The sequence below is a fragment of the Cervus canadensis genome, chromosome 4, assembly GCF_019320065.1.
Source record: "Cervus canadensis isolate Bull #8, Minnesota chromosome 4, ASM1932006v1, whole genome shotgun sequence".
In the NCBI taxonomy this organism is placed as follows: domain Eukaryota; kingdom Metazoa; phylum Chordata; class Mammalia; order Artiodactyla; family Cervidae; genus Cervus; species Cervus canadensis.
The window spans coordinates 14,184,377-15,337,809 of NC_057389.1; the positions used below are offsets into that span (position 1 = coordinate 14,184,377).

At 41.4% G+C, this 1,153,433-nt stretch overlaps 8 protein-coding genes, 4 long non-coding RNA genes, 1 other non-coding gene and 2 pseudogenes across 60 annotated transcripts in view; 6 read left to right on the forward strand and 9 right to left on the reverse strand.

The window, feature by feature from the left end:
* The window catches only part of ERAP1 (endoplasmic reticulum aminopeptidase 1), a 99,936-nt gene extending 27,318 nt beyond the window's left edge, over positions 1-72,618 (forward strand). For 2 of the 5 annotated variants that reach the window (XM_043464591.1, XM_043464589.1), the window contains exons 2-19: positions 41,172-41,712; positions 43,509-43,647; positions 46,544-46,678; positions 49,298-49,418; positions 50,113-50,267; positions 50,628-50,741; positions 52,069-52,200; positions 55,612-55,743; positions 55,898-55,969; positions 57,269-57,423; positions 59,510-59,589; positions 60,160-60,343; positions 62,137-62,293; positions 62,953-63,137; positions 64,754-64,915; positions 65,369-65,509; positions 66,056-66,137; positions 70,342-72,618. In XM_043464591.1, coding sequence (XP_043320526.1) covers positions 41,172-41,712; positions 43,509-43,647; positions 46,544-46,678; positions 49,298-49,418; positions 50,113-50,267; positions 50,628-50,741; positions 52,069-52,200; positions 55,612-55,743; positions 55,898-55,969; positions 57,269-57,423; positions 59,510-59,589; positions 60,160-60,343; positions 62,137-62,293; positions 62,953-63,137; positions 64,754-64,915; positions 65,369-65,509; positions 66,056-66,137; positions 70,342-70,497 — 2,843 coding nt within the window. In that variant the 3' untranslated portion in view covers positions 70,498-72,618. Of the gene's footprint in view, positions 1-26,166; positions 26,186-28,985; positions 29,194-29,496; positions 29,830-41,171; positions 41,713-43,508; positions 43,648-46,543; positions 46,679-49,297; positions 49,419-50,112; positions 50,268-50,627; positions 50,742-52,068; positions 52,201-55,611; positions 55,744-55,897; positions 55,970-57,268; positions 57,424-59,509; positions 59,590-60,159; positions 60,344-62,136; positions 62,294-62,952; positions 63,138-64,753; positions 64,916-65,368; positions 65,510-66,055; positions 66,138-70,341 lie in introns of those variants that run through there. The other 3 variants (XM_043464593.1, XM_043464592.1, XM_043464590.1) reach the window with 3 other exon arrangements.
* A 1,336-nt stretch (positions 72,619-73,954) lies between these two features.
* CAST (calpastatin) lies at positions 73,955-197,803 on the reverse strand. 11 transcript variants are annotated; one of them, XM_043464599.1, is made up of 32 exons: positions 197,470-197,803; positions 180,752-180,814; positions 157,511-157,582; positions 127,119-127,178; positions 121,164-121,229; positions 120,375-120,416; positions 118,908-118,964; positions 118,394-118,507; positions 116,849-116,935; positions 113,123-113,191; positions 111,730-111,828; positions 110,089-110,169; positions 109,383-109,421; positions 108,787-108,879; positions 108,222-108,311; positions 107,094-107,195; positions 102,338-102,421; positions 101,348-101,395; positions 99,747-99,842; positions 97,206-97,301; positions 91,877-91,978; positions 91,314-91,397; positions 88,648-88,698; positions 88,395-88,466; positions 87,186-87,284; positions 85,489-85,596; positions 83,678-83,770; positions 82,068-82,115; positions 81,548-81,637; positions 80,194-80,265; positions 75,073-75,138; positions 73,955-74,175 (listed from the first exon to the last, which is right to left on the reverse strand). In XM_043464599.1, exons 1-31 carry the CDS (start codon positions 197,536-197,538, stop codon positions 75,088-75,090), a joined length of 2,397 nt encoding a protein of 798 aa, XP_043320534.1. In that variant the 5' UTR covers positions 197,539-197,803; the 3' UTR covers positions 73,955-74,175; positions 75,073-75,087. The 11 variants fall into 11 exon arrangements, with proteins under 11 accessions (XP_043320534.1, XP_043320535.1, XP_043320533.1 ...); XM_043464600.1 differs by having other exon boundaries at positions 81,548-81,640; positions 85,489-85,593; positions 87,186-87,281; positions 197,470-197,802; XM_043464598.1 differs by having other exon boundaries at positions 81,548-81,640; positions 87,186-87,281; positions 197,470-197,801.
* Positions 197,804-203,064: 5,261 nt separating this feature from the next.
* Positions 203,065-234,923, reverse strand: LOC122439515. Its single transcript, XR_006268904.1, has 4 exons — positions 234,737-234,923; positions 207,350-207,458; positions 205,787-205,848; positions 203,065-203,122 (listed from the first exon to the last, which is right to left on the reverse strand). It is a non-coding gene; the product is annotated as an uncharacterized LOC122439515 (long non-coding RNA).
* A 35,367-nt stretch (positions 234,924-270,290) lies between these two features.
* Positions 270,291-787,352, reverse strand: LOC122439514. Of its 20 annotated transcripts, none has more exons than XR_006268898.1 (10): positions 787,285-787,350; positions 712,747-712,788; positions 641,912-641,998; positions 598,556-598,630; positions 548,796-548,877; positions 528,383-528,541; positions 524,888-525,001; positions 512,079-512,258; positions 420,324-420,411; positions 316,879-320,325 (listed from the first exon to the last, which is right to left on the reverse strand). It is a non-coding gene; the product is annotated as an uncharacterized LOC122439514 (long non-coding RNA). The 20 variants fall into 20 exon arrangements; XR_006268896.1 differs by lacking the exon at positions 787,285-787,350 and adding an exon at positions 735,919-736,054; XR_006268903.1 differs by lacking the exon at positions 641,912-641,998 and having other exon boundaries at positions 787,285-787,352.
* On the forward strand, positions 424,258-464,013 carry PCSK1 (proprotein convertase subtilisin/kexin type 1). Of its 3 annotated transcripts, none has more exons than XM_043464606.1 (14): positions 424,258-424,640; positions 427,863-427,967; positions 431,383-431,493; positions 433,610-433,756; positions 435,750-435,826; positions 441,920-442,008; positions 444,960-445,132; positions 446,148-446,360; positions 448,846-448,946; positions 456,059-456,292; positions 458,604-458,761; positions 460,074-460,207; positions 460,996-461,157; positions 463,364-464,013. In XM_043464606.1, exons 1-14 carry the CDS (start codon positions 424,461-424,463, stop codon positions 463,739-463,741), a joined length of 2,262 nt encoding a protein of 753 aa, XP_043320541.1. In that variant the 5' UTR covers positions 424,258-424,460; the 3' UTR covers positions 463,742-464,013. The 3 variants fall into 3 exon arrangements, with proteins under 3 accessions (XP_043320541.1, XP_043320542.1, XP_043320543.1); XM_043464608.1 differs by lacking the exon at positions 424,258-424,640 and adding an exon at positions 424,861-424,994; XM_043464607.1 differs by lacking the exon at positions 431,383-431,493.
* Positions 432,920-443,677, reverse strand: LOC122439517. The gene is made up of 3 exons (XR_006268905.1): positions 443,059-443,677; positions 440,931-441,024; positions 432,920-433,018 (listed from the first exon to the last, which is right to left on the reverse strand). It is a non-coding gene; the product is annotated as an uncharacterized LOC122439517 (long non-coding RNA).
* Positions 787,353-849,243: 61,891 nt separating the features above from the next.
* Positions 849,244-850,930, forward strand: LOC122440805 (annotated as a pseudogene).
* Positions 850,931-879,596: 28,666 nt separating this feature from the next.
* Positions 879,597-949,605, forward strand: ELL2 (elongation factor for RNA polymerase II 2). The gene is made up of 12 exons (XM_043464609.1): positions 879,597-880,104; positions 898,665-898,712; positions 921,453-921,574; positions 926,541-926,704; positions 933,452-933,711; positions 936,641-936,765; positions 936,937-937,024; positions 939,025-939,592; positions 942,185-942,251; positions 946,542-946,713; positions 948,837-948,881; positions 948,973-949,605. Exons 1-12 carry the CDS (start codon positions 879,946-879,948, stop codon positions 949,087-949,089), a joined length of 1,935 nt encoding a protein of 644 aa, XP_043320544.1. The 5' UTR covers positions 879,597-879,945; the 3' UTR covers positions 949,090-949,605.
* Positions 949,606-976,006: 26,401 nt separating this feature from the next.
* On the reverse strand, positions 976,007-979,427 carry LOC122439175. Its single transcript, XR_006268817.1, has 4 exons — positions 978,982-979,427; positions 978,675-978,737; positions 978,027-978,595; positions 976,007-976,134 (listed from the first exon to the last, which is right to left on the reverse strand). It is a non-coding gene; the product is annotated as an uncharacterized LOC122439175 (long non-coding RNA).
* A 21,538-nt stretch (positions 979,428-1,000,965) lies between these two features.
* Positions 1,000,966-1,001,076, reverse strand: LOC122441093. The gene has a single exon (XR_006269236.1). It is a non-coding gene; the product is annotated as a U6 spliceosomal RNA (small nuclear RNA).
* Positions 1,001,077-1,017,505: 16,429 nt separating this feature from the next.
* On the forward strand, positions 1,017,506-1,027,861 carry GLRX (glutaredoxin). 2 transcript variants are annotated; one of them, XM_043464612.1, is made up of 3 exons: positions 1,017,506-1,017,795; positions 1,024,921-1,025,040; positions 1,026,618-1,027,861. In XM_043464612.1, the coding sequence occupies exons 1-2, from the start codon at positions 1,017,589-1,017,591 to the stop codon at positions 1,025,032-1,025,034; spliced, it is 321 nt and encodes a 106-aa protein (XP_043320547.1). In that variant the 5' UTR covers positions 1,017,506-1,017,588; the 3' UTR covers positions 1,025,035-1,025,040; positions 1,026,618-1,027,861. The 2 variants fall into 2 exon arrangements, with proteins under 2 accessions (XP_043320547.1, XP_043320546.1); XM_043464611.1 differs by having other exon boundaries at positions 1,017,508-1,017,795; positions 1,026,621-1,027,861.
* Positions 1,027,862-1,057,294: 29,433 nt separating this feature from the next.
* RHOBTB3 (Rho related BTB domain containing 3) lies at positions 1,057,295-1,114,206 on the reverse strand. Its single transcript, XM_043464619.1, has 12 exons — positions 1,113,951-1,114,206; positions 1,113,547-1,113,772; positions 1,108,455-1,108,641; positions 1,098,544-1,098,698; positions 1,093,102-1,093,213; positions 1,090,369-1,090,734; positions 1,080,190-1,080,302; positions 1,077,030-1,077,150; positions 1,071,683-1,071,856; positions 1,068,858-1,069,024; positions 1,064,870-1,064,966; positions 1,057,295-1,060,234 (listed from the first exon to the last, which is right to left on the reverse strand). Coding segments are annotated over exons 1-12 (1,836 nt in total). The 5' UTR covers positions 1,113,953-1,114,206; the 3' UTR covers positions 1,057,295-1,060,118.
* On the reverse strand, positions 1,066,216-1,066,663 carry LOC122439526 (uncharacterized protein C4orf3-like). Its single transcript, XM_043464637.1, has one exon. The coding sequence runs from the start codon at positions 1,066,636-1,066,638 to the stop codon at positions 1,066,432-1,066,434; it is 207 nt and encodes a 68-aa protein (XP_043320572.1). The 5' UTR covers positions 1,066,639-1,066,663; the 3' UTR covers positions 1,066,216-1,066,431.
* Positions 1,113,676-1,153,433, forward strand: part of SPATA9 (spermatogenesis associated 9) — a 53,975-nt gene continuing 14,217 nt past the window's right edge. The window contains exons 1-7 of one of the 12 annotated variants that reach the window (XM_043464626.1): positions 1,114,566-1,114,705; positions 1,117,392-1,117,621; positions 1,120,197-1,120,543; positions 1,126,564-1,126,691; positions 1,138,798-1,138,862; positions 1,140,586-1,140,674; positions 1,151,601-1,151,828. In XM_043464626.1, the coding sequence (XP_043320561.1) occupies positions 1,140,609-1,140,674; positions 1,151,601-1,151,828 (294 nt within the window). In that variant the 5' untranslated portion in view covers positions 1,114,566-1,114,705; positions 1,117,392-1,117,621; positions 1,120,197-1,120,543; ... (1 more) ...; positions 1,138,798-1,138,862; positions 1,140,586-1,140,608. Of the gene's footprint in view, positions 1,113,811-1,114,565; positions 1,114,706-1,114,774; positions 1,116,585-1,117,391; positions 1,117,622-1,120,196; positions 1,120,544-1,126,563; positions 1,126,692-1,134,585; positions 1,135,215-1,137,016; positions 1,137,036-1,138,797; positions 1,138,863-1,139,771; positions 1,139,846-1,139,868; positions 1,140,437-1,140,585; positions 1,140,675-1,151,600; positions 1,151,829-1,153,433 lie in introns of those variants that run through there. The other 11 variants (XM_043464628.1, XM_043464627.1, XM_043464630.1 and 8 more) reach the window with 11 other exon arrangements.
* Positions 1,136,812-1,139,459, reverse strand: LOC122440806 (annotated as a pseudogene).

The following is a 1,153,433-nucleotide window of genomic DNA, read 5'->3' on the forward strand; positions in this document are numbered from 1 at the left end:
CTTTTTCAATTTGAATTCCATTTATTTATTTTTCTTCTCTGATTTCCATGGCTAGGGCTTCCAAAATTTTGTTAAGTGAAGGTGGCAAGAGTGAACATTCTTGTCTTATGCTTTATCTTAGAGGAAATGCTTTCAGCTTTCCACTGTTGAGTATGATGTTAGCTGTAAGCTTATAATATATGCCCTTTACTATATTGAGGTAGGTTTCTTCTATGCCCACTTTCTGGAGAGGTTTTTTTAAAATTATTATTATCATAAATGAGTGCTAAATTTTATCAGAAGCTTTTTCTGCATCTATTGAGATGATCATGGCCTTTCCATTCTTTCTTAATGTGCTGTATCACACAGATCAATTTTTGGATATTGAAAAATCCTTGCATCCCTGGAATAAGTTCCAGCTGACCATGGTGTGTGATCCTTTAAATGTATTGTTGTATTCAGTTTCCTATTATTTAGTTGAGGATTTTTGCATCAGTGTTCATCAGTGATATTAGCCTACAATTTGTGTGTATGTGTGTGTCTGGTTTTGATATCAGGGTGATATAGGACTCATACAATGAATTTGAAAGTGTTCATTCCTCTGCAGATTTTTAGAACAGTTTCAGAAGGATAAGTGTTAACTCTTCTCTAAGTATTTGGTAGAATTTACCTGCAAAGCCATTAGGTCCTGGATTTTTGTTTTTGGGAGGTTTTTAATCACAGTTTCAATTCTAGTACTGGTGAGTTGTCTCTCTATATTTTCTCTTTCTTCCTGGTTCAGTCTTGGGAGAGTGCACCTTTCTAAGAATCTTTCTGTTTCTTCTAGCTTGTCCATTTTATTGACTTGACAAATAGTTACTTGTAGCAGTCCTTTGCCAACAAAGGTCTGTCTAGTCAAAGCTATGGTTTTTCCAGTAGTCATATATGGATGTGAAAGTTGGACTATAAAGAAAGCTAAGCACAAAAGGACTGATGCTTTTGAACTGTGGTGTTGGAGAAGACTCTTGAAAGTCTCTTGGACTGCAAAGAGATCCAACCAGTCCATCCTAAAGGAAATCAGTCCTGAATATTCATTGGAAGGACTGATGTTGAAACTGAAACTCCAGTACTTTGGCCACCTGATGCAAAGAACTGACTCATTGGAAAAGATCCTGATGCTGAGAAAGATTGAGGGCAGGAGAAGGGGACGACAGAGGATGAGATGGTTGGGTGACATCACCAACATGATGGACATGAGTTTGAGTAAACTCTGGGAGTTGGTGATGGACAGGGAGGCCTGGCGTGCTGCAGTCCATGGGGTCACAGAGTTGGACACAACTGAGCAACTGAACTGAAATTTACCAAGGCCTGTTTTGTGGCCCAGCATGTGATCTATTTTGGAGAATGTTTCATATGCATGTGAAAACAGTATGTATTCTGCTTTTGGTTGGAAAGTTCTATAGATAGCAACTAAGTTTACCTATTCTAACATGTCATTTAAAGACCAATTGTGCTAATTGATTTTCTGTGTGGATAAACTGTCCATTGATATAAACGGTGTGTTAAAGTCCCCCACTATTAATGTGTTACTGTTAATATTTGCCTTATATTGAGGTGCTCTTGTGTTGAGTGCATATATATTTACAATTGTTATATCTTCTTGGATTGATCCCTTGATCACTATGTAGTGTCCATCTTTGTCTTCAATGTTCATCCCCTCACTTTCAATCTGTCTGTCTCTCTAGATTTGAATTGAGCCTCTAATAAATAGCATAAATCTGAATCTTCCTTTCCATTCAGCCAGCCTATGTATTTTGGTCAGAGCACGTAATACGTTTACATTGAAGGTAATTATCAGTATGTATGTTCTCATTGCCATTAATAGTTTTGGATTTGTTTTTGTAGACCTTTTTTCTTACTTTGTTCTTTTGTCCTCTTCTTTTATGATTTGATGACTTTCTTTAGGGTTATGTTTGCTCCTTTGTGTCCGCATACAAATTCGGAGATTTTTTGTTGTTGTTGTTCTAATCCTGTGAAAAATGTCATGGTTCATTTGATAGGAATTTTGTAGACTCTGTAGATTGCCTTAGGCAGTTTAGTGATTTTGATCATTTTGATTCTTCCAATCCAAGGATATTCTATATCTTTCCATCTGTTTGTGCCTTCTTTGATTTCTTTCATTAGCATCTTATCATTTTCAGAGTACAGGTTTGGTAGGTTTATTCCTATATATTTTATCTTTTTGATGTGATGGTAAGTTGAATACTTTCTTGAATTTCTTTCTGATTTTACATTGACTAACACTAAGTATAGAGATGCAACAGATTTCTGTGTGTTAATTTTGTAACCTGCAACTTTACCAAATTCATTGAGTTCTAGTAGTTTTCAGGTAGCATATTTAGGACCTCCTACATATAGTACCATGTAATCAGCAAGTAGCGACTATGTAACTTCTTATTTTTCAAGTCTGGAATCCCTTTACTTCTTTTTCTTCTCTGATTGCTGTAGCTAGGACTTCCAAAACTATGTTGAATAAAAGTGGCAAGAATGGACATCCTTGTCTTGTTTCTGAACTTAGATGAAATGCTTTCAGCTTTTCACTGTTGAGTATGATGTCAGTTGTAGGTTTGTCATAGATGGCCTGTGTTATGTTGAGATATGTTCACTTTCTGGATGGTTTTTATCATAAGTTAGGTGCTGAATTTTTTTTTTTTTAATTTTTTTATTAGTTGGAGGCTAATTACTTCACAACATTTCAGTGGGTTTTGTCATACATTTAGGTGCTGAATTTTATAAAACTTTTGAGATATATATTTTTTTAATTTTTAATTTTGTTGATGTGGAGTCTCATTGATTAATTTGGAGATATTGAAAAATTCTTGCATCCCTAGGTGAATCCCATTTAATCATGCTGTATGATGTTTTTAATTATGTTTGGATCCTGATGACTAATGTTTTGCTGAGAATTTTTGTGTCTATATTCATAAATGATATTGGCCTGTATTTTTCTTTTTTGTGATATCTTTGTCTCATTTTGTTATCAGGGTAATGGTGGCCTCAAAGAATGAATTTGGAAGTTTTCCTTCCTCTGCAATTTTTTGGAGCAGAATCAGAAGAATAGATGTTAATTCTTCTCTAAGTGTTTGATGGAATTCACTTCTGAAGCCATCAAGTGCTGGACTTTTGTTTGTTGGGTGTTTTTAAGTCATAGTTTCAATTTCAGTTCTTATGATTGATCTGTTCTTATTTTCTATTTCTTTCTGACTCAGTCTTAGGACACTGCATCTTTCTAAAAATTTGCCCATTTCTTCCAGGTTATCCATTTTATTGGCATATGGTTGCTCCTGGTAGTCTCTTACTAGCCTTTGTGTCTCTGTGAAGTCAGTTGTAACTTCTCCTTTTTCATTTCTAATTTTATTAATTTGAGTCCTTTTCCTTTTTTTTTTTTTCTAAGTGATGAGTCTGGCTGTAGTTTTATCAATTTTGTTTATCTTTTCACAGAACCAGCTTTTAGTTTCACTGATCCTTGCAATTATTTTCTTTGTCTATATTTTATTTATTTCTACTCTGATCTTCATGATTTCTCTTCTTCTACTAACATTAGGTTTTGATTATTCTTTCTGTAACTGATTTAGGTGGAAGATTAGGTTGTTTATTTGAGATTTTTATTATTTCTTAAGGTATCATTTTATTGCTATAAACTTCAGTCTTAGAACTGCTTTTGCTGCATCTCATAGGTTTTGGACCATTGTGTTTTTGTTTTCATTTTCTTCAGGTATTTTTTCATTTCTTTTGATTTCTTTAGTGATCCATTGGTGGTTTGGTAGAACATTGCTTAGCTGCTACATGTTTGTGATGTGATTTTTATAGTTTTTTTCTTGTATTTTATTTCTAATCTCATACTGTTGTGATGAGAAAAGATGTTTGATATGGTTTCACTCTTCTTAAAATCACCAAGGATTGCTTTGTGGCGCAGCATGTGGTCAATTTTGTAGAATGTTCAATGTACATTTGAGACGAGGTATAGTCTGCTGTTTTTGCATGGAATGCTCCATAAATAGCAATTCAGTCTAGATGGTCTAAAGTATCATTTAAGGGCTGTGTTTTGTTTTAAATTTTCTGTCTGATGATCTGTCTGTTGATGAAAGTGGGGTGTTACAGTCACCCATTATTATCGTTACTGTTGATTTCTCCTTTATGGTTGCTAGTTTTGCCTTACATATTGAGGTGCTCCTATGTTGAGTGCATATATATTTGTAATTGTTATATATTCTTCTTGGATTGAATCCGTAAATCTTATATATTGCCCTTCTTTGTTTTTTATAACAGTTTTTGTTTTTGCATGTCCCCTGGTGCATATTGCTACAGTTTTCTGAAGTTACATAGCTGGATGGTGCACATTTTCTTCTCTAGAGAAAATTTGGGGCCTAGGATTATGTTATTTTCCTCCAGAGAATATTTTCATTTCCCTCTATCAAGTGCCAGAATTGTCATCCAACTTCAGGCCTCCTTGAGGACCTGGAACTGGTCTGCAGTCAGTGTGATGGCTAACTTCCTTCCAAGTTTATCGTTATTCCTGGGGTGCAGGCTTCCAATGTCTCATCCCACAGTGAGATAGGGCTTCCCAGGGTCCCCGTCTTTGGATGACCCTAGACTCCAGCTTTTTCAAAATTTCTTTCAAAGTGACCCCAAACGTCTCTCTTCAACATCTCATTAGCTGTTTGGTAAATTTTTTTAAGATTCTTTTTTTTAAGAATTGTCAAGCTTTTTTAGTCATCACTGGGAGAATTGGTCTGCTTTCCCCATCATTAGCAGAGGTAGAAATTCCACACTTTCAACCTTCCTAGTTAATGCCAACTTGCTATCCAAACATGTTTTATGTACTCGCTAATGGAGAACAGCATTTCCACCGATGAGACTTACTTTCCCCTGTGTACCATTTTGTACTCTTTGCCTTTTGCACTTGGGCATATATTAGTTATTCAAAAAATACATATAAAAATCATGAAGAATAAAAGAGTGAATCATCATTAATTTATGAGGCAATTTGCCCTCAAGGAAACTAAACCACATGTTGCAATTTCTTAATCCTGCTTCCTAGTGTTTTCTTTAATTCAATATTGAGCTGATTATTATGTCAGCCAGGAAACGTGTTTTTTTTTATAGATAATAATGTCTGTGTTCATAGAATCTAAAATGGTTAGTGTTGTTGGATTAGAATGTATCAAAAGATCACAGTAATGGGAAAAATTCAATCAGGAAGTCTTAATGTATATAGAAAAATGGCTAGTTCATTTGTTGCTATGGGGAAAATGATGGTTTCAATTCCTTCTCCATTAAAGGCATTCTTGGATTTAGTAAAATTTGAAACAGTTCAGCATGCCAGTAATGCTAATGCTGTAGGATACAATGGTTTAAAGAACTCATACTGAATTCTGAAAATCCTTTGTATTTTATTTAGTATGTGAAAAAAACAAGTAATCTTCTATTAGGGCAATAATATCTGTACACATGTGTAAGTTATTTGGGATGAGATCCTAGGGAACTGCAGAGTTTGTTTAAAGCAATGAAAAAGCAGAACTAAAATGCCAGGAAGAAGAATACAAAGTTAATTTTGATTGCAGTGAGTGAGTAATTTCTTAAAATCTAGATTATTTTGAGGCTTATTGGCCTTTCCCTATCAGGTATCTAGAGTTGCTGAAATGTAGCAAGTAAGTAATGTTTATAACTGAGAATTTAAAAGACTAACACCTAATATGTCCAATAAATGCTAATTATTATTACTAAAATACATTTAATACTGAATCTAGAACCTTTTATATTATTAGTAATCTATTTACTTTTATCCATTTAAATTAGTTAATTATAAACTTTAAAAATTTATCAATATTTATTTTGTAGTTATGTCCCAGGTGGTTCAATGGTAAAAAATCTGCCTGCAGTGCAGAAGCTGCAGGTTTGATCCATGGGTCAGGAAAATTCCCTGGAGAAGGAAATGGCAACCCACTCCAATATTCTTGCCTGGAAAATCCCACAGACAGAGTAGCCTGGTTGGCTACAGTTCCTGGGGTCACAAAAGAGGTGGACATAACTTAGCAACTAAATAACAAATGATCCATAAAAGACCTATAAATTAGATTATCTCAATAATGAGAAAAAAGCATTTGAGAAAATGCAACACCCTTTTTAGGACAAAAACCCTCAACAAGTTGGTTACAGAAGGAACATACCCCAAAATAGTAAAGGCCACATATGTCATACTCACTGTGAAAGGTTGAGTGCTTTTCCTCTAAGATCAGGAATAAAGCAAGGATGCCCACTCTCACTAATCTTATTCAGCTGGTAATCTGAGCTACAGAAATCAGGCATGATAAAGAAATAAAAGACACACAAATGGTAATTATGTGATGGGATGGAAGTGTTAGCTGATGCTATGTTGTTAATTATTTTTAATACATAAGTATATCAAATCAACATTTTACACACCTTACACAAATTCATATGTCAACTATATTTCAATAACAAAAAAGTCTATAAAGGCTTGATCCTGTAAGAGGTAGAAAATAAAAAGGTACTTGGAGTTAGATATCACAAAAGGCAGGAGAGATGGTGCTGTTGTAGGAAGGGGGACCCCTTCCAGGGCCTGAAACTGGGCTCTTGTCTAACACTCAGAGATGAATTGTCCGAGGAGACACATGCTGACAAAGCAAGAGACTTTATTGGGAAAGGGCACCCGGGTGGAGAGCAGGAGGGTAAAGGAACCCAGGAGAACTGCTCTGCGCGTGGCTCACAGTCTTGGGTTTTATGGTAATGGGATTAGTTTCCGGGTGGTCTTTGGCCAATCATTCTAATTCAGAGTCTTTCCTGGTGGCGCACGCATCGCTCAGCCAAGATGGATGCTCGGAGAGGGATTCTGGGAGGTGGACGGACAGGCAGTGTCTTCTCTCAACCTTTCCCGAACTCTTCCGGCTGGTGGTGGCCTATTAGCTCCGTATTCCTTATCAGGATCTCCTGTCACAAAATAACTCATGCAAATGGTTACTATGGTGCCTGGCCAGGGTGCGCGGTTTCAATCAGTGTGCTTCCCCTAACAGTGCCTTTATTTTCAAGGGTTCTATTCTGTGTGTGCTTAATAGGAAATTTCTATTTTTATTTAAAAGCCTGGAGAATTTCAGGTTGAAATTTAAAATAATTTGCAAGTTGAGTGTGGGTCATTTCTAATAGACCTAATTTATCACAGTAGCTTTAAATAGGTTAGTCTGTGAATTAAAAAGTCTTACTTGGAAAATAATTCTAAAACCTAATAAAGTTGACTTTAAACTGGCCCAGTAGAAAAAATAATGGTTACTGTTTCAGAACTCACTACTCTTCCATTACCTTCACTGAGTTAACCAACACAGACTTTAAACTGGCCCAGTAGAAAAAATAATGGTTACTGTTTCAGAACCCACTACTCTTCCGTTACCTTCATTGAGTTAACCAACACAGAGGTCTAGTGTTTTTTAGATAAGCATTTGAGAGCTTCAGTTTTTTGTTTTTTTTGTTTTGTTTTGTTTTGTTTTTTGCAGGGGTGAGTAGCATGCAGGGGAGAGGAGGCAGGGGGAAATGTGAGGTGGAGGGGAAAAGGAAATGGAAACTGCTATTAAAAGATGAAAAGCAGCCAATTCCAGAAAATGTCTTTATATTTTCATTCCTTAACAGAGGGAAGCATTTCAGTTTTATTTTTAACTTCGTAATCACTTGTCTTCTATAGCCAATTGACTTTTAAAAGGATACAAAAGAGCACTTATCCCTTGTGGCCATGAATTAAAGGACTCCCTAGAACTACTCCAAGTCTTTGCAGTTTCATCCAAAACTGTCTTCCTCTGCCTGGGCTTTATTAAAATGTAAGCAAAAACACAGGAAAGCTCTATTTTGGAAGGTGTGAACTAGAGCTAGGGTTTAGAGGGAGGTCTCAGATCCCAAAACGCTTGATACAATTTTAAACGTTAACATTGTGACACTATTTTTTATTCTGTTCCCTCCCCTCTTCAATACTACCTCATAAATACCGTGGGTGTTTGAACCTTGTGGGAATAGAGGCAAGGGTTATTTTTACAGCTACACCCTGCACCAATAAGTATATCTAATAAACATTTCTATAACCCAGTTTATTTCAGCTTCAGGGTACCATTTTTTTCCTGCAGTTAGAGAAACGGAACCATCTCTAATGACCAATTAATCTCAAAATCACGGTGAAAAAAATTAAGGGGCCATGGTGAGCTGGAGGTCTTCTTGGAGAAGAAAACCACACATTCAAGCCAGGGGTCAAAAATTCAGATACTTTCAAGGGTCCTGTGGGTAATCGGAATATGTGAAACTACTGCAGTAAGGGTCCTGTGGGTAATAGGAATATGTGAAACTACTGCAGTAAAATTGTTCAGAAATGATGTGCTGGCCAAAGGGAGAATGCCCTGCCAATTCACATGTTTAAAAAACACCCCGCTGGCTGAACTGAGTGGCCGTATTTACTCCATCACAGTACCCATTTGGGATCCTTCTTTTTTAAAAAGTCCTGTATAAAAGAGATGAAAAGGAATAGGGCTTATTTGAATGGGGTAAAACCCTTGAGTTTTACTTCTTTTTTTTGCTTTTCCTAAATAGACATTAAAAAACAAATAAAACTTAGGCAAAAACCATCCCAGTGAATCAGTTCAGTTCAGTTCACTCAGTAGTGTCTGACTCTTTGCGACCCCATGAACTGCAGCACACCAGGCCTCCCTGTCCATCACCAACTCCCAGAGTCCACCCAAACACATGTCCATTGAGTTGGTGATGCCATCCAACCATCTCATCCTCTGTCGTCCCCTTCTCCTCCTGCCCTCAATCTTTCCCAGCATCAGGGTCTTTTCAAATGAGTCAGCTCTTCACGTCAGGTGGCCAAAATATTGGAGTTTCAGCTTCAACATCAGTCCTTCCAATGAACACTCAGGACTGATTTCCATTAGGATGGGCTGGTTGGATCTCCTTGCAGTCCAAGAGATTCTCAAGAGTCTTCTCCAACACCACCGTTCAAAAGCATCAATTCTTTGGTGTTCAGCTTTCTTTATAATCCAACTCTCACATCCATACATGACCACTGGAAAAACCATAGCCTTGACTAGATGGACCTTTGCTGACAAAGTGATGTCTCTGCTTTTTAATATGCTGTCTAGGTTGGTCATAATTTTCCTTCCAAGAAGTAAGCGTCTTTTAATTTCATGGCTGCAATCACCATCTGCAGTGATTTTGGAGCCCAGAAAAATAAAGTCTGACACTGTTTCCACTGTTTCCCCATCTATTTGCCATGAAGTGATGGGACTAGATGCCATGATCTTAGTTTTCTGAATGTTGAGCTTTAAGCCAACTTTTTCACTCTCCTCTTTCACTTTCATCAAGAGGCTCTTTAGTTCTTCTTCACTTTCTGCCATAAGGGTGGTGTCATCTGCATATCTGAGGTTATTGATATTTCTCCCAGCAATCTTGATTCCAGCTTGTGCTTCTTCCAGCCCAGCGTTTCTCATGATGTACTCTGCATATAAGTTAAATAAGCAGGGTGACAATATACAGACTTGACGTACTCCTTTTCCTATTTGGAACCAGTTCATTGTTCCATGTCCAGTTCTAACTGTTGCTTCCTGACCTGCGTACAGGTTTCTGTATGCCTTAGATGACACCACAGTCCTGGATGACACCTCATGCTTTTACCAGTCTCAGATTTCCTACTCTTTGCTTTTTTTTTTTAATAACATTTATTTACTTATCTATGGCTGTGCTGGGTCTTTGTTGCTGCTGGGGATTTTCTCTAGTTGCAGCCAGCAGGGGCCACTCGCTATCTGTGGCCCATGGGTTTGGTTTCCCCACAGCACGTGGGATCTCACCAGACCAGGGATCGAGCACATGTCTCCTGCATTGACAGGCAGATTCTTTACCACTGAGCCACCAGGGAAGCCACCAGAGGGCAGACAGAATGAAAAACCACAATCTCAGAACACTAACCAATCTGATCACATGGACCACAGCCTTGTCTAACTCAATGAAACTATGAGCCATGCCATGTAGGGCCACCCAAGACGGACCAGTCATGGTGGAGAGTTCTGACAAAACACAGTCCACAGGAGAAGGGAATGGCAAACCACTTCAGTATTCTTTCCTTGAGAATCCCATGAACAGTATGAAAAAGCAAAAAGAGAGTACATGAACTCCCCAGGTTGGTAGGTGCCCAATATGCTACTGGAGATCAGTGGGGAAATAACTCTAGAAAGAATGAAGAGACAGAGCCAAAGCGAAAACAATGCCTGGTTGTGGATGTGACTGGTGATGGAAGTGAAGTCTGATGCTGTAAAGAGCAATATTGCATAGGAACCTGGAATGTTAGGTCCATGAATCAAGGTAAATTGGAAGAGGTCAAATAGGAGATGGCAAGAGTGAACGTTGACATTTTAGGAATCAGTGAACTAAAATGGATTGGAATGGGTGAATTTAATTCAGATGACCATATATTGTGGGCAAGAATCCCTTAGAAGAAATGGAGTAGCCCTTATAGTCAACAAGAGTCCAAAATGCAGTACTTGGATGCAATCTCAAAAATGACAGAATGATCTTTGTTCATTTCCAAGGCAAACCATTCAATATCACAGTAATCCAAGTCTATGCCCCAACCAGTAATGCCAAAGAAGCTGAAGTTGAACAGTTCTATGATGACCTACAAGACCTTCTAGAACTAACACCCACAAAAGATGTCCTTTTCATCAGAGGGGACTGGAATGCAAAATTAGGAAGCCAAGAGACACCTGGAGTAACAGGCAAGCTTGGCCTTGGAGTACAAAATGAAGCAGGGCAAAGGCTAAAAGCTTTGCCAAAAGAATGCACTGGTCATAGCAAACACCCTTTTCCAACAACACAAGAGATGACTCTAGACATGGACATCACCAGACGGTCAGTACCAAAATCAGATTGATTATATTCTTTGCAGCTGAAGATGGAGAAGCTCTATATAATCAGCAAAAACAAGATCAGGAGCTGACTGTGGCTCAGATCATGAACTCCTTATTGCCAAATTCAGACTTAAATTGAAGAAAGTCAGGAAAACCACTAGACCATTCAGGTATGACCTAAATCAAATCCCTTAGGATTATACAGTAGAAGTGGCAAACAGATTCCACGCATTAGATCTGATAGAGTGTCTGAAGAACTACAGAGAGAGGTTTGTAACATTGTACAGGAGGTAGTGATCAAGACCATTCTCAAGGGAAAACAATGCAAAAGGCAAAATAGTTGTCTGAGGAGGCCTTTCAAATGGCTGAGAAAAGAAGAGAAGCTAAAGGCAGAGGAGAAAAGGAAAGATATACCCATTTGAATGCAGAGTTCCAAAGAAGAACAAGGAGAGTTTAAGAAAGCCTTCCTCAGTGATCAATGAAAAGAAATAGAGGAAAACAACAGAATGGGAAAGACTAGAGACCTCAAGAAAATTAGAGATATCAAGGGAACATTTCATGTGAAGATGGACACAATAAAGTGCAGAAACAGTATGGACCTAACAGAAGCAGGTGATATTAAGAAGAGGTGACAAGAATACACAGAAGAACTATACAAAAAAGATCTTAATGACCCAGATAACCATGATAGTGTGATCATTCACCTAGAGCCAGACATCCTGGAATGTGAAGTCAAGTTGGCCTTAGGAAGCATCACTATGAACAAAGCTAGGGAAGGGGATGGAATTCCAACTGAGCTATTTCAAATCCTAAAAGATGATGTTGTTGAAGTGTTGCACTCAATATGTCAACAAATTTGGAAAACTCAGCAGTGGCCACAGGACTGGAAAAGATCAGTTTTCATTTCCAATCCCAAAGAAGGGCAATGCCAAAGAATGTTCAAGCTACCACACAGTTTCACTCATCTCACACGCTAGCAAAGTAATGCTCAAAATTCTCCAAGCGAGGTTTCAACAGTACGTGAACCAAGAACTTCCAGATGTTCAACCTGGATTTAGAAAAGGCAAAGGAACCAGAGATCAAACTGCTAACATCCATTGGGTCATAGAAAAAGCAAGAGAGTTCCAGAAAAACATCTACTTCTGCTTTATTGACTATGCCAAAGCCTTTGTGTGGATCACAACAAATTGTGGAAAATTCTTAAAAAGATGGGAATACCAGACCACCTTACCTGCTTCCTGAGAAATCTGTATGCAGGTCAAAAAGTGACAATTAGAACCGGCCATGGAACAATGGACTGATTCAAAATTGGGTAAGGAGTACGTCAAGGCTGCATATTGTCACCCTGCTTATTTATTTTAAATGCAGAGTACATCATCCAAAATGCTGGGCTGGATGAATCGCAAGCTGGAATCAAGATTGCTGAGAGAAATATCAATAACTCCAGATATGCAGGTGATAACACCCTTATGGTAGAAAGCGAGGAGGAAATGAAGAGCCTCCTGTTGAAAGTGAAAGAGGAGAGTGAAAAAGTTGGCTTAAAACTCAACATTCAAAAAACTAAGATCATGGCATCTGGTCCCATCACTTCATGGCAAATAGATGGGGAAACAATGGAAACAGTGACAGCCTTTATTTTCTTTGGCTCCAAAATCATTGTAGATAGTGACTTAAGCCATAGAATTAAAAGACACTTGGTCCTTGGAAGAAAAGCTATGACAAACCTAGACAACATATCAGAAAGCAGAGACTTCGCTTTACTGACAAGGGTCTGTACTATCAAAGGTATGGTTTTTCAATTGTTACTTATGGATGTGAGAGTTGGACCATAAAGAAAGCTGAGCACTGAAGAATTGATGCTTTTGAAATGTGGTGTTGGAGAAGACTCTTGAGAGTCCCTTGGACTACAAGGAGATCCAACCAGTCCATCCTAAAGGAAATCAGTCCTGAATATTCATTGGAAGGACTGATGCTGAAGCTGAAACTCCAGTACTTTGGCCACCTGATGCGAAGAGCTGACTCATTGGAAAAGACCCTGATGCTGGGAAAGACTGAAGGCAGGAGGAGAAGGGGACGACAGAGGATGAGATGGCTGGATGGCATCACCGACTTGATGGAAATGAGTTTGAGCTAGCTCTGGGAGTTGGTGATGGACAGGGAAACCTGGCGTGCCACAGTCCATGGGTTCACAAAGAGTCGGACACAGCTGAGTGACTGAACTGAACAAGGGAAATTCATCAGATTTCCTACTGCTTTGAGAGTTCCTTTAAAAAAAAATTAATTGAAGGATTATCGCTTTACAGTATTGTGTTGGTTTCTGCCATACATCAACATGAATCAGTCATAGGCATAAATATGTCCCCTCCCTTTTGAACTTCCCTCCCACCTCCCACCCCATCCCACCTCTCTAGGTTATCACAGGCCTGGTTTGAGTTCCCTGAGTCCTACAGCAAATTCTCACTGGCTATCTATTTTGCATATGGTAATGTAAGTTTCCGTATTACTCTCTCCATACATCCCGCCCTCTCCTCCCTAACCCGCCCCCCCGCACCTCGTGTCCATAAGTCTATTCTTTGTTTGCAGCTCATTGCTGCCCTGCACATGTGTTCATCAGTACCATCTTTCTTGATTTCGTATATATACCTTAATATACAATATTTGTTTTTCTCTTTCTGACTTACTTCACTCTGTGTAATAGGCTCTATGTTCATCTGCCTCATTAGTATTGGCTCAAATGCATTCCATTATATGGCTGAGTAATATTCCATTGTATTTATGTATTACAACTTCCTTATCCATTCATCTGTCAGTGGACATCTAAGTTACTTCCATGTCCTAGCTATTGTAAATAGTGCTGCAATGAACATTGGGGTACATGTGTCTTTTTCAATTATGGTTTTCTCAGGTTTTATTCCCAGTAGTGGGATTGTTGGGTCATATTGTAGTTGTATTCCTAGTTTTTTAAGGACTTTCCATACTCTCCTCCATGGTGGATGTATCAATTTACATTCCCACCAACCATGCAAGAGCATTCTCTTTTCCCCACTTCCTCTCCAGCATTTATTGTTTGTAGTGTTTTGATGATGGCAGTTCTGACCAGTGTGAGATGATATCTCATTGTAGTTTTGATTTTCATTTCTCTAATAATAAGTGATGTTGAGCATCTTTTCATGTGTTTGTTATTCATCTGTATGTCTTCTTTGGAGAAATGTCTGTTTAGGTCCTTGAGATCTTTTTAAACTGTATGTTTTATCTCCTAATTTCCACTGAGCTCCTAAGTTAGACTTGTTTTACTGAGCCTTGACTTTGGTGTTCATCCAGATATAAGACATGATCACCAGTAGTTGATCGAAGACAAGGAATCCCTCTGTGCCTTGCCCTTTACTTTGTCTTTTGTTCTCCTCAAGTCTGTGAGACTGAATGATGAGTCCTGTCTTTCTTCTAGATTCACCAACAGGGTCAATAATCAAAAAGGGAAGATGGAAGGGGAGGTTATGGGCTTGTGAGGGAAGAGGGCAGCTTCTTCTGGAGTCTGTTGAAAACTTTCCAAAATAAGTAGTGTTAATAGAGATACACAGTTCAGGAGAGAAATCAAAGTAAGTAAATAAATTTGAAATTATTAATGTAAGAGTGGTATCTCTAAAACCAAGGGAGGTAAGAGATTGCAAGTGAAACTGTTTATCTCAGATTGGGACTCAGCCTCACATGGCTGGGACTTGAACCCAGCCAAAACCTTGCTTGGGACTTGAACCCATGTGGCTGGGACTCAAACCCCACCAAAACCCATGGTACCTGGTTTCAGGACCTAATGAAGCTCACGTTCTTGAAGTCTCATCGCAGAAAGAATTCAGTGAGAGGCAGAGTGATAGGTAAGAAGTGGATTTATTCAGAGAGAGGCACAGTCCACAGACAGAGTGTGGGTCATCGCAGAGAGTGAGTGCGGCCGTGAAATTTGGTGTGGTTAGTTCTTATAGGCTGGGTAATTTCATATGCAAATGAGTGGGAGGGTTATTCCAGCTATTTTTGGGAAGGAGTGGAGATTTCCGGAATTTGGGCCACTGCCCGCTCCTTGGTCATTTGACAATGCTGTCCTGGCACCTCTGGGCGTGTCTTTTCACTTGTTGATTGAGGATTAATGTCTGGTCTTGTCTGCCATCTTGGTCCCATTTGATTCTAACCAGTTTATGTTGTGTCCCTGGACTATGTCATTCTTTCAAAAGTTGTGCCCTGCCTCTTCCCCTCCTGTTACACAAGGGAGAGGTTATAAATGACATCAAATACTGCACAAAAACTAACAGGGTAAAAAGAGAAAAAGGAGCATTTGATCTGGCAACTAACCAGAATTTTCTGTTTGCAGTTTCACAAAGGACATGACTCTTTTCTTCTTCCTCTTGAAAAATGAAAGAAAATTTCTTTTTCAGGAATAGTCACAGTTTTATAGGACTCACTTTAAAAAAAACTTATGTGGTCTTATTCATGGATTATGCTATCATCAACCGCTTAAGGAAAACTAGTCATTTTTAGACAATAGCATATTTTTTTGTTAGACTTCAATCTCATTTGAATATGCACTTTTCCCGTGAAATATAGAAAAATGAATTTTAGAATGTTAAGTAACCCCTTTAAGATACTTAATGAAATTGTAAAATGCAGCTTCAAACTTTTTAGCTTTCATCACTTCAGAAATTGTCTGTGCATGGGATGCTGACTTGAGAATAGCAGAAGGGGACTGGGATGTGGATTCTGAATGGTTGGGCAGGACACTCAAGGCCTCTCCTGGAGCTCCAGCCAGAATAACCCTGAGCAAGGGCTCTGATTGCTCTGGCTTAGGTCATGTGCTGGTCCTTGGACCAATCACCGTAGCTAGAGAACACAGATGCTCTGATCATCCCAGACTTAAACTGAGCCACATGACTGTATTTCCCAGAAGGAGGGGAAGAACCAGTACTGAACGGGCAAAAGGGGAAAAAAAAAAAAAAAGACGAGCCCCTAGAGACATTTCAGAGATACCACATCATACCCTGTGCTTGACAATATGCTTACATCACAGCAGTACTCATCCCACTCCAAAGTACCCCATGCCTCTCATAATCTAAATGTACCATTGATTTCCCAGTTATGTTTTTGTCCGTAAAAACACTCAAAATTCCCTGAGGTTTCCTCATAGTTGTTTTCTTTTCTTTTTCATTTGTTCAGTCTCAACACCGTTTAACGTCGGGGGTGTAGATTGTATCTGGTTCACTCAGTACCTCATCCAGCCCCTTTTCAGGATTCCTTACTCCACTGCAGAGTCTGGAAAGCAAAAACTTCATCTCCCAGAGGCCCTTGCTCCCAGGTTCTGAATGTTCCTCAGGTTCAGCCAAACAGAGGAGCTGGTGGGAGACTTGAATCTGGAACTGAGTTAAGTGGGGACAGAGGCAAAGCTTGAGTTATTCATTTGGCTGGGACAGTTTGTGGCATCCCCGACATGGTTCAGGAGGCAGCGGCTATGGTAACCGCTGCCCAAAATAGCAGATAGCTTCTGGGCCATGACAAGGGAAGCAGCTTTGTTGGTGGCCAAGTTCTACATGTGGCTTTGGGATTTGTTCTGGAAGCTCCTTCCATTGCGTGTGTGTTTTAAGCCTTCCCAATGATTATGTAATAGCCTGTAATAAATCCTTTTCTGGTTAAATGGCTTGAATGGATTCTGTTCTCTGTGACTGAACCCTGACTGATACAGCATAGAAGTTAGATTTTAAAATATCACTGGTCCTTTTGGCAATTTTATTTTTCTTTCTCATCTCTTTGTAATTACATGGATACAAAGTCTGAAGTGATGTTGGCATTATTTGTTGCTTTCAATGCACAGGTCAGTTGGAAGATGATCACCGTCCCTAACTGACCTGTGGTTAGTTAGATTCCCCAGAACACACACTATTATTCAATATACCTGTGCTGAGATCTCCCATTTGCCTCTCCAGATCCACTGGCCACCCTTCTCATTCCATTTCACACTCCAGGCCTGACCAGCAGCAGTGGGCTCCCTTGTCCTCTGACTTTGCCAGTGAGGAGGCCTGGTCCTCTGTCCCTCCAGGCCCCCACTACACCTCCCCATCAGGTAGCCATTCACGTTGCTTTTTTTGTTTTTTTTTAATTAATTAATTAATTTATTTTTAATTTTTTTCCTTTATTTTTATTAGTTGGAGGCTAATTGCTTTACAATATTGTAGTGGTTTTTGCCATACATTGACATGAATCAGCCATGGATTTACATGTGTTTCGCATCCTGAACCGCCCTCCCACCTCCCTCCCCATCCCATCCCTCTGGGTCATCCCAGTGCATCAGCCCTGAGCACTTGTCTCATGCATCCAACCTGGACTGGTGATCTGTTTCACACTTGATAATCTACATGTTTCAGTGCTGTTCTCTCAGATCATCCCACCCTCGCCTTCTCCCATAGAGTCCAAGATTCTGTTCTATACACCTGTGTCTCTTTTTCTGTCTTGCATATAGGGTTATCGTTATCCCATATTTTGATCTCCAAACTTGGAACTTTCCTGTTCTTCGTTGGTAAAGAAGTTTGATGGAATGCTCTAGATGGTTGTCAACAACCATAGCAGACCCCAGACATTGTTAACCTCTCTTCCTCTATCTGCATTATTTTCAGTAGTTCCTTCTAGGTTCCAGAACTCAAATAGCTGGTGCTGCCTACTTTTGAGGTCTGGCCCTCAGGAGTTCACTAATCCTCCTACTTTTCCGGCTAAGGTATGGAGAATTCCCTTTGTCCTCAGTGCAGCAGTGTAAATGAAAAAAAAAAATTTTTTTATCCCTCAAAGAACGTTTATATTTGCCCTTGAATTTAATGTATATATCAACCAAGATCTGTTGAATCAGAATTTCTCATGGTGGAGGTAAGGAATCTTTTTTTGCTAATATAACTTCCCTAAATTATTCTGGTGCATTCCTTTGCTTCTCTTTACTCACTGCATCAATATCTGTTGAAAGGAAGGAAGGTAAAGAAACAAAAAAGAAATTTCAATAGTTTGGGTATTTTATTTACTAGTGCACTACAAAGGTTAAATGAGTAATATAAAATTGTACTGTATTACAATTTTTCAGATTTCACTCTATAGCAAGGGAACTATTGGACCGCTAGGCTAATATAGATCCTATAAAAGTTTAGCAAACCACCACTAGGACTGGGAAGCTAAGAGAGGGAAAATAAATCCAACACAATGCTACAGAAATAGAAGAGCCCAGTACTTTCATTAATTTAACTCGAGGTTCATTTTGACATCTTTGGCTGAGCCATCCACTCATTCCTGGACTCTTCCCCTCCTTGTGGCCCTGCTGCGGAAGCTGGTTAGCAACTGAACAACCAGAATCTCTGGTGTTGGGCCCAAGTGACTCAGATCTGCAGTGCTTCTCTGCAGCTGCCCTGGCCTTCTCAGATCTTGCCCTGACTCTCTGACTTTGGGTTATTACTGGACCTATAATACTTTCCCTATCCTGTAAAAGCTCTTTCTACCTTTGGTCACCTTCTTTATCAAAGCCATTTACTGTTCAGATCATTTTATTGAGCTCTGATCTCTTTATTGGTTAGAATCTCAGATGTCTTCTGAGGTTGGAATCAGTTCTTCTGATAGAAGCTGACTCATTTTCCATCAGTGAATATTTTCAGCCTGCTATTAATTTCTCACTTCTTATTTGGGAGATATTCATGTTTTCAGCATAATGAAGAATCAGACCTTTCCAGTTTCTGGAGTCAAGTATTCCCTCATCAATCACTTCCCGGATCTACATAGCCTTCTTGCCTCAATGAGATAGGCTGTCATATCCTATAATTACAATAACAGAAATACCTAGGTGTACAGTAACATTAATGTAGCAAGTAGACATTTTCGTCTCCCCTCTCTCATGTCAGAGAGCATGAGAACTGTTTGGTAGCATGATACTATAGCTCTTTAGAAAATATAGTTGACATCTACTTCTGCTTCATTGACTATATTAAAGCCTTTGACTATGAGGATCACAACAAACTGTGGAAAATTCTTAAAGAGATGGGGATACCTGCCTCCTGAGAAACCTGTATGCAGGTCAAGAAGTGACAGTTAGAACCGATCATGGAACAACAGACTGGTTGAAAACTGGGAAGGGAGTATGTCAAGACTGCATATTGTTACCCTGCTTATTTAATTTAAATGCAGAGTACATCATGCAAAATGCCGGGTTCTATGAAGCTTGAGTTGGAATCAAGATTAACGAGAGAAATCTCAATAACCTCAGATATGCAAATGACACCACCCTTATGACAGAAAGCTAAGAGGAACTAAAGAGCCTCTTGATGGAAGTGAAAGAGGAGAGTGAAGAAGTAAGCTTAAAACTCAACATTCAGAAAACTAATATGGCATTCACTCCCATCACTTCAATGAAATTAGCTGAAGCTCCAGTACTTTGGCCACCTGATGTGAAGAACTGACTCATTGGAAAAGACCCTGATGCTGGGAAAGATTGAAGGCAGGAAGAGAAGGGGATGACAGAGGATGAGATGGTTGGATGGCATCACCAACTCAATGGACATGAGTTTGAGGACATGGACAGGAAAGTCTGGTTTGCTGCAGTCTATGTGGTCGCAAAGAGTCAGACATGACGGAACAACAACAACCTATGTTTTCAAACTGATATTTTTATTATTTCTTTTGGAATATGCAAAAAGCATGCTCACTCCTAGGTAACTGATTTTTTTTTAGCTTTTTGTTGTTGTTCAGTCACTAAGTGTTGTTCAGCTCTTTGGGACCCGTGGTAACCATAAATTCATTCTCTAAGTCTGTTCCTGCTTTGTAAATAAGTTCATTTTTAAAAGATTCCACATATAAAAGATATCATATGATAATTGTCTTTCTGTCTGACTCACTTCACTTAGTATGATATTATCTCCAGATCCATCCATGTTGCTGCAAATGGCATTATTTCATTCTTTTTAACAGCTGAGTAATATTCCACTGTATATATGTACATCTTCTTTATCCATTTATCTGTCAATGGACATTTAGGCTCCTTCCATGTCTTGGCTATTGTAAACAGTGGTGCTATGAACATTGGGTACATACATCCTTTCAAACCACAGCTTATTCCAGATATAGACCCAGGATTGGGATTGCTGGGTTACATGGTAGCTCTAGTTTTAGTTTCTTAAGGATCCTCCTTACTGTTCTCTATAGTGGCTGTATCAATTTACATTCCCACCAAGGGGGTAGGAGAATTCTGTTTTCTCCACATCTTCCCCAGCATTTATTGTTTATAGACTTCCATGATGCCCATTCTGACTGGTGTGAGGTGGTACCTCATTGTAGTTTTGACTTGCGTTTCTCTAATAGTGATTTTGAGCATCTTTTCATGTGCCTATTGGCCATCTGTATGTCTTCCTTGGAGAAATGTCTCTTTAGGTGTTCTGCCCATTTTCTTTTTTGAATGGGTTGTTTATTATTTATTTTTTGATATTGAGCTGCATGAGGTGTTTGTAAATTTTGGAGATTAAGCCCTTGTCAGTTGCTTAGTTGCTTTGTTTGCAAATATTTTCTCCCATTCTATAAGTTGTCTTTTTGTTTGGTTTATGGTTTCCTTTGCTGTGCAAAAGCTTTTGAGTTTAATTAGGTCCCATTTTGTATATTTTTGTTTTCATTTCCATTACTCTAGGAGGTGTACCCAAAAAGATGTTGCTGCAATTTATATCAAAGAGTGTTCTGCCTATGTTTTTCTCTAAGAGTTTTATAGTATCCAGTCTTACATTTAGATCTTCAATCCATTTTGAGTTTATTTTTGTGTATGGCATTAAAGAATGTTCTAGCTTCATTTTTTTTTACATGTATCTGCCCAGTTTTCCCAGCACCACTTATTGAAGTCATTGTCTTTTCTCTGTTGTATATTCTTGCCTCCTTTGTTATAGATTAATTGACTGTAGGTGCAGGAGTTGATCATAGGTGCATTAATTGACTGTAGATTATTTCTGGGCTTTTAATCCTGTTCCATTTGGTATATATTTCTATTTTTTTGTGTGCCAGTATCACACTGTTTTTGATGACTATAGCTTTGTAGTATAGTTGGAAGTTAGGGAGCCTGATTCTTCCAGCTCTGTTTTTTCTTAAAATTACTTCGGATATTCAGGGTCTTTTTTTATCTCCCTAGAAATTTTATGATTTTTTAAATTCTAGTTCTGTGAAAAATGTCATTGATAATTTGATAGAGATTGCATTGAATCTGTAGGTTGCCTTGGGTAGTATATTCATTTTTTACAATATTGATTCTCCCAATCTAAGAACATGGTATATCCTATCTGTGCCATTTTTTATTTCTTTCACCAGCAAGTTATACTTTTCAGATTACAGGACTTTTGCTTCCTTAGGTAGCTTTATTCCTAGGTATTTTATTCTTTTTGGTGCAATAGTAAATGGGATTTCCCCCTTAATTTCTCTTTCTGATCTTCTGTTGTTAGTTTATAGAAACACAACAGGTTTCTGTATATTAATTTTGTATCCTGTAACTTTACCAAATTCATTGCTGAGCTCTAGTAGTTTTCTGGTATCTTCAGGATCTTCTATGTATAGTATTGATGGCTTATGGTGTTGAAATTGTGATCTCCAAAGAAGATTTAACTTCAGGACCAGGGACCAGGCTTGATCATTCAAGAGCTTTTGTATAGCAGAGTTTTATTAAAGTTAAAAGAGAGAAAGCTTCAGACATAGACATCAGAAGGGGGATGGAGAGAGCCCCCCTCGCTAGTTCTAAGCAAGGGAGTTACATGTTTTTTAATTAGTTATTACAATAAATCAAAAGAATGTCTCAAGGTTGTAAAGATCTTACTAGACCCACTTCCATAGTTTACATTTTAAGATAACAGGATTAGCCAGAAGGTTTTCAGGAAGGAGAAACTGTCCTCAAGCAGGATACATGTTGTTATATAATCCTTAGTACAGAGTTTAAACTGAGTTGCTTGTTGTGTAATCATCAGTTCCAGGCCTAAAGAAAAAAAAAACATGTGACTAAGACTAAGGAACATAGAGAAAAAAAAAAAAAAAGATGTTTGTCCTTTCCTCCTCCTTGAGAATTCCAGACCCCTGTCTCCACTTCGAGAGCCCCAGACCCCTTCCTCCTCCTTGGGGACCCCAACTTCTTATCAATCTGCCTAGGAATTGACTCTCTCAGTATCATGTCATCTACAGTCAGTGACAGTTTTACTTCTTTTCCAATGTAAATTCCTGTTATTTCTTTTTCTTCGCTGATTGCCATGGCTAGGACTTTGAAAGATACATTGAATAAAAGTGGTGAGGTTGAACATCTGTGTTTTATTCTTGATCTTAGAGAAAATACTTTCAGCTTTTCACTGTTGAGTATGATGTTAGCTATAGGTTTGTCATACATGGCCTTTATTATGTTGAGGTAGATTCTTCTGTGTCCACTTCATGGAGATCTTTTATCATAAGTGGGTGTATAATTTTGTCAAAAGCTTTTCCTGCATCTGTTGAGATGATCATATGGTTTCTATTCTTCAGTTTGTTGATGTGGTGTATCACATTGATTGGTTTGTGGATACTGAAAACTCCTTGCATTCCTGGGATAAATCCCACTTGATCATGGTGTATGATCCTTTTAATGTATTGCTGGTTTCAGATTGCTTGTATTTTGTGGAGGATTTTTACGTATATTTTCAACGGTAATATTGGCCTGTAACTTTCTTTTTCTGTGATATCTTTGTTTGGTTTGGACATATCAGGGTGATGGTGGCCTCATAAAATGAGTTGGGGAGTTTTCCTTCCTCTGCAATTTTTGGGGAATAGTTTCAGAAGGATAGGTGTTAGCTCTTCTCCAAATGTTTGATAGAATATTTGCCTGTGAAGCTACTAGGTCCCAGGCTTTTGTTTTGGGGAGTTTTTAAATCACAGTTTCAATTTCAGTACCTGTGATTGGTCTGTTTATATTTTCTAGGTCTTCTGTTTCAGACTTGGGAGAGTGTACCTTTTTAAGAATTTGTCCATTTCTTCTAGGTTGTCTATTTTATTGACATATAGTTGCTTGTAGTAGTCTCTTACGATCCTGTACATTTTTGTTGTGTCCATTGTAAATTCTCCTTTTTCATTTAGAAATTTTATTGATTTAAGTCCTTTCCCTTCTTTTTCCCCTGATGGTTAAAGCTTTATCAATTTTGTTTATCTTTTTAAAGAATCAGCTTTTAATTTTACTGATCTATTCTGTGGTTTTCTTTATCACTGTGTCATTTATTTCTGCTCTGATCTTTATTTCTTTACTTCCACTGGCTTTGGCTTTTGTTTGCTCTTCTTTCTCCAATTGCTTTAGGTGTAAGGATAGGTTGTTTATTTGAGATATTTCTTGGTTTCTGAGGTAAGATTGTAGTGCTATAAACTTCCTTCTTAGAACTGCTTTTGCTTCATTCCATAATTGTGGATCATCATGCTTTTGCTTTCATTTTCATTTGTTTCTAGGCACTTTTTGCTTTCTTCAGTGATCCATTGGTTTTTTTAGTGAAATATTGTTTAACCTCCATGTTTGTGCTTTTTAGTTTTTTTCTTGTAGTGATTTTTAATCTCATCGTGTCGTGGTTGGAAATGGTTTTTCATATGATTTCAATTTTCTTAAAATTACTGAGGCTTAGTATGTCTTCCAGAATGTGATCAATCCTGGAGACTGCTCCACATGCACTTGAGAAGAACATATTGTTATTCAGTCATTCAGTCATGTCCAACTCTTTGTGACCCCATGGACTGTAGCACACCAGGCTTCCCTGTCCTTCACCGTCTCCCAAAGCTTGCTCAAACTCAAGTCCATTGAGACGGTGATGCCATCCAACCATCTCATCCTCTGTCGTCCCCTTCTCCTCCTGCCTTCAATCTTTCCCAGCATCAGGGTCTTTTCTGATGAGTCAGCTCTTCGAGTTAAGGTGGGCAAAGTATTGGAACTTTAGCATCAGTACTTCTAACAAATTTTCAGGGTTGATTTCTGTTAGGATTGACTGGTTTTATCTCCTTGCAGTCCAAGAGACTCTCAAGAGTCTTCTCCAACACCACAGTTAAAAAGCATCAATTCTTCGACGCTCAGCCTTCTTTATGGTTCAACTCTCATATCCATACATGACTACTGGAAAAATGATAGCTTTGACACTACAGACCTTTGTTGGCAAAGTAATGTCTCTGCTTTTTAATATGCTGAGTTTGTCATAGCTTTTCTTCCAAGGAGAAAGTGTCTTTTAATTTCGTGGGTGAGAAGAACGTGTATTCTTTTTCTTTTGGATGAAATGTTCAGTTGCTGTGGCAGAAAGAGCCATAAACAAGATCAAACCCGAATATCAGGTTTCTGGAACCACTATTTGTTTAATGTTCAAGCTAACAATACCTGGTAAACAAACTCCAACATCTCAAATAACAAAGCAGGTACAGGTCTGGGATTTTAATAAATTGACGTGATTCATTTAGACATACTTGCAGGATTGGTTTGAAACAACAAAGCCTTACTGATTGTGATATTTTACATTTTTAATAGAATTCATGGATTTCTCTTGGGTGTCATAGAAAATTTTTATGTAACTAAGTGATAACTTTCTAGTAGATAAATGGGCAACAAACATAAACATATAATTCTCAAAACAGGAAATAAAAAGTAAAACATCTGATCAACATATATTCAGTGTAGTATTGAATCTCATAGTAATGAAAAAAGTAAAGAGCTTAAAAGCACATGTTAATGATGATTTACTTCCTAGTTGAAATGAACAGAGGGGAAACCCATAGGAATACAGGTTGTCAGCTGGAGAGGGGCGAGGTCAGCCTGGGACAGAAGAGGGTGAGGTCTTTGGGTTCCATCAGGCTGCAGGAACTAGGGGCATGCTCAGGTCACTCTAGGTGGCAGAAGTTTGTCAAAAGATGTCTGGGGTGGGGGGAATGGGAAACAAGTCATCAGTCCTCATGTCACCCAGAAAGTTCCTCAGGAGTCTTAGTAGTCTGACTGCAGTTTTGATCACTTAGTGAGAACTCTTGTTGTTCACTCTTAATAGAAGCCACCTATACAGGTACACCCTGAGGAATCAATGAGATAGAGTACATGTAAATACTTTCAAACCACAATGTTTTAGAGGGATTTATTAGTTGTTGTGGGGTCACTGGCCTTCTTTGAAGTAGTGTTTCTTTTAACTTGACATCTATATTTTCTTCCTCTTTTTTTTTTTTTTTAAATTTTCAATAAAATGGTATAGATTTTGCTGAGTAGGCCTGGCTTATGATTTGGCTTGTAGGGGAGAAAACTCTCATTCTCTTTGTTAATATCAAGATATCAGGAATATCAAGAATGAGGGACATTGCTGTTTTGTTTGTTTGTTTTATTCTTTTTTGAGGTGGTGTTTAAAAACTGAAGTTCTGGGGTCATAGGTGCCTATGGAGGTACCTAAGGACTCGCAGTGTGTGTGAGGGGGCAGGTGTGGGAGTGGAGTTGAGAGCCAGCTGGCAAGGACTGAACGGCTGGGTTTGTTCCTCTTCATTACAGCTCTGTTTTGTCTGCTTTCTACATCATGATTCTGGGTAAGACTTTACATCCAAAAAGAAGGTGGTGACGGGTTCAAATGTTAGCAACTTTGGCAGCAAAAGAGAAGTGAACCCAATGCTGACATTAATTGACAAAAGCTAATGAAGACAGAGAGGCCTGGCATGCTGCCGTCCATGGGGTCGCAAAGAGTCGGACACGACTCAGCGACTGAACTGAACTGAACTGAATGAAGACAGAACTGATGCAATTAATCAGAGCGAAACTGAACACTACTTGATCAACATCTGGAATCCAAGCTGGCAAAAGAGAATTGATCAATAATAAGCCACTGCAAGGGGATCCAACCAGTCCATCCTAAAGGAAATCAGTCCTGAATGTTCATTGGAAGGACTCATGCTGAAGCTGAAACTCCCAACACTTTGGCCACCTGATGCGAAGAACTGACTCATTGCAAAAGACCCTGATGCTGGGAAAGATTGAAGGTGGGAGGAGAAGGGGACGACAGAGGATGAGACAGTTGGATGGCATCACCGACTCAATGGACATGAGTTTGAGAAAACTCCAGGAGTTGGTGATGGATAGGGAGGCCTAGCATGCTGCAGTCCATGGGGTCGCAAAGAGTCAGACATGACTGAGCAACTGAACTGAAGCCACAATTGCATGTGTTGCAATGATTAAAGCCTGAGATGGACTTCCTCTTCCTCCCAGGTCCCGTCTGAGACTGAGGACACAGAACTTTTGAAAGGTAAGACTCAGCTGACCCGGTTACACTGTGCGGAGGACAACATTAGTGTTTTGTCAACCTCTCCCTGTATTTGCCGAAGACCATGTAGCTAGTTCTGGTCAATGACATGTGAGTGGAAGGGATATATATATTATTCAGCATTGAGGTGGGAAAAAGCTGATGCCTAATTCTTTGGACTTACTCTTTCTTGCCGCGGTGATCAAGAAGGCCAAAAGCTTCAGATGGATATACCAACAAGGTGATGGTCCTCCAGCACGCTGAGCACAGGTGGCTGTGCGGGGCAGAGGACCCTGCCCACGGACAGTGCGCCATGAGTGAGGAATAAAGCTTTGGGGTCTTCAGCTACTGATGTAATGGTTAGAGCAGCCTAACTGAATATCCACCAGGAGGAAATGGGGAGGCTCTAGGAAGGTTTTTCAAGGTGGGAATTCCCAGGGGCTGCCTGAAAGACAGCAAAGCTAGAATTGCCAAGTGAAGCGGTGGCCAGGTGAAGCAGGTGGGGAGTAAATAACAGCTAGCTGAGGAAGCGGTGTGAGTCACTGGAAAAAACATGTACTTTGGACTCAAATTGACCCACCTAGGGTTCAAATTTAGGTTTTACTTTTTATTTTCTTTTTGAGCAAGTTGCCAATCTCTCTTACTTTTCTAAATTTGTAAAGCATAATACCTACATGATTGCTGAAAAAGATTAAATTATACATACATACACACAAATCCATTTAGCACAATATCTAACCGTTGGTAAGTAACCAATAAACCTAGATGCCCCTCCTTTCTGGCCACTTCCCTCTAAGACCATTTCAGAGCTTGGCAGCTGTTAACTTTTGATCTCACGGACTCTACAAGTGGGACTCCTTCAAGTTTAAAGTCCTCACTCCAAGGTCTGCATCCCACAGATCCTTGCTGGAGCTTTGAAACGGGAATGGAATGCTGCCAAATCCTTGTCTTAATTGCTTTATTTGTAGTGTCCTTGGATTCTGAAGAGGGAATCTTAACACTGAACTGAGTCTAAAGTCTGGGCGAGGGAGGGGCTGTGAGAAAGAAGTCTGGTGGCCAGCTTTCAGCTCCCTTCTGCCCAGTATGGATAAAAGCATTCCCCTCTCCCTGTCTTAACTGGTCATTTATAGTAGCCTCTGGGCTTCCCCGGTGGCTCAGCTGGTAATGTACCCGGATTGCGGAATCCCACCAAACACCACAGGAGCCGCGGATTGATGCAAAAACAGTGAGGAACTTTATTACAAGCTGAGCAGGGACTCTCTTCACACAATGGCGAAGGAGCCCCCCGTGAAAGCGGCGAATCTTTTTTATACTGTATAGCAGGGGAAGCGGAAAGGGAAGCTTAAGGGGATTGGTTAATTCTTCAACTAAGGGTATCTTGTTAGCTACTGATTGGTGGGTTAGAGTAAGTGGGGGTGAGGGACTTCCTGTCTTCCCCTGATTGGCTCGTTGAGTTTCTTTGTCTTAAAGTTTCCTTTTCTCTCCTCGGGAGGGGGTTTTACTCAAAATGGCGGTGCTATGTTTTCTCTCCTCGGGAGGGTTTTCACATTTCCCAGTAAAGAATTCGCCTGCTATGCAGGAGACTTGGGTTCCATCCCTGGGCTGGGAAGATCCCCTGGAAAAGGGAAAGGCTACCCACTCCAGTATTCTGGCCTGGAGAATTCCATGGTTCATGGGGTTACAAAGAATCGGACATGACTGAGTGACTTTCACTTTCTTTCCAGCCTGTTTGGTGCCTTTACTTCCTTCCATCCTGACCATCAGGAAATATTTTCAAAGAAACTAAGCTTATTAGAAACTGAAGGGAAACAGCAAATCCCAAAATACAAATGTGAAAACAGAGAAATGCAAGAGTTTACTGGACCAGTAGCTCTCATCTGAGCAAACTGGGATCACTCCCTGACACTCAGAGGCCTGGGACCTATAGCTATACACTGACATTCTGGCAAACAGGCAGAAATTACCTGATCCCAGAGTTGGTTTTACTGTTGAATTTTAGTGAAAATACTTCCCTTGGTCCCGCTCTGGTTGGGCTCGGGGACAGGGTGTTAATTTTATATTACAAAATAACCTTGATTGGAGAGACTATGCAAAAGAAAAAAAATTGTATTTTTTAAAAGGAGGCATAAGATTGAGGGGAAAAGAAGTTGAGAAATACTCTTCGAGTAACTTGGAATCCCAGGGTCTCAAAGGCGAGGTAGCAGAGAAGGAAGTGAGAGGAGGAAGCCCGTGTGTACTGAGAAAAAGATCTCAGAGAGGCCAGGGCAGCATTCGGTGAGTAGGAACATTTGTGTCTTCCTGGCCTCTTACCCCATTTACCCTCACCTGTTTAAAGGTGGGCTTCTTGGGACATTTCATCCAGTCTTACAGTTCCAAGGGGAGCACAGAAATGGTCATTCGATTTGAAAAAGTAGAGAGAACTTTTATTAAGTTCTTTGCTTTTAAAGAACCTTAGTAAGTTCTTTATTAAGATTTATTTTACTGGCTGGGTTGACTCTTCGTTCCTGCATGAGCTTTCCTCCAGTTGCAGCAAGTGGGAGCTACTCTCTAGTTGCAATGCACAGACTTCCTTGGCTGCAGAGCAAGGCCGGGGCTCTAGGGCGCAATGGCTTCAGCAGCCGTGGTGCCTGGGCCTGGGAGTTGCACCTGGGCTCTAGAGCACAGGCTCAGTAGCTGGGGCCCACAGTCTCAGCTGCTGTGAGGCATGTGGGATCTTCTGAGATAAAGGCTTGCACACGTGTCTCCTGCACCGGCAGGCAGATGCTTCACCACGGAGCCACGTGGAAGCCCAGGGAGAAAGTTGTAATGTGGGAGGAGCGTCTCCAGCGCCCAAGGGCCCCGTGGTATCGCTGGGGCAATTTTGCGCCTCTGTTTCCCCCTTCTTCCTCTTCCGCGTCTTCAGCTCAACCTGTCTACAACGGAAACCTCAGACCAGCCAGCATTTTGCAGAGCAGTTCTGGGTTCCTGCCTCGTTCTGAGGCGGGCCCAGAGCTCTCGACGCATTTGTGGAGGTGAGATGATGGACATGCCTTGAGTCCAACGGGGCTTTGAGCTGGTTCAGGCCGGGGAAGAGGGTATAGAGGGGAGCTCTGCTCCACCCAAGTGCCCTCAAAGAGTGCCAGCTCTCTCCTTTTGCCCCCAAACCCCCGCTGCCCCAAAGACTAATCCGTGGGGGAACCCCCCCCCCCCACCCATCCCCCCAATCTCCAGACAAGTGCAGGGAAAAGAATTTGCATCCCTAAAGGAGTGCTTCTCCCCGCTGGTTCCCCCTGCACCAAACGCCTTATTGTTTGTGAGTTCCTGTCTTGGGATGGCATCACCAACTCGATGGACATGAGTTTGGGTAAACTCCGGGAGTTGGTGATGGACAGGGAGGCCTGGCGTGCTGCGGTCCCTGGGGTCGCAAAGAGTCTGACATGGCTGAGCGACTGAACTGAACTGTCCTGGGAACATGGGGTCTGCTCGTCCTGCCGGGTTTCCCCGGCCCCAGCTCCCCACCCCCTCGGCGGGGGCTCCCCTGCGCCTGCAGGGCTCGGCCCAGCGCCCCGCGCCTGTGCTTGCCGCTCCGGCTTCACTTTCGCTTTCACTTTTGGTCCCGGTCCGGGGTGGCCGAGGCAGGCGACAGCGACGCGGTCCCCGAGTCCCAGGTACTGAGTGAGACAGTCCCCAGTACACCCCGCTGGGGGGGGAGTCTGGGTGATTGGGGGAAGAGCGAGGCCAGGGCAGCCTTTCTGTGCCGAGAGGTGTGGCGGTCCAGGGACCCGGGGAGGAAGGCAGTCAGCGGGCGGCGGTGAAGTGGGGTCCGGGAGCCGGGGGGAGTCGCGAGGCTGGGGATCGTGTCCGCGGGGAGGGTGGTGGGGTTGGCGCAGGCTTAACAGTGTCTTGCCTCTCTTTCTGCGTCGGGAGCTGGCCAGGGGCGCAGACCTCCCCTAAGCCCAGTCACTTCCCGGCAGGCAGGCGGGAGCCGTCCTCTGCGCTTCTCTTTGAGGCTGGGTTCCTGCCAGCCTCGTCCGCTGGGCTCCAGAGGAGGGCCACGTGAGGTGGTGAGTGGGTGGTGGGGGAGAGAGGTTGGTGTTTGGCCAAAGAGGGCACCTGGCCAATAGCAGTTGGAGAAACAAACGTGAGTTCCGTGAGTTGCAGGCGCAGGGATGTTGTGGCAATAAGTTAAGCGTCCTCAAGATCAATTCAAGTCTGTCCCTTCTTGTGCACTTCTTGCCAATAGTTGTCTGTCCTCCCTTCGCTGTGGCTCAGCCGGGAGTTTATTGAGTTTAAAGGCTGTGCTGTTGGAGCAAGTTAAAATTCCCTCTCGGTGTCTTATTAGCCTGGTGGGCCTGCAAGTTAATTTCAGGAGGAAGGAGAAAGCACAGACACTTCCTTACCGTCTTCATGGAGGTTCTTTGTGAGGCCAGGTTCAGGAAGAAGTGCTCTGGTTTCTACTAAATCCCCAAAGTATTTGCTCTCAACTCAGGATGGGGGGTCAACGACTTAAAAAAAAAAAAAAAAAAGGCTGGAAAATTAGCCAGATTTTCTCTTTTTGCACGGAGTTGCAGTTGTAGTGATAGGCAGCACATTTTCAGGTGGGCCTAAGTAGAAAAGTTCTACTACATTAAAAAATTGAATCAACATTTTTTTTGTATTATTTACCAGCAGTAACTAGCTGTCATCAATGCTGGTTCACTTCATTGCTCAGAGCCTTTGGAAGAAGGCCTGTTACCTCTTGATGATGGATTTGACATTCCATGATGTCCTGAAAAGGGAAGGAGGAGACAGCCCAGGACCAGTTGCCCTGACTTTCAGTGTGCGTGGGAGAAGTCAGAATCACCAAAGGCAGTTAGGCTCCTAGAGTATCTTGAACTGTTTCTGGCCGTGAAAGTAAGTTAGGAACTCTGTTACTGTGGCCCTTTAATCTGCAACACTGATTGCAAAAGAAGATTTAGTAAGATCAGATGTCAAAGGAAGGTAGTTTTTAAAACTAAAGAAGTACAGTCAAGAACAGGAAATTCCTTTTAAGCCCTCATCTCTGTGCTCTCGGTCTGTGTGTATTTAACTGCCTTCTTGATATTTACGCTTGGATATCTCACCAGTTCAGTTCAGTTCAGTCGCTCAGTCGTATCCGACTCTTTGCAACCCCATGAATCGCAGCACGCCAGGCCTCCCTGTCCATCACAAACTCCCGGAGTTTACTCAAACTCATGTCCATCGAGTCGGTGATGCCATCCAGCCATCTCATCCTCCATCGTCCCTTTCTCCTCCTGCCCAATCCCTCCCAGCATCAGGGTCTTTTCCAGTTGGTCAACTCTTCACATGAGGTGGCCAAAGTACTGGAGTTTCAGCTTCAGCATCAGTCCCTCCAATGAACACTCAGGACTGATCTCCTCTAGGATGGACTGGTTGGATCTCCTTGCAGTCCAAGGGACTCTCAAGAGTCTTCTCCAACACCACAGTTCAAAAGCATCAATTTTTTGGCTCTCAGCTTCACAGTCCAACTCTCACATCTATACATGACCACTGGAAAAACCATACCCTTGACTAGACGAACCTTTGTTGGCAAAGTAATGTCTCTGCTTTTTAATATGCTATCTAGGTTGGTCATAACTTTCCTTCCAAGGAGTAAGTGTCTTTTAATTTCATGGCTGCAATCACCATCTCCAGTGATTCTGGAGCCCCCAAAATAAAGTCTGCCACTGTTTCCCCATCTATTTCCCATGAGGTGAAGGGACCACATGCCATGATCTTAGTTTTCTGAATGTTGAGCTATAAGCCAACTTTTTCACTCTCCTCTTTCACGTTCATCAAGAGGCTTTTTAGTTCCTCTTCACTTTCTGCCATAAGGGTGGTGTCATCTGCATATCTGAGGTTATTGATATTTCTCCCGGCAGTCTTGATTCCAGCTTGTGCTTCTTCCAGCCCAGCGTTTCTCATGATGTATTCTGCATATAAGTTAAACAAGCTGGGTGACAATATACAGACTTGATGTACTCCTTTTCTTATTTGGAACCAGTCTGTTGTTCCATGTCCAGTTCTAACTGTTGTTTCCTGACCTGCATACAGGTTTCTCAAGAGGCAGGTCAGGTGGTCTGGTATTCCCATCTCTTTCAGAATTTTCCACAGTTTATTGTGACCCACACAGTCAAAGGCTTTGGCATAGTCAATAAAGCAGAAATAGATGTTTTTCTGGAACTCTCTTGCTTTTTCTATGATCCAGCAGATGTTGGCAATTTGATCTCTGGTTCCTCTGCCTTTTCTAAAACCAGCTTGAACATCTGGAATTTCACAGTTCACGTACTGTTGAAGCCTGGCATGGAGAATTTTGAACATTACTTTACTAGCGTGTGAGATGAGTGCAATTGTGCCGTAGTTTGAGCATTCTTTAGCATTGCCTTTCTTTGGGATTGGAATGAAAACTGACCTTTTCCAGTCCTGTGGCCATTGCTGAGTTTTCCAAATTTGCTGGCATATTGAGTACAGCACTTTCACAGCATCATCTTTCAGGATTTGAAATAGCTCAACTGGAATTCCATCACCTCCACTAGCTTTGTTCATAATGATGCTTTCTAAGGCCCACTTGACTTCACATTCTAGGATGTCTGGCTCTAGGTGAGTGATCACACCATTGTGATTATCTGGGTCGTGAAGATCTTTTTTGTACAGTCCTTCTGTATATTCTTGCCACCTCTTCTTAATATCTTCTGCTTCTGTTACGTCCATACCATTTCTGTCCTTTATCGAACCCATCTTTGCCTGAAATGTTCCCTTGATATCTCTAATTTTCTTGAGGAGATCTGTAGTCTTTCCCATTCTGTTGTTTTCCTCTATTTCTTTGCATTGATCGCTGAGGAAGGCTTTCCTATCTCTCCTTGCTATTCTTTGGAACTCTGCATTTGAATATCTTTCCTTTTCTCCTTTGCTTTTCACTTCTCTTCGTTTCACAGCTATTTGTAAGGACTCCTCAGACAGCCATTTTGCCTTTTTGCATTTCTTTTCCATGGGGATGGTCTTGATCCCTGTCTCCTGTACAGTGTCACGAACCTCCATCCATAGTTCATCAGGCATAGACATCACAAATTAAACATATTTAAAAACTGAAGCCTTGTTTCGCTCTCCTCCCTTTTAAATCTCTTCCACCTCTGGCCTTCTCCATTTCGATAAAGGACATCTACAACTACCCAGGTGTTCATTCTAGCAACCTGACAGCCATCCTGATACATCCTGCCCTTTCCCTCACTCCCTACTTCTGGTGGTGGAGTCACTCAGTCGTGTCTGACTCTTTGCGACCCCGTGGACTGTAGCCTACCAGGCTCCTCCACCCATAGGATTTTCCAGGCAAGAGTCCTGGAGTGGGCTGCCATTTCCTTCTCCAGGGGTTCTTCCCAACCCAGGATCGAACCTGGGTCTCCCGCATTGTAGACAGATACTTTACCATCTGAGCCACCAGGGGAGTCCAAAATATAGATGTTGAGTCGGCCCCTCTCTCTGACTCCCTCCCACCCCTTTCTGTTGACATCATCCCAGTAAGAACCACTGTCTCACGCTCTCGGCTACTTTCTAACTGGTCTCCTGGCCTTCACTCTTACTTCTTCCGAGTCCTCCACTCTCTACCCAGCAACCGGGTGACCTTCTTAGGGTGTGACCTGGATCCTAAGATCTCTTAGGTGGTTTCTCATTGCCCTTAGGACAGGGTCCGAAAATCTTTAAATGCCTAGAAAGCTGGGTGGTGGTCCTTCTCCTGCCCACCTCCCCAGGCACATCTTTCTACCATATTCTGGGCTTCAGGTTGACTGATCTGACAAATAACTAATACTCTCTACTGCCCCTGAGCTCACAAATATGTGTCTAGGTGTGTATCTATTTGTGTAAGTTTTTAAAAAGTCCACCCCACCCCCACTATATGCTCTTTGAGGCCAGGGACCTGTGCTCTCTTGCCTTGCCTGGCAAAGTCATTGCACAGAATCAGTTCAGTCGCTCAGTCATGTCCGACCCTTTGTGACCCCATGAACCACAGCACACCAGGCCTCCCTGTCCATCACCAACTCCCGGAGTCCACCCAAACCCATGTCCACTGAGTCGGTGGTGCCATCCAACCATCTCATCCTCTCATCCCTTTCTCCTCCCACCCTCTATCTTTCCCAGCATCAGGGTCTTTTCCAATGAGTCTGCTGTTCGCATCAGGTGGCCAAAATATTGGAGCTTTAGCTTCAGCATCAATCCTTCCAATGGACAACCAGGACTGATCTCCTTTAGGATGGACTGGTTGGATCTCCTTGCAGTCCAAGGGACTCTCAAGAGTCTTCTCCAACACCACAGTTCAAAAGCATCAATTCTTTGGCACTCAGCTTTCTTTATAGTCCAGCTCTCACATTCATACATGGCCACTGGAAAAACCATAGCCTTGACCAGATGGACCTTTGTTGGCAAAGTAATGTCTCTGCTTTTTTTTTTTTTTTGGTCTCTGCTTTTTAATATGCTGTCTAGGTTGGTCATAAGTTTCCTTCCAAGGAGTAAGCGTCTTTTCATTTCATGCTTGCAGTCACCATCTGCAGTGATTTTGGAGCCCCCCAAAATAAAATCTGCCACTATTTCCACTGTTTCCCCATCTATTTGCTGTGAAGTGATGGGACTGGATGCCATGATCTTAGTTTTCTGAATGTTGAGCTTTAAGCCAACTTTTTCACTCTCCTCTTTCACGTTCATCAAGAGGCTCTTTAGTTCTTCTTCACTTTCTGCCATAAGGGTGGCATCATCTGCATATTTGCATGTAATAGGCCCCCAATAAATAGCTGTGGAATGAGTGATCAAAAATATTTTACCTTTCTTATTTTCACTACAATTCTGTGAGGGGGGTGTTATCTCATTTTATCCATGAAGAAAATGAAGCTGAAATTAAAGAGCATATCCAAGGTCAGAGTAAGTGGCAGAGCAAGAACTCAAAGCCAGATTTTCTCTTCTGACTGTTAACCTTATATATACATACATATATATATGTGTGTGTGTGTGTGTGTATATATATATATAAATAGCTACATATATGCATATGTATAATTATATGTGTGTATGTACATAGTTAATATGGCAATACTTATATACATACATATGAATTGCAACATTTATGCTGTCTTTACCTCACGTCCCATTTTAGTTTCCTGAAACTGCATCCTTCCTGAGACCCAGCCATGATCTCTCTGGCCCCCTCCCCTCTGGGACCCAAAGCTACAAGGCCTTTGCTGCCAACCCCGTCAGCAGCCTGGGGGCCTTGCTGTCAGCTCAGATGGTGGTTTAGTCACAAAGTTGAGTCTACACCTTTAGTGACCCCACAGGCTGTAGCCCATCAGGCTCCTCTGTCCATGGGATTCTCCAGGCAAGAATCTTGGAGTGGGTTGCCCCTTCCTTCTCTAGGGGATCTCCCTGACCCAGGGATCAATCCTGGGTCTGCTTTTGAAGTTCTACCAAAGTCAGAAACCTATTAGAAGCTGCTGTCAGCTCAGGACCGGTTGGAATTTTTAGATCTCTTGCTGGGCTGTTGGAGATCCCGCAGGGGCTCCCAGAGTCCCCTCATGCCTGAACCTGCCACCTTTGTTGTGCTCTCTACCATCTTGGGGAAGGGGCCACATCCACTGAGCTGCTGCCATCAGAGCTTCCAAATGGAAGCATCACATGAGTTCCCTTTACCTCTGGCCCCTGCAACTTCAAGGGAGACCCATCATTCTTCCCCTGCCCTGGGATTCTGCCTGAGAATGTGGGGCAGGAATGCTCTGCTGTCTTAGTGTTCAAGTTTTATTCTCCTCTTCCAAATTGAGCCAATCCTCCATGGCTGGAAGCATCCTTTGCTTGGTCCCCAGACAACAGCGAACAAATGAAAAAGCCAAGAAACACAAAAACAAAAAGAACCTGTTCTTCCTGTTCACGTTTCTTTCCTGGCTCATCTGGGTGGTGCCTTTTGAATTGCGATTTTGGTACCTCCATGGTTGACTCTGTACGGTATTGGCATTCTTTCTGTTTAGCCTGCAGGTCTGCTCCGTGGGGGAAGCAGGCGGTCACTATGAGTAGCTGTGTGTTTGGGAAGGAATCAGGATGGGGAGTGAGGGGCGGAAATATCACATCGTTATGCCCTTGAAGTAGTGTCTCACACGTAAGGATCCAGGGATAAGATGATTGTTTGGCCAGGATTATCTGGGAGTTTCCTCAATCTGACCCTTCAGTAGAATTTCTGGGAAGTTTGAAACAATTATGATGCTGTGACCTAGGTACTTTTGAACTGTGGTGTTGGAGAAGACCCTTGAGAGTCTCTTGGACTGCAAAGAGATCCAACCAGTCCATCCTAAAGGAAATCAGTCCTGAATATTCATTGGAAAGACTGATGCTGAAACTGAAGCTCCAAGACTTTGGTCACCTGATGCGAAGAACTGACTCATTGGAAAAGACCCTGATGCTGGGAAAGATTGAAAGCAGGAGGAGAAGGGGATGACAGAGGATGAGATGGTTGGATGGCATCACCAACACAGTGGACATGAGTTCGAGTGAGCTCTGGGAGTTGGTGATGGACAGGGAGACCTGGTGTGCTGCAGTCCATGGGGTCACAAAGAGTCGGACACGACTGAGCGACTGAACTGAACTGACCTAGGGATCTAGGCTTGTCATTATTTTAAGAGCTTCTAGAACATTTAAGAGCTGCCTATGACATTAACAGGCAGCTAAAGATGGGAACCACTGACATAGAGGAAGCACCCAGTGTACCACCATCACTTCAGTAACCTGAGGTCGCCTGACTGGGGCTCCTCCTGGCAAACTGCTGTCAGGCAACCTTGTCTAAGAGAGACTGGTCTACTTGGTTCTCTGGACATGATTTGCCAACTCCCTTAAAAGTCTCATTCCTTTTATGTCCCTTGGACTTGACAGTGCAAAATATGCTCTGTAGCATGACTCCAGGCGTGCTTTGAGTGTAATCTTGGAGTCCCTCACTTCCTTGTCTAGTGGGTAATCATTCTCCAGCAAGTTCTGGGGTTTCCTTCTGTCTACACCGACTGCCCGGACAACCCTTTCCTTTCTCCTGTGGTGCTCTGGCTTTTGCTCCTTCTACAGTGCTTCTGACCCCTTTCCTTCACTTCCAAATCCCACCTGTCCTTCCAAATCACCCTCAGTGCTGCTGTTGCTAGAAGGCATCTCAGCATCACTCTGCAGCCAGAGTCACTCTCTCCCTTTTGAAATGTCCCATTCTCCCTTGGCACTCCCTTTTATTGTGATTCTTAAAGCACTCCACACATTCTCTGTTGTGTCTTATTCTTTGGTAGAAAACTTTTCTGCCTTTCAGACTTTGAAGTTCCTGATTATGGAATTTGTGTCTTGTGTATTCTTATATAGCACACAGTACTTGGCACATGGCATTATAGGTGCAAGGGTGCCTCACTTATTTGTTGGATAGGTGGTAAGGGAGAATCCAGGAGATTGATTGTAACAAACTCTCATGAAAGTCACTCTAAACTTCTTTAAGTCATTCCTGGCTAAGTAGATATAAAATCAGCTTGTGGCAGGATGATTGGACAAAGACGCCAGTATTATTAAGGTTTCAGTTCAGTTCAGTCACTCAGTTGTGTTCGACTCTTGGTGACCCCATGGACTGCAGCACGCCAGGCCTCCCTGTCCATCACCAACTCTCAGCGTTTACTCAAACTCATGACCATCAAGTCAGTGATGCCATCCAACCATGTTATCCTATGTCGTCCCCTTCTCCTCCCACCCTCAATCTTTCCCAGCATCAGGGTCTTTTCTAGTGAGTCAGTTCTTCGCATCAGGTGGCCAAAGTATTGGAGTTTCAGCTTCAACATCAGTCCTTCAATGAATATCCAGGATTGATCTCCTTTAGGATGTACTGGTTGGACCTTCTTGCATCCCAAGAGGCTCTCAAGGGTCTTCTCCAACACCACAGTTCAAAAGCATCAGTTCTTTGGTGCTCAGCATTCTTTATAGTCCAACTCTCACATCCATACCTGACTACTGGAAAAACCATAGCTTTGACTAGACAGAACTTTGTTGGCAAAGTAATGTCTCTGCTTTTTAATATGCTGTCTAAGTTGGTCGTAACTTTTCTTCCAACGAGCAAGCGTCTTTTAATTTCATGGCTGCAATCACCATCTGCAGTGATTTTGGAGCCCAGAAAAATAAAGTCAGCCATGGTTTCCACTGTTTCCCCATCTATTTGCCATGAAGTGATGAGACTGGATGCCATGATCTTAGTTTTCTGAATGTTGAGCTTTAAGCCAACTTTTTCACTCTCCTCTTTCACTTTCATCAAGAGGCTCTTTAGTTCTTCTTCACTTTCTGCCATAAGGGTGGCATCATCTGCATATCTGAGGTTATTGATATTTCTCCCAGCAATCTTGATTCCCGCTTGTGCTTCTTCCAGCCCAGCGTTTCTCATGATGTATTCTGCATTTAAGTTAAATAAGCAGGGTGACAGTATACAGACTTGATGTACTCCTTTCCCAATCTGGAACCAGTTCATTGTTCCATGTCCAGTTATAACTGTTTCTTCTTGACCTGCATACAGATTTCTCAGGAGGCAGGTATGGTGGTCTGGTATTCCCATCTCTTGAAGAATTTTTCACAGTCTGTTGTGATTCACACAGTCAAAGGCTTTGGTGTAGTCAATAAAGCAGAAGTAATTAGATGTTTTTCTGGAACTCTCTTGCTTTTTCTATGATCCACCGGATGTTGGCAATTTGATCTCTGGTTCCTCTGCCTTTTCTAAATCCAGCTTGAACATCTGGAAGTTCATGGTTCATGTACTGTTGAAGCCTAGCTGGAGAATTTGAGCATTACTTTGCTAGTATGTGGGATGAGTGAAGTTGTGTGGTAGTTTGAACATTCTTTGGCATTACCTTTCTTTAGGATTGGAATGAATACTGACCTTTTCCAGTCCTGTGGCCACTGCTGAGTTTTCTAAATTTGCTGGCATATTGAGTGTGGAACTTTCATGGCATCATCTTTTAGGATTTGAAATAGCTAAGCTGGAATTCCATTCCCTCCACCAGCTTTGTTCATAGTGATGCTTCCTAAGGCCCACTTGACTTCACATTCCCAGTCTTGTTTTTGCTGACTATATAGAGCTTCCCCATCCATTAACAGAAAATTGGATTAAAGATTTAGTGAGCATGGCCCCACCCATAAGAACAAGACCCAGTTTCCCCTCAGTCAGTCTCTCCCATCAGGAATGTTCCATAAGCCTCTTATCCTTCTCCATCAGAGGGCAGACAGACTGAAAACCACAATCACAGAAAACTAACCAATCTGACCACATGGACCACAGCCTTGTCTAACTCAATGAAACTATGAGCCATGACGTGTAGGGCCACCCAAGATGGATGGATCATGGTGGAGAATTCTGACAAAATGTGGTCCACTGGAGAAGGGAATGGCAAACCACTTGAGTATTCTTACCTTGAGAACCCCATGAACAGTATGAAAAGGCAAAAAGATAGGACACTGAAAGATGAACTCCCCAGGTTGGTAGGTGCCCAATATGCTACTGGAGATTGGTAGAGAAATAACTCCAGAAAGATTGAAGAGATGGAGTCAAAGCAAAAACAACATCCAGTTGTGAATGTGACTGGTGATGAAAGTAAGGTCCGATGCTGTAAAGAGCAATATTGCATAGGAACTTGGAACATTAGGTCCATGAATCAAGATAAATTGGAAGTGGTCAAACAGGAGGTGGCATGAGTGAACACTGACATTTTAGGAATCAGCGAACTAAAACGGACTGGAATGGGTGAATTTAGCTCAGATGACCATTATATCTACTACTGTGGGCAGGAATCCCTTAGAAGAAATGGAGTAGCCCTCATAGTCAACAGAAGAGTCTGAAATGCAGCACTTGGATGCAATCTTAAAAATGACAGAATGATCTCTGTTCATTTCCAAGGCAAACCATTCCATATCACAGTAATCCAAGTCTATGCCCCAACCAGTAACACTGAAGAAGCTGAAGTTGAACACTTCTACGAAGACCTACAAGACCTTCTAGAACTAACACCCAAAAAAGATGTCCTTTTCATTATAGGGGGCTGGAATGCAAAAGTAGGAAGTAAAGAGATACCTGAAGCAACAGGCAGATTTGGCCTTGGAGTACCAAACAAAGCAGGTCAAAGGCTAACAGAGTTTTGCCAAGAAAATGCACTGGTCATAGCGAACACCCTCTTCCAGCAACACAGGAGACGACTCTACACATGGACATCACCAGATAATCAATACCGAAATCAGATTGATTATATTATGAAGGCTTACTGTTGCAAATACTTGCCTTCCCCCTCCCCCTTGCTACTGAGCATATATGTCTGTCCTTTACTTCTTGTGTTTTAAGAACTCTCTGTCAGCTTAGTGGGGTGCAAGGCCTTTCTCCCACCATGCAGCAGTAAGGCCAGATTCCTGCTTTGTGTACCTCCCTGCCTGGTGCGGACACCTCACTTTTGCTGAAACAACAAAAAGTTGCAGGGTGGTAGAGACCTCCTCCTTTGATGATTGCATAGGTGTCAGCATCTGATCTCTGCACATTGGGGTGGCTTCCTCTAAGGTCTAGTGTGGGCAGGGAGTGGTCATCTAATCACATATTTGTCTGATATAGTTCTAGTTGCCCATCTTTGCTTGTTCTTTGAGCCTGGTTTCCCAAATGACCCGTCAACTCTGTGATCCATTTGAGGATCTTCAGCCAGAGCTTGTTCTTGCTTTCAATGGAGGATCCTGACTGACAGAGTTAATTTGAACTTTGAAAGTTAAATGATGCTTTTTAGTAGATGTTAATAATTGTTGCTAACCATAAACTTCTTTCTTCTTGTGACTCATTAACATAGGAAAGATAATTTTACTTTCAGGGAAAGACCTAGTATTTTTTTAAGTTTGTATCTATATCTGTTAATTCTGGGTGGATGCATTCTGAAATTATGCTCTCTCAATAATATTTTAGTGATTTTTTTTTTCTTTTGTACATTTGTGCCTCTAGCCATTTCAAGCAAGATGATATCTCCATCCATCAAATGGCCATTTGCAACCAGGCCCTTACTGCTTTTGTCATTGTTGATTCTCTTAACGGTGGCAACTCCATCCTCATGTCAGAGCAGGGAACCGACATCTTCAAAAGCTAGCAACAGGGCACCGTTTCCTTGGAATAAAATGCGACTTCCAGAGCACATCATCCCAGCTCACTACGATCTCATGATTCACGCAAACCTCACCACTCTGACTTTCGGGGGAACCACACAGATAGAAATCACAGCCAGCAAGCCCACCAGTACCATCATCCTGCACAGTCACCACCTGCAAATATCCAAGGCCACCCTGAGGAAGGGAGGTGGCCAGAGGCAGGCTGAAGAGCTGCTGAGAGTCCTGGAAAACCCACCTCAGGAGCAAATTGCACTTCTGGCTTCTGAGCCGCTGGTTGTCGGCCTCCCATACACCATTGTCATCGAGTACGCTGGCAATCTTTCTGAGAGTTTCCATGGATTTTATAAAAGTACCTACAGAACCAAGGAAGGGGAAGTGAGGTAATTTTTGTCTTTTTTTTTAAGATTCAAGTGCTACCCACACTAAATTTATTATTTCAGGTGGCTTGTCCTTTAAAACTCCCTTGATGGTTGAATTCTTTCTTTGGTTTTGTTTTGTATGTCTTTGCATATTTAAAAATGGCTTATAGTCTTTTCCTTTTTTAATCTCATTTTTCATTCTGTTGGAACCAATTTTCTTTCCTCCAGCTCTATCAGAGTAAATACCTATTTGTTTATTTAATTAGACTTCTGGGATAGAATAAATATTTTAAATTCTGTTGGCCTAGGGACCAGTTTCCAAAGGCTGCTTTATCAAAGTACATAAACTGCATGACTTAAAACAGTAGAAATTTAATATCTCACAGTTCTGGAGGCTAGAAGTCCGAGATCAAGGTGTCAGGAGGCCTGCGGTCTCTAGGTCTCTGAATAGCCTTGTTCTTTGCCTCTTCCTAGCTTGTGGTGCCATCAATCTTTGACATTCTTTGACCTGCAGCTACATCAGTCTGGTCTCTGCCTGCCTGTCACATGGCCATTCTCCAAATTTCCCTCTTGTTTTAAGGACACCAGTTATATTGGACTAGGGCTTGACCTGATGGCCTTGTTTGAACTTGGCTACATCTGTAAAGACCCTATTTCTAAATAAAGTCTCACTGATATTAGGTAATAAGACCTCAAAATATCTTTTGGAAAGACTCAATTCAACCTGTAACAGCCTATTAGAGGAAATATTTTTGTCTCAGTTAAAACCTTTTTAGGTATCCTCTCCTGCCTTGTTTTAGTTCTGTTTTTAAAAACACAATATATTTTTGGCAGATTTTATGCTAAATTTTAAAATCAAATTTTGTTAGTAGCTTATACTTACTTCTCTGATTCCATATTATTTTTTGAGGTTAAAAAAGTCCAATACTACAGAAAAGAATTTTTGAAAAGATAAAATGTATCCCCATTATAACCTCTAGAGATAACTACTGCTTCTGTTTTAGAGGAACATTCTTTAGACTTTTTTCTGGATATACATACATGTCATTTTATGTAAATGGAATTATGCTGTGTTTTATGTTTCATGAGGGAGCTTTTTTATTAAAAATATGTTGACATGTATTTTACATGATGACTGTCACTTTACATCATTTACATTTACACAATTTTATTAAAATGCGTGTTTCTGTGTTCATTTATTTAACTAATCCCCCTATGGATGGAAATTAGGTTGTTTCCAACTTTTTAGCATTAGCAATACTTGGACAAGCAATACTTCTAAATCATTTCTTTAGAATAAATGCCTAGAAGTAAAATTGCTAAGTCAGAGGGTCAACAAACTTTTGATATGCCTTGCCGTATTTCTCACTAATACTGTGTAGTGGCAATCCTTTTAGAGTCAAAATTCCAACAGATTTCTCCCTTTAATTTGTTACATTGTTTATTAATGAAGCTGTGCAGCTTTTGATGTGTTTATTGACTATTTGTAGGTTCTTCTTTTGTGAGTTGCCTGTTTTTATGACCTCTGCCTGCTATTCAGCTTGGTTGCTGGGTGAATTCTTACTTATTTTTAAGAGCTCATTATTTGTTCAGCAAATAATAATTTGCTCATTATTTGTTAAATACCTTTTGATCAATTTTCCCTGTTCTTTTTATTTGTCTTTTAGTTTATGATAGCTTTTGTCATATAAGAGATTTTTTGGTAGTGAAATTCATCAGGATTGTGATAACTTTAGGAATTAAGACATGATCATACACCTAACTTACAGTCCCTGGTGCTTCATGCTGCATTTTTATTTCCCTTGCCGGAACTTTAGGGTGCTTGCATCAACACAGTTCGAACCGACTGCAGCCAGAATGGCGTTTCCCTGCTTTGATGAACCTGCTTTCAAGGCGAGTTTTTTAATCAAGATCAGAAGGGAACCGAGACACCTCGCCATCTCCAATATGCCATTGGTGAGTCTAAATTGCATATCTGCTGATGAGAAGTCCATTCATTCCCTGTGGTTTGTATCACCCCATTGACAGTTAACATTCAGGCTACCTGTATTGTTTGTTTTATTGCCTGACAGATAGCTAACTTTTCTTTTTCACTTCCAACCTATGCTTTTGGTTCAAGCAGCAAGTTATTTAAGGTTAAAGAAAAAAAAAATTGTCCCTAAAAGCATGCAAAATTTAGGTAAGAGTGACGCTGCAGGTCATCTATGTTGACAAGAGAGAAACCGTATAGGAAATTCAGGTCAGGTTCAAGTGAGTACCTTTCATAAAGCACTTACACTTTTCTCATATCCTCTTTTAAAAGGATTTTTAAAGGAAATGCTCTGTCAAATAAGGTCATATTCCTATGATTTAGTTATTTCCTATAATTTCTGTATGCTGTATTACTAATATTAACTGTACAATTTGTATTAAAAGTAACTGGCATGAAGTTGAGCAGATGGAAAATAAAAAAGTAATCTTTTAAGAATATAATGGTAGTTGCTTTTAAAGTTGCTTTTAAAGAAGTCATTATTTTCCAGTTTCAGAGCAGATGTGGACAGTGTTCCCTCTGAGTTTTATTTTTTTATTCTACTTTTTTGTTTTCCATTATGGTTTATTACAGGATATTGAATATAGTTCCCTGTGCTATAAAATAGGACCTTGTTGTTTATCTATTCCAAATATAATAGTTTGCATCTGTTAGGCTGAAGCCCCTCTGATTTTTAAAAGCGGAAAGGAGAAGATGACCTTGCCAAATGAATAAAGTTACTCAGTGAGGTCCATTACCCTATGATTCTGGTAGCACTGGAAAAACAGAAGCTGAGCTGTCAGTCTGCCATTGATACCTACCAACTGCTGAAGCTCATACATCCTTTGTTCAGAAAAGCTCACTGTGGATGAGACTCAGGCTGGAATAGGCTTTGCCCAGAGTCTGGAAGGGTGTCATACTGCATCCCTATGCTGGCCAGGGGAGGTAGTATCTTCACATGAAGGGACTCAAAGAGCCATGAACCAACCTCTAGTATTTCCCAACCTTTAGAACTCTATATTGCTCACCAAATCCCTTAAGGACCCCCTAAAAGAGATTCTGACATTCTGCACCAGAAGCCTATATAAAAGGCAGACTTTTGTGAATCCTTACCAGCCAAGAACTTTTGTCTCTTTCCCCAACACACTTGTATATAGAAGGATAAGAAACAGTTATGCCGTTTTCTTAATATAAATTTGAGATAGAGAAAATGCTTTTTTAAATTATAGTTCCCTCCCCAAATATTATGGTACTTCTGCCTGGGGTGGGAGTGACTTCTCTAATTACAGAATCTCAGCTTAAGAAATTCAAATAAAGGAACAGGGATGGTTTGGAGGTGAGGGACAGACTGACCCACTAAACAAGACTGGTAGAGATTTCATAGGTTTGCAGGGGGAAGGCCAAAGCCCAGAGGCTCCACTAAGATGCTGGAGTCCAAATCCGTGAATGTCTGAGACCCTCTTGCTGAGGATCAGAAAATCTCTAATGTAATCTTGCTCTTGGATGGGCCATCCCTCCTCTTGGCAGAAATCTAACAGATGCGCCTAAACTTAAGCTGCAGACATGGGGTTGAGGGGAAGGACAGCGGGATCTCAAAAGGATCTTTTCGGAGGCTAGAGAAGAAAAATGTATCTTTGGAGTTAATCACATCTAAAATTGAATTCATTTAATTAGCTTACTTTCCTAGTAATGAGCACAACTTCAAGAACAGAAATTTTTGTCAGGGGTAAGCTGAAGACATTTTAAAAAGAAAGGTAATTTTGGGTCCTTCAAGAATAAACCTAGGTTGACTGTCGGAGTCAGGGTGTGAATGCCCAAAGGCTGACCAGCAGGCAACCATAACTTGTGGCTGGTGGGTGTCACAAAGGACAAGGGTACAGAAACAGAGGTGGAAATGGGATTACAGGAAAAATGCATCGTTAATGTGGATGTTCTCAGACTAGTTTCAACTGGTCTTTCCTCCAAGATCCTGCACACTGCTTTCTGTTGGCTGAGGTAGTAGGCTTTCTTCTTGGGAAGCTGACCTCTTAGACTGTATCTGTGCCACCCCAACCCCACTCTGCAAGGCTGTTCCCTGACTACGCTGCAAAACCTGACTTCAGTGAAGCAGATCAGAGTCTAGAGGGGACTTTGCAGGGTCAGGCCCAGGCATGGGTTTCTTTGAATTGTTTAAGAAAGTAGAGGCTCTTTTGGGTTATCCATGGTGACACATGCACCCAGTTAGACACTGCATTTCCAGATTATTCTCGCACCTTGTATTACGTGGGCTACATCTTGGCAAAATCAGCAGTCTCAGTTTTGCTTTTTCCCAGCCACATTACCAATCCTCATGTGCCAATATGAGTCAGTTTGTAATCGTCTAACTTATTTAGAAGAGATTTAAATGGTGACAGTTATGTAACTGTGAATATAATAAAAAAAAACCCACTGAATTGTATCCTTTAAAACAGTGAATTTTATGGTATATGAATTATATCTCAATAAAAAAATGGAGAAGAATGGTTTGGCTTTCCTATCTAAATTACTTAAGAAAGAGATATCTTTTTTGAAAAGTCTACTGATTTTGCTACAATATTGCTCCCGTTTTATGTTTTGGTTGTTGGTTGTGAGACTTGTGGGATCTTACCTTCCCAACCAGGGATTAAACTCACATTCCCTGTACTGGAAGGCAGAGTCCCAACCACTGGTCCACCAGGGAAGTCTCTGAAAGAGATATTCTTAAATAACTATACACATGTCATGTCATATACTTTCAGTATGTCTGAGACTCAGGGCTATTTATAAAATGTTTTCAGTGTCTTGGGTAGTTGGATTATTTGATGATCTCAGTTATTCTGATTTTAGGTTAAATCTGTGACTGTGGCTGAAGGTCTCCTAGAAGACCACTTTGATGTCACCATGAAGATGAGCACGTACCTGGTGGCCTTCATTGTTTCGGATTTTAAGTCTGTCAGCAAGATGACCAAGAGCGGAGTCAAGGTGAACCTGTGATTGTCACATAGGGTGACCTGCTTGCCTGGTCTGCCTGGGACGGTCCTGGTTTTATAACTGGAAGTCCCACATCCTGGAAACGCCCCTCGTTCTCAGACAAAACCTGTTGGTGGGCCGTCCTGTTGTCACAGATGCTCGTGTTTACAGCGGGGTTCTACTAGCAGAACCACGTGGGGAGACATGGCCCAGCCTGGGTCATGGTGCTGGCTCCACCATTAACTGGCTTTCTGCTACCTTTGGAGATGAGCTTACATTCTGTACAATGTGTAAGTGGGGTTAGATCCTGCAGCAGTTGCTTCTTTTGTCTATAACTTCCGCAGTTTGGAAGTGAATGTCACTGACTGTCCAAGCCGGGGATTTCTAGCCATGGAAAGGAAGTAAGAGAAGACAGCTTGGAGTATTAAATGGCTCTGGGGAGAGTGTTTGGGCCAGGGAATACTGGACTGTCAGGGGAAGAGGTCTTGTTTCAAGGAGTTCTTGCCACTGGGTGGGTATCACTGTATAGTGAACAGCCTACATAAATGTATACTGCAGTTCTAAATGCAAATAAGATTTTCAAAGAGGAGGCAGGGGACATTTTATTTAAAATGGCCTCATTTATTTGTGCTAGTTTTAACTGAGGCCTGGGATAGTTAGGGTTTCTCTCCTGAATTGCCTTGTCTTCTGTAGGGCCTGAATAAGGCCCTGACTAAATTAGGATGGTCTTATCCTTGTAGAGATATCTCTGCTTACCTGGGGATTTGAAGTTCATGCTTGAGGTTTGGCTGTAGGAAGCAATCTAAGTTCAGCAGTGAAATTAACAGCAAAAACACCCACTCACTGACTTGCCCACTTCAATGAGTCCTTTTTGAATGGTTATTTCTATGTGTCTTTCATACTGTGATATTGTAATTCAATAAGAAATATGTATTTGGTCTTCAGCCTTGTTTAAGCTCAGAGCCACTAAAACTCTGAGAATGTCCTATGTGTTGAGAACCATAAGTATTATCTCTTGTTTTGTTAATAAAAATTTCCTAGGTAACCTAACTAAGGCTGGTTGACTGGGAACCAACCATGTGATGGGAGAGTTGGGACTGGAGACTGAGTTTTGTCACCAAGGGTCAATTATTTATGCCTGTGTTGTGAAAACTCCATAAAAACTCAAAGAGTGGCTCCTGGGAGCTTCTGGGTTGGTGAACCAGTGGTGGTATAGGGAATGTTGTTTGGTAGGAGAGGCCATGGTCGTTACACTCCCTTTTTCCGTACTTCGTTCTAAGGCACCTCTCCCATGGTGGCTGTTCATTCCTGAGTTATGTTTGTTTATAATGGACTGTGAATCTAGTAGAGTAAAATGTTACTCCTGAGTTCTGTGAGCGGCTCTAGTAAATTAAACTCAAGAAGGGGGTTGGGAACCTCCACCCAATAGCTGCTAAGTCAGAAGCATGGGTGATAACTTGCACTTCTGATTGGCATCTGAAATCAGGTTAGGGAGCAGGCTTGTAAGACCGAATCCTGTAGAATGATGCTCTCACGCCAGGAGTGTCAGCATGGAACTGAATTGTGGGATACCCAGCTGGTGTTGGAATGTTCCTTGGAGGTATGAGGGAACCGCCCCCTCTCACATATATCTACATTGGAATTGGGTCCCCAGACCCCTCTTGTGTGCCAATAGTTTGAGTCATTTTCTTTCTTTAACACATTAAACTCACCCTTTATATCGTGTCTAGATGTTGTCATATATGAAGTCTTGTTCTGGTCCATATATGAAGGCTGGTTCTGTGATTTGTTGTTTCTGCTGGCAGTCATTCATGGCGTCTTGTTTCTTTATGCTGTGTACTCTGAATTGTGTCTGTGAGCTTTTCTTACCTGAGTTGAAGGCGAATTTTTCCAGAGAGAAGTTGTATTTTGCTCCTGTCAAGTGACCTGGAGACTTTGCAGCCTTGGGAGTCACGTTACATTATTGGCTTCAGGTTTTTGGACCACCTGGTTTTATTGTGAGTTCAGCTGTTCGACGGCATGAAGTTTAGCTTTTAGCCATAAATTCTCTGAGGAGATTCTCTCACTATTTCTCATACATCACCAGGGTTTGAATAAGGCATTTTTTCCCCCTTACAGTTTCCTGGAGGAATTTGGTGATTCTAGTTTAGACTTCCAGTAAGGGCTTGGTCCTTTGGGATCTAGCTTTATGCAGGGGACATCTCCTACCCAGCTTGAGCAGGTTCTGGATTTTGTCTCCTTTCCCTATTGAGCTCTCCAGTGCCATGAAGACCTCAGCTCAAGTCCATCTGTAGAGGGCTAGTGTCCTCAGGTCAAAAGCTGGCTGCAGTGACCCTCTGTTGACTTCCCAGGGTCCTGCTGTCACTTCAGTTTGGGAAGCTAAGTTGTCTTTACCTTTTCACTGTCTTGTGTAAACTTTTAGGAAGACAGTTTTATATTTGTTACCCATCATCTGTTGTTTTCAGTAGGGGGGATTGATCGAGAACAATCAGCATTAATATAAGAAATAGCAGCCTGCAATTGTCATCTTTAATACTGGCAACCGTATCCCACACTAGGAAGCTGTTAATGTAAGGCTTCTAGAAAAGCCACGATGGAATTTGGATAACTTCCTTGTGTCTTCCTCTTCAGATTTCCGTATATGCTGTTCCAGACAAGATAAATCAGGCAGATTATGCACTGGATGCTGCGGTGACTCTTCTAGAATTTTATGAGGATTATTTCAGCATCCCATATCCATTACCCAAACAAGGTATAGAGTTTGCACAGATGTTACAAACTGGCATTTAATGACCCCAGGAGTAGATTTATATCTTCCTAACTGGCATCTTCCCCATCAGCTCAGCAGCCTCTCAAGTCATTAAAACCCCAGCAGGTTTTTGAGGCATGTGGCATGGGGATACTTTTGCCTTCTGATTTTAAAGACAAACACGACTCTATTAGTGGGCAGATAGCAAAGGACAAAGGCTGCATTTTTTTCCGTGATTGGCACGCATTTGGTAGGAATGTAGAGTACTCACATTTTTTCAATGAATTCTTTGATAAAGCATAAGAAAATCTGCATTTTTTCTTTCTTACATGAGCTCTTAAAACTATTATGTGTTTGAGTTTTTAGGAGTGTGGAAGTCTAGGGCATCCGAGCTAGAGTGCATTATTGAGACAATTTTTAAGATTGTCCAGTCCCCAAACCCCTTGTCAGAGAATTAGAAATGAAGTCAGGAGGTCTGAAACCCAAGCGTGACTTTATCTTGCAGCAGCAGATTAACTCTGAGTGAGCCACTGAGCCCTTTAACTTCACTGTGAAAGGTTCTTCAGTCCAGAATCCAAGATTCTGTGTGGGTCACTTGGTTTTTCTTTGATCCCTGCATCCATCCATTCTGAGAGTTAGTGTGTTTGGGCCGTGTGTAGGTTAAGATTGATAAGATGTTTTTTGTTTCCTTCCCGAGATCTTGCCGCAATTCCTGACTTTGAGTCTGGTGCAATGGAAAACTGGGGGCTAACAACATACAGGGAATCTTCTCTACTGTTTGATGCTGAGAAGTCTTCCGCCTCAAGTAAGCTCGGCATCACGATGATTGTGTCTCACGAACTCGCCCACCAGGTATATGAGCTCAATCACACTTTTCTAAAAAGTATAAACTATGTTTTTATTGCTCTTCTGGGACGTAGGCTATTCATATCGACATACGAATTCTATGGATTCATTTTTACTTTTGTCTTTTTCTCCCAGAGGAAAATTTATGTCTTTAAAACATTAGGTACCATGTTTTTAAAATACGTATTGAAAAGTTTTTCTTTTTACATTGAAAAAAATATTAGCTTAATAAATATGTTAACATTCATATACTAACATTACACATGTAGAATATATTTCCTTCTGAATGTTTGATGTTTATGGCCATGTAGATAATCCAGTTGCCATAGAAATCTATGAATAACCTGAGTAATATTTTCCTTTCAGTGGTTTGGGAACCTCGTCACTATGGAATGGTGGAATGATCTTTGGCTAAACGAGGGATTTGCCAAGTTTATGGAGTTCGTGTCAGTCCGTGTGACTCATCCAGAACTGAAAGTTGTAAGTTGTATTTACTTACTTTTTTTTTTTTTTACATTTTAGGTTAATCTGTTGCTGGAAAATATTATATTTACCAATGCTTGATTATGGAATTTGTAGAAAGATTGATAACCTCCCTGGGAGTTTAAATATGAATCAGGTTTCCAAAATGCTAGTGTACTTTAAAGATATCTCACAAAGACTTATTTCCAAACTCAGTTGCTTATTTCCAAATCTATGAGTTATGAAGTTAGTACTAAATTGTCCTCCCTGAATGTCAAAGAAATGGAAATAATGACAACTTGTCTGTTCTGTATCACTTTCCCACCTTAAGGCTGCTCACTGAAGAAGTATTAAGTACAGATTGATGTTATTTCAGTAGGGTCCTACTTGCCAAATCAAATGAGTTTTAAGATAATTGTCCATTTGATTGTGTAAGAACCTAGACTCATGGGTCACAAACTTAATGCTTTGGAATCTCTACATGATGATTTCAGAAGTCATGTGTTTAACTTGTGAAAATCAAATGCAGTATAATTAAAAAGAAACATTATGTAAAAATAATCCTTTACCATATTTTAATTTTCATTTGTGCATATTCATATTCCCATTTTCATCTTCCTATATACATAACTTATATGTGAAAAGAAAGTGAAAGTGAAGTTGCTCAGTCGCGTCTGCCTCTTTGTGACCCCGTGGACTGTAGCTTACCAGGCTCCTCCATCCATGGGATTTTCCAGGCAAGAGTACTGGAGTGGGTTGATTACAGTATAGTGGATCATAATAAGTGTTTTCCTGTTTCCATATAGTCTTTAAGAATAAAGATGATTATGTATGCTTATTGTTTGATTGTGTAATATGCCCTAATTAGATTATAGTTGGAATTTGTTCTCCATTGCTTTTTCTTTCACTACATGGTTAAAGCTAAATTTCTTTACTTTAAAACCACTACAGTATTGTAAAGTAATTAGCCTCCAATTAAAATTAATTAATTAATTTACAAAAAATAGTATACATGAAGACTGGAGATACTGAAATCATTATACATTTTAGTTTCATATTTGGGTACTATTGGACTGTAGGCATAATGTTTTTATTTTTAATAAGAATGTTCTTTATTCTAAGGTGATAAGTATTTAAACAAATTTTCAATATTGATCTAAAATCATTGTTTCCTGTCTGTTCCTTAGAAGATAATCCTATTTAATTTTGTAAATTCTTTAGATATATAATAGGTCACTTCAGAAATTTGGAGTATAAACCTATTATCCCATATCAAGCCAGCCTCATTTCATATTTTTTTATCTAAATGTGAATCATTGGTGATGTTGTCTTTCTATCTTAATAGAAAGATTATTTCTTTGGTAAGTGTTTCAATGCAATGGAAGTGGATGCATTAAACTCCTCACACCCTGTGTCCACACCCGTGGAGAATCCTGCTCAGATTCGGGAGATGTTTGATGAAGTTTCTTATGACAAGGTAAATGTATGATAAGGATACAGTATGCACACTGAACTTACTGCAGTGGAGAGGTGATAGCCGGGGCTATGGGGTGACTTTCCCGTCACACGGACCGACCTGGATCGAAGGCTTTCTCTTCTCACTCAGGCTGCCCAGCGTCAACTGCTTTAAGGCCTAACTTTAAGTATGGCTTAAAATCCTGAAGATTATACTGTTGTCTCTTCTTCATTTACTGCCGTAAGTGAATATTCACAGTCTACAGAAACTTTTTAATTTATCCTTCAACAAATAGGTCTTGATTGGGCTTTAGCCTTGTACCAGGCAAAAGCACCTGCCCCTTTGTAGCTTTGGGTGCCTTCAGAAACAGTTGTCATGCAAAATGTGTTTAATAAAAGAACTGGAAATTGTTGCCAACGTGTAATAGTTGGGAGATTTTATATGAAAATCCATATTTCTGGCTTCTCCTTGAAGGAGAAAGAATTTTGGTCATACCAGGCTTCTATTTATTTCCCTTAGCAATATGGACTAGAGATAAGTTATGGCTCCTTAATGAGATTAGAATTCTGCTTTTCCACTTTCCCTTCCATTATCAACCATTTCCATTATCCTCACCGAGGCAGAGAACGTGTCATTTATCGTAAAGCTTGGCTGCTTTATGTGTAACAAAGAGAAAAGTATTTCATATTTGCATGTTCCCATCAATAGTGCAGAGTAGATAAAAGCAGACATAAAACAGACATATAAACACACACATAGATCAATGGAATAGAACGGAGCCCAGAAATCAACTCATGAATATAAGGTTCACTTATGAAAAAGGACCCAAGAATACACAATGGTAAATGGAGTCTCTTAAATAAATGATCATTTAGTTCTTCTGACACCATATCAAAGGGAATAAAACTGCACCACTGTCTTAAATGACTCACAAAAACTAACCTGAAATAAATTAAAGACTTAAATGTTAGGATCAGAAACCATAAAACTCCTAAATGGAAAATAGAAAAAGTTTCTTGACATGTGTCTTTGCAGTGATTTTTGTTTTTTTATATGTGACACCCAAAGCATAAGTGCATAAGCAACAAAGGCAAAAATCCACAAGTGGAATTACATGAGATTAAAAACCATGTGCATAACAAAAACAAAGTGAAAACTTTGCACTCTGTACTTTATTTTCTCCCTACTGAACGGGAGAAAATATCTGGAAACCATACATCTGACAACGGATTAATATCCACAATATATAAAGAACTCATACAACTTGATTACTAAAGAAAACAATCTGATTTTATTTTTTTTTTTACATTTTACTTTTTAATTTAAATTCTTTTCATGGAAAGGCATTTTAAATATAGCATTGTGTACCTGTCAATCCCAAACTCCCAATCTGTCCCTCCCCACCACCCTTCCCTCCTGATAACCATAAGTTTGTTCTCTGTGAGTCTATTAATATGTTCATTTGTATCGTTTGTTTTAATTCCACATATAAGCAATATCATATGACATTTGTCTTTCTCTGTCTTGATTTACTTCAGTTAGTATGATATAATTTCCAGGTCCATCCATGTTGCTACAAATGGCATTATTTCATTCTTTGTAATGGCTGAGTAAAAACAATCTGATTTTAAAAGCAGAAGAACCGAATAGAAACTTTTCCAAAGACAAACATATGACCAATAGGTGCATTATAAAGTGCTCAACATCGCTAATCATTGGGGAAATGCAAGTCAAAACACAATGAGACATCCCCCCACACCTGTTAGAATGGTTAGTCTCAAAAAGATGAATAACAAGTGTTGAGAAGATGTGGAGAAAGGTAACCCATGTGCACTGTGGTGGGAATGTAAATGGGTCTGGTCACCATGGAAAACAGGATAGAAAACAAGATATTACAAAATAGAGATATCATATCCAGCAATTCTACTTTGGGGTATTCAAAGAAAACAAAAGCAGTAGCTAAAAGAGAGACATGCACCCCGTGTTTCTGGCAACCTTATTTACAGTAGGCCAGATAGATGTTTCCATGAGTGTCCATTACATGGTGGAATATTCAGCCATAGAAAAAGGAAAGCTTGGTGCTTGTAACTACATGGATGAATCTTGAGGGCATTATCCTAAATGAATTAAGTCAGACAAATCCTGTATGATCTCACTTAGATGTTAAATCTAAAAGCAAAAACACATGAAGAGTGAGTTCATAGATTGGTGGTTGCCAGGGGCTTAGGGACAGGTGAAGATGTCAAAAGGTAAAAACTTCCAGTTATAAAATACATCATAGGGATATAACATACAGCATGGAGCTGTAGTTAATAGCATTGAATTGTGTGTTTGAAAGTTGCTAAGAGGAAATCTTAGAAGTCCTGCTCACAAGAAAAAAATTGTAACTGTGTCGTGATGGGTGTTAACAAGGTGTACTATGGTGATCCTTGTGCAGTATATGCAGGTAATGTATACCTGAAACTAATGTTGTATATTAATTATACTTCCATAAATTACATCTCACAAATCCTCATCCTGTTGGCAGGGATATGCACTCAATGCAGACCTTCAGGGACCCAGGCTCTGCCCATCTAGTGACTCTACCATCTCCTAGAACCAGAGAGAGAGACTGTCTCTACCTTGAGGGGACCTAAGACATTCTCTTGGAAAAGGAGATTTTGAGTTATGTCTTACAGATGAATTGAGGCTTTACAGGAAGTGAAGTAGGAAGGGTTTCCTAGGAAGGGGGAATCATGATTTCCTAGAAAACTCTGGGTGGTGTTTTGAGCAAGAGGGAAGGAGGAAACATTCTTGGTGGTTAGTCGTATGAAAAGTTCAGGAGGAGACAAAGAATGTGCGAGCATTTTTCTTATCCTTGGACTTCTGTCCCTCGTTTGTCACCTGTCTGACCACTGGAGGTATTTGAGTTTGTGACCCGTGGTCTAGGAGAATGGGCGAGGAGGGGAAAAGCTCTTATCACAGGAGTGCAGCGTCTAGGAGTTCTTATGCCCCCTTTCTCCTGTTGCTCTTGCTGGGCCAGTTCTCTGTGCTCAAGGCTGCCAAATGGGCTCTGCCATTTCTCACCTGTTCTCACCTTTGATTTCATCTCTCCCGACTCCTGCCTCAGAGGGGCGGCGGGAAAGCCACGTGGTGGTCCAAAGTCCCGTGTTTATTCTGCATCATCGCCTGTGAATCATGGGAGCCGGCAGATGATAGGGAAGCTTGAATACTGACAAAAAAATAGCAGTCCCGGTGACTAAAGCATGAAGAGTCGTATTGATCCCCTGCCTGAATCGATCCAGGTGTAACCCACTTTTTCCAATTGTTCCACAAGTGATCAGACACTAAAAATGTTACGGCACCTGCATCTTAACGAATGGCTCCAACATAGTGACGGTAGATGAGACGGAGGTGGACTCCAGCTAACAATTATTTATATGGTCTTTTCAGGGAGCTTGTATTCTGAATATGCTAAGGGACTATCTTGGTGCCGACGCATTTAAAAGTGGCATCATCAAGTATCTGCAGAAGTATAGCTATAAAAACACAAAAAACGAGGACCTGTGGAATAGTATGGCAAGCGTGAGTATGTTTTCATGTATCTCTGTGTTTGGGGTTGACAGGCTCATTGCCTTATTTTGTTTCTGTTCTGTACCACATTAATTCTTCTGAGAAGAATCACGAGTGGTGTCTTTCTTTAAAAGGACTGAGTGATGTGTTTATTTCTGGTTTTTAGATTTGCCCTACAGATGACACACAACACATGGATGGATTTTGTTCTAGAGATGAACATTCGTCTTCATCTGCAGTAAGTTTTAACATCTGTGTGTGTTACCCCAAAGCCCATCCTTTCATTCCATTTTCTTTGCAGGATAGCTCTGTGCCAAGCTTTCTGAGACCCTGGATCGTATCAGTCTCTCTGTAGATAAGGCTGCATTTAAACTATACCAGAGTGACAGCCTTTTACAGTTTTTCTTAAGTCTCTCTATACAAGGAAGTTGTCCAGCCTTCTTTGGTAACATCTCACTGATATTAATTTCTTCAGCTTCACTCTGTAAAGCAGTAGATTTATGACGTGCTTCTGTGGTAGATTATGACTATATCCATCAGGCTGTGTCGATTGTTTCCATAGCCCTTCATTTTGTGTGGGGAAAAAAAAAACATAGATGGTGTGAGCATTCTCAGGCACTTACGACGTGTCAGGCACGTGTGAAGCACTTACGTGTGTAATCTGCTTTATTCTTAACAATAAGCCTATGAGCAAATGCTATTACCCCTATTTTTACAGCTGGGGAAATGAAATCCAAAGGCATATGATTAGTAAATTGCAGAGCGGGGATTTGAATTGAGATCTAACTCATGTCTTTAACTGCTAAGCTATAAAGAATTCATAACACCTGAATCACAAAGCAGCCTGAGTCTCTGTTTATCTGGCCTTGTGGAATATTTTCACAGGTAACTCAATGTGAGCCTAGAGATTCAACAGAATTGTATCCACTAGATTTTTATTTTCTTGGCTGTTTTGCTTTCAGAGACAGATTTATTCTGTAGTTTCTAGATGTGTTCCGTGGAATGTTTTATCCTTTCATTAGCTCTTAAATATTATTTGAAAGCTTTTTTAGTATCGAAGAATAAATCCTCATTTGAGTTAATGGCTGGGTGTTGGGTTGCAGGCCACATTGGTTTCATCACTTGGGAAGTATGGGCTCTCGATGGAGCACTTTCCCCCCCACCTTGCTTGTTGGATAGACAGCATCCTTGCATAGGTGGTGCACACCTGGCCACTTTCTGTCCTTTCTCTCCCTGCCTTCATACACATGCCTGCTCTTGTGCCCAATGCCAAAGCCAAAGTCTGCCCAGGAGAACCCGGTGTGGTAACTGTTTTTAAGACAGAAGAAAGGGAGAGAATGAAAAGCGAATAGTGGGTGCTCTGGTGGATATGCTATGGCTGGAGCCAGCAGGGGAAGGGAGCGGGCTGGGGGCTGGGAGCAGAGGAAGGGGCAGAGAAGAGCTTCACTGGCTGCAGCCCGTGCAAGCTCAAGCTTGGACTCTCTTCTTAGAGGTGGGTCCAAGTAGTTCATGTATCTGCCTTTTTCTCATAAACCAGCACTGGCGATGGGAAGGCCTTGATGTGAAAACCATGATGAACACCTGGACGCTGCAGAAGGGTTTTCCGCTGATAACCATCACCATGAGAGGCAGGAACGTGCACATGAAGCAAGAGTACTATGTGAAGGGCGTGGCCGGTGCCCCCGAAACCGGGTAATGTTCACAGGGGGAACTCATCTGTTGCCTCCGTAATGACGTCTGCCTGGTAGGATGAACCCTTATTTTTGAACTAGTGCCCTTACCTTTGTTGCAAAACACGTTAATCAAATCTAAATGCCCTGTGAAGTTGACTTACACCCCACCATCTTTTCAAAAGGATAAAGATGATACATAATTACTTTAACATTCTCATGATTTGTAGTTAGACATGATGGTAATTTTCAGTTACTGGATTGAAGTCAGCTCTAAGCATTTGTCACTAGATTACAGCAGTGCCTGTCAGTAGGGTTGGATCTCAGGACGTAAACATTAAGGTGATTTCCGGGAAATGCAAGAGACTTGATTCTCTTCTTTGCCAGTCTGATTTGGATCCCCAAACCTGTTTGTCAGCTTAACACTGCAGAGGGCATTGCTGGAAATGAGACACTGCAGCTTGACTGATGCTGGATGGACACTATTTAAATTTTTTTTTTTTTTTTGAAATGATTTCAGACCTCTGGAGAAGTTATAAGGAGAGCAAAGAATTCCTGTATATTCTTGGTCCAGATATGTGTTAACTCTTTACCACATTTATATGTCTACATATAACCTAAAATATCAAACAGTTTCAAAAAATATGATCTTTATTTCTCTCTGTATATATGGCAAACATATATTTTTAACTGTTTAAGAGTAAATTGGAGACATGATTCCTCTTCATTATGAAATGCTTCAGTGTGTTGTTCAATTGTTAAGTCATGTCCAACCCTGTGACCCCATAAACTGCAGCACGCCAGGCTTCCCTGGCCCTCACTGTCAACTGGAGTTTGCTAAACTCATGTCCATTGAGTCAGTGATGCCATCCAACCATCTCATCCTCTGCTCTCCCCTTCTCCTTTTGCCTTCAATCTTTCCCAGCATCAGGGTATTTTCCAGTGAATCGGCTCTTCGCATCAGGTGGCCAAATTATTGGAGCTCCAGCTTCAACATCAGTCTTTCCAACGAATATTCAGGGTTGATTTCCTTTAGGATTGACTGGTTGGATCTCCTTGCTGTCCAAGGGACTCTCAGAAGTCTCCTCCAACACCACAGTTCAAAAGCATCAATTCTTCGGCACTCAGCCTTCTTTGTGGTTCAACTCTCACATCCGTATATGACTACTGGAAAGATCATAGCTTTCACTATATGGATCTTTGTTGGCAAAGTAATGTCTCTGCTTTTTAATATGCTGTCTAGGTTTGTCATAGCTTTTCTTCCAAGGATCAAGCGTCTTTTAATTTCCTGGCTGCAGTTACTATCTGCAGCCCAAGAAAATAAAATCAGTCACTGTTTCCACTATTTCCCCATCTATTTGTCATAAGTAGTATTTTCTAAAAAGAAGAAAATTGATTTATATAATCACAGAACCTTTATCAAAATTATGAAATGAACTTGATACAATACTATTATCAAATGTATCAACCTTATTCAACTTTACTCAGTGGTCCTAATCTTGTCTTTATAGCAAAAAGAAAAAAAAAACCTGCTTCAGAATTTAATATAGGATCAGATTGTATTTCTTGTCACATCTCTTTAGTCCTTTGATTTCTGAACCAGTTCCTCAGTCTGTCTTTCTTGACCTTGATATTTTTGAAGAGTCGAGGATAGCTATTTTAAAGAATGTCCTTTAATTTGGGTTTTCTGCTGTTTTTTTTTTTCACAATCAGATTCAGCTTGTGCATCCTTGGCAGGAATTCCACAGAAGTGATGCTGTGGTCTCCTGAGTATAGGATTTAGTAGAAGGCACATGCTGTCAACTCCTCCACTTCTGGTGGTCTCACTTTTAAAGTCACGCCCCCTGCGATCCCTATGAGACTATCAGGGCTCCCTTGCACCCAGATTCCTAGCTCTATTTATTCAAGGAGTCCAAGAAGAATGAATCGAACCCGAACTGGCAGCTCCCACAAAGCTGGAAATGGGCTGGGGATGTTTTGAGCTCTTAACTCAAGCTGTTTGGGGTACCATCTTTCTTTGAACAAGCCAGCGCCTGGCACATGGTAGGTGATTTAGGAATTGCTTGCATTGAATCAGCAAGTGACCTGCCTGTCTTCCTTTTTCTTAGGTTCCTGTGGCATGTCCCACTGACATACATTACCAGCAAATCAGATGCAGTCCAGCGCTTTTTGCTAAAGACAAGAACAGGTAATTTATTGTGGACCTAACTAGCTTACTTCAAGAAGGAACTGTTTAAATGTATAGGATTTAGATAATCAGTTTTCCTGGGTATTTATCTTGGTTAAAACAAAAACGATTGAGTCAGACTTCATCTTCAGCAGATCCCTGACTTTCAATTTCTAGTAAAGAATATAGGTTTGAAAATACTGTCTGGTTGCAAAAAAGAAGGCCAATATCTTGCCAGGTAAGGAATAAAACTGTTGAGTTATATAACGCTGAGGAGGAGAGACACTTCGAATAATCACCCCTGACTTTAACACTGATGGGCTGTATCATACATGTGGCCTGAAACATGGCAATGTTCTTACAAATCTATAAATCTAACAAAATTCGTGTCTTAAACTAGTATTGGCTTTTGTCTATCGGGATGCTGTTTTCTGGCTTCTAAAAGCAGTGTGTTCAATATGAAACTCATTTCAGTGTTAAAAGTTGTTGGGTATTAAACCTGCCTTTAGTTTCCTTGTCCAGTCTGTGATCAGAAAAGCTTTTACCAGTCAAGAGAGAAAACCGAGCCGTGATTTACTTTATTTGCTCTAGATGTGCTCATCCTCCCAGAAGAGGTGGAATGGATCAAATTTAATGTTGGGATGAATGGCTATTACATTGTGCATTATGAGGATGATGGATGGGACACTCTGACTGGCCTTTTAAAAGGAACACACACGGCAATCAGCAGTAACGATCGGGCCAGTCTCATTAACAATGCATTTCAGCTTGTCAGGTAATGCAAGCCCCCCTCACAGTCGTGGTTTATGCCTGAAAGCTGCTATTTTCATTCAAATCTTTGATTTCTAAAGATGAAAATGATTGATTGCTAATAAGTTGAAGGATGTTTTCTCCCAAGTTCTCCTAACGATTCAGGGTTGCTTTTGGCCTCAGGATTACCTCCTATCTGTGTCTGCTGAGGACCGAGGTAAAGAAAGGAATCTGTATTTTAATCTTTTTCATTAACAGCTTGGATCAGATGAAGGCAGAAGTGTAGAAAACCGGGAGACCGACATCCCAGAGAAGCCCCTTGTCTGGCCTTTAAAGCCTAGCCCTGCAGCTTTTCCTGGCCTTGCTGTATGTAACAGATCGGGTTTCTCCCTGCTGGGTGAAGGCTTCTTAGAAGCCTCAGGTCGCCCAGACCCAAGCTGTCGTCATTACATCTCTTGGACTAAAGGAGAGCAGTCCCCCTGTCCCATCCCCACGATACCCCAAGCTGGATGCCTGGACGTCACAGCATCTTTATGGCGTGTAGCTCATAGAACATGGTCCCGCCAAGTGATCTTTGAGTGGGTGAGGATAATACTCACTTTTTTTTGCCCCTAGCATTGGCTTTTCAGGAAATCTTCCCCCTTGCCTAAAACTCAAACTTCTTCACTCTTTAGGTAGAAGTGAGGTCTAAGAGGAAACCCCCACGTGGGAGAGAATACTGTGATTCTCGGCCTCCATGTCTCTCGGCTCTAAAATGTTGAGTTCTTCCTTTTTGGGGGGCTCTTGAGGTGACAGAAAGCAGTGAGGGATAAATTAGGGGTTGCTTATGAAGCCGTTTCTGCCTGCCTGAATATATATATTCCCCTCCACAGCGCACCGCTGCTTAAATCACTGTGTTTACTTACGTGCACATGTACCCTACCACTGAGGCTTTTAAGACCAACTCTCATTATAATGACGAATTTTTTAGATCTATATTCAGTTTCTTTTTGTTTTGTTATTGCTTTTTTTTTATTTGTAAAAATTAAAAAAAATTTTTTTAAATTTTAATTGGAGGCTAATTACTTTACAATATTGTGGTGGTTTTTGCCATACATTGACATGAATCCACCACGGGTGTACATGTGTCCCCCATCCCAAACCCCCCTCCCACCTCCCTCCCCATCCCATCCCCCAGGGTCATCCCAGTGCACCAGCCCTGAGTACCCTGTCTCATGCATTGAACCTGGACTGGTGATCTGTTTCACATATGATCATATACATGTTTCAGTGCTATTCTCTCACATCATCCCACCCTCGCCTTCTCCCACAGAGTCCAAAGTCTGTTCTTTTACTCAGTTTCTTTTTGAAACGGAGATGAGGATGTGTTAACTCCAGGGACTCATTCTGGTGACTGAGTGGCAGCCTCTCTGGTGAAGCTTCCTGAGGGATCTTTGATCCCAGTTCCCATTTCACTCTGGCAGTTCAGCGAGGTTCGATGTTTCCTAGAGGGACAGATGCTGACCTGCTGCCATTGCATCTTAACCACAACCAGTAGAGCTCCACTATTATATGTGGTTATATAATATATTACATTATATTATATATATTACATGTGGTTAGCGCTACTATTCGAGAAAGTTCCTTCACAGTGCAAACATATCACATGTTGTGTTATATGTGACAGGAAAGCTGTTAGTGTGGAGGTCATTATCTGTAAGGAGTTGTCTATATCTGACTGAATATTTTGCTGGAAGCTTGTTAAAATAACTTTTGAAGCAAACAGTTGATTTCCTGGATTTTTCTTTCCAACTGCTAACCCCGGTGTCTCCTGAACAGCATTGGAAAGCTGTCGATTGAAAAAGCCTTGGATTTAACCTTGTACCTGAAGCATGAAACTGAAATCATGCCCGTGTTTCAAGGTTTGAATGAGCTGATACCAATGTATAAGTTAATGGAGAAGAGAGATATGAAGGAAGTGGAAACTCAATTCAAGGTAAAAGGCTGGAATAAACCAAATAGTTTTTAGATAACCAGTTTGCTTTGGTGTGGGTGTGGAAAAGATTTCTTACCGTGGTGTGTATTTTATATACATGTCTGGATATATTTTAAAGAAAATCGCAATTATCTTCATACCTGAGTTGACCCGTGAAGATTTTGGTTTTATTTTGGCACTAAAAACAGGCCTGGCACTGTTAGATCCTGTTCTTAAGTTTCAGGGGCTTGTCATTCCCTCATGTGGCTGATTCTTTATGTCATTTTACTTCTGTGTTGTGATGGTTGCTCTTAAGATTTTCTGGGACTCAGGTACTCAAGCAGGAGGCACGCAGTTGTTACTTTTGCAAAATGTCATGAAGTCTCGTATAATTTGCTCTCAAAATGTCGCATCGACTGTCTCTTTTAGTGTGTTTTGAAAGTGGCAGCTCATCCTGATTTTAAGTAGGCTAAGTATATGTCTATAAGATAGTTAGGGAAATACTCGAATCATTCACCATTTCTTGCTTTTGACCCCTTTTATAATTAAATAGAAACTGAACCGCATGGTTTTGAAAATCTGAGTTGGACTGAGCTTTAAGAAACAATCCCCATCACCCGAGGGTGTACTGAACTCTATAAACCACGAGATGACTGGTGACAGGTGTGGCTTTCCCGCAGGCCTTCCTCATCAGGCTGCTGAGGGACCTCATTGACAAGCAGACGTGGACGGACGAGGGCTCCGTCTCCGAGCGAATGCTGCGGAGTCAGCTGCTCCTCCTCGCCTGCGTGCGCAAGTACCAGCCCTGCGTGCAGAAGGCAGAAGGCTATTTCAGACAGTGGCAGGAAGCCAATGGAAACCTGAGGTCTGTTTTTATTGAGCAACTAGTTTGTTCATCGGAGAAGGCAATGGCACCCCACTCCAGTGCTCTTGCCTGGAAAATCCCATGGACGGAGGAGCCTGGTGGGCTGCAGGCCATGGGGTTGCGAAGAGTCGGACACGACTGAGCGACTTCACTTTCCCTTTTCACTTTCATGCATTGGAGAAGGAAATGGCAGCCCACTCCAGTGTTCTTGCCTGGAGAATCCCAGGGACGGCGGAGCCTGGTGGGCTGCCGTCTATGGGGTCGCGCAGAGTCGGACACGACTGAAGCGACTTAGCAGCAGCAGCAGTTTGTTCATGTAAGGGGTATCTTTTCTGTGTTCCATCATCATGACTCAATGTTGGGGAAAAAAAAGAAACAAGTATAGATAAGACTGTTCTGGTGTTCTTTGGGGAAAGTAAATTTTTTTTTCTTTTAGATTTATCTATGCCCCTCTCAAATTTCTGCTTGAAGAAATGCTAAGAGGAAACCTCTATGCACAAAAGTCAAATATCTGAACAGTTAGAATGGGATTAGAATATTTACTGGATTTTTTTGGTATAGCCAAGGATACAAAAGGGCTTCCCTTGTGGCTCAGCTGGTAAAGAATCCGCCTGCAATGTGGGAGACTGGGGTTCGATCCTTGGGTTGGGACGATCCCCTGAGAAGGGAAAGGCTACCCACTCCAGGATTCTGGCCTGGAAAATTCCATGGACTGTATAGTCCATGGGGTGGCAAAGAGTCGGACACGGCTGAGCAACTTGCAGTTCACTTCACTTCAAGGATACAAAGGTGGCTTACTCAGGTGTCTCTAGTGGTAAAGAACCTGCTTGCCAATGCAGGAGACGCAAAGAGACACAGGTTCGATCCCAGGGTTGGGAAGATCCCCTGGAGTAGAAAATGGCAACCTATTACAGTATTCTTGCCAGGATAATCCCACAGACAGAGGAGCCTAGCAAAGTCAGACATGACTGAGTGCACACATGCACACAAGGATACAAAACCTTATTAGAAATGAGACAGCTATGCTAGACAGGAACAGAGGCAGTGCCTCTCTCGTAGTAGCTTTTCCAGGCCTCTCAAGCTCCTGACAGGTGGGGAGGGGACACAGGGGTATGGGGCAGGGGTCAAGTCCTTTTATATTTGCGGCTTAAATCCCATGCAGGAAATACTAAGCTAACAATATACGTACTTGCATTTAAAGAAGTGCCTACAAACAGTGGTCCTATTGGGTTCCTGACTTTTGTTCATGGACTTCATCTTAAGTCTAGTTTGAATTTTTTTTCTTTTGTCTTGGAAAGTGACTACCTATTGAGTCACTTGGCATCATTCAAGTATGTTAGAAACAGATGTATTTAAAGAAGTGGCATAAAAAAATAAATAAAGAAGTGGCATTTCACAGTATATTTTTGAGAAAGCTACTTAAAACCTAATTTCAGTTACTCTTTCTTGCCTCTTTATAAAATGTTGCTGAAGGAAAGAGGTTATTTTTGTTTACGTTTCTGAGCACACGTCTCTTGATTGTGGAGCTGGTTTATCATTTTGTAATAAGTAAGCCTCCTGCCTGAAAACACACTTTCTTCATCCCCGACTCACCCTTGGTATGCTCTTTTCCACAGCTTGCCCAAAGATGTGACCTTGGCAGTGTTTGCTGTGGGGGCCCAGACCCTCGAAGGATGGGATTTTCTTTATAGTAAATACCAGTCGTCATTGTCCAGTACCGAGAAAAACCAAATTGAATTTGCTCTCTGTATCAGCCAAAATAAAGAAAAGCTTCAATGGTGAGTATTTCATTCATGTTCATGTAGCCAAAAGGAATTAAATGAGAGCAGATCCTTCTGGCATCTATTTTTGTTCTCTTGGCCAGGAACCGTGTTTTCTGCTGGGAACATTTATGCAGGAGGGCGCACATCTAATGTGTATGGTAAATAATTAGGGAGCAGCGGGTGTCAGGAAAAATATTTTGAGGAGTATGTATTTGTGTATCTTTAACACATTTAGAAATATATACTTGGTATACTTATTTAGCCACTTGTGAGCAAAAAGAGAGAATATATGAGAAGGGGTGTTGTAAATATAAATGTTAGTTTTTATTATTATATAGCTATAGTGAGTTTCTCAGGGCTCTTTTATAACTTAGATCAGATTTTTTTTCTTTCACAAATCATTGTATTAAAAAGTTCAGAACTTTTTCGGGGCCTCTTCATTGCTAACACGTCTCTTAATCATTCTAGGCTACTAGATCAAAGTTTTAAGGGAGATGTAATAAAAACTCAAGAGTTTCCAGATATTCTTAGAGCTATTGGCAGAAACCCAGTGGGATATCCGTTGGCCTGGCAGTTTCTGAGGGAAAACTGGAACAAACTTGTGCAAAAGTAAGTCGTGCCAAAAACTGTGCTGTGACTGGGAAGAATTCCTGAAACTCGCTGTGTTTTAGCCGAGTCTGTCAAATAATAGGGGTTATCTAGAGGGATTCTTTTGACTGAAGATAGGAGGTAGAGGTACCCAAAATATCCTTAGAAAATACGAAACTCTAATTCAGTGCTAACTAGTGGATCTGGGTGGTTACGTTTTTCATGCCACGTGGAATAATCTCTTCCTGTACCCTGGGCCCTATATGAAGCCTTCTTCTGCACAGTTCAATCCAAGTCTATTTAGTACTTCTGCTCACTGCATCTGCCCTTGTAAGTAGCACTTGTTTCTTGTGTCATTTTCTTTTGGGTGCTTTATTTTTTATTCAGTGGCTGGTGTGTGTATTTTTTACAACTAGATCTTAGCCCCTTGGAGCTAAGGATCATGTCTTATCTTTTTCATGCCTAACTAGTTTCTGGTTGATTGCTATAACATATGTTGAGGCACTTAAAAATACATATGGAATGAGCAAATACTTCATAATACATTTTGACAATTTCTATTTCTAGGTTTGATCTTGGCTCAAATTCCATAGCCTACATGGTAACGGGAACAACAAATCAGTTCTCAACAAGAGCACGGCTTGAAGAGGTAAAAAATAAAATAAAATAAAAAGCTTTCTTTTTAAACCTAAGTGACGGTTAGCTAATACGTTATCTAATAAATAGGGGGTCAGCAAAATACTTGAACGGCCTGCTGAGTTAGAAATGAATTTTGTCACTGAGTGCATGTTATTTCTGGATGTGTGCTGTGTTCAGTATGGTGGTTTTGATTTTAGCAAAAAATAAGTTACAAATAATTGAAAGCTGTGCCTCTCCCCAAACATGTTTAGAAGTCTTAGCTCTGCCATTGGAAACTTTAGGGCTTAAAAAATTACTTTAGACATCTAATCCCTGTTTAGGATGTTAAAAGTGATTATTTGAGGAATAAGTGACTGAAGTGATCATTAGTTATTTTGAAAGAGGCTGGTCTGGAAACTAGGTTCTCCACTATTCAAGCTCGTGGTTTCCCATTACTTACTTTATGTACTGTCTACTTTCAGAAAGAATTTTAGGCCACTTGTAAGGTCTATATATAAAATAATGTTAACCAAAAAAGCTGCATAATGTTCAGAAAGAGGTAACTGTATGAGGGATTTATGCTGAGGACAATTTATTGCAATTGTACCCTAAATTTATCACAGCTTCCTAGCAGCCAAGGAAAGATGAGAAAACAGTATGAGTTATTGTCAGGCAAGAGAGACCCATGGAACATGCAAGTTTTCCACAAAAGCAAACTTTTCAGTCTTAATGGGTCATTTTGTTGAGGTGCACTTGTGTGCTCAGTCACTTCAATTGTGTCCGACTCTTTGCGACCCTATGGACTATCGGCTCCTCTGTCCGTGGGATTCTCCAGGCAAGAATACTGGAGTGGGTTGCCATGCTGTCCTCCAGGTTATCTTCCCAACCTAGGGATCGAACCCTCAGCTCCTGCAACTTCTGCATTGCAGGCAGATTCTTTACCCATTGAGCCACCTGGGAAGTCTGGCTCATCTTTAACAGTGTTCTCTATAGTAAAGTTGTAGAACACATTTTACATGGCTTTAAAAATGTTGCATTTAGATAAAAGCCGGGAGCCTAATATAAACTTTCTTAGGAATGGTTCAATTATGTAGTTCCATGATCTAGTTTGATAGAGACTGCTTTGAAAATGGAAAAGAAATGTGACAACCCTCATTTCTCCAGTTTTTCGGCAGTCTCACCCAGGCTTGTAAAATTAACTTGCACACAATAATTCAAGCTTGACCTTCTAGTGAGGTCTACGGCAGAGATACTTTGTGTGATGACTGCAGGACCAGCCAGGGGCTGTGACCAGATGTGCAGTAACAAAAGATTTCATTTATTGATTGATCATTTATTTTCTCAATAATTCACTCAAGACGTACTTCATTCTTACTCTCCAGCAGTTACGGTTTTAGGTCAGGGCTACAGTGATGAAACAGGATATACAAAGTCCCTGCCCTCACAGAGCTTATATTCTACCGGGAGAATCAGACAGTCAGGGACACATCAGCCTATGCCGGGTAGTTATATGCCCTGAAGATGAATAAGGCAGGGCAAGGAGAGTGAGTGACTGGGTAAGGGATGATGCTGTGTTCTGTGGAATGATGAGTGGACGTGTGAGCAGGTGCAGACGGAAATGGAGGCGTCTAGGAGGAGAGTGTTGTGTGCAGAGGAAGCATCAGGTACAAAACCCCTGCACCAGGACATGTAAATGAAAGCGCCTGACATGTTTTCAGGTGGAACATGTCCTGCTGACATTTAAAATGCAGGCACCATCCTGAGCCCGTCCTTCCCTTCGCCTCCAGCCCCTCCTAGAGTCCTCTTGGCCCTGCTTCCAGCTTGTCCATCCTCTGCGCACCTCTCTGCTCTTAGCGTGGCGAAGCCTTTCTCCTCTCTTGCCTGGGTCTACGGTGGTAACCTCCTGACTGGCCTTCCTTCTGCCATTTGACCAGCGCCAAACTGTTTTGCATCCTGAAAACTGAAAACCCACCCACGGCAGACTGACCCTTTCTTGGAACTCTTGCCCGTTGCTCTTGACATCTCAAACCTCTCCTTCCCGTGTGGATGAGTCCACGATGACCCGGCCCCTGCCCACCCCTCCGCTCATTCCCGCACACTTCTGCGCTCACCGTCTCAGCCACTCAGTCTCCTCCTGCCTCTGGGCCCCACCGGGTGTTCCTCCCGGCTCGAAGCCTCCACGCTTATTCCTTCTTCTTCCTGGCTTGCTCGGTCCCCAGCTTTAGACTGGAAAGGTTCATTTTATTCTGCATAAATTCCCCAAGCTCAAGTGTCATCACCTTTGCAGACCACTTTGTCAAAGGCAGGCCACCCCGTCCCCAGTTGCCATCATGGCCTGGGCTTATTTTCTCCACCGCGGTGCAGAGTCATCCTAGTTCACTTCTTGTCTCCTCTGGCAGACTGTAAGCTCCATGAGGACAGGGTGCTTGCCTGACTTATGGCCTCATCCTCAGTGTCTTGCAGGTAACTAAGCCAGAGGGATGAGTAAGTACCAGAGTCAATATTCATGAAGAAATGGATGTGGGTGAGTCCCTGGGCTTTAGGTCCCTAGACCCTCTGGGCTTTAGGTTCTGCACTTCACCCACATTACACAACAGCGTCCTCACCAATGCTCTGCAGTGTTACAGACGAGGAATCCGAGTCCCAGAGAAGTTAAATCATTTACTCTACCCATATATCAGGCTGCTCATTGCACAGAAAATGTTCTCAAGGAGGCAAGTGTGATTCATCTATGTCTTCAGCTGAGATGCTGGATTTCCCAAGGCAGATGAAGATAGGAGTGAAAAATCTGGGTCCAGAAAAGCTGAAGGGCAGGGGTTAACTACGGGCTTTGTTAGAGCTCTTGTAGGTCTTTTTTAGTACTATCGTGTTAAGCTTCTTTAGGACTAATTAATTTGACCAATTAGTAAAACCGTTGATGTGGTTCAACTGAAGAGTGCCCAGAGTGATTTTTTTTATTTTTTATATTTTATTAAGTATAGTTGATTTGCAATGTTAATTTTTGTTGCATAGCAAAGTAACTCAGCCACACACTTTTTTTTTTTCATATTCTTTTCCTTGATGGTTTATCGCAGGATTTTGCCCAGAGTGATTTTTTAAATAGCATATTAATTAATCTTTAATTCCGATAGAAAAAAAAATAGGTTGAGCTACAGTTTAAGGCAGGACAGTGAAGTAGGGTGTTCTCTAGGTTGTTATAGTGGGAGGACATGCCTTCAGCTCACTGAAAAGTTCTACTGAGGTTTAATTTTAAAACAACCCTGAATCATTTAAAATTGGAATTCGATCTTTCAAAAGCCTATTCTTCCCCACCTCCTGTCCCCAAACTTATGATATTATGACATGGATTTTTAAGGAATTAACTGTCTGGAATCCATGCTGAATAAATAATACATCTTGGCCGAGACTTGCTTCCTGTCTACAAAATAAAAAATTGATGGATTAATGCTGTGAAAATTTATGGGAAAAGGTTAAGAACCCCTGATGGTGAGAGAGTGTAGCACAATGGTCAATGCTGTTGCCAAGCCAACCTATTCCTCCTGTGAGCTTAAAGGGGATAAAACACCCAGCAGAGAAACAACAGCAGATATTTTCAAGGAGATAGCCAAACGACTCTTATCTCTCTAAAACCGTGGGGAGTGTTGTGTGGATTTTATCTTGAGGGAACAATACATCAACTGTGGATTAGGAGAAAAAAAAATTGGCAAGGTTTGGGGTATTACCACCATAACTTGCTAAGAACCCCGCTCCTTGCAGTGTTTCTATAATAACATACGTGGCCAGGGCCATAGAGAAAGACCGCACTTTATGTGGCTGAAGCTGTTTGGCTTGGCAAAGAAAAGATTCTGCACATTCTGCTTTTTTCAGACACGTTTAAAAATGTTGAGTTTGCATCAGTGCCTATGTCACAGACGACACATAAAATAGATACACAAGATTAAAACTTAATTATAAAATGGTAAACGCCGAAGTCTTTTAGAATCTGGCAACTGTGAATAAATTTTTAAAAGCTGCAGAGAAAGAAAAAAAAAAAAAACACAACACTTGACATCATGAGGCATGAGCTCATTTCAGAGCTCAAGTTTATGTACATAATCGTATCCAGACACCTGGCCCTGCCTTCTCTGTAGAATTTTGACAAATGCTGGAATCCTGGCTTCAGTTTGAACTAGCCTGAACTTACATTTGTGTAACTTGAAAACAAAATTTTAAAAGCCCGATTTTTCCCCCACAAGGTAAAAGAATTCTTCAGCTCTTTGAAGGAAAATGGGTCTCAGCTCCGTTGTGTTCAGCAAACCATCGAAACCATCGAGGAAAACATACGCTGGATGGACAAGAATTTTGATAAGATCAAAGCGTGGCTGCAAAGTGAGAAGCTTAACCTGCTGTAATGTTCGGCTCTTGGCCGGTTCCTGTGATGTGTAATCTCCAAACTTTCGTTGAATGTGAATATTTTCAAAGTGGAGATGGGCCAGCTTGGCACCCACTGAAGATGCCTCTTGTCCCTTCATTTCACCCCTTCCTTCTCGTGAAGACCGGTTGCTTCACGTTTTCCTCAGGGAGTTGCTGCCACTACGTGTTCCATTATAGGTGTGACCCCGAAATGTACACCCAGGTGGGGGATTCCCTACTGTGGAGAAGTAAAGTTCCTGATTCTTCTTACATTGTATACTGAAGCCCCGTGGTCTACACACCCCTGCTCCCCACGCGTCTGTCATTCATATGCTGCTGCGTCAGTCTCCTGGGAAGGCTCTCAACAGTGATGATGACTGAACCATGAACCCCTGGGGTGCTGACTGAACCATGAATCCCCCCTCTCCATCCCACCTTTCTCCCGCTTGCTGCTTGCCCAGGGGCTGACCTGTCCGGCCACATCATGAGGCTTCCCTGTCCTCCAGCTTCGGCTGAACTCCCAGGAGGGCAGATCAGAGCTGGGGTTGGGGAGAGAGCAGGTGAGGGTCTTTATTCCCCTGGTTTCCTTGCAGGTAGCCTCAGGCTGGCCTCCAGCAGAAGGGCTCAGCTCCAGGGCGGTGGCCCTCTTTCCCGCCAGCCTTCTGCATCTCTGGGCTAGTGAGATGCTTCCTCCTCTCAACTCTGCAGGGGAAAGCGGAAGCCTGGCTTTCGTTAGTCCTGTCTGGACTCGTGGTTTTCATACAGCCTGCTCATATTCTTGTTTAAAAACAAAACAAAACAAAACCCCCACAAACCCCTTCCGTAGAGCCCTCCTGAGATAATCCTAATTAGAGGGTGCCATCTATTTCCTCAAGGCTACTGACCAGCAGTGGCCCTCCTGAAAGAGCAGACAGCTTTCAGGTCTAGAAGAGAAACCTGTCATTGCAAGTTGAACCTGAGCGCTATTGATCCTTCGGTAGGTGATGCTTCCCTTCCCTGTTTCTTATTTGGTCTGGTTTCAGTTCAGTTCAGTCGCTCAGTCGTGTCTGACTCTTTGCGACCCCATGGACTGCAGCACGCCAGGCCTCTCTGCCCATCACCAGGTCCCGGAGTTTACTCAAACGCATGTCCATTGAGTCGGTGATGCCATCCAACTGTTGAAGAACTGACTCATTTGAAAAGATCCTGATGCTGGGAAAGACTGAAGGTGGGAGGAGAAGGGGCCGATAGAGATGAGATGGTCTGGCTTATAATCCCTAAATAACTTGTTGTTGGCGCTTACTGCCCTCGGGCACTGCTCTAATAAATGTAAGCTACTGTGAAATGGAAACTACTTGCTTATATCAGCCTAAGCGAAGACCAGGTATGGTGTTGGAACTGAAATCTTTTATGAGTTTAATATATTGCAAAACTTAAAGGAATAGGATATAAAAATGTCAATGTGTTCTAATACACTACGGAATAGAAGGTCTTTTCTGGACATAAATGTGTTTATAATTCCATTTTCATACATACTGCCTGACTTAATGGTTTAAGAACTAAAAAAACAGAAATCACTGGTAATTTCTACCCCCCAGGTGTGTTCCTTCTAAAAAACATACAAAGCCAAGATTTTAATGTAAAATACTTTCCTTTAATTGCATCTTGTATCTTGAGTAATGAAACATGGAAATAGTGGTTTTCGGTTTTGGTCACCTGAGGAACCTGTGTTCATTTGCTTTTGGAGAAGTCCATTTTCTAAAGAGACACACATCACCACAGCAATGTGCAAAACCCTTTTTGGTAATAAAAAATGTTATTTACCTCTAAGCAAATATTTGCAATTATTTACTGCAAATTAGATGGGTAAAAAGGACTGATTTAGATCCTGTAGCTTACTCAGTTCATCATTAATTACCAGCAGACAAGACACCCAAGTCTTGAAGACATTTTGAATAAACAAGAAGGCATATTCAGAGAACCTTAAATAAATGTTTACTTTCACAGGTATTTCTTAAATCTCTAGATTTGGTATGTAATTTAAAAAACATTATATATGCGTGTAAATTAGTAATACTGGAGTCAGATCTTTGCAAACACATCTGTCAATGTCAAAGGTTTCACCTTTTTTTTTTTTTTTTAAACAAAACAGCTTTGTACTACCTATAGACACATAGTTAAAATCCCTCAGGAAAAGTGTTTATTTTCTTGTTAGTGCCTTGAAAAGGTCTGTTTAAATTACCATAATCCTGGCTTATATTTCCCATTTTAGACTAATAATGCCTTTATCTCTCATGAAATGAAGACAGAGCATTTGAAGTGGATGAAGTTTGCAATCTCAGGCATATGCATGATTTTTAAAGAGAATTTTTAGACTGTATTAATAGACTTGGATACCCATTATAAGCAGTATTGTTATTTAGCTTGCCTCCTACCCCATTAGATAGTATCAGTGATACTTATTTTTAGTGAAATTGCTAAGTCCTAAGAAATAGTTTAAACAGATGCGAAGGAAGGCTGTGCTCTCTGAAACCAGGAATTCCAAATCAGTTTTATGATATGTACCTGATATCTTTTCCTGCGTTCACTATCAGAAAATGAAGATGGGATTTTGATAATTTAATTTCATCAGCGATATCAGTGTTATGTCCATCAACCATTCAGAAAGATATGAGAAACCATTCCAAGTTGTGGGATATCAGACCCTCCCTAGTTCTTAATTTGCTATGGGGGAAGAAAAAAACAGATTTTTTTTTTAATGTTAAAAAGATCTTATTTCTTTATTTTTAAGCAGAAGTTTGTTTTTGTATCTGGTAATAAACCCAACTCCCATTAAGCCACATGCTGTACAGTGCAAGACTCATGTGGCAACGGCTCTTTGCTAATAGCTGCTGCTCAGGTTTCACAGAGGGACGATGGCAAGCGCAGCTTAAGGCAGTATTGCGGCAGAGATCAAGCCATGTGAGTGTTCTAAGAATTAGACTTTGTTATTCTTGAAACTAGCTATGCAGTGACATAGTCTGCATTTTGCTCTTCTGACTTGAGTCAAGTCCCGGTGGGTCTGTGCGGACAAGATGCAGAAGTCCTAACCTCTGGCAGAGAGGTTAGGGGGGTCGGTGCTTCCTGGTCTGTCCAAGGTCTCTACAATTAGCAGCTCAAGAGGAGACATGTGCCCAATGCACAGTATTTTATGTCTGACGTATCAACCCAAAGAAACATCAAATACAGTTCAAAAGTCCAAGAGGAAAGGGGTCATGAGAAATCAGAACACTGAAGAATACGTGAGGCATCGTTTTCCAAATGCTAACAACAAAAATAATTAAGCGCAAATTGAAAATACTAATGAGATTTACAGGCACTGTGGGGAGAATGTGCAAAAGTTTGCAAAGGTTTTTCCTTTTATGTGTGCTGCTTTAAGAAACTATCAAATATATCTCTTAGAAATATAAAGTTCCTTTCTCTCCCAACTGAAGACAATTTTTAAAAATTCAAAGTTTATCAATACTCAGTAGAATAACACAGGTGAACCAGACAAATTCAGTTTCTTTTCAGGAAAAGAATAACAGACAATGTTTAGGATGTCAAAAGAATCAACAAATACCACTGTCTAGAAGCCACCCAGAAATTGTTTCTGTTGTCAAAGCCTTTTGTTCTTCAGAAGTCACCATCTACCCGCTGAAGATTTTATATGCAGATACCTTGAAAAATTCAAAGAAGAAAATGCAGTGAACCATTTGATATGTTATTTTCTTATTACAGGCATAATAAATCTAAGGAGGCATTTACTGTAAGCAGATATTAGAGTAGAAAATTAGAAGAAAAAAATTTTTTTTAATTTTGGGGACAATATTTGGAGCAGTTCTAATCAGTATACTTTCCTCTACAGGACATAAAAGTGAATCATGGTGAGAGAGCCCAATCCAATTTAATCTACGTTGTTATTTCTTTTAGATTTTTTGCAGGAAGTGGTTATATACTTTTGTCATTTAGAATAAGACCTCTTCTCTTTGACATTAATAAGGGCCTAGCTCTCAAGACAGATGTCAGAGTCTCCCTCATCCATACCAGCTCTTCAGTCGCCATAAAGTAGAATCAAACACAGGGTTTTACTTTCTAAAACTAAGATGAACCAAAGTTGTCAGTCTTTTCCTTTGTACTGTTCTCAAAACCCTGTAATTACCATGAGACCGTAGGCGTGCACTCCTCACCCCACATGTGTTTTGGGTGATATCTAGACCATAAGGCCATTTCACTATAAGATGTAACTTGTCAATTTTGCTTTGCCACAGTAATCTGCAGTCATGAGCATCTGGGTTTCAAAGAGTCAACTAGACTTAGTTGGTCATTTTGTTTAAGAGCCTGGCCTAGTATTTTGGAGAGCTTTTAATTATAAGGTTAATGTGTTTAAACATCCTGGAAGCACCATTTATTGCTTCTCAGTGAATTACTCTACAGATTTTGCAGTGTGCATTTTATGCCAATAGCATAAAGAGAACATGAAACACTCAAGAAATGGACTTAGCTTTTCTCACCTATATCACACAGGCTAGTTAGAACGTACAGTGGTCTTCATTTGTGACAAACACCCAACTTACCAAATAGTGTGAACTTTAACTTGTACTTTTTCCATCAGCTTTTGGCTTGGAAGTTTCCTCCTTTGCCTAAAAGGACAAGCAAAAACCATCAATGAGTTCTTTTATTTTCTGGATTGAGTACCCAAAACTGATCAACCAGATGAGCTTTATGAGGAAAAATGCTTTTCAGGTTTAAAAAGGTAAAAGATGGCAGTTGGCAGGGCAAAATAGGATAGTCCTTTTAAAGTGCTTTATTTAGCCCAAACACTGAATTCTTCCCCTTGAAGTTTATAAACTAAAAATAACCTTAAGTGATTCTAAATGTTTTACTCTAGGCTGTTTTTTTTTTTTGAAGGCCAACATAATTGGTTTCCACTTGCAAGGCCTATTTTTTCTATCTCTTCACTTTCAGTCTGTCCTTAAATTTGAAGTGAGTTTCTAATAGGCAGTATGTATAGATGCGTCATGTTTTTTGTTTTTTTTTTTTAATCCATTCTGCCTCTCTGTAGTCTGGGGAGTTGAGCTCATTATTTTCAAAGTATTTATTAATAAGTATGTACCTATTGCCATTCTATGAACTGTTTTCTGACTCTTCTGTAGTTTTTTTGTTCCCTCTCTGGCTCTCTTCCTTTTTCTGATTTGATGATTTCCTACAGTAGTAAGCTAGGTTCCTTTCTCCTTTGTGTATCTACCATAGGTTTTCGTGTATCTACTCTGGTTACCATAAGGCATACATACAACAGCTTACATTTATGTCTTAAGTTGACAACTACTTAGGTTTGAACGCATCCCAAAGCTATACAGTTTTACTGTATAAGTAAAGTAAACTCATAAGTATGAGTTTTTCACCCTCATGTTTTATGTTTTTGATGTCCATTTTATATCTTTTTAATCTTGTGTATCCCTTAATTATTATAATTAGCTATTTTTAACTACTTTTGTCCTACACTTCATACTAGCTTTATCAGTGATTAATATACCACCTTTACAACATTAAATTATTCTGAATTTTGCTGTATATTAACCTTTACCAGTGAGATTTGTACTTTGATTGTTTTCCCATTACTAATTAGCACCCTTTTCAGCTTAAAGAAGTCTTTTTAATGTTACTTGTAAGACTGGTTTAATAGTGATGAACTCCTTTAGCTTTTGCTTATCGGGAAAACTTTTTTCCTGAATGACCGTTTTTCTAAGAAGAGAATATTCTTGGTGTGTTTTTCTTTCAGCACTTTGAAAATATATCATGATACTCCTTTTCTGGCCTGCAAAATTTGAAAGCCTGCTGAGAGTCTTAACGGAGGCCCCTTGTATGTAAAAAGTTGTTTTTCTTTTGGGATGCTCAAATTTCTCTCCTTGTCTTTAACTTTTGACATTTTAATGTGTCTTTGGTGTGGGTGTCTTTGGGTTCTTCTTATCTGAAAGCATCTGGGCTTCCTGGATATGAATGTCTTGTTTCCTTCCCCAGGTTAGGGAAGGTTTTAGCCATTATTTATATCAATAAGTTCGTTGCCCCTTTGTCCCTTGCTTCTCCTTTTGGGACCCCCTTTAATGCAAATGTTCATCCGTGTTGGTCTGTGTGATACTGTCTGATAAGTCTTTTCAGCTATCTTTACTATTTTTTTTTCTTTTGCTGCATTGACTGGGTGAGTCCCGTTGCTCTGTCCTTGAGTTCCTGGGTCCTTACTTCTGCGTATAGTCTGCTGTTGAACCCCTCTAGTGTGTTTTTCAGTTCAGTTATTGTATTCTTCAGTTCTGTGACTACTTGTTACGTTCTTGTATTTTTCCTGTATCTTTGCCGAAGTTCTCACTGTGTTTATCCATTCTTCTCCCAAGTTTGGTGAGCATCTGTATGACTGTTACTTTGAACTCATCGGGTAAACCTCTTCATTAAGGTTTCTATCCTGAGGTTTTAATTGTCTGGAACGTATTCTTCCATTTCCTCATTTTCCTTGACTCTCTGTTGGTTTCTGTGCATTAGACAGAACAGCCACCTCTTCCAGTCTTGAAGGAGTGGCCTTGTGTAGGAGATAACTTAACTGTGAAACCCTGCCCTGACTCGATCATCTCTCAAAACACTGTAAGTGTTCAAGCAGCCTATTTTATTTTCATTGGTTCAATATATAAACATAATAGTCTTGAAGGGCCACAGCAGGTGATCAGGAAGTGCCCCCCCTGGGGGGCAGTTACAAAAATTTGGCCTCTAGGTAAAGTGCCAGAGCCCCCTTTCTGGGAGATGCTGGTGACCCGGAGCGAGATGGGGAGATAGCTCGATGGTGGTGAGCACCCAGCTTATGTCTCCTTAGAGAACATCTGGGCATCTTCTGCCAAATCGGAAGCCTGCTCCTCACACCGAAGCTGCAGGATAAGCATGGAGGCCTCTTACACAGAAGGCTGGGGTGTTTTGGTCTGAGGTTTGTGCAGCATTCTGGGGATGGTGGCCTGCTAAGAACTGTAGCTCTGATTGCTTTGTGGGGGGAGTGGGTGAGTCTGAGCTCATGAGCCCTTGAGGAACCTTTCCTCAGTTTGCTATGGCCGTCTGGACACACGCTCCATTGGCTTCCCAAAGCTAGAGGTTTAGTGTGCTCATTTCTCAGGTGGTCTTTAAAGGTTGGGGTGCTGCCATGGGGGTTCAACCTAGTTTGCTCCTCAGGAGAAGCTCTGAGTTTTGAATTTCCTTCTGATGGTGAGTTAACTGTGTTGGGACTGGATTTGTGCCGAGAGTGTGTCTTCTTCTACCTTCTTTGATGCCGGCCTTCTTTTATTGGCCCAATGGATAGGAGTCATTCAGATCACTGTAGGAGTTTTTTCCTAGAGGAAATTGTTGCATACGCAGCTGTAGATCTGGTGTTTCCATGGTACGAGGCGAGCTGATCTTGTCTACATCACCACCCTGAACCAGAACTCACTATCTTGCTTTTTAAGAGTTTGGATGCAGCTGGATTACTGTTTCTGGACCTGTATCTTTTATTTCTCATTATAATTGGAATTAACAGTCATAACCATTTGAATACTATGGTTTTAGAACTGGAGGAGACCCAGAAGTTGTCTATCCAATCCAACTTCATTCCTTTCCTAACCACAGTTTGCATCATTTTAATAATAGGAAGCTTCAAAGTGCCATGCTGCATTAATGCCCAGCTCTAAGAAACCAGATCCACTCATTAGTCTCAGTTCTGCTTTCTATAAGAACGTGAAAAATGAGATACCACCTGGGAGGAAGGACTACTAGTATTTACTGTGAGTATATTGGGTCTCAGAAACTGTAAGAGCTTCTCCAGTTCTCTGTACTACTTTCCTGTTCCAAGATTTATAGACACTACATTCTCTGGTGGTGTCATCTCCCTTGCCAGGCATGCATATTTTAACATGTCTTAATTTGCTGTTATGATGACTAACATCGTAATCAAACTGTTGACTTTTTTCTTAATAATTGGTGGCAATTTAGACTTGATGAAATATAGTATATGGATCTGTACTGTCAATGTTTATCCAAATGGAAACCTGAGGTAGGAGGTGTTAGCCTGGGTCTTTCGGGAGGCGAAGCTATAAAATATTCACCCATCCCGAAGTCTCAGTCTTTGCAGCATCAAATCTAATGCCCCAAAGCACATCCCGAGAGAACATGTAAACTAAGGACTGATGAGGAAACAATATAGCAGCCAGCAGATCACTGCCGCTCTCAGGGAGAGCTCAAGAAAGGGGAGCAGGGTCACAGAGACAAATCTTCCAAGGAGGTGAAGCGATGGAAGGAAAAGGGCTTTTGAGTTGTTAAAGAGCTTGAATATGTTTGTACTACAAAGGAAACGAATTGAGACAAAGATACTGGACAGAGTTCAGTTCAGTCGCTCAGTTGTGTCCGACTCTGCGACCCCATGAATCACAGCACGCCAGGCCTCCCTGTCCATCACCAACTCCTGGAGCCTACTCAAACTCATGTCCATTGAGTCGGTGATGCCATCCAACCGTCTCATCCTCTGTTGTCCCTTCTCCTCCTGCCCTCAATCTTTCCCAGCATCAGGGTCTTTTCCAATGAGTCAGTTCTTCGTATCAGGTGACCAAAGTATTGGAATTTCAGCTTTAGCATCAGTCCTTCCAATGAATATTTAGGACCAACTCTTTGGGACCCCATGGACTATTCAGCTCATGGAATTCTCTAGGCCAGAATACTGGAGTGGGTAGCCTTTCCCTTCTCCAGGGGATCTTCCCAACACGGGGCTCGAACCCTGGTCTCCCACATTGCAGGTGGATTCTTCACCAGCTGAGCCACATGGGGAGCATGGAGAGACTCAGTGACCCCTTGAGAGAGAGAGAAGGGGCTGCAGGCAAGGAGGGGAGAGTGTGTTTGTTAGGAGGTGGGCAGGAAGGGGGTCTTGGTTATTTCCTGCAAGGCACCCTCAGTGTTCTCTTTAAGGAGAAGGCAAGGCTTTCCGCACACGGTGGGGGAGAGTAGCAACAAGGGAGTGCAAGGTGTTTGGGGCTGATGAAGGGAGAGGGCCTCCACTCACCCCAGACTAGCTCAGCTGACGCTGGGACTCTGTCTGACAAGGGCTGGCAACGCAGGGCACTTCAATTGTGTTCCGAACCTTCGTTCCTTCAGTAAGTTGATACTTACTGAATATTGATTATTGATAAGTAATATTGATACCTAAGTATCGATTACTTTAAAAAATAATATATATCATGGCTGATTCATGTCAATGTATGGCAAAAACCACTACAATATTGTAATGGAATTAGCCTCCGATTAAAATAAATAATTAAAAAAAATAAACACCTTTAAAACTTCCGTTTCTTTGGCAAGATGTGCTAGGGTATAGACAGGGCTTAAAAATGCTTCTTTTCTAAATAGACCCCAAGCAGAAACTAAATGACTAAGAAGGCACTGCTCCCTGTAATCGCCAAGCTCACTTATCATCTGTTTACTGCGCTGGTGGGGGCTTCCCTGGGGGCTCAGATGGTAAAGAGTCTTCCTGCAGTGCGGGAGACCCGGGTTCCATCCCTGTGTCAGGAAGATGCCCTGGAGAAGGAAATGGCAACCCACTCCAGTACTCTTGCCTGGAAAACCCCATGGACAGAGGAGCCTGGCGGGCTACAGTCCATGGGGGTCACAAAGAGTCGGACACGACTGGGCTTTGAACTTACTTGTGTGGAGTCCTTGGCTTTCCCGCCGTTCCTGGGCGCTTTGGCACTGGCAGCAGGCTTCTTGTCTTTGTCCTAGAGCAGAGGAAATGTAATGAGGCTGCTGCGGTCAACACTCCATCTAGCAATTAACTGCTGCTGCAAGCAAATCGATCCAGGCTCTTCCTTTTAGGAGCCTGGACTCTCCAGTTTAACTAAATAATGAAAAATTGGGTATTTCACAGTCATAACTTTTTGAACCACAGTGAACATACACAGCGGTGTTCACGGTGGGAGGGTGAGAAGGAAAAAAAAATGAGGAAAAGGTGACTCATGTTGACATCCTGCCAATTTTCATGATGCACTCAGACTGTATTTTGCTCATCAAAATAGAGCCTGGTTCTATCAGGACTGGTGTCTATGTGCCAAGAGGACACTGCTTTCAGAGTGATGGAAGAATAATCTAAGAGTGGAAGCAACCAGAGCCAGGTAGGGCCAGTCACATACAAAAGTGAAGTCCATTCACCAAAAAGGCATTTTTTATGAGGCTCCAGGAGTTGAGAAATAGGATGGTGATGTGATCTAGAAATTAAATCACCCAAGAGAGGGAAGACTGACAATTCAGTGACTGGGAACTACCGTTAACACCCGCGAAACCATGTGCATTTTAATTCTTCTGAAAATAACAACGGAGGACACTCATTTCACTCTTCCTTCTATTTGATGGCTTACACTTTTCTTTTTTTTCCACTCGCATTTGATCTCCTACTATGCACGGGGCATTTAGCTAATGCTGACCACAGAGCTACCAGACACGACTGTTGTCTGAAGCCCAGAGCCCAGTGGGGTGAGACCCAGGACAGGTAACTCACAGCGCAGGGACAGCAGAGGACAAGCCCCTGACCTGGGACGGGAGAAGCAGACAGGGAGAGCTTCCTGGATGCTTGAATGGTCCCTGAAGGGCAAGGAGGAGCGCTGCTCAGGGCAGAAAAGGGGAGGAAGCCCAGAGGGCAAGCGGCATGGTGTATAGAGTGAAGGACTGCTCTCCTTTTAAATGACCACAGATAGAGCATTACTGCTACACACCAATATAGCGTGGCAATCAAAAATGGAGCTTATAAAGCAACATGGAAAACATTTATGATACACTCTTAAGAAATGTATTATATATAGAATCTACGTATAATTATGTAAAACCTACATATGGGAAAAGACAAGAAATAACACCAAATAATGGTGTTGGAGGGGAGGGGAGTAGAATTTTTTTCAAATTTTCTAGGGCATTAATCAGTTTATTCTATGGTATAAAATTGTGTGTGTGTGTTATTTGTACAGAGATACATTAAAAAAAAAAAGCCAAGAGGAAAAAGCCCCGCACCTTTGCTGTTTTTGTGGAGGTTTCTGTAGCTGAGGGACAGCTGTCAAAGTCCCCGGAGAGGGCGTCAATGGGGTCCTGGGCACCTGCAGGCTGCTGAGATCAAGAGAGATAACCATCAAGATTTGCTTTTTGGAAAAGCAAGGGAAAGATGTTTGTGGGCCATTTCCCCGCATCTCTGAAAATGTGTGTGTTCAAAGCAAAGCCTTGCTGACATTCTTTTCCTAATAAACTATTATAAAAGAGAGATTAAAACAGGAAAATCTTGACAGCTCTACTTTCCTCCACTCTGTTATACAAGGTGCTTAGTATTCTCTGAGCTATGATGCTCTAATCTGGAAAATGGAACTGCCTATGTTGAGCGGCTCTTGGGAAGACAGAAATAATATACTCTTATATGCATGCCTTGGCATCAGACCAAGCACAAGGAAGGCATTCACTGCATTTTAGATTTCTAAAATGTGAAAGCTGCAGCTAGAGGTTAAAAAAATCTTTTCTGGAAACACACAGCTATGGTATTTACCTCTGATGCTTTGGGTTTCTTTGATGCCTTTGGCTTCCCCGGTGTGCCCTTAGAAACAAAGCAGACTATTGGTTAAACAAACTTTTGTAAAGGTTTCACTTAGGCGTAAGTCAGTATTTACATGATCTTTTATCCAGTGGAGTTCAGTCAGCCCCCTGCATCTGTGGCTTCCGCATTGGCAGATTCAACCAACCAGCAGATTGAAACTATTTGGGGAAACAGAATTCTAGGAAGTTCCAAAAAGCAAATCTTGAATTTGCCACATGCCAGCAACTACTTACGTAGCACTTACACTGTATTAGGCATTCTGAGTAATGCAGAGATGATCTAAAGTATCCTCAGATTTTGGTCTCTGGGGGTCTTGGAACTAACCACCCCTAGATACCAAGGGACAACTGTATACTTTGCATAACTGATAAACCTGGGTCCATATTATCTCTTCACCAGCTTTGATTAATGACTACCTCATAACTATTTCAATAGCCTTGGGGAAAACGCAAGGATGAGTCTGTTCCTGGAAGTGAAAGAAATACTGTTTTAGCAACTCTGTCACTGCTTAACTCTAGTTAAAACATCACAAAAAGTAACTTGTGTTTTTATGTCTTGTTTGCTATTTTACTATATACGTATCTACCATAGCTTATTACACTTCAAAAGGATTTGAGGCACTGAAATGGTCTATAGGCGATTTTTTTTCAGTGAGGATTACAAGGACAACTCATCAGGGATTTTTCCCATCTGCAGAGGCCAGGACACTAAATAATACATTTCCCAAAGAACACAACGGGGTCAGATGGGACCGTCAAAGCAGGGGGCATTCTAGCAGGGTGCACAAGAGCTGTCATGAATACTGAATGCAAGCGAGGGGAACTGATTTCTGTAACAGAAGACAGTGAAGCTGATAGTACTCTATACAGTCAAACCCCTCACATGCATCAGTGCAGAGAGAGGCTGTCATCTGGACTTCCTTGTTTTTATCTGATGAACAGATCGGGAAAGGGTTATTTAACCTCTAGAAGCCAAACAGGAAGGGGCAGGAAACAGAGCAGGTTGACCAGGAGAGAGACAAAGACAGATAAACTTCTTGACGATACTGTTAGCAACAGAGCTTTCGATTGGGAATATGGTTTTGCCTGTCTTCACTCTCAACAGCACTGGGGTGGTGGTGTAGGAGAAGAAAGAGAGACAGCAGGCCTTGGGTCGTATTTGCCCCATGAATTATTTCCATCCTAGCTCTTTTTCTGTTCTTCAACAGAGAGACTCTGCTTCAGGTAAGATTACAAGTATCATTCATTGTTATTACAGACTTTTCTCGCAGAGAATTCATCTGTGTACCTGCCTGGGAATCACTGGTAAGCATCAGTGAGTGACGGAACATTCTTCAATTCTCTTTACGCCACAGTGCCCGGCACAGTAAACATCCAATGATACTGGCTCAAATAAATATTAAACAGAATTCTAGACAGTCTGCTCAGTGGGGACAGAGTAAAAGTGCCAGTCATGTCACATTTTTATGCTATTGTTACAGTGTACTTTCTGTTCATTTCAAGTGAGGTTTGAATCTCAAAGCTTTGGAGTATAGATCCAACCTGGACACCACCCTCATTTACCTCCTTGTCATCATCCAAAAGATGCTGGTATGCAGGTGGGATGGTGTCATCTCTTTCTCCCAGCTTGTCTCTGTGTTCAGCTTTGGCTTTTTCCTGTAAACAATGAACATACATAATTACTATTCAGTTCTACCTTCAAAAAAAGCACATTTGAAAATGCAGCATTCAGCATTTATTGGCTATTTCTGAGGCAAAACATAGTCCCTTTAAGTTTTATAAGCAACAGTGCAACAATGTCAACATATTTCCAGTTGATGGAAAAAAGTAAACCCAGTGCTTCTGTTTGTCATTCCACACCCATGAATTTTCTACTTGTATTTTAAATTGAAATAAGCTTTTAAGTAATTATTCTCAGAACTATCTGAGTTCAGTCACTCAGTCGTGTCCAACTCTTTGCGACCCCATGGACTGCAGCACGCCAGGGCTCCCTGTCCATCACCAACTACCGGAGTTTACCCAAACTCATGTCCATCGAGTTGGTGATGGACATTCTCCAGGTAAGAATACTAGAGTGGGTTAACATTCCCTTCTCCAGGGGATCTTTCCAACCCAGGGATCGAACCCAGGTCTCCTGCATTGCAGGCAGATTCTTTACCATATGAGCCACCAGGGAAGCCCTCAGAAACTATGGAAGGAGATAAAACCCAAGAGGATAAAGTTTCTTTTAATGTGAGTGTCACTTTCTAAAGTAAACCGTCAAGGTGCTGTACCTTGGCACTTAGAGGCACTATTCACAACTCTGACTCTTTACCAGGAGCCACTGTGAAGGGACGTGCCGCCTGCTATGTTGCAGGTGAGCAAACACCCGCGGCTGAGTAAGCAGCCCCCGCCTCCAGCATCCCTGCCTCAGTGCGGTGAGGCTGGCCTCTTGGTCCCTGGATTCAGGGAAAGCCCTGCCCCCCCCCCAAGGGGTGGGGATTAGATTTTATTTTTCTGCATCATTATAATTTCATTTTTCAAATACAGGTTAAGTTCATCTCGACATTCCTGTAACAGAGTAGAATCAAGACCTAAGGATTCTTTGAAACACCCCATCTTGGAGACAAAGATTTGGGTGGTCTGTTACCTTTCTGGTAGTTCCAAGCTCGACGGACTGTTAGTATATTATTCAGTATAAATACGTACTTCTACATGTTGTACAAGACATGCAGTGTTAAGAGTCTGTGTCTTGTAGACACTTCTGCAGTGAACTCCTGGTCCAACGCTTCCTTCGTGTAGGAGTTTGCACGTAGTTACGATGGCAGGGAAGACTGCTAGGGAAGCCTCTGTCACTACATACACACAAGTTGTCTACCTAAAATACACATATCTGTACCAGATATATGACAAGATATATCTGGTTTTACTGCCAGATAAAACCAAAAAAAGTCAGTGTGAGAAGAGAATAAAATTAACAGAGCAAGACCGTGCTTTTCCATCATCACAAACTCTCATCTCACAAACATAACGTTTGCCCAAATCTGTGCTATAACACAGTCCTCAGAGAGGAAACGGAGACACCACGTAGACCACAGTGTAGAAAAAACTTAGGCTGTAGTTATCCAACTGTTCGCTGACTCCAGGCAGTGAAAGTGAAAGCGGCTGAGTCGTGTCCGACTCTGCAGCCCCATGGACTGTACAGTCCATGGAATTCTCCAGGCCAGAATACTGGAGTGGGCAGCCTTTCCCTTCTCCAGGAGATCTTCCCAGCCCAGGGACCAAACCCAGGTCTCCCGCACTGCAGGCAGATTCTTTACCAGCAGAGCCACCAGGGAAGGCTGACTCCAGGCAAGTCAGGGCTATAAAAACTTTAAATGACTTTTTTCTTGTACCTTGACTTTATCCTCTACGGGTTTATTCTCATCTGGATCAGGCTGTCTTTGCCCGAGACTGTCAGAAAGTTGATCCAGGGCATCGTCAAGTTCTTTGTTGTCACGCTGCTAAACAAGACATCCAAATTAGTCACTGGTTAGCCACATCAGGTCACCTGCAGCGCCCACAGTGCCTCTAAGACGTCCGTAAGCCGGTGGGTTTTCCCCAGGGAGGGGCAGGTGGGCAGAGGCGCTGGGTCTTCCTTCCCTGTGGGGGGCTCTTCGTCCCTCACTTTTCACTCAGCACCTCTCTGTACCTGTCTACCCTGCCCCACCCCGAGATGCCTTTCTCTTCCTGGAAAATAGGTCCCTTCCTAAAAAGATGGGGTTCTTGGCCTGATTTTCTAGAAGTCTTATGATGCCTTCAATACATGTAATATTATGTTCCCCGCAAAGTCACTAAGTTTACTCTTTGATTCCCAAGTGGATTGCTATAAATAAAGCTTTATACCTAGTTTTAATGATGGCTTCAAATAAAATATTAACTAAAACTAAAAACTCTGATGGGGGAAGTGATGGGAAAGGTATTCTAAAACATACTGTGAAAGGCAAAAAGGCTTCTGATTGTGGATGTTTCTTAATAGCCTCAACCACTATTCCAGGGGCTCCTAAAGTCTGAGTACTAGGAACCGAAGTGTAAACGGCAGCTTGGTTATTAATGAGTCTTCCTTCTGTTGCACAGGGACTTTTGACACTGTGGGTGTGTGTACAGACATACACACAGACACGAGGGGAAAGGGCATTTTACTGGTTTTAAGTGCTTCAGGAGAGCCCAGGATTATAGCAGCGAATGGTGGCACTGCCCACAGCTAGATCTGGGCTTTGTCATTTGTGCCTCTGGATATTTTCAGATGATCCCATGACTGACCCAACAGGAGGAAAACTCACTCAGAATCTCAGAGTGCAGCAGGAAGCAAGCTTTGATGCTACATCAAAAGGAAAGGGAGCCTAGCTGACTTCACTCAAGCTACTTCATCTCCAGCTAGCTCACGAAGCACTTCTATCTCAACCCAAGGGGCTGGGGGTCTGGTTTAGGGCAATCTCTCTATCTTTTGATGTGCCGTGGTCTCCTGGATCATATATAATTTGGTACCGTAAAGAAAATTAATCAAGGAAGTCTGGAAAAGCTTTGGTCCCACAGTCTTGCCTCAGAACGTGTAAATAATTAAAATGATATTGACACTGAAGTTTTCCATTACTAGCATGAAAATGACAAGTTTTTACTGGTATGACTGGGAGGAAAACAATGCTTTTCTACCAGGAGTCTGTGATTTGGTGGGCAGAGAGAAGCTCAAACACTGAGCAATTCCTTAAAGTAAACCTGAGGTTAAATAATGAGTAGTACTCACAGCATGTATCAGGAAAAATACAAAGGAAGGAAACATTATCAAGAACACTAAACAATTTAAAAAATCTGAATATATACACAATGGGCATTATTGCACTTCAATTCTAATAAAGCAACAATATGTTAAGCTCTTTCACTGTGTGTGAAATACTTTCACAGGTATTGTTTTATTTAATCATTTTAGATAGTCTGTCATCTCCCTATTTCTCCAGTCTTACCTCTTCTGAAACAGAAGGTGACTGTGGTAACAATTTTGTTGACTTTCTAATTGCTGTTCAAAAAACAGGTACTTATAAGCCATGCTGCTTACCGCGGTGTCGGGGGGTGGACCGGCCGCCTGGGTAGTTGGAGCTGGGGTTTGGGAAACCACCTCAGAGACGACAGCTGAAAGTTTAGCATCTTCAAACTGCTTTTGTAAGAAAACAATAACAAAAAAAAGATTTGACCCATAATGTGTTGTAGCATATTATGCCCACAATGCCACTACTTAAATAAAACCCTTGGGACAGCTTTATCATGATTGTTCTCTTGATTTAAATGGCAACACAGCAGCTTAAGAGCCATTTTATTCTATTTCCTACTCCAAGCATTATTTTATACAGTTTCCTATTTTCTCTTCCTGCTTATTATCCTAAATAGTCAATAAGCTAATTATTTCAGAGTTTTATGGCTTATACATTTCTTGTTGCACATTTAGGTTGATGGCAGGGTTTTAGCTTTGTTCTTTATAATGAGTTGCTCTGAGTAAGTTCTAGAACTGACTCTCTTTATGGTGCTAGCTATATTGTACCAAATACCCTCTCAAAAGCTGCTAGAAGATCATGCAGCTAAAGGCAATGAATGGGTATGCCTGTCTCCCATAGCCTTGCTTGCCTAAATTAGACACTTCTCCTATTTTTAATTCTGTTCATATATCAGGTATAAAATATAAGTGCTACTATTGCTTTAATATTTGGCATGCAGGATGAGGTTTCAGTTGTATCATTTTTTCTTAATGTTAAGTAGTGTATTATTCTATAATCTTTCTGAAATAATGATGTTTCTCACTTTAAAGATATACTAAATCTGTCATTGACGGGTTTTTTTTCCCATTGGCGTTTGGCTTTGCTTTCTGAATCAGAACTTTACTTTTTAACATTACTGTATAATAAATCCTGGCACTTAGTTGGATTAATCGTCCCTAAAAATAATTTAAAAAATGCTTTTCAGTATTTTTTCATATTTTTATGCATTTATTTTTCAAATATATTGGACAGCTCAATTTTAAATTCTCTTTTCATATGTATACTTGATAGAATGCATGTTCATTGGTTCTATTAGTCACACTGTTGAAAACACCCACTGAGTTGGACCAATATTTCCTGATGGAATACATCTTTAGTGGTCACAGTGGGTTGAGGGCCACTAATTTCATGACTGTGTCCTCATCTCTCGTGTCAGATTCTAAATCACAAGTTTCCACTTATTTCTGCTACCCTAAAAAGTGAGGCACGAAAACCAGGACTCTCAGGAGACTTACAGGTGATGACGTGTCTGAGGGGACAGTGAAGTCCTCGGACAGAGCATCCAGGAGGAAGTCGTCACTCACGGGCTGCAAAGAACCAGGAGACGTGTCAGCAAACTACGTCATCATCAAACTACTTTGTCCTCTCCAAAGTACTGTCACTGCGTATATGCTGATCAGCTCATTACACAGAACGCTCTGCCCTTCCTGAATTAACCATCAGGACCAAAGGAGAAAAATATACTCAGAGAAAAACTGGCTTGCTTACTGGGAGCGGTTCCTTGACCTCTTTTGGCAGCAGTGGTTTTCCGTCTTTATCCTATGCAGGCGGAGAAAAACAAGGCATTGAGTCATTTCACATGTATCCTAAGTGTGCACTCTGCAAACAGCATAAGAGGTTGACAGGTTATATCTGATGATGTACATTAGGAAGTTGATTCCTCATTCCAGGAAACAGATCCTCTCACCAGGAAATATGCTCTGCTCAGCTTGTGTCAAGAAACAGCTGGCTGACATCCCCTAGGCATGGGGGCTGCTAATGGGGCTTGCCAACTCCAGAAGCCCACGGACAACAGCTACTGTGGTGTGTGGTACAGCGTGCACGGGACACTGAGGGGACATGGGGATGAGACCCTCGCTGGCCTGGGGAGTGGGCTTTGCACAAGTTGCCTGGGAAAAGCTGGTTAACTTTAGAGGCAATGCCTCCAACCAGTATGCACGGACTCTGTGCCAAGCACCTATACCAAGCCCTGGGAAAATTCACCCTAGGGGTATAATGCTCAAAACTTACAGTTCAGATGGTGCCAACCTTCAAATGACCCTAAGTGCCACTTCTGAGTAACGGGACAAAATCAATAAAGCATTTGGGGCTCTTTAGTAAAAGCCGATTTATAAATAAACGGTAAAATCCCATTTATATAAACATGCAAAAATGTGTAAGCACAAGGTTCTCTGTACACACAGTTAATCCTTGGAAAACTGCAGGGGTTGGGGCACGGACGTCCCAAGCAGTTGAAAAAGTCCATGTGTAATTTACACCTGGCCCTCGGTATCCTCAATTCCGCATCCGTGGATTCATGGAAGGTGCAATGCTGTAGTGTTTACTAGTGAAAAAAGCCCGAACAGAAGGGGACCCAGGCAATTCAAACCCGTGTCACTCCAGGGTCAACTGCACAGTTCCCCTGATACACTGGTCAAGGTGGTTTTCGTTTGCTCTGTGAACATTCGAGGAGATGCAGAGGTCAAGGGTATCACCAGCTTCCCTTTAGACAAAGCGCTCTCCCCCCATTTCCACGTCCTCTGCGTCCTCACGGACCTTCTGATCACTGTCCAGTTAGGGGGGGAACAGAGTCCGGGTCTCGCTCTCTGCCACCCCTTAGCTGCCAAGGCAGCAAATCTGCCAAGGGAAACATAGGAGCGGGGATGGGGGCACATCTGCTCCACATTCATACTGAGATCGCCCTGAGACCGGAAGGGGAAACCTGCAGTCTACCTCAGGGAGCTCACTCTCCTGAGCAGGCCTGACGGGAGCAGTTGAAGAACAACACAAGATCTAACCCCGAGATCAAGCCAGCACCTGGACATGTTATGAAGCAATAGGTAATTCACAATGGGTGAGATCCACAGTTGAGGATGAAACAACCACAGAATAAAAGTGGCCAGGAAAGCTAATCAGCTACATTCTTAGAAACTGCGATGAAAATCCAGCAAAGGGAGAGAGAAAGTAACCAACCTCCAACCTCCTACTCTAAAGAGAGTTATGGCCACTTGACCAGCTTTACTGAATGCGACAGCTGCTTACGGGCCACATGGTCTAAGGATCTTATAAACAAACAAGCCCAAACAGATAGAAATGCCATGGTTTTGACTGACTGTGAAATGCAGAAAAGCAGCAGACTAAAGGGACCCAGCATCATAAACTTTCAATCAGGGAGAGCTCAGTATAGTTCCTATCTTTGCCACAAAAATGGACTAGTGCAAATCGATGAACACAAAGAGTATCAATTTGATTTTCCTGCATTATTCATGAAGTCTGGTAGAATATTCTGTTAAGCAGTGGTCTCTCCCATATCACTTATTCTGTACAATCTGTATATTCAAAATAAAGGAAATGCGTCAATTTTATCACTGGCTATATTGAGTTGCTCAGTCATGTCTGACTCTTTGTGACCCTATAGACTGTAGCCCGCCAGGCTCCCCTGTCCATGGGAATTCTCCAGGCAGGAATCCTGGAGTGGGAGGCCATTTCCTCCTCCAGGGGGTCTTCCCGACCCAGGAATTGAACCTGGGTCTCCTGCATTGCAGGCAGATTCTTTGCCAACTGAGCCACCAAGGAAGGCCATCTCACTCATTATATTCAATGTCAAATAGGCTATTTTTCAACTTATATCTAAGTTTTGTAAATTCTTCCTCAGGAAGTGATTGGTTCTCAGATGGTAAAGCATCTGCCTGCAGTGAGGGAGACCTGGGTTTGATCCCTGGGTCGGGAAGATCCCCTGGAGAAGGAAATGGCAACCCACTCCAGTATCCTTGTCTGGAAAATCCCATGGACGAAGGAGCCTGGTGGGCTACAGTCCATGGGGTCACAAAGAGTTGGACACGACTGAGCAACTTCTCTTTTGTTTGGTTTTCCTATCTATCTGTATAAAGACTTCCTGAGTTTTCTTTATTTCTGGTGTTGTAACAAACCATGTTATCAGACATGAAAATCTTAGACTTCTTTCACCTAAGGAAGGAGTGACAGGCCACTGAGGAATATTTTGGCTTTACAGCGGGTGTGCTAACAGGATGTTGGTTAACGAATACCACTTGATGTTTGAAATACTAAGAAACACGACTTTTATATCCCAGGTCTGTTCCCATGTCCCTTCTTCATGTACATGAAATTCAATATGAATGAAAATAAGTTAGAAGAAAAGATCCCAGCCTGTTTACCTTGGCCTCTTCTAATCTGTAATCAGGAGGAATTGTTTCTTCTTTTTCACCAAGTTTTTCACGATCCTCTTCTTTGGCTTTCTCCTGAATGAAAATTAAACCGTTTTCATTGTTAATACATCGTTCTCTGATAAGGTGGATGCCTGAGTGACTGAATCCGAGGTCAGTGAATCCATTGTGAGGTTCCCGCAGCAACTGTATCTTTGACGCTGTATCCTCCTGGGTGAGCAGGCTCAGACACCACTGTTTTCAGCCTGCCGGGCTAAGGGGCAGCTGTGAGCAGCATCAGGCAGTACCACTTCCCGCCTTAATCCTTGGCGGTGGAAACCAGGTGGACAAGGTGAGACTCAGAACTCCGAGCTCTGCACGCCAGCCATCCCCTGCTGCAGCCAAACACTGCTGCTCACTCTGGTTTCGCTTATTAAACAGGACATGCATCGTAACAGAGGAAGCCAGCGGGCCAAGTGTTGCACAAATTTTTTTTTTTTAAACTGACTGCCTTATCTGGGGAGTTGGGATGACCAATGATAGCTCCTTTCTAGGAGTTTCTGAGCCGCCATTACCTTGACTTTATCCTCCACAGGCTTTCCGTCTTCTGGATCTGCTTCCTTTTTGCCCAGGCTTCCAGCCAAGGCTTCGACAGCATCATCTGGCACCATGCCCTTCTGAAAGCACAGCAGTGGGTATACTAAATACGTGGTTAACTACGCCTTTTAAAAGAGACTCAACGAACAACTCAGATGAGCATATCCTTCTTTCATGCCTAGATAAGAAGCACGTGTCATCTTTTCATAATTTGGAAAATCTACGGAATTAGAACCTAGGTTTAAAAAGCCTGACGTGTTAAAAATGAGGGCAAGTTTCTTACATTAAACATTAAGAGTGTGCAATTTATAAGCTGGCACCGAGAAACTTTTAAGATCTCACCAGCATTCTGGTTCAGAAAAAAGGAAGCTCACTGGGTGGGGAGGACCACAGAGAAGCCGAAAGCCAGGAAAGAAGAGGAGGACGTGATCTTCAGGCGACTGTCCTCGAGATGGCACAGAACAGAGGTTCAGGAAAGCCCTCGAGAGGACCTTCTTCCCAATGAAACAGCCAGGCCTGCCCTGGAGGCGAGGGCTCCGGCTGAGCCTGTAGGCACAGAAGCCTGTGTTCCCTGTGTGACTTCTACTGGTCAGAGTGGACTCAGGCCAGTTCAGATGACGGTCTGTGTGACCTACTAACCCGAGTGATACAGTGAGGGCAGTCTGCCTGTGGTCTAGCTGATGAAAACGAAACGTGCTCCCTATGATACAGTAGTAACACTGGACACGGTGTTATTAAAAAAACAACAACTGGATGAACATAGAATGTAAATGGCATAAAGGGAAAATAAAGAATAAATTATGTTTGGGCTAAAAGATAGGACTAGAGCTGGCTTTTTTCAAACCACAGGTCACGACCCATACGTGAGCAGCGCTTAAATCAGTTTAGCAGGTGGTGGTCAGGCCTATTTTTAATGAAGAATATAAAACTGAACGCATCATGCATATCAAGGGTAAGTACCATTGACTAAACTATTGTTGCTGCTGTGTGGGTTGCAGAATTGATGAATTCCTCACAGTTGGTCTTGATCCAAAGTGTGAAAGCTCCAGAATTAAACAGTCTCAAAGATTATTCTTATCATAAAAGATACATGACCTCACATGGAGTACATATTAGAGTAAAAGTGTCTTTCTGTTTTCTATAGCTTAGCTACCCTCCTAAGTAAGAAAACTTGTTCTGCTGCTCAGCTGCACCACAAAAGATCACCAGGGAATAAAGGGCGGTCAAGTGGGAAGGGATTTATCACCATCTAGTGGTTAGAATACTCATTGGAAAAGGACTGATGGTAAAGCTGAAACTCCAATACTTCGGCCACCTGATGCAAACAGCTGACTCATTTGAAAAGACCCTGATGCTGGGAAAGACTGAAGGTGGGAGGAGAAGGGGATGACAGAGGATGAGATGGTTGGATGGCGTCACCGACACGATGGACATGAGTTTGAGTAAACTCCGGGAGTTGGCGATGGACAGGCAGGCCTGGCGTGCTGCAGTCCCTGGGGTCGCAAAGAGTTGGACACAACTGAGCAACTGAACTGTACTGAACTGAACTGAGTGGTTGGAAACTCCATAGATTTTTTTTCCCCAGGGACAACAAACATCCCTGAGGTATTCAACCTGCTTGCGATTGTAACCAAGAGTTGCTGGGGTCCCCAAGTCTTAGCCAGGCAATCTCATTTTTGCTACCTGATCCCAGTCACTCGCTCACACTTTTGTTTTCTAGTCTTTGCTGCAGAATCTTTGGAAACCAACGCTGCCTTCGTCTGTGTCCTCTGACTCCAGAAATAAGTGAAATGGAATTAGAAAAGCTAGGAGAAGCAGCAGTCTTAATAACTAACAGATCTAGAAACAGGACTACGGACGAAAGCTTCTATCTCCATGGTCAAGTTCAGAACTAGAACTCAAGTCTCCGGATGTGCTCAATAAACTTTCTTTTTCTACCACAAGAATGCAGACGGCAGACACTCATCCCTGCCCTCCCGGCTTACTGTCTGCTCTTGCTCACTCATTCCCCAGCCTCTCTGGAGTTCTCTGACCTTTATCACATTCTGCGCCTATTCTTTTTGGCTCCCATGGGCATCACAACCCCAGAAATGCCAAGTGACCTCAGCGGTGATAAACTCCACAACCGTGGGAACCAGAGTTGGTGGAGTAGAGGCCCAGGAGCGGGGTAAGAGAATGGAAAATCCAGGGCTCTAATTCTCCCCCCTTTCCAATGCTTGACTCTCTCTCTACAGTCAAGGTAAAGCTGGAAAGGAGGTAACTGGCTCTTAAGCCCTGGCAGTCACAGTCGACAGGACAGGGAGCGGCCGTATGTGTAGGTACCAGAGTTCTGCACCGGAATGTTGGCCACTGTCTTTATGACTCCAACCACAGCCTCTGTGCCTACCTCCTTCACAGTCTCTGCCAAGATTCTCTCTGCCACTTCTGTTCTTTACCACTCTGGCCTGTGACCTGACTCCCACGATGTCACAGTTTTTGGAGGGTACCCTGAGAATATCCCATGCAAAAAAGGAGGTCACGCCCTGTCCAAGGCAGGAGGGAGACTGTGACGGGATTTGCCGATGGCACCCAGGATTCCCTGCCAGGAAGCAGCCACGTGGGATACCCAGGACACACGTCCCATACCTTCCTCAAGGCGCTCTTCTCTCAAACAACTAAATGCACAGACCCCAGTATCCCAAGGGCTCCACATCTCTGTGCTGGCCTGTCCTGGGTTCACTGGTCTCCCCAGGAAACAGTGCTGCCCCCACTTCTCAGCAGGATCCTGTCCTCCACATGTAAGCCTTTCCAAGTTCCTCCAGAAAAGGAGTTGCTTTACCAACTTTCCTTTTCTCATAGGAGAAAGATCAAACTGAACTGTGAGCGTCAGACCTGGCCCATATCCACACTAGACTTGAAGGGGACTGAGTGCAGGCACCCCATCTTAAACCTGGCTGAGGTTCTGAAGGGTGAAGTGAATTGCTCAAGGTCCATTCAAAGTTCATTTTCCTCATTAATGAGAGACGTGATCAGAACAGACTTCACAGTGTCCTCATGAAAATGTAATGAGAAGATACTGCAAAGCACCTAGAAGAAGTTAGTTATTTAGCCTGTAGATTCTCTAAGTCCGTAGTAAGGAAGCATAGTTCCATCAGCTGGTATCCTCTGAGTCAGAATCTATCTGCTAATGAAAACAAAACTTGCTGAATTCAGAAGAACACAGATTCAACCAGTTAAATAGCACCCTTCATGCAAAAGTCAGAACATCAGAGACACAAAAAGAAGAAAAGGAAAGGAAGTGAGTCCATCTGTCGCCATTCAGTTGGGAGAGAAAAGGAGTCATGATGATAAAGGTTCTTCTGTGTTTTTCTGTGTATACACAGAACAATTATACAAAAAAGATCTTTAGGACCCAGATAACCACGATGGTGTGATCACTCACCTAAGCCAGCCATCCTGGAGTGCGAAGTCAAGTGGGACATAGGAAGTATCACTACGAACAAAGCTAGTGGAGGTGATGCATTTCCAGCTGAGCTATTTCACATCTTAAAAGATGATGCTGTGAAAGTGCTGCACTCAATTTGTCAGCAAATCTGGAAAACTCAGCAGTGGCCACAGGTCTGGAAAAGGTCAGTTTTCATTCCAATCCCAAAGAAAGGCAATGCCAAAGAATGCTCAAACTACTGAACAATTGCACTCATCTCACACGCTAGTAAAGTAATGCTCAAAATTCTCCATGCCAGGCTTCAACAGTACGTGAATTGTGAACTTCCAGATGTTCAAGCTGGTTTTAGAAAAGGCAGAGGAACCAGAGATCAAATTGCCAACATCCGCTGGATCATAGAAAAAGCAAGAGAGTTCCAGAAAAACATCTACTTACTTCTGCTTTATTGACTACACCAAAGCCTATGACTGTGGATCACAACAAACTGTGGAAAATTCTTAAAGAGATGGGAATACCAGACCACCTGACCTGCCTCCTGAGAAATCTGTATGCAGGTCAAGAAGCAACAGTTAGAACTGGACATGGAACAATGAACTGGTTCCAGATTGGGAAAGGAGTACATCAAGGCTGTATACTGTCACCCTGCTTATTTAACTTAAATTCAGAGTACATCATGCCAAATGTCAGGCTGGATAAAGCACAAAATGGAATCAACATTGCTGGTAGAAATATCAATAGCAGAAGATACCACCCTTATGGCAGAAAGTGAAGAACTTCAGAGCCTCTTGATGAAAGTGAAAGAGGAGAGTGAAAAAGTTGGCTTAAAACTCAACATTCAAAAAATGAAGATCATGGCATCTGGTCCCATCACTTCGTGGCAAATAGATTGGGAAACAGTGAAACAGTGAGAGACTATTTTTTTGGACTCCAAAATCACTGCAGATGGTGACTGTAGCCATGAAATTAAAAGATACTTGCTCCTTGGAAGAAAAGCTATGACAAACCTAGACAGCATATGAAAAAGCAGAGACATTACTTTGTCGACAAAGGTCCATCTAGTCAAAGCTATGGTTTTTCCAGCAGTCAGGTAGGGATGTGAGAGTTGGACTATAAAGAAAGCTGAGTGCCAAAGGATTGATGCTTTTGAACTGTGGTATTGGAGACGACTCTTGAGAGTCCCTTGGACTGCAAGGAGATCCAATCAGTCCATCCTAAAGGAGATCAGTCCTGAGTGTTCATTGGAACACTGGATGTTCATTGGATGTTGAAGCTGAAACTCCAATACTTTGGCCACCTGATACAAAGAACTGACTTATTGGAAAAGACCGTGATGCTGGGAAAGATTGAAGGCAGGAGGAGAAGGGGATGACAGAGGATGAGATGGTTGGATGGCATCACTGACTCGATGGACAGGAGTTTGAATCAACTCTGGGAGCTGGTGATGGACAGGGAGACCTGGCATGCTGTAGTCTGTGGGGTTGCCAAGAGTCAGACACAACGGAGAGACTGAACTGCACTAATAAAGGTGCAGACTTTTCCATCAGGACAGTTAATAAAAAGTACTTCTGGCTGTTGGTGGGACTCCAAATCAGCTTGAAAGACACAGGAAAGTGAAGAAGCATGATTATCCACAGTAGCTGAGGAGCTAGAAAGCATGTCAAGAGGTTAAAAATAAAACCACCTGAAATAGTGTAAACATTTAAATCTAGCCTGAGTTTCCAGCTCCTCCCTGGAGCCCAAGGTGAAGGATAATACAGCTATCTAAGATTTAATTTTTATCTTGTTAGAGCAAGGTAATACAATGGTAATACACAGCAGCAAGGGCAGGGGAGGAAGAACAGTGCTTTCTCAAGACATTTCTCAGCGCCCAGAGGGTCACTCACCGCTGGGGCTGCCGCGGGCGGAGCCGACTGCACGGAACACATGGAAGTCCGAGGCACGTCCTCTGCCACAGGCACGGGGGCGGCGGCCGGAGACGCCTGCAGAAAGAAGCAGGCACAACGGAGGATTTCTGAAATACCCAGTTATTAAAATGGAGCAACAATGAACCAACAATAGTCTGCTACCCTACCTGCGGTGAGGATGATTTCCTTGAATGCCTAAGGATTCTGAGCAGTGAATAAGTCAAGGCACGCTAAACCTCTCCAGCTACACTACTTCATACTTCAACTTGGTTTTACCTCTCACCTTAGGTAGGTTACTTAACCTCTCTGAGATGCAGTTTCCACATCTGCAAAGTGAGAACGATGACAGTACCTACATCTCAAGGCCTTTAACGAGATAAAACATGCTAAGTGCTCTTACTGCATAGCACAGTAAGCTCAAAGACTGTTTTCAGTTCAGTTCAGTTCCTCAGTCATATCCGACTCTTTGCAACCCCATGAATCGCAGCACGCCAGGCCTCCCTGTCCATCACCAACTCCTGGAGTCCACCCAAACCCATGTCCATTGAGTCGGTGATGCCATCCAACCATCTCATCCTCTGTCGTCCCCTTCTCCTCCCGCCTTCAATCTTTTCCAGCATCAGGGTCTTTTCTAATGAGTCAGCTCTTCGCATGAGGTGGCCAAAGTATTGGAGTCTCAGCTTCAATATCAGTCCCTCCAATGAACACCCAGGACTGATCTCCTTTAGGATGGACTGATTGGATCTCCTTGCAGTCCAAGGGACTCTCAAGAGTCTTCTCCAACACCATAGTTCAAAAGCATCAATCCTTTGGCACTCAGCTTTCTTTGTAGTCCAACTCTCACATCCATACATGACCACTGGAAAAACCATAGCCTTGACTAGATGGACCTTTGTTGGCAAAGTAATGTCTCCGCTTTATAATATGCTGTCTAGGTTGGTTATAACTTTCCTTCCAAGGAGCAAGTGTCTTTTAATTTCATGGCTGCAATCACTATCTGCAGTGATTTTGAAGCCCAGAAAAATAAAGTCAGCCACTGTGCCTATTATTTAGATGATTTGCCATCATATAATACATAATGTTATATAACATATAATATTATATAGCTGTAATATATATATACATATATATATATATATATATTGCAGTTATGCAATATTTAAATACATCATGTTTATAGCACCCTGTGAGTTGTAAATAGCTAGGTACAAATGCAAGGTAGTAAGACTATCCCAAGAGTTCTCAAAAATGAGGTCCTGCGACCACCAACCTCAGCACTGCTAGGGAACTTGTTAGAAATTCAAATTCTTATGCCCCATCTTAACATAGTAAATCAAGAATTCTGGGGATGGGGCTCAGTAATCTGTGCTTTGATAAACCCTCCCAGTCATCTTGATACACAATGAAGTTTGAGAGTCACTATCATTTTGTCACAAGAGTAAAATTTCAAACAGGTTGCTTTTATTCCAGACATTTATGGCAGCAAATCCTATATGCAAGGTGCTTACCAGATGATCATTAATAGTGTATGATCTCTTCTTTCAAGAAATTTACTATGTAAAAATATGTACACATGTGAGAAGTAAAGACCAAAAAAGCTAAAACCTTGTTTGCAACAAACGTCCCAACAAGGATATAAAAAGAAAGCATGACAGACTTCCCTGGTGTGTTGTATTCTGCTTCTTAAGAGTTGGAAGGGTGGTAAGGTTTGGGGAGGGACATGCAGGAGACAAAGGCCATATTTTAGCAGAGCCCTTTAGGGCTGACTACAATTTTAGCTGATACAGAATTTGGAGAGGTTATTTCAAGCAGAAGGAACCACACGAGGAAAGCCTGAAGACACGTTAAGTGCCTACCATCAGAGTTTAGTGACAGGGGACACATCTTGGTAGGAAAGGACGCTGGTGGTGGTGGTTATGGTTTCGTCACTCAATCGTGTCTGACTCTTGTGGCCCCGTGGACTGTAGCCCGCCAGGCTGCTCTGTCCGTGGGATTCTCCAGGCAAGAATACTGGAGTGGGTTGCCATTTCCTTCTCCAGACTCAAATAAATAAGCAGGAACTTTTTTGGGAAGCCCCTGGAGTTGGAACAGGTGGGTGTTGTTCCACCTGTTCCTGAGAAAAGACATGCCTGAGAAAGGAATAATGCCAGTGGACACGTGGGGCGGGCTGGAAGGGGACCAAAGACAGGGGCCATGGCCGTCTTGAGGTGATAAGTGATGACAACTTCAAGGAGGTCAGTTACAGAAGCAGGAATGGAAGGAAAAGCATGGGCGAGAAGGCTCTCCTGAAGGGAATAATTGGTTACAGGACCTAAACTGCAAGGAGATCAGGGTCAGCTTGAGAAAACAAAGCACATCCATCAACAGGCAAGATGAACACGGCATGTGAAAAAATATGGCAAAACGGGCCTTTTCATCAGCTGCTTCCTGCTAAAATAGTTTTGGTCTCAGCATTTTCAAGATCATAGAAAGACACTGAAAAACAATCAAAACTGGAGATTTTAAATTTTAGAAACATACCTCTGTTTTTTCAGTTGGCTTAGATTGTTTTTCTTTACACTTAGACCGGTCAAAATCTTCTGAAAGTTCATCAATGAGTTCTGATTCACTCACGGGCTATAATATAAGGAATATTATATAGTATGAAAAGAATTATTATTTTTTTTTTTTACTTTGATAGAAGAAAAAAGCTTCCATAGAGAAAAAGTTTTTCTAGTTAACATATTAGGTTGCATTTTAGGATCTAAAACCCAAAGCTAATTGATACAGGGCATACATTTCATTTATCAATATGAGATGAATGTCATGCAACAAATAATGAATACTGAGCACCCAAGTACCACAAAAAATATTAAAGGTTTATTCAGCTAAAAGTTTTCCTGATACTTCAATTTCTAAGTAATTTTGTTCAAATAAAATTGCCCATTTCCAGTGAAGAGCTGCATTGTTTTTCTTTATGTGATTGTTTTTTATACTTCCTCTTGACTTCCGTCATAAATAAGTCAGAGGAAACATAGATCATATAGTCTCTTTCTGTGAGAACGTGGGTTTTTGGCAGGAAAGTTCTGTTATCCCTAGTTCCTTCCGGTGAAGTGGTATTACTTATTTACTGTAATTGGTCAAAATCTCCACATGCCCTAATCTAAGACAGACAGTTTAGTTCAGTCACTCAGTCATGTCCAACTCTTTGCAACCCCATGAACCGCAGATGCCAGGCCTCCCTGTCCGTCACCAACTCCCAGAGTCCACCCAATCCCATGTCCATTGAGTCGGTGATGCCATCCAACCATCTCATCCTCTGTTGTCCCCTTCTCCTCCTGCCCTCAATCTTTCCCAGCATCAGCGTCTTTTCCAATGAGTCAGCTCTTTGCATCAGGTGGCCAAAGTATTGGAGTTTCAGCTTCAACATCAGTCCTTCCAATGAATACCCAGGACCGATCTCCTTTAGGATAGACTGGTTGGATCTCCTTGCAGTCCAAGGGACTCTCAAGAGTCTTCTCCAGCACCACATGGCACGTAATTCAGAAGCTCAGCCCAGAGATGGAAAGACTGAGTTTCGAGCCCAGACCTTGCTACTTCCTAGCCATTTGACTTTGGGCTATTTACAGGATCCTTCTATGTCTCAATATCCTGTAAAATGGGGATAATAATAGTGCCTTCCTCATTCAGTGAGGACTCAAAATGATAACACACAAACACCATTTGGTGTAGTGTCAGGCACACAGTAAGTGACTAATAGATGTAGCTGCTTAGTGTCTTCCTGACAGGTAACTATGCTGGTTAACACCAAATTAAGTAAAGGTAGTATAGAATCAGAGCATTTGATGATGAGATTAGGATCAAAGGAAATGCTAATGACCTAATTTGAGGGCCCTCTTGATATTGGCTCCTATATTCAATGAACGTCACCTATAAACTTGTAATAGGTAATAATTCATGAGGTAAATAATCATTAAAATGTGTGAAATGGCCGAGTGTTGCTGTCAAAAGTTCCTTTCTCCTTAATACTAGGCTGGCATACGAGTGTCCACAGTGAGATCTGGTCTATGAAAATTATCTGTTTATATCTTACAGTTCTATTGTATTTTTTTTAAGTATCAGAAAAAAACTTATTTCCTCACCTTGGGTTTTTCTTCAGCTTCTGGCAAGAGTGGTTTTCCATCTTTATCCTGTGAATGAAATTGAAAATTCATTTAAAATGAAACAATAAATTTTGCTTTCTTATCCCATTAAGTTTGTTTTTGAAATTCCAGGGTATGAGAGAAGAGACTATCTTTTGCCGATATGTTGGAGTGAGTTTGTATTTCAAATTAATTTTTTAAATAAAGTATCAGAATAAGGAACTGAGTTATAAAAATCAAGACCAAATGCTATAAAGTAACAATGCAAGTACTTTTTTTTTAAAGTTACTGAAAAATAATTTCCATCTTTGGATAAAGAAGTAGAATTTTTTAAAAGGTTCTTTGGCAAGAAAGATGCAGCTTCATCAAAGAAAGGCTGAAAAAAAGGTTTTGATTCTCCAATCAGGGTGAAGAGGTAGATCTCATTCCTATAAAACTGTTTTGTTTGGACATTCACATTCTAGAATATTTCTTAAAATACTTTATACTTTCCATATATAAGCATTGCAACTATTTTCCATTAGACGTTTATGTGTATTATTTCAAAGATAAATGACAAATATAATTACAGGGATAAGTCCAGTCTCCTCACGCCAAACCAAAACTACTTTCACTAAAGACATTGGTAAATCATTATATGTTTCTCTACCACTTACAAGGTCTATGTGCTTTTATCCATCGGCAGTTAGAGAAAATATAAACTCACAGTTATTCCTTCCACTTTAAGGTTAAGGATCTGTGTCAATAATGGTTAATAGCAAACACTTGAATTTGTGGAAATTTTAGTGACCACACACGGTCACTACTTAGGAAACCCTCTTTTAAAGGGTCCAACTGTTCAGGACAGAAAATAAAAGTTTCAGGGTTTCCAGAGTTGTTATCTGAACCGGGACAGACATGCCCTGAAGCCTCCTGGGGACAGACAGGGCAAAGCGGGACACATGGGCAGGAGCAGCGAGCCGCCGGCATGCAATGAGGTGAGCAACCTACCGTGGCCGGTTTTAATCTATAGTCCGACGGGACTGTTTCCTCATCTTCACCACATTTCTTTATTTTCTCTTCTTTGGCTTTTGCCTGAAGAAAGTGGAGGGGGAAAAACAACATTTGGATCATACAGGTAAAATAAGACATCACTCTATGGACCCCATGGGTGTCGAGGAGAAGACCAGATCAGATTAAAGGGCCTAGTAAGCAGCCAGGAGAAAGGCAGAATAGGGATACTAGAGGCAGAGGAAAAACAAGCCAGCCAGGAATCCCGGGGAGGTGTCCTTGCCCTGTCTCCGTGACACTGGGAAGCCACCTAGACTTTCTTTGCCTCAGTTTCTTCAGCTGTAAAATGGGGCTACGTCTTTAAGAACCCTTACCTAGCTCTCTTGATTTGTAAAGACCAGCAGAGAAAATGAAACAAATATTCTTTGAAGGAAGTTAGGAAGAGGGTACAAGTTAGTTGCAATTATTTTACAGCCTTCATCTGTCATACTCAATGAGGTACTTACCTAAGGGGGAGAAAAAAAAAAAACAACGCTCAGGAGTGTTAAACTTGTTCAGTGTGAAACAGATGAGAAATGGGACAGACATCCCATCACAAATCTGGCTGATCCATGGATAACTGGTTTTACTTTTTTCAAAGAACTCCCTTCAGTAACACCAAGATTGACTGGATTACTGAACCATGAGCAACCGAATGCATGTCCATAAAAGTGCACTTCCATAGCACATCAGTGGCTTTCAGGATGGAACATCTGCATTGTAAGTTACTGGTGGGTAATGTGAAGTTTCATGATACATAATAATTTGTATCAGTATGAAGATACAGATTTAAATCACAAGCCAAGGAGCTACTGGGCACAAAAGCATGTGTATATATGTGTGTGTGGGGGGGGGTGGTGGTATTTAGCTGATTCTAGCTCACCTTATTGCTCCCATGTACACCTCAGCCTAAGACGGTGGTTCTCCATCGAATGCTTAGTTAGTTGATTAATTTTAAAATATTTAATGAGCACTTTTAATAAGCCAGGTACTTTTTCTAGGCTTTGGGATTATAGTTTTATTGTTCTATAGAATAATAACTGTCATTAAGGGATGAAAGGATTTTTAAAAAATATTTCTGGTTATATTCTACTTCAGGATATAGAGGAAGTCCTACTACACAGAAGTTCTCCCCAGTTCAGGGATCTGTGAGGTCTCTAGCTATAAAACAGTCCTCATGAAAGGGTCACCCATATAGGACTGTGCCCCCACTTGGGCTTGTGAACAGTGAGTCATATGCACAGCTAGATACCTTTCTATTCCTCTTTGATTTTTATATTTCTTAAATGCCTGCACTGTGGTTTGTATTCAACAGGTGATGAAAATAAACATCCCCTGAATTGACATAGTTGCAGACTAGATAACTGCACTAGAAACGGTAGTGGTTTCATCGCTAAGTCATGTCTGACTCTTTTGCGACTCCCATGGACTACAGCCCTCCAGGCTCCTCTGTCCTGGGATTGTCCAGCCAAGAGTACTGGAGTGAGTTGCCATTCTCTTCTCCAGGGGATCTTCCAGACCCAAGGATAGAGACCTGGTTTCCTGCACTGCAAGCAGATTCTTTACCAACTGAGCTACCAGGGAAGCCCTAATCAGGGGAGATTAATAATGAGGTATCACTACAGAATAAATATGCCATGGTACATTATTTATAAGAATGGCAAGCAGGCATGGACCTCCTCTCTGAAGCATCACCTGGCATAGAATGTGCTGGAGTGGCCGTGGACTCCTATGCCATATCAACCTTTATGGGGTTATCATAGCAGACTAACCAAACTCAACATAAGGATCCAGAGGGTTAGAAAATCTTCATACTTTACATATAATTAAAAAGGAAAACTAGTGGAAAGAGTGAAAATGAACTGTTCTTTTTGTTCAAATTTTAGGAGTTTGCTAGTTTTCTAGAAGAAATTTAATACATTCCCTGGTATTAAAAAGCAGAGACATTACTTTGCCAACAAAGGTCCATCTAGTCAAAGCTATGGTTTTTCCAGTAGTCATGTATGGATGTAAGAACTGGACCATAAAGAAAGCTGAGCAGCGAAGAATTAATGCTTTAGAACTGTGGTATTGGAGAAGACTCTTGAGAGTCCATTCGACTGCAAAAAGATCCAACCAGTCCTTCAGTCCTGAATATTCACTGGAAGGACTGATGCTGAAGCTGAAACTCCTATACTTTGGCCACCTGATGTGAAGAACTGACTCATTTGAAAAGACCCTGAGGCTGGGAAAGATTGAAGGCAGGAGGAGAAGGGGACGACAGAGGATGAGATGGTTGGATGGCATCACTGACTCAATGGACATGAGTTTGAGTAAACTCTGGGAGTTGGTGATGGACAGGGAGGCCTGACATGCTGCAGTCCATGGGGTTGCAGAGTCGGACACGACTGAGCAACTGAACTGAACTGAACTGGTGCCTCATAGGCTAAAGAATTTGTCTGCAATGTGGAAGACCTGAATTCGATCCCTGGGTTGGGAAGATCCCCTGGAGAAGGGAATGACGACCCACTCCAGTATCCTTGCCTGGAGAAGTCCAGGGACAGAGGAACCGGGCAGGCTACAGTCCATGGGGTCGCAAAGAGTCAGACACAACGGAGTGACTAACACTTTAATTCTTCTACATCCCTAAACCCAAACTGTTTAAAACTTATTTTGACATAACTTGTTTTACATCTACTCATCTGATTTTAGTCACTTTAAGAGTCTTTTCATCCTGGGATTTATGTTTATACTTTCCCTCTCCAAATTACCATCTTCTTAAACCACCCTAATCAAACAGCCCCGAGGCAGAAGTGCCCTTGGCGAGCTGCCACGCAGCCCTTGGTGGTGGACCCCCAGGGTCCTGTCGGGACCACCCTTTCCTCGAGATGCTGTGCCTCCTCGCACCCTGTTGCAATCCAAGTTCCGCTTCCCCCCAGTACATTACTTGGTCCTGGAGGACAAGGGTGGCTTCTCCCGCTCCCTTGCCTTTGCCTTCGTAAAGCCTTTCATGCCATTCGGCGCCCGGCGAGTCCTCAAAGAGGGTCGATGATAGAAACTGGCCCATTGGGGACCGGGCGGTCCCAGACTGGGACTGGGAGTGGCCGAGACCCACCTTCCCCCGGAGACCCGGAACAGGAAGTGACAGGGGAGGCTGCAGCATTGTGACAGCGACGGCCGCCAGTTGCCACCTGCGCTGGGAGGCGGGCGCTCCGGAGGGTCCCCCACCACTGCCTGGCCCAGGGTGCCCCCAGGAGGGTCCCCCCACCACTGCCTGGCCCAGGGTGCCCCCAGGAGGGCCCCCCCCCCACTGCCTGGCCCGGGGTGCCCCCGGGAGGGCCCCCCCCCACTGCCTGGCCCGGGGTGCCCCCGGGAGGGCCCCCCCCACTGCCTGGCCAAGGGTGCCCCCGGGAGGGCCCCCCACCACTGCCTGGCCCCGGGTGCCCCCGGGAGGGTACCCCCCACTGCCTGGCCAAGGGTGCCCCCGGGAGGGCCCCCACCACTGCCTGGCCCAGGGGCCCCCAGGAGGGCCCCCCCTGCCTGCGGGGTCCCCCAGGGCCCCCACCCCCAGACTGCCTGGCCCGGGGTGCCCCCAGGAGGGCCCCCCCCCCACTGCCTGGCACAGGGTGCCCCCAGGAGGGCCCCCCCCCTGCCTGGCCAAGGGTGCCCCCAGGAGAGCCCCCCCCACCATTGCTGGCACCCCAGGAGGGCCCCCCCACTGCCTGGCCCGGGGTGCCCCCAGGAGGGCCCCCCACCACTGCCTGGCACAGGGTGCCCCCAGGAGGGCCCCCCACCACTGCCTGGCCAAGGGTGCCCCCAGGAGAGCCCCCCCACCATTGCCTGGCACAGGGTGCTCCCAGGAGGGCCCCCCACCACTGCCTGGCACAGGGTGCTCCCAGGAGGGCCCCCCCTACTGCCTGGCACGGGGTGCCCCCAGGAGGGCCCCCCTCACTGCCTGGCCCGGGGTGCCCCCAGGAGGGCCCCCCCCACTGCCTGGCCAGGGGTGCCCTCAGGAGGGCCCCCCACCACTGCCTGGCCAAGGGTGCCCTCAGGAGGGCCCCCCACCACTGCCTGGCCCCGGGTGTTCCCAGAAGGGCCCTCTGCTTCTCCTTCTGTTTTCCCCCAGAGGACTCAACAATCCTTTAAAAACTGAAATTTAACATGAAAACTCTCTTCTACCAAACATGAGCAACTCCCCAGCTCCACACTCTAAACATGCATTTGTTCTAGCTATAAAGCAATTATTGCTTGATTTTATTCTAATTGGCGACAAGGTTTCAACACTTTTCCCCAGAGTTATATAAAGGATCTCCCACCCCCCATCTGCAGCCATCTCCCCTCTTTTTTATAAAGAGAAGCACCTAGAACCCTTCTGAAAAGACAGATTTCCAATTTCCATACGAGCAGACAAACCTGTTTCTCACCAGGCCACCGCCTGTACGTTATCTTGTTTAGCCAGGTGTCACTTAAGAATTGGCAAAGGAGATTAGTCGTTCATTTGAAGTATTAAAATTCTGGATGGTTTATAAGACAAACACTCAAATATCCTTCCTGGTTGCTAATAAAATATCTGAATTAGCCAGACCCTGGAAGTAAGGCAGAACAAAGCTCAGCTCATTTGAGATCCCTACGAAAAACAAAAGTGGTGCAAAAGTTCCACACATGTGTTGGGCATTAGTTTCGTAACCTTGTAAGCTGCAGACTAACAGGCTTTGCATGTGAGCCCCCAGGTCAGTACCTCATCGACCTCCTTAATAGAGCTGGGGTTGAGCTCCGGCTCCGGCTTCCGGGTGCCCAGGGAGGCTGACAGGGCCTCCAGGGCCTGCTCAGTCATGGCGTCCTGCGGAGAAGCAAAGAATTCTGTACGTTAAAAAGGAGATGCCCTCCTCAGCCGAGACAAGCCACCTACTTCTTTGAGACATTCACATTTTGTTAGTAAATCTCTTAAGAATGAACTATGGCTTGAGGAAGGACTCTAGGTAGGCAGTTTTACTTGAAATCCAGCAGAAAAAAAAAGAGAAAGAAATAAGAACTTACCGGTGAGAGGAAACATGGGATGGGACCCGTTTGTACATTAACGGTGCTCCTGGGGGTACACTTCACCTCTTACCAAGCGAGAGGTGCAAGTACCGTAATAATTATAAAATACTCGTGTCAATATCAAAGTACTGTTTTTATTTTTCTGAACACAGGTCCCTTAAAATGACTCTGACAACCCATGTCCTTCAGCCCAGCAGAGCCCAGGAAGCAGGGGGTCCTGAAGTGGCTCATAAATGTAGGAATTCCCACTCTCAGGGGTGTGGTGCCCTCTGCTCCTCCAGATAAAAAATAAACCGGCCACTCCACGAGCCAGAGGCAGAGCAGCGCCCACAGAAAACTCCTCCCTGCAGTATCTGGGCGATCCGCAGACAGGGCAGGTCTTCTCATCCAGCCCAGAGCTGCAGGGCCGCCTTTCAGGATTCCTAAGAATCAGGTTATAGCTGACTGTGGTCAAGGTGGACAGAGTAACTGCAGCAACGCTCCCCGTGAGGGTCACAGGAAGTCAAGGCCTTTAGAAAATCAAGTCAGAGATCTGATGTCCCCAGAGAGTGCTGTCTCTGGGGTCCTGCCCTTCTGTGTAGAGTAATGGTGAGACAATCCTCTCCCACAACCAAGGCACGTGTGCCAAAATCACCCATAAGCATTTGTAGAAACAGAGAAGGCCTGCCTGACCAATATAAGCCTGACTGGTTTCACTATGCCACGCAGGCCCGAGGGGAACAAAGGTGGTCTACGGGTACAATGCACTATTGAGATTCCCGCTGTGCCCCTACCCCCAACCCCCCAGGGGGACCGTGCTGAGGTTCAAAGAAGTAATTATTGATACCTCTTCCACTTTCCTTTTTTTCTCTTGGGGTGGAGCAGCACTTCTGATTACCCCAGCTGACTGAGCTTTTAAAGCCTCTTCTGTAGATTTCTGAAAAATAAAAGACAGAAGAAGGTTTGACTGGTAGATGAAGGAAATGGATTAACCAAACAGTAAGAACCAGAAGTAAAAAGTTGGCATCTTGGGGCTTCCCCAGTGGCCAGTGGTTAAGAGGCCGCCTTGCAATGCAGGGGACACGGGTCTGATCCCTGGCCAGAGAGGATCCCACATGCCGTGGAGTAACTAAGCCCGTGAGCCACGACCACCGAGCCTGTGCTCTAGAGCCCTCGAGCCACGACGACTGAAGCCCGTGCACCTAGAGTCCCTGCTCTGCAACAGAGAAGCCCCCTGCAGAAGCCTGCACATCACAACTAGAGAGCAGCCTTCACTTGCCCCAACTAGAGGAAGCCCCAACGCAGCAATGAAGACAGTGTGGTAGAAAATAAAGTTTAAAAAAAAAAAGTTGTTGTCTTAAAAGTGGGAGGTAGTTTCTAACAAGTTTCCCTAATTGCATTAAAAACAATACCTCTTTCTTAGTTTTCTTTCCATCAGCTGCAGGGGAACTGCAGGTGAAGTCTGATGACAAGGCATCGATGGCATCATTGGGCCCCAGGGGTTTCTAAAGAAACAGGCAGCATGACGGGTCACACATGGGAATCATTCAAGTGACAGAACAGATTACAAACCCAGCAAATGATGAATGCACTCGTGTAATTCTTTGACTACCAAAGGAGATACTTAACAAAATAACTCAGATGAAAGCCTATGCTTGGGAGGAAATTGGATGCTCAATGAATATTATTTTTCAGTTACTCTCAACATACTTGTTACTACGTTAGTAGGATATTCTCATCCTATTTTTAATAATATTTATTTTGTCCTAAAACTTTCTTGCCCCATTCTTCTTTCCTTCCAAAAGAAAAGAAAAAACTAATTAGGAAATAAACAAGCACTGAAATGAGCCCCATCTCCTCCCTCTTCCTCTGAATAGATGGAAACTTCATCTGATTTAGAGATCACTATAGTCATAATCCAAAAATACAGAATTGATAACTCTATTCCCCCAACCAAAGATATGAAAAATGTTAAATCTGATCTTGGAAGACATTTATGTAAACTCACCGAGGAGTCTGGAGGAGGGGCTGCGATCCCGTCTTTTTTCTGAAACAAATATTAGTTTGATGATGCTGAGAAGGCAAGATTAATCCTTACAGTCAGCAAAATGCATCCCTCAGTGAGTGCAATGGACTGAACTGCGTCCTCCCAAAACTCACATGCTGAAGTCCCATCCCCCAAAACCTCAGAATGTGACTCTATTTGAAGATGGGGCCTTTACAGAGGTAATTACAGAGGTATTTAATTTAATTACAGAGGTAATTAAGGTGAAATGACAACATTAAGATGGGTCTTATTTCAATATGACCAGTGTTCCTATAAAAGGGGGAAGTGACCCAGAGATCCACAGAGAGAAAAGACGACATGCAGATATGTACACACGGAAAGAAGACATGGAATTATTCCACACAGAGGTATCTACATGTGGAGACCAAGCAGAGGGGCCTGAAACAGAACAAACTCTGCCCACATCTTGATTCCAGTCTTCGAGCCCCCAGAATTGCGAGACAGTAAGTTTCTGTTGTTTAAGCCATCCAATCTGTAATACTCTGACATGGCAGCCCCATCAAACTAATATGGTAAGCTTCAGAGTAATGACAATTTCACAAGCCCGTTATTTTATCTAAGTTAAAATAACTGGATATATTAATGTGATAAAAATGATAATTCCAAAGAGAAAACAATAAGTTGTAAATACGTAACTTTAACTTACATTCAAAAGTTCCCTATATTTTGGAGGCTGTGTGACTTCTCTTTTACCCAGTTCTTCTATGTAGGTAGAACTCATTGGATCCTAGGGAAAAAAAGTACGTATAGGGATATTAGCTGTATAATTCTAAAACCATACATATTTCTTAATATAATACATACATAATGTATAATACATACATACATAATGTATACATAATTCTTAAACCAAAGTACTATTCCATTATTAAGTTACAGAACTATTGAGATTAAATACAAATCATTAAGAAGCCAGCATTTTATGCAACTCTGAAATTTTATGTTTCTACAGATATTTGCCCATATTTAATTGGCTTAACCCATAAATAATGCTATATTCTAACCAATATATTAAATTTGATTCCTATACAAAATACATTTTATTTTAAAATATTTTGCATTATCTAATATTTCTATACCTACAAAAGAGCAGTTAATAACAGTGAATTTCTATATAACTCAACAGATCTAGTTATTTATGTAATAAAAAAAAGTCAGAGTGATGTCTCTTTTTCAGCACTCTCCAATCCAATTTTTCTTCCTTGTTTTCCAGAGATAGCCACCATCCCAAACTTTATCACATCCATCAGTATAAAGCTGAGTATATTTTAAAACAATTATTCCACATGTAGGTATCCATAAAAAATATACACCATTACTTTGCTTATTTTCAAGTGTTACATACATGGTATCAGATCAAATTCTACATATCATTCTGCAATGTACTATTTTTTATTCAAAATTATGCTTCTGTAATGAAACCATATTGATATATGAACAAACCATTTTAACCACTATAAAGCATTCCACTTGTCATCAGCTTGTTTCATGTTGAATGAAATCATTTCCAAATGTTTCACCTGTTCTTATAACTCCTTACACACTGGGCAAGGCCCTCTCCAGGGAATCTGTCTAGACGTGGAACTGCTGGTTAGAGGGTATGCATATATTCATGTGACATCCACAGACTCCGGGCCACGTGTCAGACTTTTACACTTCTGCCAATCAGGTAAGTGTGAAGTGCTGTCCCTCTGTGTTTTAGAATCATTTTTCTAATTACTAGGGAGACTTTCATGTCTAATGGCCAAATTTTCTCCTAATTTTATAATGGGTTGTTTTTTTCTTACTTTCAAAAATTCTTCATAAACTCTAGAAACAAGTCCTTTGTTGTGTCCGTTGCAATATTTTCTTCCAATCTATGGAATGTCTTTCTTAATACCAAAGAATATATAATTGCTTTTTATGAATCAGGAATAGAGACGAACTGAGGGTAGAAAATATCTAGAAATCAGAATAAGTTCAAGTCACAGGATGGAAATATCTGGAAACCATAAGGACGGAAACCTCAAAGACAGAACATAAGTCTTTGTGACTCAACAGAGTACATCCCAGCTGTAGTCTCAGAAGAAACAAGCAATCAGTGGTTGCTGATCAACACAACTTGCATAGCTCCCTGGGACAGTTTCCAACCACAACACTCATGGTCAGTTGCTATCACGGACACTGACAGCATTCTGTTTCTCTTCAAGTGACAGAACACTGTGCATCCCTGCGTGCACCAGGACCATGACCTATTAGCCCTCCAACTCACTAGGTATGAATCTTTAGAAACATCAAGATCACATACCGAAACTTCCGGTCCAGTATATGCTGGCTTATCTTCTTTCGTCTCTTCAGGTTCTCCTAAAGTGTCTATTAAGTCGTCCAGAGCAGTATCCATGTCTGACTGGAAAACAGAGCAGATATGTAAATGCTACTAGCTACACATCCTTCACTTTGACTTTTTAACTACCAAAAGAAATTCTATGTAGAAAAATACCAAACACCAAAAGTTCTTCAACTATCAAAATGGTTAAAGTCTGGTCTGTAATAGAACGTATTAAAGTCCCAGAGTTCAGACTCTAGGTTGGCAAGATAGAAAGCCACATTCAAGTAAGAATCACAATGTCAGTAAGTCTAAAGGCATTAACTAGGTGAACAAGCGTATGGTTAATTACGGCTGCCAGACCACTATACCCATAGTCAAAAGAAAAAAGAACAAAATACAAAGAATGATGATCATGTTGCTATATGAAAGAGGGAAAATGCCTGGCATTGTTTATCAATTGTTTCCACCTCTCCCAAATAAAATGTGTCTCAAAAATGGACTGCCCTGTGGTCTTTTACTCACTTGTGGATTTTTGTTAACTTGCTCGTCTGAAGATGTTTACAAATAGAAACTTCCTGAAAGGGATGTTAAATTTATAAGAAGTGACAGCTTATTTTGTCGATATGGGCTTAAAATGGTAAAATGAAAGAAACAGTGCCTCTATCCTACTTTTGAGGTTAATAATGACACATTGTGGGACTTCCCCTGTAGTCCAGTGGTTAAGATTCTGGGCTTCCACTGCAGGAGGCATTATAAGGCAAGGGTTCCATTCCTGGTGGGGGAAGTTCCACATATCTCACAGTGTGGCCAAATAAATAAAACAACTTGTTACTTAAAAAAAAAAAAAAAGATTCATTGTGAAGACTAAGCTGCTTTTAAAGGGAAAAATAACAAGTTGAGGAAAGACCCTTTACTATTTAATTCAGCTTAAAAAGGATCGCTTTTTTTTCTGCAACAACCATGTATCTACTACAACTTCAGGAACTCACCAGACTGTGTAATAGAATCTGGGGCCTGTTAGCTTTGGGCTGATTCAATTGGAAATTTCAGAATAAAGAAGTGCCTGGCATTCTTTAGATTTCTTTAATCCTCGGTTTAAAGAAAGTACATTTGCAGGAGAGAAACTGAAATGTAAACTCCTTGATATATAACTGGAGTTTTCAGAACAGAGGGTTACAATATAAAATGTTACAAACATACATGAAAAAAATCACACTTCCAACCCAGTTCCATTAGCTTCAAACAACAATTCATTAAAAAGGTCTTTTAAGTTACCCTCACCTCATATTGTCTGCCCTCGAGAAATCAGATCACGACAAGCACAGAAACTCTGAATAAATACCTATGCAAAAATGCACTGTTGTCTTCATACCTTTCCAGACGGTTTACTCGGTTTGGATTCAGCTGGTACGGCTGATATTAACGATTTATTTTCTTTATTCTGGTGGGGATTGAGAAAGAGATAAAAACTCCTCAGACAGGGTCATCAAGTTCAATAATATTACATACTTTAAAATGAATACATTGTAACACAAATAATATTGATCATACACTGGACATCTGCTCTGTGCCAGACGCTACATGTGCTATATACTTTTCAGAACATCATAAGTAATAATAATAATAATATTAATCTCATTTAGTGACGTAACAAGGCTCAGAGAGGTTGAGTAACTTCTAAGGTCACTCAGTTAAGGACAGCACTAGGATCTGAATCCAGGTCTACCAATCTCTTCCTTCATGGCTCTCGGCTGCCTCTCCCAGGACCTGTAGCTAGTCTTTGCAACGCTCATGAATTTTTTCTTATCACAAGGCAGCCACTGTTTCTAGGTGCTGTTTTCTTGGTCTTTGTACCCACACATCAAGACCTCCACACCCCTTGCTTTGTCAAATCATCACACACTCTTTCCTTCATTTCCGTGAAATGAATGCCCTTCCCACCACTGCTTCAGTTGCTCCGTCCGTAATTGCCAACAACGTTCTAACCTGCGATTTCCATGCCTTTACCCGGACAGAATCTTCCCTCCGTTCCTCTGCCAGGCACCCGTCTCCTGACTCTCACCTCGCGCAGCACCATCCTGGTTCTACACTGGCATCTGTGCCCTCTGCCCCCTCTGGCAGACCTTCTGCTTTGCCCCTCGCCACACACACTCTGCGTGTTTCAGCTGGGCTGCTGGGCCCAGGCAATCATTCTCTAGGGTCAGGGGCCAGATGCTTTTGGGGCCAGGCAGGAACTAAATGGCAAGGTCGCTGGGTTGAAGACAATGGGAAACTGTCTTATTTGAAGGTCTCTGAAATCTGCGCAGCAGAGCTTAGAAGCAGAGAATACAGGCTCAGACGGTCTGGGTTTGCACACCATCCCACACACACACACTGGCTACAAGCGGCTGCAGGCAGGTCACGTCTGAACCTCTGTATCCTCGTGTGTGTGAGAACCAGGGTAATCACCGCACCCACTGCAGAGGGCTGTGAGGGTTAAACTAACTGATCGATCACAGTGTGAAAGCCCGTGGTTGGGCACATGCTAAGCTCTACCGAAGTACTACATAAGCAACTGCTGTGATCATTGTATTTAGGATACCGTGGAGGAACCAGGGTGAACCCAAGTCCTGGAAACTGAATTCAGTTCCTCGGTTCATGCACAGCCTCGCGCAGGTGTTCACTCAGAGTCACTCTCTACCCCCAGCCCGCTTCTCCTTCTCCATCGTCACCTGGCCTCCAAAGCAATGTTCAAATTGCCTCCCTCTCTCGGGACACCTCAGAAACTTCAATTCAGCCTGTCCAAAGGCAGGCATCCGGTTTACACCTTCACCAATTCCCCTCCTTCTGACCTCTGTGCACCCGTCAGTGGTAACCAGGGCCGGGCTCACCGCTTAAGATGCTAAAACCTGAAGCTTGCACCTCTGCCACGCCTCCTGCATTGCTCCCCACTCACTGATTATATCCTAGCTCTAATTCAGGCTGACTTCGGACTCCCCGGAACAGCCCCTGACCAGCCTCCCTCCTTCCAATCTCTATTCTGTCTCATCATAGCCATTGCGATCACTTAATCCTCCTGCAGCCTGGTTTTAATCCCATCGCATCGCTCCATCTGTTCTCTGATCCCCTGTGTTTGTCTGCTGCCCGCTGTACCACTGCCAGGGGGATTAACGCATCTCAGCGTGCTCCGCGGCAGCGCCTCAACCTGTCTTTCTGGTCTTACAATCCCACTCACGTCTCCTGTGCTTCACCCACACTGGAATGCACTTTGCACACAGATCACACTTTTTTCTCTCTTGTTATGTTTGTAAGCCTGCAATCCCAGCTTTCCTTTCATGATTTACTCAGACTGTATCCACTCAAAGTCCTCCCGGGTTCTCCAAATCAGACAGAATCCCCGTCTCCACAAACAGCTCCCTGTGGGGGCCTGTTTCAATCTGCCTGAATGCAGCCCCAGGCATGCTAGAGGGGCCAGGGATACCCAGGGGGCTCAGAGGTAAAGAACCCGCCCGCCAATGCAGGAGCTACCAGAGACTCGGGCTTGATTCCTGGGTCGGGAAGAAGCCGTGGAGGAGGAAATGGCAACCCACTCCAGTATTCTTGCCTGGAGAATCCCCAAGGACAGAGGAGCCTGGTGGGCTACAGTCCACGGGGTCACAAAGAGACGGACACGACCGAGCACAGCGCATCCAGAAAAAGAGAGGCCAGCCTGCAGCTGTGTCCTGCAGAGTCAGACCACAGTCCACAGCGCTTTACACACGGTGTGGACTGAAAAGGAAAATGCAGGTCTCGTCAATCTCATTTTCTAGGAGATAAATTAGAGGCAAAGAAAAGTGAAATAATTTGCCCCAAGCCAATGCACAGCAGAGTCCCATATAAACCTTGCCTGACTTTACTGTTTGATTTTATAGATAACCCTGGCTAAATCATGTGTGGCATACATTTTCAAATTCTGAGTGCATTTTAAATCTATTCCAAGATATCCAATCCTCCGCCTTCAATCTATTCACTTTTCAATCTGTGGCATCTAAGTATCTCTTATCAACACAAGAGAGTGAAGTGTACCCGTGGATGGGGCGGGGGGGGGGGGGTCTCAAGGTACATACAGGGAAAAACAAAACAGTTTAAAATTTGACTATTTTCATTTAAAGTTCATGTAAATTTTGCCATCATGCCTCCTGATACCTGCATTAGTTTGGAGGAAAATAAGCATGCCTTTTCTTTTCCAAAATCTAAGAAAAATGGATGTTTCATGGAGGATGGGCCATACTTTTGGGCCATCCTATGACTTTCCTTACCATCTAGCCTGCAGGGGGATAACAGTTCCCATTTTGAGAAGCAGGAAAATAAACATTTTTTTTTTTTTTTGCTTTCATTTCCATCTTATTGTTGCTGCAATTAGTTACCTGTGGCTTTAAGAGAAATAAGTACTAAAAATTCTGCGATAATATGGCTTCCAAACTGATTACTAACTCACTGCTAACTCTGTATTACTCTGAGTAGAAACAGCAGACCATTTCTTGTCTTACACGCTCAGGCTAGTCCCTTCAAAGGATCTAGGGGAGCTGCCCATAATTTTCCAGCAGGGCACATATACTCCTGAGAGGGCTTGTGAGACCCCCTCAAAGACCTCCCCTATCAATTCATGTAGGTGCCGTGACCACACATGATTTACTTGCTTCAAGAGGGTAGTGTTCATATGAAAAGTTGAGAGTAATGCTAATTCAAGGACTCATGGGAGTTTTATGTGCTTCATTCCAAACCTATAAATCCTGCTGGCAGGGTCTGAGTCCACCTACATTTTAATTTTCTTGATATTGACAGGAGGCCTTACACATGACAGGTGCTCGGTAACTGTATTGAACACAGGAGTTTTAAATTCATTTTTGGTGTCTTGCTCTCTTCTTTAGATGCACGCTCCTCTTCATAAAACGTCACACACGACGTGTTCAGTTTTACCGAATGACGGGTTATTTGGGGATGACAGCACTGGAGCTCCGAATGGTTGCACAGAGGCTGACCCGGGGAGGACGGGTCTTCGCTGAGCACATGTCTCTCATAAACAGACCTGACAAGCGTCAGGGCCCATGCACACGCCGTGCCTTTCACGTGTGCTCACCTTGTCAGCTGGTTCGGCAGACGCTGCGGCCACACCAGCAGGAACGGTGCTCTTGCCACCAGCGGAAATCTTGTCCTGGGACTTGGTCTAAAAGATCGACAGAACTCAGTTAACGCTGAATGACCATTTTCAAGATCATACATTTCAACCGTTATGTCTGAGTAACACAGAGCCTGCTTCCCCTCGTGGACATCTTGTAGAGAAGTGGTCACTAGCTTCTCCTGGTCATGATGCAAGGCGAGGCACATAGAGCTGGTCTCCAGAGCTTACGGAGGCCGTGCGGGTAACACACACAGGTGAAGTGGGCCAGGAAGGCTCACACCAGACTGTAGGGACTCAGTCAAGTGTTGCCATGGGAGCCCACTGCGGCCAGCGATTCCAATTTTTCAAGAGAAGCTAGAAACTATCATTTTATGTGAACTATTCTGATTATAATTGTTACCAGCTAATTAAAATTCGTTTTGATTACAGTAAGCCAAGTAAAATACACAAGAGGCTGCAGTCGGTGGGCCACGTGGCAATCCCGATACAAGATAGACTGTTGTAATCAGGATATATTGTTGTATACAAGATATGTGGTCTTCCAAGAGCTCACAATGAAAAAGTTCTTCTCATAGATGCTTATTCTTCTTATATATAACTCCTATTAGTTCTGGAAATACAAAATATATTTCTGATTTTTTGGCTCTGTAAGTTGATGTCTCCCGTAAATGCCTCAAAACTCTAAGACCTCCAGGTAAGGAGCAGATCATGCAGGGCATCTGAATTCCCACAGCCCATAAGGAGAGGGCTTCCCTTATAGCTCAGTTGGTAAATCATCTGCCTGCAATGTGGGAGACCCGGGTTCGATTCCTGGGTCGGGAAGATCCTCTGAAGAAGGAAATGGCAACCCACTCCAGTATTCTGGCCTGGAGAACCCCCATGGACAGAGGAGCCTGGCGGGCTACAGTCCACGGGGTCGCAAAGGTCAGACACGACTTGGCAACTAAACCGTCATGAGGAGGGGGGCCAGGAGGCAGCCTCAACTCCCGGCTTCCTCTCTGTAAGACACCAGAGCCTGCTCCCTCAAGGTCACAACTGGTCTCTGCTGGGCAGTGAGAGGGCATGATGGAACATCCCCCAGACCCGTCTGATGCTCTCCTCAGGCCTCACGGAGTCCCAAGTCTCCCCAAGGTTATTTGTAACACCAGTAAAGTGATAGCACAAAATCTGGACTATACTAGATATATTTGGCATAGCCCTCTAGAGTCGCCTACACACATCAGTGTAGGCAGAGGATCTGTATCTTATTCCCTAGCTGACATTAGTGTTTTCCCATCTATCCGCCTGGTAAAGAATCTGCCTGCCATGCCGGAGACCTGGGTTCAAGCCCTGGGTCAGGAAGATCCCCTGGAGAAGGAAATGGCAACCTACTCCAGGACTCTTGTCTGGAAAATCCCATGGACGGAGGAACCTGGTAGGTTACAGTCCATGGGGTCTCAGAGAGTTGGGCACGATTGAGAGACTTCACTTTCTTTCTTTCATCTGTCTGTCTGCTTTATTTACCTTTGGTTTTGTTGATTTCTCTGATGGTGGCTGCTCGCTTGGTTTGGAAACGGCTTTTTCCTTAGGAGCATGCTTGCTGCCGGTATCTGAGGAGTGCTTGGGTGGGCTTTTTGGCTGAAAACACACACACACCCCCCACTGGGTTAACAATATGACACATATTACTACTTTTCTCTGAGGAGTAGAAAGCAATTCATAACAGTTGTGTTTTATGTAGTCAATTATGAGAATTTAAATTAGTATGATATACCCGTGACAAATTTCACTTTGGGTACAAAATTTGAAACAATGCAATTCCTTGCTCCCAAATTCAGCTAGAATCACAGGAGCAAACTGCAATGCCTTCGGATGCCACACAGTGGTGCTATTTTAACAGGAAAACAAATAACTGCCATCTTAGGTAGGACTTAAGTGTTGAAAGATGAGAGTTCAGAATTTTATTCTTCACACAAATAAGGGAAGGAAAAAAAAAGGCTTCATCTTATGATATCAAGTCCTAATAATGATCACTTACCTCTGTGTGTTCCTTTGGCTTTACTTCTTGGGCTTTTTTCTCGTGAACCGCAGATGGCTGTCAATTTCAAAAGATAAAATTGCAATTACATTCTAGCCCATTGTTTTTGTATTTTGCAAATAAGCTCAGAAACAAAGATCCCAATTAGACCATTCTGCCTCTCTTGGGAAAGGCCCAGTGAGAGAAGTGGATATTGACGTCTGGTTGATAATAATCCTACCAACAGTCTGATAACGATAATTATAAAAAAACATCATGGAAAATGTAGTATTTCATCTGGAATGATTTTTCACATAGGTATGTATCTAAATTATACGCTGTTTTTCACAATTCATGTAGATCATTTGGTAACTGCCAAGTCCATCAACAGAAACATCAAAAAGATCACTCTGAACACTGAGTCTGTTTATAGGAGGATCCTACTCTAGAAATTAAAATTAATTAAGAAAAAAAAAAACTCCTTTCATAGGAGATGAACACTAAATTTTTTTCAGTTAAATGATTTACATAATCTCTTCTGTGTTACAAGTAGAGAAGACAGGTAACACCAGAAACCCAATTCTCTTGAGGCTGGGTAACCAAAAACATTTAAATTTGGGCTAGAAGACAACTTCCACCAGCTGCTGAATTATACTTCTATAGGCGACTATGAAATTAGCATCCTCAGGGGCCACCAAGAGGTCTTACCCAGAATCACACAAGCTTCATCTTTTACCCAGATGACCCTGACGCCCCCACCCCTGCCTGCACTTAAAGTACTCCAGCCCAAACCAACCACCTTTGTGCTTTCCCACAGGAAACCTTGCCATTGTATCTGAGCAACTGCTCAAGTGAGCTTGAGAGAAGTAACGAAGCACCTTACTGAAGAGAGACACTTGGCCCACCTGCCGACATTCTGGGTCCGTCTCCACGCGACGGGCATCGGCTTTCGGTCTAGACAGCCACGCGTCGGGAAAGGGAAGCTGTTCCCAAGGGCAAGTCAGAGCTGTATCCTGAGCAACTGACAACTATCCACCAACCGAGGTGAGATCACCACAGTAAACCCGGGCCTCTGAGGAGAGGCTGTCATCTTTAAGTCACCTGGGTGCTGGGTTCAAGGTGCTAGACACCTTGATTCTCCACGTCTCATCATCAATCAGATACTCATTACCCTTTATCCCTTGTCCTTTGTTCCTGTTTTTTTTTTTTTTTCCTTTTTCATTACTTCAGCTATAAATACTTAGATTTGAACAAAATGCTTTCTGAAGTAAACTGTTTTCATTTATATTATTCATCTTAACTATATATATATATATAGTTAACATTATTATTTTATATCCACTCTGTATAATCATGTTCAAAAGGGTAATCCAAAATTAGCTAGCTGACAATTTTTTTTTAACCATTCAGTAACCAATGTAGAAAATTAGTTATTCATTATTATTTCAGAGATTCCCAATAATTCTTTAGTTGACTTAAATCATTTACCTTAGATGATTGTGGCTTCTTCTCAGGCTCTGTTTTTACAGGCTAAATGCAGAAGAAAGAAAAAGAAGGGAAGGAAAAATAAACAGAGTTTATAAAGTTTATCATATATTTTCTTCAACTAAGGGAGCTAAAAGATAAGTTTTCTGTATTTATAAATAAAAGTGGTGTGAGTTAAGATTATTATGCTTTTCTTGGAATTGTAACTCTGCTACTTATGTGGCCATTCCACATGGCTTGTGAGATCCTGGTTCCCCAACCAGGGGTCAAATCTGTGTCCCCTCCAGGGGAAGCAGAGAGTCCTAACCACTGGACTGCCAGGGAATTCCCGGAATTGTAACTCTTTAGATAAATACTGAAGTACACCAATTAACAGTCTGCAGTCTGCTCTTACGACTGAGATGGCAATCTGCATCTTACTTCTGCGTGTATTACAGATATGTAGAGATTTATTACCATGAACATTGTAACTGACACATAACAAACAAACAAACAAACACCCTCATCCCTCAAAGCCACTGACATGACTGACCTCTTTAGGAGTGGAATATTCAGCACAGGTTTCAGCTGATGAGGTAAAAGAATGGGATGCTGACAGTGTTGAGAACATAGGCAGCAGTGAAGTTTATTTTTAGTGCCAGAATGTAAGTGATGGGTAACTAAGCCTACTAGAAGTCCCTGATGGGCCAAAGCGTTACAGAAGATGGTGAACTGAAATTATTAGCTCGTGCTAAGCAGCTGAAGTGACCATTAGTAAACACAGGTGTCCCCTGGTGCAATGAACCACATCACCTGCTTTTTGTGTCTTTTCTTGTGAGGAGAATGCGATCCTTCCAGCTGTTTGCTGCCTGGAATAGCCTAATGTAAGAGCACAACCCCAAGTGTGACTTTATTTTATCTGACAGTCAAGTAAGCAACACGAATTAATAGAGCTAAAGGTTTTTATCAAAAGTTTCCTGAATTTCGTCTGTACAATATTACAAGGGTTTGATCAAAAAGTGCATAGATTCTTTGTTGCACAATAAAAATCTAGTGATCAAATCTAAAGCTTGAGGAATGCTTCTGAAGAACTGGTTGTGATTCAGGGTCTTTAGTGGAGTATTTGACAATTTCACCCAACCAAAAGTTACCTGTGTCAAAAAAGACAATTCCTTAAGTGCACACATCCCTTCTCCATATAGGGAGGAAATGAAAACAAGAATAAAACTTGATGAAACAGTTTATGAACTTCTCCAAAGAAGAGATTAAAAATTAAGCCTGATGTTTCCTGCTATTTCTTTCCTTTTTATGTGCTTGGTGGTATCAGCACAAACTCCTATATCTTACTATATTATCTGAAGACACTGATGCCAAAACTCTTCTTAATTGATCAGGTCTTATGCTTCAGTAATGAAGGTACCTGTGCTCTTCACATAACAAACCCTTTCACGCCGGCACACTTATTGATTTGGAAAGAAAACAAAGTTCATGAACAAAGAAATGTTTTTAAAATTTAAAATTTTGTATCCTTTCAAACTGGATCCTTGTTAATGAGTTTCGATACTGGCAGCACTGCTTTTTTTAGTTTATACAAATGCAATCTATTAAATGGTTAACAAGGAAAACAAGCCAGCTGGTATTGTAGTGGCTTGAGTCTATCAATAGCTTCTAATTTGTAATTTGGCACTATGGCAATATTTTGCATGGAAGAACTCTACAATTAAGAATGTATAATCACAGAATCAAGTGGCTTCTAATGAAATATACGTTTTAATCAGTAATCACCAACACATCTCTTAAGTTTATTTTTGGTGGTGGTGAGGCTGATGGACATCACAACGATGACAATAATAACTGACGCTTATAGACAGCCCCTCAGTACAAGGGACTGTTCTGAACTCTCTGAGTCCTCACAATATTCCTATAAGAAAGGTATGGTGAGTATCATTATCATCGTCACCACCAGCATCCCCATTTCATGACACAAAGAATCACTTTGCTGTACATCTGAAACTAACACAACACCGTCAATCAACTATATGCTAACATAAAATAAAAACTAAGTTTAATTAAGTTTATAATTAAGTGAGGAGGAGTTTCCCAGTATCATAGCCAGCATGGAACCAGGAATAAAAGCCAAGCTGTCGGGCTCCAGTGTCCACTCCACAGACTCTCTAAGGGATCTCCCCTGATTAACCATGATCTGATCTTTCACCCTACACACCGCAGTGTGACTAACAAGTGTGAGCGACAAGAGAGAGAACTTAGACCTAGACGTACTGCCTCAGAGCTGGACTGACTTTCATTTGAAAGGTGCCGAACATGACCAAGATTTGATACAGGCTTTACCTTGCATTAACACCTTTTCTCTAAAAGCTATTTAGAGAAATATGCTCATAAAGTGCGCAAAAATCTCCATGAGGAGGCTAGTATAAATGTTATAGGCCATATATCAGAAGCACATGAAGGGAGGTGGAGGCAAGGTGGTGGAGTGGGAGGACATGAGCTCTCACGAACACACTAAAATCAAGTAACTGCTGAACAGCCATCAATAAAAACAAACAACAGCAACCATAAAAAACTAAATATATATAGCAATCAAACTGGCAAAAATTAAAAATAAGGAGAAAATATTAAAAGCATCAAGGGAAAAACAACATAAGTGGGCATAGAGGGAACATACCCCAAAATAATAAAGGCCATATATGACAAACCTACAGCTAACAACACACTCAACAGTGAAAAGCTGAAAGCAATTCCTCTAATATGAGGAACACCACAAAGATGTCCACTCTCACCACTTTTATTAAACATACTTTTGGAAGTCTAAGACATGGCAATCGGAGAAGAAAAAGAAATAAAAAGAACACAAATTGGAAAAGAAGAACTAAAAATGCCCTTGTTTGCAGGTGACATGATACTATATGCAGAAAATCCAAAAGATGCTTCCAGAAAACTACTAGAGCTCAGCAAGGAATCTGGTAAAGTTGCAGGATACAAAATTAGCACAGAGAAAACTGTTGCATTTCTATACACCAAGAATAAAAGATAAGGAGAAATTAAGCAAATGATCCCATTTATCATCACAACAAACAGAATAAAATACCTAGGAATAAACCTACTTCATGAGGCAAAAGACCTGTACTCTGAAAACCGTAAGACACTGATGAAAGAAACTGAAGATGACATAAACAAATGGGAAGATATACCACGTTCTTGGACAAGAAGAATCAATATTGTCAAAATGACTATACTACCCAAGACAATCAACAGACTCAATGCAATCTACAAAATAATGGCATTTTCCACAGACCTAGAACAAAAAATTTTAAAACCTGTATGGAGAAACAGAAGACCCCAAACAGCCAAAGCAAGCTTGAAAAAGAAAACTGGAGCTGGAGGAATCAGGCTCCCAGACTTCAGTCTCTACATCAAAGCTACAGTCAACAAACAACTATAAAAACAGAAATACATGAAAAGAGAAGTGCAGATCAATGGAGTAGGACAGAAATTCTGGAAATAAACTCACACACCTATGGTCAATTAATCTACAACAAAGGAGGCAGGACTATACCATGGAGAAAAGATAATCTCAAAAAGTGGTGCCAGGAAAACTGGACAACTACATGCAAAAGAATGAAGTTAGGAAATTCCATAATACCATGCACAAAATTAACTCAAAATGGGCTGAAGACACAAATACAAGACCAGATACTTATATAAAACTCTCAGAGGAAAACATAGGTAAAACACATTTTGACATAAATCACAGCGATATCTTTTTGGATCCATCCCCCAGAATAATAGGACTAAAAATGAAAATAAACAAATGGGGCCTAATTAAAAGCTTTCTTACATTAAAGAAAAGCACAAACAAAATAAAAAGACAATCTACAGAATGGGAGAAAATGTTTGCTAATGATGTGACTGACAGGGATTAATATCCAAAGTTTACAAACAGCTCATGCAACTCAATATTAAAATAAAAAAAAAGTTAAAAAAATGGGAAGAAGACCTAAATAACCATTTCTCTAAAGAAGACACACAAATGGGCCAAGAGGAACATCAAAAGGTGTGCAGCATCACTAGTTATTAGAGAAACGCAAATGAAAATTAAAATGAGATATCACCTTACACCAGTCAACATGGCCGTCATCAAAAAGTCTACAAACAAGAAATGCTAGAGAAGGTGTGAGAAAGGGAACCCTCCCATACTGTTGGTGGGAATGGAAATCAGTACAGCCACCATGGAGAACAGTATGGAGGGTCCTTAGAAAACTAAACAAAGAGCTACCATAAAATCCAGTAATCCCACTCCTAGGGATATGTCCAGAGAAAACCATCATTTAAAAGGATACGTGTATTCCAATGTTCACTGAAGCACTGTTTACAATAGCCAACACATGGAAGCAATCTATATGTCTACCAACAGATGAAAGGATAAAAAGATATACATAGAGAGGACTATTACTCAGCCATTAAAAAGAATGAGATAATGCCATTTGTGGCAGCATGGATAGACCTGGAGATTATTGGGCTAAGTGAACTAATTCAGACACAGAAAGACAAATATCATGATATCTCTCACATGGGGAATCTTTAAAAAATGATACAAAAGAACTTGTTTACAAAACAGGAACAGAAAAGAAGTTTATGGTTATTAAAGGGGGAAGGGGGGGCGATAAACTGGGAGTTTGGGTTTGACATATACACACTAGTATTTAAAATGTACAACCAACAAGGATCTTCTGGATCGTACAGGGAACTCTACTCAATATTCTGCAATAAATGGAAAAAGCATGTACACCGGAAACTAACACTATAAATCAACTGTGGGTGTGGGTGCTCAGTCGCTCAGTCGTGTCTGACTCTTTGCGACCCCATGGGCTGCAGCCCACCAGGCTCCTCTGTGGGATTATCCCTCCTTATGGGATTCTCCAGGCAAGAATACTGGAGTGGGTTGCCATTTCCTCCTCCAGAGCATCTTCCTGACCCAGGGATCAAGCTCCTGCATTGGCAGGCAGATTCTCTATCACTGAGTCACCTGGGAAGCCTACTACAATGTAAAATAAAAACAAAAACTAATTAAAATTTTAAAAAATTAAAGAAAGAAGCAATGAAGATAAGACGATTAATGAGAACAGTGTGACTGAAATTCACCAAGGACAGAAAATTAAGGCCAAAAGTGGTTCTGAGTCATCCACTGGTGCATCTTATTTTTGTTCCTCCCTCTCTTCCCTCTCCTACTGTTCTCTCTCTTCCCTCAGTCCACCTCTGTAGGAGTGCCAAGAATTCTCATGATTCACGCTCAGCAATGGCTGAAGCATTTGCTGACATTTACTCTGGAAAACAGGACACACTTGAAATAAGTATCGGCCCTTAAACTGAGAGTCAGCAGGGATGAATTATAATGAGGCATTGTGTCAAATGTGAACCAAAATAATAATAAAAAAAAAAGCAAAAAAAAAAAAAAGGAAATCCCATATTTCTGGCTCTCCTTTTTATCTCCTTACTTTAATTTTCACAGACTCTAAGTTCAATGAGAATTTTTTGGGGGCAGGGGGTAAATGTTTTTCCTACAGTCTTAAGATCATTTTAAAGATCAGATTTTCTGGTACTTTTTAAGATTAAGCTTGGTATAAAGAAGCAGTGACACCTAACAGGTGGTTAATCATGAATCAGATAACACATATTTTGAAAAAAATTAAGAAATTAACTACTAAATAAAAACATAACTTTACATTTAAAAATAAAAATGAGTGCTAAATGACATTGACTAAGGGCTTAGAGTTTGACAGTGTGTTTCAGGATATTTGCAATCTCCTTTAAATACAGTTCAAGATGATGCCACAGGATTACTAAACAGTACTAAATTATTATTAACAGGATTAAATTACGGCATAGAATCCTACTTGGGACAGTAAAGTAACAAGGAAAACACAAGGGAAATGTTGGTAATTTTGAACAAGGGAAATTTGATAATAATGGAGCTGGGGTAGCTCTTAAAAAGACATTGAAGAATATTAGCTCATGAGAAATAGTTGAGAGCATCTTGAAAAATGCTTCCTCTTTAATCTTCCATCCTAGAACATTCCCGAGAAACTCAGTTCGAGTCATGGTAAGTAGGTGACAGGGTTGAGGCCGCTCAGCCAACTCTTTAGAAATAGGCTTATTATTTTATGGAGCAATCCAACTGTAGGTCATTCTTTTATTTTTAATTCTGAAATTCCAAGAAATTATCAGAATACCCCAAGAACTCAACAACAGTTTATCAATAAGATGGTGACCCACAAGACTCAAATGTCAGAAAAAAACTTCAGAAAGTGCCTGAAATAACCAGAATCTATGTCACTTCTTTCTATGTTCATCTAGTGTAGACTTTCTCATTCTTGGATTTAGTTTTAAATGGTTAGGATAATAAAACCGTTTCAGTAAGAAATTAAGAATTTTTATTTCTGTCTAGATTCTGAGAAATGTACTTAGAGAAATTATCTTACAATTTAAAAAAACTCAAGTCTAGGACCAAAAGAACTCTCACTGACTACACTTTTGTAGATATTCTAAAATGATGTGTAAGTATATGGATGGTGTTTGATGCAAATATTGAAAGGAAAGCTGAGTTTTCAAAGACCTTCATTAGGAAGAAAATGTTTACTTCCATAACATAAGTTTCCTAGGACACACAACCTATCTGTCAAAGTCCCTATTCATTTTGCTTTACAAACGGAAGGGCGTTCACCCAAGTTGACCCTTGAAGACGCTCCACACCTTGGCTTCTGTGGGATTCATACTGGAAGACTTGCTGGCGGAGGCAGAGGAAGCAGCCACCTAGAAAGAAAACAAACAGGAGTTTGATTCTAGTTAACCTACAACCTGCTTTGTCCTCCAGCTCCTTTTAACCGTAGTAGTGTAGTAGTGTTAGTCACTCAACCGTGTCCGACTCTATGCAGCCTCATGAACTGTAGCCTGCCAGGCTCCTCTGTCCATGTAATTCTCCAGGCAAGAATACTGGAATAAGTTGCCATTCCCTCTCCGGAGGATCTTCCTGACCCAGGGATGGAACGCGGGTCTCTTGCATTGCAGGCAGATTCTTTACCAAATGAGTCATGGTGGAAGTCCCTTTAACCATATTTACTTTTAACTCTTCACCTTGGTTTTACCTCACCTAGAGTCCCACTCCCATAAAAGTTCAGTATGTGGTGTTGTCCAGTGGGTAAAAGCCTTTGTAATCACTCCAAATGGGTTCAAATTCGGGGTGTGCTACTTACTAAATAACTTCGGGCAAGCTACTTAAACTGTCTGATTTTTAGTTTCCCCTTAATTTTTCTTCCATAGGAAATAAAGACCTTCTAAGTTTATTGCTGCCTGGTAATTAAGTGCTCAATAACCTCAGACATGCAGATGATACCATCCTTATGGCAGAAAATGAAGTGGAACCAAAGAGCCTCTTGATGAAGGCAAAAGAGGAGAGTGAAAAAGTTGGCTTAAAACTCAACATTCAGAAAACTAAGATCAAGGCATCCAGTTCCATCACTTCATGGCAAATAGTTGGGGAAACAATGGGAACAGTGACAGACTATTTTCTTGGGCTCCAAAATCACTGCAGATAGTGACTGCAGCCATGAAATTGAAAGACACTTGCTCCTTGGAAGAAGAGCTATGACAAACCTAGACAGCATATTAAAGAGCAGAGATTACGTTGCTGACAAAGGTCCGTCTAGTCAAAGCTATGGTTTTTCCAGTGGTCATGTATGGATGTGAGAGTTGGACCAGAAAGAAGGTTGAGTGCCAAAGAATTGCTGCTTTTGAACTGTGGTGTTGGAGAAGACTCTTGAGAGTCCCTTGGACTGCAAGGAGATCCAACCAGTCCACCCTAAAGGAAAGCAGTCCTGAATATTCATTGGAAGGACTGATACTAAAACTGAAGCTCCAATCCTTTGGCCACCTGATGTGAAAAGCCGACTCACTGGAAAAGACCCTGATGCTGGGAAAGATTGAAGGTGGGAGGAGAAGGGGACAACAGAGGATGAGATGGTTGGATGGCATTATTGACTCAATGGACATGAGTTTGAGTAAGCTCCTGGAGTTGGTGATGGACAGGGAAGCCTGGCGTGCTGCAGTCCATGGGGTCGCAAAGAGTTGGACATGACTGAGTGACTGAACAACAACAAAATATCATTCTAATTTGTTTGTATTATTTTCAGAAAGAACACAGACTTGGAAACACAGAATTTTGTTCAAATGCCAGCTTTCCCCATTACTAGCTCTGTGATTTTGGGTCTTAACTTTTCCAAATATATAAAAGGGGGCCTATAGTACCTATTTTTCAGGGTTGCATGTATTTGAGATAATGTGGGTAAAATGCCTGGCACTGTAGGTGCTCAGAAAATTGCTGGTGCCTTATCCCTAAGGTATTATACAAGACAGAAGAAGAGGCACAGCTCTGGGAAACAGACTCAGGTAGATCAGAACTGGAGGGCAAAACAGACTCCTCCCTGAGGGGCAAAAGTGATAAATGGTAACTGAAGTATTCAAGAAACCCCATTCCTAGTGGTGTGGTGTCAGTCCCTGCAAACTAATCACGGAAGCAGGGCAACCTGCATGGTACTGAGAACTATGTACTCTAGACTTAACTTGTATTACCTTGGCTAATATTAAACACACAATTACTATCTTTGAGAATTCCAACTCAGGCTCATGTAAACCTCCTTAACATGTGAGTCTACTGGGTTTTAGACTCCAGGGGTTCCATCTGGCACAGCTGCCTTCTTAAGTAACTGGTTGTCTTTCTACCAACCAGTTCTCTACCAACAGCACCCGGAGCCCCGGGCCTGAGGGCTGGCCTGGAGCCACGTTCAAGGCTGAGTCCCCAGGCAGGATGCGCCCATGCCTACTGGTCCCCAGCTCCCCTAGCTCAGATACACCACTCTCAAGGTGACTGCGTGAACCCCCAGTAACCCACGGTGTGTGAACACAATCACTTCTCATACTGACCTCACTTCATGTCGGACAGCATGGTACTTACAGTTAAATTGCCACAATTGACAGATCAAAGCCCAAAGCTTTATTGTACTGATTTTTCAAACACAGTTATATAAACTTAATTATTCCTGAGCACCCTTAGGCACCAATTGGGCACCCCCACTCCAAAGCGCACACATACACACACACACACACACACAGATATACCTGGTCCCTGTGGCAGGCACGCACTGCATCCCTTCCCTTCCCTTCAGGATAAGGAACTGAAGGATGTATCAAAGCAGATTTTCCCCCATAAAACTAGCAAATAAATATGTGAATATTTAGTTTTCCATGAGAACTTTTTTTAATATGTGGGAATTAACACATCCTTTTGGCTTCCCCAGAGGCTCAGTGGTAAAGAATCCGCCTGCCAATGCAGAAGACAAGGGTTTGATCCCTGGGTCACAAAGATCCCCTGGAAAAGGAAATGGCTACTCACTCCAGTATTCTTTCCAGGAGAATCCCATGGACAGAGGGGCCTGGTGGGCTACAGTCCATGGGGTTGCAAAGAGTCAGACACGACTGAGCAACTAAGAGTTTCACTTTCACTATCTATATATTAATGACTGTCCTTCCACAGGTAGAATTGGTTGTACAAATTTCTATTCAAACTCAAGCTCCACTTAACTATGTCCCACTCCTTCAATGATTTCTCTCAGCCATCTAAAACCACCCAAGACCAAACACTCCACACGGAAGCACTTTTTAAGCTGCAGATCTTTGGGTGGACAGTCGCTTATTATAAACATCCAAATTTATTAAAACTTTCTTGCAATTCCATAGCCTTGGGTTTTCTAGTCTGCCTTACTGCTTTATTAAGCAATAGCTGGAAGGGATCCTTAAATCCTAGAAAGGAGAAGACCTTCAAAGGCTCACCAAGAACAGTAAAATCTCCGTGGAATGCCTATAAATAAGCATGGAGCAGACTGTAATGGGAACTGAACTGCAGCCTTGGCTGCACCTGTTTTCAGCATAGATTCCTCCCTTAGAGTTTTATCCCACCCCTAGGGCATTAAATATTTTGAAACTAAAAGAGGAAAACCAATTCATGGGGGCTGGAAATGAAAATAATCCCACCCTGTTAAGGGCTGGTTCAACTCTGGCTAACTGTGGTGTGTTTAATTTTTATTCTATTTGTAAGACAAGAAACGTTTACTATCTGTTACCTCCACTGAGGGATTATATACACTTTCAATTTAAATCCTCTATATGGTTTGAATTTCCGATCATAGGTGTGAATAACTTAAAATTCAAAAATTTTGAAGAGTTAATCCATAATTCTTTCAAGAACCTTAGAGAAAAACTTTGAATATGGAGGTTTTAAACAGATGAGGAAAATGGGATCTCATAAAGATTAAGTAAGAGTTTACTGGCTCGATAAACATTTATTCAGAACATAGTTTGTGTTAAGTATGTGTGAAATGATGGGAAACTGTCAGACATGTCCCTGACCTTGTGAAAGTTACAGCCTGGTCAGAGATGATACTAATAGAATAACAACTTCAATCCCACTTCTGGGTATGCATCTGGATTAAATTATATTTAAAAAGAAACATGAACCCCTGTGTTCACAGCAGCACCATTTATAATAGGCAGACATGGAAACAACATATACACCCCACATCTTCTTTATCCATTCTTTTCAATGGACATTAGGTTGTCTCTGTGTATATGTATATATACATATAGAGAGAATGGAATATTACTTGGCCATAAAAAAGAATGAAATAATGATATTTGCAGCAACATGGATGGACCCAGAGATTACCATACTAAGTGAAGTAAGTCAGAAAGAGAAAGACGAACACTGTATGATACCACTTATGTGTGGAATCTAAAATATGGCACAAATGAACGCATCAATGAAACAGAAACAGACTCACATAGAGAACACTCCTGTGGTCACCTACAGGGTGAGGGGTGGGGACCATCTGATGCACATACTATATACAGAATGCATAAACAAGGTCCTTCCCTGGTGGCTCAGACCGTAAAGAATCTGCCTGCGATGCAGGAGACCTAGGTTAGATCCCTGGGTTGGGAAGATCCTCTGGAGAAGGAAATGGCAACCCACTCCACTATTCTTGCCTGGAGAATTCTACATATAGAGTAGCCTTATTAGGCTACATGGGTTTGCAAAGAGTCAGACACCACAGAGCAACTAACACTCTTCTGTATAGCACAGGTAACTATATTCAACATCCTGTTATAAACCATAATGGAAAAGAATATGTATTGCTGTTGTTGTTCAGTCGTTCAGTCATGTCCGACTCTTTGCGACCCCAAGAACTACAGCACGCCAGGCTTCCCTGTCCTTCACTAACTCCCAGAGCTTGCTCAAACTCATGTCGATTGAGTCAATAATGCCATCCAACCCATCTCATCCTCTGTCGTCCCGTTTTCCTTTTGCCCTCCATTTTCCCCAGAATCAAGGTCTTTCCCAATGAGTCAGTTCTTCCCATCAGGTGGCCAAAGGATTGGAGCTTCAGTTTTAGCATCAGTCCTTCCAACGAATATTCAGGATCGATTTCCTTTAGGATGGACTAATTGGATCTCCTTGCAGTCCAAGGGACTCTCAAGAGTCTTTTCCAACATCACAGGTCAGAAGCATCGATTCTTCAGCACTCAGCCTTCTTTCTGGTCCAACTCTCACATCTATACAGGACTACTGGAGAAACCATAGCTTCGACTAGATGGACCTTTGTAGGCAAAGTGATGTCCCTGCTTTTCAATATGCTGTCTAGGTTTGTCACATGTACACACATGTATAACTGAACAAACTTGCTATACAGCAGAAATTAACACATTGTAAATCAACTATACTTCGATAAAACAAATTTAAAAAAAGAATCATCACTTTAGTAACTACTTGTGGTAAGTGCTATAAAGGAAAATCACAGGGTCCAATGAGAACACAGACTAAGGCAACCAGATCTAGTTGAGGAGACAGTCAGGACAGGTGAGGCTGAGGACGTAACACCTGACATGGAGACCGAAGGATAAGCGGGCATCACCAGACAAGAGGTGGGGAGGCCCATCTGAGCGGTCTGCTTTCTAAACCACTGCCCCTGCTGCAGGGTCTACCACCCAGTGGCTCCTAACACCAGGGGACAGCCAGATTTAAAGCCATACCAGTGCGCAAATACCAAAATCTCTCTGCGGGAGCAGGACTGTGTATCAGACTCGACTGCAGCCTTAACCGTGCTCTCCCTCCTAAATGACCCATGTAAATCTCTTGACATACATACAGAGTATTACTATATATAATCTTAAATTAATGTATAAATCAAAGTAACAGCAGAGAAAACGTAATTATTTTCCAACTACCCACTCAGCAACTGTTTAAAGAGCAACGAGCCTGGGGCCGAGGCTACACAACGAATAAATCACCATCACAGCTTTGAAAAAGTTCATAATAAACAGACAATAAGCAGTCTGTGCAACAGGCATCTAGCAGATTTAGTTACAGCTTAAATGCTCTAACAGGCATGGAGAAAATCCTATGGCACCGGACAAATGTTTTGGTTCTATGTCAGTTGTAGGCCCACCTGAAATAATCTTACTGGGTTATCAAACACCATTAAAATGAGCAATTATTGATAAACGAAAGTAACTGCAGCCATAAAAAATTAACGTTTACTCCTGCACTTATCCAGTTCAGCATCTCATGTTCTGGCATTATTCAACAAAACCTCTTTAGATTTATTTGTTCACCTGCTACAGTAAGAATTTTGGAAGTTTACTGCTGGAAATGATGAGAGAGATGAAGGGGAGATGGTATGTTTTTCAGATCCTTCAGAAATAGAAACCGATTTTCTTGTTCACATATATTTGGCAAAGGTCTCCCTGACTCCAGCCGTTTGGCTCTCTTACCCATTGTGGCCACGTGACTCCTCCTACGTGTCACTCTCATGCCTCCCTCTAAAGTAGATGCAGTGACCATGACTCCTGTAAACCACTGTATCACAAAGAAAGCCCTTCTCTTGCCTTTAAAGACCCCCAGTCTCCAATCCCAACCATCTCCCAGCACAGAACATCTCCAGGCAGCAAGCCCATCCCTTTCTCAGAGCACACCTCACTCATCTCTCCCTTTTACATTTTTTCCTTCACAAAAGTGCAACTGGTTGGGATGTTTCTCTTCCCCAAATACCCAAATCCTATATGCCTTTCTTTCAGGTACACCTCACTAGCATCAGCCCTGACATTGTAACATCCAAACCACCGCAATCCAAAGTGGGCTTCCATCCATCTTTGTTAATCCCCACTTGCTTACTCAAAGTACCTTACTGCTGCTGTTTGTTGTCGAGTAGCTAAGTTGTGTCTGAATCTTTGTGACCCCACGGACTGTAGCATGTCAGGCTTCCCTGTCTTTCATTATCTCCTGGAGTTTGCTCAAACTCATGTCCACTGAGTCAGTGATGCCATCCAACCATCTCATCCTCTGTCGTCCCCTTCTCCTCCTGCCCTCAATCTTTCCCAGCATCAGGGTCTTTCCCAATGAATCGACTCTTTGCATCAACTGGCCAAAGTATTGGAGCTTCAGCTTCAGCACCGGTCCTTCCAGTGACTATTTAGGGTTGATTTCCTTTAGAATTGACTGGTTTGATCTCCCTGCAGTCCAAGGGACTCTCAAGAGTCCTCTCTAGCACCACAATTCGAGAGCTCAGCACCAATTCTTTGGTGCTCAGCCTTCTCTATGGTCCAGCTTGCACATTCGTACATGACTTCTTGAAAAACCATAGCTTTGACTATGTGGACTTTTGTTGGCAAAGTGATGTCTCTGCTTTTTAATATGTTGTGTGGGTTTGTCATAGCTTTTCTCCCAAGGAGCATCTTCTAATTCCATGGCTGCAGTCACCATCCACATTGATTTTGGAGCCCAAGAAAATAGAATCTGTCACTGTTTCCACTTTTCCCCTTCTATTTGCCATGAAGTGATGGGACCGGATGCCATGATCTTAGTTTTTTGAATGTTCAGGTTCAAGCCAACGTTTTCACTGTCCTCTTTCATCCTTATCAAGAGGCTCTTTAGTTTTCTTTACTTTCTGCCATAAGGGTGGTATCATCTGCATATCTGAGGCTGATACTTCTTCTGGCAATCTTGATTCCAGCTTGCGATTCATTCAGCCTGGCATTTCACATAATATACTCTGCATATGTTAAATGAGAAGGGTGACAATCTACATACAGCCTTGACATATTCTTTTTCCAATTTTGAACCAGTCAGTTGTTCCATGTCCAGTTCTAACTGTTGCTTCTTGACCCACTTACAGGTTTCTCAGGAGACAGGAAAGGTGGTCTGGTACTCCCATCTCTTCAACAGTTTCCCACAGTTTGTTGTGATCTACACAGTCAAAACCTTTAGCATAGTCAATGAACTAGAGTGGATAATTTTCTGGAACTCCCTTGCCTTCTCCATGATCCAATAAATGTTGGCAATTTGATCTCTGGTTCCTCTGCCTTTTCTAAACCCAGCTTGTACATTTGGAGGTTCTCTGTTCACATTCTGCTGAAGCCTAACTTGAAGGATTTTGAGCATTACCTTAGTAGCGTGTGAAATGAGCCCAATTACAGTAGTTTGAACATTGTTTGGCATTGCCTTTCCTTGGGATTGGAATGAAAACTGACCTTTCCCAATCCTGTGGCCACTGCTGGGTTTTCCAAATTTGCTAACATATTGACTGCAACACTTTCACAGCATCATCTTTTCAGATTTTAAATAGCTCAGCTGGAATTCCATCAGCTCCACTAGCTTTGTTTGTACATAGTCCCTTATACGAACAGATAATGACATAATTGCGTCTGGAGGTGTCTCCTCCACCACCTTGGGGTCCGTTTAAAAGATCAGCACTGGGTATACTCATCTACTGACCCTACTCTTACTCAAGGCAGGTCTCTGTCCAAGGCTTTCCCTAGATTCTGCAGGGTGCCTCATGAGGCTGCAGGAAAAGAAGCAAGACGTGGGATCAAGCCAACCATCACGTGATGCTAGGTGTGAGTGGCCTCGTCACGGGTCCCAGCTGAGACAGCAAGGGCTTCTTCAGGAGGGGTGGTGTCCTAGACAGCTGACTCATTCACTCTTCTGCCAGGAAGGGCGGTTGATGAAAACATCAATCCCTTGACTCTCTACTTCTCCGTCTCCCACGGCACAGTCTTTTCACTTGCTTGGGCCCCTATCAGCTTCTTTCTGGACACTGTCAGCGGGTTCACGGGGACCCTCAGTCTCTCCCCCCGGCTCTCTCCGCCTCCCCATGATCGCCCTCCCTGCCCTCAGCTCAGTGCAGAGAGTGCACCCAGAGGATGCCAGCAGATGAGTCAAAGGCCACGCCTCACCCCAGACCTGGCTTCCTCTCCCCACCCCTCACTGCCAGCGTGCCCAGTCACCCTTCCCACCCGAGCTGCCTTTGTTTGGGGAGGTGATGAAGATCGCCGGCCCAAGTCTGTGCCAGCCTTCCCCACTGGACAGTCCATCTGCAGTTTCACTCTGAATCACTGACCGTCCTCTCCCCCAGGGCTACTGTGACCTGGAGAGCTGCAGGGCCAATGCCCAGCCCTCTGACCTGTTTCCTTCTGGAAGCCTCTTCCACTTGGCTCCATTCTGCTCTGAGTTCTTTAGTATGTAGTCACCAACCCTCTGCCTTCTCGCTCATATTCCTGCGTCCTTGGAGATGCAGGAATCCCCATGACTTTTTTGTCTCCTCTGTGAACAGTTCTCGACATTTTAACAGCAGCCTTGCTTTATTACCAAACATTATTTTTACCTTAAACGGAGGAAATCAAGAAAGAGGCAGGCTCAAATGCCTGCTCCGGCACTTAATTATTCTCCCAGAAGCCGTCGCCCTAATCTGCAAAAGGAAAGTAATACTACCTGCCTCTGGAGTTGGCCAATGACGTAATGGGGGAAACTCACTTCTCAATCACCTGGGGTCCGGCACAGGGCTGCCTCCAGTGCTCAGCACCATTCCATCCTTCTGTTTTGGTTTCCTGCCCACACTCCTGGTCTCATCAGGTATCTCCCACACCTGCATAACATCAAGTCCTTGCTAATAGCTTTCATGCCTTGATCTCTCCCAGCCCCAACCCCACCCCACCTCTAGCTCCCAGTCCTTTCTATCACTGCCTAATTTATCTGAAATAAATACCGGGTTCCCACTCTGATGAAACACTATGCTCTTGGGGGTTTCCCACCATCCTAGATGAGGTCCAATGTCTTCCACCTGAACTTCAGACTTCGTATTCGACCTCATCTGCTGATTCCATTGCGTCTCTTGCTATGTTCCGTATCATGTCTCCCTATCACTCCCCCCCCACCCCCCCGCCCCAGATGCTGTCCTTCCTGTTTTAGGAGAACTTCATCAGACAGCATCACTCACTGGCTAAGAGAGCGAGAGTGGACTTTGGACTCAAGACTGGAGGAATTTCGGCCAACATTGAATTCATGTGCAAGTTCAAGCAGGTTCCTTAACCTCTCTATGCCTCAGTGTCCTCATCTGTAAAATGAGAAGAGTAAGTTCTTCTCTTACAGGGTTGTTTTAAGACTTAGCTGATGTACACGAACCCATTATAACAATGCATGGGAAGTGACAAATGCTGGACAAAGGCTAGTCAGTGTTAGCATCACCACCATGCTCCCATCCACCTCTCAGCCTCACATCTTGCCATCCCCACGGCCGAAGAAGCCTTTCTCTGCTCAGATTCCCCCTACCCTTCCCTCGAAAGACTTAGCTCAAGATACAACACCTATATCTGCTTCAGCTCATCCTATCTTCTCAACTCTCTTATAGGCTTGTACTTCTTCCTTGAATACTTAATCATATATGCTGCTGAGGGTTACTGCATCTCTTCTAGGTATCAGTCATGTCTTATCAACAAAGCAGTAAACTGACCAAGAGACAGATCATCTCCACTCCCCAAGGTGCCCACCATAGTGTTCAGCAGAAGAGAGGAGCTCAAAACCCACTGTTGAGTCCAATCTTTGCTTCCATTTGCTAATTGTCAAAGTTTCATTTAAACAAAGAATGAAGTATGATTTTAATACCTTGCTTTTTTAAAAAAGAAAACTAAAATCACGAAAATAATTAATAAACCAGAAGAAAGGTTCAATCTGATTGCTTCTTATGGCCATGAGTCCATGAGCAAGTCAGTTAAACCCAAAGAGCATCTAGTTTCCCACATGGGAATACCATATACCCCACAGGGTTACTGTGAGAGAGTCAGATACCAAATACTAGGGAAATTTGAGCAAAGCACAAAACAAATATTAAAAAATTTTAAAACTAAGAAGTTCTGACAAATCAGTAACTAACTTTGAGTTAGGTCTGCTAGATGCACAAGAGAGAAATGTATAATTTGTTTCTGAACCATAATGAGATTCTTATTTTAATGATGCATCTAAAAAATATGAAAGAAAAAATAATAGATTTTCTTTAAAAACTTCTTTTTTATAGTTTCTGCCAGAGACCCAAACTTGAACTCCACGAGGCCAGGGACCATGCCTGTCTCAGCAGCAGCACATACCCAAATGTTGCACACAACAGGTGCTTAATAAGTATTTGTTAAATAAATTAATGTATGAATTTGTACATGAATAAACATGAGTATTGTGGGACGGTTCAAAAGCAACATTTTATTAGTTTTATTCAATCACCAGAAATTTTGTTTAAAGCACAGGTCAGAAAACAAGCTGGGAAAACAAACATCTAGTCTTCTATATCCTTACTGGCATTACCCAGGAGTTGTATAACTTCAAAAAAAAAAACTCAGAGGCACATAAAAAAACCCTAGCTGCTTCCTGTGAGACACCTGGAACAAACAATAGATGGCCCATGAGGGGCTTTCTAAAGAAAGCACTGCTGTTCTGCACAGACACCATTCATGGACATGTTTATGGGGATGGACTGTTCACTTTAGGAAATGAATATTCAGATGCTTAACTGTCTACTGTTTGCCCTGCCGTCACACCATGACAGGCCATCTTGTCTCAAGATGCTTTTAATTATTTACCATAATAATGATGCTTCTCAAGAGAACCACAGTTCAGTTACCTAACAAAGCATAATATTTAATCCTAACAAAAAACCTGATTCCCATGAAATGGGTCATTTATGAATGAAGCTGAGCCACCTCTTTCAGGGAGAACATGGCTTTGTGCCAGCAGACCTAGTTAGGGTACCAACTTCCACCTCCACACGTGTGCAATATGAGACCAGGTCAACTGTGAGAGGACCCTAAGTACAACACCAAGTTATAAGAGATCAGAAGAGGGAGACTGTATTTCTGAGATGCAGGTTTGAAGACAGCTAGGGAAAACTTCACAGAGGAGATGGGAACAATTTACTTAGTATTAATGGCAGTTGTGATCGGGAGGTAAGGACTATAGAACCTTCAATGTGCAGGTGCTTTAGGCATCCGATTTTAGTGTATCTCTATAAAATCCTAGGACCCACTCATTATTATCTGCATTTTACAAAGGAGAAAACTGAGGCTCAGAGAAGTTAGGTAACTTATCTAAGATCTCACAGTTCAGAAGCTATAGAGCTTAGATTTGAACACAGACACTGACAATAAGGTCCATAAGCTTTTTGCTATAACAAATTTACTCTCCTACTTTCGAAAAGTAAGATGAAAAATTTTAGTTTTACAAAACAAAGAGATGGAGCCAGGGACAGGGTAGTCATTCCAGATGAGCAAAGCAGCTTGAGCAAGACTCAGAGGCGGGGAAGTGCCAGAGATCATCAGTCTGGAGTCTGACCGGCTGGATAAAGTAGAGCATGGCAAAACGAGGCGACCTGAACACTGCCTGGGGAAAACAGAAAGTCATTCTATCCAGGCTGAGGATGCTATACACTCATGAAATATATTAAAAGGGACTGCACAGCCTTAAGATAAAAATAGAAAGCCTGAGCTCTGCTTGCTCTGGGAAGTGGAGAGCACATGCATCCTTGGCCTCTGATGCAACCCTGTGGGCAGACCTCAAAATAAACATCCACATGTTGCCTGGCAACCGGGACAGTAGCCACAGCTGATCTGTGATCAAAATCCAAGCCCGAGAGACCTTAGAACATTTGGCCACACCCTGTGAGTGCCTGATTATGAGCTGCGACACAGGAGCACCTCAAACGCTTAGGAAAAAGGCCACAAAAGGTGTGAAGTTCGGTACCCCAAGACAACTGTTTCATTTTCATTGCTTTGTGAGCCCCACTTTTCCAATGTTCCCCTTCCCTACACCCCGGGGCTGATTATGTTGTAGGCAAGGAAGAGAGCAAGCCACACAGCCTGGATTCGTCATCAAAGAGGAGCAATGCAGCTTTTTTTTTCTTTTAAAGTTGTGTTCATGCCTTAGAGAGCCTGGTTATTTTACTTGATGCATGAATAATTCCAACTATGTCTTACTTTGGCTGCCCCAAACAAGCTAGAGAAGTTAGACCCGGAAAAGACATCCTACTTTCTTCTTGTGGTCCCTCCCGTAGAAAAGGTTTGCTTGGCTAGGACATTCTTAAGCTTGTGAGTCACGCAATTTAAGCAGATTAGAAGCGACACAATGAACAATGAGGAAGACAGCCCATGACAAGTTCTTTGAACTTAAGTCTTCACCTCTCTAGAACACAGTTTCCTCATTTGTAAACTGTCAGGCTTGAGAACTCCACAGTTCTGCAACTCTAATATGATACGCTATAAACACATAAAGCTTATGTACCCAATCATAGATGTTCAAATGGGAAACACAGGAGTTTAGCTTCTGGAGTTCCACGGACCTGGGGAATCACACTATCTGTAACTTCAGACAAGTTGCTTAAATTTTTGTGTCCGACTCTGTGACCCCACGGACTGTAGTCTGCCAGGGTCTTCTGTCCATGGGATTCTCCAGGCAAGAATACTGGAGTGGGTTGCCAGTCCCTTCTCCAGAGGATCTTCCCAATCAAGGGATCAAACTCAGGTCTCCTATGTTGCATGCAGATTCTTCACCGTCTGAGCTACAGGGAAGTTCTAAGCTTTCCAAGATTGCGTTTTTTTATTTGTTAAATGGTATAAAGGTGACATCTACCTCATAAGATGGTAGTGAGGAATTAATGAGGGTGTGTTCATAAGGCCTGGCACATCATAAATTAGTAAACAAAAGTAATTTGTATCATTTTACAAATATCAATTGCCTGGGCTTCCCTGATAGCTCAGTTGCTAAAGAATCTGCCTGCAATGTAGGAGACCTGGGTTCGATCCCTGGATTGGGAAGATCCCCTGGAGAAGGGAAAGGCTACCCACTCCAGTATTCTGGCCTGGAGAATTCCATGGACTATAGTCCAGGGGGGTCGCAAAGAATCAGACACGACTAAGCGATTTCCACTTTCAAAAGATCTCCTCAGTCTCAGAATGGTGAAGCACTTCAGTGGTGACCACTGCTTTATAGAAGTTACACACTCATATATAAACAGAGAAAGGGCAATATTATTTTACATGACGAAAGTTTCTTTGGGCTGAAATGCATTGCTTATTTATCCTAAAAGATTATGAGGTCATCTGAAGCATATATGGTTACTGGTGATATGATTATTGTACAAGAATGAAAAATTCTGAGCTCTGGGGAACAGCTGCCTCAGAGCCTTTCAGCTTGGTTTTCCGAGGGCTTTCAAATTCATTCCTTAGGCACAAGCCTAACAGAGTGTGAAAGAAATGAGAACTTTTTATGGACTGCTGTGTAATAAAACCAACGGCCCATCCCAATCTCTACAGGGATGACGGGCTCAAAGTGTCTCTTAAGGAAACTGAGAAGGTACCTGTAAGGAAACAGGGAGATGGAGCCAGTTGCGTGGTGCCTGAGAGATGAGCCTGTCCCGTGGCCATTCTTGTAGCTGGCTTCTCAGGGAAGCATGTTCTTAATAAGAAGACTTAAATGACAGGAATTAGTACAAAGTTCCCTTCTCCAAGCTGATTTCCAAATAATGAAAATGAAAATGCAGGGCGAAATAAAGCATTGTTCTAGAAACCAGGTAAGAAAAACAAATTCACAAATGTACACTAACAGCAAGCTTAATCTTCGCAAATATTAAAGAGGTAATGTTAGTCAGGAGAACAGCTGTGGAGCCTGACCACTGGAGTCTGAATTCCAGCTCTGCTACCAGCTGTATGACCTTGCTCAAATTCCCTAACTGCTTTGTGCCTCAGTTTCCTCATCTGTACAGTGGGAATAATCAATACCTTCCACATTTCATCCCACTTTCCCCTAAAACAAAAAAAAATTCAATAGAATAGGAGAATTGATTTTTAAATAGGTTTCATTTTAAATATGTAAAAAATTTGTAAAAATATGAACAGTGCTGCTTATTCTTAAGTCTGAGCAAAAGTTCTGCATTCCGACACTAGAAGGGTGTTTTTCACCATGTATTTTACCTGTTTTTTTTTAATTTCACTATATTCAGATGTGTAATTTATTCCTTCTTTACTGCCCATTAAGACATCTGAAGAAACTCTCAACAAAACTCTTATTTGCTAATTCCAATCAGTGTATAATATACTCTTTCACAGAAGCAGGAAATTTAATCAATCAGAATTTCCACAGCATTAAGATATTGAGCATAATATTGAGGGCATAATATCAATTTCTAGTGCTTTTCTGAATTTAGATACAAATTCCTCTCTCAGTTATTTAAACTGCCTGAATATGAACGACTGAGCCTAGGATTTTATAAGACTGGTCTACTGAAAAAGGCACTGGAATCAAATAGAACCTTGCTATCTATGTGACCCAGGGTAAGTTATTTAATCTAAGCCTTAGTCTTCTCATTTTAAAAACTGTCCTAATACCCATTTATCTAGTTGCAAAATATGCAACTCTTAAGAGGATTAAATGAAATCTATAAATCACTTAGCACAGTAGTTGTTTAACAAATTAATAAACAGTTGGCTTTTCTTCTTTTCATTTATTTTCTATTTATCTAGATCATGGAGAACTTCTCCAAACTATATACATACTGCTGGACCTAACCCCTCTCCCATAGCATTCCAGAATTATCTACAGATTATCAGAATGTCCTTTGTTAATCGTTTGTTTCCTATTGGTTGTCTCTCCATTCTAAATAGTAACCAAATCTTCAGTTCATTGGTTAGTAGAAGAATGTGGAAAAGTTATACACACAGAGAAAAGTTACGGTTTATCACTAGTTCAACTGGAAATCAACTGGGGTATTTTGTCAAGATTTTAACTGCAGATATGTAGATCAGTGTTCATCACATTCAATCTTTGGAAATTCATGAAGAGGTGTAAGAATATGATTGTCAGAGGACTAGAGAATGAGACAGTTCTAATTTGCCAGGCTAGGAATCCTACCACAAGAACACTATTTGAGAATAATTCAGCACCCATTACTGTAATAATTGAAAAAAGTTCTTGAAACCAAAGAAGAACTCAAACTCGAAAGCCAAAAGAGGGGAGCCTTTCCTTTACGATCTCTAAAATGTGTGGACACTTTATGGCTAAAATTTCTAACAATAATTAGCTAATGAACCGACAGACTTAAAACTCAAGTTACAGTAGGACATCACAAAAAAGATGATATAATTTTATAATATTGCTAGGGAAAAATGATCACTAATTTTAATCAGTGAAACTATGCGAAATATGCAGGAATCCATACATATTTAAATTTTTTATACTAAAATTATACATAAAGATTGCTGGCAATGAATGTTCTATCAAGCTATTGGACTGTGCCAGGTCAAGCATTAACACCTTTGTTGTTCGTTTAGTCGCTGAGTCGTGTCTGACTCTTGCGACCCCACGGGCTGTAGCTCCCCAGGCTCCTCTGTCCACGGGATTCTCCAAGAAGAATACTGGAGTCGGTTGCCATTTCCTTCTCCAGGGGATCTTTCTGACCTAGGGACTGAGCCCATGTCTCCTGCACTGGCAGGCGGATTCTTTACTATGGGCTAATAATTAATAAAGACCTGTGGAGGGCAGGCAAAGAGCAGCTGAGAAGCACAATCACAGGCTAAGAAAACAGGCAGCACTTACTTAGTTTTTCAATTTCCCTCTGGACAGGACCTTTGCATAGGAGCTGTGAAAGAAATCACAGAGCTGCCTGGCACTTGAAGTGTTCCCCAGCATGCTCGCCAGCTTGTTGAGGGACAGGCTTGCTAATTCGGCCATGTTCTTCACATGGTTCATCAAGGAGCGACAGTTTTGGGCTTTTATCTCTGGCATTTTTAACGAGAAGTTCTGGGGACCAGGGTTCTATCTGTCTGCTTCAGGGAGGGTCTCAGAATTGGCGGTCACAGCTGATTAACACCTAGCTCAGTGGTTTGGGGGCTTCCCTGGTGGCTCAGGCGGTAAAGAATCTGCCTGCAACGCAGGAGATCCGAGTTCGATCCCTGGGCCGGAAGATCCCCTGGAGAACAGGATGGCTACCCACTCCAGTACTCTTGTCTGGAGAAGGCCATGGACAGAGGAGCCTGGTGGGCTACAGGGAGTCCATGGGGTTGCGAAGAGTCAGACAGACTGAGCGACTTTCACTTTTCTGTGTTTTTTGGCCTGGGAGCAGAAGCACTCATGGGCACTGTGTGGGGAGGGGCAGGGCAACAATGAACACTTAGAAACTTGCAAAGGAGTTTGTCCAAAAGCATAATGCAGGAGGAAGAGAGAGGAAGGGTTACAGACTAAAAAGCTGTGAGCCCCCCAGGGGATTCTGAAACTCTGAGACATTGAGAATGACTGCTTTAGATGGCTTTATAGGGGGTTGGTGGAATGACCACCATTTTCTATTAAAAGCATCTGTTGTTATCCATGGGCACTTTTCTTCCCATAACAAACTTAAGTCTCTTCATGCTTTCATTTGGTCAAGAGAAAGGTACCAGAATTCCTTAGATAATAAGTTAGATTCACAGAATTACTTTTCAAAAGTACTTTCCAGCTGGTTTTGAAAGGAAGATTTATGGTGCTGACATGGCCAGTCCAGATTACTAAACAGCATAGATGCTCCCTCAAAAAACAGTCCTGCAATACCCCAAGAGTATCTGTCTTCTCCAGTCTCATGACTGTAAACTCTGAGGACAATTGATAACTGGGATTATGCCTGTAGTGTAAATCTTTCTTACACTAGAAAAATATAGAATATAGACTTTGCCAAGCTCAACAGTGTTGTCATCTTATAGGCAGATATTCTGGTCCACTAGTGGAACCCTTAATGCTACACATATCCACACATCTAGCATATAGCTCAGTTCCAAGTATTTAAGAAAAAAAGTGAAATTTTTTTCTGAAAAATTTTCAGAAAAATAATATTTGCCTCTCTCTACAGACCAGGAGTCTAATACTCAAATGAAAATATACGTTGGGGGATGTGAATGAGTGTATCAGGCCAGAATGAAGAGGGGGTAGGAGGCTTCAGTGACAAAATGGAACGTGCAGTTTTATCTAAAGGCTTTCAAATGGTTTAAAAACATTGTGCAGGCTTAATAAAATTAATCTGAATTCTGATTCAAGAGCCCCTTTCTGTTCTAGACACATAGATATACTGTATAAAATTTAACATTAAAACATTAATTAAATAAAGAGATAAATCAAGAGATGGTCAGTATAAAAGAGAAGTTGAGAATTCTGGAAGATAAAAATTCTGGCCACAAGTTTCAGTTCCCTGCTGTAGACCAAGCCCTCTGAACCTCATGCATCTCTGCAAACAAAATATTATGAAAAGAAGCATGTCTAAAAGCATATATCCCAGGACTCTGATGATGACAAGACATGGTACTGGCATTATATTAGACGATTTTATTTGCCTTGTTAGATATAAACAGAATTTCCTATTCCACGATAAGAAGGAAACAGAAAAGACTCAGACGACTGAAAACCATACAAATAATTCTACTTTCTGCTACTGTGGCCACCCTTAGTACAGCTAATGAAGAAATAATATGCAGAAGACTTGAGTCTCTGGTTTCTCTGTAGGAGCAACTTTCTGCCCTAGCAACTCTATTCTAGACAACTCTGGAGGGATCAAGATCTCATCGAGGTATTTATACCGAGGAGCTCAATCCATGACAGAGTGCAAAGAGTACGCCTGCACACTCACCCGGGTGCCTTCTCTTATAATAGCTTTGAAAGAGGAGTGGTTGGGGCCCTTTCTTAGGCACCAACAGAGGGCCACGAACATCAGTGAGGTCAGTTTACGGAGGCCCCTCAGGATGGCTCAGAAGTCTCAGCTTCTGTGAGTAGAAGAGCCACAACTCTCAGCAAGACGGCACCGCACCGCTGCTCACAGACAGACTCTGGTGAGCCAACTCCCTTCTTAAAGCAGCGCGCATTCCACTTTTACAGGTTTAAGGATTTACTTTGAAAGCTTACTGGGCCATAGATTCCAGCGATGCTGACTGGGTAGGTCTGAGGTGCGACCTGGGCAATTTCCATTTTTAATTAAGGATCCCAGGTGAAATTCACACAGATGCTTCCCAGACTTCGTATCATGAAACACTGTATTCGAGCATTCCAAGGGGGAGGAGGAAGTACAAGCTCAGAACATGGGTCAGCAGAGTCCCAGGCCCATGGATTATCCTGGGATTATCCCACTGGACTGCCTTTTCTATTTGAGAACCAAGAAACTTCTCTCCTCTGAGGAGACCCCGCTGCTAAAACACAGCTCTGTGCAATTAAGGAAGCCCTGCTTCAGTTACACTCAGCTTCCCCATTGCTTGGTATTACTAGTCCATCAGCAGGGCTCCTGGGAAACGCCTTACGTTCCAGAACTCGGATGATGATGAGCCATGGAGTCATCACCACTCACCCACGTCTTGGCCATTATGATCAGTATGTACCATGGGACCTAGAGAACTGAGGATAATTATAAGTGCATTGGCAATATGTAAAAGAAACCTGCTTTACCAAAGTTCACTTGATTAATCAGTAAAAGCAAACCCAAAGCTTCTTTCCAACATATAAGAAATCCTCCCAAATAAAACGGTTACGATTTTGTAGGAGTTGCAAAGGCATCTAAGGGAAAATAAACAAACACTATCAACAAAAGAGACCAAGAGGCACCTGTGTAACTAAGGTGTGCCAATTATTGCTAGCAAAGGAATCAATAAAAATGATAAAGGGTGAGCAGATGAGCATCTGAGCTTCTTCCTCATTTTTCTAAGGATATGTATCCACCACGTGGCAGCTGACAAACACAAAATATTCAACAAGAAACGAAATGGAGACAATGTGCCCTGAGAGGTAAGTGTCTGGAATGCAGAGGCAGGTTACCCTGTTGATGAGCTTGTCTGCCCTCCCTGCATCTCAGCTTGGGTTGTGAAGCAACGGGAAGATGAACACGACCTGTCACCCTCAAAGCTGGTCTGGAAGACAGACAGCACAGACTCAGGCAGCTATGGAGTCTCCAGTTAATCTGTGCACTGTGCAGGACAAAGGGAAATCTCAGGTTATCATTGACACCTGATGGGAATCCTGTCTGCAGGGGACAGTTGTCAAGAAAGTCTCACGAGAGAGCCCTAAAATGAATCAAAACTCTCAGTCCCACATAACAGCATACGGAAAAGTGTGCAGGGGGGAGATCAGAGTAACTCCACTGGTAGTTAGGGGCAAGTCTGGAAAGATGGGATCAAGAAAATAATGAATGAGGCGAGCCAATGCTTGGGAAGTTGGATGTACTCAGATCTCTGAAGAGGCCAGTCTTGAACTGACTGGTTACAGATCTCCTTTAAGGGACTCGTTTTACTAATGTTTATTCCCAGAAAAACAGGCCCAAGCTTAACCTCATCCCCCTTCCCCCAAACTTGCACTGCTTCACAGGACCTTGATAGCAATGCTTTTTAGCACTTTTTACACTGTGTTTTTATATTTGTTATATGGGCCATACTTCACGTCTGTATCCTCAGCACCACGTGGGGACCATTGTAGAAGTTAAACAAAAAGAGTTCATTATGGATCTTTTTCGATTACCTAATCTTTAGCTAATGGACAAACAGATGTTAAGCTGTAAATGCTCATAAAGCTTAGAGAACAAAATCAAATATTGTTTTCCCTTTTCTGCCCACCTAGGATAAATCTCTATACTCATGCAACAGTATCTTAGGGCTCTGTTCATATTGAGAAAAAAAATAATCTCTTTTTCAATTCAACAAACATTTATTGAGCAATTACTATGCAGAAGGCACCATGGAAGATGCAATGGTGGTCCAAAGATGTGGCTCTTGTCTTCAAAGTGCTCACAGTAGAGTAAGAAGCTGGTATTCTAAGAACAAAAGTAACCACAGCCAAATGAGACGATATAGTCAAATGAGACTTTAGTGTGTGTTAACTTCACCCACTAAAACTCACTTTTTTAGGAAGTATTTCATGGAGAGCTGTTAAACATGTCCTGAGAAATAACACAGGGCAGTGGTTAAAAGATCAGGCTCTTACTCTCTTGATCTGTAAAGTGGGCATGATAAGGGTATCTACCTCCTCCCTTTCTCATCATCAGATCATGTAAAGTGCTCGACACATGCCTAGAACACAGTAATTATCAGTAAGTGTAGTTATAACTATTAATGCTGATTTTTTTTTTGCTGTTCAGTCACTAAGTCGTGTCTGGCTCTTTTGTGACCCCATGGACTGTAGCCCACCAGGCTCCTCCATCCATGGGATTCTCCAGGCAAGAAAACTGGAGTGGATTGCCATTTCCTTCTCCAGGGGATCTTTCCAACCCCGAGATAGAACCCACGTCCTCTGCTTGGCAGGCGGAATCTTAACCCCTGAGCCAATACGCTGATTTAATACAGATTGTGTTGATCTGTTCTTTTTCTGAAACCTATTAAAGTCACTTGCTAATAATTTATTATTATTGCCTAATGTGGACAGGAGGGCACACGGCTAACAATGTCACTTTAACAATAGGATTACACATAGCCACCACCCAAATCTCCAAGGTTCAGATGTATGTATGGACTTGCTCAGAAGTCAACCTGTCTTAAGAGATGCTGTAACGGACCCTTAAATGGGACTGAGTAATTATATTTAGGGCTCTCCATAAAAATAGTGTATCAACTGGTCTTAACCAGGGGAAGCAGCACCCAATGAAGGGGTATTTTAAAATGTGTGCACGAGAGCGTTTTTGTCATGCTCTGGCATTTAGTGGGAACAACACAGCCCCGCCCAGTTAAGAACTGTCAACCCAAATGCCATTAGTACTCTGCTGAGAAACACTGGGTGACTGACATTTTTCAGTTAAAAGCTATTCACAGAGCAAAAAATAAAACACAACTGTTTGTGAAGACCCATTGTACTTTCTCAGTATGCAGATTATTAATTCAATATATAAAAAAACTACAGGATAAAATAGCTCTTTCTTATGAGGCCAGGCACACTGATGCTAAAACACACATCCCAGATTCAAACAGTCTCCAAAATGAGGGCACTATGAGGTAAAGAGAAGAGACAAAGATATCTATGTACACAAGAGAACATAGATTGTGGGCTTTTTATTTAAATAGGACTGAACCATTAAGTGGCTCATATTGTGGGAAAAGTAAATACTTCCTGCTAAGAAGTAGTGATGCATTACAGATAGTTGTTATTATACACAATAAATAGGAACACAAATATTTGGCTGACTTTACGAGCTCAGTTCAAATTAACTTCCCATGTTTTCCTAAATCTTTTTCAAATGATCAGTTTACTTGTTCTCTTTTAAATCTTCATTGCTGAGAGAAGAATTATACTCAGCCAATTCATGGACAATCAAGAAACCTAACCGACCATTAATAAACTCCTCTCCCCACTGAGAATCTTCTCTCAAAGCATGAGAACTGTAACAGACAATGTTCACAATCGAAATCGAAGGCACTGCTTCGTAAACACATCAGGCAGTCTGCAAAGTTCACTTTTTTTTTTTAAACAGTCATCAAGGGTTCTTGCTGCCTGTACCAGGATTCGCGCTCCTTCCTCACTGCTATTGGCCAGCTACCCCTGCTCCATCAGCAGGCAGATGTAGCCTTGGCTAATCTAGCATGATTTTGCCAAATGTCACTATTCTGTTTTAATCTTACACAGGCAGCAATCTCCTCCCCACCGCATTCCCAGCAATAAATACCCTTTAGATACTGAAAAATCAGCGTGCAAAAGTTAAATTCAGTTCCCACAAACATGTCAGGAAGAGGCACTCTTCATTAGAAAATAAACTTGCCGGCTGTAAACAGCAGGTGCCACTCCTTATCGGCCCTCCCTGCAATGCAGAGGTTTTCCCTCTCGAAAACATCTCATATAGCAGGAACTTTCCAGAACTGCCAATTAAGCAGTCCCATTCCTCTGATGTAGGTACAGGTGGATTCCCTAGGGGACTAGTCAGAGGCCCCAAGGTCCCACCCTTGGAGGACGCTTCTTAAACTCTCAGCCTTCTTCTCTCAAGCTGTAAAATGGGAATAAAGAACCAGCCCCGTACGCGTTTGTAACTGAGGCACGGGACCACCCTGACAGCGCCGAAGAGACTGTCAAATCTCCACGAAAACATTTTGCATTCTTGAAAGACAGGTACAGAGCACCGTTCCGTGATGTCATCCGACCACAGCCTCAGGTTGAGGTCAAGGAAACAGAACCAAAACAAGTCACAACATCGGCCACGCCACACCCAGCACGTTATCAGGTACACGGAGAGGTTACACACAGTGAGGTCATTCTCTAAAACGGAGGTCACCACGGCGGAGGGGGCAGGGCGCGGGGAGCGGACGGGGTCTAACCCTCAAGATCACAGGGCCAAACCGAATCCACGGAGCGGCTGCTCTTTCTTTTTTTGTCTTTCAGCATTTTCTCCAGGTCACACAAATCCCTGGTTTTGGAACCCTACCCTGTAGCAGATTCGTTCCCAGTCCAGCAGCCGGCCACAGCGGCACCGACGGAGGAGGGGTCGGCAGGTAACCCAAGGGAGCTTAGAACCCACTGAAAGGCGATGGGTCTTAAAGGTCGAGAGACCGTCAGGGCGCACGTCCAGGCGCTGGGAGCCCGCCGGCCCGGGAAGCCGCCGCAGCCTCGGGGCAAGCGGCCGAAATCAGTACTCACTCTGCGTCCGGCTTCGGAGCCCCGGAGACTTCAGCCGGGCTTGGGGGACTTTTGCATTCCCGGTGGCGCTCGGCCCCCGCGGTTTCAGTTTGCAGCCGCAGCAGAGCGCGCGGAGAGGGACGCGGCGGGGCGGTCCCGGGACGCGCGACGCAGGCAGCTCCCGCCCTCCTCCGCCCGCCCCGGGCAGCACCGCCCCCGCAGCCCCGCGCGGTTCGTGCAGTGGGCGATGCCCGCTCTCACGGCGGGGCTGGCATCCCCGGGGCTGCCTAACAGAACAAGGCGATGCAGGTCACCCGCTGATGGCAGCGGTCCACCGCTCCAAGGCTGTCTCTGTGCAAACACACGCCCGCAAATGTGGCTTTTTAAACTACCCAGTAAATTAACATTTTACATCCCGTAACAGATTTTGCTTTCTAAAGAGTGGTTTAACAGAACCAAAATTTATACATTATGATTAAACATTTCAAAATAAGAATGGATTTTAAGCCACTGAATAAAATAAGAATGCATGAATTCATACTGCCATAAATAAACTTGTTTATATATATATACATATGCTCAGCCAATTCATGGACAATCAAGAAACTTAACTGACCACTAATAAATTCCTCTTGCCCTGAGAATCTTCTCTCAAAGCATGCGAACTGAAACACAGACAACATTGGCCACCTACCCCTTCTTCTGTTGGCCTGCTACCCCTCCTCCATCAGTCGGCAGATGTAGCCTTGGCTAGTCTGGAATGATTTTGCTAAATGTCACTATTCTGTTTTAATCTTACACAGGTAGCAATCCCTCCCCACCGCAATCCCAGCAATAAATACCCTTTAGATACTGAGGAGAGATGAAATGCTTTTCCTTATAGAAGAATACTCTTACACTTGAAGTCGCTAAGTCAGGTCCGACTCTGTGACCCCATGGACTGTAGCCTACCATGCTCCTCCGTCCATGGGATTTTCCAGGCAACCCCATGGACTGTAGCCTACCATGCTCTTCCGTCCATGGGATTTTCCAGGCAAGAGTACTGGAGCCATTGCCTTCTCCAGAGGATCTTTCCGACCCAGGGAGCGAACCTGGGTCTCCCACACTGGGGGCAGACGCTTTACCGTCTGAGCCACCAGGGAAGTCAATAGAAGAACGCTAACTAATAAAATAAGTGATTGGGGTTAGGGAAAACACTTATAAGATTTTAAAGAAATGTGGGAAGCCAGTTTTCCCCAAAGCCATAAATCGGTTACAACAAAGGCTCTAGACAGGGAGCTGGGGGTGTGAGTGGAGGAGGGGGTGGCAGTGGGCAGTTGGAGACCAGAAATTCAGGCCTCGCTAGTGACAGCTGAGCGGTGACTCACTCCGCGTCCAGCCAAGGCAGAGGTGATGGCCAGCTGGCATTCAGAAGAGTGCTCATCTGGGCAGGCTGGTACCCACATCCACCCAGCAACCAAAGCAGGCGGGGTCCCACTGACTTCTCCAGCAAGGTGTTCCCCACAGCCGCCTTATTTATTATCATTTTTCATTTACTTCTGTTAAAGGTGGTGAAAGAAAAGCCCTTCCAACTCTAATATTCTGTAATTCCCTGAGAAGAAGACCCCGTCCTCAGAATTCTTCTAGATGAAAATGTAGCTTAAATTACTTTTTGGTTCATGGTCAGTATTTTCTCTGCTTTTTTGTTTCTTAACCTCAGCTTATCAGTGACATTTCAGACAACCAACATGACTTATTTGGGCCACTTCTCAAGAGGGATGAGCCCTGAGTCCCATAGCTCCACGGTTAGGCAGCATATCTCTCTCAATGATGGTGAGTATGTCTGAGCTCTTCAAGGGTACAGATTAGTAATTACGTGGTTGTGAAATAAAACTTCCAAAGATGCTTATCCTGCAGGATAGGTATAAAGGGACTCCTCTCCTTGGAGATGAAGAGGGACGGTATTGCTCCCAGATATGCTGTGTCTATTCTAGTCCCTGAGGTTCATCCTTTCTCCCAGAATGGCCCCCACATCACCCGCATCTGAAAAACTGGAGGGTATTTATCAAATAAAGAAAACCCTGGGCCTTAGCCCCTTATGAGGAATCGGATTTTTGTGGCTTGGAACCTGAGAATCTGCATTTTAACCAGATTGTCTAATCTGTTAGATAATCTGATTCCCTGATCAGTTTAGGTAATCTAAGATACAAGTAATCTAAATTACCCACATTCAGCACAATTCAGCATCTCTGCAGCTCAAAATGCAGTAGCCAAACCCCCAGCAGCAACTGGGAGCTTGTTATAAAAGCAGAAAGAATCTCAGTCTCACCACAGACTTCCTGAGTCAGAATCTGCATTTTAATAAAAACCTCGCTGACTGAATATGCACATTAAAATGATACTTACTGCTCTGAATCTTGTTTCCCAAACCTTGGTTATTTGTGTATGTGTGTTACCATGGTTCAGTCATGTCCAACTCATTGCAACCCTACCAACTGTAGCCCACCAGGTTCCTCTGTCCATGGAGTTTTCCAAGCAGGAATACTGGAGTGGGCTGCCATTCCCTTCTCCAAGGGATCTTCCCAACTCAGGGATTGAACCTGGGTCTCCTGCATTGCAGGCAGATTCTCTACCATCTAAGCCACTGTTTTTTTAATCTGGCATAACTATATTTACTTAATATTTTAAAAACAGATTTATGTTTTAACCACGTCTAGCCTTGGCTTCCCTGGTGGCTCAGATGGTAAAGAGTCTACCTGCAATGCAGGAGACCCTGGTTCGATCCCTGGGTAGGGAAGATCCCTGGGAGAAGGAATGGCAACCCACTCCACTATTCTTGCCTGGAAAATCCCATGGATGGAGGAGCCTGGTAGGTTACAGTCTGTGGGGGTCGCAGAGTCAGACACGACCAAGCGACTTCACTTAGCCTTGTTTTAAGCAAGACTATCCAAGAGATCATGAGTTTGGAAGTTCTACTTTACTTTTTCTAGCACACAAAAACATATGCAGAACTATTGAAATAAAAATGCTTGCTTACTTAGCAACATACAGAATCATCTCACCCACCACATGTGGTCCAAAGGTTCTGTGGGTGAGGCTGACACTGAACGCCGGGATGCCTCCCACAGTATGCTGACTTTATTCCCCCCGGCTCCCCCTTACTCACATTATGCATGAGAAGAGTAGGGCCATGCTGCCAAGGTTAACAAGTATTTATGGCAGAACCAGGACCAAAAGCACAGAAGGAATTCTCTGGTGGGTGCTTATTCCTGCACAGATCTTCTCCCCTCCAACTGGGAGCAAAGCTGTATGGGCCGTCTTCTGTTTAAAAGATCTAATGTTGCTAAATAACCTGTTGTGTGTTGTTGTTTAGTCACTCAGTCGTGTCTGACTCTTCTGTGACCCCATGGACAGTGGCCCACCCAACCAGCTTCTCTGTCCATGGGATTTTTCCTGGCAAGAATACTGGAGTGGTAACCAGTGATTTTTCCTCCAGTTCAATTAGACAGTTCTCCTATTTTCCTTTCCAGAGTAAATAGCTGGCAGCTGGCAATACATTTGAAAATCCTCATTATTGAAAACTGCTCAGTCGTGTCAGACTCTTTGTGACCCTATGGACTATACAGTCCACGGAATTCTCCAGGCCAGAATACCGGAATGGGTAGCCTTTCCCTTCTCCAGGGGATCTTCCCAACCCAGTGATTGAAGCCAGGTCTCCTGCATTGCAGGCAGATTCTTTACCAGCTGGAGCCAAAAGGGAAACCCAGGAATACTGGAGTGGGTAGCCTTTCCCTTCTCCAAGGGAATCTTCCCAACCTAGGGATCAAACCCAGGTCTCCTGCATTGCAGGCAGATTCTTTACCAGCTGAGCCACCAGGGAAGCCCAGTCTATACAGTGCAAGCCGTCCCCGCCCCAGATTCCCCCGCAGCCTGGTTAAGGCACGTGACCCGTACTGGCCAATCAGCTGTGCCTCACACGAGTGAGCCCGGAAATGAGCCGAGTGGAGGCGCCGCCCACTGGTAGGTCTGAGTTAGGAGAAGCGCTTCCAGCCTTCAGCTTGGCAGCTTCCCAGTTCCCCGCATCCAGGCCTAAGTGTGATAGGTGCTGAGCTGCAGTGGCGGCGAGGAGGGGCTGCCACAGGGAGGCAGGGCGTTGTTCCCGGCTGTGAAATAGATTCTTTCTGCTGGAGCCTTCTGGATTTCTCTAGGAGCTACCGGCTAGCCCTTAAGAATTCCTTTTTATCGTGAAGTCGTCAGAGTGGATTCCAGTGGGTAAAGTGGGATAACTTTACCCCGCACATCTTCTTATAGCCACAGTCTTTTGCAGAGACGTTCTTAATGCAAGTTCAACCTCGCTTTCCTCACCAGAGTTAGTTGGTGGTTACAATAGAAGTTGCCTGAGACTCTGAGTAAAATACAACAGCACGACTGATTATGGATCCCAGCTATTTATTTAGTAAGAGTCTAATTTCTATAGCCTCATTAGTCTTCATTATTAATTTATAAAAATTCAATTTTAAGTACTAAACACCTTTAAAGTAATGATTTTGAATTAGAAATGTCTATGCCACTTAAGTGTGTTGGATCCTCCAAACCCAGGACTACATGGCAGAAGTGATATTATTTATATACATAATTACTGATTTTGTAAGAATTCTCATAAAACATTTCTGCAATACCTGGTAACCAGTCTATAATATACAGCTATATACAGCTTGCTGCTGCTGCTGCTGCTAAGTCACTTCAGTCGTGCTTACATAAGCTTAAATACTGAATTTTTAATACAGACTAAGTTTTTCTTAATAATTGTGAAATTGTCACTTACATTAACTTTTGAGTTGAATGTGTCCAGTATCAAGAAAACCGGAACTAATTCTCACTGCAAATTATATATACTATTGTCATGTCATGTGTTGAGAAAATACCATTTGCCTGTGTGTTGTGATAATTTATTGTGTAATAAAAGGCTTCAAGGGTCACAAATGCTATTAAATGATGCATGGGAATGATCCTTTTTAAGTAATGATGATACTGAGGCCTTTCAATCTTGTATCAAAAGACAAAGTTAAAAAACCAAGAAAGTATATGTATGCACATATATAGGTATAAGGTTTTATATATATATATATATATATATATATATATACACACACACACACATATATATATTTCTAATGCTCTGTAAGAGTTAAAGATATAAAAAGGAAGGAATGAAGAATTAAATCCTGGAAAAACCAATATTCAGGAAATTTGTGAAGGAACTCCAGTCAGGAAACCACAGTGATGAAGAACAATAGAAGAATGGGATGGGAGAAGCCAAGGAGGGAATTACAAGTTTGCCAGTAAATCTAAAACAGTCACTGTGTGGCTAAATGTCCCCACCTCCCAGCTACGGCGCCCTCCCACAGCTTCCTGAGGCAGGGCAGGGTTTGAGGAGAATGGCCAAATTCTTTACAAGAATCCCACCTAGAAATGAGTGGATGATACTCCTGTGTAGAAAAAAGATGTAAAAGGGACTGCTTCTTACCACTAAATTCAAGGTGCGGGGGGCGGGGGGGGGGGCGGGGGGGGGAGTAAAGGAAACAAAACAAAAATACCTAAGTGTGATTTTCCACAACGTACTGACCCTCCAAGAGTTTGAATGAATGAAATGAATAAAGCCCTTCCCAGGCAGGAGATCTGGACAATGTACTGAAACTCCAAGAGTTTAGGTAATGACAATTCTAGAAACCATTTACAAATGATTCACTAAAAATCTCCCAAGATTGAGGTCTAGCTAATGAAGCTTTGGGCACCTGATGCGAAGATCCGGTCTTTTCACTGGAAAAGACCCTGATGCTGGGAAAGATTGAAGGCTGGAGGAGAAGGGGACGACAGAGGATTAGATGGTTGGGTGGCATCACCGACTTGATGGACATGAGTTTGAGTAAACTCCGGGAGTTGGTGAAGGACAGGGAGGCCTGGTGTGCTGCAGTTCATGGGGTCTCAAAGAGTCGGACATGACTGAGCGACTGAACTAATGAAGCTTCTAATTTTTAGAGGCATAATTTAAGTGCAAGTTAAATAAAAGTCATAATATTATAAAAGACAGGACATGTCTAGAAAATATATTTTAGCTGGAGACCTCCAAACAAGAGAGTATGAGGACTAACAAGGGCAATGGCAGTGGAGATAACCTTGCCCAGCCTCTCCTCATGTCTCAGCTGGGTTTTAGTTTGGGTACTTATAAGGGGCTTGGACAAAGGCTAAGGCTCCAGGAGGCTCTAAAATATGAACTCTTCACCAAGCAAGTAACATACATGAATGAGGAAGTCCACAGCCCTCCATAGGAGAGCTACCAGTTTCAATGGAAAATGCTTATTTTCAATAGTCGTATAGGCAATCCTGAAACAGGTTAAGGTTTGGATAATCTTGGACATACTGGAAGATCACCAGCTGAAGTGGAAGGAGGATAGCTATTTTATATATTGAAAACTACTAGCTAAAATTGTAGTTACAGCTTATCTTGAAAGATGAAATTCCAATGTTTTTATACTTTGCAAAACTTTGTAGTGTTATATTACCAAAGAAGGCTCAGTCAGAGTTTAAAAGGTCCAGGATTTTTTGTGAACCGGAAGCCTGGGTTTGAACCCTACCTCCATCTTACTGGCTTTGTGATCTTGTTGAGGTTACTTAACCTCTCTGAGCCCACGTTTCCTCAGGTACAAAGGAATAATAATTATAAGGTTGTTAGCGGATTACATAAGATAATTATATAGCACATTTAGCAAGAGCCTGCTATGGTTAATACTCATAAAGATAATTTGAATTATTTTCTGAAGAAGTGGAAAGACTATATTTCTACTCATGGTATGTGCAAAAATCAAATATTATTTGTAAATATTTAAAATAATAATTAATATTTTTGTACACTTACTATTAGATGCCAGTAAGAATAATAACACAAATGTCTTTATTAGGTCTTAAATCGTCAAGAAATGTCATTAGAAGACATTAAGAAATGTCATGTGTGTTCTTTGCACCTTCTCCACCAGCACAGAAATGATACTTAGTTCAATTTTCAGTGACATACTTGACATGTTTGCTTTCCTTACAAGTCGCACCCACTAATGATACATCTGTAAAGTAGGTGTCTTTTCATGTCCAGGAAATGACTGACCTTGGTAACTGGGACTCTTTCACCAGACTGAGTTCTTGAGGGCTGACTGCTCCCGGGGCTTGTTGCTTTTTTCTGAAAAAAAGAAAATATTAGTTTCGATGGGAGAAGACACCTTAACAATGTGGTCAAGCGCAAATTTTCCTATCAATACAAATCTCTTTTCAAGCAAAATTCAGACTAATATACTCAATGCTGAGCACACAAAAAAAATGAAACAAGCTTTTAATTTTTTATATCTTAGCCTGAAGACTATGTAGATATTAAAAGGAAAGAGTGCATTGAAGAAATTGCAATTGTTCGATATTCAATGGTTTCGGAAAACTGCAAAAATCCTCACACGTGCAGGTGCCATTTTCCGCCGCCATGCATTCCCAGAACAGCATCGCTCTCCGGGACAAGGTACGTGCTTTCTCTCTTACCCTGAGAGCTGCAGAGCAGGCGTCCGTACAGCCTGCCCAGAGGGTGACTCAGCAGCAAGTATCAAAGATGCAATTCCATGTCCAAGAAACTTACCTTAGGGAAATAATATTACAAGAGCAAAAGCCTTTTCTTCTTCACAGATACTCATCACAGTATTCTAACTTCAAAAAGCAAAAAACCAATATAGCTTATAATAATGAATGTTTATTGAGTTCTTTATTATCTGTATTGTTTTTTGCTTTTTGAAGTTAGAATACTGTGATGAATAATAATGAATGTTTACTGAGTTCTTGGTCTTCCCTGATAGCTCAGTTGGTAACGAATCCGCCTGCAATGCAGGAGACCACAGTTCGATTCCTGGGTCGGAAAGATCCATTGGAGAAGGGATAGGCTACCCACTCCAGTATTCTTGGGCTTCCCTTGTGGCTCAGCTGGTAAAGAATCTACATGCAATGCGGGAGACCTGGGTTCGATTCCTGGGTTGGGAAGATCCCCTGCAGCAGGGAAAGGCTACCCCCTCCAGTATTCTGGCCTGGAGAATTCCATGGACTGTATAGTCCATGGGGTCACAAAGAGTCCGACACAACGGAGCAACTTTCACTTCACTTTCACTGCAAATTGAGTTCTTACCATGTATCTGCTAATTGTTCTATCAGAATAAAATTATAGAAATGCTCTAATAATACAACATATTACAGTACTATTGCAAGTGCTCTAAGCATCATCATGTGTAACATGTATATCATATAACATGTATAACATTGTGTGCAACATGTAACATGTATCATGTGTAACAAGTTATTTAATCTTAAAATCACACAGTATAAAGCTGTTACTATCGTTATCCTCATTTTAGGGGTAAGGAGGTGGAGGAAAGGGGTGAGTGTATAACTTGGCCGTGGTCACAGTTCATAAAAAGCAAGATCCATTTCAGACCTTATTCTCTCACCTACCTACACTGCCTCCCACATAAGGGGTCTTGCTACGAACAGCTACAGGATGAAATGTCATGTGGTTGTTTAAAGATCATGTTTAGAAGAACACTGCATTAAATGAAAATATTTTACTTATATTTTACATAAAGAAAAGCCACATTATAAAGTAACATGTGTAGTATGATCTCTGAAGTTCATATGGGGTTATTTTCTGATAGTGGGGTTAAGAGTGCTTCCTTGTGCTTTTTTTTTTTTTTTTTGTATTTTCTTATATAACTAGTTAGAACTGGATATGGAACAACAGACTGGTTCCAAATAGCAAAAGGAGTATGTCAAGGCTGTATATTGTCACCCTGCTTATTTAACTTATACGCAGAGTACATCATGAGAAACGCTAGGCTGGAAGAAGCACAAGCTGGAATCAAGATTGCTGGGAGAAATATCAATAACCTTAGATATGCAGATGACACCACCCTTATGGCAGAAAGTGAAGAGGAACTAAAAAGCCTCTTGATGAACATGAAAGAGGAGAGTGAAAAAGTTGGCTTAAAGCTCAACATTCAGAAAACTAAGATCAAGGCATCTGGTCCCATCACTTCGTGGGAAATAGATGGGGAAACAGTGGAAACAGTGGCAGACTTTATTTTTTTGGGCTCCAAAATCACTGCAGATGGTGATTGCAGCCATGAAATTAAAAGACACTTACTCCTTGGAAGGAAAGTTATGACCAACCTGGACAGCATATTAAAAATCAGAGACATTACTTTGCCAGCAATGGTCCGTCTAGTCAAGGCTATGGTTTTTCCAGTGGTCATGTATGGATGTGAGAGTTGGACTGTGAGGAAAGCTGAGTGCCAAAAAATTGATGCTTCTGAACTGTGGTGTTGGAGAAGACTCTTGAGAGTCCCTTGGACTGCAAGGAGATCCAACCAGTCCATCCTAAAGGAGATAAGTCCTGGGTGTTCATTGGAAGGACTGAAGCTGAAACTTCAGTACTTTGGCCACCTCATGCGAAAAGTTGACTCATTGGAAAAGACCCTGATGCTGGGAGGGATTGGGGGCAGGAGGAGAAGGGGACGACAGAGGATGAGATGGTTGGATGGCATCACCGACTCAATGGACATGGGTTTGGGTGGACTCCAGGAGTTGGTGATGGACAGGGAGGCCTGGCGTGCTGTGATTTATCGGGTCGCAAAGAGTTGGATACGACTGAGCGACTGAACTGGACTGATATAACTACTTAAGTGACAAAAGGATAATAAACAAGGGGGGAAGATAAAATGTACAGTTGCTTTCTCCACAAGGACTTGATATCTTGTATCTTTCATTTATAAATATCTGTGTTTCAGAGAAGCAAGCATATAAAGCTTATAATACAACATGGCGAGATTATGATCCAACATCTACAAAACATGAAGAATGTACTATAAGCATTGAGTACATAGGAGGGGTGATCGTGCTGATTAGGTGATATATAACACCATAAAGAGTTACGTTACCACTTACACACAACTTTGGACACTTTTTGAAAAATATATAATTGAGAACAGTTTGGTTGAATTTTTTAACATTTAGAAGATATTCAGCAAAATTTATATTGCTTAATTTTGTGAAACTGTCTGCCACAATTTGAGCTGAAGTTTGAGCTGAAGCCTTGTTTCCCTTCAGGGCAAATACTGTCTTAGCAAGAAGAAAAGATGAAACTCAGCTTGCTGTCCTCAAAGTCCAATGGTTATGTGTCCACTGGCTGACCATTCTCAGAGCCTGCAGGGTGCCCACTGAGTCAACAGTGGGCATGTTTTAGTGGGTGTCTGCGGGCCTTCAGAGGCCTCTGCAGGGGCCCCAGGCTCCAAAGTATCACCTGTAGACTAAATAGGCTCTCCCAAGCATTCATGCACTACCATCAACCAGAGGAAGAAAAAAATCCTAGATAAATGTGATAGAAATTAAAGAGGGCTTCCCTGGTGGCTCAGATGGTAAAGAATCTGCCTGCAATGCAGGAGACCTGGGTTTGATCCCTGGGTGGAGAAGATCCCCTGGAGAAGGGAATGGCCACCCAACTCCAGTATTTTTGCCTGGAGAATACCATGGACAGAGGAGCCTAGAGGGCTACAGTCCATGGAGTTGCAAATGTTCGGAAACGATTGAGCGACTAACATTTTCACTGAAACATTAGTACTTTGGGTGTGACATGGGAGATGGTAAAAGGAGGGGACGGCCTAAATTTTATCCATATCACAAGTCTCTTTTCAAAATATAAGGTATCTTAACAAACAGTTTCTGATAACCATAGTGCATAACATGGATTCCATGTAAGGGGTTGGGTATAAGAAATGAAGACAAGCATATAGCATTGGGGTTATTCATTAAAATTTCATTTTCCATTTCAACCTCCTCATTTCCAGTGAGGAGACTGAAACCCAGAAAAGTCCTCTGCTCCAATTATTAACTTGTGGTCTCAGCTGTAATCAGGGAAGGTCACGTTGTAATCCTGCACTAACTGCAGTTTCAATTCTCACATCAGAATGCACATACCAGACCCAGTTTCATTTGTAAATGAATTCTACTTCACCCTGTTAGCTAAGATTTGCCCACAAAAATTAAAAACTTTTGGCTGAGTTATGAAACTGTTAAGTTAAAAATAACTTAATACACAGGCTGTTTTTTAAAATAAATTTAACATATAATGATTTTCATTTTACCTGTGTATAAACTTAAGGTTTACTTTAGAAGGTAATTTAAAAATTATTATTAATTTCAGTATCTTTTAACTCAACTGAGGATAGATATCTCAGCTTTCCTGTGGGTATGACCTTGCTTTGCTCTTTGAGTCATCTGAATTACCTAGTTTACAAAGGACCAATTTAGTTTAGCTGAAACAGGAGTAGAATTTGTAAAAAATGATCATCCATTATCTAATATTTATAGAGCTCTTAATAATGTTAGGCACTTGAAACACAGCACAAGAACTCAGATATGCACACATATACACACAGACCCCTTATTCTCAGATTAGTAACCCTACATATTGTTTTGGCTGATATATGACATGGTTCTCTTTTCAGTTGTATTTGACTTCACGCATCCGTTTACTCGGGGCTTCCCTCCTAGCTCATTTGGTAAAGAATCTGTCTGCAATGCGGGAGACCCGGGTTCAATTTCTGGATCAGGAAGACCCCCCCTGGAGAAGGAAATGGCAACCCACTCCAGTATTCTTGCCTGGAGAATCCCATGGATGGAGGAGCCTGGCGGGCTATATGGTTCATGGGGTCGCAAGAGTTGGGTACAACTTAGCGACTAAACCACCACCACCACCATCCCTTTAATCACTGGACATTTACTGAACCCTGGCTAGAAGCCTGGTCCTATTCTAGGCAGTGGCGATATAATGACCAATTGAACAAAAACAGGTCTTACTCCTATACTGCTTACATCCCAGTGGGAGGACTCAGACTCAAAATAAGTCAACAAAAACCAAGATGATTTCCGAGAGTGAAGAGTGCTATAAAGATAATAAAACAGGATCATGTAACAGAGGGTGGCTGGCTGAGGGTTCCTTCAGACAGGATAAAGAAGTGACATTTGACTGAGATCTGACTATAAATAAATCAAGCATATAAGTGTGGCAGGGGGGAAGGGAGGCATTCGAGGTGGAGAGGGTGGCATGGGTAAGGGTCCTGGGGTGGGATGGGCTTAGCAAGCTGGAGGAACAGAAAGAAGTTGCTGCCGCGGAAGCAAGGGGGGCACAGGCATACATGGAACAAGGTGATGCCGGATGCTGAATCAAGATGCTTAGTCCGAAGTGATGTGGGTTCATTATGGGCCCACAGTCAGGTGGGCTGGGATCACCAGTTTCTTCCAGCCTTGGCTTGCTTCCTGCCTTCTCTGGGTACCTACCATCTAGTCCTTGGGAGTCTTTCTTGTCTCCGTGGGAAAAGTTCTCAAAGTCCTTTGGCTTCACATCCCCATGAACTTAAGTTGTGAAGTCTTCCTCACCCTCACCCCCTCTCCGCCCCTCACCATCAGCATCAGTCCTTAGAAATCCCACTCTGGCCTGGACACGTATCTCACCCAGCTAGGTCTGCACACTCACAGCTCTGACAGGGCTGGTCTACCTTTGGAAGAATGGAATTCATTTACTCACAGGAAGCGAAAACTCAAAACAAGCTCCCTCCCATAGGATTCTGCCTTTGTCTTAACACACAGACACGCTCTGGTCTCTAAAAGGTTAAGCTATTACATGAGAACGCCAGTACTAGGATAATTCAAAGTTTGAGTTCAACTAATTTTTCTTCGAGGCCACTGAACAGATTTTCCCTTGCAAGGGAACAATTCCTTCCCTTGTTAGAAGGAATTCAACCACATTCCTTCTAACATATACGAGCACGTCTCCGTTTAACTTAAGTTTTATAGAAAGGAAATGGTCAGGAACAGTCTGTGTCTGGCTGAGTCACTCTTCCTGGCAGGCCCAGCCTGTCATAGGGCCTCAGTCTTAAAAACAGTTGACAGGGTCAGAAGTGTAACCATCCACACCAAATCTGCCTCTATTGGACTCTGACTCCAGGACATCAGGTTCAGTCCATTTATAGGGAATTTGTGTGACTTTTTTCCTGCTCAGGTGCAGACTCCTAAGAAGACACAGGCCCTGTTTCCACGGACCATGAATCCACACCTTCTGCTAGAAGCTGCCTCTCCCATCTCGAAAGAAGTACAGAGTCTGCCGGCCAGGAGACCCATAAAACAGGCACCTCATCTTGAGCAGACAAGATGGATAAAGTATGCACAGATTACATCCATCCTATCTGCTGTTGCAGGAGGACATGAAAAGAATTAATGGCATGCCTTTCTTGGATGTTGGTTGTGGTTCATAATAAAAGTTTTTATTGAATGAATCGGAACTCAAGTCTCAAAGTAAGAATTCAAGTTTTTAAAGTAACAATGATATTCCGAGAGCCAGGCAAAGCTGCTGCATCACTGTCTTCTAAAATCTCAGGAAAGGCCCCTCAAGTGAGGCCTCATGCTAGCCTGAGACCTGACGACTCTACATAGAAAAGTGTCAAATCCTCTAGAATAATGGTCCTGTTGTTTGATACACGCGGCAGGAAAATCCTGGCTGTGACCAAATGCCAGCTGTGAGGCCTTGGTCAGGTTTAGGAGCACTTCTAAACACTCACTTTCTCACCTGAGCAATGAAAATAACCCTACCTGTATCTCAGAGAGAGGCTGAGAGGACTGTATGAGATGAAGTGTGGCCTGAAGTCTGTGGCTCACAGGTTAGAAATCCCTGCTCTGGGGAAGGGAGAGGCCCAAGGCCTTGAACCCGTGGCGGTGGGACAGACTCATCAACCCAGGGCAACCCCTGTGCATCTAATTTTAACTCATGATGGGTCTTAGTGGCTGCTGAAATTTTTTTTGAGCTTTGTTATTTATATAATGCATGTGCCTAGTCACTCAGTTGTGTCCGACTCTGCAACCCCATGGGCTGTAGCCTGCCAGGCTCCTCTGCCCATGGGAATTCTCCAGGCAAGAATACTGGAGTGGGTTGCCATGCTCTCCTTCAAGGAATCTTCCCACCCCAGGGATCGAACCCAGGTCTCCCGCATTGCAGGTGGATTTTCTACCATCTGACCCACCAGGGAAGTCCATTTATATAAGAGAAAAACAATTGTTTTTTATTGGAAAGAAAGTGTTTTTTTTTTTTTTAGGACTGGTCATGATTCTATTACCGGGAAACAATTTGATCCTTTTGAGGTTTGCTTTTAAGCTTTGTTAGGTTGGACAAGAACAGCCTTCAGAGCAGAACTAATTTTTTTTCAATACAGTGAGTACTGGACCCAGCGATTCTGACTGGTGAGAACATGTCCTGTGACTGGTCTTACAGGAACTCTGGAGATGATATGAAATTATATATGCAATGCATCTAAGCCCACACTCAAATATACTATGATTGCTCAATATCTTCTGTGTGTGATAAGTCGCTTCAGTCATGTCCAACTCTTGGAAACCCTGTGGACTGTGGCCCAGCAGGTTCCTCTGTCCATGGGATTCTCCAGGCCAAGAATACTGGAGTGGGTTGCCATGCCCTTCTCCAGGGGATCTTCCCGACCCAGGGACTGAACTCATGTCTCTGAAGTCTCCTGCATTGTAGGCGGGTTCTTTACCACTAGCGCCACCTGGGAAGCCCAATAACTGCTAGCTGAGGGGAACCTGGGACCACTTCTGGAGTTAATGCTGAAAGGCCTCCTAATGAGTGTGGCCTTCCAGAGCCGGAGCAGCAGGTCGTGGTGTTCACGCATCAGCTGTCAAAGATGACAGCCCCTCTGGACCTCACTGTCTTAGGTCTCCCAGGTGATGACAGTGTCACACGGTGTGTGAGTGTGAGTGTGGGAGGGTGATCCAGGGTCATCAAGATCTGCAGGAATAAACGTGACCTCAGTGTTTCTGGGAGTGGCAAGGCTCCTTCCGAGGTACTACAGGGTGTCAGGACAGCATACGGGATAGGCAATTTCAACAGCCTTTGTGGCACATTTCAGTATTAGTAAAATACCCACAGAACACGCAAGCTCATTGCTAAATGAACAAAGAAGCAAGTCGGTGACCAGGCGTACAAATGGGGAAAATGTCAGTGCTCAAATCCCTTCACAGTAAAAGAAGGAACTTTGGTTTGCAAGCTGGGCCACAGCCTCCTGGCAAACACAGGTTTATTTCCCTTTTACACTAAAGACAATCTTATGTAAGCAAATTGAGATTAAAAAGGAAGGAGTGTTTCTGCCTTAAATAACTAAAGAAAACCCCAGACCACTATATGCTACAGTGGTTTCCAGATTCTGGATACTGGTCAGCAAGGCCGGTGTCCCCCAGTGAGGGCAACAGACCAGGGATGCCCTGTGATCGCCACCGTCTACTGCCTGCAGAGTTTCCAGCTGTCGGACCGCGCGATGGCTGTCTGTCTGTCTGGGCTGAGGAGATGAAGTTGGGAGTTCGAAGGTCAAGGGGAGGGCACTAGGGAGGAGAGCTGCAAAAGTTAGCTCCAGAGATGTGCATGTGAGGAGAGCCCGAATGTGGGGAAAGAATACCCAGAAGGAAGGAGCAGAGACATAATCAAAGGCGTTCCCAGGGGCCAGGACCAGGACGTGTTCCAGCAGTCAGAACCATTGGGTAGGGAATGAAGAAGAAAAAGGCTCCTCCTCTAAAAGGTGCCCTGGTCCAGCCAAACAAAGGTTAAAAGCAAATGCCAAAGGATCAAAGTGTCTCCAGTAACTTAACTATGTTTCAGAACCAAGCTCCGGAAAACTTAAAGCAACACTAACAAAAAGCACTGGCAGAATATAAAAATCACATCTGTTTGTCATCTAATAAAAAATTACACGGCATGCATAGAAGCTGAAAAATGCAACTTTGGGTTTTTCCATTCACGAGAAAACTATAATGTGCAAGAAGCATAGTATCTTGATTGCAGGGCTGGCTATGTGAATCTACAGGTAATAAAATGGCATAGACTATATCTAAGTTTCCTACTCTTGATATCATATTATAGTTGTAGGCAGTGTAAGCAGTGGGGAAATGGGGTAAACGGTATATCGCACCAGCCGTATTATCTTTGCAACTTTCTGGCAATCTATAATTATTTCAAAATAAAAAGCTTTCTAAAAGTATGTTTAAGGAGAAAAATAGCAAATATCTTAATAAAACCACCCAGGGACTTCCCTAGCAATTCAGTAGTTAAGACCCTGCACTTTCATTGCAGGGGACATGGGTTTGATTCCTGGTCAGAGAACTAAGATTTCACATGGCCAAAAAAAAAAAAAAAGTCTGAGATGAAAAATACACTGCGATTAAGAACTGATAGGACATTGCAGAAGAAATGATTAGTGAACTTGGAGACATGGCAACCGAAACCACCCAAAATGAAACAGAGAGTGAAGGGCCAGAGGACAGTCAACAGACCATCACTGAGTTATGGGGCAATCCCACGCTGCTAATACATGCACAACCACAGCCTCCAAGAAGGAAGAGATGAGGAGACAAACCAAAATACTAGAATAAATGATGGTCAAACATTTCCAAACTGCATGAAAATATAAACTCACAAGAAGCTCAACAAATACCTATTAAGAGTGACGAGTTGGGTATGAAGGAGCAACCTGAGGTTCAGACTCCCAGCCCCCAAAGACTCAAGAGATAATGGAGCCAAGCCACGGGTGAGCGCTTTTCTTCTGCCCCAGCTAAGTCATGGTGCCTTCCACTGCCGTGAGGGTGTCACAGAGTTCCACCCTCTCCACCCCAAAGGGTGGGAAGGGCCTTGTCTACCTTTCCACGAAGTTACAGCCCTCAAGAGGAAGCTGACTAGGGATTCTCCAGCTTGCAACAGCCTCTTAAGTAACAGATCAGATGCTACATTTGATGGAATTTGTGGGCACACAATTACCCAAAACCTTTTGCATTAAATAAACACTGAAAGCCCTCAAAGGTTTAACTTGGTAGCTGATGTGTCTGTGTGCTCAGTTGCTAAGTTGTGTCTGAGTCTCTGCAACCCCAATAGAATGTAGCCCGCCAGGCTCCTCTGTCCGTGGGATTTCCCAGGCAAGATTACTGGGGTAGGTTGCCATTTCCTTCTCCAGGGGATCTTCCTGATGCAGGGATCAAACTTGCATCTCCTGCATTGGCAGGCAGATTTTTTTTTTATCACTGAGCCACCAGGGAAGCCACTTGGTAGCTGGAATACTCAAATAATTGCTTAAGCTGTTTTAAAAATCCTGTATGTTGAATGCTCTGCAACACTTTATCTGATTATCCTTAAAAGCAAAACAAATATTTATCCTCTGAATGTCAATTTAAGTGTTTGAAACTACCGGAAGTTAATCAGATTCATATCTGATAAATATGGGAAGGCTATCAAAATGAAAAATAGTGATTTTAATGAAAAAAATATTGAAGGGGGATATGAAACAGTTTTGTGTCCTGAATGCAAAAGTGAAATTGGTTTCAGAATTATTTGAACAATGGACATCTTAATTACAAAAGTTTTCAAGTTACTACTGAATTTTGTTTTATTGATTTTAAGTCACCATTTTCTTTCCTATTGCGTACTGATGCCTCTTAAAATCAATATAAAGCTTTGGTCAGAGATTAGTTGATAGTTATCTTTCTTTCTTAGCACTTTCTGATCAGTGCATTTTTAGATCGGTGGTGTCTTAGGCATGATGAAATGTATTTTTCAGGATAAGGACTCTCATTAAAATATATGTTTTGACATATTTGTTGACAAGTCAGTTCCATTAGTTAAGTCACCCCGTGAAATGAAAAGCAAATATTGTGTTTCCACATGAAAGCACATGCTTTATTGGAAAATAGTATCTGGAAAAAGATTCTTTCCAAGGAGAGACAGATTCCCCAATACTAGCAATTATAAAGCTGTGACTTTTATACGCAAATGTTCTTTTACACCATGGTTGTAAGTAGTCTATGAACAAATACAAGTTGTTTTCACTACAGAAACACGTATAAATAGTGTTACCCCACACGCAGTTCAGTAAATAGGCTATGTTAGTCCTGTGTGAAACACTGCTAAATAGGTCACAATGATAAGTCCTAAGATTAACTCATAACCTATTACACAGAAACTCACTCAGTGAATGAATCATCCCATCCACAGCAGTCTTAGTAACTCACGTTATGGTGGCCATGGAGTTTTTTTCCTGATTACTCAGTGCCGTTCATGGTCTCCAGGCAGAAGGCCCCGGGGTGGTCTAGCTCAGGTCTTTCTAGTCTGAGGTGGCCGCACTGACGGGGTTGGGAGGACACTTTCTTCTCCCACTCTAGTTGGGCTGGGACTGTTTCCCTGGGGCCCTGCTTCCCATCCACCAGGAGGGAGGAGCTGTCCTTACACTCCCTTACATTTTAGAGCCAAGGGAATGGAATGATTCAACCTTGCTTAAAGATCTTTCGAGTAAAAAGAGGGCATGAGGAAGAAAGAAGGCAACGAAGAGTCAGGGAAGTGAGTTACAAAAACTGAAAATAGCCTTACGGAAGCCTATGGAGTTGGCATTGGGTAGAATTTTTAAAATAGATAACTTTATTGACAGTTTTGGATACTAGTTAAGAGTATAGACTCTGGAAAATGAGTTCCATCCTGGGCTCCACTATTATATAACTGTGTGACCTTGGACAGGTTATTTAATTAAGTTGTGCCTCAATTTTCTCATCAGGAGAATGGGGGTTGTTGTAAGGCATGTGTGTGTGTGTGTAACCCCTACATATGTTCAATATCAAATGATCACTAGTTCTCTACTACCTTTATCAAATCTATAAAGATAGTGCTTACATAATTTGCTTTCTCTCTTATTAAACTACTTCTCACCGAGGTGCTAATAATTAATATATTATCCCTCCTATGAATATCTACAATTTAAAAGAGAATGCACAGGAAGGCAATCCTTAATTCAGAGGTTAAGGAAGTTGCTAGTGGTGGAATTTCAGACATCAACAATAATCCAACTGGGAAAATATTAGATGATACCTCCTAAACATAACTACTCAGTAAGATTCCTCCCCTTGTCCCAGGTGGGGATGGTGTGTATCTCTGAACCTATGTAAGGTGTGTGTCACTTTTTTTTTGATTCTTGTATTCATATACATGTGTTATTTTCAGAGAAAACAATTAGTCTTCATCGGATTTTGAAAGGACTATAAACTAAAAATAATTAACAATCCTTGCTGTCTATGCTGCCTTAGTGCTTAAATCATGATTCTCTGTCCATATATAAGAGATGCCCTTCTAGCCAAACACATGTGTGTACACACACACACACACACACACACACACACACACACACACATAAAGGGTGGCGGCAGCAGCTTTACTCTGGAAACCTCTCTTGAAGATTCCAAAAGAAAAAGGCACATAAAACATTTCTCCCTTTAAGGTCTAAGCAGATAGATGTACAGATTTAGCTTTGATCATTGTTAAAACACTTTCTTCCATTATCCTTTTATTATCTATGCTGTTTATTATTCTTCTCCCTCTAATGAAAAAAAATAAGTTTAGAATAAAGAGAAAAGTATAAAGAAGAGAAAATAGATTACTCAAAATCTTGCCAATCAAGACAACTACATTCAGTTATTTTTCTATTTTTATGCAAATGCAAAATATGCACAATTTGTTAAATACATGGAATTATTGGTCTCTCATCATCATTTTTTACCTATCATAAACATTTTCCTCCATCGTTAAATGTTCTTAAAGCATGGTGTTAAAGATGACTTGCTCACTATTTTTGTGCTGTTAACTTCATCAATTTATTAAAGCTGTATATTTGTTTCTCTAGTTTGTTATTATTATAAATAAAGCTATGGTGAATATCTTGGTACACAGGCATCAAGTACACCTCTGATTACGTATTTGAAACAAATTTCTAGAAGTGGAATTTCTGGGTCAAAAAATTTTAATTGTTTTTCTTATTTATGACTCTGGGTCACTTATTTCTCATTTCTTAATATTAGTATGTCTTCATTAAAAGAAAAGTTTAATCATATTTCTAATATTTCTAGCATTATAATTTGTAAGTTTTCAAATACTTGAAGAAAATTCATATAAATGTCAAAAACAAGGCCCTTTCTTCTTAAAGCACACACATACAGCTAACATAGGCTCATTCAGAAAGTCAAAATCAGCAATGTGTCAATATTTTGACTGCCGAGACAAGAAATACTTATTCCAACTGGACACTGCACCTCAGGAGGAATTTCCTCCTTTTAACCACTGGGTGTCCCCTGAATCCTATTTTTAAAGTTATCACCAGCTCCTATCTAACAAATAGTTCAGCAACCTCTCACCATATAACTGGTAGAAGGAACCCTCATTATTTTTTAAATGCATTATTTTAAAAATTAGTCATTCAACTTTATATTCAGCTTTCATTTTTCAGGGAAACAGATGCACGGTTTCAGACTTTACTAAGTAAACTCAGTGTTTTAAGAAGGTAAGCAGGAAAAAAAAGTAACAAAATTGCATCAGAGAAGTAATTTTTACCCCAAACACTAAGTGAAACCAAAATTGGAATGTGAACATGAGATCACTTTAGCTCTCCGCTTCCTGTAAGAAAAGTGTTTTCTTTGAAACTGTATTTTGCAGACTTCAGAGTGATATATTTCTGGAAGGTACTGAAGTCCAAACATTACGTACCTTGAGCTCAAATGAGACTGCTTAGGAATCAGAGACTTGATTTGAAGAAGAAAGAGAACAGGGGTGCCCACCTTAATGTGAAAAACCAACCACAAAGTCCACAGTCTTAATGATTAAGATAAACATATGTGTAGAAGTCACTCCTGAGCTCTTCCCAAATAAAGTCTTTCTTATTTGATACTGGTCAATTGATAAAAGAATCCATTCAGCTATAAACACCTGGCAAGCAATCCAAGAAATCTGTACCATGTGATATATCTTGACAATACTTACCTCTTTCTGTGTAAATAAACACTGATTTAATCTTTTGTTTCATTTTGTTTTATCTGATGCTCACTATATAAATGCACGTACACTGGAAGAAGAGTCATCAGTGAAGAATCTCCACTGACTCAGCAGCCTCTGGCTCATAACAGAAACAGCTCTCAAGTGAACTGACAATATCCCAATCTCCAAACAAGAAAGCTCCCTCAGGCCCCAGTCGCGGGTCTATCACCAGCCGAGATGCTCCTTCCGGCCTTCCCACCCGCGAGCCGGCCACATCCAGGCTCCCCACCCCTTCTGTCGCTGCTTCTTTGACTCGATCACTGGTTTCTCCTTCCCACCTCCTTCAGGCAGCCATTGATTAACATTTGCTTTTAGTTTCTCTCTTCTTTCTCCCCACTCTCTTCTTCAATTATTTCAACCAAGAATTTTAGCAGTGAGGGTTAAAAGGGAAGATGAATGGGAGCTTGAGCAGCTTCAAAAGAAATATTTTTAAATAGTTCATGAGGAATACTAAACTGAAACGTCATCTAAAGAGGAGTCATTAAATAAGGAGTAAAAAGAAAAAAAAGAATGGGACGCGACTTAGTGACTCAACAACAAAAGGAATGAGGGGAGAGTTAAGGAACGAGGTCCTAGGAGAAGTAGGAAGAAATAGGGTTTGCATTTCTGCATTTCTCCCTGCAACCAAAGCCTCCCGTGTGGTCCAATGACTCCTTGGAACCACAGTACCCTCAATGTGCTTCAGAGCCACGCTGTCCCCAGGACATGGAGACAGGAGATGGCTGAGGGATGGGGTGGGGTGGGCAGGCGTTTTAAAACGAAAAGGAAATGAGAAAGGAAAAAAAGGAAGAAAAGCTCATATTTTTCAGGAACTGCATTATGTGCTCTGTAAGAATTATCTGTGTTACTCGAAATGTGCTCAGAAGACCACCGTCAGAAGAGTCACCTGAGATGACCGGTAAAAATACTGAAAGCCTGATTACACCCTGATCTGGGCCCAGGAGTCTGAAATTTTCATACTATCTCCAGGTGATTCATAGGCATGCTTAAACTTGAGAAATACTGCATAATCTCACATAATGTCCTAGGAGAAGAGGAACAAAGTTTAGAATAAATTTTTATGATACCAACAAAATGATGCTCTGACCTGTGGTATTGGAGAAGGCTCTTGAGAGTCCCTTGGACTGCAAGGAGATCCAACCACTCCATCCTAAAGGAGATCAGTCCTGAATATTCATTGGAAGGACTGATGCTGAAGCTGAAACTCCAATACTTTGGCCACCTGATGTGAAGAGCTGACTCATTTGAAAAGACCCTGATGCTAGGAAAGATTGAAGGCAGGAGGAGAAGGGGACGACAGAGGATGAGATGGTTGGATGGCATCACCAACTCAATGGACATGAGTTTGAGTAAACTCCGGGAGTTGGTGATGGACAGGGAGGCCTGGCATGCTGCAGTCCATGGGGTTGCAAAGAGCCAGACACGACTGAACAACTGAACTGAACTGAACTGAACAGTGCTCTACACATTTACTAAGCGTTCTGTAATAATGCTGATTGAAATATAAAAGACTAATTTATGATGTCACCTTGCTAAGAGGTTTTGACTTCACAATGAACTATTTTTGGAAGGTCTTAATAAGGTACTATGTACATTGGTATATGGTAAAATATTACTGACTTTATGACAAGAATCATACATATTCAGTCCTTAAATGATAAATTGTGCTATGGGCACAATTTTAGGTCATCCTCCCTTTTGAATCAGTCATTCCATTATCTTTTAGAAGCTAATAAAGTCTAGAGAGAAGACTGAAAAAAATATAAATGTTAAAACAGGATATTTCAGGATTAATATTTAATTGATTTGTCCCTCAGGTTTTCAGGACTTAAGATCTAAAGTCAAGAAATTTAACTTCCATTCAATTTCTTTGATTTTTTTAACTTTAATTCTAATTTCCTATGCTATAAGGTACAGTCTTCAGAGACAATTTTGGTAGGACCTAAGATCTTAGGCAGTTAGGCTCATTACTCTGAAGTGCACTAATAATAATAGCTATTTTTATTAGTCACTCCCTACTACTTATATAACATTTTGTATATCACAGATTCTTAATTTAATGCAAAATTAGTTTCATGCTCTTGGTTACAGAGGGACTGTATTTTCTAGCAACTGGCATTTATTTCTGGGTGTTACAGAGTTGTTTTGGAACAAAAAAGACTACTAAGCTTAATGAACTACCAAACTTCCTTCCTTTTTTAATGGGAAAGGCTTGGCAATATATAGCCAACAAAAGAATTTGAGTCCTGGCTCTAAAGCAATAAGGGGCTTATCTTTATTGCCAAGCAAGTTCTCCTCATTGCCTAGTAAAAATAATAACAATAGTAATAATAATAATAATAGCAGCCAACACCTTCGCATGTCCCAGGCACTGTTTTAGACACTTCATTTGCTTGGTCTCATTGATCTTCACATTAACTCATGTAGAACCTGTCACTGTCTGCATGTGACACATGAGAAAGGTGCCCTTAGAAAGGCAAAGTAATCCGCCTAAGAACACCCAGCTAGTCCGGGGCCTGCTCTCAGCAGTTACAGCATGCTGCCTCCGTGGGCCCCGTGGACTGGGGGCGGGCTCACTGGGTTGGCAGTGTGGCTTTTCAACGCTCCCACAGCGCGTGAGAAAGAAGATGCTTTCACCGTGGTCTCAAGATGGCAAAGAGCTTTTGTCCTGAATTTGAGAAACTCCCTGCGTTTTTCTCAGAATTCAACCTGAAAACATGTCTTCAGATAAACAGGCTGTTTGAATGGCTACATAATGGCTGGTATTCTAACCGTAGGTTTCGAACTTAAATCCATAGATGGCTCGTGAAGACCCATATGGCAGGCTCCACATAAGAAAATACAGATTCTGTTACCTAAGTAAACAAGTATCAGTCGCTGAAAGGCAAGCAATACCTGAAGTACGTCATGATGACATACACACAGAGGCAACTGCGCCAGAAACCACTCTGAGAAATTCCAGAAAAGAGGAGACATTCCTAAACCGACGTTCCGAATTCCTAAACCTTAAGCCCTTCTGTTGAAACTCATGAGGAACTACACACAGTTAACAAACAGAACAGAATCTGCAATGAAAAAAAGCCTACTTCACAGGTTATACTCGAAGGAGGCTAGAAAAGAGGAGACTGGATTCAAGACGCAAAGGGGAGACTAGATTCAAGACGCAAAAGAGACTCATTAGGAGACCACCCCGGGAATTCCTGCTACAAAATAATCTCGACAGCAGGTTCTACTCATCTTCTCACAGAAGAGGCTGCAATTTGACTCAACAACAAAGGAAGTCAGGGAACTGCCAAAACTGAGGTAAAATCTCCACCCTGACGGTAATTGAGCAGGACCCTGTGGAGGCTTCCCGGGAAGGACCACCTCCCACCCCCTCACCACCTCCTCCACCGGCCTCTGGTTTGCAGAAAAACTTTGGCCTCCTAGGCCTTGCCTGAGTTCCAAAAAAAGACATTTAATCAGATAAGTGAAGAAGATGAAAAACCAAGGGAAAACAGGCAAGAAAGACGCCGTTTTCCTGAAGGCTGACACAGTAAATCTCATAAAATGATACACTACAAGGAGAAAATTTCAGAAACGAAGACTGTCTGCATCCTTAGTAGGAAACAAGATGGCATTGCCTCTGTGAAACCCGGGTAGAGAGCCACAGACGCAGAGAAAACAGAGATGGGAAAATAACAGAGTGAAACATAGACAGAGATGTGGGAAGATTGGATTAGAGAGGGCTACGATGCAACAGGGGAAAAAGGCAAAATTTAAACCTGTATTGGAAGTTTCATGGAGCAGAATTTAGATGACAGAAATAAATATATGGGGGATAAACTTCAGAAACTGTCGCAGAATACAAAGGTAAAGGTCAAAGAGAACACTGAGGCAGGCGACTAATGAATGTCTGGTCTCAGAATTACATGCATGTTTAAAGAGAAACTGAAATAAGAGCAATAATTAAATAATAGACATTCTAGGAAAAATTAATAGAAAAACACGCATGTAGGCACATCCTGGCAATTTTTTAAAATTGTCAGAATAAAAGAAAAAGAAATCACCAATAGACCAAAGCAGGAAAAACAAGTTCTCTAAGAATAAATAACAATTAGGCTCCCTCAGTTATCTTTTTTATAGCACAAAATGTCAGAAAACTATGGAGCAACAGGTACAAAATTTTAAGGGAACAAAACTGTTACCCCAAAATGTACAATTTTGTAGTAGCATCTTGAGTGAGGCCAGCAGAAAAACATGGTTAGGATCCACACAGACGCAGAAAATCGCCACCCATGTGCCTTCACTGAAAAATAAATTATCCTAAAAATATTCTAGTTAATGGAAAAAACAATCAAAATTTAGAATTAAAAAAAAAATTGGAACTGCCATTGAAAAGGATTTTGGAACTTCCTTTAGTGAGTTTAGCCTTCCCAGTCGGACACCCAACAGAGTCTGGATCTCCAGGTAAGACAGACGGGGACTGCCCTTGGGGCACCTTTTCAGTGCGGCCTCCTTCTTGGCACTGGGACATGAACTTGTCCAGCACAGTCAAGTCCCCACAATTAAAATGGACAAGAGATTGTAATGACTTAACACCCCTTAAAATAACATTTGCTGTGGCACTCTTCCAGAATTTGCTAAGGACGGCTTTATCACTTGCTGGCGGGAACACTGTCCCAGAAAACTTGTTAACAAGAAACATGTTTTCCTCTCTCAAACACACAGCACAAAATAATAACCAGATTAAATACTATATGAAATGCCAAGGCACTTAAATACAATTTTCTATGTATTTAAAAGTGGAAGCGTTAGTCGCTCAGTCGTGTCCGACTCTGTGACCTCATGGGTTGTAGCCCACCAGGCCCTTCTTTGGGCTCTGTATCCATGGAATTCTCCAGGCAAGAACACTGAAGTGGGTTGCGGTTCCCTTCTCCAGGGGATTTCCCGACCCAGGGGTGGGACCAGAATCTCTTACATCTCCTGCTTTGGCCGGCAGGTTCTTTACCACTAGCGCCACCCGGAAAACCCCATGTATTTAAAAGCCACACACAATGATGACTCCCTTCAACTGGAAAATATTTATCTATCACAAAGCACCTTGTTTATCATCTTTAGTCTAGGCCCTTTTAGTCTAGGAATGTTCCTTTGTTATCTCAGCTTAAACATAAAATATGGCTTCCCTGGTGCCCCAGATGGTAAAGAATCTGCCTGCAATACAAGAGACCCAGGTTAGATCCCTGGGTTGGGAAGATCCCCTGGGAAAGGGAATGGTTACCCATCCCGGTATTCTTGCCTGGAGAATTCCATGGACAGAGGAACCTGGTGGACTGTGGTCCATGGGATCGCAAAGAGTAGGACAAGACTAAGCGACTAACACTAATACACATAGAAAAAAGATGAAGGAAGATACTCAAAGATGGAAATAGTGGCCATCTCTCTAGGGGCTGGAATTCTAGATGACAGTGTTTTTTTCTATAAAATTTTTGATACCTTCTAAATTTTCTTTAGAAGAAACATATTGAAATATGTTTCAATATGTTTCAATAATGATACATAAGAGCTACATCATTATTATAAAGCTACAAAAATCAGTATATATAATAACTATGAACATATAATATTATCACGATTTGAGAGTACACACAAAATTTTGTGGTAGCAGTTATAACTTAAGTGGTAAGACTGGGTAATACTTTTGCTTTTCACAAGTACGTATTACTTTCGTGATTAAAAAAGACTAATCTCATCAAGACAAAGAGTATGTTAGAAAGAAATTTTAAAATGTTGGGGTAATTCATGGACTTTAGAAGGAGGAGAGGTAAACACACTTAGGGGAAGAATACCACCAAAGCTGTTATGGTAAAGCTGCTGCTGCTGCTAAGTCACTCAGTCGTGTCCGACTCTGTGCGACCCCAAAGACGGCAGGCAGCCCACCAGGCTCCCCCGTCCCTGGGATTTTCCAGGCAAGAATACTGGAGTGCGTCACCATTTCCTTCTCCAATTCATGGAAGTGAAAAGTGAAAGTGAAGTCGCTCAGTTGAGTCCGACTCTTAGCGACCCCATGGACTGCAGCCCACCAGGCTCCTCTGTCTGTGGGATTTTCCAGGCAAGAGTACTGGAGTGGGTTACCATTGCCTTCTCCGTTATGGTAAAGAGAATTTATCAAATATCTTTAGGGCACAATTTCAACTCTATACATCTCCCTTTCTTTGCCCATAAAAATATATCCATTATTAAATCTGAAGTCCTTAAAATAGGCTCTGTGAGATCGTGTGCATCACATGTCTTAAATTCTATTCCTCAGGACGTCATGGAAATATGCTGCTAAGATGCTCACTCCTCCAGGGTGGTCACATGTGGCAGTCAAACACTTTAAATAGATTTGATTGCAGGTTTGGAAAGGCTACTTTGTTCCACTGTATTTAAAGGTGCTGCTAAATGTTTTCATTTTTCTTTTTCCTACTCTGTAGTCATTTTATCTTTGGCTTTTTTAGTCCATTCAACTTTTGGTCTTACAGTGCCGCTACACCTGAGAAGGACTTAAGTTCTTAACGATTGTCACAAACAACAAAACATACATTTTCAAAGAAACTTACTCAACTCCATCCTCAAGCATTTATATTGCAGATGCAACATGACAAATGATGTTTTAGTTGCAAGAGTCTATTAAAATAACTGCAGACATCCTAGGATCACTTAGTGGGTGTATAGGGGTCATATTCAAGATAAGTACAAACCATTTATGGTAGCAGGAGAGAAAGAACTCTGAAATTCACACAGCTGCATTCATCCCCAGGTATTTTTACCTATAACAATATTATAATGGTTCTTGTCTAATCCTAATCATTTTTACTCCTGGTTAAATCTTCCTGAAGCCTTTTCTGTACGCTTTTTCTTGCACCTCCAAATGAAAGGCACTGAAGGACCCCTGAGCAGAGAAAGCACATTTTCAAACTGACTTTGTTTCAAAAGCCTGGGTTAGTCCTTGGAAGCTTAACCAGTATGTTTGCATATGCTTGGGGACAACAAGCTGTTTACCCTTTGGAGGTAAATGCTAGTTGGAAAATGGATAACCAACCCCCGCCCATTCCCCGCCCCCCCCCCCCAACCCGCAACTAAGGTTCTTAATCTTACTTCTTGTTCAACAGAACAGTAGATAAGAAAGCATTTGTGAGAAAGAAGCAGTTTTAGGAAATCTTTCTCTAGTAATTGAAGAGGATAGTAACTGGCTGTGGTGGTAGGAGGGCAGATGACAAGTCCAGAGTGCACGTGGTTTTATAATCACGAACATAGAGTAAAGATAATGCCTAATGGACGATTTCCTTGAATTGCCTCCAGGGCCATAATATGTCATCCATGACATAAAGAATGAGAGACTCCTTGGAGACAGACCATATTGGAACTATAACTAGACCACTAGATGACTCCACCCTCACATCCGTCCACCCTATCAAACAGATATGGGCAGAATTTGGCGAGATAGTAAGCAGTCTTCAGTCTCAGGCTATCTGAATCTCTGCAGTGATTTATGTCACGGGAGCAGGGCAAAGCCCGGCTCTCCTCTCTGTCAGCCAGCTGGGGTGGAGCAGAACAGACCCAGATGACCAGGTTCTGGCACAAACGCAAGAGCTGTGAATCTAAATTTCCCAGACGTGTTATGAAACAAAGTCAGACTTGCTTGAACTGCTGATAAAAAGAAAAAAAATTTTTCTTCTCCTAAGATGGAAGCTCAGCCTTTCAGTTTCAAAGAACTGCAAGCACAGTCATCACACAGACACAGAAGTTTCGAATTCTCCTCTAGTTGTACTGATAACAGGACTCCTTATCAATTTTCCCAAGCCCTTAATAAAAATGAAAATGAGGCATTTTATAGTCCAGATATTAGAAGAGATCTAATACTGGGTGAGCAGCTGTTGCCTTAATGATAGCTGTACATTTAAGACATAATATTTAAGCTTCCACATAAAAATGTAATTGTTGAGAATAATCCTCTAAGAACTAGGATTCTTAGAACTAGGTCACTATCCACTTGATTGAACTGGAAGATTTCCTTTCTTGTGCAAATATTTTAAACTTGATTAATATTAACATAAAGAATAACATCTAAAAACATTATTTCCTGATCTGGACAATAAAGAGACAAAGTTGTCTCTTTATTCAACAGGAAACCTATTTGATAGATAACTTATCTGGGAATATATTTAAAGAGTAGTATTGATAGGGGAACTGAGTGATACTATGTACATAGATCTCTGTGCTAGTAAAAGTTGGTTTGTTCCCGTGGAAAAAAAGTTTAAATAATTTAACCTAGAACCAGGGTAAAACCTTAATAAAAGTTTATTTTTACTTTGTAAAGAAATCTTCCTTCCATGGATACAAAAATGTTCACTGCAGATTTGCATGGTAAGAAATAATCTAAATTATACTGACTTGGGTGTTGGTAATGGAAACAATAGTAGACAGCTGAGGACTAAACCTTAGTGTAGAATTCATAGTAAGTTCTAGTCATAATGGCTTCCATCATACTGAATATACTGAAATATAAGGAATATTTCAAAACAGCAGAAAATAAGCAGAAAGAGAAGCTAATTTCTGGAAGCATGTTAATAAGAGAGAAAAATAAAATGGTTACTTTATGCTTTTTAAATTTCCAGGTATCTTTCAGGACCTGGCTCTTTTACAAACTGGGGTGAATGATGATAATTATTTCTACTGAATGAAGATGAATATTCCATTGAGATTTCAAATGTAAAAAGCAGCAAAAGGAAGCAAGCCTAGGACCCTCTCAGAGGCTAGCACTTTCACACGACCCTTCCATGGAGACCAGACGATGCTGATACTAAACATAATGGGATATCGTTCAGTGAAAGGAGAAATTCACGGACTCAAAGACAACCCATCTCAAAGTAAGGCTTGCTTTCACTAGTATTTCCACAGGATGGAACCAAATAAAAATAGTCCTTTTCTCTCCCTTTTGTTTATGAACCTGAATGACTGGTTTCATCTAGGTTATCACTGTTCTCCTTTCACGATGACTCTCACAAAAAAAGATTTCCTTTTCAACAATAGCATTTGGTTTCCCTTCTGTATGTTTTCGCTTACCAAAAAAAAAAAAAACAATTAAGATTCACCAATTCCTATAAAGACAACACCCTAAATAACTGAGTTCTATGTCTAAATGAAAACTATTTCTAGAGGAAATAGTTCCTCTCTGAGGAACACTTTATTTATTTTTAATGATTTCCACTTGCAGCATTGAAGCAGCTCTTAGTTAAAACTAAATTTGCCAACATTCTAGTAGGAGATATTGGTGACCTCATTATTTATTTCATGATAGAATTCACAATTTAAAAACAAGAGAAAATGAAAATTCAGTATTGTAGAAATTACCTCATCTGATCCTTTCTTTTCTCCTGACTTGGAAGACGATCCACTGGTTTTTCCACTGACATGCTGTAAAAATATTAAAAGAGATAACGTTTAATAGAGGGAGGTGATACAAGATAATATAATAGTGACTTTAATCCCAAAGGGCTAAATATACAGACTATAAAAACAAGGACACCTTTAATCTTCCTCCTGAGACCTGTTAATAATTCTCCATTGACATAGGTGACCTTCAAAAATAAAGGGAAGCTACAGACACTTATTTGGGATGCAGAAAGTAAGTCTCTAATTAACCAGACATAGATCTGATGGTGGTGCCAAGGCGGCATCTTGTCTCCTACAAAATGCCTCCTGGAATTTCAAAGCCCAAATTGCCAGCATAGGCGACATCTGGTTCCTCATGGAGATGAGATGTCTGAGGACCATGTTGAGCCAAAGCCATTACTTAAGCCTCAGTTCAGCATGAACTCAAGGGAGGAAATTCTCTGGAGTTCTGTCTGTCTATTTACCAACACAGAAAGATAAAGCGTGCATTGGGAAGACCATACCTGCACCGCTCATTACCTGTGGCTTTAGAATTTCATTATGTCCTGAATCAGAATTGTTTTTCTCACGAGGACACTGGTGATGAATGGAAGTATTTTTGCATGCATGTCACGTTGCTTCAGTCCTGTCTGACTCTTTGCAACCCCATGGACTGCAGCCCACCAGGCTCCTCTGTTCATGGAATTCTTCAGGCAAGTACACTAGAGTGGGTTGCCATGCCCTCCTCCAGGGGATCTTCCCAACCCAGGGAGCAAATTCACATCTTTCTCTGATATCTCCTGCATTGGCAAGGAAGTATTTTTATGTGGTATATAAAAGCTTCAAGTAGTTTACAAGTAGTTTATTTGGTTTGATAAGATAAAAGAAGCCATGCAGATTATTGAATTTTTCAAAAAAATATTTATTTTATTTATTTTTGGTGGCATTGGGTCTCAGGTGAGGTGTGTGGCCTTTCTAGTTGCTGGGGTGGGGCTTAGTTGCACATGGGATCTTAGTTCCCCCATCAGGGATCAAACTCACACCCCCCGCACTGGAAGGCAGACTCCCAACCACTGGACCAACAGGGGAGTTTGCATTCTTGAATTTTTTTTGAGAAATGAAAATATTTTATGTTTCTGAAAATTAGGGACAAAGAATTGCTTTATTTCTTGTACAAGTGGGATATGCAAGAAAGTGGGAAAAGGAACCTAAATAAATATAAGAAAATGAAAAGCTCACTATTGGGTCTTAGCCCAATAACCTTTAGTTAAATTGAAACATAAAACCCCATCATGTTCCATACAGTGGAATCAAACCTGGATATGCAGGTCACTTAAGTTATTCAAATGAAAAAGAATGACAATAATAACATAATAATAATGTTTACCATTTTTTATTACTTACAAGGCACTTTCATATACATTTTTATCTGATACAATAAAAGACACTCACATGATTTCATGGATTAAAATAATTAAGAATAAAAGTCATGTGATGTGCTTTTCACAAAGACATACACCTAGTAAATGAGAAAAGCTTGCAAAGCTGGTTTTCTGACTGTAAATCTATTGTCTCTATGCTATGATAAGAGCTTCCCCCATGGCTCAGTCTGTAAAGAATCTGCCTGCAATGCCGGAGACCTGGGTTTGATCCCTGGGTTGGAAAGATCCCCTGGAGAAAGAAATGGCAACCCACTCCAGTATCCTTGCTTGGAAAATCCCATGGACAGAGGATCCTGGTGGGCTACACTCCATGGGATCACAAGAGTCAGACATGACTTAGTAACTACACTGCACATACTATGATAAATGAAACAAGATAATATTTCTTTAAATCATATCAACAGATATTTTTGTAAAATAAAAAGGCTAAGCAATATTAGACATGTGGGTGAAATCTTTCGGTAGTTCTTTGTATAAAAACTAGAAAGAAATCACTTTCACAAATGGAAAACTTTTCCCCAAACAGAAACCTCTCATGAATTTCTGCCCACAGAAAAGTAGGTAGACAGCAGTATCTTGGTGAATGAAGCTCTCTACAGGGTTTGTTTCACCCAGATGACCTAGTCAAGAGCTTGTCCACCCCTGGAGAAGGAAATGGTAACCCACTCCAGTATTCCTGCCTGGGAAACTTCATGGACAGAGGAGGTGGTGGTGGTTTAGTCACTAAGCTGTGTCCTGCTCATGCGACCCCATGGACTATAGCCCACCAGGCTCCTCTGTCCATGGGATTCTCCAGGCAATACTGGAGCAGGTTGCCATTTCCTTCTCCAGGGGATCTTCCTGACCCAGGACTTGAACCCGGGTCTCCTGCATTGCAGGCAGATTCTTTACCGACTGAGCTATGAGGGAAGCACAGACAGAGGAGCATGGCGGGCTATAGTCCAAGGGGTCACAAAAGAGTTGAACACAGCCTAGCAACAACAACAATGCTCATGTTTACATTTACAGCATTATTTACAATTGCCAAGACACGGAAGCAACCTGTATCCATCAACAGATGACGAATAAAGAAGATGTGATGTATGTAAAAGAAAAAAAAAAAGAGTTTGTCCATACTAGAGAGCAGTAGGTATTGAGTAATTAATGAATCTTGAAAAAACAAGAGCCATTTAAAAGCCTACATATATATGTCAGAGCTAGATGGCAATTGATAAGTTTTAAGAATAACTGGTGAGCAAAAGGGAAGCATTATTCAATGTTTGGAGACAGAATTTGAGAGGGATGGGTCTACATGACACAAATGTATTCAAATTGTCTCCTTTCAGAACCGGTAAATTTAGAACCATGACATCACATTCATTTCTTATCACCAGTAGGTAATATATAGTACCAACAATATCCACTGTTTAAACACACTGAACATACTGCCTCATTTACTTTTAAGAAGTACGATTACTCCACGTAAGAAATGTGCTTACTAGCTCAGTAGTGTCCGACTCTTTGTGACCCCATGGACTGTAGCCCACCAGGCTCCTCTCACCATGAGATTCTTCAGGCAAGAATACTGGAGTGGGTTGCCATTTCCTCCTCCAGGGGATCTTCCCGACCCAGGGACTGAACCCACGTCTCTTGAGTCTTCTGCATTGGCAGGCGGGTTCTTAGCCACTCGCACCACCTGTGAAGTCCCATTTTAGAAATGAGAATACAGACAGGCAACTCGCTCTTGTCTTGGGCAAGGCTCCATGCTCTCCGCAAGGTCCCACTTTGCTTCACGCTCGGGTGGCAAACATATATTATGATTTACCCTATGGTAAACATGCAGACAGCCTTTTCTCTTTAAAACAAAGGTAGATAGATATCTCACTATAAAATGTTTATGAAGTTGATTCCCTGCTGTTTCAAAATTGCAGTCCCCCAGATTAACCAACATCATCAGTTATTTGCTTCCACTGAAATGCTCAAAATCCCTAACAATTACGTAGTTTCCAAATAATAGTTTGAGAGGGAGATGTAGATGTATATGTGTGTGTGTATGTGTGTGTATATATATATATATATGTATATATATATATATAGCAAATGCTTTTTTTTTGCTTAAAGTGTCTATTATAAATAAGTTTTACAAAATGAGGTTTTAAAAAAGCAAATACTTTTTTTTAAATGTTGACTTGCAATGACATATTATAAAAATTATGTACTATAAGAATTGGTGTTTTTTAACTTCAAAAGAAACATTTGCTCTCAATAAAGTAAGTATAATAATATAAATGAAAATCACATTTTTTAGGAACTATAAGGATTATTTTTCCAGTTTTTTTAACCTGGCTTTTTATTATAAAAATTTTCTAACATATAGAAAAGTTGAAAGAAAAATACAATGAATATCCATAGTCCCACCACTTAGAGTCAACAACTATTAACTATTGTTACCATATAATGGACAGATACATAATCTACATATATTTGTATATGTACCAGCATTTGAACATAAATTGTAGATATCCTGAGACTACTCCTAAACATTTTATCAAGCATGTCCTTAAATTGAGGACTTTTCCTTCTGTAACTACAATACATCCTCACTCTAACAAAACTCTAAGAGAATTAATAAGAATGACCTAATGCCATTCAATTTCCAGTAAATAACAACTTCATAAATGAAGTGCTGCCTTGCATTTCTTGGAGCTTATTCAACATTCAGTAGCTTGTGCTGGGCTGTGCTTAATCACTCAGTCGTATCCGACTCCGTGCGAGCCCAGGGACTGTAGCCCGTCAGGCCCCTCTGTCCATGGGGTTCTCCAGGCGAGAATACGGGAGTGGGTTGCCATGCCTTCCTCCAGGGGATCTGGATCTTTCTAACCCAGGGATCGCACCCAGGTCTCCCACACTGCAGGCGGATTCTTTACTGTCTGAGCCACCAGGGAAGTCCATTCAGTAGCTTACTAATGATATAAAATCAGTTAAGTCTTTTCATGGAGAGAGACTCAAAGGGCATGATTTCTAAATTCATGGAATACCTGTGTACTTTCCATATACTTTCCATTCCACTGGTGAAATAAATGTTTGGACATTATACAATTCAGATGTGATCCAGCTTAGGAACCCGCAGCAAGTGTCTCAAAGAGTGAAGAAAGAAATCTTTGTCTATTATCACTACATGTAGTTGATGGGTTGGGATGAGCTGAGATAAACATGGAAAAGGGAAGGAGTCAGGAACTGAACCACAAACCTGAAATATCCAGGAAGGACTTTTCTGTAAGAGTGGAAAGAAACTCACACATTCTAAGCATCTCCTTTGTGAGCCCAGCGCTGGGCATTTCCTCTCTGTGGTCTCCTTGACTGCCATCTCAGTAAAAAACTCTAGGGACACAACTGACAGCTCATTTTATTGATAAAGAAATAGGAAGTGAAACGTGAGGTCCTCCTCAGTCACACTACATGTCAGCTACATGTGTGGGTTACAGTCTGGAGGCCAGAGATTGGGCTAGTTAACAGCTAGCTGAAAATTTTGATGCCCATCAAGAAAGTATTAATCCAATGCTCTAAACGGAAAACAAAGCAAAAAATCAACAAAACCCAGATAAAACCTTCCTATTCTAAAACTGTTCTTTTTTTTTTTTTTTATGAAATTAATCAGACACACAACAGCAAAGTGTCATCCTGTTTTAGGATGTTTTAGGAGCTGGACAGGAGCAAAGACAGGAAGTGCAGGATGCCAGCCCTAAAGCAGGAGACATTTCATTAGGAGGATAAGGCCCCGGAAGCCAGCAGCTAAGATGAAAACACATGAAAGAACAAGAGTGACAGGCGTTCAGAGGCAGATAAAATATCAGATAAAGGGCTTTTTGGTCTTGCTTCAAAAAGAATTTTCCAAACTGTTTCCTGTCTCCTGGCATCGCTATATATTTGGTAAGCATAGCTGTCCTTTGTCCTCATTCTAGAAGACAGCATTAATATGCATACAGTTTTCTGCCCTAGCAATCTCACAAATGTGTCAGGAAATCAACAGGAGCAAGGAGCCATGAAGCTTGGCACTGTGCTCCCACCCAGCTAAGGACGCACGGGAGCGCCAGGCTTTGACTCTGCAGCATTTGGGGCCGCCTCCCAGTGCTACCCAGATACACCCTGACACACCCAGAGACAAGGGCATATGTCACAGGATGAGATGAAGCTCAAACTTCTACACATATTAAAAGAGAAGGAAGACAGACAAAAATTGAGCTTCTGCAAGTCTAAGCTCAGCTGTGAAAGAGCATCAAAAGCTAGTGTGCTTCTGAAATGCCTCTGTTAGATTTAAAACCAAAAAAAAAGGAACTGAGTTTCCTTTAGGGGATGACAAAACATTGTAAAATGACCTTAAAGTGATGCTTGGACAACTCTGTACTCAGTACTAATAAAATAATAATACTGAGTTAATAATAAAATGGGGCTTCCCTTGTGACTCAGCTGGTAAAGAATCCTCCAGCAACACAGGAGACCTGGGTTCGATCCTTGGGTGGGGAAGATCCCCTGGAGAAGGGAAGGGCTACGCACTCCAGTGTTCTGGCCTGGAGAATCCCATGGGCTGTATAGCACATGGGGTCGCAAAGAGTGGGACATGACTGAGCGGCTTTCACTTTCACTTTCAATAATAAAATAATAAAATATTAAAAATACTGAATAGTATGTTTTAAAGAGCAAATTATGAATTATATCCAAATAAAACTGTTTAAGAAAATAATAAAGATTATGTGAAAACAGCTGGAAGATTTTCCTTCTGCAGTTTGGGGAATGCTGATGGAGATGAATGTTTGTATGTCCATTGAGAGCTGCGGCAAAATCAAGAAGTGATGAAACGTAACCCCAGGGCCCTCTGGAGCCTGGTGCACCCCGCTCAGCTCCCTCCCTGCACCACTGCTGCAGACGGAGACAAAGGCTTGCTGGGGAGGGTGGGGTGGGCGTGCTCCCGAAGGATCTGAAAGCCTTCATTTAGCTATGGGTTGCTCAACGGAAGAAAAGCTATGACAAACCTAGACAGCATATCGAAGCGATGGGAATACCAGACCATCTCATCTGCCCTCCGAGAAACATGCATGCAGGAAAAGAAGCTGGACATGGAGCAATTGACTGGTTCACATTTGGGAAAGGAGTAGATCAAGGCTGTATATGGTCACCCTGCTTATTTAACTTATTTGCAGAGTATATCATGTGAAATACCACGCTGGATGAATCAGAAGCTGAAATCAAGATTGCAGGGAGAAATACCAATAACCTCAGATATGCAGATGACAGCACTAATGGCAGAAAGTGAAGAACTAAAGAGCCTCTTGATGAAGGTGAAAGAGGAGAGTGAAAAAGTTGGCTTAAAATTCAACATTCAAAAAACTAAAATTCTGGCATCTGGTCCCATCACTTCACGGCAAATAGATGGGGAAACAATGGTAACAGTGACAGATTTTATTTTTTTGGGCTCCAAAATCACTGCAGATGGTGAATGCAGTCATGAAATTAAAAGACACTTGCTCCTTGAAAGAAAAGCTATGACCAACCTAGACAGCATATTAAAAAGCAGAGACATTACTTTTCTGACAAAGGTCTGTATAGTCAAAGCAACAGTTTTTCCAGTAGTCATGTACGGTGTGAGAGTTGGACCATTAAGAAGGCTGAGCACTGAAGAATAGATGCCTTCAAACTGTGGTGCTGGAGAAGACTCTTGAGAGTCCCTTGGACTGCAAGGAGATCAAACCAGTCAGTCCTAGAGGAAACCAACCCTGGATATTCATTGGAAGGGTTGATGCTAAAGCTGAAGCTCCAGTTCTTTGGCCAACTCATTGGAAAAGACCCTGATGCTGGGAAAGACAGCACAGGAGAAGAAGTGGGCGACTGAGGATGAGACAGTTGGATGGCATCAATGACTCAATGGACATGGGCTTGAACAAACTCAGGGAGATGGTGAAGGACTGGGAAGCCTGGTGGGTGGCAGTCCATAGTGTCGAAAAGAGTCAGACAAGACTTAGCGACTGAACAACAACTCATCTTTCAGTGCAGGTCTCAAGCACCCAAGCACTTTTGGAAACGCTTAAGCTAGAATCCGGGGATTCAGATTTAGTTTATCCAGTGGTGATGCTGGGCACAGATGTACATCCCTGAACTTCCCCAGGTGAAACTAACACCCAGCTAGGACCGAAACCACTGCCTGGAGAGGAGCTCTGTGGGCACCATGACAGGAAGTAGAGGTTTCTACTCCTCCAATCACCCCCATGAGTCAGCACCCGTGGGAGCTTCCCCAAGTCAGACAGGCCAGGGCAGCTCAGGGCCTCCTGGGTAAACCGACTTTCAAGGCAGGAACCCAGTGCCCTATGTTCAACCCAGCATTTCCTGACTAGTTCTGAGCCTTGTCCTGCTAATGGCACATCAGATCTTCATGTTGCATGTAAGTCTCTATTTTCTTAGTAAAGCAAACGAATCAGCACTTTATTATATATGCTCCTGCTTACTGATTACTTCTTAAATGTATATTTTGCCTGCTCAACCAGATGGTAGATTAAATTCTTTTTTCCTAGTCCTATGGTAGCGGTTCGACAAACAATTCTTGACTGATGACTGCATTTCCAACAAACCTCTAAACATTCCTTGAGAAGTACTTTTGCTCTTTTCAGGTTAGCAGACTAGGTAAAAGACTTTTTTTAAAGCTGAAAAAAAAAGCTTGAAAAATTAAGAGACGACATGCAAATTGGACTTCCTGCAAAGTCCCTTAAAAATCTATTTTTGCATATATTCTGCTTTCTAAAACAAGACTGTTCAGCAAACAAACATAAGGCTCAAGATGGAAAGCTGGTTTTGCTTTACAACAGGCTCCCTGGCGCAGACTGATGTGGACCTGCTTGCCCTAGGGTGGACTCCCTGCCCTGCCCCCGGTCAGTTGGTGTAGCAGGAATGTGTGATGGCTGCCTCCGTGCGGGCCTGCTGCAGGACGGGCCCCCAGTGGTTTCAGCTTCTGCAGGGTGATCCTGCTTCCCCTCCAGTCTAGGACTGGTAGCAGCTTCCTAGATTTCTAACCCCTGTGTTGCCTCATCCACCCCAGTCGGCTTCCCAGACTCTTCTGTTACCTAGCAACCAGCTCCCTGCATTCCATTCCATTCCCCAAACTCGGGTAAGACAGGAGGAATGTGGGTCTGAAATGCTATGAGACTTTGAGCCAATAATTTAAACTTTCTGTTTTCTCCTTGTAAAATGCAGGTCATGATGCCTACCCCAGGGGCTGGCTTACAAATGAAACAACTGATGTTAATGAGGAGCCTGGTCCACTGGCTCGTTCATTTTAAGAACACAATAAAGGTCATTTCACTCCCTTCTTTTTCATTGGCATGGTGAATTATGAGACAATAAAATGAATATGAGAAGAAACAAAGGTTTAAGCTCTCATTTTCTAAGGCTATAAATAATACAGCAGGGAATTTAGGTTTTAACTTGCCATAAGTACAAAGGAACAAGATTCATCTGATAAGTTTATTAGTCTCACATTTCCATATTACAAATGAGGAAACAAAGTACATAGGGAATAGAGAACTCATTTTTTTCAAACAACAAACACCAGCCTGGTCACAGGGATAGCACTTATTGTGCAATCCTCATGCTATAAAATACTTCAAGGGTGTGGGGGGTGTGTGTGTTGGTGGGGCTTCTAGTAAGATAGATAAGGCAGGATAGGCCAATGTCACAATGTTGATAATTATAGAAGGTGATGGGGACAAGAGGAGGGTGTTACATTATTCTTTCTGCCTCTGTGCTAAAAAAAAAGTTTTAAAATTATTTGAATTTTCTTAAGAGCTAGTATCTCCCTAAAGTTACACAAAGGGTTTCCACTGGAGGCTCAGTAGTAAAGAATCCACCTGCCAATGCAGGAGACATGGGTTCAATCCCTGGAAAGGGATGATCTCCTGGAGAAGGAAATGGCAACCCACTCCAGGATTCCTGCCTGGGAAATCCCACGGAGAGAGAAGCCTGGCAGGCTGCAATCCATGGGGCTGCAAAAGAGTCGGACACAACTTAGCAACTGAACAACAACGGAGTCACACAAAGGGAATATCCTAGCCATTTTTACTTGCTTTTAATACCAAAAACCCCAAAATAATGGAGAAGGCTAGTATGAGGGGAAGAATTCATTTACTAAAGAAATAATCAGTGAGCAGCCGCTGTGTGCTAGGTTTCATAGGGGGAATAATTATTTAAAGAAAGTAAATGAAAGGTGTGATGCATGCTATCTTTCTGCTTCTTTAAAACCATTTGTTATCAAACTATAGAAATACAGGATAACCTTCTTTGGGGTTCTCATAGAAAAGAAGACACAAATTAAGGTTTAACTGCATATGTATAATTCTGAAATCCTCATGTTTCCCTGAATTCCGTTTGCTTTTCTCCAACATTTTCACATTCCGGTAGACGTGCCCAGGTGGCAGTTTAAGGGCACACCTTCTTTTTGCCCAGTTTTCAGAAGTAACATTGACTGCCTTTTTGCCATGTTTAGCTTAGGGGTTCCACTGTAGTAAGGCTTTTTGAATTTCCTCTGAGTCAAAGATGACGCCATGAGAATTTCAATAGCTACTCTGCCTCTTTTGTACTAGTCTTTATTTAGGCTGTGCTTGTGATTTTTGAGAAATGCAAGCGAAGACCAGGCATGGACCATCAGCACAATTTTTGTGTCCAGAGCACCCTGCTCAAAACATGACACATGGCAGATGGGCAATAAGCAACTGTGAACATCTTTGGCCTTTACCAAAGCATTTTTATGTTCTATAAGTTCTCCAGTGTCAGAAGGAATTCCATACATTTTAGGAAAACTAACCATAGACCCTTTTTCTTCTGGAGTTAAATGACTCTCCCATCTGAGGAAGCAACTTACATAGATGGTACTCATTGGATCAAGTAATTTCATACTTCTCTTAAGTGAAAGACACTGGATATTTTTTCTTTATGGTCGCTGCAAAGCTTTCTGGGTCATTCTTTATGAAAAGAAAATGAAACAACTTGAAGAACAGAGGTTTAAAATCACATTAATAGGATTTCAATCCTTAAAACAGTTTAAAGGGAGGATTCTGGGAAGATGAAGTAAGAGGTGCCAGGAATCCATCCCCCGACCTGGAAGAAAATCTCCCTGGCAGAATCTGTCTGATGTAACTACTGTGAAGTTCTGGAGTCTATCAAAGACTTGCAACTTCCAGGGGAACATTTAAATGGTAAGTTTTGGTTAATTTGCATCCATTTCAGCTCAGCTCAGCAGCTGCTGCCCCTTCCTCATCCCCAATTCACAGCTCAGGTGGCTCAGGCGTAAAGAAGACTCAGGAGATGTGGGTTTGATCCCTGGGTTGGGAAGATCCCTGGAGGAGGAAATGGCAACCCACTCCAGTATTCTGGCCCGGAAATATCCAACTGTGAGAGGAGCTGGGCAGGCCACAGTCCTGGGGTCGCAAAGAGTCAGACAGGACTGAGTGCCTGAGCACACAAAACTCACAGCAGGCAAGTAAGTACGCACTGGAGCATGCGGAAAGGACTCTGCCCTCCAAACACTGTGGGGCTGTATTCTGATCACGGACTGCTCACGCCCAGGGAAAGGTACAGAATCAGAAAAGACCTGAGAAGCTCTTAAGTGTACACTTTTGGCTGAACCTTGGCACAAAAAGAGCCCATCATTATCAAAAACAAGACAGCAAACCCTAGGGAAAGAGGAGAATTTGATTTCCAAAGCTTTCAATGATTCAAACGTCCAGTTTTCAACAACAAGAAAAAAAATCACAAAGCATGCAAAGAAACAGAGATGTATTGCCCAATCAAGGGGGAAAACAAATAAACAACAGAAACTGTCCCTGAGAAAGAGCTGATGATAGACACACTAGACAAAAATTTTAAAACAACTGCCTTAAAGATGCTCAAAGAACTAAAGCAAGTGTGGAGACAGTCAAGAAAACAATGCATAAACAGAACAGAAATACCAAGAAAAAAGAGATAATCTAAAAAGAAACCAAAAAGAAATTCTAGAGTAGAGACATATAATAACTGAAATGAAAAAATCACTAGAGGGATTCAAAGGCAGACTTGAGGAGGTTGAAGAAAGAATCATGGCAATCAAAAATAGGGTAACTGAAATTATAGGATCTGAGGAACAGAAAGAAAAATGATTAAAGCAAATACAGCCTACATAGTGTCCCTGATGGCTCAGATAGTAAAGAATCTGCCTGCAATGCAGGAGATCGAGGTTTGATCCCTGGGCGAGAAGATCCCCTGGAGGAGGATGTGGCAACCCACTCCAGGATTCTTGCCTGGAGAATCCCATGGACCGAGGAGCCCGACAGGCTACAGTCCACGGGGTCGCAGAGAGTCGGACATGGCTGAGTGACTAACACATAACAAATAGAGCCTACAGGACCTGAGCGACATCGTCAAGTATGCTTGGGTTGCTTCCATGTACGGCCTTTTTTTGAGGAACCACCTTACTGTTTTCCACAGTAGTTGTATGGATAAGCAAAATGCTGTGTGTGTGTGTGTGTGAATGTATTTCAGCCTTAAAAGGAAGAAAATTTTGATGTATGCTTTAACATGGATGAACCTTGAGGGGATTAGTGAAGTCTCTCAGTTCTGTCTGACTCTTTGTGGCCCCATGGACTGTAGCCTACCAGGCTCCTCCGTCCACGGGATTTTTCAGGCAATAGTACTGGAGTGGGTTGCCACTGCCTTCTCCAGGAGATCTTCCTGGCCCAGGAATCAAACCCTGGTCTCCCGCATTGCAGGCAGACGCTTTACTGTCTGAGCCGCCAGGGAAGTCCAATGAAATAAGCCAGTCACAAAAAGGCAAATACTATAAAACTCCACTGATCTGAGGTGCCTAGGAGAGTCAAAATCATAGAGACAGAAAGTAGCATGATGGCTGGCAGGGACTGAGGTGGATGCAGAGGAGAATGCAGAGTTACTGATCAACAGGCATAAAGTTTCGGTCAAGGAAGATGAATAAGCTCTAGAGATCTGCTGTACGGTATTGTACCTACCGTGAACACTAATGCACTGTATACTTAAAATTTGTTAAGAGGGTCCATTTCAGGTTAAACGTTTTCATAATACAATAAAAATGATAAGGAACACAGATACTGGAATATAGTACCGTGCGTTCAAATGTAAATATGAAAATTGAATGAGAATGTATTGTTTAATGGGTATAGAGCCCCAGTTCTGCAAGATAAAAATTGTTCTGAAGCTAGATGGTAGTGATGGTCGCACAAGAATTATGAATATTTAATTCCACTGAATTTTACAGCTATAAATGGTAAAGATGGTAAATTTTCTGTATGTTACCACAATAAAATTTTTTTTTAAAACCTCGGGAAAAAAACAAAAAAGACAGATTGCTTAGCGGTTTTATACTCCATTGAGACAGTCTACTCAGAACTAATTACCCACTAGATCACCTTGGAACCTCAAGGGGCCACCCACTGTTTCCACCACCAGCAAGCTACATCATTCTTTAAAAAGTATTTATAGAATACAATTAAATTTCTGGGAAGTATCAAAATGGATTAAAGAATAGTATCATCAGGTGTACTCTTATCTGCAATGGGAAGCAAACCAATTCAGAGACTGCGGCGGGGGCGGGTTGGGGGTGGGGCAGAAGGCGGCGGTGCTGTGCCCTTTTTGCAGAATCTATAATTTACATTCCTTACTCTTAAAAGTCACTGCAGCCAAGTGGTCTGTCCTGCCAGGGAAGGTTTGTGACACTCTTTCCAGGCTGGTCACAATGACAGGGCCTCCCAAATGACTGAGCTCCTAGATGACTCTGCCATTGGCCCAGTAGGTCTAATTAGGCTAAGAAGCATCTTTAATTAACATGGTCTAATAGAGTCAACTTAGGAATATGATTACTGGTGTCAGCCAACCAAATGTACTCTTCTTCATGCTTCATCATTATGAAGGTCATCAGATGTTCTTCAGATCTAGCTTTGTAAATTTTTTGTTTGCTTGTTATTTTTTACTAAAACCACAGAGTTCTTCAAAAGATCAGATCCATAATACTCATCATATTCACTGGGAAAGTATACATTGAAGTGTTTCATTGATTGGCTTTATAGGTGGCAATCCCTTAAACAAAACACATCATAGATACACCCTTCAATTATTTTATCTTATTCTGCCTACATTTTTAAAGTTAGCTCATTCACAATCTTTTTCAGTAATTGAAGGATCTCAGTAAAGACATTTTAATTATAGGACTTACTGAAGCATGATATACATATGTGCAGATATGCATTATATAGTGTTTTTGTATAAAATTTTTGTATTAATAAACTGCATAAATGCTATATTTAATAGCATGTAATATAAATCATATATATGTATGTATACATATATATAAATTGGCTCCATAGATCTTTAAGGGATTATAGATGGTCTTCTGCGTGTGCGCATATTTTGTTGTGGGAAAGTGGTCCACAACTTTCGTTTAATTCTCAACATGGCTGTGGTCATCCCCTCACAGCCACCAGAGTGGTTAGAAACCAATGTCTAGAGCTATACTGTCCAATACAGTAGCCGTTAGCCACTCATGCCTATTAAGCACTTGAAATATGTCATGTTAACTGAGATGTGCTCTAAGTATAAATACACACCGGAATTTGAAGAAAATGAAAAAGAAAATTTACAATATCCCAATGATTTACACATTGATTCCATGTTGAAATAATACCACTTAGGATATAGTGGGCTAATTAAAATATGTTGTTAGTATTAATTTCCTCTGTCAGCTAAGGTGACTACTAGAAAATTTAAAATCACATATGTGGCTCATACTATATTTGAACAGCTCTGGTTAGGGAAAAGTTAGAGCTTCATCACAGGCAGGTTGCTGATTCTAGGAGGTTCCTACTAGCAGAAAAAGAAAATTTAGAATAGTTCCAACACTGGATTATAAGAGAGGTTTTGGCAAAGATGTCAGACTGTGCTTATACATAATAGGGTTAAAAACATACCTTTAAACTATTTTCATCCCAATATTCCAGCATAATTTCCTTTAAAAGAATCATGAATTTGGAAGAAGAGTGGTGTTAGCTCTGAACCACTGTTATTGATATTTGCAGGTAATTCATGTAGTGCATTTTGATAAGAACCTTAGGACAATAATGACTCAAAGTAAACTTTTGCTCTTAGCACATCAATAAGATGCTACATTTAAAAAACCCAGAAAATGTACAAGGAAGCATTCATGAAGAAACATCTCAAGGGAAATGGAAATTTCCAATCATTAACAATGTATGGGCATGGTACTTTTATTCAGGAATTAAGTCTTCAGCAACCCTTATGTGGTACCTATTATCACCCACGTTTTATAGATGTGGAAACCGGTTGAAAAAAAGAGAACAAGAATTCTGTCTCATTTTCCACTTCGAGGCTAATATTGAGTCTGACACATAGTAGATGCTCAGTGAATGGCCACTGGCTGGAAAGGGACATTTTACTGATTCCAGTACAAGGTTTCTCTCTAAAGAGTGCCTGATTACAACACTCTTGCTGTTCCCAATACCACATGATGAGAGAGAAGGGTGTACTTAACTATTTTTTTCCAATTCTCATCATAAATCAATGGGATATAAATATTTCTATCCTTTCTGTCAGCAAGACTTGTGTGTATTGTTATTATTTTGGAAAGCATCCTAATATTATATTAAAGCATGCTTCCTGGTTCAAAACATTACAAGTACCAGCTTGACTGGATATCACACTTACATGGCGGGACAAGCATCAGTGCATTAAATAAATGGAACATCTTTGCCCCTGATCCAAGCAATAAAGTATAGAGTCTCCCTCTCCCTCCCTCTCTCTCTCATTCTCAACAAGGGTCTTGATCTCAGTTGTTTATGTTCCTTGGAGTTTGGGATTTTTCTCCTTGCCCCACCCCACTATCTTGGTTGCCTCTCTACTTTGCGTTGGAAAATGCAGGCCCAACAACACGCCTCTGAAAGTTTTGCGCTTTACTTATGAGTTAAAAAAAAACAAACAAAAAACTCTAGAGCTGAGCTCTTTCTGAGTCCGCGTTTATCCAGGAATCCGCGTCCGAGGGCAGAATTCCTCCGGCAACAATCCCTGTGCCATTCAACTTGTGAGCCTGAACTCACGCCGACTAGCACGTGCACGTCCGAGCTGGCTCCCACATACCACAGCAGGGTGGGTCTCAGCCTCTCCCGGAGCCTCCCCTGAAGGTCTGAGAGGAGGTCACAACCTGCTCCCCAACCCTCGCCGGCAAAATCCTGAACAGTGACCTCGCCTGCAGCCCAGGAAGGCAGGGCACGTTCCCTTCCCAGTCCTGCCCAGGGACGATCGCTCCCATTTACCGTCTTGTACCACCAGCTTGCAAATGCCATGGCGACGATGGATGTGCTCCGAGTGGCGCAGCGAGGGACCCGGCGAGGACACGGGTGCAGCGCAGCAAGGGGCCGCCGGCTCGCACTCCACCTGCCGCAGACCTGGCTGGGGCTGGCTCTGCAAACCCCAAGGCTGTCAGCGGGTGGGCAAGGCAGCTGGGCGGGGCCTACCCCGACCCCGCCCCTCCGTATGGCCCCGCCCCTCCGCGCCCCGCCCCGCCGGTTTGGCTCAAAGCTGCTAAGGGAAGAAGTGTTATTACTCCAGGCAGCCACGCCCTGCAGCCTGGACTGGACGCGGAAGACCCGACTTTTCTGCTGAACTGTCCTACAGACTCCGGAATGCCGGGGGGTCCCAAATCAACTTCATTCTCCTTTTACCCTCATCCGCTTCTCACCCACCCCTGTCTTATCCACCAACTTTTCCCAACGCATGAGTGAGAAGTGAGCAAAAGTCGCTCAGTCGTGTCCTGACTCTACCACCCCATGGACTATCCAGTGCAGGGGATTCTCCAGGCCAGGATACCGGAGTGGGCTGCCAGTTCCCTTCTCCAGGGGATCTTCCCAACCCAGGGATCGAACCCAGGGCTCCCGCATTGCAGGCAGAGCCGCCAGGGAAGCCCACTCCAATGTGGCTTGGGCCGCGCCCAGTGCAATTGGCTGGGACCCGGGGCCATCCGCTGGCCCCTCCAGTCACCTGCTCAGAGGCAGGTTCTGAGTCCACACCCTCCCCTCCCCAGATGCTTCTCCGGGCCCGGGAGGAGTGGTCCCCGGGGGCAGCAGGCCAGCCAGGCTAACCCTTCTCTGGAGGTGGACCCAAGGCTTCGGGGGGCCCGAGATCCTCCCCGCGCTCAAGCCCGGCGGTAGGAGCGCCACTCACCTCCTGGGTGTGGCGGGGAGAGCGCCGAGGCCGCGGGGAGGCGGCGGGCTTCGGGCCCGGCTGGGACATGGCGAGACCGGTGCGAGCGCTGCCTCCGGCAGGGCGCGGCGGAGCCTGGAAGGGAGGCCCGAGCCGGGGAGCGCTGGGAGGGAGCTAGGGCGCGGAGGGGCTGGCGGGCGCGCCTGTGAGGCAGCTTTTCCGACCCAGCCCCGACCCGCGGGGGCTCCCCCTCGCCGGGCAGGGCCCTCCTCTTCCTGCCTGTAGCTGGCTGCGCCCGGGCAGCAGCGGCCCCGGGCTCCCTGTCTGCGGCTCACACTCTGGGTCCCGATTCTTCTCCCAGGGACACCCCACCCCACCCCATCCCAACCCACCCGAGGTCTCCTTGGTTGCCCCAGTGGGTCGCAGAGAGGAGGGGCTGGAGATGGCGGGGTTCCTCCTCTGACTTGCCTAGACTTGGCTTGCAATTGTGCAAGGAGAGCGGAACTGGGGCGTGGCCCCGTCTACACCTCAAGCCCCCCTCCCTAAGAATCTCAAGAATTAGTTTTTCTGCAATCTGCTCTGGGTTAACTAGGAGAACTTACCAACTCAGATGGCCCGGGGCCTGGACCCTCTGGATAAGGAAGCTGATTGCAGAAACAAATTGGTCTATGTGTGACTCCGTGTGTTGTGAGTGTGTGTGTGAGTGTGTGTGTGTGTGTGTGTGTGTGTACACACGCGGGCCTCTGTATGTTTTCTGCCACTTTACTTTGGGTTGGGATGGGGGTAGTTTTGAAAGAGCAATGGTGTTTTATGTGGAAGAAGTCTTAGGTTCCAATCAAAATCTAAGAACAATCCCAAGTTTAAACCCCATAGCCTTTCAGGAGGCTGTTGAATTTTGTTTGTGAGGAGGAGGCAGGATTGCTTTTGTATTTGGTTCATCTTAAACAGCACTTCCTGGTTTGGGGCTGTGAATTATAACAAGCCTGAAGTGAAATGTTACAGGCCAGACTAGAAAAGGCTCCTCTGCAGTGATTGCCTGCCTGTGGTTGCTGCCGGTTTGTGAAGATCTGACAGAAGAAAACCTGTTAACCCTGCCATGGCATTGACAATGTGGCCTTGGGGTCACTGCTGTCTGCAGCGCTGTGTTTCAGACAGTTGGGGAGAGGGGGTGCAGGTTATAAAGAAAGACTAGTCATGCTGAATGGACCTTGGCAGAATGGAATCCTTGTTTCCTTCTCTGTTCTCATTTTGGGCATTCTGACTTCCTTTTATTCGAGGGACCTGTTCCTTCATTCTTCATGGGGTGGGGGGGACAGTGGGCAGGGAGGGATGATTTCAATGCATTTCCTCAAAGGAAATATCTATGTATCTGATATTTCAAAAAAACAGCATTAACAGGTTTACTTCTGTCGGATCGTCGCAAACCGGCAGCAACCACAGGCAGGCAATCACTGCAGAGGAGCCTTTTCTAATCTGGCTTGTAACATTTCACTTCAGGCTTGTTATAATTCACAGCCCCAAACCAGGAAGTGCTGTTTAGGGTGAACCTAAGACAATTTATACATACTTGAATCAACTTGGATAAGGGGTCTATGATTGCCCATTCAATAAAAACTGATTGATGGCATCAGTTACATTCATAATTATGGAAAATATGTCATAAACCTGAAAAATGCTTTTATGATTGTGATCAAACACCTACAGTAATTTAAGCAAACCTAAAACAAAAAGGGTGATATAATGGCCCCACCTCCAGGCCCAGGAATTGGAACCACCTGTCCCAGGATCCTAAAGGGCCTAGATTCAGTATCCCCAAGTACATTATTCTGACTCTGGAAGAACAGTTCCCATTAAAGTTTGAGTTGTTTTTTAATGGAGTATTGAAATTGAGCTTAGGACTTCCCTGGTGGTACAGTGGATAACAATCTGCCTGTCAATGCAGGGGACACAGGTTTGATCCCTGGTCCAGGAAGACTTCACACGCTACACGGGGCAACTAAGCCCATGTGCCATGACTTCTGAGCCCACGGGCTGCAACTACTGAAGCCCATGCCCCTAGAGTCTGCTTCACAGCAAGAGAAGCCTCAGCGATGAGAAGCCTATGCACCCCAATGAAGAGTAGAGCCCCTCGTTGCAACTAGAGAGAGCCCGTGTGCAGCAACGAAGACCCAGCAAAACCAAAAATAAAACTGAACTTAAACTGGGTAGTTCCATATGTGAAAGCCTTCCATGTAAAGCACGATGAAAAGGACTGTAGAGGGAGGTTAAAATACATATTTCCTGCCCTCCAGGGACTTAAGAGTTTAGCTGAAGTCATATAGCATTTGTAACATGTGATCATTTGGGTGGCATTGAAAGACACACAGTGGGTGAATAAATACAAACGTACTTTGGGAATTTGGGATTCTGTGGGAATGGGGGTCTATAGGAAGGGAAAGTAGGCTTGAGCCGGCAGACTGGCTGGTGGGAGGTGGTCAGAAGAAAGCAGGGATCAGTTCAGTTCAGTCACTCAGTCATGTCCAACTATTTGCAAACCCATGGACTGCGGCACACCAGGCTTCTCTGTCCATCGCCAACTCCCAGAGTTTACTCAAATGCATGTCCATTGAGTCGGTGATGCCATCCAACAATTTCATCCTCTGTTGTCCTCTTCTCCTCCTGCCTTCAATATTTCCTAGCATCACGGTCTTTTCCAATGAGTCAGTTCTTCCCATCAGATGACCAAAGTATTGGAGTTTCAGCTTCAGCATCAGTCCTTCCAATGAATATTCAGGGCTGATTTCCTTTAGGATTGATTGGCTTGATCTCCTTACAGTCCAAGGGATTCTCAAGAGTCTTCTCCAACACCACAGTTCAAAATCATCAATTCTTCAAAAGCATCAATCAGTTGTGGATGTGACTGGTGATGGAGGTTAACTCTGATACTGTAAACAGCAATATTGCATAGGAGCCTAGAATGTTAGGTCCATGAATCAAGGTAAATTAGAAGTGGTCAAACAGGAGATGGCAAGAGTGAACATTGACATTTTAGGAGTAAGTGAACTAAAATGGACTGGAATGGGTGATTTTAACTCAGATGACTATTATATCTACTAGTGTGGGCAAGAATCCCTCAGAAGAAATGGAGTAGCCCTCACAGTCAACAAGAGTTCGAAAGGCAGTACTTGGGTGCAATCTCAAAAACGACTCTGTTCGTTTCCAAGAATGATCTCTGTTCGTTTCCAAGGCAAGCCATTCAGTATCATGGTAATCCAAGTCTATGCTCCAACCAGTAATTCTGAAGAAGCTGAAGTTGAACAGTTCTATGAAGACCAACAAGACCTTGAGGAACTAACACCCAAAAAAGATGTCCATTTCATCATAGTGGACTAGAATGCAAAAGTAAGAAGTCAAGAGATACCTGGAGTAACAGGCAAATTTGGCCTTGAAATACAGAATGAAGCAGAGCAAAGGCTAACAGAGTTTTGCCAAGAGAACACACTGGTCATAGCAAACACCCTCTTCCAACAACACAAGAGAAGACTCTACACAAGGACATCGCCAAATGGCCAATACTGAAATCAGATTGATTATAGTTTTTGCAGCCAAAGATGGAGAAGCTCTATACAGTCTGCAAAACAAGACTGGGAGCTGACTGTGGCTCAGATCATGAACTCCTTATTGTCAAATTCAGACTTAAATTGAAGAAACTGGGAAGACCACTAGACCATTCAGGTATGACCTAAATCAAATCCCTAATGATTACAGTGGAAGTAAGAAATGGAGTCAAGGGGTTAGATCTGATAGACAGAGTGCCAAAAGAAGAATGGATGAAGGTTCATGACATTGTACAGGAGGCAGTGATCAAGACTATCCCCAAGAAAAAGAAATGCAACAAGGCAAAATGGTTGTTGGAGGAGGCCTCACAAATAGCTGAGAAAAGAAGAGAAGCTAAAGGCAAAGGAGAAAAGGAAAGATGTACCCATGTGAATGCAGAAGTCCAAAGAATAGCAAGGAGAGATAAGAAAGCCTTCCTCAGTTATCAGTGCAAAGAAATAGAGGAAAACAATAGAATGGGAAAGACTAGAGATCTCGTCAAGAAAAGTAGAGATACGAAGGGAACATTTCATGCAAAGATGGGCACAATAAAGGACAGAAATGGTATGGACCTAACAGAAGCAGAAGATATTAAGAAGGGGTGGCAAGAATACACAGAAAAACTGTACACAAAAGATCTTCATAACCCAGACAACCACTATGGTGTGACCACTCACCTAGAGCCAGACATCCTGGAATGTGAAGTCAAGTGGGCCTTAGGAAGCATCTCTACGAACAAAGCTAGTGGAGGTGATGGAATTCCAGTTGAGCTATTTCAAACCCTAAAAGATGATGCTCTGAAACTGCTACACTCAATATGCCAGCAAATTTGGAAAACTCAGCAGTGGACACAGGACTGGAAAAGGTCAGTTTCCATAGCAATCCCAAAGAAAGGCAGTGCCAAAGAATGTTCAAACTACCGCACAATTGCACTCATCTCACACTCTAGCAAAGTAATGCTCAAAATCCTCCAAGCCAGGCTTCAACAGTGCATAAACAGTGAACTTTCAGATGTTCAAGCTGGATTTAGAAAAGACAGAGGAACCAGAGATCAAATTGCCAACATTCATTGGATCATTGAAAAAGCAAGAAACTTCCAGAAAAATATCTACTTCTGCTTTATTGATTATGCCAAGGCCTTTGACTGTGTGGATCACAACAAACTGTGGAAAATTCTTCAAAGAGATGGGAATACCAGACCACCTGACCTGCCTCTCGAGAAACCTGAATGCAGGTCAGGAAGCAACAGTTAGAACTGGACATGGAACAACAGGCTGGTTCCAAATTGGGAAAGGAGTACATCAAGGCTGTATATTGTCACCCTGCTTATTTAACTTATATGCAGAGTACATCATGTGAAATGCCAGGCTGGCTGAAGCACAAGCTGGAATCAAGATCGCTGGGAGAAATATCAATAACGTTAGATATGCAAATGACGCCACCCTTATGGCAGAAAGTGAAGAACTAAAGAGCCTCTTGGTGAAAGTGAAAGAGGAGAATGAAAAAGTTGGCTTAAAACTCAACATTCAGAAAACTAAGATCATGGCATCCAGTCCCATCACTTCATGGCCAATGGATGGGGAAACAATGGAAACAGTGACAGGCTTTATTTTGGGGGGCTCCAAAATCACTGCACATGGTGACTGCAGCCATGAAATTAAAAGACAGTTGCTCCTTGGAAGAAAAGCTGTGACCAAGCTAGACAGCATATTAAAAAGCAAAGACATTACTTTGCCAACAAAGGTCCATCTAGTCAAAGCTATGGTTTTTCCAATAGTCATGTATGGATGTGAGAGTTGGACTACAAAGAAAGCTGGACCTAACATTCATGGACCTAACATTCCAGGTTCCTATGCAATATTGCTCTTTACAGCATAGGACTTTACTTCCATCACAAGTCACATCCAGAACTGATTGATGCTTTTGAAGAACTGATGTTTTTATCCATCTCATTAGAACTGATTCAAATGTATTCTTTTTAATGTCTGAGTAATATTCCATTGTGTATATGTACCACAGCTTTCTTATCCATTCGTCTGCTGATGGGCACCTAGGTTGCTTCCATGTCCTGGCTATTATCAACAGTGCTGTGATGACCCTATATGCAAGACAGAAAAAGAGACACAGATATACAGAACAGAATTTTTGACTCTATGGGAGAAGGCAAGGGTGGGAGGATCTGAGAGAACAGCATCGAAACATGTATATTATCAAGTGTGAAACAGATCGCCAGTCCAGGTTGGATGCATGAGACAAGTGCTCGGGGCTGGTGCACTGGGATGACCCAGAGGGATGGGATGGGGAGGGAGGTGGGAGGGGGGGTTGAGATGCGGAACACATGTAAATCCATGGCTGATTCATGTCAATGTATGGCAAAAACCACTACAATATTGTAAAGTAATTAGCCTCCAACTAATAAAAATAAATGGGAAAAAAAAAAAGAACTGATGTTTTTGAACTGGTATTTGATGTATTTGAACTGGACTCTTGAGAGTCCCTTGGACTGCAAGGAGATCCAACCAGTCCATCCTAAAGGAAATCAGTCCTGAATATTCATTGGAAAGACTGATGCTGAAGCTGAAACTTCAATACTTTGGCCTCCTGATGGGAAGAACTGACTCATTGGAAAAGACCCTGATGCTGGGAAAGATTGAAGGCAGGAGAAGGGGATGACAGAGGACGAAGTGGTTGGATGGTATCACTGACTCAATGGACATGAATTTGGGTAAACTCTGGGAGTTGGTGATGGACAGGGAGGCCTGATGTGCTACAGTCCATGGGGTCACAAAGAGTCGGACATGAACTGAACTGACTGAATAGAAGATAAAAGTTATGTTTACACTGTATCCATTAAGTGTGCAATAAACAGCATGTCTAAAAAAGTAATGCAGATATATTAATTTTAAAATGTAAACCAAAATCAATTACCATGTCATTTTGTAAACCATTTTGTAAACCAAAATCAATTAACATCCAAGATCAATGATCATAGATCACTGTAAATATAATAATAATGAAAAAGTTAGAAATATTGGCCAATTTGCAAAAATATGAGATATGAAATGTGCAAATGCTGCTAGAAAAATAGCACTGATAGACTTGATCCATGGAGGGTTGCCACAAACCTTCAATTTGTAAAAAACAAGGATTTTGTAATGCATAGTAAAGTGTGTTCGTTGCTCAGTCATGTCCAACTGCTTGTGATCCCATGGTCTGCAGCCTCTTTTCACAAAGTTCTCCAGGCAAGAGTACTGGAGTGGGTTGCCATTCCCTTCTCCATGGGATCTTCCCAACCCAGGGATCGAACCTGGGTCTCCTGCACTGCAGGCAGATTCTTTACTGTCTAAGCTAACCAGTTCAGTTCAGTTCAGTCGCTCAGTTGTGTCCGACTCTTTGCAACCCCATGGACTGCAGCACGCCAGGCCTCCCTGTCCATCACCAACTCCTGGAGTTTACTCAAACTCATGTCCATTGAGTCCGTGATGCCATCCAACCATCTCATCCTCTGTCGTTTCCTTCTCCTTCCGCCCTCAATTTTTCCCAAATTGAAAGACTGGGAAAGCTAACCAGGGAAGCCCTTAATGCACAGTAAAGCCAGGCTGCAATAACGCCTGGAAGCATGGCTCTGTTTTATTCCTTTATTTAGTCTGCAACAGGATGCCTGCTCTATGTCAGGCTCTGCGGAGGCAACAGGAGCTCAAGGACCTCACAGTCTAGTAGGGAAGACAGACGAATGAACCCACGATGACCATGCAATGAGGGCAGCCGCCAGCAGAGACAGCCTAAGAGCCCTGTTGGATCCCTGGAGGGGCTTCTCATTCTGACTGAGGGACTGGTGGGCTGGGGACTGGGGGGAGCTCAGGGCTGCATCCTCCCCTCATCTCTGATTTGAGTTGAAACCTCCTCTGAACAGTCTCCACATTGTATCTCCTCCCCAGCCTCACCACCTCCTCCTCCATCGCCCGTTACCACTGCCGCTGTGCAGGAACTCATGACTTTTCATCAGGAAATGTGTGAAGGAGAAAAAGAAAGGCAGGATGATGTCCAGAGAAGAAGCCAGGGCAGTCTGAGAAGGTGCTGGCAAGGAGCAGAAGGAAGATGGTGGAGAAGTGAGCCCTAAGGGTCAGGGAGGAGGGCCTTCTGAAAGGGAAGGCTGACCCCCGGTGTAAGTGAAGCGAAGGGAATTGAAAGTCGCTTGGCTGTGCCCGACTCTTTGCGACCCTATGGATTGTACAGTCCAGGGAATTCTCCAGGCCAGAATACTGGGGTGGGTTGCCATGCCCTCCTCCAGGGGATCTTCCCAACCCAGGGATTGAACCCAGGTCTCCCACATTGCAGGCAGATTCTTTACCAGCTGAGCTACCAGGGAAGCCCAAGAATACTGGAGTGGGTAGCCTTTCCCTTCTCCAGGGCATCTTCCTGACCTAGGAATCAAACTGGGGTCTCCTGCATTGCAGACGGATTCTTTACCAACTGAGCTGTCAGGGAAGCCCTGACCCACGGTATAAAACCTCACTCAAATGCTGAGTCAGACAAGGCAGGGAGTGTCCATCGGTTCTGACAGGTGAGAGGTTTTTGGTAAGGCAGCTAGTGGGTAAAAACTGAAAAGGAGGGAGAGCATTTTTCTAAGGGATCCACAGTCTGGACAGTGCCCTTCACTTCGGATGGTATTTCTTTCTACACCCCCAGAGGGGAATTTACCCCCGAAAACCTGGATCTTTTGGCTGACATCGAAGTGCCCTCTGATGCCACTGAAACGTACCTGTCGTGTTGGCCATTTCAACATTCTCAGCCAAGTTTGCTCCATCCCATAGCAATATTTGCCTAAGTAAACCAGAAAATAAACAATTTAGCAAACCAGCAAAGACTGAGTAGTGAAATATTCAAAGGCTCTCAGAGTCTCCTTTCCCTTTTAACAAACATGTATCTGAGTAGGAGTGTCATGCTTCTGACTTGAGTTATCTAGAAGAATGCCATCAGGGGTGAAAAAGTGAAAAGTGAAAGTTGCTCAGTCGTGTCTGACTCTTTGCGACCTCATGGACTATACAGTCCATGGAATTCTCCAGGCCAGAATACTAGAGTGGGTAACCTTTCCCTTCTCCAGGGGATCTTCCCAACCCAGGGATCAAACCCAGGTCTTCCGCATTGCAGGCAAATTCTTTACCAGCTGAGCCACCAGGGAAGCCCTGAAGATCTGTGCATAAAGGAAATGGATTGCCAGCCTGTAGGAGACGATGTTTAGACCACAGGAGCCTTGCCATTGACTGAATATCTGTGTCCCCTCAAATTCCTAAGTTGAGATGCCAATACCCAAGCTGGTGGCATTAGTAGGTGAGACCTTCCGAAGTGTTAGGTCCTGAGGGCAGAGCCCCAGTGAATGAAATTAATGCCCGTAAGCAATATCCCTGTGAGAGCTCCCTTGCCCTTTCCACGTTATGAGAATACAAGAAGTCTGCCACTTGGAAGAGGCCCTCACCCAACCATGATGGCACCCTGATTTCAGACTTCTGGCCTCCAGAACTTTGAGGAAAACATTTCTGTTGTTCCTAAACCCTGCAGTCTGTGGTGTTTTGTTATAGTTGCCTGAATGGACTAAGACACCTTGCTTCTCAACTCACCCTGGGCTTGTGCGTGGATGGCAGATGAGGAGGGGAAGGGAGAAATAATGGAAGACTGTTTCCATAAGATGGAAGATTGGAGGGTCAGAGGAGGAAGACAGGAAAGAGAATCAAGAGCAGATGAAATAGCTTTTAGTTTTCACCACTACCAAACAAGAATTTGAGTCATACACACACCTATACAGGGGACCTCAGGTTTTACTTCTTAGCCTTTACGTCCCTCCAGGGAGTAAGACATTACTTTGCCAACAAAGGTCTGTCTCGTCAAGGCTATGGTTTTTTCCAGTAGTCATGTATGGATGTGAGAGTTGGACTATAAAGAAAGCTGAACACCAAAGAATTGATGCTTTTGAACTGTGGTGTTGAGAGTCCCTTGGACTGCAAGGAACTCCAACCAGGAGATCAGTCCTGGGTGTTCATTAGGAAGTGATGCTGAATCCGATACTCCAATACTTTGGCCATCTGATTTGAAGAGCTGACTCATTTGAAAAGATCCTGATGCTGGGAATGATTGGAGGCAGGAGAAGGGGTTGACAGAGGATGAGATGGTTGGATGGTATCACCAACTCAGTGGACATGAGCTTGAGCAAGCTCCGGGAGTTGGTGATGGACAGTTAGGCCTGGCGTGCTGCAGTCCATGGGGTTGCAGAGTCAGACACGACTTAGCGACTGAACTGAACTGAAGGGAGTAAGACACCCGCATATACCTTCAGGCCTTGCTCTTCAGCTGGACACAATTTTCTGCTTCTTGTCTGGATGGAACACAGAGGGCTGAGTTTCCAGGGTGATATTAGGGAGTCCTCTTGGGCTCAATACCTGGTTAAGGAAAGGAAAGATAGGCAAAGAAAGAAGTTGAGCTGGAGTGCAGACCCGGCAGAAGTCTCACATAATCCCACAGGGAATGACGAAGATGCGATGCCCTTTAGAGATGTCCAGGGTTGGCAAGAGAGAGCTGAGCCTTAATAAGCCTGCATCAAGCAGTCTTTAGATGTAGTTGAAGGGGGAGGGAATGTGACTTTAAGGAAGGAGGGGTGTCTCTCTTAAGTGGTGGGAACCCCTAAGGGGGCTGATGAGGGTTACCAGCTGGTGGCACTCCACGGAGTTGGGGTAGGAACCTGGGTAGGGCTCTTTCATCCCTGGGCAGGTTTCAGGGGTTTCATCGCATCTGCTACACCCCTCAAGGCTATGTAACACCATAGAACTTTGCAAAAAGAATGGAGGAGAGAATAAATGTTGCAAATACGTGCTGTCAAACTGCTATATAACAAAACATTAGGCTTGAAAACATAACCAGTTTAATTAAAAATTTCCTCCTTTTTCAGTTGAGTTTGTCTTCAAGAAGGCAAAAGTGAAGAACACCTTATTTCACAGAGCAGCCATGCTGTTAATCCTACTATCTGGATACATGGAAACAATTTTACAACTGTTATTGCTAAGAATGGGGAGAAATAAAGAGAAAATAAGCTTTTTTCCCCCAGCTTTGTCTCATAGTATTCAAACAAGCAAACAAACAAAAAGAATGCTCTGTAGGTCCAGCAGCAGGTGAGGAGGTGGGTAGAAGACACCTTCTGCTTGCCCGGAAGCCCTAAGCCTTCAGCTTCTTCTGCCTTCCTTGCTAATTCCCCAAAGTTTCCTTGCTAGTTTCCCCAAAATGTAAGTTTGCAACTTTCCTTCCTGAGAGTATGGGTTCCTAAAAAGAGCTCAGTTTGCACAGTTAGTGCGCTATGCTCGCCGGCCAACAACTAACTTTCAATGTGTGAGTCATCCCTCTTGTTTACGGTCCCTGGTGGTTCCACGGTGCCAACAGGGGGATGTTTGATCCCTTCGCATGGCCTCCCAGGACCTGCAGGATGGTCCTGACCCGGGAAGCCCTATCTGCAACCTTGTGCCTTCAGGCCACGATGCTCCAGCCGTGCCTTCCTGCCTTCAGGTCCTGGAGGACACCTGCTCTTCCCAGTCCCGGCCTTCACTCACTTTCCTTCTGAAATACTCCTGCCTTCCCATCCCCAAGGCTCTAACCTTCCCCAGCACCGCATTACACTGTAATAGTCTGAGCCCATAGAAAGCCCAGGACACGGCTCAATCTTAAATTTGGCTTATATTTAAAGAAATAGTGGCTCAGTGCTCCAAAAGGAACTAAAAGCATTTTAATCTTCACTGCAGTTGAAGGTGCCTGAGTGGGCACAGAATCTGAACACTCAGCAAAACATCTCTAAAATCCTTTCTCTCTGTATCTTACTTTAACTACCTTCCCCCAACCCCCGGCTCAGAAACTTCTTCCATAAACACTTCAGAAATCAGCCAGAGGTTCTCTTGTTCTAATCCCCCTTGTTTCCTTCTGCCATGACACAAAGGGTCCTCCTAAAGGGTCCAATGGAGGTAAAATCATTGTGAATATTAATGATCTCTGATTCACCTCTTGCCTGTTTATCCATATCCTCCACTAGACTCTGTGATGAAAAGGACCATTTCAATCTTATTCACAACACTTGAGACTCTCCCTGGCACAGACTATGTCTTCAAAAAATATTTATGGAATGAGTAGGAACACATTGTTGAGTCTTTCCAGGCTAAACTTCCGTCTTCAAAAGATGAAAGGAGTAGACTGGGTGATTTAAAAAGACACTTATAAATGAAACAGTCTCTGATCACATAAGATCAGGAGGTCAGCAGAACTGTCTAAACACTTGGTGGTACTATTTGTATCGAATGGCTCTCCACACTCGGTAATATTTGCTTGTTTCACCCTTATGACGTAGGGACCGTTACTTCCCCCATGTTACAGAGGAGGAGACCAAGGCCCAGAGAAGCTGAATAATTTGCCCTGGGTTGCAGAGCTGCTAAGCCTGAGCACTTAAATCTGGAGGTCTCACGCTCTGGTGTGTGTGCCTAACCACTAGGCTAAGGTTATTCTTTGCTACATACGAACACTGATAATGGCCTGGGGAGTGCAATGTGGATGGGCTACGTACTTCTTGTGGGCTGGGGATTGAGATTATATTTCAAGGTGGGTGATTCAATATCTGTAATGATAACAGTGAATTTTCCAAGGTACCTTAACTATCTGTTCTTCAGAGTACATCTGGAGATTATAAAAATAATACGTCTAGCCAGTCATCAAAGGTCGTATATTATATGATTCCTTTTATATGAAATGCTCAGAAATGCAAATCTATATGAAATCTATATGAAATGCAAATCTATAGAGACAGAAGGTTGATTAGCAGCTGTTCTGGGTTGGCTGGTGGGGTGAGAAAGTTGTCAGGACTTGAGAAAGTGAAAGACTCTTTGTGACCCCATGGACTATACAGTCCATGGAATTCTCCAGGCCAGCATACTGGAGTGGGTAGTCTATCCCTTCTCCAGAGGATCTTCTCAACCCAGGAATTGAATTAGGGTCTCCTGCATTGCAGGTGGATTCTTTAGCAGCTGAGCTACCAGGGAAGTCCTATGACAGGACGGTGATAGCTAAAGGGTTTGGGGTTTCTTTTCGAGGTGATAAAAAAAATATCCTAGAATTGACTGGTGCTTTACATGTTCATGAATATACTAAAAACCACTGAATTGCATAGTTATATAGAGTTAATTGTGTAGTATGTGAATGATATTTCGATTAAGCTGTTTTTTTTTTTTTTAAATACTTCCTTACAAATCTGTCTTCATCACGATGGGTATCTATGAATTTCAAAAGAACACTTTAGGATCCTTCCACTTAAACTTCTGTTTACCCACCTACATTTGCTGCTCCTCTAAGGATTTTGGAAAAGATACTCACTATAGGAGTGCTTTTGTTACCTGGAAGATTCAGGTAGTATGTTGGTTAGCTCCTTCAAGCAATTAGTGTGCTACTGGAAGATTATCTTTAAACCTTTAAACATGGTGATTACAAATAAAAGTTTATTTCAAATTTTTAGGGGTGTTTATTCTCAGAAAATTCTTGTTAAAATAGGAATTCGTTTTTCTAGTAAAATTTTATTTTGTAATAATTTTAGACTTAGAGAAAAGCTGCAAGGGTAGTATAAAGTCCCCAGTTTCAGTTGCCCTAAGATCACCATCTTACGTGACACATTCATCAAAACTAAGAAACCAACATTAGTTAGTATGATAACTGTTCACCAAAGCCCAGACTTTACTTCACCAGTTATCTCATTAATGTCCTCTTTCTGTTTGAGGTTCTAATCCAGGATATCACACTGTTGTCAGATCTTCTCAGACTCCTCTGTGGACTGTGACAGTTCTTCAGTCCTTCCATGACTTTTGACAGTTTTGAGGAGTGTTGGTCAGGTGTTTTGTAGAATGTCCCTCAATTTGAGGTTATCTGATGTTTTCCTGGTGAGTAGGCTGGGGCTGCGGGTCTGGGGGAAGAACACTACAGTGGTAAGTGGCTTCTCATCATGTCCTCTTGAAGGTACAATGATATCCATGTGTCACTAGTGACAGTAATCTCCATCACTTGAGTAAGGTGGTGTTTGCTGTGTTTCTCCACTGAAGAGTTATAATCTCTCCCTTCTTATACTCTATTCTTTGGAAGCAAGTCATTAAGTCCAGCTCACACTCAAATTATTTTTAAATATAAAAGCGTTATTCTTAATTTTTGAACTATTTTATAAAACTCACAAAGGTGATTACAATTGGGAGGGTGAAGTTTAACTGAGACCCAGCTATGAACTAAGCAGTTGGAAAGTTTATTGAATATTGAAAAGGAATTCCAGAAAAACGACGGCAGGACAGGGGATATATGTTTGCCCTGTGTCCTGCCATCTCTTTCTGGAATAATTTGGAGACTCGGGTTATTTTCGTCTCTGTAAAGTGACCTGACTTTCCCGCTGGTACAGCTGTCCTGTCTATAATGGGGTTAGGTGGAGGGTGGCTGGGTGGTTTGTTGCTGCCTAGTGACACCCAGAGAACGATAAAGAAAACAGTACTCTGCTAACAGCCCAGTTCTCTGTATCCGCAGGGTCAAAAGTACCCTTTTGGTTTCATAATACTGCTTGTTAATTAGATCCAGTTCAGACTCTAAAAGCATGGATAACAGAAGCTCTTGCTTTAAGCATGGCTTGTGAGTCAAACCAACACAGCATAGTTCTGTGGTAAAAACAGCCTGCTTGCAAAGAAGTTTCATTGCTTTGTAAAACTCTTTCGCTTCTACAGGATTTTTACTTGATACGAATTTTGATATCACTTTGTACTATTGGGGCTTCCCTGGTGGCTCAGATGGTAAAACGTTTGTCTGCAATGCAGGAGACCCGGGTTCGATCAGGGGGTTGGGAAGATCCTCTGGAGAAGGAAATGGCAGTCCACTCCAGAACTCTTGCCTGGAAAATCCCATGGATGGAGGAGCTTGATAGGCTACAGTCTGTGGAGTCGCAGAGAGTCAGACACGACTGAGCGACTTCACTTCACTTTGTACAATTCAAGCCAATAGTACTTTAATGATGAGGTCTGTTTCCTTTTTCTGTGTTATGAGTTTAACTGTGTCCCTCCAAAAAAGGTATGTTGGAATCTTAACCCCATACAACAGAATTTGACCTTATTTGGAGATAGGGTTTTACAGAAATAGTAAAGGGAGAATAAGGTCATTAGCTGGGCCCTAACCCAGGATGATGGATGTCATATAAAGATGAAATTGGGGTGCCGATGTGCACCCAGGGAGGACACCGTGTGCACACTGGGGTTATGCTGCTACAAGCTGAGAAACTAGCAGAATCTGGAGAGAGACCTGAGACAGGCATCTCCAAAAGGACTGAGACCCTGCCGACACGCTGCTTTTGGGCTTCAGCCTCCAGAACTAAGACAGAATGCATTTCGGTTGTTCTAAGCCAGCCTAGCTGTTGTTAACGGCAGCCTTAGCCAACAAATACACTCAGGAGGAAGAAGGCTGGACACAGTAAAGACCCAGCTCAAAAATGATTCAGACCTTGCCCAGTTTCTTCTTGTACCAGGAAATGCCTCTTGCAAATCTGAGCTCTGATTTGAGCATTTAGGCTAGAAAGAGTTAACCACCTTTACTCAGGCTGTGCTTCCACAACATTCTTAGGAAGAAGGGCTGTGACGTCCCTTCTCTCTGTGTGGTTGAGCCCGCCTTTCAGGTTGTCTTTATGAGGCTTTGGATCTCCTTGCTCAAGTCTTCCTCTCCCACTCTTTCAACACTGCCTTTCGCAACCTGTCTGCAGCGCACTTCCTCACGGGTCTCACCCTCTCAGAACAGGGCCACTCAGCGACACCCCTGTGCTCACAAACCCGCCCGATTCTCTCTCTCTCTGGGCTGAAATTTCAGCACTTAAATTAGCATTTGGGGATATTGCTCTCCTTTAAATGGCAACATCTTTAAAGAAAGGGTTCTTTCAACAAATGCTCATAAATGTAATGGTTATGATTTATGGAGTGTTTTATTCAGAACATCTGTACTGTGAACTTCTATATACACACGTCTTCATGATCACACAGAGCCAGGAATCACCAGAGATTGGATGTGATAAATAAACAAATATATATATATATATACAAACACATAAAAATGTATGGGCTTCCCTGATAGCTCAGCTGGTAATGAATCCGCCTGCAATGTGGGAGACCTGGGTTTGACCCCTGGGTTGGGAAGATTCCCTGGAGAAGGGAACTGCTTATCCGCTCCAATATTCTGGCCTGGAGATACCATGAACTGTATACAGTCCGCGGGGTCACAAAGAGTCGGACATGACTGATATATATAATATATCATATATATAGTGTATATAATATATAAATACACATATATAGTGTCTATATAGAGAGATATATAAATGCTTTTTCATGATCACACAGAACCAGGAATCACCATAGATTGGATGTGATAAATATACATATTTATATACATATATAGTATATATAATATACAGTATTATACATTATATATAGTAGTATAATATATAGTATTATATATAGTATATATAATATATGGTATGCATATATCATATATATAGTGTATTATATATGTATATACACATATATAGTGTCTCTATAGAGAGATATATAAACACTGGTTTATGGTCACACGGAGCCAGGAATCATGACAGGTTAGGCCCATTCTGAAGCTCTGACTCTGGGAATCACACACAGTAAAGCTGACCTGTTAAGCCAAGTCTGACTAATGGCAACTTTGTCTGTCTTGCTCACTGGTCTTTCCTCAGGGCCCAGAAGAGTGTCAGCACAAGGGAGATGCACAAGTCACATTTTGTTACAGGAGGTGTTTGTGGCTTTGTGTGGGTATGACTACGCTGCACGAAAGAGGTATCACAGGGCAGGAAACCTCTCTACCCCAATTATGAGGCTGTAAAATTGCTCACATTCAAAATGTTTGAGATGACCATTTCATACAATTTCAGTTCAGTCACTCAGTCGTGTCCGACTCTCTGCGACCCCATGAACTGCAGCATACCAGGCCTCCCTGTCCCTCACCAACTCCCGGAGTTTACTCAAACTCGTGCCCGTTGAGTTGGTAATGCCGTCCAACCATCTCATCCTCTGCCGTCCCCTTCTCCTCCTGCCTTCAATCTTTCCCAGCATTAGGGTCTTTTCAAATGAGTCAGTTCTTCACATCAGGTGGCCAAAGTATTGGAGTTTCAGTCTCAGCATCAGCCCTTCCAATGAATATTCAGGACTGATTTCCTTTAGCATGGACTGGTTGTTCAATTGTGAAAAGGATTTAAGCTGAAAGAAGGTCCAGCTGCTTGATTTGGGATATATGTATACCTATGGCTGATTCATGTTGAGGTTTGACATAAAACAGCAAAATTCTGTAAAGCAATTATTCAATAAAAAATTAATTAATTAAAAAAAATTCCTGCCATATCCATGAGCTGTGATTCCCACTGCACCCCTGGTTTCTGATGAGGAGAGTCCATTATTGTATTTCTGTTAGTGTGTGTTCCTGACTAGATGTGGCTGTCTCACATCTAGACATTTTGTTTCAATAGGCATGGTTAAAGTTCTGCTGCCATGAAGCATCACTGGTGCCTGAGACTGGGAACGCTGCTTCTCCCAGGATCCACTGATGACCACTTTCTCTTAAATACTGGACGTCAAGGGACCAGATTTCTAACTCTTTCTCCTCCATTGACTTGCTCTGTGGCCCAGATTCAGCAACCTTTGCCATCTTGGTTTCCACCTTGATAAGACAGCAACCTTTGCCATCTTGGTTTCTACCTTGATAAGACAATGTGGGACCAAAGACTCATGAGAAATGGATTCTAGTCTTCCTCCCAGAGCTAGCAGTGGGACCTTGACCCACCTGAGCAGTTTCTTATCTTTCTTAATTAATTACATGGGAATTACATTCATCATGCATGCTTTACAGATTTATTATGGGTATTTAAACCATAAAATGCTGTGCATGTGTAATGTGTTTCCTTAGCATTGTGCCGAAACTTCAGATTATTAGAGGCAATGAAGATCAGCCAAACTCTGGTGAACATAGCAAGGTAGTTACTACGGATGAGAATATGATAGCTATCGATAATAATCACTGAGAACTTTGTGACAGCCACTGCTCTAGATGCTTTACTTGAATATTCTTATATAATCCTTATAACAAACAATACCATAAATTAGACATCATTATATCTTATAGTTGTAGAAACTGAGCTATAGCGAGGTTAAGTAAATTACACCATACACGGCAGAGCCAGGCACTATATCCACACTTTCAGGCTGTGGTAGAGACATTTAACGCTCACCAAATATCCACGTGAACCCCCTCATTTCCCAGACTCCCTTGTAATTATGCTGGCTTTGTGGGTAGATCTGACTACTTGCCTAGAAGTGCAGTGATCATGTGGGTTATTTCAGGTTGGAACATAAAAGAGTGATTATACCTCCTACACTGTTGGTGGGAATGTAAGCTGGTGCAGCCACTATGGAGAACAGTAGGAAGGCTCCTTAAAAAATTAGAAATAAATCTACCAGGTGCGTGCCAGGTCATTCAGTCATGTCCAACTCTTTGTGACCCCATGGACTGTAGCCCACCAGGATCCTCTGTCTATGGGATCCTCCAGGCAAGAATACTGGAGTGGCTTGCCATGCCCTCCTCCAGGGGATTATCCTGACCCAGGGATCAAACCCACGTCTATCACATCTCCTGAATTGGCAGGTAGGTTCTTTACCACTAGTGCTACCTGGGAAGCCCTAGATCTACCACATGATCCAGCCATTCTCTCCCATGCATATATCCGGGGAAAACTAAAAGTTGAAAAGATACATACACCTTGAGGTAAATAGCAGCACTATTTATTGGCAGTAGGTAAGACATGGAAGCCACCTAAATATCCGTCAACCTAAGATGGATAAAGAAGACGTGGTACATATACACAATGGACTATTACTCAGCCAAAAAAAAAAAAAAAGAATGAAATAATGCCATTTGCAGGAACATGGGTGGAACTAGAGATTATCACACCAAATGAACTAAGTCAGAAAGAGAAAGACAAATATCATACGATATTACTTATATGTGGAGTCTAAAATATGACACAAATGAACTTACTTATGAAACAAAAGCAGACTCACAGACCTAAAAAAACAAACTTAAATTTACCAAAGGAGACAAGGGGGTGGGAGAAGAATAAATTAAGAGTTGGGGATTAACATATACACACTGCTATATGCAAAACAAATAAACCACCAGGACCTACTATATAGCAGACAGAATTATATTCAACATCCTGTAATAAACCATAATGAAAAAGAATATATATATACACATACACACATATGAATGACAAAATTACTTTGTTGTACATCAGAAACCAACACAGCATTGTAAATCAACTACTATACTTCAGTGTTTAAAAAAAAAGAGTGGTTATGAGCTTTCTACACTTCTGCATTCCCCTGCCTAGGTCTTAGGTTGAAATGATGACATTATAGGTAAAAGACAGCATGGAAAGCTTGAAAGTCAGCTGCCTTGGGGAGCCGATGGACCTGCAGTAAACTTTGCATAAGAAAGAAATATTCTATTTGACCAGCCACTGAAGTTTCCAATTTGGTGGTTACTGCATTGCAGTCTATCCTATCCTAATAAACTGCTGCTTCCTGAAGCAAATGTGTTAGTATTTCTCCTTAGCATGTAGAAAGACATTCAAAGGTAATAATCAGACAATCCTCCTTCAACAGGCTTCTTCCTCAAAAACTTCATTTGCAAAGTTAATTTATTTGCAAAGTTCTCTCCTCTACTTTCTCCACCCATCAACCTAAGATATTTTTTCCATGTACCTATTCATTTACCTATTCCCCATCTACCTGATTCTTGTGTGTATGTAAATGACTATTGGTCAGTTTCTCTGTTTTATTATTTTTTTAATGTCACTATTTGATTATATCCTCCCCTCTATTGCACGTCTGAATTTGATCCTCTAATTTCCTTATCTTCTCCCTGGTCTGGTTCTTTTCTTGGTGAGTCTCTCATATTATCTGAGGTTGGAAAGGGGTAGTTATCTTGCTGTGTGGGATGGAAGAAAGGGCCTGAGGGGCTAACCTCAGTCTGGAGATACTCAGCCATTTCCCTGCATTCAGCCCATGCCCCACCTCTAAATTCCAAACTTCACCCTGGCATTCAGCCTGGCTCACTTCTGGCAGTCGCTTCTGGTGGTTGAGCTGCCACTTCCTCCAACCTCTAAGCCAGTTTCCATATTCCATTCTCACTGCCCATTTTCCAGGCATGTCTGTAATTGTCTCCTGTTCTATTCTCTCTACCTTTGTGGGCTTATAATTTTCCTATTTGTTTTAAATTCCTTTACTCTCCTTTTAGTGGAGCTTCAGAAGAGAGAAGGAATCAAGAGACATGCTCAATCTGTGTATTTGGTCAGAAGTTCCCTGTAACCTGTTTTAAAAAATAATAGCCCTGTAAGATATGGAATAGTAGGCTTGTTTTACAGATAAAGGTACTGAGTCTCAGAGAGATTCAGTAAATTGCCTAAGAGCTCATAGCTAAGCACCAGAGTTGTGACTCAGACCTATATTTAACTGAGTCCAAAGCCCAGGCCAGTGCAGAATCCTACCTACAGTAGTCATCTGGGCAGAGACCAGATGACCACGGTCAAGGATGGTCCTAAGAAGACACCATTCAGGCAATGCAAGGTCTAGACAACCTTAGGGTCTATTCCAACTCTGGCCATAATATTTGCCTTTGCTTTTTTGATAATCAAAGCAAGTGGGTCACAGGGATCTTTTTAAGGAAAGACAAGTGATTTATATTATTTTAGCTGAAGCACTAAATAGTGTTCAATTAAAACCCTAAGGAAGGGGGAAAAAGCAGAAAAGGCCACTGAGTAATCCACAGTACTTAATTATACATTTAGCTACAGATACAATCAGCTCATTGCCACACACAGAGAGGAAGACATATGTTTAGGTGACTCCTCTGTGACACCTCTGCTTAAACACCCTATGTCTTAGAGCCTCCTGACATAGAGCATTTGGCCAAACCCACTCAAGGAATGACTTGTATACCATTTGTTTATTTTTTAAAATTCACACTTGACATATGTATTTGGATATGTGATCATCTTGTCTGTATTAGAACAATGCAATGCAAAAGGTAAGAAGTGCTACTTGAAGTCTTCCCCCAAAAATGTTGGTGACAGAAATGATGGTCACAGGGATCCCAACAATGAAAGCCTGATTATCTCATCCTTCAGAGGGAGCACACACACTCATACATAGTATAAACTTTTACATGATTTCACTCAGATATTATCAAGAACAAGCTAATCAATCAATGGATCATATCAAAATGAGCAGAAGAGAAAGATGAAGATTAAGAAAAAACAAGGATGTATGATCTGAATGCTACAATGCACTTGGAAGTGAAAGCTATCCTGAATAAATGAAAGGAAAACAATTCAAGACCATGTAGGTTTGTTCTACATTTTGAGACAATGTGAATTATGGAAGTCCTTAAAAGTCAAAGAAAAAAAGTTCATTTTATTATTTTTATTGTACCTTATGTGTTTAATGTAGAAATAACTAAGAAAGCATAAACTGGGAAAATATAGTGAAAACTACCCTCACATCTCATCACACAGTTAATTTGCTGACACATAGGTTTCTCTTTATAACACCATAATTTACATGGTGAAATGCATTCTTCATCTAACACATGATCCTGAATGCTTTACAGTGATAATAAATACGTGGCAGAGTCTTCAAGGTCAGAAAAGGACAAAATGTGGGGCAGTGACTGGTTGGATCTCATGGCGGGTGGGCTTCTGCTGGGCCCTGAAGGACATGCAGGATTTAGGCAATCACAGGGGTGGGACTCTCCAGGCAGAACAGCAACATGGAAAACTGCAGGGAAGGGGAAGCAGCATGACTCCTGGTCCAGGGAGGAGACCTCCCAGCAGGAGGCAGCTGACTTCCTGCGGAGAAGGGTGTGGACCGCAGGGAGAAGCAGGGACCCAGGCAGAGGGAGGGCTTGGGACAACTCTTCTTAGGAGGGCTCAGGAATGGGTTTGAATGGCAGCCCAGAAAGAGAATTGTGAGTGTGATATGCAGGAGTGAGAGGAGGGATTTTTCAAGTGATGCTCTGAATTTGTTAAGACCTTCATTGTTAAGTAACAGAAAAAAGACAACTTTACTCAACAAGATGAAGGGCAGTTTTATTCCATGGATTTAAGGGCCCCAGAACTAAAGAGGACTTCCCTGGTGGATCAGATGGTAAAGAATCTGCCTGTGATGCAGGAGACCTGGGTTCAATCCCTGGGTCAGGAAGATCCCGTGGAGAAGGGAATGGCAACCCACTCCAGTATTCTTGCTTGGAGAATCCCATGGATAGAGGAGCCTGGTGGGCTACAGTCCACAGGATCGCAAAGAGTTGGACACAATTGAGGACTTAAGGGCCTCCAGAACTAAAGACTCTGGAGGAAGAAATGGCAACCCACTGCAGTATTCTTGCCTGAAAAATCCTGAAAAATGGATAGAGGAGCCTGGCGGGTGAAAGTCAGGCAAAGAGTTGGACACGACTGAGCAACTAATGCATGCATGCAGAACTAAAACAACAAGGCCTCCTTTGGGACTGGAGTGCATAGCTTGGAGGCTGCAAGGACACTTGCCTCCTCTGTTGCCAAGGTTCTGCTCTGCTCCCCTGGCGGACCTGCCATGCCCTTTCTCTGCAGGCTGGCTTGCAGAACTATCAGTTCCCACAATAAATCTCAGGTACATACGCTTCATGTCATAATTTTTGCTACTTAGTTTTTCTTTGTCTCCTTCATTTCTTCATCCTGTCCCTACCTCCCAATGAGGGGAGCATTTGGGTCAGTGTAAATCAGGTTCATCCCTGGTCCCATCAACTGTGAGTTGGAAGGAATGGGGTAGAGTGATGAAATCCTAATGGGCTCTGGGATCCCACCCCAGAGAAGGAGGAACTGGATCTGGCTGGAAGGATGCCACAAAGGGTTCCTGGTGCATGCTGTCAACTCTCCGCTCCAGAAAGTGGGGGATCTTTCATGTATTGGGTTAAAAAAAATCAAGTTTATGTGAATGCCCAAAATGACTTCGAGTATTATAACCAAAGATATACATTCTCTCAACAAAAGGAAACCTGGACCAGTGATGAGCTTACAGGCCAATGGAAAACCTCTTAGAATGGGCTCATTGTCCACATGTGACAATTGGTTCAGTTCAATTGCTCAGTCGTGTCCAGCTCTTTGAGACCCCATGGACTGCAGCACGCCAGACCTCCCTGTCCATCACCAACTCCCAGAGTTTACTCAAACTCATGTCCATCAAGTCGGTGATGCCATCCAACCATCTCATCCTCTGTCGTCCCCTTCTCCTCCTGCCCTCAATCTTTCCCAGCTTCAGGGTCTTTTCAAATGAGTCAGCTCTTTGTATCAGTTGGCTGAAGTATTGGAGTTTCAGCTTCAGCATCAGTCCTTCCAGTGAATATCCAGGACTGATTTCCTTTAGGATGGACAGGTTAGATCTCCTTGCTCTTCTTGAAACAACAGAAATGTCGGGGGGCGGGTAATAAAAATCCTCATTAACTATGTTATGTAAAGTGATCTGCAACAAGAAAGAACAAGACTATTATAAACTCTAGAGAGAGGTGACATTAAGCATACAAGGCTACACAAAAGCTTGCCCTGCACGAAAGCTTTAATTTCTTGACTAAACCTAACCAAAGAATCTGCAGTGTTGTGTGGTTTGGGTGTGGTGGTGGAAGCCTGAGTGAGTCACGTTGATGACCAATTGTGGTTTCTTTTTCTCTGTGGTGAAGAAATATGATTTGCTCAGTGTATCAGCCAGTGTAAAGACCTTCTGGATGTGCTTCAAGAAACAGTGTTTAATGGGGGAAAGACACGCTGAGAGAGGAAATGAGCGCCAGGCCTAAGGAAAATTTAGATGACTATTTTTTGGAGTGATAGAATAAGACATATAGAAAGGATAAGAAAATCATTTGAAAACTTCTGTATCTCAAGAATATAATAACTCTTTTAAATAAAAGTTGATTCCTATGAACTACTTTGTCTTGGTAAATTCCAGACAGAAACAACACATTGAAGAGTTAATCTGGATTTGTTAAGAATCTGAAGCAAGCCATTATTTGCTGTTGAGAGAACTGGACCGCTAAAATTTCTACCTAGAAAATTAACTCAATAAAAAACAGTGTTTGCGAGTGGAAGAAGAATGTAAGTTAGAGGGAAGGAGCCAGGTTTCTAGAACTCAATTTCCAGAGAGCCACTTCCCAGCCAGAATAGTTAATTGCGTGGCTGTTTCCTGTGTTGCCTCCAGGCCTGAGGAATCATAATGAACCTGTCCCTACCACAGGATGGGGACTTAGTGTTTAATGTATCCATTACCATGAACACATCGGCCCAAACTTGTTTCCTGGTTGCCTAGCAAATGCTAGAGTCATTTCAGATAACCAGCCATTCTGTTAGCACACACACAAATGAAAGAAGTATCTCCATCAAGTTTATATTTCCTGTGGAAATGGAAAAAAGTACCATTATCGGGGATGAACACATCGGGGTGAGTTCTGCCTGCTAGCTCAGTCAGATGTGCGGGTCTGGAGGAGCACTTTCCTAGAGTACTGCTGGCCTCTGGATCCTTCTGTGGTCCAGGGAATGTCTGGAACGCTGGATGAATGGGGACAGATCTATAACATTACACAGCTAGGCAAGAGGCTGCTTCTGACTTGGGATCAGCCAAAACTGGTTTGTCCCTGTCAAGGGGATACTCTATGGCTTAAAATTTTTCAATCAATAATGATGACAGACGGTACTAATCGCAACAGGCATTTACTGCATGATTATAAGACGGAAGACACTAAGCCAAGTGCTTTTATGCACCACCTCATTCAGTTATCAGGATAATCCTAGGAAGCAGGTATTCAGTTTTATCCTCCACAGGTAACAGATAAGGGAACTGAGGTTCAGAGTGATTATGTAACTTGCTCAAGGTTATACAGTCGGTAAATGGCCGAGCTGGGATTTGAACACCGCCGTGTGCAGCTAAAGCACTTAGGTTTCATCCATTGTGCTGTCTTGCCAAAATACGACGACCTTAGGCAAAGGGAACTGATGTTCACTTTGCGGTTTGCTTTACTCTGCTCTTTACGTCTCCATAGGAATTCTGATTCAAATATATATTTGTATGAAAATCTATTCCTATTAAAAATATTTTTATATTAAATAATTTCAGAAGCATGAAAAGGCTGCAGAGACAATACACCGAATTCCCATACAGCCAGCATCCAGTTTCCCTATTGTTAGCACTGCGTGTACACAGTACATTTCTCATACCCAATGAACACGTTACGATTAACTAAACTCCATACTTCATTCTAATTTCCTTTGTTTTCCCCTGATATCCTTTTTCTCCTCCAGAATCCCATCTAAGATATCACGTTAGATTTAGTCAAAATGTCTCATTAGGCTCCTGTACTATAAAAGCTTCTCAGACTTCCCTTGTGTTCTGATGAACTTGACACTTCAGAGGAATAACGCTTAGGTATTTAAGGAATATCCCTCACTTTGGATTTGTCTGATGATGTTTTTTTTTTCCTTTTGTCTGGGATTATGAATTTGGAGAGTAGGTTCCATAGAAGTGAAGGGTCATTCTTCTAACAAATACTCACTATCAACATGACTTATTTTCCCTGGTGGCTCAGTAGATAAAGAATCCACCTGCAATGCAGGAGACCTGGGTTCAATCCCAGGGTCGGGAAGATCCCCTGGAGAAGGAAATGGCAACCCACTCCAGTATTCTTGTTGGGAAATCCCATGGACAGAGGAGCCTGGTGGGCTACAGTCCATGAGGTCGCAAGAGTTGGGCATGACTTAGCGACTAAACCATGTGTTGATCTCGATCACTTAGCTGTCATGGTGTCTGTCAGGTTCCTCCACTATAAAGTTACTTTTCTACACTTCTCTATACTCTTTGGAAGCAAGCCACTAGACACAGTCCATACTCAAGGGGTGGAGAGTTACATCCCACCTCCTTGAGGACAGAGTATCTACATGAGGAAGCTGGAGCTCTCCTGTATGGGATTTTGTCTCTTTTCCCTACTTATTTATTCAACCATTTATTTTTATCAGTGTGGACTCATAGATACTTACTCTGTACTTTGGGTTTCATCTAATATTACACTGTTTCTTTTGTTGCTCAAATCGTCACAGCTTTGGCCACTGGGGCCTCTTTCAGTTCAGCTCAGGTGTCTCGTTGACATACCCCCATGGTTTCACTTTTGAACACTCCCTTACTTTCTGCCACTACAAGATGCTTCAGTCTCATCTTCTCCATTCCCTGTTGCAGCACTAGCGTTAGCCATTTCTTCAAGGAGTCCTGATCCCTTTTATTGGAAAACTGTATTAGAAACCAAGATCTGGGGGTTGGGTGTGATCATTGCTACTGGCGTATCATAACTTCCAGGACAGGGCTAGGAAATATGTGTGTGTATGCTAATACATGTTTATACACATCTATAATTATTACTGTTTCTATATTAAGCTTAACGTGAGTTTATACTGATATATCCAATTCTGATCCATTCCACAGGGTCCACTCTAACCTTCTAAAGAGAAGGCTTATCTGGAACTTTCAACTGCAAAAGTGAGTGAACTGGATCTCATCATCTGCCACTACTTACTTACTTGTTCAGTCCCAGGTTTTAAGTACAGTAGTTTCAGAATTCCTGATCTTTACCCCTGTAAGGAAGAGCTTTATTATCTACAGCATAGAATTAATATGAAATTCCCTTAATCTGTAGTTAAAACATGTCCAAAGTCACCTAGTTATTTTTAAAAATTATTTTCTTATTATGAAAATCATATATAGTTTTATTGTTGAATGTTTGAAAAGTAGAGCAAAGTTTAAAGGATATTCCATAATCTTATATTAACCACTGTTAATATCTTGGTGCTGTCCCTCTTTCTTCCTCTATCTCTATTTTATATGCTTATCTTTCTGTATTAGCTCCCTCCATATATGTATATCTCTGTGTTCATGTAAGTTATCAAAGGAGCAATGTAGTCAACAGTGGTCCTGCAGAAGATTTAGAGATGATGCCATAACCTATTAATAAACTGAACCTTAATAAAAGCCAAGGGTATAGAAAATAATTCCAGTACATCTAAGTGGATCTAAAATACTTTGATGCTTTTGAACTGTGGTATTGGAGAAGACTCTTGAGAGTCCTTTGGACTGCAAAGAAGATCAAACCAGTCCATCCTAAAGGAAGTTAACCCTGAATATTCATTGGAAGGACTGATGCTGAAGCTCCAATACTTTGGCCACCTGATGCGAAGAGCTGACTCATTGGAAAAGATCCTGATGCTGGGAAAGACTGAAGGCAGGAGGAGAAGGGGACGACAGAGGATGAGATGGTTGGATGACATCACCAACTCAAAGGACATGAGTTTGAGCAAGCTCTGGGAGATGGTGAAGGACAGGGAAGCCTGGCCTGCTGCAGTCCATGGGGTTGCAAAGAATTGGACACAACTGAGCAATTGAATAACAATAAAAATACTTCTAACACATTTCTGTCTGGTGATCTAACTTCCTGTAAAGGAGAACTTAATGTTCTTTAAGTTGTCCAGATGTGAAACTGCCCTCATCTCTATTAATAGGACCTGAATAGCAATTATATCAAGGCTGATCTCTCTAGTGAATGCTATAAGGGCAACTATCCTGCTTTGTTGGTTCAAAAGAAATCCCTAGCTATAAATACCCGAATGTCAGGCAGCAGGTGTAGCATTCCTCTGTAAACATTTTGGCTCCTAATGTACATGCCTGCCCACAATTGAGGACAATCCACCAGCTCAAAGAAACAGACTACAGAGGGAACCCCAAGAAAAGCCAACTTACATGTTTCTCAAACATGGTTTCGTATGTCCTTAAAAGCACAGATGAGTGTTTGGCTGAGATTTGACTTTTCTGTTCCACAGAGCAAAGAGCTCACTGTGGCTTCCATAACTCTAGGCATAGGTCGTAGTGCTCAACCACCTTGATCACAAATGTGGGTCCCTGGGGTTCAATCTGTGTGAGCTTCCTGGGGACTGTCTCTCCTTTCATACCCTCTCACTGGCTGAGGGCGATTTCATCTTTCCCAGATGCATAGGATGAACAGGCCTAAACCTAAGAGTTATCTAATGTTGGTGGATGCTTATTGATACTGAACGGGGGGCAGGACCAAGAGGCAACACGTGGACTGAAAAGCGAAAGGTAGAAAAAAGTTCTCAAGAAGAAGACAGGAGTTATATGCCGGGCCCAGCGTGTCTAGAGAAGGGGAGAAGTCCTCAGTGGCAGGCTGGGCCTTTTTGCTCATCATCTCCCTGGGGGCTGTAGGAGAGAGAAGGAGAGGAAACTGAGAGAGACAGAGAAATGCATGGTGGTGAGAGGTTCCTCTGCAACATATGTATGCTTTGTGCAGAAGAAACTCTTGGAACTAGATGGAGCAGATATAAAGTACTGAGACCCATGAGTCTCATGGAAGTTGAAAGTTGCCTTGGTGTTGACAATGGCCATGAACGGGTTCACTGCTGGGAGATGGACAAGTTGGGCTGTGTGTAATGTTCTTTCTGGCTACACCCGAACAGAGGGGTTGAACCTACTGATCCAAAAATAAAGGAGTTGCCTTGTGTACTTCCCACCTGACAATGTCTGGTACAAAATACCCAAGGTCTCTGGGGCAGTCTTAGGGAAATTCTGAAGGATGTAAAAGGCTTTTTTTTTTTTTTTTTTTTTTATTAAAGGAAGAGAAGCAATTGAGGTGTAGGGCCTGGTAAGGCGTTACTTATTGCTGTGCATCGTGAAACACCAGTAAAGGACCTGAACTCTCCATGGCCAAGCCCTGCACTCTGCCCGACACTCCATCCACTCAGGGAAGGCGGTGGTCCATTCGGGCCACCCAGAGCTGTCTCAGGTCTGCATCAAGGCTTTATAAAACACAGTGGTGACCCAGAGGGCCGGTCATCTCTCTGTAAGGGCCATTCACACATTTCTTCACACTAGGAACCCTGTACATAAGTTTAAGTTTTTAAATTTACTCATGCAGACAGAATACTACATTATCATATTTTGCTTAAATAGTAAATCTTATTTATCTTGTAAGATAGCTTTTCAAAAATAACATCAACTAGTTATTAATAAAAAATAAAAATTTGTATTTAGATGAGAAAAATAAGCTCTTTGTGTATATTTTGGGGTTATTCTTTTGGGGAGATATTGTTACCATAATTCTTCAAGGTTCATAAAGCTGGGCCAGTCTTTATGTGATTAATGTTACTTTATGGTCTTGAAATTCCTTTGGTTACTGATCTACAACAGCTCACCAGGGGAATTTACTCGAAAGATGTGTCCTAAGAAGCTGCATTTATTTACTCCTGGATTGGGATTATTTCAAATGGAACAATGGAGGGCTGGAAAGCCACATTTCAGAAATTTGGGGTTATATGAAACCCTCTCTGAGTAGCTGTGTGAATGTTCTAGCTGAGTAGACTTGGGCAAGCTACCTGGCCTCTGGGGGCCTTCCTTTCTCATTTGTGAAATGGAACTTATCTAATATGGTTGCTACAAAAATTAACTGAGAAAAGAAACGCCAAGTGTTTAGGATCACACTCAGCACATTGTAAACATAGTAGTAAAATTACACTATAGCGTTAGTACAACTGATGTTGGGATAACCCCAGACATCATCGGCCAACTGCTCAGCTTCTCTTAAAGATTACACTTTGTTCACTCCTGTAAAACTGTGTTATCTGAATAGGGAAGATGCTCAGAGAGAAAAGATATTTATTTACATCATTAAACTGTGCTATTATCCTGTTTTTACATCAATAGCTATCAAAATTACAAGAGCATCTAACTTTTGACTCACATAATTTCTAGAATTATATATTATAGACATATTTGCATATATGCAAAATGATCTCTGAGTTTTTAATAGAAGTATCGCATCCCATGAGACAAGTGCTCAGGCCTGGTGCACTGGGAAGACCCAGAGGGATCGGGTAGAGAGGGAGGTGGGAGGGGGGATCGGGATGGGGAATACATGTAAATCCATGGCTGATTCATGTCAATGTATGACAAAAACCACTACAATATTGTAAAGTAATTAGCCTCCAACTAATAAAAATAAATGAAAAAAAAAGAAGTTTCGCATCTAATGAGAATATTTTGGAGGCAACCTAAATTTCTATCAATATGGCATTTGTTAAATAAATTATGGAGCATATTACTATCAAAAACAATGGGGAAGTTCTTCTTGTACTACTATGGAATGTTCTCCAAAGTATAAAATGCAAAGTTCAGAGCAATATGAAGAAAGAGGCAGCTCTTTGGCTAAAAGGGGAGAAAAAAGAAACAGTATGAGTATTATATGAATACTTAATACTAATAAAAAGTATTAGCACTATATAAAAGTATTAATATCTATGGGCTTCCCAGCTGGCTCAGTGGGAAAGAATCCGCCTGCCTAGCAGGAGACACGGGTCTGATTTCTGGGTCAGGAAGATCCCCTGGAGAAGGAAATGGCAATCCACTAGAGCATTCTTGCCTGAGAAATCCCACGGACAGAGGAGCCTGGTGGCCTACACTCCATGGGGTTACCAAGAGTTGGACATGACAAAATCTACGGAAGACACAAAGGAAACCACTCATATTAATTGTCTATTAGGGGAGGAACAGGAAGAGGGTTCCCGGGTGGCAGAGTGGTAAAGAATTCGTTTGCCAATGCAGGAGAAGCAAAAGTATATCTCACTGGTCAAGAGATGATCCTTCCTTTTCCCATTTTGGTGGCAGTTTTAACATAGACCTTGATGAAATAATGAAAAAAATCTTAATTTCTTGCAAGTTTAAGATATTAGTTAAGAAGTGACATTGCTAGTACTATTATTATAATCCTTTTGCAGATAAGGAAACTTGAGTCATAGAGAGGTCAAGTCAGGCATTTAAGTGTTTTTGGCTTTCAAAACCCTGCTCCTGACATGTGGCTGTGTACTTGTACCAAGCAGAGTTTGACACTGCCAAGATTAAATATTAGTTATTGACCAGGGTCTTAGGAAGCAGGAGGGAGGATGAGTTGATGTAAAAAGTAGGGGGAAATAAGCTGTCCAAGTTTATCTCTTATGGGCCAAGTTAAAGAATCTTCAGCCTGAAGCAGAAGCAATTTTTTCACTAAGCACAAATAAAAATCATTTACTATTTCAAAGAGGCAAGAGAATGACAGCAGCCCAGTCTTGGAGCAGCTAGTGGAATTGGCGGTGGACATCTGTCCCTGAGACCCACTAGGACAGAAACAAATGTGATTTTATAAATAGTCTTCTTGATCTCGTAAAGAGTCCTTAGTTCCCAATCAACTCAGAGACTGGTTGTAGCTAAGTCTTCTTTCAATGGGTGCTAGTAATATTTGTTCCTTCTAGACATTCTCATCTCTCCCCCTCAAAAACAAAACAAACAGGTAGTTTAGATTTGGAAACAAAGAAAATAGCAAAGTCTGTATGAATTGATTCTAGCTCCTATCAATTCCCCATAACTCCCATCACAAAAGCTTCCCTTTGGTCAAGATGTTTTAAATCTCCTACCAGGTACAGTGACTCTGCTATCATGCTTTTCCATGCTTCAGGCGCTCTTTCTCATAGGAAATCCACCCACCTAATGTGTCATATTCTACCTAGAGTTTAAGGTCTCCTTCTAGCCATAAAGCCTCTGAAAATAATCCTCTTGTCAGAATTTCTATGATACCTAAAGTCTGAATCACAACATTTAGTGCTAAATTACTGTGATTCGTTGTCATTACACAAGATTTATCCTTCCAAATAGACAGTGAGTTTTTTAAGTAAAGACACCTTGCCCAATGCTCTTCTGAATCCTCTAAATTGCTGAGCAGTCAGAATGCAAATGTTTGTTTTTAATCACACATAGTTTTGTAGGTCTCACCCTTGAGGTTTAATGAACGTAAAAGCTCAAGAGGACAAAAAAATTATAGCCTTGGTAGGATATACCAGAAATTGGTCAAAAATGTAAGCTATGTTGGGTACAATATATTTCACTTCAGAGGGAGCACTACTGATTTTTTTTTTTACTAGTAAGATTCAGAATGGAAAGGCCCTTAATGTTCAGGAAATGAGACTGCTTCTATCCTCTCCAACCCCAGCTCTCTGGTTCCCTATTTCAAGGTAAAAGCCCATTCCACTTGACTCGGTTTATCTGAAGTTTAAGGGTGGAAAGCATGCCATATTTGGAAAAAGAAGGAATGGAAGAACTTAATAGACATATTTTGAAAATATGTGTGTAAGCATCTCTCTGTAAGGGACTTGATATACTCATGCATAATTTCACATAATCTTTACAACAACCCTACACTGTAGAAATTGACTTTCATGAAACCTAGATAATGTGCATAGGTCAATGAATAAAAGAACCAAGACCTGAAGCCCTTTTATTCATTCTGATTCTATTATAAAGGTTAAATTGATTTAAAAAGTACAGTAAGGAGCTAAATGGAACATGCCTACTCTGCTAAAAAAAAAAAAAATCAGCACATTCTTTCAACATCAAAACACTGCTTTGTGTCCTTACAGAAGATAAGTTCATTATGTAGTCAGACAACACAAACATAGTATATACATTATCATGTTTGGCATGCTCAAGGAATTTACACTACCAGGCTAGCCTGAACTCAGAAACACATTAAGGGAATAAAGAAATAATTCCTCTACATTTTCAGACTGGAGGAATCAGGATGAGTCATGAGTTGTTCTAAATGGCTGGAAAATTAAGAGACGAGATATACACTAGCTGTGATTTAACAGAGAGGAATAGAGCTTATGAAAGTGAAGACTCAAGATGCTATCTCCCAGAATGATCAGTGGAGACTGTGTTTCTGAGTGAAGGGAAGCCTTTTGCTAAAATTGCCAAGACCATCAAACTTTCATCCCTAGCTTCATCCCAAAACTAGGCGATTTCTCTCCATCTTCTTGGCCTCTCATAATCAAAATTTAAAACCATTGATTTCCTCCTCTTCTTCAGATTTAACCAGCTACTACATCTCAAAAATTCTGAATTCCCAACACTTCTCACATTCTTCCCTATTTCTACACACATTAACACACACCAGACTCACCTCCCATACGTAACCATACGTAATCATACGTAAGCAAGTTCCTGGAAGGAACTCTCCAGGCTGACACCCCCCTGATATAAACAACCTATCAATCATCTTCAAACACTGGCAGAATCACCCTCACCTTGCTGCTTGCTTTGTGTGGATAGTGGGAGACCAGCGCCAGCCTCTGTCACCTTCATCTCCAGACTCACTCCCCAATCTTCCCTCTCCCCAGCAGTCCTAACTGATCTGCCCAGTCTCATTTAAAAGCCTCAGTGGTGGAAATTATTTTCTCTTTGATATTTTCTATAAACATTTACTGGGTTGCTATTGTATGACTGCCCCTAAGTAAGTACTCAGGGGTTCTCAAGGCAAGAAAACTGAAGTGGTTTGTCATTCCCTTCTCCAGATCCTAAAGGAAACCAGTCCTGAATATTCATTGGAAGGACTGATGTTGAAGCTGAAACTCCCAATACTTTGGCCACCTGATGCGAAGAACTGACTCCTTTGAAAAGACCCTGATGCTGGGAAAGATTGAGGGCAGGAGGAGAAGGGGACGACAGAGTATGAGATGGTCGGATGGCATGAGTTTGAGCAAGCTCTGGGAGTTGGTGATGGACAGGGAAGCCTGGGTGAGCTGCAGTCCATGGGATCGCAAAGAGTCGGACATGACTGAGCAACTGAACTGAACTAAACTGAACAAGAAAGGGTGAATAGAACATGATCTCTTCCTACAGGTAAGGGAAATTGACATTTCACAGATGTGGGCCATTTTGTGTATTACAGTGGGTATTATAATATGGATATATGGTGGGTAGACAGGGAGCATTGAGTGGAGAATTATTTGCTCTCACTTGGGGGAGTAAAGGTCAGGGAAAGTTTTACATAAGAGAAGACACTTAATGTGAAAACCAAGAAAAAAATTCCATTTACAATAGCATCAAAAGAGAAAAAAAAAACACTTAAATGAACAACTGTATATACACAGAAAACTACAAAACATTGTTTAAAAAGATTAAAGAGGATCTGAATAAATCAATTGTTAAGACTTACTATTGTTAGTATGGTAATACCATGAACATTAATCTTTAAGATTAATTTTAATCTTTTTTAAGATTAATTGTTTAAGATTAAATACAATCCCTATTAAATTTTCAACTGCAAGGGATGCAGAATAGCCGAAACGATCTTGACAAAGAAGAACAAAGTTGGAGGACATCCCCTTCCTGATTTCAAAGCTAACTACAAGTCTAAGTGATCAAGAGAATGTGGTACTGGCATAGACATGGTAATACAGGCCACTGGAAGAGAACTGAAAATCCAGGAATATACTCATACATTTATGGTGAACTGATTTTTATGAGTATCAAGAACATTAAATGGGGGGGAAAGACAGTCTTTTTTTACGAATGGTATAGAATAGTGTAGTGTAATAGTGTTAGCCACTCAGTCGTGTCCGACTCCTTGCGACTCCATGGACTGTAGCCCACCAAGGTCCTCTGTCCATGGGGATTCTCCAGGCAAGAATACTGGAGTGGGTTGCCATTCCCTTCTCCAACGGAATAACCAAATGTAAAAGAATGAGCCACGTGTTTCTTCCTCACACTATTTACGAAAGCTACCTTTATCCTGCACAGGCAGTTATGTTGATTTGCAGCTTATTGGGTTCTCGTTTCTAATCTGATAGAAAGCGCTGAAGTCAGGGAACATAACTGTTTGGGCCAGTGACACATGCCAGGTGCCCGGGACCGGGCCCCACACAGATGAGTTGAATGGATGCCTAACGTGAAGGCAGAGAGCTGTGATCAGGAGACCCAGGCTCCTCCAGGGTGAGGTGCCCAGCGGCCTGGCACTGCCTTCTTCTGAGACTGATCTTGTCGAGCCTCCTCCACAACATCCCAGGCTTTGCTGGTCGAGCGTATGGCTGTCACTTAACACTGTGTTTGCAAAATTTATAGCACTTGAGTGCAAAGAAGTTCACCTCTGCCAAAGTCAACACCAAATAAGGGCTGTGACACATGGTCCAGCCTGGGTAAGTCGGGGTTGGGCGGAAAGGGGTAGGGAGGTCCTTTCTCTAAGGCAGCGGGACAGTGGATTGAAAGACAGGAAATAAGCAAGCCCCAGCTGCTTGAGCTTTCTGCCTTTCATGTTACCATCCTCCAGAGAGAGAGAGAGAGAGAGAGAGAGAGAGAAAGGCAGGGAGGAAATGAAGTTCATTGAAATTCCAGTGCCAGGTTCTCAGAGGCGAACTTTCCATATTAGGTGTCATTTAATTAGGAGGAATTCTTTCATGGATAGGTCACTGAGTATGAGGAACCAAGGTGTTCCCTGCCTCGAATGCCTGTGAAGTCAAGGCGTCATTTGTTACAGATGCTAAACACTTCTCAGGACTTCCGTATGAGAGGTGCAGACTCCCAGTTCACTAGAAACCAAGAAGGGCCAGAACACAGAAAAAAAGCAGTTGTGTGATCACATGACCTGTTCCTTCAGCGACAAGATCTTTGTTAACTGGTCATGTTCTCATCGTGCAGGGAAACAGCATCCCATCCTTGCTTTCTAATCTGGACTCTGAAGGTTAAACTAATTGTGAAAGCCGCTTAGCTTCCCAGCTTTCTGGGACTTGGGTTATCTCAGGATATTATTATCCTCACTTCACAGATAAGAAAGCTGGGGTGTGAGTGACAAAATGACATCCTGAGGCGTCACAGCTGCCAAATGGCTGAGCCCAGCCTGGGCAGATCTGTCTGCTTGGCTTTAAAACCGACATACTTTCAACTACATCAGGCAGTGTCTCAGATTCTTAAAACGAGGAGGCTGACTGGCTGATTCCTGTTATTTCCTTCCATTGTTAACGTTCCGTATGTTGTCAGGGCATACTTATTGCAAAGAAATAGAAACTTGATTCAGTCCATAGGCATAGTTTTTACGCTATGCGATTTATAGAAGGGTTAAAACTGATTCTCATTTTTGAGGGCATCTGTTCTAAGCAGTGGGCTTTCTTTGTGGTTCAGTGGTGAAGAATCTGCCTGCCAAGCAGGAGATACTAGTTAGATCCCTGGGTCAGGAAGATCCCCTGGAGAAGGAAACGGCAGCCCACTCCAGTATTCTTGCCTGGGAAATCCCACAGACAGAAGAGCCTGGCAGAGCTACAGTCCATAGGGCCACGAAAGAGTCGTACTTGACTCAGTGACTAACAACAACAAATTCTGAGCAGCAAGTTATTGAGTGACACCCTTTCAAACTTCAAACATTACAGCCATGGGGGAATTTCGGATCTGCTCAAGTAACTTATTTATTAACTTTCTTTTCTATAGAGCAGTTGCAAACAAAATTGCCAAAACTATTTAGTGCATATTATTACAAATGGGGCCTTTACTGTGGTGAAAGATAAATAGATACTTTTCAGTGGAGAAAAGTTTTTGTGCACTGAGATGGTCATTTTAAAAGGATGCTTTAAAAATCAACAATGCTTAAAAGGCTTTATCTTCTTTCTCAATGTCTGTATAAGAAATGGTAACATCTATTTTCACTTAAAACAGGTATTCTCCTACAATAGAATCGCCAAAAGCAATCAATGGAGGAAAGAAATCTTTCCTCTTCACCTTGTAGAATAAGGCACTTGCCCAGCAGAAAGGGAAGAATGACATAAAGGTAAATTTCACCTTCTTTGTGACCCATGGACTGTAGCCTGCCAGGCTCCTCTGTCCATGGGATTCTCCAGGCAAGAATACCAGAGTGGGTAGCCTTTCCCTTCTCCAGGGGATCTTCCCAACCCAGGGATGGAACCCAGGTCTCCCACACTGCAGGCAGATTCTTTCCCCGCTATCTGAGCCACCAGGGAAGCCCCAAATTTCACCTTCAGGATTTGCTTTATAACCAGGAAGTTCAGAGTGCCTGAGGAATGGGACCTGAAGAGGGTCCTGACGCATTCTGGTAGTACCTCATGGGGCACAAGGAACTAATGGTCTCCTTGAATCCTTCTCTTCCTTCCCAACAACCCCACAATTGCAATTAATACAGGAGACAGTAAAGATATTTACATTTCTGGCTAATAAGCATAACCTTTTCCCCTTCAAACAGGAGTTTTCTCAGGAAGTATTTTCTGCTTAAGAAAATTCTAACACCTCATTTTTTTTTATACTTTTATAGTTTTCCAACCATTTTCACATGGTGGATTGCAGGCTTTGATTTCATAGACTAACTAAAATTACAAAAAAAGAAAAGTATCAACAGAGTTCCCAACTTGGCATTTTGTCAAAAAAAAATATTTAAGAGAGAAAAAATGTTACGCTCTACAATCACCATCACTCATGAAAGAAGTGCTGATCACAGCAAAGGTGCAGGGAGGTCATTCATATAAAGAGTCCTTGAAGCAGCCTAAGATGGACTTCTTGGCAGATTCACGATACTACCCTGAATAGCCTCACTCTTCCGTAGAGCAGTTAAAAATTTCGTCAAAGACTTTCACAACCAGCCTCTAAAGTAGGCGAAGGGGGTATTACTCTCCTCTTACCTGTCACGAAACGTGGGCCAGAAGGTGAGGTAACAAGCCTAGTGACGCAGATACGGCTCGTTCAAACCACACTTGGGGCGTCAGAGCACAGACCCCGGGCTGGAATGCTGGGTTTCGCTGACGCTCACCAGCTGGGAGAGCTTGGGGACATTCTAGTAACACCAGAAAGCCCTAGATGAGAGACTGCAACCAGATTGCCCCGAGGCCCCTGAGTTTTACTGGAGGGCCAAAGGGCAGGTTAAGTTTCATTGGTTCAGGTGCCTGTTCTTGACTCAGGCAGGTTAGAGTGACCTCCCAAGGCCGGGTCAGTCTGTGTTTTTCCTGGATTTCCCAGATGACAGCCAGGGTCCAGTTGGCTGAACCAGCAGAATGCCACCTGTGCCTGATATTCCCCCCGATTTTGCAGTCCCCAGAAAAAAAAAATACACTGCTCTTCAGAGTCTGGCCCTCTTGAAAAGCCTATGAACTCTCTGGTACCCTGTAACAAATTCCCCTTCCTCCTAAAAAATATTAGGGAGAACAAAAAAAAAAAAAAGTAGAGAGGGGTTGTTGTTTACTCTGAAACTAGACCTACATCCCTGAATGTCAAGATAAATTTCAGTTCAGTTCAGTTCAGTCGCTCAGTTGTGTCTGACTCTTGGCGACCCCATGGACTGCAGCACGCCAGGCCTCCCTGTCCATCACCAACTCCAGGAGTATACTCAAACTCATGTCCATTGAGTTGGTGATGCCATCCAACCATTTCATCCTCTGTTGTCCCCTTCTCCTCCCACCTTCAATCTCTCCCAGTATCAGGGTCTTTTTCAAGGAGTCAGTTCTCTGCATCAGGTGGTCAAAGTATTAGAGTTTCAGCTTTAGCATCAGTCCTTCCAAGGAATGTTCAGGACTGATTTCCTTTAGGATGGACTGGTTGGATCTCCTTGCAGTCCAAGGGGCTCTCAAGAGTCTCCTCCAACACCACAGTTCAAAAGCATCAATTCTTCAGCACTCAGCTTTCTTTATAGTGCAACTCTCACATCCATACATGACTGCTGGAAAAACCATAGCTTTGACTAGACAGACCTTTGTTGGCAAAGTAATGTAATTTGGTGGGTACAAATTTAATGGGCCATTAGATAAACCAGCTTATATCACCCAAGTTGTATGGATGTGTGGGGGCTATAAATACATTGCTTGAACCTGAAGTGAACAATAACCTGAAAATTGCTTGGGGGATCATATGTGTACTTGGCCAGCAATGAGGTGACCTCTTTCATTCTTTCTTTCCTTCTATGAACCCTGCATATGTGGTGGAAACAGGAACAAAAGTTGTGTTGGAGTGGGGATAGAGGCAATCTTACTTTTCTATTTTCTATTTAATACTCTTCTTTCAAAGTGATTTTCCTGACTTTTATTAGCTTAGATGATTTTACTGATGAGGAATTGGAAGGACAGACGGATGAGGAAAACTGCCCAAGATAACAGAGGCTGTGGCAAAATAATTCTGCCTCCTAACTCTCTGTACAATTTTGTCGCTAGTTTCAAGCATTTACCAGGAAAACACTATAAGGAGAGAATTTTGGACAAAATTTTGGCCTCTCCTATTTCAGTAGAGGTTAAAGGAGAATTCATATTATATTTTATAAAGTGTATATGTATGTACGAGAGAGAGAGAGAGAAATGTAGAAACTTAGCTAGAAAACTGAAAACACCCTCATTGTCACACTGTAAGTAGTAATCCTAAAAAGAATTTTGTTGTGAAATCTTTTTAAGAGAGAGCTTTCATGAAAAACGAGTTATTTTTCACAGCGCTAGTTGGTGCTCTTTGTTGCCGTTCATGGAATTGCTGACATAAACAGAAGTTCTGAAAGTCAAAATTGTATCTCACTTCTGCTTCAAATATTTACAACAAATAAGAGGAAATTAATCTCACTAACTTAGAAAGGCCCTGTGTCCATGAAAATTGCACACGATACGTAGCAAAGGCACCAAGAGCTCTTCCCTCAATCCAAGTGTTGCCATGGAAATAGATAACCAAAATGATGCCACGATTTCTTATCTCTAGAAGCAATCCTTGTACAAAGGGAATACAAACACAAAGCCATATGAAGGGATAATATTTGCTCGCTAAATGGTACTGGTTCATAACGATTAACTCCACGGAAAACTCTTTCAACTTTGCCATTTTTTTTCTTTTTTTGAGATCAGTTGATTTTTTCAGCCTCTGAAAAGTGGCAAAGGTGATATCAAAGATCTTTATTATTAGTGATCACATTCATAAACAAGAGACGGTATAATACCAACAGGCTTCATGCTATATATCTGTGCCTCCAGCCACTCATTCTATGCTTTGGGAATTTTCATGTCCATTAAAAATATCACTTTGGAATACATTATATTAGTGATACCCATTTATTTTAGGAAATTTGGACAACACCAAAGAGAAGAAAAAAAACACTTGGAATCCTACTAGTCAATGGTAACTATTGTTATAATTCTCACATAATTCTTTTCAGATTATGTGTGTAAAAGACAAACTAGACTTGTGTATTGACAAGATTGGAATCTCACTAAACTATTTTCCCAGACTGTTTGAAACTTGTTCAATGATAGACACTTAGTCAGTGAGTAGAAAGACTCCACGGTCTGACTAAGAGAAGTTGCCTCTTTCCCACAGAAAGGTGTGCCGAGAAAACACACAGACACACACACACAGGCTGGTATCAGAACACTACCCCTTGAAGCAGCAGTGGTTATTTCCTCATTACACCTATAAATATTTGTGGCAAGCCCTAGTATAGCACATGGATAAAAGGTCCAATAATAATCCAGAAAATGTACAGAATGCTTGGGAGCAACTTAGATCTGGCCAAAATAATGTTGCTTACATTTCTCTGAAAAATTAACAAAATTATTGTGTTCTGGGAAAAACAAAACAAAACAAAACCCTAACATCTCTCTTCTTTTCTTCCAAAAAGTTATGTTAAAATAATATGAGAGGAGAAAGGAATCTGAACCTTCATGAGGCAATCAAATGTAGGAGAAAGTAGCATGGATTTGGATTGAGACAGGTCCAGATTTAAATAATAGCAATGCCACTTTACCTCAATAAGACCTTGAGACTTTCTTTCCTATTTTGAAGGATGGGGGGCATAAATACTCCTTGGAGCATTGCTTGGAGAATTAAATGTGACTATGAGTGTAAAGCTATTTGTCGAATGGGTGCCTCACTTAGCTGCTATTTTTACCATTACTGACTTTGGAAAGAATCAACCCAAGGGCCCCATGCTCAACCCCATGTATTTTACTATCCTATGAATTAAGCATTGTCAGTTAGCTTTAATGTTCTCTTTACTGGCTGCTATGGAATTTCTGAAAACAACCGCCATTACTACATTTTAGATTCTGTGACCTGTCAGCTAGACACAAGCACAGAAGCAGACAGTTAAGAGCATCAGGTTAGAAAAATTACTGAGGTACACTGCATATGATGCAATTTGTGAAATACCAGAAATACAATCTCTTTGTGGAGGAAAACCAATTTATATCTCCTGCGTAATGAGGCATTTCACAAAGAGACACAATTGGACAATGACTGCTTGGAATTCAGCAAACAGCACTACATGCTCCTTCTCCATCAGGGCTAATGTACTGTAGCTGCTAGTGCTTGTCCCTGCAGTATATCATCTCCTTCTAGAGGGTTCCACAAAAGATGAGTCAGCAAATGGCAACTGCCTGCACAATGCAAATTCTGCTTTTTCTTCCTTGAGAAAAAGGCCTTGCTTTTCAGTCTAAAATGAAGATACCTCCTAGTTCAGTTTGTTCTCAATGCTTTCTTTAAATACAGCACTTAATGATTCCTAAACTCTTTTCTAGTCAATCAAACTCACATATCTAGTGGTGTTTTCACCCTGGGTCAGAGCCGTGATATTTGTGAAGCCAACTCTAGCACTTACTTATTACTATTTCTAGCTTAAAGGTTGATTTAGTTCATGGACTTCACTTCTGAGATTAAACCTTAATGTTAGAGAAAACCATGTGTCCATAGAAAAAGAATTTCTTTAGCATCAGGCCCAATACTATGTGCATTGCACCCAGCTGACGTCTTTGGTAACGTTAGCACCAGCTTTCGCATAGCAACTGAGCTGAAATGATTTGCTCCTTCTGGGACAAGCTAGAAATTGTCTCATAAGATTTATTTCTCCACAGCAATCAGCCACCACTATATTACCAATTCTAAGTCATGAGCTGAAGGCTCATTGGTCATTTTATATTTCCTATGTGAGTCACGATCAATAAATGTTAGAGAAGAAATAGCTTCTGTTCTTAAGAGTTCCTGGCTGCTTTCAGAATTTAATTTCATTACAGAGATGAGGAACAATCAGAAGCTATATATAGAACCTAAGAGAAGACAATAATCCTTAAACCCCCAGATAAATGAAAAGCCTATACTGTAGGTTTTTAAAGTCCTGAGATCAAACATCCTTTGGAAATCTGACCCAATGATTAGTGACTGAAGCAAACTCTTGCAATAGCTTAATTCCCTTCATTCTTTCTTTTAATGATCATTGTAGAGTGATTAAATTTGGGCTGGTCACCAGAACAAGCAGACAGAGAGACCTGAAGCTATAGTGATTCTAGTCAACCGGCCTCCAGGGAAAACGACAAAAGCTTTCACTAAGAGTAGGTTCCCCATTTGGTACATTTTCTAGGTGCATGCTCCCCTTTCTTCCTTAGTATGTGAGCCCTGATTTTAGGTAAGGCTGAAATCTACCCAGAAAGAAGTCTATTTCCCAATATCTTTTGCAACTGGTGGTAATCATGTAATTAAGCTCCGGCCAATGAGATGTGAACGTAAGTGTGAACGTAAGGGAAGGCTGCTCAAATGGGACTGACTCAGCAGTCTGACTCTGAGCTCTTTACCTTTCCTCTTTCTCATGCCTTAAATGGTCTGTAACAATGGAGCTCCAGCAGCTATGGGGACTAGGAAGTGACCTTTAGGATGAAAGCCAGCTCTGAGCAGAAGGGAAAGACTGACAGTGCTTTGGTCTATGACAGCTGTAGAACTGCCAAACCTGGCCTTGCAGGAAGGAGTGGAAATGAACCTCCACCTTGCTTAACTGCTGCAATCTTAACTGTTTGCTTTTAAGAGCAGCTGAATTTTGTGGAACTAATATAGCCATCAAAGAGTCAGACTTCCCAGTGTGGGAATTTCTTTTGCGTGTATGTGACTCTGTGACCCCCACAGACTATAGCCTGCTGGGCTCCTCTGTCCACTGGATTCTCCAGGCAAGAATACCGGAGTGGGTTGCCGTTTCCCTCTCCAGGGGATTTTTCTGACCCAGGGATCGAACCTGTGTCTCCTGCACTGCAGGCAGATTCTTTACCTGTTGAGCCATCAGGGAAGCCTTGGAATTTCCTTTTACAGGGAGACAAGGCCTTGTATGTTACAAGACATTTAAAATGCCAGCCCTTTTAGGAGTTTCTTTTGAGTCACTTAAAGTACAGATGTCTGCTAGCAACTCCTTTCCTGAGGGCAGAGTTTTGAAGGGAAAGGCAGAGAATCTGAGGTTCCTGTGGGAAATTTCAAGAGTTCTAAGAAGGAAGAGAAAAGAGTTTAGAAAGGGAGTTAAAGGTTGATTTAGCTGCTATCACATTTTAATCTTGGGCTTGTCCTCCTCACTCCAGATGGATGCTGGGCTTCATTACCTGCCCGAGAGGCCCTGGGAGACTTGGAGGAGGGAACTGTAGGAATTCTAGTAGCCTCTAGTAGTTCAGTTCAGTCACTCAGTCATGTCTGACACTTTGTGACCCCATGGACTGCAGCACGCCAGGCTTCTCTGTCCATCACCAACTCCTGGAGCTTGCTCAAACTCATGTCCATCGAGTCGGTGATGCCATCCAACAATCTCATCCTCTGTCATCCCCTTCTCCTCCTGCCTTCAATCCTTCCCAGCATCAGGGTCTTTGGCTAAGAATACTGTTAAGTAGGTTAGGGGTATTAAATGCATTTTCTACTTATGATACTTTCAACTTATGATGGATTTATTGGGATAAAAAGTGAAAGTCACTCAGTCATGTCTGACTCTGCGAACCCATGGACGATATGGTCCATGGAATTCTCCAGGCCACAGTACTGGAGTGAGGAGGAGCACCATTGTAAACTGAGAAAGGCCTGTACATGCATTTGTGTGCGTGTGCTCAGTCATATCTAACTGTTTGTGACCCTATGAACTGTAGCCTGTCAGGCTTCTCCTTTCATGGGATTCTCCAGGCAAGAATACTGGAGTGGGTTGCCATGCCCTCCTCCAGGACATCTTCCTGACCCAGGGATCAGACCTGCGTCTCCTGCATTGGTAGGTGGATTCTTTACCTCTGAGCCACCTGGGAAGCCCTGGGCATGTGTTATCACCAATCTAACATTCATAAACTCTGAAACACAGGGTTGATAGCCTTAGTTTACAGACGCACAAGCTGATGCTCAGAGAGAGTAAAGATCTTCCGAAGGTCACTGTCCAGGGCTCAAGTTGGGTGACCTACTAACTTGGTTTGCCTGAGACTAGGGTTTCCTGACATGTGAGACTTTCAGGAGAGCATCAGGCAAACCAAGATGGTTTGTCACTCTAGCAGAGTCATGGCAAAGCTCTGTTATACCATCTTTAAACCCCAAGGAGCACAGAGCCCAGACAGAGCACCTCAAGAGCTGACTCTAGCCTCCTGAGATGCTCAACTTGGCCTTGGACTCGGGAATCCACTCCCCTCTCAAGAGGTGGACTCTGGAGTAGCCCTAGCAGTACTGTGCGATGGAATCAAAGTCTCCCCTGGTCTGTCCCCCCAGCCCAGGCTAGGATCCCCCAACTCTACATGCCCAGGAGCTGACAGCCAGGGAGAGCCCTATCCTGTCCAGGGAGCAGGTCCATGTGTTCTGTGGGGCAGAGCCCAGGTCCTTGCCCCACAGTGAAGTGTCCTCCAAATCCTTCTCCCTCATTTTTCACTTGATGCAACCACTTCAGACAATGAAATTACCTTTAACATTTTCCTATGAAAAGGCTTCTTCTAGAGATTTTAAAGCACTATTATTTATGCTCACCTAGGCCACCTCATGTGAAGAGTTGACTCATTGGAAAAGACCCTGATGCTGGGAGGGATTGGGGGCAGGAGGAGAAGGGGACGACAGAGGATGAGATGGCTGGATGACATCACCAACTCAATGGGCATGAGTTTGAGTAAACTCCGGGAGTTGGTGATGGACAGGGAGGCCTGGCGTGCTGTGATTCATGGTGTCGCAAAGAGTCGGACATGACTGAGCGACTGAACTGAACTGAACTGGAAGGTGTAAAACGTATGAATTCAAGATAACCTCCAAATTCTGTCCCTTCCTATTCTACCTTATTCTTACTAAAGGGTGCCAGTGGCATTTTGTGAGTGTGCCTCAATTTAAATATCCCAACTAATGGCCATCTAAGGCAGGGGTTCCCAGCTTGAGGTTTCAGGATAGAATTCAGAGGGCATATGAGCCTTCCTGAAGTTGTGTGTCCACGTGTGTGTGTGTGTGTGTGTGTGTGTGTGTGTGTGTTTTACAGGGTAGGAGGTCTGTAGCTTTTTACTACATTCTCAGGAGAAGCTATGACCAAAACAGAGTTGAGAACCACTGGTAAGATAACAAGAATTAACTGAGGAGAATTTTTATTTTTTTTACAAAAGATGTCTTTGTTTTCTGAAATGATTCACAGTAGCAACTAATCCCAGTGTATAAACCTGTGACTCAGGCTATGGTCTTGACATATATCAAAGGAAGAAGGTATAAAGCCATAAGGAAGGGGTGGTCAAAGCCACAGCAGGGAAATGTGGCTGAAAGTTCCAGAGGCCAGGGCACCACGCCTCATGGGGACAGAGCCAGAATCCTCAGACCCAGAAGAAAGCCATGGGGCTCAGAGCTGATTGTCCAAGATCTTCTAAGTCTTGTTGCCACTCACCTGTCTCTAGATGATTGGTTTCTTATTTCTGGTGTTCTGTGTGTGTGTGTTGCAAAATAAATGAATTCAGTAAAACAACTATTGGGGGCTGTAGCCCAGAGTCTGAGAACTCACACATTGGAGTCCTGTGTTCACAGCTCAGGCTACACTTTGCAGCCATAGGATTTGGAGCAGTGGCCCTGACCTCTCTGAACTTCAACTTTCTGGGCCTCACTGGCATGAAAGCAGTCCCCTGAGCCCTCCTTCCCAGCAAAGGCTTGAAGCGGTGGTCCTTAACTAAAAGGGCCAGTGAGAGCCTCACCGCCATGATCCTCCGGCCAGCCCTCTTGGGCTCCCTGGCCTGCCTGGTTTCTGGAGCAGCAGACTGGGTTATATCCTCCTTCAGGACTCGTCTCAGCCAAGCAGAGCCTCAAACAACACTTTTCGGTTTGCTTCATTCTGCATGAGCTCATGTGCCCACTGATGAAACCATCTGAGAGATGAAGGCAGAGTGCTTGGAGAGATGCGTGCTGACTACACGTGTGGGGGCGATGGTTACTGCGGAATGAGGACCATGAGGAGGTCATCCCCAGGGACTGAGCAATACCTCCCGGTGCTCGAGCCTTCTCAGGGTACCCTGGGGCCTCCCCAGGGCCCAGGCTCAGGCTTGTGAGTCAAAGTTAGGAGTCTGTCACTCTTCTGCTTTCACCTTCCCAAGCTCAGGACGGGAACATGAGAATTCCTCTCCATAATTAATCTTCTTCAGGTTCAGAAAGTGAAAGTGAAGTCGCTCAGTCATGTCCGACTCTTTGCAACCCCACGAACTGTAGCCCACCAGGTTCCTCCATCCATGGGATTCTCCAGGCAAGAGTACTGGAGTGGGTTGCCATTTCCTTCTGCAGGGATCTTCCTGACCCAGGGATCAAACCTGGGTCTCCTGCATTGTAGGCAGACGCTTTACCGTCTGAGCCCCCAGGGAAGTCAGGTTCAGAAGAATTAAAAAAAAAAAAAAGAAGAAGAAGAAGAAGAAAAGAAGAACTGAGTAAGAGGGACGGTCTGAGGACCCTTGGCAAAGCTGGGTCTGGGCTCCTACCTGAAGCTACTGGTCTGCCCATATATTCCTTGAATTCCCCCTGAATCTTTGGACTCTACTGCAGGTTTATCTGTCTGAACAGTTTTCCCTCCCCCCACCCCCGCCCCGTAACGAATGAATCATTTCCTCCTCTCATATCCTGCCAAACATTTCAAATCATGCCTCCAATTCTTGGTTAAGTGCCTAAATTGACCTTACTATGATGAAACAGTAAAGGGTAGGAAACAATTTTTCACTCTCATTTACAAGTCTCTTGAAATAAGCTTTCTGAGAGGAGCTGTGGGCATGATACCCTGTGCTTAGCTGGATGCTCTTGCTAACAACCCGTTGTCCACAGTGAAGCCCTGTGGTAGGGAGGGGATCACAGAAACGCAGGGAGAAGAGAACAGGATTCCTTTTCTTGAAGTAATCTAAGTCAGACATCTGCCAGGAGCAATCAGCAGGGAAGTGGAGTCAGTCCAATAAGTCAGTTCAGTCGCTCAGTCGTGTCCGACCGTTTGTGACCCCATGAACCACAACACGCCAGGCCTCCCTGTCCAACACCAACTCCCAGAGTTTACTCAAACTCATGTCCACTGAGTTGGGGATGCCGTCCAACCATCTCATCCTCTGTCGTCCCCTTCTCCTCCTGCCCTCAATCTTTCCCAGCATCAGGGTCTTTTCCAATGAGTCAGCTCTCCGCATCAGGTGGCCAAAGTATTGGAGTTTCATCTTCAGCATCAGTCCTTCCAATGAACACCCAGGACTGATCTTTTAGGATGGACTGGTTGGATCTCCTTCCAGTCCAGGGGACTCTCAAGAGTCTTCTCCAACACCACAGTTGGAGTTCCACAGTCTCCATAGTTCAAAAGCATCAATTTTCGGCGCTCAGCTTTCTTTATAGTCCAACAGTCCAGGTAATATAATGAGCTTCTGCTGCCATCTGGCGGAGTTCTCCCCTTTAATCGCTGTTAATTAAAGTGTCCCTTTCAGAGGAAAACTAAAGAGCCGTGCTTGTCCAAGTGAGCTCCTTGGACCAGCAGTACGGGCATTACCTGGTCCTTTACTTACTACCTACTCAACTGGTGAGTAACTTAATCTTTTCAATCTTAGTTTCCTTAGTTATAAATGTCTAACTCACAGCATTAATGAGGATTTAAACAGAAAACATAGATAATACAAGCAGGGATAAAAAAAGATGTTAAGGAGCCTAGCACTAAACCTAACAAAAAACTGGTAATTATGAAAACAGGTATAACATTTCACTGAAAGATACTTGTGGATACCTACATAAAAGAGCTCCTCAGAAAAGAACCTCAGACTCTAGACCTACTAGATCAAGAGGAACACTTAACAAGGTCTCCAGGTCATTTATATAAACATTAAGGTGTGAGAAGTACTCTTCTTGATGTTTTCCCCAGAGAGATAGATGTTTCTTCTTCTTCTTCTTCTTCCTTTGCACTTTTAAACACAAAGTTGTTTAATTTGAAAATGCTGTCACTGAAGAAACTCATCACAATACAGAGAATGGACTGAAGGTGAAGAGCCCTGGACTAGGGAGTCAGATAGCACTTACTTTGCATCCCATCCCTGTCACTTGCCATCAATGACATATGATGAGTTATTTAATCTTTTTGAACCTTACTTTCCTTAGTTATAAAATAAACAAGAAAATATCTAATTCATAGCATTGTGGAAATTTAAAATGTGAGTGAAGTGAAAGTCGCTCAGTCGTATCCGACTCTTTGTGACCCCATGGATTCGTCCACAGAATTCTCCAGGCCAGAATACTGGAGTGGGTAGCCTTTCCTTTCTCCAGGGGAGACAACTTTAACTGGGCCTTCTGTTGAACTTTTACAAGCTCATTCCAAAGTTTATGTAAAATAAAAGGGCTGGGAATAGCTTAAACAACTTTGAAAGAGAAGACCAGATGGGAGAGTCACTTTACCAGGTACAAAAACTTGCTACACAACTATTAATATAAAAATAATTAAGGCAGTGTGGTGTGACACAGTGGTGGATGCAGTGACCAGTGGAACACGAATAGAGTTCAGAAACAGTTCTGCACATATTTGAGGATTTGGTATATGACAGTGGTGGCGTTATAAATCAATTTGGCATGACCTTGTAAAGTTAACAGCAAGACCTTATAAAGCCATCATTCCCACTCCTGTGGGTCTGTTCTGGAAACACTTTAGCACACGCTCCCAATGAGGCATTTACAAGGATTTTATAGAAGCTCTTTTCTTGTAAAAACAAAAATATTGGGAAGAACCTAGAAGCATACTAACATAGCAGAATAGATGAATACATTTTCTTGCAGTATTGACTACTATACAGCAGTTAAAAAAAAATGGATTAGAGATGCATATAACAACACATACCTCAGAAGAATAACATTGGGGGAAAAAAGGCAATTGTCAAAGATATAGGAATAAAATATCATTTGCAAAATTTCTAACCTGCAAAATATTATTGAAGTATTTCTGTGTCTATACATATGCACTAAGAAGTAATATACGCATATGAATAATAATCACCAAATTTAGGATGGTAGTGGCTTCTGGAAAGTGAAGAGGAACTAAAGAGCTTCTTGATGATGTGAGAGCTGGACCATAAAGAAGGCAGAGCACCGAAGAATTGATGCTTTGGAACTGTGGTGTTGGAGAAGACTCTTGAGAGTCTCTTGGACTGCACAGAGATCCAACCAGTCCATTCTAAAGGAGGTCAGTCCTGAATGTTCCTTGGAAGGACTGATGATGATGTTGATCCAATACTTTGGCCCCCTGATGCAAAGAGCCAGCTCATTGGAAAAGATCCTGATGCTGGGAAAGACTGAAGGCAGAAGGGGAAGAGGGCGACAGAGGATGAGATGTTTGGATGGCATCACTGATTCAGTGGACGTGAACTTGGAGAGTTCATATCTGGGAGATATCTTCAAACTCCGGGAGATAGAAAGGGACAGGGAGGCCTGCATGCTGCAACCCATGGGGTCACAAAGAGTCGGACACAACTTGATGACTGAATCACAGCAACAATGCCGCTTTTGGAGAGGGAGAGGTCTCCTTACTGGGAAATGATCTGCAATGCTGAATAATTCAGTAAGATATGTATCATTTAATAATTTAAGGTCAGTGATAGATACTCTAAAACAATATTTTCTAGAATTTTTATGTTTGTAGGGATCCCTGGTAGCTCAGGTGGTAAGCTATCTGCCTGCAATGGAGGAGATCAGGGTTTGATTCCTGGGTCGGGAAGATCCCCTGGAGAAGGGAATGGCAACCCACTTCAGTATTCTCACCTGGATAATTCCATGGGAGCCTGGCAGGCTACTGTCCATGGGATCACGAAGATTCAGCCACGACTGAGCGACTAATATATACATACATATATAGAAAGAAAGACAATACATAAAATGAATGACACATATTAAAATACAGCTGTAATCATATCTGGGAAGGAAGTTTTTAAATTTCACCTTAAAAGCTCCACCTTAAACCTATTTTGCTTTATGAACATGTTTACAGAGCATACTAATCAACAAATAACTTTTTTTCTGGGCACCTGTCAGGGGTCTAGTAGCAAGCTACTCACTATGGGGAGGCTACAAGGGAAAGAACAGCCAGCCTGTAACATATCTGAAATAAAGAAGAAAAAAAGAAAAGAAAGAAAGGGAAGGGGGAGGAGGGACAGGAGAGAGAGGAGGTGAAGAGAAGATGAAAGGAGGAGAGGAGGGAAGGAAAGGGGAGGAAGAGGAGGGAAAATATCCCAGGCAGGATGGAGTCAACTTGCACATGGCTATTTTAACAAGCAGACTATTTCACAGATAAAAACGAAGTCAGTGCAGCCCCTCGTGACGTGAGACATTTATCCTGATGATTTCACTAATAAGGCATTTCTGGAACTCTTTATAGAATTATGTTCAGAATATATACTATTCGAACTTCAGTTTCTCTAATGGGGAAGATAACTGGGAGATGCATTTGATTTGGGGAAGAGTCAAGAAGAGTGGCCAGGTCAGATAAAATGGCTTCTGGTCAATAGCTCAGCTCAGTTCAGCCTCTCAGCCATGTCTGACTCTTTGCAACCATATGAACTGCAGCACACCACTTTCCTGTCCATCACTAATTCCCAGAGTTTACTCAAACTCACGTCCATTGAGTCGGTGATGCCATCCAACCACCTCATCCTCTGTCATCCCTTCTCCTCCTGCCTTCAGTCTTTCCCAGCATCAGGGTCTTTTCCAATGAGTCAGTTCCTCGCATCAGGTGGCCAAAGTATTGGAGTTTCAGCTTCAGCATCAGGCTTTCCAATGAACACCCAGGACTGATCTCCTTTAGGATGGACTGGTTGGATCTCCTTGCTGTCCAAGGGACTCTCAAGAGTCTTCTCCAACACCACAGTTCAAAAGCATCAATTCTTTGGCGCTCAGCTTTCTTTATAGTCCAACTCTCACATCCATACATGACCACTGGAAAAACCATAGCCTTGACTAGATGGACCTTTGTTGTCAAAGTAATGTCTCTGCTTTTTAATCTGCTGTCTAGGTTGGTCATAGCTAGGTATGACCAAATACAAGTGCCTTCCCTGCTCCCCACCCCATCCCCAAACCACAAAATGATATTTGCACGGCACACTAGATACAACGGATGAGGCTGTTTATGAGCAAACGTGGTAACCTGGGGAGGTTCCTCTGATGCCACAATCTCTGCTGGCCCACCCCAAGGGGGAAGGACACGGTGTCTCCACTCACCTAGCACCAAGCACTGCACTTGGCCTTGCACTGGCTGGGAAGCTCGTTGTAACACATCCTGTGAAATGACTCTGGCAGACCCTGGCAAGCACTCACCAGCACCATTTCCTTATCTGGGTGCAGAGATTTGCAGGATCCTGTGTGCAGTCATTCCGGTCCTGATCATAGTGCTCCCGCACCACTGTCCGTGCTCCCCGGGACTCCTTAGCCGGCAGCCCAGTGTTCCAACACGCCAGAAACACACACTGGAAGGACCCTTACCTCCTGAGTCAGTATTTGGAGAAGGGCCTTCAGGAAACACCCCAGACCTGCCTTTAGGCCAGGATGCCACTGAGAAATAAACTTGTATAGCATTCAGTCAATGAGGTATTAAAAATATTTTCTGTCATGTGACACAGCCTAATATGGGCTAATAGAGAGACAACTCCAAAAAAGGTAAAACAAGCTCCAAACCTGTTTGAGGCAGTGGCAGCACCATCATAAACCCATATATACATGCATGCAAGCTCAGTCATTCAGTCATGTCCAACTCTTTGTGACCCCATGGACTGGAGCCCACCAGGCTCCTCTGTCCATGGGGATTCTCCAGGCAAGAATACTGGAGCGCGTAGCCAGTTCCTTTCTCCAGGGGATCTTCCCAACCCAGGGATCCACCTGTGTCTCCTATGACTCCTGAATTTGCAGGAGGGTTCTTTACCACTAGCGCCACCTGGGAAGCTCCATAAATCCATAAGTCTCTTCAAAGGGCATGAAGGACAACACAGATTGCCAAGTGTATCAGTGCTTGTGGTTTTACTTAAAACGTGATACTGTTATTTAAGAATCACACCGTGCAAACTGGTGTGGTAAGTCACTCGTGCTGAGCAAGATTTCTCCTAAAAGAGCTGGATGTTGAAGTCAGGTTAGGATTTGCGTGGCTGAAAAAGGGAAGGGAGGGCTTTTCAGGTGAAAGGTATGACGAAGCACTTGGGTCAGCGCCTTCGATGGGTGGGAAGCAGCTCCTAACAAAGAGGAAAAATACTCTTCTTCTCCCATTTTTTAAAACACAAACAAAGCAGTTAAGAATAGCCAGATCTTGTAAACATCCCCTAGCTTTGAAAGACACAGATTTTATATAATGTCTACCTGATTAAAAATTCTGAGTTTTGAAACAAATTTTAGATTGTTATTAAAAGCACAAGACTTCTGGAAGTTCCAATACTTAAAGCTAATGCCTACTGAATATTTAACATGTCCCAGGACATAAGCCCTGTGCTTTTAACTGGGACAAGCAGCACAGATGTCCCTGGGGAGCGTGTTGGAAACACAGGAGGTCAGACCCCATCTCAGACATACCGGATCGACCCATGTCTGCCTTTTAACCAGAACCTCGGGGGATCTGTATACATGCTGAGGTTTAAAAAGCACTGTTCTGGATACTTTATTAGAAATCCCACAAAAACCCTATTATTCACTTACATCTTCTTACTTCAAAAACTGACACGTGTTTTATATCTCATTGAGAGACTTCTGGAAGTCACAATACCAACAACAGGTAGAATTTATTGATTATTTAACGTGTTGTGCAAAAATCCCATAAGGTAGGCACAGGTATTAATTATTAATCTCATTTCAATAGATAAGGAAATAAGGGTCTCAGAGATTACTACTGAGATTATTACTCAGAGAGCAATTCACCCCCAAATACAAGTTTAATGTCTCTCATAATATATATACATACATACATGTATATATAATGAAGCCCATGGTGGCTGATTCTAGACTCTAAGCTTTTACACCCTGCACTGGTGGTCTCTCCTGGTACAAAAGGCACTGTGAGTGGGAATTAGGCTCACTAGGAACAGACCAACCTGACTGGAAAAACACGCCTAATTGGGAAGTGCAGCGGAGTAACCTACAACACCTAGAGAGGTGGTTGTGAAAGGAAATCTTTGCAAAGATGAATCAATAATTAAATATATATTTGAGCATATGAAAGGACACACATTCATACACAGGGAAATATGGTAATTTGTAACTTTAAGTCTGAGAGCTTTAGCAACTGAGGTCTAAAAGACGATTTTCTGTTTCTTTCTGAAGGAAAATTAATTGGGATATTCCCCCATTTATAAAATTCATTGAGTCAAGAAGACAAGATTTAGGATACACTAGTGAATGAAATACAAATTTCTGTGGTTTTGACTTGTCGCTGTTTTCACTGCTGAGGGCACTTGCTCTAAGACTTCAGTACAGTGGGTCTCAAACTTTAGCATCAAAATCAAACTCTTGTAAAAGAGTTCACTGGGCCCCTTCCCCAATCTCTGACTCAGTAGGTCAGAGGGGAGGGGTCCCACAGTGTCACATTTCTAATAGATTACCACACAATACTGGTGCTGCTGGGCTGGGGACATCTTGAGGACCACTGGGATGGGATGACGTTCCAGAGGAAGTTTCAAACCCAAGACCAAGGTTTCAGGTTGTGCACAGGTACTGTAAACCTCCCCAGGTCAAAAAAAAAAAAGAGAAAGGTGACGGAGCACCCTGGTGTTCCACACTGTAGAGCTTCCTTGGGGGAAATTGCTCATTCTTTCTGAGCCAACCTCTTGCTTTGAACTGGATTCCAAGACAAACATGAGGAGCAGGATACATGGCTTTAAAAGGTGGAGGCAGCCTCAGTTGGCTTTGTCCCACCCTTTCCCACCTCTCCTCTCTGCTCCTCCAGCCCCTTCTTCTGTCTTAGCCCCTCAGCCAGGCTCTCAGTCATTCCATCAGCATGGTCTGCATGGGGAACTGGGCTCTCTGTATCCCTAATCCTCAGGGTTACTCCACAAAATAGCTATCTCACTTCTTGCACAGATGAAACGCTGAGACCCAGAGAAGTTAAATAATTGACAAAAAATGACAAAACCCATAGGTACTGAAGTAGAGTTCAAATTCAGGTTTCAGTTCAGTGGCTCAGTCATGTCTGACTCTGTGTGACCCCATGGACTGCAGCACGCCAGGCCTCCCTGTCCATCACCAACTCCCGGAGTTTACTCTAACTCATGTCCATCGAGTTGGTGATGCCATCCAACCATCTCATCCTCTGTCGTCCCCTTCTCCTCCTGTCTTCAATCTTTCCCAGCATCAGGGTCTTTTCCAATGAGTCAGTTCTTCCCAACAGGTAGCCTAACTATTGGAGTTTCAGCTTCAGCATCAGTCCTTCCAAAGAAATTCAGGACTGAGTTCCTTTAGGATGGACTGGTTGGATCTCCTTGCAGTCCAACAGACTCTCAAGAGTCTTCTCCAAAACCATAGTTCGAAAGCATCAATTCTTTGGTGCTCAGCTTTCGTTATAGTCCAACTCTCACATCCATACATGACTACTGGAAAAGCCATAGCCTTGACTAGATGGACCTTTGTTGTCAAAGTAATGTCTCTGCTGTTTAATATGCTGTCTAGGTTGGTCATAACTTTTCTTCCAAGAAGCAATCAGGAGAAAAGGAAAAATAAACCCACTTGAATGCAGAGTTCCAAAGAATAGCAAGGAGAGATAAGAAAGCCTTCCTCAGTGACTTTTTTCCCCCTTCAGAAATAGAGGAAAATAATAGAATGGGAAAGACTAGAGATCTCTTCAAGAAAACTAGAGATACCAAGGGAACATTTCATGCAAAGATGGGCACAATAAAGGACAGAATGGTATGGACCTAACAGAAGCAGAAGATATTAACAGGTGGCAAGAAAATGCAGAAGAACTATACAAAAAAGATCTGCATGACCCAGATAACCACGATGGTGTGATCACTCATCTAGAGCCAGATATCCTGGAATGCAAAGTCAAGTGGACCTTAGGAAGCATCACTATGAACAAAGCTACTGGAGGTGATGGAATTCCAGTTGAGCTATTTCAAACCCTAAAAGGTGATGCTGTGAAAGCACTCACTCGGTATGCTACCAAATCTGGAAAACTCAGCAGTGGCCACAGGACTGGGAAAGGTTAGTTTTCATTCTAATCTCAAAGAAAGGCAATGCCAAAGAATGTTCAAACTACCTCACAATTGCACTCATCTCACATGCTAGCAAAGTAATGCTCAAAATTCTCCAAGCCAGGCTTCAATAGTACATGAACCGTGAACTTCCAGATGTTCAAGTTGGATTTAGAAAAGGCAGAGGAACCAGAGATCAAATTGCCAACATCTGTTGGATCATTGAAAAAGCAAGAGAGTTCCAGAAAAACATCTACTTCTGCTTTATTGACTATGCCAAAGTCTTTGACTGTGTGGATCACAACAAACTGTGGAAAATTCTTCGAAGAGATGGGAATACCAGACCATGTGCCTCCTGAGAAGTCTGTATGCAGGTCAGAAAGCAACAGTTAGAACTGGACGTGGAACAACAGACTTTTTCCAAATCAGGAAAGGAGTACATCAAGGCTGTATATTGTCACCCTGCTTATTTAACTTATATGCCGAGTACATCATGAGAAATGCTGGGCTGGATGAAGCACAAGTTGGAATCAAGATTGCCGGGAGAAACATCAAAAACCTCAGATATGCAGATGACACCACCCTTATGGGAGAATGTGAAGAAGAACTAAAGAACCTCATGATGAAAGTGAAAGAGGAGAGTGAAAAAGTTGGCTTAAAGCTCAGTATTCAGAAAATGAAGATCATGGCATCCGGTCCCATCACCTCATGGCAAATAGATGGGGAAACAGCAGAAACAGTGTCAGACTTTATTTTCTTGGGTTCCAAGATCACTGCAAATGGTGACTGCGGCCATGAAATTAAATGATGTTTGCTCCTTGGAAGAAAATTCAGGTTTATCTACCTGCAAAGCACTCTCCTCGGGGCAGTGCTTGTGCATGCTGGTTAACTATCAGGGTCTACTAATGCCAGGTCCCCACCCCAGATCCATTAAATCAGAATCTCAAAGCTGGGACCAAGGGTGTTATCATTTTTTTTAAAAACTCCACAAGTGATTCAAATGTGCTGTCAGGATTGAGAACAGCTGCTTTATGGGTATCTGTTTGACTCCATTACAGATCATTACAGATATATTCGAATACACAGACACATATATACATATAGATTTTAAAGTGATACTGCCCCTTTGACAATGACCCAAAGGAATAGAAATGGTAGAATGCTCCCATATCTGTATATTTAAGGGATAATTTCAAATCTCACCAGCAGGAGCAGTTTTGTCTAAGATATCCAAAAGCTTCTTGAAAACATGTTGTCACAAGCTGTTTTACTAGGTGGGGACATTATGATATTGAAAGACTAAATTTTTACAACACAGTAACTAGATTCAACAGCAGACATAGAGCCCCAATCTCTCTATATAGAGTGTGCTGTTTAACATAAAACTAATAATGATGGTTATTCACTGTTCTAAAGTTATGGTTTCTTATTAGCACAATATCTACTTCACCTGTGGGATGGTATAGTTGTTTCTACAGCCTAAAAGGCAGAACGCAAAAAACTGGGTTCTGTTTGTTCTGTTTGCTCACCGCTCCCCTAGAAGAATTCAGTTATAAGCCTTTGAGCATGAAATATATGAAATATTCTTGTTATTTTTTTCATTTTCCCTAAATAACAATGAAGTGAATAACCTAAAACTTCTCTTTTCAGGCTATTATTTTATATACCTATTTAAACACTTAAGCTGAATTGTCCCTCAAGAAATAAGGAGGAAAATGTAAGTGCAGGAGAAAGCAAAATATGAAAAACCATGCAGATTTTAGAATCAGGCAAAACTGGATTCAAATTCTGGTTTAGGCCCCCACTAGCTGTGTGAATGTGGGAAATTTGAGTGTCTGAGCTCTCACTCTCTTTTTTTTAATCTGAAGAATGTGGCTCCTGATATCTGCTTCAGTTGTTATAAAACTTACCAGCACATGGCAGGCAGTGAATGAAAGGCAGCTATCAGCATGTTCCATAAAGTGCTGGAGACAGCTCTCAGCTGCACGGCCTCACTGAACATTTCCCTGAGGTCTCACACCTGATGTGTCAGAAACTTAAATTTACTCTTTTCTCAGTTTTCTACCTCAGTGTGTGGCCTCACCATCCCTTGACCCCCTAGACAGTGAGAGTCCTTGGAGTCAACCTCCGTGCCTCCTTCCCCTTTTCACCCCTCTTCTCTTCATCTCGGAGGTCTCCCAAAACCATCTCTCTTTTGTTTTCACAGGCACCAACAGAAGTCAGATTTTTATTTTTTGCCTGCACAAATGGCCAGCCGACAGCTAAGGGATACTTTGTCCGCCAGCCTTCTTGGCCTCTTGTCCACTGAGCTCATTCTATGAGCTGCTGACAAAGACATTGTTTTGATCACGCCTCTTTGATGGATTGCCATGGCTACAGAACAAATTCTAGGCCCTCTGCATGGACATTGAGTGGTCTACCTCCTGCCTTCTAGGACTTTAAGCCTAATTTTCCATCAATCCCCAATTCTTTGCCCCACTACCATCCTAATGGACTCAACGATTCATTCCTACAAGATGAGTCGACGTTCCTTGCACTGATTCTTTAGCACGCCTCTTCAGTCCTTTAATGGGCTTCTCTAGTGGCTCAGACGGTAGAGTCTGCCTGCAGTGCGGGAGACCCGGGTTCAGTCCCTGGGTCGGGAAGATCCCCTGGAGAAGGAAGTGGCAACCCACTGCAGTGTCCTTGCCTGGAAAATCCCATGGACAGAGGTCTCTTACCTGCCCTGTCCCCTGTCCCCTGTCTCCCTCCTTCACCTATTCAAGCTGTTCAAGTCCTGTGAAGGCAGTTCCACCACTATGACCTCAGGGCCCGCCTCCCACAGATCTCTAATCACTGTGAATTGCTTCCTCCTGAATACTTCTCTGCCGCATTGTTTAAAATTCACCATGCAGCCCTAGCATCATCATTATCTGGACACATTTATCTGTTCCAGTCCCAAATTTAAAAGGTCTTAAGGTCAGGACCCAAGTCTCATTCATCGCCTTTTCAGACATGGTGGAATCCAGATATTATTGAGAATCAAGTGATTGCAGTACATTTTGACCATAATGAGGACTGAGGTCCTGTCTTCCCCTCATATTCCCAGTACAATAAACACTAGTCATGTTGATGAGTGAATACATGGGGAAAATAAAGAGGAACTCTATGCAGTCTAGAATGGTATTTAATATTTTGCATTCAATCGTTATTGTCATTCATAGTTTTGTCCAAGATTGAACCCATGTTCAGTAGTTAAATGTTCGTTTTTATGTCAAAAGCAATGGAATATAGAACTTTCTCCCAGAAGTGGATGCTGACCATGCTGAAGACAAGGCGGTTAGCCAGAGGGACACACACACACACACACACACACACACACACACACAACTGAACTGCAGTGTCATAAATATTGAAGGAGAAGGTATTTTCCTATCACAAGTTAACTAGCAGGAGAGCATTTTGTAGGACGCTTTAGACGGAAGTAAAGTCTTCTTAGTGCAAAGGATGCCAAATTCTATGTGAGCTAACAGAAACAGTTGATGCAGAGACTCAGATATGTTTGTTAATGATATCACAAGAGAGTAAAATCTCAAGTGAACCAGTTCAGGACATAGAAGCATATCAACAGAACCTGGGTCAAGAAAGAAGAAAGAATCTTGTTGGGAAAAGAACTAAGACTATCCCTAGCTATGTTCAAGCTAACAGAACCTTTTAAATTCTTCAATGAGCATATACTTCAAATTAATATCAGAAACTCAGTGGTCATGCTGAATGAAAAGGGGATAGGAGGACAGGGGGACCAGCTCAGAGAGAGTCGCTGGCTCATCAATATACCTCACCAGAGGGGACATTAGCCAAGACTCTCTGCCCCCAGATATCATTTAGGGGAGAATGACCAGGTTTCATTTCCAGGATTTTTTTTCCTTTCTGTATTTTAATGGCTGAACAAGATTCAGAAAAAACACGTTCTTTCTTTGGGTAGTATTAATATCACTCAATCCCTCCTTGTCTTTCTTTTTTCTTTTTAATCTGAAGAGACATCTTACTGACATGCTAGCCTTCGTATGATGTGGCATATTTCTTTTCTCATTTCTGATAGACAAATCAGAGTGATATTGATATCCGAGTGGCCATGTTCCCATTCCCACATAATTCCTCTGCATTTGCCTGGCCACGGGGGTGGGCACAGGACAAAGGCTTTCTGGGCCATAAGTCCTCACTTCCCGGACCACAACCATCGGCTCGAGGAGTAAGACAAAGTCAAGGTAATCAGAGTCCATCCCTCTGTTTTTCAAACTGGGTTGGGAGGAAAAACCCTTTGTTTCTTGCTTGATTAGGATGCTGTATGAAGCTCAGAGCTACCAGCATCTATGGTTGGAGCCTAGCGCTAGGACAGACTGACTCTGCCACGCACACAGAAGCAGAGAAAGAGAGCCGGTGACATAGGACCCCCGGCTCCAGCAGCCCCAGACAGTATTCTTTCTGCTTCCATGAAAAATCGTCCAATAAAAGCCTCCCCTAGCAACTTTGTTTTCTCTTAATTTGGTTTGATTTAGATTCCTGTCTCTTAGAACCAAAGAGTCCTGATAAATATATAATCCATCATGTACTAATCTCAAAATTTAAGTCTCAGAGGACAGTTTTATGCCTTCTCCTGTCCCAAATTGGCAAAATTTCAAGGACAAACACCATTCTGTCCCCTTCACCCCACTTCAGATGTTGACACACTGTCCTTTTCTCTGGCCCTTGGACATGCCAGGCTCCTTTCTTTCTCCAGATCTTTGCACTTGCTGTTTCCTCTGCCTAGAAGGGCCCTCCCCAGCCACTTTTCCACTTGGCATGTTCTCATCATGTGAGTCTCATTCAAATGCCAGTTTCTGGCGGAGGTTTTCCCTGGCCACCTTAAACAAAGCTGTCAAGAAAGTTTACCTGCCGACCCTGTTTACTTCCTTTATATATACATCCTAATATGAACTTCTCTTGTTTGTTACCCATCTCCCTCACTTCAACTTTCCAAGGGCGGGACCCTGGTCTGACACTGCCTGTCTCATTCCTCATGCCCAGCCTGTAGTCGACACATAAACATTTCTGAAATGTTAAGTGAAAACACAGTTTCACTCACTGCATATAATTATTGCTGAGGTAACCTGTCACATAGGCTGCATGCGTTTTGAACGCTTCTCATGCCATGTACGTTTTGCCCATTCTCAGCACCCCCAGCTCCCCGTGAAGTTCTGAGTCGGCTCACTCCTCCGGATGTGAGGCTCCGGAGAGGATGTGAGGCTCACTCCTCTCCCGTGCAGACCCCGGGACCCCACCTGACGTCACAGGTGGGATTCTGCTGCTCACAGGAGAGGCTGGGCCTGGCAGCCTCTCATAAAGGGACCTGTCTGCTGCCCAGAAGAGTCTGAACTAAACCCAGAGCGTCCGACTGGGAGTTCAGGGGGAACCTGGCTGCAGGCATCACTTACTGCAGTTTTTTAATTAAGACACTAGGTGGCAGATGACTATGCTCTTGGAGACAAAAGAGCAATTAGCATTATAATGCTTAACAAACCATGGATAACTTTCTCCAGTGACATTAATGTTACCAGGAATTATAATCATTTGCCAGGACGGTAAGAATTATGACTGGGGCCGTGGCCCGAGCCTATGAAGGGTAGGATATATTCTGAAACTTTTTACTTTCAGGTCCATGAAGGAAATGTGCAGTATGGAAAAATTAAAAGACTAATCTAGCAGAAAGATTTATATCAGCTACAGGGGACCACAGAGAGAGCTAATGTCTATATAGTAACGCTAAAATTGCTAATTGCACAGTAATAAGAATTCTGTACCTTTCAAATTAATAATCTAATTTAGAAAATAATTGATCACATCTTTCTCTTTCTGTTCTCTTTTCTACTTAAACACCAGGGAGTGTTTCTTTCTTTCTTTCTCTTTTTTTTTTAAAGTCTTTCAAATAGAAACTGATCAGAGAATCCATTGTTTCCCTGGTAACCTTCTATGCACAGTCCTGGGCTTGGAGAGCCTTTATTTTCTGCCAAGGCCACAGCGCATGGCAGAAAACAATCAGAGGGATACATGCAAAAGTGGATTGCATTGGTATTTCTTTTAATTAATCACAAATAAAATGCTCAGATCGCCTGCTATTAAATTAAGAAAACAAAACACAAAATACAGTAAGCACAAGAAACCCCAATACATATCTTTCCTTTTCCTGTGCGGTCTTTAAAGAATGGCAGCGAGGAAAGAGATGGGAGGCGAGGCAGTCAGGGAAGAAAGAGGGTGAAAGAGTGAGGGAATGAGAGGTGCAGAAGGGAGCTGGGGTGGGGGGACATTGACGCAGAAGGGAGAGACCGAAGGGAGATGGAATGGGGAGAGGCAGAGAGAAAGGAGAGTCACACAGGGAAAGATAAATCGTAGAGGGGGGGCGGGGAGCAGGAACAGAAAACTATAAGGGAAGCAGAGGAACACAGAGAGGAGGAGGAAAAATCCAGAGGAGGAGGAGCAGGGGAGATGTCTAATAGTTTTCGAGATGTTTTCATCGGCGCCTATTTCTCCAGAGCTTCTTAACCTTCAAACTTCAGAAAGAGAAAAAAAGAATCACCTGTTATTTGCTGCCCTTTGAGATGTTTATTAATCATGAATCATTGTTTACAGCTCTTTGGCTACCCTAATACTTAAGCCTTGGGATCTCGCTTCAGACAGATGTGAATGAGCCTCTCCTAGGTTGCAAGGACCAGAGCGAGGCTCGGGTTGAGTCAGGGGATTAGAGAGTGTGGAAGGGATCTGCAGAGACGGAAGGAAAACAGGAACCACGTGTAGCAAGGCACTTCAGACAAAAATCGGATCTGGAGGATCTTTTAGGTGAGAACACTCTGACAGCTCAGTTGGTAAAGAATCCGCCTGCAATGCAGGAGACCCTGGTTCGATTCCTGGGTCGGGAAGAGCCGCTGGAGAAGGGATAGGCTACCCACTCTAGTATTCTGGCCTGGAGAATTCCAGGGACTATATAGTCCATGGGGTGGCAAAGAGTCGGACACAACTGAGCGCTTTCCCTTTCACTGTTCCAGCCACCACATGCCCTGTTGCTGGGTCAGCAGCACAGATCTGTCCTTTCTTGGGTTCTTCTCCACTCCTGTCACTTCACTTTTCAGCTCTGCATCTGCAATTCTCCCCGTTATCCACCATTTTCTCTCTGTCTCTGGACTCAAACTGGGTAAGGCAGAGGATCCAGGCGTGGTCATCACCACCCACTTAGGGTGCCCTTAGGGGCAGAACTCTTTCTTGAGGCCATTTCAGAGAATGGCGGGCCTTGGGTTAGGTGTTGACACGTGGTTCAAGTAACTCTCACCAGGGTAGAAGGACTAGGAGGTACAACATGTATGTGAGAGACCTTTCTGTATTATGGAGTGGGTATGGCAGGAATCCAGAACGGGAAGGAATAAAACCAAAAGGCACATTGGTTGGTAGGACCAGTGCATTCCACACTTGCCCATCAGGAATATAATTTTTTTTAAAGTGGGGGTTGGGGGGCAGATTCGGCTTCAGTAATGCCCACATTGTACTAAACCTGATTAAACCTCACAAACCCAGGGCCAAGTGTAGCCACTACATTCAGCAGATATAACATGAATAACTTCAAACCTGCGGTCTGAAGCCAATGACCTTTGAGTGTTTTTGAAACCTAAACCCAATGAAGCAAAAATGCAGAATGTTTTGAGTAGAGGGAAAGGGAGAAATACAGGAAGGGAATAAGCTCTTTGAGAGAAAGAGGAGGGAAAGAAAAGAGATCTCCCTCTGGTGAGAGAGGGAGGGCGGTCTGTGGACCTAATTGCGCCCACACCTGTACCCAAGGGGGTGGCAATACTTCAGAGATGACGGTGGGACCCCTTGGGAGGGGGATTTCCAGCCTCTGCAAACACTTCTGTACCTCCCATGAGGCTGACTTCAAGTGTGGGGACTCTGACAGACCAGTACGGGTTTAAGCAATGCAGATGTCATGGCGTCCTTGATGGCATGAGGGATGAAGACCCCAGAAAGGCAGATAGCAAACAGATGTTACAAGCTACTGTAGGCTGCCAGGTTCTCATCAGACCTAAATAGGAAGCCAGTTCCAATATTACCTGAGGTGAATTCCCTGACAGCTTGGGAAGATGTTTGCTTAAATTTATATTTCATTTGATTTATAGAAAATAAACTAATAGAGATATTTTTGAATCTCTGAGTTTAGAGACTGAAAATTATACCACTTGAACATTTTTAAGCCTGGGGAACAGATTGGGATACTACTCTTCAATGTCCTAAATTAGGATAGGCCTTGGTCAAATCATGATTTTTTACGTATCTATTTGTTTGGTGACTTAAGATTTTTCTATAAATACAACCATACCTCTAGAAGTCTCACAAAAGTTCTGTGTCAGTGATTCCTTGGTCTTCTCGGGATGCTACAGCAAACACGCCCTAGATTAGGTAGCTTGTAAACACCAGAAGACTCTTGAGAGTCCCTTGGACTGCAAGGCGATCCAACCAGTCCATCCTAAAGGAGATCAGTCCTGAATATTCATTGGAAGGACTGATGCTGAAGCTGTAACACCAATATTTTGGCCACCTAATGCAATAAACTGACTCATTTGAAAAGACCCTGATGCGGGGAAAAATTGAAGGCAGGAGGAGAAGGGGACAACGGAGGATGAGATGGTTGGCTGGCATCACTGACTCAATGGATATGAGTTTATGCATGTTTTGGGAGTTAGTGATGGACAGGGAGGCCTGGTGTACTGCAGTCCATGGGGTCGCAAAGAGTTGGACACGACTGACTGAACTGAACTGAAACACCAGAAATTTATTTCCTACTGTACTACAGGCTAGAAGTCCAAGACCAGGGTGCCAACATGCTCAGGTTCTGGTGAGAGCCCTTTTCTGGGATGCAGATAGTCAACTCACCCTTGTATCCTCTCACAGCCCAGAGCAGAAAAGGAAGCACCGCTCTCATGATTCTTATAAGGTCTCTAATCTCATTCACAGGGCTTCCCAGGTGGCGCAGTGATAAAGAATCCACCTACCAATGCAGGAGATGTGGGTTCAATCCCTGGGTCGGGAAGATCCCCTGGAGGAGGAAATGGCAACCCACTCCAGTATTCTTGCCTAGAAAAATCCCATGGACAGAAGAGTCTGGCGGGCTACAGTCTGTGGGGTCACAAAGAGTCGGACAGGACTGAGCAACTGAGCACTAATATCATTCACTAGGGTTCCACCCTCATTACCTCTCAAAGCTACCTCCTAATACCATCACCTCCTAAGACCATCACATGGTGGTAGTTTGCTGTAGATTTCCTTGTCCCAAATGAAATGAGAGAAGACCCTTTGGTAGGCTTTCAACATATGAGTTTCGGAAAGACACAAACATTCAGTTCATAATAGTGACCATCATCACTTTTTCATATAGAAAAATAGGAGCAAGACAGTATTTATTGGCTTGCTCTGTGGCACCCAGCCAACGTGGTCCAGCTGGGAGGGAAAGTAAGCAGAACCAAGCCATGGCCTGCCTTCCCAAAGATCAAGGCTGTTGTCCTAGAGAAAGCGCAGCTGGGAGGGAAGCTGGTTTCCCATTTGTTTCTCTCAGTGGTGGCACGGCTGGGACGTGACCATCCTTTTAGGTCCTGAACATGATGGAGGCGGAGTGCAGGGAATTGGCTGGCCCGTGCACAGATTTAGGGCCCTTTCTCAACTTGGGTGGGGAGAAATACATGGGACAAAGGCAAAAAAAAAAAAAGAAAAAAAAGGGGGGTCTTTTGTCATTTCACTTGGGACAAGGAAATCTACAGCAAAAACAGAGCATATTTTCCTGTAGGCTGACTGTAAGCTCTCCTTAGGCATAGAAGACAGAGCTTATTTATAGAACAGAGTTTCACCGTGTCTGGACAGCTAGCCTAACCAATTCTCGTCAAGCCAGTTGCACAAGTTCCTGTTACAATGGATTCCCATAAAATCACTCTCTGGGCTGAGCATCTCTGGGGAATGTGAAGGACGATACTGACTCAGGGATGGCAGAGATGAGCTCAGCTGGCTGCACCGCGGCTTCCCCCACCTGCAGCTTTGCCGCCTCCTTCCTCCAGCCTTCTCTCCTGTTCCCTGCCCCTTCCATGCCTCCGGATGCCCGCTGGGATGACTCAATGCTAGTGCGGAGCCACATCACTGCCCTGCGCCTCACTTTATTCATTTGTAGAGGGATGATGTCTACTTACTCGGATTACAATGAGGCTGAATAAAATAGCACATATGAATGTCCTTGCACAGAGCGGACACTGGATAATTATTCGGTAGGAAATAACGACAAGAAAAGGCAGTAGTTTAAGTGCTACCCAGCACATAGAAAGATAAATCACTCGATGGAAGGTTCATCGGGTGGCAGGATGAGAGGAGGGTGAGTCAGGGCAAACTAATGAAGGAGGGTGATGTTGGAAGTTTCAGGCTTGTCACTGCTGCTGCTGACGTTATTTGAAAGAGAGAGAAGGCGACATCTCCAGCCGGTGTTAATTAGTGGCGCTCCCTAGGCATTTTACGTAGCTGGGATGGTAAACCCTCATGTCCTGCTTGAGACCAACTCCTGTTTGTATAATTACCTCCTGACAGCCGGCCCTCGGCTTTATGGTTTTTACAAAAAGATAGCAAGCATCTCTTCTATTGTACTCGCTGTAATTAACCTTTCACAAGGGTGATGAGGAAAAGGTGACAGGATGCAGTGGGGTCCCCTTCTCTCTCTTAGGGCAGATGAGTGAATTCTTGGGCAGACTGTGGCATTAGAAAGTCTTAAGAATGCATGAATATTAAAAGGTGTTCTGAAAGTATTTTTCATATTGTTCCCTGATATGGTCTTCATCACAATAATAACTATGAGGTCATGGACCCTAGAAGTAAAAGATGGTGCTATCCTGCTTGTCAACATCTGATGCGGACTGAATTGTGCCCCCCTTGCCAACCCCCATTCATATTTTGGAGTGCTAAAAGCTATGGTTTTTCCAGTGGTCATGTATGGATGTGAGAGGTGGACTATAAAGACAGCTGAGCACCGAAGAATTGATGCTTTTGAACTGTGGTGTTGAAGAAGACTCTTGAGAGTCCCTTGGACTGCAAGGAGATCCAGCCAGTCCATCCTAAAGGAGATCAGTCCTGGGTGTTCATTGGAGGGACTGATATTGAAGCTGTAACACCAATACTTTGTCCACCTGATGCAATAAACTGACTCATTTGAAAAGACCCTGATGCTGGGAAAGATTGAAGGCAGGAGAAGAAGGGGACAACAGAGAATGAGATGGTTGGATGGCATCATCGACTCAATGGACATGAGTTTGAGTAAGCTCCGGGAGTTGGTGATGGACAGGGAGGCCTGGCGTGCTGCAGTTCATGGGGTCACAAAGAGTCGGACATGACTGAGCTACTGAACTGAACTGAACCCCCAATGTGACTGTATTTGGAGACAGGCTCTTTAAGAAGGATTAAAGCCCAGTGAGATCATAAGGGTGGGTCGGACAGGACTGGGGTTTGTAAGAAGAGACACAAGGGACATCTCTCTCCACACGCACAAAGAGGAAAAGCTCTGTGGGGTCACGGTGGCAGGGCAACTTTTGGCAAGCCAGGAAGAGAGACCTCGCCCCAAACCAAACTCCCAGCACTCTGACCTATCCCAGACCTGCTGGCACCTGAGGGCTCGGGACACTGGGCTGTGGGCTGACTGGGGTGAGGTCGAAGCCCCCGCTGTGATCCGTGTGGAGCACCGAGGAGGGGAGCGGGTCTCAGCAAGTTCCATCACGCACTTGGTTGCATCTGGTTTTACTGGCATAGCCGCCGTGATTGCAAAGGGCTCTGTACCTTAGTCCATGTTCCTTAGCGCCTTTGTGAGCTTCCCGTTGCTGCTGTAACAGATTGCCACACTCCAGTGGCTTAACACGACACAGATTTATTCTCTTACGGTTTCGAAGGTCAGAAAGTAAAAACTCAGTCTGACTGCTAACGTCAAGGTGGTCACAGGGGTTCCCCCTGGAGGGTCTGAGGGGTAATCTGTTTCCTTGCTTTTTGGGCTTTTGGTAGCTGCCTGCGTTCCTTGGTTTGACGTTGTTTCCTCCATCTTCAAAGCACGTCACTCCAATCTCTGCTTCCCTCTCCTCTGACCTGGCTGGCATCTGTCTTCTAAGGGCCACTGTGAATTGCTCTGAGCTCACACAGATAATCACCCTACCTCATAATCAGATCTCATCTTCTGTTCTTCTTGCCATGTGAGCTAACGCTCACAGGTTCTAGGACCTGGCCATGTATGGAGGAGTGTCAGCCTACACACTGACCTACACTGGGTTCTGTACTCCCAGGCAGAGATCCTTTATGGAGATCACTGCCATGGAGATCAGCTTCCTGTGGGTTCATTACAGCCCTCCTGCCCGGACTGAGTCTCTGTAACCTGGATATTCTGGTCTCGTGCCACCTCCTCCAGGAAGCCTTCACTCACTCCCCCAATCCACTTTGACATCGAAACTACTTATAACGTGAACTTTGTGATTTGGCTCTAATGTGTTATGCTGAGTTCAATCCTATTTTATTCTGCATGTGTTTGCCTTATTTCTGCAACTAAACTGTAAGTTTCCTATCTAAGTTTTGTGCATCTCCCCTGCTTTCTTCCCCTCCATTCCTTAAACAGTTTCCTTAGCCTCTAGGTCACCTTCTCAGCTGGACTCACTGATGCCCATAGGTTCTGTGTCACCCCCAACTAAGTACCCGAATGCACCATGGTACCTGATTGTTCGTTCCCCGTATTGCATCCTCAGCTTTGGGTTGTGGGTTGGTCTCCTGCTCTGGTCCTGTCTGAGATCCTATTCTGAGAACCTTCCTGAATTGTTGAACCTTCCTTGACTCCACTGGCTTCCAAGGCTGGGGTCCGGATCCTTTGGGTTGTCCTTCCTGGGACCTGCGGTTCTGCTGTTGAGTCTCTATCTTCCTGGTGACCAGGCCCCAGGTCCACACACACAAACACTCCAGACAATACCTGCTTGATAGGAATCCAGGGGCTTGGGATAGAGCCTGGCCCTGAGGCTGAGCCCAGCCCATTTACCAGGACCCTTCCACCTCACTGAGTTGCCCATGCAGGAATCACGCTTTTCTCTGTGTACATAGACACCCACTTTGGTATCTTAGGCAGGTTTCCTGGCCCCTGATTCCTGTGATGCTGCATTTATATACATACCTCCTATGAGCATTAAACCCTCACCATTTATCCTGTTTCTGGCAGGAAGCAGCCAGACCTCACGGTGGACTCCTAGATACAATGTGACTCTTTCTTGCACACCTAACACCGAGACAGACGGTTAGTGTTCAAAACCAGCACCAACTGCCTGCGGATTTGGTTTTCTCCCCCCTACCCCATATTGGCACCCTGAAGACAAAGTGTACTTTGTTAGGCACTCCTTCAGGGCTTCCCTGGTGGCTCAGAGGGTAAAGCGTCTGCCTGCAATACAGGAGACCTGGGTTTGATCCCTGGGTCAGGAAGATCCCCTGGAGAAGGAAATGGCAGCCCACTCTGGTACTCTTGCCTGGTAAATCCCATGGATGGAGGAGCCTGGTGGGCTACAGTCCATGGGGTCGCAAAGAGTTGGACAGGACTGAGAGACTTCACTTTCTTTCACTTTCATTCTGGCAAGAGAGTTGTTTATTTTGTTACCCCTTTTCTGGAAACATTAAAATTAGCCACAATTGCCTTTTAAAATTCATCATTTGAGAGTTCACTTCATGAAAGCACTAGGGATACTCAGGTGAAAAACACTCTCCCCCCTTCAGGAAACCTCTAATCTAATATGGCACACAGACAAGGAAAGCGGAGATTATGATTGGGTCAGCGACATAAACGGCAGGGTCAACTGCAGAATGAAAGTGTGACGCCTCTCATTAAAAAGTCAGAATAAAAGTTCCCATTAACACTAAACTGTAAAGCTTCTTGCCCCGCGTGTACTCTCTGCCTTTAGTTTCCTGGCGAATCAGGAAGGGCTGGAAATAGAGGGACTGTGGGCTGCCTACCTTTCCCTTTTATCTCCTATGCTATCATTTCTGGTGTGGGTGGTTGCTAACACAGGGATGTTGAGAAGAGTAGGAAGGAAGATAGGATTCCTAGCTCATTCTTCCTTCTTAGAACATCACTGGCTTCTTCCTGTCTTCAAAGCAAGTTCTAGCTGGAAAAGAAAGCATGTCCTCTTGGGCTTGTAAACACCACCGCTTACTCAGGAGTAGACGTGCACGCTCAGTAGCTGAGTCATGTCTAGTGACCCCATGGCCTGTAGCCCACCAGGCTCCTCTGTCCATGGGATCTTCCAGGCAAGAATACCAGAAAGGGTTGCCATTTCCTTTTCCAGGGGAACTTCCCGACCCAGGGATCGAACCCTTGTCTCTGACACCTCCTGCAACAGCAGGCAGATTCTTTACCACTGAGCCACCTAGGGAGTCCCAGCATTACCAATGTTTAGGTGAACGGGGCCGTTTAAAGAATGGCTGATACACACACTGCATGGGTGTCCTCTGCTTAGGGGTACGTTCCATTGTCCCATGGGACCTCATTTCAAAACACAAATTTAAAGACGAAGTTATCAGGAATTTCAAAGGGGTGCTACCAGAGCGTTAGGTAAAGTACAGGGCCCTTCAGGGAGCAGGGTTCTGTGTAACTACACAGCTTGCACGCTCACAGGGCTGGTCTGAATGACAAAATCCTGTGAGAAATCCATGATCAAGACATATACAGGGCTCCAGAGGAACAACTCGGGAGAAAGGAAGAAAAGAAGAGAACTTTCTGAGAGGAATTGGCACTGGGGCTGAAGCCTCAAGGATGAGAAAGGTTTACCCAAGTGAACAAAGGAGAATAGCATTATAGCTGAAGAGACGGCAGATGCAAAGAAGGCATGAGGCATCGTAAAGTTCTGCACGTGTGGGGAACTACAGCTGGACGATGTGCCTGGAACGCTGGCGGGCGTGAGATCGTAAAGGAAGCTGAGACTTAAGAAATACCATGAGCATCACATGAAGGAGTTTCAACTCTCCGTAAAGCGAGGCAATATCACCGGAGAAGTATACACAGAAAGGTGACATTAAAGGATTTGTATTTGCAAATTTTCTCTCCGATGGTCATGTGGGTGATGGGGTTGGAAAGAGGGCAACTGAAGCTAGAGAAGTCAATAGGAGGCCATGGCTGTGCTCTGGGAGGCCAAGACTGTGGAATTCTTTAGTTTTGTCCCTTTAAAATTAAAAGATACACGTATTAATTGAAAATGGCCGACCCATACTAAGGAATAAGAGTTAAAATATTAACCAAAAAATTTACAAAAGCACAAGGCCATTTACAGCAGTAACAATCGCGATGGAGTTGGATTGTTATATCACCATCAAAGCTGCTCTCTTCAAAGCACAGGACAAATACTTTGACAAATACAGCTTAGAGAAATGCTTTTTCTGATTTGGTCTATATCATCTTATTCAGTGATCCTTCCATTGTCATTGTCAAGGATTCACTGCTGAAAAAATGTATGCATGTTTTTGGCTCTGCTACTTTATCTTAAGAGCTATGAACGACAAATCCGCCAGGCAGGAGCTATTGTTCCAACAACACGTGATTATTGTTTAAGTTCTGCTTATTTAACTATGTGAGGAGTTGGAGAACTAAAGCAAACCTTGTCTCACCCTGGCTTCCTCACTTCTGATTTATCTGTGCCCAGGAGCATCGGTTTCCCTTGTGGCTCAGATAGTAAAGAGTCTGCCTGCAATGCGAGAGACCCAAGTTCGATCCCTAGGTGGGGAAGATCCCCTGGAGAAGGAAACGGCAATCTACCTCCAGTACTCTTGCCTGGAAAATCTCATGGACGGAGGAGCCTGGCGGGCTACAGTCCATGGGGTCGCAAAGAGTCGGACACGATTGAGTGACTTCACTTTCACTTTCTTTCTAAGAGCAGTGGTTTACTGCTTCTCTACACTTTCTGTCTCTAATCCTTCTCAGGAAAATATCCCCCCATTAAATCTAATTCATCTGAGCTGCATTCTGTTAGCTTTCCATGTAACAGCGCCCACAGCTAACGATGATATCTGTCTGACACACGGGGGTTAATGGGCAAGGTCACCTGCAGCTGTAGGGCTGCCCTCGGGGGTCCCGGCTGCACCACTCCCCACCCTCAGGCGGTTGTTACTTCCGTGCACCTGCAAACTATTTGCCTTGCCGCACCGCAGCCTGCCTCAGCACATAAACTGGGACACTCTCTGCAATAAACATTCTTTAGCCCTTCCGAGTACCCACGTTCACTAGTATGCTGCTTCTCAAACGTTAATATGCTTATGCAACACCTGGGAGACTCATTAAAGAAGAGCATCCCACAGGTCTGAGACTGCATTTCCTACAGACTCCCAGAGGACACCAGGTGGGTTCCTGGACCACACCCTGTGTAGCAAGGAGCTAGATAGCTCATTAACTCAGCTTGCTCTGGAAAAATAATGATATTTTGAAAAATTATGTGTGTGTGTTAGTCCCTCAGTCATGTCCGATTCTTTGCAATCCCGTGGACTGTAGTCCACAAAGCTCCTCTGTCCATGGAATTTTTGAGGCAAGAATACTGGAGTGGGTTGCCAAGCCCTTCTCCAGAAGATCTTTCCAATCTGGGGATCAAACCGGGGTCTCCTGAGTTCCAGGCAGGTTCTTTACCCTCTGAGCCACCAGGGAAGCCTTGAAAAATTATAAAATTTCTTGATTTTTAATATTAGCTACTAAATTAGTTACCAGAATGCCAGAAATAGTATAAAACAGCTTCTTTCAAAGTGTAGGTAAAGTCCAACACTCTTACTTGGCTAAACCTGCCTTGGTTCTGTTATAAACATCTAATTAGAAACTTCAAATTATTGTTCTTGGTAACACTCTTTTAAAAGCTATGTAAAGTGATTATAACTGACAGCTCCTGTTATACAGAACACTTGTCTGGAGTGCAAAGGACTAAATTTGGCTTTCTTGTAATCAAAGAAAGATTCTTGTCAAAGAGAGGTGAGAGCTGGTTATTTAGCAAGACTCTTGTACTAGATTGAACATACTCAAAGAAACTCATAATTATGTTAAAAATTATTATATTGTCATGGTCCTTGATGCAGAGAAGTTCTGCCATTAAAAGAATCCCTTGACCTAAAACAAAATATCCTTTCCTCCTAAGATAGTGACTAAAACGTTTGCTCTAGAAACTGTTCCTGTTTCTCCCCAACTGTCAACAAATCCAGACTCAGATGAAATGTTCTATTTCCAAGTGGAAATAAATTTAATGGCAAATGTAAAAATGACTTTCAGACAAAGTGAAAAGTGGCATTTAATATAAACTCAATGGCTTTATAATTTCTTGAAAGAGGAAATGAATTCCCAAGACTCAAAACATTTTGAAAATGAAAACTTAAACCTCCTATTTTTACACATACCAGTTTTCAAATAATAAAAAGCACTGACACGCTATGAGACTGAAAGTGAAATATACCTCTATTCAAATTCAAATTGTGGAAAATTGGGAATTTTTACAAAAGTGTTTATTTATATAAGACCCAAACACTTTACTTCAACCTCTTTGAAAAGTTTATGGAACATTTGGCAATTTAGTACATCAATTTTTGTAATAAGAGCATTAGATGAATCTAAATTGATTCACAGGGAGTGAATTTAACATTACTTAGAAATATACTATCTTTAAAGTATTGTAACTGAACTCACTGTTTCTTGAATGAAAAGGTCATTGGGAGGAAGGGTAGTTGAAGTAATAAGCTAGAAAAGCTGGAAAAGAAAACTTTTATCTTTACAATAAACAGGGAAGAAAAAAGAATATGTGGGAAGACAACTTAGTGATTCTGGAGCCCTTAAAAAATTACTGTTTTCATTTTCAAATAAATTATGAAAGTGAAATGCAGAATTTTCTTACCATTTTTATGGAGGTCTTCCTTCTATGCAGAGCTAAAAAATGGGGGTGGGGTTTTCTCTATATGGAGTAACTAGTTGATCAATTTCACACCAATCCTTTCTCAGAAAATTGCATTAAGAAATCATGGCACAAAATACTTTGACTATGGATGAGTAGTTTTATAGTCAATAAATTGTAGTACATGGTGTTTCACATTAGAGAAAAGGGCAATCAGATTTCATGCTTCTGAGTGTAAATGGATTACTCTCTTGGGATCTGAATATAAATAATTTTTCTGGCCATTTTACTGAATTTCATCCAGTTGGTAAAAGCACCTTTTTTCTTATCTGCATTGAAATTATTAGACTTAGACCACTACAGGTATCAAATGGAAAAACCTCCTGAACTGCTATCTTATTTTAATGAAGAAAATATAAATTTAACATGGGTTAGAACATCTAATTTAATTGTATGTATAAGTTTTGGTTAATAAAAGAAATAACAGCATTCTAGAAGCTATTGTTTCCTTTGAAGTGATTATAGTTTAGGTAATTACACCCGGATGGTGGCTGGATCGTGGAACAAAAGTCTGAACAGCTAGAGTTTCAATAAGAAGAAAGCTGAACTACACCTGTGACAAGCACTGCACTCTGTATTCTACATATAATACCACAAGAAAGATTATATGTAAGAAAGACTACTTTCCACGAGAACTGGAGCTTTTCCAAGACAGCTAAGCAAATCTTCCAGAATACTCCTCATTTAAATATCATATGTTATTAGAAACAAAGAATACCCTCATCTTAGTGGTATCAGGAATTGATCTTCAGTGTTCCTCCATCAACAGTTTCCTCCTGATTGATCACAATCTATTTCTTGAAGATATAATTTCTTTGAATATGTCCATAGAGCTGAAATTGTCAGTAGATTTACCATGCATCATGATTCATTAAGCTCAACATTCTTATTACTCATTTTCTACCCACTTTTCTGCTCAAGATACAGATGCATTTAACAAGTCAAAGCAACAGCCATTTTGTTCTGTGCCCAAACTATTCTTTACTCACAAAGAGGACACTCAAAATATTTACCAACTTATATGTGTAGCAGCCAATCCAGAAATAATATTTCCAATGGTTTCTTCTTATACTTACCAGCATGACTATCTTTTCACTAGCCAGAAGTCTTCATTGGTCTCCCCAGTCAACCACTTTCAATCCTAGGTCTTTACCCTTTGAAAGACAAAATGCATTATTATGTTGTTGCAACTCTAGGCACCTGCAATAGACCTTCTGTGCTACAGAGACAATGGCCCTGGCAGCTATAACAGGTTGCTATTAAATATAGGTTAATTTTGCTTTTTATACAAAGAGCTGCTTTACTAGCTGATGTGGTGAATTGAAAATGAGGGTCTTATTTTCTGAAAGCAAAACTCTATTGCTTAAATAACCAGAGCAATTATAGAAACAAATAACAATCCATGTTCAGTAATAGCCGAGGCAGCTTGACACAGTGAAAAGATCATAGGCTTTAAACTCTAATAAATCTGGGCTTGAAGGGAGCTTTCTACCTCAGTGATCTTGAGCGTGTTGTGTAATATGGAGATAAAAATACCTTAGGGTGTTTTGTTTGAGACTTACATGGTATACATAGCATATAGAGAGGGCTTAACACAGTGACTGGCCAACACTGTAGGTGCCTGGCCAATTGGAGTTCTTATTATTCCTCTTCTCCTCTTCCCTTTCTGAATTAATCCCAGATTAATTCCTAGTAGGTAGGCATGCTTCTAGTCCCTCTGCAGATTTTTATGGGACACTTGGAAGATGGGCCAGTTCTCTCAATGTCCTAATTGTCTTTTAACTTTTAGATCCTCTATCAGAAACAGAATGCTGAGTGGAATTCATCATAGAACTGATGGATTGTGGTAATTCTTCCATTTTATACACATTTTGCTTTTCTATAGCTCCAAACTCTAAGCCCTCACCCCTCAACTACCTTGCTATGTTTGATATTAAGACAAGGGCTCTGATCAATTTCAGCAGATGAGATCTGGCAAGACAGACAGAGGAGAAGCAGCTTGGAATTTACACACAGGAATTTGGGCATTATTCTACAGGTTATAGGAAGTGAATTAAGAGGCTTAAGCTGTGGAGTAATCGGGGTTATTCTGTGTTTGCAGTCAGGATGATCCGAAGGTAGGAAAACCAGTGGTAGGGAAATCAACTGGGAATAATCCAAATGGGACATAAGAACCTAATGCAGTGGAAATGAAGACAGATAGGGGCTGAAGAGTTGAGATAATATATAATGTAAATAGCAATAAAAACAGTTGGATATAATGGAGTCTAGAAGACATCCAGTATAAAATAATTGCTTCTTCTGTAGCACACGGTATTAGTGGGCTAGGGATACTGTAGCAAAATACTACCAACAGAGTGGATTAGACACCACCAATTTATTACCTTACCATTCTAGAGCTTAGAGGTCCAACAGCAAGGTATCAATCGGCTTAGCTTCACTCTCAGGCTGCTATCCTTGGCTTGCATATGGCTACCTCTTTTGCTGTGTCCTTCCATAGCTGTCCCATCTGTGTTGTCTGCTTCCTGATCTCTTGTAAGGACACCAGTCATGAAGGACTCTGGCCGACCCCAACCGCCCCCCTGACCTTAATTACCTCTTTAAAGGCTTATCTCCTCATACAGTTATATTCTAAGGTACTAGAAGTTGGGGTTTCAACATATCAGTTAGGAGGGACACAATTCATCCTGTAACACAGGTCTTATATATTAATCGCGCTAACCATGACATTGCATGCGTACATCAGGGCTGGTTATTAAGTGACTGCCTCTCAGCTCCAAACCAGCCTGTGAGGCTGGAGCTGGGGACTCTGCCATTTTCTGCTTTGTCATCCAGTTGCTATTGAGGCTCTGCCAATAGAGGGCGCTCGAGAGAAATGACAAGGCTTGATAAGGGAGGAGGGATCCCGCCTCCTCCTCCAAACTTCCCGGTTAATGATCCCAGATTCTGCCCTGTGTTTCTCCCAGTCCTAGCAGTGAAATCTGCTTCCTACACTGACTTTCTCTGTATTAACTCCGTGTGTCCCCATTTGCCTTTTCAGTCCTCCAGTGCCTTTCAACCAATTTCCTATATAACATTTTGTCTGTTAAGGTAACTGAGGTTATTTTGTTTTCCCAACTGAAGTAACATCTTCCTTTTGTGAAATTCTTTCCTCCTCTGCTTCATGCAGTGAAGGGATTATCAACTATCTTATATTTACACAAAAATTAGTATCGGAGGAGTGAAGAATGGCCAGCATTAGTTATCATCTAGGGGGCATCAGAATTCCATACCTATGAAAAATAATGAGCAGAAAAAACCCAGCAACCTATCATTAACTTTCCCAGCTCTGTCTTGCAACTATGACAGAAGGCACACCATCGAAGAAAGGGTACCGTTATTCAGTCACTAAGTAGTGTCCAAGGCTATGCGACCCCATGTGCTGCAACACACCAGGCTCCTCTGTCCTCCACTATCTTCCCAAGTTTGGTCACCCCCTTCACGGATCACAGCCTTGTCCTGGCGAAGGAGCTGGTGTAACTCATTGAAGCTGTGAGCCATGCCATGCAGGCGACCCAAGATGGACAGGTCATAGTGAAGAATTCTGACAAAGTATGGTCCACTGGAGAAGGAAATGGCAACCCACTCCAGTATTCTTGCCTGGGATAACTCCATGGACAGTATGAAAGAGCACTAGATTTCCATTGCTGCTGCTGCTGCTGCTGCTAAGTCATTTCAGTCGTGTCCGACTCTGTGTGACCCCATAGACGGCAGTCCACCAGGCTCCACTGTCCCTGGGATTCTCCAGGCAGGAACACTGAAGTGGGTTGCCATTTCCTTCTCCAATGCATGAAAGTGAAAAGTGAAAGTGAAGTCACTCAGTCGTGTCCAACTCGTAGCAACCCCATGGACTGCAGCCTACCAGGCTCCTCCGTCCATGGGATTTTCCAGGCAAGAGCACTGGAGTGGGGTGCCATTGCCTTCTCCGAGATTTACGTTAAAAAACCTCATTTCTCTCTGCTCTCTTCTACCTTCATCACTTGCTGTTTGGTGTCTTCTCAGAACCTGGGTTCCTACTCACAAAGTTTTATTGAGGAATAAAATAATAGATGCAAAAGTCTTATGACAATTCTATAGCATAAATGATTGCACACAGCGTGCCTCTTAGCCTTCCCCTTTATTTTTCTTCTTGGTATCCATTGTTCTCATACTATTTAAATTTGGGCAAAAAATGTGTAAAACAATAGTGGCATTAATATTTGCGGAATGCTTATCACATGCTAGATACCACGCTAAATACTTTCTGGATATTGTCTCCTTACACAAGAACCCTGTGGTGATGGTGCTAATATTATCCCCAAATTGCTGGAAGGGAAACAGCAGCACTTAGGAAAGGTTCCCATGTTACGTTTCACCTTAAAGATGGTGGAACCAGAATTTGAACCAAAACACTCACACTCTAGATCTGTGTTGGGAAGTTTCCTAGCTCACTTAATTTCTCAAAATATGTTTGCAATAGAAAAAGAACTGTTTCAAGAGGAACTCCTTTCTTTCAAATAGAAACTGTTGTGCCAGTCATTCACCAACATTTAACTTAACTCCAACTCCCAGTAACAACTCCCCTTTCCCCCCTAAATGACAGTGTAAAATAAGAATGAGAGAAGAATGATCAGATACTGAAAAGAACAAAACAGATGTTCTCAAGTGGGATAAAGAGCTTTTATGTTTTAAGGCGGGCCGTTCTGAAGGAAGTAAGGACCATTTAAAGATTTGAGCACTAAGGACTTCCCTGGTGGTCCAGTGGTTAAGAATCTGCCTTGTAATGCAGGGGCCATGGGTTCCATCCCTGGGAGGGGAGCTGAGATCTCACATGCTGCAGAGCAACTAAGTCTGAGCGGCAGTTGCTGAGCCTGCAACTCCAGAGCCCTTGTGCCATAAGTACTGAAATCCTTGCGCCCAGAGCCTGTGCATCACAACTAGAGAGTCTGTGCACTGCAACGAAAGATCCTTCATGACGCAATGAAGGTCCTACGGGCTGCAGCCAAGACCCAATGCAGCCAAATGGATAAATAAATAAGAAAATGAAAGATTTGAAAAGATGCTCAACATCACTCATTATCAGAGAAATGCAAATCAAAACCACAATGAGGTACCATTACATGCCAGTCAGGATGGCTGCTATCCAAAAGTCTACAAGCAATAAATGCTGGAGAGAATGTGGTGAAAAGGGAACCCTCTTACACTGTTGGTGGGAATGCAAACTAGTACAGCCACTATGGAGAACAGTGTGGAGATTCCTTAAAAAACTGGAAATAGAACTGCTATATGACCCAGCAATCCCACTCCTGGGCATACACACCGAGGAAACCAGATCTGAAAGAGACACGTGCACCCCAGTGTTCATCGCAGTACTGTTTATAATAGCCAGGACATGGAAGCAACCTAGATGCCCATCAGCAGATGAATGGACAAGAAAGCTATGGTACATATACACAATGGAATATTACTCAGCCGTTAAAAAGAATTCATTTGAATCAGTTCTAATGAGATGGATGAAACTGGAGCCCATTATACAGAGTGAAGTAAACCAGAAAGATAAACACCAATACAGTATACTAATGCATATATATGGAATTTAAAAAGATGATAATGATAACCCTATATGCAGGACAGAAAAAGAGACACAGATGCATAGAACAGACTTTTGGACTCTGTGGGAGAAGGCGAGGGTGGGATGATCTAAGAGAATAGCATTGAAACATGTATATTATCAAGTGTGAAACAGATCACCAGCCCAGGTTGGATGCATGAGACAAGTGCTCAGGGCTGGTGCACTGGGAAGACCCAGAGGGATGGGATGGGGAGGGAGTTGGGAGGGGGGATCAGGATGGGGAACACATGTAAATCCATGGCTGATTCATGTCCATGTATGGCAAAAACCACTACAATATTGTAAAATAATTAGCCTCCAACTAATAAAAATAAATGAAAAAAAAAAAAAAGAAAATGAAAGATTTGAGAATTATGTGAAGAAACCATTCTAACAGAAGTGTTTTGAGCTTCACTCATCCTACCTTTACTTTTCTGTTTTCCCTTACTTGTGATTTGGAGCAGGGATTATCAAGAGCCTTAGCAGTGAAATTTCCTATCTTGCAAATGATACTGAATCATAAAACAAACAATAGAATTTTAATACACAACCTTATTTCATGCTTTGACATTCATGATACTTACTTGTTAAACAGCCAGTCAGTGAGAATGTATATTCATATTTTGATGGTTTCCAGTGTGTTAAAATTGGATATGTATCACATTTCAATGTGTTTGCTAGCTAGTTTTTAATTACAGTCTTAAAAATAACTATTTGAACATATTTCAAACACTTGCAACGAATGCTTGCTGGGCCCCCGAAGCACCTCTGAGGAAGTATCACAGATTGCAAATCACTGATGGGGGGAAATGCAGGCGTCCGGCTGCTCACCCCCGTCCAGTACATAAGGAGATGGCTTTCTCTGCTTCCTGAGTACATTTATGCTGGCCCACGCTCCTGGCAAAGGAGCAGGCGTCAGGCTCCATCCATCTTAGACACAGAGTCACTTATCCATATGCTCAGGGTGTTTAATGCTGTGTCCCTGCGCAGTCACAAATTAGTCACTTTCTGCTAGTGACTATGAATATAAAAGAGGCATTTTTTGAAATATGGATCTTATTTCAACAATTAGGCATAGAGAACCAATAACCATTTGTTCTTCATTTATTATATATCTAAATGAAATAGCTTCAGTTTGTGGCCTGCATACATGCTAATGAAAATATTTCACCCCTTATGACTGCTCCCTAAGTCCCAATTCTAAAATAAGGAGAGGAGATAAAAATAGGGTAGAAAACTTGCCTTCCTTCCTTTCTCTCACTGAGGCCGCTGTGCTGAATTTATAGAATTATAGAATTTCTGAGTCAGAAGGAAACTCAGAAATCACACAGATTAATATGTTTAGAATTCTCTAAAGAATTCCCCAGAAAGCATTTCTGACAGCCTTTGATGGAACATTCTAGTACAAGGAGCTTACTACCTCATTATTCCACCCTTGCAAGGCAAGTATTTATATAAAGTTCTCCCTTTGATTGCACATGCCACTGTTTAGCCAATCACTAGTTGATGGACATTCAGGTTGTTTCCAAGCTCTTTTCACAAAAATGTTACAGTAAACGTATTGGTGAGTATATTCCAAATTATAAGTTTATTTCATTAGTGAAGACTGTCACAATTGGAATTGATGAGATAAAGTATATGTGCACATTTTATTTTAACAGATAATGCTGGATTACTTTCAAAAAGATTGTGGTAATTCATATTCTACCCAAAAATGCCTATTTTCCCATTGGACTTTTTCAAGTTTTTAAACTTTTGCCTGTCCACCAACTGAGTTTTTATTATTATCTGTGTTTGGTCTTCTGTGATTTTTTTTTTTATGGTCATTGTAGAATTGTTCATCAGTTTGTCTTTGGATGGTTTATATTATCAATTTGAAAGAGCTCTTACTTGATCAAAGGTTGATCTTTCTACGGATACTCATGGAACTTACTGTCTAACTTCTTTTTCTGTCGTTGAAATATTTTTATTAAACATATACAAGGAAAGGAAATAAATCTCCTTTAGAATCACGCCAATCAGAGATGATCATCATTTCCAATTTGATCTACTTTCTTTTTTAGTGTCTAACTTCTATCCAGCCTTATCTTCTCTGAACAAATTCATTTCTCAAAGATTCTCTTAAGATGTGGTGCTTGCTCATAAATGAATATCTTACCCTATAAGTGATCTATATGGTATAGGACTTTGCTCCTCAAAGTGTGGTTCCCTGATCAACAGAACCAGCATCATCTGGAGATTTTTAGACCACAGAATCTCAAGCCTTATGCAGTGTCTACAAAATCAGAATTTTCTGTACAGGATATCCAAGTAATCGGCATACACATTAAAATTTGAGAAACACTGTGATAGAGCATGAAGTTCCAGTTCCAAAATTTTTCCCCAGTTCCAAAATTTGTATTAAAATTATCATAGCTTTTTAGGTCACAGAAGCTAAGTCTTTTATTCTGGTTATCAAATAAAACTGTTGATAAATTGCTTCCTGGCCTGTATTCACTTAGTAATATTTTGTACCTAAATATATGATTTTGCCTTTATTCTCATTAAGTTTTATTATATTCATGCCAAATCATAATTCTGATTTATGATACATTTGTTGAATACTGAACCTGCATTTTAATATAGAGGCTCTCATTATTCAGTTTTGGGGGAAATTAATCTAAAACCTTTAGTAAATAGGTTTGTGGTAAGACTCCAGATAAGTCCCTTTATGTTTTCCTTTGTCTTAGTGAAAGTGAAAGTGGCTCAGTCATGCCTGCCTCTTTGCGACCCCATGGTCTATACAGTCCATGGAATTCTCCAGGCCAGAATACTGGAGTGGGTAGCCGTCCCCTACTCCAGGGATCGAACCCAGGTCTCCTGCATTGCAGGCGGGTTCTTTACTAACTGAGCTACCAGGGAAGCCCATTCCTTTGTCTTATGGACACATTAGATCCAGTTAAGATGAATTTTAAGACAAGGCTTACGGGAAAAGAGAAGGAAGGCCATGTTCATAACATAAACATTTATTTTATTTTTTTTTAGCATGATAATTTATTATTTTATTTTATTTTTTTCACTTATTTTTATTAGTTGGAGGCTAATTACTTTATAATATTGTAGTGGTTTTTGCCATATAGTAACATGAATCAGCCATGGATTTACATGTGTTCCTCATCCTGATCCCCCCTCCCACCTCCTCCCCATCCCATCCCTCTGGGTCTTCCCAGTGCATTTATCCATGTGGTGGGGCTTGACTGACTTTGTTATTTGTTTTTCCCCAAACAATCACCTCTTGGCCACTCATCCTGACCAGCTGCTTCTATGACAGATCCAGGCACCAAGTCACAGAAGAAACTTGGGGATCCTGTGGCTGCTTCAAAGCAGCAATGGCTGGGAACCACGAGTGCAAAAATGACTCTGGTCCCTGGAATGATGAAGTTTCTAAACACAGATAGGAGACATTTGAGAATGAATGACAACTCCTCTTTTAAAAATATACACAACCTCTGGTCTGGACAGAGTGGTGGAGACCTCTTTCTCCTTGCTCATTCCCCTAAATATAAACTGCACTGGAAAAAACTCAAGAGACAACCAGAAGAGAGCCTGATGGATGATAAGAAGAAGGGAAACTTGTTGGGACCCCAGACAGATGAAACAACCCAACGGCAAGGCATTTTGCAGGTCCTACCCAACAGAAGAAGGTGATTCAAACTTGGCGTTTCCCTGGCCCCCAACCTAGCAATAGATGGCAGCCCAAGTCGACTCATTCATCCTCTGGGTTGAAAGGGAGTTCCTCTGAAAACATCCTTCTGAAGTCAGTCTGACACGTTGGGCAAGGGGAACAGAACTAGAGACCCTCTGAATAATACATGGCCAAGAAGTTCTCTCATTTGCTGTCAGGCTAGGGACTACCCTTCCACTCCCCCCAAGTATCAAAGCTAGTGGCAGAAACAGGCAAAAGGGACCCATTACAACATGTGACTTGGCTGCAAAGCCTCTCTGATCCCATATACTCTGCCCAGGGTCATCATGGAGCTGGGGTGGGGGGGTACCATGAAGGGGACCCTACCACAACAAGTGCCTGATTAAGATGCCTCTCTACCTCCTCTTGAAAGAGACTCCCCTTCTGCACTGGGACAATTATCAAAATCAGGAATGAAATGGCAGATATCACTAAAAATCCTGCAATTATCAAAAAGATAATAATGGCCTAAATCAAATCCCTTACGATTATACAGTGGAAGTGACAAATAGATTCAAGTGATAGACAGAGTGCTCGAAGAACTATGGACGGAGGTTTGTGACACTGTACAGGAGACAGGGATCAAGACCATCCCCATGAAAAAGAAATGCAAAAAGGCAAAATGGTTGTCTGAGGAGGACTTACAAATAGCTGTGAAAACAAGAGAAACAAAAAGCAAAAGAGAAAAGGAGAAATATTCCAATTTGAATGCAGAGTTCCAAAGAATAGCAAGGAGAGATAAGAAAGTCTTTCTCAGTGATCAGTGCAAAGGAATAGAGGAAAACAATAGAAAGGGGAAGACTAGAGATCTCTTCAAGAAAATTAGAGATACCAAGAGAACATTTCATGCAAAGATGGGCTCAATAAAGGACAGAAATGGTATGGGCCTAACAGAAGCAGAAGATATTAAGAAGAGGTGGCAAGAATACACAGAAGAACTGTACAAAAAAGATCTTCACGACCCAGATAACCAAGATGGTGTGATCACTCACCTAGAGCCAGACATCCTGGAATGTGAAGTCAAGTGGGCCTTAGGAAGCATCACTACAAACAAAGCTAGTGGAGGTGATGGAATTCCTGTTGAGCATTTCGAATCCTAAAAGATGATGCTGTGAAAGTGCTGCACTCAATATGTCACCAAATCTGGAAAGCTCAGCAGTAGCCACAGGACTGGAAAAAGTCAGTTTTCATTCCAATCTCAAAAAAAGGCAATCCCAAAGAATGCTCAAACTATCGCACAATTGCACTCATCTCACACACTAGCAAAGTAATACTCAAAATTCTCTAAGCCAGGCTTCAACAATACATGAACCATGAACTTCCAGATGTTCAAACTGGATTTAGAAAAGGCAGAGGAACCAGAGATCAAATTGCCAACATTCGTTGGATCATTGAAAAAGCAAGAGAGTTCCAGAAAAACGTCTACTTCTGCTTTATTGACTACGCCAAAGCCTTTGACTGTGTGGATTGCAACAAACTGTGGAAAATTCTGAAAGAAATGGGAATACCAGACCACCTGACCTGCCGCCTGAGAAATTTGTATGCAGGTCAAGAAGCAACAGTTAGAACTGGACATGGAACAACAGACTGGTTCCAAATTGGGAAAGGAGTACGTCAAGGCTGTATATTGTCACCCTGCTTATTTAACTTATATGCAGAGTACATCATGAGAAATGCTGGGCTGGATGAAGCACAAGCTGGAATCAAGATTGCCAGGAGAAATATCAATAACTTCAGATACGCAGATGATACCATCCTTATGGCAGAAAGTGAAGAAGAACAAAAGAGCCTCTTGATGAAAGTGAAAGAGGAGAGTGAAAAAGATGCCTTAAAACTCAGCATTCAAAAAACAAAGATCATGGCATCTGGTTCCATCACTTCATGGCAAATAGATGGGGAAACAATGAAAACAGTGATAGACTTTATTCTTTTGGCCTCCAAAATCACTGTAGATGGTGACTGCAGCCGTGAAATTAAAAGACACTTGTTCCTTAGAAGAAAAGCTATGACCAACCTAGACAGCATATTAAAAAGCAGAGAAATTACTTTGACAACAAAAGTCTGTCCAGTTAAAACTATGGTTTTTCCAGTAGTCATGTATGGAAGTGAGAGTTGGACTATAAAGAAAGCTGAGCACTGAAGAATTGATGCTTTTGAACTGTGGTATTGGAGAAGACTCTTGAGAGTTCCTTGGACAGCAAAGAGATCCAACTAGTCAATCCTAAAGGAAATCAGTCCTGAATATTCATTGGAAGAACTGATGCTGAAGCTGAAACTCCAACACTTAGGCCACCTGATGTGAAAAACTGACTCATTGGAAAAGACCCTGACGCTGGAAAAGATTGAAGGCGGGAGGAGAAGGGGACGACAGAGGATGAGGTGGTTGGATGGCATCACCGATGCGATGGACGTGAGTTTGAGTAGGCTCCAGGAGTTGGTGATGGACAGGGAAGCCTGGAGTGCTGCAGTCCATGGGGTTGCAAAGAGTTGGACATGACTGAGCGACTGAACTGAACTATGATACTTTATGATCTATGATCATAAGTTTGATAACTAGGAAGAAATTAATCAATTACTTGCAAAACCTCAAAGTACCAAAAGTCAACCAAGATGAAAAAGGTGATCCAAATAGTCCTCATAATAATTTTTAAAATTAAATTCATAAAGAAAAGTTTATGAAAAATAAATCTCCAGACTCAGATGGTTTAACTGAAAAATTCTACCAAGCACTTACAGAAGAATTAACACCAATTTTACACAAACTTTTTTTTAGAAAATAGAAGAGGGAATACTTTCCAAGTCATTTTATCAGTCCATTATTACCTTGATAACAACCAGACAGATATAGTACACAGAAGAAACTACAGATCAATATTTCTCATGAATTTAGTTTTTAAAAAAAGAAATCGTCTAGCAAATCAAGTATGAACATGATTTAAAAGAATTATACACTACGATCAAGTAGATTTATTCCAGGTAAGCAAGACCGATTCATCATTCCAAAATCAATCAGTGTAATTCACCATATCAACAAAGTTGTTTAAAAATCAAGAAAAATCATATAGTTGTGTCAGTTGACACAGAAAAAGCACTTAATAAAATCTAACACCCATTCATGATAAACCTTCAGTAAGTTAAGGAACTATCTCACCTTGATAAACAGAAAATCCTACAACTGACATCATACTTAATGGTGCAGAACTGAGTGCTTTTCCTCTAAAACGAGGAACAAGGAAAGGGCATCTACTGTCAGCACTCTATTCAACATAGTACTGGAACTTCTAGCCACTAAAGTAAGTTAAAGAAAAGAATTAAAGACATCTACAGACTCAAAGGGACAAAATGAAAAAATTTCTGTTTGCAGATGACGTGACTGTCTACATACAAAATCCTAAGAAATGAATAAAAAACAATCCTAGAATTAGTGAGTTCAACAAAGTCATAGCATACAAGATCAACACACAGAGATCAATCTCATTTTTATATCCTAATAATAATCTGTGAAACTGAAATTAAGTTCAAAATACTTACTATACACTTAACAAAACACATGTAGCATCTGTATGCTGAAAATTAATAAATGCTGATGAAAGAAATAAAAAAAGACTCAAATAAATGAGGGGATATACCCTTCATTTGGAAGACTCAACAAAGGGAAGATTGCAATTGTCCCCAAAGTAGTCTATAGGTTTAATTTAATTCCTATCAAGACCCAAGCAAAATTATTTATTTGTTTACGACATAGACAAACTTATTCTGCCATTTATTTGAAGAGCACAGGCAGAGAGATACATAAATCAGTAGAACATAACAGAGAACCTAGAGACAGACCCACACAAAGATTCTGACCTAGTTTTTGACAAAGGTGCAAAAATAAACTTATGGAGCAAACTAGCCTTTTCAACAAGTGATGCCAGCCAGAGCAACTGATCTGTAGGCAAAAGGATGAATCTTGATCTAAACTCCATACCTTATATAAAAATTAACCAGAAATGGGTCATTGACAGAAATGTAATAAAACCATTAGAAAAACAAAAAGGAGAAAATTTTGGGAATCTAGGGCTAAGCAAAGAGTTCTTAGACTTGACACAGAAAGTACAATCTGTAAAAGGAAAATCTGATACAATGGACCACATCGAAATGAAAACTATTGCTATGTGAAAACCCTTCTTAAAAAGATGAAAAGAGAAGCTATACAACAGAAGAAAATATTTGCAAACCACATATTTAATGTATGACTAGTACCTAAAATATATTAAGTATCACCAACAGAACAAAACCAATCAATCCAATTAGAAAATGGGAAGTGGGATGTTCTGAGAGAATAGCATTGAAACAAGTATACTATCAAGGGTGAAACAGATCACCAGCCCAGGTTGGATGCATGAGATAAGGGCTCAGGGCTGGTGCACTGGGAAGACCCAGAGGGATGGGATGGGGAGGGAGGCGGGAGGGGGGATCGGGATGGGGAACACATGTAAATCTATGGCTGATTCATGTCAATGTATGGCAAAAACCACTACAATATTAAAAAAATAAATAAATAAAACCATTTTGTCTCCAAAAAATAAAAAAAAAAAAGAAAGAAAAGAAAATGGGAAAATACATGAAGGTTTAGATAACAAGTTATTTATAATGGAATATCATTCAGCAGTCAACTTACATTTAATGAAATACTAAGGCATATATCATAGGAAAATCTCAAAAGCATCATACTGACCAAGAGAAAATAGTACACGGTTTTACTCTAGAACAGACAGAACTAATCTATTCCGTGGACTCAGAAGTGGCCGTCTGAGGGAGCAGTCGGGGGGATTACCTGTGAAGGGGCACAAACGAACTTCCTAAAGTACTGTCACTGTTTTCTATCTTGCTTGCAGTGTAGGTTACATGGGTATGCACATCTGTCGGTATTCATCAGACTGTACATTTATGATTTGTGCTTGACATTTCATATAAATTTACTTCATTAAAAAGCACAAAAAGACAAAATAAAAAGAAGAAAAAAACAATCTTAATTACTGAAGATGCCTTGAAGTTTAATTTTCTTATCTTCCGGGGACTCCCATAAAGATCTGATAGAAAACCATCTGGCTCTTACCCAGTTGAGTCATCACACCCAGTGTACAGTCCAAGGGCATAAACCATAAAAGACAAAAAAAAAAAAAAAAAAAAAAAAAAACCTCTCTGTAATGGAATAGACTCAGCAACCTCAGCAGTCACCTACATCTTTGTCCTTCAATATCACTCTTCCTGTCCTTCTCCCCAGCTAGTCATCAAGTAACCTGTTCCTGTGACCACTCAATACCCTGCCTGGCTTATTTCTATTGCATCCTGAACACACTTGTTATGCATTTGACCTTTCTCCCTGCTGTTTTACCAGGTCCCGCCAGGCTGTGCATAATGCTGTGAGCCATATCCTCCAGGGCTGCAGACAGCTGGTAGACAAATACAGACTCCCTTCAGCTCTGGCAGCTGCTCTGCTGGCTGGCAAATAACTAAGGCAAGAGGAAGCCTGTCCATGGTGCAGAGACCGGCAGCAAGCAGGCTTTATTTTCAGGCAAGCGAACTACGCAAGTCTTGTTTTCACGTCCAAGTCAGATGTAGTTAGAGGGGATCGGGAAAGGGAGACCAAGAGATCCCAAGGTTCAATAACAAAGGTATTATTGAATGGTTTCTCTAAAAAAACCCTCTCCAGGATTGCAGCTTTGAAGCATATTAAACTACCTGACTTACAGCTTTTCTACAAAGTAACATGTCATAGAAATAGCACAAGTTATATAATCAGAAAGAATCAGCTTCAAATTCTTTATCTGTAACTTACTGTGTACATATTTCTGGGGCAAATTCTTTAACTCCTCTGAGCCTCAGTTTCCACACCTGTCAACTCTAGAAAGCAACACTTAGGTGACAGGGTTGGGATCGGATTTAAATGTTTAATATTTATAAAGCTATCATTGCTGGAACGTGGTAGATGTCCATTCATTTATGAACTAATTCACTAATTCCATTCAACAATTCATTCACTAATTAATCCTATATTTATATATTCAATAAAAACAGCACCTCGTACTTGCTAGGCACCATTTTAGGATACATCAGTGAACACAGCAAAGCTCCTGCCCTCAAGGAATTATATTCCATTTGGAGAGATAGGCAGTGAACAAGTAAGTAAATAAGCACATACTATAATAAGCATGAAATATAAGAGCGATTAAGGAAAGTAAAGCAGGGTAGGGTATAGAAAGTGGCACAAGATGCTATTTCTGATCAAAATCCCTCTCTGTGGAGATCACCTGGAAGAGAAGGCAGACTGGCGTGAAGGAGCAATGAACTGAAAATCTGTGACTCCTTTTCCCTGGAATGGTTACTGATATCAGAAGACTTATCAAGCATACTGACTCCATTCAACGGTCTGTTCAAGCAATTATAACCATTCCTGGGTGAATCAACCTAGACCAAAACTCAACACATTTCTTTATCAACTTCACTCTCCTACAAGCCCCATCAATAGCTATACGGAATAGTCTCAAAATTCATAGCATTGATATGTCAAATAAATCAAGAACAACGAAAAGATGACCAGAGACTACCTGTGTGAAGAAGAGAAATCAGTTTCTACTCTTTTTCTGATCAAAGTGGAAAGGCATTAATGAGAAAGGGAGCTAAGCCTCCTGAGATGTTTTTAAGTCACAAATGACAGAGTAGCTTCTTTACATGTCCTCTCTGCAGCCCTCCCTTGCCCCCAGCTTCAGTATTGAGCCCTGCAAAACATGGAGCCAGAATGAGATCCAGCTTTTAACATTTTATCTATAGCTCTGAACTTGGACCCATTACAAAGGACAGCTCTGGCTTCTGAGACCACTTCTCAGGGCTTACCATTCAAAATCGGAGGCTAAGACACTCCAGCAGTTTGACAGAATTAATCTCTGTTAGCTAACCTCTGCTTCTCCCTACATGGACTCACCCAGTATGGCATCATCACACAGAAAGACCCTAAATTCATAACACCGTTCAGAGTTCTGGGGATCACCAGATCCTGCTAACCAAAAGTCAGGAGCCATCGACACTGAGTTTTTTGGTCCCTGAGGATCATCTAAGTTCACCCCTCCACTTAACCAAGTTATTCTGTCTACAAATCAGATAAACTCGGATCATCGTGCAGTCAGTTTCAGCACTGTATGGCATTCAAAAGAAATATCAGTTTAACATTCTCCTCAAAGTTGTGAAAATGGATGTAAACCTTTACTGAAGTTGCTTAAAGAAATGCTGAAGTGGTAACTCATTGGAGGGTACCCTGCACATGCCCTAAGGATCCTCTTTACCTTCCTTGTATTTTCACTGCAACAGTACAGAATATTCATTACAGAAGGGTCTCCCCTGATATCTATATATCTATCTTTTATCTATCTATCTATCTATTTTCTATCCCTTCTCCAGTTCTATCTTTTTTAGCTTTTCTCCTTCATTCCCTCTCTTTTTCATCTTTATACTCAGTTGTCCTTATGTGAGTTTCAGATCCATTCTAATGTGAACTAACTTAGCTTTCCCCCAATCCTTCCAATTCAACCACTGTTCTCATTTCCCTGATCTCTGCGAAGTAATCTAGGCCACAGCTCCACAATCGGTGAAGAAAAATTCCTTCTTTCCCAGCTAGCATGATGGGAAAAAGTTGTGAATAGATAAATGCTATATTTTTATTGGTCTCAAAAGTCATTTCATAAATATTTTTGAGGACCTCCTCTGTTGGATACCTGTTCACCATGGTAAACAAGTCACAAGCATTTTTTTTCCCCAAGGATCTTAAGGCTTTCACAGTCTGGGGAGGCAGACAAACAGGTCTATAAATGTGGTTCTCAACCGCACTGCTGTTCAACATTCACAAGAAAGCTACCGATTTTAGATCAAGCTATAAATTTATTTTTGTTATAGCTGAGGATGCAACCCGTCACTGTGATGTCAGTCAGATGGAATTAGACTGAGAAGGTCTTAGACTGAGAGATGTGATTGAGAGACAGGTGCCACCTGCTCTAGGCGACTGAAACAGGTGAGGCATAATGTCAAACAGGAGCGATAATCAGATGTCTCGTTTACTGATTCCAAGCAGAAATGCACTCTGCCTATTACACAGAGTGAAACAAGTCAGAGGAAAAATATCATATATTAATGTGTATATATATATACACGGAATCTAGAAAGATGTACTCATGAACCTATTTACAGGGCAACAATGGAGATGCAGATGTAGAGAGCAGAGTTGTGGACACACTGGGGGAAGCAGAGAGTGGGATGAGTTGAGAGAGCAGCATGGAAACATATGCATTACCTTGGGGAAAGCAGACAGCCAGTGGGGATTTTCCGTCTGATGCAGAGAGCTCAACCCAGTGCTCTGGGACAACCTAGAGGGGCGGGACGGGGTGCGGGGTGGGAGGGAGGCTCCTGAGGGAGGGGACATATGTATACCTACAGCTGATTCATGTGGATATGGCAGGAACAACACAATATTGGGAAGCAATTATCCTCCAATTAAAAATAACTAAATGTAAACAATGCACTTTGTGCACATGTAAGAGGGTAGGCAGGAGGGAACTGCTCTCTTCAAACAGTGAAACAGCATTGAGGGGGGTACAAAGGAAAGATGCAATAACTGTGGGTGCTTCTATGGCCAGCTGGAGATATTCGACTGGAGCCGTCATTATCTTGTCACTATTGATGACTTGTTTATGATTGTTTTGAGACTTTTAGTCCCTTTGAAGGAGACACCTGCCCAAATCCGAGTATTCCTAAGTTAGCAGTGAAACAAAGCAAACAGAATCACAAAAGGGGAAACTGAAGATTCTTGTGGACCTCGGGGAGAGGGACTGTGGAGAGGCTGGTAGGTCTGGGCCAGGGTGGCAGAAGCAAGGGGATGTGACGGGCAAGGACAGCCAGAGGGGGCCGGCCTCTGGGTCTCAGAAACAGGGTGCTTATGGGTCTCCCAGGGGGTTTTCCTTCACATGCATGAGTCACAGGGAGCAAAATAATAGCTATTCCTATTGTTCATTTATCATCAAGCAGGGCTTCCCTGACAGGTCAGTTGGTAAAGAATCTGCTGCAATGCAGGAGACCCTGGTTCGATTCCTGGGTTGAGAAGATCCACTGGAGAAGGGACAGGCTACCCACTCCAGTATTCTTGGGCTTCCCTTCTGGCTCAGCTGGTAAAGAATCCGCCTGCAATGCGGGAGACCTGGGTTGGGAAGATCCCCTGGAGAAGGGAAAGGCTACCCACTCCAGCATTCTGGCCTGGAGAATTCCGTGGACTGTATAGTCCAAGGGCTCGCAAAGAGTTGGACAGGATTGAGCGACTTTCACTTTCACTTTATCATCAAGTGGCTGAACCAGAATTTGAACTCAGCTCCATCTGACCCCCAAGCATGCATACTTTCCCACTCTGACGTGACTGCCATACAGGCCACATTTTTGTGACAGAGACAGAACTCTGAGTGAGGAGGTCTCTCACTGCATCTGTTCTTTCAAGGGCTAGAACTTTGGGAGTGTTTTTTAAATGCCTATTTCAGCAAATAGGCATTCCGTAAAATGCAGTTTTATTTCTCTTGGTTTGGCATCAAGAAACCCTCAGGGAGTTTCCTCCACTCATTACCCTAAAACGTGTAACAGCAACAGCTGAGGAGGAGGCACCTTAGGCTTGTGTCCCGGGGGTGGCGGGTCCAGAGGAGAGCTGGTCTTTCTGTACGGGGTGTCGCCGCTGCGCCGTGCCAGGGCCTCTTCTATTCTGGGCTCTGACAGAACAACAAAGGCTGCTTCTGTGCTGGTTTCTCACACGTGTATTATTATTCCCTTTCCATACAATTTTCAATGTCCCTTCTGTTTGGCTTTTATGCTCATCTAGAACATTGCTACGCAGAATATTGTTCACAGTAGTCTACGTAAGTACAGACTGAGTTATGATACGTGTTGGCAGACATCCAGTCATTTTAGTTGCCTTTTACCAGCCCTTTGAAATATTCCCTTGTGCAGCACACACAGGAAGGAAACATCCCCATGAAAACGAAAGAAATATGCACAGAAAGGAAAATGAAGGAGGAAGCACCTCACTTCTCGGTACCTGAAGGCAAACCGTAATGCCGGAACACTCCCCACCCTGCTCGGTATCAGAGGGATAAACCAACCACCTCTACTTTCAGCCTCTTAATGACAAGCGAAAAGTGAAACAGCATCTGTCCGAGGTGTACTGTGGTGTGAGTCTCTGGAGGGCTAAGCCATCCACCAGCATTCTGGTGTGGATTCATCCTTGACTCAGAGCTAGACACCTGCCCGTCCCTACCCACTCACAAACATTAAATTTTAATTTAATATTAAAATTAATATAAAATAAATATATAATAAAAACATTATATATTTTCCTACCCAGAAACAGAGGTCCCAAATCAGGTGCAGTCAAAAAGTGCTGTTTCTTCAAAAGAAATTTTGCCCCGAAGTCCAAGAAGTCTAAATCTGTAGAGTCAATAAAAGTAAACCTGCCCAGGTTAAATCAGGAAAAGGCATGTCACCTGTCTCCTCTTCTATCCCCTCCCCTTCCATGGGACTCAGAAGCTCTGCTAAAGCAGGGTTTAATGAAAAGTCCAGATCCTTAGGTGACTCTGAAACATCTGTATCATCTGATTCCAAATTATCTTGCCCATGTATATCAGGCCCTCCCCACCTTCCAGATACTGCAAAATTGAACATCAAACTCGGAGATCCCGACAGGTCTTCAGTTCCCCCCTCTGACCTTGCTCACCCATCTCTCCCACCACGGTCAACCAGTATTTGTTGAATTAATATGCTAGGGGAGCATATACACGAAAAGACGATATGAGCCAGAGCCTGTGCTCAGGGGACACTTTAGTCAAGAGACACACCAAGAGCATGTAAGGAAAACAGTGAACAGTCGAGAGCGGACGCCCCCCAGTCCCATTTCCAAAATCAACGGCCAGAGGACACCCCGTGGAGGAAGGGGAGTTTCAGTTTCCCAAAGGATGAGTGAGGATTGGGTAGGCAGAGGGAAGGTGTGGAGGTGAGAGAACTGGTAATGCCGTTTTGTGGTTAGGGAGGAGAGGATATGGTCTGGAAGGAAGGAAGGGTTAGCATTGAGAGAAACAGAGGCTCAGGATGGACAGATGTGCTGCAGCCAAACTGTGGAGGGCGTTACAAATTGGGGAGAACTAGCTGTGATTTGGTTTTCAGTGGGGAGCCATCATCTAGCCTTAACTAGGAGAGTGACATGATAAAAGTGGTAAATGAAGATCTTGAGGAGAGGAATAATGTGATTCGAGTCATAGACTAGAAAATGAGTCTAGCGGTGTTATGCTGACGAAAGACGGAGGCTAGAAGCCTGCGTTAGGAATGAATGAGTTCCCTTCTTTCCTGCTGAGAGAGAGATGTATCTGCCTACACTCAGCTTCAGAAACGCCCACGTAATCTGCAGCAAATGCTGACACCCATTCTTGTGGCCCTTCTTGTGCAGATGAAAGCAACCCAGTGTTGGGTTTAAAACAAATTCACATGTTTGCAAACAAGTCCATGTGGGGGGGAAAAACATAAACAAAGCATTCTTACTATTTCACAAACTCAATGACAGTGTCTACTTTTAAACTCTGTTTGTATATTCAATTAAAGTTGTGGCAGCTTTAAAAAAATTTTTTTATCAACTTCAATTTTCTAAACCTTCCAATTGTAAATGCATTGGTCTCCACGCCTGTCCTGGCAGGGGCAGAGGTCATGTATGGTTTGTATGTAGTTTTTAGGTTGCTAACAACTTTCCTTCCCTCTGTCAGCTCTAGACTTTAGATGACTTGAGCTATTCTTTCTTTGTTATACCCCCTTTGTGCCTGGCTCAGTGCTCTGAGAAGAGTGACCAGCACATGAACATCTGGACTGTGATGCTCTCAGCTCATATTTCCAACAGGTTCCCTCTGTCTTTGCAGAGGTTTCTAGCTTTCTTGCTTAACTGCCTGTGGTTCATCCTGTTTGAAGAAGGGGCAGATATTGCTTCTGGTTGTTTTCTCCAATTTCATGTCATCAGTGATGGATTTGCATCACCCTGTCACAACTTCTCACTCATTTTTTCCCTTCCTGTTTGGCTTTTGGGACTCATCTGCTTCATTGCGATCTTAATTTGGAAGAGAAGGGATTGCATTAAGGGAACAATGGAATCAACAAGTCTGATGTATGAATCAGACAAATTCCTAAAGTGCTTTTCTCCGAGGCAGAATTTGCACACAGAAATTCACATTCATTAAGCTAAAGGCAGAGCGTGTCAAGCTAGTTGCAGGTTTAATAGAGAGGTCAGACCCTTTTGTCTCCGTCTTTCCTACTGAAGACATCATTAGAGCTACAGTAAAATAAGAGAATGTCACAGAATGTCAGCCTAGTCATAGTGCAACTGTTCTGTTTTCATTAGTGACTCAGCTGGTTGCTATGGCAACCCCACTCTAGTATCAAGGATACTAGGGCTGATGCTTTTCCGCCTCTATTTTCAGTTAGGATAAATTGTGCTCCCACCTCATGGGCTCCAGCCATGATATTTATATTTGGGTCATGATAATGGAGCCAGTTGGAAATATGTCTGTTGAAATTCTAGCCAGGTAGAGAGCCTTCCCACTAAAAGGGAGAGTGAATATAGGATTTCTAGGTTTGATTTGAGCACCAATTATCCTGTAGGAGGGAAGGTATTCCCTTCTGCCCTGTCTCGTGGGCAGACTGCAGACCGCTCATGTACTCATTTTTAGTATATGTACTGCTGAAGCGAGTGCTCTCATGTACTCATTCTGCACTTTCTCTAAACTGGCTGACAGGCTCCGGAAAAATTAGGCAATCTATTTTCCATGCTCCCTGACTCACCCAAGGCTCCGCCCATTTAAAAGCTGCCTTCTGAGTGTGCTCAATTTCACTTCACTTATTTATTCCCTCATTTATTTATTAACTTCAGAGTAATTATAATGGGGGCTTCCCTGGTAGCTCAGTGGTAGAGAATCTGCCTGTCAATGCAGGAGACATAGGTTTGATCCCTGGGTTGGGAAGATCCCTTGGAGAAGGGAATAGCAACCCACTCCAGCATTCTTACCTGGGAAATCACATGGACAGAGAAGCCTGGTGGGCTACAGTCCAAGGGGTTGCAAAAGAGTCCAGAATGACTGAGCGACTAAACGACAACAATTACGATGGACCAAGCATCATTTTAAATAGTTTGGGGTCTAGTACTCACAACAGCTAGAGGGCAGGCCAGGGAAGGAAGCAAGAGTATAAATAAAAGCTTATCATACCATATGACACATGTTTTAGTTGAGGTCTGGGAACATTTTCAAAGGAAGAAGGAGACAGTAACTCTGCCTGGAAGTCAGTGGGCAGATACTTCGGAAAGGAGGTGATATTGAAGTTGGAGTCTTAGCGAATGTGTTCTCCAGTTGAACGTCTCACTGATTCAGAGCTGAGACGAGCCTGAAGGACTTCGGTGACCGTGTTGCCTGGTTGAAATTTAGCTTGTTCTTTAAAAGTATATGAATTCTCTTGAATCCAAAAGTATCTGCTGGCTACCAGGATGAGTGTCTGTTTTAAAAAGGAAAGACTCTGGAAAGCAAAGCCAGCTTCAGACAATAGTCTCTGGAATCAAAGTACACCCAAGTGAGAGAGTCAACGGATGCGAAGATCTTGTTGTCAGTTAACCTTTTCCCTGGAATTGATATATCATGAAGGCTTCGATTATATCTCTGAAGCAAACAAAGAAAATAAAGACTGAACAACAAAGAAAATGATACTGAACAAAAGAGTTCTATGGTCCTTAGAGCTGGCCGGCTATAAAAGGATCCTTCTTTGAACCTATTTTCTACAAAATTCAGCATTTGGGGACCCTGTGGGATAAATAAAAGCATCTCTTTCTCCTGCATATCAATCATTGTTCAGAAGTGGCGGCAACAGCCTAATGAAGCCATTGCATAGAAGACAGTGTTCTTCATGAAATGTATTGTGGACCAGGGCCTCTTGACGGAACCAACGTTATTTACCATGGACTGGAAAAGTCCTTTCCTACTGAGCCTGTATCACTATGTAGCTCAGATATTCAAGCAGCACCTTCTAAGATGAATGCTCTCAACAGCCTGCCTACAGCAAAGAGTATTGCCAACATGTTCAGAGAAAGGCAAGAAGCGTGCGTCATTGTGTCTGCAGAACAGATCAGGACACAGGTCTGTGCAAGATCAAGAGGCCTCGCCCGCATCCTCTGCCATGAACAGGGTGGGCAGACCTGGGATGGTGAGGATGGTCCTTGCCAAACTGTGCTCCTTAAAATCCAATTAACAATAGAGTCCAGCAACTGCAGCAGCAAGCATCACTGGTATATTGCAAGCATTAAAAAATAATTTACAAAAGTGACTTATATTTTTGCATAAGTAATATATGCCATATGGTACAAAATTCAAAAAGCATCTAAATGTGGACACAGTTCAAGCATGCCTTGTTCCATTCCTGACAGTTCAACATTTTACTTCCTTGGAGAAAACTGCGATTACTAGTTTCCTGTTTCCAGGGATCTCATGCTTGTAGATACATATAAATATTTATGAAGTAGTATAATATTATGCAAACTTTCTGCACTATGATTTTTTTTTCACTTAAAAATATTTCTGGACATCATTCCACATTCCAAATGAGCTGCTTCCTTTTTTTATTTTTTTTAATGAGCCACATCATATTCCACTGAATGGACATATAAGAATTTAACCAACCCCATCTTAATGGATATTGTCTTAGCCCATTTGGGCTGTTTTAACAAAATATCACAGAATGGGCAGGTGATAGACAGCAGAAATTTATTTGTCAAATTCTAGACGCTGCAAGTCCAAGGTCAGGATGCCAGCATGGTCAAATGAGGGCTCTCTTTTGGGTACATAGCCTGCACTTTCTTACTGTATCCTCACATGACGGAAGGGGAGAGGGGTGAGGGGTGAAGGATCTCTCTATTTTATAAGAAAATAATCCATTTCATGAGGGCTCCATCCTCATGACCTCAGCAACTCCAAAGCCCCCACCTCCTAATACCATCATCCTCAAGGGTAGGATTCAATGTATGAATTTTATGGCATTCAAGCCATAGAAGACATTGAAGGTCATTTCGATCTTTCACTATCATAAAAAATAGTGCCATGAGTACATCAACCGTAAAATTTGTAGAAGTGCAAAGTGCTGAGGGAAAGTGTGTGTACGTGTAATTTTAATAATTTTGAACACCAGTTTTGAATAATTCATTATTCCCTGCTTACTTAAATGCTTAATTTTTCATATGCCAAATGCCAGAAATCTGTTTGGTGTTTGGGGTCCGTTCCACTGACTTGTGTGTTATTCACATGCTAATAGTGCAGAGTTTTATCATTTGTATCTCTGTCAGTTATTAGAGGCAGTTTTAAGTGAAAGTGTCAGTCACTCAGTCATGTCCGACTCTTTGTGACCCCATAGACTGTTGCCCGCCAGGCTCCTCTGTCCATGGGATTCTCCAGGCAAGAATACTGGAGTGGGTTGCCATGCCCTTCTCCAGGGGATCTTCCTGATGGAGGGGTCGAACCCAGGTCTCCTGCATTGCAACGGGCTTACTGGTCTAACTCAACTCTTTCCATTCATCAGTCCCTATTCACCAGTGGCCCAGAAGGGGGTTCAGTCTATCCTTTATTGCCCTGCTGGTGATGTGGGAGCTGGTTCCGGTAAGTATTTCCCCCTTGCCAGGAGAGGGTGCTGGAGGGTCAGTGCAGGAAGAAGGAGCATCTTTTCCTGATTTCTTGGCTTGCTCCTGTGACAATGATGCTTACCTTCAAGCTTGTCTGGCCTGGTGTGTGGCTCCCTGTGCAGCAGTCTTAGTGAGCTAGTCCTGGTGGCGTGATTTCCTGCCTTCAGTTCCCTACCCTGCCAAAGAGTCTGTCTGCCAGCTGTGAACTAGCTCTGGCCCGGGGAGAACTCCGGGACAGAACAGGGACATATTCATGCTACATTTTTTGTTATTTATCTGAAATTCAAATTCAACTAGATATCTCTCTCTCTCTTTTTTTTTCTTCTAAATCTGGCAATCCTACTCAGAATACATACTCACTTCACTGAAGCACTGAGAAACAAATCAGAGAGCGAAGTACTGCACCCTTGAAAATGTTATAGTTGCTCCCTATGCAGGCTATGGTCAAAGGGGATTCCTGCACAGGATCCCACAGATCTTTGGGGTGTCTCGTGCTCTAGAGGGGATGTCTACTGGAGTATTAGTTGGTCTGTATGACAGAAAACTCTAGCTATGGTTGTTAAAAAGATGACTAGCCTCACCATAGTGGAGAATCAACAGCTTCAATGACAGACTGAAGTCAATTGATAGACCCTGAATTCCTTGGTTGGAGGGTAATTTGGGTCTTGTCTTGTTGAAGAGGTACATGATATAAATCTTTCTCTAAGGCTTCTCCAAAGGACTTGGAGAAAAGTATCCAGATATTAGGGGGATTACCACCCATTGCTCTGAACTGACTGAGTCCCAGATGCCATTGTGACCCATCAACCAGCATGGAGGCTACGATTGTAGGTAACAGATGACATCTTACATCTAACAGTGACCATGTAGGCCCAAGGACTCACCTTGTGTTCATTTCTCCAGTACTTGATGTATAATGGGGACAGACATGCTTAGCAATGGATGGAATCCCCACATTGGATTTCAGACCCTGGAATTTCTTCTACTTCCTACCAAAGTAGTGAACCAAAACATGGCATCCTCAGGGAAACTGCTGATATTAACACCATCAAAGACTTCAAGGAAGCAGGGGTCATGAACTATCATTGCCCCATTTAATTTACCTGTTGAACTTGTTCAAAAGTAGGATGGATCTTGGAGAAAGACTATGTACTATCATAAACTTAATCAGGGAATGACTTCCAATTTCAGTTCCTGTCCCAGGGGTATTATCTCTACTAGATCAAATCAGTATGGTCTCTGGCACTTGATTTCCAGCTTCACAAATTCCTTTTTCTCCATAGGAATTTGTAAAGACCACGTGGAGCAGCTTGCTTTTATCTGGTGTGTCATGGGTCAGTTTCACAGCCTTGCCCTTGGGCTGTGTCGGTCCTCCTGCTTCTTGCTGTAATACAGTTTAGAAAGACCTTGATTACCTTGACATTCCACAATGTCAGTGTAATGGAACACATTGTTCCATTACACTGATGACATGTGCTACTTGGAACTGATGTGCAGAAAATAGCAAGCACTTCAGATGACTTAGGAAGACCTCTGAGAACTTAGGAAGAGAGTAGGCGATAACCCCAAGACGATTCAGGAGCCCCCCACTTCAGTGACATTTCTGAGAGCTCAGTGGTCCTGGGAGTGTTGAAATACCTACTCCAAGATGAAAGACCAGTTTCTGCCCCTTATATCCCTGCCACTAAAAAGAGGTGTGATGTTTGATGGACTTTTTGGATTTTGGAGGCAATATATGCCGCATCTGAATCTGCTGCTTTGATCCACCTGGAGTCTAAGAGAAGGCAATCTGCTCCATGACCTGAGATCCACTAATACTCGTGGTGTGAGGCAAATGAGAGATGGCATATGGATCTCTGGCAAGCACCAATAGAGAATCACAGTGAAGCCTAGGATTTGGGAGCAAATACCTTTCTGAAATTTTTTTTTTAATTTTGTGAAACAACTTTTGACTTTCTAATAAGCACTGGTAAAGAGCTTGAATCCCTGATCATGTGTCATCAGATTACCATGTGGCCTGAGCTTGCCATCATGAAACTAGCTGTTTCTGACCCACCTAGCCACAAGGTTTACTGTGCTCAGAAATAATACATCGTCAGTCGGAAATGGAATATAAGAGACCAAGCTTGGGGAGATCCAAGGTAGCGGAACAGGAGGCCCAGATGTGGAACACTTAGCCACTATTGCATCATCCCCTATCTATCAGTCCATGGCTTTGGTCACCTGGGATGTTTCTAATAACCAACTATCTGAAAAATAAAGAAAAAAATTCTGATTTACAAATGGGGTCCACCGATTATATTAATATGACCCCAAAGAGGAGAGATACAGTATTATTCTCAGAAATAACCTTGTAGGGCAGTAGTGAAGGAAAATCAGTCGTAGTGGTCAGAACTATAAGCAGTATATTTAGCTGTATATTTTGCCAGTAAGAGACAGCCAGAAAAACAGATATATTCATAGGTGGTGGCTAACGGTTTGGCTGGATTGTCAGTAACTTAGAAGGAACAAGGGTGAGAGTTTAATGACAAAGAAACCTGAGGAAGAAACATGTGGCTGGACTAAAGATGGTGAACAGTCACAAACAGTGAAGACATTTGTGAACCAAGTAAAAGGTCATCAAAGGGCCTTCACTCCAGAGGAGGCTCTTAGTCAGATGAAGAAAAGGACACGTTTTGCATGTCAGTCAGCCTCTTTCCCCCAGTGCCTGCTCAGTAGGCCTCTGAGATAAGTGGCATCAGATAAGTGGCATGGTGGCATGGATGAAACCTTACATGGGCTCAACAACATGGACTTCCTCATACTAAGACGGACCTGGCTAACTGCTGCGGACTGTTGTGATGTGTGTGACACACATTTGGCAAGTGAGCATATGAAAAGATGCTCAACTTCATTTGTCACAACTGCAAATTAAAAGAGCAGTCACATACCACCGCACACCTTTTAGAATGTTAAAATCCAGAAGCCGACAATCTCAAAGGTGGTGATGCATCAACAGGAACTCTCATTCATTGCTGGTGGGAATGCAAAATGCAGCCCACTCTGGAAGAGAGTTTGACAGTTTCTTACAAAACTAAACACAGTTTTGTCTTAACATATTATCCAGGAGTTACAGTTCAGTTCAGTTCAGTTGCTCAGTTGTGTCCAACTCTTTGCGACCCCATGGGCTGCAGCACGCCAGGCCTCCCTGTCCATCACCAACTCCCGGAGTTTACTCAAACTCATGTCCATTAAGTCGGTGATGCCATCCAACCATCTCATCCCTGTCATCCCCTTCTCCTCCTGCCTTCAATCTTTCCCATCAGGGTCTTTTCAAATGAGTCAGCTCTTCGTATCAGGTGGCCAAAGTATTGGAGTTTCGGCATCAACATCAGTCCTTCCAATGAACACCCAGGACTGATCTCCTTTAGGATGGACTGGTTGGATCTTCTTGCAGTCCAAGGGACTCTCAAGAGTCTTCTCCAACACCACAGTTCAAAAGCATCAATTCTCCGGTGCTCAGCTTTCTTTATAGTCCAACTCTCACATCCATACATGACCACTGGAAAAACCATAGCCTTGACTAGATGGACCTTTGCTGGCAAAGTAATGTCTCTGCTTTTTAATATGCTCTCTAGGTTGGTCATAACTTTCCTTCCAAGGAGTAAGTGTCTTAATTTCATGGCTGCAATCACCATCTGCTGTGATTTTGGAGCCCAAAAAAATAAAGTCTGACACTGTTTGCACTGTTTCCCCATCTATTTCCCATGAAGTGATGGGACCGGATGCTATGATCTTAGTTTTCTGAATGTTAAGCTTTAAGCCAACTTTTTCCACTCTCCTCTTTCACTTTCACCGAGAGGCTCTTTAGTTCCTCTTCACTTTCTGCCATAAGGGTGGTGTCATCTGCATATCTGAGGTTATTGATATTTCTCCTGGCAATCTTGATTCCAGCTTGTGCTTCTTCCAGCCCAGCGTTCCTCATGATGTACTCTGCATATAAGTTAAAGAAGCAGGGTGACAATATACAGCCTTGACGTACTCCTTTTCCTATTTGGAACCAGTCTGTTGTTCCATGTCCAGTTCTAACTATTGCTTCCTGATCTGCATACAGGTTTCTCAAGAGGCAGGTCAGGTGGTTTGGTATTCCCATCTCTTTCAGAATTTTCCACAGTTTATTGTGATACACACAGTCGAAGGCTTTGACATAGTCAATAAAGCAGAAATAGATGTTTTTCTGGAACTCTCTTGCTTTTTTGATGATCCAGCAGATGTTGGCAATTTGATCTCTGGTTCTTCTGCCTTTTCTAAAACCAGATTGAACATCTGGAAGTTCAAGGTTCACACCTAGGTATTTACCTAATTGAGCTTAAAGCATGTCCACACATGAAGGTTATGGCAATTGTATAATCATTGCCAAAACCTTGAAGCAACCAAGATGGTCTTCAGTAGATAAACAGATAAACTGGTACATTCACACAATGGGATATTATTCAACCATATGATTCAGAAATGACCTATTAAGCCATTAAAACGTCACGGAAGAACCTTAAATAATATTGCTAAGTAAGGGAAATAAGTTTGAGATGGCTATATACTGTTATGTACTGATTCAAATTAGATGACATTCTGGAAAAAGCAGAACTATAGAGACAATTTAAAAAATCACTGGTTAGGAGTTTGGAGAAGAGAAAATTGAAAAGGTAAAACATGGAAGAAGTGAAACATAGATGAAACTGTTCTTTATGATGCTGTTAGAGTGGGTACATTGACATGTGTTTGTTAAACCTACAGAATCTTAAAATACAAAGAGCAAAACTTAATGTATACACATTAAAGAAATCATTTATTCCCCTGGTTCAGGGAATCCCAGGGAAAAATGCAGTTTATTACAAGAGAACCCAAGTGTATTACAAATGTATGAAACAACCTCAAAGAAAGGGGTGAAGGAAAAAGTGCTGACCTAAATAACTGTGGAAATGGAGTTGTTTTTGTTTTTTTAAGACTAAAGGCCAAAAGAATTGCATAGAAGTCCTGACTCTAGTTGATACAGCTTTTTCTCCCCTGTCATGGGTGTATGTATTAATAATTTTGACTCTGCTTTATGCATATACTGGAACTAAAACTTAAGTAAACAGATGGCAGATGGTGGGATCTAGGCTTTTCACTGTTTGAGGGAAAATATACAGATCAGCAAAAAGAGTGGGCTAGCATGGTCCACTTGGTAATAAAGACATCAGTAAGTACTCAATTTAATTTGCAATAGGTACTGGTGATTACATTTAGAAATGTATACAGACATGTGTAGATAGCACATGTAGATACACGTCAGTACACACACTCATATTGCTTTGTCAGCTGAGAGGATCTAAACAGAATGACACCCCTTTAGCATCAGCATATAGCACCCAGATCTGGGTTTCTAATCCATCCCCCAAGAAAAGGAAACAGGGCTCTTTGAAGAAATGCCTGTCTTTAGGACTTGGGCAGGAAAAACACAAGATGAGCTTAGAGTGGCTTGTCAGCTTGAAGTGCCAGAAATAAATAAGTGCTCAAAAACAGATAAAGGAAGACACTGATGAATGGCAAAGGGGCACAGGAGCCAGAGGAAAGAGCTCCTGCCAGCCGAAGCTGGAACACTTCAAACGACAAAGTAAAGTAGTATTGGATTATAATCCAAAATATAAAATGGACATTCATGAGCACATGCTGATACAAATGACTGAAAAATAAATAAATAAGGAAGGAGAGACAAATGTCTCATATAGAAGAATTCCAAGTAAATCACACTGCTACTCCTAAAGGGGACAGAGTAAAATGCCACCCCTTAGGTGTATTCTTAATAAGGAAGGAGAGACAAACATCTCATACAGGAGAATTCCAAGTAAATTACATAGATACTCCATCTTAAAGGGAACAGAGCATAAACCCTACCCCTGAGCCTTATGATCTATTCTCAAAGAATATAGTATGGAAAGACAGAAGGAAGAGGAATCTTACATTGGAGAACCCTGACAAACTCTACTTCAGCCAGTGATCAAGGGCAGTATTGTCAGTGATAAACCATATCAATAGTATATGCCCTTGATATCACGTAACTAAAATATTAATTTACCTCTGCTCTTTCTCCTTAAAATCCTAAAATCCATGTGTGCGTGCTAAGTCGCTTATGTCATGTCTGACTCTTTGTGACCCTATGGTCTGTAGCCTGGCAGGCTCCTCTGTCCGCGGGGATTCTCCAGGCAAGAATACTGGAGTGGGTTGCCATGCCCTCCACCAGGGCATCTTCCCAACCCAGGGATCGAACCCACATCTCCTGGGTCTTCTGCATTGCAGGTGGATTCTTTACTGCTGAACCACCGGGGAAGCCCCCTAAAATCCATCAGTTCAGTTCAGTTCAGTTGCTCAGTCATGTCCAACTCTCTGCGACCCCATGAATCGCAGCACGCCAGGCCTCCCTCTCCATCACAAACTTTTGGAGTTTACTCAAACTCATGCCCATCGAGTCGGTGATGCCATCCAGCCATCTCATCCTCTGTCGTCCCCTTCTCCTCCTGCCCCCAATCCCTCCTAGCATCAGGGTCTTCTCCAGTGAGTCAACTCGTCGCATGAGTTGGCCAAAATACTGGAGTTTCAGCTTCAGCATCAGTCTGTCCAATGAACACCCAGGACTGATCTCCTTTAGGATGGACTGGTTGGATCTTCTTGCAGTCCAAGGGACTCTCAAGAGGCTTCTCCAACACCACAGTTCAAAAGCATCAATTTTTCAGCACTCAGCTTTTTTCATAGTCCAACTCTCACATCCATACATGACCACTGAAAAAAACATAGTCTTAACCAGATGGACCTTTGTTGGCAAAGTAATGTCTCTGTTTTTTAATATGCTGTCTAGGTTGGTCATATCTTTCCTTCCAAGGAGTAAGTGTCTTTTAATTTCATGGCTGCAGTCACCAACTGCAGTGATTTTGGAGCCCAAAAAAATAAAGTCTGACACTGTTTCACTGTCTCCCCATCTACTTCCCATGAGGTGGTGGAACCAGATGTCATGATTTAGTTTTCTGAATGTTAAGCTTTAAGCCAACTTTTTCCACTCTCCTCTTTTACTTTCATCAAGAGGCTTTTTAGTTCCTCTTCACTTTCTGCCATAAGGCTGGTGTCATCTGCATATCTGAGGTTATTGATATTTCTCCTGGCAATCTTGATTCCAGCTCGTGCTTCTTCCAGCCCAGCATTTTTCATGATGTACTCTGCATGTAAGTTAAAGAAGCAGGGTGACAATATACAACCTTGATGTACTCCTTTTCCTATTTGGAACCAGGCTGTTGTTCCATGTCCAGTTCTAACTGTTGCTTCCTGACCTGCATACAGGTTTCTCAAGAGGCAGGTCAGGTGGTTTGGTATTCCCATCTCTTTCAGAATTTTCCACAGTTTATTGTGATCTACACAGTCAAAGGCTTTGGCACAGTCAATAAAGCAGAAATAGATGTTTTTCTGGAACTCTCTTGCTTTTTTGGTGATCCATCGGATGTTGGCAATTTGATCTCTGGTTCCTCTGCCTTTTCTAAAACCAGCTTGAACATCTGGAAGTTCACGGTTGCTGAAGCCTGGCTTGGAGAATTTTGAGCATTACTTTACTAGCGTGTGAGATGAGTGCAATTGTGTGGCGGTTTGAGCATTCTTTGGGATTGCCTTTCTTAGGGATTGGAATCCCTAAGATCCTAACCCCAGTCTAATAACGAGGGAAAACATCAGACAATTTCACACGCAGGAGCATCCTACTATTCTTCTTAGAAATTGTCAAGGTCATCGAAAACAAGGACAGTCTAAGAAACTGAGTCGGAGGAAACCTGAGAACTGTAAGTATACGGTATCTGGATGGGATCCTAAAATAGAATAAGGACATTAGGTAAAAACTAAGGAACTATGAATAAACCATGGATTTTAGTTAATAATGGCATACCAATATTGTTTTATTAGTGCAACTAATGTACCACACTAATGTAAGATATAAATAATAGGGGAAACTGTGTATAGAGAGATATATGAGAACTTTCTGTATTACTTGGTTTGTTTTTCTATAAATCTTAAATGGTTCTAAAAGTAAAGTCTATTGATAAAAAATATTGAGAGAAAAATATAAAGATGGAATAAATGTTTTTTTAGACTTACAAAACCTGAAAAAATCCATCAGCAGCAGATATGCAGCACAAGAAATGTTAGAGAAGATCCTTTAAGCGGAGGTACAATGATACCAGATGGAAACCCAGACCTGTACAAAGGAATAAAAAGCACCAGAAATGGTAACTTATGTGGGTAGAGTTTTTTCTTATTATTTAAATTTCATTTAAAAATAGGAAACTCTTTTAAACAAAGACAAAAATGATATACTGCAGAGTTTATAATATCTGTATAAATTTTATGCCAGCTTGAGGATAAAGGCAAAGAAGGGAGAAACAGGACTAAATTGTTAAAAGATTTTAACTCTATAAATATTAAAGGTACACTGTAATAAGATAAAGATACACACTATATCCTAAAACAACCATTAAAATAACAAAGTTATGTCTAATAAGCCAAAGAAAAAGATAAAATTAAATAATAAATATATTCAATTAAGCTATGACAAGGCAGAGAAAAGGAAAAGGAAAAAATGAACAAAGATAGATGGGTCAAATTAAAAAATCAAGGTGATAGATTTAAGCCCAATGATATCAATATTCACATTAAATATAAATGGTATAAAAACACCAATGAAAGGTGGAGATTGTTAGATAGCTTAAAAAAGGAAGACCAAACTTTTAATATAAAGACATGAACAAGTTAAAAGTAAATGAATGGAACACATTAACACCAAATGAAAGAAAAGTGAAATGACTATATTAATATAAAGGTAGATTTCAGAGCAAAGAATATTACTCAGGACAAAGACCATTATACTGTGATGATAAAAGTGTCAATTAATCCACACTATATTAAATTTTAAATATTTAAGAACCTAATTACAGAATATAAATTCTCATTATTCCACTTTTTCACTTTCAAAAAGTTGGCAAGATATAAGGATTGTATGGTCCATTCGAACAGAACTAAGTGTATTGTCTCAAGACTTTGACTATCAAGTTTTGCTGGTTTTCTCAGCCATTCAATATATTATTCAATTTTGAACAGTATGAGTCAATGCTGATGAATTTTTAAAAGGGTGATATTCTGACATTTGCTGTGATTGTCTTCATACATATTTTATGAGAAAATACAAATAAGGGAGAACAGAGTCTGCCTTTACTTTAACTTCAAATGTTAGTTGTTGATGGGACGAATCAAGGATTATTATAATGAAAGTTCTGTGGTATTTTTCACATAAAATTCGGAATGGTGTGGTGTCACCATATTGACCGAACATGAAGAGCTTCCTCTTAGGGTGACATGACAGCAGCAGAACTGTTAAAAATAATGCCTCTGTGAGTCATTTGACATTGATTTTTTTTTTAATCTTCACTTCCTGAGGATTTTTTTAAAGTCTTACACAGCCAGAGTGCAGTAACATGATATTTCTATCCAATGGTGTGAAACAGAGATGATATCCCAAAAGTCACTCCATTTCTGGCCAGAAGACTGTACATCTGAGGGAGGTCTGAGAAGTCTTACAAGTGACTGATGACATAATAATTCAATATTACACTTATTGTTCCTTTTGATTTCAAAAGACTCACATTACAAAACTTTTAAGACTGAGGTTAGTCTTGGACCTATTTCTAGCTATTTGAACATTTCCTGGTTTGCCTACTGATTCTACTGACAATTCAGAAATTCAAGAGATGTTACAAAGTTTAATAATATTTTCCAAGATTTTGAAGGTCATTGGTCATGGCTTTGCTGGTCCAGTGTTTATTATTCATTTACATACTTTTAAATGTTTTCCAAACCTCACTGGTTTCCAAAGGACCTCTCAACCATTTTCTATCCTAACAAATGAATACAGAAGAGGAATTTCCCTTCTACAAATAAACATGATGTAAGGTTCACGTCCACATATCCTTATATAATTTTATATCTATATTAATCACCATTAACTGACCTACTTTCCTAAATAACTTCAAATTAACTAGTGATTGTAAATTTAGCCCTAGAACCTGATAACGGCTCTCGATAACCTCTGTGGTTGAAAGGAAGCTATTCATTGGAGGGCCTAAAGGATACCACGTTACCCTGGTTTGTCTAATGAAGCATTTTTCTTTTGCAAGCTGTTGTGCTTGCCTTGTGTGTAAATCACATGAACTGAACAGGGTTTTCAGGGGGCTGAGGGAGAGAAGAGGCTGAGGAGTGAGAGATCAATGGGAGACAGGGCTGGAAGAGTGGAAGCTACTACAGGAAGATATTTTAGGGGAAGAGCTGGGATGATCTACGGACATAAAGGATGCTTTTGGTGTATGATGTGCAAACAATCCCTTCACGCCCCTCAAAAACAAACTAGCAAACATATATATTCAGTTCAGTTCAGTCACTCAGTCATGTCAGATTCTTTGCCACAGCATGCCAGGCCTTCCTGTCTATCACCAACTCCTGGACTTCACCCAAATTCATGTCCATTGAGTCGGTGATGCCATCCAACCATCTCATCCTCTGTTATCCCCTTCTCCTCCTGCCTTCAATCTTTCCCAGCATCAGGGTCTTTTCAAATGAGTCAGCTCTTTGCATCAGGTAGCCACAGTATTGGAGTTTCAGCTTCAACATCAGTCCTTCCGATGAACACCCAGGACTGATCTCCCTTAGGATGGACTGGTTGGATCTCCTTGCAGTCCAAGGGACTCTCAAGGGTCTCTCCTACATATGTATTAGGCATCTCTAGTTTTATCTGGGGATGCATGCTAAGACTGGACTCAGGGAGAAAGAAGCATGGCCTGAGGGGCTGAGTGACAATCAGATTACTCCTGGAAGCAGCACCTCCAAAGCAAAGGAAAAGAAAGCTGTCCACTTTTTATGGCTGCTCTTTCATTTCTCTGCTGCTTTCAAGATGCCAGAGTTTATAGGTGAAGAAAAGAGAAATGAGAGTTTATGGAGAAATGAGATGAGCTTAACCTCTTTGGAGAGGAAATGATGAGTCATTTGCCATGAGAGTTGACTAGATAAGGATTTTTTAAAAAAATTCTTCCTGTGTTGCTCACAGAAACAGAATAACTGAAGTGTTTTAATAAGTTCTCATTTCAGTGGCTAATCATACACCGATGTGACCGCAGTAGAACAAAGTAGAGGGCTTTTTTAAACCGTAGCACAACTCAAGGGGAAGAGAGAGTGCTTGGAAAGCCTAAATGGGGGCAAGATGGCTTGCATGTTGTTCCAACGAGAGAAAAATGTGTTCAGACATTTTTACAAAATCTGCTGAGAAGAGGTAAGTTGCTTTTATATTTTTTTTGGTGAAGAAGCCAGTTCAAATTCAATTCTGAGATAAGGCTTTGGGGGAAGTGACGCATAGTGACTGAGCTGAGTTAGGGGTGCAGGGGACAGAGGTCAGCAAGGGTAGGCTTCAATCCATCCTGAAGCCTATAAGCTGGTCAACAGTCAGGGGAAATCTGACTAGCTACTATAGTGAAGCTTTTCTTCCTTGGAACCTGGCTCTATGTCTCAGTCAAATTTGTATTCCCCTAAGACTTTACATATTCAAGCACTGGGTAGATTTAAATATGAGAGCTAGACTTCCAGGTTCTCAGGGAAGAAGACAGTCTGGTTTGGTAACTTTTGTCAGTGAGAATGGGATCGTAAACTCCCATCCCAGGCTCACCTGTGACAAATATGTGGCAAATCACTATATTTAATTTTTACTCACTTCTTCCTTTCTATAAAGAACGTTCACATTGTTACAAACATTCCTCCCCCTAAAAGTTGGACCCTTGCTTACTAAGCTATTTGGGGGCAGGAGGGGTCACTTCCTGTGGCATGATCCCAAATCATTGTTAGAATTTCCTTTATAATGTGGCACAGATTTGAGATGACATCTCAGAAATGGATTACTCTAAGGTATGTGGTGGCTATACAGAAAGAAAAATGTATCAGCAATCCTATAACCAACAGATTTTCTTCAAATCTCATATCTATGCCTTCTTCAAATCTCATATCTCTGCCTTACCTTCCTCTTCTCTGATTCTATAATTACCTCTCCTTCCTCACTTTTTGCTCACTTGTGAATCTACTGAAATCCAGGCTGCAGATCCATTGCTCCACTAAAACTGTTCTTGTCAAAGACACCCTTGAGCTCCACGTGGCAAAATGCAATAGACAAATCTGCCAACCTCATCTATTGAAACTTCACTGGCGCTAGATAGTACTGGCCCAGCATCTTCCTCTTTAAAGAAGAAAAAAGAAAAAACTTAAATATTTTACACATGTTGATTAACATGTGGTTTTATAAATATATTTGGTTTTCTCTGTTGTGATTTATTTATACTTAGAGTCATACTATGTATATTCTTTTTAAAAGTTTTTTATTGGAGTATAGCTGCCTTACAATGTAGTGTGAGTTGGTACTGTACAGCAAAGTGAATCAGCTATATCTGTACATACATCCCCTCTTTTTTGGATTGCCTTCCTATTTAGTTCACCACAAAGCACTGAGTGGATTCCTCTGCTACACAGCAGGGTCTCATTAGTTATCTGTGGCTATATAATTTAAATGTGCAAAAGGGCCCATCATTAAAAAAAAAGAAAAGTCCATGCAGTTTTTGATTTAAAAAATAAAAATACAGGATACCCAGTTAAACTTGAATTTCAGATAAACAATGCTTTTTTAAAATATAAGTATATCCCATTTAATATAGGAGGTATATTATGCTAAAAAAAAAGTATTTGTTGTTTATCTGAAATTCAAACTTAACTGAGGTATTTTGTATTTTTTCTGGCAACTCATGCAACCATATCCCATGCCTTATCCAACTCTCCAGAAGCAGTGAATTTTAATTTTTAAAAAGCAGTTTCTTCTGGGAATGAGCTCCTTATTTCTAAATATTTTAAAACCTCCTGATTTTTTACTTTATCCCTTTGCTTCTGTGATGATGAATGAGGATTTAGTTCCCTTGCATGATTCCCTTTCTCCTTTCCCCACTTTTTTGCAACAGAATCATACTTGCTATGTTAATTGCTGTTTCCTTAACAAGCTTTCTAAAATACCAACAGCTTCAAATTCTTATTCCATCAACTACAGGTCTTCTGACTTTTTGTAATGTGAGGGAATTAGTGCTGCTGCCCTATTCTTTATCTCTTCTTTCCACTTCCACCTCCTACTTTCTGTCTTCTGTACTCATTCTATGGATAAAGCAAGGTTGATGGTATTTACCATTGGTTCTACAACAGGAACTAGGCTTATATTTTGATTCTAAAAACTACAAGTCAATAAAGTGCTTACATTATTTTGACACCCTACCAATGCAGTTTTCATACTCTGTTACATTAAAATCTATTGATCTCATACTTTTGGGAGCTCTTTTGCTTGTGTGTGATATAATACCATGCACTGGTTATTTAGACAATGTTGATTCAGTGAGTTATGCATATCTTCCAAATGTTGACAATATCAATATTTTACAATATCAAAAAAATAACATTTGTTAATACCACCACTGATCTCATCAGGAAGGTCTTTAAGTATCGAGAATCTGTCAGGTTTGTAGTAGCGGATACAAGTTTTCCAAGATTGTCATTTCTGCTTGACAGTTTGCATTTTATCAGTGGCAATAAATACTGTCAGTCCTTTTCTTTGAAGCGATGGGCTCATTTCATTCATTTTAGGAAATGTCTGCCAAAATTCCAAGTTTGAATAATCAGAGTTTGTCTATCAATTGTTCACTCAAGTAAAAATAGTGCTTCATGGCAAAAGCATCTAATTTAGCTCACAAACAGCTGCACAAGTGCTTGTCCCCAAGAACACCTTCATGCTGCGGTTGATGGAGGGTTCTGCACGTTTGTTTTGATGCGAAGAATATTTAAAAAGACATGCTCAAGAGTCAAGATGAATAAAACTAACAATTTTTGCTGCTTTGTCTATGACATTTTAAAATAAAGGGTGGTGGGGTTTTTTTTTCGTTTGTTTTTATTTTTGGTTGTTTTCACCAGAGTGCATGGCAGAGGAGAATTCAGTGCCTGTTAGTACTGCTTGGTAGCACCAATTCATTTATGCTAGTAAGCAGTTTTAACCATCTTGGCTTATGCAAATTTCAAAGACATGCAAAAGGCATATTTTAGCAGTATTATGAAGAGTGTCAATCTCAGATCTCCATCTCACAGAGTCCCTGAAGATGTCTCTGTGTTTCCTAGGAATCTGTGGAGCCCAGTCTGAAATCCAGTCTGGGTCTGGAGACCTCCCTCTCAGCACCCTCTAACTTCCTTCTCTTTGAGCAAAATCCCCAGACCTCCCTTCACAGGCGTGAGTTAGCAATTCTGTTATTTGGATCCCATGTCATCTTTTTGTTGTTATTTACCCCTTGATTTATTACCACAGGAAAAAGGCATAAGGGAGGCAAAGTTTTCTGAGTCCTTGTATACATAAAGTATCTTTATTCTCTCTTCACACATGATGGTTTAGCTGGGTATGGAATTACAGCTTGAAAATCATCTTCCTTTGAAACTTTGCATTGTTCTACTGTCTTCTAGCCCTTGGTCTTGCTAATTGCAAAGTCTGATGACCGGGTGATTCTTATTTCTTTATAAGTTGTTTCCTCCATATCCCATTGAGAAAGCATTTCAGATCATGTTTATATCCTTGGTGTTTCTACATTTCAACGAGATGTGCCTAGGTGTGGGTCTTTTATTTCTTTCATCCATGTAGGACTTCAGATCCTGTAAAACCCGTAGACCTTTAAATCTGTCTCTCTGAAATATCCCTGCATTATTTCTTTGATAGTTTATTACTTGTTTTCTCTTTCCAGCACTTCCATTAGTCAGTTTTTGTATCCCATGTCATCTTTTTATTGTTATTTACCCCTTGATTTATTACCACAGGAAAAAGTCATATGGGAGGCGAAGTTTTCTGAGTCTGTAGTTTTCCTTTCTTTATTATTTCTTTCTTTCATGTTCTTTAGTTTTCTTTCTATGTTGCTTATTTTTATTTGTAAATAGCATTTTCTGTCTCTGACTTTTTCTTCTACTTTCTGATATTTCCATTTTGATTTGTAATGCTTCTATTGAATGTTGTACTTTGGCAGTCATATTTTATTATTCAAAACATCTTTCTTTTGTTTTGATTATTCCTTTTTTTGCTGCAATCTTTTTGAAGATTTTTCTGTTCCATATATTAATATTTCACTTCCTCCAGTGTCATATTTACCTATTATTTATCATGATCTCTTTGTGTTGGACACTTTCTTAAAATCTAGTGATCTTTAATTGTCTATTCATATTTAAGAGTGAGGCAATAAAAAGTTAACTGGGTGCTCTGGGTACATGGAAGACCCTGTCATCTCACAGATTTAGATCAAGGTTAACACGCTTTATTAAAGCATGTTATTTCTCCATGCTTCAGGTTCCATTATCCAGGCTCCAGGCTCCAAAATCACTGCAAATGGTGACTGCAGCCATTAAATTAAAAGACGCTTGCCTTGGAAGAAAAGCTATGACCAACCTAGATAGCAGATTAAAAAGCAGAGACATTACTTTGCCAACAAAAGTCTGTCTAGTCAAAGCTATGGTTTTCCAGTAGTCTTGTATGGTTGTGAGAGTTGGACTATAGAGAAAGCTGAGTGCCGAAGAATTGATGCTTTTGAACTGTGATGTTGGAGAAGGCTCTTGAGAGTCCCTTGGACTGCAAGAAGATCCAATCAGTCCATCCTAAAGGAGATCGGTCCTGGGTGTTCATTGGAAGGACTGATGCTGAAGCTGAAGCTCTAATACTTTGGCCACCTGATGCGAAGAGCTGACTCATTGGAAGAGATCCTGATGCTGGGAAAGACTGAGGGCAGGAGAAGAAGGGGACAGCAGAGGATGAAATGGTTGGATGGCATCACCGACTCAGTGGACATGAGTTTGAGTAAACTCCGGGAGTTGGTGATGGACAGGGAGGCCTGGTGTGCTGCGGTTCTTGGGGTCGCAAATAGTCAGAGACGACTGAGCGACTGAAGTGAACTAACATGCTTAGTAGGAAGGTAGACTTTATTTAAAGGAGGTCACTTCTAGGAACTGTAGAGTATAGGCCTTCAACTTACAGAGAGGAGGTTTTGTTTGTTTGTTTGTTTTTTCTAGCCAGAGATTCAGAATGCAGGGGTGAATGTGGTCGAAGAGCAACAGTTATGTATATTCTTCCTTTCAATGCATTCCTCTCTGTTCAACCCTTAGCCTCACTTCTGTTCTCTGTGGTACACTTCTCTAGGATTCCGCAGGGCAGGTCGGGTCTTCCTGTAACCCCATCTCTTGCACGTGTTCTCTGCGCTGTGTCTTCCTGGGTCACACTCAGTCACTCTTCCATCTCCTTTCCATCCTCCAGAAATCACCGACATGAAGCCACTGACGGTTCTTCCCCATGTCTTTACTGCAGTCACATTTATGTCTTTTCTAAAACCGTGTTACTAAGATCGTTTCCTAGGTCTCAGGATAGAAAGGGGAGTGGGAGATGTGCTCATCACCCCACCATCCTTAACCAGTAACTCTCTTCTTTTGACTCCTATGACCTCTGCTCTCCCAGTTCCACTGGGCTCACTCTTTTACTGGTTTGCTCTTCCGTATTGATGGCTTCTTGTAGGAGTTTCTCTTTTCTCCCTACTCTCTTCCAAGACAATCTTATCCACTGGATCATTTTTAAATGTTTATCTATATGCTGGTTGTTCCTCATCTGCACCTCCCTCCCAGACATGACTTCTGGACTCCAGGCTCTTTATCCAACTGCCTATTTGAAATCGTGAGCATTTCAGACCCTTCCAAGGCTAGTTTCCAACATTCCCCTCTCCAGCTTGCCCCCGTCTCAGTAAAGGGCCCTTTCCCTCTGCAGAGATTTCCACTCTTGTTTCCTCTTCCAGGAAGGCTGCCCTCTTCTCTACTCGCATGGCTACTTTCTTCTCAATCTGAGGCAAAACTTCCCTAACTATACAAAGTTTCTCCCTCCTTCCCACACTGGTCTTTTGTCTCTTGGCAGCCTGCTATCAATCTTCATAAAACTTTTTAAACTTGAAATTATGTATTAATATTATGCTTATTTTCTCCCTTTCTTACTAAATGGTAAGGCCCACTACAGGTAGGGACTGTGCTGTTATATTTGTCACTGCTCTTCTAGCACTACCATAGTGCTGGACATGTAGAAAGAATTTAACAAATACTGTAAAATCGTTAGATACAGCTTAAAACGAATGCTGAGATCTCAAATGTTTTCTTATTTATAATCATCTGAAAACTGCCCTAAAGGGCCTCAAAAATATTCTAACTCATCCCATCACTTAATTTTTAAAATTTTTACTTGCAACCTGAAGATATAATTCATTTAAAGCAGAATACTGTATTGATAGAGCCATGATGGAGAAGAGTATGGGGGTTCCTTAGAAAACTAGAAACTACCATTTGACCCAGCAATCCCACTCTTGGGCATATACCCAGAGAAAATCATAATTCAAAAATATACTTGCTCCCCAGTGTTCATTGCAGCACTGTTTCCAATAGACAGGATATGGAAGCAACCAAAATGTCCAGCACCAGAGGAATGGATAGAGATGTGGTATGTATATATATACAGTGGGATATTAGCCATAAAAAGTAAAAAAAAAAAAAGTATCATTTGCAGAGAGATGGGCAGACCTAGAGACCATCATACAGAGTGAAGTAGGTAAATCAGAAAGAGAAAAACAACGGAGGAGCCTGGTGGGCTGCCGTCTATGGGGTCGCACAGAGTCAGACACAACTGAAGCGACTTAGCAGCAGCAGCAGCAGCATAATATCACTTATATGATATGGGGACAGGGAGGAAGGGAGAATGAGGTGAATCGGGAGATTGGGATTGACATATATACACTACCATGTATAAAATAACTAAAGAGAAATTACCGTATGGCACAGGGAATTCTACTTAATGCCCTGTGGTGATTTAAATGGAAGGGAATCTGGAAAAGAGGGGATGTAGGTACACATATGACTGAGTTGCTTTGCTGTACAGAAGAAATTAATTCAACATTGCAAAGCAACTATATTTCAGTAAAAATTAATTAAAAAGACAGAATACTATAATACTTGTGAATACAGTTTAGTCCAGAGAACAATGTGAGTGACTTTTAAGGCATGTATCACTTCTTGAAGTGATATATGTCATCTTTTTTGATATATGCCATCTCTCTGCCATCTACAGGGTAAGAACTCCAAGCGAATTTTCTCTCAGCTTTTTCCTTTTGTCCTTACTTGACCCAACTTTATGAAATTGATATGGCTTGCTTGATTAGGGCCATGAATATTAAGTTCAAAATGGATTATGAATCATGACACCACCTGAGAACACAGGAATGAAAAAGCAGCAAGACTTTTCTGCTAAAGCCAGACAGCTCTCTATATTTCACTCCTTTAATTCTGCCAAATAAAATGTCATGAAATAGATCAGATAGATCTAGAGGATCTCACTGTCACAAAGAGCCATATTCATCAGATATATGTCAATTGTCCTGCTACAGATCCTTGGCTTGATTCCTGACACCTACTTCTTCAGGGAAGACACGGAAACACAAAGCTGCTTACACAGAGAACTAAGCCCTAGGAACTGACAGAGTAAGATATTATTAACGGCTCTGAATATGTATTTTGGCCAGACCAGTCATCACCACAAGATCCTTTTATTACCTCTTGGCACTAGAAAGAATCACTTGGACTAAGCTTATGAATGCTACTAGCTGTCAAAGGAAAAGAATACCTTTTATGCTGTAATTCTTGATTTTAATGGGAAACAAATTCTTGGAAACTATTCTTTAATTCAGTTTTTAAGGTACATATTTGATATAGCAATAAGAGCTGTTTTGTGTAGTAATAAGAGCTTGTCTTATCACATCTGAAGAAAACCAACTGCTAGGGAGATTCTCTTTCTGCCCCTCTTATCCTGTAAGACCCTTGAAACATGTGCCCTAGTCTCCGGCAGGCAGCTCCTATCCTGTGGGAATGAGCTTCAGAGAAAATCATTCACCTTGTAAGGCCTTCCTCTGGTCTCAGGGAAGCTATAAAGGAAACCGGGAGGGGCTGGTGGAGGGGTGGATGATTGCTTGGAGAGGTGGCTATTGACAGAACCATGATGCGGAGGAAGTTGTGCTAATTAACTGGATCTGTGTCTACATCATTGTCTCCCGAGCCCAGGACACTTGGCTTCCTCAGTGTGCTCTGGCTAAGCTCAGAGATACTTCCTTAGGAGGAGACCAAATAAATCCAGCTTTTAAAGTCAGACCACTCAGATTTGAATACCAGTTAAACCACTTTTAGGGCTTCCCTCATGGCTCAGACGGTAAAGCATCTGCCTGCAATGTGAGAGACCTGGGTTTGATCCCTGGGTCAGGAAGATCCCCTGAAGAAGGAAATGACAACCCACTCTAGTACTCTTGCCTGGAAAATTCCAAGGACTGAGGAGCCTGGTAGGCTACATATAGTCCATGGGGTCTCAAAGAGTCAGACATGACTGAGCGACTTCACTTTCTTTGTTTAAACCACTTTTTGGCTGGGTAACGTTATCAAGTAAACTCAACTTCCCTGAGTTTCAATTTTTTTTAATCTGAACATGTGCATAAAATCAGAACCTCTCTCTGTGTTTCTTTTTGTGTGTGTGTGTGAGTATTAAGTGAAAAAGTTCTCAGAACTGTGAAAATATAAATCAAGTGCTAAATACATATTGTTAGTTGCTGTGAGCATTGCTGCTATCTTTCCATCATTCATTCTCCTTCTCCTGGAAACTATCCCATTCTTGTTTGGGTTTGCATGACCAATACTATAAGATCTTTGCATTTGGGTCTTAGCTCAATATTCCTGGCTCAGGCCTTAAGTGACACAATCCCAACCTCCTGGCCATGGTTCTTGGTCCTAGGGTGGGTGTGTGATCTACTTTGGTCCAGTGTGACTTGAAATGATTGCTGGGGAATCCTGAGAAAGAAACAGTCTCGCTTTTCCAAGAGAAGTTTCCGAGGGAAGTGGCATCTTCACTATTAGCTCTATTTCTTTTATTATTATTATTGCAGATGACAATTCTAGGTTTTCTGGAGGGACTTGACCTTTGTCTTCACCAACCTGCTATAGAGGGAGGAGTCAAGTTGGACACAAAAGTGGATTCAGGGAATTTACTAAACTTCGCCACTGAGCATAGGGACAGAGACAAGGTTAGAACCTCCACAAGAATCCTCACAGGTCAGACACTGAGATCATGTTAAGGAAATTAAAATGGAACTAACCTTGTTCATGCTTCAGAAGTAGGACAGCGGGCCTCTGACTGACTTCTGACCCTGCCTAAACTGCGTGCCTGCCTGCAAACACACCAGTCACTACCAGCAGGTCAAGTAGCACTTTAGGTTAAAAGAGGGAGCGGGTCTTGGATTTTCTTGAGCTCCTGGAGGCCTGGCTAGACCCCTGGGTTCAGAAAATCTTATGACTCGCAAGGTGAAACAAACAGCATTGAAAAGTTAAAGGAAAGTCAGCCGCCTTTTTGCTCACAAACTGATGATACCACCAGTTCGTAGCCTGGGGTTATATGCAGGAGCCCCCAAAACTGCAATCTGAAGTCTCACTCATGGGGTGGATGCACCGCCTGGGACCCTTTCCCCATTGGGACTCCAGATTGCGGTTAACGAGGGACTTCCCAGAGCTGTTTAAGTTTGGATGTTGGTCAGCCCAATTTGGTGATGTATGTGCTGTTACTTTTCTCTATTATTTCTGTTGCTCTTCTTTCAATGACTGTACATTGAAATTAAGTTAAATAATCCTCTATTAAATATTGAAATTGTTTATTGTGTGTGACATGTAGTTTTTTTTGATAATGAGTCCTTTGAACCTAAAACAAAAGTAAAACTTTTGGCAAAACAGATGGCAGCCAAGGTGTTGTGCAACTTGGGGCCCCATGTTATATATCAAGAGGCTTCTGAAAATGCTTCATGAATTTCTTGAGGGGAGTGAGGAGAGATAAATTAGGAATACGGGCTTAACATAAACACACTGGTATTTGTATAAATAGGTAAAGGACAAGGACCTACTGTATAACACATAAAACAATAATCAACATCTTATAATAACCTATAATGGAAAAGAATTTGAAAAGGAATATATATATATGTGTGTGTGTGTATTTATATATATATATAACTTAATTACTTCATTAACACAAATTTTAAAACACAAATTTTAAATTAACTATACTTAAAAAGAAAAACATTGCTTTATGAATTATTAGCAGCAAGATAGCAGGAAGTTATAAGACATTAACAATCCTGAAAAAGCAAGTTCTCCAAGGTCCTTGCCTTCCTTCCAATAACTTGGCCACAAAAGGGGGAAATAGTCTGATGCCATAGTAGCAAAAGCAAAGGCATCTCAGGGAATATTGCAGTTGCAAAACTTGCTATCTGAAACCCAGTAATGTGGTACAGATGTAGGCACCAGCAATCTGTGGCATGTGGGCCAATTATGAGACACAGATCAGCTCTCATTGTCAGGGGATCAATTGCCTCTCACTTTCTCCTTTCCGGTTGGAAACCAAAGTTCCCTCTGATAGAGAGAACTATCATGGGGCAGGAAAAGCAGTCACTGACAAATGTCTCTAGCCTCATTTTAGCTGTTGGTTCATCCACCTTGGGGAGACAACCCCAGCAAGCCAATTTTCAAAGCTTGCCAAGCTTTGTAGCAAAGCACAGTGAAACGAACTGATGTTTATATTTTGTTTTATTGCTTGATTCCCTGTAATGCTTATATTTTTCTTTAGCTTAACTAAATGATAACCAGATTCTTGACTCAGTGGAAACACCATATTACAACTCATAGGCAAAAGTGAAGACCTCCAAAGGCAGTGAGTCATAGAGACAATATTTAAGTTAGAAAGGGCAAGAATGTGACTGAGCCTGATTCTCAACAGCCTTTTGAAAATGCTTCATGAATTTTTAACTGCAAGAGGGCAGAAACTTGTCTTTGTGACTCAGCTGAGGGATGAATCCTCATAACCCACTGGTTTCATTTGAAGTTCAGAAAAAGAACATCATCTACTAAATCATCAATATCACTGGTTATAACACCTTGGGTTTCCCTTGGAGACTTGGCTCTGACGTATAATTCTATAACAAGCCCCAGATTAGGGGAAACATGGTGAGTGCCTAACGAATTTCACCACGATGAAGACATGAGGAAGGGTCAATGGAACAACAGACTGTGTGAGCAACATAACACGCCTTGGACCATGTCATATAGTCTAGACTGAGTACCTGCCTTCCAGGAGTTGATAGCCTAAAAAGCGACTATGTAGGATTAAATCAATGTGGGAAAACAAAAAATGATGAGCCAAGGCAGCAGGCTGAGGAGTTAGGATGAATCACTCTTCAGTGATCAATATGGTTACCACTTCTAACCTTGGCCTTCAGAGACAGCAAAGCTGCAACAGCAGATTGCAAGGTTATTACTCAGGAGGCCTGAGTTCTATTTTTAGCCCTATCCTCACAGCAGGAATAAATATTAACTGACAATATGTGGTTTAAAAAATATTAATACTCTGTTGGGAAAAAAACATTCTCCCTAAGTTCCTACCTGCTCGTGGAGGAAAATTCACCCTTGATCTCATTTTGGGCACTGCCTCTACTTCTCCAGGGTTATAGGATAGTCTCAGTTCACTTGTAAGACCAGAATAGAGAGGGGACACCCTACTGTCTCACTTTCACTTTCACCAGACCCACTCCCATAATATACATTTTCCTGGAGAAGGAAATGGCAACCCACTCCAGTACTCTCGTCTGGAAAATTCCATGGATGGAGGAGCCTGGTAGGCTACCGTCCATAGGATCGCAAAGAGTCGGACACGACTGAGCGACTTCACTTTCACCCTACTGTCTGGATCACCCTGGTCATCTCTCTGGAAAACGGGTTCTTGAGCAGAGAAAACATTTCCAGCCTTGGGAGGTACTTTACGACTCACATCTGGGCTTCCTGAGACACACACATGGCCGCTGCTCTTAGGATGTGCTCTGAAGGCAGTGCACAGCTCTGGTCCCTACTAGCTGCTAGACAGCCCAAACCCTGACCCCTTCTGCCTCAAGGAAGCTTCAACACCTCTCTCCAATCCACTTCTGCTTTCCCCAAACTTTGGAGCTCCTCTCCCATTACAGGGACTTCGCTATCATTGTTTCCATGAGTTCATGCCATGAAAGCAAAAGATGAGGCCGGGTTTACCTGCTGAGTACCTGTCAGTGTTGGCTCTTGTCCCACAACACAAGAGCCTGTTAGACATGGGGACAACAGCTGAGCTACCTTTTCACGACAGGGAAGGGAAATGCATCAACAGCAGTGAGATGGAAGTATGAATTAAATTATCAATAGGTGATCCTCTCACATACACTGGTGTGGATGGCACAAGCAATTCAATGTGCCAGGTTGAAATCTATAAAAGGGGAGGGAAAAAAATCTTCTCTGTTTTGCAGAGACTCCCTGATCTCTTTGATTATGTATTCTTGGCCTCCTTCCTGGGAGCAGAACTGCTGATGTGGCTGGAAACCTGGACACACACAGTAAAGGGTTCATTTCCCAGCCTCTTTTGCAGCTAAATGTGGCATTGCAGCCAAGCTCTGACCCATCAGAGGTAAGTGGAAACCCAGCATGTAAATTCTGTGAGTGTAGTGTCCTTAAAGAGAAGGGGCATGTCTTTCTAGGTCCTTCCTCTTTCCTGCTGACTGGGATGCAGCTCCCGATGCTCCAGCAGCAGCCTGGGTTCTTGCAGTGGACACCGCGTGTTGAGGGCGGAGGACCAGAGCTATGGTTTAGGCCCTGGTGACCTCACAGAGCTTCACCACCAGGCCTGGACTGGCCTAGCTTCAGACTTCCTCCACCCTACAGAGAAACAACTGCCTATCTTGACAAGCCTAGCTATTATTTGGAGATATCCCAGCTGATATTCCTCAAGGTAAATGAGATAACATCAGGTTTTAGATTCTCAGAAGAATTCCACAATACCAGCAATTTCACAGTACCAGGGGGAAATAGACTAAACTCACAAACATGTGAGTTTTGCATTCTCTCTGGCAATTTCAATAAGGACATGTACCCATGTGTGCACATGTTCCTGAAGTGTGCAGAAAGAAAGCTAGCTTGAGTGTCTACAATGAATTTCTAGGCTGATCCAACAGGCATGTGTATTTGAGTGGCTGTGGAACCTCTGGGCCTGAGCCCATCCTAAGCAAGGAACAAGTCAGGTCCACAAGCTGGGTGTGGTCCCTGGACTAGAGGGAGAGTTCCAGGATGCTCCAAAGATAACACTCAGCTCGTGTCTGAACATGCTTGGATTGTACTCAGGCCACAAGGTGAGAAGCATCTGAAACGAAAATACCTATGTTCCTTAAAATATTTGGTGTGATTGGGAATTGCGTTTGGGGGCCCGCATGGTCTAACTAGGGGGCATCAGGAGGAGGTGATGCTGGTGGCGGCAGGAGGCGGTGGGTCATGGCGGATGGAGGCGGCAGGAGGCGGTGGGTCATGGCGGATGGAAGCGGCAGGGACGGGCGGCGGTGACGGGGGCAGCAGCACTGGAGCAGAAGCGGTGCGGGGTGCAAGCAGACGAGGCGTCAGCTCACGGCATCGGTAACCCAAGGAAGAGGACGGCTCCAACGGCGGCAAGACGCGCTGCTACAGATTACAAGTCTGCGGAGAAAATGGACCCTTTAACACAGTTGGGGGAATGCAAACCAGTGCAGCCGCTATGGAGAACAGTGTGGAGATTCCTTAAAAAACTGGAAATAGAACTCTCATAAGACCCAGCAATCTCACTGCTGGGCATACACACCAAGGAAACCAGAATTGAAAGAGACACGTGCACCCCAGTGTTCATCGCAGCACTGTTTACAATAGCTAGAACACAGAAGCAACCTAGATGTCCATCGGCAGACAAATGGATAAGAAAGCTGTGGTACATATACACAATGGAATATTACTATTAAAAAGAACGCATTTGAATCAGTTCTAATGAGGTGATTGAAACTGGAGCCTATTCTACAGAGTGAAGTAAGTCAGAAAGATAAACACCAATACAGTATACTAACGCATATATATGGAATTTAGAAAGATGGTAACAATGCCCCTATATGTGAGACAGCAAAAGAGACACAAATGTAAAGAACAGGCCTTTGGACTCTGTGGGAGAAGGCGAGGGTGGGATGATCTGAGAGAATAGCATTGAAACGTGTATATTATCATATGTGAAACAGATCGCCGGTCCAGGTTCGATGCATGAGACAGGGTGCTCGGGGCTGGTGCACTGGGATGACCCAGAGGGATGGGATGGGGAGGGAGGTGGGAGGGGGGTTCCGGATGGGGGACACATGTTCACCCATGGCTGATTCATGTCAATGTATGGCAAAAACCACCACAATATTGTAAAGTAATTAGCCTCCAATTAAAACAAGCAAATTAATTATATATAAAAAAAGATTACAAGTCTCCAGTGGTGCTGGGAGCCATGGAACATGGCAGAGCTGCTCTGTGACAGCAGGAGCCATCAGACAACCTGGACGGCAGAAGCCGGGTACCTGCAGCAGTAGGTACCCTGGAAATGAGAAGAGAGGCCAGGAGAAACACGGTGGGGGCCACGTGGAGGCTGAGAACAGCTAACTGTTTTGACACATTTTCATCACTTCACTTAGGGCCCCTCAAACTTATCTGAGGATTGAAGAGAAGGTTTTACAAAGAGTCTGAGATCCTATGACATTAAGCAGGGGGTCAGAGCAGAGAAACACTGCTTATTACTACTAATGTTGCCTCATTTTACCCTGAGGCTCATGTGGCCTGGGGAAAACATAGGTTACATTTTTTTTTAAAGGCTCTTTATGCTGACTCTTATGATTTTTTTCACTGTGCCACATTCAGTTCACTGATAGATGGGTTTGAGACAGGCTTAAATGATCCTTTCCAGCAGCTACCTAAAGGCATTTTAAATTGGGTAAGAGAGACTTGCCTTCAAGAAACTAATATTGTCTCATGTACGTAGCATGTAGGAGGCAATAAGTGGGTGACAAGACTGACATACTATTCTGCTAGAAATGGGAAAGTAAAACACTGCAAGGACAGATTATTTCATCTTTTACATTAGAGAAGCAGCAGAAATGAAGAGCAGGTGGTCAACACTTAAAAATAAATCTTCTAATTTGGTTTGAGAATAAGACCTTGAATTGTATCTTTTGCAAAAACATTGAGTAAACTAAGGTTTAACCCTTCTTTTGTCATCCTACGTAGTACAACGAAGAGTTATAAAAATCTATTCATTAAATCAAAAATTACCTGATCAAATGCTATATTCTAAGAGCTGAGATATATACCATATGAAATTAGAGGCAAGTTAAAGATTAATAAGATACAATTCCTGTCCTTGAAAACCTCAAAGCACATGGAATAAGGAGGGGGAGAGACAGACACACAGAAATAGATGGTTACAATATAAGGTCGTAAATGAATCCAAGTGACTCTGTGGGTACAGGACTGAACATGTAACATATGAGGGTGTGTGATCTTTGAGTTGGTTATGAACAACAAACAAGGTTGTATTAAAGGCAGACTCATTGGACAGAGCATTTACTAGTAGGCCTTGAGAAATCCTAGAGAAGATTATCTGGGGAGCAGGAGACACAGTATGGTGTGGCTGGAGCAAAAGGAAATGACTGGGACCTGGGGAAGGAGAAACCAGGAGAAGACAGGGCCAGCCTGAAGGACACTGTGTGTCCATCTAAGGAGCTTGGACTTAAAATCTTTAATAGTGGTGAGTCAGCAAAGGATTTTAAGTAGCAGAAGGGCATGATCAAATTGGCTTAGGTTAGTAGCTGTTCAGTCAACACTTACTGAGTTTTTCTTAGGTGCCCCACACCATTAGACGGATAAAAGGAAGAACGCAGCTCATGGATCCTATGGTTCCATGGCAGCGGTGACAACACAAACATCCTGGGGTCGCACTCACAGGATGTGCTGGGCTCAGCCAGCCTGGGAGACGCAGAAGAGGTTCAGGAGGACCCACGCTGAGCCTCGGAGAACTCATCTGGCTGGTGTGCATCTCCAACTAGAAAGGAGTCTCTTGGACTGGAGGAGGTGCCCCTGGCACACAGTCCAAGTAACATTCAATACATTCTTAAATTGAGAGCAAAGACTTATCTGCCGTGGTCCATGTCTGGAACAAAGCCTGCAATAGAGCAGGTACAACACAGATATCTGTTGAGAAACGAAGGCAGGCAGGAAGCAAGGGTGGGCCGAGGTGAGGAAAAGTATTTTAAGTAGAAGGAACAATATGCACAAAAGCATGGATGCATGAAAGAACAGAGGGGGCATAGCTGACAACAAAGTTGGAGTATTGAGGAGGAGTGCGTATCAAGGCCAACAAGGAGTTCGGTGGCTAAACGAGGTACTCTGCTAAAGGGCTGATGTTCACCATGTAGACGCCTGGAAGCCAGAAGGATTTCTAGAAAGGTGTTATCTTTCAGACATCTCACTTTGAAAACAGCTTGGAGAATGGGCTGAAGGGATAAAACTGTATTCTGTTCAGCTATAGCAATAAAATGATGACAAGGAAGGGATAAATCTGGATATTTAGGAGGTGGAACACCTAAAAGCTTGGATATTTATCAGGGGAGAGAGCTGAGAGAGTGAGAGCAGTCAGAACACAATCTTCCATCTTCCTCGGTTATACAAGGAACACACACACACACATATATGCACACACACGTATACACACATGCACACATGTATACACACATGCACACATGCACACATATACACACAACACATTTGGTGGGGGTGAGGTGTTTATTTCAGATGTTGTATGTTGAGGCTCCTGTAGCACGTCTGAGCGTGTGTGTTCACAGGACTGTTGGCAATACAGATCTAACTGAAGAAGGGAGGAGGGGCTACCTTGGGAAGATGACACATGAACACATTCACCAGTCTTCCTGACTCACTTCTAGAAACAGCAGAAGAGACGAGAGAGTAAAACAAACTCAAATCAGCGCTGGGAGATACGATGGGACACTCTTAGGCATTAGAAATCATGAGAAATCTTTGAGAGATGGAAGCAGATGGATTGATTGAAGATGAAAATCCCAGCTGGCCTAAAACTCAGACAAAAGTGGAATTGGTTTTGAGGGAGCCTTGAGCACAGCCAGAACAAATCTAGGGACCAGGGGTGCTTTTGAAACAACAGAAGAGAGGTTGGGGTATCACAGGAGTGCCCAAGTGGGTGGGGGGTGGGGTTACCACTTTTTTCCAAAACTGGATATAAGCATGAAAAAGTGCATGTAAAATGATGAGATGAGCTACAAATATTTTTTTTAAAGAAAGAGAAAATAGATTAGAAAGATGAAATAAGGTGTGTAGTATATTAAAAGTCATGCTATGGCAAGGATGACACGCAAATTCGTGAAGCGTTCCATATTTTTATAAAAGAAAAAAAAAAAGTCATGCTATGAAATCCCACACACTTGCTAGAGAGAGTGTGTCACAAATTAGGCTATAAATTTTCATTCAATGAGAAAAGGAAAACAGAATCTCTTTACATAGCTACCAGCAACCAAAGGGTTAAACACATATTAGCTGCTTTTAATTTGATTTCCACAAGTTCAGCCTGGAATCTGTTCACATTCAGAGAGGAGCCAAGGGGTTAGATGCAGTGGAAGAAATGAACTATCAGTTAAAACATGCCTGCCTGGTGCCAAACACTACCCCCATATTCTCCAATTTGATATTCAAACAACTGTTCTTAGTCCAGATCCTGTGGGCTTTCCATCGTCCTCTGCTTTCCTTCAGGAAGAAGAAGCTCCCATGTACTTTGCTGTCTGCTGGGTCCTTAGTACAAAATGCAGGTTGATTCCCATGGTATGTATCGATAATTTGTGAAGGAATCTTCCACGAGATGTAAATCAAAGGACTTTATCCAAGATGATTGATACTTGCAGCCATCTTTTAAGATTACAATACATTCTATTAATCCTTGCTGTCAGGCAAAGTGCAATACTATTCCTTCTCAGAGAGGGTTGCTTGACCCAACACAAAGCTTCCTCCTGGATCATCAGGAATGCCTTATCCACAGTTTTGTAACAGAACAGCGTGCCCATGGGATGCTGTCCACAAGTGTTCTGTGAGGTATTTGAATTTATGGGGAAAAGTTAAGTGTTTTTCCAACTGAGTCCAACCTGTGAGTCAATCCACCTGAAAGTGTAAATGTACATTTTTAAGGTAAATCTGATGTAAATGCCTATTAACAGCCCAGATGTACACTGAAACAGCAGGCAGTATAATTAGGGTTCTGTAGCTTTCAAGGATGATTCTCTGATCCTCCCAGATAGCCTATGACTAAACTGATTCCCTTTAGTATATTCCTTTCTTTCAGCTACCTAATGTGGATTCTGTCCTCTGCAACGAAGAACTCCAGTAGTTGATATACATCTATCTGTAGAGGAGAAAGAGGGAAAGGAATAAGATTCACATTGTACACTAAGGGCTTCCCTAGTGGCTCAGATGGTAAAAAGTCTCCCTGCAATGCAGGAGACCACCCAGGTTCAATCCCTGCATTGGGAAGATCCCCTAGAGAAGGAAACGGCTACCCACTCCAGTGTTCTATCTGTAGAGGAGAAAGAGTTAAAGGAATAAGATTCATGTTGTACACTGAAGCTATAATTAAATACCAGGTGAAATGTGTATAGGTGCTAGTTCCCTGGTGTCTCTCTTCATTACTTCATTTCCTTAGTTATATTTGAATTGCTTCAAAGACAAGGACATCTTCTCATGAGAGTTTAGTATTTAAGAACATGAGCTCTGCCACCAGACTGCCTGATAGGAATCCTGGCTTTATCATTTTCCAGCTGTGTGACCTTGGACAGGATATTTAACTTCTCTGCACCTCAGTTTCTTCATTGGTAAAACGTTCAAAGTGATAATAATCATAAAGAGCTTGTCACCATCTTGGCAATGTTATAAGACTGAATAAAGACTGCTATCCTTATTATCTTGATTTTATCTTGTATCAGGATTGCCAGGAGAAATATCAATAACCTCAGATATGCAGATGACACCACCCTTATGGCAGAAAGCAAAGAGGAACTAAAGAGCCTCTTGATTAAGGTCAAAGGGGAGAGTGACAAAGCTGGCTTAAAACTCAACATTCAAAAAACTAAGATCACGGCATCCAGTCCCATCACTTCATGGCAAATAGCTGGGAAACAATGCAAGCACTGACAGACTTTATTTTCTTGGGCTCCAAAATCACTGCAGATGGTGACTGCAGCCATGAAATTAAAAAATACTTTCTCCTTGGGAAAAAAGCTATGACAAACCTAGATGGCGTGTTAAAAAGCAGACATTACTTTGCCAATAGACGTCCATACAGTCAAAGCTATGATTTTCCAGTAGTCATGTATGGATGTGACAGAAGGACCATAAAGAAAGCTGAGTGCTGAAGAATTGATGCTTTTGAACTGTGGTGTTGGAGAAGACTCTTGAGAGTCTCTTGGACTGCAAGGAGATCCAACCAGTTCATCCTAAAGGAAATCAGTCCTGAATATTCATTGGAATGACTGATGCTGAAGCTGAAACTCCAATATTTTGGCTACCTGATGTGAAGAACTGACTCATTGGAAAAGACCCTGATGCTGGGGAAGATTGAGGGCAGGATGAGAAGTGGGTGACAGAGGATGAGATGGTTGGACAGCATCACCAACTCAATGGACTCGAGTTTGAGCAAGCTCCAGGAGTTGGTAAAGGACAGGGAAGCCTGGCGTGCTACAGTCCATGGGGTTGCAAAGAGCCGGACACAACTGAGCGACTGAACAACAACAATTCTTATTATTACATGCTAACTCCAGAGAACTTGCTATAACGACAGTGATGAATAGGCAGTGTCAAAAAAGGAGTTGTACATGAATGGGAAACAACTCAGATCCCACAGTATCTTAGAACATGAGGAAGCACACTTTTCTCACCCTCTGAACTTTGAGGCTTTCCCTCAAGTTCTTTTTCCTGCTCATTGGCAGTGGAGCAATGGTGAATGCAGAATCTGTCAACTTACTTTGACATCCCTAACCTTACACAACTCACTCCAGTCATATAGCTCCTTTTACACACCCTCCTCCCCAAATCTCTTCTACATCTGATTTCACAAGGAGATCATTACAGGCAGAGTGTTTATGCAAGTCTCCATGGTGACAATCCATTCTCTGGTCTCCACGGTGACACTTGCAAATAACTCATAACCTCTCCAATTCATTTTGTTTATCTGAACCGTCTACTGATTGTTATCAGCCTAAGCCATGTATAACAACACAAATTTATGCCTTTCTAGGAATAAAAAGGGAGAGAATAAAGTAAAATAATATTGAGGGCATGTCTCATATGGGAATAATCCTCTAAAAAGCATATGGGGAAACCAAAACTCTAAATTTTATTTCATCCTTTAAATAGACAGAGAATGCATAATTAGCACTTACAATTATTTACAAATTGTCTTCAGTGGTAGGACAACCATAATCTCAGTAAAAAACAAAGATGGGTGGGACAAACATCACCGAGTCAGTAATCAGAGGACCCGAAATTGAGACCTAACCTTAAACTGACCAACCATTCCAGGATCAAGGGGGCTTCCCAGCACAGGAGACTTTCATGCTAAAATCAGGCCAGTTCTAAGTGTCCTCATTTCCTTCACTGTTATGGGGGTGCTGGAGAGAACCAGTGCTGTGGTTCCTTCCAGACTGAGTGTTTTGTGATTGTACAAAAGAGAGCTGGCTACTTTTCCCCCAGGACCACCCAAGTTCACTGTGAGTGCGGTAGATCACACTTTATTTCCCAATTATAAACACATATTAGAAGTGAAAAGTGCAGTTCTCTTAGAGCTGTGTGCTTAGGTACAACAGAGGTCAAGCAACTAGTTAAGTTGTAAATTATAGCAAACTGCCTTAAATCATATGCATTCTTCTCACTTGCGCTTGTCCCCTAACATTTTCACCAAATAAGGAAAATCTGTTTTGGGGATTAAGAGCGAGTAACATTTATTTTTCAAAGCAACTGTGTTTTTTAGGGTACATAGCCTGCCATTGCAAAATACCTCCAACCACCAGTAAGAAAGTCACTGGTGTGCAGACTCAGCCTGAGAAATAAGAATGGATGTTAAAAGGTGCTAGGTCAGTATACCTCTTTGCTTCACAGCAAGAGAGAACACATTATGTAAAAAATAGAAATAATTCAGAACCAATCTCTTTTATTTTCCCACACCTGGAAGGTTCACCATGTTATTCCAGACTGTGGAGATGGGTGAGTCAAGCAGAGATGTTTTGAACAGAAATAATGTATTGGTATGCTTCCATTTCAGTTCACAGCATTGAATGTCCCTTGCAACCATTTTTACGTGAAGAAAAATTGTTGTTTTTGTAGAAGGACTATGAGCAAGATTTTTTCATTCCCCTGAAATTCATGTTTACCATGTTAGGAGAGGCTTCTTTCTTCACAGATAATTCTTTTGCAACTTGGTGACTCTGATGTGAAGACTTGCTCACCAGCAGTTTCATAATTGATAGGCTGGGTTGCCTAGCAGGTTTATCTGTCAGTCTCTAGATGTCTATCTTGAAGAATATTCTTTATAAAAGAACAGTTACATGGAGAAATATTAAAGGAAAAAGGACTTTTTAGTTATAAGGTTCTCTCTTAGAAATCCTTTGGACTTATCCATCTCTGTTTATTCCAATTCTATGTCCCCTAAAACTTTCTAAAATTAATTTTACTGATTTTTTCCTCATTAGTATAAAATTAATCTGTTGCTTATTCTCTTCTGCAGCAGGATGGGGTCTGCTGTCACCAACTTTTTTATTTCTCCTCACTCTTGCCCTTGAAGGGAGAGGACAAGGACGTGCAGACACTGAAGCTGCGTGATGAGAATTGATCAATATTAGCAAAAAGAGTTTTGTTTGCTTATATCAGTGCAGCTCACTAAAGGGTTTAATGCTCCAGTTTTGTCTCCTTGGGCTGGAAAGAGGGACAGGTTTTGCCGGCCGTGATCACAAGGGGCAGGGAAGATTGCAGGCAGCGGAGAGAATCCAAAGGGAAAAAGAACTTCCTAGTGTCAACAGCCAGGGAATTCTGTGTGGTTTGAAGGGCAATCTTTGTGGGAATGAGAATTGAATATTTGAACCATCCTCCAAACCCTTTGCATGTGTGCGATCACCTATGAATACATTTGAGTTCATTCTTGAATTATACCTTATGAACGTGGAAGCGGGTGGCCTTGCAGAATTATAGAACAGGGACTGGCCACGTCTGGTGAAATAAGCCAGGACCGCTCTGCTATGGTAGACAAGTGATGGGCAGATTCAGCCTGAGCTGCTGGTGCATCAGGGTATCCTTCCATGACGAGGAACGTCAAGCACTGAAATCTGCTGTGTGGATAAGGGCTTAGCAGAAATCTAGAACTGTGCTCTGATGTGAAGGCTCATCAGTATGATTCCACAGAATATTTCCTACAGAAGACGCTGGCAGAGTGGGAAATATGGAGTCTCACAGCGGCCAATGTAGATTTTAAAGAAGGTGAAATTAGTTCTTGGCAGGACAGGAAGGATACAAGTGGAATGCTGGAGTTGGTGGGAAGGCCTGTGACCATCAAATCTGGCCTCCCAGCCTCACACCCGGCAGGACGGTGGAGCAGAAAGTGGGAAAGCAAGGTGTTTGTGGAGACTGTGGATTGAATGCCAAAGGGAGGAGTATAAACCACTGCTTGCACACATTTAGGAAATACTCTAGGAAACAGACTGTCTCAAAGAGCAGATAATGCAGGAAGATCATGGTGAGACCCCAGGATCCCACTCTCTACCTGGTCCCAGGGACAAAAGCAGAGAAGCAGGGTGCACATGGGACTGTCTGCCGGCTCCAAGGAGAGTCTGTGACAGTGATGTGATTGCCGACAGCAAACACCCAGCACCACCCAGGAGAGATGAGACCTTCCAGTTTGCTCTCTCAAATTGGTTCAGAAGGTTCAGGAAAGGCTCCGATCTGGCAGGCGGAAGCCACCAGTGGCCAGGATCTGTGGGTTTAACTGCGGCATTGACAGGCTTTAGGTCTTAGAGGCTTCTTCTCTGCTGCTTCCACAAACTCTGATGGGAAATATAAGCGGCAGGCTTTGTGCTCGGCTGGGATTTCCTCTCTCCTGCAGACCTTGGTGCTGGATCATTCTGGGTCCAGTCAGAAAACAGACAGTCAAAAAGGGCATTTTATACAGGCATTTGTTACACAGATGATGAACGAGCTGAGAAGCTAAGTGGGATTCAGTGAGAAACCTACTGATTAGCAACTGGAGGAAGGCCCTCCGACCTCCAGATGCAGAGATGAGCGGGATGGTGATGCTGGGTCCCAGGAGCAGGGACCACAGGACAGAGGTGGAGCTTTCCCTGTGGAGAGAAGCTAGTCTGGAGTGAGTTAGCCCTATATCCACTGCCTCTCCTGCAGCAGAGAGAAAGGAGAAGACAGACTCAGGCTTTTCCCCTCCTCCGGCCCTCCCGGATTCAACCAGCTCTTCCTGTTAGCTGACTCTCTCTGGAAAGCAGAAGGCAAGAGAGCCTGGGAAATGTCTTTCCCTGAAATAGACAGCAGAACTTCCCAGGTGCCCGTAGTGATAAAGAACCTGCCTACCCATGAAGGAGACATAAGAGACGCAGGTTCCATCCCTGGGTCGGGAAGATCCCCTGAGGAGGGCATGGCAGCCCACTCCAGTATTCTGGCCTGGAGAATCTCTGTGGATAGGGGAGTCTGGTGGGCTATAGTCCATAGGGTCACAAAGAGTTGGGCATGACTGAAGCGACTTAGCACAACAAGGGAAGGAGAAGATAGAAATATGATTTGCACTGGGGTTGAAACAAACCAGAGACTGCACTTTTCCTTTCACATGAGGGAAGTATGGATGTAAGTTGTCCGATGTTAATATGGTGACTCCAAGATATTAGCAGGAAGCCAGACTACTTCTCTTTTGCCACCACCCTCCATGTGTAGCTTTCATTATTGATACCCCTTTACGGTCCCAAATGACTGCCATTGCTCCGGTTGTCACATTCACCTTCTAGCATGAAACAGGATGGTTGAATAGGACATAAAGAGCTTTCCAGAAGCCATGCCCCAAGATTGCCACTTACATCTATTTAGCTATTCTTGCTGCTGAACAAGGCTTGAAAGTGTTGTTTTTCAGCTAGGCAAATTGCCCTCACATTCTGCCTTTAAGGGATATTAGGTAAATCACAGGCAATCTCTGTCACAGAAAAAGAAAGACTGGCATTTAAGATCGAGTGAAAAATAGAACAGGGTGGTTGGGCAGCATCTCAGGGCAGTGTCTCAGACACAGGCCCAACTCTCACGATCCACAGAAATCCAAGGCAGAGGAAGGAGGAGGGGAGTGCCAGGTTAGGAGCAGGGTTACTAGTCTATACAGCTCTGTCCAAATTTGAGTAGAAATCTGCAGAGACTATTGAACGTTGAGTACAGTCTTGATCGACTGCAAGTAAAGATCAGCTGCAAGTAAAGATAGATTCTTTCTGTGCTAATAGAATAGTATTCTAGATTATCTGGTACATAAAAGAAATATCACCATTCATTCATCTACTCATTACTTCAGCAAATACTCGGCAGGCACTGCGCTATGGGTCTCAGAGACAAACAAAGAGAGCCATGTCTATCTAATCGAGCTTACAGTCCTTTCTGTAGACTTCTTAATGTTTGGCCTAAAGTTCCCAAGTGAATAAGCTGTGAGTCACCTATATGATTTATTTCTTCCAGAGTATTAACTAAGGCACTATTTTTTAAATGCATACTAATTGATAGCTATTATGAGCTAAATTTTGTCTTCCCTGCAAAATATACATTGAAGTTCAAATCCTCAATACCTTAGAATGTGACTCTATCTGAAAAGAGGGTCACTGCAGATGTGATTAGTTAAAATGAGGTCAACTGGTAGGATGGCCCTTTAATTCAATATAACCAGTTCAGTTCCGTTGCTCAGTCGTGTCCAACCCTTTGCGACCCCAGGGACTGCAGCACGCCAGGCCTCCCTGTCCATCACCAGCTCCTGGAGTTTACTCAGACTCATTTCATTTGAGTCAGTGATGCCATCCAACCATCTCATCTTCTGTCATCCCCTTTTCCTCCTGCCTTCAATCTTTCCCAGTATCAGGGTCTTTTCCAGTGAGTCAGTTCTTCCCATCAGGTGGCCAAAGTACTGGAGCTTCAGCTTTAGCATCAGTCCTTCCAATGGATATTCAGGACTGATCTCCTTTAGGATGGACTGGTTGAATCTCTTTGCAGTCTAAGGGACTCTCAAGCGTCTTCTCCAACACCACAGTTCAATATGAGCAGTGGTGTCCTTATATGAGGGACAGAAGAATCACATGTGTGCTTTCCAACCCATGGAAAAGAATTCTCAAAAAAGAACATATATATATATATATATATATATATATATATATATATATAAAACCAAATCACCTTGCTGTGCACCTAAAACTAACACAATATTGCAAATCAATTTTAAAAAATCAGATTTTTTATTTCTCTTGGAAGACAGCAGATCTGGCAACACTGACCCAAATCTCACATGGGTGAGTGCTGGAGCTGAGAAACCACTGTATTCTCCAGTTATATTAACTGTCTGGTTTATTTTCCACAGCTCTTAATAGGAATTTGCACTTGTACCCCACTGTCTCCAGCTTTATTCTGTGCTTTTGGTCACAGCCTTATCTGATGGACTTGACATATGAATTCTGTGTTGTCAAAGGGCAACAAGTATTTACTTAAATCTCAGTGGAGATTTCTCTGCCCGTCCTATTTACTATTGCTACCCCACACTCTATTCTCTGCTTTGTATTTCTTTCTTTCTATACATCTAACTATCTGAGCTTATTTACTTTTTATGGTCGATTTTCAGTAGAACATAAGTTCCCCAGAGGAAGATATTTGTCATTTTTGTTCACTGTGGCAGCCCCAGTGCCTAGAGAAGTGTCTTGTTGTGAATAAAGAAACTATGGAATGTGAAAGCTATAGTAAATCCCAAACATTAACTAACTCGATCTTAACGTTTTAATTCTCAAGGAAACTAACCAGGCCGAGAGAGGACATGATTTGAGAAAGGTCATATAGCCAATTAGCAGTCAAGTGAGTCAGGATTAGGACTGAGGTTTTTCTGCCCCCAGGGCCAGTGATCATTCTGTGGTTCCGGGCTGCCTCTCTAGTGATGTAATCATAGTATTTGAATTTTAAGAGTTAAGAATTTTAATTTTACCATCAAAATGGTAATAGAGAAATGATAGCTTTAATGTATTCCATCTAACTATCTGCTAAGTGTTTTCAGAACAAAACTGAAAAAATATTAATCACATTTCTGATATCTGAAAAGGTGACAGATTTACTGCTTCTTTATGATTATTCATAGTAAAGATTTAATTGTCATAGTTTAGTAAATACCATTTTGATTTCAGCCTCAGAAGAGAACCCAGCTGATTTCTTGATAGCTATGTTCTGTCTTATTAAAGAGGTAGTTAAAAAAACAAAACAAAACTACATTTCCATCCACCAGGTTGAAACACAATATGCCGGAAACTCAAGTGATGGTTTTTCAGTAATTAACTCATCTAATCTTTCTAAGGAAGTTCAGTCTGGTTGTTGAAAAGAGAATATCACATCACAAAGAGCTGGTATGTGTTCACAACTATATGTCAATCATTCATTCATTCAGGAAAAATGTAATGAGGTCTTGCCATGTGCCAGATCTCTCCAATGACTAAAACTAGATAAGGTACCTACTCGATAAAGCTTCCCTAGTGGCTCAGCTGGTAAAGAATCCACCTGCAATGCGGGAGACCAGGGTTTGATCCCTGCGTTGGGAAGATCCCCTGGAGAAGGGAAAGGCTACCCACTCCAGGATTCTGGCCTGGAGAATTCCATAGACTGTAAAGAGTCAGACACAACTGAGCAACTTTCACTTTCAGGTAAATCTTATGTTCTGGAGCAGTGTTTTCCACAGCTGCCTAATCGGAGGAGGCTCCTTGGCACCTGTAAAACATGCAGATTCCTAATTTCTACTCTAGACCTACAGAATTAGAACCTCAGGGGAAGACTTGGGAATCAAGTGTTCAGCAAGCATTCAGGTTCAATTTCATCAGGAGTGCCTGGGTGCTTAGTCACTCAGTCATGTCCGACTCTTTGTGGCCCTGTGGACTGTAGCCCACCAGGCTCCTCTGTCCATGGGATTTCCCAGGCAAGAACACTGGAGTGGGTTGCCATTTTCTCCTCTAGGCAATCTTCCCGACCCAGGGATTGAACTCATCTCCCCTGTGTCCCCTCATTGGCAGGTGAGTTCTTTACCACCGAGTCACCAGGAAACCTTTCATCAGGCAAGTTTCAGCAAAACTTTTAATGGGAGCTATAGACATTAACCAAGTATTTATACTAAAGCATGTGTGGTTCCCAAAATAAGTGCTATGAAAAATTGTATACAGTGATTGTTCACTAACTGTTCATTCGATATGTATTTATTGAGCACCTAACATGTGCTAAACACTGCTTTAGATGCTGAGCATACAGCAGTAAATAAAAGAGATATGATTTCTGCCCTCACGGAGTTTTCATTTTAGCGAGGGAAACAGATCATGAGCACACATTCAAATGAGAAAGCATGGTTGTGAGCGTCATTCCCTTTGGGGAAGTCTTTCTGTGCCCAGTAATCAGGCTAGGCAGAAAAGGAAGAGAAGCCCAAGAGGCTGGCTGTGAAGGGTTTAAGGACTCAGGTGTGTCTGAGCTGATTTCAGAAAAAGTCCTGGTTTGTCCTTCTCTAGGCCCATCTGAAAAGACTGTGTGCTTCCCAGAGAAGCCCAGGAGTTAAAACTATTCACTACATCCAACAGGTAGGGGGCAGAGACTAAAATCGGCTGAGAAACGTGCTTAAAAGATTGTATGGAATATGCTCTCTGCTCCATTGATTCTCCATGGCTTTCTCCTGGAGTGTTAGGGATCTAGACATTTCTGTGTCTGGGGCGAGGGGGTGGCATGTGGAAATAACTGAACATATAAGCTGGTGAGTCAGTGATGCCGAGTAGGTGGCATCACCGACTTGATGGACACGAGTCTGAGCAAGCTCCAGGAGTTGGTGATGGACAGGGAGGCCTGGTGTGCTGCGGTCCACGGGGTCAAGAAGAGTCAGACACGACTGAGCCAGGGAACTGAACTGAACTGATGAGCTGGTGAACTCACTGGCCAGGAGGGGTCGCTGCGGACAGGCACTATGGCTCTGGAGCTGGGAGCCACAGCTTGGGTCCTCCAAGCCCCAAATCTACTGGCCTTCAGAGACAGGCCTCCAAGCATCAGCAGCGCAACCAAAAGCAAAGAAAAGAGAGGCAAGGGGGAAACCATCAGGGTTCAGCCACGACTTGCTAACCTGACTCAATTCCGAAAGTCACAGTCCTCTCAAAGGCAGGGGACCTAGAGAAGAGAATGCCCTGAGGGTCAGACTTTGCACCATCCTCTATTCCAAGAGGAGACACTATCCATATTTACAAGGCACTATCTTGAAAAAGAGGAGAGAGAGACTGCTTTGGGTTAGAAAGGATTTTTTTAAAATTATGAATATTTTGAAACTTGAAAAATAGAATAGTATAATAAATTCCATATATCTATTATTCATATTATAGTTTTTGTCATTCTTGTTTCCTTAACAACTCAATTCTTTTTTTAAAAAAAATATTTTACAGCAAATCCCCATGCCATTTTGCTTCTATGGACTTCAGGAGGCATATCGAGAAATACAATTTCTAACATTACCTCAATGTTATCATCACACTTAGGCAATTAACAACTGTTTTATGAATTATCTAATATGCAGTCCATTTTAAACACCTCCAATTGTTTCAAATTGCCTTTTTCTGTTGGCTTGTTTGAATTGGGATTTAATCATAGGTGACATGTTATGTTTGGTTGTTATGTCTCTTTAAGTGTCTCTTAATTTAGAGCAGCTCCCTTGAAATCATCAGAGCAAGAATTTAAGAAAACAAGATCAATTGGAAAAAGCAAATCATTATCCTATTTTGCTCACACGAATCTGAGGGTGTGTATTTTGACCCCACAACAAGAAGAAGCATTAATAGTCATGTAGAATCTCAGGCAACTGGAAGGTACCTTTAGGAAATCTTCCTGGGTAAATTACGTTAAAAAGCAGCAAGAATGTACTGGAGCAAAGGCTCTTATCCAGAAAATATTTTTCTGCACTATTACAAAGGCCACTGGATGAACATGCTTCCTCAATTTCTTCCTTGCCATCCTGTAAATCCTACAATACTCATTATTAGCAGCACCTACTCTGACTCACAGACTATTAAAGCTTATTGAGAAATAACCTGGACTTCCCAGAAGACTAATTTACGTCAGCAAGCAAAAGGATAATCACAGCCATAAATCTTAAACCGATCCAAGAGTACAGCTGGTTAAAAAAAATTCCGTAGTATTTTGTTACTTTCATCCAAAAGGCTTTGTTTTTTCTTTCTTTAATAATCCATAATGTCTTAAAAGCCACCCAGTTTTATTGATGTTCCTTTCCTGCTACTGTGCAGGGTAACATCAAATGTTATGGCTGAAGGGCCAAAGTTCATTGTTAGCTTCTCTCTGTTTGGTTTTATAGGTTGTTGGGAAACCAGAGAATAAATACTTGGAAGGAAAACAGAATTTAGATGATGGTACACATAAGTATAGAGAAACCCTCACACAAGCAAGTATCACCAGTCTTCATTTGTGTGAATTCCCATTTTTAAAAATTGAAGCCATTCCCTCTTATCGGTTTATTGGTTAATTGCTTCAAAAGTGCCTCTGGGAATAATTCCTAAAAATGGTGATTAAAACAATCTCCTGAAATGCAGATGCTCCCCATCGCCAACCCAGCTCATTCCTCTCTGTGTTCACGTTAATATTTCTCTGGCCAGTGTCTGGTCAAAGACAGATTATTTATAGCAGAAACACCAGAGCTCAAAGCATCCTGCTTACCTTGTGTTGTCAAGGTAACAACTTAAGATTTTTTTCCCCTTCTGTTGAAAGGTCAGATCTCTGATGATATGAGTCACAGAGCTCAAGGGGATTGTTAAAATTGAGATAGCACTTTGTCAAAGCCAAATTAAAAATCAGGCTTTATACACACCCAGACCATTTTAAATTGGATTGAAACCACTAGGTGGTTTATAGTACATAATTAACCCTGCCGCCTCCCTGGTTGGGCTCTGGGAGGTGTGGCTCAACCTCCTGGCCACTCGAAGAGCTTTCTTCCCAGGACGGCAGCACTCTCAGCTACTTACTGACTCTGTTAATTGCAAACAGAACTGCTAATTCTCATTTGCGTGAGACATGACAGAGACTCCTAAAGATGTTTTTTTTTTCCTTTAAATTTCATATTTAGAAACTTTGAAAACTACAGTGGGGAAGGAGATTTTGGAGCTGACTTTGAAAGGGAATCGGAGACCAATGCAATAGGAGGTAAGAGCGACTTGAAGCATTATCTGTGAACTAAATTCTCAGAACAACTGTCTAAGGTAGACAATATTCATCTCAAATCCTTTTCTTCTTCTTCTTCTTTTTTTTTAATAAACACGGTCGGTGAGACGCAGATTGAGTAAGTAACTTGGCCCAGGTCATAGGAAAACTTTAGGGAGAATTTGCTCCCAACAGTTCACTTGATGTCTACATCCTCACAACTTGGCCAGAATTCCTTTTCACAAGCTCATCTCTCAAACTGAGTTACAGAAAAGCCCTAAGGTGGCGTCCCGCTCAGGAGGAACACAGGCAAACTGTACGCTTGTGCTTTCCTGGGACCCTCCAGCGCCCACACACCTCCTCCAGGATAGGGCCCCCACTTCCACCCTGCAGTGCCCAACGGGGAGCCTATTAATTTAGCAAATAATAAATCAGGGACATAAATAGTTGAGTACCTCAGTCCAACCTTGTCCAAAACAAAGTTTTGAAAATTTAGGTGCGTCATGTTAGGGGCTTTGGGCAAGGGACTGTCTCCTTTGACCTGACTGTAAGCAATGGACATGAAAGGGAGCAGACTTTTTAGAAAGATAAATAATCTTGAGCAAAAACAATATTTACAATACCTGCTAGTTGTTTTGTTCTGTGTGTACATGTTTTTTTTTTTTTTTCACAATTAACTGAAGGAGCAGTTTGTTCCTGACAATAAACTTTGTGTCAGAGGTTTACAGAAGACAGGCTGAGGGGTACAGGGCATCTTCCAGAACCCTCTCAGAGGAAAATAACCACAGATCCCCTCCCTTCCTCCCTAAAGTCAGTTTAACCGCTGTTTTCTGCAGCATCTCCAGGCTCTAATATTCAAAGAGAGATCGAGAGCACCAAAGAGTTTTAGCTAAATCGATTCTTCTGGCCCTCCCATATAGCTACACGACAGAGGTTTGTTCAGATTTATAAAAGATTATTTGGATCCTAGGAACATCTGACTCATGTGTGTTTGAGATCTGCATAACTACAGATAAGATTCGACTGGATGCGCCAGTTCATACATCAAAGAAATAATTGCTACCGAGCGGAGGATTATTACACAGATTCGGATGAGCCACCGCAGAAGTCACATTGCCCCTCAAGCGTAGCATCTATAATTAGTTAAAGCCTGATGGAACAGAGCGGGGGACGAATGAACATTTATTTAGCTTGTTGTGTGCTCCACCTCCCCCCACCCCTCCCCCCTGCCCTTAGTCCGGGGGGCTCCTCTCTGTCCTCAGCTCAGGCCTCCCCTCAGGGCGCCAGCTGGGGCACTCAGGCCAGTGTAGGAGCATCTGCTGTCCTCCCGCCCCAGACTCTGCCCCGCATCCACCTGACACTTTCAGGGCCCTCATCACAATTTGCAGTGAGGGATTTTTTTGTTTGTCTATGTTCTGCCTACTCAATAGCTTGCAGGTTTTTGTGAAGGCAGAGGCCACATCCACGCTTACAGCAGCATTCAGGAGTTTGGCTCCTGGCCAGAAGCCTATGTTGTGATTTTTTTTTTTCTCAAGCCCAACCACAGGCCTTTACCAAGGCTCTGCCTGAAAGTCTGATGGAGAAAGTCTGCCTTCCCCATATCAGACTCACATCATCAGTCACAGACCCAGCTTTCCTGCCCCCTACCCCTGGCTGGTCAAGCTCTTACAGGTATTTATATTTGCAGCCAAGCAATCTTTACTTGGAGGTCTCTTTATCAAGACCCTTAAGTAGAGGCCTTGTTAGGTGCCTCTGAGAGCTGGGAGTGGGGTTGCAGGTGGCGGGAGGTGGGGTAGATGCTGGGGAAAAGAAAATCTGAAGACATTTTCTCCACGCTGCTCAGTACCCAGTGATTCTTCTCTTCTGGCTATTCCCTCTCCTCCTTTATCACTCTCCCACCCCATGGCTCTGGGGTCCTTAAGGGCAGGAGTCTTTCCACCAGGACTCTTGATACTGAGACAATTCCCCATGTCTGGGCTAGCCTATCTAACCCTCACCAGTGTCCTTCTCTGGGGAAAGTGGAATGATGGGGGAATCTGTGCTTTCTCTACTATAACCTCATGCTAACATTATCACAGTAAGTGGTTAAAGGCTAGGCCGTTTCATTTTGACTTGTCTTAATCAGCTACTCATATGTTGGTGGCTTAGTTTAGCTCTCAACAAACATACAGGAGGTACTCAATAAATATTAAACAAAAGATTCAATGAGTGAATGAATGAATAATCTCTATAGGTATCACGTATTACATTAAGTACTTTAGTCACTCTGTAAGCATTTGCTAAACACGCCCTATGTGCCTAACACTGTTCTAGGCTCCTGAGATTCACACAAAGATTTCCTGCCATCAAAGACCTTACATTATATGCATTCTATCATTATCCCAGTTAATCCTCACAGTAACTCTGTCAGGTAAAAATTGAAAATAAGCAATTTTTAAAACTTGCTTAAGGTCCTAAAATTGTAAGTAGCAGAACTGCAGTTGAAAAATCGTTTTCCTTTGTGGCTGTGGCCTTGTCTTCCCAAACCCCCTGGCTGAGGACTAACTTCTCTCCTGATCTCAGGAGTCCACAATCTACAGTCATCACCCGATTACTGTAGCAGCGTCCCCTTTGCTGGTGTCCATAGGACCAACAAGGCATGTGCACCCAGAATCCTCCGTTCCTGCTCCCTAGGAAGGCTCACTGGAGTCTTCTTAGCCAACGAAATCTGAAAGGGGCGCCTTCAGTGGTGGCCCACAGAGGCAGGGCAGGGAAAGTGGGGACCAAAGGACTGAGAGCCGCTGGTGACTGTGTACTTTTCCTTTGCCAGTAGAATTCTAAGGAGCTCTTGGATGAAGACTGAGAAGGAATGGAAGAAAACAAGACTGCTCCCTTCCCTTAGTTCTGTTACTATGACTGCCCATAATTCCAATCCTAAAAACTGCAAAATGCTGCTCAGAATTTTTATTTAGTTCCTTTAGACTGGGTAATTTCATGACAAAATGCGACCTTAAAAAGATGAGAATTATTAACAAATGTCTTCAGAATCCGTTTGACAGTTTTTGAGAGAGTTAAACATACACTTCCCACATGATCTTGCAACTCTACTACTTGGAATTTACCCAAGAGAAATGAAAACACATCTACACAAAGACTTACATGCAAATGTTCATAGTAGAGGTGCCATAGTCAAAAACACGGCACAACCCCAGTGTCCGTGAGGAGGTGAATGAATCAATGAAATGTGGTATAGCCATGCAATGGAATACTATGCTGCTGTCATAAAGAATGAAACACCGATACAGGCAACAGCATGGATGGACCTCAAAAGCATAATGCTAACTGAAAGACGCTAGACACAGAGGACTGTGTACTATGAGATTTCACTTATATGAAACTTCTAGAAAAAGGCAAACCTACAGAGACAGAAAGCAGATCAGCTGTTGCCTGGGTTGGAAGTAGGAGCAGGTATCAACTCCGATTATCAAGGGGGAAGTTTGGAGGTGATGGAGCTGTTCTACAACTGGATTGTGGGGATGACTGCACAATTACTTACCAAAGTTCACTGTAACGATTAGTTACCAAAAGTTTACAAACTGCACACTTAGAATGGGTGAGTTTTTATGGATACCTGACACCTCAATACAGCTCTTAAAAGAGGGAAGGGGCAGAAACTGTTGAGGTACGGTCTTCCTTTAAGAATTAAAACAAAAGAATATTAGACTAAGAAAAGAGGAGTATCCTAAATGCAAACTCTACTCTTGGGATATGGTTTAATTTTAAAATCTGCTCATAGATTAATATTTGCTCAAACGCAGCTATCATCTGACATTTCAAGCTGGTCTCTGTGTGGGCTGAAATATGCAAGCGCCTTCATGTTACCCTGTTCTTGGAATTCTCTGGAGGACTTCCTGACAGGATCAGAGAATAAACTGCCACCACACACAGGAAACGAGGAAAGACAAACAGGAACTGTGCTGAACTGGACGTGCTGGTTCACTTCTAGAGCAGCTGATGGGGCCAGACCGAGTGGGGAGGTGGGAGGGGAGGAGACTGAGGGGCTGGGCGCGGGGCTGTGTGTGTGTGCTCAGCCGTGTCCGACTCTCTGCGACCCCGTGGACCGTAAGCCACCAGGCTCCTCCGTCCGTGGGATTCTCCAGGCAAGAATACTGGAGTGGGTTGCCATGCCCTCCTCCAGGGGATCTTCCCAACCCAGGAATCAAACCCATATCTCTTGTGTCTTCTGCATAGTAGGAGGATTCTTTACTGCTGCATCCAGCTGGTGGCAGGGTTTTAATCTCCTCCCTACAACTGACCTGTTAAGAGGGCTTAGGGACAAAAGCCGCAGAAGCATGTGTCATAAATCCTGCATGTGAATGGTAGTCAACTGGTCCTCAAAGAAATCAGACTCTGGCCCAGGTGGCATTTTAATAAAAGCAGACAGCTGCCTCCTGCCTGCGGGTCAGCCTCCCCACAGCCTCGAGACTCACTCTTCTCTCTCTGTGGGAAAGCCTGCTGGAGGCATATTGGCTGCAAGATGAGGTTTCTTTGCCTATTTTTTTTCCCCACTTTTTAAAAAACCAGCTTGAAGCTCATTAAGATTAGGAAAGTGAGTGAGACACTTGTGAAATAGGAAAAGTGGGGTGCAAGGCGGGGGAAGAAAAGACAGATGCGGACATATGTGAAAAGGTGGAATCAAAGGGTGGTCAGGGAGGGCAGGGGCCCTGTCATTTCGGCTGCGATGCTTGGGGCTTCTATTCCCTCAAGTGAGACTATCAGGAGGAGTCCACGTCTTTCAATAGACCAGCACGACATTAAGCGGATGGTTCCTGAACATTGGCACTCCAGACTGCAGGGTCTCTGCAGGTGGGTTTTATGCTGTGTTCTTTGGTTGCCAGAATATAAATCCCCCATGAAGTGTGCAGCAGCGGCAGGTTTCATGGATAGCAAAGAGGATTATGTGCTCTGGGGAAGTGCTTTTCTCCCCCTTTCTTCTCTTTCCTTTTTTTAAAAAAAATTTTTTAAATGGAAGCATTCAACTTCCCAGAGAGATGGAACCATCTCTTTACAGCCAAAGTGAAAGGGAGGTTTGAGGCAAAGCCATAAAAACTCAGGTCAAAGAGGATTGTCTTGGCCACCCCACCTCCTCCATCACTTCCATCTCACATAAAAGAATATACAGTGAACAAGTATTTCTAAGACAAAAAAGGAGAAAAACGGGCAAAGAATATAGACAGACAGCTCACAGACAAAATTATGTAAATTACAGCTAGTATATGAAAAGGCTTATTGCCCCTGGTAATTAGGGATATGCAAACTAAAGGAGCAATGAGATACTGGTCTTCACATTTCAGAGTGACAAAAATTAAAAGGTACAATAGTACACAGAAGGTAGGAAGCAGGCCCTTCAAAATATTGCCTGTAGGGATGTGAACTACAACAGGCTTTCGGTAAGACAACAAATAACATTTCCAAAAAAAATATTTTTAATTGAAGGATAACTGCTTTACAGAATTTTGTGGTTTTCTGTCATACATCAACAAGAATCAGCCATAGGTACACCCACGTGCCCTCCTCCTGGGCCTCCCTCCCATCCCCCTCCCCAGCCTATGCTTCAGTCTGTCACGGAGCCTCTGTTTGAGTTCCCGGAGTCACACAGAAAATTCCCGCTGGCGATCTGTTTTACATACGGTATTGCAAATTTCTATGTTACTCCCTCCAAACATCTCCCCTTCTCCCTCCTCTCCTCCCACCACCTCCATAGCTAGAACATGGAAGCAACCTAGATGCCCATCGACAGATGAATGGATATGGAAGTTGTGGTACATATACACAATGGGAATACTACTCAGCCATAAAAAGGAACACATTTGAATCTGTTCTAATGAGGTGGATGAAACTAGAGTCTATTCTACAGAGTGAAGTAAGTCAGAAAGAGAAATATAAATATCATATATGGACACATGTATACTGAATCTAAAAAGATGGCACTGATGAATTTATTTTCAGGGCAGCAATGGAGAAACAGACATAGAGAACAGAACTAATTTTTAAAGTTAAAAAAGGACTCCCAAATTCCCCTCTTGTTAACTTGTCCTACAGAGAAGAAAAGGCACCATGTTAGGAGGCAGAAAAACTGGAAACCTCAAACAATCAATCAAAAAGGGATGAAGAATTATGAGGCATCTATATTATAAAGTGTCATGCAGACAAAAGGAATGAGTTGGATTCATATATATTAATCTAGGAAAAATTTTCATGATCTGTTCAATATAGAAACACTTCTAACTAATGTAATATAGTATATCTAATATTCAGTAGAAAAAATCCTTTACTTCCCCTCAAACAATATGAATAATTTTGGACAGATAAATTGGTATATAGATAGATATAATTAGGTCATCTGGACCACCTTGAAAGGGAGGGGGAGACAGAAAGCTACATTTTTTTTCATACATCTTTGGACTGCTCACTTGTAACAATGAACATGCATTACTTTTTAATTAAAACAAGGAAATTTGTTTAGTTAATCTCTGTGCTTAGTTCCTCAGTCATGTCTGACTCTTTGTGACCCCATGGACAATAGCCAGCCAGATTCCTTTGTCCATGGGAATTCTCCAGGCAAGAATAATGGAGTGGGTTGTCATGCCCTCCTCCAGGGGATCTTCCCAACCCAGGGATTGAACCCAGGTCTCCCGCATTGCATGTGGATTCTTTACCATCTGAGCCACCAGGGAAGCCCAAAAATACTGGAGTGGGTAGCCTATCCTGTCTCCAGGGGATCTTCCCAACCCAGGAATGGAACCAAGGTCTCCTGCATTGCAAGCAGATTGTTTACCATCTGAGCTACCAGGCAAGGCCTAGTCAATCTTTAATTTGCTTTAATTTTAGTAGGGTCTTTGCTGAGGCCCTACTAAATTTTAAACTGTATTTCTGCCATCAGTTTACTAAACTACTCCAAAAATATGAACAAAGAGAAAAAAAAACAGAAAAATAAATGACCATACATGTCAAGATACTCTGTCCCTTTGGAGGCTGGAGAGCTATGTGGGCCAAGGCAAGAGGGTAGAACTTTGTATTTTCTTGGGGGAACAACAGAACCAAGATCTTCAAGTATAGGATTTGTGTTATGGGTGGTGTGGGAAGAAAAAAGTTGAATATACATGGTGGGATTATTAGATTGATCTTGCTGACTGTGTTTTTCCAAATCTTCCAAAGCATTACTGACGGTTTTATCTTTAAAAATTACTAAAAGAGGTATATTAACATTTCCTACTCTGACGGTGAATTTGTTCCTTTCTTTCTATTATGTAAATTGATTGGTAGATACAAGGGTCAGTTAATTGCTTTGTTGACCTTTACACCTTGCACAACAAACATTAATTGATAATCATCTGACATATATAGAAACAAAACAAAACTTTCTTCTGGTTAAGTTTTGGCATTTTTATGACTATTATAAATTCAGTATTTTTATATCTTTCTGTCAATTTAAACCTATTATGAATTATGTGATTACTGTTTTTATTCTTAGTAACCCTTTATTACTTAAAATAAATTTTGTCAGATATTGATATTGTTAAACATGTTCTTTTGATTGGTATTAAACTGGGATGACAAGTTGATGCCTTTTCATACCTGCCTTTCATGTATGTGTCTGGTTAACTGTTTATAGATAACATTTTTAAAAATTCATATTTCTAATCTTTGTCTTTTAACTGAAAACAACGTTAGTTCATGTACATTTATCATGTTTACTGACATACCGATGCTTGTTTGTACCATATTACCTTGTTTGTATATTTGCCCCAAGGTTTCACATTTAATAACTTCTTTCTGGGTTTGATGCCTCTGGTGTCTGAACTTTGTCCTTTATCTGGATCAAGCCTCTTGGCCTAAATTTTCAGGTTGACACCTCAATTAGGCTTACATACACTACCTAACTTTTAGTTACATCTTTCTTAACTTGCTTCTACTTACACTTGGTACCACAACCTGCAGCCCACTGCACCCCACTCCATACTGCCCTGGGACCTCAGGAGGCTGATTAGATCCAATATCTGGGGCTACTGCTTCTCTGGGAGGAGCTATTAGGCATTCTTGTCACCCAGGCTCTAATTATTGGGTTTACCTTCATTTCTGTCTTTTGCAGTCCACAAAACTCTGACCATTGTTCCTTTAAAATCTATCTTTATTCCACCCCCTATTTCCATAACCACGACCCCAACCTGAGTTTAGGTTCCTAGTGCTTCCTAGTTATGCATTTAATAGCAACTACAGTGGCCCTGCTAGACACAGTATTTTCTCCTTATGTCTCACCGCCATCATGTTCATCTTCCATTATCACGATCTGGTCATATCACTCACTACTGCACTCAAAAACTTTCTGTTGCTCTCCAAACAACTTAAATCTGCCCTCATTGTAGAATTCCTAATCTACTATTTCAGCTTTATCTAATTACTCTCTAATTGATTTTCTAATGTTAGTTCTATTCCCTAACCTAGATTATAATCTTTCACTGTAGGAAATTCCATCTTGTCCGTTTTTTTAGTTTTTCTTATCTAATCACCTTGATTTCTTACTCACCAGAATCTTGATCATACCTCAAAACTATATTAGATTGTGAGATCCTTGAGGGTTGACACTGATGTCTTCATAATTGTATCTTATCATAACACAGGTAACAGGAACAGAGTAGTTACTCAAAGAAGGTTTTCTTACACACTACTATGAATTGGTTGTCCCACTGTGGGAACAGGACTGCCATTGTCATACTTAATATTTATATACCTAGTTCCAATATCTACCTGTAATAATACCTGGTAGACCCCTTAATTCAGAACTTTATGAAAGTACCTGTGGCACATGGAATCTGTTGCCATTTCAACAGGCAATATTCCCTTCTCTCATGTTAAGAGAATCCCTATTTTGTCTAGGTATTAAGAACCATGGCACATAAGGAAGGCCACCCAGCCCCAGGGGACAAATCATGATGAGTCTAGATCAGGAATGGTCTATTCTCATCAGGGATTAATTTTTCCTTTAGGCATTTGACTTTGTTCTGACCAATGAGATACAGCAGGATTGCTGAAAGATTCTCAGAAAAATTTCTAAGAAAAAAAGACACTTGAGGAGAAATGGGCTTTTCTGTCTTGGGGTGTAATTGCATATAGAAGGAATGCCTGAAACTGAAATCACCATCCTGTGACCATAAGGAGACAAGCTTCAAGAAGAAAATCAATATGCTCAAGATGAGAGCAGAAAGGTAGAAAGAGTCTGGGTTATGGATAAAATCGGTCCGGGAACCAGCTACATCCATGTTGGACAGTTTCTGCCAATTATAGGCAAGTCTTCTGGCTACAGCACAAAAACAAAATAGCTTAGACTGTGAGAGCTCTCACTATTGGTTGAATCTATTTGTAAACATATTTACTATACAGTTAACTTTAATTATATACCAGTGAAGTGACCCAGTCATGTCCGACTCTTTGCGACCCCTTGGACTGTAGCCTACCAGGCTTCTTCAATGGAATTTTCCAGGCAAGAGTGCTGGAGTGGGTTGCCATTTCCTTCTCCAGGGGATCCTTCCAACCCAGGGATCGAACCCAGGTCTCCCGTATTGCAGGCAGACGCTTTACCGTCTGAACCACCAGGGAAGCCCCCAAAGTAATTATATAAAGAAAACCATAATATCAATAAGGAGCTGGATGTTTCTTTTGATACTAATTTCACTCACACTAATTTTCCACCCTAAAAAACTATTTTTTATTACTAGTTAAAAAGGTTTAGCAAGTATAGCTTAAGAAGACTGTTAATGGTTTCATTCTTTTCTTCTTGCTGTTCCATGCTCTCCATGCCATTATGTCCTTATGTTGGGAGTCTAATTTGCAGATAAAGACAAATCTCAGCCCCAACTCATGTGATTACTTGTATTTCATTTTAAATTCTAGACATTTTCTAAGTATGGATAAGGATGGGTCCTCAATACCTGCTGAAAACTACCCGGCACGAGCTACCATTACCTTTGTATTGTGCTTCTACAAGGGAGCTGAGTATCCTCAAAGAAACCTGAGGCTCTGTTCTTAATCTCTTAGAAATGGGTCAGCCTGTTTGCTTGGCCTTGCTGCTCTCGGACTGTCTCTGATCCCGTCCCGTTCTCCACCTCTATGCCTTGTGCTTAGCAGAAGTACAGACACCGAAGAAGAGTTAAAAAAATCGAAATGTTTTGTATTTCAGCTCTTTTCTTGGTAAATTTCAGTGAATTTCCTCACTGCAAAGAAACATGGATCCTCTGTTATTCCGCAGAACATCATTAAACCTCCTCCCTGCCGTGTTTGAAGCCCACTGTCTCTTAGTATGCACAGCACAGGGCTCGGGGTTGCTGGGAGTACGTACTGGTTTAGAATTTCCAAGGGACTGAACTACATTTGAGGTTTATTTTTGCAGCTTGCCCAACTTCTAACTGGAGACTGTAATTTAGTTGGGTAGGAAATTGAACCCACTTCCCTTTAATCTCTCTCTGGTGAAGAGGCAAGACAGGGGTAGAATTAGATTGTGAGGACAAAGGGAAATTTCACTTTGCTCCATTCCTGGGAGAGCTGAGTACCTTACCCCGACTGAAGAGGAGAAAATGAACAAATGTTTAAACCTGAAGTGAGAACAGTATAAAAATGTTATGAAAAGGTATATACAAACAATAATTTCAAAGTAAAACTAAATCAGTGTTAGGGTATTTTTCCAGAGGGTTATATGACTTCTTGAATGGCAACTGTTTTCTCCTTGTTTTTACAAAATAAATCAATTTTACAGAAGCGTTGCTTCTGTTAATTCAGGAAGAATACCTTGGTATATAGAGAATAAAATTACACGTAGCTTTTATCTGCAGTTTTATTTTATTGATCTTTTAAAGCATTTCTTGATTATTTTTTGTGGTAAAAATAGGGTCAACTTCAAGCGAAATATGAATTAAAAAAATATTTTCCCACTCCAAAATCAATTGGCCTGTTGTTTTGGATTTTCAGCTGCGTCACTGCACCTCACTGAAATGTTTGCATGCATCTCTATTGCTCCACTCCCATAATTAATCACTTCCTTTTTGGTGATTCGGCATGGGACCTCACATTAGCTTGACATTTAATCTATTCCCAGCTCATGTTCTTCAGTTTTATCTACTGTCTTACATGTTCTTCACTGAAGTTTGTATTCATCATTCGGTCATTCCTTAGGCTCTGGCACTGGGATGGAAGAGGATATAATTGGCTGGTGGGAGTTTGGTGTGAGAGGAAAAAGTGAATATCTTTAGTTGCAAGGAGAGAAAAATAGAATACATAAGGACGTACTCCAAAGATTCAAGTCACTGGAAAGGGAGCTTTCCAATGTAAGCAAAGAGCTCTGATGATGATGTTTCCTTTCAGTTCAGTTCAGTCGCTCAGTCGTGCCTGACTCTTTGCGACCCCATGGACTGCAGCATGCCAGGCTTCTCTATCCATCACCAACTCCCGGAGCTTACTCAAACTCATGTCCATCAAGTCGGTGATGCCATCCAACCATCTCATCCTCTGTCATTCCCTTCTCCATCTGTCTTCAATCTTTCTCAGCATCAAGGTCTTTTCAAGTGAGTCAGCTCTTCACATTAGGTGGCCAAAGTATTGGAGTTTCAGCTTCAACATCAGTCCTTCCAATGAATATTCAGGACTGATTTCCTTTAGGATGGACTGGTTGGATGGTTGGATCTCCTTGCAGTCCAAGGGACTCTCAAGAGTCTTTTCCAACACCACAGTTCAAAAGCATCAAAGATGTTTCCTTAGGGGGCTAACATACTAGACAGAGTAGAAAGAGACTACACTGGCTGCTGATTTGCTTTGGTACAAATCAGGTTTTATAGTCTATAGATTTTTAGAAAAAGAATTGTTTTATTATGGAAGATTAAAGACAAATACAAAGTTAGAAAGAATAACATAATGAAATCACATGCTACCCATGGTCCAATGGAAACAGTTATTACTCTCCAGAGATCTCCTTTTCCTTCTAAACAGTGTCCCCAGCAGCTTCCCTTGGCTAAGTTTGAAGAGAATCAGGCCCTCCCTCAAACAAGAATAAGTGGCAACATTGCATATTCCTTCCCCAAATACTTTCATTAAAAGTGAATTATCTTATTCAAACGTTGCATATGTAAAGTGCACAAATCAGCTGTATAGCTTGATGACTTTTATAAGCTGGGCACACCTGCATAACCAACACACCTAGGTCAAGACACAGAATATAGCCAGTGCCCCAGAACACCCCACCCCATGCTTCCTTCACTACTGCCCCTCTGGAGATGAGTATTACATGGACTCTATCCCAGTACGTTAGTTTTGCCTGTTTTAGAACATTATATAGATGGCTGAATTGTGTAGTATGTACTACTTTGGGTTTCGCTTTTTTCAACATTGTGAGATTCATACACTTTGTGTAGTTTTATAGTTTATTCATCTTCATTACTTACAGTGTTCCACTGTCTGAATACATCACGATATACTTATCCACTCAACTGTTGATAGACATTTGGGTTGTTTTCAATTTGGGGTTATTATAAATGCTGCTACTATGAATATTCTTATGTACATTTCCTATATATGTCGATACCTAGGAATGGGATTGCAGTGTCATGGGTTTTGCTTATAATCAGTTTTAAAAAATACTGCCAAAGACTTTCCAACCGGGTTGTTTCTATTTATGCTTCCACCTGCAGTACATAAAAGTTCAAATTGTGTCAATCCTCACCAGGATTCAGTATTGTCAAGCTTTTAAATTTCAGTCATTCTGATGAGTGTGCAGAGATATCATATTATATTATTTTTACGTATCTCTGATGACTAATAAGGTTGAATAACTTTTCATGGTTTCTATCCTCTCTTATGTAAAACATCTTGTTGAATCCCTTACCCATTTGCTTTATCGGTTGGTGCACCTTTTTCTTATTGAAATAGAGGGGTTACCTATTTTTGATACATCTGGATCTTCTGTCAGACCATTTAAATTGCAAACATTTTACAAGTGGCTTGCCTTTTTACTATATTACTGCTGTTCTTTGATGAACAGGTTCGTTTTTTTTAATAGCTAGTACTTTTCATATCCTATTTAAAATTGTTTTGTTTATCCCAAAATAATCTCCCATGTTTTCCTCTAAAAGTTTTATGGTTTCTCACTTCATATGTAGATCTATAACATTTCAAATTGGTTTTTGCATATAGTAAAAGGTGGAGGTCGAGGTCCATTTCTTTTCTGTTAGGGATGTGCAATTAATTCAGCAGCATTTGCGTAATGATGATCTTTGCCCTCCTGTCCTGCAACATGATTTTTGTCATCGTTTATATGCACATGTGTGAGTCTGTTTCTTGACTATTTATGTTCCATTAGCCTATTTGTATATGATTATGCCTACACCACACTGTCATTATCACTTCATAATATGCCTTGAGAGTGCACACTGAATCTCCTCCAGCTTTACTCTTCTTCAAGACTGACTCTGAGCTGCTATCCCTGGCTGTTTGCATTTTACATGCATTTTGGATCAGCAAGCCAAAATGACAGTTTACACACACACACACATATCCCTCTGTTGAAATTTTGGTTGAAAATTGTTGAATATTTGGATCACGTGGGTAGTGGCCTATTGTCTTCTCTATATATAGCACGTGGGAGAGTCAGAAGAGAGAAGGCTGGAAGGTTCACCGGTCCAGGTAAGGAAGGTGAAATAGATCATGTTAGGTATTTTGAGCTTTGTTCCCAGAGCAATGAAAATCCACCTCCAGGTGATCTGATAATCACTGGTGATCCTTATCAGGCCCTCTCCAGTGGTAGGCTTGGTAAGGAGGCAGTTCTGCCCTGTGGACATCTGAAGCACATACATCCAAATGTCAACTCTTACGAAGTCTTGTCTTCAGCTGCATTTCCTTTTCATTACTGTCTAAAATGACATGGAAGTGACCTCCAGAGGTCATCAAGTCCATCTCAAAGGACTAGATTCTTTCTTATTCCCTTAGCCTCAGATTCACTGTTCCTGACTAAGTGGCACTAATAAGCTGCAGTCAGTTTAATTGCCTGTGTCTGTGTGACAGGAGTCTCGCCTCTAAGCCCAGCTGTGTGGAGAGAGCGTGGCATCTCCTAGAGGCTGAGGGCCACTATCTACGTGCTGTCACAGCCTGTCAGCAAACAGGAGGGCCTACATGTTGTTACTGACAGTCTTGGGACGGAAGAGGGGGCGAGGCTGGGAAGGGCAGGAAGGGAGAAGGATAGCACACAGCCAGAATCTTGTGTCTGACATCCCACCCAGCCAAGATTCTGCACGATCGTGTTGCTCTAACACACGATGCACCTCGGTGACCCAGGTGTATGGCTCACTTTTTACTATGGATTTGTGTACTGAGTGCATATTATTTACTATATATTATAGTATATATTATACATAACATAATTTTGGAAATGTTGTGAACTAGTCACAATCTGCATTACCAAGAGAACCACTCCCTTTGTATTAAATGAGCAGGGGATTCCCTGTGGTTGTTTATTACCCAACTTGCACATTTAAAAATGGCAGCCATCATATCCCATGAGTTTCTTTATCCATGGAAGAAGAGGGGCTTGACCTCAGAAAAACCTAACCCTTGGTACTCCCTAGTCACCATCAGGTCTGCCTCAACCTGGCTTAAAAAGCAAACTAGAAATTGTTACGCCTGTGAGTCTCTGTGGAAACCTAGATTTATGTTTGCAAGGGCAGGACAAGTATTTGTAGTTATACTCTCAAAACCTCACATTCCTTTACTCAATTTGTCCAGAGAGCTTTGGATAGCTGGGCATGTGTTATATAAACTAAAGGGGGCTTCCAGGAATTTTGTGAACCCAATTATTGGGCTGAGTTAAATTCTTCCAAGGTGAACTCTGTACAGAAGTGGTGGGTCTGATATTGATCCTATTCACCATTATATGCCCCCCTTCCCTCATGCCAAACTTCTCTTTGGTATCCTTGTTTTTTTTTCTGCCTGAAAATCTCAGTTTGTGCCATGCCCAAACATTGTAGAAGCTTCAGTAGAGTTGAGCCTCAAAAGGAGACAGAGGGGACTTGTCTTGCTTCTCTCCAAAAGGACATTATACTCTAGGTAAATTTATTAAACTTTTTCTAGTGGCAGGGAGAAATCTTTGTCAGCTCACAGAAGGTTCTGCTACATCCTTCCTCCAAGATAACAGTTACCACTTACTTCTTGTATTTGAATAATAACTCCAAATAACTCTAATAAATGAAGCTTTTTCCAACAAAGATCTATTTTAAGGAACATGCTATCTTCATCTAGAAACAACTATCTGATGACTTCTCTAGATTAAAAGAAACACTACATCTCACTGAGCACTCTGCAATATGTAAATCACTTGACAAAGTGCCTTGTTCATATCCAGTCCTCAAAAAATGGCAGTCACTATTAGGCTGCTATTATATTGAGGTCTTGTATTTTTCCACATTGAAAATACATTGTTGGATGTTAACAAAAATAAGAAAATGGTTCATCAATGTTCCTTGCAAATACTCAGTTTTTTGACTGCTGCTTTTTTATTCTGGATATTATTAGATACTGTTGTACTCATGACTTCTCATCACTCAGGAAGAAATATCTGTTTGTAATAGAATACTGAATTCACAGAAAAGTGAAAGTCGCTCAGTCATGTCCGACTCTTTGTGACCCCATAGACTATACAGTCTATGGAATTCTCCAGGCCAGAATACTGAAGTGGGTTATAGCTCCCTTCTCCGGGGGTTCTTCCCAATCCAGGAATCGAACTGGGATCTCCTGCATTGCAGGTGGATTCTTTACCAGCTGAGACACCAGGGAATCCTCGAAGATTAATCACTTCAACCCTGGGTTAGACTATTGAATCAAAGGCAGTCCTTCCCATAACACATTGAATTAGCAAACAGTTTTCTCAAAGGAATTATTTTTCCTAACTCTACTTGGTTCTTTTCTGAAGCATAAAGTTGATGATTAATTACAGTAACAGGTGATATTTTTAGTCATGTGTCCAACTGTATTAAAATTTTATGAGTTAGTCATACTCTATAAGATTCTCGTAAGTAAAGTTACATAAAAACAAAAAGGAAGAAGTTATTAACAATGAGTGGAATGCTAGAGAAAAATCTTGCATAAAAGTGTTTGCAGGACTTCCCTCATGGTGCAATGGATAAGAATCTGTGTGCCAATGCAGGGGACACAGGTTTGATTCCTCGTCTAGGAAGATTCCACATGCCTTAGAGAATCTAAGCTGACGCACCACAACTACTTATCCAGCACTCTAGAGCTTCTGAGCTGCAGCTACTGAGCCTGTGAGCTGCAACTACTGAAGCCCATGTGCCCTAGAGCTCATGCTTTGCAACAAGAGAAGCCACTGCCATGAGCAGCCCAAGCACCACAACTAAGAGTAGCCCCCACTCACTGCAACTAGGGAAAGCCCACACAAAGCAACAAAGACCCAGTGCAGCCAGAAATAAAATAAATAAAAACTATTTTAAAGGGGTTTGCATTTTTTGTTCCTAATGTATTATGCCATATACCTTAATCTTCTATTCAACACGATGTGTTCAGTGCCATTTCCAGATGCCATCCAGATTCATAGTGATGGCAGAATATAAATTAAGTTTCATTCACACGCTTTCAAAAGCCATACTCCAAAATTAAATCTTTAATCTGCTCTTGGCCAAGTACTTTCTACAGGAGGAATGTTTGTGTTATAGTTTGGAATAAGGTTCAGGTTAAGGCAGTGATATACAAGGAAAGGTCAGAGGCCATCCAGAGCCTTCTAAAAGTAGCTTAAACTTTGTGGTTTATTCTAGATTTGTTTCCCAGGTGGCTCAGTGGTAAAGAATCTGCCTGCAATGAAGGAGACGTAGGTTCAATCCCTGGATCAAGTAGATCTTTGATTTAGGAGTCCTTTGTTCTACAAGATCTGAAGCCTGATTCAGTGTCTAAAAATAGATCTGTCTCACAGACCAACTCACAGTGACCCAAACTGTTGAGATACTAATGGCTAAGAACCTGTTAGCTAATATATTAATTTACAATGAGACTACAATTGATGTAGGGTATGAAACAGTCAGCAGCAGATACATATGAGCCTCTAAATGATGCTCAGAAAGCACGGAATTAGGAAATAGTGATTTAATTCTATGTTTAATGACTTCCTTGTGTGTGAAGTCAAGGGGGCCTTAGGAAGCATTACTATAAACAGAACTAGTGGAGCTGATGAAATTCCAGTTGAGCTGTTTAAAATCCTAGATGACGATGCTGTGAAAGTGCTGCACTCATTATGCCTGCACATTTGGAAAACTCAGCAGTGGCCACAGGACTGGAAAAAGTCAGTTTTCATTCCAATCCCAAAGAAAGGCAATGCCAAAGAATCTTCAAACTATTGTACAATTGCACTCATTTCATATGCTAGCAAGGTAATACTCAAAATCCTTTGAGCTATGCTTCCAGAGTACGTGAACTGAAAATGTCCAGATGTTCAAGCTGGATTTAGAAAAGGCAGAGGAACCAGAGATCAAATTGCCAACACCTGCTGGATCATACAAAAAGCAAGGAGTTTCAGAAAAACATCTACCTCTGCTTTATTGACTACACCAAAGCCTTTGACTGTGTGGATCACAAAAAACTGTGTAAAATTCTTCAAGACATGGGAATACCAGACCACCTTACCTGTCTCCTGAGAAACCTGTATGCAGGTCAAGAAACAACAGTTAGAACCGCAAATGGAACAATGGACTGATTCATAATTGGGAAAGGAGTATGACAAAGCTCTATATTGTCACCCTGCTTATTTAACTTCTACACTGAGTAGATCATGCAGAGTGAAATGCTGGGCTGGATGAATCACAAGCTGGAATCAAGATTGCCAGAAGAAATATCAACATCCTCGGATATGCAGATGATAACTACTCTAATGGAAGGAAGGGAAGAGGAACTAAAGAGCCTCTTGATGAAAGTGAAAGAGAAGAGTGAAAAAGCTGGCTTAAAACTCAACATTCAAACAATGAAGATCACGGCATCTGGTCCCATCACTGCATGGCAAATAGAAGGAGAAAAAGTGGAAGCAATGACAGATTTTATTTTGGGGGGCCCCAAAATCACTGCAGACAGTGACTGTAGCCATGAAACTAAAAGACACTTGCTCCTTGGAAGGAAAACTATGACAACCCTAGACAACATATTAAAAAGCAAAGAGATTACTTTGCCAACAAAGGTCCATATAGTCAAAGCTATAGTTTTTCCAGTAGTCATGTATGGATGTGAGAACTGAACCAGAAAGAAGGCTGAGCACTGAAGAATTGATGCTTTCAAACTGTGGTGCTGGAGAAGACTCTTGTGAGTCCCTTGGACTGCAAGGAGATCAAATCAGTCAATCCTAAAGGAGATTAATCCTGATTAATCATTGGAAGGACTGTTGCTGAAGCTCTAATACTTTGGCAACCTGATGTAAAGAGCCAACTTAATGGAAAAGACCCTGATACTTGGAAAGATTGAAGGGAAAATAAAGGGGCGGCAGAGGATAAGATGGTTAGATAGCATCACTGAGTCAGACATGAATCTGAGCAAACTCCGGGAAACAGTGGAAGACAGAGGAGCCTGGGCCTACTACAGTCCACGGGGCCACAGTGAGTCGGACATGACTTAGTGACTAAACAACAACATTAATGTTATGATGCTATGACGATATGATGTACTAATTTATATAAACAAATCTGCATTCTCTAACCTCTACGGAGAATTTTAGGAGTATTCCCCATGATTTACTATGTTAAGAGAATAGACCATTGTTATACAGTAGTTTTAAAGTATAGTATTAGCCTTCTGGTAGAGAGGCCCAATCTCATTTTACAGAACTGTCTAGCATATTACAGATGTTTAGCATTCCTGGCCCCTAATGAGATCTCAGTGATGTTCCCCAATCATTACAGCAGCCAAAAGTAGTCTCAGATACTTTCAGGGTTCCACTTTCCCTGCCTCAACTCTAGCTGAGATCCACAAGTTTAATGGAAAGAATCAAGAACTTAAAAATCTCCACCTTGTGCATGGTATGCCCACTTTTTGATTGGCTTTTTTTCTGAGATTATACGACCTGTGCTTCTCTTTTCTTAGAGAATCTCTCAGAGGCCCACATCATAGATTAGGTAAGATACCAATGTACTTCAATTGGAGGCCACCTGGGGACCGCGGAAGAGTCCTGGGGGAGGATCCAAGTTGGCTTTATCAAAGCAGTGAAGTTCTGTAAATTTTTTAGGTGCAGAAACTGTCTCCAATAGATCCTACACGGAACTGCAGTGTAATCTACAGACGAAAGTGAGCTACTCTGGTGGAAATGGTGATGGGGTAGAGGGGAGGTTCTGCTTGTTCAACTTCCCTGGCACTCCTTGAGGCAGTTCACAGGATAACTGCATGAACCCCTAGGGCCCTGAGGAACACAGTCTGAAAAATTCTGGTCGCAAAGAGTTGGACACGATTGAGTGGCTGAACTGAACTGGGAATTTTATTGACAGTACAGAATAGGGGTAGGAGGATTGTGAGAAATGGGTTGCACTAATTGGCAGAGCAGAAGTAGGAAAATCCTTGGTCTGTGGCCATAAAAACAATGATGAGTCTCTTTACTTCAGTTCAGTTCAGTCGTTCAGTCATGTCTGAGTCTTTGCAACCCCATGGACTGCAGCACGCCAGGCCTCCCTGTCCATCACCAACTCCTAGGGTTTACTCAAACTCATGTCCATTGAGTCAGTGATCCAACCAGTTCATCCTCTGTCATCCCTGTCTTCTCCTGCCTTCAATCTTTCCCAGCATCAGGGTCTTTTCAAATGAGTCAGTTCTTCACATCAGGTGTCCAAAGTATTGGAGTTTCAGCTTCAGCATCAGTCCTTCCAATGAACACCCAGGATTGATCTCCTTTAGGATGGACGAGTTGGATCTCTTTGCAGTCCAAGGGACTCTCAAGAGTCTTCTCCAACACCACAGTTCAAAAGCATCAATTCTTTGACTCTCAGCTTTCTTTATAGTCCAACTCCCACATCCATATATAACTACTGGAAAAACTATAGCTTTGACTAGATGGACCTTTGTTGGCAAAGTAATATCTCTGCTTTTTAATATGCTGTCTAGGTTAGTCATAACTTTTTTTCCAAGGAGCAAGCGTCTTCTAATTTCATGGCTGCAGTCACCATCTGCAGTGATTTTGGAGCCCAAGAAAATAAAGTCAGCCACTGTTTCCCCTGTTTCCCCATCTATTTGCCATGAAGTTATGGGACCAGATGCCATGATCTGAGTTTTCTGAATATTAAGTTTTAAACCAACTTTTTCACTCTCCTCTTTCACTTTCATCAAGAGGATCTTTAGTTCCTCTTCGCTTTCTGCCATAAGGGTGGTACCATCTGCATATCTGAGGTTATTGATATTTCTTTCTGCAATCTTGACTCCAGCTTGTGCTTCATCAAGTCTGGCATTTTGTATGATGTACTCTACATTTAAGTTAAATAAGCAAGGTGACAATACACAGCCTTGATATACTCCTTTCCCAATTTGGAACCAGTCTTTTGTTCCATGTCCAGTTCTAACTGTTGCTTCTTGAGCTGCATACAGATTTCTCAAGAGGCAGGTTAGGTGATCTGGTATTCCCATCTCTTTAAGAATTTTCCAGAGTTTGTTGTGGTCCGCACAATCAAAGTCTTTGGCATAGTCAATAAGGCAGAAATAGATGTTTTTCTGGAACTCTCTTTCTTTTTTTATAATCCAACAGATGTTGGCAATTTTATCTCTGGTTCCTCTGCCTTTTCTAAATCCAGCTTGAACATCTGGAAGTTCACAGTTCACATACTGTTGAAGCCTAGCTTGGAGAATTTTGAGCATTATTTGCTAGCATATAAGATGAGTGCAATTGTACAGTAGTTTGAGCAATCTTTGGCATTGTCTTTCTTTGGGATTGGAATGAAAACTAACCTTTTCCAATCCTGTGGCCACTGCTGAGTTTTCCAAATTTGCTGGCCTATTGAGTGCAGCACTTTCACAGCATCATCTTTCAGGATTTGAAATAGCTCAACTGGAATTCCATCACCTCCACTAGCTTTGTTCATAGTGATTTTCCTAAGGCCCCGTTGACTTTGCATTCCAGAATGTCTGGCTCTAGTTTGGTGATCACACCATCGTGATTATCTGGGTCATGAAGATCTTTTTTGTACAGTTCTTCTGTGTATTCTTGCCATCTCTTCTTAATATCTTCTGCTTCCATTAGGTCCATACCATTTCTGTCTTTTACTGAGCCCATCTTTGCATGAAACGTTCCCTTGGTATCTCCAATTTTCTTGAAGAGATCTCTAGACTTTCCCATTCTATAGTTTTCCTCTCTTTTTTTCATTGATCCCGGAGGAAGGCTTTCTTATCTCTCCTTGCTATTCTTTGAAACTTTGCATTCCAAAGGTTATATCTCTCCTTTTCTCTTTTGCATTTTGCTTCTCTTCTATTCACAGCTATTCATAAGGCCTCCTCAGACAATTATTTTGCCTTTTTGCATTTCTTTTTCTTGGGGATGGTCTTGATCCCTGCCTCCTGTACAATGTCATGAACCTCCATCCACAGTTCTTCAGGCACTCTGTCTATCAGATCTAATCCCTTGAGTGTATTTGTCACTTCCACTGTATAATTGTAAGGGATTTGATTTAGATCATACCTGAATGGTCTAGTGGTTTTCCCTACTTTCTTCAATTTAAGTCTGAATTTGGCAATAAGGAGTTCATGATCTGAGCCATAGTCAGCTCTCAGTCTTGTTTATGCTGACTGTATAGAGCTACTCCATCTTTGGCTGCAAAGAATATAATCAATCTGATTTTGGTATTGACCATCTCATGATGTCCATGTGTAGAGTTGTCTCTTGTGTTGTTGGAAGAGGGTGTTTGCTATGACCAGTGCATTCTATTGGAAAAACTCTGTTAGCCTTTGCCCTGCTTCATTCTGTACTCCAAGGCCAAATTTGTCTGTTAGTCCAGGTATCACTTGACTTCCTACTTTTATATTCCAGTCCCCGATGGTGAAAAGGATATCTTTGGGGTGTTAGTTCTAGAAGGTCTTGTAGGTCTTCATAGAACTGTTCAACTTCAGCTTCTTCAGCATTGCTGGTTGGGGCAAAGACTTGGATTACTGTGATATTGAATGGTTTGCCTTGGAAATGAACAGAGATCATTCTGTCATTTTTGAGATTGCATCCAAGAACTGTACTTCAGACTCTTTTGTTGACTATATGGCTACTCCATTTCTTCTAAGGAATTCTTGCCCACAGTAGTAGATATAATGGTAATCTGAGTTAAATTCACCCATTCCAGTCCATTTTAGTTTGTGGATTCCTAAAATGTCAATGTTCACTCTTGCCATCTCCTGTTTGACCACTTCCAATTTGCCTTGATTCATGGACCTAACATTCCAGGTTCCTATGCAATATTGCTCTTTAAAGCATTGGACTTTACTTCCATCACCAGTCACATCCACAACTGGGTGTTGTTTTTGCTTTGGCTCCGTCTCTTCATTCTTTCTGGAGTTATTTCTCCACTGATCTCCAATAGCATATTGGGCAACTACTGACCTGGGGTATTTATCTTTCAGTGTCATATCTTTTTGCCTTTTCATACTGTTCATGGGTTCTCAAGGCAAGAATACTGAAGTGGTTTTTCATTCCCTTCTCCAGTGGACCACAATTTGTTAGAACTCTCCACCATGAGCTGTCCATCTTGGGTGGCCACACAGGGCATGGCTCATAGTTTCACTGAGTTAGACAAGGCTGTGGTCCATGTGATCAGATTGGTTAGTTTCCTGTGATTATGGTTTTCAGTTCTGTCCTCCTTCTGATGGAGAAGGATACTAGGCTTATGGAAGCTTCCTGATGGGAGAGACTAACTGATGAGTCTGATAAGAGACTGATGAGTCTCTTAGCCCTACCTTAATATCACAGGCTCATCAGATTCATTTTTCAAGCCCCGAGTATCTTGAGGGCCAGAAATATTCTCCAATCAAGAAGAAAATTTATTCTCTTTTTCTCCTTAAATCATATGTGTTAGAAAAAGAAACTTAGAAAACTCAGTTAAACTCAAATGGTAAACCTATCAATAAAAAAATGAGAATCATGAATGGTGGAGAAGTCCAGGCTTATCATTATTTAGTATCAATTTACCATCTGTTCCAGACTGAGTAACCCATCTGGTGTCTACTGCCAACAAGTATCAACACATCTTCCAGATGCCTCTGCTGAGCATAATTATGAAAGCTTGTACTTGATTTAAAAGCAGATGTAGAAGGGCAGAGTATACATGTTTCACTACAACTGAAATTCTGATGGCTTCACTTTTCAGACAACTCTAATCTGCTCATACAAAATCATTAGCTGGACTGAAAGTGTCTTTAAGAGTAACAACAGACATGTGTTGGGGAAACTTAACAGTTGTGAATATGAGCAAAGCTATTGGTAATGGTAACCATAGGCATATGAGATGAATATGCTCAAAGAAATTCCAGCCCTGTATGACACACAGAGAATCTTGGTAATGTAGAAAGATCGACAAGAGTCCTCAAACGCATGTAACAGGCTTATTAAACATGCATTTATGCAGATTCTTTGAAGCTTGGAGCATAAGAAGATGGACACAGCACTAACAGAATTGTCAGTAAGCTTACAGTCTGCCCCAAATAAAGTCTGGCATTGACTTCATACCAGCAGTCAAGAAGTTGCATGGTGTAAATAGAACATAGCACTGGACTTGAGTCCACATGATGTGGGTGTGAGTTTTGACTCTGCACTTTACCAGTTGTCTGATTTTGGCAAGTTACTTGACCTCTCTAAACTTGTTTTCTCAATTTGCAAGTGTTGTCACAAGAATCCCGACAGCTGTTTGTAAACTACAAATCAAGACAGAGTTGTTTCATATCTTTTAGAACAAGTCAGATACAAAAGGATTTTGCTATCAGTAAAAAGAAATGTATTTTTTAAAATAACTAAAATGTTATTTAATCAAAAGAAAAAATAGTGAAGATCAAATTTAAATCAAACAACAGATGCAAAAACAGAAAAATTTTCATGGGGAAGAAGTCAGAATAATTATTTTATAAATCCTCAAATTGATCATTTTTAATTCAACTTTTTTCTTCCTAATTAACCTCGCCTTTGCAAAAATGACCAGGTTAACATACAGTAAGAGTTTAATTCAATCAATATTAATGAGCATTTACTACATATAAAGTTCAGTGCTAGACATTACAGAGGAGGTAAGACTGATAATCATGCTGTAAACACTGTCACAGTTACCTCACTTGTCGGTAGTCAGCACACATCCTTACAGCTGATGCTTGTTCCGTGCTGATTTTGAGGATATGCTCTGAATACAAATATGGACAAAACATAGTCCCTCTTAGCCTTTGTCCACATCTTAGGTCATCTCAGTTTTCCAAATGCACAGTTGGTACATAGCACTACTTAAAGTATAGATAGTTGAAGTGCTAGTTAGGTTTGACCAATGTGCTAACTGATTCATTGGCTGACAACAGGAGTTTGGCCATTTGAATCTAACTTTGTATTTTACAAACAAATCTAAGTTTGTATTTTATTGGGGAATCTGTGGCTTCTTATCTTGACCCACAGTTTCTTTAGAGATGTTTTCATTTTCTTGACTGTTTATAATAGTTTCTACTTATTGTGTGTGTTATGTGTGTGTAAGTCGCTCATTTGTGTCCAACTCTTTGCAACCCTATAGACTGTAGCTCGCCAGGGTCCTCTGTCCATGGAATTCTCCAGGCAAGAATACTGGAGCAGATTGCCATTCCCTTCTCCAGGGGATCTTCCTGGCCAGGAATCGAACCCATGTCTCCTGCATTGCAGGCAGATTCCTTACCACTTGAGCTACAGGGAAGTCCTTTTCTATTTATTATTAAACATCAAATATGTACTTATTAAACATCAAATACCAGATGATATACTAAAGTCATCCTTATTATCTATAAATCATGGCTCTGAACCCTCTAAGGGTCATCCAAACCAAAACAGATTGAAGCACAGTTCTAGAAGAGGGGTGAGGGAATGACAGGCAATTCTCATCACCCTATTCTATTATATAAGGCCCTTATTATACATGGGCACTGAATGGAGGGCTTTCATCCATTGCTTCATGTAATTTGGTGGCTTAAACGAATTTCTTATCCTCCTTATAGACAACCTTGCAACTCTGGTTCAATGACAACTAACCATGTGCTAGCCTGTGCTAACCTTTATGAGTCCTAGTTTTTCTCATTTCCTTCTCTTCCTCTCTAGTACTAGCAGGATTGTGTTTGACAGATCATATTGACAGATTGCTTCCAGGGGATATTTTTAGCACTATGGATAAGAAAATCTCCAGCAAAGGTCAGATCCTTCTGTTTTAATTAAATTGCAGTAGAGAGAGATTATATCATAAGGGTGGCCAGTCAGCTAACTCTACAGCAATATACACAAAGCCATCACAAGTCTCCTTCGTTAGCATGAGTGCGTAAGAATGACGTGGGCACCAGGGCCAGGTTTTAATTTAAAATGAGGCTCAATAATTACTTAGAGTTTTCTTCAAAATTGTTGTCAAGGGATATTTAATAAGGTTTTGCAGATCCACAGTGACTGTGATTATTACTTTTTATTGGTATGATATTTTATTACTTCCCCTTCAGACATGAGTAGGCAATTTTTAACCAGTAGGATTTTATCTTTAGTCACTGAAGGCCACTAATTTAAATCCTTTCAAAAGTATTTTTCCACTTATTTACCTTTTCATGTATTCTGCAGATGGGAAAATTGTTTGAGTTCATCTTGAAATCAAATACCAAAGAGAATATTAAAGACTGTTCCTGAAATGTTATGGCTATGAGGGGGTTGAAATATTGCTGCTTTGTAAATATATACAAACATTCTCACTTATGATACCTCTGCTTCTTATTGGACCCCAAGCAGGCCATAACCCAGCTCCATAGACGATTCAGCTCAAACTGCCTTTTAGACAGAGTGGGCAATAAAGAATTTTTACATTGGTTTCCTTGGGTTACAAATTGGGTATCAGCATATTTACTCAAAAGGCCAGAAGATATTGTCAAAACCACGTTTAATGGATGTAAAAGTAGGCTCTGATCTGATTTAGAATCACCTGTCATTTGGCTCTTGCAGATTCACAGTAAGTTTGATTTTGTGAGCAAAGAGAGAAGCCGTTGAGCAGAATATGACAAACAAGAATTGGATATTGACTGTGTGAAAACAAGACAGCTACAGTTAGTGACTCTTGGTGATTATTCCTTCTCATGAGGAGTTCCTTTTTCTCCAGACTAGAGTGTCTTCTTAAATGGAATACACAGCACATTCAGGAGAGGACTAGAAAGGGGGGCAGGGGAAGAGACAGCATGAATCAAAATGTAAATCTATTTGCCCTTTTCTACTTATTAAAGATAGTGAGGAGGATCCCAACATCCCTTCACTGCTTCCTTCGTACACATTCTTTTTTCTGGTTGAGAGCTCTCTCTCCACGTGCCAGTTCAGCTGTAGGCCTCCCTCTGGCAACGACTATGAGGGGTATCCATTAGTGCCAATGAATTCAGCTCCAGTGACTGTCTTGTTCTCTAGAAGGCTATTTGTGGTCTAAATCTGGCCCCCCTTTAACTGCCATCCTCATTGCTTCTTCCCCTTGATGTCCATAGCACCTGATAGAGCTGTTCCCACTATCTGCATGTGCTTGCCACCCTTTAATCAGCTCTCTTCTAATTTAGCTCATTCCTGTTCCATTTCGCTGAAACTGCTTTCCAAAGGTCACTGGTTGCATCTCCTTGAACCATGACCATAGAGACTCCTTGTCCTTCCTACTAGATGCTCTACTCTTGGTTTCCATGGCACCAAACACCGGCTTTTCTTCCTGCCTCTTTAAGCACTTCCTGGGCCTTTATGAAGTTCTGTCCTCTGCCCATGTCTTGTACGGAATGGCTCAGAGTTCATTCCCAGGCTGTCTTCTCACTTTCTCTGGATGATCTTATCCAATTGCCTAACTGCACCTCCTACGACTGTAAATGTCAATATTTCCAGATCTCTAACTTCACTTCAGCCTACTGCTGGAGTAACTCAATCCACTGATGCGATGGCCTACAAGTCGGATCAACTTAGATATATTCGTAGGCACTAAAAAGTCAACCTGCCCAGAATAGGATTCATCCTGTCCCTTTCAATCCCAACCATTTCAACACATGGTGTTCTTTATCCATCATGATGTACAGCAGTTTACTAGGATAAACCTGGATTCCTCTGTACCTCATTTCTATATTCAATTCCCTTCTCCCCATTTCCATTGAACTACCTCAGTCCAGGCCACCAAATTTCCCTGCCTGGACTCCCCAGTGACTTTCCTAATTTTTCTAACTCCTGCCTTAATTCTCTGCAAACCATGCTCCACACTGCAGCCAGAGTCAACTTACTTCTCTGCACATCTGATGGTGGGTTTTTTTCTCACTTAAAACTATTAATGTCTTTCTAAAGGTCTTAGGATCAAATGCAGCTGTGTAACATGACCTACACTTGCCTGGTTGTTCCTCTGGCTTCTTAATTCTCTAGCCCCTTCTGATAAACCCAGCATCCACCCTCTCCAAAAAGTTCTCCCCCAGAGCTTGGCTGGTCCTTATCTAGGGCTAGCTGCCCCCACTGCCTGGACTGCTCCTGCCTTCCTCTTCACCTAGTAATTGGATTTTCTCCCTTTAGACCTCAGCTGTATTTGCCCTCTTATAATTTCTTGTAATTTCCCTCCCCGCTCCAAAATATCTAAGAGTGTTTGGCTCATGGTAGTTACTCAGTATATCTTATATCAATGATTGAATAAATTTCAAAGGCTAACTTCACAGCAACCTTTCCCTCAAATATTTTCACTATGCACACTTACTTTCAAAAAAGATCTGTTGAATTAGTGTTGCTAAGTTGATTGTCTGGTAGTTTAATTAAATAGACAATCAAATCCAGAAGCAGCCACTAATGATATGAGTCCTTCTAGCAACGCTGAGTTTTCAATGCACCATGTACATGAGGTCTCCAAGTCACCTGGGAAGAGACTCCACCAGGAGGATGTCAGGCTCCAGGCTCCTAAATGCAGCCTCCTCCCAGGTGACTTGGGGACCTGACCTGGGTTCTGTAGACAGGTACCCTGCTCTGTGCATCCTGCCAGTGCACACTTCTCACTTCTTCAATTTCTGCTACGGTTCAGTTGCCTCAGTTACATCCAATTGACATCACAGTTCCCTTTTCATCTCCTTTATCTCTATCACCAGCCAAGCCTTGTGTACCACTTCACGTGTTCAACTGGTTCTATCAAGGATGCTGTAAGAACTAGTCCTTACCCCTGATTTGATAAGGAAGAGACTGAAGCTTGTGATCATAAAGCTATGCAGTGGCCGAGCTGGGTTCTCACTCCAACTCATTTTATGCTTTCCGGAGAGAAGAGTCTTCTTAATACATCTTTGTCACCAGTCATGTGCAGGACATAAAGTAAGTACTCAGTAAATGCTTATTGGATAAATGTCAGTAAATAAATTAAGATGTTAGAAACAAGAAAGAGTGTTCTTTTCCACTTTATGTTAATCTGTTTAAGTGTAGTTTCTTAATGACTCTATATATGTATATTAAGCACAGTCATACTCAAATAATTAACCAGATGAAACATCAAAGACAGAAATGGTATGAAGGCTCATCTTGACCAATAGAGTAAGGCCCAAAGACCTTCCAGAAAACCAAGGACAGATTGTGACAAGATGATTAGAAACAATGGGACAATTTTCACTTTGCAGTTAAATCCTATAATTTTACCAATATACATTTGTATCAAATGTGCTTCACTTCAACTGATGTATAATATTTAAGATGTATAAATTTGATGTGGGGTAAAATGAGGCATAAAATGCACTCAGTTTTTATTCTATTAGTTTTTCATAGAGAAGAATTACACAAATATTTCATTTATTAGGGATACTATTGGTTTTCCAGTAGTCATATATGGATGTTGAGAATTAGACCATAAAGAAGGCTGAGCGCTGAAGAACTGATGCTTTTGAACTGTGGTGCTGGAGAAGACTCTTTAGAGTCCCTTGGACTGCAAGGATCAAACCAGCCAATCCTAAAGGAAATCAATCCTGAATATTCACTGGAAGGACTGATGCTGAAGCTGAAGCTCCAATACTTTGGCTACCTGATGCAAAAAGCTGACTCATTGGAAAAGACCCTGATGCTGGGAAAGACTGAAGACAGGAGGTGAAGGGGGATAAGATGGTTGTATGGCATCACCCACTCAATGGACATGAGTTTGAGTAAACTCCAGGAGATGGTGAAGGACAGGGAAACCTGGTGTGCTGCAGTCCATGGGGTTGCAAAGAGTCGGACATGACTTAGCCACTGAACAATAACAACAAAATTGGTTTCTACTGGGACCTTGTTAGGATAGATAATATACTCACTTACTTAGACATAAGAGCATGAGAAGGGGATTCATACTTTATTTTGATAAAGCAAATTGCAATAAGTTATAAAATGGTGAACTTTTAGAAAATACAAATGATTTAAGTTTCTTAAAAAGAAAAGTGAGATATTTGCCTAGAGTCATCAATTATCTGGAAAATATATCACTGCTTAAAAAGAAATACTTCAATTAGCAGCATGAATCAGGGGCATAAAAATGGGTGTGTGAACATTTGTGTCTCTGGGTAGCATGAGCTCTCTCGTCTCACTGCCTTAGAGTCTAGTTATCATCTCCAGCCTCTGAGCCTGAAGGTGCCTTCTTACATGGTTTGTGTGATGAGGAAAATCTACAAGCCCTCCTATCCTCCCACTTTCTCATCCTCTCTGATGCTCTCTATCCTCATTTTAGAACCCTTGATTATATGTTCAAATTTGGCATTTGCAACCTGGATAATTGAATCACATTGGGGACAGAAAATGAATATTCTCACCTGCAAAGGACTAGGAAGAGAAGACATGCAGATTTTTGTATCAGCATCTCTTAAAATAGCCCAGCGGTGGCACTGAGAGCATGTATAGCCTGTACCATCAACCCAGGAACACTGGGCACCATCGCTGGATGTTGCAGCGCTACGGGTCAAAATACAATGGTGACTACTGTCAAAATAATTGCTGATAATGTGAGTGAAAGCAAATTGTCAAGGTGGTTGTCAAAGTTTTCCAAGAAGTAACTATTTTGTAAGAAGGCGTCACAAAGGCACAACTTAACCTAGGTTGATGGATCCATTTGGAAAATAAAAAGAAGAAATGAATGGGCCACATATAGACAGAGCCAGTCTAGAGAGCCTCATACTGTGTGTATGTGTGCCTATATCTCTAGCACTCTCTCCCCATATATCTATGTATTTACTCCCTGATGTAAATTATCAAAAATCTGATTAAACTGGAAGGACAAATATCCTGCCAAGATTATGGCAATCTTGCAAATTTTCAGCAGACTTTGTACATGTTTGCCTTATGAAACATAAAAAGCAGTCTTTTGAATTTGCTAATTCTGTGAAACTTCCATTTTTGGTTTTTTTTTTTTTTTGCTCACTTATTGATCTACCAGTTACCAGATCAACAGCTGTGAAGGAAATAGAGATTGATGTCTAGCTGGGATATTTGGACTTAATTAAAAGAGCGCTAAGAATAGACTTTCTTTTTAGCTGTCTACATCATGACTGGTATTGATATGGCTTCTTTCTACACTAAGATTGGTCCACTTATTATTAGACAACTGTGAAGTGTATGTGCAGGAGGATGTGTTAAGAGTGTGCATGTGTGCTTGAATGAAAGAGGAAAGAAATGTATTATATTGCACAACTATCTTCCTGCTGATTGGAAGTTGGACTAATTTGCCATGAATATCAGGACTGTCCCACAGGATACTCATGTGGATAGCCTTTCAGGTTAAGCATAGAGAATGGGCTAGCCAAGGAAGTGATGTCTTTGAAATGCATTTATAACTTTCTTGGAGCTTCCATTTAAAATGTTCCAAGTGTTTGGAAAAATAAAAAAAAAAAAACAAAAAACAAGAAATAAAGAGGTAGAGTGATACTGCTCTGCCCTGGCTTTAAAAATTTCTGAGCATAGCTCTAGCTAAAACATCTTTCTGGATAATTCCTAGCATCATTTCAGAAGTGTTGCTGAGATGATGGTGAGTGGTCAACTTGGCATCAGATAACCATGACATTCTTTCAAGTGAACAATTGTTAAGAAATAAACAAGTGATGCAAGCAAGCATGAACATGGAGAAAAATGAGTTTAGTGCTATCTGAAAATAAAAACAAAAACCCTTGGCATGAAAAAGATCAATAAAAATAAATTTTAATGCAAAATGTAGTTGCATGTTAAATTTACTCACTCTAACCCTAAATGTGTACCTAAAGGACCAGCTTTCTTATTTTCTATGGTAGAAGTGATTTTCCTTATGAGGTTCCCATCAGCAGGGAGAAGACTTGCCAATAATATAGTATTTTACTTTCTTCTAAATGTTCAATCACAAGTGAAGAAGGGCTGAAATCGCCTCTTTTGGAAACTACCTTTTCCTGATCAAAATAAAGCAACAAAATTCTGGTATATGAAGGGAAACGAACCGTGACCCTATGGCAGGGGCAGCTGGACTCTTAGACCCACTGACTGTACGCTGGATCCTCAACTCTCTCTACTGTTCTGTTCTCTTCCTGCACTGCTGACATTTAAGCTGCAACTGGTTCCATCTGGTCATTCGAGAAGATGAGCTGCCCCCTACTCTTGGGAGTTGTAGTCCTAGAAACCTCCCGTTTCACAATCTTTTTAGCAGCAACCTCTTATTTCACCCCCAATCCTTGGCCCATCCATGTCCCCTCATTTGAGGGCATGGGGACTTTCAGGATCCCTCCTGCCACTCACGGACCCAGTAATTTGCCCAGTGATCTGTGTGGTCAATAGGGAACCCCCTGACCCACTACTGCCGCTCCTTGCTCACCCACAAACCCCAGGGCACTCAGCCACTCTGATCGGCTTTGCAGCGTTTGCTCATTATTTAACAAGAAAAGCAGCTGGGTCTGCTAAAGTTAGTATCCAGGTTCCTTTCTTATGCATTGGTGTGAGATGGAAAGAAGAATATCCAAAGATTTTCGTTATTTATGACTTCCTGCAACAAGAGCTGGGGCTTAATCTTAGTGGGATTTAGAGATTTCAGCTCCTCAGGGGCAGCAGGAGAAAAGCAGCATGGTGACAAATACTTTTGAATTCATTTCAGATGAAGATGCTACTGTGAGGGGTAAAGATGGGGAGGCGTGGTCCCAGCCCCTGTCCTCAGCTACTCACCCTAGTCTTCATTTCCCCAAAGGCTGAGATGAGGGTTTACTCTGGCAGACCCACCACTGGCCAGGAAGAAACATCAGATTCTGGGCAATCAGAATGACCAAGGGGCTCTGGGAGATAACAGAAAGGGTGTACAGATGTACAGGCAGTCCCAAGTGAAAGAAGACTGTAGTCAGGAAGAGGGGGGTGGAACAGCGTTTGAAAGGCGGTTCAAAGGACGAATCCCTCTCGTGGATCACAGCCTTGTCACAGCAAAGGGGCCTGCAGAACTCAAAGGAAGTTATGAGTCATGCTGTGCGGAGGCCACCCCACGTGGATGGGTCAGAGTGGAGAGTTCTATCAAAACATGGTCCACCGGAGAAGGGAACGGCAAACCACTATAGTATTCTTGCCATGAGAACCCCATGAATAGTATGAAAAGGAAAAAAGATATGACACCAGAAGATGACCTGAGCTCTTTAAAATCCTAAAAGATGATGCTGTTAAAGCGCTACACTCAGTATGTCCGCAGATTTGGAAAACTCAGCAGTGGTCACAGGACTGGAAAAGGTCAGTTTTCATTCCAGTCACAAAGAAGGGCAATGCCAAAGATTGTACAAACTACCGCACAATGGCACTCATTTGACATGCTAGCACCATTATGCTCAAAATCCTTCAAGCTAGGCTTCAATAGTACAAGAATCAAGAACTTCCACATGTACAACTTGGATTTAGAAAAGGCAGAGGGACCAGAGATAAAATTGCCAACATTCATTGGATCATAGAGAAAGCAAGGGAATTCCAGAAAAACATCTACTTCTGCTTCATTGACTATGCAAAAGCTTTTGACTGTGTGGATCACAACAAACTGTGGAAAATTCTTAAATAGATGGGAACACCAGACCACTTTACCTGCCTCCTGAGAAACCTGTATGCAGGTCAAGAAGCAACAGTTAGAACCAGACATGGAACAATGGACCAGTTTAAAGTTGGGAAAGGAGTACATCAAGGCTGTATATTTTCATCCTGCTTATTTAACTTATACACAGAGTACATCATGCAAAATGTTGGGCTGCATGAATTACAAGCTGGAATCAAGACTGCCAGGAGAAATATCAACAACCTCAGATACACTGATGATGCCACTCTAATGGCAGAAAGTTAAGAGGAACTAAAGAGCCTCTTGATAAGGGTGAAAGAGGGGAGTGAAAAAAGCTGGCTTAAAACCCAACATTCAAAAAACTAAGATCATGGCATCCAGCCCATCACTTAATGGCAAAAGGGGAAGAAGTGGAAACAGTGACAGATTTTATTTTCTTGGGCTCCAAAACCACTGTGGATGATTACTGTAGCCATGAAATTCAAAGACTCTTGCTCCTTGGAAGCAAAGCTACGACAAATCTTAGACAGCATATTAAAAATCAGAGACATCACTTTCTTGACAAAGCTATGGTTTTTCTGGTAGTCAGGTATGGATACAGTCTTCCCTATAGCTCAAACGGTAAAGAATCTGCCTGCCATGCAGGAGGCCAGGGTTCAATCCCTGGGTTTGGAAGTTCCTCTTGAGAAGGGAATGGCAATCCACTCCAGTATCCATGCCTGGAGAATTCCATGGACAGAGAAACCTGGTGGGCTACAGTCTGTGGGGTCACAAAGAGTCAGACACTAACTGACTGACAGTAACTAACACACACACACACACACACTGGTATGGATGTGAGAGTTGGGCAATAGAGAAGGCTGAATGCTGAAGAATTGATGCCTTCAAATCATGGTGTTGGATAAGACTCTTGAGAGTCCGTTGGACTGCAAGGAGATCAAACCAGCCAATCCTGAATGAAATCATCTCTGAATATTTATTGGAAGGACTGCTGCTGAAGCTTCAATGCTTTGATCACCTGATGTGAAGAGCCAACTTATTGGAAAAGACCCTGATGCTGGGAAAGACTGAGGGCAGGAGCAGAAGAGGGCAACGGAGGATGAGATGGTTGGATGGCATCACCAACGCAATGGTTTTGAATCTGAGCAAACTCCAGGAGAATGGAGGACAGAGGAGCCTGGCAAGCTACAGTCCACGGGGTGGCAAAGACACGGACACAATTTAACAACTGAACAACAACAAAAGGAGGAACTACCTGTGGGGTCTGTTCTCAGGGAATCAAAGCTGTATTTAGGGCTTCCTCTGGGGGCAGGGGCAGAGGTGGGCTCCTGACCATCTCCCCCACATGGGGAGTGAACGTCTGATGCCTTTGACCGAGAGCACCAGCCAAGAGGCAGAGGACTGGCAAGGCCTTGTCTCCACTTCTCGTCTTCTTGTCCAACAGCACAGTTCCTCTTGTTGCTATCGTTTTTAAAACAGGCCCAGAAGGGCGAAATATCACAGTCGTCTCATTCCACAAGGCAGTTTGGCATCATCCAGAAGACCCATGTCTGGTCTCAGTGTCTGCACTATCTCCTCATGGGGAGGCATTTCCTGAGAACAAGACCCTAACCAGACACCAGGGTGGTTCCTCTTCTTAAATTCAACCCCCACCTCCCACTTCCTGACCACAGTCCTCTTCCCTTCCCTCAGGTACTTCCTGGACATCCTTTCTGTGATCTCAGAGTCCCTTGGCCATTCTGGTTGCCCAGCATATGAAGCCTCTTCCTATGTTTGGGGGAGTTTCTTGGTAAGAATAACAGCCTCTTCTCATGTCAGAAGTTTAAAAAACAAAACAAAACATAGCCAGTTATGCAGACTTTCTTGCAAGCTCGAATTCAGGCCCATGACAGGGGCCCCAAGACATCAAGACCTCTTGCCCAGACTTTGAGTTGGGAGGTGACGCAAGTTGTAATTAGCAAGGAAGTTCAGCAGGGGAACCTCCCCAGGCCCCCAGAAGCATGGCTTGCGGGGTGGCTTCTGGTGCCTGGTGGGGTCAGGGCTCAGCAGCGGTGGCAGTGGCTGCCTCACTCGTCAGTTCTGCATCCTGATTTGGACCTTCTTCCCAACAATGCAGCCCTATGTGGTTCTTTAGGTCTGGAAAAGTCTGTGAGCTTGCTCAGAACATTTGAATACTTTCCTTTTCTGCTTAAAACAGCCAAAGTTGGTTTCTGATTATATCCCCAAGCCCCAAATTATATATATGTGTGTGTGTGTGTACATATATATATATATATATATATATTAATAACTTTGTTCTTTAGTCACTAAGTCGTGTCCAACTCTTTTGCAACACCATGGACTGTAACCTGCCAGGCTCCTCTGTCCGTGGGATTTCCCAGACAAGAACACTGGGGTGGGTTGCCATTTCCTTCTCCAGACCTACAGCTTACTGGACCTTTTATGATTCAACCACTACTTTACTTCCTAGATTCATCTCGTAGTGTGACTTCCCACCGCATATGCTGCAATTTAAACATAGAGTATTTCATCTTGCTAGCTCTTTCTTACTTCCAGATCTATAGAAACACTCTTCCTTCCTTCCACCTGGAAAACCCCTCTGCGCCCTCTGCACTTACTTATCCTCTGAGTCTCAGCTTTGGCACCACCATCACGGGGACAGCTTCTATGGCAGAATCTGCTAGTTCCCCTCCTCCCTCTATGTCATTAACAGAACTGTGATCTTGTGCAGACTGGTGTGGGCCCAATTAGTGATGGTCACCTCCTTAGCCTCTCTGAAACTATGAACGGCTATGTGACTCAGTCCTTGTCAATGAGCTCCAAATAGAAGCTGGTCAGGTGGGGTCTCCAGGACATGAAGGGTCAGACCCAGTCCACAGATGCCCTTTCCCTGTTCCTTCCCCTTTTACTTGTAATGCAGACCTGATGTCCAGCTTTGAAATATTTTGAGGCCATAAGAACCATAGTAGAGGAGAAGGAACTGATTTCCTGGCATGGTTGCACCAGATGTGGACTGCCTACCTCCAATTTCCTGTTAAGTAATACAAATAAATCTCTCGTTAGGCCACTGTTGTCAGACTTCGGAGCAACTCTGAGTCCCTCAGGCACTCTGACTAGGTACTCTTTTGAGTTGTTTTCACAGCATCCTTTATTCCCCCTATGGATTTCCTATTTACTTATCTGTATCTTCACTTTCAATGGTAAGCTCCATGAGGACAATGACTAGAGTGGGTTGAGTTGTGTTCCCTCAAAGTTATATTCTAATCCTAACCTCCAGCACCGGTGGATTGGGATCTTATTTGTAGCTCAGCTGGTAAAGAATCCACCTGCAATGCAGGAGACCTGGGTTCAATCCCTGGGTTGGGAAGATCCCCTGGAGAAGGGAAAGGCTATCCACTCCAGTATTCTGGCCTGGAGAATTCCCTGGACACAGTCCATGCGGGTCGCAAAGAATCGGAAACGACTGAGTGACTTTCACTTGGAAATAGGATCTGTGTAGATGTAATCAAATTAAGAGGAATCTCACTGGCTTAGAGTCCTAAATGCAGTGACTGGGGTCTGTGCAAGAGAACAAAGAGGAAGGCTTGGCTACAAAGACACATACAGGGGAGCAGGGCAGGTGATGATGGAAGCAGAGACTGGGGTTAAGCTGCCACAAGCCAAGGAACACCCAGAGCCTCAAGAAGCTGGAAGAGATGAGAAGTCTTCCTCCTAGAGCCCTCAGAGGGAGTGTGGCACTGTGGACACGTCAGTTTTCAATTTCTAGTGCCTGGAAATGAGACAATATAAGCATCTATTGTTTTAAGCCACAGAATAGTTGGTAAATTGTTAACAGCAGTGCCAGGAATCTAACATGGTGCCCATGCCTGCAACGTTCAGATTTGCACCACGTCACCTTATGTTAGAGTCACCAACGCTAGTACTTCTCTGAGAGCAGGTCAGTCCTCAAGCCATAATGCGGGTGGATCAGAGCCAGAGGAGATACTGGGCCTGCTTTGTGAGCCAACAATTGGCTAATTCTGTATGCTATGGCCTGGCATCCTCACAACGAAGTCAGCAACTAAGAAACTACAATTCAAGGATGGCAAACGGGTCTTCACTTTGATTGCCTAGAGTACCACATAGGCAATGCAGTACATAGGATTGCATTGTACCACACTGCGGTACAATGTGTTGCACTGGATTCTGAGGCTGCATTTGAGTCACTTTATTCAACGGTTGTTTACAGAATGCCTACTATGTGAATACACCAGGAAATGTCCTGGGAATGTAAAACACACAAAAGAAAGAAATCAGCCAATCTATAAGTCCTTGTCTCCATAGAGCTGATACTGGAAAGAGTGTCCTGACTAAGTAAAGATGTCTTCCATAAACATGGGAGGCAAGAATTGAGACAGATTACCTTCCACCTACCATCCTTCCAAACCCTTAGCATTGGATTTTCAGGCAATTTCACAATTGTCTGTATCTCTTCTTTGAATCTCATTTAAACAGTTCACTTCAATTAGGTCAGATTGCAGCTCTTTCTTATTATAATGTTTAAAGAGTACCAGAGTGGAAGACCTCAGTTTGATGACCAAGTTCAATGCTTGGTGCCACATTGGACAGATTGCTAGAACCCAGGAGAAGAATTTAAAGACATTCTCTTGCCTAAATCACAATCTCAAGAAATTCAGAGTGTACCTCAGTGAAGCAAAGAATTTCATTTTCCATCAGAGAATAAAAGCTAGATGTCGGAAGGTATGTAGATAACTTTAAAATAACAGCTGTGGAGAGCTGTCCAGAACAAGCCTGGTAGGAGGTTGACCATGTCTTTAGTTGAACTTCTGAGAAATAATAGGAAAAAATGCAAGCTAAATTTAAAGACTTAATTGGTTCAGTTTGCAAATGCAAAATTCACATATACACATACAGCATACATTCAATTTGAAAAGATAACTATAAAGAAAGCTGAGCACCAAAGAATTGATGCTTTTGAACTGTGATGTTGGAGAAGACTCTTGAGAGTCCCTTGGACTGCAAGGAGATCCAACCAGTCAATACTAAAGGAAATAAACCCTGAATACCCATTGGAAGGACTGATGCTGAAGCTGAAGCTCCAATACTTTGGTCACCTGATGTGAAGAACTGAATCATTTGTAAAGACCCTGATGCTGGGAAAGATTGAAGGCAGGAGAAGATGGGGACAACAGAGGATGAGATAGTTGGATGGCATCACCGACTCAATGGACATGAGTTTGGGTAAACTCTGGGAGTTGGTGATGGACAGGGAGGCCTGGTGTGCTACAGTCCATGGGGTCGCAAAGAGTCGGACACGACTGAGTGACTGAACTGAACTGAACTTAAGGTGTTCTCTTGATCTCAATCAAGTTGGCTTTAAAATTTGATGAGAGCCAGGAATCAACTGGAAACAGATGCTCTGTAAACATATCTATTTTTCAGGTTAATAGAATATTACTGTCTGTAAGTCATAAATTCTTCAGTCTGTGTGGAGAATTTTTATATCATCATGCCAGACACCTCAATACATGATATATCACCTCCTCTTGGCTGTACCTAAGGCCTTTTTACAGTATTTGAAGAAAAGTAATTTTTTTTTTCATTATAATTTGCTTGTGAAAAGAGGAAATGGAACATAATTTTGGCTGGAGGCTGAGGAAATATGAGGATATTATGGTAGTCTCAGGGGGACACTTTGGTTCTGACACAGGAAGACAAGAGTACACCCATTATGGAAAAGGAATGGGGACTGGCCTTGACCAATACAGACCCTGCAAGCTAAAGAACAAAGACCTTGGGGGCCTGACTCCCAGAGGAAAAAAACTAGGCTTGCAGGGATAAAAGATGAACTTTATTCCTGTTATACTGATGAGTATACCTAGTTGCCATGAGTATACCTAGAGCGGGACTTCCCCAGTGGCTCAGAGGTAAAGAATCTGCCTGCAACGCAGGAGCTGCAGGAGATATGGGTTTGATCCCTGGGTCAGGAAGATACCCTGGAGGAGGGTATGGCAATCCACTCTGGTATTCTTGCCTGGAGAATCCCATGGACAGAGGAGCCTGGCAGGTTACAGTCCATGGGGTCGCAAAAGTCAGACATGACTGCAGTAAGTGAACACACAGAACACATACCTAGTGAGAGTTGGGCCATGAAGAAAGCTGAGCACTGAAGAACTGATGCTTTCAAACTGTGGTGCTGGAGGAGACTCTCGAGAGTCCCTTGGACAGCAAGGAGATCTAACCAGTCAATACTAAAGGAAATAAACCCTGAATACTCATTGGAAGGACTGTTGCTGAAGCTGAAGTTCCAATATTTTGACCACCTGATGTGAAGAGCCGACTCATTGGAAAAGATCCCGATGTTGGGAAAGATTGAAGGCAAAAGGAGAAGGGGGCGACAGAGGATGAGATGGTTAGATAGCATCACTGGCTTAACAGACATGAATTGGAGCAAACTCTAGGAGATGGTGGAAGGACAGGGAAGCATGGTGTGGTGCTCACAAACTGTCAGTCATGACCTAGCGACCAAACAACAACAACAACAACACAGTTGCCACAACACAAGAAGCTCAGCTATAAATTTCTACCTTATCTGCCCCTGTGCTTTCTTGCAGAAAAGTCTCATGCATTTCTTTCCTCTCAAAGAAGTGCTCCCTATTCCTGACTGCCACCATGGAGATGCCTGCTACTGATCAAAGAAGTTTGATCATTTCTGGAAATTATCAGTGATCAAAAGACAACCCTTCTTTTTGACATAAAAGCAACCCATCCCTTCTGCTTGGGGAGCTGGCATTTTTTGCCCCCACCTTCTTCCTTATGCACAAGCTCTTTTAATAAAAAAAGCTTTGCTTGCTAAGAGTCTTGTGGCAGCTGTATTCATTTCTATAATATTGCTATTCAGGAATCTGGAAAGGTCCTGGTAACAGATCAAGGTGAAATATGGCTTGAACTTTCTGTTAAGTATTCTGGAAAGCATTCTATTCTCTGTCAGCTGATATCTGTGGAATATGACTCTGGGAGTTACTGAGTCAATGTTCAGAAATTATGGAACTGCACAAATTTGACCTGTCTTTAATCTGGCTTGTGACCTCAGTCAAGTCACTTATAACTGCTGTAACCCTCAGGTCCTAACACAATTACAAAGACCACCACGTCTGTCTAATCTGGCTGCAGAGCTATTGGGAGGAATGTCCTCTCCCCATAGCCTCAAGGCCCTTTTCAATTTCGTAATGTGTTTTTGTGCTAAGAGGCCCTGAGGTCAGCTTAACCAATGACAACTGAGCACTGAATTTCATTAAGCTCTTAACAGTGTGAAAATCTCAGACCAAATGACATGTGACATCTGCAGACACTAATTTCTGGGTGCTTTAAAAAATATGCACTTTCCTTTTGGCCACGTAACCAATGACTCTTAAAGTAAGCTCCAAGGCTGTAAGTGAATTACTAGTATCAAACACACATCCCTTCCCAGTTCTCACGTGCAAGGGATACACAAAACCATAGACTTTTATTTTCACATAGGACTTAAGGCTGTTTATGGCTAAATTAATGGGTGAGCTATTAGAGTTATTTAAATTTGATATTTGCAAAATAAATTAACACATTAACTGGGCATATCAAGGACTTAAATTCAGTATTCTACTCTGAAGACCATGCTATGTTATCAAATGTGGCAGAGTTTGAATATTTCATGCATATACATAATTTAATTCCAGTATTGCTGCAGCACCAGTGTTGGCTTAAAATAGATGTCATTTCAGATGCTGTTCTTTTTTGCCTTTCCATTCTAATTTATCATTATTTTAGCTCCACTATTATGTTTATTTATTGTGGTAGCTTGGTTAATCCTATAATGCATGGTGATACATATATGCATAAATAATATTTTTGGCCTATGACCCATGATTTCTATAATGACTAGATTTTATGCATCTCTGTTATGTGGTTTTGGTATGAATCATCCATTCTACCATTTCTAAAATCAGAATGCCTTCTCTTTCTCTGTTTTTCTCTCCCAGTATGTGTTTGCTTATATAGTGATACTTCCTTCTCTTCACCTCATTCTTTCTCCCTTTGCGAAGTGGGACATGGGTGTGGTGGCTGGGGTGTCAAGGCTCTTGGGTCTTGCCAAAGAAAGCCACACTGGAGAAGTCTGAGATATAATAACACAGACTTGGGTGCAATATAATAGAACAAGGTAGAGATAACAGATTTATGAAAAGCTGATACTCATGTTTTACGTTTGTAATCACACCATGTTTTTAACAATTTTAAAGTTTTTGGAAACTTTCTATAAACACAAAATACACATCTATTTGCCCCTTTCTCCCGTTTTATTTGTGAAGGATGCTTCTTTACAGAGATACAATTTTTTCAAAAGACTGCAAATCATCATCAAACTAGAAAACAGTGTCTGATGTAAATCATATGGATACATGTATACATGTAGGGTATATTATTTGTATAGGACCTTGACAGTTATTTCCAAAGCATTCTATTGCCTCCATTAGAATGAGACAAGAGGTGGTTTGATCTCAACTTGTATTTGATTCCTCAAAGTCACCTAGCTGAGAAATCACCCAATTGGAATAAAATGACCAAGTTTTCTAAATATGCAAAGTTGGTTTCTAATCTTTAGAAATTCCTAGATAAAAGAAAAAAAAATTAACCTTGGCAGTTTAATTCTTTTTGGAAGAAGGAGGTCACTTCATATTTTACTTTTTAGTCCAGAGCCTGACTGGCATAACACCATCTCACCACAGAAAACATAATTATCTTCAACGTATTGTGACGGGTGTTTTTGAACATCTAGACTCTCAAATTAGAGTTGTACAGGCTACATGATGATTCTGAGAACAAACACTTGCTCCTGTGGGAGTGCATTTAATCACGCTGATGTACTTTACCACCTATTTAGAAATTTGAAATCACTGGGTGGTTGAGCTGCCACAAAAATTACTTTTAGACACAATACTCGTGAATGAATCATAGCTATGGTCTCCCTTTCACCTCCTGCCTGATCAGCAGTGGAGTAACAGACACAGAGACAGAATTCTTTTGTAAGGGGTTCTGAACAGTAAGTGCGCTTTTAGCATCAATCTATGAATTGAAGTCAAAAGCGGGGGAGACATTTTCTGGCATAAAATTTAAATTCGTGTATAAGTCAAGCACATATTATTTTTAGTTTAAGTGAAGTGAAAGTTGCTCAGTCATCTCTTACTCTTTATGACCCCACGGACTATACAGTCCATGGAATTCTCCAGGCTAGAATACTGGAGTGGATTGCCTTTCCCTTCTCCAGGGGATCTTCCCAACCCAGGGATTGATCCCAGGTCTCCCGCATTGCAGGCGGATTTTTAGCTTAACTGGAATTTTAAAAAAATCTGTTCTAGAAGAGATCCCCTTTATTTCTGCTTTCTCTAGTTAGTTTTGGAATGCCAAAGAACAATGCATTTTCTGTCTTTCTCTTCTATTTGATGTATTCTCCTCCATTTGACATATTTGACATATTTCCTCCATTTGATACCTTTTGGTGTGGGCAATGTACTAATGTACCCAGAAGTTACTAAACATACAAACAACAGCTCCCTTTACACCCTCATTCCTACTGTTCTTTGTAATCTCTCTCAAAAATTACTTGTTTCAAATAAACTCTAATTGTACTTTCATCGCAACGGCACTTCAATTTTAATTGCACTTTTAGCTTTTAAATCTTTAGTATTTTATCACATGTTGGCCTGTAACTGATGTAAAATAGCTTTATGAATATAGTGACTTATGATCCTAGCTGGTTTGTTTCTGCATGTTTGTAGTCATTATCATGGAATGGATGAGATAGGCATTCCCCATGGGATGGATGAGATAGGTGTTCCCCCTAGGCTCATGCTTCCTGGGGTTTGGCTTCAAAATAACACATGGGTTTGAGTACAAGGCAGGTTCCTGAACCACACCAGACCCACTCAGCTAGAATATCTAAAGGACAGGGCCAAGGAATCTGCCTTGTAAGCAGCACACCAGGAGAGTTTCATGAACACTAGTATTTGAGAATCACTGCTCTAGACAGTGTTTCATCCAGATACACTGAGCCGACAGACAGTAACTGTTTAATAAGAAGGAAATTAGCATTTATTAAGTGGCCAGTGTAGTGTATAGGTTACATCATTTAAGTTTCACACCAGTATTTTGAGAGAGAGATTATCAACAATTTACTCAAGAGAACATAGAGTCTCAGATATTAATGCTCTTTTCTGTTATAGGATCCAATCCAGGGTAGAACACTGCTTTTAGAAAGATGGGCTTCTAAATAAATGGTGCTGAGAAAACTGAGTAGCCATTTGGAGAAATATAAAGCTAGGTCCACACACAAGAATGAACTCCAAGAAGATTAGGGACAAATACTAAAAATAGTATTATACATACATGCAAAAATAAAACCATATAAATATTAAAAGAAAAACATGAGTGAATTTCTCTTTAATCTCACCGTAGGAAAAGTTTTTCTAACTATGTTTTAAAATACAGATGGAATAAAAGAAATGACTACTAAATCTGATGACAACAATAAGAATTTTTACATGGCAAAACACACACACACACCATAACAAAGAAGAACTGGTAATCATAAGAGAAGTGAACTCAGAGAAAATATTTTCAACCTATGTCACAGACCAAGGACAAACATCCGTAATGTAAAAAAAAATTCTTAAAATTTAAGGGACAAACAAAAATGGAAAGCAAATAGGAAAATGGGGAAAAGACATGAAAGACAGTTAACAGAAAAAATAATATAAAACAGCCCTTAAGCATCTGAAAAGATGTTCAAAACTACTAATAATTAGATAAATAAAAATTAAAACACTAAGATAACATTCTTCATTTATACAATCAACAGCTATTTAAATGTATGGCCATATACTCTTTAGGCAAGGCTGTAAGGGACACCGCTGGAGCAAACATTAACTAGCACAACCATTCTAGAATTTGGCAATTTCTAATCAATCTATGTATGCATTTGCCTGTTAACCAAGTGATTCCACTTTTAGGAACTTACATTCCCAACAATACAAAAATATATGCATATGAGGTTATTTATTTTTGTACTGTTTGTACTACAAAATATTGGGGATACTGTAAGCTTCTCATAGAGTAGCTGAATAAATTATGGAGTACTATGTAGCAGTAATCACAAGGACGATGAAGAGATTTATGAACTGATATAGTGTGACTTCCAGGATAAATATACAAAAGCAAAATTTAAGAGTACCTATGATAAGATTTGGAGAAGGCAATGGCACCCCACTCCAGTACTCTTGCCTGGAAAATCCCACGGATGGAGGAGCATGGTAGGCTGTGGCCCATGGGGTCAATAAGAGTCGGACATGACTGAGCAATGTCACTTTCAGTTTTTCACTTTCACGCATTGGAGAAGGAACTGGCAATCCACTCCAGTGTTCTTGCCTGGAGAATCCCAGGGACGGGGGAGCCTGGTGGGCTGCCGTCTATGGGGTCACACAGAGTGAGACACGACTGAAGCGACTTAGGAGTAGCAGCAGCATGATAAGATTTCTTGTAAGGGAAACTGTTTGCTCATTTGTGCAAACAATAACCTCAGACATGCAGATGACACCACCCTTATGGCAGAAAGTGAAGAACTAAAGAGCCTCTTGATGAAAGTGAAAGAGGAGAGTGAAAAAGTTGGCTTAAAGCTCAACATTCAGAAAACTAAGATCATGGCATCTGGTTCCATCACTTCATGGCAAATAGATGGGGAAACAGTGGCTGACTTTATTTTTCTGAGCTCCAAAATCACTGCAGGTGGTGATTGCAGCCATGAAATTAAAAGATGCTTACTCCTTGGAAGAAAAGTTATGATCAACCTAGACAGCATATTAAAAAGCAGAGATATTACCTTGTCAATAAAGGTTCATCTAGTCAAGGCTATGGTTTTTCCAGTGGTCATGTATGGATGTGACAGCTGGACTATAAAGAAAGCTGAGAGTCAAAGAATTGATGCTTTTGAACTGTGGTGTTGGAGAAGACTCTTGAGAGTCCCTTGGACTGTGAGGAGATCCAACCAGTCCACTCTAAAGGAGATCAGTCCTTGGTGTTCATTGGCAGGACTGAGGTTGAAGCTGAAACTCCAATATTTTGGCCACCTGGTGCGAAGAGCTGACTCATTTGAAAAGACCCTGATGCTGGGAAAGAGTGAGGGCAGGAGGAGAAGGGGATGACAGAGGATGAGATGGTTGGATGGCATCACTGACTCAATGGACATGGTTTTGGGTGGACTTTGGGAGTTGGTGATGGACAGGGAGGCCTGGCATGCTGTGGTTCATGGGGTCGCAAAAAGTCGGACATGACTGAGCGACTGAACTGAACTGAACTGTGCAAACAAATACAGAAAGGATAAAAGAGAAAATGAGATAGGTTATCTACAAAGGGTGAGTGGGAATGGGTTGGAAAGAATGGGAGAATAAAACAGAAAAGAGGAATAATCTGAGTGACACTGCTCTGAATGTACCTTTTCATACAGTTCTGGCTTTTAGAACCATGGTAATGTTTCACAACCATTAATTTAATCATTTTGTGTCAAAAATTTTAAATTAATTGACACATGAAAGCAACTCCAAACAGAATAAAAAGAGTAACCAAATGCACCTAACTATAAAACAAGTCAACAACAACAATAAAATCACATTGAAGAGGGTTGAGGGAAAAGAAGAGGAACCTAAGCAATTCTTTAAACAATATTTTCACAGTAATTCCAAGGCTAAGGACAAAAGGAACTATATGCAAATACAGTACTCTAATTAGTAAATTTGTTTTTGCTTTTTTTTTTTTTAAGGGTTATGGGTTAGAAAATCTAAAATTACTTTATATTCTAGGATTGAAAAAATAAGTATATTGTGGATAATGAGATCCAGGTTTTTCCTGAAGGAAAAATTACATATAAGGCAAGGAGAAAGGCTAGAATTAACCCTGTGTATGGATTGGAATTGGATGTATCAGTTATGAACTCAAAGGTATGCAAACCCACACATACACACTCTTTCTCAGATACACACATGTCTCTCTCACACACAGATGGATATATATACGTATATATATTCATATATACATGTGAGTGCATCTACCCATACCTGTATTGCCCAGCTCTTTTCACTAAAATGGTTTAGAAGCAATGAGACTCTAGTTAAGAGTGAGAACCTTCACACCTAGATCTTAACAAAATTCAATATCCATCATGATTTAAATACTAAATCCCATATCAAATGAAGGGAAAAAAATACCCAAAAGTCCTTATTGGACAAAGATTATCTATAAACACCCATCACATACATTATGCTTAATGATAAGAAAACTGGAAGTCTCTCTTTCCAGATAGGAATAACACTTGTATTTCATTTTATGCTGGAAGTCCTAGTTGGTGTTGTAAGGTAAGAAAAGAAAATGTATAAGGATTAAAAATGAAGATCAATAATTATTATTGATGAATGGTTTTATACATTAAAAATCTGAAGGAATCTATAGCTGAGCAAGCAGCAGGATAAAAAAATCAATACACAAAAATCTATTTTCTTTCTAAATGACAAAATATAAAAGAGAGAGACAAATAGAGATAGTATTTACAGTATTACAAAACATCAAATGGCTAGGGGAAAAATCTTATCAGTGTCCAAGATTTCTGTGCATAAAACTGTAAAATTTTGACATAATTTTTGTAAGATCAAATACTTTGAAATAAATCTTCTAAAACATATGCCAGACTTCTATAGAGATCATTGTAAAATTACAGGAAAAAGGCTTAAATAAATAATAAATATACTCTGTTCTCCATATCAATCTATAAATCCAATGCAGTTCTAATGAAAGCCCCAGCAGGAATTTTGTTAGAACTTGAAAAACTATGTCTAAAATGTAAACAGAACAACAAATGGTGAAGAAGGAATCCACACCAGAAGGACAAGTTGGGAGGACTTGCTTTGTTGTATGTTATCTTAGTCCATTTGGGCAGCTGTTTAACAAAATACCTCAGGAGAGCTTATAAAAAAGAGAATGACTGTCCTCACAGTTCTGGAAGCTGGAAGTCTGAGTCCAGGGTTCCAGCATGGTCAGGTGAGGGTTCCCTTACATGGCAGAAGGGTAGGACCATTAATCCATTCATGACAGCTCCAGTCTCATGACTTAATGACCTTCCCAAAGCCTCACCGACCAACACCATCACCTTTGGGGCTAGGGTATGAATCTGGGAGGGAGACACAAACATTCAGACCAGAGCAGATGTCCAGATTCCTGTAAAGCTAGAGTTGGCGATGTTATACTTCTTGACCTATGTCATGACCATTCAAGTATTTACAATATAGATTAAGCTATACATTTAGGTTTACTCACTTTATTGTGGAATAGACTTCTATTGTGCTATGTTTCACAATAAAAGGGTTAGTTGACAAAGAAATATGTTTTTTTTAAGGTTTTTTTTTTCTCTTTCTGTCATTACAATCAAAATTAATTAGTGGGCTCAGGGCTGGTGCACTGGGATAACCCTGAGAGATGGGATGGGGAGGGAGGTGGGAGGGGGGTTCAGGATGGGGAATACATGTACACCCATGGCTGATTCATGTGGATGTATGGCAAAAACCACCACAATATTGTAAAGTAATTAGCTTCCAATTAAAATTTTAAACAAATAAAAATTTTAAAAAATTAATTAGTGGGTATTAAGCATTTGGACTACAAATGGCTCAAAGCAATGTAATATGTGACTCGCTCAATGGTATTTTGATTATATGCTCTTTGACCTACATGGAATAAGCTATGGAAATCTCAAGTATACTTACATTAATATGTAATAAAAGACTATGTAAAACCTAGGACTTTTACCAAAAGACACACACACACCAGGTATAGGACGTGGTGTCCGGCTCTTTGTGACTCTATGGACTGTAGTCCACCAAGTTCCTCTGTCCATGGGATTCTCCAAGCAAAAATACTGGAGTGGGTTTTCATCTCCTCCTCCAGGGGATCTTCCCGACCCAGGGATTGAACCTGTGTCTCTTATGTCTCCTGCATTGGCAAGTGGGTCCTGGAAAGCCTGGTACTTGAATTCAATTAAATAACTACCCCTTACATGAAACCTACAAATACATCAGAGACAGTATGTATATACTGTCATTTTCAGCTGAACAAAAAGAGTTCCCAAGTAACAATGGGAGAGAAATAACCCAGGAAAATACTTTGTTTATAGTTGTCTATTTCAAAGAGGAAGTGAGCTTACTAAAAAGTCAGATAGCATGTTTCTGCAGTTCTTTTGCAATGATGGGAAAAGTGTGCTGATGCCTAGCTTGGGTACTTTTTCTTTAAACACTCTAGTCTTGCCTTTCCAGAAAATGTATCATGTTTTTATAAGATAACACATTAGCAAATGTTTCTCTGAGTAGCTTGTCCTTTCACCTATGCTCCCCAATCACAGTTATCTTTGCTTCTACATCCTCCTCCAGATTTTCCTTTTCATTCTTCTACTTTTTCCTCCCTTTTCTCACTATCATCTTCTGAGTCCTCATGTTAAAACAGAATGGTTAAAAGGTTTGAAAAAGAATAAGAGATGGAGGTGAAACAAAAGTCAAGTGATCATAGAAGGTTAAATAAAGAAAAATAAAAGAGAAGTGAGATGGAAAGTTCTGCTTTGGATAGAGGAGGTGAAAGAGGAAGGAGAAACACAAAGATTGCGGGAGTGAAATTTACCTATGAGGCTCAATTGAGGCACTATTATCTATGTTCCACTAATGCATTTATGATTGACAAAGCCATATGGATGCCCCTTTAACATAAACCAGTATCAGTATAAATGAACAGAATCAGAGTAACAGCTTTTCTCTAAGTGGAGGCTTGTTATTTTCAAGAAAATACTTCCAGAAGAGCAGGAATTAATACTGGATTTCTCTCTTGGGTAAGACCAGGGACTCAGAAAGGGCTGGTGTTCATCCTACCACATGGTTCCCCCAAGGAACAGTGTGTTCTGAAAGTCACTTTGGGACTCTGATAAAATCGATGATAATAACCTTTCCTAAATCAAAAAGTGACCAACCCACAGGATTTTGATTTCACCAGAAAGGACACTTGACATTTTCTTAAACTTTTCTCAGCTCATTCTAGTATTTCACTGTGTATCATCAACATACAAAAGGAAAATAAAGCTGAGTTTCAAATCACAAACGAATTTAGAGAAAAATATCAGTTGTCAAATGGTATTTTGTCTTCACGAATGAAACTGGGTACTTTCATTGTTATCAAGCTCCTACATACATGTGTCAACCATACCATCCTCCTCAGAAATGAAATATTCAGAACCACAATGGGTAGGGGTTATCATGCTAACAAACATACTATCAGAATATTGGCACTGGGAAGCATGTTAGGAAGATGCTCATTCAGACTTCTTAAATTTTTATTAAGAAATTGGTATCTCAGAGAGTGGGTAGTTTCTCAAAGAGTTAAACATATAGTTACCACATGATCAAATAATTCCACTTCTATGTACCCAAGATAACTGAAAATGTATATCCACACAAAAGCTTGCACATGGATGCTCAAAGTAGTACTATTCACAATAGCCAAAAAAAATGGAAACAATCCAAACATCAATCAACTGATGAACAGAGAAATAAAATATGAGATATTCATATGCTAGAATATTATTTAGGCCCAAAGTAATGATTTATGCTACAACACGGAGGAATCTTGAAAACGTCATAATGGGTCAAAGAAGCTAGACACAAAAGGTTACACATTGTATGATTCCATCTCTATTAAATGTCTACAACAGGCAAATCCACAGAGACAGAAATCAGGTTAGTGGCTGAAGAGGTTGGGGGCAGAAATAGAGAGTGACTCCTACTGACATGGGATTTGGGGGGGATGAGGGATGAAATGTTCTAAAATTAGGAAGTGGTGAGTTGTACAGCTCTGAGAATATATGAAAAAGCTCCACTGAACTGTACACTTTCAAAGGATAAATTTTACAGTACAAATTATACCTCTATAAAACTTCTAAGAAATTATGTCTAACAACACACAGTTTATACAAAAGTCCTGAAAATAGCTTATATTTTTACATATTTCTACCCACAAAACAAAGTATAAAATTGAGGAAAATGTGAGATAATTCAAGCCTAAAAATACTTTTTACCATGAATATGCAGCTACTTTTTGCAAGCATGACTTTTTCCATCCCATTGCCCTTGTTCTCCACTTCATTTCCATTCACTGGCATAAACAAGGCGACTGGACACCACTTTTCATTCTGCTCTGGCTCTTTGGAGCCGAGTTTTATTTCTCCTCTGATCATATCCTTCTTGCAATTCTACCATCTCTATGTTCTCCATGCCCTCAAGCAACTCTTCCCCTTCTTCTGTGATTCTCAGAACATCCTTCTTCCAAGCTAGGTCATGAGAACACCCTGTCAGAGTGTAGTTAAAGTGCATGATATTGAAACTCCAAACACTTGAAACGAGTCCTCCCACTGGATCAGAGAGCCTCTTCCACTTGTCTGATGTCAGCACTCTCAGTGTTTAACCGTTGCTGTGTATTTTCCACCCCTTTTGCTTGAATGGGCCTGGAATTGTTAAGCAAACAAAAGGAGGCTGGTTGCTAAGTCTGGAGAGACCAAAGCAGTTCACGGACAGCTTCCTGTTTGCCCTGCATGATGTGGGCAGAGGGTAGCACACGGCCCCCTTATGCTTACGTCTGTGTGTACAGAAGATGAGGAAAGTTTTTTGTGCCTTGCTTACTCAGATACACTCACTCAGAGCTGCTTCCAGGACTCCTCTGTGGTCAAATCTGAAAATGTGCTATGCACAATTACACAAGCAAACACAATGTCCCAAGACAAATATGCCCTATTAGTAAGCGGGCCAGAATTGAAGTAAAAACAGGTGTTTCTTATATTGGGTCTGATTGCCTACATGTGTGGCTACTCTGAAATTATTTCTTAATTATGTCGAAGGGTTAGCTCCAGCAGAGATGGAGAGAGAAAGCTCCGCAGGAGTCTGAGGGCTCTTTGGTCTACTGCCGAATTAAAGCTTAAGCAGCTGAATCCTGTAATTAGTTCACTTTTTTTTTTTTTTTTTTAAAGAGCCATCATGGCCAATTTTTCCCAAGCCAGAAATTATATATTTCAACTACTATATTAATTTTCCTCTCAATAATCACAGGCTTTATTAACTCAGTTACCCATTTTGATAGGAACCTCAATTTGTGCCATAAACATGGGTTAATATGCAGTGTCCCTTAACTTGTGATCTATATTATAGCATCTGACCATTCAGTTTCAGTTCAGTTGCTCAGTCGTGTCCAACTCTTTGCAACCCCATGGACTGCAGCATGCCAGGCCTCCCTGTCCATCACCAACTCCTGGGGCTTCCTCAACTCATGTCCATCAAGTCGGTGATGCCAACCAACCGTCTCATCCTTTGCCGTCCCCTCCACCTCCTGCCTTCAATCTTTCCCAGCATCAGGATTTTTTCCAATGAGTCCTTCCTTCACATCAGGTGGCCAAAGTATTGGAGCTTCAGCATCAGTCCTTCCAATGGATATTCAGGATTGATTTCCTTTAGGATGGACTGGTTGGATCTCCTTGCAGTCCTAGGGACTCTCAAGCATCTTCTCCAACACCACAGTTCAAAAGCATCAATTCTTTGGCTCTCAGTTTTCTTTATGGTCCAGTTCTTGCATCCATACATGGCTACTGGAAAAACCACAGTTTTGACTATATGGACCTTTGTCAGTAAAGTAATGTCTCTGCTTTTTAATATGCTATGTAGGTTAGCCATAGCTTTTCCTCCAAGGAGCAAGTGTCTTGTAATTTCTTGGCTGCAGTCATCATCTGCAGTGATTTTGGAGCCCAAGAAAATAAAGTTTGTCACTGTTTCCATTGTTTCCCCATATATATGCCATGAAGTGATGGGACTGGATGCCACAATCTTAGTTTTCTGAATGTTGAATTTTAAGCCAGCATTTTTACTCTCCTCTTTCACTTTCATCAAAAGGATCTTTAGTTCCTCTTCGCTTTCTGCCATAAGGGTGGTGCTGTCTGCATATCTGAGGTTATTGATATTTCTCCCTGCAATCTTGATTCCAGTTTGTGCTTCTTCCAGTCAGGCATTTTGTATGATGTACACTGAATATAAGTTAAATAAGCAAGGTGACAATATACAGCCTTGACAAATCCTTTCCCAATTTGGCACCTGTCCGTTGTTTCATGTCTAGTACTAACTGTAGCTTCTTGACCTGCATACAGATTTCTCAGGAGGCAGGTCAGGTGGTCTGATATTTCCATCTCTTTAAGAATTTCCCACAGTTTTTGTGACCCACACAGGCAAAGGCTTTGGCGTAGTCAATAAAGTGAAAGAATATGTTTTTCTGGAATTATCCTCATTCTTTGATGATCCAACAGAGGTTGGCAATTTGATCTCTGGTTTCTCTGCCTTTTTTAAATCCAGCTTGAACATCTGGAACTGCTCAGTTATCTGACCATAGGAGAAATGAATTATATAAAAAGAAGTAAAAGGAGGTATTCTGCCATGATTGTGTTGCTAACACTGGACCATGCTAAGCAGCCCTGGAGAACAGTCATCTATTTCTAGTAAGTAGAAAAGACTTATGACTACATTTGTTTCTCAACCTCAGTATTTTCTTTGGATAATGCAGAAGAGATGTTGAGAGCCAGGAGTCTGCTGCATCAAGGGGACTAACTGTACATGTATAGGAGCACTAACTGTATTTTTGGTATTATACTAGGCACCAAAATGGTCCAAAAATGACAAACTGTAGTCTCTGCCTTTGAGGATATTAAGACTAATTTGTTACTGGAATGTACAAATAAAGGCGATGAAAACTAAATGCCAAAACATGGGACATATCCCCATGCTACGGGAATGCTCAGTATGGTGAGATCAGAGGATGTGAGCTGAGTGAAAATAACATGATAACCTAGAAACCTTTCATTTTATTGAGATAACACTAAAAAGATTAAGTCTTGAAATTTTTATGACATCCTTTAAATTAAGGAAATTAAAGATTAAAAGGGCTAAGTAATGAGACCTATTTTCCACAGATATAGGAAACTGGACCTTGGACTCAAAGGAAACTGGACCTTGGACTCAAAGGAAACTGGACCTTGGACTCAAGCCAATTAGGTTTAATTCTAAGGCCCCATGCTCTGAAATGCACAATATTATCTTTATTCTATGAGTATGTTCATTCTCATTTCTTTGTGCTATAATACACTTCCTTTTGTTAAATTCTGGTGATAAGAGCAGCATTTGTCTGTCTTCACTTGGTAAGAAACTAAATGTTGGCAGGCCCTGTGTTTGCTTCCTCTCCTCTCCTATTCTTTAATTTTACTGATCCAGGAAATCCCAAAGTCCAGTAATTATTTCTCTAGATTTAAACTTCTGTAAAGGGTGAGATAGTAAATATTTTAGCTTTTGTAGGCCATATGGTATCTTTTGCAATTCAGTTCAATTGTTCAGTTGCGTCTGACTCTTTGAGACCCTGTGGGCCATAGCATGCCAGGCCTCCCTGTCCATCACCAACTCCCAGAGTTTACTCAAACTCACGTCCATTGAGTCAGTGATGCCATCCAACCAACTCATCCTCTGTCCTTCCCTGCTCCTCCTGCCCTCAATCTTTCCCAGCATTAGGGTCTTTTCCAATGAGTCAGTGCTTCGCATGAGGTGGCCAAAGTATTGGAGTTTCAGCTTCAGCATCAGTCCTTCCAATGAACACCCAGGACTGATCTGCTTTAGGAGGGACTGGTTGGATCTCCTTGCAGTCTTTTGCAATTACTCAACTCTGTTACTGTGGTGTAAAAGTAATCCCAGACAACACCTAATCAAGGAAGTGTAGCTGCTTGTTAATGGACACAAATATGAATTTCATAAACTTTTCATGCACCACAAAATACTATTATTTTTTTGATGTTTCAACTATTTAAAAGTGCAGTGACCATCCTTAGCTTTCAGACTGTATATGAATAGGTGACTGGACAGATTCAGCCCTTGGTCCATAATTCTGTGACAGGAGACTGGAAAAGCTGTTAGTTCATGAAAACAGGGAACATGACTTGACAATCTCCTTTCATGTAAATATATATATATATATATACATATATATATATATATATATATATATATATGATTTTAAATCTATTTTCCACGGCAAAGTCATCAATATAAGAAAGACGAAATGCATAAAGTTTCAAAGCCCAAATGAAACCTGCACCAATGAGATGTAAACCCAGCACAAAGAAGCCCGCCTTCCTGCCTAGGTGGGCTTTATCAGGTGCATGTCCCAGCAGAATAGCTTTGCTGGGAGGGGTGGCTTCCAAATGGAAGACAGTAACTGATCCACTCCGAGTTCAGGGGGAACAAGGAACCTTCTGGTCCCGTAAAGGAAACGTGAAAGATAGGAGGGTCAGGAATTCTAAGGGACCCACTTGTACAAAGTTGTGTGGGTAGGAACACATGTTGAGTTTGAAAGACAATGCATAAGTCATAGGCTGGGATTTGGGTTCAGGAAGAATTAAATATACATTTGCAAGCGTGGTTGGAGGAGAGTTTAAGGAGGGCCAGAAATATGTATGTTACTGTGGAGGGCAGAGGGTAAAAGGAATTGTCAGGAGCTATACCTGATATATGGATGTTTTATTTAGTCTCTATAGCATTTTATAAATTTGAGGCAATCTTTCAAAATCCGGTTTCTCTTGAAAAATTAGAAGATCTGCCAATAATAGCCCAACATTCCTATGATCTTATAACAGTACGAATAACCCAGTATCCCACAGTACCAATTCTTAATGACTCATTTTTGTCTCATTTCCTTCATTTTTTACTACAACCATATAGAAACTTCTCTCAGATCCTTGGAGCTATCATGCTTTCATTTGCCTCTAGGTGTTCACACACACACACACACACACACACACACACACACAAACTCGTCATCCCTCTACAGCCCAACATCTCTTAGTTATCCTTCAGAGCTAACATTAAATATGGCCTCTTCCAAGAAGCCTTCCATGATGTTCCAAGTCCGGCTGAGATATTTCTAGATCATCCTGTATCTTCCAATCATTCATCCATTCACAGACATTTATTGAGAACCTACAGTGCCAAGTACTATTCTGGGCACTGGCAATATAAAAGTTTCCAAAATTAAGTCTCAATTCCCTTGGAGTTTAAATTCTAGTACAGGGTGACAGATATTAAGTTAATAAACAAATAAGTAGGAAGACAGTGACAAATGTTATGGGAAAAATAGAGTAGGATAAGGGGGCTGCGTGCTGCTCCTGTGAAGTGTTTAGGGCAGGCCTCACTGACAAAGTGACATCTGAGCAAAAACCAGAAGAAAGGTGAGGGAACAACTCATGTGAACATCCAGGAGAAGACTGTGCCAGGTAGGGAGAATAAGGTCAAAAGCCCTGAGGCCCACTTGGCAAGTCCATCATCATCATCAAAAGTTGCTTTCAAGAAGGGATATGGAATGTTTTCATGTTAAACTATACTCACTAGTGGGAGTTAATGTTACCTTTCTTGGTGGAGGTGTATTTATATTTTAATAGTAAACCAAACTTTTATTTGACAGAATAAATTATCTGTGGCGCACTGACATGAATCAGTAGAACTCATGGAGGCTGGAATGTGAAGACGTCGTTACCTCTGAAAGGATGCACTTGGGTAAAACAGATTCGACCTTAGGAAATCTGTCTGCAGTGCAGGAGACTTGGATTTGATCCCCTGGGTCAGGAAGATCCCCTGGAGAAGGGCATGGAAACCCACTCCAGTATTCTTGCATGGAGATTCATGGGGTCACAAAGAGTTGGAAACGACTGAGCGATTAACACTTTCACTTTCACTTTTCACCTTGGGAAATCACTTGGCACATGCTTAAATTCAAGCTGTAAAAAAATGAATGAGCTTCAAAATATTATTAGGCTGTACTTAATTTAATGTTTATACCAGCACCCTACTTGTTCAGCAGTTATTTATCTGGAAACTCCAACTAGACTGATCACAACAGGGAATGAAGAAGAAAAGAAAATGGTTCTCAGCAGCTAAAACAAATGTCACAAAGCCCACATATTAAGTTCATGCCACACTCTCCTAATCATGTCATGAAAAAGCTTTCCCCTGCTTCTCCAGAGCACTGCGGTCCAACCAGAAGTAGTATATATGTATGTATGTGTGCCTATGTGTGTGCTTATATACATATTATTGTTGTTCAGTTGCTAAGTTGTGTCCAACCCCTTGGGACCCCATGGACTGCAGCACACCAGGCTTCCCTGCCTTCACCGTCTTCCATAGCTTGCTCAAACTCATGTCCGTTGAGTCAGTGATGCCATCCAACTATCTCATCCTCTGTCATCCCCTTCTCCTCCTGCCTTCAATCTTTCCCAGCATCAGGGTCTTTTCTAATGAGTCAGCTCCTCGCATCAGGTGGCCAAAGTATTGGAGTTTCAGCATCAGTCCTTCCAATGAATATAGGGTGGATTTCCTTTAGGATTGACTGGTTTGATCTCCTGGAAGTCCAAGGGACTCTCAAGAGTCTTCTCCAACACAAAAGTTCAAAAGCAGCAATTCTTCAGTGCTCAGCCTTTTTCATGGTCCAACTCACATCAATACAGGACTACTGGTAAAACCATAGTTTTGACTATATGGACCCTTCTTGGCCAAAGGATTTCTCTTCTTTTTAATATGCCGTCTAGGTTTGTTACAGGCTTCCCTCATAGCTCAGTCGGTAAAGAATCTGCCTGCAATGAGAGAGACCTGGGTTCTATCCCTGGGTTGGGAAGATCCCCTGGAGAAGGGAAAGGCTACCCACTCCAGTATTCTGGTCTGGACAATTCCATGGACTATACAGTCCATGGGGTCGCAAAGAGTCAGACACGACTGAGTGACTTTCACTTTCAGGTTTGTTATAGCTTTGTTTCCAAGGAGCAAGTGTCTTTTTTAATTTCATGACTGTGATCATTGTTTTATTTATTTATATTGAATAGTTACATATCCCAGAGTTCTAATAAGCTTAGTTATCTAGAAGCAGCCATTCTAGAAGTTTTAAAGAAAGCTGTTGAAGTCAGGTACTTTGACAGTGAAAAATAATGATACCTGACAGTCTTATAATAATGGTTCAGTTCAATCGCTCAGTCGTGTCTGACTCTTTGTGACCCCATGAATCACAGCACGCCAGTCCTCCCTGTCCATCGCCAACTCCCAGAGTCCACCCAAACCCATGTCTATCAAGTCGATGATGTCATCCAACCATCTCATCCTCTGTCATCCCCTTCTCCTCCTGCCTCAATCTTTCCCAGCATCAGGGTCTTTTCCAATGAGTCAACTCTTCGCATCAGGTGGCCAAAGTATTGGAGTTTCAGCCTCTACATCAGTCCCTCCAATGAACACCCAGGACTGACCCCCTTTAGGATGGACTGGTTGGATCTCCTTGCAGTCCAAGGGACTCTCAAGAGTCCTCTCCAACACCACAGTTCAAAAGCATCAATTCTTCAGCGCTCAGCTTTCTTTATAGTCCAACTCTCACATCCATGCATGACCACTGGAAAAGCCATAGCCTTGACTAGATGGACCTTTGTTGGCAAAATAATGTCTCTGCTTTTTAATATGCTGTCTAGGTTGGTCATAACTTTTCTTCCAAGGAGTAAGCCTCTTTTAACTTCATGGCTGCAATCACCATCTGCAGTGATTTTGGAGCCCAGAAAAATAAAGTCAGCCACTGTTTCCACTGTTTCCCCATCTATCTGCCATTGATGGTAGAGAAAGAAAAATATTAAAAGGCAGTGGCAAAAGTCTGGAAGGTTTATCCACATGGGCTGGTGAGGGAACCAACTTCCTGAGGCTCACAGCACCTGAGAAGGCCAGTGTTTGTGTTGCTATGCCTTAGTTATTCAATTCTCCTAGTGACAACCCTGATACATGGAGGTAACATCATGTCGTGCTCTGGAGAGTCTATTTTAGAGACTGGGGAAGAGTGCAAAACACTGTGGGACAATTTCTTCCTGGGATGATTATAGGGAATCAGGAGCTTAAGTGGCAGCCTGCATTGATTCAGTCAGCACATATTCAGGACTGTTTACCGTACGGTCTCGCGGCAGAGAGACAGAATCTCACCCTGATGGAGCTGACACAGGAGGATCAGCACGGAGAAGGTGTTTAAAGCCAGATGACGGGATCAAACCACCAAGTTGGGATCTAGGATGTTTGCTTTACATGGCATGTACATTCTCAGCTAATGCTGGGTAGGAGGACCATCATTAAGTTCCCCATATTTGCATCCTAAGGGAGAGAATTTGTACTAAAGAAGGTCTTTAGTTCTTTAGTTACGACAACATCCTCAGTTGCTTAGTTGTGTGCGTGCTCAGTCATGTCTGACTCTTTGCAACCCCATGAACTGTAGCCTGCCAGACTCCTCTGTCCGTGGAATTTTCCAGGCAAGAGTACTGGAGTGAATAGCTATTTCCTGCTCCAGGGGATTTTCCCAACTTAAGGATCAAACCTGCACCTCCTGCATTGGCAGGCTGCTTCTTGTGACATGTATTACCTTCATATTCTGGTTTCATCCCTTCAAATGAAGCTCTTAATTAGTAGAACTTTGAAGTCAAGGTTCGTTATGTTATCTTTTTATAAACAACTTCATCTCATTTCCAGAGGTTATTTATAGTTTACCTAGAACAAAAGTCACTGATTGGTCACTCTATTTATGACAGCACCTAATTATCGCGAGCAAGGCTTACACGATTAATTTTTTTTTTTAATGCACAATTTCTCTTCTGTAAAAAAGGACTTCCTACTTGTTCATCTTTGTAGAAGAAGTTGGGGACATCTTCGCCCTGCGACTGAGCTGGAGCAGAGTCTAATTCAGGACCTGCTGCAGGATGGGCTGTCTGAGACCCTGCCTATTCTCTTCAGGTTGTATTTCAGTCACTCAGGTTCTGGGTTGGCTATTTTGCCATATAACTGTACTATTTTTTTTTAACATGTATTATCACCATGTGTCTGTATTATTATTTTATAAAATATCATTACTTCATTTGACTCACTTTTTAGCCTGAATTCATTTAGAATGGACAATTTATATCACTGTCACAACATCAACTGTTCTAAATAGAAGCTACTAATAAAATAAATGCTCTATTGCTTGCCAAAGCCTCTGAATCAAATACCTGCTTTCACTTCATTGGCAAAAGAGATTAGCAGGAGTTTTAAAAAGCATGCTAGCATCAAGCTGAGCCATTCTTCTTGATGGTCCCTGGAAAGACAGAAAAGGGAATACATCTCTCTTTGAGATTCAATATTATTTAATTTAGGGGTCAGTGGCCCACCTAAAGTCATTTCAACTGCCACTGGTGAAATGCTTGGGGAACGAGGGAATTTTTCAAAGAAACAATGTCTGTTTAGCTTACCAAGGAAGAGGGCTGGATGTTTCAGTATTCTGTGTGTCCCACTAGGCCCAACACATAGGGAATTGGTCATAAACCCCATAACTGCCAACTTGACAACTACAGTTCTATCCCTGCCTCTGCCAGCCATCCACAACATTGCATCTTTTGGTTGCAAAAATTTGTGCACAGTAAAATGGCTGATCTCCTGGATAATAAAATCACAGTGCTGCATCTGCTGACAGTGAACCAATAACCAACACCTCTTTTATATTATAATGACATGAATGTAGCAATATAGCATTTTAAAGGGGATTAACTTTGGGCCCATGTTCCAATATTTACTTAGAAACTCACTGGTTTCATGACCTTGGCCAGATTATTTAATCTCTCTGGCTTGGGTTTCCTTGTCTGTAATATGGGTCTGATAAAATCTTTCTCTTAGAGATGTTATCAGGACTAATGAGGTATACATATATGATGGTTGTCACATAGTAGGGTTGCAACAATATGGAGCTATTTTTAGGATACCAGATGGATAGGCTTCAAAGGCTCCAAAGCCTTATATAATAGCTAAGCAAGAAAAAATTATATCTGAAGAATTAGACAAAGTCAAAAAAGCATTTCCATGGATACAAATTAGAGATAAATCTTGAAAAAATTATGTAGGCATTTCAGATAAGAAGTCCTGCTCAGCAGAACCTAAGGAAAGCCAGTTTGCATTTTGATTTTTTTTTTTTTTTACTGTCTGGCTTCACCTTGATGATTTCCTGAATTCTCCCTTTGGCAGCACGGACACAGTTCTGGTGTGAGCCAACAGATGCAGTGCTCTGCCCATTTGTGTTTCAGGGATGTTTTTGCATACTTAAGAATTATTTTTAGGTTTAAGGCTTTTACTTGCTGACAAAGTCTTTCTTCTGATTAAATCAATATACCACTTTTGATTGCGTCTACTTAGCTGAAAGGTCAATGAATCACACCCCATGTACACTCTGGAAACAATTACACATTCAGACCTCAGCTCGCACTGTCATAAAGTGAAGTTGATCAGTCATGTCCAACTCTTTGCAATTCCATGGACTGTAGCCTACCAGGCTCCTCCATCCATGGCATTTTCCAGGCAAGGGTATTGGAGTGGGTTGCCATTTCCTTCTCCAGGGGATCTTCCCAACCCAGGGATCGAACCCAGTTCTCCCGCACTGCAGGCAGATTCTTTACTGTCTGAGCTAGTAGGGAAGCCTGTCATAGTCAGCAGAAAAATCACACTTGGATCTCCCGCAACAGTGCTTTATGGTGATGCCCAAAATATCTCTTGTAGCTACACTGACACAGTACTGTGACAGAGCCAGGATAGCCATTTTCTTTTTCACACTGTTCCATCCTTTATTTCATAAAGCAATTCTATTCCCTTAAATAAAATTAAAATTCACAGTTTACTTACAGTCCTCTCTAGAACTCTGTTAAGGTTTACCACACATGCTGCTGCTGCTAAGTCGCTTCAGTGGTGTCTGACTCTGTGCGACCCCATAGACGGCAGCCCACCAGGCTCCCCAGTCCCTGGGATTCTCCAGGCAAGAACAGGAGTGGGGTGCCATTTCCTTCTCCAATGCATGAAAGGGAAAAGTGAAAGTGAAGTCGCTCAGTTGTGTCCAACTCTGAGTGACCCCATGGACTGCAGCCCACCAGGCTCCTCCATCCATGGGATTTTCCAGGCGAGATTTTATATATATATATATATAACCTTACTGATTATATATTCTCCTCAAATACAATGAATAACTCTGCCTGAATCAATGCCAAATAGGATTAAAATTAGATTTATGTATATACATGATGGGGAAAAATAATTACTCAACTGGCATTTAACTTTGTTTTAATTGAAATACAGTTGGTTCACAGTGTGATATTAGTTTCAGGTGTATAGCATAGTGATTCAAAATTTTTACAGATTATATTCCATTTAAAGTTATTATAAAACAATAACTATACTTCCATATGCTGCACAATATGATCTTGTTGCTTATTTATTTTATATGTGGTAGTTATTTGTTTTATATATGGTAATTGTATCTCTTAATCCCATACCCTTATCTTGCCCCCCATGCCTTCCCTCTCCTCTCTGGTAACCAGTGGTTTGTTCTCTATGTCTGTGACTCTGTTTATGTTTTGTCATATATATTCATTTATGCTATTTTTTTTAGATCTGACATAAGTGATAACCTAGAGTATTTGTCCTTATCTGCCTAACTTATTTCACCAGGCATATCTCACATGGACCTCCAGGTCCATCATCTTGTTGCAAATCACAGAATTTCATTCTCTTTCATGGTTGAATAGTATTCCGTTGTGTATATATACCACGTCTTCTTTATCCAGTCATCTGTTGATGGACACTGGGTTGCTTTTATATCTCAACATGCAGCTTTGAACATTGGGGTCCCTATATATTTTCAAAATAAGTGTTTTTAGATGTTTTTTTTAGTGTTTTTAGATGTTTTTAGATGTTTTTTTTTTTTGGTCTATTAACCCAGAAGTAGAATTATTGAATCGTATGGTAGTTCTATGTTGTTTTTTTGAGGAATCTCTATAACACTTTCCATTGTGGCTGTACCAATTTACATTCCCACCAACAGCGTACAAAGGTTCCCTTTTCTCCACATTCTTTCCAACATTTGTTATTTGTAGGCTTTCTGATGTTTGGCAGGTGTGAGGTGATATCTCATTGTGGTTTTATTTTGCGTTTCTCTAATAATCAACAATATTGAGCATCTTTTCATGTGCCTGTTAGCCATTTGAATGTCCTCATTGGAAAAATATCTGTTTGGGTCCTCTGCTCATTTTTCAATTGAGTTTTTTTAGATATGAGTTGTATAAGCTTATATATATATATTTTGGATATTAACCCCTTACTGGTCATATCATTTGCAAATACTTTCTTTCATTCAGTAACTTGTCCTTCCAAATTGCTTTAATTACTGTGGCTTTGTAGTTTAGTCTAAAGTCAGGGAGCAACTTACCTCCAGCTACGTTCCTTTTTCTTAAGACTGCTTCAGCTATTCAGGGTTTTCTGGGGCTTCCCTCGTAGCTCAGTCAGTAAAGAATCTGCCTGCAATGCAGGAGACCTGGGTTCAATTCCTGGGTTGGGAAGATCCCCTGGAGAAGGAAATAGCAATCCCATGGACAGAGGAGCCTGGTGGGCTACAGTCCACGGGGTCCCAAGAGTTGGACATGACTTAGTGACTAAACCACCACCATCATGTAAATTTTAGGACTATTTATTCTAGTTCTGTGAAAAATGTAATGGGTATTTTGATAGAGATTGAATTAAATCTATAGATTTTTTTGGGTTGTATGGATATTTTAACAATACTTATTCTTCCAATCCAGGATCATCAGATATCTTTTCATTTATTTGTGTCATCTTCAATTTTCTTCATCAGTGTTTTATAGTTTTCACAGTACAGATCTTTCACCTTCTTAGCTAAGCTTTCAACTGGCTTTTTAAAATAACTGCTGCTGCTATGTTTTGAAACTCAGAAATAATAACTTTGAGGCCCTATCTTTCATCATATTTTATAGGCCTATTTTTTCTGCATTCTTTCTTGGTTGAAATTAAACAGTTTTTCTTTTTAATCTATAGCCGTTGGGGGTCATGGTTGTTCACTGGCTGAAGTCATTCCTTAGCTACCTGGAATTTCTGTGACCTGATTTATAAAATACATCATTTCATCACTTTCTTTCATTTATGTATTCACTCAACAGACATTTATTAAGAACTAGGCAGTGGTGGGCACTGAGTTAGATTTTTGAGATAATATGTGGGTAGTAGGTGGTACACAAAGATATATGACTAGGTCCCTGCCTTTCAAGAGTTTGCAATCTAAGCTCATATAGAATCCATATAAGCACTAAAACATATAACACATAGGTAAATAATAGATGCACTGAAGTACCGTGGGGAAATAGTAGAAGAATCAGGAGAGGACACAGCTCAGATCTTGGAGGAAAGGCAGAGTGTCAGAATGTCAAAAATATGATACAGAAGTAGAGAAGGAGGGCATCCCAGCAGGAGAGAATTTTCTTAATATGGACTCCTTCAGTTTTGTCTGACTGAGCCATCATTTGCAGAGCAACTACTAAGGATAAGATACTTGGGACTCTGAGAGATAAAATCATGAATGGGAAATAAGCCCAGAGCATAAAAATGACCAGTCCAGGAGGTCTAGCATCCAAATAATAGACAGAAGTCCTACAAAGAGAGAACAAGAAATATTGATGGGAAGGAAATGAGTTTCTAGACTGTCCTTCAGATTTCCTGATGGGCATGAGTTTTCAGATTGAAAGATATATGTAATGCCCAGTACAATGGACACCAAAGTTCTTCACTGTGAAATTTCAGGATACTGGGGATAATTCTCAAAAGAAAATGTAAGACCTCCAGAAAGAAAAAATAACAAACAACAGGAATCATAAATAACTCTGAACTCGTCAACAAAACTTTTGCCAGTAGTATCACATTAGAGCAATGTTTACAGTTTTCCAAGGAAAATTATTTTTTCCAATGTGAAATTACACATCCAACTAAATTCTTACTGAAATGTGAGGGTAGATCTAAGGTATTTTCAGATATGTGCCCTTTTTCAGGACTATATTTTAAACAGTACTCTATAAACACAAGGGAAAATAACAAGAAGAGAGAAGAGATAGAATCCAGGAAACAGGCTCCAACTTAAGATGATGGTGAAGAGACCTTCTGATGATGAAGAAGGTTTCCCAGATGCATCAGGTACAAAGAGAGTCCTGTCCCAAGAGGATAGACCAGGAGGGCTCTGGAAGAACATCCCCAGGAAGATAAGACAGACGGATGTGTTGATGCACTTGAACATAACCAGAGGAGAGGAGATTTAGATAAATCACGGAGAATTTTGAGATGAACTGGCGATAAACATATAGGAAAGTAAGCAGAGAACACACATGACAGAGTGCAGAAGAAGGGGAAAGTAAATCATAGTAAACAATATGCCTCAGAGGTGAAAAGACTTTACATGATCGAATCATGTAAACACTGAATAGGTGTTTAAGTAGGGTTGTGATATAACTGTATAGAGAGACAGAAAGTACTGTACATGGCTGGAGTGCAGTGGTGGTTAAAGAAAATTAGAGGCTTTTAGGCTGGATAATGCATAAAGTGAAAAATCAACAAAAAGGAAAATAAGATGATTTAAAGATATGGAAATAAAATGAAGCCCAAATACTGAAAGATAAGAAGGTGGAGATGGGACAGACTCCTCATTTCATAATGAACCCAGCAGAAAATAGTCAATCTAACTATGTGTATAACTTGATACACATAAAGTGCCAGATATTTTTAAAGATACTTATGCACAATTCATCACAATTTACCCAGGAGTCTAGGTCTAGGGCATGGTTGCATTTTTAAATAGCATATGATCCAATTAATCAGCAAAGAGAAATGCTTTTGAGGGTCTCTGCTGGCCTACCTGTTTTGATCAGTGATATAATCCTTGTGTCCCTGTGTTTTTAGACCAGAATCCTTCTTTATGTGAACGTGATAACCTACACAAGCTCTAGATATTCTGAGTTTTCCGGTTTATCTTTCCAAAAGGGACTAAATGCCCTAAGAGCTTCAAGAATTTAAACACTGTTAGAAGCACATCCACTTTTCGCCTTTTCATACTGTTATGTGGTTCTTGCAGCAAGAATACTAGAGCGGTTTGCCATTCCCTTCTCCAGTCGACCACGTTTTGTCAGAACTCTCCACTATGACTCATCTTTCTCCGGTGGCCCTGCAAAGCATGGCTCATAGCTTCACTGATTTACACAAGCCTCTTTGCATGCATCACTGACTCAATGGACATGAATTTAAGCAAACTCTGGGTGACAGAGAAGGACAGAGCAGTCTGGCATGTTGCAGCCCATGGGATCGCAAAGAGTCGGACATGACTTAGCAACTGAACAACAGAAACATACCCAAACATTCTCAGCTTGTTCTGCTCTTGAAAAGGCAAAAGCACTTATAGTCCCAAGGATTCATGTAAGGATGTCATGGTCAAGAGAGCCGGGAAACTGTTTCTAAGCACTATGCCTGGTACTTGGTGAAAGCATAATCATATGTTGCATGAGTGAATGAGTACATGAATACATGAATGAGTGAAATATGGCAAGTTCTTCTGAGAGAGCTGACAGGATGGTCCGCATATGCCAGAGTAAAACTTTCACTTCTCCTTTAAATCCAGCAAGGGAAGGACTCAGGTGAAGTTATAAGCCCAAGGGACATAATTAGAAACATTCTATGCACAAATTTCCCATTCCATTTGGAATTAAACCTAGGCCTTTAAGATTGATAGCACCCCCACCCATTAATACACTCTCTGTAACATATCCAGTGGCACGGATAGAGCAATGGTTTTCAAAATTATGTTCTTTACATTCTTTATGTTCTTATTCCATGAAGATACTCCAGACAGATGCCCCGAGTTGCTTCCTGGTCCCTCTTCTCTGCTTAGTCAGGGTGACCCTGCTTTCACCATTTTTTACACATGAGAGTTCCATCCCACAGGACATCTCTACCACTTCCAATGTCTGAAACCACTGATGCAGAAATGTGCTGCTCTAGCAGAGCGGCGTCCTACTTCTTGTGTATTTTCTGGAGAGGCTGGAACAGAAATGCAGTCTCACCGCACAGTGGACAGCAAGGGAGCAGATTTAATTAGAGCTGCAAAGAGATGTGGGCCCCTCAGCTGACACCTGGGTTTTATAAACAAGTGCATAAGCACCAGCGCACACGCACACCTGATTAGGCACCCAGTGGGTAAAGTACATCCTTATTTATCAGTACATAAATGTAATGTTTATCACAAATCCACAATGCTGTCTAAATGAACAAAACCTGATCAAATACAAGTAATTTGTACTTGTTCCCAAGAACATAGTAAAACTATTGCTCAGCTATTTTAAGTCCAAACTTGGGCAATTATAAGACTCTGCCTTTCTCTATTTTCTCCCCTGAATGACGCAGAAATTTCAGAGAGGGTTTGACAGGGTGTGCGGGTGTGTGGTCAATAGGCATTCTCTATTCTCTGCTGGCATCAGCTGCTATTTAAATTGTCTTGCCTACCCTTTGGAAATTGGACGTTATGCCCATGACTTCTGCTACTGCCTGAGCTCCTAACATGGGTTCAAGCTTCTTAGAGTTCATTGGGCCTCTCAGCCACTTCTAAGCCCCCTTGGGGCTGCACACTTCCAGCTGTCACCATATGGCTGGAAGCCTGAGAGAAACCCAAAGAGGTATCTTATGCCTTCTCATGCCTTAGCTCATTTATTTTATTCCTCTCTTGACACTGTCCAGTGAAATGCATACACAAGGCTTCTGCCACCATGAATTCTCGAATGGAAATCAGGCATCACTGCATTCTGTCCAATCTGTTATTTAGCCAACACACACTCCAGAATGATCGGTTGCTCTGATTGGCTATCTCTTCTAATTGGCCAATCTTTGTGCTATTCTGGTTGTTAAACACCTAGAATGATGACTATACTCTCAAATCTCTGAAACGACAGGAAGCTCAGTCACCTCCTTTCTCTCCTAGATGTTGGGACTGGAGCTGAAGTCTCATGTCTGTATTCTGCTGTTGCTTTTTCTTCAAGGTAACTATTTCCCCTAGCCTAGATAACCTTTATCTAGTCCCTAGGATAGGGCACCGTGACTTGTTCCCCAATTTCTTTCCATTCTATTGTCTACAGCACAAACCCTATGTCCAAATTCCTTTGGGGCTTGGCCTCTTGCAGCTCAAAGGAAACTTGAATATCAAAACCCTTGTCTATATAGATTATTTTCTTTGTAGTGAGGGTGAGATTTTATTTTTAGAGATTCAAAATGAAGCACTGACTGCTTATTCTCTTTTTGTATTCTTGGTATAAAACCCCACATGTTCTCTGAAGCAATGCTTGCTACTGACTGCATAGGAGAGGAAGTCACCGGTAGTTACTTGCTCAGCTGTGTCCGACTCTTTGTGACCCCGTGGACTGTAGCCCTCCAGTCTCCTCTGTCCATGGAATTCTCCAGACAAGACTATTGGAGTGGGTAGTCATTCCCTTCTCCAGGGGATTTTCCCAACTCAAGGATCGAACCTGGGTCTCCTGCATTGCAGCCAGATTCTTTACTGTCTGAGGCACCAGGGAAGCCCCAGAGAGGAGGCTGGACCCTGGCTAATATCTCAAAATTTGATCTTGCCACACCAGTAAGAGTGATGGGCCTATCCAGTCCTTTTTTTTTTTTTTCCAAATACAGAAGAAGGCCAAGAAATCAGAGAGAAGCAATGGGCCATGGTACCCTTCAAAGTCCTGTTAAGAGTAGAGAAGTTTATAATGTGACTCGGGGTCATGAGTAAATGGTTCCTGCACCACAGTAAAGAGTCAGGGTAACGACAGAAGGATGGCTTTCTTATACAGACTCAATGAAGAGTTCCAGCAGGGAGGGAATCTGATGCTTTTTCAGACACAAAATTATTTTGCAATTCCAAATAGAATCCCAGTACCCTTTACACCATACCCTGATATCACACACAATAATGAGACTTCGGTTCAGTTTTTCTTAGAACCCAGGATGCTTCTTTTCATTTTACAAAAACTGAATCATATACTACACATTCTGCTTATTAATTTATAAAACAGGCTGTGACTAGACCGATCTATGGAGAACCACTAAATACACATAAGTGGAAGACCACTTAAAGACACATAAATACACATAAGATCACTTTTGTGATCAAGCAGATCACAAAAGTGTGTCATCGTAAGCATCTCTGTACCTAGACCCTGGACATAGCCAGGTGGTAGGACTGCTGAATACCTTACACAGTAGAACAAGTTGTTTCTGGGCAATGAAATGACCTGGAAGCATAAAAGCAAACAAGCCCGACCACTCTTTGTCCTGGGCCTCTCAGACTTGTCAGATTTCTCACCTGCTCAAGCTGCAAACCACTGGCTTCTCCCTGGAGGAAGAAGAGGAACACTAGAGGCTATGCTTGGTCAGAGGTATCCTAGTCAACACGGTTCTCATACCCTTTTGATGCTGGATACAGCTGTGAATAGAACTCAGTGGTGCCTGTGAGTTCTCTGTCATTTTTGTAAAAAAAAAAAACTGGAGTATAATTGCTTTGCAATGCGGTGCTAGCTTCTGCAGCACAACGGTGTGAGTGGGCTCTGTGTGGAACATGTGACCCCTCCCTCCGGCCTTCCTGCCCCCTCTGCATGTCGCCCTCCAGCCCAGCAGAGAGCACGGAGCTGGGCTCCTTGTGCTAACAGCAGCTTCCCACGAGCGATCTATGGGGCTTCCCGCATAGCTCAGTCGGTAAAGAATCCGCCTGCAATGCCAGAGACCCGGGTGCAATTCCTGGGTCCAGAAGATCCCCTGGAGAAGGAAGTGGCAGCCCACTCCAGTATGCTTGCCTGGAGAATCCCATGGACAGAGGAGCCTCGTGGGCTACAGTCCATGGGGTCGCAAAGAGTCGGACACGACTGAGCCACTAAACCACCACCACCAATGTATATACGTGAGTGCTACTCTCTCAGCCTGGCCCAGCCTCTCCTTTTCCTGCCACACCCATGTGTATTTCTGTCACTTTTGAACCCAGTCTTCTCAAATCTGGGCCAAAGACCCTGTGATTTGGGGCAGATTGCTTCATCTCCCCAAGCCTCAATTTCATCTATGAAATGGATAATAAAGATAGCATCCTTATAAATTCTGGGAACTTAGCAAAGCGTGAGGCCAGAGAAAGTGCTTTGTTAGGTACTATTACTAATACTATTAACCTGTCATTTTCCACATGGAATTTGGTATGTGACTATGTCAATAACTATTCATTGGCATAATCCTTTAATGGCTGAATGGTCTTCCATTTTATGAGAGCCCCCCTTGGACAGAGGGGCCTGGTGGGCTACAGTTCATTAGGTTGCAAAGAGTTGACAACAACTAAAGTGACATGTGCATGGTTTATTTAACTAGTCAAATATTGGGGGTTATTGAGACTGTGTTGTCTATTATCCTTTTAGGTAAAGTTAGCTGATTAAATATATGTATCTATATGCACTCCCTCCCCAAACCTCTCAAAAACTACAGGGAAGGGATTTTTTTAAAGGCACAAACTCATTGGAATGAGAACAGGAGTGGAAGCACTAACAATAGAATTATGGAAGCAGAAAAATAAATAATTAAGCACACCCAAGAAAATGGAGTCTTAAGTCAGCAGAAGGGAAAGCTAAGAACTAAACCTTTCTACGTCTCAGAATTCCCCTAAAGCTTGGGAATCGGTGGCACCAAATAGCTATGGAAGCTGAGATGAAAAAAGATGCAAAAACAAAACGGATTACTTGAAAGTCTGTTTCAGAAGCAACCATACTCAGATCCCTTCGTCACTCTCAGAAAACCACTCATTTGCTACCTTGGCCAAAGACTGAAGGATTCTTCCCTAGAGAGAGTAAAACAGGAATTCACCAGGACACAGCACAACTAAAGGTGGGGTTTTCATATGGAACTGAGTGAGGCAAACGGATGCTAAGTTCCTCAGGATTCTTTTCCCTCTGCAGCCAGCCCTGCTCCCTCCACACTGAAGGTTGGAGGTTAGAATCTTCTCTGTGGCACCTGAACAACCCAAGAGGAAAGACTTAAAGACCTGGCATCAGAGGTTTCTCACCTCAACTATCTGCTAGGCCATCCGATGGCAAAGGTCATGGTTGCCAGTTCCCTCCACAAGGACCACAGCTTCCAACCATCCTTTCCTTGACAAATCCTTTCCTTGACAAATAAAAAGGAAAATTCATAAAACAAAAAGTATCTCTTGGAAATTAACAACATAATGGCAAAAATGAAAATGAAGAACTCAGTGGAAGAGCTGGAATATAAGAAAAAATTCCAGAACTAGTAGTAAAAAAAAAAAAAAAAAAGATTGTAAATGAGAAAGTTTTTTTTTTAAATCTATTTCAGAAAATTATTTGGTGGAAATATTTGAAAGAAAGATTTTAAACTATATAAGCCAACAGATTTCATAGTATTGGATACAAGCAAAAAAGAATTCAATTCCCAAAAGGTTTTGTACCTTTAAAATACAGAAAACAGGAAAAGTTTATTCTCAAGTACCAGAACATCTAGGTAGACAGCAAGTACTGGAACTCAATTAGTGATCTTTCTAAATTAAGTAAATTTGATGCCTAGCACCTGCAAAGTTAAAAATCTTTTACATGAGGCACATTGGCAAATCATGATTTCAAGGCACCTATTTTCAATGAGAGCTTAAAAGGCCTAAGCCAAAAATGAAGACCAGGGCAAAGAACAGCCTCTTTATGTAAATCTTTCCAGCTAATCTTCACAAACTCCAGAAAGGGTGAGGTGGAGTAAACGAACTCTCAGCTCCTGTGGCTGCTTCTAGGACTACTTGGATTCAGCCATGAGAAATTACTGACCAGCAGATGCAACTTGCCTTTTGCCTTTATTCTTTGTATTGGTAAGATTCACATGGAATGTCCTTGCGGTTCCACATACTGTTCGGTGCTCAGAGTATTTTGACAAGATCAAGTATACCCTAGCAAAATGAAACGGAAAATTGTGGCAATCAAGAAGAAATCCTAGACCAAGTATTTAACTTTCCCTAAAATATACAGGAATTGAGGGTAAAATGTTCTAAAATTATCTGCTTTAGTTTATTTCTAATCTTAATCTGTGCCTCAGCCTTGCAGAGGGAGGCAGAAAGCTGCAACTGTCAAGTAAATCTGACACAGGTATATTAATAACTACCCCTTGATACTCAGGAGAATTCTTAGTGAAACTGCTAGGTGGTATTTGGTGGGGTGGGGGGCTCCAAGGAGCTCTGGTTTGTTGTTGTTGTTGTTGTTATGTTTCAGTGCAGAAAGAATTCAGCAAGAGGCAAAGTGATAGATAAGAAGTGATTTACTAGATAGATTAGGATTCTTGTGAGGTTTACAAGCAGGCATATGAGAGGGTCCCTTGCCCTGAGAACTTAGGGGGCCACAGTTTTATAATCAAAGGAAAAATGGGGAGGGGGGAAAAGGCCATCTTCTTCCTCATTTTTGAGTGGACATCATGCTTCCATCATCAGTTCGTCTTCCACATTGGGCAGGGGGGTTTTCTTGTCCTTACATGATCAAGTTGGGACTGTCATGGTGTAATGGAAAGTGGAGGTGAAGTCACTCAGTTGTGTCCGACTTTTTGCGACCCCATGGGCTGTAGTCTACCAGGCTCCTCCGTCCATGGGATTTTCCAGGCAAGAACACTGGAGTGGGTTGCCATTATGAGCCAAAAATCCATCACACATGCTATAGATGGTAAATCAGCTCAGGTTTTAGTACACTGTCGCCTTTTGCTTATATTTTTGTTTTTAGTGCACACAAAGGAGCATGTCCTCGGAATCATTAACTTATTAAGCTCACTGGGTAGGATGTGGGTCTCATACCAGCATTGTTTTATTATTTAAGGGCGTTTGTTATATTTCCATTAAACTGTTTTGTTGCTAAGTAAGCCTTCTTGGTTTTCAGTTAAGCAAACCTGCTTTTTATTTTGAGTAATCATTAACTTACAGGGGTTTCCCATATTTTCTTTTTATTTACTATCCCCTAGTCAGATTAACTATTTAGCCACTTACTTTGTCCCTTTACTCTGTCCCTATCACTGGCATCCTCTTCACAGACCTTGCCATGACGAAGAGGCTTGCACAATTCAATGAAGCTATGAGCCATGCCATGCTCATAAGATCATAGCACCCAGCCCCATCACTTCATGGCAAATGGAAGGGAGAAAAGTGGAAGCAGTGACAGATTTTATTTTATCAGGCTCCAATATCACTGCAGACAGTGACTGTAGCCATGAAATTCAAAGATGCTTGCTCCTTGGAACGAAAGCTGTGACAAACCTAGACAGCATATTATAAAGCAGAGGTATCACTTTACCAACAAAGATGCATATAATCAAAGGTATGGTTTTTCCAATAGTCATGTATGAATGTAAGAGCTGGACTATAAAGAAGGCTGAGCACCAAAGAAATGATGTTTTCAAACTGTAGTGCTGGAGAACACTCTTCAGAGTCCCTTGGACTGCAAGGAGATCAAACCAGGCAATCCTAAAGGAAATCAACCCTGAATATTCACTGAAAGGACTGATGCTGAAGCTGAAAGTTCAATACTCTGGCCACCTGATTCGAAGAGCTGGCTCACTGGAAAAGACCCTGATGCTGGGAAAGATTGAGGGCAGGAGGAGAAGGGGACAAGAGAGGATGAGATGGTTAGATGATAGCATCACAGAGTCAATGAGCATGAATTTGAGCAGACTCTGGGAGATAACAGGGGACAGAGGAGCCTGGTATGCTTCAGTCCATGAGGCCTCAGACAGTCAGACATGACTTAGCAACTGAACAACAGCAGCGTCAGTAGCACGCTCTGTGACACATAATTCAATCACAATCTCCAGGTGTAAGGCCACGGCATTAATGCTGTCTAAAAGCTACTTAAATGACCCTAATGGACAGAAAGAACTGAAAACCGCTGACAATCACATCTATAATTTGGGCTAAAAACACTTTGAAACTCATGCTTTGGATCAGCTATTCATATTTCTTTCAAAGCTGGTAATTGCTAAATATCTACTTACTCTGAAGCTATCTAGATATAGTGTCCAAATAGGTGACCATACTTTGTTAAAGTGGTTTCATAGCTAGCACCTGGTTCTATTCTCTAGTTTCTCAGCAATAAGGTGTAATAAGCCGAGGGTTGGAATGGGGAGAGAGGAACCCAGAATATCTTTCTTGGGATGCCTGAATGATTCAAAGCAAAATAGCAAAATAAGTAAGATTTCTATTGGATTGTTTGGATAACAATCCTATACCTGTGTGGGTGTGCTTAGTCGCATCGTAATGGGAAAGACTTTAAAATTTACTGTCAGGGCATTAAATTGGGGTCTAACATTGATAAGCTCAGGAAATAAACATGTGCTATTTTACTCTTTGTGAGAGGGCCAGAGTCTTACAGTGATGTGAGAGCAAAATGATCACTTCGACTTAATGACTGTCTTCCTAATTGGATCCAGGGAAGATATATATATATATATACATATAATTTTTTCCTTTGAGTAATTACTCTGTATTTTTCCCCCAGGTTCAGTGGCATTTTCTCTGGAGAGATAATAATAGAGTTAGTGTAATAGTGGAAAATAACCTCAGGCAGTCTATTTGAAAGGTGGGGGTTGGGGGTGGAGAAGCAAGCAATGAGAAGATAGAGAAGATAAGGTGATGAAGAAGACAATGGTCATGATGGCAAAAACAAAAAAAGAGGAACAGAAGGAAAGGGAGTAGGAGAAGCAACAGCAGGACAGGAGCCAACACTAGTTGAGGGTCTTTCAGAGTTTCCTATGTCCTCCAAGGGTATTGGTTAAAGTTTGCAGATTCCTGGGCCCCATGTTATCCAAGAATCAGAGTGGGAAGGGGGACACCCAGCAATCTGCATTTTAGACAAGCAGCTGAGATGAGCTTTATGCAAAGTAAACTGTTTGAAAGTTACTGGCCTAAGATATACCTGGTACCAATGGTCAGGGATGCTGTTCGATTTAATCTATCTATTTTTTGAGCTCCCGGTCTTTCCAGAGCAACAAAGGATAATCATTTTTTTCAGGTAATATAAACCCAGGAACATAGTGTTTCTAGGATTAATCTCAAACCATGGGCAGTTCTCTTTGCTGCAACATCAAGAGAATGACCAGAGAAGACAAAGAGGTAATCGTAATAGTTAGCCTTTACTGAGCACTGACCATGTGGCAAGCCCTGTTCTAAAAGATTTACATGACTGAGTCACCTCCAGCTCTTATGAAGAGTAGCCAGTATTATTTCCCCTGGGGCACAGATAAGGAAGCTGAAGTTTCAGGTTAAGGAAACTGTGCTAAACAACAGTGCCAGTAAGGGGCAGGGGGACTCTTACCCTCAACTGCTTAAACTGCTGCTGCTGCTGCTAAGTCGCTTCAGTCGTGTCCAACTCTGAGACCCCATAGATGGCAGCCCGTCAGGCTCCCCCCATCCCTGGGATTCTCCAGGCAAGAACACTGGAGTGGGTTGCCATTTCCTTCTCCAATGCATGAAAGTGAAAAGTGAAAGTGAAGTCGCTCAGTCGTGTCCGACTCTTCGAGACCCCATGGACTGCAGCCCACCAGGCTCCTCCGTCCATGGGATCTTCCAGGCAAGAGTATTCAAACTACTGAACATCAAAATATTCCATGAAATGAAGACAGAAGTACTGCAGGCCTGAGTTCTCCTTTCAGCTCTATCAGATCAATTAGGCAAACTCTGGTGGACTCAGCCTGTGACTTAGGTTACAAGTCTGTAAAATGGAATTGGTGATACTGGTGTAATGAGAAGCTGGTAAATGTTAACTCCTTATGAAGAGCATACAGTACTATATAAATGCCAGTTATCATTATATTCCGGTAATCATGGTGCACATGGGCCAGATCTAAACCTTCCCAGATGAAGTAAAGAAATAGAAATGAAGTGACTGTGTTATTGTTCAATCACACAGGTAGAATCACAGGCAGGTTCTAATAGCAGGAGGGCAAAATGGAGGGGTGAAGTCACGTTTTCTAAAAGGTGCGCTTTTGACTGTTGTCTATGCATGCCTCAAGGCCTGCCTGTCACTCTCGATACTGACTGTAGGATCCACCGGGCTCAAGCTTTCACAATACATTGCCATCACATTTCACACATCAAGTCAATATAGTACCTAACTTTTTTAAAGTGCCATTTTTAGAGACTGTGTTTGGAGGAGCAATTTTCTAGTCTTTCTAGCTCTTCCCATTAGCCTAAACTCAGCGATTATTTTCCACCATGAAATCACATGCCAAGAGCTCAAAGAGGAAGGAGCTGGTACCCTGGTCACGCCAGCTGCATGAGTCACAGGTAACTCACTTCAGTTCAGTTCAGTCGCTCAGTCGTGTCCGACTCTTTGCGACCCCATGAATAGCAGCACCCCAGGCCTCCCTGTCCATCACCAACACCCGGAGCTTACTCAAACTCATGCCCATTGAGTTGGTGATGCCATCCAACCATCTCATCCTCTGTAGTCCCCCTCTCCTCCTGCCCCCAATCCCTCCCAGCATCAGGGTCTTTTCCAATGAGTCAACTCTTTGCATGAGGTGGCCAAAGTATTGGAGTTTCAGCTTCAGCATCAGTCCTTCCAATGAACACCCAGGATTGATCTCCTTTAGGATGGACTGGTTGGATCTCCTTGCAGTCTAAGGGACTCCCAAGAGTCTTCTCCAACACCACAGTTCAAAAGCATCAATTTTTCGGTGCTCAGCTTTCCTCACAGTCCAAGTCTCACATCCATACATGACCACTGGAAAAACCATAGCCTTGACCAGACGGAGCTTTGTTGGCAAAATAATGTCTCTGCTTTTTAATATGCCATCTAGGTTGGTCATAACTTTCCTTCCAAGGAGTAAGCGTCTTTTAATTTCATGGCTGCAATCACCATCTGCAGTGATATTGGAACCCAGAAAAATAAAGTCAGCCACTGTTTGCACTGTTTCCCCATCTATTTCCCATGAAGTGATGGGACCGGATGCCATGATCTTAGTTTTCTGAATACTGAGCTTTAAGCCAACTTTTTCACTCTCCTCTTTCACTTTCATCAAGAGGCTCTTTAGTTCTTCTTCACTTTCTGCCATAAGGGTGGTGTCATCTGCATATCTGAGGTTATTGATATTTCTCCTGGCAATCTTGATTCCAGCTTGTGCTTCTTCCAGCCCAGCGTTTCTCATGATGTACTCTGCATATAAGTTAAATAAAAAGTTAACTCACTTCACTCTTCTGCATTTCAGCTTGCTGGAGCCCATCAAATCTGTCTTGTTTCTCTAAGCAGGATTACGGGAAAAATCTACTGAGAATATGCAAGACTATGATTGAAAGAAATAAGAGGAGGGGAGCATGTTGGAGTAGGAGAAGAGAAGTGAATGATATGTGAATCAGGTGCCAGAGCCAGGAAGGTTTAAGCTCAGAAATCACACAATCCATGTGCTTCCACAACCGTACCACGTCCTCCCCACTGGAAAAACGTTCTGATAGCAAACTGTGGCATAACTAAGGTGCTATTTTCTCAATAAAAGTAACTCATTAACTTGCACTAGGTATATCATATAACTGCATCAGGTAAGTTACCATTACAGCCCTTTTTACATGTGAAAAAGAAAGCACACAAGGGTCAAAGCCATGACCAAACATCCCAAGGGAATAAAAGTGGCTGAACTGGGATTCTACCCCAGACGGTCTGGCCCCAGAGCCTGCTCTTGCCTCTGCACTTACTGTTTTTCAAAAGAGTGTCCACGTCGAGTTTGGGATCCGTTTGTCAAATGCTGTCAGTTTTCCAGTCAACTCTCAATTCACCTTGCAAATAAAATTAAAGGCACTGCTTCTGCTTTTTCTCGTGATAAAGCACCAGGAAAGAAGAAACTGGATCACCAGCCACTGCCCTCCACAGACCACTTTCTCAAAGCTATTTTCCCCAAGCTTTCCCAGTGACAAGGCCGCGTATTTCCCCAAGTGTGGGTGTGGCCCCACCCCAGAATCCTGATCAACCTGAAGAGTCAAAATAACATGAAGAGCCTAAATTGACTCCTTCACCTTGCTAACATCTGTTCCATCTCCCCTACCAACACCCACGCACCCACCCACCCTCCCCTACACACACATACACACACACACAAGTCCATCTCTTTCTCAAATTTGTGGGCTGGGAAGGAACTCTTGCCACAATTATTTCTGCACCGAAATATTCTTTCTCAAATAGTAATTTTGTAGTGGAGAATAATCTGGATAATGCCACTTAACTCAAGTGATTAGAGATAGCATCTCTAGTAATTTAGAAGTGGATATCTGTACCTCCTGATACCAGCAATGAAACTGACATAACATCACTTCCTGGGATGTAACTTTCTTCCTGGGATATAACAACCCAGACCTGGCCAACACACGTGTGCTTAAGATATTGGACCTGTTGTCCTCTTCCTTGTTGAGTAAAGAGCTGTGGCTGCAGTGTGACCGGGTTTGGACAATGCAGGAAAGAGTCTGCCGGAGGCTTCAGGGAAAAGGGTACAGACACAAATGCTCAGTAGAGACAGGCAGATACCACAACTGATGGAGTAAGTCAAGCGTAAGACAAAGTTTTCTTCAATCTCTGATTCCTCCTGCTCTGCTTTGTTTTCCTACTTTTGACAGAGTATCAAGGATACCTAAACTTTATCATAAGGAAAAAAAAAGTGGAGGTAAACATAATTGCAGAAATATACACTTTGTCTCAGTGTCTGATAATGGTAGGAATTCAGACCCGTATTTCTTAGTCTTTTTTTTTTTTTATGTCTTTTTTAAGAAGCCAGAAAAGCAGATTTGCATTAGACAACTTCCAACTTTAAGTGTTAGAAATCAGCTCAGAATTTTAGAGTAATGTGCTGTGGACCGATTCTACTTTCACAGACTTGTTTTCTCTTTGCAGTCAGTTAGTGGTGCTCAAAGAGGCCTGGGAAGGCAGCTGAGGACAGAGACATCCGTGCTAGGGTGGGACGAAATCTAAGATCCCCCAGCATCAGTTGTAGGATTGGTTATCTTCAGGTTATCTTTCTAACAGAGCCACTGAGGGATAAAGGACAGTAATAGATTGAACCTAACTTTTCCTTTGCTTCTCATCTCCTTCCAGTGAATGCTGGGATTAATCTGCCTGTTGTTTAAATAAACGTAATCCTTGAAGGACTGCACTGAAGCTGTTGTAAATAGGAAAGGAAAAGCAGGCCTCAAACAATTGTTTCTAACTATGGTTCTAAGAGTGGACCAACCCTGATCCCAGATATGACAAGTGAGAAATACATTCAGTAAGACTGAAAAGCCATCTCCTGGCATGTGGAATAATAAATAATGAGGATCACAAGGTACAAGGGCCCATGGAAGTGAAATTATTTCCATTTTCTCAAATTGGATATTATTAATATACTTCGGTTCTTTTCATCACGGCTTCAACAATTATTTTTGCACTGAAATATTCTTTCACAAACAGTAATTTTGTAGTGGAGAATAATCTGGATAATGCCACTTTATTCAAGTGATTAGAGATAGCATCTCTAGTAATTTAGACATGTGGATATCTGTACCTCTTGATACCAGCAGTGAAAATGACATAACATCACTTCCTACTAAAAAAAAAATGCATAATTCTATTCTAATCATGAGAAACTTGAAGAAGCTCTTTAGAATAGCTAATAATAGTATATCAATGGTAATGTCTTGGTTTAGCTAACTAGTACTATAGATATATAATATGGGAAAACTGAGTGAAAGATATATGAGCCCTATATACTGTTTTTACAACTTTTTGTAAATCTAAAATTACTTCAAGATGAAAAGCTAGAAAAGATCTTGTGTTTATAACCTCACCCTTAAGTCTTTTTTAAACAATTTAAAAGGATTTAAATCTACTACATTCTGTATTTATATTGCTTAAATTAACTAATTCAACATCGGTATTTGCTTTTAAATGTTGAATGATGCTTCAATGCATGAACCACAGGAGAGATAATACCACAGAATGGGAAAATAGGGATTGTCAATGACTATTTTTTACTTGCTTCCTGTCTGCTGAAGGGCATGGTGATTGTTTATGCTTCTAGACATTTTTTTCTTCTTTTATTATGGGAACTTCCTTTTGTTTCTAAACACTTTTCCTTTCTTTGTTATACAAACCTCCACTTCACCCTTTCTTTGGAGAATTGCTCTTTCCTTACTGAAAACGCTGAAATAATGATGTAACTACAAGTCATACTAAAGCTAATACCCTCCTTACACGTTCAAATACAGTGTTGGTCACATGGTCTACATCTAGCCAGTCAGAACACACTGACTGGCCCAGGGAGAAGGTATCAGTATCAGTCAAGCCTCGCACCCATAGTTTTGCTCTGGGACTTTCACGCTGAGAACTGAAAGGAAGTCCTCTTTTCCCCCTTATATTATGAACTCAAAAGCTGTGGTCTCAGAAGCGGCAATGGTCACATATGTCACCCTGTGGAAACGCCTGAGAAATGAGAACTATGAAGATGTAGAAGCTGAGAAATGAGAGAGGGGATGAGGAGGGCACTTGATAAAAGCTATTTAAGTCTCTGATTCTAGTCTCTTGGGCCAGTTCTATATTTCATTTTTTTCATGCTTTAATAACATAACCCAATATATTTCCCTTCTCCTGCTTAAGCTAGTTTTAGTTAGGACACAGCTCTTTGTCTTTTGAAACCAAAATAAGTTTGATTCATCCATGATGACTTTTGTTGTATACCTCTACTACCTGGGACTAATTCAAGGGGAGGGGACAGATAATATGGGTAAATATCAATGAAGAATAAATTCATTATAAAAGGGAGACACCTGAACCAGTGTCAAATATTACTGAAGAATATTAGAAGGCAGAATAAAGATCAGTGCTGAAAGATGAGCTGGTCAAAAATTCTCAGTTCCAAGGATGAAAAGAAAGTAGGTTTTATGAACTAGATCAGTGGACGATCACCAGTTTCAGATAAAATTATTAAAGTTTTGGTTTGAATTACTCACAAAATAAATTTTGATCACTGACACCCAGCATGACACGGAGAGAGTCAATCCTATAGCAACTGTATATCTAGACTTCCACATAACACGTAACAAGGTCTTCTGCTACCCTCTTGAACAGTCACTGGTGAGGGAAAGTTGAAACTGCTTCTAAAGCATACTATTATTAAATTAACTTGTAAGAAAGTTTCTAGTAGTTCTATCTTTTCTCTTTCAATAAATTAACTAAATCTTTTTATTAATAACCTGAACAAAGCTAATAGAAAGCTAACTTCATCTGTATATAGCATAAAGCTCAGAACAAATCAGTGAATGATAAAATCAAGATTCCCAACATCCTGCATCCATATACACAGATAACAAGAACCCCAAAACTGCAAATCAGGGTGGAAATGTGGCTTAATAGCAGCACATGTGCCTATAAATAGAGATTATTGTAAGCTATTTGTTCAACAAAGAAAAAGTAAAGCTTAATTCAGTTTTATGCTATCGTGGCAGAGGGATAGTTTCCATAAAGAGGTGAAATGCTTGCTCTAATCAACACAGCTTTGGCCAACTGTATTATATTTAATTCTTGGTACCACATTTTTAAAAGTATGTTTAAAAGATCCTGTTCAGACAAGAGTAACCAGAATGCAAAATCATGAAAACAGATTGAGAATGTTTAACCTAAAGTAAGAGAACTTAGACAAGACATAATAAATCTGTCTTCCAAATCAGAAAAGCTGTCACACACAAAAAAGAACTTAATACCTACCAGTGTGGTGCAGTAGGGAAAAAATAGCATGACTGGAGGAAAACAATGAGCAAAAATTTGTGTCATTATAAGGAAAGGTTTTGTAACCATTTGAGCTAACCCAAACCAAAAAACAGGCTGTTTTGGGAGAGACCCTGAATTACCTACTTGATAGAAATATTCCTTTCTAAAAATTTCCAATTTTATTGGCATATAGTTGATTTACAATGTTGTGTTAGTTTCAGATATACAGCAACGTGACTCAGTTATACATACACATTTATTTCCTGAGATTCTTTTCTCACATAGGTTATCACAGAGTATTGAGTAGAGTTCCCTGTACTACACTGCAGGTCCTTGCTGGTTCTGTGACTTACACATAGTCGTGTGTGTGCATTCATCCAAAGCTCCTGACTTACCCCCTCCATTTCCACTTTGGTAACCGTAAGTTTTTTCTCGCTATCTGTAAGTATGCTTCCGTTCTGTAAATAAGTCCATTTTTATCTTTATTTGTGTATTAGATTCCATACATGAGTAATATCACATGCATACCTTTCTCTGTCTGAGTTACTTCCCTTGTTAGGGTGATCTCTAGACTGATGGTGTTATTTTGTTTTCTATAGGTAAGTAATATTTCATCGTTTATTTGCACCATGTATTTTTTATCCACTTAAATCAGTAAAATTTGAAGTCACAGCTGACACTACAGAAATTAAAAGAATCATGAGACTACTACAAATAACTACATACCAAAAGATGGACAACCTGGAAGAAATAGACAAATTCTTTAAAAAGATAAAACCTTCCAGGACTGAACCAGGAAGAAATAGAAAATATGAACAGACCAAGCCCAAGTACTGAAATTGACACAGTGATTTAAAAACTTCCAACAAACAAAAGTCTAGGAAAAGATAGCTTCACAGGTGAATTCTATTAAACATTTAGAGAAAATTTAACACCTATCCTTCTGAAACTCTTCCAAAAATCACAGAGGAAGGAATACTCAAGCTCATTCTGTGAGGCCACCATTAGCTTGATACCAAAACCAAAGATAACACACAAAGAAGAAAATTATAGGCCAATATCACTGATGAACATAGATGCAAAAATACTCAACAAAACTGAATCCAACAATACACTAAAAGGATCATATACCACAATCGAGTGGCATTTATCTCAGGGATGCAAGAATTCTTTAATATCCACGAATCAATCAGTGTGAAACACCACATTAACAAACTGAAGAATGAAAACCATATGATCATCTCAACAGATGCACAAAAAGCTTTTGACAAAATTCAACACCCATTCATGATAAAAATCTCTCCAGAAAGTGAGAACAGAGGAAACTTATCCCAACACAAAAAAGGTCATATATGACAAGCCCATAGTTAATGTCGTTCTCAATGGTGAAAAGGAATATTCCTTAGGAGTTTCATATATTTAAGACGTGTTAACTAGATCAATGCTTCTCAAACTTTAATTGTATATGAATCAACATGGACTCATTAGAAAAACCAGTTCTGATTCAGTAGTGTCGGGGTGGGGGCTGATAGACCAAATAAATTTCTAAAAAGCTCCAAAGTGATGCCTATCATGTAGTATGTGAACCACACTCTGAGAAGCAAGGAACCAGATAACTGTTAAGGTTACTTTTTGATACTGACAGTCTATAATTTTCACTAAAAAAAAAATACACTTCAGGAACAGCTAAAGCAATTATATTCTGTATTTTCCATATGAAAATGGTGGTGTTTGAGAGCACAGAGGAAGCAGGAGCATTGCCTGGAAACGGAAGAAGCCATATTTCAAAACTTTCTCAGTAAATTTAAATTTTTAAGGAACCCATTCTAAAGTAAAAAAAGAAATGTCAATGAATATTTGTATATGACTACATTTAATTATCTACTTTCACTAGGAGTGACAAGTCATGTTCAATAATGGGAATTAATAGCACTCATTTCTTCAATTTTAATAATTCAACTTTGTATTAAATTCAATATTCTGTTTGTCCAGTTCACTCACTAAGTCCTTTACTCATCCACTCTGGAGCCTTTCGGTGTACAGACTTTGCTTCATTATCCTCTTACCTTCATTCCTGTAGATTAGAAATTCCTAGCCTGTAGGATTATAGATGTGCCTCAAGATATCTGGTCTTTTCACCCTTTGGGAGGGCTCCTGGGGAGAAGACACAACCAGATCGGCAATTAGTCAATCATGATTAGTGAGTGACACCTAGCACTCTTTGGTTTGGCCTCAAGGGAGTGAGCTCAGCCAAGCTGGGTGTCTATCTTGCTATCACCTTCAGCAACTTGCTGCAAGCATGTCTGTTTTTATCTTAGGAGAAGGAATTATGGATCTGTTGGAGAAGTTCATGTCCTAAGTGCTTAATTAGCATAGCAGCCCCACCAAAATTTGGCCACAGGAGGTTAGACAATAAGAAGCTTTTGGCAGGTATATCTTTAGGGAATGGCACCAATGTCAAGTCTTCCCATGCATTAAATACCTTTATCCATTTGTGGCAAAATAGGCTCATGGTAACATTTCTAAAAGGCACATGTATTTTTCAATTTAGAAAAATGATTTTGTAATACTTTATACAATTTAGGTTAATTCTAAATTTACGGCAACTTCTTATGAAATTCCAAAGGTAAATTTAGCAAGGATCTAAAAGGAAGACTTGCTATATTTAAGATCAAATGTTGCAAATTTTTAATGATTGTAAAAGTTGTTTCAAAATTTTTATTCTCTTCTACAAAATTTTTTTTTCATTGACAGTGGCCATAAACAATTCAAAAAGATCGACACTGTAATGTTTTGATTAGAAATGATCTAGACTTTCAAGCATAAAATCTGAGATTAAACAGTTACATTGGTGGAAGTATATTTACAGTTCTTAATGTTATCTATATTCAATTTTAATATATTGTTCCAAATATTATATTTTATTTTCTTGTCAAAACTGTATCACACTTTTTAAAATGCAAAAAATAGCTTTAGTAAGTGCTGTACAGATATTCCCAAATGTCTTCCAGCTTACCCTGTGTGTCATGCAAATATTATAATTTTCTATTTGGTAAAAAAAATACTGCTATAGGTAGATTTCCCTCTATAATATGTTCTGTTACCAAATATCTCTAGTATAATTACAGACTAATTAATCATATACTTGTCTTAGTATATAGCTACTATTACCCAAAGAAAACATGAAGTCTACATACAACTGGAAAATGTTAGACCTAATTTATTTCCTCACTCCTTCCCCTATGCCTCTTGAAAAAAGAAACTGAAAAATTACTCTGAAGGGCTGGCAATACTCTTTTTCTTGACCTGAATGGTTATATGGTGTTCACTTTGTGATAAATCATTGGGTACATGGTTTTATACACTTTAGTATACCTACTTTATTTCACTGTAAGAAAAGGTTTGAAGTTTTTATTTTCCAATACTAAAGAGATATGGTGATCTACAGATCTCTGAACATCCTTTACCTCCTGTTCATAATACCTCACTACCCTCCAAGAAAACCTAATAAATGATTAACTGTATCACTGGGCAGTTGGGAGAAGTCATGAAAGGCATGAGACTTACTTGATAATTCATAATAGAAACAGTACTTTGCAGTTTCTGAATTATCCTGTTTCCTACATAAATTAATCAGATGAATCAAATGCTATTAAAACCAACTTAAGGGTGATAATTGGGATTTCTAATTCATGATACAAAATCTGACAGTGATGGGCCTGGAGGTTATTACTATGATCTACATAGCAGGACAGGGTTAGCTCTTGATATGACAAATTTAAGATGACTCCTACATGTATATTTGCACCTCTAGCCTTGGCAAACATTCATCCCTCCTGCATCCCAGAAACTGTGGCAATTAAGGTCCAACAGATAAAACTGAGAGAATTTCGAAATAAATTACTGATATATATATTTTTGGATGGGGATATTATCTTTCTACTGTGAGAATTTAGTTTGCCCTTTTAAGTATATCAACCAAATATTTATTCCAGGTGTTTAGGGTGCTCCATTTAAGATAAATGATTCATTAATGAGACACTGGCCTCAATGATTTACTTGAACTGCGAACTGATTTACTTGAAGAACAATAAGGGCAAACACGTTCCTGCTCTAACCATTCCTACCATTATTAAACATTTGCAACAAGTTTCTCTTGTTTTGCTAGCACACAGTTAGCATCTGTCTGCTGTAAGAATGAAATACCCTAGAGAGCTTGAGTCCACAACTCAGCTGAGATACGAAAAGACAGCTCACCTAGCCATCAATACTCACACATGTAAATTTACAGTGCCAACAGAAAAACTATCATTCTGTCCATTCTACAGCACCTCATGTGAGAGTTACATTATTGTAATAGACTTAACTGCATCACATGGTTTACTAACATTGCATTTGTTCTCATTAAGAAGCTTTATGTTTAAAGAAATTATTGATCTCCTCCACATTTCTGCAAACATGGAGGCAGAAGAAAAATCAGTCGTAGCCTTATCTTCCACCAAGCCTCCATTCAAGAGGTAATCTCTTGCTTCCTTTCTCCACAAGCGCATATGCTTTCTCCCACTCATCCCTTTTCTCTTTTCTCTAGAATAGGCTGCGCCCCCCAGCGGTTGGGAGCTTTAAAAAGAAAAACAAGAAGAAAAACCTTTATCGGGCAAGACTTTGAATCCCCTGCAATTTTGTTTTGGGACTGAGTGCATTGTGTTCCCGAGAATTCCAATGCAATTAGTCACGATCATGACCTAAGCATACTTCTCCTTTGTAGTCAAGTTCCTGTTTTTTTTGTTTTTTGTTTTTTTTCCTTTTTAAAGAGGGGGATGGCACCAGTCAAAAGGAAATAGTTTGATTCTTGGGGGCACGGCGATTCTTGGAACTCAGAAGCGGAGCTCGCGCTGGCAACCCGTGCTTGTGGCGCTGTCCACTCCTTGGTGCTGAATTCAGAGAGACCCTAGCGTTTACCACCAGGCTCAAAGTCTCGGAATCAGAAAAGGTCCAGCCACAGTACAATGTACCCATTTCCCTTTTCTGGGATAGAGGACCATTTAGACATCTTATTCTATTTCCATAAGAAAACACTCTAACACCAAAAGAAACCGTGCCTCTTACGGGAAAGTAATGGCACAGTTTCAGTTCAATACCAAAGTGAAATGGTCTCCTGAAGGAAGAATGGAAATTTCAGAATTAATGAAACCTCCTCTTCCTCTCTCTGAACCAACACAATTCAACTTGGATACACTTCCTTGTTAATAAATAAAGGAAACTGTTTCTTAATTGTATGATAAAAATAAATAAAAATTTAAAATAATGTGATTAATCGTTTTTTTCTGATAAAGACTGTAAAGTGGGTGGTACTGGGCGCTGCAATATCTGAGACAGAATTTTAGATATTGTTTTACTCAGGCTAAGAAACAGAGGAGAAAAGGATGTAAACTTGTTAACTAAGGTGGTTTGAATGGCTAAAAATATGTTCTTTAAAATGTTGCTTTAACATTGTCATCCCAGAGGTGCTCATTCTCCTAGGCAAATTAGGTCAGAAGCTTCCCTTCTGGGCTCTGTCTCTCCAGCCTCTGTCCCATTTGAAAGACAGAAAGGCCCTGTTCTTCATAGCAGGTGTCGTTATAAAAATCCTCCTCTCTCCCTTCCCCCACACAGGAGATAATCAAGCAAAGATCAAGAAAATGGACAAAAGGGAAGGAAAGTGTGCTGCGCTCCAGGTCTTTGATTCTTGGTAGTTATATTCAAATGGGGGGCACTTCTCAAAGAGAAGTGAAGGTGTTTCTCGCGGCTGCAAAATTTGCAGTTAGAAAGGGAGTCGACTTAACCAATACCAGCAAGTGTTTCTTCCTTTTCTTAATCCCTCGCTGCTTATTTTAGCAGCTTCTCCACCCCGCCGGGAATACCATCCAGATCTCAGTCCAGGTAGATCTGACGTCAAGAGATGGCTTTCGTAGATTTGACGTGTAAACACTCATTTCCATTCCTCCTCGGAAGGGCTGGGGCTCCACTCGGCAGGGAGACCGAAACGCTGCACTGAGCGCTCGCCACCGCCCAGCGTCTCCTGCGCGTCTCTTATCTCATCGCAGAGCAAGCCGGAGCGAAAGTGGCCCCGAGCCCCGCAGTGGAAGGGGTGCGCGTTTCTGGCTTCCCTGGCGTGCTCCCCGCTCCCCTCCCTCCCCACCTGGGTGCGAGCCGGCGTGAGAGCGATGGAGCGGAGAGCCTGGAGTCTGCAGTGCACTGCGTTCGCTCTCTTTTGCGCTTGGTGTGCAATGAATAGTGTCAAAGCGAAGAGGCAGTTTGTGAATGAATGGGCGGCGGAGATCCCCGGGGGACCTGAGGCAGCCTCGGCGATAGCCCAGGAGCTAGGCTATGACCTTTTGGGTCAGGTAAGAGTTTGCACTTTCAAGAAACTTTCTGGGGCCCGAGGGGACTGGAGGGACTGGAGCGCCATCTCCCAAGTGGGAGTCCCACGTTGCACTCTCCGGAGCCCAGTGGCAAAGAGCAGGAGCTTTTCCGGCTCTCGCCCCTGGCGCGCTTGGAGAAGCCTTGCATTATTTATTGTTTGGGCTGGGCGCAGCCAGGCAGAACCCAGCCGCTGCAGCTGGGTACAGCTTAGTCTTGGCTGTTGTCCGTTCTGGAATTGAAATCCGTTTCCCGCGCGGTTTGGAACAAAAATCCCTCCACTGTCGTTCACGCAACTTGAGATGCATGCAGGCTCGTCCCAACCGGCGCCAGGGCAGGTGAGAGGCAGTGCGCGGTGTCCCCCTGGGTCTCAGCAGGTCTGCGTCAGGAGCCGGCTGTTTCCTTCTTTTCAATATGGCAGCATCAGATCCAAGTCCTGCTGCAAGGGGCCAAGTAGGCTTGGAGATGTTCGCTGCAGCATTCTCAGATACGCTCACGGCTCGGCTCTCTCTGGAGAGGGCCAGTGGCCTCGATTCACAACCCGGGGCTCGGGGGCTGCGGAGTGGTAGATGAGGTGGGTGAGAGGCAGGGGACCAACTCTCCAGCCCTCTACTGCGAGCTCCGGACTCTCACTGGAAACTTGCAAAGTCCGAGCTTCACAACTTTGCTCGGTCAGTTCCCCTGAAGGGTCAGGCTGCCGAAGTGACGGTGGGGAAAGGATTTCTTTCTTGGTCCTCAGCCAGATGTGTTTTAGCTTCCCAGGGGTTTCCATTTGTGTGGGGGCTGGGGGTGGGGATGGCGGGGAGAAACTGTTGCCCGTTCAAGTGAGGACTGGGTTAATAGATAGCTGGGGGGTACGGGCGTCGAGCCATTATGTAGGGGGCTGTGAATTCTCATGGAAGCTTTCCTTTCCCTTGGCTCAGAATCAAGCCCTTATTTCTTGCCTTGTAACTTGTTCGTCGAAATGGGGGAGGAGGGAGTTGTAAAACATTTTGGCGCGTTTTTTCTAGAGGTGGTGGTAGAGATGCGGTTGAAGTCAGGGATGAGTAATCCGTGTGGGCGTTGCGATTCCATAGATTGAAATCCTCTGGAGAATGTGCCTTTCCTTGCCAGAGGCTTCATGCTCCAACTTTATGAGCCAAACTGCCTGAAATGCCCAGCACGAAAGTCAATGCCCATATTGACTTCTCTTCTCTGTGTACCAGTAGCAGACCAATAGTTTTGCTTTTGCCAAGTCCTTGTTCTGTGCTAGGCTCCGTGTCGGGGGCTAAGAAATAATAGGAGGAAAAGAAACCTTCAAGGAACCAAGAGTCTAGAGACTGGTTTTAAAATAAATGATTGCAATTGCAAGTAATTGGTATAGCAACAGAAACTGTTGCTGCAGTCTCAATACTTGTTGATTGAAAGATTGAAGATGGAAGGGAATTGGGAAGGGGGAAAAGAAGACAATCCAAGGAGGAAACATTTGCACAGGGTTTAGTAAGAAGAGTCAAAGGTGGGAACACAATGAGACTGGGGAAGGCACCCAAGGCATAGGAAATGGCTTGTGGGGAAACAGGGAGATAGAAAGAAAGTGGCTTACTTAGAAGTCAGGAAATTGCAAGGAATTCTTGGAGTCTAAAAAGAGAGTGAGTAGTGGGTAGAATTGTACTGGTGGGTACTGTGGGCACCATGGACATCTTGTGAGTCCTGTGAAGGGAAAAAAAAAAATCTGGGAACTTAATCCTTTGGACTGAAGCTAAATAGCATTGGTAACTGTGTGGAAGGAGACTGGAGGAGAGAGCAAAAAATAACTCCGTCTTCCTTTTCTCACCTATTAGCCTCAGACATTCACCCAAACCCAGACTATTCATTGTGGGAACTGCTTTTTAAAATCACAAGTCCCCCCCGCCCCCCCGCCAAAAAAATAAATAAAATAAAATAAAATAAAATCACAAGTCCCAATAAACAAATAAATAACAGTAAATCAGTACTGTTGATAGGATCTTCAAGGAAGGCATAGTCACAAGAAAGTTTAGCAGAGTGGGGAAAACCTACCTAGAGTTGCATATGACTTGCATATACATATTTCCAGTTAAATGACATTACTAATAAATGTTTTTAAAATAATAATTCCTTATAAGAGACCGATGGTGCTTTCCTGGTTCTGTTTCTTTTCTTTCTTTGTTTATACTTAGATGCATCACCATCTTGAGCTTCTTAAGGGCTCAAGATAAAGCTAGGATAGGGAGAGGGTGACAAGAGGCAAAACCACTGATAGCAGAAACAGAGCTAAGCGCTGGTGATCTTTTCTCAAGGCTGCTATTCTCTCTCCCCAACTCCACGTAAAGCTTAGAGCAGATTCACTCCCAGAGGTTCAGGCTTGGAGCAGAACCTAAGCATCTCTATGAAAAAAAACCCTCTAGGTGATGAGAAACATCACTTTAAAGAAAGCAATTCTTCTGAAATAACCCATTGTCAATTGCTGGTCTGAATTAAAAAAAAAAATACAAGGCATCTACAGAATTTAGCAGGTTCAAATTAAGTACTATTTGGAATAAAGGGGAAATTATCTTAAAAGAATAATGAACTTAGCTCTGAAGGGACCATTTGTATCGATACCAAATGTATTGATAGTCATCTAGAGAAATTTGCACACTCTAAGGTAGAATACCTGTCCTAAATGTAGCATGCTGGCTTCTTCCTCAAAGCTTTGAACTACTGGAAAGTCAACTAGTCATTCCTAGTAGCTTATAACAATCATCACTATGGATTCAATCACTATGTTTTATAACAACAAATTGTTCTAGCTGAGTGTGGCACTACACAAGCATAGGACCAGGGAGTTTGCCTGCTTTCTGCACATTATCATTCTGACACGATACATTTTATAGGGTGAATGTATTTTTTAGAGATGTCTAGCTACACAATAACGTCACCTAGAAAAGAAAATGCAGTTCCTCTGAAATATAAAAGACAGAAGCATCATCAGCCTTTAAGAATGCTGTGACCCCAAGGGATAATATTGGGAAGCTCATCTCACTGAACAGACTAAGAAGCAAAGGAAGGCTTCTAACAGTGCCTTCCTCATCAAGAAAAAGGTAACCTTCAAGTACAAGAAATGCACTTAATAAAAATTGCCTGTTTGCAAGTTAGCTGGGTTTCAATCTGACCCATACACACTTATTTTGGAAAGAGGATTTTTATTTTAATTTTTTCTTTTATAGATTGGATCACTTGAAAATCACTACTTATTCAAACACAGGAACCATCCTCGGAGGTCTCGAAGGAGTGCCTTTCACATCACTAAGAGATTATCCGATGATGATCGTGTAAGTGTTGTGCATTTGTCTTTTTAAACCAGTAACCTGACTTATCTGCTTTTTCTTTGTGCTTGCTAACAAGAACAAAAGAAAATATTATTCTTTTTTCTTGTTTTCACAATTATTTATCTGTTGTGTTTCTTATCATTTCCATAGGGTTATAAATGCACATAACAATAACTGAATCTAATTGGTTGACTACATTATATGTGTGCATACACACACACACACATGAACTATATAATACCAGTTCACAAATTCAGTCTAAGAGCATGAAAATGAATACTGAGAATCAAGTGGCAGCACTAATGAACTGTTTGACAATACAATCAATCAACAGCCTTTTGTTATATGCCTATCTATGTACCAAGCATTTTGATATCCAGTGTAATGATGCCAAACAAATATAATACAGAAACTCTGCTCTTAATAACATTTCAGTGTAATCTGAAAATACATTCTGCTGTTTCTATCTGGTTTGGTTATATAGGGAACTAGTGTTTCTGAGAGAGTTTTAAATCCATGTCTTCAGGAGGCAAATGTTTCCATAAGTATTGTATTATCTGACCCAGAGTATTTGATCTCCTTTTATTCTGGTTTGTATACATAGTCAATGATTAGGTACCAGCAGGAAAAGTCTAGAATGAATATAGGTAAAGTGTGGGGCCAATTTCATGTATATCTAATGTACCTTTTGATTTTTTTAAATTAATTTATTTATTTTAATGGGAGGCTAATTACCATATTGTAGTGGTTTTTGCCTTACATTGACATGAATCAGCCACGGGTGTACATGTATTCCCCATCCAGAACCCCCCTCCCACCTCCCTCCCATCCCATCCCTCAGGGTCTTTTTGAAGTCTGTTTTTGAGGTCATAAACATCAATAGAAATGCTGATATGAAATAAAAATTTGAAGTATTGTTATATACACAGTGTTGCCTTTTCTCAAGAATATGCCATACTGATGAAAATTTATCCTGGGGAGCCTGATATCTGCATACATGATTTCTGTTGTCTAGGACATTCCCAAGAATTATGAAAGTTTTGTGAGAGATAAAACATACACTTTCAACTTCCCATAAAGAAAAGTAAAAATGACAGAACAGAGCTAAAATTGTTGAAAGTTCGTGGGCATCACAATCGCTGTAAAATAATTTGCTACTTTGTTATGCATATGATAGAATTTTTAAAAGAAGAAGAAAAAGAAGACAAATTATGAGAGTAGGAAATGACTGGGCCTGGGTTACCAATGTTCCAACATGAAAGCAGCAACCAAACCCAGACCAAGACGTTCCATCAGGACCATGGACAGCAACCCACAGCTCATAAACATCCATTGCTGGCTTTTTTTCAAGTAAATGGCTAGAAGTGACAGACCTAAGCAGAGGCCCTTAACATCATTTTAAAAGTTTCTTGTCCAATAAAATCTTCCTTTCACTGTTCCAAGGCAGATGGCTAATTGTATATGGGCTCTGAAAGTAGGACAACTTCCAGTACTCTAGCTAGGCTTAGTCTTTGAGCAAAAAAACAAGAGAAATAGTTCCTTGTCTGCTAAATGCATCCCTGACATTAATGTACAAGGAAGTCACACTGACCTCCCTTCTCATCTTCACAGGAGAAAACTGGATAGAGTAAAGCAGATCTAACTGTTGTTATTCAAAGTATCTCACTAAAATGAACAGATGGCCCAGTTCTATTCTTTAGATAATTGATTTGTAATTCCTTAGTAATTGACTTGGGGGAGAAATCTCAAAACATAGTGAAGAAGAGCTAAGAATTTACTCTCCAGCATAACTTCATTAGAAAAGAGTCTATATAATCCTATGAAAGTTATCCCCAGAATAATTTAATTTCAGGAAAAATTCTAGAACCCATTGAAGCTTGAAGTGGAAGGTTGGACTAGATGCTTTTTAATGCCCTTTTCAAAGGGCATTAAATCCCAAAAGGATTATTTACCATTAAGTACATGATACTTACTATATATACAATAGAAGGATGCTACCAATTTGCTTTCTTCCATTTGGTCTGCTCTTACAGAGACTAATATGGGATTCAGAGTTAATGACATTAATCATAACTCTGTTTCCACCAATTGATTGTTTACCTGATCAGAGTGCCTCTTCTTTGATTCCACTTTTTAAAAAAATGCTCTTGATTTTCATTTTATTGCTCTTTTTTTGATAGGGATAATATTCTTCCAAATTAGCACTCTGAAGTGCACCAATACGCTATCTGTAAGTCTGCTAATGAAATCTGTAAGTGACTCTCTCCCTCAAAGATTAGTACTTGTTCCCTAGCAGCCAGCTTCCAAAGACCAATTCAGATGGCAGGCAGTATATTCAAAGCATTGAGGTATTTTAAGCCAAAACAATTAAGCTTGAAAATACAGGCACTTTAAAAATAAATTATAGTGACTAATTTTCAACACTCAAGTCCCTCCCAATGTTTATAATAGGTTTGCAGTATGTTTTCTAATTGGAAATTCAGGATGGTCTTGCTGGATGGTTTTATCCTTTAGTTGCAAGTTATTTTTCAGTTTTTATTTTTGGATCTGACTCATTAGTGTCCTCACATTAGCAATATCCTATCACACACTGGACTATCATCATGTGTACGAAAGAGAGGATATGTTTTGGGTAGGAAACAGTCATGTTGCTCAGCAGAATCAGAGCACGGCAGTATCTCATAATGAATATAACCACAAGGCAGCCCCTCACCTCTTGGGGCCTCAAGTATAATAGGATTACGCTATAAATGTTGGAAAGGTAATTTTTGTATTGTCAGATCTCCTTGCATAATACATGAAACGAAATTAATGATAAGTGTGCATGGTCAGTAGGGCTCATCCATCATCCCAGATCTGTTTCTCATATTAAATATTCTTAAGCAGAAGGTTGAAGCACAGGGGAGCCAGAATTTTGAATCTGCAAAGACGCAGCACCTTTTCCATCTTTTATCACATCTGCAATTTCTATTTTTGTGAATAAAGAAAGAGAAATTAAGGTGTATGAGCAACATAACAGCAGTCTCTGAGATCTCTTAGCCTGTTGACTCATTCCGTGCAAGTGGACAAATTTTCAGCTACGGAACCTTGGAACCTCGATATAAAAATGGGTATTATGGTCCATTTGCTGATGAAAGCAGGCTGAACTTCTACTTCCACTGGAATCACAGTGTCAATAATTTGAGGGAACCATCACTTCACTGACTACTTCTCCTCCTCGTAAAGGCACACTTTACTGTAATAGAGGAAATGGTCATCTCCCCAGTGGGTAACCCCTTATTCTCACTGAGCTGCCAGGGTGATCTGCAGTCAAGTGAAAACACTGATGGAGAGAATCCTAGAGCTAGTTAGAGGGAAGATGATTACACCAGAGGTGGCTGTTTAACTGTTGATTTTCTTGCCATAAAACTCCTGGTAGGTGATATGGGCAGAACAACAGTATGAAAAAGAGAGGAGTAAACGCTCCGTTCTAAGAGACTCAGCTCTGGATCTCTTCAACGATCCAATGTGGAATCAGCAGTGGTACTTGGTAAGTACCTGCATGAGGACTGTGTAGGCCCTGGGTTACTTGTTGTCTCTGAATAGATACTTTTAAGTAACAGATAATTCAGCATGGGGCTGTGTTACCCGGAGATCAGGGTGAATGAGACCTTCCATGATCTGGATCTTCTGTTTGGCTGTGTGAGAACGTCTGAAAACACAGATCTTTAGCTTCTACAAGAGGAAGTCTCCTTACGTTTATCTGGAATAAGTACAGAAGAATTGAGTCTTGCAAGGTAGGGTTGCAAAAACAATATTCATGGCAAAAATCAGACCTGCTCAAAGTTACTTCTGAGAACTCTTTAAATCACCCAAAGAGGACAGTGAACGTGATTCAGTATATACAGCTCTGAATGACAAGTCTTACATGCTCCCAGGTGAGAATCTCTGAACTAGGCTAAAGGAAGGAACATGAGGAAAGACAAAAGGCATCCATCTGTGAATGTCTAGACTTGCAAACCAGTTCTACCTTTAAGGGGCTTCCCTGATGGCTCAGACAGTAAAGAATCTGCCTGCAATGATCCCTGGGTCGGGAAGATCCCCTGGAGAAGGAAATGGCAACCCACTCCAGTATTCTTGCCTGGAGAATCCCATGGACAGAGGGGCCTGGCAAGCTGCAGTCCATGGGGTCGCAGAGAGTTGGACATGACTGAACAACTAACACACACTTAGTCTGCCTTTAAAACAATTACCAAATCCTTACTGGAATGTGGGCTGTGAGTGGAGAAACTATACATGCTCCTGCCTGCCTACAGAGTGCTCCCCCTTCTGTTTTCACATTAAGCCTCTACTGTAGTAACACAGGTGAATAGACGTGCTTATTGTTGAGAATATTGTAAAAGATAAAATTTCATAACCATAAGCTGAGGCCTAGATATCCTTGTTGCAGAACGAATGGGAAAGATCAATTCTTGAAACTCCTCTAAGCTAAGTGATACTTGCTCACTGCAGAAGATACTCATTAACACTTGTGCATCTACCATGTGCCAAATATTAATACCATCCTAACTGTTTGACATGAATTAACTCATTTAGTTCTCACGCAACATTGTGTTGTTCATATAATAAGTATTCCCTTTTAACAGATGAAGAAACAGAGATATTGGCAAGAATCACATGATTCTTGTGGTGGGGCCATAGTTCATATCTCCAGAGGCCATACTCTTAACAGCCAGACTCTGATTGTTCCTCTCACTGACATAGAGTCCTTCTCTGGCTTTGGCCAACAATCTGTGTGCAGTTCCAGCCTCCTGGGACTCAGCTTCATGTTGGCCTAGAAAATTCTGCTTTTGCTCCTCCTCTTTCTGATGGGCATCAGCCAGGGGGCAGTGCATTCACTGATACTTTTGATTGTTGTCATTTTTAAGATTCCTGTTGATCCATTCAGCTAAAAACCCGGCTCTCTTCTAACGCATCTCTCTTGAATGCTTGGGGATGTGCTCATATCTGTATTCCTTTGCTGTCCAATTTCTCTTCCCTGCAGCCCTACATACTGTAACTCTCAGAAAAGTTACCTGAAAAAAAAAAAAAATCCTAAATCACCTCTCACAGATACTGACTCTCTAAATCACTCATACTTGGAAACAGGCAGTTCAATTCCAAGTCCTGGTAATACCACAGCCTTGTGGGTATCCAAGTTCTGATTTTTCTTTTAGAAAAGTTATTAAAAAAAATATCCACGAGTAACTGAACCAGACAAAATAAAGTACATTCAGTGTGGCAGTAGAGGTTTAGGATTTGGGGGAGATGGAAACTTGGGACAGCAAATAAAGCTTCGGTAGATGAAAAGCTTGAGCATGGAATTATAAATGAAAGCAACTTAGGGATAAACTTCTTCAAAGCCACACAGCTCAAAGACAAGGGGCACAGGGTGATTCATCTTTTCGAGTGATTTTCCATTGGAACAACTGGAAAAAGAGCAGAACTACAATGATTCACTTGGTCCTCCCCTCAACTTTGTCTTTTATTTCACCTAATTGCCTGCTTCTAAAGAATAGAATGACCCCAGGAAAAAGAAAGATGGGTCTCAAGACTGGAGCTTCAGTTCTCATTGTGCAGCAAGCAAATTATGATTTTACCAACGCTTCTTTGTTCTTTTTTACCAGCAAGATACAAGGATGACTGCAACCCTGCCCAAGCTGGATCTCCATGTGATACCTGTTTGGCAAAAAGGCATCACAGGCAAAGGTGTTGTTATCACTGTACTGGATGATGGCTTGGAGTGGAATCACACAGACATCTATGCCAACTATGTGAGTCTAAGCCCTCCTATTCCTGCAGCTTAGGGTGCTGTCTATACAGACATACAGTTAGGGCTTCACTTCCCTCAAGCAGGAGGTGCTCTGAGTGAGCCCTGGGGTTGATGAGCCAAGCTTTGGCTACTTCCCTCACCCCTCTGCCAGTGCACATAAATTTCTTTCTTTCTTTTTTTTTTGTATCACTAGACATTGAAAGAATTCATTGAAGCTGAGGACTGTACAAAAGTTATGTGTGTTGGGGTTGGAGGAGGCACTTACACCAGCTAGATTATTAAAAAGCCATTCAAATTCTATGCCACTCAGTACTGGGGGACATGAAAGCAATCAGATCAAGCCTCACATCTGAGATCATTTTCATAGTCATCCTCCTCACATTCCCTGTGGGTCAATAGCTCTCACATTGTGAAGTTATATGAATGTGACTCCATCCATGCAAATCAAAGCATGTACTTCATAGTGCAAAAGTGACAAACTGAGAAAAGTTTACCAAAAATGGGAAGTAGGTAAATTACTTACTTGTTTATGAAGTTCTCCATAATATTTTAGGTCTTTAGGGGACTCCCCTGATGGTCCAGTGGATAAGACTCCATGCACCCAAAGCAGGGGTCCTGGGTTCGATCCCTAGCCAAGGAACTATTAATAGATCCCACATGCCACAACTAAGAGCTCGCATGCTACAACTGAATATTCCACAGGCCACAGTTAAAAGATCTTACATGCCGCAACAGAGATCAAAGATCCAATGAGCCACACATAAGACCCAGCACAGGCAAACTAATAAATTTAAAATGTTTCAGGTCTTGATTTAAAGATCCGTGTTTTATCTTGAATACTACCCCCTGTCTTTATCCCAGCCTTTCTACTCAACCAACGTTCCAAAGCTAAAGAGCAAAGAAAATGGGGTGGAAAAGAAGAGATGAAAAAGATTAGCAATTATTAAGACAGAGAAACATAAAGAACAGCAGGAGTGGTGACACAATTATTAAAAGGTGGTTGGATCTCCTTGCAGTCCAAGGGACTCTTAGGAGTCTTCTCCAGCACCACAATTCAAGAGCATCAATTCTTTGGCACTCAGCCTTCTTTATTGGAGGAGGGAATGGCAATCCACTCCAGTATCCTTGCCTGGAGAATCCCATGGAGAGAGGAGCCTGGCAGGCTACAGTCCATGGGGTCACAAAGAGTCGGACACGACTGAGTGACTAAGCATCGGCAGCAGAGAAATACAGAGAAGAGCAGTCTGTTTGAAGTCTATTTAGTGTAACTGGGGTGGCTGAAGGAACTCACTGTAGACCTGAGCCCCACCCCGCTGCCAGCTCTTTGCACCTGTATCCTTAGGAAAGATGAGTGTCAAAGTGTTACTAACTAGCTCTACAGCCCTGTCAAACCATTCCACTTCTCTGGACCTCAATTTTCTCATTTGGAAAATGACAAGGTTGAACTAAGTAAACTCTGACCCCTCCTGTTCTAACAGCCTATGAGATTCTGTAGGTTTGGAAACCTTCACTGAGAACTGTTGGCTCACTTCTCTGTGCATGTCATCTCTGCCTGGTTTCCGGCTCTGATGAATGATCAGCAACGGGGCCAGAAACTCTAAACTGCAGGCTCTCAAGCCAGCAGCCAGGATGGGAATAGGACAGGGGTAGAAGGACTGATGTTGAAGCTGAAACTCCAATATGTTGGCCACCTGATGCAAAGAGCTGACTCATTGGAAAAGACCCTGATGCTGGGAAAGATTGAAGGCAGGAGGAGAAGGGGACGACAGAGGATGAGATGGTTGGATGGCATCACCGACTCAATGGACATGGGTTTGGGTGGACTCCAGGAGTTGGTGATGGACAGGGAGGCCTGGCGTGCTGCATTTCCTGGGGTCACAAAGAGTCAGACACGACTGAGCGACTGAACTGAACTGAACTGAAGAAGATTTGGGAAGCACTGCCTTTTTTTTTTTTTTTTTTATGCTACAGTGTTATTTTTGCTTTCTCTTTAGGATCCAGAGGCCAGCTATGATTTTAACGATAATGACCATGATCCATTTCCCCGATATGATCCCACAAATGAGAACAAGTAAGTAAATGTGGATTTGGGGGTGGGGGTAAGTGCTTTAAAATGCTTTCATCTTATTTGAGAAAATTACACTATAAATATGATCCACATTTTTGCTCTCAGAAAATGCTCATGTACACCATCCATACAACAACATTTTGTTGCTTTTAAAACAGGAAACAGAAGCTTCTATTTTTATATTCCTTTTGGCTTACGGGACTATATTTCAATTAAACTTTCTTCTTATACTATGAAATGTACCCCTCCAAATGTTACTGAATAGCTATGACTTTAGAAGAAATCTTTGGGACATTTGTTGCTGTTGTTCAGTCACTAAATTGTGTTTGACTCTTTGAGATCCCATGGACTGCAGCACACCAGGCTCCCCTGTCTTTCACTGACTCCCAGAGCTTGCTAAGACTCACATCCATTGAGCTGATGATGCTATCTAACCATCTCATCCTCTGCTGCCCCTTTCTCCTTTTGCCTTCAGTCTTTATCAGCATCAGGGTCTTTTCCAACAAGTCAGCTGTCCAATAGGTGGCAAAGTATTTATTAAAGCCTCAGCTTCAGCAACAGTTCTTCCAATGAATACTCAGGGCTGTTTTCCTTTAGGATTGATTGGTTTGATTTGCTTGCAGTCCAAAGCATTAAAGAATAAAAATCTTCACTCCATCACCATTGCACCTAGTTCCTCTATGAATCGTTCACTATTAGCAACATGCTTGTTGCTATCCATGAAGAGAAATACAGATGGCCAAAATAACAAATCCCTACGACTTCCTACGGTAGCCACAACCATGCTCACTACTTCCCTCAGAAGAACATGGCAAGACACCAGACAAGAGAAATATACCATAAGGTTTGGCCCTCAAATCCAACACAGTCTCCAGGGCATTGGGCTAATTAGCCTGTTCCAGTTTTCTTCTGGGTATTTTAACTCTAAAAGGAAGAGGCAAAGGACATCTTCTGACTCCTAAGCTAACTCCCCATAGTATCCACAGGGTGATGAGAGAGGCTAAGAGCCAGACTTGGCAAAGCAACGAAGCAAATGAAGACCCAAAGGCAAGAGACATTTTAACCTTTTTGTTAGCTCCGAAGGAACTTTACCTTCTAGGCACACAGCCTCTCTCAGACTTGAAGGAGATATTTCACTCTTTCCTCTTCATTTGCTTCACCCAAAAGAAACTTACACCAAAAGAGAAGAAAGTCAAGGCAAAATGAGCACTGCTACAAGAGGGGATGGAAAGATCAATCAGGGAAAAGCTCCTGTGGCTGTCATATAATGTACTTCCCGTTCCTTTCTTCCTCCCTCTTGGATTAGTATCCAACTTGGGTCCATCAGTTCTCTCTCGTTCTCGCTTTCACCTTCCCTCCCAGTTTCTCCCTTATTATCTCAGAATTCCCATGTGGCTGGTGCGGTAATGTTGACCTAAAGCAGTTACATTGGATTGTCCTCCTCCAGAAGGCCAACAAACCCCAGGAAGGGAGTCTGGAGCTCAAGGACTTGGCTTCAACTTCTGGGTGTATATTTCTTCCCTCGGCGGGGAAGGGGAGGCTTGAGGAGGTACCATTTACTTTCCTTCAGTACCACTTATTTCTATCTTTTAAAGGGGTCAACCACAAGCAGCCCTAGAGGTAGAATATTCCAGTAACAACACAATAGGAACCATGAGGGGGGCCCCTTTGGAGGAAAGTGGGATGTCTCAGAAACTTAGAGCAGGACTCCCCCAGACAAATATTCAGCCATATTTCTGAGTGAGGGCAGTGTGGGACCAGGGGGAACATCCATCCTTTTACAGCAGGACCTTGCAATGTTAGCCTGGCCGGTAGTGAGAGCTTTGCCCAGTACCAGAAAGGAGGCTGGCTTTGAGGAAGTCACTCACCTCACTCTGTCTCTATTTTTGTTTTTATTTTGTCCCCCAAAAAGGTGACAAAGTCCCTGTTTACCTACACTCCTAAGATAAACTACCTAAGGAAATGGGCAATAAGTGCTAAGAAGAAAAGGGAGGGCACTCTTTCTAGAATGAGCTAGAAGTGACAACTCTCATTCCTTTCCCTTGGTCAAGACTAAGAGGGAAATTTGCTCCCACCCACATGGGTTCAGCTGAGGAGACTGTTAGCTGGAAGTGTCAGCCCAGCCTCCTTCCTAGGCAGTGTGCCTTGGCTCTGGTCTAGGATCCAATGTGGGTGATGATTTGTGCGGCAGACGCATGATAGGCGAATACCTGGTGAAATGATATTCTTGGAGTTTTGTACTTGTGAAAAGGGGAACTCAGGTATCCTCCTTTCCCCCTGCCAAACAAGAGGGACTTGCCACTCATGGTACTGATGATAGCCAATTCACAGAGTTTCAAAGGCCCCAAGGTAGCAGCCTATACAATTTTATTTAATTTGTGCCTAAAAACTGTGAGCTTCCAGAGCATAGCAGACCATGGACCATGCACATAGTATAGGATTTGGGTAGCATAGCCAAACACTTGGGAGCACAGACTTTGCAGTTAGATTTAGATCAAATCTAAGACCTTTCACTTAATAGCTGAGTGACCGTGAGCAAATTATTTAACTTCTTTGTGACTAGTTTTATCATCTACTGTGACAGATTTTTATTTTCTTGGGCTCCACAATCACTGCAGGTGGTGACTTCAGCCATGATAGTAAAAGACACTCACTCCTTGGAAGAAAAGTTATGACCAACCTATGCAGCATATTAAAAGGCAGGGACACTACTTTGCTGACAAAGGTCTGTATAGTCAAAACCATGGTTTTTCCAGTGGTCCTGTATGGATGTGAGAGTTGGACCATAGAGAAGGCCACACCAAAGAACTGATGCTTTTGAACTGTCATGTTGGAGAAGACTCTTGAGAGTCCCTTGGACTGCAAGGAGATCAAACCACTCACTCCTAAAGGAAATCAATCCTTAATATTCACCGGAAGGACTGATGCTGAAGCTCCAATACTTTGGGCCACCGGATGCGAAGAGCTGACACATTAGAAAAGACCCTGATGCTGGGAAAGACTAAAGGCAGGAGGAGAAGGGGATGACAGAGGACGAGATGGTTGGATGGCATCATCGACTCAACGGACTTGCGTTTGAGCAAACTCTGGGAGATGGTGAAGGACAGGGGAGCCTGGGGTGCTGCAGCCCATGGGGTCGCAAAGAGTCAGACACCACTGAGCGACCGAACAACAACCAAAGAGATAATGATGGTACCTATTTCATTGGGGATTTGTGGGGATTAAATAGGTTTATATACATAATTGACTTGGATAGTGTCTGGTACATAGAACAAGTTAAGCATGTACTATGATAATGATGATTAAGGCTTCTCATTTAGCAACTAAGGTAGAACTCCTTTCAGTGAGAAAAAAAGCATGACAAGAATAATATCATCTGATAAGAGCAGAAGCAGAGACAAGTCAATTTTCTGAGCCAATTCAGAATTTGCTGTTTGAAAATTACACAAAAAGCAACTATCTCTCAGGGTCCTTTTGATTATCAACCAAAAAACTAACATCCCCATCATTTATCAAAAGGCATAATAAAAAATAAGAGTTAGTTACCCTTCCAGCATAGTGTCAGAAATAAATCCCCTAGGTTTAGAAAATGAATTGCCCCATTTTGTCTTGGCCTTCGTAGCAGTTAGAGACCTATTATCTCCCAGTTCCAAGGGCTTTATCTCTCCAAATTATCTGTGTTGCTGCTGTTCTTTATTACTATGTAAATGAAGTTAATAAAAGCTGCATTTGAATTCTCCTCTGCAAATCAAGAGAGGCATCACTAAATAACAAAATCTTCAAAGTGCAGGTAACTCTTACTAGTAATCTAGCATGAATTTGTAATCAATATTTCAACAAAAATTTCAGACTATTTTTCTAGCTATATAACATGTATGGCAAGGATATTTTAACAAGTGCCATGGTAGTCTTTAAATTATTTTCTGAAATAATTTTTTAAAAATCAATTTGTTTAAATGCCAGTTACAGCCATTATTCTAAGATAACAGAGGGTGCTTTTACCCCAGAGGCTGATTTAAGGGAAGAAAGCCATAGGTCTAAAAAGAATGACATTGAAGCACTTTGATAAAGTCTTCTTTTTCTCAAGGTACAGAGGTGAGAAGTGAGGATAAGAGGAGGAAAAGATATCAATTCCTATTTGTACATGATCCTACGTTTTTTAAAGAAAATAGTCCTTAGTATGTAAAGAGAGATAAATAATAGGTAGTGTCACGGTGCATCATTTTTAGGACAGAGGTATAGTGCTGGAGATGTCTGCTCACAGGTTGATTCCGTAAGCTCTATCTATCCACCTGGAGACTTTGCTATCTTGGGCCCAGTCTTCCATTTTGTATGAACAGAAATTCAGGTGGTGGTGACTTCTGGTAGCATATTTCTCAGAGGATGGCAACTGAATTTTCCCTTCTACAAAGGCAGAGAGGGCTAAGCCCCCAAAGAAGCATAAGATGCCTTCTTCATGTTCAATATGCACGAATTTTGCAGAGAATGGATGTATTGGTCGGAACAGCTTCAGTTGCAAGTGAGAGAATCCTAACTTGAAAATTAAGTAAAATGGAGATTTTAAAAATATTTTTTACCCAAGAGATGATCAGCTGCAGGCATGGTAAGATCCAGAAACTCAAATAATATGCCTTCGGACAGCAATTACTCCATCTCCATCTCCTAGCGCTGCTCACCTCCACTTAGCTTCATTCTCAACAGAGAACGCCTCATAGCAAGATCCATAAGGCTCACATGGAACTTAAAGCATCAGATTTTGAAAGCTGTCTGGGAGGACAAGTCTCATGATAGAGACTCACAAGGAGTGGCCAAGGGTTACTTCTCCAAATGGGAAAATGCTAGAAGACCAAAAAGAAGTCAGTGCCTACTACATCAGGGAAGACTGTGAATTGCATTGTTCTGACTTAGGACTCCTATCCAGTATTAACATAAAGGAGGCCATCATTCAGTGGAAAGAGACAAGGAAATCATCTTTGGTATTTTAGGTAAAAAAAGAAAAGTGAAATAGGTTTATTTTAAAAGACCAGTCAATTAAGAATTTTTATATTTCATCTGGCCTAAATTAATAGATGTCCAGTAGAGCAGTAATCAGAAGGAGCTGACTTACATTTGCTCAGACCTAACCCTTGCTCTTTTTCCCTCTGTGTCAGCATATGTGGTCAGCGGCTCCTCCAAAGGCGTCCACAGCCTTCATGCTGCTCCTGGGAGTTTTCACAATGGAATAAAGTCATGAAGCAACCAAGTTCACATTAAAGTGCCCTCAACTTATTTACCTTCCTGAGGTCAGGAAGGTGACAGGAAAAGATAATCACTCTCTCTAGAATTTCAGAAATGACACTTTAACAGTAGACTTTGGTCTGTTTAAGAGATGGATTTTCTTTTCCCCCCAAATGCTCTGAAGTCGTAAATTACCCTCATTGTCTGGTTGCAAGACTAGTCTTGTTCAGGCTTCTGGTCCCAATTAGAGTTGCAGGAGCACCCTGGCATCCCAAATAGCCTTGGAGTGCCTTGTTAAAAATTTCGAAATCCTCTTGGGACCAGGAAACCTTCGGATGTTTTAGTCTGGTATATGGTTAGAGGAGGAGAGGAGAGCTTGAGAGGGGACATATCCCCCTAAGACTGGTCCAGATTAACCTAATCCAAGGAAGCCACAAGTGAGGGGGAAGGGAAGGGGTCACTTCAACACCAAAAAGCATGGGATCAAAACCATTTCTTTCAGGTGGTTTCTGAAAGTGTCAGAGATGCTCATAGCAAGTATTAATAGCTAACACTTCCTGGTTCTTTCTGCATCCCAGCCACTGTTCTAAGTGTTCTGCATACTTAGTGTTTCATGGGATGCCACAGCTTTTGGAGGACCAGTCACTTATCCAAGGTCATATCACTAGTTAGTGGCAGAAGCTAGAATTTAAACTCATATACTTGGGCTCTGGTACTTGTTCCCTTCACTTATCTACATGTCACCTAACACTGATGGGATAAAAACTGGCAACGAGGCTGACAAGAAGTTAGTTAATATATCCATGGACCGTCGATTTGTATGCAAAACCAATGTTTGCCCTCATTTACATTTTACAAATTCTATTTTCTCATCCTCAGACATGGGACCAGATGTGCAGGAGAAATTGCAATGCAAGCAAATAATCACAAGTGTGGGGTCGGAGTTGCATACAATTCCAAAGTTGGAGGTAAAGCAGAGGGTTGTTCCCATAGATTCGAGCTTTGAGTCTTGTGTTAACTGGTGTAAATGGGGTGGGCTGAGGGAAACTTTTTAACAACCAGAGGAAGAAGTGAACCCCATGCAAAATTTATCTCTCCAAATTATCTACAAAACTTGAGTGTGATTTGAAATGTGCAAATCAATGGATCTGGGTTCTCAGATAATGATACCTGAATAAAGCCCATACATCTCTGTTGGGGGGAGGGGGCAGGGATAGAAATGTTGAATAGGTTTCAAAGCAAATCTAATTTTCTCTGTGTTCTGATTTAGAAGGGCTTGTTATTGAGTGCTCGCTAAGAGAACAGAAGGAAAAGGTAAATTTAGGCAAAGATTTTCCCTGCCTCTCAGTTCTATAGTCCTTCAGTTCACAATGAAGAACAGTCAAAAAATAAATAAAAAGAATGCATATGAATTACAGAAAGAAGACAAAGGTTATCTGTAGTAGCAAGAATTTAGAAACTCTGCTTGTTTCAATGTTTTTATGGGTAAGCATATGGCAAGTTCCATCAGCACAATTTGATAAAAGAACTATTTACAAGAGTTCAAGGGAACCAACAAGTGACTGTTGTAAGCAGATGTTTCCACCTTCAGACCTAGTGGAGCAAGGGGAGGAAGTAGTCATGGAAACTGGGAAGAGAAAGCTGTGGCCACACGAGACAGCCCCAGGACAAGAGCTGGGGCCGGGAGTACAATAGCAGAGCTGCTTCGAGGCAGGGAGGATCCTGAAATGAGCACTTCATTCTCCCCTCACCCCAAAACCTCCTGCCACTGTGTCAGTCGGCTGACACCAACGCAAAGATGAGAGAACCCACTGCTGCCATCCATGGTCCTGTGGATCTGCAGGGGATCAGAGAGAATAAAGCACTTGCCTCTCCTCTTCACACTAGCCAGTCCTCAGGAGCTCGTGGTTACACTATTAGTTTTGCATTTAATTTATTTCCTAAAACCACAACAAAAAAGATTCGTTGTAGAACATGGCCATGTCAGTGAGACTCCTTCAAGCTCTACATGAGCATACCTTGAATGTGGTTTTGTAATCCTTTTCAGAAATCAGATAAATACACATCCTGGCATACAGAATGCATCTCTCACTAACACAGCACATACTCCCAGGTTTTAGGGGTCATTCCTCATTCCTTTGATGCCAGTGTTGTCAGAGATGCGTTAATCTACAGAAAATGAAGGCAGGAGCACAAATTACATAATCACCTAGAAAAAGAAAGCATGCTCTAAGGAAAGATGAACAAAGTAGCTATAGTCTGTGAGAGAATCATCTCACCCTTTCATTTTACAGAGGAGGAATCAGAAGCAAGATCCTCAAGGAAACTAAAACACACCTACTGCGTGTCCATCATCTAACTCCCAAGACAGGACCCACATCCTGGAAGTTAACAGGATGGATCTGAGTGCCAGATTTCTGGGCTTCAAGTCCCAGCTTCCCAGTTGCAAGCCATGTGGCCTTGGGCAAGTCCCTGTCCCTCTCTGACCTCAGTCTCTCTCCCTGGGAAAAATTACAGCATCCACCTCAAATGGTTGTCACATGGATAGATAAGTTCACACATTTAAGGCCTGTGTAATGGCAGCTGCATACGGTATATCCTCAATGCACCTGAGCTGTGATCAAACCCAGTTTTACAGTTGAAAAAACTGAGGCACAGAGAAGTGGCTTGCTCAAGATCACAGAGCTAGCAAATAGTAAAGCTGGGATTTTTTTTTTTCCCCAAATGCATTTTAAACAATTTTCTTAAAAAAAATAAATACGAGTTCTACTAGTCAGGTCAGCTCCACGTTCCTTTACCCATGCTCCATGGTAAACAGTAGTGTGAAAACCTAAGGCTATGCGCTCCATCGCATCATTAGCCTGAAGCCAGCAATAACCAGGTAGCTGCCGATATGTCTAAACCGCTTTTGCCTTCCTGGCTCTTGCGTCCATGAGTCTGATGATGGGTGACAGCCTGTTGGGAAGCACAATGAGCCACTGCATCTGCCTTCTCCTGATGAAAAATGATTCCCCCTCAGGAGTGAAATCCATGGCAATGATTTCATCCTTGATGTTATTTAGGAGAAAAGGAAGCATGTTCCTTTGCAAATGTTTCTTAGCAAACACATAAAAGAAGGGCCTCTGGGTTATTTTTAATCAGTGCTTAGAAACAGGAGTTCTTTCCCTATTTGTTAGTCTCCTTTTGTAGGTAGGTCTTCTCAAGCTGCACGGTTTCTCACATGGAGCCCTTTGTAAAGCTCTGGCTGGGCCATAGCCGTTCATGGTACAGTCATGAGCAGGCATGTTGACACAGGGTTGTTTGATGCCTCTTTCTGAAAACTATCCCGTCTTTTTCAGGTTATTAGGTCAGCAGGGGGAGGGGAGACATTTTTTTCCAGTGGAAAAATAAGCCTTTATTCTTACTGATTATATTTTAGCTTTTTATAAAAGTTTTCATTTTGTATTGGGGTATAGCCAATTAACAAACAATGTTGTGATCATTTCAGATGAACAGCGAAGGGACTCAGCCATACATACACATGTATCCGTTCTCCCCCAAACCCCCCTCCCATCCAGACTGCCACACAATACTGGGCAGAGTTCCCTGTGCTACACAGGAGGTCCTTGTTGGTTACCCATTTTAAATACAGCAGTGTCTGCACGCCCATGACATTTTTATAATCGACAACAACCGTGCCCACTGCATAGCACAAATAGTTACCTCAAGGGCAGATGAAGAAGGCTTCTGGAGGCAGTGACTGGGATCTTCCCGTGGCGCTGTTTGCAGCTGGGTCACAGGCATTTGGGACATACAATGGTTATGCTCTCTTTGACTCTTTGGAGAGTCCTTTGAAAAATAAAATAATAAGAGCCTTGTGCCATCCTGCATGCACACAGTGACATCAACATATTTTGTATTTGTCTGTTTTGCTGTTCAGGCATAAGAATGCTAGATGGCATTGTGACCGATGCTATTGAAGCCAGCTCAATTGGATTTAATCCTGGGCATGTGGATATTTACAGTGCGAGCTGGGGCCCCAACGATGATGGGAAAACTGTGGAGGGGCCTGGCCGACTGGCCCAGAAGGCTTTTGAATATGGTGTCAAACAGGTGAGATGCTTAACGCAGACCCAGTTGAAATGAAACCTGACCACTGGAATAAGAAGAGAAGGGAAGAACACTTGGCTTATGTGCAAAGAAATGGTTGTGAATTTCTCGTTGCTGTTAATGATTTGAACTGCATTTAGAGAACCAAATCATTCTTCAGAGGGATGGAAGTTAATGTTTTCCCCATTTGGGCCTGACGTTCAACAGATATTCATTCCTCTTAGAATATTTACTTTAAAAAAATAGTCTGGCTAGGTCCTTCCTCATTTTCCTGCTGCTTCTGAATGTCTACACTAGGTACACTACTCCCTGGACTTCTTTCAGATACTCTGAAAAGGCACCCTTCAATTCAGCAATGTGCCGCCTCCCTCTCTTCACGTGCAGGACGGACACTTTTGCCTTGATTGTGTTGCTCTGACACTGGGGTTGACGGCATCCTTGCCAAGATTCTAAGGCCCAGTTCTGCACAGGATGAAACAAAAGTAGAAACTTTGGAGAGCACAAATTGAAAAACCATAGAAAGAGTAGCCTTGACGAGTTCCATTCAATTGATGAGTCCCTTTTAACGCAGCTGCAAAGCAGATCTGAATAATGCCTGATTTTGTCACGCTATCAGTCAGCCAGAAGATTCAAGCAGAAAGGAAGAGAGGAAGTTCAAAGACTCAAATGGAGTGACATAAGCCAAGGGAGCGGCCAAAAAAAAAAAAAATGAGTGAGTGCTAAAGGCCAGAATCCACATAATAAAGGAAAAAAAAAAAAAAGAAAAGAAAAGTCCTCACCCTGTGCCATCCCAGAGAGAAGGATGGAGGAGGACCAGCAGGCCAGAGCCCACCAGGGGCTTGTAACACACAGTCTCGGGAGAGTCCTCCTACTGGAGGACCTGGAGATGAAACTGATCAAATTCCTGTCTCTGAGAACTTCATGCATGCATTTATATTCTTGTTGGGGGCTTTATTGGGAGATGACAGCGACCTCAGCAGATGATAACAGACGTGGTAAATTTTGGCTTTTCCTTTAGGGGAGACAAGGAAAGGGTTCTATCTTCGTCTGGGCCTCCGGGAACGGGGGGCGTCAGGGCGACAACTGTGACTGCGACGGCTACACGGACAGCATTTACACCATCTCCATCAGCAGTGCCTCGCAGCAAGGCCTCTCCCCCTGGTACGCAGAGAAGTGCTCCTCCACGCTGGCCACCTCTTACAGCAGCGGCGACTACACCGACCAGCGAATCGTAAGCTGCTTCTGTCTGCCTCTCTCTGCTTAGGTAGGAGAGCGCAGTTCGCCTTCCAAAGGATCCTTGGGTCAGATGGATTTGCTTAAGCTTCCTGTCTCAGTTGGGGAGACTTGCACGTTACTGACCTGAAGGGTGGGTATGTATTGGGAAGGCTTCTCTCTCAGGGATAGCGATACATCTGCCAAGATGCTCTTGCCTCTCGGTCATGTCTAAACTCAGCCCTGAGAAGCCACCAACTTGTCATTCAACTACCGAGACTCCAAATGTCTCTTCGGCTTGTGCGATGCCTCTCTGAAAACGGCCTTAAAGGAGATTTCAGAGTTGTGGGGGCTTTATCACCCTGGTACTTGTTGATCCTGTAATAGCAGGGAGAATGTCTGACTTGCCCTTTAGCAGATGATAAAAGTACAGAGCATGCACCAGCTATGTCTCCTAAGAATGGACAACCTACAGGAAAATAACAGCCTAAGTTTCCCCTGAGGTGAACTTCTCAGCATCCGAATAAGCAGCTTTAGGAAGGTTATATGCTCAGAGAGCATCTCCAGCCCACGCTTGGCTGTGCCTTCTCTTCCATGAGTCAGACTGCCAAGGGCAATTATTGGATTTCCCTTCAAGGGCATGATGATGAAGGGCCATTTGGGGGCTTTGAGAACAAAGAGAGGCACTTTTAATTTAAAATGTAAAGCCTCAAACTTAACTGCTGACACAGAGAAGAACCAACTAGCTAAAGCATGCAGATCTTAATCTCAAAGTAATAGGTCAAGATCCAATTAGATTGTGGGTCAACCCCCTAATAATTGGCCTTTGGAGTGTGTGTAAAATTCATATTAATGGCATCTCAACACAGTTGTCAGAACTGAGATCTTCATGCAGGATCCCTCTGCTAGAACTCTGTCTCTGCAACCTACTCTAGTTAAGAAAGTAAAACTGGGGTCTCAATCGGAAGCCCTGGCCTGCCTCTCATTCTGGTATTTTCAATTACTCAGAGACGGTGACATTCTACCCAGGGGCTCTTGACAGCAGAGATAACTTAGAGCCTTTGAAAGAAGCCTATGAGACATGTGTCCTGCTTGCATGCACAGCCTCTGGCTCTTAATGATCCCATGGATGTCCAGAGTAGCTTTTCAAAAAAAAAAAAAAATGGCCTGTTGTCCATTTCAGAGTCACCATTTCATAGACAGACCCTCATCTGAGCCACTGTGCTCTGAAGCAAGAGGAAGAATTTGTATCTTTGTAACGATCCCTCTTTAGGTACACCAGCCATAGAAGAGACAGCTGGTGGCTTCTATTTGAGACAGTTGCAGTAACACAGCCTTTATCTTACGCAAACCTCTTCCTCAGCACAGTCATCTCTGGGGGCTTACTTGCGTCAACAGGTAAAAAGGGCAAACTTGCTTCCGCAGGCCTCGGAGGAACAGAGCCACTATCACTTGAGATATTCAGCGACTCCAAGCGGGAAGCCAAAGGAGGTGATAATGGAACAAATTATTTTTTTACACTTCCCTCCCACACATTGAAATCTCTAGCTAAAAATCACAGTGCAAGAGCCTGGGTGGGTGTCTTGCTAGCAATCCTTTGGCCCAGCTTCTGGTTCAAACAACACTGTGGTCCTTAAGGAAGACTAATTGGAAGTCTTTTTGGTTTTTTCCCTTCGTTTCAGCAACCTCTTCAGTAAGCTAAAATTAGCCTGGGTAATTCCTTACGTGTAATATCACTGTGTGAAAATTTGCCTTCACAGACAGGATCTCATTTCAGTTTCAGAAATCTGAGTCAAGAAATATCAACCTCACCTGACAGACAGAAAACCAAGTGACTTGCCCATGGGACGCATCTACTGAGTGGCAGGTTTAGAATTTGAGCCCAGATCTGTGTCTAGCACACTTGCATTTGAAAAACTTACCATTTTCAAAGTACCAATATGACACTAACTCCTGGCCATCAGAAGACATCAACAGTGCGTGCAAGCGAAACACACTCAACACGTTTTGCGCAAGTAGTCCAAGTGGCCAAAATCAGCACATCTTCCTTTTGCTGAAGAGGCAGTCAAATGTCAATCTGAAGGCAATGGGGAATTGGGCGTGAGGCAAAATTTCTAAATATGTCAGGCCAAACACAATGGACCTGATGATTAATGGGCCAGCATGATTCACAGTGATTCTGAAACAGTCCCTTTTTTACAGACAGCATTTCATTTGGGAATCTCAGTAGAGAAAAAAAAAAAAAATTCACAGTGGGAGGACTTCATCCCCAGAAAAGGCATTCTGATGCCAGAATTATAGACAAGTTGCATATAGAGGAGAGGGAGCTAAAATATCAGCAGATGGCAAACATCCGCCTGTGGTTCAGAGGAGGAAGTAGGGAATCGAATCAGCTGGGCTTCCTGATCAGAGCGGATGCAGCCCTCGGTAGGGTTAGCCCCCGGGGACAGGATCACACACCTCACATGTTCTCCCACGTTTCTTTCTCTCCTGATGCCCCCTAGACGAGCGCTGACCTGCACAATGACTGCACGGAGACCCACACGGGCACCTCGGCCTCTGCACCCCTGGCCGCCGGCATCTTCGCTCTGGCCCTGGAAGCAAAGTAAGGCCCAGAAAGCATCTAATCACCTGTAAAAAGCTGCTTCTCCTTCTTTTTAAATAGCATACATTCTTTTCTGAATATACGGCTATAGTAGAAAACTACCAAAAATAGTAAGTTCTCTTCCAGTTAACATCTCGAGGTAGGTTTCATGCACACACTTGTCTTGCAAAATTGGGATCTTAATTCACACACTAGTCTGTAAATTTTTTAGTGTGTCTCTATTAAGAGTACTTTCTCACATCCAAATCAATCTTCCCTGACCTTTAAAAACCCATGCCTTCCTCCCACTCAGCTCTAAGGCCTTCTCACTTCTGGTTATTCCCACCGAGGCAGACTTTGTCCAGATAGTTTCCTGTGGGTAGTATTAGGAATAACATGTTTTTAAAAATATCCTTTTTCTTTATAGGTTGTATAAGCCCAGTCCTAGAGCTGACATAACACATCAGGGGACATAAGAATTAAAAACAGGACTTTTATCTTTTTTGTAGTATACCATTATATAAATGCAAATCTTACTAAAGCCATTCATGCTTAAACACCCTTGTCCATATCAGTTACTGTTTCTGATAATTTCCTTGAGATAGACAATTACAACTGAAATTTTGGCATCAAAGGGAATGCATGCTTTAGTGATCTTGATACATATTGTCAAGTTAGTCTCAAAAGACTGTACCATTTTATATTCCCATCAGCAATATATGTGTGAAAGTGCCAGTTTCCTAAACCCTTATCAAACCTGTATTTATTATCTTTTAAAATGTTTGCTACTTTGATAGGTGAAAATGGCATCTCATCTTTACATGCTTTTATTTCATTACTAATGAACATCAATATTTTATATTCTTTTGCCATTTATCATCTATGATTGCTGTTTATGACCTTGATTTTATTTTATGGTCTTAGTTAGAAAAGCTACTAATGCTTGGTTAGTTGACATTTACCTCTTAATTTTATTTACATGTAATTTTTAATTTAATGAAGTTACTATGTATACAGTTACCTTTATCAGTCTCTAAGTTCTTTTTTTTTCCCTTTTTTTATGCTCAGGAAAATCCTTGCAACCCCAAATTATATAAATATACATTTATGTATCTTTTATTAATGTTTCTTTATGATATTTATTTTCTAAATCCCCCTGGAATTTATTTTAGTGTATGCTACCAAAAAGGGATCTAGCAACATTTCCCCTTCAAAATAGTTATTCAATAGTCTAATACTTAATACGGAGGGGGAAAAAAGTCTGTCTCACACTGTATGTCCACACCTTTTTATTCATCCTTATTTCTGCTTTCTGATGTGTGTGGTGAGAAATCTTTAAATGTTAAGTCAGGTGCTATGGTTGAGTGCTAGAGGAAGTGTTTAAACTTATAGATTACTATTATCCTTCCTATTAGGAAGGTTATCCTAGAACATCATCCATATTCTCTACAGAAAAGACAAAGCAGTCCCCTCATGTCATGTTCAGTAGATAAGTTTCACGGTAGAGGAAGAACAGAGCACCTTGGCCTGGGCCATAGCTGGAAAAGATGTGCAGTGGCTAGAGAACCCAGCATCACTCCAGGATCCCTGTGGCCACCTGTGGAGTTGTGGTTTAGTCTCTGGTATCTCAGTTATGATGGCCACGGCAGCTAAGCAAGACAGGCCGAGTGAGGCTCGTACCAAAGCCTACCTACTTGGAGGAGTTGGAAAGATATCTGATTAGGGAAGAGCAAATCCAGATACTCAATCAGAAACAAGCAAATCTGAAGCTCTTGGGTCCAGCAGAAAAGCCGTGCTCAGAATCTGAGTTCAGTTTTAACAGGTGGACAGAAAGCAGTTTTAACAGATGGACAGAGTGAAGTCTACAGGCCCAAAGTAAGACTAGCATTGGCAGTCCCAAACCAAATTTAAGGAAAGATAATCTAAGCAGTGAAAAGGGCAAGGAACACCTGGCTTCAAGTCCCAGGCATACCACTAGCTACGTGACCTTAGGCAAATTAATCTCCAACTGAGTGCTCAATTTATCATCTATAAATCATCTATAGGGGTCAGATCAGATCTTTTTTTTCCTAGCCTTTTCCTTTTAAAAGGATCCTCCAATTTGAAATTGAAGGTGTTATATAGATCATCTCACATGAATGGCTGAGATTGATGGGAAGAGGTACAGAGTGGAAGAAGTAAGGTCCTATGAAGGCAAATAGTTACACAGGTGGTGAAAAAAGAGCATGTTATTTATGATTTTAGGATATAAGCTTTAGCTCCAGGGAGCTTTTAGAAGAAAACTATCCTTAAAAATCTTGTCTTCCCTATCCAACACCTATCAGATGCATGCAAATATAAGCAGCCAGACCTAACCATCTTGTCTAGTGACCAGAATAGTAGAAACGTTCATCTAACTGAACAGATGTAATGTTATTTTGACTAAGAACTGAAATTTTAAAATTTTCATCTCTGATTTCTAAAATTTCAAACTTCTTTCAGTATAAAGAGAAAATTATCTAAGGATGATCTAGCCTCATTAATCTCAGTCAATTCCTAATGGATTACTTTATAAAGCAGGGGCTCCACAGATTGTTAGAAAACATACGGGATCCACGAACTTCTTTGCAACTAGATGCAGAAATGTTTAAGAGTGTATGTCTGGCATTTTGGGGAGAATGGTTTGAGGTTCCATCAGATTCTTATGCTGCTCATGATTTAAGAGACATTAAGAGTCTATGATCTCCCTGGTGCACATAATAAGAATTTAATTCCTTTCATTTTGATTCAGTCATCAGTAAAATGGACATAATCTATCTTAACATTTATAAACTTCCTTCCAAAGTACATACAAATTATTGAGATGTCTGTTCTCAGATGGACAGTTTGCTTTGCTCTATTCAGTTGTCTATACCAAGATGATTATTTCAGAAAGTCTGAATGCCAGAATTTCTAGAAGAGTCTGTAGACAAACATGATTGGGAGAATCATTTAACCATGTGTTCCTCCTTAAGTAACAACCATGGAGGATGAAAAACAACTCTGGGTTAAATTTATCATGAATAACAGCATTCAGCATTTATCAGGCTACTACTATGGGCCATAACCTGTGCTAATCTCTTTATATACAATGCTAACTCTAATTCTTACAACATCCTTGTGACATATAAATTATTAGTGGCATTTTATTAAGGATGAAACTGAGACTTAGAGAGGTTGGGAAATGTAACCAAGAAATGACTAAAATCTTTAACGTCCAGGCTTACCTAGTTGTGATTACAGGCTAAACCAGGTAGACTCAGACTTTTTCATCTTAGAATTTTGTCTCCAGATTACTTTACCTACACTCTCCTAATTAGAAGCAATGCTTAATTTCAATGTTTAATTGCAAAGCCCTTATTTTCTGTAAACATATCCTTGATTAGCAAACCAATGCAGATTTTAAAAAATTTAATTATTGTGGATGCCATTGATGAACGAGATGCTAATTAACAGAGGAAGGCTGTCAGGAATGAGATGCACTACTGTTAGAAGGTCCTTTTCACATTATGAAATGCAATCACTCAAATGAAAAATAACTCTGTTAGAGAAATAGCCTTAATTTTCCTAACTGCCTGACAATGAAGCCTCTTTGGATATTTTTCAAAGAATAGGTAAAAGAAAATAATCAAAAATAAAACAAAACCTGCAACTGAATAAAAAACCAATGCCCTAACTATAGAAATCTGCTTCGTGTTTGATTAGCATGATTATCATGCTAAGACCATGACTTATACCTCCTTAGTACCTATCCTCATCCCAACACACACACACACACGCACACACACAGACACACACACATCCCACACCCACTGAGAGTCCAAGGGGTAAACGGGCATGTGGCCCATAGACAACCTTGATGAGACTACCTTTGGTAAGAGGCTTTTACCTAAAACTCCTTTTAAAGAACTAGAAGGAAGCAAGAATTTCAATAACATGCTACATAGGTCAGAATTAGTTTCCACATGGAGAAAACAGCCATTTCTGCTCAGCTAGTTAATTATTCCTCAACGTGGGATGGCCAATGTGGATATGAGATCTACAATGAAGTATAATATATGTGATATTGGGCAGATTGGAGGTCAGACTGTCATACTTGACCTCTTATCTTAGAAGTAAGTCCACTCAGGCCCAGGGAGATGAAGTGGCTTGCTTAAGGTCACACAGGTCCTTAGTAACAGAATATAATTTAATGTGCTTTTTACTACTCCCCATTCTGATGCCATGATTCTGACCCCAATGACTTCTAATTACCTTAATTAGACATGTACTTGTATTCTTTCTTTCAACTCCTATTATTGTAGCTGTAATGCAGAACTGGCTAGACAGCTTTTTCCAATATGAAATCACTCCCTACCCTCAGACATTTTGGCTCAGTAGGTTCAGGGTGGGACTCAAGAATTTTCATTACTTACAAGTGTACCAGGTGATTATGATGCAAGCAGCCTCGAACCTTGGAGAATCACTGAACTAGAGTCTTTCCAAGGGCTCTATCAGTCACTCCCTGGGTTGAAGCATTACATTTGTCAGGAGCTCAGCTGAGCAGAGAGAGGGAATATTAAGCTGCTAGGTGTCAGAGCAGCTTTAAAGTAACACACCAAAAATGAAAGAGTTAAGCCTTCAGTCACTTACCGTGAAGGTATAAGCCAGAGTCTAAAACCAGAGAAAACACCAACTTTCCCTGTTCCATTGCCCCCCACCCTCTCCCAGGGAAAGGGCACCAGCTGAAGGTCAGGTTAAAAGTTTGGACATGGGGGCTTGTTGTCTCACTGTTGAGGGAGCCAACGCAAGCCTCTGGTTTTATGGACTCTGGGATAGGGTGGGGGTGAGGGGGAAGGCTGGAAGTGGAGAAGTCCTGGGCACTGAGTCAGAGTGGGGAGAGGAGTTTTCAAGGTTTCCCCCTCTGTCGCCCATCAGGAGGCCTTGGCCGAGGTGCCCAAGACCTCAGATAAGAAGGCCCAGGAATGTAAATATGCTAAGAGCTTGCTGGGAGAGGAGGACCAGAGGCCTTGAGTACAGCTCCCTTCAGAGAGGGTGATGCGTGGTCTTGGCACCCAGGCTGGAATGCAGAGGGCAGCGTGCCCCCGAGGCCACCAGATGCAGACTTTGTAGAGCTTGTTGTGAGGACTGGGATTTTAACCAGGAGCAGACTTCTCCCTGGAATGTGCACTGCCCCCTGTTGTCCCCAGCGGATTGTTAAACCAGTCCATGACCAGCTCTGGGGAGAAAACAGCAAATTGAGCCAGATTCCCCTGTTGGCTGTTTCACAACCTAGTGGTAAGACAGAACCCTGGAGGACTCAATGCTTAGGCATTTATTTATCTAAATAAGGCTTGCAGGTCTCAAAGCTAAGGGAAGGCCTGAGATCATGAAAGATTTCTAATGACTAGTGGCAGTAAGTTTTAAAATTGTATTTAAGGCTAGTTAACACTTAGACACGTTCAACCATACAACCAGCTAATATTTACCCAGCACATACCCTGTGCCTGGCATTCTTCTGACTGGTTGGTGCATGTCAGAGAACAAGAAGGATAAAAATCTCAGCCCTTTTCATTGCTGATTCTAGAAGGGGAGACAGACGCTAATAACACACAAAACAAATGAGTTGCTCAGTATGTTAGAAGATGATAAGCACTATAAAAGAAAAAAAAAGTACAGCAAGATAAGAGAGCATAGGAGTATTTGGGGGGAGTTGAAATCTTAAATAAGGTGATCAGGGAAGGCTTCGTCTTCATTATTAACAGGCCCAACACTCCCATGCACCTCTGATTTATCCTTATGTTGCTATTAAATTAATTTTACCAAGACTTCTGATTATACCATTTCATTGCACAAAAATCCTCGATGGCGCCCCCTTGCCCAAAGGATAGAGTATAAGCTCCTTTTCCTGGCATTCAAGGTCCTCACCACATGGCTCAGTGATCCTCCTCGCCTCTTCCCTGCTCCAGTAAACCAGACTGTTACTGTACTCTGGGCATATCCTATACATCCCCTGCTCCGAGGTTTTGTTCCATTGCCTCATCTCTCTCCACTTCTTAACGTTCTGCTGCTGCTAAGTCACTTCAGTCATGTCCGACTCTGTGCGACCCCACAGACGGCAGCCCACCAGGCTCCCCCGTCCCTGGGATTCTCCAGGCAAGAACACTGGAGTGGGTTGCCATTTCCTTCCCCAATGCATGAAAGTGAAAAACGAAAGTGAAGTTGCTCAGTCGTGTCCGACTCTCAGCGACCCCATGGACTGTAGCCTACCAGGCTCCTCCGTCCATGGGATTTTCCAGGCAAGAGTACTGGAGTGGGCTGCCATTGCCTTCTCCGACTCTTAACGTTCTACCCATCCTTTAAAGTTCATCTCAAAATATTTCCTCCTAGAAGAGCCTTGCTAGAACCCTTCCATCCCCAAAGAATTATTTCTCCTTCAAAGTCCAACAATGCATTATGCTATGAATACAGGATTCAGTAGATATAGTTACTAAAAAGACTTAATTCTTTTACTGGATTAGAAGCCTGGCATCCTGCAGTCCACGGGTTCACAAAAAGTCAGGTATGACTGAGCGACTGAACTGACTGAAGCTTCTTAAAGCCATGAACTACTTCCTTGCATATTCCTGCTGCGTTCAGCATGGTGCCTTGTAAGAATGATCTCAAGTCGCTAAGAGCTTCTTGACACTTTTGCCATATTAAAAAAAGAGAGAGACAAAAAAATATTTAGGAGTGGGTAACCAGTCTATGTCTAAATCTGAGTCTTCCTAAGAAGGAAGTCAAGACCTCGACTGTGGGTTCATAATGTTGAAAATTCTAAGGTCGGTAACAGACAGCATAAGACTGGAGGACACAAAGAAGTGTCATCATTTTTAATTTTTGCTCCAGTCAAGTGTAAGTCATTAGAACTTGGTCCTACATTTCTACAGTACTGAAAACCAAAATTTAATAATTTCTAAGACTGTATTTTTAATTCTGAATGAGAGATATGCCAATAGTGATACACACTAAAATTACAGAGGTACAGTTGCAAAGGACACCTTACCATCTGGATGGAGATGCTTGCTTTTAACACTCGCATTTGCAAGGAAAATCCTTTTTGTCCCTGAACATTCTTTCGGTCACTCCTCCTCTAGTCCAAATCTCACCTGGCGAGATATGCAGCACTTGGTTGTATGGACCTCTGAGTATGACCCATTGGCCAATAACCCTGGGTGGAAAAAGAACGGAGCAGGCTTGATGGTGAACAGTAGATTTGGATTCGGGCTGCTAAATGCCAAAGCTCTGGTGGATCTGGCTGATCCCAGGACCTGGAGCAGTGTGCCTGAGAAGAAGGAATGTGTTGTCAAGGACAATGACTTTGAGCCCAGGTAAGTGTCTCCAGGAATTTTAAACAATTGTGTGCCATAGCACTGTTGCTATGATGCTTGTCACTCTGCCTAATTTTTTTCACCTACACTTCTGAAGTAGATGGGGATGGCATTTGCCAGCGTTTCCTGTGGCTCCATGAGAGGTCACAGAGACCAAAGATGTGCAAATCATGTTAACACAGTTGTATTTTCCTTTCATAGCCCACCTCTAACAATATAGCAGTAAGCTAATGTGTACCGGCTCAGTGGATATGAGTTTGAGCAAGCTCCAGGAGTTGGTGATGGACAGGGAAGCCTGGCGTGCTGCAGTCCATGGGGTTGCAAAGAGTCAGACATGACTGAGTGACTGAACTGAATGTGCTGCACTGTCCTATAGACCACTAAGAAAAATCATTGCCAATTAAACTATTACAAATCATCAATTTATTAAAATTCATCCCCAATTCAAAGATGTTAAAATGTGGGGTTTTTTTTAGTGCACCTTAGAATTGATGAGATGTAGTAATTGCCAACCAGTGTTACCCAAAACCTACTTCCAAAAGAACCTGGCTTTATGCCCCAAGGCTTTCGTTTAGAATATACTTGTCTATATTTCATTTAGAATATACATCTAGGTGCAGAAGCAGAATCTGGTATCAAGACAACCACAGTTACACTGAAGGTACACTCATACAAAATACCCAAGTGTGGGAGGCTTGGAGGGCATGCATTAGGGGGGTAAAATCATTTCTGAAAAAGGTATGTTTCAGTAATGGACCATTTTTGGATTAATATAAGACAAACCTGCTTGAATTTGATGCCATAACAAATAGTTTATTGCATTCAAGTATCTGTGTTTGTGTTCCTTACCATTTACTTTTCTTCTCTTATGTTCAGAACTCAACATGAGATCTACCCCCTTAAATTGTTAAGTGCACAATACATAACTGTTAACTATCGGTATAATGCACAGCTGATCTTTAGAACTTACTCATCTTGCTTAACTGAAACTTGATGCCCACTGATTAGTAACTCTCCATCCCTCACCCCAACAAACCCAAGGTAACCAACATTCCACTCTCTGATTCTACGAATTCAACTATTTTAGACATCTCATATGAATAGAATTACGCAATATTTATCTACCTGTGACTGGTTCATTCGCTCAGCATAATGTCCTCACGTTGTATCCATACTGTCACATATAGCAGAATTTCCTTTTTTTAAAGCTAATGTGCCATTGTATATAAATGTCATATTTTCTTTATCCATTCATCTATTGAGGAATATCTAGGTTGTCTCCACATCTTGGCTATTAAGAATAATACTGCAATGAACATGGGAATGCTAGTAACTCTTTGAGACCCTGATTTCAATTATTTTGAATAAATATCCAGAAGTGAGATTGGCTGGATCATATGGTAGTTTTCTTTTTTAAGGAAGTTTTATAGTGTTTTACATACTGGCTGCACCATTTTGCATTCCCACCAACTATGCAAGAGCTCCAATTTCTCCACAACCTCACCAACACTTGTCTTTTCTTGTTTATTTATTTTTTTAAGTAATAGTCGTCCTGATCTTGATGGGTATCTTGATTTGGGTCTTGATTTGAATTTCCCTGATGATTAATTATGGTGAACTTTGCCCCCCACCCCCCACATATCTATTGACCATTTGTATGTCTTCTTTGGAGAAATGTCTATTTAGGTCCTCAGCTCATTGTTTTGAATCAGATTGTTAGGATTTTTGCTATTAAGTTACAGGAGTTCTTATGTATTTTAGAGAATAATCATTTATCACATATTGTCTACTGTTCTTAAGTTGCCTTTTCAGTTTGTTTCCTTTACTGTGCAGAGGTTTTTAGTTTGATGTGGTCCTACTTGTTTATTTTTATTTATCTTTTGCTGCCTGTGCTTTTATTGTCAGATCCATTAAATCACTGCCAAGACCAATGTCATGAAACTTTTTCCCTATGTTTTCTTCTAGAAGTTTTACAGTTTCAGGTCTAATTGGTGGGTTTATTTCTGGGATTTCTACTCTGTTCTATTTATCTGTATGTATGCGTGCTTGCATGCTCAGTCCTGACTCTTTGAGACCCTATGGACTGTAGTTTGCCAGGCTCCTCTGTCCTTGGAATTTTCCAGGCAATATTACTGGAATGGGTTGTCATTTCCTCCTCCAGCGATTTATCTGTCTGTCTTCATGGGGTTCTACTCATAACAGAGATAACAAGCCTAGCTGAGTATCTACTTTAGAGTGCTGTGTATACATTTCCATAAAATGTAAGGAAGAGATACAACTTTGTTCACTGATGATTCTTTAATGTATTTAGAGCCCTGAAAGCTAATGGAGAAGTCATCATAGAAATTCCAACAAGAGCTTGTGAAGGTCAAGAAAATGCTATCAAGTCACTGGAACATGTGCAGTTTGAAGCAACAATTGAATATTCCCGCAGAGGAGACCTTCATGTCACCCTCACTTCAGCCGCTGGTAAGTTTAAAAAAAAAATTCAATTTATTCTAAACTATGTGTTTAAATTTTTAAGCATATATTAAATGATTTCAAATCAATGATTGATTTTTGCTTATATATAGGCCTAAGTCTTTCAATAAATACTTTCAGGTCTTAAAAAATATGCTTTGTGTTTTTTGGCATCAGAACTCTACCCTGTTCATTTCAACTGATCCTTACATAAGAAAAGAATGATGTTTACTCAAATAATACCAATTTATAAACGCTCTGAGTTATGCATTTTCAAACTGTGTGCATTTTCCCAAGTCACTGATCTATATCATTCATTTCTCTCATTAGTGAAAGTTAGTGTAATAATTAAACTGACAGATACATCAGACACATCCAAGAAATTAATTAAACAACTGAGAATTCTGATCTACAAGAGTTGAGAAGACTAAAGAATCTTCCACAATTACATAATTAAGGGCATATGATATGATATATTGACATTTGTCTTTTCCTGAAAGATTACTAAATCAAACAAGATCATGGGTGGTAAAGAGTTTGTGAAATATAAGCTACAATCCAACCAGGAGAAGCTATCCCAATCCTTTTTTATACTTCAGCAGGATTCAACTGACTAAATTCAATTACTTAAGTGATGTATGAAAAAGATGAGCTATCTCTATAACATCCTTCTGGAATATGAACTTACTAGAGGTTTGGAGCTGGCTCTGTTAATTTTGGAAATATGCTTTCTTAATATCTGGGAACTGGCCCCAAATATTGGTAGAATGCTTTTTCATAGACATTTTCTCTTGAAAATATTATTTACTGATCTATAGAGAACTTGGATGTGAAAATTTACAGTAACTCTTACTAGGAATTTTTATATCAAAAGAGATTAGTAAATTATACATGGTTTTATTATGTCTATGCTACATTATAGACCCAGGAACCTATTAAATTTTAAAATTTTTATCTTAAACTTCAAAATGATAGTTCCATTAATATGTATGTTAGGTCTCTGACTCTCTTCTTTAATGTAGTTTATAAACATAGTTCTCTGAGTTCTCCTTATTCAAATAAACCTTACTCAATATATCCATCCATTATTTATTTTTCTAGGATATTTACTGAGAACTTATTATATGCCAGGCAATGCACTAAGTACTGTGAATAAACTTTTTTTCCCTTGGGAATGTTGCCATCCTGGCATTATATCCAAAGGGAAAATTAAGAAGGCTTATCTCTCCCACTTTCATTTTTAGTTATCAAATGCTGGAGTGTGTCCTACTATCAATTCTGTCATTACACTCATTAACTTGTGTTTCTTGCATGAAAACAGGAACCAGCACTGTACTGTTGGCTGAAAGAGAGCGGGACACATCTCCCAATGGCTTTAAGAACTGGGACTTCATGTCTGTTCACACATGGGGAGAGAATCCCATAGGCACTTGGACTTTGCGAATTACAGACATGGTAAGTGTGAATGAAAGGATACTGAACCACAAGCTCACTTTTAAACACTCCAAAGCACTTTTAAAGTTAGTGCATCAGTAAGGACCCAAAGGAACTTTGATCCTCTTTAGAGAGGCCAAGGAGAAGGTATATATATTTTAAGCTCTGCCCACTTGGCTATAAAGATAATGTTTTTTTAAAAAAATTAGGCACCAGCCATCTAATAAGGAAGAAAAAATATTTTGATACACATCGTGACAGTCTGTGAGACAAAAGTTTCCATGTCAGAACACAGCCAGCCACAAGAGCTACTCAGACACCAGAATCAGCTGTATTCACAAGCATGGCTGTGGATGCTTCACCAGCTTTACTATGACAGTCTGCAGGGGGCAAGGCTTCCCAGGTGGTGCTAGTGGTAAAGAATCTGCCTAGCAATGCAGGAGATGCAAGAGATGGGGGTTCAATCCCTGGGTCAGGAGCATCCCCTGGAGTAGGAAGTGGCAACCCACTCCAGTATTCTTGCCTGGAAAATCCCATGGACAGAGGAGCCTGGCAGGCTACAGGTTCATGCAGGGAGTTCTCCTTTTTAAATTAAAAACAACCAGTTTGTAAACCTCTGAACCTGTCAGCTATTTGTTTTCATAGCAAGAATGAGTCTAGTGATTTACGTCTTTGCACACAGAGCCCTACACACAGAATGCACAGAATTTGAAAATTAGGTTTTCACTATAAAATCTCTCAGCTGTTTTGAAGCCGTTTATTTATACTGCTCAGAACACACACTAACATTATGTATGCTTATTCGTTAGTCTGGAAGAATGCAAAATGAAGGAAGAATCGTGAACTGGAAGCTGATCCTGCACGGGACCTCTTCCCAGCCAGAGCATATGAAACAGCCCCGGGTGTACACGTCCTACAACACTGTTCAGAACGACCGAAGAGGGGTGGAGAAGATGGTGGATTCCAGGGAGGTCTGTGTGGCTCTGTTCTTCCTGGCATGTTCTTTTTGGAACTGGGCTTCCCAGGTGGTGCTAGTGGTAAAGAACCTGCCTGCCAACGCAGGAGACATAAGAGATGTGGGTTCAATCCCTTGATCAGGAAGATCCCCTGGAGAAGGGCATGGCAACCCACTCCAGGATTCTTGCCTGGAGAATCACATGGACAGAGAAGCCTGGTGGTCCATAGGGTCACAAAGACTTGGACATGACTGAAGAGACTTAGCACGCACACACAATCAAGAGTGGGTGAACCTACCCTAACTTTTAGGCAGTAAGTGAGTTAAAACATGGGTTGGGAGGAAAGGGAGAAGAAATGAACTTTATTTTCAATAGGAAATTGTTTCACATATTCTTTTATCCAAAATTTAGAAACTAAAATGAATGAATTCAGTATTATTCAATTCTCGAACATGAATTTTCTCCATTTATACCAGTATCAAATTTTAAAGAAAGCTATCTTTTTGTATGCTCACATATACCTAATGTTTGTATTGCACCTAGTTTTGAAGGATTTTCCACACTGTCTCATTTAACTTAAAACCCTTGTAACCTAAAAAGGATAGATCTCAGTATGTCCATTTTACAGAAAGAAGACCAAGGGTCAAGTGACCAAATCATGCACGCTTCTCTTTACTAATTCCTTAAACTGATGCTTCTTGGCAATTCCAAGGGGAGCTACAGAATCACAGTCTTTCTTAGAAAATTGCTGAGGAAAACTGAAGTCAGTCAGTTACATTCCTAGGTCTCAGCCAGAAGCCGCTGGCTTCTCCCTTATCAGATGGGGGGGGGGGCAGAAAACACATTTTCTTTATCTGTGTATCCCCCAGGCCTCTAGCACTGTGCATCAGATCGTAGCAGGTAGGTTATCAGAATTTCCAGGACAACCTTCCCTGAACAGGACTGGCTCTATGACGGGTGTTTTGGAAGATACAAAGACATTCTTTATTCAAGAAATGTATAAACTAGCTGTGTGAAGGCCTCAGCTCACATTTTGGCCCCGTTTACATTCTGCAAAACAGCTTCTGCTGGGGCCCTATCCCGGAGGCCTCCTCGTCACAGTCCTGGAGGCAGGGGGCACCGTGGGGGAACTTCTTCCTCCAAGATTCCCTAAGGGGTAATAACAGAACCCTTTGATTGTTAAGGACTTCCCTGGTGGCTCAGACGGTAAAGAGTCTGCCTACAATGCAGGAGACTGGGGTTCAATCCCTGGGTCGGGAAGATCTCCTGGAGAAGGAAATGGCAACCCACTCCAGTATTCCTGCCCGGAAAATCCCATGGATGGAAGAATTGATAGATTACAGTGTTGGACACGACTGAGCGACTTCACTTTCACTTTTCTTTTGAGTGTTAAAATAGTGAAATGCTTCCACAACAGGTGACCAAGAGATGCTTCTCTGGTCTCTCCAGCGTCCCCCCTTTCCTGGACCACTGCCCGAGTCTCTTCCCAGACCCTTTCTGACAACTCAGTGGCTGAAAGGGCAGCTCCGAACAGAAAGGGCAGCTCCAGAGAGCTGCCACACGACAGCGTTACTGGTGCCTCTGCAAGAGTTCCTGCCTGTCTTAGCAGCAGCTCCTTCCCAAAACACGATGGGAGGAAAGGGACTGGTAAACTGTTGATTTTCCATGGGATAAGAGCGTACTATCTTTTACAATTAACTTTTCCATCCAGAACTTAAGACATTAAAATGAATGAATTCAATGTTACTAAACCCCCTAACATGCATTCTACTATAGCAGGCTGACAAGCGAAGGAAACCAACAGGTATGCACATTCACCTACATCATCCCATCAGGCTTCAAAACCTACAAGAAACAGAGGAACTCTTACTGCCATATGATGGGGGAAGTTCAGGGAGATTAAAAAGGTGCCAAATCCCCTGGAGAAGGGAAAGGGTCCCCACTCCAGTATTCTGGGCTGGAGAATTCCATAGACTGGATAGTCCATGGGGTCGCAGAGTCGGACACGACTGAGCGACTTCCACTTCACTTCACTTCAAAGATGCACTAATGAATGGGAATATGCAGGCGGAAACCCCAGTTAGTGTGAGTGCAAGCTTTGCACTCCTCTGCTCCCCAGACGGCCTCGCGAGGGACCGGCAGTAGGTGTGTGCTGTGGCTGCCTTGCTGGCTCCTAAATAACGAGCTTTCTCCCCTTGGCCGGTGGCTTTCTGTGTTTCAGGAGCAGCCTACACAAGAGGACCTGAACGGGTACGCTCAGGCATCCCAAAGCCCCAGCAGCGGTGCAGTCGGGGGCAGAAGGGATGAGTTGGCAGAGGGCGCCCCTTCTGAGGCCATGCTGAGACTCCTGCAAAGCGCTTTCAGCAAAAACTCACCCTCAAAGCAATCACCAAAGAAGTCCCCAAGTGCGAAGCTCAACATCCCCTACGAAAATTTCTACGAAGCCCTGGAAAGGCTGAACAAACCCTCCCAGCTTAAAGACTCTGAGGACAGTCTGTATAACGACTATGTCGATGGCTTCTACAACATGAAACCTTACAAGCACAGGGACGACCGGCTGCTCCAAGCTCTGGTGGACCTTCTGAGGGAGGAAAATTAAAATGTGTGCTGGTCTGAAGCTGGAGATAGTCACGCTTCTTCCTTCCCCCTTAGATTTTGCCTGTGTCTGAAGTGGGTGTTTTGTCATTGATTCTTCTGCTTCTAATATCCTTTGCGGTACTTTTTCTTTTTCTCCCTAAACTGGATATTTGAAAGCTAGGAGCTCAAGCAGTAAATCCAACTTCCTGAACTGATTACACAAAGCACGTCTTCCCTGCTTGCACAAGTCAAATGTTTTGTTCTTTCTGGGGCCACAGTTCACACCTGGCCCTCGTGCCACGCGAGAACGCCTTCTCTGGCCTCCCATTTCATGTCTCAAAATAGAAGGTACACAGGGCAATAGATTACTTTGAAAAAGCAACCTGCAAAAAAATGAAAGGAAGGAAGACAGGTTCTAATAGCTTGTCCCCTGTCTTTGTCATATGGTTCTTCAAATTTTGATGCCAAAGAAGGGCTTGGAAAGTTTCTCATGAAGGAGCTCTTAATTAGATTCATATCCCGGGCTTTTCTGCTCCAAAGTGCTGCTCATTCAGGAAGAGGCTGTTAGGTCATTTTGGGGAAAGGCTGGGTTACTTAGATCCAGAAAAAGGCCTCAAACCCTGCACTGGCTGTGTGAGCAGTTTCAGAATATTCTTTGCTTGATGTACCATGGAGAGGCCTCCATGGATCTGAAGGTGATCACGACTCAGGCTGTGAGCACCCGCCTTCCTCTCCTCCCCCTTACCTTCTCCTTTCTCAGCCACAAACTAAATACTGAGAGAGCTATTGATACCACTTTCTTAGAACAAATTTGTATTAGGGACTTGGCCAATTCCTAGTCATAATTTTCTTTTTTTAAATAGTCATAACAGGAAACCACCACTCATAACATGGAAAAGCAATGTAATAACAGGAAAATGTTCATCATAGGGAGAGCCAATGGGAGGTTTTGTTGTGTTTTAAATTACATTCATTAGAGCAGATTTTTCTGGATCTTTGAGTTTTCATTCCTTGATACCGAAGGCGCTTCTCCAGTCTTACGGATGATAGTCTCCAAATTCTCAAATTGTTTCCAAGCTTCAACTCAGAGGACACAAGCTGGCCGCCCACAGGCAGCGTCTGACCCTCAGCTAGATTTTGCTTGGCACGTTAAATGTTTTAAAAATGGGAGTGATTATTGAAACTATGAGATTTCACATAAAGCCTGACTGTCAGATGCATCTTCCCTCATAGCAGGAGCTGACTGGAGCTGAGTAGCAGCTGCCTAGAAGTTACAGACTTGGATACACGTCCCCATGGTACCCTGTTCACCCTTGCTGCTTATCACAGCCACCTGACTGGTCTGCATTCAATAGGCATTTGATTTTGCCTATTCCTGCACTAAACGAACATGCACAGTGTAAAGGCATTAGGAAAAAAAATCCCCAACTTCTTTCAGGTAGGAACTATATGATAATCAATAATTACAAGAATTTGTCATGATCTAATTTACTGGCCAAAAAAAAGAAAAGGTATTTTAGACCCTTGAAAATACCTCTGAAATCTTGTTTGACTTACATGTTTTATCTCACCTCACCCAGATGCTCACTTATTCTTTTTCATGAATTGCCAAGCCCCTAGGTTCCCGCTCTCCCAAAGGCTCCGGTCACTGACAACACTGGCATTCACCCCCTCAGTCCGCTGTCTGCAATTCTTCCGTGAGGTCTGAACTTCATTAGGCCACTGGACCCAGAAGAGAACTCCACTGAACTAGATCAGGAGAACCCAAGTCTGTCACTTGCTTTAAAGTGAATTTGGTAAGACAGATGTTCACCCCCAATTGTGCAGAATGAGGGTATTTCTAGAGCAATACGCACGATGTATTGAGGATGTCCCCCTGAAAGAATTGCAGTATGCTCTCTATCATGGAAATATCACATGTTGCATGATTCACAGTGTTAAACAGAATTTTGGAAAATTGCAGCACATCAAAAAGTATTACATAAAGCTGAAAAGTACCAGAGTTATTATGAAAAAAATAACTAAGTTTTCAATGAGTTAAAAATAAATCAATGAAAAAATAAAGCTAAGTCCCAGAGAGGCCAATAAAAAATAACAGATGAAAACTTCTCCTGACCCCATTCCCAAACTAATGCTAATTTGTATGAAGCTTTCTTTTTCATCCTTCTAACAGTATCTTTTTCTGGTTAAAACCCCCACCAACCATTGGACCGTAGACCAAGGTTCAATCAAGAGAAGCTTTAATAGTTAAACAAAGTCATGTTTGAATGTTTCCAACCTGGAACATATTGTTCAGACTTGAAATATTTTTGTCAGTCTTTCTTAGTGCCTGTGTGGATTTTTGTGAAAATGTAAAAAGAGGACACTTATATATTTCCCTCAGAATTTTAAACTATATTTTCTTTACAGGTATTTGTAATGCTTTACCAAATGCTTTTATCAAACAGAATTTTAAAAGGCATAATAAATTATATTAAAAACCAAAATTTTCCTGAGAGTAAGAACATTTCATCCAATAAAATATTTTTGAAAGGCATGTTCCTCTGTCAGTGAGAAAAAAAAGTGTAATATGTATATGTTGTGGTATTAAAAGTGACATTTGTCTCATAACCTAATATAATGTGTAGCTGAGTTTAACATGTGTGGTCTTAGCATTTTTAAAGGAACTCCCACATTATACGCTTGATGTATTAACCAGAATATGTACAATATGCTTATAAATCTGAAGAATAAATGGTTTCTCACTAAGTTAAAAAGAAAATAGAAGCTTATGTTTCCAACAAAAACAGGATCTCCTTCTCTTATTATATTTCCTAAATGAATTGTAAAAACTAAAAGGTGAAGATTTACATTAAGTTCAATGGGCTTTCTTAAAAGCAATTTAAGAATCTAATAGGTATATTTCATCTTGCTTTATAGCCCAGTCTTTCACTTTTTTTTTCTGACAGCGTACTAAGTTGTATGACTGAGCATTAACTGAAATGCTGAGAAAAAAAAAAAACTACAGGGACAGCATGTGAAAGCAGTCATTTGTAACAGTTTAATAATTGTGACTTTGTTTACCAGCCAGATTATAGCAACTCAGCATTAAATTCTTCCCAGGGGGCCCCTCATCAGAAGCACCCCAATTTCTAATTCTGACCTCCTATTTTCAGCCCATTTTCTCTCCTGCTCCAAACCCTTATTCCAGGATTTTCCACCCACCATTTCAGAATCTGACGCCTTCCTACACAGAGGTTGGTTTCCCCCCAAACTCCATTCCCCCTTCCTAAGTCATAAATACTCAGTAAAACCAAAACAATTTCTCAAGAATTCTAGAAGGACTGTTCAACTGGCTTTTGTTCTCCACATCTAGCCATCTTCAAAGTCTTCCCACCTGGGGGATTAAAGATAGTTTGATTTCTTTGGAATGTCCACTTAGTAAGTCCTGGAAAAACCAAGTGTAGGCTGCAAGTACAAACACAAATACACACACATGTCCCAAGGACAGGCATTAATTCCTAAATATAAATTTAAACCCAGAAGAAGGAAGAGGAATGTTTTCCTAACTGCCTCATAATTTTGCAAGGCAAAATAATACCATTATTATTTTGGTGGTAAAATAATACCAAATGCTTTTATCAAACAGAATTTTAAAAGGCATAGTAAATTATATTAAAAACCATTTAGTGGTAAAATAATACCACTAATACACATGATGGTGATTATTATTTATGCTACTCTCTCTGCCCCGGTGGACAGTGTACTTGTCTGGCCTATGGATGCTAAGCTTGATCTGCTTTGGTCAGTGAAATATTAGCAGACAGGAGGCGATCAGGGATCTTAAATCAGCTCCCACACTTTGGTTTGGCTCTTGCTTTCCAATGCGCCAGTGCTATGAGAAGAGCATGTTTCTGGGAGCTACAGCCCCTTCAGCCTGTTTCCAGAACAAATGTGTACGAGGCAGATTCACATTCTAGAACTAAATCCAGGCAACTCACAGTCTGAAGCAGAGCTGTCCAGATGAATGCAGCCTAAATAAACTGAACTTGTCACCTTGACAACTGAGTCTTCGAGTAGTTGGTTACATAGCCTTACTGTATCGCAAAAATAATGAAAGAAAAAGTTCCACATGTCCATTCCACTACCAATTCTATCCCTTTCACACTGTGCCTTCCTGAGCCTAGAGTACAAAAAGAGAGCTAGTATTAAGCCATAAACCTGTTAATACTGATCCCAAGGATAAACAAAGACCCTGCCCAAGCTCTGAAATTTTCATCTTTAAAGATCTTAGTTCAGCTCCTACTAAAAGGAGAGCTTCAGACAATGAATGACTGGGTACAGGTAGTTTATTTAGGAGGTAAATAAAAGCAGAGAGAAAAAATGACTCTCACGTATCTGCAAGGAATAACACAATGGAGTAACACAACAGAGCCACACTGACCAGCACGAGACTGCCCAAAGACTAGAATGGATGTTTCAGCTGACAATGGCTTCAGTAGAAGGTAGCTCAGAGCAGACATCTATGCTCCCCTCTCTCCCTCATCCAACACTGTCACAGTCCACCAGCCTCTCTCAGAAGCTAGATGAAACCCCAGGGTAAGGGAAGAAAATGTGATTGGCTGAGATCAGGTTCATACCACTTATTAGAAAAGCAGCTTTTAACAGAAATAAAGTTATGTTACAAAATAATGAAGACGCCTTTGCTCACTTCCGTTTTAGCCTGCAGTTTGCACATTTGTATAATTTGTACTGCTTGTATATTGCTACACAGAGACATTAGGTGAGCCCTACTCACGGCTTCCCTAGGGGCTCCGATAGTAAAGAACCTGTCCACGATGCAGGAGACCTGGGTTCCATCCCTGGATCAGGAAGATCCCCTGGAGCAGGAAATGGCAATCCACTCCAGTATTCCTGCCTGGGAAATCCCATGGACGGAGGAGCCTGGCGGTCTACAGTCCACGGGATCACCAAGAGTCAGACACACCTGAGTGACTAACACATACACTCTTATCACCAGTTCGTGACAAAGAGGTGACTATGGCCATTATGTGTCCACCATTCCCAGGGCATGTGCAAAGGAGGCAAAAATCACTTCCTGGTTTCTAAAACAGGCCTCCACTGTATTCCAAACAGTTAGCCTGGGACGCCACAAAGCACTTTCACTCTCATCCACAGCCACACACCCTCCACCTCCATAGAAGCCCATGTTGTAGGTATCTTCATTGAACATTTACCTACCTGGGGACGGGCCCACAGGCTCAGAAAGGGTTCTTGTTCATAGAAGAAGGTAGGGGAAACCATCTCAGGTGTTTCTCCAAGGCTGTCATGACTGTTCCCGTCTACCGTTAGCTCCGTCTCTTGCAGCCCCAGCAGCAGATGACTTACAAATCTAGATGATGTTTTGATGTGAGGAGAGTAGCCTCTCTGCCTGGTCCTGCCTTATATCCTTGACAGTTACTTCTTGCATCATTATTATTAAAGGGCAAAAAGAAAGTCTGAAAATGCAACAGCAACACAAAGCGGCTAAAGGTGTAGGTTCTTCCATCAGCCGCAAGTGAATGTGAATTCCAGCTCTACCGTATTCTAGCTGTGTGCCCTTGAGAAGGTTACTTCACCTTTCTGAGTCCTGCTTCGTCATTTATGACAATGAAGTCTACCGCTCATAGGTTTGCTATTAGGATTAAATAAGATAATGCGGATAAATTATTTAGTATGTTTCCTACGCCTAATAAATATTCAATAAATGTTAGTTTTTATTATTAGTGAAACTACTGCTCTAATTATTATTGCGGTGCTGTGAAAAGAAAATGGACATGAGAGTCAAATAGATGTGAATTTGCAGTTCTTATCTACATATTTAAGAAAGAAAAAAAAATTAGAATCAATAAAGAAGATGAAAATACCGTAAATTATTGCTGATCAAGGTGATGGTGCCTTGGGAATTGTCATTCCAATGGGAAATTTCTCCTAGGGTCACAATGGAAACCATTTGATTGTAGCCAATGAAGACTGGACCACAATGAGAAGGGAGTGTCAGAGAACAGCTACCCAAAGCCAGAGAAAGCTAGAGGTGACAACTGAAAAGAAAGGAGATGAAGAAAAAAGGAAATCATGAGCTAAATTTGTCTCATGGCCAATCACTTTTTGTGTGTGCAATGAGTTGGGAATTTTCAAACGCAAGCATTTTATAAAATATTGAGAAATGTTTACGTTAGAAACAATGAGTCCTTAATTGTATCAGCAGCACAGTGCCTTGCTTAGCTGAAGGCACCCAGGAATTGCAAAAGAAATAGGAGATAAATAATATGTGTCCCTATTTTTAGATTAGAGAATTGAGGCAGAGAGAGGTGCTGTGGTTTGTTCAAGGTCACATAGACAACAAGCAGTAGAAATGAGATTTTTAACCTGGCAGAAATTTTAGGCTATTGCCTTAAATTAGCAGGGCAAAAGGAGGACATGCATTTTAGAAAATATTTATAGCATGGGAATCAAATGAATACTGTGTCTTATACTATCAGTTCTTTTCTGCTATTAGAATGAATAGAAATAGCTTTTTATTAAGTGAACATTTACTGCATATTAAGCATATGGGTTCTATATTTTGTCAATAATGAGATAATTCATGAGAGTGGATGTATTATTTCTAATGCTTGCATTATGCTACAAGGGAAATGTTTTTACAGATACTGAAAATGAGATTCAGAGAGGTGAGGTCACTGGCCCAACATCACAGAGCCAAGCCAGAATTTTGAGACTGGTCTATCTGACCCTAACTCTTCACTACGTCATCCTCTTTGACTTTTCAGTTGTAGCTCCAAATTTTTCAAACTGATGCCTTAATAGAAAATCTTATACTTCCAGGAACAACTAGATTTATGCTGCTTCTTTACTCACAATTTCAAATCTCAATATATTGAAAAGTGAGAGAGGCAGTTGTCCTTGTCAATAATCACTTTGACCTATTCTGAAATGAACCAAAGCCCTTTTCTTAAAGGACCAAGAGACCAACCCACTAGCTCAGGTATCCTTTGGATCACGAATCAGCTCCACGTGAATTTATGTGTAGTCCAGCCCAAGAGCTACCAAAAGATATTGAAAACCAGGATGTTGCTAGTCTGGACATGAACTCTAGGAGTTTTCTACTATGGTCGGCCATTTTATTTCTCTCCCCATTCCTTGCCCTTCCTGCCTTGGTGCTAATGTATCTTTTTATCCCCCAAAGTATTCTTAATCTGTGGTGTGTGTGTGTGGGAGGGGGGGTTGTCTTAAAAAAAGGACTCGCCGGTCATGTGCAGCAGTGAAAAAGTGAATGAAAAAGTGAGTTTTTGTATTCCTTTACTGTATAGGAGTTCTAAGAAATCCTCTCAAAACAATGCTTTGCATCCTAACTCTTCAAGAGGGATATTCATTTCTCCAGACATAATCCTTGTTTCCTGGACCATCTTCCAGGATTAGGGTTCTCTCAGCTCACTTGGGGAGATGTGATCTTCCAGGAAACCATCTCCAGTTCATACTTTCCCAGCATGATTCTGAGTTCTATCACAAATAAGGCTTACAACCACCACATGCCTGATTATTTCTGAGCATGTACAGCTCGGGCCTCCTCCTTGCCTCAGAATAAAATGCTGCAGCACACATTAGCTGACAGAAAACAGGTGCCAACCGTTACCAATGAGGGGATGAGTCAGAGTCCACCCACAGTGATCCCAGAAGAGCTGGAACTCATCTTCATGAGGGGTGACAACTGAGAAGTCAGAGAAAAGAGGGTACCCACCCAGTCACTCATGTCCATAAGACAGAGTGGTCGTCGTCCCAGTTTGTTGAGTACCACTCAGTTCATCTCTGTTGTCCAAGCATAAATTATTCTTTCAAAAGTATCTTGTTAAATAATTGTATTTTGCTACCAGAGCATGGGTGTGGATTGCCTTCTTGTCTCACAGATAATGCACCTGCCTAAATTGTTTCCTACCCGCCACAGTCAGAGAAGTCTTAAAATTGAAATGGATCATCTATTTTTCTATCCAACCTCCTACACTTGAGAGAAATGCTGCAAAAGATTCTGGGGAAAGGGTTGTCCCTCGATAAAATGAGCTGCAGGAAAAGAAGCCCCTTCTCTTCATCATCTCAACCTCATTGAGTTCTGCATGCAAGGTCTCGGGACCTTCCTTTACACAGAAAATCAATTTCTGGAGGAGCTTCCCAGTTCCATAAGCTTCAGGTCCCACAAAATAGGATCGGCCTCCTGCTCATCTACTTGATCTATGTTACCGAGTCTATAAAATCTATCCCACAGGTATATCTTTCAAATCTACCCAATTTTCTCCACCTCCAATTCATTATCCTGGTCTACACTGCCATCTTTCAGCAGAGTACACCTGTGTGTTCTTTCACACTCTGATTTTTCTAAACCGTGTATCTTATCACAACACTCTTTTCTGTAAACTCGACTGGAGTTAGGGGAAGACCAAAATGCTTAACCTGGTTCTGAAGTTCGGATAACCTGGCCCTATCCTGTCTCAGCTTCATGTACCTCACTGCCTATCTCACCCACTGCGTGTAGTACACTGGCCTTCTTCCTTTTACTGCAGTGTCCCGAGTCTGTGGTGGGTACAACTATTCTGTCAGAAAGGTTCTCAATTTATTGTGTAGTTAATTATTTTCTATTTGCCCTTCAGAGCTCAATTTAAAAATCCCTCCACTGGGATAGACTTTCTGACCACTCGATCAGATTAAGTTAGAACTTCTGATAAATGCTTGCATACAGCATTCATCACAAAGGCAAATCACATTAATTTAATTAGCGGCTGTCCCCCTGGATGGGGTGTTAAGTTTCAATAACATCTCTCATGTCAACTGATACGTCTGCAAACATTAGTACAGTGTCCTATTCACAAAGGTGAATACTCAGTAAATACTTAGGACATGTTTTGTGGAACAGCTGGATTACCTGCAGTGTGATGACACTCTTTAGAAACTAGAAATTAAGGATCCCAATGCATACCTCTCAAGCATCATGACAGCTAGTGTTAGCCTTCCTAGAGACACAGCATACCAACTCCAAGCTGAGTCAAGTTGAGGTGGTTTCAATTCTGATTGTCACTTACTAGCTAGGTGACATGGAATAAATGAATCTTCCAACCTTTTAGTTTACCTGAAAAATGGTAAGAGTAATTATAGTTACCTCATAGGCTGATTATTTGATTTTGGCACACATTTAAAAATATCTACTCTACATCAGACACCTGGATAGAGGCTAGGATTAAAATAATATGCTACCTGGACAAGGCATCTGCCCTTCTGGACACTGTTTTCATTCATCTTGAATCTCCTAACTCGAGCACAATGCCTGGTATATATTAATTTAATATGCACTTGTGGAAGTATCTAACATAGTTCTTTGTTTTTCCTACTCATTTAAAGTACAGTTGAGATAAAAGCACCAATGAGGAAAAGCAGGGCACAAGAGTCATGGCTGATATCCATGGTGGACTCACTGGTAGCAGGCAGGATGCTAAGCGTGGTACATGGATTGTTTCACTAAATCTTCATTCAGTGATGTAGACTCACTCATTATTATCTCCAGCATAGAGAAAGGGAACTAAAGCACAGACAGGTGAAGTTGCTTGATCAAGGTCACATAGCTAATAAGCAGCAAGGACACATTTGAGCACAGGTGACTTCACTGTACCGACGGCACGCTTTAAGTTATATCAAACTCTAGCTGAGAAGCCAGAGTCCCAGGGAGAGAGGAAATGAAGAGATACATTCAAAGCTCAGAAAAAAAGTGCTGACATCAGAAAAGCAGCAGGAAAACATCTTTCTTTTCTTTCTCTGGCTATTTTCACCCAGCTGCTTTCTCTCTTCTGTTTTTATGCTCTGTATCAGGTAATAATACAGTTGACTATGTCGAACTGTATAGTTTTATTCAACTCTGTATTATATGCCATCAGTAAAAGCACTGAATCCTAAGAATGTCATATAATGCTATGTATTTTTGATAAGGAAACCCACTTAAAACAGAACTGTAGTCTGCTGATGATTCCACATACTAGTCTCAAAGCTCCCAGTGAAATGACGTTATGAAAGGTAGACAGAGAAACAAGCCGTATGTCGGAGGTACTAACACAAGGAAAGCAGACAGAAGACCAGTATCGGAGATCAAAAGAGCATGTATGTGACGTGGCAAAGCAAAGAGCTTCCCTAGGAGACCAAGAGCGGCACTTACCATCTCGTGTCAGTAACCAAGCTCATCGGTGTTTAGTGCACGTGAACAAAGTGTCAGGCTTTTTAAAGCTTTGTTTTGCTTTTGGACTTAATTACTTATGTGACTGACACTGATTGTTATTTCCAGTTTCATATCCAAATTGGGAGGTCATTCTAATCTACTGCTGACTATAGAACTTGCTTGGTATAGCCTCATAATAGTGAAATGCAAAATTACCCAAGAATGATTTATTAAGGTAGCATTTAAAAATTCTTTTGGAACCAAGTCTGTTTTATACTCAGTATTACTAAGGACCTCAAAGAGCTTTTGTTAATGTGAGTTATATCCACTGAAACTTTTTTAAATTAAAAAATGTTTAAGCTATTAATTCCAGAATTACAATAATAAAATCATTGTATACTAACATAAATGACATAATTTTTAAAAATAATAACTATTTCCAAAACAAAAAGTTAGTGAGAAGAATGCCATTGTTTTATACTTTTGCAAATCTCTTTACTGTCTGTCTTAGTAGAAGAAGGTTGGATTCTGTTACCTACTTCAGCGTTCTGCCTGCTACAAAATTATGTTTTGGTTGAAGTATATAAAGAAAATGTAGTCTAACAAAAATATACATGAAAAAGGAAGAAAGGAAGAAGTATACTTATGGATATTCTTCTTTGATGATGCATCAAAACTCAACAAGCAGCTTCTTGGAGTAGAAGCAAGTAGACTCTGAAACTGTATCAAACTTTTTGCATTCTCTAAGACTAAAATCCATTGGTCTATATTAAACTTTAAATAGAATTTTCACCCACACATACTTTTCTAACACTATGCACTGTTATTTGGAAAATACTGATTCAGTGAGTCATATACACATTCCAGCTATTGACACATTTTTATCATACAATATTTTTTAAAAGCACATTAGCTATTATGATTACAATCTCATAAAATTCTTTAAGTATTAAGAAGTTGTCAAGCTCATGATGGTAGATACAAATTTTCCAAAATTTTAATTTCACCAAAGAGCTAAAATTGTATCATTTGCCACAAATACTGCCAGGTGTTTGCCATGAAGTAACAGGCTCCCTTTATTCATTTTCAATAAATCTCTGCCAAATATCCAATTCAGAATAACTAGCTTGTCTTCCAGTCACTCTTTTTTAAGTAAAGATGGTATGTCATGAAAAACAAACAAACAGCTCATTCAACATGCAACTCAAACAACTACACAAATGCTCTTCCTCAAGAAACCATGATCATTAGGTAGACATCAAAGTGCTCCACCAAGGGTGTTCTTAAGTGTCATGGGATTTAGGGGATATTCTTAACCATGAGTTCATCATGGTGAAGAACATAATGACTAGTGATGTAGTTGGTGCCACTGATGATCATTATTATTCATGCTGCTCTCTCCGCCTCAGTGGACAGTGTACTTTCATGGCCTATGGATGCTAAGCTTGATCTGCTTTGGTCTATCAGTAGACATGACACAATCAAGGTCTTAAATCTTTCCCCACAGTTTGGCTTGGCTCTTGCTTGTCAGTATGTCAGTGCCATGAGAAGAGTATGCTCCTGGGAGCTATAGCCCCTTCAGCCTGTTTCCAAAACAAATGTATACGGAGCAGATTCACATTCTGGAGCCAAATCTAGTCAACTCACAGTTTAAAGCAGGGATGTCCAGATGAGTGTAGCCTAAATAAACTAAATTATTTAGCAATAATAAGCAATTATTATTCATTGCTTTTGCACCATTAATGCAAATGTTAAGGGAAAAAAGGCAAACAATGTTAGGATTATTAGGAAAATGGTTTTGTCTTTGCAGACACCCTCATAGGGTTTCAAGGGTTTGGGAACCTCCAAAGATCTGTGGACTATACTTTGAAAAGACCTCTAGGCCTTCCAGCACTATGACAAATAGGTGCTGTGAGAGTGAGAACCTGACCTTAGAGGAAAAGCTTTAAAACTTTCACCACTGAGTGTCATGTTAGATGTGGACTTGTCATACACAGTCTTTATGATGTTGAAATACACTGCCCTCTACACCAAATTTGTTGAGAGCTTTTATCATGAAAGGATGTTGATTTTATCAAATGCTTTTTCTGCATGTACTGAGATGATCATATAATTTTGATCTTTGATTGTCCATCTATTAATGTGATGCTTCATATATTTATTGATTTGCATATGTTTAACCACCCTTGGATCCCCAGGAATGAATTCCACTTGATCAGAGTGTATGATCATTTTAATGCACTGTTGAATTTAGCTTGCTAGTATTTTACTGAAATTCTGCAGTATCACACTTCCTGAGTTCAAACTATACTACAAAACTGGCAATATCATAGTTTCTGATTTCAAACTATATTCAAAACTATAATACACAAAACAGTATGATACTGGCATCAAAACATTTACACAGACCAACAGAACAGAATTGAGAGCTCAGAAATAAACCCACACATATACAGTCAACTAATATTTGACAAGAGGACCAAAAACACTCCACGCAGAAAAGACTGCCTCTTCAAAAACTGATTCTGGAAACGGAATGTTGACATGCAACAGAATGAGACTGGACTATCGTGCACCACTCACAAACATTAAAAAAAAAAATGGATTCAAGACTTAAAATGTAAGACTTGAAGCTATAAAATTCCCCAAAAAACATGGGGGAAAATCTCCTTGTTATTGGTCTTCACAATAAATTATTGGGTATGACACCAAAACATAAGCAACAAAAGTGAAAAAAAAAAAAAATGTCCAGTGAGACTATGTCAAACTAAAAACTTCTGCATTGGAAAAGAAATGACCAAGAAAATGAAAAGGCAAACTATGGAATGGGAGAAAACATTTACAGATCCTATACCTGATAAGAGGTCCATATCCAAAATATGTAAGAAACTCACACAACTCAATAGCAAAAATAAACAAACAAAAAACAAATAATCCAGTTAAGAAATGGACAAAGTAACTGAATAGACATTTTTCCAAAGATATACAAATGGTCAACAGGTCCATGATAAGGTGCTCAACATCACTAATCTCAGGGAATTGCAAATCAATGCCACTGTTAGATATCATCTCATTCCTATTAAAATGGCAGTGGTTATTATCAGAAAGACAAATAATAACAAGTGCTGTTGAGGATGTGGAGGAAAGGAAACACTTGTGCATTGTTGGTACAAATGTAAATTGGTATAGGCACTATGGAAAACAGTATGGCGGTCCCTAAAAAAATTAAGAATAGAATTATAATATAATCTGGTATTTCTACTTCTGGGTATATATCTGAAGGAAACAAAAACACTGTCTCAAAAAGACATCTGTATCCTCACATTCACTGCAGGATTATTTACAATAACCAAGAAGAAGTTACCTGAGTGTCCACTGACAAATGAATAGAGAAAAGGTGAGATAAATAGATAATAGAGATATAAGACAGAATATTATTCACCCATAAAAAAGGAAATTCTGCCATTTGTGACAATATGAATGAACTTTGAGAGCACTGTGTTAACTGAAATAAGTTAGAGGCAGGGGGAGGGCAGCAGGGAATGGATAAAAGTGGTCAAATAGCACAAATTTCCACTTATAAGATGAATAAGTTCTGAGGATCTAATGTACAACATGGCAACTACAATTAGCAATACTGTATTTTTATACGTGAAAGTTGCTAAGACAGTAGATCTTAAAAGTTCTCACTGTACGTATACACACACACACACAAAAGATACCTATGAAGTGATGGATATGTTAACTAACTGTATTGTGGGAATCATTTCATAATACAAACATGTGTCAGATCATCATGCTGTTCACTTTAAACTTATACAACATTATAAGTCAACTGTATCTCAATAAACCTGGAGCATAAAAAAAGCTAATAATAAATTGTCCCAAATGATGAATTTAGACAATTTTTATTTCCTTCATACTATTTTACAAGCCCTTGAAAATACTCAAGATTTTTTTCCCTAGTGCCTTTTCTTGTACAGCTATGGGAAAAGTTAAAGGGGAGAATCTCACATTTAATTAAGAAAAGAACCTTCAAATTTGAAGGCAGATGAAATCTATCAGGTTTTTTAATTCTATGGACACTTTGACTCTTCCTTTTCTGAAGCACTTCTAGTCTATTTCTGCTGAAGTGAAACTACATCTCCGTTACCATGTTTTGTGTTGAGAACCTCAAGGAGAAGCAGAGAATTAGTCTTACAAGGAGAATCAGTGAGTAATCAAGTGCTCAAGGACAATAGCCATCCACCGATGGGGAAGCATCCTGATGAAAATAGCACTGCTGCAGCCGCCCAGGGCTCACACTGAGCGAGCCGGGACCGGGCGTCAGATGAACAAGAGCCCATCTGCCACCACGCTTGCCAGGAAATGAACCCACGTGGGAGCACATCCCAGCCTTGTTCCTTCCTCATCCGTCTCCGGTGCAGGTGTGTCCAAATGAGGAAATCTAGGTCATGAGCTCTTTTTGTACCTTAGGCAGCAAGGGATTCTGGTGCAGACATCTGCATTATGTCTCAACAGGCAGAACAAAAAAAACGGGGACATGATCAAGACAAACGACAGTGTTTTCAAAACACGTTAAACAGCCATAGGTGCCTACTGTAGCCACAGACACATAATTATCCAGATTGAAACTGATAATATGCTGAGCCACAAAGAAGACTCGGGATGGTATTCGCATTGTCTAGCATTCCCAGCCCCCACAACCTGAGCCTGGAGAATGGAAATCAAATTATTTCAGTCTACAATGTTTTCTATTACACCTTCTCTATGTCCAAAGTATTTAATCTATTCTGAAACTTACTATGGGCATACAAAGGATTTTTTTCTAGAATGTTCTTTCCTAAAGGACTGACCTGTTTTCTGGAAATGGATCTGTGTTATGTGGTCCTAAACATTTCCTGCTGTCTTCTACTTTGTCATAACAGCAAAATTCCAATAAAGAATGAGAACATTCTGAATTTAAAAAAAAAAAACACCTTGTATTTGTATTGGAAAACATATGGTTCAGGCAGACATTGCTTCGGTGCCATGGAAACATCTGTTCTCCACCAAGTGTATCTAAATAGCCGGCAATTATCCAATTTTCAGTGGTGCAAAAGAGGTTCTCTACACAAGGTACCCAATCTTAATGTTTTTACGCATGTTTTATATCAACATCATATGCTAAATGAACAGCAAGTCCTACTGCCCACATTCATAATAGGCAAAATGTCAACTCTTTTCAGCAAAAACAACCAGTTTAAGATAGCATGCAAAGCTATCCTCTGTCCATGGGATTCTCCATGCAAGAACACTGGAGTGGGTTGCCATGCCCCTCCGCCCAGGGGATCTTCCCAACTCAGGGATCGAACCCTGGTCTCCTGCATTGCAGGCAGATTCTTTACTGTCTGAGCCACCAGGGAAACCCAGAGATTTTTGGAATCCTGGGAGGCTGAAAAATCTCAATCAGGTTTCTTCCCACCACTCAAATTGGTCAATAATTTGTCAAGGTGCTTCTGCCAGTGACTCAAAGAATGACAAGACTTTGCATTGCTCCAACAACTCAGGTTCTACCGACAGGAAATCACATGCTCCATATCCAGAAAAACCAGCCTCACCAATGACAAAACTGCTCACGCTGTGCCTTTGAACATTACAGTTCCACTCTTAGATGTGAAGCTATTCACAAGTCTTCAAAGCAGTGACTGCTTTTATTCCCTAGGGAAGCTTCTACAAGGCTGTAAATCTTCTGGGATAATAAGCAATTTTCTGAAAGCCCTACACCTTAGTAAGAGAGGAAAACTTGGTGTTCCTGGGAGCAGCGGGGAAGTGGCTACACTCTCTGTAGAATATTTTGGCAACATAGTGAGGATTAAGTTGATCTGCCAGCATCTGAGAGTTCAGGTGCATTTGTCCACCTACTTTAGCAGGAAAAAAACAACTCTCTGTTACAGAAGCTACCTTACCCAGAGAAGTTATTACTCATTATGAAGAGTCCCTTGGCGCTCTCTGCCATCTCATTGGCAGGTAGAAATGATCCTGAAGCCTTAATTGCTTTCCATAGGTCATCATCACTGTCATCCAATGCTCTTTAAGGAACAAAATTTTAAAGGCATCTAACATTATCAGCTGTCGGAGGGTTCAGCTCTGCCTTGTAAGACAGTCCTGCCTGTCAAATGGAGAGCAAGCATCACAGTGGAAAGATAGGCCTGCCTGCATTCAAGCAGATGCTATGGATTCTCTCATAGGAAGAAAGCAAAGAAAATGGAGGACCTGTCTCAGAAGAAAGAGGGCTGCATGTCCTAATTCACAAACAACTTCTGCACTAAAAAAATTACGAAGCCAATGAGAAAAGAACTGCTGCAGTCCAGCTTGGGAGCCTGATCAGGAAGAACAAAGAGGGGGACAGGCTGAAAGCAAGGTGTCAGTGATGTGAGGAACAGAAAGCAGCCCTGCCTTCCAGAAACGTTGGTGTGGCTCCATTCCTGTTCCAAAAGCTTGGCAGAGATAGACTGTCAGGAAGTCAGTGAAACTCTGTTTCTTTGGGCTAGAGTATAAATTGATGAAAATGGCATCTAGGAGCTAACCTTCTAAGACAATGAAGGTGCTCTCTTCAGCGTGCCCTGATGGGGCCCGGGGCTGAGGGCATCCATGAAGCAAGGGAGAAAGACCCCTGCAGAGAGAGGAGATGAGAGCGTGGTTCCCAAAGAACAGCCCAGGGAGAGGCAGAGAGATGGCAGACTTCAGCCAGGATGGTGTGAAGGAAGCCCCAGCAGAGTGTGTTGCTTTTGTAGAGACAACAACAACATTTAAATCTGGAAATAAGACCTCCTGGTTAACCCTTCACCTTGGCATCTGACTGGCTCATCGTCTACCCAAGCCCATGATATCCACATTTGTGACCAATGCCACGCTCCCTGGTGTGTCTTTGAGCAAGTGGAGTTAATCTTCCCCCAAGGGCTGGTTTCTCATGGCTTCTGAAGGGCAGCTACCACAGTGCTCATTGGCTGTAAGATCCAACTCTACCCCAGGTCGGGTCAAATTCTAAAGGTCGTGGGTGCAACTTCAGGGTCATCAAATTCATGGGCCAAAGAAAAAAAATGCAAGACTGAAGAACAAAGCTCTCAGGAAATTCTATCCTACGTAGAATTCAAGAGGATGAGGTATGTCTAGGGAGCACTAAAGTGGTCTTCTGATGTTTGAGAGACAGTGAGATATAGCAGTCAAGCAAGCCTGGGTTCAAATCTTAGCCATTCTATTTACTACCTATGGGAAGAATTACTTAAACTCTCAGAGCCTCAATTTCTTTATCTCCAAAATAGTGATGGATTCTGCTTCCTGTAATTTACAGGGGAAAACAAAGATGAAGCATCTTGGCAGAGTATCTGTAATTAATAAATGTAAACTTCAAGAAAAGAATCTTAATCGAAGGCAGTTTATTAGAAGGAAAACTAGAAAGTGAGTTAGGGAATTTCTATCAGTGATAACAAAGGCAGCCAGATATATTTCCTAAGTGTTAGATTATCAAGTGCCATTTACCTCTATATTAACTACAAATCCTGTTGTGTTTAGGGGTTTTTCCTGCTTGTCTTTATTTTTTATTCCATTTTCAGCCTATATCTATATGTCTAGTGTGCTATTTAAAGACTTCTACAGACTGACTATCTAGGCTCATGACCAAAAGTCCTCCCAGTGTACGTACACAGTTCATCCATACTTCCAGCCAGTGGGTATTACTGAGCACCTACTCTGTGTTAGACACTACAGCAGGCAATGAGGATCCGATCCTCAGAATGGTTCCTTCCTTCCTGGAAAGTATATTTCAACAGGTAAAAGAGACACAGAGATACCTATTGTAAGATAAGTGAAGAAAAGTGCTATCTCACCCCTTGAGAGTCCATTTACCTTATAAAACACTTCATCCCCACATCACTGGCAAGAATGTTCCTGAAAGAAGGAAGGGAAAAGGAAGGGAGAGAGAGGAGGAAGTGCGCCATCGAAAAATAACATAAACATGGATGTGCTAAGCTCCTGGCCCATACTTCACTGACATTTGACAGCAGTCCAAGCAGACTTCCCCTCCCCCACTGGCTGCCATGGGATTAGTAAAGTACCTCCAGGTGGTGGGGAGTTTATTGAATAGCCTTGTTAATGACGACCTTCCTGGAAACTCTGCCAGAATCTCTGAGCAGGTTTTTACCCTCCTCTGAAGCAATCATGCTTTATCAGTTTTCCTATATAATGACCTATGGCAATAAGACGATCATGGCAATATGACTCCATTTACTTCGCTCTGAGCTACAAATGGCCCGGCCGACAAGGTGAGCTAATGGAAAACTAACACACGGTGGCCCAGGTTAACAGCTGTTTCCATTGTAACTGTGGCCTGCGACACACAGGTATACTTCACAGGCCCTGATGCAGACTGCCATCTGCTCACTGAATGTTTTTCATTTCCCCAACATGAAGACAGATACCAAGAATTGGAAGTGTCATGGGCATCAACCCTTGCTTCTTTTAGGCCCAGGTGTCTGGAGAGCCCTCCTACTCGATTTACGTCGTGAACAGGGGAGTCTTTAACTTAGCACCCCAAGATTTCCCATTGATCTTCTGTGGGAGAAATAGGAAGGTTATGTACTTTATTCTGTCATTTTGCTTGAACATTTAGTATTTATGTACACTCATAATTTCACCACATTAAATCTCTCTGGAGTCATAATTGCACCAAGTTGTAGAAGCATTCAGGATGGGCACTTACAATCCAAACTCCTTGAACCATATCCCCAGTCTGAATAGAGAGAGAGTGCGGATAAGGCCACAGTGCTTTTGATTCCGAGAACTATCCTTTACCGTGATCCGGGGCCCTCTCCCTGTGAACTTCTGTAGTCTGAGTGCCCAGGCTGGTTGCAGCTGTCAGGGTGAGCGCTGAAGGACCAGTCTGACCCTGGAGGGGCATCTGACAGCTCCACATTGCTCTCATTAGTTTATGAGGGCTCACGTGGCCTACTGTCTGAGGCCTTTAGCTGAAACTGCAAGATACTGAGAACAATTCCACTCAATGTCCTCGTATGCTCGTGTGCTTGGTATTTGCGTCTCTCACTCCCAGAAACACCCAGCAGGGCCCGTGTCATACTTCAGGCAGGGGCTTGTCCCCAGAGCCTCCAACAGGGCCTGGTACATAGAAGACTCTGGTCTTGGTTCCACACTGCCTAATACAACCTGGTCTAGAGCCAGTCATTTAACTTTTCTGGGCTTGAGTTTCCTCATTTACTATTTACTAATTACTTTCATACAATACACTATAAAAGATATTCAATATCTCCTACAATTACTTCCCAGTCACTAAGAACTCTTAGCCATGAGGATGCTCTTTTATTTCATTTGAACTATATGAAGTTGCATGTTGAAGGTCAAAAACAGCTGAAGAGTAGAAATTTCATGTGATTTAACCTATCTCATTACATGCATTTTTACTGAGCCCCTCCTACATAAAACATTTTATTGTCAGATATTGGGTATTCAGTAATGAACAAAATGAGACACTGGCCTTACATTCTACTTGGAGAAGACAAAGAATAAAAAAACAAATGAATATATCATGAGTCATGCAGAGAAGGGCACCAAGAAGGAAAACAAAGCAGGATAAAGAGGCAGAGAATTACTTAAGAGCACGGGTACATACTGAAACTGGAGAGACTGAGAGAAATTTACCTACTGAATGTGAAGAACCTCAGCATCTTTCCTTACTGTGATCCAGATTTCTGGCAGGAAGGTGACAGATATCAGAAAAGCAACTATTAGGATACTGTTCTCTGAGCAATATGATTATCCCAAGAGAAAAGATCTAAAGACATTAATGTTGGATGTTAATATTAGTGGCTAATGTTTGTTAACAAAGTGGCTGACCCAAATCATGTTAAAGTGACGCCTAGTATACAGCTTCCAAAAGAGTTTTTTTTGGTGTCTAATACTTACATATGTCTTTTTTAAATGCAGTTCATGAGGTTCTCACAGCAAGTGTACTGGGGTGGTTGGCCATCCCCTCCTCCAGTGAATCACATTTTGTCAGAACTCTCCAGTATGACCCACCCATCTTAGGTGGCCTGATGCAGCATGGTTCATAGCTTCATTGAGTCATGCAAGCCCCTTCACTATGACAAGGCAGTGATCCATGAAGGGTGAAGTCAAGTGGGCCTCAGGAAGCACCACTGTTAATAAAGCTAGTGGATGCAATGGAATTCTAGTAGAGCTATTCAAGACCCTAAAAGATGATGCTATCCAAGTGTTGCACTCAATATGTCAGCAAATCTGGAAGACCCAGCAGTGTCCACAGGACTGGAAAAGGTCAATCCTCAACCCTTCACAAGAAGGGTAATGCTAAAGAATGTTCAAACCACAGGACAATTGCACTCATCTCCCATGCTAGTAAGGTCATGCTTAAAATCTTGCATGCTAGGCTTCAGCATTATGGAACCAAGAACTGCCAGACATCCAAGCTGGGTTTAAAAAAGGCAGAGGAACCAGACATCAAATTGCTGACATTCTCTAGATCATAGAGAAAGCAAGGGAATTCCAGATAAACATCTACTTCTGTTTCATAAACTACACTAAAGCCTTTGACTGTGTGGATCATAACAAACTGTGGAAAGCTCTTAAAGAGATGGGAATACCAGACCATCTTACCTGTCTCCTGAGAAACCTGTATCCGAGTCAAGAAGCAACAGTTAGAACCCTGTATGGAACAACTGGTTTGTTTAGGATTGAGAAAGGAGTATGGCAGGTCTGTCTGTTCTCACTCTGTCTATTTAACCTATACGCTGAACACATCATCAGAAATGCTGAGCTGGATAAGTTACAAGCTGGAATCAGGATAGATGGGAGAAATGCCAACAACCTCGGACATGTGGATACCACTTTAATGGCAGAAAGTGAAGAGGAGCTAAAGAATCTCTTGATGAGGGTGAAGGAAGAGAGTGAAAAAGCTGGCTTAAAACTAAATACTGAAAAAACTAAGATCATGGCATCCAGTCCCATTATTTCATGGCAAACAGAAGGAGAAAACGTAGAAGTAGTGACAAAGTTCCTTTTCTTGAGCTCTAAAATCACTGCAGATAGTGACTGCAGCCATGAAATCAGAAGATGATTGCTTCTTGGCAGGAAAGCTATGACAAACCTAGACAGTGTGTTGAAAAGCAGAGACATTACTCTGCTGACAAAGGTCCATATAGTCAAGACTATGGTCTTCCCAGTGGTCACATATGGTTTGGATAGCTGGACTGTAAAGAAGGCAGAGCATCAAAGAATTGATGCCTTTGAACTGTGGTGCTGGAGAAGACTCCTGAGAGTCCCTTGGACAGCAAGGAAATCAAACCAGTAAGTCTTAAAGGAAATCAACCCTGAATACTCATTGGAAGGACTGATGCTATAGCTGAAACTCCAGTATTTTGGTCACCTGATGTGAACAGCTGACTCATTGGAAAAGACCCTGACTCTGGGAAAGATTGAGGGCAGAGAAGAAGGGGATGACAGAAGATGAGATGGCTGGATGGCATCAGTGATGCAAAAGACATGAACTTGGGCAAACTTCAGGAGATGGTGAGGGACAGGGAAGCCTGGCATGCTGCAATACACAGGGTTGCAAAGAGTCAGAAACGACTGAGTGACTGAACAACTCTTAAATATAAACAGGCATCCAGGACTGACAGGTGTTTGAGGATAGCTGCTCATCTTAAGGTCAGGAGAAAAAGCCAATAAACAGTAACTTAGAGGAAACAAAACTTCACACACACAAAAAAGGTCAAAGTTCTTTGATGTCTTCAGAGAGAGGAAAGAAGAAATGGATACTTAACTGTTTAAAGAAAAATTTGGAAAATAAAATAATTCTAAGAAATAAACAAATCTATACTGGAGATGAAGGAAAAAAACTCAGTGAGATGGTTGCAAATCTCCTAGAAAATAACTAAAAATTATGGAAAATAGAGGAATGTAAACAAAGATGAAAAATCAAAAATAGAAAAATATATATAGGTTAAAAAAAGACAATCATCCACAAGGTCAATATTCAAATAATGAAAGTTTTAAAATGGAAGAGAATATTGGGGAGGAGGGAATGAAATTTTCAGTTAAATAATTCAAGGAGTAACCGAAATCATTGTGAAGTTTCAGAACTCTGGGCACAAAGAAACGAGCGTTTTCAGAAAGAGGAGAAGACAGGTTTCACACAACAATCCTGGACTATACTGGAGGAAATGAAACAATACTTTCTCCAGACTGGGAGAAATTCTTTCCAGCTTGAAATTTCTTACCCAGGCAATTAAACGCAGAAGTCAAATAAAATTATTTTTAGACATGCAAGGTTTCAAAACATTACTTTAAAACTTACTCAGAAAAGTAATACAATAGACGTTCCATACAAAGGAGCAAAACAAGAAAGATTACAAAGGATCCAAGGAACAGGAGCTTGTTGACAGAGGGAACAAGAATCCCAGGGAGATGGTGAAAAGAAATGCCAAGCTCACAACTCTGCAACCTGGCTAGAGAACTCAGAAGACTCTAGGATGAAGACCTGGATATGCCTGAGATTTATACACAGGAGAGTGAGTTTGAGCATAATTACACAGAAATATAAGTAAATATAATAGCTCAGTTGGTAAAGAATTCACCTGAAATGCAGGAGACCCAAGTTTGACTGGTTGGGAAAATCCCATGGAGAATGGATAGGCTGCCCACTCCAGTATTCTGCAGCTTTCCTTGTGGCTCAGCTGGTAAAGAATCTGCCTGCAGTGCAGGAGACCTGGGTTCTATCCCTGGGTTGGGAAGATCCCCTGCAGAAGGAAAAGGCTACCCACTCCAGTATTCTGGCCTAGAGAATTCCATGGACTGTATACTATATGGGGTCACAAAGAGTTGGACATGACTGAGCAACTTTAGAAGAAATGAAACATATTTATACATCCCCATATTATTCAAAGAAATAAAGGTACCAAATTTCTTCAACTCTGAGACAACTTTTTTTGCATTTCAACATGTCCATAATCAGGATATGTCTCAACCCATGGTGTAACACAGTGTAACTGGCAGCTTTTATAGTATCATATAATCATAGACATTAGTGACTGAATGAAATGTGGCCAGTATTAAAGGAATCAGACAAAGGCGGGCTGCCTGCCTCTGGGAAGCAGTAATTGGGAGGGAGGATGAAAGGGACTACTGTTTAAGTAACACACTTTTGAAATGGACTCTTTAAATTATGTCCAGGTATACATTATTTTCTCTGTTGGCTTAGATGGTAAAGAATCTGCCTGCAGTGCAGGAGACCTGGGTTCAATCCCTGTGGCAAGAAGATTCCCTGGAGGAGGAAATGGCAAACCACTCCAGCATTCTTGCCCAGAGAATCCCATGGACAGAGGAGCCTGGCAGGCCACAGTCCACGGGGTAACAAAGAGCCAGATAGGACTGAGGGAAAAAACACTTTCACTTTTTTCATACATTATTTTAAAAGACATATGTTTAAAAAAATTCCTTCAACTACCTTGTGGAGAAGTGTCCCTAAGAGGACAAGACTGGGAAGAAGGAGATGAGTAGGAGCTTGTTCTCAGTTCAGAAGGGGACTGGGGATGGCTTGGACTAGACTGAGAACAATGGAGGTGGTGATAAGTGGCCAGATACAGAATATATATTTAAAATAAAGCTGCTCAAATCTTCCCATGCATTCAGCGTGAAAGAGGAGAGTCAAACGTAACTAACCCCAAAGTGTTCGGCCTGAGCAGACAGAAAAATGAAGTTTCAGTTTCCAGCAATGGAAAGTCTGCAAGGAAAGCAGGTTAAAGGAGGAAAACATCAGGAGTGCAGGCAGGACATGGACGTCAGGATCCCATTAGATGCCCAAGCGGACGTGGCTGGCAGGAAGACTGCCTAAATCCGGAGCTCTGTTCTAGCTACACTGAAGGTCAAGTTTGGCCTTGTTTCTTCATGTTCCTACAACCCCCCTTTAACAGGATGGTAATTTTTTGCTTGCTTTTATAGATAGTAATAAAGTAAGCCTTAGTTTTTGTTTGAGCACATACTCAAACAAAAGTAGTTTTCTTTTTTATCAACTGCTTCAGCTCAGTTGCTCAGTCGTACCCGACTCTTTGCGACCCCATGAACCACAGCACGCCAGGCCTCCCTGTCCATCACCAACTCCCGGAGTCCATCCAAACCCATGTCCATTGAGTCAGTGATGCCATCCAACCATCTCATCCTGTGTTGTCCCCTTCTCCTCCTGCCCTCAATCTTTCCCAGCATCAGGGTCTTTTCAAATGAGTCAGCTCTTCGCATCAGATGGCCAAAGTATTGGAGTTTCAGCTTCAACCTCAGTCCTTCCAAAGGACACCCAGGACTAATCTCCTTTAGGATGGACTGGCTGGATCTCCTTGCAGTCCAAGGGACTCTCAAGAGTCTTCTCCAACACCACAGTTCAAAAGCATCAATTCTTCGGTGCTCAGCTTTCTTTATAGTCCAACTCTCACATCCATACATGACCACTAGAAAAACCTTGATGAGACGGACCTTTGTTGACAAAGTAATGTCTCTGCTTTTTAATATGCTGTCTAGGTTGGTGTTGGTCATAAATTTCCTTCCAAGGAGTAAATGTCTTTTATTTTCATGGCTGCAATCACCATCTGCAGTGATTTTGGAGCCCAGAAAAATAAAGTCTGACACTGTTTCCCCATTTATTTGCCATGAAGTGATGGGACCAAATACCATGATCTTAGTTTTCTGAATGTTGAACTTTGAGCCAACTTTCTTACTCTCCTCTTTCCCTTTCATCAAGAGGCTCTTTAGTTCTTCTTCACTTTCTGCCATAAGGGTGGTGTTACCTGCATATCTGAGTTTATTGATATTTCTCCCAGCAATCTTGATTCCAGCTTGTGCTTCCTCCAGCCCAGCATTTCTCACGATGTACTCTGCATATAAGTTAAATAGGCAGGGTGACAATATACAGCCTTGACGTACTCCTTTTCCTATTTGGAACCAGTTTGTTGGTCCATGTCCAGTTCTAATTGTTGCTTCCTGACTTGCATATAGGTTTCTCAAGAGGCAGGTCAGGTGGTCTGGTATTCCTATGTCTTTCAGAATTTCCCACAGTTTATTGTGATCCACACAGTCAAAGGTTCTGGCATAGTCAATAAAGCAGAAATAGATGTTTTTCTGGAACTCTCTTGCTTTTTCAATGATCCAGCGGATGTTGGCAATTTGATCTCTGGTTCCTCTGCCTTTTGAAAACCAGCTTGAACATCTGGAAGTTCACGGTTCATGTATTGCTGAAGCCTGGCTTGGAGAATTTTGAGCATTACTTTACTAGCATGTGAGATAAGTGCAATTGTGCAGTAGTTTGAACATTCTTTGGCATTGCCTTTCTTAGGGACTGGAATGAAAACTGACCTTTTCCAGTCCTGTGGCCACTGCTGAGTTTTCCAAATTTGCTGGCATATTGAGTATAGCACTTTCACAGCATCATCTCTTAGGATTTGAAATAGCTCAACTGGAATTCCATCACCTCCACTAGCTTTGTTCATAGTGATGCTTCCTAAGGTCCACTTGACTTCACATTCCAGGATGTCTGGCTCTAGGTGAGTGATCATACATTGTGATTATCTGGGTCATGAAAATCTTTTTTGTACAGTGCTTCTGTGTATTCTTGTCACCTCTTCTTAATATCTTCGATTTCTGTTAGGTCCCTACCATTTCTGCCCTTTATTGAGCCCATCTTTGCATGAAATGTTCCCTTGGTATCTCTAATTTTCTTGAAGAGTCTTTCCCATTCTATTTTTTCCTCTATTTCTTTGCACTGATCACTGGAGAAGGCTTTCTTATCTCTCCTTGCTATTCTTTGGAACACTGCATTCAAGTGGGTATATCTTTCCTTTTCTCCTTTGCTTTTCACTTCCCTTCTTTTCACAGCTATTTGTAAGACCTCCTCAGACAGCTGTTTTGCTTTTTTGCATTTCTTTTTCTTGGGAATGGTCTTGATTACTGTCTCCTGTGCAATGTGACGAACCTCCGTCCATAGTTCATCAGGCACTCTGTCTATCAGATCTAGTCCCTTAAATCTGTTTCTCACTTCCACTGTATAGTCATGTATGGCCTAAATCAAATATGAATGGTCTAGTGATTTTTTTCCACTTTCTTCAATTTCAGTCTGATTTTGGCAATAAGGAGTTCATGATCTGAGCCATAGTCAGCTCCCAGTCTTGTTTTTGCTGACTGTGTAGAGCTTCTCCATCTTTGGCTGCAAAGAATATAATTAATCTGATTTCAGTGTGGACTATCTGGTGATGTCCATATGTAGAATCTTCTCTTGTGTTGTTGGAAGAGGGTGTTTGCTATGACCAATGTGCTCTCTTGGCAGAACTCTATTAGCTTTTGCCCTACTTCATTCTGTACCCCAAGGCCAAATTTGCCTATTACTCCAGGTGTTTCTTGACTTCCTACTTTTGCATTCCAGTCCCCTATAATGAAAAGGACATCTTTTTTGGGTGTTAGTTCTAGAAGGTCTTGTAGGTCTTCACAGAACTGTTCAGCTTCTTCAGCGTTACTGGTCGGGGCATAGACTTGGATTACCATTACAGTGAATGGTTTGCCTTGGAAACGAACAGAGATCATTCTGTCATTTTTGAGATTGCATCCAAGTACTACATTTCAGACTCTTTTGTTGACTATGATGGCTACTCCATTTCTTCTAAGGGATTCCTGCCCACAGTAGTAGATATAATGGTCATCTGAGTTGAATTCACCCATTTCAGTCCATCTTAGTTCGCTGATTCTTAGAATGCTGATGTTCACTCTTGTCATCTCCTGTTTGACCACTTCCAATTTGCCTTGATTCATGGACCTAACATTCCAGGTTCCTATGCAATATTGCTCTTTACAGCTTCAAATCTTGCTTCTATCACCAGTCCCATCCACAATTGGGTATTATTTTTGCTTTAGCTCCATCCCTTCATTCTTTCTGGAGTTATTTCTCCACTGATCTCTAGTAGCATATGGGGCACGTACTGACCTGAGAAGTTCATCTTTCAGTGTCCTATCTATTTCTTTTTCATACTGTTCATGGGATTCTCAAGGAAAGAATACTGAAGTGGTTTGCCATTCCCTTCTCCAGTGGACCACATTCTCTTAGACCTCTCCACCATGACCTGTCCATCTTGGGTGGCCCCACACAGTATGGTTTAGTTTCATTGAGTTAGGCAGGGCTGTGGTCTGTGTGATCAACTGGCTAGTTGTCTGTAATTGTGGTTTCAGTCTGTCTGTCCTGATGCCCTCTCTCAACGCCTACCATCTTACTTGGGTTTCTCTTACCTTGGACCTGGGGTATCTCTTCACTGCTGCTCCAGCAAAGCACAGCCACTTCCCCTGACCTTGGGAGTGAGGTAGCTCCTCTCGGCCGTACTTGCGCGCTGCTGCCGCAGCCAAACATCGTCAGCAAATGTACATTGTGGCCAAGTAAGACAGCATACTTGTCCAGTAAACATAAGCATGTTTCACTTAGACTTTGGTTCTTTTAGGCAGAATCATTCTACTGTAGGTATTGTGTTGAAAGGGATGCTGTAAACCCTGTTTGTGAAAGTGAATACTTCCTGCTTAGAGAAAAATCTAAAACCAGGTCTTCTTACTGCATTGAATGATGGATGCCACATCTCTTAATTAACCCACTGGAAGCTCTTGCAAACAGCTGACTGGTCAATAACATCATGTCTAATTTCTTGGCACTCCCTCCACACACACACATACACACTCTGCAAAGCAATTAAAGATAACTACATTCAAGTCAGATGAAGCAACTCAAGGTTACTGTCTCCAAAGATCACTATAGTCAGGTCCTGCTTTTACCTTTTCAGACCTTTTTTGAGCTATAATTGACATGTGCAACATGTTGATTTGATACATTCATATATGATTACAGTCAACAATACTATACCATAAACTTCAGAATTGCTAAGAGATAATACCTTAACTGTTCTCCATATTTTATTTTGTTTACCACACACACACACAAAAAAACTACATGATATAACAGAAGTCTTAGCTAATGCTATGGTGGTGAGTGAAAGTCGCTCAGTCATGTCTGACTCTTTGCAACCCCTTGGGTATATATAGTCCATGGAATTCTCTAGGCTAGAATACTGGAGTGGGCAGCCTATCCCTTCTCCAGTGGATCTTCCCAACCCAGGAATCGAAGTGGGGTCTCCTGCATTGCAGGCAGATTCTTTACCAACTGAGCTATGAGGGAAGCCCTGCTATGATGGGCTGTAATACTGTAATACCTCAACACATCTCATCTGACTTTTCAATTCACATTTCACTCTGAGGAACACTCTAAGAGACATAAAGAAATCCTTTTGAACCAAGAAAACATGTTGACCTGATAAGGTCTTAAGCAATTACAGAAAGGCTCTTTGAAGACTTTTCTTGAGTTCTAACTAGTTTTTTGGCTGTCATAACTGACCTACCTCATGTGTTAGGGGCAGATCTGATAGATCCCTTCATTATTCCAAGCATTGGAATGATCCTCTAAGATGAGCCAAGTAAAGTGGGTTGACATTCACAGGCTAATTCTAGATGAGGAGTCAGAAAAACACCCAGCCAACAGTTTTTTTTGGCTCTCTGCGGTTACAGACATCTCTATTAGTTCACACTTCTTTGATCCTTTTAGAAAATCCAGAGAACTTTCCATTTCTTTGTACATTTATTATTTTCAAGTTCCAACTCCTCCACCTCCTTCTCTACCCCTAAGCACTTGAAACAAAATATTTGATCATTTTTATAGCAGTATATAGTTAAACATGAAAGAACAAGTAGGCTATTTTCACCAATTTCTAGTGACAATTTAAAGACTATTTTCTACCAAATTTTCCTGTTACACCCACACTGCCTACCCCCCCAATGTTTCTTTCTTATAAAAATTACTCCATATATATAATAGAGGTGTGCAGTAGAAATATACACCTTTTATCAGTCAAGATAGGTTGACTACGTTGTGGTAACAAACAACTCCAAATCCCAGTGGCTTAAAGCAGCAGAGGTTTCTCTCTCGCTCATAATACATTTATGAGGACACTGGGTGTCCTCACCCAGTGATCCAGCCGGAGACGATACAACTGTCAGTTGCCAAGGCAGAAGAGAAGGGCAGCCCTGAAAAAATGCACTGGTTCTTAAACGTCCACTTGGAAAGGACATGCACATCACTGCTATCACATTTCTTCGAACAAAGCAAGCCATGTGACCAAACCTCATTTCAAAGGGTCAGAGAAGCATTAACATTTTTGCAAAAGGGGCACTGAATGTGAGTAAGGAGTTATACACCCTATTATTCACACCCTACACCCGAGTTACAGTGCATCTGATCTTAAATCGCAATCCCTAGTAATAGAGGAGGACATTTCTGTTCATTTTTGCCCAGATGTTTTTCAGAAAAACGTCTAAATTCTGAGTTTCAAATCATCATCTCAACCTCACTCTGTGTGTTTGGCTAATGGTGTCACATTCTGTAGATAAATAAAGGTCATCATCTCATTAAATGAGTATGTTTCAGACCACAGGAAAATGTGTGACACGGTTACCAAGGTTCTTCACTTATAATGAAGGTCTGAAATGTCAGCAGGGGAGACCAGGAGCCAATTTCAGGCTGGCAGAATCCTTTCCAATTGCAATTGTGCAACAGTAATCATGCAACTGTTTTCCCTCCCTTCTCCCTAATGTTATGGGTGTCAGGAAACATGCTGTTCTTTCTGACACAGAGTCTACATGGCCCAGGGAGATATTTGGGCGCATGTGGAGAAGGATTTAATTGAAGTGGGAGCAGTGAAGTTCAGGAATCATGACCTTTCTAGTATAATTTGACAAATCAGGCAGTTTACCCAGTTGCCAATCAAGTGTGGGTTGTACATCCACAGCTTACTCCATCCTCATCTGTGATATTGTGATACGGTAAGAAATATTTTGCTCTTGTCTCCAGTTCCTGGCACAGCACTCCTAAAACCCTTGAAATTTCTTAAGTGGCAGGGGTAAGAGGAGCAGCTTTTGTTGTTCATGAGAGGCCCCTTTCAACCATACCTGTGTTGATGCTAATGTGGTGACTCCTGGATGGCTGGGCTGGGCGCAAGATGGCTGAACCTTGAGAGGTTTGAAATTTTCAGTCCTTCCCCTTGAGCTGGCTGGAAGTTGAGTTAATCACCAGTGACCAATGATCTGATCAATCGTGCCAATGTAACACAGCCTGCGTGAAAATCCTAACAACTAAAGGGGCTCAGAGAACTTCCTGGCTGGTGAATGCATGGAGGTACTTGGAAGGCTGTGCCCCTGGAGAGGACATGGAAGCTCCCCTCCTTTCCCCCATACCTTGCCTTGTGCCTTCTTGCATCTGAGTTGTATCCTTTTATAATAAAAGGATATAGTAAATATATAGTATATAAATATATAAGTAACAATAATAATATTATATATTAATATATAGTGAATAAATAGTATATATAGTAGATATACATATAGATATATAGTAAGTAAATTGTTGTTTCTGAGGCCTGTCCTGTGAGCCATCCCAGCAAATTGTCAAACTGAAGGGGAGTGGGGATCACAGAAGCCTCTGATTCATAGCTGGTCAGCCAGAGCACAGATGACGGCATGGAGCTGTGACTGATGTCTGACGCTCTGTGGGGGGGGTGGGGCAGCCTTTGGGGACTGAGCTCTTAACTTGTGGGGTCTAAGCTGACTCCAGACAGTGTTATAACTGAATTGTAGGGCACCTACCTAATCGGTGTCCAGGAAGTTGGAAAATTGGTGTGGGAAAAAAAAAATAGACACTTGGTGTCAGAAATGTTTAAAGTAGAGGAGAAACAAAAGCATTTTGTTCTTTTACCATCTTTGTATGGTATCTTTCCAGGTGGCACTAGTGGTGAAAAACTCGCCTGCCACCCATCTTTGTACAGTGGTCATTTATATAGACTCAATTCGATATTTCTTACCTAGACTATGTCACTTTTCTTTTGCCTCGAGTTTCTCTGTCTTTCCCTTTTCACTCCAACTTCCACAAAGCAGCCAAGAGTTATCCTACTGAAGTTCAGTTCTGATGGTGAAAGTCACCATCAGCAAGGAGTTTAGCGGCACCTTTTTGCTTACAGGATGCAACACAGAATCATTTACAGAGACCCTAAGCACAACATTCTATCAACAATTCCGATCCAACCTACTTTTCATTCTTTATTTTTCAAAACACTCAGGTTTCATGCAGTATGAAATTGACAATAGTGAATGCTTCTCAGCTGCAAACATTCCCTGAATTTGAAAGATAAAGGTATAGCTGCTCTTCTGCATAAACTTGTATGTCTCTCTGGGTTCAATCCAGGGTTGAGAAGATCCCCTGAAGAAGGAAAGGCAACACACTCCAGTATTCTTGCCTGGAGAACTCCATGGACAGAGGATCACATGCAGCTGCAGCCCAGAGGATCACAAAGAGTCAGACTCAACTGAGTGACTTTCACTTTTCACTGACCCAAATGGTCTTTGAAAGACTTGTGATAACAGGCCTCCAGACAGAAATGGAATATCTGCAGCCAGTTTTTGATGAACAGTTATATATGTTGCATTTAAAAATAAAAAGTAGATCACTTAAAAATTATAGCAAAACAGTCATATCAGAGTCAAGTCAAGGAGAGAAAAAAGAAATGATCATATTTAGTTATCATCACAGCAAAAATGGTATATTTTAATACCCAAACATGAATGTAGCCTTAAAACCAATAGCTTAGTTTAGACCTGAGCAACTAATAAACTTCAGTTCCTGGTAAGATTTATTTTAATTTTTCAAGTAATCCCAATGGGCTACACTGGCTAACGAACAGTTTATACTGTTGAGTAGAAAACAGTGGTGTCTTCACTGGTTAAAAGAGACCAGAAAAAAATTTTAGAGTGTTTTTGTTTGTTAGCTTATTTGTATAATGCTCTGTTTTCTTCTCTCTGTTCTTGGGTATTAGTGGCTCAGTCATGTCTGACTCTCTGTGACCCCATGGACTGTAGCCCACCAGGCTCTTCTGTCCATGGGATTTTCTAGGCAAGAATACTGGAGTGGATTGCTATTCCCTTCTCCAGGGGATCTTTCTGACCCAGGGATCGAACCGGGGTCTCCTGCATTGCAGGGAGATTCTTTACCTTCTGAGCCACCAGGGAAGCCTTCCCCCTCACCTTATATGTGCTCTAATCTTTGCTCCCTTTGGGTTTTCCCTCTAGGAGGCCCAGCTCTATGACAAACAACTCCACAACGTCAAACTTAGTGCTCTTCTACTTTCTGCAATAACTAAACCCAGCTTCTTCTAACCTAACCTCTAATCTTCCTCTAACTAAACCTAATACCACTTCCTTTCTAATAAAAGTTGCATATTTTCTAGTTTCCCAAGTACCCCAGGGTTGGCAGCATGGCCATGCTTCAGACAAGTATTGTCTACCCTCTGCCAACCCTGGACCTGCTGAGCTGCGTGTTACCTGGCATGACCACTCTCTAACCCTCATTGCTGATGTCATCTGCCCACCTTCTGCACACCAGCTGAGCTTCCTTTCAGACACTGTCCACCATCCTCACACCTCCTACTTCCTCTGACCCTTAGACTCTTCTCAAATGGCCTTAACTCCTACTCAAGGAGAATAAGCCATCAGATTGAAATTATATAATTTCAGCTTCTCACACCAAATCCCTAAACTATCCCATCCTCCCCCCTCCTGTTTCAAAGCAGAGGTTGCCTCTTCCCATCAAAATCAAACCATCCATCCAGGCTTAAATTCTCCTCTAGACTTTTCTTCTCCAAAATTATGCACAAAAGAATCTCAGTTTGCCTCTCTCTCTCCCCCCTACCCTGCCATTCCCCCCACCCCCATGTCTCCTAGCTCCTTCCCACTAGCTTTTAGCCATGCTCATGTCTCTGCAAACTTTTTTCTTTAAAAATCAAATACAAAATAAAACCCTAGATAACCCCATAGTCTTTCCATCCACCACCCTAGTTCCTTCCTTCTGGTGTTATTTTTTTTTTTTTTTAATTTGGCTTCATTTTCTTCTCTTCCCCTCTTCATTTTAAATCTGGCTCCTGGGCTCACTATCCCACTGACATTGCTCTCACCAAGGTCATCACTTGACACTACATCCATTGAAGATGTCTGAGATCTCAGCTAACTTAACGACTTCAGTTCAGTTCAGTTGCTCAGTCGTGTCCGACTCTTTGCGACCCTATGAATTGCAGCACACCAGGCCTCCCTGTCCATCACCAGCTCCCAGAGTTTACTCAAACCCATGTCCATCGAGTCGGTGATGCCATCCAGCCAGACTTAGCACCTGCCAATCCAATGGAATAATCCCTTTTTTCCCCACCTGAGCATCATCTCTTATGCAACTTTATTCTTGTCTCATTTGTTGGTAGTCTCTTCTCCTTAACCATTGACTGTTGGGGTCATGTTGGGAGGGCTTTATCTGAAATCCTTGCTCTTCTCTGTCTGCACTCTCCTCACATCATCCGCCCCTATGACCCTGTAGTAGACATCATGGGGGATCTGCTGGTCCCCTCAAATCGCTTTGACCAGCCTGTGTGCCTCTCCCTTGGTTTGGGGTCTTTTATCTTTCAGTGGCACATCCAGTTTCCTTCCAGCTTTGGAGCTGGTTCTAATGCATTTCTGAGCTGACTCTTAGGACATAAGTGTCAAAGACACTGCTTCATATGTTAAATGAGGTGAAGCTACCAGGACAGTCTCATTAGAGTTCCAAAGAGAAGACCTGAAGGCCCCAAGATGTGGGCATTTTGGAATGGCCCTGTTATGTAATACCCGAGAACCCATCTAATGATGGAGGAAGAAAGTAGCTAGGTCTGGGTCATAGGTGGGTCAGCTTGGTACAAACTAAACACAGACGTCTGCTCGTCTCTCACATACTGCATAACCCAGACATTGCTGTCCTGAAGCAGGCTGGAATAGCTTCATGAAGGGACAACTAAGATTACAGCCTGGAGATGACACCCAGTGAGGTCAGGCTGTTGCTTTCAGGAGGTAACATGTACCTTATGCCAGTGTTCATTATGTGTTATTCTGTCTCCAATATGTAAAATGGATGAATTCAGGAACCAGGGTAGAATTAGACTGTACTCACCCCATTCCCAGTGACCTCTTCTCTCTTGGGAAATGTGCACTTCCAGGGACCCAGACAGACTTTAATTACCATCCCCATGCTGACAAATGCAAGCTCTATCATCTGAATCAAGGTCACTGGGAGAAATATCAACAACCTCAAATATGCAGAGGATACCACTCTAATGGTAGAAAGAGAAGAGGAACCAAAGAGCCTCTTCATGAGGGTAAAAGAGGAGAGTGGAAACATTGGCTTAAAACTCAACATTCAAAAATTCATGGCATTCAGTCCTATCACTCCATGGCAAACAGATGGGGAAAAGGTGGAAACAATGACAGATTTTATTTTCTTGGGCTCCAATCACTGTGGATGGTGACTGAAGCTATGAAATTAAAAGACACTTCCTCCTTGGAAGAAAGCTATGACAAACGTAGACAGCATATTAAAAAGCAGAGACATCATTTTGCGATAAAGGTCCATATAGTCACAGCTATGATCTTTCCAGTAGTCATGTATGGATGTGAGAGTTGGACTATAAAGAAGGCTGAGCACTGAAGAATTGACGCTTTCACACTGTGGTGTTGGAGAAGACTCTTGAGAGGCCCTTGGACAGCAAGGAGATCAAACCAGTCAATCCTAAAGGTAATCAACCCTGAATATTCACTGGAAGGACTGGTGCTAAAACTGAAGTTCCAATACTTTGGCCACCTGATGTGAAGAGCTGACTCACTGAAAAAGACCGTGATGCTGGGAAAGGCTGCAGACAGGAGGAGAAGGGGATGACAGAGGATGAGATGGCTGGATGGCATCAGTAACTCAATGGACATGAGTTTGAGTAAACTCCAGGAGACAGTGAAGGACAGGGAAGCCTGGTGTGCTGCAGTCTGTGGGGTCACAAAGAGTTGGACACGACTGAGCAACTAAACAACAATCATCTGACCCATAGCTTTCTTATGAGCTCCAAATCTGAACAGAGGACCACCTGTCTGACTTTCAAATTAGACACTGCAGAGTCACCTGAAACCTAATACGTCCAGAACTGAACTCATCTCCCTGCTCCTGCAGCATGTCACTGTAAGTGAGCAGTGCTGGCGTCAGCTCAGGTGCTCAGGCCTGAAATCTGCAGTCTTTAAAATCTCTCGTTTCTTTATCCACCATATCCAAAGCAACTATCAAGTTTTGCCAATTCTGCCTTCTACCCCCCAAGGTCAAACTGCATCATTTCTGAGTCAGATCACCGGAACAGCCACATGGTGGCAGCCGCTACGACGGTCCCCAGGGACTCCCTCCCTCTGGTGTTCACACTGTGGCGTGGCCCTCTCGCCCTCCACCTCTAATAGAACACAGCGACATGATGGGATGCCACCGCTGAGAGGGCGACAAGATTACTCGAGCTTTCATTTCCTTCTCATTCTCTCACTTGCTGGCTCGGAAGGAATCCAGCTGCTGCTGTGCTGAGAGCCGCCCCGGGGAGACCCAGATGGCACAGAACCGAACGGAAGCCTCCAACAACAGCAATCATACAAGGACCAGAGGCCCCCAGTCCAATAGTCCCAGAGGAACTGATTCTGGTCAACAGCCACATGAGTGAGCGTGGATGAGGGGTCCCCCCTCCCGTGGGCCTGAGATGTGACATCGTCCTGGCGCACACCTGGGCTGTAGCCCTGTGAGGCCTGAACCAGTGTCTCTAGGCAAGCTGGGCCAGGATCCTGACCCACGAACTATGAGGGTGTTTGCTGTAAGCTGCTAAGCTTTGGAGGGATTTGTGATGCAGCAACAGTAGCTCAGTTGGTAAAGAATCCGCCTACAATGCAGGAGACCCTGGTTCGATTCCTGGGTTGGGAAGATCCGCTGGAGACGGGATATGCTACCCACTCCAGTATTTTTGGGCTTCCCTTGTGGCTCAACTGGTAAAGAATCTGCCTGCAATGCCAGAGACCTGGGTTCGATGCCTGGGTTGGGAAGATCCCCTGGAGAAGGGAAAGGCTACCCACTCCAGTATTCTGGCCTGGAGAATTCCATGGACTGGGTTGCAAAGAGTCTGACACGACTGAGTGACTTTCAACAGGTTGAACACAGTCACCTTACTGGTCTATGCATTCATTCTTACCTTCTCTAATCAATCTCTCCACTGAAGCTGAAGTCTCACTTTACAAGTGAAAAAACTACAATTGTGTTGCTTTCTTTATTAAAAAAATATATATAAACCTTCAAATTGCCTATTGCTGTTGGGATTAAGGCCAAAAATCTTTACTCTGCTCTTTGAGGCCCCTGCGATCTGGCTCTAGCTGGTTTTTTTTTTTTTTTTTTGTCTCATTTCACATCCATTTTCCCATCCACTCACCCTGATCCAACCCCTCAGGCCTTCTTCCAGATTGTTGGGGTTGTTGCTGTTTTGTCTTTAACAAGCAATGCTTCTTCCTCTCTTCTGTACACTTTTCCCTCCGTCTGAAACACGCACCCCCTGTTCTCCGCCTGCTCACTGCCACCCTGCTCTCAGATTGCCTCAGACGTCGCCTCCCCCAGAAGGCTTTACTGAGTCCATCTCAGGCTAAGTCGAGCGTTGCCCGTGACACATTCCCATAACACATCACACTAACATGACAAGGGACATTTGTCATTATTTGTTCTGTCTGCCTCTCCTGCCAAACTGCAAACGCCCTGAGGGCAGAGAAGATAACTCCCTGGTTCACATCTTCGTCACCAGGGATCACACAAGCTCTGGTATACGGCAACAACCTCATAAATCGATTAATCATGAAGGGAAGCCACGGACAAACAAATTGAGAAAAATATATCATCTTACAGCATGACAAAATATGGTCGATTATTTCAAACCACCTTACACATGAGGAAGCACACCAAAAAGCATCCTGTGCTTCACATGCCAAATGTCTGAGATTGATTGTTCACGCGAAAGCCTTTACAACCTATGATGTGAAAGCAGTGAGAATCAATCAGAGTTTAGACATTCAAGTGCATATGTTTGTCCAAGTGCTCTTTCTCTCCACAAATGTTTATTGAATGTCTGCTCTGTGACGGGAAATTTTCTAAGCTGAGAACAGAGATGATAATTAAGTTTCTTGCCTGAGTAACCAGATGAATAGTGGTATTGGTAACCAAGACGGGAAAGTCTAGGGAGAGACAGGTTATGACAAAAGTAAAAATTCTTTTAATGAATTAAAAGCATTATAAAAGCTTACATTGTTAATAATTATTTTTCTTACTTCAATTTGGGGGTCAATATAATTACTTACCAAACTATAAGAAATTTGAATTGAAATGATTACCAAATGACCAGAGACCCAGGTGTGGCTGGTTAGCTAAGTAGCCTAAAATTCCTTTCTTTCTATTGTATACAATTACTTGTTTGTAAAACAACTCTGAATGTCGCCTAAGATCTCTTGTGGCTTAAAAATGCTATTACTGTTTCATTCTAAACTTTACAAAAGCATGAACATTCTCAGAACACACGAATCTAGATTCTATATGTGTATTCAATTCTCAGGAGAATCATTAAGCAATTGCAAATACAGTATCCTTGACCCAATACCTCCACTCCTAGGTACTTCCAACAGCAATGCTTAGCAAGTTATAGACCACCTCGTGTGTGTATCTCAGTAACAAAATAAAACAGCTTCCTGTACTCATGGGGAACCTCCTGTGCAGTCCCCATAAACCATATGGCTTTTAAAAAGGAAGTGTGGAAGAGGGGAAAAAAAACCTGTTAACATATTAACCTTATTATTTTGAAACTAAAAGATATTTTAACTCATTACTCCACTCTCGAGAAATGAAAACTTACATTCACAGAAAAACTTGTATGTAAATGTTTATAATAGTTTTACTCACAGTCACCAAAAACCAGAAACTACCCAAGTGCCCTTCAACTGGTAAATCGATAGACTATGGTACAACCACATGATGGAATACTAGCAAGCAATTATAACAATAAAACAACAAAATTATCGGTGCATGCAACATGGATAAGTCTCAAATGCATTGTGTTAAATGAAAGAATATAGACTCAAAGGTTGTGTATATCATGTAATTCTATTTAAATAATGTCTGCAAGAGGCAAAATTATGAGGATAGTGAACAGAGCAGTAGCTGACAAGGATCCAGATGGAAGCAGAGGTTGACTACAAAGGTGAAGCAAAAAAACACGTTTCAGGGTGACAGAATTTTCCCTCACTGTGGTGGTTTTACATGACTATTTACTTGTCAAAATTAATAGAAATTTTCACCAAACAGAGTGAATTCTCCTGTATTTTTTTTTAATTATGAGGAACATACAGCATGCCCCAAGACATACTGTAGCATGCACTTGCACTGAGTTAGGAATGGCAGTGACAGGGCAGATCCAAAAGCAATGACCATCCAAGGAACAAGCCCATCTAAAGAGACAAAAGAGCTGTACTCTGAAAACTATGAAGACAATGATGAAAGAAACTGAAGATAACATAAAGAGATGGAAAGATATACCACATCCTTGGACTGGAAGAATCAATGTTGTTAAAATGACTATGCTACCCAAGGCAATCTACAGATTCAATGCAATGTCTGTCAAACTATCAACACTATTTTTCACATAACTAGAATAATTTTAAAATTTGTATGGAACCACAGAACACCGCAAATAGCCAAACAATCTTGAAAAAGAACAGGGCTGGAGGAATCATACTCCATGACTTCATAACGGATTACAAAGTTTGACTTGATTACTATATAGTAATCAAACATTATGGTGCTGGCACACACACACACACACACAAACCAGATACATAGACCAATGGAACAGGATAGAAAGCCTGGAAATAAACTCACACCCTTGTGAGTTTACAACTAAGGAGGCTAGATCTACAACTGATCTACAACCAAGGAGGCTAGAATATACAAGAGAGAAGAGACCATCTTTTCAATAAAATGGTGTTGGGAAAACTGGACACCACATGTAAAAGAAAGAAATTAGAACACTCTAAAACTATACACAAAAATAAACTTAAATTGGACCAAAGCCCTAAATGTAAGCCTGGATACTATAAAACTCCTAGAGGAAAACATAGGCAAATGCTCTTTAACATAAATTGCAGCAATATTTTTGAATACATCTCCTAGAGTAATGGAAATAAAAACAAATGGGATCTAGTTAAACTTAAAAGCTTTTGCATAAAGGAAATCATAAACAAAATTAAAGACAATCTAAGGAATGGGAGAAAATATTTGCAAATGGTGTGACCAAAAAGGGATTAATTTCCAAAATCTATAAGCAGGTCATACAGCTCTATATTAAAAAAAAAGAACCCAGTCCAAAAAAAATGGACAAAAGCCCTAAATAGACATTTTTCCAAAGAAGACATACAGTTGCCCTTTCAGGTACATGAAAAGATGCTCAAATTGCTATTTAAAAAATGCAAATCAAAACTACAATGAGGTATCACTTCACCTCATCAGAATGGTCATCATCAAAAAGTCTACAAATAATAAATGTTAGAGAGGGTATGGAGAAATCCCCTACACCATACATCCCCTACAATCCTACACCATTGGTGGAAATGTAAATTGGTGCATCCACTGTGCACAATAGTCTGAAAGTTTCTTTAAAAACTAAAAATAGAGTTATCACAAGATCCAGCAATCCCACTCCTGGGCATATATATAGAAAAAAATGAAAACTCTAATTTGAAAAGATACATGCACCCCAACATTCATAGCAGCACTATCTATAATAGCCAAGGCAGAAAAGCAACCTAACTGTCCATCGACAGGTGAATGGACAAAGAAGATGCGGTGTACATACACACATATATATGTGAAAGTTGCTCAGTCGTGTCTGACTCTTTGTAACCCTATAGACTGCAGCCTGCCAGGCTCCTCTGTCCATGGAATTCTCTAGATCAGAATACTGGAGTGGGTAGCTGTTCCCGTCTCCAGGGGAACTTCCTGACCCAGGAATCGAACCAGCATCTCCTGCATTGCAGGAGGATTCTTCACCAGCTGAGCTACCCGGGAAGCGTGCACACACACACGCGCACGCACACACATGCACGTGCACACACACACACATGCACAGACACACACACACACGCAAAATGGAATATTGCTGCTGCTGCTGCTACTTAGTCACTAAGTTGTGTCAACTCTTTGCAGCCCCTTCCTGCCAGGCTCCTCTGCTCACAGGATTTCCCAGGCAAGAATACAAGAGTGGGTTGCATTTCCTCCTCCAGGGGATCTTCCTGACCCAGGGATTGAACTCAAGTCTGCTGCTTGAAAGGTGGATTCTTTACTACCAAGTTACCTGGGAAGCCCACAATGGAATATTACTCAGCCATAAAAAGAATGCAATAGTGCCATTTGCAGCAACATGGATGGACCTAGAGATTATCATACTAAGTGAAGTAACTGGAACAACGACAGATGTCATATGGTATCACCTATAAGCGGAATCTTAAAAAATGATACAAATGAACTTATTCGCAAAGCAGAAATAGACTTAAAGACATAGAAAACAAACATGGTTACCAAAGGGGAAAGGCCAAGAGGGATAAATTAGGAGTTTAACATTAACAGATATACACTACTATATATAAAATATATAATCAATAGGGATCTACTGTATAGCACAAGGAACTATATTTAATATCTAATAATAACCTGTAATGGAAAAGAATCTGAAAAAGTAAATACACACACATTTATAACTTAATTATTTTGCGGTACACTTGAAACACAATGCTGTAAACCAACTGTACTTCAACTATAAAAAAGAGCCATGATCATGAAACCCAATGCTAAGTCAAAAGTCTGAAATAAACCCAGAATCAATATACAGTCTCATTCATCCCATGGCCCTTTTTCTTGGCAAATTGGCATCAATAAAATAGCGCAGTCTAGGAAATCATCCAAGACATTTATTAAGCAAGCACAGATTAAAGACTTCTCAGTTTAAGAACCTCTTTTAGGGAAAGGAAAATTAATATAAATCAAGAGGTGACTGAAGCTTTCTGAAACCATGGCAGGGGCGGGGGGCAGTAATACTGGGAAGACTCACTGTCAGACACCATTTCCCACAGCACTAGCAGACTGATTAAGTCTAAAAGGGAGCCGTCTACATTCTAAACTGGAAATGAAAGCGGTGTGCAAAATACAAATTACACCCTCACACACACAAGCACAGCAAGCCCGTGAAAAGCAGCAGAACTGAAGGCAAACCCTCACCCCGTTCATCTGTGTTGAAATGCTGACCTCTTGTGTCGAAGAGACGTTGCAGCCTGTGATTCCACGCTTAACCACTTGATGTGGTTTTTCAGAGGTTTGTGTTAAGAGAAAATGAAAGAACCAGTACAAACAAATCTCAAATATAATCCAGCCTGAGACTGTGCTTGACACAGAAATTATGTCTGCTCTACCTCTCACTTCAGCGTGCCTGCCATCCACTTTCCAGGTATTAGTCACTTATTCCAGTCCCAAGAAAAATACACTCAACAAAAGCAAATTAAGCCACATATCCCCGCAAACCCCAACAAAAATAAATGAGGACATAAAGGAAAAGGAGATTATGTTTAATTTCTCATTAGATCATGGTCCAATTGTCAGAATATTAATTCTGTCTACCTGATTCTCATTCATTCTAATCTGAATTCTCTTCATGGCATATGAGTAACTGCTTGCTTTTGTAGTTAATAAGTGATTTCCTTCTCACACCGTTTGGTTGATACTCATGTTTGGCCCTGGATGAATAATGAGATTAATACTCAACAAAGCTAACTATTAGCTAATGAGAAAAAAATTCGTATTGGGGGAAATTTTCAACTGTTCCATATTGCTCATATATTCAACACATTTTAGCACTAACTATATACCAGGCTATACAAGAAGAGGAGCTTCCCAGGTGCCTCAAGTGGTAAAGAATCCACCTGCCAATGCAGGAGACGTGGGTTTGATCCCTGGGTTGGGAAGAGCCCCTGGAGGAGGAAAGGGTGACTGAACAATATTAGTTCTATCAAGTTCACAAGGGTAAATATAAAGTGATAGTCCATGTAGGAGTTTTAATCCAAGTTCTTCAGCGATCAATTCATTCAGCACATATGTATTGAACCTGGGTTCATCCAGGTGCTGGGATGACTGATCAAACCTAAAGCATCATCGCCTGTATGCCACACCACTACTGAACCACTAAGAAAGGTAATGTCAGTTGAACTGTGCTGCAATGCCTGAAACAATCATCTAGTGACGCTGACATTTATCCCATGTATTCTCAGGGATTTCGAAGTTTTTTCTGCTTTCAACTGCAACACTTTTCAGGCTATGGTCATACTTGCCTATCACAGTAGCAAAACGAAATCTTGTTTTATTCATATAGTCTCTTCATATAGGCTCTATGAAGCCCATGGTTGTTGCTTTAAAAGGAAATACGGAAAAGGGGGGAGCTGTTCTGTATTAACATCATTATTTTGAAACTAAAGAATATTTTAACTCTCTCTAATCCAAAAAATGTAGAAAGGACCTGATTCAGAATTCAGAACTTTTAACTGAAAAGTTTATTCATAAAAAAAAAAAAAAAACTGTCCTTACTTTCACATTTTTCCATGGATCAAGAATTCATTTTGGCCAGATGTCGGTTCTGTGAGGACCATTTGGAGAACTGCAATGTAGAACTAAGGTCTTCAATTTTTTCACTTCTGTATTCCCCTAAAGGAATTTTTAAATTTCTATGTATGCCTTATTTTTGAAAGTAACATTTTCACCATCATTTAAATGGCTGTATTATAAATGTTACTATTTTAAGTTAAAAGTATCTTAATGTCATAGCTTTTTAGAAGTACAGAATTGCTATCACTCTTCTTGTGACAAAATATTTGCTTCAATACCAACTGTAAGACCCAGTGTCCTGTTCCCACGCTTTTCTTCATACACTATCACTTTTTGTTTAGGTGCTCAGTCACAGGACCATCATTTTAAAAACATTTTAAGCCACAAGGAAATCCACTCGGGCAGTACCAAAAGACGCGCAAATAACTTGAACAACTAAGACCGGATTTGCACTATGACCGACAACGCCTGTGAAATACACATCAGTTTCAGAAATGCAAAAATGAGGGAAACGCGCACCTTAGGATTGAGAAACACGGTGGCCTGACCTCAGTGCAAGGGAGCCGTCCAGGTAGCCACGAGGGAAGAGCTGTTCTAGCTTAAGATAGAGAATTAAATTCAAACTCATTTATGAGATAGGCTGCCTCTCCACTTTGGAACTAGGATCCACGCCCACATAACCTCCAACAGGCACCTGGGGTGAAGGCAGGCAGATACCGCTCCTCTCCTCTGGACAGGGGTTCATCCCAGTGCAATCGCCAGACCTGCAGCCTCGGGCTCTGGTGGGCGTCTCACGTCCCAGCACAGACCTACTGAATCAGAAGATGTTGGGGTGGGCTCCGCACGCTGTTGGTTCAACAAGCCCTCCAGGTGATTTCCATGCAAGTGAAAGTTTGAGAACCACTGCCTCGGGGTAACTCCAAAGATAAAAAGGCAAAGGAAGTTATCCTGCTTATTTCCTTTCTGTTATCCCATGGGTTTATAATTTTATGTAAATGTCCAGTCTCTTCCCAGATGTCCCCAGAGGAGTGAAGAAGAAAGACTCTGTTCCTACCTGAGCCAAGATGTCCAGGGGACACATCCCGAGGCCACCCTGGTGGCAAGGGCAGCAGCAGTGAGAATCCCCAAAAGGAAGGAGACTTCTGGAGAACAAGAGCCATAGGTTCAACGTGCTCTCACTTGGAGAGTTGTACACCACCAATGCTGGGAAAGACTGAACGCGGGAGGAGAAGGGGATGACAGAGGATGAGATGGTTGGATGGCATCACCGACTCAATGGACATAAATTTGAGTAAACTCCCGGAGTTGGTGATGGACAGGGAGGCCTGGTGTGCTGTGGTCCATGGGGTCACAAAGAGTCAAACATGACTGAGAGACTGAACTGAACTGAACCCCCAGTTTTCAAACATAGTGGTTTTAATAGGGTTTAATTCATGTTTTTTTCAAATCCATACTTTTATTTATTTTCAAGAAGTTTAAATCCTCAAAGGGTACAGCAAAAATATGGAACAGGTTTAATTCATTTTAACAAGGTATTGTTTTCTAAGCTGAAGGTGACTTGGGGCTAGGGGAAGGTATTGTTGTTATTCCACCATTGCTCAGTCGTGTCCGACTTTGTGACCCCACGGACTGCAGCACGCCAGGCTTCCCTGTCCTTCCCTATCTCCCAGAGTTTGCTCAAACGCATGTCCGTTGAGTCAGTGATGCCTTCCAACCATCTCATCCTCTGCAGCCCCCTTCTCTTCCTGCCTTCAATCCTTCCCGGCATCGGGGTCTTTTCCAATGAGTCGGCTATTCCCACCAGGTGGCCAAAGTATTGGAGCTTCAGCATTAGCACCACTCAAGCACATTGTGAGAATGTTTTCTTACACTCTTTTCAGTTGTTCTATACTCTTCATTACATCTAAAGAAAGCCTCCATTTAGTGTCTTTAACTCTCTACAAAAAAGAGAGAGACCAAAAGATAGAAATCCTTAGGCTCAAGTGCCTTGGTAGGCTCCTGTTTCTAGCTGGAATTCAATAATATTTTCTTGTTTTCACCATTATTTCTTTTCATGGTTACCTTCTATTGTGGCAGGGAATTCTGGTTTTTCATCTGAGGTCATTATCTAAAATTTCCACTTAAGGAAAGTTTATTTAAGTGAGAGATGCATCATTTTAAAGAACAACATTAAGAAAGTTATAGTAGAGGTAGTCTGAGGATACGGTATGTAAATGGAACCACTATATTAAGGAAGACTGTGGGTTGTTATTCTGGCACTTACACTAATGAGAACTCAAATTCAGCTCCTCTCCTCAAAGTGCAAGTTGTTATCCCTAATTCAACCTTCGGGCTGGCTTACAGAGAAGCTACGTTGAGCTTAATCAACTGTTACGACAGTTGATTTAAACAAACAAAACAAAACAGAGTCAGACAAAAAGTCATTCTACAAAAGGAGATTGTAACCAAAATTTTTAGAATAACATTTTTATGATAAAAATGTGAATTATGGTAATGTATCCTTTTTAATGAGAAGGGGACAAATAAGATACAAACTCTTCATTACTAGTGACAATTAAAATGCAAATAATTCTCACAGCGAATCATGATTATTTCAATGCTATGAACAAATTATCCTTCTGCAAGTAATCGTTTAGGCAGTTGGGTTTAACAAAGTAGGGTTTTATTAATCCTAGGGCCAGAATTTCTCTACTACACTGTTTTGATTTTTCCCATTTTAATACATCTCAAGTACACTCACTAATGCTTCCCTCAGCATACATGGTGATGGTAACGCTTAGGTATAAATTACTGACTACTCAGTTAATTTCCATTATTCTGCATAAGGCTCAGCACATAGAGTTACAGCAGTTATATAAGTTAATTTCTAATCAGAAAATCATCATAGCATTTTCTTTGTAGAGCTTGGAACCAAATCTGGTATGGTTACTGGTTGGGAGGATATGACAGTTTCCTGTAAAATAAAGTAAGTGATAAGAAAAGAGGACAGTCGCATCCTCCTTGGAAGGGAGAATGCTTCCATGAGGGCAGAGCTTATGCAATCAGAACTCTCTTGGCAACCAAAGATGCTTTGACTGGATTCTACTCTTTGGCCATTTCTCCTTCTGGGATCCAGTAGCCACCTGAGTAAATAAACACATCATGACTGTTACTGGATTTCAGAGTCTATTAGGAGCCAGCAGGCTGATTCAATCCTTACTGACAATCCACATTCAAGAGATTCAGAGCCAGGATCACTGAGTTACTAAGCCATTAAAAATTAACAGAAATAAAAATTGAACCAGACTGGTATAACTTGGAACAAAGATGAAAAACAAGGTAACCACCAGGGGGAGGTGAGGGCAAAAGGAACCAGTGGTTTTCGGCATCACGCTCCTTCCACAAAGAGACCTGGGTTGAAAGGGAACTGTTAGCCAGAGGGCCCTCGAGATAAAAGTGGGCTCCTGCAGGACGTGTTCCAGGTCCTGGGAGACAGCAGCACAAATTAGATAATATTGTGTCCTTGTTTAATTGTTGTCATTATGTGTTGCAAAAAATAACCTTGGGGCAAACAGTAAAGACAAGACTTGGCTGAATTTCCTTCTTTCTCTTCATACTGAAGGCTCACAAAGTCTTGCCCAGCCATCTTTTCCATTCCACAACCTGCTGTCATAAGGTCTTTCTGTAATTCTTCTCTGGTTGAAAGGTTTTAAGTTCAAGCCAGACTTCAAGTGTCTGGGGGGATGAAGTTTAGAATCCCACCATGCAAAGCTCAAGGCATCTGTCCCTTTCTACCTGCAGCCTCTCCCCCCAGTCTTCATCAGGAACCTGGGGGGAGTTCCCCAAGGTCACCTGCTCCCTGCACCCACAAATCAATCATGGAAAAGTCTCATCCTGAGCAAGTCCCACCTCCCGTCTCCTCCGAAGAAAAGGACTGTGGGGATTCCATGTGCATTGCACCAGTTTAACTATACTATTTGTCTACATGTCTGTGAATTCAGGGTCTATGTTAAGGGTCCTTGTCACTTTAAACTCCGGGGCTTTGCCCAGATACAGCTGTGTTTCTTGATGAAACAAATATACCTCTTTGCTTTTAGGGGTTTTCCCCAGCTCATTGTGTGGCTTTAGCTTCATCACTTAACTCATCCACTCTTTCATTTCCCATTTACAGTGTGCAATGTCATGGCAAAGAATGAGTGACAGCAATAACTTGAGTTTAAAATGGGCCCTCCTTCCAGGAGACTTAAAATAATTCATGAGGACTACCTGGCATCCTTCTCAAAGTCCTAGTGAGGAAGGTTTTGTTATTCATACTGCTTTTACATTTTGATTCCATTTTACTGATACAAATACCAAGCGCCAAGCTGTTGGAAAGATTTTTCTTGGGATCATTAAGCTATTATCCTCACTTTGCACTATGTTATCAAAAGCCTCTGATGGTGCTTTCCTGGTATATATTATTCAAGTTACACAGCTAAAAGTATTCCGCGTCAGTATCTGACAATAGGCAGAAACTTTAAAAATCGCCATTAAAGCCGGAAACCTATCCCCTCGTTCTTTAGGCAAGAATTAGGAAAGAAGCTTTGTTACTTTTTTGCTCAAGTAACAGTTTCTATTTCTGAGTAAAGTGCAGGTTCTGTTGCTACTTCGGAAACAGCAGAGAGAGTCCAAGCCATCTCCACTGCCGCACCACGCACATAACCAGAGCCAGGCAAGCACACGCATCGAGACAGAAACACAGGTGGCCTTGCCAAGGTCCAAAGGTCTGCGCAGAAAAACACCAGAAGCCAAGTCTCCAGAGCACAAACAACCAGGCAGAAGGTCTCCCAGGAACAGGATGTTCTCCTGCATTTCCCATTACCCTGGCCTCTGGGCACGGTGTCCATTTCCTGCTCACCACACGCCCCCTCTGCCAGGAAAAGAAATGGGATCTCCCTTGGAAGAGCTGCTGGACCATCCACCAAACCAGGGTCCTGACATTGGAGATGCAGTCTCTTTAGACCGGATCTTATGGGATTGCCCTGGTGGTCTGGGGGTTAAGACTCTGCCCTTCCAACACAGGGAGCATGGGTTCGATCTGTGATCGGGGATCTAGGATTCCACATGCTGCACGTGTGAAGTGACTCCCCCCACCCCTACCACCACCAGAAATATAGACTGAATCTCAGAGAAGTAAGTTTTTGTGGGAGAAGTGATACAAATAACTTTTCCTCCTCCAGACTTAGCATTCCATATTATCCAGTATCTAAATATACTGTTAGGTCTTACAAGCAACCTATACTGTGACCTCACTCCATCAAACTTAAACTTCTATTAATAGGGTAAATCAGCACTACGAAGAAAAAAGAAAGGAAAGAGGAGGATAATAAGTAGCACAAAACATGACAAGGGCGGAGGTAATGGCCTACGGTGATTGTCAGAAATCAGAACGATGGAACAGCAAGCAAAGACTCTTACCTTCACAGTTATTTGGAACCAAACTTTGAAATGCATTTGAAATATGAGAGCAGGATAAAATTCAGTTCTTGTATTTTGGTTTCTGTTTCTTTGTTTTGGTGTTTTCAGCCTGACACGTGGAAGATGACACGGAGCATTTCTCAATGACCGTGGTCTAGCCAACTGTTGTGCCACGATTTTCTGGAAGGGAAATTTAGGCACCATTAGTCAAGTCTATTCACTCTCTTCACTTCTCATTCCAAGACCTAGTTCCCAGTTGTGCCTCCAGAAAGGAATTCTGAGTAGAGTAGGCCCCCAAAAGATTTTTAAATTTTTAAATTCCTTAGCTACGGAATCGTAAGAGATAATTTTAAGTAACCGTGCCTTGTATGTGTTCAAAATGTTTGGGATACTCTCTTAGGTACATCTCTCCAATACTGTCCCCAGGACTTTGGCAGTTTACAGAGAGTGAAACTGATGAAGAGAGGTAAAATGATGGGCTTGATGTGAGAAATCATGTCCAAAGATGCCTAGACACGTAACTGAGAAGAAGATTCCACCCAGTCAGTCTGCCGAACCGGTCTCCTGGCACAGCAGGCCAGCCTTGACCTTGGCAGCATCTTCCATCTAAAGAGGCAGATGCCAAAGGGAGCATTAGCATTACACAACACAGAAGCAGCATTGTAAGCACAGCATATAGATGTGGCCCCCTGCAATACAGAAGATTTCCCTGGTGTCCCCAAACCCCCAGCGGACTCACAAGAACACAGACCTCTCGTCTCCCAGCTACTGTGTTCTGGGCTTTGTGGCTTCTTCCTTACAATCTGACTATGAACACAAATGGTACTTTAATCATTTTTCCCTTTCTCAGGGAAAATTCAAAGAAATTCTCAGGAGTTCACTGCCATTGTAAGGTAATAAGTATAATTTTACCTATCATCAGTCATCGTTACACAGATACAGAGAAATCACAGTTGGCTCAGTCATTCAATGAAAGACTTCCTTTATCTTCTTTTGGTTGAAAACAGAGGAGGGAAGATCAGGCTAAAGGTGGTTTATACCAGAGCTTACTGACAAATTAAAGTGTGTATGCGTGTGTTTGTGCGTGTGTGTGTGTGGTTGTATGATTAACTTCTGCTTTCATATTGTAATAGACTCTTATAAACCTCAGAGTAAGTTTTAATTTGTTGTAGTTCTGTTTCATTTTCAAGGTCAGGGTTAAACTCATCCATTTAAATTGAAACCTTGAATGTCTTCCAGATTCTGTTCAAATATTTTTCATTTAACTGTCTAAAGATCAAATGTAAATATATCACCTCTGCAAAACAGCTCTTAGCCTAGTGCCTTGTATATGCTTAGTGTATAACAAGTATTTATTGGTAAGTTTGTTCCCAGTTTTACTGCCAAAATATAATTTCAGATGATTCAGTTTTCTGGATGGGGTCTTGAACTCCTTGTTTAACAGGTCAGAGATCTAAGTTCGGAGACTTTAGCCGAACAACTTGAACTGTAACTTGAGTTCTCTAAGTCCATATTGAGTTCCCCTGGAGGTACACTGTGTGCTTTATCCCCAAACCCTATTATGGAAGCACATAAAAATTCTGTGAATCAAAATGATGCAAGGGGAAAGCGTATTTTGGACAGATAGCAATAATAGTCAGGTCTTACTATGAAGTCCTTTCACAGGACAAACTGCAGAATGTGTTCGTTGTGTGGATATCGTTTGTCTCCGAAAGCCACCTCTAGAGGGTAGCACACCCCTCGTAACAAACAAGAGTCTCCTCGGTTTGGAATAAGCCTGGAGTGAAAACCGAGCGGTGTTTGAAACACTTATTAACAGCTTTAAATAAGGAGAACCCACAAATCTATCAAGCCCAGTATACTTTTCGTCTGTGTGGGGGAGAAAGGGGGCTGAAATGAGAGTGTAACTGTGAGCCTTTTCTCTTTCCTCCCTCCCAAGCACAGAGCTTCTAATAGTTAATAGCAGATGAACTTGAAACTTCCCTTATAATACCAGCCTGACACTTAATTTTAAAAGCAGAAGCAAAGAACAGAGGGAAAATGAGATGTGTACAAGGAACTACCACCGACTGAGTGTTGCTGGAATCCAAGTGGTAGGAGCCGAGGGCGGAGAATTAGGCAAGAGACGGCCACAGCGGGCCATGTGTGCCCGGAAGGGAAGCGGAACTTGCTCATGTAGATTCCAGGAAGCAGTGGAACAGCTTAGCAGAGAAGGATGGGGTCAGAGCTGTGTTTCATGTGGATCATTGAGGTAGCTCTGAACTGAGCAGAATTGAGGGCAGCAAGTCTAGAAACCAGGAAGCCAGTTTAGGTGGCTGGGCCAGTCCAGGAAGAGAAGGCACATTTGATGACGGGAGCAGTGACAGATGGGAGGATGGATTTTAAGGAATCCATGGGAGGGAAAACCAGCAGAATGTAATGATCAGTTGGATGAAGAGAGTGAGGAAGAGAAATGTTAAGGCTATTATTTTATAACTTGGATCATCGGGTAAAGCGGAGGTGATACAACAGAGAGAGACCGAGTTTGGAGGGACGTGTACCTGGTTTTTGAAAAATCCAATCTGAAATGTCTGATGAATCCCCAGGGAAGGTACCTGACAGGTAATGGAATTGGTGAGTCTGAAGCTTGGGGAAGGAATCTGAGTAGGAGATCGAATTAGAGAGTCATTAGCATACAGGTGGTAGTTGAACTCCAGAGAGGAGATAAATTCACCAAGAAGAGTAGCTATAATGAGAAGCAGTGAGCTGGAAACAGACACCTAGGGAACATAAGCATGTGAGTGGTGGGTGCAGAGAGAGGAGTCTGTGGTTAAGAAGAAACAGAAATGAATGAGACAAACTGGGAAAGATACCGTTACCTTGGGGGAGCAGCAGTGCACATAATCCACGTTGCCAAATGCCCCAGAAATGTATCGCAAAACAAAGATTGGAAAACATCCATTGAATTTTGCTATTAGAAGAATACTGGGGGCCTTAACAAGGGCACAAGCCAGATTGCAGGGGGTGCAGAGTGAATGAATGGCACCTCGAGTGGTCACACTGAGTATGTACAGTTACTCCTCTAAGAAGTTTGGATAAGGGAGAAGGGGACAGGGGATATTTTCCAGGGAACATGAAGTCACAGATAGATTTCCTTTTTAATGAATGGCAGGGAAACGAAGAAGCTTACCGTCTGAAGGGAACACACACCTACAAGAGGCAAAGATGGAGTTTCAAGACAGAGAATGGCTTTGGAGCCTGATCCTGGCAAGTCTGACCAGCTGGGCCCAGAATGAAAGGGGGCAACCCCTCTTAGGAAACTGGAGGAAGAGTCTGAGAGCTGTTAGTGCAGCTCCATGTCCGGGTCTAGAGGAGGCGAGAGATTGAGGGAATTCATGCCCCACTGCTTCTGTGGCAGGGAAATCCATTGAGATATCACTTTGGATATTGCTCACGTTACTGTAGTAATCTCTAGTGAATGAACAAGTCAGCCTTTGTGTTGTGTTTCCTGGTCCCGCCTCGAAGCACTGGGATGACTTTTGTGCTTCTGGGGCTGTAAGCGAGTCTCTGGGATACCAGGGTGGCAACTCCCTCCCAGCCTTTCCTTTTAAGTGTTTATTTAATTCAGTTCAGTCGCTCAGTCGTGTCCAACTCTTTGTGACCTCATGGACTGCAGCACGCCAGGCCTCCCTGTCCATCACCAACTCCTGGAGCTTGCTCATATTCATGTCCATCGAGTCGGTGATGCCATTCAATCATCTCATCCTCTGTCATCCCCTTCTCCTCCCGCCTTCAATCTTTCCCAGCATCAGGGTCTTTTCCACTGAGTCAGTTCTTCGCATCAGGTGGCCAGAGTATTGGAGTTGCAGCTTCAGCAGCAGTCCTTCCAATGAATATTCAGGACTGATCTCCTTTAGGATGGACTGGTTGGATCTCCTTGCTGTCCAAGGGACTCTCAAGAGTCTTCTCCAACACCACAGTTCAAAAGCATCAATTCTTTGGTGTTCAGCTTTCTTTATAGTCCAACTCTCACATCCATACGTGACTACTGGAAAAAATAGATTGGGCTTCTCCAAATGGTCATTAGGAGTGAAGAACCCTATGGTGTGACTGGGCTCACAGCTGAGGTCAGAGGAGAGAGTTGGTGTACTACAGTTGAAGAAGGTAAGTGTGAGACCCTGGGGGTGGCTTCCCTGGAATGAAGAAAGGGGCTAGACGAGGTAGCAAGTTGTGCAAGAGGCTGAAAGCCACGCAGTTCCCTGAAGCAGTTCCTTGAAGACAGCAGGCTCTCTAGAGAGGTAGTGGGTAGCTGTGAGCGGTCCTGAGTTCCCCAGCCACGAGAACCTGGCCACCTTGCCTGCATTGAGCAGGGGTGGAGTATGGGAGTAGGCTTGGGGAACGAAGCCTCCAGCCTTACCAGGGACCATTCTGCCCAGATAATAAATGAACAGCAGTAAGTGACCCTGATAAGCTGGAGGAGGACGGACTCTCTCTCTGAATTTCCTGGGCTGAACCATCCTCCAGGGAGGCCTGACTGTCCCTAAAGAGAAGGCACTCCGTTAATGACTCCTACTGAGCATCACCACTCTTGAGGGACAATTTGTAACTTCAATTAAAAAAAAAATTGCAATATGACCATTCTTGCACCTGAGCATCATGGAGAAACTTCATCCCCAACACATCGCTATTTTCTTGACAAAGCGGACAGAAAGTTTGCTCAAAGTGAGGAGAACATGGAATGGATGTTGAATGAAGGGTCTGAGTCACATAAAATCAGTTTTTAAATATACAGTCTGTAGACTCATGGGATCAAAGAACGCTGATATTGGAAGAGATCTGCTGAACTCAGTCTAGGTTTTGCTGCGTCTTTTGAAGACATAATATTTTACCAATGAGAATAGAGTTCAGAGAGGCTCAGGAGTCTATCTAAGGCCACCCAGCATCACAGCGCTTCAGCCGGTTTAGTCTCATCCAGTCTATCCTCAGAGAAGCCGCCCCTTCCAGTACCCACCTCCTGGCACCAGCATGCAACCCTTCACCCACCACGGTCCCCCTGAACAAGGGTGCCCTGACCTCAGGGCTCACCACGCAAAGTGACACCAGCTTGGGCTGTCCGGCTGCCTTCCCACAGCTGCCCTCCAGCCGCAGGACAAAGCCATCCCAGCTTTGGACCTGGTTTCTGGCCCCGCCCGACAGCCCCGGGCAGCCCCCGCCAGTCTCAGCTGCATGCTGAGGAAAGGATGCTGAGGAAGGATGATGCTGAGGAAAGGAAGCAAGGCGACCACCGCAGCGCCAGGCTGAGTCCTCGGCCTCCCGGGGCTTTCACTTCACACCAGAGGCAACGGAGGCCTCTGAGCAGCGCAGGGGCTTGCCCACACACCTAGGGAGCCTTAAATCAACAGGAAAAGTCCGCTCATTCCGGCTTTTCTCTTTCCAAGCTTCTTTTCCAAACACGCAGCTCCTCAACAGACTGTGCAGAGGACAGCAGAAGCCGCCCCGGGTTAAACTCCCCACCGAGAACACACTCTCCAGGTCACCCTAACTCAGGCCCATGCTGAGTCCTGGGAGAGCTAGCAGGGCCTCCAGTTAACTGGGTCAGGCTCCACGCTGAGAGAGGACTGGGGAAAGCGGCCTTCTTTGCTCAGCTGCTGGCATGTGAATGGAATCAAGGAACGGCAAGGAAAGAAGCTATAAAAAGACTAGGGCTTCCCCTATAAAATGAGCACCCCAAGCCCTGGGTCCTTCAGGAGAGAAAGGCCAAACAGCAAGGACCAAAGCAGAAATCTACACTGTGAGTGCTGGTGGCCAAAAGGAAACCCAGCAGCTGAAGCTCAAGGCATAGATGGGGCCCAAACCTGGAGACTGAGCTGGGTGGGAAGGGAGAAAGGCTGGGCAGGGCTGGCATGGACTCATGTCAGTTTGCTGTATGAGGCAAGACAGCTTGTTTTTTGTTTTTTTTGATTACCCTCTCCCTGATTGTCAGCTAGAAATAAAACCACTCCAGTGCAGTCATTCCTAGAGATTCCCTGCCATTGCTCCATCCCCAGGTGGGACCTACACCTCGGTTTCTAGGATCTCCATGACCAGGGTATCTCATGGGAGGGTCAACATGCTCTATATGCAAAATGATCTTAAGGGTACACAACGATTTTCATTTTAATAGTTACATGTCTATCAGTTCAGTTCAGTTCAGTTGCTCAGTCGTGTCTGACTCTTTGCGACCCCATGGACTGCAGCACACCAGGCCTCCCTGTCCATCACCAACTCCCAGAGCTTGCTCAAACTCATGTCCATCAAGTCGGTGATGCCATCCAATCATTTCATCCTCTGTCACCACCTTTTCCTCCCGCCTTCAATCTTTCCCAGCATCAGGGTCTTTTCCACTGAGTCAGTTCTTCACATCAGGTGGCCAGAGTATTGGAGTTGCAGCTTCAGCAGCAGTCCTTCCAATGAATATTCAGGACTGATTTCCTTTACGATGGACTGGTTGGATCTCCTTGCAGTCCATTAACTATGACGATCAATACTAAATTTTCTGTTTATCAGGGGGAAAGTTACTCAAAAGAAAAAAACTCTGAGGCAACGAAGACAGCATTATTCTGACAAAAAGAAATGAAGGTGATATACAACAGCCCTGAATCTGGGAAACACTGCCCAGGATCTTCCCAAGCAGGGACCAGCGTTAGCTACAGTCTGCTGTGGAAGAGTGCCAGAGAAACGCAAGGTTTGAAATAGCATAAAATAACACGTGGCGTGAATTCTCCCACTCGGCGTGGACACCCCGGAGGTTCGTTTCTGTTGTGTGTGCTTGTGGGGGGCTCTTTATTGATCTCTTGTTTAACTTTCCAGATAGCAACATTTTATTTTCCCATATTACAGTGGCGGGGGGGGGGGGGGGCGGCGCTCTGGAGCCTCCTTCATCCCAAATCACTTAACAGAACCAATTATAGAAGAGCCATGAAGGGCTTCTGATTCCAAAGGCCTCTCTCTTTCAAGAGGAATAGCCAAGTATGAGGATTAACTTCGCCATCTTCTTCCAATGACATGCTGAATGCCAAATGGGGAGGCCACGTTAATTTTCACATGTGACATAAGACAAACATTGGCCCATGAATGGTTATACCCCCGCCTTTCCTTGCCATCTCTTCATCATTTAAAGATGGAAAAGCAAAACCAGTTAGACAAGGATTGGTCTCTAGTAACCTCCGCATCGTAAAGCCTTCCAAATCAGTGACATTTAAGTCTACATACCCACCAGGCAGAGATAGTAACTCGGTTCAGTGCTGGGATAACATTGAAATGTAGTAAATGTTGAATGTTGTTAAGGAAATAATTTCCTTAAACTCTGACCTCTGTTTCAGCTGGTTTCTTCCAAGAGAAGATAAATAAAAGCAAGAAGAGCTAGAACCATATTAGTGCTGATGAATATGCAGAAATAAGGAAAAGCGGCTACAATAGAGCACAAGTTGGTTGATCCAGCTGAGAAAAAAACATGAATAATTTGATATTTTGGCTAAAAGAACTGAATTTTTTTCAACAAATTGACCAAGTTCTTTACCACTTTTGGTGTAGACTCTGCCTGCATCTCCTAGTTTGGATGTGGAAGATCCCACAAAACTCCCCGTTTGTCAGTTTTTCCTCCCTCCCCCTCCAGTTTGGTTTTATCAGGCTCTGCCTGTAAGGAAAGGAAGGAGTTGTTGTGGTTTTAGTTGCTGTCGTGTCTGAGTCTGTGTGACCCCATGGACTGTAGCCCACCAGGCTCCTCTGTCCATGGGGATTCTCCGGGCAAGAATACTGGAGTGGGTTGCCAGTTCCTTCTCCAGGGGATCTTCCCAACCCAGGGGTCAAATCCACATTTCCTGCATTGGCAGGTGGATTCTTTACCACTGAGCCACCTGGGAAACCCAAGGAAAGGAGAACGAGACATATAACCTGACACTCAAGGAAAAAGAAGAGAAATAGAGGTGGAGAAGACAGAACAGAGCTTGAGCCTCTCTCCAATGTGTGACTGAAAGTTTTCTACTCTAGGGAAAGCTCCTGCGTCTGCCGGGCACTCGGCTTTCCCACACGTAAATAAAGTAGTAGGCTTCCTTCATCGCAGATTCTTAATATAGAATTCACAGATTCTGTAAGAGCGACATAAATGTTCTTAAAACAAGTTCAAAGTATAGTGAATATATAATTTAATTTTTGTGGGTAGAGAAGAATCCATAGTTTTTTTGTCTGAAAAAAAAAAAAAAACAACTCTTAACAACCACTGTCCTAGATGACTTATATGGTCACTTTCTGATCTTGTATCTTATTACTGCCATAGGCAGAGAATCAGAGGAAGCAGTAAACAGCCATGGGTCAGAATGACAGAAAACACAGAAGGCAGAGAAATTATTGTTTTCCTTCTTCTACCACCAATACTGAGCACCTAAGGCTTGTTCACCTTTCCCTAAAGTCACTCCAGGGTCTACATATCCATAAGTCATGGGCTATCTCCTCAAAAGAAAGGAATCTTGAGTGTAGAATACAAGGTGTACTAGTTTTATGTCAATAATTCATAAAAGAATTCTTGGACCTTCACAAACTAGATTTGCACAATTCCTAACACACATTATTTTCATTAGCTTTGACAGAAAAGAAAATCCTCATGACAGCTTCAAGTCAAACTTCAGAATGACTCAAGCCACAATGCTGATGGTTGACGCTTCTTGCAAACCATTTTGATCACCATCTCAAACTGCAGAGGTTGTTAATCTGAACAGGAATTGAGGCGGACAGGGGTGGGAAGAAGCAATAATAAAATAATGAGCTGCTGAAAAGATACCGTAATTAAAAACCCCAAACTGGCACAATTGCCTAAAAAATGAAGCCCCTTGGAGACACTACCATAGTCACTCTGTCCTTAATAAGCTAATGAGAAAGCTAGCTGGCATCACCCCTCCCCCGCTTCCTGTTGGCACAGAGACATAATTGGGAGGAAGCCAGCTGAAGCGTCTCTTTTGTGTCCACCTCTGAGGGGCCAGCTAACACTCACCAGACACAGAGGGAAAGGATATCCTAGGGTGAAACATATAAACCACTATTTTTGTAAATAAACGCTGGTCAAATATTGGCAATATCATATGGCTCAACTAGTATGCAGAATACCTCCAAAGAGGACATTCTAGCCAATTTGGCATTAGCAAGGTGCTCCTGACTCATCTTTCATTGGCAAAAATAATTGAGACTCTGGAGAAAAAGACAAGAGATGGTTAACTCACTGTGAAATCAAGTCGGTCCATCCTCAATGATCATAACAAAGTGTAAAAAGAAATGTTCAAACACCAAAACATCTCTGAAGCCAACTCAGAAATAGTTACGTGTCTTGTAGTATTCAACTGAACAAACCTCTGTGCAGAACCTACTGTACAAAGCACAGGCTGCTGGCTATATAACCACTTGGGATTAATCTTAGAGGAAAGGAGAAAGAAACCCTTCCATGAACGGGGAAGAGCTAATACCTCAGGAATTATTTGCTAACAAAGAAAGTTTTCTGGATTATCACCATCATCTTCAACATTATTAGATTTTTTAAAAAGTAATCTTTTGTGCATGTAAGCACAATAGTCATCAGTCTGGATATATTAATATCATAATTTAACCAATTCCCAATTGCTGGATATTTATTTCTAATCTTTTTATATTATTAATTTTTCTGTAAATAATACTCTTGTATATTAAAAATAGTACAGTTTGGCAAAGGCTATTTTATGTCAAGGAAGTTTGACAACCACTGGAGTTTAAATGTTAAAGTTTAAAATTTCCTATGAGTTTAGGAGTGGAAGGAAGAAGCATTCAGGTCAGCTGCTCAGCCTCTCACAAGGACAGAATCTAGTGGTTCCTCTCAAGTGAATTTCAACCAAGACTGTGAGACTAAGGATGGTCCTTATCCCCACAAACCCAAGGGAAACTCTGATTTCACCAGCTTTATAACATTTTTATTTAAATTATTTTTCAATTCAAAGTTCCCAGTCTTTTCCTAGAGAATATACCAATTTAAAAGATCATTTTCCCTATAAGAACCTACTGGCTATCACAGGGAATCCTATTCAACACGCTGTGATGACCTATATGGGAACAGAGTCTAGAAAAGAGTGGATAATGTGTATGTATTACTGACTCACTCTGCTCTACAGCAGAAGCAAACACAACATTGTAAATCAACCATACACCAAAGAAAAAATTCATTAGAATAAAAAAGAAAAATTAAAACAAAATGTAAGCATATTGAAGCCACTGAAAGCAATTGGTTATAACTAGAGTAACAGGTAGAGACAGGAATTTGGGTAAGGATGGTATTTAACATATTTTTTAGTATTAGATAATGGAGGTTCCAGTATGCCATACTTGTAATTTGAATTTACCTTGAATAAGCTAGCAACCTAATCAGCAATTTATGTTTTACCAATGACCTGTTAGGCTACAGTCCATGGGGTTGCAAAGAGTCAGACACGACTGAGTACATACAATGTTTTGATATAATTATTTTCAACAGTGTTGATAACAGGGTTAAGAATTAATACTAGGTATATTATATAGATGAGGAAGCAAACAATATGAATGGAGTTTCTCAAAAAAGCAAAACTTTTAGTGTGGCAGCTCTAAGTAATTTGTCTCTGACTTCAGATCTAATATTCTTTCAACGAAATATCTTGCATTTAACAGGTACTCAATTAATGTACTATGAGCTGATATTTTACTAACAGCAAGAACCAAGTAATTCAAGAGACCCAAAAGTAAATAAATAAAAAGGTCATTTTTCTAACAGCTAATTTAAAGCATTGGGTATGTCTGTTTTGCCAGTTTTACTGATATATATAACTGACTCATAGCATTGTTTAAGTGTATGGCATACAACATAATGATTTTACATATATATTAAAAAAACCTCATATAGGTATAACTTTTTTCCTGTATGAGAACTTTTAAGATCTACTTCCCTTAGCACCTTTCAAATACACAATATATTACTGTTAGCTACAGTCACTATGCTGTATGTTATATTTGCAGAACTTCTTCATCTTACAACTAGAAGTTTGTACCTTTTCATCACCTTCATCCACTTCCCTCAGCCACTACTCCCTGCCTCTGGCAACCAGCAATTACTCTTTGTATTCATAAGTTTGATATTTTAGATTATACATATAAGTGAGATCACAGAGTATTTGTCTTTCTCTGACTTATTTCATTCAGCCTAATGTCCTCCAAGTGTGAGGTGATACCTCACTGTGGTCTTGATTTGCATTTTCCTAACGATTAGTACCTTTTCATTTGCCTGCTAGTCATCCGTGTGTCTTTTTTTGAAAAACTGTCTATTCAGTTTTTCTGCCCACTTTTTAAATTGGAGTGTGGGGGTTTTTTGTTGTCGTTACCGAGTTGGATGAGTTCCTTGTCTATTCATATATCTTTTATATGTATTAATATATTTTAGATGTTAACCCCTTATCAGATATAAAAGTTGCACATATTTTCTCCCGTGCTGTGGGTTGCATTTTCATTTTGTTGATGGTTTTTATTGCTGCACAGAAACTTTTTAGCGTAGTGTGGCTGACATGGTTAGATCATGACAGTAACCATTAAGGCCATGTTAGGAGGAGAAAATTTTAGGAGCATGGAGAGTAGACCTGAACTTACTGTGCTAGTGTTACTGGTTATTGGGCATCCCAAAGACAGGTAACAAAGCCAGACTTCGACTTTATTATTTCTAAATATAGGAACATAGGGAAACTGGGCAGTGGAGCCTATATTCTAGAGGGGTCACCAGTAAAATTTACAACCTCTGCCAGCAGGGGCAGGGCTCTTCTCCAAGGAAGGCCCATTTGTTTGTTCAGCATTATCCTGAGGGAGCCAGAAAGGGACAGCTTATTAGAGAGTTTAACAGTTTCATATGTTAAACTCTCTAATAAGAGCAAGCTTGGTGGTTGAGTCAAAACATTAAAACAGATAATATGCTGACATGCATACAATTTTTAAATTCACAACTTATACTGGTTTAAAAGTACACACATTGTCACATTGTTTTCCAAACATTTCTTTCCTTAATGCAATAGTGAAGCCAACTGCAGCCCCACATATACATATGTGTGTATGTATACATATACACATGCATATGCATATACATATATCCATATCCATATATAGAGTCTTCACTAGATCCTCAGTAACAGTGAATCCACAAGTATTGATAATAATGATAGTAATAGTATACAGTATTAATTATTTTATAATAAACTACTATAATAATACAAGACCAGCTAGAATTCTATACTGAGAAATAAAATTTAAGATATGACTCTTGCCATGTAAGTTAGAGAAAAAGAACTCATAAAATTATTTTAAAAGTTACCAGATGAGCTATTGATGGGACTTAGAGCAATAATTCCTGAAGTGTATAACAGGGCCAATGAACAGTATAGGGGGAAGAGAAATTCAAATGGGGGCTGGAGGAGTCAAGAAGCACTGATGAGGTAGAGCATTAATCGTCGGCTTCACATTGACTTTCATTTTTCCATGGTGAGAGAGGAAATGTAGAGGTTACCAAGTGGAGAGCCAAGACAAGCAAAAATAAAAAAGCAGGAAATGGCATCTCTGGAAGTTGGTGAGTATAGAATAGTTTGGCTGGAATAAAGGGCCAGATTTTTTCTGAGAGTAGGTAAGACCTAAGCCTGGTGGGCTGCCGCCTATGGGGTCGCACAGAGTCGGACACGACTGAAGCGACTAAGCAGCAGCAGCAACTCTAGTTGAAATACTAGAATTTGAAATACTCTTTTAAGTCATAAGTCAGAGTTTGAAATACTTACAGGCAATACAACTTTTGTCCCAGTAATGGGTTAGTACCAAATACTCAGTTTTGTAAAGCAGTTCAGCTCACATCCACAAAAGGAAATAATACTAATTTCACTCATGTTTCTAACCTGCAAAGACAAAGGAAAAGATAGCTCCATTCAGCACATTTAAAAGACTCATCTGGGCCTCCTGGGGTATCCCCTTTGGTCTTGTAGCTTGGTACTGCTCTGGCAGAGTGGACAGATGCTTTGAGTTTTTAATATTTTTCAGAAAAGCTCTTAGAAATAGTAACTGGGATCACATGAATAAATCTTCAGCAGTTAATGAAAAGACCTTGGGAAACCCCAAAGCACAAGAACAGAAGACAGAAAGAGAACAGATAAGTGTTGGGCAATTCTAACCAGAGCCACTCAGTTCCTCATTTCTGAACCAGCTGTACTGCTGGTAGACATCTGGGCTGAGGAGTGCCATCTGGTGAAGGAAGTAGGATCGCAGTAGAGCAGAAAAACCATCATCAAAACAACTAGGATCTGTATGTCACTTATAAATTGTCAAACACTTTCAAGACACATGATGTGATTTAAAACTCTCCAGAACTGGCGAGGTCAACGGGATGGTTCTTGTCCCCATTCTAGAGATAGGGACGCTCTCAGTGCCTGTGTAAGTAACCATCCTAAGCTATTCCCAGAGTTATTCATTAACCTGGTCTTCCAACTTCTAGTCCAATTGTTTCTTTGACTACAGAATTGTTTTCCTCTACCTTAGAGGCACAAAATAGCAAAAGAATGAATATAAAGAGAATTTTGTCTTTTATTTTGCTTAATCAAAGATGTTCTTAAGTGTCTTGAAGACTTTATTACTGATTCTAAAAAACATATTCCCAGCCTAATAGCCAGGTCATTAGAAAAGACCCTGATGCTGGGAAAGATTGAAGGCAGGAGGAAAAGGGGATGACAGAGGATGAGATGGTTTGATGGCACCACCGACTCAATGGACATGAGTTTGAGCAAACTCCAGGAGATGGTGATGGACAGGGAGGCCTGGCGTGCTGCAGCCCATGGGGTCGCAAAGAGTTGACACGACTCAGTCGACACGACTGAGCAACTAAACAACAATAACAGCAAGCCTAATATCCTGCCAAGTTTAGGCCAGTTTGTGGGGGTCACCCTGCCTTTTTTAAAGGGGATAGAATTAACACCTAAAGGCACTCTTTATACATAATGGATTAACTAACATCTCCCCTATGCAAAGAATGGCACTGGTCATCCTTAGGAGAGCTGACAAAACTGCTTCTCAACTATTCCTGTTGTTCCATGGATTGGATGAGGATCCTGGCAGTACACTTATTTTTGAAAAGGAACCCCTAGGCGACCAGAAGGAAGTATTGCACTTCGACCTGCCTATGTGCTATAGAGTCTTTTATAGTAAAGGTGATGGGAACAATAACAACTGTCATTTACTAAGAATTTACTACACGCCAAGGACTGGCACACATGCTGTCCACATATCTTATTTCATCTTCAGAAGAAAATTGGGAAGCAGGTGTTATTACCATCTTACAGATAACAAATTTGAAGCTCAGAGCAGTCAATTAACCTTGTCCAAAGTTACACATGGAACAAGGGGCAGAAATGAAATTTAAGCTGAGATCAATTTTACTCCAAAGCCATCCCCTGGCCCCGTACACTACACTGCATCGGAAGGTACATTCTTCCGTTCTCATTGCATGAGTTGACTGCTTCTCCTCCTGCCCACCCTCAACCGTTTCAGAGAAAGAACAGACTTGCAAGCAAGCTAACAAAAACAAACGGCTGGGCAACAAGTTGGGCCCTGACATCTGAATCAATGTTGAAACCAAAAATAAGTACAAAGTCATGAATAATATAAGAGTGGAACTTGAAGGAATCTCAAGAAATTAGAGACTCATTCATTCCAATAATATTCACTGGGAATCTACCATGTGCTCTATAATGCACTAGAAGCTGAAGATGGAAAAGAGAAAAGTCATCCCTCCTGCCTTGAGAACTTACATTCTAAAAGGAAATACAGGCACACAAATGGTTGCCATATAGCTAATAAGTATGTACAAATTAAAGAGGGGGCTCAAAGATGAGAACGATCCACTCTGTTTGGGGCCCCAGTCCCAGTCTGGATGCTTGAACTGGGTCTCGAAGTATGAGTATAAGTCTGACAGATAAAACTTTGTGGGAATGATATTCCAAGATAAGAGAAAGAAAAGATTCAAAGGGATGGGATATAAAAATCACACTGGAGTTTGGGGGACATGTGAATAGTTCAACATGGCTAAAGTGTTGGCATAGAAATAGAAGACTAGGGAGGCTTGTCACGGAAAGCTTTGTAAGCAAGTCACCCAGTGGGAGTGAGATGCTGGAAGAGAGACTATTGCAATAAATCGGGAAAGAGAGGATGAGGGGCTAGGCAGAGGCAGCAGGACCAGAAGAAACCAGTTAAGGAAGAAAAGTAATAAGGAAGACAAATCAACAGAGCTGAACTTAATGACTGATCAGAAGAAAGAGTTTGTCAGGTGATAGGGAGAGGGGAAGGGTCAGAAGGAAGACACTCAGGTTCTGCATTTGGGTTGGATGAATGAATGGGTAAGGCAGGAAAAAGGTGAGGAATTCAATGGGGAGTAATTTGAGATAGTGGTATCCATAGAATCACTTTCAGTGTCCTATCTTTTTGCCTTTTCACACTGTTCATGGGGTTCTCAAGGCAACCATTCTCTTCTCCAATGGACCACGTTTTATAAGAACTCTCCACCATGACCATGTCCATCTTGGGTGGCCCTACACAACATGGCTCACAGTTTCACTGAGTTAGACAAGGCTGCCTCCTAGAAATCTGTATGCAGGTCAAGAAGCAACAGTTAGAACCGGACCTGGAACAATGGACTGGTTCCAAATTGGGAAAGGTGTACATCAAGCCTGTATATTGTCACCCTGCTTATTTAACTTACATGCAGAATACATCATGAGAAACATTGGGCTGGATGAAGCACAAGCTGGAATCAAGATTGCCAAGAGAAATATCAATAATCTCAGATATGCAGATGATACCACCCTTATTGCAGAAAGCGAAAAGGAACTAACGAGTCTCTTGATGAAAGTGAAAGAGGAGGGTGAAAAAGGTGGCTTTAAACATTCAAAGAACGAAGATATGGAGCAGAAACTGGCAACCCACTCCAGTATTCCTGCCTGGAGAATTTCATGAACAGAGGAGCCTGGCGGGCTACAGTCCATGGGGTCGCAAAGAGTCGGACATTACTGAGCGACTAACACACACACCTTTGTTTCATAGCACTGTGGACCCATGAGTAGCATGTGTCTTTATGAGAAATATGAAGGCTTGACTTACGATACACTTTCACATATAAGGAGACAAAGATATAAATGTATGAATGAACCCAATTTACTGAAATAACAGTTATTTTTGAAACATCATGTGTCATGTGTCTTTAACCAGCCAACACTCATACTTAATCTACTTACTTTTTTATTTGTCTGTCAGGTGAGGAGGACAGTGTAACTGTGCAACCTTCCCAGATGAATCCCAGTTCTTCCCTCTGATTCCTCCTTAGAGAGGCTTCCGGAACACATCAGAGATTTTCTCAAGGTTGAATTGCAGCCACAACAAAACAAAACAAACAGCTAAATTAAGCTAAATGATAACAATACCTTCAGAGAAGGAATCTCATTTTTAATCTTACAAAAGATTGCATGACGATTCCCTGTCAAGTAAAGTGACTAGAATTTTAACGGCTGAAATAAGCATGTGTCAGTAAGGGTACAGGTAAGTTCCACAAGTGTCGCCATTGGCTTAGTTCCAGTATAAGGACTAATGACTAATATCGTTTGCCCGGGTATTTTGAGATTCCTTCCTTTTATTTTTTTAAGCAACATGTGATAGTATTACCTCACGTTAAGAAATATACTGTACAGAAAGACATAAAAATAATCATGTATTCACTCTGAACCCTTTTCAAGGCCTTTCAAATGACTACGTGTCTAGTTTTTGTATGGCCATTGTAGGCCATGTCGTTTCTGTTGTGTTAATTGATGGCATTATTGTGAAGGCCCCTCTTCATGTTTTTTCACGTCTTGTCTAAGAAGTCTTCAGCAAGCTCTGGGTTCTTAAATCTCTGATACATGTTGAGTTACTTTTTGTACTAACCATGTGCAGTTTAGGTAGTGGGTTTTTTTTTTTTTTTTCCCCTAAGGATGTTCAGTTGTTCTGGCACCAATTGAATAATTGAAAAGACTATCCTGCCTCCACTAAACTGAACTTAGTTAAAAACAAAAAAATCTGCTGGGCATATTAATTTTTGGTCTGGTTCTGAGTTCTTTATGTTATCCTATTGATCTGTGTATTTAAGCCTCTGCTAATACCACATTATCTTGAATACTGTAGCTATCATTAAATCTCAAAATTGGATAAAGTACTTCTATTTTCTTAATATTTTTTAAAATTGATTTAGCTTCACATGTCAATTTTTCTTTTGGTTTTCTGTATAAGTTTTAACATGTGCTTGTCTATAAATTAAAAACATCTTGGGGGCTTTTCATAGGAAAGAAAAAAAAAACAAAGATTGTGGCATCCAGTCCCATCACTTCATGGGGAACAATGAAAATAGTGACAGACTTTATTTTCTTGGGCCCCAAAACCACTGCAGATTGTTATTGTAGCCATGAAATTAAAAGATGCTTGCTCCTTGGAAGAAAAGCTATGACAAATCTAGACAGCATATTAAAAAGTTAAGACATTACTTTGCTGACAAAGGTCCATATATTCAAAGCTATGGTTTTTCCAGCTGTCATGTATGGATGTGAGAGTTGGACCATAAAGAAAGCTGAGTGCTGAAGAATTGATGCTTTTGAACTGTGGTGTTGGAGAAGATTCTTGAGAGTCCCGTGGACAGCAAGGAGAGCAAACCGGTCAATCCTAAAGGAAATCAGTCCTAAATATTCGTTGGAAGGACTGATGCTGAAGCTGAAGCTCCAACACTTTGGCCACCTGATGTGGAGAACTGACTCATTTGAAAAGATCCTGATGCTGGGAAAGGTTGAAGGCAGAAGGAGAAGGGGGCAACAGAGGATGAGATGGTTGGATGGCATCACCGACTCGATGGACATGAGTTTGAGTAAACTCCAGGAGTTGGTGATGGACAGGGAGGCCTGGTGTGCTGCAGTCCACGGGGTCACAAAGAGTCAGACACGACTGAGCGGCTGAACTGAGAGAATCTCTGGTGAATGTTCTGCAGTGCGTAGATACATGGAGAGACTCACTCATGTAGACTATTCAATTGGATCCTTGAATCCCCAGCCAAAATAAAATCTGTCCATTTATGGCATCCAGGTGACCCATTTTTCTCACCATGAAAAATACTGGCATTTTAAATTTATATTATCCTTCCTTCTAAGATTTTGGAGCTGACTTTTCCCACAACTGCAAATAAACATGCACAGGAATTCTCTAACTCCTTTCCATCGGTTTGTTTTTTTCATGGAGATTCTCGTGTTCAGTTCTAAATTCCTGCCAGTCAAGCATTTCTAATACAAATACCCAAGGAACTGTATGGAATAATGACCAACTTTTACATAAGGACCTGTTTACTCTTATCACTTCATAGAAGTTAAATGGCACCAGGGCCAAAGGGTGGGGTTAACAGTAATGTACCCGATCATGAAGAAAAAAAATGAGTTCTCAAGTAGCACACATTAAGAGACTATCTTTATATATCAAAACTTGACTTAAAAATTGTTTTTAAATGTTTAATTGGCATCAGGCCTTTAGGGTGCAGTGTTACAGTAAAAACCCAAGAGCTAAAACACATTCATGTTTACTCTCCTATAATTGCCTTGAATTGCAAATAAAGGATTACTGCAAGGTAATATGAGAGAGGAAATTCCTTCTTTGTTAAAGATTTAAGAGTGCAGGTAGGGTGGAAATGAACTGATAAGTCTCATGTATATCTGAATGAGCAAGAAAGGTGTGCAAGAGAGAAATGTTAAAGGACATTCTAATTATGATTAGGATAAAGGCCCGTTCAGCAAAGCAGTCTCATCTGGCTTCTAGTGATATCAGTCTGCATAATGGAAATAATAAGTTAAGGTCATGAGATTGTTGGAGTCTCTTGTGAATATTAGGCTTATTTCCTCAGTGAGTCAGAGTTAGAATGTCAGAGAGATCAATTTATGTGAATACAATTAATAAGGTAATTAAGAAGTAGAGACAACTCAAGAGGATATTGCCTGATAATTAATAACCAGCTGGAAAGGATGAAGATCCTAGGAAACAGTGAATTAAATAAAGATTGGCATGGAGAATTTCCATCAATAAGATATGGGCTATTGTTTAAGGCAGCTGGGGTTAGTATCTGCTGCCATCTGCTTAAAAAAATAAAACTCAGATTAAACAGGGCTTCTTGGAATTTTATGGCTTCTAATTTTATGTCCAATAATTTTACATTCTAGAGAGCCCAAAGAAAGGGGCCCAGAAATAAGGAGAAGGAAAGGGGGTCACAATGTCCTACATGAAAATAGCACCTGGTCTAGAGTGAGGGTCTGGGTTCTACTCTCATCTCTAGAGATTAGTTGCACAATCTGAAACAAAGCACTTCACGTTCAGGTCTCCACTTCTTCATTAGCCAAACAGGGTGACTGAACTCTGTGACCTCGACAATTTCTTGCAGCTCTGAAATCTGAATTATAAACACAGCTCCTTAACAATGACAACCACAAAAAGTTGAAATATGAACACTCAGACCAGAGCCTGGGGTGGTAATTGTTGGCTGAGGGTGTTGAATAGGCACCAAGAGGTACTGAAGACCCAGATTTTAAAGAAAAAGGAAAAAATTTGAAAAATACAAAAGAAATAGTCCCATTTTCTTAAGTCACGTGTTTGAAAATAAGCATGAGAAATAAAAGTGTGGGGCTGTGGTTTATTTCTCTTTGCAACTTCTGAAACTTGTAAGCAGATGATTTACTGATGTAAGGGGTCTAGCTACAAACGAAATGCCCCTTGTTATAAAAAATAACATAAACCATTCACCTCAAAGTTCAACCCACTCCGTGACAAGGTTCTCTGGAAACCAAAGTTTAAAAATCCAGGAACTTATTCAACTACAGAGTCTTTGCTACAGATACTCCTTGGTTAAGCGAACACTTCTTTGAAGATGGATATAAAACATCTCTTGGATTCAGAGGAAGCAAGAAAGCAGACAGCTGCCTGTCTGCCTGGACCTCAGTATATCTCCTGTGCATGCGTGCTAAGTCCCTTGTTATCCCCCAGGCTGGAGGCTGCTGCACATTTGGGGAGATGGGAAGAAATGAAACGCCTCAATGCCAGACCCTTCCCCAGGGTCTCCAATGGCATGTTTGCTCTTCTCGGAAAGCACCCAGGCACCAGTAGAACTTGGTAAGGATGAGTAGCAAGGCCAGTTTTCTTAGGGGAAATGAGTCACTTTGCAGATGGCACCAGGCACCTTGCAAAGCACGTGTATGCAAAGAAAGGCCCAGGTTAGGGTTGAGAGGGATGAGGGACAGGCTGTGAGGTGGGGGAAAGCTGACTGTTCACACCCATGCAAATGACCGTGGGAGTTTCGGGTACCATCTGTCAAGGCTGCCTCCTCTCTCAGACTAACCGCACAGCCTGCCTGCCTCTGTAGCACCCTAGAGGTCAAACGGGGGCTTCTCAAAGATGCCACTGAAGAATCCTAACCCAACTCCAAAGTCCTACTTGCATCTTTCTTTTCCAAGCAGAGCCCGGGGCCTGCTTTGTGTGGTGATGTACATTCCAAGAGCAGACACCCAAATAAAACAGGGCAGAAAAGCCCCCTCTGACTTCCTTCTAAGGGGCCTGCACTCCAAAGGGGAGCCTATTCTTTCAGCTCCCCAAGCAATGAAAAGGTCACTTTGGCAGTTTATTTGGAGAGGTGAGGCAGCATGTCACAGCAGCACACAGAAATAATTATAATCGACCTGAAGTCACTGAGAAAAGCAGCCAAGATAAATGTAGCTAAATTCAGTCAGCAGGACATCTCTATCTCATGCGTAGATTTTTCCTTTATGGCTCAAGTGTTTGATGTTGTGGAGAGAATAGTTAAGCTGGGGGTTTGGATCTAGATTGTGTTCAAGCCATTAGCCAGTTGTACGAGCGGGGCAATTCATCTCCTTGGGACTCACTTTTCTTACCTGTAAAGTGAGGACATTGTGATCTTTAAAATTCCTTCTAGTGTCAATTAATGGTCCAATAATATTGGACTGTGATTTTTAAGAGGGCTGGAGGGCTGGATGTCCCAGCCTGGTCAGGAATTTCAAAACAAGCACACAGTCTGGGCAGTCTCTGCAAATTACTCCCCATTGTGACATTTTGAGCATAAGAAAGGAACAAGGCTAATGTGTAAGAACTTACAACACTGTTTCATTAGCTTGCAGAAGCTAACGTCGTTGGCTGCTATCTACTGAAGCCATAGGCATTGGACAATGTCTGGGGACATTTTTGATGGTCTCCTCTAGGGTGAGCTGAGTGGTGAGGGATGGGGGATGCTGCTGACAGGACAACCTCCACCCCAAAAAAGGATGATCTGGCCCCAAATGCACGAATACTGAGGTGGGGCTCTGTGTGTACAATTTGGAGCAGGTAGCTGAGCTGGGAGACTGGGAGGTAACCGGGAGAGGCAGGCTGTGACCTCTCACCTCGTCCAGGTTGTAGCCATGTGGGGATGAGGGCCTCCTATTGTCAAGCCTTCCAATTCCTCCAACGTCATAAATCTAGACTTTTACTGAACTCATCTGGTTTTCAACACTGGCAATGACTAATTGCCAGTTCTTTCAAAATACCAGAACTCCAAAATACCAGGGCTCCAAAATCACTGCAGATGGTGACTGCAGCCATGAAATTAAAAGACGCTTGCTCCTTGGAAGAAAAGCTATGACCAACCTAGACAGCATGTTAAAAACCAGAGATACTACTTTGCCAACAAAGGTCAGCCTAGTCAAGGCTGTGGTTTTTCCAGTGGTCATGTATGGATGTGAGAGTTGGACCATAAAGAAAGCTGAGTGCCAAAGAATTGATGCTTTTGAACTGTGGTGTTTGAGAGGACTCTTGGGAGTCCCTTGGACTGCAAAGAGATCCAACCAGTCAATCCTAAAGGAGTCAGTCTTAAATATTCATTGGAAGGACTGATACTAAAGCTGAAACTCCAATACTTCGGCCACCTGATGTGAAGAACTAACTCATTGGAAAAGACCCTGATGCTGAGAAAGATGGAAGGCAGGAGGAGAAGAGGACGACAGAGGATGAGATGGTTGGATGGCATCACCGACTCAGTGGACATGAGCTTGAGTAAACTCTGGGAGTTGGTGATGGACAGGGAGGCCTGGCATGCTGTGGTCCATGGGGTTGCAAAGAGTTGGACACGACTGAGTGACTGAACTGAACTGAACTGAAAATACCAGACTTCCCTAGGCCGGGGGCAAGGCCAGATCAGATTCCCTAGGCAGGGGGCAAGGCCAGATCAGATTCCGGCTGCAGGCTGCTAGTCTGCCACTCCCTCATCTCACAGGACTTCCCTGGTGGCTCAGATGGTAAAGTATCTGCCTGCAGTGAGGAGACCCGGGTTTGATCCCTGGGTCAGGAAGAGCCCCTGGAGAAGGAAATGGCAACCCACTCCAGTACTCTTGACTGGAAAATTCCATGGACTGAGGAGCCTGGTAGGCTACAGTCCATGGGGTCACAAAGAGTCGGACACAACTGAGCGACTTCGCTTTTTCTTTCGTCTTACATGGCAAAAACTAACTTCCAGCATTCCCTTAGCCTTAAAGAAAAAGTGTTCAAAAGAAATGCAGCCACCTGAGCTGTTGTACAACACTACAAGATCGGTTTAGATAGAAGTTGAGGAGGGGGGCAGGAAACGATCTAATTGCATAACTAGGAGAAACACACAGCAAATGACGGGTAGCTGCAACGGAATGCTCTATCTTGAACTCAGCCCACAGTCAGGTTTGGCTTGGTTTTGATGCACATTTGGTTTGCTCTTTCTTCAAGTCCCATTCAACCCGGGAGCACCAAGCTCAGGAGATCAGATGATGAGGCAAAAGCCTTCCGAAACCTGGCCATGCCCTTTACTGAGTGACCCTGGGCCTCAGGTTCACAGATTCTCTGGCTTGCTCAGGAGGAGAGGTACAGGCTAACCCTTCCTGCTTCACCAGGACTTGAAACCTGGAGATTCCAGAAGCTTTTTCAGCTGGATGAGCCCCAAAGGATCTCTGACACATCTAGTACAGAAGAAAGGTGTGGACACCCCTTCATACCTGAGAAGGCTCTTCATCTGTATCACAAATCAAAACCCACCAGGCTGGCCACAGGCATTTCACAGCATGTGAGGGGAACTTCATCTGGCCTTCTCTGGCTTCAGTCATATACCAGATATTTGCACTTTGGAGCACCTAATGTTTACTTTCTTGAGTGACTTAATACTGATGCAGTGATTCACCTTTCTAGCACGTACATCATCTGATAAGTTCTGGAACCCAAAGGTGACGGCTGTTTACTAACAACACTGCATGTATGGTAACACTGTACTATTTTTTTTAAAGCACTTTAAGCATCTCTCATGTTGTCATCACATCTGTTGGGACTGTGATACACAGAACATCCTGTGAAGACAGTAGGTGTGGTCTTATTACACCCATTTCACAGATAGACTAGCCAAACTGTGATCCCTGTAACACCCTCTAGGGCAGGTAGTGGGGCATGGGCTCTGGAGCCAGACTGCCTGGGTTTAAACCCTCACATTGACTCATCAGCTGTATAAGCTTGCACAAATCACTTTATTTCCCTGTGCCTCAAATTTCCATATTTGAAAAATAAGAATAGTAGTATCAGACTCTACCTCAGAGTTGTCATGAGAATTAAATGAGTTGATAAACACGTAAAGCACTTCGGGAATGGCCTGGGACAAAGTAAGCACTGTAGTGTTAGCTGTTACTGCCATCATCTTCCAGATGAAGTGACCGAAGCACAGTAACCCAAGTGATCTGAGTCCAGGGTTTGCAGTCATTTCACTGCGGCTCAATGAAGACACCGGGAAAGGAGGTGCTGAATGATATGTCAGCCTTTCATCACACAAGGATATGGAATCCAGGCCTCTTGACTCCAGTTCTAGCATCTTTTCCACCTCACCCTGTAACCCGTGGGTATCACAGCATGTGGGAGAGAACAGGCGATGAAAGTGAAAAGATGTGGACCACACAGCAGCTGGTCCCCTCTCACAGAGCTGAGTGTCTTGAAGGACTGAGGTAGCAGAAGGGCACAGCCCTCTGCAACCAAGCCCAGTAGGAGGAGGAGGAGAGTCCATCAGTCCAGAAGCACAGCTCCCTGTAAACTCATCAAGCTATTACCACTGTGAGCTGGGATACGTGTGTTCTGACATGAGCAAAGAAGGGCTCACCCCCCACAGGAAGTTCTTTCAGTTCAGCCAAACACACTAAGTATGTTTTAAGTCAGAATAATTGCCCACTCCTGCCCTGGAGAGTTTCAAAGACACAGTGACTTGCTAGATGTCCTGAAATTGATCACTTCATCATCAAACAAGCCAGCCAGGGGAACAAACGCTTTGGCAGGAAGGCTAACAGGCAAACAAAAAAAAATGAATCATCTTATGGTTACTAATGTTTTTGCTGCTATGACTAAAGATTGCTGTGATTTTTTTTTTTTTTTTGAGGGGGGTAGTTAAGATGCCTGGATATTTTACTGCTGAAAATGTCAAGCCACTGAGCTATTGCGATGATAACTGAGCATGCCATGAGAGCATTTCAGGACTGCTTTTCTGTTGTTATGCAGTCAGCATTATAGATTCAGAATAAATTTGAGCGACTGCTGATCTGCCTTCCAACACGCAGCAGGACTGGCTCTGAAGGAAGCATTAGCTCTGCAGGCTGCAAATGTATATCATGAATGATGCCAGGGTACGGATGTCACCAGACCTCTGGGCGTGCTTTCTATGTGCTCTTTGTTCCCTGACAAAACTCTTTAAGGTGCCCCCCTGCCCCCGCAAGGGGCCCACCTTAGCTGACCCAGGAATTCACTCCACCTATTAAGTTAATATAGCAACCTGCGCAGTCAGAGCTTCCTGAGTGCTGCTGCGTGCAATGGAGCGATGGGATGTGATGGTTTTTAGAAGTGGCTTATTTAAAAGGCTTTGCACTTCCTTGGAAGAGGGTTTCATGTAATAGGACTAAATAATTATTATAATCATCATCATACATATTCATTAAATAAGATTATTTTTTTCAAGTACATACAGAATAAAGTATGCTAGATTTTAATTGTAAAATTCTAATGCAGTGCTCCTCAGTTAAAACAAACCAGTGGTTTTTCTGAACAGCTGAATGTGTGAAAAGTTTACCTGGCAATGCCCAACTCTCCGTGTGTGTGTGTGTGTGTGTGTGTGTGTGTGTGTGTGCGTGTGCATGCTCAGTCACTTCAGTCGTGTCTGACTCTGTGCGACCCCTTGGACTGTAACCCGCCAGGCTCCTCTGTCCATGGAATTCTCCAGGCAAGAATACTGGAGTGGGTTCAGGCTCTCCTCCAGGGGATCTTCCCAACCCAGGGATCAAACCCCCATCTGTTACATATCCTGCACTGGAGACGAGTTCTTTACCACCAGCCCCACCTGGGAAGCCCCAAGCCTCTCCTTCTGCTGCTGCTGCTACGTCACTTCAGTCGTGTCCCTCTGTGCAACCCCATAGACAGCAGTCCACCAGGCTCCCCCATCCCTGGGATTCTCCAGGCAAGAATACTGGAGTGGCTTGCCATTTCCTTCTCCAATGCATGAAAGTGAAAAGTGAAAGTGAAGTCGCTCAGTCGTGTCTTAGCCACTCTTAGCGACTCTTAGCGACCCCATGGACTGTAGCCTACCAGGCTCCTCTGTCCATGGGATTTTCCAGGCAAGGGTACTGGAGTGGGGTGCCATTGCCTTCTCCAAAGCCTCTCCGTAGGCATCTGTTATTCAGGGCCCTTAATGATTCAAACATAGTCTCTCCCTTGGTACCAAGAACATAACTAGGTAATCTTTTGAGACCACCCAAGTTTGTGTACTTCTCATTCAACCATATCTAAAACAGAGAGACTTTATGTGTAATAGCAAACAAACAACCTTACTTAAAAAGAGCCTTAGTAAAACTAGAAACAGATTTACTTGACAATTCCATTAGATGCATATCACATACATATTACAGCATCTATAACCCAGGTGTGGTCTTATTTCCGCTCTCCTCACTAAGGAATTAGTAAAGTCTTCCGGCCCTGGGTGGCTTGGATCGGAGCGTCAGTTCCCTTCTTGCATCATTCGCCTTTGGGATTCCCATTGCACCTCCCGTGGGGAGTTTTCAGACTCTCTGCATTTTCTCAGCCTTCCCCTCTACCTGCAGAAAGTCTCCTGGAGACAGCAAGTGTAGCTGTCGGTGATTTCTGCTGGAGTCTTGTTACCCACTGCACACTGATGCTTCGCTTTCTCTCTCACTGACAGTTCTGCTCCCCTGCCTGCTCTTCTCTGCGTCTCATCCCAGGTTTGTACATTTTCTTGTCGTTAACCTGACTCTTGGGTTAGCTCTCAGACATATGTTAGCTGGAAACATATTCTCAGCTGGACTGCAGAAGGTCTCGGGGCCTCTGGGGAGTTGGGAACAAGAGAAGGACAGAGAAGATATCACTCTGGACTCCTAGCTATGACTCAGTTTTGAGCTCTAGCACATGTAATGCTATTGGTTACTGCAAGTATGATTTCCTTGGCAAACAAGCAAACGGAGAGGTTTGAATACTCCGGTGATCAAAGGCACTCCTTTCTTAACTACGTCACTCCCGGGTCAGGAAACTTACTATTTATGTTCACTGTTCTGATTATCTACAGCTGGGTTACAAAAGCTTCTAAGATGCAGCAGCTTAAAAAGACAAGCTATTGTCAAATCTCCAGATGTCATGGGTCAGAAATTCAGACAAGGTTCAACTGGGTGATTCTTTTGTTCCAAGTGCCATTGAAGGATTTGCTTGGTGACACTCAACTCTCAAGGTCTGGAGGGTCCACAACAGCTCACTCATGTTACTTGATAGGGATGGCAAAAAGGGTGAGCTTAGCGGGATCTGTCAACAAAAGTTTCCACTCAAGGCCTCTCTAGGATGGCAGTGTCAGAGAAGATGGACTTCTTGTATAAAGACTCTCAGCTCCCAGAAGAGGATTCTAAGAGACAGGAAGGAGAAACCTAGAGACAAGTAGGATTCTAAGCTCAGAAACTGAAACAGCGTTATTTCTATTATCCTATTAGTTAAAGCCGCCTACCTTCAAAAGGAAGGCAATAGGCCTCTCCTCTCAATGAGAAAAACAGCATGGAATATGTGACTTCTCTCATCTACTGTAGATACAGACCTTTGCATGACCCGAAGGGCCTTGGGTCAGTGACTTCACTGATTTCTGATCTCAGTTTTCTTTCTGGTCTTGCATCCTATACTGGCTAGGATGATCAATCCAATTAAGTTTTCTTTACTGGCAAACCTGGGTCAATAGTATTGTCCACTATACATTTCAGAACTAACTTCCAAGAGCACTATTTCCTACTATTCATTACACTGTGTAAAGAGATTTGTGTTGGCTAGGGTTGTCAGATAGTATACAGGACACCTAATTAAATTTAAATTTCAGATAAACAGAAAACTGTTTTTCAGTATAAGTATGTTCCAAATATTACATGGGATATACTCATACTAAACAATTGTTTGTTTAGTCCCAAGGCCTAACATTTTGCTGACATGGGTAAAGCAATTATATACATATCATAATCTGATAATGGAGATAGGAATCAAAGAATTCTTTTAATGCTTTGATTTTTCTTTCCTATTAGAAGAGGTTTATAACTACATCTATTAGATGAGAGTGAAAGGAATCTAGTTCTAACTGAAATCAATTGAATCTTAGAACTACCATTTTGCCAAATTATTGATATATATGAATGGCTTTTACGCAACAAAAATATCTATTAAGCAGATGCTTCTATCATTCCTTTTCTAAGATGAAGAAATCTCTGCATTTGTCCAAAATTATTTATTGAGTGTGTATTATGCGTTAAGCCCACGACAATTAACACGTGGCTCTTGCCTGAAAGGAGTTCAGAGTCTAGGAGAGATACAGAAATGTTAACAAATAATCACAAGGCAATGTGATTAGTCTTCAAACAAAACAAGCTCAAAGTTCAGTGGATGTGGCTAACAGGACTCAGGGGATTTGGCATCATAGAGGAGGTGACATTTTATCTGATCTTGAAAGACAAGTAGGATTTTTCAGGCAGAGAAGGAGAACAAAAACATTTTAAACAGTGTGTAGGTGTGTGTGGACAAGGGGTGGAGGGGAAGCAAAGGACCCGTCATGCTTATGTAACAGAGAAGGTTCTGATCTAGTCAAATCTGGAAAGAAAGGACCAGAGTTCTATTCACTCCATCTCACTCATATCACAAGTACACAGGAAGGGTGAAGGGGGACCTCTATCCAAGTCAAAGCTTAGTATCAGTTGGAGGAAGAGAAATAAGAGCAAGTGAACACAGGGCCGAGCAAAGAACCAAAATAAAGACCAGAGGAAAGACGCACAACTCCTACAAGAATGAACAGTAAAGTGCTATGGTAGCTCCAGCAACTTTTATTTCATTCCCCTCTCACTGTGGCAAGAGCCAATTTTCTATGTGAGGCTAGCTTGGAGAGCGGCAGAAAAGAATTGGCTGCTTTTCCATTTTGGAGATGATGAGCAGAAATATTCCCCTGGTAGGCATTTCCCTGATACACTATGTGGGAAAAAAAAAAAAGGAGCAAAAAGCTTCTGGTGATTCTGTTATAAATCCTCTGATACAAGGATCCCAAACTGGCTAGAAAGTAAAGACACTGTGCCTGCTGAATCTATTAATATGTATGCTTGGGTACTGAATAGCTATAATTTATGATTAGTGATAGCCCAGAGGTTGCAGCACTGGTTGAAGAAGATGGTGAACAGCCAGTGTCCAAGGCTAACAGAATCTTTCTGATGTCTGACATGCCTTCAATTACTTAGTCTGTAATTCAAAACCTATCTTATAAACTTAACTATGAAAACTTGAAAGACACAATGAGATACCATTGTACACCTATTACAGTGGCTCAAATTAAAAAACGCTGATAAGGATGAAAAGTAGCTAGAACATTTAAATTTTGCTGGTGGGAATTTTACTTTGGAAAAAAAACTTGGCAGTTTCTTTAAAAGTTAAACTTATAGGTAGGTATTTTTCCTAAAGACATGAAAATCTATATCCACAAACAAATCTGCATATGAGTGTTTATAGTAACTTAATTAAGTACTAAAAACTAAAACAAACGAAATGTCCATCAACTGATAAGTAGATAAAGTATGTTATCTGTTGATACATAGCAATTTTTTAAAAAGATCTAAAGATATACAAAACAATATGGATGAGTCTCAAAAGCATTATGCTAAGAGCGAAAAAAGTCAGACTCAGGTAACTACATGTGGGACTTCCGTGGTGATTCAGTGGAAAAGAATGCCTGCCAAACCTGGGGACATGGGTTCAATCCCTGGTCCAGGAAGATTCCTCATGTCTCGCAGCAACTAAAGCCCGAGTGCCACAACTACTGAGCCTGTGAGCTGCAACCACTGAAGTTCACATGCCTACAGCCTGCGCTCTGCAACAAGGGAGCCACTTAAGGGAGCAGCCCGTGCACTGCAATGGACAGAGGGCCGGTTCACTGCAACCAGAGAAAGTGAAAGTGAAGTCGCTCAGCCATGTCCGACTCTCTGCGACCCCATGGACTGTAGCCTACCAGGCTCCTCAGTCCATGGAATTTTCCAGGCAAGAGTACTGGAGGGGGTTGCCATTTCCTTCTCCAGGGGATCTTCCCAACCCAGGGATTGAAGCCAGGTCTCCCTCATTGCAGGCAGATGCTTTACCGTCTGAGCCACCAGGAAAGACTCTAGAGAAAACCCACACAAAGTGACAAAGATCTAGCACAGCCAATTTAAATAATCTTTAAAAAATAAAAATAAAAAAGAAAGTACACAGTGAATGATTCAATTTATGTGACATTATAGAAGAGGAAAAAACTAGAAAAAAATCAGACCGGTGGTTGCTGATAGCTGGAGGTGAGGGAAGGGAATTTACTATAAAGGATTATGAGGAATTATCCTTTATCTTGATTTTGGTGGTAGTTACATGATTGCAACCGGCTTTCCTGGTGGCTCAGTGGTAAAGAATCTGCCTGCAATGCAGAGACACAGGTTTTATTTCTGGGTTGGGAAGATCCCCTGGAGAAGGAAATGGCAACCCACTACAGTGTTCTTGCTTAGAGAATTCCATGGACAGAGGAGCTGGAGGGCTACAGATCATGGGGTTGCAAAGCGTCAAACACAGCTCAGCAACTAAGCATGCACATGATTGCATAACTTTGTCAAAATTCCTCAAACTTTACACCTAAAAAAATGTGAATTTTACCATCTGTAATAAACAGCAACCAAATTAACTTGTATATCTAAAACAAACAAATAACAAAAAAAAAAAAAAAAAAAAAAAACCTCTGAGAGTTGACGGAGGCATTATCTTGAATTTTTGTTTGACTATTTTCAGCTCTGAAGGCTTTTGATCTTTAGTCTTTTATTGACCGTAACTTGTACCCTATAGTTCTTATCCAACATTCAAGTAGACTTGAATGTCTCTTAGTGATATTTAGACAATTTTGAGAGAATTAAGCCCTACTGGCTATGGTACCCACTGTATATAATGAACAAACTTCTCTCCAATGCATCTTTGAAGGGATTGAGGATATAGTCATTCACATCATTTTCTGTTTTATGGTTAAGAGAAGGAACTCCAACTGAACCTATAGCTTAGAGAGATTATAGCAGCAAAAAAGAGACTACTTGGGGATATTCATACAGTGGTAGCCCAAGTAAGTCATGTATTTTAAGCACGTCTTCATTTCATGAAGTAGTTCTGAGTACCATAGAGGGGAAACATGGAAAGAATTATTTTACTACTTTTTCTCTGCTCCAGTCCTTTTGCTTTCTTTTTTTTTTTTTCCTTTTGCTTTCTTGGTAAGAACATTGATGAAAACAAGTCTCAAAGCACAAAACCAAAACTAATTCACCAGGGCAGCCAACCTTGCCTTTCCAAAACAGGTTTCTTATCTCCTTTGTTTTGCTCGTGCTGGTGGGGGAATGTACAATTCCTGGGGTGTTCCTCCAGTGGACTGGGCTGTGCTTCTTTTATGAATAGCTAATCTAAACCCATAAAATGCTCATCAAAGGAGCAGAAAAAAAACTAATCAGTCTTGACAAATACAACGAAGGAGTAACCTTTAGACTAATTTCCTCCGGCAACATCTGAGGCAGGTCAGGAGGCATCTGGCAGTAGGTTTACAACCATGTACTCATCAAATGAGAGGCAGGGAGAAAATTAACCTTAAAATCCAGGTAGCAAGGAAGTTATAAAGCGGAATCTTATTGAGGCAAAATTTTGACTTGTGGTGCTGTGGATGTGTTTGTGAGCCGCTGGTTATAAATATTGCTTTGCATCATATATCATTTATATTATACTGGTCTGCTACCCAGCGACTTTCCTGGTGGTTCAGACGGTAAAGCGTCCGCCTGCAATGTGGGAGACCCTGGTTCGATCCCTGGGTCAGGAAGATCCTCTGGAGAAGGAAACGGCAACCCACTCCAGTATTCTTGCCTGGGAAATCCCATGGATGGAGGAGCCTGGCGGGCTACAGTCCATGGGGTGGCAAAGAGTCGGACAGGACTGAGCGACTTCACTTTCACTTTCTTTTTCCACCCAGTGACTCTGGCAGCAGGGCTCTTAGGAGTTGTGCAAGCTCCAACAGAGCAGAAGGCAGTGTGTGGTGGAGCAGGCAAGGGGGTCACAGCCAACATGAGGCGTGGAACACAACTTTGCCAAAGAGTAGAACATTTTGATGTCTCCTAGCACTGTGATTTGCTCTCCCAACCATTTCAATTAGCTAATGGAAGCCACCATCTCAAAGTGAATTTGCTAGAATATTTCAGTCTTTTTACCCTGCCTTCTCTTTTGGTGCCCTGCTGATTTTGATCCCAGGTGCTGAATCAATTGACAAATGAATAGCCCTTCCTATAAAGAGAGAATCCCTCTGCTCTATCTTAATCTTTGACATACACACACATGCATGCACCTCACTTAAGGTCCTGAGAGTTTTGTAGTTTTCATCAATCTTCCCCCTTACTGAAACTGCTTAAAGAAGTTAATATCTGAACCCATTATTTAAAACTTTGGCATTATAACTTTTGTATTAATTTTAATTTTTCAAGTCCTAAACATTTATTTACAGACTAAAGACCCTCATCATTCAATTCATAGCCAGTAGTTTCCAGAAGTCTGTTTGGATTTGTCCTCAGATACTGGAAAGTGACATTAATATTCCTAAATTATAAAATTAATTAATAATAATAGCTAACCACGTGTCAGACTCTGTCCTAAGCACTGACTTATACTAACTTCTGTGGTCTTCACAACAGTCCACTGAAGTTGGTACAATTACTTTGGGATGGGATGGGAATGGAAGTCACACATCCTTGTGCATAAATGTGTCTCTGCCATCTAGGTGAAAAGTTACACTTATTCCATGTTAGACAATGAGAAACAAAAGCTGCCAAATAGCAATTTGAAACAAAGACGAATGGACTGCAGTGCCTGGAAAGAAGAGCCTGCATTACTTTGATGCAATCAGTTCTCAGCAAGCAGCAAGTAGATGGACTGGATTTAGAGCCAAAGTAGAGAAAGGCATCACTCTGAGGCCAGGCCCCAACACTGCGGATTGCTTCCATCCTTTCTTCGCAAATGTCACTTGCAGGTTTTATGTCAAGGGTAATACAGAGAATCCTGCTTCCAAAAATATCTAAAGAAGTGTAAAAAGATTTCCGCAGGCCTAGGGTCAGCCAGCAAATGTAATTCTAAAGTGTAGTCAGGTTTCCATTGCCTGTCCAGCAGATAGCACAGGCCAGCATGACAGCTGCATGTTGTGGTCAGACAGGAGTCTGCTGGAGTAAGATGTACGTGAGTCAGATGCCTCTACCTCTTTCTGTTCTCTGAAGGCACAAGCACACTCGCTGCAGAAAGGCCCATAGGCGATAAGCTCCAGGCATTGTTAACTTGCTCGTGAGCTTTATATTTGAAAACTGTTCCCAGTGCTGTCAATGACATGAGAGATACAGTGAGCTGAGAAGAAACATCTTCCTGTGGCTACTAGGACTTTGAGACCTTGGCAGACAGGCATGGCCGTATCAATACCCAGGAAAAAGGGAAGACAGAATAAAACGAAACAGAAACAAGACAGCTGTTTCAGACCACCTAAGCCTGGTCCATCCTTGGCTCCTCTATCACAAGCAAAGCATACCTTTCCAATTCCCACTGCTCCAGATTATCTTCCTGCTTAGTCAACTGCAGGATGTGAACAGACGGTAAGAAATTCGTCGCCAGCTGATTCAGCTCCTGCAAACTGCCACCCCAAGAACCATGTTTCACGTCAAATGCCTCCGCTGGGTCAGGGACACGCAGGCATTACACTGGAGCTCCCTGACCACCAGCAGAATGCCATGGGGGCACCACACCCATGAGACACGAACATGCATACATCTGGCTTGAAGCGGAGAAAAACCTTAATCAGGGTAGAAATAAGAAATTATCTATTAGGTAACTTCCCTCCCTAACCCCCATTTTTCCCCCTCAGATTATTCTTTTGTACAGAGCAACTGCTACCTGAATTTCTCTTTCAAAACTAACATCCCAGGAGAGGACAAGCACCCAGCACCATATTAACTCACTGCTGAAAACTCTCTGGCTGACGCTGACCCTTTGCAAATGCCACATTTCAGTGAGTAAAGGATCTATTAAAAAGAGAGAGCTTCTTAAATATTAGTTAAAAAAAAAAAAAAAAGAACCAACTTCCAACCTATGCATTACAAAGCCTTTCTAAGAGACCATAAGTCATTGTTCACAGTGAAAATATCCTCTAACCCTATGACTCTGAGTCTACAATCGACATGGAAAGACATAAAAATAATTCAAAAGAGCACAATATCCAATCACAAAATACTATCTAATATAGAGGAGCAATAGAAAATTATTAATTAGGGTGTGAGAACCCTAAGAAGGTGGTCAGCAAGCCATTATGACATCTGAAGTTGGACCAGTGTTCTAGGTTCCTCTCTCTGCAAACCAGTCAGTCTGTGATGAAAAATGAGAAGCAGATAGCCAATATATCATGTCCTCCAAACCCACAGTATTGCAGTAGTTTGGATGTAATCAACACAACTGAGGAAACATTGGCAGGAAAGACTTGATTCATCCAACAGCCAAGAGTTTAGAAGCTGACCAAAATACCTTTGCTCAGTATTTCTCACAGGATTCTCAGTTCATCTGTTACTACATATTTTCAGCCACTTAATTAGTATGAATTCACTCTTACAGTTGCTTAGTAGGAAACAAAAATGACGAAACCCTGGCCTATGTACTCTGAGAAATTATCCGCCAGATACAGAATGACACTTCAGTAGAAAATCATATGAAAAGATGATACAGCAATAAATAAAGAGGATAAAGAATTATAAAACAACAACCAGGAAGTTACCTTTAAAATTAAACACACAAGAGCCAAAGATTTGCGTAAAAAAGCAATCAAACCGAGACAGGCTGAATCAGAAAAGAACTGCTAAAGGAAGGGAGTTTTTGGACACATTTTAAAGGGACTCAAAGACAGAAATTTTCAGAGAGAAGAGTGGAAAGCACCAGCAAAAGCAAAGATATTCTATTTTTTTCTAGTGGAAAACTTGGATGTGGAGCAATAAAAGAGGATTTACCCAAACCAGAAAATGTAGCAAACCCTATAGAAGGAAATAGTGTAATGAAGAATCTGTAATCCAACTTGAGTTTTCTATGTTGGGTGATTATACCCTTAAAACAATATAGTTCTTATGTAAAAAATACTATTTAAAAAATTTGTATAAAACTTTAGCTATTTTATAGCATTTACTTTCCCTCTAGTTGTAAAAGTAACAACTACTCATGGCAGAAAACCCTATACAAAAAAGAGATTTAAAATCCTCCATAATATCATTATTTAGACATAACTACTGTTAGGGCTTCCCAGGTAGCTCCATGGTAAAGAATTCACCTGCCAATGCAGGAGACATGGGTTTGATCCCTGGGTCAGGAAGATCCCCTGGAGGAGGCAATGGCAACCCACTCCAGTATTCTTGCCTGGAAAAGTCCATGGACAGAGAGCCTGGTGGGCTACAGCCCATGAGGTCACAAAGAGTTGGACATGACTGAGCACGCACACACTGTTAACACTTATAGCCTTTCCATAATTTTACTGTGTATGTGTCTCAGTAATATGTCTTATGATAACATAAAATTGGATATCTCACTGCACATATTGTTGTATATTTTTCCACTTTCAATATTTTAAAACTAACATCTGCTTTATAGGACTTTTTCTGTTGGTCTGATTTCATTAATGGCTTTTTTCCCCCCAATTCCCATTATGTTTGGCAAGTAAGAGCAATTACAAAATAAAATTCCTAGTTTTATAGTCTGAAAGTAATAACCCTTAGCTGAATTAATCGCTTATCTTCATATTGGCACATTTTGGTTTCCAAGACTAAGATATTCAGAAATAAATTTTTATAGATGGTTGGATGGCATCACCGACTCGATGGACAGGAGTTTGAATAAACTCCAGGAGTTGATGGTGGACAGGGAGGCCTGGTGTGCTGCAGTCCATGGGGTCGCAGGGTCGGACATGACTGAGCAACTAAACTAAACTGAAATAGTTAATACATCCTGATCTGAGGAGCAACGAAGGACTAACCCTTTATTACTTGTTCCAAATTTCTTCTGGGCTTCTATAGTGTTCCTGTTTCACTTTGGAAACTAGAAGTCTTGTCTTTAAATTAATGAGAAGATAATTTTCTTTCCCATTGTCAATGTCATTATCAAATCTCATATGAATGAGCTGAATCACACCAAGGGCATAAAGTCCCCAGTGAGCCCACTGATTCAAAATGCTGCACTGGGCCACTATTCCATTGCTCCCTAAGTATTCTGACATAGACTAAAGTCTAGCATGCCCCTTCCAAAACCAGCTTATCCTGCTCACACACAAAAGCAGTAGTTCAGTTTTACTACAGTATCATGGGTGGTAGGGGGCATACAACTCAAAAGAGAGATTTAAAAAGCACCACTATGTTCAATCTGGCTATTCAAGATGACAATTCTTTTTCTTCCTGAAAAGGAAGTTCTATCCATTTGTGCAGTTGAGTCTCTTATTCGAAAGTTCTATCTATAGCTTGCTTACTTCAGTATTCACCATAGAAACAGACTTAGAGAACTACCTTATCATTTTGTAGTGAGTGTTTCACAAATTAAAAAAGGTAGTATTGATGAATGTTTCCCTATTAACTGATGAAGCTTTCCTCTAGAGATGCTCATGTGTCCAACAGCCTTTGGCAAAATGTCATGAGCAGACAAATATTTTATACCTGGGTCTCCTGTTTCTGGAAACTTAAGGCAATGCTAAGGAGATTGAGCATTTCAATGAAGATTAAGTCCAGGAGAGATGTATCTATGCTGGCCACAAGGCAGAAGTGGGTACCTTCCTCTACCGTGTAGAGTAGAATGACCTTTACAAAACTTGGTGACTAGAAATGTTAAGTGAAAAGCTAACAATCTTGGCTGATGACTTAGATTTTTCATTGTAAAATGTACAGAACATATTGGTTATACAGGCCACTTGCAAAAGTATTACAAGATGAAGTATTTTCAGACCCCACAAAAATTGCTTACCTGGATTACTCCATTAGACACCACAAAGGGAAATTTTCAGACTGGCAATTTCCTCTTGTGCATAGCAATATGTGCTCATTCTCTGTAAATAGGGAAAAAGAAATCATATTTTTCAACTTCCTGGGCACTGGGATGAGAACTGGTTCAACTGGATCAATACCAGTCAAACAAAAGCATTCACTTTAAAACCAAAAGTAATAGGGTTTGCAGAATTCCAGGAGAAAACTTCTGAAGTGAGGTATGTTGAGGAAGAATACTGCTAAATTTTAAAACTGTAATAAGAGGCCAGTTTTCTTCTCTCAGATTTCTTCCCTGTGTCTCTTCAAACCACTCAGTAAGTACACAAAGGAGCAAGATACAGAAATGAAACAAAACCAAACAACCCCTCCAAAATAGAAAAGACTTAACCCAAGTCAAGCATGGATACAAAGCAAGAATTCCCTAATTTTTTTAAGTTGTAGCCAGTTGAACATTTCAGGAAACAGTACAGTATGAATCCTGAGTCACTATGAATTGATTCAGTAAAAAGTATTTTAATAGAATGAAACTTAAAATAAAAATAATCTGACATTTACTTAAATTTTGCATCAAGTAGGTGGTAATGATGCCTAAGCTTAAGAAATACACATATTCTAAATACTATTTCAGTTCAGTTGCTCAGTCGTGTCCAACTCTTTCAACCCCATGGACTGCAGCACACCAGGCCTCCCTGTCCATCACCAACTCCCAGAGTTTACTCAAACTCATATCCATTGAGTCGGTGACCCCATCCAACCATCTCATCCTCTGTCATCCCCGTCTCCTCCCAACTTCAATCTTCCCCAGCTTCAGGGTCTTTTCTAAGGAGTCAGCTCTTCGCATCAGGTGGTCAAAATATTGGACTTTCAGCTTCAGCATCAGTCCTTCCAATGAATATTCAGGACTGACTTCCTTCAGGATGGACTGGTTGGATATCCTTGCAGTCCAAGGGACTCCCAAGAGTCTTCTCCAACACCACAGCCCAAAAGCATCAATTCTTTGGCGTTCAGCTTTCTTTATAATCCCACTCTCACATCCATACATGACTACTGGAAAAACCATAGCTTTGATTAGACAGACCTTTGTTGGCAAAGTAATGTCTCTGCTTTTTAATATGCTGTCTAGGTTGGTCATAACAGCATAGCCAAATTATATGCTTCTGGAGTTTTCTGGAAGAAGAAGAAACAACTGAATGGAATCACTGAAGAGGAATCTACAGAACTGGGCCTGCTCATTGTGGGAAAATGTGACCACAGGGACTACATGTTTAAGAACTAAGAACCACAGATGCTCTCTCCTATCCCACAGTCACCTTCCCTCAAGGCTACCTTTCTGCCCACCTCTGGGGAGCAACATTCATGTAACAGGCATACCTTGAAGAGGTTTGATTCCAGACCACTGCAGTAAAATGAATATTGCCATAAAGCAAGTCACATGAATATTTTGGGGTGTCCCCATGCATACAAAAGTTATGTTTACACTGTACTTCAGTCTATTAAGTGTGCAACAGCATTATATCTTTTAAAAAACATGCACACCTTAATCTAAAAAACATGTGTGTGAGCTCAGTTGTCTGACTCCTGGCAACCCCATGGACTATAACCTGCCAAGTTCCTCTATGAGATTTTCCAAGCAAGAATATTGAAATGGATTGCCATTTCCTCCTCCAGAGGATCTTCCCAACCTAGGGATTGAATCCACATCTCTTGTGTCTCTTGCACTGGCACTACAACTTTATTGCTTAAAAAAAAAAAAATTGCTAACCATCAACTGACAATGCAGGCTTGCCACAAACCTTGAGTTTGCAAGAAGCATGGTATCTGTGAAGTGCAATAAAGGGAAGAACAATAAATTGAGATGGCATGCCTATACAGTCCACGTGGTCAGTGGCCACTGGGACTGGGCAGCATGGCAGAGATGTCTCCCAGACAAAGGAAAAAGTCAGGAGGAGTTGGCTACTGTTTGCTCGCCTCCCTCCACACACACTTGAATCTTTCACTCCAGCATTAATTCAACAACCATTTGTACAGAATTGTATCCATCAATTCTCAGTAAGAGATGTCAGACAACCTGACTCAATCTGGCTTAGTCAAAAAAAGAAACTCACCTTTTCCTGTGATGGACAGTCCAGGAGTACATTGGCTTTGGGTGAACTGCTTGTGTCCTCAGAATCCTGTGTGCCTCCCACCCCCTGACTTTGCTTCCTCTGCGTTGACTTATGACAGTACTTTGTGAATTATTTAGTGCTATGCAAAGATGGGCTCAATAAAGGACACAAATGGTAGGGACCTAACAGAAGCAGAAGATATTAAGAAGAGGTGGCAAGAATACACGGAAGGACTGTACAAGAAAGATCTCCATGACCCAGTTAATCACGATGGTGGGATCACTCACCTGGAGCCAGACATTCTGGAATGTGAAGTCAAGTGGGCCTTAGAAAGCATCACTATGAACAAAGCTAGTGGAGGTGATGGAATTCCAGTTGAGCTATTTCAAATCCTGAAAGATGATGCTGTGAAAGTGCTGCACTCAATATGTCAGCAAATTTGGAAAACTCAGCAGGGCCACAGGAATGGAAAAGGTCAGTTTTCATTCCAATCCCAAAGAAAGGCAATGCCAAAGAATGCTCAAACTACTGCACAATTGCACTCATCTCACACGCTAGTAAAGTAATGTTCAAAATTCTCCAAGCCAGACTTCAGCAATACATGAACCATGAACTTCCAGATGTTAAGCTGGTTTTAGAAAGGCAGAGGAACCAGGGATAAATTGCCAACATCCACTGGATCATTGAAAAAGCAAGAGAGTTCCAGAAAAAACATCTATTTCTGCTTTATTGACTATGCCAAAGCCTTCGACTGTGTGGATCACAATAAACTGTGGAAAATTCTGAAAGAGATGGGAATACCAGACCACCTGACCTGCCTCTTGAGAAACCTGTATGCAGGTCAGGAAGCAACAGTTAGAACTGGACATGGAACAACAGACTGGTTCCAAATAGAAAAAAGGAGTACGTCAAGGCTGTATATTGTCACCCTGCTTATTTAACTTACATGCAGAGTACATCATGAGAAACACTGGGCTGGAAGAAAACACAAAGCTGGAATCAAGATTGCGGGAGAAATAATCAATAACCTCAGATATGCAGATGACACACCCTTATGGCAGAAAGTAAAGAAGAACTAAAGAGCGTTTTGATGAAAGGAAAGAGGAGAGTGAAAAAGTTGGCTTAAAGTTCAACATTCAGAAAACTAAGATCATGGTATCCGGTCCCATCCATGGCAAATAGATGGGGAAACAGTAGAAACAGTGGAAACAGTGGCTGACTTTATTTTTCTGGGCTCCAAAATCACTGCAGTGGTGATTGCAGCATGAAATTAAAAGACGCTTACTCCTTGGAAGGAAGATTATGACAACAGACCAGCATATTAAAAAGCAGAGACATTACTTTGCAACAAAGGTCCATCTAGTCAAGGCTATGGTTTTTCCAGTGGCATGTGGATGTGAGAGTTGGACTATAAAGAAAGCTGAGCACCGAAGAATTGATGCTTTTGAACTGTGGTGTTGGAGAAGACTCTTGAGAGTCCCTTGGACTGCAAGGAGATCCAGCCAGTCCATCCTAAAGGAGATTAGTCCTGAGTGTTCTTTGGAAAGACTGAGGTTGAAGCTGAAACTCCAATACTTTGGCCACCTGATGCGAAGAGCTGACTCATTCGAAAAGAACCTGATTCTGAGAAAGGTTGAGGGCAGGAGGAGAAGGGGACAACAGAAGATGAGATGGTTGAATGGCATCACTGACTCAATGGACATGGGTTTGGGTGGACTCCGGGAGTTGGTAATGGACAGGGAGGCCTGGCATGCTGCTGTTCACGGGGTCGCAAAGAGTTAGACACGACTGAGTGACTGAACTAAACTGAACTGAGACAAACTACCAAAAGGTAAAATTCTCCCAGTTAATAGTCATCATTTTCTCCTACCTTTGTTATTAATTCTAAACACAATCATCTTGTGAGAACATTAACCTATTAGTCAATACGTAAATAAGTACCTTGAAGAACAAAAATGACCACACCCTTAAGTGAAATGGAGGCAATTTAGTCTGAATCAGAATCACTGGGGTGGAGCTTGAGCATTTTTAGCAGCTCTCTAGATGATACTTCTGAGTAAGATCACTAGCCTGTATAGTCAACAAATAGCACTGAGAACTAACTTGCCTGAAGTTGTGGAATGTTTAAAAGAATTCAATAGTTATTGTGATATTAAAAATGTATCTAAATTATACTATTGTAAAAGTTTTATTTGAAGAGTCCTTAGAATAGATATTTCAAGTTTTCAAAAACACCTAGGACCCTCAGAACTCTGTAAGCTTTCCTTAAATTTCACTCTTAATGTCTATTCCCACCTTCAGATAACTTTTATTCACATATAATTTTAGGGTAATATCCAGAGCAAACTTGAAACTCCTGCTTTATTTTAAATATGTTGGGATATTTTTGAAATGTTAAGATCTTTCTTTTTTTCTCCCAGTGTTCCCGTCTTTCCTTCACTTCATTCAAAGAAAGGGGATGCCTAAGAGGGGTAGTGCAATAAAGGCAAAAAGCAGAAAAAAATCTAAGAGTCTTTCTGACTTTTCAAATGTTTAAAAATTTAAATAGAAAACATTTGGGATAGAGAAAAAAATTTGAAAGAAACAGGAAGATGTAACACTTATCACCTCCATTCACCCCCACCACACACACACACATAAATACACACACAGATAAAAACAGAAATGAGTCCCCTAGGTGATGATAATAGTAGAGATTTTGGAAGGTCCTATAAGGATAACACTATCACATGACTCTTGGTGGACCTAAGTCGACAAGAACATAGAAAGTTCAGAATCTCCCATACTTATTCCCACCCCCACACAGAAACAGTTAAAATTCTCCTGAGTCCCACTTCCCCACTTCCACCAAAAGTGGTACTTGGAGGAATTGAGAGAGACATGTGGATACCAACACGATAATTTTGGACTATCTTGCTTCAGCTGACTAAAACTTTTAGTCATTTGCCATGCGCTCTCTTCTGGGGAAAAAGAAAAAGGACTTGATAAATATGGACTACTGTTTGGAGAGTGCAGAACCACAAAACTTGAGCCATTCATTTGCAAAAGATAATGTATATATTTTATAAAGGGACAGGAAAGAATTCAGGGACTATCAACAAAGTCTTCGTATCCACTCAGATACAAAGTATGTCAGTATACTAACACGCTGTGTGTATTGGTTGTCCATCGCTGAGTAACAAATTACTCCAAAACTTACTGGCTTAAATTACAATGACTCTGTATTATCTCATACAGCTTCTGTTGGTCACAAATTTGAGAGTGACTCAACTGTGTCATTTTTGGCTCAGGCTCTCTCCTGAATCAAAATGTCAGCAGCAACTTCATCTGACAGCTGAACTGAGTCTGAAAGATCTACTTCCAAACAGCTCACTCACAAGACTAGCAAGGTCACCTTGGCTCTTAGCAGGAGGGCCTAACTAGTCCCCACGGAGTTGCTTGAGGATTCTTCCAAAGTGAGGAAACTGGCTTCCCTCAGGAGAGAGACCTGAGAGAAGGCAAGGTAGAAACCACAATGTGGCTTTTACGACCAAGCTTCAGAAGTTGCACACTTGTCATTTACTCTAGGATTCCATCGGTTACACAGGTCAAGCCTACTGATTGCAGCAGAGGATTATCCAAGCTGAAAAATATTACGACATGGCTCATTAGGAACCATCTTGGAGGCTGGCTACTACAGCTTGCTACTTTGTAATATTTCCACTAGGGAATAAAAGAGGCTTGCCTCAAATGAAAAAGAAAACATTCTAATTAAATGTCATCCCTGTCAGTCAGCTCACATATAAAAAAAGGTAGGCAGTTCACTTCATTTTCAAAAGCAAACAATGAGTTATGTTGCACTCTTTGAACTGGACTCTGAATAAACTTCTTCTGGTCTGTCTTCCAAATAGAAGGCATCAGGTGCATATGGGAAGCTTCACCTTTGTGGCTGAGACCAAAGAAATAAAAATGAAACTGCATGAGTAAAGCAATGAGAAACTGGCATGGATAATATCTGATTTTTATTTAATATTATTTTGAATGGAAAATAAAAGGGGCATTGCTATAAAAACCCTTCAGATTAATGTCTGTTTCTTAAAACCCTGAAACTTTCACTTATTGCTCTATGAAAACATCCAACTAACTAAGGACTTGGCAAGGAGAAGGGCGTTTTTCCCGATCTTTGTCCAAGAATTTCCAGCAGTGACTGGTGTGTACTAAAAACTAAGGGAAAATCTGTCCACCCCCATCCCTGTGCCCTGGTATTGTATAAGCCCCCCAGACCTGTATGTAACCCTGTAAAGGTGGGCAGAAGCTCAAACACCACAATGAAGGCATAGCTAAAATTAAGTTGCAGAAAAAATGTAGGTTATATTTCTTTCACACATGTCTAAAATACCAAGTATTCTGATAAAAATGAAACCAATGCTTGAGAGGTGAAAAAAATCCCTAACGCTATCTACATTAAAAAAAAAAAATGGGTAGCTTAACCCATTTTGATCATGCCATTTAGTCAACTCAATTTTTCAAAAAATCTTCAAAGAAAGTTTTAAATGAAAGTAGATAGCAGAGTTTTGCCCCTATTAAAAACAGAAATTAAATAAATCATTTGTATGCCAAGAACCACATTAGGCATCTTTTTTCATCTCATTTGTCTCCCGACAAAACTGAGAATTTTGCATTTTTATTTCCAATTTTCAGATGAGAAATCTGAGAGTCAGGAAGTTTAAATAACTTATCCAAGGATATTTATTAAAGCCAGGTTGGAATTCCTGACTCTAAAACCTATTTTCATTCCACTAAGCATACTGTCTCTGGTACCGTGGCCTCCTTCTCTGAACAGAAGCAAATTTCAAATACACTGAGGAAAATATTTACCACAGAAACACCATGAAAATATCATATGTACAACACAGAAGGGGAAAAAAACATTATCAATCCTAACTAGTACCCACTAGGCCCGACACACTCTAAGATTAAGATATTATATATGTATTTATTTATATGCATTTGTATATAAATATAAATACATGAAATACTATAGATCTCCAAAATTAAGCAACGAGGCATGGCAGCAGCAAGAATAGAACGTGACACTTGGCCACATGCTGCAGCTCCTGCCACAGCTAGAGAGACGCCCTCAGGCTGCCGTGAAGAGCCTGCTTGCTGCAACTAAGATCTGACCTGACACAAGCAAATAAATAAAAATGAATGAATAAGAACATGACACTTGAAATGAAAAATTCCTTACCACACATGGGCTTTGCAGTCCCAGGTACGGACTGCAAGACCGCTCAGACCACATGTGAGGGAAACGGTCTGCTCGTCAACCAGGTCACCCAAAAGAAAACCTCAGCAGCCTTCACTCTACACTGTACTCCTTACCTCCCAGACTTCCTCATTCTCATTGAGTTGCAAATTCAGAAGGAAAGCTCAACTCTGAGAACTTTGAACGTTGGTCTTTAACAGCCAATCACCTCTTTATCCGTGTTTTTAATAGAGAAACCAAGGCACGGGAATCCAACTCTTCCTAAGCCACACAAATGGAATTTGCCAAAGAATTTTCCTTCTTGACTCCATGTACTTATAGGACTTTACTTGTCCTTGTAATTAGTCATATACCCAAAGTTTCCCAGGTTTTTGGAAAACGAGGCAGCTCACACACATACGCACACACAAATATTTTAAGGTTCTAAAACAATGCAGAAGTTTATTATTTTATTACATTGACTTTGGAGTTATAAATATATAATTACTATTTTACCAGATCATTCTGTGCAGCTGTGTCACTACTCAGAAAATTTTGAAATAGCTTTCTCAAAGCAGAGAGAAGGCTGCAGGAAATATTTTTTAAGTGGCTAGAATTCAGTTCTCAGATGAACTCTTTTAAGTACTGTTGTACTTTACCAGTAGCATGCTGGCATTGGTAAGAAAACAAAAATAATTATGCAATTATTATGAAACTCTGTGTTCAACAGTACTTTTTACTTCCCAAAAAGGGAAGAGGAAAAAAAAAAAAAAAACAAACAATCCTTTGTCTCCTGTAGATTTCTCCAAAATATTTGAAGATATATAAGAAAATTTATAGCATTAGGACAACATGCTTCCAAGATTTGCTTGCCCTTGACAGATATGCTGTGCAATTTAAAAGCCAAAACCTTTCCCACAAAATAGGAAAGACTGAAATCCCATCTGAAACTCAAAACAGCTTTTTAAAAAGAGAAAAAATTTTAAGTTTAATATATTTATTTTTCATTTTATTATCTTCAGTATTTTGAAAAGTATTAAAACCAGAATTATTACTCAAAAACCCCACCATAAAAAACGTCTTCTGCTTCTAGCACTATAGAAAATATTTTTAAAAATATTTTAAGATTATAAAACAATGCAGAAATAGAATGAATTTTAAGGAGACAACAGAAATTATTGCTCTTTAAATACTAATCTAGCAAATTCCCTAGTTATCTGAATTTTTAAAATTTCTTAGAAAAGTGCCACTGTCTATACAAAAAATGTGTTTTTATTTTATTAGATGTGTCTGAGCTTTCATTAGAATCTAGAACAGAAGTATATAAAGTTTCAGTTTCCTTATCTAAATTGCTTTCTATAATTCCTATATTCAACAAATATAGCTTAGGTTACATGGAATCCCTTAACATCCAGGAAAGAACTCCAGGGCCTGCTTTTTGGTTCTTCCCAACCACTTTCTTCATGGGTTCATTTCACATCGATCTCACACCTTGGATAAATACAGGTCTAAAGGGTCACTCGAAGGAGAGATTTTCCTGTTTATAATAAGGAATGGAAATTGAGTACTTTGATACTGCCATAGAAATGACTCTTTGTAAATACTGGGCCTATTCCAAGCCAGAATGAACTGGAACAACGTTTTCTTTTTTCTTTTCAAATTATGAGATTGGAATATGGACAGAGAGAAGATCTGGTCAAGATGGTGGGAAATAGAAAAAGAGTGTGTCTGAGAGAATTCCCCACACTTCTGCCAGCAAGCTCCCACTTCTGGGACTTCTCTAGTGGCTCAGACGGTAAAGCCTCTGCCTGCAATGCGGGAGACCTGGGTTCAATTCCTGGGTCGGGAAGATCCCCTGGAGAAGGAAATGGCAACCCACTCCAGTACCCTTGCCTGGAAAATCCCATGGACAGAGGAGCCTGGTGGGCTGCCGTCTATGGGGTCGCACAGAGTTGGGCATGACTAAAGCGACTTAGCAGCAGCAGCAGGGAACTAGAGCCATATGCGGCAACTAAGAGCTCACACATAACAACTAAAATATCCCACATAGCGACTACAAGACACCACATGCCACAGCTAAGACCCGGCACATCCAAATAAATAAATATTTTTTAAAAATGCAAGAGCCTTTCCCACTTTAGACAAATCAGAAATTTTCAGAGAAACAAACTTAGGAAAAATCCCTGGATTTACGCTCTGAGGACTGTAAAGCTAACGATATTGGTTACCAGGGCGAAACATGGCGTTTTCAAAGTCACAACACAGTCCATATCCTGCCTGTAACTTTAGGGGCTCATTCTTCTATAAAATACTCTATTGATTCTTTTAATATTTGTTCTTTGAGTCCAGAGGGGAAGTGAAGGAAGATTACTCTATAGGAGTTATCCACAGCATCCATCCATTGACCCTTCCTGACCTTTGAGACAAAGCTACTATCTTGTCATTGCTTAAAAGGCCTAGAAAATATTTCTGTAGGCCAGCTTCCCATGGTAACTAAAAACTGTCTAGAGAGTTTTTAAAGCATCTTAGAACAAGAAAGAATGAGCTGTTACTACTGAATGTTAACATAGAGAGTTCCATTTTAAAGTAGCCCAGCTTAATGCAATGAGTATTAAATTAATTTTAATTCTACTACTTTGTCCACTCACAACCAGGAAGCTGCAGATCTATCAGGCTTCCAAGCCTGGCTTCTTTCCACTCTACCACACTGCCTCCCATGAAAGGCTTGGCTTCTTGGAAGCAATCCTTGGGAGCCCCAGGACAGAGCCACCTGCCCCCTCAACAGGGGAAGTCAGCAAAAGATTAACTCAGGTGGCGCCATGGTGAAGAACCTGCCGGCCAAATGCAGGAGACAGAGGAGATGTGGGTTTGATCCCTGGTTTGGGAAGATCCCCTGGACGAGGGCATGGCAACCCACTCCAGTATTCTTGCCTGGAGAATCCCACAGACAGAGGAGCCTGGTGGGCTACAGTCCATAGGGTCGCAAAGAGTCAGATATGATGGAAACAACTTAGAATGCATGCATGGATACACGTAGGAGTGTGGTGTTGTAGGAGTGCTATGTGGGCAACAAGAGACCTGAATGGGCTTCCCAGGTGGTGCTAGTGGTAAAGAACCCACCTGCCAATGCAGGAGATGTAAGAGATGAGGGTTCGATCCCTGGGTCGGTACGTTCCCCTGGAGGAGGGAGGGCATGGCAACCCACTCCAGTATCCTTGCCTGGAGACTTCCATGGATAGAGGAGCCTGGTGGGCTACAGTCCATGGGGTCTCACAGAGTTGGACACGACTGAGGCACCTAAGCACACATGCACGCAGAGACCTGACTATTAGCACCTTAGAGTTTGTAAAAGGCTTGGGGTGCTTGAATATCCCTGAGGATTCAATTTAGGATTAGAATGAGAAGGGAGGTAATGATCCAGGCAATAATCACTCTGGGAGGACACAGTCCCTGGGGGTAATGAGTGGATTAACTTTATCTTTCCTCCCTTCATCCACTACACCAAAACAATTCTGTAAGGATACTGTGCTTTCCTTTATTTCCACCCCCTGCTTGTTCTCTCCATTTCTTCTTAGTGAGACACTAAGTTCATGCCTTTTAGAACTAGTAGTGATCAGCTGCAGAAAGTGACCCTTCACGACTCATATCCCTCCCCACAGGCAGTGCAAATTCTACCTCTAAACTGGTGCATCACATCTCATTAGAGGAAAAACGGCACCTCCTAAACAATGGCTGAAGAGAAGGGCTAGGGGACACACATATTTTGACAATCAGGTTTCTGTAACTGAAACCGCTGATCTGACCATGAAAATAAACTATGCAACTGACCATCTGTGAAGTTATTTGAGACAGGAACTGAGTTAAATTGACACAGGTTCACTGTGGGTTTATGACACTGGACAAGCAAGATACACTTGCCTGGGAGAAGGCTAATTCTGCACATTTAAGACTGGCAGCGTCCATGGAGTGTCCTAGGACAGGGCTGAGCCCAATAGATTTCATTCAATTGTTAAACAGTGTAAGCTGAAGTCTGGACAAGATGAACATGACACTAAGACTGTTCCGCAGCAAAGATGAACCGCAGGATTCAAACAGCAGCCTAAGTCCTGCCAGCTAAAATGTCAGGGAGGTGGGAAGGACAGGGAGCTTGGGCTCCTCTTGGGAGTGTGTCCAAGTATCCATGACTAAGGAGATGCACAGAGTTTTGCATTTTCAGACAACAAAGATAACTGAGAAAACCTGTCTTATGTGTACCTGTATATAACGCAAAAAAACACACCACTTCATATTTGAGTCTTTATGAAATTTCTCACACTCTGTGTTTGACTATTTTTTAAATAGAAGATCAATTAGCCAACAAAGACCTTAATCAATGGTAATTTTAATTGCTTCCAGAGGTCAATCTGATGAAACTTACATTTTTTTAAAAAAGGACAGAGATCAAGCCCTACTTCTTAGATAGTCTGATAAATCAATAGACAAGGAGACCTTGCAATCCTTTTTCTTCTTTAAGATCCTTCAGGTGATTCTAAGGGGCAACAGCCAAGGTTGGAAAGCACTAATCTGGTAAAATCAGTGGTTTTTAAAAGAACAGATTTAGCAAATATTCCTAAGGTCATGATAACCTCACAGTGACAAGTGTTGGGTTTCACTTAAGCATTGATGGGTGGCTATTTAAAAAGAATTTTAAAAAATACAATGTATGGTTAGGTTGCAGTGACTGTGAATATTCACCTACAAGAGTCACAGAAAATTAAAACTCTTCCTAGTATTACATCAATGGTTGATTGATACTTGGGGTAATATTTCCACTGATAGCATCTAGGGATGCCTGATAAGGCTGTTCAAGTTATACACTGCACAACTCCAAGGGGTTACATTCATACATTTGCATCTCACTGGGGAAATAGGAGTGTAGCTTAATATTCAGACTTCTGTCATATTTAGACATACATCACAAAATGTTACCCTGACTATATTTTACAGAACTTATAGTACAGGAGATTTTTCTCTCTCAGTGTAGAAAATGTGTTTTGCTTCTCAGCTGACAAAGAATAAAATAAAATATTCTGGTGCTGATGTTAGAGACAGAGAAGCTAAGGTGAACATCTGCTCTTCATATCCATCCAGAACCCTTTCTTCTTTTCTATGATATTAGACATCCTCCTTGTATTAGGCAATATTCTCCAGAGAAACAGAGCCAATAGGATGTATACATGGAGATTTAGTATAGGAATTGTCTCATATGATTGTGAAGGCTGAACAGGTCCATAGTCTGCCATCTGCAAACAGGAGAACTCAGAATGCTAGTGGTGTAATTCAGTCTGAGTCCAAAGGCCTACAGACCAGAAATGTTTCTTCAAAAGCGGAAAACATGGATGTCTCAGCTCAAGCCAAAAGGGTTTCATATTCATGCCCTCTTCTGAACAGTGACATGGGCTAAAAGACAGAATGTCATCCTGAGACGCACCATCTTTTCTCTGCAGGATTGGAACCAAGGAGTGTGTGTGTGTGGATCACGGATGACAGAGGAGCTGCCAGCAACAAAAAAATCTCACCTTTGGGTCTCTTAAAAGGGATTTACATTACTTTTTCAAATTTTCCCTGTGCTCAGTACCTCCTCCAATGTGAGATCACCTCTCATTCACTATCATACCAGCAGCCTGATCATTTTAATAATTCACCGTTTCAAGGAGCCATGGAAAGAGAAAGGAAATTGCTTTTAGACACTGTCTTATTCAAGCAAAAGGAAATGGTTTCTGAACCACAGAAAACAAATAAACATGCCTCTACCTGGAACTTCACTAGTATTTGCCTGTTGTCTGGCACTAAAAGATGTGCTTTAACATAATGGTGCAGTGTGTGGCTGGAGATTCTGAATGCTAGCAGGGATATCTAAACTCTGTAAGACGATGTTAACCGTCTAGGACCACTGAACTTGGATGAACTCCCAAATGCTGGGTGTCAAACCACGTGCTAAATGTCTTTCCATATAGCAAAATGAAATGCCAAATTCTGAATGGCAGCCCAGCTTTTACAGCTTCCAAAGAAGTATATTCTATCACCGCTCAAAACGTAACGCAAGCACACTTACATACACATATGTATATGGCCATGGTGAATGACAACGCTCAAAATATGGACGCTTGGCACTATGGTGACATTGTTAAGCCTTCTAAAGAATTATACATTTTCTATTCTCATGTCATGGATATACCGTTCATCCTTTGCCTGTGAATTGAAAAAATGCATACTTTGGAACTCTGTGGGATCCTGCCGAATTCCTCAGGACCATGGTCAAACATAGTTAAATGGTTATCCTTTTCCATAATGTTATTCTTGGGCATGGAAAGGAGTATCTTTTTAATAAAGGAAAATTGGCAAGGAGATCTCTTGCAACGCAGTCCTGGTTTGGCACAAAATGGGAGGCGCCAGGGATGCAAACATCTCATCTTCAGATCCTTACCTGGCCAAGACACAAGAGGACACGCTGCCCTGGCAACACATAGCAGTTGGCTGCACCACGGTGGGTCCCGGGCCTTTGGACTGACCCTCGCTCAGATGGTAGAAATCCAAAGTAAAGCAATGTGACCTGGCAAACACAGGATCCTGGAGCAGAGCGTGTGATTTCTTCCATTCCTATGGAGATCCTCATTTGGCTGGAAGTCCGCTCCAGGGACAAAGTGTTTCCAGATCTTTGGCAGAAAAAGAAATGCCCTCTTTTCAACTTTCTCTGTTTCAAAGAAGTAGAATGCTGACAAGAAAATATGAGTATCATCTGTACTATTGCTATAGAAATAATAGCCACATATATTTTAGTGTTGTACAATAGTGATGTTAACAGTGGCTACTTTCAAGATCTTTGAAAGAATGTAATATTCTTCTCTGAGCTATAAAACAAGAGATAGTAGGTGAAAGATATAGGTGTGCATATGTGTTGTATGTATGATATGAAATATGATAAAATACATAAACATATGCATATATGCATGATATATGTGTGTATACACACATGTGGCCTACTGAGCATGTAGGACTCATGAAGTATAGTCATAAAAATTCATTTTGCTTCTGTATTCTGTACTCCTCTGTCCTTTTGAGTCTGGGGACATCTTCCTCTGCTCCAGATGGAAATGCAATCTCACGCTTTTTCTGAGCACACTTAGGATACAGAAAAATATTACAATCACTTGAAGTATAAAACAGGATCATGATTCAGAAACTAGAATTTCTAGTCTGAGATATAAATCAGTGTGGCAGAAGTTAGGTGTTGCCCCCAACCCTGTTCCATCTCATTTACTGGGCTTGCACATCCGTCTCTCAGCTGTTGTGCAGGTGGTCGATGAATGGCTCCCAGAATATTCTCAAGAGCCTCTGAGAGAGGATTACAGGTTACACGGCAGACGTCTCCCTCATATATCGTACTAAGGCTAGACTTTTACCCGAAATCACATCCTTGTTCTGCTTTTCCACCTTCCTTATCCTTAAACTTACTGACTTCTTCTGAAGAGCATTCCTCGAAAGGTTGTTTGCCCCTGAACCCTACACTCAGTTTCTGCTTCTAGAGAACATGATCTAAGACAAAACAAAGAATCTCTACGTTCATTTAAAGTGATGATTCTCTACCGCTCACTCGAGAGTTGTCTATAGGAAGGCCATCAACCATCAGAGAAGTAGGTACTTTGTTACGACATTTGCAGCTCACCACTATACTCACTCCACTCACTGACTGCTATTATCAAATACTTTTCCTACATCTCTTGATGTAAATATATGGTTTTTATTTTTAATATTACCAGTAATTCACTGAAATTTTCTGATATTAAAATATACTTCTGGTGGTTAAACAAAAAAAGCCTTACTTAGTCATGATGCTCTGCAGGTTTTGAGGCTATATTAAGGCACATTTACATCCCTTTCATCTTTATTTCTCTTCTCTATCCTAATAATATCTAGAATTGTAGTTCTAGAATGTTAGAAAGCTTTCTTGTTTTGTTTTCTTCCCTTTCACCTCCTGATAAATTTTTGGACAAATAAAATTTAGTACATCTATTTACTCATCTTTATTTCTTATATCTTTGGCTGTATCTCCTAGAGTTTTTTGTTATTTTTTTTTTTTTTTTTTTTTTTGTCTTATTTGAGTATTTCCTCCAGGAGTATTTACAAAGTGGTTCTTTGTGTGGCAAACTCGTTATGACTGTGAACATCTCCAATGGACCCTCCATGGTGTTGTTGAAATCTGACCATGGGTGTCTTGTGGGTGGTGGGCACTCACAAGTAAGCATCAGAGTCATCTGAGGGGCCGCCGGCTACCTTGGAGCCTCCACATGGCAAAAATTCACTCTACAGTTGATTTCTTGTATACCTCTCATATCTTGACCCTCAAAGCACACCCATCCTCTCCTGTCACTGGGGGCTCCTTGCCTAGAAGGAAGCTCCTGAGAAAGTCTGCCTGGAAGGCAATGCAAGCCTGGCTACCTTCACCTGGTTCACAGGAAATGTGTGTATCCTTGGTCTTCCGAATTATCAGCTCCTCCCACTTACTGACCTCTCTCCTCACTAATGCCTTCTGAGTGCCTCCAGCCCAGCTCTCCCAGGCAAGAAAAAGATGGCAAACACACATCAGGTGCTTCCAAATACTCTTTCACTCTCTATAAACTTAAGAACAAATTTATCTCTTAATAAAATGCTTGTGTTCAGGCATTATTCTTTAGCTTCAAGCTTTGGAAGATGAGGGTGCCTTTCTGTTTTTACTCTCCTGACATAGTATTATTGTAATTTTGGTTTAATAAATACTCCACTAGCAAACAAGAAAAAAAATTGCAACTATGTGTTGCAACAGATGTATACTGGCCTTATTGTGGTGACCATTTAGTAATATATACAAATATAAAGTTAGCATGTTATATTTGAAACTAATAAAATGTAATGTGAATTATATCTCAATAAAAAAATTTAAGATGATACTGTCAGAAAATGTAAGTGTTTAAACATGAGAGGAGATTTATATAAATTAGAGAAAAGTTGAGTAGAATTATGATAAGAATGTAGGAAAAAATATGAATAAGACACTAATTCCAGGAAAAACATACCAAAAATATGCAGAAAAGGAAAAGTAATTCTTGCAGTACATAGTTCATTTATACACAGAGTTTACATGTTAAAATAATTTAAATCTGGAATAGAACAATAATACAATTCAATTACACTACTTTACAAGAATAGAAACAGGGAAGAACCCTCACCTTCCAAAATTAAAAAATTAATTCCCAAAATGAAAAATTAGGAATTGAAAACACAAGCATATTATTAAGAGATAAAATGGGTTTTGTTAATTTTATAAAGAGTAAAATAGTGTTTGTATCTAAGGGCAGGGAAGTGGTAAGAAGTGTAATAGCAAGGAACTTTCATTTTTTAAAAAGACTGTAGATTTCTTGAATACCTATACTTTGTACATATACAAATTTGATAGAAAATAAAAAGCAAATTCTTAAAAATCAAAGGTTTAAATATGGATTATTTTGTAGGTGGCACTGGGAAAACTGGTTTCCATAAGGAAAAGATAAAAATAAATCTCTATATTTCTCATCATCCACAAAAGTAAGTTCAAATGAATATAAGAGCTGTCTGTGAAATGCAAAGCTTTAAGTTTTTAGAAAAATATATGGGTGAATATATTTATGATATCAGTCTAGGGCAGAATTCTTGAAAGGCAGATCACTATAAAATGTAAGGGAAAATACTGATAAATCATCTTGCACATTACAATCAAAATCTTCTGTATCAAAAAAGTCACCATAAGCAAGGCTGAGGCAAGAGACATTATGGGAGAAGATATTTGCAAAGTATACAATTGCTAAAGTATCTATAATATACATGGAATTTCTATAAACAATAAGAAAAATGCAAAAAAGTTTAATAGAAAAAACAAATCAAGCAAACAATATAATCAGTTAATTTGTGGAAGAAGATATCTCAATGATCAATAAATACCAGAAAAGATAAGCAAACTTACCAGGATTAAACTAAAACAAGGAGAAATCATTACATACCAGTGGTATAGGATATGGAGAAGAACAATACAAAAGTTGATAATACCAATAGTTGGAAAGTTTGTGGAAAAAGAGAATTTATGTATTGCTTATGAGAGAAAAAATTGGTACAATTAACTTGGAGAAAAATTATGATAATACCTAGAAAAGCTGAAAATGTACACAAGACATTAATTAAACATCTAGGTATAACCTTCAGACCTAGAGAAATTACCATACTTGTGGCCAAGGAGAACTATACAAAGATGTTTTTTCTTGCATTGTTTGAAACAGGGAAAAATGGACAATAATCTAAATGTCCATAAATAAGAACTAGATGAAATAGACAGTGGCTTATTCATAGAATGGAATACTATATGCAACTGCTGAAAAGAATGAATTGGAGGTACATGGGAAAATTTCAGAAACGTTACCAAAGAGACAGGACCAATGTGAAACTGGAAATGGTACATATAATTCTACATATGTGAAATTTAAAAAAACAACAATTCTATTTATGTTCATAGACATAGATATATAGAGTAATACCCTCAAAATATTTATGGGAATACTTCCCAACCAGGAGCAACAGGCAAGTTTGACCTTAGAGTACAACATGAAGCAGGGAAAAAGCTAACAGTTTTGCCAAGAGAATGCACTGGTCATAGCAAACAACCTCTTCAAACAACACAAAAGATGATTCTACACATGGACATAGCCAGATGGTCAATACCAAAATCAGACTGATTGCACTATTTGCAGCCAAGGATGGAGAAGCTCAATACAGTCAGCAAAAACAAGACTGGGATCTGACAGTGGCTCAGATCATGAGCTTCTTATTGCAAAACTCAGACTCAAATTGAAGAAAGTAGGGAAAACCACTAGACCATTCAGGTATGACCTAAATCAAATCCCTTATGATTATATAGTGGAAATAACAAAGGGATTCAAGGGATCAGCTGTGATAGACAGAGAGCCTGAAGAACTAGGGATGGAGGTTTGTAATACTGCACAGGAGGCAGTGATCAAAACCATGCCCAAGAAAAAGAAATGCAAAAAGCAAAAATGGTTGTTTGAGGAGGAATAAGAAACAGCTGAGAAAAGGAGAGAAGCTAAAGGCAATGGAGAAAAAGAAAGATAGAGTGATCTGAATGCAGAGTTCCAAAGAATAGCAAGGAGAGATAAGAAAGCCTTCTTCAGTGATCAATGCAAAGAAATACAGGAAAACAATAGAATGGGAAAGACTAGAGATCTCTTCAAGAAAATTAGAAATACCAAGGGAACATTCCATGCAAAGATGGGCACAATAAAGGACAGAAACAGCAACAACCTAACAGAAGCAGAAGAGGTTAAGAGGTGGTAAGAATACACTGAAGAAGTATACAAAAAAGGTCTTAAAGCCCAAGATAACCAGAAAGGCATGGTCACTCATCTAGAGCCAGACATCCTGAGTCTGAAGTCAAGTGGGCTTTAGAAGGCTTTACTACAAACAAAACCAGTGGAGGTGATGGAATTCCAGCTGAGCTATTTTAAATCCTAAGAAATGATGCTGTGAAAGTGCTGCACTCAATATGCCAGAAAATTTGGAAAACTGAGCAGTTGCCAAAGGACTGGAAAAGGTCAGTTTTCATTCCAAACCCAAAGGAAGGCAACGACAAAGGATGTTCAAAATACCACACAATTGCACTCATCTCATATATAAGCAAGGTAGTGTGCAAAATCCTTCAAGCTAAGCATCAATAGTACATGAACGGAGAACTTCCAAATGTACAAGCTTGATTTAGAAAAGGCACAGGAACCAGAGATCAAACTGCCAACACATGCTGCATCATAGAAAAAGCAAAGGAATTTCAGAAAAACATCTACTTCTGCTTCATTGACTGTGCTGAAACCTTTGACTGTGTGGATCACAACAAGCTGTGGAAAATTCTTCAAGACATGGGAATACTAGACCACCTGACCTGCCTCCTGAGAAACCTGTATTCAGGACAAGAAGCAACAATTAGAACTAGACATGGAACAACAAACTGGTACAAAATTAAGAAAGGAGTACATCAAGGCTGTATACTGTCACCCTGCTGTTTTAACTTGCATGCAGAATACATCATGAAAAATGCTAAGTTGGATGAATCACAAGCTGGAATTAAGACTGCTGGGAGAAATATCAATATCTTCAGATATGCAGGGAATTTCAGAAAAGCATCTAAAGACACCATCGTTATGACAGAAAGTAAAGAGGAACTAAAAAGCCTCTTGATGAAGGTGAAAGAGGACAGTGAAAATGCTGGCTTAAGACCCAACATTCAAAACACTAAGATCATGGCATCTAGTCCCATCACTTTGTGGCAAATAGATGGGGAAAAGAAGGAAACAGAGATGGACTTTATTTTCTTAGGCCCCAAATACTGCAGATGGTGACTGCAGCTATGAAATTAAAAGATGTTTTCTCCATGGAAGAAAAGCTATGACAAACTTAGACAGTGAATGAAAAAGCAGAGACATCACTTTGCCAACAAAGGTCTGTAGAGTCAAAGCTATGGTTTTTCCAGTAGTCATGTACACATGTGAGAGTTGGACCATAAAGAAGACTGAGTGCCGAAGAACTGATGCTTTCAAACTGTGGTGCTGGAGAAGACTCTTGAGAGTCCCTTGGACATCAATGAGATCAAACCAGTCAATCCTAAAGGAAATATCAGCCCTTCTTATTCATTGGAAGGACTGGTGCTGAAGCTGAAGCTCCAATACTTTGGCCACTGATGCAAAGAGCCTACTCCTTGGAAAAGACTGAAGGAAGGAGAAGAAGGAGATGACAGAGGATGAGATGGTTGGATGGCATCATTGATTCAATGAACGTGAGTTTGAGCAAATTCCAAGAGATACTGAAGGACAGGGAAGCTTGGCATGCTGCAGTCCATGCGGTCACAAAGAGTTGAACATGGCTGAGCAACTGAACAACAACAAAAAGGGAGGGTAAGAGGGATAGAAAAAAGATGGAGAGAGGATATCAGGTGCATTGGCAATGCTTGGTTCAGTTCAGTGCAGTTCAGTCACTCAGTCGTGTCCTACTCTTTGCGACCCCATGAACTGCATCACGCCAGGCCTCCCTGTCCATCACCAACTCCCAGAGTCCACCCAAACCCATGTCCATCGAGTCAGTGATGCCATCCAACCATCTCATCCTCTGTCATCCCCTCCTCCTCCTGCCCTCAATCTTTCCCAGCATCAGGGTCTTTTCCAGTGAGTCAGCTCTTCACATCAGGTGGCCAAAGTATTGGAGTTTCAGCTTCAGCATCAGTCTTTCCAGTGAACACCCAGGACTGATCTCCTTTAGGATGGACTGGTTGGATCTCCTTGCAGTCCCAGGGACTCTCCAGTGTCTTCTCCAACACGACAGTTCAAAAGCATCAATTATTCAGCGCTCAGCTTTCTTTATAGTCCAACTCTCACATCCATACATGACTACTGGAAAAACCTTAGCCTTGACTAGATGGTCCTTTTTTGACAAAGTAATGTCTCTGCTTTTTAATATGCTGTCTCGGTTACAAACCCCCAAACAAAAATGACCTGGAGCAAACAAACAGAAGGCTAACATTTGTTGAACCTATGGAAGTAGAAACATGGGTATCTGAAACAATAGTTTTCTGTATGTTTAAAAATCTTGGCAGTTGAGTAGAAGAGTATGCACCATCTAACCATCAGCTATCCAGTCCTGTTTCTGGTTTCCTCTGAAGGCAGTTTTATGCTTTTAGCCAAATCCCTTGGCATCTTTTCATCTCAGTTCCTTTATTTGTAAATGGAAGGAAATAGCATTTTGCCTAGTCTGTTTCAGTGTTTGAGAGATGACTAAATGAAAAAAAAAAAAATAGCCCCTTTGAAAACTATTAAGAGCTAAATAATTAAATAATTGTTACTGTTTGTGTGTTGACATGTAAAAAAACCAGATATCCATAAAAAATACTAACACTAGATTGGGAAACTAATATCAACATACTGTGTATATTTTTTTTTTCATACTGTGTATATTTTAACTATGGATTTTGTACTGCTATTTTGACTGCAAAATTATACTAGTCATCTCATCCTACTCTGGAGGCTTGACAAGGGGGGTGGGGAGAAAATTGAGTCCCATCCTTCTTCCATCTCTGTCCCCTAAACACTCTAAGGATTTGAAAGATTTTAAAGCACAAAAGTCAGCCAGGAACCACTGGGAGAAAAAAAAACAAACATGTAAAGATAGTGATTTAGGATATGTCAGTTTAGTCAAAAAGGCTACTGGCAAAGGAACACAATGCTTGTTTATATTTGGAACTTTAAAAAATATTTTTTAAAATAATCAGTTCAGTTCAGTCATTCAGTCATGTCTGACTCTTTGCAACCCCATGGACTAGAGCACGCCAGGCCTCCTTCTCCATCACCAACTCCTGGAGTTTACTCAAACTCATGTCCATTGAGTCAGTGATGCCATCCAACCATCTCATCCTCTGTCATCCCCTTCTTCTCCTGCCTCAATCTTGCCAGCATCAGGGTCTTTTCAAATGAGTCAGTTCTTTGCATCATGTAACCAAAGTATTGGAGCTTCAGCTTCAGAATCAGTCCTTCCAATGACTATTCAGAACTGATTTCTTTTAGGATTGATCTCTTTGCAGTCCAAGGGACTCTCAAGAGTCTTCTCCAACACCACAGTTAAAAAGCACCAATTCTTTTCTCCACACCCTCTCCAGCATTTATTGCTTGTAGACTTTTGGATAGCAGCCATCCTGACTGGCGTGTAATGGTACCTCATTGTGGTTTTGATTTGCATTTCTCTAATAATGAGTGATGTTGAGCATCTTTTCATGTGTTTGTTAGCCATCTGTATGTCTTCTTTGGAGAAATGTCTGTTTAGTTCTTTGGCCCATTTTTTGATTGGGTCATTTATTTTCTGGAATTGAGCTGCAGGAGTTGCTTGTATATTTTTGAGATTAATCCTTTGTCTGTTGCTTCATTTGCTATTATTTTCTCCCAATCTGAGGGCTGTCTTTTCACCTTGCTTATAGTTTCCTTTGTAGTGCAAAAGCTTTTAAGTTTCATTAGGTCCCATTTGTTTAGTTTTGCTTTTATTTCCAATATTCTGGGAGGTGGGTCATAGAGGATCTTGCTGTGATTTATGTCGGAGAGTGTTTTGCCTATGTTCTCCTCTAGGAGTTTTATAGTTTCTGGTCTTACATTTAGATCTTTAATCCATTTTGAGTTTATTTTTGTGTATGGTGTTAGAAAGTGTTCTAGTTTCATTCTTTTACAAGTGGTTGACCAGTTTTCCCAGCACCACTTGTTAAAGAGGTTGTCTTTTTTCCATTGTATATCCTTGCCTCCTTTGTCAAAGATAAGGTGTCCATAGGTTCGTGGATTTATCTCTGGGCTTTCTATTCTGTTCCATTGATCTATATTTCTGTCTTTGTGCCAGTACCATACTGTCTTGATGACTGTGGCTTTGTAGTAGAGTCTGAAGTCAGGCAGGTTGATTCCTCCAGTTCCATTCTTCTTTCTCAAGATTATTTTGGCTATTCGAGGTTTTTTGTATTTCCATACAAATTGTGAAATTCTTTGGTCTAGTTCTGTGAAAAATACCGTTGGTAGCTTGATAGGGATTGCATTGAATCTATAGATTGCTTTGGGTAGAATAGCCATTTTGACAATATTGATTCTTCCAATCCATGAACACGGTATGTTTCTCCATCTGTTTGTGTCCTCTTTGATTTCTTTCATCAGTGTTTTATAGTTTTCTATGTATAGGTCCTTTGTTTCTTTAGGTAGATATACTCCTAAGTATTTTATTCTTTTTGTTGCAATGGTGAATGGTATTGTTTCCTTAATTTCTCTTTCTGTTTTTTCTTGGTGGGAATGCAAACTAGTATAGCCGCTATGGAAAACAGTGTGGAGATTTCTTAAAAAACTGTAAATAGAACTGCCATATGACCCAGCAATCCCACTTCTGGGCATACACACTGAGGAAACCAGATCTGAAAGAGACACGTGCACCCCAATGTTCATCGCAGCACTGTTTATAATAGCCAGGACATGGAAGCAACCTAGATGCCCATCAGCAGATGAATGGATAAGGAAGCTGTGGTACATATACACCATGGAATATTACTCAGCCATTAAAAAGAATTCATTTGAATCAGTCCTAATGAGATGGATGAAACTGGAGCCCATTATACAGAGTGAAGTAAGCCAGAAAGATAAAGAACATTACAGCATACTAACACATATATATGGAATTTAGAAAGATGGTAACGATAACCCTATATGCAAAACAGAAAAAGAGACACAGAAATACAGAACAGACTTTTGAACTTTGTGGGAGAATGTGAGGGTGGGATATTTCAGAAGAACAGCATGTATACTATCTATGGTGAAACAGATCACCAGCCCAGGTGGGATGCATGAGACAAGTGCTCCGGCCTGGTGCACTGGGAAGACCCAGAGGAATCGGGTGGAGAGGGAGGTGGGAGGGGGGATCGGGATTGGGAATACATGTAAATCCATGGCTGATTCATATCAATGTATGACAAAACCCACTGGAAAAAAAAAAATAATAATAAAAAAAAATAAATTAAAAAAAAAAAAGCACCAATTCTTCTGCACTCAGCTTTCTTTATACTCCAACTCTCACATCCATACATGACAACTAGAAAAACCATAGCTTTGACTAGATGGATATTTGTCAGCAAAGTAATGTCTCTGCTTTTTAATACGCTGTCTAGGTTGGTCATAGCTTTTCTTCCAAGGAGCAAGCATCTTTTAATTTCATGGCTGCTGTCACTATCTGCAGTGATTTTGGAGCCCAAAAAAATAAAGACTCTCACTGTTTCTATTATTTCCGTATCTATTTGCCATGAAGTGATGGGACCAGATGCTATGATCTTAGTTTCCTGAATGTTGACTTTTAGGCCAACTGCTTCACTCTCCTGTTTCACTTTCATCAAGAGGCTCTTCAGTTCCTCTTCACTTTATGCTGTAAAAGTGGTGTCATCTGTATATCTGAGGTTATTGATATTTCTCCTGGCAATCATGATTCCAGCTTCTGCTTCATCCAGCCTGGCATTTTGCATCATGTCCTCTGCATAGAAGTTAAATAAGCATGACAGTATACAACCTGTACATACTCCTTTCCCAATTTGGAAGCAGTCCATTGTTCCATGTCTGGCTCTAACTGTTGCTTCTTGACCTGCATACAGATTTCTTGAGAAGCAGGTCAGGTGGTCTGGTATTCAAATCTCTTGAAGAATTTTCCACAGTTTATTGTGATCCACATAGTCAAAGGCTTTGACATAGTCAATACAGCAGAAGTCGATATTTTCCTGTAACTCTCTTTCTATGATCCAGTGGGTGTTGGTAATATGATCTCTGGTTCCTATGCCTTTCCTAATCCAGCTTGACCATCTGGAAGTTCTCGAATCACTTAATGTTGAAGCCTTGCTTGAAGAATTTTGAGTGTTACTTTGCTAGTGTGTGAGATGAGTGCAATTGTGCGGTAGTTTGAACATTCTTTGGCATTGCCTTTCTTTGGGATTGAAATGAAAACCAACCTTTACCAGTCCTGTGGCCACTGCTAAGTTTTCCAAATTTGCTGGCATATTGAAGGCAGTACTTTAACAGTATCATCTTTTAAGACTTGAAATAACTCAACTGGAATTCTATCACCTCTACTAGCTTTGTTCATAATGATGCTTCCTAAGGCCCACTTGACTTCAGACTCTAGGATGTCTTCCTCTAGTTGGATGATCACACCATTGTGGTTATCTGGGTCATTAAGATCTGTTTTGTATAGTTCTTGTGTATTCTTGCCACCTCTTCTTAATATCTTCTGCTTCTGTTAGGTTGTTGCTGTTTCTGTCCTTTATTGTGCCCATCTTTGCATGAAATGTTCCCTTGGTATCTCTAGTTTTCTTGAAGAGATCTCTAGTCTTTCCCATTCTGTTGTTTTCCTCTATTTCTTTGCATTGATTACTGAGGAAGGCTTTCTATTCTCTCCTTGCTATTCTTTGGAACTCTGTATTCAGATAGCTCTATCTTTCCTTTTCTCCTTTGCCTTTAGCTTCTCTTCTTTTCCCAGCTACTTGTAAGGCCTCCTCAGACAACCATTTTGCCTTTTTTCACTTCTTTTTCTTGGGATGGTCTTGATCACTGCCTCCTATACAATATCATAAACCTCCATCCTTAGTTCTTCAGGCACTCTGTCTATCAGATCTAATTCCTTGAATCTATTTGTCACTTCCACTGTATAAATATAAGAGGTTTGATTTAGGTCATACTTGAATGGTCTAGTGGATTTCCCTACTTTCTTCAATTTAAGTCTGAATTTGGCAATAAGGAGTTCATGATCTGAGCCACAGTCAGCTCCCCAACTTGTCTTGCTGACTGTATAGAGCTTCTCCACCTTTAGCTGCGAAGAATACACTCAGTCTGATTTCGGTGTTCACCATCTGGTGATGTCCATGTGTAGAGTTGTCTCTTGTGTTGTTAGAAGAGGTGGTATGCTATGACCAGTGCATTCTCTTGGCAAAACTCTGTTAGCCTTTTCCCTGCTTCATTTTGTACTCCAAGGCCAAACTTGCCTGTTACTCCAGGTATCTCTTGATTTCCTACTTTCGTATTCCAGTCCCCTACGACAAAAAGGACACCTTTTCTTTGGCATTAGTTCTAGATGACATTGGAAAAGAATGCAAAGTGAAGGGAGAATATAAGGAGCATCTTGCATATGTACTCTTTCCAGTTGTTCTCTTCTTAATAAATTAACTCTCTTCGAAAATATTTGTTAGATAGAAGCAATTAATGCTGAGGCTCTATCCTTGCTCCACTAATTAATTACAGCAAATGAGCCTGTAATGTGCATCATAACAACTTAATAAGCTGGCCCAAACTACTTTAGATTCTGCTATGCTAGTATTTCATCATGGCTGGGCTATTTAAAATAGTTAAGTAATATCTGAACACAAATATCTTTTGAATGAGCTGTGTCCTTCAAAAGAAACTCTGTCTTAAGCAGACGTGCTGTTTACCTGGATGGAATGACAGCAAAGAATGTGGTAGTAGAAGTGAAGACAAGGAGAGGAGGCTGAAATGGCCAACACGAGAGTTTACTCAAATTATCATCTTCAGTAATGTAACATCCCTCCCCCCGCAGCTGTCACCCTGGCCAACCAGATGCCATTCCAACAGGTCCTTCACATTTTCCATGCTTGTTGGACATGTAGAGTTGAGAATCCAACAGCTGCACTAGCCTCTCTTTTTTGACACTGGTTACATTGTCCACTCTTCCCTCAAATGTCTAAGTGAACCTGGATCAACGTGTGACTAATACAAGCTCTTCAGTGATGTCTATGCTTTTAATGAAACCTTAAAGACAATTAGTGACTCACTGAGTCAAACAGACTTTGTGCATCTAGGGATGAGTTAAAATATGGCTTACTGTCAATGAAAGAGCCAAAGGCCCTGGATTAGCTATGAATTATCTAAGACAAGATTATCTGAAATGAAAGCCCTGATTTCTTTCAAACCAAATGTCAATATATCTTCCAGGTAATAACATCTGCTATTACCCTTCAGCAAAAGTCAAGCATATCCTAGTCTTTCCCTCCTTGAAACACAAACAGTTTACCATCCATAAAGGTATAATTCAGGCATTTCCAGAAAGGAAGGAGAAAAAGGGGTGTCAGAGAGCCAATCTGAGCTCAAGGTGAGCTCTATAAGGTGGTCTTTTTGGCGGACTCTTTTTTCCTGTTTATTATTTGTATCAAATTTCTCTAGAACATATAACCAGGGACCTTCAAGACAGAATGGAAAAAGCCTTGAAACAATGCTCTCAAAATATTTTTTAAACATGAGGTGTTTAGAGGCACAGTGAATTTGCCAGTTTGACGAGCCAGAAGAAATTTTAGAAGCAAAGGCCAGTAACAAAGAGAAATAATTAATTGCCTCCCTTCCAATTTGTTGTCAAACCCATTATCTCTAGGAGGGAAATGGAAAAAAAAAAAAAAATGGAGACACACACACACACACACAAAAAAACCTATGTTTGACCTGAGGGCCAATTTAATAATGGTAGAAACTATATTTGATCACATTTCTTGATGTCCATCCCAAAATAGATTCTACCCCCAAATCTGTGATGCTTCTTGGATGAGAACTGTATGTACGTATACTTTTAGAAGTGTTATTCTTTGGTAAATTTTGTGGACATAGTCACGACTGGACTGTAAAACTGGCTCTCTCATCCATTTACTCTCTCATACCTTCCCTCTCATCTCCTCCTTTTTCCTCTGCAGGATTTATTTTAGCAAAATCTTACTAAGATGTGAAATGAGAACTATTTCAAGAGGGTCCTCTCTCAAGTTTACACGTATTTTTAAAAGTTCTTTCCAAAACCCCAAAGCCTCTAAAACTCAAAGGAGTACAGCACTTCTAGAATGACAGGGACAAGGATGAGAGGGTCGGTGGTCGGGCCTCAGGGCCCTCTCAGGACAGCACTGATTCATTTACTGCTCATCCAGCCCTGAACACACAGGAGCAAGAACCAACATGTGAAGAGAGAGATCTGCGCTGTGTGTACTCTTCCCCAGGGAGGAGAGGTCAAAGGAATAAAAGTTAGGAGAAGGCTGTCCTTGATTTAGACATTTTCTTAAGAATGTTCCCTGTCTAGAAAAATGCCCCAACAAGCCATTTGGAAAGATTTAGGATCATTTTAAATCCCACTGATGCTTCAAATGATAAAGTGGTTCAGTCAGCAATATATGACTAACTAAGATGTTTTTCTCCCACAAGTAGAGCCAGTCCTTCCTATATTCTGTTGTCACTAACTGGCAGGCAATAAATCCGTCTGGCATTTTCTTAGAACAGAAAAATGAAGATAGGGCCAGATAATCTTGCTTGTTAGATTTCTGTGACTCTTGCTATCCTCCAGCTTTTCTATTCTCGACCGTCACACTGCCCATGTGGTCTTCAGCAAAGCCCCAAATGATTGAATCTGTTGGCTTAATGAGTTTACCCAACTCACCTAACTGTGGAAGCCTTCTCTGAAGTTCCATCACTGCACTTCACAGAATAGCTTGGCAGCCTTGATTTCCAGTAACAGAAAAGGCCTCTAAAACAATAGCTCATTTGATTTGAATCAAATTTTACCAATGGCATATCAACTATAGAACAGTAATTTCATTCAGAAAGCAAACTTCATCAGGATAAGGTCTCTCTAGCTTGTTCTTTCTCTCAGCACTAAGGCTAACCATCTTTTGAGGAAGTTATAAATGATGCAAAATATCTAAAGACATATCAATCATACATTCCAAAATAACTGCGTAATTTTCCTTCAATCTGTTCACATTTATTATATATTAAGTCATTCAATTTCAGTGAAATCCTCTTTCTTTGAGTTATTCCTTTTATGACCAGGTAACTGAACAATTTAAGAAAACGATTGTATTAGGTTAGCCTAAGAAAAAGGAATTTGATTTCTCCATGACATTAAGCAGCAAAAATGTTACGAAAACTGCTAGTGAAAAAGTAGGATACAAAATTTGTCTCTGTGTTATTAAAATAACCATAATAAAACAAGCAACAGAAATTATTTATAGATGGAAATTATAGAAATTATTTACATATTTATAAACACGTGTGCGCATGCTCAGTCACTTAGTTGTATCTGACTCTTTGTGACCACCTGGACTGTAGCCCACCAGGCTCCTCTATCCATGGAATTTTCTGGGCTAGAATATTGGAGTGAGTTGCCATTTCCTACTCCAGGAGATCTTTCCAACCCAGGGATCAAACTCATGTCTCTTGCATCTCTTGCATTGCAGATTTTTTACCACTGGGACAAACGGAAAGCCCCCAATAAACATGACAGATGATCAACTTCAATAGTCACCAAGAAATTGAAAATTAAAATCACAGTGTGATCCTACACACATACCAGGCTGCCTAAAATGAGAAGACAGGAAAGGCCAAGTGGAAGTATCAGAGTTCTCATACACTGCTGGTGGACAGGAAAATTAGTACAGCCAGTTTGGAAATTTGTTTGGCAGTACCCATTTAAACTGAATATACACATTCCCTATTGCCTGACAACTCCAATTTTAGGTATACTCCCAACTGAAATTTGTATATACATTCACTGGATTACTTTTACCAGATTGTTCATAGCAGCAATTGCAATAACCTCAAATTGAAAACAATCCCAAATACACATCAGCGGTTGAGTGGATAAATATTCACAAAGTGGAAAACTCTACCACGATGATGGTAAATGATCTACAACCACACACAACAACATCACAAGCAGAGTTAAACGAAAGAAGCCAGACACAAAAGGGTACATAATGCATGATCCCATTTACATAAAATACAAAGACAGATGAAACTAACTGATGCCTTGTTTGTGTTTATGAAGGTGCAAAGAGGGAGGAAGACAAGTGCCCAGAGGATAGGAGGACTCATCAGCTTCCAAGATCCCACCTTCTCCTGTGCAGGGCCCCCACCCCGAGCACTACACTCATGATAAAATGAAAACAGCTTTTCAAGTGAATACTGACCCTGAAGCACATGGCAAGCAGGCACAGAGCCACAGAGACACGCTTGATGTAGCCTCCAGGGCAGATGAGGACATTGTGCTGCTCGTCCAAACACAGACTCCTGAGACCAACAGGGAACTTTTTCTTTAATTCTCCAATGTACAGCCCCATCAAAGCACAGAAAATACTTTGATTTAGGCTCTGGTTAGAAGTGGAAACTTGTTAATCGTGATGTGGTAGAGGGAATGAGTTGGCAAGGGGGTGTCAAAGAAGAGGAGTGGACTTAACTAACGCATTTCCAAAAACCATTATAGACTTTTACTTCACACACAATCCTTTTAAGAGAAGCTGCAGGTGGACAAGGCACTAAGGTTCCTTTCAGTGTGGTTAAACTGTGCACAAACAGACCACATGAAGGCTAAGAAGATATAAACAAGAGGATACTGCTGCAACTGAACACAACTACAGCAAAGAGAATCTGACACACGATGTGTCTGGGAGCTGGTTGTGTTGGGAATACATGGCAAATGTACACAAACAGAGTTAAACAAAGGTTATTCTTACTTGGTCAAAGGAGGGTTTTTTTTTGTTTTTCCCTAATTTTTCTCTTCTTTTTGTTGATTCCAGACCTGACGACCTTCTCCATGAAAGGGCCCTTCTGATCTATCTTTGTGCCCCTACAGCAGGAGCTGGTACAGAATATTCTCAACAAATGATGTCAAATGGAAGAAACGTCACTATTGATAAATCATCCTGAAGCTCTCTTTTTTATCAGGGATTCCTGCTTTCCATCCATCTAATGATTTGTGACAGATGCACCCTGAAGGACCCCTCCACATCTCTTTTCTTGTCTTCCTCACCTGCAGGGTCCTTCAGAGGCACTTTTCAACCACTTGTTTCTTACCACCTGCAACACTCACCCTTTCCACCCACAGCCTTCACCTACCAAGCGCCCTAGGTTCAAAACATTTGAGAGCAGTGCAACTCCGGGAGACACACAGATGGCTCATAGGCAAGGACTATGCTTCCCAGCCCTGCCTTCACATCAGAGTCACTCAGGAAACTAGCAGAACATACTGATGATGGGACTCCACTCCTAGAAATTCAAACTTTGTTTGGGCAGATCCCTGGCAGCTGGACTTTTTAAAGTGCAACAGTTTTTTTCTGATGTAGCCAGGTCTTGAGAACCACAGCCTTGAGGATAAATGCATATTCCCTAGATGTGGGGAACAGCTGTGAATGAAGCAGGACACACAGGACAGTAAATAATGGACTCTGGACATCTTAAGAAACACAGAAAGGAAGTGGGAGTGAGGAGAGAACTGAGGTCCTGCCCTTGGCAGGGTTTAGGCTCCAGTGAAAAGAAGCTGGCAACTCCCAGATCCACTTCTACTCAGTCCTAAGCAGCCGCCAACCAGTCAGCCTCTGACAGTTCTATTTGGAGCACTAAAGCCCGATTTTAATCTGATGGAGAAAGGGAAGAGTAGGGACGGAGTATGTGATTCTGCATATGACAAATCGAGGAGGCCGTGCTGAGGAGAGCTTCCAGCGGCACAGTGCCTTTGGCCCCTTCTCTTCCTGGCATTGCCCGGCTCCAACACCACCCTCCTGTCCACTGCTCGTGTTGTGTCTGTGTGGCTGTTGTGTCTGTGTGTCTGTGTCCATGGCACACACTCCCTTCTCACTCTCTCTGGACAATTCCTTTTATCACACAGTGACAACTGAAGGGAGTGTTTTGATGGTGGCCATTACTGCTTTAATTTTAAACTTAGATTCTATAATAACTCTTCACAGGGAAGACCCCCTCCCCAAGTAAACTTCAAGCACAGGCTTTAGAACCAAAGAGACCAAAGTTTGAATGCTGATTTGATCATTTATCAGTCTTACAACATGGACCATTGCTTCCCTGAGCTGCAGTTATTTTCAGTCTATGAGATGGAGACAATACCTACCTTGCAAGGTTTCCTGAGGATTAAAGAAGATCATAAAAAAAAAAAAACCATTGCTGACAATGGGAAGGTGCATAGTAAGCAAGAGTTTTCTCGCTGTCTAGAGAAGATATCTCTCTCAGACTTTCACTGTCCAGTATGGTTGCCACTAGCCACCTGTAGCTATTTAAATTTTAAATGAAATTAATTAAAAGCATTTAAAATTAGAAGTTCAATTCCTAGTTTCTCTAGTCACATTTCAAGTGCTCTATAGCCACACACAGTTAATGATGTACACACACATACATACACATACACATCCATATTTTACTGGATAGCACAGATTACAGATCATCTCTGTCACCACAGAAAGTTCTAGTGGACAGCACAATTATACCATCAGGCCTGCCTAACTGCAACTACAGTGAAGGCAGGGACCATCCATGGAACCCACTGGCCAGCAGTGAGGTTCATAGCTAAATCCTTCTGTCAGAATATTCTATTCATTGTGTGTTATGAAAGTTGCTCAGTTGTGTCTGACTCTTTGCAACCCCGTGGGTTATATAGTCCATGGAATTCTCCAGGCCAGAATACTGGAGTGGGTAGCCTTTCCCTTCTCCAGGGGATCTTTCCAACCCAGGGATTGAACTGGGGTCTCCTGCATTGCAGGCAGATTCTTTACCAACTGAGCTTAGAGGGAAGCTATTCCATTCATAGCATAGCTGATACAGAGGCTAGATTGGTAGTTACCAGAGGTGGGATGGTGGGGAGTGGGAGAAATGGGTGAACTGTTTTTGGTTTGTTTTTTTCAATTTAAATAAATTGAATAAAAATTAATTAATTAAACTAAAAGTATCAGCATGCTAAAAAAAATTAAGTAAAAAAGAAGATGCTGAGGAACCTGAAAAGAAGTATGCCTTACTCAGCAATTTTGCCAAGGCTGGGCAGGTTATCTTAGTGTTCAACTCTGGGTAAGCAAATAAATCCATCCAAGGTTGTCAAGCAGAGGGTATATTTACCATGAATTTTACTTATTTTTCACACACAGCTTCTAGACACTGCCTTGGTCAATTTTGAATTCATTTCCCTAGCAACCTGGGCTAAATTAAGCAATATGACAGAGCCATGAGGCAGGGAGCCTTTCAAGAACATCTTAACCCATTATCTCAGACTTTAAATTTGCCTTTTATCTTAGTTGCTATGCCAACAATTGTCTGCATCCCCAAGTCACTAGTTCTGGTCATGACTTGTTTAAACAAAAACACAAGAATGTGATGGGTCACAGGGTGTGGTTGTACAGGCTGTGCACTGCACAACTCCATGGGGTACCATTTACAAAGTCATCATAAATTTGTATACTTATTCCAACAGTTTCAGAAAACAGCAAAATGCCTTAAATAAGGAGTAGCTTTTTCTGTCTTCTTAAAGGTACTGTATATGTTAGCTGCAAGGGTGACTACATGGGCCACTCTATAGCTAGTGGCCAGAAACAAATAACTCAGAATCCTTAATTTAGGGATAATTCAGCATTAGGGCCCAAGAATGTTCTGGATATCTACAGCAATTCTTTGTTTCAATAGCTGCCAGAGAAATTCTGCCTCATGACTTACTAAACTGGACCAGCCTTGACCTCAGATCTAGAGGCTTTCACTGGTTCTGACCAGGTCTCAAGACTAACACAGTGTTTCACAAATCTGGTTCTACAATTCCTTGAGGAGTTTTAAAGAATCCTTTAGATAAAGAAAGTAGATTGGTAGTTTCCAGTGGCAGATGGTGAGGAGTGGGCAAAAAGGATAAGGTGGTCAAAAGATACAAACTTCCAGTTGTAAAATAAATAAATCATGAAGGTGTAATGCACAGCATGGTGACTATAGTTTATAATGCCATATTGTATATTTAAAAGCTGCTAAAGGTAAATCCTGGGCTTCCCAGGTAGCTCAGCTGGTAAAGAATCCACCTACAATGCAGGAGACCTCAGTTCCATTTCTGGGTCGGCATTTCCCCTGGAGGAGGGCATGGCAACCCACTCCAGTATTCTGGCCTGGGGAATCCCATGGACAGAGGGGCCTGGCGGACTACAGCCCATGGGGTCGCAAAGAGCTGGACGCGACTGAGTGAGTAAGGACAGCACAGCGTCACAGAGTAAATCTTAAAAGATCTCACCACACACACAAAATGTGTAACTACGCGTGATGACAGATGTTAACTAGACTCATTGTGGTGAACACTTCACAATGTATATAAATATCAGATCATTATGTCATTCATCTGAAACCACCATAACGTTATATATTATGTATGCCTCAATTTAAAGAATTCTGATTCTGAACCACATCTTGGACCAATAAATTAAAATCACTCTGGATAGGGCCTGGAGACCAGTATTTTATAACAGTATCTAGAGTCCAGCATGGTGGATAACTGCTCCTCCAGCAGATAGAAAGAATGGGACAGACAGATGGATAGAAGAGGAACCTGATGCCCCAAGTCTGGGGAAAAATTGTCAAAATGGAAGCAAACTTTTAAAATGTGTTGCATGGGCCTTTTAATCACTAGACCCAAAGGTAAACAAAAATGTTAAGCAACATGATCTGGTATTCACGAGAGCAGAGTGGGTCTTCATCATTTGTTTTTAAAGTTTAGAATTATACTAAAAATATAAACACGTAACATCAAACTTTATCAATAAAATTGTTCTGGAGTGCTCAAATTGAGCTTTAAAGTGTTAAAAGAAGCAAGGAAGGAAGGAAATGACTGAAAAGGGAAGGGGGAAATCGGACCCATTTAATAATAGAAATAAGCCTTCAGCTAAGCCCAGAAGGTAACATGGCATTTCACAGTTTGAGGGCAGGAAGAAGGGGCTCACGGTGATGAAAGATAAGTGGCATAACCACAAGGGAAGCCGACACTATCTTCCCAAATTGCGGCTTGTTTATTGAGAAGACCTTGTGATTTCCTGCTAAATAATCCAAGTGTGGCCTAGTCCATCTCGTTTCAGATGAGATGGCTTAGTCATTTTACCCATTTCAAGAGTTTTCTGTGAGTCATGGGTTATACTCATTTCACACTCAGGTCTAAGATAGCCAGGCCCCCTTGAAACCTCTCTGGAATTAAGTCTGCCCAGCTAATCCTTTCTGCACTATCTCAGAGATGAGTCAGTGCTTTGCTGTCTTCCTCTGCCACCCGGAGTTAGTAAAAAATATTCAAAATTCCCAGAAAAGCAGAAGTATTCTAATTGGTTCTTAGAAAAACAGTCAATTTCATAAATGTATGCTATATTTTCAAGTGCATGATCAGAGCCTAAAAATATGCATTCACTTTGAATTCCTCTACCGGAGATACATGTGTAAAAAAATTTAGGGAAAGAACATAATTTCCCTCATCCCCATTTCTTCTTATCCAAATCCTTTACTGCTTTCAAAAGCCAGTTTACTTCTCATATCTTCCATTAACTGTTCCCAACCCCAAAATAGCCTCTTCCTGCTCAGGATTTATATTGATTAACTGATCCTTCATTTGGTTTTATCCATATACTGTATTCCTACACCTCTCCATAGTCATTTAGCTTATCATATGGGAGTACCTTTTCCACCTGTTATATTTTTCAAATACGTCCATGTGTATAGCAGAAAAATATATATTTTGCAGCATTCACTGAAGGTTAGATGCAGTCTCTATGCTGTTTGTTGTTTTTATTAATAGTCGCTGAGTTGTGCTCAACTCTTTGTGACTCCATGGACTGTAGCCTGTAGTCAGGCTCCTCTGTCTATGGGATATTCCAGGCAAGAATGCTGGAGTGGTTTGCCATTTCCTTTACCAGGGTATCTTCCCAACCCAGAAATTGAACTTGCATTGGCAGTGGGTTCCTTACCACTGAGCTACCAGGGAAGCCTGTGAGTCTAAATTCATGAATCGATTTTATCCCATATCTAAATATGTCATTGTTCCCTCTCTCAAAAGGGAGACACAATAATATGTCAGGACATAAGATAAGGAGCCCTGGTTTTCTTACAACTATTGGACCCAAGCAGCATGAATGCCTGAATTCCTTTGTATGCCAGGTACCAGAAACATAAGCGGGGTGAAGGGCCTCCAATGTGTCCCTAGTTGAGACATGTGTCTTGAAAGAAGATTTTTAATGAATAGGGAGGTATATTGGTAACTAGATGATGACATACCATTGGTTGTAAACCACATCCTGTTAAAAACTGTTAAAATACAAAAAAAAAAAAAATGTGGTTTTAATATCAATGATATATGGTAAATAAATATGAACTTTTAAATGAAGCAACATGTAATAAAAGTTAGAAAGCACCTTCAGTAAATATTATCACAAATCAGAGAAAAATCTATGTTAAAGAAAGATGTATCATAGACTTGCTCCTGAAACAATGAGCACCGGACAAGACCATCAGCCATGCTGGAGGCTGGTGACAGCCTACAATATACCAAGTATGCACTTATGTTCCCAGAAGGTGAATGCGTCCAAAAGGAACAAGAGCTATGGTGTCCCGTTGCTTCAAGAGTGCACAGAAGTCGCAAAAGGTAGTTCTGAAAGAACATAAGAACATGAATTCCATGTTTATACAAAAGGAGGTTGCTGTTTTGTCACTTGGAGTCCTTAAGCAGCATCAGGTCAGCTCAGTTCAGTCGTTCAGTTGTGTCTGACTCTTTGCAACCCCAGGAACCACAGCACGCCAGGCCTCCCTGTGCGTCACCAACTCCTGGAGTCCACCCAAACTCATGTCCATTGAGTCAATGATGCCATCCAACCATCTCATCCTCTGTCGTCCCCTTCTCCTCCCACCTTCAATCTTTCCCAGCATCAGGGTCTTTTCAAATGAGTCAACTCTTCCCATCAGGTGGCCAAAGTATTGAAGTTTCAGCTTCAACATCATTGGTGTTCCTTCCAGTGAATACCCAGGATTGATCCCGTTTAGGATGGACTGGTTGGATCTCTGTACAGTCCAAGGGACTCTCAAGAGTCTTCTCCAACACCACAGTTCAAAAGCATCAATTCTTTGGCACTCAGCTTTCTTTATAGTCCAACTCTCACATCTATACATGACCACTGGAAAAACCATAGACTTGAATAGATGGACCTTTGTTGGCAAAGTAATGTCTCTGTTTTTTAATATGCTGTCTAGGTTGGTCATAACTTTCCTTCTAAGGAGTAAGCGTCATTTAATTTCATGACTGCAATCACCATCTGCAATGATTTTGGAGCCCCCCAAAAATAAAGTCAGCCACTTTTTTCACTGTTTCCCCTTCTATTTGCCATGAAGTGATGGGACTGGATGCCATGATCTTAGTTTTCTGAATGTTGAGCTTTAAACCAACTTTTTCATTCTCCTCTTTCCCTTTCATCAAGAGGCTCTTTAGTTCTTCTTCACTTTCTGCCATAAGGGTGGTGTCATCTGCATATCTGAGGTTATTGATATTGATAATTCTTCTGGCAATCTTGATTCCAGCTTGTGCTTCTTCCTGCCCAGTGTTTCTCATGATGTACTCTGCATATAAGTTAAATAAGCAGGGTGACAATATACAGCCTTGACGTACTCCTTTTCCTATTTGGAACCAGTCTGTTGGTCCATGTCCAGTTCTAACTCTTGCTTCCTGACCTGCATACAGATTTATCAAGAGGCTTGTCAGGAGGTCTGGGATGCCCATCTCTTTCAGAACTTTCCACAGTTTATTGTGATCCACAGAGTCAAAGGCTTTGGCATAGTCAATAAGGTAGAAATAGATGTTTTTCTGAAACTCTCTTGCTTTTTCTGTGATCCAATGGATGTTGGCAGTTTGATCTCTGGTTCCTCTGCCTTTCCTAAAACCAGCTTGAACATCTGGAAGTTCACGGTTCATGTATTGCTGAAGCCTGGCTTGTAGAATTTTGAGTATTACGTTACTAGTGTGTGAGATGAGTGCAATTGTGTGGTAGTTTGAGCAGCATATTCACACCACTAGTCCACACCCTCCATCAGTGGCTAGAATCTGCCTGCGTGTGTGTGTAGGTAGGGAGTTTGTCTTGTGCACTGCTGTATTTTCCCAAGGGCCTTGCACAAGTATCTGCTGCATGGTGAGAACCTCAGAGGACTGTGAAAAACACGTGTGCAAAGAACTATTGAAGGAAAAACTTAGTTCTGTGGTCAGTAGCTACCTAAGTGAGAAAGTGAAAGTGAAAGTCACTCAGTCGTGTCTAACTCTTTGCAACCCCATGGACCAAACAGTCCATGGAATTCTCCAGGCCAGAATACTGGAGCGGGTAGCCTTTCCGTTCTCCAGGGGATCTTCCCAACCCAGGGATCGGACCCAGGTCTCCTGCATCGTGGTTGTATTCTTTACCAGCTGAGTCACAGGGGAAGCCCCAATGAACCCATAAAGAATAAAGCCTGAGATTGCTGCTTTGCTATACAGAATATTCAAAAAGAAGGGTGAGTGATGGGGTTCTGAGGAGAAGGCCCAGGAAGAGTACCTTTCCCCATTCACTATCTCTCAGGCTATGAATGAAAAGTAATCCAAAACAATCTTTTTAGCAACTGGTATCAACATCAATAGTAAATTCAGTCATTTTTGCCTTGTTACCTTTCTATCCCAAGATATCCCAACTTTTTCTTTAACTGTGAAGTATATATATATATATATATATATATATATATATATATATATATCTCTAAACTTCTCAGGTGGAAATCTTTCCTTTTTTAAACCCAAGTAGACCTTTAACCTGCTGATGCTCTGGCATGTAATTTACAACATATTTAATCAGAGCGCAACGGTGCAGGGATCCCTCTACACTGCAGTGTTTGAATCTGAAGCCCAAGAAGCCTTGAGCACAGGATCCTTCTAAACTCAGATAAGAGAACAAATTAATTTTTCTCTTGCCCTGGACTTCTGTTCCTCGTCAAGGCCTGCACTGAAGCACAGGGATGAAGAGCTCCCAGGCAGCAAAGATCCACACAACTGCTATCAAAAGGTTCCTTCTGGCTGTGCTGTGGGTGCTACTGCCCTGTTCCTTTCTGGTCCTACAGTCAGGTGCCGTCTGGGCTGCCTGGCCTGAGAATGCACAGGGGAAAAAAGATGGCATCATACAGATTTCACCACGTCTCCTGCAGGGGGAAGAGAACATAATACACCTTCGTTATCAATTAAACACCCACCAAGTAGTGCATTCCTGGTCACCCTTACCTGGGCTGGCACTGCCTGGAGCTGGTCTCTGTAGGGGAATGCTGCAGAAAATTTAGACTTCACATCAGTCTGCCCCCTCCTGATGCCTATGTCAGCAGCTTCCTCTGTCTCTCTTATACTTTAATAAAACTTTATTACACAAAAGCTCTGAGCGATCAAGCCTCACCTCTGGCCCCGGATTAAATTCTTGTCCTCTGGAGGCCAGGAATCCCGGCGTCTTTCATGGTTCAGCAGCAACCTTTCATCTTGGGAGCTGGACCGGGATTCTTCAGGACAAGGTAAGGATGCTTGGAGCTCTAGTTCTTTGTTCTTCTAGAGAACATGTTTTCTGCTGTACTTTACTAACTCTACTGTGTGCTTGTGTGAAAGAATGACATGCCCTGTGCAAAGCAAGTGAGGAGCCCTGCTCTGAGGTTCAGCAGTGACCTCATATGGCTTATGGCAGAAATCCTGTGGGGGGTTTATACTGACCTGTCAATGGAGTTCCCGGTGGCTCAGACGGTAAAGCGTCTGCCTACAATGCGGGAGACCCGGGTTGGAAAGATCCCCTGGAGAAGGAAATGGCAATCCACTCCAGTATTCTCGCCTGGAAAATCCCATGGATGGAGGAGCCTGGTAGGCTACAGTCCATGGGGTTGCAAAGAGCCAGACACAACTGAGCGACTTCACTTTCTTTCTTCCTTTTCAGACCAAATTTAACAGTCATGGGAAAATCATGTATATATATTTCAATCATCTATACTGACTTTCAAAAATGAAGTGGCCGATTGTATATCCAAATAAGATCTTAAGAAGCAAGCAAGACCAACCGTTATATAAATGGCTTAAATCACCCATATATTGCTTGAGAACCAGGAAGGTGTCTTATTCATATTTGCCTCCCCATAGCCTAACGTGGTATCCAATACATAATAGGTATCTTATACTACTGAAAGAATGATTGAATGAATATCTTACATGAAGATGGATGCTACCTGAACAGAACAGTCCTTAATGCTTATACCTTAATGCTACCTGTCCTTAGTTCAGTCCAGTCGCTCAGTCATGTCTGACTCTTTGCAACCCGATGGACTGCAGCACGCCAGGTCTCCCTGTCCATCACCAACTCCCAGAGTTTACTCAAACTCATGTCCATTGAGTCAGTGATGCCATCCAACCGTCTCCATCTAAGGAAAAACAGTGCCAAAATTCTGTGGTTTGGGTCTTTTTATATTACTAGCTTGAGCACTGCTAGCTGGTCCACAAATTCATGCTAAGGCCAAAAGACTATGTATAAAGGCCAAAGTACTCTGGAGCACCATGGTTAAAGACAGATCAAAAGGAATGCACCATATAGAATGATGATTTCCCAGGTGATGCTAGTGGAAAAGAATCTGCCTGTCAATACAGGAGATGTAAGAGATGTGAGTTTGATTCCTCGGTTGGGAAGATCCCCTGGAGGAGGGCATGGCAACCCATTCCAGTGTTTTTGCCTGGAGAATCCCATGGACAGAGGAGCCTGGCGGGCTGCAGTCCATAGGGTCGCACAGAGTCGGACAGCACTGGAGCAACTTAGCACGCACATATTGGATAGTGGCCAGTAGACTCCGCTGGATGCGCTCTCTCAGAAAGGACAAATACAAGTAGCACAGAGAAGAGACTCCCAAGCCCTGCTCTTGAATCAGGCGCGCCAGTGACCATCTGAAAGACAACGACCCGGAGTGGCTCATTGCCAGCTATGTACTTACAAGGAACCCTATCGCTCCTGGCAGATTTCCCCTAACTATGTTCTGAGAAACAGAGTTCTAAGAGATGAGAATAGATACTTCTTGATAACAGTCTGGGAAATGCCGAATGCCATGTCCTTTCCTGATTATTCGCAATGTCCATTTGCATGTTAAAGTCTCTTAGAAATCTTGCTCCAGAAAAAAAAAAAAAAAGCCTTTTTCACAGAGGGACCTACACTCTATTTTGAGGCACACATAACTTCCAAAGTGTAGCACAGGACACCTGATTTGAGAAATAGTGACCTCTGTGTATCTCTTTCTCACAACTTAAATAACTTGAAGTAAAAATTTGCCTTAATTATGGGACTTAGAATCATCATTCTCAGCAAATGAGCCTCCAACTTAAGATAATGAAGCCACGGGATCAAAATTAGACCAGGCCCTTTTCTATAAAGCAGTTACTCAAATTGTAACATGAGTCAAAATTTTGGGTTCCAAAATTCTTAAGACTTCATGACTTCATTCAGGAATCCTAAAAACAACTGTGGTCATCATCCATTAAAAATGCAACTTTCACAGTGTTCCACAGACAGGGAGATAAAAGTCCTTTGGGCTGATTTATTTTCATTAGTGCCTTGCCAGTAAATATGTAAACAATTTTAAACCAGGGCAATGCACATGCTGAGCATAACAAAACCCATCTTAATTGCTGCTCTACCAAGGAAAAGAACTCTGAGTACCTTCTCAAATAAATAAATGATCTATGTCTTTTCTTGTCACTTCTCTTTTCGTCAGTAAGTTTAATAAATAAAATTGATGGTTTTGGAAAGAGTTTTAGGTCAGTTCTTCCAATTGTAACATTCCTTGACTTAAATATCAGTTACCACAGCATTCCAAACTTTGAAGCAAAAGCTGTTTCCTGCATTTATTTTGACACATATCATAAAGCAGCATCAATAATGCTCAGCCCATCAGCCCTGCTGGAGTTTTTCCTGATACATGCCTGCTTTTAGTTTATATTTTTCTTCACTTCACTCCTTCCTTCTGCCAATCCCCACTTTGTCCCAGAGCATGACTCATTAAGCTCATGGTAGAATACTTTGTTGTTGTTGTTGTTGTTTTAAATCATTTGATGTCTGCAACATAATCTAAAAGGAAACGCATTTTATTTCACCTAAAAATTTGAATTAGGATCATGAATAACCGAAAAGGTGTAGCAATGAGCAAACACACCTAATATATACACTTTTTTTTTTTCTTTTTTGGCCGCACCACACTAGAGGCATGTGGAACTCCCTGGCCAGGGATCGAACCTACGCCAGGGTCTTAACCCCTGGACCACGAGGGAAGTCCCAAACCAAACATGCCTAATATAGAAGAGGAAAGGTTAGAATAAACTCCAATAGTTATAGGAATAGAAAAATCATAGTCTGTAAAGATATATGTAGGTATGTGCTAAGTTAATTCAGTTGTGTCTGATTCTTCGCAACCCTATGAACTGTAGCGTGCCAGGCGCCTCTGTCCATGGGATTCTCCAGGCAAGAATACTGGAGTGGGTTGCCATGCCCTCCTGCAGGGGATCTTCCTGACCCAGGGATTGAACCCACGTCACCTGAGGCTCCTGCACTGCAGGCAGATTCTATACCACTGAGCCACCAGGGAAGCCCCATAAAGATATATACTAGTGATTTGATGGTGAATTTATCGAGATGTAAAACAAAAGCAAAAAGTAATTAAAACAAAAACAAAACAAAAACCTTAATTCTCACCTGTTCCCAAAATAAAATATTCCTGAAATTAGACACTCTTCTCCTATCACACATCAGTCAATGCCTACTTTTGTAACTATCAGAATAACTGAGTAAGATTCCAACCACAGATCTATACATGGAAACATGGTTGGCTTTTACCCTCAAGAGCTACAGGAGTAATGATTCTCGAATTTGGAAACTGCTAAGAGAGGAACACAGTAAAGATAGGCACAAGTTGCAATAACCTATTAGTATCAGTGACAAGAGAGAAAGAAAAGATACCCCAAGGGAAAGAAAATTCAAAGACAACGGAAAAAATGTGGGGAATTTAGTTTCCATCTGGCTCTTTGTGAATTGCTTTCATCTTTAGATTAAGCCCCTTGTTGTGTCTGTTTGTATTTTGTTTCTGAAATGATTGATAACATAAAGTCACTTAAATAATATCACTTAAAACATACTGAAAGAGGAGGAAAATATACAGTAGTTTTGTGCTCTGGAGAAGGTGACCAGAAGGGTCAGTGAACACATCTGTGTAAAGTGACTGGAAGACCAGTGACTAATTTTACATTCTGTTCCCAAAGTTTTGTCTCTCACCCAGAATTAGTTCAGAGATAAATCAATCTATTAGCATTCAAATAAGACTGGAAGCTGTGTTTTTTTTTAAAAAAATTAGAATTTATAGCAGCACTTTCCTGATTTGATCACATCCCACCCCACCCCGTCCCATCCCAATCCCAAGGAATTCCTGTGACTTGCCAGAAGTAAACTGCATTTCTCTCCTTCTTTCTAACAGGTGCATATTTCCTAGCCACTCCCATAAAATGTTAGAGGTAGGCAAAATGACTTTGATAAAGTTTATACCAAAAAAATGAAATTTTACAGCATTCCTTTGAAATACATTGTCAAAGCCTGATTTTAGATTTTAGACATTCAAATTATTACAGTTCAAATACTTGCAAGGGGATAAATGCAATCTTTTCCATTGAAAAATCCTTAAGTAAAGTCGCTCAGTCGTGTCCGACTCTTTGCGACCCCATGGACTGTAGCCTACCAGGCTTCTCCCATGGGATTTTCCAGGCAAGAGTACTAGAGTGGGTTGCCATTTCCTTCTCCAGAAGATCTTCCCCACCCAGGGATCGAACCCAGGTCTTCCGCATTGTAGGCAGACGCTTTACCGTCTGAGCCACCAGGGAAGTCTTTGAAAAATCCTTAATCCAAAGCAATTATTCATTTTCCCTCAACCTTTTTTTCCAAATAATTGAATTACACTAGAAGCAATAATGATAATTTTTAGCTCTTATGTATTAGGCATAGTGCTATGTGCTTTACATGCATTATCTTTTTTAAACTCCATGACAAGTTCAAGAGACAGGAACTTTTATCATTCCCATTTTACAGATAAGGAAACTGAGGCTTGGAGAGATCGCTAATTTGCCTAAGTTCACACAGCTTTATCCACAAGAAAGCTAAACCAGGATGTAAATTCTGCTCTGTCATACCCCATTGCCCATACCCTTATACTGAAGAATTTTACAAAAGTAATAGGTATTACCACCTGCCCATAAAAGAAGAGTATAAGCATTCTAATCTGAATGTATAAATGCTAAGCTAAGGTTAATGCACAGGAATATGTAATAAATAGGTGAATACACTTTAGGTGACTATAAGATCTGAGAAATGCTTCGATAATTTGAATCCCACAACCGTCCTTATTGACTAAAATACCTTTTTTAAAAAAAAAAGCAAATGAGATTTCAAATACGCTTCTATCCCACTGACTATTTCAGGGTGTCCATTTTACTTTCCCTATACAGATGGAGCTGTAATGATAAAGGGATTAAGCAGGTGGACAACAAGGATCTGGGCATTCAACCTATTTGTGTGCGTGTGTGCTAAGTTGCTCCAGTCGTGTCCAACAGTTAGTGACTGTATGAACTATAGTCTGACAGGCTCCCTTATCCATGGAGTTCTTCCTATAATTTCAGTTTTAAGAAAAATCTACTCAAATCTGGGCATCAGATAAGTGTTTTAACACATTTGGTTTTAGGAAGCGAAAGCTAAATTCAAAGCCAGGGCCACACAGGGAAAGCACTTGTCTAACTAAGATGGGATAACCATTGCACTGGTGAAATTCAAAACATACAAAAGGGTCTCCTGCTTGAAACATTTTCTGCCCTTGCCTGGATATTGTCATTACAGTTCATCACACTGACCAAAATATCCACTAGATACTGATTTCAGAAATTCAAATGACACTAAAAGCTGTTTGCTCTTTAGTATAAACTAGCTTGATTTGATTTCTTTCCTTTTCAACAGAAATGGGAGCTTCTAGCTATTCTGAACCCTGGCTGCATGCTTAGAATCATCCACAAATATCTGAAAATAATGCAAATGCCTGGGCCCCACCCCCAGAGTTTGTGTGGTTCTGGGTAAACTAGGACCTAGGCAGCAGTCATTTTACAAGCACCCCAGCTGGCCCTGGTATGTGCCAGGCTTGAGAATCACTGGTTCAGACACTCTCTGCCTCCTGTACAAAGAAGTAATAACATTTGCTGACCATGTCCGTATTTTCTGTGGTTTCCATCCTGGAAAGATTAAACTTTCTCACAGTAGGCTACATTAAGGGAGAGAGAAACCATCACAAAATCTACTCTGAAATAAGAAACGAAAGTTGTGTGGAAAGAAGGTTCAAGGGGGAAAGTCTGTTTTTGGTGATTTAAAAAGAAAAAAAAAACATGCTATCTGATTTCTTTGGGATACAGGAGACATGATTCCATTTTCTTAAGTAATCCTTTAAATATGATTCACTTTGAACTACATACTTCTTAACTGCCTCTGTGTCTTTATCAAGTTTACCGCAGCTGCCACATGATAAGAGTCAAACCTTAACCGGCAGACTCCAGTCATTCTGAGACCACTAGAATTTTGACTACAAAGTAGGCTCAACAACCAACAAATTCAATTGCTATTTCTTTGCATGACATTTTATCAATTGTACAGATCTGCAATATGTGAGTCAACCTGGATGCAATACCTATATTTCAGGAATCTAGGTCAGAACATTATTATTACTGTAAGAGGTTAAAAACAGACATCCAACGTCACCTAAGGTTCTTACAGGAAAATTTCACATATAAAATAACTCTTTCCATTAAAAGGTGAAACTTAGAAGAATTAACAATTAACATTCTCTGCTACGAACTTTCTGGTAAGCTGTCAGTAGCCACTTAATCGTAAGTTTTATGAGGGCAGAAACAATTTCTCACAGGTTTCTGCATGCTCCAAACCTAGCACAATACCAAGCATATAGTAGGTACAAAGTAAATGAGTAATATTCATTAAATAAATGAATGTGTGCCTTCTGACTCGCTTCAGTGGCATCCGACTCTTTGTGACCCTATGGACTGTAGCTTACCAGGCTCCTCTGTCCTTGGAATTCTCCAGGCAAGAATACTTCAGTGGGTTGCCATGCTCTCCTCCAGGAGATCTTCCTGAACCAGGGGTAGAACTCGTGTCTCTTACATCTCCTGCACTGGAAACAGGTTCTTTATCACAAGTGCCTGCTGGGAAGCACTGTAAAATATATGATAGTACTGGAACTCACAGAAAACACAGGCTAATGATCATAAGTAAAATGCACTCTTGGGCTTTTTTCCCTCTACCACAAAAGCTACCATTGCCTTTATGAAATCAGTAACCATATATTTAACCTTTTTTTTTTTTTTTGCCACTTTTTCCTATGAACTAATGGAAAAACTGCTGAAGAGAAGCTTTCAGTGAATGTCAGATAAAATTCCCCCAGAATCAAGTAAGAGTGTGTGGAGACCAGACACAATCTGCATTCATCCACCTATTCTTGGACTGTAAGCTTACATTCCACTCCTATCTCTAACACAGAAATGAAGTAGAAAACAACATGAAAAAGAGTATACTCTTCAACTTGGCCTCATAAGTGATATTAAATGCCAGCGTTCTTGGTGCTGAAATCAATCTTTGTCTAATGAGCCAGAGAACAAACCAACTGAGGCATTTTTCAGGTTCTTTTGGAATGAAGTTACTCATCACATACTTATATTCATTAGACTTAGGCAAGAGGAAGACCCTTGATTATTATACCACATCCACTTACCTCTGAACCATAGTTGAGCTAGCTAGGTCTGGGTTTCTCTCTAGAGAGAATGATGACTGGTTGATGTCAGTGACACACCAATTCATCTTATCTCATCTTTTACTTTCAGAGACCAGGAATAAGTTTCCAAGACTCCTTGTATAGTAAGTATGCATTTTCTTTAGTTTTATTTAGAGTGTTTCTGAAAGGTTACTACTATGCTTCCTCCTTCTCATCCCCCTTCCAGTGAATCTGGGATTCTTGGACAGAAAAAAAGCTATCAAAAATGTGACTGGATGAATTTTCTAGGTGCCATCCATCCCAACAGGACTGTAATTTGGAGTAATTTATTAAAATATCATTGGTACTAACACATATGCCATAAAGAACTTTATTAAGTAACTTACCTTTCTAAAATGACTTTACAATTATGCCATTTATTGATAAGCTTTTAATAAGTTATGCCTTTAGGAAGAAATTAGCACAACTGGAAACTGGTTTATGGTCCTGCTATATTTGTGCACTGATGATAGTGTAGAGCAGAAAACAGTCCAACAAAGAGCAGGTGTTCAACTTTCAACAGGTAGGAAGCCTTAGTAAGCAGTTAGATTACTGGCTCTGAGCTCAGATCAGTTGGATAAACAAAGATCCACCCAAGTAAGGAAGGACTGCTCTGCAGTTTTTCTCTGATCTTCCATTAATCAGTACCATATTCTAGAAGTTGGGTTTCCAAAGACAGACATAGTCCCATTCTTCTCCTCAGGGTCATCCCATATCTACACTGTTGTTGAAGCAGGGGAGCCACAATTCAGAAGAGGACATTTTAAGAGGACATCCTGATGCAGACTATCCACTACCTATCTTATATTTAACCTACTCTTTTATTATTATTATTATTTTTTACCAAAAGAGCCCTGCTTTTATCCAGGGTAGCAACAAAACCTTGCTTAAAAACTACATTTCTTTGCCTCTCTTGCATTAGAATTGAGCACGTGATACCATTTGGCCAGTGAGAAATAGAAGTTGCTATTAAAGAGTCCTAAAGAGCTCCTTAAAAGGGGAGGCAGACTCAGGAGGCTTGCACTCTTGTTCCTTTTGGCTTTTCCCATTTTTCATGCCTGCAATGGGAACACTGGTGGCTGTAGCCACAGTGGCCACCTCCAGAACCTGAAAATGAGGATCACGCCTTCAGGCAGAGGAGACACCTGGCAGGTCCTGGGTCCCTGATGAATCCGCTGAGTCACCACTGAGCTGTCTACTGCAGGGTCTCTTCTATGTGAGAGAAAAATAAACCCCTTTCTGTTTTAAGCCTTTAGTTTGGTGGTTCCTATTGGTTCATAGCAAAATATAATTTCTGACTGAAATAAGTCCAGTTCCAAAGTTTATCAATCATAACATAAGAGGACTTAAAATCATGTCATTTGAGAAATGTTGAAGGAACCGGTGGTCATGGAATGGATGTGACAGTTGGACTATGAAGAAAGCTGAGCACCGACGAATTGATGCTTTTGAACTGTGATGTTGGAGAAGACTCTTGAGAGTCCCTTGGACTACAAGGAGATCCAACCAGTCCATCCTAAAGGAGATCAGTCCTGGGTGTTCATTGGAAGGACTGATGTTGAAGCTGAAACTCCAATACTTTGGCCACCTGATGCAAAGAGCTGACTCATTTGAAAAGACCCTGAAGCTGGGAAAGATTGAGGGCAGGAGAAGAAAGGGACAACAGAGGATGAGATGGTTGGATGGCATCATCGACTCGATGGACATGGGTTTGGGTGAACTCCGGGAGATGGTGATGGACAGGGAGGCCTGGCGTGCTGCGGTTCGCGGGGTTGCAAAGAGTCGGACACGACTGAGTGACTGAACTGAACTGAACTGAAGGAACCGGGGATTTACATCTGGAAAGAAGGAAGTGGAAAATATAGAAAATAACTATATTCAAAGTTGTGAGTCACTGATGTATGAAGAGCCACAGAAGCCAAATTAGAAAGGATGAGTGAGAACAAGAGGAGCAGACTTCAGCCCAAAGTAAAAGATTTTTCACATAATAAGATCATGGATGGGGTTCCATCAGTGGAAGCGTTCAAGTATTAGGATGAATGTCTATTCCACGGGAATACAGTAAGGAGAAGAAAACACTAAATGGGGTAGTTGGGAAGGGTGATATTTACTTACATTTCCACACTCAATCCAGAGAGTTTATAAATCTGTGAGTTCCTAATACCTAATCATCAATTCTCTCTAATATAACAAAAAATTTTCTGAATGCCTGTGAAGGGGATTTTATTGCTTTCCTCTGTTTATTGTGTTTAATTCACCTAACGTATGCCATCCGTAGGCCTCTTTCAAGGACAACTGCCTTTTCTCCTAATTTTGGAAGTGTCTTTTGCTTGTCAGAATTTGAAAAGAAATTCATTTGCAGCTAGAACAGACTAAGCAGAAGTTAGACATTCGTTGCATCTTAACTGCACGCCAAGCACTGAGCCATGTGCTTCAGATTCATGACCTATAATTTCACAACAATCCTATGAGGAAAACGGTTTCATTGCTTTCATTTTTAAAGGAGAAAAATAAGACCCAGGGAGTTTAAATAATTTTTCAAGATCACATAACTAAGGGTGATGCCAGAATAGAACTTGGCTATCAGACTCTAGAATCCCATACTCCTGACACCTATTCTATATCTGGCTTCAAAAAGACATATGTACATCTAAGGATCATAGTAAAACCAAAAGTGAATTACAGGGACCATAAAATCAAAGTATGAAGTCAAATACACTTTGTTTTTTTAGTATTTATTTTTGTAAATTTATTTATTTTTAATTGAAGGATAATTGCTTTACAGTATTATGTTGGGATACTGAACCAGGGTTAGAACTACCAAACATCAACATGAATCAGTCACAGGTTTATCCTTGTCCCCTTCCACTTGAACACACCTCCTTGAATATTTCTTGACCTATACTTTCTTCTTTTACATTCAATGTCACTTTATCCTTGTCTCTAAATATCACCTGGTAAAAAACAAATCTGAAATAATGCACATTAAAAAGGCATATGGCAGCTATATGACAAAGGGCAATACTTAGTCTCTGGATAAATTGGTGAGGGGTTATAAGGTCAGCCTTTCTCCACAAACAGCTACACTTACCTTTGTAAGCCAAAGCAGCTCCAACCAGAATCTTCTCCCATCAACGACTGAGTGGAAGCCCACAGATTAAAAAACCTTGAAAGTATAAAAACACAGTAATTTTTCACAACAAATCTGACAACAAAATTTAAAAGCCAATATTTGAAATTAACTCAATATTTGAAAAACAAAACACCTCTTTTGCAAAGGGACTAAACTTTTCTCTCACAGCATCGTTAACACAAGAATAAGAATGTGTATGAGCTGGCACAGTATTTCATCATGAATCCTTGTTAGGACTTAAAACCTGTCCCTTAAAAGCTGAAGTAACTGCTTAATTGTTTTTTTTAAAAAATAGCCACTGATATTACAGCTGAAAGAATTAAACATCACTTTATTAATTTTATTCTAACCTATTTTTTTCTGGTTTTATTTTCAAGTCGTTTTGAAGCTCTATCCCATTTTGCCACTTGTTCGGATACACTCTGATTCTGCCTTGCATGCTGATCAGTCAAGATAAACTCAGGATCAGAACTCTGAAACGGCGGACTTCAAATATGTCCAGACATATGCCGTGCGTTTCATCTCACAAAAGCCTGGCACATTCTGCCCCGCCTCACCATGGAGACCATCCCATTTAGGGCAGCCTGTACCATCCTGATTACAGACACGGAGACCCCGATGGTCATAAATACGATTTTCCCACTCTTTACATTCAATGTGCATCAAGTAGTCAAATAAAATATACTTTGGGATTAGGTCCAAAAGGAATAAGGAGCAAAGAAGAGAGAGGCAGGAAGAAAGAGAGAGAAAGAGAGGAAGTAAGATTTGTAGGGATAAAAAAAAAATAAACCAAGGTGAAGCCAAGAAAGTTTGGTGATGGCTCTCATTTTTTGGCAGGTGGATTTATGGTGTTAATGGCAAAGAGCAGAAAGCCAGGAGGAAGTCCTCACTGACCTCAAAGATACATGCATCAATTACTGACTTTGGTAACTATGTCTCCTATAAGCAGTGGCCCTACCTGTCACCACCAAGGGGTCTACTGTGACTGAGCCTGTAAGTTAGGAACGTCCTTCCTCCCGTCCCCCAGCCGTGTGTCTCACTTGGCCGCTCTGAGGGCACAATCGCCTTGCTCAGAACAGCCAGGGTAGTGGTAGTTTTCTCTGCACATTGCGCCTTGGCCCTTTGCTCTCATAAGATAACCCTGCAGGTGCTATTCTTTGCTTAGACTATCAGCATATTTAAAGGAGGTGCATTTTCCTAAACGACCAAGCATGCGAGGGGCTGTGAAGTTATGCCAGTTGCCAAGCAGTTTTTCTGGGCAAAATAATAGGAAGGAGAGGAGTCAGGTCTCCTTGCTGCTGCGGCCCAGGACCCAGCACGGCTGCCATCCCGAGAGGGAAAGAAAAATCACTGACCGAACTGTGTCTGCTCTGCGTGCCAGCTGGACATTGCATCCTTTCTCTCCATCCTGAGCGTGTGAGACAGGAACATGCTGACACACGTGGACAAATGCTCGTTCCAAGTTCTACATTATAAACAATAACTCCTCGGCGATTCAGAACTAACCACTGCAACAACACAGGGTCCTCCAAGATGCAATCATGCAATCAAAGCAAGCAAGTAAACAAAACCTTCTGGGCAGCCAGAATACAAGTCACAATATTCCTCTTCCAGAGCTGGACAGTGTCTCTCAGGAAAGATTGCCAGAGCTTTGCCCAGAATCCAGCTCATTCTAATTAAGACCTAGTTCTCAGCAGCTTGGCTATGTGGTACTACAGCCCACAGAGATCAGAAACAGAGAGATGAAAGCACGTGCACCGCCCAGGCAAACGTCCTGACGGTGGGACAGAGGCAGCCGGCTTTCAAGGAAAAGGCAGAGCTAACAGCAGCACACAAGCAAACCAAAACCAGTAACAACATAAGACAAAAATGCAGGAGAAAATTATCTGCTTCAATGACTTCCCTAATATACTGCATAGCACAGTAAAATAAGTCATATTTTAACGACAATTCTCAATCATCAGGAAACATACAAAGGTTCAATACTTAGTGAAAGCTGAGGAGTTTTAACATTTTTTAAAAAAAAGTTATGGCACTTCAACAGGTAAAGGTCCATTTTCTGGAACTCCCAAGTAATTTTACTGAAATGATTATACACCAGTATTTATCTTTAAGGTACATAGTTATTAGCCACCTAATAACCAGTCAGGGCAAAGCCAAGCCAGAAAAAGGGAAAACTGGATGAAAATATCAAATTTAGATTACCACGTAGCAAAGCTGTCCATGTGAGAGAGGTGGGTGGAGGCTTAAAAGAGGCGGATGTACTGAGAAGCTTGCCCTGAAGGCAAGTCTCTCTTCCAGAGCATGGTGGTGGTTATTCATGTGCCCTACATGGCCGCGACCATGCAAGTGGAGCAAAGAGGGAGGGTCATTCCTTCTACACAAAGAGCTGAAATAGTAGCATGGAATTCTAGCTGATCTCCAGGTTAGGAAGGCAGATTTCCAGGATCCACTCTTGGATATGCTAGTTTGGAACATCTGTCTGGATCCCTGGAGTCTGCATCTTTTAAACCTTGGCCAAGCTTGGTCCCACTGACCTGGGATGCTGCGGTCTGGGGAGGGGCTCTGAGCGCCTGAACCTCTCAGTTCTGCGCCTCCCAACTGTGGGATCGCTGACCCAAAAGGCACGCGGTGCTGCCTCAGGGACATACACTCTGTTCAGCCTGCCTCCCATGTGAACCCACAGAGCCCGCCGTCTCCCAGGAGAGCCCAGTGAGACTCCGAGCTAGCACCCTCAGATTAAGACAGAATAAGAAACATAAAACTAGCCACAACTTGTTTTTTTTCATTATTATTATAAGGTAATTGATCCCCACCCTCCACCACCAATGAAAAATATCTGAAAAAAAATTAAAAGGAGATTGAATATTTTACTGCATCAAAAGCAGTTATAAGAAAAATACAGCTTTGGGGTTTTTTTTTTAAGTTTCTTCAGGAAACTGACACTGGTGATCAGAATGTTCCAATTCTAACCACTTTGTAGCCTTCCAGCAATCTGTTTAATAAGAATAAAAGCTCACACTTAGGTACTGCTTAGCCTGTTTATCCCTCAATCATTTATTCAGGTGTTTGTACTCTCTATTTGGCTTCATTCTTTAATGAATCTCTTTCATTTTATTTTATCAATTTAATTTCTCCACAGAAATATTACAATCTCCTCAACTGCACAGATTTTTCAAATACAATCACACATAGACCAAGTCTTTAAAATAAAATGAAGCAGTAGTAATGAATTTGAATATACATACAAAGCCTTCCAGAATGGATAGAACCAAAGCCTGGCTATGCTTCTTTGGCATTTCAGCCATACTCATTACCTTTATGGTCTTTTTCCATTACATAGAAAGCAAACATTGATATCTCTGAGCACACAGAAAATTTCTTCTGCACAAACTAAGTAAACTTTACTGTCAATGAGGGCAGCTTGTTTAACCTCTTCCCTTCTATTGCTAAACAGGTATACTACGTAGTGTGAGACTGAAGGGAAGGAAAAGATTAAAGTTTACAGTATTCTGTACCTTTCTGCAAGATCCTCATGATGAGTGCTAGAAAAGGCAAGAATAAAGTGCTTGCTTGATTTGTCCAGAGATGCTATGAAAGTTTCTGCACAATCATTAGATTCTAGCTCCTTGGAGGCTGGGATGGTGGCTTTTCATCTCCGATGTGTTTAAAACTGTAACAGCAGGATTGGTAAATTTGGGATTCTATCCAGTTTCTAGAAGTTTCCAGCTCTCTTCATTAAATAACACTCTTTACATCATTACTGCATAGAAATACCCTGAAATTAAGTGAACTAAAATTCTCTAGACCTTAGTATGGCTTCTAAACACACTACTATGTGAATATACGTTTGATGAGTAGGCTAGGTTGGGCTCAGGGGAACAATGAAAAATATTTCTCTGGAGTCAACTGAAATAAATCTTGAGTGGATTATCTGAATAAAAATGAAAATCAGCTGTTATCCTTTCCCTTGATTAGTAGATATATTTTACATTTATTCTAAATAATCTACAAAGTTCCTTCTTCTACATATTGCCATCCCCACTTCCTAAAACATATCCTCTGAGGCTATATTTACTACATTCATAGAGGCCTTACCCACACAGTCACTCAGTACATATTTAATCAAGGAATGAATACACACCATTTAAAAAACTCAACTGCACATCTCAAGTATCGAAACAGAAAGATTTTTACAATTTAAGAAAACCACCTTGTGTCATTGTAGGAGAGACTGCAGGTTTTGCAGTGATTAGAACTGGGTTAGAAGTCTCGGTAGAGGCTAACTAATGTACAAGCCTCAAACATTCAGCTTTCCCATCCGTCAAATGAGTTAATACTATTTGCAGAGTTTCTAGAAAGATTAGAAATAATATCTGGAAATCTCTAAGCACAGTGTCTGCATACATCATTTTAATGACGATGACAATGAGTTTTTCTTTAAAAAATAATACTAAGAGCACATTATTTCCATCATTTTGCATGTCCCAACTTTTTCTATGCCAGGTAATCCTACTAATATTTTATTTTGTTTGACATAATTTCCCAGAACAGTAGAGTAGCATATTCAGAAGAAATAAGAAAACACACTCCAAAGTAAATATAAATAATTTTTAAATCTTAGAATATTACTGAAGTCCAGTGTTTGGAACTGTACTGAGAGTTTTTCTTTATCCATCAGGATTTTTGGATTGCGAGAAGAGAAAGTTGAGTCAAAATGAATTTATCAGAAGGATACAGGGTAGTTCACAGAATTGGAGGAAATGCTTTATAATCTGGCCTTGGAGGAACTGACAGAACGAGGTCATTCTGGAGATCAGGGTAGAGGAGCTAGGAGTGTGCTTTAGGGCAGCCAGGCGGATTGTTCCAACTCTAACCACTTTCTAATCTTCTGTCACTCTGCTTAATAATAAAGTTCACACTTGTATACTGCTTACCCTGTGCCAATAATGCTTTTAAGTACTATGCATGCATTAAGTCAATCCTCACTTAATGAGGATTTATGAGCCAGGGTAATTCTCAGGAAAAAAGCAAAGTCTCATCAGTGTAGCTTGAGTCATGTTCATCATGTAGTTGAGTCATGCATCGGGTAAGGACGTATCTCACCTGATAGTCTCACCAAGGTGAGATGGAATAGCCAACGCCATGGTAATTTTAGCAAAAGAAAGGTTAAGTGAGGCCAGGCAGATAAAATCCACAAATATCTACTACATTTGATAGAACCCATATGCCTGGCTCTGAAAGATTCTATGTCTCTATTTCTAGTTGGCAAAATATTTTCTATTAGTGATATGCACTGACGAGCATTTGGAAAGTTCAAAAATAAAATGCCTATCTTCCAGAAGTGGAAGTTATGTTTTGTCTTCTATTGTATATGTGGATAGAAATACAGAAATACTCAAAATGAGTATATGATTGCACACTGATTCCAGTGATTAATAAAATTTTAAAAAATATGTATTTAACAACAACAAAAAGAAACTGTAGATTCAGTCAAGTTTAGCATTCCTGACTTCATTGGGTCTAAGAACCATAGAAGAGAGAAGAAAATTCTCTCTCCATTACCCCAGGATTAGCGAGATAAACATTCTCCCAATCTCTTGTAAGCCCCTGGTAAAACAATCCCTTCACTGAGTTACTCAAATAAACGAGACTCCCATTGCCAGAGAAAAAAAAGACATTCTATTATCCCGAGAACTTTCATTTTGAAAAATCAGTTCTGATGTTTGACCTGAAAAAGGAGGGAAAAAAGCAGTTGCTGCCGATAAACTATATGTGAGGTTCCTGCAGGACAGTAGGAACAAAATCAAAAGTTATGTTATAAGTGAAAAGAATAAACAGTTGAATTTATTTCAAGAGTAGTCCCCATTTGTTTCTAATCAGAACCTGATTATCATTACTACCATTTGAAGAATCTTAGAAACATGAAGAAACCTTAAAGTTTTCAACATATGAAGAATAACACAAAAGTTGTACAATGATAATTAGTATCCTTTAAGTTCAAGAGGATATTCATTCTTTGTTTAGTCATTACATGTTCTATGAAAGCCTGTGACATTCAAGTCAATAGGATAATGTTAAAAGAACTAAAGAACTAGATATGTGAATCAAAGTGTAAGTGCCTCACATCCCCTATTCTTAGATTTCCACTGATGTTCAAAGGGTTATCAAAGATGAGAAAGTCACTTTCAAATTAGAAACCACGGCAATAATCATCCACAAAGCAGAAACTTAGAGGAGTTTCAGTTATACATAAAGTAGATAAGATATAAAGCAAATAAGAACAGTCAAGGAATAACTCTCAAATTCTCCAGCACCTAGTCACTTATTTGTAAGGATAAGATCTAATAGCTGGGTGTTCTAAGACAGCAGAGAGTAAAAACACATCCCTTCAATTGGTATCTCAAAAATTTGAATAAGCACCATTTGAAGCCCTCAAATTATTACAGAGGCCATATCAAGTTGTAAGTTTGCAGTTGGACATAGCTGCAGTTTACATAAAGCATGAGGCAAGCTGGCTAAGACACAGGCAGTCAAGAAGCCTGGACCCAGAAATCTGACACCTGCATAGCACCTTCACCAAATATGGAGAGAAAACACTGCCCAATCAACCCTCCTCTCCTGGACTGCACAGGTGTCCCTCTCCCTTCCTTCTCTCTGCAGTCTACAGGAGAGGAATCTGCTAATCAACAAAATAACTAATATCAAGCTTAAGAAAGCTAAAATCTAACCTACTGGCATGTGGAGAGACAACAAACATGAATAGCCCACTGCTCACAGAAAAATGAGAAACAGGGAGAGAAAAATACTATGATTGGTTTATAAAGACATTCTATGGCATAATGAATTGAAGACAACATTCAAGATTTTTTAAAAATCAAACTTAAATACCTACTATAGAGGGAAATACAAGTAAATGTTAGAAAACATGACCTTCATGTCCCCAGTAAGATTAAGAATACATGAACTATATAAGGTGAAATGGGGTTAGATTATAAATTAGATGGAAGTTTACTTGGTTAAAAGGCAGCAAAAAGAAAAGGGGGAGGTAATATCATAAGGAGAACAAAAGATGCAATATCATAACTTTAACCTATGTTGACACTGCAGAAAATAAAATTAGAAATAACAAGGTAGCTGCACAAAGAGATATGTATGATCAGTTTCAATGCAGTATTTTTATTGGTTCCTCCCTTATTACTTTTTTAGCCCTTATTAAATAGTGACCCTATTAACATAGGAAACAGGAAACAACTTCAGTGGTGGATAGTTTAAATAAATTATACTATATCCAAACTGTGGAAAACTATGCAACTATCAAAAATGATGGATACATTTTAATTTTATGACATTAAAACTTATCTAAAAATTGAAGAAAGTAAAACTGTATATAATATGATGCCATTGAAAAATATGTACAGAGAAAATGAGAGCAGAGGAAAGAAAACAATCCAAAATGATATGCCCCCATTTGTTAAACCAGGTTATGCAGATTACACATTTTTTTCTTGTTTTCACTTTTCTCAAAATGATTTGAAAAAAGTAACATTGTATTTAATTTTTTCTTAGTTAGGGGAGATGGTTTAAACTTTTTGGTTATAGTTAGATGATCTTCCATTATTAAACCAAGAAATAATGAAAATGAAAGAATTAAGTATACAATTTCAATAAGTTAGAAGGTAAAGCAAACCTAAAGAACAAAAAGAGGGACTTCCGTGGTGGTCCAGTGGGTAAGACTCCACACTCCTAATGCAGGTGGCACAGTTCCATCCCCAATGGGGAAACTAGATCCCTTCTGCATGCATGCTGCAACCAAGAGTCTACAGGCTGCAACTAAGAGTATACATGCTGCAACTAAGAAGCCTGAATGCTGCAACTAACGATCCTGAATGCCTCATTAAGATCCAGTGCAGCCAAAATAAATACAATATTTTTTGAAAAGAACAAAAAAGAAATATAAAGGTAAAAATATATCTTAATAAATTCAAAAATGGAAAAATAAAATAAAAAACAAATCCATGAACAAATCCTTTGGATAAAAATAAGCTTTAGGAAAAGTTAAGAATGAGTAAGGAGACAAATCAACAGATACAGGGAGATTTTTTTTTCCCATTGCTAAAATATGTACATGCAATTTTATGAAAAATAAACTTGAAGTGTGAATAAAAATGATATACTTAAAGAGAAACACACCAACTTCCAAAATTCAATCAAGAAGATAGAGGCAACCTCAACAGATCAATGATTATGAAAAGAATTTAAGACTTTGTCAAAGATCATTTCCAGAATGTGGTTCCCAGTCCCTTTTATTTTTATGTACAAATTATAGAAAATGTCCAAGGAATTGATGATTTTTCAAACTACCAGTGATTGCTTCCACAGGCTGAAAAAGAATATAAAACATCTGGACAACATTTTAAGAAACCAATTTACCCCTAACTCCCACATTAGGCAAAATTAGAAAACAGATATACCAAAAAAATTTTTAAACACATATTTGAAAAAGATTCATATCAATAAAATTCTAGCAGAGACAAACCAAGGATACTCACCCCTGTAGGAAGGTTCTGAGGTGGCTCATTATGCCAGCCCTCTTCTCAGGACTGTATTTTTTCCTCCCTGCAGAATGAACCTCTTGAGAGTCACCACAGCCCATGGTGCGGATTCAGTGTGGACAGACCTCACACAGTGTTAGTTCCTGTTGCGCATCAATGAATTTGAATTGCTAGAAGGCCAGAGAACTGAATTCAATGACTAGAAGCACCTGGGTCTCAGCTTCTTTCTGAGAAATGCTTCCATCACTATATGTTAAACATACAAAGAAAACTAGAGGTGGGCTAAAGGATTCAATGGAAGAAGATTTACTTCTGATTGGAAGGATGAGGAATCAGGAAAGAGATGGTGGCATCTGAGTTGGTATTTCAAAGATAGAGTTCGGACATGTTTGCATTATCACACATGGGGAGGAACACAACAGTCAAGGAAGAACAAGAACCCAGGTCCTGCCAATCACAAGATATTATCCAACGTAGGACCGCCAGATGAGATACATGCCACTCAGTTAAATTTGAATTTCAGATAAGCAGATAATTTTTAGCATGTGCACGGTAAGTCGTTTCAGTTGTGTCCAACTCTTTGAGACCCTATGGACTGTAGTCTGCCAGGCTCCTCTGTCCATGGGATCCTCTAGGCAAGAATAATGGAGTGGGGTACCATGCCCTCCTCCAGGGGGTCTTCCCCACCCAGGGATGAAACCCACATCTCTTGCTGCTCTGGCATTACAGGAGGCTTCTTTACTGCTGAGCCACTGGGGAAGCCCAGTTTTTAGTATAAGTATGTCCAACACTTGGGTAGAAACCCAAGTGTTGGGTGCAACCTTGGGTAGAAACCACCACAGAGCTAGGAATGGAATACCAGAAAGTTCAGCAGGAATGCCTTTGACTTGCTCTTTGGACATTCAGAGCATGATTTTGTTTTGCCTTTCCCCCATTCCTTAGCCCTCAACTCACAACAATTCAGAGAGAGACACTGGAAGTACCATCCAAGCACATAACTCTGGGCTAAGAAAAGGGAAGGAGTCCAGAGTCCCTTCAGAAGGCAGTCCTGGAGAAGCACATATGTAGTGAGTCCAGCTCCGGTCACCACCAGGACACTGTGCACCAAGCTCTCAGAACTGGCAACTGCCCACTGGGCCGGGCAAGTGAGCAAAGAGCCAGGCTGAAGGCAGAGAACCCCGGAGCCTGGCAACGACAGTCGCTTTTCCTGGACATATCACTGAATTGTGAGTTTTAAAAGGGAAAGAGAGCTAACCATTATGGTATTTGGGATTTCCACAAAACTGTGTCCAAAGACATCTGTGATAAATATTTCACAAGAATAGGTAATTCCAAAAACAGCCACATTACAGCATAGTGGTTTAAAAAATGCGGTCTGAAGTCAGAGCTGGGTGTTAATCCCAACCCCACCCACTGTGAGTCAAGTGACCTTGGACAGAGTGTAAGTCATCTCTGCAGACTCAGTTTCCTTTCTGTAAAATGGGAAAAATCACAAGGTTATTAAATGAGATAATATTTTAAAAGGTACCTAGATCATGGGCTTCCCAAGTGGCTCAGTGGGTAAAGAATCCACCTGCAACACAGAAGTTTGTGGGTTCAATCCCTGGGCCAGGAAGATCCCTTGGAGAAGGGACTGGCTACCCACTCCAGCACTCTTGCCTGGAGAATCCCATGGACAGAGGAGCCTGGTGGGCTACAGTCCATGGGGTCGCAAAGAGACACGACTGAAGTGATTCAGCACACACACACATACACACACACCTAGCTCATAGAAGTTACTTAGTAAGAGGTAATCACGATAATATTCCAGTATGTTCTAAATGTAACCAAAGGCAAAAGAAATGACAAGGAAAGTGACAACTGTTGCTCTTCTCGGTATTTCCTTAGACCACTGAGAGAACTCAGGAATCATGTGGTCCAGAGTCAAAGGGCCATCATCTAGGACCCATTCCAACATCCCTAGGCATCCAATGTCTCTAGAGTGCTCGGAGTGTTCTCAGGTTCCTGCTGTTAGGAGAGGAAACCAGAGTTACCCACAGAGCAGCGACGGGTGGGGAAATACGTTCCAGTCCCTGAGCGACTTCAAAATAGAAGAATTTTCAGAAGCAGGGAATTTCTGAGATTCCAAGAAGATATTTGAGAACGTTCTTCCCCCAGAGGGAAGAAACTAGGTCATGTGCTCTTAACCCAATGAGGTTTAGGGTCACAGTGGAGAGAGAGAGAGAAGATAGTTGGCCTTAATTAGCTCCCAAAAAAGCCCAGGACTCCTGGGATTAATCCAAAAGTAAGCAGAACGTCTACTGGAGAGATCCAAGCTCCCAAATTGTAAGTACTAGTTTCGGTAGGATGAAACCAAATCTAGGACAGCTTCTGAACAATTACCATTTTAACTAGCATTTCCATGCTATAAGAACTAAATTTACCCTTACCACAACTCCTGTTTATAGAAAAGGCTCAGTTGCCACCCGAAAGTACACTCTATGAAGGAACGGACTGTGTCTGCCCTTTTCACTGCATGTGCCCAAGGAATGGCAGCGTGCCTGGCACATAGCTGGTACTTAATAAATATTCATTGAACTGAATCATTCAAAGCCACACAGCGAGTTAGTGGAAGGAGCTAGGATTTGAACCCTAGTCTGACGCTCAGAACCACACTCGCCCCTGTGCCATACTGCCAGGCAAGGCACACAGGCCAGAAGCTATCGCAAAGTAAGCTTTTGCCCTGGCTGTCTGCCCCCAAGCTCTCCTGGGGTCCACCAAGGTTTTCTACCAACTGGGAAAACCACTTGGCAGGGCACCCTGAGGAGAATCTATGAAGCAAAACATTCGGGCAGATACTGCTGGTGACCTCTCAAGTATCTTATTTTTCCCTTGCTAAAAGAACTTTGATCTATTCATTCACCTATGAGAAATGTTTCCTAGCTTAACTGTCGTGAAGATTTCCTCAGTGTACATAAATCTACTAGATGGGGCTTCCATTAAAGCTATCGTGATACTGTTCAGTTTGAATATTAATAACACAAAATTCCACTCAATCATTTTAATAACAGGGCCTTCCTCTGCTCTACAGTGAGGTCCTCAGTGTGGATTAGAAAATGTGTCTGCAAAACTAAATGGAATCATGAATTGACCACAGCCGCTGACAATAGCAGAGCTTTTGCTGTCTACATATTGCTTCCCTGATGGCTCAGATGGATGAACTTTTGCCTTTGAGTTTGCCTTTTCTTCCTGTCTAGAGGTGAAACAGCTGTCCTGAGAGAATAAGGACAGAAGCCTCAAGCTAAGGCTAGTGAAACAGGAAGCTACAAGGAACCTGATCACTAGTCCCTGGTAACTATCTGGAGAGGCTGCACCTGCCTTGGCCTGGCTACCTTCTGATTTCTTGCTTTGTGAGAAAAATAAATCTCTATTTGGTTGACCTGACATTGCATGGTTTCTTCGGATGCTGCTTGCAATTGCTGAGTGACAGTATTCCAAGCAAAGCATAAAGAAGAGAACACTGCACATTCCTCAAAAAATCTTCAGTTTTAAGATCCAAGCCTCCCTAGTCTTATCTCCTCCTACGGCCTTTCATAAACACGTCCTTCCAACCCCAGCACACTCTTTCCCTTATTCCAAATAAACAATGTATTTTAAGATTAATGCTGTTTTCCTAACCTGATATGTCTGTCTTCTATAATCATTTACAGGCCTTGGAAGATTCAAAGAATTTATGTCGATCACAGTGGCCAGTGGAAGACGAGAAGAAAATTTGTCTTCTAAATATAAGCCAGATGCTTTTGCCTTAAATACCCATTTCTGGAGTAGGAAAATCAAATGCTCTGGTAAGGGACCTGATTTACTCTTGGCTTTTTTTTTTTTAATATGAAAGACTATCACCTTTAAAAAATGATTAATAAGTTATGTATTTGGAATGTTAGAATGGAAAAGCTCATTTACAACAGTGGTTATGAGAAAAATCAAACTTTTAAGAATATTTTTCCTATTCTACCATATCTGATTATACACAAAGATGTAAAGTCTTATATATGTAACAGAACATATAAGTAAATATGTTATGTGGTCTCATAGTAGAAACTATAAAGGCTTAGCACTGTGATCTAACATTCTGTGTGGTGGCCAAACCCACAAATTATTGACCAAAATATTTCGTTTCCAGAGCTACTTATTATGTAACTAGGAGAAACTAATTAAACCTCCCAGTTCACCCATCTGTCAAAGAGAAATATTATTACATTTGCCATCTGTGCAGCCTTCAGGTATGGCAAATATTGATGAGAGGATTTTAACTAAGTATAGGGCTTTGTGTCAGCTCATTTCAAAGACTTGATCAGTACTGAAAACTCCAGAAATCAATTTTTGTATATTGATTTTATTTATTTGCTCTTTAAATAAAGTATTCCAGATACAGCTAAAGCGCTAATCCCACCCCAGGCTTTCTCTCTCTTCTTTCTCTCTTCTTTAGAGAAATTTCTCCTAAATTTCTCTAAATTTAGGGGGAATCAATTCCATGCAAGACTGTATAATTTTACCACATGCATATGCAGGAATTAATATATATTATTATTTTTGTTTTTAAATTTAACTTGCATGTATTTTGTTATGTAAGTCTATTCATACTGATATAGGAAGATTGATGCAAGTACTTTAACTGTTAGCTAGTAATAATCTACAGTTAACTTATCCATTCCCTGATTAGTGGAGAGTTAGGCTGTTCCTCATTTTTTACTATACCCAGCAATGCTTTAAAAAAGAAAATTTGTGTACATATATGTAAGTGTTTCACTAAAATATGTGACTGTATTTTAAAGTAGAATTGCTGTGCACTTCTGTGCATTTTTACCAAAAGCCCTATAGGAATTTTTATTGGAATGGCATTCAATTTTTAGATAAATTTAAGGATACTTAATATTTTTAGGAATATACTTATCTGTGAATATGGTATGTCTCTGAAAATTCTAAGATCATCTACTTTATGTCTGTAAATAAAGTTTCATAATTTCATGCATAAAGAAAGGAAAAGTTTCTGTGCGATTTTTTTTCCCTAGATAATGTATATTTTCTCTTTCCACATTGTTCCCCATGCTTTTTTAATTTATTGCATTTTTGAGTTACACTTTACCATTTTTCATATTGCATTCTTACGAGGTTGTGCTGTTATACACATACTCTACTGAGTTGCTTTTTTTTTTTTTACATTGAATTTCTGTTGTTAATTCTGTATTCAGCAAACTTGGTGAACACTATAAATTCTAAAGATTCTTTTATCTACCTCGGGATGTTTCTGGATTTTCCAAAAGCTTTGTCTGCAGATTCCCATGGGTTTTCTTTCAGAAACACATTATTTGTGGATGCAGAGAGTGGGACACGACTGAGCGACTGAATTGAACTGAACTGAATGCTGTCACTTCTTTTCAGTCATCGCACATTGTCTTTCCTATCTTAATTTGTTAGCTAGAACTTACAGTATCATATAGAATAAAAGTTTGAAAATAAAAAGCATCTCTGTCTTCTTTTTTTTTTTTTCTCTGTCTTCTTTTTGCCTTTAAAAAATACATCTAATGATTCTAGGTCAAATGATCCTAGTTTGTTATCAATTACTATCATTAATCAGTGGGTCATTTTATAACAGTTTCCAAGTTTCAATATCAATGTCCAGAAATAGGGTGTTTAGATAAACAGATAACAGATGACCATAATGAAAAATTTCTTTAAATCTGATTGTTCTAAATAAACATGGGTAACAATTTTTCTATACATCAGGTCATATCTTGAAGCCCCAGTCCAAAATTCCTTCAAAAAGTCTGGGGAACTTTGAGAACTAAATAGTTTAAAAATGAATTTCAAATATTAACAGGAATGTTTAAAGTCATCTCACTTGATGAAACACATAATTAATACCTTCCATCTATTGATACAATTAACTCTTTTGATAGGACACTGGCAAATAATCAAAATTAACTCTAAACACTTAAAGCAACTTTTTAAAAGTCCAGGTTGGTAGGAAGATTAAGTTGGTGAAGCCACTATGGAAAACAGTATGAAGGTTCCTCAGAAAACTAAAATTAGAACTACCATATGATCCAGCAATCCCACTCCTAGGAATACCAGGACAAAAGTATAATTCAAAAAGATACATGCACCCTTATGTTCATAGCAGCACTGTTCACAACAGCCAAGACATGGAAACAACCTAAACAATCTCTTGGCAGATGAATGGAAAACGAAGATGTAGTGCATATATACAATGGGACACTACTTGGCCATAAACAAGAATGAAATAATGCCATTTGCAGCAACATGGATGCAACTAGAGATTATCATATTAAAAGTGAAGAAAGAAAGAAAAAGGTAAATACCACATGATATCACTTATATGTGGAGTGTAAAATATGTCACAAATGAAAGCAGAAACAGACTCACAGACATGGAGATCAGACTTGTGGCTGACAAGGGGGCGATAGGATGGGGAGGGCGAAGGGACAGAGAGGGATGGACTGGACGTTTCAGGTTAGCAGCTGCAAACCATTCCATCTAGAATGAATAAACAGCAAGGTCCTACTCTGTATCACCAGGAACTATATTCAGTCTCCTAGGATAAACCACAATGGAAAAGAATATAAATATGTGTGTAATTTCTGTGTAGCACAATATTGTAAATCAACTATACTTCAATTTAAAAATATAGAGGATAAAAATGCAAAACATGGTAATATTCTACTTTACTGTTATTATTGCCTTGTCTAATCTGTTTGGGGCCGTTTTTGCTAAAGATGGGGGCAACTTCTTGACTGCTCTTTCCCCAAAAGATAATCTACTTGTGGGGAGCAAATAATCTTAAAATTAATTAGTTAAGCAGATTATCATGCACATGCAAAGTATTTTCTAATGGAAACATTAAAAATAGTTAAATTCTCACACTGACTCATAAAAATCTATTTATTCCATGATATACCAGAAACAAGTACAAAATATGCTCTTTCAACTACACCAAGCCATCACTTATACTTCTATAATGGTAATTTATAAGAAGGTCACTTTTAAGATCTTCATCAAATGCATAAGGAGTTATGCATTTGTTGGGAAGGAAAGGTGAATGACCAAAAAAAAAATTAAAAAAAAATAAAAAAGAAAGGTGAATGACCTTGAGTGACAACAGTTTGTCTTCCTTAAATCAGATCTTTTAACTTAAACTGTTAAACTATCTATTTTCATTTAGAATTACAATAAAAGCCTTGATTCAAGACTCTAAGATTCTCAGGCTTACCTAGCCCAGTGTTACTTGCTCAATTGCATCCAACCCTTTTCAACCTCATGGACTGTACCTCTGTCCATGGGATTCTCCAGGCAAGAATACTGGAGTGGGTTACCATTCCCTTCTCCAGGGGATCTTTCTGACACAGGGATCGAACCTAGGTCTCCTGCATTGCAGATGGATTCTTTACCATCTGAGCCACCACAGATGCTTCACATCAAGCTTTGTTACATTCTGGGACTTTGTAGAACAGAAATCATAAATCCAATCAACGGGACCTTCCTGCTTCATATCAGTGTTCTCAAATTTAGTTGCATAAGAATTACCTAGTTAACTATGTGAGGTGATGGATATGTTAATTGGCTTGTTGTGGCAATTATTCCACAGTGTATATGTATACCAAAATATCAAGTCCAGGTCATTCTCTTTAAATATGTACACTGTTTATTTGTCCATTGAGTTATAATAACTCAATAAAGATGGAAATAAAAAAGAATCAACTAGCAACATGATTAAAATTCTTTCAATTTTTTTTATCACCCTACCCTGCAAAGATATTGACTCATAGGTCTAGGGTGGGATTGATAAATTTTCATTTTTGATAAGTATTCTCTGTCAAAATACTGATGGGAATTGACCCCAATTCAGAGAGAAACACTTGTGTAGATAAAGTATATACCCACAGCTGTGGTCTATACCAAATCTCTGATTTCTAGTCCTTTTACCATCAACATATACCATATTCTTTAAAGCACAATGGCCTTATTGGCATCGCAACTCTCCCCATTCAATCCTGATTAGTAAAAAAACTAGGTTAAGCATCCACTTAATTGAGGTTTGCACCCTGCACTAAGGTCTTGGGGCTTCCCTGGTGGCTCAGTCAGTAAAGAAGCTGCCTGCGGTGCAGGAGACCCGGCTTCAGTCCCTGGGTCGAGAAGACCCCCTGGAGAAGGAAATGGCAAACCACTCCACTATTCCTGCCTGGAAAATCCCACGGACAGAGGAGCCTGGAGGGCTACAGACCATGGGATCCCAAGAGTCGGACATGACTTAGCGACTAAACCACCACCAAGTTCTCATTTTACATAACCTTCTGGCTATCACTTCTGCTCTGACATGCAGTGCTTTACTGAATAGCATCGAAATACCTAGGTCACTGCCAAAATTCAATATGCATGTTTTTGCCTTTCTTTTTTAATGTTTTGATTTACAGTCTAATCATTTTGCCCCACAATGAAAACAATAAATCATAAAGTATTGTCATTGTTTTCATGTTATTTACCATAACTATTTTTAACAGCTTTATTAGGATATAACTTATACCATAAATTTCACCAGTTTAAGTACATGTAAGTATATAATTCAATGGTATTTTAAAATATTTACAGAATTGTGAAACTGTTACTTTATTCTAATTTTAAAACACTGTCATTGTTCCAAAAAGCCCCAGTCACTTCTTATCCTTTCCCCTCTCTTTCCTACTAACTCCGGTCAACCATTAATCTACTTTCTGTTGTTACAGATTTGCTTCTTCTGTGTTCTTCATACAAATGGAATCACACAATATGTGGTCTTTTATGACTGGCTTCTTTCACTTGGAGTAATGTTTTTGTGGTTCATCCATGTTGTAGCACATATCATTATTTCATTTCTTTTCATGGTCAAATAATATTCCATTGTATGACAATATAACATTTTGTCTATCCATTCATCTGTTGATGGACATTTAGAATGTTTCCACTGCTTGGCTATTATGAATAATACTGTTTATATGTGTTCAGGTACAAGTTATTATTTAGACGCTGTTTTCAATTCTCATAGGTATATACCTAGTAGTAGAATTTCTGTATCACAGTAACTCTGTGTTTAATATTTTGATGAGCTGCCAAATTGTTTTGCAGAGTGACTGTATCATTTTACATTCCCATCAGCAAGGTATGAGAGTTGCAATTTCTCCGCATCCTTGACAGTACTTGCTATTATACACTGTCTTTTTTATTAAACTATGCTAGTGAATGTGAAGTAGTATTTCATTGTGACTATTATTTGCATTTCCCTAATGGCTAATGATGTTGAGCATCTTTTCATATGCTTGTTGGTAATTTGTATATATATTTTTTGGAGAAATGTCTATTCTTATCCTTCACATATTTAAAAAATATATTGTCATTTTCTTATGGAGTTATAAGAGTTCTTTATCTAGTATGGATATATGTTTAAATATATGATTTGCAAATATTTTCCCTCGGTCCATAGACTGTCTTTTTGCTTCCTGATCATGTTCTTTAAAGCACAAAAGTTGTTAATTTAATGAAGTCCAAGTTAACAGCCTTCTCTTCTATTGCTTATGCTTTTGCTGTTGTGTTTAAGAAATCATTGCCTAATCCAAGATGAAGAGTTACTTCTGTGTTTTCTTCCACGATTTTTATTACCGTGACTACTTTTATAGATGTGAATGAATGGGAAGTGAAATTTAAAGTGGTATAATCAAAGAACTATCCAGGGAGAATATTTCATTTACTTAATTTTACAGATAATAATTACTAGGATTATGGGATGGTTCCTGGGCATTAACTCCAACTACAGATAAGTTGATAGAAGAAGTATCAATAAAGAGAGAACTGCAAAGTCATAGTGAACCTAAAAACACTTAAGGAATAGGTAGGAACCTGGATTGGTGAGAAATCAGAGGACTTTGTCTCTATGCCCAGGGCACCTCTGGGGGACACTCCAAAGCAGTTCTGATGGCCGCCTATCATAAAGAAGTCGGGAACCCTAACTCCTGCCCTCACACTGTAGGATATCAGCTAGAGGGCATGGACTCACTTCCAGGCTATTCAACCAAGTTCAGGCTTGATACCATACAGGCTTGGTCAGTCATTTGTCACCATGAGAATGAGAGGTTTCTTTCTTCAACTGGTTAAGAGGTATATCTGAGCACAAGAAAGTATCAGCTTTGTCACCATCCCTGGATGGTGACACCAAGGATGTCATCGTGGATCACACCAGGGTCACCATCCGTCCATAGATGCTACCTTTTAGGTCCAACAGCCAACTACCAAGAGTCACTGGTCAACTGTTCTCCTTGGTCCATATGGGAAGAAGAACCAGGAAGATACTATTATTTTATAACAGAAAGAACACAGGTGAGGATAAGACAAGAATTTACTGATGACCTGTCAAAATAACTTCATCAAAGAAATGAGTATCATGGGCATTTTGAATCTAGTTTCCCCTTCACGTTTCCAGTACTATGTGAAGAGTAAATGTCTCCTAATTCAATGAATGGATCACAGGAGTGAAAAACAGCACACACTATGTAGAAACCTTATTCCTTCCCTTCAAAACACAAAAGGAACACAAGGTTCACTGTGAACTATTTGACACAACTAAGTCACTATACCCTGAAAGCATTCGAGAAGGCATCATTTGTGAAAAACAAACCCAATCACAGCACAATGGTGAAATGTGAAAGGTCATTTGCCAGCCTGGTGGAAAACAAAATGTCTTCTAAGGACCTGATAGGGAAAAGAGCAAAGTGTCGTCTGTCTGGCATCCTTCATATGATAATATAGAACTACTTAACACATGATTTGATACATCTTCATAACACAGGATCACTTTCTATTCTGTAGAGAAATAGCATTTAGAAGAGAATCTATCCTCACCAAAGTTTTCAGTCTTTCCAACCCTAGGATTCTGTGGAGTCACAAAATGGTTGTTTTAAAGAGGCAGCAAACCAAGCAGGCAAGGTTTTTTTTTGTTGTTTTTTTTTTTGTATTTACACAAAAAGGATAGCTACAGGAACAGAACTTAATATTCAGGTAATTTTCATCTAAAATTCCCTATATTTTGAGATATTGTCTCTTACATATTTTATTCTTACTTTCAAATTTTTCATAAAATATTTGCTCATAGTTTTCTATTTTTGTATAATGCCATCTACTTGTTCCTTAAAACAATCTCCAGGATAGAAATTCAAGGTTTTGAAATACAATCAACTTTGCAAGCATGCTGACACATTAAATTCTCTCAGAGTATTACTGTGACTCAGAATAGTTATATCTTCTTTTCAAATCAAGGCTTTCAATATGTAAATGAATCATGCAATAATCCAGAGCTTACTTTGTCAAGGCTTTCTGTGCAGAGATAGATTATAAACTTTACATAAGTTTCTTTGGATAAATGGATTGCAAATGCAGACACTAATCTACAGGACAAATAAAATTTACTGGAGTCCCACACTTAAAAACTGGTTTAATCAAGACAACAATTCATTCATTCATGTAAAGAATAATCCAGTGATGGAACAGGGTAGAAGAAGTGAGGAAAACATATGAAATAAGAAATTAGAAGGCTGGAGTCCCACACTTAAAAGCAGGTTTAATCAAGACAACAACCCATTTATTCATGCAAAGAATAATCTAGTAATGCAACAGGGTAGAAGAAGTGAGGAAAGCATATGAAACAAGAATTAGAAGGCTAATCAAATAGTCCAATCAAGACTATGTTACCATGTTCTCTTATGAACTTGAGCAGATTAGTTTCTCAAGATGTATTCATTAGAAATGTGCAGAGATATGAGTAATAGAAAAACTGATGAAAAGTGGCTTAAGAAGGAAAGACATTTAATTGTCTCACAAAGAAGACCCAGAGATAAGACGTTCCAGATGTGGTGCAGGGGCTCGCTGCAGTCACCAAAGATCCAAGCTTTCCATCCTTCTGCTCCGTGGTCACCCCACCCTAGTCTTGCCACCTCACAGTCCCCAGATGGCTGCCGACCTCTGAGTATTACACTCCTATTCAAAAACATAAAGCCAGGGAGGCTGAGAAAGATTTTTATCTTCCATCTAGCTACTTCCTCTTAACAATGAAAAGATTGTTTTTCCCCCGAAACAATCCAGCAGATTGTTCCTTTTATACTGTTGGCCAAAAGTTGGTCACATGGCCACCTCTATATACAAGAGAGTCTGGCAAAGTGAGGATCTGGCTTATCCAGTCTCTTAAAGAAGGTGACAGACGAGGAAGAAGGGGGCCTCATGGCTCTGTCTAAAAAATGTGGGAGTTGGATCAACTGATCTCTCAGGCATAGCTCTAGACTAATGAATGAAAAACAAGTGATCTGACTTTTACTTTATATGTTTTTAAGAGGCTTCAGTTTTTATTTCAAGCTTCCTGTGATGGAACTTTTCCTCCATCTAAAAACAAAACCAAACAAACTTCCTCCATCCATGAATGTGAGGTTCTAAAGTGAAAAGTGTTTCCCCTTTCCTAACTAGGGAGAAAAAAAAAAAGCTTCTGAGTGGTCCAGACACTGAGTCATTCAATTTAACTTTGATGGGGCTACATCTATTTTTGAGGTCTTGCCATCACAGTTTAAGAGCACTGACTGTCTACAGATACTTCAGATGATTTTCCCAGCACCTCTCTGAGTTTACCCTGCACTAAATTTGAAATGGAAAATTGATGATGTAAAAGGTTGAGTAAATAATTCTATTGGAAAAACACAAGTAATCTTTTTCTTTAAAAAAATCCGAAGAATTCAAAATGTATTGAATTTGTCCAACTGACTGACATTCCATTTATGGTATCTCATACACCCATGAAATATTACAATGTACCACTACTTCATTTTTTTTTTTTACAGAAAATTACACAGCGGCCTTTTCTCATTAAAAGCATCCCAATACCAAATATACGTTCACACTAAAATTAAAACAAGGAACTAAATGGGAAAAGCTTGGAAGCTAGAATATCGCCAGCTGTGTACATGAGGTATGATTTAAAGTGACAGCAAGCAATGCTCCAATCAGCCTGTTGGTTAGTTAGAAACTGTGGACACCCAGACGAGATTCCGCCTAAATACACACCCAATGGTGTACTCAAAACTACCGTGCAAAAATGCTTGTTTTACCCAGGTACCCTATGAGAATATTTAGCTGTTACATTGTAAATGCTGTTATTTTGGTTTCTAAAAATGTCATGACAGGAAATGATTCGTGGTGTAGTTGCCAAGATGGCTGTTGAGCAGAATCGGGGGCGTGGGGGGCGGGGGGAGTTAAACTTAGACAACAAGAAACTGGAAAAGGTGAAAATACTACCTACTTTTTGCAATAAAATAATTCTTATAATCCAAAATAAAGTTGATTTTGTTTCCCTGTAATTGTCATCACCCAGAAGGTTGTTTATGCTTAAAGAGTCCCTACTGCTCTTTGTCCCAATGGTTATAAAATCTGCCGTCACCTTTGGATCAATTGCCTGGTTGACAAATGACTAAAGAAAGACATCCAGTTTGTACAGAGACAAGAAATGAGTCCTTCTTGCCCTTATTTCCCAGCTGCTACAGCCAATGGGAAGTTGAGGTCTTTTGGTAAGAATTTCTGCAGGTTCAGAAAGGCCCATGCTTGTACTAGTTCTTATTCTCGCCCTATCTGAGAAGTACAAGGTGAAAACAGGTAAAGATAGAGGCTGTTCAGGAAATAACGATAGTTATTGTATAACTATAGTTATAGTTAATGCCATATTAGGAGTTTGACCTTACTCAGAGGGATGCTAAGTTAGGTAGTTTAGTAATTGAAGAGCTGTAGACATTCAAAAACATAGAAAGGGGAAGAGATGGGAGGATGAAGGAGAGTTATTAATAACTAAATTGGTTTTTCTTCCTCAATAGATTCATGTTATAGAACAGTTCTAAGTATAAAGTTCCTGGTTTAGCCAACTTACTTCCCATTAATAATATTTATCAGTCATAGTGGCTCAGTTGGTGAAGAATCTGCCTGCAATGAAAGAGACCCAGCTTTGATCCTTGGGTCAGGAAGATCCCCTGGAGAAGGACATGGCAAACCACTCCAGTACTCTTGCTTGGAGAATTCCATGGAGGAAGGAACAGAGGAGCCGGGAAGGCTACAGTCCATGGGATCACAACAAGTCAGACATGACAGCAACTAACTTTCTTTAAGTTATCTTTGCACTTATCTTTAAGCAATAATTTGTCTTTATTACTCTTTCTGTTAGATCTACAAATATTAAAAAATCACAACAAAAAAACACCCAAGAGAGATAAATAGCTATCTACATTCTTAAGGAGGTAGTAATAGTTTGTAAGCAACATTTTTCCAGAAAACTTCCAACATATAATATAGTTTTACTTTCACTGCTTTCAAGTAAACTCAACACTCTCCCCTCTTCTACAGCAACATGAATGAGCTTCTTCCACCCTTTATTTTTGGACTCCCATTAACTGTTTACTATTTAGTAGGTTCCCTGTGTGTTTTACAGTATAAGTTGCATGTAATTTTATTACTTGTATTGTTATATCCCTTTATCCTCCCTTTCAATTTTTTTTAATAATTATTTTAAAATATAAGACTATTACCAGTATTGATTACTTGAATGTGTGAAAGAAAATTCACCTTTTACATTCTGTATTACAATGGATGAAAGAATATAATTCAAATAGATCTGAAACTTGATTTTTCATTTCTTCACTGGGTTACTAATGATTTTTTTATTCTTCCTAAGTCATTTGGATTCATCTGGTGTTGGTCTACTTCACAGATCTGAGGCATCCCTTATGAAAATGCATGTCCTGATTACCAGTGAACAGTATAGATAAATACCAAGTTCATACACCTAAGGAGAAGAAGACAGTAACAATCTTTCCTTCTGTCCTCACTGAGGACAGAATATGTTGTCATTTAAATGCTACTGCTACTGCTGAGTCACTTCAGTCGTGTCCGTCTCTGTGCGACCCCATCCCTGGGATTCTCCAGGCAAGAACACTGGAGTGGGTTGCCATTTCTTCAATGCATAAAAGTGAAAAGTGAAAGTGAAGTCACTCAGTCGTGTCTGACTCTTCACGACCCCATGGACTGCAGCCTACCAGGCTCCTCCGTCCATGGGATTTTCCAGGCAAATGCTAGGTGGCACATATACTATTGCCTCAGAAATGCAGAAACATACATTTCTGTTTCTTGAGGCACTCATAACACAAACATTAAAGGCCAAAAACAAAGCATTAAGGACCATACATATCTGCTTGCCACTATTGTTTAAAAATGATAAATTTCATGGCATGAAGAACAGAAGCTACTGATGCCCTGGCCGAATGAAATCTGAAAAGAGCAAGCAAATGACAGAGACCCTTTTAAAAAAGCAGGTATATCTGCTCCTTCAGTCTTCAAAGTTGCTCTTACAACACTTGATCTAGTGATTGCCTCAAAGCCCTACCTGCTGATCAACATGAATTTCTTGACAAACAAAACTTCCATATATATGAAATATATTTTAATGAAATGATTATATATTGGACATTGTAGGCTTTGCTATAGTGATGAAATAAAACATTGATTATGTTTACATCATTAAAAAATGAGGTGTGGTGGGTAAATAAAAAGGTAATTTGATGGAAAAAGTAAAAGAAAAGACATGTATACTGAGTTGGTATATCTTAATAACATATAATATATCTTAATAACAGATAAGATATAGAATTGAAGTCATACTGTACCAAATTAATCTGAATGTATTCTAGATGTATTCCTGGCTAATTTTTCTATTACAGTAAGACATTTAGCACTATAACACTAAATTTACTGTTAAGTATCCCTTTAATATTAAATTCAACAACACCAACAAGAAAATATTATGTACAATTTGGGCCACCAACTAAAAATAAACATTTCACTAACCTCCAGGAATTTACAGGAATGTTTCTCCTTAAAAAGAAGAGAAGCCAGATAAATACAAAACAAACCAGAGTGTAGTACTTTAAATGATCCTTAAAGCAAACTAATAAGGACTGGGAAGAGGATAGCATCAAGACATGAAGGAATTCTGGTAGGGGTCATATGGTAGATACTTGTTGGCTCGGAGCTAGTTGGTAAACTTCCTTTGAGAAATCAGTGCACGTGGATGGGTGGGCCTTCACCCTTGAACCCAGGGAGCTGAGTACACAACTCAGATGCGGCCAAACAGAACAGCTAATTACCAATTGATTCAGGGGTGGGCAGGTGACCCAAGTTGGCCACCTCAAATTCTACTACTTGTGAATTCTCCTACTTGTGTGGAAGCCATTAACAACAAATGCTGTCTTTTTCAACTGACCTGAAACCTGAGGAGAGCTCTGACAAACAACTTGCCACCGTGTGTCATCTGAGAAGATGAATTAGTATTCTGTGGCTGTCATAACAAATTACCACAAATTTGGTATCTTAAAACAACAGATACTTATTTTCTCACAGTTCTGGAGGGTAGAAGTATGAAGTTCAAAACTGAAGTATCCTCCGGGCCATGCTCCTTCTGAAGACTCCAGGAAAGACCCTTCTTTGCCTCTTCCTAGTTGCTGGCAGTTGCCAGCCATCTTGGTGTTCCTTGGCATGTAGACACATTAGTACCACCTCAGCCTCCTAGGGACTCTTCTAGTGCCTCCTCTGTGTCTGTGTCCAAATCCCTGTTTCCTCATAAGAACATCAGTCATTGGATTTGGGGCACACCCGAATCAAGTAGAACCTCATTTCACTTCATCATATCTATGAAGATCCTATTTCCAAATAAGGCTATATTCACAAGCATCAGATGTTAGCACATCAGCATATCTTCTTAAAGGACACAAATGAACCCAGAATAGGCTACAGAGGACAAAGTGACCTTCAGGTCATTCATAATGACCTGACACTGCTTAATTTAGCACTGAAAATATATCCTGTAAATGAAATTAACTATAATTTCCTTCAGTAAAGTATAAACTTTATGTATAATGGTACCAGAAAGTGATACAGCTTTTCTTTCTCTGATAAATGACACTGGGCAAGGTCATCAGAGAAAATATATTAGGTCTATTTTCTGCAGAATAAGTGAAATCATGGTACTTTAATTTCAAATAACTGATTAAACTCAAGGGAGACTGTCATAAGAAAAGAATGTCAGATAATATCACTAAATAGCCAACTAAGTTCAGAACTATTTAGAAACAAAAGTGAACCAAACAAGCTGAATCATTTCAGATAGTCAACTTACTAGTCACAAATATTTTCAATGGCATAGCTACATGTGAGTGATGTCTTATTCATCAAGGAATGTCTTCTGGAACTAACACTGAATATAGTCAGAAGACCCATGTTCTAGTACAGAATCTAGCCAGGTCTGTAACTTTGGGAATGACTGTTAATTGCTCTGGGTTTCTTTTCTCAGTAAAATGAAGAGTTGATAATCAAGATAATCTCAAATATCTCTTTCTCCTCAAAAATATTTGCATAAAATTATATTTTTTACTATAGTCACTTTATTTACATAGCTTGTGCTTCACAGATCAATAAAAGAGATTAATTATAGTTAAGTTCCAGTGTGTCTGACAGTATATTTTACCATGTGAAAATAAAAAACATGAGGAAGAAATTCTCTGGCAGTCTAGTGGTTAGAATTCTGGGTTTTCACAGCCAAATGCCTGGGTTCAGTCCCTGGTCACGGAACTAAGATCCCACAAACCATACAGCATGGCAGGAAAAAAAGTATAAGGAAATTTTATGGTCACAAAATGGCTGCTACAGCTCCAAACATCACATCTTCACAAATCAATGTCCAAAGCAGGAAGGATAGGAGAGGTAGAGAGCCTTCTTATGTATCTTTGTAATAAGAGGTAAACCTTTCTCAGAAGTCTCTAAGCAAACTTCTCCTCAGGTTCCATTAGCCAGGACTGAGTCACAGGCCCACCCCATAACAACGAAGGAGGAAGAGAAAACCAGTATTTAGCATTTTCTGCCTCTACCATGACAGACAACAAGGAAGAAAGGGGAGAGAAAATTGTTTATTAGGCAGCAAATAGGGCCAGTCAGAGGCCCCCAAAGAAAGTGACTTTAGAACCTTAACAGGCTCTGACAGCCTCCTAGCAAGAGATAGAGCAGGGTCTTCAGTGGATTCAGTGAGAGAGAAGAGTTTCAGGGATATCAGTTTTGTCAGTCATGCCAACAACTTTGGCATGGCCTATATAATATCATTTATTAGCTTTATGACCTTGGATTAATTACTTAGAATCCTTACAGGGCTCAGTTTCCTCATCTATAAAATAGGTATAATACGTCACAGGTATATTCTGAGGATTAAGTGAGAGAATACATGTAAAGTGCCTAAATATTGCCTGAAATACAGTAGATCTGCAATAAATGTTACTTTCCCCTCTACTCCTCTTTCTTAGAAATCCCTTAACATAATTAATTTATATTAATTACATATACTCTGTCTCACTTTCTCTTCATTTCCTAACTACACACTGCATGGCAAGGAGCTGTGGGCAAACAACCCTTAAGAGTAGGTTGTTAATGGCCTGGCAGAGTATACACCATGATTCCTAGCTCCAGTCTCTCGGGAATAAACTGAGAAGACCTTTCCCTGATGAGATTCCTCAAGAAAGGCATCTGGGGACATGGTCACTTAAACCCATGAGTACTGCTTTTAATATTCTGTGTGATATAAAGTATGCAGAGAGGACCTCTACTGCATCCCAGTGTACAATCAATGACAAGAAGTCATGCATGTGTGCTCAGTCGTGTCCAACTCTTTGTAATCCCATGAACAGTAGCCTGCCGGACTCCTCAGTTCATGGAATTTTCTAAGCAAGAATACTGGAGCAGGTTGCCATTTCCTTCTCCAGAGGATCTTCCTGACCCTGGGATCAAACCCACGCAGCCTGCCTTGGCAGGCAGATTCGGAGAAGCCCCAAAGAGCTCATGAGGCAAAGCTATTTTTTTGAGGTGCAAACTAAACTAGTCACTTTTGTCACAGAACACTATTAATACTTAAAAGAATTATTGCCAGGAAAACTGTGGTTATTAAGAACTGGACTTGGCAAACATTTTCTCAAAAGTAAAGGAAATGAGCCTGTAACTTCGAGGAAAATGACAAGCAGTATTTGATGACAATGACAAAATTTGAGCTTTCAAACCAAAATTTGAATTTTGGAAAACATGTCTACCACCATATACTTGACATCTTCCCAATATTTAATGACTTTACATGATCTTTTTTAAAAAACTATATGAGGAAATATATAAACATTTGAAGGATCTGTGTAACTAAGTGTACCAATATTTTTCAAATAAGTAATGCATGATACAAAATCATGCACGAGTAAAAGATCCACTCAAAGTTCATGATAGACCAATAGATTTTTAACAAAATATAAAAAGTTATTGCTGTGAGTTCAGAATCCACATTACAACTAACCTTTAAAATACTACCACCTGCCAAGTTTCAGTGTAGTGTCAAAGAATATCCTCATTTATCTAAAAAAGAAACAACGAATTTACCTATATGAGGCTGGGATTTCTTCACATGCTTTAAATAAGACATATATCAATAGATCACTGGAGAAGCAGAGGTGATAAGCCAGCTACTTTCTCATAACCAACAGTCAAAGAGATCACAAAATGTAAAACAATTCTCAATAATTTTTTGTTTGGGGAAAATAGATTTTTAAATAAAAATATGCTATTTGCACTAGCATGCAATGAGTTTAGCATTATTTTTTAATGTTCAAATATTTTTTATATTTCTCAGTTTTGTATAAGAATACAGTAAATATGAATAGCTATAATCTACATAGTCAAAAGCTCTTTAGAGTCCTCAGTAATATTTAAGGGCATAAAGGTCCTCAGACCAAACAGTTTGAGAACCTTTGCTGTACAGTATTTCATTGTGAGCAAGGATTTAATTTTAACAGTAACTTCTGGGAATATCCTTGAGATAGTATATATTTAGCTTAATTTCCTCATCTGGCCTTTCTGCTTGTGGTTTCTTCTGCCCTCCAACCCTTCCTGCACCGGGCCAATCAGATCATCCTACAGTTCAGTCCTTACAGTGGCTGTTACATCAGGTGCACTTTCTTCCTCCTGGCAGGAATATCCCAGAAAGCTTTACCAAGAATGTGGGACTGTGCTGTGGCTTAAGGATTTGGCCAGAAAGAGGTCAGAGGAGGACAGAGCAAACTAGAGCAATGTAAGCACAAGACTTTTTCTTGGATTATGGATATGATTTCCTGGGCTTCTCCGTTTAACAGCATCTCCTAACACCAACCCTAAAACATTCTCCCTGTGTCTCTGTAACACATAACTCCCATTTTGTTCTCCCCAAAATGCCGAACACTACCTGTTTTTTTTTCCCTTGATTTTTATTCCTTTATTTTCATTCTTTCTCACTACCTTCCCCAGAATATGAGCTCTAAGACTGCAGAAACCTTGTATGTCTTGTTTATTGACTGGAACTGTGTCAGGGATGCAGTAGGTACCTAATATATTTTTGTTTAATAGATTAAACATCTCCTCTTCATAAATCTGTTTATTTTGCAATTCATAAAAGGCAAATGAAAATTCCAAGATCTAAAATTGTCTTTTAGTTCATGGGATATTAGGCTTTTCCTATCTATGTAAGAAATAAGAGCATAAAGGATTCTACAAAGTTTCCAGGAGCTATATTTTGACTTACAATATAGCCTTTCCTTTTCTTGGTTTCTTTCCATTATTCTTAGCCATGTATATATTGATGCTCAATAACTTCACAACTCCCTGGAAATTTATGACTTATAAATAGATTCCCATAATGTTTCTTATAAATTATTTCTTATTCAAGCTATATACATTTAGCAATTTACATATTCCATGATAAATTATATTCTCCATTCTGTTCCTTATATGTCTTCAATTCATGTAGATTTTCAGATTTAATCTTTTTGTGTAGAACAGCACACTTTCCAAGACTGGCTTTTTTTTGTGTGTGTGTGTGTGTAGCAGAGTTTTATTAAAGTAAGAAAAGGGACATAGAAGGCTTCTGATCAGACATCAGAAGGGGGATGGAGAGTGCCCCCTGAGACTGGCTTTTAAGACTTTTGAAGCTGGAAGAAAATACTTTTGTTTACATGTTACCAGCATGCTCTATATGTACCAACATAGAAAGATCTCTAAGATATGGTATTAAGTATATGGAAAGAAGGCTTCTCCAGTGACTCAGCAGTGAAGGATCCATCTGTAATGCAGGAGATCTGGGTTTGATCCCTGGGTTGGGAAGATCCCCTGGAGGAGGGCACGGCAACCCATTCCAATATTCTTGTCTGGAGAACTCCACGGACAGAGGAGCATGGCAGGCTACATTCCATAGCGTCACAAAGAGTTAGACATGACTGAAGCAACTTAGCACTCACACACACATACAGACAGACATAGGACAGTATATATACTTTGGTCTTGTTTGTATTTTCTTTTTAAAGAAAAGATATACAGTCCTAAAAATATTTACATGTACGTAGATTGGCTCTGACTTGGAGAAGAAAATGGCAACACACTCCAGGATTCTTGCCTGGAGAATCCCAGGGACGGAGGAGCCTGGTGGGCTGCCGTCTATGGGGTCACACAGAGTCGGACACGACTGAAGCGACTTAGCAGCAGCAGCAGCAGCAGAAAGGCTCTGAAGGATGATAGAAGGCTGAAGAGGACAGTTGCTTAGAGGAGAAGACTGGGAGAAAGAGCAGAAGGAGCCTGACTTTTAATATGTTCTCTTTGATATCTTTTGAACTTTGTACGCTGTGTGTATGACTTAAGGTTTAGAAAATAAATTTCATACATAAAAGTATGTTTATATGCACCAATCAAAGACAGAGATTAGCAGTGGGATTTAAAAAACATGACCCAACTATATGCTGCCTATAAGAATCTCACTTCAAATATAATATATATAAGATGAAAGTAGAAAGATAGAAGAAATTAATCATACAAACATTATTCAAAAGAAAGCGGGAGTGCGGCTTCCCTGGTGGCTCAGAGGTAAAGAATCCGCCTGCCAAGGCAGAAGACACAGGTTCAGTTCCTGGTCTGGGAAGATCTCACATGCCACAGAGCAGCTAAGCCCCTGCACCACAACTATTGGGCCTGTGCTCCGGAGCCTGGGAACTGCAGCTACTGAGCGCTCACGCCTACAGACTGCGCTCTGCAGCCAATGAGAAGCACACACGCTGCACTGAACGGTCCTCCCCTCTCCCCCCAAGGAAACGCCTGCTCATCAGCAAAGACCCAGCACAGACAAAAATAAATAAATAAAGTCTTTAAAAAAAAGAAGAAGAAGAAAGTGAGTGTTAATATCAGATAAATTAAGGAGCAAAGATTTAGCAGAGACAGAGAGTGACATGACAAAATGATAAAAGAGTCAAACCACCAGTAAGACATGGCAATCCTGGGTATGTAAACAACAAAGCTACAAAATATCTAAGCAAAAACCAGTGAAATTGAAAGACGAAACAGAAAAATCTACAACTATAATTGAGACTTCAACATCCCTCTTTCGACGACCGGTAGAACAACTACATGGAAAATCAGCAAGAATATAAAAATAATTCAAAACACCATCAACCAACCGAATTGAATCAACATTTATGGAACAGTCTCCTCAACAACAGCAGAACTCACATTCTTTTACAAAACTATGGAACATGTACCCAGGTAAACCACATCACAGGCTATAAAACAAACCTCAACAAATTAAAAAAATTTAAATCATACAGTTTGTTTTCTGACCAGAGTGGAAGTAAAATAGAAATCAATAACAGAAACAAGAACAATACATTTCTAAATAATCCATGAGTCAAAGGGGAAGTCTCAAGAGAAATTAAAAATAACACTGAACCTAATGAAGATGCAAGTAGAACATATGAAAACTTGGGAGTCACAAATAAAGCAATGCTGACAGGGAAATTTATAGAACTAAATGTTTACATTAGAAAATAAGAAAAGTCTCAAATCAATAATCTAAGCTCCTACCAGAAAAACCTAGAAAAAAGTATATCCAAAATAAATAATAAAGATGAACAAGAAAAAAAAAAAGAGAATCCACAAATTAGCAAAATTAGGAATTAAACAAGGGATATCACATAGGCCATGGGTAATACAGGAGTACTGTGAAAAATTTTATACACGTAAGTCAACTTAAATGAAATGACCAACTCTGAAAAGCACAAAGTACAAGAAATACAGTATTAAATAAATAATTTGTATAGTCCAATAACTATAAAGGAAATTAAATTAACAATTTAAAATAAAAAAAGAAATCTCCAGGTCCAGATGATTTCACTGGAGAATTCTTCCAAATATTTACAGAAAAATTAGCATCAATTGTACACAATCTCTTCCAGAAATAAAAGAGGAGTGAACACTTCCAATTCATTTTATGAAGCTAGTATTACCCTGACACCAGACAAAGTGAATGCAAGAAAAGTAAACTACAGGCCAACATCACTCTTGTAAAAATCCATAAAGGAAACACTACATAAAATCTAGCAATAAATAAAAGAAATTATATACCACAAACACATACAGTTTATTCCAGGGACACAAAGAGAGTTCAATATTTGAAAATTACTCAATATAATCTAGAAGGGGAAAAAGCAGAAGCAGTGACAGATTTTATTTTCTTGGGCTCCAAAATCACTGTGGAAGGTGACTGCAGCCATGAAATTAAAAGATGCTTGCTCCTCGGAAGGAAAGCTATGATAAACCTAGACAGCATATTAAAAAACAAAGACATCCCTTTGTGGACAAAAGTCTGTATAGGCAAAGACATGGTTTTTCCAGCAGTCATGTACAGATGTGAGAGTTGGACCATAAAGAAGGCTGAGCACTAAAGAACTAATGCCCCTGAACTGCTGTGCTGGATAAGACTCTTTAGAGTCCCTTGGACTGCAAGGAGATCAAACCAGTCAAACCTAAAGGAAATCAACCCTAAATATTCAGAGGAAGGACTGATGTTAAAGCTCTAATACTTTGGCCACCTGATGCAAAGAGCTGACTCATTGGAAAAAGCCCTGATGCTGGGAAAGATTGAGGGCAGGAGGAGAAGGGGGCAGCAGAGGAGATGGTTGGAGGGCATCACTGACACAGTGGACATGAATCTGACCAAACTTTAGGAGACAGTGAAGGACAGGGAAGCCTGGCGTGCTGCAGTCCATAGGGTCACAAAGCAGTCGACATGACTTAGTGACTGAAAAACAGCAATGTAATATACCAACAATTCAGTTCAGTTCAGTCGCTCAGTCGTGTCTGACTCTTTGCAACCCCATGGACTTCAGCACACCAGGCCTCCCTGTCCATCACCAACTCCTGGAGCTTGCTCAAACTCGTGTCCGTTGAGTCAGGGATGCCATCCAACCATCTCGTCCTCTGTCGTCCCCTTCTCCTCCTGCCTTCAGTCTTTCCCAGCATCATGGTCTTTTCTAAAGAGTCAGTTCTTCACATCAGGTGGCCAAAGTATTGGAGATTCAGCCTCAGTCCTTCAATGAATATTCAGGACTGATTTCCTACAGGCTAATAAAAATATCATGATAATATCACTTGATACAAAAAAAACATTTCACAAAATCCCATACCCATTCATAATAAAAACTCTCAGAAAACTAGAAATAGAGGGGAACTTCCTCAACTTGATAAGGCTAATATTATAGTTAATAATGAAAGACAAAATGTTTTTCCCCAAGATCAGAAACAAGGCAAAGACACCCATACTCTTATTCAACATACTACTGGAAGTTCTAGATAATACAGTAAAGCAAGGGAAGGAAATAAAAGGCATACTGATCAGAAAGAAAGAAATAGGACTACCAACTTACAGATGACATGACTGTCTACATAGAAAATCCCAAGGAATCTACAAGAAAGCTTCTAGTAATACTATGTCAGTTAGCAAGGGCATAAGATACAAAATAAACTGATTATACAAAAATCAATTCCACTTCTATATACTAGAAGTAAATATCAAAATATAAAAATATAATACTAGTTATAATCATTAAAGAAAACCCAAATACTTAAGTGTAAATCTAACAAGATTTGTATATGCTGACTACTACAAAATGCTAATAAAAGAAATAAAAATAAAAAAGATTGAAATAAATGTAGAGACATACTGTGTCTTGTCAAGCCTTCATATTGTCACCCTGCTTACTTAACTTATATGCAGAGGACAACATGCAAAATGCTGGGCTGGATGAAGCACAAGTTGGAATCAAGATTACCAGGAAAAATATCAATAACCTCAGATACGCAGATGATACCACCCTAATGGCAGAAAGCAAAGAGGAACTTAAGAGCCTCTAGATAAGGGTGAAAGAGGAGAGTGAAAAAGCTGGCTTAAAACTCAATGTTCAAAAAACTAAGATTATGGCATCTGGCCCCATAACTTCATGGCTAATAGATGGGGAAAAAATGAAACTCAGTGGACATGAGTTTGAGCAAACTCCGGGAGACAGTGGAAGATAGGAAAGCCTGGCATACTGCAGTCCATGGGGTTGCAGAGTCGGATACATCTGAGCAACTGAACTGAACTGAACTCACCATGTCTCTGGACAGGAAGAGTCAACATAGTAATGATGTTAGTTCTCCTTAAATGAATATATAGATTTAATTCAGTTCTCATCAAAACTCTAACCAGAATTTTTGTAGATGCATTGCTGTTGTTCAGTTGCCAAGTCATGTTTAACTCTTCATGACCGCATGAACCGCAGCACACCAGGCTTCTCTGTCCCTCACCATCCCCTGGTATTTGCCCAAGTTCATGTCTATTCAATCGGTGATGCCATCCAACCATCTCACCCTCTGTTGCTCTCTTCTCCTTCCCTCAATCTTTCCCAGCATCAGGGTCTTTTCTAATGAGTCAGCTCTTCGTATCAGGTGGCCAAGTATTGGAGCTTCAGCTTCAGCATCAGTCCTTCCAAAGATATAGGCAAGATTAATCTTTCTAAAATGTATGTGGAAAGGCAAAAGAATTAGAATAGTTTTTAAAAATTTTTTGGGAAAAATAATGGAGGAGAAATCAGTCTAGCCAATTATTATATATCTACAGTAATCAAAATTGTGGGGTGATGGGAGGACAGACATACAGATCAATGGAACAGAATAGAAAACCTAGAAATACACCCACACCCGACTGACTTTTGACAAAGGTGCAAAAGAAATATAATGTAGGAAGAATAGACTTTTCGACCAGTGCTTCTGGAACAATTGGATAAGGAAAGAAGGAAGGGAGGAAAGGACGGGGGAGGGAGAAAGAAAATAAATAGGTAGAAACCTCAACCTAAATGTCTTATACAAAAATTAATACAAAATGGATCATGACCTTAAATGTAAAATGTGAAACTATATTACCTTCTAACTAGTAGGAAAAAAACAGGAGAAAATCTTTGGGTTTGAGATCCAAGCAAAGAGTTCTTAGACTTGACACAACCCATAAAAAGGAAAATCAATAAACTGTCCTTTCATCAAAAGGAAAACTCTGCAAAAGACCAAAAAAAAAAAAAAACAGACTGGAAGAAAATATTTGCAAACCACATATTCGACAAAAGCCTGTTGCATAGGAACTTTCAAGGCCAAACCGTAAAAAAACAAATCATCCAATTAGAAAATGGGCAAAGGACATGAAGATGTGTTTGTCACAGCAGTTGTTGCCAGAAAACTTAAAGACATAAAAAATACATGCAGGTATGAACTTCGCTGAATGTTAGAAGAGAAACTGAAAAAAGAAATAGACTAGACTTTGGCATTTCTACTCAAGATGTTATTTTGTACTAAATAATCCAGAATATACAGATGATTAACTAATAAATTACAGGCTGATCTCTGTGGGTATAGCTCGGGTCTTCCCCATACGGTATTTTCACAGTTGATCCCAGGAAGGGTCGAAAATGTAGACTATGAGGAGCAGGGCTTTCACTGAGAGGAGAGAAATTCTCTTCTGTCTGGGGACTTTGGGGGAGTATTTAACAACACTCCCAAACTGAGCCAGAGAGTGAGAAATCCCTTTAGCCGCCCTGAGGAAGGCTGGTCCTGGATGTAAGTTGTTATACTCTGGGCAGTACTTCCCAACATTACCTGGCCCGCATCCCACAATGGGTGAAGTTTTGTGGGAACTTGCAGCCTGGTCTCGGCTGTGTGGAATTAGGAGAACTGGTCTGTGCTTGGAACTGAGTAGCTAAGGGCACAGAGAAGACTCCTGCATGCTTGCCCCCCCGCACCAAGTCCGAGAGGTAGAACGGACATCTTTGCATCAGCCTCATAAGGGTGACTGAAACAGAGGCAATGCAAGGTGGCTCTGCAGAAAGCCCAGCTGGAAAAATGCAAGGATCTGCTCTATCCTGAGCATCCTCAGAACAGCATCCTTGGGGAAGGGAAGGAAACTTAGAGGAAACCTTGTGGGAGGGGCCAATTTCAGGCAGGCAGGCTGGTCTGTGAGACTGGAGCTTGTATCACCTCGGTATTTAGAGGAAATAAGATAATATTTCATAGGGCTTCCCTTATAGCTCAGTTGGTAAAGAATCCGCCTGCAACACAAGACACCCCGGCTCGATTCCTGGGTCGGGAAGATCTGCTGGAGAAGGAACAGGCTACCCACTCCAGTATTCGTGGGCTTCCCTTGTGGTTCAGCTGGTAAAGAATCTGCCTGCAATGCAGGAGACCTGGGTTCAATCCCTGGGTTGGGAGGATCCCCTGGAGAAGGAAAAGGCTACCTACTCCAGTATTCTGGCCTGGATAATTCCATGGGGTCGCAAAGAGTCAGACACGACTGGGCAACTTTCACTTCACTTAAGATAATATTTCTTGACTATGAAATATTGGTTGTTGAAGCAGGGACATTTGGTTTCTCGAAGCTAAGAGAAAAGTTCACTCTCCCCTTTTCAATAACCCGTTGTCTTTTCATTAGAAGCCTTAAATAGCAGGGTTTTTCTCTGCTCTTCCATTCCTTTGAAACCCTACTCATAATTAGCTTCCCACAACTCTCCTAGGTTTCTTCCACCATTACTCATCATCCTGGTCTATTTGTGTTACAGATTATGATTCTCAACCTCCATTGGTTTCACCAAGTTTAGTACCATTTTGTTATTTTAAGTCCATTTGGCTAATCTTTGGGGAACATACAATACTTCTCCCTGACTACTAGTTTCAATGCTTTCAGGTTAATCTAATAAATTCAGTAAGGTTCTTAATCTGAGGCCTGTGGCTGTGAAATTTCAGATGTAAAATTCAAGCTATCTGTGAGTCTGGAAGGGACACATTTCACATCTTTATTTTTATTAACCTCTCACTGAAATTGAGTGTTTCCTTCTATCACTAAGATAAGCAACAGATTACAATGAAGTAAATGGGACATAGCAGCTACTATTACTCTAATTGCTTTAGGTATCTCAAAATCCATTTATGTTTATCATTAGTTAAAATTATTGTCATTATTAGATGTGCCACTAGATCTTGTTACTTAATAAGAGGCACATTTTTTGTATGACAAAACCCACTGAAATGTTGTGAAGTAATTAGCCTCCAACTAATAAAAGAAGAAAAAAAAAATAATAAGAGGCACATTTTTAAATCACAAATTTTACAAAATATTTTTATAATCCTTTCAATATAATTGGTTTCTTCTGTTATTCTATATTTTTATGCAAAAAAAATTATTCTGAGAAGGGATTCACAGGTTTAACTAAACTGTCCAAGGTAATAACAGCACAAAAAATGATTTTAAATTCTTGGAATGGCCACAAGTGTCTATAACATAACAGTTAAAAGATTAAAAGCAACCTAAATGTCCAATAGCAGAAGATTACTGAAATGAATTATGATATATACAGACGGCAGAATATTATGCAGTCACTAAACAAAATTCTATAGAACACTAATGGGTTACATGGATATATATCACAATATATTGTCTAAAAGAAAAAAGTGCATATGATCATTTTTTTGTAAATCACACATACATACACATATATACATATTTATAGTAGACATGTACAGAAAATGTGTATCAAGACACACAAAAACGCTAATGGTGGTTGCTTACAGTTGGTGGGAACTGTAGATAACCACCTTTTTATCTCATTTGTAAAAAGTTTCTACACATTTGTAATCATTTTTGCAAGAAAATTTTAAAAAAATATTATTTTTAAATAAAGTCCTAAGAAAATATCCATAAAGATATGCTATTCTTACCTCTGATCAGTTCTCTGTATATTCATTCAACAAATAAACCTCAATGGTCAACATTATAGAATGAATTAATGCTATCTATAAAATCTGCCATCATTATGGGAAAAAAATCTACTGATTTTCACACAATGATTTAGCAGCCAAACTAGTAGAAGTGTTCATTAAGCACTATTGATCAACTTTATAGGCTATGAGACCTAAAGTAAATTGCCATCGGCACAACTATCATACTCATCCCTTTCAAAACTGTGTCCCACCAACCATTAAATAATTTTTATCTTCACAAAGTCTTTTTTGTTTTATTTTGTTTTGCCGATTGGCAGCTTTGTCTTTTGAGTGTCATTTAACAAAGTAAATATAAATTTAGATCCTCTCATATCAATTCTCCTCTTAAAAATCAGCACATTTTATAACAATACATGTTTCTGAATTCACATTCCTGGAAACAAAAGTTTTTCCTTTCTCTATGATTGTGCCACGCCATGCAATTTTGATTGATTGTGGATTTCATTGTCATTGGAAAAAAATTCACTGTTATTTTATTTTTATATCTGGGTATTAGGAATTCCAAAATGCATATCATATCCCTTTATGCTAACATTTTGTTAGCTGGAAAAAATATGCTAGGTTTTAATAATGCTCCTAAGTGAGGTTTATGACTTTTTTTAAATACAACTTTTCTAAAAGGAGACATTCATCTTTTATGCAAGATGTGACTTTAAGGAACTGGCCATATATAATTCTTTTTGTTCATAAAAGCACCAGACTTTACATAGGAAATGCATGTCATCTCCTCTAAGCAGTCACCTTGGGAAACCTCAGACAAACCTTGATGAGGTTCGCCTTTGTTCAGAACAATCTTAGGACCTCTCTTTTGGACTTGATTTTACTCTGATCCTTTTTAAAAAAACAAATGTCTTTAAAGATGGCCTAGCATTGCCCTTTAAAGTCAGGTAAAGGTAAGCTAGAGTGGGAGATGGGGTCCCAGGTGCACCAGGTTAAAAACATAAAAACAGTGAATGTGACAGGATTGCATGCATGCTCAGTTGCTTCAGTCATTTATGACTTTCTGCGACCCTATGGACTGTAGCCCACCAGGCTCCTCTGTCCATGGGATTCTCCAGCCAGGAAAAATGGAGTGAGTTGCCATGCCCTCCTCCAACAGATCTTCCCAACCCAGGGATCGAACCGGTGTCTCATGTGGCCCCTGCATTGCAGGCAGATTCTTTACCCACTGAGCACCTGGATTAGGGGGAATGCAATGTGACCCTAAATGTAATGTGACACTAAGGGCTTCCTGGGTAGCTCAAATGGTGAAGAATCCACCTGTAATGCGGGAGATCTGGGTTCAATCCCTGGGCCGGGAGGATCCCCTGGAGAAGGAAATGACTACCCACTCCAGTAGTCTTGCCTGGGGAATTCCATGGACAGAGGAGACTGGCAGGCTGCAGTCTGTGGGGTTGCAAAGAGTCAGACACAGCTGAGTGACTACCACTTTCACTTTTAATGTGACACTAAATTAGGGGTGATATATTAGATACTCAGCAACAGGTATGGCAGGGCACATATCAATCAGAACAGATATCACTAAGCAAGGTACTGGAGGACTTTGACCAAGATCCAAATACTAACTCTTTAGTGGCGGAACTGTGAGTCCTTCTAGAGGGTCCAATAGGGGAAACTGTAGTGGTGGGGATGAATGGGCACCTGGGGATTTCTGAACTGTGGCAATAACCAACCAACAAAGGAGATTTGGGATATTTTAATGTCAGTTGAATATTGGTCCTTCCAAAAGCAGAGACCACTGCTGTTTTTGTGGAACTTGGGCCTTGCCCAAAAGTTGTTTGAAGGTGTTGAGAGCAACAGCAGCAATATTGGAACAAATGTATAGGATCTCAGGATAATGACTTGGAAGGGCATTGATTATATGAATATTTCTCTAAACTTATTAAGAACAAGCACCATACTTTTTTTTTTTTTTACTTTTTTCTCACTAACACCTAATACAATGCTTGAGGTACAGTAGTTGTTTAGTAAGTATTTGCTGAATGAATGACATATTTGTTAACGAAAAGTAACTTCTAAACAAGATCTCATCTTTAAGGTTTTTAAATGTTATCTTTTTAGACCCATAAACTCTCTTTATTTTATTGGAAATAATTCTAAAAATCTCTTTGAAGAAAGAAATCCACCAATATTTATTCCTGACTCAAAACCTTTTGATAGCAGCCTACTTCTATCTTGAAAGCAATCCTTTACAATGATCTTTTAATTATTATCTACCTTGAAAAGTCATGGTAGCTGTCAATCTGTCTTTAAACCCCTGGGAGCTCCTATTATTTCTAGTCAAAAAGAGTTTTCCTTTTAGGCCATAGGGCTTGAGCTCTCCTGGGCCTAGGGCTACCATACTGTAGGCTGCTGGCCAATATTTATCAGGCAGTGGGGGTCTGGGCTTCGCTGGTGGCTCAGTCAGTAAAGAATCCATCTGCAATGTGGGAGACATGGGTTGGGAAGATCCCCAGAGGAAGGCATGGCAACCCACTCCAGTGTTCTTGCCTGGAGAATCCCCATGGACAGAGGAGCCTGGTGGACTGCAGTCGGTGGGGTCACAAAGAGTTGGACACGACTGAGCACCTAAGCACAGTGGGTATCTAGTGCTGTGTACTTAATACATCCATTCCCTCTCCTAACCACCCCTTTTGCAGCTGAGGAAATTCAGTTCTAAAGCAGCTCTGCAATTTCCCCATATTTACACAGCTAGACAGTGGTGAAGGTACCAGTTGAATCCAAGTAACTTGATTTCAGAGCTGAGCACCCTTGACCTACACAGTATAATGAGTCAGTGCTGGCTCATCTTCAGCCGATCAGCAGGGTAGGAATTGAAGGATTTCTCATACCTGGAAAGTACCTCAGAGCTCCTATTACATTGATATTCAGAAACAAGGTTTCAGAAGGAAGATTTCATTACACATTCTCAAGTACCTACTGAACATATACATAGGGGGGCACTGTTCCAGGTTCCGGGAGGAATGGCAAGGGAACCACAATCTCTTTCTGCTTGGTACAGGCAGCACTTTTAACTCAAGTTTCCAGGGCTCTGTTTTCCTCTACTTTTAAAAAGGGAGGAAAAAACTAAACCCCTGTATTGAGTTTCAATTCTGGACCCTAAGCAATCCTCCTCCTCGATGAATTGCAAAATAGACATACCTCTAGAAAGGAGGAGATCTACCACTTTCTTCTTTCTGGATCCCTCTAGGGGAGTGTTTGATCTCCTTTGACATCCTGTCCTTGTAAGGAGCGCACAGCGGTAGGAGGAGGCAGTGGGAGTTAGGATTGAAGCACACAGACAGTACGGAACACAGACGATTTATCTGTATCAACATTTCATTGACATGGCAGCATTTTCCTGTGAGTGCAGGATTACCCTGCCTAATGCTGATATCCAGAGTCAGGCTAATTGTTTGAAGTATGAATTTTTTGTTTTAGGAGGCATTTTTAGTTATACAGTGGTCTTATATGCTATCATAATTAGGAACAATAGAAACATTAACTGAACTTTGTACCTTCCTTGGAAGATTAAGTTGTTTAAAGGGAAGTTAAACAATAACCAATGAGAAGACTATCAAAGAACTGACCTTAGAATAGTAAACCATACTAAATGCCCCAAGCAAGCTAAGAGTTTAAGAAACACTAACTTTTCACCAAAAATTATCCTAAACGTGCTGAAAAGCTGATCTGTTATAAGGGAGTTAATAAATTCACCCCACTCCCTGCCCCAGTAAGATTTCAAGATAAAATAAGAATTTCTAACAATTCTTGGAGAAGGAAATGGCAACCCACTCCAGTATTCTTGCCTGGAGAATTCCATGGACAGAGGAGCCTAGCCGATTGTAGTCCATGGGGTCGCAAAGAGTCAGACATGGCCAAGTAACTAACACTCAACAACTCTAACAAAACAAAATGTCCTTTCCATGTCTCCCTAAAGCACCAAATTCTCAATATTAGAGTCATCCTAATATTCTCAATTATTTATTTTTAATGTTTTTAATCATATGAGGCATGGTCTTAAATCTCCCTTTTAGAACAAAGCACAAAATAAATTTTTAGAAAGAAGTAAACAGACAAATACATAAATTAATAATTGGGAGGATTTCCCACTCTTTCACCTAAATATTTGATCCTTGTGAAACTATATCATTCTTCGGGAGAGAGAGATGGTGTTTTAAGCAGTGTTCATCATTTTCACTTTAGTATAAACAAGTACTTGAGGCTTTCTTAAGAACAGATTTTGCTAGAAGATAAAAAGTGAGACTTTCTTCCTCTTTTCTTAGAGGCAGAGAAGCCAGAAAGTTCCTTGTTCTGATTTTGGCCCAAGAACAGGGATGCTCTGCCTTTAAGACTAAAATGACAAAATCTCTCTCTCAAAAGTAAAATATTGAGGTACACCCATCTTCTATTTCATGGAATGGAAATCATACTTATATCTCAAATTTAAAAGAAACTTCTCCCTCACACTCCTTTCTTATATTCAAAAGCAAATAATCAAGTTAACTTGTCCTGTAGTCACATCACCTGTAAGAATAAACTGTTAAAGCACTTTTGTCAAAGAGATTACAGAAAATCAGTCCCTTTATCTCATGAAGTGTTTCTGAATTTTCTGGTCCTTTAAGCTTTCCCCTCTCCTGTGTTAAAGTCAAAACATCGGATCAATAATACATGATGCTCAAGCCTTGCAATTTCAGACTCACGACTGATATAGAGCATGCAAAACGGACATTACAGCACACAATTGTGCTCTGTGGAAACTATGGCGTAATGCCCTGAAAAATAGCTTCAAGTCATAAAAATGCAGTGCACCGACCCCCCGGAAAGAATTGTGTCCACGGTCCCAGAATGATGTCTGTTGTCCAACACCCTCACTCCACGTCTGAGCCCTTTTGCTCCATGTGGTTTTTCCCTTAGGGATCATTATTGGGTTTCATAATGATTAGTTTGTGTATGAAAAAGGAAAGCTCAAGACTATAATTTTATACATACTTAAAAAAAAACATATAAAGAAAATTCAGTAGCGAGACAAGTAATCTCCTGGAGCCTGCTGTGAGCAGGAGTATACCTGTGAGAGTGACAAGCTGATACATGAATGTCCCAACACCCAAGAGGACAAACCACAGAGAGGAAACGTTGTGTCCCCACAGCTTAGGGCGCTCTGCTCTCCTGCTCCCCGCTTCAGACATAATGAGAGCACCCACTGGGAAGCAGACGGCAGCTGGTAAAGCAAATGAGTATGGGACCATCTGAGTCGGAAATTCAGTGATAAGGAGAGGGGGAATGTTTCTTTTCATTTTGGCAGCCAGATGATGAAAGAGATACTTATCAATAAAGACCCAAAGGAAGGATAGGTAGAGGCAAAGTGAGGCTGAAACAAGGCCCAGAGGTGACCGCATAGAGACTGAAGGAGGAGACAGGGCCACACTGGAAGTCAGGCAGACGGGACACCTACCTGGTAAATGGGTCTTCAGCACCACACCTGCCAAGGCTCCTTTCTCTGCAGATCCCCAAGTCCTCTCGCCTGGAGAGGCAGCATAGCCTAGAGAAGAGAAAATCCTGGGTGGCCCCTCAGTCTGAGGCCGGGTTCCCAACCTCCAGGATCTAATGCCTGATGATCTGAGGTGGAGCTGATGGAATAACAGAATAAATAAAGAAATGTAATGTCCTTGAATCATCCCCAAACCATTCCCCTACCCCAGTCAGTGGAAAAATTGTCTTCCACAAAACTGGTCCCTGATGCCAAAAAGGTTGGTGACTGCTGCTCTATGGGGCCTTGAACCAATCTCTTAACAGTTCTGAAACTCAGTTTCCTCATCTGTGAAGAGGGCTAACAATAAGAGAATCAATCCAAGAAACCCTGGGCAACAATGGTTGCCACATAACAATCACTCAATAAACACTAGATTTTACTATATTGTTATCAACTGTCACATCAACATATTACTTTCTTTTGTTTAAAAAAAAAAAAGCGTTAAAAATGTGTCCCCACCCCCTTCAGCTCTACCTATGGTTTAATGAAAAGGAAAGGTAACTTGTTCATCCTCCCTTCCTCTAGTGGAATAAATTAAGGTGTTTCCTGCATTTTTATTTCTATTCATCTCTGTGTTCCTCCATATATAAAAGGTAAATCCCTCAAAATGACAGAATCGAAATTAAGATCCATGTGTCTTTTAGAGTAGGCAGATGAGAAGGGGAGCGGCTGGGCAGCTGTGATCCTCTGGGGACAGAAATTAAGAGGTAGAAACTAAGGGGAAGGAGCCTGTGGGGAGAGAAAGGGAAATGGCAGAAAAAATTGAGTGTTGGTCTCTGGATTTTAACTGGGATACACATATTTGGCCTATAAAGACCAAGTTTTCTTGTTCAGTCATCTAACCCAGTGATTCTCAACTGAAGGCAGTAGTAAGCTAAGAGTAGGGAGAAATGAACCGATGATAATTGCTAGACATGTGAACACCAAGGCTGAAAAATGCAAACTCAAGAATCAAGTTGTATAAGTCACGTAGGTGGCCTTATTGATTGAGAATGTCTACTGAAAGGGGCATATATATAATTTTCACACACATTCCCTCAGTCAAAAGCTTTATTCCAACAAGCAGGCATCATCTCTAAACTGAACTAGTGCAATAGCCTTCAAGCTGGTCTTCATTCCACTCTTAACTGACTGTGGTCCCTTCTCTACACAGAGCTGGAGTTATCTCTGTAAATACAAAAGTAAAAAAAAACCATGATACCGGGAAAGATGGAAGGCAGGAGGAGAAGGGGACAACAGAGGATGAGATGGTTCGATGGCATTGCCGACTCAACGGACATGAGTTTGAGCAGGCTCCGGGAGATAGTGAAGGACAGGCATGCTGTAGTCTTACATAAGACTGCAGTGAGTCAGACACAACTGAGCAACTGAACAACAAAGCAACAACACCACCACTGCCTAATTAGAACCTATCATGTTTAGAATATATTCAAACTCCTATCATGGCCTGTGGGATTCTGCATTATCTAGCCCTTGCCTTCTTTTTTTTTAACTTCCTTTTGTCCCATCCCCGCAAAGTTTTCATTACAATGGTGCTACACTAACCTCTTGATTCTTCAACTTACTCTGACCTCAGGACCTTTGAACTGGATACAGTCTCTCCTAGAAGCTTTTCTCTCACAACTGCTCAGGTCTTGGCTCAAATATCACCTCCTTTTCTAAACCACTTCATCTAAAGAAGAGTCCCCCAACAGGTCTCTGATCCATTTGATTTGCCTTATAACATTTGTCACTAGCCAAAATTTTTACATATTTATCCACAAGCTTATTATCTCTTTCCTTTTATCAGAACATAGCTTCCTAAGAGCAGGGGTCTTGTTTACCCAATACTTAGCCTTGTGCCTGACATAAAGTTAGCTTCCACTAGGTTTCTGCTGAATATGTATATGAATAATATTCAAGTAGACTCTAGATGCTAAGAGAAGGAAAATATGTTTATGACAAACATTTCCAAGGCATTGAACAGCTCAAAAGATATTAGAAAAATTTTTCTCAAGGGTTAGACTTTCAAAAAAATTTGAGCAATGTTTATATATTCAATTGATTGATAACATCTGTCTAGTTTCTTTTTTTTCATTTATTTTTATTAGTTGGAGGCTAATTACTTTACAGTATTGTAGTGGTTTTTGCCATACATTGACATGAATCAGCCATGGATTTACATGTATTCCCCATCCCGATCCCCCCTCCCACCTCCCTCTCCACCCGATTCCTCTGAGTCTTCCCAGTTGCACAGGCCAAGCACTTGTCTCATGCATCCAACCTGGGCTGGTGATCTGTTTTCACTATAGATAATATACATGTTTCGATGCTGTTCTCTCGAAACATCCCACCCTCGCCTTCTCCCACAGAGTCCAAAAGTCTGTTCTGTACATCTGTGTCTCTTTTTCTGTTTTGCATATAGGGTTATCATTACCATCTTTCTAAATTCCATATATATGTGTTAGTATGCTGTAATGTTCTTTATCTTTCTGGCTTACTTCACTCTGTATAATGGGCTCCAGTTTCATCCATCTCATTAGAACTGATTCAAATGAATTCTTTTTAACGGCTGAGTAATATTCCATGGTGTATATGTACCACAGCTTCCTTATCCATTCGTCTGCTGATGGGCATCTAGGTTGCTTCCATGTCCTGGCTATTATAAACAGTGCTGGGATGAACATTGGGTGCACGTGTCTCTTTCAGATTCTGGTTCCTCGTGTGTATGCCCAGAAGTGGGATTGCTGGGTCATTATGGCAGTTCTATTCCAGTTTTTTAAGAAATCTCCACACTGTTCTCCATAGTGGCTGTACTAGTTTGCATTCCCCAACAGTGTAAGAGGGTTCCCTTTTCTCCACACCCTCTCCAGCATTTATTGCTTGTAGACTTTTGGATAGCAGCCATCCTGACTGGCGTGTAATGGTACCTCATTGTGGTTTTGATTTGCATTTCTCTGATGATGAGTGATGTTGAGCATCTTTTCATGTGTTTGTTAGCCATCTGTATGTCTTCTTTGGAGAAATGTCTGTTTAGTTCTTTGGCCCATTTTTTGATTGGATCATTTATTTTTCTGGAATTGAGCTGCAGGAGTTGCTTGTATATTTTTGAGATTAATCCTTTGTCTGTTGCTTCATTTGCTATTATTTTCTCCCAATCTGAGGGCTGTCTTTTCACCTTGCTTATTGTTTCCTTTGTTGTGCAAAAGCTTTTAAGTTTCATTAGGTCCCATTTCTTTATTTTTGCTTTTATTTCCAATATTCTGGGAGGTAGGTCGTAGAGGATCCTGCTGTGATTTATGTCGGAGAGGGTTTTGCCTATGTTCTCTTCTAGGAGTTTTATAGTTTCTGGTCTTACATTTAGATCTTTAATCCATTTTAAGTTTATTTTGTGTATGGTATTAGAGAGTGTTCTAGTTTCATTCTTTTACAAGTGGTTGACCAGTTTTCCCAGCACCACTTGTTAAAGAGGTTGTCTTTTTTCCATTGTATATCCTTGCCTCCTTTGTCAAAGATAAGGTGTCCATAGGTTCGTGGATTTATCTCTGGGCTTTCAATTCTGTTCCATTGATCTATATTTCTGTCTTTGTGCCAGTACCATACTGTCTTGATGACTGTGGCTTTGTAGTCTAGCTTCTTATACCTGTAATTTAAGGCCTAGCCTCTTGTCAACAGTTGAAAGCCTTTTAGATCATCTATACAGAGAAGACTGGAATAGAAACTCAATAGAAAAAAAAAAAAACCCTCAAAAGAGATAACAGTCCAGATCAGACTAGACTCTAAAAACTAGTCAGAGGACCTTTGGGCTACTCTCCCAATCTGCCTTCATAATGTTATCACTGAGACAGTCACTCAAGCTATAATAAAGTGAAATACTCACAAAAAGGAAAAATTATTTCACAATAATAAAAGTCCCAATTAAAGTCCCCTTCCCCAAAAATAAACATATATTTACTACCATTTTAAACTAATAGGTTATTTGAAATTGGAAAGAATGAATCACTAATCCCTATACATTAAAAATTTTGGCACAAACATTTTATCTGTTTGACATTTTTACATATCCATATTTCATAATCGGGTCCATAACTCTCTTTCCTCATGTGAAGCTAATTCCTCTTTCAAGCCCAAATCAAACCATGTTTTAAAAACAGTTCAGTGCTTTTATTTTGTGTTGATGTTCAGATGACCAGTTGTTTCAGATATAACTTCTAAATAACTAATAATAAAACGTGATATTAAGTCAATATTCAAATGTTAATGCCATTAAAAAATGCTCTTTTTATGAATTTTGTAGAATCTTTCATCACAGATGCTTCAAGATATTGGAAGTTCACTTCATATAATTGTTTTCCACAGCAACAGGCAATTTAATTTACAGTCTCCTGGAGTACCTATTAAACATACAGATTCCTTAGTCCCATTCAGAGAGTTTCTGTTTTTATGGATTTAAGCAGAGATCCAGAAGTCTCTATTTGTTTAAAAGGCTTCCCAAGTTGTTACTAAGGCCTTCCAGGCTTCACAAACAGTGATTTTCATCCAACTTAGACCAGAACACTTTTATTCACATTTTTTTTTTATTTGAAGTATAGTTAATTTATAAGTGTTAGTTTCAAGTGTATAGAAAATTATTCAAGTATATGCATATATATATATAATACATTCTTTTTCAGATTGATCTCCATTATAGGTTATTATAAGATACTATTTTATAATACCACTGTGCTACAGAGTAGGTCCTTGTTGTTTACCTATTTTATATATAGTAATGTGTATATGTTAATCTGAAACTCCTAATTTATCACATTTCTAACAAATTGTTACTCAGACATGTTCTGAGCTCTTCCAGCAGAGATAATCCCATCTTCATGTAGTTTGTTAACATCTACCGGAAAGGTCTGATTGTCAGAAAACTTTTGTTTACTTTAAACTGAAATCGATCTGCCGGTGGCTTCCTCCCACAGGTCTGCCCTCTGGCACAACAAGGGTTATTATATATAAACGCTGCTCATGCATTTCAATGCAGTATTCGGGGACCCACAAGCTTTTCTGCTATAGCTGGAGAGCCAGTTTCCCAAACAACTGCTCACAGATCCTGTATCACCCAAGGTATCTCTGCACCCTACCGCACCAACCACATTCCCTTTTCAGAGCCTCTCCTCCACCAGTCAGAAGTAGCGTCCCTAACCCAGCTATGAGCCTTTTGACCACGTCCAGCAGTGGAGCAGCATGTTGGGAGATCATATGGAACTGTACACGCCCTACACTGTTGCCTCTCAAAGGCTGACATGCCAAATGATGCCACAAGCTGAGGAAAAATGGTGAAAGGAGAAAAACGGCTAAGTTCATTCCATCTAAAAGATTCTAGCACTTTCTTCCTATATCGTGATCTGCCCAGGTCCTTCTGAAATTTTTGTTTTAAATAAACTAGAAAGATACTAGTTTGCCTGGTTGGCTGGTTGGTTTTACTAGAAAGTTAGCCATCCTATGTTGATGAATTCCATTTCTTGAAGAGCTGTAATGGTCCATAAAGATCAAACTCTAGGAACCACTGCCCTGGACTTGCCTCTTGTGATGATGTACCACTGTTCTCTAATCCAGCTCTTGCCTCTGGAACACCTATCACCTAACAAGACACGGTGGCTCACAAATCATTAGCTCATTAGAATCAATGGAGTTTTACGAAAATACAGATTCCCCCCAGGGCCCTCCACCAGAAATTATGGTTCAGTAGGTCTGATGTGAGGCTTGGTGTCTGCATTTTTAAAAGCCCCCCAAAGATCCTAATGTTCATCCAGAATTAGAAAGCACTGAAAAAAACCATACCTTTGGCTTTTTATCATAAATGATACACATATATTCCGTGACTCTTCTATGTATTTATAGTTTAGTATCACCAGGGAGTGGAGTTGATTAGGAAAGCAGGAGTCTGACCAAGTGTTAGTACAGCCAAGCAGGTCTTGATACATGAATGCATAGTCAGCTTCCTCCCTTAGATATGGACATATCTGCAATTGGTATCCTTTCCTCGTCCTCTAGCCTTCTCTTAACAGACCAAGTGTTCTCTCTTCAGATTTAGACACACTTGCTCTATCTGTCCAATTCTACCCAATAAACTGACCTCAACATGCTTGGGTTTTATCAATATTCCTATTAAAGGATAATACTCAAACAAGACATAATATAAATACATCAGTTCAGTTCAGTTCAGTCGCTCAGTCGTGTCCGACTCTTTGCGACACCATGAATCGCAGCACGCCAGGCCTCCCTGTCCATCACCAACTCCCAGAGTTTACTCAAACCCATGTCCATCAAGTCAGTGATGCCATCCAACCATCTCATCCTCTGTTGTCCCCTTCTCCTCCTGCCCCCAATCCGTCCCAGCATCAGGGTCTTTTCCAGTGAGTCAACTCTTCACATCTAGTGGCCAAAGTACTGGAATTTCAGCTTCAGCATCAGTCTTTCCAATGAACACCCAGGACTGATCTCCTTTAGGATGGACTGGTTGGATCTCCTTGCAGTCCATAATCACCCCTTAATAAACTGGATGTTAAATATCTACTATTAATATAGCTTCAGATCACCTTCATTTTTATAGAGGCACCAGCAAACTGATGCTATCTGAGGTCTGGACCAATCCATACTATTTGGCTTTACTTGAATTTCAACAAGCAGTTTTCCTTCATCCAATATAACTGATGTTTACAAATACAACTTCAAGTTACACATTTATTCAAGTTACACACGAAGTTATTTATAACTTCAAGTTTTAAAATCTATCACATATTTTCAGTATCTTTTCAACAGATTATAGCATTTTCAATGCTAACTTTTCCATCCAACAGATTGAATCTCTTCTCCAGAGAATTATCTTATGCAAATGGTCTAATGTTAAATAAACTTGAGAAATACAATTTCTATACAGTCATTCAAATAATTGATAACATATGTTTTAACAGGGATAGCAGAAAACACAGAGATTCTTAAAGATTTTGCTTGAAAGTAGCTAATGTTGCTTTTCACATTCCACTGGCCATAGCAAGATACATGGTGAAGTCTGACGTTGATGGGGTGGGAAGTAGACTCTACATAAAAGGGCCTAAATGAAAGGTTCTTGCAGGAAAGGGGAGTAAATATTTAAAACACACAATATAACTGATCATCTCTCCTTTTTTGAAATTGGGGTCTTACATACCTTCCTCTAATCTTTTGAATTCTGGTCCCTCTTTTCCAAAATTCCTCAAACAATATGACAGTACTATGATCATATCAATAAGATTGTTTATTGCCTAAAATGTAATTGGTCTGGGCCTGGAATTTGAGCTCATCTAAAATATTTAAGTTGTCAAAAGTTTCTCTTACCCTGGATATCAATGACCTCTAAACACAATGATTTCTCAGTGTTGCCAGCTTAAAGGTCATCTTTCTCAGTATAGACAGAAAAAAAACCAAAAAAAAAAACGGAAGTACTGTGTTTTCTTTTAACATGATACCCTCATTCTCAAGCAATGGACCTATAATTTTGATCTATCTATTGTTCTGAAAATAGCTCTAAAAATTGCTGCTGCTGTCTTTAGTGGTTTTTGTGAGCCTCAGCTAATCCTTGGCTTTAACTCTCTTGAAATCCTTGTCCCATTCTTTTCTATTCTCCTTAGTTATGTATTCTCCTAGCCACACGTTACACAGGTATCTTCCAGCCTTACCAGTTTTCCGTGCAAATATGCCAGCTTCTCTTCAGGCCTCCCATTTTCTTTCCACTGAGGGTATGTTTAATTGTGTAGCCAGAATTCCATAATTCAGTATTACCTGGGAGCTTCCCTGATGGCTCAGATAGTAAAGAATCTGCCTGCAATGTGGGAGACCTGGGTTCAATCTCTGGGTTGGGAAGATCCCTTGGAAATGAAATGGCAACCCACTCCAGTATTCCTTATCACCACAGAATTATATTGATCTTTTATCTCTTTTTGAAAGTGACTGTATTTTTTAAAGAAAATATTTTATCAATTATTATTCACAACTCCACCCATATTCTATCTTCATGGCTTTTTTTTTTTTTTTTTTTTTTAGTGATGTGATTATGAGAGGCAATATGACGTAAAGGTTAAAAGCTCAGTCTCAGGAGATGAAATCTGAATCTTGGCTTGTTTTACTCACGAGTTGTGTGACCTTAAACAAGTGAGTCAACCTTTCTGTGCCTCAGTTTTCTCATCTATAAAATGGGGACAATTACAGTATTTCCCTATACTGTTACTGTAAGAATTGAATAACATACATAAAGTACCTGGAAGACTGCCTGTCACATAAGTGGCTCTATGTGCCTGTTATTATTGGGTTGAACAGTTAAAGTGCCTCAGGCATGGTATTTCTCCTTCTGCTGGATACATAAGTCATAATTTCTCACAATCTTATAGAGTAGTACTTTTCTTTAAAATAATTCCCTTAAAAGATTGCTTAAGTATGCATCAAACTGGGAACTAGCACCTATAGCAAGTGTATCGGAAAGGAGTTCCAGTCTTTTTTCTGAGACCATGAAAAAGATAATAAAGAAATTGACAAGAGAATGAAGGCTTCACAGCAAAGGCAACACGAGAGATGAATCCGTAAATTCCAAGGAACAGAAAACAAAAGGAACTCTATGGGTGCAGGAAATGGAGCATAGGAACCGGCAGCGCAGGACGGCAGAAGAGGCCACAGCGAAGGGTGGGGCTTCATCCCCAGGGGAACTCTGGAGAGACTCGCAGCCTGGTGAGCAGAGTGCGGCAGTGAAAACGGGGCGGGGGGGGGGGTCAACAAATGTCCTTCAATAAAACAGGTGCACTGGTTCACTCATACACACAGACACACACACACATCTAACACACTCAGGATCTCTGCCTGTAAAAGGCAGTTCAGTGTTCACTTCTATGAGAGAAAAATAGTGCAAGCACCTAAAGGAATTGAGCAAGTTGCAGGGGGAAAGCACAGGTGGCTAGTATGATTTCTGCCCTGGTTTCTCAGTCTCTCATCCACTCACCCTTGTGAAAATTCTGCAGATAATAAGCCCTACCTACCCAGAAAGAGCCTTCCCTTCAGGGGAAGAGGCATCCTGGAGAAAGAAAGGACCTACAGAGTAGTCAAGGAAGCCTGCACCCCAGCCTGGAATAATCAACCTAAACATTTAGTCTAAAATAGGAACTGATGATCAAGGACCACCAGCATATGAGGAAGATTAACAGCATAAAAAAGAGAGATCAAGATCAAATGAGAGCCATAGTTCCAGGAGAACATAACGGAAATGCAAGGAACAGAAGAAATTTTTTTCTTAAATTCTAATTAGACGCCTAATGAGTTTTTAAATGATATTATAACCTTAAAAACAAGATCTACAAAAAATGGGGTAGATCACAGTAAGAACTAATTCCTCAATTTTTTCAATGCAAAATTCAAAAATTCATAAAAGGGTAGTAAGATATCAATAAAAATATATCAGAACATAGAATGGAAAAATTAAAATATGAAACAAATCAAGAGATGATAAAAGTCATAAAATATCAACATACAAATTTCAATGTTCAACCAACTGGGGTTCCAGAAAAAGAACAGAGAGAGCAGAGAAAAGTTTTTCAAAAAATGAAAAAAATATAGAAAGATACAGCATCATAATGAAATACTTATGAATATTATTACCATCTAACTTAGTACTGATTCAAGAAGTACATCTAAAGCTGAGGGAACAAAAAATGAAACATACTATTCATATTATTGCAGGCATGGACAAGTAACAACAGAAAACCAAAAATTAATAATATAATACCAAACACTAGAAGAAAAAATGAAAGAAAATTCAAGTAGTTCTTCAAGAAGTTAAATCCACAGGATATAGAGCAGGAAAACGTCAATAGTTAAAGTTTATTTGATCAAGAAATAGCTATAAATATACTACCATATTTATGGAAGAAACTATTGAAAAAGTTAGGAGTGATTTTAACTGAGAAGAATGCAATCTCCAAAAAGGACAGACAGTAGTATATTTTATTACTAAATCTTTCTACACTAGATAATTTTTTTACTTGGCATCTCAGTCTCTGTTCAGGCTAGTACTTTTTTGGTGCAACATAAATGTTCAGGCCTATAGAGTTAGCATGTAATGAACATGTAAGGAAATAGTAGTATGTTCTACAGCCAGACTCTATAGGAGAATGCAGACAGCCCCAGATGGGAGAGTGGACCAGTGACTGGCTAACCAAAGTGAGCCAGTCATTCCATGGGTGACTACAAAGGCATTTGAGTCTCCTTCCAAAACCCCAGGCCAGGCAAGAATTTGTTTGCATCTTTTGATGAGCTGCCAAGATTCCCATACCTTAGTAAGATGATGCTCGTTACTGGACATCATTCTGTCACTATCAAGCCCAAGTTTCAGTACTTCGAGTAAGCTCTAACTTTGCTCTAGAATTTAAAAGAGATAAAACACAAGACTTTTGTAGTTGGTTTTAACTTCAGTAATCTCAGCAGCTGGGTTGAACTCTTCAACAAAACTGACTGAGTGCCTACTTTGCACAAGGCACCATTGGAAACACACAGATAAACAAAACAGATATGTTCTCTCAGGGAGCTTAGGAAACACTGAGCAAGAGAGAACTGAATGCAGCTAATTTTAATACAAGATTGTATGCAAGTGGATTTGAGCATAAAGAAGGAAGAAAGTGTTTCCAGCTTAGAAAGGGATCAGGAAAGACTAAGTCAGAAGTGAGGTGGGACCCTGGGCCTTCAGTCAACAGGATGCCTACAGGCTAGTGCCATGATGCCACTGTGACTTGGAATATAATCTGAAAGCATTATATTATTATAAATATAATATAAAATATAAAGCATTATATTATCTGAGCTGTACCTGCCCTGGTCAAGGACAATGTTGGGATCCCCACTTTGGGGTGCTCTGAATTTCTATGATTAAGTGGTACATTCATTTCAAATGCCTCACTTACCCACATACATGCATTTTCCTTGGAAAGTACGAATTGGTAAAGTATAAATCTAGCACAGAGAAGTCTGTGCTGTGGTATAAGCAAACCAGAAGTCACTCGTAACTCCAACTAAATCCAAATTCTGGGTAGTTTCTATTTTGAATGCTGTATCTCAACATGTGTTTGTGGCCATGTGTCTCCATTGTCCTCTCAAGTCCCGAAGATTGAAGAACCAGAGACCATTAAAATTGGAAAGGACCTCGACTATTATTCAACATAATCCTATCATTTTACAAATGAAGAAACTAGGCCAAGATACAATAAATGTGACTTTCCAAGGTTATGCAACCACAAAGAGAAAGCCTGGACTTAAAGCAAGTTTTCAAGTGCAGGTCTGGAAGCTGTTTTTCCTGGATACCATACTGAAAAGAAAATGAAAAGTTAGGGGAAAAAAATCAAACATAATAAAGAAATTAAAGTAATGCTTAATTAAGTCACTGGCAATAGATGTAGAAACGTCAGTGTTTCTGAAATAAATTTCAAAAAGCTTTTAAGGGATCCATATTTCTTAATATGTTTTTCTATTTGGACAAAATAAACACATACTGGTTACCAAAATACAAAATATTTCTTTTCAAACTATTTTAACTAATTTTTAAATAAAAGCATAAATTTTTATTCTGTTAAAGTAGCCAGGGAAATGGTAATTAGCTAAACATCCACATATATAAAAATTTTTGCTTTCTAAAAGCTAAAACAGGAAATATTTTAAAATAGGTACTCTCAATATTTTAAATAAGTACTCTCAATAATAAATAGATACTCTCAATATCTCAGAGCCAACTCATTGGAAAAGACCCTGATGCTGGGAAAGATTGAGGGCAGGAGGAGAAGGGGGTGACAGGATGAGATGGTTGGATGAGATGGTTGGATGGTTTGAGCAAATTCCAGGAGATAATTGGATGGCATCACCAACTCAATGGATATGAATTTGAGCAAATTCCAGGAGATAGTGAAGGACGGGAAGCCTAATGAGCTGAAGTCCATGGGGCTGCAAAGTGTCAGACATGACTTAGCAACTGAACAGCAACAATAACTCAATATTTACTTAATATTTATATCTAAAGACATTGTATTTTAAAAATAGACTGTATTAGAACAGAGTCTGTGCTATATCTGCTTATGACTATCATCTACCAGCATCTATCATAGCAACTGCATAGGAACCTGTAATGTTAGGTCCATGTATCAATGCAAATTTGAAGTGGTCAAACAGGAGATGCCAAGAGTAAACATCGACATTTTAGGAATCAGTGAACTAAAACAGACTGGAATGGGTGAATTTAACTCAGATGACCATTATATCTACTACGGTGGGCAGGAATCCCTTAGAAGGAATGGAATAGCCATCATAGTCAATAAAAGAGACCAAAATGCAGTACTTGGATGCAATCTCAAAAATGACAGAATGATCTCTGTTCATTTCCAAGGCAAATCATTCAATATCACAGTAATCCAAGTCTATACCCCGACCAGTAATGCTGAGGAAGCTGAAGTTGAACGGTTCTATGAAGACCTGCAAGACCTTTTAAGAACTAGCACCAAAAAAAGATGTCCTTTTCATTATACTTGCCTGGAATACAAAAGTAGGAAGTCAAGAAATACCTTGAGTAACAGGCAAATTTGGCCTTGGAGTACAGAATGAAGCAGGGCAAAGGCTAATAGAGTTCTGCCAAGAGAACACACTGATCACAGCAAACACCCTCTTCCAAAAACACAAGAGAAGACTCTACATATGGACATCACCAGATGGTCAATACCGAAATCAGATTGATTATATTCTTTGCAGCCAAAGATGGAGAAGTTCTATAAAGTCAGCAAAAAATAAGACGGGGAGCTGACTGTGGCTCAGACCATGAACTCCTTATCGCCAAATTCACACTTAAATTGAAGAAAGTAGGGGAAACCACTAGACCATTCAGGTATGACCTAAATCAAATCCCTTACAATTAAACAGTGGAAGTGAGAAATAGATTCAAGGGTTTCGATCTGATAGAGTGCCTGAAGAAATATGGACGGAGGTCTGTGACATTGTACAGGAGGTAGTGATCAAGACCTTCCCCAAGGAAAAGAAATGCAAAAAGGCAAAATGGTTGTCTGAGGAGGCCTTACAAATAGCTGCGAAAAGAAGAGAAGTGAAAGGCAAAGGAAAAAAGGAAAGATATACCCATTTGAATGCAGAGTTCCAAAGAATAGCAAGGAGAGATAAGAGAGCCTTCCTGAGTGATCAGTGAAAAGAAATAGAGGAAAACAATAGAATGCAAAAGACTAGGGGTCTCTTCAAGAAAATTAGAGATACCAAGGGAATATTTCATGCAAAGATGAGTTCGATAAAGGACAGAAATGGTATGGACCTAATAGAAGTAGAAGATATTAAGAAGAGGTGACAAAAATACACAGAAGAACTATACAAAAAAGATCTTCACAACCCAGAAAATCACAATGGTGTGATCACCATGGTGTGACCTAGAGCCAGACATCCTGGAATGTGAAGTCAAGTGGGCCTTAGAAAGCATCATCACGAACAAAGCTAGTGGAAATGAAGCAATTCCAGTTGAGCTATTTCAAATCCTAAAAGCTGAGGCTGTGAAAGTACTGCACTCATTATGCGAGCAAATTTAGAAAACTCAGCAGTGGCCACAGACTGGAAAAAGTTAGTTTTCATTCCAATCCCAAAGAAAGGTAATGCAAAAGAATGCTCAAACTACCACACAATTGCACTCATCTCACACACTAGTAAAGTAATACTCAAAATTCTCCAAGCCAGGCTTCAACAGTATGTGAACCATGAACTTTCAGATGTTCAAGCTGGATTTAGAAAAGGCAGAGGAACCAGAGATCAAATTGCCAACATCTGTTAGATAATAGCAAAAGCAAGAGAATTCCAGAGAAACATTTACTTCTGCTTTATTGACTATGCCAAAGCCTTTGACTGTGTGGACCACAACAAACTCTGGAAAATTCTTCAAGAGATGGGAATACCAGACCACCTGACCTGCCTCTTGAGAAACCTGTATGCAGGTCAGGAAGCAACAGTTAGAACTGGACATGGAACAACAGACTGGATCCAAAATCAGGAAAGGAGTACATCAAGGTTGTATATTGTCACCCTGCTTATTTAACTTATATGCAGAGTACATCATGAGAAACACTGGACTGGATGAAGCACAAGCTGGAATCAAGATTGCCAAGAGAAATATCAATAACCTCAGATATGCAGATGACACCACCCTTATGGCAGAAAGTGAAGAAAAACTAAAGAGCCTCTGGATGAAAGTGAAAGAGGAAAGTGAAAAGGTTGGCTTAAAACTCAACATTCAGAAAACTAAGATCATGGCATCCAGTCCCATCACTTCATGGCAAAGAGATGGGGAAACAGTGAGAGACTTTATTTTGGGAGGCTTTTCCAAAATCACTGCAGATGGTGACTGCACCATGCTGGAGTTCAGTTCAGTTCAGTGCAGTTCAGTGGCACAAGTCGTGTCCGACTCTTTGCGACCCCGCGAACCGCAGCACACCAGGCCTCCCTGTCCATCACCAACTCTCGGAGTTCACCTAAACCCATGTCCATCAAGTCAATGATGCCATCCAACCATCTCATCCTCTGTTGTCCCCTTCTCCTCCTGCCCTCAATCTTTCCCAGGATCAGGGTCTTTTCCAATGAGTCAGCTCCTCACATCAGGTGGCCAAAGTATTGGAGTTTCAGCTTCAACATCAGTCCTTCCAATGAACACCCAGGACTGATCTCCTTTAGGATGGACTGGTTGGATCTCCTTGTAGTCCAAGGGACTCTCAAGAGTCTTCTCCAACACCACAGTTAAACATCAATTGTTTGGTGCTCAGCTTTCTTTATAGTCCAACTCTCACATCCATACATGACCACTGGAAAAACCATAGCCTTGACTAGATGGACCTTTGTTGGCAAAGAAATGTCTCTGTTTTTTAATATGCTATCTAGGTTGGTCATAACTTTCCTTCCAAGGAGTAAGTGTCTTTTAATTTCATTGCTGCAATCACCATCTGCAGTGATTTTGGAGCCTAGAAAAATAAAATCAGCCACTGTTTCCACTGTTTCCCCTTAGAAGAAATGGAGTAGCCATCATAGTCAACAAAAGAGTCTGAAATGCAGTACTTGGATGCAATCTCAAAAACTACAGAATGATCTCTGTTCACTTCTAAGGCAAACCATTCAATATCACGGTAATTCAAGTCTATGCCCTGACCAGTAATGCTGAAGAAGCTGAAGTTGAACAGTTCTATGAAGACCTACAAGACCTTCTAGAACTAACACCCAAAAAAGATGTCCTTTTCATTATAGGGGACTGGAATGCAAAAGTAGGAAGTCAAGAAACACCTGGAGTAACGGGCAAATTTGGCCTTGGAGTACGGAATGAAGCAGGGCAAAGGCTAATAGAGTTCTGCCAGGAGAACGCACTGGTCATAGCAAACACCCTCTCCCAACAACACAAGAGAAGACTCTGCACATGGACATCACCAGATGGTCAACACCAAAATCAGATTGATTATATTCTTTGCAGCCAAAGATGGAGAATCTCTACACATTCAGCAAAAACAAGACCGGGAGGTGACTGTGGCTCCGATTATGAACTCCTTATTGCCAAATTCAGACTTAAGTTGAAGAAAGTAGGGAAAACCACTAGACCATTCAGGTATGACCTAAATCAAATCCCTTATGACTATACAGTGGAAGTGAGAAATAGATTTAAGGGACTAGATCTGATAGACAGAGTGCCTGATGAAATATAGATGGAGGTTTGTGACATTGTACAGGAGACAGGAATCAAGACCATCCCCAAGAAAAAGAAATGCAAAAAAGCAAAATGGCTCTCTGAGGAGGCCTTACAAATAGCTGTGCTATTTGTTCATGGGGTTGCAAAGTGTTGGACATGACTGAGCAACCGAACTGACTGAAGAAACTTACTGAGGAAGTTTAAGGTGGAAACTAAATACGAAAGGCTTTTTTAAATCACAAGGACTTTATTTAAGTGTTATGCATTTATATAAGAAGTTAACACTTCCTATTATTATCTTCCTCTTCTATTTTATAGAAATGAGAAAAATGTTGCATTTTGTCACTGAGGTTTTCCAACTGCTTAAAAAAAAAACAGGGGCAGGGGAAAGGATATATTGGGAGGCTAGTATTGACATACACATACTACTGTATATAAAATAACTAATAAGGACCTTGTATAGCACAAGGAACTCTACTCAATACTCAGTAATGACCTCTTTAGGAAAAGAATCTAAAAACAGAGTGAGTATATGTATAACTGACTCACTTTGCTGTACACCTAAACTAATACAACATTGTAAATCAACTACAATCCAATAAAAAATTTAAAAGACATAACACTGCCATTTCTAATCTCGCTTTGAAAGTTTTATATAGCAAAAATGAATGTTATAGCCTCTGATTTTCCTATTTTAATGTCTGTGTACTTATGCAATTAACTACAAATGAAATATTGCAAGTTTGACTCTTTCCAGTTACCTATACACAAAGTCATTTAAGTATTAAACCATATTTCCCCTACTCCTCTAGTAAAGAAAAATCACTGAGAAATACTGAGAAAAATAAAAGTCAAAACACAGGAGCAAGAGTTAGGGAAAGTGAAAGTGTAAAAGGTTTAATCACTCAGTCATGTCCGACTCTTTGTGACCCCATGGACTGTAGCCCACCAGGCTCCTCTGTCCATAGAATTCTCCAAGCAACAATACTGGAGTGAGTAGCCATTCCCTTCTCCAGGGGATCTTCTTCTCCAGGGGATCTTCCCAACTGAGAGATCAAACCTGGGTCTCCTGCATTGTAGGCAGATTCTTTACCACTTAGCCACAAGGTATTATGCCAGAATTAGGGAAGCTGGTGGTTAAGCGGTAAAAAAAAATTTGCCTGCAACACAGGAGACATGGCAGGAGCCATGACTTTGAAATTGGGTCGAGACGATCTCCTGGAGAAGGAAATGGAAACCCACTCCAGTATTCTTGTCTGGAAAATCCCATAGACAGAGGAACTTAGTAGGCTACCATCTGTGGGTTTGCAATGAGTTGGATACAACTGAGCGACTAAACAACAGCAACAATTCTTCCTAAACTAGCTTCTACTACTACATCACCAGTGATACTCCAACTGTCTGCACCTCACTTTTCTCCTTCCAAGAAACAAAGACCAGAGTCACAGATACATCACAGGAGAAATGAGAAAAAAAATAGCAAATGGTGGCTTGCAAGTCTTGCCAACCCTCTTGGGAGGTTAATTGTGGATCCTCAAGACCATAGGATGCCTGATGTCCCACGTCCACCTCAGAAGGTAACAGCAGCCCTAGGAAGGAGGCAAAGGACAAAAGCAGACCCTGATACACAGAATCTGGAAACTCATCAGGATTTGCCCACATTTTCATTTGAAGAAAATTTTTGCACTGACTCCAGAGGGAGAAAAATCTTGATGTATAAATTTTGAATTTTTCTAATGAAGCTGCATCAGGTACTAAAAGTAATCTGGAAATTTTCACCCCAGATGAAGAGTTTAAGAAATTCTGTCGGAGAATGAAGACATAACAGCTTCATCATTTAAAAAATGTAAGTATGTTTCCTGTTGTGAATATTCTCAGAGATGCCCATGCATTCTTTGTCTGATGGCAAGAAGGGAAAATAGGTACGTTAACAGTGTAAAAAAGAAAAAGAAAAAATAGGATTCCATATGCTATTGTGTGTTTATATGCAAAAACTTTGCATGTGTGTGCTGAGTCACTTCAGTCATGTCCAACTCTTTGCAACCCTGTGGACTGTGGACTGTAGCCCGCCAGGCTCCTCTGTCCATGGGATTCTCCAGGCAAGAATACTGGAGTGGGTTGCCATGCCAACCTCCAGGAGACCTTCTCAACCCAGGGACTGAACCCGAGTCTCCTGTGGTTCCTGCATTGCAGGCAGGTTCTTTCTCACTGAGCCACACACAACTGCATACAGAACAATTATCTTTAATAAACAGATTTGCTTGGCAGCTTGGTTCTAGGTGCAGTTCACACATTCCCAGAACTTTGGAGGATGGACAGCTGAACCTGCTGGCCAGGTCAGGGAGGTCTGTCTGCTCACTAGCTTGATCCAAGCTAGATTTACTTGTTCCTGTATCCATTGTTTGCGTGAAGAAATTACACTTGGCCCATTTTCTTCAATGACAGTAATTAAATATTTCTACTGAGTTGGCAACCTATTTTACTTGAAATTGTGAATTTGTTTTATTTTTCTAAATAAATATGGCTTTATTTTTCTATTTTTATTACTTATTTACCTCAAATTTTAATCATTTTTTTCCTTAACATTTTCATTAATGTGTCTTTCCTTTTCTATTCTCATTTTTCAAATGTTTCCTTTTCTCATTGTAACTTTTTTTTTCCTTTTGCCACTTTCTAAGCAGTCAAAAGCAGGAAAAAATGGAAATAAACTGAGAAAGCTCCCAGGAGTAAATGCATTCAACCTGACTTTTCCATGAAGCATTTCATAGACAGGATCCGCAGGAAGGGGATAACAGACTGAGAGTTATGAAGGACTATTTGGCTCCCAGATCAAATTTTCAAAGTTAGACTTTTGATATAACCTCCCAAGGAGGCCCTACTTACAGCCCTAGAGACATGCAACAATAGTAACAAGAGACATTTATCTCACCAATTTTAATCTGTAGTCCATTACCTGATCACACCTCTTATAGTCTACAAAAAAAAAGTCATTCACATATATATATGTGTGTGTGTGCTATATACATATTTATGTACTATATTTCTCACATATGTATCCAATTACTTTTCATTAATAATAACATTAAACTGTATTGTACTACGTCAAAAGGGCTAATTTGTGAAATGTAAGTATATAAGAATATTACCTTGTATAATGCTGTTCAGACGCTGCTTCAGTTTTAACTGTACTTAGAGCTTCAAGAAAAGCAACAGGAAGCATTTCCAACCCTTGAGAGAAGCTGGACACAGATGATGACAAATGTGTCGTAACTATGAGTATGGCTCATGCCACAGAATTCTCTATGTCACCTTTGATTCTTTAGAAGCTCGAAACCATTTGTAGTTTCTCTAAACATGGCAAGTTCTCACATGTACCTGCACATGTTATCCTGTCTGCCTCAAATACGTTGCCTTATTTCTCCCTCAAGAGTGAGTCAGTTCATGACTTTAATAAACAAACACTGATGAGTCTTATGAATATATTATACTGAACTTTGGAGAAATTAATTTTGATTAGGAATTAGTCATTGAAATGATGTAAAACATTCCCACTGTTATTACTTTAATTTTAAAAGTTTTCATTAAAAACAACACTACTTTTCAAATGCATGTACCCTGTTTATGGTAAACCAAATCCTAATATTATCTATTGCCTAAAATAAACAAAAGGAAAATTAAAAAAAAAAAAAATGAGTCAGTTCAGCTCCACCTTCTCTGTGACTTTCTCTGATTACTGCTTGTGTTCATTCGCCTGCAACTTGCCAGGTACTATGCTAGATGCTGAGTAAGTAACACGAAAACAGTACACTTGCCCTCACGATGTGTGATGCACAGCAGTCAAAAGAGGCAAGGTGGGAACATTTTGTGATGGGGCCGGGAAGAGGGTCAGGGAAAGGTTTCCTGGAGGAGGTAATAGCTGAATCAAAATTTGAAAGCTGGGCAAGAATTATCCAAGTGAAGAAAGGATGAGGGGTGGGCATTCAAGAAAGAAACTAGGAGGAAGCAAGGGAGGAGAGAAAGAATGCTGACTGAGAGGTCAGTATGTCCTTCAAGGGAGTTTCAATTTTACTTTTTTTTTTCCCTAGAAGGCAATGAGGATCCTTTTAAGCAGAAGAATGAGATGATCAGATGTATTTTTTTAGAAAGGGTGGAGATTAGATAGTATGAGACCGGGGCAGTTAGGAGACTTATTTGTAAAGAAAATAACGTGTGCTTAGTATGGGAATTAACATGGGAGAGAATTTGAGAGAGATGAATGAATGAGAAGGGAAAGGACTTAGTCATGGATGGGCTGTGGTGCACAAGGCACAGAAAGACAAGAGGGAAACCCAGGCTTCTCTGCCTTCTTGCCAAAGTGGACATGAGACTCTCACTGATATCGGGAACTCAGGAGGAGGAGGAAGAGGTGACAGGTTGAGTTTTGAATCTGTGTAAATAGGAGAGACCTGTGGGACACACACAATGAGAGGTCAGTGATCATGCTTACCACCCTGTTGCATTACCTCATGTTTCCATTGTTGGGCTTGTCTGTCTTCTACCTCTGACTTCCTCCAGACAGGAAGGACCGTTCAATCCCAAAACCTCCCCTTCAAGGTGCCCTCAACTAGCCCAAGACAAACAAGGCTCTCTCATTTTTCCCGTCTCTCATTCGATTCAGTTCAGTCGCTCAGTCATGTCTGACTCTCTGCGACCCCGTGGAGCACAGCACGCCAGGCCTCCCCATCCATCACCAAGTCCTGGAGTTGACTCAAACTCATGTCCATTGAGTCGGTGATGCCATCCAACCATCTCATACTCTGTTTCTCATCAGAGCATTGCTAACTTGGAAGAAATATCCTACAAGGGCTGAAGTTCATCACCCCTTCTAGAGAGAGCAGAAACATGGACTGAGAAAAGAGAAATGCTATTTTGCCTTTATTTTAATATCACCCATTTTCAAAGAGACCATTGTTTCAGAAGAACTGAATACTTTCTAAGGTAAATAGAGTGAATATGAATAACAATCTTGTTTAAGATTCCAACTTGTTAACAGAAAACATGTGCAGACTTAAGAATTAAAAATAAACATGCCTTTAAAGATGACCTGGAAGGTTTCTTACCTGCCAAGAATAGAGTTCAAGACCTCAGAAGACCTACGTTTTCCCAGAAATGGTAGATTATATTGCTAATGATGGGTGAAGGCATTAAACCATAAGGGGTTCCCCCCTATAATTTTGATACTATTTAGGTGAGTTTTGTAATCAACTGAAATAAGAGAAGAAATCTGAAGACTGATCTTAGGTTGTGGATATTGGGCCTATGATTTTATCATTTGGAAAAATGTTTCTATTACAGTTCCTGATTATAGTCCTTGCTTTTTATCCAGTTATATACATATATAATATACAGGATGAGCCCCTCTCATAATTCAAATTACATTTTAGTGATCTTGGTTGTCCTGGCATATACAAATATAAATTCATTTTTAGAGTTTCTCATCATATATCTTTTAGTTCAATTGAACATTACTAATGAAGAGTATTAGTTCTTCTTTCAATATTCTTATTCATTCCAAATTAGAGAAGGATTTCTGAGGGTTGTTATGAATCAACACAGCAACTGCCAACAGCAGAATGTCTCCTAATGGACCACAGCAAGGGGCAGGCCCAGAGGCAAGTCCTCTCGCGGAAGAGAAATTGATGTTGTCCTCCGCATTCACTGACTCGTCTGGTTTTCATATGACAAACAGATGAGTCAGTTTCTCCTTTTTTTAAGGGACTCTACGTGATTAGGGGCAAAGACTCAGCAAAGGAAAAAAAATCTTCTGCAGTTTTATAAGAGTGGAGCTGATGAGATGCCAAGGTGATTCACTTCAAAGGTGCTGGCTATTTTTAAAAGACAGCTGAGAAACCCTGCTGTTCTCTGAACTTGGGAGGCTGGTTCCAGCACATGCACAAATTCGGCTTACCATATGAGCAAAAGTGAGATCATACGGTTGATGCTGGCAGAGTCTCTGAGAGTGCAGTAATTCATGCTGTCAGTTACTATCAGCAGCAATTTGCTTCTGGATTGGTTCCTGTGAGCACTCATGTGAGCATTCTGCACAAAGGACCAGAGTGCAATATTCTTTTGGATTTCAGGGATTTAGTGCAGTTTCAACATATAATCAAAAGTGCCACGTAGTTCACCACCTCGCATTTTGTGTTAAAGAGACAGGGCTTAAAGTTGGTTTCCTTTCTGCTCTCCAAAAATAGGAAGTTGATGGCAATTGGGAACTTATCTTTAGAGCAATCGGTTGGTGCTTCAGTGGAATCTACTCTGTTGGTTAAGTGTAGTTTTTTGTTCTTTTTTTTTAAACTAAATGTAATTTCACTGTCTCCATAATAATAATAATAATCAAAAATTTGCTTTAACCACAAAACTTCACTTCTTAAATTCAACTTACATATGTGACCAACTCTTAATTATGATAGAGCAAATGCACTGGAAAATAAGAAGTTCCCTTGAATTGGTATGTATTATAATAGCATATTCCTCCAAATTTAGTACAGTTTTTGAAAAGTTCTCTAACAGAGAAGCTTGAACACTGCAGCCGTAAGCTTAAAGGCACATTACTACAGAATCGCTGAGAAATAATACAATTTCAGTGAGCTCCAAGTAACTTTAAGATATCAATAGTACTCTTGCTACCAGTCTATCCACCAATTTCTTTCTATTTAATTAATAGTTACTATTGAGGATTCAAGAGATTCAGGCTTTCGGAGCAGTCCTGATCAGAAGGGGTCCTTGTGTCTGCGAAATGGTAGTTTAGTTTCACTCAGAAAAGTGAAAAGTATGTCAAAACCTCAAGTGCCATTGTCAACAATATATATATTCTGTGGTGTTGACTTACAATTTCTTGAGTGTTCTCAGATGAAAAGTTGTTTTCATATTGCATCAAGCTCAAAAATCTTCCAAACCTTGGCATCCTACTCGATTAAAAAATGTTCTATGTTTGCTATCAATCTTTCTCCGCCACTAGAATATAGACTGAATGAGGGTGGGGGCTTCTGTCTGTTTCTTGATATACTCTCTGTGTTAGGACAGAGCCTGGTGCACAGGAAGCACTTAATAAAAATGTGTTGAATGAGCATTGTCCTTTTCTTCACCTAACGTCTTACTTTCTTACCAAGACTCACTAGTCTCTCTTAATTCACTCCTGCTGGTGTCATCTCTCTTTTCCTCTTGAGCTGTATCCTGCAGTCAAATTCAGGTTATTTGTCTTTCCCTAAATGCATCGCGTTCTCTCTCCCTGGAGGCCTTTGCACCTGTTCCTTTGTATGCAAGACTTCTCTCTCCTACTCCCCCGCTCCTTTGCCTGGGAAACTCTTCTTTCTCCTTCAGGTATCAGTTTAGAGGTCTGTTATCTCAAAAAAGTTTTACTTGGCCTCCAAAATGGAGCTAGACAAGCTCCTAACCCCCTGTGATTTCCACTGTGGCAACACTACTTGGACTATCATTGCTGCAAAGCAGTGACGTAACTAGAAACATAATGGTATTTGTAAAATTACCTCTCAGTAGTTATGCTTCAATTGGGAGCTCAAAAGGAAATTAACTATATATTCTTGGTACTGGCATAAAAGTTTTTAAATTAGTCAGGATATATCAGAAGAAAGTCACAAAGGTGTGAGAGAGCTAACACATCTCTGAACTTATTGCTCCCACTCAAAGCGTGCATCCCCCCCAGTCTAACCTTTAAAGGGTAAACAAGAAAGACAGATGCATGGAATGCTAACAGATTTCTCCATGGTCTCAGCAACAATGTCACCTCCTCAGAGGGCATCACTGACCACCCCTGGGTAAAGTTACCCCAATCCCTTTCTATCCCACTGCTCTGCTTGGTACCTTCATTAAATGTCTATCTCTTTGAGACTGCCTCAATCATTTGTGTGTTAACTACTTTATTTTTACTTCTCCCCCTCCAGATGATAGTCTCCACAAGAGCAGAGACCTTGTATGTCTAGTTCAGTGCTTTACATTCCTGGAACCTAGACGATTGCTTGGCACTCAGCAGACGTGCAATGGTTTGTTTTTTTGTTTTTTTTTTTAAATAAATGTATAACAAGAAATCTCAGGATTAAAGTAATTTCCCTCTTGGCCACTAGGATGGCTTCAGTGTCACTGGTTGCCCAGAAAAAAGAACTGGACACCCACTGAGTATTACCAAACGTTCATATGTACCAATAGGCTCTTCTTATCAACTGAGTCCCGACCAATGAAAAACCACCATTGTGTACTGTACTGCCTTCACTCACTCAAGTGTAATATTTCATAATTAGGTTACACTACATTTTCTGAGTATTACAGTTGGGTATAAAAGTAAGAAATGTTTATGTCTTAGAAAGTTAAAAAGTTTATGTTGATCTTCTGTTTTGATACATAAAAAGATATATATGAGGCTAAGTATTTTTTCACATACATTGAAACGTCCAGTCAAAATGTGTTATCTTCCTATTGACTTGATTGCAAACTACTAATCTCAGTTTGCCTAAATAAATCTGAAATTAATAGAAAAAAACTGATTGAGGAGGAAAGTTTTTAACTTCTTAAAAGCCAAAAAAATTAAATATATACTTTGGTGAAATGTTAGGATACCATATATCCAATCTGGGGGATGCATTACAGGGATTGTATATGGTCAGATCCCATTAATTCTATGGCAACAATATGGAATCAATATTCTACTCATTTTTACTGGTTAGAAAAGAGAAGATTAACAAGAGTACAAATCATGAGTTAGAGGCTACACAAAAGGAGAGAGAGGAAGGGAGTAAGGGAGAGAAGGAAGAAGAAAAAGAGGGAAGGGCGGGGAGAGACAGAAATTGCATTTCCTCTAAAAACTCGTTAACAAATTAGAGGCCCCCAAAAAAGTGTACCTATATTAAACTACTGACTCTGACTAGAGAGGGAAACTTCTCTAGTTTACACTAAAATTATAACCTGTGTCCAAACATTAAACCTTTATAATCCAATGAGTAGTAGACTTGCCACACGATGAGACTGACACAGCTCTTCTTCCCCTCATAATGGAGAAGGGAACAGCAAACCACTCCAGTATTCTTACCTGGGAAACCCCACCGACAGAGGAGCCTGGCGGGCTATAGTCCATGGGGTTGCAAAGAGTGGGACACGACTGAGCTACGAACACTTTCATTCTTTCACTTCCCCCTCATAAGCAAGAGGAAGAGTGACCTGGCAGAAGCATAGAAGTGTAGGAAGTGTAGGAGTGGCACCCAGCACAAGACCTTATTCACAGCTTCCAACAAATACTTGTGAATTGATTGTTTAACAGACTATGCAAATTGGAGGATATCCTTCAGAGCAATAACTTGACCTAGTGGTGTATGGTCTAGAAAGAAGCAGAACTGAAATTTTTTTGGTGGCATAGAAGCAAATGCCCAGAACAGAGCAAATTGCTAAGTTTATGTAGCCCAAAGAGGTCCCTGGGTATCTCAAAATCTCTCCGCATGACTTTCTCTGTGTCATATTTGATAGGAAGCCCTTTATCCAGATTCTCTGGAGTGACTATCTTCATAAGATTTGAAGTACAAAGAAGTCTGCATTAAAAATGAATCACCTAGTAGGTGCAGGACTTAAATTTTATTTTTTTACTTCTCTGAGACTTAGGTTCCTAAACTATCAATGAAATGGTAGCTCATTCTGGCCCAAGAGAGCTGACCATTTTAGTTTTAGGAATTTTTTAGCTATTTGTTAAACACCACCATCATTAACAATTAAATTATAGAAACTTACAACTAAATTTATTATATTAAAATTAAGTTAATAAATTCTCAAAATGTATTAAAAGGCCATAAATATACAAAATTAATCATTTCCTAATTATTTTGCTACATTTACTGCTATCAGTTCTCTTGTGGTGATTTATATCTTTTGTATCTGAACTGGAGGAAATGGGCCATATGTTGCGGTATGTCACTGCTCTTTGATTGCCAACTGCATGTTTAGTTGACACCACGTTATTTACACTATGGAAACTGCCAAAAACTACCAATCAGGGATTGATTTATTGTTTTGTTAATTGTTTAGATTTAAGAAAGTGATGAAAATGTTAATGATAAATAATGAAAGTGAGAAAATGTTAATAACGCAGATTAAATTCAAAAGTTGGTCCTATTTGTAGCTATCAACTTATGAATAAAACAAAAACAAAAGCCAACAATCAAAAGCTCTTCAGGAATTATTCTTCTGGTGTTAGCAGGTTCAGAAGTAATCACAACATTGACAAACCAGTGAAGTTCTGACAGTTGTCATCATTGATCTACCTTTGTTCTACTTGTTAACTTAAATGAAAATGAAACCGACATTCACGTCAGAGCTATGCTCTTTAATCAGTTGCAACCACAGGTTGGCTAAGAATATAGGAATTCAGCAAAAAGTCAGTAAAAGCACTCAGTGAGAATCAGTTGGTTATATGAAATTTACAATAAAGAGTATTGTATATTTCATTACATGAAAATTGTGTGCTATATATCCTTCATATCAAAAAAGTGCATAATAAATGTGTGTACATAAATATACTTGGTTGTTTTTTTTTTAACTAGCATACCACTAGGTATATGGGAAGTCACCCATCAGGGGAAAAAAGAAGAAATTATATGTCTTAATACATTGGTCACCTAATGTGAACTGCCAACTCACTGGAAAAGACACTGATGCTGGGAAAGATTGAAGGCAGAAGAAGAGGCCGATAGAAGATGAAATGGGTGGATGGCTTCACCAATGCAATGGACATGAACTTGGGCAGACTTTGGGAGCTGATGTGGGACAGGAAAGCCTCGTGTGCTGCAGTCCATGGGGTTGCAGAGTCAGATACTACTTGATGACTAAACAACAATAACAACAACAATTAGTACTTAAAAAGGATGGGGTGAGGGAATGAAAGGAAGGGAGAGAAACAGGAAGAGAAGGCAGACTTACGACATAAATGGAAACGGTGAATACAATTGATTCTTACATTATGCAACTCTTTAAAATTTTTAATACATTTTCACATAAACGTTCTTGATTTAAAATCTGTCCTCAGTCAACCTCTACCCCTTTCCATATATATATCCTCCCCAGCGAAGGGCACTCAGCCCAACTGTGGCTCAGGTTTCTCCTCTGTCTTCCTTCTCTATTCATCTTCTCTCATCACCAACCCAGACACTATCTCTTTAGCTAATGAGGAAAAAAGAGGGAGGAATTTCCTGTTGTTGGCTTCCACTGCGGCTTTCTCCTCTCCTATCACCCATTTGCCTGATTCCTCTCAGAGCTCTCACTTTCTCCTCAGCCACTTCTGATCTGCTCAAAATCAAAATACTTATAAATATAACCATAAATGGCAGCATCTTCAGTCTAGAATCATGCATACATCTCTTTCCAGAATTCCTATTCTTCATGTCCCTCCACACTACCAAGGCTGCCCACCAATTTTCTTCCCCTTCCCTCGGCCTACCTCATGCTAGGTTCTGGACCATTCCAGAATCTAATTGCCGCCACAGCTCCTCGTACTTCTGCCTAATTCACAGACAGATTCAATGTAAAGAGAAAAAACAGGAAAATATTAGATCCAGACTTATGTATTCACATTCTGGGCCAACCCAAATCGTAACAGTGACAGGTAAAGTTACATTTTTTTTCCAGTTTATTCTCTCTGCACGATCTCCTGCTTTCTGGTTGACTGTGTTCTTCACAAAAACAACCTCCAGAGTGTTGGAAGGCAGAGATCACATCTGTCTTGTTCTCTTCCATTGCCTCATTGTTCAGTACAAAGCGGAGAGTCAGTAAAGATTTACAGATAGATGGTTAACAATCAGCCAACCATCTTCCTGATCTGATTTTGCAAAGCCTCCTCCAGCAAATCTTACTCCTCATGGCTTCTATTGTTTCAGATTCTACGAGATGAGTGGCTAGCCAGACAAGTCATCTAGACTGAAACCATAATGAGACTGCACCCAGAATGTACCGTCATTTAACCCAAAGGAAACAGCACTTCAGTTCCTTCCCCTTAATGGTACCTGACACTTTCTACTTTATATTTATAGGTGACTACGTCTCATTTTCCACACATCTCTGGAAGCAAAAGGATTCACTGATAATTGTTTTCCTGTCTTCTATATTCCACTTATCTTGTACATAAATGTACTTAGTGCATTTTATCAAGTGAGTAAATTACATATATTCATATATGTCTATACATACATATATACATATATATGTATATATATATCATAGAAAGATTAAAAGGAGAAACTAATAGGGAAGAAAACAGTATTTTAAGAGAGCCACCTACTGACTATCCCCACAGTTAAGACTAGCCCTACCCACACTGGCCCTCCCAGGCAGGGAGGGCAGAAGGCACAAAGAAAGGGTGCTGACTCAGAGAATCTCCCAAATATCCAAACTATAAAATATAAGCATGGTCTGCATCCTCTCTGCTTATTTAACCCTGAACATGCTATAGGGATTTCAGTAGCATCTGAAAAAAAAAAGAAAAAACTACACTAGAGTATATTTACCACAATGGAATATCATGATTTAAATTTTTTCTTTTTAAATCTAAAGGAAAGTTTATATCAGACTTCAGTTGACTAAAAAACTTTGCCTTTCTCCCCAGTTTGAGCACATCTGGTGAGCAAAACAGTTGGCTTGAGCGACTGAGGTCACAAAATTCAAAGTTGTTAATGCTACTGAATCAATCCAAGTATTTAAGTCATATACACAGAGAACTAACTGGACTTTTAAGACACAAAACCTAAGCATGAAATAAAAACAACAAGCGTTTCCTTTACATTCTTCTCACTAAAGGCCAGAGTATCTACTTAAAGTGCTGACAGTCACTTTCATGTAAAACATGTTTGTCCACTTTCATAGGAAATCTCCTCCTGTGTTTAACCACAGCATCTACATCTGCTTACAATTAGATGCCCATGCTAACTGCACATTCATATTTTCTATATGACAAAAATAAAGGCATCTCTTACACAAAATGTCAAATGTGTTATCATCAGTGTTATAACAATAATCCCATGGAAAAGAGAACTGCTGTGACACTATAATTTATGGTCCTTGCCTGGGACAGAAATTTAAGATTCTTGATTTTTCATTTCCTGTATAATTACTGCCAACCTTCCTTAATCATATTATAACAGATCCTTAAATATAATGTGAGTAGAGACCTCTGGTCCTGAAAACAAATGAAATGATGGTGAGGGTGGCATAGAGATGCAGTTATTAAAAACTGGTTAAACCAGGATCCTCCTAGCATTTCAGATTGGCTAAAGAAGCAATCAAAGGCTGTTGCTGACAGACACAGATTGTTTGATAAAACGCAGTAAGAGGCATTGGAATAAAATTCGCAGTAAGTCTTCCTGGATCAGTCTGTGCTTACAAATTAAAAATCCATGACTGATTCTTTTCATGGCCTCTCCTCTCTTCGCTTAGTCATAAGCCTTTCCAGGATACAGACTGCATGTGGGTGGCTGCCTAGGTGTGGCAGGATCTTATTTAAGTTTGAGCTTGCATTGTTAGGCCAGTTTTTGTCTTGAGGTTCTGTTTGCTTTGAGGGGGTTTTTATTTGTTTTCATGTGCGCTTTTTCTTTTGTTTCATTTTACTAGTATTATATAGCAGGAGATGTCGTCTGTTTCTTTTGTGCAAGTTTTGCCCTAGGAAAACCAACAGAATAAAGATTATATATATAACCAGTGGGAGACTTCCTTGATCAAAATCTGCTCTTTAGATGAATGTTTATTATTACTATCATGTCCTAAATCCACCTGCTTGAGTAAAGAAAACATTTAAAATAATCAGCTTGAGATATGTTTACAGGATGTGACGTTTTGATTTGTATTTTTTATGCATCTATTTCTCTAAACACCACAGCTCACACACAAAGGATTAGAAAATAAAATAAGGATTTTCAACACAATACAACCAATAAAAGTGAAGAGGCCGACTGCTGGCATGTTCAGCTAAAAATTATTGAACTCACTCTCAGCTGAAGTTCCCTTTATGAATATTGCCGTTGCTGACAGTTTTCATGAATCACATGTGCAACCAGCCTCCTGCTGCTGTGATGCTTTAGTTGTGGCATTGCACAGAGGCACCCCTCAAACTACTATCTGAGCCACGCAGCAGAAAGATGGTTTAGGACACCAAGCCTCTAGAACGTTTGTCTTTGGGGAGTTTTCTCAAAAAGTTTTTCTAAATTCGTAACATCCATGGTCAAATTAGGACACCCTTCTCAAACTCAGAGAACGTCTGGGAGATTTGCCAAATCAAATCCTATCATCCAAATTATAAAGTTGGAGGGATGTTAGAAATCATCTAGTCCAAGCCCTTCCTTTACAGATGAGATAAGCAGGGCCAGTGCAAGTAAAGTGTCTTGCTGCTTGTCACATGAACGGGGCAAAACCAGAAACGACTCCAGTTAAGCAAAGTTTCCGTTGTAGAGAATAACTTAAAAAAAAAAAAAAGTTCTTGACCTTAGTTCTATAAATCTAATGAGAGAAAAAGAAAACATAGACCAATGAAAATGTAGATCATGACTGACTATTTAAAAAATACTTCAAGATACAATAGAAGATTTTCACAAAGCAGTGCACGAGAAATTTCCAAGTGAACTATGTAAAGAGTTTTATGAAATACATAATGTATTATTTTGGTAGTAAATATATAAAGTGTATTGTAAGACTTAAGAAGTCAAATAATTTTTATGGATAAAGGTTTGACAAAAAAGTTGACAGACTTTTGCTATAGGCAATTAAATCCAATGACATGTGGTTTAAAGACACCACAGAAAGCAGGCTTGAGGGGACTGTGCCCCCAGGCAAGCCTTTGAAAAGAAGGTCTCTGAGAAACACCAGCCAGTTCAGCAAGCGGCATAACCAGATGGTGAATAACAAACTTATTTATCTAGTCCTTCATTATGTTTAATTTTTGGACTTTGAAAAAGAGACATGACCAAGATCAGAGAGTGGTTTGAAATATTTTATTTCTTCAATGCCAACATGCTTAATTATTTCTCTCTAATTGGAGCTCGAATTCAGGCAACTATTTGAAGATTATTCATCATCTAAATTATCTATACTTCTTTTTCCTCAGAAGTTCAGACCATTTTCAAGACATCTGCATTATTTCTCTAAATTAGGTGGAAGAGACTGGATCACCCAGAGTATACTGAAGAGATGTGGGCAATGAAGTCATAGGTTGGAGATGGGTTAAGTGAAATTAATAGAAGAGAAATTTCCTGACCTGCGCTCCTTTGAAGACTGAAATAGGAAAAACTTCACTGAAGATATATTCCTGTCATCCCATCTAAAACAATTCTGCTGCTCATACCAACTAGGGAATTAGCCCTAAGATCATTATGATATTGGCTATTAGGCTTTAGAGGCAAGTTTGGACAGTTAACATGTCAATATTAGGTCACACTGTGGCCCTGATTACAATGGATGCCTTCTTGAGGCATCAGTGAGCAACTCCAAAAGCTAGAAAGACAACCTTGAGACTGTGTAAGCATTATGTTAGTAATCAGTAAGTGGAGGCTAGAGCTCAATACTGGAAGGCTCCTATGATCAATATGATACAAAATGTATTTAACAATATTTACTTTCTCTGCACATTAAATATCAAGACTCCTCTTCAGGTTGGTAAGTTGCAGCTGCTTTCAGCCATTGCCATGTCCCTTTACACATTCTTCAGTGACCGCCCTCCCACTGGACCCTCTGTACCTAAAGACAGAGTGCCCGGCACACAACGACACAGCTGCAGCCCCAGGGCATAGGTTGTCACACATTTCGAATACTATCCCTGGGGAGAAGGAAGCTTCAGAAGCCACACAGAGACCACAGGGGAGCTAGGACTGGATGATAAAAATCCTAACAGGGTCTCATCTAGCTGGGAGGGAAGGTAAGTGAGAAGAGTTGAGGAGAAAAGACTTAGCCTGGGACTGTGTGGCACAAATGGGGCATCTCAGCGGAAAGTGGGGATGTAGGAGGGTGGAGCAGGTCCCTGGTGACTATGTGAGGTGACTCTGAGACACAGAGCAAGAACCACTTACACTTCTTTCTATATACACCTCTCCTAGTAAGTAAAAGTAAAAAAAAAAAAAAATTATTCCAATTTAAGAGTTTCTATGAAAATGCGTGTTTAAAAAGGTCTAACAAATACACAAAGAGGAAAATCTGTCTTGTTTTTAAAAACTTACACTCAACTCGGTTATCATCATATCTCCCAGTATTTCCCTTCAAGATAAATTTGTTAAAAAGGTATGGAAACAACCAAATGTACTTCTTATTTAGGAATGGAAAGCTAAGCCATGTATGATGGGAGGGGGCCATCCAATGCTCTTGGAAACGGGCCACCAATCCTTTCCTACTAGTCCCTTTCATTCTTTCTTCTGATAAGGAACCACAAATCAGTCTCTTCTGTCACCAGGGGGTACAGTGAGCAAGCATGTTGTAAGACTTTCTCAATTTAGATACAATACTGGTTCTGGTCCATAATCCTTTATCCACAATACCAAAGATGTTAAAAAAAGAAAAAAAAAAAAAGATTTCTTAACCCATTTGGCAGCAAAATCTGATTTATGGAAAGAGGAGACCAATCTCCTGCGCAGAGTATGGGTCATGCAGAGTGACTTCCAACAAGTACAGAATGAAAAGGCATGAAAAAATAGAAGAGCAACTTTTCAGTGGGAAAACCTGACAGAACACTATCACAACCAGGTGATAAGGTTGTGACTTAACATCAACAGTGATGAGTCATGCTGATAGTATGTACGCTACAAATGTGAGGAGAAGGGCATTTTTGTGGTCTTCCTGCCCAAAACCGTGACGCCAGTCTAATCATGAGAAAACTGTCGGACAAATCTCAGTTGAAGGACATTCTAGAAAATATCTGACCAGTACTCCTCAAACTGCCAAGGTAATGAAAAACAAGAAAAGTTTTAGCAACTGTCATAGCCAATAGGAGTTTATGGAATCATAACAACTAGAAATGTCATGGAGTGTCTTGGATGGAATCCAGGAAGAGAAAAGGAAATCGGATAAAAATAAAGGACATTTGAATAAAGTATGGACTCTAGTTCATAATAGTATATCACTACTGGTTCATTAGTTGTGACAAATACACCACAGGAAAGTAAGCTGCTAACCATATGGAAAACTGGACACCAGAATATGGGAACTCTCTGCATCATCTTCACAATCTTTCTATAAGTATGAAACTGTCCTAAATTTTTAAAAGTTATTTTTAAAACAAACCAGCCTGAATTGACAGAAGGCCATGTGTAGTCTTTATTTACCACACATATTCACTCAATAGGTTTCACTATAAAAATACTAATGTATTTGATAACACGAAACTGCCTCAAATACTCCAAGCACAAAGTAATATATAATTTACGTACATAGCTCTAACATCCAAAAATTTCTGAATTCTGAAAATATCTGGCCCCAAAGGTTTTAGATAAGAGACCATATATACCTGAAATACTGTTGGTGCTAATAATACAATTAGCAATGCGTATCAGTTGTAATAATGTGATTCAGCAGACATTTTGAATTCAGCCTGAAAGTCTCACCATGATTGGTAGCAGTGATAAGAATTTATCGTTTACAATGTTCCATACAATTACGTTTATTTAATAATCTGACTGGATCCCTAACATCAGTAAGATAGGAATTCTTATGCACATTTTCAAAGGAGAAAAATGAGCTTCAGGAAGGTCAAATCGCTTGCAAGCAATGTGACCCAGGCTCAGATGCGAAGGCCCCACCCCTGACACTTTCAGGACTCAATACAGAGGACAAGTGGAAGTCCCCAGCCCACCGCCCCATCCTCCTCTTCCTCACCCCACACCCGCCCTGTTCAGGCCCCATCCTCCAAAGGGTGGATAGCCCAGCCAGCCTGTCCCAGTTGCCTGGCCAGGGAATTCAAGTCCTGAATGCACACCGACAGAGGGTTCCGGTAGGCGTGTGTGCTCAGCCCTTTGGCCTTCTCTCTCTGTGAGAAGGACTGCAACTGTCACAGGGGCAGAGAGGACCCTCCGAAGGGGGAGGCTGGAGCAGGGACCCAGACTCCAGACCTACGAGCTGGAAGGCTGATGTTGAATCACATGTTTGCTTGACTCAAACGCTCACATGCTTTCTCTCCTATTGTGTGTTGCCAAGAGAAAAGTACACCCAAGGACCACAATATCAACTTGAAAACTGGTGTTTGAAATACACTGTATTGTAAATTAAAGAGTATCAACACAGCTTAGGGTCTGATATTCTTGTATAATACCGACAAGACAGACTAGCCACGAAGCACTCTAATTCAAAAGGAATTTTAATTTAAATTCTTAGATCCCTAAATCCATCAACTTTGATTTTTAAATATATCTGTTGAGGACTTTTTGAGAACCAGGCAGCCTGTTTGGAGACTGACTCCTCTCTAAGGCACAGGTTCTCATGGGACAGATTCCTTCTCCCCACCATGGGGAAAAGAGGACAGACATAGCACAAACTCTCGCCTCCAAAATTCAGAAGTGTTTTCTCTATTTACAAAACAAAACATTCTTGTAAAATGAACATAACTGACTTTGCACTCTGAATGCACTTGCTCGTTTCTCTGTTGAGGATGTGTTATCAGGAAAGTGAACAGACAAAAGCTAGTGACATGGAAGACTCTGGTCACTGAGATTGAACTGTCTTTTCTTGTATTCACAGGAAGTACATTTCACCTCTTTTTTCATCTCCTTGAGTTGGCTCTGCACCTGTGCCCACCAGATGTGTTGAGAATGGCCATTCTATCTCCCAACCGGGGCGTTCCTTGGAAGCCGTGGATGTCCGTCCTTGTCTCCCCAGCCTCCCTGCCCTGAGATGCTCCGTCTCTGGGTGGAGACTGAGGGCCAGCTGGAACCCCAGCGAGACTGGGAAAGTGCCACCTATACCCGCACTGTCTGAGGTCTGCCCGGGATCTGAGCTTTAAGTGGATGAGTCCACATTCCGACAGAAACTCTCCCCAGGCCTTGGCCAGGCCACCAATTCAGCTTTCTGTTCTTTTTATTCCCTAAGTGAACAAACTTACGCCAGAGAAGGCAAGTCACTTTTCCAATCACTGTGTCAATGAGAGGAGTTGTATCTGACCCAACCGACAGAAATGCTGACATCTCACCTCTGTTATTTTGGATGGCACGCTTACAGCAAGTAGTCTTTTCTGAATCTCACACATAAACAAAGCCCGAGAACATGTTCAGAGGTTTTCCCTCCCTCCTGGGACTGCCAGGGAGCTCTGTGCTTCTTCACCCTGTGCCCCTACACGCCATAAAAGGTCACCAGTGCGCTAGGAGAGGCTGTTTACGATGGCAGTTCTCCGAAAAGAGAAGAACCTTATCTGGGGCCATCAGGAGCTGCAGGGCAGAGGGCAAGAGCTTCTCTGCTCTTCACAGCCTTTAGATCTCAACCTTTTATCGTAATTCGTTTTTCGTTTTGTTCTCAGTATTGAGCAGTTAAGCTTTAAACCTCCGAGAAGGAGGTATTTATCCTGTTTGTAGTCATGGCATTCAGCTCAGTGCCCTGTGCAAAGAATGAACGTGGCCTTGGTTGACGCCACTTAAATGTTTGCTGGATGCCGATCATATGACTCCACATGAACGTTAACAAACGTTGTTCCTCAGTCTGGACCTTACGGGCACCTCTTTCCCCGCCAGCTCACACCACACACAGCATTACCCAGTTGTTAAAGGAACCAGGATCAGTATGGCGCGAGCTGGAAGCCATTTACCCTCTCCTCCTTCTGCTACTTCATGTCTGCCCCCTCCGTGTGTCCTTCCCTGTGGTTTAGACGGACATTTCCCACCGGTCCCAGAGTCATTCTAGTCACTTTCTGATCGTAAACAAGCAGTCCCTTTTCCGGAGTCATTTTAATATCAAAACCCCAAACCTAAGTTAACCTGTTGTTTCTCCCCTCTGCCAGCTCAGACTGCTTCAGGCTTGGAGGATTGTTCAGTGGGGCAAACTTCTCCTCACACTCCCTCCTCTCACCTCGCTGTGTGGATTCAGGCCCTTCAGGTTGGGGCAGGGGGTAGACTAGAGTAGGGGAGATAGATCACACTTGTCAGGTGTGGCTGTAATCTGGGGCTGGTGCCACTGAACTTGGTGGGCAACCAAGCTTCTCAAGCCCATTCTTCGTGGGGTTTCAGCCACTCCCATCAGGCCAAATGTCTCATCTGCAGCAGCTTTGCTGGGCAAAGCCCTTTGCAGTTGGTCCATTAAAAATTTCCCCTTCATTCCCACTCAGCTGCCCCAGTCTAGTTGGTTGGTTTAGTCGCTAAGTCGTGTCTGACTCTTGCAACCCCATGGACTGTAGCCCACCAGGCTCCTCTGTCCATGGGACTTTCCAGGCAAGAATACTAAAGTGGATTGCCATTTCATTTTCCAGGCAATCTTCCCAACCCAGGAATCAAACCCGGGTCTCCTGCATTGTAGGCAGATTCTTTACTGACTGAGCTATGAGGGAAGCCCCATCTTTTTTTTTCTTTTTTCTAAAGTCACCTAGCCTCTCCCTATGGTCCTCCTTGTTGAGTTACTTTCAAGATGACTCAACCTGTTCCTCCTTCAGAGTCTGTTCTTGTCCAGTCAACTGCCAAAGTGCTGGCATTCCCAATGCAGCACCTCTTCTCTGCTGCGACCCTCGCCATCACCAGGTCCCACCCTCCTCCACTTTGGCCTCTGCCTAGAGATGCTGCAGATGTTAGATACCACATTCCCAAACTCCGGGGAACACAGGACAGTACTCTCAGTGATCCCTCGACTCTTTCTTCCAAAGGGGTCTGAATGAGGGGACACATAGCCCCTCCCCAAGGTGAGGAAAACCACCACAGTACACAGTGACAGCTCTCTTCAAAGGCACTCTTCCTACCAGCGCTGGAACCTCCAAGAACACTAAGCCTTCTCATCAGTGCCCTGGAGGTGGGTAATGGGGCAGGCTGGCAGAACCAGTTCTGAGGTACCCTTTCTGCAAATCCTGCAGAGGTAGTCTAGCACCTCAAATTAGAAAGCCAAGGAACTCGACACCTATTGCTTTGTTCTTTGGTGCCTCAGTCGAAACTGAGACAGAAACATCCTGTTACTCTTGTTCGTGCTCAGACTCTGCATTAAGCTACAAACTCCAGACAGACAGGGACTTTAGCTGATCTATTCACCACTGTGTGAGCAGAACCTAGCAGAATGTCCTGCATCAGTTTCAAGAGATTGCTTAATAAATATTTTCTAAGATAATGAACAATAATACAATGAAGATAGTGATGTCACAGGCATCATTTTACTGAAGAAGGAAAAAAACACAAAGAGGAGACTTCTATATTACTCAATAAAATATCTGATCTTGAAATAAGGTACTTTGTGATTCCTTCCCTTGAAAGAACCTCTGGAAAGACCTAAGTCTAAATATTAGAATCACAGTTTTCATTTTAAGCCCAAAAAAAAAAAAAAAAATGCCTGGGGCACAGACAGCAAATGCTTACACAAGAGTTAACAGATTGGATGCTGGCTGATGATGCTAATATCAATTCTTTGTCTAGACATGCAATGCCAGTTCTGCTGACACATTCTCTCAGAAGCTTTTTTGCAGGATGTGAAACTGGCCTCTGGGTGAATTGATATTCAGAAATAAGCCTGGACCTCTGTAGAGAATACTCTTCAAAGGGACTCCAACCCCCATGTTCTGCCCTTGATGAGGGTCACCAAGCTCCCTTCCACAGGGGCAGATGGAGAAGTAGGGAGGTACCACTGTATTGCAATGAGGTTGACACCACATTCTTCTTCTCACTTGGCACAAGGATGGTAGAAGAGGAAAAAGGTGAAAAAGCAAATTCCCCGAGGCTCTTGCCATGGCAAAACAACCAAGCACAGGGGGTGAGGTACCAGAGCTGCTACCAAAATAACCTGGCAAACACTCTCCCCATGCCAAGATTTCTTCTGTCCATCAGTTAGTTACCATGGGTAGCAGGAGGTGGTTTAGAGTTTAGCCTCCAACTCTGGGAAGAATGGAAAGCAGGGCTGTGAAGAGAGCCTGGCCTTACAAGTCTGTGCTTGCTCTGCACACTCAGCCTCCATAGAGCCAAGCTTCACTCCCCAATTCCCTTCTGTGCTTTTCAGCAGAGTTGATGACAGAGAGAAGATTCCAGATGCCAAGCCAGAGCCAAGGAAACTCTCTCTCATAGCAATTGCACTTAAAAATAAATCTTTAAAAGAAGGGGAATTTTGGTTGGATTAAGATTCACCTGTGGAGGATACTTCCTAACACAAACATAAGAGTTTTGAAAATCTGCAATAGAAATTTAGACCTTAGGGAACATCTACCCTGATGCCTCACATTTTACAAGTGAAGACACTGAGGTTCTTGGGAACTCAGGTGACATGGCCAAGGTCACACAGCTCTCACTGGAACATGCTTCTTCCAGCTGTAGTGCCTCACTCTTTCCACCACATCAGGCAGTCTTCTGTCTGTTCTTAAGTCTTTCTTCGCCCATTGGGGTAGACAAATATAGCCATGCTTCTCAAATGAATCACATAACTTGATTTAAATAGTCTCTAATTTTTTTTAACTGCATATCATCTTATTGTTCTCAGTTCAGTTCAGTTCAGTCTTCAGTCGCTCAGTCGTGTCCGACTCTTTGTGACCCCATAAATCGCAGCACTCCAGGCCTCCCTGTCCATCACCAACTCCCGGAGTTTACTCAAACTCATGTCCATCGACTCGGGGATGCCATCCAGCCATCTCATCCTCTGTTGTCCCCTTCTCCTCCTGCCCCCAATCCCTCCTAACATCAGTGTCTTTTCCAATGAGTCAACTCTTCGCATGAGGTGGCCAAAGTATTGGAGTTTCAGCTTCAGCATCAGTCCTTCTGATAAACACCCAGGACTGATCTCCTTTAGGATGGACTGGTTGGATCTCCTTGCAGTCCAGGGGACTCTCAAGAGTCTTCTCAAATACCACAGTTCAAAAGCATCAATTCTTCGGTGCTCAGCTTTCTTCACAGTCCAGCTCTCACATCCATACATGACCACTGGAAAAACCATAGCCTTGACTAGACGGACCTTTGTTGGCAAAGTAATGTCTCTGTTTTTTAATATGCTATCTAGGTTGGTCATAACTTTCCTTCCAAGGAGTAAGCTTGTTGTTCTAGTAAACATTAAAATGAGAGTATCTTTTTCTCCAGAAATTTAACATCAGAGTTACACAACATGCTTCGCCCTAAGCACATGAACTAAAGTTTAATACTAAATCTGCCCCTGACTCACCAGGATACTTTGGGCTAGTCATGAAATTGTCTCAGTTTCTTCATCTGTTCAGTGAGAAGAGTTATGCTGATCTGTCACTTGTTAATTTAAAGAGGCTGTCCATCTGGTAGCTACTAAATAATTGTGGGGGGTGGAACTCTATAAAGATCCTAAGTATAAACTATATATAGAGACCATATAACTAAAGCATCAAAGAACATAACTCAGATGCTTTCTAACAATTGTGATATACATTATTTTAGTTTACCAAACAAAGACAGGTGACTACCAGTCGAGCACGTTTCTACAGAAATCATCTCATCATCATACTGTTTGAATATACCAGAGGTGTTAATTAAGCCTGCAGAATTTAAGAGACAAAACTGAAATGGAAATTTGCCTCAAAGCTACTGAGACTGGTTGTGTAGCACATTACTAAACAAGCTTATCTGCCAACTAAAATCTTCCCACCAGCAGAGGAAAATAGGAACTGCTTTCCTGTGACCAAATAATCTCTGTGTGGCTGCAGTCCTGATCACCAATATCAATTTTTGTGGAGGCACCGTAAAAAAAAAAAGGTAGGCAATGGCAGTAAAAAGGGAAGCTGATGAAGAAACTAAACCCAATCTGTGCTTTGTTTTTCTCATTGACAACACTCTGTACCAAATTATCTTATACTTGGCTAACAGTGGGATTTGTATGGATAGGACAAAAATAAATTCCACTCCTTTGTTTTCAAAAATGCCCACAAGATGGTTTTAAAGTCCTGCTAATGCCCTGTTGCCAATCAGCACAAGCTGTCCAGGCTTCAGCAGCATAAAGTAATCACCCGATAATTACCTCAAGAATCATGTGCCTGGGAAAATCAGTGACGAAAAAGAGATAGCATTCACTACTCTTTAACAGAATAACTAAAATTGCCCTGGAACAAAGGCTTACCAAGTTACTGGTAATACTGGAGTTGTTACAACAGATTTTTCTTTTGAGATAAGGATGTCACTAGGCTTCCTGTTTATTTCCACACAGAAAATTAGGAATAAAACCAGAAATTACCCATAGATGAGAACAAGTATCTTAAAGTCATGATAATAATTTTTAAATAATTGTAAGCAGAGGTGTACGTATGGTTCTGAAGGCCCGTGGGAGTCTTTCCACTTCCAGACCTGCCTAATCACAGGATATGGGACATTACAGTTAGTTGCAGAGCTACTTTAGCAGAGATGGTCAGGGTTTGCTAATTACCCATGTGCTCCCAACATCTCTCAGCTTCTTTTGCATTTAGGTGGAGGTCATGTGACTAGCTCTGGCCAATCACCTCTGGGAGAACGTAACTTGGGTCCCTTTCAAGTTGAGGCATTTCAGAGCCGATGTGCCTTGTCCATCTCTCTTTCCTCTTCCCCTCCTCAGCAATACTGAGGGCTGCATGTCCCACATGCTGTAGGGCCACACAGAGGAAAGCTACTACTGACTCACACTGGACTCAACATGAGTAAGGATACGCCTTTGTTGTGTTAAGCTAATGAGATTTCAGGGGTTGATGGTGCAGCCCCAGGATCAATGACCATGACAAACATAAAGGCCCCATGTTAACGTGTTCACGGTGGCCTGCAACTTAAATCTATACTCCTGGCTTTTAAAGATACTGCTAGAGGGCAAGAATATATCTCCTTCTTTTCTCTTTTTTTGTTCTCTTTTTCTGGCCCTCCAGGTGTCTAAGGTAGTGGTTCCCAAAGCGTGGTTCCTAAGACCAGTAGCATCAGCATTCATTTGATGGTTAGTTAAAAATGCAAATTTCCAGGCTCCACCCCAGGCTGCTTAATCAGAAACTCTAGGGGTGGAGTCCAGCAGTATGTGTTTTCATATGCCCTTCTAGAAATTCTGAACACTCAAGTTTGAGAATGAATGATCTAAAGTAAACTTTTTAAAATCCAACCAAATGTGATCATTTGTAGCTAAGTTCCCCCTTTATATCACCTGCATTCCAGAGATACCTAGTCTTTTTTATACTCCTTTCTTTTTTTCAAACACTAGCTTTTATATTAGTTAGTTACACATAAATTTACTATAGTTGATTAAAGTTAACTGCTATTTCTTTGTCATTTCCCCACCCTCACCATGAGAAGTGAAGTCTGTTTCTTCACCCCTTTGAATATAAGTTGGGCCTGTGATTGCTTTGACCTGTAGAATATAGGGGAAGGGAAGCTGCGTCACTTCAGGGCTAGCCTTTAAGAAGACTGGCAGCCTCCACTTTCTGCCTCTTGAAATCCGACCACCATGCTACACAGAAGCCTAAACAGTCATAAGGACCCGCTCAGGAAGTCTTGAGCAAAATCAAGACCCTCAGCTGACGGTCCTAGCTGAGCTACCAGCTGATGGACAGCATCTCTATTACCTAAGTATGCCATCTTGGGTGCTCTGATCCAGTTGAGATCCAAAGTAGCTGCACCCCCAGATGACTTCACATGAAGCAGAAAGAACCACTCAACTGAACCCAGTCAGTCCACAGAATTAGGGGATTAATGGCAGTTGTTTTAAGCCACCAAGTTTTGGGGAAGCAGAGAGTTATGAAGCAATAAAGAATTAAAGCATTCTTTGGCTCAAAGAAACTGACTCCTATGGTTTCTTATAATGGCCTTTTGCTATTATTTCCCTCTTCGTCAGCTTAGCTACAATAATAACTTTAAGTCGTTTCCCCATCCTCATATTTGGAAGCTTGTAATAATTTTTCTACTAACTACCTCACAAGTTTCAAACAGAAATCCAAGCATTTTGTCTCCTATATCCATAACTATTAGGAGAAAGAACACAAAAACTGGAAGCAGAAAGTTTATAACTTCAGTAGAGGCTTTCAATACAGTGTAATGGAGGATTCAGATTTTGTAACTTAAGTAAAAATTTTCTTTCAACATCCACCCTCAAATTTAGTAACCAATAAGATTAGAACCTTGGAGAAGGAAATGGCAACCCACCCCAGTATTCTTGCCTGGAGAATCCCAGGGACAGAGGAGCCTGGTGAGCTGCCGTCTATGGGGTTGCACAGTTGGACACGACTGAATCGACTTAGCAGCAGCAGCAGCAGCAAGATTAGAACCCAGTTATCAGAAAGCTTAAAGCTATATTAAAAAAAAAAAAAAGGCGTTATCCTGGTTTTGAAATTCTCACTGAAAAAGAGACATGTGCAAAATGAAAGAATACTAATATTAGGTGGCCATATATTTTTTTAACTGATGGCTAAAGACAGTTTTGGCTGATTGACTTTCACAGATACTTAACAGAATTTAGGAATCAATTATTTAAAGCTAAGAATCAAAAGCTAAGCATTCAAAGTTTAAGTACATGCCCAATGGTTATAAATAACAAAGGGCCAATCTTGCAAAGAAGTCGCACCCAAAAAAAACGATACTGTGCAATAAGCTCTTAGATGGTGGGAAGCGTATCTGCATATCTTTAGCTTTCTGTTCTCATGACCCAACAAGGTGTTTGGTATAGGAAGTGTCCAGTATATGCTTATGAGTGAAAAAATGGAGAGTCATGATGAAGAAAGAAAAAGACACCAAAATGAAGAGGAAAGAGTAGCAAGCAAGAATTTCAACTAAAAATCCCTCCTGGAACAGGCATCACTGACTTTTTCAAAGCTGCTTTCTCAACCTAAGCAACCGGAATATAAACCTTGTTCAGCACAGGGAAATAGCAGCAGCTAAACAGGCCCTGCAGCTTTGAGCTGCCCCAGGCAAGTCAGGCCTGGACAGAGGAGAAAAAACTTTTAGCACCTTAAAAGGACCTAAAGAAAGGAAAGGTCTCACACTCTCTCCTGGCTAGTCCCTCACATCTATAAGAAAAGGTAATTGGTAGTCATGTCATAAGAGGTTCACCTGGATTTAAGTCAAAGTCAACTCCATATATATAGAAGCCTCCCTCTACGGGGAATTTGTAATATACCTAAACTCTTAATGAAAAAACTTTCAAACATTAAGATATCCACTAAATGGGACAAATTTTCACTTAGAAAAAGTACTTGAGCTGAATAATACAAAATTTTCTTGATTCAATTTTTAAATAGTCATATGCTAACAGTCATGGTTGATGTTTGCTGGCCATTAAGATACTAAATTATGTCTTATTGTTTTAATTTATTTTCACTATTTGCTGTCTATAAGTATATTATTTAAGTCATTGTTCATTTTTTACTACAATTTTTAATGGCTAATCCATTAAGTATATGTATATAAACAAAGAGTCCCCCAAACATTTGGTCACCTAATTATTTTGTAATGCTTTTGGAAATACAAACGAGCATAAATAAACCAATGAATTAAAATTAAACAATAATACTTCAATAAATCAAACTCAAAATCTTTCTGTTTTCCTGCATCATTCATACCAGGGCCTCAGAAACACTTTAGATTATGTATATTTGCCATGCAATACAATACATAAAATCACAGAGTTAAATTTTGGAGCTGTAAGGAAACTTCTTTTTACTAGCTAGTCCAAATCTTCATTTCACAGATAGAAAAGTCTGAGGTCTACTGAGTTGCAGTAACTTAACCTTGTTAGAGTAAATGGTTATTGTAGCACTACTGTTAATGGATAGATTCATCTGTTCAATAATCATACATTGAGCAGACAGCTAGAGACCAGACACTCTACCTGTCCTAGGGGATACAAAGGTGGAGAAGCTGTGTCCCACCCTCAAGGCACTCTCTTTAGGAACAGACCCCAGCAAAAGTGAAAGATGCAATTCTGGGTCACAACTTCTGTAAAAAAAAAAAAGTGGTATTACCTATAAGAGAGCAAATCCAGCTGGGTCAGGAGCTAAGATTGAGGAGATTACTTGGAGAAGACTTATAGAAGGAGATTTTAGCCAGATATCAAAAGTGCATACCTGAGGGAAACTATCACCATCTCAGTGGAGTTTAAGTTAACCTATCAAGCCCATTTCACAGATCAGACAAGAAGTAAAGAGTGTTTGTGTAGAGCTACTGCTTATATAAGAAAGATGGTGCATGTGGTTGAGTCATGTGGGGATGAAAATTAAGTTACCCTGTTATCATATCCCCTAACATACATATTGTCTACACACACATAATTATTTCTTATCACATTCATCGAATTGCATTATTTTCTTTTACGGCAATTTACCTTGAACTCATTATAATATCTTTATGCGGGAGGTGGGGAAAGAAAACCATTATGCTCCTTATGGAAACTCAGATATTGTAATGTTGACCCATATTCCTAAGAGTCTGGCAAGTAAGTCAGCAGCACCAGAGTATTAAGCTTCAGGGCTTGTACTTAATCCACTGAATCACACTGTCGCTTGTAAATGGGCCTCCTTTTGGACATCTGAATGGATAAGATTAGGTGATAACACAATAAGCAGCAAGCAGCAAGAGTCCATTAGTACGTGCCTCGTAAAGGTGTTCTAGATGTGCTTCCTTCTGAAAGAGGAATGAGAGGTTGCCAGATCTTACACAAGTCATGTTTGTTCCTGTACTTGAGCTGAATAATACTAAATTTTCTTGATTAAATTTTTAAATATTTTCCCAGCTGCAACTCTACCTCATCTCTTCCCACAGCACTGCACCAAAGGATATACGGTTGAAAGTTTGCTTTGGGCTTCAAAGGAAGAAAATAAATTCAATGACAAGTAAAAGCAGGAAGTGCCAACTGAGGATCATTTAACATTCACAGGTTTCAAAGTCTGATAAGAAACTCAAATTCCCACACTCTGCTCAGAGAAAAATACTATCTCTTTGTTTAATCTGGGCCTTTAGGCTGTCTCTGTAAAATATGGAGTAAAGTGACCTGCTAATTTTATGCTCAATTTAGTCAGTGTAAAAAAAGTGCACAACTCAAGTTTCAAAACAGAATATGATATAGTCAACTGGCATGCCTACATTAAATTAACTAGATTATTGCTAAATCATATCCCTTTGATCTTTGTGGGTATTCTACTAACCATGAGAATTTATGGGATGTACTTATAGCCATGAGAGATGATATTTAATTATTCAAGTGATCAAAATTTGAAGGTTCAGTTCAGTTCAGTCTCTCAGTCGTGTCCGACTCTTTGTGACCCCATGAATCGCAGCACGCCAGGCCTCCCTGTCCATCACCAACTCCTGGAGTTTACTCAAACTCATGTCCATGGAGTTGGTGATGCATCCAGCCATCTCATCCTCTGTCGTCCCCTTCTCCTCCTGCCCCCAATCCCTCCCAGCATCAGGGTCTTTTCCAATGAGTCAACTCTTCACATGAGGTGGCCAAAGTATTAGAGTGTCAGCTTCAGCATCAGTCCTTCCAATGAATACCCAGGACTGATCTCCTTTAGGATGGACTGGTTGGATCTCCTTGCAGTCCAAGGGACTCTCAAGAGTCTCCTCCAACATCACAGTTCAAAAGCATCAATTCTTTGGCACTCAGCTTTCTTCACAGTCTAGCTCTCACATCCATACATGACCAATGGAAAAACCATAGCCTTGACTAGACAGACCTTTGTTGACAAAGTAATGTCTCTGTTTTTTAATATGCTATCTAGGTTGGTCATAACTTTCCTTCCAAGGAGTAAGCGTCTTTTAATTTCATGGCTGCAATCACCATCTGCAGTGATTTTGGAGCCCAAAAAACAAACTCTGACACTGCTTCCACTGTTTCCCCATCTATTTCCCATGAAGTGATGGGACCAGATGCCATGATCTTAGTTTCCTGAATGTTGAGCTTTAAGCCAACTTTTTCACTCTCCTCTTTCATGCTCATCAAGAGGCTTTTTAGTTCCTCTTAACTTTCTGCCATAAGGGTGGTGTCATCTGCTTATCTGAGGTTATTGATATTTCTCCCAGCAAGGCTTCAGCAATACATGAACCATAAACTTCCAGATGTTCAAGCGGGATTTAGAAAAGGCAGAGGAACCAGAGATCAAATTGCCAGCATCCGCTGAATCATCGAAAAAGCAAGAGAGTTCCAGAAAAACATCTATTTCTGCTTTATTGACTATGCCAAAGCCTTTGACTGTGTGGATCACAATAAACTGTGGAAAATTCTGAAAGAGATGGGAATATCAGACCACCTGACCCACCTCTTGAGAAACCTACATGCAGGTCAGGAAGCAAGAGTCAGAACTGGACGTGGAACAACAGACTGGTTCCAAATAGGAAAAGGAGTACGTCAAGGCTGTATATTGTCACCCTGCTTACTTAACTTATATGCAGAGTACATCATGAGAAACACTGGGCTGGAAGAAGCACAAGCTGGAATCAAGATTGCCGGGAGAAATTTGAAGGTTTACCCCCTCAAAAACCTCAACTTGTAAACTGGCCTAATGCCCAGGTCAAATGCTTCTACACAGCCTCCTAACAGAACTGCATGGGACCCCCGGAGCCTGTCACCACCTGCTACTGTCATAGAACTGCAGGAGAACTGGGTTCATCAAAAACAAGTCATCTCTATAAATAACTCAAACATCCTTACACACTGTAGGACTTCTCAGAAGAAACAACAATAGCAATTTCAATGGATTATCAGCAGCAAAATTATACACATATAAAAATATGGGCTTTACCAAGATCAAACATTTTAAAGAATATCTAGTTAGGCAAACTGGGATGTCCATCCCAAAGGAAATCAGTCCTGAATATTCACTGGAAGGATTGATGCTGAAGCTGAAACCCCAATATTTTCGCCACCTGATGTGTAGAACTGATTCATTTGAAAAGACCCTGATGCTGGGAAAGATTGAAGGCAGGAGGAGAAGGGGATGACAAAGGATGAGAGGATGAGGTTGGATGGCATCACTGACTAAATGGACATGAGTTTGAGTAAGCTCCGGGAGTTGGTGATGGACAGGGGAGCCTGGTGTGCTGCAGTCCATGGGGTCACAAAAAGTCAGACACGACTGAGTGACTGAACTGAACTGAACTGAAACTGGGATGTGGTGTGGGGTGGCTGCTGTTGCTTCTTCAGGTAGATCAGTTATGCCCTATTCATCTGGGAATGAAAAAGGAGCAATATTCGTCCCTATTTTGCATTAAACAAAGTATTTTTTCTGGAGGAGAATACGAACTCTCTACTGATAGTCAAGCAAAGAGTGTCTATTGCGAAGTGTCTATACTGCTCATCACCTGAGTGAAGAGTGAGCCTAACAGGAGAACCCCAACCATTTCTACGCAGCAATGGAGGTTCAATTTCTATATCTCCAATCTTTTCAAGAGAAGCCTGAAATTCAAACTCTTGCTGTCAATTCTTCTGATTTATCTTAACATCACAAGAGACCAAACAAAACAACCTCATATAGCGAGTTTGGCCCATTGACCACTAGTTTAAGATGTTTCATATACACAGGGATTTTTATTTACTTTATTGTTAATGCACTGAATATATACTTATCTGACCAATTATTATATATTTATGATTATCCCTGTGTTAGCCAAATTCTGCACAGTTTTCTTAAGTAAACTGGCTACCATCTTATGTTAACTAATGAGTATTCAACTATGACAAGGCTAACATTTCTGACATCAAAGAGAAACTGTCTAATGATAGAGGAAAGTCAGGAGATAAGTTGGGTGTGCTATAACAGAAAAATAGGCTCAGCATAAACATGGGGTAAATTTAGGGAGTCAGTGATGGAAAATGAGGTTCAAAAGACCAGCCAGCAATACATCATATGACAAGGTGATGTGAAAATCAGCAGCCACCATTTACTGCATACATAAAATGTACCAAACACCGTGCTTCTCTTGCACAGACAATACCCAATTTAATTCTCACACCAACCCCTATGAGGGGAAAAATAATTACTATCTCTATTTTATAGATGAGGAAGCTGAAGCTTAGAAAGGTCAAGTAAAGTGTCCAAGAACATGACTGTGTGTGGCAGTCAGAATCTGGGCTCATGATATCTATCTGACTCCAAAACCTGTGTTTTCAGCCACTATGATATTGCTGAGGAATTTGGATTACAGCCTATAAGAAATGGAAAACAAATGAAGAATCTTATTCCTGTTCTGTTCTTATAACACTCTGTGAGCTAAATAATGGAAAGTATGATTACTATTTTATATCTGGAGAAATCAAGAAAGGTTAAGTAATTTAAAGCGAGACAAATAATGAGCTCCTAGCACCCAAATGGCTTAATTTCTAGCCCAGGATTCATGCTGGTTTTAGACGGTTGGCAAGTATTACTTTCCAAACACTTGGTGTGCTTTCAACAATCATACTTCTTCAAATCCAGAAATTCCAAGAGCACATTCCTAATTAAAGCCTTTTCCCAGGAGAACCTTAGCTATTTCTAGTCAAGTTATTCCTAATTAGTTATGTCAATCTGAGAAATACAAAATCAGCACTGTGATAAAGAAATACAGCCGTCACCAACTTCATCCCTGCTCCCAACTGGGAGCACAGGTTCCACAAATCCCATCTGAGTGGCCATAATGAAGTAATAGTCTACTAAGGATTCTCTTTTGTGTATTAGCAATTTGTTAATAGTGTTCTTTGCATTGATTTATAATTTCTATAAAGCATTTAAACAATCAATTTTCCAGGTTATAGCCACCACATTTTATACACATCCATGAAAGACTGTCCCCATCAAGTTTCCCCACAACAAAAATTTACTACCATTTCTATTACCCAAGTTAAGGCTAGTAATTAGAAGAAGATTACTTACTTATAATAGCGATACATAGCATGGATGGATCTAGAATTTGACCAAGATATTTCTCTGTTCACAGAAGAAAACAGTTGCGTAAATGCAGCTCTAATCTGGTCATTTTCATTGCCTAGAAATATCATACAACTGGATAATCTTAATGTTTTCCAGAATGAAAAAAAATACATTTACTTTCTCCATAAAAGCAGCCACTTATTGAGCACTTATGTTACAAAGATGCTTTGAGAAAGGTGTAATATACCAACTTTTTCAGCGGAGAAAATGAAGGCTCAGAGAGGTAAAATAATTTTTCCCAAGGTCCGACAAGTAGTACAGGGAAATCTAGGAACTGAACCAAGGAAAATCTGATCCCTGTGCCCATATGCTTGACCACTAAGAACTCTTAGGCACCAGAGACAGAAATAAAGGGAGAATGAAAGTGATCCAAAGAAACTCAAAGTTTATCTGAGAGCTGGAATTCTTTGGTGGCTCAGACAGTGAAGAATTCACCTGCAGTGCAGGGGACCTGGCTTTGATCCCTGGGTTGGGAAGATCCTCTGAAGGAGGCAATGGCATCCCACTCCAGTATTCTTGCCTGGAGAATCCCATGGACAGAGCAGCCTGGCAGGCTACAGTCCACAGGGTCGCAAGAGTCAGACATGACTGAATGACTTTCACTTTCACTATACATAATAATCTTGGGAAACAAGTGTAAGATGTATATATGACAACAAAAGATAGAACAAAATATAAATACAAATTATAGATTAGGGATAATATTTGCAAAATCTTTGACAAACAGCAAACTAAGAAGTTAAGGAGAACATTCTCAAATTGATAAAGAACATCCACAAAAGACCTACAACTATTAGGTTGGTGCAAATGTAATTGCGGTTTTTGCATTGTTGAAATTTGCCATTTGATATTGGAATACATTCTTAATAAATGTGGTTATGTTATACATCATTTTAACGTGCATTTCTCGCTTTATGCTTTTTGCAAATTATTTATTACTTGCTGTGTATTTTATATTTATTTATATTTAATTTATGTTTATTTAGTCTAATTAATTATATTTAATTTAGACTAGGGAAATGATGTCAGACAAAAAGTGAATTCCAGCAATTTTCTTATTCGAGTTCAAAGAGCAGAGGAAAGAACTCACAACATCAACAACGCATTTGGCTCAGGAACTGCTAACGAGCATATAGCACAGTGGTGGTTCAAGAAATTTTGCAAAGGAGATGAGAGCCATGAAGATGAGGCATATAGTGGCTGGCCTTCGGAAGTTGACAACGACCAACTGAGAGCCATCATTGGAACTGATCCTCTTACAACTACATGAGAAGGTGCTATAGAACTCAACATCAACCATTCCATGGTAGGTCATTCGGCATTTGAAGCAAATTGGAAAGGCGAAAAAACTGGATAAGTGGGTGCCTCGTGAGCTGACTGCAAATCAAAAAAACCCATCATTTTGAGTGTCATCTTCTTTTATTCTATGCAACATCAATGAACCATTTCTCAACTTGATTGACGTGTGCCAAAAAGTGGATTTTATATGACAGCTGGCGACAACCAGCTTAGCAGCTGGAACAAGAAGTTCCAGAGCACTTCCCAAAGCCACACTTGCACCAGAAAAAAGGTCCTGGTCACTGTTTGGTGGTCTGCTGCCAGTCTGATCCACTGTAGCTTTCTGAATCCCGGTGAGACCACTGCATCTAAGAAGTACACTCAGCAAATGGATCAGAGGCACCAAAGAAAACTGCAACACCTGCAGCCAGCAATGGCAACAGAAAGGCCCCAATTCCTCCCCACAACAGTGCCTGATCGCATATCACACAAGAACCAACCGGGCTACGAAGTTTTGCCTCATTTGCCATATTCACCTGATCTCTCACCAATTGACTGCCCTTTATTCAAGCACCTTCACAACTTTTTGCAGAGAAAATGCTTCCACAACCAGCAGGATGCAGAAAAGGCTTTCCAAGAGTTCGTAGAATCCTGAAGCACAGATTTTTATGCCACGGGAATAAGCAAACTTACTTCTTGCTGGCAAAAATGTGTTGATTGTAATGATTTCTATTTTGACTCATTAATAAAGCTTGTTAGAATGATTTAAAATTCACGGTCCAAAACCACAATTATTTTGTACCACCTAATAACACCATGCTTACTGAAAAGAAACTGGCTGTTTTTTCCCTTAGATCCAGAACAAGGATAACCTCCCTCACTCTACCCAATTTCAAGTGTTACTATAAAGCCACAGTAATCAAGATAGTGTGGTATTAGAAAAATAATAGACAATGGACAGAACAGAGAGTGCACAAATAGGTCCCCACAAATATAACCACCTAATCTTTGATGAAGGAGCAAAGACATTTTAATTTAAAAACGATATTGTTTTCAACAAATGATGATGGAACAAGCAGATGTTCATATGTGGAAAAATAAATTATTAAACACCCTAGGCATAGACTTTACACTTTTCACAATAGTAAGCTCAAAATAGATCACAGACCAAAATGTAAAATTCAAATCTATAAAAGTTACAAGAAAGCATAAGCAAACACTGTGTCCCTGGATTTAGTAGTAAATTTTATTCACAATACCAAAAGCACAACTCACTAAAGAAGAAATGGATAAGTTGGAAGTTCATTAAAGTGAAAAACTCTGCTCTGCAAAGACATTGTTAAGCGTACAAAAAGATACGCTACAGGCTAGGAGAAAATAGTTGCAAAACACACATCTGATAAAGGACTTACATCCAAAATACACAAACACTTAAAAATCAACACGAGGAAAACAAACAGCCCAAATAAAATACCGACAAAAGATGTGGCAGATTACCAAAGACGGCAAATACATGTATGAAAAGATGCTCAACATCATTTGTCACTAGGGTACTACAAATAAAACAGAAATGAGATACACCCTACATACCTATTAAAACAGGTATCATGCGGAAAAACAAAAACAAAATCAGAAAACCTTGCGGGAAGCAATCACATGAATAAAACCCTATGAGTATTTGTTTCAGTCCCTGAACCTGACACAGTAGCAGCTGAGAGCTACAGTGCAAACCAGCAAGAACTCTCGCTCTCGCTGGTACTCACAGTTACTTCGGAAGGCTCTTTGGCAACTTCTTACCCGATTAAACATCGCTTTATCATATGACCCAGTATTGCTCTCCTGGTCATTTACCTAACTAAAAACTTATGTCCACACAGAAACCTGCACGTGAATGTTTACAGCAGCTGTATCCACAATAACCCAAAACTGGAAGCAACCAAGGAATTCTCCAAACAGTGAATGGATAAGTAAAATATGATACAATGGAGTTTTTTGGTGATTTTAAAAAGGTATAATCTAGAAAAATATGAAAAGACATGCTAATCTTAAATATATATTGCTAAGTGGAAGAAATCAGTGTGAAAGGGCACCTGATGTGGTGATTCCAATTGTATCACATTCCAGAAACTGCAAACCTACTGAAATGGTAAAAAGATCAATGCTATGGAAGGAGAAAGAGGTGAATAAGTGAGTCACCAGGAATAGTTTGGGCACTGAATCTATTCTGTATGTTATAGTAAAGATGGATAAATGACACTATGAATTTGCCAAAATCCATAGCCTTTTACAGCAAAAAGACTGAACCTTAATGCATACAAATTTTAAAAACACAATTTAGTAGGTCAGGCAACCTCAGAAAGGAATGTACAACGTGAAAAAACATTCTAACAGCATTACAAATGCCTAAAACAGCCCCACAGAAGGGAACCAAGGCAAAAGGTGCGGACCTAAACAAATGGAAACAAGTAGAATCTACAAGACTAAAAGCAAAAAACTTGACTTGACTGAACTCTTGCTGACAAAGTCTTCCCCCCTAGAAATAAGTGTAGGTTAACAACTTACACACAGTGGTACAAGTAGGGAAATGGAGAGTCAGTTGGCGGGGCGGGGGAGCTAGGCTTCTTGTTGCTCAGTCAGTCACTTCAGTGGCTCAGTTGTGTCTGACTCTTTGTGACCCCATGGACTGCAGCACGTCAGGCCTCCCTGTCCGTCGCCAATTCCCGGAGTTTACTCAAACTCACGTCCACTGAGTCAGTGATGCCATCCAGCCATCTCATCCTCTGTCATCCCCTTATCCTCCTGCCTTCAATCTTTCCCAGCATCAGGGTCTTTTCCAAGAAGTCAGTTCTTCGCATCAGGTGGCCAAAATATTGGAGTTTCCGCTTCAGCATCAGTCCTTCCAATGAATATTCGGGACTGATTTCCTTTAGGATGGACTGGTTGGATCTCCTTGCAGTCCAAGGGGCTCTCAAGAGTCTTCTCCAATACCACAGTTCAAAAGTATCAATTCTTCAACACTCTAGCTTTCTTTATAGTCCAACTCTCATATCCATACATGACTACTGGAAAAATCATAGCTTTGACTTGATGGTCCTTTGTTGGCAAAGGAATGTCTCTGCTTTTTAATATGCTATCTAGTCTGGTCATAACTTTTCTTCCAAGGAGCAAGCGTCTTTTAATTTCATGGCTGCAATCACCATCTGCAGTGATTTTGGAGCCCCAAAAAATAAAGTCTGACACTACTTCCACTGTTTCCCCATCTATTTCCCATGAAGTGATGGGACCAGATGCCATAATCTTAGTTTTTGCAATGTTGAGCCTCAAGCCAACTTTTTCACCCTCCTCTTTCACTTTCATCAAGAGACTCTTTAGTTCTTCTTTGCTTTCTGCCATAAGGGTGGTGTCATCTGCATATCTGAGGTTATTGATATTTCATCCCAGCTGTGCTTCTTCCAACCCAGTGTTTCTCATGATGTACTCTGCATGTAAGTTAAATGAGCAGGGTGACGATATACAGCCTTGACACTCCTTTCCCTATTTGGAACCAGTCTGTTGTTCCATGTCCATTTCTAACTGTTGCTTCCTGACCTGCATACAGGTTTCTCAAGAGGCAGGTCAGGTGGTCTGGTATTCCCATCTCTTTTGGAGGTTACAAATAAATGAGAGGAGGAGACTAGAATGATCCAGTGGTAATGGATGAGAGTTGGAGAGATCGGTATGAACTTATTAGTGTAATATAGATAGAGAAAGTTACATATAGAAGGATATACTGATTTCTATAGAAACATATACACATACATTTCCTTGCCTTGTCTGCTGAATTTGTCATCTTAGGTATAGCCAGATTATGTTCTAATATTGTCTAGTAAAAGAATCATGGTCCCTTGGAGAAATGGCTGATTCTAGGAAATACAGTAGATGAACCTGGAGCATCTTGTAGAAACTGTAAGGAAGTACTCTGGCTAAAACAAACAAACAATGATAGGAGTATTAACAAATAAAAAAAGTAGGGAGAAAGATTCAAATCTCCCTTGCAGAATTACAAATAATTTACATAAATACTGCACCCTCAAAGCAGGTTGATCATAACTCCCCATTCCTTACATGTTTGGACTGAACATAGTTACTTCTCTCCAGAGTGCAGTTAGTACAGAAAGTGGGGAGGCCAGGGAAGAATAACTGGATGATGAGGAAACACAACAGACACTACATCAGCCAAGCAATCAAGGTGATCACCAACAAAAATAACTCCTGTTAATGGAATGTAAGCTTGATGTGATTCAATGTCAATGGCATTTTACTTCTGTGATTGTGCTTCCAAATACCCATAAACTCAGTCTAATCATGAGAAAAACAGACACAAATCTCAACTGTGGAGGCATTTGACAAACACCTGCATAGTACTCCCTAAAACTGAGAAGGTTATCAAAAACTAGGAGATTTTGAGAAACTTTCACAGCACAGAGAAACCTAAAGAAATATGACAATTTAAAGCAATGTGGTCCCCCAGATGGTATCCCAGAACAGAAAAAGGATATTAGGGAAAATAACTAAAGCTACTCAGACAGTAAGGAGATCCAACCAGTCAATCCTAAAGGAAATCAACCCTGAATATTCATTGGAAGGACTGATGCTGAAGCTGAAGCTCCAATACTTTGGCCACTTGAATCAAAGAGTGAACTCCTTGGAAAAGACCCTGATGCCAAAGACTGAGGGCAGGAGGAGAAGGGGGCAAAAGAGGATGAGATGGTTGGATGGCATCAGCAACTTTATGGACATGAGTTTGAGCAAACTCTAGGAGACAGTGAAGGACAAGGAAGTCTGGTGTGCTGTAGTTCATGGAGCCACAAAGAGTCAGACGTGACTTAGCGACTGAACAACAACTTGAATAAAGTATGATCTTTATTTAATAATGATGTATTTTATGGGTTCATTAACTGTGGTAAGCATTAAGATGTTACTAATATGTATTTCATAGGCTCATTAATTGTGGGAAATGTTAAGATGTTACTAATGTGGGAACTAGGAGCAGGGAGGATGAAGGAAACACAGAAACTCTGGATTATCTTCACAATTGTTCTACAAATCTAACACTGTCCTAAAATTAAAAGTTTATTTTTAAAAACTTACAAATATAAAATTACTAGTTCTGAAATATAAAGAACTACAAATTGACCAGAAGAAAATAAACAACTCAAAATAAGACTGAGCAAAGGTTATGCACAGGATACTCACAGGAAAGCCAAATGGCCATAAAACTTAAACAAACAAACCAAAAACAAACAAAAAAAAAAAAACAAAAAACATTGACCTTATCAGTGGACAATGGGAAACAGAAAATAAAACATGATACTGTTTCTAAACCATCAGTTTTTGGCCTATGTTTAAGAGAGTAAAAATATCCAGTGTTTAGAAAGATACAGAAAAAATACACACTCCTACATCGCTGATGGAAGCATGAACCGCTACAGCCTTTTGCAAAGTAATGTGGCAATATTTATTGCAGTAAGAAACATATATACCTTGACTTACCAACTATACTTTGGGGACTCTTTCCTATAGCAGTAAAAGCATCATAATAAAAACATATATATGCATAAGGGTTATCACTGTAACATTTTAATGTTGTTACACAATATTTTGAGTGTGTGGCAAAAAAATTAGAAATAATCTTAATGTCTATCAATAGGGTAAGTGTTAGTCGCTCAGTCATGCCCAACTCTTTGCGACCCCATGGACTGAAACACACCAGGTTCCTCTGTCCATGAGATTTTCCAGGCAAGGACACTGGAACAGGTTGCCATTTCCTTCTCCAGGGGATCTTCCCAACCCAGGGATCGAACCCGGGTCTCCTGCACTGCAGGCATAATCTTTACCAACTGAGCTACAAGGAAAGCCCATCAATAGGGTAATGGCTTTAAATTATAGTATATCTATATTATAGAATATTATGCAGCTATAGGGAAAGTATAATGCATATCTATTAATCTGGAGAAATACTATAATGTTATTTTAAGTGGTAAAAGAAAACTACAGTAAAGTATGCATGGTGTGAAACTGTTTTTAAAAACCCTCTGAATGTGCCTTTATGTTGAAATATTTTTGGCAAACTACACACCTAGCTGATGACATGCTGCCACAAAAGAGTCAGATGGAGCTTTAGATTTAATCTCCTTACTCTTAATACACATATTATAAAGTAAAATAAAACAAAACTTCAAGCATGACTGTCTTGTTACTTCTAACTGGGGAATATAAAGAAGTAAATGAATACCAGAACAACTCACACGATCACAAGCAACATTGTAACACAGTAAAATAAGATGTTTTCTATGGGCCCACAGTAACCTACTTCCTGCATCAAGAGAAAAAGCACCAAATTATTAATTTTTATCAGTGACCTACATGAGAGAAAGGAGCACAGTCAACTGGTATTAGTCTTCACTGGGGTACAATTGTTAAGTTTCTAGGAGTTGAAATAGGGTTCAGATTGGCTGTGAAGATTCAGAGAAACAGCATTTTCAAAAATAAAATGAAGCCCAGTATATGAAAGTAGGAAATCACACAGCAGAAAATCAAAAACAATAAATTCAATTCAGGAGACATCAACAAACATGGGTAATCTTTGAAATCAGAAGTCCAATCAGCAAGAGTCACGGGGTATAATGAATAAACAAACACAACTGGGTAGATCTAGAGGGGAGGAAAAACCAAAAAAGAGAAAAGCTAGCAGATACTTGAGAACCAATGGCTCCATTTCCTCCATACTCAACACAATCAAAACTTCATTCAGCAACACAGATGAAAGATGGCATGTGGAGCTGCTCAATCTAATTATTAAACTTTTGGCTATCGTTATAATTGTACACTCTCTGATACAAAGCAGTGTCAACAACTGTGTTTTAAGGAAGGAGGGGAGGGAAGAAGAGAGGGAAAGAGAAAGGAAATTACTTAGGAATTAAGTAAAGAGAATAATGAAAATGTTCAATAGAAAAATATGCTGTGTTTAGTCACTCAGTCATGTCTGACTCTTTGCGACCCGATGAACTGTAGCCCGCCAGGCTCCTCTGTCCATGAGAATTCTCCAGGCAAGAATACTGGAGTGGGTTGCCATGCCCTCTTCCCAACCCAGGGATCGAACCCAGGTCTCCTGTGTTGCAGGCAGATTCTTTACCATCTGAGCTACTAGGGACATCCAAGAATACTGGAGTGAGTAGCCTATCCCTTCTCCAGGGGAACTTCCTGCCCCAGGAATCGAACCAGGGTCTCCTACATTGCAGGTGGATTCTTTACCAGCTGAGCTACCCAATAAGTAAGGAGAATAATGTAAATGTTCAATAGAAAAATAGCTAATCTGAAATTTGAAGACATGAACATTTAAAGAAGGAACTTCTAGAGTTTCTGTAGACTAAAAGAACAAATAGAAATAACACTACAGTTTTATAGCCAACTTGGCTAGCACCAATCTTGCAAATAGAAGAAAAACATGTTCCAGTCATAGTAAACTTCCAGAATGTGAATTTTATGAGTAAGCTTGAAGCCTACCCATTGGACTTCAGTTTTCTAGACAAGTGGACCAAAGACGACATGCTACAAGGGGCAGGGTAAAGAGCAGTCTACATACCAAATAAGAATACCAGTGTATTTCAGATTAGAGCATCCAAGATACTAAGAAGTTGACAGGCAAGAATCAGGCCCCAGGGACAGTAAAACTATAGTGCTTTCTTTTTCAACCATGCCTATATATCTTCACTCCAAAATATCTCACAAATGAACAGAAAATGTCTAAAAACCCTTACTTATACCTAAATGGGCTTCCCTGGTAGCTTAGATGGTAAAGAATCTGCCTGAAATGCAGGAGACCTGGATTCAGTCCCTGGGTCGGGAAGATCCCCTGAAGAAGGGAATGGCTACCCACTCCAGTATTCTTGCCTGGAGAATCTCATGGACAGAGGAGCCTGGCGGGCTACAGTCCAAAGCCTTATACGTACTAAGGCATTTGCTGCAGCAAAAAGAAGGGAGGATAGAAAAGAGCAAGCTGTTACCAGACAGAAACTTAAGAGATTTGCAAATGTATTCACTCTGGTTCAAAGGACACTTTCAGTCCTTATGCCTGAAGACACTCATGAGAAAAGCTTAATTTTCCCTAGAACTTTTTAGTGAAGTAGTTTTGAGAGAGAAGAGTATGAGAAAGAGGCAGAATAATGGAAAAAATGCTAGAACAGGACTAGTCTGGTTCTAGTCTTGGCTCTGCCTCTGATTCACTGAGGGGTCCTGAAGTTGTCTACAAAATTCTCTTTAACATGAGAGACATGAAGTATCCCACTCCAATGCTTCATGTTACTGAAATATTCTGTTTTGTTTTAAATGGAAACTTACTTGCATTTATACTTCTGAGTTTCCCATATTTTGCTTCTGAAAATAAGGTTATGGTCAAATTTTAGCCAATTGTTTTTTTATTACAAATTCCTATAATATTTTAAATTCTCTCCTGAAGCTGCAATCGTCTAAGCCAGTGGTTTAAAAAAACTTGTTTTGAGAGCATGAAACCATTGGTCAACAGACTTGTCATAAACAAGACTGATACACGAAATAGAGAAAGAAAGCCACTTTGCTGAGGGGGATAGAAGGGCATAGGAGGGCTTCCCAGGTGACTCAGTGGTGGAGATTCCACCTGCCAGCACAGGAGACACGGGCTTGATCCCTGGGTCAGGAAGATCCCCTGGAGGAGGAAATGGCAACCCACTTCAGTATTCTTGTCTGGGAAATTCCGTGGACAGAGGAGCCTGGCAGGCTATAGCCCGTGGGGTCACAAAGACTGAAGTGACTGAGCAGGCACGCAAGCATGCAGGGGGATAGGAGGGGTGGATACAGGGGAGAGAGAGTAGAGTTCTGCTCACCCCACTCCCCCACTGTGCTTTTCCAGGGGTCCCTGAGGACTGCCACTGCAACCTTGAGGAAATCAACATTCTGTGACAGCTTATCACACAGGGGTAATGTAGGCATACGTATTTGGAAACAAAGGTCAAGGAACACAACTCTATTTAAACTATTGCAAAACTTCTCTTCTTCAGTGGAACTAATATCAGTTGGCCTTCACTTGGTATAAATTAATCACAAACAGAAATGCAAATGAGCGCACTGCAAGGCTGCTACAGTCCACTGTTACAAAGTAGGTTTCTGGGTCATTCAAAATATGCTCATGTAAAATTTCTTTCAGAATGCCATCAAAATGAAAATATAATTAAACATAAAACCAAAGCTGTATTAGAAACTACTGGTAACAGGAACTAGTAACTAGTAGTTAGCTAACTAGTAACAGGAAAACATGAAACCATATAACTCACTGGTAAAGGCATATAGTTAAACTCAGAATAGTCTAATATTGTAATGGTTGTGGTAATACAGTTCTGCTATAAAGTTAAAATACAAAAGTATTAAAAATATCTACAACTGCAGTATTTGTTAATGCAAATCATTAAATGAGGGGGGGATAAAAATTTAGAGTTACTGAGTGCATTTGAAATTAGGTTGTTGTTAGCTTCAAACAAACTGTTATTAATATTTTTTTTTTTATATAAGCCTCACGGTAACCACAAAGTAAAAACCTATAGCACATACATAAAAGAAAAAAGGAATCAAAGTACACCACTACAAAAATAATCAAATCACAAAGGAAGAGAATAAAAGAGTAAGAGACAGAGAATTACAAAACAGGCAGAAAAACATGAACAAAATTGGAAGAGTAAGTTCATGCTTATAAAATAACTATTTTAAATGTAAATCAACTAAATTTTCCAATCAAAAAGAATGACTGAATGCCTAAAAATACAAGATTCAGTGATTTGCTGTCTACGAGAGACCTATCTCAGCTTTCAAGTTTAAAGTGATATAATTGAAAAATTAGACTTTAAGTCAAAGTCTAGACACACACAAAAAAGCCATTATGTAATGATAAAAGAATTTATTCATCAAAAGAATAAAGCATTCATATATATTTATGCATCTAACATTGGAGCACCTAAATATACAAAAGTGTTCATCGCTCAGTCGTGTCCAACTCTTTGCAACCCCAAAGACTGTATCTGCCAGGCTCCTCTGTCCATGGAATTTCCCAGGCAAGACTACTGGAGTGGATTGCCATTGCCTTCTCCAGGGGATCTTCCCAGCCCAGGAACTGAATCTGGGTGTTCCGCACCGCAGGCAAATTTGTTACCGTTTTAGCCACCACGGGGGTGACCTAAACGCACAAAGCAAATATTAACAGATCTGAAAGGAGGAACAGATAGCCATATAACAACAGTAGGAGACGTCCGTAACTCACTGCAACATTGGAGAGACATCCTGGATAGACAGAAGTATCAACCAGCAAACGCTGTTTTTAAACGCTATGTTAGACTAGACAGACCTAACATTCATCTACAGAACATACCATCCAACAACAGCAGAAAACATTATTCTCAAGTGCACATGAAACGTTCTCCAGGAGACATCATATGTTAGCTAGGTCAGTCACTCAGTCGTGTCTGACTCTTTGCGACCCCATGAATCGCAGCACGCCAGGCCTCCCTGTTCATCACCAACTCCCGGAGTTTACTCAAACTCATGCCCATCAAGTTAGTGATGCCATCCAGCCATCTCATCCTCTGTTGTCCCCTTCTCTTCCTGCCCCCAGTCTCTCCCAGCATCAGGGTTTTTTCCAGTGAGTCAACTCTTCGCATGAGGTAGCCAAAGTACTATGTTAGGCCTTAGTAAATTAATTTATTAATAAATTTAGTTAAGCCTTAATAAACAAGTTTTAATAAGTTTAAGTGACTGAAATCATATGAAGCATCTTTTCCAGTCACACTAGTATGAAACTAGAAATCAATCACAAAAAAGAAAACTAGAAAATTCACAAATATATGAAGATTAAACAACATGCTATTGAATAATCAGTGGGTAAGGAAATCAAAAGAGAGATTTTTTTTTTTAAATCTTGGGAAAAATGAAAATGTAAACATAACATATCAAGACTTATGTGATGCTTAACTTCTTAAAAGATAAACAAAATAGATAAACCTTTAGCTAGACTTACCAAAAAAAAAACTAAAAAGAAAACTCAATAAATAAATTTTTTTAAAAATGAAAGAGGAACTATTACAACTGATACTACAGAAATATAAAGGTTTATTGGGATTTTGGGATTAGCAGATGCAAACTATTACATATAGAATGAATAAACAACAAGGTCCTACTTTACAGCACAGAGAACTATGTTCAATATCTATGTTCAAACCATAATGGAAAATAATATGAAAAAGAATATATATATATACATACATAAAGCAATCATTTTGCTGTACAGTAGAAATTAACATAAGATTGTAAATTAACTATACTTCAATAAAATAATTTTTTTAAAAAAGTGAGGCCCAGTTCCAGCCCAATCTGTGCCCCTACTGGGTGGGACTCAGCCATGGCTGGGTCGTTTTGATGACCAGAAGGGTTGCTGCCCACCTTGCACTGGAGTGGGCAATGAATCGATTGGAAGGAGGTTCGCTTGATGAGGCGAACAGAAAAGAGGGGTGTGAAAGGTGAAATACAAGATATCAAGTCTCGAAGACTCTCTTAGTCATACGGAAAGAGAACATCTGAATAAAGAATTCTTTCACTCAACCAGTATTTATAGAGTGCTTACTAAACAATGGCAATGGGAATATAGAAGTTGTGAAAAAGCCACAGTTTCCTGCCTCTGGTAGGAAGAGAAACAAGAACATAAATTCTAGATCTTAGCAAGTGCTGTGAAAGAAATAAAGCAATGTAGTAAATGGGGACAATTTTCAGGAGAATGGAACAGGACAATCTCCCCAAGGAGGGATATTTGAACCAATATAGAAGGATGAGAAACTGGGGGCAGGACAAGAAGGGAAACGATGTGTGCAGGAGGGAAGAATAAGAGCCCTAAGGCAGGAGGAAGCTTGGACCCAAAACACAGGCAGCTAGTGCGACTGGAGCCGTGGAGAGTGGGTGGCACAGGGTGAGGGATCGGCTTCCCCCAGCACTGCAGGGGTTTGAATCATCCTCAGGGTTAAGGGGACCCACTGGTGCATTTTTAACAAACGGGAACTTTGATTTTCTTTCAGTTCAGTTCAGTTCAGTTCATTCACTCAGTCGTGTCCGACTCTTTGAAACCCCATGAACTGCAGCACGTCAGGCCTCCCTGTCCATCACCAACTCCCAGAGTTTACCCAAACTCATGTCCATTGAGTCGGTGATGCCATCCAGCCATCTCATCCTCTGTCATCCCCTTCTCCCGCCTTCAATCTTTCCCAGCATCAGGGTCTTTTGCAATGAGTCAGCTCTTTGCATCAGGTGGCCAAAGTATTGGAGTTTCAGCTTCAGCATCAATCCTTCCAATGAATATTCAGGACTGATTTCCTTTAGGATGGACTGGTTGGATCTCCTTGCTGCCCAAGGGACTCTCAAGAGTTTTCTCCAACACCACAGTTCAAAAGCATCAATTCTTTGGCACTCAGCTTTCTTTATAACTCAACTCTGACATCCATACATGACTACTAGAAAAACCATAGCTTTCACTAGATGGACCTTTGTTGGCAAAGTAATGTTTCTACTTTTTAATATGCTGTCTAGGTTGGTCATAACTTTTCTTCCAAGGAGCAAGCATCTTTTAATTTCATGGCTGCAGTCACCATCTGCAGTGATTTTGGAGACCCCAAAAATAAAGTCTACCACTGTTTCCACTGACTCTCCATCTATATGCCATGAAGTGATGGGACCAGATGCTTTGTTCTTAGTTTTCTGAGTGTTGAGTTTAAAGCCAACTTTGTCACTATCCTCTTTCACTTTCATCAAGAGGCTCTTTAGTTCTTCTTTGCTTTCTGCCATAAGGTTGGTGTCATCTACATATCTGAAGTTACTGTTATTTCTCCCAGCAGTCTTGATACCAGCTTGTGCTTCATCCAGCCCAGTGTTTCTCATGATATACTCTGCATGTAAGTTAAATAAGCAGGGTATATATATATACCCAGGGTATACATATATATATACAATATATAGCCTTGACATACTCCTTTCCCGATTTTGAACCAGCCTGTTGTTCCATGTCCAATTCTAACTGTTGCTTCCTGACCTGCATACAGATTTCTCAGGAGGCAGGTCAGGTGGTCTGGTATCCCCATCTCTTGAAGAATTTTCCACAGTTTGTAGTGATTTTCTTTAGTTTCTTATATCTCTCTGCTGTGGAAGGAAGGAGCATGGACAGCAAGAGTGAGAAAAGAGTAGTTTGAATGGAGATCAGGATTCTCTGGCAGTCGTCCAGGAAAGAAATGATAGTGTTCTAGGACCAGGACTGGCAGTGGAATCAGAGACGAGTAAATAGTTTCAAAGTTTATTTTGGAAATAGAACCTCAGAATTTGCTGATAAGTTGGTTGTGGGAGGTAAGGAAAAAGCAGTCAAGGTTTTGGCATTAAACTCCTAGGTTTTGGCATTAAGTGGTGGGCTGTATGATGATGGTTTGGATAGGGAGTGGGGAGACATTGCTGCAATATTGGGAGAATAACAAGAGGCTGACTAATGTTACCCATACATAAGCAAAGATTCCCTAATTCTTGATATCTAGGTATGACATCCTTTAACCCTCAGTTCTATGACCTGGGGAGAACTAGATCTCTCCAAGAGTTCTATTTTTTTTTCTCAAAGACTTAGGATTTCATCATTATCTTATGTTACTGACTCTTCTGTCCTAATCTCCTACCTCCACTAATTCTATCAATCCTTCAACCATTTTACTTTTTCCTCCTTTCATTTTTGAAATAGATGTTTATTTCCTTATTTGGTACAAACTAATAGCACTGTGTTACTGTTACAAGATTGGCATACTGAACTCAACAAAGCACAAATAATTCTAAGGAATACCTTACAAGGCCACACTCTGGGGAAAAAGACAAAGACAATGACATAATCAAGACAATACTATAACAATGACTACTTTTCAGAAACAGCTTCAGAGTTTTTGAACTTGTTTAAAGGTTTATACTTGTCAAAGCCTTGCTACATTTTATAAATGATTTCATGTTTTCACCAGAGTCCCTGTCACCGAAGTCAGATTGTTTTTAGTACATATAATGTAGAAAAACGTCTCTGATGTCATTCTAAACCTAATTATTTTCAAAAGGGTGTAGAAATGGTACCAAGATCTTTATTTCATGTATTCCTGTGCCAGGGATGGTCACCTCTTGTGTCAAGGTCTTCATATTACCATGAACAATTTCTTCCCAATAAAAGCAGTGATTCCTGACAGCCCCTGATGGGGAGCATGTCCTGCTATAATCTCTGCTTTGTCTCAGCTGGTGCAGCATCAGACAGAGGATTGGGAATGAGGATATCCCAGCTTCTCGCAATAGACTTCTGGTGAAAAATATGTGCTTCTGTTGAGAGTTGCCTCTCTCAACCACAAGCTCACAAAACAAATCCACTCACACTCAGCATTCTCTGAATCTTTATTCACTCTGATAAAGATCAGGGGTTTATTCCCAGGTGGCTCAGACGGTAAAGGATCTGCCTAAAATGCAGGAGACCTGAGTTCAATCCCTGGGTTGGGGAGATCCTTTGGAGAAAGGAATAGCAACCCACTCCGGTATTCTTGCCTAGACAATCCCATAGACAGAGGAGCCTGGTGGGCTTACAGTTTAGTTCAGTTCAGTTCAGTCGCTCAGTCGTGTCCGACTCTTTGTGACCCCATGAACTGTAGCACACCAGGCCTCCCTGTCCAACACTAACTCCCGGAGTCCACCCAAACCCATGTCCATTGAGTTGGTGATGCCATCCAACCATCTCATCCTCTGTCGTCCCCTTCTCCTCCTGCCTTCAATCTTTCCCAGCATCAGGGTCTTTTCAAATGAGTCAGCTCTTCACACCAGGTGGCCAAATTATTGGAGTTTCAGCTTCAACATCACTCCTTCCAATGAGCACCCAGGACTGATCTCCTTTAGGATGGACTGGTTGGATCTCCTTGCAGTCCACGGGACTCTCAAGAATCTTCTCCAACACCACAGTTCAAAAGCATCAATTCTTCGGCGCTCAGCTTTCTTTGTAGTCCAACTCTCACATCCATACATGACCACTGCTCACGGGGCTGCAAAGAGTCAGATGTGACTGACAGACTGATATTTCAGTGAAGATGAGAGGGTTCAAGGAGACCATAACCATACTCATAACCTCTACAAATGTAAAATAAAAGCATGTAGAACTATCTTAGAGGAGATTAAGAATAAATGTGTGCAGTATGTCTGGTCTAGATTACATCTTATTTTTTTTGAAAAGTTTTTACTGGACACCTGTAATAGGCTAGAAGCTCCAGGTGATAAGGATGGAGAAGAGCCCAAATGGACACAGTTCCTACTATCAGGCAGGTCAAGAGCCTCTGGATCTTTGTTTTATTATTTTTGCTCCAAGAGGAACCAAACATACTCAGTGTAGCCTGGGTCTTCTGTAAGCCTTAAAAAGAAATCAGGAAAGGTCTAATAGAAGAACTATCAGTGGCCCTGATTAATTTCACAGCTCTTCAAGAAAACTCTAACATTTAATGAGATAATACGTTGACGGTCCCCATGCATTACCCCAAGGCAATGTAGCCACTGAGGGACTGACAGTCACCTTGCCCCTTCCTTTGTTGGATGAACATTCAAAGCAAGTCTTACTGTCCTTCTAAATTGGGGTTCTGCAGGGAGCTAAGTCCTTACGCCCAAAGGCATACATTGGATGAAATGAATGAATTCCTTTCCAATGCATTCAGTCTCTTGGGAGACTTGAAAAAATGACCACTCAAATCAATTTCAGTAGAGCTTAGTTCTCTCACACAAAGTCAGCTCAAGTCAAGAAAGACTGGAGGACAGTATCAGTTTCAACTTCTATTTTAAAAAGCAAGGTCAAATCGGGGGAAAGATCAAATTTGGTAAAGGCAGAGACCCTAAAACAACAATAACAAATAAGCCAGAAGCCAGAAAGTCTCTAGAGAACTAAGGATTCAAAGAGAAAAGTTAGACTCACTGAAGGTGAGTGCTCTAAGGAAAACAGAACTCTGCAGAGGCCAGGGTGGAAGAAACACCAGCTAGACTAAAATCAAATACGGGTGCAGCTGAAACCAAAACACATGCTCTCATTCAAAAAAAGAGACAGACCAGAAAAAGCTTAGAAAATATTATGCTTTTCTGTCCTCCTCGAGGGGCCCCAAAACATTTGAAATAAACTGCTACACACTCACATATCCTACAAACAATGTCCTAATCTCACAAAGACAATACGGCATGCTACAAAAACTCTCAAGGCCTAGAAGTCACCCAGATGAGAAAGGTTTATGTCAGAAGTTAATTTAAAATTCTAAAAAGGGCTTAAAATCATTTATTCTAATTGCTCAGTGTCTCTTTCCCAGAACGGAAATGACCTAACTCAAGGACATAAAAACTGATCATGGCCTTTTGCAAAGCTGACAGAGGCATAACAAAAATTAAGCTGTAGAAATGCATTAATACTTCTGAAATAAACATGTAATTGCTTACCTCCATATAGTTTAAGTGCATGGACTAAACATGCAATAACTCATCATACATATCTATCATTACCAGTAAAGGTATATCACAAATCAACTTTAAGCAAGTGATGTAAAAATGAGATTTATATTTAATGCACTATTGTAAATTGTACCAACTGCCAGTGTTAACACTGGCAGCATAAGATGCCAAAAAAGCTTTTAAATGCCTGGAAGGAGGATGCTTTCCAAAACTGTTAGGAAAAAAATAAATAAAAGGAATTGAGAAGAGAGGGGGCAGGGAAGCTTCTTCTTGTCATTTAATATTCTGGAGTAAGACCATAAAGGGTACTCTGAAATAAAGAAAACAGAGCTTTGGACTTCTCAATCAAGGGCTGAAGAAAACAGCCCTTCCTTTCTCTTCTTTGCAATTCATCAGTACAACCCAGAGGTGTGCCTGAGATAAATCACTCCAGCTTTCAGGCACTGCAAGTGGCAACCTCAAGTACATTAGCTCATTCTCAGATGATATTACAGTTTACTTTTAAAACAACAACAATGAAAGTTGATCCCTAAGAGTACCTGTCTTCATGTGAGCAATTATTGAATTTCACAGTCTCATAAAAAAATATCATCTGTAGTAATGTATCTAACGATCTCCAGTGACCTACCACCCTCTACAAATTTTAAAGCAGCTCAAGTAAAATAATCTTGGACGTGACTACAAATAAAAATGCTATTGTGTGAGTGCTAAGTCGTTTCAGTCATGTCTGACTCTTTGTGACCCCATGGACTGAAGCCCGCCAGGCTCCTCTGTCCATGGGATTTCCCAAGTAAGAACACTGGAATGAGTTGCCATTTCCTTCTCCAGAGGATCTTCCTGACCCAGGGATCGAACTCATGTCTCTTAAGTCTCCTACATTGGTAGGCAGGTTCTTTACCACTAGCGCCACCTGGGAAGTCCAAAAATGTCTATTATGCCCTCTTTAACTTGTAATTTGATATTTGATAACATTGTTAAATTATTTCAACATATTTTAAAGGCCTAGGACATTGAATTGTTCAAATGTCATTGCCAATGTAGACTTTGAATAGCCAACATATTGAGTCTTCTAGCATGCAAAAAGCTAAAACTCAATAAGCCTTCAAAACATGGAAGACCAACTCATCTTTTTCAGGTAATTAAAAATAATAAAAACTAGGGTTCAAATTTCAGTCTGGCTGAGTTCAAAATCTGGCCTTTTAATTTACTAATTTTATGACCCTAACCTCTCTACACTTTAGTTTTCTCATCTATAAAAAGGAAAAAAAAAAAATCCTCTGCATAATGCTGTCTTGGGGATTCAGAGAGATAATTTACAAAGTGTTTTGCACGATTTGTGACACAAAGAGATGAACAAATGATTACTGTAATTCTGAGGAGATGAAAGATGCTTAGAATACCATAATTTGAATACCTATAAACATGACAGATTTATATACTACCTTGGTCTCAGGAAACATTTAAGGTCGCTTACAAAGATATTTGAAACAAAGTCACTAAATCAAAATGTAAACACAAAAAGAAAGAGTAAAAAAGATGAGATTAATTTTAAAGGGGCAAAATGTCAGAAAAGATGAGCTTCATCAATTTTATACAGTATGATTCCTAAGATCAAACAATGACTTAGGAAAATAAATCAATAATTAGCTGACACTAAAACAAAACAGGAATTTTTTTCAAGAGTCTTCCAAAAGAGGACAAGAAAGAGTGAAAACCATCTTCAACAATATCCTTACAAAAGATAAATTTCACAGATGTTCTCAGTACAGACTCCCCACCAAACTTCAGTGGCACATTTTTAAAATAAAATCAGAAATCCCGTACTAAGCAACCGGAAGTACTTTTTGAATATGATAAATTAATTACATAATAGACTTTGTGCTTGGTTTGCAAAGAATTCCCCCACAGCACTATTCCTACGTAAAACAGAGTAATGAATCTCACCTCATACACAAGCCCACCACTCCCTGTACTTATCTTTCTGGAAGAGGGGGCACTCATGGAGAAAGGAGAAAGCAGGTGCTTTTGCCATTAAATAGTTCAAGTGAGAGGAGATATCTCTGTGAGGGAAGCAAATATTAGGCCAGGGGTCATGGTTGTAAGAACTCTGTTGAATTTAAGCTTTGTCACTTCACCATGGTTGTTAAACTCTGCTTTCTCTTAGGAAGTAATATCAAAACTCTGAAAGTGAAAGGGGCAACAAATTAGGAAGACTGCCTTCCCCAGCACTGCCAGTCTGGAAAGGAAGAAAGAAGAGAAGGGGAAGAAAGGGGGACTCCTCAGGAGTAGATACTGAAATAGTTAGTCCTCAAGGTCGGGTAATTCCTAGCCAAAAGCATGCCAATGCCAAAGTAAAAAGAAAAGAAAAGTAGAGCTACTTCACACACAGAGAATAATATCTGACCTTTACTGAGGGCTAATTGAGCACTTTAAGCTAAGTGTACCATTTCAGCTCATAACAACCTTATGAAAGTGTGAAAGTGAAAGTGTTAGTCACTCAGTCGTGTCTGACTCTTTGCGACCCCCATGGACTGTAGCCCACCAGGCTCCTCTGTCCATAGAATTCTCCACACAAGAATACTGGAGCAGTTTGCCATTCCCTTCTCCAGGGGATCTTCCCAATCCATGGATAGAACCTGGGTCTCCTGCACTGCAGGCAGATTCTTTACCATCTGAGCCACCAGGGAAACCCAACAAACTTATGAAGGAAGTACTATTATTATTACCACCTTTCTGCTTTTGACACAAAAGTCAAATCTTTTGCTAGCACTTCCACACAGCTTGCAAATGGCAAAACCAAGAGTCAACACCAGACTAGTCAGTCTAACCCCAAAGCTCTCTCATAAAACTTCCTATCAGATGAAAACTCCACTCACACACGTGACCCAGTACCTCACCATCTAAGTTAGCTTTGAACTTTAAAGAGCTAACCTTTACATGCCTGCCCCACCACTGAGGGAAATCATTGAGGTCACTGTAAATAAGAAACTGCAATTATTCATATCCATCCATAAAATATGACATTTTATAAAGCTTTTAATCACTGGGCTAGCGACTAAAAACTCCATTCTTTAAATTTAAGGGCACTTAAGATATCATGTAAAATGTTAAGCAAAAGCCAAACATCATCTTAAAGGCTGCAAAATCTTCCTAGTTAACTAACGGTCTCAGAATAATCTACATAGAATCAGAGCCTGATTTGGTAAGATATGGACAGTTGCAATGCCCATAAACTGTCACATCTTTGTGGCATTTTGTTCTAAGAATGGGGATAGTCCTTTACAAATTAATCAAGGGAGAGAAGAACATAACTATGTAAGACTAGTCACTAAAGTCAGTTGATGTCCCATTCAAACATCAAAGCGCAGGGTAAGCAAGGGGATAGGATATAAAATAAAATGAGACTGAGATAACTTTACCGATATCTTCAGTACATATAATCATGCATTAATAGCTGCCGTAACTGTCAGTTCTGTGAAACAATTTGCATTGTTTTGTTACCACTCTTATAACTTGTCTAACATTTATATGAGATCAACGTGCAAAGGGCTTATTGTTGATATTAAGAAATACAAATATGAACTACTATCAATTTGCTCATTAAGCAAATAACCATGCATGATGCTCCTTGTCTAAAGGTACCGGGCACTTCCTATAGGAAAAGAATGTAAAGTGGAATATGGGACAAGAAACGTCTCTGTGGTCTCTATCCTTAAAGGGTTTACACATTTAGATGAAAAAAATTTGAAGGTTATAATGAATTAAGGTTAAATTTGAGTCAGCCCTATAGTTGGGTATATACTTGAAAATTTAAAATTAAAGAGTATAAAAAAGGAAAAGGAATAAAAAATGTTTAAAGATTTGGGATTAGGTCATTTAGAGCAAAACAAAAGACTATGGTCTCCTTTAAGTTAATAATAAGCTTTTTTAAAAAAAATAATAAGCTTTTATGGCAATAATAAGCTTTATATTAATAAAAAATTTTAGGAAATGGGGAGAGTTTGGTCTGAACACACATAAGGACAACCTTGTTAATCAGGATGAGTACATTGTGGGGGAAGACATAATACTTTTCCAGATACAAGATTCTGAGACATCAATCAACCAACCAAATAAATATTTCTTGTATTATTGAAAGTACCAACTAGAAAAATTACTCACCAAAAGAGGAGGCAGCTGAATAGAACCAGAGGCCTTCATACTCTGACAAAAGGAGAATAAAAAAGAGCTTGAAACAGGTAAAGTGGTTGGGGGCGGGGGGTGGAAATTAAGCAAACAATTTTAAGAAAGAAACAGCCCATTTTTTTTAACGTTTACAAACCTTAAATAAGATTTTTAACGTACAAGGATTCACAAAATCACCTCTCAATTCCCCCTATTGGGGAGTTAAATGGGTACATCAGCCTAATAATCAGAAGACATTTCCATTATGTTGAATTTTCTATTTAAACTACTTTGTAATCTGGGAGCACATATCAGCCTTCAGGGACCCCCAGTGTGAATACAAACTTGGAATAAGCCAACAACTGTCTAATCTACCAAGTAAACAATTCTCAAGGTAGCCCACAGTTGATTTTTCCATCATGCTGAACTTCAATTTTGGAAAATAGCTACTTAAAAAAACAAAAACAAAAACAAAAAACCTTAAATTCATGCCAAAAATGTAAAGGTGTCAGAAGCTTGATTTCTGAATTCCCCGTCAGTATTTTTTTAAGAGCTATTGCTTTTTTTAATTAACTAGCTAATTTGGCTACCTGGGGTCTTAGTCACAGTATGGGGGACCTCTGTTGCGGCAAATGAACTCTCCAGCTGTGACGCAGGCTCCGGAATTGTGGCTTGGTTGCTCCATGACATGTGGGATCTTAGTTTCCTGACCGAGGATCAAACCCACATCCCCTGCGTGGCAAGGCAGATTCTTAACCACTGGAGCACCAGGGAAGTCCCCCTGCATCAGGATTTAACAGTATAGACCAACAAGCTTTTAGAAAGGAAGGCTTTCATTAGAAGTTAATAATGTGTTCATTATGCCCACCACATGGCTAGTAAAACATAGGAAAACTGGCCTAAGGGTCAGAATAAAGAATGATGAATAGTCTCTTAATCTCCAGGCTTCTCTGCCTCCTGACTTCATAGAGATGCAGTAAGAACATACTAAAATAATCAATAAGTGTTTCTTATAAAGTTATTCGAATTCAAGTATCTATTACTATAAGCGTAATATATGTATCCTGCTGCTGCCGCTGCTAACTCGCTTCAGTCGTGTCCGACTCTGTGTGACCTCATAGACGGCAGCCCACCAGGCTCCCCCGTCCCTGGGATTCTCCAGGCAAGAACACTGGAGTGGGTTGCCATTTCCTTCTCCAATGCATGAAAGTGAAAAGTGAAAGGGAAGTCACTCAGTCGTGTCCGACTCTTAGTGACCCCATGGACTGTAGCCTACCAGGTTCCTCTGTCCATGGGATTTTCCAGGCAAGGGTACTGGAGTGGGGTACCATTGCCTTCTCCGAATATATGTATCCTAAGAACTTCCAAATGGCATCTTGAGAACAGAGTATCAACGAGATAATAGATGCCATTTCTATAGGTCAAAAAGATAAGATTATAGTAACAAACCACTCCATTAGTTCAGTCAATTCATAGTAAGCAGGTATAGAGCACCTACTATGTGCTGGGCATTATGTTAGGCTCTGAGGATGGAAAAATGAATAAGAATGGGCCCTGCAATCTGGAACTTACAACTGCACCACTGACTACAAATGCACATTATCTTATAAATAATGAAAAAATAACACCATCTGGATAGTTACTTTATTTGACCTCACACGTACAAGAACATTTACTGAAGCCGACACAAAATAAAAGTGGAAAATTGATGCTGCATCTGAACATCCGTTAAAAACCCGCAAAACAAATTCCACTTTCATAAATGTGTAAACTTGACTAAAACAAAAAAGGAAACAATGCTCCCCTTTCTCTGCCTCCCCCGCCCAAAAAAAACCCAGTAAAGTCTTGCTTCAAGGTTTGTACAGTGGCCTTATTTCTTCAGCTGATATGTGGAGATGAAGGTTGAGAGTCATCTATCTACCCTCCATTAATGGGGCTCCATACTTATTTTCTTGGATACGCAGGAACAACAGAGCCATCCCTGGCCCCAGCTGGTTTTGATTTGAATAGCAAGTTTCAAACAAGGTGGACTTGACCCTAACTGAAATATTGCCAGGACCATTTTATTATTTTATTAGAAAGAAATTTAGAAATTAAAAATGCTCTTGAGGTCTGGGAATTCACAGTCTAAGGAAGAACTCTGAACTCCAGAGCTGAGTTATAAAGGAAGAATGAAAGTATCTCAGCATTTCAAAATTGCTGAAACTCAGAAAGGAAAAGTTCTCATCATCTTATAAGGAAGTTATTAGGCAGTATTCTCCCAAGTTTGCAGCAAAACCTTTCCTCTACTTCTGACAAGAAAAACAAGGTCTAGTGGTCGTCCGAAACTAAAAAGGGTAGCTTCTCAAAACTTATACTTCTGCTTTTGTGATTTTTTTCCTAACTAACTTGAACTGACCAATGAGATTTTGAAAGAATCCATTATTCAACAGTATCCTATAATCACAGAAGTTCTCTTCAATCACTGAAATAAATACTTAGAAATTATGATCAAAACCATTTGAAGCCCTGACAACCTAAAAAGACACAATTCTGCAGTAGGAAAAGAAAATTAGAATGCTTAATTGCAAAGGGAAGAAAATATTCTGACTGAAAGAATAGACTAAATTTAGATTAGAATTATATTTATCTTTTTGTCACAATACTAAAACCATTTGGTCTAATTGGTGTGTGCTGGGAAGGGGGCGTGTGAAGAGGATGGAGGGATCAAACATCTAGCTAAGAATAGTCCCTTCTTATGTCCTTGCCGCCACTCCAAGGAGTGTTCCTGGGAACACTGTGTTGACAGTCCATGTCTGCCTCACCAGGCAAGCACACACACATATTTCCCAATCCTGGAAATCTGTGCCTCTAAGAGAACTAATAACATGATCCCATTCTACTTACACTTCGGTTGAACTTGCAAATGAAATTTGCAGACTAGGAGGATCAATTGTATTTCTTGGCTTGATTCAATCTTAGAGCTTCACCTCCACAATGCTGACTATGTCAACTTGCTGAAACTAATCTGAGCTTTTCTTTAAGCAAGTTCCATCCTGATCAGGTTGCCATTAATGTTTTGTTTTATTTTTCACCAAAATGAATATAAGCTCAATACTAGGTGGAGTTAGTCCCCATGATTGTTACAAACCAATACTTTCAACAAGAGTGAAATCATGAAAGGATTAGATTCTGATGACTCTGTCCTTTCTAATAGTTAAAACAGCTAGGCTCAACAACAAAAACACATATTTACTACGTGCCTATTCTGTGCCATGCACCATGCTACATACTAAGTATTCAAGTCAAATAAAACATAACTGCTTTCCCAAGGGGCACATCATTTATTCAACAAATTAATATGCCAAGGATTATTCTATATGGCACATGGAAGGCTATGTGCCTTTGTGAAGCCTATATTCCATCAAGCATTTTGGCCTTAACCTGGAGTGAAGTGGAAGGTTCTGAGTAGAGAAATGACCTGATTTGACTTAGAAATGTTTTAGCAGATGCATATAAAGCAGATACATATAAAGCAGATGCATATAAAGCAGATCTGCCTTAATTGGTGAAGGGGCTACTTGAGCATTTCAGGCAAGAAGAGATGGTATGGAATGTGGAACAGACTAGGGCAATAGCCAGGGAAGTGGTGAGACAGGGTCCATCAGTTAGAGCTCTCCAATTGTATGCAAGAGAGAAACACGCAACCAAAATCAGAGAGAAAGAAAAGAAAATGAAACAGAATATTGGGGAATTTCCTGAAACTGACACGGAGCCTGGGAGAACCAGACTTAGGAACTGGACAGGTATAAAGCTAGAAACTCCTGGAGTACGTGAGCTTTAACTGTTGCTTCTGACCTTGTACCACTCTGCTCAAGATTCAAATAATCAGGCGACTTCAGCTTTCCAAATTTTAGTCACATGCCCATTTATTGGCATATACCCAGCAATAGAGACTAAGAACCAAGCTTTGTTTACCACCATCAGACCCAGACTCCCAAGACTGCATTACACAGGAGAGAGACAATAGGCTGATAGGAAATCAGGGTGCTATTAGGAAGGAAGAATGAACACCAGGAAACCTAGTCTACAAGGCAATTTATGTCTGATGGATAAAAGCAGAATTACAGACAAAAGATAGCTCAGAATAAAAGTGGTCTCATAAATTGACACATACTTTTCAATAAAAAGGTATTTTCAGTAAAATTGTCATTTTACTCTTTCTAGATATAAAGATAACCCTGGTACTCAACAGACTACAGTGGAGATTATTTAGCTGTCAAGTGGTCACATGAAGGTTTTTGCTTAAAAAGTCCTAAATGTCTAGATAAAAAAATTTTGAAAGAAATTTAATTTTTTTAAACCAAACAATACATAACACATATGTAGCTTTCTCTCAGAAGGATCAAAGGATGCATATTTAAACCAGTATATTTGAATTTGAATTATGGGGTAACCTTGTGAATTGCTGACTGTAAATAGCTGAATAAAGGTCCACATATATAATTTTAAATGATTCTTTTCACTCTTTCCAGGTAACTCCTACTCTTAGAACAGGAAACAGACATGGGAAAGCATGCTAACGTCATTCATTCTCTTATCTTACTTTCTCATGTCTATTTCCTGTTCAAAAGAAAAGAACTTGTCTAGAGAGTGAAAAGAACGATTTTAAAATAATATGTTTGGATCTGAATATGTAAAACCTTACAGATCATGTCTCCAGAGAACAGGCTGGTGATATGAAACTTTAAACATCCCAAGGGGGGCAGCCGATGCTCCCATCTAGTCAATCTTGCCATGTCAGAATGCAGATCCAGAGATGCCAGACTTTCTGATTTTTCAAAAGAAGCTGAGATTCTAGACTTTTACATGAAACCTCTAGATTTTTAAACGCTGGAAGTTTTAGTTTGGGTTTTGTTGTTGTTGCCATTGTTACTGTGGTTTTCTGTTTGTTTGTTTTTCAGTTTTTGAATACTCCAGAGGTGAAATAAAAACCTAAGTGTGACCTCTGTTCTTCATTGCATCAAGGTATGGTCAAACCTTAACAGAGATGGGCAGACGCCTGCATTTCTTTTCTTTCTGTTTCCAAAATTAACAACCACAGTCCTTTCTTCCCTTCATGGGAACCAGATGTGGACTTGGCAAAGACATGGATTCCCCGAGAACTCCCTGCATACTCCAGCTGCAACCAAAATGATCAATGCATTTAGAACAATTTCGGGATGACATGTTTGATGAAGATTTGGAAGCACCAACTCACTGCTCCCTGGATAATGTCCAGAACCACAAAGGGAGTGTTGTTGAACGGCTTCAGGGTGAGGTAGCCATGTTGACTGGGACACGTGCAGAGAAACACAGGTCATCTAAAAGAGGAACTCGAGAAATGAAGCAACTGAACCTAAGGAAAAAAATATGCTGAAATAGGACCTGGGTGGGTGGGTGGGGCTGTGAGGAAGGCCACAGTAGAAAGGAGGCCCTTCCTAATTTCTCAACCCCCACCTTCTTCCTTAGCCCATCTCCCTAGGTCTTTTAGCTGCATGCATTGGCTTCTTTAGTCAATTGAGCACCATAAACGGTCTCGTGCAAGACACAAGGGACAAAATATGTGTGAATTTCTTTTTTTTTTTTTTAATGTGTGAATTTCTAACAGAAATTCCTTGAGAAGAAACTTTTATGGAATGTGCTCAGAGAATTGGTTAGTCAGTAGAGATTTATGTAAATATTTTAAAAAGTATTCATAAGTGACTTAATCCACACAAACAGACTTCCTTTTGCATTTTTCTCTCAGAACAGTGGAAGCTTTATTCACCAACTCCATGTGAAAGAAACATATTTTTTTTCATCTCGTGGTTAAGGATCTGTAGAATCATTTCCTTTCTACAATGCACACTTGGTACATGACTTACCCACTTACTTCAGGTGGATGACAAACCACAATCATGAGAGGGAACGATAGGGCACTGCTCTGAGAAAGTGCTTTTCATCCTCTCAAAACATTCACAAGCATTAACCAATTAATGGGTGGGTGAAGTCAGCCTTTTTTTAAAAAACAAATGAGAAAACTGAAGATATTTAAAAGCTTTCCCTACAAAGAGATTCAGTGTCTGAGTCTGAATTAGAACTTGGACCTTCCTAACATTAGCAGTTCAGAGATTCAACTCATGTAAACATTTGAAAGGTCAGCTGTTCATCAAATACTTTTCCAACTACAGCAAATGTATCCTTATTAAGTTTCTTTTGCAAAAGTTCCAAGGTGCTGAACACTCTTCCATTGCCACCAATAATTAACAATCCAAAACAACCTAAACACAGAGAATTTTTTGTTGGCATTTTGAAACTTCAGACTATCTTAGGAACAGAGTGTGTGGGAGTGGTTTTGGGCAAAAGGCAGGCTAGGAAAAAAGACATCAGCTGAAAAGTTTTCCTGAGACTGGTCCTTCCCTGTTTCAAATAGGTTTGCAGCAAGAAGAAAAGTGTTTGTTCTCTTCAAATAAAAACTTTGTGCTTCCTGGAAATGGGCAGAAAAGGAAAAACCAAGCAAAACAATATCACTTGGCCTAATATTTAGAAAATTCGACAAATCTTGAGTCCTAAGTACAGCCATCCTTATTGTAGCTAGTTAACTTTTATTCAAATGTATCTATCCACTCAAAGTTTAAAGATTTTAAAAAATTACTTAACTACCATATCTACTGTGAGCTATTTTCTTCTCATTTTTTCTACACTACTCAGTGGTAAAGAAACTACCTGCCAATGCAGGAGACACAAGTTAAACCCCTAGTCCGGGAAAATCCTACATGCCACAGAGCAACTAAACATGTGCACGAAAGCTATTGAGATTGTGCTCTTGAGCCCACAAGCCGCAGCTACGAAAGCCTATGCGCCCTAGAGCCTGTGCTCAGCAAGGAGAGAAGCCACTGCAATGAGAAGCCTGCACGCCGCAACTGGAGAGTAGCCTGTGCAGCAACGGAGACCCAGCGCAGCCAAATAAATATATTAAATTTTTTTAATTAAAAAATAAAGAAAAGAGGGCCCCAGTGAAAACATTTCTATTGAGAGGGTTTCAATCACTATGTTAGACTCAAGATTAACATGAAATGACAGTAGACCTAAGTGCAAAAAAAATTAGCCTTCTTGAAGAAAATCCTTGTGTCACTGAGTTAGAAAGATATTTTTTAAAACAAGACAAAAAAGTACAAAAGAGAAAAAAAAAAGAAAAGGATAACATGACATGAATCAAAATGTGAAATGTTTGCTCTTCAAAGGGCACAACTAGGAAAATGAAAATGCAAGCCACAGATTATGAGAAAATATTTGCAAACCGTGTATTTAACAAAAGATTATATTAACAGTATTTTTTCTTTTGAAAAGATATATATATATAAATCAATAAGAGAAAGATACTCTAAATTTTTTAAATGAACAAAAGATGTGAACAATCACAGAAAATATTCAAATGGCCAACAGACTCAGAAAAGATGTTCAACACCACTAGTCATCAAGAAAATGCAAATTAAAGCCACAATGAGCTACCATTAAACAGCCACTAGAACAAGCTAAAGTTAATACGACTTACAATGTGAAATCATGTCAAGACAGAATCAACCAGAACTCTAGTACATTGCAGCAGGGGATACAAAAGAGTATTCAAGTACAGCCACTTGGAAAACAGTGTGGCGGGATAGTATAAAGGTAAACACAGATTTACCATGCGGACCAGCACCCCTGTTCCTACGTATTTAATCAAGAGAAATGAAAGCATATTTCCACAAAGACTTGCACATGAATATTCATGGCAGCACTATTCATCATAATCAAAACTGGAAACAACACAAATGTTCATCAACTACTGAACGGATACATAAGCATGGTATATCTATAATATGAAGCACTCCATATCAATAAGAAAGAAAAGTCACTGATAATTCTCAAAGGCTTTAGGCTAAGCAAAGCTATCCAGATACAACAGGCTACCATATCATATGATCCCAAATATGACATTCTGGAAGAGGTAAAACTACAGGACAGAAACTAGATCAATGGTTGCCTGAACCCAGGGGACAGAGAAGAAGATCAGCTACAAAGAGGCACAAGGGTCCTTTCTAGGGTGATGGAATTTTTCTATATCTTGACAGTGTGAGGATTTTGCAACTACACATAATTACCAAAACTCATCCAACTGTACACTCAAATAAGCAAGTTTATTATATGTTAGTTATATCCCAATAAAGCTAAAAAATGAAACCTCAGTGTTAGGAAGTCTTTATTTATTCCTGCTATTTGACAAAATCTTGTCCTTAGAAACAATCTGAATACTGATCATCACATTCATAGTACTTAGATTTGAGGTTTCCTTTCAGAAGGCACTCACTAGCCATTTCATGTCTATGACTTGTTTTGATATTGTTTTGAGATAACAAGGTACATCAGAAACTGAGCAATGATTTGACTTGCTTATTTTTCATCTTCAGAACATCATTTTCTGAAGGAGTAAGACCTTACCTAAAGTCAATGTATTCACAGTATAACGAAATTCAGCAAGCATTTGTTTAGCGTCTGCTAAGTTTTGAATTCTGGAACCATACTGCCTAGGTCCAAATTATAGGTCTATGGCTTAGCAGCGTGACCTTGGACGTTACTTAACCCTCTGTGTTTCAGTACCTCATCTATAGAATGGAGATAATAGCAGCATCTACCTCATAGGCTTGTTCTGAGGATTAAATGAGTTAACCCATTAAAAGTGCTTAGAACAGTATGGAGCACATAAACAAACACCCTGCCTTCATAATTATTATATGCAAGGTGCTCAAACTACAACAAGGGTAACAAAGAGTTTGCTTTCACGGTTGCTGTTTGTCTTGATGAGTTCACAGTTCAGTGAAAAGACAGAGAACAAATTAATAATATATAATAAAAAGGAACACAAAGAAAGACATCTTTAAGTACTATGAGAATGTGGATGTGTGAGCAATCCATGATGGAATTAAGGGAGGCTCTTGAAGGACCGCTACAAGCAGCAAGCTTTGGAAGAAAAAACGGGGTTCTCCAGATATCCCCCCCCACAAAGTAGTACAAACAGTAGTCGTGGTCAAGCCCTGAGGTCTGCTAGATGCTGCACGCTGTGCTGTAAATCTACCACAGGCCATTTCTCTTGTAATTGTTGCAATAACTCCATAAGCCAGATACTACAGTACCCATTTTACACTTGAGGAAACAGATTATGATCACTTCTCCAAGGTTACCAAACTAGTACATGCCTTAAGCTAAAATCCAAACACAGCCTTTTAGACTCTGAAACCTGCTCAGAGAGGGGAAAAAAAAAAAAAAAAAAAACTGCAGCAAAGACTCAGGTGTCAAAGCTCACAGAATCTTAGGAAAGAGCAAAGAGCTTGCTGTGACACAGAGAACACGGATCAAACAAGGAAGCCGAGCGCTTGGAGGTACTGTAGCTGGTTATCGTGTCTCAGACAAGGAAATCCATTACCACTCCCAGACAGGATGTTTTCAGGGCCTACTTGCAAGGCTCAGATGGTAAAGAATCTGCCTGCAATGTGGGAGGTAGGGGTTCAACCCCTGGGTAGGAAAGATCCCCTGGAGATGGAATTGGCAATCCACTCCAGTATTCTGGCCTGGAGAATCCCAGGGACAGAGTAGCCTGGTGGGCTAGAGTCCAAGGGGTCACAAAGAGTCAGACACGACTGAGCAAATAAGACGCACACTGCTTCAATAGACTTAGTAAGCATTTACTTTGCCAGATCTTGATATCAGTGGCAAAGGTTTCTTAAAGTATGTTCCAGTGACGATCTGTGCCGACCCCCCCTGGGAAATGTATTAGAAATACAGCTTTGCTAAGTACCACGGAAGCCTACGGAATCAGAACCTGTTTGGTCTGGGCCCTGAACTTGCCTGTTTAACAATTTCCCCAGGTGTTTCTCGTGCATACCAAAGTTTGAGAAGCCCTAGTAACTGTAGATTTACTGCTCAGAACCCAACCTCTCAGTTCTCCCAGAGCCAAGCTCTCAAACTTCAGCACGTGCATGCAAATCACCTGGGAATCCTTCTGGGAAACAAATGTTTCTGGGAAACATTCAGGTGACTGGAGGGGCGACAAGGGGCCCCACGACTCCGCCAGTTGTTGCAGATGTCACTGGTCCCCAGAGCATGGTGGAGTCACAGGATTGTAGAACTACCATCAGGATTTCTCTTCCCTTTCCACCCTCCCTCCTGCTCTTGCATTCATCTCCAGGCTACTTTTCCTTGCCTAGGTTTACTGCACCTTAAAACAACGTTCTGTTTATTGACCGTCTAAAAATGTTGTACCTTTGCCGAGAGGTCACAGTCGAACTGTTTTTATTTTCATATGGTATTTACTGAAAAACAGTACCTTTAATTTTTAAAAAAAATTGTTTCTTCTAGGTCTGGAATTGTTCACTGACATTCTAGGAGGACCTATGGAGTCTAGCTTGTAGTACATCAAAGAGATTTCACGATGACAAAGGGTGTGGAAAACTGACCTTATCTTGTGTTACAATGCAGGTACAATAGTTAGTCATGGGGTCCTATTAACATTTTTCATATGTTCTTTTAAATAAAATAATGAAACATGAAGGGCTGCCGTCTCCGCAGTCATTAAGGATTGACTCAGGAAGAATCTTAGTCAGAATGAATCTCCTTATTCAGACCTTCAGGAACCTGAGCCCTCTGGTCTCCTGTGCAGACATGCTCTGGAAGCCTCTCCTTCCTGGCACTCCTGTGGGTAAGGAGCCGTGTGAAGCTGCCTGCCAATGCTGCAGCGCCCTGGCACCAGCAATGGCAAAAGCCGCTCTGGCTGAAAGGCGTCTTTTGCACTCGGGGTGAGACGGCTGTTTTAGAAAATGGCTTTTTTCAGTTCCTAATGCTATTTTTCTATGTGTTATCGTATTTTCAGAGCACTAATCCTTAATCGTTATGGAGAAGATCCTTTGTAAGACCTCACTTTGTATTTTTGCAGTGCCTTGTCTAATGGGCTCTCCTAAGTCTTTCCTGGTGTGCATTAACTTGGACTCGTTCTTGGCTTTGTAACTCAGGTGGTCACTGTATCTCTGTGGTTAAAACTCTCCTGTTTGTTGTTCCCACTTAATTTGGATGAATTAAATAGGCACTTTCATAAAGGTGCTACATTACCAGCTCCCTATAAAATAGACAGGCCTGCATGCTGAGCATTCTCTGGAGACAGTTGTCTTATTCAATTTGGTGTATGGAAAATAAGTTTTGGTCTGAAATCTCATATCTTTGCCCTGAATTCTTAGTTCTAAGACTACAAAGAAACTAGAAATCAAATTACTAACACAGATATTAAAAAACATGCTGTCAGTAGAGACAAATCAATACTTTGAAAACTAAAATAAAGACTCTTTTTAGTACTAGACAAGCCCTTCTAGATGGAGTTAAACATCTAGGCTCATGGGAAAAGACAAAGGGGATTCTAGGCAAATTTGGGAAATAAATATAGTTCAGCATTGAGGCCTTCCTATCTCCTTTTTCTCCTTCTCTCCTTACCCTTCATCCTAGTGTCTCATTTATTTAATAACTTTTCTCAAATACAAACTATGCATCATATACTGTTAGGCTCTAGAGATGTAACTTTAAATAAATCAAATACAATTCCTGCTCTCATAAAACTTATCACCCAATGGGAAATACAGGGAAAAGTAATGCAATATGGATTGGAGAAGGAAATGACAACCCACTCCAGGGTTCTTGCCTGGAGAATCCCAGGGACGGGGGAGCCTGGTGGGCTTCCGTCTATGGGGTCGCACAGAGTCGGACATGACTGAAGCGACTTAGCAGCAGCAGCAACAATGCAATATGGGCTTCTCAGTTGGCTCACTGGTAAAGAATCCACCCGCCTGTGAAGGAGACACAGGTTTGATCCCTGGTTAAGGAAGATTCCCTTGAATAGGAAATGGCAACCTACTCCAGTATTCTTGCTGGGAAAATCCCATGGACAGAGGAGCCTGGCAGGTTACAGTCCACAGGGTCCCAAAGAGTCAGACACAACTGGGCAATTGAGCGCGCACACACACAATGACAATGTAGCAAGCTCCATTCTTGATTTAAAGTGGTCATCAATCAAGCCCTGCCATGATTTGCTGTTTCCTGTCACTAGTAGGTTTGGATTTGCAAGGCTAGTATTAATACTTCTTCCTGGGCAGGATTCCTATGCCTTCAATTTGTGTTGTTGACAGTAGGGGAGACAATAGAGTCTGATCATGTCATGTATTCCAGCTGGCTTTCCCTCAGTCAAGTTTCTCAGAATATTTAGCACACAACTGAGTCAATTTTTGTATAAAAGAAGCTTTCACTAAACTAAAAACATAAATAAGAAGCTACTCATTAACACTGCTAATTATAAACAATATAAAATATTCTTAAAACTACATAAAATAAGGTCACACAAATAAGTTGGTACCTTCCATTACATGACTCTTTGATTGCTGTCACTACTTGTTTAATTTAATACAGTGTTGCCTCTCACACCCAAAATTTCTCCCTGTCTTAATTTTTAGAATTGGAAACACTTAGGCTATACTCATCTGATTGGACTTCCCTGGCAGCTCAGATGGTAAAGAAAACACCTCCAGTGCAGAAGACCTGGGTTCCATCCTTGGGTTGGGAAGATCCCCTGGAGGAGAGCATGGCAACACACTCCAGTATTCTTCCCTGGAGAATCCCCATGGACAGAGGAGCCTGGCGGGCTACAGCCCATGGGGTCCCAAACAGTCAGACACAACTGAGTGACTAAGCACATCTGATTGTGCTTTGGGGATATTAAGTGAAATCTTAACTTCTCAACGTGCTTTCTGAGATCAGACATAGATAGGATCTAACTTTTTAAACATCTTCTTCCTAATTACCTAGATAGAAACCCCATTTTCTCTCTCCTATCATCCCCCAAAACTATCTTTCTTTTCCCCCCCATCAGCTTTCCCACCTGAAGAATCCTCCTCCTTCACAGTTGCCCTCTCTTCCCAATTCTGGCCAGATTCATTGTGCCTCAGCTACAGTAAAAAGAACAGGAGGCTGATATTATATGAATGCAAGGAAATTACCTAGTGAGAATCTCTTCGAATCAGGAAAAACCATGACCTTGGATAAATCCTCCAGGTAATTCATTCTGCAATTCTTTCTGAACAGCCTATTTGTTTGAAGGGTGTTTTTATATAATAGCTTAAGATTAATATAATTTGTGTATTCACATTTTACTTTATCAAAGGATTATCTTTATTGATTGACTGTTAAAGGACATTTCCTACTTAAAAGAACTTGAGATGAATTGCACAAAAAGCCACATACACAATCAAACCATAAGACTAAAAAAAAAAAAAAAAGTAAAAAGAGAGAGAAAACTTGATACTATGACTCCCAGAACCAGCCCATCCTCCATCCCACTGTAATTTGAGGCAATCTAGACCATCTACAACATTGGATAGTATTTATCTGGTGTTGTATCACCCTCACCCTTTACCATACTATGAGTTCTTTGAGAATCAGAGATGTGTCTTAGCCAACTTTTGAATTCACAGAGCCTTGGCAAAATGCTGGATACAGGCTGGATTTTTAATAACAGTTTGTTGAATTTGCTCTGAATTTCTAAATTTCCACTCTACTTCTTTTAAGAGCTGTGCTTTTTTTTTTCTATTTAATATTTTAATATGTAAATATACTAAAATATCAGAACCATTTCAAAACACAGTTTTATGTGGTTTTGTTTCCTATAACATTAAGATGTTAGTATAAAAAGAATTAAGATATGATTCTTCCTTCAAGCAATTTGTATTTTTAAAGGCTGGAAGGGACTACTCTCTCTTTTCTGTATCCTCTGTCAGTTTTGCTGCCCCCTGAGTGTCCTGAAATAACCCCTACATCCACCAGACAACCTAAAAACATAGATGTGAGAAGAAATCATCTTTAAACCACTCTCACACCTGCCCTCCCCCGACTCTTGCCGCCATCATCCTTAACTCTTCTTAGATAGGAATGCTGCCACCTTTGCTACTACTCAGAAAATCATAATAAAGAATTTCTGATTTTTTAAGTCCAAAACACTTGCAGTCCCTCGTAGAGGATGGCTGACCACTGTCAAATAGTATTTGTAAATTTTACCACATACAATTTACCTTAGAGCCTTATCAACATTTTCTAGAAGATTCCAGATCACCAGAATAAAGTTATGTACCTTTAATTATACAGTTTCACTTTTGAAATGTAAAAAAAAAAAACTCAAGCTAATTACATAATTACTACTTATTATATTTATTGTTTACTAATTCAAACATCACTAGCATCTGTATTTTGCCAAGTATGTTATAAAATATCTTAATTCCCAATCCCTGATGATCTGTTTAAACTTTAAAACATCTTAAAATATTTCTATCCACCAAATCTTTATATTTTCTATTAAAACACTATTATTTATTTTGTGTCCATTTTTGATAGTGAATTTCCATGACATGGATCTTTGTCTGTTTTATGCTTTCATATCTTTCTAAGCTCCTAGACCAATGCCTGGCACAAAATGGTACTAATTAAATATTTCCTAAGAGAGGGCAACTGTGAAGAACAAGGATTCTTCAGGTGGGAAGGCTGGTGAAAAAAAAAAAAAGGTAGTTTTGGGGGATTACAGGAGAGAGAAAATGGGGTTTCTACCTAGGTAATTAGGAAGGAAATATTTTAAAAGTTGGATCCTATGTCTCCTATGTCCTTAGTTCAGTTCAGTTCAGTCACTCAGTTGTCTTCAACTCTTTGCGACCCCATGGACTGCAGCACGCCAGGCCTCCCTGTCCATCACCAACTCCCAAAGCTTGCTCAAACTCATGTCCTTCGAGTCAGTGATGCCATCCAACCGTCTCATCCTCTGTCATTCCCTCTCCTCCCGCCTTCAATCGTTCCAACCATCAGGGTCTTTTCCAAGGAGTCAGTTCTTTGCATCAGGTGGCCAAAGTATTGGAGCTTCAACTTCAGCATCAGCATCAGTCCTTCCAATGAATATTCAGGACTGATTTCCTTTAGGATTGGCTGGTTAGATCTCCTTGCAGTTTAAGGGACTCTCAAGAGTCTTCTCCAACACCACAGTTCAAAAGCATCAGTTCTTCAGCACTCAGTTTTCTTTATAGTCCAACTCTCACATCCATACATAACTACTGGAAAAACCATAGCTTTGACTAGACAGACCTTTGTTGGCAAAGTAATATCTCTGCCTTTTAATATGCTGCCTATGTTGGTCATAGCTTTTCTTTCAAGGAGCAAGCATCTTTTAATTTCATGGCTGTAGTCACCATCTACAGTGATTTTGGAGCCCCAAAAATAAAGTCACTGTTTCCATTGTTTCCCCACCTATTTGCCATGAAGTGATGGGACCAGATGCCATAATCTTCATTTTTTGAAACTTGAGTCTTTTTAAGCCAGCTTTTTCACTCTCCTTTTTCACTTTCATCAAGAGGCTCTTTAGTTCTTCTTCGCTTTCTGCCACAAGGGTGGTGTTATCTGGGTATCTGAGGTTATTGATATTTCTCCTGGCAATCTTTTTCCAGCTTGCACTTCATCCAGCCTGGCATTTCACATGATATACTCTGCATATAAGTTAAATAAGCAGGGTGACAACATACAGCCTTGACGTACTCCTTTCCCAATTTGGAACCAGCCTGTTGTTCCATGTCCTGTTCTAACTGTTGTTTTTGACCTACATACAGATTTCTCAGAAGGCAGGACAGGTGGTCTGGTGTTCCCATCTCTAAGAATGTTCAGTGTCTTATGTCCTACTCTTCCTCCTCTCATCACTATTTTCTTATCCTCAGCACTGGCTGGGGGGAAAAAAGGCAGCATCCTACCACTAAGCCTCCCATGGGCAGTTTCTTGAGGAGATCTTATTTATTTTTGTAAAATAATGAAACAAAACACAGAAAATTCTTGGTTATGAGTGAGAACACATAAGCAGCTGCATTCTGAGGTTCATCGTGTTAGCATGTTCCTGAAGGGAGAATCAGGCGAAGTAAGTAGAAACCCCAAGATAGACTTTCCGTTGCCCTCCGTCTAGTGTGTAGCCTTTTAAAATGACATTTGGTTGAAGAAACTAAATGAGAAAAGAATTTGGAAAAGGTTGAAGTAGAGGCAGAAGCATGATTGAGTGACCAGAAATTAAAACCTATGAAGTTGGAAGAACTTGGTCAGTTCAGTCAGGAAAAAGAGCACAACTGAAGAGAACAAATTGTTATAAATGAGGCTGGTTGGGCAAGATATTTGCAGGGTCCCCTGAAACCCAGTTCACATTGCTGGGGGATGGGGGAGGAGGATAAGCAGCTGGGAACTCATGTGCTGGGCAGAGCAATGGCCAAAGGATGTGGTGAACTCAACTTCATAGAGCAGACAAAATCTGTAATTGAGCAGGCAATGGTTTTATGATTCCAAGTAAGCCAATAACAAGAAGATGAGAGCAGCTTACACTTGAGCACTTTTAAAGTATTTTACGTGTGTTGTCTTATTTAATTCTTACAATTCTGTGAGGTAGATACTATAATTTCTCCACTTAACAAATAAAGAGACCAAGATGAAGAAACTAAATGGTTAGGTGACTTCCCCAAGCTCTTCCAGCTAGAAGGTGCTCAAGCCAAGCTCCCAATGCAGGTAGTTTAAGTCTGGAGATGTAGTCAGCCTCACAGGACACTCCACTCCATGCACAGTAGGATCAGTCAGCAGGGAATCCGGAGAGCGGGCCACAGGAGGGAAGAGGCAAGAGCTAGGCAGTAAGGTAGGGCACTGGGCCAGTGGATAAGGCTCAAGGTAGGCTGAAGACCCACAGAAGAACTGGAGAGTTAGGCCGGTAAACTGAGGCAGAAGCCAGCATGTTAGAGGAAGGACAGGCTCCAACAGAGAGGTCACACAGCACTCACATCTGGCACATGAGATACAACGTGCATGTGGTAGAACTCAATCCAGGCCCAGGAAATTAAGGCTAAGGCTACTTCCAGCCCTGGGCAAGACTGTGACAACGAAGAGGTTGATGCTGCAGCGGGGGCCTGGGGACATGGGCAGACCAGACACTGCTACCCCTCATGCAGTCCACCTGCCCATGCCTCAGAAACTGAAGATGACTTAAGAAGGGCCTGTCCTACCTTGAAATCCCAATGAAGACCTTGGTGATGCCATGAACTTTGTAGAAGGCACAATGAATTCAGTAAGGGCTAATCACAGAATTAAAGCAGAGCCCTGCACAGCTCCCCCCCACCCCAATATAAAACATTATATTTGTAGATAGGTGAGTGAATTGTTAAAGCTCAAAGAGCTTCCCCATTCATTCAGGATGAATCATCCCTTTGGAAAAACTCAATTACTTAGATCAAAGGCCCCTAGGATCATCTATAAAGCTTCTAGAATTTTCCCCTGGGCCCTGTCCCAAACTTAAAGGATCAGAATATCAAGTGGTAGGGCACAGGAAACTGTGGTTTCCTTAAGTGTCTTGGATAATTTTGGTGATCTGTGTGACTCATCTACATGAACCCATGCAAAACGCTGCCAACAGGAGTCCATTGATGGGAATATTCTCCAAGAGCTGCATCCTTCTGCCCTCTCTGATAGAAGTGCATGACACTGTCCTGCTCAGAGCACGGGTGTGAGGTTCTCATCCAATATTACCTGATCAGGTACTTTAGGGATCGGTTGGACGGAAGCAGGAACAGCCCTTCACTCAGGTGACAGGCCATCTTGCTTCAGACACTTCAGATGAAATGGAATAGGTGCAGATGGTAATGGAATAGGGTCTTAAGGCCAGAATCTTCAAACAAGAGGACTTGAGAATGACAAGATCAACCATGGATAAATAGGAAACAGATTACTAAGTGGTTAAAGGAAATGGAAGCAACGCCACAGTACTTCTCAGAGGCGTGTTTGGGCAGTGAGTGAGAGTGCCTCTTCCCTGAAGTTATGACACTTGTTCAGAGGAAATTATTAGGCCAATGGCTTGGTTCTCTTCCTAACACCTTCAACTTGTTCTGTCACCTTCCTTTGTACTCATCTGTGTGGAGGGCTCATTTTAAGCTCTGGTTTCTTTAAAGAATAATAGCTAATTTTTGCCAAACCTATAAACTGTTGGACTTTGTGCTAACCTGTTTATAAGCAATTTTATTTAATGAGCAACTTTAGGTTCCTAGGATGATTTGAGCTACAAAGAGGTCTCTGATGATTTTACTCTAAGAATGCAAAAGCTTCTTTATCTTATCTTCCAGTACCTATGGAGGTTTTCTATACAGTAGTTGGCAGGAAGGTATTCCCATCTCCATTTAGGGCAGCTTCACAGGAGATTTATTTAAATAACATCCCCCCCAAATTAAGAGAAGGTAAAAGATGAATTTACTGACACTAAGGTTAGGTCTTTCTTGGTGACCTGAGTGTCACGTACGCCAATTTTTTTCTATGTGAATAGCTGCTGTTTACATAATCAACTCAACTGGCTGTGTAGAGGCCAAAACAAACAGGAAGATGGCCACAAAGTCGGTGAGCTTTGTCATCGTCTGCTTTTCTTCTGTTATTTAAACACAGTCTAAATGCTAAACAGTAGAATGAATAATAAAAAGAAGTTGGACTTTCTTTAGGGGTTTAGTACAATGTGATTCTTTCCCCAAAGATGTTTTTAATGGATCCATGTCAAGAAGATAGGGGCAAGGTAGAAAGCATGAGCATAAGCTGGCCTTCTCAAGGTCTCCTCCAGTCAAGGAATGCAGTGATTATATCACATGCAGAAAAAAATCCAAGCTAATTTTTCCTTGGTGCCTAGGATATCTTCTTGGAATTTAAAAGGAGTGATATTGATGATTTGCACATATTCAAGGAAAGGACATGCCACTTTTCATGGAACTCTATTTTTGAGTAATGCATGGCCAAAAGACAAGCTGATCAAGATAAGCCTAATGAGGTGAGAAAAAAAAAAATGAGTAAAATCATAGAAAACCACATCAAGCATATTTCCAAACCAGCATTTCCTTCAGCCATGTGGTGACATTTTTCTCAGAATGCTGCCCTTGTAAAAATGGCTGACCCAAGATATAGCCTAAACTAGCCACTTCACCCTTCCCATGCCCAAACACCTTGGCTTTGAGCCAGACCCCCAAAGAGCAGGTAGAACTTACCATTCCAGACAGCTAAATATACTGAGAGAAATGGAATACCCAGTTTTTCCCAAGTCAAGCAGGACCTCAAAAAAAGCAAAACAAGACTTTGGATTTGTTGGATAATTTAGACAGCTGTAAGGATGACTCTTGCAGCATAATTAGTTCCCAGGAGCTAATAGCCGGTGGAAAGAAATATACAACCCTCTGAATTACTTGTTGTAATAGACAAGTCCAAACAATCCATAAAGAACCAGTGTCACATAATTGAAAAATAAAACATGTAAACAAGCTGGCAGCTTCTGTGAGCCTGACTTCCTGCCCATGCTCTCCACAGCAGCGTGAAAAATCTTGGATTTAAAGTCAGAGAGCCGGTTTAACACCCATCTCATTTTCGTTCTCTCAGTATCATTTCTCAGCCTTTCTCAGTATCGTTATCTGTAAAATGAGAATGATAACTACAGTGAGGATTAAGTAATAGTAAGAATAAATATGTGTACTATGTAAATGTTTGCTGGCATTAGGAAAACCTGCAGCCCTGTCCTCTTTTGCACCTACTTTTCAATCTCGCTCAGGATGAAGAAGATATGGTAGTGATAGAAAGAGATGTCTTTTGGACCAGGAAAAAAGTATCACTCTGTTATGTAAGATCTTCAGGCCTCTGTGCACTACATATTTCTTTTAACTTCATCAGTCTCCTAGTGAGTATATCCAAGATCCCTCAACTGACTCCATAGTTATATACGTAAATTAAACCATTTCTTATGCCCCCTCCAATACCAAATCCTTTGGGAACTCGTTGGGCATAAAGGGTGGATCAATGTGACTAAATTATTAGTCAGAGAACAAACATTCCAGGTAAGTAATGTTGTTTTCTCCCATAGATTAAATACATCCTCACCTGCAGCGAACTAATGGGCTCCAGGGATCTTTCTGTATATATTTAACCATGAGATACCTAAGTGGCAAAGTCAACAATAATCAGAGGGCAGGTACAAGGAACCAAGAACCTTTTTACAAATATTATTTTTCCTTAAGGGAAATGAGACACACCTTTAACATAACAGTTCTGTAACCTGAAACAAGAAGCAAAGAGATGTGGGGAGAGAAAGACTGGCCAGTAGGAATAGGATCTGTTAGAGCAAATCAGCTCAAACTCTAATCTTGGCAAGAAAAGAAATTCAGGAACACAGACAAATTTTTTTGAGCTTGGTGACCCAGGATAAAACCCTTGGACCCAACTTTGAACAATTTCTTCTCTCAGCCTACCAAATCTATACCCCAGTGGTTATTCCTTTGAGAGTCTATATATTTACTTCTTATTTTCCACTTCTACTTGTCTCTGCCATCTTACCGTCTCCTGACTTTATACTCAAGTGCCTGGTAACTAGCGTTTCAGAGTCTTCAAACCAAACTGCCCAAGTGACCGTTTTTGAACAGGTCTATATAGTCAGACTTTGGAACAAAATGCAAGGTGAGCTTTCTGTGGTCTACAGGTCTGAGCTCTTCTGCATGATAAGCAGTCCTTTATAATCTGACTCCACCCTACCAACCTGTCCTTACTTTCCAGTTAGACTGGCTTCCTCACCAATCTCCCATGAACACAGGCCACACACCCACACTGCTACATTGTGCCTTCCACTGCTACACACATGCCGCTCACTCTTGCATAAAACGCCCTGCTTCTCCAACTGCGTAATCCTAACCCTTCTCATTCTTCAGGACTTGGGTTTAGTTTCACATCCTCCACGAGGCCTTCTTTCACTCCTACAATACTCATTTAACATCTTCTCTGTACCACATAATCTATCATCTCACAAACCATCTGCTTATTGTTCACCACTTATTACATGAGCACTAGACTCATCTCGATAATTAGATAATAAATTAGGTCACAAAATGCTGGTCTTCATATCCGATATGACCCCAAGCACATTTTGTTTGACCCCTCACCTTTGCCTTTTCCCATTTTAATATTTTGGCACACCCTCACCACTATCTGTGGAATTTCCTCAGTGAAATCAATCTTCTGCCATCAGTCCCCAAATTATTGAACTTAGGAACAACAATATCAGAATATGAATTATTAGAGCTTCTAAATCTTGAGTGTAGGAGAACAGGCACTGCATGAATTAGGAAAAAAATCACTGAACAATGGTTTAAGAGATCCGGCTTCTAGGCATCACCCTGTCCCCAGCTCTGTGATCCTGGCTGAGCCACAGCGTTTTTGTAAAATGAAGGGGTTGCACTGGGTGACCTCTATGATCTCTTCCAGCTCTTTCCTTCTGTGATTACAAAGCTGCCAACAAGGTCTCAGAGCCCTATTTGGCCATGTCTGAAAGGCAGAAGGAAAGAGGTTCCTCTCCAGGAAATAGAAAAAACTCCAGTGCCTTCTCTTTATAATCAAAATATTAACATGTGGGGGAAATTTCATATCAAATTATTTCCATTTATTAGGTAGTATGGGGCTTCCCTGGTGACGCAGTGGTTAGGAATCTGCCTGCAGTGTAGGAAAGTGTCTGCAATATAGGAGACGCAGGTTCCATCCCTGGGTCAGGAAGATCCTCTGGAGAAGGACATGGCAAACCACTCCAGTGTTCTTGCCTGGGAAACCCCATGGACAGAGGAGCCTGGTGGGCTACAGTCCATGGGGTCGCAAGAGTCAGACACGACTTAGTGACTAAACCACCACCACCATTAGGTCGTATAAGAATTTTCAGGTCAAATACAAAACAGGTAACTGGTTGGTTTCCACTATTTGAAAGTTATAATGTATAGCTTGAATCAACTCAGTAATGGTGACTCTTGAATTTGGGTAATGATGAGGCTACATCAGGAAGCTACATGAAAATTTAACAGATACCCAGTTCAAGTTTGGAGAGGAAAGACTCTAAGGATACATGTTGAATGCCACAGAGTAGACCTACATAAAATCCTGAAAAACAAATATTTCTCCTATATTCTAGCCAAATGTATATTTTAAGAAATACTGACAAAATCTGCTATAAATCTTTGAGATCTTTTTTCTTTCCATTTCATCTTGAAAATGAGAGTTTTTAAGACAAAATAAAGAGAAAACAAACTATCATAAGGTACCTGTGAAAGATAATTTATAGAAAAATGCATAGAAGCAGGAGAGTTTTCCAAGGGGAGAGGAGTAGTCAAGAAGGAAATGAAGTTAAAAGGAGTTCTTCCATGGATGCTCATAAAGTAAGACTGGCAAATGTCTCACAAAATCAGTCATAGTATGATTCAGCTTCAGAGAGCGAGTGCATGCGTTCGTTTTTCATTCATTCACCTACCAAGGGCTTAGGTAATATGCGGGGCACTTGGAATATAATAAAGAGAAAGACACAGTGTCTGCCCCGAGAGTGGCATCATCAAGTGGAGAGACAACCAGGGTCTGCATCAGCTCTGTCTGTACCGAGGCTCACGGTGTGCTGGGCACTGTGCTGAGCGCACTGGCCCCAAGAGGCAGCTACCATTATTATCCCTCTAACACGGATGAAGAGACTAAGACTTGGGGAGTTTCCATTGCTTACCCCAGTGCTATGATCTGAACATTTCTGTCCCCCCACAAATTGATATGTTGAAATGGTAACCTCCATTACAATGGTATTAGAAGGCAGGGCCTGTGATTAGAATCCGATTGGTCCCCTTACAAAAGACCACAGAGAAACCCCTTACTTCTTCTCTGCCATATGAGGTTACGTGCAGGAAGGAACAATCTACGAGGAAATGGACCCTCACAGCATATCTGCCAATGCCTGAATCTTGGACTTCTCGGCCTTCAGAATTGTAAGAAAAATTCCTGTTGTTTATAAGCCACCCAGTTTATGGTATTCTATTAGAACAGCTGAAATGAACTAAGACAGCAAAAGCTACCCAGCTAGGAAGTAGCAAGTTGGGCTTTCAAACCCAGGTCAATCTACCTCCAAAGCCAGCACACTCCACCCCAGCCCCACACTGATGTGATGTGTGGGAACAGAGACAGGTGCAAACACTCTGGCCTCTGCTACTCACAGACATAGCCGTCCTCACCAAGGCATACCTCTGAACCTGCAACCAGCACAAATTCCAAAAGCTGGAATAAATGGTTGGGGATCGGATCTCTCACCAGAGCTCAAAAGAACTAGGTCTTTTTCTGTGGATTCACGGCCTCTGGCTTCAGCAGCATATGAAGCTGGTGTGTGTAAAGCTACCCAGGATGTGGTAAACTACAACTAGACCAAGGCCACAGCGGGACCAACACAAAACACTTCCCCTGCTTCAGATTCTCTGCTGATCTTTGAAAGACACACACACACTCCATTGCCACAGCAGTTCCCCCAGAGAGTAGTTTATTCAAAAAGTACCTTCTTCTTCCTACCAAAACAGAAATAATATTTTAAACATGTTTGAAAACTAAAAATAAATAGAATGCAAAAAAAAAAAAAGAAAAAAAAAACACAAAACCTCTTCCTGAAAGTTAAGACCCCAGGAGACTAGGGAAAAAAGACTCTGAATAGCTCAGTGGCTGTTTGGTCCTCCTAGGCTGACAGAGCAGCTGCCAAACTAAGAGGACCCAAGAGGAGCCTCTAAGGGTCACAGCCGCAAAGAACCGTAAAGCTCTGGGGGCCCTGGGGAGGATGCTTCAGGCTTAGTGGGACCATGGCCCCACCTGCTCTAACGCCAGCCTAAGGCCCTCATGGGAGACCTGTTTTGAATCATAACACAAGTGGAGAAGGGGTTTTGCTTATTTACCTTACGGTATCTTCTCCTCTTTTTTTTTTTTTTTTTTGGTTGGTTTTAATGTAGTATGCCATAAAATGTTCAGTGTCCTGTGAGGAGAAGACTTGCTTCACACAAAGGCAAAGGAAAGATTTTTGCCTGCAGTAAGGTGCTAGAAATACCTGACCCACCAGCATTGCCTTCTTTTCTCCAGGCCCCATTAAGGATGGAGTCCTAGATATGATGCAAGAGAACTTATGTAAGCCTCACAAGTCTTGAGATATTATTCATCATTTTTGGAGGAGGAAACAAAGTGGTGAGGCTCTGGACAATACCAAATAGTTTGCTGAGTTATCACACAACTAGTCAGTGGGGGCCAGAGCTAAAGGTCTCTCTGACCTCCGTGACCAGCAAGAGGATCCTTTCTGTGGAAAGCAAGCGGTGAGAAGAAATCATAAAGAGAAGAGTTTTAAAAATGGACATCTTAGCATTGAAACATGTATATTACCATATGGGAAACAGATCACCAGTCCAGGTTCGATGCATGAGACAGGGTGCTCGGGGCTGGTGCACTGGGATGACCCTGAGGGATGGGATGGGGAGGGAGGTGGGAGGGGGGTTCAGGATGGGGGACACATGTACACCCGTGGCTGATTCATGTCAATGTATGGCAAAAACCACTACAATATTGTAAAGTAATTAGCCTCCAATTAAAATAAATAATTTTTTTAAAAAGGACATCTTTATTGCTTGTTTAATTACCTGCTTATTTGAGTAGCAATTACATGTACGAAGAAAACATTTAAAGCTTTATAAAAAGGCATACAGTGAAATATAAGACTCCTTTTCAGTTCTCTCTCAGCTCCCCAGTTCCTTCAACAGAGTCAACTGCTGATAATCAAAATAGGTTGCACATACACAAATATACACATGTGTACATACGGCCTTTTTTTTTTAACATAAATAACATCATTGTCTATCCCTTCTTAGATACTCAGTATATCTTGGAAATTTTCCACAATGGTACATATAGACTTGCCTCATTTTTTTTAACAATTGGCAAAAGAATCTGCTGTATGGATGTGCGATCATTTAACTAGTTCCCCATTAAGTGGACATGTAGATGACTTCGAATCTTTTGCTATTGTAAACAATACTGTATAAATATATATTCACCCTTGAACACACGCCAGTATACTTTGGGGATACACGGTAAGAAGTAAAATCCCTCAGTCAAGAGTATCTGCATTTTAAATCCTGGTAGATGCAGAATCAAATTATAGCCTCCAAAAAAGTGAGCACCAATTGACAATCCTTAAAGTGTACACTTACACCTGCTGCCCACTGTCTCCAAAACACCGCTCCATCCCGTGCTGAAAAGAAGAGAGCACCCATATGTTCACCTGCTCCCTTTAAAAGTCACATACTTCCCTCAGAGAGAAGAGGGGAAACCGATTTGTTCAGGCCTGAGCATTAGATTCCCAGAGTAAAGGCAGATTTTTTTTTTTTTGGAGATTCTTAAACTGCAGAAGATGCTGACTAAAAGCGTCTGGTCCTCAACTAGATGATGCTGGCAAAGTAGGAACATCCCTGAAAATAAGCAATTGGCTGTGACTCATCAGCTCGATCCACCAGGGGACCGTCAGAGCCACACAAATCACCCCTGGGTATCCAGGTAACCCCACCAGCCTGCTACCTAAAATGGCCAGGTGAACTGGCAGCCAGGAAGAGAATGCCTGCCACAAGCGGGAGCTCTCAAAACCTACCTTCAGTCCCTGTTTCTTGGGGGAAAAGAGCATGAGGGAGGGACAATACACCAGAAACTTAAAAGTAAAGAGACACTGCTAGTACTGAACAACTTCCTAACTACTGAAATGAGGGGGAAATGGATATAAGTAGAAAATGGAATAGGCTATAGTTTATTTTCCAATATAAAGATCTTCTAGAGTGTATAAACCCCTAATGGATTTGCAACACTAATCTCTCCATCCAGTGAGGCAATGCAATCCAAGCTATAGGATCTGGGCCAGAACCCTGGGCTTCAAAGGCTAAGAGGATATGAGCCACACACTTTGTCTTCATTTTACTTATTTGAACCTGCTAAAAGTCTGGGTTTGACATCCTTTCAGGATGCATTACAAAATGTTCCTCTGCTACTCGGCAATCACCTTGCTGAAGTGTTGATTATCAATACCTGGGGAAAAGATCCTGATGGCACCATGGCCTGCAGAGGAAAGAGAGGAAGCGCAGCGGCTTAGAAGATCTTTGAGGGTGAACTGACATGGAAGGAAGTTTATCTCTGGAGGAAGTGATGAGGTCCCAAGAGTGGTCATATTAATGATTGTTCAAAGCTGGTCTTGATTTTTGAGCTTTTGCACAGATATGACGTAAACAAGTAAATATGCATTGCTAACACCACCTGTCAAAGATTTTTAAACCAGGTGGTTGCCCAATAGAGCTGAATATGTTAATCATTGAGGGAAGAAGCCGCCCCCGACACACACCCCCAGCAAGCAATGAATGCCTTCTAAATATTATTTGTGATTTTTCCCATTTAGCAATTAACAGCACATTGTCATGGAGGCATTGTTGGGAGTTGTTTGCCTCCTGCAGATGTATTCAGATACTTAAATGTAGGTTTCTAGGCTAGATACATATTATTATAAAAATTACAAGGCTGAAAAAAAACTATTTCAGATGGACTTGTTTCAGTTCATCGGATGTGGAGTAGTCTCCAGGTCAGCTTCACAGGCAATTGGAGGCTGCTGGATAAAATTTTCTGTTGCCCAGACCACATCCTGTCAGCAATAGATATAAGTTAACCTGATTTGCCACTGTTAGCTGTACTCCTCTGAAATCTCTCCAAATCAGTCACTAATTCACTTTCAAGTACCATCCATCACTATTCAGATGAGCTTCACTCTGTTCTCATTGATTGAGCCTGATTGACTGATTGATGGATTTCTTTATTAGTCTGTCAACTAGACAGACAAAAAATAATTTGGAACATTCATCTTCAAATTGCATTCCAGGGATCATTTAGCTCAATGTGGGTTTCTATGATTATCTCTCTTCCTCCATTCTGCTGAGCCTTTTCTCTATTAGGTACCTCTGATATAGAGAGAGTTTCCATGAGCAAGAATGAGCAAGAATCTAAGAAAAAATAGAAAGATGAAGAAAATTTAGAATCCTGACCAAAGGAAATAAGTAAGTTGAAGATCAAATTTCACCTAAGAAGACTGGTCTTCAAAGTTTCAGGTGGAATACATCTTTTTTTTAAATGCACATATACTCTTAGTTCTCTTATGTGATATACCTTGAGATGACTCTTGGAAAATGTAAGTAAAACCTCTGATAATAAAGCAATTCAATACCAAAATTGAATCTATCAACATGTTATGCTAAAGGATTTCTGCCCACTAAACTCAGAGAAAACTATCAATTATAGTAGTTACATGAGAGCTAAGCATATAACTGCTGAGCAAGTTGTCCTACAAATGGGAAATCCACAGGTCACCTAGAAGCTTTCCCTGCCCAACAACAGCCTTTAGAGATGCTATTTTTGCCTGCATGTCCTTTAAATTAAATTTTTATCTCAGAGAGGTTTTAACCAAAACGGATGGTAGGAATGTTTACTAAAATGAAAGCAGACCTCAATCAAATACGTCTGGACTAAACCACACAAATTATGTGAATTCAGTTGATTTAAGTAGTGGTGAGACTTGAGGTAATTGATAAGTGACTTAAAGAGATTACAAAAGGGTAGGGCTAACCATCTCATGTAGAACCTTCCCCAGAGGTCAATTCATCCATCAGGGTCCTCCTAGTATTTCACCTAAACTCACACAGGTAGGTAGGTATAGAACCAAGACAAAACTCAGGTATTCTAACTTCTTGTTAACATTTTGCAAATGAATGAGACTAAAGGAACCATTTTATAGGACTCTGAACAGTTTTCATTTTATAGGACTCTGAACAGTTTTCATTAACTCACATTAGATAATTAATGCAATTTTTAATAGACTTTATTTTTGGAGCTTATTTATTCCTACATTCATTTATTTCCTCTTTATTCTTCCACCTTGGTCTGAAAAGTGATCTGAGGTAGTTTATAGAGACACTTGTGATGCAGCAAGGTAAAGCATGCACATCAGTATAGCAGAAAAAAAATTTTCCAACACTTTAGGAATATTCATTTAGCACAGGAAAACACAGTTCCATTATAAGAAATTCTGACAATAGTTTTACTATTTAAGAATAATCTGCTAGCGCTATTCACAATAGCCAAGACACAGAAACAACCTAAATGTCCATCTACAGACAAATGGATAAAGATGTGTTGCATATATACAGTGGAATACTACTTAATCACAAAAAAAAGAACTAAATAATGCCATTTGCAGTAACATGAATGCATCTGAAGATTATCATATTAAGTGAAATAAGTCAGAAAGAGAAAGACAAATACCATATGATATCACCTACATGTGGAATCTAAAATATGACACAAATGGATCTATCTATGAAACAGAAACAGATTCACAGACATAGAGACAGACTTGTAATTGTTCTGGGGTTGGGAGAGGGATGGAGTGGGAGGTTGGGGTAAGCAGATGTAAACTTTTGTAAATAGAATGGATAAACAGCAAGGTCCTACTGTATAGCACAGAGAACTGTATTCAGTGTCCTCTGATAAACCATAATAGAAGGGAATGTAAAAGCAAAAAATAAAATAATCTGCTAGTTTATGAGGCTTTATTACTCTATTTTGTGATAAGACTCTTCTTATCCATGTGCATTTTCAGTTTTTTTAACCATTATATCCCTGAATGTCATTTCAGTTGCTACAGAAGCTTGAAATCCCCGACACATCGCTAACCCAAAAGCATACTCTAGATGAGTTCCAGCCAAGATATGAATGTTAAATGCATAAGTAGCTCCTCTACTAAAAAGTCAGTAGCTGACCCAAGGCCCCTGCCTCATGCAGGATGGGCTCTGACCTTCAAGTTGAGCAAAGAGTGACAGCTGCTGAGGGCTTCCAGAAGCCCTGGAGGGACCTGGCACGTTTTACATCTGGTTAAGTTCATGAAACTACGGTGATTAGCAGTAGGGCTTTGTTTAAAAATTGTTATAATTTAAGAATGCAACAGCGTATTTTTTTCCTCAGTCTTTGACTTTCTTTTGATGAGCTTACTTCTTAACCTTAGAAGACCAGAGAACAATATTTTTGCTGCCAGTAGATGGAATTGGTGCCATTGACAGCAATGTGAATAGTGTTTACAATCTGGGGTCATAATTTTGTCTTTATACTAAGTGCCTCAATTTAAAATTATAAATGATCATTCAGTTTTCAAGACCAAGTTCTAATACCACCTCTACTGAAGCCCCTAGACAGATTAGGCTCTGTGGTTTTTTGTTTCTGTGTTATACTATTCTCCACACCACATTGTAATCATGTAATTTGTGTGTCTTGTTTCCCTGACTATAAATTTCTAAAAGGCAAGAGACAGGGCTATTTGCCTTTTTTGATAGATAGTAGACATCCAATATGTGCTTAATGGGAAAGCAACTAAAACCACTTTGATAAAAGTCCATATGATGTTTTAAGCTGTTTTCTTTCAATCAGACTGCAGTAGGATCAGGAGATAATTCCATCAGAATCAGAGACTATCTTCTGGTGTAAGTCCAGGCTTTGGAGACAAGCTTCAAGGTCAGAGGAGAAGGCAGCTGGAATAGGTGAGAAAGACTAAAAATCAGTGTCTCCTTATTTCCTTATGACTTTTGTCTTCCTTATCAGCTGCTTGAAGCAATACAGAGTAATGTGGTAGACATCTGCTGTTTTTGTCCACACTGCTGCCTTTCCTCCTTCTTCTGGAAATACCATCCTGATTTTTCTTCGGAGGAACTGTTGAGATACAAGCAAGTGTGACTGCCAGTTTAGACGCCCTGCCCTCCAGCCAAGGGTGGGTACCTGGTTGGAGCAAAGCTGATCAGATTCCCATCTCCAGAATATGAATAAGGGACAAGAGCAGCAGCCCCTGCTTTCCAGACCCCCAGTGGCCACATTTTCTGGCCCTTCTAAGCCTCTTGCCTCGACTTTCCTCTTGCTTGTTTGAGCTTCCCTGCTTGCAATAAGCTACTTCTCTACTTCAATTCTGCTTACGTGATAGCAGCCAACAAATGGTAACTGACAGAAGCAGTAAATCGAAGATTCAAATTCTATCTGATTTACCCGAAAATCTAGCAAGAAAGAATAACCCTGGATATCTCCAATCTATCCCCAGATTCAGTCTACCTCACCCAGTCCAGGTAAATAATCTGAGAAATGCAAATCCTTCTTTCAAATATGCATCCTGTTCCTAAAGTAACCCAGCTCTTCCATTTACTCCCCAGGGCAGCCCCAACATACCATGTTCAGTGAAGCAACCCAGCCGGCTTGAAGACCCCTGCAGTACCCAACCTGAGCCTGCCAGGTGCTTGCTTAAATACCCACCTACTTTGCCACAAAAACATGGGCACTTTTTCATTATTATGAGATTCCCAAGTCAGCCATATGTCATTAGCATACTCCCAGTTTGTTGGTTCACCAGCAATCACAAATGGGGAGCCTGATTATATTACTTCTTATTTAACAAGTTTAGAATTCTTACTCTGTTCCAGGCATTTTCCAAAGTGTTTTAACTCATTTAATCCTTATAAACCACCCCTGTGAGATAAGAACAAACAGGATGAGGCATAAAGGTCTCTATCAGATTGCCCCAAGTGTCAAAGCCCATAAAGAGCAAAATTAGGATTCCAACCCTGTTCTAAGTCTGTGCTCTGAACCACCAAGCCATGCTTTGAGGATGATGAGTCTATTACATGGCCAATTAAACGGAAGGGCTAATCATATTTTAATCTGCAGCAGCTGACAGGGTCCATTGACATGGAAATAAGATTAGTCCCCACATGTCAAAAACCTAAAAACATCAAGTCAATTTAGCTTGCCCTCCAGGCCTCCTTCTTTCTTAAACTCCATGGACACAAGCCAAAACAATCCTATAGCATTTTCCATTCATGCTGAGAAAATTCTGACGCCTTGAGTGGAAGGTACCTTGCTTCTTTAACTGGCCTGAAACAGACATGTTAATTTTTCAGAAAGCTTGAAATGTAAATCTAGTCCTAAACTTTTACTCCCTGGTGTAATCCAGTGTTTCACCAGCTCTGGAGTGGAGGGAGATGTTACTGCACTTGTTCAATCACGCTTGCGTCCTCTTGTGACATGGGGCCCCTCCTCTCTCCCACAGGACCATTAAACCACTTTTAAACCAGGTAAGTAGGTGGTTTTTATCTTCTTGGTTATCAAATTGCAATTAAAGCTTATTACAAGCACGATAGTCTTATTGAATTATATATATATATTATATATATATATATAATATAATATATGATATATATATATCTTCCCTGGTGGCTCAGAGGGTAAAGTGTCTGCCTGCAAGGTGGGAGACCTGGGTTCAATCCCTGGGTCGGGAAGATCCCCTAGAGAAGGAAACAGCAACCCACTCTGGTACTATTGCCTGGAGAATCCCATGAATGGAGAAGCCTGGTGCAGGCTACAGTCCATGGGGTCTCAAAGAGTCGGACACGACTGAGTGACTTCACTTTCACTTTCACATATATACATATGTATGTATATATTTATTTTTTTATTTTTTTACTTTCCTTGAAATTTTAAGTTTTTCAGAAGCATATATAAAGCAAGAATTTGTATATTGAATATTTCAATTTACCTGTGAAGCCATAACTAATAACTTCTCCCACTGATCACTATAGTCCAAATAGATTTGGTTCCATGAACATTAAATACTCCATGCTATGCAGAACATTCTTGATATAACGACATAAAGTGTCAGCATCAATTTTTTTAATTTTTCTTCAATCAGGGTGAAATATAACTAAAGGTTAGTAGTGGGTATCTGTAGGAAGTAAAATCATAAGTGAATTCTAACTCCTTGTACTTTTCTAATTTTACATATCATCTATGAAAACATGTATTTCTTTTATAAATAAACAAAGCAGTGTTAGCAAGAATATTAAGCTTTAGGGGCTTAGCCAGTCAAGAATCAGCCTGCAATGCAGGAGACCCAGGTTCAATCCCTGGGTCAGGAAGATCCCCTGGAAAAGGGAATGGCAACCCACTCCAGTATCCTTGCCTGGGAATCCCATGGACAGAGGAGCCTGACAGGCTACAGTTCCTAAGGTCACAAAGAGTCAGACACGACTGAGAGACGAAGCGCACACATACCTTTATTATGCTTATAGTATCATATAGTATCACAGTTATACTGTGATAGGTACTTTTTTCTAATGTGTAATCAATAAGAAAAGTAAAATGAGCAGAACACCCTGCTATTTATTTTCAAAGTAATCGAGAAATAGGTAAAAAACTTTACTACAGTAAGTGAAAATTTTCATCCTAATTCCATAGGTATATTCAGACCCTAAAAGAATCCCTTTTCACCTAGGAAAGCAGTCGAGTGCCAGAGGGCCTAGAGATCTGCCTCCCAGCTGCCCAGGGATGGTTACATCACTTCCTGTGCCTCACTTAGTGTTCTCAGTTGTGAAATGGAGATAATAACGTCTAGTTCACAGGGCTCTGAAGGCACCTAGGACAGGTTGCGGCACAGAAGAGCCATCCATTACAGGTCCATTTACTCACTCAACAAAAGCTTACTACAGGCCTTCTCTGTGTCAGCATTTGCAAAGAATAGGGAAAAGTAAAATAGAGGACAAAGACGGTGTGTTTGAGCTTAGTCCTGTTCAACTCTTTGAGATCCCATGGACTGTGGCCGCCCTCCCCCCCCGACCCCCGCCCCCCACCGCCCCAGGCTCTCCTGTCCATGAAATTTTCCAGGCAGGAATACTGGAGTGGGTTGCCATTTCTTACTCCAGGGGATCTACCTGACTCAGGGATTGAACCCACGTCTCTTGCATCTCCTGCACTGGCAGGCCGATTCTTTATCACCTGGGAAGCCCAAAGACTTAGTGACTTCCCTCAAAGAGTTCATGATCCAGAAATGCAGATAAGGAATCAAACATTTATGAGACAATAGGGAAGAATTAGAAATCCTTGGAATCTTTATCAAACATTTTTAATTTCTCAGTTCAGTTCAGTCACTCAGTCGTGTCTGACTCTGTGGAACCCCATGGACTACAGCATGCCAGGCTTCCCTGTCCATCACCAACTCCCGGAGCTTGCTCAAACTCATGTCCATCGAGCCGGTGATGCCATCCAACCAGGTCATCCTCTGTCGTCCCCTTCTCCTCCTGCCATCAATATTTTTCCAGCATCAGGGTTTTTTCTAATGAGTCAGTTGTTTGCATCAAGTGGCCCAAGTATTGGAGCTGCAGCTTCATCATCTGTCCTTCCAATGAATATTCAGGGTTGATTTCTTTTAGGGTTGACAGGTTTGATCTCCTAGCTGTCCAAGGGACTCTCAATAGTCTTCTCCAGCACTACAGTTCAAAAGCATCAATTTCTACCAAACTTCAGTTCTACCATGGAGTTCCTATTTCTCCAGGTTGTGGAAACTGAATTTCAGTTGAATTGGGATTCTTCCATTTCTCAGGGGCAGGTTGGGAGTGGGTGAATAACAAGTCCAGGTATTTACTGAACTGTTCTCCATCTGGTCTTCAGGAGTTGGGCCATGTAGGTCAAACTGTTGATTCTGTCCATGTTCCCGGTCTAAAGTACCTTGGGGCCCAGCCCTGTTTAATCCCCTTGCCCCTTTACAGTACACAGGGCCATTCGGTGGCTCCCACACCACGCCGGGCCCCCAAGAGCTGCAGCAGAGCCAGGCTCAGCCCTTCCCCACCCATGCCCCTCTCTGATGGAGCACAGGGTGCCACCCTCCGCTCCCACACTTGGCCACACTGCTGAGCCTCCGCGAGCCCCCTCAGGCCTGGGCACCTGGGTCCTGTGCACGGCCAGGTCCACTCTGGGTTCTTCCCACCTCACTGGGCACTCTTGAGGGAAAGAAACGTGGTTTCCCTCTGGGCTCAGATTCTTCACGCCTCTGGGGCACTTCTGTCAGTCTCCCTAGTCCCGTGCTGAGCTCCGGGAGAGGGCCAGGCAGAGGGCTGCACCCCTGTGTCGGAGGCCACGGTGTGTCCTCACCCCTGGCATCCTCCTGTCCAGAGTGCTTTCTCCCTCCCTTCTGGAGCATGGGTGCTTTAGGTGCTCAGCATGTGTTCTCCTGGTGGTGGGTTTATTTATGTACACGTACCCTCTCACTCTCTGAAGGGCTCAGACTTTTGATTGACAGTTAAAATCCAAGAAAAGACTGTGTCATCTCATCCTTGATGCATCAAAGATGCAATACCAAGACTGAGTCTGGGATGACAAATAAAAGCTATCAGGTAATAATTAAAAACTCTTCAGTTCAGTTCAGTCGTGTCTGACTCTTTGCGACCCCATGGACTGCAGCACACCTGGCCTCCCTGTCCATCACCAACTCCCGGAGCTTATTCAAACTCATGTCCATTGAGTCAGTGATGCTATCCAACCACCTCATCCTCTGTCATCCCCTTCTCCTCCTGCCTTCAATTTTTCCCAGCATCGGGGTCTTTTCCAATGAGTCAGTTCTTCACATCAGGTGGCCAAAGCATTGGAGTTTCACCTTTGGCATCAGTCCTTCCAATGAATATTCAGGACTGATTTCCTTTAGGATGGACTGGTTGGATCTCCTTACCCCACCACATAATGCAGAGGCCAAGATAGTTCAAAGGGAGAGAGAGCCTAACTGAACTGGGGCACCCAGGGAGGGCTTCACAGTGAAAACCCAGCCGGAGCTAAGTCCAAGAGGGTGAGTCAGGGCTCAGCTACATAGTCAGATGGGGGAAGGCCATTCCACACAGAGGGAACAACATGTGCGAAGTGACACTGTTTATGAGTCAGGTTTTAAACTTCTATCTCATAATTGCCTAAGTCACATAAATCATATCTCATTTTAAGACTGGAATAAGCACAGACAAAATTGTTTGAGCTGGAAGTTACTTTAGGAATCATTTGTCTAATCCCTGCATATAACTGGCAAGGACACTGGGGCCCAAAATGATGACTTTCAACCCAACGTTCAAAAACAAATGAGACTAAATTCAACCTCCTGCGTCTACCTGAGAGTAAGCAGGAACCCTTACTCTCAATTTACCTTCCCAACCATCTTCTTTGAGCCAAAGTTAAGCATCAATTATGTCAATACTTATGACAAGCTTAGAAGTGAGTTCTTCTTTATCAAAGTTGAGGGGAATAAAGGTATTCTCCAGTTCTAAAAGATAAGGTTCTGGCTTCCAAGAAATGATCCCAACAAGAAAATTTATAGAGAACATTTTTTATGCTGATGTCAGAATGCTGCACTTGTATTAGCACCCTTAACATGTATATCTCCAATATCTCTTTATTTACACCAATTTTACAGATGAGGAAACTAAGGTACAGATAGTTAAGTAACTTGTCCCTAGGTTAGTAAGTGGTAGGCAGGTAGTGGATAGTAAAAGTCTAGAATTCATGCTTTAATCACTACAATATCACATTTATCTTCATGTGATTATTCAGCATGCAAATATATTTACAAACATACGTGCACAAACACACAAGTCTTTACAATGCATTAGGGTTTGTTTTTTAAAAGACTAGAAATAACCTAAGCACCTATTAGTAGGGGGCTAATTTAATAAATCACAACACATCCTCATCATACAGCCAGTAAAAAGAATGGGATAAAACTATGTGTGCCGACACACAGCAGTTTCCAAGAAGCAAAACATATAGTTAAGTTAAAGGTAAAAAAATAAGAGTAAACACAAGGTGTATACAGTATTTCCTATTTGGGTTTTTAAGGGGAACTATACAAATAATATTTAAGTTTGATTATATAGAGAGTGTTTCTGTAGGGCACAAGCAAGAAATTAGTAATGGTCGCTTCTGAGAAAAGGAGAGACAAAGGAACTGGGGTTGTAGAATGGGAAGGAAATTTGTTTTTGACTGTACACCTTTTTCTAATGCTTGCATTTTTACCATGTACAAATAAGATTTATTCAGATCCTACAAGCTAATTGAATTTTTTTTAATGATCAATGGGATTCCTTAAATCCTAAAATAACTATTCAAGTTTAAGTTTTCAAACACTCAAATTATCGTGTTTGTATTTATCCACAAAACAGCGCTTTGAAAAGACTAGCCTTTTTAACTCCTTGCCAGGATATTGATTCATTTCTGACTCATAAAAGAAAACAAAGAAATAGCCAGATGTGTAACTAGCCTGATGCCAGTTGGTATGTGGGAGCTTAGGGCAAGGGACGTGGGTAGGGAATGAAGGGAAGGGGAGGGGAGGAGGGGAAGCACCCAAGGGGTAATTCCTAGTGCTGTTGAGATGTCTGCATCAGGAAGCTCCGTTCCTATCATTCATGACTGAGACTCACACTTCAGAATGCACGAGTTACAAGACATAAAAATGCTCTTCTTAAGTGGACTCTTAAAACCACATGCTGCCATCAATACCCACAAGGCAAATCATGCTTCAAGACTGGCCCTGATATGAAATGCCCCATCTCCTCCCACACTGTTCTTTTGCTTGTTTATTTCATTTTGTTCTATATCTACTGATTAGATTTTTATAAGCTCAATCAAGTGTTCCTGAAATTTTATTAATACCTCTGTATTTAACACACATCAAGTTCCCCTTAGTTAAGAGGATATGTATTTGGGTAGAGGTTGGAGTGACCTGAGGGAGAAAGAGAGTGTAGGGACTGAACGTTTACATCCCCTCAAAATTCGTGGGTTGAAGCCATAACCTTCGATGTGGTAATACTGGAAATGGAGCCTGTGGGAGGTACCTAGGGTGGGATGAGGTCATAAGGGTGGAGCTCTATGATGGGATTAATGCCTGTATAAGAAGAGTCACCAGAGGTGTCTCTCTCAGAGGACACAGTGAGCAAGTGGAATAGTTTCTCATGGTACAAACAGTTACTGCAGTTAACATGCAGGGCGATGGTTTCAGATAAATCTCACCTAAGAAAAAAGTGTTCTAATGTTCCTGGCCTGAAGATCACTTTAGAATAGACAGTCAAGTGTCCAGAGATCAAACTGTACTGTTCCTTAGAAAAGGTATTAAACAGGAAAAAATAAGCTGTTGAACTGTCATAGACAGTGCACATTCAAATAAATACAACAGGCAAAAGCTATAAAAGAAAATCCACAAAGGAAAATGTTCATTCCAGTAATAATCAAAGAAATGCAAATTAAAACAAAGAAATGATAATAATATCCAACATACGTAACACTGTCGAGGATGTCATATAGTCATGTTACATAAACAATTCAGAAAACAACATGTTATGTTATACAGCAAGAACCATAAAGATGTTTATAATCGCAATCATTTGTGGGAATTTAATTATGAGAAAAAAATTGAACACTAATAAAATAAATACCTACAAACAAGAAGATTCTCAATGCAATGTTATCTATAACACACATCTAATTGCCAAAATATAAGCTATCTAAAGGTAGAACAGTAGAAGTTAGCAAATTAAGATAGATAATATGAAATATTATGCAATCATTTAAAATAGTAACTGTTAATATGATTAAAAAAACAAAATTTTAATAGTGAGAGACAGAATATTATATTTAGAAAGCATAATATAAAGTAGTGTGGTTAAAAATATAAAACATATAGGCCTATGAAAAGAACTATAGAAACTATTAAGCAAAAATATGTATCATTAAATGGGGAAATGTGATTATGAACTGTCTTTAAATGTGTGTTTGTATTATTGGTGACCTTTATTAAAAATCACAGGGATTTATGATTCAAAAGTTTCTAAGTGTAATCTAAATACAAAGGAAAAAACAGCCTACTTTCCAAAACACAAGCTTCAATTACTGAATTTGATATTTATTTCTTTCTTTTTCCTTTGTCTTAAAGAATTCATTGAATATTTTTATGGTACAGTAAATTCTCATGACATGGCATATGCTTTCAACCACAGAGACTGACTTCCTAAAACCCTGCTCTAAATTCTGTAGCTACTAATTACTTAACTTCAGCAACCCATTATGGTAAGGATGGCTCCAAAGTTGTTTTCCTCACCAAAATGTTGGCTTTGATCGCTGTCTTTTAATTACACAACGAAGGACTTGAGGGTCCAACCCCAGAGCCCAAACCCTTCGTCTTATCAAGAAATGCCTTTTTATTCAGAAGAAAGAGTATAAATTCCAACCATTCTACTCCTTCTTAATATTTGCTTTTGTTGCCTACGGGAAAGGAAAGGGACGTGTGTTTTCACTTTATACTTATGACTTTTCATCATCTGATCTTTAGAGCAATATGTTTATAGCAGGGATGCTGAATAACACTAAAGACAGGCTCAGCTCTGAACAGAAAGGTGACAGTCTGACACAAACTTCTTTGACATTTTTCTTTACATTTTTATTCTCAGCGTTTTGCCTCAGGGTTCAAATTTGTGGTTTCCAACTCTGAAAAAGTAATCCTGGAACAGCTGGCCCTATAGTGAAAACAAACCATCCTGACCTAGGGCGTGGTTCCCCAGAAAGAGACGAGCTACCCAGCGCACAGTGGACGTTCAGTCTCGAGCTGGGGAAGGAACAGGGCGCCCAGACAGCGTCACTTCTTGCAAGACAGGAAGGTGAGAAGCCAGTGAGAGAAATAAGATGAAGTTCCAGTCCCTCTTAGCCTGTTTTCAACATAGATGTTCAAACCAAGCAGATTTAATGTGACAAACTCCTAAGAGGAAAAAAAATTCTTTTTAAAAGTTTTGTTCACACAGAAGTGAGACAGTGTTTCATTCACTCACCTTGAAGGGATCCTTTAACCCATGAAATAAACATTCAGGCACTTGCCCAGAGGATAAAGCAATCTGGTAGTGGGTTTAAAAGCAATCCTTCCAAAAACCAATAGCTCTCTGCCTCTTCCACATGGCTCAAAATCTTCCCCTTTGCCTAGTAAAACTCGATACTTTGAAAATTTATTTCTTCTTCTTTTCCATATTTTTTTCTTTAGGTTGAATGGTAATTGCTTTTATTCTCTTGGCTTGGTCAATTAGTTAGCTGCTCGTGGAAGTAGAATGCATGCAGAACTGGAAATCTGAAAAACTGTGTTCAAGTCCCTATTCAGTCACTAAGTATGTAATTATTGACAAGCCAAATACTTCTTTAGGCTTTTATTTCCTCTTCTGTAAGATAAGAAGGGTGGATTGCATGATTGCTAGGATACCATCAAACTTAAAATGTTCTGTAACTAAGAGGAAAAAATATAGATGATGCCAAGAAATCCTGGAGGAAATTTAAAACTTTAAATTTTGTCAACTTTAAAAGCAGACAAAAAGTATAGCAGAGGTGAGGCAAACCTTACATTTCATCTTCTCCTGACTTGATTTCTCAGAATTGAATTATCTCATGGAAGGTACTACTCAGACCTAAAAGACATATAGATCCAAACAAAGCTCTAAAAATAAAAGATTAACTTATGTTAAGAAGAGGTGACTAGGAGCCAGTGAAGAAATTCCTGCAGTAAGAATTTCTTACATTCTTTAAGACCAAAGCAAACAAGTAGAAAGGAAAAATTCAGGTGCCCATTTCAGTGCAGTTTTTCTTCCTGGCAGATCACTTTTTAGGGATTAGTGTTCATTTCCCCAATTCTGCAGCCTAAAGGAAAAACTACCCTAAGCCAATTTATTTTCTAACTCTGCACTGGTTTATCACCATGGAGGGCTAAATCACAGTCAAGTTAGAACTGAGGAATATGCAACTGATATAAAGTGAGAGTAAGCATAGCATAATCCAGAAATAATTTCCAAATCCTACACTATTAAACAGTTTCAACTCCCATCTTATTCACAAAACTTTTCCTCCTAGAAATAATAGTAAGTCATTAAGTTTGCTGGTGTGATCCCTGTGCTTTTTTCTCTTTCATCTCAGAACCACGGTACTGAGAGTTAAACCTATGTCCTCTCACTGGCCATTTTATATAGTCGTCAATTCGTTGGTAGCAAGCAACAGAAAATATCCATATATAACCCCATGGATTATAGCCTGCCAGTCTCCTCTGTCCATGGGATTGCCCAGGCTCCTACTGGAGTGGGTTGCCATTTCCTTCTCCTGGGGATCTTCCCAACTCAGGGATCGAACCCAAGTCTCCTGCACCAGGACCGGATGGCTTAAACAATAGGAATTTACTTTTCAGAGTCTGGAGTCTGAGAAGTCCAAGATCTTCATTTCCTAGGTGAAGGCTCTCTTCCTGGCCTGCAGACAGTCACCACCTCACTATGTCCTCACAGGGCAGGGAGAGAAGAAAGCAAGCTCTCTGGTGTTTCTTCTTATGAAGACACTAATCTCATCATGGAAGTCTCGCCTTTATGACGTGTGTTTTCTTAGAGTGTGCCAGGAGCGGTTTCAGATGTTTTTATGCATGATCTTGCATGTATACATGCGTGTTCAGTCATGTCTGACTCTCTGCAACCCCACAGCTGTAGCCCACCAGGCTCCTCTGTCCATAGGATTGCCCCAGCAAGAATACTGGAGTGAGCATTATCAGAGAAATGCAAATCAAAACCACAGTGAGGTACCATCTCACGCCCATCAGAATGGCTGCCATCAAAATCTACAAACAATAAATGCTGGAGAGGGTGTGGAGAAAAGGGAACCCTCTTACACTGTTGGTGGGAATGCAAACTAGTACAGCCACTATGGAGAATAGTGTGGTGTTTCCTTAAAAAACTGGAAATAGAACTGCCATATGGCCCAGCAATCCCACCCCTGGGCATACACACCGAGGAAACCAGAACTGAAAGAGACACGTGCACCCCAGTGTTCATCACAGCACTGTTTACAACAGCTAGGACAGGGAAGCAGCCTAGATGTCCATCAGCAGATAAATGGATAAGGAAGTTGTGGTACATATACATATACAATGGAATATTATTCACCTATAAAAAAGAATGCATTTGAGTCAGTTCTAATGAGGTGGATGAAACTGGAGCCTATTATACAGAGTGAAGTAAGTCAGAAAGAGAACAACAATATAGTACATTAATGCACATATATGGAATTTAGAAAGATGGTAACAACGACCCTATATGCAAGATAGCAAAAGAGACACAGATGTAAAGAACAGACTTTTGGACTATGTGGGAGAAGGTGAGGGTGGGATGATTTGAGAGAATAGCATTGAAACATGTATATTACCATATGTGAAATAGATGACCAGTGCATGAATTTGATGCATGAAACAGGCACTCAAAGCTGGTGCCCTGGGACAACCCAGAGAGATGGGGTGAGGAAGGAGATGGGAGGGGGGTTCAGGATGGAGGACACATGCGCACCCATGGCAAAAACCACCACAATATTGTAAAGTAATTAGCCTCCAATTAAAATAAATAAATTAACTAAAAAAAAAAAAGAATACTGGAGTGACTTGCCATTTCCTCCTCCAGGGGATCTTCCCGACCCAGGGATTGAACCCATGTCTCCTACATTGCAGGTGGATTCTTTACCACTGAGCTGTCAAGGAAGCCTTTTATGACTTTACTGAAACTTAATTATCTCCCAAAGGCCCCACCTCCCAACTCAATCACACCAGAGGTCAGAGCATCAGTATACGAATTTGAGGAGCACAATTCAGCCCAGAGAACTACACAACCTATGGAAGAAATAAGTTTATTAAAAGACACTGGATAGCTCACAGAAACGAAAACAATTCTAAAGAACCAGCAAGGTAGCTCAGGGTGGGTAGGCAACAGGGGTCAACAGTTAGTTCATTCATGGTGTTAATACCAGAAAGAATTAGTTCTAACAAAGTTTTCAGTCTTCCAGTCTCTCCATGCAAGATTCAAAGAAATCAAAGAGGATGTGATTATCCTAGCTTTAGTCCTGAGGCAGGGTAACTTGATTAATACCTATGAGGACACATCATAGAATAGACTGGGGCAGCAGATAGGAAGAGGAGAACTAATTCTCCAGAAAAGAGAGAAATGAATACAAGTAGCCGAAGAGCAACAAATATCCAGTGCTCTCTGTTAAGTAAAGACTTACAAGAAACCTGGGTTTCAATGCTGGCTCATTAACTGGTCATTTTAGGCAAATTTATTAGACATACCAAACCTCAGGTTTTGCATCATGCAAAGGGAAAAAGTAATATCTGTCTAATGGCAACACTGTGTTGACTAAGTTATTCACAGAGCAACTAAGGTGTCAAATCCTCAGTAAACGTTCGATCCCTTCCTTCTCATTCTTAAGCATGGCAGGAGAGCTGCTGATTCAGTTTCAGTCTGTACACACACGTTGCTGCTGCCGCTTAATCACTCAGTTGTGTCCAACTCGTTGTGACCCCATGAACTATAGCCCCCCAGACTCCTCTGTCCATGGCATTTTTCAGGCAAGGATACTGGAGTGAGTTGCCATTTCCTTCTCCAGGAGATCTTCCCAACCCAGGGATCAAACTTGGGTCTCCGGCTTGGCAGGTAGATTCTTCACCACTGAGCCACCTGGGAAGCCAGGTTATTTTTTAAATTACAAAATAAAATACAACTTGTACTATGTGGACATGTTACACTGTTGCAAGTGTTTTGCATATTAGCCAATTGTGTGACATCAAAGGGATAACAGGCTGAGTCAGACTTAAATGAATAACTTTTGGTAAATCTCGGATTAAGGTAAGAAGGTCAAGCTTTGACCTCTGAGGCATGGAGAATAAACATTCTCAGTGACAATATTGCTCATCATTTCTGAGTCAAAAATGAGCCTTCTGTTTGCTAAACACAACAGACATGTTCCCTATTAAAGCTTCCAGCCAAGTGGCTCAGATCCAGGATTTTAACTGGGATTTCTGATCTTTGAATTCTTGAAATTATATACGAAATTGAGTGTGTGTCCGCATGTGCTCATGCATACATGTAGGTTGAAAACCACTGCTTCAATCAAAGAGAGAGCAAATAAACCCCTATGAGCCACTCCAAAGAGCAACAGCCACTTGCAAATTCTCTTCCCTTAAAAGAGTGGATATATGTAAAAGTATGACTGTGGTATAGCAAGAAATGAACATAACATTGTAAAGCAACTATACTCTAATAAAACATCACTTAAAATTGGAAATTTAAATTTTAAACCAATATAAATTAATTAATTAAAAATTATAAAAACAAATTTTTCTTCCCTTTCAGATGGTCTCAAATATTCATGATCCTACAATGTATCCCACTAACATTTACAACAAAAGGAGCAACAAGTGCCTAATACACCAGAAAGTAAACATTTATGTCAGAGACAATGCTTATTAACTTCAACATTTAGCAGTGGAACTTGTTGCAATAAATGTCTTCCCTGAAACTCAGTATGTAAAACAGATTTTCTAGACAAATAGGTTCTACAGGCAGTTTATGTCTTCACAGAAAAGACTTCTCTTGTTTCTCGGAAAACCTGAAGCATCCACTGTTGTTGTTCAGTCACTAAGTGGTGTCTGACTCTTTGCAACCCCATGGACTGCAGCACACCAGGCTTCCTTGTCCTTCACTATCTCCTGGAGTTTGCTCAAACCTGTGTCCATTGAGTCGGCGATACCATCCAACCATCTCATCCTCTGTTGTCCCCTTCTCCTCCTGCCCTCAATCTTTCCCAGCATCAGGGTCTCTTCCAATGAGTCAGCTGTTTACATCAGGTGGCCAAAGTATTTGAGCTTCAACGACAGCATCAGTCCTTCCAATGAATATTTAGGGTTGATTTCCTTTAGTATTGATTGGTTGGATCTCCTTGCAGTTCAAGGGACTCTCAAGAGTCTTCTCCAGCACCACAATTTGAAAGCATCAGTTCTTCAGCACTCAGACTTCTTTATAGTCCAACTCTCACATCCATACATGACTACTGGAAAAACCATAGCTTTGACTATACAGACCTTTGTTTGCAAAGTAATGTCTCTGCTTTTATTATGCTGTCTAGGTTTGTCATAGCTTTTCTTCCAAGGAGCAAGAATCTTAATTTCGTGACTGCAGTCACCTTCCACAGTGATTTTGGAGCCCAAGAAAATAAAATCTCTCACTCTCTACACTTTTTCCCTTTCTATTTGCCATGAAGTGATAGGACCAGATGCCATGATCTTAGTTTTTTGAATGTTGAATTAAGTCAGCTTTTTCACTCTCCTCTTTCACCCTCATCAAGAAGTTCTTCAGTTCCTCTTCGTGAAGCACCCGTGAGGGTCCCTAGAGTCACTAAGAAGACTTTAGATTGCTAAGATACTTGTGAGTGGCCCTTTGCAGAAGCACATTCTCTAACCTCAGCTGCAGTGTATCTCTAGCTGGCTCCTTTCACTTCCCTGCAAAGGCTGTCTCAAAATTTCTCACTCAAGTTTTATGAACTTCCCCACCCCTGCATTCCCTGGAGAGTGTATGGACCCCTTCACCAAGAGGGTCAAGCCCCAATGATGCAATTGCTGAGATTTCTTTCCTCAAGTGCTCTATATCCCCACTCATTCTAAGCTCATTGTCTGTTATCTTAGTGTTTTCCCCACTTCAGGCAATCAAATATCACCTTCATAATTTTTGCCAAATCATATTTTTGCCATATCTATAAATAGTATTACTTAACAGTGTTTTTTATATCAATTCATTTTATTTCCTTACATACTCTTACTCATAAACATTTAAGCTTTTTGCATTAAAGCATTTTAATGGAAATTTTCAAACATATACAAAAATAGAGAATAACATAAGGAGCCCCTTGGTACTCCTCAGCTTCAACAATTATCACTCCATAACCAGTCATTTCTCCATTTATACCAAACCCCATCCCAAATATTTTTAATCAAATTCCAGTCATCATATCATTGTACCAATAAATACACCAGTGTTGGCCTCTGAACGGTGAGGAACTTCTTTAGGTATACTTCTTTGTAAAATTAGCAGATCAGAGAAAAGGGCAGGTACAAAGTACAAAAGTACATAGTCTGGAGAGAAAAAAAAAAAATTGCATCCAAAGTGAGAGAAGGGATAGAAATGAGAGAGAGAGGCAGAGAAAAGTAGGGCAAAGGCTGGCCAGGAAAGTCTCCAAACACTGAGACCAACTCCAGTGCCAAGAAAATGGTGCGTGTAGGTGAAGGCTCCAGTACGTGAAGTGCTGGCAGAATCTGGGGCAAACGGGAGTCCCACCAGTGGATGGGAAGCACACTCAGAGTGAGTTAGGGAACCAGGTCGGGCCTAGGGACCAATATGGGATGCTAGATGAGGGACCCTGCAACTGAAGAAACACTAAAGGGAAACAGGACGGACTGGAGACACAGAGGAACAAAGTAGGAGCTGACAGAACAGTGAGGCTGGGAAAGGCATAGCTGGGGGCTGAGATTCAAATGGGATCCTGGTTGAGGGGAGGTTCTGTTAGTAGGAAAAGTACGGTTAGCTGGTCTTGAAAGGGGACACTGGAAGGATTAAGAGAAGGAAATTTGAGGACCAGATGGGGACAAAGGGATGAAAGCTGTATATTGGATAGCTAAAGAAAGGTATAGGATATATGAGTGTTCGCCTTTAAACTCGTTATGGTCTTGGCCCAAAGTAAAAGAACTTCCACATATCACCAATGAATTCCTAACTGAGAGACCCAGTGACTCTTAACCCTCACTCTATTCATTTCTCTGATCAAGCATTTCACTCTCTTGAGCACCGTCTTCTTCCTGTGCACCTTTGAGCTCTATGACCCAGTAATTTTCTGTCTTTAGATTCTCATTCTACCTCTCAAAATCTTTGAGTTGGGTCTTCCTTCTCCCTTATCTGCCCTTCAGAGGCAACATTCACCAGGGTTATGCACCTCCCAATCAACCCTGTCCATTCCCACATCTGTATGCTCACATGCATGCTCAGTTGTGTATGAATTTCTGACCCCAGGGGCTATAGCCCCCCGACCCCCGGTTTCCCTGTCCATGGAGTTTCCCAAGCAAGAATGCTGGAGTGGGTTGCCATTTCCTACTCCAGGGGATCTTCCCAACCCAGGGACTGACCCCGCATCTCTTGAATCTCCTGCACTCACAGGTGCCCCCACATCTGTATACTGGTTCCCAGATACACATCTCTAGCTGTACTGATGATTTTGAGCCTGGGACCCAAGTTTCTAACTGCTTTGTGTATAACTGTCATCACACTGTTATGCTGCACATATCTTAAATTCAATCTGTTTGAAGACAAACTAAGTTTTGTAGCTCTCCAAACATATTCCTCCTTCCAGTCCCCTGATCTTAGTCACAGTATCTCTAATCACTAAGTGAGAAACCTTGGAATCAGTTCTGAGTCCTCCCTCTCCTTTTCCACCTGGAGTAGGCACGTTGGTGACCACCAGCATCTTTTGATCATCCATTCCAAATTTGAGAAACTCCTCAAATCCTCAAAAGTAGAAAAGGCTGAATGCCCATTTCCCTGTCTCCCTTGTAACCAGGATACAAGCTTCTGACCAGTGAGGAAGGAGGCCAGAGCTGCACAGTGTCTGCTTTCATGAGGTTGAAGGTAGAGCTATGCAGTTCGGAGCAGGCGGCGGTGGAGGTTCTGGAATCCCGTGCCCAGGATCAGTGATCATCTGTGGTGTGACACATAGTGGACTCTTCACTGGAGCAACCCCACGGTGCGGTGCAAGCATGGTTCCTGGCTGCATGGCTCCCAATGCTGACTCTCTGGACCTCTTGAAAATCTCATGACCTAGGAACCATATCGTCATAATTCTTTTTCTACTTCAATTAGCTGAGGGTATACCTTTGCATGCAACTAATACCTAAGTTGCTCCACTTTCCCAAAATCAGTTACTAACCAGTCTCCTAGACTTACTGAATGCTAATCTAATGTGAAGCCCCTCCTTCCTCTTCCCAGCGCCTCTACCTTGGTTCTGGCTTTATCACCTGCATAGACTCCTGGCCCCCTTGCTTCAGCACACGTTGCAATGTATATACACTTGTTCACATCTCCATCATCTGAGCCTTAAAGATACCTCCATGATAGCACTGACCCCACTCCTTTGGAGTCATTTGTTTGAATCATTTGTCCTGGTCTATCAGGTTGCTATTAAAAAACATACCACAGATTGGACAGCTTACAAACAATAGACATTTATTCATCCTAGTTCTGGAGACTTCTAGTCCGAGATCAAGGGACCAGCATGGTTGGGTGAGGGCCCTCTTCTGAGCTGCAGGCTTTTCATTGTATCCACACATGATCTATGGATCTCTTTTATCAGAGCACTAACCTCGTTTAGAGGTTCTACTGTCATAACCTGATCACCTCCCACAGGCCCCACCTCCTAATATTGTCACACTGGGCATTAGAATTTCATCATATGAATTTGGATGTGGGGAAATACAAAAATTCAGATTATAACAATTACTGTTTTTCCCATTAGACTGGGTGTTAAGGCATTATGGCTTAGTGGAAACAGCACAGGTTTTGATGTCAGGCAGTCAGTGGCTGAACCTCAACTTACTAGCTGTGAAATTCTGAGAAATTCATTTAATCTCTCTAATGTTCAGTTTCCTTACATAACAAGAGTGATCGCTTTTGTTGTTGTTGCTATTCATTCACTAAAACATGTGTGACTCTCTGCAACCCCATGGAGTACAGCATACCAGGCCCTTCTGTCCTCCACTATCTCCCAGAGTTTACTCAAATTCATGTCCATTGAGTCAGTGATGCCATCTAACCATCTCATCCTCCGTCGTCCCCTTCTCCTCCCGCCTTCAATCTTTCCCAGCATCAGGGCCTTTTCCAGTGAGTCGGCCCTTCTCATCAGGTGGCCAAAGTATTGGGGCTTCAGCATCAGTCCTTCCAGTGAATATTCAGGATTGATTTACTTTAAGATTCACTGATTTGATGTCCTCACTGTCCAAGGGAGTCTCAAGAGTCTTCTCCAGCACCACAGTTTGGAAGGCATCAACTCTTCCATGCTTAGCCTCATTTGTTGTCCAGCTCTCACATCTGTACATGGCTACTGGAAAAACTATAACTTTGACTATATGAACCTCTGATGGCAAGGTGGTGTCTCTGCTTTTTAATACACTGCCTACATTGTCATAGCTTTCCTTCCATGGAGTAAGTGTCTTTTAATTTTGTGGCTCCAGCTACTGTCCCCAGTGATTTTGGAGCCCAAGAAAAGAAAATGTGCCACTGTTTCCACTTTTTCCCCTTCTATTTGCCATGAAGTGATAGGACCAGATATCATGATCTTAGTTCTTTGAATGTTGAGTTTTAAGTCAACTTTTTCACTCTCCTCTTTCATACTCATCAAGAGGCTCTTTAGTTCCTCTTCACTTTATGCAATTAAAGGGGTATCACCTGCATATCTGAGGTTGATGGTATTTCTCCTAGAAACCTTGACTTCAACTTGTGATTCATCCAACCTAACATTTCATATGATGTACTCTATGTATAAGTTAAATAAACAGGGTGATAATATACAGTCTGTTGTACTCCTTCCCCAATTTGGAATCAGTTCATTATTCTATGTCCAGTTCTAACTGCTGCTTCTTAACCTGCATACAGGTTTTGCAGGAGGCAGGTAAGGTGGTCTGGGTATTCCCATCTCTTTAAGAATTTTCCACAGTTTGCTGTGATCCACACAGTCAAAGGCTTTAGTGTAGTCAAGGAAGCAGAAGTAGATATTTTTCTGTAATCTCTTGTTTTCTCTATGATCCAGTGAATGTTGGCAATTTGATCTCTGGTTCCTCTGCCTTTTCTAAACCCAGCTTGCAGATCTTGGAAGTTCTCGGTTCACATACTGCTGAAGCCTAGTTTGGAGTTTTTTTGAGCATGACCTTGCTAGCATGCGAAATGAGCACAATTGTACAGTAGTTTGAACATTCTTTGGCATTGCCCTTCTTTGGAGTTGGAGTGAAAACTAACCTTAGAGGAAGCAAAAGTCACAGAGAATCAAAGACAAGATTTTTAATAGGTTCCATTCCCCTGGATACTGTCACAGAAGCTTCCAGCTATTCTAGAACACCTGTAGAGTCACCTAGGGTGTGAGGTAAAGCTGGGCTTAAGACTTGCCTGTTTCGCGATCTGCCTGGCAATGAAAAGGCTATGCCTTTCAGCCCAAGCCTCCCAGGCTGGCAACTCCTTGTCCTCCTAGTCCCAGGAGTATATTCAGTAGACCCTTCCCAGTCCACAGACACCATACTCTACTAGTTGAGCTTCACCACGAGAACCATTCCCACAGGTGGCAGGACAGTAATTGAGATAATACATATAAACAAAGCATTCAACAAATAGTGACCATTATCATTATTCATTCTGAGCAGAGATGCTTCTTCTTTGCTGTATACCGTAAGTACCTAAACAAAAGGCATGGAAATTGTGCTTGATGAATTTTTAGAGAATATATGAATTCATGGACAAATTCTGTTTTTACTGGACTTAGACTGTTTTCCCCTCACTTGTCCTTACCTTTTTTCATTTAGCAAACTCCTACCTAGCTTTCAACATCCACCGCAAATCGCACCCCTTTTATAAAGCCTTTCTGATGACCCCCAGTCAAAATAGATTATCCTTTGCTCGAGATTCCCAAAGTTCTTTTTTGAGAGCCGACAGAGAACTCATCACAAAGATCATGGCTTGATTTATAGCTATTTACTTACTTAAGTGAGCATCTCTCTTATGAAACATATTTTCATTGCAGACAAGGGCCTATATTACTTTCCTTTGTAAGATACATAGGACTCATGATGGTTAATCTTATGTGTCAACTTGTCTGGGCTATGGTACACACATATTTGATCAAACATTAATCTAGATGTTGCTGTGAAAGTATTTTTGTAAATGAGCAAATTTTGAGAAAAGCAAATTACTTTCCACAATTTAGATCTATCTCATCTAATCAGTTGAAAATGTTGATGGGAAAAAAAAAAAAAAAAAGACTGACTTTCCCCAATGAAGAGGAAAGGCAGTCTCTGGAATGCTTTCAGACTTGAGCTACCATATCAGCTCTTTTCTGGGTCTCCAGCCTGTCAGCTTTACCCTGAATACTTTGATCCTGCCATTCTCCATAATCCAATTTCTTAAATCTAAATTGATGATGGTCAGATAAACAGATGGAAAAACAGATTGATCCATCCTATTAATGTGTGTGTGAGAGAGAGAGAGATCTTGAACAGCAGTGTGAACTGTGTGAACAAAGTGTGAACTGTGCAGATCCATTTATACATGGAGTTTTTTCCAATAAATCCAGACTACACTACTACACTATCTGCAGTTGGTTGAGTGTGGAACCCTGGATACGAAGCGCCAACTGCAAAGTTATACACGGACTTTCAAATGTGCAGGGGTCTGTGCTCCTAACATGCCTCCCATTATGTTGTTCAAGAGTCATCTATAGAGACAGATGGATAGATAGATAGATTGACAGGGATACACACACACACAGAGATATGTATCTACCTATATCTATATCTAAATGCTATATCATACATAGGATATCCTGTTAATTCTGTTTCTCTGAGAACCCTGGTGAATACAATATTTCTCCAGTGTCTGTCTTCTCATGGTATGTACTCAGCAATTGCTTCATGAAGAGGTGAGCTGGAAGTGAACAGATGAGTGGACAGGAGAAGATGAAAACTGCTGAAGAATGTGAGGCAGCGGAGCCTGGGGACAAGGACAGTGGGAGAAGTCCAGGTGGGTAGAACACCATCTTGCTGGTGAGGCCTCACAAATCCCATCTCTTCTCCAGTTTTCCTAGACAAGGCCCAGGGCAGACACCGCCTGCTCAATAATAAAAGCATCACGAGGCCAGAGATTCTTTTGGCTGAATCTCTAAGAGACCAGGGTTCAGACAGGGTAACAGAGAAGAAACTCCCCAGCAGTGAGCCAGTGCCCAGTAAATGCTGCTGCCTGACGAAAACAATGACGTGACTCTTATCTCGGTGTGCATTTCAGTTCAGAGGTGGAGCCCAGCCATGACCCTCTGTCCTTCCCGAACACTGCTTCCCCTTTCGGCTCATCAACTGATGATGCCTACACCTCCCCTCATGCTCTCCCTGACTTTATTCCCAGAGCCCCTTATCTCTCAGCACTTTGCACCAGCTAGAGTGGCCCTTCAGCTGCTTTGAGTTCCCAGCACAGCCCAGCCAGGGCTGCATTTAAAAGTCATCTAACTCTCTAGTTTCTGCAAATACAGGAACTGTGTAAGCAGGTTTTTTAAAGGGAAAACTATAAAATGTGGACAGTAAATTATATCGCTGTTTTCCCCTCCCATTGAAAAATGGCAGGCTGCTAAGTGGTTTGGAGCTCAGTCAGTGTTTCAGATTAAAGGGAGTCGAATCTAAACCTCACATTACTTCTAGAGCATGAAAAAGAAAGAACCTTAAATAGTCCCCATAACTGACAGGCGAAAAGGGGGGTGACTGTCAGTCATTATTGCTATTTTTGTATTTGTAAATGGATGGAAGGTCTCTGGGGCTTTTTTAAGCTTAAGTATGCCCATTTTAAAGCAAGCCAATTTAAGAAAACCCAGTCCAGCAAAACAGATGAATGAGAAAGTATTTCTTCATTTTATAAAAGAATCCTTCACTCCAAAAGCAATTAAGACAATCTTTATGATTATTAATGCCTTAAAAGTCTACCACAAATGTGCTTCTAATGATCTGTCTGAAAAGTATTTCCCTACTGAAGGGTCCAGGTAATTACTTAGAGACTAAAATGAGCCATATCCATGTTGCATTATTTAAAATTTGTGTTTACTGGAAGTCTAAATTTGGCAAAGGATTTCCTACACACACAAATAGTCTCTCTTGTCAGATTGATTTGCAAAAGGAAAATTAAAAGAAAATAAAGAATGCAACCTTAAGAATGAGATTACTTGAGATTCAAAATAATGTCCTCACGGACTCATTTTTACACAGCATTAACTAAACAAAAGATTGAGTACCTAATATTACAGAAATTATGAATACATTATTTGCCCATTCCACATATATAAATTGGACACGGTCAAGCAGAAGATGGCAAGAATGAACATTGACATTTTAGGAATCAGAACTAAAATGAACAGAAATAGGAGAATTTAATTCAAATGACCACTAGTATCTACTACTGTGGGCAAGAATCCCTTAGAAGAAATGGAGTAGCCCTCATAGTCAACAAAAGAGTCCAAAATACAGTACCTGGGTGCAATCTCAAAAACAACAGCATGATCTCGGTTTGTTTCTAAGGCAAACCATTCAACATCACAGTAATCCAAGTTTATGCACCAACCACAAATGCTGAAGAAGCTGAAGTCAAACCATTCCATGAAGCCAAATTTGGCCCTGGAATACAAAATGAAGCAGGGCAAAGGCTAACAGCTTTGCCAAGAGAATGCACTGGTCATAGCAAATACCCTCTTCCAACAACACAAGAGAAGACTCTACACATGGACATCACCAGATGGTCAATAACGAAATCAGACTGATTATATTCTTTGCAGTCAAAGACAGAGAAGCTGTTCTCCATCTTCAGCAAAAGCAAGACCTGGAGCTGACTGTGGCTCAGATCATCAGTTCCTTATTGCAAAATTCAGGCTTAATTTGAAGAAAGTATGGGAAAGCACTAGACCATTCAGCTATGACCTAAGTCAAACCCTTTATGATTATACAGTGGAAGTGACAAATAGGTCCAAGGGAGTAGGTCTGGTAGACAGAGTGCCTAAATAACTATGGACGGAGGTTCATGACATTGTACAGGAGGCAGTGACCAAAATCATCCCTAAGAAAAAGAAATGCAAGAAGGCAACGTGGTTGTCTGAGAAGATCTTACAAAAAGTTGAGGAGAGACATGAAAGGCATGGGAGAAAGGGAAAGCTATACCCAGCTGAATGCAGGGTTCCAGGGAATAGTAAGGAAGGATAAGAAAGTGATCAATGCAAAGAAATAGAGGAAACCAACAGAATGGGAAAGACTAGAGGTCTCTTCAAGAAAATTAGAGATACCAAGGAACATTTCATCCAAAGATGGGCACAATAAAGTATACACAAATAGCAAGGACTTAACAGAAGCAGAAGAGATCAAGAAGAGATGACAAGAATACACAGAAGAAGTATACAAAAAAGGTCTTAATGACCCAGATAACCACAATGGTGTGATCACTCATCTAGAGCCAGACTCCTGGAGTGTGAAGTCAAGTGGGCCTTAGGAAGCATTACTACAAACAAAACTAGTGGAGGTGATGAAATTCCAGCTGAGCTACTTCAAATCCTAAAAGATGATGCTATTAAACTGTTGTACTCTATAGGCCAGAAAATTTAGAAAACTCAGCAGTGGCCACAGGACTGGAAAAGATCAGTTTTCATTCCAGTCCCAAAGAAGGACAATGCCAAAGAATGTTCAAACTACCATACAATTGCACTCATTTCACATGCTAGGAAAATAATGCTCAAAATTCTCCAAGCTAGGCTTCAACAGCATGTGAACTGAGAACTTTCAGATGTAGAAATTGAATTGAGAAAGGCAGAGGAACCAGAGATCAAATTGCCAACATCCGTCAGATCACAGAAAAAGGAAGGAAATTCCAGAAAAACATTAACTTCTGCTTTATTAACTACACTAAAGCCCGTGACTGTGTGGACCACAAGAAACTGGGAAATAAAGAAATGGGAATATCAGACCACCTGACCTGCCTCCTGGAAAACCTATATGCAGGTCAAGAAGCAACAATTAGAAGCAGACATGGAACAATGGATTGATTCAAAATTGGGAAAGGAGTGCATCAAACTGCATACTGTCATCCTGCTTATTTCACTTTTGTGTAGAATACATCATGTGAAATGTTGATCTGGGTAGATCACAAGCTAGAATCAAGATTTCTGGGAGAAATATCAATAACCTCAGATATGCAGATGACACCACTCTAACAGTAGAAAGCAAAGAGTAAATAAAAGCCTCTTGATAAGGGTGAAAGAGAAAAGTGAAAGAGCTGGCTTAAAACTCAACTTTAAAAATACAAAGGTCATGGCATCTGGTTCCATCACTTCAAGGTAAACAGAAGGGGTAGATGGGGAAACAATGGAAACAGTGACAGACTTTATCTTTTTGGGCTCCAAAATCACTGCAGATGGTGACTGCAGCCATGAAATTAAAAGACACTTGCTCCTTGGAAGAAAAGCTATGACCAACCTAGACAGCATATTAACAAGCAGAGACATCACTTCACTGGCAAAGGTCTGTGTAGTCAAAGCTATGGTTTTTCCAGTAGTCATGTAAGGGTGTGAGAGTTGGATCATAAAGAAGGATGTTCAAAAGAATTGGTATTTTCAAAATGTGGTGCTGGATAAGACCCCTGAAAGTCCCTTGGACTGAAAGGAGATCAAACCAGTCAATCCTAAAGGTAATCAACCCTGAATATTCATTGGAAGGACTGATGCTCAAGCTGAAGCTCCAATACTCTGGCCACCTGATGCAAAGAGCACCACCTCATTGGAAATCCAAGACCCTGATGCTGGGAAACATTGAGGGCAGGAGGAGAAGGGGGTGACAGGGGTTGAGATGTTTGTATGACATCACCAATTCAATGGACATGAATTTTAGCAAACTCCAATAGATAGTGAAGGACAAGGAAGCCTGGTATGCTGCAGTAAATGGGTTGCAAAGACTCAGACATAACTCAGCAACTGAACGACAACAGATATATCTTAATTACTTAATACTGCTAAAGTAATGTGCTATCCCCTGAAGTGGATACAAAATAAAGGTGATGTTTTCCCTCCAAGGAAGTTGAAGAAGTAAGTCATTCTTCTTCATAAGTCACATGAACCACTTGTGAAATAAGGCCAGAAATTATAGTGTGCCACGTGGAAAAAAAAAAAAAACAGATCGTAAGCAAAACAAGAAAAGGGAAACCAATAGCAGCTGAAGTGGTGAGAGAGATGAAACTTGAGCTGGCTGCTGAACCAAGAATTTGTACCCAAGTTGCTTTAAAAAATGTCCACGATGGGACTCAAAAACAGAAGGGAAAAGGTAGAAAGTGAAGTGTAAAAAGAGAAACAGATGTCAGGAGAGAAACTATGATCACATAGTAAGCTATGGGAAGTAACAGAACACTATAGAGTCATAGGGGGAAACAGAGTCCCAAATCCTAAGAGAAGGTCCAGAACAGACAAACACAACCAGGCTGGCTCTCGGGCCCTGCTGCTGAGGCTCCTTCTCGCCACAGGATTCACGCTCAGAGGGTGCACAAACTCCACAGTGTCCCAGTGACATTCAAATCTCTTCTAATGATGGACCTAGCCTAGAACTCACAGAACTGCTTTCCTCCTCTCTTCCTGATTCTGCCAGCACTAGCAGTTTTCTGCCACAAATGCTTAATAAAGTGTTAATAGGAATGGAAGTGCTCCAGCCTGTTCTCATCCTCATTACAACTCATGACGCTTCCTGTCTTTATAACAGATATCCTTAATGCCACCCCTGACTTCACTGAATTCCCCTCCGACTGTTGGCAACTTTGTGCACGACCATCCCAGAGACAATATGTGCTCTTTCATTACATTGTAGTAAGATCACAGACTTGGAGAAAGAGCTGCAGATTAATTGCCCTAGAGTTAACCCTTTAAATCCCACAGCAGGGGCCAGACGTAAGAACCATCTGGCACAAAGAGAACTCCCTCTCTGGCACCAGGCCAAGGGGCTGAAACAGAGTCTAAAAACTTCAGGACAGTGTATGTGTGTGTGTATATATATATATATTTGTTTTTGCTGTTTAGTCACTAGGTCATGTCCAACTCTTTTGCGACCCCGTGGACTGTAGTCCACCAGGCTCCTCTGGTCATGGGATTATCCAGGCAAGAATACTGAGGTGGGTTGCCATTTCCTTCTACAGGGGATCTTCCTGACCCAGGGATTAAACCCGTGTCTCCTGCTTTGGCAGGAGGATTCTTTACCACTGAGATATCAGGGCAGCGTGTATGTATGTGTATCACTTTGTTGTACACCTGAAACTACACAACGTTGTAAATCAACTATTGTTCAACAAAAAATACAAAGATCTAGGGCTGGAAAGTAGAGGGCTACCAACTCTGCATAACAAACATTGCTAGTTATAGTTCTAGAACATGGTATTTTTTAGTTCCACAGTGTTTTATACTTTAAAATCTTCTTTCCCTTACTTTATTTCATGTCTTAAATGCTTTCAAATAAAAGACTCTTCAAAAATAGGAAATGTCAGTTTGCTTTATTTAAGAATAATATATGTACAAGGTAGAGCCCAGCTCTCATGCACACGGCTCAGTGAATATAACCACCACTCAGGGTCAGGATATATAGCATTTCGAGCCCAAAAGACTCTCCTGTGCTCCTCTCAATAGTTTGTTTTTTTTTTTTCTTCATTCCACTGACTTTTTTTTTTAAATAAAAATTAAAGTTAGAAACAATAACACTCAACTATGCTCAATCCACTGACATTTGGGAAAGCTGATTCACTGATGTGCTTTCAAAGTTCCAAGAAACAGTGATGGAAAAGAGCAAAAATATTACTGTGTTCCTGGTTTACACCAGGAAAAATTGTCCTATCCCTCACTTCAAACCCCAGCTTTTTGAATGCACTCATTAGGGATTAGAAAATACATTTTTAGAAAAATGTCATATCTAAGAAATATTGACAATAGGAAAAACAAGTACCAGGAGACAATTATTAGCCTTTAAAAAATTTAAGGCAGAAATATACCCCAGTATACAGCCATTACCAACATGTGCAGTCAGTGCAAAGAAGACAAAGGGGTCTGAGCAAAGGGGTCATCTGGCCTGGCTACATATATATATATATACATATATATGTATATATATATATTTTTTGGGGGAGGGGGGATCAGTATGAGGGATCTTAGTTCCCTGATCAGGGATCGAACCCATGCCCCCTGCAGTGGAAGCACACAGAGTCATTCACTGGACCTCCAGGGAAGTCCCCTGGGTATATTTTTGTGGAGTCTTTTGTGAATTTTTATGCTTTAACTTTACCTTACTTAGCATGGAAATAAAATACCAGCATAGATGTCACTGAGGGCAAGAATCAGAAGCAAAAAACAATTCCCAGAAAAGGGAATTTCACACCTTTCTAAGAAAGTTAGACTGGGTTATTTCAGGAAACTATAGACTTATGACTATTTAAATAGTTAAGCAGGTGGTTTTTTCCCCCTAGGCCACATAACACAAACCACAGTTGAGAAATATCACTGGTAAAAATCAGGCAAAATGAAGAAAACTTTCACAAATGCAATAAGCTATAGGCAGACAGCACAGAGAGACTTCACCACAATATCTACCCCCAAGGTCAGTGTTTGAAGCACATTCTGCAATTAGTAAAGGTTTAGTTCAGTTCAGTTCAGTCACTCAGTCGTGTCTGACTCTTTGCAACCCCATGGACAGCAGTACGCCAGGCCTCTCTGTCCATCACCAACTCCCAGAGTTTAGTCAAACTCATGTCCATTGAGTTGGTGATGCCATCCAACCATCTCTTCCTCTGTCATCCCCTTCTCCTCCTGCCTTCAATCTTTCCCAGCATCAGGGTCTTTTCCAAGGAGTCAGCTCTTCGCATGAGGTGGGCAAAGTATTGGACTTTCAGCTTCAGCAGCAGTCCTTCCAATGAATACTCAGGACTGATTTTCTTTAGGATGGACTGGTTGGATCTCCTTGCAGTCCAAGGGACTCTCAAGAGTCTTCTCCAACACCGCAGTTCAAAAGCATCAATTCTTCGGCACTTAGCTTTCTTTACAGTCCAACTCTCACATCCATATGTGACTACTGGAAAAACCATAGCTTTGACTGGACAGATCTTTGTTGGCAAAGTAATGTCTCTGCTTTTTAGTATGCTGTTTAGGTTGGTCATAGCTTTTCTTCCAAGGAGCAGTTTTTCAATTTAATCATTATCAACTTCTGAAAGTACGAGACTGAAATCTTTATAAGAGCTGAAATTACATTCTCTGGCCCACCACTCAACAGCTGTCTGCAGCATTCTAACGCCAACTTTATTTGCAACATAATATAACCAAAATTAGCTTTGAATAAGAAAAAACTTAGATACAAGCTTGAGATCCTCCCTGGGTTTATGAGGGTCTGTAACTTTCTGCACTCTCTGACACAATCTCTGCTGGACATTTACTGCTGTTCATGGCAACAAAACACCAAGCCTGGCTTCCAATTACTATCTAGTCAATGGTATCAACAAACACTGGGGTCAAAGCAGAAAAAACTATTGTTCCTTGGCTGCCATTTTCTTTTTCATTCTCACGGCCCATAGGAGACACAAATCTAGGTATCCACTCTGAAGAACTTACCAAGTTTAATTACTCCCTTCTCCCCATCAGAGAACAAACCACAGGGACCACTAGACTACCTTTCCTACAGGTGCACTTATGGATGGATGATGGACTGCTTGGGAGACCTTACCGACAGTCTTACATAATCAGTTCAAACTAAGGGTGGATGAGAAGCCTTCAGAAAAACAGGCACATGTTGTGTTCTGAAAGCCTTGATGACAGCAGAGTATAGTAAGAGGCAGAATGATGAACCGCCAATCCGAATGTCAATGCTAATACTTGTACGAATGCAACAACACACTCACTTTCTCTTGCATCAGTTTGTCCTACGTAACTTGGGAATGACACGTAGCTACCTCTCAGGGTTAAATTAAATAAAAGAATTTTAAAAAAATAAGGCATATGAGTGCCTGCTACAGTCCACAACTAAGTAAGACCACACAACAGGGCTGTCTATTGCAGTATATTTGGGACCCACACCTTTGAGTAAGTCAAAGAGGTAGGTGTGAACAGAGGAAGGGTTGAATTTCAGTGCCTTCACAATAAAGGATTCAGCTGTCAAACTGGGAATCTCTGGGATGGCTCTTCCCCAAAGCAAAGAAACTGAGTCTTTATTCTCCTGCCTGATCAGTCACTGTATGTAGGCAGCCCCTGGGAAGGTGGCATGATTTATGTGAGATAAACCTTTGCCTGAGGGCAACGTCCAGAGAGGACCCTTTCCCAGTTACTAGTTACTTGGTTCTAAAGGGGAAGTCTGGGTAACACACCATAGTTTTCACTATGTAGTATAAACCCTATACTATACATACACACCTTTTTTTTTTTTTTTTAATGTTAAAATCAAGTAACAATGCTTCTTTTGCTAGGTATCACAAAGAAAAATAAGCACCCCTCCCTTCAAAATACTGAAAACTATTCTTTTACTGCAAAGAAAATACACAAATAATGTAAATCAAGGACAAGGTCAAGAATTGAGATGTTCTTGCTCCAGTGAAACCATAATATAACCTCTAACATAGATTAACGTCACAAACATAGACTAGAACGAACTGATATGATAACATTTCATGCAGAAAATATCCAAGGGAGTTCATTGTTTCCAAGCCTAATATGTGTCAAGAGTACAAAGGAAACTACCAAGAAAGCAAATGCATTTAGTCTCTATTAATAGAAATGTAGTTGCTAGCAGATGTTATGGTTCTGCCATACATTCCATAATGGAGAGACAACCACATCTGGAGAGATACTCAGTTCTCAACCTCACATTTTAAAAGACACAATTCAAAACCAGACTGAGCCCTAAGAATAGCAATCAGAGGTCTGAAAATAATGCCCTATGGGGAAAAGCTGAAGGGTGTGGGAGTGGTCACTCCAGAGACAAGAGGCCTCCATGAGGAGGAAGGAAGTCAACTGAATATATTGGGTCTGAGTTTTTCCAGGAAGGACTAGGATTTGTGGGTAGAAATTACAGGGACTATTTCAACACAATATAATGAAAAATTTTCAAACAATTAGAGCTGTTCAACAACAGAGGCGGAATGGCCCTGCCCTGAAAGTGCCTCAGCCAAGGCGCCTCTAAGGGATGCTGGGGTCCTCCTCCCCAGACATACCCTTTTAAATCTCATTTTTCTAAGGTCAGGAATTAACAAAGACCATACAAGGCCAGAGAAGTAAGTTTCAAAAAAATAGGCTAACTCTCCTTCACTCCTCCTTGAACATCTATCTAACCAGCTATTTATCTATATACCTACCTATCTATAACTTCCAAGCTCAGCCACAGGGCAGAAAGCCTGCTTCTGTTATTCCCCTTACCAAAAGAATGGAAGAATGGCTAAACAACATCTGAAAGATAAAATGGCCAACAGCTCATGAGCAAACCAATACAACTCAGATGTTTTTATCTCTTATACAGATACGCCTATCCATGCTCTTTCTTGAGAACTCCCCAATAAAGCGAGTCATCACATGAACTCAATTAAACTGTCACCTCCTTAGAGCCCAGTTCCCCTTCTGGTAATAAATATGAGAGTCGGGGCTAAATAAGCGCTCAATCTCTTTCAGCCCAAGCAGTCTCACAGCCCAAGGGAAGGAGGCATTGCTTTTATCAAGAATGACTTAAAAGTTATTAGTTATCTAGAAGCAAATTTGTGTGTGTGTTTATGTGGCTATACAAAGTAGTTGTAGAAGATTTATTTGTTGTTAAAATTTATGACTTAGTAAAACACCTAGAAGAAAGCAAAAGATAAAGAACTCCCAAGAAGAAAAATCTCTAGAGTAATCAGAGTGTTTGGCTTGGTTTTTACTCATTTTTACCTTTTCCTGTGAGTTCACAGATAAGTTTCAAAAACCAATTGCTCTGCGTTAGGTATACATGACTAGGGGAAGTCAGCTGACTTTAGGAACTCTGTGCTAAAAAAAAATCCACCTAAAAATGATGACTTTTTTCAAAAAAGGAGACATTGGGAAACTCTGGGGGTGGTGGAAACATTGTAAAATACAAATACTATTAAGACAGGAACAGAACTGACTGGAACATTTTTTTAAGGACTGGTATGTTATGTTACACATGTGTTTCAGGGGATTTGTATAATATTTTAAAAGTTTATCATCCATTTGAATCAAAGTTCAACAAAAGAATTAAAATATATATTATTATATGATGTTAAAATTATTTAAAATATAATCAAGGTATTATTAAATAACTTTTCATCTGAATCCAAAAAAGGAAAAAAGGCAATTCCTGGAGATCCAGTGGTTAGGACTCTGCGCTTTCACTGCCTAAGACCTGGGTTTGATCCCTAGTTGGAGAACTAAGATTCCACAAGCGGCTCAGTGAGGCCAAAAAAAGGAGGGGGGAGGTGGGGTGCTGGATTTTTTTTCCATCTCGGAGCAGCACTCTAGTTAGAGTGCTGACTATAAGGAGTACCTTGGATGGTAACAAAAAGGCACATTCCTAAACATGTAGTCAGATCTAGCACAGATCTGAAATATTTATATTCGTCATTACTGTGGGTTCTGATACTCTGGTCACTGCTAAAATACAGTATACACTCTGAAAGAACAACATAATTTAGTAGCATTTATTTTGGGATAATCAACAGATTAGTCATCTAAAACACTAGCCACAAGCAGCAGTAAATCAGCTGTCAAAAAGTAAGTGTAATCTTAATCTTTATTAAAAGAAGTGTAATTTTGTAATGAAGAAAGGAAATCTAGGGAACGAAAGTGCCAATATAACGTGGGAGAGGGATGGGAGTAACAAAGGTCAAAGAAGGAAAGGGCGAGAGGTGGAGGTGCCCTGATGCAAGGACCTAGTGAAGCAGCAGTAAGGGGGGAGAGAGATGGGAATTCTGGAGGTAACACTGAGATTCTGGGCCGTGGTGCAGAGGAAGAAGATACATGACTTGAAGGATGGGTCATGCACCCAAATTTAAACGAGGAATTAGCTGATGCTTGTGAAGTGCTTTGCCCTTGACAAAGTACTTTCATCCTGATGATAGTATTTAATCCATCTACCACCTGAGACAGCATCTATCTACTGTTCTCATCTTAAAGACAGAAACTAAGGCTGAGACTAAATGACTTGCCCTGATTCACACCAGGTCCTTTAATTCCAATGTTACACACTCATCACACACCAGAGAGCAGCTTCAAGAACAGCTTATTTTACAGATACTAGAAGGAAAGTGGACTATTTAAAAATAAATAGTACTGAACTATCTCATATAGTGCTTTCACATACAGTCTATTATTTACTTCTCGGGAACTGTTATTTCCATTTTATAGATACAGGAAATTATGACATAGCATAGCTTACAGTTCTGTAGGAAATCACTGATGTGGAACTAAAAGTAAAGTCCACCAAGTCTGGCTTGGCCTATGCTACCATGCTGGGTCCCTTTTCCTGGTGTGTGGTCTTTGCAAAGTTGATCTCAAGACAAAGCCATGATGAGTGAGACTTATAGAAAAGAAGACCAGAGGAGAAGGAAAAAAAAAATCACAAGACATGCAGAAATCAGAGTTACATGAAAAAACCTACAAGTTAATATATTAACAGCAACAACCATAATAAGTGCTTTGGAAAGGGAAAAAACAAGGTCTCTGCTAAAGTTTCCACACAGTCCTCCTATAACTGTAGCCCACATCACCAAGAAAATCAGTATCAAAGATCAACGTATATTAAGAATAAACCACAACAACTGAATAGGTAAGAAGCATGATTATTCCCATTTAAGCTGCCAAAATAATTATGTCTGCTGCTGCTGCTGCTGCTAAGTCACTTCAGTCGTGTCCAACTCTGTCTAACCCCATAGACGGCAGCCCACCAGGCTCCCCCCTCCCTGGGATACTCCAGGCAAGAATACTGGAGTGGGTTGCGATTTCCTTCTCCAATGCAGGAAAGTGAAAAGTGAAAGTGAAGTCAGTCAGTCGTGTCCGACTTTTAGTGACCCCATGGACTGCAGCCTACCAGGCTCCTCCGTCCATGGGATTTTCCAGGCAAGAGTACTGGAGTGGGGTGCCATTGCCTTCTCCCATAATTATGTTTAGTTTTTCTAAAGATGTACTATAGGTGGGGGGAGCATCTTGATGTCACAGATGGGAGAAATGATTTTACTTCTAAGCTCATCATATATGGGGTAGACAATCAGTAGGTATTTTACTTTCATACGGAGAAGGAAATGGCAACCCACTCCTGTATTCTTGCCTAGAGAATCCCATGGACAGGGGAGCCTGGTGGGCTACTGTCCATGAGGTCGCACAGAGTCGGACATGACTGAAGTGACTTAGCAGCAGCAGTTACTTTCATGGGGCAGCGGGTAAATATTCCCAGTAAAACTGAATAATATTTGAATGAGATTTCATTTATTGTAGTTGACATATTTCCTTTCTTGAGCTCTGTTCTGTGCTATTTTATCTTCAGTAACAGATGAAAATGTATTCATGGAAAAGTTGTGATACTAATATTTTGCTGATACTCTTCTTCAAGATGAGACTGCTTATGTCATGCTGCAGTTGGTTTGCTGATTTTTAAAAACTGCAAAATAAAGACCTGAGAAATAATTTATTCAGCAATTCCCAACCCCAATTTAGTAATGCAGTCTTTCTACCCATCTCACAACAGGATATCTGCAGTTATTCCAAAGCCTATTATGGAATTTTTCCAAAAGTCTCAAGCCAAAAAAAAAAAAAAAAAAACTTGAAAAACTTTTAGGAGATAAGGTGGCACAAGAGTATCACAAAATTGCATTATAGGTAAAGAATACAAATCTAAAAAGAGATCATAGAATTAGACCAGTGGCTTTCAACCTTGGCTGAACAGTAATTTTTTTTTTTAATTGTAATATCCAGGGTACACCTCAGATGAATTACATCAGAATCTTTGGGAGTAAAACACAGGTGTGAGTATTCTTTCAGGTTCCCCAGGAGATTTCAATATATAGCCAAGGTTGGAAACAATTGGAATAGAACCATTAAAAGACTAAATCCTTAAAATAATGCTATCTTCTGTAAGGTTTAAGGGGGTGGGGTGGAGTGGGGAGTATGTGCAATGAAGTGAGAGCTAGCTGAAACACTTCCTAACTCCATGACTAAGGCAAGTCTTCAATTCTGAGTCTCCCAAATTCCTCAAAGGGCTGCCATGAAGCAGAAAGTAAAAGAGAGAACATGTGAAAGTACCTAAAAGCATTAATGCCACAGAAAAATGCCACATAAAAGCATTGAATAAATCTCTCTTCTCTCCCCTTCCATCCCTCCGAGTGTTTTAGGGAAACACTGCTGCTGCTGCTGCTGCTAAGTCGCTTTAGTCGTGTCCAACTCTGTGCAACCCCATAGACGGCAGCCCACCAGGCTCCTCTGTCTCTGGGATTCTCCAGGCAAGAACTACTTCTGACCAAATGGATTCGAGAGTAATAGCTCTAAACACAGGGCGTAACTGTTCCCCAAAAAATTTTAGGCAAATACAACTACAGCCCTTGGACAGCAAGGAGGTCCAACCAGTCCATCCTAAAGGAAATCAGTCCTGAATATTTATGGAAGAACTGATGCTGAAGCTGAAACTCCAATACTTTGGCCACCTGATGCGAAGAGCTGACCCATTTGAAAAGACCCTGATGCTGGGAAAGGTGAGATGGTTGGATGGCATCCCCGACTCAATGGACATGAGTTTGAGTAGGCTTCAGGAATTGGTGATGGACAAGGAAACCTGGCGTGCTGCAGTCCATGGGGTCGTAAAGAGTCGGACACAACTGAGCAACTGACTGAACTGACTGACAAATATGGCCATTATTTCACCAATAATGGAAAAGAATATGCAGAGTCTTCAATTCACTAATGACTCTCCTGCCAAAAGCTCATCTAAAAATTGGTTGTTTGAAGCAAAAATAAGATGCCATATTTTGCCAGTTGGCTAAACAAAAAGACTGATAATCATTGATAATCACCAGTGTTGGCAAGAATGTGGGAAAAGAAGGTTGTAGAAATATAAATGAGTACAACCTTTTTTGGCGAGCAATTTGGCAGTACTTATCAAAAATTTAAATGTACAGACTCTTTCCATCCAACTAATCCATTTCTGGGTGCCTAGCCTAGAGATATACCCGCACATACCCGCATATACCGCACATACACAAAGAGACATTATTATGCTTTTGGTTTTACTTTTCTCTCAAAGAACTTATTACTTTCTCAAATTCTTTGTTTGCAGACTATCTTCATACTAGAAGGTAAAGCCCTGTGGGCAGAGGCTCTTCAGTCTTGTTCGCCAGTGAGAAGGGCTGGGCTTGTCAGCAGGGCCCAAGTTATGGTCATACTTGCTGCCCACAATGACATTCTGCTGGATACATACAATTCTTTGGTTTCTGATGCGCTTCCTCCATCAATCCACTCATGTTTCTCTTTCTTTTATTTATTTTAGATAATGTATAAACACACATACACCATGTAACGCAGTGATACTAACAACTAATTTCTATGTGCGTGCTCTCCCCATGCCATCCTCCGTGTGTCCTCCACCCTCACCACTTCAGGGGTAAACACTATCCTGAGCTTTCTGTTTATTTAGTCCTTTGCTTGTTTTTAAATGTTACAAAAGTAGTATTGTACTAGAAATAGTTTTTTGGGATTTTCTTTTTTCACCAACATTTTGTGACAGATTCATCCGAGAGTCGTGTCTATCTGTACTTTCTTTCGTGGCCAGTAATTATTTCATTGTGAGGATTAATCATAATGTATTTATCTATTCTCCTATCATCAGCATTTTCATGTTTCCATTTTGGGCTGCTGAGAACAGAGGTACTATGCACCCTCTTCCTGATATCTTATAGCACCGAGTCGACTTCTGGCAGGAAATGTAACTGCCATCACACTAACCCCATCACCCACAAGAATCACTGATGGGCTCCCCTAGAAGGTTTAATTTCTCTCCCCACTCCCTCCTGCAACCAGACCAGTTCAAGGGAGGGAACTCATGAAAGGGGAAAGCACTCCTTTTAAAAGACAGCTCTTGGCAGCAAACACTTACTGTGATAACTTGCCCTTTCCAGAACTATTCTGCTACCTCCAACCTCAGGCTGGCTGCTTGCTTTGCCCACCTGCCAGATTTTAAAGATATTTTTATTTGAAAGATAAATTCCTGAACAGTTTGATTTCAATACTTTATTCCTATTATTTTAAAAAGTCAACAGCAAAGAGAGTTTTAGCTACTGATATTAACTCCAATAGATATTCTTGTTTAGCACTAATATTTGACATTGAGTGCCCAAAAAATGCACAGATGGACTCCTTGATGGGTAAACACACACATACACACACAGTAGCCTGAATTTTAAAAATCCAGTTTCAGTAGCTACATGTAACCCATTTTATTTCCTCTTACTAAGATATGACGTAAAAGATTTAAAGCAATTTAGAGAAAGAAGAGCTTTCTTTCCCTGAAAGAAAGGGGCTTCCCTGGTGGCTCAGAGGGTAAAGAGTCTGCCTGGAATGTGGGAGTCCTGGGTTCAATCCCTGGGTTGGGAAGATCCCCTGGAGAAGGAAATGGCAACCCACTCCAGTATTCTTGCCTGGAGAATCCCCATGAACAGAGGAGCCTGGTGGGCTATAGTCCATAGGGTCTCAAAGAGTTGGACCCGACTGAGCGACTTCACTTTCAGGGAAATAAGAAAGAATAACCAATGCATTGTCTTGAAATGATTTTTGTTTATTTAATTTAGAATACAGTGCAAGCTGTTTGTAATGCCTGTATAAGTACTGCTTTGGTCTCATCAGTATTTTACAATCTTTTCTGCTGTTACCATTGTTCAAAGACCTCAAATTACAGAAATCATTTCTTTTTAATTAGGTTTTTTTTAAAGTTGCTGCCTCCACTTGGGAAAGAGAAAAATAGGACCACCAGCTAGGGACCATCTAACTAAAACCAGCCATGTACATAACCACAGGCCCCCCATCCTATACCCTTCTGTTCAGTCTACAGGTGTTAATTCTTTAGGGCATGTGTTTTGCTAAAACCATGGCCTCAAATTCCTAAACACACAGTCTCCAGTCCTCACCACGCTCCACCATGGACCGCATTCTCTGGATCCAGGAGCATCCGTCCACCTTGCCTCCCAGTCACCTCTCATATGCACTCAGCCTTACGCTCCCATCCCCGCTCAGCCCCTTTGTTTCTGAAACCCCTTTCCTCAAGGCGGCGATGAGGACCATTGGCAGAGGACACCCAGGCAGCAGGAACTGCAGGGCCACTCAACGGTGCCTGTGGAGCCCCGCAGAGCCAGAGCCGGACAGGAGAGTGTTTATGCTCAGTTGCTCAGTCCCATCTGACTATTTCAGACCCCAAGAGACTAGCCTGCCAGGCTCCTCGGTCCATGGGATTCTCCTGGCAAAAATACTGGACTGGGTTGCCATTTCCTATTTCAAGGGATCTTTCTAACCCAGGGATTGAACCTACATCTCCTGCATCTCCCCTGCTGCTGCTGCTGCTGCTGCTAAGTCGCTTCAGTCATGTCTGACTCTGTGCGACCCCACAGACAGTAGCCCACCAAGCTCCCCCATCCCTGGGATTCTCCAGGCAAGAACACTGGAGTGGGTTGCCATTTCCTTCTCCAATGCATGAAAGTGAAAAGTGACAGTGAAGTCGCTCAGTCCTGTCTGACCCTTCTCGACCCCATGGACTGCAGCCCACCAGGCTCCTCCGTCCATGGGATTTTCCAGGCAAGAGCACTGGAGTGGGGTGCCATTGCCTTCTCCGTGCATCTCCTCTATTGCAGGCAAATTCTTTACCGCTGAGCAACCAACTGCTCATGGCCCCACAAACAGCTCAGTAGAACCAAGATCCTACCCTTTTTTGCCCTGTGGCCAATGCCATTCTCTTCACAAAGACTACTGAGATCATCAGCATGAACTTCCTCAACATCTCACACCTCTCCAGCCCACGCGTTTATCTATTTTTATCTGTATCCGGCCATGCGGCTCTCCTCTCATTCCAGAGGAAGTGATCTCCCTTTTCTGGTTTCTGGCTAATTCCTTCACCTGTGCCGGCAAAGTCCACCCCTCCCACATAGTGCAGAATCACCCTTATTCTTTCTCTCCCTAGCGTAGCTACTTCCCCACACACCCCAGTACTCATTCTTAAAACCAACAAACAAAACTGTACCATCCCTATTTTTCTCTTTCTCCTCACAAAAAGACAATTCCAGCCCAGATCCACTTCTTACCTCCTGTCTATTCTTCCACAGACTGCAATCTGGATTCCAACCCTAACACTCTACTCAAGGGGCTCTGGCAAAACTGGAACACCACCCTCACACTCCACCCCCAAGTTGCTAAATCAAATGCTTTTTTTTCTTTCCTTTCCATGAAAACCTTAGCTGACCTATTTGTGGCAGTTGGTAGTATTAACCACTCCCTTCCTCCTGAAATTTTCTTCTCTCTTGACTTATAATTCTTGCTCCTCCTCTTCATATCTCTGACTATTTTGCCTTTTCTCATCCATCTATTTTCTGCTTCCTGTTCTGCTGCTATCCTCTTAAAATGCTCATGCTCCCTATGACCCTAACCTTGGCCTTCTACTCATCACTCTGAGCATATCTTCCTTAGAAAGTTCCACCTCCCTAATATCCATTCTGAAGCCCCACCTCCTCATAGAGGAATAGACCCACACAGCCAACTGTCTTCAGGGCATCTCAAGTGTACCAAGGCTCACACTGAGCTCATAATCCCCCTCATTCCCAACCTACTCCCACCAAAACCAATAACCTGGCCCTCCTGATTTCTCTTTCAAAGAGACTGGAATCACCATTTGCCTAATTCTATCCAAGTGGGATCCCTGGGAGGTATAATGGCAGTTCCCCATCATTCATTCAATCAGTCCCTGAGGCTTATACAATCAACCTCCCTAACACCATTGTCATCTCTCCTCCCCGTCTCCATTCCCATTGCTTCTGCCTTCATTCAGACTCTTTTCATCATTAAAATAAGAACTATGTTTACAGAGAATACCAGATATTGAGAACTTAATATACACAATTCGCAAAATGGAAAATAAGGTACAGATGTACTGTTACCAATATTTTTACAGATGAAAAAAACTGAGACCCAGAGAAGAAAACCAACAGCCCAAGCTCACACAGTGGAGAAGTGGCAGAGGCAGGGTCTATCCAAATGCAAGTCTTCCTGGAGGCTCCAGAGTTCACAGCCTCTGCTCCACTTTAGCAACCTCCTGTTGCAAGAGCTTTCTAACAGGCTTCCTTCTATCTTGTCTCACATTCCGAGTCTAATCTAGTCTATATAGCAGACAAAAATCAGCTCTCCTTTTTTAAAAATCATTTTTATTGTGAAAATAACACTCGATCAGAAAAAAGTTCATAAAATAAGGACAGCTTAAATTATTATTAAGTCATCTTTCTAAAATGCAAATCTAATTGTACTCCTGACATTTTCCTAACCTTTTCAAAGTCTCCCCACTGCCCTTCGGGTAAAGTCAAACCTCAGTAAAGTGCAGAGGGTCTTCTAGGATGCCACCTCCGCCTGCACTTCTGGCTCATCTCCTGCCACATGCCCCGACCTAGGCTCCTGCTGTACAGACCATGTCTCCACGCTCTGGGCTTTGAGCTGACCTGGCTCCCAACTAAGAATCCGGGGGTGGGGGGGGTTCTTCTCCACTCCTTGCTTTACCTCTCCATTGGATACTTTCTTTGCTTTTGGGAAATCATATCTTACTGCTCTTTTCAGAAGATGCTGTGTCTAAAGAGAAAAGGACTCTTGGCAACACTGCATGGCCAAAGCAGCGCAGCTCATGTGAGATTCCACTATTCATATGGATTACCAGTGAAGTCCTAACATACTTAGAACGTATCTACTCCATCCAGAAAAAAAGAAAGTGGAGATTTGAGGCAATTGCTATTGGTCACTGATGGTGAGTTGGAGAGAGGACTCCACTTTGACTAAAGACTGCACCTCAGTAATTTTCACCCACAGCCCCTCACCATCCCAAAACTCAGATCAGAGAGGTTAGTAATGCTGATCATTGTTATTGCCACTATCTTATGCAACCCATCTAGCTATACCAGTAGAACCCGCAGACATATCCTTGACATTTCCCTTTCTGCCTGCCTCAGTCTATCACAATGCACTATTTTGCTTCCTAAACTATGTTTCGAAACTGTCCACACCCAATGATGCCGGTCATCTCCAGCACCATTTTCCTCATGCAAGCTACCCTGGGGTTCTGGGAGAGCCTCTTAGAATACTCTCTGGCCTCTTCTCATGCATTCTCCATTTTGGAGCTAGTTTACTTTGCAAAACACAAATATGATCACGTCACCACTTCGCCTCCATCCCTGCATGATTACTTTTTAATGTCTTGTCTTTCTTTATATGACAAACTAAAAGCTCTTCAATATTTCCAACCTGTAGAACAAGATTTGGCACACAGCAGTTACTTTATACATTTTAATTAAATGAATGAATGAATATAACCTTCTATACTCTCCCTTTCTCTAATTAAGAATTCCAGAACTGACTTTCAGTTCTGTTCCCTCCAATCACTAGGGTTTTCCCTCTATTTTTCCCTCTCTTCCTTTCCTCCGTCTCCAGGTTAAAATTCCTACGCTCTCCCTTCAGATCAGAAGGCAACCATCATGTCTGCAGAGCAGCCTTCCCTAACCACCCTGACTAGTTCAGAGTCCTCTGTACAGGCTTTCATTGCATCATGAGCTTCCTCTCCACAGTGCGCGTCTCACTTGCAGTTTTATATGTGCTTGTGTAACTAACGTCTGCTGTCCTACTAGCCTTTAGCACTATGAAGGCAGCCCTGTGTCTGTTTTCCCTCATCAATATACCCAGGTACTTAGCACACTGTTTGATATTCAGGAGACATTCAATAAATAGTGAACAGATTAATAAACATATTATAAATTAACATGCAGAGTCCCCACCCCTTTTACAATTAGATTTTAATATAGCTAAGAAATCTAGAAGCTCATTTGAGAGTCAAATCACAGAAGATGTGTGATTTGACTACCTTTTTTTCTTTGGAAGTCCTTGAAAAAGTAAAAACTTCAACTTTTGAACTCCCAGGATGCAATGTTTTTAAATATTATTTCATCAGAATAGTTACAGGACAATTGTCCTTTTTTAAAAGATACTCTTCTGGGTTTTGAGATCTCCAAAATAAAGAGGGAGGCAGAATTTGCAATAATATGCCTAATTAAAAATCTCTCTAACCTAAAGCAAGATCTTTCATATTACCAATAAAAGTATAAACTTTTTTTCTGGACAAAAATAACCTATTTAAGTTTAAATATAAATAATGAGTCTTGATCCTTCTTGGGGTTTACTGGTGTGCATGCAGGATGTTTGTTTTGAAGAAATCACAATGTTTTAGGCATCAATTCATGTAGTTTATCAATATACCTGACATTTCCAGGAAAAAATTAAGCCACTAAATCATATAGTTTTGAAAAGATTAATGTTAATATGTTTGTAGAAACTATGTCTTATTACTCTTTTGGTAAGATGCTTTGTCAAAAGGAAAAAGAGGTATTTTGCACATTGCTGGCCAAAGGCAGTATCGGCCATTATAAATATTGCCGCCTGTATGGGAATGAATCATCAGAAATGGAAAAGTCTTAACACACCGAGGGCATATCTCTCTTCTCTGAAGTAGAGGTTTGGTGCCAGCATTTTAATTTTTGGATAATTTATGGTGATGTAGAGATGGAATATAGAGTTCTTTCTGGTTATAAGCTACAACAACCTACACCTCTGCCCTACGACTCAGGTGTAGAACTGAGTTAATAATACTCATGATACTCTGGTCTAATAGACTGGTGCTATGTCCCTCCCTTGTATCTATTTCTTTTGGTCAAGACTCCTTCAGCCACTCCTCTCCCAAAGGTACACACTGACTCTAACATGTTTACTATATAAATGATTGGCTACGCTTCCCCTTATAAATACAAACACTGGCCCCAAAGGAACCCGCGATCTGGTGTCTGCTGGCTCTGGCTTTATCTTTCCCTCTCCCCGTCTCGTCCGACTTTAGCCACTCTGGCCTCCTAGCCGGTTCTTGAACTTACTGTGCATGCCTCTGGGCATCTGGTCTCGCTGTTTTTTTCTGCCTGACACTCGCGTTGCTCCCATGTCCATTTGACTCACTCATTGCCTTCATGTCTTCATCCAAACATCGCTTTATTTTTGACAAGCATGAGGGAGAAAAATTTCCCTAGCCCTCCTATTCTAAATAGCAATTCCTTCTTATCAACTTCCACCTCTGTGTTTTGCTTTCACTCAGTTGCAGTTATCGCCACCCGAGAAGAGCTGACTCATTTGAAAAGACCTCATTTGATGCTGGGAAGGATTGAGGGCAGGAGGAGAAGGGGATGATAGGGGATGAGATGGTTGGATGGCATCACCAACTCAACGGACATGAGTTTGAGCGAGCTCCAGGAGTTGGTGATGGACAGGGAGGCCTGGCGTGCTGCGGTTCATGGGGTGGCAAAGAGTCAGAGACGACTGACTGAACTGAGTGACTGAACTGAACTGAGATATTTTTGTACCTATCATTGTTTTTGGCTTTCTCCTTTACTAGCATGAGTGGCATTAGGGCATCCTGGTTGAAAGCTAGACTGTAGGGACAGGGTTACAAGGCTTGCATTCTCACTCTACCACTGACAGTGTGATCTTCAGTAGGCAGCCCTATGTCTCAATTTCCTAAGCTCTAAAATGGGGATGATAAGAGTATCTATTTTATATGCTTACAATCTGACCTGGAACACAATCTACACTATTTAAGTGTTACTTGCTGCTGCTATTATTACTTTTACTTTTATTATTAGAATTAAGTTTCATGAAGGCAGGGACTGAGTTTTCTTTGTATCCTCATTTACGCATTAAATAAATGCTACTTTGCATGCATCATGAGAAGCACTGGGCTGGAAGAAGCACAAGCTGGAATCAAGATTGCCAGGAGAAATATCAATAACTTCAGATATGCAGATGACACCACCACCCTTATGGCAGAAAGTGAAGAGGAACTAAAAAGCCTCTTGATGAAAGTGAAAGAGGAGAGTGAAAAAGTTGGCTTAAAGCTCAACATTCAGGAAACTAAGATCATGGCATCTGGTCCCATCACCTCATGGGAAATAGATGGAGAGACAGTGGAAACAGGGTCAGACTTCATTTTTTTGGGCTCCAAAATCACTGCGGATGGTGACTGCAGACATGAAATTAAAAGACGCTTACTCCTTGGAAGGAAAGTTATGACCAACCTAGATAGCATATTAAAAAGCAGAGACATTACTTTGCCAACAAAGGTCCTTCTGGTCAAGGCTATGGTTTTTCCAGTGGTCATGTATGGATGTGAGAGTTGGACTGTGAAGAAAGCTGAGTGCCAAAAAATTGATGCTTTTGAACTGTGGTGTTGGAGAAGACTCCTGAGAGTCCCTTGGACTGCAAGGAGATCCAACCAGTCCATCCTAAAGGAGATCAGTCCTGGGTGTTCATTGGAAGGACTGATGTTGAAGCTGAAACTCCAGTACTTTGGTCACCTCATGCGAAGAGTTGACTCATTGGAAAAGAACCTGATGCTGGGAGGGATTGGGGGCAGGAGGAGAAAGGGGCGACAGAGGATGAGATGGCTGGATGGCATCACCGACTCGATGGGCATGAGTTTGGGTAAACTCCGGGAGTTGGTGATGGACAGGGTGGCCCGGTGTGCTGTGATTCATGGGGTCACAAAGAGTCGGACACGACTGAGTGACTGAACTGAACTGAACTGAACTGACTTTGCATGCATGTAGTTTTTTAAAGAAAAAATTTTAAATATAACATGCATACATTAACAGAAAATGAGCATCATAAATATACAGTTCAGTGAATTTTCACAATAAAATCCATGAAACTACCAGCCCTATTAAGAAATGAAATATGAACAGTTTACCAGAAGTCCATCCCAATAACTCTGACATTCCCTGAAGCTACTATCTTGACTCCTATCATTATAGATTAATTTTTTCTATTTTAAAAATCTATGTAATTAGAATCATATAGTTAGTACTCTGTTATAACAGACTTCTTTCATTAGTTGCAGCATGAAGCAGTCATTTATTCATTCTCATGACTGTATAGTATTCCAGTGAATACTGTATTCAGTTAGTATTCCAACATGGAACTACACCATCATTTATTTACCCATTCTTCTAGCTGATGGACACTTGGGTGACTGGTTTCTAGTTTGGGACTATTATGAATGGTGTTGCTCTAAAAACTCTCAGACATGTCTGGAGCACATAGGCATGTGTGTATATATACCTAGAAGATGAATTTATTGGGAAGTAAGGCATGCTTTTGTTTAGCTTTAATAGATTCTGTCCAAAAGTTTTCCCAAATGGTTGTACCAGCTTACACTCCTTATAGCAGCAGGTCAAAGCTCCAGTGTTCATTTATTTTTAAGCAACATAAATAACTGTATTATTCAATAGATTGTGTTCTCTTTCCCACTGTTTTCAAGAATACTATGCTTTTAAGACTTACATACGTTGCACTTATTCCCTCTAACTACTGCATAATATTTTAGTATTATGTCTTCATCAATTGAATCATTTTTTCTGATTATTTGAAATAGTGCTTGTCAGTGTAGCAGGTTTTTGTTTGCTTGCTCGGCACCCATTCTACTCTTCTTCCATCCCAACAACTAACTGTGCTCATCTACATGGACAAGTGCTCCAACCCCAGTCCCCAGAGGTGACTCTTAGGTCACCCAAACAGATCTGGTACTTTATTTCCCTTTTGACCCTGTTCTGGCCAATGAGACTTGAAGAGAAGTCTGTACAGGCTGGAACAGTGGAAAGGTGCTTCTTCTGACAAGCTTTCTTACTAAAGTCTTCCAAGACACACAAGGAAGATGTACTCTTTTCTTACCTGGACACTTGTGTGAGATCGTGTTAGCTGGAACTTGTGCAGCCATCTCCTGACCATGGAAGAAGCTGGTTGAAAGATGAAAAAACACTGAGTCAATCATTATAGCACTAAGCCAGGAGCTACCCTACCTCCAGACCTGTTGGATAAGAAAACTATTTTAATTAGATTTTCTTACTTGCAAGCAAAATGGTCCTATTACAATGAAAACATTAGCATCGGCTTGTTCTTTAAAAGCTATTTTATATTAAAGTGGATTCATAGAACACTGGGCTTCCCCAGTGACTCAGTCAGTAAAGAATCTGCCTGCAATGTGGGAGACCCAGGCTCAATCCCTAGGTTGGGAATATTCCTTGGAGAAGGAACTAGAAACCCACTCCAGTATTGTTGCCTGGAGAATCCCATGGACAGAGAAGCCTGGTGGGCTACAGTCCATGGGGTCTCAAAGAGTCAGATACAACTGAGTGATTAAGCACAGCACAGCACAGTAAGGAGATTCTGGTGAGGAAGATAAAACTCACTGGTTGCCTTAGGCCACAGTCGCTGGCTCGACCTTTAGCACCAGAGTGAGGCTTCAGCCACATGAACTGAAATTAGATGTAGAGAGGTGGATCCTCAGAGGAAAATCAGTGAAATGAATGCCAGTGCCAATGAACCACACCTCCTGTTTTTCACACCTTTTGTGGTCCCCTCCTTCAAATCTGGGGCCACTGGCTAGCTTTTTTATAAACAGACCTTTGTATGTTGTCACCCTGCTTATTTAACTTATATGCAGAGCACTTCATGTGAAATGCTGGGCTGGATGAATGACAAGCTGGAGTTAATTGCCATGAAAAATATCAACAACCTTAGACAGGAAAATCATACCACTCTAATGGCAGAAAATGAAGGGGGATTAAAGAGCTTTTTGATGAGGGTGAGAGAGGAGAGTAGAAAAGCTGGCTTAAAACTCAACATTCAAAAAACTAAGTTCACAGCATCCAGTCCCATCACTTCAAGGCAAATAAAAAGGGAAAAAGTTGAAGAAGTAACATTTTATTTTCTTGGGCTCCAAAATCATTACCAGTGATGACTGCAGTCATGAAATTAAAAGACACTTGCTCCTTGGAAGAAAAGCTATGACAAACCTAGATAGCATATTAAAAAGCACTGACATCACTTTGCCAACAAAGATCTGTATAGTCAAAGCTATGATTTTTCCAGTAGTCATGTACAGATGTGAAAGTTAGACCATAAAGAAGACTGAGAGCCAAAGAATTGATGTTTTCAAATTGTGGCACTGGAGAAGACTCGAGAGTCCCTTGGACTGCGCGGAGATCAAACCAGTCAATCCTAAAGGAAATCAACCCTGAATATTCACTAGAAGGGCTGATGCTGAAACTGAAGCTCCAATACTTTGGCCACCTGATGCAAAGAGCTGACTCATTGGAAAAGATCCTGATCCTGGGAAAGATTAAGGGAAGGAGGATAAAGGGGCAAAAGAGAGTGAGATAGTTGGATAACATCACCAACTCAACGGACATGAATTTGAACAAATTCTGGGAGATAGTAGAGGACTGAGGGGCCTGGTGTGCTGCAGTCCATGCAGTTGCAAAGAATTGGACACGACTTAGTGACTGAATGGCAACAATAACAATTTTTAAGAAAAGTTTTAGATCTATCGGAAAAACAAGGCCACAGTGCACACAATTCTCACATTCCCCCTCGCTGAATTTCTCCTATTAATAATAACATCTTATATTTGCATGGTATATTTGTTACAATTAATGAAAACTTATTAACTCATTATTATTAACTAAAGTCCATAGTACTTTATCCAGAGTTTCTTCAGTTCAGTTCAGTCGCTCAGTCATGTCTGACTCTTTGTGACCCCATGAACTGCAGCGCTCCAGGCCTCCCTGTCCATCACCAACTCCCGGAGCTTGCTCAAACTCATGTCCATTGAGTGGGTGATAACATCCAACCATCTCATCCTCTGTCATCCCCTTCTCCTCCTGCCTTCAATCTTTCCCAGCATCAGGGTCTCTTCAAACGAGTCAACTCTTCCCATCAGGTGGCCAAAATACTGGAGTTTCAGCTTCAACATCAGTCCTTCCAATGAACACCCAGGACTGATCTCATTTAGGATGGACTGGTTGGATCTCCTTGCAGTCCAAGGGACTCTCAAGAGTCTTCTCCAACACCACAGTTCAAAAGCATCAATTCTTCAGTTCTCAGCTTTCTTTATAGTCCAATTCTCACATCCATACATGACCACTGGAAAAACCATAGCCTTGACTAGATGGACCTTTGTTGACAAAGTAATATCTCTGCTTTTTAATATGCTGCCTAGGTTGGTCATAACTTTCCTTCCAAGGAGTAAGTGTCTTTTAATTTCATGGCTGCAATCACCATATGCAGTGATTTTGGAGCCCAAAAAAACAAAGTCTCTCACTGTTTCCATTGTCTCCCTATCTATTTGCTATGAAGTGATGGGACCAGATGCCATGATCTTAGTTTTCTGAATGTTGAGCTTTAGGCCAACTTTTTCACTCTTCTCTTTCATTTTCATCAGGAGGCTCTTTAGTTCTTCTTCACTTTCTGCCATAAGGGTGGTGTCATCTGCATATCTGAGGTTATTAATATTTCACCTGGCAATCTTGATTCCAGCTTGTGCTTCATCCAGCCCAGTGTTTCTCATGATGTATTCTGCATGTAAGTTAAATAAGCAGGGTGACAATATACAGCCTTGCCGTACTCCTTTTCCTATTTGGAGCCAGTCTGTTGTTCCATGTCCAGTTCTAACTGTTGCTTCCTGATCTGCATACAGGTTTCTCAAGAGGCAGGTCAGAGTTCCTTAGTTTCCACCTAACATCTTTTTCAGCTCCAGGGTCTAATCCAGAATACCACATAACATTTACTTGTCATTATCTCCTTTGGTTCATCTTGGTTGTAACAGTTTTTCAAAATTTACTTTTGATGACCTTAACAGTTTTGAGGAATATAAATCAATTATTTTGTGGGATTTCCTTCTATTGAAACTTATCTGATGTTTTTCTCATAATTAGACTGGAGTTACGGGTTTTTGTGACACTCGTGGTAAACAACCCGCCTGCCAGTGCAGCAAACGTAAGAGACGCAGGTTCGATCCCTGGATCAAGAAGACCCCCTGGAGAAAGGAATGGCAACGCACTCCTGTATTATTGCCAGGACAATCCCATGGACAGAGGAGCCTGGTGGGCTACAGCCCATGGGGTTGCACAGAGTTGGACATGACTGACTACTAACACTTTCATTTTCATGGCTTTTGGAAGGAAGAGCATAGAAGTGCCATTTTTATCACAACATATCAAGGATAAATATTGCTAACATGAATTATCATTGTTGATAATGACCTTGATCATAAGGCTGAGATACACTTTCTTTACCCTGTTCTATTCTGTGCTATTTGGAAGGAAGTCAGAATGAACAAATCAAGGATTCATGCTTTCCCTTCTTGCAGTGAAATATCTACACACGTACATTATCTGGAGTTCTTCAAGGGAGATTTGCCTCTTCTCTCACATTTATTTATTAATTTAATTATTTATTTCTATCAGTATGGATCCACTGGATCCCTATCTTATACTTTGGTGATAATCCAGTATTATGTATTTGTTTTATTGCTCAAATCATTTTTGCTTTGGCAGTTGGGAGTTCTATTGGTTGATACCTGTGTATGACTTGCATGCTAAGTTGCTCCATTGTATTTGACTCTTTGCAACCCCACGGACTATAGCCTGCCAGGCTCCTCTGTCCATGGAAATTTCTAGGCAAGAATACTGGAGTGGGTTACCATTTCCTCCACCAGGGTATCATTCCAACCCAGGGATCTAACCCACATCTCCTGCATTGGCAGTGAGATTCTTTACCATTGCAACACAGGGGAAGCCCCTATCTTTCTACTAATTGAATAAAATAAATGATGCCATATGACTTCCAAAGCTTTGTTATCAAAAGCTTTGTGGCTTCTGCAAGAGTCTCTTGAACTTTTACTCTGGGAGAAACAACCACCATGTAAAAATTCTAACTGTAATGAGACTGTAATACTGTGAGGAATCCCAAACTAGCCATATGAAGAGGTCATGTGTTAACAGAAAGAGAGAGACCACCTTCTAGCTCTTCCAGCCATTCTAGCTAAGGAGCCAAATATGTGAATCAAGAAGCCATCTTAGATGTCTAACCCACTCAAGGCTTCAGATTACTCTAGTTCTGCCACCATCTGAATGCAACTATATGAGAGGCTCCAAGCAAGAATTCCAAGTTCAGCAGAGTCCAGGCAATCTACAGAACCATCTATGGTAACAATGAACTGCTATTTTAAGTCACTAAATTTGGGGGCAGGGGGTGTGATGCAGTAAAAGATAACTGAAACAGATGCAAAAATCTACCAGTTGCAGTATTAACTCTCAAATTAGAATGAGTTTTAGTAAACAGCATATGGTAATGATTTTCTTGTTTTATCACTCAGAAGAAATCATTTATCTAGACATATGTGACAAAACTGTTAATGAATCTTTTTCTTCTCCAATAAAGTTATTTAACTTCTGGGGCTCTTGAGGTAACATTTTGATCAGAAACATTGCTCCATAGAGACAGTGAGCTTTCTCAAAATAATAGTCTCAGTTCAAAACCAGCAGTATTTGTCTTGAATAACTCTGTTGCCTGCCTAACAATGAGTCATGGCAAAGTAGACTTTGGAATAGAATTTTCAGGCAGCAGAATCTTTAAGAATTCAGAAACCTGAAATGTTTCCTAGTGTCATGGTGGGAAATAAATTTCTACATTTGAGACAATCTAAACTTCTACTGGCACTTTTATGGAGATGTGGGGAACGCAGGTCTCCATTCTACCAGAGGGCAGAAACTGCTGCCTTTCTAACTGAACTATACATTTCTGGGAGTTACAGGGGGTGGGGCTGAGGGAGATGAGGACACAGTGAGGAAAGAAGCCAAAATACACTTCCAGAAGAGATAAGTGTCCAGATTAGATTACCAGATTCAAGAAAGCTGTGACATCGATTTTTTTTCTTCAAGAGAAGATAATTTGGATTTCTATTTTATTCCCAGTTCCCCTCCTCTCTTTACTCTTATTTCCCATCTCTCGTTGAGAGCAGTTAGCTCTCGTTTTATTTACAAATATACTTAAGTTTCATTACTATGTACTCATTCTATCTAAATTTGAAATAATTTGACTTGGCTTGGCTTTAAGTTTAGCTTGAGATAATGAACAAAGTATTTGTCTAACAAAGTAATAGAATAAACAAGGCTAAGAAGAGTTTGTTTCAAGTAGTTAAGGTCAGAAGATTTTGGGTCTTAAATATTAACTGTGTCTATAAATATATATTGCTAATCTGCAAGCTTCCCTGGTGGCTCAGTGGTAAAGAATCCGCCTGCCAATGTAGGAGATGCAGATTCAATTCCTGGATCAGGAAGATCCCCTGGAGAAGAAAACGGCAACCCACTCCAGTGTTCTTGCCTGGAGAATCCCATGGACAGAGGAGCCTGGCGGGCTACAGTCCATGGGGTCACAGAAGAGTCAGACACGACTGAGTGACAAAACAACAGCAACAACAGCACACATCAATTAAAGTTGCCAACACAATAAAAAGATACTTCTTTTTAAATAGTCACCAAGAAGGGCCACTAGAGTCTAGAGAAAGAAGATTCCCTAGACAGTGTATTAGAAAGCAAAGACATCATTTTGCCAACAAAGGTCCATCTAGTTAAGGCTACTGTCTTTCCAGTAGTCATGCATGGATGTGAGAGTTTGACCTTAAAGAAAGCTGGGCACCGAAGAATTGATGCTTTCAAACTATGGTGCTGGACAAAAGACTCTTGAGAGTCCCTTGGACAGCAAGGAGATCAAACCAATCAATCCTAAAGAAAATCAGTCCTGAATGTTCATTGGAAGGACTGATGCTGAAGCTGAAGCTCTAATAGTTTGGCCACCTGATGCAAAGGGCCAACTACTTGGAAAACATCCTGGTGCTGGGAAAGATTGAAGGCAGGAGGAGAAGGGGGTGACAGAGGATGAGATAGTTGGATGGCATCACCGATTCAATGGATGTGAACTTGGGAAACCTCCGGGAGATGGTGTGGGACAGGGAGGCCTGGCGTGCTGCAGTCCATGAGGTCACAAAGAGTCAGACATGACTTGGCAACTGAACAACAACAAACTTATACATGTTGCTTTTTTCTTGCTTTTTTTCACTGAATTTAGACTTAGAGATCTTTTTATCCATCATGCTAAACTAGGCAATTTCATTCACATTTCCTTCCCAGCCATGGTAGGTATGAGTTAAGTGTACTTGCTAAGTCGCTTCAGTTGTGTCTAACTCTTTATGACTCTGTGGACCATGGCCTCCCAGGATCCTCTGTCCATGGGATTCTACAGACAAGGATACTAAAATCGGTTGCCATACCATCCTCCAGAGGATCTTCCAGTCCCAGGGATCAAACCCATATCTGTTATTCTCCTGCATTAGCAGGCAGGTTCTTCACCACTAGTGCCACCTGGGAAGCCCATTTGAGTTACAGTGAGAGTAATACTATCAAAGGCAGAGTGGGAGAGGAGACTTACTTTGCCCAATTTATCACATCAGAGTAGCTAAGCAGGGGTGGGGAGGTCATTACATAGTAAGATGTCTTAAACATCAGAAGTCATCATCCTACACATGAGTTGCAATTAATGGATGTAAATACAGCATCCACAGATTGTTAGCTGCCCCACTCCCCCTGTTTACACACACACACACATACACACACAGACATGGAAACACTAAATCAGTGACCATGCTAGAATTCCTAAGCAAGAAAATTTCAACACTTCTCTTTAAGTACCCAACCCCTCTATGCCAGCTCTCCACATTACACTTTCCAGAGGTGAATTCACCAGATGTAGTGTTTCCTAGATGGCAAGCCATTCCAGTATTCTTGTCTGGGAAATCCAAAGGACAGAGAAGCCTGATGGCCTACACTCCAAGGAGTCACAAAAGAGTCAGATATGACTTAGCAACTAAACAGAAGCAGTTTCCTAGACTCAAGAATTTTAGGAGTCTTGTGAAAACTTCGGATTCCCACCTCCATCCCTTGGATATTCTTATTTAGATTTGAATCTTTACTTTTAGGGAAAAATGTTTTAAGATGCTAAATACATTCTCATGTGTATGTTGAAACAACTCTCTAAGGGACTAGTCATTATAATAGATTCTGAATATCTTACTAGGTGTTTTTCTCTAATGCCTATTTTAAAGGAATCTTTCAGAGAAGAGCTTCCCAAAGTTTTTCATGATGATAAATATATTAAAAGTTAATACTTGTTTGGCACACTGGAGGAGGCCACTGTCAGCCAGAAGCAACAGATCCAGGAGTTTTAGAAGGATGGCAAGATGAAAAGTGGCATTTCAAAGTGCAATGGTTGGGAAATTTTGCTTTAGAGTACCTTGGGGGGAAGGAGAAAAGAAAGTGGCATTTGTTTAGCTCTTGTATGTGTGGTGCTATATTTTAAGGCTTTATCTTGCCTACAATCTATTAAGAATAGACAAATGTGTATTACTTCCTCCATTTTAAAGAAAAACTAACAGTCGGTTTTAGATCAAACCTCTTCCAGAGATTGAGTCAAAGACTAGAATTTGAACTGACATTTCTGGCTCCTATGTCCAAAATTTTTTTAGCATTGCCTCAAATGGTAACCAATACATAGCTCAAAGATTAGGGAATGTTCAAGAAAAACTCAAATGACACAGCCTCTCCTGGATGTATTTTGTCTTCAACTCTAGTTGCTGACGCCAGAACACAATTCTCTTTGTGGTCACTAGTCTCCAAGATGACCCCAGTGACCTTGCCTCTTGGTATTCATGCTCTGGTATTCCTTCTCCAAAATTATATCAGGATTGGTCTGTATAAACAAGAAAATATAGAAGTCACACTGATATGTAACTTTCAAGGTAGGTTAGCGAGAATCTAGCTCCCATGAGGTGAGGAGACTTGAACAGTCTGATGGAGAGGCCCACATAGGTAGGGAGTGCCAACAGGCTTGGAAATGCACTATCTTGGAAGCAGTTCCTTCTGCACCAGTCAAGTCTTCAGATGACTGCAGTCCCAGCTGATCTCCTAATTGCAACTTCATAAGCCACCCTGAGTCAGAGCCCCCCAGCAAATCTTCTCCCAGATTCCTGACTTACAGAAACTGTAAGATCATAACAAACTTAATGTTTTATGCCTCTAATTGTTGTAGTAATTTATTATACAACAATATGTAACTAGTACCGGTTTCTAAAACATGGATTGAAGAGCAAAACACAGTAGGCATTTGATTCTATTATATTGATATATTCCACAGTCACTTGAGATAAGAAAAAAAAAGTAAGTTTTTTTTTTTCTGAAAATAAATAAATAAATGAAGTATTTTTAAAAGACTTTTGTTACACTTTTCAAACACTGTTAACTTTTTGTTTTGCTTTATCAAGGACTGGTATGGAAAACAGAACAAAAGCAGCAGAGCAAGGTCACTTCAACTAAATAGTGAGGGTAAATATCTACACTTGATGTTTGAACCAGTATGAATGAAAAATAAAATAACCTACCAAGTGGGCAGGAGAAGTGGTTTGTAAACCCAACTCAGTGCTGTGCCAAACTGACATATGGCCTCTGATGACAAACTATGTCTTCAGGCTAAAGCTGAAGCACATGTTTGCTTATTGGTTTGTCAACTAGAAAACAAAGTAATTCTGTTAATTACCACCAGAAGACCTAGAGAGAGAAAAATAAACAGAACTGAATTTTCCTCAGTCCAAGATGGAGTTTTTTTTTTTTTTTAAGTCATGCTCTGGGAAAAGAAACCTATAATTAGGTCTAAAGACAGTTCATTTAAATCTGTGATAATTTATTAATCATCCATATAAAAATATTTCCAAGAAAGGAATGAATACCTAAGGGAAGTATAGCTAACAGGTCATAACGACATGATATTATAGGAAGACCAATATTACCAGGGCACATTCATTCGGGCATTCTTTTTGCCAAGTATATTTTTCATTATTTTTACCTACTACCCATCAAAGCAATATGGTATAATAGGTTAATACTCTAACTCACAATTTCTAAACGAGGGAACTCAGATAGGCTAGATAAGTACAAAAGTGGTTTCTGTAAACATTGAGAACTAAACCTGGGTAATGTTATCTAGCTTGTGGGCACTTGCCTTTCATATGGCAAGTCCCAGAATGGGGGCAGGAGATGAAGGGGAGAAGAGGTGGTGAAGCAAACCACTTAAAAGTAACCTCTTCCTCCATACCCTCATCCCCAGGCCTCTGGTATTCCTAAGATCTTTTCATCCTGCTCTAAATCTGTCAAGGGACTGCAAATACTGTTGCATGCTGCACATCCTTATGACCTAAACCCAATCTGTCCACAATGCCATCCTACCAATCATTAACCTAAATGAGGCTGACCCAGCATGGGCCTCCAGGTTACCGTTAAGGGGCAGGTCCATTGCCCTCTATCGAGTCAACCTCAGGCCCATGAGAGAAGCAGTTTACCCAGGTCTACCTCTAACATCTGTAGGACTGGAACAGGAACACAAATGGAGATCCATATTTAAAAGTTAAAAATCAGGCTAACAGAATTGTTAGCTAAAATGTCTTAGTGTCCTATCTTGACATTCTCATAACAACAAAATCTTTTTTCAAATATGTGCAAGAGCTTTGGGTTTTATATGACTGAAAATCAGCAAAATAATAAAAACTGCTAAAGGGAACAATTGCACCTGTCTGAGTGATATTTGGATGAGTAATAAAGACATCTGTCATTTATAAAGTATATGTTTATTCTATAAAATACATTTTTCTTGCCTTTGGCTCAGCAAAGTTATTAATTATGTTGTTAAATCAAGATTTTCAGGGAATTCCCTGACGGTCCATTGGTTAGGACGTCACGCTTTCATTGCCGAGGGACCAGGGTCAATCCCTGGTCTGGGAACTAAGATTCAAGCTAGCTGTGTGGCACAGCCAAAAAAAAAAAAACAAACTTTTCACATAATTTGAATTCTGACAGCAAATACCAAATAGATGACCTTTCTTGGATTGAAATTATTGCAGAGTTTTTTTTATTAATTTCCTTTGGAAAAACTTAGCTCTGCTGAGATAGTAGCAAATGGAACTGTCAATAAAATTTTCAAAGCAACATTCAGTTCAGAAGTGAACATTCATGTCACATTTCAGACTCAAACACTGTAAAGGGCTTGCATGTGATAAATTATCATCTCAGAAAATATTATAAAGTATTTTAAGTTCATCACACAGGTTGCTATCACAGTGTGATTCTTCAGGATCTCTTAAGACAATATTCAGATTCATACAATAATTCTCAATTCTTCTGCTTTCACATTTTTCAATTTCAGAATATTATAAAAAATTTAAAATTGCAGTGCTCTTCATCTGTTCAAATCTTTCTTTGGTTTCTAATGGTCAGAAAATAGCCTTTATAGAAGTGAGTTTGGGTGTTTGTTTTTTTGTATGTGAATTTGCTCCTTTGGAGTCATATGAGCATTTTTATTTCTTCATTTTAATTTTCTAACTTTTTTGGTTTGTCATTTTTGCTTCTTATTGCACATGTAGTTTCTTTCTATTTATAAAAACCACTTTAAATTCTAAGAGTTTTTCAATCCTTTTAAAAGTAGCCAAATTTAGATTTTTTTCCCTAAGCTTTTGCTAATATTATTAATAGAAAATAAATATGTGACTAGACATACTCAAAATTAATTTCATTTTCTGCCAAAAACCACAATTTACTATTTGAGAAACTTTCTGTTATTTTACTTGACTGTCCTAAGACATTTTGAATCTTGTTTAAATCTAACTGCTTTAGCAGCATTTGATCAGCATTCCCATTGTTTATCTTTGACTATTTATTAGGTCAAATTCTATGTTTTTCTCAAGATGTTCCACCTTTGGACAGACCCTGAAAATACTATATATAATGTTTAAACTGTTCCAAAGAATGACAACAATATCAGAGGTATCGGGACTATGTCTCTTCGTAGAAAATTCAAACCATGCAGTGTAAATGGCATGAAGAGTCCTTCTGGACTTTTCACCAAAATCACCTTTGTTGTTATCAACCATGTTACTATCAGTAACACAGTTTTGCTCTCAACAATCTTTTAAATTAAAGTCTAAAATTGAAGTTGTTTTTTTGACTCTTCCCTCAGTCAAAAACTTGTACTTTTTACAACAGTTTAGAAACCAATGAGAGATTCATTCATTTAAACTTCCTTCCTTTATTCTCCTGGTCACCAGTGTATAAATAAATAAATGTTACTTATGTAGCAATACTTTGGATTCTGGGGTTTCCCAATGGCTCAGCAGGTAAAGAATACACCTGCAATGCAGGTGACACAGAAGACATGGGTTCGATCCGGGGTTGGTAAGATCCCCTGGAGTGGGAAATGGCAACCCACTCCAGTATTCTTGCCAGGATAATCCCAATGACAGAGGAGCCTGGGGGGCTACAGTCCATGGAGTCACGGAGTTGGATATGAGTCAGTGACTGAGCACATGGCACTTAGACTTTGGATACTGGTACAACAAAGCTGAACTGAATACTCTTTCCTTTTTAAAATTTGGGAGATGATTTTTTGTCTCATTTTAATATCTCTTAAATTAATAATTTCATTTTTATTTCTCCTTACTAGAGAATTACCATTTGCTTCATTATTTCTTACTCATCTTAAGTTTTTGGTCATTCTTTCATCAAATTTAAAAACCACTTCTACAAATCTTAAACACTTACCATTACATTCTGTCAATATTTTGCTGTTCTGCCATGAAAGGCATCACTAAACTTGGCTGAATGTCAGACACACAATTATTCTTTAAAGAAGATTATGCCCAGGTACTAGCTGACATTTACTTTTATTTGTGAAATATTATTAGTCTGCTATTTGCTTGTCTCCTTTTTCAATTCTAGTCATTACTGTATTTTTTGTGTGCAAACGACATTTGTGGCATTTTAATTGAGAATTTAAGTGCTTTTTATTACAAATACATTCATTGGCTGAAATATATCATGAAGATGGACTGTGAAATATGTTAACAGTGATAACAAAACAGTTTCTAAAGAGAGAATATAAAAGCCAGTTTCTAAAATCACCTTCTATTTGAAAGAAATTTAGAATAAAATGAAATACAAAAATTGTGCCATGTTCATGCAATGGAAAATCATAATCATTAATTTGAAACTAAATGCGTTTTACTAGCAACATTCAAACTGTGAAAAGGACATGGTGTCACCATTTCCAAGAACTTCCAGTCAAATTGGATTTCTTCCTGTATTTGCTGATTTTAAGACGATTTGTTTCTCCATCTTCTAAAGGATAGGCCAGAGTTACATTTGTTGTTTCTGAGTTATGAAAGTGATACAAAGTTGATTCTTCTTCATTCTCATTGTTTTAATTAGTCACTAAATCTTCATTTAATAGAGTGTATAAAATTGCAAGGTTTTTTTTTATCTGACCCACTTAAGTTGTAGGTTTGATGAGAATAATGTTCATGTTAATTTGCATTGTTTTGGTTAGTAGTTAAATCCTCATTAAATAAGAACTTGTAATCTCTTATTTGCAAATTCTATTAGGATCATACTCAACAGAAGTCTGCTCACTTCCGTTGTTCCAATATTTTTATTTTAAATTAAGTAGACTCTTCTTGGACTTCCCTGTTGGCTCAGACAGTGAAGAATCTGCCTGCAATGCAGAAAACCGGGGTTCGATTCCTGGGTCAGGAAGATTCCCTGGAGGAGGGAAAGGCAACCCACTCCAGTATTCTTGCCTGGAGAATTCCATGAACAGAGGAGCCTAGTAGGCTATAGTCTAGGGGGTCACAACGAGTCAGACACAATTGAGCAACTAACACTTTCACTTCCCAGAATTCTTCTTTGAAATTTTTCTATTTCTTTTTTCTCCCCAGCTTTATTTCTATCATAATTATTCTTTACCTGCCCTCATTCTCAAGGATCTAAAAGACTTAAAAGTAAATGTTAACATTTAAATGGTATAAAATTTGGATTATTTTAATCAAAAATGTAGGGCTTCCCTGGTGGTCCAGGGCCACAACTACCAAACCCATGCGCCAGACCTACTGAAATCCAAGCACCCAAGAGCCTGTTTCTGCAGCAAGAAAGGCCGCTGCAATGAGAAGCCCTCACACCACAACCAGAGAGTAACCCCTGCATGCCACAAATAGAGAAAGCCCACACACAGCAACAAGGACTCAGTACAGTCAAAAATAAATAAATATTTTTAAAAAACAAAAATTTTTTAAAGTAAATTTAAAATGCACACAAATTAAAACTTTTCATGTGTTAACAGTTATTTTTCTTTTAAAATATATACAAGCATTAAACTTAAAAGGTAAAATACAAACTGTAATGAATATCAAATTATAAAATGAAATTAAATAATGCTGGAATTTTTATTTTAATGTTTGAAATTTTAATTAATCTTATTAAACATTTTTACAAAAATAAAACTGTTTGCATCTCTCACATTCAACGTCCATCTAGTTGCCAGGTAGCATAACCAATAATACTTCATAGCATTTGGATGCAATTGCTAACGAGTGTCAGTCGCAAGCATGAATGTGTGGTGCCAGAAGGGCCTGCTGGCACTTAAAAACTTGTTAAGTATCGTCTATATTTGTGATTTGAGGGTCCTCTGCCACACCGAGCCCAGAGCCTTGTTTTCCCAGATCTAAGTAGGATACTGAACTCATCTTTCTATCCTTCCTCTCCTCCTTTCTTAGTCCACTGCCTTAGTGCACCTCAAAATCAGGGCTCCTACCCCTCAGCTCAGCTAAGGCCTTGATTTATTGATTTACTCATTCGGCTACTCCATGATGTATTGAGAATTTGAGCTGAACAAGTTCTTCAGACTCTCACGAGTTCTACAACGTTCTTTGTGAGAAGAGCACAAGTCCCTCTAGTGAGGACGGGCCATCACACTTCTGTACATGCTGTTCCCGTGTCTGAAACACTGCGCTCTCCCCTTCTCAGACTCACTTAGATCTCAGCTCAGTTGTAACTTCCAAGGAAAAGCCTTCCTTGGCAGCCCCAATTAGTTCAAATCCCCTTTGGATGTGTCCCCTTAGCATCTAGTCCTATTTAACAGAGCGAGGATCTTATATTCATTTCATAACTTGGTGAGCGTTTGTCTCCTCCATAGAGAACTGACAGAAGGATCATGTCTGAGTGTGTCTTAGCACACTGTCACATTCCCCAGAGCTTAGCCCCCGTTGCACACATAGAAGACACTCAAGATTTAATTAACTGGGAGCCACTCAGCTGTATCTTACATTCTGTTTTCTTTCTTGCCTTTAGACGTTGGTCGATCATGCAGCTAAAAAAAAAAAAAAATCTATTTGCCTTTTATCTCAGCTTAATAATATCACGTCAGGAAAGCTTTCCCACACTAACTACTTCAAATACCCATGGTTTTTGTTTTTTTTTTTTTATGTTGGAAAAAAAGTGTAAACTCCAGTTGGCCTCCCGACATGATTTCACATCATGTGTTTACACCTAAGCACCTGTGCTCCAGTGAACTCTCCCCAAAGCTGTGAAAAAATACTGCACTAAAAAGACTGGCTTTGTGGTGGGCAGACTGCATTACAATAATCTTCGGAATATTTTCACTGGTTTAGCAAATCTTAAGTTTGGACACAGAGCATGGCTAATTTTAGCAATAGGTATATTTTCCCTAAATCAAGTATTTAGAACACTGACTGACATAGGAACTAGAAAATACATTTTCTAATATGATCACATTTCTTTAGATAGCTTAGGATTTATCCTCAGCATTCCATTTTTACCTAGACACCAAGCAGCCAGGGAAACACAAACAAATATTTCCAGAAAGTTACTTGACTCTTTTTTTTTATATTTTGCAAAATTTAACTTCATTACCATGAAATCATTTGTTTATTATAGAATGACTTTCATCCTGGTTCTGCTGAGAACTTGAAAAATTAGATGAACCAAAAATGATGGTAAAGTGTCTTTCTCCATTTTCTCACCACTCCCAATATTTAGTGAATACAGACCAAACTTTAATATAGATTCCTACGTCTTCTGCTTTCTGATACACGTCTGTAGGATATTTGGTCCCTGTCTCTTTACACAATTTTCCTTGCACAAAAGAAAAAAAAAGAAAGAGCAAAATTGGACTGTAATAATTGAACACTGACATCACAATCCACAAAATAACCATTGTTGAGTTGAATCAGCAGTGAAAGTTTTTTAGTAGATAGATTTTTTTTTTTTCTCATTGTAAGTCTTGGCATATTTTAAGCAATGGCATAATGGAACTGTCAAGATGAACCCAGTCAAATGGGGTATCTCATTCTCAGGAGTTACTGAGTGTCCATGTAGCCTGGGGGGACAGACCAGTTTGTCTCAAACAACTAAACTTTCTACCCAAAGGGGCTGAAGGGCAAAGAAGGATTTTATTAAACTTAGTTGATGGGAAAACATCAGACTCTGCTCAAACTCAAATGAGCAAGCTCTGGTTCACTGGCCCAATCAGAAGCTTTACTAAATGAGACTCAGGAGGAAAGAAATGTGTTAAGAAATAAATTAGCAAAAATATATCATGCCAGAAGGCCTGACCTCCATTTGTAATCAATGAACTTATTCTGACAACAATAGTGTACCATCAAGTTCTGAGAAAGCATGCATTGCACACCCTAACTGTGTGGCTTTAGAAACAGAAGGGGGAAAATCTACACTTTTTTTTTTTTTTTTACTCATACAAAAACAAGATCAAAATTGCTTTGAGGTCTTTACTTCATGAGAAATAGCATTAACATTTCCTTAATCAAGTAATATGTTGGAAGTAGAGAGTCTAGTTCATCTGTTTTCATCAGGTAGTACAATGGAAATAGAGGGACTAGTAAGTGACTATTGCCTTGCCTCTAGCTGTAAGAGGCACACCTCAATAGTTTCATCTGCTGTAAAACAGCAGATGTTTCTCCTGAGATTCTAAGTTCTCTTTAGACCAAACAAAGCACTCCTCTGTGGTTGAGACGAGCCAAGGAACACATCCTATTGAAGCCTTGTCCAATCCCCAGGAATCCCAAATAGGACTACCATATTGTTTCCCACATGGCTTCAACTTCCTGGGAAGTGAAAGATTATTAAAATGTTTTAATCATTTCAAGTTCTTTGGAATGTCTTAACTTTTTGCCTTTTCAAAAGCATCATGGAATTATGCTTTTCTTTCCTTTCCGCACCACCTCCTTCTTTGGATTGTTTTTTCAGTTACTTTTTAACCATAATAAATAAAGAAATGACTGAACTTGTTAAGTGCTGGTTCTGATATGAATAGCAAATTGAAATCCTTTCCTTTAAAATAATAAAATAAACTTTGATTGTATTCTAGAGGTATAGACTGCTAAAAAAGTCACTTGGGGCAAATACTGGACAACCTTTCTGCAGTATTTTCAGTTAGTGTTAATTTTAGGGATTATGGTTTTAGTATATACTTTGCCTCCAGTGGGTGATAATAATTCTGTGGTTTTTGTTAGCTATTTCATTTCTTGGCTGAAATTACCCTGAAATAAAGGAAAGTCTGTGTTTATTTTGTAACTATTTCATTAGCAGGTTATACATTGCATTTTCTCATTGATCAGCTTTATTAGGGGGAGCCAGGAAAGTAACTTCCAAGGGATTTTATTAAATATCCATGTTTCTGAAGATAAAGTTGGAAGAAAAATTTCTTCTCCTTATCATGTTGCTTAAGTCTTATTTTTTCTTCCTACCTTTCATTATTTAACTGGCCTGTTATACATAATAGGGTTGTAAGATTGTCTCATAACATTGCTATGTCCTTAAAAATTTCCATGACCCATATTTTGGATTATACCTTCAAGACTTTTAAATAGAGAATAATTTCATGCTTATTCGGGACCCAATCTTTCCATTACTGTTCCTATTTTCTGTGTCCCAGTTCACAGATTTTTAGCATAAATCAGCCCAAAGCAAAAAACACGTTTCAGAGGTTCTGAAAGCAAGAGAGATTTGGAAACCTCAAATCGCCCCACTAGTCTTGAGCTTAACCTCAGATATGCAGATGATAACACTCTAATGGCAGAAAGTGAAGAGTTACGAAAGAGTCTCTTGAAGAGGCTGAAAGAGGAGAGTGAAAAAGCTGGCTTGAAATACAACATTATAAAAATTAAGATCTTAGCATCCAGTCCCATCATTTCATGGCAAATAAAAGGGAAAAGTAGAAGCAGTGACAGACTTTATTTTCTTGAGCTCCAAAATCACCATGGAAGGTGACTGACTGCAGCCACAAAATTAAAAGATGCTTGCTGCTAGGAAGGAAAGCTATGACAAACCTAGACAGCATATTAAAAAGGTGAGACATCACTTTGTTGACAACGGTCTGTATAGTTATAGCTATGATTTTTCCAGTAGTCATGTATGTATGTGAGAGTTGGACCATAAAAAAGGCTGAGTGCCAAAAAATTGATGCTTTCAAATTATGGTTCTGGAGAAGACTTTTGAGAGTCCCCTGGACTGAAAAGAGATCAAACCAGTCAATCCTAAAGGAAATAAACCCTGAATATTCATTGGAAGGACTGATGTTGAAGCTGAAGCTCCAATACTTTGGCCACCTGATGCAGAGCCGACTCACTGGAAAAGACCCTAATGCTGAGAAAGATTGAAAGCAAAAGGAGAAGGGGGCAACAGAAGATGAGATGGTTAGATAACATCACCGACTCAATGGACATGAATTTAAGCAAACTCCAGGAGATATTGGAGCACAGAGGAGAATGGCATGCTGCAGTTCATGGGGTAGCAAAGAGTTAGACATGACTTAGCGACTGAACAACAAATTAATTTATTACTGGGCCAGGGTGAGAAGGGAGGCCCAAACAGCTTCCACAAGTGGCATTTCAAGGTAAAAACTTATTTAGACTCTCATCAGTAAAATGAAACCAAGGACATCATTTTCACCAAAAAAATAATGCCTTTCATCCTGACCCCATAAGAGCTATTTGTCAAGAGCCATTGTAAAATCATCTCGATACTGACCCAGTACACCTAGGTTTCACAAAAGTGACTAAAACATCATTTCCTAGTATATTTAGAGCACATCCTCCCCTTTGCTTACTGTCATGACCGCACAGTCACTAGGAAAGTAGTGTGAGGAGTGCCTGGAGGGAAGAATAGGCAAGAGATGACACCTGTTCTCCCTACTTTCCCCAGCTACCCTTGTACAGGTTGGGCTACATCTGAAAAATTTCCAGAGACTTCCTTCTACCATCATGACTGCCACATAGAGACTTGGTGATGGTTGATCTACCTGTCAACTAGCTATGCTATAGTTAGTTCAAAGTTATCTAATCAAATGCTAATCTAGGTGTTGCTATAAAAGTATTTTTGTAAATCTGGTTAACATCTACAATCAGTTGACTTTAAGTAAAGGAGATTATCCTCAATAATGTGAGTGGGTCTTGTCAATGAGTTGGAAAGCCTAAGAGCAAAAATTGAAGTTTCCAGAAGAAAGAAGACTGACCTATCAACTTCTGACCCAGTTTCCAACTGGCCTATATCTCCTGCATTGCAGGTGGATCCTTTATCACTGAGCAACCAGGGAAGGCCCTTTTCGCCCACCACACACCCACGTGTAAAACAGACATATTGGTTCTGTTTCTCTGAAGAACCCTGACTGGTACAGAACCTTATTTCATTCCTGCTCCTTCCTTATTGGGCTGTATATTGTGAGTTAAGAGGAGTCATGAACAGAAAAGCATATTCAGGTTGGATAACTACAGTTCTAAGAACTATGCTTAATACTTGGGAGGATTCCTGGGGGAAACCAGAACACAGATTTAGCCCATATTTGACTATGTATATGTGGAGCACTACTGCGTTAGATAGATGCCTTTCCTATGCCTTTTTCGCCTTGCTTTAAATATGTAATTGTATTTGCACTACCAGCAAGGTCTCATAAATATGCCTCAATATTTAGACAAATATTTATAACACAAATTAGATATTTTTGTTATATAAACCCATAATTCTTGACAGTATGACATATATTTTAGCATGTAAATATTTCATTTTAATAGTGTTTAGGTATAGGTGTATTTCATATAATTATATTGAACTGGATCATTAAAGTTAACTGAAAATCAGCCATTCCTTTAATATGCAAAGCTGTTTCCTAGAAAATTTTGCACAAGCTTGAAAAACTACCTGAATTGTAAAAGTGGAAAATACTAATCAACAGGGATCTTTTAAGTAATACTAGATTTAAACAGCTGAAAAATTGAACTTTTATGCATAAAGCTGGTTTTCTGTGCATGCTTCTAGAACTCTAAATACATGGAGGCAGCTATAATCTTTAATTATTCTTTTGTGTGAAAAATGTCATGTCTGCTAATTTTCCATCATAAAATGTTTAGGAACTTCAGAAAGTACTCACTTTTTCTGACAGAATTCTCTCCACTGATTCCATGATACTGAAGTTATTAATGATTCTTAGTTGAACAAACTCACTTGCTTCCCTGCTTTCTATTGCATCATGCACATTCTAAATTTGCAATCATTTATAAAGAAACAGGAAAAAATACCACACCCTAACAAAATAGGAAGTGAAATTCTAATTCAATTAAAATGTAAAGAAAATTTTAAATATAAAGTTCTGACTAGTCTTAAAATCATCTAGGGTAAATGAATTAAAGCATCTCTCTTTTGAAAACAAATTGTGAAGCAAATGTAATAACATACAAGACTAGAGGACTGATCTATTTACAACCATTTTAACTTTTAAGATGTGTTATAAATCTGCTGCTCGTTTTTTATTAGCATCTAGTCTTCTTTGCTCTCAGCCCTGTTTTAAAAAGAGAGAGAAGATATATCTAATTTCTGGGCAGTTATTGACTTATAATTGAATCCAAAAAGTCACACTATTTCTAATATCAGAGGCAATATATCATGGTGGTTGAGGCAATATATCATGGTGGTTAAGGCAATGAGATCTAGCTCCATCACTTTCCAGCTATGTGACTTTGCCAAATTAACCTCTCTAGGGTCCAGTTCCTTCATATGTAAACTGGGGAGAGTAATATCCTACTCACTGAGTCATTGTAATGGTAAATAAAGCTTTATACATATATTTAAAAACAAGCAACTATACACATTTACTCATTAGATACATAAAGCATTGAGCACAGTTTTGGCAAATATTGTATTCTCAATAAATGGTAGATATCCTCCCAATTAAGAAATTGTCTTTATCCCAAGTTATTAAACTTCTATTCTAAGAAAATAGATCTTCTTGTTCAATATATTTTCAAAAACAAATAACATATAAATGTCTGTTTAGGCTAATCACCACTGTGAAACATAAAACACAAAACTTGTTATAAGCGACAGAAATGGACTAAAATGGAAAGTGAACTCCTGGAAAGGTGTGATACCCTCAGAAGCCACAGGAAAGATCAGGAATCAAGCAGTTGTAGAGCTCTAGAGAGACTTGCCTGTTCTTCTTCAGGATTTTGCTGATTCCATTCCAACTGCTTCAGTCGTTTTGGCACTCACGTTTCAAATTCCAAGTGATAATAACATCTAAGCAGTCCAGACTGGCTGAAGGAAAGTAGAACTTCCAGTCATGTTTGCTCTCTCCCCGACAAACAAAGTCCAAGGGCTGTTATACAGAAAGGAGAAAGGGGTGAAAATGAGAAAACAAATGCCCTATATGAATAAAAGTACTGCCTTTTACTGTTTTTCAGAAATCATATGTCCTGATAATTCACAATAATCACACATATTAGATAGAAAATAAGGGTCAGAAATTATGTGATTTCTTTAACGCTCAATATACACAATACACTAACAATGATAGTAGAAAACCTAGGATTCTGGGTGACTGTGCAATACTCCCAAATAAGCTGTTATCACCCAGAAGGGGTAATGATAGATTTCCATTTCCACTCGTTCATTAACAGTGCACTGGGAAAATCTGCTCACCCTTAGTTCAGTTCGGTTCAGTCACTCAGTGGTGTCTGACTCTGCGACCCCATGGACTACAGCACACCAGGCTTCCCCTGTCCATCACCAACTTCCGGAGCTTGTTCAAACTTATGTTCATCAAGTTGGTGATGCCATCCAACCATCTCATCCTCTGTCACTCCCTTCTCCTCCTGCCTTCAGTCTTTCCAAGCATCAGGGTCTTTTCCAATGAGTCAGTTCTTCGCATCAGGTGGTCCAAGTATTGGAGTTTCAGCTTCAGCATCAGTCCTTCTAATGAATATTCAGTACTGATTTCCTTTAGGATTGACTGTTTTGATCTTGCAGTCCAAGGGACTCTCCATAGTCTTCTCCAACACCACAGTTCAAAACCATCTATTTTCAGCGCTCACCTTTCTTTATAGTCCAACACTCACATCCACACATGACTACTGGAAAAACCATAGCTTTTACTAGACGGACCTTTGTCAGCAAAGTTATGTCTCTGCTTTTTAATACACTGTCTAGGTTGGTCATAACTTTTCTTCCATGGAGCAAGCACCTTTTAATTTCATAGCTGCAGTCACCATCCTCAGCATTTTGGGCCTAAGAAAATAAAGTCTGCCACTATTTCCACTTTTCTCCCCATCTATTTGCCATGAAGTGATGGGACTGGAGGCCATGATCTTAGTTTTTTGAATGTGTGTCTAAAGCCAGCATTTTCACTCTCCTCTTTCACCTTCATCAAGAGGCTCTTTAGTTCCTCTTCTTTTTCTGCCATAACGGTGGTACCCACCCTGTTTTCTCCTCTTTACTGGTCCTTGCCACCCTGGCTTCTAAAAGTGGCAGGAATGGTGGCACTATCTTCCAGTTATAACTTTCAGTTTGGACGGGCTTGAGAGGCAGGGAATAATGGCAGTTCCTTGAACCTCCACAAACACTCAAGCTTATTTGTTTACACTGGAGGTCTTCTAGTGATGCTGATCTTATACCTCTGATAGATGGGGAAACTGGTGTAGTATATGCATGCTTGCATGCTAAGTTGCTTCAGTTATGAACCATTCTTTGCAACCCTATGGACTGTAGCCCGCCAGTCTCCTCTGTCCATGGGATTCTCCAGGCAAGAATACTGTAGTGTGTTGCCATGCCCTCCTCCAAGGGATCTTCCCCACCCAGGGATCGAACCCATGTCTCCTATGGCTCCTGCATTGCAGGCGGATTCTTTACTGCTGAGCTACCAGGGAAGCCCCTGATATAATGTGAACACTATCCAATTTAGATTCTGTTTAGTTTCCCAACTACAGTAAAGTGGATACCTTCCCAACAGTAGCAGAGGATTAGATAGGATTCTTTCTTTAAAAAAAAAAGTATCAGTGAGCCACTGCAAGGAATTACAGTAACACATACTCAACAAGTGAGTTCCTTCAGCCTAATTTCTTTTCAGTTCAGTTCAGTTCAATTCAGTCGCTCAGTCGTGTCCAACTCTTTGCGACCCCATGAATCGCAGCACGCCAGGCCTCCCTGTCCATCACCAACTCCTGAAGTTTACTCAAACTCACGCCCATTGAGTCGGTGATGCCATCCAGCCATCTCATCTTCTGTCGTCCCCTTCTCCTTCTGCCCCCAATCCCTCCCAGCATCAGGGTCTTTTCCAACGAGTCAACTCTTTGCATGAGGTGGCCAAAGTACTAGAGTTTCAGCTCCAGCAGCAGCCCTTCCAATGAACAGCCAGGACTGATCTCCTTTAGGATGGACTGGTTGGATTTTGGTGCAGTCCAAGGGACTCTCAAGAGTCTTCTCCAACACCACAGTTCAAAAGCATCAATTTTTCTGCACTCAGCTTTCTTCACAGTCCAACTCTCATATCCATACATGACCATTGGAAAAACCATAGCCTTGACTAGATGGACCTTTGTTGACGAAGTAATGTCTCTGCTTTTTAATATGCTATCTAGGTTGGTCATAACTTTCCTTCCAAGGAGTAAGCATCTTTTGATTTCATGGCTGCAATCACCATTTGCAGTGATTTTGGAGTCCCAAAAAACAAACTCTGATACTGTTTCCACTGTCTCCCCATCTATTTCCCATGAAGTGATGGGACCAGATGCCATGATCTTAGTTTCCTGAATGTTGAGCTTTAAGCCAACTTTTTCACTCTCCTCTTTCATCAAGAGGCTTTTTAGTTCCTCTTCACTTTCTGCCATAAGGGTGGTGTCATCTGCATATCTGAGGTTATTGATATTTCTCCCGGAAATCTTGATTCCAGCTTGTGCTTCTTCCAGCCCAGCGTTTCTCATGATGTACTCTGCATATAAATTAAATAAGCAGGGTGACAAGATACAGCCTTGATGTACTCCTTTTCCTATTTGGAACCAGTCTGTTGTTCGATGTCCAGTTCTAACTGTTGCTTCCTGACCTGCACACAGATTTCTTAAGAGGCAGGTCAGGTGGTCTGGTATTCCCATCCCTTCAGAATTTCCCACAGTTTATTGTGATCCACACAGTCAAAGGCTTTGGCACAGTCAATAAAGCAGAAATAGATGTTTTCCTGGAACTCTCTTGCTCTTTCGATGATCCAGCGGATGTTGGCAATTTGATCTCTGGTTCCTCTGCCTTTTCTAAAACCAACTTGAACATCTGGAAGTTCACAGTTCAAGTATTGCTGAAGCCTGGCTTGGAGAATTTTGAGCATTACTTTACTAGCGTGTGAGATGAGTGCAATTGTGTGGTAGTTTGAGTATTCTTTGGCATTGCCTTTCTTAGGGATTGGAATGAAAACTGACCTTTTCCAGTCCTGTGGCCACTGCTGAGTTTTCCATATTTGCTGGCATATTGAGTGCAGCACTTTCACAGCATCATCTTTCAGGATTTGAAATAGCTCAACTGGAATTCCATCACCTCCACTAGCTTTGTTCGTAGTGATGCTTCCTAAGGCCCACTTGACTTCACATTCCAGGATGTCTGGCTCTAGGGGAGCGACCACACCATCGTGCTTATTTAACTTGAACAAGCATCCTTATTACGCAATTTGCGCATGCTCTATCACTCAGTTGTGTCCAACTATTTGTGACCCCATGGACTGTAGCCCACCGGGCTCCTCTCTCCATGGAATTTTCCAAGCAAGAATACTGGAATGGGTTGCCTTTTCCTTCTCCAGGGGATCTTCCCAACTCAGGGATTGAACCCTCATCTCCTGAGTCTTCTGAATTGGCAGGCAGATTCTTTATCACTGCACCACCTGGGAAGCCCTAAATTACTTGAAAATAAACAAATGAGGTTTGATTCCTTCTTGGTTCTTTTGATAGTTTGCATTGGATCTTATTGGTTTAGATCTCAAAATACTTTTTTTCTGCACGTTTTCCTTGGTAGCTTCTACTGGGAGGAGTGGAACATTCCCAGCTTTATAGTTCACAGATTTGTAGAAGTGTGTTGGATGTTTACATATCTTCTGCATGACTCCAATGCAGGGTAATGTTCCTTACAAAATTCTTGCAGAAGAAAAGCAAGATTAGCAAGAGGTCTAAGTGCATAGATACCTACTTTTTCCATAGGGCAAAGTAAGGAATGCCACACAATACCAGCAACTAACTTACCTGGAGTAAACTTAAATAATTACCTTGGTTTTTATACTGATGTCAGGATTTTTCAAAACAACATGTATATGGTTTTACTTTCTATCTAAAATAGAAATGTATCCTAAGTAAAATTTAATATAAATTTCTGTACACCTAGGAAAGTGAGATACATTCCACAGTTTGTGGCTCAGCCTGTTATCCACCTAAATGAATAAAATTAATACAGTCTCTAATCAGAATCAAAAATTTAAGCTCTAGTCTTAATTCTATTATGACTGAAGTAAATGCTACATACTATTTTTATATTTTGTTTTCTTAATCTTTACAATAGTAACAAATATACAGATCTTTTTACCTAGAGTCCTGAAGAAAAGCTTTATTGATTCATGATAATAACACCAAGTGTATGTAACTGCAAATTATCAATTTTAATATCAGAAATATCTTTAATAACTATGAAAAATATGACTATAAAACATAAAAATTAAGGAACTTATTACCACTGAAAATGGGCTGGCTAAGTTATAAGAAGGTCTGAGGAAGACCTCTTAATACTCTTAGCAAAGGATTTACTTTGAGCCTAATTGACAGGAGATGAGAAAATGTTAAAGAAGGATTTTTTTTTTAACTTTTTATTTTGTACTGGGGTATAGGCAATTCACAATATTGTGATAGTTTCAGGTGAACAGCCAAAGGACTCAGTCGTATATCTACATGTATCCATTCTCCCCCTAAACTCCCCTCCCGTCCAGGCTGCCACATAACATTGATGAGAGTTCCATGTTACTTAAATAAAATGCAAATAGAGAAGAAGAAAAACAGAAAAGTGTTATCTTTTGGGATCTATCACTTAACCAACCCTTAGGATCTGCTCTTTGATAACATTTTGATCGTGGAATCAGTGCTTATCTATAGTAAGGAAGATATTCCTCCCATCCAACTAAACTCATTAAGGAATGAAAAGTTTTGAATTTGACTTATCAATATTTGTCAGAAGTCTGGCCCAGGAGAAAGTGTAGCATAGGTTTAAACAGCTAAATCAAGTCATCACTCAACTCAGAGAATATCACATCTTGCTCCCTTAAAGTTTTATATTATCTAATAATTGATAAGACAGGGCACAGCAATATTGACTAAAAGCTTATAAGCTACAAATTAAAAGAGAAAAGTGAAAGAAAAGATAGAAAAGGGAAAATAACACTGGCCTCCAAATTTGAGAGTGGACAAAAGCAAGAAGGCAAATGACAAATGGCTGTGTGCAGATGTGACAGAAATCATTTTGACAGCAGAGCTGTGGGTCTCGTGTGCAAGGAGATAAGTAAAATCTAGTGTCTGCCTTCATTCAATATGCTTGTCATGATTGTGGGTGTTGGTGTGGTTCAGTCATTCAGTCGTGTCCACCTCTTTAAGACCCCAGAGACCCCATGACTGAGGGAACAAAATATAAAAGCTAACAGTCTGAGGCAGGGTGTGATAAGCGTAATGTGTGGTTCAGACGCACAGCAGCACAAGCTCGAGACCTGGGTTCACTAGCATTCTGGTTAGTGCTTGAGCTTTGGATCCAGACAAATGGATCAGTCAGGGTTCAACCAGAGAAACAGATCCAGGAGGAGACTTATATTAAGAGATTTATTGCAAAGAACTGGGGAATGGCTAGGCAAGTCTGAGGTCCATAGGGCAAACCATTAGGAGGGGCAGTCTGGACTCGCAGACAGCTGAAGCTGCAGTCCACAGGCAGAATGTCTTGTTTGGGAAAGCTTCAGCTCTGCTTGTTAGACCTTTCAACTGGTTGAGTCAGACCCACACAGATTATCTGGGATCTCCCTTACCTAAAGTCACATGATGATGGACTTTAATCACCTCTACTCTTCATAGCAACACCTAGACTAGTGTTTAACTGAGTATTACTGTGGGGACCATAGCCCAGCTAAACAGACACGTTAAAAGGACCATCAAAACAAACCTAGATTAAGTGCCTAACTACCACTTCCTAGCTACCACGTGGCCTTGAGAAAGCTTCCAAATTTCTTTAAATCCTTATCTTATCATCTGTAAAATGAAAGGAGTAAGAATAACTACTCTTGAAATTGTTGTGAAGATTAAATAGCTCCTATAAACTGGACCTAGTAACATGATTGGCACAGAGTAAATACTCAGTAAACATTACCCAGCATCAGTAGCGTCTCACTAACTGGGCAAATCAACCCTTGTCTCTGAGCTTCAGTTTTCTCATCTGTACAATCAGAATATTAACACCTACAATTCACAGAAGTGATATGAATATTAAACAAATATATAGCAGGTGATTTTTTTAAACTGTGCCAAAGGCAAGTTAGCTACTTAGAAAATTGTAGAAACTTATACTCATTTTCCAAAACATTTTAGTATCAATAATTACAATCACAGACTTTTAAAAATGAGTTCAGCTCTTAACAGCTTCTAATATATCTTAATATACCTTCAGTTTTACAAGTGGAATTTCCCCCAGAGTCCTATAGAAACAGTCAAATAACATCCAAATTCACACACACACACACAATTTATGGATCACTTTTTGAAAGCTATTATTAAAACAGGACATGTGAGAAAAAATATTTTAGGATACAATAGTGATATTAGTTTAATTATGCTTTTGTCTTAAAAGCAATTTTAGAGAATTAATGGCTTAGCTGTCTTACCCTAGAGTAAGTCTACTTAAGTTAGAATCCCAGCTTTATTACTTTCTAGCTGAGTGAACTCAAGCAGGTCACTCAGCTTCCTTCCACAGAAATCTCCTCATCTTTAAGATGAGGGGAGTAATAGTACCTCTTCAGAGGATGTTTTGAGGATTTAAAAAGCTGATACCTGTAAAGTGCTGAGAACTTTCTGGTATTTGGTGTCAGCTCTCTGAAAAGATAATTTCATGTCCTCCTGGAAGGTCAACGGGATGGTTTCCTGTATGAAATATTACATTCTTCCCCCAGGTTAAAGAAAAAGGCTATTTTTTAGATATCTATTTACAAATAGATATATATTTACATAAATGGATATCTATTTACAGTATCTTTTACAAATTAAATTTTTATTTGTTCCACTATGAAGGACAATTGGTAGTAACTGTCAAAATTCCATTTGCATATATCTTTTTTCCTGAGAATTTATAATATACATATACTTGCACTGCAGTCAAAGACAGAAAACAAAGCAAGGGACCAACAAGAGGATTCTCTTTACTATGGTATACAGGCACACCTCTCCCTTGTTTTATTTTATTGAAGTATAGCTGATTTACAATGTTGTATTTAATTTCTAAGTGCAGCAAAGTGACTTAGTTATATGTATATATATATATTATTTTCCATTACGGTTTATCACGGGATACAGAATATAGTTCCCTGTGTTACACAGTAGGACCTTCTTATTTATCCATCCTATAAATAAGGCACACCTCTTTGTACTGTGCTTCACAGGTATTACCTTTTTTAAAAATTGAAGGTTTGTGGCAACCTCGCATAAGGCAAGTCTATTGGCACCATTTTTCCAACAAGCATTTGCTCATTCATGCTTCAGTGTCACATTTTAGTAATTTTTGCAATATTCCAAACTTCTAAATTATTGTTTTATTATTTATGGTGATTTGTGATCAGTGATCTTTGATGTTACTTCTATAAATTGAGGGGAGGAGTGGGGTGCCACAGACCACACCCATATAAGACAGCAAATTTAATGGACAAATGTGTGTGCTCTGATTGCTCCACCAACAGGCAGGTCTCACTCTCCTCTGGCCTCCTTATTCCCCGAGACACAATGATACTGAAATTAGGCTAATTAATAACCATACAACGGCCTCCAAGTGTTCAAGAGAAAGGAAGAGTCACACTAGAGTCTCACTTTAAATCAAAAGCTAGAAATGATTAAGCTTAGTAAAGAAAGCATGTTTTGAAAGCGGAGATAAGCTGAAATCTAGGCCTGTTGTACCAAAGGACTAAGCTGTGAATGCAAAGGAAAAGGTCTTGAAGGAAATGACAAGTGCTACTTCAGTGAACACACAAACGATAAAGAGAGCAAAACAGACTTATTGCTGATATGGAGACAGCTTTAGTGGTCGGGACAGAAGATCAAACCGGCCACAACCTTCACTTAAGCCAAGCCATAATTCAAAGTGAGGCCTTTACTCACTTCAATTCTATGAAGGCTGTAAGAGGTGAGAAAGCTGCTGAAGAAAAGTTTCAAGCTAGCAGGGGCTGGCTCAGGAGGTTTAAAAAAAGAAGCTTTCTCCATAACATCAAAGTGCAAGGTGAAGCAGCAAATGCTGATGTGGAAGTTGCAGCAAGTTATCCAGAATATTTAGCTAAGAACATTAAGGATGGTGACTACACTACACAACAGATTTTCAGTGTAGACAAAACAACCTTCTATTGGAAAAAGATGGGACTTTCATAGAGAGGAAAAGTCAAAGCCTGGCTTTAAGGTTTCCGAGGACTCTCCTGTTAGGGGCTGAGGCAGCTGGTGACTTGAAGTTGAAGCCAGTATTCACTGACCTTTCCAAAAATTCTAGGGCCTTTAGGAATTATGCTAAATCTGCTTTCTATAAATGGAACAATAAAGCTTGGATGAAAGTACATCTGTTGACAACATGTTTTACTGAATATTTTATGCCTATTGATGAGAACTACTACTCAGAAAAAAAAAATCTCTTTCAAAATATCACTGCTCATTGGCATCTGGTCATTCAAGAACTGTGATAGAGATGTACAATGAAATTAATGTTGTCTTCATGCCTACTAATACAACATCCATTCTATAGCCCATAGTTCAAGAAGTCATTTTGACTTTCGAGTCTTATTTTTAAGAGCATTTTATAAAGCTTCAGTTACCATAGACAGTGATGCCTCTGATGAATCTGGGCAAAGTAAACTGAAACCCTTATGGAAAGCATTTACCATTCTAGATGCCATTAAGAACACTTGTAATTCATGGGAAAAGTCAAAACATGAACACTAATAGGAGTCTGGAAGAGTAGATTGATTGATTGATTCCATGAATGATTTTGAGGGGCTCAAGACTTCAGTGGAGGAAGTAACTACAGATGTGGTGAAAATAATACGAAAACTAGGATTAGGAGTAGATCCTAATGATGTGACTGAAAATCTCATGAAAAAAACAAACAAATGAGGAGTTGATTCTTATTAATGAGCAAAGAAAGTGGTTTCTTGAGATGGATTCTACTCCTGGTAGAAGAAGATGTTGTGAAAATTGTTGCAATGACAACAAAGGTTTTGGAATATTATATGAATCTTGTTGATAAAGGAGCAGCAGAGTTTGAGAGGACTGACTCTAATTTGGAAAAAGTTCTACTGTGGGTAAAATGCTATCAAACAGCAATTGCTCATGAAACAGCATCAGTCAACGTGGTGAACTTCTCTTATTATATATGATCTTCTCTTATTATTATATAGTCTTATTCTAAGAAATTGTCACAGACACTCCAACCTTCGGCAATTACCACCCTGATCAGTCAGCAATCATCAATATCCAGGGAAGACTCCACCAGCAAAAATATTGTAACTCACTAAATGCTGGTTAGCATTTTTTTTTTAGCAATATAGTGTTTTTAAATTAAGGTATATGCCTTGTTTTGTTAGACATGGAACAGTTAATAGACTATAATACAGTGTAAACAGAAATTTTATATGCTCTGGGAACCAAAAAGTTCATGTGATTCACTTTATTGCAATATCTGATTTATTGTAGTGCTCTGGAATTAAACATACAGCATGCTCAAGATATGTACAATGTAGCTATAAAAAGGAATATGGAAGCTCTCTGTATATTGATAGGTAAATATATTGAAAGTATATTAATGAAAAAAGAAAAGCATAAAACAATGTAAAAAAGATGAGGATGGGGGCCAAGACTATAAATTCATGTCTATTTGTATTTAGATAAAGAAACTTTAGAAGGATACAAAAGAAACAAATAAAATGGGCAATTTGCGGTGACAGGACATTGATGGGACCCAGGGGGGTGAAGAACAGGGCTTGGAGCAAACATTTTACTGTATACCTTTTTATATTTTTACTTTTGAATTGTGTGGATGTGTTTCCTATTTTAAAAATACATTTTGGAACATCCCTCGTGATCCAGTGGTTGGGAGTCCACCTGCCAAAGGGACACAAACGTGATCCCTGATCCGGGAAGATCCCATACACTATGGGGAAGCTAGGCCTGTGTGCTGCAACTACTGAAGCATTGGAGCCCTAGGGCTCGGGCTCCGCAACAAGAGAAACGACTGCAATGAGAAGCCTGCCCACCACAACTACAGACTAGTCCGCTTCCTGCAACTAGAGAAAGCCGGCCCAGAAGACCCAGCACAGCTAAAAGTAGACAAACTAATTAATCAAATTTTAAAAATAAATAAAATAAAAATACATGTTTATAGAAGTAATTCAATGTTGCCTCTGTTGTATCAGTTGTCATAAAAATGCTATCACAGATCATGCCAAGACATAATAGTTATTTACTCTTGAAGATTTACAGGTCAGCTGGGACTCAGCTGATCCAACCTAGGCTCATCTGAGAGATTCCTCTTCAGGCTTCAGTGCCTAGGGTAGCCCTGCTTCTCACTCGGACCGGTGAGTCTGCTCCCCCGTGACTCTCATTTTCCTTGAATCAGCAGAAATAGAAGCATAAGATGACTGCTGGAAGTGTGTAAGACCTCTTAAGTCCAACGCTGAAAAATGGCACAACTGCTGATCCCATGCCATTAGACAAGCAAGCCAAGGGTTGAGGACGTGCCCTCCAGCCACATCGAAGTCAGGACAGGAGTGTGGCTGCAGGGAGGGGCCATGGTTCAATACACCACACCCGCTGGGAACTACGAACATCCTGATCATTCTAAAGCTAGAACTGTGAAACACAGGCCTGAGGAGTAGCAAAGAGTGTCCTAACTTCTCTCAAGTTTGAACTCTGTGAAATTTAGTGACATTTTGTCTTGAAGATTCTGTCATTGCTGTCTATCTGGATCACAAATGGAATGGAATGAAACGGAAGGCAGACTTAGAAACTCACAGGAAGAGAAGGAACTTTGGACCACACTTCACCCAACACTTTTCACGGATGAGGCAGCTGATGCCAGGATAAATAAAAGTTAGAATACACAATAAACTGTAAGATAAGCTGAACAGCAACAGGAAGTACCTAAAAAGACCTGTAAGCCCTAAAGCATAACTGTTTATTGGGAATAAAGAACAGTCATAATAAGCTTAGGAGGTACATCAAAGATACATAAGAGACTGATTGAGTCAAGTTTCCTTAAAGTCGAGATGACTGGCTGACTGAGGGAATAAAGAGGGCAAACACCAAGGACATAGTTACACACAGCACCCACAGTCACAATATGGACAGACTCCAGGCATACAAAGGAATTCTGACTTAGAGATAAATCTCAAACATACATGAGTAATAATGTATATTATATATTTATTTTGAAATTTATTAGATTTTTTTAATTTAAAAGATTTCAAAGGTATACAAAAGATGCTTTTTTTTTTTTTACCAGATACCAATTCTACCATCCCCCTGCACCAGAGCAAAACACTGTTAGCAGTATCTTACATTACTCCATAAATATAACATGCATTCTAGGTTTATAAAGACCTGGACTATTTCAGTACTTATTTTCCCATTGTACTCTTAAAAAATAACAGATTTTTTTTTAACCAACCAAAGTGTCAAATGGCATTTAAAAAACAATTCATAATTCCAAGACCCATCAGCTCTAAAACTTATGCAACTCTTACAAAATTCATTTTAAGTTAAGGAAACTCACAATATTTCATTTATATCAAAATGCAAAAGACATGTGTTTCCCAGGTGGCTCAGAGGGTAAAGAATCTGCCCACAATGCAAGAGACATGGGTTCGATCTCCAGGTCGGGAGGATCCCCTAGAGGAGGGCAAGGCAACTCACTCCAGAATTTTTGCCTGAAGAATCCCATGGACGGAGGAACCTCGCGGGCTACAGTCCACAGGGTCACTACAGTCCATAGGGTCGCAAAGAGTCAGATACAACTGAAGCGACTGAGCACGCACACATGCATGCAAAGGACATAGAAGAGCCAACAATTTAGAAGAACAAACTTGGGAGGGATACAGCTGATTTTTGAGACTCACCACACAGCTACGGTAATCAAGACAGTACGGTACAGCACGGCATGGACACAGGATAGATAAACAGGTTAATGGAAGAGAAGGCAACATGTTCTTGGCAGATTCATCACGTTAATAATTGTGATTGACCTGAGAGTTCACTAAAATCAATAATTTTTTTTATAAAGGTAACTATATCCATGTTCAGCCTCATCCTTGTTTTGCCCAGTTGATGAGTTGAAGTATGGGACTTTACATTTATCACTATTACACTTTAGTTTTATGAGTTGCTACTCTTCCTTTTAGCCAAGATCTTTCTGGATTTTGACTCTGTCATCTATCTCTATTCTCTATCTCTGTCTCTATTTCTCTATTTCTTCATGTTCTTACTGTTTGTGAACTTAGTAATCATGCTACTTAGCACTGTTTCAGTTATAATTAATAAAGATCCAGTTAAAACAGACCTAAGACAAGAGAGGAAATGTATTGGCTCACATGATCAAAAAGTCCAGCGTAGACTCAGATACACGTGGCTCCAAGTAAACAAACAATTACCTCTGAGGGCTCTCCCTCTGCATACCTCTGAGCATTGTTTTCCTCTGTATGGACTTGAACCTCTGACCCAGTGATTTTAGAGAAAGACTTGGACCTATCTTTCATTGCTCTCTGCCTGAAATAAATCACAAGTTCAAAAGTCAAGGAATGACCAACAGGATGAAATATAGTTACTAGTCACACAATAAAAATCAACAGAACAGTCAATTCAGTTTTGCACCCAGAAATAGCATTATTCTTAAGGAAGCTTAATGTGCATACACAATGAGAAAAACATTCTTTGTAGCACCTCTAAGATTTCTCACTTGGACCAAGAACTAGTATACAAGTAAACAAACCAAAGAAAAAAGCCTGAAAGGGAACTAACTAAATAAACTATGTCCCACAGGCAGGAAGCTGAAGTAACAACATATTACAGAAAATGGAAGCAAACTGGTCAATTAATTGAAGAATATGACACCAAAACCACCTTTTACAATCCACAAGAATATCTGATAATTATGTGATTGAGGGAAACTGGAAGTACAAGATATAAAATGGGTAATGCCAAAATAGAGAAGAAAATTACAGGTTATTATGCCAATTAGGGCTTTTAAAATGTTTTTAAAGCTTAGATATTTAGCTATTGCAGGGCTGTCATTTTCATTTGCTAGATCTACAGAGAGAAAACAATGCACGAGAGGAGTTTCCTGCGATGTCGAGTTCTCAACATATAAAAAGGGATTTTAAAAATATAGAAAATTATAATAAAGAAAAAGCAAACCTGCCTTTAAACTTGCTAGAAGGCTCAACCCCAGCACTGCATGCTCACCATGGTTTCGCTTCAAAGTCAGTCTCCCTGTCCTAGAGTTCAGGCCTCCAAGTTTAGTGCCTGTCTTGATGACAGCAACAGTGAACACCACATATCTTTGTTGCCCCAGGACACTCCTGCTCCTGGCATCAGAAGGCTTGATTTCTAAGCCCCATTCTACTGATAGATGAGCAAATAAACTGATTAATTTCTATAGAATCAGTCTACCATTTAGCCAAAAAGATGGAAATGAACAGGGGAGCAAAATGCTCAACAAAAGCACAATATTTTGAAGATGTGGTCTAGCCCATGGGGAAGATGGGGAAATGGGGAAGATGTGGTCTTCCCCATTTCCATTACACTCACTGACCACTCCACCCTCAGCTAGTCCTACATAACTTCCAAAGTGGTCTGTTCTTAGTGACTTAGGATGATTAAATAGGAGAGAAGTGAACTTAAATAATTGTAATCCAAATCTATAGCAATCCACTGATGTAAAAATGCTAGTCTAAACACAGATATTCATTCATTATTTAAAATATATGTTTCCACGTAGAAGAATAGACTGGTGATATTGGATAACTCAAAATATAAGACATTCATAAACAAGCAATATTTATTAAAAAAGAATGCAATATTTTATCTCAATTGTTTATTCTGAAAAATCAATCATAAAATTAATTTTATTTTCTCTATACCTGGATACTCACTAATTTTATTATACTATATATAATATGTGACATAGTACATATTATCTTGTACTCTTTTCTCTCTTTCATCTTTCTTGTTTCTCCAATTAAATTTATTGAGACTTTATTTTTCAAAATAGATTGAGATAGAAAAAATGTGAAGACAGAGTTCCCATATATCCCACATCCAGTTTCCACTATTAACATCTTTCAATGGTTTATTTTAGTTTGAACTACTTTTATTTCCACTTGATTCTTAATCAATATAACTGATATACATGATAACATAATCAAATGGTACTAAAAAGCAGATAATCAGATTTATCAGCAGTTACTCTATTCTTCCCCATGAATAATACTTTCATCTATATTGCTATTTCTTCTAGTTTTTTAACCTTTGAGCTTCTAAGTAACCTATTCATACTAAAATTCCTTAGCTCATCAATATTAGAAATTCTGATTTTTTTTTCCAAATGCTTCATCAGATTTATCACAGACCTATCAACATTATTTTCTGAGCAATCTAGGGTTACCAGATAATCCATCCATTTCATCTCTTCCCCATTTCCACTAAGGAACTCCTACCATCTTGCTCCAGTCTGCAATTGGTGACTCTAGGTCTGATGCCAGAGTTGAGACTTCCTTCACCAGTCTCCTGTGTAGGAATCCCCTGTTCCTTGGACCTTGAGACTTTATCTTTCTTGGGTTGTGCCCTTATTTTTGCTGGAATAGATCTTCCTAAGAAAAGGCTCAAGGGAGCTTTTTTTTAAAAAAAAACTTATCTAAAATTGTCTTTCAGAGAAGGCAATGGCACCCCACTCCAGTACTCTTGCCTGGAAAATCCCATGGATGGAGGAGCCTGGTGGGCTGCGGTCCATGGGGTCACTAAGAGTCGGACATGACTGAGCAACTTCACTTTCACACATTGGAGAAGGAAATGGCAACCTACTCCAGTGTTCTTGCCTGGAGAATCCCAGGGATCGGGGAGCCTGGTGGGCTGCCGTCTGTGGGATCACACAGAGTCGGACACGACTGAAGTGACTTAGCAGCAGCAGCAGCAGCAAAATTGTCTTTACTCTCACAACTGATTGCTTAACTAAGCACAGAATTCTAAGGTGAAAACCAATTTTTCTCAGACTTCTAGTGACAAGTTTTCTATCTTCCAAAATTTTTGCTAAGATGTAATATGCCATTTTATTTCCTATAATACATGCTGTGGTCTTCCAGCATTTTCTCTTTAATCCTAGGGTGCTAGGGAGAGGAGCCAAGATGGTGGAGGAATAGGACGGGGAGACCACCTTCTCCCCCACAAATTCATCGAAAGAACATTTGAACGCAGAGCAAACTACACAAAACAACTTCTGATCGCTAGCAGAGGACATCAGGCACCCAGAAAAGCAGCCCATTGTCTTCGAAAGGAGGTAGGACAAAATATAAAAGACAATCCTAGGGTGCTAAAATTTTATGAGGACTTTCTTTATAAGGGACTATTTTCATTCACTGTGCTAGGCACCCAGTGGACCTTTTGAAATGGAAGATTCATATTCCAGCATCTTGATCTCTGCTTTCTATCTTATAAAATTGTGTTGAAATCTCTTTTCTGTTAATGACACCATCCCCATATTTTATCAGAAGTCATTTGAGGTAGTATTTTAAGTGCATAGTCAAATCAATTATTCACTCTAATAGCATGTATATTGTCTTTGGAAGATGGTCTAAAATTTCATAATGTATAGTATTTCAAGTCAAATATTAGAGCTATTTGAAGAAAACCCAGTCACCGGAGCTGAAGTTATCCAGCTTTCTCATTCACCTTCACATGTAATTAGCCACGGAATGGGAAAGACTAGAAATCTCTTCAAGAAAATTGGAGAAAACAAGGGAACATTTCATGCAAGAATGGGTAAAATAAAGGACAGAAACAGCAAGGACATAACAGAAGCAGAAGAGATTAAGAAGCAGTGGCAAGAATACACAGAAGAACTATTTAATAAGGTATTAATGATGGGGATAACCACAATGATGTGGTCATTCACCGAGAGCCAAACATCCAGGACTGTGAACTCAAGTGGGCCTTTGGAACCATTACCATAAACAAAGTTAGTGGAGGTGATGGAATTCTGGCTGATCTATTTCAAATCCTAAAAGACAATGCTGTTAAAGCGTTGCACTCAATATGCCAGCAAATTTGGAAAACTCAGCAGTGGTCACAGAACAGGAAAAGGTCAGTTTTTATTCCAATCCCAAGGAAAAGCAATACCAAAGAATGTTCAAACTACTGCACAATTGCACTCATCTCACACGCTAGCAAGGTAATGCTCAAAATTCTTCAAGCTAGGCTTCAGCAGTATGTGAACTGAGAACTTCCAGATGTACAAGCTGGATTGAGAAAAGGCAGAGGAACCAGAGATCAAATTGCCAACATCATAGAGAAAGCAAGGGAATTCCAGAAAAACATCTAATTCTGCTTCCTTGACTAGGCTAAAGCCTTTGACTATGTGAATCACAACAAACTGTGGAAAATTCTGAAAGAGATGGGAATATCAGACCACCTTACCTGTCTCCTGAGAAACCTGTATGCAGGTTAAGAAGCAACAGTTACAACTGGACATGGAACAATGGACTGGTTCAAAATTGGGAAAGGAGTATATCAAGGCTGTATATTGTCACCGTGCTTATTTAATTTTATGCAGAGTACATCATGAAAAATGTTGGACTGGATGAATCACAAGCTGGAGTCAAGATTGCCAGGAGAAATATCAATAACCTCAGATATGAAGATGATACCACTCTAATGGCTGAGAGTGAAGAGGAAATAAAGAGCCTCTTGATGAGGATGAAAGAGGAGAGTGAAAAAGCTGGTTTAAAACTCAACATGCAAGAAAATAAGATCATGGCATCTGATCCCATCACTTCAGGGCAAATAAATGGGAAAAAAGTGGAAACAATGACAGATTTTACTTTCGTAGGCTCCAAAAATTACTGCGGAAGGTGACTGCAGCCACAAAATTAAAAGATGCTTGCTCCCTGAAAGAAAAGCTATGACAAACCTAGACAGCATATTAAAAAGTAGACACATCACTTTGCTGACAAAGGTCTGTATAGAGAAAGTTATGGTTTTTCCAGTAATCATGTACAGAAGTGAGAGTTGGACCATAAAGAAGGCTGAGCAACAAAAAATTGATGCTTTCAAACTGTGGTGCTGGAGAAGACTCTTGAGAGTCCCTTGGACAGCAAAGAGACCAAACCAGTCAATTTTAAGGAAATCAGTCCTGAATATTCATTGGAGGGAGCAATGCTAAAGCTGAAGCACCAATACTTTGGCCACTTGATGCGAAGAGCTGACTCATTGAAAAAGACCTGGATTCTGGGAAACATTGAGGGCAGGAGGAGAAGGGGACGACAGAGGATGAGAAGGTTAGGTGGCATCACTGATTCAATGGACATGAGTTTGAGCAAACGCTGGGAGATAGTGAAGAATAGCGAAGCCTGGCATGCTGCAGTCTGTGGGGCTGCAGAGAGTCAGACATGACTTACAGACTGAACAACAACAAGGACTGATTAAATAAATTATTAAACATTTAGCTAGTAGAACATCATGTTATTATTGTTATAAACCATTTGAGAGCAAGCTGGGGACATCATGCCCTTCACTACTAAATATTTTAGCATGTATTTCCTAAGAACAAGCCCCTCTATCACATAATGCTTCTAATTTTATGACCAGTAGATTGAGGGAACAAGATATGTTCTTGCTAAAATTAACCACGTGCATAGGAATCCTGTATATAATCTATCTACACTGGAAATAGTCCAACGAGATTTAATGATAACAATATAGCAGGGTCTTTTTGTAATGATCTCATCTCTTCTTTCTTCCTATGACACAGACCCCATGCCAAGCTCTAGAAGACAGCAACTTGGCATAACCAGCCAACATCCATCATGTTTTTTAAAGCCAAAACCAACTTACATTTCATTACTTGTCTTTGATATGCAAAGAATTTTAAATGTGCTATATTTAAATGCTGGTTTGTTCTGTGCGTATGCCACCCTTTCTTCTTACTCTATTTTAAAAGCTGGAGCTGTCCTAATTTACGAGTATGAAAAAAAATTACTGTATTTGGACTTGCTATTTAAAACGCCTGAATGTAATTCTCTTCTTCATATGTGTTTTGGAATTTTCCCCTATCAGAAAGTCTATCAAGACCAAGATCTGAGAATTAAAAATGTTCTATACAAGGAAAATATGGTTTACGTGAAGCTTAAAACTGTGATCACTTAAAAACTGTCTTCTAGTCTTCAGCAAGAATTTGAGACAAATTTCATAAAAAAATTATAACTCTACATAAACAAACACCATCAACACACTTAGGTTATCAAAGAGGAACTACTTTTTAAATGATCTCTCTTAACTAGGACACTTGTCATTTTTATCGTGAAATAAATAGTCTGTGCAAGCAATCACAATGAGAATATTTATAAAATCTTGATAAAATTCAAAAAGTGATATTGAGAATTGACACTGAATGTTAATTCAGGGAAAAGGTATTACATTACCATAAGAAAGATAAAGAAGGAAGAAGTTAAATCGATCCCTAGAATATCTGAGATGCTTTCAAAGATAAATAAATGCAACAACATTATTAACAGCAGCTTTGCATTTTTGTAGCAAATAAAACCCAGTGCTCCTTTCACTTAAAAGTATTTAATAACACCTTACCAAATGCCGTGGACATCTGTTGTTTGTGTCTGCCTGGCATCCATTAGGCACTTGCTCCTCCTCTTTTACCCCATGTGGATCTGGAGAGTTTGTCTATCAGAGGGTCTTACTCGGCTCTGGCTTCATGAGCTGGGACAGCTCCTGGGCCAGGAAATCTTTAAACCATCTTCTGCTGTTCGCAGAGATTAGTGCAAAGGGTGAACATAGGACTCAAACAGGAGCAATCAGAGTCCCCTGATGAAATCCCAGCACACGAGATGTCTCTCCCTCTGATCTCAGCTTATACAGACCAAGTACGTCTGGCGGTGCCAATGGCCGTCTTTAACAACCGCACACACAGAATCTGTCTGAGACTAATGCTGGGGATTCTGCTGAGGCCTTACACGGAGCTGTGCTGCGGTCAGTTCTACACCTGGACTTTCTGGTTAAAGTGCTCAGTCGCTCAGTCACGTCCAACTCTTTGCAGCCCCACGAAGCAGCCCACCAGGCTCCTTGGTCCATGGAATCTTCCAGGCAAGAATACTGGAGTGGATTGCCATTTCCTCCTCCACAGGATCTTCCCGACCCAGGGACTGAACACACATCTCTTGTGTCTCCTGCATTGGCAAGTGAGTTCTTTATCATTAGCGCCACCTGAGAAGCCCCTTCTGGTTAAAAGAGGCAATGAATTCTCTTTTTGCTTGAGTTCATTTGAGTTGGATTTCTGTCACTCATAACAAAGCAACCTGACTAACAGACCAAGGCAAGGCCTTTTCCAAATGCAGTGCATAACTAAAGTATATATAAGTACTTTAGTTGAACACACTTGCTCCTAAATGGTACATCCGCCAAATAAAGATTATAAAGTTACATGAATGTAATGTTAGCTTAATTTTCTTATAACCTTGCAAAGACTTCTACTACTCACATATAGCAGCCCCACACTGTCTGTTTTCAAGAAGAGAAAATGAAGTGTGTGGAGATAAAGAGGGGGAAATCAGGCAGAGAACTCAAAACAAAGAAGGACAGGCTCCCCCAGTCTGAAAAGCTTCAGAAGTCATAGACTCGGTGTCTGTACGCTACATGAAAGACTATTAGGTTATTTAGGTTCAAGTCTGAAAGCGCCACATTAAAAAAGAAAGCCCATAAAATGTATTAGAGCATGTGACTCAGAATCTGAAAGACAATCTGTCTTTTTCTTGCAATGTGGGGGGAAAAAAAATGTCATTATCCAAAGTCTGGTTGCAACTGTATAGGCAGGAATTCCTGTCACTCATCTGATGCGTGAATTCTGTCCTGCAGAGCGCATTCTATAAGCTGATCCTTGGGTCATTTTCCCTCTTGCTTCATTCTCCTCAGTTAATCCCTCAATCAAAAGAGGTATGCAGTTCTAGACCCAGGGAATCACAGAACTAGCAATAAATGTGCAATATAATCATTTAATGACTTGTTCTCACATCCCTGTCCATCTGACATCTTTGTCTTACCTTTGTGGGATATGGCCTCATAGACTCTAGCACAGGGTGTCTTCAGTAAGTGTTGGCTGAATGAACAAGTAGAGCATTCAAGGAAAAGGCGCTAGAAATAAGCTGCTGTCTTATAATGGAAGAAGAACTGAGGGTCTGGGATGTCAAGCAACGTTCCAAGAACACAAAGCCAATAATGGGAACCCCAGATCCGTAATGTTCATCCACTAAAGGAGAGTTTTCAGCTATTTTTAAATAATGTGTACCTAGGAGAGATGTTCTCAGGGCATAGACTGATGTGTGGTCAATTCTAAGATATCACTATGGCCCCGACTCGAGCATGTCAAGTGCTTTGTTTTGTTTTGTTTTAATGATCATTAGCAAACATCAGTATGTGAATTTTTATTAATTATAAGATTTTATAGATATACCTTAAAACACATGGTGACAAATGAGCATGTTAAGACACCAAACAAGTTGAAACTATTACACTAGACTAAACTAATATGTATAGGTCTTTTTCCTGAGGATACCAAAACCACCCACTTGATTTTACCTCAGAGTCATTATTCTTGAAGTCACCAAATCTTGAGTTGGTGTCCCCTCTGTTTTATGTACTTTGGTTACGGAGATATACCTCTCAAGGCTATACCTGAAGTTGGAAGTCGTATCATTCATTTTTGTATCACCAGTGCCTACCCCAAAGCTACGCATTCATAGATGTCAGTTTCTAAGCCAAGTGAGAACAACTGAATATCACATGAAAGGTGATGAACTTAGACCCTCACCTCACACCATAAATGAAAAATTAACTCAAATGGATCATAGACAAATATAAGAGCTAAATAGGAAAAATATATATAGGAGAAAATCTCTGAGGTATTAAATTATGCAAAGATTTTTTTCAGATAGGCACCAAAAGCACTGATAAATTGGACCTCATCAAACTTAAAAAGTTTTGCATTACAAAAGACATTATTAAGAAAATATAAAGAATAGCTACAGACTGTGAGAAAATCCTTGTGAAAACATATATGATGAAGGATTTACACCCAAAATATATAAAGAATTCCTACAACTCAATAATAAAAAGACAAATGACCCCCTTAAAAATTTGCAAAATGCATGAGCTGATATTTCATGAAAGAAGATATGAAAATAGATAATGGTTAATAAAGATATGAAAAGAAGTTTAACATCTTTAGTCATTGGGGAAATGCAAATTAAAACAAGTATGAGATCTCAATTCACACTCACTAGAATAGTTGTAATAAATAAGGCAGACAATAACAAATGTTGGTGAGGTGTGGAAAAATGAGACCCCCCCTCATACATTGTTACTGGGAATATAAAATCAGGTAGCTACTATAAAAAACAGTTTAGCAGTCTGTTAAAGCTAAGCAGAAGAACAAGCAATTCTACTCCTAGATATCTACACAACAACAACAACAACAAAAATATATCTATACCAAGCCTAGCAGAGAAAAGCTCACAGGAGAATTATTCATAGGAGCCCTAAACTGAAAACAAGCTGAAGGTCAATCAACAGGTGACTAAATATACAAAATGTGTGTATCCATATGATGGAATCCTAGTCAACATGATAAACGAAGGAACTACCAACACAAGATACCTTACAGAGAAACTCAAAAACATTAGGCAGAGAGAAAGAAGCCAGATACAAGAAATCATATATTGTTGTAGGATTCTATTGATATGAAATGTCTGGAAAAATCAACCTTGTAGACATAAAACAGATTAGTAGTTGCCTGGGCCTAGGGATGGAGATAATTGTAAATGAGCATAATGGATCTTGTTGGAAGGATGAAACAGTTTTAAAATGGATTTATTGCAATGGTTATGCCATTTGCTAAAGTTATTAATAATCATTGAATTGTACACTTGAAATGGACAAATTTTATGATATATAAAATGTATTTCACTATGTTGTCTTTGAAAAATACAAATGATTGGATCACTGGTCCATTTATACCCACTGGAAAGATTCTTCTCTTTATTGTCATTTAGTATTCCATTAAATGGATACAGCACCAATTATAGAAGCTCTCTATTCTCCTGATCTTTAAGATTCTCACCTTTCCCCAAGCCCCACCAAAACTCTCTCAAAACCTCTTAATACATGTTAACACACTTATATTTTAACACACTTGTCCCAGTCCTTCAATTCACAGAGAAACAAGTACCCTTTACCAATGGCTCATTTACATTTTTATAGAGCCCTTATTCAGTACAGGTTCCTGGCCCTCAGAATGCTAACAGTTCTACAGGAAAAAAAAAAAAAAAAACAGGATTCACACAAACAACCATGAGATAGAGGTTCAGAGCATGGGAAGATCCTTCTGGATGCAGATGGGAGAAAAGTGAGAAAACCTTTCTGCAAGAGATGTCATCATAACAAGACTCTGCGTGGAAGTCAGAACTTCCACACCTGGAGGTGAGCAGTACCAGCCCTCCTTGGCCAGCCCAGTGGCTCAGTACACCTCCTCTGAGTGCTGTGAGCAACAGATCTTTGCTCCTGATCCTTCTCTTTTCTTGCCAAACCATGTTCACTTGCTGTTGGCTCTGTTCCATGCTAACTACTCAAACTCAGGCAAAAAGCAAATAACTGGGCTTTCGTTTGAGCCCTATGGTTGTTATCTCACCTTCAATACATCATTGTGTCTTAGAAGGTACTATTTCAAAAATAACGTTCTTTGCAAACTTCAGCTCTCCTGCCACCAAGAGATGGTGTCAGAAAGGGGAGGGCTAGAAGGGGAAGTCCTGCCGGAAGACAAACACTAATGCTCTGGAAAAAGACACCTTCGTTAGTGTGATAAACAGGCCAGAAGGGTACACTTTCCCCCAATAAATGTGAATCAAAAGTCAGTATGTAGTATCTTACGTTTGATCATGCATGGAAAATGAATCCTAGTTTTCATAGGAAACCCACCAAAACAGAAGTTTGACCCTTACGAAGCTGCTGAATCACTGTATGGAAGAATATTATTTGCTTCCTTGGTTCCAAATTATTCTCAGCTTTTTGAAGAAAATAGCTAAAGTGTCACTGTTTTTAATATTTCTGTCCTTTACCATTTATCATGCAATGAACAAATTCAGTCATTAAGCAAATACTTATAGTACATACTTATAATATGTACCTTGATGTTGGAGATATCAAGGGTACATTTCCTGCAAAGATGGACACAATAAAGGATAGAAATGGTATGGACCTAACAGAGGCAGAAGAGATTAAGAAGAGGTGGCATGAATACACTGAACTATACAAATAAGGTCTTAATGATCCAGATAACCATGATGGTGTGGTCACTCACTTAGAGCAGACATCTTGGCAGGTGAAGTCAAGTGGGGCTTAGGAAGTAATACTACAAACAAAGTTAGTGGAGGTGATGGAATTCTAGCTGATTTATTTCAAATCCTAAAAGATAATGCTGTGAAAGTGCCGCACTGAATATGGCAGCAAATTTGGAAAAATCAGCAGTGGCTACAGGACTGGAAAAAGTCAGTTTTCATTCCAATCCCAAAGAAGGGCAACACCAAAGAATGTTGATACTACCACACAATTGCACTCATTTTGCATACTAGTAGTTATGTTCAAAATCCTTCAAGTTATGCTTCAGCAGTATGTGAACTGAGAGCTTCCAGATGTACAAGCTGGATATAGAAAAGGCAGAGGAACCAGAGATCAAATCACCAATATTTGTTGGGTCATAAAGAAAGCAAGAGAATTCCAGAAAAACATCTACTTTTTCTCCATTGACTACACAAAAGCCTTCGACTGTGTGAATTACAACAAACTGGAAAATTCTTAAAGAGATGGGAATACCAGACCATCTTACTTGTCTCCTGAGAAATCTGTATGCAGGTGAAGAAGCAAGTTAGAACCTTACATGGAACAATGGACCAGTTCAAAATTGGGAAAGGAGTACATCAAAGCTGTATATTGTCAACCTGCTTATTTAACTTATATGCAGAGTACATCATGCAAAATGCCAGGCTGGGTGAATCACAAACTGGAATCAAGATTGTCAGGAGAAATATCAACAACCTCAGATATGCAGATAATACCACTTTAATGGCAGAAAGTGAAGAGGAACCAAAGAGATTCTTGATGAAGGTGAAAGAAGAGAGTGAAAAGCTGACTTAAAACTCAACATTCAAGAAACTAAGGTCATGGCATCTGGTTCCATCCTTTCATGGCAAAGGGGGGGGAAAGTAGAAACAGTGACAGAGTTTATTTTCTTGGGCTCCAAAATCACTGAGAACATTGACTGCAGCCATAAAATTTAAAGATGCTTGCTTCTTGGAAGGAAAACTATGACAAACCTAGACAGTATCTTTAAAAGCAATGACATTGCTTTGCCAACAAAGGTCCATGTAGTCAAAGCTATGATTTTTCCAGTAGTCATGTACGAAAGTGAGAGTTGGACCATAAAGAAGGGCGAACACCAAAGAATCGATGCTTTTGAATTGTGATGCTGGAGAAGGTTCTCGAGAGTCCCTTGGACAGCAAGGAGATCAAACCAGTCAATCCTAAAGGAAGTCAACACTGAATATTCATTGGAAGGACTGATGCTAAAGCTGAAGCTCCAATACTTTGGCCACCTGATGCGAAGAGGCAACTCATCGGAAAAGACCATGATGATGGGAAAGACTGAAGGCAAAAGGAGAAGAGGATGGCAGAGGATGAGGTGGTTAGATTGCATCATCAACTCAAGGCACACGAATCTGAGCAAACTCCAGGAGACAGTGAAGGTCAGGGAAGCCTGGAGTGCTGTAGTCAGTCCGTGGGGTTACAAAGAGACAGATACAACTTAGCAACTGAACAATGAAAATGTAGTACATACCATATACCAGGCACTGACTGATGTTGAAGCTGAAACTCCAATACTTTGGCCACCTGATGCAAAGAGCTGACTTCACAGGAAAAGACCCTGATGCTGGGAAAGGTTGAGGGCAGGAGGAGAAGGGGATGACCGAGGATGAGATGGTTGGATGGCCTCACCGACTCAATGGACATGGGTTTGGGTAGACTCTGGCTATTGGTGTTGGACAGGGAGGTCTGGCGTGCTGTGGTTCATGGGGTCGCAAAGAGTCAGACACGACTAAGTGACTGAAGTGAACTGAACTGGGCTAACAATGATGAGTGAAATAAATAAGGATGAAAGATGTGTAAGAAGTTCAAGTATAGTTCAGTGTTTATTAGAGTATGGCCAGTGGACCACTTGCACTCAGAATAACCTGAAGGGCTATTTAAATGCAGATTCCTGGGCCCCCCTCAGCCAAAATGAATCAGAATCTCTGTGAGAAAGGTCCAGGAATATACACTATAACAAGTTCTACTGGGAATTTTTACATACATTGACGTTTGTGCTCCTAGAGAGATCTGCATCATAAACAAATACAACATAGCAGAATAAAAGACGTCTCCATTAGATTTATTGCCAATTATGTGTCAGAGTCCCTTGTATATAATATTCTCAGTGCTGATAAGGTTTACATATAAGCTTCTAGAATAAAGAGTCTCCAAAGAAAACCAGTATAAAATTATCAATATCATGAAAATAATGATCACCGTTAAAAGAGGACACAAAGGAGGATGACATTGATCCACTAGAGTCAGGAAAAGTATCATAGAGGAAACACCTGAGTTAGGTCTTACAGCCAGACCTTTAAGCTGGGTCAGCCACTTTTGAAGCTTTGTCTGAGTCATGACTTTCTAAGCATCACACTCAAGAACTGGATAAATCAAGCTGTTGTTGCCACTGCTGATCCTAAAAACGGTTGGCTTCTGCCGTTCACTCTGGAACCAGCAGAAAGATACTTTGGAACTAGCCTGTATCCTCCTTTAGCTCACTTCTGAGTCAAGGTCTTCCTGGATGCAGCAAACTGGTATCCTTCAAGCCATGTATCTAGACACTAGCTACAGGAGAGAACATGAAATGTAGCTTTATGGTTTTGTTTTTATGCTACCTTGGGAAAGTGAAATTCATAATGAAGGGAACTATCATCATGGAGTGGATGGATGGTAAAGAGATTTAAGCTGCTCTGAATACCATATGCCTAACTCCAGAACCTAAGGTCTTAGCCACTCTGCTATACTGTTTCTTACTGTCACCAGGGGTATGCCGTACTCTTATTGTCCAGTTCTGGGTCCTGCATAGAATGTAAGAGGTTGTCTTCATCTGTTCTGATTGCTATAATGAAAATATAAACTGGGTGATTTACTGCCAACAGATACACTGTATTTTTCACAGCTCTGGATGCTATGCCCAACAGGAAGGGCCCAGCAGATTTGGCATCTAGTGAGGGCCCACTTCTTGGTTCCTAGATTGTCTTTTCCCTGCATCCTCACACAGCTGAGGGATCTCTCTGTGGTCTCTGTCATAAGGGCAACAATCCCATTCAAGTGGACTCCACCCTCATCATCTGCCACAAGCCTCACCTGGCAACACTATCACCTTGGGGATTAGGATTTCAACGTATGAATTTTGGAGACATAAACACTCAGTCCATTGCAGAAGTGTTTGCAGTAGGAAGGGATGAGCACTTCATAGAAGATATTCTAGCCCCCAAAGGGACTTAATATAGCTATTGCCAAAGCCCCTTCTCCCTTAATCATACCTAAGCCAACTGAACTGGCACAGTAAAAAGTAATGCAAAAATCCTCCCCTCTGTTAACAGTCTAAGATCACAAGACATAATTGAGTCTGTTGATCAGTTACTTCAGAAATTAATAATCCAATATGCATACCAAGACTGAAATATTCATATTCCACTTACAAATTTTAGCAGCATTCAGATGGAAAATACCAAATCATTCAACAGGTCAACTAATATAATTATCTGAGGTTATAACTTGAAGATAACTTGGTAGGCTGATCAGGCTGCAGATCAGCTCAAATTAAAACATTGTACATGATTCATATTACAGTTCTATAGAAGCAGCTGGTAACTACTGATACTTATCAATGGAACTTGTTTTTTTCTGCTTGTGATATAAAATTTAAGGAATTCAACACAATGCTTGTCCAAACATTTAAGCATATAAAAACCTATGTGGGATGGGATGAGTTCCACCGGGGTGGGTGTTCTATTCTTAAAAAATCATCAACACCTACAAGGCTTCATTTTTAGCCCCTACCTCACTCCTTCTCCATGCACTTAAACCACACCTCCTTTGTTCTTGAGCTCATCTCAATTGTCTCGGTCAGGTTACTGACAACCAAAAAGCTGGTCCGAGGGGTAGAACAATGGGAAGCTATGTACTTTATTTCTGTTTCCAGAAAAAGAAAGAAAAAAAAAATGGTTTCTTCATGGTCGTTATAAAAGTCAACCACATGAAGAATATTTCTAACTTTTTAAAAGCCTTTAGAAAATATTACCCATTGTGGTACTTAACCTTCTTAAGTAAAGATTCTCACAGAAAATTACTCTCCTACTTGTAAAAATGTGTTGTCTTCTGAAGGCAAGTACCCTTCCATTTATGACATATAATGAAAAGTATATAGCACATGCAGTTTTTATTTTTTTATTATCTACCAGGAACCTTGAAGCTAAATTTACTGCTCAACTGCAGTAATTACCGTTAGCTGCTTTTTTGATACAATTAAATTTTTCCTTTATTATTTGGTTGATAGTCTCTTAATAGTGTTATTGTCTAAAGTCTCAAGTTATCTTTTGTCAATTTATATTTCCATAGGTTAAATTTAATCTAAAATTCAGTCCCTTTAAATGTACAGTTTGATCAGTTTTCACAATTGTATATAATCAGTTATGGATTGTCACCACAATCAAATTGTAGAATATTTCTGATACTGATCAGGGTTCTTGGCCTTCCCCAATCAATATAAATTGATAAGAGGCCAGACAAGAAATTCAGGAACGGCTTTATTGGGGCCCCTACTGTTGCAGTGGGGAGTGAAAACAAGTAACAGTTTCCCTTGTTTGCTTCCTGAGGCGCATGCAAGCTGATTCCTTATGTGGGGTGTGTCTGGGTGCTTAGCTAGAGGGGTGGCTTAGGTGGTTTACCCATCCCTTTGCTGGCGTTGAGCACAGACGGCATGTGTTTTTGCTCTTGACAGTTTGTTTTTGCTCCTGACTCTTCAGAAGTGGCATTTGGATTGTTTTGGTCTTTTTGTATCCTGTTGTCCATAATTTGCCCCAACTGTGCATGCACACAGTTTTCATTTTGTTTTGTTTTTTGTTTGTTTTCTTTTTTAGGTTCCTTATACTTTCTTTGTATTTTGTTGTTCCAGCAGACATCCATCCAGGTACAAGCAGTGCAGCAAGGAGTCCCAGGTCCCAAGCCCAGCCTGTCTCATTTCCAGCACTCTAAAAAATTTCCTCTCTGCAACTGATCGCTTCCCTTGACACCAGCCCTCAGGCAACTACTGATCTACTTTCTGTCATTATAGTTTTTATCCCTTCTAGAATTTCAAATGAGTGGGATCACACAGAAGGTAATTATGTGACTTCTTTTACTTAGCATAAGATTTTTGAAATGCATTCATGTTGTTGTGTATCAATATTTCATTACATTTTTAATTGCCAAATAGAATTTCATGGTATGGTTATACCACAACTTGTTTATCCATTAACCAGTTGATGGACAAGTGGATTGTTTCATTTGAGACTATCACGAATACCGTGGTGACAAACACTCATATACAAGTTTTTGTATGGATATGTGTTCTCATTTCTCATGGGTAAACACTCAGGAGGTAGCACTGCTGAGTCCTATGGTAAGTTCACACGCGTTGTATAAGACAAGTCAAGTTCTTTTCCAAAGCAGGTGAGCCATTTTGCAATCCCACCAGCAATGTATGAAAGAGTTCTAGTTACTCCACATCTTTATCAACGCTTCATGTTGGCAGGCTATTAAATTTTAGCCATTCCACCAAGTTTGTAGTAATATGCATTTCCCTGCTGACCAGTGATGCTGAGTATCTTTTCAGGGGCTTATTGGTCATACTCTTAAATTCTTTTTTGAAGTATCTATTCAAATTCTTTGCCTATTTCTATAATAAGTTGCTTGTTTTCTTATTATTGATTATAAGAGTTTTTTATATCTTCTAAACTCAAGCATTTTGTCAGATATATATTTTGCAAATACCTCCAACCAGTCTGTGATGCCTTTTCACTTTCTTAACTGTGTCATTCATGGAACAAAAGTCTTCAATTTTCACAAAGTCAACTTTGTAAAATGCTTCCTCTCATGATTCAGATTTTTTTGTGATTTGAGAACTCTTTGATTAATCCAAGCTTTTCCCACCTCTGTACTACTGACATTTTGGACCAGATAATTCTTTGTTGCATAGGTGGTCTTGTACACCGTAGGACATTTATTAACAGGTCTGACCTCTTCTCATTAAATACCAATAGCAGGATCCCCCACCAATTGTGACAATCAAAAATGTCTCTAGACTTTGCCAAATGTCCCTTGAAGGACAAGTTGCCCGTGGTTGGGAACCACTGGCTTAGCCCAACGTCACAACTATTTTTTTTTTTAGAAGTCTTACAGCTTTAGTTCCTACACTTAGGTTTACAATTCATGTCAATTCCTGTGTAAGGTTGATGTAAGAATCAAAATTCCTTTTTTCCAGACAGATATTCAATTGTTCTAGCCATTGGGTTGCCATTTCTTCCTCCTCCAGGGGATCTTCCCAACCCAGAGACTGAACCTTTGTCTCTTTCGTCTCCTGCACTGGCAGGCAGATTCTTTATCATTGCTGCCACCTGGGAAGCCCCACTGTTTTAGCACCATTTGTTAAAAAGACTATCCTTACCCCCATCGCACTATTTTGGGACATTATTCAAAAATCATTTGATCTTATAAATGGAGATCTATTACTGAGCTCTCTATTACATTCTATTTCCATATTTCTAGGCTTATACCAATAACACACAGTCTTGAGTATGCAGTTTTTAAAATAAATCACGAAATTAGGTAGTCTAATTACCTCATTCTTCTTTTTCAAAATTGTTTCAGCTAGGTCCTTTACCTTTCCACACATCTTAGAACAAGCTTGTCCATTTCTTTTTTTCCTTAATAAACCTTCTGTTTTTGAATAATTACAGATTTGCAAAAAGTTGCAAGGATATTATGGAGTGCTTCCATTTATCCCTCACTCAGTTTCTGTTTCCAGATGTTGTTGTTCAGTCAGTCATGTCTGAATCTTTGCCACGCCATGGACTGCAGCATGCCAGGCTTCCTTGTCCTTCACCACCTCCCAGAGCTTTCTCAAACTCATGTCCATTGAGTCGATGATGCCATCCAACTATCTCATCCTCTGTTGCCCACTTCTCCTCCTGCCCTCAGTCTTTCCCAGAATCAGGGTCTTTGCCAGTGAGTTGGCTCTTCACATCAAGTGACCAAATTATTGGAGCTTCAGCATCAGTCCTTCCAATGAACATTCAGGGTTGATTGCGGTACGTCTGTTAAAGCTAAAAAACCAACACTGGTACATTGCTATTAACTAAAGACTTTAATTTCATTGGTTTTTTAATGAATATCCTCTTTCTGTCTCAGGATCCAATCTAGAATACCACATTGCTTTTAGTCATCATGTTTCCCCTCTCCTTCCCAGACTTTCTTTGTTTTTCACATATGATCTTAACAGTCTTGAGGAGTACTGGTCAGGTATTCTGTAAAATGTCCCCCAAATTTGGTTTATTTAATGTTTTTCTCATAATTAGACTGGGATCATGCCAGACTAATGCCTGGCATCACACTTCTCATCACATAATATCAGGGGAGACCTACTATCTACACGGCATCGTTAATGATGTTAACCTTGAAGTCAAGTTTGTTTTCAAAAGCCTGTTTGACACTGATTGGGATTCCGATGATTCCACATGTCAATATGGGGAAAATTGCAATGTTAATAACATGGAGTTTTTCAACCCATAAACATTGTTTATCTCTTTACTTATTTAGGTCTTCTTTAATTTCCCTCACCTCCTCTAAGCGTGTATTTCAGTTCACTGCCCTGTGCCTTCAAGGAGTGACATTATTATTATTGTTATTATCATTATTCACATGTTCAGTTGTGTACAGTTGTGTATGCATTGTGCACTCGTAAGCTGTGTACTCACATTCAGAGTGTACAGTTGTTATCTGGGTAACGTCACTTCAGTAAGTTCTAACTCAGCCATTACTGAAAACAGAACCTAATACTGCCTCAATACTTTTAAAGGTGGTCAGGGAAAAGTAGACAGACAAATTTATATTATTATCCTTAAAATACCCTTAAAATAGAATCATAACTACTATCTGTGCTGAGCCAACCTGCAATCTTAAAATTCATCAACAACGAATACACAGTTTGAATGGAAACAGACTTTTTCTGTGAGTCAGTGAATTTGACTACATGAAATTGATGACTTTATATATGGTTAAAATTTCAAATCCTAAAAGATCAAACATGGGAGAATTACATTCAAATCTTGACAAAATTGTTCAATGTTGTCCACATTGTGGCAAAATGGGCATAAGTCTGTAGAGTAATAGATTTTAAATGGGAATACATTCTGTTAACACTTTTGGAACACAAATGCACAAGTGAAAGTGAAAGTGAAGTTGCTCAGTCATGTCCGACTCTGCGACCGCATGGACTGTAGCCTACAAGGCTCCTCCGCCCATGGGATTTTTCCAGGCAAGAATACTGGAGTGGGTTGCCATTTCCTTCTCCGGGAGATCTTCCCAACCCAGGGATTGAACCCGGGTCTCCAGTACTGTACGCAGACGCTTTACAGTCTGAGCCACCAGCGAAGAGCATTAAAATTATTATCTTGACCTATTAATTCCACTTCTGACACTCTATCCAATGAAAACAATGCTAAATAGAGTCAGAGGGAAGAATTACCCTTTAATCAAATATTTTTACTATGGCACTTTTTTTATAATGTAAAGAAAATACTACTTAAATGTGCAAAAGGAAAAGAATTCTATTCACACAGCCATTTAAAAAGGATGTTTATGCAATTATTCTACAACAAAGGAGGAAAAAATATACAATAGAGAAAAGATGTGGTACATAAACAAACAATGGAATATTAGTCATAAAAAAGAATGAAATTTTGCCATTTGTCTCAGTGTGGATTGACCTAGAGAACACTATGCTTAAGAAAATAAGTCAGACAGAGAAAGACAGATAGTATATAATACAACTTCTATGTGGAATCTAAATGATAATCAATGTATATGCAGAACAAAACCAGAGTAAGAGGCATGGAGAACAAATAAGTGGCTACAGTAGAGAGAGAAAGGGGCTGGTGCAAATTAGGGGTATGGAATTAAAGTATAAAAAGTAATATGTGTAAAATAGATTAAAAAACAGGATATATTAGATAGCACAGGCAATGATAACCATTATCTTGTAATAACATTTAATGGAGTGTAATGTGTTAAAAATACTGAATCACTAGTCTATACACTTGACATTAATACAATATTGTAAATCAACTATCAGGCTTCCCTGGTGGTTCAGCGGTAAAGAATCCACCTGCAATGCAGAAGACACGGGTTTGATTCCTGGGTCCAGAATATCCCTTGGAGAAGGAAATGGTAACCCATTCCAGTATTCTCGCCTGGGAAATCCCATGGACAGAGGACTCTGACAGGCTACAGTCCATGGGGTCACAGGAGAGTAGGACTTAGCAACTAACAACAACAACAAATCAACTATACTTCAAAAATAAATATATTAATTAAATAAATAAACATGATTTTATGAAAAGCTTTTAGTATTATAATATTGCTGTTGGTGGTGGGGTTGTTTAGTCGCTAAGTTGTGTCCGACTCTTCTCAACCCCATGGACTGTAGTCTGCCAAGTTCCTGCATCCATGGGATTTTCCAGGCATGAATACTGGAGTGGGTTGCCATTTTCTTATCCAGGGGATCTTCCCCACCCAAGAATCAAACCCGATGTCGCCTGTGTCTCCCGAGTTGGCAGGCGGATTCTTTACCACTGAGCCACCTGGGAAGCCCAATTATAATATTAAGTATTTGTATATGATGTACGAGTTCAACTTTAAGTACAGAAGACTAGAAGTTAATATGCCATCATCTTATTGGTGGCTAGTGAGACTAGAGTTGTTTACTTCTTCATTTTCCTACCTGCTATTGTTTAATAGTGAGGCAAGAAAACAGTAAAACCATTTTAATTTTATAAAAATTTACCTTATTATTAAATTTCTGGGCTGGAAAGAACTTTAGAAAATTAACTGACCCCCTGGACTTCATTGATAAGAAAATTTCCTTATCCACAGATGTCACAGAGAGTTAAAATATTTGTCTAAGTACACAAAGTATGTTGTTAGCACTCTATTGTATAGTCAGATTGTATTCTGACTCGTTGGATATGATACTGCATACTGGTCATTTTTGTTGTGTCCCAGACTCCATTTCTATGGTTAAGGGAATGGCATAGTTCACATGAACAATATTTACATAAAACAGTTTAAAAGTTATAATATAAAACACCTCAAGCAAGGTTAATTTTAATATAGACGCCCTAGAAGCTGGGAAATGGAAGAAATTTTAATAGGTTTTTTTTTTTGCAATGATTATATTAAATGCTGAATAAAAGTGGAGTTTTACCCTAAAAAGCTTTTTAGTTTTGAGATTTTAAGGTGCCTAAAAAAGAGCATGCACTACATTTTATTTATTAAAAACTTTATTATTGTATTTATTTATTATTGTATTTATTTATTATTTATTTGTTTATTTATTTGTTTATTATTTATTTTTTATTTATTTTATTTATTTATTATTAAAAGCCTTATTTTTTTATTTATTAAAAGCTTTATTTATTATTCCCTTGTTCAAGTTACTCCTGTTTGTTTGTAGTGGCCCTAATAGAAATGATAGGGCATAATGCGATTTTATAAATGAGGACTTTCTGTTATGAACTGGTTCACTTTTACTGTTAAAATAAACTCTCATGAACTAAATGATATAAGGCCAAAATTACCAATAATTATCTATTAATTTGGATATAACAACCTTTAACTTGGTTTCAAATACCCCAAATAATTTTTCCTAAAGTCTTTCTCAATATAAAAAAACATTTTTAGTGTAACACTTCATACCATTGGAAGATAATCCAAAGGGAATGTATAAGGTTAGCAGCGTGTTCATCTTATCAAAAGTCTGGTCTCTTGGGTTTACTGTTTGGATTCTAGCTAATCAAGCTTAGTTTAAGAACTTTAAGCAATTAACAGTATTCAAATAGCACCAATCTGCAATATTATTTCAGCTGGGAAAGCAGCTATAAGAACCAATACAGCTTCCTTACTAAAAATAAATGATAACACTTTCCACTTCCTGGGGAGTTAGTTTTTAAAGTATGTCACACTGCATAACAAAACCAAAGAGTGTGAAATATCTAAGTAATAAAAAACCCAAAAGACATGCCATGTTTTCAGATTTAAAAAAATAATAAAGTAACTTTGCCAACAAAAACATCATTGCAGGAAGACAAAACAAATACAAAGTGAATTTAAGAGATAGATTGTGGTCCCTTTTTCTTCAAGAACCACTACTTCCCTTGTTTGTAAGACTGCTTGGTTTTATTAGCAATTTTTAACACACAGAAGCTCAAATCAACAACTCATTTGCTCTTCAGACTTTGACACTCCCCAAGCTGCTAGGCCTGTGCTTAACTAAACAAGTACAGTGTATGGTGTTAGAAAGTGTTCTAGTTTCATTCTTTTACAAGTGGTTGACCAGTTTTCCCAGCACCACTTGTTAAAGAGATTGTCTTTTATCCATTGTATATTCTTGCCTCCTTTGTCGAAGATAAGGTGTCCATAGGTTCGTGGATTTATCTCTGGGCTTTCTATTCTGTTCCATTGATCTATATTTCTGTCTTTGTGCCAGTGGAACAAGTAGAACATTTATGTAACACAGAAACTATAAATGTTCTTTGAGAAACAAAGAGGCCTACTCATTCTAGAAGATAAGACTAAGGGCTGAGAGCATCACCTTTTAAAACTCCTGTTGAGAAAGATACATTTTAAACTCGTTGAAGTTAAAAGCATCATATCATTTGCTTACTGACAATAAAATATCCTTCTTTTCTCTAAATAATTTTTTTAATTCATTGAGCATCTATCCTGGAGAAGGCAATGACAACCCATTCCAGTGTTCTTGCCTGGAGAATCCCAGGGCCGGCGGAGCCTGGTGGGCTGCCGTCTATGGAGTCGCACAGAGTCGGACACGGCTGAAGTGACGCAGCAGCAGCATCTATCCAGTGTTAGACACTGGATACTAAGAATTTTACACGTATTCTTTCCTTTAATCCTTGAAATAATCCTATGACGTGCAGATGAATTTATATTCATTTTGTAAATGGAGAAACTGAGATTTGAGGTCATTCAATGGTTAAATACCGGAGCATGGTTTGGACTCATGAGGTCTGCCTTCAGAGTCTGTGACTCTTATCCATGTGGGCAAATCAAAATGACACCACAGAATTTTTAGAATGGAAGAGATAACAAAATACCTGAAAGAAACATTGTTATTGTTATTTAGTTGCTAAATCAGGTCAGACTCTTGCTGCACCATGGACTGTAGTCCTCCCAGTTCCTTCTGTCTGTGGGATTTTCCAGGCAGCAATATGGGAATGGGTTGCCATATCCTTCTCCAGGGGATCTTCCTGACCCAGGGATCCAATCTGTGTCTCTTGAATTGGCAGGCAGATTCTTCACCACTGAGCCACGAGGGAAGCCCGAAATAAACATGACTGATAATAAAATCATAAAACACATCCTATCTGTGGCCTTTCTTTTCCCACTGACCGATATTTAGTGACATCTCTTACCAGTGCTAACTCTTCCCCCTTGGTCCCTTTCTCTTCCGTAACACACATGTATGAATGCGTGCACACACACACACACACACACAGCTTCACTAATAGTATCCGTGGTGCTTAAAAATAGGGGAGGAAAAAGTAATATTCTAATTCAAAAAATGGACTAAATGCTAAATGTGGCCTCAGAGCCTTTGGGGTAGGGAGGAAAGAGAGATTCTTATTTGACAATTGATTAGATCTTCTCCCACTTGTTTGTTCACTTCTAGGTAAACTCATATACAGGTATATAGGAATAAGAGAAAAAGTCTTCACAGAAGAGCTGGCTCATGGATTTCCCTCACATCTCTGCTCAAGCCAAAAGGCCTGCTGCTTACCCAACAGAAACAAATGTAGTGGGTTTTCCAGAACAGAATTAAAAATGAATTCTCTCAAGTAAACATAGCTCTTAGTGAAGCAGACCCTGTAGGCTATCATCTTCCATCTAAGGGACTTTCAGGGATGAAGGACAGGACATTAAACATCCTAGTCTGATACAGCAACCACTAGCCACAGGTGTCTGCTGAGCACTTGAAATGTGGCTACTGCGACTTGGGAACAAACTTTTTAACTTTCTCATTTTAAACCATCACATACAGCTAATGACTATCATTTGGACAGAATAGCTCTAGACTCATCTCAGTAACTACCATTCACTGAGTATCTACTATGTGCTACAAAACTACATTGAGGGAGGTCCAATTTTGTCCCCATTTTTCAGAAAGGAAATTGAAGCTAAGAGAGAAAAAAATGACTCGCTCATGGCTTTACAACTAGTAAGTGGTAAATTCTGGATTTTATACCCATGTCTGTCCCTCTCAATGCTTGATGCTTTCACTACCAATGGTTCCCAACACTGGCTATCTATCAGCTGGTGTGCTTTTCAGAAATACTCACCCCCAAGTTCCATGACAGCACCCTTATGGCAGAAAGCGAAGAGGAACTGAGGAGCCTCTTGATGAAGGTGAAAGAGGACGGTGAAAAAGCTGAGATCAACATTCAAAGATCATGGCATCTGGTCCCATCACTTCATGGCAAATAGATGAGGAAACAATGGAAACAGTGAGAGAATTTCTTTTCTTGGGTTCCAAAATCACAGCAGATGGTGACTGCAGCCATGAAATTAAAAGACACTTGCTCCTTGAAAGAAAAGCTATGACCAACCTAGACAGCACATTAAAAAGCAGAGACATTACTTTGTCAACAAAGGTCCATCTAGTCAAAGCTATGGTTTTTCCAGTGGTCACATATGGATGTGAGAGTTGGACCATAAAGAAAGCTGAGCACTAAAGAATTGATACGTCTGAATTGTGGTGTTGGAGGAGACGCTTGAGAGTCCCCTGGACTGCAAGGAGATCCAACCAGTCAATCCTAAAGGAAATCAGCCCTGGGTGTTCATTGGAAGGACTGATGCTGAAGCTGAAGCTCTAATACTTTGGCTACCTGATGCGAAGAGCTGACTTATTGAAAAAGACCCTGATGCTGGTAAAGATTGAAGGTGGGAGGAGAAGGGGACAACAGAGGATGAGATGGTTGGATGGTATCACCGACTTGATGGACTTGAGTTTGAGCAGGCTCCGGGAGTTGGTAATGGACAGGGAAGACTGGCATGCTGCAGTCCACGGGGTTGCGAAGAGTTGGACACGACTGAGCGACTGAACCGACTGAACTGAAGTTCCATAACGCAGTAATTGTTATTTAATTAGAGGCAGGGTTCAGGCACATGGATACCTCTGAAATTTCCACTATGCAACACCACCAGTGTGACCAAGGCCTCCTAGTAGGAGACAACCATTTCCAAAAGGAAGCTGCGATGAAATTCTACCTCTATCTCTTCTCTTAAACATGGTCAACAGTTTAATGCTAAAAAGAGTCCCACTCCTTCCTTCTGCAGGTCAAAGTAAATGACTAAGAGCAGTTGCTCTGAGCTAGGGTGAGGTCACATAGCTGGTGTTTTGATGGAGCTGAGACAAGGACCCAAGTATGAGTTTATATGTAAATGGTTCTCTGGGGACAGCAAATAAGCAAAGGACAGGAAAGCTCAACTAAGGGATTTAAAATCCTAAGCAGCAACTGAGAAGCCCAAGGCAGCAAAGGCTAGGAGTGTGTGACATTTGACTATTTCTAGTGGTGGGAATGTCTGGCTCTTCCAGATTCGTCAGCGTCACCTTCTCTTATCCCCTCTTTCCACTGATCCAGAGTCCTCAGGAGTGATCCAAGGGCTCCTATGCAGTATTTTTCACTCTCTTAGATACTTTTTGTGTTGTTGTATTGAGGTAAAATTGACAAAGAACATTATAACGTGATTTAATATTTGCATATATTACAAAATGACCACCAAACATATTAATAGCTACAAAAATCTTTTCCTCGCCATGTGATGAAAGTCAATGTTATGTTTAACAGACATAATTTTACCTTTGGCCCATAGTATGTGCTTAAAATTACAACTATGAAATGAATGAAGCAGGCTTTGCAATTCAAGAGACAGATTACTCCGCTTCTGGATGGGTTCAGATATCCGAATATGTGTTTGGTAAATAACTTTTTAAAAAAGGAAATTAAAAAGTCCCTTCAGAACCTTTACACGTGACTCACAAAAGTAGGTGGAGAAGATGACGTCAGTCTCCAGGGCAGGGTTACAGGCATTTCTCCTCTTATGGTAGTATGCAGGCAACTGTATTTTATAGAAATCGGAGGATTGTGGTAACTGTGTCACACAAGTATATTGGCAAACATTTTCCCAACATCATGTAATCACTCTACGTCTCTGTCACATTTTGGTAATTCTCACAATATTTCAAACCTTTTCACTACTATTGCAATTGTTTTGGTGATCTATGATCAGTGCTCTTTGATGTTACTACTGTAATTGTTTGGGGGCATCATAAACCATGCCTATTCAAAAAGGCAAACCTAACTGATAATGCTGTGTGTGTTCTGACTTCTCCACTGACCCAAAGTTCCCCAACCTCTCTCCCTGTCCTCAAGCCTCTCAACTTCCTGAGACACAACAATATTGAAATGAGGCCGATTAATAACCATACAATGGCCTCTGAGTGTTCAAAGGAAAGGAAGAGATGAATATTTCTCACTTTAAATCAAAAGCTAGAAATGATTAAGCTCAGGGAGGAAGGCATGTTGAAAGCTGTGATAGGTTGAAAGTTAGGCCTCTTGCATAAAACAGTCAGCCAAGTTGTAAATGAAAAGGAAAAGTTCTTGAAGGAAATTAAAAATGCTACTCCAATGAACACACAAGTGATAAGAGAGCAAAACACACTTATTGCTGATATGGAGACAGCTTTAGTGGTCTGGATAGAAGATCAAGCCAGACACAACATTCCCTTAAGTCAAACTAATCCACAGCAAAGCCCCAACTCTCTTCAATTCTGTGAAGGCTGTGAGAGGTGAGGAAGCTGTTGGAGAAAATTTTCAGGCTAGAGAGGTTGGTTCATGAGGTTTAAAAGAAGAGAAGCCGTCTCCATGACATCAAAGTGCAAGGTGAAACAGCAAGTGCTAATGCAGATGCTCTAGCAAATTATCCAGAAAAACTAGCTAAAAACATTAATGGATTCACATTCTAGATGCCATTAAGAACATTTGTAACTCATAGCTAAAGTCAAAATATCAACTTAACAGGAGTTTGGAAGAAGTTGACTCCAACCTCCATAAATGATTTTGAGGGGTTCAAGACTTCAATGTAGAAAGTAACTGTATGCTATGCTAAGTCACTTCAGTCGTGTCCGACTCTGTGCGACCCCATAGACGGCAGCCCACCAAGCTCCCCCGTCCCTGGGATTCTCCAGGCAAGAACACTGGAATGGATTGCTATTTCCTTCTCCAATACCTGAAAGTGAAAAGTGAAAGTGAAGTCGCTCAGTCATGTCCGACTCTTCACAACCCCATCGACTGCAGCCCACCAGGCTCCTCCGTCCATGGGATTTTCCAAGCAAGAGTACTGGAGTGGGTTGCCATTTCCTTCTCCAGAAGAAAGTAACTGTAGAGGTGGTGAAAACAGTAAGAAATTAAGATTACAATTGGAGACTGAATATATGACTGAACTGTTGCAATCTCAGGAAAAAACTTGAACAAATGAGGAGTTGCTTTTTCTGGATGAGCAAGGAAAGTGCTTACTTTCTCTCTCTCTTCTTTTTCTACTTTGGCCACACTGTGCAGCACGTGGGATGGTTCCCCCACCATGGATGGAATGAGGCTTCTATAGTTAAAGCACTGAATCCTAACCACTAGGCCACCAGGGAACTTCCCCAAGAAAGTGGCTTCTTGAGACGTATTCTACTCTGATAGAGGTAGATTCTGCGGTAGAAGTAAGTCCTGTAGTAGAAGGACTAAGTAAGTAAGTAGTAAGTAAGTAAGAAGTAAGTAAGTAGAAGAAGATGTCAAGAAAACTGTTGAAAGGACAGCAAAGAATTTAGAATATTACCTAAACTTAGCTCATAAAAAAACAGGCATGGTTTAAGAGGATTAACTCCAGGAGCGCACGCCGCCGGCCGGCATGAGCAATGGCCTCGGTCAAGGTGGCCATGAGGGTCCGGCCCATGAATCGCAGGGAAAAGGACTTGGAAGCCAAATTCATTATTCAAATGGAGAAAAGCAAAACGACCATCACAAACTTAAAGATACCAGAAGGAGGGACTGGGGACTCAGGAAGAGAACGGACCAAGACCTTCACCTATGACTTTTCTTTTTATTCTGCTGATAAAGAAGTCCAGATTATGTTTCTCAAGAAATGGTTTTCAAAACCCTTGGCACAGATGTCATGAAGTCTGCGTTCGAAGGTTATAATGCTTGTGTCTTTGCATACGGGCAAACCGGATCAGGAAAGTCATACACTATGATGGGAGACTCTGGCGATTCTGGCTTAATACCCCGGATTTGCGAAGGGCTCTTCAGTCAGATAAACGAAACCACCATATGGGATGAGGCGTCTTTTCGAACTGAAGTCAGCTACTTAGAAATTTATAATGAACGTGTGAGAGATCTACTTAGACGGAAGTCAACCAAAACCTTCAATCTAAGAGTCTGTGAGCATCCAAAAGAGGGGCCTTATGTGGAAGGCATCTCCCTTTTGTATTTAATCTAAAGAAGAAGGATCTCGGGCAGTTTGCGGTTTGGTTTTGGCTTCGTTTCTAAATTTTTTTCCTCTTCGTTGACTTTGGGGTTCGGATATTCCTACCGCGTCGGACTCCCAAGGACCTTTTGGGCCCCCACGTTAATGAGCCACCTGGCGAGTTCGATGTGGCTGTCAGCGAGGCACCGCTCGCGTTCCTCCCCACGTTCGCGTCCGGCCCGGCGGGAAGGACGAGGTGCTCCGAATGACCGCTGGCAGAAGGAGCTCCCCTACATGAAGCAGCTTCCCCGGTGCTTCCCGGCCACCCCGGCCGCGGCCACCGACCTGGAGAGTGGTGGAGTCTGCAGCCGCAGCTCGGCCCTCCTACCCCGAGGGAGGCGGGGGAGTTCAGTGGTCTCCTGGACCTGGACCTTATCCTCTCTAGCTCGCTGTCGCATCAGGAGCCCGTGACCGCCACGGCGTCCTTGTAGGCATCAGCCTCATCCTTGCTCTCCCCGTGGAGTAGCGGCCCCGCCAGCGCACCCTCCACCTGCAGCCTCAGCGACCCATCCGGGCCGGGGGCGACCCGGGCGCAGCCGTGCCAGGCGGCGTGGGCGGCAGCTTCCTCAGCAGCCGGGAGTTTGCACCCCCTCCGACGGCTCCCGTCAACCTGGAGGACATCAGTGACGTGAGCCCCTCCAGCAGCTTCCTGGCCGAGCTTCGGTGGCCCGAATTGGACCCGGTGTGCATTCCGCCACCGCCAGGTGGTGGACTGGTGGGCACGTTCGTGTTGAAGGCGCCTGAGTGCCCCTGGCAGCCAGTACGGCAGCCCGTCGGTCATCGGTGTTCGCACAGGCGGCCCGGACGGCAGCCACTCGGTGGTGGTGGGCCCTACAGCGGTGGGCCGCCGCGCGTGTGCCAGGAGATCAAGCCGGAGGCTGTCTCCTCGTGCACCGTCGGTCGGCCCCTCGAGCCCCGCTTGGGCACTGGACCTCCGCTCAGCAGTGACCACCGGCTGCCTGCGCACGACTTTCCCCTGGGGCGGCAGCTCCCCAGCAGGGCTACCCCGACCCTGGTCCCGAGGAACTGTCACCCTGCCCTGCCGCTCCCCCCGGGCTTCCATCCCCACTCTGGGCCCAGCCACCCTCCCTGCCTGCCGGACCAGGTGCAGACGCACGTCCCACCGCGCCATGACCAAGCGCTCGTGCCAGCCGGTTCGCGCAGGCCGGAGGAGCCCAAGCCGAAGAGGAGGAGGAGGTCGTGGCCCGGGAAAGGACGGCCTCTCACGCTTGTGATTACGCAGGCTGCGGCTAAACCTGCAGGGAGAGTTCTCATCTCAAGGCACACCTGCGCACCCCACACAGGTGCACACAGGTGCGAAACCTTCCCACTGTGACTGGGATGGCCGAGGGTGGAAGTTTGCCCGCTCAGATGAACTGACCAGGCATTATGACAGACACCCCGGGCAGTGCCGGAAGCGCGACTGGGCATTCTGCAGGTTGGACCACCTCCCTTACACACGAAGAGGCACTTTTAAATCCCCAAACAGTGGATGTGACCCGCACTGCCAGAAGAGAATTCAGTCTTTTTTACCTTTCACACTGTCTTCCTGGTGAGGGGAGGAACCCAGCTAGAAAGCACTACAGTCATGGTGAAGTTCCCAAGGAGTAAACTTGTGAATGGATAATCAGGACACAGGAAACCAAAAGACAAACTCAAAAAAACAAAACAAAAAAACAGATGGGGTCTGTGACTGGATCTTCTAGCGTTCCAGTTCTAAATCCAACTTGTATATATATATTTTGGACTTACAAAACCTCAAGGGGGTGACTGGAAGTTGTGGATATCAGGGTATAAATTAGATCTGAAAGTTGGGGGGAGGGAAGACTAGAACCCCTTGAATTGTTTTGATGCAATATAAGCATAAAGATCACATTGTATTCTGTTTGCCTTCTAAAAGTCATTATGACGATCTTAGAAGAAGAGGAAGAAATTCAGGTACAGAAAATGGTGTTTAATAGCCTAAACGATGGTTCTTGGTAAGTCTTGTTTCGAAAGGTACCAAATGAGGCCCCAAGTTCTCAAACTGCTGCTTACTTTGACAAGGAAAATCTGTTTTTGTCTTCCGATCTACATTTATGACCTAAGTCAGATAAATACACCTGGTTTACTTTAATCTTTTATATAGTCTGTTATGTATTGTGGTTTCAGATGTGCAATAATTTGTACAATGGTTTATTCCCAAGTATGCCTTAAGCAAAACAAATGTTTTTTTCTATATAGCTCCTTGCCTTAATAAATATGTAATATAAATTTAAGCAAACTTCTATTTTGTATATTTGTAAACTACAAAGTAAAAAAATGAACATTTTGTGGAGTTTGTATTTTGCATACTCAAGGTGAGAATTAAGTTTTAAATAAACCTATAATATTTTATCTGAAAAAGAAAAGAGGATTAACTCCAATTTTGAAAAAGTTGTACTTTTCAAAGGGTAAAGTGGTGGGTAAAAAGCTATCAAACAGCATTGCATGCTATCGAGAACTCATTCGTGAAAAGAAGTCAATCAATGTGGCAAAATTCAGCACTGTCTTATTTTAAGACTGACATCATCTTCCCAGATGGCTCAGTGGTAAAGAATCTGCCTGCCAATGAAGGAGATGCAGGAGACCTGTTTGTTTGATCCCTGGGTTGGGAAGATCCCCTGGAGAAGGAAATGGCAACCTACTCCAGTATTCTTGCCTGGAGAATCCCATGGACAGAGGACCCTGGTGGGCAACAGTCCATAGGGTCTCAAAGAGTCAGGACATGATTAAGCTAGTGAACAACAATCAACCTCAAGGCAAGATCCTCCACCAGCAAAAAGATTACAACTTGCTGAAGGCTCAGATGATAGCTAGTATTTTTTTTTTTTAGTGATACAGAATTTTAAAATTTAAAGTATCTACCTTGTTTTTTGTTTTTGTTTTGTTTTTTTAGATATAATGCTACTGTATACTTAACCTACAATATAGTGTAAACATAGTGTTTATATGCTCTGGGAAACCAAAAAATTCATGTGACTCCCTCTATTGCATTGTGGTCGTACATGCATGCTAAGTCACTTGAGTCATGTCCAACTCTTTGCAGCCCTATGGACTACAGCCCACCAGGCTCCTCTGTCTGTGGGGTTCTCCAGCCAAGAATACTGGAGTGGGTAGCCATGCCCTCCCCCAGGGGATCTTCCCCACCCAGGGATCAAACTTATGACTCTTATATCTCCTGCATTGGCAGGCCAGTTCTTCACCACTAGAGCTACTGGGAAGCCTCTCATTGCTGTCATCTGGAAACAAACCTGTGCTATCTCTTAGGTATGCTTGTATTTTTTGTTTCAGGAGTTGTAAAGGCTTGAATATGATAAAATAAGAAGAAAAAATGAGAATACTGACCAAAAGTTAAGCAGAGGAATTTATACCATACTCATGTATTCCAAGAGTCCAGATAAGCACTGGAAACCTGTATTTATCCTTATCCTAGGTTGGGAGACCACTAACTAAATCAAGCTCTGGGGGTTGAAGAGAAAGTCAACAATGAGAAGGAAATTGCCACAAAATTAGAAAATGCTGCTGTCAACATTACCTTTCAGACCAGCCAAGTATGCCTCTCTCTCTTACAATAAATAAATACCAATAAAAATAATTTGTGATTTAGATTATCCTCAGCAGTGGTATGTGCTATAAAATGCACTATGGAAATCATCTCTCTATTTAGGAACTCAGCACAGCTGCGCCAATAAGGAGGCTGGGTATATTCTGCAGCTAAATGAACTTGTGTTCTAAGAATCTGCCTTTAGAAGTAACAGCCCTGAAAGCCAGAAGCAAAAAATCTCAAGGATTATTGTAGCAAATGGCTTCAAATAGAAACATCTAGACTGTTGGCAAGTGCCTTTTAGAAAGCAGGACTTGAATTCTCTTGAAGCAAAATTACCAACCATTCTTGTGGCCTGCTGCTTACAAAAATAAAGAAAACAAGGCTTTTTGAGCTACAGCTGCAGATTCAAAAATTAGGACCAGTAGATTTTGCTTTAGTAATGTAAAAAGCAAAACACCCCAAAGAGAGCAGAAAGAATTAGCTAAGGATGTTAGAGATGTGAAAGAAGATAATGATAGGAAAAAGTCATTTCAAACATCTCCAGACTGTAATTACAAGCCAAGGTTTTTTTTTAATCTTATCTGTCTACTTCACTCCCTGTCCTCACCCCAGGCCTTCCCCCACAACCCCCCGCCATTTCTTATAATAGTAATATATGCCCAAGGCTTAAAAAGAACACAGAGGTATATAAAATAAAATGTTAAAATCTTCTAACCTTTTTCTGTTCTTAATCCTATTAAAAATCCCTGAAAGTGAAAGTCGCTCAGTTGTGACTCTTTGCAACCCCATGGATATACAGTCCATGGAATTCTCCAGACCAGAATACTGGAATGGGTAGCCTTTCCCTTCTCCAGTGGATCTTCCTAACTCAGAGACTGAACCCAGGTCTTCCACAATGCAGGCAGATTCTTTACCAGCTGAGCCACAAGAGAAGCATTAAAAATTCCTAAAATTTTTTAAAAAATCATTGTCTAGCTCTTAAAATGTTAAAGAAACACTGTGTCCAGTGTGCATAACTTTGCTTCCCTGGCCTCATATTTTCTATTAGGGGCTGGTTGTGTAAGCTAGAAAACAGGAGACAGAGAATCAAAAGATGGAAGCCCTGCTGCTCACTTCTTCCAACCATTTTTGTGCCTTTCAGCAAAGTTTTTCCTTGTCTGAAAAGTAAGGAAGGTGAGAATGCTGGTTCTTGGTTCACTCTGAATTCAAATCTTCCTGTACTAGTGCTGCCTAATAAAAAAACACAACTGATCTACAAATGTGAGCCACATTCATAATTTTAAACTTTTTAATAACCATATTTAAAAAATAAAAAAAGAAGGTGAAGGCAATTATAATATTTTCATCCCAACATAGTCAAAATATTATCATCTCAACATGCAATCAACATTTGTTTTGTTGTTGTTTGTTGTTTAGTCACTAAGTCATGTCCCACTCTTTTGCAACGCCATGGACTTTAGCTCGCCAGGCACCTATGTGCGTGGGATTTTCCAGGCAAGAAAACTGGAGTGGGTTGCCATTTCCTTCTCCAGGTGATCTTCCAGACCCAGGGACTGAACCCAGGTGTCTTGCACTGGCAAGAGGATTCTTTACCACTGAGCCACCAGGCTTCCTGTAATCAACATTAAACATTAAAATTTAACATTAATAGTTTATATTCTATTTTTCAAACTAAGTCTTCAAAATCTAGTGTGTATTTGATAAAAAAAAATCTTCATTCAGATTAGCTACATTTCAAGTGTTCAGGAGCCACATGTGAATAATTGCTAGTGTTTTAAGCAGCAAAGTTTTGTATCAGTGCCAGACATTATCTGAAGAAAAGCTCTACTTCAGTGTGTAGCTCACTTCTGCATCTCTATACTTGATTGACTCTGTTGTCAACAAAACATTATTGTTGATTATCATTTATTAGCAATATCTAAGTACCAACAACTAAGTGCTGAATCTATTTAGACTACTCATAGAGTTTCAGTATCAGAGTTTTGATTAATATCAGTGCTGTTTTCCTATAACACATTTAGTATTCAAGTGAATTTTTCTTGTCTCACTGAGTCATTCCTATTGAATTTTAGATCATTTATCCCGAGCTACATAGAATGATTAGGATATAATATCATTGTTAATTAACCATTTGAAAAGTATCCCAAGCTTTTAAAAGCAGATTAAATCACTCACTTGTATCCTATCAATAATGTTCTCCACCTCTCAATCTGCTCACACAAAAAAAAAATCTAACATATTACAAAGCATATAGCATTACCAAGCAATGAAAGTTTAGTAAGTGAAATATCACTTAATCATTGTACTGTTTTTTAATAAACTCAACAAATAACTCTTGATTACCTTTCATAGGCCAGGACCTGTGCTTGGTTTTGAGGATTCCTATCATGGTGGTTTAATTTCAAAGATTCCATCAGAGTAACCCACTATTAGAGGCTCTGGAATTTATGTATTGGGGTAACGGTATAATTTTGTATCCCTGGGTATCTTTTGCTACTGACAAGCCTTTCCCCACTCCCACCCCACCCCCAAATCAGACACATTTTTAAACAGAATCCTTCTTATCTCTCCAAGTCTATTCTGCTTATAAAACAAAATATGCTGAAATACACTGTATTACAACTTTGAGTGTGTGCTATAAATTTAAAAATAGTACATATCCATTGTAAAAGAAGATATTCAAGTCAGAAGTATAGAAAGTAAAAGATGAAAGTTCTACTCTCTCTTGATGCATTATTCCCAGGTGGACCACTCACAGGTAACCACTTACAGAATTTTATGCCAGAATTCTCCAAGCATATATAAACACGTTTACAGAGATGTATACACATTTGCAAATTTTGAGAAAGTATTTTAAATTAACACATGATTATGAGGAAAATTCAAATAACACAGAAGCATATAAAACTAGAATAATCATATTCACATAGAATATTTGAGGGAGGATCTTAAAACAAAGTAACACATGATTCTGGAGAAAATGAAAATTATGGTAAAAAGCAAACCATAAAATGCAAAGTGAAATTTTCCCTATTCCACATTCCCTCTACCCAAAGGTAATAAAACGTGCCCTCAGTACTTTTTGTGTGTGTGCTCTCTTTGTGAAATTTTCTATGACTACACAAGAATACAGATACATATATACCCACACACACATACATATGCCCAACATTCATATGAATATATATAGAATATATATATATGTTTAATGTATTTATATATATATATATATAAAATAGGGTACTTATTTGTGAAATCAATATATATATATAGATAAGTATCCAAAATGACAAAGGGAATCCCCTTGAGATTACCACCCAGACTGAAAAGTAAAACATTGCCAGCTTCTTAGAAGCCCTCTTTACCAACTTCTAATCACTACCCTCTCTCACCATCCATTTCAAAGCCTTCCACTATCCAGACTTGTAGAGTAATCAATTCCTTGCTTTTCTTTTTCATTTTACCACCCAAGCACACATCATTAAGGAACTATAACTTTTATTTTTCGATTTTTAAGCAAATGAAGTCATACCATATGTATTCTTTTCTGTCTTGCTTCTTTTATTTGCAATATTTATTTATTTTTAGCTTAATATATTTGGGGAATCTTAGTCAATATATAGAGAATTACTTCATCCTTTTAATTCCATGATATAGAATTGAACAAATGGCCTAATATAAAATTATTTTCATTCTTTTTGGCCATTATGAATAACATTATAAAGAACATCTTGGGCATTCGTTTTCATAAATCAATTACTTTCACTCAAAAAGTAATCATACTGTTAATGTAAAATGAAATGAAGTGCCATGTTAATTATTTCAGAATTCTTGAACAAATTCAGTTGCAATACAATAAAATTTTAACAAGGAATGATCCTATCTTCTAAATCCTAGATTGCCTCTCAAAACAGATTTTGCTTAGAAGCAAAGAGACATCTTTTGAGCACACTGGCATAGAGTTTTTCAAAGTATAGTCCTAAATTGCTAGTATCACAGTTACTGGAGGATCTTATTAAAATGCACATTTCCTAGCATTCAGCATCTTTGGAGATGGTCTTGATAAATTAATTAGGATATAGTCTAAACTACTGTAACCAAGGCTACAAAACATAGTGGCACCAACAAGACAGGCATTTACTTCCTTCTCATTTAACTGTTCAGAACAGCACGGGCTGGCCAACGTAGAGAAGGCAGCTCTACGCCAAAACAAATCAATGCTGTCTTGTTGCTCTGCTAGTCTATGAGGCATGGCAGAAGCTGGTCCCTGACCATGTCCATGGGCTATCACATCTTCAGCAAAGGGAAGGGAAAGACAAGTAGAGGGAAAGCCATTTGTCAGGAAGTGCACAAGTGGTGCACATTCCATTGCCAGAAGAAATATGGCCGCAGCTAGTTACAAAGCATGCTGGGAATACATGGCTTTGGTTCTACTGGCCATGTGTCCTCTTCACTGGCAAGTGGTAGGGTTCAATTACTAACAGGAAGAAGAGGATGGAGATGTGTGGGGTGGCAATTCGTAGTTTCTGCAGCACCTGGGAATCTACACCGTTAGGTGCTTGCTCCAAATCCTCTGTCCTCAGATGTGACTGGTCACTGGGCTGGAGAAGTGCTCTTTTATACTTGGTTCAATGTCCCTTCTCCCAAGTACCCCTGGAACTTCGTGAGCTATTACTGACTGATGCTGAAGCTGAAGTTCCAATCCTTTGGCCACCCGATTCGAACAGCCAACTCACTGGAAAAGACCCTGATGCTGGGAAAAATTGAAGGCAGGAGGAGAAGGGGACAACAGAGGACAAGATGGTTGGATGGCATCACCGACTCAATGGACATGAGTTCGAGCAAGCTCTGGGAGATGGTGAAGGACACGGAAGCCTGGCATGCTGCAGTCCAAGGGGTCACAAAGAGTCAGACATGACTGAGTGACTGAACAACGGCAAAATCAGCTAATAGCAATAAAGTGCTAATTATGTGCCAAGAACCTCACATGAATTATTTCATTTAACCATTACAACAAGTTTAAGGTACTATTTACTAACCCCCTGACTACAGATAAGGAAACTATGACTTAGGGAATTTCCTTGCCCAAGCTGTACAATTAGTCTGTAATTAGTAAGGGTTGGGTCTTGAACCCAGAGCCTATGTGCTTAACATTAGTCTGCACAGTGAATGGTTTTATTTAAAAGAACATCTGTCCTTAAAAATCTATGTATGTTCAATGTAAAAGTTACTGATATTAAGAGTTTTGATATAAAGAAGCAAAATTTAGGGGCAATTACTGGGAAATGGCATTCAAGGTTAGCCCAGTCCTAATAATGATAAAATATTAATTGAAACTGAGCATTTACACTCTGTAAGGCACTGTTCTAAGGGCTTCACCCTTGCAACAACCCTGAGTTAGGCCCTCTAATCAATCACCTTCAGTTTACAGAAAAGGAAACTGGGGCACAGAAATGTTAAGTCAATTAGCCAAGGTCACACAGCAGGTAAGAGTAATATGCTTAGCCATTAGCCTATACCACCAACATACAAAGAGAAGCAGGCATAGTCTCTCGGGATGGCTGATAATTATGAGTCATATTTACCAAAGTTCTGACATATATTGCCTTTTTACAGGGTATTTCTTGGGTGACAAGCTTTATCTTTTGTGTAAAATTGGAAGTTGTCTGATGCACAGATAAGGCAATTAGCAAGTCCTCTGAACATTATGATAACAAACGTCTTACTTCATCATTATCAATTGATATTTGTCAATTTCTATACTTCAACTTCTATACTAAGTCCTGGAGCTCTACAGGGTGTCGGGTTCTTATTTTCATCATGGCTCCTTTAAGTAAAACAATTCTCCCAAATTTGCATTTGACTTTGGTCCAGATTGAGTGGATGCTATTAACACTAGCACAAGGGATGCTGTATTTCTCTCCAATGGCCAGTGTTATGTTTTCACCCTTAGTTTCATCTTACCTCATTGCTCCAGTGCACTTGGAACTGCCACCTCATGGTCTGCTGCATTCTAGAGACAATTCTCACCGTAAGAAAAGAATAGGCATCATTATTATATGAGTTATTGAGAATCTCCAGTGTACTGTATACATCTTTGGGGGCATGATTTAAGGGGTAGCATGAAGAAGTTTCTCTCTCTTGTGAGAACAGTTCCATATCTTGATTACAGTGGCAGGTACACAAACATATGCATGGAATGAAACTGCATCTCATACACACATGCACACACACTCTCAAATGTATGCCAGTAAAAAATGATGAAAATGGAATCAAGTTTGTAGTATAGTGAATACTATTATACAATATCAATTACCTGGTTTTGATATTGTATTACAATCTTATTACCTATTGTATCACTTACAAGCTGTCATCATTAGAAGTTGAGTGACGGTTACATAGGAGCCTATGAGTGATTTTTGCAACTTCTTGTGAGTCTATAGTACTTTTCAGATAAAATGTTTTAATGGTGGGGGTGGGGAGGGTGAAAGAGTGGTTCTCAGACCAGCTTTGGCATCAGCTGGGATCTTGGTAGAAATACAGAATCTCAGGCCCTACCCTAGACCTACTAAATTAGAATCTGCATTTTAACAAGAACCTCAGATGATTTCTTTGGACACTAAAGTTTAAAAGCACTGCCGTACAAGAAACAAAAGTAATATTCAAGTATTTCTCACTCTTTCAAAAAAGTTTCTTCCTTTCAATGTCAAATAGGTTATTTCAGAGGCCTGGGTCTGCTTCACTGGTGTGCAGCCAGTTTAGTCACATAGGGTACTGACTCAGAAGACCCTCCTACCCCATGAGATTTAATACTCTGTCTTGAAATTCTTAATAATTTTACCTTCGCCTTTGTCTTTTGTTAGTGAAGTCCTGTGAGACCACAGCACACGCACTAGGAGCTTGGAGCCTCAGCTTACCAACAAGCCCATTGCCCTGCCTCACTGGGACGGGCTCTCAGCTGCCCTGGCACTTCAGAACCCCTCACCCTGACCCCCCAGGACTCCCCCAGCTATTGCTACTGGCCTCCAGACCCAGCAGGGGTCCAAACACAGATGGAAGGCTTGCATAGCTCCTGAGACATCTCAGGGCGAGGCGTGTGGTAGGCATGCCTGTCCCAGATCAGCAGAGCTTTCACTAAAAATAAACTTAAGTCCTCGCCTTTTTCAACTCTTACCCATACTCTATTAATATTTATGAATAAAAAAGTGATATTCAGAAATAACACACATTTATTCTTCATTGTCTTGTAGCAAGTTCTTAGAAATGGTTGTTTTAGGGTATGGAAAACAGGTGATTTTAGTTTTCTTCTTACTGTTTCCTCTGTATTTTCCCAGTTTGTCTGCAGTGAATATTATAGGGGACATTGGCAACATTACATGGTAGGGCCCCAATGCCTCTGATACTCATTATTCTTTGATAGGAACAACTTGGACTTCTTTTTTTTCAGAGAGGTACTTCGGTCTTTTGGATACAGCCACCAGTTCACTAACAGGAGTGATAAAGCTAAGTGTGAATTTCTCACATTTAAGGGGTGCTAATTCATTCAACAGCCCAATTAAGTCACCACCTGATAACCCAATTCATTACAACTTATCAGACTCCAAACACTCAATTAATTAACTCCTCTACTCTACATGAGCATACATATCCTGACTTTGTTAACCAAATCATCAAGCTTGTTTTTTTAAACCAGTGATTTCCATATTATATTGGAGGAGAGTGAGTTGAGGCAGCCTGAAAACTCCTTATTATATTTTCAGTTGAAAAACTGCTTGTTTTAGAATTATCGGGAACCTACCACAATTCAGTATGTACATACTAAATCATTGTAACTATTAATTTGTCCCACTTTCAACAGCTTTCAAATAACTTCTGTCTTTCCACAGTATTTTCTAGATAGGACTTAATAAAATGGAAGGATGAGAAGCATAAGCATTTAAGGTGGTAACACTGCTAATGAAGACTTTGAGAAAAAGCCAATTCGGTGGTTCTCAGTACTCATTTAGAATCACCTAGAGTTTTTTTTAAATATACAGACACCTGAATCTAAACTCAGATCAATTAAATCAGACTCTTGGAGTGGCGCTTAGCCACAGTGATCTATATACTAATCACCATTCTGAGTGCTTTTACATAATCATTTAACACTATACCTCATAACATAGGTACTATTTCTCATCATCTCCATTTTACTTCTGAGGAATTGAGGTTTAATGAGGTAAACTGAAGTAAGCATCCAGGACATTGGCAGACTGCACCACAGCCTGCCTTATGCTATGCAGTTTCACAACCCTTCAAGCTATCTTCCCAGAGACTGGAGGACTGCCATGTCATTCTTACCCAGAATATATATACCCAGAAGATACAGTCAGAAATGAATAAGTGTGGAAAATGCAGACTGATTTGAGGGAGAGCTAAAAGAACCAGTAAAATCAAGGTGATGACAGAAATCTCATAAAAGACACCCTAAAACAGTAAAAATTAAGGGAGCTAGTCTGGCTGGTGGTGACCAGGATAATGCTATCATTTATTGAATGCAATTTTAGAGAAAGGAAAACTGAAGCAGAGAGAGGTTAAGTAACTTGCCCAGGATCAAACAACTAGTAAGTGACAGGCCAGTAAGTGACAGGCTGAAGAAACGCAGCGGTCAAATCTATGCAACTGGAAAACAGGGAAGGAGAAAAAGAGGCCAACCCAGTGATCAAACTCAAAAATATTTACTTAGGCCAACTGTGCCGAATGAAGCCTTCTTCAAGAAGCTAAACTGGATTATTCATATAATCTCATAGTGGATAAAAAACTAAGATCATGGCATCCAAGGGCCATCACTTCAGGGCAAATAGATGAGGAAACAATGGAAACAGTGACAGACTTTCTTTTCTTGGGCTCCAAAATCACTGCAGATGATGACTACAGCCATGAAATTAAAAGATGCTTGCTCCTTGGAAGAAAAGCTGACCAACATAGACAGCATATTAAAAAGCAGAGAGGTTACTTTGTTGACAAAGGTCTGTCTAGTCAAAGCTATGGTTTTTCCAGTAGTCCAGTATGGATGTGAGAGTTGGACCATAAAGAAGGCTGAGGGCTGAAGAATTGATGCTTTTGAACTGTGGTGTTGGAGAAGACTCTTGAGAGTCCCTTGGACTGCAAGGAGATCAAACCAGTCAATCCTAAAGGAGATCAGTCCTGAATATTCATTGGAAGGACTGATTCTGAGGCTGAAGCTCTAATCCTTTGGCCACCTCATGCAAAGAGCCAACTCATTGGTAAAGACCCTGATGATGGGAAGGATTGAAGGCAAGAGGGAGGAGAAGGGGATGACAGAGGACAAGATGGTTGGATGGCATCACCAGCTCAATGGACATGAGTTTCAGCAAGCTCTGGGAGATGGTAAAGGACAGGGAAGCCTGGTGTGCTGCAGTCCGTGGGATCACAAACAGTCGGACACGACTGAGCAACTGAACAACAAAATAGAAACTTCTCCCTTAAGAAACTGCCAGTTAAGTGGAAGAGTTAAAGTAGAAGCAAGATGAGATTCAAAGATTAGAGATGGGATTGGATGTTCTCTAAAATATCTTTCAAATTTGGAACATTCTATGCATCTGTTTGCCTTATCAAAGTTTTGCTTGCCAAAGTTAGAAAAATTTCTTAATATACTACATAAACCACAAGCACATAGCTTCCAAGGAAGGAGAAAGAACCTCTGGCTTGGGTGTTCTAATTCTATTTCAGAACTTTGTCTGAATTTGAACACCGAGTCAGCCAATCTGATTCCTTTCCCTTTGTTACATATGGGAAGAATCAATTTACATCACATCATACTCATTTGTGCAGTTGCTTTGAATCCAGAAACTAGAAATTCTCCACATTACCTAAATGTCAAAAAAGAGGGGAAAACTCTAAACAAAATATATTCAGGCTGTTGGTGTAAGCAGATGGATAAAGGAGGCAGTGCTAGGTCTACAGAATACCTGGTGGAGAATCTCAATTTTGATTGCTTGTGTTTGATGGGATTTTCAAACTACTTTTAAAAGTAGGTCATAAGCCTGCATTTAAAGGAAGACTCTCTAGGGACTCCTGGTGCGTTTTAAGAAATCTTCTGTGAAGCACAGGCAGTCCTGTCCCCAGAAAGGATTATAGGCAACAATTTCTATCTTGTCTCCAACATGACCAGAATGGGGTGGATTTAACACCCTCTGGCTATTGTCCAGGGACCAATTACTACATTCACAGCTAACTTAATGGGATCCTGAGTAAGATCATTGAGGGCACAGTAGGCAATAAATGATTATAAAGAACCTAGTGAAATTCCCTAAGTATCTATGCCTGGTCTATCTCTCTTATCTAATACCATTTGTGGATGGACAGATGACCTAGAAATGGAAATTGTGTAACTAATAACTTCTAATTGAAAGAAATCTAACTTAAGCTTCTGTATGCTTCTCATGGCATGTTACATCTTAGTTCACATGTAGGGAATCTAAACTAGTTATCGTTAACAGCTTTGGAACTCTAAAGCTCAATCATTAGGTTTCATAACACCTATCTGTTCTAAGTGAAAAAGTATTTTAAAAATTCAGTTGAGGGACAGTAGTCTTTGTTAGGAGAATTTTTTTTTTCTTTTTCTTTTATTTCTTTTGTTTTTGTTAGGAGAATTTTGTAACTTCTTCAGAGATGACTCAGGGTGCCAAACAAAGTAAGGCTGTGGTTAAAATGCAGATTCTTGGCCACTCCTCATGCCTACTAAATTCAACCCTTCAGGGCTGGAGTCTAGGGACCTATATTTTAACAAGCTCCCCAGGGGATCCTTATATACCTCAAAGTTTGAGAACTTCTGCCTTGGTTTGGGTATCACCAAACCAAAGCTAAAATATCACTTGTTACTACCGTATGTTATAAAATGTTGAACGTTTAGCACAACTTTAATAAGCTACAGGAAATCAGCATTGCTAGTGTTAGAAAAATTCCAGTCACAATTTGACTTTCTCATATTTAGAGGCATGATTCAGCATGTGGCTGAGATGCCACCAGCATCGCTATAGAAATCTGGCCCATCCTGTGAAAGGCTGTTGCAAACAGGCTCCCTCCCCACCTCTAGACTGGTATCATGATTGCTATGACCCAAACTGCATCAGTTTTTCTCCTTCACCATCACACTCTCTCCATTTCTCTAAAGTAAGGACGTGTTAATTTGAGCTGTCATATAAAAACCTGTGCAATTTTCCCTTGATGATATTTTTAATTTGTTTATTGTATTGTTCTTTTCACCGTATTCACTGACTGAATGGCACAAAAGTTTGTCCCTATGGCAGCAAAACTCTTTGACCTCCCAACAAATATTCTGCTTTTGAATAATATCAATAAGTCCTGAATATTCATTGGAAGAACTGATGCTGAAGCTGAAGCTCCAATACTTTGGCCACCTGATGCGAAGAACTGACTCATTGGAAAAGACCCTGTTGTTGGGAAAGAGTGAAGGTGGGAGGAGAAGGGGACAATGGAGGATGAGATGGTTGGATGGCATCACCAACTCGATGGACATGAGTTTGAGTAAGCTCCAGGAGTTGGTGACGGGCAGGGAGGCCTGGCGTGCTGCAGTCCATGGGGTCACAAAGAGTCGGACACGACTGAGCGACTGAACTGAACTGAACTGCAATATGTCTGCTGCCGTGCTAAGTTGCTAAGTCGTGTCCAACTCTGTGTGACCCTATGAACTGTAGCCCACCAGGCTCCTTGGTCTATGGAATTCTCCAGGCAAGAATACTGGAGTGGGTAGCCATTCCCTTCTCCAGGGGATCTTCCTGACCCAGGGATCCAACTGCCGTGTCTAACATGTGACCTGTACTGTCAGGCGGGTTCTTTACCACTAGCACACACCTGGGAAGCCCCATTAATAAGTCTAACTGAGCTAACAAAATGACAAAAATTTGAACAAAGGAACCAAGAAACTCAGGAAGAAATTGGCTTCAGGAGCCTAAAAGAAAGACTGTGCCTTCAAGATACATGACACTATCCCCTCAGGCATAAGAGAATTATTTCACCAAATCCAAAATGTAATCCTGTCTATCATAGGCAGAGAATTTTTTGCCTTTTGGAAAATATCAGAAACCTGAAAAATAAAACTATTAAAGACTCAGTAACAGGAAAGAACCTTTTTTACAGAAGTTTCCATGCTTGTTTGTTTTTCAGGGAGAAATAACAGCAAGTACAAACACTTGATGAAAACATTTATCTAGCTGAGCTCACACAGAAACTAGAAATTGAAATGTACCTGGCCAAAAAAAAAAGAAGTTCTACTGCTTAGGCACTGGAAATCAAGCCCCGTTCATAGAGCAGATTCTCCCAATCAGACACCATTCAGCATGGCTCTATCAGCGTCACTTCGCAAAAGGCAGAAATCTTAAATGGTATGAATCATAACAGCTGGCTTCCACTCCACCAGACAGGAAGCTGGTTCAAGGGGTGGGAAGGTGTCACTGTCCAGGCAACTCAGCCTGGGTGGTGGGGGGGCCTGTGAGAGGAGGGGAAGCCCACCTAGGGAACTTTTGTAAGTAGTAACTTAGTAATGGGTTTTTTTTGTTAGCTTGTTTTGCAAATTTTTGCATTTGGACTGATGCAGAGGTCTTCCCTTTTGGCTCAGATGGTAAAGAATCTGCCTGCAATATGGGAGACGGGGGTGGGGGGGGCGGTTTGATTCCCTGGGTCGGGAAGATCCCCTGGAGGAAGGCATGGCAACCCACTCCAGTATTCTTGCCTGGAGAGTCCCATGGACAGAGGAACCTGGCAGGATATAGGTCATGGGGTCACAAAGAGTCAGACATGACTGGGCAATTAACAATTGTGATGCAGAGAAAACTTGAGTTAAATGTCACAGTCCATGGAGACCTTTTTCTATCCAGGTATGGGATATAAGAAGTATGGCTACGGCCCGTTCTGAATTTATATCAATATATAAACTGAATAAAGATAGAAGACATTGAAATTGTTGAGAAATAATTCATTTGCTTAATAATAAGAGTTTAAAGGAAATTGACCAGAATGCTATAATTTGTTTCTTCCTAGCAGAGATGTCTAAAGTTAATTCTATAAATCTACAATAATCATGACAATATATGGTACTGGTGAAAGGATGGACACATAGATCAGTAAAGAAAGGAGTCCAGAAATAGACCCACATAAATTCTGTGGCCAACTGATTTCTGACATAGGTGCAAAGGCAATGCAGTGGAGAAAAGACCATCTATTTAACAAATGGTGTATTACGTGGAAAAAAAATAAATCGAGACACTTATCTTACATCTTTTACAAAAATTAAGTCAAAATGGGCCACAGACTTAAATGTAGGGGAAACATATGGAGAATTTTTGTGACTTTGAGATAGGCAGAGTTATTAGATTTAACACCAAAAACACTATATCTTTTTTAAAAACTGATAAATTGGACCTCATCAAAATTAAAAACCTTCTTTGCTCTACAAAATGATGCTTTTTGCTCTGCAAAAGATACTTTAATAAGAGAATTAAAAAACAAGCTAGAGACTAGGGGGAAATATTTGCAAATCACATACCTGACAAAGAATTTGTATCCAGATTACACAAAGAATTTTCAAACCTTAACAATATGAAGACAAATAATCCAATTTTAAAAACTGACAAAAGATCTGAAAAGATCCTTCAAAGAAGAATATATGAGAATAACAAATATGAAAAGGCACCCTACATCATTAGTCATTCAGGAAATTCAAATTAAAACCATAAGAAGACACTACTATTCATCCTCTAGAATGACTAAAATGAAAAACAAGAAACAAAGTTGACAATACAAGGTGTTGGTAAGTACATAGAGAAACCCAAACTCTCAAAAAAGAGAAATGGAAATGAGATAGCTACTTTGGAAACTAGTTTAACAGTTTAAAGTTATTAATAAATATATACTTACTATACGCAGTTAATCTCACTCTTAGGTACTTGTCAAAGAGAGATAAAACTCATGTTCACAAAAATACCACTTACGAATGCTTATAGCAGTTTTCTTCAGAATTACCAAAAATTAGAATGCAAATATCCTTCAACTGATAACCAAACTATGATGCTTCCCTAATGAAACACTATTCAGCAACAAAAAAGATCTAACTATAGATACATTCAACAACATGGATGAATCTCAAATGCATTATTATGCTAAGTGAAAGAAGCCTGACCAAAAAGGCAACATACTTCATGATTCCATTTATGTGACATTCTGAAAAAGCAAAACTGTAGGGACAGAGAACTAACCAGCAGTTGCCAGGGCTTAAGAGGGAAGGGAAAAGAGTCTGACTACAAAGGAACAGCATGAGCGAGTTTGTTGGAAGTGATAGAACTATTCTGTTTGTCAAATGTATAAAACTAAAAGTAAATTTTACTGTATGTAAATTAAAAATCAACTTTAAAGAGCTTGTTTTGAGCTGACACGAATAGTTTACAGTAAATCTTCTGTAATCATGGTTGCAAACCAAAAAAATGCCTTCAAATTTTCTATTTTTAAAGTAAACTTCCAATGTTATGTTCTGTTTTGGAAAACAGTCGAAAATAAAATTCAATTAATCTATTCAAACTGATATGCTTAGAGTTAGTATGTTAAAAATAGGTTATTTTTAAAACCACAAGACAGAAACATATATTCTTTTTAAGATTCCATAAACTAAAAATGAAGCAAAGATACTCATCAATTAAAATCTACATAGGACAGACCTCTTGCTCCATGCAGAATACAAAAAATGCCAACATTGTCAAAGCTAAATCATACGGCTTGGTTTTTGATACTACTGAAGTTTTAATACAATTTGCTGACTCCAGGACAAATTTTTCACCATGGGTCAGAATTACAATTGATCATTAACATTCCGGATTGTTGTTGTTGTTGAGAAATGTGAATATCCCTATTAGAAACTAATAATTTTTTAAACTGAGATATAAATGATATACAAAATTGTGTGAGCTTAAGGTGTAAAACATACGGATTTTGATACATTTATATTGCAATATGAGGCTAATACTCTTTCGCAAGTAAATCAAATCATACTTTATGCTTTTAATATTTTTTATGTTGGCTCAGTCAAGAAATATGGAAGAGAACTATCACAATTGAAATAACTGGAGTATTTAAATTACCTAAAACAATTTTACACGAGAAGTAATTTATTCAAGGCAAAGATAAAAGAATCAAGAGGTAAATAGTCAGAAGCAGACAGCAAGTTTCCTTATTCTCAGTGATGGCCCTGCCTCCAAAGTCAGGCTACACATTACAGACACATTTCTGTTCATTAGTCACTGTTAAAATTAATGTGCTATAACAATTTAAGGAGGGCATTACCACTTTAAGTACTGTACAACAATATCAGTCCTTGGAGACAAATGTATTCCTTTCCTTTTCCTTGTGTACATTATTTCCTACAATTGAACTGAAATTTTGATCTATTCAGGATGGACAATAATCAATGCACAGCTGGGAAGCTTTATTCGGTAAATATGTGACTACTAGTAGTACGACAATCTCTTCTTCTTACATGCTTTTTACTTTTTTTTTTTTTTAACAAATAATCACTTAAGCTTCACAGTATTTATTATTGCCACAGATAGTTGTTTAGTCACTTAGTTGTGTTCGACCCTTTTGAGACCCCATGGACTGTAACCCACCGGGCTCCTCTGTCCATGGGATTTCCCAGGCAAGAATCCCAGGGATCGAACCTGTGTCTCCTGCGTTAGCAGGCAGATTCTTTACCACAGAGCCACCAGGGAGGCCTCCACTGACACTGACAGTACCCTATTCTGAACTCCCATATCACATAGAGCCTCCTCTGATCCTTGGGCTTCCTGCTCCCTTTCTCCCCAGTAATCTCTTGTTCCCTCTTCGCTTCTGATCAGAGTGCCTACAGGCTCCCGCATTATAGCCTTTAATACCTACTTTCTGTCATAACATACCCAATGGATGAGGTATACAGTGAATAAGTGCAATGCCCAAGAGGCAGCTGTTAATTCTACCCTTTTTCTCCATTTCAAAACAGATATTTGTATGCAAGTGACTGAGCATGATGTTACTCTTTGGGAAATCTTGGAAACATACAGAAGGACGCACACACACACACACCTCAGACATAAGATGCCCCTGTCAATAGTGTGACCCACCATTGCCATGCTTCTAAATGAAGGAGGTTTGCAGCCCTTACAGTGGGGCATGGTTTGCGAATATTTCCTGATCTTCCCTTTCTCCTCTTTCCTCATAATCTTTCTCACAAAACTCATCCAATTCCATGACTTCTACTATTATCTCAACGGAATTGACTCTGAGGCCTTAGACCCACATTTGCAAATTACTGCCAAACATTCACACACACACATCCTACCACTATTTCTAACCTAAACCAGCTTCTTCTGATTTTCTTATTTATTTTCATATCAATACTATCATATAGTAAGCCAAACCTGAAGCTAGTAGTTATTTGTGGCTCCTCATGCTTACTTACCTCTCTTAGCCAAATAAAACTGTCAAATCAGTCAACTCTACCTTGCAGAGCCTTTCATAGCCTCCTCCTTTTCTCTATTCACATTATCAATACCCTGACACAGGCTCTCATTTTTATTTATTTTTAATTAATTTTTATTAGAGTAGAGATGCTTTACAAGGTTGTTAGTTTCCACTGTACAGCAGAAGTGCATCGGTTATGCATATACATACATCCCCCCTTTCTTAGACTTCCTTCCCGTTTAGGTCACCACAGAGCGTTGAGTGGGGCTCTCTGAGCTGTGTGGCAGGTTCTCATTAGCTATCTATTTATACAGAGTAGTGTATATATGTCAATCTCAACCTCCCAATTCACCCCACTGCCCCAGGCTTATTATTTTTGTCTCTTAATTCGACTTCCTTTTTCCAGTATCCCTTCACTCCAATTCATTACTCATACTGCTATCACCTGAAGAGTCCTAACTTGTGATTTGATTATGCCACTTCCTGGTCAGAAGCCTCCAAAGGTTCCCTATTGCTCACAGATAAAAGTCCAAACTCCTTAACCCATTACTGAAAGCTCTCTTAATAATCTGTCCCCAGCTCGTCTTTTTGGCTCTGTCACAAGCATCTTCATGTGTCCCATATAGCAGTTAAACCAGATTACTCTCTTTTCCCCCAAACACACTGTGATAGCAAACCGCTGCTTATAAGATACCTAAATTTAGAATATTTCAATATGCCCATTATCACAGCTCCAAGCCTTTGATGTTTCAATGCTAACTTTTCCATGAAGCTTTTCGCAACACCCTGAGCTGAATATGTTCCAACAATCTACAACTCCTACACCACTGAATTAGTGCCTGAATGGTGCTTCTCATCTAAAATCCCTTATACTCGTATCTTACATCTTACTAAACTACCCTGTTTCTAATTCTATAAATATTCTATCCTGTAAGGGTCACGTTGGTTCTTAAGTTTCCAAAATTCAAAGCAACAGCAAAAGCTCCCAAATAGTAGGCCATAACAGATCAAAACATGATAAACATGATACTTGAATAAATTGATGACTGAAAAAAAAATGGGATCAGGGCAATTACAATTCTAATTCTCTAAGCAGAAACAGAAAAGCTTCTATGTTCATATGAGTGATACATATTTTTTCTACTTTTTGCCATAATATGTTCTGAAAACCATGTTATAAAGAGAGTGGTATTTTGCCTTTGGGGATTGTGCTTTTGACCAGAGACTCGTGATCAAATAAATCACTTATCAAATAAATAAATAAATCTCTTATCAAATAAATCATTTATTACATGTTGGATATGAACAACACGCAATAAAAGCAAAGATATGACAACTGTAAATCCTTATAAATTAAAAGTATGAGATGAGCATTTTCTTCTTTCCTTTTTTTTTCCTTTTTGGCCTTGTTGTACAGCTTGCAGGATCTTCTTAGTTCCCTGACCAGGGACTGAACCTACACCCTTGGCAGTGAAAGCCCACAGTCCTAATAACTGGACCACTAGGGAACTCCCAAGATGAGCACCTTCATATGGGCACTTGGGCACATATTTGATATACCAAGAGTTCTAATATATCACAAATTATGCCATACATAAAAAATACAATTATTACTACCTTTCATAAATCTCACTAAAGTCAGTATGCTAGCTATAATAAACCAAAGCTGAGTGGATCATTTTATTTACCTTCTAACTATTTAATAGACTATTTGGTGCTTGTGTGGAACAGGTAATTCAAATGACTTAAGTCTTTCTTTCAAGATCAACAAAACCAACTCCCAAGCTGCCCCCTAAAGTAGAACCATTTCATTTTAGTGAAATTACTGTGAAAACCTGACACATTCAGTATAATTCCTCAGACATTAGAGGCATGTTCAAAGAAGTACTAGATTTGTAAAAGGAAATCTTACGTTCTGGCCAAGGTCTATCACTTACCAATTGAGTGACACACAGCCTCTCTGTGTATCACTTAAAGGTAAAATGCATATAAAACAATGACTACCTCAAAGAGTACAGAGAGAAAATTCAAAGAGATAATAGAACTTAACTGATTTTAAAATGCAAAGTCCCATCAGGAATTCAGCTATTATTAACTATCAATACCGTTCTTGATGTTGATGGCATTTGGTCCACTATTACCATGTTTTAAAGTGAAAAGTTGAACTGGCATTTTGCCCCCTCTAGTCTTCCTGTTTCTTCAGAAATACATGTGCTCCTTTTCAGTACAAAATAGCAAGGAAACAGAGTTGTGAGGTCAATCTTAACCACCTTTCTCATTCTCAAGCTCATCTGACACCTTTCAGGGCACTTTGCACTATGCTAAAAAGCCACAGAACCAACTATCATGTGGGAGAAAGGGAAATTTTGGTCACTATATTGTGCAATTCTGTGGACATTTCTTTCAGTCAATACAGAAGGAAAAGGTCTTCTTCGTGTGCAGGAGAATTAAACCATTTTGCTTTCAAAGTACATACAACTTCCTAGAGACCACTCTTCAAGTGAGGAATGGCAAGGGACAAAGAGGGAGAGAAGCCAGAAAGGTGTCCATCAGGACTGGTATCCCTGTCTTAGGAAGCTAGAGTAGTGTTTCCCTTGTACCTGAGAGAATGAGAGAGAGTACCCACCCACCTCACCTTCTACACAGCACCACTGAGAGGAAGAAAGTATCTGAACTGGAGGGAAGAAGGCTGGAAGGGGTTGGGGAGAGGGGTATACTTTTCTTACTCCCAGATTACAATTTTTTAAAAGAACCAGAGGGTCCAAGGAGGAGGAAAGAATTCTGGAGACTAAGAGACTGTATTGATAGTAGTCTAGAGCTGGAATTTGCTTTGTTGTTTAGTTCTAAGTCCTGCCGAGTCTTTTGCGACCCCATGGACTATAGTCTGCCAGGCTCCTCTGTCCGTGGAATTTTCTAATCAAGAATACTGGAGTGAATTGCCATTTCCTTCTCCAGGGTTCTTTCTGACCCAGGGATGGAACCCACGTCTTCTGCATTAGCAGGTGGATTCTTCACTGCTGAGCCATCAGGGAAGCCCCGGAGCTGGGATAGCTTCTTATCAATGCTACCTTCAATGCAAACAGTCATATAAACACACAATCTAAAGAAAAAACAGTATTCTTGCTATGTAAACCCAGTTTTAATTTGTAGCCCCTGGTTCCTCCCATCCAGATTGTACCCAAACTCAAACCCATCCTAAAGGGAAATTCTTGAGCTTCTAATGGATTATACAAGCATCAATGGACATAGACCAAAGAGCCCTCCCCATATACTCTGGGACCTTTATAAGACCTGTAGATTTATTGTTCTATTACATGGTGAGATGGGGGGGGAAGGGGGGCTTAGAGCCAGATTTAGCAATAATGATGATGATGATAAATAACGCCTTGTGATATTTCTTACACTTGACTAAGTGTTAGTCGCTCAGTCCGACTCTTTGTGACCCTATGGACTATAGCGTCTGTCCATGGAATTCTCTAGGCAATAATACTGGAGTGGGTTGCCATTTCCTTCTCCAGGTACACTTGAATAAGATGGAGTAAAAAATAATCACACACGACCAAACAACTGTTCAGTTTAAAATCTGTGTTTCAGTTCAGTTCAGTTGCTCAGTCGTGTCCGACTCTGTGACCCCATGAATCGCAGCACGCCAGGCCTCCCTGTCCATCACCAACTCCCAGAGTTTACTCAAACTCATGTCCATCAAGTCGGTGATGCCATCCAGCCATCTCATCCTCTGTCGTCCCCTTCTTCTCCTGCCCCCAATTCCTCCCAGGATCAGGGTCTTTTCCAGTGAGTCAACTCTTCGCAGGAGGTGGCCAAAGTATTGGAGTTTCAGCTTCACCATCAGTCCTTCCAATGAACACCCAGGACTGATCTCCTCTAGGATGGACTGGCTGGATCTCCTTGCAGTCCAAGGGACTCTCAAGAGTCACCACAGTTCAAAAGCATCAATTTTTCAGCACTCAGCTTTCTTCACAGTCCAACTCTCACATCCATACATGACCACTGGAAAAACCATAGCCTTGACTAGACAGACTTTGTTGGCAAAGTAATGTCTCTGCTTTTTAATATGCTATCTAGGTTGGTCATAACTTTCCTTCCAAGGAGTAAGCGCCTTTTAATTTCATGGCTGCAATCACCATCTGCAGTGATTTTGGAGCCCAAAGAAATGAAGTCTGACACTATTTCCACTGTTTTCCATCTATTTCCCATGAAGTGATGGGACCACATGCCATGATCTTAGTTTTCTGAATGTTGAGCTTTAAGCCAACTGTTTCACTCTCCTCTTTCATTTTCATCAAGAGGCTTTTTAGTTCCTCTTCACTTTCTGCCATAAGGGTGGTGTCATCTGCATATCTGAGGTTATTGATATTTCTCCCGGAAATCTTGATTCCAGCTTGTGCTTCTTCCAGCCCAGCGTTTCTCATGGTGTATTCTGCATATAAGTTAAATAAGCAGGGTGACAAGATACAGCCTTGACGTACTCCTTTTCCTATTTGGAACCAGTCTGTTGTTCGATGTCCAGTTCTAACTGTTGCTTCCTGACCTGCATATAGGTTTCTCAAGAGGCAGGTCAGGTGGTCTGGGATGCCCATCTCTTTCAGAATTTTCCACAGTTTATTGTGATCTACACAGTCAAAGGTTTTGGCACAGTCAATAAAGCAGAAATAGATGTTTTTCTGGAACTCTCTTGCTCTTTCGATGATCCAGTGAACGTTGGCAATTTGATCTCTTGTTCCTCTGCCCTTTCTAAAACCAGCTTGAACATCTGGAAGTTCACAGTTCACGTATTGCTGAAGCATGTCTTGGAGAATTTTGAGCATTACTTTACTAGTGTATGAGATGAATGCAATTGTGTGGTAGTTTGAGCATTCTTTGGGATTGCCTCTCTTTGGGATTGGAATGAAAACTGACCTTTTCCAGTCCTGTGGCCACTGCTGAGTTTTCCAAATTTGCTGGCATATTGAGTGTAGCACTATCACAGCATCATCTTTCAGGATTTGAAATAGCTCAACTGGAATTCCATCACCTCCACTAGCTTTGTTCGTAGCGATGCTTTCTAAGGCCCACTTGACTTCCCAATCCAGGAAGTCTGACTCTAGGTGAGCGATCACACCACCGTGATTATCTGGGTCGTGAAGATCTTTTTCGTACAGTTCTTCTGTGTATTCTTGCCACCTCTTCTTAATATCTTCTGCTTCTGTTAGGTCCATACCATTTCTGTCCTTTATCGAACTCATCTTTGCATGAAATGTTCCCTTGGTATCTCTAATTTTCTTGAAGAGATCTCTAGTCTTTCCCATTCTGTTGTTTTCTTCTATTTCTTTGCATTGATTGCTGAGGAAGGCTTTCTTATCTCTCCTTGCTATTCTTTGGAACTCTGCATTCAAATGGGAATATCTTTCCCTTTCTCCTATGCTTTTCGCTTCTCTTCTTTTCACAGCTATTTGCAAGTCCTCCTCAGACAACCATTTTGCCTTTTTGCATTTCTTTTCCATAGGGATGATCTTGATCCCTGTCTCCTGTACAATGTCATGAACCTCTGTCCACAGTTCATCAGGCACTCTGTCCCTTAAATCTATTTCTCACATCCACTGTATAGTCATCAGGGATATGATTTAGGTCATTCCTGAATGGTCTAGTGGTTTTCCCTACTTTCTTCAGTTTAAGTCTGAATTTGGCAATAAGGAGTTCATGATCTGAGCCACAGTCAGCTCCTGGTCTTGTTTTTGCTGACTGTACAGAGCTTCTCCATCTTTGGCTGCAAAGAATATAATCAATCTGATTTCGGTGTTGACCATCTGGTGATGTCCATGCGTAGAGTCTTCTCTCGTGTTGTTGGAAGAGGGTGTTTGCTATGACCAGTGCATTCTCTTGGCAAAACTCTATTAGCCTTTTCCCTGCTTCATTCCGTACTCCAAGGCCAAATTTGCCTTGAGCTTTGCTGGAGCAGCCGTAAAGAGATACCCCTCATCCAAGGTAAGAGAAAATCTGTGTTTAGGCAACAAATATTTATGTGCCTCCTGTAGGTACTGCACCCTTATTCGCTACGAACATTTGGTGAAGTTCCTGTACAACCATAAAACCACTACTTCAGTTCTGTCCAAGGAAAGGAGGAGATTTTTGCACAGGACTGGGTAAAGTCTTGAAGGAAGAGCAGTGCAATGCTCTGGGATCAAACCCAATGGGAGGCAAAGAGGCATACGGAAGAGAGAATTCCAAGGGGAAAGAATTCCCATCTGGATAGTCCTCCAGAGAGCTCAGCTATAACTCTGTAAGGTTCTGTGTTCTCTTTTCATAATAGAAATTACTGCCTTGTATTAAGATACTGTTGTTGTTCAGTCGCTCAGTCATGTGCAACTCTTTTAGACCCCAAGGATTGCAGCATGCCAGGCTTCCCTGTCCTTCACCATCTCCCAGAGCTTGCTGAAACTCACGTCCATTGAATCAGTGATGTCATCCAACCATCTCATCCTCTATTGTCCCCTTCTCCTCCTGCCTTCAATCTTTCCCAGCATCAAGGTTTCTAATGAGCTGGCTCTTCATATCAGGTGACCAAAGTATTGAAGCTTCAGTTTTAGCATCAGTCCTTCCAATGAATATTCAGGACCGATTTCCTTTAGGATTGACTGGTTTGATCTCCTTGCAGTCCAAGGGACTCTCAAGAGTTATCTCCAACACCACAGCTCAAAAGCATCAATTCTTTGGCCCTCAGCCTTCTTTACGGTCCAACTCTCACATCCATACTGGACTACTGGAAAAACCATAGCTTTGACTAGACGACCTTTGTCAACAATGTCTCTGCTTTTTAATACGCTATCTGGGTTAGTCACAGCTTTTCTTCCAAAGAGCAAGCGTCTTTTAATTTCATGGCTACAGTCACCATCTGCACTGACTTAGGAGCCCATTTTTGAATAGTTCCTACTAATGTCTTCAAATTGGATTAACACATTAGTAGGAACTATTCTATAAGTGGCTTTAAGAAATAACTCTCAAAAGTACTAAGACATGTATCAATACAAGACAGAAAGGCCTTTCCGCACTGAAAAGCATTACAGCAGAGATTGAAAACTAGAAAGCTGTGAGCTAACTCAGGTCAAGCGGCTTTAATGTCCACAAAATGTTAGGTGCCAATAAATAAACTTAGAAAGCTCATGTAAAAATGATTGATTTACAGCTTTTCTTGAAAAATTACCACATCAGACAACATTGGGCCCCTGCAGGCCCCTAGCAGCAAACAGCTAGACCAGAAAGTCACTGAGCCTTTTAATCACCTATAACTCACCACGGTCCAGCACCTTCAGTACCTATGGCATACTGTCTGGCTTATTTGGGTACCTAATGGTCCCTGAAGGCACCTGAATTGGTGACTTCAGTTTCAAAGGAGAAGTGAGAAACTGTCATTAAATACATGGCAACTCAGAAAGAGGGGTGACCCAGCACTTGAAGGCCAGTGGTGGCCTTAATGTTCACACAACCTCTGCCTGCAATGCACACTAGACATGAGAGAGAGAGCAGGTCCAGAACCAGGTCACTTCCTTTTAGCCTTTTTTCTGCACTGAATTATCATATAAGAGGTTTCTTCTCAGTTATTAAGTCTAAACAATAGCTACCTCAGTGTAAATAGTGACTAGAACAACACTAAAAGAGTTGATGCAGACTCTGCCTCTCCTGGTTGTAATAGATTAGGCAGCTTGCTTTTAAATTAATGGTGTCTCAGCCTCCTCATTCATAAAAGGAATGAGTTTAGCTAGAATCATCATTAAGATCACTTTTAGCTGGCCCCTCCCCATCTATACCAGCTCTACTTATCTAGAATCTACTAAAACCACAAAAAATGTTCAAGGTCTACACCTCTACAAAACTTCTCCAGACTCTTTGAAGTTTAAGTTCATAAACTCTACCACCCAAATTTAGCACTTACTAATTCTCTAATCTTTTTGCTTTGAGTTTGTTGGTTCCTTCCCCATATTCAAACAGAAAATCCCTTTAAATAAGAGACTATCCTGTTTAATTTTTAAATATTCCACAGCATTTTACATTTATTTACCATTCAGTAATTGTTTGTCAATGAAACTAATAACTAAAAACTGAGAATAACTATAAAATGGCAAACTTCCCAAAGAGCTACTTTCATCAGCCCCCTGAGAAATAATTACCCTTATCAGCATCACAACTTGCCCAACTGATTCAGGCAGGCATAATGTGTACTTTGCAGTGAAGAAACACATAACTGGATTACCCTATTACTTTGTATTAACACATGGTCATTGCTTCCTTCCACAGTTGAAATGCTCCAAAGGGAGAAAATACAAACATTAACTCACTACAATAATATACTGTAGTACTCGCTTAAAGATTAGGTTACTCACTAAAATACAGCATGAAAAATTTTTTCTTATCACAACTAAGAAAAAAAAAATCAATTTCTATTAAGTGCCTGCAGGTCAGACATTTAAAAACTACAGTGAAAACCACCCTAGCTCCTTCCCCACCCTATGGATGTCATCAGAAGTTCTGAGTAAGAGGAGGCCAAGTTAAGATGCCATGTGGGCGGGGATTTACCCACCTTCACCAAAAAAGGAATGGTATACAGGTTTTACTTGTTCTGGTCAGTCTCCCCCACCCCCACCCCCAAATAATTAAAGCTTTGGATATGTGGTCAGTCCTTCCCTATTAAAGTAAAGCCAACAGGAGAAAAGAATAATTCAAGTATGAAATTACTTTTTAAATTATTTTGTGATTGCCTGGCTTATTTAATGAATTTAAGATAGTTAAACACTAGTAAACTAGATTAACAAGTGTTAATCATGTCTTAACAGCTAGCAGAATCTAGTGGATTGAAATTAAGTCCATTTCAAAAATGCTTTCCTGGTAACAACACTTAATACAGGCGTTTCCACTTAACCCATATTCTATGGAAGAAGGATTCGTTCAGTAATTTGTTTACAGGACGAATCTGTAATCTGTTCTGTCATCTGTAAGGCTCAAGGGTCTGAAACAAGAGGTAGTGTGCATGAACGGTAGAGGATTGATTAAAAGCGGGAGGTGAATCATGGAAAACTCCCCCTTGGGCCTGTCTGGAAAAAAATAATGGCACTATCCAATTTTAAAGTATGGGAAACACTGATTAAATGCCTATACATTTTTTTTTCTGGGGAAATCCCTGTCAAACGCAACGGAGTTTTATAATCTGAGGGAAACAAAAAAGAGTCTCAAAATTTTTTTAAGTAATTAAAAAAAAAAAGACCTTGCAGTAGTTTCAAGCCTTTGACTAGCTTGCTTTTTTAATATCTGGCGTCGCTGATCCCCGGTTAACTCATCGTCTGACGGGAAGCCTGTCCAGTCGATCCACACGCAGCGCTGAAGAGCGCTCGGGATAAGGCGTCTTCCCTTAGCCACGCCCACACACGGAGCGTCGCGAGGAACGGAAAGGGCGCCCAGCCTCCTCACCCCCCTCACACGCCAGTCTCCTCCACTTAACAGCAACAGCTCAAACACCTCCCTGTCAAATGAAACGGACAGAACCCAGACTAAACCGGGGCATGATGTCGCTGTGTCTCTTAATATAAGTGAAGGCCACTTAAACTCTCCTACTGCCCTTCGAAAGGAAAACCCTAACTGCCGCCCCAAGTCCCATGCGTGCATGCATAATTTATACGTAACCCTGCGCCTATTTTGGAGAACTCCAAAGGAACGGAATACATTTCTCTCTCCGGGATGGCAACCGGGCACGGCGTGGGAAAACCCTTCAATTTCCGTTTTCTGCTGTGCCCACAGCACCAAAGCGTCAGGCACCGGTTCCTAAGCTAGTTTCACGTTCGTTAAGAGGCTTCACACAATCTAGCAGAATTCTTCAAAGCCGGGGGCCAACTCGCTAATTTCAAATTTCGGGCGAAATGATGAAGAAGAGCGTCCTTCTCCCCAGTTCCAGCCGCTCATCAAAGCGACGAGTTCTGAGGAGCGACTCTCCACAAGTGACTGCGACCTTCCCTCATACGCACACATCCTACTCCACAGGCTAAAGCAGCCGTCGGGGAACGAAGTCCTTACTTGGCCACCAATTTGGGGTTGGGAATCTCCCTCTCCAAGGACCACCAGCACAGGAAGAGAGTCTCCCCCCCTACACTCCCAGCTCTCTGTACCCCTCAAGGGGCGGGGCTCGGACTCCAGGGAATCAGACCAGGCAACCTGGACACCCTAAACTAGCAGGAGACTCCCCCACAAACACCCCCAAACCAGCCTGGCCAATGGCCGCCAGTGAGGCAAGCCCACCAGGCGTGACGTCAGGTGTGATTAAGTTGGCGCGTCACCTCGACGTCAGCCTCTCACCTCTCGGACGTCCCGTCCCGGGAGCAAAACTCCGGCGACTTTGAGCTCCGCCCCCGTGAGAGTGGGAGGCGGCCAATAAGGGCGGTCCTAAGGAGCCCCGGGGGCCAATGAGACGAGCTCGGGGCGGGGCGCGAGGCCGGGGGGCGGGGCGGGCGGCGGCCGTGGCCGCCGGAGGTCTGGCCTGCGCGCAGTATATGACAGTACGTCAGCAGCGGGATGGCCGTAGCTGTGGCGGCGGCTGCAGACGCCCGAGCAGCCGCGGCCGCAGTGGAGGCTGAAGCCCGAGCGGCGTCGGCGGCGGCACCCCGGGGAGTTTAAGATGGCGGCGGGGGGGGCGGCGGCAGCGGCGGCGGGCCTGCGGGAGGAGCAGCGTTACGGGCTGTCGTGCGGGCGGCTGGGACAGGACCACATCACCGTACTGCATGTGAAGCTCACCGAGACGGCGATCCGCGCGCTCGAGACCTACCAGAGCCACAAGGTGAGGCCGGGCGGCTGAGCCGGCCCGGGCTCGGACAGAGGGGAGAGGGCGTCCCCGGCCGCGCCGCCCCGTGTCCGACCTGGCGGCACCTGGCTCAGGGCCGGCGGAGCGGTGACTCGCCTCGGCTGCCGTCCGCGCGCGCCGCGGTGGGGCCGGGCAGGGCCGGGCGAGGGTGGCTGACGGCCGCCACCGTCCGGGGCCGGCCGGGCGCCGGGGCGTGTGGCCGGGGAAGGCGAGCGGGCGGGCGGGCGGCCCCTGGCGGCGGGGCCGAGGCCGCCGCAGCCCCTGAGCCGCGGGGACTTTCCGACGGCGCCCGCGGGGCTTTTCTAGCCTTTTCGGTCCCGCTGAGGGAGAGAGGCAACCAGGGAAGAGACGAGTGAAATGGCTCCTCTGCCCCCACGACGTTTGGGGGTGGATGGGGGAGGGCAGCGTCCAGATACAGAACGGAGAGGAGCGGCTGGCACTAGCCGTCCGCTTTTGGTGGGGTGAGGGGGGGAGTCCTAACCGTAGAGCCGCGGAGAGACCGGGACCCAGGCGCTCCGCGTGTGAAGGTGGGACACACACTTACCCGCAGGGACTTGGGGGCACACGGGCGGTCGCGTACGGGGCGTGGAGGGGTGGGTGGGGTGGGTGCCCACCGTGTACTCGCAGAGGCTGACACGGGCGCTCCGCGTCTGCGGGCGGAGGGGGGCACACCTTACACTTCGAGGGACTCGGGCACAGGGGCGCTTCGCGTTCCCAGAGAACCGGGGAGTCACACACACACACACACACACAGCTCACCCGGGAGCAAGGACCTCGGTCCCCGAGAGAGGAGGATTCTCTGTGGCTCCTCATCCCCCAAAGACGCGTCGCTCGCGGCTGGGGCGGACTCATTGACCTAGAGAGAGACCGGGATCGGGGTGCGGGGCTTGGGGAGGTGGTTACACTGCATTCTGGGCAGACTCGGGTGTCGCACCCCGCTCCGCCTTCCGGAGAGAGACCCGTGGACACAGACACACACACACAACTAGAGCACAGCGAAGGCTCACAGATTCGGCGATTGGAGGACAAACCAAGGAACGCGTTTGCAGGTTTAAAAAAAAAAGTGAGAGAGAGGGTGGAAGGCACTGCCAAGGGACGCAGCAAGCGGAGTGCCTGGGGACGCCGTTTATGGCCATGCAGTACCGTGTGTGGGTGAGGGAGGCAGAGTGGACACATCGTGAAAGGGAAGGCATAGATCATCTGAGAGACCGGTTAACAGTCGCTCCGAGAAGAGAGACATCCGTGGAGGAGAGAACCCGCAGGGCATCCCGACGAAGAGCCGAGCCCATGCCAAGGAAACGCGCACCGATTAACTGATCTCATAAAGCAGGCGCAGAGGCCGGGAGGACACCCGGACACACACAGTTGTTCAGATAAAAGTGGAGAAAGGAATTAACATCTGTTGAGCTCCCACTAGTGCCAGGCACTTTAAATGCTTCGAAGGAAGGCCCAGAGCCGTAAGCAAAACGTCAGGAGAGGTGTGAACCTGGGCCAAGGGAGACTTAACCTTCAGAGGCGCCCCCATACCTAAGGCTGCACGCAGGGGGAGGCACGCGGCTGTGCACCGCTTGAGAAGTGCCTGAACTCCCCTAACAGTGTACGTGTAAACAGCAGGAGACACTCAGGGACATGCCTGCAGATGGTACTCACAGATTGAGTAGGCGCATGAATGTACATTCCAGGGCATGTGTGTTACCCACCAGAGACTACAGGTGAAAAAACCCTTAGACCGGGGAGTGGAGGGCGGAGGGCGTGCACAAGGAGAAGCCTTGCACACACCTGTGAAATCTCAGGGGGGAAAAAGGTCTCAGGTATAACTGGGAAGTCAGTGTATACTCAGCAGTAGGAAGGGGAGGAAATAAAGAAAAACTGCTTGTGTCAGTAGCTACTCGCAGACAGGTGCATCTGCAGGGGAGAGAGCAGCGCCAGCATGGAGTGTGAGGCCCCGAGTGCGGGAAGCCAGATAGGCGGGCAGACAGTGGAGAGAAACTCAGCCCTGCAAGATGGAGAGATAAGTCTGTCTCTGTTCCTAGGGGAGGGCGTGGAAGGAATGACAAGAGGGAAGAAGGTAGGTCAGGGTATGTAAAGAGGAGAAAACGCTCAGAAACCGGAGAGGAAGGAGTCAGCCGGAGGAGGCCAACCTGCAGTCAGAAACAGACCCAGGGAGCAGATAACTGACACACAGGGGTGGGGAGGCATCTCTGGGGGCAGTGGTTCAGCCAGCCATCTTGGAGGACAACTGGCAAACCGTACAGCTGAATACAGCAAGACTGACAGACGCTGGATCAGAGGGAAGAAGCGGGTGGGTGAGGAGGCCACCCAGGGAAGGGGTGCTCCCCAGGGAGGCTGAGGCGACAGGAGCCCCCAGCGTGCCGTGACCTGCATGGCTGCTGGCACCCAAGAAGAGAGTGCTATTTGTTTTCCTCCCCTGGTTTCTGCCTCCCACACCTTAGCGCTTCGTGCTTGGGATTAAAGTTTAGAATGCTTTGAGTCCAAAAGCCCCCACATTTATATGCCATTGTCTTAAGAAATAGCAGATCAAAAATTCTTCCAGCCCACTGCTTAGTTCTTGATTATTTATGTTCACTTTATAGGCAAAGGTACCAAAGTCAATGGCTTTCCTTACTCCTGACTACTTCTGTTGCCTATGAATAGCATTACTGTCTGTTTCCATCTCTGTGTATGCAAATTAAGAGGTCTGGTCAGTCTGTACAGAGGCAGAGAAGGGAACCGGAGAAGACTTTTCCAAGCCCTTCTACCTTTCTGAGTGTAGTCCTTGGGTGCGTTTTCTTCTGGAAGGCTGGTAGTAAAAGTGGTAATATGCAGGGAGAGGAGGAAGAAGTAAGCTGATCTGACGGTTACGGTTGGTCCCAGCCTCGTTTCTGACTTAACCAGTTCCGTCCCCAGGCCTCACTGTCACTCTGGCCACGGAAACACTTTAAGGGACTTGGAAAAGCAGGAATCGGGGTAAGACTGGGAACTTCTGACAGCTGAAAAATGGTGTGTTTAGCCAAACCTCCCACAGGGCCCCTCCTCCTGACTCAGGCAGACGGGGGCTCCCCCATCACAGTAAAGTTGCCAGCAGTAGGCAGATGGCCCAGCTTTTATCCTCCAGGAGAATGATACATACTTGGTCTGTTACACTTTCCACCCTTATCAAAGTAGGGCTCCTTACTTTAAATTGTAGCTGCATTTGGAATTCTGTTCTCTCCTGGGGAGGAGGGGCAGGATAGCTTTAACCTCTCATGTGAAACTTTCCCTACCATTCCTGTACTTGATAGGAAGGTGCTTGATGCTTGACAAGTGGCCTCCCAAGTGTTGGCCTATGCAAGGTTATGACTGTTATTCCTCCTCTTGTGATGACTTTCTAAGACCCAGAAACTTCAAGAGGTTAATTTCCTAAATTAAGCATCAGAGTTATTTTTATCCAGATTATTTTGTCCATTGGATTTTCCTAAATTAACCTACTTGACCTAAGACTTCAGGGAGGTACATTTAGGAATTTTAGGAAACTATGACTTAGGCTAAATACAGAAGTTCTCTAGATGTAATTGGGCAAGTATCTGAAATTATTAGAGTCCATGGAAACAGAATCTTTAATTGGAAACAATTCCTCACTGTTTCAAGACAAACAAACTTAATTGACCTTCATTACTCAAGTTTTCTATTTTTAGAGAAGAAATGAAAAATGCTATTTGGGAACCTTTTAAACAGAGATTAGGGTGGGGGATAGAGACATTGTGAGTTCAGGAATAGGAGTTATAGTTGGAGTAAATATCTCCTAGAAATTGTTTTTCACTCAGTTTGCATACAGAAACAGTTTCCAGTTGATTATATACAAAAAAGTATTAATTGGAAAGTTATTTTCATGGTTTGCAGAATGAACTCAAAATACTGATACAGATATTCAGTATATATTGCAAAGCTACTTTTTCCCCCCATAGTTATTTTGAATGAAATTACAAGTTACTAAACAAAATCACATATTACAACTTTATAGGCATTCTAATTCATGTCTGAATTTATGGTCTATATAATCCCTATACATTTTAAATGATTTAATTTAAATCCCTATACATTTAAATACATTTTATATGTTACTATAATTACATATTTCTCCCAGATATATCTTAAAAGTGTTTTAAATCAAACCCTAAAATTCTAAAGCTTATTTTAGCCAATTCCTTCAGTAATGTGTAGCTGGCTTTATTTTGACATTTGAGTAAGTCATTTTGCAGTAACAAAAACCTTATCAAAATATTGTTTTCAGAATCTGCCATTGCTGAGCCTGTTGATTTTTTTTTTTTTTTTAATGTTTACTCAAAGTTTCAAAGGTGGTCGCTCAAATAATACTATCATGTTTGTCCAACTGTTACGCAAAAGTCTTGCATAGATGCATCTCTAGGCAGGAGCCATTCATTCTCTGTGCCTGAGCATGAGAAAGGAGATGCTTTAAGGGTTCTGTTAATGCATTCTCTTGTCAAATCCAGTTATTGGCTTTAAATAAATTTTCCTGCTTTGATGAGTGTCTTCTAGGAAAATGATAGTGTTTCGAAAATGTGTACAAATACACTTACATTTAGTTTTGTATGAGGAATTCAGTCTCATTCAGTTTTATCAGATTCTGTTATTTCTAGTCAAAGCATAAAGTCTTATTTAAACCTCTGAAGTTACTGTCCTTCATCACAGTTCCCTTTAATGTGCTCCGTGATCTTATGAAATCGCTCACCCCACAGGTCATGGGGCAGGAGACATCCTCTCCTCTCCTTTCTTTTCACCAAGTAAAGGTATTGGCGTTTGATCCATCGTGGTTTAAGGCACAAAAAGACACACGCCTTACTTTTTCCTGTCTCTTCCTTTTTTGTGCCTGCCCTCAAACAATTCTGGATGTGTACGTATGTGTTCAATAATCTGCTGTTAATAAATACAGAAGGACCTGTTCTTAAGGGTACCACTCAAGCATCCAGACCTGCCAGCACAGAGCTGCCACTGTGCTGACATGTTTACTAAGTGAAACAATGAGGTTTGCCTTAGCAGAGTCCTTCTGTTGCAGTTTTTTCATATAGCCAGTTTTAATTTAAATAGGTTAATCTTACTGACTTTAACTTAAACCCATCTTGAGGCTGAACTTGATCTGAAAAAGCTTTGTATCAAGTAAAGTCAAATCTGTGCCCCATTTTGCAATATGTGAAAAGTTTATTCAGATGATCAGGTGTTCAGTGCAAAAAAGGGTGCTCCTCCTAGTGAAAAGCAGTGGCCAGATTGCCTGAAGGGATAGACAGGGAACCTTGGCACCAGAATTGAGAAAGAAAGAACATATGTGAAGGATTGGAATGTGTTCAAGAAGAGAATTTAAAAGGAAAGGGGTATAAAATTCTTGGAATGATTTACAGGAAAGCTTATCAAGGACAATCACCAGATTCAACTTTTCTATTTGCACTTGTTTAGAAAAAAAAAAAAAACTATGGAAGCTGTGCTGGGTCATTTTTAACAATTTGCAGTGACTACAGAGAGGATCAGGAGCCTAGCATCAGAGTTCAGGCCAAGTATTTGCCAGTTTGGGTCAAATGTATTTGGAGTATTGAAGAAGATGTCCCTAAAATGTGATGAAATGGGCATTTCTTTGTGTAAGATGAGTAGAGTTTTAGAATAGAGAAGACAGCATGTGTATGCTCGCAGCACATTTGACTTGCCTGCATATCTCAGCTCCATAGGATGTTTCCCATGAGTTAATGCAGAAATCTAGAAAAGCAGGTATGGAGTAGGATACAGTAAATTAATGACTGTCTCTACAGCTAAATTTAAACTGGAAAAACATGGCATAAATCAGGTCAGATTTACCATGAAAATTGCTTTCTTTTCTTTCCCTCTCTCCCTTCCCCTCCTTTCGGTTTATCTGCCTATCTACAATTTTGGTTGTGGCCTTATGGCTCTTGATAGCCGTGTTAAATCTTTAGGAAAAACTGGTTTAAGGGCCTCCACTAATACTTTGCCTGCAAAGGCCAAACCTGGGATTTCACAGCTAGCAGTTTAATATAGGATATAAGAAGAGGGAATCTCATTAATTAGACTGTATGCCCCTTAAGGGTTTCCCAGGTGGTGCTAGTGATAAAGAACCCACCTGCCAATGCAGGAGACATAATAGATGCGCATTCGATCCCTGGGTCAGGAAGATCCCCTGGAGGAGGGCATGGCAGTCCACCCCAGGATTGTTACCTGGAGAATCCCATGGACAGAGGAGCCTGGTGGGCTACAATCCATAGGGTTGCACAGAGTTGGACACGACTGAAGCAACTTAGCACACACGTATGTGCTCCTTAAAGATTCATGAATCAAATTAGCACCTTGAATGGAACTCAGTAGTCAGAGCATTTGGCTACTAGTTTAATAACTAGGTTGTTAGACAGATAACATAAGTTTCTTTCTTGTTGGGGTTCCTATATGTTATTGGTCTAAACAGCAGCTTTGGACCTTAAAGGGCTTTAACAGGCAGAGACTAGATGAGGGAATCACATCTTCAGAAGGACAGGCAAGGAAGGGGCAGAAGTGGAAAAGCTAAATCAGGCTTTGAGAATTGCAAGGAAGACCCTGGTCCTTTACCCTCATGTTCGGCAGAAAATATAACTGGATTTAAGAGAGGAAAGGGAGACTGGAGCAGATTGGAGTTTACTCTGTCAAAACTGGGGAGACACTGATTAGAAAGTTGAGGTGATTGAGCTAATGCTTTAGGATTATTCTGGACTCTGTGCATGGTTAATGTAAGATGCATCTGGAAGGAGGTAGACAAGTTAGGAAGAAGTACATGGTCAAGATCAGAGGAGTGGAATGTAAACTAGGAATACAGTGGGAGACAAGATACTATAGAGGAATAGAATCTATGGAATGTAACACCAGGTTTTATAAGAACAGGGTTGAATTGAAATTTCTAGCCATCAGCACTAGGAGGGTACCCTTAGTAGAGAAATTGGAAGCAGTGGGAGGGTAGGATAGGGTGGGGGAGAGAAAGTACCATATTCTTCACTCAGTCCTTTGTTTGGTGATGAGGAGACTTAGGTTTGATTAGCTGTTCTATATCTGAGAAGTATATTTGGGTCTAAGTCGAGACTAGAACAATGCCATACTATTTACACGTTTCAAACTTTTCCATTTGGGTGGAAATTTTGGGGATTGGTGATGTTTTGGGGGAAGTTGAAATTACTAGGTAGAAGAAATTTTGGTTCTGAACAGGTATTTAAAATTTTTGTTTGTATTTTTGTAGGCTCCCTTTATTCAATAACCTTCTCTATAAATTTCACTCAAGACTGTCATAGAGTACAGATAATATGAAAATTGAATTTGATTTTTACATGAAGATCAGACCTTCCGTGGTTTCTGTCCCAAGTAATTATTGAAACATTAAGTAACTCTATAATGTTCCTGGATTTACATTTCAAACATCATTTTAAAATGATTCCTAAAGGCCTTGAAAGGGGATTACTTTCATTTCTGTTTCAATGTTTTTGATTCTTTTTGTTTGACAGTTTGTGAAAAACAAACTAAAAAATAATCATGAGTACATGAAGCCTTTGTTATACATATACATTGTCATAGACTAGTTATGATCATTTGGTTCGTGGTCCATAGAGATAACCTTGGCTAGAAGACTTTTCTCATGAACAGTGAGCTGGTACAAGGAAGGAACTAGGCTTGAACTTTCTAATAAGATTCTCTGAGATACTTTAGGATCTAAATATGCTTACCTGTAAACTTAAGTGTTAGCATATTTTTTAAAAAGACATTTACTTAGTATCATGGCTTTTGGTTTTCATTGCTGAAACTATGATGCCTCAGATAACCAGAAAACACATCCATGTGGTTAAAACTCAGTTGAAAAAAATGTTTTTCTTTAATAAAAGACTAAGAGGTAGGAGTAGGGATTATTTCTAGAACTATCAAATATTCATTTAGCCAATGTTTATCTTCTGACATGTGCAGGCATAGAACTAGGCACTGGATAAGTCAGTAATGGTCCCTGCCTTAAGAAAGTACTCATGTCTTAGTAGTCACAAGCAGACATTAAAATTAAATTAAAAAGTGCAATAAAGTCTGTGTGCAAGGGGACACCTAAAGAGAGAAAGAGTAGTTGTGAATGGATCTGAGAAGTAGTGTTGCCTTTCTCATCTCCTGTCCCCTGCCCAGCCCACTCCACTTGGGTTGTGTCCGTCACATCCCTGAGGTTGCACCTGACTAGGTCCTCTGTTGGCAAATCCAGTGTCAATCTCCCCGTCCCTTATCACGCCACCCAGTTGACTGCTCTTTCCTGTTAGAAACACTTTCCTGGTTTTTCTCCCACTGCCCTGCCCATTCTCAGTCTCCTCTGCTGACGAGCCTCTGCTGGACTGGCCTGTGGAAGTTGGAGATCCTAGTTCCTTCCTCTCTTCACTTCCCTAGGGGAGCTTGTCTAGTCCTGAGGATTTAAATGTCATCTGTATGTTAATGACCTCCAAATGTTTATCTCCAGCTCCAACCTTCCTCTGTTTCCAGGCACCAATTTTCAACATCTCATCTCTTTATCAAAGTGTAAGAGGTTATCTCAAACGGAACAGTCCCAGACACAGTTCTTGATTTCATTCCTCAGACCTACATCTTTGTGACTGTTCCCCATTTCAGTACATGGCAGCACTTATTCCCAGTTGCCTAGTAATTGACTGGTTTACCTTGATTTATCTCCTCTTTTCTTGACTTAATTGATCCTTACAGTAAGTTCTGTCATTCTTCAAATGAAATCTAACCTCATCCATCACCACCACTCTACACCCAGCCAACCTCATCTCTCTTGAGGACCAGTGCCATGGACTTCCAGCTAGCCTCCAAGCTTCCACTCTTCCTCCAGGAGTCCATTCTCTGTGCAGCAGCCAGAGTGACCTTTTTAAAACACTTAAGTGTGATCATGTCGTCTCCAAGTTTCAAGGTTTCTAATAGCTCCCTTTGTTGTAGATGCTTCATTTTATAAATTTCTAGTATTTTAAAAATAATACCCATCTTCTAATACAAGTTTATTTTACTGTTTCTCCTTATACCTTACTAGAGATCAGGATCACAAGGAACAAATCTTTATTTGTATTTATAGTCAGATTTGATGTATAAGTTTATTTACACAGTTATAAAGTCTACATTAAGTTCTCTCTTTGAAAAAAGATGGTATATTATGCTTCAAATATTGTTATAAGGTCTGGTTCACAGTAACTAACTTTTCAGGCAGTTGTTCAGTTTGGATTTTTGCTTTCCATGTTCCTTTAAATAGTTGTATGAAATAGTAACATTTTAGACAATTTTTTTTTTTCACTTTGGCCTACATCAGAGAACTACAGTTTTCCAGAAACTCTTTAAAAACAAGGATTGTGTTAAATAGATCAGGGTTTTTTACTTCTCATTGCCCTTTTGATACTCTCCTTTATGTTTCATTCTTTTCCATGCTGTAATGGCTAGAAAAAAATTATTCTTTATTCCATATGCTCTTTAATATGGTTCTTCTAAAACTGCAGAGAACGAGTTTCTCCTATGTGTAAAGTTGGGTTGACTGGGAAAGCAAAATACCAGCTTTTGTGAAACTTTCTGATTCTCTCTTTCTCTTTGGGTCCAGGGTGGTGGTGGGGGCATTTAGTAAAAGATAGCTTTGGATTACCCTGAAATTTCACATTCATACTATCATTCTAAACATATTACCACCTTTGACAAGAGCTGAATATATTTTATTTCAGGATTAACTGTCTGATTTCCTGTGCTATATTCTGCTTTTGTTAGCCACTAAGTCATGTCCGACTCTTTGCACCCATGTACTGCAGCCTACCAGCCTCCTCTGTGCATGGAACTTTTCCAGGCAAGAATACTGGAGTGGGTTGCCATTTTCCTCTCCAGGGATTTTCTGCTTTAGCTCCATCTTTTTTTTTTTTTTTTTCCCTTCCTCTTCTTTCCCTACCTAGAATTTTTCTTTTTTATTACCACGGTTAAAAATATAATTATTGAATAGTCTTTGGTTATTCTATCAGGTGACGATTTGAAGAGCAGAATTAAATGACTTCTTAAATTAAAGGATTATAACCGCAAGTTCTTGAAATAGTATAGTACCTCTTTAGGAATGAAAGAAAGATGTATCTTAAACAAATCATATCCCAGGATAAGTCATAAATACTTTTTACTATTTACCTGCATAAGTGAAAACAAATTCAGGTGCCACCAGATATTTTCCTTAAGCTGTAGTGCAAAACCAAAACAGTGCTTCCCCCCAAAAGCTATTTATTCCTATCAGTTCTTAATTCTCTAGCTTTCAGCTATTTCACGTTTTATGTAACTGTTGTTAAGGAGGAGTTGGAGAACCTAACTTGTCTAGAGCAGTGGGCAAGAGCACAGTTCTTAAAGTGACACAGGCCAGAGTCTGAGCTCCAAGTCACTTTTTAAAGCTGTGCAACCTTATGCGATTTCACAGGGTTTTCTTGAGAAGTGCAGATAATAGTATCTACCCAACAAGGGTATTCTGAGAACTCCCAGAGGTAATAGTAAAAATGATTACACTGGCCTGACACATTTTAAGCACTCAATAAATAGTAACTAGGTAGCTATAATCATTTCCTAAAACAATCTCACTTAAAGCAGTCACCTGGTACATGACCGTTTATAGAAAGTTTTCTGGTTTTGACAAAGTTCCAAAGTTATATTTGACTTTGGAATTTTTTCTTTTTGCACTGTCTCTACCATGACTTACAATATGGCTTAGGTACTCAGATAAAAAGCAAAGTATTTAATAAATACCTATTGGTTAATTTTAAATAATTCAAGAAGTAACTTGAGTCAAAGCTCCATGATGGGTGCAGAAGGGAAACTGAAGGTATTTCAAGTATATCTCTAACCTTAGAGAATAAAGTTAGACCTCTATAATGTGTTTCTTAGAGAAATCACTCTTTTCTAGGCCAGAAGTCTATTTCTTATGGTTGTATGTTGACAAAACCAAAAGTGGTTGATAAAGTAAAAGTAACCATAGATTTAATTTGTCCTGAGGGATGAGCAATATGTAAATAATCAAGAGATGTTTGTAACAACTTTTATAGAATAACTCTCTTCTTGTGGTGGTGGTTTAATCACTAAGTTGGTCTGACTCTTGCAACTCCATGGACTGTAGCCCACCAGGCTCCTCTGTCCCTGGGATTTCCCAGGCAAAAATACTGGGATAGGTTGCCATTTTCTTCTCCAGGGGATCTTCTGGACCCAGGGATCAAACCCATGTCTCCTGCATCTCAGGTGGATTCTTTACCACTGAGCCACCAGGGATTCCCTACTCTCTTTTTATTTAATCCCCAAAGAAACCAGAGCCTTGCCCCTTCTCTTCTTCTCTGAAAGAATCCTATCAGGAATTTAAATTACTGGGACTGCCCTGGTGGTCCACTGATTAAGATCCACCTGCCAATACAGGGGACATGGGTTCAATCCCTGGTCTGGGAAGATCCTACAGGCCCAGAGGAACTAGGGCCTTGCACCACAACTAGAGAAGAGCCCCTACTCACCACAACCTGCATGTGACAACAAAGACCCAGCACAGCCAAAAATAAATTAAAATTTTAAAGAAGAAATTAAAATTACTCAGTACAATTAAGATTGCATAGTAAAATTACTTAGTAAATTATGTATTACTTTTACAGTCCTGATATATTGCAAGGAATAGTCCCTGGGAATAAGTGGACATAGATTTCTTTAGTCATAGAGCAGTTTTTGTTGCAGTAGTTGGCTTATTATAATGGCAGTTTTCAAGAACATAACTAAACTTTTGAGCATTTTAGTATTGTCTACACTTTTATTCTAAGCTTAAGAATGCCCTGCATTCCCTGAGAAATAAATAAGAGGGTTAATTCAAGGAACTCTAAAAGCAGTGAACCAAATAAGAGTTGAACAGAATCTTTTGACTACAAAGCATCACCTTTATCAGGTGGTTGAAGCATTTATTTATCAAAAGGGGTTACCCTAGTCAGTACCAGTCTGCATTGTGTTTCTTGGCTGGACGAAGAGACCAGATCACTATCTTATTTATAACTCAACTACTATTCAGTTAAACTATAGAGTTACTTGATTTTCAAAAGAGCTACTTGCTGCAAATATTTAATTAAAGCTAAAAATCAAAAGTTGAAGTCCTGCTGAAATTCCATTTGTAATGGAAATGTACTTAGTAAGTTAAACATTACTGTAAAACATGCCATATCATATTTGGCCACCTGTAATTTATCTTTTAAAACTGGATTGCATTTTAAAATATACAGTGAGTTGAGGTTATGCTTGTGTAGTTAAAATTAGGCTAAAAAGATTTAGATGAAAAAGGAATGTGCTTGAGACATATAATGGTATTGACTTTTAGAACTTATTCCTGGTCCCTTTGCTATTAACACGGTAGTCAGATGCATAAAAAGTGGTATAGCATTCTAGCTGTCTCTTGTTACTTTAAAAAAAAAAAAAGAAAAAATTCAAGAACTATAGTACCTAACATCTTCTTGTCTAAAATTGGGATTAAAATTAATAATGGATTTAAGGCTCTCATATATTTTTCTCTTCTAGCTTGTTAGATATCTTAAAAGAGTTTATCAGTAACAGTAATCCCAGTTTATTGTGTTTAGATAAACACCCACAACTACTCCATGGATGAGGGTTTTATTTTTTCAATAAAAAATGTTAACACAATATTTATATATGTTCCTTTACTATGCATGGTCCTTACAGGGGAGAAAAAAGAAAAAACTATTTTTTTTTTTAAGTTTTTATTTAGTTAGAAATGGAGCCTTGAAAATTGCAGTGATTTTATGAAATTCATTTTCCTTGGAAACAAAGCGCCAGAAGAGCTGAATGAGCATTTAAGTGCCTTTACATGTTCAGGGCAGGGAGAGAACCTATTACAGAGGCAAGAGAAGGAAAGGGTTCTGTATTTGAGATTCAGAAAGCAGGATTTGAGGTCCAGCTCTGCTAACCAGTGGCTGGGTGATCTCAAGCAATGAACTCTGCCTGTTGGAGACTCACTTATCTCCCTCTGAAACAGGAGGTGATGATGCCTTCCTCCCGCCCACAGCTGGTTTTAGAAGGCCTCAGTTGAGGCTATGGGTATAAAAATGCTCTGTACATTACAAAAGTATGTAAACAAGAACAAGTTGTCATTTTTGTTGAGGCTTCAAGTAATACAGCTAGAACTCTAAGCATATCAGGAGGTAAGGTTCTGAATGCAAGTCATCAGGCAAAAGGTTGGGTAATGTCAAGATTACTCTTGAAAGTTCAAAGTTGATGTCCAGCATAGTGGTGGTGTTTGTGCTATACAACCCCAAGTAGTAAAGTAAATGATGTGTATAGTTGGATACTGCACATATAAAGAGACCATAGCCAACATGATGTTATAATACATTTTTTAGCATAATGCATATAAGTACTTGTAAGTTAAATATGTGTTAGACTCTTCTGTAACATAACAACCAGGAGTAAGACAACTTATGCAAAAATACCCCTCAGTGTCGTGGTACCACAGACACAAGCATCTGGAGAAACAATAGCTAGTGGTAGTTAAAGTGGGCGTAGTTCAGCGTGAGTAAAATGGTGGCAGTAGTATTTTGTTTGGTGAGGAAATGTTTAACATTTTAAAATGTGAGTCCTTTCTCAGTTGGGCATTCATCCCCCAGGTATTCACCATTCCTTGTTGCTTTACATCCTGTCTCTTTCACACTTACCTGAGTCTTTGATTCCTGATTCAGGCAAAGGAAAGCCTAGCTGAGGAAATTAATCTTAAACTTGAATGTTAAGTGATTAATGTGGATTGGCAAAGTAGTGTTAGGGGAGTTATGCCAGGTTGAAGGAACAGTTAGGAAGTAGAAATAGAGAGGAAATTGTTTACAAAACAAAGAGACTGAAAAATGTTAACAGTGCTGAGCCACATTTGGGAAATGAAAGATGAGACTGGTTTGTCCTGTAGTTGGAGCATCTGCTTTCTGTGTGAAGAGTTTGTTTTGCTTTGATAGAACGCACTGCAAACTGGTATCTGAGAAAGCTTCTGCTAGCTATTTGAATGAGGAGCATTTGGAAGGAATTGAAGGAAGGGAAGAATTGATGCTTTTGAACTGTGGTGTTGGAGAAGACTCATGAGAGTCCCTTGGACTGCAAGGAGATCCAACCAGTCCATCCTAAAGGAAATCAGTCCTGAATGTTGATTGGAAGGACTGATGCTGAAGCTGAAACTCCAACACTTCGGTCACCTGATGGGAAGAACTGACCCATTGGAAAAGACCCTGATGCTGGAAAAGATTGAAGACAGGAGGGGAAGGGGACGACAGAGGATGAGATGGTTGGATGGCATCACTGACTCGTACATGGATTTGAGTAAACTCTGGAAGTTGGTGATGGACAGGGAGGCCTGGCGTGCTGCAGTGCATGGGGTCGCAAAGAGTCGGACACGACTGACGACTGAACCGACTGACTGGAGGGGAGGAAGGCCTTTGTTTAGGTACTGGGTAATAGGGGCCTGGAAGCAGCCTAGGAACTTTCAAAGTAGAAACTGAGCTTAATTTGAGGGTGTCCGGGGCATGCGTGTGTATGCATGCTCAGTTGCTTAGCCGTGTCTGACTCTTTGCCACCCCATGGACTGCTGCCTTCCAGGTTCCTCTGTCCATGGGATTCTTCAGGCGAGAATACTGGAGTGTCATTTCCTCCTCCAGAGCCTGGGGCAGGTTGGCCCCAAATGATGATTGAGAGCCCTGAGCCACCTTTACTTCGTGTGTGTGTGTGTGTGTGTGTGTGTGTGTGTGTGAGAGAGAGAGAGAGAGATACTCAGACCTTCAGCACAATTTTATCCTTTCTTGGGAATGTCTGCTCATTCCACCATCTCCTGTTGGCTCCAAATGAAGTCATACTAATTTAAGCCTTTATCACCAGAGTGTTCCTAAATAAAACATCCCCTGGAGCTGATATCTAATCCTTTTCCCTAGCGATTCATCCCTGTCTATCTTTCTTATACATGACTGAAAGAGCTGCTTTCCCTGAAGCAATTTCTTTTAGGAACTCACTTTCTTATTCCAAAAATCAGAAGAGCCTCCAATCATTTATCCTGTCAAAGGCAAGACTTAAAGGCCATCCCTAAAGGAGTAATGGAGGGGATTAGGGTAGGGCTAGTTCACAGGGTGATAAACCTTTTAAAATTCTGAGGTTGGAAATTTAAATTACTGTCCTATTTATGCAGTAGTGGATAGAAGTTAAAACTGAAGACACATTTTGAGGTCAAGAAGAGATTAGCCAGGGATCACTAGGTCCAGTTCTCGTCCTTATGTCCTGTTTCACATGTGAAAGGACGCTGCACACACCCAGAGACCTGCCCTCCATCCGCACACCACCCATTCCTGTCTCCTTGCTCTTTTGCTTAGGGCACTCCTTTTCCTTGGAGTTTGTTTTTTCAGAATTGCTAAAAAAAAAAAAAAAAAGATCCATCTTTTCCATGAGCCTTTTCTCTTTTCTAGTATCTCTTCTAACCCGTGTTTTTCTCCTTTTGGAGAATCCTTACTGCACCTCCCAGCAGCACTTAACCTAATATTTAATTATTTTCAAATGTTCTTTAACTAAAAAGTGAATTCTATGCATAAAGGAGCAAGCCCCCAAACTTTTGGATCTGCCATAGCAGATGTGTGTGGAGCCCAAGATAGTAGGAAAAAAATAGTATGGCAAAACAGGAAGATTGAGTCCTAGATTATGGTCCCAGCTTAGTTATTAATGGGACACATGGCCCATTGTGGTTATATAGCGGGAGGTAGGTGGGTAGCAACTGGATTATCTCTGGATTTGGAATTCTGGGATTCTAGTAGTGTGTGAATGCCTAAGTAACTGTGGTGAGAGGAGAAGGAAAAGAGACTCTTAGGTTAAATTTACGGTTGTGAGTCTGGAGAACCACAAAGAAGCACCCTGGCCGGGAAGTAGGAAAGAGGTGCCAGTTTGGTGAGGGGCAGCGGCAGTTTGTTGTAGTTTAGTCACTCAGTCTGTCCAACTCTCTTGCAACCTTGCAGACTGTAGCCCACCAGGCTCCTCTGTCCATTGGATTTCCCAGGCAAGAATACTGGAGTGGGTTGCCATCTTCTCCTCCAGGGGATCTTCCTGTCCCAGGGACCCAACCAGCATCTCCTGGACGGCTTGGCAGGCAGATTCTTTACACTGAGCCACCAGGGAAGCCCTAGGGGTAGTTTGCTGCTGCTGCTGCTAAGTCACTTCAGTCGTGTCCGACTCTGTGCGACCCCTTAGACGGCAGCCCACCAGGCTCTGCTGTTCCTGGGATTCTCCAGGCAAGAACACTGGAGTGGGCTGCCATTTCCTTCTCCATAGGGGTAGTTTAGTGTTTGCCAGTTTTACTGTCTGAGAGTTTGTGGTGCAAATATCCTAGGCAAGTGCTAAGTTGCAAGTTTTGGAGGAATGCCAAGTTGAGGAATCCTGAAGAGATTCAGAGTCATCACCAGACAGACAGGGTGAGCCTCCAGGACAGAGTAGATGTAGCAAGAGGAAAGTAAGTGAGGGCCCTAGCTTTTGAAATAAAAGGCATGATCAGAGAGCTAGGAGGACAGGCGTCTCCAAGTGTAAGGTAGCTGTGATATCCAGTGGAGAAGTGAGCAGTTTGAAAGCTGAGGAAAGTTAGCATTTGTTTGACCAAGAAGAATTGATGAACTTGATAAAGAAGTTCAAATTCAAGTGGTGAGCTGAAGATAACCTTCCTTCAAGGAGTCAGGGAGGAAAGTGTCTTCAGCCTCAGAAGAGATGTTTAGGGTTTGGGATTTGAAGAGAGAGCAGGAGGTGGGGCTGATTGAAGTATTCTGAAATCTAGAACCGGGACCTCTGTTGCCTAAACTGGAGGACCACCTACTTCCCCACTTGAAGGGAGCCTCCCCAGGGCTTCTGCAGGCAAGCTGCCATTACTTGTGGTAGAGGATTAGCTGTGGAATGTACGTTTGGGTGAGGCTTTCTCCCTCTAAGGAAATTCAAATTAGCATTAATCTGTATTTTATATTTTCATAAAAGGCCATGAATTGGAATGAATCACTACAAAAAATTATCTCCCACACCAAGAAATAAACTTGGTCAACCAGTAGTACTTTGATCCTGCTAATAAGTCTAAAGTTAAATTATCTTTATGGTGGTAGAACAGTGGTAATAGTGTCTATTATGTTTTCTCCAAGATGTTTATCTATTTTTATAAATAATAACAGGACGGTTAATGCTACCACTTGATTTTATATTCCGATGATCTATCTTTTAAAGTACTTATCCTTTCCTTATTTCTCTCTGGTTTACTGTGATACTGATCACTAAACTTCAATCTGCAGTTTGCGGACGTAACTGATAGCAGTGGTTAATGTGGAGTGGCAAGGGAGGGGCACATGGGTGCCTCTGTATTCTTCTTTAAGGTAGAGTTGAGACCAGAAACCACTGCTTTTGTTTTTGTGCATTGAATTTGGATATGAGGGTATGAAAAATAGCTGATGTGTTACTATTAAAATGTTATCCAAATCTGATTTCCCCATGAATTTCTGTTACCAGTTTGGGAGAGCATTCCCGTAGTAGTAAACCAGTCCCATACTGGTGATTTTGGGTACAGAAAATTATACCTGAGACTATGGTAGATATTTACAATTACAGCTTTTCTTTTAAATACATAGCTCTAAGAGAAAATATAAAAAGTTAGGAAGAGGACAAAGCTCATAATAAAACATTGTTCTAGAAATTATATTCGCCTGATGAAAAGCTTATGATGGAACTGGTTACTTGTTTGACCCTCAACTAAACACTCATCTCTGGTAAAGTGTGAGAAAATGAAGGAAGGAGAGGGTGGGATACATGGACAGAGTAACTGAAAACCTACATTACCATGTGGAAAGTAGACAATAGGAATTTGCTGTATGAACTCAAACCAGAGCTCTGTAACAAACAGCCCAGAGGGTGGGATGGGGAGGGAGCTGGGAGGGTGGGGACAGAGGTGTGCCTATGGCTGATTCGTGTTGGTGTCTGGCAGAAACCAACACAACACTGTAAAGCAATTATCCTTCAATTTTAAATAAATTTAATTTTTTTAAAATGTGAGAAAATGGAAACCACAGTTCATCCTCAAATGTTTTAATTTTATACTAGCATCCTGTTAAGGTTTTGCAAGGTTCCTTTAATTATCTCTAGCTTTCCTCCACCTCTTTAAAAAAATATATCAAGAAACTAAGCAAGAATATTTTTTTAATGTAAAATTGAATTAGTACACTAATCATTTTTTGCCAAATCATGTTAGTCATTTTCAAAGACCTGATTAGCTACACTGCCAAAGATCCCTCGGTTGTGCTGTCAATGGTAGTGCGGTGTCATTTATCAAGACATCTTAATATAATGACATATAAACCCAAGTATGTAATGGAAGGATTTTCACAGACTATGGCACTGATCAGGTGCATAGACTTAAAGTTTAAACGTTTAGTTATGTGTCCAGTAACCAAGTTTGATCTGTTTGTTTCTTATGTTTCTTTTAATAGAATTTAATTCCTTTTCGACCTTCAATTCAATTCCAAGGGCTCCAAGGGGTGAGTACTCTTATTTAGCAAAAAATCTAATCTTACACAGTATTATATTTAAGTCTTAAAATTTGTTTTCACCTGTGCCTCTTAATATATTAATGTCGATCATATTTTGTGAACTTTGTGACTAAATGAAAATTTATGATACTTTTAAGACTTGAGTTATCTTCTTGATTTATTTCAAAAGTAATTCAGATACAGATATTGAGAGTTGTTATTTCCAAGTCATAGCTATTTGATCTTTTAACCTTTTTTTGAACTGTAACATACATCATAGTGTTAAGAGATTATATTTTATTTACCACAATTAAGCAACTGAAAAGAATCATTAATTTTAGGCAAGTTATGACTATGTGATTATTGTTAATATGAACAAACTTTTGTTGTCTATGGACTTTATTTCTTTGATTGTACATACTAAGAAATATTTCCAGTACACAGAATAAACAAAGTATTGTCTGTTCCATCGCTGCACTTGAAAGTGTAATAAGTGATAACCCCTAATAAAATGGACCTATGAATTTTGTATTTGTAATAGATGATAAACTTCACAGGAGTAGTGTCAATATTATTTCATAATTACTATTATTACTATTTAATATTAATAAAATGGTAGACTCAATCATTCCTTCACTTAAATTAACATGCATTTCTAAATTTGTCTCTAATACTATCCATAGTGTGGAGATTTGGACTATCTGTAAATGGATTTTAGAGCTGTAGTGAAAAGGCAACCTGAGGGGGGAAGATCCTATTCCTGCTTATTATAAATCTATATGCTTGAGAATTTTTATGTCACAAAATGCAGAAATTCAATGTGTATAAGTACAATCTTTTTAAACTTCATAACTTGAAAACACTTCAGGAATCAAGAGATTAATTGTATCATTCAGCACCAACTAAGAGTACTTCTAAATCTTGTGAAATGCTAACTTGAAGGAGATGTTTGTGTGTGGATGTTAGAGGTTTGCTTCAGCTTTATAATGAAGTCCTCTTTTTTTCTCCCCCAGTAACTGAGTGTTCATGAATGGGATCCTAATGGGAACAATTGTTCTTCTGAATTTTGTTTTATAGCTTTTTAGATGATCTTTACTGCATGCTGATTCTATCTTGAGGTATTAGTTTTGGTTGTTCACTTAAGGCTTCTTGAATTTTCTTACAAATTTCAGTGGCATCAATAACATCTGAGTGGATGTTCTAGAGGCAGGGATTCCTGAGCTCAGCCGGGCTGCCCATTTCAGAGAAGGGTTACCTGGGTAGAGAGGACAGTACTCAGGGGAGAAGAGGAGGGTTTGAAGAGGAGGTCTTTCCCTCCCTAGCAGCTGACAGCTTGTTTGGTGTCTGCTTCTTCCCTCTTCCCATAATTCTCCCACTTGGGAAGTGGAGGCCAGGGAAATGCAAGTGAAGGATATTTTCTTAGGAGGGACTAGGTTAAACTGAATAATGAGGAACCAATATGTGCAGGCTTCCAAGCTCTTGATTCAGAAATGTAGGTTTTAGCAGTCTCAGAAGGAATATGGCTTGTATGGCATACCTGTTACCTCCAGGCCCTAGGCACCATTACAAAGCAGGCAGTTTCTATTTGAAACTTCGGCCCTCCTTTTCTGAAATCTGTTACCCACCTCCCCCAAACTTTCCTAGTATTCTAGGCTTCCCCAGTTTATCTTTGCAAGCTCCCTTCTCTCTTCCTACCCTATTGTCTGAGAGGAGTTCACTGATAAAAGTAATTTAGGTATAAATAACTGATGGGTTTAAATCTTAATGGGCATTTGAATTTTAACAGATAAGCTTTTAACCAAATGAATGGTTGTTGGAGTTGGGAGGCTGGGAGCGTGGGGAGAGGGAGTGCCGCAGAAGGCGAGCTGGAGGACACTGGGTCCTACCTTGGCATTCTGGGCTCTGTCTTCTCCGTCCCCCACCCCCCACCGCAGTCCCCTTTTTATTATTCTAACTGGGAACAAAATATATGGACTCAGCATTGTTTCAGAGCCTGCAGCTGCATTCCAGCCTCCCCTCCCCCCTTCTCTTTGCAGAGCCCTCCCCATCCCTTTGGGACTGGGTAAAAACAAAGAGTCATTGCAGGGGAGGGAGTGGGTTGGCACAGCCCACAGGGAGGACGCAGAGCCACAAATGTGAGGGTCTTCTGTACAGCGTTCCTCTGTTTTTCTTGAGAGCCATGGTAATTTAACATTGCCGGTGCTGATTGCTTTAAAAACTCTCTAAAGTATCCTTAGAGAGTTTTCCTATGTGGAAAATGTTTAGGACTCAAAATTAGAAGGTTTTAACTTAGATTGCCCACAAAAGGGTTTTTCTTAATGAAAAATTTTAGTTGTCTTCTAATACAGGGTTTCAGACGCTTTGAAAGTTTTCCTAGAAAGAATGGGGCAAATTTAACAAATGTACAGTCTTTACATCAAATGTGATTGAAAATGTAAATTAACTATCATGACAGTGTCCTGTGTAGACATATTTGAAATAGAAATGAAATGTTGCCAATGCATCATTTTAAAAGTGAACATTTAGTGTCAAGATTATGTCCTCTTTCCCTGATACTAAGCACTGCATGGTTATGCCCTTTCTTGTTACTAATTATAGGATTTTCCGCCTTCTGTTAGAAAGTCAGAATTTGGGTCTTGGCAGGTTGCTTTTAAGCATATTTACTTTTGTGCCTGAACATGTTCTCTTAGAGTGAAGTTTTCTTCTAAAAAAAAAGAAAATGCAGACTGGACCATTAAACAAAGTATAGCAATATGCTCTTAAAGAGGAAAATTCTGAGAATCATTGATTACCTGGATTTTTATCATCATAGTTGGGCAGCATAAAAAATGTAACTTGTGTCTTTCACACTTCATCTCACCCTTTCCCCTCTGTGGAAGAGAGTACTCAGGAAATTGAATGGTCATTGAAGGCATTTTATGAATTCTGAAGAGACAAAATAACTGTTAGGAGCAGTTGACTGTTTTTAAAACTCATGAATATCAGGAGCTGAATAAATCAGCCTGAAATACCTTGTTGATTTTTAAGAGTATGGCTCAACCAATTATCCTCACGGTTCTAATCCATACCTAGGATTCTCATAACTAAAGGTTTACTGTTGCCTAGTAAATGCATAGAATTATGCATTTTTGTAGAAAAGACAGAAAAGATAGCTTTTCTAATTGATAGAAAAAGAAGCTGGTAAGATTCACTACAGTACTGAAGTGTTCAAGTTGCGACATTCAGAGGAGTGTATTGGTATAACGCACAGTTTCCAAAAGCTGCATCCTTATTGTTGAGCAAGCTTTATCCAAATCAGGTAGTTCTATCTCACATTTTAACTAGATACTGAAAATGTGGTAGATGAAAATTTTCCAAAACTGTGTGTTCCAGTAAAGTTTAAAAACTAATTACTGTGTATTTTTATGTTTGTTAAAAATTTCTTATCTAAAGACACACAGCTGAAGGAGACAGCTGTACTGCCTAGGTCTTTACATTGCCAGGGGGAATTCTCCCTACACTGCACAGCTCTCAAAGGAGAGGTGCTGGAAGCAAGTTAACTCAGTATTTTCAAGTAATGGCAGTTGTTACTGATGTAATTATCTACTAACATAATTATTCAATAAACTATAAACAGGTGCCGAGTCAGTGGGTGTACTAATAACTTTATTGTTCCATTTGTCTCTTGCTCATTGCACACACATTCTTTTAGTCCTTAGTGGTGCCAAGTACTTTGCTTAAGTGCTTAGTGTGCAGAGATACAGGGATGGGTAAGACACAGGCCTTGCCCTCAGGGAACCCGTGACAAACACATACAGACTAATACTCAGGAAAGAATTAATAATGTAGGACTTAATCCAGAACCTCCTCTCAGACCTCTGTAGAAACAAGGGACTCTCAGGAACAAGGCTTATGTATTTCTGATTGGTATGAACCAGCACCTTAGAGCAAAGGTTTCAGAAAAAACAAAATACTGTACCCTGAAAATAGGTTTTTAAATTTCAGGTCTATTAAAATCTGTGTACACCCTCATACACAAAGAGGTATGTTTATAATTCAGATAGAATCTGAAATGGTAAGGTTTTCCACAGCAAATAATGGCCACATCTGCTGGCCTGAGGCAGCCTTGCAGAGTGGGCTTGCGTGTGGCACAGGGACGCCTGTGCAGGGAATGATTGTCCCAGGGCGGTGAGAAAAATGTTAACTTTGTCACAGTAAAGAGGATTCCAGACTTCAGTTTTAACTCAGTATTTGTTATGAGAATGTTGTTCCAAACTTCTCTCTAATTTAATTGCTTGCTTCAGACTCAGCAGTCCCAGAGGCTTTAGAAAGTAGAAGCTGCATGTGTAATTTAGAAATTAACCTTAAGATGACTGAAAATTTTAAAAATATTTTCTGTACGTACCACCATGTCATGTTTCCTATAAAATACTGAGTCACACACACTTTATCAAGAAGGAGCAACAAAAAGCCAGCCAAACAGGTTTTAAATGTGTGCCTTCCAAAAAGGCACAGTGACCTTTGGTGGATGAAATCTGCGTTGAACTGCTAATTTAAAAGGCTTGAATGGTGTTAGAATTTTTGCAGTAGAGCCATTAACTCTAAAGAACAGAGTTGGATTTTTTCTTCCAAACTTAGCAAAGCATTCAGAAATACTTTGTTAATTACTTGTTTTCCTTTTGGGGGGCTGGAGAGAAGATTGGTTTTGAAAAACTAAATTATACAGTATTTGAAATTAGTAGGCAGTTTCAACCCACCTGCAAATACTTCCCGCAGACTACCCTTCTCTAATCTACTTGATACCCGGGAAGCAAAGATAACTATCTGCTTGAAACAGCAGCAAAGATAAAAATAAATCCCCAGCACTGCCATTCCTTCTTCGATGATATGCCTGCAGTCTGCTTTCCCTTGCTGTTTTTGGTTTGGCTATTCCACTGGTTTTGCCAACAGTTGTGTTTAGTCAGTCTGCTCAAAGGTTGCTGACTAACAGCTTACCCTTACACATTCAGCTCTGAATGTAATTAATACTACAAAGATTTGATTTTAACATTAAAATTAAATCCTTTTGTAATGGCAGTTCTGGTTTAATTTTTTTTTTTTTAATATTACAGTGGTTAAATGTGTAGATAACATTTTGATGTCTGTATTGAATTATACCTCATTAACCACACTTTGGGCTTCCCGGGTGGCTCAGTGGTAAAGAATCCTAATGCAAGAGACACAGGAAATTTGGGTTCTGTCCCTGAATCTGGAAGATCCACTGGAGTAGGAAATGGCAACCCACTCCAGTATTCTTGCCTGGAAAATTCCATGGACAGAGGAGCCTGGGGTTGCAGAGTCAGACATGACTGAGCACACACACTGCAACCATATGTTAATTTACTAAGGTGTTAATACAGTAATAAATTGCCCAATTCGAAAGAAATATTCACTTTGGTATATATCAAAGATCACAAAGGAGCTGAAAACTAAGTCACACAGCTCTGTCCTTCATCAAATTGAAGTCACTTTGGAAAGCAGCTATTGGAACTATGATTGAAATCTGAACTTGCAACCAATACCATAAATGGCATTCTTAGCAGTTAGTTAAGCTTCCAGTCTTCATTCAGCAAGCTTTTGTGAATATTTGCTGTGTACCAGGCACCACGCTAGACGGTGTGGACCTTGAAGTGCCAGCTCTTGTTACTGACACCCCGTTTGTCAATAAAATCTGCCACTGATGGCTTTGCCTTTTTGTTTCGTTTCCCACCAAAAACTGAAACTTGTGAAATTCAGTTGTCTATGTTACAGACATAGTCACTTTAACAGCACTCACTTATTTAAGCTTGAAAAGTAATCTTTAACCATCCTATAACACCTACAGTTCTTATAGCTAATCCACCCCTAAATTTGAATCACAAGCAGTATTTAAATCTCTTTTGACCTCTTACTATGTGCAAGGCCTTATCCTTATAAGAACTTGCTCTATTAAAAAGAAAAGCCAAATTTTAAGCAGGAAAAACAATTTAGCAGAATATGCGGAAGCCGTAGATCTTATTTCAAACAATATTTAACACAGCAACAAAATTACTATATATCACTGATTGCAAGGCATTTCTTAACCTTTAATATCTTTGGAATTAAAAAATGCATCTCATTATCAACAGCATCTTAGTGGTGTGTCCTAATTTGTCAGCATTTTATATTATGCAGGGGTACATAAAATCATGGAGAGTCGTCCAGTTGGACTGGTATCTTAGATCCAATTAACCGCAGCAATGCAGTAGAAGTATTTAGAGAGTTGCTGTATTCTGCAATAAGGTTTAACTAACTAGAATCTTTTCGAAAGTTTTCTTTCCTGACCTCACCCTTGACAAGTTTGCTTATTAGCTCCGTATGTTAGATAATCTGGAGAATTTATAGGAAAGGTAAATATTTATAACCATTCTTGAATTGTGATTTAAACTGGAAGGAACAAGAGTATGAAATTAAAATGTTCTCAAACTTATTTTTAGGCTAAAATTTTTAACTTATAAAAGTAATTTGCTTTGAGAACAAGTTTAGAAGAAAAGAATTTTACTGATTTAAAGACATATATAAATGCTTTGAGGCTAATGAATTTGCCCTTACCAGACTAGGAATTTTCAAAATCTCTCTTAACTACTCTTATAATTTGTAGTATATTTAGCATAAATGCATAGTCATCCATTATTTTGCTTATAGACTCCAGGGTTGTTTTTTTTTTTCAGTAGTTTTATAACTAAAATTTATTGAATATTTATTATGTGCTAAGACCCCTATTCTAAGCACTTTACACGTGTTATTTTCATTTAGTCCTGGCTAGAATGCCGTGAAGCACATACGCGTATCCTGCAGGTGTGTTAACTCTGGCTCTAAATTTAAACCGCTTGGTAAAGCTCACACCATTAGTGAGTGAGGGAACCTACACACAGTCTAAGCATCTGATTCCAGAGCCTGTTTTCATCACTAAACTGCCTTGCCTGCCTATAATAAATGTTCAGTGAGCATTTTACTCTCACATTCAGAGAAACATTTGTTGAGTATCTCCCCAACCAGGAAGAGAGTCAGGGAGGGCTCAGAGAGGTAGGGAGGTGTGGCAAATATTCCCACCGTCTTAAGGAGCTTGAATTTCACCTTGGATATCAGTGCTTCTTACCTATAAAATCTCTCTAAGGGTCAATGATGTGGTCTGGAAATTTGGCTTTTAAAAATATCCCCCCTAAGATTTCTTAAAAAACTGGAAATAGAACTGCCATATGACCCAGCAATCTCACTTCTGGGCATACACACTGAGGAAACCAGATCTGAAAGAGACACGTGCACCCCAATGTTCATCGCAGCACTGTTTATAATAGCCAGGACATGGAAGCAACCTAGATGCCTATCAGCAGATGAATGGATAAGGAAGCTGTGGTACATATACACCATGGAATATTACTCAGCCGTTAAAAAGAATTCATTTGAACCAGTCCTAATGAGATGGATGAAACTGGAGCCCCTTATACAGAGTGAAGTAAGCCAGAAAGATAAAGAACATTACAGCATACTAACACATGTATATGGAATTTAGAAAGATGGTAACGATAACCCTATATGCAAAACAGAAAAAGAGACACAGAAATACAGAACAGACTTTTGAACTCTGTGGGAGAATGTGAGGGTGGGATATTTCAGAAGAACAGCATGTATACTATCTATGGTGAAACAGATCACCAGCCCAGGTGGGATGCATGAGACAAGTGCTCGGGCCTGGTGCACTGGGAAGACCCAGAGGGATCGGGTGGAGAGGGAGGTGGGAGGGGGGATCGGGATGGGGAATACGTGTAAATCTATGGCTGATTCATATCAATGTACGACAAAACCCACTGAAATGTTGTGAAGTAATTAGCCTCCAACTAATAAAAAAAAAAAAAAAAAAGAAAGAAAAAAAAATATCCCCCCTAGATTTCCTTATAATAGCTAGGTTCACTGTGATTAATAATAGGAAAAGAATATGCACATACGTAGGTATGCGTACATTCTCTTTTTTGGACAAGGTTCATAACTTTCATCATTTTCTGAAGGGGACCACCAATCTCCCCAGTAGGAGAAAACTACTATAGTAGATGCTTTCAGCACATTTAGTAACAAGTCACAGTAAGGAAAAACATTTTGCTTTGTGATCCTTTACAGATATAGGTGCACACATTCAAACAGCTAAAAAAAGTTTCACAGCACGTTATTTATCCTTTACCAATATATTCTGACATGTTCTATTCGATTTCAATTTAAAAGAATCCTGGTCACAGATTACTAAAATTATGTCATAACTTTCCAATGGGTCACAGTCTATAGTTTAAAAAACACTACAAGAAATTATTATTTCCTTTTTTTTATTTTTTAATTTTAGAAATTTTAGCCAGGGAGTCATGTGATCAGATATGCATTTTAGTTTGTTTATCGAGTAGCTACCTTAACTTATATTGCTTATATATGGCAAGGAAGGAAAGGGAGGCGTCAAGGATGATGTCATATTTATGATGAGCATTTGTTTGAATGGTGAGGCTATTATTCAAGATCTAAAATAGATGAAAGAACAGACTGAGGCAGGAGTCATGGAGTATTTGGTTCAGGACGTGCTGTCCATGAGGTGTTCAGATAATAACTCTGTACCTCATTCTGTCGAGATGGATTTGTCCAGAAGACATTGGTATTGAGGGATTTGGAAGAAACGGGTTTTTAGAGAAACAGTTCCAAAAGACGTTTTTATAGAGCTTAATTATACTTGACAGTCCAGTAGTGAGAAGGAAAAAAAGATGTATTAATAGGTGGAATTCTGTTATTAAGGTCTATTAAAAGAGTTACTTTTTTTTCAATTGTTAGGCAAACTGATTTAGTTATGAACACTTACGAGTGTTGATACTTTTAATTCTTAACATTTATGAAATTTGAAGCTCCTTTTGCCAAATTTTGTTCACACCAGTTACGAACAATGACAGGATAATAGAAACCGTGGCGTGCTGATGATAGAAGAGTACACAAGGGAGAAGCAGTGGCTGAGAGCTCTGTGCAGTACGGCCGAGAACATTCTCTAAGTGGGCAGAAGAACTACATGTGGTGTGACACCACATGTATAGAGTTTAATAACAGGCAAATCAAACTGTATTGTGTAGGTACACATGTGATCAAATCATTAAAAACAGGAAAGGAATGGTAATCACGAAAGTTAGAATAGTTGTTACCTCTGATAGAGAAAAACAGGCAGAAGGGATAGGAGAGGAGCACATGGGTAGATACATTATTGCTAATGTTCTCTTATGTTGGGCAGTGAATCCATGGGTTTTATTGTGTCGTCAAGCTTCATAACTATCAAGCTGTATTGATTCTGTAGAAACAAATGTTACATAAAGTTCTCATTATCATTAACTTTAAATATAGTAATGTAAATACATATCTTTGATTTTATAATCTGTCATCTGCATGGATTAAAAGAGAAAAACCAGAACATATTTCAGTAGATGCCAAGGTGGCATTTGATAAGAATTCAATATTAAATCTAGGTTAAAACTTTAAGTGGGAATAGAAGAATTCTTTCTTAACATGATGAAAACTATCAAGCTAATAACCAGCACGTTACTGAACAACAACAATAAAATACACATGGCCACTCTCATCTCTAGAACTTAACATATTTTGAAGAATGCTCATTAATATAATGGAAAAGAAAATTAACTATTTAATTAAAAGCTATGGATAATAGATAAAAGGGAACAAATTTGCATCTGCAGATAAACCAAGTGAAAAACTATAAAAACTTATACAGGATTTCCTTTAGTAACATGGTCAGTTCAGAAATAACTTTAAAAGCCACTGGCTTAAACATAGTAGAGTGGAGTAAAGAGAAGTTTCTTTTAAAATGGGAGAAATAGCGGAATATTTGTAAACTGATGGGCCTCACCCAATAGAAAGCAAAAGTTGATACACAAAAGAGGAAGACTTGCTGGAGCAGTGCCCTTGAGTAGTTGGAGAGATAGTGTCTACTTGCTCAGAGGAGAGATTGGTTTTAGATAGGAGCAAAGAAGGCTCATGTATGATAGCTAGTGGGAAGGTATGTATATGAGTGCAGATTTTGAAATTCTTATTGTTTGTTACACCATTTCTTTAGCCATGTCTCCAAACTAAAGTCAAAACACATAGGTCAAAGTCTTATAATGTTCATACTTAGCAAAGTTTTTGGCACATGGAAAATGCCCACTAAGTGATAAATACAATTTTTAAACATCACTAGCCTCTCTAAGCACTAACAATTAGGAATTTCAGTATAAAAATGATCTTGTTAACAGTAGCAAGAAAAAATTATTAAGTAGCAAAGGTTAAAGGTTAAATGTAGTCATGTTATTCTATCTAAAGAGCTGTAATACTTTCCTGATGGGTATAAGAGAATATATAACTGATAAATGGCAAGGCTGTCTGTCCATGAATTTAGGTTAGAAGCTTTTGAAGTTATCATTTCTTCTTCCTAATTAGTAATAAGATGTCATATATATCATTATACTAACTTAAAAAATAAATGTGCTATGTGTGTGCTCAGTTTTATCCCACTCTTTGTGACCCTCTGGACTATAGCCCACCAGGCTCCTCTGTCCATGGGATTCTCCAGGCAAGAATATTGGAGTGGATTGCCATTCCCTTCTCCAGGGGATCTTCCTGACCCAAGGATCGAACCCGCGTCTCCTGCCTCTTCTGCATTGGCAGGCAGATTCTTTACTGCTCAGCCACCTAGGAAGGTTTAAAAAAAGTACACAAACACAAATATAAAGCTACAAAAAATATGAAATGCTGTACACCAAAATGTCATTGCTTTACAAATTCCTTTTCTAATGAGATAGATGTGTTTATCTATATTTCCTAATTTTTCTATAAGCATAAAATAAATGTTTAGAGATGCTGAGCTTAAATATGTCAGGAATCTAGGAGAAAGCCTGAATATTCAAGGTTTAAAAAAAAGTTGACAAGGAAAAGAGAAAGCATGTTTGGAAGTTATCTGTACCTAGACACCAGCTAAATATCTTTCTAGTCAACTACTTAACAAGCTGCTTTGTCATCTATCAGCTGAGAAAGAAAGTTTTCTCCCTTCTGTGATCTTTCTCCCCAGGGGAAGGAAGGTAAAGGCGGGGGGTGACTGGTGTTATCAAGAGCATGGGACAGAGGCCACTCTCCTTTCTGAATTAACAGCAGACATTTTGGAACAGTGGTGTTGTGAAGAGTCCTGGCAATGACTCCAGTCTAGAAAGAATAGATTATGGGGATGAAAAGCAGTAGTCAGCTGAATTTCAAAAGATAAGATTCTTAGGGAACTTCAGGCACTAAAACTCAGAATGCAATAGAGAACCTATTAAAGATAACTAAATTGGGCCCACAATATTAAAGGGTTAGTACTTAATTAAGCAGCCATAGGAAAGGGGCAATCTTTTATAGAACTTAAAAAGTTTACAGTGTCTAATAATCACTAAGTTATTTTAAGAGTGAGAATATAAGGTATAGCCATATTTATGAATGTAGTAGTACTCTACTAATCAACACTAAGAAATTCTTCCTTAATAATAACCAGAATGCTTTTTTAGTTTTCTCTTAATCTGTTTATATTGGTAATTCATTAAAATCAGTTTTCACAGATTTGGAAGGAGGAACAGAACTTGAGGTGTTCCATTTCCACCAAACAATAGGATGATGCTGACATATTTCCATAGCTGTTTAAATGTTTTGTATTTGGCTGTTAAGAGAAGTTTCTACCAGGGATGCTTGGTGTTTTGTTTTACTTTTCCAGGAAGATAGTGTTCTGTTCCTTCCTTTGAGAATTTGAAAAATAAGATAACTGTGAATCCATGATTAATTTTGGATAAAGTCTTAAACTTTACAATTTCAGATTCTGTTAAAAAAAAAAATCTATTTTTTTCCAAAAATGTATAAGGCAATTGAGTCATAAGAAGCCAAATGTCTCCTGAAGCCTACTGATATGGTTATCTTTTTTAAGGGGCAATGCAATGAATTATTGTCAAGAGGATAAAATGTTTTGCTACCTCATATAATTTCTTTATTCTAGAGGGACCTATGTTGTCTCAATCAAATAACCATCTAGAATATAACCAACAGTTTTATGATATGAATTGCTAAAATACAGTAATTACCTTAGTTGCCCATATGTAAAATATCTTAGGTCTTTCTTTGCCAACATATCTTTCTCTATTTGAAGGGATAGCTTTGATGGCTCTACCAACGGCTCAGGCATACCATCCTTAGAAATGAATCATTTTAGTCCTGTATTTCTTATAATAATAATAAATCAATTGATCTAAGAGACTTGACAGGCCCTCATATTTACATGACCTGCCAAGTCTCTCAGAAATCAGAATTGCAGTTTTTAATTTAGTTCTTGATGCACTGTGCATATCAGTAGCTTTATACATGTAAAATCAGAAATAGTTTTACTTCTTGAAGGCTTGAAAGAAATTTTAGCAAGTGAATTTGATTTATGAAAACTGAATAGAAATAAATTTTATGAAATGGACGGTACCTTAGGACTATATTTTCAAGGTAGATGTTTAGAAAGAGACCTTTAAAAATTAAAATAAATTTTATTCATTTTTTAAGACTACCTATATAGTTTTGACACACCAAAAAAAAACCCCACTTAATTCGGTTTCGTTTCTTCAGTGCCCTGTAGCTAGTATCTGGGGTTCTGAAGGCAGCTTTTTATTTTATTTTTTAATGGATAGGGCACTTGGGAAGCAGTGTTTGCTACCCTTCTAGAATAATACCCTTCTAGAGTAATTGCAGGCATTTGTAATTTTTCAGCCTTTCATGGACACCTGTTGTGGCTGATTCATTCTTATACCTTATCTCTGTGTATGTTGAGTTTGGAACAGTTAGAAATATTGCTAGTCTTTTGGGTTGTTTGTTTTCCCAGATAGCTTCTTTGGCTTTTATTTAAGCTAACACTTAAATTTTGACCCTGAAGGTTTCTAGCCCCTTACTTTTGCAAATACCAAGAATTCAGAATAAGTATTATCAACTTTTGATTATCCACAGGGTACCTGTTATCAGTCCATTACCATTTTTTAATTACTTTAAAAATCAAACACATCACTATTGCTGAAGGAGACGTGTGTGCACATGAATTGAACAGGCCAAAATCAGAGTGGGAGCTCTCCAATACTGTCTTTACGTCCTCAGAACACTCTGGGGCATATGCTGTGTGTTGGACATTTTACCAAGCCCCTTAGATAAGTTATCTCTTTAAACTCCAACAGCCTTATGAGGTGAATAATATCATTACCCAGAGGAAACTGAGAATTCATGAGGTTAAGTTGCTTGCCCAAGTTAACACAGATGGTAGATTCCAGAGGCACATTGGAAACTGGGCATCGTTGCACCAGATTCTAGCATATGTAATCTAGCGTACTAGATGTGGTCTGCTTGCCCTGTTCCCTTGTCATCTGTGTGTGAAGGAGAAGTGCTCAGGTTTCCTCTTCTCAAACCATTGAATTGTATCCATCTTAGAACTGGAAATACAAAGAGACCCAATAGTAAAGAAAGCATTTTAAAAAGGAAAGGGAATAAGGCAGAAGGACACTATTTCTTACCTCTGGTATCCTTCAAATGTTTGCCTCTAATTCCCATCGAGAAATGGCATATAAGAGATCATACTTGCACACAGTCTTTTGTAACTGTCATTTAAGATGTGACTAAAGTGTAATTAATAAAATATCCCCCAAGTATTACACATCTTGTTGCTGTTTCTCTTCCCTTAGCAGAGAGCCTGGATTTGTGTCCTTGGTCCCCAGAGCCCGCCTGGGTTCTGTGATATTACCAACGTGGCTGCCTCAGCAGTCCCAGTTCGTCACCCTTTCCTCAATCAGAGTGGCTCTATTTGTAGTACATGGTGGGTTTCCTCACAAGATTTCTTTTGAAAAAAGCATTCTGTAGCTTAAATTTGTTTTTAAATATGTTGATGTTGAAAAACAGAAAATTAAGAATTGAATTTCTTTTAAAATCTATATGGAAATATTTTTCAGACTTAAATACCATTTATGTTATTGAACTGATAAGTTTTCACAGCAACATTGAGTGAGCTGGAAAGAAACCATGTATTTTGCAAAATCTAGAGCCTGGGCCACTTTTAGCGACTTGTTTTAATCTCAAGTGTTCACATCTGTCAAGTACCCGTCTCCCCCCAGATTTACACAACCATTGCTGACTGCCATACATGACTTCTGTTCCACCCACGTTTTACCAGCAGTGCCTCCTGGCATATTACAGAAAGCTTTCTTCAAGACTTCAGGAGAACAAGGAGAGAAGATTAGCAATGAATTTGGAAAATGACATTCATATCAAAGATTGTTTTTCCTTGTAGAAATCAGGTTTGGCCTTTGTTTCTGAGAAACAAGCCACTTTTTTTAAAAACACAATTCTGCTTCCTACTTGACCAGGAGAATTGCTACGTTTAGAATTATTTAGTGTGGTTTCCCTAAGTCCTTTAAAATGCAAAGTGGCCTTAAAGATGCTAGATCATATTTTCAAATGGAATTTCATAAGGCCAGAGTATCATGTGAATATTTTAATAAAGATGAAGATAATTTTTTAAAAAAAGAAAAATGTATATTATAAATTTAAGTTCCACAAACTCAGGCAACCACTTGACCTCAGCTTGGGGGCTAAACATAGCACAAAGAGGTAAGAAACTTTTTCATCCTGACATTTGTACCACACAGTGCCTGCTGTTTGCTGTCTGTTTTGTTTCTTCCTTTCATTCTGCTATTTATTTTTGCCTGCTCTGGTTTTCCACTGACTCTTTTAAGTCATCTATTTCAGATATAGATCTTATTTTTTAGTATTCCTGGCAAAAGTCTTCTTCAGAGTGCATTTAATCTAGTTCTAAGTTTCTTCAGATGGATCCAACAAATATTTATTAGGTATCTATTATGTTCCAGTATGTGTGAAAGTAAGACCATGGTCCTTGCCCCCCAAAAGACTCTTGGTCTAATAGGAAGGAAGACATGAAGAAGTGCTCAGCACGCACTACAGTGAGGGCAGAAGGAGAGGTGAGCCCGAGAGGCTGTGGGGACAGAAAAGGGAACCTGTTTCACTGGGGAAGGAAAGGCTTCTGGGCTGAGGGTTAAATAAAGGGTAAGTTAGCACAGGTCAAGACAGAAATGGGGACATCAAGTACAAGGTGGAGAGTGAGGCCCAGGTCTGTTGGGAAGGAACCACAAGTGTCCTTCCTGTTCAGGAGTTTACATTCTACATAGATCAGTAGTAGAAACCATACAGAAATTATGATGCTTAGGATTGACATGGTCACGCTGGCATTTTATGAAACTAATTTTGGCAGCCGAATCATTAGAGGATGGGATCAAGAGAAGACAAAAAGTGGAGGCCACGTTACAAGATGTCCAAGCAGGTGATATTGAGCCAAAACAGAGGAAGGACACAAGAACATACATTTGAGAGAGAATTTGGGAAGTAAAAGCAGTAAGCCTTGTGTATCTGGATGCTGAGGGATGTAGGGTGGTATGGGAGAAAGAAGAGTCAAAGTTGACTCCCCAAGATGCCAATAACCTCAGTAAAATAGATAAATGGTAGTTTATTAATAGGAGATAGATAATGTGACAGGGTGGGCGGACTTAGGAATAGGATAATTCTTTTCTAAAGAAGCATTGATGCTGTGGAATATATTTAAATTTCAGAAGGGAATGGTTAATAAAATGAAAAGCAATTTTAGAATAATGATTATGGAACTGAACACAAAGTTTTAGTTTTTGCCACCAAAGAGAGACATATGGATTAGCCCAGCTATGAAATTTGAACAAACTTAGATTCTCTTGGTGGTTCTGTCACTTTTCTTCTAAAAGCTATTATGGCATTTAGCAATTTTGCAGTCATTTTTAAATACAGCTTTTCTGTTCCCTCACACTCCATAGTCTGTATCCTTTTCCCTGGTTCTCTAATATCTGCTATTTGCATCTTACCCCTGCCACTAACTGACCTTCCCCCTTTTTCCTGGAAATACCCAGCTACCAACCAACTACACCCAACCACCTGGGCCTTTCTCAATAATTTTTGGCCATGAAGCTACAAAATGAGTCATAACAAAACCCATTTTGAAGCCCCTTTTTAGCTGGTGAAACCAGCATTGGTCAACTGTATTTTCATGTGCTTAGCTGATTTACATTAAGGTACTCATCATCATATGCAAGAATAAATATACAAGCATAAATATATACATATACATATGAGTATATATACACATACGTGTATATATGTATATGTGTGTACACACACACATTCTCTCAAACAACTCCATTCTTCCAGGGGAAAATGCCTTGGCATCAACCTTGATATTCCTTTCTTTCTTTCTTCACGGTATGTCTAGGAATCCTGCCATCTCTACCTACAAATTATATCTTGAATCCCTCTACTTCTCCCCATCTCCTAGTCGAAGTCCTCATTATCTCTTCTGAATTTCTGTACATAGGTGCCACAATGGCAGGGATGGTTGTGGTTTTATTCATTAATATGTCACGGAAACCTAGAGTAGTGCCTAACACAGCAGGCCGTCAGTTAATACTTGTGGAATAAGTGAAATAAATGAACAAATCAGTCAGTGTCATCTTACTGGGTAGACCAACATTTAGAAGGCTGGTTTCATATTAAAGAGAAACCTTATTAAGAGAGCTAAAAATTACTCAAGGTAATTTTTTTTCAGTTTCAGTGATACAGCAACTTGGGTGTATTTGACTGTCAAAAATTAGCACTTTACTCTTGTAGATGGTATTGCTTACTTGTAACCAATTGAAATTAATTTTTGATATGTTGTCATCAATGATGTTTTCCCCCAAAACAGCCATAAATTTAAAATAATATATTAGGGGTGAGAATATAGTTTCAAAGGAATGGTTTTTTTATTTAAAGACTATATTCCATGGAAGTAATAGCACTAAGAAAATTAGTACTGACCTACTGTACCCTTCCATCGAGATTTTTTTAAGTCCTAATACTGGATTTAAGGAACTATATGAAGGAGAATAGAAAAGGCTATTATACTTTTACTTTTTCTTTAATACTGTACATCTTGCTACAGAGGAAGAATGCAAGGAAATAAATGGGCTTACTTTGTCCTGAATTATTCATATTAATTGGTATATGGCCTGAGTTTTTTTTGAATAACTGCCAACATTTCCCTTTGTGCAGATAAATTTAGCATTTTGTACTACTCTCAGTAAAACCTCAATCATGTGGACATTTCAGATGTTTATAATATGTGTGGGATCCACTCCACTCCCTGTCATTCCTTGTCAGTGGGAACATTCATCTCTTACTGATTTCTCTAATACCTAAACTTTTTCTACTGCCAGTGAAAGATCCCCTCCCTACTCCCCCACCCCCACCTCAGCATTGGTTTCTACATCTGGACTGATCTGAGAAGCCTTTTTTTCTTCCCTAAATGCATAATGTTAGGCCTAAAGTTATAACTGCAGCTCTAGTTTGAAAAATAGGACTTTGTGGCTTTCAGGTTGAGGTTTCTATTTTCTGTTCTGATTCTAGGTTTATTCTGCCCCTAAACTCTGGAACCTTACTGGTACCATGCAAATACATTTCTCTAGCTAAACTGAATTTTCCAGATTATTAGGAAATTACAGAATCATTAAAAGTCAGGAAAGGAGTTGAGAACAACAGAGAATTCTAATGTTTAAATGTTTGTAGCATTTTTTGTATCCAAACTAAGATATGTAGTTTATATGTAGTAAAATAATAGCTATTTTAGTCCAATAATATTAAGAGACAAGCTGACCTCCTAAGATACTATAGGGATGGAGGGAAGTGGGTTCTGAAGTCATAAAAACTGGGAAATTGCTATTCAGAGTGAAAGGACCTAGTTTAAAGTAAATGATTTTGTTTAAGCTGGCATTTCCCAAACTTATTTCAGGATAGAACCTTTTTAATGCAAGGAAATTTCAGCATCCTTTATAATATTGGTGGGAAGAAAGCAGATAGTTCAGTTCTCGCCATGGCTGAGGCTTTAATCACCATTTTTATTCATCTAGCAAATACATATGGAGTGACTGCTTTTTGCTACATACTATTCAAGATGCTGGCAATACCTGGAACAAACCAGACAAAAGCCGGTGACCTTCTAAGGATTAGAAGGCCTAGCCAGGGGAGAAAGACAATAAGCAAAATTAAGTAGTGCAGGTACTAAGTACTTTAGACAAACATCGAGCCAGGGTCAGGCAGTCAGGGGTACAGGGGTTACAATTTTAAATAGAGATGTAACCTTGAGCAAGTCACTTAGCTTCTCTCTGCTCCAGATCTGTAAGATGAAGCCATTCAACTAAATCATCTTCGAGGCCCTGCCAGCAGGTCTGCTTTAAGGACCAAGAGTTGTCATAATCAAGCTGTGGTATTGCTGGGTCATGAACATCTCTCTGAGCGTTTGCAGCTACCTTAGTAGAAAAGGCTGATAAAAGTTATAGAATTGCTGCCAAATAAAAGCTTATGTAAACCTAAATAATTTGTAATACCCACAACAGAACAAAGCATTTGTATTAAATAAATGGGGGGAAGAAACACCTTGCTGGTTCTATTTTTAATCTAGTGTGTACCTCAGTCCAGTGAAAAACCTCTGCAATAAAAGTACCAGTGGTTTTTAAGCAGATACTAGCATGCCCGTATGAGAAATTTGCAGCAGTACACATACTGAGCTTCTGCCCTTATATCCTTATGTAAAACGGAGGTCTGTGACTTGATGTCGAAATGACCTTTCAGACAGTATTCCAGTGCCACATGCCTGAACTTGTGTCTCAGAGTAATTAGAAGCTTTGACTTACACATCTTGGTATACAGTGTTTATGTTAATTATAAATGTCTGAAAGTTTCCTGAAACTTTGTCTTCATAGCTTTTTATCAAAGACAGCCTGGAGTTTGGGAGGAGGGTTGTGGATTGTGGTCCTAAGCCTTTGATTTTCAGCCTCTCATATTTGGAATGAAAATTAAAATCTACTTTTCAGCTTGCCCAGAACACGGTAGTGTATTTTTATATTCTTCATTGTGAATAAGAAACTGTTTGGAATCATAGTCTTTGATACTTTTAAAATAACATTTCACTCTTAAGGCATTAGCTAAAAATTTTCAAGTAGACCATGGGTCCCTAAAGTTCTAAAAGTATTCCCACTGACTTGTAGGAAAAGCTCAAAATAATATAATTAAAATTGAGAAGTCCCTATCATACAAAGGGATGCTCTTCCAAAATTGTTTCTAAACAGACCTTGGAATTTCTTTTCCCATGGTGATTAGCCCTGTCTTCAAAAGCCAATCCTAGGCCCAACAATAACAGTCATTTTCATCTCCCCCTAGTCATAGTCCATAACCCAAAGGCCAGTTTATAAGAAAATGCTTCATAATCATTCTGGAAGAAAAGACCGACTCCTACTTCACTATCTAGACAAGCTATGGAGTAGGTTCCGTATATTAGAGACAGAAGTGATGAGTATCCCCAAGTTCCTCTGAAGTCTAGTCTCTGAAATGGCCCTGGATCAGACAAGGACTCTGATCCCATTTTAGCTGGACCAGTCCCACGGGCTCTGGTCCACTCTGAGGCCCCCATAGTTTAGTTCTGACGCACCCCACTCTGTCGCCCCTCCTGCCTGCTCTAATTGTCATACACAACCTGCTCTTTCCATTAAGCCTTTGCCCAAGAAGCCAAACTGTTAGGCACATTTACCAGGTATAAACATAAGTACTCTTTGTACATACATTTCATTCCTAATATATTCAGATATTGATGCACAGAAAATTTATATCTGATGTGTACCATCTCCTTCAGGAAATAAGATATACTAAATCTATAGACTGTACAGTGTAGACTTGAAAATTTTAAAGATAAGAAGATTGCATGGTTGACATCTTGCTCTCAGATATTTTTATAAGAAAAGCCTGAGATTAGGTCAGGCTGTGCCATCTTGCCATGCCCTTGGAGAAGATCATAGCAACCCATTCCAGAGGGTTCTCCAGATTGCCTGGAGAATCCCATGGACAGAGGAGCCTGGCACACTACAGTTCATGGGGTCACACAGAGTCAGACATGACTGAGCAACTTAGCACGCATGTACCATCTGCATTCTTCTGCTCTGAAAGCCACCAGGGAAAAGGGATGTAGAAACTCAGTTGTGGGAACTCTGTGGTACTCATCATTCCTTAACCTCCAGCTCCACCCCAGCTCCTCAGCTGGAGAAAAATAGCATGACATGTACCCAGGATGCCCATGAGAAACATGATCTGCCCTGACACCTGCCTCTGCCCCTGTGTGCACACTGCTCCCGTACACACCATAGGCGGGGGCAGCAGGTAGGAGGGAGCTTCGAGAAGTCCTGCTGTCATTCTCCATGGTGTTACCTCCTTTTTTTTTTTAAATGGGTACTTTTATTTCTTTAAAGATACCATTTTCCCCTTTAATTCCTCATTAATTATCAAAAGTCAATGAAGTCAAGAATTCTTTTCTTTTCTAAGAGACTAACCTACCTCTGTCTGTGATCCATAACTTCTCAACTTCAGCCTTACTAATGTATTAGAGACTGCATAATTCATTGTTGTGGGGGCCATCCTGCGCACTGTAACGTGTTGGGCGATGTCCCTGGCATCCAAAAGATGCCAGTAGCAACCTCCCACACCCAGTGCCCCCTGGGGTGGTGGGGGGGCGGTGGCGAAACTGCCCCTTGGCAAAAACTGCTCTCCTGATCCCTGTGGCAGACAAGCTTCCAAAAACTTTAATGGGTTCATAACATGGGTTGCGTATTTTTTTAACTTTGTTTCTTTTAAACCTGATCCTTTCCTATTCTATTATTATCATATTTTTGTAATGACAATAGCTATTTTTTTTTCTATTTGATATTCTTTTAAAGAATAAGAAAGCTTTCTATGCCCACCATCAGGCCAGACCCTAATGCTTTGAGTGGTGTGCACAGCAATTAATTCATTCAAGGTATTTCTGTTATTAAACCCTCCAAGTTTACACAAAGACTTTCTGTGTATATGTGTGCTTAAAAATGGGGAAGAAAATGTATAGGAAGATAATTTTTCACCTTAAGAAGTATAAATGTTACTTAAGAAGAATCACAGTTAAGATGATAAGAAAGGAAAAGCCATGCTCTGTTTAGTAGATGTATGAGCTTAAGGACGCCAGTAATTAAAAGTTTTCTGTGAAAGAATACTGAACATTTGTACAATTTGAGTACAAACTCTAGAATTTGAGTACAAACTCTAATCACTCCTGCAAAATAGACAAAAAAAAAACAAAACTGTATGATTCTGCTTTTTAAAAATGCAATTTAGAATCTCCCAAAAGGGAGAATCTTCCATACTCTGATGGGTAAAGTACTTCTGCAGTCCCAGACCAGAACCCTATAGGAAGGAAGACCTTAGGCCTAAACTGAAGCCAGAACCTGGCCTGGAAATCAGTTCGCCACCGCTGTGGAAAATCTCCCCAACCAGGTTCTGCAGATCTGCACGGAGGGTTGAGGGGGACGGTGAGTGGAAGTTAAGTGAGTCATGGCTGAGGAAGGGATGTCATTCAAGCGTTCACACCTTCATTCCCTGTCTACCTGCTGTCCTAGACCTTAATGAGGACATATACATAGCAGCCAGTTAGCTCAGAGTCTTATTCTTCCCTTGATGGAAAGGGAAGATTTGGGGGAGAAGAAAGAATTAGAAAACACTTTCTCCCTCCTTGCTTGTCTACTAAATTGCCAAGAGTAGGTATATGGAGTCTGGAGAGCAGGAAGTCACATTTTACATTCTTTCCAACAAAACCCATTTGTAAGCACCACCTAACACCATGGTGGCCCCTGTACACCCAAGGGAAGAAAGGCCTTGGGAGCTGGGAAGAGTGGTATAGTTGAAAGACAGAAATCTCCAGTTCCTGTATTCACGGGTATTTATTAAGCCCTCACTATGTGCCAGGAAAACACGCCAGGTACAGGGGCTCAATAATCGAGAGCAGTCCTGTCCCTTTGCTTCTGGGACCGCTCTCTAGGAAAGGAGCCAGGCCTTGAGCCAAGAGCATAGGAGACATCCACTTGTTCCAGAGTGTTGCCTAGGGCTCGGCCTTGGGGGGCCTGCAGAGTCACCTCTGTGGGCTGCTGACCTTGTTCTGTAAACACGAGGGGGGAGAAACACCCAGCTGCGTTGTGCTGTGAATGTAATTACGGTATTCACCTTATTTATGCTGCTAGTTACTCTTCAAAAGTAGTACTCCAAGAAGTAAGAATTAAAATGAAATGTGTATGTAATAAGACAGCAAAGGATTCAGATATAGACTCTGTCTCAGAGACCATCTAAATATCTAGAAGCTATTTAGCAGGGGGTCACAAAGACACAGGCAGAACCTTTGCGTCTCAGAAGAGGAAGAGCTTTTCAGCAAGTTCACTGATAACTCTTCCATGTGAGATGTAAGCAATTTCTACTGTGAAAAGAAGAGGGTTCCTCTTATAGACTAATTACTGAGCCAACACAATTACTGACACTTTAGAGCAGAAAATTGAAATCAGAGTGTGGTAAGTTATAGGCATGCTTGTCAGATTCCTTGAATGATTCAGTAATTTAAATGGTATAAATGTAAGTGCTCAAGAGGGCTTGGGTAAAAAATGAATGTCATTTGAAAAACAGTAAGGTCAGTCATCAGATCATTCTATAGCACATTTATAATTTGAGGTGTTTCTCTCTTTGTCCCCCTTTTAGCTTGTCAAAATCCCTAAAAATGATCCCCTCAACGAAGTGCATACCTTTAACTTCTATTTGTCAAATGTGGGTAAAGACAACCCTCAGGGCAGCTTTGACTGCATCCAGCAAACTTTCTCCAGGTAAGTGTGTTTCAAGGTATGCTGAAGGGAAAGTAATTTTTCTTTGAGGGTTTTTTTTGTTTCTTAAATTAAACAATAAAACACATAGTAGTCATTCTTTAAATATTTATTGACTTGAATTGCAGAGCTCGCTTATTTATTTGAGAAATAGTGAGCACATACTATGTGGTAGAAATTATATTTGTCACTGTGGGATGCAATCACAAAAAATTTAAGATTCTTGCCTTCGAGGAATTTTTAAGGTATAGATTTTTTACCTATAAAACATGGTTTATTTTATTTTAAATTAAAGACAAGTTTCAGGGGTTTTTAAGTTCTTAATCACTGAATATAAGTAAGAGTACTTTATAGTTACAGGGGTCCTCAACCTCCAGGCCACGACCGGGTACCTCTGGTCAGATCAGCCAGTGGCATTAGATTAGAAATAAAATGCACAATAAGTGTAATGTGCTTGAATCATCACAAAGCCATCCCCACACCCACTCCCAACCCCCACCCTCGGTCTGTGGGAAAACTCTTCACGAAACTGGTCCCTGGTGCCAGACAGCTTAGGGACCACCGTGGTGGTAACCTCAAGGCTCACACTCATGGATAAAAGAGGAAAATACACGTGTCTTATATATGCCCTTCCTCCTTCCCTGTGCAAGGCGTGTTGTAAGATAGATTTTTAAAAATCTTTATTCTGCAGCAGAATGGAAACTAGAAATTAACCCCAGGAGACAGTCCCTTTTGATTTTAAGGGGAAAATAAAGGAGAGAGGAAGACAAGAACACACACCCATAGCCCAGGGTACCCGTGGAACTCTTATCTGCTTAGGTCCTCTGTAAACAATGAGCTGCTTGTTTCACTCTTCTTTGCTGTGGTTGTTTCTGATTAAAGAATGGGCCCCTTGAGTAGGGGGAGTTTGTTCTGCTGTGGATAAAGACAAGTCCTTAGAGCCCCCAGCCCCCTGAGAAACACTGACATTGGCCCAAGGTTCCCCAGGGCTGTCCATCCCTGTATCTCCCCTGTAGCACTTGAAGCCGTGCGTGCGCGCTGTGTGGGGAAGAGGGGAAGAGAGAGCTGTGTTCCCAGTGGGCTCAGGAGGCAGAGACACAAAAAAGACACTGCACTGAAAGCGCTCTGAGTTTCTCCGCCCAATTAAGGCGACTAAATAACTTTTTGCTTTATCTTAACCTGCCATTTTCCCTGAGTATATGTTAATTTTGCTTTCTAAAAATTGCCTTCCCCCAAACTTACTCCTTTTGGTATAAGTTGCATGTGTTCCAGGTTATATAGACTTTTCTGCACTGTTTTACTGTGGTAGCCACTGGCTACCTGTGGCTATTTACATTTCAGATGACAAAAGTGAAATAAAAGTTAGTCCTTCACTCATACTAACCACATATTACAGGCTAAATAACCACATGGCTAATGGCTCTCATGGTGGACAGCACATACACAGAACGTTTGAAATTGCAGAAAGGTCTGCGGATCAGGACTGTGTTAGATTATAGCATCCCCAAGTAAAAGGGTCCTTGGTGACTGTGTACTTCCACCCTGTCACTTCAGAGGTGACTTATCCATGTTACATAGCTGGTTAGTTAGTGACTGGGCTGAATGAGAACTGAGTTCTCCTAACTCCCACCCCAGCATTCTTTACAGACCACAGGGCACACCAGTTTCTAATTGTGCCATCACCTTTAATACTTGTCTTCAGCAAATTATTTTTTTCTAGAGAACATTTCAACATCAAATTGAACTGTGTCCAAAATTAGAATTTCACTGAGGAACTTAGTTCCCTCTTCAAAACCAGGCCTGTCATCATAGGTAATATGGTTTCTCCCTAACCTCATAAATACCCTGTGTGTTTATTTCTACCTTGCTTGTTTGGAGAAGGATTTAAGGTCACTTTACAAAACTATCCATGATGGGCCAAACAGAAAAGAAACTGTTACTGTGAGAAAATTGTCACAACTCCATTAGTATGATCCAAGTGTGGTAAGAATATACATTGAAATTTGCCATTATAAAAACAAGCACTCAAACTTTCAGTTCACAGCCTGGCAAGGATAACTTTGCATGATCTGGCTGCACCTTTTGTATTCAATTTGATTTTTGTTTTCCATGGATCTTGTCTCTCCTACAGCTGTGCAAGTTCTTCAAGGGCAGGGGTTCTCTTATACCCATTTCCCCGTCTTAAAAGGGTTGGCTGACTCCACAAATAGATCTTCCAAGAATACATATTAACTAGTCTCCTTTCTTATCTTTCTTTTAAAATCTCCTTGGGCCTTACTTTTCTTATATGTAAGATGCAAGAACTCTCCCAGTCAAAAATTACCTTTTAAAAATTTCTTAACTCTGCCCATTCAGTGTCCTAGTGAAAATATATAATACAGCTCTATCAGTAATGCGTATTCAAGTGTGGAAAACAGCAAGCTAGGCTAGAGAAAGACTATAGGAACATTTGTACACATGTGTCACAGTATTTCAACTTTTAAGGCAACTGAGTTCAAAAGGGATGAGTAGAGAATGTGGGGAATGTCTTCTTGCCCACAGTGTTGACAGCCCTATTCTGTTTTCATGTAAACATCTGTTTCTTGACCTTGGATGGTGTAAACTGTAATTTCATCATGATTGGCAATAGGTTCAGCTTATTCTCACTATGGAAATTGCTTAGTAATTAATAAGGGGAGATGCTGAAATTCAAGCTTCCTGCCACCAGACCTTTATACTGCAGTCTTCTCTATTGCAATCTTTTCTTCCTTCTCATCCTCTCTCTTTTCCCCACTTCCTTACCCTCCTTTCATTGGTTTTTCAGCTCAAGTCGGCCTCATTAAAAAAGAAAATAAAAACAAAAAACCCACCTTCCTTGCATTTTGGGGCCCAAAGTCTAGTTGTCCCCACCATTCCACTGGATTATGCTCCCCAAAGCGAGCCTTTACCTCCTTGCCCATGAACCCAGCGGCTGCTTATTGATTATTCTGGACTTGGTGCCGGCATTTCACCCTGTGGACCACCCTGATTCTTCAAGCATATTCCCATGACTTCCATGACACACTGCTCTTCTGATGCCCCTCCACCTCTCTGGCTGTACCTTTGCAGTCTCTCGTGGTCTTCTTTTCATCTTCCTATTGATTATTTTAAATATTAGTGCTATTCACAGTCCATTCCCTCCTGAGACTGCTCCTTACTTCAAGTCACCATGTCCTGCACTGAACTTATTTTTCTCTCTCCCAGTATTCCAGTAACACCCAGTAACCTGGGCACACTCTTGAACACCCCCACTCCACCCCACCCACCCCCCGTGGCTAATCACTGACTAAATCCCGCCAATGCTGCCTCCTGCCTCTCTGAAATCTATTTACTGTTCTGCATTCACACTGCCCTTACCCTGGCTCAAGCCATCTCTTCTTGTCTATAATCCTTCAGTAGCCTCCTGACTGGTTTCCAGCTTTCACAAGAGTGCCCCCTTCCTTTCAATCTGTTGTTCATCCTGATCGACTTTTCTACAGTATAAATGAGATGTTTTCTCTCCCTTGTTTTCAGTCTCCTATTGGGATAAAGTCCAAAATCCATACTGTGACCTCCAGAGCCCTGTGTCATGTACTTCTTGTACCTTTTTCAGTCTCGTCTCGTTAATTATCCTTGCCACCTCTCTTTGGTCAAACTGAAAACCTTCTCCTAGCTTCCCCTAGGAGAGGTGGCACACGTTGGTTATCCCTCTAGAACACTTCTGTCCCCACCTTTCTCTAGTCATCCCTCTAGATCAGCTTGGGCACCACTTCCTTTAGGAAGCCTTCGCCTTGTGCACAAGTCCACGTGAAGTACCTTCCTGGGGGTCCCTGCCCCCTGTCATTTGTCACTCTGCCTCCTAATTTCCAGTGTGTTCATCCTTGTCACTCATTAGAGAACTCCTCAAAGGAGGGACCACTTCTGTCAGTCTTGGTCATAGCCTGTGTACCTCACACACTGCCTAGCATGCAGTCTCTGTCCAATAAATATTCATGAGATGAATGAACTGATTTTTTAAAAATAGAATTTGTATAGACAGTTATTAGCAATTTACAAAAATTTTGTCAACCCTTATTTCGTAGCATCATAACAAAGCTACTTCCAGTTTAGAAATAGAATATCAGGGCTATAGTGACATTTTCATTATTTCTATATTCTAGTCTAAGGCCATAGTAATTTCTTTTTAAAATACTAGCATAACTGTTACCATGATCCCCTAATACAGCATGATACTTTGAATACAGAGCTGTCTTCCTGGCCAGCATTAGTATTTGTGATTATTTAACCAAAAGGTTTCTTTTTTTAAAGTATTTCTGCAAAAATCTGTTGTCTGGTTTTTTTTTTCTTTCATATTTGCTATATCAACAGATTATCTTACAGACATTTAACAACATAAAAAATAAATGTAAATACAAAGTTACAAATGTTTAGGTTATTTTGGTGAATAGTAACAAACTATGATATTTGGCAGTATTCTTGCCTTGAAATTAATCTTATTAAAAATAAAAGGAATTATTATGGTGGATCTGTTTCAGCTAGTCAGTGCTGAAGCATACACATTATGGTTCCATTAAAAGTAAGCTTTTAACATTGCTCACATCAGTAGTAGATAATACTTTCACAAATGAAAGTAGAACTTCAGTGCCCATCAGGACCCTGGTCTTCACTCCAGATACTGTTTTGTTTCATTTTGTTTTTTTCCAAAATTTCATAGATTTAGTCTCTGAAAGTTCATGTCACCCATTCTATCCAGGAAAGAAAAAAAACAAAAACAAAAAAAAAAACATGATATGAAATGAAGAAAAGAAACTTAAAAGTTTAATAAGCTTTACATTTTAAAATGATTAATATTAGTTATTTTGAATTTTAAAGTTATTATTAAAGCTGCTGATTATAGGATTATACAATTCCTGCTTGCCTTTATTGTGCAAAATGTGGGACATCTCTAACAAGCCACCATCTTACCTGACAGCTCTGGAGCCTCCCAGCTCAATTGCCTGGGATTTATACAAGATAAAATTACAGTGTGTGCAACAAATGACTCGTATCAGATGACCCGAGAAAGAATGACCCAGGCAGAGGAGGAGTCCCGCAACCGAAGCACAAAAGTTATCAAACCCGGTGGACCGTATGTAGGTTGGTATAGATATATTTCTCCTTCTCGCTGATCGATTGGAATAATTCAAGATCACTATAGGTAAATATTGGTAATATTAACTTAATGAAAACACAGAAATTAGTACTGAGAATATTTTGAAAAACATGGTCAAAAGTCATTTGTCCTCTTCATACTGCTGATGGAATAGATGGAAGTTTTACTTCTTTTATAAATCCCAAATCTTCTATTGGCTATTTATTATTGCTTTACAATACTGGGGATCTGGTCAAGTTACTTAATTATGTGAGATTGTGATAGTGGTACCGCTGTGTTTGTCACTGGATGATGTAATTTCAGTGGTGGACAGTATGGTTCTTATTTTGCACTTGTGTGGAGTGATTTTTTTGTAGTAAATTCTATTAGTAGAACTTAAGAGTTTTCTATTAGAGTCAAAGGATCTTTGCACAGGAATTTTTATTACAAAAGTATAAAATGTGTTTATAATAAAGCATTAGTTAGTATAATACTTCTTTGGTACCTCAGTTGTGATTATCATCTCAATTATGAATCCTCATCTCTTCATTAATTAAGAGACTGCCCCACTCCTATCATTTTTATCATCAGCTCACTCAAGTATCCCTCAGGTCAAAGGGAAGACCAGACCAGCCTACTGAGTCTCTCCTTTACGAGACTATTAACAATAGTAATAGAATTACCCAGAGTGAGGATAAGCTCTACGAGGCCTTGGCTAGTTTAATAACACAAGTCACTGTATGGTAAATGATGAAAGGATAATCGTTTGAAAACATAAATGCTCACAAAAAGTCTCTTGAATAACCAAATCCCTTAATCAACATCTTTCTACGGTTTGGTATAATTCTACTTCTGTATTTGCCCATTGCTGCCCCAGTTAGAATGCATTCAGCTTTGAGAAGCTCCACTAGTATCTGTAATAAGTATTTCTTTGGAACAGAGCCAGTGCTCCTGGGACTTGGTGCTTAGCTTAGATACATTTAGTTTGGTTTAACAACAATTCATGGCTTCCCCAGGTATTTGTACCCACAGGGCCCAGTTCCCTGCCCAGTAAGTTACAAGCAATGAGATTTTTCATCTTCTCTTTCCTACCTGATAAGGTAACAACTTCCAACCTCCTTTCTTTTTTCTCACAAGTAACCTAATTAACTTTAGTAAGCTAAATCTTGTTGTTTCTAAAATGTGCAGGATCTGCTACACTTAAATTTAAGTGCAAGCTATGAATTTACTGCCCCTATTGCTTTGAGAGTGTTTTTTAACTCTGTCCAACACTACCAATTTATAAAACATGAGGTAAACTGGTGTATTTAACAAAGGAATAGAAGACTGAAGCCATCAGAATGATTATTTTTTCTTCCCAGGATAACTAGTTGAAAACCTTCACCTTGATTTACTCTAAAACTTGAAAATTGGCAGTGATCACTGTACTTTTCCAGTGAAAGATCCTTGGGTGTACCCTGTGTTCATGTGTTTTTGTTTGTTTTGTAGGGTTGGTACAGTTCATTCACAGCTTACACAACAGACTTTTCAACACCCAGAATCACCCAGACCATGCTTGCCCCAGTGGTATGGGACTTTTGAAACTTGCAGGTTTCTTATTGGCACTACCAATAATTTATATACATTTTTTAGAGTGACCACATGGAATTTGAGGTTATCTAAACTTCTGAACGGGATTTCATCTCTGCCCTGTGAAGATGAGAACACATACGTCCCCCCGGCGGTGATCTCTGCCAACCCAGTGCTCTGTTAGCCTTCTCCTCAGCGCCCTGGGCTACCCCATCACAGCACAGTCTTCTCTGGTCTTCAGTCTTGTCATTAACCTCCTCAGCCCTTCATTCTCTGGGTCAAATAACCCCGGCTCCTTTTAACTTTTCTTAATATGGCCTGCATCCCAACCCTTTAATTATTCTTATTGCTCTCCTCTGGACTGCTTCCAGTCCTTCACCTCAGAACTCAAAACTGCACACGCTACCCTTAAGAAAAGACTGATCCAGAAAAAATGACTGATCAGTTCTTTGTACAGTAGAGCAGAAGACTCCAGCTTGGCTATGCTGTATTTGTTTTATTATGGCGTGTTTTCATCTTTTTCTTTTAATTCTATCCAGTACCAGGCCCTTAGCATGTGCCTTTCCTTCCAGGCAGCGTGGTTTGTATCCTCCTGCTTTTTCCAGTATCTCAAAACTGACTCACTCAGCTCTTTAAAATGCTTGTCCGTCACCCTTCAGTACTAACATTACTCAGCACTTAATGAGTGCTTCTGATGCACAAGGGACTGGTTAGCACTGTACACGTAGTCATCTAAAGCTCACAGTCACCCTGTGAGGTGGGTAATCATTGCCTCTCCATTTCACATATGAAGCTGTTGGTATCAGCAAACAGCAAAAACCAGGAGTTTGGCCTCATTAACAAGTTGCGGTTTTTTCCATAAGACAATAGGAGATAACCTCTTTAGTTCATAATTGAATTTGTCTTATGAGATGATAACAGAAGTTGACCTCTGCCAGCTCAGAAGCCCCTGTAGAACAAGGTTTGTTTTAATAGTGTCAGCCGGGTAGAAGACAAATAGAAATAACGCTGGTGTCACTGTGGGTTGTGATGGCATCATGCCAGGCCTCTGACAGTTGACTTAGGGCACAAGCCCAGCTTCAGGAAAGGAAGGCTGAGTTCCTAGGGTTCAGCTGGCCTCGGCAACCAGGAACATGAGCTTCTATGACCCTCCAATGGGTTGGAGAGAAAAAAGAAAAGTCTATTTGCCTAGAAAGGAACAGGAGAAACTTTAACCTAGAAAACATGGTTATCATGTCATCAGTAATATGTCCAGTTGTAGTCATGCCATTTATATCAATGATGAGCACTGTTGTATTGTTATGATCCTTCCCCTTTGTTTAAAACAAAACACTTATTACCTCTCTTTTACCTGGATTTTATGTCGGCTCACTGACTCCTATCTAAATTCTGGAAATTTATTGAATCATAAATTTGTAAGCATGCTGTTTATTTAGGAATATTAAATAACCCAACCAATGTAATTTCTAAGATCCTTTTTCCAGTCTTTCCAACTTCTGCCCCCATCCTCCTTGTTTTTGATGTTAGTACCGGTTTGAGTGACCTTGGACAAAATCATTTAACATGGAGACCTTAATTTTCTCAAATACTAAATAAAGGGTTTTGAACTTAGGTTAGCGTTTAAGGTCCTTTGTCATTCCAGCATTCTGTGACTGATGTTTACTTATGTTTTAATAGTAAACCTTTTGAAGAAGTGATCCCAAATGCTAAGTAGTGGAAATGGTTTCCACGGCAGAAGATTATGTATTTAACCATGACAGTGTCACACCACTGTCAAGGTCCTGCCAGTGTTTTTATTAAAGCCTCAGGTCAGTGTTGCCAGGGTTTCTGGTTAGGTTCCACAGAACAGAAAAACAACTGCAGAAGACAGCTGCCATCCCTGCTCTCCTTCCTGCGGTCTGTTTTAACACCTTCCTTTCAGATTGTTTACTCAAAGTCATTAAAGGGATAAGTACTATCACCAGCGTATTAAATGGAGAAGCTCAAAGTGGACTCCTTGTTAGGAAACAAAATGGTTCAGATTTAGTCCCAGATTACCCAACTCTGTCGGACCTGCTGCTGCTGTTTATATAAGGAGCCCAGGGAATTGATTAGCAGTTGGGTTTGGGAAGAGAATTAGTTTCTCCCTTGGGCTTTATTAAAAGGGCTTTTCTGAGGCAAATGTAAGAAAATAAAAATAAAGCCTTTCTTCTGCCCACTTTGAACCTGACCTTTTCCTGCTCTATTTTATTTTTATTTTTTTTTCTTTTTTAACTTCAGCATCTCAATTCTATAACTGCTTACATACAATACTGATGTTTTCTTCATCTGTAGCCTGTCTTCCCTCAAATCAGAGGACTTCTTCCTGGTTGAATTGGCACAAATTGATGGGGAGGCGGGGAACCAGTGACTTTTGTGTAAAACCCATGACCCAGTGTGGCTCCATTCTTCTTTCATCATTTGAAAGAAATGGGTTACCCTGCAACTGGCTATTTAAAATGAGGTAAAGGTGAAGTGGGTGTTCTAAGCGTAGGAGACTCACGGACTATGATAGTCTAGCATCCCATCCCAGCTGAGACTCCAAGGCAGTCGTATCCCTAACCAGATCCTAATTTCTTGCCAGACATCATACTTAGACTCCTCTTAAGGGCAGAGTGAGCCTGCCTCATTTGGCTGCCCTCTGTCCATGCCAGGGAGGGTGGGGTGAACTCAGGAGACCTTGGGGGCTCTCCTGAGACCGGGAACCAGGGGTTGGTCAGACCTACAGAAGAGGTCGGGCAGCCTGCGACACAGTGATAGTCCTGTTTTTGTTTTTATTTGTATTTACCTTCCTTGCCGGCCTGAATTCATTCTAAATCACCAGTCATGGTATGTGTGAGTTAGCTAAAAACCATTCTCTGCCCTCCCCCTCCCCAGAGAGTGTGGGAAAGGGATCCACAGTCAGCTTGGTTTGGGGAAGTGGAAGTTCAGCAGGTTTCAAGGGGGAGGGGAGTGTGGAATTTATATCATTTCCTAAACTTTCATGACCTTTATTCTTTCTTTCCACAAATTCCTATTAAAATTTCAAGGAATAGTGCTATTTGCTAAGACTGTTGCAACTGAGAAGTGGTGGATTGGAAGGTTTGCAGTTGCCATATTAGATATTTCAATGTATCTGCAGACGCTGGCAGCCTGGTCATGTGGGAAAACACAGGACAGGCCCCCTCGGTTCTGCTCTCCTGCCATCTGCTTGTTCTCTTGCTGTCGTTCACTGTGATACTCTGCTGGTCAGTTCACTTTGTGAGCCATCAAAATCTGATTGACAAAGCAGCCATAGCTTTGTCTACAGGCAGCTGGCAGCCCAACATGAATCAAGAACAGACATTGGGCATTTGTTCATAAAACCTTTTCAATAAAAGAAGTACAAGTAGGAAACCTTGGGTATTAATCACAGAAACTTCCAAATACTAAATGAGCACTGTACTCTTTGAGCTTATCCCATTGAAACTCTACTTCTCTCATCTGTGAAATGGGACCAAGGCCTACCTCATCAGGTTAACTGTGACACTATATTATATGTCTTAGCACAGTGCCCCACCCTCGTCCTGAAATTGGTGCAAGGTAAATATTAGTTCCCTTCACATCTGACACTGATCTAACAATCTCTGAAGAAAAATACAGAAAACAGATCTAAATCCACCTCTAAAACTCTAATTGTACCTTAATTTAATAGCTTCTCTTATCACTGGGCTGCTGCTGCTGCTGCTGCTAAGTTGCTTCAGTCGTGTCCGACTTCCCAACCCCATGGACTGTGCAGCCCCCCAGGCTCCTCCGTCCATGGGATTTTCCAGGCAAGAACACTGGAGTGGGGTGCCATTGCCTTCTCCTTATCACTGGGCAGTGCCCCTTTAATGTTGGTTCCTTTGTTGGTCAGTATTTTGATCTGATATTTACAATTGGTTATGTCCAGATTATAAAGAAATGTAAGAGCCAATGAGATCGTTCTTTCTCCATTAGGTAGGATTACATCCAATAAACAGCCCCTTTGGCCAGGCCTTGAGGACGCAGCATGGCCAGGACTCCTGTTCAGTGACGTGCCTGCCCCACAAAGCTCACAGCACAGCAGAGACTGCCCTCACTCCCCGGCGTCTCTAACTGCTAGTGTTGTGCCTGGTGCGGCTGCTCCACGTTGTGTCCTTACCGGTTCTTCCTTCTCCTTAACCCAAGGGCACAGAGTTGGAAGCTTTTGTAATGAACTCTGAGATTTCACCTCAGAAATCGTAAAGTGAGGGTCAGTCCAGTTTCATTTTCATTTCTGTTTCTTCTGCAAGGAATGGTCACCAGCTATTGTCAGTGACCAGCCACATCCTGATGGCTTCACCCACACATAGAATCCACATAGCCCACAGTATTTTCTAGAAGCAGCCGCTTGCCAAACACTTGTCACTGTCAAGTTTAAGCAAACAGTGAGTTGATTGTGTGCATAGCGCTGGCCTGTGCAGACCTGGGGTGAGGGCCTCCTCTTACCGCTTCCACTCCTCTAACCACCTGGGTAGTCTCAGCACCACAGAGGAGGGATCTCATTGTCTGGCCTGCTGAGACTGAGTGGGTTGGTTGGTGGGTTTTGTTTGTTTTTTGACTCAGAGTTTGTTGTGGTCTGTTGAAAAGCAATATCACTCGTGAATACACTGGTGAAGGTTGACCCCAAATTATGACTGCCTCTCCTCTTCGTGGCTTCTGAATCTGTGAAATTAAGCTAATGACTGAGCTCAGTTGAGAGTATGTCGTTAGTGAGACAGATATTTTCCACATTTAACATGTTCATTGTATTCATAACTGTCAAAGAAACAACATACAATATGTAGGTTTGAGTTCTGTAAGTAGCACAGGTGAGCGTGGAAATTATTTCCACCTAATATCAAATGCCTACAGCCTTAAAATGTCCAGTGTGTCACTAGTTATTATCCATGTGTAGCTAAGTGGCCAAAATGTTTCTATAAGTTTTATTTATTCCAGTGAATGATTCTATCAGAAAATTCCAAGTCCATATTTTAGGCCATTTATTCAGAATGCTTTCAGTTCGCATATCTTTCTATAAAACAAAAGCTGAAATATGAAGTCTTCCAGAAATGAAAAGGTACCTAAATCAGAGTTGTGGAAATTGAGATGCTCATGATATTACTACCCGCAAATGTGTTAACAATGTCATTTCTGCTGGACTTTAGGGAAAAGAGTGCAAATTCGGAAAGCTCCTCAAGCTGTTTCAGATGCAGTGCCTGAGAGGAAAAGGTCAACACCCATGAACCCTGCAAATACGATTCGCAAGACACACGGCAGCAACAGTGTCTCTCAACGGCCGTATCGGGACAGGGTGATTCACTTGCTGGCACTGAAGGCCTATAAGAAACCTGAGCTGCTGGCCCGGCTGCAGAAAGACGGTGTCAATCAGAAAGACAAGAACTCCCTCGGAGCCGTTCTGCAGCAGGTGGGGAGGGCCGGAGAGAGCTTGGTCTGCCCGCCGTCGTGCTGGGGAGTTCATTTAAGAAGGCTGGTTATTGTTGTTATCATTGCTACTGAGTTAGAGAAATTTCAGGATCGTTTTGGTCAATGGTATATGAACATTAACTTAAATTCATCTTGGTTTAAACATTTAATGAAAAACTAACTGAAATGTGGAAAGTTACACTAGGTTTTATAAGTTAGAGGCTTCTGAATGATTAAAAAAAGTTTCAAGTCATTATCTTCATTTTGGATTAAACAAATTTTGCTTGAAAGTCCATTAAAAAAAAAAGAAGTTTTTGCCGTCTGCTTTTAGTACTGAATGTACTAAACTGTTGTCATAATTTTTACTGGTTTCTGTAGATGAAGTTATACAGTGTGTTTTATTGGTCTTTGGTTGGTATAAGCTAGAATATTTTTACCCTCTAAATAATTTTGAATGTCCTACCCTGCATGCTCTTTCTGTCTGTAATACTCTGCCTTTTTCTACCATTGGATATGCTGAAATCAGTCACCTATCTTCATTAAAGGATATGAATGTGTTAAGTATTAGCTCTGATCAGTTACCATAAAATAACAAGCTTACGTATAAATGTAGGTCATTACTTTTGTTAAATAGTAACTTCAGGCTGTAACTTCAGGCTGAAACAACAGTTCTTCAGGCTGTAACTTCCTGTATTTTTCAGAATGACTTTGGGTCACAAATGTTGGTTAGCATTCAAATTCACTATAAATCACAGTCTGCTTTCTTTTTTTCTAAAGCAGTAACATTTTTTAAAGTTCTTAAATTTCATCTTTAAAAAATAAACCCTCAGGTTTCCATCTATTATTCAAGGAATAACATTTTTAAGTCTACTTTTTTCATCTATTTTCTCTTATATTCATGTCATGATACTAAATGTCATGAAAGAGTAAAATCATAGTCTTCAGTTCTGGGTTAACCAGTCCCCAAGATATATTGAGCAATCTCAACCATCTTATAAGTCATTTGAGTGCTTTTTGAAAACACTTAATTTAAGTCCATCTGTCGCATAGCAGTTTTAAGAGCTCAAGAGACAGAATGAAAGAATGAATGAGGATGAAGGTATAGTTACGTGTGTTCAGTTTTTTATTTGGAGAAGGAGGGAGGTTCATGTTATAAGTCACCAAATAATTTGTGACTGAACTACAGAACGGTTGTAAATTACCTCCTAGGTTAGAGGATGAGAGGGCAAAAAGATGGCAGAGACAGTTCACACAGAGGCTGCTATTGATGTGTGTCAGTGGTCTTGTGATCATGCTTATGGATATGATTTTTAAATGTAGGTGTACTTCCTGAGCAAGTGAGACATGAGTGCCATTACTGCTGACTATGATAGAATCTAGAGCATAGTCTCATCCTAGCTGCAGATTAGAATCCCTTAGGGAGCTTTTTTAAAAATGCCAGTTCCTGGACTTTGCCCCAGAGCAACAAAATGGGGCAACTGAATGGATATTGAGCCACTGATTAAGATGGGGAGCGAAGGAAAAGGAACACCTGTATGCAGAGGAATCAGGAATCCTGTCTTACATGCCCTCTCTTTGGAAGATGTCTGTTAGACATACCCAAATGGAGATGGATATTCAGTAGGTAGTTACATGTAAGGTTCTGGGCCAGAGGGCAGTTGAAGCTAGAGTTATAAATTAGGACCTAGCAGAATGTAGATTGTAAGATCGTTGTATTTATTTCACTTTGAGAAATCTGGTTGTATCTCATTTTAATTTATTTTTAAATTTTAAGAGAAACCTATTTTCTACTGTATATCAACATTGTTAGTATTCAGCTGAGCTGTGAGAAAAGCATAAAGTATCTATTATAATTTATAGCACTTGTAAAAGACACAGAAGGAAGTAAAGTTATTAAAAAAGATCATTCCAATAGAAAAATAAAAGAATACCTCTCTGCCAACCTTGGAAATGACTCGGTTCAGCCCCTGAATCCATACTTTTATGTTGTTAATGGAGCCTGGGCCTGGACACACAAGGAACTGTAGTTAAGGGATAAGAAGAGATTACACTTGCAAATAAGCTGGCTGACTAATAACAGTAATTTGGGGGTTGTTTTGGTTTCTGTTTCCATTTATTGGGTTTTGGGGAATTTCAAGGACTTTGAAAAAGTGGTTCTTCAGGAGAACTGGCAGCTATAAGGAGCAAGCTTAGCAAGCCAAGAAGATGGCACACAAGATCATCAGAACTGATACTATTTATGAAGATAATTTCTGTTGATTACTGAAGGGAAAGTTTTGTAAACCAGCATATGGGCACTGTTTGATTTCTACTTAATACAAGTAGTCAAGGACTTGTATGGTGACTCAAAAGTAATGGAGTTAATGTTGTATGGTTGCTAAGTCCTAAGTCTTTTGCAACCCCACAGACTATAGCCTGCCAGGCTCCTCTGTCCATGGGATTTCCAGGCAAGAATTCTGGAGTGGGTTGCCATTCCCTTCTCCCGGGGATTTTTCCAACCTAGGGATGAAACTGCATCTCCTGCATTGGCAGGTGGATTCTTTACCACTGAGCCACCTGGAAAGCCCCAATGGAGTTATAGCCAGAAGTAAATAATGAAGTTGTTAAGAAAACTGTTTTGGATTCCTTTGACTAGGAAAAAAAAATTATTTAAAAAAAAAACCTTCCTCCCACTTTTGCATAATGGTATAATTACTATTTAACAAAAACAGTAGCCATCCAGGAAAAAAACAAAATTTAAATATGCATATAAAGTTTTATTTAATTACCCAAATGAAGTCAAATAGTATTTATTGAGATCTGGTATATGCAAAGCTAGCAGTCCCTTTGGAGCCATTTGGTATAGTTATTTTCAGTATAAATCCAAAAGATTGCCTTAGGCTAGGAAATCGCAAAAAGATCTCATGTTCTGTTTTCACACCATGTTCCAGGTAGCCAATCTGAATCCTAAGGACCTCTCATACACCTTAAAGGATTATGTTTTTAAAGAGCTTCAAAGAGACTGGCCTGGATACAATGAAATAGACAGACGGTCATTAGAGTCAGTGCTCTCAAGGTAAGTTCTTTTTTTTTTTTTTTTCCCTGCCTTTAAAAATGATGCAAATAAGTAATTATTTTAGTCATTGTTAGTTTAGGGTTGAGATGGAAAAAAAGAAGCAAGGGTAGGCTTTCTATCATGAGCATTTGAAAACTATCTCCCTAACTGGGACATGTGTGTGCTTTACAGAAAATTAAACCCATCTCAGAATGCTGCCAGCACCAGCCGTTCAGAATCTCCTGTATGTTCTAGTAGAGACACTGCATCTTCTCCTCAGGTATTGCATAAACTTATATAATCATAGCCCTGAAATGGACTTTAGGTACCATTTTTTTCAGGTTGTCTGATTTACACGTAAGAGAAATGAGACCCAGAAAAGCTACCCTACCCAAAGTCACATAGCTAGTTGTGACTAGCTCAGACAGAGCTCACTCTCGAATTCAGATCCCAGCTCCCAAACCAGAACTCTTCGCCACTATATAGCACTACTTGTCATCAAGGTACTTAATGTCTACCTTGCTATTTGGTTCTTAAAGTTTACATTTTGAGATTATCTACTTGTCCATTTAATCACTAACTAGAAGACAATATTTATTCAGTCCCATACCCAGTCTTAGATTATAGAGAAAATTGAATATATTTAAATTTATCTGAAGCATATTCTAGCAAAATATTCCCAGGGAAAAATGTTTTTAAAACAAGCAAATAAAAAGTTCTGCCATTTCCATATATGTTTTCTTAAAGCACTTTTTGACTAGATCCCAATCAGACTATTCCAGTTAGACTCCATTCAAGCTTAGAGTTTCCCCCAAAAGATTCAGTTGGAAGAAGGTGTGGAGATCCTGAGCAGCGTAAGAGTTCAAGCCCGCCTGCTTCTCAGACCACCTTGAACCCACTCAGGTCTCTGGGACTAGAGGTGAGACCAGCCTGTCTCCCCCAGTGCTGCAGACAGTGCTCCTGTCCCTGGACCCCCTCCCCAGGCTTAGGGAGATGGGACAGATGTGCGGATCAACTCTCTACTTCCCTTTTCATTTTAAACACTGTTATTGTTGTTGCTGGATTAGGCTGATATTAGCATGATTTTTTTTTTGTAATTTTTTGAAACAGAAATTCCATATTATTTTTATGGACCAGTTGTTAAGATTTGTCTTCTAATCCAGTGAAGAGATATGTTTAAGAGGGGGGGCCGGGGAGGAAGTGGATAGTATTTCAGCAATGATAGAGATTTATAGAGAAACTATTTTGAAGGTGCTGGTTGTTCCCATCTTAAGACGGGGGAAATAATAAGTAACAGCCAAAATACTCATAACTGGAGCATCTTAGCACATTCAAAGAGATCAAGTAAGTGTAGGCTTGTTGCCCAGTTCCTACCCCTGTTGATTCTGACAACCAATAACGGTTGGTTATATTCAGAGGAGGTTCTCACTGAATATAAGTAGGTCAGCCATGGCCAGCAGGAGGAGGAGGCCACCTCTATTTAATACACTTCCTGAGTGATATAACCCACATAAATTGGCCTAGTCTCTCAAGTGGAGAAGGAAATGGCAACCCACTCCAGTACTCTTGCCTGGAAAATCCCAGGACGGAGGAGCCTGGTAGGCTACAGTCCACGGGGTCTCGAAGAGTCGGACACGACTGAGCAACTTCACTTTCACTTTTCATTCTCATGCATTGGAGAAGGAAATGGCAATCCACTCCAGTATTCTTGCCTGGAGAATCCCAGGGAGAGAGGAGTCTGGTGGGCTGCCGTCTATGGGGTCACATAGGGTTGGACACGACTGAAGCGACTTAGCAGCAGCAGCAGCAGCAGTCTCTCAAGGAACTGAGGGTGGGGTTGCATGATCAGAAAGTATAATCTGATTTATTTCTTCAAGAAACATGTTAGGGGGCCTTCCCTGGTGTTCCAGTGCTAAGTCTCCATGCTCCCAATGCAAGGGGTCCAGGTTTGATCGCTAGTCAGGGAACTAGATCCCACATGCCCCAACTAAGACCTAGTGCAGCCAAAAAAATGAATATATTAAAAAAAAAAAAAAAAAAAGAACCATATTTTCCAGATTCTGGTTTTTTTACACTAGACATGAAAACTTATTATAGGTTGTGGCTTAAGCTCAGAATAGTTAACACGATGCTGGTGATAAATTTAAATTGGTTATAAATTTAAGTATGAATAAAATTACTCAGTTCATATGGTAACGAGTGACATATGTATTACATTTTAGTGCAAATTGGCTCATTTACTTTTTTTTCTTCTCTGTTCCCCCTCACCACCACCACTAGAAACGGCTTTTGGATTCAGATTTCATTGATCCTTTAATGAATAAAAAGGCTCGAATATCTCACCTGACAAATAGAGTGCCGCCAACATTAAATGGCCATTTGAATCCCACCAGTGAAAAATCCGCTGCAGGCCTCCCGCCGCCCCCTGCAGCCGCTGCCATCCCTACTCCTCCACCGCTGCCTTCAACCCACCTGCCTGTCTCCAACCCGCCTCAGACTGTAAATTCTAACTCCAATTCCCCTAGCACTCCAGAAGGCCGGGGAACTCAAGACCTACCTGTTGACAGTTTTAGTCAAGATGGTAGTATCTATGAGGACCAGCAAGACAAATATACCTCTAGGACTTCTCTGGAAACCTTACCCCCTGGTTCAGTTCTACTAAAGTGTCCAAAGCCTATGGAAGAAAACCATTCGTCTCACAAAAAGTCCAAGAAGAAGTCTAAAAAACACAAGGAAAAGGACCAAATAAAAAATCACGACGTTGAGATGATTGAGGAAAAGGAAGAGGACCTTAAAAGAGAAGAGGAAATTGCCAAGCTGAACGACTCCAATCCGGATTCCAATGAAGGTATTTTGCATTTGTAAAAACCCAACTCAGTGGGTTAAATGAACAGGAAGAGGGGGCTATGCTGAGTGTGAGAGGGTGCTGTTTAGAATTAGTAATGCTTTTTTTATCAAATGACCTGCTGTTTAGTTATTAATCTTAGTATTGTCCTTTGGAGCAAGTTTCTTTCTCTTCCATTTTACAGTAGTCACTTTCTGTCTCTTCTTAGCCAACTATTAGCCGTGGTTTTCTGTATTTGTTAATAAGATGGTGACATCTGAAAATGGCCTTTGGTCCTCCAGGGACCCCCTTTGAGAAGGAGGTGGACTCTGTTGCTCTTTTCCAGAGCTGTCACAGTGTTGTGCAACCTCAACATGACCTATTATATGCCATTCTTGAACTGATTTAACCAGACACACAATTAGCAATAAAAATACTCATTTCCTTCTTTGCCAAAAAAACAGGGTCAACCCTGCTTTAATTAATAATAGCACAGGGGAAATGTCAAATTCTTTATAAAACAGATGAGGTAAAATTACATATGCAGATCTGTAGCATCATCTTCATTCAGAGTGAAAGCAATTTGTCTTGTGCAAGGCTGTTGGTGACTAGCTTGATAGATTTGGGGGTTTTGGGGTTTTTTTTTCCTTTTTTTTCCCCACCCTAATTTTTTTTTTTTCCCACCCTAATTTTGAGAATATTGTTTGAGTAAACTAACATCAGTTGTTATTAATAAATTTAACCATTTCAAGTTTCTGGAAGCTTTAAAAGTCAAATATCTAGAGACCAAAGAAGCCTAATGCTTTATTTCTGAAGAACAGCTAGTCGGTAGAAAGACTGCTTATCTAAGGTGTAGCGATCTTTAAAACCTAACGACACAATTAGATTTCTCTTACTCCGTATATTTAAAATGTAATGTCTCACATACCAGCATAGAAAAGATCCATGCTTATCATTTAGGACTACTACTAGTTTTAAACCCAGCATAACTAAGGTAAAATTCCCCAGAAAATTACAACTTTAGAAAATGTCCTTCAGTGATTAGACTTTAAGGAATTTTATCTTTATGTGATTCATCCATAATACTGAAAGCATATGGTACTTAGATTTAACTGACAGTTTTAACAATAGGAGAAAAGCTTTGATTATGGGGATAGTATGATTCAGTGCCTTTACTGACGTGGGTTGAGTATATTGCTCATCAAAGCATAGCTGTTGAAATATTTAGATCAGCATGGTAGTATATAGCAGCCCAAGAGTCAGCTGTAAGCTTTTTCCCTCAAACACTATCATACTTGAATTTGCTGGATCAAGAAAAGAGAGAATAGTGAAACTTTGTGCTCAGTCAGCCAGATTCCTGGGTATGCTCCACTCCATACTTCCACCATCAGAAGGTAATCCTGAGTCAGAGGCGTCTGCTGGGAGGACTGGATCCCAGAACATTGAGTCCTACAGCAGGGTTTGACTATTTTCCCACTTGGAAGCCAAGAGCAGCAGACCTGGTCTCTAAATCCTTCACTGAGGATGGCCTAGCCAGTCGAGATTATCATAAACTGAGGACTGATTCAGACCCACATGTTCTGCACCCATTGGAATTTATCTGGTGTCTGTGGCAAAGGAGAAGCCAGGTGGCAAGCACTCAATGCCTTTTCCTTTAAGACTCGGGCTGTTGTAAAAACAAGCTTTTACCTAAGCCTGAATCAGATACGCACACACAGTAAGTCCACAAAGTCTGCATAATTTGTTTAGTGTGCTTTGTCCTTTAAAATATTAAACCAAGAAATTATTAAATACTCACTCTTGTTTAATATTGAACATGTATGTTTTGCCAGCAGGCAGGCCTTGGGTTTGAGTTACTAGTTTAATTCTACTTTGAATGATAAAAAAATTACCTAATAAAAAGTCTAAACATACCCTCTGGAAGTGGTACATTCAAACAAATGGAATACTGAGGGATTCACAGCATAGTTCTGAGTGACTGGCACTTTATTTATCTATCTATTTTGGCCTTTTAAGAAAAAAGCAATGTATGACTATGAGGGTTAGAGATTAGAGGAGTGTAAATTGTTCACTAATAACATTTTAAATTACTTAAAACTGATGGGGAGACTTCCTGCCCAATTGTGCTGTCTGCATACAAAAAGAATAGCAGCAAAAATACAGTGATTGAAGCAGTCTGCTACCTGACTTCATTATCTCATCTGCCTTGTTTGAATCCTACGAAAAATAGATGTTGATATAAAGTTTGTATCTCCCATTGTCTCGCTGCATCTGCCACCACAGTCTTTGAATTGCTGGGCAGATGCCACAACTGTTGTTGAAAGCATAGAAGACTGACCTTGGGTTAAGATGGAATTCCTCTATTGTGCAGACACTGCAGTAGCCAGGGTGCTTTCAATGCCTGGCGTCGGTTCTGCTGGCGCTGGTCACAGGGCCTCTACTGTTCGTGCTCAATTGTATTCCTTGCTCGCTGTTGCTTATTGAGATGGAAGAATAGAATTTGAGGAAAAGTGTTCCAGATGTTTCTGATCTATTTTAGAATTATAGGCATTTTGTAACCATACTGTTTGGTGAACGCTTGAAAAAATATATATATATATATTTTTTTCTTTGCAGGAGTTAAAGAGGATTGCACTGCCTCCACGGAGCCTTCTTCAACAATTGAACTCCCAGATTATTTGATGTAAGTTCAGATGTCTGCCGATGGGGGAGAACTGTTTAATTTTAGAAAGTATGCAAATTCTTTTCCCATAATTTGCAAATCAGAAAAGTAAGCCGTTCCAGAAATAGAGTCCTGGAGCCACCCCTGCAATTGAAAGGCTGCCAATAAGCCTGCTTGTCCCCAGTCCACTCCTGTCAGCTTCAACAGGTTGTGCCTGCCCCTACCCTGAGCTCTGCTCGGTGGCCTTTAAGTATAGAGAAGCCTGTCCTTTGTTCTGAGGCCAGGCCAAGCATTTGATTATGGAAGATTTCAGGGATCTCACTCTTCAAAGCTGACAGTCTGTCAGTACACAGTCATTCATTTGGGACCCCCGCCCAAAGGGACAGTTTATTACTGATAAAGTGCTTAAGCCTCTGCAGTTAATACAAAGTAGAGATAGATGGCTTTTGATTTAAATAAAGCTATGCCATCAAATTAAGAGGAGAGAGCAGTAAAATTTTTCTTGTTGTGACAACAAGTTGCTAAATGCTAAGCTGGTGACTTTCTTACAACTGGTCATCACAGAAATTATAACTTGGACACATAATTCTAGCTTTTTTTTTTTTACAGACTCAAAGGCTTTTGTAAGAAGAAAATAATTAAGTTGCAAGAGCCTAGAAAAATGGAGAGTGAAAGGACACACAGATTTACCCACCAGTAGCTTAGAAAATTAACAGATAGCTTACATGTAGACTGGAAAATGGAACCTGGGCTGTACGAACATTTTTTCTTTATCAGTAGCATCTCATGGTGTAACAAAGTTAAACTATGCGGTTTAGTGCTCCGTGTCCCATGAAATGTTCATTTCCAGAGTAGAAAACATTTTACACTAAAAATGTGTTACTTTGCTTAACAGTAGTGGTGAAAGCTATACTTATTTGGGAATGATACAGCATGGAATGATAATGCCGGTTATCATCTCTTAACTAAAAGGAATCCAAGAAACCATGCTGAGTACTCTCTCATCTTAAAAGTCTGTGTTGGACATGAAAAGATGCTCAACATCACTCATTATTAGAGAAATGCAAATCAAAACCACAATGAGGTACCATTACACGCCAGTCAGGATGGCTGCTATCCAAAAGTCTACAAGCAATAAATGCTGGGAGAGGGTGTGGAGAAAAGGGAACCCTCTTACACTGTTGGTGGGAATGCAGGCTAGTACAGCCGCTATGGAAAACAGTGTGGAGATTTCTTAAAAAACTGGAAATAGAACTGCCATATGACCCAGCAATCCCACTTCTGGGCATACACACTGAGGAAACCAGATCTGAAAGAGACACATGCACCCCAATGTTCATCGCAGCACTGTTTATAATAGCCAGGACATGGAAGCAACCTAGATGCCCATCAGCAGACGAATGGATAAGGAAGTTGTGGTACATATACACCATGGAATATTACTCAGCCGTTAAAAAGAATTCATTTGAACCAGTCCTAATGAGATGGATGAAACTGGAGCCCCTTATACAGAGTGAAGTAAGCCAGAAAGATAAAGAACATTACAGCATACTAACGCATATATATGGAATTTAGAAAGATGGTAACGATAACCCTATATGCAAAACAGAAAAAGAGACACAGAAATACAGAACAGACTATTGAACTCTGTGGGAGAATGTGAGGGTGGGATATTTCAAAAGAACAGCATGTATACTATCTATGGTGAAACAGATCCCCAGCCCAGGTGGGATGCATGAGACAAGTGCTCGGGCCTGGTGCACTGGGAAGACCCAGAGGAATCGGGTGGAGAGGGAGGTGGGAGGGGGGATCGGGATGGGGAATACGTGTAAATCTATGGCTGATTCATATCAATGTATGACAAAACCCACTGAAATGTTGTGAAGTAATTAGCCTCCAACTAATAAAAAATTAAAAATAAATAAATAAATAAATAAAAATTAAAATGGGCCATAAACTTTAAAAAAAAAAAAAAAAAAGTCTGTGTTGGCAAGAGCTGGTGGTGGTGGTGGCTGGAAAAGCTGCTGCCGCTGTTAGCCAGGTCAGGGATGGATGGGGGACAGTGCCTGGTTCCACTGATGTGGGTCACCTCTCCAAAAGGTGGCCCCCTCAAATAACACCTGCAGTCCTGTGCTCTCATTCTCTTTCCATGGATTTTGAATTCCTCTTATATAATAGTAATACTGCCGTATATTTGTTACATAGGACAAAATCATGCGGAGAGACTCAAAAGTAATTCTCACCTTTCCCTCATGTATTCAGAGTGTTGCTATGTTTTGTCAACTTAACAATTAATTCTGTACTTAATAACTTGTTTTTAATTTACTGATCTACAGATGGTTGCTGCATCTGCCTCAATGCATTTCTGTATGTTTGTCATTTTCTAGCTCTTAAAAATCATGAAAATACATAACCTCCATGACTGCTTAATTTACTTAAGCAAAAGCAGTTTATTTTAACAAAAGCTATCTTATATAAATATTGCAGATTTTCTTAAAATAGTGATAAAGCATGAAATATCAGAAAAATCACTAAAAATATAGAACTTAAACCTGTTTCTTAAGAAAACCAAAAGGACATCCTATAAAACCTTTAATGACCAGCCTCTGAATAATTCATACTGAACCACAACAGTCCTAATTTTTTAATAATATGAACACTTCTTAATAAGATTGTGGTTGTGACTTATCCAAAGTATTTAACATTTTATTCCATCACTACATTAAGAACCAACTGCAGAATCATAACAGTATTTATTAAAAATATCAAAATACTTTTCATTAAAATGTCAGTATAACCAAATAATCTTCTATAATAGCAACACAACTGTTGGCCACTTTGGTACTCTCTTCCCTGAGGGAGTAATTAAATTAAATAAGGAGGGTGTGGCCTCAGGTGTGATTTTGAAGAAAGTGGGATAAATGTTTTATATAACAAATGGAACCTGAGATTCAGCTAAGCCGTTTTGCTTGTGAATGCTTATCCCCAGGAACCTTTCTAGAGAGGACAGCTTCCCTGCTTGGCTGGTGAGGTTCCTTTTATAGCAAGTACACTAGCAGGGCTAGCTTTAAATCAGCGTACTACCACTGTCTCAATTACACTTAGAAAATTAAACCTCCACACGGTCTAACTCAGCATAAATAAAAATATTAATGAGGACATTAAGGTTGCTCACTGCATCACTTTTCTCATGTTTGCAAATAGACATCTGTGCTATTTTGCATTTTCAACAAAACTGGTAAGATTGTGTAAAACCATTCTGGAGAGGACTGAACTCCCAAAATCTTCTTCAATAAAGAATAGATGTGTACCCCCAGGGCACCCTGAAGCTCCTGCCTGAAACTGCTTCAAAATCTCAGTTTTTATCTCAAAAAATCAAGGGAATTTTGCATCCCATGACAGGAGCACAGATTGCAAAGACCCAGATCCACAAATGATATTAACTTTAATATTAAAATTCTGTTGGATTTACTTACCACCACTGACAGACTGACACTGGGAAGATGACCTTCACTGTCTAGGTCCCTAGAGATACTCACACCCTGAGGTAAAACATTTGTAGCCTTTCTATTAAGAAAATAAACTAACAGTATAAAACTGGCTTTCTGTTACAGTAATGTTTGTTATGTTACAGTATGACAGTAAATGTTTGAAAAGAGCTAGAGAATTATTCCTTTTTTCCCCCTTTTTATCTTTCCTAGTCTCTCATTTTTTTTAATGGTAAAACAATCCCCCTTTTGTATTTTATGTTTGCCTTGTCAGAAATGGGAGGAGAGGCAGGGGAACAGCCTGAGGCACCTTGCTGGCAGCAGGTGTGAGAGGCCGAAAGACAGAGACTCCCTCTCGTAAAGCAGCAGGTCTAGAGAGAGCTCTGCCTTCAGCCCTTGGTGACTGTGTGACATTCTCCTGGTCTCACAGTGCCCCACCAGCCCTCCTGTCTCCGCGTGACTCTTAACAGACGGGCTGGCCCCTGCCGCTAATGTGGCAGTCAGTTATTTCAGGTACAGAAAGGTGGGGAATCTACCTCTGTGTAAGTGCTGACTTCTAGTTGCACTTTCATTCCATTGCCACCATGGTTTTCCTCTTCCCCCCCCCCCCCCACATTTATTCTCCTTCACCGAGGTTTTAAAACTCTGCTGTGGGATAATTTCACCTGGAAGGTCTTTGAAGGAATGGCAGGTCGCAAGCAGTGGTAGAGTGGGACTCAACCTAGGGAAACAACGCACAGATGTGGTTTCCAAATATTTGGCTTAAATATTGTGCATCGTATTTGTTCTACAGCTCCTCTCCATTTACCTTTTGTCTTATTAGAAAATATATTGCCATCGTCTCCTACGAGCAACGCCAGAATTACAAGGATGACTTCAACGCTGAGTATGATGAATATAGGGCCTTGCATGCCAGGATGGAGACTGTGGCTAGAAGATTTATCAAACTGGATGCACAGCGAAAGCGCCTTTCTCCAGGCTCAAAAGAGTATCAGGTAAACACATGTGCTCCTAGATGGACTGACTTTCATATTTTACCTTCTTCCTCTCTACCCTGCCCATCCCCAGACATCCTACTAGCCTTTAGAACAGGTCCTTTCACAGACCAACCTCTCTGCAGCTTTTGGCCTTGACTTAGAATTAGCTAAGAAAATAAATATTTGAAATAGTTCTTAAAAATAAGTAACATGATGAGCCTCTATTTCCGCCAATGTAAAAAAAAAAAAAATCACTATTTTTACATAATATGTATAAAATGTGTAATATATACTTATATACTTCCTGTGACATAACATGTAGTGTACTAAGAAAAATACAGATGACTAAATAGGAAAAAACAAAAGGCTGGATTTGGGATTCATCAAAATATTTGACTGCGTTACCTACTCAACTCAGACTATAGTTCTTATCTGATGCTATTTCCCAAAATTACTATTTTGAGTAAATTTATTTATTTTAAACCTCAGCCTGGCATAGAATATTAAAGGGAGCCTAAGACCACTCTGGTTTGGGGTTTAAGTGAAGAAAAGCGTGGTGCTCCCAGCTACTGCAGCTACTGACGTCTGTTAGCAGGTGTTAATCCGCTCTCACGCGTCTGCCTTAAGTGGTATGTTACTACAGCTGACACACAGCAGGAGAAGCCTGACCTGTCTCCACAGTGTTCTTAGAGCTCTCAGCCAAAGCACTGGTATAAATGGGAGTTCCCCTCCTTGTTTAGGATAGATAACTTTGTCACATTTCACGGCCACAAATGGTGTCTCCATCGTAGTCCACTGTTGTTCCGGCAGGAACCTACATGAGAAAAAGCATCTATGCCCTGAAAGCGAAAGTCACTCAGTTGTGTCCAACTCTTTGCAACCCCGTGGACTCTATAGTCTATGGAATTCTCCAGGCCAGAATACTGGAGTGGGTATCCTTTCCCTTCTTCAGGGGATCTTTCCAACCCAGGGATCGAACCCAGGTCTCCCGCAGGCAGATTCTTTACCAGCTGAGCCACCAAGGAAGCCCTAGAGATTCACTGTGTCTTCTATTAGTGGGCCTTCATCTTTTAAACAAGCTGCCTAAAGTTATGGAAGACTTTGCCAGAGGAGTAGGTGGTTGGGAGTGCAAGAAGTTAGTGATATAGTGGTTAGGAGGAGTTTTTTTTTTTTCCTCTATAGTTATTTACTAGGGTACCACAATTATATTTAAAGTAAAATGTAATTCTAAGAATTGCTTAGTGGTTAGGAGCAAGCTCCAGAGCCAGGCGGCTTGCATTTGGTTCCTACCTCTACTCTATTTGTGTGACCTTGGGAAGGTTACTTACTTGCCTGAAAATACTCAAAATCCCATCCATAGAGTGAGATGATTAGAGCTGTGCAGAACAAACGTAAGCATTTGGAAACTGGTCAGATCCATAGTATATCAGGTCATATGGTACAGAAGGGTTAGCTCTTCCCTTGCAACTCGGTTCTCCTCCCTGGGGGAAATCAGTGTTACCAGTTCCCAGTGTATTCTTTGAGAAGGCTGTGTGATTGTAAGATATACACAAGTAAGTTCACAAATATACCATGTTTAATTGAACCTAAGATGTCATCATCCATAAGATGCACCATTGTCTTATGTTCCAGTAAGTTGAGGTATTTTATTACATTATCTGATTTCATTAAAAATTCTCAGAATATAATATTATGTTTCTCCGTTATAAACAATTGATACCAAACTACATAAAACTGTTCGTCCTTTGCTCTTTTCACTAAACAACATATATCTTAGAGAATTTTTTTATGTAAGCGCATACAGCACTTACCTCATTTTTAATGGCCTCTTAGTATTCCTTTGTTTGGACTAGTGGATGTTTAGACTGTGTTTGCTTTCTTCTGCTTTACAAACAGCACTGCAGCAAGTAGCACTGAACATGTGTCATTTCATTCAGGTACAAGTAATCTCAAAGAAGTATAAGTACTGAGTCAGCTTTGCATTTGCAATCTTAATGGCAATTGCTAAACTGCCTTCCTTTAAGACTGTACCAAATTACCTTCCATCATTAATATTTCCCACACCCTTGCCAACTGTGAGTTATCTGTTTATACCACAAATAAAAAAGTTCTCTTCTGATTTCTAATTGTTAATTTTCTAGAATGTTCATGAAGAAGTCTTACAAGAATATCAGAAGATAAAGCAGGTAGGTATCATCACTTAGTTTTCTGACCTCATTGAGAAAGTGTTATGAATTCCATAGTCTTATTCCTGTGTTGTTTTTTTTCCATCCACAGTCTAGTCCCAATTACCACGAAGAAAAATACAGATGCGAGTATCTTCATAACAAGCTAGCTCACATCAAGAGACTAATAGGTGAATTTGACCAACAGCAAGCAGAGTCATGGCACTAGAGCTCTGCTTGGACCAGAAGATGTGAATAAACTTAAGCTTATTTATTTAAAATTCCAAATGAGTTGCTCTCAAAATTCTAAAAAATGAAACTTTGCCTGTTGAAAGTTTCAGTATTAGTAAACTTGAGTTATCTTTTTTTTTTTTTTCTTGTTTTCCCATTTACTTTGCTTCCTTGCATTTTTGAAGCTGCTTTTTCTGGTCCTTTCTTCCCCTTTAAGACTTGTGTTTGTCAATAGAAATAATTTTTTTTAGATATTGGGGATCCAGTGTCTGTACTTCAAATCAAACTTTTTTCCTTAAAAACTGTGTTTGTCATTAGAAATGATTTTTTTTTTTAATTTAAGATATTGGGGATCCAGTGTCCACACTTCAAAGTTACGTATGTTTAAAAAAAAAAAAAAGCAGTAACATGCAAGGTGAAATGCTTTTGGATAAACATAAGCCTATTTTCTGACCTTTCTTAATGCGAACTCTTTGCCTTAAATGGTAGAACATTTAGAAATTTGCACAAAATACAAAAAAAAAAGTTAAAACATTGTTTTGGAGGGTTAAGAAATAGAAAGGTGTGTGAGTACGTGTATAGATCTATACACACACTTGTAATACAGGCTGACTTGATCTAGAGCAGTAAATTCGCCCTGCAAGTTAACCCCCCATTGCAATGGTTGCCTTAAGGTGTTTGCTAGTTGTGTATCTAGTGTGGTTACTCATCAGCTACACTGCCTCCCATCTGATTAGAGCAGTGGGAAGCACACTGTGGCCTACCAGCGTCTGAACGCGTGTGCTCGACCTGTGTGCGTGCAGAGGTGGTGTGGATGTGAGCGTGCGTGGAGGAAAAAGCTGCTACCCTCAGTAGGCCAAACGCTCAGGTGAAACAACTGACGAGTGTTACTGTAGGTTTTTTTTTCTCTGTCAAATCGCTACTTCTATCATGGAAGACAAAAAGCATTTCCATTTCAACAGTTTGTCAGCTTTATTAATGTTGGGCAAAATTGATGTTATGAAAATGAAACAGATCTATAGTTTTGGGGCAAAATTATAACATGAAACGTGTAGGTAACCTATTTATATACTGCTATAAAGTATTTTTTGAAGAGAGATATGCAAAGAAGCTATTACCTACATGAAATGTATATTTAAAGATTTTTTTTTTTCATCCTGGATGCCAGGAATATAAAACAGAGCAGATATATTTAACCATAACATACTGTGATTCATCAAACAGCACAAACTTTCATTTCATGGAGTTTATCTGTTGACGTTGATTTAAACTATCATTTGTTTTATCATGTGGGAACATAAGTTATGTGGTCAAAAATATAAGGATTTTGAACTAATGTTGATACAAGTTGTGTTGTCTTATCGTATTGTTTTTCAAAGTGCTGCCAGTTTAAAAGGGAAGCATTATGTTTACAAATATGTTTTGAAATGTTTGCCAAAATATTGGTGGTATCTTTAATAAAGATGTTTGTCTCCAGCATCCAAAAAAATAAATATATAACTTCGTTGTGTATCGTTGTAAACCAGAAAATGCTGGTATCCAAAAAAACCTGAGAGAGCATGTAGATGGAATTTTGTCTTTGGAGTTCCAAAACATTAACAGGAAAGAGTAAATAATACGGTAAAAGTACACTATACAAAGACTGAAACAAGGCCCTGTGCACTATAACTCTAATACATTACCACAGAAATTTGATTTCTACATAGCATGGACCTCCTAGGGAATTTGATTTTTTTTTTTTTTTTTAAAAGCATTGAGATCCCTGGTGCTCTTCCTTTTACCTCAGAATTGGTACAATCATTGTGTTCATTGATATCAAACTTTCAGTTGGAAAAAAAAAAATAGGAAAAGAAACTTAACTGGGGATAAACTTGGTTCTCACATCATTGTGGTGGAGTCTCCTGAGGGATTCTTCCATAGGTAATGACCTCATAGGAGTCATTTCTTAGACACCGTGGCCTTTTAATCAAAGACCATGTGCTGCTACTTGCTATGAGTGGTGTTTCTCAAAAGCAAGGTGCTCGGGCCACTTGCATCCCCCAAATTAGAATCTCCAAAGATGGGGAGATAGCCACATTTTCATAAGTATCCTCCAAGTGACTTCTGCAAGCCCAAGTGTGAGAACCTTTGGCTTGGAAGCGACTCTAAACATTTAGGTCTCTAAATCTCAAGATCTTGAACTGAAATTCAACTGTTTGTTTTTTTTTTAAGCCCATCTCTCAGCAGGTGCAAATCATTTTTCCTCTCAACATCATTTGAGGCACCCTCAATTGTTTCACTGCCAGCTCTTACTTTAGAACTTGTTTACAAATAAGGCAAACCTTCCGGTTGGCTAATTGTTGGCCCTTGGAGCTCCTACCCACCTCCATCAGCACGTCTTCTGGTTTACAAATTGGGTAACAATGGAAGCTGGAGATGCTTTCTGAAAATCCAGGATTGCACGCCCACAGACTTGACCACCTACCTATAAAAGCCTTAATTTAGATGTTTGTTGTGTACATTGGGCAGATCCTTGCAAAATGTGTATCTGTCTGTCTGTTGCAAATTTGAGAGTTGTAAATCTCTGAATCTGCTGTTACCTGAGACTGCATCTCTTTTAAAGATAGGCATGGGCCTATTAAAATATTTATATTTATAATCATCCTTCATCTCCTACTGCAAGATTTTTAGATTCTCTCAAATAATTGCTGCAGGAATGGGTGGCCACGTAGTTACTCTGGTAGAATTTATTTAGGTTTAGTTTTGGTTCAGTTTTGTTTTGTTTTTAGAGAAATAGTTAAGTGTAAAATAGCATTGTCAAGATGAGACAATGAGTTATTATTTGTTCATCACATTTCACCTAAAATAATTTGAAGCACTCTTGCAGATTTTTACCAACACCCAGAAATTAACTCCAGAATGAATGAGCAGCTGATTTAATACAAACCAAAAATGGCATCAACTAGATGTGGTTTTTTTGTTTTATGTGAGGATTTCACTTCCTGCCTTGTTGGTTATTTATTTCCCGTGGAATACTTGAGGGGTTAACTTTCAACTCTCAGTAGAGATGAATGTTCAGAACTTGCTCTCACAGAAGTAATTGGTGTCGTCAGTTGATATCATTGCTGCGTGCATTGATTATAAAAATCCAGTATTAACCTTCCTTCGTCTCTGACTGATCTTTTAACCTTTATAGGAGTTTTCTTTTCCCTTAAAATATTTCACCTTACTCTGTCAAACAAGTGCATATTTTCATGTTTGAAACAAGGTGTTGAAATGAGGTTTAGACACAAACGGTCCATCAGTTCCCACCCTCTGCTTGGTTGCCTTGCCCCTCCCACTAGCGCGTTCTTTGCTTCTGGAACTTGACTGAAACTCTCCAGCCAGTTTCCTGGTCTTGCTGGCCCCGTGAGTGTGAGTCACGTATGTGTGGTTTTTGCCTTTACTACTTTTAAGGCTCTTAGAGTGTATCCCTTGCCTAAGTGTTACTAAATCCTTCTCTTGTGGACCTGATGGGGAAAAAATCAACAGCCAGCTTTGAGACGAACCTCTTGGGAAAAGATATTAACTGACACAACTAAGTGAAGGCAACAGAAGATGTTATCCGTGTCCTCTGTAACCTGAAAACTGAACAAGGCTATGAGGCTCATTTCAATATGTTGAAGTGTTAAAAAATATATACATATATATCTACGCTGTTTTCGGTTGTTCCACCCAAACCGTTTTAGGAAGGTAAGATGTCACAGGGACTCTTCCGTTGTTCTGAGCTCAGCAGCTGTGGTGGCCCCTGTTGTTCTACACCAATTTCAGTTCAATAAAAATGTCAACTTTGCAATTCTGGTGCTCGTTTTCCCTTTGTCTCATTTCAAAGCTCTTAATTCTGTCTTTAAAAAAATAAAAAAGAAAAGGTAATTGATCTTCCTGGGACAAAGGCATTACTTGTTGGTGACTCTAGGGAGTGGGAACACAGGGTATTTGGTTCAGGAGCCCCTGCCGCCTGTTTTACAAGTGGAGGACATGCCCTCCAAAGGCAGCATCTACTAGGGGGGCAATATTAACAGTTACCTTTTATGGAGGATCTTCCGTTGCTTATTCACTTTGTATGTATTGTCCCAGTTCTCCTCCCCACAACCCTGCTATCCCTATTTTACAGGCAAGGAAACCGAGGCTTTGGGTTTCCCAGGTGGCTCAGTGGTAAAGAATCCGCCTGCAATGCAGGAGACAGCGGGCTTCCATCCCTGGGTCAGGAAGATCCCCTGGAGGAGGACAGGGCAATCCACTCCAGTATTCTTGCCTGGAGAGTCCCATGGACAGAGGAGCCTGGCGGGCTACAGTCCATGGGGTCGCAAAAGAGTCAGACAGGACTTAGCAACTAAGCAGCAAGAACAAACTGAGGCTTAAAGAGAAGTTAGGACACTTGCCTGTAAGCGTCTTGAGAGACACAGCTAGTAAACCACGGTGCCTGACTCCAGAATCTGTGTTCTTACCCATGTTTCCATACTGGCCCCGTATGTCAATACCTAGTTAGGGTAGGGTCACTGTCAGAAAGTGACAATTCCAGCAACACCTCCAGGCTAGACTCTTAACTCAAAGGAGACTAGAATGTGCATGTTGGATTGATACCTAATGGGTGATTCTCAAGGAGTTAATTCTGTCAGAAATGATAAATTTGAAAGAAGGCCAAATACTTTTTGAGGAAACGTGTTTTCTTTATTTTCGGATGTGAACCATCTTCACAGTGGGCTCTCGGAAAGAGACTGGGGGCAGTGCAGGCAGAAGGAACAAACAGGGCTACCATCTTAGAATCACATCATTTTCTCTTCGTATTAAAAGGCTCTCTCAGAGACATAACAGGCTCCAGCTCCAAGGGGAATCCAGGGTGAATCAGACATAAGAACCTTCTAGTTGTAGCCTTAACGTGCAGTTTCTACAGGTTTTCTGAAGGAGATGGAGGAGGAAGGCAAGCAAGCGTCCACTGAGCACTAATGTTAAACACCCAGAATGGTCCCTGCCAGCCATGATTCTGGTTGGTTTACGAGGAGCCTCGGGGAGGAATGAGGTTCCCATTGTTATAATTACTTCAACAGCCCTGCCTCCCCACTGGACATTGGACATTGTACTTGTCTTGGAGTTCAACTTCTTTCCTCAGCTATAGAGTGAAAATATGCCTTCTTACCAGGGTATGGAAGAGGCTCAGTTATCGTTTGCAAAGCACTTGGGAGTTCTGAAAACCAGCAGTCTGCCGAATGCAACAGGGGAGAGTTTAAGTATTATTTTTCTAGACTAGGTGAGTCTGTTCTGATTGCAAAGGGGACAAAGGTTGAGAGACGCTTAAGGTTTCAAGGTGGAGCGTTTGAGGTTTTAGTAAATGACGACCTCCATGGACCTGTCCCACTGGTTTTACCTTCCTGAGACTGGGGCGGGAGGCGGGCCGCGGCACCAGGCGGCTCTGATATTTTGTGATTGCCTAATTCTCAAGTTGGGGTCAGGTGAACCTGCCGTGCGATGGGGGAGATGTTATTATTGACACCTCTTGCCTAGTTAATTCCGTGGGAGCGTCCACGCTGGTTTGTCTTACTGTAAATTAGATACTTGGGACAATTTGGGCATCTGGAGATGAGTGGTAAGAATTCCTTATCTGTTCTGTGAAATAAAGGAGAGTTCTTGCTAAAGATTGAGCCCACGTAATTGGTCACCAGGTTTGAACTGGAAAGTTGGGGCTTTTAAAAAAAAAAAAGGCTGACCACTTTCCTATACTTCATGGACTCCAGGAAAGAATCCACTGTGGTGTAAAGAGGCCACGTGACCTAGCAGTCTCATCTGCTCTATGCCAGGCACACTGGCCTGCCTTCAGTTCTCCAGGAACCCCTGACACCCGCATCCGAGCCTTTACTTAGTACTTGGGGTCCATTATGCACTCCCACCTCCACCCCCGCTCCCTCACTTAGCTATGTCCTCCTCACCCTTAAGTGCATACGTGTGCATGCGCACAGTCGCTCCGTCGTGTCCGACTCTTCGAGACCCCGTGGACTGCAGCCCACCAGGCTCCTCCGTCCATGGGTCACCCCTTAAACATCACTTCCTCCAGGATGCAGTCTCTGACTTCTCAGACTAACTTGGGTCACCCTGGTATATGTTCTCTTTCATCTTATACTTCTCCTTTGTAACATTTATCACAATTATGAAACAGAGACTTGATTTTGGGGGGCTCCAAAATCACTGCAGATGGTGACTGCAGCCATGAAATTAAAAGATGCTTGCTCCTTGGAAGAAGAGCTATGACCAACCTAGACAGCGTATTAATAAGCAGAGACATTACTTTGCCAACAAAGGTCCGCCTAGTGAAAGCTATAGTTTTTCCAGTAGTCATATATGGATGGGAGAGTTGAACTATAAAGAAAGCTGAGTGCTGATGAATTGATGCTTTTGAACTGTGGTGTTGGAGAAGACTCTTGAGAGTCCTTTGGACTGCAAGGAGATCCAGCCAGTCCATCCTAAAGGAAATCAGTCCTGAATATTCATTGGAAAGACTGATGCTGAAGCTGAAACCAATACTTTGGCCACCTGATGTGAAGAACTGACTCATTGGAAAAGACCCTGATGCTGGGAAAGATTGAAGGTGGGAGGAGAAGGGGACGACAGAGGATGAGATGGTTGAATGGCATCACCGACGTGATGGACAAGAGTTTTGAGTTAGCTCTGGGAGTTGGTGATGGACAGGGAGGCCTGGCATGCTGCAGTCCATGGGGTCACAAATAGACATGACTGAGCAACTGAGCTGAACTAAACTGTGTTATTAATTAAACAAGTTCCATGAGTAGAGACTGCCTTGTTCACGGGTGTGTCTCCAGCTCCCAGCCTGGTGCCTGGCATGTAGAAGGTGCTCAACAGAAATTAACTGCAAGAATGAATGAGGCAGGCTATTCATATATGTCATTTAAAATTCATGTGGCCAGGGGACTTGGATTGCGGCAAAAGCCTGCTGTATCATTCAGGTTTGTGTGCCTTGCCACTATATCGTCCCAAAGTCATGATTTAGGAATGAGTTGCTGATGGCAGACTGATTTTAGTTTGGGAAACCCTTTGCCATGATTAATGAACTGGATGCCTTCAAAGGGTAGAGCTGTTTCCAACACTTGCATTCATACCTCTGGTCATCTCTGGAATAAGAACATCTCAATGGCCTATACTGGTTTGGAACATAAAATGAAATGGTTTAGAAAGTTACCTTTACTGTTTATCATAACTGGCAGGTTCTGGCTTCACTTCCAAATTTCAATAGCTTTTCTCCCACTCCTCAGGGAGAGGGCGGCAGTCTGAGCATCTCTAGACTGATGTTTCCTGAAATTTGACATGTGCTTTTTATTAGCCTTTTTAATGCCTGGCACTAACATAACTTTCCAAGCAGTAGACATTTTGAGGATCATGAAAGGACTTTGGGATTCCTGTAAGGACAGAGCTAACCGAGCCTGCCAACAGCATCTAACAAACAACCATCTTCATTTTGAAGATGATGATTTTAACTGGCAGCCGCCAGAGCAGGAGACCCTGGGAGCTCACAGTCTTCCTGGGGAGGAGCCGAGAACAGCCCAGCATCCAGTGCTGGGGAAGTGACGGGAAGACAGGGAGGAAGGGAAAGTGCCAAACAAGAGCCCACAGAACCCGGCCGTCCAGGGCTTGGGGTCCAGCAGAGCACGGGCCAGCCTGCAAAGCCGGCCAGCCTCAGCTTCCCGCCCTGAGCGGAACAGTACCTGCCTCAGAGGGTTGTGATGACTTATATCTAGAGCTGTGCTCAACCGCTAATAAGTTTTCTGTATTTTTTTTTTCTTCTTTGCTGTTTATTTTCTAATTGCTTCCCTGGTGACTCAGACAGTAAAGAACCTGCCTGGCAATGCTGGAGACGCAGGAGATGCGGGTTCGAGCCCTGGGTCAGGAAGATCCCCTGGAGAAGGGAGTGGCAACCCAGTCCAGTATTCTTGCTGGGAAAATGACATGGGCAGAGAAGCCTGGCGGGCTACAGTCCACGGAGTCGCAAAGAGTCAGACACGACTGAAGCGACTAACACTTATTTTCTAATTATTTCTTTCCATCTTTTATTTCGACCTGGGGTGGGTGGGTGGGTGGGGCCTTATAGCAATGTGCCTGACAAACCAGTAGCCAGCCAGAACTGAAAACCCTCTTAGACTTTTGCGTAACAGTGACTAAGCCCCTGTGGTAGAGAAACACAACCTAGAGCATGTCAAAGTCTCTGCTCCTGAGTGCCCTGCAAAATAAGCTTTCTCGGTGAACCTTTCCAAAGCACCACATTAGCTTCTCTTCACATCCTGACTACCAGTCACTCAGATGCGGTGTGGATGCGTGTATTCCAAACTAAAGCTTCACTTTTAACACCCTCTCTATTGATTTTCTTTTCCACGTGTTTTCATCGGGGAGAGTTTTTAAAAAGAGCCTTGTGTACAAGTCTAAGTGCTTCTCATCAGCTAGTTACCAGAGGGGGTTGACATGGTTCATTTCAGTTACGAGGCTTTGGGGAAAAGGCTCCTGCGAAAATGACTCTCTCAGGCCTGCAGACTTGCCCTTCCCCTCTCAAGGAACAGAGTTCAATTTAAGGCAGACTTGTCAAAGGGGTTGCCAAGAGGGTCTCCAGGGCTCTCTCAGCCACCTGAGCTACCGACTCTGCAGCTAAGAACAGAGTAAGGGGCCACTGGGGACCGCTGGCAAAGCGCCTCCCCTCTCCCCCCACTTTCCCTTCCCCTCCTGCCCCTGTTGACAGGCTTTATGCCGCCGCAGCCAATTATCACCACCCACCTGCTCTTCCCTAACTCACTGCTCTCATCCCAGTGATCTAGCGTGGCTCCTCCTTTCTGCCAACCTGCACGTCCTATCTCTTTGATGAAAGAACGTCTCGGCTTACCGATACAAGTTCCAAACCGACGAGCAAGATGCACAGACTCTCGAAGTTCAAGTTCCTTGTGGTATAGACAGCAGCGTGGCACGTGGAGTCCCTATCTGCCAGGGCCAAGGCCTGGTTCTTGACATTTACCCATCTCGCCCAGGGCAACCCGCCTACAGTCCTGCATATTCCTTCTGTCATCCCCGGTGAGTTAGGACAGCATCTACCTTGGTTAGATACCCTGGTTATGTAAGGCTGAAATGGTTACGTAAGGATGGTTATATAAGGTTATGTACCATGGTGTATTCAGGATGGCGTAAGAGATTGTTGCCTCCAGCTAGAGGGACTGGTGGGCCGGTCCCATGTACCCACTTTCACGGTTGTTTCTCCGTCCCCAGAGATGAAAGCTCTGGCAGATCTAAGTCCTCTAGCACAGCGCATCTTAGACGAGACGCCCTGGGGTCACCTTCAGCGAGGGTTTCATGTTGGTAACTAGAAAGTCCAGTCTGCTATCACAGCCAAAATTCTGCAATGCATTTAACATGAACACTTCTCCCTCTGCTAGCTCATGCCTGCTTTAGGGGGGAAGCCAAATGCTTCTCGCCATCCTTCCCCCCTCCTCCCACCTCTCAGTTCCCGCCCCCCGCCCAGGGTTGAAGAAGCAGAGGGCAGGGAGGAGGTCTAAGGGCAAAACCTATTTGTCCTTGGCTTGTTCTAGGCACTGTCAGAGCCAGGCCCAGGGGACTAGGACAGCACCCCGCAAGGCCCTCCAGCCTCGCCGGGTGCTCTCGGAGCATCTCCTCCGCCAGCCCTCCAGGAGCACAGCCCCTGCCCACACCTTCAGGCAGGAAGTTAGCAGCTTAGAGCCCCTTTCGGAAGAGCCACACCGACATGCCACCTAGAGGTGCTGTGTTTGGCCTCTCATCACCCTCCCAGCCCAGCCACACACACAGATCAGCACTTCGGGCCCTGCAACCCTCACAAGGGCAGGGACTTCCAAACGCATAGCTCCCCTCTGCTGTAGGTCCGGGGGGGTTTTCAGACATATATCCACCCCCCTGTGTGCCCTAGGCTTGCAGAGTCACAAATCAAGTTTTCTTTTTAACTTTACTGGAGTGCAATTACATGTAAAAAGCTGTATATATTTAATGTGTACAACTCTGCAAGTTTGAGGATAAGTGTAAACACTGGTGAGGCCATCAAGGCCGCAAACACGTCCATCACCTCCCAAAGTCTCCTCTTGCCCCCTTTATTATAGTCATTTGTGTGTGTGCATGCATGGAATAGGAATACCTAACATGGTATCTGCCCTCTTAGCAAAATTTAAGAATATAATACAGTGCCGTTAGCAATAGGCACTATGCTGTGTATTGGATCTCAGAACTTTTCTTGCATTGCCAAAGCCATGTTGCCTCTGACCATCACCTCTCCACCTCCACCCCCATCCCAGGCCCTGGTAACCACCATTCTGCTCTGCCTCTATGAGTCTGACTGTCGTAGATTCTACATACAAGTGAGAAAACAAAGGATCTGTCTTCCTCTGTCTGACTGATTTCATTTAGCATGTCTTCCAGGTCCATTCACATTCTCACAAATGGAAAGACTTCCTTTTTAAGGCCGACTAATATTCCACTGTGTGTGTACACCACATTTTCCTTACCCATTCATTCATCTGTGAACATTCGGGTTGTTTCCCTATCTCAACTGTCACGAATGTGCTGCAATGAACATGGGCGTGCAGGTATCTCGGTGAACTGTTTAATAATTTCCATCCCTTTGGGCAAACATCCAGAAGTGGGATTGCTGGGTCATATGGTAGTTCTATTCATAATTTTTTAAGGAACTTCCACACTGTTTTCCATAGTGGCGACACTAATTTGCATTCCCACCAACAGTGTACCAGGTTCCCTTTTCTCTGTATCGTTGCCAACATCTAAGTGGTCTCCACGAAGCCACTCTCAGCCCGTAGGGAGGGGAAGCACACTCTCAACTCTTCACAAAAAGCCTCTGATTTCCCATGTCAACCGACTTCTCAGCATCAACCCTTTCTGCCAGTGAGGGGCCAGGAGCTATGGGGAACAAAACTGGGTTTTCTGATAACCTCCTCTGCAAGCCCAGCACCTTTCTTTATGCCATGGGGTTAGATGCCATCTATCATCTTGTGACTTCATCCCACGCTGTCAGAACTAGTCCTGTGTTAACCCCTGTTATATACACACAGGAGCTCCTCCACCACAGAACTCATGCATTCATCCAACAGACAGTTATGTGCACCTGGGCACTGTGCAAGGGGGTGGGAAGGTACCACTGAACAGGACAAATGCAAACTACACAAATTATTTCATTCCAATTGTGGTAAAGGCTGCAAAATAAAAGGGTATCTCTGAGAGTGAGGAATAAGGGGACATGGGGCAGTGAGGGAAGGGGGCAAGGCCTTCTGGGGAACTGGCGTTAAGGATGAGGAAGAGAATGTACCAGGAAGAGAGAACATATCCAAAAGGCCCTGGATTGCATGTTCATGCAAACTGCTTCTTATAAACAAGCACCGCCATTTAGGGTCTTGCTTTCCTGCTGCCGAATGTTGAGTTTTAAGCCAACTATTTCACCCTCCTCTTTCACTTTCAACAACAGGCTCTTTAGTTCTTCACTTTCTGCCATAAGGGTGGTGTCATATGCATATCTGAGGTTACTGAAAGTTATTGTTTTAAGCCAACATTTTCTGAATGTTAGCTTAAATTTCAACATTCAGAAAACTAAGATCATGGCATCTGGTCCCATCACTTCATGGCAAATAGATGGGGAAACAGTGGAAACAGTGACAGACTTTATTTTGGGGGGCTCCAAAATCACTGCAGATGGTGACTGCAGCCATGAAATTAAAAGACTCTTGCTCCTTGGAAGAAAAGCTATGACCAACCTAGACAGCATATTAAAAAGCAAAGCATTATTTTGCCAACAAAGGTCCATCTAGTCAAGGCTATGGTTTTTCCAGTAGTCACGTATAGATATGAGAGCTGGACTATAAAGAAAGCTGAGTGCCAAAGAATTGATGCTTTTGAACTGTGGTGTTGGAAAAGACTCTTGAGAGTCCCTTGGACTGCAAGGAGATCCAACCTGTCCATCCTAAAGGAGATCAATCCTGGGTGTTCATTGGAAGGACTGATGTGGAAGCTGAAACTCCAATACTTTGGCCACCTGATGCAAAGACCTGACTCATCTGAAAAGACCCTGGTGCTGGGAAAGATTGAAGGCAGGAGGAGAAGGGGACGACAGAGGATGAGATGGCTGGATGGCATCACTGACTCAATGGACATGAGTTTGAGCAAGCTCCAGGAGTTGGTGGTGGACAGGGAAGCCTGGTGTGCTGCAGTCCATGGGGTCACAAAGAGTCGGACACGACTGAGCAACTGAACTGAACTGAGCTTTCTGTTGCTGAACTTGGTTCTCTCCATTGCAGCTTTGCCAGTGCTAAGTGATTCTGGGGAGATGACACCCAGAGAGGCCGGGACATGGTTACCCCCTGAGGTGCAGCCACTGGAGGTTATTGCCTCTCAGAGGCATCTGAGGTGGCCTCCTCCTGCTTCTACTAAGTTCTGAGAAAAGTTTCCAAAGTTGAGAGACATCGGTTGAGTGGCCAGTGGCTCCCCAACCGGTCCATGAGCTTTCATAGGGGAAGGTGTGGGCTGGGAAGGAACAGTGACTGCCTTTCCCAGGAATCGGGGGGCCCACTGTCTCCCCTGAGGCTGGAGGCTGGTGCAGAACAAGCATACATGGAGCCAAGGCTGGCAGGTGCCGCCTCTGGGGGAGGTTTCTGGGGTAACGGCAAGAAGTCTTGGCCATGATGACAGAGCCCGATCAGCCAGAGGCAGTTTCTCTGTGGAAAAAAAGAAATTACATCCGTACTACCAAAACTGCCAGGCCATTCTCTCTGTTGTCAGTAGTCAGGGAAAGCATCTGTGGTGTGACTCTAACAAGGCAATTGGTGGGCAAGCAGGGTACTAAACAAGAGTGGAGAGAGAGATCCCAAAAGGTCAGGGAAGCTGAAAAAGGCACTTCTGGAAATGAAATGAGGTAAAGCCGGGAGGCGAGGGGGCTATTTGCTTAAAGCCCACTTTACAGCAGACAACGCTCTGTGCCTTGTCCAGGATCTTTCGCAGGTGTCCTCGATGGGTCCTCCCCTTAAACCCTTTAAAGCATAAAGTGGGACATCCCACTAAGAACAGGCCAGAGGGCCAGGTGGCATCATGTCTAGGACAAGAACTCAACTCTTGCCTTTCCCAGCTGATACCCCTACTGCCCCCCGCTTCCTGCCAGTGTTCCTTGCCCTCCCAGACTTGGTGCTGACCCCCCAAATTGACCTGGTGACACAGGAGCCCCAGGTCTCCTTGGAATTGTTTTTCCTCTAAGAGCACTGGAGTAAACCTCTTTTTACAGGAGGTAAGATATCCATTTCCCTAGCTGAGCTCTGGCCATCTATTTTTCCATTGCCTGGGCCCCTTCAACCAGGCAAATGCCTCAGTCTGCTCTCTGAAACCCAGCCTTCTGTTCTGTTACCACCACCCTTGAGTTCAGGCCATTCCATAATCACTGATGGTGCCCCCCAGCTTCCTCCACTATCTCAACCATCCCCTCCACCTGTATTCTGCCCAGAGGTGGAGGTACGCTCCATCAGACCAAGTGCCCACCTAAGTGGAAACAGAATCTTAAGGGACACTTCCAAGCAAATCAGTTTCACCAGATAGCTTTCTAACTCACTGACCATGATTGGTCATTCAACAAAAAATCAATTTGTCCTTCATCTTTTCTTTTGTTGAGGGAAAAAAAAAGTTATTTATACTCTTGCAAAAATTTCAAACAGCACCTAATAAATAAAGTACAAAATAGAAGACCCCTGTTCTCCCTGCCCTACTTAAAGCCCCGAAAGGAGCTGCAAATTCATGCACCGTTTTTACTTCTGTTCAAATAGGATATCAAACTGTAGGCCTGCAACTTAATTTTTTTTTTCACTTAACAACATAACTTGAACATCATTCCATGTTAGTTAGTCCCTGTTGAAGTCTTTCATTCTTTTTAACAGTTGCATGGTATTCCACTGTTTTATCATAATTTTATAATTTAATCACTCCTGGTTGAGATTCAGATTATTCCTTGTAGTGAAAAACTAAAACCATCACCAACAATAGCCAGGTAAATTCTCTTTTCAACTGGTCAGTATCCCTCCTGACAAAACTCGACTTTGCCCCCTTCACTAAATCCTCTTAAAGCATGAGAAAACCATAAAGTACAAAGACTGTTTATAGGATGTTCAGAAATAATTTACAAATGTAAAACTTTTAAATATTGTGCATCAATTTCTAAAAATGATCAAGGGTGTTTTGTTTCTCAATTTCAGCAACCTTGGATGCTGTGAATAAAGAGAGAAGAAAAATGCTAATTTCCCTACTGACAATTTTGGGCTATTACATCATATAATATACTGCATTGTATGTTTATTTTATATGTTTAGCATTTAAAATAGTTATTAAATTCTGTTCTTCAGCCATAATTTTGCATGCATCTGGTTTAGCTCTACTAAATGGATTTAAGACTCGATCTCAGTCCTCTAACACTACACCTTCCTGGGACTTAATTTTGATTCCATCTTGTGGCTAACCAGACTGTGTGGTCCACTTTTCTCTATCATTGAGTATCTCTGTCGATAAATCTGAGGTCAGCCTACTCTTTCCCTCCTTGTAGGAAATTTGATTTTTCTGCCTAGATGCCTAGGAATTCTTACCTTGTCCTTAGATTTCAGTAGCTTGACTCACTCTGTCATTATGCTGATTATTTTGTTGTCAGCTTTTTTTCCCTCTGAAATCTCTTCATTGGCAGAATCAGATCATACTTTGTATCAGTGGAGTTGTCTTTATTTTTGGCATTTTTGTTTCCTGCTGCATTTGTTCTGTTCTCTACTTCAGGGATACCACTACCCCAGATGCTGACTGGCTGTTGGCTATCTTTAATAACTGCCATCTTCCTTCTACTTAATTTCATTTATTTGGGTGTTTTTTCTTTTTAATCCTGTAAAAGCTATTTTATTCTCTCTAGTCTGACCTCTGCACTGCTGAATGTTTTCAACATCTGTTCTAATGTGGTTCTCATTTCTAGGATGTTTTTATTATCTTCAATTTCTTTCATAACTCTTAACTTACTTTCAATTCAGTTTAGTTGCTCAGTCGTGTCTGACTCTTTGCAACCCCATGGACTGCAGCACACCAGGCCTCCCTGTCCATCACCAACTCCTGGAGTTTACTCAAACTCATGTCTATCGAGTCCGTGATGCCATCCAACCATCTCATCCTCTGTCATCCCTTTCTTCTCCTGCCTTCAATCTTTCTCAGCATCAGGGTCTTTTCAAATGAGTCAGTTCTTCACATCAGGTGGCCAAAGTATTGGAGTTTTAGCTTCAGCATCAGTCCTTCCAATGAACATTCAGGACTGATTTCCTTTAGGATGGACTGGTTGGATCTCCTTGATGTCCAAGGGACTCTCAAGAGTCTTCTCCAACACCACAGTTCAAAACCATCAATTCTTTGGTGCTCAGCTTTCTTTATAGTCCAACTCCATACAAGACCACTAGAAAAACCACAACTTTGACTAGACGGACCTTTGTTGGCAAAGTAATGTCTCTGCTTTTTAATATGCTGCCTAGGTTGGTCATAGCTTTTCTTCCAAGGAGCAAGCATCTTTTAATTTCATGGTTGCAGTCACCATCTGCAGTAACTTTGGAGCCCCCCAAAAATAAAGTCTGTCACTGTTTCCACTGTTTCCCCATATATTTGCCATGAAGTGATGGGACCAGATGCCATGATCTTAGTTTTCTGAACTTACTTCTGCTTATTCTTCTTTGATCTCTTTTTTATTCTCGAATTGTTTTTGAAAGACGTATTTTTCTTTTATTTCTTTTGGAGTAGAGATAAATATGCATCTGAGATTCTGTGGTTCACTGGGATAATTCTCTTGAACAGCAGCCTTCATCTGCATTCTGATCGTTGAGTTTCTTTCCTCCTTTTTGCTTCCTTTTAAATTCGCTCTTGGTCTTACTAGTATGCCTCAGTCTGCATGGAAACACGGACTTTGCTCTGAAGGGAATGCTGTTCTGTCATGCCTGGAGAGGAGGGTGAATATGGAGAGGAGTCGTGGATTACCTAGGGCAGCTGCAGGTTTCACACTGGGTCTGATTCAACAGACTCAAGAGCAGTTTGGCCACAGTCACCGTATTCTGTGACCTCCCTTGTAAGGGGGTCACCTAAGCCCAGTGTCAGGAAGGATCATGAGAGACTGTGGCCCTTGAATCTTTTGTTTGGTTGTTTACATCTATTTGTAGTTCCTTGCTGGGCTCTCATCAACCACTGCAAAACTGGCTGACATTACCACTGATTCATCCTCTTTTCTTCGCCTCCTAAATAGGAATTCTATTGAGGGGGAAAGAAATATGTCTTGCCCAATAGCTCTTTCCATCTGCCTCACCATCCTCTTTTCTGTACTATGAAGAACAACTCCCACCCCACCCCCACCCCCCACCCCACCCCACCCCCCGCCACCAAGGGTATATTTTTCTTGTATCCCAACCCCACCTTCAGTCCTTGCTCTGAGGAAAAGAGCAGCACCTGGATCCCTTCCAGCTCTGAGAGGAATCTGAATCCTGACTGGAGCCCAGAAGGTGCGTCTCCGCTCTCTACAGCCTCCCTTGACTCAGTCCTGACTCACTAATTTTGGCAGATAATGTGAGTTTGAGATTTTGGCTATATCCCAGTTTCATTGCAAATGGACTTTTTCTATCAAAATTTCATCCTTTTACATTTCATCCCTTTTGTAGGTTTCATGGAAGGGGGTAAAGAATATATAACTTTACCATTCTTTAGCTAGAACATTATTTTTTTCAAACTCTTAACTTTGTCTTCCAGGATCATGAGCATTTTGCATTAGTTCCATTCAAAAATTTTCATTGAGTAGATATAAGATGCAGAACAGTATGTAACAGGCTGCTTAAGATATAAAAATGAGCAAGACTCCAGGTCAACTTTCAAGAAACATATAGTATAACATGGGTAAGATGAGATATCGCTAAGCAACAACAGTATTAATTAAGGGCATTAAATGGGGTCAGTGAATGGTCACCATTATTATGATGGTGATAATGATGATGAAAGCCACTACGGAGGGACTCCTCTGATGGTCCGGTGGCTAAGACTCCACACTCCCAATGCAGGGGGCCTGGGTTTGACCCTTGGTCAGGGAATCAGGTCCCACATGCCACAACTAAGAGTTCGCACACCACAACTAAAAAAATCCTGCGTGCTACAACTAAGACCCAGCACACCCAAATAGATGAATTTTTTTTTTTAAAGGCACTATGGAGAGTGTGACCATGCCCTCTGAAGCCATGATAAAAGTTAAAAGGAAAGAGAAGAAATGATGAACCACATTTATCCTACGTAACCTGAGGTACGGGGTTAGGATGACAAGACAGCGGGCTCTTTAGTACAGATATGGGCTCACCTCTCCAATGGTACAGTTACTTTATACCCTCAATGAAATCACTCCTCTCTGACCATCTGTATTCTGTTTGTTCAAATACTTAATATTTCCGGTCTGTTGTCAGAATTAAGTGGAATAATGCAGGCCAAAGTCCCTACACAGTGCCCAGCTTGTAGTAGCTATTTCATAAATGTTTCTTTCTGAATTAACTCTACTTGTTTATCATGCTTCATCCTTTGATTGCCATATTTGTTCTGTTGTATTAACTATTTAACACAAAGGAACATTTTTTTTTAAAGATAAGTGTCCTTATCAACCTGTGTTTATTACAGCTGTTATGTAATTGTATAACTATATCACTGTTCTATGAACCTTACCTCTAAAAGTGTTAGTCACTCAGTCATGTCTGACTCTTTGCAACCCAATGGACTATAGCCCACCAGGCTCCTCTGTCTATGGAATTCTCCAGGCAGGAATACTGGAGTGGGTAGCCATTCCCTTTTCCAGGGGATCTTCCTGCCCCAGGGATCCAACCCGGATTTCCTGCATTTCAGGCAGATTCTTTACCTGGTCTGAGCCACCAGCTGTCAAGTAATATAAAGCTGGTATAAGGAAATGGTATTAGCATAATGTACACTTTATCTTATATTCTGTCTTTTAAACAGAAATCCTAACCCCTCCTTTGAGAGGGAGATGCCTGTAACAGATTTGAACTGGGTTTACCCTGGTGTGTACTTAGACAATTTCTCTACCACTTCAAGGTCATCTCTCTGAGAATATTTAGCATCTGCTTGAGGCTGGCTTAGAACCTTGCCAGTGTTTTCCACAGAGGTACAATATTATACACATAAAAAGAAAATAGGTCAGAATCTTCTGTAGTTGTGCTGCCTGGTTCCTCAGCTAAAGGTCACTCTTAATCCTCCTGCAGCTCCCAGAACGCGGTGTGCAATGTTTTGTTTTGGTTTAAAAAAAAAAAAAAAAAATTCCGGGAAGGAAATGGCTTCTATAAAGAAAAGCAGGGAACACATTTTTTTTTTTTTCTTGAGCACAAAGGACCCCCAAGTGTTTCACAATTCCATTTAAAACCCTGCAAAGACGAGTTCTGGGGAAAATTCAAGGTGGTATTTTTCCTATAGTTAAATTCTGAGATCACATCCCTGGATAGAACCATGGCTGGGACTTCCACCATCATCCTTCTGGGAAAGGGGATGGAAAATGGAGAGGACTCTGTGGGCCAGGTCACCACACACGAGTGCAGAGAATGGCACTAGCGTGGCCTGAGAATTTCTGAGCTGGGGCCGAAGGGAGACGACGCTGCTGCTCAGAAAACACAGAAACCAAAAGGAAGTCTGTGGACGCACTGGGGCAGCTTCAGGCTGCCGTGAAGGATGTGCCCCCGAGCAAAGGGAACAGATACCTGTGAGGCTAGGCTGGAAAGCTGCCCCTTGCCCCCCTCAGCGTTCCCACTGCTTACAAGGAGCAGCAGCTGCTCCCAGATCTCCACCTTCAGCCAACCCGGCCCATCTGCCAGATATACCGGCAGCTCCTCCGTCAGCCTGAGGACTGTCCACCGGTCAGACGACATGCGCTTCAGAAATGTGGGTATTGTCATAAGTCAATCTGTTGTTCTCTGAGTGGCCTGAGACATGAGTGGCCTGTTCTCTGAGTCATGGCCCATGTCTTCATTTCTTAATCGAACATACTGCTTGAAGTCCCTTTTTCCTATTTGTAGCAGTTCCCTCATCCAGTTTTGATGCAACCTTTATCAGGACAGGCATCACTCCCTCGGACATTTATTTGGAAATACTGTGCCTGTGACTGAGGAACAAAGAAGTAAGTAAATGAGCATGCAGGTAAAATACCGGCCCTTTGATTCACTCTCCCTCTATTTTCAAAATGCTTCTTTATCCAGGTAACAGACAACAACATGTACAAAAATAAAACTAGACTTACCTACATACAAACACACATACACACCTAACACATTTATGTGTATAAAATCTGGCTCATGCCAATACAATTGACTGCAAACGTTGTACACATTAAAAGAAAAACACTGTAGCAACATCCTCTCCTTTAAAAAAAAAAGAAAAGATGCCAAAATAAAAATCTATGTCACTGAAAGGTTAAAGCATATTACTTCTAAGCTCTTTTAATCCTCTTGCTTCCTGGAGTGCATTCTATATCAAGATAGGTGTGGACATTAGTACATTCTTTGCTTCTTTAAGCCTCTAAAATAAAACTTGTTCCCCCCAAACCAAAATAGTGTGTTTTGTTTCTGTTTCTACTCAAATTGGGGAGTGACTGAAAAATGTGTTCACTGTGAAACTGGTAAAAAAAACACCTTGTTTGGCCCACACTCTGCAGCTACCCCAGCTCCCGGGCCTGAAACTGTACTAAACTCTGCCCAGCCTGGGCTTATTCCAACATCCGAGCCCAAACACTCCTTGCCTCTTCCTGCTCCCACTCACGTCACACCAGTGTGGGCCTGAGCTTTTCTTGATCTTGCTGTTAAGCCCACTTTTGTACGCGCCTTCTTGGATCCTCTGAAGGCCCTGGAAACCCTCACCTAAAGTCAAGATGATTCCAGAAGTTTATTTTGACACGTATGCTAAAATCCTGACTACCTGTTGTAGGGATACCTGCTCACTTGAGCAAAAGCACAAAGCAAGTACACGTTGCCTCTCGTTTCCAAATGCATTTTACGCTTCCTTCTTGCCATTAAACAGATGAATGCCATTTGGAGAAGAGCTGTGAAAGCTGGGTTTATACACAGATACACCAAGAAGATACAAGCAATGCTATTCATCTTAGTCCACGGGCCTGTCCTTTGGGCCAGAGGTAAAGAGGCCACTCCAGTGGGAGTGCTTACCTTGGGTCCACAGACATCCAATGGGGCGTCTATATGCTATTCCAGGGATCTATATATTTGGATCAGGAAAAGACTCATTTATTCTCACTAACCTGTCACTGAAATTTAGTATTTCTTTCAATTATGAAGATAGGTAACAAACCATAAGAGTTACAGTCACCAACCACTGTTGTCAATATCTTGAAATATCATTAACGTTCATCACTACTTTGAAAGTACAACACTTACTAAACTCACCAATACATCTTACTTCATGTACTAAGCATCTGTGTTACTTTATCACTTCTTCAATATAATTAGTTTCCTTAGGATCCTATGTATTCTGTTTTATACTTTTAAGAATCATTCTGAGAAGTGACCCAGAGGACCTACCAGACTTCCAAAGGGGCTCTGGCTTAAAATCAAAGATTGAGCCTGTGCACTAGAGTTTCACAGACAAACTTGAATTGCTGACTTATAAATACATCAATCACAACTGGAACATGGTGGGTGATAATAACCAGTGCTTAAGGAATCTGATTTAGGCATGGGCTCCTACCAGGTGTTCAGCCCTCTTGGGTCAAGAAACTTCAATGAAAGGGTGGAGAGAAAGAGAACCTATTGTCAGCAAGCTTTGGAACTGCAAGGCAAGCCATTGCATAACTACAGCCTTGATTCACTGGTTGGACGCCTTTATTCAGCTTGCTGAGATGATGATATTCCTGTCTTCAAGGATGATTATAGGTTACTAGGCCTACAGGTTCAAAACTGCCCTCTGCAGTTTTTCAATTCCTCTGACTCTTTATTCATTGCCTATTGAGCTCCCCAGTTCTTTGCCCTAGAAGCTCTAGCTTATTACTCTGACTTGTGGTTTCACTTAGAACTTAACAATGAAAGACAGTTCTCTGTCTTCAACAGAAGTTGACTCTGTAGTGTTAGGTCCTACTGGACTTGAGATGACTCTTCCCTTAATTTCAGCTGATTCATATTCTCAACGCCTGACTCAGCGTCATGACTCAATAATGGTGACATCATTTTTAGCTCATTAAATTTGAAGAGAACCAGGGACAGGAATAGAAGAGGAAAACATGTAAAATGAGGGACAGGAATAAAAGAAATACCAAATGAATGACTACCACCGTTCCTGTGTCTTGGAATAAAATAGAAACTTTACTAATAATACATAATTTGCATCTGAGTAGAGCTTTTGTAGTCATTATTTTGTTCGATGTCCAAAACAACTTTGTAAACAGTTACAAAAGATAAATCTCAGAAAATCTGAAGGATCAGCCATAGGCCCCAGACTAGAAAGCAGGACCCCAGCCAGCAGAGGAACCTAACCTTTCTGCCCTTGGGGCGTGGGCTTCTCGTAACACAAAATCTGAAGAGCCCAGAGCCCTTGAGGGTGCAGATCTAGGAAAACTAAATAAACAAAATAAACAAGAACTGTGTGCTGGATGAAAACTAAATGATACTGTGGGGGAGGAGGGTAAAACTGTAAACAGAGGCACAAATATCAGATCTTCTTGAGAGAGAAGGTTCCTAATGTTTATAACACTCCTTGAAGACAGAAAAGGACAGAGAAGAATTCTTGACCATGCTAAGCAAAAGAAAGAAACAGTAATATACATAGAAGATAGGATCTAACAAAAGAAACTAGTGGTCAAAAGCAATTGAGACTCTACTTTCTGTTATATTTCAATTTTTTAACAAGTTTATTGCTAATCTATTCCTAGGTTTGGTTTATTTCAATATATAGGCTGAAACATATCGCATTACCCACTAAACAGTCTGATTTATGACACAAATAATAATAATGTCTCATGTTTGTAAAATATACTTCCTATAGAGTTTTCTGAATAAGTGCTAACAAAAATATTGTGACAGTCTTTGATTTTATTCGAAACTAAGGGAATAACTTCAGCTTTGGGTGATTTTTAATCTGGTTTGTTTGTGTGTGTGTGTGATCTCTTTCCCAACGACAGGAAGATCTTAGGGCTCAGAAAAAGAAAAGGGTGGGGTTGGGGAATGAAAAAGGATGGTAGGCCCTGGACTGGTTTCTAAGCGTCGTGCATACAAGCGGTTGCTACACAGCTTTCCAGATCTTTATTTGGTTCTCAGGGGCCAGAGCTGTGTGTGTTCCACAAAAGGCCCTTTGAAAAAACTCTTTTCCCTTCCCGGTCTGACAAAGCCCTCGATGACTGACCTTTGAGGGGCGGACACGTTGGTCTCTGCTCTGCCATGAAGGACGGTGAGCCACGCTCATCTGTCTGAGACCCGCTGCCTACTTCCTCCATTATATTTAGCTCTGCGGTTATTTTCCTAATGAGCTGTCTGTTTGCCTCCAGCCTCCCAGCCAGAAAATGAATGTGTGCAGATCACACACCGAGTTCCCAGGACTCGGGATCTTCAAGGACCTGATCTATACATTTTGAAACCCACCCACTCCAGAGCCACGCCGGGTCTTCTCTTTCCTCTGTTTGCCCTGGACTGGACCGGGACCCTGCTCTCTCCACGCACCTATGTTCTCTCAAATGACCATCTCCATAGCTGCCTCTTCCCACCTTGCCAGGTATGCTAAGGTAGCTTAACAGGAAGACTGAACATGTGCTTGGGATGGGAGCGATCCAAAGAGCAAGTAAAAATTCAAAATATTTTAATCAATCAGGAAGTTACCATAGGAGACTCTTCTATATTTATATTGTAGCTTTGCACAGGCTTTGCTTTGAATTATATATGCTAGGCGAGAATGAATCTTAATATCTTTGGTTTGTGGGAACTCCACAGTCATCATCATGCCCTGCTCTCTAACGTCTGACAGACTGGTTTTCACCCCCCAGTGAATCTTCCACCCAAAGATGATGTGACCCAGGGAGTTGATCCTGCTGGAGACAGGGACTTGTTGAGCCTCAATCTGCCTTAAGATGAACTATTTAGCTCCTCTGGTTCCACCTTTCCATGCCAACAGCCAAGGAAACTGCAGTACATTCAGTCTTTAAAGTCAAATGATTTTTTAGCGGTGGTGGTTTGCAATTTATTTTCAAGGAGTTGATGAACAGCAACATAAACCAGGCTATCTCTTCACACATGTAAACCAGTACACGACTCTTACCTCTCCTGTCTCCTGAAAGACTTATGGGCATATTTTAATTAGGTCCCCCAAGACCCAATACATAAAATGGACATTGATTTTTTCTTTTTAATTTTAAGACCTAGGAGATGCTATGTAACCAAGCTCTCTCAAAACCTTGAAAAGCAGTTCACACACCAAAGTGGAAAAACCCACCACCTCTGTATCCATGAGCGTGAACTTGATGCCCAGCAGCTGCTGTTCTTAAGTAGTTCTCTGCTCAAGGCAACACCAAAGGATGAAATAAATCTGGAGATTTGGGCTTGATTTAGCAGCTATTAGATATTGTCAAATACTTGTGAGCATTTGATTTTAGAACGCTTGGATATGGTATGTCAATATATAAGTTTGCACAGAAAATAAACCAGGTGGAGACTGTACCTCTTTGAGAGGACTCAGAACAGCACTTCCCAAACAACAACAAAAAAATCCACTACATTGTCCAGAGCATTTAAAAACTAGTGTAGGTTTTTAATTTGAATTAAAAAATAGTTCGGGCTTCCCCGTGGCTCAGACGGTAAAGTGTCTGCCTGCAATGCAGGAGACCCGGGTTCGATCCGTGGGTTGGGAAGATCCCCTGGAGAAGGAAATGGCAGCCCACTCCAGTATTCTTGCCTGGAGAATTGCATGGACTGAGGAGGCTAGTGGGCTACAGTCCATAGAGTTGAAAAGAGTCGGACAGGACTGAGTGACTTCACTTTCATTTTTCCCTTTCTTTCACTTTTGAAAAAAAATAAAAACTACATACAGAAAATCTAATGATGTGATTTGCAGTGAGGATTTCCAGATGGTATTTTCAGAGCTCACACGACCAATCCATCCCCTCACCCCTGACAACCCACCTTTACCTAGCCTCCCCCTGGTAACTTCATGCTGGGCAGAGAGGAAGGGACGGAAGTTGCAAGTCGAGTTGATATGATGTGCCTACTTCTCCTCCCCCGGCCCTGATGGGAGGAAACCACGAGGCTAGGATTTGGTAAACATGAGAGTCTTGCTCAAGGCTCTAGGGACGGGAAACTCAAGTCCCGGCAGAGGCCAAAACGCCTCCCAGTTTCCAAAAGTGGACATTCAGGCCATGTTTGAGCCACGGAACCAGCCGCACCACAGTAAGCCTGCATGGCCACATGGTGGCCACATCAAAGCAAAACACCAAGCCATTTTGGGGACGTCTCCCCTGCAAGTTTCGGATGGAAATGCGAGTGGGAGGAGCAGCGACGACGGCCCCAGCCTCTTACCCTCCGGGTCCCGGTTGTCTCAGCCTCTCCAGGACAAACTGCCCCTCTCTGTGGTTTGGGGTTGGCTTATGGACACAAAGAGCGTGTTCAGCCTCACACGGCAGACGGAGAGGCAAATCACTGACCACCGCTTCCCTAAAGACTCCCCTCCCACGCCCCTCATGGAAAAGCCCTCCAGAGAAAAATCAATCCCCCGGCCTTTAAATCTGCCTTCTGTCCAAGTCGGAGGTTGCCAAGCAGAGAGCCTTACAGGGGCTCCTATCACACAGCAAACAGGGCCCAGGCGGCCGGAAGGAGAGAGCTGCTCTTTAAAAGCTTTTAAATGCTGTTATATTTTGAAAGCCACTTACTGGAGAGGTGAGTTATTTTCTACTCCTCCTTCCCCAGAAGCACAGCCATTAGGGTTACCTGGAAACCTGTCCAGGAAGCATGTGGCAAAATAGCAACCAGGCAACAGAAACATCCGGATCGGTCGTCTAATAGGAGATGGTATCGGCAAGGTCACATTTGGGCAGAGCAGGAAGAGGAAACGTCACTAGTTGGCAGGCCCTGGCCATACTGGGGGATGGTTCACATGTGGGAAGGGGGCCTTGTTCTTAGCTTGGCTGGGAGGGCACCTGGTTGATTTAAGTTGGAAACGATGGAGATCTGAGATCAGATCATACTGAAGACTGCCCCGTGGAAGGAAGAACCACAAGGAGAATAAAAAGGTACTTCACTGGTGCCGCTGGTGGTAAAGAATCTGCCTTCCAGTGCAGGAGATACAAGAGACACAGGTTCCATCCCTGGATTGGGAAGGTCCCCTGGAGGAGGGCAAGGCAACCCACTCCAGTATTCTTGCCTAGACAATCCCCATGAACAGAGGAGCCTGGGGGGCTACAGTCCATGGGGTCACAAAGAGTCAAACACGACTCAGCGACTAAACAACGACGACAAACCTTTTGGAGATGTGATGAACTCAGAGAAGTGTCCAAGGACAGTGCTTTTTAAGTTCCTAGAGCAAAATAATACAGTGTGAAGGAGTATCTACTTGGGGGGGACAAGAAGATTTCATAGTGAAGGTGATCTTGAAGAGTCTTGAGTGACAGGACAGCAAAGAAGAAGGGAGAAGAGATGGGGGGTGGGTGGCAGCTGGTATGGTGTGTTAGCCGGACCCGTGTGCTAAGGACATGAAGCAAAATAACCAGGAGATGAGTTGGTAGAATGGAAAAAGTACGGCGTTATTGATTTTAATGTTCTGGGCCCCATGATTGTAGGGGTAGGAAGGGGAGATGACTCCTCTGTCTCATCATAACCTTAGCTCCAGACTCTTAAAAAAATAGCCTTCATATTATGAAAGGCTTTTTTTTTTTTCTGCTGTTTCTAAACAGCTTATTCCTAATGTGTATTTCATTTCCAACCAACACCCTTTCTATGTCAGATGAGGTGATAAAATTTGTAATTATAGAGAAGCAGCAAAGCTGTGACTCAGCTGTTTCCCCAGGCAGCCTTGCCCACAGACGCAAAGCTTGGGGAAGTCCAGCCGGCATGAAAAAAAAAAAAAGACAGGGAGAGGGGACCACGGCAAAAAATGGTGGGTGAATGTTCGCTGCATCCATCCCCTTTGCTTTACCCCAAAATATATCCTTTTTTTTTTTTTTTCTGATTCAGCCTGAAGATGGGTAGCTAATGAAACCCTGTAATTCTGGAAGGTCAGTTATCAGAAAACTTGGGATAACTCAGCTGAAAGCAATAGGGCGAGCTGTCGGACAGTTCCTGGGCTTTCCACTCAGCAGTCATCAGTTCTGTCAGGTGCATCTGTGCAAGTTGCTAAACCATGGCCCCAGACACCTGAGCAACCATAGCGGCTCAGACACTAAAAATACCGCCAGGAAATCTCCAATAACCCTCAGGAAGAGAAGAGGGGTGCATGATAAAAGCTGAGCTGACATGCTACACTCCTCTCAAATTACAGAAAACCAAAGCTGTCAACCTGAGAAGATTGAGCAATACAGCGTCCCACATACTTCACAAATGCCAGGTTTCTCAGGCGCCATCTTCCTGAGAGGAATACTCACCAGCACGCTGGGGAATGGTGGTCCTCGAAAGCCTTCTCGAATTGTCAGTTCAGTTCAGTCGCTCAGTCATGTCTGACTCTTCACGATCCCATGAACTGCAGCACCGCCAGGCCTCCCTGTCCATCACCAACTCCCGGAGCTTACTCAAACTCATGTCCATTGAGTCGGTGATGCCATCTTCCAACCATCTCATCCTCTGTCGTCCCCTTCTCCTCCTGCCCTCAATCTTTCCCAGCATCAGGGTCTTTTCAAATGAGTCAGTTATTTGCATCAGGTGGCCAAAGTATTGGAGCTTCAGCTTCAGCATCAGTCCTTCCAGTGAATATTCAGGACTGATTTCCTTTAGGATGGACTGGTAGGGGGCACCTGTCAGCTCCTCTGAAAACAGAACGCGGCACGAATCAGACAGGCACCTGGTCATCCCCAGGCACCTCACAAAGGACAAAAGACAGAAGTTTAAAGGCACGAACTGGAAGACTCAGTTGCACCTCTGACATGCTACAGTCTCGAGAGGTTCACTTAAGTTCTCTAGGAATTTCCGTTTCCCCATTTCCAAAATTACTCAGAATAGACAACCTGTGTGTGTGCATGTACATATGTGTGTGTGGCCTTACTGTTCTCTACTGCCCTGATGTACTGGGATCAATTACAACCTATTACTTAGCCAAGTGTCAGTCGGCATTATTTCCCCCTCTCACATAAAATACATATATAAAATTCACATACACACACACTCAGAAAGAATGCAAATCCTTTCATTTTCTTCAATCCCAGTATGCTTCTCTGAGCAAAGAAGAAAAGGGTAGAATTCATATTACAAGCCAAGAATTGCTCATAAGGTTGCATACATTCATGAGAATATATTACACACAGGAGCATCACTCTTCCCGTGTGCCTCGAGTGATGGGTTTGGGGGTGAGTTTAGTTGGTTGAGGCTAAACTCTGCTGGACTTGGTTTTCTAATTATCTGGGGTTATTTCTTTGTTTGCTCACTTACCGGACACGTCCAGATCCTTGTGTCTAAAGATGCTCCGCGTGTGTCCTCACGTCCCTCCCATCAGCCCCCTCCCACCAAAGCAAGAGGTCAGCAGCGCAGCTGGAGACCCCACCACCGTGAGGCCTGGAAGGAACAGGGAGCTTAGGAAAGACCACAAACTGTTTCCTACCTTCTCTGGTCCCCAAAGATCCTTTATCTCAATAAAACCATAAAAGGATTTTAAAAATAATAATAATAGTACATACAAAAACAAAAAAAAAGCACAAAAATTTCACCAGGCACAGAGATTTCTGTAGGAGAACTCTCAGGAGACAATCAGATTTGAGATTTCACGAGGTGAGAAAGGGGATTGGATATCAATAGAAAAAAGTCCGGGGAGGTGGGGTGGGCAGCAATTAGCTAAAAGTTAGGAATGAAGGTGCAGGGAACTTCTTGGGGATATGTGTGCTTAGTCACATCCAACTCTCTGCAGCCGTATGGACTGCAGCCTGCCAGGCTCCCCTGTCCGTGGAATTATCCAGGCAAGAATACCGGAGTGGGTTGCCATTTCCTCCTCCAGAGGATCTTCCAGACCAAAGGATCGAACCCACATCTCCTGCATTGGCAAGCAGATTCTTAATCACTAGCGCCACCTCATACTCTCTTGGGGACGTATTTCCCCCTAAATGTGGTAAAGAGGAGGCTGGCAAGGGAAACACGTGTGCAGGGCCCAGGGACGCTCCCCGATGTACAGTGGATTCCAGGCCAGAGGCCAATGAAAAGCTTTCCCCGAGCCTCCAACGCCTTCCAAGTTAATCCTCTTCAGGTGCTCCACTTGATGGTATTATTCAGGCTCCTTGTTCACTGGCTCAAACCCTTCCGAACCCTCCCAGGCCTCTTGCTTGTCTCTTTACTTTTAATCCCATCTTGTCTGTTTCCCAGAATATCAAAATTTGCCCATAATCCTCAGAACAGATCAACTCCATGTGTCTACATTTTTTTTTCTAGGTGTAAAAAAAAAAAGCAGCAGCAGCTCTGGGCCGGTTTCCTCACCTACGAGTCTTGCTCCCACGCCTGATCCAGTCATCCTTATCTCCCTGAATAACCTCTCCTGGGCCTCCTGCCAGAAAACATTTTGCAACTTTCCCTTGAATTTTTACATGGCACACTTCTGAAACACGTAAATAACATATAAGGCCAACCTATTTGGGGAGCTAAGAGCGACCAAAACTCTCCAACTGCAAATCTGCCCCCCAAGTTGGTTTTGCCTTTAAAAAAAAAAAAAAAGACTTACGAAATATTCGAGTCTCTTGTTAACGCCAACAGCACCCGGTGACCTAAAACTTCAAGCAATGGCCCAAAGTGAGGGGAAGTGTGCTGTTGACTCGGATTTACAGAAAGTGAGTGACTCATGGCAAGGTCCTGTGGTCTCGCACGAACTCATTCTGCCTGCAAACGCCCGGGGGTTAGAGGGTGAGCCAATGTCAACCCCGGCCAGGCAGGCAGAAGCCCTTTGTTTTTCCCGTCGTGCGGAAACGCCAGGTCCCCGCGGCTTCTGACAAAGGGCCTCGTCCAGCCGGCGTGTCACCGTGCGCGTTGGCCACGGCGGCCGCCCGAGGACGTGCGCGCGCGGACCCGCGGCCCGACTGGCCGGCGTCGCGGCGGCCTCGGCGGGGGAGAGAGGGCCGGCGGGCCGGGGTGCAGCGCCCCCTGCTGGACGCCGGCGACGGCGCGGCGGGCTCGGGTTGACCGCGGCCCCCAGAGCCTCCTGCCCGGGACCGCCGAGGTGGCCCAGCAGCCCGCTCCAGTGTTCTTCCCGGGAGAGTCCCAGGGACGGAGAAGCCTGGCAGGCTACGGTCTATTCTGAAAAGAGAACAAAAACGGAAATATGCACCCTTTATCCAAACCATGCTCAAGACCACACGACCCCCTCTTTCCTCACCAACTCGTTATTCTTGCCTGGAGAATCCAATGGGCAGAGGAGCCTGGCCGGATCCAGTCCACTCTGCAAAAAGAACAAAAACACTAGCAGAAATATGCATCCTTTATCCAAACCAATCCTCAAGGTCACACGACCCCCTCTTTCCTTACCAACTCCAGTTATTCTTGCCTGGAGAATCCCATGGGCAGAGGAGCCTGGCGGGATACAGTCCAGTCTGCAAAAAGAACAAAAACATTAGCAGAAATATGCATCCTTTATCCAAACCAATCCTCAAGGCCACATGACACCCCCCCAACCCTTTCCTCACCAACTCCAGTTATTCTTGCCTGGAGAATCCCATGGACGGAGAAGCCTGGCGGGCTACAGTCCACTCGGCAAAGAGAAAAGAAACACTAGCAGGAATGGGCACCCTTTATCCAAACCAATCCTTGAGGCCTCGCACCCCCCTTTCCTCACCATAGCATGCAGCTGGTGTGTGTGTGTGTGTGTGTGTGTGTGTGTGTGCGCGCACGTGCATGTGTGTGCAGGAATACAGCGAGGCTGCAACTTCAGGAGTGTCTGCACTGACCTCCCAGAGTGGACATCATCATATGCCTTGCTGGGTTGGTAAGCAGCTCCCCAGCTGACAGAGGCTTTTGCATCAAGTATCCCCGTTCCTCTCCCACTATTCTGGACAATTGGTAACAGTCTCAACCTAAGAACTGCCAGCTCCCTGGCTCTGCTACTAGAATTACTCATAACCTAACCACGTCTGAGGATGAAGGCTCACCAAGGAGCTTTCCCCTTTTCCAGAGACTTCGCCCACATGGAAACAAAGGCTTGTCCCAATCCCCAAGCGGGTCAGGACGGGCTGTCAGCGGGGAGCAGATCAAGGGCTGACTTCGAGATGAAGTCAACCGCCGCCGGCTGCGGGAGGGAGCAGTCTGCAGTCACAGCTCAGCGGCTTCCAGGTGGCGGGTGCTGGGAAACTCACAGGAAACTTACAGACTGTGCCGGGTTTTGCCAGAAGCTTCCTGGCTCTTTGGGGTTCTGCTCATATATGTGACACTCATAGGAATCTTTTCTTGCCTAAGAGGTTACGGAACTAAATCCGGGGAGGTTTTGTGGAAGCAGGAGGCCTGAAAAACAAGGCAAAGATGTCGGATAAAGGGTGCTGCTGCTTTGGCAGCAGCGTTCACAGACTGTGTAAGGGACACCAGTGACCCAACATACTGATGCTTCGGGATTTTCCTCGTGATTGAATAATAAAAATTACAGTATCTTAAGAGCTTACTTTAGAATAATAGAACAATAGAATGGGAAAGACTAGAGATCTCTTCAAGAAAATTAGACATACCAAGAGAACATTCCATGCAAAGATGGGCTCAATAAAGGACAGAAATGGTATGGACCTAACAGAAGCAGAAGATATTAAGAAGAGGTGGCAAGAATACATAGAAAACTGTACAAAAAAAAACTTTACGACCCAGATAATCATGATGGTGTGATCACTCACCTAGAGCCAGACATCCTGGAGTGTGAAGTCAAGTGGGCCTTAGGAAACATCACTATGAACAAAGCTAGTGGAGGTGAGGGAATTCCAGTTGAGCTATTTCAAATTCAAAAGATGATGCTGTGAAAGTGCTGCACTCAATATGCCAACAAATTTGGAAAACTCAGCAGTGGCCACAGGACTGGAAAAGGTCAGTTTTCATTCCAATCCCTAAGAAAGGCAATCCCAAAGAATGCTCAAACTACTGCACAATTGCACTCATCTCACACACTAGTAAAATAATGCTCAAAATTCTCCAAGCCAGGCTTCAGCAATACATGAACCGTGAAATTCCAGATGTTCAAGCTGGTTTTAGAAAAGGCAGAGGAACCAGAGATCAAATTGCTAACATCCGTTGGATCATTGAAAAAGCAAGAGAGTTCCAGAAAAACATCTATTTCTGCTTTATTGACTATGCCAAAGCCTTTGACTATTTGGATCACAATAAACTGTGGGAAATTGTGAAAGAGATGGAAATATCAGAACACCTGACCTGCCTGTTAAGAAATCTGTATGCAGGTCAGGAAGCAACAGTTAGAACTAGACATGGAACAACAGACTGGTTCCAAATAGGAAAAGGAGTACGTCAAGGCTGTATATTGTCACCCTGCCTATTTAACTTATATGCAGAGTACATCGTGAGAAATGCTGGGCTGGAAGAAGCACAAGCTGGAATCAAGATTGCCGGGAGAAATATCAATAACCTCAGATATGCAGATGACACCACCCTTATGGCAGAAAGTGAAGAAGAACTAAAGAGCCTCGTGATGAAAGTGAAAGAGGAGAGTGAAATAGTTGGCTTAAAGCTCAACATTCAGAAAACTAAGATCATGGCATCTGGTCCCATCACTTCATGGGAAATAGATGGGAAAACAGTGGAAACAGTGACAGCCTTTATTTTTTTGGGCTCCAAAGATGGTGCAGATGGTGACTGCAGCCTTGATATAAAAAGACACTTACTCCTTGGAAGAAAAGTTATGACCAACCTAGACAGAATATTAAAAAGCAGAGACATTACTTTGCCAACAAAGGTCCATCTAGTCAAGGCTATGGTTTTTCCAGTAGTCATGTATGGATGTGAGAATTGGACTCTAAAGAAAGCTGAGCATTGAAGAACTGATGCTTTTGAACTGTGGTGTTGGAGAAGACTCTTGAGAGTCCCTTGGACTGCAAGGAGATCCAACCAGTCCATCCTAAAGGAAATCAGTCCTGAATGTTCATTGGAAGGACTGATATTGAAGCTGAAACTCCAATATCTTGGCCACCTGATGTGAAGAACTGACTCATTTGAAAAGACCCTGATGCTGGGAAAGTTGAGGGCAGGAGGAGAAGAGGATGACAGAGGATGGTTGGATGGCATCACCGACTCAATGGACATGGGTTTGAGTAAACTCCAGGAGTTGGTGATGGACAGGGAGGCCTGGGGTGCTGCAGTCCATGGGGTTGCAAAGAGTCAGACACGACTGAGCGACTGAACTAAACTGAACTGAACTGAAGAGTTTACCTGGGCTTCCCAGGTGGCACTAGTGGTGAAGAACCTGCCTGAGATGCAGGTTTGATCCCTGTGTTGCGAAGATGCCCTGGAGGAGGGCACAGCAACCCTCTCCAGTATTCTTGCCTGGAGAATCCCATGGACACAGAAGCCTGGAGGGCTATATAGTCCATAGGATCGCAAAGAGCTGGACGTGACTGAGACGACTTAGCATGCATGCAAGAGCTTACTGAGGCCAGGCAGCAGCTAAGTACTTTACCTTTGTGGGGTTTGTTGTTGTTTGTTTGTTTTCATGTAATCCTCACCACCGCTGTATAAGATATGCACTATCATCAGCCCTGTTTGGGACTTCCCAGGTGGCTCCGTGGTAAAGAATCCACCTGCAACGCAGGAGATGCGGGTTTGATCCCTGGGTCGGGAAGATCCTCAGGAGGAGGAAATGGCAACTCACTCCAGTATCCTTGCCTGAAAAATCCCATGGACAGAGGAGGCTGGCGGGCTACAGTCCATGGGGTCACAAAAGAGTCAGACACGACTCAGCGACTAAACAGCAAACTAAGGCCCAGAGAGGTTGAGGGGTCTGCCTAAGTTTACACAGCTCAGAGGAGTCAAAACCAGACTCAAACCTACGTGTCTCTGGCCCAAAGACTACATTTCTAACGTCTGCTGCCTCTCAGCTCTCAAAGCCCTCCTAGGCCCTGCACTGGAGTCTATTTTAGTGTTTGTTTCAGGGGCAAAAATGACTCACCAACCACATGACCACAGCACCCATTTTCTCTGACCCCCCCTGAGCAGGCCTCGAGGGCTTCAGCTAACCTTTCGTTTGCTTTGTTTTGAGCAGGGGCAACAGGCTAGGAATGGTTGGAATAAATAGTTCTGGGCCAGAGGTCAGGGGACAGACTGGACTCTGAACGGAAAATCAGACAAGGCCTCTCAGTGGGGCTCTTGGTTCCCATGAGGCGACCCCCAGACAAGGGATCAGGCTCGCAGAGGCATCTCTGAAAGGGGTCTACTCGGGCTGAAGGGCTGCCTGGCCTGTTCTTAAAGAGGCTTCAGCATACCTGCATGGGGGATGTGGACACCGCTGGCCTGGATGCAGCGTCCGGTTCTGCCACAAACCAGCTGTGGTACCTGGAACAGACGCCAGGAACCACCTCTGGCAATGCCAGCTCTGAAGACTTCAGAGATTCCCCCTCGGCCCTGTGTTGTGGCCACAGCGACCCTGACGTGCTGAGCTCCAAGCTAACACGACCCATGCAGAAGGCCAGGCTCTGCAGATGCAGAGTTTTACGGTTCTAACAATTCCACCACCACCACAACAACAAAGTGCTATTCTTCTCGTTAATTCTGATGTGCACTTACATGCAAACAGGCAAAGAGATGTTGCCAGTCTTCACCTTCGGGTGAAAACTTTCTGGACAGCGTTCCATCAGTTCAGTTCAGTTCAGTCGCTCAGTTGTGTCCGACTTTGTGACCCCATGGACTGCAGCACACCAGGCCTCCCTGTCCATCACCAACTCCCAGAGCTTACTCAAACTCATGTCCATTGATTTGGTGATGCCATCCAACCATCTCATCCTCTGTCGTCCCCTTCTCCTCCTGCCTTCAATCTTTCCCAGCATCAGGGTCTTTTCCAAAGAGTCAGTTCTTCCCATCAGGTGGCCAAAGTATTGGAATGTCAGCTTCAACATCAGTCTTTCCAATGAATATTCAGGACTGATTTCCTTTAGGATGGACTGGTTGGATCTCCTTGCAATCCAAGGGACTCTCAAGAGTCTTCTCCAACATCACAGTTGGAAAGCGTCAAAAGCGCTCGTAGTTTGCGGTTTCCGGAAGGTAGTCTGGCGTGGCCGGGTGAGCTGGGTGACGAGTGCCTTAAAGCCATCCACACGGCCCTAGTCCACTTCCACCAAGGCCAGTGCTCACTGCCCCAGGAGGCCAACCAGTCCGAAAAGCAAAAGAAAACAGTGCCGGGTTTCCGTCTAAAGGCTCCGAGGGGCGGGAATGGATGGGAGTGAGAGGGCAGTGATGCTGAAGCGCGGTCCTCCCTGGAGGAGCAAGGAAGCTGGGACTCGGGGAGGGGGGGTCCCCCCTCCTCCCCCCGGACTCCAGGGAGGCCCATCCCCCGCTGCGGAGCAGGTGGCCACGCAGAGACTGGCACTCAGCACCGGCCTCAAGCCCTCAGACCAAAAAAGAAAACCCCACCTTTTCCAGGGAGGTGCTGGGGGACGCCACACGGCGCTGCGTCTTCCTCAACTGTTCCTGGATGTTATCGCGATCATGGAAAGCTGTTGCCACGAACTGATTTTTAAATATTCCATATAAGGGCGAAAACCATCCACAATATGAACGCAGGGGATTGGCTAAGTATAGGCTAATACGTCCTGCAGTGTCTATGAGTTTATCGACAAGGAGAGGCAGAGGGCAAATAAGGTCAAGGGGTCTTGTTAGACTCCGGCACAAAAAGCAGAGAGCAGCAGCTGCTTGCTGAAGCATGTGCTGCTTGGATCTGACAAGATAGAGGGAAGTGGGGAGCCTGATCAGTGTAGGCTGTCTGGGCGGATGCATGATCCAGGCACGCGTCAAAACCCATGGAGCTGGACCTCAGGAGAGTGAACCTTGGTGCACTTGCTGGACTTTAGTTAATAATAATATTGCTTCATCAATGGCAACAACTGTGCCAACTAATGCAGATGTTAGTAACAGGGGGAGTTGAGGGCAGGAAAGGAGGACATATGGAAAATATTTTTACTATCAGCTCAATTTATTTAAGATTTTTTTGGATGTGGCCCATTTTTAAAGTCTTTATTGAATTTGTTACAATATTACCTTTTTTTTTTTTAATGTTTCAGGGTTTTTTGTTTGTTTGTTTTTTTGTTTTTTTCCAAGAGGCATGTGGGATCTTAGCTTCCCCACCAGGGATCGAACCTGTACCCTCTGCATTGAAAGGTGATGTCATCACCGCTGGACCAGCAGGGAAGTCCCTGCTCAATTTTGCTGTAAACCTAAAACTATCCTTTAAGAAATGAAACCTGTTGCTTTTGTTAAGCGAAAATAAATACTCAGAAGGAAATAAAATGTTAATAGTACTATCTTTGGATGATGAGATTATGTCTAACTGCTTTTCTGTTCTTACTTTTCAAATTTCCCACATTCTCATTTTGTCTGTATTTATGCGTCATTTTGTCAATCAGGTAAAACAAAGGTACAGTTTAAAAATCTTGTCTGAGTGACTGTTCTCTGAGGCAGAGACTGTGTCTGCACAAAATGGTCTGTTGTGTAGCTCTCTTTTCCCAGTAGAAACTTAATCCATTTTGCACCTTTAGATAAGGCCTTCGATTCTTTCAGCCTTGTAGGCTGAATATTTGCTGTCTCATGGTTCAGTAGAAGGCAGCAGATTAAAGCAACAACTATGAGAGAAAAGAATCCAAGCCTTCAGGGAATAACTGGGTGGGTGACTGTAAACTGAAATCTCTTCTTAAGTAGCCTGGGTGGGTATCTTGAGAAGCATCTATTAAATACCTTCAATGAGCAGAAAGGAATGGGTGCTGATATAAAGCAAGATCCCAGGATGCTGTGAAATTTAACAAGAAGCACTGACTCTACCGTGTAGAAGTTGCAGCATTAGAGTTGGTTTGAGAATTGGAGATGGTTATGCCAGGAAAACTCTTTAGCTGAGTTCCTAATTCTTGGCAAACTAGTCCGTAAATGACTTCTGACATCTGAGAGTATTAAAAGAGTTTGATACAACCTGGTTTTGTAACCAGGAAGAGCCAGTCCTTCCTGAACTAGGGGGATGCCTTGGGGGCAGTGGCTCTGTGTGTGTGTGTGTGTGTGTGTGTGTATGTGTATGCACCAAAGAGATGTTAAGAAAAAGCTGTGACACCAGGAATGGGCTGGGGTGAAGGGCCTTCCCTCCCACGCATACAGCACTAACAGCTACTGGTGGACCAGTCACGGGCCCCTCTCAGGAGAGTGTGCACCCCACGCCTCCACCACCACAACACGGGCAGGGCCTGTGTGCACCTCCTGGCATGACCCATAAGGCCCCAGAGCAGCACGGATGGGGCTCACCAGAAAGCAAGTGGACCAGGGGCCTTTGGGGTCCCTTGGAGGCATCACAGGCGGGAAGGAAAGGACACTTGAACATCCTCTTGACCGTACCATGAGAGCTCAAGGCACTGCTCTCCGGAAGCAGCACACTTGGGGAGAGTGGTCTGCTGTTATCATCTAGAACCCACGCTTCCTTCCTGCTTCTGTGGGCTCTTCAGGGTTGGTCTGGGGAGAGGAGCTGCGGCTACGCCAGCTGGACAACTGGCACAAGTAGAGATTGCAAGTGAATAATTCATTCCAGTGAAAGGGATGATCGGAAGAGGAGCCCACACGTGAAGCAGAGCTGGTTCCCAGCTTGTGATGGCTTGGACTGCGGCCTCTGTCCGAGTGCCCCTACTGTCAACTCTGTCCCCAGTGGTCCCCCCGCACCACACCTGCAGAAGCAGGGAAGTGGTATCTAGGGTCCTGACCTCAGAGGTTCCCCACTCCCCATTTTTCTGTGGTTAAACTTTCTGTAGCACTTGGCAGCTGGTTCAAATTGCCCATGACCTTCCTTCACTGGCTGGTTCAAATGTGAGCCACGACAGCCCAGGCAAGCAGGAGGGAGAACGGGGTGAGCTCTGGGCTGGCCTTCACCAGGAAGCCCTGGACTGCCCGCTACCGCTGCAGCACTGACAGACGAGGGCATCAGAGGCAGGCCAAAGCTTCTGGGGACACAGATCGGCAGGTCCAAGGGAAAACAGGCCTGTTCTGTGCAACTTACTGAGGAGTGTTCTCAGATCTCTTTGCTCTGAGACACACAGTCATTTCCTTGGTACCAAGGGCCCACCCTTGTGTCCTGTGCTGGGGTCTACGGTGTAAGATCAAGGCTGTGGGCACGTGGGCATGTGTGCACACAGGCTGAGCTGTAGAAACAGGCCTTCCAGATACGCGTACACCAACATACTACCTTTTAACCTGTTTTCTTAAAGAGTTCAGAGTTACAATTTTTGAAAGTCCCTTAAGTTAGAATCACAGTGGGTAGTCTTTCAAACATCAGTGTTTGACCCGGAATTTGGATCTGAATCTATCAGCCCCTCTCCCACTGAAAAGGCTCAGAATATTCCCAGGCTTCTTTCTAGACACCAGATGAGGCATTCCTGAACACCACATGGTCACTTACAAACTTGGGTTCGAAACCTCCTGTCACCTGAGGTCAAGGACTCTCATTCATGTATACTTCCAAAGACATAGAACTAAAATGTTTCAATGACATGCTATTCTTATATACACAAGATACTAGTGAGTGAAAAAGATAATAATAGCTATCACTTATCAGTGCTTTACATATACTAATTTATTTATGCCTGTCAGCAAACAAAATGAAGACCACCAGAGCTAAAAAAGAAATAATAAGCAAAGAGATGGATGGAAAATGCATGAAGGAGTGGATAGATGAATAGATGAAAATAAAAAGCTAAGTCTACTGACTTGTCAAACAAAGGAACACAAGCTGGTGAGGAAGTAGCTCACTGAGAGGGGAAAAGTGCTGGCCAGGAGCAGGTTTCATGAGGTTATTGCTAACGAAGGATTGAGATCCAGTACTCTGGATCTCTCTGGAGAGGACAGAATGAATCCACAGGCCTAAACACAGTTGGCTAAAGACACAGAAACAACCTAAATGTCCATCGACAGAGGAATGCCTAAAGAAGATACGGGACATGTAAACAATGGAATACTACTCAGCCATAAAAAAAGAACGATCATGCCATTTGCAGCAACGTGGACGCAACTAGAGATTATACTAAGTGATGTAAGTCAGACAGAGAAAGATAAATATCATATGATATCCCTTATCTGTGGAATCTAAAGCATGACGTAAATGTATCTGAAACAGAATGAGAGACAAAGAGCAGAGACTGTAGTTGCCAAGGGGAGGGAATCGGGGAGGGCTGGAGTGGGAGGTTGGGGTTAGCAGATGTAAACCATTATAAACAGAAGGGATAAACGGTAAAGTCCTACTGTATAACACAGGGGACTACATTCAATATCCTGTGACAAATCATAATATAGAAGAATATATTGTAAGAAGAATGTATGTGTATGTATAGGGGCTTCCCTGGTAGCTAAGTCTGTAAAGAATCTGCCTACATTGCAGGAGACCAGGGTCCAATCCCTGGGTCAGGAGGATCCCCCGGAGAAGGACATGGCAACCCACTCCAGTATTCCTGCCTGGAAAATCCCATGGGCGGAGAAGCCTGGAGAGTTTACAGTCCATGGGGTCGCAAGAGTTGGACATGACTTTGGTGACTAAACCAACACACGTATGTATAACTGAATCCCGTTGCTGAATAGAAGTGATTAACACAACATTGTAAATCAGCTAGACTGCAATAAAAAAGGAAACAAACATAAACACAGTTGGCTGAAACAAACCTCATGCCTCACTGCTAAGGAAGACTCTTCAGTTAGGACCGGTGAGAGTCTGGTGGGGCAGGGTCTCCCCGAGTTCATGGTCCTTGATCAGCTTCAACTGGTCAGGGCCAACAGTGAGAAACACATCCTCGGTTGTTATCTCTCCCGGGCAAGGGCCGCTGTTCCAGAAAGCTTTCCTTTACATTTCTGCCCTCAGCCTTGCCTTACTTCCTCCCTTTAAAATTCCACACAAGGAACATTTTCTAAATGGAAATGAAGTGTTTGCCATCGAGCCCTTTCCAGTATCTTCAAACCCTTTGGAGGCTGTCTCCCTCGCCCCTTCGAAAGTGAATGGTGCCCTGCAGTCAAGGAGGAACAGTGGCATAGCTGTGATCACGCATAATCTTCTGGTTGCAGTCACGGGGCATCTAATCATCCCCCAAAGATAGGATTATTGTGTTCAGCTTCAGAAACAAACTTTATAATAATGTAACAGAGCAACAAGGAGCTGTCTGAGAAATGAATCTAAGGCAGTAAACACACACACCAAAAAAAAAAAAAACCTCTCAAAAAACAATAACACTGCAACTTAATGTCCACTGAATATAATTTCCCCCTCTAGAATAAAGCTAATTTCTAACAAATATAGCCAAGTTAAGACTAATTTATTTGCAAAATAAGTCCAGTTTCAATAAACTTGGCCTGATCATTTACATAAGTGTAATTGATCATACAGGCTCTTTGAAGTTGGCTATGCTAGAACTTTTTATACAGAATCTCAAACTGAACTTTTAAAATGCCTCTCAAGCCAGGAAAGCCACAACAAGGACTTGCCATCAGAGTCACTTGCAGTATCTCTCAGCTTAGGGTGGATTCCTCTCTTCTTGAGGTCTCACTGAGTTCCATCTGCTAGGAGGCAGCCTTTCTCATTTACCTTCCTGATGAGACTGCTGGAAACCTAAGGGTTTCCAATTTCTGGAAGGATCCAGTCTAGAGAAAAGAGAAGTAGTTCCATTTTACTTACAAAGTTACAATTTACCAAACTGCTGTCAGTCATAGTGAGCTTGAGGAGAAAGGTGTCCTTACATCTGTAAAACACAGATTAAAACCACTAATACTGCAGACAAAACCCAAAGTTGGTGCTAGTGGTAAAGAACCTGCCTGTCAATGCAGGAGACGCAAGAGATACAGGTTTGATCCCTGGGTGGGGAAGAGCCCCTGGGCATGGCAACCCACTCCAGTATTCTTGCCTGAAAAACCCCACAGAGGAGCCTGGTGGGCTACCTTCCATAGGGTTGCAAAGAATCAGACACAACTTAGCAACTAAAAAGCAACAAAATAACAACAACAAGTATCACACTTAATGCTGATGACTCTATTGACCTTTCTCAATATTTAAAGGCCTTTTAAGATAAACAGGGAAGGTTTGGGGAGTGGTAAAAGGATTGGTAGGCTTCCAACTGTTTTCCAGTCACACTTCTAGTTCTGAAAAGACAAGAGTTGTAAAGCAAGGACAGCTGTTTTTAATTCCTCAAAAAACTGGGTGGCCACCTTAATGATATCAAAGGACTGACATACTAATTCAACTATGTTGGAATGTTTTTCTTTTCCTCATTTAGCTCAGGAGGAGAAGGCAAAAAAAAAAAAAAAATTCTATCAGACTCAGAATATCAGCTAAATTTATGAGTTCAGTTAGCCTCTCATCTGGGTAATCCATTTACAAAAACTTTTGAGGATCCTCCCTGGGTTTAAAAAATTCTTTAATTATGGCCCTCAGCTTGGCCTTTGATCTGAAGGGTTCTGCCTGTAGCCTCAAGCAGCCCCGTTTCTAAAGCAATCATTTAATAGTCTGTCCAGGGTGGACAGGCAACTCAGAGAATTACTAGAATGAGCACTCAAATGAAGGATAGAGAGGAATAGATAGATAGTTATGAGGCAGGAGATAGATGGGGCCCCAGGGCAAACAGCAGGGCGGCTGAGCCCTGCGCAGACTGAAGATAAGCCACTCCATAGTTCTCCTTCTCAAAGTCAGGAAATCTCCCTGACTACAGGTGCTTCTTGGAGGTCAAAAGGGGAGTGATGCTCAGCATGCTAACCACCCACACCTCTTCAGGAGAACCCATCTTGACGAAGGGACGCATGCCCACATGGGAGACTCTGGAGACATACCAGATACGGACTCTGAACCAGGCAAATCAAAATGACAGGCCAAAGGAGACCTGGAAGAAATGCCCCGTAGAAGTGATTTAAACTACCATGAGGGCACAGCTGTCTTTCTCTGAGTTGGCTTGTGTTCTACCCACACGTACTGTAGTTTTTCCTCCCAATAATCACTTCACCTGTTTCACTACTTTTGTCTTTGTAGGAATTCGTTTTCTGCAAAACCAAAGGGCCAGGGCCTTGTCCCTGACCCCACCCTGGTCTAGCGGCTCAGATTTGATGCTCTCACTGACTAACTTCAATCTCTGGCAGGGAACTGAAAGCCTGCTTCAAGCAGGCCATCCGAGATCAGTACATCAGTCTTAAGCTTTTGTTTGTTTTAGGTACTTTTCATATCATTAATCTTTCATTAGCCTTCTAGAACAGATCTTTTGATAAGGATAATTTGGAATTTTGAAGACTTTAGGGTCTTCTGCATTCCAGTTAAAATAGGTACAGTATTTTAAGACGAGAGTTTTATCCACCTGCAGGAGACAGCAAGAGATGCAGGTTTGATCCCTGTGTCGAGAAGATCCCCTGGAGAAGGGAATGGCACCCCACTCCAGTATTCTTGCCTGGAGAACCCCATGGACAGAGGAGTCTGGTGGACTAAGAGGTCAGAAAGAGTCGGACACGGCTGAGTGACTGAGCACAGAAGACTTTTCAAGCCCAAGGATCCAAAGGAACTAAGCTCTACAAATACTTTCTCTGGCTTATCTAATTTTAGAAAAGAGAAAAATTCTTACCACTCTTGCTTCTAGCAGACCCTGCAGGCAGGGATCCAGGAGGCTGACTGACAGACTCGATAAGAAATTGCTCTCAGCTGACTTTGTGCACACAAAAGTCAGCTTTGTGGGGTCAAAAGAACCCCATCGTGGCCATTTCAGGGCAGGATTTCCTTTAATTCCTGATTAAGTACTTGAAGCCAGCTGCTATCCCCACAGGTGGCTGTCCGTCCAGGAGCTGCTTGGCCTTTGAGGCATAAAAGTTTCCCATTATCAATACAGTGGTTGACCTCAGATATGAGATTTGATCTCGACTGCTTTCAGAGGATAGTGTGATGGAGCGAATGTGCGCTGCCCTTGGGTCACCGTTGGGTCAGTTAGACTCTTCTAATGCCTTGGTGTCTCTCTGCGACAGTCTTAAAAACACCATGGGTTCTCATAGCACTAAGATTGGTCCTTAGGCTGTGGGTCCCTGGAAGAGCAGCATTTACTTACTGGTTTCAGTGGGGTCCCCGAAAGGACTCCTGCACGTTAACAAGGACGGATCCTCAGACACTTTGCTAGGTTCTAAGTCACCTGAGAACATCTTGTGGCTGGAAAAAGCAAGTATCCCTTGCTCTATGGGGATGAATGATTCAGTCTCTCCCTTTGCTAATAAAAGTCCTGTGCAGACCAAGTTTATATGCATATTTTCTAACGTGTTTCTCAGAAAAATTGCAGCATTCTTTTGATACTGTTCTATAACCTACCTCTTTCTTTTAATATCTCTTCAGTTCAGTTCAGTTCATTCGCTCAGTCATGTCCGACTCTTTGCGACCCCATGAATCGCAGCACGCCAGGCCTCCCTGTCCATCACCAACTCCCGGAGTCCACTCAAACTCATGTCCATCGAGTCGGTGATGCCATCCAGCCATCCCATCCTCTGTCGTCCCCTTCTCCTCCTGCCCCCAATCCCTCCCAGCATCAGGGTCTTTTCCAATGAGTCAACTCTTCATATGAGGTGGCCAAAGTATTGGAGTTTCAGCTTCAGCATCAGTCCTTCCAATGAACACCCAGGACTGATCTCCTCTAGGATGGACTGGTTGGATCTCCTTGCAGTCCAAGGGACTCTCAAGAGTCACCACAGTTCAAAAGCATCAATTTTTCAGCGCTCAGCTTTCTTCACAGTCCAACTCTCACATCCATACATGACCACTGGAAAAACCATAGCCTTGACTGGATGGACATTGTTGGCAAAGTAATGTCTCTGCTTTTTGATATGCTATCTAGGTTGGTCATAACTTTCCTTCCAAGGAGTAAGCGTCTTTTAATTTCATGGATGCAATCACCATCTGCAGTGATTTTGGAAGCCAAAAAAAAAAAAGTCTGACACTGTTTCCACTGTTTCCCATCTATTTCCCATGAAGTGATGGGACCAGATGCCATGATCTTAGTTTTCTGAATGTTGAGCTTTTAAGCCAACTTTTTCACTCTCCTCTTTCACTTTCATCAAGAGGCTTTTTAGTTCCTCTTCACTTTCTGCCATAAGAGTGGTGTCATCTGCATATCTGAGGTTATTGATATTTCTCTCAGCAATCGTGATTCCAGCTTGTGCTTCTTCCAGCCTAGTGTTTCTCATGATGTACTCTGCATAACATCTCTTAGCCAGTTCCTATATAGCAACCTACTTTTTTGATCGTTACATGGTATATTATTTCTGTATGTACCAAATATTTTTAAATAGGAACTTAATGGGATGTTAAACTTCACACAGATTTTTCATAGTCTCGTATATTTATAGTACTCTACCTATAAATCTCCGACTCGATGGACATGGGTTTGAGTAAACTCCGGGAGTTGGTGATGGACGGGGAGGCCTGGCGTGCTGCGATTCATGGGGTCGCAAAGAGCCGGACACGACTGAGTGACTGAACTGAACTGAACAGAACCTATAATAATAAGTACCACTAGTGCCTGGTGGCTCAGCTGGTAAAGAATCCGCCTGCAGTGTGGGAGACCTGGGTTCAATCCCTGGGTTGGGAAGATCCCCTAGAGAAGGGAAAGGCTACCCACTCCAGTATTCTGGCCTAGAGAATTCCATAGACTGTATAGTCCATGGGGTAGCAAAGAGTCGGACACCACTGAGCGACTTTCACGTAAGTATTCATTATGGTGATGCAGACATGTCTTTGGAATCATTTTAAAAAGGCTAAAAATTACATTCAGGGTAATTTTGCCTTAAGGCATATTTTCAATTAAATTTTTTGTGGAGATCAAATAAAGATCAGATAAAGAGTGCTCTTTAATCTCCCCACCCACTCTTTCGGAGGACTCCTCACAAGCACTATGCTTTGCGGCCACTAGGTGGTGCTCCAACCACAATGTCTCTATGAGCCTCGGAAAACGGTTTCAACGGCCCCGTCCTAGGTTAGGCAAGATACAGGGCAAGGCCATAGGAAATGAAGTCACATTGCATGAAGGATGTTGCTCAGGTTACACAGAACCCCAGAGTGAGGCTGACAACCGCCAACCGCTCTATTCGGGAAAGCAGTAATAAGGAAATGGCCACGCCAACACGGGGTGGGCGTCGGGGGTGGGAAGTGACTTATGGTCCTACTTCAGGGGCCCAGTGATGCTGAAGGGTGAGGCCACGACCCAGCCCACACAGATCTCCTCCAGACCTTCCGACCAGCACAGCCAGCCGATGCGTGCACTGGGGCGAGGTCTAGAGACGGAGGACCCGTATGTGGGCCTTGTGCGTGTGTGTGCATTGTCGCTCAGTCGTGTCCGACTCTTTGCAACCCTGTGGACCATAGTCGCCAGGCTCCTCCATCCATGGGATTCTCCAGGCAAGGATTCTGGAGTGGGGTTGCCATTCCCTTCTCCAGGGGAACTTCATGACCCAGCGATCGAACCCGGGTCTCCTGCATTGCAGGCAGATGCTCTTACCGACTGAGCTATGAGGGAATCCCTTGGGGGGGGGGGGGGGGGGGGGCGGGACTTAGGTCTGCTGAAGCTCTGCTCTGCCCAGGCATGCGCCCTGTGATGAGGGCAGACTGCCACAGTCTAGGAGCAAAGCTTCTGTCCCCATGTCCTTGAGTTCTTTCAGTGACATTCAGCTTCCCAAGAAAGTGCTTAGTCCCTTCCCAAAAGCAAGACAGAGACACACCAGCCTCAAAGGAAAACAGATCTCCATACCTAGGCCAGTTTAAAAACACAGGCCAGAGTGTGTGATATACCCACAAATGTGACGGGGCTGCAAAACAAGAAGCAATGTGTGTGGGCCAGGGTGCTGAAAAGGTTTCATGACAGAGGTGGCACTTGGAATGAAGAGAGCTGAAATGTCTGCAGGGGATCAGGCCTTGGTGAGGAGGAGGGCATGGCAACCCACTCCAGTATTTTTGCCTGGAAAATTCCCGTGGACAGAGGAGCCTGGTGGGCTGCAATCCACGGGGTCGCAAGAGTCAGACACGACTGAGCAACTAAGCACAGCGCATACAGGGCCTTGGTGGACACGTGGGCATGTTATTGGCCCCTTAGAGTCCTGGGCTTCCCTGGTGGCCCAGACAGTAAAGAATCTGCCTGCAATGCAGGAGACCCGGGTTTCATCCCTGGGTTGGGAAGATCCCTGGAGAAGGAAATGGCAACCCACTCCAGTATTCCTGCCTGGAGAATCCCATGGACGGAGAAGCTTGGTGGGCTACAGTCCATGGGGTCGCGAGTCAGACATGACTGAGACTTCACTTTCACTTTCTTTCAGAGCCCTAGGGGCTGGCGGAGGCACCCCGAGAGCCACCCCGGAGGCCAGGAAAGGAGGAGCCCCAGGACCCCACTCCCACCCCAGCCCCAGCAGCTCCAGCTGGTGGGGTTCTGTACAAGCTTTGAACAAAGCAACCCCCTGCTTTTTTCTCTAGCTTGGAACTGCTGATCTAGTCCAAGCTGCTCGTTCTACATGTGAGGGCACTGAAGCTCACTGGGGACCTTCCCAGAGCCACAGGCGGTGGGGGACACTCCAGACACTGCAGAAGGGAAGACAGAGTGTCCGTGCGGGAACCAGAAAGGACCGCAACGCATCTGACCCACAGGTTAGAAAAGCACGTTTGTCAAACCTCGGAAAACTAAAGACAGTTTGTATTTTGCCTCTCGGGATCAAGTAGGAGATAAGTTTTTTCTCTTCCCAGAAACAAAGACATGGAACCTCAGATGCAATGCACAATACCAACTAAACCCCAAAACACATCCCTAGAACCAGCAAAGTAACTGAATCATCAGTTAAAGGAAATGGCAACCCCCTGGAAAATCCTATGAACAGAAGAGCCTGGCGGGCTACAGTTCACAGGGTCCCAAACAGTCGGACACATTTGAGCAACTGAGCATGCACCACACATAATAGTTTCAGGACAGCAAAGGGCCCACTTTATTCTGACCAACTCCATCTTCACTTGGGCTCTCCCAGGGGGAAGGCAAAATGCCAACAGTTGCAGGCATACAGACTTACAGCCTTCTAGGAAAAGAGAACCTGTGTCCCAATACACCAGGTACCAGGAGTTGCATCTCTTTGTCTTGGATTGGATCATGTGTCCCTCCTTGAATGTAATGGCTTGGTTCTGATTGGTTAGTTGTGTCACGTGACCATCCCGCACTGGGATGAAGGATTTAGCAGAGGTCACCTCCTGCTAGAACTGAGTCTTAAAGGATGAAACCCAAATCAAGAGTAGGGAGTAGGGTGGTTCCCCAAAACGAGAAGACAGAATGTTTGCTGGAAGAAGGGATGTTGCTCTGGCAGAAACCACAGCTGTGTACTCTCTTCATCGGCCCAGCTCTCCTCTGCCGCTGTCTGTGTTCATCAGATAGTGCACACAGGATGCTTCTGGTGGGCTGGAGAGCAGTTAAATAACAGAGACTGCTCGCGAAGCTAGCTTGCCTGTTCACTGATATGTTCATGAAGTAAATGTTTATTTCGAGTAAGCCAGAAACTTGGACCCAGCACAGGCAGGGAGTGTTCCTGGGTAAACTGGCTTCTAGGAGCCACTGTATCAGGAAGCACCACAGTCCGGCCAAGCCCCTAGGGCCATATTTTGAGTCTTGTCTGGTTATCAGCTATTTTTTCTGCATTCCTGCAGCCCCTGGGATACCAGCCTTTTCATTTTCCTGTCTTTTTCCTGAAAGTTTCTTTGCTCCCAAGTTTGGCGCAGCCTAGGACAGAGGGCAGACTTGTCTTTCTAGCTACCTCTGACGTTCTTGAAAACCAGGAAAAGATTCTATTCTTCATTAGAACTGAGGACTGGGAAAACTTCAAAATTCGGAAGTCTTACAGTTTTCTTACGGTCTTTATTCCTGGTCACCACCCTTTCCCAGTTCCAAAAGGTCATCCCCTTTTCCTGAGCCTTCCTGACATTTCTTGCCTCCTCTTTCCGGCTTGAAGTCAGACTTGTAGTATCTCTCCCGCTCCTGTGTATTAGCAGTAGCAGCTACCACTTACCATGAGAACACTTATCTGGGTCAGGCATCGTGGAAAATACTGTGGGATAAACATCTCATGTGATCCTCATCTCCCTTCTGAGGGTGATTCCAACACCACCCCATCTAACACCATCCGGCAGAGAGGAAACTTGGAGCTGCAGACGTGAAGTCACTTGCCTGAATCCACCTGGTCTCAGCGGCTGCTGACAGATTTGGAAGTAGGTCGTCCTGACCCTGAACCGCTGCTTTCAACCTCTACACACTGGTGCCCGTGGACCTCTGCTTCAGGAAGTCCTTTCCCAGCATGGAGGCCCAAAGGCAGAGAATGACAAGAACAAACAGAGGCATACTGGAAGAATACTCAGGCCCCCACAGGGACACAGGCAGCCACTGGCCTTCCAATGACCACAGGCCTGAGTGCCTTCAGGCTTGATGCCTAATGATGCATGCTCGCAGCCAGCATATACAGGGGAGGCTATAATAGATTTTCTTCATGCATTACCCCAACTGGTACCTAACCCGAATTACCTCCATCACCTCTATTTTATGAAGTTGAATGTTTCTCAAACGTTTCCTCATCCATGTGCTCTTCAGACAAGTAGAAAATTCTCACGACCACTGCCCCAAGTTCTGGTTTGGTCCCCGCTGGTCCCTTCCCTCCGTTCCACCTTTTGCATTTTCCCATGTTGCCCACCAAAGGATCTTGCCAAAAGTCAGTTCCTGTCGTTTGACTCACAAAAGAAATCCTCCCTTTTTCATTTTTCATATATAAAATTATTGTGTAATATTGAATAGGGTTTTCAGAATACATGCCCAGACCTATTTAAAATATTTAACATCTCAGATGGCACGAGCTCCGACCAATCAGAGTGCCTTCTGGTCCTTACGGCATGCTGGAAAATTCCAGCAGGACACAACCGAACCGGGTCCTGGTGTCTCTGCTGGTTTGCCACAGAACTCTACTGGGTGAGAAGGAAAGATTGCATAATTCTCTTTCTCCTTTCTTTGAGGTAAACCTTTCTTCCTAACTAATTTTTTTCCCCTGCACAATGGATGGAATTATCAAGGATGAGTAACAATAGCTAGGTGCATTACTGTGTCAGATTGAGGCCCTTCCAGCCCATTGAGTTGCATCATCCATTAAGTCCATTAAGGTGGTGTCAGCTGACTGCTCCCCTTAATGTTCAACTATTAAGAGACTCGGCAGGTGTCTACACAACAGCCACCCCTACTTCTTCCTCCCAGGGGAATTTCCATTTGCTTTTTTAGGTCATGAAGGGATGAGGTACCGGGTTTCATAATCCTTGAACATGGAGCCAGTTGTGGAAGATGAGGCCGCACCCAAACGTGAACAATTCCTGCACTTGCCTGTGTAGGAGCGTGGTGACATGGCAGGGACTCACAGCCCACGAGCAAGGCTCACAGCACAGAGCCGGCAGAAGTAATGTCAGAAGTAATGTCCAAAGTACGGAACCCCGCTCAGCCCAGCGAAACAGCAGCGGGACCCAAAAGAGATAGAGCCAGCGTCAGGAGGAAGGTGAAAAGTACCAGGGACATCAAGCAGCTGCTGAAAGGGCTTATTACTAAGTGCACGTGAAACACCCTCTGTTGATCCCTAGAAATAAATGGAAGGTATCTGCCAGGACTGCAGCTCTCTGCTGGAAGATTCAGGGGAAGAAAAACAGCAACAGTGAAGGAGATGTAATACTTTTGTTCCCCAATAATAATAAGAGATTCAATGAAATCAGACTTTCTGGAGGGCCTATGAATAAGTGGTAGGGGGACTGTAAAGGTGAGCTTTCCTTTTCAAGACCCCACTGCAGGCACGTTATAGAGCAGGGCAGTCAAGGGATCCCTGGGATTCAGAGAAGGGAGAAACTGGATGATCAGCCCTCAGATCTTTGTAGGCGTGTGTGCTAACTTGCTCAGTCATATGACTCTTTGTGATCCTAGGGACTGTAGCCCACCAAGTTCCTTTGTCCACGAGATTCTCCAGACAAGAATACTGAAGTGGGTTGCTGTGCCCTCCTCCAGGGAATCTTCCTGACCCAGGGATCGAACCTACATCTCTTATGCCTTCTGCATTGGCGGGTGCGTTCTTTACCACTAGCGTCACCAGGGAATTCCCGGAGATCTCTTCAGGATCCCTTGAATCTCCAATTCCCAGCGGGGAAAAGCCCCAAGGTTCTCCAATATTAACATTCCCTGGCACTTAATTTTTCTTGGTCCTCTGACTTCTCTCCTCTGAGTCCCCTGTGGCTGTCTATGCAACACTGTGGGCTCTGGATCACTCTGAGTGCCCTGAGTTCTCTGAAAGAATGCACTCATGGGACAAAAAGACTCATGGTAGCAGTCCTGCTAGACTGAACCAACCCCAAACCCCAAACCCAGGAAACTGGTTAAATGTATCACAGTCCACTCATAAAATGGAATACAAAGTAGCATTATAAAGATGCCTTGGAGCACCATACACTCTGGATAAATGGTTCTGTGACCACAACAAGGGCAGAATGTCCAGAGAAGATATGCTACTGTTTCAGAGAAAATACATATACAACCATCTCCACCAACTAGAACCCGGGAACCAGGGAACTGTGGCTGCATTCAGAGAGAGGAACTTGAGGCCAGGAACAAGAGGAAGTGTCTCTTTGTAAGACCTTCGGGAACAGTGACCCAGAGTTACTTTAAAACATTTCTAATGGCTTCCCTGGTGGCTCAGTGGTAAAGGATCTGCCTGCCAACGCAGGAGACACGGGTTCGATCCTGGTCAGGGAAGAATCCCACAAGCTGCAGAGCAACAAAGCCCATGAGCAACAACTATTGAGCCTGTGCTCTGGAGAGCCGGGGAGCCACAACCACTGACGCCCAGGAGACCTCAGGCCGCGGGCTGCAGCAAGAGAAGCCGCCACGAGGACAAGCCCACACACTGCAACGACAGAGCAACCCCCACTTTGCGAAACTAGAGAACAAGCCCACACAGTAATGAAAACCCAGCAGGGCCAAAAGAAATAAATAACACATCTAAGAGGAAGGAGGGGGAGGAGAAGGCAGCCTCCCAGAAGCATCAGGAACCAGCTGCGGCTTCACTCAAGGTGTTCTGGAGGCGGCGGCGGAGGACTCCGAATCCACACCCCACAGCAAACCGGAGGTTTCCGGCCCCCACGTCCCTCTTTAACCCGCTGCCAGGTGCTCCTCTGCTGGCCTCCCCATCGCACCTCCAGCTCTGCTGGACCTGCTCAGGAACCGTTCTTCTTTACCCATGCACCAAACGTCAATCCTACCCCCTCCTTTAAAGCCATTGGGTGAAACACCCTTCCTCAATAATCTACCAACAAAGCTGTGTGTGGTGGGAATCACTCCATCACCCTATAGCGCAAGGATCCCACAAATCTGCACACTGCTATATCTAAAGTGCATAACCAACAAGGGCCTTCTGTATAGCCCAGGGGACTCTGCTCAATGTTATGTGGCAACCTGGATGGGAGGGGAGTTTGGGCGAGAATTCAGTTCAGTTCAGTTCTGTCGCTCAGTTGTGTCCGACTCTTTGCAACCCCACGGACTGCAGCACGCCAGGTTTCCCGGTCCATCACCAACTCCCAGAGTTTACTCAGACTCATGTCCATTGAGTCGGTGATGCCATCCAACCATTTCATCCTCTGTCATCCCCTTCTCCTGCCCTCAATCTTTCCCAGCATCAGGGTCTTTTCCAATGAGTCAGTTCTTTGCATCAGGTGGCCAAAGTGTTGGAGTTTCCACATCAGTCCTTCCAATGAATATTCAGGACTGACTTCCTTTAGGATGGACTAGTTGGATCTCCTGGCAGTCCAAGGGACTCTCAAGAGTCCATGGATACATGTGCATGGATAGGCTGAGTTCCTTCACTCTTCACCTGAAACGATCACCGCACTGTTAATCGGCTAAACCCTAATATAAAAGAAAAAGTTTAAAAGCCAGGAGCCGGGCCCCCAGGTCCTCACCCCCAGGTGTCCACAGCCCCCTTCACCTGACTCAGCTGGGGTGTGTCACAGCTCAGATGCTGAGGGCAAGAGGCAACAGGGGTCCCTACTACTGAGGCCCCACCCCACCCGGCCAGGGGGCCAGGCCACGCCCACTTCCTGCCTTCAAAGCCCAGTCCCAGCTGTCACTCTCTCCAATGCCTCCTTCTATTTCAAAGCTAATGTCTGCATTCTAAAACAGAAACCAGCTGGACACCGGCCACTTCTCCACGCGAGGCAAGGGGGTCTGGGGACTCAGAACACAACAGCCTGAGCGTTGTTCCCGAGAAGGGGGCAGGGGAAAACACCACACAGGAATCATCAACCTGCAAGTCTGCTACACCCTCCTCTCAACACATCTCTAAGCTTTTTCAAAAAAGGACCTTGATATTATATTTTATTTGGTTTGGCTTCTCTGAAGCAAAACATGAAGGAAAAGTGGGCTACAAAAGAAGCTAAAAAAAATACCTAATGCTTCACAAATTTGCCTGTCATCCTTGAGCAGGGGCTATGCTAATCTTCCCTGTCTTGTTCCAATTTTAGTACATTTGCATTGCTGAAGTAAGCACAATCTTTGTGCTTTTTAAGGGAAAATAGTTCCTAAGTGTACATGGGAATATTTCCAAAGGGAGGCAAGGGCACTTCTTAGCCAGCATAACGGAGACCCGGTTTCATGGATTTAATGTCATAGGACAGTACTTTTCAGTAGAATAGCCCCTCACAGGAGAGGTAAGCTTCCCCAGAAAGACTCCAGGGCATTCCGTTCTTCTTAACAAGGTCTGTTCTCAAGAGTTAACTATCTAACTAGGGCCTAACATGCTGGGGTTTTATCAGAGCCTACCTTTCCCGGGGGGTGGGGGTGGGGGGGGGGGAGAAAAACCCAACTCCAAATCCCTCCAGCGTTCCACAAGAAAAAGGACAAAGGAAGGAATGTCTTTGGTGGGAGCATGAACCCCAGGGATTCTGATTCAGCAGGTCTGGGGGCTGGAATTCAGACATATATTTTTAAAGCTGCCAGGTACATCTCCTGTGCAGACAGGTTGAAAACTCATCACATACAAACCCAGGCTTTACATCCCCCACCCCCAGGGCCATGAGGTGGTTTCCCAGCCCCAATCTCCATCTCTCCATCGTGGGTCCTCAGATGAACCGCTCTGTATGTTGTCGGAGTCTTCATGCTCCACACAGTCTCCCAACCAACACACAGAGATGCCAAGGCCCCCTTCTTGTGTTGGCAGCCTTCCTCCTCCTGAGTCTCCCTTGTGGCATCCTGGATGTTGGAGGTAGAGCTCCCAGTCACCCTTCATTGGGCATTAGAAAAGGGGTCAGCTGGCACTACCAGTAACCGCTGAGGCCCTTTGCCCAGGTAACCAGAGGCAATACAGGAGAACAAGGCCACAGCAGGCTTTGGGGAAGCTGCAGGTTAGGGGTCCAGAGTTTCCATGGCCTCGCTGTAAGCTCCTATCCCTAGCGGGCAGGGCCTGGATGTACATCCTTCATCCACAGACGGAGACAAGCCCCTCATCTCTCTGCCCTTCCATCGCCCGTCTCACTAGCTAGGAGCTCAACACCACTTTCCTGACCCCAAGAAAACGGGCAGGTGACTCCCAGAGCCCTGAAGCCCTAGCAAGGGCTCCAGGCGAGTCAGCTCGCTTGAGAACAGAGATATCACTCACGGTGGCCCTGTCACTCCTATCGTAAATGGACAGGCTTGGTCCTGAAGTTAGGTGCCCCTCTGGCCTCCTTAATGGGCATCTTCTGCATCAGTTATTTCTAACATTCGTGCTAGGGAAAACACCTTTTCCCTGAAATTTGGTGGGAGGGTGGGGTTCAGATGACTGAGGTGCCATGAGGTGCCTCGTGAGGTGCCCCTGTTCTCAGCATGCTGGGTGCCTGAGGGTCTCAGGAATCCCGTTACCATCAGGCAATGCTCCCATGAGCAAAAGGAGGGCCTCGAAGTCTGGTCCCTGAGCTGAGATTCCCACGCGCCTTCCTTCAGGGTGACAGCTTCGTTCTCAGAAAATCCCCTCGGTTTCTGATCACCCACTGTTTCTATCATAAGGAGACCGCCTGTCCCTACGCGTTGGCCCACATCGCAGTCACGGGGCCGCCTCCGGCCGGAGCACCCAGACATGGCCAGTCGCAGGGGGATGATCCGTCTTCTCCACAGACACTTCTGTGTTTTAGTAACTCGAAGGCCAAAGGGGAAGCCGTACAATTGCATCTTCTGAGAAGGGTTGAGAGATTACTCCCCAGCGACCTTAAAAAGGCCTCTCCCCTTCCCGCCGCCCTGGAGCTGCTGACAGGTCATGCCCTTTGAAATGAAGCTTCAAGCTCAGTCTGCCCTCAGCCCTCTGGTGGCCCCCAGGCCTGCAGAAGTGGGGGGCCTGGGCCTGCCAGGCTCTGTCCCCTCTGTCTCTCATGTCCGTCTGTCGGGCAGCTCCCAGCGAAGCTGTGCTTGGTCACGGGGATGTGTCACGTCTGGGTCACCACCCTCTGATTCTCTCATTTCCCAGCAGAGCATCAAGAGTTGATGACATCATTTTCATTGTTGGCCTTTTTGGTTTTTTTAAAAATATATATTTATTTTTGTTTATTTATTTGGTCATGCCGGCTCTCTCAGTTGTGGCATGTGGGATCTAGTTCCCTGACCAGGAATGGAGCCCAGACAGGCCCCCTCATTGGGAGCATGGAGTCTCAGCCACTGGACCACCAGGGAAGTCCCTCTTTTTTTTTTCTTCTTACATGAATACATCCTTACTGTACCAGTTTCCAACAATACAGAAGTCTACAGAGCAAAGCTGAAAACCAACACGGTTCCCTCAACTCTCCTGCTCAGAGGCCACACCACCCACAGCTTGCTGTAGTTTTCCAGCCTTCTTTCTGGATAGTTACACCACAAACAGGATATGGGTCCATGCACACGTGGACTTAGATTTAGATATTAAGATTTAAGATTTAGGTATTACTTTGTAACTTTTAAAATTTGAAGTGTTTTTCATTGGGAAATCACTCGTGTTAGGATATAAAGATCTATCTCATTCATATGCAGATATATAATATAAATACACACATATAGCAGAATCTCATACCCTACATTTTTGTTTTCATACAAAGGAGACTTGCCCCCTGACAACCTTGGAAGGCAGAGTAAGTGGCTCATGGTTTCGGATATCACTGTGGAAGTTTGAGTGACATCCAAGCATGCTGCTGAAACTGATGCCTTTGAAAGAGCTGTAGAAATGATGCAAAACTTTGGTTTCATACCCTGGAGAAGGAAATGGCAACGCACTCCAATATTCTTGCCTGGAGAATTCCACAGACAGCGGAGCCTGGCAGGCTATACAGTCCACGGGGTCGCAGAGTCGGACACGACTGGACAACTGACACAGTGCCTAAGAACAGTGCCTGCACACGCATGAAAATATAACCATTGCTGCCACAGAGGCTACTGGAGCTGTCTGCAAACATCCCTCTTGGTCAGCATAATGTGTTCATATGTATTCACTACATGAAACATCTCATTCATGTCTTACAGGTGGGACAGATCAATCGAAAGTTGGGTGTCAGTTTGCTAGTGTTAATGTTTGGTTTTATAAAAAAATCTACTCATGTTTTTAAAGCATTTAAATCTGTAGAGCCACCATTATGGAAAGCTCAGTAATGCTAACAATAATTATAAAATATACCTTCAGTGCAGTGCAATATGTTCCTATTTACTGTAAGAGGCAGTAGAGGAATCATGGTTATACTTTGGGGTGGGGTGGGGGGACACTCCCACCCGCTTAAGGAATAGTAAGGTCTAAGGCTTCAGTGAAAACAGTTGTATTATGTCACATTCCTGATGTAATCTTTCTGCCAGGCTAGGTTATCAATAGCTTAAACATAATAATAAATAAAACACCACAGGGAAAGGGTTCCCAGGTGGCTCAGACGGTAAAGAATCCGCCTGCAATGCAGGAGACCTGGGTTTGATCCCTGGGTCAGGAAGATCCCCTGGAGGAAGGCATGGCAATCCACTCCACTATTCTTGCCTGGAGAATCCCATGGACAGAGGAGCCTGGTGGGCTACAGTCCACGGGGTCGCAAAGAGTCAGACAGGACTGAGGTGAGTTAGCATAGCACAGCACCACAGGTGAAAAGAAAAACAAAGGAGATTGTCCTAGTAGACATGGTTGTGCACTTTGATTTTTAACAAGTTTTACTCATTTGTTTTCATTTTTGGCCACATCGTGTGGCATGTGTGATCTTTGTTCTCCAACCAAGGATTGAACTCACACCCCATGTGTTGGAAGGCAGAGTCTTAGCCACTGGAGCACCAGGGAAGTTCTTGCACTTTAATTTTTAGACCCTAGAAACCTTAGCACAGAGGGGTAGACAGATATAATTTTATTATGAACAACGGCATCCTCTTCCAGCATTTGGATGGAAATTTATTAATCAGAAGTCCATTGAAGAACATTTTTCTATCTTGAAAGGAACTCCATACCTATGGAGGAATCATGAAAGGAGGCTGCATAGAAAGAAATGGAAAGGAAGCTTCCAGAACGAGGAATGGCTAAGATGCTGGCATCTCACAGTTCATCTCCTGACACTCTGGGAATGCTGTCCAATAGTTTCTGTCAGCTTACGTCTTTGTCTTCCAGTTTCAGCTTCTTTTAGTCTTACCTTAAGCACTTTGGACAAGTCATTTCAAATTGACAGGTCCATATACATGTGCCCAGCGCCTGTCTCCAGGTGGGACAAGCTGCCTTTTCCCATTCAAGGTGCCACATCCCTGAGTGATTCATTTCCTTTGGCATCTCAGCTCACGTGTAAGGAATTTTCCTCAGAGCCAGCTGTGCATAAATAGAGCTCCCACCTCTGTGAGAGGCAGGCGTCGCACACCTGGTGATCTGAAGAGATGAATGTGTTGATGCACTGGCAGCTAACTGGCTTCTGATGGTTTTCTTCTAGTGCTGCCTCCGTGGCCAAACAGACCGAGGTTACCTGTAGTGTGATATTAACCAGAGGAAAGCTGTGTTTCCCAAGAAAAGGCTTGAAACTGCTTTTTTCAAGCTTTTATAGCTCGGTTCAGTATTTCTGACATTGCTGCTCCCATTTAGTCATGCAGTCAAGCATCCATAATACTTGCTGATGAGCCTGACTTTCCTGTTACTGAGTATAACTTAAAAAAAAAAAAAAAAATTACTGTTTTTCGATCCCTGCCACTGAACCAGTTCTTCATCTCCATTTTGACATCAACCCCTCCCCACTCTGTTCTTTCACCATCTTCTCCTGGCGTCACTTGCCTCCTCTCCAGCCTGGAGCCCACGGTCTGCTGTTCCAGCCGTGTGTCGGCTGGAGCCTGGAGTCTCCCTTGGGCTTCTCACAGCTGCCCCCTGTCTTGCCCCCGCCCCCCAGCCTCAGAACCACCCCCCGGACTTGGCCCCCAGGACCAGCGCTCCCCGAAAGATGTGCCCTTCCCCCTGGTTCTCTGTGCCCCACCCTCAGCTCTGTCTGCTCTCTCACTATATTCTCCTCCTTCAATCGGCGACTTCCTGTGCAAAAAAAAAGTACTCAACGCTCCATCATAAAAGATACTTTTTCTCATTAAAGATATTTTTTCTCTCCCCTGAAGTTTCCTTAAGCTATTGCCCTGTCTTCCTCACTTCCCTCTGTGCTGCCAAAGCTCTTTAAACTTATTCTATACTGCTTTTCTCCACTCCCTAATGCCCAATACTACTTTAAATAAGTAAAAAATTAAACATAAAAATGATACTTTTATGCAGATACTTTTGTGCAGATGGTGACTGCAGCCATGAAATTAAAAGACGCTTACTCTTTGGAAGAAAACTTATGACCAACCTAGACAGCATATTAAAAAGCAGACACATTACTTTGCCAACAAAGGTCCATCTAGTCAAGGCTATGGTTTTTCCAGCAGTCATATATGGATGTGAGAGTTGGACTCTAAAGAAAGCTGAGCACTGAAGAATGGATGCTTTTGAACTGTGGTGTTGGAGAAGACTCTTGAGAGTCCCTTGGACTGCAAGGAGATCCAACCAGTCCATCCTAAAGGAAATCAGTCCTGAGTGTTCATTGGAAGGACTGCTGCTGAAGCTGAAACTCCAATACTTTGGCCACCTGATGCGAAGAGCTAACTCATTGGAAAAGACCCTGATGCTGGGAAAGATTGAAGGCAGGAGGAGAAGGGGATGACAGAGGATGAGATGGTTGGATGGCATCACCGATTCGATGGACATGAGCTTGAGTAAACTCTGGAAGTTGATGACGGGCAGGGAGGCCTGGCGTGCTGCAGTCCATGGGGTCACAGAGTCAGGCACAACTGAGCAACTGAACTGAACTGAAACAGAAGTGATACATGCAGACAGTAAAGATTCAGGGAAGAAGGCATAACATGGAATAAACAGCTCCTACTTGGGAGAGAGGAATGAAGAAGCAGAGCACTGAGGATTCTGAGAGCAGTGAGACGACTCTGAAGGATAGATACATATCATTCTACATTTGTTCAACCTTGTAGAATGTATAACCCAAGAATACTGGGCTGGGTAGCCTGTCTCTTCTCCAGAGGATCTTCCCGACCCAGGAATGGAACCGGGGTCCCGCATTGCAGACAGATTCTTTACCAGCTGAGCTACCCAGGGAAGCCCACAACACCAAGAGAGAACCCTAATGTTAACTACGAGCTTTGGGGTGATAATCATGTGTCAGTGTAGGTACATTGGTTGTAACAAACATAACAAACTTTGGGGGGGGCATGGTGATAATGGAGGAGGCTCTGTATGTGCGGGAGCAGGGGTTATATGGTAAATCTCTGCACTTTCCTCTCAATTTTTTTTGGTAAACTTAAAACTATGTTTAAAAAGAAATCTATTAAGAAAAAAAAAAACTGAAAAGATCTCATAACTAAAGTAGGATTCATAGTCACACTGGGGGCAAAGTGCATAGACATCAGGCTCTTGTTTTCCTTTGTGGAAGGCATAAGGGGTCAATGCTGATTAACATACCTGAATATTGTACACACACAAACACACACACATACATGCCCCAAACCACCCCACCCCTTCCCACAAGTCAGCTCTGAAGACCTTTAGGCTGAAAGCTGATCACACCTTACGTTGACCCCATTGACCCTGAGGGAGCCCGTGAGCAGAAGGCCTACCCCCACCTTCAAACAGTGCCGGAGAAGCCATCAAGTCCCCCTGCTGCCTGCGGGATGAGCCCTGGGTGCCTCGGCCTGCTTACCAGATCTCCATCGCAGCACAGCAAATTGCCCCCAAACGTATCTGCCTGCAACCGCAGGCATTTATTATATTATTTCAATGCAGCGTGTGAGGGTGAGGAGTCCACGGACAGTTGGCTGGCCCAGGCCTTCATGAGGCTGCAGCCGAGGTGCTGGCTGAGGCCGCGGCTACCTGAAGCTGGGCTGCAGGACGCGCCCCCCAGACGGCTCAGTCCACGGCTGCGGACTGGACCACCAGGTCTATGCCTCCCGGACTGGTACGCGGAACGGCCTGAGCGGGGCTCACAGCGCAGCTGTAGGCACAGCGACGGATCCAGGAGAAAGCAAGGCAGAAGCGCAGTGTCCTGGAAGTCCTAACTCCGAAGTCATGCCCATCATTCCCACTCTAGCCTGTTCATAGAGGTCAGCCCCGTGCAGCGTGAGACCGAACTGCACCCCAGGAGGCCCGTGCCGCCGGGGCAGCTTAGACACCCCCTCCCGCAGCTTTACCACGGCACTTCTGCCCGGGGCCTCGAGTGCCACCAGTCCTTGCCGGTTCTTGGCCGGCATCCTACTTTTTCTGCCGGGTCGGCCTCAGACGGCCACCTGAATAGTGATCACTGTGACTTCAGATAATTTTATATTGTTTGAAACTCTTACAGGGAGAATGTGTCTTATAATTTAAAATGTTTTCAAAATAAAATACTACCGACTTGATCAGGTTACCAAACCCTCATCTGACTGCTGGTCATGTCACTAAAGATGACTGTAGAAATTAATTGATTGATTGATTAATAGGGTCCTGAGTTGCTTTTCAGAAAAACAATATATATTGCTTTTATACTGTATTGTGTGTGTGTGTGTGTGTTAGTCACTTAGTCATGCCTGACTCTTTGTGACCCCATGGACTGTAGCCCACCAGGCTCCTCTGTCCATGGGATTCTCCAGGCAAGAATACTGGAGTGGGTTGCCATTTCCTTCTCCAGTGTGTATGTATATATATACATATTATACATTACATATATGATATATTTTATATACATACATACACACACACACACACACACACACACATATATATATACTTTAAAATTTTATGCAAATAGAATCACATGCTGTTCTGACCTTAGTTTTTTAAAAAGTTCATTAAGATAACCAGGCACAAGTATCTGGGAACAGTGGCTGCTCCCAGTGAGAGGATCTTAGCAGCTGGGACATCAGGGTGAAGGAACAACTTTCCTTTTACTGTATACTAACACCAATCTGTATTATTAGAATTTTGCAATATGTTGTCTTATTGCCTATATAAATCACTTAAAATTATATATCTTGAAGACCTTTTTTAGGAACACATATATAACTTGCTATTTTTAAGGCTTTCAAGTCAGTTATGTAGATTATCATGATTTGTGTAATTACTTCCTTATTTATGTGTTTGGGTCATTCTCAAAGTTCTCCCGGTGGCTCAGTGGTAAAGAATCCACCTGCAATGCAGGAGATGCAGGTTTGATCCCTGGGTTGGGAAGATCCCCTGGAGAAGGAAATTCGAAACCCATTCCAGTATTCTTTTTTTTTTTTTTTAACTCCAGTATTCTTGCCTGGAGAATCCCATGCACAGAGGGATCTGGTGGGCTATAGTCCAGGGGGTCACAAAGAGTTGCACATGATTGAGTGACTAACACTTTCACTTTCTTTCCAGTATTCCTGCTGGGACACCCCATGGGCAGAGGAGCCTGGTTACATACAGTCCATGAGGTTGCAATGAGTCAGAGACGACTTAGCAACTCAACAACAGCTCATGAGTGTTTGGGTTGTTCTCAGGATTTAGGGTGGTGGTTGATGCTTTCACCAACAATATCATGAGCAGAATCCTCATACGTACTCTTTGTAATGTTGTGGACACTGCCTCTCTTCCGGCTTCCAGACTTTTCCTCTTGCATTGTCTGTACACAGATCTCGTGCTGGCTCCTTCTCGTTGACTCATCATTGCACGTGGTGAGATTTTCTGGACAAGCACTTGCAGGAGATCCATTTAAATAGGAGACCGAGGTCAGGTTCCAAGCCTTCGGGAATGTCCTCATGATCCAGGGTGTGGGTGAGAAATTGCTCCAGGTGCAGGACGCGCAGATGGAGGGCTTGAGCCCTGCAGTCCCTCTTCTGTCCCCGGCTTCCAGCACGTGGCTTGTGGGTGAGCATGCAGGCTCATCCTCACCTCTTCTGCTTCTCAGGAACAAGCTGGGTGCAGAGTAGCCTCCACCAGCCCTGCACCCTGTCCCTGCTAGGGCAGAAAGGAATTTGGCGTTTGCACCTCTGTGAACCTGATCCCTTAAAGAGGCGAAACAGGCCAACTTTTTCTGAGATCTAAGGGTCCCATTGCCACTTCTTCCACCACTCTTCTCTGACTGCTTCGGGCGTGCCTTCTGCCAATTCTGTGTAATATACTCACACAGTAACAAGCAGACAAAAAAAAAAAACACTGCAAAGGGTACACAGGAAGCAGGTTTCCTCTCATCCCTGACCCGCATTCAGTCCCAAGTCCACTTCCCCCCAAAGTCAGGCTCTGCTCCCCATTTCTGATGCATACCTCTAGAGACACTCTGTGCACGCCAGCTCAGTCACACCTGACTCTGTGACCCTGTGGACTGCAGCCCACCAGGCTCCCCTGTCCGTGGGATTCTCCAGCTGAGAATACTGGAGTGGGTTGCCATTTCTTTCTCTAGGGGATCTTCCCATCCCAAGGATTGAACCCACATCTCCTGCTTCATTAGCAGGCTGATTCTTTACCATCCTGCTACCTGAGAAGCCCAGAGACAGTCTGGAGGAGGAAATGGCAACCCACTCCAGTATTCTGGCCTGGAAAAGCCCCATGGACAGAGGAGCCTGGTGGGCTACAGTCCATGGGGGTCACAAAGAGTCAGACACGACTGAGAGATAGTCTCTATATATTTAAATATACGAAGCTGCAGGAAGCTAACCTGGAGTGTTTTTTCCACTGATTATGAGTTATTACGGTGCTCTGTCCAATCTCCCTTCTCTACAGGGTGGGAAGAAGATGAACAGATTCCAGAGCTTTCTGTTCACCTTTAGTTACTCTAGTTTATAATTCCAATCTCATATCAGCTCCAAGCCCACCACACAAGCCCAGCACTGCTGGCTGGGAGGGACCTCCATATCTGCTCCTTCGCTCTGCCCTTGGAGAGGACACATGATCACCTCAATGGTATCTCTCTCCTCCCGCCTTTTTCAAGACTGGGGACTGGGAGGGGCAACAAAATGTCTCTTAGCTGCTCACATTGTGGATAAGAGGGCAGTATTTGCCCTTCCTCATCCCCAGCTCTGGCTTTCCACAGTGGCCTGCTGCAGGGTCGGGGGCACTGAGGGTAGCACAGACTGCATGGACCTTTCGAAGGAGGTCACCATCATCTTCACTACCTCCACCATAATTTGGCCTCGGGTCAAGCAACAGGGAGGGAACCTGCCTCGCCCATCAACAGAAAATTGGATTAAAGGTTTACTGAACATGGCCCCGCCCATTAGAACAAGACCTAGTTTTCCCCTCAGTCAGTCTCTCCCATCAGGAAGCTTCTGTAAGCTTCTTATCCTTCTCCATCAGAGGGCAGACAGAATGAAAATCACAATCACAGAAAACTAACCAAACTGATCACATGGACCACAGCCTTGTCTAACTCAGTGAAACTATAAGCCATGCCATGTAGGGCCACCCAAGATGGACGGGTCATGGTGGAGAGTTCTGACAAAATGTGCTCCACTGGAGAAGGGAATAGCAGACCACTTCAGTATCCTTGCCTTGAGAACCCCATGAACAGTATGAAAAGGACCACAGTAAGAGACAGCCAGAATCCTCTGTGGTCAAATGGGAGTAAGGGTGTACAATGAGAGTCACACTGGTCCTCTGCGGTCAGATCTTGAGAGATCCAGAGAGAAAGAGCATCAGACAAGATCAGACTCTGAAAATGGGCACAGCCACCAACCGGGATCTTCACAAGTCTGAGGTTGGAAAGCGCTGCTGGCAACGTGGCTCATTCAGCCGAACCCTTAGAGCTGCAGACAGACAGACAGACAGGGCCAAGTGCAGCCGTGATGAGTCTAGGAAGTCTTGAGGGCAGCTCAGAACACTGACAGCTCATCACCTGCTGAGCTGCCCCCTGCAAACTCCAAGCCTTGTGGAAGCCAGGACGGGTCCCAGGGTGAGCCTTGAAGGATTCTAAAGGTTTGTCTGCTTCAAAGCAGCCCTACCACTCCTTCTGTGGTCAAAGTTTCGCCACTCAGTGTGTTACGAGAGAGATATCACAATGCGCTGATCTCATCGAACACTGAACTGCAAATCTACTTTGCTTGAAATACATCCGTTAGGCTCCTCACTCCTCTATGTAAAGTCCTCACTCTTCAGCTTGGTAAAAGACACCCAACGATCCGCACGCTCTCCAGCTGTCTCTCTCCCCACTCCCCACCTCAAACCCCTAATGCTCTATCCACATGTGACTATACTCAACATCAAGAGCCCTCTGTGTCGTCCTGGTGTTTCCTGTTCCCTCTGCCAGAAGTGCACGTCCCTACCCTGAAGACTCAAAAGCATCTCTCTCGAGATTCAGCCTAACTCATCTTCATCAACCTTTCCCTAAGCACCCTCCAGGCAAGAATAACCACTCTCTTTTGGTTACCCTGATGCCCATACAGACTTCTATTATACCATGTAGAATACTCTTAACACTGGGTTTATTTGCAATGTCTGTATCCCTGCCCTCCCCTCCACCACAAGGCTAAAAGTCCTAAGGGCTTGGGCTGCATGGGATCTTTGTGTCTGGCCCAGAGCAGCTGATTAATAAATGTTTGTAGGAGAGTGAAAAAGCTGGTTTAAAACTCAACATTCAAAAAACTAACATCACGGCATCCGGTGCCATCATTTCATGGCAAATAGATGGGGAAACAAGGGAAACAGTACAGACTTTATTTTCCTAGGCTCCAAAATCACTGCAGACAGTGATTGCAGCCATGAAATAAAAACATGCTTGCTCCTTGGAAGAAAAGCTATGACAAACCTAGATAGCATACTAGAAAGTAGAGACATAATTTTGCTGATAAAGGTCAGGACAGTCAAAGTTATGGTTTTTCCAGTAGTCACGTACGGATGTAAGAGTTGAACAATAAAGAAGGCTGAGGGCCAAAGAATGGATGCTTTTGAACTGTGGTGTTGAAGAAGACTCTTGAGAGTCCCTTGGACTGCAAGAAGATCCAACCAGTCCATCCTAAAGGAAATCAGTTCTGAATATTTATTGGAAGGACTGATGTTGAAGCTGAAGCTTCAATACTTTGGCCACCTGATGCGAGGAGCTGACTCCTTGGAAAAGACCCTGATGCTGGGAAAGATTGAAGGCAGGAGGAGAAGGGGACGAGAGAGGATGAGGTGGTTGGATGGCATCACCGACTCAATGGACATGAGCTTGAACAAACTCTGAGAGATAGTGAAGGACAGGGAGGCCTGGCGTGCTGCAGTCCATGGGATCGCAAAGAGTCGGACACGACTGAGTGACGAAACAACAGCAGGGTGGATGCCCTGGTGGATGGATAAGAACCAGTGTGCATCTGGGCTCTGGTAACATGGGGATGAAAGCCCCTTCCCTGATCTCAGGAAGCTCACTGTAGACGACAGAAAAGGAGTAAAAAAAAGAACAATGATGTGGGATGAGTCAGGGTATGGGAAGTTGTGTGAACTCAGCCAAGGGGCACTCAACCCAGTGGGGAAAAGAGCGCTGTGTCCAGGGGTCTTCCCAGAGGGCTCTACACATGATCTGGATAGTGCTGGACCAGAGAAGTCAGCCGCGCAGAAAGAAAGGCGGGTCAGGGTCACTCTGGACCGAGAGAGGAGCAAGTTCAAAGCAATGAAAGTGTGAGCAGTGGAAGCGTGGCAACGGCTCAGATTCAGCTTCGCTGTTAGAGTTTGGTGACTCTGCAAAACAAAAAGCAGGGGACAGGTGAAGAAGCCACGGTCAAGATGCCTCCCAGGTTTCTGCCCTGCAGGTAGATGATGGTACCCTGGGAGGATGAGCAGGTATTTGGAAGAGGAAAGGGTGGCTTCCATCTTGGTCACACTGAGGCTGAGATGCTGAGGAACCCCAGGTGGGTCTTCTCGGTAGGCAATGAATGATCCATTCCTGAGGCTCAGGAAAGAGTTCCCGACAAGAAAAGTAAACGTGGAACTCGTCAACAAAAAGGTGATAGCTGGAGCCATGCATGCAGATGAAATCTTCCACAGAGGGTATACACAGAGTGAAAAGCAGTGCAAGCCCCAGGATATACCGCACGTGTAGGCAAAATTCCTGAGGCAGAAGCTGAGACAGAATACCCAGGGATACAGGAAGAAAAGAGAGATCAAGTTGCATGTGATATTAGGAAGAAGGGAGCTGGCGGGGAAGGGAGACAGGCGTGACAGGGAGTGATCTACAGAGTCAAATCCTGCAAAGTGGCAAGTAAGCAAAAGAGCCTGAGAAACGCTCATTTGTGGGCCAAACTGTCCCCACCCTTGTCAGCCTGCGGTACAAATGAGATCACATTAATAGTAGCAGCCCGTATTTCATATTTCACATGTATCACTAGCTCACTGCCAACTATCTGCAGAGCAGCATCTCCACTCCCTTGAAAGAAGTCCGAGCTTCTCAGCGTTTCTGGGAGTGCCTAGGTATGTCGCGCACAAGCCCACCGAGAGTCCTCGTGTCTGGTCCCCACACACCCCATCTTGATGTCCACGGCACTTGGGGATGGCAGCTCCCGTGGTGGCTCCCTGCCCTGAACTGTTCCCAATATCCATGGGTTCCATCTCCCCATGTGCCAAAGCTACAAACTCTCATGACAAGGCAATAGAGTATGCTATGCTCTGAATTCCTCCCTGAGGCGAAGCCACAGCACTGTCTGCCAAGTGGAGAAGCCCCTTCTGTGCCATCTGTGTTCCACGTCTCATGAAAAGGCCTTTTTCGTCTGTGTCCTGTGGCTATCCGTCCTGGGCCTGAGCTCTAGGGCAGACAACACAGGCCCACCACCACCTCCCTGCACCCTGATTTCTGCCCCAGGGACCCAACACCCCCAGGGACCCTACACAAACAGATCCTTTGGGAGTTTCACTCCACCAGTTTACCAAAAAACTCGACACCCACACTTCTGGGATGGTCCCAGGCAGGACACCTGGCTACAAGGTGATTCAGCAACTTGGCGGTCAGGATCGATGTTGGCCAAAGGCGTTTCAGCAGAACGGTTGATAAGGAGGTCAGATTGCATCGAGGAGAGGAGAGGGTGGCACGTGGGTGAAGTCCAGATGGCAAACATAACAGCAAGTACTACAATAGCTGGCTGTTAGGGGAGAGGGCAGGAAGGTTTAAAGAGACAGAAGGTGGTGGTTTGAAACAAGGGAGCAACTTGCCCAGAGTCACAGGCTGAGGAGACGGAGCCAGCAGGACAGAGAGAGGTGACCCCAGACGCGGAGAGGAGAGCGGGTCTGAGGGAAACACGGGGTGCAAGGTGAGCTGAGGACCCTCGGGCAGGTGAGCCCTGAGGAGACCCTGGGCTTCAGCCAGGGGCCTGGCCGCAGGAGTCCAAGTGAAAAGAAGGAGATGGAGGCAGATGACAAGGACTCTGCCGGGAGCTTACTCCAGAGAGAACGAAGCTGTGGGCTGGGAAGTCCCAAGCCTGACGAGAACCAGTCGCCTCAGCCCGCATGCCTGTAGCACATTCTTTCCAGTGACAGAGACGTCACTTAGAGTCCCTCTCTGTGACTCAGAGTCTGGGTTTCTGTTTGGCCACGTAATTTTAGGAAGAATGAGAGCTGCTTCCAGGAGTCAGTTTTCTTTCCTTCTCTTAGTCACGCTCCGTGACAATCACTGAGCGTACAGGTCTGACCTGCAGCCCGAGTTTCCGTGTAAAACTTCATGGGGGAAAAGGAGAGTCCACTTCTAGAGGAGGTGGTTGTCCCTGTTTTGTTTATTTAACTTACCGCACACAGAGGGGTCAGGACTGGCCCTAGAACAAAGGGCATTACTCACCCCACTCGGGAGCGTGGGCCCCACAGGACAGAGCAGCAGGTCCTCAGGGGAATGTGAAACAAGGGAGTTATTACACCACTCAGGCTCGCAGTGACAATAGCTGGCATCTGGTCCCACCACTTCATGGCAAGTAGATGGGGAAACAATGGAAACAGTGACAGACTTTACTTTTGGGGGCTTCAAAATCACTGCAGATGGTGATTGCAGCCATGAAATTAAAAGACACTTCCTCCTTGGCAGAAAAGTTATGACCAACCTAGACAGCATATTAAAAAGCAGAGACATTACTTTGCCAACAAACGTCCGTCTAGTCAAGGCTATGGTTTTTCCAGTACTCATGTATGGATGTGAGAGTTGGACTCTAAAGATAGCTGAGCACCAAAGAATGGATGCTTTTGAACTGTGGTGTTGGAGAAGAGTCTTGAGAGTCCCTTGGACTGCAAGGAGATCCAACCAGTCCATCCTAAAGGAACTCAGTTCTGACTAATCATTGGAAGGACTGCTGCTGAAGCTGAAACTCCAATACTTTTGCAACCTGATGTGGAGAGCTGACTCATTGGAAAAGACCCTGATGCTGGGAAAGATTGAAGGCAGGAGGAGAAGGGGACGACAGAAGATGAGATGGTTGGATGGCATCACTGACTTGATGGACATGAGTTCAAGTAAACTCCGGGACTTGGTGATGGACAGGGAGGCCTGGCATGCTGCAGTCCATGTGGTCACAAAGAGTCAGACATGACTGAGCGACTGAACTGAACACCACTCAGACTCACAAACAGTGACAACAAAGGGATCAAACAGAGAAAAAGACCCTCACTGGATCTGCAGTTTGAAATTAGGGTTTGTGCTAGAATTCACTTCCACGCCAAACTGCTGTTCGAGGATCACAGACTCAAAAGCTTATGGATGAAGAATGTGAGCCAGCTGGGAGCCAGCTTCTGCCCCCTCCAAGGACAACCTCGCCCCAGCTCCAGCTGCTGCCTCTCTTGAAGGTGACCTGACTTTTCAGGGAGAGGCCACAGGGCCAGATTCTTCTGTGCAATCTCCAGATGTTTGAAGCTGGGGGAGCAATTCCATCAAACAGTGCCAACAAACAGGGCAGGCAAGACTAGACGCAAAGTCATAATCTGATTTTCACTTCTAAATAGATTTCAGTGCATTCTGCTTCTTGAATAATGCTGTTTGTGTGTATTTTTAGAAACTGTGTCTCTGAGAGACAATAAGTGACGTGAAAGCGGCTCAGTCCTGTCCGACTCTTTGTGACCCCATAGAGTATGCAGGCCATAGAATTCTCCAGGGCAGAATACTAGAGTGGGTAGCCTTTCCCTTCACTTTTCCCTTCTCCAGGGTATCTTCCCAACCCAGGGATAGAACCCAGGTCTCCCGCATTGCAAGCAGATTCTTTACCGACTGAGCTACAGGGAAGCCCTGAGAGACAATAAGAACTGACTCTAAGAGGTGCCTGCCTGCCTGCCTGCCTGCTCGGGCTCCCTCCCTGGAGCTGGTCTGCACGCTTCAAACTCTCCAGAGAGTGAGCTGGCTCTGTTTTCTTCTCCAGAGTGGCGCCCCTGAAAGAGCTGGGGACAATGACACCCCGTGATGTAGCAGTTCATGCTCCAAAGCTCTAGCTGGTGGATTGCTCCAAACTGAAATGACTTTCAGGGCTGGCCCTTTAAATATGGAGCACGCCGTGGGGGCAAACTCCTCCTCCAGGGAGGTTCCTTTAAATGAGAGCCAGCTGGTCGGCCACGGCTTTTACTCCCGAGCTCTACCTGCAGTCGAGGTGTCCTTCCCGGAGGGAGGCAGCATGGCTCAAGCTTTCGTCGACAGCAAGATCCAGCCTGGGAAGGTGGTCGTGTTCATCAAGCCCACCTGCCCCTACTGCAGAAAGACTCAGGAGCTTCTCAGCCAACTGCCCTTCAAACAAGGGCTTTTGGAATTTGTCGATATCACAGCCGCCGGTGACACCAGTGAGATTCAAGATTACTTGCAGCAGCTCACCGGAGCCAGAACGGTAAGCCTGGGGTCTCCTGCTCAAAGGCTGGGGGGACTGGGGGCGGGGGGGGTGGGGAAGGCTCCCAGATGCCTTTGTCTGTGACTGGGGTGGCCCGTGCCTTCCTCGGGGACACCGCTAGGGCTCCGTCGCTCTGAGCGGGTGTGGGGGAGGGCGCCTGAGACAAGAACCGCTTCCTTGAATGGGCAGCGGACCTCGGCCCATGGGACGGGACAAGGGCGCGCAGCTGACCCGTGCTGGGCGTCAGGGCGGGCGGGCCGGCCGGCAGCTGTGTCCCGGAATCGCCGCCGCCGAGGATCTCTCTGCAGTCTTTGTTTTCGGCACGGACAGCCTGAGCGTGCAGGGCTGGGCGGTGGAAGGACGGGTGGAGGGGCCACGGGTGAGCCCTCCGTGTCTGCTGTTGTGCAAGAACCCAGAGCACTCTTTCCTCTGGGTTCACAGGGCCCAGTGGCATTTGCTGTCTTTCAGTCTTTTCCTCTGGGCTCTCTTTAACCTTAAATTTGCTCCTTCTTCCGTATCTTATCTCATTCCTCCCACTGGGGGAAAAAAAAAACCTAATGGCTCCTTGTGGCTCCTTGACCTAAATGACGGGATATTTCCAGGCCTGTCGAGTTATGGAGGTCAGAGGCCAGAGTTCCGGACAGGCTCTCACAGTGGCTTGCTGTGTGATCCTGGCAAGTCACCCCACCTGTGACCCTCAGGATACCCCTTGGCTGCAACACCAGACCAGAGGAGGTGACCTCCACAGCCCTTTTGCTTTGAGTAGACAGCGGGGGCCCCTAACGCCCTCTCTCCTCTGTGTGAAAGGACTTCCTCTTTCTTAGCACCCAGGGCTTCTGGTGTAATGGCCAGCCAGCCAGGCCACCAGATCAGCGCAGGTGCTGGGGTGGGAGCGTGGGGGCAGATCATGTCCCACCAGCTCCCTTTCGGGATGCACATTCTAGGATACAGTGTTTGCAGACACACATGTCCTAGTTGAGGTTTAGTTTGAATTTGATGGTGTTTTTTCCTGGGTTCTCAAGGGGAAGCCTGGGAGGCCATTTATCCCCACTGCTCCAATCAGAAATCAGCATTCTGGTACAGAGGGAGGCAAAACCCTACTGCTTCCAGGGCCCCCACTGGGAGCTGAGGACCCTTGGTCTTAGGGAGATCCTAGAGCAGAGAACGAGAGGGCCTCTTGTTGCCTGGCTGGACCACCAGCTACACAGGCTGCCTGGGTCCTAAGGGGGAAAGGGCAGTGTGGGCACAGCTTTGGCCCCCACTGTGAGGGACCCCGTGGGGCCGGCAGTTCCCAAGTGTTGCTGCACATTAGAATCACCTGTGGTGGTGGTTCAGTTGCTAAGTCGTGTCAGACTGCTGCGACCCCATGGACTGTAGCCCGCCAGGCTCCTCTGTCCATGGGATTCTCCAGGCCAGAATACTGGAGTGGGTTGCCATTCCTTTCTCCAGGGGATCTTCCTGTCCCAGGGATCAAACCCAGGTCTCTTGCATTGCAGGCAGATTCTTTACCAACTGTGTGTGCTACAAGGGAAGTCAGAATCACCTGGGGAACTTAGAAAAAAACAAAACTCCCAATGCCCCAGTCAGACCCCATGCCAATTAAGTCCCACAGGAGAGGGGGCAGAAGGGCATCAGTAGTTTTAAAGATCCCTAGGACATGAATACAAACGTGGAGCTGTAAGAGGAGTAAGTGCTGGGGGTGAAATGTAGGCTTGCAATTTGCTATGATTACAACTTAAGTGTTCTCACGACACACACGTGCAGATAGTAGCTGTGAGGTGATGGCTATGTAAATTAACTTGACTGCAATAATCTTTTCAGTGTATCTGTGTATCAGACCCTGACATTGTACACCTTAAATACACACAGATTTGTCAGTTACACCTCAAAATATCTGGAAGTCAAAATAGAATGTATCTCCCCTCAAAAAACCAAAAAGGTAATTCCAATTTGCAACAAGGTTTGGGAGCCACACCTTTCAACCAGCAGCACCTATCCTCTAGCAGGAAAAACAAACCTCTTCACACAACCATTCAACAACTTTTTTTCACCCCCAATGCATTGTAAAGCTAACACTTTTTCTTCTAGTGATCTTTCAAAGTTTGTTTTTGAATTTTTCAAGATACCTTTCAAAGGTTCTCAAGTCCTGACATTCCTCCAAGGGGAGAACAAATCTTTTAAAGACATATAACTTCACCATCCTTACCAGTGAAGGCTTTCTATTCAGAGACTGGAAACCTTAAGAACGGTCGCTATCTTGCTGTGCTGAGGTGCTCTGCAAACAGCAGCAGCCCAGGGGGACTTGATTGATGGCAGAAACACAAGACTTCAATCAGGCCACCAACTTGGAGACACTGGTTTTGGTTTCACTGCAGCCACAGTTCCCAGATCAGTGCTTTCACTTATTCTTCCCAAAATACGTTCTTTCTTTATGTAAATCCAAGTTTCCTGACCTCTGTCATTTTCCTTCTCTCTGAAGGGTGCCTTTGAACATTCCTCACAAGGCAGAACTTTGGGCAACAAATTTGCTTCATTTTTGTGTGCGAACGTTTTTCACCTTTGCTTTTGAAGTATACTTTTGCTGAATACAACAAATATTTTTAAGCACCTACTGTTCTAGGCACTTTTCTGAACACTGGAAATACTGCCATGAACAGAGCAAACAAAAATCCCTGCCTTTGTGGAACTTACATTCTAGTAAATGCCATAGATAAAGTAGTATGTTAGAAGGTGGTAAGTGATGCGTGGTATGGAGAAGCCAGGTAGGAAACGGAGGTAGGCAGTAGGCAGCAAGGTACAGTTTTAAATGGAGCCCGCAGGGTCTCACTGGTTTTGCAGAGGTCTCTAAAGGGACTGAGGGAGCAAGGCATGCAGAAGTGCAGGTGTAGGACATTCCAGGCAGTGGGAACAGCAAGTGCTAAGGTCCTGGGGTAGAAGTCTGCCTGGCAAGGAGGCCTGAGTGGGTGGAACATTGTGAGTTAGGAGCGGGTGTGTTCTGAGATCATGAGGAATAGGTAGGCAGGGCCTTTCAAGCCATCACACATGGACCAGGCATGTAGATGAGATGCCGCTGAAGGGTTTGGAGCAGAGGAGTAATCCTGCCTGACTTGATTTTGAAAGGGTCAGTCCAGTGGCTGTGGGGAGAGAGGCTGTGGGAAGGCCAGGATGAGGACCGAAGCTGGGGACCTCTGGGGGTTACAGCACCAGTTCCGGTGAGAAAGGAACCGTACCCGGGAGCAGCCCAGGAGGTGCAGAGGGCTGGCAATCAGCTGAGTAGCAGCCTCTGAACAACACGGTGGCACTAGTGGTCAAGAACCCGCCTGCCAATGCAGGACACGTAAGAGAGGCAAGTTCGAGCCCCGGGTCAGGAAGGTCCCCTAGAGAAGGGAATGGCAACCCACTCCAGCACTCTTGCCTGGAGAATCCCACGGACAGAGGAGCCTGGCGGGCTACAGTCCACGGGGTCGCACAGAGTCGGACACGACTGAAGCGACTTAGTAGAGAGAACAGAAGATGCCACCTCAGCTGAGGCTGGGGCTGGAGCAAACTCCCGCAGAAGGAGGGCCCCAGAACTCCCAGGCTTGCTTTTCTGGTGGCAGTCCCCTGCTTCTTTAATGTAACAGACTCAGTTCCCCCGCAGAAGGGGGTGGGCCAGGAGGGGAGGGCACAGAGCGCGAGCCTTCTCTTCCTTCTCAGCTGCATCAACAGCTTCCTGTTTTGTCACCACAGCCGCCCACACTGTCTAGTGGAGCCTGCAAGTTCAGCTTCCTTTGAGGGAGCTGGTAACCGATGGGCTTTCAGTTCAGTTCAGTCGCTCAGTCATGTCCGACTCTTTGTGACCCCATGGACTGCAGCACGCCAGGCCTCCCTGTCCATCACCAACTCCCGGATATTACTCAAACTCATGTCCATTGAGTTGGTGATGCCATCCAACCATATCACCCTCTGTCATCCCCTTCACCTCCCGCCTTCAATCTTTCCAGCATCAGGGTCTTTTAAAATGAGTCAGTTTTTCACATCAGGTGGCCAAAGTATTGGAGTTTGAGCTTCAACATCAGTCCTTCCAATGAACATTCAGGACTGATTTCCTTTAGGATGGATTGGTTGGATCTCCTTGCAGTCCAAGGGACTCTCAAGAGTCTTCTCCAACACCACAGTTCAAAAGCGTTCTTTATAGTCGAACTCTCACATCCATACATGACCATTGGAAAAACCATAGCCTTGACTAGACGGACCTTTGCTGGACCTTTGATGGGCTTTCCCGTGGTCGTCACTGTCCCCAGCCCCGAGGAGGGGGTGTAAGGGCAATGGGGCCTCCAGGCTCTCAGCTCTCACACGCAGCTTGTGTGCCAGGCGGCAGGCAGAGAACTCCGCCCTGGGGACAGCCCGGATGATCTGATCTGATCGCGTTTCAGGGACTGCCTTCGCAGCTGGGGGCTGCCGTAGAGCTGTGGGTTTCCAAAGCCTCAGTTAGTTACCCCAGGAGGAAGGAACCACTCTTGGTGCCAACCTGTGGTTTGCAAACATGCTCCTTGAGAGTCACCTGGGAACTTGTCAGAATGCACATTCTTGAGCCCTTGCCCAGATCTCCTGTATCATAAATGTGGGGTGGCGAGGAGTAAGAAATCTATGTTTTAACAAGCCCACCACAGTTCTGATGCATGGTTCAGGTCTGAGGACTGCTGTCTAAGGGGAGGACTCCTTCCTCCTCAGGGGCTTCTGTCCAAATAACATAACCCAGACCCCCTGGTCTAAGGTGGAGATGGGGCAGGCAACAGGAGTGACAATCACTCAGTTCTTTTTGAAAGTAACAGAAGTTCAAGAATGAACACATCCCTTCCATGGCACTTCCCTGGTAGTCCAATGGTTGGGACTTTGCCTTTCAATGTAGGGGGTGTGGGTTCGATGCTTGGTAGAGTAGCTAAGATCTCAGGTGCCTAGATCCCACATGCTTCCTCTCCAAAAAACCAAAACATAAAACAGAAGCAATATTGTAACAAACTCAAAAAAGACTTTAAAGACGGTTCACATAAAAAAAAAAAAAAAAAAAGCCCTTAAAAAAATAAAAAAAGAATGAAAGCTTCCTTATTTGAAGCTCAGATGAGTTTACTCCTCTAGGCAATGCTTTCCACAGAAGGAGCCCTGTGTTATAATTATATTAGAATTCCATTAGGATTCTTTACCATTGCAACTGACCACAGCCAACTGTTCCTGGGGAGACAGAAGCCAAAAGGCCCCCAACAATCTGGAAGAGCTATATTTTCTCTAAAATAATGGCCAAGATCCAGGGGGAAAACTTTAGGTTTCTGAGCTCATCTTTCTGCAAATTCTTTCAGCTTGTTAAGATTAAAAAAAAAAAAAAAGTGTGGCCTTGATGGTGCTTCCACATGCAAAGCTCCCACACAGGCGTGCGGGGTGGGGGGCGGGGGGCGGACGGCCAGGCTTTCTCACTGGACGCAGGAAGTAGCCATGGCAATGCAATGCAGGATTCTTTCAACCGGGGGCCTTAATTTGTAAAGCTTACTTCCGCCCAGATCCCCTTTTTAATAGAAATATAGTAAGGACTTATCTGAAATATTTCAGCCCTTTTTTCTCAACTTTCTTCCTTTAAAAAAAAAAAAATCATCTGAACATGCACCCCAGTGTTCATAGCAGCATTATTTACCATTTCCAAGATACGGAAGTCACCTGTGTCCATGAACAGATGAATGGATAAAGAAGACAGGGTGTGTGTATACCAGTGGAATACCACTCAGTCATAACAAAGAATGAAAGTGTGCCCTTCGCAACAATGTGGATGGACTCAGGGCACTATGCCGAGTGAAACAAGTCAGAGACAGACAAGTACTGCATGATATCACTTATATGTGGAATCTAATAAAACCACCACAAACGAGTGAATATAGCAAAAAAGAAACAAACTCACAGAGAACAAATTAGTGGTTATTAATGAGGAGAGAGATGGAGAGGCAATGCATGGGTAGGAGATTAAGAGGTCCAAACTATTATGTACAAAGTAAGCTACAGGGATATATTCTACCATATAGAGAGTATAGCCAGTATTATATAGTAACTGTAAGTGGAAAATAATCTATAAAAATTGTGAATCACCATATTGTATACCTAAAACTTGTACTGGACATCAACTATACCTCAATAAAAAAATGTACCTGAGTAACTGCCTTCAGAGGAAAAGCAAAAGCTCTGAAAATATTCTTAACCTCTCCTGCCCCTTCTAGTATGTTCCTAGTGTTCTGGGGGAGGACCCGCTTGCTCCTGACCCCTCAGGGAGTCTGTACTGCGCTTGTTTCTTCACTGCCAGTCAGCCTTTCTGCAACACCCTTGGCCTGGAACTTGTCGGAGCCACAGTGAAAGGACTCCAGGAACCCCCTAGAATCCTGGAATGCACCTTACCTAGCAGCAGGGAGGCAGCCTGAGCTTGACTCGAGATGAATGCACTCAGCGGGAAGAGTGACTATGTCAGTTCGATGGGCCTTGGGTGACCCACCCATGCCAGCTGCAAAACTAAAGCAGATGCATGCCTTTGCTCCCAGAGCTATGGCACTTCAACAGCCTATGATGGGCCAGGCATTTCAAAGAAGGCGATTCTGACACCATCATCTCTTCCCTAGCTGGGGGCAGAGCTCCCAAGAGAGAGAGATGACTCTGATAAACTTTGAGCCTAAAAGTCAGGGACAGAACTGATGGAAATACTTGTCCAGCTGCATTTAACAAACTCCTTCCCGTTGCCATGGTTCAGTTTAAGGGCGCATGTGTGGTCCCAGCTGCAGAGAAACCAGAGTTCAGTCAGGGTGGTCTGGCTGCAGCCAACCAAAACCCGTTCCTGGAAAGGTGTTCCTGCAGAGTGAAATTTTTAAATCACTTTGACAAGTTAGACAATCTCACAGACACAGAACATTCCATTTGAAAAGCATCTTGGTTTAAAAGCCTTCTTGAGTGAACTTTGTTATGCTTCTCATAAAGTTCTGACTTGAAAGAGTATACACGAGAAGGTTGTAAAGTGATTTGAAAAGCTTTAGACCATGGGGAATATTCAGAGAATGATAAAAGCGTCTAACCTAATGATAAAGTTCCCTAAAAGTCCTGGTTGGTTTGCTTTCTTAGGTACCTCGGGTCTTCATCGGTCAAGAGTGCATAGGTGGATGCACTGATCTAGTAAATATGCATGAGAGAGGGGAACTGTTGACACGGCTAAAGCAAATTGGAGCTCTGCAATAATTAGAGGTGAGTGACAGGTGAGACTCTGGGCCAGGACACTGAAAGATGGTGGAATTCTACTACCATGTTTTATTACAATCTAGGAAGGCACCCAAGATAGGCAAAGAGTGATTTGGGGGTGATTTGGGGAACTGTGATCTCATGTACCAGTTTCCCTTTTACAAACAGATTAAGTGCATCAATGGGAGGAAAGCTTTTCACTCAACCTTCGTTTAACAAATATTTATTTAGCACTTACTATGGGCCAGACACTGTACCAGACATTGGAAATACAGAGGTGAACAAAAGATAACATGGAACTTATATTCTAGAGAGGGAGACGGATCAAAAACAAGTTAAATAATGCCTGAAACAAGTGAATAATCTGATAGAACATGGCAGGGGGGTAGGGGGCAACCTGAGCTAACGTGGGGAGGAAAGGCCTTTTTCCGAGGGGCTGGCTGAGCCAAGACCTGATTGACAAGAAGGAGACAACCATATAATGCTAGGCAGAAGAGCTTTTCAGGCAGAAGGAATAGAAAGTAGAAAGGTCCTGAGGTGACAAGTATGGAATATTCAAGGAACCCAAAGCAAGCAAGAGCAGACTGAGTGAAGGGCAGTGAGAAGCGAAGGTATTAACAGTAGCAAATGTGGGCAGCGGCCGGAGCTCACAGGCCATGGGAAACAGCCTGAAACCTCCTAAGTGCAACGTGAAACCAAGGTAATTTCTGCTGTACCTGTGTTTACCCTGCAAAGCCAATGCAATTCTATTGGCTTCCGAAATGACTAACCAGTTTTCTTAAGTTGTAACCTAAAGGAGATCTTTGACTGGATGGAAAACCACAGGGTGATGGATTCTTCAGAAAGGAATCAAGATCCCTTTGGGATCTGACGGGTTCCCCTCCCTGCAGCTCTTGTTGGAGCAAGAGGACTTCGAACCAGGCCAATTCCACTGACTCATCTGTGGAAAGACTGTTTGTTTTTTAAGCCAAAGGAGAAACTTCAGGTGTTCAAATTAAAATGTTCTTTGAAGGGTATTTATTGCCCACTAATTAATAATTAACCCCTGAGCAATGAGTACAGAGTTTGCAGGGATTACTCAGAATAGCCACAGAAGTGAAAACACAAGGTCTGAAAAGCACAACCGAATCCCTTTCAAAGCAAACAGTCAGCTTTACAAATCTTGAATTACAGTTCTACAACTTTATCCCAGCAAGTAAACAGACTCTGTCTGTCTGGGTTAGCTTTCTGGCCTCACCCTGTGCGGTGCCAAATGTCTCCTATGTGATACACTTTTTAGCAATTCAGGTTTAGATTAAGAATGAAAGAAAACTTGTGCCTTTCTGGGGAAGGTGGGAAATACCATCCCCCCCAACCTCTAGGCTGTGGTGGGTATCAGAGTCCCCCATATTCGCCAGATCTCTTTAGCTGCACTGCCCTTCAGCATATTATGCTCTTAGTATTCCACTGGCAACTTGCACTTCAAGACCATCTGTAACCGATTGTGTTTAAATAGCAAGAGTCAGTGTTCTAATAATGAAAGAGAAATGAGGGGAATTGTTCTTTCTAAGGAGATCCAAATCTTTGTATTTTTTTCTTCCTAGCAGAGCAGACCCAGGCTGATATCCCCCTTGGGGACAGGATGGCATTGCAGATAATGACAGTTCCTGGAGGATGGACCTGGGGCGACTGTACCCAGTTACAGCACCTGTTTACTTAAAATTCTGAAATATGTTAACCTCAATAAAAGGGGAGGGAAGTCAACAGCTTCTTTTGACTCAGTATTAAAAAGGGACCAACTTGCTCAAAATAACAGGTCTGAGCAGTCTGATGGATGTCTCGGGTTTCTTGTGGACTGGCCCTTTGGGTTCCCAGGGACCATGATAAGATATGCTTAGGATTCACTCACTGACCCAAAAGATGGTCCTTCTCTTTGGCACATGTTCTTACCAAGTGTTCTCCTCAAGCTGGGATGCCTCTACCTCTAACGCCAGTGTTTCTCAACCAAGTGTATCTCAGGTGCCCAAGCATGAAGCTACAGTTGGTTTTCTACTACTGCCTGAAAATTATTTTCTTGAGTCTGACTTTCTAGAATTTGTATTATGAAATCAACAGGCATTCTGAATGTGCTTTTTCAAAAGGTGTCTTCCCAGGCCACCATCTCCACCCCACCCCACCCCACCCCTTTCGGCTTCGAGAGTCACTGCTGTGAACCTCTGCCCCGAACCCTGACAACTCACAGATCTCACAGGAAATGTTTGACAGTTCTCTCTGTTCTGTCTCTCAATCTGAGAGAAACCACGTAAAAAGTTAAGCACAGTTGGCCTTCACTTTCTGCTACAGGGATCAGAGGTCTAAATGTAGGTGCGGTGATCATACGGCAACACTGTTAGGTCAGATGGTGTCCAGGGAATCCTGAACAAGCGTGTATTGTTTAGATGACACACAGAGGAAAACAAACATTTAAATGTTACATAGAAAACCTGTATGCCCCTCCCCACAAAAAGTATGTCTGTGAAAATAGCCAAATTTGGGAAACACTGTTCTAGATGATTTTCTGTCTCTCCCCTTTTTCCCCCTCCATGAGAATTTAAGATTTCCTTATTGTGAAGGATTTTAGAATTGCAATATTAAGTTAATCTCTTTCTGTAGATGAAAGTATGAATGGTTAATTTCTTCTCTATTAAAGAAGTACCCATGGATCACACAGTGATTTTTGACCAATTCTTTGTTCTCAAGACTTTAAGGAGTGTCATAAATGCAAAATAAAGCAATTTCAGGTGTTTTTTTTCACATCCGCCCCCCCTGCCATTATAAATAAAGGCACATGTTATTGTCTTTCACTGAGTATACACTGTTGGTGTGATTTTTGTAAATTTCATGATTTTCATGTTAACACAAGCCTACTGAATAATGTTTAGGATTCAATAATAGTCTTTTTCATACCACATTCCATTTTCCCATTTCTCTCCTAATACTCTTGCACCCTGGGCTTCCTCTCCCTTCCCTTAGGGACCATAACCCCTCCCTTCAACCAGGTGGCTGTGGATGACCCGCAGGTCACACACCACACTACGAATGCACCCCCCGAGGCTGTGCAGTGTGCAAAGAGCAGGGTGCAAACTTAGTCCCGGGTCACGTCCCGACCCCTTGCCTGCTCTTCCTTTCCCATCTCTGTGCCCCTGCTCATCATGTCCCTCCCGGGATTCCCTTCCTTCTCCTTTGCTTGTCTTTCAAACCCTGCCTTCAAGGCTCGATTTACAGACTCTCCCCTCTAGACCTACCCTCTCACCTCACTGCCTCTTGACTTTAAAAAAAGTCACTGCGCCCCCTTCTGTAATCCTAAAGTGCCCTGCATATGTTGCAACTCTCATCAGGCTACATTGTAATCATCTCTATTGGCCTCCCGCCAGATTCAGAAATAATGGAAGGCAAGAGCCTCCACGTAAACATCTTCATATGCCCAGGCTCTAGCACAGAGGGTCTGTTTTATCAAAGCAACACACGTATGTGGTGTAAAATGTCAAACAACACTAAAACACTACTCCACCCCTCCCAAGCCCCAATCCTGCACACACATTTTTCATTTTCATAGGTATTTAAGCTATTTAGAAATATCACAAAATGTATTAGATATATAAGAATATATACAATGCATGTGTGTGTGCACAGTCATATCCGACTCTTTGTGACCCTGCAGACTAACCCACCAGGCTCCTCTGTCCATGGGATTTTCCAGGCAAGAATACTGGAATGGGTTGCCATTTCCTCCTCCAGGGGGGTCTTCCCGAGCCAGGGATCAAACTCAAATCTCCTGTGTCTTCTGCATTGGCAGGCAGATTCTTTACCACTGCACCACCTGGGAAGCGCTAGGTAAATAAACACCCATGTGTCTGCCTCCTAAGTTAAGAAATAGAGCACCTATATCACAGCGTGCTTCCAAGGTACTGATAAATTACAAGACCCATGTGCCCCTTCCCAAAGTGGCCCCTTCCTCCCCTCACTGAGATGATCTCTAGTTATTTTTTAGACTTATTTGGCTGCCCTGGGTCTTAGTTGCGGCACGAGGTGTCTTCTTCCTGGTTTATCTTCTTTATCCGCAACTGGGGGGGTCACTGTTTGTGGCTCCCCATCTCAGTAGCTCCGTGGCATGTGGCCTCTTAGTTCCCTGACCAGGGATCGAACATGCGTCTCCTGCATTGCAAGGCAGATTCTCAGCCACTGGACCATCAGGGAAGTCCCCTCTAGTTCATTTTTGTTGTAGTCATTCTACGCAGGAGACGGATGGGCCCCAGACCAGGCATTTACAACTGGCCTCCAGCTGACACTTCTGGGGGAGTGAGAAAAAGATGGCTTCAGGCTGGACACCTATAACTAGACTCCAATCTGCATCTCTTGAGATAGGAGACAGGTGGGCTCCAGGTTAGATATTTACACCTAGCCTCCTGTTTGTACTTTGAGATAGGAATAACAACAGAAACAGGGTAAATAGCCAAGCTTTGGCCCCTGAGGACGCTTAAAGGTAGCAGTGATGGCAGAAACAGAGAGGGGCTAAACTCTGTTTGAGTAAAAGATCCAGAGGTCATATTTTTCCCATCCTTGGGACAAGAGAGACAATGAACACACACAGAAAGGACCTCTGGGGGTCAAAAAGGAGGGGGCACCACCCAGAAGAGGTGATGTCAAGGCTTCCCATAGGCCTCTGGGCTGGGATCCCTCTTGGAAAAAAGCTGCACACGCATGTGGGGGAGGGTTCTAGAGCAGGTCAGGCGTGGAAAAAGAAACCAGACAACAGGCCAGAAGTAAAGAAAGACCCAGAAGAACTGCCCCACATGGGTGATTTACCTGCCTCTTTACTGTGCTTCTCCTCACTGGGGAGACGCTCACACTCTTTCTCTCCAGGCTGGTGTCTTTGTCTTTCTTCTGTCTAAACAAGCTGTTTCTCTATGTGCCCTCCCACTTGCTGTACTGTGACTCTAATAATAAACCCTGGATCTGTTTTTACAGTTTTTGCCCTCTTGAGAAATGTGGGCAAGGAGCCAGGGAATTCTGCTTCTAGCCCCCAGCCCCCGGTGGACTAGCAGGTAGGATTCCTGGTTTTCATCTAGGTTCCCTAAGGTTCAATTCCTGGGCAGGGAACTAAGATCTCAGTTCAAACTACTGCTCACTACTGCTTCTCTGAGAGCAATTCTGATTCGTCATGGTTGTACTCTGCAGAATACCCCTCAGCAACACAATTAAGTTTTGAAAAGCAGTTAGCGAACACCAACCTTGCTGGGTAAGGAACGGGGTATCAGATGAAGGGCCCCAGGAGAAGATAAGCTGAACAGAGGCTCTGAGTCATAGGCTGGCTTCTGTTTCCTGGGAGCTTGCCAGAGGGGTGGTCCCAAATGAGTCCTTGGAAACCCCAGGCACCCCGTGGTTGGGGATTATGTACAGTACCGGGCATCCCCCAGAAATCTGTCATGGAAATGGGGGGTTCTGCACCTTCTGCTTCCAGGGCCCACCTCCAGCTTCCAGGAGCAGTTCCGAGCTCACCACATCCACAGGCGTGTGGCAAGCCCACACCCCCTCCACTAGCCAAGGGTGTGGCCTGGAGGACAGAAATGTCAGCACAAGGCAAATTTCAGATAAGGATGTACTCAGGCTCATTTAAGCACTCTGTCCTCAAGTAAAAAAAAAAAAAAAAAAGACAACAGCAAAGCTCTCAACACGGGAACTTCCAGTGCTCCAGTTCGGACTGGTTGCCATCCAAGTCCAAACAGAGCTCTCCTGGGATCTCCCTTCACTGTCATCCTGGGATTCCACTGCTCTCCACCCGGAGCTGGAGCTCCTGTTTGCTGCACCCCACAGATATCTGTCGCAGCTAAACTGCCTAACAAAGATATCACGTTCCGACAGAAGCTTATTTTCTCTCCTAACGGTTCAGAGGCAGGCAGGTGGCTTTGCTCTGTGAAGTCAGGATCCACCCGGCACGCATCCAGCACCTTTCTCACATCCCATTACTCAGCACTTAGTCTCTGGCCCCACTTAGCTGTGGGTGACGCGAGGCAATGGTGTCCCCACTGGGAAGCCCCTCGCCCAGCTAAAACTCAGGGAGGTCTACGCTCCAACAAAATTAGGAGTTTAGGTTTAACAGATACACTCTACTATGCATACAATACATAAACAACAAGGAACTACTGTATAGCAGAAGAAACTGTATGCAATATCTTATAAGAACCTAGAATGGAAAAGAATCTGAAAAAGAATATATATATTATGTATATAAATGAATCACTTTGCAATACACTTAAAACTAACACAATGCTGTAAATCAACTAAACTCCGATAAAAAAAAGTTGTTCTGAATAAATAAACGCTAAAAAAAAAAAAAAAAAATGAAAGAAGGTGGAGAATGAATATGAAGGGAAATTACTGAATTGTATCTTTCTCTTTTTCATAGTGAGAGAGACAAGTCCTAGGTAGTTTGATAAGAAGTCTGGGGTTCCCAAGGAGGAGAAGGGTCTGGGGCTCTCAAGGAGGAGATAGGGGTCTGGAATTCTCAAGGAGGAGGAAAGGACAAACCTTTTTTCTTTAAGCCCAGAGCTGATGACTGCACAACAAAACAACTCATCTTGCTCAAGGATATATTTTCTCTTAAACTCTGTACTAATGATTATATGATAACAATGTATCCTGCTTGAGGACAAGTTTTTCCTTCTTGAGAACCTTCTGACTAATCCTGTCACCTTAAAATATATATTATGGGAGAGGGACTGGGAAGACCTTTACAACCTTAAGACATTCTTTTGATTTACTGTAATAACCAACTGAAAAAGTACATAACTCCCTTTCTAAGACTAGCAAGGGGGGCACTCTCCATTCCCCTTCTGATGTCCATGTCAGAAACTTTCTCTGTCACCTTTTCACTTTAATAAAACTCTGCTACACAAAAGCTCTTGAGTGATCAAGCCTGGTTCCTGGTCCCAAAGCTAAAGCTTCTTCTTTGGAGATAACGAATCCAACATCATTCACTGTAAGCTATCAATATTCTTTTTCATTTTGGAGGACCATATATCCTTCTTTGGTCTTAAAAAAGAGAGGATGGGAAGTAAACTTTTTGAAACCTTGCTTGTCTGAAAGTGTTTTTATTTGATTGATATTCCCTGGTGGCTCAGATGATAAAGACTCTGCCTACAATGTAGGAGGAAAAAAAGGAAAGTGAAGTTGCTCAGTCGTGTCTGACTCTTTTGTGACCCCATGGACTGTAGCCTACCAGGTTCCTCTGTCCGTGGGATTTTCCAGGCAAGGGTACTGGAGTGGGTTGCCATTTCCTTCTCCAGGGGATCTTCCTGACCCAGGGATTAAACCTGGGTCTCCCACATTGCAGGCAGACGCTTTACTGTCTGAGCCACCCGGGAAGCTCCAGTACGACCAGGGTTCAATCCCTGGATCAGGATGATCCGCTGGAGAAGGAAAAGGCAACTCACTCCAGTGTTCTTGCCTGGAGAATCCCATGGACAGAGGAGTCTGGTGGGCTACAGTCCAAGGGGTCGCAAAGAGTCGGACACGACAGCAGCTAACACTTTCACTGACTAATAGTTCACCTGGATGGAGCTTCTGGTTGGAAGTCGTCTTCTGGAAGTCTAAAGACACTGCTCATGGTCTTTTGCTTTCAGTGATGCTGTTAAGAAGTCTGAAGCCGTCCTGATCCTTGATCCTTTGTGGTTAACCTGTTTGGTCTCCTTGTTTTACATTCTGGAAACTTGCAAAATCCTCCCTTTGAAATATCACGGTGATGTGTCTTGGGAGGGCCTCTTTTCATACATTTTAGGGGCTATTTGGAGGTTTGAAGGGCCTTTGGGACTATTATTGGGCTATTTTATGGATGCTTTCCTTCTGTCCATTTTATTTGTGTCCTTTCTGGAACGCCTAGCAATCGGATACTGGCGTTCCTAGACTTGTCCTCTAATTTCTGCTATATTTTCTCTCCTATTTTCTACTTTTTTGTTTTGAAGGACTTACTCATTTTTATCTCATTTCCCTACCAAATTTTTCATTTCTGATAATGCTTTTAACTTTCAATAGCTCTTCAATATTGCCTGAGTGTTCCATTTTTTCCCTTCTAGAATTTTTTTTTGCTTTGTAAATGCCCAGTACTTGCTGAGTTTATTGAGAGTTCTAAAAATACTTTCACTGAATTTTTTTTCCAACTGTGATTTTTTCCCTTATTTCACAAGAGAAGATTTTTTTTCCTTGTTCTCAGTTGTTTCCTTTATAACTGTTTTTCTTATTCTTGTTCTCTGGATGCAGTCTTTTCTCTCGCATAGAATATTAATTCTAGTTAGGGCCTTTTAAAAAGTGGTCTTCCAATTCCAGCATTTGCTATGAGTTCCTGGGTTCTGTTTCTGCTGACACTGGAAGACCTTCCAATGTTCTGCACTGAACATCTGTGACTGAGCTGTGTGTAAACACTTAAGTATGAGGCCAAAACCAGGCTGGCAGATTTGTTGCAGGAACTGGGCTTGTCATCTGGTAGGTTTCACCACAGAGCCATTTAAATGTCACCTTCTCAGCACGTCCTCCCCATCACCCTATTTAAAATTTCACTTGGCATTCTCTATCCCACTTCTGCGTTGTTTTTTTTTTTTTTTTCCCTATAGCATTCATCACCTAACATGTCATATGATTTGGCTATTTTACTTACTGTCTGTCTTTACTGCTAACCTGCAAGCCGCTTACTTGTGTCTAATTATTCGCTGCTGTAGCTACAGCATCTAAGACTGTGTGCATGTGGCAGGCACTTGGTAAGTATGTTAGGCGGTTGAATGAATGAATGAGTGACTGATGAGATGCAGGTGACCCCACGGTCAGCTCCTGGACGTTTCTCTTTTCAGCTGTTCAATTTCTCCAGTTTCTCAGCTGGGGGGTGGGCCTTGCCACCAGGTTCCCACTGCCAAGCAGGGAAAAGGGAATTGGCAGCCCCCAACCAGTGTACAGACTCTCACGTAATCATCTATTTTCTGTCTGTTCCTTGTGGAGTAATTCTGAGTGATACGCAGGAAGAGAAAGAACTATCATCCAAAAAGCATCAAGAAGTTGGCACAAGGGGTTGGCAGGGAAAACAAGAGTATCCAGGCAAAATATCCACAACCAAAGCTCTACAACTTTGGTTTCCTTTGAAAATCAAGTGATTCAATCTCCTTCACGTGTCTCACTTTAATAACTGCCTTCAGCCTGCCCCTTCCAGCCTGGCCCCTGGGCTGGGACACCCAACAGACATTCTTCCCAATTCAGGGTTGTCCAAAGACGGTCCTAATGGACAAACAACAGCCAGGGGGAATCGGTGTGGCCCAGCTCACACTATTTATATCCCCAGTGGGTATGACTAGGCCACCATCATGACATTTGTTTGTAAGAGAAAGCCACGCTCCCTAAATCACTGTACCATAACAATTTTTCCTGGGTCCTGGGAAATATTTTAAAGACTTGGTGCTCATGAGATATTTTAATTCAAATCTTTTTGTCACATTAATAGTGATTTTTTTTCTTATTAAGTACATTGGACATTTGAAGGGGCAGAATTTAATCTTCCTAATTCGTGAAAGAGAATTCTGGCCTGGTCCCTTTAAGCACAGTGATATTTAAACATGGGTCTATATTTACACACCATTTGTAGTTCCTGTCCCCAGGTGACTTTTCTGGCCAGCTGTGCAGAGTCGAAGGGGGCAGCGGGCTGAAGGGGTAAAGGAGAGCCGGTGAAAGCAGAACTTTGTGGGATCCGTCTGGAGCCTCACCTGCTGCACCTGGGGTCTTAGTCCTTGTGGTTCTTCCTGCTCCTTTGGGGTCTTCCTTCCCACCCGCTGGGCTGGAGCCTCTGGGCCCTGCAGCTGAGCTATCTCAGGAGACAGCAGAGTAGCTGCTTCTGACTTTTCTCTTGCGTGCCTGTGAAACTTGGAATAATCGGTACCGAAACTACAAGTTGTCTTTAGGGTGGGATGGTGTGGATTCTGCACTGCCTTTTCTGATGATTCTTCCAAGGCATCCTGAGGGCTGAGGCTGGACGATCTCGACTCCAATCTGCCCTGGGTTCTAACCCTGGTCAGACCACAGGGACCCAAAGACCCACTCTAGGAATGGAGGACCTACAACTCCAGGGAAGACCAAACGGGAGAGCTCAGCTGAAGCCCAGACTGGAGGCTGCCCCCCAACACCTAGAACGAACCCCCATGTATGGCAAGAGTGGGTGTAAAGCTGACTCTGAGCGCCCCGAGCTCACTGCCTGGAGGAGCCCAGTCACAAACACAGTCGTTGGATGTCTGGGGAGCACCAGAGGGGGTAGGGGAGGAAAGGATGGATCTCAGGCTGCCTCCAGAAAGAGGGGAACGTGGGTGGTCCCAGACGGATAACCCCCAGGCTAACCAGCGAGGAGCCCTGCTTCTCCTCTTCATCCAGGAAGCCCGAGGCAGGCAGCAATGTGGTTTCAGGCCACTGTTGTTGTTTTTTTTAATAGTCTGATTCTATTCCTTTTTTACATGTATATACATATTCTTTTTCATATTCTTTTCCATTCTGATTTTTCACAGGATTATTGAATATGGTTCCCTGTGCTATTACACAGCGGACCTTGCTATTTATCCACCCAATATACATACATACGGGGTGCATCTGTTACTCCTAAGCTCCCAATCCATCCCTCTCTCACCTCTCTTCTTAGTCCACTTTTGAGGCCAATTTACCCCAAACCCCTTGCATTCAGGTGCAGCCCCATGGCTAAAAACTGTTCTTAACCTGGGAAATTCCTGTCGTCCAAATGAGGGATGGGTCAACAGATGTGAAGCGCTCCCTTACACATCCGGAGCTGGCGGGAGACAGAACATCCCTCCTTTATAAGAATCTGGGGACTGGGGGATAAGCGTTTCTCACTAACATGACGGTCTTTAGTAAAAGGAACCTTTTCTCCACTGACTGTGTTTTGACTACAGGAAAGTGGACCCTGCAGAACCTGGGGCGGGAGCTCAGGGTTACTGAGAAGTTCAGAGAAGACACACAGATATTCTGATTTACTGTGGAGATACATAAAGAGGTGCCGCGGTGTGTTTCACTGCACCTATATTTTCTAATATTTTAACAAAGAGGAACAATGTATTTACCCAGTTCAACGGTTTTCCTGGTCTATTTCCTCAGATGCCAGCAGCAGCAGGGATAAAATGTAAATTCATTTGAAGAATCACTGCATGTACATACAATTATCTATTCAAAACATTTTAAAAAAAGCACCCTAACATTCACAGCAGCTTTTGATTATTACTGTTGTCTCAGTCGATGGTTAAAGTACAATGACCACATCTGACTACATCTGGAGAGGCTGTGGCCCATCCCATGTTTTTAATGTCAAAAAAAAAAGGGGGTACAATTTTGGCAATGTTGGAAACTACTTCCTTGTACCAAAGAGAGGGCTGACAGTGGTCCTTCTCTGTCTTTCTACTTGTACAGATCAAAACGTAGAGAATAGCTAGTGTAGAGGTGGTGGTGGGTGGTGGTTTAGTCACTAAGTCGTTTCTGACTCTTGCAACCCCACGGACTGTAGCCCACCAGGCCCCTCTCTCCATGGGATTCTCCAGGCAAGAATACTGGAGTGGGTTGCCATGCCCTTCCCCAGGGGGTCTTCCCAACCCAGGAATTGAACCCAGGTCTCCTGCATTGCAGGCAGATTCTTTACTGACTGAGCTACTTTTAGAAACAACTTTCAGTGTAGAGGTAGTATCACATAATGGTTAAAACCTAGGCATGGGTTTTATCCCACGATTCCTAGACATTTTTAAAGAGGCCATGTAGTGTCCCCATTGGTTGAAACAGGTGAATGTGGGAGTCTGCGGGGTACACTCATGGAAGGACCTTGGAAAGACCCGGCTGCACACACACTGGGTGCCGAGCACTTTCGAAGTTTCGAGCGTGTTTTCATTCACGTGAGCCTCAGAGCAGCCCAATAAGCCAACTATTATCAGCGTCACTTCCATCCTACAGACGGGAAAACTAAAGCACAGAGAAGCTAAGCTGCCCAGGGACCCTCAGCAGAGCCAGGACTCGAGCCCAGCAGGCATCGGGGACCCACTCCCACTGATCTGCCTTTCGCTGCGAAGGAGACTGTGTTTCCTGGTTTCATGGAAGGACCGAGGGAGGGCCTCCCTGGGGTCTGGGCGCTGAGCCACAGCCTCGAGAAACGGCTTGCTGTTTCTCCAGCAAGGACTGCATCTGAGCTCGGTGTTCCTCCAAGCAGGCTCCTCAGAACACCGGTTCCAGGGCAGGCTGATAAACGGTACATGAAGAAAGGGCCTTTATGGTCAAATGCGTTTGGCAAATGCTGGGCTACACAGTGTTCTGACCTGCAGGTCGTGCACTCGTGTTGAGAGTCCCAGCTGTTTATCTGATCGACTTTTAAAATGTATGCTCCTGAGGACTGCCAGTTTCCGATCTGGAATCTAAGAAGCTTGGAAGTTGCTCCTCCATCCTATCAAAAAGTGGCAAATTGAATAACTGAGAAATCAATAACTCTTCTTAGACCCCTAAGAGAAGCAAGGTGCCCCCACACTGGAGAGACCGACAGGCAGATACAGAGAATCTCAATTGACATGAGAATTGGCGCTGCAGGCGGGGAGCCTGAGCCATGCTCAACGGCTGGCTTGAGGCTCCGCGTGGACGACGCTCACAGCTAAAAACTCCGGGGGAACCCAGTCATCGGGGGCCCACACTTGTGAGTTTTACCACGTGGAGTTCTAACCAGGTTCTCACAGTGAATGCTGGAGGAAAAAACCCCCATGCTTTACACTGGGGCAGGGGAGACAGAGTTATTTGGAAACACACCAGGGCATTCTGTGTTTCTTAACAAGGTCTGTTCTCAAGAGTTAACTATCTAACGAGGGCCTAACAGGCTGGGGCTTTATCAGAGCCTAACTGACCCGGGGGAAGAGAAAAACCCCAACTCCAAACCCCTCTGGCCTCCCACAGGAAAAGGAAAATTCCCAACTCCACCACGCCATCCTACTCAGCTTAGACAGGCCCCCACGGAGGGCGTGGGCTCGGGAAGCACATGTGACACCCACAGGCTCACTAACAAGAGGCCTAATCGCAGGAATACAAGAGGCTCCTGGCCCTCCACACATCTGACCTCCACGTGACTAAATTGCCTATTTAGAGCTGTTATCCAGTACATCATCTCTGGCTATCAGGAAAAAAAAATGACAAATGGGATTTCTCTGGGGGTATAGTGGTTAGCATTCTGAGTTCCCAATGCAAGGGGCGCAGGTCCAATCCCTGGTCAGAGAAACTAAGATCCCGTACACCAGGCAACATGGTCAAAGGGAAATCAAACACTGGGGCTTCCCAGGTGGTCCAGGGGTTAAGAATCTGCCTTGCAATGCCAGGGACAGCAGTGTGATCCCTGGTCGAGGAAACATCCCACGTGCCGTGGAGCAACGAAGCCCCTGGGCCACAACACCTCTCCAGAGCCTGGGCGCTGCAACAGATGAGCCACGAGTCACAGTTACTGAAGCCCCCTGCCTACAGCCTGTGCTCCGCAACAAGGGAAGCCCCCACAATGAGGAGCCCGCGCACCTCAACCAGAGCAATCCTGCACACAGTCATGAAGACCCATTGAGGCCAAAAACAGATAAATAAATCTTCTTGTAAAAAAGAAAAAAATATATAGGTATATTAAAAGGCAAACACCACAGCTGGATGAGACAGAGAGGCAATAGGCAGGGCTGTTGCAAGGATCAGACTGGGAATTTAAAACAGCCATGAGGAACATGCTAAAGACTCCTGCGGATAAAGTAAACTGCATGAAAGAACAAATGGGCAATGTAAGCGAAGAGATGGAAATTCTAAAAAGAACCAAAAAAGAAGTGCTAGAGACCAAAACCACCGCGACAGAAATGAAGAATGCCTCTGACAGGCTCATTAGTTTATGAGACAATGGGCTCTGTGTGGTCTGGGTGTTTGTGTCCCCCACAAATTCACGTTAGAATCCGTATACCCAACATGACAGGGTTAGAAGGCGGGGCCTGTGAGAGGTAATTATGTCATGAGGGTGAGTTAGTGAATTAGGGGGTCAGGCTCCTATAAAAGTGGTCCCACAGGACTCCCTTCCATCACGTTGAGGACACAGTGAGAAGCTGCTGGTGATGAACCAGGAAGAGGCTCCTCACGCAACCAAGCCGACATCTTGATCTTGAATGTTCCAGACGCCATGGGAGATAAATGTCTGTTTTTATAAGCTACCTGTGTGCACGCTCAATTACTCAGTCATATCCAACTCTTTGCAACCCCGTGGACTGACGCCTGCCAGACTCCTCTGTCCATGGGATTCTCCAGGCAAGAATACTGGAGTGGGTTGCCATTTCCTCCTCCAGGGGATCTTTTGACCCAGGGATCAAACTCAAGTCTCCTGCACTGGCCCATGAATTCTTCACCACTACACCACCTGGAAGCCCCTTATAAGCTACCTCGTCTGTGGTATTCTGTTACAGCAGCCAAAACCAATCAAGACTGAGGAAAGACTCTCTAAGCTTGAGGATGTCTCAAAAGAAACCTCCAAAACTTAAAAGCAAAGAGAAAAAAAATTACTGAAAAACCCAGAATAGAATATCCAAGAACTACAGGACAACAACAAAAGGTGTAAGACATGCAGAATAGGAACACCTGAAGAAGAAAGACAGAAAGGAACAGAAAAAATATTTAAAGCAACAATGACTAAGCATTTCCCCAGATACCAAACTACAGATCTAGGAAGCTCAGAGAAAACCAAGAAGAAGAAAAAAAAGCCAAAAAAACCCCATCACACCTAGACTGCTTAAGTGCTAAGTCACTTCAGTAGCGTCCGATTCTGTGTGAGCCTGTGGACTGTAGCCCGCCAGGCTCCTCCGTCCATGGGATTCTCCAGGCAAGAACACTGGAGTGGGTTGCCATGCCCTCCTCCAGGGGATCTTCCCAACCCAGGGATCGAACCCACATCTCACGTCTCCTGCATTAACGGGGGGTTCTTTATCACTAGTGTCACCTGGAAAGTGCCCACACCTAGACTAGTCATTTTCAAATTACAGAAAATAAAAGATAAAGAATCTTAATGGAGCTACAGGAAAAAAATAAATACCCTACTTATAGAAGAGCAAAAATAAAAATTACATCTGACTTCTCCTCAGAAACCATGCCGGTAAGAAGTGAGTAGACTGAAATAGTTACAGTGTTGAGAGAAAATCCTCACCAAGCTAGAATTCTGTACACTGGGAAATTACCCTTCAAAAGTGAGGGAGAAATGAAGACTTTCTCAGGCAAACAAAAACCGAAGGAATTTGTTGTCAGCATACCTACTTGCAAGAAATGTTAAAAGTTCTTCAGTTCAGTTCAGTCGCTCAGTCGTGTCTGACTCTTTGCGACCCCATGAACCGCAGCACGTCAGGCCTCCCTGTCCATCACCAACTCCCGGAGTCCACCCAAGCCCATGTCCATTGAGTTGGTGATACCATCCAACCATTTCATCCTCTGTCATCCCCTTCTCCCCCTGCCCTCAATCTTTCCCAGCATCAGGGTCTTTTCCAATGAGTCAGCTCTTCACATCAGGTGGCCAAAGTATTGGAGTTTCAGCTTCAGCATCAGTCCTACCAATGAACACCCAGGACTGATCTTCAGTTCTTCAGAGGGAAGAAAAACAATAAATGAGCTATTAAGCCCTGGAAGACATGGAGGCACCTTCAAAACATAATACTAAGTAAAAGAACCCAATCTGAAAAGGCTACATACTGTGTGATTCCAGCTCTGACATTCCAGAAAAAGGAAAACTATGGAGACAGTAGAAATACCAGCGGTTGCCAGAGGGTAGGAATAGGCAGGATGAACAGGCAGAGCACAGAAGATTTTTAGGAAAGTGAAACTATTCTGTAGGATACATGTTGTTATACATTTATCCAAACCCCTAGAGTGCACAACACCAAGAGGGACCCCTAGAGTAAACTGCCAACTCTGGGTGACTGATGCAACCATGTAGGTTCATCAATTGATGATGAACAGTGTATTATTCTGTAGAGGCGATAGATGTTAATATTGGGGGAGGTTACATACGTGTGGAGGCAGCAGGTATATGAGAAATCTCTGTACCTTCCTCTCAATTTTGTTGTGAAGCTAACACGACTCTAAAGAAAAGTCTATCAGAACAACAACAACTCTGCTCTTAAACTCACCAAACCTCACACACACACAAACTTTCATGTCTCTCCCTTTGCTCAGATACAGGGAGAGGAAGACAAAGGATGGATAGCAGGGAAACAGCCTCCTGGAGGGGCGCCTCCAGCTTTAAGGGATGACGGGGAAATTGGTTACACCTGGTGGGAAGGTGAGTGTGACCAGGCCCTTGGCCCAGTCTAACTCTTTAGCCATTCCAGAGGTGCTAGAGCAGCATCTGTGTTGTGCTAGTAAACTACACAGCCCTGGGCATCAGCAACTGTGCGAATGGCATCCTTAACAGAGCACTCTTTCAGACAGTCCTCCGACTGTACAACTCTGTAGGCTGCAGCAAGCATGCCTTTACCAAAAGCAAACATACACACAAAAGTGTTTATATTTGTTCATCACGTATCGTCACAGGGCTGGGCTGTGGGTATAAGTGGCGGTGGGGGTGGGGAGGGAGCAGGGGACATGGGTCACAAGACGTTCATGAGGGCCAAGCATGGTCCCATCACTTCATGGCAAATAGATGGGGAAACAGTGGAAACAGTGACAGATTTTATATTTTGGGACTCCAAAATCACTGCAGATGGTGCCTGCAGCCAGGAATTTAAAAGATGCTTACTCCTTGGAAAAAAAGCTATGACCAACCTAGACAGCATATTAAAAAGCAGAGACATTACTTTGTCAACAAAGGTCCGTCTAGTCAAGGCTATGGTTTTTCTAGTGGTCATGTATGGATGTGACAGTTGGACTGTGAAGAAAGCTGAGTGCCGAAGAATGGATGCTTTTGAACTGTGGTGTTGGAGAAGACTCTTGAGAGTCTCTTGGACTGCAAGGAGATCCAACCAGTCCATCCTAAAGGAAATCAGTCCTGGGTGTTCATTGGAAGGACTGATGTTGATGCTGAAACTCCAATACTTAGGCCACCTGATGCGAAGAGCTGACTCATTGGAAAAGACCCTGATGCTGGGAAAGATTGAGAGCAGGAGGAGAAGGGGATGACAGAGGATGAGATGGTTGGATGGCATCACTGACTCAATGGACATGAGTTTGAACAAACTCTGAGAGAAAGTGAAGGACAGGGAGGCCTGACGTGCTGCAGTCCATGGGGTCACAAAGAGTCGGACAGGACTGAGCAACTGAACTGATGCATTTACTCAGAAACAAACTTTTCCCGTTTTCATCCAGTTCTGCTGACTTTCACTGAACCCATATCACTGGTTTACAGTGGTTATTGAACCAGTTAGAAAACATTTTTCCAGCTGCTCATGTTTTTTCCTTCCTCCTTCCCTCCATCCCTTCCTTCTTCTATTCCTTTTTCCGGTCTCTCGTTCCTTCTTTCTTTGAAAAATAACTTAGGCATACTTTACAGCTTATGTAATTCACCCATTTGAGTTGTACTATTTAACAAGAGATTGTTCAGTTCCTACAGGAACTGGCCCAAGACCAGTCGGGTACTTGCTGCTCTAAGTATACATCTGCCTGATGTAGAAGCCACAAGGATGGAATTAAAATCCTGGTTAGGCTATTTCCTGGCTGTGTGCCTGTGGCTAAGCAAAGCTCTGCAGCTTGGGTTCTTCCTATAAGAATTAAAAATAACTAAATTAACTAATTAATTTAAAATCGATTAAAAAAAAGAGAGAACTATCAAAGAAATCTCATTCCCCAGCTATTGGGGCTGACTGAACCCTCAAACCAGCTACCTTTCTTTCTGACACCTCATATCATCAGGATATGCTGCTTGCTTTCCAGTCATCCATCTCAGGGGGTGAGTATTAGTTGCTCAGTCGTGTCTGACTCTCTGTGACCCCATGGACTGTAGCCCGCGGGGCTCCTCTGTCCATGGGATTCTCCAGGCAAGAATACTGGAGTGGGTGGCCATGCCCTTCTCCAGGGGATCTTCCTGACCCAGAGATCAAACCCAGGTCTACTGTATTGCACGCAGATTTTTTACTTGCTTCAAATATTAACCCTAAGTGTGGTGTATTAATTCATCATAACCTTTGAAGAATCATGATCAGATTAGACCTTGGAAAAGTTTCCTAGGAGGAGGGTGGAGATGCAGGTGGGGGAGGAGGGATGACCTTGATGACTCCTTGGCCTTGGAGCCGGGGACATGTGCAGTCTCCATTTGCCTTCCCATATCACACAGAGCCAGCAGTGTTATTTAAAGGGAGCACCAATTCCTGCCTTAGCTGGATGATTTGACATTTTTCTTAGGATGCTTATGGAGGCTGTTTGCTACTTGGTAGAGCATGTAGGCTTTGCAGTCAGGTGTGAGTTCAGCCAGTTCGGTCACTTATTAACTGCGTGGCCTTAGGCCATCCCTCCCTGTGCTCCTGTTAGAGCTGGAGATCCTGGCAGCACTGGGCCCCCAGGATCTGGGTCAGCGTGACAGTGCCAATCACTAGAGGGTGCTAGCCCGCGCAAGACTCCAGTTTCCGCACCATACATGCGTGACCTCATTTGTTCCTCCCAATGAAACCACGAGGTCGCCACATCCCTTAGCTCCACTTTATAAATGAGCAGACAAAATCCAGAGAAATCCCCCAGCTCACCTGTCCGAGGTCACAGAGCAGGAGGTGGAGCTGCGATCCGGGCCTGCTTGGGCATTCTGGCTCTGTCCCTCATGTGTAGTCACCTCGCCAGACGACTTTTCCGGGCTACATTATTTTCTCCTCTAAAAGGAAATGACATATGCAAAATGCCCGGCACTTAGCAAAAGGGCAATAAACAGTAATGATGAAATAACAACACTTCAATTTCCCCAGGCCTCACCAGCTTACGGCATTCACACAAACAGTGGTAACAGAAATTGCACTCAATTATACCTCTGCCTGCAGAACACGAGCCCCAAAGTCTCCCAAGGTTACTTCTGGGGTGTCTCCCATCCTTCTACCCTTGCCCCTCCCTGGAGGCCCTGCGCTTCAAGTTGCTTGAGGCTGGAGCCTCATTCTGCTTTTCTGAGTGACCTCTGTGTCCCCCACTGGGGTCAAACCTCTGGTCCCTAAGCAGAAATGGGCCATAGCAGTCAATGCTGTCAGCCTGGAGACCAGTAACTGCCGGGTTCTCCATCAACTGTGTCCCATTACATTCAACACACACTTCTGAAACAACCATTATGTTTTGGAAATGGTGCTAAAAGACACATAAATATGAAGTAAGATACAAGCAGTCAGATGCCTACTAATGTCCTATACCAGATCAGCCTTTCTGACCATATCCATTAAAAAGTAAGGAATATAAGAGAAAGTGTTGGTGGTAGTGGATGAGTGTGCAGCTTTGGAAAATGCCCAGGCAATGCTCGATAGTACCTACTTTAAGTGATCTCTTTAAATCTGAGTCTTGCCAAGGAAATTATCCCAGCATTTTCTTTCCATCTAGTCAAGGAAAGCATTTAAACTTCACCTGAGCATTGCAGCATTGGACTCTGCCTTGCTACCCCATTACCAGGGGTTTTATCCATGGCCATTTGAGGATTTTGGTACATAGTTATTATAGACCAAAATGTCCTAATTTAATATGAGGCGATTCATTCCTCAGAGAAAGTCACTATCAATTCAGAAAAACAACCCTACTCCTCTTCCAACCCAGGGGACGTAAGACCCAAGAAAAATGATGCATTTGGGAACCCAGATGAGCCTGGGGAGAGAATCAGACATGAGATTTCTAGGAAAAGAGAGTCTACATAAACTCTAAAAAAGAGTCTACAAAAACCGCAACTGAGGAATTCGTAGTTATTTTTTGATAGCCTGAAACTTACTAAAATTACAGGCAAAAACAAGACACTTGCTTCCAGGGGAAAGGATTGAAAAGCACTCAGAAGTTGGAAGCAAGCCTATGCAAGGAGACAGTGGTTATCTGCTACCTATAAAAGGAATGCTCTGGACTCACAAAACTGGTTTAACCAAACTTTGTCCTACAAGTGTCTCCAGTTTAAAAATGATTACTTACGATGTGTTCCAATATTGTTTCCAGTTTTTAATAGGGAAGCTGAATAAATTTTTTCAAATCAGAAGAAAACAAAAAGGTAGGAGATTTTCAGGAAAAAAAGTATATTTTGAGAAAGTAGGAAAATCTGTCATTATTAACAGAAAAGATTGATGAACTCAGATTTTCTGTTTAAAAGTGCATATAACGCTGTTTTCTAAGTCTTTCAGAATTTAATTTTACATTAATTCATTGAGGATTCACAGCCTTGTGTCATCTGTTGGATAATAAGGTAAATGACCAGCACTCAGGATAAGCCTGCCAATGGAGATGTAAGAGATGTGGGTTCGATCCCTGGGCTGGGAAGATTCCCTGGAAGAGGAAACCGCTCCAGCGTTCTTGCCTGGGAAATTCCATAGATAGACAAGTCTGGCAGGCTATGTAGTCCGTGGGGTCGCAAGAGTCAGACACGACTGAGCGTCTGAGCAAGCAAGCCTCCCAGGTGGCTGAGTGGTAAAGAATCCATATGTCAATGCAGGAGCCGCCAGAGACTTTGGTTCGATCACTTGGTCAGGAAGATGCCCTGGAGGAGGGCATGGCAACCCACTCCAGTATTCTTGCCTGGGAAATTCCATGGACAGAGGAGCCTGGAGGACTATAGTCCACGGGGTCACAAAGAGTCAGACACGACTGAGCAACTCAGCACGCACGCAGGATAAACCTAAAGAAACCCTGAGCATGACAGGAGATTGGGAGGTCAATGGCCGTGCGAGGTGAGGACCGTAGGCTTACTGTCTGAGTCCAGCCCACACCTCCTGAACCCTCTCCTCCCATCATCGCTCCCCCAAGCAGAAATCATCCTGGGAGACAGGTCCAAGCCTCAGGGGGAACTCTGCTCTTTTGGTCAAACTCTTGTGAAGCCAGAGATCAAATTGCCAACATCCGCTGGATCATCGAAAAAGCACGAGAGTTCCAGAAAAACATCTACTCTGCTTTACTGACTGTGCCAAAGCCTTTGACTGTGTGGATCACAGCAAACTGTGGAAAATTCTTAAAGAGATGGGAATACCAGACCATCTGACCTGTCTCCTGAGAAATCTATATGCAGGTCAAGAAGCAACAGTTAGAACTGGACATGGAACAACAGACTGGTTCCAAATAGGAAAAGGAGTATGTCAAGGCTGCATATTGTCACCATGCTTATTTAACTTATATGCAGAGTACATCATGAGAAATGTCAGGCTGGATGAAGCACAAGCTAGAATCAAGATTGCCGGGAAAAATATCAATAACCTCAGATATGCAGATGACACCACCCTTATGGCAGAAAAGCGAAGAACTAAAAAGCCTCTTGATGGAAGTCAAAGAGGAGAGTGAAAAAGTTGGCTTAAAACTCAACATGCAGAAAACTGAGATCATGGCATCCGGTCCCATTACTTCATGGGAAATAGATGGGGAAACAGTGGAAACAGTGGCTGACTTTATTTTTCTGGGCTCCAAAATCACTGCAGATGGTGGCTGCAGCCAAGAAATTAAAAGATGCTTGCTCCTTGGAAGAAATGCTATGACCAACCTAGACCGCATATTAAAAAGCATAGACATTTTGTTACTTTACCAACAAAATTCCATCTAGTCAAAGCTATGGTTTTTCCAGTAGTCATGTATGGATGTGAGAGTTGGACTATAAAGAAAGCTAAGCACCTTAGAATGGATGCTTTTGAACTGTGGTGTTGGAGAAGACTCTTGAGAGTCCCCTGGACTGCAAAGAGATCCAACCAGTCCATCCTAAAGGAAATCAGTCCTGAATATTCATTGGAAGGACTGATATTGAAGCTGAAGCTCGAAATACTTTGGCCACCTGATGCAAAGAACTGACTCACAGGAAAAGACCCTGATGCTGGGAAAGATTGAAGGCAGGAGGAGAAGGGGATGACAGACGATGAGATAGTTGGATGGTATCACGAACTCAATGGACATAAGTTTGAGCAAGTTCCAGGAGTTGGTGATGGACAGGGAGGCCTGGCATGCTGCAGTCCATGGGGTCGTAAAGAGTCAGACACGACTGAGCGACTGAACTGAACTGAACTTGTAAAGCAGAATTATCAAAGTAAAGGGAAGGCAGAAAAGCCAGAAGAACTTTCAAGAAGACAGAGGACTGACATCGGTCTAGAAGTCAAGTCAAACTAATGGAGGAGGGAAGGGGGAGCCCTGGAGAAGCTGGATGCTTCAGACCCAAGAGATACAGAACTGTACAGTGGGTTCTCAAAGCCTGTTCTATGGATCAGTAGCATCAGAATCAACCAGGCACTTGTTTTAAATGTAAATTCTCAAGGCCCAAACAAAATCTACAAGATCAGAACTGCAGAACTGGGGCCCAGAATTCCAACAGTCTTTTAGGGGACGTCCCTGGCAGTCCAGTGCTTAAGACCCCACCTTCCAATGTAAGGGGTGTAGGTTTGATCCCTGGTCAGCGAACTAAGGTCCCATGTGCTGCAGGGTGTGGCCAGCTTTTTTTTAACTCTTAAAAAATTGAAAAAAGAAAAGCTTTTCAGGTGACTTGATGATAGCTCCAGCTTGACAACAACTGGTTTAATGAATTACTACATTAAAGGCATTAAGACCCACTCAATCCTCGTTAAATGGATTGAGAGCAAGGAATATATAATAATTCATTACATCTTTATATGAGTAATGGGTATATTTGTTTCCTTTTACTGTTTTAACAATGATCATAAAATAAACTTCATGGTGTTAAAACAATACAAATTTATTGTCTTACAGTTTGGGGTAAGAAGTCTAAAATCAGTCTGACCGGGCTAAAGTTAGGATGTCAGCAGGGATGGTTCATTCTGTAGGCTCTGAAGGGAGAATCTGGCTCTGAAACCAAGCAGGAACCATGTGAGGCTCCAGGGCACAAAGTCTATCTATGTCCCCCATTTCTTGTTTGCAGGAAACAGGCTTCATTCAGCCTCCATGACCTTTGCGCAGGCTCGGTCACTAAGTGATATGAGATTTCTCAGGCAAGAATACTGAAGTGGGTTGCCATTTCCTCCTCTAAGGGATCATCCCTACCTAAGGATCAAACTCCAGTCTCCTACATTGGGAGGCAGATTCTTTACCGCTGAGCCACCAGGGAAGCCCCTCCAAGACCTTCAGTTCAGTTCAATTGCTCAGTTGTGTCCGACTCTTTGCAACCCCATGGACTGCAGCACCCCAGGCCTCCCTGTCCATCACCAACTCCTGGAGCTTACTCAAACTCATGTCCATTGAATCAGTGATGCCATCCAACCATCTCATCCTCTGTCATCCCCTTCACCTCCCGCCTTCAATCTTTCCCATCATCAGGGTCTTTTCCAATGAGTCAGCTCTTCAAATCCGGTGGCCAAATACTGGAGTTTCAGCTTCAACATCAGTTCTTTCAATGAACATTCAGGACTGATTTCCATTAGGATGGACTGGTTGGATCTCCTTGCAGTCCAGAAGACTCTCAAGAGTCTTCTCCAACACCACAGTTCAAAAGCATTAATTTTTCGGTGCTCAGCATTCTCTACAGTCCAACTCTCACATCCATACATGACCACTAGAAAAACCATAGCCTTGACTAGACAGAACTTTGTTGGCAAAGTAATGTCTCTGCTTTTTAATATGCTGTCTAGGTTGGTCATAACTTTTCTTCCAAGGAGTAAGCATCCTTTAATTTCATGGCTGCAGTCATCATCTGGAGTGATTTTGGAGCCCCAAAATATAAAGTCTGCCACTGTTTCTACTGTTTCTCCATCTGTTTGCCATGAAGTGATGGGACCAGATGGCATGATCTTAGTTTTCTGAATGTTGAGCTTTAAGCCAACTTTTCCACTCTCCTCTTTCACTTTCATCAAGAGGCTCTTTATTTCTTGTTCACTTCCTGCCATAAGGGTGGTGTCATCTGCTTATCTGAGGTTATTGATATTTCTGCTGGCAATCTTGAGTCCACCTTGTGCTTCAAGGCCAAGACCTTACCTGAATTCTAAAGGGCAAGTTCAAAGGGGAGGGGGTGAAGAGACAGAGAGGAATAGACAAGAAACAACAGTGCAGCTCCGGGGCAGGGTCCTGGTTCTCCCTCAAGGAATATACATGAACCAATCTGCGCTCCAGTGCAGAACTAAAACCCCCGACAAATGGAAGACGTTAGCTTCTAGGTGAAGCATTCTTCATTCCAGGAGGAAGATCCCAGTTCAGTAACCTCCAGAACCACAGACCAAGAGAGCATCTGATGCCAGATGATCTCTGGACTGAAGGAATGTAGGCCCTTCAAGCACCTTGATCCTTAAAAGAAACCCTGCCCTTGATTTTAAGACTTGGTTGATAACGATCCACCTGCAATGCAGGAGACCCCGGTTCAATTCCTGGGTCGGGAAGATCCCCTGGAGAAGGGACAGGCTGCCCACTCCAGTATTCTTGGGCTTCCCTGGTAGCTCAGCTGGTAAAGAATCTGCCTGCAATGTGGGAGACCTGGGTTCGATCCCAGGGTTGGGAAGATCCCCTGGAGAAGGGAAGGTGACCCACTCCAGTATTCTGGCCTGGAGCCATGCATGGACTGGATAGTTCATGGGGTCGCAAAGAGTTAGACATGACTGAGCGACTTAAACTTTTCACTTTCACAACACCCACACTTTCAGGTTGGGACACACATATTCAAGGATATAGCCTGCTGTGTGCCCCTTTGGCTGGCAAAGTAATATGAGAACTCTGTCTCCAAGATTTAACTCAGTGCCAATGCACAGAAGTAGGGTTTTCATCCGTTCCTTGCTTTTTTCCAGCTTTAGAGGCAGTTCTTCTCCTTTGACTAATGACCCCTTCCCTCTGTTTTCAAAGAGTGGTCAGTCACTGTCGTGTCTGACTCTTTGCGACCCCACAGACTATAGCCCACCAGGCTCTTCTGTCCAGGGGGATTCTCCAGGCAAGAATACTGGAGTGGGTTGCCATGCCCTCTTCCAGGTGCTACTTCCTCCAAAATGCTACCCTCCGAAGACAGGGATGAGAGCATCCCCACATTGCCTCCTCTCCTCTTACCGTACTGCCTCCCTCTTATAAGAGTCCTTGGGATCACAATGGACCACTCAGGATAACCTTTCCCAAACCAGAACCTTACCTCAATCATACCTGCAAAATCCCTTTTGCCATGAAAGGTAACATTCACAGGTTTTGGGGATTAGGATGTGGATGTTGGTGGGAAAGCATTATTCTGTTGACCACAGGGAGAAAGATGAGAACACGCATTCTCATTTGTTTGTATTCACATAAATAAACCCAATGTGCCTTGCAGCACTATTTATAACAGCTAGGACGCAGAAGCAACCTAGATGCCTACTGACAGACGGATAGATAAAGAAGTTGTGGTACATATATACAATGGAATATTACTGAGCCAAGAAAAGGAACAAATTTGAGTCAGTGCTAGTGAGGTGGATGAACCTAGGGCCTGTTAAACAGAGTGAAGTCAGAAAAATGAATTCATATATTAACACATACATATGGAATCTAGAAAAATGGTACTGATGAAACTATTTGCAGGGGAGGAAGAGAGATGCAGCCATGGAGAATGGACTTGTGGACACAATGGGGGAAGGAGTAGGTAGGATGAACTGAGATCGTTGAAACATATATATCATCAAATGTAAAACAGAAAGCCAGTAGGAAGCGGCTATGTAACACAGGAAGAGCAGCCAGTGCTCTGTGACAAGCCTCAGGGGTGGGAGGAAGGTTTACGAGGGAGAGGACATACGCACACTCACGGCTGATTTGCACTCTTGTACGGCAGAAACCCGGAGCTTCCCTGGTGGCTCAGTGGTAAAGAATCCGCCTGCAAAGCTGGAGATGAGGACAGAGGAGCCGCAAAGAGTCGGACATGATGGAAGTGACTTAGCATGCACGCATGGCAGAAACCAACACAACACTCTAAAGCAATTATCCTCCAATTAAAAATAAATTCAAAAAGAATTTTAAAAGAAGATTCCAGATCTAAAATTCATTAACGAACTTTTCAAATCAAGGAAGTCATTTTAGCTTACTGAATGGAGCTGAGAGATACAGCTAGTTTCTATTTACCTTCCATACTATCAGTGCCAGAAAATAAGCAGAAAAGTTATCTGCTTATGTCATGCAGAGTAAGAACAGCATGGACCTTGAAAAAAACAGAATATAATTCTTTAGGAATTTCAGCAAAAAGGTCAAATAACTTATAAGGGAGAAATATCAGGCTGGCTTTAAGGTTCACAACAATATATATATATATATATATATCTTTAGAAAGCAGTGGAGGGATAAAGACATAACCCTTCAGGAAATAAAAGTGTGAGCAAAATGTTATACCCAGACAGACTGTTGAACTAGAAAGGCAATGAAGTGAAAGTCGCTCAGTAGTATCCGACTCTTTGCGACCCCATGGACTATACAGTCCACGGAATTCTCCAGGCCAGAAAACTGGAGTGGATAGCCTTTCCCTTCTCCAGGGGATCTTCCCAACTCAGGCACTGAACCCAGGTCTCCCGCATTGCAGGCGGATTCCTTACCAGCTGAGCCACCAGGGAAGCCCAGAAAGGCAATAGTGGGTACTTATGACCATACAAGGATTACAAAAATGTATTTCCTATATATGCACCTTGAAGAAACTGTTAAAAGATAAACCTCAGTTGCACACAAGTTGAACAGAGACACTGTAATGGAAGGAAAGAAGTGAGTCTAAAATTGGTTTAACTTGAAAACTATGGAAGAAACAACTCTTGGAATCACATTTCTGGTCTATAATATGAATCAATGACAACAAAGAAACAATAAAACTAATCAAAGTTGGGAAAAGAGCTAGATGGTTGTGTAAGAATATTGGTTATTTTAGCTTTTATGATCAGAACTCTAAAAGTCTCATTTATATTCTGATAATTCAAACAGTTGGGACTGAATATAGTTTAAGGTGTAAAGTAAGCATTAGAAGAAATAATACTTACACCAGTACCTACTAAGCTGGTGTTGGAGAAAAGGAATCAGAGCTATTAAATCATCATTGTCCCTAGTGTTTCCAAAATAAAATATCAAGCATTAAAAATCTTATATGTGTAAAATAAAACACTAATATATTCCAAAACAGGATAGAAAGCTTCCAAGATATAGTCAGCTACCCAACCCACATAAAACAAATATGTATACAGAACTTTAGAGAAAAAATAAAGCAATGAGAAAAAGCATAATGTGAAGCTAGAATCACACATTTTTAATATAAATGGCATATACTTATTGAAAGAGAAGAGTTTCAGTCTCTATTACAAAGCAAAAGCCAAGCAGGGCTGAGTATACATGATAAATCTAAATCAGAAAGATTAAAACGATTGTAACACCATACTGGCTTACACATATGCAAAAGTTTACACCCTCAATACAGACGAGGATAAATCAGGGCAAAAAGCATTGACTGTGCTAGAGAAGGTGTGGAAGTTGAGTCGTGCCCACCAAGAAGCTATATGCAAGTCTTAATCCTCTCCCTGAGAATGTGATCGTACTTGGAAACAGGGTCTTACAGATGTAATCAAGTTAAGATGAGGTCCTCCTGTTAGGGTGGCTCTGACCCAATGACTTTGGTGTTCTTCTACAAGAGATACTTGGACAAAGACACCCATGGAGGGAGACGGATGTGTGAAGCTGGAGGAACAGTCTGACGCTGTTCTACCAATAAGCCAAGGAACACCCGCGACTGCCAGCAGCTGTCCGAAATCAGGAAGGAGCAGGGAAGAAGCCTCCCTAGAGTCTTCAGAGAGAACACGGCCTTGTGGACACCTTAAATTTGGATTTCTAGCCTCCTATACTGAAAGACAAATTAATTTTGTTCTTTAAAAAAAAAAAGTCTCCTGCTGATCTTTCAGTCCAAGTTTCCAACAGAGGAAGAGGGGTTGAGTTCCCATCTCCTTTTCACTTTCTTAAAGTAGGGAATATATTGTGTCCACTAAATTGCATGCTATTTTCTTAAAAAGGAGTAAATAAGAGAGCTCCTTGCTCTGAACGTGTAAGAGGATTTCATACACTCTCATACTAATCTGATCATAACTCAACAGTAAGCTGCAATAGTAGAGCAGGACAACAAAGACTTTTAGAACATGGTCAGCATGTGCCAGGAAATTATTTGCATGCAGTTAAAGGAGCATTTCAGACAAACATTATGTGTAACACTGGAGCTGTTTCTCCTTCAGTATGCACAATAGGAACCTTTCTGTCCCCACAGCCCGACTCACTGCTAACCTCCAGTGGGGACTCCCAGGCAGAGATGTTTCCAAGGGTCACTTTGCACAGGTTCTGTATCCCCTCAATGATCTATCCCTTACCACTCTTCCATTTTATCTGTTCATCGCCTCCCCATAAACCAAGACATGGTCCCAGCTCTCAAGCTGTAGCCAAATGCAGACCACTAACATGTTAATACCTAAAACGCAGTAACTGCCAGAGTGAAGTGGAGTGAAAGTTGCTCATTTGTGTCCAACTCTTTGCGATCTCATGGACTATACAGTCCATGGAATTCTCCAGGCCAAAATACTGGAGTGGGTAGCATATCCCTTCTCCAACAGATCTTCCCAACCTAGGAATTGAACTGGGGTCTCCTGCATTGCAGGTGGATTCTTTACCAACTGAGATATCAGGGAAGCTCAACTGCCATAAGAAAGGCATAAATAAAGAACTAAGAAAAGATACATGAAGATGGAATTACTTCTTCCTGGAAGAGGCATGGAAAGTAAGGGAGAGATATCATTTACGTGGGACTCTACAGGATATAGGGGCTTCTGATTCTGGAAAAGCAAGAGATACAGTTTCAATCCCTGGGTCAGGAAGATCCCCTGGTGTAGGAAAAGGCAACCCACTGCAGTATTCTTGCCTGGAAAATTCCATGGATATAGGAGCCTGACGGGCTATGGTCCATGGGGTCGCAAAGAGTCAGACATGACTGAGCATGATGACCTCCACTACAGGATATGCTGGAGCTTGCAAAGTAGATAGGAAATGGTAACCCAATCCAAGCCAAGGGAGAGTATGAGGTGTGCAAGTAAGCACACAGACAGTCTGGATGGAAGTTCTACTTGTCAAGGCAGAAAAGCTGGGGCTAGGTTATGAAAGACCCTGCTGGCGGTGAGGATTGTGGAGGTTCTTCAACAGGCACTGGGAGTCTTCTAGAAGGGTTTGTTCCCAGGTTAGATTTGAGTTAGGAATATAATTCTAATGGAACTGTGGGAGATCTTTATGGGTTCAGGAGACTTAACTGGCAGCTTGGGAACATTCTAGGGAGGGGCTGTAATATATACTGCACATTCCATCTCATGTCATGGCTGCCTGGTCTCTCGCCTCCTCCTACCTGTGCTCCTCAACCCTGGAAACTTCCAATTTTTAAAAACTGAGATATAATTGACATACAACATTATATTCATTTTAGGTATACAACATCATGATTTGATATTTGCATATATTGCAAACTGATCACCACAATGAGTAGTTAACATCCATCACCACTTAGTTACAAATTTTTTTCCCTGTGATGAAAACTTTTAGTATTATTCTCTTAGCAAGTTTCAAACACACAACATGGTACTATTAACTATAGATGCCATGCAGTACATTATAGTCTCACCACCTATTTTATAACTGGAAGTTTATAACTTTTGACTTCTTCACCCATTTCACACTTCCCTTACCCCCTGCCTCTGGCAACTACGAATATATTCTCTAAATCTATATGCTCAGTTTTTGAGGCCTTTTTAGTTTAATATTTCATATACATATACAATTGCGCTCATTGCACATGCAAGCAAGGTAATACTCAAAACCCTTCAAGGTAGACTTCAACAGCATGTGAACTCAGAACTCTCAGATGTACAAGCTGGATTTAGAAAAAGCAGAAAAAATGAGAGATCAAATTTCCAACATCTGTTGGAACATAGAAAAAGCTAGAGAATTAAAAAACATTTATTTCTGCTTTACTGACTACGCCAAAGCCTTTGACTGTGTGGATCACGACAAATTATGGAAAATTCTTAAAGAGACTGGAATACCAGACTACCTTACCTGTCTCCTGAGAAACCTGTATGCAGGACAAGAAGCAACAGTTAGAACCAGACATGGAACAATAGACTGGTTCAAAATTGGGAAAGGAGTACATCAAGGCTGCATATGGTCACCCTGCTTACTGACATTTTATGCAGAGTACATCATGTGAAATGCCAGGCTGGATGAATCACAAGCTGGAATCGAGACTGACAGGAGAAATACCAATAACCTCAGATATGCAGATGATACCATTCTAATGGCAGAAAGTGAAGAGGAACTAAAGAGCTTCTTGCTGAAAGTGAAAGAGGAGAGTGAAAAGCCTGGCTTAAAACTCAACATTCAAAAAACTAAGATCATGGCATCTGGTCCCATCACTTCATGGCAAATAGATGGGGAAAAAGTGGAAACGCTGACAGATTTTCTTTTCTTGGGCTCTAAAATCCCTGCAGATAGTGACTACAGCCGTTAAAACACTTGCTTCTTGGAAGAAAAGCTATGACAAACTTAGCATATTAAAAAGCACAGACATCACTTTGCCAACAAATGTCAGGACAGTCAAAGCTATGGTTTTTCCAGTAGTCATGTATGGATGTGAGAGCTGGACAATAGAAAAGGCTGAGAACTGAAGAATTGATGCTTTCAAACAGTGGTGCTGGAGAAGGCTCCTGAGAGTTCCTTGGACTGCAAGGAGATCAAACCAGTCGATTCTAAAGGAAATCAACCCTGAATATTCATTGGAAGGACTGATGTTGAAGCTGAAACTCCAATACTTTGGCCACCTGATGCGAAGAGCTGACTCGTTAGAAAAGACCCTGATGCTGGGAAAGATTGAAGGCAGGAGGAGAAGGGGACGACAGAGGATGAGATGGTTGGATGGCATCACCAACTCAGTGGGCATGAGTTTAAGCAAACTCTAGGGGATAGTGAAGGACCGGGAAGCCTGGTGTGCTGTAGTTCATGGGTCACAAAGAGTAGAACACGGCTTAGCAACTGAACAACAGCAATACACATGTGAGATCATATGGCATTTGTCTTTCTCTGACTTATTTCACTCAGCACAATGTCCTCAAGGTCCATTCATGTTGTCACAAATAGTAAGATTTTATATTTCATGGCCAAATCATATTCCATTGTATGTGCATACACATATATATGGCATGTTTTCTTTATCCATTCACCCACTGATGGATACTGAGGTTATTCCCATATCCTGAATATTGCAATGCTGCGATGAACACAGGAGTGCAGATATCCTCTTGTGTTAGTATTTTCATTTTCTTCAGATAAACACCCAGAAGTGGAAACGCTGGATCACATGGTAGTTCATTTTTAGTTTTTGTGAAGCCTCCACACTGTTCCCCATAGTAGCTGTATCAGTTTACATCTCTACCAACAGTGCTCAATGTTTCCCCACATCCTCACCGACAGTTATTTCCTGTCCTTTTGATGATAGCCATTCTGACAGGTGTGAGGTGATACCTCATTGTGATTCTGATTGGCATTTCTTTGAAAATTAATGATCCTGAGCATCTCTTCATGTACCTGCCTGCTTTCTGTATGTCTTCTTTGAAAAAAGGTCTATTCAGATCCTCTGCATACTTTTTAATTGGCTTATTTTGTTTTGTTGTTGTTTTTTTTTTTTGCTATTGAGTTATATGAGTTCCTCACATATTTTGGATGCTGACCCTTTATCAGATATAGAACTTGCAAATATTTTCTCCCAGTCAGCAGGGTGCCTTTTCATTTTGCTGGAAAGACCCAAATTCTTAACCTGCTATTATGTGCAGTTGCCTCTGTTTCTCAAAAGTCTTGCCCCCAAAATAACACACAAGTGCTCATTTCTATGCTACATAATTATCAAAGCATTTTTTAAAAAGAAATAAGATATTCTTAAGAGAAATTCTACCAGTTGTTAAAGATAATATAAATTTCTTTATCTCATCACAGCTAACATATCAACATTCTAAATATTTTGCACATAATGGTTTTCAAAAACAATTATGCTTGAGAAATACAAGGCAGGATTCCCAAATTTACTTCGGCAATTCACATCCAAAGTGAAAATAACTACACAACACTGTGTGAAGCTTGTTTTAAAAAAAAGGTTTATTTGTTACAAAAGTGTTAAATACTAAAACTAAAAACATATAAATTCAGGTCAGGCTATATTAAAATACACACATACCCTTCTTTGCAAAATTATTCAAGACAGAATTAAACAGATTATTTAAATTAAATAAAATACATGAGGACATCTTTGTCTGATTAGCTGTATCAGTGTAGTGTAGTTTTTAAAATTACAGTTGAGAAGTTCAGCTGTCCAGAAAGTCAAATTTACCTAGTTCTTCAGTTTTCTGCTTCGGCCCAACAGGAAACCACCGTGCTGGATTAGACAGGGTGAATTTCAGGTAGGTTACCGAAACCTTCTACATTATACGCCTACTCTCCTACAATGTGAACACAGAGTGGTCAGAAGTATATAAAGGGTTATATAAGGTGAGAATCTGGCCCCGAAAGAAAAGGCCTTAAGTCTATTGATACAATACAGTATCTTCTCTAAATAAAATGACTGATAAATATATTGAAGCAGAGATCAGCAGAAAGCATACGTTCACCTAGAAATAATCTTTCAATTAGAAAAACTCTAAAAGAGCACTCATTTTCCAAGAGAGTTTGTACATTTTTTGTTTTTGTTTTTTTAAAAACCTCTTGTTATTTTAAATTGAGTTAATCCAAAGGTGTTGCAGAGTCTAGGTTTAAACACTAACTTGATTGCTGTTCTGACTAGCAGAGGAGAGCTGTGACATCTGTGTGTCTGAGTCACTCGCAGGAGGCAAAGAACTTTCATAATAAAAACTACATGCTCAATGCCAACGGAGCTGCAGCTCCCAAAGCCAACCTCCACTTAGGGCCAACAACCTAGAAACTATCTACAGTCTACTGAAGTGTTAAATAGTATTTTCAAGGAAATATTTTACTTTAGCACTTATATTTTTCAATGTCCTAGCTTAAAAGTTACTTAGACATAATGCTGTAATTAATGTAGGGGTAAGGATATGCTTATGAAAAGCAAAAGGCTATCATTACATTTCAAAAGGCCTTAAATGTGAATGAATTACTAAAAAATCTACTTCAGTATTTATTCTTTACAATGCTAATTAATCCTTGTCAAGTGGGAGAGTTGATTAATTCAAATGAATTAAATACAAAAATTAAAAATGCATTCCAGTAATCTGTTATCAACACAATCCAATTAAAATCAGGCTTCTTGTAAGATATTTGTAGGGAATTTTTACTGTTTTATTCTGACAGTTGTTGGCAAACATTCAAGGACTAACTGTATAGTATTGTTTCTAATCTATGGCATAAAACTGTTTAAACAAACCTTAGAATAGGTGGGCAAAAACTATGCATATTCTTAAGTCACTGGAAATTAAAATAAAAATATATTCCAATACCTTATTACAGATGAAAAGGATGCTAACAATAAATAGTAATCTGGTTTTCCATCTCTCAGCTTCTAAACTTCTGATGTAATTGTTTCTGCTGACATGTGATTCAAAAGAAACTATAATTCGGTCCTCTTAGCACCTTTTTCTTTCCATGCAACAAGTCTTGATTTATATCCTTTCTTTGAACTTACTAGATAAAATCCTGAAGGACAAGATTCATGTTATTCTTCATTAAATACCCTTTCAGTTCACAGACAGAATTCACACAGTTCAAGCCATTGACATCTTAATGTTAGTAAATATACTAAAAGAAAGAAAATTCTTGAGCCTTTGATTGCAGATTCTCTAGAAAGCATCTTTTCCTACAAGCATTTTCATAAATGCATATTAAAGTCACACCGGCCAGTCACTTTTACCAACATCCTGGTCTTACAGAGTGATCAGGAAAGTATTTATCTGTGTGAAGCCAGGACTCTGAGTGTCTCAAAGTGAAACCAACACGACGCATTTCTCACTTGCCAGTTGAGGCGGCAGAGAGCGAGGCCCTGGGTGGTACAGACTTCCTCGTGGGAGAAACCCCACGCGATCTCTTTCCTCGGCAAGCTTCCTTCTTTTTGCTTGATGTCAGTGCCTCTTTTCTGCTTTCAGAGAAGATAACATTCTGAGCAAGACAACATACCCTGCAAGGAGATATGCATAATCTGGGGGGCCCAGTAGAGAGTGAAAATGCAGGGCCCTCCTTCAAACATCATGAATTTTAAGACGGTGATCGCAGGGCAGTGGATCAAGCATGGTGCCCTTCTAAGCACGGGGCCCTGTGTGAGCACAGAGGCTACATGGCCACAAAGCCAGCCCTATACAGATTTCCTGGCTAATAAGAACCATGGAGGAGAGGCAAGGTGGATCAGGTGGGTTGTTCAGATTAAAAAACAGATTTTTTTTTTCATTATGGTTCGATCATTGTCACTTGATTGGGAATGAAGTGGCATTTCATGTTTAAAATCCCAGGAAAATTTCTAAGATCTCAGTTTGATCAGTCTTCTAGATTTCTCATTATAGAAACAGTCACACTGGGTCTTTAAATGGCCCTTATTTTAACAGAGCAATTAATCAGATGATGAAATTTCTGCATTAATACTACATGATTTTTAAAAAATTTGAGCATTTCTTAAATGGAAGGGATATTCATATCACTAAACCAATAAGGAATCTTAAAGGAAAAAGTAGCTGTACACAGCTTTATGTGCTAGGGTGAAGTCTTCATTTTAACTTATAGTATATTTTGTTCCCTTTTAAGATCACAATGATAGTTTTTTCCAACAAGATCTAATAAGCACGTTAAGCTGAATGGTGATCTTTTCAAACTCCCATATTGGTTTCAGTCACAAGAATTTTCCTGGAACCCAGAAGTACCCCATTCTTCATAATAACAAGAAAAAAATGCATGGATATAGAAACTCCAGGTTACATTACTAAGCAACGACACTTCCGGGAGTGAATATACTTCCTGTATTCCGCAAGCTGCTTCAAGTACATAGTCGATGGCCATCTGTGCTTTTCAACAAAACTGCGTTCTTCCACTAAAAGTTTTAGAAAAACAGTATTAATTGAATATATTTTATTTGGGATCAACTTTCAATATTAAGTATTGGTTTCCTGTGTAACAGATGAGACCCAAGTTCTGCTGTATACTTCCTCCCCTCCTCTCAATCACTCATCAGGATTCACGCTGTCCTGTGACTTACAATTATATACATCATGTCACTGCTTCATCAAGTAGTATTTGATTACGTCCTTTTTTTTTTTTCCCCCCAAGTAAGACTTCTTTTTCCCGGAGATAAAGGACTTTGTGGTTTTCATTTAATTAGTTTTCTTTGTTGCTAACTCAGCCTTCCAAACTCTAAAGTCCTCCCATTCTTTTTCTCTCTGCTCCTAGACTTCAAATGTTTCACTCTGTTTTCTCTAGTTTTGGTGAAGCACAACTTTTATTAGCTTCCTGAAAGGAGGGCAAGCATAAGAAGTATTTCTGAGAACTTGTTTGTGATGAGGCATCTTACACTGAACAGATCATCTGGTCTGGTATGAAATCTTCCCTCAGTATGTTGAAGACAGTACCCCGTTGCTTCCTACTACCATTCAGATTCACAGTCGCTGATAAGTCATCTGTGGGGTTTTTTTATTCTACAAATATTTACATTTTCCTATTTATAAGTAGGTGTTCCTGCATATCCAATGATGGACCTTGTTCATTAATTAAGCTGAGCACTTGGCAGAGCCTTTTAATATGCTGATTCAGTTCCTTCAGTACTGGGGTAACTTCTTGTATTATGTCTTTGATAATTTCCTCCTCAGTGTTTTTTTCTTTCTTCCTGTATTAACTTCTATCACTCAGATACTGCACTCCTGCACTGAGCCTCCAACTTTTTTTTTTAAACTTTTCCTCTTTTTGTCCTACTTTCTAGGAGATTTCCTTACCTTGATCTTTCTACTCGTTTATTTATTGTTTGGTTGTTCTGTTACAGTTTTTTTTTTTTGCTATCCTAATTTTCAAGAGCAACTTCTTATTCTTTTATCGTTTTATGCTAAAATACATGTAATATAAAATTTACCATCTTAACTATTTTAAAGTGTACAGTTCAGTCATGTTATGTACATTCACATGGTTGTCAACCAATCTCCAGAACTCTTCATCCTGCAAAACTAAAACTCTACACCCATCAAACATCATCGCCTTGTCTCCCCTCCCCCACATCCCAGCAACCATTATTCTACACTTGGTCTCTATGAATGCTGTTTCCCTTTTATAACATTCTATCTTTACAAACATGTATCTCTTATTAATTACAGGGTGTTTTTTGTTTTTTTTTTTTAAGATTTCCTTCTACTCTTTGTTCCTATAAATTCCTTGTCTTCCATTTTTCTTCATTTGTTTTGGTATTCATCTTTCCCATTGGACAGTGCCTTAAATACCAGTTGATCCTCGGTTAATCTCTTCATATTTAAAAGTGAAATGCTAGAAAGCTGTTTGGAAATCTTTGGGGCATGGGCAGGACTTGCTGCCTGGTGAAGAGTCAAGGTGGGAGTCAAACACCTGGCTGCCAAAACTCTAGAAGCTGGAGATGGGCAGGAGGCTGGAGGCTTCCTGCATAATATGTGCACTTTCACACCATCCCTGTGTTTTCAGTCCAGCTCCTTGCCCCAATCTCAGCTATACTCTGAGCTTATGATTCTCTAGCTTTTGTGGCTTAACTTTTCCAGGAATACACCCCCAATTCTTGTGATGGAGAGGGAGCAGCTCCCTGCCTGGGTGGGACAGAGTGCAGCAGAAGCATTCAACTAGCTCTGTGGCTTTCAGCCCCAAATCTCATTCTGCTTTCTGAAATACCAGGTCCCACGAATTTTTAAGGCTTTACAGTATTCTGCCGGCCGGATCAGCTTGTTTCTCATTAGTATTCCCTTCTGTGGGCATTGAGGTTTCCTTCTGCTGCGCCAGTTTCCACTTCTCCATCTACTGTTTGATCCCATCTATTGTAATTTGGATTAGCAAGGTCCTGATCCAGGCTGCAGGGCCTAGCTGCTCAGGGAAATCAATTGTACATTTAAGACTGCTCCCCCAGTTAACATTAAAGAAAAGAGAGAAAAAATTTATTGTAGATGAGCTCTGGTAGCCAGCAAAAATCAAAACAAGACCAAAAAACCTGTTACAATATAAAACATAATACTGAGATAAATTAAACAGAATAATGAATCCATAAGTGCCAAGAGCAACATATTCCTGTGCATTGCTGTTTGCTTTCATATGAATCTGGTATGTAAAATACACCTAGTATTTAACGAGCTCTTTCACTGAGTTATGATGTATCGGCGGCAGCATTAACACAAGGTCTTTTCCAGTCTCACTTTTCAATTTCTAAACACCTCTAATGAAGAAAAATCCCCAGTTAAGGGAAAACTTTTCTTATAATTCCAAAAATAATCTGATAATTTTTGAGGCTGAAAATGAGCCATTCTTTAAGTAAGCTGTAAAGGGACTGTGACATGAAGGCTTTCAGTCTCAAGGGCCCACGTGAAATAGGCCGAGAGTCAGGCATCCGGGAAGAGGAGACTGTGGCACTGTGTCGGGCACATGTGCGGTAATGCTCCGTTTCAGGGTGTTGCCAGCTCGGAAGATGGGCCCAGAAGCACCAGATCTTCCAACTTTTCAAAAGAAGCCAGAAATTTCAATTCTTAAAAATGTGACACGTTACAATGTTTAAATGTTGACACTAAAAGAATTTATAATACCATGTGATCGAAATAAGATCCCTGGGCAAGTTATATTCAACCCACAGACTTGTCAATTTGTGACTGCTGATATTAGCCATCAACTTCTCCCTTATACACAGGGGCTTTTTTTTTTTCTCTGCCCAAGAGGACATATCACAACAGGTCCTGGATGTGAACAGGCACCATTGAATCAGAGCACTCAGGATACTATTTTTATTTCCACCAAAGGAACATGAGATAGTCACTGACATAGTCTCATTTTCTTACCCTGCCTTCTCAAATTACACCCTGGAGTCCTGCTTCTCACTATGCCAGGTGGTCATAACATGCTTAATAGGCAATTGTATAAGTAATAAAATGAAATAAAAATGAATAACTCAAAGGACTCAGAGAACATCTTTCTCCCTAGGTTGCAACAGTACTCCATGGGTAGCCTATGCGTGCATGCTCAGTCAGTTGTGTCCAACTCTTTGTGACCCATGGACTGTAGCCTGCCAGGCTCCTCTGTCCATGGGATTCTCCAGGCAAGAATACTGGAGTGGGTTGCCATGCCCTCCTCCAGGGGATCTTCCCGACCCAGGGATTGAACCCACATCTCTTATTAAGTCTCCTGCTTTGGCAGGCATGTTCTTTACTGCTAGCGCCACCTAGGAAGCACACTTGTATCACACATCTACACAGAACAGTAATTGGAAAATTATCTTGTCTTTCACGAATGAAGGTGACTTAAGGTGGCATAATGAAGGCGGCCCTAAAATCAAAATGTCCATTTATTTCATTTTTAATTGCCTGATTAAAGAATAACTGTGTAAGAATGCCCCCTACTAACAGTAAGGGGATGTATGCCTCATGTTCAAGAATGAATTCTGGTTCTTGCACATTCTATGGAAAGAGACTCCCAACAGGCACCCAATGTGTGCTGACTGGCTAAAGACATCTGCCCAAAACTGACTGTGTGTTTCTTGGTTTCCCTAACTATGCAATGAATAGGTGAATGAAAACAAGAGAGGTCCACCTCCTCTAGCATCAGATGCTCTCTTACAAGCCAATTTTTACATAGAATTCTAAGATTTCCGCAGGTAAAAGGGAAGTACTCTGGATGAAGGTGACTGGCAGGAGCTCAACAAGCTCTGGCCCCGCCCCCTCCCTCCCTCCCCTCTGCCGCCCACCCCACTCCCGCCCACCTCCCAAGACCTTTGGCCACTGCCGGGGAGTTTTCTCTGCTTAGCCTTTGAAACTACTTGACTGGGAGATCTTTACCTTCTCCTTTTTATCAATAACTTGATTGTTCCTTGACTCTCTTTTAGGCAATAACATGAGCGAACCACTGTGTCTAAACTGACTACCTTGATGACTCTTCTATTTTCATTTTCTTTGCTCTTATGCAGCACTCAGAAGCTCACCGTTTGATTGTTTTTCATCTCTATAATTGACCTTAAAAGATCACATTAAGTATACTCTTTGCTCAGTAAATTTTGCAACGCTCTTTGATCAGTAAAAAGTTGTTATTGCCAAATAATATGATGGACGAATACAAAGACGGGAGATAACCAGTACAAGTCGGGAGGAATTTTTCTTTATAAGAAGAGAACTTAAAAAGCTGAACTATTCAAATGTTGCTTCTGACTTAGATGGTTAAAACCAAATCTCATTTATCACAAGCAAATATCATGGGAGGCCACTTTATCTAATTCACACACACAAAAAAAAAGCACTTAAAAATGGATGGGAGCTATGAAACCAGCATTAGAAAATGTCTTATGCAACACAGGTCTAGCTTTTTATGAAACACAGGTTACTGTAAGTATCCTCAATTACCACACTGCATACTTAAAAGGAATGTCTCACACTGACTTATTTTTTAAAAACTACTATTCCTACAAATTATGTCTCAAATCTAAGAAAACAGAGTATCATTTTTCCCCAAAAAACATTAATTAGCACTCTACCTGAAAGATCCTGAAATTCAGGCTTTTGACTGAAGATGAGGTAGTTAGTGGCGATGAAATGAAGCAGCCAGGTTGAGAGGCAATCAGAGTGGTGAAACTGCAAGAAAAATGCAAAGTGAAACAATACTGTACATAATGACCATCAACATGATGATAGTGGAGGAGAACTCACAGAGGGCCCAATTCCATGTTTAATGTGTCTGTACATGATGCAGCCTTCAGCCCATCTGACAGCAGGCAGGAAAAGGGAGCCTTATTAACAAATCATAATAAAATCACATCAACGAAGAAACCAAATCAAATGAAGAAACAGTCACGGTGGCCACAGGAGCTTAAAGGCTTTTAAGCAGATACATGACTACATCTGTGGGTAACAAAGTCTACTGGAGATTCTTGAGGATTTTCATTTAAGCTTTTCATCTAAGGTCAAGGCCTTCACGAACTAATATCTGTGTAGCAGAGAGATGATTAGGGTTAACAAAGGCATACACTTGGCCATATCTCAACAAATTTACCTGCAGAGAAAACCAAAGAATATTCTGAGGAGGAGATGTCATTGATCTAAGGGTATGGGTTTCAACATGTAAGTACTTCTGTGAGGTTATGGATGAATAGCTGCTTATAACTTGCATGTACGTTGCACTAAGCAGGATTTCCAGCACATTTATCATCCTGAGTTCCAACAGCTGATAAAAGGGCAACTCAGAAACTTGGCCATGACATCATCACCTTGACACCTCCAACCCATGACTAATCCATCCAACCATGCAATTCAGATTACAGTATAACCTGCTGACAGGCAACTTTGGAACATGAGTCTAGTTCTTTGTATTACTGTGGTAAAATATACGTCACATGAAACTTACCATTTTAACCACCTTTAAGTGTACAATTTGTTGGCATTACGTATATTCACATCACTGTGCAACCATCACCACTATCTATTTTCAGAAATTTTTTCTCATCCCAAACGGAAACTCTGTACTCGTTAAACAATAACTCTCCTTTTCTCCTTCCCCTAGTCTCTGGTAATCACTATTCTATTTTCTATGAGTTTGGCTATTCCAGGTAGCTCATATAGGTTATACAAAATTATGTACTGTTTGTCTTTTTTCTGCCTGATTTATTCTACTTAGCATAAGGTCCCCAAGGTTCATCCACATTGCAGCATGCATTAAAACTTCATTACTTTTTTTTTTTTTTTTAAAGAGAAAAATATTAAGGTATTTATTAATGAGTATAATAAATCCCATGTAAAATACTTTTTTTAGATTCAGCCCCCTGTAAAGCCATCAGACAATCTGAAAAAAACTTTTAAAACATGAATAAAGTCAAGTTTTACGAACTTAGCTCTGAATGGGTGAGATCATTACCCGTTTAATACAGTTTCTCCCACCCCATCCCCCCACAAATAACAAGAGAATGTGTAAAATGAAAGGAGGGTCCCTTCGAGTTTGAAATCCTTCTGGTGCCCAGCCCCGTCGTCTTTGTTGAAGAAGTCTGTAGTCATCTTCAGGAATCCACTCCAGTAGACAGAATTCTTTAGGTATCAGGCAAACCATTCATGGCAAAAAATACACGAAGAAAAATAATATCACGTCGAAGAGGATGAAGAGCCAGAGATCCAACCAGTAGGAGTGTTTGGGAGACAGGGCGGCCCCGGACTGAGACCGCACTTCGTGGTTTTGCTGCTGCCTCTCGGCTTCACCGAAGCCTCGCCGCTGCCGGGGGCCGTCCCGACCACCTTCTGAGGCCGCGTCCACCTCCATTTCGCACCAGTAGCCGCGCCAGAATCCCAACTTCATTACTTTTTAAGGAACAAAACTGGGTCATTGGCAATGACATGGATGAATCTAGTCTGTCATACACAGTGAAGTAAGTTAGAGAAAAAATCAAACATCATACATTAATGCATATATATGGAATCTAGAAAAATGGTACTGATGAAGCTATTTGCACGGCAGGAATAAAGTCGAAGATGTGGAGAACAGACATGGACACGTGGGGGAAGAGGAGGTTGAGATGAATTGGGAGATTAGGACTGACATAGACACGCTACCATGTGTAAAATAGATAGCTGGTAGGAAGCTGCTATGTACCACGGGAAGCTCAGCTCGGTGCTCTGTGATGACCTAGGTGGGGTGGGGTGTGGGTGGGACGGAGGCTCAAGAGGGAAAGAGAGATATATACACATATAGCTGATTCACACTGTCGTATAGCAGAAACTAGCACATCACTGCAAAGCAACTATACTCCAATTCACACACACATACACACACACGGGTTTCCCAGGTGACACTACTGGCCTGTCAGTACAGGAGATGCAAGAGACCCAGGTTTGAATCCTGGGTTGGGAAGATCCCCTAGAGGAGGAAATGGCAACCCACTGTAGTATTCTTGACTGGAAAATTCCATCGACAGAGGAGCCTGGTGGGCTACCGTCCATGAGATCGCAAAGAGTCAGACATGACTGAGTGACTGAGCGTGCACACACACACATATGTCACAATATATACAAACTTCACTCCTTTTTAAGGCTGAGTAATATTTCACTGCATGTATCACATCTGCTTAATTCATTTACCTGTTGATAAACATTTAGGTTGTTTCTACCTTTAGGCTAGAAACTCCTTCAGTTTGCAAGGAGATCCAACCAGTCCATCCTAAAGGAGATCAGTCCTGAATGTTCATTGGAAGGACTGATGCTGAAGCTGAAACTCCAATACTTTGGCCACCTGATGCAAAGAACTGACTCATTTGAAAAGACCCTGATGCTGGCGAAGATTGAAGGCAGGCGGAGAAGGGGACGAAAGAGGATGAGATGGTTGGATGGCATCACTGATTCAATGGGCATGAGTTTGAGTAAACTCCAGGAGCTGGTGATGGACAGGGAGGCCTGGTGTACTGCAGTCTGTAGGGTCACAAAGAGTTGGACATGACTGAGTGACTGAACTGACTGACTTAGGCAAAATATATTAATAGCTCTCTTAAGTGAAATTTGCTGTTGTGTCTGACTCTTTGCGACCCTATGGACTGTAGTCCATGGAATTGTCCAGGTGAGAATTCAGGAGTGGGTAGCCTTTCCCTTCTCCAGGGGATCTTCCCAACCCAGGGATCAAACCCAGGTCTCCCACGTTGCAGGCAGATTCTTTACCAGCTGAGGCACAAGGGAAGCCTAAGAATACTGCAGTGGGTAGCCTATCCCTTCTCCAGCGGATCTTCCCAAGCCAGGAATCAACCCGGGGTACCCTGAATTGCAGGTGAATTCTTTTACCAACTGAGCTATCACGGAAGCCCTAACTTTCTTAAAGAGAAGAGAATGGCTACCCACTCCAGTATTCCTGTTTATATACTATTTTTGAGTGTCCTGACATGGGTTTGGGGAGACTCGGGCAGTTGGTGACGGACAGGGAGGCCTGGCGTGCTGCGGTTCATGGGGTTGCAAAGAGTTGGACATGACTGAGCGACTGAACTGAACTGAAGGGAGCTTCTCTTTTCTAGGAGATCTTTCCAACCCAGAGATCAAACCTGGGTCTCCTGCATTGCAGGCAGACTCCTTACTGTCTGAGCCATCAGGGAAGCCCATGTAAGCAATAAGTAATACTACACTGAAAACAGATTTGTCATCTCAAATCTTAAGGAAGAAACACAAGTATCGCTCTTTTTAAGTCATAATGTGGGAATATTTTAACATGTAAATTCAAACGTCCCTCTGATTTTAATTATTTTGTTCAGTTGCTAAGTTGAGTCCAACTCTTTGCGACCCCATGGACTGTAGCCTACCAGGCTCCTCCATCCATGGGATTTTCCAGGCAAGAGTACTGGAGTGGGTTGCCATTTCCTTCTCCAAATTTTTTTTTCATTAATTTTCATTAGTTCTTAAGGGTAGTGCAACTCTTGAGACAAAAAAAAAGGTTTATAGTAATATAATTTTTGTAATTTTTTTTTTTTGAAAAATCAACCAACCAGAAACGTAGGGGCCAATTACCTTGGCTTTTTTGAGCAGGTCGACTATGTCGAGGTTCATGGATGCCAGCTCCCGGCTCGGCATGCTCTGCAGCTGGGTGATGATGAAGAGCTCACATATGTGCTGCAGTCGGGACACCTGGTACATCTCCGCGCAGATCAGGAGGCACATGGCCTGGAAAATGCCGGCTGAGGCCAGGCAGGGAGAGAGTGAGTGGGCAGTGACACCGCCTCCTTTCCGACCCAGCCCCAGAGCAGCAGCAAAAGCCAGAAAGTGCTGACGGTACCATCCAGTGTCGGAGAGAATGCCTAGAAAAAGCCTTGAAGGGCGAGTCAGCAATCCAAAGGATGGCTCCATTTTAAAGGGAATTCTTTCAAGCCTTCAGACCCAGAAGTGACTCTGCTGTTTTTAATTCTCCAGAGAAAGAGATTCTACCGTTGCCCTTAATAATCAACTCCAGGGCTACTGGGTTACTCTGTCTGTTAGCTGTACTAAATCCTTGCAGTTTTTCTTCTGGCTTAAGTCCCCAGGTTTGTTTGGTTTTTATTGTGGTAAAATAAACGTAACAAAAAGTTTTAAGTGTAAACAGAACGTTAAATTTTAAGTGCAAAGTTTAGTGGCATGAAGTATATTCACACTGGTGAGTAACCACCGCCCCTCCCTTCTCCAAAACTTCTTTCTTCTTCCTCAACTGATACTCTGTACCCACTAAAATTTCCCCATTCCCTAAACCCCTGGCAGTCACCCAGGTTTTTTTATTAGTTTTTTTTTTTTTTTTTAAAAAAAACCGCTTCTCTTTAAGTCAAATGATTTTTTTCATGTAATTCTTTCTTGTCCTTCTTTAAATGCAGCAAGGAACCAAGAATAGTATGTATGATAAATATTTATCAAAATAAATAGATTATTTTTCTTTCTGCAGTTTCCTAGTGCAAATATTCCAGTATCCAGGTTAACTTTCTGTTTATTCATTTTTACTCATTTGTCCCCCACACTTCACCTTTTACCATTTTTAAAGTATTTTGTCTTAGTTATTGCTGCTTTTCTGAACATTTTTTTTATTAGTAAGATAAAACTTAAAATCCAAAGCTTCGATCACTCTAGTGAGAGGGTGACTGAGAAAACAAATTTCCTTATTATTCCAAACCCAGTCAAATATTTAACATACAATTTTTCCAATACCAAAATAATAAAATACCCAGTAACAGACATTTTGATGAGAATCAATGCTTTCATTTTTACTAGAAAGCAATGATAAGCCAGTCACTAACAGTAATAACTGTAACTGACTCCAAAACATTCTATAGACAGCTGCAAGACCAGAACTGATTCAATTAAAAAAAGAATTTTCTAAAAAAAAAAAAAAAAAAGAATTTTCTGTCCTGGAATTGCAAAACTTTTCACTAGAGGGCTCATGACTTATTTAAAACTTAGGACATTTCAATAATAAACATTTCTGAATGTAAAATTAAAGCAGTAAGCCTGAAGAGAGGTATGGTCTGAAAGGTGTATCTTCTTTTTATATTGGCAAGGGTGCCTGGCCCGGTCCTTGTAACCAAGGTCTCAGGCTCCTGGACTACACCAGCGGGGCTTATTCTGGTTGACTCTGCAGTGGGAGCCACCTGGCGGTCAAAGGATAAAAACTAGTTAAAAGGGGCTCCTATGCCTGCATCCCAAGGCTCCGGGTCTGTGGCAAGGATTCTGCAGTTTCTCCAAAGTGCCTCCAGGTCCAGGGAACCTGCAAAATCTGGTCCACTCTGCAGCTGCCACGGACAGTTCTCAGTCACCAGCCGGTGAAGAGGGAAATAAATCCTACAGTCCACTGGGCATTCTAAACCACTGAAGAAAAGTTTGTGGATAAGTCAGCTTTAGGAGAGTATGGTTCTAGAAGTCAGAAAAAAGTCAGACTTTTTAGTATTAAAAGTTGGAAAAAGGCCATCCTCTGGGCTAGAGTGATAACCACAGGAATCTCAGAATATTGAAATTTCTTAAAAGGGCCTCAATTGGAAGTCAGAGCCATAAAAGCGGCTGCCCAACCCTATTTTCCTCATGAAAGGACAGTGTTCTAGGGAGCTCTCCGCCCTAACCTGCGGCAGTGGAGTGGCCCCTGAGTACTATGAGACACCTCCACTTCAGGAGGTCTGCAGTGATCAGCGTGCTGCTGCTGCTGCAGAGACTTGTGAACTTATCCCTGGGCCTGAGGGCCCACAAGAGGCACCCAATCACCACTCTTCCACTTGAACTGACTATAAAAATTCTCTGTTGCCCCAACATCACCTCCACCTACTTGGCACATTCCACGATGTCAGCTCCCACAAACCTTAAATGAAAAGAGGTTTCATAGAAAGCAATGTCTCAAAATGGATTATCAGGAAAGAAAGAATTATGAGATTCTATTTAACATGTTTTTGTTGTTTAGTTCTTGCGTCTGACTCTTTTGCGACCCCATGGAGTGTAGCCCCCCAACCCCAACCCCCTGCTCCTCTGTCCATGGGATTCTCCAAGCAAGAATACTAGAGTGGGTTGCCAATTTCCTTCTCCAGGGGATCTTCCCGACCCAGGGATGGAACCCATGTCTCCTGCATTGTCAGGAAGATTATTTACCACTGGGCCACGATGGAAGCCCAACACTGATGGTGGGAAAGATTGAAGGCAAAAGGAGAAAAGGGCGGTAGAGGATGAGTTGGTTAGATAGTATCATTGACTCAATGGGCATGAATCTGAGCAAAGGCTGGGAGATAGTGGAGGACAGAGGAGCCTGGCATGCTACAGTCCACGAAGTCGCAAAGAGTCGGACATGACTTAGCGACTGAACATCATCATCATCTAACATGTATACAGCAGCTCACCTGGGCAACAGGAGTCTGTGTACAGATATTCCAAGAATGACAAGAAAGTCTCTTTGGAAACACCATAAACTGGAATCAGAACACTCTTTGCTTCCATGTAATTCCCGTTAAACATGGCTGCCATCACGTCACACCGGGCCACCAGGATGGCCCTGTGGGCCGGCACCGTCGTACCTGTGAGGTCCAACAGGGAGACAAGGCTAAGAGAGATAAGCCTGCCGAGTTCCTCTTCTAGCAATTGTCCTCCCAATCAGAATTGTACTTCATTAGGCACAGCGAAGCTGACATTCAGAAACCAGATCTGGGGGTGATAACCAGCATTAAAGTTCAGAGACTTTTTAGTTTTTTAAATAAATTGAAAAATTCAGAGAGTTCAAAAGTTGACTTTGAAACCAACAATTTGCAAATCAGGCAATTATTTGGTACTTAGTTTTTATTTCCTGAAGCTAGAAACACTGAAATGAAATATTTTGCTACATGTTTTTATAAGAAACATCCATTCCTCTACAATTGGCTTGAAATACCACTACCCACCCCTGCCCATGTGCCCTCCCAAGGAAACACAGCCATTATTCACAGTACAGTCTTGGCCAGGCTTCTGTGTATCAGAAACAGGAAAATAAATCATGCTTAGCCTCAGGAGTTCATAGATCATAGCAAGAATGGCAAGGGAAATTCTTGTGGGGCCAAAGGCAACATTTCAGACTTCATGGAAAATTCAGAGGACGATGGATGACCTAGTCCCCTGCTTCCTCCCTGTCACAGTACCTCCACAGGGAACCTCCCCTTCCCAGATGAATAATACCTGCTTGTGGGAGGGCCAGGGCTGCTTTAAATTTTAAAGGCCCCTCAGCCTATATCTTCCCTGGTGGCTCAGAGGGTAAAGCGTCTGCCTGCAAGGTGGGAGACCTAGGTTTGATTCCTGGGTCGGGAAGATCCCCTGGAGAAGGAAATGGCAACCCACTCCGGTACTCTTGCTAGAAAATCCCATGGATGGAGAAGCCTGGTACAGGCTACAGGCCATGGGGTCGCAAAGAGTCGGACACAGCTGAGCAACTTCACTTTCACTTTTCAGCCTATATCCCTCACTGAAGCACATGAAACTGATCAGACTCTCCAGTGGAACTTGCTAAGCCCTCCAACTACCACGCCAAGGGACCATGGCTGTGGCAGATGGGACTCAGGTAGCCTGGGGCTCACCATTCCCACCTCCTACAGCCAGCCTTCAGCTCAGTCTAGATCAGATTAACAGATCACCAGCAAGCATCTGCCACGGGACAGCCACCACGTTTGGTATTGAATGTACAAAGATGAGAAACACGGAGCTACCTTGCTTTGGAGACGCCAAACTTTTATTATTTTTTTTTTTGTTTGCATGATTAATTAATTTATTTTAATTGGAGGCTGATTACTTTATAATATTGTGGTGGTTTTTGCCATGCATTGACATGAATCAGCCATGGGTGAACATGTTTCCCCCATTCCGAACCCCCCTCCCACCTCCCTCCCCATCCCATCCCTCTGGGTCATCCCAGTGCACCGGCCCTGTCTCATGCATCGAACTTGGACTGGTCATCTGTTTCACATATGATAATATACACGTTTCAGTACTATTCTCTCAAATCATCCCACCCTCGCCTTCTCTCACAGAGTCCAAAAGTCTGTTCTTTACATCTGTGTGGAGACGCCAAACCTCTCCCCTTCCAGAAAGTAACTCTATGAGCCAGACCACTCTGCCCTGCCCACAAGCCTGCATCCGGCAGCCCCCAAATCTCATACTTCTCAGGGGCATATATTCTTCTCCAAAATATTTACAATTACTGGGTTCTTCATGCTCTTTAATATCCAAGCACAACATCTTCTGGCTCAGAAAAAAAGAGGAAAAAAGTTTCACATAAGCCTAGTGACTTTCTCCGAAGCCAGTAACCCCTCAGGATCCACACGCAAGGCACAACAGCCTCAGTTCTGCACTCACTGCCTGACACCGTCACCCACACAGACCCACCTCCTGTGGGTGCAGGGAGAAGTCTCAGGAGTTCTCCTGCCAGGTCCTCACACCTACCAGCAGGCAGCCTCCCTTCCTGACCCCCTCTCTGCCTCTCTGCCTTTCGGTCGCCTGCCCTCAATGTTACAGTGTCCATCGGTGGGGGGTGACCAGTTTCCACAACCAAAGTGTGCTGGATGTATTTGTACACAGCAATTAACAAAGAATTCAAATAGGCAATGCGATTTGACTTCCAACTTGAAGATCCTAAAATCTTAAATAAGGAACCATGAAAAAAGAACAAAAAAATAGGAGTACAGCTTAAACAAACTACCATTTGGGTTAAGCAGAGAAATTTAAGATTGGAAAAAAAAAAATACCTAGTAGATAGTAGTAGATGGGAAAGAAACTGGATGGGTAACCTTGAAACTTGAACAGAAATTTCCTGTTGATGCTGTGATTACAATGGAATTACAAAACCAAGAACGGAACATTCAGTGCCTTCAAGCATTTTTAAGGCCTACTTCAATAGAACACCTCCAATCAAGAAAATACCCATTTGTTTCTCACCCTTTCAAACTACTGTCCTGGTGTTATAAACTGTTCTACTGTGAGACTGTAACACAATACCTCAGTTCAGCCACATTTCTAAACACTGTATATGTATATATATATATACACACACACACATATATATAAGCAAAGTATAAAACACGCTAAATGAAAATAACATAGTGATTATTTACACAACAGCAAGAGGATAGAGCTGAAGAATCACTAGGGGGAAAAAATCAGTTTTCTAAAAAAAAAAAATCAGTTTTCTAGTTAACAGATGACTATGTCCTTTGAAAACATCAAGACCTAAAGTAACTTTCCTTTGTCGTATTACATTGTTGTTACTATTTTTTTTTTAAAGAAAAGAGTTTTAAGAGTGAAACAATATTTGAAAGCCCAGTTTCTAGTACCTTTGCACAGATTATCAGGGATCCTTGTTTTCATTACATACTAAAATACTACATTTTTCATATGTTCTTCACACTACTTGCCAAGTTTCGAAAATGAAATTTTTAGAATCATTCTTTTGTTTTATTCTGAAAACAGGAAACTTGTCTAGCTCAAGAGAGGTTCAGAATATGTACTACGTAAACAAGACAGAATGTAGCTTATTTTTCATAAGGCACAGATTCAAATGTCAAAAGAAAACATATCTTTCTACATCAGATCCAAAAGTTTACCGTAACTAGTTTTATTCAATGGATAAAGATACAAACTTATATACACATTGTATACAGTTATATATTTGTATAAGTGTACATTTGATGACTATTTCAATCGTAGTTTTTTATCTTATGTCAACTCCAGTCAGTTGTCAGTGATATCTGAATATTTTTTAAAAACGATCTGCTGCAGCCCTGGATTCAGCACAGAAAAACGCAGTGTGGTTTGCCCATCAGGCCTCTAAATATACCTTTCTACGCACCATCATCTCCATCCTCATGACCACTCACCCCTCTCCCAGGTAGAAACTAGTATCCCCATTTTACAGGTGAGGAAACAGAGGATCCGAAAAAGCAAAGTAACACAGCCAAACCTATTAAATAGTAAAAATGCTTCCAAGCAAAACCCTGACCTGGTCTGTCACTACCGTCTCATCAAGCTTATCACCAGAAAGGACCTTTTAGAATCGACATGACTCACGGTCTTCACTCTGCAAATGAGGAGACTCCGGGCAGACGTGTGGAGGACCAGCCCAAGGACACACACTGGCTGGGAAGCAGAGCCAAGGCTGGAGCTGGGGCTGCAGACCCTCCCCCAGCAGCGACCGTGGCTCTGGAAGCTGCCCGCCCCACACTCCTCAGAGCTAGGCGGCCTCTCGGCCAGCGGGTGGCAGCGGTGCTGCTGGACCCTGCTTTCACCCATTCCTGCTCCTCTCCGTGGAGGAGAGGCCTTGGGTGCTGAGCCGAGGAGGCTACAAAGGGCATTGGAGCAGCTGCCACGCGGTATCCCCACAGGCATTACAGGGGGCTCTTGCAGGTCCAGCCGCTGCCACGGTGGGGATGCGAGAGGCGCCTGCCAACGGCAGGTAGGTGGGAGCACCGAAGAAAGGCCGGAGCCTGAGAGGGTTCTCTATCACTGCTCTCTTTGTCCTCTCAATGTAACATATATTTTCATGCATTGCATATTCCCCATGAAACTCTTTTCAACAGGTTACACTAAAATATTATTTTAATATTTTACACTATTATTTAATATTTAAAAATATTGTTTTAAAATAATATTGCAAAGTAATATACAATATTATTAAAATAATATTGCAAAGTAATAGTGTAAAATAATTGGTATCAGTGCCTCCTATGCAAATTATAAGGAAATTTGGTCAACTGTTGGCCTTCTTTTCTCTGAATCCCATTTTACATAATTTCAGGGTCACTGACTATCCCATTCTCAGTAGCCCACACTCACACTGCAGCTACTAACAGCCGCTTACCCAAAGGCACCTTGGAAAGTTCCCAATTCATTGTTTGTCTTGGCAAGTGACCAGAGTAAAAAGCAAAACAAATCTTTCTGGTAAACATTTTTAAAAAGTAAGGTACTATTAGCTGCCATACATTTCTACCATAAAATTAAATTAAATCTTCCTTTTAGTAACAGCTCACTTAAAGGTGTACTTCATTCATTTGAAACAACTCCTTCTATCCTTCTTGCCTAATTAAAGGTATTTCACAATTCACTTTTAAGACTATGCTTTCAATCTACTAAAGTGACAAAGTATCCAAGCAACAACAATAATGGGCATTAAAAGAGCTCATCTTTATTAAAATTAGGTAGCATTCCTTTCCAACAGAGCTAAAAACCAGCAATAGCACTGAGTGTCATTAAGAAGTAAATGTAGTGATAACTACAGACGCCTGATGTAAGCCAGGCATGACCCTCAGCGAGAGTAGTTCCTTTTGCTCAATTAAAAAGGAAAAGAGCTGAAAACATAAACTAGACGTAATGTAAAATGTTGAGGGGGCTAGTTTCAGATGATTCAAAAACTATAATCTTAAAGAAATACACAAACAAAATATACAAGTGGGTGATTTGTAACATCACTCTATCCCCTGCTAGTCCCTAAAGGTTAACAAAGCACTGGGTAACAATAACAACAAACTAAGGAAAATATAAATTTTCTTATTTTAATAAAATATTTCATTTCCTAGAAAATGAAATTTTCTAGAAATTGTAGAAATTCAAGTACTATTAATCTACATCCTACAATAGAGAATAGTCATTTCTTCACCCAAAATACTCGAAGCTGAAATAGAAAGTTAAAACAAGAAATTAACATGAATGATGAACTTTGTAAAAACTGAACTATACCTTGTATTTCGAAGACAACATCAGCAAGCATTGGTTTATTAAGGAAAAACTTGAGGGAAGTGTTATAAAACCACAGAGGTTTTCTGGCTTGATAGGTTTTGCAGTTCCTTAGGCAATTAAACTATAAGGAGAAATAAAAACATGAGAGTAAGAATTATACAATATGTTTTGATAATTTGCCTAGAGAACGCGGAAATCTCTGCTGTCTGAAGGAGCAATGATTACCTCCTCTATGGCATCTCCGGTCACAGCTTTCATGGAAACCTACCCTGGGGAACTGCATCTGCTACCTGTCAATGAGCAATACTGCATTACGCAGCGCTCACAGCAGTGCAGGATCCGGCTAAATGAAAACTCTACGACTGAGATGCTGTGGGTCCTGAACCCCCCTGGACCTTCGTTACCTGGGAAACAGACAACAGTAGTGCAACCTCATGTCAACGCCTAGTAAAACATGCTTGCGTATGCAACCTGCTTGTCTATTCGCGAGTTAAGAAAATATATACACAAAATTTAATTTGCAATTAAGAAAACACATATTTTTCACCTGTCACATCAAGTTCTACTGCTCACTAGATGCAACGTTAATACACCTGGGAGTGAGGGACTAATGCATCGTGATCTACAACCTTATAATCCTAAATAGCTCTCCTGCCCACAGTCGTGATGGCTGGAATCTATCAAAGACTGCCTGCATCTCTCATCTGGAGCTCTAGAAACCCGGTCCCATGACCACACCAATCTGTCCTCTCCGAACTCCTAGCTGGAGCCTCCAGTTAACAGTGAAGAAGGCTGGGGGTCTCCAGCCTTTCTCTGCTCCCCACTCAGGATCTGGTGCTCTGTGCATCCCTTCTGTGATCCGTCAGACAGCCCTTTCTGAAAGAAAGAACCCCAGGAAATGAGGGCCAGCCCCTCTCCCTTCCTCCATCACCCAGTTCCCTGGCTGACTCTCAGAACCTCTGGCCGGGTCAGAACTCTTGACCCTCTGCTCAGCCAGACAGGAAATTCAGAAAGCTTTATCTCCAAGAAATAACCAGGCGTACAACGTTAGCAATAAGAATAAAAGACACCTACTCCCCACTCTGAGTTAATCTACTAGGATGGGAAGTTAAAAGGTTTGGCGAGAAGGGAAAAAAACTTATCCTTCCTCTCAAAGAACAACATACACTCCAGGACAATATCCATGAGCAAAACAGATGATCAAAGTAGGATTATACAAACCCTGCTCCTATAATCTAAGTTCTTATACACAATATACTTTCATACACATTGAAGGAGCCAGAGGTGAGGACTTGGGGGACATAAAGGAGAGGACCAGTCAAAAATCATCGTCAGAATCTGAGGGCTTCAGAAGTCAGTCTAGAGATAAACTAGGCATAGATGGAAGTTCTTCGTGGCCGAATGGTTAGGATTCGGTAAATCCTATAAACCACGCCTGATAAACTGATTAAATGATGCCTAGTTTATCCCTCATTTTAGAGAAAGCCCTGAGAAGACTTACTCAAAGCCACAGGTAATTTGCAGCAGACACAATTTAAATGGCTATTTCCTAAATCCCAATACTCAAAGAAGAGAGACCCCCAGGAAAGCACATGAAGAAAGCATAGAACTCTTGTGTTCTCCCATCCCACAGAATAACACAGGACCCAGCTTTCCCTTCCCCAAGAAAAAGTTGCTTTATTCTTGCCACTCAAAGGAATGACTGTTCAGAATCCAACCCAAGGAAAAGCTAAGGTTTAGAACAACAGGCAACACTTCTGTCCTAACCATTTAGGTAAAGGTTATGAATTTGTACACCATGAATACATGTAGACGTATTCTAGGTATCAATAGATAAAGATTATGAATCTGTATAACAGATTTCCTTATCACCTATGCCTTGATTTTTTTCCCCCCTTTGGGCCATACCACATGGCTTACAGGATCTTAATTCCCTGACCAGGGATTGAACTCAGGCCACAGCAATGAAAGGCCAGAATTCTAACTATTAGGCCACCAAGCCAACTATGCCTTGAATTTGGGGGAAAAAAAAATGCGAGGGCAGAAGTTTGGAGAGAATATGTGTATTTTCACTGGTCTGTGAGCAAGTTCATCTAGAGAACTTTTGAAAAGCAGAGTGCAAGTCTACAATGCACATTTCTACAAAAGCATTATTTAGCTAATTAGACTGTAAGAGCTACCACCCTGCCATACACCGGCACAAGTGGCCAGCTTCTGTATACCTGCTTCAATGTGCTATTAAAACAAGAAAAGGATGGCCTTATCCCTTAATCCCATATTTTGTTTAAAAAGAATTCATTTTTTAATTTAAAGAATAGTTGGGAATCTTTATAAAAACTTAGTGCAGTTTTGAAACATTAACTTAAAATGTTAATAAACTTAGGTTATAGCATTGGCAGTCATCTGTATAAAAAATTAAAGGAATAATCATTTTTCTTACATTTAACATAAACCTCTATTCTGCTAAGCAGTGCACACAACTTATCTTTTTATCTAATGTAGTCGATTTGCTTATCACAGAATCTGAAATAAGATTCTGGCTAAACTGTATAATGTAGTCATCTTGAAAGTGAACAAATTTACTCTTAAGGCTCTCATAGACTCTGCAAAATCTCAGTTACTAGAGTTTTCATGTGCAGTAGTTTATGACCATAATCTTTGAATCTAACATATGCATTTAACTCTATACTGGATGAGAAACAAATCCTCAGCTGTCCACCTAGCCAAGGAGATTTCTCCGAACTCTTGAAAAAGACATACACTGAAACTGCCATGCCCCTGAAAACTGTTTGGAATGAAACTGCGAGCAGTGAGAAAGCATTGTCTCCAATAAGCCTGACTATAACCAGGCAAATTCAACAGCCTTCATTCTTAACATAGACTGCATATTCCCAGTGTCCCAGGGGAATGTCTCAGGGAACAGAATTCACAAACCAACATTTTAAAGACATGACTCATACATATTTGAATTCTTACATGAATTAAAATCAGAGATAGCAAGAAATCATGTGTTTATATTTAAAACATTTAAACAGCAAAAAGTATACTTAAGGAAAAAAAATACATTATCGACTTTCCTCATGACTCCCTAGTATATTCACTTCAGTATAGCAGTTAAAATTCAGAGAAAGTTAAAGTAACTTACAATAAACTAATTTACCTTTCCTGGTGTTTTTAAAATGCATTTAACTTTCTCAATTACATTTGAAACATCTCCAGAATCTTTCAATTTCTTCCTGATATCTTCTTCTAACTCTTCCCACTGGAAGGCACCTGTAAACAAATCAATATATATTGAATTTTTTGTTAAAGCAAGAAGAAAGATAAATATTTTACTGGGTATCAATGTTCCTTTTTTTAAATTTTCTTTTACTTTTTATTCATCAAACATATATTCCTGTAATTATACTAAAACATTTAAACAGCCTTCACATAAAAAAAAAAAAGTCTGCCTTCACCTAAGTTATTGCTCAAAAGCTAGAGTCTTCTTTCTGAACAGCTGCCATCTCTTTTATAACAGGCGATCAGCTAATGATAACAGCAGCGGCTAGGACACGAGCTCCCATCAAAGGGGTCCAACACTCGACTTATTTACTTGCTCTGAGTAAGAGGCGGATTTGGTCCCTTCTAAGGCTGGATTCCATGATGCCAGTCATGAAGGGCAGTGACTACCATCAGCAAAGGAACAGAATGCATTCAGAAGGTTTCACGCACTGTCAGGGTCAGACGAGGATGTTCCATAGCCAGTGCTTACAGAACCAACCGAAGACAAGAGCTGGATAATATTCTGGAGAACTACACAACTGTGACATTTGAAAAAAAAAAAAAATCACCCCATCCAGTCCCTCTCTCCCTTTTCACACCAACCCACTTTTAAGCCATCTCTTCCTCGGTTCACTTCACTCCTATCAGCCCCCTTTCCTCTGTGTCTTACAAGTCTCCTATTCCAGGATCAGCAAAACGTCTCCCCTTCCCCCAAACACTTCTCTCTTTAGCCTACAGCAGTCTCCTACCCAGCCTTCCTACTCCCTACTGGCCTTTTCTGCATCAAGTGAATCTTACTATCAATGCTGCTAAGTTTCCAAAGTACATTTCTATAGAGACTATCCCCATCCATCCCATCCCTTATGCTGCTAAGTCGATTTAGTTGTGTCCAACTCTATGCAACCCTATAGACGGCAGCCCACCAGGCTCCCCCATCCCTGGGATTCTCCAGGCAAGAACACTGGAGTGGGTTGCCATTTCCTTCTCCAATGCATCAAAGTGAAAAGTGAAAGTGAAGTCGCTCAGTCGTGTCCAACTCTTAGCGACCCATGGACTGCAGCCCACCAGGCTCCTCCGTCCATGGGATTTTCCAGGCAAGAGTACTGGAGTGGGGTGCCACTGCCTTCTCCGTTATAGACAGTCCTAAATCCTAAAAATACAACTCAAAAAGATACAAAGTGGGTGGGCACAGCTGGGAGACCCAGGTTCCAGTTCTATCTTCGCCATTAACGACTGGTATGAATTGAGCTGATTTATTCCTCTGGGTAACGTGAGATCCTTTTCTGTTTGCTCTTGATCTTTCTCTTCTGGTATTTCCCTTCAGGTAGCCAGAACTCTGCCAGGTGCCTTCATGAATACTGGGGAGTGGACAGGGCACAGAATGAACATTCACTGAACCAGTGAGATTAGGCAATTGCCGCCAGGCTGTACCAAGGAGATCCAAAACTAATCTTTTAGAATCAGATTGGCAGTCCAGTTGCTCTCAGGCCTCGTTACAGCTAAGCCCTGCAGCACTTGGCATCCCTGCCAGTCTTCAACTTCTCCTTACCTGCCCTTCATGACTACTACAGTGTATCCAGGGAGAGGGGTCGGGGAAGGACAGTCCTCATTTGAGGCATTTGCTACTCTGTGGGGTACATGCTCCCACCATGGCCAAGTTCAATACAACAACACAGAACACACCCTTGCTGCTGCTGCGAAGTCGCTTCAGTCGTGTCCGACTCTGTGCAACCCCATAGATGGCAGCCCTCCAGGCTCTGCCATCCCTGGGATTCTCCAGGCAAGAACACTGGAGAGGGTTGCCATTTCCTTCTCCAATGTATGAAAATGAAAAGGGAAAGTGAAGTCGCTCAGTCATGTCCGACTCTTAGCGACCCCATGGACTGCAGCCTACCAGGCTCCCCCGTCCATGGGATTTTCCAGGCAAGTGTACTGGAGTGGGGTGCCATTGCCTTCTCTGGAACACATCCCTAGGAATAGGTAAATACCACTGTCTCTCACACGTCTCACACTGTCTCTCTTACGTCGGCACTAGCTAGCTCCAGGGCACCCCTGCCTCTTCTTACCTTTCATCACTCTTTCTTTGACTTCACTGTTAGCTCTTCCCCCTCCTCAAATTCCCCAAGGCGTACAGTCTAGAACAAGCCCATGCTTTTTGTTTTCCTCTTCCTTAACGAATGATTTTTAACTTCAAGTCATGTACTCTTTTCACAATCTGATGAATTCTCTGGATCACTGCTCCAGAAAATATCCCACGCACGCATAGCCATTGAAGTCTACATAAAAGAGAAGGATCCCTTAGAAGCCAAGGGACCTCAGTTCAAGAAAATTCACTCTATGCCAGTGATTCTCACCCCTAGCTATTTATTACATTTACCTGGAAGATCTTTTATAAAATACCAGTGGAGAAGGTCCCATCCCCAGACAGAGATGGGGCCCAGACATCAATTTTAAAAGCCTCCAGGAAATTCTAGTGTCCGTTGAGTACTGATGACTATTGCTCTTCCTTTAGATATTTCATCCACTATCAAAACCCAGGGTCGGTGACACGCAGCAAACAGCACATGGAAGTAGTTGTGACCGATACTCACGCATGTTAAAGGAGAGCACAGGGATTGTTTCTTAAAAGTAAAGTTACGTTAACTAAAGAACACCTACAGGGTATCTCCATTCAGAAGAGTATCAGAAAGAAAACAAGCATCAAATCTAAGTGTATTAAGATTAGCAACAGGTAAATCGCTACAGGATATCAATCTGTTGGAGAACAGACACAGAACGATCCAATAACTGAAAAGAAGAGCAAGCTTAAGTTATAAGGACACTCTAATGACTGGCTTCTTTTCATAATTAGAAATGCTAATCAAATCATCTTTGACACTTAGGTCCTCATAAAGCAATAATCAGACTGAGATTTTTCTTTTCTTCTTTTGTGGTAATAACATTTAGTATTAGGCACTAAACTATGTCTGAATCTTTTGTGACCCCATGGACTGTAGCCCACCAGTCTCCTCTGCCCATGGGATTCTCCAGGCAACAATACTGGAGTGGGTAGCCATTCCCTTCTCCAGAGGATCTTTCCGATCCAGAGATCAAACCCAGGTCTTCCGCATTCAGGCAGATTCTTTACAGTCTGAGCAACCAGGGAAGCCCCAATAACATTTAACATGTGTTCCATTTTCTCAACATACTTTTAAGTGCTCAATACACTGCTGCTAACAATAGGCATGGAACTGTATGTTCCAGCAGAGCTCTAGATGTCATCCTACGTAACTGATTGTGATCTTCTTTAACCTCTTAGAGCACTTATTTACTTAGTCTTAGAGAGCATGATCTACCCACGTGCATTCAACTGTTCTTTTATGCATTGCAGAAAAGAGCATATCACAGAATAATTTCAAGAGCTGGAGAATACTACGCTCATTTCCACATATTCATTTATCCTGGCAGCATTTCAATAAGTGATGTGAAATTCTAAGGGCCATCTGTGGCAGGAAGAGCTCAAAGTTAAATTCTTGATGCTCTTACAAAGATTTCAATTGCTATCCATCTGAGATCCTGTGACTCAGGAATTTGCCAGCATAAAGGCTGTACAGAGTATTGTAAGAATGTTACAATTGTATGCCATTTAAGGATTACTCCTCAAGACCTGGAAACTGCTGGCCTCACTTTTCAGATTATTCCTCTTTCAGTGGTAAAGAATCCACCTGCCAATGAAGAAAACCCAAGAGACGTGGGTTTGATCCCTGGGTAGGGAAGATCCCCTGGGGAAAGAAATGGCAGCCCACTCCAGTATTCTTGCCTGGAAAATCCCATGGAGAGAGGAGCCTGGCGGGCTCCAGTTCATGGGGTCGCAAAGAGTCGGGCACCACTGAACATGCACATGCAATGTCAGTGGTGGTCATGAAGTACTCAGACATTATGCAATGTTAGCAGCTATCCAAGAGGAGATTAACATATGCACTTTCACTGTGTCTGTTTGCTCAGAAATTTGAATATGAAAATGAACAGAGGCCTTCATTACAGGGGTAAAGTGTTAACCAGAGTATTAAAAGGCCTTTTCTAAATACGAAACTCAAATGTCCACGGTAGACACGATATCTACAACATTTCAAATTCCTAAAGGTTAAAAGAAAATTATAAAAAAAATTTTTTTTAATTTTAAAAAGAATGGAGACATTTTCTGTCATTTGGTTCATTTTTTTTTTTTTTTTAAAGGAGGAGACAGGTTTAATAGGGTTTTTCAGCCCGTGTTTGCTCAGGGCAAACATTCCAGGGCACACCCTGTCACGGGTTCTACCTCTACCTCCCGGTCCAAATGACGTGAGCACAACCAGCTTCTGTCTTCCACGGTTCCCAACATGACCCGCAGCAAGGCCTGGGCTGCAAGGAGGAAACCAGTGCGAAACTGGGTCTTAAGACTTGTGCTCTGTTCAAAAGTTGTTAGATGTTTGACAACAATAAGACAAACAAACAGAAAATACACAAGCCCGGCCTCTTTAAGTTTCTGAGGAAAAAAAAAAATTAGGTTTCAAATTTTAGTTTGCTTTAATTAAAAAATATTTTTTTAAATAAGCAACCTATGCACCAGGAAAAGATCAAAGGGCAAAAACAAAACATCAGAAAACGTTTATAGACATTTGAGATCGGGAATCTGGTTGATTTTTCTTCTCAATTAATTGTATTTTGCTGAGATGGTAGTCTTTTTAAACACAGTGAACAGTATCACTTTTGCCTGAGTCTGAGGTTATACCGAGTAAATAATTAAAGAATAATTATTAGGCACCTGCTGCAGCATTTATTTTCCTTTTACCTCAACCCACATCCAGGTCTCCCTGCAGCCCCAGGTCAGTGGCCTGTGGCCAGTGTGTACCTGGCTCTACCTCTTGACTGAGTCACATGCAAACAAAGTTCAGAGCAGAAAGGTAAGAGCTAAGTGTCAGACTAGGAAGTCCAAGCCCTGAACTGGTGGGGGGTTTGCAGCTCAGCAAGCTCCCCCTGTCACCACGCACCTCTGGCTTCTAGTCACTGTTGCCAGGCTCACTTGGTTTCCACCCAACCACGAAGCATCGACTTTCCTCAACTTCAGGCAGGGGGTGCAAGAACGCATGGACAGCCCCTGCTCCAGAGAGCGCTGTGCTATATCAGTCAGCCTGGCAGGCGTCCCACTCTGATCCCGTGCCCTCACACCAATCACTGGGCTCCTCTTCAGGGCCTCGGGGAGGAATTCCGGGCCCTCAGCCCCTGGCTGTGGCTGGTGGTCCCACTCCTTCCCAGAGCAGGTGCTGCAGCAGCCTGTGGTACAAAGCATCGGCACTGCCTGGAGACCACCGGCAGTGCAGACCCTCACGCATTCAGGGGATCAGAGCTGACAGACAGAGCGCCACCAAGAACGATGGACGGACGCTTGTTACACTGTCCAGGAGGCGGTGATCAAAACCATCCCCAAGAAGAAGAAATGCAAAAAAGGCAAAATGGCTGTCTGAGGAGGCCTTACAAAAGCTGAGAAAAGAAGAGAAGCGAAAGGCAAAGGAGAAAAGGAAAGATATATCCACCTGAATGCAGAGTTCCAAAGAACAGCAAGGAGAGATAAGAAAGCCTTCCTCAGTGATCAGTGCAAAGAAATAGAGGAAAATAGTAGAATGGGAAAGACTAGAGATCTCTTCAAGAAAATTAGACATACCAAGAGAACATTCCATGCAAAGATGGGCTCAATAAAGGACAGAAATGGTATGGACCTAACAGAAGCAGAAGATATTAAGAAGAGGTGGCAAGAACACACAGAAGAAAAAATAAAAAAATAAAAAAAAAAAAAAGAACACACAGAAGAACTATATAGAAAAGATCTTACCAGATAACCATGATGGTGTGATCACTCACCTACAGCCAGACATCCTGGAATGCAAAGTCAAGTGGGCCTTAGGAAACATCACTACAAACAGAGCTAGTGGAGGTGATGGAATTCCAGTTGAGCTATTTCAAATCCTAAATGATGAGGCTGTGATACTGCTGCACTCAATATGCCAGCAAATTTGGAAAACTCAGCAGTGGCCACAGGACTGGAAAAGGTCAGTTTTCATTCCAATCCCAAAGAAAGGCAATGCCTAAAATGCTCAAACTACCACACAATTGCACTCATTTCACACGCTAGTAAAGTAATGCTCAAAAATTCTCCAAGCCAGGCTTCAGCAATACTTGAACCAAGAACTTCCAGATGTTCAAGCTGGTTTTAGAAAAGGCAGAGGAACCAGAGATCAAATTGCCAATATCCACTGGATCATCAAAAAAGCAAAAGAGTCCAGAAAAACATCCATTTCTGCTTTATTGACTATGCCAAAGTCTTTGACTGTGTGAATCACACTGACTACACTAAAGCCTTTGACTGTGTGGATTACAACAAACTGTGGAAAATTCTTAAAGAGACGGAAATACCAGACCACCTGACCTGCCTCCTGAGAAATCTCTATGCAGGTCAAGAAGAAACAGTTAGAACCAGACATGGAACAGCTGGTTCTAAACAGGGAAAGGAGTATGTCAAGGCTGTATATTGTCACCCTGCTTATTTGACTTATATGCAGAGTACATCATGCGAAATGCTGGGCTGGAGGAAGCACTAGATGGAAGCAAAACTGCAGGGAGAAATATCAATAACCTCAGATGTGCAGATGACACCACCCTTATGGCAGAAAGTGAAGAAAAATTAAAGAGCCTCTGGATGAAAGTGAAAGAGAAGAGTGAAAAACTTGGCCTAAAACTCAACATTCAAAAAACTAAGATCATGGCATCTGGTCCCAGATGGCAAATAGATGGGGAAAAAGTGGAAACAGTGACAGACTTTATTTTCTTGGGCTCCACAATCACGGTGGATGGTTACTGCAGTCATGAAATTCAGCTTGCTCCCTGGAATAAAAGCTATGACCAACCTAGCCAGCATATTAAAAAGCAGAGACATTACTTCACCGACAAAGATCCATCCAGTCAAAGCTGTGGTTTTCCTAGTAGTCACGTACAGATGTGAGAGTTGGACCATAAAGAAAGCTCAGCGCCAAAGAATTGATTCTTTTGAACTGTGGTGTTGGAGAAGGCTCTTGAGAGTCCCTTGGACAGCAAGGAGATCAAACCAGTCAACCCTAAAAGAAATCAGTTCTAAATGTTCATTGGAAGGACTGATGCTGAAGCTGAAGCTCCAATACTTTGGGCACCTGATTTGAAGAACTGACTCACTGGAAAAGACCCCAGTGCTGGGAAAGATTGAAGGCAGGAGGAGAAGGGGACCACAGAGGATGAGATAGTTGGACAGCATGATCGACTCAATGGACATGAGTTTGAGCAAGGTCCAGGAGTTGGTGATGGACAGGGAGGCCTGGTGTGCTGCAGTCCATGGGGTTGCAAAGAGTCGGACGCGACTGAGCAACTGAACTGAACTGATGCCCCACCAGGGCCCACCAAATCAGAATCTGCATATTAACAAGGTCACCAGGTGACTGGCAGGTACTTTAAGGTTTGAAGAGTACTGGTACAGGTGATAGAGAGGCTGCAAGACCAACCACCTATTTTTAGGATGTTGGCCGTCCTTAGGCTGAGCTCCAGAATAACAGTGCCTCCTGACTGCATTCCTGTCTTGCCTGCTCTTCCACCTTCCCACCATCACTAGAGAGGATCTTTCCAAAGCCCAGTCTGATCGTGCATAAAGCTCTAGAACAGCTTCTCAGGACCGCAGGAGCAGCTCCCACGGGCCCTGCCAGCCTCATCTCCTTCCAGCCATCACCTCCCACTCCATGCTCCACCCATGGAAACTACCTGTGGTTCCCAGAAAAAAGCAGTCACCAAAGGTTACATGTGCATTAGTGCAAGTTTCTCAACATATTCATTTCTCTCAGAAAGCATTAGAGTGTGAATACATGAACGACTTATAATAGGTAGTCAACTCTGGGGAAGGGTCCTAGGGAGTGAGAACTTTCTTCTTTTCTCTCCCCCCTTTTTCCATCTGCATGTATGAATTTTGCAGTTTAAAAAAAAGTTACTCAAAAAAAAAAAAAAAAAAGTTACTCCCTAGGAGAAAAATAAGCAGGTTCTGTCACTGGACATACATTTAGTTATTTTATTGCTACCATATTAAAGAGGACAGAACTGACCTTAAAGTGTTCATGTGCTTTTGAAAGTATTTAATGGATACTGTGGGAAACACGCTGAATAATTCATGACTTCAACAGCAGACTCATTGAAAAAAAAAAAAAAACCAAACACTTCCATCATGGTTCTCTGACATATCATTAAAGACATTTTTTTTCTTTGAACATGTAAACATTTTGGCTTTTCAAAATTAGTCCTAATTCTGAGCTGTGAGATTCTAAGTTTAAACATAAAAATCTGTTGTACTAAATGAAGTCTCTAGCTTATCTGATTTGTTCACATAATGATTCACAGCTCCTAGAGTCTACTCATTAGTTCAGCCTACCCTTACAGACAGGCTGCCATGCCGAAGGCACTGACTATGCTGGTATGCTCTGTAGGGGTGCAATAGTCCAAGCAAATATTCACTTAATGGATTTAAGATTTATACCACCACATTCAACTCCAATACATGTATTTTCAATCCACTTAAATCTGCATGCTACAACTGTATTTTTCACAACCATTAACTTCTTAACTTGCAAAACTAAACACAGCTCCAATGAGAAAAAGAAAAATCTTATCATCAATCATTTGAACGGAAGGCTATGCAAATCTCTGATGCTAAGTCATACTTTTTCTCTACTTGCAAACATTTCATCAGTCTGCAATTCTAAAGTCGAAAAACAGATTATAAATGTTTCTCCAGACACGTTCCAGAGAATTAGCAATCTTAACCTAATAATTCATCAGCACATGGTTCCAGGCAGAAAAAGAAAATTAAAGAAGAGAGAAATCTTCAGAAAATGTGTACTTAGATGCTTACTTTAAAAATCACTTTACATCCATTCTTTTCTGTTCTTAAATAGGACACTTAAATGTGAGTATCCAATTTATCTGCTAAAATGCTGTGCTCAGGTACTCAGTCGTGTCCGATTATTTGTGACCCCATGGACTGTAGCCCGCCAGGCTCCTCTGTCCATAGGGATTCTCCAGGCAAGAATACTGGAGTGGGTGGCCATGCCCTCCTCCAGCGAATCTTCCCAACCTAGGGATTGAACCCAGGACTCCTGCATTACAGGTGGATTCTTTACCAGTTGAGTTACCCAGGAAGTCACCCTGTTAAAATAACTCAAATTAAAAAGTCTGATCTTTAGAATATATGTGCTATACTGAGCTTTTAAAAGGATAAGAAGAAACGCAATTGATAAGCTGAATCTTACAAAGATAAGGGCACAGAAGTAAATAAAGTAGTTTGAAATAGTCACAAAGTTAATTAGATATCAGTCTGAACTAACTTTAGATACTGTTTCTAGATGCTAAACTGAATGCAATGATCATGGTAATTTCTCCCTTCAATTTCCTCCAAAATCTGAGTCAAATAAGAATAAGTAAGTAAAGACACTTATTTTCATATATATTTGAAGATTTTTATTTCTTTAAAGTTGAACCAATGAATTCTTGAATACTGAATATTCAAAATGAATTTTGAATATTCTTTTAAATATAACGGCTTCCCTAGTGGCTCAGACGGTAAGGAATCAATGCGGAAGACCCAGGTTCGATCCCTAGGTCAGGAAGATCCTCTGGAGAAGGGAATGGCTACCCCCTGCATTATTCTTGCCTGGAGAATTCCATGGACAGAGAAGCCTGGAGGGCTACAGTCCATGAAATCGCAAAGAGTTGGACACAACTGAGTGACTAACACTTAAATACTAACATACTCGCTCAATAGGAAAAGAGGTTATTCTTTCTACAGGCAGATGTAAAACCAAGGCAAGACTTGTAAGGAGAGAGGAAGCTTGGACCAATTCCTGTGGATAAAGCAAATATTATTTCATTTACAATCATCACCTCAGATAGTATGAAGAAGAGAAGGATAAAACCAACCAGTACACATGAAGACCACGGGCATACTTCATTTCAGAAGCGTATGAGGCTGCACCAGAACCATCTGACAAGATACCTGAATAAATGAAGCGCAGGATGTCCGCTAAGCAAGAACAGAAGAAGGCGTCTTTCACGATGACTCGTAAGGGTGGGTTGCCCGGAGACTCCTGGCTAGCACCTGGGAACGCAGGGTCTCTGTTTATAGTGAAGAGATCCTGGGTGGTCTGGATGATGCTGGAATCCTGGATGTCGGCGGGGCTCTTCACGCTGAAGAGCAGCATGAAGACGTGGCTGACGGCGCAGAGGACGATCTTGTGGGCCTCAGCCACCGCCTCCAGGTCTGGGCCGTGAAACACCACGTCCACACACTGGCAGCAGAGCAGCAGGTTGTTCAAGTCGGCGTTATAATGCGACGCTTCAGCCTTCAGGACGGGCATTTTCTCTGTTCCAGGACAGAAAATAAGAACAAACCGCTCTTTAGGTCTACAGACCCCCGTCCCTTCAGGTTTAAACACAATAAGACAATATTTTTTTTTAACATTATTAGGTTGAACCATAGGAAGTTGCCAATATTTGGCCTTTTTGCACCCAGAAAAACAGCACCTTTTCTATAGCTTACTCTCATATAAACTAAGTATCCAGAAATGACACAGATACACAGAAATACTGTATTTACTTTTTATGGTACAAATGAAACATGTACCAATGCCATAAAGAGCGTTTCTTGCTATGTGCGCCCCCACATGAAACATTTCTCCAAATACTGGATTTTAAGTATGTTGGCTGTCATCATTCTTCACCTGATAAAAAACACAAAGAAATTTCTAAGTAAGTTCTGAAGAGTCCAACCTCACATCTAAGGTTGTTTTCCTCCCGGAATGACTGGAGACAAGAGGAATGAATTGTTAAAACTGCAGCCTCTCAAAAGCCAGGGTTCAGTCTTGGACTCGATGGTTTAAAACCATCTTGACCATTTCATTCTGATGCTAAAATTTTGTCTTTCCCTTCTAGTAAAACACTATGCCGCCCCACCACCAGCTTCTTCCTCTCGGCACACGTCAGGGAGATTGCTGGCCAGGCTCCATGATTTCCACAAGGGGATGCAACCTTCCATTCTCTAGTTTGATCACTAACAAAATTAGAGTAGCCTCCATCAATTTAGAACATCGGCCCAGAGAACCACAGCCCAGGTCCTCATCATAGACTCTAAATGTAAATGGTCTGCTAACTTTCATCTAAAGCTATGCCCAGGAAAACGTGACCTGTGAAGGTTTGTCTGAAGGATATACAATCACCCAAACCAGTACAATTCAGCCTTCTTCAGGAATAAAGATAATTCTTTATTCTAAAGCAAAACTCCAGTCTACAAACTGGACAACAAGATAAGCTGGGGGCCAGGCTCCTTCTGCCCTGTACCCTATCCATCCTCTTCTCTCCATCACCAGAGGCACCCTACAGACCCGGAGAGTCTGAGAACAGTTTATAGAAACCGTGTGCCCCAAAGCCCGGGATCGGTCTTCAGAAGTCAGCGCCAGAACAAACGTGCTTGTGTGGACCCTGAGTTACGATCAGCAGTATGCCACAGCTCTGCCATGGGAGGAGCGCACCTGCCCACCATCTCACCTGGTGGCCCCAAATGAAGACCTGCAGGTTGTAGTGCTAAACGACCTGAAGAATTTTGCCTTGTCTGAGCAACTGGTATGTTTTCTCTTCTTGGTTAACAAGAACTAAGAACTTATGCATGGTATCATTGACTTGGCTATTCACCACTCATCTTTGCATCCAGGAAGTAATTAAGGCCCCAGGGTTTGCTACATAACAGACCACCTCACCCCTTTCACCCTGCACATTACAAAGCTCAAAGCCAATTTTACAGTCTGTGTTGCCACATTTTTGGAACTGACTTCCCATACAAAATTACACTCTCTTGGCTTGTTCATGTACATTCATTCATTCACCAAATGCTTATCAAGTACAAACAATATCCATAATTACTTGATCTGAACAGAGTACTATTTTACCACTGCTATTACAAAATTATCCAATAAATTCTGGTAAGTTGATATAATTTATTTTTAATTTTTTTCTTCTAACCCTATATCATGAACATTTTCAAACAGCTAAAAAGTTCAAAGAATGATACAATAAGCACACATATATCTTGCCCTTAAATTCTCTAATTATTAACACTTTCCTTCTTGGTCTTATCTTTAAATTTTCTCTCTCCCTTTCTCCTTCACTCACAAACCATTTAAAAGTAAGTTGTAATCATCAGGATACTTTAGTTCTAAATATTTTCATGTTTACTCATAACTCATATTTATCTCCTAAGAATAAGGACTTTCTTCTACTAAACACAATACTATTATCATATGTAAGAAAATCAACAGTAATTCCATAGTATCATCTAATTTCTCATCCATAGTGAAATTTTACCCAATTGTCCCAAGAACATCTTTTAGATGTTTTTATGGAGCCCGTATCCACGCAAGGTTCATGCATCGTATCTGGTTATTTCTCACTGGCCTGTAATTTAGAGCAGCAGGCTACCATACACACCATTCTTACAAGAATCTGTAGGTTCAAGTTTTCAAGACAATAGTCCTCAAAATGTGATCCAGGTGCCACCTGCTTCAGAATCATCTGGAAGGCTTATTTAAAAATCAGATTCAGACTCCATCTCAGATTCACTGAAGGATGCCAGGTGAGTCCTGAACACACTCAAATGTGAGAACAATTGCCCCCAGGCTTTTGAAATGATCTACAATAAATATCAACGGAATGTTCAGACACGGGCTAATAAATGCACCTGGCTGTTCAAGCTGAGGTGGTCTAATTCCATGAAACGAGTTGCTCATCTTCCTTCTCTTCATTTTTTCACTTGTCTTCTGATTTAAGGCTTGGATCATGAAATATTCCAACTAAAACAAGAATCAAATGTTAATTAAAGCTCTGACAAAATTATGTATCTGACATGATTATTTGGACCCCAAATCACAGCTGCCAGGACCATCTACATGTATGCCTTAGCCAGTGCTTTTCAATTTTTTTTATTTTTTAAAAAAATCTATCAGGTAGAACAGTCTGTGTCTTGTCTAAACATAAACTATCATTCAAGGAAAAAACTGTACTTTCTCTTGAATAATCAAGAGTGCCAAGCAGTACATCCATGTGACTATCAATAACCATCTCACGGGCAACTATAACAACTAACACTAGAAAAATTCAAACCAAGAGCAGATCTCTAGCTTTGGGTCACATATGCTCACAACAATTCCGTAAGTTCACATGTGCTCTACTTTTTTTCCTGAACAAATTACTTTGAAATGCAGCCATCATTTCATAAATTAAAAATCTTAACCACACGCACTTACACAGCTCTGGGCATGTGACGCCTGGGGCAGAAGTACAAAAGGAGGTCCACATACCACCTACCTAAATATTTAAATGCTGCAAATCAAGAAAATAAACTGCTACATAAAATATGTTCTATCCTCCTGCTTTGCCTAGTATGTCATCATTTAAACTGGAAGGCCTGGTTCAGATTTAAATTCTGAGACTCCTCAGAGTTTCCTGCAGCAGAGAGAGCTGTGGCCCCTGACTCCTGAGACCCAAGACCACCCTTCTCCTCTCTGCCTGCCCACCTCCCACTCCCCTACCTGCGGGCGCCGGTGCATGCAGGCAGACATCCACACCTACACAACTGAGGTCCAGCCACTCTGCCCTTCCCTACTCATATCCAGCCACGCCTCGGTCACCTCTCAGGCCTCGGGGTATGCATTATCAGAGCTGTGAACCACCTTCAGGTAGATGGACCCAGGGAAGAGGCTGGAACCGACTGGGCAAACAGACTCAGCACCAGCTGGTCAGAGGACTCGGGACGCTGGGTTTTGGAGCGTGGTCAAGGCACAGAACGCAGTGCTCTATGTTAACTATGTAGTAATAGTTACACAATCACAATAGTAAAATTGGTTTATCAGTTTTCACAATCAATAACCAGACAAAGAATAGAAGACAATTACAATTGCACGCCATGGGGAGCATGATTAGACTATCAATATCAAATAATTACATACAACCTGGGGGGTCAAGGAGAGTGATGTGGTAAGTGGAAGTGCATACATGCCCGAGTTTTCATCTGCTCAGCTGGTCTATGTCTTTTGGTTGATGCATTTAATCCATTTACATTTAAGCTAATTATTAATATTTATGATTCTATTACTGCTTTCTTAATTGTTCTGGATTTATTTTCTATAGGTAAAGATTTTCCTGGGCTTCCCTGGTGGCTCAGACAGTTAAGAATCCGCCTGCAACTCAGGAGACCTGGGTTTGATCCCTGGGGTGGGAAGATTCCCTGCAGGAGGGCATGGCAACCCACTCCAGTATTCTGGCCTAGAGAATCCCCAAGGACAGAGAAGCCTAGTGGGCCACAGTCCATGGGGTTGCAAAGAGTCGGACACGGCTGAGCGGCTCAGCAGAGCACTGGGCTTTTCCTCTCTCGTTTTCTGCTTAGAGAAGTTCCCTTGGCAATTGTTGTAAAGCTGGTTTGGTGGTGCTGAATTCTTTTAACTTTTGCTTGTCTGGAAAGCTTTTGATTTCTCCATCAAATCTGAAGGACAGTCTTGCTGGGTAGAGTATTTTTGGTTGTAGGTTCTTCCCTTTCATCACTTTAAATATGTCATGCCATTCCCTTCTGGCTTGTAGTTTCTGTTGAGAAATCAGCTGATAGCCTGATGGGAGTTCTGTTGCATGTTATTTGTCATTCTCCCCTGGTTGCTTTTAATTTTTATCTTTAACTTTTGTCAGTTTGATTACTATGTCTCAAGTGTGTTCTTCCTTGGGTTCATCCTGTTTGGGGCACACTGTGCTTCCTGGACTTGGCTGACTATTTTCTTTCCCATGTTAGGGAAGTTTTCAGTTATTATCTCTTCAAACATCTTCCCAGGTCCTCTCTCTCTTCTCCTTCTGGGACCCCTACAATGTGAATACTGGTGTGTTTAATGCTGTCCCAGAGGTCTGAGACTGTCCTCATTTCCTTTCATTCTTTTTTCTATACTCTGTTCTGCGGCAGTGATTTCCACCATTCTGCCCTCCAGGTAATTTATCTGTGCTTCTGCCTGTTATTCTGCTCTGGATTCCTTCTAGAGTATTATTCATCTCTGTTTGTTCTTTAGTTCTTATAGATCTTTAGTAAATATTTCTTGCATCTTCTCAATCTTTGTCTCCATTCCTTTTCCAAGATCCTGAATCAAATTCACTGTCTTTATTCTGAATTCTTTTTCTGGAAGGTTGCCTATCTCTACCTCATTTAGTTGTTTTTCTGGGGTTTTACCTTGTCCCTTCATCTGGGACATAACTTTCTGCTTTTTCATGCTGATAATTTTCTGTAATGTGGTTTTGTATTAGTCGATGGGAGACTGTGGTTCTTCTTGCTTCTTCTGTCTGCCCTTTTTGATGGAGGAGGCTATGAGGCTTGTGTAAGCTTTCTGATGGGAGGGACTGGTGATGGGAAAAACTGGGTCTTGCTCTGGTGGGCAGGACCTTGCTCAGTAAAAGCTTTAATCCAATTATCTGCTGACGGGTGGGGTTGTGCTCCCTCCCTGGTAGATTTTTGGTCTGAGGCAACCCGGCCCTGACTTCCTTGGTGGCTCAGATGGTAAAGCGTCTGCCTACAATGTGGGATACCCGGGTTAAATCCCTGGGTCAGGAAGATCTCCTGGGGAAGGAAACGGCAACCCACTCCAGTATTCTTGCCTGGAAAATCCCATGGACAGAGGAGCCTGGTAGGCTACAGTCCACGGGGTCGCAAAGAGTCGGACACGACTGAGCGACTTCACTTTCTAACCCAGCACTACAGGCTGGTCTACAGACTCCATGGTCTGGTTAATGGTGACCTCCAAGGGTGTTTACACCAAAGGGGGCCTTCCCAGACAGCTGCTACCAGTACCCCCATCCCCGTGATGAGCCCCTGCTGGCCCACGCCTCCATAGGAGACCCTCCAACACTAGCAGGTCATTTTGGTTTAGTTTCCTGTGGAGTCACTGCTCCTTTCCTCTGAGTCTTGATTGGTGCATGCAAGGTTTTGTTTGTGCCCTCCAAGTCTGGAGTCTCCATCTCCCCCAGCCCTGTGGAAGCCTTGTAATCCAATCCCACTGGGCTTCAGGGTCAGATTCCCTGGGGATTCCCAGTCCCTTTGTTAGGTCCGTAGGCTGAGAAGCCCAACACAGGGTTCCAAACCTTCACAGCAGTTGGAGAACTTCTTTGGTATTAACTGTTCTCTGGTTTGTGGGTCACCCACCCAGCAGGTATGGGATTTGACTTCATGATGACTGTGCCCCTCCTACCATCTCGCTGCGACTTCTTCTTTGTCTCTGGACGTGGGGCATCACTTTCTGGTAGGTTCCAACGTCCACCTGTCGATGGTCGTTCAGCAGCTAGTGCTCTCATGAGAGGAGTTGACAGCATGTCCTTCTACTCTGCCATCTTGAACTGGAAGTCTCCTGCATTATTTCTAAATCAGTTTAAATATAAATAGCCACATGTGGCTAGAGGCTACCACACGGATGGTGCAGGTCAGGAGGGGAGCTACGAGCTGCAGTGGGCACCTCCCCGTGCCCTGTGGGGAGGGGTGCAACCAGAGGAGGCTTTCCAGAGCTCAAGGGCACAGGCTGCCCTTGGCCAGGTCTGAGGGTAACACTGCACTGCTCTTCCTCCCTGACTGCTAAACACAAGATATTAATAGTGAAATGCACCTTTCACTCTGACATTAACACTCCATCCATAATCTTGCAAATACCACTGTTTCTTACACTCAAGTCCCAGTTATATTTTACTATTCAAGGGTCTAAAGGAGACCATTCTGACCTTATTTTCATATTCTCATTGAGTCTTGAGTTAAGGCAAAAGGAAACCACAAAGCTTTTCTCCGGACTCTGACCACTTCTTTGATTGTCATCATGCCTCCAACACTAGGTGTTAGGAACACAGAGAAACAATGAGGGAAAAGAAGAGAATGTGGGAGCTGGGAAATGGGAAGAGTGATCCTGAAAACCTCAGGGTCAGGAACCTGGAAAGGGAACCATGAGCCCAAAGACGCCAAGCGCTCCATCTTCTCCAACAAAAAAAACCAAACTATCCTTTTCCCTTTCAGTTCAGTTAGGCACTCAGTCATGTCTGACTCTTTGCAAACCCATGGACTGCAGCACACCAGGCTCCCCTGTCCTCCAGTATCCCCCAGAGTTTGATCAAGCACATGTCCATTAAGTCAGTGATGCTATCCAACCATCTCATCCTCTGCCACCCCCCTTCTCCTCTTGCCTTCAACCTTTCCCAGCATTAGGGTCTTCTCCAATGAGTTGGCTCTTCACATCAGGTGGCCAAAGGGGTGGAGCTTCAGCATCAGTCCTTCCAATGAATATTCAGAGTTGATTTCCTTCAGGATTGATTCATTTGATTGCCTTGCAGTTCAAGGGACTCTCAAGAGTTTTCTCCAGCACCAGAGTTTGAAAGCACCAATTCTTCAGCACGCTGCCTTCTTTTGGTCCAAGTCTCACACCCATACATGACTACTGGAAAAGCCACAGCTTTGACTATACAGACCTTTGTTGACAAAGTGATGTCTCCATTTTTTAATACACTGTCTAGGTTTGTCATAGCTTTTCTTATAATAACCAAATGAAGTGAAAATTGTTCAGTCACATCCAACTCTTTGTGACCCCATGGACTATAATCCATGGAATTCTCCAGGCCAGAATACCAGAGTGGATAGCCTTTCCCTTCTCCAGGGGATCTTCCCAACTCAGGGGTCGAATCCAGGTCTTCGCATTGCAGGTGGATTCTTTACCAGCTGAGCCACAAGGGAAGCCCAACAGTACTGGAGTGGGTAGCCTTTCCCTTCTCCAGGGGATCTTCCCGACCCAGGAATTGAACCGGGGTCTCCTGCATTGCAGGCGGATTCTTTACCAACTGAGCTATCAAGGAAGTCCACCCAAGAACCAAGCATCTTTGAATTTCGTGGCTGTAGTCACTGTCCACAGTGATTCTGGGGCCCAAGAAAACAAAGTCTGTCACTGTTTCCACTTCACGGCAAACAGAAGGGGGGAAAGTGGAAGCAGGGACAACCACCACCACCATTTCACAAGATTAAAACTATTCTTGATTTTAAAACTCAAGTTCTAATTGTGGTTCTAAGAAACAGCTGAAGAACCAACCTGACAGATGACTGATTTCCGTGACTGGGATTCCCACTTACCACTCCTCCGAAGTACTTTCCTATGTAGAAGTCATCGAGGCTGTGCAGCTCAAGGTAGGTGGCCCCCAGCTCTTTAGCGAGTTGGATCCCTTCCGTCGTACTGACGCAGCTCCCTCTGTCTGAGGTGCACAGGGGGCATGTGCAGGGTAATTCTTCTGAGAAAACGAACATGACGAACACGGGGTTTTGAAACTAAACACACACACAAAAATGTGCACAGACAACCTGGACATTAAACACCACATTAAGAGCTCACACCAGAATCACAGTTCGGGGCCACTTCATATAGCCACTATCCACTAGACTCTGAATGAAAAGTGTCAATGATAACAGCAAGGTCCCTAATATAAATAAGCTTTAAATGGAAGAACAACGAATAAGATCTAATAAAATAGATGAATTTTTAAATAAGTGAATGAATACTACCAAGGCTATTATAGTAATTAAAATGCCAGGCCTGCTTCCTTTTACACAACTTCAACCATGAAAAACAATGGGCTGGCATTTTTTGTTGTTGTTGTAACAAACTTTAAATATATTCACTAAGTTTGAATGCATCTTTTACTTAAACAGAATGCTCAATTTGACCTCAATCTCCAAAGCTGCAAAATTGTCAGTCATTGCAAATTTCATATGAAGTACATGCCTATTAATCCAGACATTTCAATGACTGAACTCTATTCAACTGCAGTGACCAAATTCAATCACTTTTCATCTTTTGCTCCAAGATCAAAAAAGTAAAAACTGAAAGCATAAAAAGTAATTACTCACAATGTGAACTGCGCCAAGAATCACAGACAGACCTATGGCTGGGAAGGTGGTAAACCAACCTGTCTGTAAGACCCTGCCTTGATAAGGCTAAACGTGTACGTTCAACTCCATATTTGCCGGCCAGCTTTGCTCTGTTTCACGCTACACTTCAGATACATCATTGTTCAAAAAGCAGCCAAGCCCATTTCCAGGAAATCACGTTGTTGTAGGCTGGCTTCCCCGGGAAACAGACTCTGACATGGAGACAGTCTGTGAGGAGGCGGCTTTCTGGGGGGTGATCTTGGAAGCAGATCTTCCCAGGGGAGCAGGAAGCTGCGCCCCGAGAGAAAGAACTTGAACTGCACTGTTGTTGCAACAGACGCTTCAGTTCCCGGGTAGGAGACTCTGGAGCTTAGACGGCCCTAGAGAGGGGTTCCCCACACAAACCTGGGTTTCTGTACCCCTAAATCAGCCAGTAAGTAGAGGAGGGCTGCCCTGTGGAGGAAGCAAAACCTCGGGCAAGCAGCTTGTATCAGCAGAGGGTAATGCCTGGAAAGGGACTCAGCTGTGACCCCCAGGGGCAAAAGACCTGGTAACTCAAAGTACAGTGGCCCTGTCAGGGCATTTAGGCTGCTCCCCCATCCCCAGAGCATACACAACAAAAGTCCAACAATGAACCACGCAGAGATGGAGCATCTATATAAATACATGGCATGCATACCAAGCATATTCAGCGCCATGTGCATATGTAATACCCATGTGCACACATACACCTAAGAATTAGATAATTTCAATTCACTGAAAGCATTCTGAGCTCAGAAACCATGCATTCACATCCTCATTTTGCAGAGGAGGAAACTGAAGCTCAGAGAGGTTGTGACATGTCTAAGCCTTCTTGGGTCTTAGAGATAGAGAAACAATAATAAAACTGTTACTTGCTACACCTGATAAAGAGCCATCAAAAGATAAGATAAAAATTTAGTTTGCATAAAAATGCCATGATTTAGAAATGAAGCTTGGTTTCGCTAAAGTACACAATAAATAATAAGTCTAGTCTGAGTTTTTGCATTTATTTTTTTTCTAAGATCATATTAGCTTCAGAGCAAATAAAGTTATCATACACAAGTTAGCCTATCTTGAAAAAGAACACACTGGCATTTCACATTCTTTACAAAGCCGTCATAAACAGGGCCTTTGACTCTGAAGACAGAGATCTTCTCATGCCTACAAAGCTCTCCTTATGTTGATGGAATGGGGTGGGTAGGCAGATCATCTTATTAAACATTATTTTGGGACAAAAATAAAATCAGTACCATTTTGAGTGAAAAATTAGCAAGCAAAATGTAAAATAATTGCAAGGAAACAATCTTGGTTTGAGGGAAAAATCCAGCTAGTGTCAGGTCTAACCCAGTTGAGCGGGGTTTTCCGTCATGTGTAGCCACAAGCATCTTACTAACCTAGAAAGTGTCTCCTTATGTCCAATCATTACATCTCCTCTATGCCAGGGAAGACACTGCTTTTTGTTCACTTGCACCCAAAAGGAAAAAATGTCTAACCATTACATATTAGGTAGGAGAATCCACAGAATGCTTATGAATTAAATAAACCAACATTTAGCATTTCATCAGCAACAATCAGGAGACCCCAAATAATTTTAAATTTCAGTGCCTTCTTCAGGACTCACTCCTACTGAGCCTTCCTCAAGAGTCCTAGAACTCTGGGAATCCGTGTTACATTTCCAGTTAACGCTGTAGTCTTTTTTCTCCCCTTATATATTATCTTTCAAGGTATGATCACAAAATGTCTAATTTTTTTTCAAAGTAAACACAATGTAACTCTGGAATTAAGATGAATGGCGTCTCTTTCAAAAGAGTCGCTCTGAGAACCGATAGGCATGCTTGGAGAAGGCAACGGCAGCCCACTCCAGTACTCTTGCCTGGAAAATCCCATGGACGGAGGAACCTGGTGGGCTGCAATCCATGGGGTCACTAAGAGTCGGACATGACTGAGCGACTTCACTTTCACTTTTCACTTTCATGCACTGGAGAAGGAAATGGCAACCCACTCCAGTATTCTTGCCTGGAGAATCCCAGGGACAGAGGAGCCTGTTGGGCCGCCATCTATGGGGTCGCACAGAGTCGGACGCGACTTAGCAGCAGCAGCAGGATGATGCTTACAATGTTGTCAGTGCTTGAGAGCATTAGACATCCCTTTAGGTATTCCAGCCTCACAATGTGTTAGGCTCTGTCAGAGCTTCAAAAAGACAAGACAGGATGCCTGCTTTCAGGAGCTTAAGGCTATGAATACACCTTTGCCAAGTTTGGAAAAAAATTTTCTACTTTAAAGACAAATTCAATATTTAATAAAAGCCAAAAATTTATTCAGAGCCAAGTACGACAAAGACACACACACAGTCAAGCTTGTCAAAACACGTATAACAAAGCAAAGAGATGAGACTGACTGTGCTTGCTGAACTTGTTCTTAAAGCAGCTGGAGAGAGGAGTTACAGAACACCCAGCACTGTTTCACTGGACTGCAAGGGATTCCAGGAGGGAGAAATACTCCAGGAAGGAGGAACTATCTGTGTCCTTGAGCTGAAGAGCCAGATTTAGCTTTGCAATTACCTTGCGATCGCATCTCACATGGTAAATTAATTTCACCCTGTTAGTGAGAATGATTTTTCACGTCTGTATACATCATTCATAACGCCGTTTACTCACATGTTGAACAAACGCTTTTTGGCCACCACCCCTCAAATAGCAGGGTAATACAGATACACAGATAACTGAACCTCATCGTCAACCGAGCCCAGGCAGACACAACTGCGGACCATTATAATAAGTACCGAAATAAAGGTGTATGAAGCCACCATAGGAACAGAGGAGAAATTAACTCTGCCTGGAGGACTGGGCAGGGGAGGCGCGGAGGGGCTTGAAGAAGAGGGAACGGTTTCCAGGCTAAGGACAAATTCAGCATGCGGACAAGACAGGAGCTGAGCAGAGGGGTACTCTATGGGGTACAACACGGTGCACGCGGAGGCCTGAGTGTGAGAAAAGGAACCCGCCACTTCCACTTTCAAGAGGACAAGCTAAGCCCACACTGCAATCTCTTCTTCCTGCCAAACCACAGAAATCATGAAATAGGGAGTGGGATGGAAGGGAAGAAGAGGGGTGGGGAGAGAAGAGAAGAAGGGAGGTGAATCTATGGCAACACTGAAAAATTAAAGGAGAGACTCTTATAGGACCATAAACTAGGGGTCCCTGAGAGGATGCAGGTAGCAATCACAGGACCCAAGAGGAACCTAGAGGCTCCGAGGACGGGGGCGCCTCACACCCTGCAGCGACATGGAAATGCTCACTGTTTCACGAAGCGGGGTGAGGAGCATCCCAAGGGCACCCGAGTGGCCTGGGGCAGGTCAGGTCCAAGATGAGCCTGCACATCCTTCTATACCAGGAGGAGGAAGGACCCAAGAATAAACCACAGTGAGCATGAAGATGCAAATGTGGGGTACCTGGAGTATCAGAAAGCATAATGAGAAGAACAGATTCTGAAACATTGAATTTAAATAACCAACCCATGAAGTTTTCACAATGATTTCAAAGAAAGATGCAGAAGCAGAGAAAAGGGAGAGCTCTACCCACAGTAGTGATAATGATAGTGAAAGCCACTCACTCGTGTTCGACTCTTTGCGACCGCGTGGACTATACAGTCCATGGAATTCTCCAGGCCAGAATACTGGAGTGTAGGTAGCCTTTCCCTTCTCCAGGGGATCTTCCCAACCCAGCGATTGACCCAGGTCTCCCACATTGTGGGCAGATTTTTTTTTTTTACCAGCTGAGCCACAAGGGAAGCCCCACTCTACTTACAGTGGCGTGCCAACTAATAAATGAAGAAGGAATGATAGGAAATCACTATTTTGCAACCCCAGTGATCACAACTGAAGGGATCCTGCAAAATAATAGGTTTGGATTCTTATTAATAATGTCAGCATCATGAAAGATACCCCTCCCGCCCCCCTCCAAAAAAAACAGCTAGGAAACTGGGAACTGTTCTGAATTAAGAGACCAGGGAGACATAACTAAATGCAACACACAGTCCTTAATTTCATACTGAATTTTAAAAAAAAGAAAAAGAGCTTTAGAATACATGGAAAAATGTGAATATGGGTTATACTTTAAATAATAATGTAAACAAGTAATAGCATGTTTCTTGAGTGATGATTGTACTATGCTTAATAGGAAAATGGTTCTGTTCTTAGATGAGACATCCTTAATTAATCAGGATTGAAGAAATTCCATAATATTTACAATTTACCATCAAATGGTTCAAACAAACAAAAAAAGTATATGTTTATAATTTCTGGAGCTTACTGTCCTATTTTTGTCAAGTTCTTAGGTTTGAAATTTTGCAAATAGAAAAAAAAAAGATGAAAGTTTCTAGAAGATTGAAAGAGTTGAGTATTATGATCTGACATATTCTAGGATGGTTATTCTGAGAGAATCTATTTCAGAAAAAAGCCAAGCAGGAAAAATTGACCAGAGGCTGATTAACCAGCAAGCCTAAGCTTCAAAGCCCTTCCTTATGGCTTGTTTCCAAAGTCATGGAAGAAACCTGGGCCTTGGGTTCTTTCACATGACATACACTTTTGTAAAATACGCAAAATGAGACAGTCTGACTATGCCTGGTGAAGACACCAGCCTCTTTGCAATCTAACTCACTTCACCTTGCATCAGGCAGCTTTGGAATAGCTGTGGACATTTTTAGGATGCCGCTAAAGAGGAATTTAAATTTAGGTTTAGTGAGATACTATTTGCGGTCTGTAGTCACTTCCTTGTAAGTGTTTGCGAGCTGTCTCGGTACGTGAACGGACTCCAGGAATGCTTCTTCCACCCCCAGTGCAGACTAGTCCAGCATCAGGACACAAAGAGGCAGAGCTGAGAGACAAACACAACACAAACTGTTGTGCCAACACCAAAAAAAAGCCCAATTATCATTCTTTTTGCTCTACAGAAAATCTCAGAAAGTGGCCATCATGTGAAGACTTGATCAAAGACGCTGCAGCCAAAAAAATATAAGGAAAGTTAGAGAAGTGTCAGGTTTTTAAACAAATTTTTTTTTAATGTCTGGGGTATTTGATAGTTCTTTTGGAGTTATAATTTATTTTGCTTTCTTTTCACATTCTAAGTAAAGATTCATTTGTATACATGTATGTCTGCTATTTTGTAGTTTTTTCTTTCTTACAAAGAACCTCTACAAAATTGTACAGATCTCAAATCCTACAAAATTTGGAACTGCCCGTCTAGCCCAAAAAGAAAGTCACTCTGACAGATAATTAAATCACTAGGATCTGAAATTCAGTAAAGATGATGAGTTTGAGGTTTATTTAAAATATAAATCAAAACAGCTTCCGAGTCAACTGGATGTGCAGAACAGGAAAGACTGCTTGGATGATTCTAGTGTGGGTGAACAGATAGGTTTGGCATCATTTATCAAGATTGGGGAATTCAGAATGAAATTAGAACACTTCTTAACAGTTATCTTAACACAAAGATAAACTCAAAATGGATCAAAGACCTAAATGTAAGATCAGAAACTATAAAACTCTCAGAGGAAAACATAGGCAGAACACTCGATGACATAAATCAAAGCAAGATCCTCTATGACTCACCTCCTAGAGTAATGGAAATAAAAACAAAAGTAAACAAGTGGGACCTGATTTAACCTAAAATCTTTTGCACAACAAATGAAACTATAAGCAAGGTGAAAAGACAATCCTCAGAATGGGGGAAAATAATAGCAAATGAAACAACTGACAAAAGATTAATTTCCAAAATATACAAGCAGCTCATACGACTCAATGCCAGAAAAACAAACAATCCAATCAAAACGTGGGGAAAAGACCTAAACAGACATTTCTCCAAAGAAGACATACAGATGGCTAATAAACACATGAAAAGATGCTCAACATTGCTCATTATTAGAGAAATGCAAATCACAACTACAATGAGGTATCACCTCACACCGGTCAGAACTGCCACCAACAAAGTCTACAAACAATAAATGCTGCAGAGGGTGTGGATAAAAGGGAATGCTCTTGCACTGTTGGTGGGAATGTAAATTGATATAGCCACTATGGAAGATGGTATGCAGATTCCTTAAAAAACTAGGAATAAAACCACCATATGACCCAGCAATCCCACTCCTAGGTATATACCGTGAGGAAACCAAAATTGAAAAACACACAGGTATCCCTTTGTTCACCGCAGCACTATTTACAATAGTTAGAACATGGAAGCAACCTAGATGTCCATCAACAGACGAATGGATAAAGAAGTTGTGGTATATATACACAATGGAATATTACTCAGCCATAGAAAGGAACACATCTGAGTCACTTCTGATGAGGTGGATGAAACTGGAACCTATTATACAGAGTGAAGTGAGTCAGAAAGAGAAACATAAATACCATATTATAACACATTTATATGGAATCTAGAAAAATGGTACTGAAGAATTTACTTACAGGGCAACAATGGAGAAACAGACATAGAGGATAGATTTATGGACATGGGGAGAGGGGAGGAGAGGGTGAGATGTATGGAAAGAGTAACATGGGAACTTACACTACCCTATGTAAAATAGATAACCAATGGGAATTTGCTGTCTGGCTCAGGAAACTCAAACAGAGACTCTGTATCAACCTAGAGGCGTGGGGTGGGGAGGGAGAGGGGAGGGAGGGGACATATGTATCCCTATGGCTGATTCATGTTGAGGTTTGACAGGGAACAGAAAAATTCTGTAAAGCAATTATCCTTCAATTAAAAAAATAAATTAAAAAAAAAAAGATTGGGGAACTCAGTAGAAAGAGGAAGGTATTTGTGGAGACATGGGTCAGGAGAGAGACTGGAGCCAGAGAAAGAGACTGGGTAATCACCGTGTTGCTGCAGGGGAAGTGAGGACAACAGATTAGCAGGTTCAGGTCAGAGGAAACAGCAAGAAGAGGTGAAGAAAAAGGATGGGACCCTGGGCAACAGCTACAGGATGTACTGACTCGGTGCACGTGTGTGAGGGAGGCTCAGGGAGCCAGGAAATAAGACAGAGAATTACAACAACCAGGAAAAGAAAAAGTAGCTTTTGCTGAGTGGAGAGAGAGATGTGTTTGAATAACTTCAAAGGGAAGATTGTTATTAAAATGCCAATTAAATTGGGCGACAGGCATGTAATTGGCAGCCCTGAGTGAAAACAAACCCAGCGTCATTGCAAAAGTCAAGTCAGACTATAGTGGACTCAAGAATGAATGGGAAGTCAGGAAGCAGACTCAGGAAGTGTGGATGACTCGTTTAAGAACCGTGACCAGCAATAAAAAGAAAGTTAGGGAAGTAGAGGGGACATGGGGTCAAAGAAGGGTCAAGCCTGCTTTATTCACGTCTACTAATGCTAAACAAACATCTACCGTGTGACCCCAAAATCCTGCTAGAAATCTACCTAAGCATCATCAAAAGAATGCAGAGATAAACCCTGGTGTACTCATACAATGGGACAATACACAGCAATAAAAGGAACAAATTACAGATAAGTTTTGCATGCATGAATCTCAAAAGTATCACACTAACTGAAATCAGTCAAACAAAAGACACTGCATATTGCGTAATTCCATTTGTATGAGGGTCAGGAACAGGTAAAACTAACTTATGATGTTAGAAGTCAGAATAGCAGCTACCTCTGGGGAGGGGTGTTATTAAGTGGGTAGGGGCATGAGAGGCTTCTGGAATGAGGAGAAGTTCTATATATCTTGATCTGTAGGAGATGGCTGCATAGAGGCGCACACATGTAAAAATGTATTGAACTGTGCTCTAAAATTAGTGAAGTCTAATGTCCTTTATTTTGCTATACTTCAATAAAAAGGAAGGAAAAAACGAATAAAAACAGAATTTTAAAGACAGTTTTACTGAGGAAATAATCCTTACGAGCTAGAAAACACCATCAATTTAAAGAGAATTCTGAGTTGACCCTGAGATAATCTGACAACAGTATGCAGAGCAGCAACTACTGAAACCGACTGAACCAAAACCACCCACCAGCTGTGGAGTCAACAATACTCTCGAGGTGGGGCTGTCAAAGCATTCAGCTCATTCACTGCACACCTACCTAAGAACTCAGCTCTCAACCCCACATCCTTATGGGGACAATTTATCTTTCCCAACTGATAGTCCCTTAGATTGTCAAAAACAGTTTTCCATGGCTCAGCATCAGCCCAATAACTCTCCCATATCAAAAAGAACACAATGACTGACTTCCTTCACTTCAGAAAACTAAGATCATGTCATCTGGTCCCATCACTTCACAGCAAGTAGATGGGGAAACAGGGGAAACAGTGACTGTCTTTATTTTTTGGGGGCTCCAAAGTCACTGTAGATGGTGACTGCAGCCATGAAATTAAAAGACGCTTGCTCCTTGGAAGAAAAGCTATGACCAACCTAGACAGCATATTAAAAAGCAGAGACATTACTTTGCCAACAAAGGTCTGTCTAGTCAAGGCTATGGTTTTCCGTAGTCCATGTATCGTGGTGAGAGTTGGACTATAAAGAAAGCTGAGTGCAGAAGAATTGATGCTTTTGAACTGTGTGGTTGGAGAAGACTCTTGAGAGTCCCTTGGACTGCAAGGAGACAAACCAGTCCACCTTAAAGAGATCAGTCCTGGGTTTCATGGGAAGAGTTTGAAGCTGAAACTCCAATACCTGGCCACCTCATGCGAGACTGACTCATTGGAAAGACCCTGATGCATGAGATGAGGCATCACCGACTCGATGGACATGAGTTTGAGTAAGCTCCGGGAGTTGGTGATGGACAGGGAGGCCTGGCGTGCTGCAGTCCATGGGGTCGCAAGAGTCGGACAGGACTGAGCGACTGAACTGATACTGATACTTCACTTCTGTAGAAGAACAGTTTAAAAGAAAACCTTGTACCCATGAGAATCACAGTAGTTTGTGACACTTATGTTTGACGTCTCATAATCATAGCCAATGATGAAGAGATGACAGCTGGCAATTTGAACCCAATCATTTTGCTTTCAAAAAAAAAAATATTACCAATCGTCAATAAACGTAATGCTTTTCAAAACTATCATGGTACCTGCACTCATATAAAAGAAAACGACTTACCATTTTGCCTTGTACCAACAGCAGCAATGATTACTGGAACTGAATTTAATGCTCTTTTTATCACTGGAATATAATTATCCTTCACTTCATGGAATGAAAACTTGTCGTTTACATTGTATTTGATCACAATGATGTCCGCACCTCCAATTAGATTTCGAGAGGTATACCAATCACTGTCAAAAATGTCCTAAACCAAAATGTAAAGAGCAATCTTTAGTCTGCCTAGCTTCAAATTCATCATGAAATAAGCTGTAATATATTAGTTTAATTTTTTTGCTACATTTTATTTTTTGAATTCATTAAAAAAATTATCAACAAAAAGAACAAAAATGAAAGATAGATAAAAATTTATCTTTTAAAAAGTAACTACAAGAAATTTAAAATGTTTGAAGTCAATCAACTCTTCAAATTTTTTTATATTCATTTAGCCTGGAGAGCTTTGTAGTGGTAAAACAGAACCTAGAGGATCCCTGAGACTCTGATGAAATAAGAAACCTCTTTCAACACCTGGACTCAAAAATAAGCACATTGTTTTAAAATTATGCCATAGCTTTATCACCTATAGTTTCAAAAATGTAACACTGCATTTTAGATACAAGCACATCAGTGTGAATAAGGAAGATTCAGAGGATTTTCTGTGACCCAGTTAGTGCAGGATTGTTCAGTGTTTTGGATTATAATTACTGTGAATGCCGTGGAGCTCTATGTATTTTTTATATATATGCAAATTTCATATATATCTTTCGACTTAATCCATTCTTTGGACCGTTCTACATATATATAGTGGTTTAAGGGAGGAGAATGGGGCAGGGAGAGGGTATGCTTTCTTAAAAGATGGTGTGTATTTTAAGATGTTAACATGGTAAGGAATATACTTGCAATTCATGTATTTTCCTTCTATTCAATTGGTGTGTATTTTAAGATGTTAACATGGTAAGGAATATACTTGCAATTCATGGGTTAAACCTTTCCAGTTTTGAAATCTTTATTCTGGACTACAGTTAATAATATTTAGGCTTCCCAGGTGGCACAGTGGTAAAAAGTCTGCCAGCCAACACAGGAGACATCAGTTTGATTCCTGGGTTGGAAAGATGCCCTGGGGGAGGAAATGGCAACTTGCTCCAGTATTCTTGTCTGGGAAATCTGATGGACAGAGCCTGGTGGGCTTCAGTCCATGGGGTCCCAAAGACTGAGGGACGGAGCATGCACATTAATAACATTTATATTTAGAATAAAGGTCAAAAGTAATTTATAAAGTTTTTAAGGATAAAACTTTGCACTCTGATATTTTAAAAATAATTTTTCAAAGTTATTGCGTGAACAGTGGTATAAGAAAAATACTTGTATGTACCTTAAAACCATTGCTAAATATGCATAAGTGGCCTCCTTCTTCCATTCTGGTTAACTATTAATCATTATTTTTCCTTTCCTGTGGCCTTTGGCATGTATTCTTAGGATGTAATAAAGCTAGATTAAGAAAATAGCTAGATGGGGCTCACAAGTCCAAAAAACTGTTGGCCTATGAAAGTTTGCACTTCGAAGTATGAGTGTTCAAAACAGGGTTTCAATCAATTGTGACAGAGCTTTTATTCTGATAGAAAATTCTGGAGAAGGGTCACGGCAATGCCCTTTTGCAGAGTTTCTTCTAATCAGTACACCCACATGCCCTGGCCAAGCCTCTCCCAATTCCCTACACCCTCACAACCTGCCCATTTCCAAAAGTATACTCTGAGTAATATGAATGACAGGATTTTTAGATATGAATACCTTACTCAAAGTGGGACGGACACAGCGTTTTTACAGGAAGATTTTAAAACAAAACAGAAAAAAAAAAAAAGAAAAGAAAAAAACAAAACAGAAAAAAAGGCCAACTATGGGGCTACAAACAGCAAAGGCAAAACCTTGAACATAGTGGAAGATGTCAGAAGAGGGAAAAGCGGAATGGGACACAGATCAAGAAAATGTGAAAGCTTCCCAGCAGATCGCTATGCTAATTTCCAAATCCCAAACCACAAAACCCCTTCAGTTCCAACTGTATCTGGTATAGTATTCAAGCTCAAAGTGTGTAAGTACAACAGGGTATGTAAGTACAGTAAAGAAAGAGGACAGTCAGATGAGTGGGACGAACAAACGAAAGAAGTGGGAGCAAAATCAAGCAGCCACTTAACTCTGAGAGAACAAATCAAAAGTAACTGCTCTTTGCATTCCAAATGGTTCCAAATTCCAGAATGCTGGAGAGGTGCAGAAGGAAAAAGGAGACATTTAAGGGAAAATATTATGAGGAAATGGGTTTTGGCTTCATTAACTCTGTGATATTGAGGATATAAAGACTATAACTAATTTTATTTTTTAATACAAATCAGAGCTTCAAACCCTGCACAAGGAATGTGTGCATATATTACCTCATTGCTTTTTATGGAATATTCCTGGTAAACAGGAAAAGATCTAGAAATGAAATAATAAAATTGTTTTAAAAATGTGGACTTGAGAGACATATTATTAATAATAAGCTACATAAAATGAATTTGAAGCTCATTTATTTAGAGTGCCAAGTATAAATGGCAAAGATCCAGAGTAGCGCGGCAGACCTACAGAAGAAAACTAGGAAAGAGGAGCACAACTATGTCATTCTAACTCCAAGGAAACAACGCCACATTTCTTCAAATTATCTCAAAGAGAAAATGTCCCACTGATTTCTAGAAATATGAAGGAAATCAAGTTCTCCTAGTCTACTAACATAAATAAATCAGTTCCAGGATTTCCTCAGGGTAGTTATGCAACACGAGGCTTGGAGCCACATTTGGGGAATGGAACTCATCTTTTAAAAAGAATCTGAATTTTCACAGTGAAACAACAGTTTCATTCTACTTGGTTGTGGGGCTGCGACACAGCATCTATTAACGCTAAGGACTAACAGGCTGCCTGTGTGTATTTGTGTGTAGATCTCCAATGATACGTAGGAAAACTTTACTTTTGCTTAGTGTAAGCAATACATGCCTATTAAAGTCGTGATACTTTATTATTATCATAGCTACCACTTATTAAGTATTTACTACATGCCAGTCTGGATGCTAAGAACTTTACACTATTCTCTCATTTACTCTTTGGCATAGCTCCGTGTTGGGGGGGGCGGGCGGTGGAGGGGTGATTATTATGTTTATTTTACACACAGGGAAAATAAGGACAAAAGATGATGAGTGACTTTACCCAGGAACACAGCCACTAAGTACCAAGGTGCGGATCTGAAACCAGCTCCTTTTGATAGCAAAACTTGTGCTCTACCTGCTTTGCTGTGTTTAATATTCTGATTCAGTACATGTCAAATACCAGCTGATGAATACAATCAACTATCATACCTCCAATGGGCTTTTACTTACCACCTAGAGAAGGAAAGCATCTTATAAACAGTAGCTCTACAAACACATTCTACGATGCCTGAAGACCATAATAACCCAGAAAACTGTGCCTGGTTACATACAAACTCAATGCCTTAAAAAGGGCCAGAGTCTAACCAAACAAAAGTGATCAGAATAATAAAACATAATAATCAAAAATCTAGACGACAAAGGTTAATTTTAACTGATTTGGAAGATTTCATTCACTACAATCCATGGGATCACAAGTACTGCTTTTTGTTAAATTATTAATAATAACATCAACAGGAGTTAACTGCTCAAAAAACAAAAAATAAACAGGAAAGGTTATCCTAACATCCTAATTCAGCTTATTTTATTTCCCCTACATTTATTTACTCTATTCACTCAATATTTGTTCAGCTGAGTGTAGACTCAGTAAGTTTTTGGATTGTAAGATTTTTCACAATGAAATGATCAAAGGGGAAGAAGGGTTTCATTCGCTTGCATGGACTCCAGCCAGTTCTCTGCCCATGCTTCTTATGATCAGTATCATCAATGTTGTAATTAGGAGTTTAATAGCCTCCCTGTTAGACTGAAAAAGCCTGTTTTTCACTTATTTTAGTCTACTAACATAAATTTACTTTTTAGCTGAAAATTTATTTGGACAAGTGATCTTTTCTTTCTGTAACATGGAAATCCACATAAGAAATGTTTTTACGGACATTTTATACATTTCTTTGGAAAGGTGTATCAGTAGCTTATAGTCCCCAATTCACTTTTCTTAAACTGTGGTTTAAATGTATATCTCACATAAAGATAACTTGTATTCTTTTCAGACCTTAAACTTTCTTGTTATAAAATATAACACTTAGCTGCAATGTAGATTCTATACTAGTAAAGACTCAGAAACTTTGAAATAAGGTTACATGAAAACATTCTTGATGCTACTGTGTACTCAAAAACATTTATATACCATCAGGGTGTAGATTTCTTTCTTATTTTACCACTCCAGAATTAGACTAGCATTTATCAACTTCATTACAATTTCTTCTAATCATCGCAAATTTTAAAGCTTTTTTCAAGTCCCAAGATAGTATCAGCAATATTTCTGATTTAGGGGTCATAAAAAAGAAATGGCTAAATATATCAAGAACATCTGCACTATTAAATTAAAAACTAATTAAAAAATTTTTTTCAAAGTGCTATAAACGAGTCGTTTAAAATTAATTCTCAGTCTCTAACTTTCCCCCTCCTTTCCAGGGGGTCCTATTTCTGAGCTGGCCCCCAGTGAAATGTATCTTGGCTCTGTCGAGCTTTCACAGATCTTTATTTTTAGAACACTCATATTACTATATCACCCACACAGGGTAAGCATGAAAAAAAAACAAAAAAAAAAAAACACTGCTCTCTGCTGGTGAAACTTAGTGACCCCTGTCCCTTGGGGTTGGGACATTTAAGGGTCACCTGTCTTAAACAGGAGACAACCCACAATCGTGAAACGCACGCCTAAGTGCTTCACATCCTCTCTGGGGCTTTTTTTTTTTTTGCCTTCTAAGAGTGTTCTTTGATTAGGCTGGCCCCTGCCCCCTGAAACGAAGGATCAAAGACTTTCCCCAAAATGTTTTTTAAAAAAAGAAAACTCTCCCCAGGTGACCTGGACGTTGACAGTCATGAAAGTGGTGGGGGAGGGGGGGGCGGGGGGAGAAAGGAAAGGAAAGCTCCGTCAGCCCCCTTACCCAGACGGGACAGTCGTGGACCACCAGCTTGACGTTCCCAAACGCGCTGGCCTGATACTCGGTGAAGACGGGCCGCGCGGCCGCGCCGCTCGCGCTCAGCAACAAGCTGCTCTCGTCCCCGGAGACCAGCGGGCTTCTCCCCAGGTAGGCGCGGATGAGCCCCGACGGCCGGCTGTCCTGGTGGAACGCGTCCCCCTCGTTCCCCAGCGCCACGATGTGAATGGACCTAAGGCGGCCGAGACCGGGGGGGAGAAGAGGCGCGTGGTGAGCGCGGGGCGCGCCTTCGTGGGCGCGGGGGGCAGCGCGCGGCGAGGACGGGCGCGCGAGAGCCCCCCGGGCCCGGGGTGGGGCGCACGGCACGCGCCGGGGCTGGAGACCAGAGCGGGCCCGCGACGCGTACGTACATGGTCTCCAGTCCCCCGGGGCCGGGCGGCGACGCGGAGAAAGGTCGGCTCTTCGCGGCCTCCGGGGGCCAGGCGGCGGCGTGGGTTCCGCCCTCCCACCACCACGCGCGCCCCCCAGCAATCAGCTCATCCCGGGCCGCGTCTCCCCCTCCTCGCGCGCCTCCAGCGCCGCGCCGCCGACGCAGAGCGGGCGGGCGAGCGAGCTCCGGGGGCCGCGTGCGCGCCGCCAGCCAGTCAGGAAGTGGCGGGGCGCATCCCGGGGCGGGGGGGACCCGCCGCTCCCGCTCCGGGGCCCCCGCCGCCGCCGCGGAGACTCTCCCGGCGCCGCGCTCCCCCGGCCGGGCGGCCCGCCGCCGCGCCTGCTGCTTCTGGCTCGGCGGCGAGTGGGGGAGAAGCCGGGCCTCCGCCCCCCTGTGCGGGCCGGGCGGCAGCCGCACGTGCCGGCCTTGGAGAGGGGGGTGTCCTCGGGCGGACGCGGGGGCCTCGCTCCCCGCTGAGGCTCCCCCCCGAGCCCGGGCGGCGGCGGCGGCGGGCCGGATACAAAGGAACGGCCAGCGCGGGGCGCCGCGGAATATAAATTAATAAATACGACGCCCCGGCCCGAGAGCTCCTGGTCACCAATCCGCCTGCAGCAAGTTTGCTCAACTCGAAAGGCTGTAACCGGAGCCGAGCCGGGGAAAGGGGCGGGGGGTGGTGATGGGGCGGTTGCGGCCCCCGCTCCCTAAAGACTAGGGGAAAAAAAAAAAGAAAAAAAGGTAAGGGAAGCCAGGGAATCCAGCCCCCTGGCCGCTCCAGCAGCCCGATTTTTTTTTTTTTTTTCTCCCCCCCTTCTTGGCCTTGACCAAAAGTGTTTTTACCAAGTCTGCCGCTTGGTCATTTGTCAGCATGTAGTACAGCTGTTTTCTACAATCATACTTGGGAGGAAAAAAAGAAAGGCAACATTCATCGTGGTGCAGAAAGGGTTCTTTGTTCACGCACCAATTAATTCGCGAACGTCGCTTCTCGGGAGGATTATTTACTCTACTTCAAGCTATATTTGGCATCTTTTTTGACCAAAAGCCGGAGGATTCTTGTTGTTAAGTGTTGAGGTTCTGATTGTGATGACTGTAGGAAGTCGTTACGAGTGATGTTGCTTAACGTGTTTACAGATCAAATGCGAGCTTACGTGGAGAGGTTTTCGGTACGCGTTATGGCTACGTGGTTAATAATAGCTCCTCAGACCAGCTGAAAAAATAACGATCATGCTAATGCAAGGATACTTTAGATTCTTTCATGATAACGCCCTGAACTAAAGGCTGTGAGTGTCCCCAAAGGGCCTCAAACCGCCTCGATGCAAGTGAACTCTGGAATCCACTGGATTCGAAGAGGAGCTAGAGTTTACTCTGGGGCTCTGCCTCTCCATAAACATGAAAATTCTTGCAAGTGCTCCGTGTTGAAAGAGTTCTTGTTTATCCTTTATTTTGCCCTACTTTAAAATGTTGCTGTTTCTTTTCTCAACAGAGCTATTTTGAGGCTACGAAACAGGCGGTGCTGAGTAGGGCAGTGAAAAAACCCCAGGGTGAGAGGCGTTTGGAATGTGAGCAGCTTTTTATTGTGGGCCCCGGCTGCTCAGCTGAAAGGAGTTTAATAGTTTCTCGTGCTCAGATAGGGTATAATCGGGGGCATTCTTTATGTGAGTCACTGATGTTTAAAAATCTTATTTCCCTTTGCACTCAGTGTAGTTTCTGTTTTAGCCTCTAGAAGCACCCCGAAATAGTACAAGATCACCTTTTCTCATGGGTCATCAATCACCACCAGTAACCCCAAGTCCAAAACAAAGACACTGGAATGGTTGAATGGATATGGAAAAGGTGGTATATACATAGAAAGAAATATTCTATCTAAGAAAAGAGGGAAATCCTGTCACATGTTACAACATGAATGAATCTTGAGGGCAATAAGCTAGTCATAGAAAGACAAAGACTGCATTATTCCATTTACATGAGATATCTCAGGTAGTCAGACTCTTAGAAAGCAGAATGCTAGTTTTAAAGGGGCTTTTGGGAGAGGAAAATTTGGAGTTCAATGAGTATAGAGTTTCTGTTTTGTAAGATGAAAATGTGAAAAGAACTGTTGCAAACAAGTTGCATAGTACTGTGCATTTTTAAATGGTGGCAATGGTCAATGTTGTGTTTAATGCATTTTAACTCGAGACAGAAAGAGAGTTAGAGTTGCTGGAAAGTGGCAGGAAGGGTTGGGAAGCTGGGAAGTTGCTGGGGAGTGGCAGACAGCGTTCAGTTTTTCCTCAGTTATTGAGTATGTAAGCCAGGCCAGCACTGGTACGCACGGGAGATATTAAGATACATAAGACCCAGCCCTTATCCTTGAGAAGCTAAATCTATTATTAATGGTCACTATGTTGTGAATATTGATGCATCTGATCCTTTTGAAAATGTACTTGTTCATTAAAAACTATCACGCAGGCTTATGCATTCAGTAATAGAGGTGGGAACAAAGTACAAGGATAAAGTTCAGTGAACATTAAGAAGAGACCTGTACCTTCTCTGTCATCAGAGAGAAGTGCATGGAGGAAGTAACCGCTGTCTTAGGTCTTAGAAGAGGAGGAGAAGCCTGTTAGCTTGGCAGGAAGGGGAGGTAAGAAATACTGGAAACAACGGACAGACCTTATTTGAAAATCACATGCAAAGATGGAGAGATGTGGATGATCATGGCTTATTCAGGGAACAGCAAGAGCTAAAATTAGTGCTGGTCTTCTGACGCCTTCATTACAGCAGGCAGAAGTGAGAGTGGTAGAGGCTTCCCAAGAGATTTCCAAAGTCAGACTTGGTGATACTCAAGTTATAACCTTGGAATCTCTAGACCAACTCTGTTTATTTGACAAAGACTAGCTGGATGCTCACCAAACCCATTTTCTCTTCCAGGCCCCATAGATAAAGGACATTTCCCAGAGTTTTTGCATGTAGATATGGCCATGAGATTAGTTCTCACTAGTGGAAGGAATATGATCCCTCCTGAGCGGTTAAGAAGTTGTACAATCTCCATTTTTTTTCATCTGGCCATCTACCAACTGGATGAAGCAAGGTCAACCTTGAAGCCATGTGTTTGAATGTGTTTGATCTGCAGCTTGGAAGCAACCTGCGTCTGTGAATGATTAGTTACAGCAGAGCCTCCTCACCGCATGCAGTGTACTGATATGAGTGAGAAAACAGACCTTTATTGAATTAAACCAGACATTTTGGGGTCAATTATTACAGGAGCTAGGCACACAATATCACTAATGGTCCATTTCCTGATATCGTAAAGATTTTTTTTTCATAACTATCTTAAAGACTACCTTTTAAATAATCATTTCTCTTTTATGTACAATTTTTATTTGTTTTATATATTTGTAGTTTCCCTCATTAGTAGCATTAAGGGTTTGTTTGTTTTTACTTTTCCCAGGGTGTAACAAATTGGACTATCTTATGTCCTCCAACCTCAAGGTCACTGCATAACACACAAGGAAGGATCTACAGCCTTAACAGTATGTTTTTGTTTCCTGGCTGGCATGCCATCATTTCATATTCATTCAGATAGATGTTCTTATCCTGAGATAACATATAACCGCATATGAATGTAAGATGCATCTCCAAAGTGGGCAGCCGACATCAACCCCTGAAATTCCTGAAAAGGTATTTGAATTTTTATCTTCAGACATTTATTTTTTACTCTCCCCTCCCCCCAAAAAAAGGAAAGAAATTAAGCTCTGCTGATATTTAATCAGGATTGCTGGTGGCACCCCGATTTGATCCCAAGGTGGGCAGGCATTCCGGGTGTTCTGGGGAGAGGGTGGGAGCATCACAGCACACAGTGAGAGGGGGAGGACTCTCTCCTTTCCTCACTTTTTTAAAATTGTTTTTTAGTTGAAGGATAAATGCTTTACAGAACTGTGTTGGTTTCTGCCAAACATCAATATGAATCAGCCCTAGATATACATATGTATAGGTAACATATTGCCACATGTTGCAGTTTCTGTATCTGACTAAATGGATTTATAGATGATATTTAAGTAAACCATTACAGCATGGATCAATGGAGACAATGTTAATAATGCAAGAACAGGCAAACACAATGGACTGAGCTGACATTTCGGGCACTCTTTGGGAGTCACACTGCAAGGTGAAAAACTAATGACTAATCAGACTGACATTCGGTTGGCAGGAATCGTTAACAACTGTTTTAACAGACTTAGAGAATGGACTTGTGGACACAGCAGAGGAAGAAGAGGGTAAGAGAACTGAGAGAGTAGCCTTGACATAGATACGCTATCCTGTGTGAAATAGACAGGCAGTGGGGAGCTGCTGTTTATCACAGGGAGCTCCGCCCGGTGCTCTGACAACCTGGGGGTGGGTTGGAGGGAGGGGGCATATGTTTGCTGATTCACATTGTACAGCAGAAGCCAACACAGCACTATAGAGGAATTATTCTCCAATTAAAAGTAAATTAAAAAAAACTGTTTTAGGTATGGATTTATAGTTACTTTGGCTAACATCTTCACCTGGAGGATGCATTACAGTTAATAGATAATGTTCTGAGTGAAAGTGAAAGTCACTCAGTCATGTCTGACTCTTTGTGACCCCATGGACTGTAGCCATGGGGTCCTCTGTCCATGGAATTCTCCAGGCCAGAATACTGGAGTGGGTAGCCATTCCCTTCTCAGGAGATCTTCCCAGCCCAAGGATCGCACCCAGGTCTCCCCGTTGTAGGATTCTTTACTGCCTGATCCACCAGGGAAGCCCAAGAATACTGGAGTGGGTAGCCTATTCCTTCTCCAGCGGATCTTCCCGACCCAGGAATCCAACTGGGGTCTCCTGCATTGCAGGCGGATTCTTTGCCAGCTGAGCCAACAGGGAAGCCCTATCACAATTAGCTAATCACTTAAAAACTGGACATTCAAACTTGAAGATAAAGCTCAATGATATTTCTAAAATGTTTAAGGAATGAACAATTCAAGCAATACTTTAAAGAAAATTCACCAATTACAAATGCTATGAAGTCTTTTCTGAGCTTCCTTAAAAATAAAAAGTCAAAAAGCAACATACCGTTGGGAAAATAGTTTTCTTCTTGTGAAGATAAGTGTTATTCCCAGAAACACATGGAACACAAATGGGGGGAAAAACTGCGTTCCTTTGATAGCAAATACCTTGAGAATATGAATATAAAACATTGCTAAAGACCTAAAGACACAAGTATTGGAGCATGTTACGCAATGTGGGAAGTTTACTATAGTGTTAAACAAAAAGAACAGATGTTTTCAATATGTCTCATGTTGTGGTGTTGAATAGATTCTGTTTCAGTGTGGTATTTACTAGGTTGTGTTTCAGTAATGAAATACATTTTAAAATGACAATTCTGTGGGCCACTAAAGGAAAGCTACAGTAGAGAAGATATTCTTTCTCTAATACAACTTACGATGTTATTTTCAACAATTGACTTTAAGAAAACAAACTTTATTTTATGCACAACTTCTGTAAGTGAATGAGTTACTTAGACTTTAAAAAAAAAATGTTTAAAGGAAGGAAGGATTCCAAGCTGACAGTGAGAGCAACCACATGGAATTCATTTGAGGTATTTCTCATAAGCAGTTTTCCCAGCAAAGAAGCTGGAGCCGGGAACTAAGGTTAATTTTGTGAAAACAAAACTTGTATAGCAGTTTTTAAAAATACTTCTTCACTGTGAAATATAACACACACAGAAAAGTGCATAATACTGATGCATGTAGTTAATAAATAATTATAAAGTAAGCATTCCTGAGCAATCTCCCGGTCCAGAAAATGGAGCGTTATCAGCAGTTATGCAAGGGTGCACACACACACACACTGCCCCCCACTCACAGCTGCCCCTACTCAGTTACAGTTCTTTATCTTAGAATCGTGAGCCTGATTTTTGTGATGACTATTTGTTTATTTTTCCTTACAGTTTTACTATCTATATGGGCATTCCTAAGCTGATATTCTGTTTTTTCTTGTCTGTGAATTTTGTATAAGTTGAGTCTTATATATACACTCTATATACTCTATACACTGTATATATTCTATACACTATACACTCTATATACTTTTTTGTGTCTTGGTTCTTGTGCTCATCTTCATTTGTAAGATTTATTTATGTTGTTGTAGCTGTGGTTTGTCCCTATTATTCCTTTTTATTGCTGAATAGCATCCAGTGGATATATGAATTACTATTTACCTATCCATTCCATTTTAGATGCACGTGTGGGTTATTTCTAGTTTTGACCTATTCCAATCAAAGCCTGATGCGAAGAACTGACTCCTTGGAAAAGACCCTGGTGCTGGGAAAGATTGAAGGCAGGAGGAGAAGGGGACGACAGAGGATGAGATGGTTAGATGGCATCACCAACTCGATGGACATGAGTTTGAGCAAACTCCGGAAGTTGGTGATGGACAGGGAGGCCTGGCGTGCCTGCAGTTTGTGGGGCTGCAAAGAGTCAGACACGACTGAGCGACTGAACTGAACTGAACTGTCAAGCAAAGCCACCAAAGACTACTCTTGTTTTAAAATGTAGTATCTTGGTGGATATGCTAGATCACAGGGTAAGTGTATGTCTAATTTTGGTAGATAGTGCCCAACTGATTTTAAAAGTGGTTTTAAGTATTACACTCCCATGGACGGAGGAGCCTGGTGGGCTGCAGTCTGTGGGGTCGCCAGGACTCGGACGCGACTGAGCAACTTCATTTTCACTTTTCACGTTCATGCGTTGGAGAAGGAAATGGCAACCCACTCCAGTGTTTTTGCCTGGAGAATCCCAGGGACAGGGGAGCCTGGTGGGCTGCCGTCTATGGGGTCGCACAGAGTCGGACACAATTGAAGTGACTTAGCAGCAGCTGCAGGTCATGAGAATTCTCCCTGTATTTCTTAATATGCTTAAGTAACACTTAGGATATGCCAGACAGGGGGGCTTCCCCGGTGGCTCAGTGGCAAAAGATTCCCCTGCCAATGCAGAAGATACAGGAGATGTGGGTTCGATCCCTGGGTAGGCAAGATCGCCTGGAGGAGGAAATAGCAACCGACTCCAGTTATTCTTGCCTGAAAAATTCCATGGACAGAGGAGCCTGGTGGGCTGCAGCCCATTGGGTTGCAAAGAGTCGGACATGACTAAGTACACACACATGTCACGTCATATGCCAGATATATTAAGTGCTTTATAAATACTGACTTTTTAAATTTTTGAATAACCCTATCGAGTAGGTTCTATTACTATTACTATCCTAATTTACAGGAGAGAAAACTGTAGCTTAGAGAGGCTAATTTACTTGCCTCTCAAGTAAAATAGTGAGAATCCAGGAGCTGTGATTCAAACTTAGATAACTAGCTCCAGTCAGCAATCCCTCACCCACTCTGTGTTTTGTGATTGAAAATGCATGTAACCTATAAAAACTCTGGTCATCTTATAGGTTTTTTAAAACCATTTGAATAACATTAGGTAAGATGGAAATGTATCCATCAGATTTAACCAAAATCTTTGCATAATAAATGATAAGACTGAAAAATAAATTGGTGTTGTTGTTCAATTGCTAAGTCATGTCCAACTCTTTGGACCCCATGAACTACAGCACGCAAGGCTTCCCTGTCCTTCACTATCTCTTGGAGTATATGACTTAGCAACCCAGCTAATGGAGCACTTCTTCCATTTAAATTCCCATATCTTGTTGAGCTCTTTTCAGAGAGCCTTTAAATAAACTGAACATAAAAGCAGACATCTATGTTGCTGTATCACAAAATGTTGAACCAAGATTTAAAAGATAATGTTGTTGTTCAGTCGCTAAGTTGTGTCCGACTGTTACTAACCTCATGGACTGCAGCACGCCAGGCTCCTCTGTCCTCTTCTGACTCCCAGAGTTTGCTCAAATTCTTGTCCATTGAGTCAGTGATGCTATCTAACCATCTCATCCTCTGTTGGTCTCTTTTCCTTTTGCTTTCAATCTTTCCCAGCATCAGGGTCTTTTCCAATGTATCGGGTCTTTGCATCAGATGGCCAGAATATTGGAGCTTCAGCATCAGTCCTTCCAATGAATATTCAGGGTTGATTTCCTTTAGGATGGGCTGGTTTGATCTCCTTGCAGTCCACAGGACTCTCGAGAGTCTTCTCCAACACCACAGTTCAAAAGCATCAATTCTGCAGTGTTCAGCCTTCTTTATGGTCCAACTCTCACATCCATACATGACTACTAGAAAAACCAGAGCTTTGACTTCCCTGCCCTTTGTTGGCAAAGTGATGTCTCTGCTTTTTAATATGCTGTCTAGGTTTGCCATGGCTTTCCTTCCAAGGAGCAAGCATCTTTGAATTTCATGGCTGCAGTCACTATCCGCAGTGATTTTGGAGCCCAAGAAAATATAACCTGTCACTTTTTCCCCTTCCAGCTGCCATCAAGTGATGGGAACAGATGTCATGATCTTAGTTTTTTCATGAAGCGTATTCAGTTGTTATTCTCCATAAAAGATTTGTTGGCAGTAACATTCTAGAGAAAAGTATATTTTGTATTATTAGTAATACATTAAAAAGATTTTTTTATGTGATTTACTTCATCGTTATCTATTGAAAATTTTCTATTTCAATGTGTTTTACTGTGGTCACGATATATTAACAGTAACATGCTTGTCATTTATAAAGATACTGGGGGTGTACTCAAAATTCTTACGATAGGGTGCTCAGTCAAAAAATTTGTAGACTACTGGTCTGGCGTCTGAGGCTGTGTCTTAGAGGGGAAGCTTAGGATATCACAGTGGAGTCCTGGTCTGCCAGGAAGCAGACCAGGACGCTGGGCTAGCTGCTGCTGCAAGGGCGGCTGTGAGAGAGGAAGTAAGGGGGAGATAGGAGAAGGTAACACAGATAAACCGCAGAGCTACTTGCCTAGAAATCAGCCCAGTGAAAAATGTATTTGTATTGTGCTAACTAATCTAATGAAAGATAAACGTTTGCAAATTTACAGAAAAATCACAGAATTCAAGATTAGCTTTTTCTTTTTTTTTTTAAACCACCAGAGCCTGCAGTACTTCACATAAGTAATGCAAGCAAAGTCAGGTAGCAGAGTCAGTAACCATACACTCAGTCTTGAGAAAAGTTGATGTTCCTCTTTTTATTACCTGGGAAACTCTTCTTAGAGAAACAGTCAGCAGTTTTCTTCTAAATTTGTGGATCTCTTCTAAACTACACGGCTGCAATATCATTCATTCTGTTTGCAGAAGCTGAAGTGAGAATCCGTATCATGTACGGAGCCAACTACTGTAAGCTCTTTCAGAAAAGGTCTAAGATGTTCATTTGTGTGTTTGTTTGAACATATCTATTCACCAGTGTTATTGTGCCCAATTATGTTTTTCAAACAATTGTTCCGTTTTTCAGTTAAAATGTTGCTTTAAAAATGCCAGAACATATATTCCTTGGAATCAGGATTGCCTCTTTGTTACCAGCACTTTTCAAAGGTTTGAACTTCAAAGAAACCTGGGTTTTTGGGCTTTACTATGCCTGCTGTTATTTGGCCCTGGGAAAAAATATTTGTAAATATCATAATCAAGCATATTAATTGTATAATTTATTTATGCATAATATCTTGTGAAGTTTTCCATGTGTAGACCTACAGATATAGGATATTAAATTTGAATGGTATAATATTTTGTTGCTAGCCCTCCTTTTTGCAGAACTGAAATATATTTAAAAAATAGATTGTTTTCAATATTCCTATCATCTGTTTCCAGTTTTAACTGTAATAGAAGTTACGCAGTTTCCAGTGGTAAACCCCTAAGCCTTCCGCATCTCTTATACGCCTTTTATTTGACCAGTTCAGGTACGTGCATCCCTGCCAAGGCCGTCCACTAGGCATCGTCCTGATGGGAGCACTTCACAAGCATGCTTTCACGTGTTCTCCTATTTCATTCAACAGCTATCACAAGCTGCTTAACATGACTTCTACCTTCATGCAGTACTGCTGATCCTTATTTTTCTAGAAACTTGCTTTTTACTTTCCACTTTTGCGTCTGTGACCCTGTCTACAGTTAAACGCTTTTTACAGTGAACAACTATTGAAATTTTCTTAGTGATTTTTTTTTTCTGAGGCAAGCCCTACTGATACCATTAACTACTAAGTCACCAACTTGTATTCTTGGGGAATAGTCCTTTTGTCATTATAACAGATCATTCAGCTTATCTGAACGGTGTTGTTTTCTCTTCCTTTTTGTCCTGCTTCTGTCACTTTTTCCAGAGATCCCTGTGGACACATTTTTACTAGCATTGCTCTCCACACTTGTTTTTTAGAGCCCTTTCCATTTAAAAAGTCTAAATCTGGGACTGGAGAATTATTGTCGATGGGTATTGTCTCCTCTCACTTTTAAAGTAAAACGTCTGGGCTTGTGTGATTATTATCATCTCTCCAGCTGTAGTACCGGTTTGGCCCGCACCCCACCCCCGCTGTAGCCAGATCCAACCCCCTTTTCAACCAATAAGTGCCCAACTCCTACAGGGCAAATACAGTTTCTGCTAATGAAGGGGCTTGTTTCATGTGCTTCCTCAAGATGTTCTAGTTATAAGCTCCTTCCCAGTTAAGACTAGAGTGAGGCCAGGCAATTCAATCTACATTAAATGGCATTCAAACCCTCCTCCGTGAAGTGATAAATCGGGGAAGCTAAAAGCAAAGTCAGTTCTGGATGAATCCCAGTGGCAAGCAGAGCCTCTCAAATTTTCCACTGAATATCCCCAAAATGAGAGGTAGAGTAAAGCCCTAACATTCCCAATGCCTAATGTGCCACCCAGGTAACGGCATAAGTTGCCCACCATAAGCTTTTTTTTTTGGTCTTCTCAAACGGTGTCCTTAAACCATAGTATATTGTTGTTGATTTAATATAAAGGTAATAGTTAAATTACTTGGCACCAGGTAAAATGAAAGGATAGGCCTTTTACATTATGACTTAAGGAGAATTTATGAAATTTAAAGAGAATTTATGAAATTCTGAGGGGCAAGAAAACTCTAGTGAAATCTAGAAAGCAGTTCAATTTTTTTGAACTGATTAGTTAAGAAACTATATTTTTGTGGGTCAATAGAAACAAAAGAATAATCAGTAGTTGTAATTGGAATGTTTACCACATTGGAAAAGATCTTGTTTTTATGGGTCATTATGTTGAACTCTTCAGAATTGTGAGAAAGGTCAATGGCTCTATGAACAAAAAGAATGAGACACTCAGAAATGTGCAACCCTGGCATAATGCAAGAAGCAGTGAAGTATCACATAATACAAAAAATACAAAACAGACACAAAAGCAGAGTTTGTTTTGTTTCATTACAGGTGTTTTAGTACTCACTAGCTGTAGCCTTGAAATGGAACAGTCTGTTACTAGGTCGCTACCCATGAACAGTCATAAACTGTACACAATTCGTCACTCCCCGGGCTGGACTCTAGAATTAGGAGGCATATTTCAGCCAGTGCTTTTTATTAACTCACTGTGATTTCTAATAAATTACTCAGTCCTCTTGCATTAACGATGATTACAACAATGTTTTGCTAATGACTCCACCATGATCTCAAAGATTTTTTTATGGTAGGAGGACAGATTGATTTAAATAGAGTCACTGTTCTAAACCACCATGCTAGAAATGTCACAGGGAGAGGCCAGCTGGGCTGCTCAAGCTGGTCTCAGGATGACATTGCCTCAGTCGAGTCACATTTTCCAGGGCTCATTCCTTGGTTTTTGCAAGCCCAGAACTTTTATTTTGTCAGGGTGTCCAGAGTTGATCATACGCAAGGGCTGAAGGTTGTGCTAACCCAGTGCACAAGAGGCCAGTGTGTAAACTATTTATTCATTTACAATCACAAGGTTAACTCTCAACGGGCCTGGAAATCTAGGATATGTGGCCAGCATTTTCTTTTCCCTTTAGGTAAGTCTACAAGGGAAGCCCTTCGTCACCTTCTCAGTTCAACAGACATTTATAAAGCACCTAAGGTATAGGACCTTTTGATTCCAAGGAGTTTACATTTTAATTAGAATTATGGCAGCATTAAATTGTGTATGGAGACATTATTTTCCAGAGCAAACTTCAGTAAGTGAATGTATGCCTTGATCAGTTCCCTAAAGTTTTATCTTCTGGTTGACAGGTTCAGCCCTTTGAAAGTAAAAGTGTTAGTTGCTCAGTCATGTCTGACTCTGTGACCCCATGGACTGTAGCCTGCCAGGCTCCTCTGTCCATGGGATTCTCCAGGCAAGAATTCTGGAGTGGGTTGCCATGCCCTCCTCCAGGGGATCTTCCCGACCCAGGGGTTGAATTCAGGTCTCCTGCATTGCAGGCAGATTCTTTACCTTCTGAGCCAGCAGGGAAGCCCAAAGGGCTGATAGCTGTCTGCATGATGGGATTAGCTGCGAAGATTATCCAGTAGCCATTCACAATTTTGTTGTTCAGTCGCTCAGTCGTGTCCAACTCTTTGTGACCCCGTGGGTGCAGCACACCAGGCTGCCCTGTCCCTCACCATCTCGGAGTTTGCCCAACTTCATGTCCACTGAGTCGGTGATGCCATCTAACCATCTCATTCTCTGTCCCCCTCCTCTCCTCCTACTTTCAATCTCTCCCAGCATCAAGGTCTTTCCAGTGAGTCAGCTCTTGAGAATCATGGATTTCTCAAAGGCACCACATTCACAGGCACCTTCTAAGTATGCTTCTTAAGAAATACTTCAAAGGAACTTGATAACCTGCTAAACAGGTATGCAGACAACTGTGTATAATGCACCTGTATTTTCTACTTCTAGATTCTCACATCAAGGAGTGACCTAAAAACATGGAGTCTTCTAGAGCCAGTCTGGACCCCATCACCACCCACTACTCAATAGAAGGGCATTTCTCAGGCAAATTCTTCTTAAAAACTTTATAGCCAGTTTAACCCAACATGCCCCGTTTCCTGATATTCTTACTACCGGCCCAACTATACCTTATCCCGATCATCTAGGTTTGCCCATACTTAGCTTTGTACTGAAAGTTTTCGGTTTACCTTGTGGAATTCCAGTCTGAGTGGAGGAGGAGAACCAGACCATTACTTCTCCATCCTCCTGAAGAATTTCTGTTCTCTGAGACCCAAGAGAAACTGAACTCCCACTTCTCTCTTTTTCCTGTTGCTATCTCTGGGTTGCTAAATTTTACTATAGAAAACCACAAAACTTTGCAGATTAATGGTGCTACCAATTCATGGTCTGCATTCTTCAATCGGCATTCGGTACCGCCTGGCAAACGTAGTTGATGCTGCTGTTTTCCAAAGTGGTCCAAGCCTTCTCACTGCCCACCACCTCTTCATCAGGGAGAAGAAGGAGGCATCAGGTGGGGAACTGTCTCAGCTTCCCACTGCTAAGCTGACAAACTCACTTGCAACCACATATATCCTCTTCTTTTTCCTTCAGTCCCAGTGCAGTAAATATCCTTCATCTTACTCAAGGCTAGTTGCTCTGGTGGTGCCCGATGGGCTTCCCCTTTTGACCCTGCAGGGAGCTGCTCTTTCTCTGCATCCCTTTCTTCTCCTGTCTTCACCATTTACCTCTCTACTGTTCTTTACTCTCAGCACGTGTGAATAAACATGTCCAAGTCTCCAGGTACTATTCTTTCCTCCCCCTCTGGCTGGAAGCAACTTTTTAAAAAATGTTTTGAGTTCTGAGATACTTAGTTCTCTAACTTGTCAGGACTTGTATACTGTCTGTAATAAATTTTCTGGTATTTTAAAGAGACTCGTTTTAAGTGCTACGAACTTGCTCACCTGGAAAATGACTGTGACTATTAGAATTCATATGTTATAAAAGTTCTTATGGCTAAATGTTGTTTTCTTCTTTAAACTTTTAAATTATGAAATATATAAAAAGTACAAAGCATAGATGTATAGTTTAATGGATAACTATAAGACAAACACTCATTTAGTCAACATTCTAATAAGGAAATACCCCCAACCCATGTATCCCTTCTGGATCCTTACCTTCTCATGCTTCAGAAGGTGACTACTTTTCTGAATTTTATGGTAAAGCTTTCTAAACCTTTTTTTTTTTAATGAGTTTAACTCTTTCTTTGCCCAAGGCCTGCTTGTCTCTCATCTCCACCCTGCTCTGTATGCTGGAAACCTAGCTTGTGTAAACTGTATCCATAGGCTCCTTTTCCTTTCTGCCTTTTAGTTGCATATAGTCAGTGGGGAGATCAGAGGGAGCAGGATGAGAAAGGATATATTCCTTCCCTGGCTTCTCCTACAGCATCTCTCCAAGGGCTCACTGGGCTGGTTTCAGTCACTGGGGTTAGCCAGAGAAAGAGAGACAATGGGCTATGTAAGTGTGTGTGTGTACATACAAAAAATACTATATATAAAAGAGAGGTTTAAGGAATTGGATCATGTAATTGTGGCGGTTTGATAAATACAAAACCTGCAGGTTAGGCCAGCAGACTAGAGACCTAGGGAAGAGTGTATATCAAGTCTAAAGGTCGTTTGCCAGCAGACTTCCTTCTTAGGGGAAGCCAGTCTTTGTTCTATTAAGGCCTTCGATTCATTGGATGAGGCTCACCAATATTATGGAGGGTGATCAGATGATACCACCCTTATGACAGAAAGGAAAGAGGAACTAAAGAGCCTCTTGATGAAGGTGAAAGAGGAGATTGAAAAAGCTGGCTTAAAACTCAACATTCAAAAACCTAAGATCGTGGCATCCCATCACTTCATGGCAAATTGATGGGGAAACAATGGAAACTGGGACAGACTTTATTTTCTTGGGCTCCAGAATCACTGCAGATGGTGACTACAGCCATGAAATTCAAAGACGCTTGCTCCTTGGAAGAAAAGCTATGACAAATGTAGGACAGCATATTAAAAAGTAGAGACATCACTTTACTGACATAGGTCAGTATAGTCAGTCAAAGCTCTGGTTTTTCCAGTAGTCGTGTATGGATGTGAGAGTTGGACTATAAAGAAAGCTAAGCACCAGAGAACTGATGCTTTTGAACTGTGGTGTTGGAGAAGACTCTTGAGAGTCCCATGGGCTGCAAGGAGATCAAACCAGTCCATCGTAAAGGAAATCAACACTGAATATTCATTGGAAGGACTGAAGCTAAAGCTCCAATACTTTGGCCACTTGATACCAAGAGCTGACTCACTGGAAAAGACCCTGATGCTGGGAAAGATTGAAGGTGGGAGGAGAAGGGGGCAACGGAGGATGAGATGGTTGGATGGCATCACTGACCCAATGGACATGAGTTTGAGCAAACTCTGGGAGGTAGCGAAGGACGGGGAGGTCTCAGTCAGTTCAGTCGCTCAGTCGTGTCCTACTCTTTGCAACCCTGTGGACTGCAGCACGCCTGATTTCCCTGCACCAAGTGCCTTAATTTTTGGCTTTGATCCTGGGGCAATTACAGTTACCAAAATATGTAATGACTATCAGTGATAATGTAGGACAGTTGCTAAGGTCAGACACAAAGTTTTGAAGATCTCTATTTCAACTCCCTCACTTTGCTGATTAATAAATTTGAGCTGAGGGATTAAGTGACGGTAGTTCCTACAGGTGGTCAGATCAGCCCCGACACTAATATCCCAGGGTCTCTTGCCTTTTAATCGTAGGATTTCCATATTCACATCACGTCATAGCACATTATTTTTTGTGATTTTTCCAAAGTTGCTATTGGTGTGATTTAACAAAAAACTCGATACTTTAGGTGGGGGAATGAATTGAGGGTAAAGAAATCTCTGAAAAATAAAGGTTTTACTGAGTTGACAAAATTTGAAAAGGTGTTAGCTTTGGGGATTAACTTTCTTCTGATACTGTTGCTAGGCTTCCTCCCTAAAAACCATCCTCCCTTTTCTTCGAAATGATGTCTGTCTGGCAGGACCCCTATCCGTTGGGCCTGCAGTTTTCATCACAAGTGAAACCAAGCACATTCAGCACCATTTGCTCTTCTTGACCGGTAGGTCCGAACACCTACCTGGACCTGAGTGTCTGGGATTTTAGGCAGAAGAGCAGTCCTCTGGGATGCCTCCAAGGGCATGCAAAGTTGGGGGAGGAATAAGGTCTTGGAGGAGAGGCCAAGACAACCTCTGCTAGATGCCTGTGCCATATCTGGCCGTGGGCAGGCTACCTTTGCACAGGCCCTGAGGACTGGAACTCCCAACTCCAGGGGTTCTAGAACCTCCTGGAGGCTGGCGACTGGACTCTGTCCCAGGTTTCCTCATCACAGGCCTGGCTTTGCTCCAATGCATGGACATCACACGTTGCGGCACGTGCTGCGGGAACCAGCCCTCGGGTCTCCCATCACTTACGTGTGGAAGGGGGCGCAGGCAGGTATTGGGCTGCCCCTTTGCAGCCGGGCTGTGGTGGAAGCGAAGGCTGTGGCCAGGAGGCCAATGAGGGCTCCAAAGGGCTGCCGTGGTAGTGTCTGCACGCCCAGGTGGGTGGGCGGCCTCCACCGGGCTCCTGACCTGCAGGTGGTCGAGGGGCACCCGGAGCCACGCAGCCCCATGTGGGGCCTGCCCTTCCGGGGGAGCTGGTCCAGGTGAGGACAGCGCTCAGCACGATGGGCGCAGGCCCGCGACTCGCCGAGAGCGGTCATGTCGATGATGAAGAGAGAAAGGGATCTTTCTTCCTCATACTGGGCAAGGATGGAAACTGAACCAAGACAGTGTGAGTTACGGAGAATTACACCGTGAGCCTGAAGGTAAACTCTCTGCAGAATAAAGGTTAAAGTGAAAAAGTTGCTCAGGCGTGTCCAACTCTTTGCAACCCCATGAACTGTACAGTCCATGGAATTCTCCAGGCCAGAATACTGGAGTGGGTAGCCTTTCCCTTCTGCAGGAGATCTTCCCAACCCAGGGATCGAACCCAAGTCTCCCTCATTGCAGGCAGATTCTTTCCCAGCTGAGCCACCAGGGAAGCCCAAGAATACCGGAGTGGGTAGCCTATCCCTTCTCCAGGGGATCTTCCAGACCCAGAGACTGACCTGGAGTCTCCTGCATTGCAGGCTGATTCTTTACCAACTGAGCTATCAGGGAAGCCTTACAGAATAAAGGTGCTGAGTTTAAAAAAATAAAAAACAACTAACTGATTTTGCCCCAGAGATGAAGCAATAACTATATGAAGGGGCATATGCCCTTGACTTAGTTGTTCTTCACTGTCTCACAGGCATGCTTCCTTGACATTCCATAAAGTAATGGCCTAGTCTTCTCAGTTTATACATGGTTCAGTTTCACTTGCTATAGTACAGTATAGTATATTATTACTACATGGGATGACATTCATTTGCTGTGTCTTCTCCTACTGTAATACAAGCTCTGTGAGAGCAGCGATCCCACCTGTTTTACTTAGCACTGCCCCCAGTTTCTTGCACAGCGTCTGATGTGTTTACCAAACAAAAGGTTTTCAGACTTTGGCCTCTCAGAGTTGACACCCTTTCTCTTGCTTGCATAGAGCACTTTGTGTTACTGCTTTTATAATATTTTATTGTAATTGTCTTTGAAACTGTTTTATATTACCTGCAACAAGGACTTTTCATGTTCATTTTTGTGTCCCAGGTCCCTGGTGTACAGTGGGCACTCAGATTTTGATTGAAAAGGTAAAAGCTGTCCATAATAGAATTTCCGATCATGTGAATCTTTTTCTAAACTTCTTAGACCATCTTGGACTTCCCTGGTGGCTCAGACGGTAAAGCGTCTGCCAGCAATGCGGGAGACCCAGGTTCGATCCCTGGGTTGGGAAGATCCTCTGAAGAAGGAAATGGCAACCCACTCCAGTATTCTTGCCTGGAAAATCCCACGGACAGAGGAACCTGGTAGGCTACAGTCCATGGGGTCACAAAGAGTCGGACATGATTGAGCGACTTCACTTTCACTTTTCACTTTAGACCATCTTAGAGTATTTCTCCTATTGTTATTGTCTCCTTTTTCTTTCTGCTCTTGAAAGTCACTCACTCCAACTAAGAGAGGCAGTATGTTGGACGAGAGAATTCAAAATATTGAAAACAGAATTTAGACAAGGGTCTTTGCTCTGCCACTTCCTTGGTGGGGATACTTTTTTAAATTCCTCAGAGCTTGATTCATCAAGGTGCTACAGAATCCGCCTGCCAAATGCAGGAGATGTCAGAGATGCAGGTTCAATTTTGGCTTGGGAAGATTCCCTGGAGTAGGAAATGGCAACCCACTCCAGTGTCCTTGCCTGAAAAATTCCATGGACATTATATGGGGTTACATTATATGGGGTCGCAAAGAGTCTGACGAAAATGAGCAGTTGAGCGCACACACAGATAGACATAGTAGAACTTATGCATGGCCCACAAAATCATCCTGTTTTCTATCTTTAAATAGAATCTGAAAAAATAATCTGGCTTTACTACATCCTTTGAAAGAAAAACAAAGCTTGCTTTTCCAATCTTTTAACTGCCTAGATAATGCATTTTAGATATGTTTAGTTTGGGGTTTTATCAACTTGTTTGTGTGAAAATTGAGTACTAACTACAAACTGATGGTGATGGTTTAGTCACTAAGTCACGTCTGACTCTTGTGACCCCATGGGCTGTAGCCCACCAGGCTCCTTTGTCCAAGGGATTCTCCAGGCAAGAATACCACAATGGGTTGCCATTTCCTTCTCCAGGGGATCTTCCCAACCCAGGGATCAAACCCAGGCCTCCCGCATTGCAGACAGATTTTTTTCCCAGCTGAGCCACAAGGAAAGGCCAAGAATACTGGAGTGGGTAGCCTATCCCTTCTCCAGCGGATCTTCCCAACTGAGGAATCAAACCCAGGTCTCCTGCATTGCAGGCAGATCCTTTATCAGCTGAGCTATCAGGGAAGCCACCAACTACAAACTGGGCAGATGCAATTTAAGTCATTGGTCGAGGGGACTTCATTTTAAAATAAAGGGTATTGTTATTATAATTATTGTCTATAGCCTTCATAGTTTAGGATTATAGGCAATTTATTATACTTTTAACTTACTTAAGAGGATTAGTTGGTGCTGACTGGACACCAGTGTTGTCTCGTAGCAAATTCAGATAAATTTGCACATGGTGAATTATATCTTGTCTGGGCTCAGCTCTAAACAAATGTCATCAACTTGCTGTAGATGTGTTGGGTCAAAGAAAGAGTGGAATGTATCCTTTAGTGTTTAATTTTTAATGCAGAACAGTTTTCTTTTTTATACCTATGTCGAATTACATGGAATGACCAATTTTTTCTTTTTTATCTTGTTTGAATATTATTGCTTTGACCAGGGAGATCTGCTTAAGCATCTAGGCAATTAAGCTATACATTCTGTGACTGCAGGGGAAGGGACCAAAATACAAAATCTGTATTTTTAGTCATGCCTGGCAGACATTACAACTTGAAGTAGATGAATCTGAGACTCTAACCGAAGGCTGTAAAAATATGTGGACTGTGGATACTCAAATGTGTTTAATATTGCTTTTCCTGAAAGGTTTCAATTTTAGGTTGCCTATTTCCAAGGTGAAGATGTCTATCAGAAGATGCATAGCTGCTCAAAAACTCTTATTTGCAATTATGTCTACAGATTTGATGAGGGAGCTGTAAGAAGATTTCAGTCTAAAACATAGATTTATAACATAACTTTTCTCAGGTTAAAATAAGATCTTTTCAATCAGAAGAATATTTTATCTCATATGTAGTTAGTTTTTTCAAGTGTTATATAGAATACAGTTGTGAAACATTCACTTCAAAATCTGAGCAAGTTACTAATGAAAGAAATGGCTTTTTTTGGTCCATAGAAAATAGCAAATTGTTTGATTCTGTTCCACTGGATGTGAGTTCCAGTAGAGCAACTGTTTTCACCTATTTTATTCACTACGCCATCACATAATAGTTGTTTATTTAATATTTAATGACTGAAAGACATACCCTTACCATTGTTACTGGAATAACCTTAATGATAATTTTTTCCCAAAGTTGTTACAGCAATTTGTTCATCAGGTTATTTTCTTTCATTGTTTTTATTAAATATTGAGAAGATACATTTACAAATTGCTGCAAGAGATAAAGATTGCAATACTTTGATACCTGCACACGTGATTAAGTTTTAGAAAAAATACACTGTCATTACCTTCAAAGTCCTTGTATGCCCTTGTGCAATCCCATCTCTTCATTCCCTCCTCAGAGGTCGTAAGCACTGTCCTGAATTTTATGTTTATGCTTCCCTTGGTCTTTTCTCTATAGTTTTACCATGCATATGTGTACTCCTAATACATTGCTTGGTTTTGAGTGGTTTTGAACTTCATATAAATGGAATCATGCCTTCGTAGTTCCTTCAAGCTGGCTTCTGTGTCCTCCTCGTAGGGCCCCATTAATCTTCAAAAAGCTTTCTTCCTTTCTGGCCTGAGATCTCCCTGCTTCATCCTATATTCCTGCTGCTACAGACTGCTATCAGCTATTTCTTCAAGGAGTCCTGGTTCCTAGTAGAAGGGGGGGTGGTATTTTAAAGCCTAGGACCTGGGTGTTAGATGTGCTCTTTTCTACTGAGGGGGCAGTGTTTCTAACTGTACTGCTAGAAAAAAGGTATTTTTAAAAATCATGAGTTTATGATGATCTTGTCGATTCTGTTTAACATTATGGTGTTTTACTTTGCCCTTTTTTTTTTTAATTTCAGAGTTTTACTGTACTGCACTGAAGGAGCAGCAGGATGGTTATACAGTGTTCTCTCCCATTCTGCTTTGAAAATCTAAACTACTTGCAAATTCTTAAGAATACCTTTACCACCAGATTAGAGCATTAAGTATAATAACCAATTTCCTAATAAGTAAAGTCTCACAAATTAAAATACATTTAAAATAGCTTTAAATGCATTCTTCACAAGTAAGTCAGCATATATTTTTGTATCATGTTCACTCATGCTTAAGAATTAAAGCAAGTATATTACTCTGATGGAAATATGGGGAAATCTCTCATTCATGCAATATACAGGGATAATATTTCAAGTTGAAGGGAAAAAAAAATCCCAGTCTTATTTTTTTTAATGTATCCATATATAATCACCTACATGATAGATAAAGAAACCTGTGAAGTTTCCCAAAAGTCAGATTTTCAGTTCATCAGAAGCACCTGATGTCTACAACTAATTTATAACTACATGGCATTTCAAGAAAACAAAAATGAGCCCTATGAATTCCTATAAACAAAAGCTTCCAATGGACTGAGGACAGGAAGTCATTAATGCAATCATTTCAAGGATTATGGTTGTTCCTAAGGAGTACAAGTTCAAACCTGTCAATACCAGAGGTATCATTTTATATTAATTTATATATAAGTCCATTTAAGTTCTTTATCAGAGTATAATATATGAAAAGGGCTTCCCTGGTGGCTCAGATGGTAAAGAATCTACCTGCAGTGCAACAGAGGCAAGAGACTCAGGTTCAATCCCTGGGTTGGAAAGATCCCTTGGAGGAGGGAATGGCAGCCCACTCCAATATGAAAACAGTCTTTCCACAAGCAAAAAAAAGGGATATTTCTCAGCCATCAAAAAGAATGAAATGATGCCATTTGAAACAACATGGAGGGACCTAGAGATTATCATACTAAGTGAAGTAAATTAGACAGACATATTGCGATAACACATATATGGAATCTTAAAATATGATATTAATACAAATGAACTTATTTAGAAATAGATTCATGGACATAAAAAACAAACTTACGGTTACCAAAGAGGAAAGGAAGGGGAGGGATGAATTAGGAATTTAGGATTAACAAATACACACTACTATATATAAAATATGGGGCTGGTTAGAAAGTTCGTTCAGGCTTTTCTGTACCAGTATGATCTTTCTGGTCAACCCAATAAATAAAAACAAGGGCCTACTGTATAGCACAGGGAGCTATATTCAATATCTTGTAATAGCCTATAATGGAAAATAATCTGAAAAAAGAACATGGACACACACATACGCACGTATGAATCACTTTGCTGTATAACTGCAGTACTGAAAATCAACTCTACTTCAATTAAAAATATAAAGCCACTCAAATCATTTGTAGGTCTTGTAACCAATTTGATATGCAACTAATTTTTTCCAATTTGTTTTCAATTTTTAGTTGGGGCTTACTTTTTAGAAGTAAATATTTGAAAAAACTTACATATATAGTCTTTCGACCTTTACTGCATTGTATGTTTTCACTTACATAATTTTTTATCAGTACTAAATCCATGAACTTGTACACTTTTATTTTCTATTCTCATATATATAGAATAATAGACTGCTGTTAATCTATTCAGTATTATTTAGCAAAAAAAGTGTAAAGGAAAATCAAAGACAAGCATTCTCAGTGTACCTATTTCCTTATAGAGCTCATCTTGAATTAATTCAGTTAATTATTTAGGTTATGTCACTATCAAGGGAAACTCAGTTAAAATGTAGTACTTTGTACGTGGAGAAAACACATTTTCTTCCCATGGTGTTTAATAAACATTATTGTTTGTATGTAATGTATCTTAAGTGTTTTGCATTGACATTTTAGTTAATTGACTCTATGAAGACTTTGGTAGGGCTTCCTGGTGGCTCAGAGGGTAAGGAATCCACCTAAAGTGCAGGAGACCCGGGTTCAGTCCCTGGATTGGGAAGATCCCCTGGAGAAGGGAACGGCAACCCACCTCAGCATACGTGCCTGGAGAATTCCATGGGCAGAGGAGCCTTGCAGACTATTATAGTCCCTGGGGTCGCAAAGAGTCAGACACAACTGAGTGACTCACACAGACATACACAGACTTTTTTTTTTCCAGTTTCATAATTTATTATACAAATGGAGTATCACATGGTGAGTTCACATTAGCTTCTTCAAGCGTGGGAACTTAACAGATAATGGACTGTTCACAACCTGTTCATGTTGCTTTTGCAGCTGGAGTTTTTTTAGAGCTTAACTTGAAGTCTAAGAATATCAAAGCAATACCTCTGTATGTGGCCAGCACACAATTCATTCTCCCTGTGAGAATGTAAGAGTTGAAATATTTTTTGACACCAGTGAAATGGAACTAGGCATCAGTTTCTGGACCCCATGATTTCAGTCTTCCAAAAGGCTCAAACTCCACGGCCTGCGTCCTTCACAGTAAGCCACTGCCCCTCAGTCCCTCTGGAAGATTCCACCTCCCCCTCACGCAATCAATCATTAACACAGACTTTGTTAATGATTAAAATTTTCATCCTGCCCAAGACATGTTACAAATTGCAGGAGGATTCTTTACCTGCTAAGCCATCAGAGAAGCCCCATTAAGGACATATTTGTGTAAAACTGTAAAAGCATTATCTAAGTATTGGGAATATAACCTTGAGCCAACCAAAGACCCTGGGCTCATGAAGTTTATATTGTGATGTAGGAAACAGACAACAGGAAATCTGGCCTTCCCAGTTTCCTATCATCTAACCAACCTCAGAAGTTCCTAAGCTGTATGGCAATACTATTGTTGCTAATTCTGTCCTCTGTGTGGTCTATCATTTTACTGTAACTATCTGAAGACTTCCTTCAGGCTCTCAGGTCTACTTCATATTAATGGTACTCAACTGGAGTTGTAGAATATAGTTATTAAACCATCTTAAAGGAGAAGCAAAATGTATGTGTGTGTGTATATATATATATATATATATAGAGAGAGAGAGAGAAATACCTTTGAAAATCTGTACTTACAAGATATTAGCAGGTATTTATTTTTCATGTTAAAAAGATGATTACTGGTGGGGATGTAAACTGACAGTCATAGCCAACATGGAGAACAATATGGAAGTTCCTTTAAAAAGTAGAACTAGAACTACCATGTGATCCAGAAATCCCACGACTGGCATATACCCAGAGAAAACCATAATTCAAAACAATACCTGAGTTCCAGTGTTTGCTGCAGCACTGTTTATAATAGCCAGGACATGGACGCAACCTAAATGTCCATCGACAGAGGAATCAATAAAGAAGATGTGGTACAGATATACAATGGCATATTAAATTACTCAGCCATAAAAAGGAATGAAACTGTCTCATTTACAGAGATGTGGATGGGCCTAGAGACTGTCTTACAGAGTGAAGTAAGTCAGAGAGATAAAAACAGATATCATAATATTAACACATACATGTAGAATCTAGAAAAATGGTATAGATGGTCTTATTTGCAAAGCAGAAATAGAGACACAGAGATAAAGACAGACATTGTATGAGGGAAGGGGGTGGTGATGGGATGATTTGGGAGACCAAGATTGACATATATATACTACTATGTGTAAAATAATTAATTAGAGCCCACTGTATAGCACAGAGAAATCTACTCGGTGTTCTGTGGTGACCTAAATGGAAAGGAAATCCAAAAAAAGGGATATATACACATACATATAGCTGATTCAATTTGTTGTATAGCAGAAACTGACACAGCAGTGTAAAGCAACTATATTCCAATAAAAAAGAGGATATTGTTAGACTAAAAGTTAAACATTTGCAGTCACTCTAAAAAAAGATGATTCTTTACCTTACAGGAGGATTTATCTAGGGTGAGTTATTATATTTTAAAAGTTCCCTTAGTACATTTCAAATAATTCAATTTACAAGCATCCTGTTTACATACAAGCTACCTCAAAATTGTAATTCAAATTTTTAAGTATGGAATACTCAATCATGAGTTGTAAATAACAACAAATAACTAAACATAGCCACTGACATTATTTCATCTAATACTGTCTATAATAATGTAGTATATGTAAGGATACAGGCATAAAAAATAAAGCCCCAAATAATAAATATTATCAGGTATGGTCACAAATGTAAGTAAAGGAAGATGGGATTTTTTTTTTTTAACTTATCACCCTGTCTTTTTCCATCACTTCCTTTGCAGGGAGAAGGCCATTAAGAGAGAAAAGATGAAAAGAATTTCATTAGCATAACTAACAACAGAGTCAGGTAAGCTTGGAGTATGGGAAATATTAACATGATATGTTTTCCTATAGATTTTTTAAAATTGTACAGGATGCCTAGGAGGGGAGAATGGATGAAAAGAAAACTAGGTGAAACAATTGGGGGCTCGGACATTGAGGATGGTAGATGGAAAAAAGAATTTGGGAGTTGATGGGCGTGGAGAACACAGATGACCAAGAGAGAGGTCCCAACGGGTGTTACTCTGGTAACTCTGATAGCCAGGTATCTTAGTAGTACAAATAAAGGGTTTCATTTTCGTGTAGACTCCCAGTTCGTGTGTTCATCACTGTCTAATAATATTTTCTTTCTGGCAGTAGATTTCACTTTCCAAGTGGTAAGGGTATAGTTCTCTTTACATCAGCTTTATGATGGAGGGAAGCAGGTGCTGTTCAAGGGCAGAGAGGTGGTTTCGCTATGATGGAGAGTGTTCTCAGGCAGGTGAGGACTGAGGACTGGGTGAAACCTGGGGATCTGGCAGGCATCACAAGCTAGAAGGATCCTATGATGATCATTTCTCTTTTCCTGGTAGTTCCCTTACACAGACCTCCAGCAGCCAGTTTTATGCTTGCTGAAGAAATACATCTAGCTATAGTTAAATATAAAGGCTTCAAATTAAAATGGATTTGAGTTGACCAACTAGCTTATTCATACTAAAATGTAACCTCTTTGCGACCCTGTGGACTGTAACCTGCCAGGTTTCTCTGTCCCTGGGATTCTCCAGGCAAGAATCCCGGAGTGGGTCGCCATGCCCTCCTCCAGGGGATCTTCCCAACTCAGGGATCGAACCCGTGTCTCTTTAAGTCGACCTTCAGTGGCAGGCAGGTTCTTTACCACTGGTTCCCTCTGGGAAGCCCACAATATAATCAAGTGAGCATGACATGCAGTTCTTTCCAGCTTTGACAAGGGGAAAATAATGGTCGTCTGAAGTGAGAAAGTACTCAAGGGACAAGGATGAAGAAAACAAAAAGGTGAGATTTTAAAGAAGGCAAACCAAAGACTTCATGATTTTGCCTTGGCCTGACCTAGTGATCCTCATTTGGGTGAAGGAAAAACAGCTTGTGCATAAGTCTCTTTCTGAGTTAACTGCTGGTGTTTCTTTTCCGCTTGGCATCAAAGGTAAAGCATTTCTTTTAAAGCGTATGCCAACTCTTTCCAAAGGGTCTCAGATGATCCAATAACTGAAGTATCACTACAGAAGTTGAGACAAAATTCAATTCCTATTGCAGAACTCCTTAGTGTGCTTCATTTTTTAATCTCATTTCTCCTCCCCTTGTGGCTCCAAACACACTCTTCCTCCTCTTAGGCCCAGAGTGATTTCAGAGGATTCTATAGCAAGTTCCTAGAGACCCATTGTGCAGTAACAAAGAATTCTCTGGAACTGCAGGTTCTGCCCTCGCTTGCTTCCCTGAGTGGAAAGGTTACTCTCACCCCTCACAAATGGTAGAGGAGGACGGGCAGTGCCCAGGCCTGCAAGCTTGCCATGAACTAGGAACTCAACATGCCAGTCAAACCTGTTGGGTGGATATGTGGGCAGGTGTTGAAGAACTTTTCTGGAAGAAGTATGCACACTATTCTTGTGAAGGGGATGGGGGTATGGAAACTGGGAGTTAAATCCCCAAGGTGGACCCAGCGTTCCGTCTTCTTTTGAATTTGTCTAGGACATTTTTAGTTAAGCATATTTTTACCCCCTAACTTCTTTTTGTCTTAGTTGAGGGGATCCAGAAAGTAATCATGGACCTTATAGATGAGTTTAAAGATGAATTCCCTACCATCCTCAGAGTATCACAGTCTAATCAGGTAATGTGATTTTATAACTTTGAAAAGAACTGTAAAATGTATATTGTATTTTTAGTATCATACCAATTATTGAATTTGCGATTATGAGATCAGTATTTGAAACTCAGAAAAACATTCCTTTCACCTCAGAAAAACACCACTTCAACTCTGACTCATTGGGAGGAGTCTATGTAAAGCAGAAAGATTGTGGGTAAGGAAGTGAGGTAGGTAGATGAATTAAGTTTAAGGACAATCACTATACCATTAGATTGGAAATCTAGAACATTTTCATAGCTACAGCTGCAACCTAGTTTACTTAAGATTTGCTTAATGTAAAAATCAGAAAAATACCTAGATATACTTTGACTAAAGTCTGTGATAATTAAGTAAGTGAAGAAATATGACTGATAAAAATTATATCACTGGAGAGGTAACTATGGCATGAGTGTGTGTTCTAATGTGGCAAGAAAATAGTGATATCAATTTCAACAAAGTATGTATGTATATGTTTTAAACATCTGTTCCAAAAAAGGTTTAAGATAAGATATGAGAGTGGAAGGAGCTAGGTAGAGAATCATAAAGACATTTGGTCAGGAAAAGGTAACATTTGTTTAGGGGACACATGTAACCTAATTTACTCAAAAGTACACAACTCTTACTGGACGAATGGTTTCAGTCATTTGGCCACAGTCAGAATAGAATATGTTGTAAAGTTATATGGTCCAGTAACAACCTGCTTATCCAGAAATCAGGCTTTTGGCAATGTCAACATGAGGAACGTAACTCCTGGAAGTAAACAAAAGAGTTCTGTGAGTAACACAGTAATCACAAAGTCTGTATATTTCATTCCAAAGGAGAGGTGTTAGAGCTACATTTAACCATTCATTCAGACAGCTGGCATTAGACATTTAATAAATACTTTGCCTGGATCTGGAAGAAGGAATACCGAGATACACAAGACAGCATTCCTTCAGTCAGTGAGCTTAGTCTAATGGATACAGAATTATAAACAAGTAGTTGCAATGAAATATGGTACGAGGTGTATACAATTTAGAGGAAGGAATGACTGCATACTGCAGTCAGAGAAGACTTCATGGAGGAAAGATGCTTAAACTGGGTCTCAAAGGATGAATAGGAGTTTTCAAGGTGAAGAAAGGGATAAGGTAAGTGCGTAGGAAGAGGGGAAAATATCCCAATGGAAGTACTGTCATGCCAAAAATGTTATAGCATATTTCCAGAATGTCAAGTAAATTTGAATAAATGGCATCACCCTTAGGTCTTAACTTTTGGAAGGAGTGATACTGAAATATAAGTTATCTGGATGCACAGTGGTAAGACAGCATCTAGATGGTGGTTGGCTAAGTAGGGTAGAATAAGTCTTAAGGCTCTAGTGGGCAAATCAGACTTTGTAATTCTATATTTTAGTCCAAGGAACGAATTGCTTCCTTTTATTTGTATTCCCGTAGTCTTGGTATAAATTATTTTTAAACATGAGAGACTTTTCTTGGCCATGCTCTGGATTATTGAGGAAAGAGCTGCTTGGTCTAGGAGATAAAATGGTTATGGTCAGCACAGTAGTGGCAGTAATTATTGAGAAAACTTCAAGGTAAAGTCAAGGACGCCTAGGCCTGGAAAATCCTATTGTCCTTCCAAAGTGTGCTTCTCCCACAATTGCCAACATTAGAGAAACTGGGTTTTATTTAATTAACGCTGCAACTTTCTTTAAAGTTTCCTTCATTTCTTCCTACACTCTGCATAGCCTCATTACCATTGGAGCCATAAATATGCTTTATGGTGAAATAGATTGATATTCTGATCCCCAAAGAACTCGAAGTTCCTATTTCCAACTCACTGAACCACATCCCACCTTTGCAAAGAAGAATATGAACATAGTTAAAGTTATTTTATTTCTGATTTTCAAAGCACATTATTCTTTTTCCACCATTTTTCTTTTACCATTTTCTTTTACCGTTTTTCTACCATTTCTTTTTACCATTTTTCTACCATTATTCTTTTTCTACCTAACTACCTGAGTAGTTAGGGGATATTGTAGCACATTGAAGTTATTTGCTCTTCAAAAATAAATTGTCCAGGAAGCAAGGCTAATATTATGTCCTTAACTAGATTATTATTAAAAGTCAGATTGTAAGTGTTGCAGATTTTATTTCTAGCATTGTCTGTAGTTCCCAAACATCCTGAAAGGACTGATTTTAGGACTGCTTAGAGGGCTTTAGTAATTGGACTGTATTTTAAATCTCTAAGTTTTGTGATTAATATTTAAATCTTTTTTTTTTTTTTTTAATTTTAGGCACCTATTTAGGAAAAAGTCATGTTGCTGGCCTGGGGTAAAAAAAAAAAAAAAAAAGATTTGATGAAAGTGATGGTAGAGTTTTTATAGAAGAATATACCCAGAATAATGGTTATTAAATAGTCCTTCATGACAAAAGATTTTTAAGGACATTGTTTCCACCCCCCTCTGGCCAGGACTGGGGAAAGTTAATTTTAGAATTCTGGCTTGAGGTTCTGGCCTCTGAGGTCTTGTATTGTCCACTCCCTCCCTTCCAACTAGCCCAGACCCCAAAACCTTCAGTATCCACATCTTTTAGTAAAAAGTAAGTTTTTAAGGTTTACACTTGGAAATTGCAAGTGATTTCTATATGAGGACTTTAAAATACTAAACTTTTAAGTTTGAACAAATAAAAAATGCAGCTATAATTAGGGAATTAAAATTTTTTAGTTCAAATAATCTTTACTTGGATAAATTTTTTATGGTAAATAAGGTCAAATTTACTTATGAAAAGTAGTTACATAACCACATTTTTTGTGATTATCTTGCACTTAACTGTGTACTACAAAATTGAGGATTGTAGACAGAGCACATAAGAATCCATGCAAAAACTGGATTTTTACATCTGTAGATACATTTTTCTGAACTCCATGCTTACTTTTTTTTTTAAACATGTGGTGCAAAAAGTGCTGATGTGACGAAACCAGTTTTCTTTGCCCATTGTGCAGCAAGCCTAATGCTGAGATGCTGAAATTTGCAGCAGAGAATGGGTTTATTCATAAGACAGCCAAGTGAGGAGACAGAACACATCTCAGATCCATCTCCCCAAAGCCAAGGGGCTTGGGATGTATTTGGTGAAGAATATAGGGTAGTCAGAGGTGCAGGTGAGGGTGTTTGGAGGCAGGAAAAAGGTGAGGTAATGTCTGCTCTCTGTAGGCATATCAGAGTTACATGCTTCTTCATGGGATGCCTGTTGAGAAAATGTTGGTGTTAGCCTGATCTGAGGGTGCAGCTTGTGGCCCCCTGATGTCAAAAAGTTACCCATTGCATACTCGAGCAGGCCTAGTTGAATGGCCATGTGATCTTGACTAGTTTGAACTGGGAGAGATTAGCTATGTTCCTGAAGCAGTCATTACTAGCAAGCCATATGTCAGAGGTGTTATCTCTAGGGGTCAGTTAAAGGAGTCTTGTGATATATTTGTCTAAGCCATGTGACACTTGGAAGGTACACAATTTGCAGAAACAGTTAAGGCAAGCTTGGTCAGTGAAGGCAGATCAATGAAGCAGAGGGTGTTTTGTTTTGTTTTGTCTTTTTTTAAAGAAAAAAAAGTACTTCCCTGCTCTTCTGTAAGACTAGCTCAGGAATTGTTAGTCACCAGTTTCTGTCAACCCTATGGGGTACATCTTCAGAGTGGGCTTTTTAACCCCATGGGGCACAGTTATACCGGGGATATACCAGTGATGTCTGGAAATTGCTTGTATTGGTATATACTGGGGTTTCTAAGTATAATGAGAGTAGAACTGTAGCTAGAGTGTTCTGTAATTCAGTTGTATTTTTGTACTTGATGAAGTTTTTTTTTTTTTTTTGGTTGGGCACTATCATTATTGGGAAAGTTGCAAGGCACATTGTGTACTGAAAAATTCCTAGATGGTTTCTTACTTAATATTTGCTTTATTTTCCCAATGTTTCTCAACATTAACGTGTTATATTTTTCATTCATTCATTTGAATAAATATATTTACAGAGCATCTACTGTTTGACAGTCACTATTCCAGGTACTGGGGAAGGATCAGAGAGCCAAACGGATATAAAACACTGCTGCCATAAAACTTACATCCTAAAATAATACACCCCTAAACTTACATCCTAGTCAAGTATAAGAATAGTAAACAAGGAAAATAAACTACATACTATGTTAATAGTAGATCTTAAGGAGAAGAAAGCATAGCCAAGAAGGGGTATGAAGTGTAAGGGTGGGATGGGAGAGCAGTTGATGGGTAAGATAGGGTGACCAAGGGGGTCTTAGTGAAAAAGTGATTCTTGAATTGAGACTTGAAGGAAGTGAGGGAGCAAACCTTGGTGTCCCTAAGGAGTAGAATGGCATCGTTAGTTCACAGTCCCTGAGATGGGGTCTACTTAACAAGTTCAACAAGTAATGAAAGAGGGCAAGGGAGAGAAAAAGACGATGAGGCCAGGGAGGTGAAGGAAAGGCAGTCTTTGTAGACCATTGTAGGTACTTGGGCGCGTGCACTGAGTGTATCAGGCCACTGAAATGCTTGGATAGAAAAGCATGTAGATGTAAGTTTTAATTGTGTCTCTCTGGCTGATGTGTTGAGGAACAGAAAGAAAGTAGGTGAGGGTGGAAGCAGGGAGTCCATTGAGGAGGCTAATTTTCAAGTCTGGAGAAAAGATGATAGTGGCATGTGAACATTAATGAAATGCGTTGTTGGTACTGGGGCTGGTGAGAAGTGGTCAAATTCTGGGACTATTCAGAGAAAGAATTGAATAAGATTTGCTGACAGACTGGTTTCAGAGATGTAGGGTAGTAAAAAGTGGGTGTTACTGGAAATTGGAGTTCAGCATTAAAACTGCTGATGACAGAAAAATGGGTACCACTCTGGAAAAAAAGAAAAGAGGAAAGCAGGGTGTGTATTCAAAGAATGGAGCTCAAAAAGTGCAATCTGGAGCAGGATTCTTAAATCAATCTAACTGATGCTGAGTTTCTTTGGTAAAGGGTCTTTAAGTCCCTTTGTTTATCTCTGAGGATGTTGGTGGTGGTTGGGAGTTGGACTTTCTTTTCTGACATTTGGTGGTATGCTCAGACGATGATGACAAGAACAATCATCTGAATGTGCATACTTTGCAACAGATTCCAGGATGTTTAGGCCGAGGGTCAAAAAATTTTAAAAAGAAAAGAACAGAAATGAGGACTTCTTAATTTGGGTTCAACATTTAAATTTATACATGTGGTTTGGTAAAAAAAATACATAGCATAAAAGTGAAAAGAAAGTGAAGTCGTTCAGTCATATCCGACTCTTTGCGACCCCATGGACTGTAGCCTACCAGGCTCCTCTGTCCATGGGATTTTCCAGGCAAGAGTACTGGAATGGGGTGCCATTTCCTTGATAGCAAACAAAAAGGAAAAGTTGGTACTTCAATGAGGAAGAACCTTTTATTTAAAATTTTCTGCTAGAGCTAATTTAAAAAGTAACTCACTGAAAGTAAGAGTGAATTGGAACCATCAGCATAAACTGGTGACTTTTTTTTTTTTTTAAAGAATGTCTCCTTCTGCATTTTAAGAAATATAAGTAGCCTTTTCTCTGCTGTCAACTTTGTATTCTCAGAGCCATGAAGAACCACTCAACATGCATTCCTGTGCCCAGATTTGGTTTCTAATACTGTTCTTAAAAGCAATGATGGTCTTCTTGGGAACTAATTGATTCCATGTTTTGTGGCAGGGAAAATAAAAGGGATCAGAAACATTTTGTTGTTAAAAGTAATAATTCTTTCAGTTATCTAGGAAAGTATCAAAATGCCTTCCTTAGGCATTTTAAAATAGAAGCGGAGTCATCAAATTGTAACCATTTAAGCATTAAAGGAAACAAAGATGGTATTAATTGGGAAGAGACTGAGTCTATTGGAAAATGCTATAAACTCAGGAGGAGACTAAAATGAGAAAGATAACCAAAAGTGCAATAAAGCTTTACTATAATGCACTTAAATTTTTAAAAATATTGTTTGTAATAAATGCTGTATTTTTGGTCAACACAAAGTTTATGAACCTTGCAGGAGAGTTTTGATTAGTAGATTATCAATTACAAACAGGCTTATTTTTCTACAGAGATAAAAACTTAGACAATCTTGTAAAAGAGGAGAAAGTTGAATGGATCAATCTAGTGTGATGTTTGGAAGAATGCATCAAGATTGGTTAATCAAAATACACATGCAAAGTCGGTGAATCCAGGCCAATACAGATCACCAAGATTTTGTAAAGGAACTGACAAAATAAGGACAGGGAAACTACAGAATGTTAATATTTTGCAGCTGAAAAAATGAAGATCCCTAAAACACTAATGACCACATAGACAAGGTTTCAGTAATGGTGGGACTGCACATGTCCCATTTCTGTTTGACCTGGCAATATGGCCCTCATCCTCTGATTATAAATTATAAAGAGAGAAAACAGTACAGTCAGCTCTCAGTGCCAGGGATTCAACAAACCTCTGATTGAAAATATTCAGGAAAAAAAATTCCAGTAAGTTCCAAGAAGCAAAACTTAAGTTTGCTGATTGCAGACAACTATTTACATAACACATTGCATGAGGTTTTATAAGTAATCTAGAGATGATTTAAAGTATAAAGGAGGATGTGCCTAGGTTATATGCAAATACTGTGCCATTTTATATAAATGACTTAAGCATCCACGGATTTTGAGATGCTTGGGGGTCCTAGAACTAACTAGTCCACATGGGATGCCGAGAGACAACTGTAAATTGTAATTGGAAGTAAAACCAAACTTTTTCCAGCTGCTCTGCCTCAAGGAGGAGTTGGAAGGAAGAGTCAGTGCAGCAGAGCATAAGGTCACAAGAGATTGAATCTGTGCAGGAACTTTGAATGCTGCAGACCATGTGGTTTCTGTGCAAGGTGTGCTTGCAGCCAGCTTAGATAATACCAAGTGATTGCACCTGTGTATTCGTTGCGCTTGTTCTCCCTACCATCTAACTGCTTGTCAGGATTGCTGCGCTCTGAAGAGGCTTGGAATTATAGCAGCTGTAGCAGCCCACAGCTTAGCCCGTCCTCTACTGTTCTGTTGACTAGGAGGATTGAGACCACAGGTGGGCTAATGGGACTTTTCGGCAAAGTTAATAGGCTAAGCCACAGTAGGACACCAGATGTCGCAGAAATACATCTCCATTAACAGGCTAGAACAGCTTTTGGTTATCTCCAATGGCAAATGCTGAAGAGTAAGAGAAGTACTGAAATTTGATGACAAAAGCAGCACCAATAAAATTATGACTGCAGGATAAAAGTTGAGGCATTTAAAATAAAGATACATCATGTTAGCCCTGAAACAAACATGATGTTTATTGTAGGTCAAAAAATCCAAAAGATGTTTTGAACTTAGATATTTGGACTCAACAAATAAATGAGATTCAAAGTCGCTTCTTTTTGTTATTAACCAACTCTTTCCCCCAAGTTATATACTGAAAAGCCAGAATAGCTCATAAAATTACTTAAATGAATAATGGAAATTATACTTGTCTGTTGCCTGGAATGCAGTCTAACCACACTGTAAGTAATTTCCCTGTGGTTCACTTTCTGCTAGAACAGAGAGCTACATGTCATGTGTTTTAGAAATGCCAGAAGTGTTTTCTGTCAGAATGTTCATAGAAGATTTGAGGTTTTCAGAAGAGAACTGAAAGTATTGTGAGTTTGTTTAGTACATAGGGCTTTTGTTTTATTTTTTTTTAACTGTGCAATGCATAGTATATGTGTACTATATTTTAACATTAAAATTCAAATCATACATTTTGTATTATGTATGTATGCTGTATATTATATACAAGGATGTCCATCGACTCTCACCACCCTAGCCACAGGTATCAGAGAAGAAAAAAAAAAATTAAAGGAATCCAAATTGGAAAGGAAGAAGTAAAGCTGTCACTGTTTGCAGTTGACGTGATATTAAACACAGAGAATCCTAAAGATGCTACCAGAAAACTACTCGAGCTCATCAATGAGTTCAGTAAAGCTGCAGGATACAAAATTAATATTTAAAAATCTGCTGCATTTCCATACACTAACAATAGACCATCAGAAACAGAAGTTAAAGAAACAATCCCAGTTACCATTGCATCAAAAAGAATAAAATACCTAGGAATAAACCTACCTATGGAAGTAAAAGACCTGTACTTGGAAAACTATAAGACACTAATGAAAGAAATTGAACACACAGACAAATGGAGAGATATACCATATTCTTGGATTGGAAGAATTAATATTATTAAAAATGATCACACTACTAAGGCAACACACAGATTCAACATAATCCCTATCAAAATACCAATGGAATTTTTTTTTCACAGAACTAGAACAAATAATTTTAAAACATATGGAAACACAAAAGACCCCAAATAGCCACAACACTCCTGAGAAAGAAGAACAAACAGGAGGAATCATGCTATCTGGCTTCAGACTGGACTACAAAGCTGTAATAGCCAAAACTGTATGGTCCTGGCACAAAAACAGACACACAGGTCAATGGAACACATAGGTCAGTGGGACACGTAGGTCAATGGGACACGTAGGTCAGTGGGACACATAGGTCAGTGGGACACGTAGGTCAGTGGGACACAATGGGACACATAGGTCAATGGGACAGAATAGAGAGCCTAGAAATAAACCCACACACTTAAGGTTAACTAATCTATGACAAAGGAGGCAAGAATATACAGTGGAGAAAAGATAGTCTCTTCAATAAGCAGTGCTAGGAAAACTGGACAGCTACTTATATAAGAATGAAATTAGTGTTCTCTAACACCATGTATAAAAATAAACTCAAAATGGATTAGATACCCATGCAAGAGTGCTTTTGGGTATCTATGCACTATAAAATTCCTGGAGGAAAACATAGGCAGAACATGCTGACATAATTTACAGCAATAGTTTTTTGGATCCATCTCCTAAAGCAAAGGGAACAAAAGCAAAAATAAACAAATGGGACCTAATTAAACTTAAAAGCTTTTGCACAGCAAAGGAAACTATTGATAAAAGGAAAAGACAACCTACTGAATGGGAAAAGATACTTGTAGATGATGTGACTGATAAGGGGTAATATCCAACATATATAAATAGTTCATGAAATTTAACATTTAAAAAGTCAACAATCTGATTTTAAAAATTGGCAGAAGAACTGAACAGACATTTTCCTAAAGAGGAAATGCAGATTGCTATCAGGCACATGAAAAGATGTTCATCGTTGCTAATCATCAGGGAAATACAAATTAAAACAACAGTGAAATATCACCTCACACCTGTCAGGATGGCTGTCATCAAAAAGAACACAAATAATGTTGCTGAGGGTGTGGAGAAATAGGAACCCTCCTACACTGTTGGGAATGTAAACTGGTGCAGCCATTGTGGAAAACAATCTAGCAATTTCTCAAAAACTAAAAATAGAACTACCATATGACCCAGCAATTAAACTCCTGAGTATATATCCAAAAAGTAAAAAACACTAATTCAAAAAGATGCCTGTACCTCAGTGTTGATAGTGGCATTATTTACAATTGCCAAGATATGGAAGCAACCTAAGTGTCCATCAATTGATGAATGGATAAAGGAGATGTGTTACACAATGGAATACTATTTGGCCATTAAAAAAGAATGAAATTTTGCCATTTGCAGTAATAGGGATGGACTTGGAGGGCCTTTGACTAAGTGAAATAAGTCAGACAGAGAACAAACTAGTGGATAAAACAAGAAAGAACCAGATTCACAGATATAGGGAGCAAACTAGTGGTTACCAGTGGGGAGAAGGAAAGGGGAGGGGCAACATAAGGTTAACGGATTGAAAAGGAGTTACTATGGGATTATATGATACCATAAGTTGTAAATCACTGTAGAATTAAAGATCTTTTCATTTAACTTAAAAACAAGGAAAACCAGACATCTCAAGTTAACAAATTTAGTGCTTTACTGTGTATGGGAAGATGGAAGAACCTGGGCTCATTAACATCATTCCTTTGCTCTGCACCTTAACTAGTAAAAAAAATTTTTCAAGTAAATTGTGCATTATGTATATATGCTATATTTTATCATTTGAAATTTTAAAGTAAGCTGGGAAAATATTTGTAAGAGTTTTGAATAAGGGTTGTTTGAAAAATTCAAACATTGAATGATATTTGAATAAGAATTGTTTACTTTTGAAAGAGCTCCTTTTAAAAAATGCAAAAACAGATAAATCCAGAGACAAAATGAAAAGTTTTTGTCTTTAGGCTCATAAGTTAATTCTGGAAATGGCAACCCACTCCAGTATTCTTGCCTGGAGAATCCCATGGACAGAGGAGCCTGGAGGGCTACAGTCCATGGGGTCCCAACATCGGACATGACTGAGTTACTTTCACTTCCACATCCTAAGGAAAAAAATCATATATCCATAAAAATATTTAAATACATGGATGGGATCCATGAGTTGTATGGAGGGTAGGAGATGATTACTGGACTCTTAGTATCAGGCACAATGTACAGTTATATGGCACTTGTCTCTACCTAAAGATGATTTTTAAAATGTACTGGAAACAAGTGGGTGGTTGTGGGGGATTTGGGGTGGAATGAAGGAAGGGAGCAGTGTTACTGAAATTAATGAAGGTGATTAAGAGGTACAGATCTCCAGTTATACAATAAGTAGTGAGGATGCAATATACAGCACAAGGAATATGATCAATAATATTGTAATAACTTTGTATGGGGACAGATGGTTACTAGACTTATTGTGGTGTTTGTTTCATACTGTTTGCAAATGTCAAATTATGTAGCACACCCAAGACTACCATACTATTGTACATCAACTATATTTCAAATTTAAACATTTTTTTAATGAATAAATAATGTACTGGAGAATCACACATCAGTCACTTTTCAAAGACTTCTTTTCCAGAAAAGAGAACCCATGCAAAAACCATCCAAAATCAGAATGGCTATTGCTTTAGCCAAGATCAACCGAGGAACATTAATTCAAGGATTAAACAGCATTTCCAGATCCTCCAAATCAGTTGCCAAGCTTCTGCAACCTCAGCTTGCTTGCCGACTTTTAGAGTTAAGGGCCATATCTCATCGTTTGCTCAAGGAAGTTAATGCACCAAGACAACCCCTGTATAACATACAGGTAAGGAAACATTGCATTTGCTCAGGATGTGGGTCTTTTTGTAGGAAATATCCTGAAATTGGACAGTATGAAAAATGAAAATGTAGCACATTTGACTATCCTAGATGTAAAACAGTTGGCTAAGAGAAATGAATGTATGGGCCTTTTTTTCAGTGTGGTATATTCTCTGGTTTAAATAAATCTGAAATAGGAAGTAATGCAGACTTTTTTCTCCCTTGTTATTCGATTGAACTAAATGAAACTTTTGATTTCAAATGGTTCAACCTAAATCAGTTCAGTTCATTTCAGTCGCTCGGTCGTGTCCGACTCTTTGTGACCCCATGGACCAGAGCACACCAGGCCTCCCTGTCCATCACCAACTCCTGGAGTTTACTCAAACTCATGTCCATTGTGGGCTGCTGTCTATGGGGTCGCACAGAGTCAGACACGACTGAAGCGACTTAGCAGCAGCAGCAGCATGTCCATTGAGTCAGTGATGCCATCCAACCATCTCATCCTCTGTCGTCCCCTATAAGCATGCAAGTTACCACTTACATCAAAACCTAAAAGAAATTCTACAACAAGCCTTAAAAATTACAGTGCCGCGATGAACATTGGGGTGCACGTGTCTCTTTCAGATCTGGTTTCCTCAGTGTGTATGCCCAGAAGTGGGATTGCTAGGTCATATGGCAGTTCTATTTCCAGTTTTTTAAGAAATCTCCACACTGTTCTCCATAGTGGCTGTACTAGTTTGCATTCCCACCAACAGTGTAAGAGGGTTCCCTTTTCTCCACACCCTCTCCAGCATTTATTGCTTGTAGACTTTTGGATAGCAGCCATCCTGACTGGCGTGTAATGGTACCTCATTGTGGTTTTGATTTGCATTTCTCTAATAATGAGTGATGTTGAGCATCTTTTCATGTGTTTGTTAGCCATCTGTATGTCTTCTTTGGAGAAATGTCTGTTTTGTTCTTTGGCCCATTTTTTGATTGGGTCATTTATTTTTCTGGAATTGAGCTGCAGGAGTTGCTTGTATATTTTTGAGATTAATCCTTTGTCTGTTTCTTCATTTGCTATTATTTTCTCGCAATCTGAGGGCTGTCTTTTCACCTTACTTATAGTTTCCTTTGTAGTGCAAAAGCTTTTAAGTTTCATTAGGTCCCATTTGTTTAGTTTTGCTTTTATTTCCAATATTCTGGGAGGTGGGTCATAGAGGATCTTGCTGTGATTTATGTCGGAGAGTGTTTTGCCTATGTTCTCCTCTAGGAGTTTTAAATCTATGGCTGATTCATATCAATGTATGACAAAACCCCCCCCCCAAAAAAAAGTACTGCTAGTTCTTCAAGATTTATAAAAAGACTTTTCTAAGATTAAAAAAAAAAATGACAGTGCCTTGTGTCCTTGTCCCTATAACTTTATTATGTCTCCAATATAATCTTGGTTTGATATAATGAGTATATTTAGCTATAAATTCATTTTGATAGACGTGTCAATGTTCAGGTCTGTTTCAAATTCCATGTTCTGTGTTGTTTATTGAGGCTCTATTATATTAAGGCGGAGAAGGCAATGGCAGCCCACTCTAGTACTCTTGCCTCAAAAATCCCACGGACGGAGGAGCCTGGTAGG

What these genes read in the sequence shown, in the direction of transcription:
- CAST (XM_043464594.1), bottom strand. Translation starts at nt 197,538, where the DNA reads ATGTCCCAGCCGGGCCCGAAGCCCGCCGCCTCCCCGCGGCCTCGGCGC. An exon ending in CTATTAAGGAGGTCGATGAG is followed by an intron (nt 102,422 to 107,093) that starts GTACTGACCTGG and finishes CACTTTCTTCAG; the next exon opens with GCAAAAGCCAAAGAAGAGAA. An exon ending in CGCCCGCGGCAGCCCCAGCG is followed by an intron (nt 91,979 to 97,205) that starts GTGAGTGACCCT and finishes CTGTGCTTTCAG; the next exon opens with AAGGGCATGGTGCCAGATGA.
- PCSK1 (XM_043464606.1), top strand. Translation starts at nt 424,461, where the DNA reads ATGGAGCGGAGAGCCTGGAGTCTGCAGTGCACTGCGTTCGCTCTCTTT. An exon ending in GATTATCCGATGATGATCGT is followed by an intron (nt 427,968 to 431,382) that starts GTAAGTGTTGTG and finishes AACTCCTGGTAG; the next exon opens with GTGATATGGGCAGAACAACA. An exon ending in GCTCTGGCCCTGGAAGCAAA is followed by an intron (nt 448,947 to 456,058) that starts GTAAGGCCCAGA and finishes CTCCTCCTCTAG; the next exon opens with TCCAAATCTCACCTGGCGAG.
- ELL2 (XM_043464609.1), top strand. Translation starts at nt 879,946, where the DNA reads ATGGCGGCGGGGGGGGCGGCGGCAGCGGCGGCGGGCCTGCGGGAGGAG. An exon ending in AGACCTACCAGAGCCACAAG is followed by an intron (nt 880,105 to 898,664) that starts GTGAGGCCGGGC and finishes TTCTTTTAATAG; the next exon opens with AATTTAATTCCTTTTCGACC. An exon ending in AATATCAGAAGATAAAGCAG is followed by an intron (nt 948,882 to 948,972) that starts GTAGGTATCATC and finishes TTCCATCCACAG; the next exon opens with TCTAGTCCCAATTACCACGA.
- GLRX (XM_043464612.1), top strand. Translation starts at nt 1,017,589, where the DNA reads ATGGCTCAAGCTTTCGTCGACAGCAAGATCCAGCCTGGGAAGGTGGTC. An exon ending in AGCTCACCGGAGCCAGAACG is followed by an intron (nt 1,017,796 to 1,024,920) that starts GTAAGCCTGGGG and finishes TTGCTTTCTTAG; the next exon opens with GTACCTCGGGTCTTCATCGG.
- LOC122439526 (XM_043464637.1), bottom strand. Translation starts at nt 1,066,638, where the DNA reads ATGGAGGTGGACGCGGCCTCAGAAGGTGGTCGGGACGGCCCCCGGCAG.
- RHOBTB3 (XM_043464619.1), bottom strand. An exon ending in TCCACGACTGTCCCGTCTGG is followed by an intron (nt 1,108,642 to 1,113,546) that starts GTAAGGGGGCTG and finishes ATTTTGGTTTAG; the next exon opens with GACATTTTTGACAGTGATTG. An exon ending in CCTGCGCTTCATTTATTCAG is followed by an intron (nt 1,080,303 to 1,090,368) that starts GTATCTTGTCAG and finishes ATTTGTTTACAG; the next exon opens with GTGCCTTCCAGTGGGAAGAG.